The sequence below is a fragment of the Muscardinus avellanarius genome, assembly GCF_963383645.1.
Source record: "Muscardinus avellanarius genome assembly, chromosome: X".
NCBI lineage: Eukaryota > Metazoa > Chordata > Mammalia > Rodentia > Gliridae > Muscardinus > Muscardinus avellanarius.
Genome location: NC_137792.1, coordinates 67,484,756 through 68,638,188, shown reverse-complemented (window position 1 = coordinate 68,638,188; position 1,153,433 = coordinate 67,484,756). Strand labels below are relative to the sequence as shown.

The 1,153,433-nt window shown below is 36.6% G+C and overlaps 3 protein-coding genes and 1 pseudogene across 6 annotated transcripts; 2 read left to right on the top strand and 2 right to left on the bottom strand.

The window, feature by feature from the left end:
* Nucleotides 1–262,039: 262,039 nt before the first annotated feature.
* On the top strand, nt 262,040–263,089 carry LOC308278935 (putative MAGE domain-containing protein MAGEA13P; the record flags this gene model as incomplete). The annotated part of the gene is made up of 1 exon (XM_080718931.1): nt 262,040–263,089. One exon carries the CDS (start codon nt 262,040–262,042, stop codon nt 263,087–263,089), a length of 1,050 nt encoding a protein of 349 aa, XP_080575057.1.
* A 218,534-nt stretch (nt 263,090–481,623) lies between these two features.
* Nucleotides 481,624–1,113,480, bottom strand: FGF13 (fibroblast growth factor 13; the record flags this gene model as incomplete). Of its 3 annotated transcripts, XM_080719269.1 has the most annotated exons (6): nt 481,624–481,760; nt 483,156–483,354; nt 579,138–579,241; nt 584,209–584,319; nt 769,102–769,269; nt 1,113,432–1,113,480. In XM_080719269.1, 6 exons carry the CDS (start codon nt 1,113,478–1,113,480, stop codon nt 481,624–481,626), a joined length of 768 nt encoding a protein of 255 aa, XP_080575395.1. The 3 variants fall into 3 exon arrangements, with proteins under 3 accessions (XP_080575395.1, XP_080575397.1, XP_080575396.1); XM_080719271.1 differs by lacking the exon at nt 769,102–769,269; XM_080719270.1 differs by lacking the exons at nt 769,102–769,269; nt 1,113,432–1,113,480 and adding an exon at nt 586,220–586,406.
* On the top strand, nt 555,060–555,659 carry LOC308278674 (large ribosomal subunit protein uL6-like; the record flags this gene model as incomplete). The annotated part of the gene is made up of 1 exon (XM_080718589.1): nt 555,060–555,659. Exon 1 carries the CDS (start codon nt 555,081–555,083, stop codon nt 555,657–555,659), a length of 579 nt encoding a protein of 192 aa, XP_080574715.1. The 5' UTR covers nt 555,060–555,080.
* LOC308279414 (polyadenylate-binding protein 4-like) lies at nt 727,297–729,267 on the bottom strand (annotated as a pseudogene). The gene is made up of 2 exons: nt 727,830–729,267; nt 727,297–727,767 (listed from the first exon to the last, which is right to left on the bottom strand). The product of its transcript is annotated as a polyadenylate-binding protein 4-like (transcript).
* Nucleotides 1,113,481–1,153,433: the final 39,953 nt, after the last annotated feature.

The window sequence follows — 1,153,433 nt, the reverse complement described above, 5'->3', positions numbered from 1 at the left end:
AAGCATAACAAAACAGCATGCCTCTAAGGGAATAAACCTTTTTTAAGGGAATATATATATATATATATATATATATATATATATATATAGTGACAAAATTCCTTTTTACTTTATGTAGTTATATTTTGGTCCAGGACTATTTGGGGGGGGGGCTGGATAACCTACTTTGGGAACCTATCTATGCCTTTGTTATTTTGATTACAAGGAAATTAGTCATTGAGACATGTTTTTCTATTTTCAGCCTACCTTATCAGATAAGAGAAAAAAATAAGCCATGTGTCACTAAAATAAGCCATCTTGTCACTAAATGATACTAACTTCACAACAGATAAACTCATGCACTTCTGAGGAAAACTGATCTCCTCTAAGAGATTTTTCCTGCCTTTATCTGTGATTTCAAGTCTTTTTACCTGCCAAGTTGAACTACAAAAGAAGAAAGAGTAGAGAGTTGTTTATGAGTTATCAGGGGTAAAACACAAAAAGTAGTTCACTGTGTCTATGAGCAATGTGCTAATGTGTTTCTCAGTACACCTATGCACAATATCACTGCTACATTTCCAAGCCTACAATTAAAAATGCTTTAAAATAAGAATAATTTTTCTATTCCAATTTCGGAATTCTATCTTAGATCTGAAATTTCCTCACATGGATACACAAACTGCATAGTTCCTCATTCCCATCTCTCTTTCTCCTTTATTGTTTGTAAAAATTTTTAAATTGATCTTGAGGAAATAGAATAAATCAATATGTAAGGGAAGAGAGTGTTTCAAGAAATACTGAAGGATCAGTAGCATTCAGAGGTAGAGAAGGATGGAATTGAGAAAAATAGCATTAAATTTGATGTCAGGAAGTTATTAGAGATCTCGGGGATTATTTCTAGAAAGTTCGTGATCTAAAAGGTCACCTGAGTATAAATGACATGTGTAAAAACTGAGTAGAGATACATAGAGGAAAGCATAAAGAAATGGGAGGAGGAGGTTTACAAGAAGAGGACACCCCAACTAGGAATTATTGCATAAGCTTGGAATCCCAGTACTTGGGAAGCTGAGACAGGAGGATCACAAGTTTAAGGCCAGCCTCAGAAACTTAGCAGGACCCTGTCCCCCCCCCAAAAAAAATAATAATAAGATGTAGGGTGTATCTCTCGGAAGTAGAATGCCAGTCCAACCTCCAATATCAAAAAAATAAAAAACAAACAAAAACAGAGACTAACTCCAAAATGAGATGATTAAGATACATTTGTGTGTAGAATAGAAAATGTCTGTAGAGAAAAGTACAAAGTGTATCTAGATGAATAAAATAAAGAATAAGTACAAAAAATAGCATTTTCCCAGTCATTAAATTTTGTGGTTTCTGCATATTTATGTCTTTTGTCCTTTGTGTCTCTACACAAAAGTGTTTCATCTGTTCTTCTAATTTTATTTTATTTATTTATTTTTTGAGGGTCTGGGGATGGAACCCAGGGGCATTCGACCTCTGAGCTACACCCCTTGCCCTATCTTTTATTCTTTTTATTTTGAAACCGGGCCTCACTGAGTTGCAGAGGGCCTCACTAAGTAGCTAAGGCTGTCCATGAACCGCAATCCTCCGGTCTCAGCCTCCCGAATGCTGGGATTACAAGCATGAGACACCACACCTGGCTGTTCTTATAATTTTAATTACCATCCATTAATGAAATTATCTCTGGCTCTAGATCATATCTCACTTATGAGCTTCAGTTCAACTTTTTTTGTGTGTGTTACTGAGGGTGGAACCCAGGGGCTTTATACCTCCAGACTGTACTCCTAGACCTATTTTATATTTTTATTTGGAAACGGGGTCTTACTAAGTTGCTGAGATCCTCACTAAGTAACTGATTCTGGCTTCAAACCTGTGTGATCTTCCTGTCTCAGCCTCCCAAGTGCAGTGAGTACAAGCATGCAGCACCAAAGCTGGGTCCAGTTCATCATTTTTGACAACTGTAGGGAATAAATATCTCTCCAGCCTTTAAAGCTAGTAAGTCTCAAAATATACCTCCCCATACCTGCAAATGTATCCCTTTACTTTGACTCCTCTTTACTTTGATTCCTCTTTTTCCATGAAGAATTCCTTTTCCAGATACCACTGGTAGAAATCTAGACATTGTACTTGTCTGATTCCCTTGCCTGTACTTGCCTAGGGAATTTACTCATTTCCATATCCACTCGTAAATAAGATCCAGCTCAGTTTCATTTCAAAGTGACTTGAAAAAATATCTGATTTAATTTTTTTCTTGAAGTACTCAGGATTAAACCTAGGGTCTTATGCATGCTAGGGAAGTACTCTACAACTGAGCTACATTCCAATCCCACATTGTTTTATCTTTCTTCCCATGGAACCTACCCCATAGCAGCTTTTTATAATAATCTACATGGATCATTGGTGTCTATGCCTCTAGTTATCTTTCTCCAATCTACCCCCATGGAAACATAAGTGTGTTCTTTCCTGGTAACACTTTCATCATACAACTGCCCTGTAAAAACCCAGTCAACCAACCAATCAACTGGACAACTACCACTTTCTGTGGTTCTTAATATGTTTAGTACAAGTGAAAGTTAATTGCTTATCCTACCAGTTAAGGTACTTTCACAATCTTGTCCCTATCTTCCTTTAAAACTTTGTATTTTGTTAATCTCCATAGGAACCCCTTAATTCCAAACAATTTGAAATGACTAAATGATCCAGTTATAATTTTACTCTATAATTTTGCTCATGCCATCTATCTAAACTGAAATGACATTCTTTCATTCATTCTTAATATTTGTTATTATTTGTTTCATCCATTACGGCCTATTTTGACTACTACTTTCCCTAACCAAGCCTTTGCCCAGTAATGATGCTGAGAATACAATACTAATGTCAATAAGCCTTTTATTTTATCATCAACAACTGAATTATGTATTCCCTGAAAATTCACATGTTGAAACCCTAAGCTCAATGAGATTATATTGGGACCTGGTTCCTTTGGGAGGTAACTAGTTCATAAGAGTAGGGGGGGTCTTCCCTCATAAATATTTCTTTCTACCATGTAGTGATAAAAGAAATAATAAGCCATCTAAAACCTATATCAGCTTACAGAAGATCATATAGGCATACTGATCTCATACTTCTAGCCTCCAGAACTGATGAAGACAATGATCTATCTCAACTTATAATAGTCCCATAAGGACAACATTGAAAATTTTCTCAAATATTATTAGTCTCATTGCCCAGGAAATAAGGTCCAATGAGAAATGTCCTGGAATGATGATGCAATAATTTGATGACTCAAGTTATGTCCATAGTCCAGACCTCCAGAATCTCAAGCCAAGATATTGACCTATTGCCTCAGCTAATTTCTATATTGTTTGTGCTATGGTTCTTATACATTGCTGTCTAAAAGGAGAGTATGCAATTTGTTCCCACACTGCTAATTAGTATTGAGTTTCAAAAGGACAGATAATGTTTCTCATACTTCTTTGAGTTCCACACAACACATAATCCATTGCTTTGGACGGAATAGGCACTAAGCAAATCTGTATTGATTGTATAAGAAATGTTATATCACATCCTGATATAAACTATCAAATTTTCCTGTCTCATTAGCATATTTCATCAATTAAAATTAGTGATAGCCCTGAGTCCTTGAGTAGTTACAATGACAAAGGAAAATATTTCAAATAGACAAATAAACTTGAGGCCCTAAGATATATTTCACCAAACCTTTGAACAGGAGTGGTCTAATTCTCCTTGAAAATAATATAACAGTTCCTTCCCTTCTCCTTTTTTACTGATGGATTAATTGACATTCAGAGTGAAATAACATGCCCAATATTTCATAGAAAATATGAATGGCACAATGACAGAACTATTTCTTTAAATATTTGAGCCAAATTTTCATACCTGATGGGAGCACGTTCCATAGCACAGTAATTATGCAGTTAAGCTCATGGTGTTTGGAGTCTGTCTGACCTGGCTCTGCCTCTTGAGCAAGCTAATTAACCCTGGTGAGACTAAATTTCTTCATTTACAGTCATAAACAGGCTTTGGGAGCCTGGAGGCCATCAGAGAAGATAAAATTCAATAAAGACTATGTTTCTGCCTATATCATGTCACCAGTCTGTGCAAACTGCATTGAAGAAAATATTCAATAACTAGCTTAGGGTCAAGGCCTAGAAGACCTCTGAAGACACTAAAAAGAAGCCACAACCCACCATACTCATAGGTGTACATTAGATTTTTCTCATAGATCTCAAATCAAGCAGAATCGTCCTGTGAATACATGGCATACACCACACCATTAATCATCTAAAGATAAAGTAATTGTGTGCTGGGAGGCAACAGTGGGTAGTTACTGAAGTGAAAGTACAGAACCCCCAAACACTGCCACTTCTCCATGAGAGGCCAATTATACAATTGTCAACAATGATAACTGAAAGTTACTGAGTGAATATGAAAAGAATATCTTTTCATTAAGGTAATCAATCAGAGCTGCTTAGTGCTATTACACCAGAGAGACTCTGATATTTTCTTAAAGATTGTCAACAAATATAAAAACTAGAAAAGGCAGAGGAGAGCTCCAACCCCTTGAGTTTCTCTGACTACATGGACAAAGCTGTTGGAAAAATGCTAGACTTCAAGGTAAAGTTCATACAGAGTAGATCTTAGTACTTGGGCACCAGAGAAACTTAAGACAAGTCTTGCAAGGTCAGATCTAATGGTACAAATGGAAGACAAGAATAAATCTATATCATGTGATTCTTAAATAAAAACTGTCAAGCCAAAGTCACAGGCTCAATTTCTAGATCATTATTTAAGGTAACTTATTTAGCACCTACTATGTGTAAAAAATTACCACAAATTAATGGCTTTAAAACAATACTCAGTTGTCTCACAAGTATGTGAGTCAGGAGATAGTCAATTGCTAGCTAGTTACTTTTCTTAGGGTATCACTGGCTACAGTTAGGGTATCACCAGGGCTATGGTCTCATCTGAGGCTTGAAGTCCTCTTTCAATATTATGTGGTTATTGTCAGGATTAATTTTCTTGAAGCTTACTTTGTCAAGGTCAGTAGGGAAATAATTTCTGTATCTGATCTCTATACTCTTTTTGTAAAAAAAAAAAAAATCTCAACTTATTAGGTCAGACCCATCCAGAATAAACTTTTTTATTAATTCAAAGTTTAACTAGGTATATGAATCGTTAAATCTGTGAGGTCACTTCTTCATCTTTGCCATATAATATAATATAATATAATATAATATAATATAATCGAAGTTTGTTTCAAATTTTAAAATAAAATAAAATAAAATAGACCTGGGGGCATGCCACAGAGGTAAAATGTCCTGGGGTTTAATTCCCCAGTACCGCAAAAAAATCAGGATTTTATCATCTAAATTATATATTTGGGAGACATGCCTCAGCCAATAACCATCACCACCAGAAAATCCAAGGCACTACTGGTCACCAAGGGCCCATGCAACTGATGGAGAAATGGAGACTTCCTGTACTAGTGTTCTCCACAAGATATAGACAAATAACCTTTATGGAGGTGCTCTTCCTCTGAGTTACACTCCAAGCTTATCTGAGAGGAATTAATAGTAATCCCAGTCACAACCCAGTCTCACATACACTCTGATAGGCACTCAAAGTGGAGACGTAACCTCCCAGCTATTTTTAGGCCATTCAATAATATTCAAAACCCAATATATGAATCACTTTCAAATAATAGAGACAATTTAAACAACATCTGGGGAAATCTCTGCCATCTATTTGGTGTGTAAATTCTCATTGTAAGAGTAGCCAAAGAAGGTGGCTCTCACATACCCTGCTATCTACACCACATCAACTTGAATTGCCAAAGAGACCCCACCATTGTGACATTTATAGAAAAAGTGGGTGGCTCCTTCAGAATCCAATCCAATGCACATTTTCCAAAAACAATCCATAGCTAAATAAGCCACAATGCGATTATATTATGTAGATCAAATGGAATTAAATATAACACTACAACAAATTGATATCCCAAGATACATGATCAAGAGGCTTAATAAAAAAGACCTTACATAAAAGGAGAAGAGGCACTTATCATAACAGATTTATCAATTTCAAAATATAAACACAATAAGTATAAAAAGTAAAATGCCTAGGAATAAATCTAACCAAGAAGGTGAAAGACCTCTACAATGAAAATTAGAAAACCTTGAAGGAAAGTTTGAAAAATGGTGACTGAGATATAGAACATCTCAGCAGCTGTAACTAATGAAAATCAACTGCCAAAAATGCAGCTCCTTAAACAAGAAAAACAAAGCAGAAAAGATACATATGAACAAACACACACACACAAACACACACACACACACACACACACACACACACACACACACTACAGCACAATAAAATCCAGTAGTTAAAACACAAAATAGCAAAGAGCCTGAGCACAACTGATCTGGTGAATGCCATTGCTGTGGAGCCCCATGTCATCTTGGGCCACCCACCTGAGTGGCATCCTCTGCCTCTACAGCCCCACAAAATCCTCAACAAGGAAGCCAAAAAATCAAGGTGAAGTAAGCAGAGGCAGAATTTTAACATCTTAAGCGACCAGCAGTATGCTTCAGAGACAAAAAGAAAGAAAAAAAGAAAAATCCAATTGTCCATGTGCTCACAAGAATCCTATACCTTCAGCAGTGCACTGTGACTTTAAGAGATCTGGGCCTATAGGACACTAAATTAACTGTATTTCTCAGGGAAGACTGTGTAAAGTAGCCCAAAGGACCCCAATATTCTGAGATTTGGCAGTCCATACCTGAGGTGGTCGGGTTATAACCTACAGAGACACAGGAGAGGCCCATAGTGCCCAGGACAAAGTACCCAAACAGGGTCAGAAAGAGTCACTCAGAGATTATATTGGAACCCTCCACCAGTTTGGGTAGGGAGGCTCAGGTCCAGGGATGGAAAGCACAAAGCCCAGGGTCAGAAAGCACAGAACTCTGCACTTTCATGGAACCCATTTACAGTGACACCCGCCACTCTGAGGCCTAAGCACAAAGCAGCCAAAGGATAGAGAAGGGTGCAGGCACCTCTGCACTGGTCCTGACAGAGAGACTTCAGCACAGGGTCCCAAACCTTGCAGGAAACCCAAAAGTGAGTCCACAAATGGACAATAGGTTACTGAGCAAATGAGAGATATTGCAACATGTTCTATATCCTACTATAGTGAGCAGACATTAAACAGCTGAAAGTATCCACATAGACCCAAGCCAAGTTGGTGCTTTATGTGAATATTTTCAGTGTTGTTTTTCTCATTGTTGTTATTGTTTTTTAATTCTTTTGTTTGGTTTTGTTTTTTATTTGCTATTGTTGTTATTGTTAGTTGGCTGGTTGTTTTGTTATTTGCTGCATATTTGTTTTCTCCCATTCCTTTACAAGCATGCTCCCTCTATGCTATCTACTCTTTTCTCCCAAAACACTATTTATTTCTGTATCTCCTTATCTTATATTTAATATATTTGATATCACTATATCTAAATACACTATCAGAATTCTACTATATATTACCTTTCTCTCATTTCAACCAGATACTGCATTACTATACTTAAACTCTTACTCAACTCAATCATATCTTCTACATTACCCTTTCCTGTACCCATCACTCCAGCTCCTCACTTCTCAACTAACCTTCACAACTGAAAACAACACTACTTCCCCTTGCATAAACTTGATGCCACCTTTAAATCCCTACAGCTAAGATTAGATCAGAGAGGAGATCCACAGGAAAGAACTGTAAGACACTAAAGAAACTAACCACAGCCAATAGAAGGAAATGCCTGCAAGTCAAGGTTTAAAAAAACATTTAGGTCACAACCTATTCTACCCATACCACTGAGCTGACTTTTTATAAACTTAGTGACAGATAAAATACTTGACCTTAACATCTGAAACCCATCAATGCCACCATACCAGTAGGCAGAAATAACCCCAGAACAACTCAGTATTGACTATCTACAGGTCAAACAACAGTGGGTAGACACATAGTAGACAGTCTTCAGGGTTAATATAAAAGTGTGAGTGGTGGTTGGAAATATCTCTCCCAACGTGGATCTGGAACAGCACCTATCAACCTGACTCACAAACAAAGAGAATAAAGGTGCCAAGGTAGCAGAAACACAAACCTGAGAACTCTGTAAGTAGGAGAATGAGGAACAGTGAAGAAATAATAAATCCACATAACTCAAACAGGGAAATCATGAATACTGATCTACAAGAAATGCAAAAAGGAGAATCCTAATCTTCAGAATGATGAATGGTCTAAAAGTAAGTGTACAGAAAATAAAAGAAAATTGAGATTTAAAGAAAGAATGAGAAAAGGACCTGTAATGTAATGAAGGATTCAATGAATGAAATCAAGGCAGGAATAGCAAGAAACAATGAAAAAACTGGATGAAATGGAAAACATAATATCAATGTAAGAAGGCATTTCACTAAAAACCAAAAGCACCATCAATAGCATACAGAAGACATTATAACAACACAACCTAAAGTTCCAACAACCGTGGGACAATATGAAACATCCTAATATATGGAAAAAAGTCATTGAAAAAGAGATAGAGGCACAGACCAAGTATATCCATAATCTCTTGAGAGAAATAATTTCTAGATCAGTCCACCAGGTAGCCAGGCCACTACTGGGGCCAACAAGAGAGGGATCAGTACTTGCAAAGCAGCATGCACAGAGAAATATCACACAAAATAAAAACCAGATGCTTCCCCTAATCAGCAATAACTAGGAGGAAAGGGGCAACAGGAAGAGGTCGAGCTATAGAAAGGGCCCTATAGTGAAGCAATTAAGGTGACCAATCAGAGGGTATGGAATAGGGGAGGATGGGGCCTCTTTAAAACACAGGAGGTACATAAACAAATGCATCAATGTTAACCACCAAACAAGCATGGGATCGAGGGAGGGGGAGGGAATGGGATGGGGGCTGGATGAGGGCTAATTGGATGATTTTTGCTTGTATATCCTCTCAAGTATTTTATTCCAATGTGATATATGACTACAATGCACCAATTAAAAAATTAGAAATAAATTAATTAATTAATTACATGTTATATAGTCCTAAAAAAAAAGAAAGAAAATAACTAACTTCAATAATCTACAACTTGCTCCAGGAATTCGACAGAGATGGAATTCTTCCAAACTCCTTGCATGAGACCATTATAACATTAATACCAAAACCAAGTAAAGGTACCTAAAGAAATGAAAATTACAGAACAATATGTTTGATGAACATAGTTGCAAAAATTCTAAATAGAACACTAGCTCTGTGCATTCAAAACTTTTTATAAATGAAAAAAAAATCAAAGCCAGGAGTGGTGGTGCACGCTTGTAATCCCCGCACTTGGGAGGCTGAGACAGGAGGATCGAGCAGGTTCGAAGCCAGCCTCGGCTGATTTAAGAAACCCTGTTTCTTTTCTTTTTTTTTCTTTTTTTTTTTTTTTTTGCAGGTCTGAAAATGGAACCCAGGGGCATTTAACCACCAAGCTACAACCCCTGCCCTATTTTTTATTCTTTATTCTGCAACAGTGTCTCACTAAGTTGCAGAGGGCCTTACTAAGTAGCTGAGGCTATCCACGAACAGCAGTCCTCTAGTATCAGCCTCTCAAATGCTGGGATTATAATCGAGCACCACCACGCCCATCTAAGAGACCCTGTTTCCAAATAAATTATAAAAGAGGTCTGGGAGTGTAGCCTGGAGGTAGAAGGCCCCTGGGTTCCATAACCAGTACCAACAACAACAACAAAAAATATCAAGATAATTTTCCACCATGACCAAGTTGGTTTCATCCCAGGAAAGTAAGTCTGGTTCCACATATGCAAATCAATACATGTTATTAACCACATAAATAAAACTGAGGACAAAAATTACATAATCATAAAAATAGTTGCTGAAAAATCATCTGAAAAAAATCCAAAAACCATTTATGTTAAAAACATTGGCAAAAAATTGGAATAGGAGAAATATATCACAACATTATTAAGGCAATATACAATAAACCCAGAGCCAACATCATGTTGAATGGAAAAACCTTCAAGAATTCCCTCTAAAATCAGGAAAAGACAAGGATGTCAACTATCACCACTTCTTCTCAATATAGTCCTGGAGACTCTTTCGAGAGCAATAAGACAAGAGAAGAATTTCAAAGGAATTCAAATAGGAAAAAATTAAAATTAACTTTGTAGAGGACATGATCATATATCTAAAAGACCCAAAAAACTGAACCAAAAGATTACTGGAACTGATTAAAAATTAAGCAAAGTAGCGGGATACAAAATAAACTTTAATAAATTAGTAGGTTTTCTATAAGTCAATAATGAAAATATAAAATAAAAATTACAGTCAATAATTTCATTCATAAGAACTTTAAAACCAGTGAAATACACTGGCTGCCACCACCTCCAGCCAGAGCCCTTCCCCCTGCATTCCCACACGGGTGGCCTGAGGCCTGGCCATGAGATAGTGCAGCCTGGCCCAGCTTATGACCCAAAACAGACTCAGGATTACAGTGGAAGAAACCAGTAACTCTGACCTGTGATATTCACTCCAGAACACACACAGAAAAAGCACACTGGAGATGCAGACGTGGCTGCCACCAGCACCATATCGAGCCGCTGGCCCAAAAAGGATTTTTGGACACTGCTGGCAAACAATAGAGCTCTAACATCTTAAACTGCGAATTCACTGGAGCATTTGAGTGGCACAGTTTGTGCACCAGGGGAGGCACCTTCAAAGGTGCTGGGAGACCTTCAGGGACTCGGACCAGATCTGCCATGCCCCCAGAGAATCAGTGTTATATGGAACACCTGCCAGCCCTTCAGAGCCCAAGATTGGGCTGCCAGGTAACACTGTGAGCTCAGATGAGCCACGGGAGCCAGTGCACACAGAGTGAATGCCACCAGACATGGAGATAACCGAGGGTGCCAGTGTGCACCCAGGGTGGCACCTTCAACTCCATTGACACAGCAATGGCGTGATACTTGCATAGGGCCACAAGGGGTCGCTCCAAGAAAATACGAGACATTGTCATATACACCCTATATTAGTAAAATAGTAGGACTGTTTTTTATCTGTTTTTTTCTTTTTTCGCATATATTTGTTTTATTTGGGTTTTTTTTTTGGTCTTTTGATTTTTTTTGGTGTTTGGTTTTTTGGGGGGATTATTATTTTTTAACTTATTTGGGTTTCTTTTTATTTGGATCTTACACTTTATATCACATGGTGGTTAGTTCTTTTTATTTTATTGTATGCTTATCCTGTTTATTCTCTTAACCCATTTTGTTCTTTATTGGCAGTCCATTTCTGTTTTGTCAATGTTGTTTATATTTTATGTATAATAGTCTTTCTACCTTATTTTGTTATTTTATCTGATTGTTTGCTCTTTCCCCCACTCTCTTTACAAAAGTCTACAACTTAGACTATCAATTATCTTCCCTCAAAAATTTCTCTTTGTCCCCTAACTGTATCCCTTTATTTAACACACAGTTTCTCACATCTCCATACTTATTCTAATAAATACAAGAGTCCTACTATCTAACCTCCCATTCTCAACCTGATTCAACCTTATCATATTTAAATTCTTCCACAAACTAATTATGTCCTCTACCTTACCTGATTCCTGCACCCATCATCCTAGCTACTCCACCGTCACCCAACCCTCACCACTCAAAAAAGTACTGCTTACCTGTTGACTCCTCTAAATTCCTACTACTAAGACTGGACTAAACATAATACACACAAACGATGGGAAGACATCGGAAAATCAGGCCTGAGAACTTTGAAATTATGAGAACCAGGAATAGTGGAGGAATGACAGAAGTCACAAATACTGACCTACAAGAAAGGGAGTTATGAATCTTGATCTACAATATGATGAAAGATTTAGAATAAGTCTAGAGGAGATGAAAGATGAGTTAGAAACACTAAGAAAGAATCAGAAAGAAGTCTGGAATGAAATGAGTCAATAAACTAAATGAAAATATCAAGAGAAAAAAATTCTGGAAGATTAGATGAAATGGAAGATAGAATTTCACTGTTAGAAGACAGTTCATTGATGCTGGTCATGGTGGCACATGCTTGTAATCCCCGCAGTTGGGAGGTGGAGAAGGGAGGATAGCACAGGTTCAAAGCCAACCACGCAGGCTTAAGAGACCCTGTTTCCAAATACAAAGTATAAAATAGGCCAGGGAGTGTACCCTGGAGGTAGAAGGGCTTTCAGGAACCCCAGTACCACCAAAAAGAAGACAGTTCATCCAAAACATCAAACACAGTCAACAGTATACAGAAGTCATTACAGCAACAAAACCTAAACATACAACAAATTTAGGATAACATGAAGTGACCTAACTTATGGATAAGGCATTGAAGAAGGGATAGAGATATAGAACAAGGACATCCATAATTTTTTCAGAGAAATAATTTCATAGAATTTTCCAAACATGGAAAGAGACTTAGATCTTCATGTAGAGAAGATATTCAGAACACCATTAAGACAAGATCAAAGAAGGACGTCCCCATGCCACACAATAGTCAAAATGACCAACATAGAGGTCAAAGAAGGAATCTTAAAAGCAGTGAGAACAAATGGACGGGTGACATATAGAGGGAAAACAATAAGAATCACCCAAGACTATACAACCCAGGTCATGAATGCTAGGAGAGACTGGTACGATGTGATTCAGACCCTGGAAGAAAATAACTTCCAAACAAAGTGACTATATTGAGCAAAACTACTATTTAAAATTGATGGAGAAACAAAAGTGTTTCAACATAAACAGAATCTCAAAAAATTCATGAATTCAAAGCCAACACTAGAGAAAATTCTTAAAGAAATAAACCATAAAGAAGAAAAAAGAAGCAGACTTCAGAATCAGAAAAGAGAGGAAATTGATAAGGGGGGCATTTAAGTAAAGAAAAAAAGACTAAACTACCAAACAGAAGACAACACAAAATGACAGAAAACAAAAATAATTTTTCAATAATATCTCTTAACGTCAAAGGAATTAACTAACCAATCTAAAGACATAGACTGGCAATGTGGATTAAAAAACATAATCCACATATATACTGTCTGCAAGAAACTCATCTTACAACCAAAGACATTCACAGACTGAAAGTGAAAGAATGGAAAAAGATATACCATGCTACTGGAGACCAAAAAAGAGCAGGGGTAGCAACCCTGATATCCAAAAAGACAGACTTTAAACTACAACACATCAGAAGAGACAAAACAGAGCATTTCCTTTTATCAAAAGGAACAATGCACCAAAAAGATATAATGATAGTAAATGTTTATGCCCCAAATGTGGGTGCAACCACATTTGTGAAACAACCCCTTCTGGACATCAGATCTCAAATAGACCCAAATACAATAATTCTGGGAGACTTTAATATGCCTCTCATATCACTGGATCTATCTTCAAGGAAAAAGATGAGTAAAGACTCTTTAGAACTAAAGAAAACTATAAACCAAATGGAACTAATAGAAATTTATATAATATTTCAGCCAGGAACTACAAAATACAAATTCTTCTCAGCAGCCCATGGAACTTTCTCCAAAATAGATCATGTCCTGGGATACAAAGAAAGAACCAGCAAGTTAAAAAATGTAATATAATTCCTTGCATCTTTTCAGACCATAATGGAATAAAAGTAGAAATGAACAACAGTAAACTCAAAAGAAACTATTCAAATACATGGAGATTGAATGATACACTATTGAATGATGAATGAGTAAGAGCAGAAATTAGGGAAGAAATAAATATATTTGTTGAAACAAATGAAAACAGAGATACAACCTACCAAAATCTATGGGATACTATGAAGGCAGTATTAAGAGGAAAGTTTATTGCATTGAGTGCCCACATAAGAAGGCCAGAGAATCACCAAGAACCTAATGACACAACTCAAGGATCTAGAAAGACTGCAACAGTCTATTCCCAAAGCCAGCAGAATGCAAGAAATCATTAAAATTAGAGCAGAAATAAATGAAATAGAGAACAAAAAACATTTCAAAGAATCAATAAAACAAAAAGTTGGTTCTTTGAAAAGATTAATAGAATTGATAAACTCCTGGCCAACCTAACCAAAAGAAAAAAGAGAATCAACTCAAATTATTAAAATTAGAAATGGGAAAAGAGACATCACCACAAATAGTGGAGAAATTCAAAGGGTTATCAGGAATTACTTTAAAATTTTATGCTCCAATAGAAGAGAAAACATGGAAGAAAGTGATAGATATTTAAGCACAGTTAACCTGCCTAAACTGAACCAAGAGGGCATAGCAAGCCTAAACCAACCAATTGCAAACAAAGAAATAGATATTACAATAAAAATTATTCCATCAAAGAAAAGCCCAGGTCCAGATGGTTTCCAGCTGAATACTACAAAACCTTTAGTGAAGAACTAATACCAATACTTCATAACTTGTTCCAGGAAATTGAAAGAGATGGAACTCTCCCAAATTCCTTCTATGAGGCCAGTATCACATTAATCCCCAAACCAAATAAAGATAGCCAAGAAAGGAAAACTACAGACCAATATCCTTAATAAACATAGATGCAAAAATTCTAAAAAAATACTAGCCATACAAATTCAAAACCATATCAAGAGAATAATACACCACGACCAAGTTGGTTTCATCCCAGAAAAACAAGGATGGTTCAACATATGCAAATCAATTCATGTTATTTACCACATAAATAGGACCAAGAACAAAAACCAAATCATCATAGCAATAGATGCTGAAAAAGCATTCTACAAAACCCAACACCCATTCATGTTAAAAACCCTACAGAAAATTGGAATAGATGGAACGTACTTCAACATCATTAACTGTAAACCCAAGGCCAACATTATATTTAATGAAGAAAAACTGCAAGAATTTCCTCTAAAATCAGGAACAATCAAGGATGCCCACTATCACCACTCCTTTTCAATATAGTCATTGAGAATCTTGCTGCAGCATTAAGACAAGAGAAGGAAATCAAAGGAATAGGAAAAGAGGAATTAAAATTTGCAGATGACATGATCCTTTATCTGGAAGACCCAAAGAACTCAACCAAAAGACTTCTGGAGCTGATTGAAAAATTCAGCAAAGTTGCAGGATACAAAATTAACCTAAAGAATTCAGTGGCTTTTCTTTACACCAACAATGAATCCACAATGAAAGAAGTAAAGAAAACAATTCCATTCACTATAACCTCAAAACCAATAAAATACCTAGGAATAAACCTAAGCAAAGATGTAAAAGACCTCTACAACAAAAACAATAAAACATTAAAGAAAGAAATTAAAAAAGACCTTGGAAGATGGAAAGATCTCTCGTGCTCATGGATAGGTAGAAGAAATATCATCACAATGGCCATTCTGCCAAAAGTGATCTATAAAGTCAATGCAATTCTTATTAAAATGCCAGCAACATTTTTCATAGACCTAGAAAAATCAATCATGAACTTTATATGGAGAAAGAAAAGACCCAGAATAGCCAAAGCAATTCTCAGCAATAAGAATCACTCAGGAAGCATCACAATTCCAGACTTCAAATTAAACTATAGATCAATAGTAGTAAAAACAGTATGGTACTGGTAGAATAACAGGTACACTGTGCAGCGGAACAGAATAGAAGATACAGAAACAAATCCTCACACCTACAGTCAATTAATCTTTGACAAAGGGGCCAAACTCATACACTGGAGAAAATACAGCCTTTTCAACAAATGGTCCTAGGAGAATTGGCTATCCATTTGTAGAAAGATGGAACTAAATTCTTATCTCTCACCATGCACAGGAATCAACTCAAGATCGATGAAAGACCTAGAAATTAGACCTGAGACTGGGAAGTTATTAGAGGAGACCATAAACTCAACACTACAACATATTAGCACAGGCAGTAACTTTCTCAACAAAATCTCCAAAGGTCAGGAAATTACAGCAAGAATTAACAAGTGGGATGGCATCAAACGAAAAAGTTTCTTCTCATCAAAGGAAGCCATAAATAACCTAAAGAGAAAGCATACAGAATGGGAGAATATTTTTACCAGCCACCACTCTGATAGGGGGCAAATATCCAGAATATACAAAAAGCTCAAAAGACTCTACAGTAGGAAAAGATTCCACCTAACCCCAGTCAGAGAGGCAAGCATAGAGAAACTAAATAACAACAAATGCTGGAGAGGATGTGGGGAAAGAGGAACTCTTTTACACTGTTGGTGGGAATAAAAACTAGTTCAGCCACTTTGGAGATCTGTGTACAGATTCCTTAGAAAACTCGGCATAGGTTCACCATATGATCCAGCTCTACCACTCCTGGGTATTTTTCCAAAGGAGTTGAAATCAGAGAACTACAGCAACATATGTTCATAGAAGCACAATTCTTAATAATAGCCAAAATACAGAACCAACCCAGGACACAATCAACAAATGAATGGATTGCAAAATTATGGGAAATACACACAATAGAATTCTATTCAGCTATAAAGAAAAACAAAATCATGTCATTTGCAAGAAGATGGAAAATCCTGGAGAGCATTATGTTAAGTGAGATCAGCCAAGCACAGAAAGAGAAGTGACATATTTTTCCTCTAATATGCCCAAACTAGGGAGCATAAGGGATACCACAGGGACTCCAGATAAAATGGAAAGGAATTCTCAGCAACATTTGTATCAAAAGATAGGAGAGGAAAAAGGCTAAACTTGATTTAGGTGGGTCTACATCTGTATATGTGACAAAGTGTGAATATAGCATGGTTACTCTGGACAATCTTTGGTGGGAGGCAGGGAAGGGAAAACGGGTATGGGAGGAGAGGGCACCAAGTATAGTTTAAATGTGTACCTTTTTTCAATTAAAAAATATATATAATAAAAAACCCAGTGAAATACTTAGGAATAAATCTAACTAAAGATTTAAAAGATCTGTACAACAAAAATTATAAAACATTAAAGAAATAAATTGAATATGACCTTGGAAGATGGAAAATTCTTTTGTTCATAGATATTTTAGAAGAAATATAATAAAAATTGTTCTTCCAAAACTGATCTATAGAATCAACAAAATCTCTATAAAAATACCAACAACATTCTTCATAGACCTATAAAAATCAGTCATTAATTTTATATGGAGGAAGAAAAGACCCAGAATAGCCAAAGACATTCTCAGCAATATAAACCATGTATGAGGCATCACAATTCCTGACTTCAAATTATAATATGGAAATATAGTAATTAAAAGACCACAGTATTGACACAAAATCAGGCACACATATCCATGGAACATAATAGAAGCTACAGAAACAAACTCACACACTTATAGTCAATTGTTCTTTGACAAAGGGACCAATCTCATACACTGGAAAAAAGACAACCTTTTCAACAAATAGTGTTATGAGAACTGGCCATCCATTTGTAGAAAAATTGAACTAAATTCTTACCTCTCATCCTGCACAGGAATCGACTCAAGATGGATAAAATGACCCCGAAATCAGACTAAAAACTTTGAAGCTATTAGAAGAGCATTTGTTCAACATTTCACCACATAGACACAGGTTGTAACTTCCTCATCAAGACCTCCAAAGCTCAGGAAATTAAAAGAAGAATTAACAAGTGGGATAGCATTAAACCAAAAAGTTTCTATTAATCAAAGGAAATTTCATCAAAAATCTAAAGAGAAAGCCTACAGAAAGCAAGATCTTTTCCAGCTACTCCTTTGACATAAGAACAATATCCAGAATATATAAATAGCTTAAAAGATTTTACACTAGCAAAACAAATAACCCAATTAAGAAATGGGAAACTGAATTGAATAGACAATTCACAAAGAGGAAATGCAAATAGCCAATAGATACATGAAAAAAGTTCAACATCATTAGCAATCAGGGAGATGCAAGTCAAAACTATTAAGACTCCATTTAACCCCAATCAGAATGACAAGCATAAAGAAGTCAAAAAACAAATGTTGGTGAGGATGTGCTGAAATAGGAACTCTTCTACACTGTTGGTGAGAGTGCAAACTAGTTCAGCTGCTATGGAGATCAACATGGAGATTCCTTATGAAACTGAGAATGCATCCACCATATACATCTATACCACTATTGGGTATCTTTCAAAAGGGGTTGAAACCAGAGAACTATGGTAACATATGAATACTTATGTTCATAGCAGCACAATTTGCAATAGTGAAATTGTGACACCAACCTAGGTGTCCATCAACAGATGAATGGATTGAAAGTTATGAGAAATACACAGAATGGCATTCTACTCAGCAATAAAGAACAACAAAATTATGTCCTGTGTAAGAAAATAAAAAGACCTGGAGAACAGTATGTTTTAAGTGAGATTATCCAAACACAGAAAGAGAAAGGGCATGTTTTCTCTAATATGCTTGAGCTAGGGAGCATTTAAAATACCAAAGAGACTCCAGATAATGGATTAAATCCTCAGTGAAGCCAGGAAGAAAAGGTAGGAGGGGAAGATGGCTGAGGTTCATTAACAGAAATGGCACCTGTGACTATGTGTATACATGTGAATATAATATTTTAACCTGGATATTTGGTATTGGAAATGAAGAAAATGGGTAAGCGTGGAGGGCAATAAATACTGTGTGCATGTGTACCATTGTCGACATTATCTACATTATAATGCACCAATAAAATTAAAAAATATAAAAACAATAAAATAACTTGAAAACAAATTTGAAAAAGATTCTAGGAGATGGAAAGACCTCCCATATTCATGGATTGTGGGTATTCATATTATTAGAATATAACTACAACAAGTAATCTACAGACTCGATATCAAAAGCATTACTACCAAAAAAATGTACAGATTCAATAAAAGCCCCATCAAAATACCATGTTTTTATGTTCTTAATAGAACTAGATAAAAAAGCAATACTAAAATTTATATGGAATTACAAAAGACCCTGAATAACAAAAGCAATGCTGAGAAGAAAGCAATGCTGGAGGTATCACCAAACCAAATTTTAAATTGTATTTCAGAGCCATAGTTACAAAAACATCAGAGTATTGGCATAAAAAAGACCAATGGAATAAAATAGAAGATCAAGAAACAAACCCATACATTTACAGCCAATCAGTTCTGAAAAAAGATGCCAAAAATATACATTGGAGAAAAGACTGCTTTTTTAACAAATGGTGCTGGTAAAACTAGATATGTACATTGTTACAGCCATCATTCTTACTTCTGTGGCCCAAAAAGCCTGACCAAACAAGTCAGAGGAAGAAATATTTATTTTTTCATTATATATATATATATATATATATATATATATATATATATATATATATTAGAGAGGGAGCAAGGAGAAGAGAAGCCATATATAATACCTAAAGCCATATACCCAGGGACCACTCCTCAGCCATTAAGCCCTACAACATGTATGCTTTGTCTTCATGAGTTATAGGGGAACATTCCAAATCCAAACCACAACACACATGTAGAAGATTTAAACTAGACACTTAGCTTTCAACCTTTACAATATTCAATTCAAAATAGATAAAAAACCTCTAATGTTGGACCTGAAACTTTGTAACTGCTAGAGAAAAACATAGGGGTAACAGTGCAAGATATTTCACAGGTAATTATTTCCTGAATAAGCCCCCAATAGTCCATAGAACAAAAACAAAAATTGACAAATGAGATCACATCAAATAAAAAGCTTCTGTACAGCAAAAGTAACAAAATGAAGACAACACCTAAAAAAGGGACAAAATATTTGTCAGCTATTTATCTGCCAGAGGATTCATATCCAAAACATTAAAAGAACTAGAAAAAAACTCAACAACAAAAGAAGTAATACAATAAATATGGGAAAAACCTAAACAAAAACTTCTCAAGTACAAATGACCAACACATATATGAAAAATACTCAATATCTGTTATGGTTTTGATCTGGATCATTTACCCTCCTCCCAGTGCTTATGTGTTGAAAGCACAACCCTAAGCATACCCAGATTCAGAGGTGTGATATTAGGCAGTGATTTGATCTGAGTGTCCTGAGTTCATCAGTGGATTAATCTATTTGATGGATCAATGAACTGAGAGGTGAATGGACTACTGGTATAGGGGAACTAGTTGGATATAGTAGGTCATGTGGGGAAGTAGCCTTCAAATGTTTATCTTCTCCACAGTCCTTTTCTTTTTCTCTGTTTCTTGGCTTCCATGAGCTGAGAAGCTTTTTCTCCCACACCTTTTCACCACAATGTTCTGCCTCACATCAATCTCAGAGTGTGGAGCTGGATGATCATGTATTGAAACCTCTGAAACCCCTATCCCAGCTAAATCTTTCCTCCTCTGAGTTGCTGTTGTCAGATATTTTATTCATACCAATAAAAAATGAATACAATATCTTTAGCCTTCAGGGAAATGCAAATAAAAATAAATTAAGATTCTATCTCATCCAAATTAAAATGGCTATTATAAAAAATAATAACAGTATATGCTGGCAAGGATGAACAGAAAAAATCATATAGACTCTTGGGGAAAATATAAATTGGTTTAGCTACTATGGAAAACAGTATGGACGTTCCACAAAGAGTAAAAATAGAAGTACATTTTTACATATAATTGGTATTTTCCAGTTATACCATATCTGAGTATACACCCAAAGAAAATGAAGTCAGAATGCTAAAGAAATACCTGCATATTTACATTAGCCAAGATATGGGATCAGTGTAGATGCTTGTTACTAGATTAATGGATAAAGACAATATGGCATATATACACAATAAAGTATTATTCAGCACAAAGAAAATTGAAATGAAATTATATTGTTTGCAGGAAAATACATGAAACTAGAGGACATATGTTAAGTGAAATATTACAAACACAGAAACACTCGTATTGCATATTTGCTCTATAATAAAAGAAAAAAAGAAAAAAAATAGAAGAGGTACCATTTGGGAATGAGAAGAAAACTGAGGGTAGGGGGAGGAGGGGACAGCAAGAGAGTGTAGGAGAGATGATAGACATGATCAAAACATGATACATATATGCATGATATGTCACAGTATAATCAATACATTTGTATAATATATATTAATAATTATAATACAATGTGAAAATATGAATAAATGAATGAATTTTAAAATAAAAGAATATTGGTCCTACTCAAATTATGCAATGCTAAAATTAATGTTTTAAAAATCAAAAATAAAAAGTTATCTATATTATGTTAGGTATAAATGATGCCACCTCTTCATCTGTTAAGCACTTCTCAAGATAATTCCATGGATACAGTTTTGTACTATCCATTTAATGATAAAACAACTCAGGCACTGAAAAATTAAATCATGTGCCTATGATCCACTAAAATTTTCATAGTTGAATCCAAGTATGTGACAGTTTGTTAACTATATTATTTTCACTACAAACTATGTTCAAAATCCCTCTTAGCAAAGAAGGAATCGTAGATAATCATCCACATCCCTGTTAGCCAATCTTTGGAGACTTAAGATTATCATACCATAGATCTAAATGTCAGGTAATATAGCTCCTATCTTAGAAAGGATTTCTCCTGCCACATTCCAGTGGCAGAAGTGAGAATTATTTTGGAGCAATATATTGAATTAATGTAATGAATGAAACAAATGTTAATAATTCTGATTACATGAAAAAAGGTGGGGAAGATTCATTTGTAATAACTCCAGTTGTTTCATGATTTGATATATGCTAGAGGCAAATAGCTTTTATTCTTTGATTTTAAGTTTCTTCCTTTTTATAATGAAGAAGCTATACTTGAATATTAGATGATCTCTAGGTCATTTTCAAAATTTTGTAATTCTAACAAAAGAAGTAACCAACAATGCAGAGAAATGTCATGTTCTGGCATTTGATAGAGAAAAGGAATCTGGTTATTTTAATTCCATGATATTATTCTGAAAGAGAAAATGCTTAAGCATATAGACTTAACTTTGACCTCAGAATATGTGATGAGCCCTACAAAACTTTTCAAGGATACAACTCAAGAACTTTTAAAAACAAAACTAATATTTAAGTGATTTAAGACCATTATTTAGGCTACTATGTTTCCAAAAATCTACTTCCTGAGGATTGGTGGGAAAAATGAAGGATGTCTCATGAGAGGTAGATACTATAGTGCTCTGGTTGGGGTGGACCAGAAGTCCTGAGTTTATGGGAGTTGAGATGGGCTTAAATGCACTAAAATATAGAGTTAAACAGAAAAAATACCTCTCTGACATTAACATCTTGCAAAGCTCTACCTCCTGTTTTCATTCATTCTTTCAATGTTGTTACATTACTGTTATGTGCTATTTACTATGAGAGATATAAAAATGAGTAAGACATAATTTAGAGCTATCCTACTCATTATTTATAGTATCTATCCCTTGATCTTCCCCAAAGTATTTCCACCAATCATTCATCCTTTAAGGTTTATTTCCATAGGTTCATCAACCATCTTGAATGAGTAGTACTTCTTGCATTTCCTCTTCTCTTCACTCTTCAACACCCCCTTTCCTTGTCTTTTCAGATCTGTGGCCTTCTAGTGTAATACTTGTCACCAATGTCTTATACTCCATATAATGCATATAAGTATGATCTTTTGTAGTCTGTGAGAAAGTTGAGAACAGCGAATGCATTGTTTTTAACACTAAGTAATGAGTGTTGCAAAATCTCCCTGAGCTTGCCCTTCCTGGCATGATTCAGAATAAAAATTCCTATAGTTAGTGCTCTAAGTACTATGCTGAACACTTTGCATTCCTTATCTTACTTAATAATCTTCAAAATAATTGTCCAGACTAAATGAGACTGCTAAGATAATGTGATTTCCCACAAGAACCCAGGTCTTTCTGATTCTCAAATCTCTTAAAATATCATGCTTATCCACTTTCCATATTGTCCATTAATGTCTTATCATATCTTCTGTGGCCCCCGTCAATGTAGTTTTAGTTATAAAGTAGCTTTTCCAAGCTTTGTTTAATTCAGACCAATATGGAAGTAAATTTGTATTTTTAAAACCTATATCTACTACTGAATTGGGTAAGGAAGAGGAGGAGTGAAAGATAAAAGTACACCTGAAGCATGGTGGGATAGTATACCAACATGTAGAAAATGATCTTGCAGTGTCCCCAGAGTCATTGAGATATGAAGAAAAAAATCTTGAAGTAAGAGATAGATTTTTTAAAAAAAGGGACAGAATGATTAGATTTGGCCCAGGCACATGCTTCAGCTTGCCAAGTCCTCACTTAGAGATGGTTTTCTTGGAAAAGCAGAAGGAAAATACTTCCACAATATGCTCAGTTTCCTAGACTTCAAAGAGAAGGCCAGAGGTGACCCATTTGCTAAGCCAGGCCCAACATATGGATGTTACCTGCAATAGGGGCCTGCTAAGACCAGTCTTATCTACTACAGGGACAGGGACACCTCAGTGCCCTCTGCCATATAGATGAATGAGGCCTGTGACATATAGATTAATGTTTGGCTAAAAATGTACAAAAATCAGTGTGTGTGTGTGTGTGTGTGTGTGTGTGTGTGTGTGTGTGTGTGTTGAACCTAGAGACACTCTACCTCTGAGGTAAACTCTCACATATTTTCTTATTTTTATTTTGCAACAGAGCTGCAAACTTTTCAAGCATTGAAAGTACAGGTGTGTACCATTATGCCAAGCTCCAACAATAGATTTTAACAAAAAATTAAGTAGTATCTGGTAAACACCACAGTGATCCTTCTATCAGAGCAATATTTTTAAATACAGGAAAATAAATTATTTATCTCTATATTATAGTCAGTATCAGAAAATCAAGGACTTTACCAAAGTCATTTATAAATAAAATTTTAATGTTGCATATCAGGTACAATTAGATCCTTTCCTAGTTTTCTTAATAGTTCATATTCAATCAGTTTTTGCTTCTCATGGTTTATAATAACTACTCATTAGGGAGATTATTTTTAAAAATTTTTATTGGTGCATTGTAGTGATATATCTTAATGGAGTACAAGATGGTAGAGGCACATATGCACAGATCATTACTCATTTAGCCCTTCCCCAATTCCCACCACATTTGCTCCCTCCTCCCTCCTCATGTTTAGCTTATTGATTGTCTTTGATATGCTTATGAATGTATATCATATACATTAGGGAATTTCCCTCTTCCCCACTCCCATATTCCTCAGTTAGGTCACCTTATTTGCTCATCTATGGTTTCTTTTCCTCTAGAGTTCGTCCTATGACCCATTTTCTCCCTAGCTTCCACATCTTAGGGAGAGCATTCAATTTCTTATTTTTTGTGACTGACTGATCGCACTTAGCATAATGTTCTCCAGTTCCATCCATTTCCCTGTAAATGACAAAATTGTGCTCTTCTGGGTGGCTGAATAAAATTCCATTGTTTACATATCTATATTTTGTAATCTATTCATCTGTTAATGGACATCTTGGCAGGTTTCATAGTTTGGCAATTGTGAATTTTGCAACTATGAACACATATACTTAAGCAGTTTTACGGTAATTCTTAATAAATTATTTCTTGTGCTCAGTTTATATGCCCCAGGATTCTATGTGCTCAAACACTCAGCCCGTTCTGAAATTACCCAAAATTACTCTTCAACTCTAAGTATTTGGAAGACCACAAGCAGCTCAATCTTTGAATGCACTTTATCAGCTACAAACAGAAAATCTACCTATAAAGAATTGCTTATATGTAAAAATGTATATATATAGCAGTGAAAATGTTTGTGTATGTGTGTATGTGTACAATAAAACTGTGGGAGTCAAAGGAGTTGTGGTGAGTTTTTAATTAATTAACATAAGGTTCTTGGAATAGTGCATAGTCCTGAGTGAGTGATTGGTAAAGAGTGGTCATTATGAAAATTAGTCTTGAAGGAAAGGATAGGTATATATGGACCTAGAGCTAAAGGAAGAGAGTATTCATAGAACAGGGCAGATCAGTGTTTGATCTGAGACATTTAGTTCAGTTTGAAACTTAGTCATTAGCTTGAAACAGGATTTTATGATGGAATATCTAAAATGTTCAATTCAAATTACCAAAACATAGTTTATTGTTTGGGAGTAATTGTTTGGGCCAGTGGAGTGAAGGAGGAGGTTCTCAATTGACCTGGCTATTTAGACAGAAAGACCAAAGGGGCAGAATAATACACACTTCACCATCTTTGTACCAGCAGCCAAGATATTTGCAGGGACACTTAGATCCTCTCATGTTTCTCATTCTCAAATCGTCCTGACCCAAGCCATCATCCACTTTTGCCTGGCTTACTGAAATAGCTTCCTAACTTCCACATTTTCTTTCTTTGTCAAAAACTTGTGTTCAAAATACAGGCATGTTGCTCCTGCTAGACATGATTCTCAGCTCATTAAGTCACATTAGAATGTCCTAACAAACTTTTAAAATATCTTCTTCCAAAAGTTTAATCAGAACCTAAGGTGTGACGTTTTAATCTACTGTTCAAATCCTTAATGCTTTCTTCTCTCACTAGGAGTAAAAAATAAGCTTCTTACCATGGTCTATGTAATTAGCTGCTTGCCTGTTTTTCTGATTTAATATACTACCACATTTTTTCTTTCTCATTATGCTTTAGACACACTGTCTTTGCTCTTTTTTTAAACACACCAGGCATGATTCTACTTTGGATATTTTTTTTAATTCTTTCTTTATTTATTTTATTTATTTTTTATTTTTTATTATTTATATATTTATTTATTTTTATTGGTGCACTGTATTCATACATCATAGTGGGATACAAACTTTTGTAGACATACATGCACACATCACCCAGTCAGCCCCCACCTGATCCCCACCCCATTCTCTCCCCATCCCTCCCTCCCATGCTTGGCTTAGTGGTTGACATCTAGTATTATAGCAATTTATCCTAAATTAAAAATGATAATCTCACATAACAGTTTCATTTGTCTGATACCAAGCTTTTGATGACTTAAAGATAACATTTCAATATTTCTTTTTACTTTCTTTCTTACCAGAGAATATTTTTATCTATTTTTTAGGTGAAACTATCACATATTTATATATTTATTTTTCAGAAAAAAAAAATCTATCCTAATATGGAATATGGACTCTAGATACCCAAAATAATCTTGAAAAAGAACAAAGCTAGAAGATATATATTTTCTGATTTCAAACCATATAAAGCTACAATAATTGAAACAGTGTAGTACTATTCTAAAGGCAGATATATAAACCGTTGGAGTTAAATAAAAGCCTAGAGCTAAATTCTTCCCTATATTGTCAAGTTATTTTTGACAAGGTTTCCATGAACATTTGGTGGTGGAAATAATAACCTTTTAACTAAATATTGTTGAAACATAATAATTACATGGAAAAGAATAAAGTTGGACCCTTACCTAATCCCATATACAAATATTAACTCAAAATAGATAAAAGACGTAAATATAAATCTTAAGACTTTAAACTTTTAGGAGAAATTCTGGGTCATAAAATCTCACAACATTGAAATTGGCAGTGATTTCTTGGATATGATTTCAATGGCACAGGCAACAGAAGAGTATACAAACTCCCTAAAAAAATAAAAAAAAAAATATTGTATATCCAAAGACAATGTAAACAGAGTTAACAGTTACTAATAGAATGGAATAAAATATTTCCAAATGCTATATCTGAAGGTATATTAATATTCCAACTAGAAATCCTAAAAATTAACAACAATAAAGGCAAACAATACAATTTAGAGATAGGTAAAAGACTAACATAAGTAATGAATCTCCACAGATAACCAATCTTAGTTGACTATTGGATGGAAACTCTTGTTTCTCTGGTTCTGGTGTGTGTTACCTATTTCTTCTTTGTAGTTAATCTCTTTGAGTATTTTCTCTAGTGCTGGTTTTGAAGACATAAATTCCTTCAGTTTCTGTTTGTCGTGGAAGCTTCTTATTTCTCCATCTAATTTGATAGAAAGTTTTGCTGGGTAGAAAATTTTTGGCTGGAAGTTGTTTTCTTTCAGAGTTTGGAATATGTTACTCCAAGCCCTTCTGGCTCTCATAACTTGGTTTGGAAAGTCTGGAGTGATTCTAATTGGTTTGCCTCTGAATGTCACTTGGCCCTTTGCTTTTGTTGCCTTTAAGATTCTCTGCTTGGCTTCCACATTGGTCATTTTGACAAAGATGTGGTGTGGGGATCCTCTTCTCCGATCCTGTCTAAAGGGAGTTCTATAAGTTTCCTGGACCTGTGTATCAACCTCTTGCTCTATGTTTGGAAAATTTTCTGCTATTACTTCCTTGAAGAGATTGTTGATCCCTTTGGTTTCACTTTCTTTCCCCTCCTCTATTCCAATTATTCTTAGGTTAGCTCTCTTAAAATGGGCCCATATTTCTTCAATGTCAGATTCCTGCTGTTGGATATTTTTTCCTAGATTAGAAACTATGCGTTCATTTTTGGAATGATCATCTTCTAGGAGCGAGATTCTGTTCTCCATGTGGTCTAATCGGTTGTTTGTGCTTTGAATTGAGGCCTTTACTTCATTAATTGCATCCTTTATCTCTTTTTGGCTCTCTCTGAGTTCTTTTCGAAGCACCTCTATTATTTCTACAGTTATTTTCCTGATTTGATCTTCTAGAAATCTCTGAATTTCTGTTTTATCGGGTTCTGATGTTGTGGGGTTGTGGGCATTCATTGCTCCAGTATTATTCCTCTTTACCATGATTTCCGATGTTTGTGCCTTCTCTGGGTTCTTCCCTTGGGTCACTATGACTTCACTTAAGGTGTTCTGGATCTCGAGTCAGTAGTATCTGAGACCCCACTACTCCTTTACTGGGTTGTATCACAGAGTCTCCGACCCAGAGAGTTGATAGAGGCTGCTTTAGACTGTGGGGGGTGCCAGGTTGCACGTTCTCCTATGGTGTGATATCTCTGCCACCGCCCCTCTCCCACTGGGTCAAGTCCCAGGGAGTACAGTACTGGGATTTCTCCTCTGTGGCCCACAATTTGACTCACTGTTCTTGAGTACGCAGGTGTAGCTGTACTGGATTTGGTGAAATCTCTGCTGCTGCTGCCGGTGGCAATATGGCGCCGCTGCTATGCCCTCGGCCGTGAGGCTGGTGTATTTCTTCTTGGTTTTGATTTCCACTCTGAATCCCTTCGGCTTCTGCTGAGCTCAGCCACTGGGAGCTTTAGATTTTACCTGCGGCGAGAAATCCCACCTGTCTGTTCCACAGCGGCTCACCTTGGCTTGCTGTAGCCATCTGGTGAATTTGCCGCTGCCGCCGGCAGTATGTCGCTGCTGCCGCGTACTCGGGCATGAGGCCGGTTTATCTCCTCTGAGGCTCTGAGCTCTGTTCTCAGTTCGCTTTCTCTCTGGAGCCTGGTGATTTTTTTGTTTCTCTGATGATGGTGTTTTCTGGCTATGAAAGGCGCTGATTTTGTGGTAATGGAGATTGGTTGTTAGCGGGGCTCTTAAGCCCCGCTTTTCTCGGTCGCCATCTTCCCGGAAGTCTCTGGATATTTTTTATTTATGTTCCCACTGTGAGAAGAGCTGTCTTCCTAATACCTGCAAAGTCCACTCTCTCATTTCTTCAGGTTTCAGCTTAGAATCTTTTCATCAGATAAAATTTCTATGCTTAGTCTATCTGGAAAGCATCTCCATCATTTTTTGTCCTTCATTTATTTTCATGCACTATAACTACCTGAAATTATATTTTAGATCACTTTTTTTCTTTGTCCCCTGCTGCAACTGCAAGATTTGTAAAGGCAGGAAGGAGTTTTTATTTATCTTGTTGAAAATTACATACAAAACTGTAAGTTTCTGTCATATATAATGGATGATCAAATAAATATTTGTAGTTGGTTGATTGAATGAATTAATAAATGAGTAGATGAATCTGTGTTTTTACTTGTTGGCTCTGAAAATAAGGGGAGAGCCAAAGGGCATTCATAAGCTAGGTTAGTGCATATTTGTCAGAGTACAATATGTGTGGCAAGTCCAAGCTCAAGATAACATTAATTAATTTAAAACTTATTAACGTTCATTACATTAGATATTTTTAGCTCAATATTTCTAAGAAGAACTGCAAGCCATCTTAAAGCCTGTTGATAATATAACCTGGTAAGTATTGCAATACTTTAAAATCTTGGAATGGAATGATTTTTGAGTTCAGCTTTGAAAACTAACAAAAGGCTATGAAAATATGGTATCTGATAGTAATACCACATTTGCATAAGTACTGTATTTTCAAAGCAATTTATTGCTTTACAAAGGCTGAACTATAAATGGTGCATTATGTGTTTCCCATTATTTCTTTTTTGTTTTTAATTTATTTTTTCTTGGTGCAATGTATTCATACATCATAATGGTATAAATAAATACTTTTGTAGACATACATGCACATATCACCCAATTAGCTCCTACCCGATCCCCACCGCATTCCCCCCCATCCCTCCTTCCCATGCTTGGCTTAGTGGTTGACATCTAGTAGTATAGCAATTTATCCAAAATTAACAATGATAATATCACATAACAGTTTCATTTGTCTGATACCAAGCTTTTGATGACTTAAAGATAACATTTCAATATTTCTTTTTGCTTTCTTTCTTACCAGAGAATATTTTTTCTTTTTTTTTCAGGTGAAACTATCATACATTTATTTATTTATTTTTCAGAAAAAATCTATCCTGATATAGAATATGGACTCTAGATACTCAAAACAATCTCGAAGAAGAACAAAGCTAGAAGATGTATATTTTCTGATTTCAAACCTTATAAAGCTACAATAATTGAAACAGTGTAGTACTGTTCTAAAGGCAGATATATAAACCATTGGAGTTAAATAAAAGCCTAGAGCTAAATTCTTCCCTATATTGTCAAGTTATTTTTGACAAGGTTTCCACGAACATTTGGTGGTGGAAATATTAATCTTTTAACTAAATATTGTTAAAAAAATAATAATTACATGGAAAAGAATAAAGTTGGACCCTTACCTAATCCCATATACAAATATTAACTCAAAATAGATAATAGATCTAACTATAAATCTTAAGAATATAAACTTTTAGGAGAAAATCTGGGTCATTAAACCTCACAACATTGAAATTGGCAGTGATTTCTTGGTTATGATTTCAATGGCACAGGCAACAGAGGAGTATACAAACTCCCTAAAAAATAAAAAAAAATATTGTATATCCAAAGACAATGTAAACAGAGTTAACAGTTACTAATAGAATGGGATAAAATATTTCCAAATGCTATATCTGAAGGTATATTAATATTCCAACTAGAAATCCTAAAAATTAGCAACAATAAAAGCAAACAATACAATTTAGAGATAGGTAAAAGACTAACATAAGTAATGAATCTCCACAGATAACCAATCTTAGTTGTCTGTTGGATGGAAAATCTTGTTTCTCTGGTTCTTGTGTGTGTTACCTATTTCTTCTTTGTAGTTAATCTCTTTGAGTATTTTCTCTAGCACTGGTTTTGAAGACATAAATTCCTTCAGTTTCTGTTTGTCGTGGAAGCTTCTTATTTCTCCATCTAATTTGATAGAAAGTTTTTCTGGGTAGGAAATTTTTGGCTTGAAGTTGTTTTCTTTCAGAGTTTGGAATATGTTACTCCAAGCCCTTCTGGCTCTCAAGACTTGGTTTGGAAAGTCTGGTTTGCCTCTGAATGTTACTTGGCCCTTTGTTTTTGTTGCCTTTAAGATTCTCTGTTTGGCTTCCACATTGGTCATTTTGACAATTATGTGGCGTGGGGATCTTCTTCTCTGATCCTCTCTAAAGGAGTTCTATAAGTTTCCTGGACCTGTTTATCAACCTCTTGCTATATGTTTTGAAAATTTTCTGCTATTACTTCCTTGAAAAGATTATTGATCCCTTTGGTTTCACCATCTTTTCTCTCCTCTATTCCAATTATTCTTAGGTTAGCTCTCTTAAAATGGGCCCATATTTCTTCAATATCAGATTCCTGTTGTCAGTTATTTTTTTCTAAATTCGAAACTATGCGCTCATTTTTTGAATGATCATCTTTTAGGAGCAAGATTCTATTCCCCATGAGGTCTAATTGGTTGTTTGTACTTTGAATTGAGGCCTTTACTTCATTAATTGCATCCTTTATCTCTCTTTGGCTCTCTCTGAATTCTTTTTGAAACACCTCTATTATTTCTACAGTTATTTTCCTGATTTGATCTTCTAGAAATCTCTGAATTTCTGTTTTATCAGGTTCTGATGTTGTGGGGTTGTGGGGATTCATTGTTCCATTGTTATTCCTCTTTCCCTTGATTTCTGAAGTTTGTGCCTTCTCTGGGTTCTTCCCTGGGTCACTACGACTTCACGTTAGGTGCTCTGGATCTCGAGTCTGTGGTATCTCAGTGACCACTACTCCTTTACTAGGTTGTATTACAGAGTCTCAGACCCTGGGAGTCAATCGAGGCTGCTTTAGACCATGGGGGTTGCCAGATTGGGCGTTCTCCTATGGTGTGATATCTCTGCCACCACCAGTCCCCCACTGGTCAAGTCCCTGGGAGTACAGTACTGGGATTTCTCCTCTAGGGGCCACAATTTGACTCACTGTTCTTCAGTGCGCAGAGTCGTGGACTCGGTGAATTCGCTGCTGCTGCCGCCTGTGACAATATGGCGCCGCTGTCACACCCTCGGCCGTGAGGCTGGCTTATTTCTTTTCTGTTTTTGAGCTCTGCTTTGATTCGCTGCAGGGTGTGCTGAGCCCAGCCTCTGGGAGCTTTAGATGCTCCCTGCGCCGAGAAATCTGCCGAATTCCTCCCGGCTGATCCACAGCGGCTCACCCTGGCTCGCTGTCCGCCGCTCCTCTCTGGAGCCTGGTGGGCTGTTGAGTGTGTTGGTCTGGTGCTGTCCGGTGAGCTACCCGCTGCTGCCAGCAGTAAGGTGCTGCTGCCGCGTCCTTGGCTGTGAGGCCGGCATATCTTCTCTGTGGCCCTGAGTTCCGTTATGAGTTCCCTTCCTCTCTGGAGCATGGTGCTGCAAGGGAAAATGGCGCCTGCTGCTTCACGCCACGGCTCAGGCTGCAGCTCTCCCATTATTTCTTAAACATGTTTGAAGTTCAGCAAATATCCTGGTGGTCTTCATTGCTCAGATTGGCCCAGTAAGGCCTTGTGAAGATACCTCGGGAACTCAGGAGCTTCTAAAGTTATATGAAGTTCCTAGAAACTGATTTTGCTTCAATTTTTTTTTTTACTTGGAATTGGCCCTCATTGGCTCTTCTTTGTTTTATTTTCATTCTACCTAATCCAGTGCTGCTGGAAAATTCAGTGACACAACAACCTTCCCTTGAACATTATTATTTCTATAACAGTGCTCTTGAAATCTTCCCTAAATAGAAAACTGTACTGTCTTCTTTGCTCCTTTGAATTCTATCTACCTACCATGGCCATATTGAGTACCTTATGATTTCAAAGTCTTCTTCAAATATATGAAGTTAAACTGTTGGCCCTTATGATCTCCAGTGGGAACTTTTGCCCAAGTCATTAATCAAGAATCTCAGTAACTTTGTCCCTGAGCATCATATTGTTTAGGAACACAGGCTAAAATCAAGATAGACTTGGGCTTTAATCTTGGCTCTGAAAGTCCCAAGCTGTATGTATTTAGGGAAGTGGCTTTACCCCTGAAATAATTACATTTTAGAAGCATAACTAAAATGGTCCTAAAATTAAAGCAGCCTAATTCTTGAATGTTATAAATATTTACAAATGGTAATAAAGGTGGGTTTCCAGAATGTTGTGAACAAGTGGCCCCAAATTTCCCAAGTTTGATGAAAGGCATAAACTCACACAAACAAAAAGGTCAACATAGCCTATGATGAAAAAAGAAAACACAAACATGAAGAAAACCACACCAAACAGCATTAAAATAAAATTTCTGAAAACCAGAACAGAAGAGAAATAATAATAATAATAATAATTATTATTATTATTATTATTATTATTATTATTATTATTACTGGTATTGTGGATGGAACTGCTCTATCTCCAGGCTACAGTCCCAGACCTATTTTATATTTTATTTGGAAACAGGGTCTCTTAAGCCAGCTGAGGCTGGCTTCAAACCTGCATGATCCTCCTGTCTCAGCCTCCCAAGTGTGGGAATTACAAGCATGTGCCACCATGCCTGGCTGAAGAAAAATTATTAAAAGCAGAGAATAAAGAAACTTTATAAAAAGAAGAAAGATAAATACTGATATTTCATGAGAAACAATGCTTAATGAAGTAGTATATTTACTAATCTAGGTAGATTTTTCAAACAAATTCATCACTAAAAGACTTGCACTGTAGAAAATTTTTCTAGGTTGAAGGAGAAGTGGGAACTTCTCAAAAGATATACACAAAAGAATGAAGCATACTAGAAATTAAATTTTTTTCATTAGCTTAAAATAATTGATTGCTTAAAGAATTAAAAATAAAATATGAGGTAAATAACATACAGAAATAAAATTATGAAATGATAAACTTTAGGGGATATTATAAGATTATTAAATTATACATTATGTTGCATAATATTATTTAAAATAGATTGATAACTTAAGGTACATGTAGTAAGACCTAGAGAAAAAATTAGAAAGTGAAAGAAAAATAAAACTAATAATCAAACAGGGGAAAATATATTGTAAAGCAAAACAAAAAGTAAACAACAACAGTGAAAACAAAACATTAATATTCAAAAGAAAAGAGAAAGATAGGGGTAAATGAATAGACAGGTCAAGTAGAAAAAATATTGATATGGTATATTTAATGCCAACCATACAGATAATTGCATTTAATTTAAATAATCTAAACAAGCCAATTAAACAGCAAAATTTGTCTAATGAAAAAGGCAGATTCAACCACAAGCTCAAAGAGACATGCTTTTAATCTACTGATTAAAAGTAAAATGATGGGAAAAGAATAACATGCAAATACTAATTAGAAATAATCTTAAAAGCCATATTAATATCAGATAAAGTAAGCTTCAGAACAAGGAATATTGGCAGTGATAAAAAGGGATAATATGTAATGAGAAAATGGCTGATTTATGAAAAAATAAGTTTGTACATCTAATTACATAGAACACAGAACTGAAATTAGAATCTGACATGTGTACTATGTTTAGTTTTCACAGTACTAGAGTTTGAACTCAAGGACTCATGTATCACTGAGGTAGATCTGCATCCCAATGTTCTATCTCCATCTTAGTTTATGATTGCAATATTTTCCTCTCAGTAGTTGCTCAAATAAGTAGAAATAAATTAGTGAGAATATAGGAAAGAATATCTGCCTGGCTTGGTGGCGCACACTTCTTCTGGTCTAGTCCCTAGACTCCAGACTCCTGGGTCCGGTTTCTGGTTCTCGCTTCTTCTGCCGCTGACTTAGGCCCACAAGCCGGCCTTCTTTTAAACGGACACCACGCCGCGGACCTCAGCCGCGCTTGCCCGAACCGGAAGCGGCAGGCCGCTACCTTTGGCACACTTCCGCCTGGTGCTCTAGAAACGGCCTCCTGCCCGGCACACCTCCGCGTGTCTCCCCCCCCCCCCCCGGAAGTGGCCCGCCCTGCCGGAAGCCGCCTAGGAGGCTTAGCGAGCAGTGCTCTAGGTTTTTTACGTCCACCTGGAGCTCGGAGGACCGACTCGGGGCGCATATGTGAGCCGCCGTGCGCCCCTCGCCACGGGTAGGAAGGTTTTCCTTTCCCTTTAGACCTCGCCATCCCTCTCTAGAGAAAGGCCTCTGGCCCCGGTGGGTGGTCAAAGCACATCTTTTAACTATCTGTGGGTCTACTTGGTGGGAGATCGTAGGTGACTTAAGACTTGATTCCTACTCTGACTCTAATGGAGGAGACTGACACGTAACCAAATAACCATTTACAACCCTGAAATGTGTGCCATAGTGAATATACAAAACCGCTAGAATCTCAGATCCGCCTTCCTTTTCTACTAAGTCCTTACACCCCAAAATTCGATTCTACTGCTTGTGATAATATGAACTCCAGAGCATAGGCACATATCTTTCAGGTCATTCTCACAATGGTTTATATTTTTATGAATGCCTTTCCGAGTCTGAATAACAATTATCAATTCACAAAAGAAAGTAGAAACCTTAGAATACATTGTATGGAGAAATTAATCACTAAAGGTTGCAACAAGCTGGGTGTGGTGGCGCACACCTGTAGTCCCTTGGAAGTACACGTGTTCTTGGGAGGCTGAAATAGGATCACAGGTTCGAGGACAGCCTCAGCAACAGGGCGACACTTTAAGCAACCTAGCGAAACAAAAAATCTTTTTTAAGGGCTGAGGTGTGGCTTGGAGGTAGAATGCTCCTGGGTTCTATCTCTAGTAAGGGGGGGCGGGCAGAGGGGAAATATCAAATGTTTAAGGGTTTCCCAACGTTGCTGCTAATCCTTTGCACTAATAAATAACTTCTCCTATTTGATGTAAGCTTAAAGTGTTTAAAACACTGTAGTTACAAGACAGCAATCTCCTTAACAACCTTACCAAAACCCCATTTAAAAAAAATATTGGGGAAATAAGAAGCTTCCACGACAAACAGAAACTGAAGGAATTTATGTCTTCAAAACCAGTGCTAGAGAAAATACTCAAAGAGATTAACTACAAAGAAGAAATAGGTAACATACACCAGAACCAGAGAAACAAGATTTTCTATCCAACAGACAACTAAAATTGGTTATCTCTGGAGATTCATTATTTATGTTAGTCTTTTACCTATCTCTAAAGGGTATTGTTTGCTTTTATTGTTGCTAATTTTTAGGATTTCTCTTTGGAATATTAATATATCTTCAGATATAGTATTTGAAAATATTTTATCCCATTCTATCAGTAACTTTTAAACCTGTTTACATTGTCTTTGTATATGCAATATTGTTATTTTTTAGGGAGTATGTTTACCCTTTTGTTGCCTGTGCCATTGAAATCATATCCAAAAAATCACTGCCAATTTCAGTGTTGTGAGGTGTTATGACCCAGTTTTTCTCCTAAAAGTTTATAGTCTTAAGATTTATATTTAGGTCTTTTATCTATTTTGAGTTAATATTTGTATATGGTGTTAGATAAGGGTCCAATTTTATTCTTTTTCATGTAATTATTATTTTTCAACAATATTTAGTTAAAAGATTAATATTTCCACCACCAAATGTTCGTGGAAATCTTGTCAAAATAACTTGACAATATATGGAAGAATTTATCTCTAGGCTTTTATTTAACTCCAATATATATCTGCCTTTAGAACAGTACTACACTCTTTCAATTATTGTAGCTTTATATGGTTTGAAATCAGAAAATATACATCTTCTAGCTTTGTTCTTCTTCGAGATTGTTTTGAGTATCTAGAGTCCATATTCCATATCAGGATAGATTTTTTCTGAAAAATAAATAAATAAATGTATGATAGTTTTACCTAAAAAAAAAGAAAAATATTCTCTGGTAAGAAAGAAAGCAAAAGAAATATTGAAATGTTATCTTTAAGTCATTAAAAGCTTGGTATCAGACAAATGAAACTGTTATGTGAGATTATCATCGTTAATATTGGATAAATTGCTATAATACTAGATGTCAACCACTAAGCCAAGCATGGGAAGGAGGGATGGGGAGGGAACGGAGTTGGGATCGGGTAGGGGCTAACTGGGCGATGTGTGCATGTATGTCTTTATTATCTCTATACCATTATGATGTATGAATACAGTGCAGCAATAAAAAATAAATACATAAATAAATAAATAAATAAATAAATAGGGCTGGAGGTTTAGCTCTGAGGTACAGTGCCCTGAGTTTCATCCACAGTACCACACATAAAAAAAGAATATCCATTATATTTTTTTTTGTATGTGACAGCTAGACAGAAAGGAAATCTTATAAAATAGAAGAGCATTACATATTTCTGAAAACCAGAACAGTAGAGAAAGGAGGATCACAGGTTCAAAGCCAACTTTAGCAATGTAGTGAGAAAGATCCTGTTTCCGTAACTAAAAATAAAATTTGGCTGGTATTGTACCTCAGAGGTAGAAACCCCTGGGTTCAATACACAGTACCACAAAAACTGTACCAATAAAAAATTAAGAAAGGAAAAGTTGAACATCATCAATATATTGATGTTTCTGATATTTATAAATCATAACATTTATCAACAGCAATATACAAAATTCACATTTTTTTCAAATATACATAAAATAGTAGACCATATTCTGAGTCATTAAACATGCTTCACATTTTAAGCATATTAAAATAATACAGAGTATGTTTTTTTGACCAAGACACAAATTAGAAATCAATATAAATTTATTTAAGAAATACTCAAATATTTATAAACAACTAACATATCTGTAAGTATCCATGTGTTAAGGAAGAAATTACAAGAGAATTTAGAAAATATTTCAAATGAATGAAAATAAAAAATTAAACTAGTTTTTAGCTTCACATGTGGCTGAGAATATGAAATACTTGGTTTTTTCTGCCTGCCATTTTCTGTTAACATAATGCCCTCCAGTTCTCACTTTGCCATAAATAAGACAATTTCATTTTTATGGTTGAAAAAATATTCCATTTTGTGTATATATATATATATATATATATATATATAATTTATGTATTTTTATTTGCTGATGGACACCTTGGCAATTGTGAATAGATCTATAATAATTATGGGAGTATAGGCATTTTTGATAGGCTGTTTTTAATTCCTTTTGATATACAGCTAGAAGTGGAATAGCTGTGTTATAAAAAAAATTGACCTTAAAGAAGAAAATAGAACAGTGATTAATAAAAGTTAGAAAGTGGGAGGAGGGAGAGAATATAGGGAGGTTGAATAATGGTTAGTGTTATGGTTTAGATTTAAAATGTCCTTGTAAATGTTCACATGTTGAATGTATGGTTACTAAAGCAAAAAAGTTCAGAAATGAAGCAAAGACTGAGGTTATGGATCACTGGTAGAGTGGCCTTGAGGACTATATATACAGCTAGTGCCCTTCTCTGTCTTTCTGCTTCTGGCAGCAATGACTAAGAGTGGCTTTTTTGTCCCATTTGCCTTGCCACCATGGTTTCTGCCTTGGAGTCAGCCAACTATGGACTTAACCTTAAAACTGAGCCAACTAAACCTGTTTTTTTCTAAATTGTGTTTGTTAGGAACTTTAAACACAACAATGAAAATGTGAACTAAAATAGATACCGAAATACAATTAGAAGAAACAAATTCTGATGTCCTTAATCACAGAAGGGAAACTATAATTTCCAATAACCTACTATTTGAAATTAAAGGAGAGGGTTTTGAAAGCTGCAAACACAATGAAATGGTGGGATGGAAATGTCAAACCCTGATGTGACCATTACATATTGTATACATCTATTTAATTATCACACTGTACCTCAAAAATATGTATAATTATTATAGGTCAATTAAAAAGAAATATTGGCAACAGATAAGACAAATATAACATCACTATTTGGGGGATGTAGCTGAGGCAGGTCCTAGACAGAAATATAGCACTGAATGCATACATTTAGAAAAAAAAATTCAAAATCAATGAGCTGGCCTTTTGTTCAAATCCAGCACCACTTCCTCCTAAGAAAGGAAATGCAAAAGATAATGAAAAGGCTATGAATTAGAAAAACAGAAAAATAATGAAGAAAATTAATAAAGCCACTTATCAAGAAAAAATACCACAAATTCTATTTATTGGGAACACATTCAAAGACTTCTTAGAGATACCACAGGTATTAAAATAAAAATTTGAATAAATAGATACCAATAATTTCAACAATTTAGGTGAAATGGACGAACTTCTTTTCCTAGATGCAAATTATTCAATCTAACTCAAGAAAAAATAGAAAATTGGAATATCACTATACATATTAAAGGAATTTAATTTGTAATTTAAAACTTTCCACCAAAGAAAAGATATTCCACTTGGCTTTACTGTTGAATTACATCAAAAAATTAAAGAAAAATAATACTAAGCCCCAAATTATTTCAGAAAATAGAGAACAAGATAACACTTCTCAATACACTTTTCTGAGGTCATAATTACTCTGATAATAAAACTGAATAAAGACTTTATAAGAAAAGGAAACTAAAAAACAATATCTACTCTATATAAATGGTACCATCCCTTCTCTTAAAGAACAACAATATGGGGGTAGTGGGTCAAATGTATCACATTGAGTGTCATAATGTAGATTGTAATTAGCATTAAAAATGTCTCCCTGATCAAAATAAAATTTTTTTATGGAGTTCATGTTTTTAGGTCTTCACTGATTTCAAACAAACAGGCACTCAGAAGAAGCAGCTATATCTTCCAGTTATGGTTCTGGAGAATTGGGTGATTATTTCTGCCCATAGCTGAGCTTCTTTCTTTATCTCAAAACTTCTGAAAAATATAAAATTTCTCATTCATCTTTTCTACCCAGGGTTCAACATAAGATTTTTAAGGTAAGTTAGTACTACATACCAGAATTTGGGGTTCTTTTTATGTAAAGGTCCATATAGTAACTATTTTATGCTTTTCTCACCAGACATTGTTGTAAACTTTACTCTGCCATTGCAGAGTGAAACCAGACATAGATGAAGCATAAATGAGTAAGTATAAGTATTTCCCAACAAAACTTCACTTATTAGGACAGACTAGGGTGGGGCACATGTTTGGCCTCCAGGTCATAGTTTGCTAAATACTGATTTAGGGCATGCTACAGAATGCATCCGAGACTAGCCCTGTGTGATGAAGCTAATCAAATTAGGAAGATTAATATCTCTCAATCACTGATATTCCTGGTGTTCATTCAGCACTTTATTGAAAATAGCCTATACATCCCAAAATAAAGTAATTGGCTTAGTTTTGTTGTAGATATGCAGTGGAATGCTGTGAAGCCATTAAAGTTGAAGATTCAGTGTTTGACACAAAAGGATGTTTTGTAGAAATCAATAAAAGAGCAGAATATAAAATCTTCTATATATTTTTGTTCTAAACTTCTCACTAAATTTCTTTTCCAAACTATTCATATCACTTATCAGTTAGAGTCTTACATAAAAATTAAAATCAAAATGCATTCCACTTCATTTACAAATCCTACAGTAGCTTTAAATTGATTTGCTTTATGCACTCTGACTTTCATGTATTCCTTTAATCTCATTGCTTACTGTTCTTCCTTTTTATCCATTATATTCTAACTAGCTCCATCAACTCCAGTTATATTCTTGGATACTTTTCCACCAAAACAGTTTTTTGTTTGCCTTTTTCTCTGCCTGAAATATCCTCATTTTCACTCCTCGGTTTTCAGTTGAAATGACACCTTCTTTGAAAAAAAATTATTGGTGCATTGTAGTCATACCTCTTAAGGAAGTACAACATGGTGGAGGCATACATGCACACCTCACCCAATTAGCCCGTATCCAATTTCTGCCTCATTTCCTTCCCTTCCTCTCTCATGTTTGGCTTAATGATTGACTTTGATATATTTCGAATTGTACATAATGAACATCAGAAAATTTCTCTCTTCCCCCATCCCCTCCCTTCATTTAGGTCACGTTATTTGCTCATCTATAGTATCTTCTTCTTTGTCTAGAGTTCCTCTTATGACCAATTTTCTCCCTAGATTTTGCATATTAGGGAGAGCATCCTTTTTTGTGGTACTGGGGATAGAATTCAGGGATATTGTGACTCTAATCTACAACCCCAGCCCAATTTTTTTTTAATTCTTTATTTTGAAACAAGGACTCAATAAGTTGCACATGGTCTAAATAGCTGAGGCTGTATGCAAACTGTGATCCTCCTGTCTCAGCCTCAGAAATTCTAGGATTACAAGCTTATGCCACCACACCTGGCTCTAAATTCTTATTTATGTGACTGACTAATCTCATTTACCAAAATGTTCTCCATTTCCAATCATTTCCCTGTAAATGACATAATTGTGTTTTTTATGGCTGAGTAAAATTTCATAATTTTGTGATCTACCCATCTGTTGATGGACATCTTGGCTGGTTCCATAGTTTGACAATTGTGAATTCTGCATTTATGAACATAGATACACATGCATTTGTTTTTTTTTAATTTTTTATTGGTGCACTGTATTCATACATCATAGTGGGATACAAACTTTTGTAGACATACATGCACACATCGCCCAGTCAGCCCCCACCTGATCTCCACCCCATTCCCTCCCCATCCCTCCTTCCCATGCTTGGCTTAGTTGGTTGACATCTAGTATTATAGCAATTTATCCAAAATTAAAAATGATAATCTTACATAACAGTTTTATTTGTCTGATACCAAGCTTTTGATAACTTAAAGATAACATTTCAATATTTCTTTTTGCTTTCTTTCTTACCAGAGAATATTTTTTTCTTTTTTTTTAGGTGAAACTATCATAAATTTACATATTCATTTTTTCAGAAAAAAATCTATCCTAATATGGAATATGGACTCTAGATACCCAAAACGATCTCGAAAAAGAACAGTAGATTGCTTGTCATTCTTTTGGTTAGATACCCAGAAGTGGTATTGTTTGATCATGTGGTAAGTTTATTCCTATTATTCTGAGAAATCTCTATACAGATAATATTAATTTGCAGTCTCACCAACAACGTATTAGTGTTCCCACTTCTTCACATCCTTACTAGCATTTGTTGTGGTGTTAGGTTAAATATCAGGGTTGTTTTGATTTGCATCTCTCTGATTGCTAATGATGTAGAGCATTTTTTCATGCATTTATTGGCCATTTAAATTTCTTCTTTCGTGAAGTGTCTATTTAGTTCACTTACCTATTTTTTTATTGGTTTATTTGTTTTCTTAGTGCTGAGATTTTTTAGTTCACTGTATATCCCAGATATTAGTCCTCTATCAGAGGAGTAGGTGGCAAAAAATCTTCTTCCATTCTGTTGGTTCTCTGTTGAAATTTTTGATAGTATCATCTGGTGTACAGAAGCTTTTAAGTTTAATGCAATCCCAAATATTGATCCTCCTTTTTGATTCTTGTGCCTTTGGGGTCTTGTTGAGAAACTTTTTACCTGTGCCTATGTGTTACAGTGTTATACCAATTATATCCACAAAGAGCCTCAAGAACTTGGGTGTAATTTCTAAGCCTTTGATTCATCTTGAATTGACTCTTGTGCAGGATGAGAAAGTAGAGTTTATTTCCATTTATTGCATATGGTTAACCAGTTTTGCCAACATCATTTATTGAACAGGCTATCTTTTTCCAGCATATGCTTTTGGCCCCTTTGTCAAAAATCAATTGCCTTTAAGTATGAAGATTTTTTGAGTGTTCTATTCTACTCAATTCGTCAATATATCTGTTTTTGTGCCAGTACCATGCTGTTTTTATTACTATGGCTTTGTAGTGTGGTTTAAAGTCAAGTATTGTCATACCTCCTGCAAGTTTTTTGTTGCTGAGAACTACTTTGGCTATTCTGGGTTTTCTGTTGTCCCAAATGAATTTAAGGACTGATTTTCTTTATGTCTGTGAGGAATGACCTTGGAAATTTAATGGGTATTGCTTTGAATTTGTAGATCACTTTTGGAATTATGGCTATTTTGATGATATTTATTCTACCTATGCATGAACATGGAAAATATTTCCATCTTTGAAATTCTTCAATTTTTTTGTGGGCCTGGGAATGGAACCCAGGGGCATTTGACATCTGAGCTGCACCCTCTACCCGATTTTTTATTTTTTATTTTGAAACAGGGTCTCACTAAGTTACAGAGGGCCTCACTAAGTAGCTGAAGCTATCTGCAACTGCGATCCTCCAGTTCTGCCTCCCAAATTCTGGGATTACAGGAGTGCACCAGGCTTCTTCAGTTTCTTATTTAATGTTTTATATTATTCTTTATAGAGGTTTTTTACCTCCCTGCTTAAGTTTATTCCTAAGTATTTTATTTTTTGTTGGATATTCTGAGTGGAAGTGGGTTTTTTATTTTTTATTGGTACATTGTAGTCATACATCTTAATGGAGTAAAAGACTTGTGTAACATATATGCACACATCACCCAATTAGCCTTTACCCAGTTCCCACCCCATTCCCTCCCCATCCCTCCTTCTCATGTTTGACTTAGTGATTAACTTTGATATGTTTGTGTAAGTACAGCATGTGCTTTATAGAGTTTCCAATTTTGATGATATTTATTTAGCCTCTCCATGAACATGAGGATCTTACCATCTTCTAAGGTATTCTTCAATTTTTTCAGTGTTTTATAATTTTCATTGTAGAGGTCTTTTACCTCCTTGGTTCAGTTTATTCACAAGTTTTTTTGTGTGTGGAATATACTGAGTCAAAGTGTTTTCTGGATTTCTTTCTCTGTGAATTTATAGTTGTTATACAAAACCTTTTAATTTTTAAAATTGATTTTGTATCCAGACACCATGTTGAATTTGTTGATCAGTTCTATAAGGCTTTTGGTTGAGTTTTTTGGTTCTTCTAAGTATAGTATCATGCCATCTTCAAAAAGTGAATGTTTGAGTTCTTCTTTTCCTATTTGTGTTCCTTTGATTTCCTTTTCTTGACTCACTGCTCTTGCTATAGTCTCAAGTACTATATTGAAAACAAGTGGTGATAATGGACAGCCTTGTCTTGTACCTGTTTTTAGGGGAAATTTTTGCAGTTTTCCCACATTTAATATGATGTTGGCTGTGGGCCTACTGTAGATTGTCTTTATGGTATTGAGGTATGTTCATTTTATTCCAAATTCTCTCCAGTGCTCTTAGCATTAATGGTTGTTGGATTGTGTCAAATATTTTTCCAGCATCAATTGGTATGATCGTGTGTTTTTTGTCTTTGGTTCTGTTTATGTGATGAATTACATGGGATGATTTTTGTATAGTGAACCAGCCTTGCATCTCTGGGATAAACCCTACCTGGTCATGGTGTAGGATTTCCTTGATGTGGTTTTGAATGCGTGTTGCTAGTATTTTGTTTAGCAGTTTTGCATGCAAGTTCATCAATGATATAGACCTGTGTTTTTACTTTCTCGAGTTGTCTTTATTTGGTTTTAGTATTAATGTGATTATGGCTTCATAGAATATATTTGGGAGAGTTCTGTTTCTATTTCATGAAATATATTGAGGAATATCAAGATTAACTTTTCTATAAATGTTTTAAAAATTCACTTGGGAATCCATCTGGTCCTGGGCTTTTCTTTGATGGTAGGCTCTTTATTGATATTTCAATCTCTTTGATTGCTCTTGGTTAATTTACATTTTCTATACCTTCTTGACTCAGTTTAAGAGGGGTATATTTTTCTAGAATGTTTTCAATTTCTTCCAGATTTTCCATTATTTTTGGAGTATAGATTTCAAAGTTTCTGATAATCCTCTGGATTTTTACGCTGTTGGTGGTAATATTTTTTTCTTCTCTTAACTTTGTAACTTGGGTTGATTCTTTGTGTAGTTAAATTGGCTAGTAGTTTATCTTGTTAATTTTTTTCCAAGAAATCAGCTTTTGGTTTTGTTGATTTTCTGCACCTTTTTAAAAATTTCTACTTTGTTGATTTATGCTCTGATTTTAATAATTTTCTATGTTCTACTGGTTTTGGGATTAGACTATTCTTGTTTTTCAAGGGATTTGAGATGCGTCATTAGGTTATTTATTTGGTGATTTTCTATTTTTTTTTAAATCTGAGCATTCAGTGCTATAAATTTTTCTCTTAATACTGTCTTTAAAGTGTCCCAGAGGTTGTAAGATGTTGTATCTCTAGTTTAGTTTGTTTGAAAAAATTACTTGATTTCACCCCTTATTTCTTCTATAACTCATTGTTTTAATTTTTTATTGGTGCATTGCATTAATACATCTTAATGGAATGCAAGATGGTGGAAACCTACATTCACACATTACCCAATTAGCCCTTACCCAGTTCCCACTACATTCTCTCCCCTTCCCTCCTTCTCATGTTGGATTAGTGATTGATATTGATGTTTGTTAAAATACATCATGTGCATTAGAGACTTTCCCTCTTCTCCCCTCCCATCCCCTCAATTTGGTCACCTTATTTGCTCATCTATTGAATCTCCTTCTTTATCTAGAGTTCCTCCTATGACCCATTTCTCCCTAGCTTTTGCATACTAGAGAGAGCACCCAATTTCTTATTTTTTGTGAATGACTAATTTCACTTAGAATAATGTCCTCAACTTCCATCCATTTACCTGTAAATTAAATAATTGTGTTATTTTATGCCTGTGTAAAATTCCAGTGTGTACATATCCCATACATTTGTAATCCACCCATTGGTTTCTCTAGTGCTGATTTGGAAGACATACATTTCTTCACCTTCTCTTTGTCATGGAAGATTTTTATTTCCCAGTCTAATTTGAGAGATAGTTTTGCTGGGTTGAAAATATTTGGCTATAACTTGTTTTATTTTAAAGTTTACAATATGTTACTCCAGGTCATTCTGGCTTTCATGACATGGTCTGGGAAGTCTGGAGTGATTCTAATTAGTTTACCTCTGAATATCACTTGGTCATTTGGTTTTCTTGCTTTTAAAATTCTCTCTTTGACTTCTACATTGGTTAGTTTGACTATTATGTGGTATTGTGAACCTTTTCTCTGATCATGTTTAAAGGGAGTTCTATAAGTTTCTTGTACCTTTGTATTGATCTCTTTTTCTATGTTTGAAATTTTGTCTGATATTACTTCTTTCAAAAGATTGTTGATCTCTTTGTTTTCACCTTCTATTTCCTCTTCTATGCCAATCATTCTTAGATTATCTCTATTAAAATTGGCTCATGCTTTTTGATGTCCAAGTCATGCTGTTGGATTATTTTTTCTAATTTATATAATATGCATTTTTTGGAGTGAGATTCTATTCTCCATGTGGTTTAATTGCTTGTTTATAGTTTGAAATTCTTTGTGGAAGTCCGATATTATTTATACAGTTTACATTCCTGATTTAACCTTCTAGAGAACTCTGCAATTCTGTGTTGTCAGTTGCTGTTATTGACTTGTTTTCAGAGCTCATTGCTTCCTTGTTATTCCTCCTTCTCAGGATTTTAGAAGTTTTTATCTGTTATTTTGATATATTTCTCTCAGTCTTTAGGTGTCACCTGCTACATCTAAGGGCAATATGTGTTGTATTCTACAGTGAATGTTGCGTGAGGGGGGAAGTTAAGTAATAAATGCAAGAATAGGGTAAAGTTATTGATAAAATTAAATAGAATGAGAGTATGTGTTTGGTAATGTAGCATATAGTAAAGATTAAAGATAGTGAGTATATAGTGGTATTCTATTAACAAACGTAGAGATTTACTATAGTGATATGAAGTGTATTTAATACAAGACAAAGAAGAGAAAAAATAAAAGATATGGAGAAAAGAGTAGGTTGGTACAAGGGAAGAACTTTTGGAGAGGGGTTGGGTATAGAGAAAACAAACAAGAATATACATTCACATACACACTAGTCAAAGAACAAAAAACCCAAAACAATAACAACAAATTAATGCAACCCTAAAAATATATGAATATTCAGCAAACTGTGCCTCTGCGGTCTTTCTCTGTGCAGACACTGAGTGCCATTGGCACCTTTCCTGCTAAAAGCCTGGTTCTCTGAGTTTTTCAGTCTATGCAGGTTGCTGGTATCAATGGAGCTGGATCTAGTGTTAAGCATAGGTCATCCGTGTGCTTTCCACTGATTTGGAGCCTCCATAGGTGGAGAATGCCTCTGAGAACAAATTCACTGTAAGAGTTTCTTTTCTCCATAGCTATAGCTGGTCTTGTCTGACTTCTCCCCCATTCACCACAATTGGGTGTTCTGTAGTGATCCCAGAGATCCTATTAGATTGATCTAATATTGTGTAGTTCTCCCTCCACACTTTTCACTGATGCAGAACCTGAGTCTGTTTAAGCCTCTGCTATGTCCAACAGCAGATTCCACACCCAGCTTCACCAGCTTGAATCACAAAGCCTCAGACCCAGGGAGATTGTCACAGTTGTGTGAGTCCATGGGGGTGCCATGCTGATCTGGGCTTTCTCCTGAAGAGACAGCAGCTTCACTTAAGGTGCTGTTGAGTACTGGTTTGGATCTCTGGAGCATATGGTAAGCTCTGCCACCACTGCTGAAAGTTGTAGTTGCTGTTTGCACAGGAGGAATTGATTGCATACAATTCAGTTGATCTTCATCTGTTTACTTCAAGACCTTGGTTGTTTTTCTGTTCAACTCTGGAATCGGGTTCAGTGAGGCAAGATTGTGCTACTGTGGCACCTACACCTGTGAGGCAGGCATGTTTAATTTCTGCTCTCCAACTGCTTTTTTTCCTTCTGCCTTGTACTTATTGTGTTATTTTTAAAGTTATGTGTTTTCTGGCTTTTGTAAAATGCTGTTTTTAAAGCAATGGAGATAGGCTGTCAGCAGGATTGGTATGTGCTGCTTCCTTTAGTTGCCATCTTCCTAGATGTCTAAATGACCCCTTCTTATGGAAACCTTCCTTTCCTATTCTTCCTCAAGTTAGCCTCATTCAATTACTCTTTTATTCACTTTGGGATTTTTCTACAAGCCTTTAATTATTCTGCTATGTAATCTTTATTGTTTGTCTCATCAACTAGTATGCAATCTCCAAGAGATCAACTGCTTGATCTTCACATAGCATATATAAATTGTAGCCACTGAGTATACATTTGTTGATGAATGATTCAAATTAACTGACAGACAGAGAACATAGCACTTAAAAAAACAAAAATCTGAAAAGTACTAGAACATGCAAGTAACTTCTAAACATTCTCATCCTTTCATCCTATCTCTTTTGCTTTCTCTCTCTCTCTCTCTCTCTCTCTCTCTCTCTCTCTCCCCCTTGGTTTGTGGTTAAATAATTATTGTTTCAAGGATCATCAAACTTATAATTAATTTTTTTCTGTACTTTAAATTTTTTAAAATGTAGCCTTCATTAAAATATATTAACTTCTCTCAAAACATATTCAGATTTATTAAGAAAATATACATACAATGATTAATCTCATTCTTTTTCATAGAATATGGAGGTTACTTTGAACAGGATACAATAAAGATACAAGCTTTGCATTAATCTTTTTTTGTGGTACTGGGGTTCCTGGAAACTCTTCTTCCTCTGGGATACACTCCCAGACCTATTTTATATTTTTTAAATTTGGAAATAGGGTCTCTTAAGCCAGCAAGGCTGGCTTTGAATCTGCGTGACCTTCCTGTCTCTGCCTCCCAAGCGTGGGGAATACAAGCATGTACCACCACGCCTGGCATGCATTATATTTTTAAAGTTTTTTTTTTATCCTCTAATGATAAAGATCCTCTTGACTAGAAGCATAACATGTAGTGTTTTGGGTGACTTTTGTAATATATATCATTCCTGCAAATAGAAATGTTTCTTTAATCTGAAGACATTTTTTTTTCCGGGTCTGGGCATGGAACCCAGGGGTATTTGACCTCCAAGCTACACCCCCTGCCCTATTTTTTATTCTTTTATTAATTTTTTAAGTTAATGAGTTTATCAAATACATTTTAATGGAACATATAATCACAACCAAGAATTAAATTCAACATAATTGCATATCAGATTTATAAAAGAATACACAAAGTATCATTATTTAGGGCTGATTGGATATATTCAATCAATGAAATTTTGGCTCAGATGTTCAGACTCTAGACCTCTCTTTACTGTGCAAGGAGTATGTACATATACAATTTTGAAACTTATACTTCATTTAAATTTTATTTTTATTTTGTAGTACTAGGAATTGAACCCAGGGGCATTCTACCTCTGAGCTACTCTCCCAGCCCTATTTTTTTTTCTTTATTTTGAAACAGGGTCTCATTGCATTGCAATGGGCCTTACTAAAGAGATGAGGATGTCTGGGAATGATGATCCCCCTGTCTCAGCCTCCCAAATGCTGGGGTTACAAACATGTACCACCAAACCCAGCTAAAATTTTTACTATTATATGACAAGTCATAAATTACACTTCTAGCAAAATATAATTGTTATTAAGTATTTTAACAGACATTCAACAATGATACATGAATTATAAAATATGGTTTTAATAGTAAAACACTGTTTTCCTTGCTGGGATGGGTCAATCACTATAACAGTTCATGTCTCTTTTCTTTTTTCTACTGCCCACTATAAGTTAACATAGGATATGTCGTCCATGAGAAGTTGAGTAGATGCAGCCTCCCAATCTAGAATTTAAGCCTCCAAAACTGTGACTTTAACAAGCTTTTTTCTTTTTGCATAACTCAGTCTCAGGCATTTTGTTAAAGCAATCGAAAATGAGGTAGAATAGTAACATATTGCTGTATAAGAAGTTATCTCAAAACTTATTAACTTAACACAAGCAGTCATTATTTCACAGATTATGCTGGATATCTCAGATGCAACACCTCTTATGCAATTGCAGTCATGAGTCTTGCTGTCAGACAGGCAGTATTCTCCTCTGAAGACTCAACTGGACAAGATTAGCTTCTATGCTCACTTATGTAGTGATGCACAGAGTTCAATTCCCTGAAAACTGCTGGAGGGAGGGTGCCGGTTTCTCAGTGACTGCGAACCATTCCTTCTGTTCTTTGCCATGTGGAGAGCTTACAATATTATAGCTAATTTTCTCAAAAAATGAATGAGCAGGAAGGCAGGAAAGGAATCATAAAAAAACTTTTATATCCAAATTTCAGAGTGACATTTCCCTCTTTTTTATTTAATCTATCAGTCAAAAGTAAATGATTAGGTCCATCCTACAAGTAAGCAAAGTTTATAAAAATTCATGAATACCATGGATCAGAGATCACTAGGGCCCAACTTAGAAGCTGTCTGCCACAACTGGTGATGGCTAACTGGATTAGTTATATAATTCCTTCCATTTTTGTGTCTTTTTGAATTATTTTAATTGGTGCATTGTAATCATATATCACATTGGAATACAAGACTTCAGAGGATATACAAGCACACATCATCCAATTAGCCCTCATCCAGCCCCCATCCCATTCCCTCCCCCTCCCTCGATCCCATGCTTGTTTGGTGATTAACTTTGATACATTTGTTATGTACCTCTTGCATTTTAAAGAGGCTCCATCCTCCCCTATTCCATACCCTCTGATTGGTCACCTTAGTTCTTCACTATAGGGCCCTTTCTATAGCTCAAACTCTTCCTGTTGCCCCTTTCCTCCTAGTTTTCGCTGATTGGGGGAAACATCTGATTTTTATTTTCTACGATATTTCTCTGTGCATGCCGCGTTGCAAGTACCAATCCCACTCTTGATGGTCCCAATAGTGGCCTGGCTACCCAGTGGACTGATCGAGATCTCGCTGGCTCAAGCAGCGGCCTTGCCTTATGGGAGGCCCCAATTCTGGTCTTGATGGCCCTGACACCAGCCTAACCCCTCAGCTGGCTCCAATCCCAGCCTCGGTGGCCCCAGCACCGGCCTAGCCTCAAGGCAGGCTCCAATACCAGCCTCGGCGGCCTCAGTAGCATCCTTACCTCACGGAAGGCTCTGATGTCGGCCGCTGGCCCTGGCACTGTCCTAACCCCTCGGCAGGCTCCGATCCCGGCCTCAGAGGACCCAGCACTGGCCTTGCCTCACAGCAGGCTCCGATGCCGGCTGCTGGCCCCGGCATCTGCCTAACCACTTAGCAGGCTCCAATCCTGGCCTCGGAGGCCCCGGCACCTGCCTTACTTCGTGGCAGGCTCCACTGCTGGCCACTGGCCCAGGCATCAGCCTAACCCCTCGGCAGTCTCCAATCCCGGCCTCGGAGGTCCGAGAACCAGCCTTGCCTCACGGCAGGCACCGATTCTGGCCACGCTGGCCCCTGCACCGGTCTAAACCCTCAGCAGGCTCCGATCCCGGCCTCGGAGGCCCCAGCACTGGCCCAGCTTCACGGCAGGCTCCAATTCCAGCCTTGCTGGCCCCGGAACCAGCCTACCCCTTGGCAGGCTCCATTCCCAGCCTCGGAGGTCGCAGCACTGGCCTTGCCTCATGGCAGCCTCCGATGCCAGCCTCGCTGGCCCCAGCACCAGTCGAACCCCTCGGCAGGCTCCAATCCCAGCCTCGGAGGCCTCAGTAGTGGCCTTGCCTCACGGAAGGCTCCAATGTCGGCCGCTGGCCCTGGCACCAGCCTAACCCCTCGGCAGGCTCTTATCCCAGCCTCGGAGGCCCCAGCACCGGCCTTGCCTCACAGCAGGTTCCGATGCCGGCCACTGGCCCTGGCATCGGCCTAACCACTTGGCAGGCTCCAATCCCAGCCTCGGAGGCCCCAGCACCAGCCTTGCCTCACGGCAGTCTCCGATCCCAGCCTCACTGGCCCCAACACTGGCCTAACCCCTCAGCAGGCTCTGATTCCGGCCTCGGAGGCCCCAGTAGCAGCCTTGCCTCACGGCAGGCTCCAATGCTGGCCATTGGCCCCGGCACCGGCCTAACCCCTCGGCAGGCTCTTATCCTAGCCTTGGAGGCCCCAGCACCGGCCTTGCATCACAGCAGGCTCCGATGCTGGCCTTGCTGGCCCTGGCACCAGCCTAACCCCTCGGCAGGTTCCAATCCCAGCCTCAGAGACCCCAGCACCAGCCTTGCCTCATGGTGAGCTCCGATTTCGGCCTTGCTGGCCCCGGCATTTATTCTTTTATTTTGAAACTGGGTCTCACTGAGTTGCAGAGGGCCTCACTAAGTAGCTGAGGCTGTCCACAAATCGCGATCCTCCAGGTCTCAGCCTCCCGAATGCTCGGATTACAAGCCTGTGCCACCACGCCTGGCTAAATCTGAAGATATTCTTAAATCTTATGTCTGCACATACAAAATCTTCAATATATCATTTTACCCAATCTGTATATTTCCTTAATCCAGAATACAAGTATTCAGAAATAAACAATTATAAATAGTAACCCAAAATGTGTAGCTTCTCAAAATGCCACTTATACAACCTCCAGAGTGCTTGGGTTATTTAAGCTACTGATTTGCATCAGTATTGTCTTGAGTTCACATAGACATTTGTTGCTCAGATACTTCACCTGTGTAAAATGAGCTAGTAGTCATTAGTTTTGAGCAATCAAAAATTTTCTAAAATACCATAAAGTCACCCATGTGAACTTGTCCACTGCTCATTTAATCTGGGAAGTACTGCCTATTCCAATTCCTTTACCCTATATGTGACAACAGTGATTGCAAGATCTATTCTTACTTATGGCTAAATTCAGTTGTAAAGAACTCTTGTTCATTTCAAATCATGTCTTTGTTTCAGTCAACTAACCAGTGATTGACTAGTAAATGTTGTAAAAACCAGCTCTGCAGAAAAAAATGTATCTATGCCTACATAGTATATTTAAATTTTCCACATATAAAGATTGCGTTCCACATGATTTACAAACAAAAAATTAAATATATAGTGTTCTTCACTGAGAACTATATGTATATATTTTTTCTCATGCAATGATTTTTCTATTTTTTACTGAATTTATTTACTTCTAGACAACCTCGGGTTGCAATTCAATCATGACTTTCCAGATGAAGTTGCACCCCAACTTACTCTTTCTTAAAGAAAAATCTTAAATCTAATATTAGACTATGTTAAACTCTTTCTCCTGCTCATCCAAATTATATCACTAAACTAAAATTCTTTTTACATCTGACTCTACTTATTCCAGTAGTCCTATCCTTTAGACTCTTCATGTAAATTGTAAGAATTGGAACATTATATATTCCATATAATTTAATAATTGATAATTGCTGTCTTTAGAAACTGGCTCAAAAATTTTTAAATTTTAACAATTATTTTACAAGCCCATAAAACCTGGTGGAATGTGTACTACTAAGATAAGTGGCCAAACAACTTTCTGTAATTAGCCAATTTTTTCTGTCATAAGCAGTTGTTAACTATATGTGGGGATATGTATTTCATCTATGTACACTAATCCATGAAGTTTCATTTAATCTAGTGATCACAATTAAATATTGCTAATATTAAAATTTTAATATCAAATATCTTAAAGTTTAAAATATTTTAGTCAACTAGCATTCTAATATAATTCATTCACTATGTAGTTTGAAATTACAGTAAAACTGACCTCACCTCAAGCCAATATCACCTTCTAATTTTCCTTGACTCCTTCCATCTGAATCTCTTTTTCTCCTTTCTAATTTTGAGATATTTCCAGCAATCATTCCCTTATGTTATTTCGGAGTTCAGAGGAAGCTTTCATTTCAGAAATGTTCCAAACATTGCAGGCAAGATAAAATATTGTCCTTTAGGAATGTTCAAAAGTTAAACTGTTCAAAACTTAGATTGTCTCAAGTTTTAAGAATATGAGATAACCTTAATAAAAACCTAAGGACTCTATTAACAAAACTCTAGTGTTTGAAGTTAATTAAAATAATTGGCTAAAAACCCATTATTCAATTAAAAGAAGCAGTGTCGCTGGGCGTGGTGGCGCACACTTGTAATCCCCGCGCTTGGGAGGCAGAGACAGGAGGATCGCGCAGGTTCGAAGCCAGCCGCCCGTGCTGGCTTAGGAGACCCTGTTTCCAAATAAAAAAATGTAAAAAATAGGTCTGGGAGTGTAGCCCGGAGGTAGAAGGGCTTCCAGGAACCCCAGTACCACCAAAAAAAAAAAAAAAAAAAAAAGCAGTCTCCTAAAAAACAATGGTATTTTGTTATTGAAAAATACAAACTACTCATTAAATGAATAAAGCCATTAAACTGGGGGCTTTATCTATCAACAGAAAATCAGTTTATAGATAAGAAATGAAGGTGAGAGTTAAAGGTAAACTACTTTGTAGACAGAAATGGGGAGATTTACCTACTTTCCTCTTTCACATGGCTAATATTTTCTTACTTTTAAAGTGTCTTAAATGTATTAGGTCAAACCATATGAAGTTGTGATTTATAGAACTGGTAAAACAATGACAATATAATAAGTTTAATCTAATACTTTTCCCATTGTACCACTTATCATACTCGATTCTAATGGGCTTTCTTTCTTGTCAGTGTTACCTATTTTTTAGCTCTGTGACTTTCCATGACTAAGTAGTAATCTTTACTAGATATTTTTTGAATGAATGATTTAGCAAATAAACAATATAGTCTCATTTGGATCAAAAAGTTAGACTGTTCAAAACCAGTAGTTTTTACCAAAAATATTAACTGGTAAATGAGTACCCATACATTTTTCAAATTTTCATAACCCATTTCATATAACAAAATTGTAAGCCAATGGTAATTTTCCAAAATTTTAAACATAGAATACTTACTCTAGGAGAATGAACAGTATTGACTCCCCTGTATAAGAGAGAGGTAAAGAATCTGGATAAATCAGTCTTACAAATGATGGCCTATAAACTACAGTTATTACTCAGAAAGGAGTTCTGACACTCAAAATAAATTTTCTAAGTACAGAGACCATGAAAATACTAGATGCTATTATTAAGAGTCACATAATGATATGGAAGTTTCCTGGGTCAGATCAGTGTAGCAATTCTTAAATTATATTTCCCTTTAAATTTTTAAATTAAATTTAAACTAGCCAGGCGTGGTGGTACATGCTTGTAATCCCCATACTTGGGAGATGGAGACAGGAGGATTGTGCAGGTTTGAAGCCAGAGCCTTGCTGGCTTAAGAGACCCTGTTTCCAAATAAAAATATAAAATAGATCTTGGAGTGTAGCTCAGAGGTTGAAGGGTTTCCAGGAACCCCAGGACCACCAAAAAAATTAAACTAATTCTTTACAAACTATCATGTATATATGATTTACCTGTTAAAATGTTAAATGGTAACTGGGCCTGGGGACTCATGCTTGTAATCCCCACACTTGGGAGGTTGAGACAGGAGGATCTCACAGGTTTGAAGCCAGCCTCAGCTACTTAGTGAGGCTCATGGCAACTTAGTGAGACCCTGTATCCAAATAAAATATAAAATAGGTCTTGGAGTATAGCCTAGAGTTAGAAAGCCTCTGGGTTCCACCCCCAGTACTACCAAAAAGAAAAAAAATAAATAAATGGTAAAATTCAGTTTAGATTTTGTATGTTTGCCAAGATTCTCCATATTTAATAAGACCCCCACATGATACCTCTGACATTGGGCCCTGGGATACACCTTCAGGAGCAAGAAAATAAGGAATACACTCAAGGAAGGAGAAGATGGCTCTGTTCTCCTATTTCCCTACTGCCTAACAGTAATTCAGACTCAGATTTAACAGAACTTTGTTCATAACTTATAGATATACAGGCTAAGCATTATACCAAGATGTCTCACTTACATTTATCAGCACATGTATGAAATGCTTATTACTATTATTTTTATATTTACAAGTGGCATTACATTTTGGCATGAGTATTGCTAATCATTCCCCTCACTCATTTGCTTGGCACATCTATATTAAGTTTTTAATATGTAATGTACATTACACCCATTGCTGGTTGAAAATTAAGTTCAGACCCAGGGATTTGTAATGGAGAATATATATATATATATATATATATATATATATATATATATATATATATATATATATATATCATGGTTGTGATTCATAAGTACATATAATGAGCCTCAAATTTTTTTTTTCAAAATTGGGTTAGAAGGACATCATCAAAAGCTCCTGCTACACATAGAACAAACTGCACACTGAGCATGGGGGAATAGTATTTTAGGAATCAGAGAAAATTATACCAGAATTAACTTGTCATGCATGTGAGAATGTGCAAAATATGCTATGTGTACTATACTGGACATGGTTAAAATTAAATTCAGACCAATGAGAAATGAGCTGACTCTGTTGAAGCTTTTTGCCAAAATCTTTATTCTCAGAGTGAGGAACAGAAAAACAGAGAAGCAAATTAGGGGGACCTTCATCAGGCCACTTGGCCTTTGACTTTTCTATATATTTGGGACCTATTCCCTGATGTTGCCAAAGAGATTTAAACTAGATTCCAAATGTCTACAAGATTCCCTTTCTACAGCTTCTACCAGTACCCTAGAATAGTCATCTTCACTCTTCGTGAACTGTACTCTCTAATCAAGTTTAGGCCCAAACTTAAAGCAGATAGGCCACTGTGGCTGTGAGTCATGCGGATTGAGGTACAGTTCAACTTGTTTCCCTAAAGAGCACAACTCCTAAACCTTGATCAACATGGTGCTAATATTTTAGGAATGCAAAATACAAGAGAGAAAGATGCTTTGTGTTTGACTAAAATTTTGAAAGAAAGTCTTGGAGGCCAGGAAAAGGCCTGCTAGAAATAGAGAACTTCCACGGAAAACTTCCACTTGGATAAAACCTAAAGAAGTCACTGGAAAAGGACCACCATAGAAACCCTTCACACATATATCCTTTTAATTGTCTGTTCATCTTTTTTATTTACTTTTATATAGTTATTTTCTTTCATGTTATTGAATTGTAGGAGTTTTTTATATATCCTGGGTATAAATCTTCTATCAAACATATTCATTTCACATATTATCTCTCATTTCGTGGTTTGGCTTTTTATGCTCTTATTTGGTGCATTGCAATTATACATCATACTAGGGTAGAGAGATATAGAAACGTACATCCCCACAACTCTTGGAGCACTTCTCTCTGGGTTCTACTCCCTCTCTCACTCTCCCTGAACGTGTCTTTGAGACTGAAATTTGTGATTTTGTATACATATGTACAAAAATTGTTAAACTTTTTACACTATTTTAATTGTATCTTTTAATGGCCATAAGTGTTTAATTTAATGAAGCCACGTTATGAAAATTTGAAGATGTCCATGCTCTACATCCAATAATAATATGTAGTACTATCCACTAAAATTGGCAGTTCCCTCATCCAACTAACTGTCAGCCCAGAGAAATTATTTCTATGAAAGCATACTGGCCCTTGCTACATAGAATAAGATGGGAATTTGCTAGAAATGCATAATGTCAGGTTTCACCATAGCATAACTGCATCAAAGTCTGCATTTATTCAAATCCCACATGCTTTTGAAGCACAAATAAATTTTGAGGAATACTGATCTATACTGTTAACTTATTATGAGTTTCCTTCTTCATCAATACCAGAAAAGCAAGAAGTTAAATGTGCAATGCTCAAGTAACTCTATAACCTCCAATATTTCAATATCAGGCCAAAATAATTCATATAAGCATGTAGATGAGAGGCTTTTCATGTTCATTTGTTCTTAGTCAACAATATTTCATTCAACTCTGGATACACCACTGCAATCAGGGAGTCAAAGTTGAACAGCTGTATTCGTTTATATATTTTATAAAATCTGTTTCATTGCCTCTCTTGAGAGACAACTGAGTCAAGCAATGCCTTTTTCCTACCATATGGTTAGTGCCTGTGAAAATTCATTTTGTCCCTGCTTCAGAAAATCTCCATTTAAACTAATAATCTGGTTGAGCAATTACTTTCTTTCCATCTGTGTTCATGGATTTTGTCAGAGGTACTTCCTGGCAACGAGTTCTCCCCATTAATTTGCTCAACTGTCTTAAAGAAACATCAGTGTAGATAAACAACTAATTTGCGCCACATCATGGCATGCATAGAAAAAGATTTTAATTGTACCATATGAAACTACACTGACATCTGTACTTTAAGACATTCAAATGTCTAGTGCTATGTGAGGCAAATGTTCCATTAGTGTCTACTGATCAATGCATTAGATCTGCATTTGCATTAATTTTCTATTGTGCTAACAAAAATGAGGGCTGATACAGACTTGAGTAACCCTCCAAGTGTTAAGCAGAATTGTTTTATTTTCCTTCTACCTACATTTCGAGCCATTTTCATTTTATTTATTTTTTATTTTGAAACATGCTTTTTCCAAGTTGTCGAGGCTGGCCTTGAATCTATGACCTTCCTATCTCAGCCTACCAAGTATTGGAATTGCAGACATGCTCCACCATACCTGCAGAGTTGCTGCATTTTCTGTAGGCAATGAAATCATTGACTAATTAGTGTGCTCATTCGGTAAGGAAAACTTGGGCTATGGGTCAGTTTTCCCACTAACTATCTTTGTGAACTTGGGCAAATTCTGTAGTTTCTCTATTTGTCAATTCTCCGCATATATGAACTGTGAAGATCAGATTCAACAATATTAGAATAACATTTTGGAAGCTTTCTTGGCCCATAAATGCTTACTGTGAGCTGTAATTAAATTTTATAGAACATACTAACCTATTCTGATGTTTAGAACCCCCACTTTTCTCCATTTTAGAGGTAAAATTTGGCAATTATGTATACATATATGTGTGTATGTCTAATATTTGTAATTTGAGTTATCAAAGAGAGACTAGAAAAGCCATGGATGATTGATGAAGATTAGAATAGGCAAACAGATGCTTCTTAAGCATTGCATATTTAGTTTTTGTTTTATTTTCAGTATCTGGGCACTGTGCAGATGTGATCAGAACAGGAGAGTTGTTTCAAATTCCTCTTCTCATTAAGCAACTTGAGAAACTAAGAATGGATTCAGGATTTTCCATCTCTGCCTACTGAAAAAAATGTCACATCATTTTCTGAATGAGATATATCAGAAATCCTGGAAGATCTCTGAACTTAAGGCTAGAAGGTGATAAACACATGAAGTATTTTCTCCTTGCTAGGAAAATATTTTAAAATGAGAGTGCTTGTAGAATCAGATAGTGCCCTGCATGAAGAACTGATTTGTAAAAGTCACAGAAATAGTTTTTTTTTCTTCTGATACCAGCTTTCTGAGAAAATTTATTTATAAAGTTTCTTGAGTTCAGTAGATTCTAGGTAGGGACTAAAAGTTCTGTAGCAGACTGTTTCATTTGGGGTGATGGGTAAGGATATAAATGCAGAAACACAGAAAGTCAACTGACTTTTATTGTTGTTTACTGAGATAGTGAAAAACCAGAGACTGACGTTCTTTATAATGTGTTCCCTGAGTTAAGAAGCTGCAAACTCTTCCTCCCTATACTTCTTTCCTTGGCAGCTTCATTGGGTGTACTGCATGATGCACCTGCTTCTTGGGATTTTATGTGAGTGTAAATTAGAGCTCCTACTCAAAAGCAAAAGTGTGGTAGGAAATCAGCCTAATAGCTAAAGGTTACCCTTAAAAATTACATTGCACATTTATTTTTATGTCTACCTTGCAAAAGTGCTTACCAAGGAGGTGTGTGTCAGAAAGTGCTATTGATTAGAGAGTCCTTTGCTGCCTTTGGGTAACTACTGTCATTAGGCTAGCATCTGAAATATGAAGTACTCTCTTCCTGCAGCAGGAAGTTTGTGAAAATGGCTGGAAAAATATTGTGCTAATGACGTCACACCCTTTTCTCCATTATTGAGTGCAAACATCTCTGGTCTGTGTTGTTACTTGGAATTCTGAAATCGTGAAGAAATGAGGGAATATTTAGCAGCCTGAATAATTTCAGCATTCTGCAGCCACCCTGCCGTCCTTAGTATCCCTCTCTATTACTGTTCACATTTGCCTTTTGTTCTGTCAGTTGTGACTAAGGAACTCTAGGAGGAGATGTGTGTGTGTGTGTGTGTGTGTGTGTGTGTGTGTGTCTGTGTGTTTCAGCAATTTTTGCTTCCTTTTCTTAAAGGCAGTTGATGTTAAAAAAAAAAAAAACCTGTAAAGTGAGACAGACTTGGTTTTCACACTGGACTCTGGCATGTTTTTACTATTTTTAATTTGATGTAACAGAATACCACAGATTGGGTAGCTTATAAACAATAAAATTTAACTCTCATAGTTCTGGATATTGAGAAGTACAAGATCAGTGCTGTGACAGACTTGATACTGGATGAGGGCCCACTTCTACGTACATAGATGAAACTTAGTTATAGTGTCCTCACATGAGAGAGATCTCTAGGTTTTTTTAAATAAGGGCACTAATTCCACTTACATGGATTCATTCTTAATCAACTCACAAAGTCTTCCTTTTCCTAAAACTATCACCTTGGGGGTTGTAATTCTATTATATATTTTTGATCAGGAAGACAAAAATATTCAGTCTATATCAACCACTATCTGGTTGTGTATTCTTCATCTAGTGACTTCATGTTTCTGTACTCAATTGTCTGATCTACAAAAATCAAGATTTTAAGAGCTCACTTTAGAGAGTTGACAGAAGAACTAAAAAAGCATGTGTCTAATGTGTGGTATAGTGCCTGGTACTTAACACCCATTTTGTAAATAATAATCAATCTTTACCTGTTACTTCCCCAAGCCTAAAGCAATTCGTATTCCACCACAAGATGCCTTAGATCTGCAGATAACCTGACATGCTCAAAGACAATAGTGTGTATATTCCATTGGTCTTTCTTCCCTCACTCTGCTTGGAGGACCTACTACTAATATCTTGCCTCAGTCATGGCTTTCTAAATCTTTATTAATATTCACTATTCTAATGGTTTCAAGAAATTAAATGTAGTTACTGAGTACTGTTGTCTGGTAGTATCTGAGATTAATCGTTTCCTTAACCCTAAGCCATCTTTAATGGCACCACTGCCTTTTATATATTTCAAACTGGATTGTCTTTTTTTGCTCACCCCCACATATCCTTAATTCTAGTTCAACTGGGAAGGGGAAAGGAAAACAGCATAACTTCACAGCTCCCATCAAATCTCTGAACAAAACTCATAGTAACTTACTATGACCAAGACCCAGGCCCAAGGTATATGGAGTCACTGGGCTTGATTTCACTCACCCACAGCTTTCTGAGTTTGCCCTTGTCTGTGGCACTACAGCTAGGCTAGGATCAATATCAACCTCATGGACTGGATGAGGGAAAGAGCAAAGCTGTGAGCAGCACTGTGTCTGGTGCCTGAGATCATAGGAATATCATGTTTAAACTCTCATCTGGGCCTCTTTGGCCTAAACAACATAAAGAATCCAAGTCTTCTTTCACATATCTGACAAGGACAAAAATAATATTTTACTTTACTTAATTCTTTGGTTACATCTACAACCCCATCAAAATAGCTTTTTGGAAGTCAGTCCAGATGGTTTAGGAAAACTCTAGAGAAACTGAGTCTAGAGGTACCTGGCCTGATCAAACGAATGTGTTCAGCCAGGTGCAGTTGCACACACCTGTAATACAAGTACTTAAAATGCTAAGACAACAGAATCTCAGATTTGAGACCAGCTTCAGAAACTCAGCAAGACCCTGTTACAAAATAAAAAATAAAAAGGCCTGGGAGTTTGGCGTGGAGGTAGCATGCTTCGAGGTTCAATACCCAGTACAAATAAAAGGCAATGGATTCAGTATTATGCAATATGATATACTCTCATAAAGGAAAGTGGTGCATTAGAAGACAAATAGGTCTTTCCTTGGTCTGATGGAATTGAATATCAGATCCTGAAATGCAGTGATAAGTCCCTAAAACCTTAGCTACTTTGCCATTTCTTAGATAACCCACTTCTGGTAATTATTTGATTTTTTTTTGCCTTTCTTACTGTAGTTAGTGTTACAACTTTAGGAAGAACAGAACAAAACTACTTTTATCCTTCTTATCCTCAGTGATATACCTTTATTTCAGCAGAAAACTGAGCAAATAGTGAAATTAGCTCTATGCATCCCAGGAATCTTTCCATGTCTCAGATTCGGCTTCCTGATCAGAAAAAGTATGCAATGATAAATGTTGACTGAATGGATGAAGAAATGAATGTAAAATGGGGATAATAATTACACCAAAAGCAGCTTTCTGGAGAGTAAATGAGAAAATGTACACATTTAGCACTGTGCCTGGCCTGGCAGAAAGGGTTACAATAAATGTTAGTTTCTTTCTTTTTCCTTGCTCTCTCTCCATGACTTCCACAAAGCTCCATCACCTCCCAGACACTCCTGTTCAAAATACTATAGCAACTATGTCATTTCAGGCTGTCTTCCCTCAGCATCTCTAGAAATTGCCTCCCACGCAGCTGATGTGTGCATTCAGATGGCAAGTGACTCAGGGACAGTGTCAACAGGGTAATGGAAATTTCGACAAGAAAAAAGGATAGTCTGAAGACAGAAGTAGCTACAGTGAGCTCAAATGCCCACTGATCAAGCAGAGGAGGTGCATTCAGGTGACTGGAGGTTTTGCTGAAACTGAATTTGTTGCAGTATTTTGAAGTTCTTATGCATTTCTGTACTTGGCTAAATTAGAGAAATCCAATCAGGAAGCAAGTTTGATAATTTGCACACAGTATCAGAGGTAAGAAAATAAGTTTCAGATTTCCTTGAGAACTGGTAAATGTTCAGTGAAAATAATGGATGTGCTTCCGGGCATGGTGGTGCATGCTTGTAATCCCAGAATTTGGAAGGTGGAGACCAGAAGATTGTGATTCCTCTTTTTGTTGTGCCCTTGTAGATTCTCCATGAAAACTATTCCCCTACTTTTCTCTTGCCTTTTCAATTGTTTCTGTGTAATATCTGTTAGTCTGTTTTGTTTCCCTTCTCTCCCTTTCCTTTTTGTGGATTTCCTTTTTCCAGTATTGGTGACTCTTCCCTCTATACTGTATCATCCATCCATTCTCCCATGCTTGATGAAGTCTTCAATTTGACTTGTCACATTATCACTGTCATTTCACCCAACTTCAAAGGTTTATCATTAGAAAACTCTTAATTTGGATAAGTGAAACTTCCTAAGATTTAGAATTGTGTAAAGGAAATAAAATGGGCTTCTCAAATAGGTTGTGAGGTCCATTTACAGGGGGGTACAGAAGCAGAAGATCAATGGCCCATTGATGAAGATGTGAGAGGGTATGGGTATTCCATGGGGTTAAAGCTAGAATATTATATTAACACAAATATATGTATGTTTATAACAAAGATTCACAATAGCCAAGTTATAGAACCAACCAAGATGTCTATCAACAAATTAAAGGATAATGAAATTGTGATATTTGCACACAATGGTATTTACTCAGGAATAAATAAAAACAAAATTATGTCATTTATAAGAAAACCAATGGAACTGGATAATATGCTGTGAGATTAGCCAGACTCAAAGTCAAGGCCCATATGTTTTTCTCTCATATGTGGAAGCTAGGGATAAAATAGGGGAAAAAAAGACACCTCTTGAAAAAGAGAAGAAATATTAGCAGAGTAGTGAAAGTGGATTGGAAGAGGAAGGGGAGGAGGGGAAAAGGGAGGCTTGAAGAAGGAAACATATCTAATTACATTATATTTAATCTTTTGTTTATATATGAAAGAATTACTATCAATCTCACTAGCATATACAGGGAGAGAGGAGGCAGGAGAAGAATGGGGTGTAGAGAAACACACCAAGAGATATTGTGTACATACATGAATATATCACATTGATTATCACTATCATGATCATGTATAATTATAATGTACCAATAAAAATTAAAATAATTTTGATATTTTATAATCCTTGCAAGATCAATCCTTGCATTTTTTAAATTTCGTTTTTATTAGTACATTGTAGTCATACATCCTCATGGGTACAAGATGATAGAGACATACATGTACACATCACTCATTTAGCCCTTCCCCAGTTCCTACCCAATTCTCTCCCCCTCCCTCCTTCTCGTGTTTGGCATACTGATTGACTTTGATATGTTTATGAATGTACATCATATACATTAGGGAATTTCCCTTTTCCCCCTTCCATCCCCCTTATTTATGTTGTCTTATTTGCTCATCTATGTTTTCTCCTTCCTCTTCTAGAGTTCCTCCTATGATTTTTTCCCTAGCTTCTACATATTAGGGAGAACATCCAAATTTTTACTTTTCATGACTAATTTCACTTAGCATAATATTCTCCAGTTTCATTCATTTTTCCACAAGTGAAGTAAGGTGTTTATTTTTTATGACTGAGTAAAATTTCATTATGTACATATTCTAGTTGTTTAATTAATTCATCTGTTAATAGACATCTTGAATACTTTCATAGTTTGACAATTGTGAATTGTGTGGCTATAGACATAGCATTAGTTTGGTAGTTTGTTTTCTATAACTACAACTAGAATGGCAGTCATTCAAAACACAACAACGAATGCTGGCAAGGATTTGACATTGTTTTTGGGATTGCAAATTAGTGCAACCACTTTCGAAAACAGTATAAAGGATTATCAGAAGAATGAGAATGAACCTAACATAAGATAAGAAAACTAAGGCTAGGAGTTTAAGGATATAAAGTACCTGGATAGGTTTCCTGACCTAGGAGTTTTTCTCACTATCAAATATTGGTTCTCCATTTCCACTTTTGGTCTTGATTCCTTTCAATAGCTCCCTTGACTAAATTAATTTATGGCTAGATTACATTTTATACATGATACACATTCACAATCATATCAAAGTCAATCACTAAGCCAAACATGAAAAGGAGGGAGGGGGAGGGAATGGGATGGGGATTGGGGAAGGGCTAAATGAGTGATGTGTGCATTATGTCTCTACCATCTTGTATTCTATTAAGGTGTATGACTACAATGCAACAATAAAAAATAACAATTTGTCTTCCTAAATAGAATTCCACCATAATCACATCATTGTCTTTTCCATGCATCCAGACCTAGGGAAATTATGATTTGTATGAAGAAATGGTTATGTGTCAAACTACTATAAGCACCATTGCTAATGAAAATAATCAAACTCAGAAGAAATTATCTATGGAGTTAGGCAAATAACCCTCACGCTTTCAGATGCTATTTTTTCTTTCCTGATTGATTATGTTCACATAGGTAGTAAACTCTGACTGAAACTCTGGTTGACAATGTTCAGTTCAGTATTATAGAAAATGAAAAAAAAACAAAAGAAAATATTCAGAACCTGACCTTTGGAGAGCTTAGATTCTTGTTTGGAAGTGTGCATGCAAAAAATGACTTGAAAATGATTAAAATTAATGTGGTGGGTACATAATCATATACTTTAAAATGAATCTTTAAGTAAAGACTTAGAACATAGCAAGGGAAAAATTAGTACTATTTCTCAATCACTTTTAACAATTACTGTTCGATCACTATCATCAACATCAAACACTGATGAGTACCTTGTCTGCTGCCTGGGAGAAGAGGAGCTATCCATGTCAAAATGGAGATCCAGGCCATGAAGCAAGTGATCCGGGTCATGAATATTCAGATAAGTGCATGTGCAGAGGAAGTTGTAAAAGCAGAGGGCTAAAAGGGAAGGACCCTGAAATTCCCTGTAGGAGGCTTTTCTCAAGATGATCATTGAAGAAGATCTGGGAGGCAGAGAGAGAAAGTATGTCAGGCTGGGGAATAATGGAGAAAGGAGATATAGTTTACTAGGATGTTGTAGAAGAAAATATTTTTGTGGAAAACCACAGATAACACATTAAATAAAGAGTTTGTAATTTGTCCTACAGCCACTCAGGTATCACTGAGTGAAAGGAAAAGGAAAAAAATAACCTTACAAAAAGGAAAGAAATAAACTTTACAAAAAGTTGTTTTTGACTATTATTCACCTGACTTGCATTCAGGAGTTGTAGGTAGCAGCAATAAAGATTATATAGATGTGCCTACGGAGGAAAACCTGGGCGTTTGACTTTCAGAAAGAACAAATAAATAAAACACTATCACTTATTTTTGGTGTATTTATGGAAAATAATGTACTACACTTATAAGATAAAAGCAATAAAAGGGTATTATTTACTTAAATCAGTATACCAGTCTTTAGTGATTTGAATTATTGAATTATTTGACCTCTTATTCCAGTTTTATGTGTGTGTGTGTGTGGTTGTTTTTTTTTTTTTTTTTTTTTTTTTTTGGTGGTACTGGGGGTGGAACCCAGAGGCTTTCTACCTATGGGCTATACTCCTAGACCTATTTTATATTTTTTTTAATTTGGAAACAGGGCCTCACTAAGTTGCTGAGAGCCTCACTAAGTAGCTGAGGCTGGCTTCAAACCTTTGAGATCCTCCTGTCTCAGCCTCCTAAATGCAGGGATTACAAGCGTGTGCCACCACGCCTGGCGAGTTTTATGTTTTTTAAAAAATACAAGAACAAGGATTATGCTTCTTCTTTTTAATTACATGTGAGTAAATGTGTCTTATATGCCAGTGAATATCTTTTCTTCTCTAAATTTGAATATACCTAAATACTATTTACTGATTGTCAGCTCTACAATATTAAAGTGAATTTAAGAAAAGAAGCTCTTGTTCCCAGTAATCAGTCTTTTTTTATATTTCATGTTCCCTTCCAGATGTAATCATTGAAATTTAACTTACATAACTGTCATTACTGCCACTTTTGCAGCTCTAATTAATAGACATGTATTAAATAAATGTATTTTAATAAAAACTAAACCACATAAGAATAAACCAAATGATGTAAAATAAAATTAAAATAAAAATTCTGTTTTGACAAAAATTTACTCTGACTCCTCTGTCTTCCTCTAAATTACATCTAAAGCTGTGATCATTCCTATATTATAAGTCTGAGTTCATAATTTTAAGATCACTTTACTTATCATAAGTAGATAATTTAGATTGTTGATAATTTTATAGACTGTTGATAATTTTAAGATAACTATACTTATCATAAACAGTGAAATAAAGTTTTAAGATATGTTCCCTAATAGTTGTGATACTATATTTATTCCAATAACAGCAGTAGCTTTTATTGTATGCTTACTGAATACCAAGTACCATTCTAATAAATGTACATACATTAATTATGTCATGAATTACTTAAGACATCTGAATAGAAGCTGGATGTGGTACCACACTCCTCTAATCCCAATACTTGGGAGGCTAAGAGGAAAATCACAGGTTGGAGGAGAGCTTCAGCAACTTAGAGAGACTCTTGGAAACTTAGAGACTATTGACGTTTTTTTAAGGTATAAGAGTTTAGCTCAGAGGTGAAGTGTCCCTGGGTTCAACCCCTAGTACAAAAATAAAATATCTGAATGAGATAAGTGTTATTCTTATTTTACATAGATAAATTTTGGTGCTAGAAAAATTAGTGACTCGCCCAAGACTGTGCAGTTAGTTAAATGGCAGAGTAGAATTTAAAATTTGGATCCATTCTGTGTCTGACCTCTTTACTAATATTCAACCTATTCAAATTCTGGGGAAAGGAGTTATTTTTTTCTCTTAATGATTCACAACCTAGTTCCCATGTACTTTTTTCTTGTATGAGCAGCAGCAGCAACACTACTTAAACCATTATGGGAACAATCATTGTGATATTAAAAAACCCTGTAGATAACACTAAATGTGTCACTCCTGGGAGAAGTAGACACATTGGGACACTTCTGGCCAAACATTTGCAGGATTCTACCTAGTAGAAAATTACTTCTTACACCAGTGATATTGACTCCAGGGTCTCAGGGAATCTCTTACTTTTATAATCCATGTCTTCTTCAATTTCTATATTAGAATACCTTTTGCAGTTATGGGATGGAATGAGTATATAGCTAAGTATAGCTTAAATAACATCAATTTTTTGACAAATATATATATATATATGTGTGTGTGTGTGTGAATATATATATATATATATATATATATATATATATATATATATATATATATAATTTGTATATCTGGAGCCATATTTGATCAAACATTGTCATTCAATTGTGTTTATATAGATAACTTCTGTTTCTTTTTCTCTATTTAAGGAAACAAAAGCTTCCCCAGAAGTTTTCTCTTGGGCATTCTGGGGTAGATATTTCAAATGATGCCTGGTCATTTCCTAAAAGAGTACTGAGAATGACGCTTTTGAACTGGTACAATCAGTGCTCTTCTAAAGCAGTGCATACAAGACATATGTCTTTCTAGGCATACAACCTGTGCAGTAATGTACAACCTGATAATAGAAGGACTTTGCTGAATGTTTTTCTGTTGCTGTTTTGAAATTCTTAATGATTTTTTAACACATTTTCATTTTGCTCTAGGCCTCACATATGATAAGGCAGGAACTGAATAAATCATAGCCAGTGTTTGCTCACACAAACAATCCCTCCCAACCTCTTCTTGATACTCTCACCCATACTGAATTGCAGGAAAGTTGGAAGATAAATGACCAATTAACTTTGATCAGTGGAAGTCTTATCTCCAATGACTAATATTTCACAATATTTCCAAATATACAGTATATTTCACAATTTTTTCAGATATCAGACATATTCCAGATAAAAACAGTAGAGTCAGAAGACATGTGATATATTTAGATCTACTACTTTATACTTACTCCCAAGTTGATATTTGTAATTCAATGTTGTTGGGGCTCTGTTTTCTAGCTATAAAGTGGACATAGTAGTTTCTGTCTCACTTACCTGAAAAGGTGATTGTGAGACTCAAGAGATGTCAAATGCTTTTTCTGTATACTTTTGTATTTTCAGTGTTTTATTAGCTAAGAGAATAAGAGGTTTTGACTGTAAAAACACATAATTGTAAAGTAAGGAAATGCATGAAGAAATATATCAAAGAAGAAACATAAAACCTTGCAGAAAATACATGACATGTCCTGGCGAAGGAAGCTATCAAAGTGAATAAACAACCTTCATGTATTTTCAAGGTCTCCTTGCATTTATATTTTAAATATAAAAATCTCAGAAGCATTGATTTTCAGCTTCAAGTCTACTGTCTTTCAGTATGTTAGCCTAACAGTTACAAAGTAAAGCTGAATATGTTGGGTGAGAATTTGTGCCTTCTTGTCTACTTTCTGAATCTCATGTACGTAACTTTATCCTGTCCTATTTGTTGAGAGACAGCTGTTATTAAAATCTTGTTGTTTTTAGAAATGTATAAAATGGTATTTCTCCTTCCTATCAGAAACCCCTTTCAATCTTCCACTTATTCTTCCCTTTTCAGCCAGTTGTGAGCAGTAACCCAACTGTAACTATTAGAAGATTTTTTGTTTGGTTGGTTTGGGTTTTCTTTTTCATCAAAGGAGCTTCTACTTGTCAGAACTGCCAGTCTATTGTGCTGTTAGCTAGTGGTATGAGGTGAGGAGCCTATCTAGTTTTGAAATTTGTACTCTTAAATAGCCTTCTTCATCACATCTCCCATGGCTGTTCTGACAAGTTTCTGAAAACTGGCTCAACTACTGATTTATAGAGAAGGTTCAATTTTAGGCTCATTTGTCACATTTCTAGTATCAATTGCATAATGCACTTTTCTGCTTTACAAGCTTGGCTTTGTATTTAATTATTTCAAGTCTATAATGTACTTCTTAGTTAAAAACATAATATTTCCAAGTTATTAGGCAACTAGAAGAAAAATATGCTGCTTTAAAAATTAAGGCAGGGGGTGTCTCACTATCCCTATTAGGGCTACTGCATATCCATGTAGCTCCTTTTGCAAGTAGGTAGCCTTAGCTAATTTGTGCATAAATGATTCCAGCATCAAGCAATCCATACAATTTGATCACTAAAATGGTCAAAAGCATTGATCAATCATTTGTGGTACTATTTTCTTATTATATACACATGGATAAACAGTGTAAAATTTAAAGCTAAAAAGCAATTTTACAGTTCCTTATATTTTGTTTTATTTTGTCATATCCCCAGAAGGAATATTCATATTTCTATGGCTCAGCCTCTGGTCTTATCACAGATTTTGCATTTGCCCTTGACTATGTTTATTTAAAGGCAAAATCCTTCTTCGATTAGTGTGCTCTGAGTTATTTCACAAGATTTATCAAATTTGCCTTCCTCTAGAGTCTCCAAAGCTAATTGATGGAAGAACTCTGAAAGTTACATATGTGGACAGCATAAAGCAAAATATGCCCTCTTGCACACTATTATAGACAAAAAATAAACATAATGGAATGATTCCATCCACCTTCAAGCTGGAAAAGGGACTCTGTTTATGACCTGCTGTTCTTAAGACCCTGAATCAAGGCTGATAATTGCAGTAGTGCCAGATGTATGTACAAACTTATGGAGGAGATGCTTTGCCTCAGGAGGGTAGCTACCCAAGATCAATGAAGAGCAAAGTACATGTGAATCATTAGGCACTATCAGTCACTATCCTGGCCCAAGAAAATTACTCATGTACTCTTGTCTTCTATTTCCTCATCTGTAAAGAGAGAGTTTTGGAACACTCTGAAAAAGTGGGATTTGATAGGGAGGTATTAGAGACAGTACATAATAATAGCAAAGAGTGTGGTCCCTGTAGATAGGTAGCCTGGGTTTAAATTCAGGCATTGTCACTTACTAGTTGGATGATCTTAAGGATGAACTTAGGATTCTGTGAACACAGAAATAGGGCAATTCTGATGCCAAAAATATAGCATTGTAAGAGTAAAATTAACCTATACATACGAAGATTTTAATACAGTACCTGCATATTGTGAGTGCTCAATGAAATGTAGTTATTATTATCATCTGTCTGTAAGCTAAGAAAGGTCCAGAATTGCTTACTAGATGTAGTCTGGTCCTGAATTCTAGATATCCTAAAACAAAAGGCCCTTCATTGCCACTCAACCTTCACACTACTGAACACTTCTTCCAGCTGAGACACTAATGAATGAAACGTTTCCTTCTTTACCCCTCATCACACACACCAAACTCTTCCAATAGTTCCCCCTTTCTCCCAATGCTTTATGCAAACCACAAAGTACAACCACAGGGACACAAACAGGCCTACATATAACATTTGGGCACAACATTGAAAGCACCCTCTACCCCTCAAACATAAGCACATAGACTGCCTGTCTGTTTCTCTCTCTCTCTCTCTCTCTCTCTCTCTCTCTCCCTCCCTCCCTCCCTCTCTCTCTCTCTCTTTCTCTTTCTCTCTCTCTCTCTCTCTCTCTCTCTCTCTCTCTCTCTCTCTCTCTCTTCTCTCTCTCTTCTCTCTCTCTCCTCTTCATTTAAAGCAAAAACACATTGCCAAAATGTTGGTTTAGAATGTGCCTCAGGCCCACACTGTGCCCCAGCAGGTCACCTTTTTCACATTTTTGAGTATCTTGTCTCTCATAATGGAAACAATGTGTTCTGGCTGGCCCTGCATGGCCCCTGTCCAGTTGGCTGCCAAGAAAATGAGAATGTCTGGCATTAACTGAGTGAGTGAGACCTTCATTACCTGAAATTCAAAGCTCTTCACTTTCCAACTCTGTGTGAGTGCCAAATTACATAAAGAGTTCCTTCCTGTATCACAATAAAAGCAGTAATTGCTTCCTCATAGGTCAATGTAATGTTACAGCATGAAACAGGAGAGATCTGTACTCTCTTGCCTTTCTGTTGCTTCTGTGGCCTGGGTAAACTGTGAGTCACTCCAATGAATATAGCATTTTCTTTCATAATTTGAGTCTAAGTATTATACAGGAAAGAAGCACATAGCATAGCTGGATGTACAACTTATCTGGACATCCTGAATTCTTCATAACACTGGCTCAGTTCTCAGGAATGGCTGATACTTGATGGGAACTAAACTTAAGAAAATGTGTGCCTCTTCTTCTTTCCAGTTGCTTGCTTTTACAGTGACCGCCATTTCTGGATAATTGAGCCTTTGAGATCACTGTTTAGTCTCTCTTTTTTTGCCCTGTCAGTTAATACATAGTGTCCAAGTGTTATAGCAAAAGCACATGATTCCACTTGACCATAATCTTGCTATGAAACCTCATGTAAGGCATTTCACTTTTCCTCTCTGAGACTGGTTTCTCAATAACCACTTTAATGCTATAGGCCATGATTTTAAACTTCTTCTCTTGTGGAATGCCTGAAATTCTCACTTGAGGTATATCTACAGATTTCTAAACCCAAAAGAGATCATGTCCTGTTCTGAAAATTAACCCTAACAGGAGGAGATATTTATGTTTCTAAAATCAACAGCTTTACATGGATCAGGACATTAAGTACGAGTTAGCAGTTCCCAAGGAACCAGATCTCATTCTTTGCTTGTTTTTTTTTAGCTTTACAACTGAAGACCCTGGAAAGCTGAGGCCAAGACTAAATATTCCAGAAACGGCATGGTAGGGGTAGAGAGACTGCCCTTGCAAATTGAGGACTGTATTCTGTTTCTGCTATGATACTCACCTGCTAGGTGACCAATTTACTTCTCCTCCAAGGACCTTTTTTTTATTTTACTCCACTGGTGTATATATCTACACTGTTTCAACTATTGTAGTTTTATAAGGTTTGAAATCAGAAAATGTACATCTTCTAGCTTTGTTCTTTTTCAAGATTGTTTTGGGTATTTAGAGTTCATATCTCATGTTAGGATAGATTTTTTCTGAAAAATAAATAAATAAATGTATGATAGTTTCACCTTAAAAAAGGAAAAAATATCCTCTGGTAAGAAAGAAAGCAAAAAGAAATATTGAAATGTTATCTCTAAGTGATCAAAAGCTTGATATCAGACAAATGAATCTGTTATGTGAGATTATCATTGTTAATTTTGGATTAATTGCTATAATATTAGATGTCAGCCACTAAGCCAAGCATGGGAAGGAGGGATGGGGAAGGAAAGGGGTGGGGATTGGGTAGGGGCTAACTGGGCAATGTGTGCATGTATGTCTATAAAAGTTTTTTTATCGCATTATAATGTATGAATACAGTGCACAATAAAAATTAAAAATAAAAAATAAAATAAATAAATAAAAAGAAATTTGGATTAGTTGGATTTTAAGGTCTTATAATATTGATATAATTCATTTTAGAGTACCACACTATATCCTCAATCCTGGACTAGTGGTTGCCAGAAGAAACAGGCAAGCAGATATACATAACAATCCTTACTCCCCCCACCAAATGAACATCCATCCTGCTGACAGTAACAGCAGTGTCACCTTTGTATCTGGATGAAAGCACATTTATATCATCACTCTATTTTAATAGAAGCACCATTGACTACATGACAGACAAAAAGATGTGGTTTTCTCATGACTTTGTTATGCATTCCCACTGTCTAGGAAACTGACTATCCAATCTTGTAAACTGACAGATGTGGAGAGGCTATGTAACATATAAACTCTGATAGAAATAAAAGCTCTTATTAAAATAGTAAAACATTTATCTAAAGTACTGATGGAACACTGTGGTCAGTTCTTGTAATTTTTATTGAAATAGGTAATTCATTGTATCATCTGTATAACCTTAGGAATATTATCCAGGGTGTTGTATTTATAGCCTCCTCTCTGAAAGAGAGAAAAACATTATTTATCTACTCTTTTTTGTCCTGGGGCACTTAATTTAGTTTTAATGTTTTAGAATTTTTAATAAGAAAAGCCAGCTTTTCTAACGTGTAATCTGGTTACCTAGCTCCTGGTTAAAGTGATTAAAATTGATTGAAATAAGGAGGGAGTGTTCTTTAAAAAAATGAAAAGAAACCATTATTGGATTTCTATGCTTTAGGTTATATTTAAGTAAAAATTGAATTAAGTGATCTTGATTGAATAAAGGACACTGAACAATTCTAAGTCTATTCCAAGTATAAACACTGTATTCTGGAATGCCTTAACACAAAGTGTCATTCTGACTGTTTTTTATAAGTACCAAAATCTTTTATGTATAGATAATGTATTTACAAAGGCTTTTAAAACATAGCTCTTGCATATATATTTATTTATAACCATCTTTCTGTATCAAAATAGAAAGAGGTTATCTGATTTTAAGCAGTTTAGTTTTCCCCTTTTATTTCAGAGAATTATAACCTTAGAGTTCCTCATTTACATAACCAAGAGGTGGCAGCATTGCATCCATTATATGTTCATTGTACCCTGTATCATTTATGAATATAAAAGTGTTAATAAAATATTTAACAAATACTTCTGTACTTTCTAAATGGATGCATCAGTGATAACCACTAAAACACATTCATAAAAATGTGATGCTTTCTTGGAAAAGATGATCACACTCCCCAAAATTCAAAACTAGGAACCACAATATATCATCACTAATGAGATTATTGTAGCTCTTGGGATCTGCAAACATATATATATATATATATATATATATATATATATATATATATATATGTGTGTGTGTGTGTGTGTGTGTGTGTGTGTGTGTGTGTGTGTAAGATTCCCTAAAGTAAGACTCCTTGTTTCTATGTAAAAAATTTAAAAATAAAAAACAAGGGATTAAAATAAATAAACATCATCTTTATTAGCTGGTTATTATTATTAAAATTAACTCTTCAAGAAAGAAGAAATTCAAATGGCAAAAATAAATGGTAAAAATCATGGTAGTCAGAGAGATGCAAATCAAAACTACTCTGAGATTTCACCTTATCCCAAATAAAATGGCAACCATTCAAAACACAAACAACAACAAATGCTGGTGAGCATGTGGAGAACTTGGAACTCTAAAACATTGTTGGTGGGATTACAAATTAGTGCACCCACTTTGGAAAACAGTATGGAAAATCCTCAGAAGAATGGGAACAAATTTACCATTTGATCCAGCAATACCACTTCTGGGTATCTACCCAAAAGAAAAGAAACCAAACTACCAAACTAATGCATGTGTATCTGTGTTCAAAGCTGCACAATTCACCATAGCCAAACTATGGAACCAGCAAAGATGTCCATCAAAAGATGAATGGATTACAAAACTGTGGGATATGTACACAATGGAATTTTACTCAGCCATTTAAAAAAAAACACAATTGCAGCATTTACAGGAAAATGGATGGATCTTGAGGACATTATGCTAAGTGAGATTAGTCAGTCACAAAAAGTAAGGAATCAAATGATTTCTCTAATATGTGAAAGCTAAGGTGAAAGGAGACATAGGAGGAACTCCAGGTGAAAAAGGAGATCCTATAGAGGAGCAAAGAAGGCAACCTAACTGTGGGGATGAAAGTAGGGGAGAAGGAAACTCAAGTGCATGATGTACTAATTCATATCATAGTGATCCACTAAGCAAAGCATGAAAGGGAAGGATGAGGAAGGAGTGGGGTGGGGACGGGATGGAGGCTAGCTGGGTGATATGTGTACTTATGTCTACACCAGTTTTTTGCTTCATCATGATGTATGAGTACAATGCACCAATAAAAATTTTAAAAATTAACTCTTTGACATAAAGCCATTTTGTTTATTTACCAAGATTTTTTTAGTATCTGCTAAGCTATAATATGTGATTTGTGATCAGGGGTATGGTTTAATTAAATTTTACCTAAGCTACCTAAATATTTTCTGTTTTGGATTTTCTATTTCTAACAAGTCTCGGAGATCAAAAACAATGGCAGAAGGAAAAAACACTTAAAAAGTTGAATCTGTGGAATTACCCACTTCCTATAAAACTACTATTAGTAAAAAAAATAAAACAATACCATAAATGCATCTGAATGATAAGTAATATATATTTGGAATAAAATTTTTTAATTTTGTTTTTGGCTTTTTTATTTATATGTGGAACATATTGAAAATGTTATATATTTAGACTGTGCTCGGTGACCTCTACGCCCCTCGTTCCCCTTCCCCCCACCCAACAATGAGTGTCCAGGTTAACCATGCTATATTCATACTTTTGCACATATTCAGATGTAGCTCCTCCATTAATCAACCTCAACCTTCTTCCTCTACTATCCTTACATTCTAGCTTTAGAAAATTTCCCATCCGCTGGTATCCCCAGTACTCCCTAGTTTGGGCATATTAGAGAAAACATATGTACCTTATCTTTCTGTGCTTGGCTTCTCTCATTTAAGATAATGTTCTCCATATCTTTCCATCTTCTTTAAAATGACATGATTTTGTTATTCTTTATTGCTGAATAGAAATACATTGTGTGTATTTCCCATAATTTTTAATCCATTCATCTGCTGATGGAGACCTAGGTTGGTTTCATATTTCATCTATTGCAAATTGTGCTACTATAAACATGGGTATGCATTTGTTACTGCTGTTCTCTGATTTCAACCCCTTTGGACAAATACCCAGGATTGTTATAGCCAGATCATATGGTGGATCTATTCCCAATTCTTTAGGAATCTCCACACTGATCTTCATAGCAACTGAACTAGTTTGCACTCTTATCAACAGTGTAAAGGAGTTCCTCTTTCCTCACATCCTCATTGGTATTTGTTGTTGTTTGATTGCTTTATGCTTGCCACTCTGGGGTTAGATGAAATCTCAGTGTAGTTTTGATTTGCATCTCCCTCATGGCTAATAATGTTGAACATCTTTTCATGTATCTATTGGCCATTTGTATCTCTTCTTTGTGAAGTATCTATTCAATTCAGCTGCCCATTTTTATTGGGTTATTTGTTTTGCTAGTGTAGAATATTTTGAGCTCTTTGTATATTCTGTATATTAGCCCTCTGAGTGTTGGCTGTTAAAGATCTCCCATTCTGTAGGCTTTCTCTTTAGGTTCTTGGTGGTTTCCTTTCATGAGAAAAAAATTAATTTGATGCCATCCAACTTGTTAATTCTTGCTTTAATTTCCTAAGCTTTGAAGGTCTTGTTGAGAAAGTGCCTGTGCCTATATGTTGGAGTGTTAAGCCTATGCCCTCCTCTAAGAACTTCACAGTCTCTGGTCTAATTTCTAAATCTTTGATTCATCTTGAGTTGATTTCTGTGCATGGACAGAGGTAAGGATTTAGTTCCATCTTTCTAAAAATGTCAACATCATATTGAAGTGCGATTCATCATCATACTGAAGGGGGAAAAGTGCAAAAATTCACTCTAAAATCAGGAACACAACAAGGATTCCCACTGTCACCATTCCTTTTCAATATAGTCCTCGAGACTCTTGCCACAGCAATAAGACAAGAGCAAGAAATCAAATAAATTTAAATAGAGATGAATTAAAACTATTTTTATTTGCCACTTTCATGATCCTTTATCTAGAAGACCCAATGAACTCAACCAAAAGACTTCTGGAGAAAATTAACCAATTCAGCAAAGTTGCAGGATACAAAGTCAAACTAAAGAAATCAGTTTCTTTTCTTTATGCCAATATGAATCCACAATGGAAGAAATAAAGAAAACAATTACTTTCACTATAACCTCAAAACTAACAAAATACCTAGGAATAAACATAACCAAATATGTAAAAGACCTCTATAATAAAAAGCATAAAACATTAAAGAAAGAAATTGAAGAAGACCTCGGAAGATGGAAAGATCTTCCTTGCTCATGGATAGCCAGAATAAATATCAAATAACAGCAAGATCTGGATCATATGGTGGATCTCTTCCCAGTTTTCTAAGGAATCTCCACACTGATCTCCACAGTGGCTGAACTAGTTTGCACTCCCACCATCAGTGTAAAAAATTCTCCTTTCCCCACATCCTCACCAGCATTAGTTGTTATTTGATTTATTTTATGTTTGCCACTCTGATTGAGGTTAGATGGAATCTCAGCATATTTTGATTTGCATCTCCCTCATGGCTAATGATGTTGAACATCTTTTCATGTATCTATTGGCGATTTGTATCTCTTTTTTTGTGAAGTGTCTATTCAGTTCAGTTGCTCATTTGATTGGGTTATTTGTTTTGCTAGTGTAGAGTCTTTTGAGCTCTTTGTATATTCTGGATATTTATTTGTTTTCTTAGTGCTGAGTTTCTTGATTTCTCTGTATATTATTGGTCCTCTATCAGAGAAATAGTTAGCAAAAAACTTCTCCCATTCTGTTGCCTCTCAGTTGAGGTCTTTGACACTTTTCTTTGCTGTACAGAAACTCTTCTCTTTCATGCAATTGCTTGTATTGATTTGCCTTCTAGTTTCTTGTGCCTTTGAGATCTTGTTGAGAATGTTTTTTATCTGTACTTATGTGTCGCAGTGTTGGACCTACGCTTTCTTCAAGGAGCCTCAAGATCTATGGTCTAATTTCCAACTCTTTTATCCATTTTGAATTGACTCTAGTAAAGGTTGAGAAAGTGGAATTCATTTCCATTTTTATGCATAAATTAACCAGTTTTGTCAGCACCATTTGTTGAAAAAGCTATCTTTTTTCCCGTGTATATTTTTGGCCCCTTTGTCAAAAATCAATTGGCTGTAAGTGTATGGATTTCTGAGTCTTCTATTCTGCACCATTAGTCTATGTATCTGATTTTGTGCCAGTAACATTCTGTTTTACTACCATAGCTTTGAAGTATAGTTTAAAGTCAGGTGTTGTGATTCATCAGGCATAGTTTTGTTGCTGAAAATTACTTTGGCTATTCTGGGTTCTTTGTTGTTCAAAGTGAATTTAAGGACTGATTTTTCTATGTCTGTGAGGAATGATCTTGGTAACTTAATGGCTATTGCATTGAATCTGTAGATAACTTTTGGGAGTATGGCCATTTTCATGATATTTATTCTGCCTATCCATGAAAATGGAAGATCTTTTCATCTTCTAAGTTCTTCTTTGATTTCTTTTTTCAATGTTTTATAATCAAAGAGGTCTTTTGCCTCTTTGATTAAGTTTATTCCTAAGTATTTTATTTTTTATGGGAAATCCTGAGTGAAAGTGTTTTCAGGAATTCTTTTTTAGTGGATTTATGGTTGGTGTACAGAAGAGCTTCTGATTTTTTAAGATTGATTTTGTATCTAGACACTTTACTAATTTTGCTGTTCAGTTCTATAAGCCTTTTGGTTTACTTTGTTGGATACTCTTAGTATCATGTCATCTAAAAATAGTGGAAGATTGAGTTCTTCTTTTCCTATTTCTACTCCTTTGATTTCCTTTTCTTACCTTTTTGATCTAACTAGAGTCTCAAGTAATAGAAAAGAATTTCCAGCATGCAAAAAAGACAAAGATCCTGTCTCCAGGCACAGAGGCCATAATTATCAAACTCATCCAATTATATCAGAAATGCTCTCATTTTTGAAAACATCAAAATTTTACAATATGGATCTCAGTCATATACAGATGTATGTACAATATGTACACATACACTTTGTGCCACATTTAATAGCTAAAGACCACTTGAAATAATGTTTTTCATGGGCAAATATAGTGAAAAGATGTATAAACTGTTTTTTGACATATTTATTCCAGAGCTGTTTGCTCTAATTGCCAAAACTCTTGTCTTGATGAGAGTCAATGAGGGGAAAAAGAAAAAAAAAAACTTTATGGTGCTGTATAATTATACCCATGTTTTTTTTAATTTTTTTATTGGTGCATTATATTCATACAACTTATTGGGGTAAAAAAACTTGTGTGTACAAACATGTACGCATCGCTGATTTAACCCCTACCCAAATCCCACCCCATTCCCTCCCTGTCCCTCCCTCCCTTGCTTGGCTTAGTGATTGATTTCGATATGTTTAAGTACATTGTGAGCCATGTTTAAAATTTTATTTTTGTTTTTCATCAAGATGCAAGAATTGCCATATATCACTGTGTTCTGACAGCTCTAATAGATGAAAAATAAAGAAATCAATTAGCTTTGGGGAAAAATATAAACTAAAGTAAAATTCATGAATATTCTACCCATTTATATATGCTTTGATTCTAACAGAATTGATGAGATACAACAGTGAGTGATTTGGAACAATTATGATTTAAGCATCTGAAAAAAATACTTGATGTCAAGTTTATTTAAAATATGACTTCTTTTGGTATGTATGCAGAACAGGCTTTCTTTGACAGAGATTAAATTTAATATTATACTTTGATACAACTTTCCTAGATAGTCTTGGTATGAGAATCAGGGAAACTCCATTACAGCCAGAAAAGTGCTTTACTATGAACTGAGACTTTGCATCTTCCCAAAATTTATATGCTGAATAATAAATAATATTCAATGTGAGAGTATATCAAGATGAGTCCATTCAGATGTAGTTAGGTCATGATGGTGGAGATCTCATGAGTGAGATTTATAGTTACTGAAAAAAGACCCAAGAGAGATGATATCTCTTTTTCTCTTTCTCAGCATCTGAGAATATAATGAATAGTTAACCACATACAAACTGTGAAGTAAGCCCTTGCCAGAAACCCAAATTATTAAATATAAATTTCTGTTGTTTAAGCAAGCACCCAATCTATCATATTCTGTTATAACAATGAAAGTGTGGTAAATCTGGTGGAAAGCAATAAATGCAAGAGGGAACTTTCCTATTTACTGAATATACTCATTTTCTGTTGTCAGTGTATCAGTTTCATTATCCCAGATTAATTTTTAAATACTAGGGAGAAGGTTCAGTTGACTCAATTTGAGTCAGGCTTCTACTTTTACACCAGTGAGTTGTTGGTGAGCACTAACTTAAAGCTACTCAATCAGCTCTGAAGCTACTTCAAGGTAACCCCATTAAGCTTACAAATGCCATGGAAAAGTGATTTCTAGGCATAGGTCATTCACATAGCGTTATTTGAAATAAGTGCAGGAGAAGTAGTTACTTCCTGCCTGGAATTTGGAGCTGTTCATATCTCCAACAATATTAATAGAAAGCCAGGGAAATAACTAATATATCCTCAATAAATCAATGTGTTTCATTTTTCAAGATTCCCTTCTAGACCTACATATACCCATGTCAGTGTTGGCAGAAACTCATTGTTCATTTCTTTTATTTTTTTTCGGCAAACAATTGAGAAATATACACAAGAATCACATGGTAATAAATATTTGCTTACTGGATTGGAAGAAGTGATTTGGACTGGTTGCCGAAGTGAGGGTTCCATATTAATTCCACTAAAGTCTCTATCAGGGGCCTTATAGGTGGGAATAGTTCATTCTGAAGACCAAGAATTTATTCAGCTGGCCACATGGAACATCCTGAATGAGCAAGAATCAAAGGGACAAAAAGGAAAGAGACTTCTGTCTAGTCTTGCCTATATCCATATATTCTTTACATATTTGGAACTGAGAATAAAAATATGAACAAGTGCCCTGAAAGAGAGAACAAGTTAAAAAAAATGTGTATTCATGTACCCAGTGAAAATTTCCCCTATCTTATCAATCATATGAATTATTTTTCTTCTTTAGTAAAGAAAACATTAAGAAATTAAAAGAACGCCTTAAAAAGTGACAGGGGCCCGAGCCCTCCACACAGCAAAGCAGGGTCTAGAGCCAACCAGGCCAGGCTTAGAGCCTGTTGCACAGCAGGCCTTGAACTTGGGGCTGCTCTACAGCAAAGGGCCAGTGGGTTTCTTCAGCTGTGTGGTCAGGAAGCACTAGAAGCTTCTTCTGCCTCATCTTATCTCTCAGCAGATTTCCAGATCTAAGTGACCTCTATTAGAAAAAAATTGTTTGTGAGTGTATCATCTTGTCAAAGTTACTCACCTTCTTGCTTTCAGGTTTTCAATAAGTGGGAATAAGTGTAGAGAAATAGACGCTCTAATACATTGTTGGTGGGATTGCAAGTTGATGCAACCACTTTGGAGAACAATATAGAAGATCCTCAGAAGAAGGAAAATGAGCTTACCATAAGATCCAGCAATACCACTTCTGGGTATCTACCAAAAAGAACAAAAACCAAAATACCAAACTAATGCATGAACAACCATCTTCATAACTGCACAGTTCACCATTGCCAAACTGTGGAACCAGCCAAAATGTCCTTCAACAGATGAGTGGATTTCAAAACTATGGGATATACGCACAATGGAATTTTGCCCAGCCATAAGGGAGGAAAAAAATATGGCATTTACAGTGAAATGTCACGAAAAAAAAAAAAAAGAAATCAAATACGTTTCTTAATGTGCAAAATATTAGGAAGAAATGGGTAACAGGAGGAACTCTAGATGAAGAAGGGACCCTGTAGAGGAGCAATTAAGGTGACATATCTGAGAGGATAAGAGGGAGGATAAGGGAAACTTTTTAAAGCACATGAGGTACTTAAACATATCAAAGTCAATCTGGAAGCCAAGCATGGGTAGGAGGGAAGGGGAGGGAAGGGGTTAGTGATTGGATAGGGGCTGATAGGGTGATGTGTACATATATATCTCCACAATTCTTTTATCTCATTGAAATGTATGACTACAATGCACCAATAAAAATTTACAAAAAATGTATCTCTGATACTATTTCCTCCTGGGGTGAAAGAAAAGTGCTCTAATGGAAACATAAGAACAGAGAAGTAGGATGTACTCCTCTAGAAAATATTGGGGGTTTTTTGTTTTTGTTTTGTTTTTGTTTTTGTTTTACTTTTTTTTATTTTTTTATTTTTTTTATTTTTTATTTATTTATTTATTTTTTTGGTGGTACCGGGGTTCCTGGAAGCCCTTCTTCCTCTGGGCTACACTCCCAGACCTATTTTATATTTTTGAAACAGGGTCTCTTACGCCAGCACGGCTGGCTTCGAACCTGCGCAATCCTCCTGTCTCCGCCTCCCAAGCGCGGGGATTACAAGCGTGCGCCACCACACCCGGCGTTTGTTTTACTTTGTTTTTAATTGGTGCACTGTATTCATACATCATAATGGGATAAAAAAAAACTTTTGTAGACATACATGCACACATTTCCCAACTAGCCCCTATTCAAAAATATTGTTTTTTATAACCTTGATTAAACTATAACTATGTCCTTAATTTATGTTTATTTCAATTTTATGTCATTAATACTTTCTACATAATTTCTATGTTCTTTCAAATCTCAATTATAATGACTACATAATATCTCTGTTCCTTAGATAATTTGCCAATATTAAATATTTAGACATCTTATATTTATATCATAAAAATACTTAAATCTATATTTTTATGACTTTATTTTTTCTTTTCATGTTTTTTTTGGGGAGTTGAATTCTCAGAAGTAGGATTATTATATCAAAGGCTCTGCATATCCAAATCTAAACTGTTTGTTCCTATATACTCTTCCAAAAGTGATAAGGGTATGTGCCAATTATATAAAAGACTTTTTAACATCATGGATGCTTCAAAACATTTTGATTTTGGCTAATTTATTAGAACTAAAAGTCATTCCATTAACGTTCATGTTTTTATTTCTTTGTTTTCTAGAGTGTTTAAATATTCTCCTATATACATGATTACTGCTAGATTTAGCTTTTATAAATTGTTTATTTCCATTACCCACTTATCTATTTAATGTCTTAGCATTTTCTTATTAGCTTTTTTTGTTTTTGTTGTTAGTACTGGGGGTGGAACCCAGAGGCTTTTCTACCTCTGGGCTATTCTCCCAGACCTATTTTATACTTTATTTGGAAACAGACTCTCACTAAGTTGCTGAGAGCCTCACTAAGTAGCTGAGGCTGGCTTCAAACCTGTGTGATCCTCCTGTTTCAGCCTCCCAAGTGCTGGAATTACAAGCATGCACCACCATGTCCGGCCTTTATTATATTTTATATTACATATTCATCAACACTATCATTTTTTTTTTTGGTGGTACTGGGGTTCCTGGAAGCCCTTCTACCTCCGGGATACACTCCCACGGGCTACACTACCAGACCTATTTTTTAACATTTTTATGTGGAAACAGAGTATCTTAAACCAGCGAGGCTGGCTGCGAACCAGCGCGATCCTCCTGTCTCCGCCTCCCAAGCGCGGGGATTACAAGCGTGCGCCACCACGCCCGGCAACAATATCATTTTTACTATTAACTTTTTTCTCATTTTTATTTGCCTTGTTATTGTATCCTTTTTGTATATATGCTGAGGATTAATTTTTATGGCATCCACACCACCCTTTTTATTTTGCAAATTGCTAAATAGCCTCTAATCTAATAATGGTATCAACTTCTTGTTCTAATACATTTTGAGAGCTAGATTTAAAATTAGTTTAAAATTAAACTAGATTTAAAATTAGATTTAAAATTAATTTAAAATTAGTATGACACACACATATTTAAACATCTAAACAAGTTTCATTAGAATCAAAGCAATATTTTACCAAACCATAGTTTGTAAATGACTTAGTTCAGCCCCAGGTTGATTTCTCCTTATTCATGCAGGGAAATAATTTCTTCTTTTTAAGCAAATAAGTATGGATCACAGTGGGAAGTACTGACTTCTAACACTTCCTAAAGAACGCAAACCTCCCTATAGAGCTGGGTGAGGTGGCACACACCTGTAATCCCAGTACTTGGAGAGGCTGAGACATGAGAATTGCATTTTCAAGAACAGCCTCAGTAAGTAGTGAGACTCTCATCAATCTAATGAGAGTTTCAAAATATTATAGGCCTCTGGCATAGAGAAGAGGAAGGTTTCTGAGTTTGATCCCTAGTACCTCAGGAAAAAAAAAATTAGAATAACACTGTGGAGCCCTGCATGATAGTAACAAAAAATTCCTGGAGTTTTAGAGAATTTTTTTGTGGGTCTGGGGATAGAACCCAAGGGCATTCGACCTCCAAGCTACACCTCCTGTCCTATTTTTTATGCTTTGTTTTGAAACATGGTCTCAATGAGTTATAGAGGGCCTCACTAAGCAGCTGAGGTTGTCCATGAACTGCAGTCCTCTGGTCTTAGCCTCTCAAATGCTGGGATTACAAAAGTGCAACACCATGCCCGGCATATGAGGTTATTTTTAATTAAACTAATAGAATGAGGACATTTTGACACCAGATTCTATTTGCATGCTCTCCAGAGTGATAGCAAACTGTTTCATGTCAAATGGACTTACATTTGTATTCACACTGAAGTCAGTGGGATTCTTATTTATTTATTTATTTATTTATTTATTCATTCATTCATTTATTTTTGTAGTACTGGCGATAGAACCCAGGGACATTCTACCTCTAAGCTACATCCTCAACCCTATTTTTATCCTTTATTTTGAAACAGGGTCTCACTGAGTTGCAAAGGATCTCACTAAGTATTAGCTGAGGCTGTCCTTGAACCACAATCCTCCTGTCTCAGCCTTTCAAATGCTGAGATTACAAGCTTACACCACCACACCTGACTGGATTATTTTTATAATGTAAATAACATTATGTTACTGCTCTATTCAAAACATTTCCATGCCATGTCATTTGTTTTTGAGTATAAGTCAAAGTCCTAATAATGACTTTCATTCTACAAGATCAGTTCTTTGGCAAGTGTTCTGATTTATTGCATTCTTTCCAGTATCGATCAACATTCTCACTGCTGTAATACAAAATAATTGGCTCAATTTAGAAGAAAGGAGACTTATTTGTTCACAGTTATTTGGAGATCTTGGGATTCAGTCCATTACAGTCAGTGTCTTCGGAGCTTAGGGCAGGAAGCAAATAAAGGGAGAGAGCAAGGACACTGCTTTCCTGTACTAGAATCCAAAAGCAAGAGAATAAGCAAAAATATTCAAAGATAAAAAGTCCAAACTTCCAGGTATCCACCTTCTTCAGCCAAACCCCACCTGTCTAGATTATCACTCAATAAATCCATTGCAATTTATTTATCCACTGATGAGATTACAACCCTAATCAACTGTGACATGCAATCTTCTGGAGAAATTTTATATTCTCCACTCTAGCCACAGTGGTCTATCTTCTATTTAACAAAATACACCATATACATCTCATACTAGGATATTTATATCTGGTTTATTTTTTCCTGGATGGTCTGTTGCCAAATATCAACATAAATACTTTCAGTCTATACTCCAATGTCAGCTCTTCTAAGAAACCTTCCTTGATTCCACAAAATAAGCCTTGAAAAAAAATCCAATGGCTGCCTTTTTTTCAACCACACACTCATTGATGAAATTTAGTCATATCTCTCTGAAGAAAGAATTTCTTAAAGAAACAAATAACCTTTTACAAAAGATCTCCTAGGCAAAGACTGTATGGTATGATCTACCTCTCTCAATCTTCATCTCAGGAATCCTATGTTTTATTTCACTTTGGAACCTCTGGAATCAGTAAATGTTCTGCTTTCAACTCCTAGACAATATGGTTCCATTTTATTGCATTCCTTGATAGCAAGTTATTACATATGCTCTAGAAAGAATAAAGAGTTTTGGTGGGGATGGAGGATTACGGGGAGTAGGCCAAAGGCACAAGATATCCTGGAATGTGCCAATTACTGTAGGTTCTATTCTTTTAAGGTCTTTTCATGTACAGTATATATTCCAAACCCCTGCAGGGCGTGGTGGCGCACGCTTGTAATCCCCGCGCTTGGGAGGCGGAGACAGGAGGATCGCGCTCGCGGTTCGGAGCCAGCCTCGCTGGCTTAAGAGACTCTGTTTCCACATAAAAATGTTAAAAAATAGGTCTGGGAGTGTAGCCCGTGGGAGTGTATACCAGAGGTAGAAGGGCTTCCAGGAACCCCAGTACCACCAAAAAAAAATTAATAAATAATAAATAAATAAATAAATAAATCAAACCTCGTGATGCCTTGCCAACATCAGTGTAATGAACATACCACTAAAATTGAGGCATTTTTTAATATTTTTTGAAGACATTGAGGATTATTTTAGTAATTTATCTATTATATTCAACAGAGACCATTATAAATAAAGATTTACCATTAAGCTTTCCATTTTAATTTTTACCTATGTACAGTCCCTTTGCTTTACAGAAAGGAAGCTCCCTAATAGTAAGCAATAATAGGCATAAGAAAAAAGGTATTCAGCAAATAAATTAAAATAAGCTAAGAAGTTCAACATCCATCCCTCTATGCTGAGTCTGAACTTGAAGGAAGTTGGTTAGGGTTAGAAATCCAGGAAAATGTATCCAACACATAGGGAATCTAAATTCTGTGAATCATTTGTGGCCCCAAACTACCTTGATATTTTATGCTTCTGCAGATTCCCCAAGGGTCTTACTGTACTTAGATAATAATCTCTGGAGTTGGCTCCTTCTCCTTGGCTACCTTGCCAGAATCTGCTTTTGATTTAAGTCTCAATTCCAGCCCAATCTGATTTGAAAACTTTCACCCAGAAATAGTCAATAACAGATTTTATTTTCATATATCTGTTATATTCTTAAAACTTTTGATTTTGAAGTACTTTTGTATTTCTGGAAATGTTGCAAAGATGGTCTAGATAGTTTTTATTGTTCTGTCATTCAATGTCCTTGAATGTTTACAACTTAGAAAGTCATTGTAAATTCATCAAAACTAAGAAATTAACATTGTTTTAATACAACTAATTACAGACTTTACTTGAATTTCATGAGTTTGTTCACCTATAGTCTTTTTTTTCTAATCCAGGATGTAAACCAGGATCCTATATTGCATTTAGCTATCATGTCTCTAGCAGTGTGAAGCAGTTTTTTTTTTTATCTTTCCCTGGTTTTCATAACCTTGATACATTTTTTAAAGCTTGACACTTTTGAAGATTACTGGTCAGGTATTTTTTAGATATCATACTTCTTCAGGGCAAAGTTAACACCTTTTCTTCCCATAATCTATTCTTTAGTTATGAGTAAACAAATCCAGCACACACTAAGGAAGAGAGAAATAAAGTGCCACTTTCTAGATGGAAGACTATAAAGATGCAATTTTTTGTTAAAACAACAAAATAAATAATAAATATTTGGATGGATAAATTGAGGCTATCCAATGATCTCCTTAAAGTCTCATTGGCAACATTTGTCACTACAGTATACTAATATAAATTTTCTATTTCACTCATTAGTTCTCCATTTTTAATAAGAACTTTATGCTAAGTGGGATTAGTCAGTCACAAAAAGTAAGAAATTCGATGCTCTCCCTAATATGTGGAAGCTAGGAAGAAAATGGGTCATAGGTGGACAGAAATATGGTGTCTAAAATAAGACTATCCTCCAAATTACAACATTGCAAGTTGGGAATATGTTCTGTTAAAAGATCTTAAAAGCAGCTGATAAAACTTCTTGAACACTGGGTCTTCATAAGCTCTTCTTGAATGAAGATTTCTCACAGATACTCCAGATGGCCACGTCCCACCTAAAATCAGGAGAATGATGTCAATTTTATTTTTCTTATTTTATTTATATGTGGACCATATTGAAAATGGTATATAGTTAGACTGTGCTGGGTACCATCTAACCCCCCAAAGGTTACCCTTTTCAACTCCCAACAATGAGTATCCAGGTTAACCATGCTATATTTATACTTTTACACATATTCAGATGTAGCTCCGCCATTAATGAACCTCAGCCTTCTTCCTCTACTATCCTTCCATTCTAGCTTTGCTGAGATTTACCCTTCCATTATCTAGAGTTCCTCTTGTATCCCCAAATACTCCCTAGTTTGGGTGTATTAGAGAAAACATATGTCCCTTCTCTTTTTGTGCTTGGCTGGTCTCACTTAACATAATGTTCTCCAGAACTTTCCATCTTCTTGCAAATGATATGATTTTGTTATTCTTTATAGCTGAATAGAATTCCATTTTGTGCAATTTCCTATAATTTTGCATTCCATTCATCTGTTGATGGAGACCAAGGTTGGTTCCATATTTTGACTATTACAAATTGTGCTGCTATGAACATGGGTATGCATTTGTTACTCTTGTTCTCAGATTTCAAGCCCTTTGGAAAAATACCCAGGATTGGCACAGTAAGATCATATGGTAGATATATTCCCAGTTTTCTAAGAAATCTACAAACTGATCTCCATAGTGGCTGAAGTAGTTTGCACTCTTACCTACAGTGTAAAAGAGTTCCTCTTTCCCCATATCCTCACCAGCATTTGTTGTTATTTGATTTCTTTATGCTTGCCACTTTGATTGAGGTTAGATGGAATCTTAGCATAGTTCTGATTTGCATCTCCCTCATGGTTAATGATGTTGAACATCTTTTCATGTGTCTTTTGGCCATTTGTATCTCTTCTTTTGTGAAGTGTCTATTCAATTCAGTTGCTCATTTATTGATTGGGATATTTGTTTTGCTAGTGTAGAATCTATTGAGCTCTTTGTATATTCTGGATATTAGCCCTCTATCTGAGTTGTGGCTGGAAAAAGATCTCCCATTCTGTAGGCTTTTCTTTAGGTTCTTTGTGGTTTCCTTTGATGTGAAAAAACTTTTTAATTTGATGCCATTTTACTTGTTAATTCTCGCTTTAATTTCCTGTGCTTTGGAGGTCTTGTTGAGGAAGTTACTGCTTATCCCTATAAGCTGGAATGTAGAACCTATGCCCTCCTCTAAGAACTTCCCAGTCTCTGGTCTAATTTCTAAGTCTTTGATTCATCTCGAGTTGATTACTGTGCATGGTGAGATGTAATGATTTAGTTCCATCTTTCTACAAGTGGATAGCCAGTTCACCCAGCACCATTTGTTGAAAAGGCTGTCTTTTCTCCAGCATATGAGTTTGGCCTCTTTGTCAAAGATTAATTGCCTATAGTTGTATGGGTTTGTTTCTGTAACTTCTATTCTGTTCCATTAGTCAATATGCCTTTTTTGTGCCAATACCATGCTGTTTTTACTACTATTGTTCTATAGTATAATTTGAAGTTCAGGATTGTAATGCCTTCTGCATGGTTCTTATTGCTGATAATTTATTTGGCTATTCTGGGTCATTTCTTTCTCCATATAAAATTCATGACTGATTTTTCTAGGTCTATGAAGAATGTTGTTGGTATTTTAATGCCAATTGCATTGAGTCTATAGATCATTTTTGGCAGAATGACCATTTTAATGACATTTATTCTGCCTATACATGAGCTAGGGAGATCTTTCCATCTTCCAATGTCTTCTTTAATTTATTCCTTAATATTTTGTAGTTTTCATTGTAGAGGGATTTTACATCTTTGAATAGGTTTATTCCTAGATATTTTACTGGTTTTTAGGTTGTAGTGAAGAGTATTGTTTTCTTTATTTCTTTCATTGTGGATTTATTGTTGGCATGAAAAAAGCAACTGATTTGTTTAGGTTGATTTGTATTCTGCAACTTCGCTGAATTGGTTAATGAGCTCCAGAAGTCTTTTGCTTGAGTTCTTTCAGTCTTCTAGATAAAGGATCATGTCATCTCGAAATAAGGATAGTTTTAATTCCTCTCTTCCTATTTGAATTCCTTTGATTTCTTTCTCTTGTCTTTTTGCTCTGGCAAGAATCTTGAGGACTATATTGAAAAGGAGTGGCAATAGTATGCATTCTTGTCTTGCTCCTGATTTTAGAGTGAATTCTTGCAGTTTTTCCCCATTCTGTATGACATTGTCTTTGGGTTTATTTATATTACCTTAATGATGTTGAAATATGTTCCTTCTATTTCAATTTTCTGCAATGTTTTTAATATAAATGGGTGTTGGAGTTTGTCAAATGTTTTTTTCAATATCTATTGATATGATCATGCAGTTTTTGTTCTCAATTCTATTTATATTGTAAATAACATGTATTGATTTGCATTTGTTGAATCAGCCTTGCTTTGCTGAGATGAAACCAATTTAGTCATGGTGTACAATTCTCTTGATATGGTTTTGAATGCATATAACTAGTATTTTGTTTAGAATTTTGAATCTATGTTCATCAAGGATATTGGTCTGTAATTTTCTTTTCTTGAGATATCCTTAATTGGTTTGGGGATTAATGTGATACGGATTTCGTAAAAGTAATTTGGGAGGATTCAATGCTCTTTCAATATCCCAGAACAAGTTGTGAGGTACTGGTATCAGTTTTTCACTAAAAGTTTTGTAGAATTCAGTTTGAAACCCATCAGGGACTGAGTCTTTCTTTGATGGCAGAATTTTTATTGCTGTTTCTATTTCTGTGCTTGCTATTTGTTAGTTTAGGCTTGCTATGGCCTCTTGGTTCAGTTTAGGTAGGTTATATATGCTTAGAAATCTATTTATTCTTCTTCTATGTTTTCCAGTCTAGTGGAGTATAATTTTCAAAATATTTTCTGATAATTCTTTGAATTTCCCCATTGTCTGAAGTGATGTCCCCTTTTTTCTTTTCTGATTTTAATAAGTTGAATTGTTTCTCTCTTTCTATTGGTTAGGCTAGCCACAGGTTTGTCAATCCTATTAATCTTTTTTAAAGAACCAGCTTTTTGTTTTGTTGATTCTTTGGATTGATTTCATTCTTTATTTCATTTATTTTCACTCTGATTTAATAATTTTATGCCTTCCTCTGGTCTTGGGATTAGACTGTTTATAGTCTTTCTAGGTCCTTGAGTTGTGTCATTATGTTGTTTACTTGGTGATTCTTTATTCTTCTTATGTGGGCACTCAATGCTATAAACTTTCCTCTTATCACTGCCTTCAAAGTGTACTATAGATTTTGGTAAGTTGTTTCTCTATTTTCATTTATTTCCAGAAATTTTATTTCTCCCTTAATTTCTGATCTTATCCTCTTATCGTTCAATAATGTATCATTCAATCTCCAAGTATTTAAATAGTTTCTCTTTTGGTTTCCTGTTGTTGATTTCTACTTTCATTCCATTATGCTCTGAAAAGATGCAGGGAATTATATAACATCTTTTGAGTTTTCTGGTGCTTGTGTTGTGGCCCAGGATGCAATATATTTTGGAGAAGGTTCCATGGGCTGCTTAGGAAAATGTTTATTCTGTTTTTCCTGGTTGAAATATTCTGTATATTTCTATTAGGTCCATTTGCTTTATAGTTTACTTCTGAAGAATCTTCACTCATCTTTTTCCATGGAAATCAATCCAGCAGTGTAAGAGGTGTGTTGAAGTATCCCAATATTATTGTATTTGAGTCTATTTGAAATCTAATGTCCAGGACGGTTTGTTTTTCAAATGTGGCTGTACCCACATTTGGGACATAAGTATTTACTATCATTATATCTTCTTGGTGGATTGTTCCTTTAATAAGAGGAAGTGCCCTGCTTTGTCTCTTCTGACATGTTTTAGCTTAAAGTTTTTTTTTTCTATATCAGTATTGCTACCCCTGCCTGTTTTTAGTCTCAATTACCATGATATATCTTTTTCAATTTTTTCACTTTCAGTCTGTGAATGTCTTTGTCTGTAAGGTGGGTTTCTTGCAAACAGCATGTATTTTGGCTATGGCTTTTAATCCACATTCCCAGTCTATGTCTTTTGATTGGTTAGTTAAGTCCTTTGATGTTCAGAGTTATTATTGAAATATGATTTTTGTTTCCTGTCATTTTGTGCTTTATCTTCTGTTTGGTATAATATTATTTCTTTACTTAGAGGCCCCACTGATCAGCTTCATCACTTCTCTGTTTTTGTAACTTGCTTCTTTTTTTCATCTTTATGGTGTATTTCTTTTAGTATTTTCTCTATTGTTGGCTTTGAATTAATTAATTTTTTGAGATTCTGCTTATCTTGAAACACTTTGTTTCTACATCAATTTTGAATAATAATTTTTCTGGATATAGCAGATTTGGTTGAAAGTTATTTTCTTCCAGGGTCTGGGTCACATCCTACCAGTCTCACCTGGTATTCATGATTTGGGTTGTATAGTCTGGGGAAATTTTTATTGTTTTGCTCCTAAATGTCACTTGTTTTCTTGTTCTCACTGCTTTTAAGATTCCTTCTTTGTCCTCTAAGTTGGTCATTTTGATTATTACATGGCGTGGGGATGTCCTTCTTTCATCTTGACTGAATGGGTTCTGTATGTCTCCTGAATGTGTAAGTCCAACTCTCTTTCCATATTTGCAAAATTCCTGATATTATTTCTCTGAAGAGATTACGAATGTCCTTGTTCTGTACCTCTATCCCTTCTTTGATGCCTTTTATCCATAAGTTAGGACATTTTATATTGTTCCATACTTGTTGGATGTTTACATTTTGTTGTTGTAATGACTTCTGTATGGTGTTGACTATGCTTTTGGTTTTGAATGAGTTGTCTTCTAACAATGATATTCTATCTTCCAGATTTTCCATTGCTGTCTTCATTTCATTGATTGACACTTTCCTTTCATTCCAAACCTTTTCTGATTCTTTCTTAGTGTCTCCATTTCCTCTTTCATTTTGTGTACACTTGCATTGAGGTCTTTCATCATATTATAGATCAGGATTCAAAATTCTCCTTCTTGCATTTCTTGTAGGTCAGTATTTGTCATTTCTGTTGTTTCTTCGCTATTCCTAATTCTTGTATTTTCAAGGTTCTCAGACTTGTTTTTCTGATATTTTGGCATCTTTTGTGGGTATTATGTCTAATTCAATCTTAGTAGTAGGAATTTGTAGGTGTCAGCAGTTAAGCAGTACTTTTTCTAATGGTCAGGATTGGATAATAGTAGATGAACTGGGGTGATGGGTACAGAAGTTGAATAAGGTAGAGGATATGATTAAGTTGAGTAAGAATTTAATTATAGTAAGGTAGTATCTTGTTGAGAATGAGAGAAGGTTAAAGAGTAGGACTCTTGTAGTTAGTAGTTAAGTATGGAGATATGAAATTCCTTGAGTATTAAAGGAGATACAGTAAGGAAAAATAAAGTTTTGAGAGAAAAGAATAGATAGGCTAGAGTGAGGAAGTTTGTTAAAGGAATGGGGGAAGGAGCAAACAAACATGAATAAAGTAGCAAAATAAGACACAAAAACTAACTATTATACATCAAAGACAAAAACAAGCAAAAGAAAAAAAGAGTAAGAGACAGAAAAAAGGACAAATATAAAATCAAATAAAAAGAACTAGCAACCATGTGAGACAACATAGCAAAGTAAACAAGCAAACAAACAAAAAAACCCCAAATAAATGGAAAAGAAAAAAAAGTTCAACTAATTTACGAATATGTGTGTGGGCATGTATAATAATGTCTGATTGCTGTGGTAGATTCCAGAGTATATTCCAATGTCCTTTATTTGCTCTGTACCCTATTTCAGGCTTTTCACATTTGAAACCCATTCTCTGTGTGTTTGGGTCTCTCTCTCACCTCTGACAGCTTTGTGTTTAGGTGTCAAGTTTTCAGGAGTCACTGTTAATGAGTTTTGTGCAAGTCTTGGGTTCTCTGTATTTTCAGCCTGTAGTTCATTCCTCTACACTCTCCACCTGGGCTCAGGCCTGTGCTTCCCTATCTGCAGGGGCAGAGGTTGCCCAATGTAGTCTCTGAGCAACCTCCTGTGGTCCTGTGCAGGTATGGAGCCTTGAGTTCCTTTCTTGTGTCCCTGGAGCTTCTAACTGGACTAGCCCACTGGGTCCTGCAGTGCACACTGGGAGCATATGGTTACTGACAGGTCCTGCAGCACAAACTGGGCACATGCTGGGTCCAATGATTACTTGGCTTCTCTGGAAGGGGTCTCTGAAGGGCTTGCTGTGCCGCTGGGTCCCGCGGCTTTTCTAGGCACAAAGGGTTATCTGTTCCTGTTCTGGGTCTCTGGAAGCCTTGCTGTGCTGATGTGGGTGCCACCTCTGGTGAGTGAATGAGCTTTTGGCTCAGGTACTGCTCGCTCACTGCTTAAGATGTTGCAGCTCTATGGCTGCTTTCAAACACTTGTATTATTTTTCTGAATTTCTTGGGGCTGCCTCACTGGTGATGACCAGAGCCAGGACTCGTGGTTTGGGCCGGCAGCCTGTGATAAAGTCTCAGGTCCTTGCACTCTGGCTTTTTTTGCAATGTCTAGCAGTTCATAGTTACTGGATTCCTTCCGCTGTGTTTCCTGGATCTGTTTTGGTTCATGAGCTATATTTATTTTGTTTGTTAAAATCCTACCTTCTCAGTAGTTGAACTTTATTTGTTTCAGCTACTGAGATGTGCTGTGTCCAACAGTTGCCATTTTGAATCTCCTGATGTCAACTTTAGAATGAGGCTACTTACCTAATCATAATTTTGATTAAGCATTTTAATGCTTTAAGGTAACATTGCTTATATCTCATTGTCTGTTTTATTTGTTCTCATGTTTGATTTGTGTTATTCAGAGAGAGAGAAAAACAGCAAGTAGCAGAATTTTAGAATATCTCTAATTCTCAACCATTGTTGTCTTCAGTGAGATTAACCAGTTCTATTTTTGTTGAGAAGTTTGCAGCTACTAAAGCAAAATTGTGCAAAACATGGCCTGGATATGTTTTGTCTCTGCCCAAGTATTAGAGATAGGAAAAAAATCTGCACTTATGCTAAACAATAGCTCCTGTAGCCTCACAATGTCCAGAAGTGGAAGATAACGGGACACCTATGGGGCAATGTAAAATTTGGTGAATCATTGTAGAACAGACATGGAGTCAATCAGACTTGAGTTGGAATCTTAAGTAAGACACTTGCTGTACTACCTTCTGCATCTGTGATGTGGTGATAAAGGTGACTACCCAATAGATGGGTTTACTTCAATTAAAGATATAAAAATTATAATGGCAAGCTTGGCCCATAATTGGTATTCAAGAAAAACACCTGTTATGAAGACTGCAAGCTTTCACATTCCCCAGGCTCTTACTCTTATGATTTCAAGTTCTGATCTAATCTGTAGTAAATATCCAGTACCACCATACTCTATCGTAAACACAAAAGCAATGTATGAGTCACCACTATCCCTGGCCCACAATTTTTACTTCTGTTTATTTTATCACTTTTACAATTCTCCTTAAAAGGGCTCAAAAATTTCAAAGTATTATCAGCTTTAGAATACTCTAAAATCAACCTCCTTTTGTATTTCTATCTTCAAACCAGCCTGTGGGTCTCTCCACAATAGTTGCTACATCTTCGTTCTAGTAGTAGGGATGTATTGGCTTGTGTTTGTCTCTAGGTAACTATACTATTTCCTGATCAAATGTTACAAGCTTATTTTCTCAATAAAGGTAAGGAAATTTCCCATATCATCACTAGGAATTCCAAGAAGAGAAAATACCTACATATAAGAATTTGTTACCACTCAAAAACTCTGATTAGAATGTGGTGATTAAACCAGACAAAGTGGCACATTCTGTGTTCCCAGGATTTGAGAGGCTGAGACAAGAATTTCAGATTCAAGGTCAGCCTCAGCAACTTAGTGAGGTCATACAGCAAATTAGTGATACTCTGTTTTAAAATATAAAAAAATAAAAATAGTATTAGGATTTTAACCTAGAGGTAGAATGGGTATAGGTTGAACCTGCAGTACAAAAAAAGAAGGAAAAAAGGAATAAAATAAGAAAGAAAATAGTGATTAGTTCAGATTGCTCCTTGATGTCACAGTAGCATGAATCAAAAACACAAAGCTCTAGCTGGTGTTTATACTTCCAATATATCCAGACCTCTTCCCAGTCAGGCTGATGGAGATGAATTTGTCAGTATAAGCTTTTAGGTCATAAGCTGGCTAGCAGAACACTGAACATCTTGCAAGCTGGCAATAAATAATAAAAACATATCATAAGCACCTATAAAATCATATGACCTAACCTCACACAGTGAAAGATATATATTTTATCATCAGAACCTACCTAATTGGACACTTTTTGAACAGTGATTTTATCTGTGAAGCAGAGAAGAAAGCTGGTAAATGAGCAGGGTATTTGTTTTTAAATATCTAAGGAGAAACCATGAAAGGAAGAGCTGTAAATTATTTAGTGTGGTCAGTGGGGCAAGAAGGATTACAGAACTTAAATTGTGTTTTCTCAGGTATCAAGTGAGCTGCATCATCAAGGAAAATGGCATGATACAAAATATGAAATAGAGGGCACTCTCAAGACTCATCATTAAAATAGTTTTACTACCTTTTGTATGTGGGTAAGTTAATCAGGGATAAAAAGCTACAAGCTTCCTTACAGGATAAGTGTCCAGAATGAGGGGGACAAGGTCAGGCTGTCCAGAATAGGGGGACATGGTCAGGCAGTAGGACTCTGGTTGAGATAAGAATTGAAAATGAAATAGATGGGGTTATTAAGCTGTGGAAATATTTTCAGAAGTAACCAACCCTAAGAGATAACTTGAAGATGTACTGCTAATGAAATGAAGGAAAGTCCTCAAAACTTACTCAGGAAGATGCCAATCAAAGTTTCATGTATTTAGGATATGCTGTAATCTGAGTGTTATTAATTAGATTGGGAGAAATAAGAGCTGGAATTCTACACATATTTATAGAGTGACCTTGAGGAAGTTTTTGACATCTCGGAGACTCATTAAAAAAAATATACGGTATAGTAAATGTTCATAGTACATGATAAAATTGCTACATTATATAAAAATATTAAACAGAAATTTCTTGATAAATGATAAGAAACCTAAAATATTTTATGATAATGATAATGATGAAGATGAGGATGACAAAGATGATGATATTGAGAGTATCAAACCTGCAAAGGAATATGAGCTATACAAATGAAGAATTATAGTTATCATTGTGACTAGGACAGCCTGCTGGTTTTAGAGATATCTTAGTGTATACTGTACCTGCCTACTTCCTTTAACCCTATTAAGCAAAATTACCAACTATTTGTCATCCAAGTTACCATGCATTTCAGAGTCATTCCTTTCATATGAAGACAAGTGTCTCTTCTTCCCTCCTCAAAACCCCATCTTTCTATTTAAAACACTTCCCAGTTCTCCAACATCCAGATCTGTGAAGATCAAATGGGGAGGAATCATGATGTACTCCCCCTAATACATTGCTCTTTTTGGTACCACTTTTATTTTGCTTATTATTCCCCAAAGTACATATGCATGTAAAGTATTTCATGTCAGAAATATGTGACTTTACTAGGCCAATAATTTCAACCTTTGATCTACCATATTGGGGAAGAGACCATATAAGTTTTCTTGATTTCTTTTAGGTTTACTCTAGAACATCACAGAACATTTCTAAATATTTGGATGCTGATGTTACTACAGTCCTAGGAAAATACTAAATTTGTATCCAAGATGATGTTTCATTGTGTTATTCTGAAAAAACATACACATAGCTTCTCATACTTCAACTCTCACCAGCGCTTTTATAAATATGCTCTAGAACTGTTGACTGGTCAAGATTGTACTTTACAAGGGCAATGAATTTTCAAGATATAGAATTCATTTTGATTGCTTTTGAAACACTTGAACACTGCGTAGAAAACTACATTGAAAAAAAATAACCTTGCACCAAGGAGTTCAGGAAAGTGAATTGAAGTTCTAAAGCCAACATTTACCTTCTACGGCTCTTCAGAGAAATAATTTTATTTGCTGAACTTTAGTTTCTTAATCTGTGACATTGGGATAAACACTGCTCCTCTCCCTGTTTTACAGAGGCTTACAAGGATTTCACATGCTACATTTTGATCTTTCATAGTATATATTACATGTTCTTTAAGTATTTACTTTCCTATCTGCATCCTCCATAAGAGTAGTAGTTTACTGGGGGCAGGACCATCTGTATCCCCAAAACCTAGGACAGTTGAAAGAATGGGCCCATGAATGAATAAGGTAATGACTGCAAAAGTGCTCTGCAAATATTAAAATCTTATTCAAATGTATTTTAAAATATAATAATGATACAAGTATTATAAATATATTTCATGCACATTTTACATCTTTAGAACAGACTCAGAGGGGTAAAATACATTGTACAAGGTGGCATAATGAGTTGGTGTTGGAGAAAGGAGGCACTAAATCTTTTTAGTCTGAGTACAACTTATTTTTACTTTGTCTAGTTTTTCTATCAGTATTGCTAATCTTATTGGTTGCAGAGTTATATATCTTACCCTGAACAATGGAGAAGAAATTGTGGTAATGCTTAATTTGGCCTGGGTCTGGGCTTTTAGAAACATTGTAGTGCTTAAGTCCCATTACTTAGCTCTTTTATCAGTTTGATTTAAAAGTAGTGCAATAGATTGTTAGAGTCAGCAAAAAAGACAATTTTTGAGTAGGGTACAGCTCAGCAAGATACTGTTAGAGAAGAACTGAAGTTAAAAATATTTGCTGGGGTGACTACAATTTTCAGGTAATTAGAGAATTGACAGGACGCCAGGCTTCTCCAAAGCACACTGAACTACTTTCTTCTCAGGAAACCAAGTAACCTGCCTTATTTTATTAAGAAAGAGTTATCCCTAGGATTCATTACAGATAGAATGAATGCTAAAAGAGCAATAAGCACCCTTTTGAAACAAATATAGGATGGGTTTCAGGAGCCCTGCAATTGTAATATGTTGTCTCAATCAATTACTTCGAAATTGCAGCAGCTGCAGAGGTGTTGTTACCATAGAAACAAAATCATCACAATAAGCACAGCTTATTCAAGTGGACAACAGGACCTGAGAACCCTACACACTTCCATGGGAAGACAGTTCAGAACATAATTATGCCAACTTATGCCACACACAAATATCACTTTAATATACAAAGCACAATCCTGAAGTCTTTTCTGAGGTTTCCTTCAAGAGTGTATTATAGCAAATATACCTAGTAACCAAAATCAAATGGATTCTTAGAATACCCTGTGGTGGACTCAATTTTATGCTAGAAAAATAAATCCATTTTGCTTAATTCTTGCCCTAATTTTCTCATCTAGGGTACTGCAATAACTCTTCTGTGGTCCTCCTGCCTTATTTTTGGACAACCTATAGTTCTTATTTTACATAGTTCCCAGGAATATTGTTATAAAATTCAAATATTTGTTCATGTAATTACCATATAAAAACATTTTTCAGTGGTTCCAAATAACCTCAACTGTAATTTCCAAAAAGATATTCTGGGTTTCACTGTCAAATAATTTTGAGATTTCTTAATACTTATTCCTTGCACATAGGCATTCACCCTGCATACTGGTGTATTAAGAACTCCGAGAGAGCTGGGCGTGGTGGCGCACGCTTATAATCCCAGTGCTTGGGAGGCAGAGACAGGAGGATCGCACAGGTTTGAAGCCAACTGCATGTACTGGCTTAGGAGACCCTGTTTCCAAATAAAAATGTAAAAATAGGTCTGGGAGTGTAGCCTGGAGGTAAAAGGGCTTCCAGGGACCCCAGTAACACCAAAAAAAAAGAACCCCGAGAGTATTATAGGAAGTATATTTGATCTGTTTAAGCCCAGTGATTCCATATTTATCATTCTAACATCAAGTCCTTTCACATACTACTTCTGTTAACATGTCCAAGAAATTTCTACACCTATTTATCAGTCTCTTCAGTGTCGAATTCATGTATATTTTCTTAATGGCTGAGTAAGATATCTATAGCCAAATTATTCCTTAGACTTATGATGTTTTAGTTACAATATGACTGGAAAATCTTAAGGTTTGCATTTTGTTTTGATTTTTAGCAAATTTTCTTGAGTTATTTATTATTTAACACATTGTGTTTTACAAAGCAGTTCTAGGTCACAGTAAAATTGAGTAGAAAGTACAGACTTCCCATATAACCCTCTCCCCACAAGTTTTACAACTCAAACTCTTCCATTTTCTACATACCTCATTGTAGTGGAACATTTGTCACAAAGGATGGATTTATATTGACACAAATTTATCACCCTAAGTCCATAGTTTATATCAGAGTTCATTCTTGGAAAACCTTAAGTTTCACAATAAAATAGTTATTTGCTAATGCAGAGCATCTACTGGGATTATAGTTTTGTTTTAAATCAGAGCACCAAGGAATTTAATTTTAAGGATTAATTTTAATACTCAAGAGAAGTTCTTGATAATGAACTTTGTCATACCATGAACTCATTAATACATCAACACCTTAGGGATTTAGATGCTCTCATTAGCAACATCTCCTACAGAGTTGAAGGATAATCCTCTCCTAGAGTCAAGGTCATGATGCCAAGGTAAGGTGCACAAAGGGAAGAGATGTGTGCTGATTTTTAAAGGGGGGAGCAGAAGTTTACCAAATAAAGGAATGGAAGAATGGCATTTTCTTTAGTCTGAATTGCATCCCTCCCAAAATTCATATGTTTAATCCCTAACCCTCATGTGACCATGTAACCTTATTTGGAGAAATCCTTTAGGAAATAATTAAGGTTAAATGAAGAAAAAGGATGGAGCTGTGATTCAGTGGTTAAATGAAGAAAAAAGATGGAGCTGTGATTCAATAGAGATGGTAACCTTAGAAGAGAATCTGGGCACACTGGGGCAGACCTGCTGAGGAAGAAAGAGCACAAGGTTGATGCCAGCCTGGGCAACTTAATGAGATCCTATCTCAAAACATAATGCTTCTGGGCATGTTGGCATACCCTTGTAATCCCAGTAATTGGGAGGCTGAGAGAGGATGATAACAGGTTTGAAGCCAGCCTCAGCTACTTAGTGAGGCTCTCAGCAATTTAGTGAGACCCTATTTCCAAATAAAATATAAAATAAATTGGGGATGTAGCTTGGAGGTATAAGGCCCCTGTGTTCCATCCCTAGTCTCTCTCTCTCTCTCTGTATATATATATATATATATATATATATATATATATGTAATTTTTTCTCATTTTTACTGGTGCATTGTAGTCATACATCTTAATGGGGTACAAAATGGTAGAGGCATGCAATTTCACATCACTTATTTAGCACTTCTCCAGTTCCCACCCTATTCTTTCTCCTCTCCCTTCTCATTTTTGGCTTAGTGATTGACTTTAATATGTTTGTGAATGTACATTATGTATATTAGGGCATTTCTCTCTTCCCTCTCTTACCTCCTCAGTTTGCCTTATTTGTTCCTCTATGGTTTCTCCTTCTTCATCTCGAGTTCCTCCTATTATCCATTTTCTTCCTAGTTCCATGTATAAGAGACAGCAAATGTGTTTTTACTTTTTGTGACTAATATCACTTAGCATGTTCTCTAGTTCCATCCATTTCATTGCAAATGACATAATTTTATTCTTTTTTATGGCTGAGTAAAATTCCATTGTGTACATATCCCAAAATATAAAACATGCCAAGATAACCATGAATTGATTTCAAAATACAACTTCAAAAATGGCTGAGAGTGTAACTGAGTGATGGATCACGTGCCTAGCATGTACAAGTTCTGAATGCTGACCTGGGACTTAAAGCCTCCAGAACTGTTAAAATAAATGTTTCTTAATAACCCACCAGGTTTATGGCAGCCTGAGGTGATTAATATGGTATATAAACAGAGAGAATAGCCTACATAAAACTAAAATATTATAAGAGGTTTTAAAAGGATAGTAGGTGATAAAGCCAGATTGAAAAAACCCTTCACGTCACTCTAATGGTTTCCATAAGAGTAGGACAATAACATTATATCCAATGTGTGTGTGTGTGTGTGTGTGCGTGTGTGTGTGTATGTGTTTTTGCAGTAGTGTACTTTATGAAAAATTATAAGAAAATAATAACAAGGCAGATGATAATTTTAGAGCCTGTGAATATTCCAGGAACTGATGAGGAAATTACAAGATTGACAAAGGATTACCTGATTTTATTGAGTGGAATCTTCAATGCCTATATCATATCTCAGTTGAATTTTCACAATAGTTTATTCACTGTTTTCAAATATAGTCCCCTTACAACCTCAGCAACCAATTTTTAATTGCAGCCAGAGTCTTAGATCAATCAATAATTTTGAAATTTAGAGTTCTATATTAGAATTGTCTGGAGGGCTTATTGAAATATATATATTTCTGGGCCCCACTCCTAGAGATGCTGCCTTAACAGTTCTGGGATGTGGCCTGAAAATTTGCACATCTAACAGTTCTCAAATGGAATTTTTACTGCCAGTTTTTGAACCACAATTCAATCTTATTATTAAAACTCCTCAATCTTATGATTAAAACTCCTCAATATTCCCTAATACCTTGGTATAATATTTTTAATCTGGATAACATGGTTCTAGATTATCTGGTGCTTGCTCTTGTATTTTGCCTCACATCTTACCACTTCTCTTCTTAAACTGCTTGATACTCCTTATTCTTGGTTCTTGTTTAATGCCTTTATGATTTCATATATATTTTCCATCTATAGTGTTAGCCAGGCATGGTGGTGCATGCTTGTAATCCCAGCATTTGGGAGGCTGAGACTGGAGGATTTCAGCTCTCAGATAGCCTCAGCTACTTAGTGCGGCCCTTCACAACTCAGTGATACCCTGTTTCAAAAAAATAAAAAAACTATAAAATGGGGCTGAGGGTATAGCTCATAAGGTTGAATACCCCTGGGATCTATCCCCATTACCACAAAACAAAAACAAAAACAAAGTTACAGTGTTATTAGGGAGGTATCAAGAGATGCCCAAGTTGATGAACTCTTGTTACTTTTTTTTTTTTTTTTTTGCAGGTCTGGGGATGGAACCCAGTGGCATTCGACCTCCAAGCTACACCCCTGCCCTATTATTTATTCTTTATTTTGAAACCGGGTCTCACTGAGTTGCAGAGGGCCTCACTAAGTAGCTGAGGCTGTCCTTGAATTGCGATCCTCCAGGTCTCAGCCTCCAGAATGCTGGGATTGCAAGCATGCGCCACCACGCCCAGCATTACATAACTATGGGAAGGTTGCATTTCTCTGCCCACTTGAAATTAGCTGTTGTCCTATGACTTTCTTAGATAATAAAATCTGAACAGATATGTCATTTCCCAAATATATCAAACATAAAATCTATTCCATGCATGGATACATTCTTTTTTTCCCTATGTCAGAGCCAGAAATAGAATTCAGGTGTTCTAATTTCTAGTTCAGGGCTTTTCCATCACTTCACCTGCTGTAGCTTCAAGCTATTGTGTTTGGAAAAAATGATTGGACTTAATGTATCTTCACCAGTGTCATTATACCTCTTTTTATAACAGTACAGTATTATATTATTTTTAAAATAGGCATATATAATAAAACAGCAATAAATTGGCATATCACAGAATATTTTCATTTTTCAATGGCCAAGTCAGAACTTCCATCTACTTATTGCTCTACAATATTTATTGTAAGGGTACTATTCTCTTTTCTTTTATCAATTTTTTCTATATTGAATGATCTGTCTTTGTCCTAAATCCATCTAAAAATAAAAGGAAAACTAGCTTTTGATTCTCTTCTCCAGTGTTCAGAGTTAGATATATTTTTCTATCCAGATATTTTTGGCTCAATTTATATTTTACCTGTTAACACTTAATCCTTAACTGTTAATGTTCCTTAAAACATTTGTAACAACATGAAGATCAACCTAAGTTGTATTTATCCCAAATAAATGAACATATAATTTTGTATCTCCTATGGTGTTACTTCATGATATGCATAGGGTTCATAAGTTCAGTATGCAAAACCTCATATCCTCTAAAAAAACATATCCTCTAAAGAGTTTTAGGCACAATTTAGCCAAGCTACCATACAATAAATGAGCAGTGTCAATGATGATGTTTCTGTAAAAAAAAAAAAAAAGAAAGGTATTCCCTATGGTTATTTCATCCCTTGGAGAGGTTATATTTTATCCAGTGTAAGAAACAGGATATTTATCATCTCTCATTTTTTCTCACTTTATTGAGTATGTATATTTCTATATCAGACTATGGTGTAAATTGTTCTTATCATGTGTTCTCCTTAGCAATTAGTATGTGTGCTAAATTTCTTAAATCCAGAGGTTAAAGTTATCGAAATAACTTCTTATCCTAAAGCCTCTTTTGGATGATGTAGTAGAAAGAGCTCAATCTTCAGTTGAGAAACCTGGCTTATATTCTAGCTTTCTTCCTTTATTAGGAGTGCCCAACTTTCTGCAAGTCATGTAAACTATGAGCTTCCATTTTCTTACCAGAAAAAGATAAGGCAAAATGCGATTTTTCCATCTTCAGGTTCAAATGAGTTGCTCGTGAGAATTATATTAGAAACATACATGGATGCAATATACCATTAATATTAATTTCTACAAGCATCTTTTTCTTAATTTCAAAAACAAACAGTCCAAACCTTAAGGATAATCTTATAGAAAATAAGCAATTTCAGACTTAGCATCATCTGAATCATAAATGATTCATATACATAATTTGCCACAGTTACTCCAGTTGTTGTTATCAGTGTAAAAGCAATTAAAACATTGTGACAAGCTGTTGGTTCACAAATGGAAGGAGGGAAGAAGCTAATTAATAAATATATCACTTTGAGGAGAGACCCAAGGACAAATTAACAGTCATGTCCTATAGATACATTAGATTATCCAAGTCATAATTTCACATGCACTCTTGAATTTTCTGACTACGAGAATCCTTACCAATTATAGACTCCATAATATTAATATTCATCTTCTTTGAAAATATAAAAATTAATAGGGTATGGTGATGCATGCTTATAATCCCAGGATTTGGGAGCCTGAGACAAGAGGATCTCAGGTTCACTGCCAGCCTCAGCTACTCCATGAGGCCTTCCGCAACTTAGAGACCCTATTTCAAAGTTAAAATAAAAAAGGCTGGGATGTAGCTCAGAGGTAGAATGCCCCTGAGTCAATCCCCAGTATCACAATCCCCAGTATTCTCAGGAATATTCTACCTCTGAGCTGCACCACCAGCTCTATTTATATCTTATTTGAAAACAGGTATCGCTAAATTGAGGAAGGTCTTGCTAAGTTGCAGAGCTGGCCTTGAACCTACAATCATTCTGTTTCAGTCCCCTAAGTACTGAGATTACAAGTATCCTCCACAATGCCGAATGAGGAAGTAGGTATTTTATGGAAAGAAAATTTACAATATGGAGGGGTAAAAATACATGTTTCCTTGTGGTAATTACCTTCCAAAAAGAGAAACAAGGAAGTAAAGGACATGATTTGTGAGATACCTTATAATGAACAATGGCAAAAATAACAACAGCCAGGTTGTTGGCACACGCATGTAATCTCAGCGTTTGGGAGGTAGAGACCCAGGATCGCTGAGCGAGGCCCTTTGCCTTAGTAACACCCTGTTTAAGAAATAAAAGACTACAGAAAAGGGCTGGGGGTGTAGCTTGGAGGTAGAATGCCCCTCGTTTCTATCCCCAGTACTTCATAAGCAAACAAACAAACAAACAAATAAATAAATAGATAAATAAATAAATAAGTCATCCAGACTCATAGTAAAATATGAGAGCACAGAAACAGATGATCCTACAACTACCAATAGGAAAAGCAGGAAGAAAGTTTGACTAAAAAGGAGCAAGAATAAAATTTTTATCAGATTGTTTATCAGTAATTTGTATCTTTACTCATCACTTGCTCTACTGTCATCCTTGAGTATCCTGTTATACAATAAGGTAGTTAAATCACACAAAAAAGTAACTTCGTGAAAAAGGTAATGTAAGAGAATATTTAGCTCTTGCTCAAATTTTACTGGAAAATTATACATAAAAATGCAGGATAAAATTATTTCCACTAGAATGTTGAAAGTGTTACATCAGGTTTTTTTTTCTAGCATTCAATTTATTTTTGCTAGTATATTTTTTAAGACCCTAGTCAAATAATTTATCTCTTTAATTAGCTCTCTGTGCTTATGCTTTCCCTCATATATTTTTTCTTCTATTTTTTCTAAGTTGTATGTGTCAAAACCTTTCTTTGAGCATTTTCTAAGAGTTCTTTTTAGTTCTCTAACAGTTCTTATTTTTCTGGTCCTTATTCATGTGCTATTCTCAATACCAAGTTATTTCTTAACCTTAATATATTAAAATTTAGCAACAAAAAAGATTCATATATTTGTAAAAACTTTTTTTCACTCACATATTTTGCTTTAAGAAGAAAAAAACTATTTCACAAAGTGACCCATGGAGGGCAAAATCTTTACAGAGCTAGTAATTGTTATATCAACTGCACTGATAGTTTCATGTGCATCATTAACCTTTTTAGGATAGTATCTGATTATGTTCATTTGCTTCTTTTTTTGCCTCGAAGATAAGTTCCTGGTGGTTGGTGGTGAAACTTAGTAAGCTTTAGCATTTTTCGGTTACATGTCTCTTTAGCAACCCCTTTACACTGTCTCTCCATGTTCTGCAAGTCAAATTAACCCTATCCTTAGATCTTTCTCTTCCATCCATCAGTCATTATTCTTTTATTCTCTCTAGCACATTTTATAGAAATTTGTTTAAATTCCTTTTCCACTTGTGGCCTCCTCTAGCTATTTTTATATTTGAAAATTTAAGGGGGCCTCAGAAAAAAGAAGAGTTTAAATAATTTATATTCTGTCATCCAGAAAAGGAAGTTCTGGTGAGTACTTCGAATTTTGACAATGCTAGTTACTTTTTCAAATGATTTTACGAATAACAATGGCATCAGCAATATAGGAGAGTACTGGTTGCCATTTATTTTTGACAAAAAATGAATATTATTTTTCTTTTTAATAATGGGTGTTATGATAATTAAAATAACTAAGATTTTTTATTAATTTTTTAACAATTTTTATTGAACATAAGTAGTATACATTTACACTATATTTGGTGCCCTCTCCCCCCCCGCCCCCGTTTTCTCCCCCCCCCCATATCATTGGTTGTCCAGGTTAACCATGTCTTATTCATAATTTTACACATGTTCAGGTGTAGACCCTCATTAATCAAGATTGGCCTTTCTCCTCTCCTATCTTTCCATTAAAACTTAGCTAGTATTTCCCCTCTAATATCTGGGGTCCTACTGGTATCCTTTGTGTTTTCTAGTTTGGGCATATTAGAGGAAACATGTGTATCTTCTCCTTCTGTGCTTGGCTGATCTCACTTAACATGATGCTCTCCAGGGCTTTCCATCTTCTTGCAAATGATATAATTTTGTTCTTCTTTATGGCTGCATAGAATTCCATTGTGTGTATTTCCCACAGTTTTGCTATCCATTCATCTGTTGATGGTGATCTGGTTTGGTTCCATATTTTGGCTATTACAAATTGTGCTGCTATGAACATAGGTATGCATATGTTGCTGTATTTCTCTGAATTCAACCCCTTTGGAAAGATACCGAGGAGTGGTATAGCTGGATCATATGGTGGATCTATTCCCAACTTTCTCAGGAATCTCCACACAGATTTCCATAGTGGCTGAACTAGTTTGCACTCTCACCAACAGTGTAAAAGAGTTCCTCTTTCCCCACATCCTCGCCAGCATTTATTGTTGTTTGACAAAAAATGAATATTATTTTTCTTTTTAATAATGGGTGTTATGATAATTAAAATAACTAAGATTTAATTTTAGTTTTATTTTCAGTTCTCTGATTAATAATGACGTTGGTGAGCCTTGTATCTTAGTTAACTGTGATTTTTCTTTTCTGATTTGCTCTTTTTTTTTTTTGGTAGTACTGGGGATTGAACCCAGGGTTATTCTACCTCCAAGCTATACCCCAAACCCTACTTTTTATTCTTTACTTGGAAACAGGGTCTCACTAAGTTGTGGAGGGATTCATGAAGTAGCTGAGTCTGGCTGAGAACATGAAATCCTCCTATCTCAGCTTCTCAAGTACTGACATTACAAGCCTCTGCCACCATGCTTGGCTTGGTTTCTCTTTCAAAAAATAATTTTAATTAAAAACTAATGCTTGTATCTTTTATAGAGTACAATGTTATATTTTATATATTTTTAAAATATGGGATAATTGAATCGGACTAATTAACAAATCCATCATAAGTCAGGTATGGAGAGACAAATACCACATGATCTAATTTATATGTGGAATTCAGAAACCTTAAACTCAAAACAATAGAGTAGAATGATCATCAGAGTGGGGGTGGAGGTGGATGGCAAAACGGTTATTGATTAAAGGCTGAAAATTTTCAGTTAGGCAAGTAGATTGCATTTCATATATGTTTTTATTCATTAACAGGAACTATTTATGTAATATGTTATATATGCCCATGGTTACTGAATAAATAAGTCAACAAAATAATTGTTTTTTTATATTTAAAAATATATTAGTGAATACATATAAACAACAAAGAATATGCATAGGAATACATCTGATAAAGAATAATAATGACATTTAGGATGAAAATTATGAAACTTCATTAAATAACATGAAATAATAAGTAAATAATAAATAACAATAAAGTAAATAATAAATAAATGAAGAAGGGAACTGTTTGGTGTGTGGAGATAAGCCTCAATGTCACAAAATATACATCCTTTCAATCTATATATTCAAAGCTAAGTCAATCAAAATCCCCAGAATGTTTGTTCTAAAATATGTATACAAATGAACAAATGACCAAGAATTACAAAAGCACTCCTGAAAAACAAATTTGGAGCAAGAGGAAAAGGTGATCTCTACCTACTAGAGATACTGATTAGAAACTCAAGTTATACTCTGAGGCATTGTTGCAGAAATAAGAAAGTGGGATAAGCAATGGAACAGAACTTAGAGGCTAACAGTCAAACAATAAATACATAGCCATTTGAAATATAATGGAGATGACTTTGCATATTAATGGATAAACAAAATTAATAAAAATGTGGTATAACTGATTTACCATGTGGAGAAATAAAAATTATTCCAAAACTTACCACACATAAAATCAATTCCAGCTAGATGAAGGTGTTAAGTGTGAAAGAAAAGACATAAAAAAGCTTCAGAAGATAATATAGTAGTAAAAATCTTAATCTGGTGGTACACAAGGATTTTATAATCAAGATATAAAAATCCTAAAGAACAAAGTTATTATTCCATTTATATTAAGTTAAAAACACACAAAACTATATATTGTATTGTGAACAGATAGATACTTATTTGATAATCTATAAGAAAAATAATAAAATTCTTTACTTTGAAAGATGGCCCAAGTTAAAATGCACTGGCCTTGAATCTGTGATCTTTCTGTTTTAGCTTCCCAAGTACCAGGATCACAGGCAAGTGCCACTATGTTTGGCTAGTACATTATTTTCTTTACTGCATTTAAAGTATTTAAAAATATTCTCAGGAATTTATCTGGCACAATTACATTTTAATTTTAAATGTCACAATTACAATTTATTTTTGTAATACCACAGCTTTTCTTTAAATAATGTATCATTGCAGAGGTTTCTAAACTTATTTGCTTACTGCCCCCTTTTTAGAAAAAAATATCAGCACCCTTTTTCCCCCTCTCCTTGAAATCTACCTTAAGTGAATAAACACAAAGACACAGGAAAAAAAAATTCGAAAAGAAAATTTTCCAGGGATATAAAAGTGGAAGCCATGGAGAAGTACAGTGGGAACATTTAAGTTGGTAGTAATATCCTCTGTTTTATTAAGAGTCTTGGTCTTTTTAGTTTTTTAAATTTTGATTAACAGATAATTATGTATTTATGGGGCAGAACATGATGTTTTTATATGTATATATTATGGGATGATCAGTAAACATTATTATTAACCTTTTGTGTAGATTACTTTTAACAATTTTAAAATGTAGAGGGACACTTTTATTACCTTAGCAAATATGTTGTAATTGCCTGCTACCTTCTAGATGTTAGAGATATGGTAGTGGACAAAGACAAATTATCATGGTGTTTGCATTCTAGTGAAGAGAAGAAAAAATAAGCAAGATTAATCACCATATAATTCATACATTAGTGGGTATTAACCGCTAAGAATAAAATAAAAATCACTGTCTGAGTTAGTATGTGTTGTAGAGGATGGATGGAAGTTCTTACGTAATTGTTAGAGAGTAGAAGATGATGTCCGAGAAGTGACAAAGTTGAATCTAAGTGAGATGGGAAGGCACTGGAGGATGTTTAGTGCAAGAGTGGATATGACTTGACTTCTGTCTTTATAAGACCACTGTTAATTTATTCATAAAACTTGAATAAAAAAAAATAAAGGAGCCGGGCGTGGTGGTGCATGCTTGTAATCCCCGCGCTTGAGAGGCAGAGACAGGAGGATCAGATCAAGCAGGTTCGAAGCCAGCCTCACTGGCTTAAGAGACCCTGTTTCCAAATAAAAATATGAAATAGGTCTGAAGAGTGTAGCCCAGAGGTAGAAGGGTTTCCAGGAACACCAGTGCCACCAAAATAAAAGTAAAATAAAATAAAAATAAAGGAAACATCATAATTGATGCCATGCAATGTTATCATAAATATTAGAAATAAAGTAATGCCGGGCATGGTGGTGCATGCTTGTAATCCCTGCACTTGGGAGGCAATAGTCAGCCTCGCTGGCTTAAGAGACCCTGTTTCCAAATAAATAAAAAATATAAAATATGTCTGGGAGTGTAGCCCGGAGGTAGAAGAGCTTCCAGGAACCCCAGTACCACCAAAAAAAAAAAAAAAAGAAAAAAAAAAAGAAAAAAGAAAAAAGAAAAGAAATAAAGTATTAAATGTATCAATAAAGATCCAAACACTAAAAAAAATCATAACAATTATTGTTTTTGAAAGTTTTTTTTAAAGAGAATGATAATAAAAGAAATAAAATACTTAAGAAAGACATATTTCCCAGCATGAGGGTACATGCATGTAACCTCACCTACTGTGAGGTAGGTGTCTCATAAGTTCAAGGCCAGCCTGGGCAACTTAGTAAGACTTTTGTTACGGTGAAATATGTTATGATGCCGGAAATGTTATGGTTGTGGGGAAACTGTTCCCAGGGACCCCTGTTAGGGTCCTGGATACAATTTCCCTCAAACCACAACAAAACCCAAAAACCAGAAAAACAGAAAAACCGTGGGTTCTTGTCCTGAGCTAAGGATAAGTATACATAGCTTGGACACTTGCTGAAGATTTAAAGAAGTTTATTAAAAAGATAGAAATATAGAAGACAGTTACAGCCCTATGCCAGAATGGCATGGGGGGTGGGGTCCGAGCCATTTCACCACCCCAAAGATACAGCACATGGACTGGACTTTTTATACCCATGACCTCCATCTTGTTTACGTAATTCTGACTTAGTAAACATCCCTGTAAGGTTCCTTCCCTTACCCTGTAAGGTACCTCCACCAGCAAGATGTGGCAAGGTGTTTCCTTTCATGAATGCTGACCCCTTCTCCCATCCTAGCTAGCTTATCTAATCATGTAGATCTGTCTTTATACAAAGAAAGGCCTAGTTCCCCTCTCCTATTGACTTGCTAATTACTTTTAGCTAAGTCAATCTAAGTTTCAATACCTGTTTGCTTCCTGAACAAAGCCAAGCCTTTCTCTCTCCAGGTCTGCCATTTTGACACAATTATTTCTGAAATATGTCTATTAATAATCAGAGCTTTCTCAGATCTTCCTAAGCCATTCCCAATACTGGTACAAATTTGTCTCAAAATTTAAAAAATAAATCAAAAGGGCTGGGGATGTATCCCAGTATTTTGGTAACCCTAAATTACATCTGTGGGGAACCATTAAAGTCTTCCCTTATCTTTACTAAAAGAATACTTCTGAATGTCCTTCCGTCCAGAGTCAACAAGGTTTGGGGTCATAGAGGTTTCAAAGTAATTAAGACTCTCTCAGAACTAATGATGTTATTGTTCTGTCTGAGCTAAGATTAGGTCTGTGTTGTTTGTGTTGCACCAGGGTATTGTTTGACCTGCCTGTACTTTGGACTTGTCTTTCTTGTATTCCGGGGTTACCTGAAGCTAGAAACTGTATAAATAACCACAAAAAATATACCTGGTTATTGGCCAGTAGAGATATCGATCTGGGAATGCACTGGCGAACCTTCCATGCTAGAATTAAATATTATTTGAATTAAATTATTAGAATTATGTTCTTTCATCTTCACTCCTCTCTTCAGAACCTGTACTTTTGCCAGCTGGCTCCGGCATACATCCTCAGTACTGAGAAAAAAATAAGAAAGAAGGAGAAGAAGGGAAGAAACTTGGTGTAGTGGCATATATCTGTGTTCCCAATACTTGGGAGGCTGAGAGCATAGTTTCACATGTTAGAAGACAGCTTCAGCAATTTAGTGAGCCCCTCTGTAACTTAGCAAGGTCTTGTTTCCAAATTTAAAAAAAAATAGGGCTGGAAGTGTAGCTCAGAGGTAGATTGCCCCTGGGTTCAAGCCCCAGAAACACAAAAGGAATGAAAGAAAGACTGGAGTCATGGTAAACACCTGTAACTTCAGTATATGGGTGACTGAGACAGAAAGATCACAGATTTGAAGCCAGCTTTAGAAATTTAGTGAGACCCTTTTTCAAAATAAAAATAGAATAAGTGGCTCAAAGGTGTAAGCCTCGTGAGTTTAATTTCTAGTAACACAAAAAGAATGAAGAAGAAAAGGAAATTAATAAATACTAGGTGGGGTTAAAGACAAAATTACCAGGTAACTGTTATAATAGAGTCCACATACATGGTGGCCTAGAATATGTCTAAGTCTATCTTTATGTATGCATCAGGTTTTACAATCCCACTTTCCTATAAATCTTTGCTTTTACCTTGAAATAATTTCAAAAATAAATGATTGCTAAAATTTCAGATAAGATTTACACATAGGTGTGTGTATGTGTGTGTGTGTGTGTGTGTGTGTGTGTGTGAGAGAGAGAGAGAGAGAGAGAGAGAGAGACAGACATACCGGGGATGGAACCCAGGGGCATTGTACCTCCGATCTACATCCCCAGTCCTATATTTTATTTATTTTTTATTTTTTTATTTATGTTTTATTTATTTATTTATGTATTTATTTGTTTATTTATTATTTTTGGTGGTACTAGGGTTCCTGGAAAACCTTCTACCTCCGGGCTACACTCCCAGACCTATTCTTATATTTTTATTTGGAAACAGGGTCTCTTAAGCCAGAGCAAGCGGCTGGCTTCGAACCTGCGTGATGCTCCTGTCTCCGCCACCCAAGCACGGGAATTGCAAGCATGTGCCGCCACGCCCAGCAAAGTCCTATATTTTAAGTCTTTTTAAATTTTGAAGCATGATCTCACTGAGTTGTGAAGGGCCTCGCTAAGAAACTGAGGCTGTTTGCAAACTGTGATCCTCTGGTCTTTGTCTCCTGAATGCTGGGATTACAAGTGTGTGCCACCATGCCTGGTCAAGATCATAGTTTTAAAAGTGATGATATATGACAAACCTCTCAGCTATTCATTACTCAGAGCCTGTGTATCCATTCTATAGGTGAGGAGCTAAAAAAAAGGAATGTACTTGAACTGTATGTGCCAACAAATATGTCCTTCCAGATAAAGTCTCACAAATAACTGCAAAGAAAATACTATAGTTATCTGCTTCATATTTCAGTCATTGTGTTTTATAACTTTCACAGGCCCATTATGGTAGTGAGTCCACAAGCAGATACTGAGATTCTAAGATTTATATGCAAAACTCCTTATTAACTTCCACTTTAGAAGATACATGATGTTTTACAGGTGAAAAGTTTGGAAAAAACTAAAATATTAGAATTGTGAGTTTATATAATGTAATAAACCAAATTAATAATTATATATTTTGATGTAGATAATAACAGTCATCCCATTTATTTCCCCTTTGAAAGTTTGATAAACTAGTTAATTAGACAGATAACACAGTGAATTAGCATTTTCAAAGTTTGTTCTGATTCAGATAAATCATAAGAGGCAAAGAAATGACATATGGGAAATGTCAATTATGTGGAGAGAAATTTAACGAGTTGTTTTCATTGATTTATTTTCTTCTTACCTAAAATCAATACTGGACATAGAAAGCATGAAAAAGGAAAAAGATACTGATATTAATGTAAAAGACATAAAAGGATATAAAAGAACCTTTTGTCTCTGGTCCACTGGTTAAAAAGAAGCTAGTGCCTGTCAATGATGTCACAATATCCTCTACAATAATAATAATATTTTCTCAGACAAATATTTGAATGCATTGAATATTTCTTAGAACACATGAATTGGAATCTGTGCTTGATAATATTTATTATATAGAGGTTTGTATTAAGTTTTTTTTGTGTTGGGGGGTTTAAAAAAGTAAAACCTGTTTCAGTCATCATTCTTACTGCTGCAACTGAAAATACCTGATCACAACAACTAAAAGGAAGGTGATTTATTTTCTCATAGTTCTGAAGACTTCAGAGTTTCAGTTCATGTTAGGCCAGGGAAAGTCTGCAAGGCTAAGGGCACGACACAGTGAGTAGAGAGAGAGAATGCAAGGGGTCTCTTCTCATATTATGGACGTCAGAAGCAAAAAAAGTGAGCAAGGGGTGGCAGGACCATATTTAATCCCCAAAGCCACACCCTTTAGTGTCCCACCTCAGCAACCATATTCCACCTCCAACATACATGGCTGCCTTGCTTTGTGAGGTCTGAGGGGTATTCTAAATCCAAACCATTATACTTCCCTATATCTAACTTGTATAGATTAATTGAGTCAAACATGTTTCATTATAGACTGATTTTATTTTTCAAATAAGAATAATTGATTCAGAAGGTAATCATTCAGAAGTACTTTAGGGCAGACAGCACTTCAGTTTTTAAAAGAAACAGAAAGGCACAGGAAAAATGGGCTAATATTGGAGTTATTAAAGAGCCAGTCTTTTTCCATAAGGGTACTGTACCCACTGGCCCTAAAGTCATGATTCTCTGTATGGGGAAGAAGAAATTCAGCACCAAAAAAAAAAAGTTATTTGTAAATTATTGAATAATGAAATAATGTAAGCCTGCTGATATCTAGAGTGCTTAAATTGACCCAAGAATCTACTAAATAAATGGGTCAAAGCCACCTCATGTCAAGTAAGTTAGAAAATAAATTACTGAGGCTAAGACAGAATGATCATGGTCCACAGACTCAACTACTTAGTGGGGCCTTCTGCAACCTATTGAGACCTTATTTCAAAATAAAAAATAATGCTGGATGTGTAGCTGGAGGTGGAATCTGCCTGGGTTCTATCCCTAGTACTGAAGAAAAGAAAGAAATGAAAAAGGAAAAGAAATTACCATTTATTTTCTATATTTATGTTGGTTTTCTATATTTAAATTGAATACATTATTTATTATTATTATTATTATTATTATTATTATTGTTGTTGTTGTTGTATTGAGGTTGCTGGAAGCCCTTCTACCTCTGGGCTACACTCTCAGACCTATTTTTTTATATTTATATTTGAAAACAGGGTCTCTTAAGCCAGCATGGCTGGCTTCAAAGCTGGGCGATCCTCCTGTCTCCGCCTCCCAAGTGTGGGGATTACAAGCATGCGCCACAATGCCTGGCTTACTTTATTATTTTGAACACAGAACACTGTTCTAAGTATTTTATTTGTTCATTCTATAAATATTTATTAATCAATTCTAATAGAGCAGATGCTTTGACAAATGCAGGTATAACGTGATGAACAAAATATATATGATTCCAGTACTCAACAATTACAGCCTAGTAGGATAGGTAAACAGTAAGAAATTTAATTTATAAGTATATTAATGACTATGTATATACAAATCAAAATAAGTGCTCCAAAAGTAAATAATAGTGTGTAATAAGAAAAAAAATAGCAGTGACAGTTACAGATTTGGTGTTGGGAAAGGGATCTTAGACAAAGTAAATGGTTTTATATAAAACTCAAAATAGTGGTCTACGTTGTAGCTCAGTGGCAGAGCATTTGTTTTTATACACAAAGGCCCAGGTTTGATCTCCAACACTGCAACAATTTTTAAAATCTCAAAATAACTAAGTGAAAAGGGTTATCACTCTAGTTTATAAACAAGAACAGAGATAATTAAATATTTACATACAATGGTTAACTCAGCTAGTAGTGGGTAAAAAAGTGAAATCTAACCAGGTCTGCATGATATTATACACCATGCCTGTGTGTGTGTGTGTGTGTGTGTGTGTGTGTGTGTGTGTGTGTGTGTGTTACGAGGGACTAAACCCAGGGACATTCTACCTCTGAGCTATACCCTCAGCTCTTTTTAAATTATTTTGAAACAGTATCTCAATAAATTGCTGAGGGCCTTGTGTTATAGATATGAAATGTTCCCTAAAAAGTTAATATATTAATATTCAAGTTTGATATAACTGAGTCATGAAGGTTGTAATTCCTGAAGTTGATAAATCCATTGTAATTAATTTACCTGTGTGGTACTTGGTAGGTTGGTAGGGTGTGGCTGGAGGAGGTGGTCCCTGGGGTACAGCCTTGGAGATTATATATATGGTATCTCTTTGCCCAGCTTGCTTTCTTGCTTTTGGCCTCCATGATATGAACATAGTCAATGTTCTCTCCCTTTCTTTGTTTCCTGTCCTGAAATTGGTTTTCCCTGGTCTCACATGAACTGAACCTGATACCATAAAAAAATAAGTTTCCTTTCCTCTGAGTTATATTGTCATTTGTTAGATTATATCTGCAAAACTCTGATGAGTACACCTCACTAAATTGCTAAGGCTGGCCATAAACCTGCAATCCTCTCACACCCTTCTAAGTATTGGGATTACAGGTGTGTGCCACTGCACTCAGTTCTATGCTATCCTTTTAATTGCTGTCCTCTACTAAAAATCTAGTTAAGGAATAAGTGCCTGTGAGGTTTTTGAACTGTTTCTTTAGGTTTATCTGTGTTTTGAACAACAGCACTGTGTATGCCTAGCAGCCAACACTTTTACTTTTTGACATTGAGGAGGGTACATGATAAGTTCCCAATAAGTAAAGAGATAGTAACACCTAACCTGAAGGCAGTGTTCATGGAATCATAGTAGGATATATCCTAACAGCATCTTATTTTTTAATTTTTTAAAATTTCTTATTGGTGTATTATATCCATACATCATATTAGGGTAAAAAATTTGTGTGTACAGACATGTACACATCATTGACTTTACCCCTAATGAATTCCCTCCCCAATCCCTACCCGTCCATCCTTCTCTTGCTTGGCTTAGTGGTTGACTTCGATATGTTTAAGTACATTGTGTGTTTCAGAGATTTTCTTCTTCTCCCCTCCTTTCTCCTCATTTAGTTTGCCTTGTTTGCTCCTCTATAAGATTTCCTTTTTCATCTAGAGTTCCTCCTATGACCCATTTCTCCCTAACTCTCACATATTAGGGAAAGCATCTGCTTTCTTATTTTTTGTGACTGATTAATCTCACTTAGCATAATGTCCTCCAGTTCCATCCATTTCCTTGAAAATGATGTAATTGAGTTTTTTTTTTTAATGGCTGAGTAAAATTCCATTGTGTACATATCCCACAGTTTTGTAATCCATTCATCTGTTGATGGACATCTTGGCTGGTTCCATAGTTTGGCTATGGTGAATTGTGCAGCTATGAACATAGATACACATGCATTAGTTTGGTAGTTTGGTTTCCTATCTTTTGGGTAGATACCCAGAAGTGGTATTGCTCGATCAAATGGTAGATTTGTTCCCATTCTTCTGAGGATTCTCAATACTGTTTTCAAAAGTGGTTGCACTAATTTGCAATCCCACCAACAATGTCTTAGAGTTCCCACTTCTCCACATCCTCGCCAGCATCTGTTGTTGTTTGTGTTTTGAGTGATTGCCATTCTACTTGGAGTTAGGTGAAATCTCAGAATAATTTTGATTTGCATCTCTCTGATTGCCAGTGATGTTGAGCATTATTCATGCATTTATTGACCATTTGAATTTCTTCTTTTGTGAAGTGTCTATATAGTTCATTTGCCAATTTTGTTATTGGATGCTTTGTTTTCATAGTGTTGAGTTTCTTGAGTTCTCTGTATATTCTAGATATTAATCCTCTATCGGAGGTGTAGGTGGCAAAAATCTTCTCCCATTCTGTTGGCTGTCAATTGAGGTTCTTGATAGTTTTCTTTGCTGAACAGAAGCTCTTCAGTTTCATGCAATCCCACATATTGATTTGCCTTTTAATTTGTTGTGCCTTTGGGGTCTTGTTGAGAAAGTGTTTATCTGTGCCTATGTGTTGCAGTGTTGGACCTATGCCCTCTTCAAGGAGCTTCAAGGTCTCTGGTTTGATTTCCAAGTCTTTGATACATCTTGAATTGACTTTTGTACAGGGTGAGAAAGTGGTATTAATTTCCAATTTTCTGCATATGTCCTAACAGCATTTTAGTGCTGTAAAAATTTATTTCATATTTAAACTAAATTTCTTTGCATATATATACACAAATTTAAATTTAGTTATAGCTGTTGAATCATAAAGTACAGTGTAAGACTTGGCACTTTTTAGAACTACTCTCAGTAGTAAGGCATCCAGTTGTATATAGATCAAATATTTCACACAAGGAGAGAAACAAAATTTAAAAAGTGACAGAGAAAAATTAATACAAAAATAAGAAGAAAGATTAATAAACTAAAATAAAGACAATAGAGGAAATTAATAAAGCAAAAATTGCTTCTTTAGAGAAAAAGATAAGCAAACTTTAAGCAAGAGGTAGTATTAGATCCACGAAGCATTTCGTTATATTATTTATTCTTTTATTACTTTCTTAGACTACTTTCATTTCTCTATTTTATAAAAATAAATCAATATTATTATTTAGCATAATTCATAGCTTATTTATTTGCATTGAAATGATATGTATTTTTCTCCCTTTATAGGTTCAGTAGTGGAATTTACTTAGTACTGGTTGCACCTTCAGTCTGGATTCTTATCAAAAGCTGAGAACCCATTCTGGCCATATTAAGTGGTGGGATCAATACAGGAACTGAGGCTTCAAGTCCCTGACACATACCCCCAAGGTCCCATGCATCTTTACTTACAGAACATCTCAGGAATTATACATTTTTAAGAATTTCAAGATTGAGACCTCAGAGACTTGATATGTGTGAGGTCATATTGGGCATAAGGCCTTGTGTGACTACATTGACAAAACACCCACAAATCAAGTCATGGATATAGTGGTTGTTCATCACATAGGATTTTTTGGCAATTAGTTTCTTGTGGATTTAATAGGCAAACACACTGAACTAATTCCGCCAGATGTCACATTCTTGAGACTGCACCAGTAGAATAATTCTTCCAAATAAAGTTCATGGTTTTACTGGTTTTTTTTTGTTGTTGTTGTTTTTGTTTTGTTTGGTACTGGGAATTGAGCCCAGGGTCATTTAATCTCTGAGCTACAACGCTGGCCCTTTTTTTGTGTGTCTGGTACTGGGGGTGGAACCCAGAGGCTTTCTACCTCCAAGCTATACTCCCAGACCTTTTTTATATTTTACTTGGAAACAGAGCCTCACTAAGTCCTGGCCCTTTTTTTAAAAAATATTTAAAACAGTGTCTCTCCAATTTCCTGAGGCTGGCTTCAAACTTGATATCCTCCTGTCAGCCTCCCAAGTACTGGTATTCACCATCATATCCACCTACTTTTTTACTTTAGAAATTAGTCCTGAAGCAATTTAATCAACACACAAATATTTGTACACATCCGCTGTAGGATAAATCACCAAATGTAAAGAGAACATTTTTATTCTCTGTAATAGTTTGGACTTAGAATGTCCCCCTAGGCTTCCTGAAAACAAGATAGCAATATTAGAAACAGGGCTTGGTTGCTAAGGAGGGGTCCTTGGAGATGTGGCCTTAGTGATTATATACCCTTTTGCTTCCCTCTATGTGCTCTTGTGCCCATGTGCTCCTCCTCTTTCCACTTCCTCCTGTTGTCATGCCCTGAGATCCAGACCCTTACCTCAGGTGGAATTAACTTAGAATTTCCAAGAAAACTATGACCAAATAAATGTTTCTCCCTTTAATTTGGATGGATAGGGTGTTTTTTTAGATTATAGTAGTGAGATTGTTAAGACATTCTCCGAGTCCTCATAATCTTATTGAAGAAGAAAAAAACAAAGTGTAATCAATAGAGTTATATCTAACTTATTCTTCATCATAGCTAAATAATTTCCCATAATATGGCATATTTATTCAAGTATTCTCCTATTGATGGCTAATCATATTATCAATTATGTCAGTTAGCTTTAAAAATCAGTTGGCTTCTGCTGTGTAACTACCAAGATCACACTTTAATGATTTAAACAATAATCATTTATTAATTTCAATGAGTCAATGATATGAGTGAGAAGCTTGTCTCATCTAGATCAACAGAACTTATCTTATTGGGCTCAGTTTGGTGTTTGTGGCATACTGGCACATTGACAGAAGGTGATAGCCTCTCTCACATCTCTGAAAGTCAGCAAGCTGTTGGTCAGAGTGACAACTGACAAGTATACATGTCCGTAATCATACAGCATTCAGGCTATGTTCAGTCACATGGTGGCCTTTCTAAGAAAAATCTTAAGCTTCAATGCTTAACTTTTGAAACCTCTATTTGATCATATTTGTCAATATTCTATTTGCCAAATAAATAAAATGGCCAAACCAGATTAAGGGAATATAGGAATAGAATACACACCTTAGTGGAAGAAATTTTCGATCATTTTTACAATATATCACACCAGTTTTTTCTGATACTACATAATTTTCTATAATAAATATATTGATCCAGTTATAGTGATTTTATTTCCATAAGATGTTTTTCTAGCTGGATACAGTGACATGCTGTTGCAGACATTTAGCCAGCTGAAACAGAAGGATTGCTTGAGGCTAGGAGTTTGAGGTGAGCCTGTACAGCATAGTAAAACCCCATCCCATTAAAAAAGGACAAAAAATATCAAAAACCAAAAAAGGTTTTCAAAATGGTATTGTTAGACTAAAGGTTATTTTTTTATTTGTTATTTTTTTATTTTTATAGATATTTCAAAATGTTTTCAAGAAATGCTATAACAATTTATTAGTCTTTTCCCTGTATACTCATCAGAAAATATTATAATTATTATTTTTTTGACAATCAAATGGGCAAAAATTTTATCTCTATATTATTCCAATTTATACTATCATGACTAATAATGTGTAATAAACTTCAACATGCATTTATATCGGTACCTTTTTGAAAGATTGTGTACTAAAGTGATTGGGGATATGTAAGAAGAAATGCTTACGTGATTTGGATATGGTATCTGCTTATCATTCAATTGTTGATATGAGATATGCATCTATAGCTAAGCATTCTTTTAGTAAGATATCAAAGCAAAAGTACACATAAAGAAATGTAATAGAAGTAGAGTTTTTCTTGGTGGGGAGATCAGTAAAGATTCCTGAAAGAAGTGCTATACGAAGCAGCATTACTTCAATTATGGACATATTTAGGACATGTGTTACATATGAATTTTACCTTCACAAAAATATTTTATTAGGTATTGAGCTAGGAATGAGATAATTTAACATATGGTTGGTGAAGGTAACAAAAGTAGATACAATAACAATTTCACAATAACGAAATACACACAGTTGATGGAGGTAACTAAGTGCTTCAGTAGTGTCAAGATTAAATTTTTGGAATTGTTTCCAGAAAACAAACAATTTTGTTACTTGTTATGTTATTTCTACACAAAAACTGAGGTTTTTTTGGTGGAGATGTTGAGGTGGGTGATTAATTGATTTTGAGGGTGTTTTTGTCCTTAAATTTATGGCTGAGTTGTTGGTGTCAAGTTTTGCCCTATTTTTGAGGCAGCAAATAACCAAAAGGACTAGCACTGTTAAATTCATAATTCTAGATATTAATAAAATATTGGAAAAACCAAAGCTGTAAAATCAAAATCATGTTGAAAACATTCATGTCTGAGTATAATCACATATGTTTTCAAAGCTTATAATGAGGCAGTTGACATTTGGTATTTCTTTCTGTATACCTTAACTGGAGTTAAATTTTTTGACCAACCAAAATTATTTGATGATTCATTAATACACCCACACACAAATCACTTAAAGGTTAGTTAAACTACTCATGTTTTAAAACTACAATAAAATTCTATAGTGTATATATCCCATAGTTTTGTAAACAACAAAATTATATCATTTGTGGGGAAATGAATGGAACTTTAAAACATTATGCCAAGTAGATTATTTAGCTATAAAAAGTAAAAAAATCAGATGTTCTTTCTAATATGCAGAACCTAGGGAGAAAAAGGGTCATAGGAGGAACTCTTGACAAGGAAGGAGAAACCATAGATGAGCAAATAAGGCGACTTAACTGAGGGAATGGGAGGGGGAAGAGGTAAATTTCCTAAAGTACATGATGTACTTTTTGTTACAGATTGGGAGAATATGGTTTTGGGGAAACTGTGCCTGAGGACCCCTGTTAGGGTCCCGGACACAATTTCCCTTAAACCACAACAAAACCCCAAAACCAGAAAAACAGGAAAAAAACGCGGCTTCTTGTCCTGAGCTAAGGATAAGTATACATAGCTCGGACACTTGCTAAAGATTTAAAGAAGTTTATTAAAAAGATAGAAATACAGAAGATAGTTACAGCCCCATGCTAGAATGGCATAGGGGGATGGTCCAAGCCAATTCACCACGCCAAGATACAGCACGTGGCCCGGATTTTTTATACCCATGACCTCTATCTTGTTTACATAATTCTGAGTTAGTAAATGTCCCTATAAAGTTCCTCCCCTTACCCTGTAAGGTACCTCCCCCAGCAAGGTGTGGCAAGGTGTCTCCTTTAATGAAGGGAGAAGGTCAACCCTTTGTTCCACCCTCTCTAGACAATCATTTAGATCTGTCTTTAGAAAGAGTAAGCCCTAGCTCAGCTGTCCTATTCACTTGATAATTAACTTTAGCTAGGTTAATTTACATTGGAATTGCCTTTTTCTTTTGGCAGAAACCAAGTCCTTTCTTTACCCAGGTCTGCTGCCATCTTGACACATTTATTTTTGAAATATATCTATTAATAATCAGAGCTTTCTCAAATCTTCCTAGGCCATTCCCAATACCGGTACACTTTTGTTGTATGCAGAGTTTGTGAGAAATGAGAGAATAGAGAGCCCAAGGGAAATGTGCCAATTGAAGTCTTCATTAGCTGGCCAGTGGCAGAGCCCTCAGTCTAAAATCAGACCAGAGGGCTGTGCCAACTGGCCGGGGTGGGGGGCTTATAAGGGGTAGGCAAGCGGGTTACAAAAGCAGAAACTTGCAAGTTCATGTGTGGAGTACTGGGTCGGGCCCCGCCCAAGGTCTGCAGAGGGAGAAGAGGGACACAGGAATTTCAGGTATGAGATAAACCATTAACATAGGCCAGGGGAGTGGTCCTCTTGCAAAATACAAGGTTAAACTTTTAGATCAGCAGCTTACAACTGGAGGGGAGACAAAATGGAGTCAAGGGGGGAGGCAAAATGGAGTCTCCTCTGCTTCTACACTTTCATAAGCATATCAATCAGTAAGGCAAACATGAGAAGGAGGGAGGAGGGAGAGAATGGTGTGGGACATGGGAAGGAAAATAAATAAAACTACACCAAGCCTCATCATGGTAGAATTAATTAAAAATCACCCAGTTTATTCAGAAATAATTTATACAATATAAAGAAAATGAAAATAGCAATAGCTTTTCTCAGATAAAGGAAACTGAATATAATATTTTATGTTACAGTTTGGGGGAGTGTATGCTTGTGGGGAAACTGTTCCCCGGGAACCTCTGCAAGGATTCCGGACACACTTTCCACCAACCTATAACAAAACCCAAAACATCCCAAAACAGAAAAACCGCGGGTTCTTGTCCTAAGCTAAGAATAAATATGCATAGCTTGGACAGTTGCTGAAGATTTAAAGAAGTTTATTAAAAAGATGGAAATACAGAAAAGAGAAATACAGAAAATAATTACAGCCCCATGCCAAAATGGCATGAGGGGGGAAGGTGGCCCAGGCCAACTCACCACTCCCCAGATATTGCACGTGGACCTGAATTTTTATACCCATGACCTCCATCTTGTTTATGTAATTTTGACTGGTGAAAGTCCCTGTAAAGTACGTCCCCTTATCCTGTAAGGTACCTCCCCCAGCAAGGTGTCGCAAAGTGTCTCCTTTCATTAAGGTCAACCCCTCCTACCATTTTAGCTGGCTTATCATGTAGATCTATCTTTAGATAGAGAAAGGCCTAGTTCTCCTAGGATCTGTCTTTAGATAGAGAAAGGCCAAGTTCTCCTCTCCTATTGACTTGTTAATCGCGGTTATCTAGGTTAATTTACATTGGAATAGTTGCCTGCTTTTAGGCAGAAACCAAGTCCCTGCACAGATTTGCCCCTCACACAATTTTTGAAATATATTAATAATCACAGCTTTCTCAAATCTTCCTAGGCCATTCCCAATACTGGTACATTTGAACCTTAAAATGACTCATTAATTAGGTTGATATAATGTTGCATTATGTATGTGTACTTGAAAATATTCATGTTCTACACGATAAATACAATTTATCTGTCAATTTAAATATAAAGATAGAAAGTTTATTTTAAAAATACGCATAGATTAAGAGCTTAGAAGTCAATAGCCTTGGATAATGGCAGACTTTATTTTTGGTGTGTTTGTGTGTTTGTGTGCATGTGTGTGTACGTGTGTGTGTGTGTGTGTGTGTGTGTGTGTGTTTCTGAGGATTGAACCTGGATCACTATATCTCTGGGATAACACCCTTAACTTTATTTTATGCATGTATATATGTATTTATTCATTTATTTTTGGAAACAAGGTTTCATTAAGTTGCTAAAAGCCTCACTAAGTTGCTGATGCTGGCTTATAACCCGAGATTCTCCTGCTCAGCTTTCCAGGAATGACAGTCTTTTGCCCAAATACATTTGTACCTTATCAACTGTACGTAAAGTGATTCTAGGTAAATAAAATTAAAAATTTAAATTATTAGACTGAAAATTACCATTTACATTTATATCATACAAAGCCCGTTTCAAATATGACTATTGGACCCTTTAACTTGTTTGCAGAATTACTAAATTTACACAATTAGAGCCAGGCCTGGTTGTGCACACTTGTAATCCCAGTACTTGGGAAGCTGAGACAGGAGGATTGCAGGTTTGCAGCCAGCCTCAGCTACTTAGTGAGACCTCTGCAACTTAGTGAGACGTTGTTTCAAAAAAAAAAAAAACAAATAAAAAATAGGGCTGGGGTGTAGCTCAGAGGTAGAATGGCCCTGGGTTCCATCCCTAGTACTCAAATAAAATTGCACAATTATTATATTTTGGCTTAACCCTGGAAGGTGTCTAATGCTGGCCAGAAAAGTATAACACAATTCAGACTCAAGAAGATTGGAAGGAGAAAGAAAATAACTCCAGGCCTGTAATTGGCTGGAGTGCTTCTGATCACTGTTATACTTGTAGGGTATCTGCATCCTCTAATGCCTTGCATCTTGCACCCTTTCAGGTTTGAAAGCTACTCTGTGTTCCCTTCCCCCAGCCACTGGACCCTTGCATTGAAAAGCTCTGAAGGAAATGCCTAAGGATATTCATTTAGGCATGTTACAAATCCAGGGAAGACAAGGGAATCCCAAAGGTATTTAAACCTTTGATGCAATGTGCTTCATGCTTGGATTGGAAGTGGGTGGGCAAGATACTTTTATCCATAAAGATCTGGGCTTAAAGCTGGCCACCCACTATGTGTACTATGGTGCTTTTAGTCTGAGGTGGGGGATAGGTGCCACCATATCTCCCCCTGAAATTTCATGGGCATGCACATCTTAATTCAAATCTCTCCAGTTTAGTCCAAGCCTGTGTTGAGGGACAGAGAACAGGCAGAGATGAAGACCAGATAGGACACCAGATTTCAGGAGTTAGAGATGGCCAAGAATTTTTCCTAGGAAGGTGGCAAAATGTGATACTGCATGTGAGTTGAGACCCCAAATTAACACCATTGTCTTATCTGGTTTAACTTTAAATGTGCAATTGTGAAGATAAAATAAGCTTAAAACACTTAAAACAGCAATTACAAAGCATCAAACCTCAAATGCAGGGCTTCTGTGACTGCGTGATCTTTTCCAACTGCATGTATTACATGACTGGAGCTGGTCCTTGTGGCAGGATTTCAGATGATGAATGTAAACGGTAGGTGGGATTAAGAAATGGATCCAGTTGTGAGGCTACTCTCATATCGTGAGTAAGGCAGCTAGAACTTGAGCACAGCTGATGTGAATGGAAATGGAGAGAGCATTGGTGCGTTGTGTATAAAAATAAGTTTGGAGAAACAAAGATGAATATATGCCAGTAAGTATGTGAAGCAAGGGGAAATTAATTAGAAGCCCAATGGCTCGAAAAGGACAAAAGCATTGTTTTCTTGAATCTCAAAATGTGACCTGGGTACTTGTTCAGGGTACCACCTTGGTAGAGTCTACCATAATAATTCTAAATGCAAAAATGAAGTAAAACTAGGGTAGGATACAGAAGCAGGAAAGGAATTCTAGCAAATACCATTCACTCTCTCACTTCCTAGCTTAAATTATAGGCTTCCTTTTCCCTCATTTTTATAGCTTCAGTCTCTATATACATAATGCCAGGAGTATTTAGATGACTTCTTAGTTTAATCCAAACTATGAAAAATAGTCCAGCTACCTACTTATAATTATATGTTATCCTATACTATGTACATACATGTGTCAAGGCAACTACTTCTATCTATATAATAAACACTTTGAGTGACTCATTTTAAAAAAGTAGTTTTGTCTTTCCTTCCTTTCTCCATGTCTCCAAAGTTCCTTTCTTCTATTCTCTTTCTGTGACCCTAAATATAGAAAGAAGAGAAAGCACAACATTATTTACTGAGATTCTTTCCCTTTATCTCTATTGCCTTTATTCCTCTAAAATTACATTTCAGCTTCTCAGATACTTTTCTGTTAAAGTTGTTGATACATCATTACCATATAATTGTAATTGTATGGCTTGATACATTTATAACAGTGTATACACCATGTAAAATAACAGAAATGTGGATATAGGACATCATCATTACCCAGAAAGTTTCTACATGCACTTTGCTTTCAGTCCCCATATTCCTTTTTATGAAATCGCTGATTTTATCACCTATATATTAGAGTTGCTAGTTTTAAATTTGATAAAAATGGAATCATACATAACATACTATTTTGCCTGGCTTATTTCATTTAATATAAGGATATGAGATTTATTCATGTCACTTTTTATCATCAAATAGTAATCTATTGTAAGAATATGTAACTAAATTTTACATTGATGGAAATTTGAGATATTTCCAAGTGTTTGGCTATTATATATAAAGCTACTATGAAAATTAATCTAAACATCTTCTTGTGCACATATATTTCTATTTCATATGGATACATACCTAGCATTGGTGTAATTAAGTCACTATATATATATATATATATATATATATATATATATATATATATATATTTTTTTTTTTTTTTTTTTTTTTTTTGGTGGTACTGGAGTGGAACCCAGGGGCTTTCCACCTCCGGGCTATACTCCCAGACCTATTTTATATTTTATTTAAAAACAGATTCTCACTAAGTAGCTGATGCTGGCTTCAAACCTGTGCGATCCTCCTGTCTCAGCCTCCCAAGCGCAGGGATTACAAGTGTATGCCACCACTCCCCATTGTATATTTCAATTTATATGAAAACATCAAAATATTTTGTAAGATTGCAACATTTTATACTCTATTAATCATGTATGAATGACTCATTTGTTCCACATGTGTGATAACATTGGTAGTACCAGTGTTTCAAATTTGAGCCAATTTACTAGGTCAGAAGTAGAATCCTAGGGAGAATTTCTTATGCTTCTTTTGGATGGCTGATAACTTTGACAAATTTTAATGTGCATTTTGATCATTAATAAAGTCCTCAAATATTTTGTGGATTGCTATTTGGATTATTTATCTTACTTTTCAATTACAAAAGGTTTTATGTGTTCCAGATAAAAATATATTTTCAGATATGTATATTACAACAATTTTCTCTGAATATGTTACTCCCTGTTTATTTTGTTAACTGTATTTTGAGATGCAGACATTTAAAATTTTGATGGATCCCAATTTATTATTTTATCATATTGTTCAAGGAATAACAAAATGCATCAAATATATTAGGCATCCATTTTTTTTTTGCAGAACTGGGCCTTGAACCCAAGGGCATTCTACCTCTGAGGTACACCACCAGCCCTGTTTTTTATTATTTATTTTAAAACAACTTCTCACTAAGTTGAGGAGGGCTTCACCAACTAGCTGAGGCTGGTCATAAACCTGTGATCCTCCTGTCTCAGCCTCCCAAGTATTGGATTACAAATGTGCACCACCATGCCCAGGTTAAATTTCTTTTATACTCAATAAAATAATAAATAGTCAATAAAAATAATAATAAACAATATATCAAACTTTTTATAATTAATAATGTACTTCTTCAAACTTGATCCTTCATATCCCAGTCTCACACTTCTTATGAATACCTGCCACTTCTCATTTTCCTATTTACACTTCTCAAATACACTATTCTCACTAAGCTTAAATTTCATTTACTCACTTCTCATCCTTTATGCTCTTGCTGGCATATTTGTTACTTTCACATATACCTTTAAACTCTTATCGTACAATGCTATTCTTTGTATTTTAATTATTCATATTTTCATTCCATCACAACAATAAATCCTAGTGTTTTATATTTGCCTACTTATTTATTCTTTCAGAAATTTTTTGGTAGATCTTCTTTTTCATATAGTCTCATTTCCATCAAACTTTATGAGAATCCTTCAGCATTTATTTAATTGCAAATCTGCTGATGACAAACTATATCAGTTTTACTTATTTTAAAATGCCTTAATTCTTTAAGAATATTTTTGTTGAATATAGGCAGATGCACAGGTTTTATTGTTTCTTTTAAAGTACTGTCAAAGTGCTATTTCACAGTTTTCTGGTTTACACTGTTTGTAAGAAAAGCCACTGACCATACCATACTTAAAATTATTCCCTGTATGTAATGGTGTTTTATATTTGCTGCCCTTGAATTTTTCTCTTTATTTTTGGTTCAGTAATTTGATTATGATGTGACCTATTTTGACTTATTTCTGGTTGTTTGCGTATTTTGTATTTGTTTTTGTTTTGAACAAAATGGCTTTTAAGTTTATATTTTCTATCATATTTGGGAAAATTTTGATCATTACTTTTCAAATTTCTTCTACCACTATTACTATCCTGATTTCTATTTCCAGGGCTGCAATTGCAAATATGGTGATCTTTCAATATTATCCCACAGGTCTCTGAGGCTATGTTTCCTTTTGTCAAACATTTATCTTAATCTCTCAGATTAGATAATGTCTACTGTTCTCTTTTTAAGATTTCTGACTCTTTATTCTGCCTTCTTCAATTTGGAATCTTATGTTAAACCTATGTAGTGGATTATTTATTTCTGTTACTGTACTTTTCACCTCAAGAAAGTTTATTTTTAAATTATTATTTACTTATTTATTTTATTGGTTCATTGTATTCATACATCTTAATTGGGTAGAAGATGGTAGAGGCATACATGCACACATCACTCATTTATCCCTTCCTCAGTTTCCACTCATTCTTTCCCCCTTCCCTCCTTTAAGTGTTTGGTTTAGTGTTGCTTTGACATGTTTGTAATGTATATCATGCACATTATGGAATCTCTCTCTTCCCCCTCCCATGTTCATTAGATAAGGTCACCTTATTTTCTTATACTCCTTCTTTGTCTAGCATTCCTACTATGACCTTTTATCTCCCTAGCTTCTGAATATTAGGGAGATCATCTGACTTTTACTTTTTTATTTTATTTTTTTTCTTTTAACAATTTTTTTATTGAACATAAATAGTATACATTTAAACTATATTTGGTGCCCTCTCCCCCCAGCCCCCATTTTCCCTTCCCCCCTCCCACCAATGGTTGTCCATTTAATATTCATAATTTTACACATATTCAGATGTAGATCCTTATTCATCAAGTTCAGCCTTCCTCCACTCCTATCTTTCCATTCAAACTTTGCTGATATTTCCCCTCCATTATCTGGAGTCCCACTGGTATCCTCTGTGTTTCCTAGTTTGGGCATATTAGAGGAAAAATATGTACCTTCTCCTTCTGTGCTTTGCTGATCTCACTCAACATAATGTTCTCCAGGGCTTTCCATCTTCTAGCAAATGATATAATTTTGTTCTTCTTTATGGCTGAATAGAATTTTGAGACAGAATAATCCTCTACTAAGATTCCTTATCTCTTCACTCACTAAAATCATGTTTTTGTTTAATTATCTTAACATATTTTCTTTTCTTTCTTTCTTTCTTTATTTTAATTTATTTTTATTGGTGCAATGTATTCATAAATCATAATGGTATAAAGAAAATACTTTTGTAGACATACATGCACACATCGCCCAGTTAGCCCCGACCCGATCCACACCCTGTTCCCTCCCCATCCCTCCTTCCCATGCTTGGCTTAGTGGTTGACATCTACTTTTATAGCAATTTATCTAATATTAATGATGATAATCTCACATAACAGTTTCATTTGATACCAAGCTTTTGATGACTTAAAGATGACATTTCAATATTTCTTTTTGCTTTCTTTCTTAATAGAGAATATTTTTTCTTTTCTTTTTTTTTAGGTAAAACTATCATACATTTATTTATTTATTTTTCAGAAAAAAAATCTATCCTGATATGGAATATGGATTCTAGATACCCAAAACAATCTTGAAGAAGAACAAAACTAGAAGATGTTGAAAGACCCCCGAGTGGTCTTTCCCTTAGGAATGGAGACCCCGGAACCCAGAGATCAGTCCGAGACCACAGGATGCAATAGCATGAGGATTTTATTAAACACAGGTACCTGTGGGCGGCAGAGTCTGCACAGAGACTTGCGCGCCCCTGGTCTTTTTCAGGGGGCTTTTATAGGGGCAGCGGAAGCGGGGTTACAGAAGCAGAAAAGCATTGTTAGCCTAGATACAGAGTTGCTATTGGTCCCGGTAACTAGGGAACAAGACGACCTCGATCATGAGGTTGTTTTGGCCTTTACTTAATAGAAAATTGTATAGGACATACGGTATCGGTCTGTTCTGCCAGGAGACTGCTAGCGAGCAGTTATGCTCCCATTCTTCCTGTTTGGCAGGCTCACTGACTTTTGAAACCCTCCACAGCAGCACTCTATCTTCCGGGTTCAGATTTAGGTTAATCATGGCTTCGCTTTAGCTAAGCTGAGCTAGGGTCTTTCAATGTGTATTTTCTGATTTCAAACCATATAAAGCTACAATAATTGAAACAGTGTAGTACTGTTCTAAAGGCAGATATATAAACCATTGGAGTTAAATAAAACCCTAGAGATAAATTATTCCATATATTGTCAAGTTATTTTTGACAAGGTTTCCATGAATATTTGATGGAGGAAATAATAATATTTTAACTAAATATTGTCAAAAAATAATAATTACATGAAAAAGAACAAAATTGTACCCTTACCTAACACATATACAAATATTAACTCAAAATAGATAAAAGACCTAAATATAAATCTTAATATTATAAACTTTTATAAGAAAATCTGGGTCATAAAACCTCACAACATTGAAATTGGCAGTGATTTCTTGGATATGATTTAAATGGCACAGGAAACAAAAGGGTAAATAAACTCCCTAAAAATTAAAAAAAAATTGTATATCAAAGGACAATATAAACAGAGTTAAAAGTTACTGATAGAATGGGATAAATATTTCTAAATGCTATATCTGAAGATATATTAATATTCCAAATAGAAATCCTAAAAATTAGCAACAATAAAAGCAAACAATACAATTTAGAGATAGGTTAAAGACTAACATAAATAATGAATCTCCACAGATAACCAATCTTAGTTGTCTGTTGGATGGAAAATCTTGTTTCTCTGGTTCTGGTGTGTGTTACCTATTTCTTCTTTGAAGTTAATCTCTTTGAGTATTTTCTCTAGCACTGGTTTTGAAGACATAAATTCCTTCAGTTTCTTTTTGTCATGGAAGCTTCTTATTTCCCCATCTAATCTGATAGAAAGTTTTTCTGGGTAGGAAATTTTTGGCTGGAAGTTGTTTTCTTTCAGAGTTTGGAATATGTTACTCCAAGCCCTTCTGGCTCTCATAACTTGGTTTGGGAAGTCTGGTTTGCCTCTGAATGTCACTTGGCCCTTTGTTTTTGTTGCCTTTAAGATTCTCTGCTTGGCTTCCACATTGGTCATTTTGACAATTATGTGGCATGGGATCCTTTTCTCTGATCCTCTCTAAAGGGAGTTCTATAAGTTTCCTGGACCTGTGTATCGACCTCTTGCTCTACGTTTGGAAAATTTTCTGCTATTACTTCCTTGAAGAGATTGTTGATCTCTTTGGTTTCACCTTCTTATCCTCCTCTATTCCAATTATTCTTAGGTTAGCTCTCTTAAAATGGGCCCATATTTCTTCAATGTCAGATTCCTGCTGTTGGATTTTTTTTTCTAAATTAGAAACTATGCATTCATTTTTTTGAATGATCATCTTCTAGGAGCAAGATTCTATTCTCCATGTGGTCTAATTGGTTGTTTGTACTTTGAATTGAGGCTTTTACTTCATTAATTGCATCCTTTATCTCTCTTTGGCTCTGTCTGAATTCTTTTCGAAACACCTCTATTATTTCTACAGTTATTTTCCTGATTTGATCTTCTAGAAATCTCTGAATTTCTGTTTTATCAGTTTCTGATGTTGTGGGGTTGTGGACATTCATTGCTCCATTTTTATTCCTTTTTCCCATGATTTTGGAAGTTTGTGCCTTCTCTGGGTTCTTCCCTTGGGTCACTATGACTTCATTTAAGGTGCTCTGTATCTCGAGTCAGTAGTATCTCAGACCCCCACTCCTCCTTTACTGGGTTGTATCACAGAGTCTTCGACCCAGAGAGTCGATAGAGGCTGCTTTAGACTATGGTGGGTGCCAGGTTGCACGTTCTCCTATGGTGTGATATGTCTGCCACCGCCACTCCCCCACTGGGTCAAGTCCCAGGGAGTACAGTACTGGGATTTCTCCGCTGTGGCCCGCAATTTGACTCACTGTTCTTGAGTGAGCAGATGGAGCTGTCATGGACTCGGTGAATTTGCTGCTGCTTTCGCTGGTAGTAATATGGCGCCGCTGCCACGCCCTCGGCCGTGATGTTGTCGTATTTCTTTTCTGTTTTTGAGCTCCTCTCTGAGTCCCTGCAGGGTGTGCTGAGCCCAGCTTCTGGTAGCTTAAGATGCTCCCTGCACCAAGAAATCTGCCGAATTCCTCCCAGCTGATCCTCACTGACTCACCTCGGTTCACTGTCCGCCGCTCCTCTCTGAAGCCTGGTGGGCTGTCGAGTGCGTTGGTCTAGAATTGTCCGTTGAAATCGCCACTGCTGCCGGCTGTAAGGCGCTGCTACCATGTCCTCAGGCATGAGGCCGGCGTATCTCCTCTCTGGTTCTGAGCTCCGTTATGAGTTCCCTTCCTCTCTGGAGCCTGGTGCTGCAAGGGAAAACGCGCCCGCCGCTTCGCACCACGGCTCCGGCTGCAGCACTGCGGTCTGGTTTCTGGTGTCTCATTTTTCCAGCCCTCTTTTTCTCTGTCCCTTGAAATTACATTTTTTGTTTCTCTGCTGATGGTGTTTTCTGGCTATGAAAGGAGCTGATTTTGTGGTAATAGAGATTGGTTGTTAGCGGGGCTCATAAGCTCCGCTTTTCTCCATCGCCATCTTCCCAGAAGTCCACATATTTTCTTTTAGTTATGTAAAATTCCACATCATTTCCAAAGTTTCTTCTACTTAGTAAAGCCAACCTCCAGATATGTTCCCCTGAATATTTTGTCAAGGATCGGTTTTCTTTATTATGGCATTTTAGAGTCAACCATAATGTAGTTCTTAATCTTAAGGCATATACATTCATAGGGTGGATGTGGAGGTCTCAGTTCAAGTTGTTAAAGAAGTGCTGACAAATTTATACTCTGGCTAGGTGTCTCAGGCTTCCAAAGGTTTCTAGTGCTGATAGACCTGTAGAAATTTTAGCTTCATAACAGCTGCTTTCTAGTAAGCATCATGCATTCTCACCAAATACCTGCAGAAATCAACCAAGAAATCATGCAGCGCCCTTCCTCAGACTTATGGCTTCCTTCCCTGTGTGCAGTTTCTTTTGCATCAGGGCCATACCCTGCAGGTTGCAGCCATCTCAGCTTCCTTGAACATTTTCTCAGTTCAGTGAGATTTCTACATAATGCTTGGATCACTGCCCTCTGCATTGCAATTACAATATAGTTCACAGAGAGCTTTATTTATCTAAATTCTGAAAACTGTTGTTTTGTATGTTTTGTCCAGTTTTATGGCTACTTATGATAAGGATGCATATATTGTATTGGTTGCTCTGTCAAGATCAGAAAGCTTAATCTTCTTTTAAGTCCTCTTTTACTGAATGTGGTTTGAAATCACCACTTCTGTGATCAGAGACAAGGGGTATAATTCTAGGCCTTTAAGGCATCTTCTTTTAAAATACTATTATTTTTTTAAAAGTTATGTCTATAAGGCTACAGTTAGTGAGTTGATAGAAAGAAGATAATATTAGTTATACTAAATATAGCACCATGAATGGTTTATCATTTTCATTACTATTTAATACTTCATTTACCAGTCATTTTAAGATTGGTTATTTGTTATTCAGTATACCTCCCATTTTTCTCCACATTAATAAGTTTTCTTAGTTTTTTATACAATATATCCATTATGCATTTACTATGACACATAAAAACACAAAATACAGTGTATTGTTGATAACAGAAATCAAATATAGTCTTTAATTTTCTAGCAAGAAAAGCAGATATGTGAACAAATTATTTACACAATATTTAAGTTGTTGAAATATCTGGTGTAATATATAGGAAACTGTTTAATAAAGAAGTCTAGTTACATTTTACTGATCTGTTAAAAATTAGGCATTAACCAGATCATTTCCAGTTTATTTATCCATCAGTCCATATTAAAAAATGTGTCTCATTCAAAAATGATACATTGTGTTTATCACCTAAAAAGTTAGTGCCTTTAATTGTGCTTCACTGAGTAACAAAATGTAACTTTTTCAGATACAGCATTTTAAACACAAATATAAATTAACTGAGTTTAATAGGTGATTTAATTATACATTATAAATATACAATCCCTTTAGTGGAAAGATCGAATATAGTTTATTACTCCTTTGTCTATGTAGAAAAATAATGAAGTAATTTAATCATTTAGTAAATACTATTTTTATAATTCATCAAAAATTGAATATCCTGCTGGGCATGGTGGTGCATGCTTGTAATCCCAGCATTCAGGAGGCGGAGACTGGAGGATCCCAGTTTGTGCTTAGCCTCAGCTACTTTGTGAGGCCCTTCACAACTCAGTTAGACCCTGTTTCAAAAAATAGAGAATAAAAAATACTGCTGGGGGTGTAGCTCGGAGCTAGAATGCCTCTGGGTTCCATCTTTAATACCACAAAAATAAATAAATAAATAAATAAATAAATAAATAAATATTATAAAATGTAGAGCTAGCCATCGTTCAGTGGTAGAATGCCCCTGGGTTCCATCTTCAGCACCGCAAAAAAAATAAAGAAATTAAATATGCTATAGTTGGCTTTTCTAAACTTATGGTAAGATATAAGGGATTGAAAGGAAACTACATAAAATGTCCAGCCCCTCTTCATTGAAAGGCTGAAAGTTGGAATAATTCTATTTGATATGCTAAGTATTGACCTATAAAAGTGTGAAAACTAGCCAGGGAAGAAAGTATAAATCAGATGGAAAGAATGTGAAGTGTGACTGCTTTAGAGTTATAAAACTCCTAGATCTGATCAAAGAGAGGAAGGCCAAAGTGGTCCTTTCATGTGCTAGAAATGGAAATTTCAGAGTATTCTCATGAAGACTAAGCAATGATCTTGCTTAACTGCTAACTGTATTTCCTGGAGGCTTTTTCTGTTCTTTTACTCTGACATCAGTCTTTTAATCAGTTTTACAAAGAGAAAGAAGAGATTGTTAAAACTCCTGCTTCCATTTTTCTCTTTTTTTATGTGTATCTTTCTTTCATACTGTTCAGGATCAACAAAAATTGAAAATCTACATGATAGTACCTTAGCTCATTAATGTAAAGGAAAATAGGCATACTGAATAACAAATAAATAATAGTATTTAAAGTAACTGCTCTTTGATGAAGTATTTAATAGATTTAATAGCAGCATAAAGGACAGAGCTTTCATGGTGCTATATTTAGTTAGGCTCTAGATTCATCCATAAATTTTTCATTTTAGAGGAGATTGAAAAATTGGGCTTTAGATGACTAAAAATTAGGTTCTTACAAATGAAAAGAAAATGTGTGCAGTATGTCCAAATGCTTAGGGAATAAAATTTCAGCTATACTTTATAGAATATCAAACACTTCCAATATCCTGAACTTTAGGTTAGTACTCACATGGGTGGAGGGGGCCCAATGTAGTTATGGAGCAACCCCCTGTGACCCTGTGCAGTTAACTGCACAGTGAGCACTTTTCCTCTGTCTCTGGAGGTTCTAACTGGACTAGAACTCTGGGTCCCATGTCTTCTCTGGGCGTCTTCTGCCAAGTACCGAGTAATGCAAATGTTTACCTGGCTGCCCTGCTCTGATTCTCTGGAGGGTTAGCTGTGCTCCTGTGGGACCCACCTCTGGTGTGAGCAAGGGCTTTTGAATTATTTTCTGTGTCTCTGAGGCATGATGCCAGTCGCTGCTTAAGATGTTGCAGCTCTGTGGCCATTTTCTAGCTCTTGGATTATTTTTCTGAATTTCTTGAATCTGCTGCACTGTTGTTGGCTAGAGCAAATACTAGTGATTTTCGCCAGCAGCCGCGATGGTACCAGCAGCTAGGCTGCATCCACAGCAAGTCTGTCGCCCATTCGGGCTTTTTGTAGTGGATCTCGCAGTTCAGAGTACTAGATTCCTTCCACTATGGTTCCTGGTTCTGTTTTGGTTTGTGAGTTTTATTTATTTTGTCAAAATGCTGCCTTCTAGATAGTTGAACTTTGTTTCAGCTACTGAGATGTGCTGCTACCCACAGTAATCAATTTGAATTGCCCTATAATATGCTTTCAAATTCAGTAACAAAATAAGCAGTTTAATCTTGCTATTAAGGTTCCTTATCTGTAACTTTTTAAAAATGTATGATTAATTTTATTATAAAATTTATCTCACTTAATTGAGAAACTAAATATTGTCATAGATAAAAATACTGATGTTAGAGTCAAAAAGATATAGAATCAGAATCCATATTATATACATATGACTTTTTTTTTTTTTTTTTGGTGGTACTGGGGGTGGAACCCAGAGGCTTTCTACCTCCGGGCTATACTCCCAGACCTTTTTTATATTTTATTTGAAAACAGGGTCTCACTAGGTTGCTGAAAGCCTCACTAAGTAGCTGAGGCTGACTTCGAACCTGTGCGATCCTCCTGTCTCAGCCTCCCAAGCGCAGGGATTACAAGCGTGCGCCACTATGCCCAGCACATATGATCTTTGACAAATGCTTTGATCATTATGTACCTTGGTTTTTTCATCTTAAAACTAGAAAGGGATAATATCCAGATAATATCATTTTAAAGTGTTAAGTATTAAACCCTCCTTTTCCAATGTGTTATTATTAATTTTTTATTGGTGTATTGTAGTCATATATCTTCATGGGGTACAAGATGCTGGAGGCATACATGCACACATCATTCATTTAGCTTTTCCACAATACCTACCCTATCCCCTCCCCCTTCTTCCTCATGTTTGGCTTAGTAATTGTCTTTAATATGTTTGTGAATGTACTTCTTGCATATTAGAGAATTTCTCTATTCCCCCCTACCATTGCTCTCAGTTTGATCTTTTTATTTTATCCTATGGTTACTCCTTCTTCATCTAGAGTTTCTCCAATGACCCCTTTTCTCCCTAGCTTCTGCACAGTAGGAAGGCGATCCAATTATTTTCCTTTTTGTGACTGACTTATCTCACTTAGCATAATATTCTCCATTTCCATTTACTTATCTGCAAATGACATAAGTTTGTTCTTTTTTATTACTGAACAAAATTTAATTGTGTACATATTCCATAGATTTGTAATCCATTCATCTGTTGATGTACATCTAAAATGGTTCCCTAGTTTGCCAATTGCTAATTTTGTACATATATATATATATATATATATATATATATATATGTATATATATATATACACACACACACATTATTTTGATAAATTGGCTTCCATTCTTTTGGGTAAATACCCAGAAGTGGTATTACTGGAACATATGGCATGTTCATTTTCTTCTGAGGATCCTACATAGTGTTTTCCAAAGTGGTTTCACTAATTTGCAATCCCATCAATAATATATTAGTGTTCTGACTTCTCAAAACTCTCACCAGGATTTGATGCTCTTTGTTTTTTTAATGATTGCCATTCTAACTAGGGTTAGGTAAAATCTCAGGGTAGTTTAAACTTGCATCTCTCTGATTGCTAACGATGTTGAATATTTTTTAAACATTTATTGGCCATTTGAATTTCTACTTTGGCTCGTTTGTCAAAAGTCAATTGGAAGCCAGGCATGGTGGTGCATGCTTGTAATCCCAGCATTTGGGAGGCTGAGACTGGAGGACCATGGTTCACAGACAGCCTCAGCTACTTAGTGAGGCTCTCCGCAACTTAGTGAGACCCTGTCTCAAAATAAAGAATAAAATATAGGGCAGACCAGAAAAAAAAAGTTAATTAGAATAAAATATAGGGCAGACCCAAAAAGAAGTCAATTGAATGTAAGTGTACTTTGTTTCTTAGTCTTCTATTCTGCTCTATTAGTCTATGTGTCTATTTTTGTGTCAGTACCATGCTGTTTATATTATTATGGCTTTGTAGTATAGCTTGAAATAAGGTATTGCGAGGCCTTCTGCATGGTTCTTCTTGCTGAAAACTACTCTGCCTATTGTGTTTTTTATTGTTGTTGGTCCAAATAAATATAAGGACTAATTTTTCTATGTCTGTATGGAATGACTTTGGTAACTTAATGGGTATTGCGTTGAATCTGTAGATCATATTTGGAAGAATGGCCATTCTGATTATATTTATTCTGCCTGTACAAGGACATGAAAGTCTTTCCATCTCCTAAGGTCTTATTCAATTTCTTTTTTCTATGTTTTATAATTTTCCCTGTAGAGCTCTTTTACCTCCTTGGTTAGGTTTATTCGTAAGTTTTTTTTTTTTTTCTGGGATATTCTGAGTGTAAGTGTTCTGGATTTCTTTTTCAGTGGATTTATGGTTGACATACAGGAAAACTTCTGATTTTTTAAGATTAATTTTGTATTTAGACACTCTGCTAAATTTGTTGATCAGTTCTGCAAGTTTCTTGGTTGAGTTTGTCATCTGAGAACAGTCTCATGTTATCTGCAAATAGGGATAGTTTTAGTTCATCTTTTCCTAATTGTACTTCTTTGATTTTTTTTCCTTTTCCTTATTACTCTGGCTAGAGTCTAAATTACTATACTGAAAAGAAGTGGACATCCTTGTTTTAAGGGTAATTCTTGAAGTTTTTCCCTATTTACTATGATGTTGGTCATGGGAATATTGTATATTGCCTTTATGATGTTGAGGTATGTTCCTTCTATTTCAATTCTCTAAGTGATTTTATCATAAATGGGTGTTGGATTTTTTCAAATGCTTTTTCAGCATCTACTGAAATGATCATGTAATTTTTTACCTTTGGTTCTGTTTATGTGATGAATTACATAGATTTTGTTTTGTAAATTGAACCAGAGTTGCATTTATAGAATGAATCCTACTTAGCAAGGGTGTATGATTTTCTTGGTGAGGTTTTTGGATGAATGTTGCTAGTAATTTTTAGCATGTTTTCATCAAAGTGCATCAATAATATAGGCCTATAATTTTTTTCTTTGTACATTCTTTATTTGGTTTTAGTATAAATGTGATGTTGGCTTCATAGATTATATTTGGGAGAATTTCATTTATTTCTATTTTATTAAATTGAGGAGTATTGGAATTAGATCTTTTATAAAGGTTTTATAAAATTCACCCGAGGAACCATCTGTTCCTGAGATTTGTTTGATGGTTAGCATTTTATTGCTGCTTTAGTTTCTTTGATTTGTATTGGTAAGTTTAAATTTTATATATTTTCTTGATACATCTTAGGAGGGTTGCATTTATCTACAAAATTTTTAATTTCTTTCAAATTTTCTATTCTGTAGGAGTATAGTTTTTCAAATTATTTTCTGATAATCCTCTTCATTTTCATGCTGTCAGTGGTAATATCTTTCTTTTCATCTCTTATTTTCATAATGAAGATGATTTTCTCTTTTTATGGTTAGGATGGCTATCAGTTTATCCTGCTTATTTTAATAAGAAACTAACTATTATTTTTTATTTTCTTTATTGTTCTTTTATTCTCTAGTTCATTGATTTCTGCTCTGATTTTAATAATTTCCTGTCTTCTACTGGCTTTGGGGTTAGACTGCTCCTGTTTTTCAAGGGTTTTGAAATGTGTAATTAGGGATTTTTGGTGATTTTCTGCTCTTATGTGGCCATTCAGTACTATGAATTTTTCTCTTTCTTTCTTTCTTTCTTTTATTTATTTATTTTTTTGGCGGTACTGAGGATCAAACACAGAGCTTTTGAAACAGCGTCTCCCTGAGTTGTAAAGGGTTTCACTAAGTAGCTGATTCTGGCTTCAAACCTGCACAATCCTCCTGTCTCAGCCTCCCAAATGCTGTGAATACAAGCATGCGCCACCAAACCTGGCTGAATTTTCCTCTTAATACTGCCTTCAAAATGCCCCAAAGATTTTGATATGTTTTATCTCTATTTTTGCTTGTTTCTAGAAATTTCTTAATTTTAGCACTTACTTCTTCTATGACCCATTACTTTTTCAGCAATGTGGTGTTTAGTCTCAACAATTTTATGTTAACCACTCTTGGTCTTCTTATATTTAATTTCTAATTTCATTTCACTCTGTTCTGAAAAGACACAGGGGAGTATGTGACATTTTTAAATTTTCTAGTGCTCACTTTGTGGCCCAGGATATGGTCTATTTTGGAAAAGCTTCCCTGAGCAACTGAAAAAAAATGTGATCTCTCCTGTAGTTGGGTAGAATATTTTGAATGTGTCTAATAGATTCATTTGGTTTATGGTGTTCTTTAGGTCTGAGGCATCTTACTGAATTTTTGTCTAGAAGATTGGTCTACTGTTGTGAGAGGAGTGTTGAAGTCCCCCAGTATTATTTTTATTAGAATCTATGTGTGACTTAATGTCACAAAGACATTTTATGAAAATGGCTGCACCTATGTTTGGGACATAAATGTTGACTATCATTTTTCCTGCTGGATTGTTCTTTTTACATGAAAAATATCCTGCTTTGTCTCTTCTGATAAGTTTGGGCTTGAATTATAATTTGTCTGATATCATAATTGCTACTCCTGCTTGTCTTGTTCCAGTCCTTCACCTTTAGTATGTGACTATACTTTTAAGGTGTGTTTCTTGCAGAAATCATATATATGGATTCTGGTTTTTAATCAATTTTGCCACCTTATGTCTTTTTATTGGGGAATTTAAGCCACTTACATTCAGCGTGGTTATTGAGAGATGATTTTTAGTTTCTAACATTTTGAGTTTTAAGTTCTCTTTGAGTTAGTGTTTGTTATTCTTTGCTTAGTTGTTTGTTTCATGACAAATTTTGTTGGGTTGATTCTGGCATTCTTTGCAGTTAATTTTTTTGAGTATTTTCTCTAGTGTTTGTTCAGAATACATAAATCCTTTCAGCTTCTCTTTGTTATGGAAGATTTATATTTCCCTATCAATTTTGAGAGATAGTTTTGCTGGATAGAAAATCTTTGGCTGCAGGTTGTTTCCTTCAGAGTTTGGAATATGTAGCTGTAGGCCCTACTGCCTTTCATGACTTCTTTTGGGAAGTCTGGATTGATTCTAATTGATTTGCCTCCAAATGTCACTTGGTCTTTTGTTTTATTTTTTTTTGCCTTTAAAATTCTCTTCTTGGCTTCTACATTAGGCAATTTGAGTATTATGTTGCATAGTAAACCTTTTATTTTCAATGTTTCCTGTATCTGTGCATCAGCTTCTTTTTCTATGTTTCAATGATTTTCTGATATTACTTCCTTTAAAAGATTGATGATCCCATTGGTTTCATCTCTATTAATTATTTTATGTCTATTATTCTTAAAGTAGCTTTTTTGTAAATAGGCCCATATTTCTTCAACTTTCAATTCATGCTGTCAAATTGTTTTGTCTAAATTATATCCTATATGTTTATTTTTGAGAGGTCATCTCCTTAGAGCAAGATTCTATTTTCCCTGTCATTTATTCTGTTGTTTATAATTTGTATTGATGCCTTCACCTCAATGATTGCCTTCTTAACTTCCTTCAGAGCTTTGTTTCTAATTCTTGCTCAAGGTATCATATTCTTTGTTTATTTGTTTATTTATTTTAGGCTTTCTCTAATTTATTTTTGAAACTCCTGTATGATTTCTACTACTGAAGTTCTGATATGTACTTCTGGTGATCTCTGTAATTTTGTGCTATCAGGTTCTGTTATTGTGGCATTGTGGAAGTTCATTGATTCCTTGTTATTTCTTCTCATAATTTTAAGTTTTTGAAATTTGTATCTTTGTTGCTTTTTATTGCTTTCTCTCACTCTGTAGTTTTCTGCTGGTATATACAAGGGCAATTTGTGTTGTATTCAATAGCTAAGTTTGTGTGAGAAGGAAAGTGCTGAAGTAGTAAATGCAAGACTAGTTTAAAATAGTGTGATCAAGTAGAATAAGATTTTTAGTGTGTAAGGTAATATACAGAAGATATTAGAGATAGTATATATAGGAAGATTGATGTTGTTGAGCAAAACTATGAATCTTTGGATGATGGGTTGAGCTCATCCTATCAATGCTGCAGGTCTAGCTGGGTTCAAATCAGTAGTGTCTCTCCGGATCATGGGATTCGAGGAGTCTACTACTTACAATTATCCTGAGCTGCAGCCGCTTAAATAGCTTTTAAGATGATGGCTTTTTTTTTTGTTGGGGGTATCTGGAAGCTGCAGTGACCACAAGCCCAATGTGGTGAAGCAAGATGGTGTCACTACATCTCCCATGGCTGTAGCCTTCAGAAGGTGGCAGAAAACTTTTCTCTCCTGTGTTCTGCCTTCTAGCATTTTTCCATCACCATTTAACTTTAGGTTCAGTTTTATGCTGTTTTTATCCTTTCAAAAGATACTGTTTTCATGGCAATAGAGATTGAGGGTCAGGGGGACTGAGATGTGTTGCTTCCCTCAGTTGCCATCTTCCTGGAAGTCCTAAATCCTTCTTAATCATTTTCAGCCTATTATAAAAAGAAACAAGGGGATAAAGCTTCATATAATTATAAACTATATATATATATATATATATATATATATATTACTATTCAGTATAGCTAATTATATTTTACTACATTCATGACACTTTTACAAAATAGTAAAGAATAATGACCATTATCATTGCAGTTCAGAAAAAAATGCATTGGACTTACTACAAATATATTTGAAGAAATTATGAAAAAAATCTTTTTGAGTTCAATATAAATAATATGTCAAATATCTTTCAGTGAATACAAAATTGAGCTGTGTCAATTGGTTTAAAGAATTGTAGCTATGTTATTTTAGATTAGAAGTTTGGTGGCTAGGACTTTCTCTTGCCTTTTCTAGGCTATGCACACTATGTATAAGAAAATGAGAATGTCTAAGCTTATTTAAATAAGCACACAGATGCCTATCAATCAGTGATCCAAGCCTTCCCACAGAAACAGTACATTTAGAGAAACTGACCTCTTTCACTTTAAACTGATTTAAGAAATGGAGGCAGATATTATACAATTAAATGTACAATTTAGTTCAAGGAAAACTGAAAAAAAGGCAAAAACCGAAAAGTTTTTAAATGAGAAGAAAACTCATTATCTTCTTTTAGAATCATGGCTGATCCAAAAATCTTAATTTTAATGCTTTTATTGAGTCATAATTCTCATACCAGAAATTAACCATTATAAACTGGGGAAATTTAGTGTTATTCAACTATCAGCATTATCCAATCTTAGAATTTTTGTCATCCTAAAGAGAAGCCATACAGTCATTAAGTAATCAAATTTTATTTTTCTTTTTCCTTATCCCTACAAATCAGGAATCTGTCTTTAGTCTCTATGAATTGGCCAAATAGAAATTCCATAAAAATATAATCATATAATGTGTAGCCTCTTCTATCTGACTTTGATGGCTTAGTATAATATTTTCAGGGTTCATCCATGTTAAAGTATGTATTGGCATACCAAATAATGAAAGCTATACCAAGTGTTATTTATCCATTTGTGATTTTAGACATATTTTGTGGTTTTGCTACTACAAACATTTGAATACAAATATTTTTGTAGCTATATTCTTTCATTTCCTTTGGATATATATTTTGAAATGGAAATCCTAAGTCATAAAATTATTGTTCAGATGTAAAGAGTTTTTTATACATTGTGAAAATAAGTCTGCTATAGATTGTATGATTTACAAATATTTTATCCCATTCTGTGAGCTAGTTTTTCACTTTTCTAATAATATCTTTAAAACATTTTGATAAAGTCAAAATTATTTTTATGGTCTTTACATTGGTGTCACATCCAAGACTGGTGCCTGAACCAAAGTTATATAATATACATCTTTGTTTTTTATTAATTATTCTGTTTTCTTCTAATATAGTTTTTGTTGTTGCTAAGGCTTGATAAGATGTTTTCAACAAAGACTCATGTGGAAGGTTTGGTCCCCAATGTATTGAAAGTTCAATCCCCAACGCAGTAATTTTCAGAGATAGGGGTTTCAGGAAGTGCTTCATTCACAAGGGCTATGACCTCATCAGTGGACCAATCCATTGAGAGCTGAATGGATTGCTTAGAGGCAATAGAAACTATAGGAGGGAGAAGGTGGTTGGAAGAAGTAGGACACTGTTGAAATGCTGTGAAAAAAAATATTTTTTGTCCCAAGCCCCTTCCGCCCACTTTCTGGCTGTCATGTGCTGAGCAGCTTTCCTATGTCATGCTCTTCTGCCTCAGATCTAGAGCAACGAAGCCAGCTGGTCATGAGCTGAAATATCTGAAACCATGATCCAATATAATCTTTGTATCCTTTAAGTTTATGTCAAACATTTTGGTAATAAAGGAAAAAAGGCAATAAACACAGATGTTGTGTTTATGTAGTTAACCCATTTTGAATTAATTTTTGTATTCAGTTTAAGTTAGGGGTTCAACATCATTCTTCAGCATGTGGTTATCCATTCTTCAGTTGTTCCAGAACTACTTGTTGAATTTTCTCATTGACTGGTCTTGTCATCTTTATGAAACCTTAAGTGATCACAAATGTATGAATTTGTTTCTAGGTCATCAATTCTATTCTGTTGATACATGCTTACCCTTAGGTCAGCACCAGAGATTTTGACTACTATACATTTGTGGTAAGTTTTTTAAATTATTTTTCTTATTCTGGTCTTTATAATTTCCATAGAAATTTTATGGTCAATTTGTTAATCTCTTCAAACAAAAAACAGTTGTGATTGTATTGAATCTGTATATAAGTGTGGAAAGAATGGCCGCATTAATATTAAGGTTTCCCATTCATGAACACAAGATGTCTTACATTTTTCAATTGCCTTTAATTTCTCTCAAGAGATAATTTTGTGAAAGAAATTTTTTATGGGATGTTGTTTAGCAGTTATGCATCTACTTTCACACTGTGACACTCTTGCTAGCGTCATTAATGTCTTACTTTCCATGGATAATATAATTTTGCTGTTAAAATAGTTCTGGTTTTAATAGCTGCTGTGTCATTTAAGGTCTGAACTCATTTAAAATCAATTCATTTTTTTCAGTGCTCCAATGCCCTTTTCTTTAAAATGGAAAAAAATGTTTGCTTCAGTATTACTGTAAAGAATCAATCAGTATTGGAAATTGTCTGCCTGGTTTTAGGTACGTGGTAGCCATTCAATAATTGGTACTAACCTTTGTATTCTTGTTCACATTAAAACAAATCCTTCCTTAAGTTGAGTGCCAATGAATCATAGAAAAATTAATATTAGTACTATACATTAACCTTTTTAAAATAACAACCATTTCAATAATGTTTTAAGAGATTAATAATGTAATGTGCAAATAACACATTACAGGTCACTTTCCCACAACTTTATCATGTGTTTTCTGTGTGAATGACTCTGTGAAGAATTACAGACATGTGTAAAGCATGAAAAAATTGCCTAAAGATATTACAATTGAAGGGAGGAGAGCAAAAAAAAATAGACAGTGTCATAAGAGTAATACCTGTCAGTATTTTCTCAGAAATGTTATCCAAAATACATGTCATGAGCTTTCAGTGGTGGAAAAGGTCAAATATAAATTGGGCTGATCCACAAGACTTCATGTAAATAATAAAAAAAACTTAACCTTGGCATTGAGTAGCCATAGCTAGAAAAGGAGATGATAGTGATATTATTAAAGGTAGGTGTCAATGAAGGATATATGTTTGTGGTAAAATATCATCCTCCTGGTTAAAAGACTGTGTAATTTTCCTGGCTGGACCATATGCAATTGCAATTGGCATAACAGACATCATAGGAAATGGGAGACCTGCTATTCTCACTCCATCACTCCATATTTGATGCTTCTCTCTCTCTCTCTCTCTCTCTCTCTCTCTCTCTCTCTCTCTCTCTCTCTCTCTCTCTCTCTTCTCTCTCTCTCTCGTTCTTTATATATTTTAGGTATTAATCTGGTGAGATAAAGTGCCTGGTGAAGATGTTTTTCTCATTCTGCTGGCTGTCTCTTAATTTTGTTGATTGTGTCCTTTGCTGTGCAGAAGCTTTTCAATTTGATATAATAACATTTGTCAATTTTTGACTTTGTTTTCTGAATGATCAATGACATATTCAGGGAAGTTTTGCCTGTGCCAATGTCTTAAAATGTTTTTCTTAAATTTTCTTTTAGTAGTTTCAAAGCTTCAGGTCTTACATTAAGGTCTGGTCTATTTTCAGTCGCTATTTATATAAGGTGAGAAATAAGGGTCTATTTTAAATCTTCTACATGTGGATATCCATTTTTCCAGCAACATTTGTTGAAGATGCTATCCTTTCTTCAATGTGTGCTCTTTGGCACCTTTACCAAGAATCAGCTGAATATGAATTGATTTATTTATCTGTATTTTATTCTCTTCCATTGTTCTACTTTATGCCAATGCTACACCAGCTTTGTTACTATGATGCTGTAATATGTTTTGAAATCAGGAATTATGAGCCCTAAGGCCTTCATTCTTATGTCTTTTAATCCAAGATCTTGGGTAGAGGTCTTCAGGTGCCTCTGTCATGGCTTCCTTATGGAAGGGTGAGGGGTAAATACTAAGGATACCTTTCACACTCTGACTCAATCAGTAATCATTATTCTTTTACGCCAAACTCACCTACCCCTAGCCAGCTACTCTCATCTCAGGATCCATAAAATTCTAGGAACCTTAAGGTTTGCCTGAGATTATTTTGCATGGATCAGCCTAATCCTTGACTGGGGCAATAGTAAGAGTGGACGAAAGTGGAACAAAGCGAGTTAGTGCTTTTCTGGGTTTAGCTTCTTACACTATTGCAGTGAGTGATTAAAAACTTAAACTTTTAACTTTTGGTTTGTTACTTTAACTCTTACCTTTGGGCTTGCTGCTTTAATCATCCACTTTAGCACCTGGCAGCTCAGCAATCTCTCCAAGCTCATCTGAGATACTGAGAGTAGGTAAAGCAACTTGCTTTGGCTAGATATGCAAAGAAGATTTCTTGGAAAGATATAATACAACATAAAAAAAACTGATAAAAAATGCAAAGAACCAAGCATCAGAAAAGATGAACTGCTGAGAATTCTAGTTAACATTTCAGGGATCACTTTCTTGATGAATAATGTCCAACTCTTATATTTAGTATTTATATACCATCATTCTGAGTGAAAATTTCAGACAAAAGAAGTTTAGCTCAATTAAAACCACATTTTCACCAGGCATGGTGGCGCACGCTTGTAATCCCGGTGCTTGGGAGGTAGAGATAGGAGGATTGTGCAGGTTCAAAGCCAGCCTCTCTGGCTTAAGAAAACCTGTTTCCAAATAAAAAATATAAAATAGGTCTGGGAGTGTACCCGGAGGTAGAAGGGCTTCCGGGAACCCCTGTAACACCAAAAAAAAAAAAAAAAAAAAAAGCACACATTTTCACTTTGGGTACTTTTTTTGACAGTCTACCAAGATCATAGTAATAGGTGTTGAGTAGTTCCCCAAAACAACATTTTCTATCAGAAAGAGTGAATGCATCCTATGTTTTAAAGATAGGTGTATTGTAGGAAGACATAAATTTAATTTGAGACACAGTATAGATTCCATGTTCCCAGGACTAGGGGGGTTCATATAGAGAAGTATTTTGATAGGAGGGGCTGGTCATAAGGTAGGGCTCTTAAACGTCAGACTACAAAGTTTGATTTTTATCCTGTAAGCAAAAAAGCCTTGAAAATAGCTTGTCAGTGAAGAATCATGATGATACGTGGTAAAAATGTAATTTTAGACAGATTGCGCTGGTAACATAAGGATGAATTGGGAACAAAGATGGAGCAAGATAGGAGGTTGCTATAAGAGAACATACTCTAATAAGCTTATGAGATTAACTATTTGAAAAAGATCATGTGGAGAGAAATTGGATTGAATTAGAGAGTATTATGCTAAGTGGAATGAAAAAGTCAAGGGTTCTATGTTTTCTCTCATATGTGGAAGTTAGAAAAAATAGGAAACAAAGGGGACTTTAAATAAAAGAGAAAAAATTAATTAAACTAGTGGAAGGGGACTGGTGAAGTAAAAGGGGAGATATAAAGAGAATTGAGAAAGAAAACAGTTCAAATAATGCTATATACATAAATAAAGGTACCACTACCAATCTCACTAACATATACAAAAAAGGAGGGGAGAGTGGGATGAGATATAAAAGGAAGTACATCAAGTGTTGTGTGTATATATGTTTGTATCAGTTTAAAACTATGATGTACAGTTATATTGCACTAATAAAAGTATAAACATGTAATTCAATTAAAGAGATTACATTAATTTTCTATAGTCACTTCTAGTCATCAGTTCTTCTGATTATATGAGTTTTTCAGTTCTTTTTAAATATTTAAACATTTGACACATACTATTTATGCATAGATGAGTTACAATGTGATGTTTTGATTTGTGCATATATTGAGTAGTGATCAACTCAGTAATTAGCATATATCTTTATTAAGAATAATTGAAATTTATATAATAGTACGTATTTCACAAGTACAATAAGATAACTTTGGACTTATGCATGCATCCATAAAATCATTAGTATTATTGAGGTAAACATATTTATCACCTCCAGATATTTTCTCGTTTTTAAATTTAAATTTTTGATTACTTAATAGATATGAGGTGATTTCTCATTGTGATTTTGACTTGCATTTTAATAATGAATGATATTGGGCACCTTTTGATTTAAATACTGGCCACTTATATGTTTCTTGGAAAAATATTTAAGTCCTCTTTCCAATTTTTTCAGTTATTTGATTTGTTTTTGCCTCTGCTAATGAGTTATAACTTATACTTTCTAGGTGTGCCTTATACATTTTTGACGTTAACCTCTTATCCAATGTATGGTTTGGAAAGATTCTACTTTGTAGGTTGTCTTTTTATTTTCTCTATTATTTCCTGTGTTTTGCAGAATCTACTTAGTTGAATATAGTGTTAGTATCCTATTTTTTCCTTGGTTGCTTACACTTTTGGTATCATTTGCAGCAAATATGGTGTGCTGCTTCTGGCACAGCTTTTGGAAAGTTGGAGAAATACAACTCTGAGACTTCTCTCTCAGCTGTGAATAAGGAGAGTGGAATGGGCATATCTATAGAAAAAAATGTGAAACTCTCTCAGAATATGTAGTCAGGATGTTTAGTGAAAATCTTTCCCTTTCAAAACTAGTTCATAAAGATTGAGCAAGGTGGCTAGTTTTCAAATGTTTAGATGTCAATACTAAGCTACAAGGGACAAACAAAAATTATAAAAATATGATGTAACCAAAAGAATAAATACCTATTGGATTTATTCTAACAGTGAAAATAAGTTTTATGAAAGCTTAATGAATTAAAAGAAAACACAGACAACTAAATAAATATATCTACAAAGAGATGAAAAATATATAAAAGAAACAGATATTCTGGAGCTGAATAATGTCATAACTGGACTACAAAATTTACTAGGTGGATATAACATATCCTAATCAGGCATAAGTATTAGTACATTTGAAGATGGATCATTTAAAATTATCTAGTCAATTGAAAGTGGAATACATTCAGACTGTGATTGGTGCTCTCTCCCACCCCCTTCTTCCCCTTCCCTCTCCCAAAAAAGAGTGTCCAGGTTAACCATGCTACATTCATACTTTTACACATATTTGAATTTGAATGTAGCTCCTTCATTAATCAATCTCAGCCTTCTTCATCTCCTACCTTTTCATTTCAGCATTGCTGAGGTTTCTCTTACATTATATGTAGTTCCCCTGGTATTCCTAATAGTCCCTAGTTGGGGCATATTAAAGAAATAAAAAAATTATTTAGTCAAAAAATAAAAGTGAAGAATGAAGAATACCTAAGGGTTTATGGGACACTATTAAATGAGCTGAAATATGTCCTATGGAAGTTCCAGAAGAAGATATAAAAAGGACAAAGGAAAGCTTATTTAAAGAAATAGTTACCAAATTTTTTCAAATCTGAAGAAGTACATGTTTACCCAGATTCATGCATCTCTAAGAACCCCAAACAAAACAAACAGAAAGAGATCTACATCAAAATAAATTATAATCAATTTTTCAAATAAAAATAAATCTTGAAAAGCAGCAAAAGAAAAGTGACTCATCATATGCAGAGGAGCCTTTATAAAACTATGAGTAAATACAAAGAAAGACTACCTGATTGGTAAAGAAAAACAAAATTATAAGATGGAATGAAAACAATAGACAAAATGGCAACAGTAAGTCATTTTCTATTAGTAATTACTTTAAACATAAATGGATTAACTCATGACCAAAATACATAGAATTGCTAAAGTTAATAAAGATTCAACTATGTGCTATCTGCAAGTCTCATTTTAATGTGCCTTGTTTTAGACACAACTATATCTACACTATGTTTGTGCATGCATGGTTTAGATATATATGCCCATTCTTTGGGTCTAGTGCTGGAGTTGTTATTAATCCATGCATTTTGCTTTGATTCCCAAGACCTCTTTGGTTCAGAAGATGGTTGGTACATCCTCTACCATCTCATAGACATAGATATTTCTTTATTTTTTCATAGCAATTTTAGAGTGTTCTTCATATCCATAATCTACTATGCATTTAATCTCGTGAGATGGGTTAATGAACATAATATATCCATTTTATTAATAAGGTAATAGCACTACTGAGATGAAATGACTTACCCAAGGCCACAGATAAAAGATAAAACTAAGACTAGGACTGACTTGTTTTCAATTCTAGAAATTAGAACTGTTATTCTAGATAGTGAAAGGGACTCATTGCTTTTGGAGATACTGAAATGACATATGAATAATTTATGTGAGAGAGAGCAATAGAATGTGACTATTATAAATTCTTGGGTCCTTGAAAATCATATATTCTAGATTTATTTCACAAAACCATATTAAGAATTAAATAGAAGATAAGATATTTGTGTGTTATAAAAATTTTCTTTAGACTATTTTCAATAACTTGTACTACTCCCAATAGTTTACTTTTATTTCATTTCTTCCTAAGACAACCACATGGCTCAAAACTGAGCATTTTTTAAAAGAAGTTTATTGGTTGAAATTATTTAAGATAAAAAGATAGAAATAAGATCATGTGTTGTAATATGTCTTTTTAGTTCCATTTGCCTATTTCTTGATTGGGTTATTTGGGGATTTTCAGTGTTAAGTCTTCTAAGGTCTTTGTGCATTCTAGATATTAGTCCTATATTAAAAGAATAGTTTTCAAAGATCTCCTCCCATTCTGTAGGCTCTCTTTTTAGACTCTTGATGCTTTCTTCTAACTCTTTACAAAAGAAGAAATACAAATGTTCAATAAATACATGAAAAATGTCCAAAACATTAGCAACTAGGGAGATGCAAATGAAAACTATGCTGAAAGTCCATCTAACTCCAATCAAAATGGAAATAATGAAGAAGTGAAACAATAAGCTTTTCTGTACTGTTGGTGGGACTGCAAATGGGAGCAGCCACTATGGAGATTAGTGTGGAGATTCATTAGAAAACTGGAAATGAATCCACCATATGATTCAGTTATATCACTCCTGGGAATCTTTCCAAATGGACTAAAATCAGATTCGTATAATATTGTATGGATATTCATGTTTACTGCAGCACAATTTGCAATAGCCAAATTATGAAACCAACATAGGTGTCCATCAACAGATGAATGAATTGCAAAATTTTAATATATACACACAATGGAATTCTACTCAGCAACAAAGAAGAACAAAATAATGTCATTTGCAGAAAAATAGAGGTACCTGGAGAGCATTATGTTAGGTGAGATTGGTCAGTGACAGAAAGTGAAAGGTTATATTGTTTTCTCTCTTATGATGAAGCTAGGGAATAATGGAGATACCAGTGACACTTCAGATAATGGAGAAGAAACTCCAGTGGAGACAGGGAGGTTGTCTAAGGGAAGAAGTTGGAGAAGGAAGATCAATAAAGGAATCACTTCCATTGACATTATATACATATGTGAGAATACTGTGTCAATCTCAATGCCTTATATGGAAAAGGGGGAAAAAAGAGGGATCCAGGGGGAAACCCATTAAGTACTGTGTGCATGTATGTCACTATCACTCTCTGACCTGCATTATGATGTAAGACTATAATACACCAATAAAATAATAATATACCTGAAATTTTAAAATGGGACAAGTTACACAGTATTTTCTTGTTGTTTCTATTCTTTGGTTTTAGTATGTAACACTTTCATGAACTGGGCATAAATGTGGATTACAGTAGACAATGTTAATGCCTCCTATTGAATCACTGAACTATAGTTAATTCTTTTTTCTCTATCCATGTAGGAACTATGAGACAGGTGTAGATTTCAGGCCATCATCTATTCATCAGTGTTGAATCAATTTCCCATTCATTTTTCTCTGCAGAGCCTTGAACACCAGAAGTGGCAAGAGGGACTTAGGTCTTACTTATTATATTGCTTCTTATAATACAAAGGAGAAGGAAATGTAACAATGATGCCTCATCTACATTATCTTCTTTAAGGATAAAAAAGCTAGAAACTAAAAACATTGCTATAACTCAATCATGCTGACTGGCACAAAGTTGTCTTTTGATCACTGATGTATTCTGAAAGAAAATCAAAGAAATATAAATAGTTAAAATATGAACATCAATTTGAATTGGGGATATATGTTATGAAAAAAGAAGTCTTTTGCTATTATTTATTAAACCCCTAAGATCAGATAATCACAAATAGCACTTTAGGAAACATACTCTACTGTCCATCATTCCATCTATCAAATTAAAGCAGTCATAGCAATCATAATTTTATACCATTTGTTTTATTTCCAAAATACACAAGTTCTGGCAAAGAAAATGTCCACTATCACAAAGTATCTTTCATGGAATATTGATCATATATATGTGTACCACTGAATTATGTAATGTTTGCCTTTGTGGTGGAGTGAAATTGGTTAATATACATAATTATTTTCAATTTTAATGATTTATTCTCATAAATATTTTTTAACTAATGGTACTTGTCTTATACTAAGTATTCACAGTTAACAAAAAAGAATTAACAAATGGAAAACAGATTCTAACAGAAAAAAAGCTATCAAAAGTCATATACCTTGGTAAATTTAATATAGCTTTGTGGTATTTGAAAATAGTTGTCAAGTTCATTTCTGAAGCAAGGTTTTTCTCAAAATATATATTTATCAGTTCATTTCTTTTTTATTGATGTATTATGATCATACATCATGTTGCTCAGTGATAGAGGCAAACATGCACACAACACTCAGTGAGTCCTTCTCCAGTCCCCATCCCTCTATCTTCTCTTTTCCCCCTCCATGTTCAGTACAATATGATCAACATTGATAAATTTGTGTATGTACATCATGTCCATTGAGGCATTACCTCTTCAAGTCTCCCTTCCCCCTCTCACCTCCCTCTGTTAGGTCCCCTTCTTCAATCAAATAAGGTTTCTCCTTTTTCTGGAGTCTCTCCTGGGTCCCAATTTCTTTCTGGATTTTACATATGAAGAAAAATATCTGATCATTTACTTTGTGTGACTAATCTAATTTAGCACAATATTATTCAGTTCCACCCACTTCCCTGCAAATTACATAATTTTGATCTTCTTTATGGTTGAATAGAATTTATTGTGTATATATTCCATAATTTTGTAATTCATTCATCTATTGATGGATAGTGTTATATTTAGATATAAAATGTCTCCTAAAGAGCTAACTTAGTGTTTGAAGCTGATGCAACTGAGTAAAGTTAAAATCCCAGAAGTGGATAAATACATTGTAATGTATTTACCTGGGTGGTATCTTGTAGGACAGTACGAGTATGGTGTGGCTGGATAGTTTTAGCGATATAAAGAGCACAATCTCAGCCTCCTATTCATGGACCCCAGTCTCACATGAAATGAGCCCAAACCATAAGAAAATAAATATTATTTCCTCTAAGTTATATGATCAGATATTTTAAATTATGGCTGAAAAAATACTGATGTGTACAGACACTTAGGCTGTTCCTATAGTTTGGCAATTATTAATTGTGCTGCTACACATAGATAGGTATATATGACTATGGCAGTCTGGTTTAAATTATTTTGGGTAGATGCCCAGGAGTGGTATAGCTGAATCATATAGTAGGTTCATTTCTATTCTTCTGAGGACCCTCCCCACTGTTTTCCAAAGTAGTTGCACTAAATGCCAATCCCATCAACAATGTATCATAGTTCCTACTTCTCCATATCTTCTCCAGCATTTATTATTGCTTGTGCTTTTAATGATTGCCACTCTAATTGGGGTTAGGTAAAATTCAGTGTAGTTGTGTTTTGCATCTTTCTGATTGCTAATAGTTTTGAACGTTTTTATATATTTATTGACACTTGTATTTCTTCTTTTGAGACATGTCTATTTAGTTTACTTGCCAATTTTTATTGCTTTTTTACTGTGAGTTTCTTGAGTTCTCTTCATATTCTAGATACTAGTCCTCTATTAGAAGACTTCTCTCACTCTGTTGGATTTTTCTTAAGATTATTGATAATTTGCTGCATAGAAGCTTTCAATTTAAAGCAATCCAATGTATTAATCTTTATTTTTGTTTCTCTTGCCTCTGGGGTCTTATTAAGGACGTTTTCATCATTGTCTATATGTAATAATGTTGGCCCTATGCCCTCTTCAAGTAGTTTAAAATTTTCTCATATAATTTCCAGGTATTTGATTCATCTTGAATTTACTCTTGTGCAGGAAGAGACAATGGGGTTTATTTTCCACTTTTCTACATGTAAATAACCAGTATTACCAACACTATCATTGAAAATGCTATCAAATTTTCAATGTATATTTTTAGCCCCCTTGTCAAAAATCAATTGGCTATGACTGTGTATTTTTTTCTGAATTTTCTATTCTTAATCTTCTATTCATTGGTCCATGTGTCTGCTTTTGTGCCAAACCCACTCTGTTTTTATTACTATGGCTCTGTAGTATAGTTTAAAGTCAGGTAATGTGATGTCTACTGCATAGTTCTTATTGCTGAGGACTATTTTGGCTATTCTAGGTCTTTTATTGTTCTATATAAATTAAAATGTGTATTTATAATTATTTTCAGCTTGGAAACTTTTGGAGCACTTTTTCAATTAAGTCAGAGTGTATCTTCACCAGACATGATGGTGCACATCTATATTCCTAGTAGTTGGGAGGCTGAGAAAAGAGTATCACAGGTTTAAGTCCAGTCTCTGAAAATGTAGCAAGGCCCTCAGCAACTCAGTGAGAGCCTGCTTCAAAATAACAAATTAAATAGGGATCGTGGAGGGTCGTATCTCAGAGGTAGAATGGCCTTAGGTTCAATTCTCAGTACCACACACACAGATAGAAAATGTTACCTCTTCCATATGTTATAAATTTGAAATCTTAAAAAGACAACTTTAGTAAAACTAGGATTCAGTCTATCTTCTAACATTAGACGTCCAGAATTTGAATTTAAATTAACTTAGTCCACACAAAATGCCAGTAACTTTGCTTATTAATGTAGAATAGAAACTCTGATAGAAAAAGACCTACTTGGGGGATGAGACAGGATTACAATTTTGAGGCCAGCCAGTACAACTTAGGGAGCTTCTGTCTCAAGTTAAAATAGAAAAAGGGCTGAGATGTAGCTCAGTGTTAGAACACTTGCTTAGCATATTTGACGACTTGAGTTGCATCCCCTCTATTAAAAAAATAAAATACAAAAATAAGAAAAACAAAAAGTCCCTTATACTCAAGGCCCTCAGGATCTAGAGGGACATGCATAAATAAAGGCAAATAATTCTAATACAGTGCATATTCACATCTGCTATAATCAATATATGTATCGCATGTATGAAAACAGAGGGAGATGCAAATATCCTTAGGTGTGGATAAGGAGAGGCTTTCCAGAAGTGGGGATATTTACTTTAGTTCTCGTGATCAGGAGTGCTTCAGACAAAGCAAGATGAGTAAAGGAAATGTGAGAAAAGTAAAACAAATATAAAGTTAAGATGATTGCTACATCCAAATATATGGGACAAAGTTAAAAATTCAAAATATCCCACTGGCTTTTTTATTTCTTTACAGCTTAATCATATGAGCATTTTGAATATTTAGAGACTTTATGATATAAAAAGAACAATCAGAATAATCTAATATGTCTTTCTGAATCTCATTTAAAACCTAATTAGATTTTGTTGGAAGCTGATAGAGTTCTGTCTCGGTGAAAGAAGATAGATCTGTCACTGAAAAAAAATTAAAGTCAGCTTATTTTTCCATAGGCCTTGTATTCATCTTTGAATTCCACTGTGCAATGCTGGAAGAGTAGACATTTGCATTAAAAGAGACATGTTGGTTTGTAAAGTATTTTTTAGATATATTTTTATTTGAACCTTAAATCATTCTTGAGGTATGTACAATTAGGACATGGATTGCTATTTGTTTTACTAATAGATTAATAAGCTTGGAAATAAAGTAATTTGTCCAAAGTCACAAAGCATTTCAATTTGCAGTGTTAGGAACAAAATCTAGATCTTCTGATACTAAATCATTTATGCTCTACTAAGTTACAAATTTTTTAATCAAAATTTGCCACACATTTTCAAATAAATTATACCATGAAATTGTACTTAAGTTGTTCTTTGATAATCTTCCCTTCAATTGAATTGAATTAATTCACTTATTCAAAATAAAGCTACTTATAAAATCATATACTGAGAGACATGTACACATATGGCAATTTTTTTTCTAGAAATATTTACAGTAGAAAATTCTGCATTCTTTTCCACCTTGCTCACTGCCCTGGTAGGATGGCTTTTGTAGACTCATGCTTGTAGACTAGACTTGCCCTCAGCTTCCTGTACACTGGAAAGCATTGTTAGGTGAGAGAAATAGAGCCAAGTGAGACTGGAGTATGTATTCCCTTAACTCCCTTCCTTCTGGCCTGCAGCATGATCACAATCACCCTCTACTAAATACAAACCTCCTGTCATATGTCCCATCCCATATAATTATGCGGCCTAAGTTCCAATAATATTTTTTTATCTCCAAGGCAAGAGGTAGTAATAATATCCTGTTCTTGGTAGCCAAAGAGTACTTCACCATACCTCATTGCTGTTCCTAAATCCTACCCACATTTTTCCATGTAATGAATTCTCCTCAAATCATTCAAGATAAGTGTACCATCTCTTTCTTACATGGATCCTAACTAACAAAGCCCCTAATCTTCAACTTTGATTCCTTATGTCCATTTCTAGATAATCATATAAAAACTCATTTTCATGACAATTCTGTATTGACTAGGACAATATCATTCTAACTGTATCAGTAATCCTCATGTTCCAGTGTTAGTTCTTAGTTGTGAAATCATTCATGTGATTGTTTTTGTTATGTGTGTTTAGTGATTAAGGATATAACTCTAGTAGACACTAAAGAACTATTAAGTTATTTTTACTTCATATGAAATTATATTAATTAACGACAAGGCTTATCACATAATTCACAAATATGTAATACAAACATACATACACATGGTACAATTTGATCAAATGAATCTGGATTTTTCCTATATTTTTACTTTGTAGCAGTCATTGGTGCACCAATATATCTCAAGTTCTACTCTTAAATATTATAAGCACAGATTTTAGAAATTGATTGTGTAATTCCTATACAATGCCTTTTAACACTTTATTTTGCTGTAAGAAAAAAACATAAAAGAATCACACAAAATTCTTATTCAGAGGATATGCTAATATCTCAAGAGCTGTTGTTTTACATTCTAACATCACTATGTATTCTCAACATATATTGACTTTTCCATTATTATAGTTTTTTCTACAATTAAAATTAGAACCCTTTGATAATGAATCACTGTGTTTTAGGTTAGCTCCTGCAGCTTAGGAAAAAAAATAGAACCACTGGAAACAAATATGTAATTTAGAGCAAAACCTACATGCCAATTAAAGAATTCAATGAGCACACCAATTTAAAAAGTAAGACTTTGCCACCCTAATACTTAAGTATATCAGGAAAACTACCTCATAATGGTATAACACAAAAACAGCATAAGTAAATATGTAAATAGCAAACATACTTGCTTGATGAGAGAAAGCTGCATTCAGCTCTCTTTGATGGATTTACCACCAGTTCAATGACAAAACTCTTATTTTATTCAAGTTACTCCCATAATTTACTCTTGTTGTCCACCAAACTGATGCATTTCACCAAATTACTTAGTGTAGTGGTTTTCTACAGCAATGAATAATTTCTGGAAAAAAAACTATAGTGCACTGATGAAATCAATGTAGTTAACTTACTAATGAATATACACACACATTATTTTCAGAAAAAAATAGTATGAAATGTCGAGAAGTTATAAACCACCACCCCAATATGATTTCTTAAAACTTACACAATAATGCAAGCAAATTGCTGGTAACTTTTAAAATTATCCAAGAACTAGGACAACTTCCACAAAGAGAAACAAGAATAAGAATTTATTTACAGGGTGTTTTTAGTATCTGTGTGTTTTAAAATAAATCCTAGTTTTACTCCTGATTTGGAACATCTCATTATCATTATCAAAAGGAATATTTGGTTCTGATGTCTTACATATATACTATCTTTATAATATAGCCAAAGATATTGTAGTCCTTGGCATTTATATTTATCTAATTCATTGTACAGAGGCATTGAATTGCTTATTTAATTTAAATTAATGGGCCATGCTCAAATCAAAGAAAGCTAAACTAATTAAGGCATAAATGTCTAATCTGGCACTTAAAACATTGAAATTTATTGTCAACATTCAAGATTTAAATTTGATTGCATTTATTGAATCCAGCCAGGAAACAATTTTACTCTGTTTGAGCTAGGTTATCTATAATAATGTCCAGCCTAAAATAAAAGGTGTGAGTTAACTTCGGTTCAACATTTCAGTATCATGTGCCATAAAGATGCTAGCTTCTAGGAATGGGGTGATGAGTAGACCTTAATGACTCTCAGTCTTCTGAGAACAATGGAAAGAAAGATGTAATGATTCAACAAATGCATCTTTCTACTCCTGGAAGTACTAAGTCAACTCTGAACAGAAACTAAATTCCAAAGTACAGGTAGTTCAAAATCTTCTACTAGGCATCTACCTTTCAACTTATATGTTGAAAACTAGTAATAGTTCTAGGGACTAGGAATGAATTGATGAAATCTTTGTTTCTGTCATTTGAGACTTACCTACAGGAGATAGAGAAAAGAAAAGAAAATGTTTACAACAGAATAGAAATAAGGAGATATATGAGTACCATGAAAAAAAAAACCCACAACTTGTTATGAAAGAATTAGAGTTGCTGAGATGTTCCCAACTTGTCCATTAAGTAAATATTTAATAAGTGCCCACTATATACCAAGCCATTAAGGTAAAATATGAATAAAATATGGCCCCTTATCTAGAGGAGCTCACAGTTTAGTGGAGTTGTGTATTGAAAAGTGCTACAAATGTTTGCAACAGATGGGTTATTACAAAAAGTAAAAAAAAAATTGAAGTCCTTGATCTTCTAAAAGATATATTACTGACTTATAGATTAAAACAAATAAAAATTTTGAGGAATGAAATAACAAATGTACATTTTAAGGACTCAGAACTGTCATCTAGATGAAAGTTAATAAACTCTTTATATTATCGAGTTACATTATATTTAAAAATAAAAGCTGAAGTTAAAAAATGGCTCACAATGCAAATATGATTTCTATAAATTTAATTATGCTGTTGCCTCAAACACTTTCCTCAGATTACATTCTAATCTAGGACATTAGATAATATTTGATCAAAATCACTGGTGGAAAAGTATAAGATTTGGTCAACCAATCTTTATTTATTTATGCTGTTATTTAAATTTAATAATGATGATTTTCTATACATATAACAATGTTAAAAGAATGATTCACAAAATTGTTGTCTTGGTACATGTCTATAGAGTTTGTTGAATTGGCTATTCTTATAGTTAAATATAAAATGTCCCCTAATGAGTTCATTTATTACTGTTTGTAATTAATATAATTGAGTATTGAGGGTTGTAATACAAGTAGTGGATAAATCCATTTTAACATACTTATCTGGTAGGTGGACTGGGCCAGAATAGGGTGGGGCTGTAGGGATTGGATACTTAAGGGTGTGGCATAAGGATTATATATGGCTTCTCCTCTTCTTGTTCTTTCTTGATTCTGGCCTCCATGATCTGAGGAACAAAGCCCAAATGCTCTTCTTTCCACCATCTGCTGCCATGACCTGAAGTCTGCAGTCCCTGACCCCACATAGACTGAATTGAAAACTATAATAAAGAACAAATCTTTGTTCCTCCAAGTTATATGTTCAATCTTATAGATTATAATTGTAAGTATGCTGACTAGGATAGATAGGTACAGAACTTTTAACTTACATAGAACGGTGTACTTACATTTAAACAGGAGATATTCTTTCATGCTCTCAAAATAAATATTATGAATACATATGATTATCTCTGTAAAATTTCTGGTCTATGGCTAAAAGTTGTTCCATTTCATAATATTTTAGGTCAACCTGCAGTTAACTTTATCTTGCCACAAGTTTTTATCACTTGGAATTATGTGAAATTGACTGGAGAATACTCATGCCACTTGCAGAGGAAAATGCTATTTCACTGGCTTCACCTACTGACTTCATCTAAATGAATACTAACGGTTTCCAGGAGTATGAAAATGGGTAAATTATAACAGCATCACCCAAAGGATCATTCAAAAGTAATTTAAATGTTCAATAGAAAATACAAGATTTCTGCTCTCTACTATAATCATATCATTTTAATATTTTTAACCTACAGACCTAGTGATGTCTTTATTCCCCTGTCAATCAACACAAGGACCTTAGATGTAAATTCAAACACCTCACTCATCTCTCATGTTATTTTTGTCTAGTATTATAGTCCATCTTCTTTCTGATCATACCACCTTCAGATTGGTTAATAAATGATTCTTTATATGTTAGTTAACTTGTTCTGGGATAGTAACTCATCTTGGTTTTGTAGGCTTTACAGCTAAACTCTGATGAGGTAGTGTGAAAGTAATCATAGATAAAAATGAGAGTATCTGTGTTTCAATAAATGTGTAGTCACAAAAATAGGCCATAATGTGCATTTGATCTGTAGGCAATAGTTGGACAACTTCTCATTTGTAGAGTCAGAGCTTTGTTCAGGTTTATTTTCACAACTCCCTACCATTTTGTCAAACTTCTGTATTCAACTCCTTGTATTTAGTTTGCTTCTTCCTAAAATGCAAAGTTTTGGATGCTTTCAGAGAGGATCTTTATTTTTAATATATTTTTATTGGTGAATTGTAGTCAAACATCACAATGAAACACAAGACTTGTGAGGATATCCAAGTACATATCGTCCAAATAGCCTTTATCCAATCCCCATCCTACACCGTCTCCCTCCCTCAATCCCATGCTTGATTTATTGATTAACTTTGATATGTTTATGTACATTATGTGTTTTAAAGAGATTCCATCTTCCTCCATCCCATCCCCTCTGATTGGTCACCTTAATTGCTCCTCCATAGGACCCTTTCTTTCACTATATTTCCTCCTATTACCTATTTCTTCCTAGTTTTTGAATATTGGGGAAATCATCTGATTTTTTTATTTGCTGTGATATTTCTTTGTGTATGTCGCATTGCAAATTTTCATCCCACTCTTGAAGGCCTCAGCACTGGGCTGCCCAACCAGAAGACTCTGATCCCGATTTCGCTAGCTCCAGCACCAGCTTTGCCTCAAGGCAGGGTCTGACCCTGGTCTCAGTGGCCCCGGCACCAGGCTCACCCCTCGGCAGGCTCCAATCCTGGCCTTGGAGGCCCCAGCACCAGCCTTGCATCACGGCAACTCGGATCCCGGCAACACTACCCCAAACACTAGCCTCACCCCTCAGCAGGCTCTGATCCTGATCCTCATGGCACGCCCCAGCATTCTTATGCATATGCGGCAGGAGCAGTCCCCCTTGGTGGGGATTCTCTTCCAAAAGTTCCAGGTGAATTGGATAGGAATTGTCTGCATCTCCTGAATCCTGGCTGCCACCGCCGCTATCTTGGCCCCTCTCAAGTATTTTTTTTTTTAATAAGAGAAGACAGTATGTGTGTTTTGAACAGGTTATGGGATCAAGCACTCAGCAGCAATGAATTTTATCTTCTCTCCAAGAGTGGAGATCCACAACCTCATTGCATAGACCAGGATCTGCTGTTCCAAGTGCAACCAGGACCCCAGCACAGCATAGAGGAGCATGGCAGTCAGGCACACTGAGTTCCCCAGGATGCGCGGCTCAGCTTCCCACCCAGCACTGCTTGGCTTCCTGCCCGGCGCTACTGAGCTCCCTCCACCATGCCTGGATCATTTTTCTTACAAGGTATGTTGCTAAGAGGCCCCAGCATGCACGGCTGAAGCAGTCTTTTCTCTAATCCCTTCTAGGATGTTCTTCCAAAAATCAGTTTTCTTGTATGGGAGGCACCTCCTTGTCATCTTGCTTCTAATTCTGCCATTATCAACTCTCTCTCCTGTATTTTAGATAGGAAATCATGGCTGGAAATGTCTCCTTAAGTAGGCCCAATCAGATATTAAACCAAAATCTGGTGTTCAGGGCTTCTTCGAGGAATGCATGTCCTTTTTGGCGGCTATGGTCTCTGCTGCAATTGTGGCCGCCACCAACTTGGACCCAGAGAGGATCTTTAAAGAATAAACATTATTTGAGAGAAGAGGATAACAACATCTCTTTAGTCTAGAGATCCTAATTCAATTTGATCGATAGGAATTTCAAGCTTTATATAAAATTACAATTTTTGATTTTCTTCAGAAATTTCTACTCTCATACACCATTGTAACTATCCTATGTTTAAATATATTTAATCATAATGTAAATGTAAATAAAAACTAGAAAGAAATGTGAGCAATTAAAACAGTTAATTTGTTGGAATGATAGAATTGCAAGAATTTTTTGCTTTGTTTTTTTGATAAGTAAATTTTAAAATTTCTTCATAAAACCAATTCAGTTTTTTCACTAAAAATAGATATTTCCAGCTTTTTAATGAATTAGTATAATATCAGTATCAAAATAAAATGGCATTGGTTCCTTTTTACAAGATCCAAGTTTATCAAATAATACCTTAGGGAAACATCTTGACAACTCTCTGTGGTTACATTGTCTAGATGACACAAATATGTCAAAAACAGATTCCCAGAAGGATATACTGCTTCATTCCAAAGAGACTTGTATGCCTACCTCTTGTGCTGAAAATTGGTAGCTTCTTGGCAGAAGAATGCTACTGTATAGTCTCTTTCCTTGCTCCCTGAGTATAATTTGTGCTACTGACTTGTTAATTCAGGCTGATCTTAATGCCCTTGGAAATAGCTGTTTGAATAAAAAAATAACCTTGTTTCTAGAATTTAATTAGAAAAATATCAATCTTTGCACTCATAACCTTTTATGAAGACTGCCATAATATAACATTCTTTTATTAATGTAATATCCTGTATCAGAGATAGGTACAGTGGTATATGTTTATCATCCCAGTACTTGGGAAGCTGAGACAGGATGATTGCAGTTTAAAGAATAACCTCAGACACTTATCAACTCCCTCAGCAACTTGATAAAACTGTTTTAAAATTAAAAGGCTAATGGGTATATCTCAGCATTAAAATGTCCTGGGATCAATCCCAAGTACAAAAAATACACTTTATTAGTTATTGTCACTGCATAACAAAATTCCTAAAAACTTAAAGGATTATACAAACAAACAAATGTATCTTATCTGTCAAGATTATGAGTCTCTAGAATGCTTTTCTGGTCTAGGCTGATTTAATTCCTGTCCACGGTACTCACTGAGGTGTCTCTGGTCAGATAGTGGCTTGAATGGTAACTGAACTTTCTTTGATGACCTTACTCAGGTGTTTGGTCTTTCACAGGCTATTGAGCCAGGCCCTTGTTTCCCCCCTGCAGTGAATGTTATTAGATTCAATTCAGAATATCCCCTTTAAGGCCAAAACATTTTCCCCATATTATCGAGGACTATTTTCTACTGACAACTTGTTGTTGAATCCCATAAAATTGCCAAAAGTGTCTGCTTGGTCCAAGATCATACTCCCTCAATGTTAGCAAACCTAATCAATTGAATAACTAGTTGAGGAGGAGATGAAATGCTTAGTTCCTTTGCCTCATCTTGAATCAACTTTTAAAAATCATTTGAGTTTGACAGTTTTTCAAGGAATCATCTGAGACCTGTTTCATCTGTGGTGTACTCCAATTTACCTTATGGCCGATTCTTTTTTTAATTACTTTTATTGGTGCATTATATTCATACATCATATTGGGGTAAAAAAATTGTGTGTACATACATGTACACATCACTGATTTAACCCCTACCCAATTCCCTCCCCACTTCTCCACATCCTCTCCAGCATCTGTTGTTGTTTGTGTTTTAATTTAGGTGAAATCTCAGGGTAGTTTTAATTTACATCTCTCTGATTGCTAGTGATGTTCAGCATTTTTTTCAAACAGCCTTATGACCGATTCTATATCATTTCTTCACAGTTGTTTCCATCAGAACTTCTCTTAAAATTTTCTAATTGGAAACTTTCAATTAAGAATCTATTAGCTGGGGAACATGCATTAAGGAATCCTCTTCTTCTAGAAGGCTTTCTTGGGTTCACTAAGTGGCATTACAGGGTCCTCAGGTACATAAAAGTAAACCATCTTTTGAGACTTTTGTCTCAGAAGTTGAAGTTTCTCTTATGTTATATTAGTTTGCTCAAAATGTCAGTTATTAAAACATTTCAATTATTAAAATAAATATAAATGGATTAAATAACCAATAGTAAATAATAATCTTTGTGTGAGTATTTTTGTGTGTTTGTGTACTGGAGTTTGAACCCAGGAGCATTCTACCTTTCAGCTACACCACTAGACCTGTTTAGTTTTTGTTTTTGAAACAGAGACTTGCTAGGTTGCTGAGGGTCTCTCCAAGTTTCTGAGGCTGGTCTCAAACCTGTGATCCTCCTGACTCAGCATTTCAAGTGCTGGAATTACATATGTGTGCCACCATGTCCAGCTAAAAAATATTCTTAATAGTAGTGATGATGGTGTTTTTATGATACTTACTTTGTGTAGGCACTGCTCTAAGGACTATATATATGATAACATATTTAATAATGCAGGCTTATGAGGTAAAAACTGTTATAATTCTTTGTAACAATGAAGAAAGTAGTTTCACATTTCCTCAAATAAGGTAAATCTACTATGTGAGATCTATTAAATATCACTGGAATTGGTATGTATATAGTATGAATACACCACAGTTCTGTGATGTACAGAGCAATAATTCAATTTGCAGGTTTTATTTTTGGAATTTAAATCATTAAATAATGTTGATGTTGAGCCGGGCATGGTGGTGCATACTTGTAATCCCAGCATTTTGGGAGGCTGAGACAGGAGGTTGATGGTATGCGGACAGCCTCACCTACTTAATGAAACCCTTTACAACACAATGAGACCCTGTTTCAAAATAAAAAATAAACAATAGTGCTGTGGATATAGCTCAGAGGTAGAATGTTCCTGGGTTCCATTCCCCCACCCAACCTGCAAAGAAAGAATGAAAGAAAGAAAGAAAGAAGAAAGAAAGAAAGAAAGAAAGAAAGAAAGCAAGCTGGTATTAGTGAGAAATTAAGGTGAAGCATTGAGATGGAGAGGGAAAGGCTTTACTTATTTTGGTCTTTTTTTGGAGTCTGCCAGTTTTGTGACCTTCAAGTGGATTTGTATTCTTGGAACTCTACCAAATTCTATTCACAAAAAAATTTCCGTGCTTAATTAGACTCTTGTAGTCAAAATGCCTGTTGTGTATCTTAAAAGACACTTTAAACATCAATCCAGCTCATATTTAAATAAAGGTGCATTTAGTTACTGAGCCTATACATTTATCCTGTCTGCCTTTTATTTTAATGATTGTTTCTCTGAAACCTCCTTTAATAATCAGAAACTCTTTTTATGACTACTCAAATATTAAAGGAAGTCTGTACTTGGCATGGATTTGTATATAGCTTAGAACTCATTTCCTCATTTCTCATTCCTCTAACACAAAAGTATTGGAAACATTTTTTTTTTTGGTGGTACTGGAGGTGGAACCCAGAAGCTTTCTACCTCTGGGCTATACTCCCAGATGTATTTTATATTTCATTTGGAAACAGGGTCTCAATAAGTTGCTGAGAGCCTCACTAAGTGAAAACATTTTAATGGAATGTGATAGCAATATTGCAACATTTTTACCCACTGAACAATAGCATGTATGTTTGGTCTGCCAGCATAGGTAACTTTCCTTTATTTTTCACTATTCAACATATATTTGACAAATAAATTTGTTCTCCCAAATAGTAAAAATTGCTGTTTGGCCCTACAAATGTTAGATATGGTTGTCTCATGCTAGAATTTTCAAACGAGCTTCTAGAGAACATAAAGAGCAGTTTAAATACCATGTAATTATAAAATATGCAATTTTTACCATTATACTATTGTGTATTTGCAGATTCTCAACCTGAAGCTTTGAATCTTTCCTGTCACTTGTATTGTAGGTAAAACACTAAAGATATAATTTTACTGTAAGCATATGTACTAATTTGTCCTTAAGAAAAGCAAAAAATATCATCTTTTGAAGAAGAACACTATTCATTTGGATTCTTTAAAATCTGGTCTACAAACCAGTATCAAAAAATTTTGGCTGAAAAGACAGGCTATAGTTTAACTATTTTCTCTAAAATGTTGTCATTCACTTAAAATAATCATAACCATGCTCCTGAGATAGTAAAATCATTAATGAAAGGTTATTAAACATCAATAAGATTTGAAAGTTTCCCCAATGATTAGCAGCAAGCTGAATGCGAATATTAATTTACATTTTATTGTGCCTACCACTTATTAAATGTATTAAATTAACAGAGCACTGTTAGGCTTCCTGACCTCAGTATTATTATTGGTATTAATCATGCAGTAAGATTTTCACCAAGGGAAATCATTTTGATTAATTTCTCAGTGGACTAAAAATTCCATCTCATTTTCAATTCCTGTATTTGCTACTTTATTCATTTCAGTTGGCAATAAAAAGATAATAGTTCTCTGAAATTTTAGACCCACTTATGCCCTGTTTTGTATTATATTAGCTTTTTTTATAATTCCAGAAATAGGACAGAACTGTAATTCTCATTCTCTCTTCTCTCTTCTCTCTTCTCTCTTCCCTCTTCCCTCTTCCCTCTTCTCTCTTCTCTCTTCTCTCTTCTCTCTTCTCTCTTCTCTCTTCTCTCTTCTCTCTTCTCTCTTCTCTCTTCTCTCTTCTCTCTTCTCTCTTCTCTCTTCTCTCTTCTCTCTCTCTCTCTCTCTCTCTCTCTCTCTCTCTCTCTCTCTCTCTCTCTCTCAGTATTACAGAGGATTCAACTCAGAGCCCACCTCTGCACTACACTCCAAATAGGATTTTAGTTTTAATTTTGAAACAGGGTCATACTAAGTTGCTGAGGATCTCACTAACTTGCTGAAGATAGCCTCAAACCTGCTATCCTCCTGTTTCAGCTCCCTAAGTACTGAAATTATGGGTGTGTGCTATCACATCCAGCTAGGACTTTAATTTTTATTATAGAATTCCTAGGCTATTTCATTTTTCTTTCTATAGATGCTGAACATTTTGTCAAACCTCCCTAAGTTAGAGAACACATTATTTGCATCAATGGAGAAATATGCTAAAAGTGTCTTTAGCAGATGATTTGTTATAACTGAGATAAAACGGTAAAGAACTCTCTGATTTTTTCCAACTGGGACTTTACTTGTGTTTACCTTGTGAGATTGATATTTTTAAAAAATGATTAAAGAATTTTTATTAAATTTCCCCAAATAGGAGAAAATCAAGGGTTAAGGCAGTTTGTTGTCTCTTAAATTCCTCCAATTTTAGAAATAGCACCCTGTTCCTAGAAAATGAAAATCAAATCAATTGTACCTATACATGCAGTTATTTTTTCACTGTAAAGATTTCTATGAAACTGTCTTTCATTTATCTCTTTATTCCTTATTAACCTCATTTTGATACAAGCTCAAAATCATCCTTAAACTACCATTGATGGTTCAGCCTTGATCACATTTTGTCTGTCAGTCTTTTCCTTAATATAGATACAAGCTAGCCTTTTCCTTTAAAATGACTAAGATCTTGAAAACTAGAAATGCATATATTATTTTACACCATAAACTGCAATAAATATTTTTTCTTCTCAAAATTCTTTGGAGGATCTTTGTTAATATTGTTTAAAGATATATGGCTATACCTAGCCATGTGGCATGTGAATTGTTTGAACTGATTTTGACTCCACAATCTACTGAAAGAATTTAGTGAGATAATTAAACCAATATATTCACTGATCTGCCTAGATTTTCCAGATGGATGTGCCTTAAGATCAACATTTTAAACCACTTTTTCTGGATTTCCAATCTTCAATGCCAATATAAGTCTGAGTGCAAGTAGTTCGTGTATACACACACACCCACACACACACACCAAAATTTGCCTCAAATTCCAATGCTAAAGCTTATTACTAGTTTATCGCTGCTCGTATGCAATATTTTATGTGTTGGATGGCTGGTGGAATTTTCTCCCAAATATTTGTAGACAAAGAGTCAGCTCTTGATTTAAGCTGTGATCTTCATTATGGACACTCAAGATCCCAATAAGTGTTGTGGGCTTTTAGTATATTCTTGATTAGTTACAGACTAAAAACCACAAGCTGTAAAATGACTGATTAGGAACCAAATTATGTAATTGAATAAATAGCATTTCACGAGTCTTATGAATTATATTTAATAAAAAATATGGATTATCAGAAACTACTTTGAGAAACTACACTCCAACAAAATGGAAAATCTGAAGGAAATTGACAACTTCCTAGATAAATACAACTTTCCTAAACTGAGTCAAGAAGATATAGAACACTTACACCAACCAATAACAATCAAAGAGATTGAAACAGCAATAAAGAGCTTACCATCAAAGAAAAGCCCAGGACAAGATGGTTTCCAAAGTGAATTCTATAAAACCTTTATAGAAGAGCTAACCCCAATAATCCTCAAACAATTTCGTGAAATAGAAAACCTCAAACTAGTTCATGAAATAGAAAAAAACTGTGTCTCTCCCAAATGCAATCTATGAAGCCAATATCACACTAATACCCAAACTGAATAAAGACAGTTCAAGGAAGGAAAACTACAGGCCTATATCTCTGATGAACTTAGATGCAAAACTATTAAACAAAATACGAGCAACACACATTCAAAACCACATCAAGAAAATCATACATGGTAGAGTTCATTCCCGGGATGCAAGGCTGGTTCAACATACAAAAACCAATCCATGTAATGTATCATATAAACGGAATCAAGGACAAAATCACATAATCATTGCAATAAATGCTGAAAAAGCATTTGATAAAATTCAACATCCATTCATGATAAAAGCACTACAGAGAATTGGTATAGAAGGAACATATCTCAACATTATTAAGGCAATCTACAATAAGCCCACTGCCAACATCATATTAAATGGGGAAAAACTTCAAGAATTCCCCCTAAATACAGGAATGAGACAAGGACATCCATTATCACCACTTCTCTTCAATAAAGTACTAGAGACTCTAGCCAGAGCAATAAGGCAAGAAAAGGAAATCAGAGGAGTACAAATAGGAAAAGAAGAACTCAAACTTTCACTATTTGCAGATGACATGATACTATATTTAGAAAACCCAACAAACTCAATCAAAAGGCTTATAGAGCTGATCAACAAATTCAGCAAAGTAGCTGGATACAAAATCAATCTTAAAAAATCAGAAGCTTTCCTGTACACCAACCATAAATCCACTGAAAAAGAAATTCAGAAAACATTTCCACTCAGGATCTCTCACAAAAAAATAAAATACTTAGGAATGAACTTGACCAAGGAGGTAAAAGATCTCTACAAAGAAAATTATAAAACACTGAAAAAAGAAATTGAAGAAGATCTTAGAAGATGGAAGGATCTTCCATGTTCATGGATTGGCAGAATAATTATTAAAATGGCCATCCTTCCAAAAGTGATCTACAGATTTAACGCAATGCCCATTAAACTACCAAGATCATTCCTAACAGACATAGAAAGATCAGTCCTTACATTTATCTGGAATAACAAAAAGCCCAGAATAGCCAAGGTAGTTCTCAGCAACAAACAACATGCAGGAGTAATCACAATACCTGACTTTATACTACAAATCCATTGTAATAAAAACAGCATGGTACTGGCACAAAAACAGATACATTGACTAATGGAGCAGAATAGAAGACCCAGAAAAAAGTCCATATGCTTTCAGCCAATTGATTTTTGACAAAGGGGCCAAAAACATACACTGGAGAAAAGATAGCCTGTTCAACAAATGGTGTTGGCAAAACTGGTTAACAATCTGCAGAAAATTGGAAATTGATCCCACTTTCTCACCCTGTACAAGTCAATTCAAGATGGATCAAAGACTTGGAAATCAAACCAGAGACTTTGAAGATCCTTGAGGAGGGCATAGGTCCAACATTGCAACACATAGGCACAGATAAACACTTTCTCAACAAGATGCCAAAGGCACAACAAATTAAAAGGCAAATCAATACGTGGGATTGCATGAAACTGAAGAGCTTCTGTTCAGCAAAGGAAACTATCAAGAACCTCAATTTAGAGCCAACAAAATGGGAGATTTTTGCCATCTACACCTCCGATAGAGGACCAATATCTAGAATATATAGAGAACTCAAGAAACTCAACACTAAGAAAACAAAGCATCCAATAACAAAATGGGCAAACAAATTAAATAGACACTTCATGAAGGAAGAAATTCAAATGGCCAATAAATGCATGAAAAAATGCCCAACATCACTGGCAATCAGAGAGATGCAAATCAAAACTATACTGAGATTTCACCTAACTCCAAGTAGAATGGCAATCATTCAAAACACAAACAACAACAGATGCTGGCGAGGATGTGAAGAAGTGGGAACTCTAAGACATTGTTGGTGGGATTGCAAATTAGTGCAACCACTTTTGAAAACAGTATGGAGAATCCTCAAAAGAATGGGAACAAACCTACCATTTGTTCCAGCAATACCACTTCTGGGTATCTACCCAAAAGATAGGAAACCAAACTACCAAACTAATGCATGTGTATCTATGTTCATAGCTGCACAATTCACCATAGCCAAACTATGGAACCAGCCAAGATGTCCATCAACAGATGAAATGGGTTACAAAACTGTGGGATATGTACACAATGGAATTTTACTCAGCCATTAAAAAAAAACTCAGTTACATCATTTTCAGGGAAATGGATGGAACTGGAGGACATTATGCTAAGTGAGATTAGTCGGTCACAAAAAATATGAAAGCAGATGCTTTCTCTAATATGTGAGAGTTAGGGAGAAATGGGTCATAGGAGGAACTCTAGATGAAAAAGGAAATCCTATAGAAGAGCAAACAAGGCAACCTAAAAGAGGAGAAAGGAGGGGGAAGAAGAAAATCACTAAAACACACAATGTACTTAAACATATAGAAGTCAACCACTAAGCCAAGCAAGGGAAGGAGGGATGGGGAGGGAATGGGGTGGGAAATGGGTAGGGGTTAAATCAGTGATGTGTACATGTATGTACACACAATTTTTTTACCCCAATATGATGTATGAATACAATACACCAATAAAAAATAAAAAAGAAAAGGGCAATCTGGAGTGTCTTCCCAGTGATGCCCCTTATCCACACATAGCTGTCACTGCCCAGGAACAGGGCCTGAGGAAACTGGGGGGTGCATGGGGGGCTGATGAGGGCTGCTTCCGGTTTTTATCCCCCAAAGGTTTGCACTCTGCCTAGCTCCCAGTTCCATAAGAAACAGATCACAGTGCAACCAACAGTTGAAGTCAACCAACGATGTCACACTCTGCACACAAAAGACTGATAATGCAGAGAGAGCTCTAATTTCCTTTAATAAACCCAAAGTCTTCCACGTGAAAAAAAAATACATTAGTGTTCTAAGAATGATCCAGAAGTATAAAATCCAAAATTGGAGGTACATATGAATACAAACAGACTATAAATTAAAATATGACATAAGATTTTGTCCAATGAAAAGCTTGGATACCCCATATATATCCAGGGCCTTTACTTATTTTACCACGATAAATTAGAATAATTCAATTAAAGAAAAGAAAGCACATGTGAGATGATGATGTTGTATTTTTATTTTTATGTCACTTAGTGTCCCTACCAGTACTCTTCATTTCTCGTTTATCATGTTTCTTTTTTGTATATTTATTTCTGTATGTGGAAAGTAAATACTACAGACAGCATTGAACTCATAGCTTAACACAAGAGAAATAATTCAATTTATGTGTATCACTGTGACCTCAAACAAATACAGAAGAGAAATGGGCTGTTTAGTGTCCAAGTTAAATATACTAAAATTAATATATGCATGATGTAAAATAAAGGAAATGCAAAGGATCACATATATTTGGTGCACCCAATTATAGTTAGGGCAACAATGATCATTTTTTGCAGTTATAATCTAGGTGTGACTTGCATGGAAGAAAAAAGCCAAAACACTTTATTGTCATTTGGCACCACTTATTGATTCACATATATTGAAAAAGAGGTAAGATCAATAGAGTTGACTTCCATAGCCTATTGTTTATGTTTTACATTATTCATACTTGGATATTTTCAAAAGAACCATTTCTAATGAAGGCTTTGAAGAAATGAGAGCTTTGTTAGAATGGAAGATGAAATTACACCCTGCATGAATTTAATTTTCTCATTACTTTATAATGACATAGGCCTGTGTGGAATGGTAAATATAAAGTATACTTAGGTTATGATTCCAGCATGGGAGACAATAATAATTATTATAACACCAGCAATAATAATTACTCTTGTTTAGATTTATTTCCTTTGAGGGTGGGATAGGTTCACATGATCACTGAGGTGAAGAAGTTCTACAATCTACTATCTTCAAGCTGAAAATAGAGGGGAAAAACAGTGGTGTAAGTCTCACTCCAACACTGCAATATGATGTTCTGAGAAAAAGGGGTACTTATGGTTTAAGTTCTAGTTCAAAGGCAGAATAAGTTCATTCTCTTAATTTATTAGTCAGTCAGAGAGATCTGGAATCCAGCTTTTCAGCTTAATAATTTTACTCATGAATGTTATTCTTATCTTGAACTTTTGAAAATTTACACTATATATGAATCAGTTTACTTTTGGATTTGTCATTTGCAAATGACAGCCCATATTTTCTTACAAATACTGAAACTCAAAATATTAAGAAAAAACTGATAATGACTGAATTTGAAAGATTTTAGCTTGCTTTTATATTCTTCACATTACAATTAATTGCATATATTTTAAAAATAAAACTTACACTACAATACAATGAAGCCCAAATTCTATTTCTACTGACTAAAAATATGATTATAAAGGACAAACACACTCAAAATAAGGTATTAATATCAAACAGAATCTCAGCTATGTCAAAAATGATAAATTATGGTAAGCATGTAACTCAAAAATGTAGCTCTTTCTATGATACAAGCTCCACTTACAGTTATATTTATAAAAATTGTCCTCTGTGAAACAGCACTGGAGAAAACAATGCTGTTTTTAGTTATTTTATTTTATTTATTTATTTGATGGTACTGGGGTTCCTGGAAACCCTTCTACATCCGGGCTACACTTCCAGACCTATTTTATAATTTTATTTGCAAACAGGGTCTCTTAAGCCAGAGAGGCTAACTTTGAACCTATGCGATCCTCCTGTCTCCACCTCCCAAGAGTAGGGATTACAAGCATGTGCCACCATGCCCAGCTGTTTTTAGATATTTTGAGAAAGTAATATTACCTGAAGTTAATCAGAATTTCTCCATGGCAAAAGATGCAATACTTTTTCACAAGTTATATTTCATAATTGTCTGGTGTAATAGTCACAAAATTGTGTTTGTATCACCATGTTTACCTATGTCTGTAAACAATTAACCATAAATACAAGCCTTTACCATGCATCATACTTAAAAGATTGTTCATATGCCTTCAACTGAGGTTCATGTCTAATCATTTTATAGCATAAGAGCTGTCAGTTAAAATCTTTCCTTATATTATATTTTTATAAAGTTCTGAATTTATAGTCCCAAACATGAAATTAGGTCAATGTTAAGCAGTGGCTTTTTTATCATAAAGATACTATTAATAATACAATGTGAGGAACCCAAGGCATATTATTTTATCCATAACCATTTTTGCTACACACTTTTTAACTGCCTTTCATCCACTTGAACTAGAAACACTTCAAAACTTGTAAACAATCTATGGGTCAGTAACATTAATTCAATGATAAAACCAAATAAATATAGATATGACATGCATAAAATATTCTATATTTTTCAAATTACATTATGATTTGTGAAATAATTTTTACCTTCCTTAAATTATTTGATCATCAGAAACACATGACTTAGGTAGCTATAATAGTATAACCAATAATTTTAGAATTGATGCAGTACATTCTAATTACCAAACACAGTTTTAAGCACTTTACATATATTAACTCATTTGATAATTACATCAAAATTGCAAGGTAAGAGATTGTGGCAAGATGGTGACTGAGTGAACCAGAACATATCATTTGCTGTAAAATTTGAAACTCAACCACTGAGACAGCACACATTTGACAAGAGGAAAAAACAGAGAACATTTTAATAAAACCTTGAAAAATTGAACTATGGTGGAAGAAAAGCCAGAAGACAGAAGAAGAGATAGCAAAGTGTTCCCAGCATGCCATGCCTGCAAAGCAATGCTCCCATTGACCAGCCTCACTATCTTGGTCTAATCATGTCAATCTGAGACTGCTAGCACTTTGGTCTTTAGAGATTCCCGGCAAGGAAACCAACAATTCAATGTGAAGTAAGCAGCTGCAGATCTTCAGCATTGTAAGAGGTCAGCATATCATTCCAAGTTCAACAGTGATTTGACTGCCCAGACACGCAGCTGGAACCTGCAGCAGCAGCATCTCAGACCACCTTTCTCTCCAGAGATCCAGAGTGGCATAAGTTAACTACCTGCCCCAGTGGTAGACTGATGAGCACAACTACAGAGACTCACGTGGAAAGCAATACATTCACAGGTTCTGAGATTTTATGGTCCACCTTTAAGAAGATTGATTTAGAGCTGCTGCAGGACACAGCTAAGGCATGGGAGAGGCCTATAGCACTCATGATATAATGGCCTTACAAGGCCTCTGGAGATTTCCCCTGTGATTATGAACACCTGACACCTGTCCCTGTATAGGGAGAGAGAGAGAGAGAGAGAGAGAGAGAGAGAGAGAGAGAGAGAGATGCATACATGTGGTCCATTCCCAGTGACAAAAATTTTCTGCATAGACAGAGAGAGGCACAGGAACAGGTCCTGTGGAGTGCTGAGACTCACATGCAGTGGAAGAGGTGCCAGAGTCACTCGGCACCTGCACTGACAGAAAGAAACACAAATCAGGGTCCTAATCACTGTCGGAGACCCAAAAGGGGCTTAAAACTGTCATCACACCTGTAGTTTATTCAGAAAATGTAAATGCTTGGAACATGCTTGAGAACCTAAATGAGTAAATATTAAATGGCTGAAAGTATCTACAGAGACCCAGGAAGATTATAGAAACTAAGTCTGTTCTTTACTTGTATATATTCAGGGCTTTTTTGTTTGGTTGTTTTGTAATTTTGTGTTTGTTTGCTTTCTTCCCCATACCTTTTACAAGGTTCCTCCCTTTTTCTATCTACTCACTTCTCTCCAAACATTTTTTTCTTTTTTTGTTTTTATTAAATCTATTTTATATCACTATATTTACTCTACACTGGCTACTAGAATCCTATATATTCACTACCTCTAATCATTCTATATATTCTATAATCTCCTATATATTCACTACACTCATTCTACTCAATCATATCCTCTACTTCAGCCTATTTCTGTACCAATAAATTCTGTTTCTCAGCCTTTACCCAACTTTTACGATTGAATACAACACAATATTTCCTTCTGTATGACAGCTGACACCTCTAAGTGCCTACTGCTGAGAATGGACCAGAAAGATGATCTAATCAGAAAGGACTGTCTGACACTACGGATAAACTAACCAGAGATGACAGAAAGAATCTCCTGACAGACTGCTCATCAAAGTTGAAAACACATAGGGCACAAAGAGAATTGGCTCACAAAACTGAGCCAATTCAACTTTGTATAACAGAGGTGACAGACAGGACCCTGGACCTTAACAACTAGAACTAATAAACATCACCCACGCAGTGAGAAAAAGAAGCCTTAGAGTAACTGAAAGCCATTATGGACAATCTACAGACACAACAACAGTATGTGTATAGTAGAGTTTTTAAGCTTGATATAAGAATATGACAAATACACAGAAGAGAAAAGAGAATAACCATATAGTAGAAAATATACAATTATATGGCATACCTAGTAGTAAATACCCACATCCACAATAATGTACTAATGGATGAGAGAAGATAGACATAAGAAGCCTACAGACTGAGAAATAGTTATCAAAAACTACAAAAATATGAACTTAAGAATCCAGAAATTATGAGAAGAAAGAATAGCAAGGAAGGAATGAATACCCACAATCCAACAATATTATAACATGTCAACATAGAATTGCAGAGATTTTAAGAACAATTCATAACTTTAACAGTAAAAATGATACAGAATTATTAAAAATAATTCAGAGAGAGTCTGAACAGTCATCAAAAACAAGCCTTTAAGGAAGTGTAGAATTCAATAACTGAAGTGAAGGCATCAATAAATACAATAAACAATAGACTAGTCAACATATAAATTAGAATCTCACTCTTGGAAGATGACCATTCCAAAAATGAATGCATAATATACAAATTAGAAAAAAATTTGACAGAATGAATTGAAGATATCTGGAACAATTTTGAAAGAACTAACATAAAGAATAATAGGCATAGAAGAATAATAGACATAGAAGAAAATAATAAGGACAGTTTTAAAAGAATAATAGGCATAGAAAAATGGAAGCTGGAAAAAAGTAATTGATAATTTTTTTAAAAAATAATAATATCAAAAAATTTTCCAAACATAAAAAGAGTTCAACACCCAAGTACAGAAAACATAGAACCTCCAGTAGACAAGATTAGAGAAAAGGTTTACCATGCCATATGATAATAAAACTGACTAACGTAGAGGTCAAAAGGAGAATCTAAAAGGTAAAGAACATAAAAGATTAAGTGTTATTCAGAGGTAAATCCATTAGAATCATTCCCAAACAAAGTCATGAAAGCCAAGGAGGCCTGGAGCAACATATTCTATGCTGTGAAATGAAAGAACTTGAAGCCAAGAATATCCTACCCAGCAAAAATATATCTCAAATTCAATGGTGAAGTAAAATATTCCATGCCAAATATAAGTTGAAAGAATTTATATATTCCACACTAGCATTTGAGAAAATACTCAAAAAGATTAATTGCGAATAATTAATAAATAAAAATGGCAAACAGAAAAAAATAATTTCCATCAAACAAAAAACTAGGTAAAATACACAAAGACTACCTCAAGCAGAACTTAAAACTCAAAATGTTAAAGTTAAATATCATCTCTCTGTAACCACATTGAATATAAATGATCTCAATATAAATCAAGACAACAGCTTAGTTTCTCTTGGATAATGATAGGCAGTAAGAGCCATTTGTATGACATGAGGTTCTTGGTGGCTTACTGGCTGCCACTGAGTTTAGCAAGCATGTCTGTCCTACACTATTTAAAGGGGTGATTATTCTCCCCTGGAATGTTGGCCATAGTTATGCCATGGTGGTGGTGGTGGGACTCCATAGTCATGAATATGTTTTTATCTCCATCATTACTGACCTTGCAAGATGCAGTTGTGTCAAGTTTCAGACCACCATCAAAAGCTCTCATTGAATTTCAAAGTTGAACACCAAAAGTGTTATCATGAGGAGACCACTTGTGGGTTATTTTTATAACTTAATATAAAAATAGAGTCAGAACTCAGTTGCAAAGCTACAAGAATTATTTGCAAAGTGACAGGAAAGCATCACACAGAGAAAAGTGTATTGGAGTGTCCCAACGAGAGACACTGCCCCTTCCCAGACTACAGGTCTTATATTTGTTTACTTCCTTATCTTTACAAAGACAGACAGTTTGATCTGACATTACTGAACAAAATATCATAAATCAGGTTTTAGCTATATGAGGAGATACATGGTGTATTTAAACACCCCCAATTTAAATCTTGGTGTCTGTGTTCTTCCAGGTATGATGAGAGTTTATAGCCTTCTGAGCCTGAATCATAGTATGATGTGTTATTTTGTCAAATACATCACTGATGATGACCATGCATTGGCTGCTGGAGAACCTGTAGATTTGGGGTGAACAGCTTATTCTAGGTCTCATCTAAGTGTCCCTAGAAACTCTCCGCTAATTCACATTTTTGTTGTGCCCAACTCGAGCCCCCATTCCTACTTCCACAGTGATTGTTTGCAAACACACAGATCCCACATGTGAGGCCATTGCCAAGTAAGTCCCTGCATCTACACAAACTCCCACTGGGACAAATTGTAAACTCACAGTTTATCTTGGGTCTGTAGTTTCTCAGTCTCAACTTGTTCACCTGCAACCATGAGTTTGCTGGGTGGTTTGAGGAGTCTGGAGACTCCAGTATTCAGGTAATCAAACTAGAGAGGAGAATGCTATTGTGTGTGTTTGAGTGTGTGTGTGTGTGTGTGTGTGTGTGTGTGTGTGTGTGTGTGTGTAATTTATGAATCAATAGAATTTAGTGGGTTTTTTTACTGGAGTTCATCTCTGACAGCTCTCAGATTTTAGTAGCTGCCAGTTCTATCTCATGCTAACCAAGATGACTCCAATCTCAACTCATCACTTACTAAATGAGACAAATGGAGCTCTTTTTAGTCATCTGGTCTTTGTACTGCTTCTGATGTAACTATATTTTGATTGTCTTTCTTATGTTGAGTTGTTGCTGTTGTCGTCGTCCTCGTTGTCGTCGTCGCCATAGTTGTTATCGTTGTTGTTGTCATTGTGGTGGTTGTTGTTGTTGTTGTTGTTGTTGTTGTTCTTCTTCTTCTTCTTCTTCTTCTTCTTCTTCTTCTTCTTCTTCTTCTTCTTTTCTTCTTTGCAGTACTAGAAATGGAACCTAGGTATGTTTTATGTCTGAGCTACACATCCAGCCCTGTTTTTTTGAAACAGGGTCTCATTACGTTGCAGAAGGCATCACTAAGTAGTCAAGGGGTGCTGCGAACTGCAATCCTCCTGAGTTAGCCTCCCAAGTACTGGGATTACGAGCATGTGCCACCACACCCAGCTCTGACTGATTTTTTTCTCTTGCCAAGAAGCAGTCTTTTCAGAGGTTGAGTTCCATCTCTTGAGAAGCAACTGAATTTGATTTTTATTAGAAGGTTGCCTGAATTTAAACCAACACAAAGCCAAGCCCTTCTAGATAATAAAGCCACTCTATACCAGAGGAAATTTACAAATTAAACACAAGCAGAACAGTGAAACCAATCAAATTTAAACTTTCCACCTTAACTTTGCAGATCAGATGTTTCTTTGTGAAACATAGCCCCATATATTTTAAAGGGAGTGGAAGTGACACATTTTAATGCATTGTAAAGCATTAAAATATATTTATTTTTGTACATGCAGTGCTGGGAATTTACATCAGAGACCTCCTACCTCTGAACTACAATTCCAAAATAATTTTATTTTTTATTTGGAAAAAGTATGTCGCTAAGTTATCTAGGGCTAGCCTCAAACTTGCAGTCCTCCATCTTAACCTTCTAATTATTGGTATTACTAAAGGCTATCACTAGAACCTGGGATGAAGGCAACGAAGAGAAGCAGCGCTAATGAGTTCTGCTGACACTCAGTTTCCATTGAAACAAAAGCAGTACTCTACAAAGCCAGTAAATACTGTAAGTAGAGGAATAAAACTGATAAATGCAAGGGACAGAGAAAAAGAAGATTAGAAGACCGACTAGAGAGCATAAAAGAAACCCACCCACCTTGTAGTGGTGGGTCACATGGGGGTGCTTTTTGCCTCACAATATTGCAATCAAGAAACAAAAAGGAAAACAAGGATCTGAAGTGAGCAGTGGCAGATTAATGGCTTGTAATTCATCAGTTTTTCCTGCTCAAAGACCTGCTACAACTTCCAGTGGCCAAGCTCACCACACCCTCTAGGGATCCAGAGCAGAGCTCAACAAGAGAAAAGAAACCCGTGAGCCTTGCGGCTGATGGTACCATGGTGGCATCATCATGCCAGCAGCAGCCAAGCTCACCATGCCTGCCAGAGATCCAGACCAACACGCAACAAAATTGTAAGTGAAACTGCAGTCACTGCAGGAGAATTCTCAGTGCTGTGCCCCCACATACTGATGCAGCCTTGATAAACTTCCTGGGTCTGAGATTTTGCAATTCAACCTAAAGAAGGGGTAGTGGTAGTTTACATTACCACACCCTGCAGAGATCCAGGGTGGTACTTAATAACTCCAAAAGTGAAGGCGTTTTTTTTGTTGGGGTTTTTTGGGTTTGGGTTTTTTTTGTGTGTGTGAGTATATATGCCTGGTTGGGTTTTTTACCTCTCCAGCAAAATTATCTCTCAAATTATAAGGGTAAATAAAAATCTCCCACATCAAACAGAAGCTAAAGGAGTTTATGTCTTCGAATACAGTGCTATAGAAAATACTCAAAGGGATTAATTACAAAAAAAAAATAAATAATACACAGCAGAAACAGAGAAACAAGAATTTCCATCCAGCAGACAACTAAGCACAAAAATAAGAGTATTTCAAACAGAAGTAAAATCTCAACATCTTAGAAATTAAAAATCATATCTCAATCACACTGAATGTACATGGCTTCAACACCCAATAAAAAGAAATAAAGTGGCAAAATGGATTAAAAAGACAGAACCCATCAGCCTGCTACTTGTAAGAAACTCACCTTACAAGTAAAGATAGTAACAAACTTAAGATAAAAGGCTGAAACAAGGCAATCCATGCAACTGTACTGGAACACAAGCAGGAGTAGCAACTGTGATATCAGAAAGTTAGATTTAAGTCCAAGCTTATTAGAAAAGGCAAAGAAGGTCATTTTTACTGGTAAAAAGAACAATCCAGCAAGAAGAAATAATGATAATCAACACTTATGCCCCAAACATAGATGCAGCTACTTCATAAAAGAAGCTCTTTGTGACATTAAGTAACACATAAATCCCAATTCAATAATAATGGGAGACTTCAACACCCTTCTCACACTATTAGATTGATCTTATAGACAAAAGGTCAGTAAAAATGCCTCAAGCCTAAAGAACACCATTAATCAAATGGACCTGTTAGACACAGACTATTTCACCCAACTACAGTAGAGTTCACATTTTCTCAGCTGCTCATGGAACCTTCTCCAAAATAGATCGCATCCTAGGCCAAAGTGAGCACCAGCAAATTAAAAAAATGTGACATATTTCCATGTGTCTTTTCAGACCATAATGGAATGAAATTAGATATCAACTATAAGAAGACCCATAGAAACCACATAAACATGTGGAGACTAAACACCACACTTCTAAATGAAGAATGGGTCATAGAAGAAGGGACGAAATAAAGAAATTCATAAAAACAAACAAAAATGGAGATACAACATATCAAAATTCCTGGGACACTTTGAAGGCAGTTTTAAGAGAAAAATGTATAGCACTCAATGCTCAAATTAAAAAAAAAACACATAAAATCACCAAAAAATAACCTAATGACACACCTCAAAGCCCTTGAAAACAAAACAATCTAACTCCAAAGCCAGAAGACAGGCCATTATTAAAGTCAGAGCAGAAATCAACAAAGTAGAGAATAAAAAATACAGAAAATCAACAAATCAATTATTGGTACTTGAAAAAATTAACAAGATAGATAAATCACAAGCCAAACTAACTACAAAAAAGTGAGTCAACCCAAATTAAGATGATGAGAGATGAAGAAGGGGATATTACTACTGACAGTGTAGACATCCATAGGATTATCAGAAACTACTTTGAAAAACTAGGCTCCACAAAATGGAAAATCTGGAAGAAATTGAAAACTTTCTAGATAAATAAAACCTTCCTAAACTGAGTCAAGAAGATATAGAAAATTTAAACCAACCAATAGCAGACAAAGAGTGAAACACCAATAAAGAGCTTACCATCAAAGAAAAGCCCAGGACCAGATGATTTCCCAAGTGAATTTTAGAAAAGCTTTACAGAAGTGCTAATTCTGATACTCATCAATCTATTTTGTGAAACAAAAGAAAATGGGACTCTCCCAAATACTTTCTATGAAGCCAACATCACATTAATACCAAAAAAAGTACAGTTCAAAGAGGGAAAACTACAACCCTATATCTTTGATGAACTTGTATGCAAAACTGCTAAACAAAAAAATATCAGTATGCATTCTAAACCACATCAAGAGGGGTCAGGATGTAGCTCAGTGACAAAGCACCTGCTTTTCAGGTGTGGTGCTCTGGGTTCGATCTCTGGTTCCAAAATCACACACACACACACACACACACACACACATACACACACACACACGCACACACACACACACACACACACTAATAAATAAATAAATAAATAAATAAATAAATAAATAAATAAAATAAAAACAGAACCCCTTTAAAACACCACAACAAGAAAATCATACATCATGCCCAGGTAGGGTTCATCTCAGGGATGCAAGGCTGGTTCAATATATGAAAATCAATCAATGTAATTCATCATATAAACAAAACCAAAGACAAAAATCACATTATGATTTCAATTAACACTGAAAATCATTTGATAAAATCCAACATCCAATTATCCTAAAATCATTGCAGAGAAGTAAAATAGAGGGACATACCTCAACATCATAAAGGCAATCTACAATTGGGCCACAGCCAACATCATATTAAATGGGAGAAAAACTTTTCGAATTCGCTCTAAAATCAGGAACAAGAGAAGAATTTCCATAAATACAACTTTTCTTCAAATGTAGTACTTGAGACTTTAGCAAGAGCAATAAATCAAGAAAAGAAAATCAAAGGAGTACAAATAGGTAAAAAAGAGCTCATACTTTCACTATTTGCAGATGACAATACTATACTTAGAAGACACAAGAAACTCAACCAAAAGGCTTATAGAACTGATCAACAAATTCAGCAGTGTCTGGATACAAAATCAATCTTAAAAAATCAGAAGCTTTTCTGTACATCAACAATAATCAACTGAAAAAGAAACTTAGAAAACATTTTTACTCGGGATTTCCCAAAAAACTATAAAATACTTAGGAATAAACTTAAACAAGGAGGTAAACAGCTCTACAAAGAAAATTAGAAAACATTGCAAAGAATCAAAGAAGTTCTTAGAAGATGGAAAGATCTTTCATGTTAATAAATAGGCAGAATAAACATCATCAAAATGGCCACACTTTCAAAAGTGTTCTACAAATTCAATGCAATACCCATTGAATTACAAAAATCATTTCTCACAGACATAGAAAAATCAGTCCTTTAGTTCATTTGGAACAACAACAACAACAAAAAAAAAAAAACCCAGAATAGCCAAAGTAGTTCTCAGCAACAAAAACATGCAGGAGGAATCACAATATCTAACTTTAAACTATACTACAAAGCCACTGTAATAAAAAACAGCATGTTACTGTCACAAAAACAGATACATAGACCAATTGAGCAGAATAGAAGTCTCAGAAAAAAATGCACACACTTACAGCCAATTAATTTTTACAAAGGTGCCAAAAACAGATACTGGATAAAGGATAGTCTGTTTAACAAATGGTGTTGGCAAAACTGGTTAACCATATACAGAAAAATGGAAATAAATCCCACATTTTCACCCCGCACAAGGGTCAATTCAAGATGGATCAAAGACTTGGAAATTGAACAAAGACCTTGAGGCTCCTTGAAGATGGCATAAGTTCAACACTGCAGCACATAGGCACAGATAAAACTTTCTCAACAAGACACAAAAGGCACAAGAAACTAAAAGGAAAATTTATATGTGGGATTGCATGAAACTGAAGAGCTCTGTACAGCCAATGAAACTGTCAAGAACCTCAATCAAGAGCCAACATAATGGGATAAGATTTATGCCACCTTCTCCTCTGATAGAGGAATCATATCTAGAATATACAGAGAACTCAAGATACTCAGCATTAAAAAGAAACCCAAATAACAAAATAAAAAAATGGGCAAGTGAATTAAATAAACACTTCATGAAAGAAAAAATTCAAATGACCAATAAATACATGAAAAAATGCTCACCATCATTGGCAATCAGAGAGATGCAAGTCAAAATTACCATGAGATTTCACATAACTCCAGCTAGAATGGTAATCTTTCAAAACACAAACAACAACAAATGCTGGCAAGGATGTGGAGAAGTGGAAAATCTAAAACACTGTGGTAGCATTGCAAATTAGTACAACCACTTTGGAAAACAGTATGAAGAGTCCCCAGAAGAATGGGAACACCTTTCCATTTGATCCAGCAATAACACTTCTCGGTATCTACTCAAAAGAAAGGAAACAAAACAGTCAAAATAATGCATGTGTATCTATGTTCATAGCTGCACGATTCACCATTGCCAATTATAGAGCCAGCCAATATGTCCATCAACAGATGAAATGGATTACAAAACTGTGGGATATGTACACAATGGAACTTTACTCAGCCATAATGAAAAACACAATTATGTCATTTACAGGGAAATGGATGGAACTGGAGGACATTATGCCAAGTGAGATTAGTCACAAAAAATAAGAAATCGGATGCTTTCCCTAATATGCAAAAGCTAGGGAGAAATGAGTAATAGGAAGAACTCTAGATGAAGAAGGAGATCCTGTAGAGGAGCAAATAACACAGCCTAACTGAAAGAACGGGAGGTGGGAAGTGGTAAATTCTCTAAAGCACATGATGTACTTAAACAGCCATATCAAAGTCAATCACTAATCCAAGCAAGGGAAGAAGGGACGGGGAGGGAATAAGATGGGGATTGTGTAAGGGCTAATTTGGTGAGTGTGCATATATGTCTACACAAGTCATTTTTCTCATTAATGTATGACTACAATGCACCAATATAAATTTTAAAAAATAAAAAATAAATAAATTTTAAAAAATACAATTATTTTAATACAATTAACTAATAACTATTTTATATAAATTTCTTGATAGAGCACATGCACACACTCTTTGTGATAAATTTAATTATATTTAAGTTCCAGATAAAAAAAAGATTGGTTGTATGTGTGTTCAATATATAGAGTAATTAGGGAAGAATTGATATTTCTGTACTACAGATTTTTCATATTTAGTAACACGGTATGAATCTTTATTCTCATGCAGCTCTACATCTTTAATAAAGCTTTGTGATGTTTTAGTACTTAAAATATTAAAATATTATTATGATAATTAAAAAATTAGTATTTAATTTTATTCTCTTTCTATTTTCATTATCTTTTTTACAGTAAGTTGTATTTAGTGGTGTTATACTACAGCACATCTTCCTGGTCCATCACATACAGGATGAATCTCTTGCCAAAAAAGAAAATAGACGTATTTCAATTTAAAGAATTTAAAGAAAGGGAAACAATGATATAACACATATCTAAAAAAAAGATGACTGCTTTAGAGAATTAGAGAAGATTCTTGATGAAATTTTGGCTCATTGATTCAATAAGGTAGCTTAATTGATTCCTAGAGTTTGATGTAATAGATTGTTAGTTTCTACTTCAGGCAGTGGTTATTATAAGACTTGCAATTCACTGAGATGATAGAGAAAAACTCCCTGAAGCAACATGAAAAGCCATTTGGGCTGAAATGGATGGAAACAATGTCAGTCAGTGTGAAAATGTTAGTGGAAAACAATCATGGTTTCTATCAGAGGTGTCCTCATTAATGAGTTTGAATTTTAATGAAACTGCAGCATTGGGTGGGATTAAGTGTATAAATTTGTTGTAAGGATTTAAAAGAAGCAAAATAATATGAACACTTTAAAGCAGTATTATTTATTATGTAAAAATATTTTTTTTAAAAAAATGCTTTCTGAAACCAAGAGAATAAACCCTATGGTACTTTTTATCACCCATTCTAACTCTTAACTATATACAGTTTAGAACTTCATCATATATCCCTTCTTTGGAGGTATTGATGTTGAAAATATTATTTTTATTTCCTCAGTAACATTATAAGAGCACTGAGTGTATATTAGCAGAGTGACATTACATGACACTGCATGATTAAAGTTCTCATAAGAATGAGATAATTCAGTTGAAATGGAATATTGCTGATTTTTTTTATTCCATTTATTTACCATACACACTTGTTCATATTTGTGTATAGATAGCTCAATAACTGTTTTGTATGCTACCTTAAAGTTACTTTTTAAAAAGAAAACTATAATGAGCATGATGAAAATTGAGGTAGTATTGCTGTAGTGCAAAGGAGATATATCAAATCATGGGATTAGATCAGCGGTAGTAGACATAGAGGAGGAAAAGATTCAAGATCTGTGTAACACAAAGTATGCAAAATGAGATTTGGTAGGATATAGCAACATTAAAACATGCAGTCAATTCCTAGAGTGGACTCAACATCATGCAATTTTGGTTTGAATTTAGGTTTGAATTTTACTTTTTATTTGAGATTCTTAGAAATTATTTAAACATTTGGTTTTGTTAAGTCATTTAAAAACTTGCAGATAATAATATTTACAACATAAGGTTTTCATATGGATTAAGTTAAAATAACAACACCTTGTCAACCATAAAGTACTTTGTAAAAGCTGGAAAACTTACTTTACTAAAAATGCTGTATCTCCAAGTAATTTTCAAAGATGTTTCTAGATTTATGTATAAAATCAACTAATGATATCTCTATCTTTTTTCCTTTATGTGTAAACATATATTAAATACAATTAGGAAAATTTTTTAGCATTATATTATTTGGTTCTATTGTTGCCAAGAAATATGCTAGACTATAATAGGGGGAAAGTTCTAGAATGCAAACCATTCCATAAGACCTAATTCAAATTCTAGGTCCTCAATATGATAGTGGTAAAGTCACATCTTATCCCATGGCCTTCATTTTCTCATGTTTTAAACTGGGGTGTTGGATGAGGTATCTCTCACTTCTACTACTGAGTAGTAAGTAGCTTAAAATTTCTAATACTTTTATTAATCCACTTCAAGAGATGCTGGCTCAGTTTCAGCTCCTAAAAAACTAATAACTTATTTTCCTGAAGCTTTATCAGGAAATACTGAGTAGAATATTTGCCTTGATTAATTACCCAAAGGACAATCTGGAACTTATATACTGTAGGCTATTTTTTTAATCAAAATAATATTATTGGATTTTATAGTTTGACTTCCCTATTTTCCTCTATCTTATAAGAATTTCACTAACAGACACTGCTGGTGGGATTATAAATTAGTACAACTACTAAGGGAATCACTATGGAGGTTCCTAAAAAGATTAGAAATGGATCTACCATATGACTCAACTATACCACTCCTTGGTATTTATATGAAAGAATTACAATTAGCATACTGTACCAATATATGCATACCCATGTTTATAGCAGAATAATTCACAATATCAAAATGGTAGAACCAGCATAGTTATCCATCAATAGGTGATTAGATAAAGAAATTGTGGGTTTTATTCAAGCATAATTAAGAACAAACATATCATTTGCAAGAAAATAGGTGGAAGTGTAGAACATACTAAGAAAAAAAGCCAAACTCAGGAGGCAAGAGCCCTATGGTTTTTTTTTTTTACATGTGGAAGAAAGAATAAAAAAGGAGAGGAATTTAATCAAAATAGCATCAAGACCAGTAAATTAGAGAAAAAGACCAGAGGGATGGGGAAGAAGAGGAAAGAGTGGTATTAGAAAATAAAAGTGACCAAATTATTAATATATATGTACAAGTGTGTCACAATAAATCCTACTCTAGTGTATAACTATAATGTACACATAAAAAGGAAGAAAGCCTTTTTCCCCTTAATTCCTATCTATTATTGAAGACAAGATTTCTCATTCTTTAAAGTGTAACTCATACACTGACATCTCAATGAAATTCTCTTTCTTCTTTAGGGATTGCTGGGCCTCTAAAATGGTTGAAGTCTGTAGTAGACTATTTGTTCTTTGACTGACCAAACTGTTTTTGCAAAGACTGAAGACTGTCATATATAGCAACAAAATATAAACTGTAAGGTAGATTGTAGTCAGTTTGTGCTTTGACAGAGAATTTCTTGACCTCTAGTCACAATCAAACAAACAAATGACATTTCTTTCATTGTTTGCAGATTATTTGTGTGCCAGGACACTGGTCACTCCTTTAGTACTTAGTATTGCTCTGAACCTGAGGTTTAGCTCAAGGTGAAAGCTTTGATTCATTTTAGGTATTTTCTTAGCATTTTTCTTGCTATGAATGTATATATGCTTTCTAAATTATCCTGTATACAGTGCTAATTTTGAATATTCTATGTTCACAAAGAATACTCTGCAGGTTTTCCTCTCTGCCTCATGTTCTTCTTCCCAATTTTAAGTTGCCTTTTTCTTCATTCTCTCTTCATTTGGTTTTTGTAAACTTTTAATTTTCTACTAGAGAACTGACAGGGTTGATTTTGACAGAGTTGATTCTACTTGTTTTATGTTTATTTGAAGCAAGGAGTGGTGGTGGGAGGGATATTTAAAACTGCCTACTCCATAATTTATCCTGATGTTACTAATTTATATTATTTTTATAATTGTATAATTACTTTTTTCTTTTTCTTTGGTTTGGACTCCAGTTACAGTCTGAAATAATTTTGCTTCAAGCCTGAAGAATTTCCTTAAATATTTCCTGTAAAAAATGACTGCTAGAAAGAAATTTTTCCAGCTTTTGATTATTTGAGAATGCCTTTATTTCTTCTTTATTTTCAGAAGTGAGTTTTGCTGAATATTTGGACAGTTTATTTTATCCTTTAAGCATTTTAGATATATTATCATTCTGCTTTCTGACCTCCAATAATTCTTATGAGCAGTCAGCTATTAATCTTATTTGAGCTCTTTTATAAGTGATGCATCACTTTTGTATCACTTTAGTTTTTTCTATTTTCTTTATATTTATACATATATATTATTGGTTCATTTTAGTCATACATCTTAATGTAGTACAAGACGGTAGAAGCATACATATGCTTATCACTCATTTAGTCCTTCCTCAATTCCAATCCCATTCTCTTCCCTCTCTCTTTCTCATGTTTGACTTAGTGATTGACTTTGATATGTTTGTGAATGTACATCATGTACATTAAGGAATATTTATCTTGCCTCCTTCTGTCTTCCTCAGTTAGGTCACCATATTTGCTCATCTATGATTTCTCTTTCTTCATCTACAGTTCCTCTTATGACTCTTTTTATCCCTAGCTTCCACATATTATGAAGAGTATCCAATTTTTTTTACTTTTTGTGATTGAATAATCTCAATCCATTTCCCCACAAATGACATAATTTTGTTCTTCTTTATGACTGAGTAAAACTCCATTGTGTATATATCCCACAGTTTTATAATCCATTCATCTGTTGATGAACATCTTGGCTGGTTCCATACTTTGGCAATTTTGAATTGTGCAAACATGAAAATAGATACACATTTATTAATTTGGTAATTTAATTTCTATTATTTTGGGTAGATACTCAAAAGTGGTACTGCTGGTTCGTATACTACTTTCTCTCTCATTTTTCTAAGGTTTCTTCATACTGTTTTTAAAGTAGTTGTAATAATTTACAATTCCACTAGCAACATATTAGCGTTTCCATTTATCCTCACTCTACCAGCATTTATAGTTATGTTTTGAATGATTACCATTTTAATTGGGGTTAGTTGAAATCTCTGGGTAGTTGTAATTAGCATCTCTTTGATTGCTAATAATGTTGAACATTTTTTTCATGCATTTATTGGCTATTAGAAGCTCTTGCCAGGGATGGTGGCACACGCTTGTAATTCCAGCATTTGGGAAGCTAATACTGGAGGATCGCGGTTTCGCAGACAGCCTTCACTACTTAATGAGTCCCTCTACAACTTAGTGAGACCCTGTTTCAAAATAAATAATAAAAAACAAGGCAGGGGGTCTAGCTCTGAGGTAGAATGCCCCTGGGTTCCATCCCCAGACCCACAAAAATAAAAAAAGAAGTTCTCCTTTTATGCAGTGTGTATTTAGTTCACTTGCCCATTTTTTGATTGGGATATTTGTTTTCTTCACAATGAGTTTCTGGAGTTCTATCAGAGGACTAATTGGCAAAATATTTTTTCCATTCTGTCGGCTCTCTGTTGAGGTCTTTGATAGTTGAGGTTCTTAATAGTTTCCTTTGCTGTACAGTTTAGGCTCCTCAGCTTAATGCAATCCCATGTATTGATTCTCCTTTTAGTTTCTCATGCCCTTGGAGGCTTGTTGAGGATGGTTTTACCCATGCCTATGTGTTGAAATGTTGAACCGTTGCTCGCTTCAAGGAGCTACAAGCTCTCTGGTCTGATTTCCAAGCCTTTGATCCATCTTGAATTGACTCTTGTTCATGGTGGGAAAGTGGAATTTATTCTCATTTTTCTGCATATGGTTAACAAATTTTCCAACACCATTTGTTGAAGAGAATATCATTTTCCAGCAAGTTTTTGACCCCTTTGTCAAAAATAAATTGGGTGTAAGTGTATGGATTTGTTTCTGAGTATTCTGTTCTGCTCCATTGGTTTATATTTCTGTTTTTGTGCCAATATCATGTTGTTTTATTACTATGAATTTGTAGTATAGTTTAAACTCAGGTGTTGTGATGCCTCCTCTATAGTTCTTATTGCTAAGAACTTATTTGGCTATTCTTTCTGCTTGTTGTTCCAAATGAACATAAGGACTAATTTTTCTATGTCTTTGAAGAATAAATTTATTAATTTAATGGTTATGGTGTTGAATCTGTAGATCACTTTAGGAAGAAAGATCATTTTGATGATACTTATTTTGCCTATCCAAGATTTTTGCATGTGCACATTAGTAGTACACATTCAATAATTGGGAAGTATATATTCAAGAATTGCAAAGTACACATTCAAGAATTGGGAAGTTTTAAGTCACTAGAATTTTCAAACACATTTTCTTCTTTCTAGTAATATCATCACCATTATACATATGTTGATGGATATTTCCATAAGGCTGTGTTTTTTTTTTTTCTTTTATGTGTTTAGAAACTTTTTGGATTACTTCACATAAGTCAATTTTTCTCTCTGATGTGGTCTGTAATGTAACTCTTTAAGAGTGCAGCTTGGGTATGCAGTTCACCTGGGGTAACAGTGGTTTAGCAGGTTTCTTGTCTTTTCCTGACCATGACTAGTAAATGAAAAGCTCCATTAATTTAAGGACAATTTCTCTATTGCTTTAATATTTTAAAGTTCATTTTAATGCCACTTTACTTTTTTTTCCAGAGTACTCTAACTCCTGTAAAAATAACTTAAGATATTAAATAAATCATGTAGCATTCAATCTTGGAAGAGTCAAGAACTAAGACAACAATGTTAAGGTAGGAAGCTATGGCCATCTCTGTCATAGTGACAGTAAATTGGTGGTGGAAATAGTTGTAGTGGTGCTCAAGGAAAGAAAATCCTAATAAGGTAATAATTTTAGAAAGTAAAGGAACAGATTCAGGAGTGTTTGTGCACTCCTGTAATCCCAGCAGCATTTTGGAGGCTGAGACTGGAGGGTCGTGTTTCATAGATAGCCTCAGCTACTATTTAGAGAGGCCCTTTACAACTCAGTGAGACTTTGTTTCAAAATAAAGAATAAAAAATAGGGCTAGAGTTGTAGCTCATAGGTAGAATGCCTCTGGGTTCCATCCCCACTACTGCAAAAAAAAGTAAGAAAATAATTGTTAATATGTGAATCTATCTACTATTTCCCTCTTTATGCTTGAAAAAGATAATATGATTGTGGCATCAATTGATCTCTTCTTTGCCTGTACACAGGAAAAACTTCTACATAAGAAGTTACCAAGGAGTACATAGAGGGGACAATTAGAGAAAATTTTATAGGACTTATGCAAAGAACTGTGTTTTGGGAAGTAATTAAATGAAAAAATGTGGTATTTTTAAGAGTTAAAAATAAATTTAATCATGTAGCAGTACATGAAGTCAACACAAAAAAGAATTGTATTTTTATAAATTGACAATTAACAATCTGAAAGGGAAATTACAAAATTTATTTATAATAGGATCATAAAAATAAAACACTTAGGATTTCTCATATTCAAGTAGATAAAAACCTGCAATAAGTAAAACTGCAAAACACTGCTGAAATTTTATTGTTTTTTATTATTTTATTTTATTTTTATTTGGATCATATTGAAAATGGCATACATTCAGATTGTGTTTGATGCCCTCTCCCCCCACACACTTCCTCTTCCCCCTTTCCCAACGAGTGTCCAGGTTAATCATGCTACATTCATACTTTTACATATATTCAAATGTAGCTCCTTCATTAATCAACCTCAGCCTTCTTGGTCACCTTACCAATCATTTCAGCTTTGCTGATATTTACCCACCATTATCTGGAGTCCCTCTGGTATTCCTAATAGTCCTGAGTTTGGTCATATTAGAGAAAACATACATCCCTTTTCTTTCTGTGCTTAACTGATCTCACTTAACATAACATTCTCCAGTTATTTCCATCTTTTTGAGAATGACATGATTTTCTTTTTCTTTATAGCTGAGAAGAATTTCATTGTGTGAACTGATTGCAAAATGGGGCATTTTAAGGAAGCATCCATATGGTTTTTGAATCTCTTGTTTCAGGTGACATTCTCACTGATATAATCCAAAAGACATGACCACACAACTTAGATAAAGGAAGATTTATTGGCTTACAGTTTCTTGGATATTCCAGGGTAATTCTGTGTAAAAAAAAAATTTGAAGCTCATGGCTTGGTATCAGGAAGCAGAGAGAGTGAGAGCAAAAGAGAGAACAAGTGTGTGTGTGTGTGTGTGTGTGTGTGTGAGAGAGAGAGAGAGAGAGAGAGAGAGAGAGAGAGAGAAAGAGAGAGAGAGAGAGAGAGAAAGAGAAAGAGAGAGAGAGAGAGAGAGAGAGAGAGAGAGAGAAAGAAAGAGAGAATAAACTGTTTCTTTCATTACAAAGGTCAGAAGCAAGAGACAGAGCAAACAAGGGGATCAGGGACAATATATAATTTTATATAAAATACCAAAGACCATACTGCCAGGAATACTGTACCTGCCATATGCTATTTTCTCATTCATCACACCCTATCTGCCTAGGTTACTTTCCAGATGATGAGATTACAACCTTGCTGGAGCCAGCCAGCAAAAGTACGGGTTCCGAAGACAGTAGTGAGGATGAAAGACTTCAATTCTAATAATTTAATTCAAAGAATTTTAATTCAAACATGGAAGGATTGCCAGCCCACTCCCACGTTAATATTTCTACTGGCCGATCCCGGGTTTATCTCTCTTGTTCTATTTATACAGTTCCAGGTCAATCAATCCCTCATGCCATCACCACCTGTGTGTATAACCATTAGATCAATCAATCCCTTGTTCCATCACCACCTGAGCTTCTCTCAGACCTTTTACTTTGTACTTTCTATGACCCCAAAACTTATTGACTTTGGGCAAAGGACAGTCAGAAGTATTCTTTTAGGGGAAAACCTTAATGGCTCCCCACAATTCCCCTTTCTTATTATATTCAAAAGAAGAATGTGCCTGTCTTTCCTTCAGGTATCAAGGATTACCCATCTTTGGACAATACAGAGCTATAAGCTATATATCCTATCTTAGGTTTCCTTGTCCCAAGGAAATCTTACCCATAATTGACTACCATATTCTTAAATGGGGGTACTTTTTAAACATAAATTGTGCACTTCTTCTGAATAAAAATGTTCTCACTTTGTCTGAGGACACACTTTGTCCCGAGTCTCTAATAAACAAAGTATTGGGAATATCATGAAAAATAGGTATTTCAGTATGACATTTCCTCCAATTAACACTAGGATTTCTACATGTTAAATCAGTTTAAGAGGTTAAACAAGTTATTGGTGGACTAACATTTTTATCTTCTTTTCCTGTGTAACCAGGGCCCCACAAGATCACACCTTTAATAGCACAATAACTATCAGTCTTTGTACTTGTCTGCAATACCATGGGCGTCAACTGCAGATATCCCATCTTCTTGACATTTTTAGAAAAGCATAAGGGTGTACCAATTATTTGTCCAGAATAATTTAAAAGTTTTTGCAATGGGTGTAAATTTCAAAGGAAGAAGTCCCAGCAATCATGAGTTGTTACTAAAGACTGTGATCTCCTGTTGTTCCCAAACAGCTGGATGAAGTATAGGATGATCTGGAATGTAAGTCCATATTTCATTCATCATTGAAGCTGGGACAATCATCAGCATTAATCCAAAAATCTTCCATTTTTGCTTGATCCATATGTCTCACCAGCCGCTCAGGTATCCACCATGCATTATCTTCATCCTCTGAGAAAATATGAACATGCCCTCTTCCCCATATTAGTACTGGGTTGGGACCTTTCCAAATTCCTGAGCAAGGAGCTTTTCATTTTACTAGAGCAAAATTATTTTTGGAGGATGGATGCCAATATCTATCTGCTGCTGTGCGACCAGTTTTGTCAGCATTCAAGAAATTAATAACACCTCCTTGACCATCAGGAACTTCAGTAACTGGAAAATCTCTGAATCCTCTAGTATCTTCTCTATTTTTTGGAGCCCGATTTATAACCGCTTGAAGTGGTGATATTAAAGATAATAACCCATCTCTATGGTACCAAACAGCAGTTTCCTCAAGCTGATCCTCTTCTTCAGTATCTAAAGTATCCTCATCTTCCTTAGGAAGTGAAGGCAAAGCGCCTTCATGTTCTGTCTTAGGTTCCCTAACACCAAGCATATCTTTTAACATATGTACAAAAAACAAAAGACTAATTTTTTGACCCATTGTATATTACAATTTCCATATTACTCACCACCATCATGAGTCTTCAAGCATGCTCTTTTTGTTTACAGTGGTGTCCTTCACTGGGTCCTCAGTTTTAGAATCTCCCAGTATGGGCCACCACCTGCCGGAGCCAGTGGGCAAAAGTATGGGTTCTGAAGAGAGGAGTGAGGATGAAAGCATTCATTTCTAAGAATTTAATTCAAAGAATTTTAATTCAAACATGGAAGGATCACCAATCCACTCCTGGGCTGATATCTCTACTGGCCGATCCTGGGTTTATTTCTCGTGTCCTATTTATACAGTACCAGGTCAATCAATCCCTTGTGCCATCACCACCTAAGCACATAACGGTCAGGTAAATCAATCCCTCGTGTCATCACCACCTGAGCTTCTCTCAGACCTTTTACTTTGAACTTTCCATGACTCCAGACCTTATTGACTCTGGGCAAAGGACAGTCAGAAGTATTCTTTTAGGGGAAAACCTTAATGACTCCCCACACAACCTTCATTATTTAAGTTTATCAACACTGAACTCTTCAGTGGACATTCTGTATCTGACCATAATATTTTTCCCCTCGCCACTGAAGAGCCTTGTTCAGAATGCAAAATGCACTTAGTTCTTTTCCAATAGTCTCCACAGCCTTAACAGTTCCAGAATCATTCAAAAGTTCAAAGTCTTCTCTGAGATGGAACATGAACTCATGGTTGTAAGTCATTGTAAAAGAAAGCGAATAAATAAATAAATAAATAGCAAGATGTATGCATCCAATATACAATAGCATAGAGTAAACAGTTGTATTACAAAAGAGAAAGACATAGAAATAAAAATAGGGTTTAATGTAACAGGTAAAGCATTAATTCTCTGGCTTCATTTATGGCATCTGAGGCACATGGTACTGAGATCCAAACTCTAAAGAACCTTGACAGCCTTACACCTATGGCCAAGCTGCTTGTAGTAGTTGGCATACTAGCTCTTACATCCTGGATTCATAGCATATAGCTTGCAGCATTTCCTTACAGTTGTTTCCTATTTCTGGCATTTCTGAATTGTGGGTTTTTTTTTATTGCAGTCTTGGCTTTTCTTTTATAGCTTCACAAATTGCTTGATTTCAGACTGCTTTCAGGGATTCCAACCCTGCAAAATATTGCCTGGATTCCCAGGCCTTCCTTTGAAATCTGACAGAATAATTTCTGAACGCTTTGTGACAACAGAGCCAACATTATGTGAGCACCAAAATCAGCCACCAGCAGAATAGTTAGCCAAATCTTCATTCAATGCTACTGGGCCTGTTTCAATGTTGGCTGTTATCACTATTTTTTTTTTTATTTTTAGTTCCACACTAGGGCTTGAACTGCACTAGCTACATTTCTTTCTTTGTACCTATGCAACACATTTGACCTCGCTTCAGCCATCTTACTTTCTTTCACAACACCATATCTCCAGGCTCCGGCTCTACATATAACTTTGTGTCCAAATTAAAAGTCTATAAAGTCTCTCTTGTTTGTATTATATTCTCAAAATTTAGTCAACTACTGACTGAATGCAGACATCAATATCCATAATACAGTTTGAATATTTTCCTGTTTTGAGATTTTCTATTCCAGTTAAATCAGTTTAACAACTTTAAATTCATGATAAATTTTATTGCTAGAATTTAGCATGTGTGACTTCTACTCCATTTTCCCATGGATTACTTTGCCATTCATAATCTTCTGAGCAGAGTTTCTACCATCTGTCTTTCTAACCACATCCTGGTCTTTCCAACTTTCTCTCACAAAGGCATTCCAAAGATGCAAAAATCACATGGTCAGAGGAAGATAGAACAATGACCCCATATCTGCTACAAATTTCTGTCTTAGCCAATATCTTCTTTAATATAATTCAAAAGATCTTACCACACAAGTTAGAGGAAGAAAGATTCATTTGTTCTTAAAGATCCCAGGTTCAGTTCATGTGAGGACAATATCTGAGGATCAGGGTATGACAGTGAGAATCAAAAGATCTGACCACACAACTTAGAAGAAGAAAAATTTATTTGTTTTGGAGATTCCAGGTTCAGTTTTTGTGAGGTCAGTGTTGGAGGCTCGGGAGATTACAGTGAGAAACAAAGAAAAGGGGAGAGAGAGCAAGAGCTCTGCTCCTCAAATCTTGGAGACAAGAATCAAGAAAGGGAGCAAGAAATGGGATCAGGCACTATATATAACCCAGAAAATCACATCCCCAGTGACCCATCTTTGCCAGCCACACCCTACCTGCCTAGGTTACCCCCAGATTTGTCTACTATTTTAATGGCTTTATCTACTGATGCCCTCATGATTTAACTATATCAATGCTGAGATTCTTAGGGGAAATTCTATATCTGACCATAACATTTCTATTCCCAGATATAATAGGTTATTTGTATATTTATTCCTGCAGATTCATCCTCCATTATTATCTGCTCTGGAGCTGGGATGTCTGATTAAATTCAGTTCCTGAGAGACACTAGCTTCAGATCAATAGAATGGAAGAGAGAGGGAGAGAGAAGAGAGAGAGCGAGAGCGAGAGCGAGAGCGAGAGTGAGAGAGAGAGAGAGAGAGAGAGAGAGAGAGAGAGATTCTTTTCCACATAACCAATGTAGCTGTGCTTATGTGAGTAGCAGTCCTTCTTTACCAAGATTTACAATTCCTATGGAGGAGATCTACTTTCAAAGCTATAGCTCCCAGTGAATTCTGATAACAATCTGTTAATTCCCTGTTTCTTCTAATCTAAACCCCATAGCAGCTTCCCTCTGCTGTTAGGTTTAAGGCACTTCACCATCTTTGTTTATTTCCCCTACACATTTTTAAAATGGTCAGTATATTATATCAATCCTTATTTGTAACCCTTGAGCATGCTATTTTTTTCCTGCTGAGATGCTGAAAGATATAGCAGTGTTTAAGATATACAAATAAATACTTGGCTTATTTTGAAATGTCTATTGATAGCACAGATTTTTTTGGCCAGAACACGGCTTTGGGACAAAAAATGAATAACAACCTTGTGGCTTACAATACAGAATAATTTTAGCCTCTTATGTAAAGTTCTATAACCAACTAGAAAATGAGCATGAGAGAATGAATTATGTCTCTGGCATAGTTCGAAGTAACAGTGGATAAATTTAGAAGAGAAATAGATAGATTACATACTTATTGCTCTATCTGTGGGCTTCATGATTTTGGATATGTAATTTCATTTCCTAATCGCTCTGACTTGTCTTAATGAAGTCAGCTAATGCACTCCTTTAATTTTAATGAAACTAATTTTATTTCCTTCTTTCCTTCTAAATTATAATATCTCCTCCATCACAAAAAGAGCAGTAGCTGACACACATGGACTGCCTGAGTGTCTAAAATTAGTACTTATCTGACTTTAGCAATAATACATAGCTAAAAATATAATCCACACTAAAACAGATGCTAGAATATATAGAAACTTTCTGTCAATATGGAAAATTTCAAAGCCAAATGATAACTTAAGCCTTTTGGATAACTCTTGTAGTCTTTTAGCTATTTCTAAAATGATTAAGTCAGGGTCTCAATTACTGAAGGAGAAAACACAGCAAGGTTATAAACTGACATCATTACTATGTTACTATAGATTACAGAGCCAATGATAGTTCTTGTAACATACTTGATAACCTATTGTAGATTGTGAACCATAAATGACTGAAATAATCATGCGGGCCCAGGAGGACTGCAGAGACCAAGTTTGATCAATATTCATATATTTGTGGGTTATATTATTTTGAAATTATTTTGCTATTTGTGTATGTTCTTGTTTGTTTGACCTCTTCCCCACTTTGTTTACATATCTACTCTATTCTCTCCATGCTTTTTTGTTCCTTTGTCTTGTATTAAATCCACTTCATATTACTTTGTTCATTTCACTACATTGGTTACTAGAATTCTACTACATATGCATCATCTCTAATTTCTACTATACATTACTGTACTGAACTCAAACTTTTATTCTATTTAATTCTATATGCTATTTTACCCTCTTCTTGCATTTACTACTTTATCACCTTCTTCACTCAAACATTACCACTGAGTAAAACAGAAATTGCCTTTATATATACCACCTGACATCTATAGAGTGAGAGAAAACTATCAAAAACAACAAAGATAAAAACTTAAGAAACCTAAAATCATGAGACAGAAGAATAAATGGAAGCAATTAATTCTCAAACTCCACAATAACAGAACCCCAAAACAGAAAATTGCAGATATTATCAGAAGGACGAATCATAAATTTAACAATAAATATATTACAGAACTTCTTAAGAGAATTTAGAGAGAGCCTGAATGAAGTAAAGGAACAAATAAACAAAGAATCTGAGACCCTAACCAGAAATCAGAGAAAAAAATTTTGGAAAAAGGTGAAGGATATAATCACTGAAGTGAAGATAAAAACCATAGATTAGACCACAGGGAAAATGGAATTATGATTTTAGAAGATGATCTATCCAAAAAAATGAATGTAGAACATATAATTTAGGAAAAATACAATTTGACAGCATAAATTGGACATCAAAGAAATATGGACCCATCTTAAAAGAGCTACCTGAAGAATAATAAGCATAAAAGGGGAAAGAGAAGGTGAAATCAAAGAGATCAACAATCTTTTCATAATAAGTAATATCCAAAAATTAATCAAACATAGAAAAAAAGGTTGATACACAGGTATAGAAAATGTATAAAAGCCTACTTAGACAGGATCAGAGAAAGATTCATCTTGCCACATAATAGACAAAGTGACTTATGGAGAAGCCAAAAGATTGGAGAATCTTAAAGGCAACAAAAACAAAAGAAAAAGTGACATTCAGAGGCAAACCAGTTACAATCACTCCAGACTCCTCAAACCAAGTCATTAAAGCCAGGAGGGCATGGAGAAATAAATTACAAACTCTGACAGAAAATGACTTGTAGCCCCAAATTTTCTACCCAGAAAAACTATCTGAAAATTTATGGGGAAATAAAAATCTTCCATGTTAACAGAAGTTGAAATAATTTATGTCTTCCAAACAAGCACTTGAGAAAATAATCAAAGAGATGAACTGCAAAGAAAAAAAAAGTAATAAACACCAGAACCAAAGAAACAATAATTTTCATCAAATAACTAACTTAAGAACAAACACTACCTCAAACAAAACTTAAAACTCAAAATTTTAGAAATTAAAAAAAATCATCTCTCAATAATCACATTGAACATAAGTAGCCTCAACTCCATAATTCAGAGACATAAGGTGACAAAATGGATTAAAAAAACAAAATACATCTATATGCTTTCTGCAAGAAACACACTTTACAAGTAATGAAAGTCACAAAGTAAAGGAGAAGAGCTAGAGAAAGATAAGTAATGCCAATGGAACTCAAAGACAAGCAGGAGTAGCAACTATAAAAATCACCAATAAAATAACCTAACAATAATCCAATGACACACCTCAAAGCCATTGAAAAACAGAAACAGTCAAATCCCAAAGCCAGTAGAAGACAGAAAATCATGAAAACCAGAGCAGAAATCAATGAAGTAGAGAATAAAGGAACAATACAGAAAAACAGCAAAACCAAAAGCTGTTTTTTAAATAAACAAGATAGATAAACCACACTACTAGTAAACCCAACCAAAATACAGAATCTATCCAAATTACTAAAATAAAAGATTAAAAAAAGATAAAAAGGTAATATTACCACCAACTGCATTGAAGTCCAGAGGATTATTAGAAACTATTTAAAAAAAAACTATACTCAAACAAAATGAAAAACTTAGAAGAAACTGACAATATTCTAGACACATACAGTCTTCCTAAATTAAACCAAGAAGATATAGAAAATTTAAACCAACAGCAATTAAAGAGATTGATGCAACAATAGTCTACCGTCAAATTCCTGGGACAAGATGCTTTTCCAAGTGAATTTTATCTAACTTTAAAAAAGAGATAATCCAATATCCCAATCTATTCCATGAAATATAAAGAAATGGGACTCTCCCAAATACATTCTATGAGGCCAACATAACATTAATATGAAAAGTAAAGAAAGGCAGTTCAGGAAAGAAAACTATAGGCCTGTACCACTGATGAACTTAGACACAAAACTACTAAACAAAATACTACCAACATGCATTCAAAAATTACATTAAGAAAATCATAAAAAATGACCAAGTAGAGATCATCCCAGGGATTCATGGCTGGTTAAACATACCAAAAACAATCCATGTAAAAATTCACATATACAGAAGCAAAGAAAAAAAACACACATGATTGTTTCAATAGACACCAAAAAAAAAAAAAAAATTGACAAAATCTAACACCCATTTATGCTAAAAGAATGGCAGAGAATCAGAATAAAAGAAATATCACTGAGGCAATATTAAATATTCCCCAAAGCAGCATCATATTAAATGGGGCTAAACTGTGAGATTTCCCCCTAAAAATAGGAAAATGACAAGGATGTCCATTAGCACCACTTTTCAATATAGTACTTTAGACTCTAGCCAGAGAAATAAGGCAGAAAGAAAGAAATCAAAAGAGTACAAATAAGAATAGAAGAACTAAGCCGGGCGTGGTGGTGCACGCTTGTAATCCCCGCGTTTGGGAGGCTGAGACAGGAGGATTGCATGTGTTCGAAGCCAGCCTCAGCTACTTAGTGAGGCTCTCAGCAACTTAGTGAGACCCTGTTTCCAAATAAAATATAAAAAAGGTCTGGGAGTATAGCCCTGAGGTAGAAAGCCTCTGGGTTCCACCCCCAGTACCACACACACACACAAAAAAAAAAAAAAAAATAGAAGAACTAAAACTATCCCTATTTGTAGATGATATATAATACTTAGAATACCCAAGAAAGTTAACTGAAAAGCTTATAGAACTTGTCAACAAATTTAACACTGTGTCTGGATACAAAACCATTATTAAAAAAATTAGAAGATTTGAGCCAGGTGTGGTGGTGCACACTTGTAAGCCCAGTACTTTGGAGGCTGAGACAGGAGGATTGTGAAGATTTGAAGCCAGCCTCAGCTACTTAGTGAGGCTCTCAGCAACTTAGTGAGACCCTGTTTCCACATAAAATATAAAATAGGTCTGGGAGTATAACCTGGAGAAGGAAAGCCCCTGAATTTCACCCTCGGCAACACACACACACACACACACACACACACACACACTCACTCACTCACGCACAAAAAAAAATTAAAAGCTTTTCTCTATGCCAAACATGAATCAACTGAAAAAGAAATCCAGAAAACACTTTCACCCAGGAGATCCTAGAAAACAATCCTTAGGAATAAGTATAATCAAGGAGGTCTTCTACAAAAAAAAAAAAAAATGATAAGGCTTGGAGTGGTGGCGCACGCTAGTAATCACCGTGCTTGGGAGGTGGAGACAGGAGGATTGTGCTTGTTCAAAGCCAGCGGTGCTGGCTTAAGAGACCCTATTTCCAAATAAAAATATAAAAATAGGTCTGGGAGTGTAGCCTGGAGGTAGAAGGGCTTTCAGGAACCACAGTACTACAAAAAAAAAATTTACAAAACATTGAAAAAATAAATACAAGAAGACCTTAGAATATGGAAAGATATTAAATGTTATAGAACAGGTAGAATAGCTGCCCTCAAATTTGCAATTCTTCCAAATGTTATCTACAGATTCAATGCAATATATGTAAAAAGATATTCTCTTTATCAATTGGTGTTGGCAAAATTGCTTAACTATATGCAGAAAAATGGGAATAAACTCCACTTTTTCACCATGCACAAGAATCAATTCAAAATGGATCAAAAACTTGGAAATGAGACCAAAGATCTTGAAGCTCCTTAAAGAGGGCATAGGTGTACCACTTCAAAACAGGTAAAAACTTTTACAAGACCCCCAGGGAATAAGAAAATAAAAGGAAGATCAATATGTGGGATTGCATTGAACTGAAGAGTTTCTCTACAGCAAAGGATACTATCAAGAACCTCAACAGAGAGCCAACAGAATGTAAGAAAAAATTGCTAATTATTCCTCAGATAGGACACTAATATCTAGAATATACAGATAACTCAAGAAACTCTGCTAAAAAAAGCAAATAACATGATCAAAGAGTGGAAAAGTGATCTAAATAGATGCTTCACAAAAGAAGAAATTCAAATGACCAATAAATGTATGAAAAAATTTTCAAAATCATTAGCATTCAGAGAGAGACATATAAAAACTACCCTGAGATTTTACCTAACTCCAATTAGAATGACAATCATGCAAAACACAACTACAAATGCTGACAAGAGTGTGGAGAAGTGAGAACTCAAATATATTGTTGGTTGGATTGCAAATTAGTGCAACTACTTTGGAAAGCAGTATGATGGATCCTCAGGAAAATGGGAATGAACCTACCATATGATTCAACAATACCACTTCTGTGTATCTATCTAAAAGAATGAAACCAAACAACCAAATAATGCTTGTTATCTATGTTTATAGCCACACAATTCACAATTGCTGAATTATGAAGCCAGCCAAAAGGTCCATCAACATGTAAATGGATTACAAGACTATGAATATGTACACAATAAAATTTTACTCAGCCATCAAAAAAACAATATTATGTCATTTAAGGGGAAATGTATGGAACTGGAGAACATTATACTAAGTGAGATTGGTTAGGCATCAAAGGTAAAAAATAGGATGCTCCTTTTAATATGCAGAGTCTAGCGGGAAAATGAATCACATAAGGAATCCTAGACAAAGAAGGAAAAAACATAGATGAGCAAATAAAGTGACCTAACTGAAGGAGATGGGAGGAGGGAATAGGAAAATCCTCTTATGTATATTTTGTACATTCAGAAACTTATCAAAGTGAATCAATAAGTAAATAATAAGGAGAGAGGGAGAGAAAATGAGGTGGGAATTGAGTAAGGGCCAAATGAGTGATGTGTGCATGTATAACTCTACCATCTTGTACTTCATTAAGATGTATGAATTCAATGCACCAATATAAAAAAAGAAAAAGAAAATGTGCAATTTAAAGAATTCCTGGTGTGGATCATTTTATTACTAAATGGCTTATAATTTATACTAGAAAATTGAAAATAGATAATTTCAATTTAACTTATATAAAGTACATTGTATTTATATCATGCTTTTTTTCTGACATTATTAAAAAAAAGCCTAGATAGGAAAACTAATTGACTACTAAGCATTTTTGGCTGTCAGCTTTTTTATGAATTGGATTCTTTGTAATTTCTGGACTTTTGGCTACTACTTTATAAGATTTGATGAGGATAAACTTTTATGGTTGGTCCTAGGCAAAGTAAGTAGAAGGGTTGTTTGGCATTTTGCTGTTTGCATATTTCCTAGATCTCCAAGAAAAACTGTGAGCTAATAAATCTTTCTTTTTTAAGTTATGTAATAAAGTCTTTTAGATAATAATTATGAAAACACTACCTAATAGAAAAATATAAAAGATGCATGGCTATGACAACCCATCCCTCTGCCTCTTTGTAGGAGTATACTTATACTTTGAGATGACTTGTAGGAATAATGAACTTTAATCCTCTTCCTAGATTCTACAATACTTATAGAAATGGGCTTATTATTTTATTTTAGAATAAGAAGGTATGCATTCTAATTCTACTTTTCTCATACTTTCAGCCTCTCCCACACTCATGTCTTAGATTAAATTTGTATTAATATTGTTCTGTTGCTTCTTCTTCTCACCCAATGACCATAAGCTGAACTGTAACAGAAGCAGGAAAGTAGCTATAGACATGGGACCAAATATAATAAATACTTCTAAATTTCTAGCAACCAGTTATGGTCTGAGCACTACCCTGTAAATTTTCAAAATTAGAAATGCCATATTGTATTATTACTGTTGCTTAAGCTGCTCCACCTATTTTAGATACTGATTTGAGGAACCCCACCCAGAGTGTCCCTGCTGATACTTAATATTTACTAGATTACTTTTGGCCATATGGCTTTCAGAGGACCTACAGCTTCTTAAATCTCCTGGTTTGGAAACATCTTGAAACCAACAATAGGAGAAACAAAGGTAATGAGGGGAGAGGCTCTTCCTGGGACCACTAAACCTTCTTTCTGCTAGTTCTTTTAACTTCTATAAACACCTTAACCAACTTTCCCTGAATTATTGACTTTGTCTGTCTTTAAAAATCTGACAGTAGCTAAGCATGGTGGCACATGCTTGTAATCCCCACGCTTGGGAGGTGGAGACAAGGAGTATCACGCAGGTTTGAAGGCAACTGCCTGGCTTAAGAGACCCTGTTTCCAAATAAAAAGTATAAAATAGGTTTGGGAGTGTAGCCCCGAGGTAGAAGGACTTCCAGGAATCCCAGTACCACCAAAAAAATAATAATTAAAAAAATAAATAAAAAGCTGACAATATTGGACTGTCAAATGTAAGATTGGGGAAGTTGGTTTCATGTAAAGCCCCTTGATCTCCCTAGCGACTCTGAAAGAGGCCTTGATAACTCTAAAGTATATCAAATTAAATTAAGGCAAAATTTTATGTTTCCAGTAGGCTCCTTTTCAATACTATAGACCAATTGGGTACTGACCAATTAAAATTAATGCAAACAGTAAATAGATTCATGTTGGTGTAAACAAGCTGATTATCAGCCATATTGAGAGTTTATTATTATTATTATATTTATTATTATATTTATTATTATTATTTTACAATAAAAATTTGTGTTCAAGAAAGATTGGAGACATTATGTAGATGGTATTTAGTTAACCTTTTGTTTTATATTGTTAGGTGAAAACTTGAATTTATATTTCCCCCAAGGCTCTTCCAAGAGCAGTTTTAAAGAAAATGTCATGGCTGAGAGCAAAACTCTTCACAAATATAGAGCTTTTGGCTGCTTCTCTAAGTATTTTTAATCCTTATCATTCTCTTTATCCAGAGATGCTGTAAATTGGCTACTGACTTTATGCAATGTTCTCAGTGCCACATTCTTTTCTATAATGTTTTCTGCTTGTGATTATGGCTATGCTGCTGAAAAACAGTGACATGTTGATACAAGTGTCATTAAGAAAGGTTTTATAAATCATTAAATTTGTTCTTTTGGAGTCAGGCAATAGTGCTTTCAAACTTCAAATTGCATGTAACAGCATTTTATCACATCTCACATTTCCCCATATATTTCAGATAGAGACCCACATAAATCTCTGAGAAAAACAAACATGTGATGCATCTTTTGGTAAAATATACATTTGTTGGTGCATTATAATTATGCATCATAGAAGAAAACATCCACAGATCACTTGATATATTTTACTCTGCTTCCCATTCCTCTTTTCTCCCCATATATGTTAGTGAGATTGGTAGTGTTACTTTCTTATATGGACATAGCATTATTTGAAATGTTTCTTTTCAAAATCTTCATTTTCACTTTCTACTTTCATCCCAATCCCCTTCCACTATTCTACTATTCTGTTCTCATTTATCCAGTTTCTTTTGTTTCTTATTTTCTCTCTAGCTTCCATATATGACAGAAAACATGTTATCCTTTACTCTTTGCAACTGATTGGTCTCACTTAGCACAATATTCTCTAGTTCCATTCATTTTCTACAAATGACATGGTTTTTATTTTTCTTTATGGCTGATTGTTCTTTTTCAATGTATATAATCTTTCTATACTTTTATTGGCCCACTGTAATTATACATTATACTGTTAAATAGGAGGTAGTAATAAGCACAAACTTGGTGTGCTTCTTAACTTTCTCTTTCTCCTTCTTCTGATACTAAATTCCAATTTTTCAGCTTCCCAGTTAGTAATAAAAAATGACAAGAAAATAAACTTTTAGAAAATTTATAGTTTCTCCACACTTTCTTGCCCCCTGCAAAGAATTATTACTTGCTAACTTTGTATTTTAAGTGGTTGAAGCAGATTGAGGAACAATTTGAACGGAGAGACAAAGAAGACAGGCAAATGTAGTAGCAATGCAGAAGAAAGGGGTAAGAAGTTAGGGAACTGGGGCTTCTTTTATGTAGTCTAGTGTGTGACTCTAATTAATGTTGAAATCAGAGATTTCATGCCATATTTGAGATTCATTTTTTTTTCTGTCACTGAACCCAACACTTCATCATTGTGGGACTTTGTCAGAGCTCTACTGTTTTTGTATCATTTATAATCTACTCTGTCATCTGTAAGGCCTCAAATAATCACATAGCTAATGTGGATTTCCAACACCATGTCACTAAAATTAAGCCAAAAATATAAAACAAGCTCTCTTATTAATAAAACTTTATATGCACAGACACACACATTTTTAGAAATCATTAAAAGCACATAATATTCAGGTAACTTTAATCCTAACTATTCTAATGAGAATTAAAATAGAACACATGACAATATATTTCAAGATCTTAGTACAATGAACCATCCAGCTTGAGACTTTTTCTGCTCTGACAAAAATGGAATGCATAAAAATGCTCACAAAAAGGGTAGGTTATGATAGAAAGGACCCAGAAGGGGATCAAGATTCCAATCTCAGCAAATCAGTGACTCAGCATCATTTGATGGCTATTTTCAATTATCCATAGCTGTAAAGGGGACTTTTTTATTGTGTTTTTCACTGAAAGACATTTTTAGAAGGATTGATACAATATTTTTTCCTTCACCCTTCATTCCATCCCTAGTAAATTTAATGATATATCTATGAGTACTTAACTTTTCTGAGCAAGAAATTCTGTTCAATCATTCAATACTCAATGTGCCATACATTGATCAGTTATATCTTCTGTTTAAGCCCAATAGATCCTTGATGAGTTTTCAGATCTTTTAAAATATTTGCCTCTTATAACACACAGAATTCTATATATAAGTAAAACATTAAAGGTAGTGGCAGGGTGAAAATGAGAAAATTCAGATCTCTTGATTACTGTACAAGCAATCTTCATAATGGGCCAATGTTCCCTACCAAAGAGGCTCTAAAGAAGTAAATAAGACATTCAGCTTTCCCTGCAAGTGACCTAGTTGACAGTTGTTGATGTAAAACAAAGTGCTTCATATTTTCCTGGAGATTATCATCTCTTTGATGAGGTCTTTCAGAAAGTGGCTTTAGAATAGCCAGAAAAATTGCTAAAATAAGCAGTAGACAGTGATCTTGGAAATGCATGAGTTCATGACTTTTCCTATTATAACAAATAAACAAAATATTAAAATTCACAACAATATATTTATAGATGTTAATTAGGTACTATTAGTGATGTAATAAAATAAAGAATATTTTTAGAAAATATTTTATGTATGTGCATAAATGCCTATATGTCTATGCCTATGTGCCTATATGCATATATATACAGATTAAATAGATGTATGTATAATTTTTTTCACCATATGATAACAGGAATACTATGTGACTAATAAGATTACTGATGCATTTCAAGTTTTTTGTATTTTTCAAGTTCTCTACAATGACAATGAATTATTCTAGTGACAAGAAAGTCATTTTAATTGCTTTGAAACTTGAGATAAATATGTTCAATATACAGGAATGAGAACCAATGGACCATGCCCCTATCAGTAAGTTGTTCTTCTGTGGAGTGACTATTCTCATTTTTTATGTCATGCACGTAAGGAATATTTATGTACTGTTGTGCATCTTTCAAATTATGTTATTTAATTTCCATAACATAGCACATACATCTTTTTTAATTTTTTATTGAACATAAATTGTATACATTTAAACTATACTTGGTGCCCTCTCCCCCCCCACCCCTGTTTTCCCTTCACCCCTTCCACCAATGATTGTCCAGGGTAACCATGCTATATTCATAATTTTACACATATTCGGATGTATACCCTCATTAATCAAGTTCAGTCTTCCTCCTCCCCTATCTTTCCATTCAAGCTTTGCTGGTATTTCCCCTCCATTACCTGAAGTACCACTGGTATCCTCTACATTCCCTAGTTTGGGCATATTAGAGGGAACATATGTACCTTCTTCTGTGCTTGGCTAATCTCACTTAACATAATGCTCTCCACGACTTTCCATCTTCTTGCAAAAGACTTAGAAATTAGACATGAGATTGTGAAGTTAGTAGAGGAGAGCATAGGTTCAACACTACAACATATTGGCACAGGCAGTAACTTTCTCAACAAAACCTCCAAAGCTCAGGAAATTAAAGCAAGAATTACCAAGTGGGATAGCATCAAACTAAAAAGTTTCTTCTCATCAAAGGAAGCTATCAATAACCTAAAGAGGAAGCCTACAGAATGGGAAAAGATCTTTACTAGCTACCACTATGATAGGGGGCTAATATCCAGAATACATCTTTTGGTATTAAGACATTTTCCTCTAGTCACTTATGTTTAGGTTATATGGTTACAAGAAGTTAGGTCAACTATATTTACCTAATTAATGTACATATACTGGATGTTTTTAGTAACTTCCTGGTTAGCTGTATGTCCTTGAAAGAAACTACTTAATCATTTTATATTTCATTTGTCTACTAAGTTGGCACCATTGTCCAAATACAAATCATTTTGCTTTGGTTCATTGTTGAGGTGGTTTTAATAAGTCTCTGAAGGTCTTTAGGTACATTTTACTGCCAAATATTATTCAGATTAACACCACAAGTTAAGCTTGAAATCAGGGCATTTTTTCTACCAACAGATTTACACTTATAGTAACAGTCTATACCTTGGAAGAATCTCAAATGACAAATTCTTAATAACTTACCTCAAGCCCAGTATATATTCATCTTTATTTAAGAACCACAGTAATAGCCATTTATACTTTGTATTAATACATTAGTGATTCAATGGTTTGAAGCTATAATTCATTGCTATTAAAAGTATTTGTTCAGTATTTTTGTGAAAAATAATTATGGAAAATGATCCTATAATATTTTCTTTCAAAATGGTTCCAAACAGGTTTGAAGAGACAAGTAACAGCCCTCTATAATGTCTAATAAATGTGAAGATGGGTGAAGTACAGGAGGAGATGGGTGAGTACATTTTTATATGAGTAAAAGAAACAAAATGGAGCCATTCTTCCTAGTCTACATATAAAAGAAGAGACATCAGTTATGATTTTGCAGTGTTCCATGTTTGAAATTATATACGGCCTGAATTAGAGTATGGAAAGTACTATTATGGAGACATAAGACTGCCAGAACATTATAATGAAAGAACAAACAGCTTAGTTATTACTTTATCATGGGGAAAGTGGTTTGAAGGTATCAAAGATGATTTAGCATTCTGTCCTGGGTGAACTGAAGGAGAAAGGGCCTCTTCCTCAGCCATGGGGAAATCAGGAGGCAGATATATTTTGAGGGTAGGGTGATGAGAGCAATTCTTGAAAAATAGTGAAACTTGATTTCTGTGTGTCATTTTACAAAATGCTTTCTAGTATTATATGAACAAACTTGAAACATACAATTATATTTATTTGTCCATATAAATAATTTTTCTAATTCACAGATTAATGTTCAGCTCTCTTCCAGGTCTCTATTATGTCTTGTTATATTAAAGATGTATATAAATTAGTCAAAGCATAACATTAATAGCATGAATATCTAACCATTTATACAGGCACACCTTGTTTTATTGAACTTTACAGATATTGCAATCTTTACAAATTGCCACAAATCATAAAGCAAGTCCATCAGTGCCATTAACCCAACAACATGTGCTCCTTCATGTTTATGTGTAAATTTTGATAATTCTCACAATATTTTAAACATTTTCATTATTATTATCATGTCTGTTATGATTATCTGTGACCTGCAATCTTTTATGTCACTACTGTAATTACTTTTGACCACCTGAAACCATACCCATGTAAAATGACACACTCAATAAATATTGTTAGTTTTGCAAAACTGCTATGGTCATTCCCCCATCTCTCTTCTCAGATCCCTCTATTCCTTGAGACACAACAATATTAAAATATGGCAATTGATAACATTACAACTATCCTCCAGCGTTCACATGAAAGGGGGATTCACATGGCTCTCACTTAGAATCAAAAGATGTAAATGATTAAGCTCCATGAAGAAGACATTTCAAAAGATTAATAGGATAAAAGTTATGCCTCTGACACCAAACAGATAACCAAGCTTTGAATACAAAGAAAGTTTTGTAGAAGAAAAGTATAAGTCCTCTGAAAACATAAATCTTAGGAGAGCACAAGTCCTTATTGCTTATCTAGAAAAAGTTTTAGTAGTCTGTATATAAGATCGAGTCAGACACAACATTTGCTTAGATTAGCTTCTGATCAAAAGACAAGCCCTAACTCTCTTCAATTCTACAGAGAATGAGAGAGGCAAAGAAGCTTCAAAAGAAAAGTTTGAAACTTTCAGAGGTTGGTTCATGAGGTATAAGGGAAGAGTCTACGTATGTCTTCACCTTGCTGCAAACTGATACATCAAATGCTGATCTAGAAGATACAGAAGATCTAGCTGAAATACTTGATAATTGAAGATGGATGTTAAGAAAATTTATTTTAATGTAGATTATAGAGCTTTCTATCATAAAAGTATTCCAAGTAGGAATTCCATAACTGGGGAGGAGAAGTCATGAGTCACTTCAAAGTTTAAAAGAAAAGCTGACTTTCATGTTGGGGGCTAAAGCAACTTGTGACTTCGAGTTGAAGCTGATGCTCATTTATCATTCTGAAAGTCCCAGAGCCCTCCATAATTATGCTATACCTACCTCTACCTGTCTTCTGTACATGGAACAACATGTACATGGAACAACATGACTGCACATCTGTTTACAAAATGCTTCACTATTTTAAGTCAACTACTGAGACTTATTGTTAAGAAAATGATTCCTTTTAAAATCTTACTGTTCAGACAAGTCTGGTGGTAAAGGCTTTTAATTCCAGTACCTGGGAGGCTGAGACAGAAGGATCTGGGTTTGCAGCCAGCCTCAGCTACTTAGTGAGGACCTCTGCAACTCAGCAAGACCTTATTTCTAAATAAGGAATAAAAACTCAGAATAGAGGTGTAGTTTGTAGGTAGAATGTCCCTGGGTGCAATTCCTGGCACCACAAAAAAAATAATCTTACTGCTCATTGACAATGTGTCTGGTCACAATAAAATTAATGTTATTTTTAGGCTTGATAATACATGACATCCATTCAGTAGCACAGGGACCAAGGAGTAATTTTAACTTTCAAGCCATATTATGTAGAAATACTATATACAGACACAATAAAATTGTACTCATCCATAACAAAGAACAAAATTTATATCATTTGCAGGAAAATGTATGGAATGTATGGAACAAGAGAATACCATGCTAAGTGAGATCAACTAGTCTCTAAAAGTCAAGGGTCATGTTTCCTTTCATATGTGGAAGCCAGAGACGAAATTTAAAAAGGGACATTATTCAAATAATGAGAGAAACAAGAATAAGAGTGGAAGGCTATAGAGGAAGGGATATAGGGAAGGAAAAAGTTGAAATAATGAAGGTAATAAAGGAAACAGTTAAAATGATGCTATGTCAACATATGAAGGTGTCAATCTCACTAATATATACAGGGGCCAAACGAGTTGGGTAGGATCCATGAGGAAACACATAAGTGTTGTGTACATGGATCCTTATATCACTTTCATTCACACTATGATATATATATATATATATATATATATATATATATACACAATGAAATAATAGAAGTATGGAAAAGAACATAATTACTAGAATAAGAAAAATATAGAGATTAGCATGGCCCAGGCATGTGGAATTTTTTAGCATGGTGGTGTGTTTTGTTTTTATATTTATTTTTGTTTTTTATTGGTGCATTTTAGACATACATCTTAATGGGATAAAAGACTTGTGCAGACAAACATGCACACATCACCCAATTAGCCCTTACCGAATTCTCATCCCATTCCCTCCCCAGTCCTCCCTTCCATGTTTGGCTTAGTGACTGACTTTGGTATGAATGTCTAAGTATATCATGTGCTTTAGAGAGTTTCCCTCTTCCCCCTCCCATTCCCTCAGTTAAGTTGCCTTATTTGCTCCTCTATAGGATCTTCTTCATCTAGAGTTCCTTCTGTTACCCATTTCTCCCTAGCTTTTGCATATTAGGGAAAGGATCCAATTTCTTATTTTCTGTGAAAGACTAATCTTATGTAGCATAATGTCCTCTAGTTCCATCCATTTCTATGGGAATGATGTAATAGTGTTTTTCTTTATGGCTGAGTTAAATTCCATTGTGTATATATGCCACAGTTTTGTAATCCATTCATCTGTTGATAGACACCTTGTCTGGTTCCATACTTTGGCAATCATGAATGGTGCAGATATGAACAAAGATACACTTGCATTAGTTTGGCAGTTTGGTTTTCATTCTTTTGAAAAGATGCCCAGAAGAGCTTTTGCTTGATCATGTGCTAAGTTAATTACCATTATTCTGAGGATACTCCATACTATTTTCCAAAGCAGTTGCACTAATTTGCAGTCCCACCAACAATGTATTAGAGTCCCCACTTCTACACATCCTCATTAGCATTTGTTGTGGAGTTAGGTGAAATATCAGGGTCATTTTGATTTACATCTCTCAGATTGCTAATGATGTTGGGCATTTTTTCATTCATTTATTGGCCATCTGAATTTCTTCTTTTGGAAAGTGTCTATTGAATTCACTTCTTCATTTTTTGATTGGGTTATTTGCTTTCATAGTGCTGAGTCTCTTTAGTTCTCTGTATATTCTAGATATTAGTCCTCTATAGGAGGAGTAGGTTGGCACTTGGTTGAGGTTCTTGATAATTTCCTTTCCTAAAGAGAAGCATTTCATTTTAATGCAATCCAACATATTGATCTACCTTTTAGTTTCTCTTGCCTCTGGGGTTTTGTTGAAAAAGTTTTTACCTGTCTCTATGAATTTCAGTGTTGGAAATATGCCCTCTACTGGGAGCCTCAAGATCTTGGGTATAATTTCCAAGTGTTTAATCCATCTTAAATTGACTCTTATGCAGGATGAGAAAGTGTAGTTTATTTCCACTTAGCTGAATTTGGTTAACCAGTTTTGCCAACAACATTTGTTGTACAGACTATCATTTTTCCAGTGTATGTTTTTGGCCCCTTTGTCAAAAACCAATTGGCTGTAAGTGTTTGCAGTTTTCCTGAGTCTTTTATTCTGCTCCATTGGTCTATGCATCTTTTTTGTGCCAATATCATGCTGTTTTTTTATTACAATGGCTATGGAGTATAATTTAAAGTCAGGTACTGTGATTCCTCCTGTATGTTTTTTTTGTTGCTGAGAACTACTTAGGCTATTATTTTTTTTGTTATTCCAAATGAATTTAAGGACTGATATTTCTATTTCTTTTAGGAATGATCTTGGTAATTCAATGGGTATTGCATTGAATCTGTAGATGACTTTTGGAAATATGGCCATTTTGAAAATATTTATTCTGCCTATTCAAGAACATGGAAATTCTTTCCATTTACTAATATTCTATTTCTTTTTCAATGTTTTATAATTTTCTTTGTAGTGGTCTTTTCAAACCTCTTTGGTTAGGTTTATTTCTAAGTATTTTATAGTTTTTTTTTAAATCCTGAGTAAAAGTGTTTTCTAAATTTCTTTTTCAATTGATTTAGGGTTGGTGTACAGAAAAGCTTCCAATTTTTTAAGATTGGTTTTGTATCCACTTTGCTTAATTTATTGATCAATTCTGTAAGCCTTTTGGTTGAGTTTGTTGAGTCTTCCAAGTATAGTATCATGTCAGCTGCAAATAGTAAAAGTCTGAGTTCTTTTTCTATTTGTACTCCATTGATTGCCTTTTCATGCCTTATTGCTCTGGCTAGAGTCTCAAGTGCTATATTGAAGAGAAGTGGTGATAATGGATGTCCTTGTCTTGTTCCTGTTGTAGGGGTAATTCTCAAAGTTTCTCCCCATTTAATATGATGCTAGTTGTGGGCCAATTGTAGATTGTTTTTATGATGTTGAAGTATGTTAGTATGCTCGTTCTATTCTGATTCTCTGCAATGCTTTTAGCATAAATGGATGTTGTATGTTATCAAATGCTTTATAGTGTCTATTGAAATAATCATGTGATTATTGTCTTTGGTTCTATTTATATGATGAATTACATAGATTGATTTTCCTATGTTGAGCCAGCTTGTATCCCTGGGATGAACCCTACCTGTTCATTGTGTAAGATTTTCTTGATGCGGTTTTGAATGCATGTTGCTAGTATTTAGTTTAGCAGTTTTGCATCCAAGTTTATCAAAGATATAGGTCTGTAGTTTTCCTTCTTTGAACTGTCTTTATTGGTTTTTGATATTGATGTGATGTTGGCTTCATAGAATGTATTTGGGAGAGTCCCAATTTTTCTATTTCACAAATAGATTGAAGAATATCGGGATTAGCTTTCCTATAAAGGTGTTTTAATTTTGTGGTGGTATTGAGGTTCCTGGAAACACTTCTACCTTCAGACTACACTCCCAGACCTATTTTATAGTTTTTTTTTATTTAGAAACAGGGTCTCTTACACCAGAGAGGCTGGTTTCAAACTAGCGTGATCCTCCTGTCTCAGCCTCCCAAGCTCAGAGATTACAAGTGTGTGCCACCACACCCAGCCTTATATAAAGGTCTTTTAAAATTCACTTGGGAGCCTGGCATGGTGGTGCATGCTTGTAATCCCCATTCTTGAGAGGTGGAGAAAGGAGGATCGTGCATCTTTGAAGCCAGCCTTGCTGGCTTAAGAAAACCTGTTTCCAAATAAAAATATAAAATAGGTCTGGGAGGGTAGCCTGGAGGTAGAAGGGTTTCCAGGAACCACAGTATCACCAAAAAAAAAAATTCACTTGGGAAACTATCGGTCCTCATCTTTTCTTTAATGGTAAGCTTTTTATTGCTATTTCAATAGTTTTGATTTTTATTGGTTGGTTTTAATTTTCTGTATCTTCTTGACTCGGTTTAGGAATGTTGTATTTATTTAGAAAATTGTTAATTTTCTCCAGATTTTTCAATATTTTGTAGTATAGATTTTCAAAGTAGTTTCTGATAATCCTCACATTGTCAGTAGTGATATCACCTTTTTATCTCTTACCTTTGTAATGTGGGTTGATTCTATTTTAGTTAAGTAGGTTAGTGGTTTATTTATCTTTTTAATTTATTCAAGGAACCAGCTTTTGATTTTGTTGATTTTCTGTATTTTTTTGTTTTGTTTTGTTTTGTTTTTATTCTCTACTTTGTTTATTTCTGCTCTGATTTTAACAATTTTCTGTCTTCTCCTGGCTTTGGGGTTCGATTGTTCTTGTTTTTCAGGGGCTTTGAAGTGTGTCATTAGGTTATTTTTTGGTGATTTTATTTTTTTTATTTTTTTTGGTGCATTATATTCATACATCATATTGGGGTAAAAAACTTGTGTGTACATACATGTACACATCACTGATTTAACCCCTACCCAATTCCCACCCCATTTCATCCCCATCCCTCTTTCCCTTGCTTGACAGGAGGACATTATGCTAAGTGAGATTAGTCTGTCACAAAAAATAAGAAATCTGATGCTTTCCCTAATATGAGAGAGCTAGGGAGAAATGGGTCATAGGAGAAACTCTAGATGAAAAAGGAAATCCTATAGAGGAGCAAGCAAGACAACCTAAAGGATGAGAAAGGAGGGGGGAAGAAGGAAATTCTCTAAAACACACAATGTTGTTAAACATATCAAAGTCAACCATTTTATTTTTTTATGTGACCATTCAGTGCTATACATTTTCCTCTTACTATTGCCTTCAACATGTCCCAAAGCTTTTGATATGTTGTATCTCCATTTTTGTTTGTTTTTTATGAATTTCTTTATTTCATCCATTTTTTCTTCTATGACCCATTTTTCATTTAGAAGTGTGGTGTTTAGTCTCCACATGTTTATGTGGTTTCTCTGGGTCTTGTTATAGTTGATTTCTAATTTCATTCCATTATGATCTGAAAAGACACAGGTAAGTATGTCACATTTTTTGAATTTGTTAGTGCTCACTTTGTGGACCAGGATGTGATCTATTTTGGAGACTGTTCCATGAGCAGCTGAGAAAATGTGAACTCTACTGTAGTTGGGTGAAATAGTCTATATATGTCTAACAGGTCTATTTGATTAATGGTATTCTTTAGGTCTGAGGCATCTTTACTGACCTTTATTCTAGATGATCATTCTAATGATGTTAAAAGGGTGTTGAAGTCTCCCATTATTATTGTATTGGGATTTAAATGTAACTTAATGTCACAAAGAGTTTGTTTTATGAAAGTATCTACACCTATGCTTGTGGCATAAATGTGATTGCCATTATTTCTTTTTGCTGGATTGTTCCTTTTACCAGTAAAAAAAATGGTCTTCTTTGCCTCTTCTAATAATCTTCGGCTTGAAGTCTAAATTTTCTGATATCATAGTTGCTATTCCTACTTGTCTTCAAGTTCCATTGGCATGGATTACCTTGATCCATTCCTTTACCTTAAGTTTGTTACTATGTTTACTTGTAAGGTGAGTTTCTTGCAAGTGCAGATTAGCTGGGTTCTGTTTTTTAATCCATTTTGCCGCTTTAAGTCATTTTATTTGGGAGTTGGGGCCATATACATTCAGTGTGATTACTGAGAGATGATTTTTAATTTCTAACATGTTGAGATTTTACTTCTGTTTGAAATACTTGCTTTTCTTTGCTTAGTTATCTGCTGGATGGAAATTCTTGTTTCTCTCTTTCTGGTTTGTATTACTTATTTCTTCTTTATAGTTAATCTCTTTGAGTATTTTATCTAGCTCTGGTTTTGAAGAGATAAATTCCTTCAGCTTCTGTTTATCATGAAAGATTTTTTTTGTTGGTACTGGTGGTTGAACCCAGGGGCTTTGTACTTCTGGCCTATACTCCCAGAACTATTTTATATTTTATTTGGAAACAGGGTCTCACTATGATGCTGAGAGCCTCACAAAGTAGCAGAGGCTTCAAACATGTGCTATTGTCCTGTTTCAGCCTCCCAAGCATGGGGATTACAAGTGTGCACCACCATGCCCGGCATCACGGAAGATTTCAATTTCCTCATGTAATTTTAGAGATAGTTTTGCTGGGTAGTAAATTTTTGGCTGCACGTTTTATTTTTTTCTTTCAAAGTTTGTATTATGCTATTCCAGGCCCTTCTGGCTTTCATGACTTGGTTTGGAAAAAGGGATAGAGAGAAGAGGGTCCATATGTACAATGGAAGTAGCTTGGGAGAGGGTTTGGGAAGAGGGTCAAAAAAGAAACAAAACAATTAAACAACCAGGAATATGCACTCACACATAATAAAAGAACAACAACAACAAAAAAAAACAACCCCAACAACAAATTAATGCAACTCTACAAATAAATGACTACTCAACAGATAGATCCTCTGCAGTTTCTCTCTGTGCAGGTACGAATTGCCACTTGAACCTTTCCCTCTGTGAGTCTGGTTTTCTGAGTCTTTTTCAGTCTACAAATAGTTCTTATCACTGTAGCTGGATTTAGAATTAAGCACAGGTTTCCCTCTACTATTTCCACGGATTTGAAGACTTGGTCTCTACTTGCCTCCATTGGTGGTGTATGCCTTTGAGACCAAACTCAGTGTTGGAGTATCTGTTCTTCACAGCTAGGGCTGGGCTAGTCTGATTTCTTCCTGTTCCCCACAATTGGGAGGTCTGTTGTGATCCTGGAGATTCTATTAGTTGGGTTTAGTGTTAAATATAGGTCTCCCCTACACTTTCCACTGAACAGAGCCTGAGTCTGTCTGAGCATCTGCTATGTCCAACATCAGACCCTACTCCCGCCTTCTCCAGGTTGTATCTCAAAGTCTTAGACCCAGGGAGTTTATTGTGGCTATTCTAGTCCCTGGGGGTATAGCACTGGGAGTTCTGAGGGGACCAGTTTCACATAAAATTTTGGTGTGCACTGGTCTGGATTTCTGATGGGCATGGTGAGCTCAGTTGCTGCTGTCAAGATGGTAATACCGTGGTGCCCTTAGTCATGAGGCTGGTGGATTTCTTTTCTTTTGTTGAGCTCCACTATGGATCCCTGGAGGGCGTTGTGTGCTTGGCCACTGGAAGTTTTTGCACATCTTTGCACAGGAAGAACTGATGAATTACAGCTGACTAATCTGCAGCTGTTCACTTCAGGTCCTTGTTTTCCTTTTCATCTCTGAAATCTGGTGCTCTAAGGCAAGATGGTGCCAGCATGGCAAACGCTGCCTGAGGCAGGCAGATTTCTTTTTTGTTCTCTGGTTGGTCTTCTAGTCTTTTTCTCTGTCCCTTGTATTTATCATTTTTATTTCTCTACTGATAGTATTCTCTGGCTTTGTAGAGCACTGTCATTGAGGCAATGGAGATCAGGTCTCAGCAGGACTCGTAAGCGCTGCTTCTCTTGGTTGCCATCTTCCCAGAAGTCAATCAGTATAAGTAATTTAAGAAGCATAATATGTATTATTTAATATGCACAAGCTATGGAATAATAGGAATACAAGAGAGACTCCAGATAATGAAGAAGAAAACCTCAGTGGAGCCAGGAAGGAGGTCAAGAGGAAGGGGAGGATGAATACTGAGGTTAATTACTGGAAATACTACCATCTACCATCTACTATATATATGTGTATATACTACCATCATATATATATATATATATATATATATATATATATATATATATATACCAATATCTCAGTATTCTGTATTGGGAAGGGGTGAAATAGGGAGGTGGTGTGATAGTGGCCCAACAATTTCTTTGTGCATGTATGTCATTGTCAACCTGATTTACATTATCATATAAAAATTAAGTGCACCAATAAAATCATTTAAAAATTAAAAATGAGACTATTATCACAAAACAAGTCAGCAAAGTAAACAGAATAGAAATTCTTGATAGATATTAGGCATATATTATCAAAAAGTCATGTTAATTTTGTAGAAAAAGTAATATGTGATACATAATATAATAAAATTCCATAAATAAAAAATATCTTATATGAGCATAAGAACTATAAAATATTTATAAACAAATGACAAATCGTAAAAATAATTTTAATACCAAAGCTCTATTATAAATTTAAAAATCAGTAATATTTTTTCCAAGTTGGCAACTATATAAATTCAATAAAAAATTATAAACATGAAATAAATACTAGAAAAGAGTCAAAGTGGAAAATAGACAATATTTTCAGTGGAATGATAATAAAAACACAAAAACCCTGAAATGTGTGAAATAAAATTAAAGCAGTCCTGATAAATGAAATTTTATCATCTGATATTTATATTATATAAGTGAATGGATTACATATTAATTATCTAATATTCATCAAAAGCAACTAAGCAGAGAGTCTCACATATAAAAAAAATCAAGGAGAGAGAAAATATAATGGTAAGAGTAGTGAAATTAAGAAACAAACATAAACAAAATGTAGGAAGAGTCAAAAATAAAATATGTGGCCAACATTATGGTACATCATTGTAATCCCAGCATTTGGGAGGTGGAGACCAGGGACCACTGTTCATGGACAGCCTCAGCTACTTAGCAAGACACTTTGAAACTCAATGAAACCTTAAAAAATAAAAACAATTAAAAATAAGACTGGGGTTGTCCCCAGTATCGTAAAATTGAATGAATGAATGAATTAATTAATTAAAAATAAAAAAATAAAAATGGATACTTTGAAAAAGTCAATAAATTTGGTTACCTTTTATAGCCAGATTGGCGAAGAAAAGAAGATAAAATTGCAACTATCAGTAATAACAGGGGAAGTAGTATAGACTACACTAACACTAAAAATATAATAAGAGACTATTACAACACTATGACAATAAATTCTACAATTCATATAATATTGATAAGTTTCTAAAAAGAAACAATTGGAGGACTTCCAGGAAGATGGCGACCAAGAAAAGCGGGGCTTAAGAGCCCCGCTAACAACCAATCTCCATTACCACAAAATCAGCACCTTTCATAGCCAGAAAACACCATCACCAGAGAAACAAAAGAATCACCAGACTCCAGAGAGAAAGCAGACTGAGAACAGAGCTCAGAGCCACAGAGGAGATACACCGGCCTCACGCCCGAGGACGCGGCAGCAGCGCCATACTGCTGGAGACAGCGGCGAATTCACCGGACGGTCACAGCAAGCCGAGGTGAGCCGCTGCAGAACAGCCAGGCAGGATCTTTCGGCGCAGGGAGCATATAAAGCTCCCAGTGGCTGAGCTCAGCACACGCTGCAGGGACTCAGAGTGGAACTCAAAACCAGAGAAGAAAAAATACTCCAGCCTCAAGGCCGAGGGCGTGGCAGCGGCGTCATATTGCCACCGGCGGCGGCAGCAGCAGTGAATTCACCGAGTCCAGTACAGCTACATCTGCGTACTCAAGAACAGTGAGTCAAATTGTGGGCCACAGAGGAGAAATCCCAGTACTGTACTCCCTGGGACTTGACCCAGTGGGGGAGTGGCGGTGGCAGAGATATCACACCATAGGAGAACGTGCAACCTGGCACCCCCCATAGTCTAAATCAGCCTCTATCTACACCCTGGGTCGGAGACTCTGTGATACAACCCAGTAAAGGAGTAGTGGGGTCTGAGATACCACAGACTCGAGAACCAGAGCACCTTAAGCGAAGTCATAGTGACCCAAGGGAAGAACCCAGAGAAGGCACAAACTTCCGAAATCATAGGAAAGATGAATAACACTGGAGCAATGAATGCCCACAACCCCACAACATCAGAACCCGATAAAACAGAAATTCAGAGATTTCTAGAAGATCAAATCAGGAAAATAACTGTAGAAATAATAGAGGTGCTTCGAAAAGAATTCAGAGAGAGCCAAAAAGAGATAAAGGATACAATTAATGAAGTGAAGGCTTCAATTCAAAGCATGAACAACTGATTAGACCACATGGAAAACAGAATCTCGCTCTTAGATGATGATCATTCCAAAAATGAACTCATAGTTTCTAATCTAGAAAAAAAAAAATATCCGACAGCAGGAATCTGATATTGAAGAAATATGGGCCCATTTTAAGAGAGCTAACCTAAGAATAATTGGAATAGAGGAGGGGAAAGAAAGTGAAACCAAAGGGATCAACAATCTCTTAAAGGAAGTAATAGCAGAAAATTTTCAAGACATAGAGCAAGAGGTTGATACACAGGTCCAGGAAACTTATAGAACTCCCTTTAGACAGGATTGGAGAAGAGGATCCCCACGCCACATAATTGTCAAAATGACCAATGTGGAAGCCAAGCAGAGAATCTTAAAGGCAACAAAAACAAAGGGCCAAGTGACATTCAGAGGCAAAACAATTAGAATCACTCCAGACTTCCCAAACCAAGTCATGAGTGCCAGAAGGGCTTGGAGTAACATATTCTAAACTCTGAAAGAAAACAACTTCCAGCCAAAAATTTCCTACCCAGCAAAACTTTCTATCAAATTAGATGGAAAAATAAGAAGCTTCCATGACAAACAGAAACTGAAGGAATGTATGTCTTCAAAACCAGCACTAGAGAAAATACTCAAAGAGATTAATTACAAAGAAGAAATAGGTAACACACACCAGAACCAGAGAAACAAGATTTTCCATCCAACAGACAACTAAGATTGGTTATCTGTGGAGATTCATTATTTATGTTAGTCTTTTACCTATCTCTAAATTGTATTGTTTGCCTTTATTGTTGTTAATTTTTAGGATGTCTAGTTGGAATATTAATATAGCTTCAGATATAGCATTTGGGAATATTTTATCCCATTCTTTTAGTAACTTTTAACTCTATTTACATTGTCTTTGCATATACAATTTTTTTTTATTTTTTAGGGAGTTTGTATACTCTTCTGTTGCCTGTGCCATTTAAATCATATCCAAGAAATCACTGCCAATTTCAATGTTGTGAGGTTTTATGACCCAGATTTTCTTCTAAAAGTTTATAGTCTTAAGATTTATATTTAGGTCTTTTATCTATTTTGAGTTAATACTTGTATATGGGATTAGGTAAGGGTCCAGTTTTATTCTTTTCAATGTAATTATTATTTTTCAACAATATTTAGTTAAAAGATTATTATTTCCACCACCAAATGTTTGTGGAAACCTTGTCAAAAATAACTTGACAATATAGGGAAGAATTTAGCTCTAGGCTTTTATTTAACTCCAATGGTTTATATATCTGCCTTTAGAACAGTACTACACTGTTTCAATTATTGTAGCTTTATATGGTTTGACATCAGAAAATATATATCTTCTAGCTTTGTTCTTTTTAAGATCGTTTTGGGTATCTGGAGTCCATATTCCATATCAGGATAGATTTTTTTTCTGAAAAATAAATATATAAATATATTATAGTTTCACCTAAAAAAATAGAAAAAATATTCTCTGGTAAGAAAGAAAGCAAAAAGAAATATTGAAATGTTATCTTTAAGTCATCAAAAGCTTGGTATCAGACAAATGAAACTGTTATGTGAGATTATCATTTTTAATTTTGGATAAATATCTATAATACTAGATGTCAACCACTAATCCAAGCATGGGAAGGAGGGTTGGGGAGAGAATGGCGTGGGGATCGGGTGGGGGCTGACTGGGCGATGTGTGCATGTATGTCTACAAAAGTTTGTATCCCACTATGATGTATGAATACAGTGCACCAATATATATATATATATATATATATATATATATATATATAAAATAAAATAAAAAGAAACAATTGTCCAAATTTCACTGAAGGAGATACAGGTAACCTGGATCATGTTATGTAAGTCTAAGTGTAATTTAACAAACTTTGAAAAAAAATTCCTGTTCCAAATGTCTTCAGTGGCATATTTTATCTAAAAATATAGAAGAAAAAACAATTATTCCACAGAAAGTCTTCTAGAATATATAACAATAAAGAATTGTTTCCAACTCAGTTTATGAGATTATAATTATGGCGATAAGAAAACCAGATACTTTACAAAGAAAAATCATACTATATCTAACATAAATATCAATCCAACAAAATCCTCAAAAAATTACCAAATAGAATTTAGCAATATGTAAAAAGAGAATGCATTATAACCAAGTGGGATTTATCTTGGCAATATATTACTACTTCAATATCAAAATATCAATCACAGTAACTCTCTATATAAGCTGACAAAAATATATGATCATTTTAACAGATATAGAAGCCTTTAACAAAATGTAACATCCATTTACATTTAAAAATAAACTTCAAAAATTCAAGAGGTCTAAATCAGTTTCTTCACCCTTTAAAATGCTATTGCCATTTAAAAATAAACTTCAAAAATTCAAGAGGTCTAAATCAGTTTCTTCACCCTTTAAAATGCTATTGCCAAAAATTTGTATTGTCTATTGGTGATCTCTTTTCACTATCTTTTCTAGCAACTGAAAAATGTTTAATTTTCAGTTTTTACTAAATAGTGACTTTTACTCACATGAAAAACATTTACAAATGCTGCCCAGGCAAAGTAGCACACACTTGTAATTCTAGTACTTGGGAAACTGAGACAGGAGAATTCTAGGTTCTTGACCAACCTCAGTAAGTTAGTGATAACCTCTGCAACTTAGTGAGACCCTTTTTCAATAAAATAAAAAATAAAATAACATAGCCCTGGGGGTGTATCTCAGAGGTAGAATGTCCCTGGGTTCAACCTCAGTGTCACCAAGAATAAATAAATCACTATATGTTTTTGAGAGATTAGATTAAAGAAAATGTTCTGAATGCCGTACATTAAACATTTAATAGGCAGTTTAGAACTTATCATCTATATATTTTTTTCAGAAAATAAACCTCATATCTCTGTTGAGTTGAACATGAGGTTAAATGGGTTGGTGCTTAGTACTATAAAGTTGAATAGCTTTTTGAATTTTTAACTATTCTTATCCTTTCATGTCACCACAAGTTTGCATTTCTTTTGTCAAGTTTGCTTCTAAACATTTGCTTCTTTTTTATGTTATTTTGAATAAAATTTTTTTAATTTTATTTTCAGATTAGTTACGGACTTTAAAAAATGTCCTGTGATGGTGATTTCCAGCTTTTTAATGTAAAATTATAATTGCATGATAGTATCTGAAATATTATATAAAATATTTTCCAGGGCTACTTGCAATAACACCACATACCTTCTTTTTCAGAAATTTAGTGTATGACTCTTAAGAATACTTTTGTATAAATAAAAGTAACTGGGTAGCTCAACATTTGAAAAACAGGCTAAACCATGCTTTATAAACTTAGAGGGAAGGATTTAGATAAAATTTCAATCAGACATTTTATATGAATTCAATGATTTTTCTCAGTGGGTTTAATACCTGACAATGAGCTTTTATTAGAAAGTATATTTGGATATTAAAGCATTAATAAGTAGATAGGCTGATAGATGGAAGGAAAATCATTTTGAAAGGCTATACCTATGTGATATTCTATAAATCTTTTGTGTATTCATTCATGACAATAAAGTTCTTATTATCTAATAATATTACAGTTTTTTTACATATCATGCACATGATTGATCAGTTAACTACAGCCACAATAATACTATGTGACATCCACAAAATCTCAGTGACATAAAATGTGAGCATTTTAGTAGCTCAAAAGTATTTGTGAACTAATTCACCTCTACTCTGGTTGAAAGTTCTGCTAATCTTAAATTTGCTTGCTCACATATCTGAAGGTTGGCTGATCTATACTGGACTCCGTTGTGATACCATGTACCTCATTTATGTCTCATTCTTTTTTGTGTGTTTCCAGATGGCTGGTGTGAGTCATGTTCTCACAGTAGCAAAGGTTCAAGGGCAAGCCTCTTGAGGTCTAATTTTGAAACTGGTTCACTAATACTTCCATCTATTGTACATTCCAAGGCAAACCAAAATCTTACCCAAATTTAAATTTTGGAGGACTCCACTGCAACATGACTTTAGAAAGGGATGTGGAATTTAAAATAACAAAATCTAGCCGGGCATGTTGGCTCACACTTGTAAACCCCTCGCTTGGGAGGCGGAGACCGAAGGATCATACAGGTTCGGAGCCAGCCTCGCTGGCTTAAGAGACCTTGTTTCCAAATAAAAGTATAAAAAATAGGTCTAGGAGTGTTACCTGAAGGTAGAAGGGTTTCCAGGAACCCAGGTGCCACCAAAAAATAAACAAATAAATAAAAAATCAATAAAATAACAAACTCTACAACAAAATATTAAAATAACTGATTATTGCTGAGCATAATAGAGCACACTTATAATCCCAGCTACTCAGAAGGCTGAGGGAGGAGAATCATCAGTTCAAGGCCACACTGGACAACTAAGTTAGACTTTATCTCAAATGAAAAAGATCTGGAGATGTAGCTCAGCAGTAGAGCATCCCTGGCCTATTGCTACACACAAAAAAAGAAAAAGGTGATTGTTAAAATTCCAAAGTCAGTATGAGTTTAGTTAGATTATTGAAATTCATATTCAAGATTCTCACTGTTAAACTCTTATAATTGAACTTCAAAATGCCAGTTCATTGTTGGAGCCAGGAACTACTAAAACTGTGTCACCTTTCTACATTTCTAATACAGAGCTATATTAATGTGTGGAATTACACAGTATGCCATAACTACAAACATTTGTCTAAATGTTTTGAAATATCACAACTAATGTATTTAAATTGATAGGAAAAAATGGCTTTGTGCTTTTAAAACTATTCTTTAAGCATTTGCTTTGTACATTATTTCCTGATTGTTATTCTGCTCTAATGACTGTATGTTTCAACACTCCCACATTCTCTTGAGTTGAGGAAACTCTGAGGCGGATGTTGAGCATTTGGCACATGATTTGTAGTTGGCCAAATTCCATATCATAACTGGTAGAAATATCTCAGTGTATTAGAAAAAGAAAATAAATATTTGCCATGTAATTAGACTGTACTTATTTAGTAAATTATGTTGGGAGCAGAAGAAAATTGTATTTAGAACAAATAAATCAAGAAGCTAATATTTTATACTAATTTGTAGTTTCACTATGGGCTTCTATTGAACTGTGACTAGGAAATTATTTTACTCAGTGAATTCCAAATATAGAAAAAAATTAAAAAGAACCAATTTATTTTAACTCTAAATTTTTTGCAAATCTTCTATTAATAAAACACTAACAATACATCATAGTCTAATCTCCCAAAAAGTCAAGTGGGAACCAAATAATACAATGTGTACATAATGCTATGAAACCTAAATGAATCATAAGTTCTCATTATACTTAGATATGTGTTTGGAACAAATTATTGTTTTGGTACATATCTTCATTTACTCACAAGTCTTTTGATCCATGGGGAAATTGACCATAGCTCCTTTTGAATCAATTCAATTGCATTATTCACAAGGCCCATGACAAGTGCCTTATACATCTAAACATGGTTCTGAAAGAAACAAATCTAATAAAATAGAAAAATACCTAAAGAAATATAAATGATGAGAACTAATGTTTTTGAGCACTTACTACATTCCAGGCATTGTGTATAATGTGTTAACATCATTATCATTTAATCCTCACAACTTTAAGACATAGGTATTTTTATTGTTCTCAATTTACAGATGAGAGCAGAGAATCTTAGAACGGCAAAGTAACTGGTGCAGAGTTTTACAACTGGTAAAAAAAGGTACCGTTTAAATGTGAACAAGTTGAATTTGGACCAAGATGGTGGTGGTGGCAGCAGCCAGTATTTGGGAAAGGCAGACAGATCCAATCCAATTCACCTTGAATTTTTGAAGAAATCTCCCTGAAAGTATACTGCTCCTGCTAATCATGTTCATGAATTTTCGACAACATACTATGTAAGAAAAATGTTTGGGGCACAATGGAGGGAGCTACACTTGGCCTGGCCAGGCCGCACCACATTACCAGAAGGCCTTCATGGCCTTTATGCTACTCTAAGCAGCACTAGGGACCATGGTGCGCTTGGAGCAGCAGATCCCACTTTTCTGTGGTGAAGCTGTAGACCTCTGCCTTCGGAGGGGAGACAAAATTTATTGCTGTTAGGTATTTAGGCTCCCAGCTTTTGTAAAAGACACTGTTTTCTCCTACTAATAAAAGAAAAAAATGGGGGAACCCCTGTAGATGTCCTGCTCATAGTGATGGGGACAGGAGCCTGTAGCAAAGCAAAGCAGGGATCTGGGCCAGTGAGGCCAGCAGTGGGGCCTGCCATACGGCGAGTACAGACTAGGGCCTATGAGGCCTGACCCAGGCCTTCTGCACGGCAAGGCTAGTACTGGGGCCTGTGAGGCCAGGACTGGGGCCTGCCAAGCAATAAGGCTTGGACTGGGGCCTGATGCACAGCAAAGGGCCAGCGCGTCCCTGCAATCATGTGGTCAGGAAGCACTTGAAGCTGCTGTTGTCTCACCCCATCTCTCAGCAGATTCTCAGATCCAAGTGACCTCTATTAAAAAATTGGGTGTGAGTTGATCATCTTATCAAAGTCACTCACCTTCTGGCTGTCAGGTTTTCAGCAAATGGGAATAAGTGTGGAAAATAAAAAAATTTCCAAGGAAGTGAAAGACTGTAATTGATTGGATGTGGAGAAGTAGAAACTCTAATACATTATTGTTGGGATTGCAAATTAATGCAAGCACTTTAGAAAACCATAAGGAAGATCTGCAGAAGAATGAAAACAAAGTTACCATATGAGCCAGTAATACTACTTCTGGATATCATCTACCCAAAAGAATGAAAACCAAACTACCAAACGAATGCATGGGTATCTATGTTCATAGCTGCACAACTCATCATTCCTAAACTATGGAACCAGCCAAGATGTCCATCAACAAATGAGTGGATTACAAAACTATGGGATATATACACAGTGGAATTTTACACAGCCAAAATAAAGGAGAACAAAGTTTTGACATCTACAGGGAAATGTCACAAAAAATAAGAAATCAGATGCATTCCCTAATATGTAAACGATAGGGAGAAATTGGTAATAGGAGAAATTCTAAATGAAGAAGGGACACTATAAAGGAGCAATTAAAATGATATGAAATAGCCTTTCACTATAATGAATGTTTACTTTATTTAATGGTTATATATTTACAAAGGAAAATTAATTTTGGAGCTAAAATTTGGATGCAATGGAACTAATCCAATAAAACTTGCTTGAGTATGAATACAAGGATATTAATGAAATGTTGGAAATAATTAACTACAAGTTCTATTTAAACTATTATAATCTCATTGCACCTAACTAAAGGCAAGGTTGACTCTCTTTCGAGGCTTTTTGTATATTTTCCTTCAGTTAATTCTAATTTTTACTATAAAATTTTGGACATTTCCTGTTGGGACCAAGACATAAGATTCATTTTCTATTTTGAACTGATTGACAGAAATCTCTGTGTAGAAATACTGGAAATTGAACCCTGGGGGATTATATTTCTGAATTATATAACCTAGCCCTTTGTGTTCTTATTAAGTTACTGCATACTGGCCTCAAACTTGTGATCTTTCTGTCTCAGTGTCTAAAGTACTGAGGTGATAGATGTGCACCACCAGGCAACACAAATCTTTTGATAGATATTTGAACTACTGATTTTGTATTCTCTTCAAAATATAATAATAATAACAACTGAAATGGCACCTCATAAGGACAACAAGTTGGTAGTCAGCCTTTATTCTAATTAAACAGCTTTGATCTAAAGAATTCGAGTATTTTGAAATTTAAACTGTTCTCAGCTCTTTCTCCTTACATGGGCATAATATTATTTCTATGCGAGAACAATTCAATATAGAATTAGTGTGTGTGTGTGTGTGTGTGTGTGTGTGTGTGTGTGTGTGTGTTTGTGTCTGGGGATCAGACCCAGGGACATTCTACTTCCGAGCTACACTCAAGCCCTATTTTTATTCTTTATTTCCAAACAGGGTCTAACTAATTTGTGGAGGGCCTCACTAAGTAGCAGAGGCTGGCCATGAACCCATGTCCTCAATATCCCAAATACTGGGATTACAAGCAAGTGTCACCATGCCCAGCCAATAAACAATTCTTGAATATGGCATATATTTTCCCTCTAAAGCATTATCATTTTATATGATATTTCAAAAAAAGTTTCTTCCTCAAGGAGGAATTTAGGACTCAAGACTTATTTCCTAGTAAAGGGAACAATCTTATGTACAATAAACAGTTGAGATAATATTTGGAATATATTGATTCTAAAAGCCCATGCTCTGCTGCAAGTCATATCATGAGTACATCAGGCCAATGAGTTTACATTGAAGTGTAGGAGTTTGTACCCTGCAGTGTAGGAGCTTTGCACTTGTGATTTTATTTTTCAATGAATTTATGATTGGTATACAGGAAAGCTTCTAATTTTTTTTTGGTGGTACTGGGGGTGGAACCTAGAGACTTTTCTATCTCTGGGTTATACTCTGAGACTTATTTTATTTGGAAACAGAGTCTCAAGTTGCTGAGAGCTTCACTAAGTAGCTGAGACTAGCTTCGAACATGTGTGATCCTTCTGTCTCAGCCTCCCAAGTGCTGGGATTATAAGTGTTCCACACTACGCCTGGCAAAGCTTCTGATTTTTTAAGATTGATTTTGAATCCAGATATTTTGTTAAATTTGTTGATCATTTATATATGCTTTTTGATTGAGTCTGTTGGGACTTCTTAGTATGTCATTTTCAAATAGGGATAGTTTAGTTCTTTTCCTATCTGGACTCCATTGATTTCCTTTTCTTGCCTTATTACTCTGGCTAAAGTCTCAAAACTATATTGTAAATAAGTGACAACAATGAAAATCTTTGTCTTTTCCTTCATTTAGGGAATTTTTTTTGCAGTTTTTCCTCTTTAATATGATGTTGGCTATAAGCCTATTGTATATTGCCTTTATGATGTTGAGGTATGTTCCTTCAATGTCGATTACCTGTAGTGCTCTTAGCATAAATAGATGTTGGATTTTGTCAAATGTTTTTCAGTGTCTGTTGAAATGATCATTTGATTTTTGTCTTTGGTTTTGTTTTTATGATGAAGTAAAATGAATTTTTTTTTTGTATATTGAACAAGTCTTGCACCTTTGGGATGAATCCTACTTGTTCATGGTGTATGATTTTCTTGATGTGGCTTTGAATGCATGTTGATAGTATTTTGTCTAGCAACTTTGTGTCTAAACTAATCAATGATATAGAACTGTAGTTTTCTTTTTGTGAGCTGTCTTTATTTGGTTTTGGTATTGATGTGATGTTGGCTTGAGAGAGTGTTTTTGGGAGAGTCCCATTTCTTACTATTTTATGGAATAAATTGAGGTTTATTGGGTTAGTTCTTTAAACATTAGATAAAATTCACTTGAGAAACCATCTGGTCCTGGACTTTTGTTTGATGGTAGGCTGTTTATTCCTGCTTCAATTTCTTTAATTTTTATTGGTCATTTTAAATTTTCTATATCTTCTTTACTTAATTTAGAAAGGTTGTATTTATCTAGACATTTTTCAATTTCTTCCAGATTTTCCATTTTGTTGGAGTATAGTTTTTCAAAGTAGTGCCTGATAATACTCTGAATTTCTACACTGTCAATGGTAATATCTTCTTTATCATCTCTTATTTTAATAATATGGATTGATTCTCTCTTTTTCTTAGGTTGGATAGTGGTTTATCTATCTTGTTCAATTTTTTGAAAAACCAGCTTGTAGTTTTGTTAATTTTCTGCATTTTTCTTCTTTACTTCATTGATTTCTACTCTGATTTTAATAATTTCCGGTCTTATATTAGGTTTGGGGTTAGAATGTTTCAGTTTTTCAAGGGCTTTGAGGTGTTTCATTAGGTTATTTATTTGGTGATTTTCTGTTCTTCTTATGTGGGCACTCAGTGCTGTAAATTTTACTTTTAACACTGCATTCATGCTGCTTAAGATCTTTTGATATGTTGTATCTGTATTTGTTTCTGGAAAATTCTTAGTTTTACCTCTTACTTTTTTTTATATCTTATAAATAATTATATGCCTTTTGACTTATTTTACCAGAAGACAAAAATTAGGTTTTATGTATCATTAGATTGCTAGGCCCTAGTAATTTTAAGATAGGGAATTAATATATTTTATTGAGTGTATCAAAAAGTCCATTTTTTGATTTTTTGGACTTCATTAAAAGTTATCTTTTACCTTTTACAAATATCTATTTTTTAATTTTTTATTGGTGCATTTTAGTCATACATCTTAATGGGATAAAATATTGTTGAGACATACATGCACACATCACCCAATTAGCCCTTACCCAATACCCACCCCAGTCCTTCCTCATCCCTCCTTCCCATGCTTGGTTTAGTGATTGACTTCGATATGGCTGTTTAGGTACATCATGTGCTTTAGAGAGTTTCCCTCTTCCCCTCTCCCATACTCTCAGTTTGCCTTATTTGCTCCTCTCCAGGATCTCCTTTTCACCTAGAGTTCTTCCTGTTACTCATTTCTCTCTAGCTTTTGTATATTAGGAAAATCATTTGATTTCTTGTCTTTTGTGACTGACTAATCTCGCTTAGCATAATGTCCTCCAGTTCCATCCATTTCCCTGTAAATGATGTAATTGTGTTTTTCTTTATGGATGAGTAAAATTCCATTGTGTAGATATCCCACAGGTTTGTAATTCATTTAATCTGTTGATGGACATATTGGCTGGCTCCATAGTTTGACAATGGTGAATTGTGCAGCTATGAACATAGATATGCATGCATCATTTTGGCAGTTTTGTTTCCTTTCTTTTGGGTAGATACCCAGAAGTGTTATTGCTGGATCAAATGGTAAATTCTTTTCATTCTTCTGAGGACCCTTCATACTGTTTTCCAAAGTTCTAGCAATAATTTTCAATCCCTCCACAATGTTTTATAGTTTCCACTTCTTCACATCTTTGCCAGTATTTGTTGTTGTTTGTGTTTTGAAAGATTACCATTCTAGTTGGAGTTAGGTGAAATCTCCCAGTATTTTTTATTTGCATCTCTCTGACTGCCAATGATGTTGAGCATTTTTTATGCATTTATTGGTCATTTGAATTTCTTTTTTTGTGAAGTGTCTTTTTAATTTACTTACCCATTTTTTGCAGTTTTTAAAAATTTTATACTTTTATTTGTGCTTGAAAATCTCATGTCATAATATAGTTCAGAGTGATAGTGACAAACATGTACACAGCACTTGGTGAGTGAGCTTACCTTCCCCCACCCCGTCCCACTCCCACCCCTTTCCTAAACATTATTCTGAGAGTTTTACTTCCCCATTTTTGATTGGGTTTTGACAAGAATGAGACTTTAATCATCTTTAAGTGGATAGATTCTTGTCTTTACTTTATCCTACTTACCCAACCAATCACAAACCCTTAGAGTATCCATCTCTTAAAAAGAATTCTATGTTTGACTGCCGTCCTCATACCTGTAAGCAGCAACTATAACTAGTTTAACACTGTCATCTACTATGTAGATTATATCAGTAGTCTTCTAAGTGGGTATCTGCTTCTATTATACTCTCTTTTATCTTTGTTCAGCTATTTTCTGATTGGGTAACAAGCTGGTTTGTCAGAAATGTGATAAGTATTATTCCAATCTCATAGCTAAATCCTTACCATGGATGCTGGTAATGTACAAGATAATATATTTTACTTTGCATATATGGCCTGCTAGTTGTTTTTCCCCTGATTGCTTTTGCCTCATCTCTCATTACTCCTTGATAATCAAAACCTAAATGTTAAAAATCAGTATTTTCAAGGATAGTTAATAATCTTGCACTGAATCAAGTCAATATTTTAGTACTTCTTCAGATGTTTCTAAGTGATAGGAGGAAGAAATGGATTTTTAATATTAAAATCTTGTTCTTAATTATATTTAAGGCAAAAAATTATTATGTTAATTTATTCCATATAAATTATTTTTAATTTTGGCAATTTCTTGTGAAGCACAGTAGTATACCACTTAAAATGGAGCCACTAGATAAAATTCTGAATTTAAAATAGCTCTACATTTTGCTGTTGAAATTGGGTGACTTTTCACTGGCTAATTATGAGACCAATTGTGTCAGCTGTAGTTGGAATATTCAACTTTCATGTGTGTGTCGAAAAAAATATTTAATAATGAGGCTCCTCACATCTTTCCCTCTGCCCCAACAAAAGTTTGATATTTATGATGTTTTCTGTGTTTGTAAAGCCAATTCACCCATGTGTTAAAGATAGTTTTTTTGCTTTTGAGGAAAAAGCAAAAATAATAAAAGGCAAAATTATTTATTTTTAATTTAAATTTATTTCATTGAACTGACAATAGTTTGTAAAGAAGTAAAAGGCTCTTAGATGCAATTATTTTGCAGAATGTATTTCTGCTGAAGAGTGAAATAATGAACTTTCTATGAGCCACAAAAATAATTAGAAATCATCAACAATAGGAATATTTTTTATTTTCATTTGAGATATGAAGTATTTCAAAGGTCAAATTTCTATTTTGCCAGTTATATGATGAGTCATAGGTGGAAATGTAAAAAATGCTGCCATTTACTATTTGACACTTCAATATTAATAAGTTAATTGATTGACACCCTATGCCATTTCCTATCTGGCATCCTCTTACATCTTGTTTTGCTCTTAACTACCTTGTCTGATCATACCATATATCTTCAAGTTTTTAATCTCTCATGGTTTGTAAACACATGCTTTTTTGATATATTACTTTATTTTTACCACCCTTTGCTTTGTTTTATTCCACCAGGTTGCTTTGATTTTCTTTTTAAAAATATTTTATTGTATATTACTATGAGGTACATTGGTGATCTTCTATGTGTTCAGAATGAAATAATTAAATTGAGATAATTAATATATTCATCACATTAAATATTTATTTTTTCTTCTATCTGCAACTTTCTATACTTAGGCCAATATTTCTCCAATTCTTCAATCTCCTATCTTCTGGTAACCAACATTTTATACCCACTAATTCTATTATGTTGATTGTTTTAAATTCCTTATATGAGTAAAAACATATGCATTTTTCTTTCAGCACCTGACTTATTTCATTCAGCACGATAGTTTCTATATTCATCCCTTTTATTTTGGAAGAGATAGCACTTCGTTATTTTAAAGTATAATAGTATTTCATTTAAGTATGTTTGTATCTTTGTGCATATATACATATATATGTATGTACATATATACATATACATGTATATACATATGATTTTGAAGTTCAGATAAGTTTTGAAAATAGTTATTTATGGTTTCTCATTTTTTATGTCTTGAGAACAGAACATTTTATGTAAAAGTTGTAGATATGGGGGAATTCATTTACAATCAAATAAGGATTCATAATGTTACAGTGGAATAAGCCATGAGAGAAGTTATTATTGAAAGAATGATTTAATGCAGAACACTGAGATGTAAAAGCAACTATATACTTAAGAAATAATCTGCACTTACTGACCCTACTCAGTTTAAGAGTTAGTATCCCTACAAATATTTTCCAAATTTTCTAGAAGACCTAGATTTATCTTTCCTGTGACATATTTATATCATTATCTATTTTAGTTTGTCATTTTATCACTACTAGTTTGTCACAATATCACTACTACTGATGTACATAATACTTTTCCTTTTATTTCAAATGAACAAAATACAAGGGTGCAACCATTTTAATAGCTTATTTACCTGATATTTATTTTAAGTGGGGTTGATGAAAAGGAAAGAGAGCATATAAAATTATGCTGTATCACTTTGAACTCCACTATGATGTTTAATTACATGGTACCAATAAAACTATAAAATAAGAAAAGAAAAATAAAGGTAAATTGTACAAATAAGAGAATTATTATTTTTAGTTGTATAAGTCAAAAATCACACACACAAATAATTTTTTTTCTTGTAATAGGACCACTGAGAACAGATTCATACCCAGAAAAATCTTAAGCAGGGAAGAGGTATATCAAGCTGCAAGGTAGGGTGGACAGGCAAAGAAGCGTTGTCACATGGCCAGTGATTCAACATTGCGACATGACCATGATGAGAGAATAAATGTACTTGTGGAGGATATGCACAAATGAAGATGAAGAACAAGACAGGATGATAATAAGAAAAATAATGTTGGGCAATGGCAACATTGTCTAAGCATCAATACTAGGCAGTTTTGTACATTGTGTCATTGAATGTTCAAAATATCCCTGCAAGTTGAATGTTATTTTAACTAGGAGGCATAGAGACACTAAATAATGGACTCAAGGTTGCAAATCTGGTATAAAGGAAAAGATGGAATAATAGCAAAGGCCTGCCTTGGTTCAAATGCTTTTATAGCACACCAGTTTTTCCCCAATATGTGTTTAACTTAACACTGAAATAAGCATAACTGACTAGAACATGTTAACCTTCTGTGCCAAAGCTGAGTGTGGTGTTGCAAACTTGTAATCCCAGCATTTGGGAGGCTGGGACAGGAGGATCACAGTTCATGGCCAACCTCAGCTACTTGGTGAGGCTCTTTGCAACTCAGTGAGACCCCATTCCAAAATAAAGAATAAAAATTAGGGCTGGGGGTGTAGCTTTGATGTATAATGTCCCTGGTTTCCATGCACAGTAGATAAAACAAAACAAAACAAGAAAACAACAACAAAAAACTTCTGTGCCACAATTGAGGGCTCTGAAAACAAATAATTTGGGAACATTGAAACTAAAAATGTTGCCCAGATATTAGTCCTCTATCAGAGGAGTAGGTGGCAGAAATCTTCTCCCATTTTGTTGGCTCTCAGTTGAGGTTCTTGATAGTTTTCTTTGCTATAAAGAAGGTCTTCAATTTAATTCAATATTCAATCCCATGTATTGATACTGATCCACCTTTTGGTTTCGTGGGGGGGGATTCTGTGGTACTGGGGTTCCTGGGAACCTTTCTACCTCAGGGCTACACTCCCAGACCTATTTTTACATTTTTTATTTGGAAACAAGTTCTCTTAAACCAGCAAGGCTGGCTTTGAACCAGCGCAATCCTCCTGTCTCCACCTCCCAAGAACAGGGATTACAAGTGTGTGCCACCACACCCGGCTTCTTTGGGGTCTTATTGAGAAAGTTTTTACCTATGCCTATGTCTTGCAGTGTTGGACCTAAGCCCTCTTCAAGGAGCCTCAAGGTCTCTGGTCTAATTTCCAAGTCTTTGATCCATCTTGAATTGACACATGCAGGATAAAAAGTGGGGTTTATTTCCATTTTTCTGCATATGGTTAACACGTTTAGCCAACACCATTTGTTGAACAGGCTAAATCTTTTATAGTGTATGTTTTTGGCCCCTTTTTCAAAAATCAATTGGCTATACTTATAACCAATTGTTTGTAGATTTATTTCTGACTCTTCTATTCTGATTCATTGGTCTATGTATCTATTTTTGTGCCAGTACCATGCTGTTTTTATTACAATGGCTTTGTAGCATAGTTTAAACTCAGGTATTGTAGTTCCCCCTGCATGGTTTTTGTTGCTGAGAACTACTTAGGCTATTCTGGGTTTTTTGTTGTTCCAAATAAATTTAAGGACTGATATTTCTATATCTGTAAGGAATTACCTTGGTAATTCAATAGCTCTGCAGATCACTTTTGGAAGTAGAGCTTCCAAAATTTTGATGATATTTATTTTGGTTAACCATGAACATGGAAGGTCTTTCCATCTTCTAAGGTCTTATTTCAGAGTAGAAGAGCTAACATTTGGCTTCATTGGGCTCTACATATAAAATTTTCCATCTACCTTGGAATAAACTATTAAATATAATTGTAGATGAACAAAATGATGTGTCAATGATCTTATGCCAATTTTAAAAGCATTAAACGTCCTGATTATAAATTTTTTAGGCAAAAATACACCATTTCCTATCATATAAAGCTAGGTAAGATGCTGCTCTTCTTTGGTTGCTGGGTATACTTGAATGACCATTTGGATTTTTAAAACAATTTCACATGAGTTTTATTCATATTAGCACAAAGTTGCAAAAAAAAAAAAACAGATTCCTAAGAGCAGACAAATAAAGGTGGGCGTGATGGCACATGCTTGTAATCCCAGCATTTGGGAGGCTGAGACCTGAGAATTGCGGTTCGCAGACAGCCTCAGCTACTTAATGAGGCCCTCTGCAACTCACTGAGACCGGTTTCAAAGTAAAGAATAAAAAATAGGGCAGGGGGTGTAGCTCAGAGGTCGAATGCACCTGGGTTCCATCCCCAGATCCGCAAAAAAAAAAAAAAAAAAAAGAGCAGACAAATAAATAAATAAATAAATAGATATCTGTTAAATAAACACATAGTATTTAAACAGCAATAAAAATATGTTAAACAACAAGAAAAAAGGATGAATTCTGTTACATAAAACAACATGGATGGCACTTTTAGATGATATATTGACAGAAAGTAGCCAGTCACAGAAATATATTATTCTATAATTCTCTTCATATAAACTTCAAGAACAGGCAAAACTAATCAATGAGGTTAAATGAAGGAAAGTAGAAGGCTTATAGAATTCTATAACACTTTTTGTACTTTGAACATGGCCACAATATAACAATATATTTTTTGCTTTTAGCATAAATTTTGCAGTTTATCTTAGAAATTTATAATGTATAAAATTTTATAGTTTTATAATTGAGTAAAAAAGTCATATCACCTTATTTGGGTTTTTTTCCTGGAATTTGAAAATTAATATTAGTATTTTTTTGTTTAATTGAAGTATGGTCTAATGGAAAACATACATAAATACTTATTATCTTTTGTGTAAAGCATTATTTTTAAAATTTTTATCATTTTTCATTGATTGCCTTACTAGAGAACCCTATTGACTGCATATAATTGTGTAGGCAAATGAAGATAGAGGCATTAATTAGCTAGTGGAGGCCTTTTGTGTTTTTATGTAGGTATGATTTCAGATGGATTGAATTTCCCTAATCAATTCCAATTGAATGAAATATCTTACTAACTGCTATTTTATCACAAGCAAGTATCACTACAGATCCACTAATAATTTATTATTACAATGCACCAATAAATTTAAAAATAAAGTTTTAAATAAAAAATAAAATTTTATTTTAATGTGGACACATTAGAAAAAAAATTAATTTTAATGTGACACAGTACTTAGATGTATAGATTCTAGAAATACACCATATGTATTCTTCCCCTTACTAGCTAAGTGACACAGAAAAGATAAAGTATATTATCTGTGCTTTTGTGGCTTTGTACAAATTAGTAGTGGGACCCTGTTTCAAAAAAAAAAAATAAAAATAGGGCTAGGGGTATAGCTTGCAGGTAGACTGTCCAAGGTTCAATTCCTGCCTCATAGAAATTTAGGTGGAGTCAATGATCTAATATACGTATGTATATTGGTTGCTTTATGATTTATGGTATATATCCCTCAGAATCATACCTGAAATATATTAGTGCTTTATAATTAGTTGCAGATTTATTAACTTCAGAGTTTTTCAAAAACTTTAATATGTTAATGTTTGTGAATGTATAAGATCCTGACTGACAAGAAATGGATTAGTAACCTCTCTATTCAGTACTGTGCTACAATTTCTATCTAGCTATAGAGCTAGCACTGTAAGAAAAGAAAAAAAATGTTGGGTTTAGAAAGAAAGAAATTGGACTTATATCAATCACAGAAAATTTTGTACACATTGAAAGCTGAGAGCTCAGCCATATCACTGCAAATAATATCAATATACAATAATCAATTCCATTTCTATAAGGAAATTCTCAATGAACTCTCACCTGCCTTCCAAAATATTTTAGACCATCCTTTCCCCACATCTACTCACCCTTTGTTCATTGATGGCAACTCCTTTATCCAAGGCATGTGCTACATCATTCTATATGGCACACCAACTTCGGGGACATCTAACAGAAAAGGACTGGGAGGTGGAATATATATATATATATATATATATATATATATATATATATATATATATATATATCTCCCCAAAGAAAGGACCTTCTAACCTTCTAACTCTTTACTAGGGTAGATACAGTCACTAGATGGATAATAGAGGCATTTCCCATCACCTTATAAAAGGCTTCTGATCCTCTCACTAACATCATCATTCCCTGATTTGTCCTCCCTTGGAGCCTCCATTCAGACAACAGTCTTAGGTTTCCAAGCAGGTAGAATAATCCCTGCACATTCACTGGCAGCTCCACTGTCCATATTGCCCTCAGTACTCAGACATGGTAAAGAAGGCAAATCGCATCAAAACACAGCTCACCAAGCTCTCTCTCTCCCAGGGATGGCTCACATTCAAATCGTCCTAGCCCACCTCAGAGCCACCATGCCATCCACTCCTGTTTCTAAATCCTTTTGAGCTCATGTAAAGCAGGCCTTTCTTAGTAAAATATATACCCCTTGCCTTGACTTCTGACCCTGCAGACTCCTTCACCAACTACTACCCCATTCTTTCACTTTACAGCTTCCTTCCCCAGCAACTTGCTGACTACTATCTTCCCTCACTCCTCCCTCAGAGCCAGGAGTCCCTTCTTCATCCAGGAGTTCTCATTTGTCTACATAATTCAATCCCTAAACCTCTAAAGCCAACTTGAACCAGACTTTATTGAGTCATATTATTATGCTCCTGCCACCAAGTTAGAGGAATATTCCTTTTGACATCATTTTTCAAAGCTAAAGTAGGCTCAAATTTCTGACTCCCATGATACCTACTCTTCTCATATTCCAACTAAATATTCATCTTCCATGCTTTCTTCACTTAACTCAGAATTCAGGTTATCCTGGAAGGTTACCCTGATCATCTTCAACATGCCTTCCTGATATGTGACCACTCCAGTTGGCCACTCACCAACATGACCTATTTTTGAGCCATTTTGGTTCTAGGTGTCTAATTCTCTTTCCCTTCCTAGTTGATTCCACCTCAGATCTTGCTCAGATACAATATACCCCCAGAAAGCTCTTAATCTCCTTAAGGAATCCAAATCCCCCTAAGCTCACAATTGCTGGATCTGTGCTTCCCTCTGTGCTTTAAACACTTTCCCATGTCAGGGAAGCCTCATTACTACATGGGGAATCTCCCTAATTGCAACTATAACTTTACAACAAATATTCCCAACAGGTTTTCTTCATATGCCCCTATATATGCAATACTCCAACCTGGCACCATCCACAATACTGCAGATGGCAGCTTTAGCCTAGTCCAAATATTCCCCAATTTCTGGGGCTCCTTTGTCCCCAATATCTTCTTTCCTAACGAACTGCAGTCTTCTTACCAGCCTGTTGTTCCCTCCTGCCAAGCCTTTCCCCTGGGGCATCTAATCCCTCTGTGAAAAGGTTTTTTACTCACCTTTCTTTTCTAATCATACCCATGGTTTATTTTTCTCCTGTAGACCCACTCTTTCCTGTATTCCCAACCTTTACCACAATTACCCCATGTAAGAGCCACCTGGGGGCCACCCATCTTTCTATGTAATTTTTGCTCTTCTCCCAAGTAGACACCAGCTCTGTGGTAGCAGTTGCTGGTTCTGTCTCATCCACACACACCCCTCACATCTCTACCAGATTCTGTCTTTGCACTTTGAAGCCTGACTTATAAAACCTAGAGTATATTTTTGTTTGTGGCTCTTCCTCATATCTTTGTCTTCCCAACCACCTGGACAGGTACTTGTTCCCTTTTTTGGTTCACTCACCTTGTACACATCCCCGGGGACCAAGAGTTCCTTTCCCCAACTACTCCCCATTTAAACATGTCTGCCAATGTTAGGGTGTCCAATTCATCCCCCTTCTTGCAAGCCTAGATTCCCTTTCAGGAACCATTATGGGCATAGTCAGGGTTTCCCTTACCTCCAAATATTATCAGTCTATATCTACTGAATTTACTCTTGCTGTTGGTCAAAAGGTAGAGGTTAGCCACAAACTCCAGGCCAAGATAAACTTGCTGGCTGTACTTGTTCAAAATTTCCATGACCTGAACACCCTAATCAAGGCTGAAAGAGGTATTTGTCTCATGCTTAAGAAGGAATGATGCTTTTGGGTAAAATATTTCAGAGAAGTTCAGGGCAGCATCTAGTATCTCAGAGACCAAGCTATTAGGCTCTGGGGAAACCAACAATTGGGCCTCTGGAACCCCTAGAGCTCTGTCTAGTCCTGGCTTTTACCTATTTTTGCTCCCATCCTCCCCTTTCTTGTTTTGCTATTTTTGCTGCAGTGCCTCAGTGAGTTCATCCAATCTTACATCCATGGTTTCACACAGAAATATACAAGAGAGTTCCTGTTCCTGCAGCAATACCAACCCATATTTAGTACCCCATTCAGTGTGAAGCAAAACACAACAACATCCTTTCTCCCTCAAACCCTACAAATTTTATTAAAACAGAAGGTCAGAATGATAAGTTTTGGCCATGGGCTAGGAAAAACCAAAGTCCTTGATAGAGCTCAAAACTATTCTGAGGGCATGTTCCCTTTAGAGACAGCTCAGACTACATCCTGGAACAGCTGATTCTACTTGGTGTCCCAACAAGCTCCCCCTCCTCCTCCTGTCCCTCACTGTTTCCAAGAACCTGTACTCATCCCTGATCCTGAGTGTCCCAACCAGGCCCCCCTTCTTCTTTGCATCCACTGTTCCCCAGTACCTGCACCCATTCTCTGACCCTGACATTTATGTTGTCGGCCCTCAGCTCCTAGTGCCCCACTTGCTGAATTTCCTGTTTACCTACCCCTATGAAACTCTGCAAAAACTCCACTGTTGCTGCATCTCACTAGGAGTTGTAGCCAATAAATTTTGCATACTTTTCACTTATAAATAAATCAAAGTCTAGGAATCCTGACTTCCACAAGTAGAGAACATGGATATTCAGAGACATGAGTGTTTGGGACTCTCATGAGAAGGTCGGACTCAGGCCAGCAAAAGTCCAAGGCCTTGGATTAAGATGAGAACCTTTACAGAGAACGGAGTTAACCTATCATCATACACCCCCCCCCCCCCAGAAATGAGACCTCATTGCTACTCTTGGGAAGATGGGGTGGAAGGGCAGGCACACAATTAATCACCTCCAGAGTCTATTGAGGGCACCTCAGGTAAATAGGGAGCTTTGCAAAGACAAGCAGTGCAGGCCCTATAATGAGGGGGTCGTGGTGGAATACTCTGAAGAGAATTGAGGGCAATTTTTAACCCAGAACACAGCATATCCCACAGAAACTTAACCGACCATTCCTGTCATTGCTGAATTTCCTGTTTACCTACCCCTGGTAACTTTCATATAAGCCAGGTAGGCTGAGGCTGCACATCACTCCAGTATTGATGGTTTTATTGCAGTAAAATAATTGATCTGAGAGTGTAGCTTCAAACTAGCTAACAAGGAGAGGGGGCCTGTCCAATCAAAGTGAGGCTGGGCATGATGGCGAATATCTGTAATCTCAGTACTTGGAAAGCTGAGACTGGAGGATTGCATGTTCAGAAAGCAGACTCAGTAAATCAACGATACCTTGTTTCAAAATAAAAAAAACAAAATAAAAAAGGCTGGGGGTGGCGGACGTGGTGGCACATGCTTGTAATCCCTGTGCTTAGGAGGCTGAGACAGGAGGGTCGCGCAGGTTCGAAGCCAGCTTCAGCTACTTAGTGAGGTTCTCAGCAACTTAGTGAGACCCTGTTTCCAAATAAAATATAAAATGGTTCTGGGAGTATAGCCCGGAGGTAGAAAGCCTCTGGGTTCTACCTCCAATACCACCCAAAAAAAAAAAAAAAAAGGCTGGGGGTGTTGATCAGAGGTAGAATGCCCCTGCGTTCAGTCTTTAGTACTACAAACTCACAAAGAAATCAAGGTGAGGACACTGAACTAAGACTGAAAGGTTTTCTCACCCCAAGTTTAACAGGATCTGTGCCGAAATTCCTCCTGGTGATCAGTTCTGAGAGACCCAGGGCAGAGTGTGTGGGTGTGGCTTATACCAACTTCCGCCTTGGCTCCCTTCTGGTTTGGAAGGTAGAAAAAGGTGAATCTTCCTTTGGAGGTGTTTCCTTTAGTTGTGCAGTTCGTAGTTGTCACAGGTGTTGGAAGGTTTCAAGGTAAGGACTCAGGAAGAAGAATGAGAGACTCCCACAAATAGAGGGCCCTTTCCTTCTACTCCTGTTTCTTTATCAGCCCAAACAATCGTAGACTGGGTTTTCAGAGGTGGTGTATCTGGGCTCCATCTTGGAGTCGGAGAGGACGCTTTATCTGAGAGGGCTGGCAGTCAGTGGAGGGAAGTGATCTGGACATTGCTAAGCATCTAGGTAAGGACTTTTGTGGAGGGCTGAGGGGATATGTGCTAGGCAGAAGGTACCACATAGCTGCTCATAATGTGGGTTCTGGGAGGCTGGGTCAAGTCAGTCAAGCCGACTCCTCCCCAATGCTCTGTGCTTCCTCGTGGACATCTCAGATGTGGGGACTTGGCATGAGTGCTGCATCCTCAGTTCAGCTTGAGAGAGGCAGTTCAAGTCTTCTCAGGAGTAAATATAGTTGTGGGAGGCTGGGGTACGCCACTTTAGAACCCAGAGCGAACTACATTGATATTCGCCCTCATCCCTGCCTTTAGCGGTTAGCGCTGGGGGGCCCAGAAACTGCTGAATCTCCTTCTTTAGCCTCCTATCCAGATGGTCTGGATGGTTGGGCTTCTTTAGGGGAGGAGACCTTCATTAGGGGAGGAGACCCAAACCTTTCCAGGAATAAACACAAGTACCCTTTAGCCTATCTAAGAGGATTTAACACTTCACACTGGGGAGCCTAGAATTTTTTTTTTCCCCCCTAAGGACAGCTCACGTCAAGGTTTGGAGTATTCTCACTCCATCTTGAAATCAGAGAGGGGTACCTTATCTGAATGCATAGAGACAAGGACCCTTTAGTCCACCTGAAAGGAATTAGCACCTCAGAGAGGGGAGCCTAGAAATGTGTTTTTTTTTTTTTTTTTTTTTTTTTTTTTTCTGAGGTCAGCTAGTGTTAGGGTTCCTGGATGTGGAGTATCCCTACTCCAGGGGTGTTTTTTATGAAGGGGCTGGACCAAGAGAGGTCTCCCTCCTCATTTTCTTTTCTTTTTTTTCCTTTTTTCTCTTCTCTTTCTTTCATGGAGATGGATCTAACTGTGCTGTAACACGAAATAATAGCCCAAGCCTATTTAATATTTATTTTGAGACAGGGCCTAGCTAAATTGCCCATGTTGGCCTCAGTGACGCTTGCAGCTGAGATTATAGGTATGGACCACTGCACCTGGTTTTCCTCCTCTTTTTCTAAGAGGCCTCAGAAGTGGTTGCAAGGGCCCCTCTACCCTTTTCACTTCCTTGTTTGAATTCTCTGGGAGATGGAGGCCTTAGTCTAAGGAATGTATACTCAGAATAGCAGAAGGAAAAACATGTAAGACTTGTCAGGAGTAAAGATAAATGCCTTAATGAGGATTGAGAAGAACTCTTATTCTAGACAAAGGGTCCCAATTGCAACCTGCTGAACCCTTCTCAACAGATCTGACAATATAAATAGATCCTCATTTTTATTGTATTTATTTATTTATTGGTGGTATGTGGGGTAGAACCCAGGGGCTTCTCCAGGCTATACTCCCAGACATATTTTATACTTTATTTGGAAAGGTCTCACTAAGTTTCTGAGAGCCTCACTAAGTAGCTGAGGCTGGCTTTGAACCTGTGTGATTCTCCTGTCTCAGCCTCCCAAGTGCTGGGATTACAAGTGTGTGCCACCATGCCGGTGATCCTCATTTAAATTTGACTTGCATATATACATGGGTGTGTATATATGTAATATATGTTGCTCATATATATTATATAATTGTTACTACTAATGCCCATTTTTTTTAATAATCAGTGGCATGGTTTGAGGTGCTGTTTGAATATATATATAGTTATCTTTGCTTAAAGAAGATAGTTATAATGCATTTAGGAATACAGAAATATACAGCTGGTAAAGATTTTCACTGTTACCAGTTCTTTTTGTTTAGATGACATAAGTTTGGCAAACTGTTAAGTTTTATAGTTTAGAAGATACTTGGGAAACACAAATATATCTAACCTGCAAAGAAGCCAGTAATAATTAACATCAGAGTTACAAAAAAGTTAAAATATATTAACTTACCTTTTACTTTTGCAGTGAAATTTTGAATCCATAGCTGAGTAAGATAGCTATAAATAAAAGTCTCTGTATGTTCATAGCATTGACAAAAATCAAAGAAAATTTTAGACTATGAGTTCAGGATACAGTGTTAACTGTCAGAAATAAACGTATTACCTGATATACAATTATATATACCTTATACAATAATAAGATATGTAGTCAGAGCAATAAACATTTAGATAGAAGTTTCAATAACTTTATTAACCATTTTATTTTTTTTAATTTTTTATTGGTACATTATACTCATACATTATATTGGAGTAAAAAACTTGTGTGTAAATACATGTACACATCTCTGATTTAACCCCTACCCAATTCCCTCCCCATTTCCTCCCCGTCACTCCTTCCATTGCTTGGCTAAGTGGTTGACTTCGATATGTTGAAGTACATTGTGTGTTTTAGAGATTTTCCTTCTTACCCCCTCCTTTCTCTTCCCTTAGGTTGTCTTGTTTGCTTCTCTATAGGATTTCCTTTTTCATCTAGAGTTCCTCCTATGACCCATTTCTCTCTAGCTCTCACATATTAGGGAAAACATCTGATTTCTTATCTTTTGTAACTGACTAATCTCACTTAGCATAATGTCCTCCAATTCCATCCATTTCCCTGAAAATAATGTAATTGAGTTTTTTTAATGGCTGAGTAAAATTCCATTGTGTACATATCCCAAAGTTTTGTAATCCAGTATACTAGCTACTTTCTATGTATGTAAAATATATCTTTATAAACTTTTATGAAGCATTTAGATAATCCTCAGATATATAGCATATTTAATAAGCCTTTATAGTAAAAATATTTAGGGGGTCAAATATAATATAATAATTTAACATAGTATTTATTTAGTCTCAGTTGTAAAATGATCATTTAACAGGCTGTAAAACACAGACATTTAAATTCTGACTGTTAAGTATCAAATTTTTTAAGTAATCAAAATCAAACAATGAAAAGAGATTATAGTGATAAAACACAAGATACTTTTCTTTCTTTTTTTTTTTTTTTTTTTTTGGTGGGAGGACTGGGGGGTTCCTGGAAAACCTTCTACCTCCATGCTACACTCCCAGACCTACTTTTATACTTTTTATTTGGAAACAGGGTCTCTTAAGCCAGCAAGGCTGGCTTCAAACCTGTGCTATCCTCTTGTCTCCACCTCCCAAGTGGGGATTACAAGCGTGCATCACCACGCCCAGCCAAGATACTTTCTTTTAAGCCAGTTTTTCATTAATGTTACAGCAGGAAATTAAATTAATAAAATGCAAAAATTTGGATTTCCAGGCTAGTTTATATAAAATTTTATAAAGAACAAATTGGAGACCCCTGGAGAAACCAGACCCAGTAAGACGCTGGGTTCCCGGCGGGGGTCGCGGGCTGGGCACGCCAGATGGGGCCCGGGTCGCGGGACTCTGGGCCCCAGGCCGAACTGCGCATAGCACGCCAGACCCCTGGAGAAACCAGGCCCAGTAAGACGCTGGGTTCTGGGCGGGGGTCGCGGGCTGGGCACACCAGATGGGGCCCGGGTCGCGGGACTCTGGGCCCCAGGCAGAACTGCGAGTAGCACGCCAGACCCCTGGAGAAACCAGGCCCAGTAAGACGCTGGGTTCTGGGCGGGGGTCGCGGGCGGGGCACGCCAGATGGGGCCCGGGTCGCGGGACTCTGGGCCCCGGCCGAACTGCGCGTAGCACGCCAGACCCCTGGAGAAACCGGACCCAGTAAGACGCTGGGTTCTGGGCGGGGGTCGCGGGCTGGGCACGCCAGATGGGGCCCGGGTCGCGGGACTCTGGGCTCCGGCCGAACTGCGCATAGCACGCCAGACCCCTGGAGAAACCAGGCCCAGTAAGATGCTGGGTTCTGGGCGGGGGTCGAGCACAGGGCACGCCAGCTGGGGCCCAGATCGCGGGACTCTGGGTCCCGGCCGAACTGTGAGTAGCACGTCAGACCCCTGGAGAAACCGGGCCCAGAACAGAAAAAGATAAAGAAAAACATCGGAGAGGTGGTAAGAAAGCCGTCATGGATGCCAGGACACTGGAGATGCAGAAAAAAACTTATCTAAATGCACTGGAACTTATGGAAAAATTCGCCGTGAAAGAGGACTGCTATTTCTCTATATTGTTAAGAATCTCAGACATCACATATAAGGAGAGAGTTTAGCGGAGACCAAGGAGAAATGCGGTGTTGAAAGAGTTCTTCGCTATGGTGGTGGAGACTTGTATTCAGGAGAAGCAGAAACCGGATCTTACCAACTTTATTTTTTTGGAGAAATTACACCAAATGTCGAATGCTACCATCACGCATGCTTCGGAACACTGGACAACATTCAGAGTGGAAAAAGAGCCTGAGAAGGATTTGAAACGGTGGAGGCAGTGGCAATGCCAGTGGCCAATATTCGGGGGAGGCAGAGATCTGATACATTACAACTGGAACCTTTGAAATAATAACCACAGAGACAGTGATCGGAACCTGCTGAGGGGTTAGGGGGGCGCCGGGGCCAGTGGCCGACATCGGAGCTTGCTGTGAGGCAAGGCCACTACTGAGGCCTCCGTGGCCGGGATTGGAACCTGCAGAGGGGTTAGACCGATGCTGGGGCCAGCGAGGCCGGCATTGGAGCCTGCCATGATGCAAGGCTTGTGCTAGGGCCTCCGACGTCGGGTCCGGAACTTGCTGAGGGGTTAGGCCGGTGCTGGGGTCAGCAAGGCCGGCATCGGAGCCTGCCGTGAGGCAAGGCCAGTGTTGGGGCCCCCGAGGACGGGACCGGAGCCTGCTGAGGGGTTAGGCCGGTGCTGGGGCCAGCGAGGCTGGCATCAGAGCCTGCCATGAGGCAAGGCCGGTACTTGGGCCTCCGAGGCCAGGATAAGAGCCTGCCGAGGGGTTAGGCCGGTGCTGGGGCCACCAAGGCCGGCATCGGAGCCTGCCTTGAGGCAAGGCCGGTACTGGGGCCTCCAAGGCCAGGATAAGAGCCTGCCGAGGGGTTAGGCTGGTGCTGGGGCTAGGGAGGCCGGCATCGGAGCCTGCCATGAGGCAAGGCCGGTACTGGGACCTCCGAGGCCGGGATAAGAGCCTGCCAAGGGGTTAGGCCGGTGCTGGGGCCAGCGAGGCCGGCATCGGAGCCTGCCGAGGGGTTAGGCCAGTGCTGGGGCCAGCGAGGCCGGCATCGGAGTCTGCCATGAGGCAAGGCCGGTACTGGGGCCTCCGAGGCCAGGATAAGAGCCTGCTGAGGGGTTAGGCCGAGCTGGGGCCAGCGAGGCCGGCATCGGAGTCTGCCTTGATGCAAAGCCAGTGCTGGGGCCTCCAAATCCGGGATCGGAGCCTGCCAAGGGGTTAGGCCGGTGCTGGGGCCAGCGAGGCCGGCATCGGAGCCTGCCTTGAGGCAAGGCCAAACTGGGGCCTCTGAGGCCGGGATCGGAGCCTGCCGAGGGGTTAGGCCGCTGCTGGGGCCAGTGAGGCCGGCATCGGAGCCTGCCGTGAGGCAAGGCCGGTACTGGGGCCTCCGAGGCAAGGATAAGAGCCTGCCGAGGGGTTAGGCCGGTGCTGGGGCCAGCGAGGCCGGCATCGGAGCCTGCCTTGAGGCAAGGCCGGTACTGGGGCCTCGAGGCCAGGATAAGAGCCTGCTGAGGGGTTAGGCCGCTGCTGGGGCCAGTGAGGCCGGCATCGGAGCCTGCCGTGAGGCAAGGCCGGTACTGGGGCCTCCGAGGCCAGGATAAGAGTCTGCCGAGGGGTTAGGCCGGTGCTGGGGCCAGAGAGGCCGGCATCGGAGCCTGCCTTGAGGCATGACCAGTGCTGGGGCCTCCGAGGCCGGGATCGGAGCCTGCCGAGGGGTTAGGCCGGTGCTGGGGCCAGCGAGGCCGGCATCGGAGCCTGCCTTGAGGCAAGGCCGGTACTGGGGCCTCAGAGGCCGGGATCGGAGCCTGCCGAGGGGTTAGGCCGCTGCTGGGGCCAGTGAGGCCGGCATCGGAGCCTGCCGTGAGGCAAGGCCGGTACTGGGGCCGCCAAGGCCAGGATAAGAGCTTGCCGAAAGGTTAGGCCGGTGCTGGGGCCAGCGAGGCCGGCATCGGAGCCTGCCGTGAGGCAAGGCCGGTACTGGGGCCTCCGAGGCAAGGATAAGAGCCTGCTGAGGGGTTAGGCCGGTGCTGGGGCCAGCGAGGCCGGCATCGGAGCCTGCCTTGAGGCATGACCAGTGCTGGGGCCTCCGAGGCCGGGATCGGAGCCTGCCAAGGGGTTAGGCTGGTGCTGGGGCCAGCGAGGCCGGCATCGGAGCCTGCCGTGAGGCAAGGCTGGTACTGGGGCCTCCGAGGCCAGGATAACAGCCTGCCGAGGGGTTAGGACGGTGCTGGGGCCAGCGAGGCCGGCAGCGGAGCCTGCCGTGAGGCATGACCAGTGCTGGGGCCTCCGAGGCCGGGATCGGAGCATGCCGAGGGGTTAGGCCGGTGCTGGGGCCAGTGAGGCCGGCATCGGAGCCTGCCGTGAGGCAAGGCCGGTACTGGGGCCTCGAGGCCAGGATAAGAGCTTGCCGAGGGGTTAGGCCGCTGCTGGGGCCAGCAAGGCCGGCATCGGAGCCTGCCTTGAGGCATGACCAGTGCTGGGGCCTCCGAGGCCAGGATCGGAGCCTGCCGTGAGGCAAGGCCGGTACTGGGGCCTCCGAGGCCAGGATAAGAGCCTGCTGAGGGGTTAGGCCAGTGCTGGGGCCAGCGAGGCCGGCATCGGAGCCTGCCTTGAGGCATGACCAGTGCTGGGGCCTCCGAGGCCGGGATCGGAGCCTGCCGAGGGGTTAGGCCGGTGCTGGGGCCAGCGAGGCCGGCATCGGAGCCTGCCTTGAGGCAAGGCCGGTACTGGGGCCTCAGAGGCCGGGATCGGAGCCTGCCGAGGGGTTAGGCCGCTGCTGGGGCCAGTGAGGCCGGCATCGGAGCCTGCCTTGAGGCAAGGCCGGTACTGGGGCCTCGAGGCCAGGATAAGACCCTGCCGAGGGGTTAGGCCGGTGCTGGGGCCAGCGAGGCCGACATCGGAGCCTGCCATGAGGCAAGGCCGGTACTGGGGCCTCCAAGGCCAGGATAAGAGCTTGCCGAGGGGTTAGGCCGGTGCTGGGGCCAACGAGGCCGGCAGCGGAGCCTGCCGTGAGGCATGACCAGTGCTGGGGCCTCTGAGGCCGGGATCGGAGCCTGCCGAGGGGTTAGGCCGGTGCTGGGGCCAGCGAGGCCGGCATCGGAGCCTGCCGTGAGGCAAGGCCGGTACTGGGGCCTCCGAGGCCAGGATAAGAGCCTGCTGAGGGGTTAGGCCGCTGCTGGGGCCAGAGAGGCCGGCATCGGAGCCTGCCTTGAGGCATGACCAGTGCTGGGGCCTCCGAGGCCGGGATCGGAGCCTGCTGAGGGGTTAGGCCGGTGCTGGGGCCAGCAAGGCCGGCATCGGAGCCTGCCTTGAGGCAAGGCCGGTACTGGGGCCTCGAGGCCAGGATAAGAGCCTGCCGAGGGGTTAGGCCGGTCCTGGGGCCAGCGAGGCCGGCATCGGAGCCTGCCTTGAGGCAAGGCCGGTACTGGGGCCTCAGAGGCCGGGATCGGAGCCTGCCGAGGGGTTAGGCCGCTGCTGGGGCCAGTGAGGCCGGCATCGGAGCCTGCCGTGAGGCAAGGCCGGTACTGGGGCCTCCGAGGCCAGGATAAGAGCCTGCCGAGGGGTTAGGCCGGTGCTGGGGCCAGCGAGGCCGACATCGGTGCCTGCCTTGAGGCAAGGCCAGTACTGGGGCCTCGAGGCCAGGATAAGAGCCTGCCGAGGGGTTAGGCCGCTGCTGGGGCCAGCGAGGCCGGCATCGTAGCCTGCCGTTTGGCAAGGCCGGTACTGGGGCCACCAAGTCCAGGATAAGAGCTTGCCGAGGGGTTAGGCCGGTGCTGGGGCCAGCGAGGCCAGCATCGGAGCCTGCCGTGAGGCAAGGCCGGTACTGGGGCCTCCGAGGCCTGGATAAGAGCCTCCTGAGGGGTTAGGCCGGTGCTGGGGCCAGCGAGGCCGGCATCGGAGCCTGCCTTGAGGCATGACCAGTGCTGGGGCCTCCGAGGCCGGGATCGGAGCCTGCCAAGGGGTTAGGCCGGTGCTGGGGCCAGCGAGTCCGGCATCGGAGCCTGCCGTGTGGCAAGGCCGGTACTGGGGCCTCCGAGGCCAGGATAAGAGCCTGCCGAGGGGTTAGGCCGGTGCTGGGGCCAGTGAGGCCGGCATCGGAGCCTGCCTTGAGGCAAGGCTGGTACTGGGGCCTCTAGGCCAGGATAAGAGCCTGCCGAGGGGTTAGGCCGGTGCTGGGGCCAGTGAGGTCGGCATCGGAGCCTGCCGTGAGGCAAGGCCGGTACTGGGGCCTCCAAGGCCAGGATAAGAGCCTGCCGAGGGGTTAGGCCGGTGCTGGGGCCAGCGAGGCCGGCAGCGGAGCCTGCCGTGAGGCATGACCAGTGCTGGGGCCTCCGAGGCCGGGATCGGAGCATGCCGAGGGGTTAGGCCGGTGCTGGGGCCAGCGAGGCCGGCTTCGGAGCCTGCCGTGAGGCAAGGCCGGTGGGGCCTCCGAGGCCAGGATATGAGCCTGCCTAGGGGTTAGGCCGGTGCTGGGGCCAGCGAGGCCGGCATCGGAGCCTGCCGTGAGGCAAGGCCGGTACTGGGGCCTCCAAGGCCAGGATAAGAGCCTGCCGAGGGGTTAGGCCGGTGCTGGGGCCAGCGAGGCCGGCAGCGGAGCCTGCCGTGAGGCATGACCAGTGCTGGGGCCTCCGAGGCCGGGATCGGAGCATGCCAAGGGGTTAGGCCGGTGCTGGGGCCAGCGAGGCCGGCATCGGAGCCTGCCGTGAGGCAAGGCCGGTACTGGGGCCTCGAGGCCAGGATATGAGCCTGCCTAGGGGTTAGGCCGCTGCTGGGGCCAGCAAGGCCGGCATCGGAGCCTGCCTTGAGGCATGACCAGTGCTGGGGCCTCCGAGGCCAGGATCGGAGCCTGCCGTGAGGCAAGGCCGGTACTGGGGCCTCCGAGGCCAGGATAAGAGCCTGCTGAGGGGTTAGGCCAGTGCTGGGGCCAGCGAGGCCGGCATCGGAGCCTGCCTTGAGGCATGACCAGTGCTGGGGCCTCCGAGGCCGGGATCGGAGCCTGCCGAGGGGTTAGGCCGGTGCTGGGGCCAGCGAGGCCGGCATCGGAGCCTGCCTTGAGGCAAGGCCGGTACTGGGGCCTCAGAGGCCGGGATCGGAGCCTGCCGAGGGGTTAGGCCGCTGCTGGGGCCAGTGAGGCCGGCATCGGAGCCTGCCTTGAGGCAAGGCCGGTACTGGGGCCTCGAGGCCAGGATAAGACCCTGCCGAGGGGTTAGGCCGGTGCTGGGGCCAACGAGGCCGGCAGCGGAGCCTGCCGTGAGGCATGACCAGTGCTGGGGCCTCTGAGGCCGGGATCGGAGCCTGCCGAGGGGTTAGGCCGGTGCTGGGGCCAGCGAGGCCGGCATCGGAGCCTGCCGTGAGGCAAGGCCGGTACTGGGGCCTCCGAGGCCAGGATAATGCCTGCTGAGGGGTTAGGCCGCTGCTGGGGCCAGAGAGGCCGGCATCGGAGCCTGCCTTGAGGCATGACCAGTGCTGGGGCCTCCGAGGCCGGGATCGGAGCCTGCCGAGGGGTTAGGCCGGTGCTGGGGCCAGCAAGGCCGGCATCGGAGCCTGCCTTGAGGCAAGGCCGGTACTGGGGCCTCGAGGCCAGGATAAGAGCCTGCCGAGGGGTTAGGCCGGTCCTGGGGCCAGCGAGGCCGGCATCGGAGCCTGCCTTGAGGCAAGGCCGGTACTGGGGCCTCAGAGGCCGGGATCGGAGCCTGCCGAGGGGTTAGGCCGCTGCTGGGGCCAGTGAGGCCGGCATCGGAGCCTGCCGTGAGGCAAGGCCGGTACTGGGGCCTCCGAGGCCAGGATAAGAGCCTGCCGAGGGGTTAGGCCGGTGCTGGGGCCAGCGAGGCCGGCAGCGGAGCCTGCCGTGAGGCATGACCAGTGCTGGGGCCTCCGAGGCCGGGATCGGAGCATGCCGAGGGGTTAGGCCGGTGCTGGGGCCAGCGAGGCCGGCTTCGGAGCCTGCCGTGAGGCAAGGCCGGTGGGGCCTCCGAGGCCAGGATATGAGCCTGCCTAGGGGTTAGGCCGGTGCTGGGGCCAGCGAGGCCGGCATCGGAGCCTGCCGTGAGGCAAGGCCGGTACTGGGGCCTCCAAGGCCAGGATAAGAGCCTGCCGAGGGGTTAGGCCGGTGCTGGGGCCAGCGAGGCCGGCAGCGGAGCCTGCCGTGAGGCATGACCAGTGCTGGGGCCTCCGAGGCCGGGATCGGAGCATGCCGAGGGGTTAGGCCGGTGCTGGGGCCAGCGAGGCCGGCATCGGAGCCTGCCGTGAGGCAAGGCCGGTACTGGGGCCTCGAGGCCAGGATATGAGCCTGCCTAGGGGTTAGGCCGGTGCTGGGGCCAGCGAGGCCGGCATCGGAGCCTGCCTTGAGGCATGACCAGTGCTGGGGCCTCCGAGGCCGGGATCGGAGCCTGCCGAGGGATTAGGCCGGTGCTGGGGCCAGCTTGGCCGGCATCGGAGCCTGCCTTGAGGCAAGGCCGGTACTGGGGCCTCTGAGGCCAGGATAAGAGCCTGCCAAGGGGTTAAGCCGGTGCTGGGGCCAGGGAGGCCGTCATCGTTGCCTGCTGTGAGACATTACCAGTGTTGGGGCCTCCAAGGTCGGGACCAAAGCCAGCTTAGGGGTTTGACCGGTTCAGGGGCCAGCGAGACCAGAACTGGGTCCTCCCATGAGGCAAGGCCGCTGCTTGAGCCAGCGAGGTCTGGATCAGTCCACTGAGTAGCCAGGCCACTACTGGGACCATCAAGAGTGGGATTGGTACTTGCAACGCAGCATGCACAGAGAAATATCGCAGAAAATATAAATCAGACGCTTCTCTTAATCAGCAATAACTAGGAGGAAAAGGGCAACAGGAAGAGGTTGAGCTATAGAAAGGGCCCTATAGTGAAGCAACTAATGTGACCAATCAGAGGGTATGTAATACTGGAGGACGGAGCCTCTTTAAAACGCAGGAGGTACATAAACAAATGTATCAAAGTAAATCACCAAAGAAGTGTGGGTCGGAGGGAGGGGGAGGGAATGGGACGGGGGCTGGAGGAGGGCTAATTGGATGATGTGTGCTTGTATATCCTCTCAAGTCTTGTACTCCAATGTGATTGATATATGACTACAATGCACCAATTTAAAAAATAAATTAATTAAAAAAAAAAAAAAAAGAACAAATTGATAACTTAAGAAAACCCAGTTATTTCAAACTTAGAATGAATGCATTCAATATAACTTTTAGAAAATGCCTAAAATTCTTTTTAATTTTAATCTGCTTTATCATATACACAATTTTTTTCATAAGATTTTCCCTTGCCAGGCATGGTGGTGCACATTTGTAATCCCAGCATTTGGGAAGCTGAGACAGGAGGATCTGGGTGCACGGAGAGCCTCAGCTACTACTTAGTGGAGCCCTTTGCAACTCAGTGAGACTGTTTCAAAATACAGAATAAAAAATAGGGCTGTGGTATAGCTTAGAGGTAGAATGCCCTTGGGTTCCATTCCCAGTACCGCAAAAAGTAAAGAAAAGAAAAGATTGAAAAAAATAGGGTTGGGCAGGGGGAGTGGTTGCTCGGAGGTAGAATACCTGTGTGTTTAATTCCCTGTACTGAAAAGAGAAAAATGTTTTTTCCTTTACAAACTATTTGTAGCTTCTTGAAACCCTCTGCAACTTGCTTATCTATTCTTGCCATACAAAATATTTTTACATCTAAAAATATTTCCTTTTTCTTTGAGGCTTTCTTTAAATACTTTAAAACATCTATAACTCTTAATTTTTTTTTATTTGGTTTCTTTTTATCTTCACATTTTTAAACTTATAATTTAAAACCCTCCTAAAGGAACTTTGGCAATTGGGAAAAAGTACTACTTTTCAGTAAGATAATGTTTTACATTATTTATAGTTTTCTCATTAAGATAACTTAGAAATGTTCTCTCATTTCATATGTAGAATTACATTAATTTAAATTTTACCAAGCCTGGCGTGGTAGTGCACGCTTGTAATCCCAGCACTTGCAAGGCTGAGACAGGAAGATCTTATGTTTGCAGAGAGCCTCAGTTACTTAGTGAAGCCTTTTGCAACTCAGTAAGACCCTGTTTCAAAATAAAGAATAAAAATATAGTGCTGGGGGTGTAGCTTGGAGGTAGAATGCCCCTGGGTTCCATCCCCAGTATTGCAAAAGAAAAAAAAATTACCATTGGTAATCTTATGCTTAGTGAAGATACAAAAAGGAAGCAGTCTTAAACTGTTTCTTACACATTTGATAGGCTCAAACACACTGCTTTTTTAATGAATTTAAGAAGACAAGAGTATTTTAATTCATATTTATGCATTTTTAAATTTTTATGTGGATCATATTGAAAATGGCATACATTCAGACTGTGCTTGGTGCCTTCTCCCTCTACTTTGCCTTCCCCCTCGCAACAATAGTTTGTCCTATGAAAATCATAATATCAAACAAGCAAAGTTAGTATTTTAAACTACCTTTCCTGTAAAGGGAAAAAACATTAAAAATGAACATTATACTAGGCATGGTGCTCATTCTTGTAATATCAGTACTTGGAATGTTGAGACTGAATTATCACAAGTTGAAGTCCAGCCTCAACAATATACTGAGGTTCTTAGCAACCAAGTTATACCCTCTTTTAAAACAAAAATAAAAAATCTGGGGCTATAACATAGAGATAGAATGCCCCTGGGTTTGATTCCTAGTACCCCTCCATTGGGCATTATATTTTAAATATCTGTAAAGACAAAGAGATACAGTTTTGTTTAGCTGGCAACTATTAGTAACTTTTAGTAATATCTTTTACTTTTATTTTACCTACTGTTCTGGTCAGCATTCTTATAACTATAACCTAAAAGACTGACCAAGCAATTTAGGGGACAGAAGATTTATTAGCTCATTGTTTTCCTTGAGAATACTGGGGCTCAGACTATGTAAGGCTGGGAACCACAAATCTCAGGGCATGGTTTTGGGAGGTGGACTCTTAGCATATAAGCTAATAATTTATTTAGGCCACATGAACTGAAAGGTATTTGGATCAATTTATGCTATCATCATTGTTTTTTACTCATGAACACGCATAAGCAAAGTCGTGATACCATTTTAGACAATAGACAGACAATACGTGCATGTATACAAACATGTGCAAAAATAGGCAGCACAAAATATCTAACAGCTTTCACTTGCAAGGTATTATATCCCTACAGAGTGGATACAAGAGAGTTACAGATATTTATTAAACATAATGCAATATTTTGAGTTTCAGAGATCAAAACACAACTTATCACAGATTTCTGTTCTATGATGCAATAGTAACAGATAATATAATAAAACCACAAACATGGAAGCCAATACAGCAGGGAATGTCTAGGGCAGGGTCCAACAATCAGGTTGCTCTGTTGGTCTCTGTCTCTCAGGATGTTCTGTTATCACCTAGTAGATCCTCTGAGTCAGTTCAGATTCCTCAGATAAAAAAGAAAAGTTCTTATGGAAAAATTATCCCTGAGATCTCACAAAATTAGGTGCATTAAGAATTTACAACTTTATGATATCGGCAACACAGAACTTTGTAGAGAGTCTTAAGAGGATCCAAGAACATTCCTAGATCAAAAAGAGTTAGGCAGATAACAAAACATATATTAAATGTAATAGTTGCTACTCTTCAAAGGTGGAACCACTTTCCTTTCAGTTAGGATCAGGAAAGTGGACATTTATCATGACTAAGACAAGGGGTCAGACAAGGGGTATGACACTTCTTTTTCTGGCTTTATCTATTTAAAGTAACAATAATGGACTCACTTATTTCCTCAAATATTGAGTACAAATAATAGACAAATAAACATGTAAATAACATATTTTAGTTAAAGTTCTGAGAATGTTCCCTAGCTGATTGTAACTGTGCTGGACAGATTGATTCTGCTAGAGCATTAAACATGAGGTTACACAGAGATACTTTACATTTACAAAGATTGGCCCCTAAAGTATATAGGATCTGAGTATGTGGTGCTTAGTGGAGGTAGCTCCCTAGACATCAGGGTCAGTTTTCTTCAACATGTTTCTCAAAAGGACCCCACATTTGATGAAAATGTAGGGATTATTGGGGTGGTAAAGCTGTAGGAGACCAGTCCCTCATAAGTGCTTTGTTCAGACAAGGTACTTATAGTCCTTCTGACCCAAAAGTGGACTATCTTGGTATTAAATGGAGTGTCCTATCTTCAGTGCTTTATGAACAAGCACTCATTTTCTGAGGAGGGTGAGTGGTTAGGCATTTTCCAGAAAAAAAGAGAAAAATAAAATTGTACTTTAAATCCAATAGCTAGCACTTGATTTTAAAAGTAATGCTTCTCTTTCTTTAGTCTTAAAAGGGGTTTATAAGATAACTCCATCTTACATTCTAGCCACAGTTTGCATAGTAAAACACCAGTAGACAAATAAGATTTCTTTGGGAGGTCCTGTAGTTGCAGAGTAAGAGAGATGAAAAGGGACCCCTGAGCTCCTGCACAGCTTTAGAGTTCAAAGACCATTAACTAAGTCTTAAGGGACAATGTCAGCCTTCACCCTATTACAACTTGAATCTGCTTGGCTTAGGGAGGTTCCCCTGCTACCCAATAATGGGGAGCCATAGCAAATAGGAAAGGGGGACATTATGCTGTTTTAGTCCATGAAAGTGAAGGATGCAGAATTTATATTCACATGCATAAATTTCTTTAAAAATTCAAAGCCAGGTAGAAGAAAAAATATTAAATTATACTTACCAAAGTGGATACCTCTGTTGTTTCTGAATCACCATATGGGCTACCATAAATGTCATGGGAGAAAGTGCATGGGAGAAAAGTCAACTCAGGATCTTTGGGGTCCTTGGCTTATGTTATGGAAAATAATTTTAGCATATACCAGTCAGAGACATAAACATATTTATTTAGGAAAGTACGAAGTACATGTTCAAGAGACAACATGGGCCACATCTGAATTAGAGAGGCATGCTTTGAAAGTGCAGAGCACCTGGGCGTGGTGGCACACGCTTGTAATCCCAGCATTCAGGAGGCTGAGACCAGAGGATCGGGTTCACGGACAGCCTCATCTACTTAGTGAGGCCCTCTGTAACTCAGTGAGACCCGGTTTCAAAATAAAAAATAAAAAATGGGGCAGGGGCTGGACCTCAGAGGTTGAATGCCCCTGGATTCCATCCACAGACCAGCAAAAAAAAAAAAAAAAAAAAGTGCAGAGCACTTCTTTTAAAGGAAACTTTGTAAATGGAAATTTTTAGAGGATAGGGTATTCAACCTAGGGATTGGATTCCTTTTATTATGTAGCATAGAGCAGGTGGTGGGGGTCTGGTTCTTAAAATCTTTGTGCTGGCATTACCTAGTTGATGGATAGCACTTAGTTTGTACCCATATCATTGGGCATTGAACAATATTTTTCTACTCTATTTTTATCAGTCTAAAACATAAAATATATGAAAAATTCACTGGAACTATGGTGGTATAAGACTTTTTTAGACAGACCTTCAGGGTAAAGATGAGGACCATCATGCGGCATTTTGGATTTCAAGCTACAGTCTCCCTTTCCCTCTGTTTCCTTTTTACCTACCTTTTGTTTACCTATTTGGTAATTTTACCTATATTTTTATCTATTTTACTTGTTCTCTGCCTATCTTGTGTTTTTATAGTGCCAGGAGGCTGAGGGTTTTTTTGGAGTTGTATTTGTTGTTATTTTTGCTGATGATAGTGGTTTTGTTTTGTCTAAGAAGGCTAGATTCAGGTTAACAAAGGGAGAAATTGTAGGTTCTGCTGTGCATGAAACTAAGGAAGACTTTGAGGGAGGACTAAATGCACCATGACATAAGGACATACTTGGTTAAGGACCTCCTGTCAACTCTAGGATATTCTGAGCAGATATGGCTATGTCTGGCACCTCCTCAGTTTTGACTCACTAGTCGGAATGAGGTGAAGATCTAGACCTAAGGCAGCATATTCACAATGGTAGAGGTATCCATGTCTGGCCAGCCCTGCTAGGAGTCAATGAGGAATCTGAATGAAAATTGAGAGGACTCTCTTGTGCTTTCACAGAGTTGGGACCCTTGCCCATAGTCCCTGCCCTGAGAGGCTCTGATTACCAGTATCCTGATAGTTTGTGTCTTTTCTCTCACCTGGTAGTCTCTGTATAATCAATTAAGTTTAGCAGAGGACTCTCAGACCTTACAAGAAGTCAAGTTGTGGATGGATGGGGTTCTCTGCACAAGACTAGATATAGCCCAGCCATTCCTTGCCCTGTTTTTTGTAGGGTTGATTCATTTTGTAATGTAGGGAAGTTAGAGTCCAGTCCTGCCCAACTCTCAGCCCTAGAGAGTAAGGGCCATAAAATGAGATACATGTCCTCACATCTTAAGAGCAGGAGAGGCCCAGGCCACATGAATATGTATCAAGGACCTTACTAATCAAGAATAGATAGGACCATATAGCTCCTGACTATATCTACCCTACTTTCAACTCTAGAAGTCTCAAACTTCTTACAGGTTCCTAAAATACAGTCTGACCAGAAGTATAATAAACTTGTGAGAACCTGGAGCATTTTCCAAGGGAATACATGTTAAGAAAGTCATATGTGGAAGCTAGAGAGAAATTGGAATACAAAAGGGACTCTATCCAGAACAAACTCTAGTTTAATGATGGAATGGAGGAGAAGCCCTAGTGGAATTGAAGGGGTCTAAGGGAAGGAGGTGGGTTGGGAGAGGGAAATTCGATGAAGGAAACACTTTAACAGATATGATGTACATACACAAAATTATCAATTCCAATTTTCAATATTGTGCATGGCAAAGGTGAGGGAGCATGTTGGGAGTTGAGAGGAGGCTTACTGAGTGCTATGTGCATATATGTGTATCACTCTGAACTTCATCATAATGTATAATTACAGTGCATCAAAGAAAAAAAGGAGGGATGGAGGGAGGCCTTTGTCAATGCTAAAAAGCCAAGTTGCTCACATTCTTTCTTTTTCTCTCAGACCAGTTGGCTCCATCACCCTTCTCCTGCCCACACTCTTGGCTAGCTATTACTGACACAATTTATGATATGATGCCTCGCCGACAAAAGCATCAACACCATGAACTTGAGCAAGGCTGCCAGGCCCAGGAAGAGGAACAGAGCCTGATGGGTCCACAGGTTTCTTCAGCTGAGCAAGTGGATACCACAGCTGCTTCTTTTTCTACTCTGATTCTGGATACCCAGGAGGGGAAATCTGCTGCTGCTGGAAAACCAAATACTCCCCAGAGTTTTCAGAAAGTCTGCCCCTCCTCCATTACCATCAGAGCCACCCCAGAATGGAAATTAAATGAAAATTCCAGCAGCAAAGATGAGGATCCAAGCACCTCAGAGGACTACCCAAATCCCAGGTATTTGCTCATTAATGTGCTGGAGAGGAAGGTGGTTGAGTTGGTGAAGTTCCTGAATGTGAAGTATATAACAAAGGAGCCTATCACAAAAGCAGAAATGATGCAGAATGTTATCAAAGAATGCAAGGACCTCTACCCTATGATCTTCAGAAATACCTGTGAATGCCTGGAGGTGATTTTTGGCATTGAAGTTAAGGAAGTGGATCCCATTAGCCATTCCTATGTACTCATCAAAATACTAGACCTCACCTATGATGGGAGGCTGAGTAATGTCCAGGGCATGCCCAAGACTGGCCTTTTGGTACTTATCCTGGGTGTGATCTTCATGGAGGGCAACTGTGCCCCTGAGGAGAAGATATGGGAGGTTCTGAATATGATTGGGGTATATGCTGAGAAGAAGGATTTTATCTATGGATATCCCAGAGAGCTCATCACCAAAGAATTAGTGCTGGAGCAGTACTTGGAATATCGGCAGGTACCCAACAGTGATCCCCCATGCTGTGAGTTTCTTTGGGGTCCAAGAGCCCATGCTGAAACCAGCAAGATGAAAGTCCTGGAGTTTTTCTCCAAGGTCAGTGGGAGTTACCCCACTTCCTTCTCAGCCTTATACAGGGAAGCTTTGAAAGATGAGAAAGACAGAGCTCAGAGTGCGGCTGCCACCACAGGTGGTAATCCTGGCATAGCCAATACACCTCCTGGACCCAAGTCTACCAGTTTCTCCTGCCCTGAATAAAGTCTGATGAAGATTCTTCACTCTATCCAAAGAGAGCAATCAAGGTTCTAAGTACTAAAGACATTTTACATTTGTGGTACTTTTCAAATTTGTTCCTCTTGAAAGGTTTATTAGCTTCATTAGTTACATTGGTCATGCATTAATTGATGTTTATTAGGGTTGATAATAAAACTTTTGCTTTTCTGTAAAAAAAATTAAAAAACCTTTTCTTTTGTGATCTTTCTGGAACAATATAGCATGATTTTTTAACAGAAATTCTTAGAAATGGGAAAGATAGATAAATTCAAGAAGAAATGTAAAAGGTCAATCTTAGCATTCCTGTATCTCTTTTAGTGTTTCATTTTGTAAAATTAAAGATGTATACTTCATTTGCTTGGTTTATTCAAGAATATACCAGAAATTAAAACTTAATTAACGAGATCACTGGCTCACCTGCTCATTTAATCTCCAAACATTAATTGAATATCTCCGCATTGGAAGGCATTGTGTTAGCAGTGGAAGTTTTTTTGTTTTGGTTTTGTTTTTGTTTTGTTGGTACTGGGGTTTCTGGAAACTCTTCTGCCTCGGGTTACACTCCCAGACCTATATTTTACACTTTTTTATTTGGAAACAGGGTCTCGTAAGCCAGTGCGGCTGGCTTTGAACCTGCATGATCTTCCTGTCTCCGCCTCCCAAACGCGGGGATTACAAGAGTGCGCCACCATGCCCAGCAGCAGTGGAAGTTCTAAGATAAACAATGAAGATGGTGAGAAAGATGCTCTCTAAACATAAAAAGCAAGGAAAAGGGAGCAAGGAGGTAGAATTGCAGATGCCAGCAGCCAAGTGTAAGTGCCCTGATTTAAGGCAATTTAAATTTTTGGAAAGTTGCAGTTCCTTCTGTGGTAGTATAAATGAAGCTGCATGGTGGCAGGGGCCAGACTGCAGAGAGTCTTAGTGGTGGGAGAAAGGTCTGGATGGAAAACTTCTAGCAGTTCCTTTTGGGTTGTGGATGAACCAGAAATGAATCTCTATCTGGGACAAGTACAGAAAATGTCCTGGTGCAGTTGAATACACTGCAAGAATTTCGTGTTTTATACACACAGCTGCAATGAACTCCTGAGAAATGCATTTTTATGATGTGCCCCCCTAAGCCTCTAAGTTAGCACTTTTCCCTGACTTGGTTCAGTTAGTGCTTACTTTACTTAATGAACATGTACATTGCTGGAGCCAGCTGGCAAGAGTAGGGGTTCTGAAGTGAGGCGTGAGGATGAAGAGTTTTTAACCCTAACACGGGGGAGCTGCCAGCCTACTATCTCTACTGGTCGACCCCTGTTCGTGGGTCAATATTTCCTACAGGTCGACAACTATGCCTGGGTCAGTATTCTCTATCACGCAGACACTCCTGGCCAACGCAGCTTCTGGGTCAATCTCGTCTTTATTGCGTCCATGCCACCTTTGTTTTTCCAGAGGTATTTATACACAGCTACAAGTCAATCAACATTCTCATGCTACCACCACCAGAATAAAGACCAATACAAAACACATCATTACAGATAGGTCTATCAGTACCCTCTTGTCATCACCACCTGATCTTCTCTCAGACCTCTTTGAACTTTCCATAACCCCAAACCTTGTTGACTCTGGGTGAAAGACAATCAGCTGAGTCAGAGACACCAATCTAGGGGAAGGCCTTAATGGCTCCCAACAATTCCCCTTTTTTACTATATTGTCAGAAGACTGTGTCTGTCTTAGGTTGTTTCCTTTTTGTATCAAGGATTACCCGTCTTTGGATAATACAGAGCTAAGCTGTATATCCTGTCTTAGGTTTCCTTGTCCCAAGGAAATCTTACCCATCATTGACTACCAGCCTCTTAAATGGGGGTACCCTTCAAAGGTAAATTGTGCACTTCTGCTGAAAAACTGTCTCCCTTTGTCCTGAGACCACACTTTGTCCCAAGTCTCTAATAAACAAGGTATTGGGAGTATCATGTAACATAGGTATTTCAGCAAAATATTTTCTCCAATTAACACAATGCTTTTTACATGTTAAATCAGTTTTACAGAGTAAACAAGTTATTAGTGGGCTAACATTTTTATCTTTTTTCCCTGGGTAACCAGGGCCCCACAAGACCAAACCTTCAATAGCACAATTACTTATCAGTCTTTGTCCATAATAATACTATCAGTCTTTGTACTATCAATTCTCTGTCCTAAATATTAGTCTCTGTATTTGTCTGCAATACGACAGGTGTCAACTGTAGACATCCCATCTTCCTGACATTTTTACCAGTTCTTTGTCCAGCATAAACAAAAGTTTCTGCAATGGGTGCAAAATCCAAAGCAAGAAGTCCCAGCAATTGTGAGTTGTTACTGAAGACAGCGATTTCCTGCTGCTCCTAAACAGCTGGATGAATTATGGGATGATCTGGAACGTAAGTCCATGTTTCGGTCATCAGCATTAATCCGAGAGTCTTCTGTCTTTCAGTCATCAGCATCAATCTGAGAGTCTTTCATCTCTGCTTGATCCATATGTCGCACAAGCCGCTCAGGTATCCACCATGTATTATCTTCATCCTGTGAAAAAACACAAACATGCCCTCTCCCCCATATTAGTACGGGGTCAGGACCTTTCCAAATTCCTGTGCAAGGATCTTTCCATTTTACTAGAGCAAAATTGTTTTTGGAGAATGGATGCCAATATCTGCGGCTGTGTAACCAGTTTTGTCAGCATTCAAAAAATTAACACCTCCTTTACCCAGTTTTGTCGGCATTTAAGAAATCTAATAACACTTCCTTAACCATCAGGGTCTTCAGTATCAGGGAAAACTCTAAATCCCCTAGTATCTTCTCCATTTTTTGCAGCCCGATTTATCGCTGCTTGAAGCGGTGAATTTAAAGAAAACAACTCATCTCTATGGTACTGAGCAGCAGATTCTTCCTTAGGAACCTTAACACAAAGCATATCTTCTAACCTATGTACAAAAACCAAAAAACTAATCTTCTGACCCATTGTATATTACAATATTTTTTGACCCATTGGATTTTTACAACTCTTACGTTAGGAACTAATCTTCTGACCTATCCTTTATTACTAATTACACATTAGGCACCTTCATTTTCTATCTTAGTTTCTTTCTTCATTTTCTTAGGGTTTTTTTTTTCTTCATTTGCCAGCTTAGATTCTTTTGCTCAAAGCTTTACTTTGGTGACCAATTATATATTACAAAATTCCCACGTTTTACCGCTACCAAAAATCTTTTGAGTGCACTCCTTTTTTATTCAGCGGTGTCCTTCACGGGATCCTCAGTTTCAGAATTTGTCCCTGTATGGGCCACCACCTGCCGGAGCCAGCCGGCAAGAGTAGTGGTTCTGAAGTGAGGCGTGAGGATGAAGAGTTTTTAACCCTAATGTGGGGGAGCCGCCAGCCTACTATCTCTACTGGTCAACCCCTATTTGTGGGTAAATATTTCCTACGGGTCGAAGACTATGCCTGGGTCAGTGTTCTCTATCACATGGACACTCCTGGCCAACGCAGCTTCTGGGTCAATCTCATCTTTATTGCGCCCACGCCGCCTTTGTTTTTCCAGAGGTATTTATACACAGCTACAAGTCAATCAACATTCTCATGCTACCACCACCAGAATACAATAAAGACCAATACAAAACACATCATTACAGATAGGTCAATCAGTACCCTTGTGTCATCACCACCTGATCTTCTCTCAGACCTTTTAGAACTTTTTATTTTAAAATTTATTAAAGTATACTTTTATTTTTTATATTTTTATTAAAATATTTTTATTAAATATATATATATATAAATTTTATTGAACATAAATAGTATACATTTAAACTATATTTAGTGCCCTCCCCCCACCCCCGTTTTCCCTTCCCCCCTCCCACCAATGGTTTTCCAGGTTAACCATGTCTTATTCATAATTTTACACATGTTCAGATGTAGACCCTCATTAATCAAGATTGACCTTCCTCCTCTCCTATCATTCCATTCAAACTTAGCTAGTATTTCCTCTCCAATATCTGGAGCCCCACTGGTATCCTTTGTGTTTCCTAGTTTGGGCATATTAGAGGAAACATATGTATCTTCTCCTTCTGTGCTTGGCTGATCTCACTTAACATAATGTTTAGCCATAAAGAAGAACAAAATTATATCATTTACAAGAAGATGGAAAGACCTTTTTGAACTTTCCATAACCCCAAACCTTGTTGACTCTGAGTGAAGGACAGTCAGCTGAGTCAGAGACACCAATCTAGGGGAAAGCCTTAATGGCTCCCCACAGTACATAATTAGATGATCATGACCATAATTTAGCCAAATAATCAATGTTAAATTTGGGTTAAAGTGAAACTACTGGTTTGGGTGGGAGAAAAGCTAGGAAGGACAAAAGGAATTAGTCCTTAACTAAAATTCTAGGAGTTTTGAATTATATACAGCTGATGAAAATTCCCCCATATCCAAATTAAATATACTTTAATAGGGGAACTTTACTGGATTTTATAAAATAGCACTTCTGTCCAATTCCAGTGAGTCACATCCTCGTGTTGCATGTTCACTGAATCACACACATGCATCCACACACACAGAAGGTGGTAGGTAGAATCTAGGTTCGTAATCATAGAAAAATGCTGCCTTTTGTAAAATCTTCAATATATGCCAGTCACCATGTCAGGTCCTTTAAATATAATTACATTTAATACATTTATATAGTCCTATAAAACAAGGTTTATAAAACCCATTTTACAGATAAGAAATCTGAAACTCATAGTAGTTGGCAGTTTTCTCAAGATCCCATGGCTACTATAGATCAGGGTTGGGACATGATTCCAGTCTGAATTCATCTAGGTAGGCCTATATTATCCCCATTTCTAACAACCTAAGGCAGACTTTGTGTCTCTCTCCTTTCTGTACCAGTATTGGGAAAGGGCTTAAAAATGTATTCGAAAATAGTGTTGGTATAAGAAAGACAGAACCTACAGGGAAAGTGCTGCAGAATTTCAGGCACCAAGGGTGATTAGGAAGACAAAATAGATAGTCCCAGGGCCCTTTTTCATCGTAAAAATAAGATTTCCCAAGGATGTGGGAGGATGCCATAAACCTTCAAGAAATCCCAGACTCTGATAATTGTGGGAGGATGCCATAAGCTTTCAAGATATCATAGACTCTGATGATCAGTTAACTCATTTTGGGGTAAAGGCTTGGGGTCTGTATTGGAGTCAGGGCAGGTCTACAGGAAGGAATCCCCACATCAAAAGACCTGCTCCAGAGAAAGGGCGGATCTAGTCTGATCAGAAGACTTGGTATATAATGTTCCGGGTCCAGAAAAACCTCAGGTGACTCCTTTTCAAGTCAACACCCATACTACCTCCGGTATAGGGCTTTATTAAATCTCTCCTATCTTTCCGTCTTTGCAATAATAAAATTGTTCAAAACTTCAAGAGTTTGGGCTAGTGTGTTCTATACATAACTCAGAACAAGATCCCAACTTTACACACCTCACTGTAATAGTTTTGAGAGCCCAACATGGCCCCTGCAACAGTTTTCTGAGTTTCCTCATTGTTACACATTCCTTATTTTATTAGAAATCCTTTAGACCTACAAAAACAAAACAAAAACCTACCTTTAAACCAAGGTACTGAAAGGAGCAGACCTAAAGGAAGATTAAGCTGGGCTTGGCAGCACATACATGTAATCCCAGTACTTGGGAGACAGGAGGATTGCAAGTTCAAGGACAGCCTCAACAACTTAGGAAGAAACATTTTTTCATTTTTTGTGGGTCTGGGGATGGAACCCAGGGGCATTAGACCCCTGAGCCACACCCCCTGCCCTATTTTTTATTCTAAAATGGGGCTAGGGAGTGTATCTCAGAGGTTGAATGCCTCTGGGTTCAATCCCAGAGGGATTGTATTTAAAAAACAAATAAATAAAGGTCTCTAGTCTTATGTACACCAGTACCTAGGCATTTCTTCAAACTAGTGTGACTGTTTCTTCTAACCAACAGAGAAAATGGATGGAGGAAATCATGGGACCTGGTCCTGTAGAGGCCAGGATTCCATTATCTGTCCTTCTAACTAGAGTGTAGTGATTGTCAACATTTTACATGAGAGACCTTTCATTCAATCTGAAGACTTTCACAGAAATCTAATCCACGAACACTAGTAAACTATAACAGTTTGATTATTTTTAGGGCTGCAAGACCAGATTCTTGCCCATCCCATACCCTTCCTTCTTCCTTGGGGGCAATGGATCCTGACATTTGACCATAGAACTCTAGAATTCTTCTGAGCACAGGTGGAGAAGCACTGCTAGAAGATGTTTCTTCGGACATGGGCTTCAGACATGTGGACCCTATTCTGCCCAGTACACTGAATCTCAATTTTGCTACCAGAACTTCTGGTACTGTCAGTTACTTGTGACCCACCAATCTCTGTATCTTCATCATAATTTACCACTTATTCCTCCAAGCTCTCATAGTGATCAAAGTTATACACCTGTAGGTACACACTGTCCTCTGAGCCACTCATGTAAAGTCTATTCTCACTATTAGAGAGACTGAGAATCCTCTAATCCTCCCTAATGCACCATGTGCCTTCAAACTTTGCACCAGTTCTTCACTCCTGTTGACTTCATTCCTTTCTTCACAGCTTCATTCCATTCTTTACAGCTTCACTTTAAATTATCTTCTAGGAAAGAGCACCTGCCACTTACCTTCACTTGGTACTTTGTCAATACCAAATAACAGAGTGCCTTTGACATATCACCATATTTCTTTCTTTTGAATCTCTTCTCAGGTCATGATCCAGCTTTCTTGCTACTTTAGGTAGCAAAGAAGTGAGATTATTTTATTTTTATTTGTAGCCTCTGCTCCCTCAATATGTTTCACAATCCCCTTGACTGATGTTAGGTTTGTCTAATCTCAGACAACATTTATTAAATATGTGTATCTTAATTCCTTTAAAAACACAAGGTGAAGTTATTCTTGTAAGAGTTCCCAATGTGGGACAGAGAGGAGTAATTCAGGCTTCATAGAACCTATCCTAATAACCATGTACTCTCACTTTAAATTGAAAGTGTTTTTAAAAACTCTGGTATGGGCTTACCTGGCAAAGCAATGGCTCTACCCATTAGAACTTAGAATAGTCAGCCACATAAAAACCAACAATATACACACATTTCTTCTTTCCTGACCTTTGGTGTATTGTCAGCATACATTTTATGTAACATGTTTAAACTTCTGTGTAGTAGATTCAAAAGGGCGACAGAGGGACACAGCACTTCTCAGTAGCTGAAATAAATAAAGTTCAACTACCTAGAAGGCAGTGTCTTAACCAACAAAATAAATATATCTCAGTAACCAAAACAGATCCAGGAACCTCAGGGAAGGAATCCAGAAAACCTGAACTGTGAGATCAACTACCAAAAAAAAAAAAAAAAAAAAAAAAAGTTCAGGCATCGGAACTGCTGCAAACACAGTCGGGCTGCCTGACGGTGCCAGTGTGGGTTGTGGGCTGAAACCAGAGTCCCTGGACCTGACTGACACCATTGTGCCAAAATAACCCAAGAGTTTGAAAATGGACATAGAGATCCAACATCTTAAGCAGCAGTCAGCACCTCAGCCAGAAGCCCGTGTGCTCACCAAAGATGAAACCACAGTGTCACAGTGAGTCCTCCAGAATATCTAGAATATACAGAGAACTCAAGAAATTCAACACTAAGAAAACAAAGCATCCAATAACAAAATAGGCAAGCGAACTAAATAGACACTTCACAAAAGAAGAAATTTAAATGGCCAATAAATGCAAAAAAAAATGCTCAACATCATTGGCAATCAAAGAGATGCAAATCAAAACTACCCTGAGATTTCACCTAACTCCATCTAGAATGGCAGTCTTTCAAAACACAAACAACAACAGATGCTGGCAAGGATGTGGAGAAGTGGGAACTCTAAAACATTGTTGGTGGGACTGCAAATTAGTGCAACCACTTTGGAAAACAGTATGGAGAATCCTCAGAAGAATGGGAACAAATTTATTATTTGATCCAGCAATACCACTTCTGGGTATCTACCCAAAAGATAGGAAACCAAACTACCAAACAAATGCCTGTGTATCTATGTTTATAGCTGCGCAATTCACCATTGCCAAACTATGGAACCAGCCAAGATGTCCATCAACAGATGAATGGATTTGAAAACTGTGGGATATGTACACAATGGAATTTTACTCAGCCATTAAAAAACTCAATTACATCATTTTCAGGGAAATGGATGGAACTGGAGGACATTATGCTAAGTGAGATTAGTCAGTCACAAAACATAAGAAAGCAGATGCTTTCCCTAATATGTGAGAGTTAGGGAGAAATGGGTCATAGGAGGAACTCTTGAAGGGGGAAATCCTATACAGGAGCAAACAAGACAACCTAAAGGAGAAAGAAGGGGGGGGAGAAGGAAAATCTCTAAAACACACAATGTACTTAAACATATCGAAGTCAACCACTAAGCCAAGCAAGGGAATGAGGGACAGGTAGGGAATGGGGTGGGAACTGGGTAAGGGTTAAATCAGTGATGTGTACATGTATGAACACACAAGTTTTTTACCCCAGTATGATGTATGAATATAATGCACCAATAAAAATTTTAAAAAAATAATAATAATAAAAGGAAGCCAGGTATCTGAGAGCGTCCAGAAAAGCTGCGGGGCTTAGTGTGTGCCCCAGGTCCAGCAATAGCCCTGGGCACCTGTCCCGTGCCCCAGGACCCAGCACTATCCTCATGTGCCCTGCCTGTGCTCTGGACCCGTACTCGTTGTCTGTGCCACCCGCACCCCTAGACTCAGTGCTTAACATGTGCACCCAGGTGCTAACCTCACGGGCCCTGCCCACTCCCCAGGTGGTGATATCTGTGTGCACCCCACCCTTGCCCAAAGACCAGGTCCTAGCCTTGGGCCCCCAGCCTGCGCCCCGGGTCCAGCACTAGTCATGTAATCCCATCCCATGCCTGGGACCTAGTGCTACTCTCGTGTGCCCTGCCTGAACCAGAGACCAGTGCTAGAACCTGCGCTATGCCTGTGCCCCCAGACCTTCTGCACTTGCCCCGCACTCCTGATCCGCCCACCGCTGGTTGTCTGCACCCATCCCACAGCCAGAGACTTGGCGCTAGTCTAGAGCACACAGCCCGCAGCCTGGGTCCGGTTCTGGCCCTGTGCACCATGCCCAAGCCCAGGACCAGGCGCTAGGCATCTGCGCCCACCCGCGCCCGAGCCCCGTGATAGCCGTGCACCCAGCCCGAGCCCTGGGACCTGGCAGTGCTCTGGGGATAATTGTGTGCACCCAGGGACCCTTCAGCAACCCTTTGCCCAGAGTTCTTCTTGGGACCCCATGGGCTAGCCCAGTTAGAATTTCCAGAGAAACAGGAAAATACATCAAGACGTAATACCTGCACAGGGCCTCAATGGGGTCGGGGGTTCCAAGGCTACTTTGGACATCCTCCCCCACTGTGGTAAAGAAGCACAGGCCTGAGTCTAGGGTAGAGAGTCCAGAGGTGCTGACTACAGGCTGGAAATACACAGAACCTGTTTTGTTGCTGTTGTTGTTTTCTTTTGTTTTTTTCCCCCTTCTTTCTTTTACTTATATTTGCATTTTTTATATATATTTGATAGTTTGCTTTTTTCTGGTCTCACACAATGTTCTTTTTATTTCATTTTATTCTTGTCCCTTTTTCCTCTTACTTACTCTTTTTTCTTTTTTTTCCTCTTTCAGTTGTTTTTTTTCTTTAACTATATAATAGTTAGCTTTTGTATCTTGTGTTGATACTTTATTTGTGTTTGTTTGCTCCTCCCCCACACCTCTTATAAACTTCCCTGCTCACACTATCTACTCTCTTCCCTCAAAACTTTTTCTTGTACTATATCTCCTTGTTTAATATTCAAAGTATTTCATATCTCCATACATAAATACTGTACTAACTACAAGATTTCTACTATTTAACTCTCTGTCATTCTCAACAAGATATTACCTTATCATACTTAAATTCTTAACCTAAACATATCCTTTACCTAACCCGACTCCTGTACCCATCACCACAGCTCCTCCCCCATCACCCAGCCCTCAACATTGGAAAAAGGACTGCTGACCTGCTAAAAACTCTAAATTCCTAATACTAAGATTGGATTAGACATAATACTCACAAACGGTCGGTAGACATCAGAAAAACAGGACTGAGAACATTGAAAATACAAGAACCAGGAATAATGAAGAGACAACAGAAATCACGAATACTGACCTACAAGAAATACAAGAAGGGGAGTTCAGAATCTTGATCTGCAATATGATGAAAGGCTTTAAACCAAGTCTATAGGAAATGAAAGAGGAAATAGAAACACTAAGAAAAAATCAGAAAGAGATCTGGAATGAAATGAAAGAGTGAATAAATGAAGAGAGCAATAGAAAGAAATTCTAGAAGATTAGATGAAATGGAAAGTAGAATATCACTGTTAGAAAACAGTTCATTCAAAACCAAAAACACAGTCAACAACATACAAAATTCAGTACAGCAACAAAACTAAACAGCCAGCAACTATGGGATAATATGAAGCATTCTAACTTACAGATAAAAGACATTGAATAAGGAATAGAAGTACAGACCAAGGGCATCCATAATCTCTTCAAAGAAATAATTTTAGAGAATTTTCCAAACATGGAAAGATATTGGATCTTCACATTCAGGAGACACAGAACACCATGAAGACAAGATCAAAGAAGAACGTCCCCACGTCACATATTAATCAAAATGAGCAGCATAACATCAAGGAAAGAATCTTAAAAGCAGTGATAACAAAAGAGTGGGTGACATATAAAGGCAAAACAATAAGAATCACTCCAGACTATACATCCCAAGTCATGAATGCCAGGAGGGACTGGTATGATGCGATCCAGACCCTGGAACAAAACAACTTCCAATCAAAATTGCTATATCCAGAAAAACTAGCATTCAAAATTGATGGAGACTGCACAGTTCTCCATAGTCAAACTATGGAAATGGCCAAGATGTCCATCAACAGGTGAATGGATTACAAAACTGGGGGATATATACCCAATGGAATTTTACTCAGCCATTAAAAAAAAAAAAAACTCAATTACATCATTTTCAGGAAAATGGATGAAACTGGAGGACATTAGTCAGTCACAAAAAATAAGAAATCAGACACTTTCCCCAATATGTGAGAGCTAGAGAGAAATGGGTCATAGGAGGAACTCTAGATGAAAAAGGAAATCATATAGAGGAGCAAACAAGACAACCTAAAAGAGGAGAGAGGAAGAGGGGAAAAGGAAAATCTCTAAAACACATAATGTACTTAAACATATTGAAGTCAACCACTAAGCCAAGCAAGAGAAGGAGGGATGGGGAGGGAATGTGGTGGGAATTGGGTAGGGATTAAATCAGTGATGTGTACATGTATGTACACACAAGATTTTTACCCCAATATTATGTATGAATATAATGCACCAATAAAAAATTTTAAAAAAACAAAATTGATGGAGAAAAAAAGTGTTTCAAGATAAGCGGAACTTCAAAAAATTCATGAATTCTAAGCCAACACTTGAGAAAATACTTAAAGACATAAACCATAAAGAAGAAAAGAGAAGCAGACTCCAGAACCAGAGTAGAGATGAAGTTGATCAGCAGGGCATCTAAGTAAGAAGAAATAATACTATATACAACAAAAGATAGAACACAAAATGACAGGAAACAAAGAACATATTTCAATAATAACACTGAACACCAAAGAACTTAACACTACAATCAAAGACACAGACTGGCATTGTGGATTTAAAAATATAATCCAAATATATGCTGTTTGTAAGAAACACACCTTATAGCAAAAGACATTCACAGACTAAAAGTGAAAGGATAGAAAAAGATATACCATGCCAATGGGGAACAAAAATAGGCAGGAGTAGCAACACTGATACCCAACAAAACAGACTTTAAGCTAAAACACATCAGAAGAGACAAAGAAGGGCACTTCCTTTTATTGAAAGGAACAATCCACCCAGAATATATAATGATAGTAAATGTTTATGCCCTGAAAGTGGGTGCAGCCACATTTGTAAAACAAAACCTCTTGGACATCAGATCCCAGCCCTACTTTACTGTTTGTTTTTAAACATGGTCTCATTATGTTGCAGAGAATCTCATTAAGGATGTTCTTGAACCTGTACTCCTCCTGTCTCAGCCTCTAGAGTACTGGGATTACAACAGTGTGCCACCATTCATGGCTTGACTAATGGATTATAAGTTTTCTTATTGTGCACAACTGTTGTTGGTAAACTCATTAGGCTTTGTATTTCTAATACAAAGCCTTTTTTTCCTTTATAAATAGTATTTTTGTGGTAGAGAAAATTAGGTTGACTTTTTCTTTTTAATACTTTAAATAGAGTGTCCCATGCTCCTCTGCCTTATATTTTTTTAATAGGAAATTTGTTACCTTATCTATTTTGCTTTGTAGGTAAAGTTTATTTTTTCTCTAACTTCTTTAAATATTTTTTTATCTCTGGTTTTAGTTTTTACAATTTTGTTGGTGTGGGAGGGGGATTTAAAAGGGTGACTGAGGGATGCAGCACATCTCAGTAGCTAAAATGAATAAATTTTAGCTACTGAGAAGTCAGAATCTTGAAAATTAAATAAATAAAGCTCATGAACCCAAACAGAATCAGGAAACATGGTGAAAGGAATCCAGTACTCTGAACTTCGAGATCCACTGCAAAAAATCCAAGCAGCTGATGGATCTGCTGTGGAGGCGGCCCAGCCGTTGGCACCATCACAGGCCAGGGGTCCAAACCGCAATTCTTGGCTCTGTCTGACACCGGTGCAGCAACCCCAAGAAATCCAGAAATCGAGAAAAATAATCCAAGAGCTGGCACCACACTTCAGAGACATAGGAGAAGATCCAGAAACCTGTGTGCTCACTAGAGGCAGCACCTGCACCGGCTCAGCCCTCTAGAGACGCTGTGCAGGACAGCCAAGTAATCACTTGCATTACTATGGACTTGGCGGAAGACCACCCAGAGAAGCCATGGGACCTGGCAGGCTAGTCCAGTTAGAACCTCCAGAGATACAGGAAAGGTGCTCAAGGCACGGTGCCTGAGCAGGGTCACAGGGGGTTACTCCAAAACTACTGGAAGCCCTATGCCCATGCAGATAGAAAAGCACAGGACAGTATGGGTAGGGAAGCACAGGCCTGAACCCAGGGTGGAGAGTGCAGAGGTCTGAGGGCACGGACCACAGGCTGGAAAAACACAGAACCCTGGACTTACATGGAACACATTAACAGTGACACCCGACACCCTGACACCTAAACATAAAGCTGTCAGAGGAGAAAAAGGGGTACAAACACACAGAGAGTGGGTTCAAAAGCTGATTATAGGATATTAAGCAACTAAGAGACATTGGAATGTACTCCAGATCTACCACAGTGATCAGACATACAAAAATTATACAGGCCCAGCCCTATATTCGTAAATTAGTAGGACTGTTGTTTTTTTTTTTCTTTCTTTTATTTGGATTTTTTTGTTTGTTTTATTTTGTTTCTTGTCTCACACTTTTGTTAGTTCTCTTTATTTTATTTTATTTTTGTCCTTCATTTTGTTCTTTCTTTTTTATTCCTTTTAATCTTTTGGTTGGTCATTTTTTGTCTTTGATATATAATTGTTAGCTTTTGTATCTTATTTTGTTACTTTATTTGTGTTTCTTTGATCTTTTTCCCCATTCCTTTTTTTTATTGGTGCACTGTATTCATACATCATAGTAGGATACATACTTTTGTAGGCATACATGCACACTTTTCCCAGTCAGCCCCCACCCAATCCCCACCCCATTCTCTCCCTATCCCTCCCTCCCATGCTTGGCTTTGTAGTTGACATCTAGTATTATGGTAATTTATCTAAAATTAAAAATGATAATCTCACATAACAGTTTCATTTGTCTGATACCAAGCTTTTGATGACTTAAAGATAACATTTCAATATTTCTTTTTGCTTTCTTTCTTACCAGAGAATATTTTTTATTTTCTTTTTTAAGGTGAAACTATCATATATTTATTTATTTATTTTTCACAAAAAATCTATCCTGATATGGAATATGGAATCTACATACCCAAAATAATCTCAAAGAAGAACAAAGCTAGAAGATGTATATTTTCTAATTTCAAACCATGTAAAGCTACCATAAATGAAACGGTGTAGTACTGTTCTAAAGGCAGATATATAAATCATTGGAGTTAAATAAAAGCCTAGAGATAAATTCTTCCATATATTGTCAAGTTATTTTTGACAAGGTTTCCACGAACATATTGTGGATGAAATGATAATCTTTTAACTAAATATTGTTGAAAAATAATAATTACATGAAAAAGAATAAAATTGGACCTTTACCTAAAACCATATACAAATATTAACTCAAAATATATAAAATACCGAAATATAAATATTAAGATTATAAACTTTTAGAAGAAAATCTGGGTCATAATACCTCACAACATTGAAATTGGCAGTGATTTCTTGGATATGATTTCAATGGCACAGGCAACAGAAGGGTAAACAAACTCCATAAAAATTAAAAACATATTGAATATCCAAATACAATGTAAACAGAGTTAAAAGTTACTGATAGAATGGGATAAAATGTTTCCAAATGCTATATCTGAAGGTATATTAATATTCCAAATAGATATCCTAAAAATAAGCAACAATAAAAGCAAACAATACAATTGAGAGATAGGTAAAAGAATAACATAAATAATGAATCTCCACAGATAACCAATCTTAGTTGTCTGTTGGAAGGAAAATCTTGTTTCTCTGGTGCTGGTGTGTGTTACCTATTTCTTCTTTGTAGTTAATCTCTTTGAGTATTTTCTCTAGCACTGGTTTTGAAGACATAAATTCCTTCAGTTTCTGTTTGTCATGGAAGCTTCTTATTTCCCCATCTAATTTGATAGAAAGTTTTGCTGGGTAGGAAATTCTTGGCTGGAAGTTGTTTTCGTTCAGAGTTTGGAATATGTTACTCCATGCCCTTCTGGCTCTCATAACTTGGTTTGGGAAGTCTGGAGTGATTCTAATTGGTTTGCCTCTGAATGTCACTTGGCCCTTTGTTTTTGTTGCCTTTAAGATTCTCTGCTTGGCTTCCACATTGGTCATTTTGACAATTATGTGGCGTGGGGATCCTCTTCTCCGATCCTGTCTAAAGCGAGTTCTATAAGTTTCCTGGACCTGTGTATCGACCTCTTGCTCTTGAAAATTTTATGCTATTACTTCCTTGAAGAGATTGTTTATCCCTTTGGTTTCACCTTCTTTTCCCTCCTCTATTCCAATTATTCTTAGGTTAGCTCTCTTAAAATGGGCCCATATTTCTTCAATGTCAGATTCCTGCTGTCAGATTTTTTTTCTAAATTAGAAACTATGCGTTCATTTTTAGAATGATCTTCTAAGAGCTAGATTCTATTCTCCATGTGGTCTAATTGGTTGTTTATACTTTGAATTGAGGCCTTTACTTCATTAATTGCATCCTTTATCTCTTTTTTGGCCCTCTCTGAATTCTTTTTGAAACACATCTATTATTTCTAGAATTATTTTCCTGATTTGATCTTCTAGAAATCTCTGAATTTCTGTTTTATCAGGTTCTGATGTTGTGGGGTTGTGGGTATTCATTGCTCCATTGTTATTCCTCTTTCCCATGATTTCAGAAGTTTGTGCCTTCTCTGGGTTCTTCCCTGGGTCACTATGACTTCACTTAAGTTGCTGTGGATCTCGAGTCTGTGGTATCTCAGTCCCCACTACTCCTTTACTGGGTTGTATCACAGAGTCTCAGCCCCAGGGAGTCAATTGAGGCTGCCTTAGACCATGGGGTTGCCAGGTTGGGCGTTCTCCTATGGTGTGATATCTCTGCCACTGCTACTCCCCCACTGGGTCAAGTACCTGGGAGTACAGTACTGGGATTTCTCCTCTAGGGGCTGCAATTTGACTCACTGTTGTTGAGTGCACAGATGGAACTGTAGTGGACTCGTTGAATTTGCTGCTGCTGCCGCTGGTGGCAATATTGCACTGCTGCCACGCCCTCGGCTATGAGGCTGGTGTATTTCTTCTCTGTTTTTGGGCTCTGCTCTGGGTCCCTGCAGGGTGTGCTGAGCCCAGCGCCTCGGAGCTTTAGATGCTCCCTGTCCCGAAAAATCTGCCCAATTCCTCTCGATTGTTCTGCAGCGGCTCGCCTCGCCTCGCTGTCCACCACTCCTCTCTGGAGCCTGGTGGGCTGTTGGTGCGTTGGTCTGGTGCCATCTGGTGAACTCGCCACTGCCACCGGCAGTAAGGCGCTGCTGCCGCATCCTCGGGCGTAAGGCCAGCGTATCTCCTCTGTGGCTCTGAGCTCCATTCTGAGTTCCCCTCCTCTGTGGGGCCTGGTGCTACAAGGGAAGATGGCGCCCGCCACTTCGTGCCATGGCTTCAGCCCCAGCACTGTGGTCTAGTTTCTTTCTGTTGTCTTGTTTTTCCAGCCCTCTTTTTCTCTGACCCTTGTAATTACATTTTTTGTTTCTCTGCTGATGGTGTTTTCTGGCTATGAAATGTGCTGATTTTGTGGTAATAGAGATTGGTTATTAGCGGGGCTCATAAGCCCCACTTTTCTCCATCGCCATCTTTCCAGAGGTCCTAGATCTATCTTGAAGACAAAATAAGAGTAAAGAGTCTTCAGAACTTAAAAAAAAATTTAAACCAAATGGACCTAATAGAAATATACAGAATATTTCAACCAGGAACAGCAGAATACATATTTTTCTCAGCAGCCCATGGAACCTTTTCCAAAATAAATCACATTGTGGGCCACAAAGCAGGCACCAGCAAATTCAAAAGATTTAATATAACTCCCTGCATCTTTTCAGACCACAATGGAATTAAAGTAGAAATCAACAACTGGACCAAAAGAAACTCTTTAAATACCTGGAGATTTAATGAATGATATACTTTTGAACAATGATTGGGTAACATTAGAAATAAGCGGAGAAGTAAAGACATTTATGGTATTAAATGAAAATAGAAACAGAACTTACCAAAATCTATGGGACACTTTGAAGGCAGTGATATGAGGAAAAGTTATGGCATTGAGTGACCATATAAGAACAGAGTCGCCAAATAAACAGCCTAATGACACATCTCAAGGACCCAGAAAGAGTGCAACAGTCTAATCCCAAAGCCAGCAGAAAGCAGAAAATTATTAAAATCAGAGCAGAAATAAATGAAATAGAGAAAAGAAACAGTGCAAAAAAAATCAACAAAACAAAAAAGCTGGTTCTTCATGAAGATTAATAAGATTGACAAACCCCTGGCCAACCTAATCAAAAGAAAGAGAGAATCAGCTCAAATTATTAAAATCAGAAATGAAAACGGAGACATCACCACAGACAGTGGGGAAATTCAAAGGATTATTAGAAACTATTTTCAAATTTATACTTCAGTAAACTGCAATGCATGGAAGAATTTGATAGGCTTCTCAGCACATATAACCTACCTAAACTGAACCAAGAGGACATAGCAAGCCTAAAACAATCAACAGCAAGTAAAGAAATAGAAACAGAAATTAAAATTCTGCAATCAAAGAAAAGTCCAGGGCTTGAGGGGTTTCCAGCTGAATTCTAAAATACCATCAGTGAAGAACTAAATCCAGTACTTCACAACTTTTTTCCGGGAAATTGAAAGAGATGAAATTCTCCCAAAATGTTTCTATGAGGACAGTTTCACATTAATCCCCAAACCAAATAAAGATATTTCAAGAAAGGAAAATTACAGACGAATATCCTTGATGAACATAGATGCAAAAATTCTAAACAAAATACTAGCTCTACACATTTCAAACTGTATTAAGAGACTTGTACACCACAACCAAGTTGATTTCATCCTAGAAAAGCAAGGCTGCTTCAACATGTGCAAATCAGTACACATTATTCACCACATAAATAGAACTGTGAACAAAAACCACATAATTATATCAATAGATGCTGAAAAAGTATTGGACAAAATCTAAATGTTAAAAAAAACACTGCAGAAAATTGGAATAGAAGGAAAGCATTTCAAAATCATTAAGGTTATATACAATAAACCGTTAAAAAATTTGGAATAGATCTACCATATGATCTGGCTATACCACTCCTGGGTATTTTTCCAAAGAGGATGAAATCAAAACTACAGTAACTTATGCATACCTATGTTCATAGCAGTACAATTCATACTAGCCAAAATAATGAACCAACCTAGGTCTCCATCAACAGATGAATAAATTGCAAAACTATGGGAAATACACACAATGGAATTTTACTCAGCTATAAAGAAGAACAAAATTATGTCATTCACAAGAAGATGGAAAAACCTGGAGAACATTCTGTTTAGTGAGACCAGCCAAGCGCAGAAAGAGAAGAGTCATATGTTTTGTCTAATATTCCCAAACTAGGGAGTATTAAGAATACCAGAGGGACTCCAAGTAATGGAGGGGAAACCTCAGAAAAGCAAGAATGGAAGTATAGAAGAGGAAGAAAGCTGAGGTTGATTAATAGAGGAGCTACATCCTAGTATGAATAAAAGTATGAATATAGCATGGTAAAACTGAATACTCATTGTTTGGAGGGAGGAAGGGAAAGCCAGGGTGGGGGAGAGGGCATTAAGTACAGTCTGCATGTATGCCATTTTCAATATGTTCCATATTAAAAAAATTTGTTGGTGCTATATTATAAAATATCATAATGAGATTCAAATTTATATATGCACACAAAATTTATATATGCACACAAAATATCTTACTGTGGTTCCATCCTAACACCACTGGTTTTGAATAATTTGATAATAATGTCCCTTAGTATGGTTTTTATGTTTTATCATTTCCTTAAATAGTTTTGAATCTGATTTGAGCCTCTTTCATCACATTATGATGTGAAACTATAATACATCAGAAAATATATAAAACTGCATATATATTGGTCTACATAAAGTCATCCCATAGATTACAAATGTTCCATTTATTAGCTTGTCTTTTTTGTTCAATTTGTTTCAATTTGGAAAATGTATTTTTCTATACCTCCAAGCTCACTTTTCTTTGACCCTTTAATCCACCTTTAATGCATTGTAATTTTTCACTTATATTTTAAATATTTTTATCTCAAAGTTTATTGGGGATTTTTATTATGTAATCAATGTCTGTTTTTAATGTTCAACTTCCCCACTTATTTCTTGAACACATGAAATAGAATTATAATATATATATATATATATATATATATATATATACACATATTCTTGCCTACTAACTTTATTGTTTTGTCATTGTCAGTTGTCAGTTTAAATCAACGGATTTTCTTCTTCATTGGAATCAATCATAATTTCATGCTTCTTTGCATGCCTGATAATTTTGATTGAATTTAAGACATTTTAAATTTTACCTTGTTGGTTGATGGGTATTTTTTAAATTCTATAAATAATTATTCTGCAGCTATTTTTCTGGGACATATTTATATGGAAACTGCGTGGTTCAGGTTTTGCTATTATTTTTTTTTCTTTTCCACGGTACTGGGGATTGAACCCAATCTACACCTCTCAGCCCTATTTTTTTATTATTTATTTAGAAACAGAGTTTCACGAAGTTGTGGAGGGCCTCAGTAAGTAGCTGAGGCTGGCTGCAAACCCAGATCCTCCTGTTTCAGCCTCCCAAGTATTGGGATTACAAGCTTGCACCGCCATGCTCGGCTTTGCTATTCAATTTTGTTGCATGAGATTACAGCAGCGCTTAGCAAATGGCTAATGTGGCCTCATTACTAAGGAAAACTCCTTCAGAATGCTCTCCATAATGCACCATAACTCATGAGGATTTCCACTGTGTCTGACATGAAGAGAAATTATTCCAAGCCTTGTGTGAGCCCTATAGTTTTTCCCTATGTATCTTTCTGCTCTCTGGCATTCTGCACTGCAAATTCTAGCTACATTAGCCTCCCTGGGTTCCCAGCTCTAAGTCCTCAATTCAAGGTAGAATGCCATTTCCCCTGTGAACACTTTGATCTGCATGATCTCCCCAGGCATTATGCTGAGGCAATTGTAGGACTCACCTTATTTGTTTTCCATTTCTCAGAAATCACTCTTCTTTATTGCCTGATACCCAGTAAATTGAAAACTGCTGTTTCATAGATTTCATCTGGATCTTTTGTTGTAGCAGGAAGGAGTGAAAATTTGAACCCTGTTGCTATGTTGTGGGCAGAAGTACAATTCCTATTATCCAAATGTAAAGCCTAAATTATCTAGGTATGAGAAATGCCTCCCAATTTCAATCGTATTCAAGTTAAAATTAGTATTGAAGGACTGTAGAGCATATTTTTATATTCTTATAGATATATTTGCATACAACTGGGAGAAGAAAGAGCAAGTTATCAAAATGTTTTTGTTATTAATTAAAAAGTTGTCTCCTTATTTATTATTTGTGGTTTAAATTTTTCTGAGATTTATGAAACACATCAATTGTTTTTATAACTATAAGATATAAATATTTAAATATATGATTTAGATTACCAAAAATAAACACATGTTCTCTAGGTTGTTTTTTGCAATATTGATCAGCCTCTTGCTGGATTCTCCTCAGCCTTTGGCATGCCTACTGCTTGTTTAACTAAAAGAAAAAATGAAATCCAATTAGCAGTCTATGGTTAGTCATTCAACTTCCCCCACAGTTTCAAATACAAAAGAAAGTATTCTTTAAATATCATTGTTTCAGAAAAGCCATTTTCTGTATTTTACAGGAGGAGATTATGTTTATACCTACCCATATTTTCCATGACATTATCACATCTAGTATTTATATGAGATATAAATATGAGATAGGCAATACTGGGAGGAGGTATTATAATGATCACATCCAGTATTATGAGTGTGGTTTCAGATTACTTTTCTGAATACACATTACAAATAAATTATGTTATTATAATATTGTGTTTTTAATCATTACTACCATTAATTCCAAGTGTTTCTTGAAAATGCACTTTTATTTAAATACTCCTATATTTTCCTATGAATGACATATCATTTTTTCATAAGATCATTTAGCATATTCTTTATAGATTTTACTCAATGTATAGTTTATCTTTTTTTATTTTTATACTTTCATTGGAGCATTTTAATTATATATCATAGTGAGATTCAAAGTGGTACAAACATACATGCACCAACACTTGGTATGTTTCCCTCCAGATCCTACTCCTATTTCTCCCTCTCTTCATGGTTGTGAGATTGACAGTCATACTTTCATATACAGATCTGGCATTATTTGAATTGTTCCCAACCTCAATTCTTATTTTTCCCCTTCCTACATTCATTTATAAATCCCCTTACACTATTCTACTGGTCTCTTTTCTCATTCATTTGAAGTATTATTGTTTTCTATTTTGTTTCCTCTAGCTTCCCCATATCAATACATAGTTTTGTAAGTTAACACATTGTCTATCTCCTGCAAAACGTACTATGATTCATGATTTTGGCACTGCTTCTCCACTATATGTATTATGTATCTTCTTCTTAGGTGTATGTCACATACTCATTTTCTGTACTCAACAACTCCGCCTTTTGGGGGGGGCACAGTACTGGGGATTGAACCCAAGGGCATTCTACCTCCAAGGTATATCCTCAGCCCTATTTTTAATTATTTATTTTGAAACAGCATCTCACTAACTTGCAAAGGGCCTCAATGAATAGCTGAAGCTGACCACAAACCTACAATTTTACTGTCTCAACCTCACAAGTACTAAGATTACAAACATGGACCACCACACCATTGGTGGAGCCAATTGGTGGAGACAATAACTCCACCATTTTAAATTAGTTTTCATTCACACACTATCCTAAGAAAGACATTAATGATTACTCAAAGGAGTACATGTATTTTTTGTTTAGTACTTTATTTCACTGTTATATTTATTACATTTTCTTTTAAAAAATTATATATTGTCATATTTATTTTTATTATAAAACCATTTTGATTTGTTTTATTTTTATGTGGATCATATTGAAAATGGCATACATTCAGACTGTGTTTGTTGCCCTTTCCCCCCACTTCTCCTTCCCTTCTCCCAACAATGAGTGTCCAGGTTGATCATGCTTCATTCATTCTTTTACACATATTTGAATGTAGCTCCTCCATTAATCAACCTCAATTTTCTTCCTCTCCTAATCACAGTGGCAAGCATAAAGAAATCAAATAACAACAAATGCTGGCAAGGATGTGGGGAAAGAGGGACTCTTTTTACACTGTTGGTGGGCGTTCAGCTGTTATGAGATCATTGTGAAGATTCCTTAGAAAACTGGGAATGGATCCCCACATGATATGGCTATACCACTCTAGGGTATCTTTCCAAAGGGGTTGAAATCAGAGAACTATAGTAATATATGCATACCTATGTTCATAGCAGCACAATTAGTAATAGCCAACATATGGAACTAACATAGGTTTCCATCAACAAATGAATGGATTGAAAAATTATGGGAAATACATACAATGGAATTCTACTCAGCTATAAAGAATAAGAAAATCATGTCATTCTTAAGAAGATGGAAAGACCTAGAGAACATTATGTTAAGTGAGATCAACTAAGAACAGAAAGAGAAGGGACAAATGTTTTCTTTAATATGACCCCACACAAGGAAGTATTAGGAATACTATAGTAACTCTATATTTTTCTTTTAAAAGACAATACATTCTCCTTCTAAATGTAAATAAGTTTTCTTTTTCTCTTTTTTTGATCATGGTCACCTCTCTGAACTCATGAAATCCTCAAGATTTACAAATTATTTTGAAACAAATGTGTTTTAATTGGTTTCCAGATGTAAAATATGTATATATATGAGTTATTTTATAATATTTATAATATTATTATCATTTTAAAATATATATTTATGTTATCCCAAAAGAAAGGTATAAGTAAACCCTTAAGCATTAATATATTTGCCAATACCATTTTTACCAAAGCCATTTAATATTTAACCAAATTTTTTTTTCTTGAAAAAAAGGTTTCTTAGTTTTCCATGTTATTACTTTGTTTCTCTTATATTAGTTTTCTATAGATATAAATAATTTGATGACTTTCCAGACTTTTAAACAATTATGAAGGGGCTGGGAATATATTTCAGTTGTAAAGAACATCAGTCTGTACAAGGCCCTGGGTTCAATCCCCAACACAGCAAGAAGAAAAAAAAAATTACAAGTAAATACTACACTATAAGACATTTACTCATTTACATGGTTATAACATGTGTCCTGTCATTTTTCTCTTTCTGCAAACTACTATATGTATATCCATTTCTGTACATGCAGTTTACTTTTATAGTGTTTGAAGCCATTAGTTTATAATAATCATTTATTTTTTATTTTTTTCACAAGTTCTATACAAATTTTTCTTGACTACTTTAGCTTTACTGATTATTTTGAAGTAATTTTTATTCCATTGAAATTAATTCTAATTTCAATTGCATTAACTTCTACCTTATCTTTATAATTACTCTATTTTTACTTGCCTTGGGTTTGATTTATTCTTTTTACAATTTCTTAAGATGGAAGCTGATATTATTGAATCGAGAGTTTCTTCCTTTCCAATATCATCATTTAATGGCATAAATTCCTTATAAAGCCCTGCTTTAGCTGAATTCTAAAAATTCTGATATGTAATAGATTTTTATTTAGTTCACAGTACTTTATAATTTCCCTTAGGTTTCAAAGTATGGGTTAGTAAAACTGTATCATGTGGACCTTGCTGATATAAAAATATTTTTTGGCCTTAAAATGCCAAAGTTTATTGTTTGCACATACTATGTTGAACAATGGGAGTCATTGATGACTTCTTAGAAATTACAATGACATAATGAGAGCCATGTTTGAGAAAAATAAATCTTGAAGGGTAGAATAGATTGGAGGTGAGAAGTAGATAGGTAGATAGGTAGGCCTTTCTTACTTATTCCTTCCAACTATGCCATAACCTGCACTTAGACTTATTGAATTTCTTTCCAAGATTGAAGGTTCATTTATCTAGTTATTCAGGTCACTTTAAATTTAATTCCCAATTTGAATTTAATAGAGTTATAGTGTCTAATTAGCACATAGCTTATCTACATTCTGAATGACTAGCTTAAACATTATGCTGACCAAGTCAGTTAAATCATTCAAATTGGGCTAAAAGCCTTATGAATGGAAAATATATTTGTATTCAATACATGCTTTTCAAACTAAATGGAATTGCTACTTAACTCCATATAACCTAAAATATAATAGGAATGAGACATAATTATTATGGAATCAGAATCTTATAAATCTCTGCCTAATCATTTTGATTTGTAAACCTAGAGATCTACTTGTTATAAATATATATAAATGCTTCATGAGCTTTTAAATTAAATTATTTCAACAAATCTCTTGTAACTTACAAATGCTGTAGAAGTAACTCAATTGTTATCTAACATGTCTTAAAAGGTAAGCAAATTAAGTTTAGCTGGGCTCATGAAATAACATGATATCCTATTCTGTAAGAATTCTGCAAGTTTGAAGAGTTTTGTTGTCTTTAAGTATTACTGCCATATTATGTAGGTAGGGAGTTAGACTGTTCTATTGATTTGGTACATAGGAGATAGGATTAATTTCTTGCTGTGAATGGGAGAAAGGACAAGCCACACAGCTTTGCAGTTAAAACAATCTGGTAGGGCTTTCCTTCTCCACTACTTGGTTCTTTGCACTGGAGAGACATTTGTTTGATATACAACACTCTCATCGTGAAGTTACAGGGCAGTTTTCAAAGCACTTTTGAAAACATTATCAATGATACTCTTTTTTATATTTTTCAAGGTGGGCTTCTTTCATAATCTGATGAAAGGTGGAAAAATGGCAACTGTTGTTAATAAAACTCTTCTCAAATGTGCATAAATCTCATAATTTTGTTCACAATTTTAAGGAGTTGATAAATTCATCCCTTTTATGGAGTGAATTGTGTTCCCCTAATACTATGTATTGATGTTCTAACTCTTAGTACCTTAGAATGCAATCTGTGCCAGTATAAACAAGACATTTAGGTGAATCCTAATCCAATATAACAGGTGTTCTTAGAGAAAGAGAGAAAACAGTGTGAGACAGACACATGAGAAAAATGCCACTTTAAGATGAGGGTAGAGACCTGGGTGTAATGGCTCTCACTTGTAATCCCAGCATTCAGGAGCCTGAGACCAGAGGATGCTGGTTTGCAGACAGTCTTAGCTACTTGGCGAGGCCCTTCACAACTCAGTGAGACCCTGTTTCAAATACAAACAAATTTAAAAAGACTAAAAAAAATAGGGCTGGGGATATGGATCAGAGGTACAGTGCCCCTGAGTTTCATCCCTAGTACCAAAAAACAAAACCAAAAACAAAAGAAACAAACAAAAATGATGTAGGTGGAGATTGAAGTAATGCTTCTGTAAGTTCTAGAATACCAAAGATCTCTAATGGTGTGGGTTGCATTGGAAATGCAAAGGACATAAGTGGCTTAAGAATTTTACCAGCCTGAATAGAGAGACAGAAATGGGACAACATGAAGAAAAAGGATTTCTAGTACATATACATGGATTCATAAGCCACATTGATTCAAATACCAGGGACAGGACTTCAACCTCCTGATTTTCAGAGTGAAGAACGTTAGCCCAGACCAAAGAGAACAAGGCCATATCTAAGGGCCCAGAGAGCAGAGCAACAAGAATTATCCACTATTCTTCAAACCTAATTAATTTGCTACACTACGTTTTAAATTTGTTTTAGGCCAACAAACTTTTTGTTTTGTAAACCTCCAGTTCTTTATACTTTTTATTTTGAAACAGAGCCTCACTAAGTTGCTGAGGCTGACATTGAACCTGCAATCCACTTGTCTCAGCCTCCCTAATACTAGGATTACAGGTGTTAACCAACAAGCAGGGCTCAGCAGCCTTTTTTCCTTTTAATTTCTTCCTTTTGGAATAAGATGTTTATTTTAGGACTATACCATCATTAATTTAATTTATTTTCTATGTTTTACTGTTCTATAAATGTAGTATAATTTTTTCCCATGATGGATCATATAAAGAGTTTTACCCATAAATTATTTAGATAATGAAATATGGTACTTTAGAAGTTAATCATATTTAAATGATATTTTGGACTTAAAGTCAATGTTGGAATAAGCTAGACCTTTGGAGATGTTGGGATGGAGTTAAAGTACATGACTTTTAGAGGGACAGAGAGCAGACTGTTCTGTGTTGAATTGTATCCTACAAAAAATATTTTTTTTAAAGTTCTACCCCCAAGTACTTGTGAAATTGATCTTATTTGAATATAGGTTCTTTGCAGATATAAGTACATCTTTAGTTTAGGCTCTAATCCAATATGACTGGTGTCATTATAAAAAGAGTGACAATAATGTCATGATGCAGACACAGGTAAAATGCCATGTACAGACTGAGTTAAAGACTGAAGTGATATATTCACAAGCCAAGTAATGCTGAGAGAGAGAGAGAGAGAGAGAGAGAGAGAGAGAGAGAGAGAGAGAGAGAGAACAAATTCTCCTTCAGAAACCACATATGGAACCAATACTGCTGACATCATGTTTTGATTTTGTAAAGCTAGCATCCAAACTGTAAGACATAACTTTATATTGTTTTCTGCCACCTAATTTAAAACACTTTGTTTTCTTACCCCTAGGAAACTCATAAAGTCATTCTTAAGTCCTTTCCACATTTTTAGCAGTCTGTGAAATACATGATCCTTCCATTGGTATGTATTTGTTTAGTCGTCATAGTTAGTGGCATAATGGCTTAAATACAATATAAATCATTTTCTGCTCCAACTTCAATTACTAGTAATAGACAATATTATACATTTTAAGATATTTGCATTATGTAATGAACCACTAAAGAACATACTTTGAAAATGGGGCAGGCTGAGAGCAAAAACTTCTCATTCTACATCCAAGTAACCTTTGATTACTCATTGATTAATATGTTTACCTGTCTTCTCCATGAGCATAGGGTTGAATATCAAATTTGCAGCTGACTCACTATTTTTCTCTGACTCACTATTTAATGGATATTCAAATGAACTCTTTTATACATGCTAGGTAAAAACATTTTCTTAATGAAATAAAATGTAGGTTATGTGCAAATAAGCTTTTATTTACTGACCTATTAGGGTGAGTAATTTCTTAGGTTGTTAATTGGGGTGTATATCGGTCTTCTATTACAATAAATCTTTCACATATGGAAAATACATAAGTTCTAAGATATATGGGCAAATAAATAAAAAATATAATAATGTGGAATAGGACATCATATTGTTTTGAGGTCAAAACAGTTGCTAAACATTTATGAAATAGAGCAGGGTTCATAGTATTAAAAGACAAGGAGCCAAGTGTGATAGCACACTATTGTAATTGCAGTACTTGAGAGGTTGGGACAAGGAAAATCACAAGCTCCAGGCTAGCCTTAACAACTTAGTAAGATCTTGTTTTAAATTTTAAAAAATAGGGGAAATGTAGCTCAGAAGTAGCACATCCCTGTATTCAATCACTAGTAACACCACTAAATATAAGAAATAAATAAAAACAAGAAAAGGAAACGGTTGTTTTTATTAAATTTATTTTCATTTTTTTTATTCTAGGTTTCCTATCAAGGAAGGATATCCTTTCAAGTGTCAGTTTGGGAATCTGTTTTAGGAAAGATTTCTTTAAAGTTTCCTTTTGTGCAATGACAAAAATATTCTTCTAGTTGGGTGTAGAAAGAAAATATAACTATTATTATCAATAAATCATCCACTGCTCAAGGATTTAACCAGTGTCTTTAATGTGCTTGGTGCTATGCTAGAGAAAAAGAATACAGAAACAAATTAGATATGTTCTCTACACTCAAAATAGCTATTCTTGTATAAGATAATAGTCAACCTAGGAAAAAGGTGGGAGAGAGTATGGAAAGGTGAGGAAGATGGGAGAGAGCATGGAAGATTGATGTCCTACAGGAAATAAATAATTAATTGAAACTTAAAATTGGCAAGTAAATTCCAGAGAGATAGGATAGCATGAACTAAGATCAAGGTAAGAAAAAGTGTGCTACATGAAACTGAAAGGTTTGAGTCACCCCCCTGCCCCACAGGGGGCAGGGCCGGAAGCTAGGAGGTGGAGCTCTGTGATTCCGGGAGGGAACCAGGCCTCCCGGGTCCGGAAGAAGAGAGTGCAGAGTTCAGAGAGGAGTCCGAGAGGGAGGGAGGCACTCTCCCGCCCACCACCAGCCCCCGCGGCCACGCAGGGGCTGGAGGCCGATCTCCCACGAATAAAGGCATCCATAATATCTACTATGGATCTCCGCGTGTCTCTATGCGCCAGTGGGACTCACTTAATATATTATCATTCATTTTTCCGACCTTTTAGTCTAAGGGGTGCAGAAGGGCGGGGTTTTTGTTCATCTAGCAACTTCCTGCTGAGATGGGACGCTGTCAGTCAGTCAGTCAGGGCCCCAGGTCGGGAGAAACCAGGATCTGAGCTGCTGGAAGGGAGCAGGTGGCTGTAGTCGCAGCGAGAGTTGGAGGTTACCCTGGAGAGCTCGGTGACTGGTTTGCTTTGAGGAGACTAACAGGCAAGGTGCTATTAAAGAAAAAGAAAATTGTGAGAGTGGAACCCAGGCTGGGCAGAAGCCCTTTTAGATGCAAGGCAGTCACTAGATCTACTAACTTAAATAGCAACATTTTCCTGAGGAGAACGTCTACCACCCCTTTAGCAGTTTTTCATTAGACCAGAGTTATTAATAGCAGCAACTTCCGAAAAAGACCCCACACCACTCTTTTCAGCATTGAGTGAGTATGGATTTGTCTGGTCAAACACCTTTTACTGCATTAGGAGCATCAGTTATCCATTTTAGAAGTTTAATACTTAGGCAATTTGGCATCCGAGGAGGGAGAACACCATAGTATGTAAACAAGTGGACCTGTAAAATATAAACATCAAAGAGAGTTATGTCGAAAGAAACAAAGTTTAGTGGGTCCTAAAACCTGCAAGAGAATTTGTCCTTGCCGTCATCACCCTGGACCGAGATTTGAGAAGGAAACTAAGGCCTGAAAGATCGAGCAGGCCACCAAAGAGGAAACTGGCTTACCCTGTACCTGCAGTTACCCTGGGCCAGCAAGGAAGATGGAGGAAGGAGGACGAGGGATTCCAGGAGCTGTCAGTCCTTGGTCAGACCAAATAGGGCCAGCGGCATGTCCTTGTCCAGAAGGGTAGACCCCCTGTAGTGAGATACCTGAGGTCCACTGCTTTTTAAAGGACATTCGCCTTTCCAATGGCCATATACTCCACACCTGAAACAGACTCCTGGAGGTGGTTGTCTTTACTGTCGTCCTCTCCTGGGTGGCGCTTGCCACCCAGAGGGCTGGCCTTCCTCCTCCGGCCTCAGGGCGGCTATCAGGGCTTGGGACTGTAAGTCCGCCATCTGACGAAGATGGAGAGTACGCTCCACTTCGGCCTGTTCCTTTCTGGAATTAAAGACTTTAAATGCCATGTTCATCAAGTCTTGAACAGGAGTCTGCGGGCCATCCTCAGCTTTCTTTAGCTTTTTTCTTATGTCAGGAGCCGCTTGCCCAATGAAATGGGTGGCCAATATGATCGAGCCTGCCTCAGAGGATGGATCTAGACGGGTATAGCGTGTAAGGGCCTCTCGCAACCGGTTAAGAAAAACTGCTGGGTTTTCATTTGGACCCTGGGTGATTTCCCTAAGCTTATCATAATTAACCGCCTTATGGGAAGCATCTCGCATACCATCAAGAAGACATTGTATCATATAATTTATCATTTCTATTCCCTCCTTTACATTATAATTCCAGTGGGGCTCCTCAGATGGAACTGCAGCTGCACCGATAGGAAGCCCTGGATCTGTTAAATGAGTCTTGTCAGCCCTCTCTCTGGCTGCCTTCAGGATCCGATCACGTTTGTCTGGATTTAGAGAAGAGGTTAGAATGACATGCAAATCTCGCCACGTTAAGTCATATGCCTGCACAATATGTTGGAATTCCTTGATAAAACCCGAAGGATTGGTAGAAAAGGACCCCAGTCTCTTTTCCAGTTGAGTGAGGTCAGGAAGGGAAGAAGGGACATGGACCCGGACCACCCCTTCTGCCCCAGCCACTTCGCGAAGTGGGGCCAGGAGAGAGGAAGATGGGGCTTGTAACCCAGCTGGGTCAGACCCCGGCCCCCACGTTTTATTGCAAGATGGCGGCTGTGGGTCCGCAGAATTGTAAGCCTGTGACCCAGAAGGGACACCAGGTGGCACCTGTGAGTTGCCACGTGGTGTCCAAGATGGCGGCTATGGCTGGCTGGACTCGGCAGCAGTAGGACCGGTAGAGGGGGAAAACAGAAATTTTTTTTTAAATGGCCACCGATTCCTAGGATTGGCCAGGAGAAACAATGGGAGGGTTTAAAGATGGCGGACCTCCAGCGAGGCCATGAGGTAGGAGGGGTTAAAGATGGCAGACCTCCAGCGAGGCCATGAGGTAGGAGGGGTTAAAGATGATGGACCTCCAGCGAGGCGATGAGGTAGGAGGGGTTAAAGATGGCGGATCCCCAGTGATTACACGTGGGCCAAAGATGGCGGGCCAAAGCTTGCGGCCTCCCCCCCACAGTGATCCCAAGTGGGTGCTTACTGGAATGTCCAGGCCCGGGCAGCGGCGGTGGGCGAGCAGAGGGTGAAGGGCGCGATCAGCAGAGAGCCGGCGCAGGGGCCTGCGCCGTGTGGCAGGCAGGGGCGGGCGGGTCTAAGCATGCCAGGCGCAGAGAAGGCATGTGCGGCACAGGCTGGACTTGGCAGGCCGGGAGAGAGTGGCGCCGTTTGGCAGAGTGGCGGAGCTAAGCAGCACAGTCTGGCACGGTGGGGTCGCGGGGCCGCGGGCCTGTCCCGGTGATGGGAGCGGCGCAGTGTTGGGATCGGCGCACGCCGGCAGTGCGGGCCCATCCTGGGTCCGCTGGCGCGGCGGAAGGCGCAGAGAAAGCATAGGCGCGCGGCACAGTCCAGCGTGGCGCGGGGTCCATGGAGGCCGCGCAGGCGGGCACGGCCCCTTTAGGCAGCGGCAGCGGCGCGGTCTTGTCCAGGCGGCAGGGTGCGGCGTGGTCTCGCCCTGGCACGCACGCCGGTGGCGCAGGCCCATCCAGGTGGCGGGCGGGCGGCTCGGGCCCTAATGCGGCTTGGGCCGGGCAGGGCGTGGCTCGGGCCCGCCGCGGTGCAGCCCATCCAGGTGGCTCGGGCTGTGGCGCGGCGAGGGCGGGGGCGGTGAGGTCCAGTCTTCTTTCAGCTCTTTGCAGAAGCCCGCGGGCCGGTCGGGCGGGTGCGCAGAGGCTGCGCATGTAGTCAAATAAGCTGAGATCCAAATCAAGTCCCATAAGTCCAATACGGGTCTTCGGCACCAAATGAATGATAATATATATTAAGCGAGTCCCACTGGCGCATAGAGACACGCGGAGATCCATAGTAGATATTATGGATGCCTTTATTCGTGGGAGATCGGCCTCCAGCCCCTGCGTTGCCACGGGGGCTGGTGGCGGGCGGGAGAGTGCCTCCCTCCCTCTCGGACTCCTCTCTGAACTCTGCACTCTCTTCTTCAGGACCCGGGAGGCCTGGTTCCCTCCCGGAATCGCAGAGTTCCACCTCCTAGCTTCCAGCCCTGCCCCCCTGTGGGGCAGGGGGGGTGACTCGAACCTTTCAGAAACATATTTCTTTAAAATTATTTATTATTTATATAAAATTAAAATTTAACTAAGTATTCTGTACTTGTATTTTCCAACTAGGTTATTCTTTATATGATTAAATCAAAGCATGACTGAAGGGTTTGTGATTTTTTTGTGGGTCTGGTAATGGAACCCAGGGGCATTCGACGTCTGAGACACAACCCCTGCCCTATTCTTTATTCTTCATTTTGAAACAGTCTCAATAACTTGCAGAGGGCCTCAGTAAGTAACTGAGACTGTCCATAAACTGCGATTCTCCTGTCTCAACCTCTCGAATACTGAAATGACAATCATGTGCCACCATGCCTGGCATGATGTTTTGAGGGAAATGTAAACAAGCATCAGATCATAAAAACTAGATTTGCCAAGTCAGGCTCTGGCACTTAGTTCTGAGAAAAGTAGTTGACCGTTGACAAGTTTTTATTCAACTACTAGTACAACCAAACCTAGAATACAGTGAATAGAATACAACTAGGGATGGGGAAATTATTATATCAACTAAAGTTGGGTCAATGCAGAGAAAGCTTGAACTCATACAGTGGTTGGCATAGCTGGAGATAAGTGAATGGAAGAAACTTTTAAAATTGAAACCTAAAAATTTTAGATGATATGTTAATTTGGATAATAAGACAGAGGGAATATGGGAAAACCCTAGAGATTCTACACCAGTGACTAAATAGATGACATGAAAAATCAATCAGCAGCCATGAGGGGAGAAGCCTATATTGATTCTGCAGATTTAGGAGTCACTAGAATAGAGTTAACACTATAAAAGACAGAGAACAAATTAAAGAGAATCCATCCTTGAAGTTGGTAAAAATTAAAATCTTCCTGAAGGAAAATTTCTACTCAATGTAATTCTAATTTTGGCTTTTAATACATCAGAAGAAAAGGATACAGCAAATGTATTATTATGGCTAAACTCTAGAATTCTTTTAAGCCATGTTGTGAAGTTCCTGTTTATCTTGTTAGTGGAATTAGTTTATGCTTATTAAACCTGAATATAATGTGATAAATCATATATAGGGTAAGCTAATTTGTAGGAAAGCTAGCAATTAATATTTCTTAAGGCATGCAGAGGTCATTTCAATCACAAGACATGATCCAACATGAACAACAATGTGATTTCTATGATTCCAATGTTGACATTTCTAAAATTGAATTATAGACTTTCACTAAAATTTAAACTTTTATTTTCTAATATTTACTTTAGTATTAGATATTAGAGGAGCTTTTTAAATTACATGTCAATGAACAGAATGATGTGGGTGAGAAAGTGAGCTTCATATAAAGACCATTTTAGCTTACAGAGATAAGACATTTATATATTAACTAAAACTAGGTCTTTCATGGCCTATCAAGGCTCTAACACATGAACATTACTCATAAAAATACAGGTGAATTGTTGAAAGGTTAATGTGCCAGGCATGAACCTAAACAATTTATGTGTTATCTTATATAATTGTCAAAGAAATCCCATAAATTAGATATATAGGCATTCTCGTTTTCATCAGAAAATGAGATGCAGAGAAGAGAGTTAAAATATATAGAGACAATAATTTTCTAAGTAAAAATTTAAGAATATCATACATCTATATTATATTATGCAAATTCTAGGTATCTTGGTTATATACAGATTATACTCAAATATGTATATATAGAGACATATGAAAATACATAGCCTAATGTACAGTCCAATTACTTTTTATCATTGTCAAAAGAAATTTCCCTTGTTTCATGATTCATATAATAAAATTTTTGTCAAATGGAATATTATAACATGAATTCATTCCTCTCTGAACAGCAATTCAATTAAGTAACCAACATATTGCTTTGTCATATGTCAATTTACCTTCCTAAATTTGAGCCACAGAATCTGAATTGAAAACTAAAAGTTAATCAACTCTGACTTCCCTCTCTATGTAAGAATCTGTCTCTCATATTCCCAATATAATTGTTGTGTCTCTGATCATATAAATATAGTAACTAAGATTACAGAAGCCATTCATTCTATTAGGCAACTGCAGTGAATTTATGCTGAAACATAGTCTGTGTACATAGCAACACTGCTTTTTAAAAACCTTTTTAGGATTTTCCTTTAATTTCTCAGGCTTTCCTGAAATTTTCTTCAGACATTTCTTTCATGATTTAGATGGTGGGTTTGTTATTGCTATTGTTATAGTGGGGATTTAATCCAGGGACTCTCTAATTCAGAGATATATTCATAGCCCTTTTTAATTTTAAAACAAGCTCTTGCTAGGTTGGTGAGGGCAACAATAGGTAGCTGAGGCTTGCTTTGAACCTGAGATACTGATCCTCCTGTTTCAGCCTCCCAAGTACTAGGATTACAGGTATGCGGCACCACACCCAATTAAGTGGCAGTTTTAAAATATGCCCACATATTCTTTGATACTAGTCCTTTTGAGAGGGCATGCTTAATTGTCCCTGCTTTGAGTACAGACTGGATAAAAAGAGTGTGACAAATTGTCATGTTCATTGTTACCATGAATATGTCATAAAAGGAATTGAGGTTTTTTGCCTTGTTCTCCCTCTTAGATCATGTTTTACATGGGAAGTCAGGTGCCATGCTTTAAGGAAACTCAACAAAGCCTATGGAAAAATCTATGTGGTGAGGTAGTGAAGCATCATGCCAAAATTAATCAAGGAACTGAAGCTTTATGCCAAGAGCCATCATGAGTGAGCCATCTTGGAAACAGATTTTTTTTCTTCCCCAGTTGACCCTTCATATGATTGCAGCCCTGGTTGGCATCTTAATTATAGCCTTATAAGAGATGTTGAACCAGAACTAACAAGCTCAACTTCTTTCAAATTACTGACCCATAGAAACCAAGATGAACAAATGTTTGCTTATTTAACCTGCTTAATTTGGAGAAATATGATTTCTAGATAAATTCACCTACTGACCTCTGGACATATTAATTTTGTTGATGTCTATCATAAAAAGTTAACACAAGAATTGATTAAACTTATTTTTATTCTTGTCACTCTACTAAGCTACATTGAACAATTTTTTTGGTGGTACTGGGGTTTCTGTAAGCCCTTCTACCTCTGGGATCCACTCCCAGACCTATTTTTTTATATTTTTATTTGGAAACAAGGTCTCTTAAGCCAGCGTGGCTGGCTTTGAACCTGCATGATCCTCCTGTCTCTGCCTCCTAAGAGCGGGGATTACAAGCGTGCGCCACCATGCCCGGCTACATTGAACTATTTTAAGAGGAAACATAATAGATTGTGGACTTTCAAAGAACTGAATTCTCAGAAATTTTTTATATGAGCTTTTTGCAAGGCTTTTTCTAACCTATTACTACCCAACTAAATTTAAAAAACCTAATCCACAAATTTGACATTTATACAATTTTAAGGTAAAAATAAGTTACCTTACTTGAGATGAAATGCTTCCACAATACCAAAAATTGTATTGCTCTTTGTTACGAAATGATTTTAGATTTGTATGAAATTCCAAGTAATACTGTGGAGACATGTCATATAACCTTTCTGCTGAGTTGTAAAATGTATAGTTAAACATTTTTATAACTATATTACATGGCAACCAGAAAGTAGACATGAATACTATCAATCAGCCTCGCTGATATTTAATATGGTTTAAGTATGCAGGTTATCAAATATGTAGATTTGTATATCTACAATGATATTGAAATACTGTCTAGTTCCAAACCACCATAATTCTTTTCTGTCTAGTTCCAAACCACCATAATTCTTTGCAATGCCCTTTTTGTAACTATCTATGTAAACATTCTCACTGATATAATCCAAACAACTCATCACCCACCTTAAAAGAAGGAAGATTTATTTGCTCACAGTTTTTTTCAAGATTTCAGATGGACAAACTAGGTCTACAGAGCTCAGACAATGGTGGCGGGAAGCAGAAAGAGGGAGAATGCAAGGCTTTGCTCTCATGTCCTGGAAGCTAAAAGCAAGAAGGAACAAGAAAGCAAGGAGACTGAATGACAAAAGCATAGTTCCCAAGACCACATCCCTAAAGAGCTACCTTCTCCAGACATACCCAGAAGCCTAGGTTACCATGCACTTTATGGCAAATCCATCACAGTGGATTTATCTACTAACAAGATTATAGCCTTCATGACTTAACTATATCAAACCTGAACATTAATACATGAGCTTATTTGGAGACATTGCATATCTAAACCACCACACTAACCAAACTATCTCTTATTCCTCCACATATCGTTTTAACTCAGAACCCTTGGTAATCACTGATTCATTCCCTATTGAACAAGGTAGAGTGGCTAACTAAAAGAGGTCATTTTTCAGAGAAACACAAGCAAAAACATTTAATCAAAAACTGTCAGAATAAACTGTATCTCAATACTGAAAATGTTCAGATATTTGCAGAAACCAAATGAACCCAGAAATTGAGAAAACAAAACAAATTTTGAGTAGTAAGATGGGGATTTAGTGTTTTTACTTGTCCTTGCTTTAATTACTTCCCTGGCATGACTGCTCTTATGAAAATGGCAACTTACAATCTGTAGGAGCCTGCCTCTCTCTCATTCTCATAAGCACAGAACAGATCTTATTCTCAAAGAATTATTTTTGTTTGTTTCTACTAGGGGGTCACCTGAAAGAATGATGATAGCTGCTTTTTTTTTGCTTAATACAAAACTCTAAAGATGGAAAATTGACTACACAGAAGACATTCTTTGAAAACATTGTAAAACAAGTGAACAGCTCACCATCATTTTAGGTAAGAAATCCTAGATGAGGTAACAGATATACATTGAAATAGATACATTGAAAGTCTGGGAAGCAAATTATTGAAGAGAGTTTCATGGGAAGATCAGAAATTGAAAATCAACTTCATATGCAAGGGAATTCAAAAAGTCATGTACATGGCCAGGAAACACTCAAAAAAGATCAGAAAATATGCTAAACTTTTGCCTCTGGTTGATCCCTAGACTCAGCACTAACAGGAAATAAAAATTAAGGCAAAGATGTAAATATCCTGTCTAAGTCCCAATACTGAGGCAAAATGCAAAGATGATGTGTATATTTCATTTTAGTTTCAACATTTCATTTCTTTTTATGTTATTTAGGCTCATCTCTTGTTAGTATATAAAAACATAATTTTTAAAACACTGCTATTATGACGTAAAACAGACATACAGACCAATGAAATAGAATAATTAGCCCAGAAATAAATCCATACATGTAGGGTCAACTAATGTTTGATAAGAGAGCATACTGAGTGAAGGAAAGTATTTTCCATAAATAGTTTTGATAAAAATTGATATCTACATAGAAAAGAATGAATGAATGAACAGGTTTCTTGTCTTAAACCATATACAAGAATGAATTAAAACAGATTAAAATTTATGTGTAAGTTCTATAATTATGAAACTCCTGGAAGAAATCATGGATAAAGATCCTTAGCACAGATTATTACGATGTTTTTAATATGACTCCAAAAACACTGGAAACAAAATAAACAAATGAGACTGGATTAAACTATAAAGCAATACAAAAAGGGAAATGATTAACCAAGTGACAGGGCAACCCATGGAATGGAAGATAAATATTTTCAAACCATATGACTAAGGGTTAATATCCAAAATATAAAAGGAACTTACATACTCAATAGCAAGAATAAATAAATAAATAACCCAATTTAAAAAGGACAAAGTACTTGAATAGATATTTCCCCCCAAAAGATATACAAATGGCAAACAGACCTATGAAAATATTAATATTGAATAGCAGTGCTATTCAAATAAAGCACCATATGGAAATAACCTAAGTATCCATTGAGAGATAAATAGAAAATGAAATGTGGTATACATATACATGTATATGTACCTACAATTGAATATTAATTAGCCATTAAGAGAAAGGAATCATTCCATTTCTGATGACATAAATGAACCTGGAAGATATCACAGTAGGTTAAATAAGCCAAAACCAAAAAGACAAATACTGTATGATTCCAATCATATGTGAAATGTAAAAATATTCAACTCACAACCAAAAAGTAGAATGGTGGTGGCCAATGATGGTGCTGCTCAGGGATGGGATAAATGGGAAGATGTTAATCAAAAGATACAAACTTTCAATTATAGTGAGTAGGTAATGGGGATCCAATGTACATCATTTTGACTACAGTCAATAATCCTATCATTTTCATTTAAAATATGATAAATGAGAATATTTTAAGTATCCTAACCACATGCACATATACACACAAAAAAATTAGTAACTTTAGGTGGTAATAAATGTACTAATTAATTTGACTGTGGAAGTATTACAGAGTGTACACATATATAAAACCAGCACCTTATAATTCTAGAATATATAATTCTTATTTATCAATTAAGTTTTGAAATAAAAAATCAAGTATTTACAGGATGAAAATAAAAATATGGTCTATTCCATGTTCTCTAAAATAGACTCATTTTAAATCCAGAAAAAAAAAACAGGAAGGAAATAAAGGCATGAAAATGATAGTCCATGTAATTAGTAACCAAAAGAGGGATGGCTATACTAATATCAGAAACAATAGATTTTAAGTAAAATATCACAAGGGAAAATATGTATTATATATTGATTTAAAGGTCAATTTATAAATAATATTTAGAAATTATAAACATGTACATATCTAAAATTAGAGCTTGAAATATATTTGGCAAAATCAATTAGAAGAAAAAAGTTCTATGATAATTGGAGACTTTAGCATTCAACTATCAATAATGGACATAACAATTAGACTATTAGTAAGAAAATAGTTTACTGGAACAGAACAACAAATCAATGCGATCTAACATACTTGCAGAACATACCGCATAGAAATAGCAGAAAATATATTATTCTCAGGTACAAATGGAACATTACCAGGATGGAAACTATGTTAGTTTCTCAACAAATTGAAAGAGATTTAAAACATCCTAATCATTTTCTCCAAGAATGAAGAAATAAAACTAGAAATTAAAATCATGAATAAACCTAAAAATCATAAAATTAAAAAACTAAACGACATACATTATTTTTAAAATATTTTTATTGGTGCATTCAAAATGATAGAAACAGAAAATTCAAGAAAAATAGTGACCTAGGGAAGGAGACATATCAGTCCCACTGATATTCAGTCACTACCACCATGAAAATAGTGCTTGTATTACCGTTCACACTTCACCACATCATGGCCAGGATTTATAGTTGTTTTTGTTTTAATGATTTTCATTGTATTTGGAGTTAGGGGAAATCTCGGGGTAATTTTGATTTCTATCTCTCTCATTATTAATGATAATGTTGAGCATTTTATACATTTATTGGCTATTTGAATTTCTTATTTTGTGAAGTGTCTATTTAGTTAAGTTGCCCCTTTTTTATTGAGTTATTTGTTTTCATAGTGCTGAGTGTCTTGACTTATCAGTATATTCTAGATATTATTCCTCTATTGAATAAATAGTTGACAAAACACTTCTACCATTCTGTTGGCTCTCTGTTCAAGTTTTTGATAGTTTCCTTTGGTTTACAAAAGCTCTTCAGTTTAATGAAATCCCACCTATTGATCTGCCTTTTAGTTTTCTGTGCTTTGGGGGTCCTCTTGAGAAAGTTTTTACCTGTGCCTATGTGTTGCAATGTGTGGCCTATGCCCTCTTCAAGGAGGTTTGAAGTCTCTGGTCTAATTTCCAAGTCTTTGATCTCTCTTAAACGGACTATGGTACAAGGTTAGAAGGGGGTTTATTTCCATTTTTCTGTATATGGTTATCCAGTTTAGCCAACATATTTGTAGAATTGGAGGGTCTTTTTTCCAGTGTATGTTTTTATCTTCTTTGTCAAAAATAAATTGGCCATAAGTGTGCCTAATTTGAGTGTTTTATTCTGCTCCATTGGTCTATGTGTCTGTGTTTTTGTGCTAATAACATGCTGTTTTTATTACTATGGCTTCGTAGTATACTTTAAAATCAGTATTGTAATTCCTTCTGCATGTTTTTTTGCTGCTTAGAATGACTTTGGCTATTCTGAGGTTTTTGTTGTTCCAAATGAATTTAAGTACTGATTTTTTTCTGTCTGAGAGGAATGACCTTGGTAATTTAATGGGTATTATGTTGAATCTGTAGGTCATTTTTGGAAAAATGGCAATTTTGATGATATTTATTCTGCCTATTCAAGGACATAGAAGATTTTTCCATCTTCTAAGTTCTTCTTAGTTTTATTTTTTAATGTTTTATAATTTTCTTTCTAGAGATATTTTACTTCCTTTTTAAAGTTTATTTCTAAGTATTGGTGGGTTTTCAAATTAGTGCAACCACTTTGGAAAACAGTATTGAGGAAACTCAGAAGAATGAGAACAAATCTTCCATATGATCTAGCATTAACACATCTGGGAATCTACCCCAAATAATAGAAAACAAACTACCACTGCATGCATATCTATTTTCATAGCTGCACAATTCACAATTGCCAAATTATGGAACAAGCCAAGATATACATCAATAGAAGAATGGATTACAAAACTATGTAATATATTCACAACTAAATTCTACTCAAACATAAAGAAGAAAACAATTACACCACTTATAGGGAAATGGATGGAACTGAAGAATATTTTGCTAAGTGTGATTAATCAATCATAAAATCTAAGAAATTGGATGTTCTCCCTAATATGCAAAAGCTAAGGAGAAAATGGGTCATAGGTGGAACTCTAGATGAAGAAGAAACTATATATGAACAAATAATTTGACTTCACTGAGAAGAATAGGAGGGGGATAGAAGAAAATTCTCTAGTTTACATGATGCACATTCACAAACATATCAAAGTCAATCACTAAGCCAAACATGAGAAGGAGGAAAGGGGAAGAAACGAGGTGGAAATTGGGGAAGGGCTAAATGAGTGATGTGTGCATATATGCCTCTACAGTCTGGTACACCATTAAGATGTATGATTACAATGCACCAATAAAAAATTAAGAATGTCTTGACAAAAGAAAGAAACCAGTAAAATTTGAACATATCACAAATAATTGAAAGGCAAGAGAAACAAAGCTAGAAGGCAGCTAAGAGAATAGAAAAGTACCCTGGCTGCCTCAAACTGATGAAGCCACAGAGGCACCATCTTGTCTCATTGAGAGAAGGACTGCCACTTTTGCACCTACTGAGACTCCTAGGAAAAAGGCCAATGACTTAAAATGAAGTAAGCAGCTGCACCTCACCAAAATTGTAAGCAGTCAGTGAACAAGCTGTCCCTGAGGGAGACCACCCGGCTTGGCTGCAAGGACTCGCAGATTCTGAGACCTTTGTGGTTTACCTTGTTGAAGATGAGATGGAGTCTGCTGTCGACTCAGCAAAGGCTTGGATTAGCAGAGAGCTTCGAGGGACAATCAAGGAAAAGACCTATAGTTCCTAGGGCTCAGAGAGCATCTGGAGATCACTACAGACTACCCAGTTTTGGTGACAGAAAAAATGTCAGACCAACCCAGCTCTATCTGTGGAAAACACAGACTCCTGCATATACACTGGGTGTGGTCCCAGGGACACCTGCCACCAGTGAAAGCGGGAAGAATCCTAAGCTGAGTGTCAGTGGAAAGCTTGAAATCTGCTCATAACACTAAATTCAACCCCAATGATATCAGCTTCCTGCAATAGCCTGAGAGAATCTCAGAAATATGTGTCTTTTGAGAGCTCAGAGACCCAGGCTTGCAATAAAAAAGATATCTGTGGCGCTCAGCATTTGCATGGAGAGAGACACCAGGTCAGCATCCCAATCATAAAGGAGGGCATAAACTGACATCAATACTATAGGATACAGAGAAAATAAGAGTGCTTGGAACATGTTCAAGAATCTATTATAGAATGTGAACCTTAAAGAGCTAAATATTTCACATAGACCCAAGAAGACAGCAGGGGCCAAGTCTGCTTAGTACTCACATAATTTTAGGGTTATATTATTTTCTTGTTGTATTGTTTTGGTTTTTGATAATTTTTGTACACATGTGCTTGTTTGCTCTCTTCCCCGCGCCTTTTTCAAGCTTCTTCTCTCATACATATGTACTCTTTTTGCTCCATCCATTTTCATTCTCTTCTATTTTTTATTTTATTTGTCTTGTATTAAATTCACTTCATATCATGATAATAAATACTCTACACTTGTTCCTAGAATCCTACTACATATATACAACCTCTAGTCTCTACTGTATGTTACCTTACCAAACTCAAAATCTCATTCCATTCGATCCTATCTGCTACATTAACATATTCTTGTATTTATTATTTCAGCACATTTCTCTCACTTAACCTGCACCAATGAAAACAACACAACTTGCCCTTGTATATATACCTGCTGATACCTACAGAATGAGAGAAAGCTATCAAAAGCAACAAATATACAAACTTAAACTTGGAATCATGTTGAGGAAAGGCAATGAAGAAATGAGCTCCAAAAACCCCACATGAAAACAACCCAACAACATAAAAGTACAGAGATCACCAGAAGGACAAATCAGAAATTTAACAGTATAAATAATACAGGATTTTCAAAAACATTTGGACAGAGCATGAAAAAAATAAAGGAACAAATAAAGATTATGACACCCTCAATAGAAATCAGATAGAAGCTCTAAAGGAAGTAAATGATGCAATCATTGAACGATAAAAATAAATTAGACCACATAGGAAATAGAATTTTGCTCTTAGAAGATGATCACTCTAACAATGTATGTATAGTATATGATTTTAAAAAACCAATTTGAAAGCATGAAATGGACATCAAAGAGATATAGGCCAATTTTGAAAGAGCTAACTAGAGCTGGGCATGGTGATGCAGGCTTTTAATCCTAGCATTTGGGAGTCTGAGACAGGAGGATCATGGTTTGAGGATAGCCTCAGTTACTACTTAGCAAGGCCATTTGTAACTCAATGAGAACTTGTTTCACAATAAAGAATAAAAAATAAAAATTAGATCTGGGGTAACACACACACACACACACACACACACACACACACACACACACACAAAGAGCTAACCAAAGAATCATGGCATAGAAGACAGAATAAAAGCTTCAAACGAAGACACCAACAATCTTTTCAAATAAATAATCTCAGAAAATTATCCAAACATAGAAAAAGATGCTGATACATGGGTACAGGAAACATAGAACCCCTTTTAGACCATATCAGAGAAAACATTTACCATGCCACATAATAGTCAAACTGACTAATGTAGAATCCAAGGAGAGAAATTTAAAAGAAACAAAATCAACGCCGGGCATGGTGGTGCGCACTTGTAATCCCAGCATTCGGGAGGCTGAGACCTGGAGGATCATGGTTCGCAGACAGCCTCAGATACTTAGTGAGGCCCTCTGCAACTCAGTGAGACCCAGTTTCAAAATAAATAAAAAATAGGGCAGGGGGTGTAGCTCGGAGGTCAAATGCCCCTGGGTTCCATCCCCAGACCCGCAAAAAAAACAAAACAAACAAACAAAAAAAAAATCAAAAGGCCAAGTGACATTCAGATGCAAACCAATTAGAATTACTCCAGACTTCCAAAACCAAGTCATGAAAGCCAGGAGGGCTTAGAGCAACACATTCCAAAATATAAAAGAAAATAACTTTCAGCTAAAAATTCTCTACCCAGAAAAAATATCTTTCAAATTTGATGTGGAAATAAAAAAATTTCCACGACAAACAGAAGCTGAAAGAATTCATGTCTTGCAACCAGCACTAAAAAAGACTCAAAGAGATTAAAGACAATGAAGAAATAAGCAATAAGCATCTGAACCAGAGACACAATAATTTTCTTCAAACAACTAAGCAAAGAAGAAAAACACTACCTCAAATAGAAGTTAAAATTCAAAATGTTAGGAATAAAAAGTCCTCTCAGTAATTATACTGAACATAAATGGCCATAAATCCCCAATAAAAAGACAGAAAATTAGAAAATGGATTAAAAACCAGAATCCATTTATCTGCAACAAACAAATCTTACAAATAAATGTAGTCACAAACTAAAGGTGAAGGGCTGGAACAAAGTATTCCATGCCAACAGAACTCGAAGACAAGCAAGGGTAGCAAATATGATATCAGACCAATTAGAATTTAAGACTAAGCTTATCAGAAGAGACAAAGGAGGACTTTTTTATAGGTAGAAGGAACAATCCAGCAAGTGGAAATAATGATAGTCAACATTTATGTCCCAAACAAAGATGCAGCTACTTTTATAGACCAAACTCTTAGTGACACAAAGCAACACATAGATCTTAATACAATAGTACTGGGAGACTTCAAAATTCCTCTTATAATGCTAGCTAATCCTCTAGAAAAAAGGTCAATAAGAATGCCTCAAACTTAAAAAATTATCATAAAACAAATGGACCAATTAGAAACATACATAATATTCCACCCAACTACAGCAGAGTTGACATTTTTCTCAGATCCGCAAGGAACCTTCTTCAAAACAAACCAAATACAGGGCCACAAAGTAAGCATGAGCAAACTAAAAAACTGGCATACTCCCCTGCCTCTTTTCAGACTACAGTGGAAAGAAACTAGAAATCAACTATAAGAAGAACAAGAATAACCACATTAAAACATGGAGACTAAAAACCATACTGCTGAATGAGGAATGGGTCATTGAATAAGTAAAGGTGAAATTAAGAAATTCCTAGAAACAAATTAAAATAAAGACGCAACATATCAAAACTTCTGGGACACCTTGAAAGCAGTATTAAGTGGAAAATTCACAGTACTGAGTACCCACATAAAAAGAACAAAAAATTATAAAATAAAAAAGCTAATGATACCTCAAAGCTCTTGACAAACAGTAATGGTCTGACGACAAAGCCAGTAGAAGACACTTATTAATTAAAATCAGAACAGAAATCAATGAAGTAGAGAATAAAAGAACAATACAGAAAATAAACAGAAACAAAAAGCTGATCTTTTGGATAAACAAAACAAAACAAAACAAAAACTACTAGCCAGAGAGAGAGAGAGAGAGAGAGAGAGAGAGAGAGAGAGAGAGAGAGAGAATGAATCAATACAAATTAGTAAAAGAAGAAATAAAAATAAAGGTATTGCCACAGAAAGCATGGGAATTCAGAGGATTATCAGAAAATACTTTGAAAAACTATACTACAACAAAATGGAAAATGAAAAAGAAATTGAGAATTTTCAAGACACAATCTTCCTTAAATGAACAAAAATATATAAAACATTTAAAATGATCAATATCAATCAAAGAGATTAAAGCAGCACTAAAAAGATACAACATCAGAGATAAGCTCAGGACCAGATGGTTTCTCAAGTGAATTTTAAAAACCCTTTATAGAATAGTTAATATCAATACTCCCCAATCTATTCTGTGAAATAGAAAGAAATGGGACTTTCTCAAATACAGTCTATGAAGCCAATATCACATTAATAGCAAACCAAAAAAACTATAGGTTTATACTTTTCATAAACTTAGATGCAAACTGCTAAAAATTACTAGCCTCATGCATTCAAAACCACATCAAGAAAATCATACACCATGACCAAGTAGGTTTTATCCCAGGGGCACAAGGCTGATTGAGTATATGAAAATCAGTCGATGTAATTAATCACATAAATAGAACCAAAGACAAAAATCACATGATCTTTTCAGTGGTCGCTGAAAAATCATTCAACAAAATTTAACACCTATGTGTGCTAAAAGCACTGCAGAGAATTGAAGTAGAAGGAGCATATACCTCAACATCATAAAAGCAATGTATAATATGCCCACAACCAGCATCATATTAACTGAGGAAAAACTGCAAAAATCCCCCTACAAAGAGGAATAAGACAAGGATGTTCATTATTACCACTTCCTTTCAATATAATATTTTAGACTCTAGCCACAGCAATAAGGCAAGAGAAGGAAATCAAAGGAGTACAAATAAGAAAAGAACTAAAATTATCCCTATTTACAAAAAAACTCAACCAGAAACTTAGAGAATTTACCAACAAATTCAGCAAAGAGTCTAGATACAAATCCATCTTAAAAAATCAGAAGCTTTCCTGTATGTCAACATAAATCCACTGAAATAGAAATCTAAAATACACTTCCACTCAGGATATCCAACAAATTAATAAAATACTTAGGAATAATCCAATAAAGGAGGTAAAAGACCTTTACAAAGAAAATTATAAAACACTGAAAAAGAAATCAAGGAAGACCTCATGAGATAAAAAAAATTCTTCCATGCTCTTCGAAAGGCAGAATAAATACAATCAAAATGTCCATTTATCCAAAAGTGATTTTCAGATTCAATGCAATAGCTATTAAATTACCAAGGTCATTCTTCAATGACCTAGAAAAAGCAGTCCTTAAATTCATTTTGAATTAAAAAAGACCTAGAATAGCTGAAGTAGTTCTCAGCAACAAGAACCATCACAATACCTGACTTTACAATATACTACAAAGCCATAGTAATAAAAACAGCATGGTACTGGCACAAAAACAGACACATAGACCAGTAGAGCAGAATAGAAGTTTAAGAAACAAATCCACACACTCACAGACAATTGATTTCATTTTTGACAAAGTGGACAAAATATATAAAAAATAAATATTAGTCTTTTCAACAAATGGTGCTGGCAAAACTAATTAAACATATGCATAAAATGAGAATAAACCCCACTTTCTAACACTGCACAAGAGTCACTTCAATATGGATCAAAGACTTGGAAATCAAACCAGAGATCTGGCAGCTCCTTGAAGAGGATATAGGTCCAACACTTCAACACATAGGCACTGGTAAAACTTTCACAACAAGACCCAGAAGGCACAAGAAATTAAAAGGAGTATCAATACATGGGATTACATTAAATGAAAGAGCTTCTGTATAACAAAGGAAACCATCAAGAACCTCAAAAGAGAACCAACAGAATGGGTAAAAATTTACCACATATTTCTCTATCTGAATACCTAGAATACACAGAGAACTCAAGAAAGTCAATGTTATTATTTGTTATAAAACAAATAATCCAATCAAAAATTAGGCAAGTGAGACTTCCGGGAAGATGGTGACCGAGAAAAGCGGGGCTTAAGAGCCCCGCTAACAACCAATCTCTATTACCACAAAATCAGCACCATTCATAGCCAGAAAAAACCATCACCAGAGAAACAACAACAACAAAAAAAAAACACCAGCCCCAGAGAGGAGGGGGTCTCAGAATGAAGCTCAGAGCCACAGAGGAGATACGCCGTCCTCATGGCCGAGGACGCGGCAACAGCGCCTTACTGCCGGCGGGCAGTGGCGAGTTCACTGGACGGCTACGGCTACAGACCAACGCACTCAACAGCCCACCAGGCTCCAGAGAGGAGTGGCGGGCAGCGAGCCGAGTGCACCAATAAAAATTTAAAAAAAATTAGGCAAGTGAATTAACAGACACTTTATAAAACAAGAAATTATAATGGTCAATAAATGTTTGAAAATGTATTCAACATAATGAGCAATCAGAGAGATGCAAATTAAAACTGCCCTAAGATTTCACCTGACTCCAAGTAGAATGGCAATTATTCAAACACAAAACTGTAAATGCTGGTGAGAGTGTGGAGAAGTGGAAGTTTAATACATTATTGGTAGGATTGCAAATTAGTGCAAAACTTTTAAAACAGTATGAAAGATCCTCAGATAAATGGGAATGACGCTATCATATGATCCAGCAATACCACTTCTGGGTAACCTCTCAAAAGAATTGAAACCAAATGATTAATTTAATGCATGCATATTTATGTTCATAGCCAAACAATTACCAAACTGTGGAACCAGCCGAGATGTCCATCAACAAATGAATGGATTACAAAACTATGTAATATGCACACAATGGAATTTTACTCAGCCATAATGAATAAGAGAATTATGTCATTTGCAAGGAAATGCATGGAACTGGAGAACATCATGCTATCAGATGCTTTCTTTACTATGTGGAAGCTAGGGAGAAAAAGGATCATAGCAGGAATTCTAGACAAAGAAGGAGAAATCAAAGATTAGCAAATAAGGCAACCTAACTGAAGGGAACTGGAGGAGAGCAGAGGAAAAATTTCTAATGTCCATGATATATAATCATAAACATACCAAAGTCAATAAGTAAGCCAAATATGAGAAGGAGTGAGGGGGTAGGGAATGGTGTGGGAATTGAGGAACAACTAAATGAGTGATGTGTGCATGTATGCCTCTACCATCTCATGTTCCATTAAGATGTATGACTACAATTCACCAATAAAATATTAAAACGAGCCAGGCGTGGTGGCGCATGCTTGTAATCCCCGCGCTTGGGAGGCTGAGACAGGAGGATTGCGCAGGTTTGAAGCCAGCCACACGCGCTGGCTTAGGAGACCCTGTTTCCAAATAAAAATGTAAAAATAGGTCTGGGAGTGTAACCCAGAGGTAGAAGGGCTTCCAGGAACCCCAGTACCTCAAAAAACAAAAATTAAAATGAAGCAAAAAATGAAAGAAACAGCCAAACGTGGTGGTGCACGCTTGTAATCCCCGCGCTTGGGAGGTGGAGACAGGAGGATTGCGCAGGTTAGAAGCCAGCCACACTGGCTTAAGAGACTCTGTTTCCACATAAAAATGTTAAAAAATAGGTCTGGGAGTGTAGCCTGGAGGTAGAAGGTTTTCCAGGAACCCCAGTACCACCAAAAGCAGAGCAAACAAACAAACAAAAAACAAAAATGAAAGAAACATTTATGCACAGAGCACTTGGCAAATTCCCTCTATATTCCATTCGCCTCCTCTTCTTACTTCCCTGTACATGTTAATCACATCGGTAGTGATTTCTTCATGAATGGAAACAACCTTATGTATGTGTGTTTGCACATACATGTGTGTGTGTGCGCATACGTGTGTGTGTGTGTGTGTGTGTGTGTGTGTGTGTGTGGTACCATGGTACTAGAGATTGAACCCATGGTTATTATACCTCCAAGCTACACCCCAGCCCTTTTTTGTTTGTTTTAAATCAATGTCTTTCTAGGTTGATAAGAATTTCACTACTTGCTGAGGCTGTCCTGAAACCTGAAATACTCCTATTCTACCCTCCCAAGTACTGGGATTACAGGTGTGTGCCACCACATATGGAAATAACTTTACTTAAACTGTTCCCTTCCTCACCCCTCATTTTTCATCTTCCCATCTCTTCCCCCAATTCATTTCCACTATTCTACTGATTTCTCTCCTCATTTGCTTCCTGTTTTTGTTCAATCTGCTACATGTGAGAGAAAACTTCAGACCTTAAGTGACTATAATGAAGGATCAAGGTACATTCAAAGCAGAGAAACTAATGAAATAATAAAGACTAAATGGCAGATAAGAGATAGGGATATAATAAGGAAATTCAACCAAAGCAAGACTTGGTTCTTTGATAAAAATAATTAAAATTCACAAACCGTTTTCTATAGTGACTAAGGAAAAAGACTCAATTTGCTAAGATCAGTAATCAAATTGGAGATATTTTTAATGACCATACAGATATAAAAATGATGCTAAGTGAATACTAAGAACAATCATATGCTAATGATTTAGAAAATTAGGATGAAATGGACAAATGCCTAAGAAGCCACTACCAACAAGGACTGGCAAGAAGAAATAACAAATCTGAAATGACTTATAGCAAATAAAGGGACTGAGTCAGTAATCCCAAAGCACAAGACTAAATTGTTTCACTATTGAATTATATCCTACCTCATCACATATAAAAATTTCATCCAAAATGGATTGATAATACAAATAAAAGAGCTAAATGTATAAAAGCCTGAGAAGAGAAATATAGGACTAACTCTTTGTGACCTTGGGTTTAGCAATGGTTTTTTAGATATCACACCAAAAGCAAAAACAACAACAAAAATATTTATATTGAACTCTATCAGAATATTTAAAAATATTCTTTTCTTCATAAGATATTATAAGGATAGGGAGAAGATAATATGTACGATAGGAAGATATACTTACACACTATATCTAATTAAGGGTCTAGTGTCCAGAATATATAATAGACTCATAATTTTTAAAATGTAGCCAGGCATGGTGTTTTGTGCTTATAATCCCAGCATTTGGGAGGCTGAGACCTGAGGAATGTGGTTCACAGATGGCCTCAGCTGCTTAGCAAGGCCCTGGCAATTCAGTGAGATCCTGTTTCAAAAGTAAAAAAAAAAAATAAATAAATAAACATACTAAAAAAACAGGGCTGTGGTGTAACTTAGAGGTAGAATGCCCTTGGGATCCATCTCCAGGACCACAAAAAAATTAAAAATGGGTAAAAGACTTGAATATCCATTTATTCAAAAAAGATATCTGTAATACAAGCACATGAAATGGTGCTCAATATCATTAGTCACTTGGGAAAATCAAATCAAAACCACAATTATGTGTCATTTCTCATTAACTAGGATATTTGGTGGAGTCACATGGTAATTTGTTTTAAATATACTTTTATTTGAGTTTGATTCACAATATTGTGAATGCTCTAAATGCTACTGAAATTTAAATGTTCTAAATTATTAATCTTAATTTCATATTAATTTTATCTAAACACAAATAAATTGTGTATTAATATAATTACAGGCTATGTATTTTTGTTATTAACTTTTTTACTTATTTTTTCATGATTCCTTTGAAATCAATTAAAACTCTGTGCCTTCTGTCAATGGCAATAAATATCTATGTTAAATTATTTTGCTCAGAATAATTTAAAATTTGTGTATATTTTTACCTGATGTTATGTCACTTGCCTTTCCTACTTATAATCTGGTCTACTTTTCTCTCTCTCTCTTGTTTCTAAGGCTATAGTAAAATTTTTGTTGAATTTAATGAGTGCCTTCATTAGTTACTATTGCTTCTGTAACAAACTGCCAAACATTTTGAGGCATAAATGAAGAGAGATTTATTATCTTGCTGTTCTGGAAATCAGTAAATTTGAAGTGGCTTAATTTAGCTAAAATAAAGATGTCAATAGGTATTCATTTCTCTTGGAGAACCCAAAGGACACTGTAGCTCCTTGCCTTTCCCTAGGTGGTAGAAACTGCCAGCACTTGTTTCTTATTGGTACCTCTATCTTCAAATCCTATCACTCCAACATCTTCTTTCATTATGACAACCCCCTCCTTTACCACTTACTTTACTTTCTCCACTTTGTACGAGATTATTTTGGAGTCTCCTAGATAGTTAAGAACTATCCTCATCTCAAAACCCTTGAATTAATCACATCTATAAAGTCCTTTTGCCATGCAAAATTAACATATGAAAAGATAATGGGGATTAGGCCAAGCTATATGGTGGGCATTATTCATCTTACCACAGTGTTTGCTGTGAAATCAAGATATATTCGTTCAACAAAATCTCCTTGATTTACCAGCTTAGTTAGCCTTTAAAGAATAATCAATCCAATCCATGGTTATAAATGCAGTGCATTGAATGAATGGAAATAACCAAAGTAATCTGTATATGGTAATTATGCTGCACCACCTAACTTTCTCTAGAACTGTGACTTTTATTAGATCAAAATCTTTACTTGTGGCAATTCACAACTTATATTTGGAGCACTTCTTGGGATATTTTACAGATTCAATATGAATTGGTTCCTACATCTCTTCACAAAGATATTATTTTGGTGGTTGGTAGTTTTGATATTCTTTCTGCCAGAGTAGAAGTAAAAATGACTTGTATTTATAAGTAGAACAAACTTATACTTAAAATTCACTTAGACAATATTTCAATCATCTTTTGAAGAAGCAAAAGAAAATAGGGACAATACAATCTCAGAAAATCTAGTTAGATCTTCTAAATATATGTACAATACAAATGACAGTAATATATTTAATGTATCTAGTACATTTTAATTTTTTATTTTTTATTTTTATTTTTTGGTGGCACTGGGGTTCCTGGAAACCCTTCTATTTCTGGGATACACTCCCAGACCAATTTTTATACTTTTTTGTTTGGAAACAGGGTCTCTTAGGCCAGCACTGCTGGCTTTGAACTTGCGCAATCCTCCTGTTTCCACCTCCCAAGCGCGGGAATTACAAGCATGTGCCACCAGGCCCAGAAATCTAGTGCATTTTAATAATTGCTAAATACAAAGTACAGCAGTGTATATAAACACCATGATTTTATATTTAAAGTTTCTAAGTTTCCTGTGAAGCTACCCATTCTCTCACCTCTCCCAGCCTTTGCAACCTGTTTGTATGAGTGTATTCTTATAATAAATATTTAATATATATCTGGTTGAACTGATTTTGTATAGTGAGGTGTTGAGGACCTCCATTTAAGCTTCAGAGTCATTTTGTGTCACTAATACTAAGAAGATATATATTTTTAGAGACTGTTCGTTTTACTTATGTTTCTATAATAACTTTCATGCAACTGGGTATTTGCTTTATCTTACATTTATTTTGAGTCACATTACTTTTTAATCAAATAGTATATATTGATATTTCATTGTTTTTGTGTTTTTCTTTGTTTCCATTTGTCACTCTAAGCTGTAAGCTGAGACTGTTGAGAGCCAGACTTTGAAATGAGTCAGCTGTGTATAGCACAGACACAGAAAGTGGTTTCCGTAGCAACGGGAGATGTGTGGGAAAGCCTTATGCACAGTATAGCTCAGGAAGCAGGATTTACTGGTTGAGGAATAAAGCTTCCCGTTATATCTAGAGGTATTTTTTTTAAGTATCAAGATTGTGTTAGTTTTAGCTAACAAAATTGGTAAAGTTTATTCTTGAGGAAAAGTTTGTATTATGTGAGAATAAATTATATACTGCTATTGAGCATATATTGTTTTCAAAAATAGCCATAAAATCAATAGAGCACTATTTACGAAAGGAGCAAAGGTTTAGTCAGTAATAAATAGAAGAGGTATCTTGTTGATCTTATCACAAACATATTCACTGTAATAGTGAATTCAATCTGGCAAGTGTTGCCTCCATTCTTATCAATAAAATACTCTTTAAATATATATAGAAAATATCTGATTCTTATAAGTCCCTAGAAGGTACTTCATCTTTTAGACAATATTTATTTGATGTGTTGACTTAATTGGTTCAGTTGACTTAATTGGTACTAAGTCAGCAAAGACTTCTGCTCTGGTCTCCTGTTCTTCTGAACCTGAGTAGATGGATTGTTCTGCAGACATTCAGAATAAGTGAATGAATCAGTGTGTTCCACTTCTACTACTGGAGAAGCAACTCCAAAGGAATTATGGGAAACTCATTCTTCTGCAATACAAAGACTATCTGCTACTTGTGATTTTGAAAGCAATGATAGATGTTCATGTGACCTAATGAACAATGCAATTTCCCCATGAAGATAATTGTAAACAAATTCTGTAGTATGAAGGTTTTAAAAATATTATATAAAAACTTAGAGCTAAACACAATAATTTGCTACATAAAGATTATCATCTCAGAGCCTGGTGTGGTGGTGCTCACTTGTAATTCCAGCATACAGGAGGCTGAGACCTGAGGATTGTGGTTCACAGACAGCCTCAGCTACTTAAAGAGGCCCTTAGTAACTCAGTGAGATCCTGCTTCAAAAAATAAAAGGACTAAAAAATAGGACTGGGGTGTAGCTCCATGGTATAATGCCCCTGGTGAAAGCCTAGTCTATTATGAACCACTCCTTTCTTTTTATTTTTGCTAATGTTTTCTTTAATCATCTGTCCTCTACATTTGTGTTGCCATTCTGCTGCCTGCATGTCCACAGTAATGTTATCTACCTTACAGAATATTTTTTAGAATAATATATAGTGATCTCATAAGTTTTAAATAAAAATTAACTAAGCTTTGTAGTTTTGATAATTAAAATATTAGATAATCTTTTTGTTTAAAGGTTATTGGAGGCTTAACCTAGAGACATTTTACCTCTGAACTATCCCTCCAGCCTTATTTAAGTTTTTATTTTGAAACAAGGTCTTGCTAAATTGCTAGATCTGTCCTTAAACCTGCAATCCTCTTTTCTCAGCCTCCAAAATAATTGGATTGTAGGCATGCACTACCACACCCAATTTAGGTGGTCTTTTAAAAGTGACTATTACTAAAAACTATGTAAGGGTGCATACAAACTTATGACAATGCTTTTTAATTTAAAATATTATGTGATTGTAGACTCAGTCCCCATATTCATAGACTCTCAGAGGAAGAAATGTTTTATTATTAAGTTATGCAATCTCCTTATTTTATAGATGGTGGAACTAGTTCTTTTACTTACTTGAAGTTATTTCTCCTTCAATTTACTAAATAAAATAAAATTTAAAGATGCTTTTAATTTTTTAAATTTTTTATTTAATTTTTATTTTTTTTAAGTGGAACATATTGAGAGTGGTGTACATTTACATTGTGCTTCATGCCTTTCCCCCTCCATTTTCCTCCCCTCCAATAGAGAGTGTCCAGGTTAATCATGTTGTATTTATGCTATTACACATATTCATATGTAGCTCCTCCATTAAACAACCTCAGCTTTTTTCCTCTCCTATCCTTCCATTAAAGCTTTGCTGAGATTTCCCCTCCATCATCTGAAATACCTCTGGTATTATAACTACTCCCTAACTTGAACATATTAGAGAAAACATATGTCCCTTCTCTTTCTGTGCTTGACTAATCTCACTTAACATAATGTTCTCTAGTTCCTTCAATCTTCTTGCAAATGCTATTATTTTATTTTTCTTTATAGCTGAATAAAATTCCATTGTGTGTATTTCCCACAATTTTGCAATCCACTCATCTGTTGATGGAGATCTAGGTTGGTTCCATATTTTGGCTATTATAAACTGCTGCTATGAACATGGGTATGCATATGTTAGAGGAACTCTTTTACATTGTTGGTGGGAGTGCAAAGTAGTTCAGCCACTACAGAGATCAGTATGGAGATTCCTAAGAAAACTGGGAATAGATCTACCATTTTATCTGGCTATACCACTCCTGGATATCTTTCTAAAGGGGTTGAAATCAGAGAACTACGTTAACAGATGTTTTTAATTTGAAATATAGTTTTTTATTCCCTGCTAGCATATGGTTTTAAAGTGAACTCACATGTCGTTAACATGACTTTTCTTCAAAGATATTGCAGAGCATAAGGGACGTGCCCTTATTATTGGGATCCATAAGATTTATAAAATAGACACTCCTGCTTGTTGTGGTGGTGCATACCTGTGATGTCAATACCTGGAAAGCTGAGAAAGAAGAATTGTGAGCTCAAGGCCAACTTAGTTAGACTCGAATTCAAATTTTAAAATAAATTAGGACTGAAAGTATTGCTCAGAGGTAGAGAAATGCCCCTGGTTTCAATCAAGAGCAAAAGAGAGAGAGAGAGAGAGAGACAGAGAGCAAGAGAGACAGAGAGAGACAGAGAGAAACTTCCTAACCTGCAGAACAGTGGGCAATATATTTTTATTATTTATACATTGAAAATTCAAGTGTATTTTGTTACAGTGGTCCAAACAGACTGAGACAATCTGTAAAATATTTAATGGAATGTAAAATAAAATGCAATTTTCTTTGCCTAGGTTCTATAACTTTTCCATGACAAGTAAAATAATTTTGTTCTTTGTGATAAAGAGTAAAATGTTAAAAATGCCTAATATCATCCATACTAGTAAATATTTATTAACAGTATGTAACATAATCATATTTCTTTATTAACATAAAAATATTAAAGGCATAGCTAAAGCTTTAACATTAAAACCAAATATGCCCTTTAATGTATAGTGAGGGTTTTATTATTTGTCTTATATTTGGTAGGCTGTACAATACAAAGAATTCCTTAAAAATAAACACCCCTTAAAAGAAATTTGTCAGTTTTATTATACTGCCTATTTTCCATATTGATATTCACTGAAGTAGTTAGAAATTAATTCAGAAGCCATTTGTCTATTCAGTAGTTAATGTGTTTTAACAAGTCCAGAGCACATAATTTGCACTTAGTAAATACTTGTTGCATGAAGTGGTAAATGAATGAAAGAATAATATCCTCCACTTGGTTTTTATCAGTTACTCTAAGGATTCATCTTACTTCAATTCCCCTCAATTTGTGAATATTAACCACTAAACTGTATTATGGTTTAAAATATCATATATGTTTCAAGTTTGATTATTTTATTTCAGTCCCAGTTCTAATAGCTTCACTTGGATATTATACACAACTTCTTCAACTGTGACGACTTCTTTCTCTCAAACCAATTAAGTTGACATCCACAAGCAAGCTCCCTAGCCATAGCTACCATCTCAAAATTCAGTTATATTTCAAATAATTTTGTCCATGTTAGTAACACTTTTAATTTCTTAATCTATTCAAGCTTAAAACTTTGGATCATCTTTGGTAATTTCTACTCATAAAGCTCTTATTCCAATTAGACCCTCTTAATTTATTTTCAAAATGACTGTTATTTCTATCCATATTATTTCAATTATCTCTTTGCCCATTCTATTTATTTTCTTTTTCTTAGATTACTGTAAGAGTCTCCTTGCCCAGTCTTCAGGTTCCAAATTTTCCATTACCTAAAATTACCACCATTTTATTCATACTCTACTATCCCTGACATTATTTATAATCTATGTCTCTCAGGTTAGCATTAAATGGTATCACTTTAAACTGCTTCTTATTGCTACATTGAAATCTCATTTCCTCAATATAATATTAAACTGCTCAAAGGCATGATTAATATCTCAAAATGCTCTCTATTTCTAAGAGCCCTAAGCAAAAAATAGCCACTCAAAAAATTAAGAAAGCATATGAATAAAATTAAAGACAAGGTAATAGGAAACAGAAAAGAAGAAAATAATCTGTGAAGTCTATGGGGTGCATGGTAGTTCCTTTGCAGAAACTTAGCACCCACTGCCAGAGGTTATGGTGATATATAAATCTATAAATATATAAAGGCTATAAATTTGACTTTTTAAGAGATATATGACATACATTTATAAACATATCAAAATCAATCAGTAAGCCAAACATGAAAAAGAGGTATGTGGGAAAGAATGGGTTGGGAATTGGGAAAAGGCTAAATGAGTGATGTGTGCATATATGCCTTTACCATCTCGTATCCCATTAAGACGTATGACTACAATGCACCAAATTAAAAAAAAAATATATATATATATATACATATATATATATATATATATATATATATATATATATATATATATAGGGAGAGAGAGAGAGAGAGAGGTAGATTCAGAACCTCTTTTCATTTCAGAGGAAATGAAAGGGAATTTTTTTCTATAATAAAAACTTTCTTAGAGGAGGGACATATCTCAATTTTGTTCCATCCTGATCCTGTCAGAAATTCTTTAATTTCTCTTTCAGTGATCACTACCAAAACATTTTTAGAGTTCCATATCTCTACTTTCCCACTAACTTCCACAGAAAATTTCAAACACCAAAATACTTATGCATATGCTACAGTTTGAATGTGTGTTACCCCAAGTTTACATAATGCTTCATATATTGCAGTGCCCAATAAAATGTACAAACCTTGTGTTATAGTCTGATGTCGTTGTATCTCCAAAATGTATATGGTGAAATACTAGCCCAAGATGATGATATTAGTATTTAGGGCTTGTGGGGAATGACTACGTCATGAGGGCAGAGCACTAATGAGTGATATTAGTGCTCTTATAAAAAGATACTAGTGATCATGTTTTCATTTCTGTCATGTGAGAACACACAGAGGTTACTAACAATGAGAAAAGGCTCTCCCCAGACACCAAATTTGCTGGCACATTGATTTTAGGCTTACAAGCCATAGAACTTGGAAAAATACATTTATGTTTTCCATAAATTACCCATTATAAGGTATTTTGTTGTAGCAGCCCAAAGTACAAGATAGCTTTTGGCAATGTTTTATAATCAGAAGAAGCCTGGAGATGTTTCATAGCATACACACTCAAAATACCAGAGATATAAAACACAAGATGAATTTTTCACTCACATGAAATAATAAGGTTAATATACTGTATATACACTGAGTAAAATTTGGGGAAGTAGCATGTAACTGAACATATCCATGTTTCTGAGCTGAAATACATCATTATTAACATTAAGCTGAGATAAATAATGAGTTGCAATAGTTTCACATGGATTCTTGGTAAGTTTTTATACCAAACCAATCCAGATCAGATTTGATGTTTAATGAATTTTGATTTTATTATTTTCATAGCTTTGATGATTTAAAATTTATAAGAAAGACATAGTCTTTTTGTTAATTACCATAAGTAATACTCAGTATTTCTCAAATAAAGGGAAATGCAATGATCTGAGGAGATAGAGGATAATTTAACTCAAGATGGTAATATCTGAACCCAGTCTATGCTAAAAATGGCTAATATTTGAGTGGACCTGAATTTGAGAAAGTATATACACACTAGAAAGCACAGCACAAGGGGAAAACCTGTGGGTAAAAAAAAAACAAAATAAGGTATTGTATTTATCAACATTCTCATTGTTATAATCCAAAATGACTGATCACACAATCTAGAAAAATATTTATATGTGCACAATTCTTTTTATTTTTTTTTTGAAAATTCTGAGTTCAGTATATGTGAATCCAGGGTCTGTAGATCTCAGGGCATGGTGGCAGGAAGTGGAGAGACAGTGTGTGCAAGGCTTCATTTTCACATTTTGGAGACCAGAAACAGAGAGAGAGGAAGGGGAAAAGAAAGAATGTATAATCCTCTAGGCCACACACCCAGTAACCTCTACTGGGTAATTAAGTCTCACTTCCAACATAGTTTCTGTGAGAGCTAGGGGAACATTCTAAACCAAACCCTTATACATATAAAGAATAGCTAAGTTCAAATTTTTGAAATCTAAGGGGGAATAATGGAACATGACCTTGAATGTCAGAGTCAGATCAAAAAATTAATTTTATTCTCCAGCCAATGGGGAGCTCCTGAAGGTTTGTGAGTCTAGAATTATAAGATCATCCCTATATTTTGGGAAGATTAATCTTTTGTCTCTGTCAGTTTCAAACAATCCATATAGATAAATTTTATCTGATATCACAGGAGGTGTTTAATTTATATGATTGAAATCCATTTTCCCTTGTTCTTGTCTCAGTAAAGATAAAGTGCTTCTCAACACAAACAGTTCAATATTTCCATACTTTAAGATCATTGTACTCAATTCCTAATAAGAAATATTTAAGAATTGTCAGAAGAGTTATGAAGAACTAGATTATTTTAGTGTAAGATAAACCACACACAAAATGTTACACATAACACTTAAATGCTAATAGTATCCATTTTCCAGGTGTTGCATGTTTCTTTTAATCATTTATAATTAGTATGTCTCATGTTGGTTAAAATGAGTTCTTTACAACTATTCTATAGGTGGTAGGAGGGGTTACAGTTAAAGAGAAGACAAACTCCAAAAATATTTACTGAGCAATCAGGGAAGCCAGATATTATTCTAGGCAATTTCTGTATGTGATATTAATGTCCAGAGTGAATTATTTCTTGATGATACACCAGGAAACAAACTTCTCTCCTTTCCTTTCTAACCCCTAATTCCACCCTCCTTTCTTGCATGCAAAACTAAACTTCCATATTTGGCACTTATTTATCCTCAGGACCAATAACTGGTGGCTTTCTTTATTGCAAAGTATCTTTAGTTTCAATTACCCCCAGCAATCTGAGTGGCTATATATCAAAGACCATTGGCTGTCCCAGCTGTTCAGAAGCCAGAAGAATAAAAGAAATGCAGCCTCAGCATGTTTGATGATAGAGCACATTAGTACTCACTAAATAGAAGCTATAAAAATGTTCATTACTACTACCACCCTCACCGCTAAATTTGGCCATTTCGTATTGTTGACCCTGAAAACTGTTACCTACAAACTCTGTAATGATATCAATTGATCAGCTATGGTTGTCATCAAACTTTGTAATATTTTTTTGCTTTCTAGGCCAGAATATTTCTAGAAATAAAGGGTCTTTAGGAAAACTTGTTTTAAAACCAATTATTTTTTTTTGCAATTTGCCAATGCCATTATAATATCAAATAGTCCAGCTCTCCAAATCCCACAACCATTTACCCTAAACAGCTCCTTCCCCAAAGTGACTCCCCTTTAACTTTGAGAAATATTTTATCTCAGGTTTATGAAAATCAGCTGTTTATGTTAAAACAATTTTTACGACAGACTTCATATTTAGATGGCCACTGTAAATGGAACGATAGCATGACCCAATGCAGCAATTCTCAGCTTGATTCTTTCTTTGAATTGAAAACATAAATAGTGCCCTAGCAGTTATGAGTTGCAACTGAAAAGTTTTCAGGCCACTAGAGAGTAGTTTGCACTCCTGACTTTTATGAAACTTGATCATTATTTCATGTACTTGCTAATAATAACAATAAGATTGCACCCGTCATATAAGTTGTTTTCCACAAATTCAACTTTGTGTGCTACATCTAGTTCTCCAGAAGAAGAGGGGGAAAAGATGAACTGGGAAATGAGGTTGAAGAAAGATTAAAGGAACAGAGGTGATATACTGGAAAATAAATGGACAAATAAGATGATCTTTAACAATAAGAAAATGTTTCACTTCTCTGCAAAAATCATAAAATCAATTTTATCATATATTTTTAATTAGACATGAATTCATAGCAATGACTGTATGCCTCATCATTTACCTCTCTCCCATCCATTATTCCTTTATCACCATTAAATTTTATTGTTGTTACTGGAATCTACCAGGGTTGCCTCAGTCTTAGAGATTTATACATATATTTGTCTCTGCCTGGACCTATCTTCTCTCAGATTCTTTTTTTTTACAGGATAACCATATACTTTATTACAAATTATGATATCAAAAATTACTAAGAATTTAGGGCTAGAAAGAAAAAGCTGAAGGGGAAAAGCTGAAGACCCTACTCCAGAGTGTGTGATAATAGGGTTTTTCTTTATTTTTCTTTATTTTTCTTTTTATCTTAATTGGTGCATTTTATTTATACATCATAATGGGATAAAACAAAAACTTCTATAGACATACATGCACGCATCACCCAGTAAGCACCTACCCAACCCCCATCCCATTTCCTCCCAATCTCTTTTTCCCACGTTTGGCTTAGTAGTGGACATCCTTATGTTTTGTTTTGTTTTGTTTTGTTTGTGGTACTGGGGGCTGAACGCAGATGCTTTCTTCCTCCAGGATATACTCCCAGACCTATTTTTTTAATATATTTTATTTGGAAACAGGGTCTCACTAAGTTGCTGAGAGTCTCACTAAGTAGCTGAGGCTGGCTTTGAACCTGTGCAATCCTCCTGTCTCAGTCTCCCAAGCGCAGGGATTACAAGCGTGTGCCACCATGGTCAGCACATCCTTATGTTTGATTAAGTGTATCCTGTGTTTTAAAGAGTTTCCTTCTTCCCTCCTCCCATTGTCTCAGTTAGGTTGCCTTGTTTGCTCCTTTATAGAATCTCCCTTTTAATCTAGAGTTTTCCCTATGACCCATTTCTTCTTAGCTTTCACATATTAGGGAAAGCATCCAATTTCTTATTTTTTGTGACTGACTAATATCAGTTATCATAATATCCTCCAGTTCTATCCATTTTCATGAAAATGATATAATTGTATTTTTTATGGCTGACTAAAATTCCACATTTTTGTAATTCATTCCTCTGTTGATCGACATCTTGGCTGGTTTCATAGTTTGACAATGGTGAATTGTGCAGTTATGAAGAAAGCTATGCATGCATTGGTTTGGTAAGTTGGTTTCCTTTCTTTTGGGTAGATACCCAGAAGTAGTATTGTGGAATCAAATGGTAAATTTGTTCCCATTCTTCTGAAGATCCTCCATACTATTTTCCAAAGTGGTTGCACTAATATGCAATCTCAGCAACAATGTTTTAGTTTTCCCACTTCTCCACATTATTGCCAGCATATGTTATTGTTTGTATTTTGAATGATTGCCATTCTAGTTGGAGTTATGTGGAATCTCAGGCAAGTTTTGATTTGCATCTCTCTTACTGCCAATGACATTGAGCATTTTATCATGCATTTATTGCCATATGGATTTCTTCTTTTGTGAACTATTTATTTTACTTGCCCGATTTTTTATTGTTTTTTTTTTTTTTTTACTGTTGAGTTTTTTGAGTTCTCTGTATAGTCTAGATATTAGTCCTCTACCAGAGAGGTAGGTGACAAAAATTTCCTATTCTGTTGGTTCTCGACTGAGGTTATTGACTCTTTCCTTTCCTGAAGAGAAGCTCTTCAGTTTCATGCTATCCCATGTACTGACTTGCCTTTTAGTTTCTTATGCCTTTTCGGGTCTTGTTGAGAAAGTTTTTATCTGTGCCTATGTGTTGCAATGTTGGACTTAAGCTCTCTTTATGGAGACTCAAAGTCTCTGCTCTAACCTAAAAATAATAGCCATAGAGGAGGGAAAAATAGGTGAAACCATGGGGCTCAACAAAATTTTCAAAGAAGTAATAACAGAAAATTTCCCAAACAAGAGATTGACACACAGGTACAGGAAACTTATAGAACTCCCTTTAGACAAGATGAGAGAAAAGGTTCTCCAGGACACATAATAGTCAAAATGACCAATGTAGAAGCCAAGGAGAAAATCTTAAAGGAAATAAAAACAAAAGTGACATTCAGAGGAAAACTAATTAGAATCACACCAGACTTCCCAAACCAAGTCACGAAGCCAAAAGGGCCTGGAGTAACATATTCCAAACTCTGAAAAAAAGTATTTAAGACTCTCTCAGAACTAATGATGCTATTGTTCTGTCTGAGCTAATATTAGGTTTGTATTGTTTGTGTTGCACCAGGGTATTGTTTGACCCCATGTTATATGTACTTTGGACTTGTCTTGTATTCCGGGGTAACCTGAAGCTAGAAACTGCATGAATAACCACAAGAGAATCAACCCAGTAGTCAGCCAGTAGAGATATTGGCCCAATTAAACAATTGGCTGGCTCCAGCAGGTGGTGGCCTGTATGGGGAGATTCTGAAACTGAGGATCCAGTGAAGAACACCCACCGCTGAATAGAAAAAGAGTGCGCTCAAAGACTTGTGGTGGTGGTGAGTAATGTGGGAGCTGTAATTTACAACGGGTCAAGGGATTAGTCTTTTGCTTTTTGTACATATGTTAAAAGATATGCTTTGTGCTAGGGAAACTAAGACAGAACACAAAGGCACTTTGCCTTCACTTTATAATGTAGCATTTGCTAAACAAAGTATTAAAAAAAACCCAGACCTAAATATCACCGGTTCAAGCAGCTATAAATCGGGCTGCAAAAAACAAAGAAGATACTATAGGATTCAGAGTTTTCCCAGTTACTGAAGCCCCTGATGGTCAAGGAGGTGTTATTAGAGGACACAGACCCTTTCCTTTTAAACAATTAACAGAATTAAAAATAGCTTGTGTTCAATATGGGCCAACAGCACCTTTTACTCAAGCCATGATAGAATCTCTCTATGGAGGATTTGTGTCCTTCTGATTGGAAGCAGATAGCCCGTGCCTGTTTATCAGGGGGTGATTTTTTTTTATTATGGAAGTCTGAATTTGAAGAACAATGCCAGTCCACAGGAGATTTGAACATAGATCAGGGAATACCTATAAATTTTGATATGTTAGCAGGATAAGGGCAATTTAGGGCGACTGCTCAGCAATTACAATTTAATCTAGCTTTAATCTAGCATCTTAGGTAATAATTCAAACATCTTTTACATCTGCTCAAGTTGTAGATTTGCATGCATTAGTGGCTGTTTTTCAACATCTATCCAATATGCCTTTTAATTTATATACTGATAGTTTATATATAGCTAATGCCCTTCAAACATTGATATGCATAATAAATTGATAGGTAATTTATTCAAATTCAAACTCAGATCTTATCATTCTAGCATCCTTGTTTTATTGGGCTCATAAGAGCACATTCTGCCCTACCTGGTCCTTTGGCAGAAGGTAATCAAATTGCTGACGATGCTACAAAATTAGTCTCCCCCTCTCAATTGGAACAAGCTCAGCAATCACATTCTTTACATCATCAAAATAGTGCTGGTCTGCGTAAACAGTTTTAAATTGCTAGAGAAGAAGCATGACGAATTGATAAACAATGTCCTATATGTCCAGATTATTTGCCTGTTCCTCATTTATGTGTAAATCCATGAGGATTGGTCCCCAATAATCTATGGCAAATGGATGTTATGCACATTTCTGCCTTTGGTAAGCAAAAGTATGTTCATGTGTCTATTGATACTTTTTCACGTTTTAGTATGGCTAGAGCCCAAACTGGGGAGGCTGCTAAACATATGGTTTCCCATTGTTTGAAATGTTTTTCTTTCTCAGGACTTCCTACCTGCATTAAAACTGATAATGGTTCAGAATATAATATTATGGCTTTTAAAATATTTTGCAATACATATAGTATTCAACATATTAGAGGTATACCCTATAATCCTCAAGGACATGGCATTCTGTGAACGTGCCCACAATTCTTTGAAAACAACACTTTTGAAAATAAATAAAAAGGGGGAGTTATATCCCCGCTCACCACAGAACTCTTTAAATCATGCTCGTTTTATTCTTAATTTCTTAAATGCTGACAAAACTGGTCGCACAGCAGCAAATAAATATTGGCTTCCATCCTCCAAAAATAATTTTGCTCTAGTAAAATGGAAAGATTCTTGCACAGGAATTTGGAAAGGTCCCGTATCGTCCCCTAAGACTCCGACCCACAGGGGCTTAGAGAACGACACAGACACCTCCTCAGCTGAAATATGAATTCTTCTTTAATGGATCCTTAATATATTTCTTCTTCATATGTCTCTCAATATGTCTGACAATGCGTACAACAAGCACAATATATATCAGCATCAAAATCCCTCCCTCTATTCCCTACCAACCCCAAGCTTCCACAGCTAGGGCATGCACACTACTGACTTTCTAATAGGCAGGCTGGTGGCAGCACGAGGTGCTGCGTCACTGATCATTCTGCAGGCACGTAGCATGGCACACTGCCCATGCTCAAGGAGACGTCCATCTTGTGAGTCTCATGACTTGGCTGCAAGCCTAGGCGCCATCTTGAATCCACGCTGGCAACAAGCCTGGGTGCCATCTCGGTCCAGCCGAGTGGGCCCCGACAGTCCCGACCCCATACTAATATGGGGATGAGGGCATGTTTGTGTTTTCTCACAGGATGGATATAATGCATGGTGGATACCTGAGCAGCTGGTGCGACATATGGATCAAGCAAAAATGTAAGACTCTCAGATTAATGCTGATGATTGTCCCAGCTTCAATGATGAATGAAACATGGACTTACATTCCAGATCATCCCATACTTCATCCATCTGTTTGGGAACAACAGGAGATTACTGTCTTCAGTAACAACTCACATTTTCTGGGACTTCTTGCTTTGAATTTTACACCCATTGCAGAAACGTTTAATTATTCTAGACAAAGAATTGTTACTCTTATGTTTTTCTAAAAAGTCAAGAAGATGGGATGCCTGCAGTTGTCACCCATGGTATTGCAGACAAGTACAAAGACTAATAGTAACTGTGCAATTAAAGGTGTGGTCTTGTGGGGACCAGGTTACACAGGGAAAGAAGATAAAAATGTTAGCCCATGCCGGGCGTGGTAGTGCATGCTTGTAATCCCCGCGCTTGGGAGGTGGTGACAGGAGGATTGTGCAGGTTCAAAGCCAGCCGCTCTGGCTTAAGAGACCCTGTTTCCAAATAAAAATATAAAAAAATAGGTCTGGGAGTGTAGCCCAGAGGTAGAAGGGCTTCCAGGAGCCCTAGTATCACCAAAAAATATATTAGCCCACCAATAACGTGTTTACCCTCTTAAGCTGATTTAACATGTAGAAATTGTAGTGTTAATTGGAGGAAATGTCTTACTGAAATACCTGTTTTACATAATATTCCCAATACCTTGTTTATTAGAGACTTGGAACAAAGTGTGGTCTTAGCACGAAATGAGAACATTTTTAATCAACAGAAGTGCACAATTTACATTTGAAAAGAACCCCCATTTAAGAGGCTGGTAGTCAATGATGGGTAAGATTTCCTTGAGACAAGGAAATCTAAGACAGGATTTAGAGCTTATAACTCTGTATTGTCCAAAGATGGGTAATCCTTGACACCTGAAGGAAACAACTTAAGACAGGCACAGTCTTCTTTGAATATAAGAAAGGGGGAACTGCAGGGAGCCATTAAGGTCTTCCCCTTATCTTTACTAAAAGAATATTTCTGACTGATCTTCCACCCGGAGTCAACAAGGTTTGGGGTCATGGAGGTTTTAAAGTAATTAAGACTCTTTCAGAACCAATGATACTATTGTTCTGTCTGAGCTAAGATTAGGTTTGTGTTGTTTGTGTTGCAACAGGGTATTGTTTGACCTGCCCCATGTTATATGTACTTTGGACTTGTCTTTCTTGTGTTCTTGGGTAACCTGAATCTAGAAACTGTATAAATAACCACAAGAGAATAAACCCAGTAGTCAGCCACTAGAGATATTGGCCCAGTAGACTGGTGACCCTCCCATGCTTGAAGTCTTTCATCCTCACTCCTCTCTTCAGAACCCATACTTTTGCCAGCTGGTTCTGGCAATATATATTAATAAAGTTCAGGGAGATATAGGCATACATGCTCACTGAAATTTTTTTTTGGTGGTACTGGGGTTCCTGGAAGCCCTTCTACCTCCGGGCTACACTCCCAGACCTATTTTTACTTTTTTTTTTTTTTTTTTTGAAACAGGGTCTCCTAAGCCAGCGTGTGCGGCTGGCTTCGAACCTGCGCGATCCTCCTGTCTCTGCCACCCAAGCGCGGGGATTACAAGCGTGCACCACCACGCCCGGCTCACTGAAATTTTGAGTTATCCTCCAGTTCCCATTTCACTCCCTCTCCCTCTCTTTTTTCATTCTTGACCCAGTGATTGGCATTGATAAGTTTGTTTATGTACATCATGTCCATTGAAGTGTTTTCCTCTTAAAGTGCTCCTGGGTATCTACCCCAAAGAATTAAAACCAGATTACAATATTAATTTATGCATATCTATGTTTTTAGCTGCACAATTCACAGATGCCAAACTATTGAACCAGCCACAATGTCTGTCAACAGATTAATGTATTGCACAATTATGTGGTATAGACACAATGGAATTCTACTCAGCCATAAAGAAGAACGGAATTATGTCATTTGCAGGGAAATGGGTAGATCTGGATAATATTATGCTAAATTAGATTAGTGAGTCACAAAAAGTAAAACCTTAGATGTTTTCTCTCCAATGAGAAAGCGAGGGAGAATTCCTCACTGGGGATCAGATCGGAAGCCACTGTTGAAAATTCCTTGTTTTTATTTTTTTTAATTGGGACAGACAAGGGATTTCAGACAAAGGAGGAGAAAACTCAGTGGAGTAAAGTAGAGGACATGACTGAATGTCACACTTTCAACTGTTGGAGACTAAGGCAATAATCCAGTAAAATGTAGAAAATATAAACATTTTTAGTCAATCATTTTGAGCTATTTAAAACTGATAGAACATTGTACCTTAAAGTGTTAAGTGCTTATTCCTTTCAAGGATAGCTAGACCAGTGTCAAAACTGAAATTTAAAAAAAGTTCAGTACAGAGGACTTCCGGGAAGATGGCGATGGAGGAAAGTGGCACCTACAAGTCCCGCTAACAATCGAACTCTATTACCACAAAACTAGTGCCTTCCAGAGTCATAAAACACCACCAGCAAAGAAATAAAAACTGTAAATACAAGGGACAATGAAAAAGGGCTGGAAAAACAAGACACAAGAAAAAAACCATCCCAAAGTGTGGCGCCCGCCGCAGCACAGAGCAGCAGGAGCCGCGGCACAAAGGAGCCGGAGCAGCCAGAGCGGGTGTGTGGAGCAGCCGGACCCGCAGCGCAGAGTAGCCGGACCCACAGCACAAAGGAGGAGGGGCGACAAGAGCCAGGGCACGGAGCAGCCGGACCCGCGGTGCAGAGCAGCCGGACCGTGGCAAAAAGGAGGCGGAGCGGCCAGAGCTGGGACGCAGAGCAGCCGGACCCACGGCACAAAGGAGCCGGAGCGGCCAGAGCCAGGGCACGGAGCAGCGGGAGCTGCGGCGCAAAGCAGCTGGAGCGGCTGGAGCCTCGGCAAGGAGCGGAACGACAGGAGCTGCTGCGAGGAGCGGCACGGCCTACATCGTCCCTAGCAGCACCGGGCTCCAGAGAGGAGGGAAACTCAGAACAGAGCTCAAATCCAAAGAGGAGGTATGCTGGCCTTGCGGCCTAGGATGCAGCAGCAGTGCCTTATGGCTGGCAGCAGCGGCGAGTTCACCAGATGGCCCTAGACCAACGCACTCAACCAGCCACCAGGCGCCATAGAGGAGGGGTGGACAGTGAGCCGAGCACACCTGGCAGGGACTCAGAGCGGAGCTCAAAACCAGAGAAGAAATACGCCGCATCACGGCCGAGGGCATGGCAGTGGTGCCATATTGCCAGTGGCGGCAGCAGCGAATCCACCGAGTTCTCTACAGCTCCATCAGCGCACTCAACAACCGTGAGTCAAATTGTGGCCCCTAGGAGAGAAATCCCAGTACTGCACTCCCAGGGACTTGCGCAGATAGTCTCCCTGGGTTGGAGATTTTAGCAGAGCAACCCAGTGAGGGAGTGGCGGTGGCAGAAATATCATACCATAATCACAACTCCCCTCTGGAGAACACCCAACTTGGCACCCCCCACGGTCTAAGCAGCCTCAGTTGATTCCCTGGGTCTGAGACTTTGTGATACAACCCAGTAAAGTAGTAGTGGGGACTGAGATACCACAGACTGGCGATCCAGAGCATCTTAAGTGAACTCCTAGTGACCCATGAAAGAACCCAGAGAAGGCACAAACTTCCAAAATCATGGGAAAGAGAAATAACAATGAAGCAGTGAATGACCACAACCCCACATCATAATCTGAAAACACAGAAAATCAGAGATTTCTAGAAGATCAAATCAGGAAAATAACTTTAGAAATAATAGAGGACTTTCGAAAAGAATTCAGAGTCAAAAAGAGATAAAGGATGCAATCAGTGAAGTAAAGGCCTCAATTCAAACTATAAACAACAGATTAGACCGCATGGAGAATAGAATCTCACTTCTTGAAGATGATCATTCCAAAATTGAACGCATAGTTTCTAATTTAGAAAAAAAAAAAACCATCAGCAGGAATCTGACATTGAAGAAATATGGGCCCATTTCAAGAGAGCTAACCTAAGAATAATTGGAATAAAGGAGGGAAAAGAAGGTGAAACCAAAGGGATCAATAATCTTTTCAAGGAAGTAATAGCAGAAAATTTTCCAAACATAGAGCAAGAGGTCGATACACAGGTCCAGGAAACTTATAGAACTCCCTTTAGACAGGATCAGAGAAGAGGTTCCCCACGCCACATAATTGTCAAAATGACTAATGTGGAAGCCAAGGAGAGAATCTTAAAGGCAACAAAAACAAAAGGCCGCGTGACATTCTGAGGCAAACCAATTAGAATCACTCCAGACTTCCCAAACCAAGTCATGAAAGCCAGAAGGGCATGGAGTAACATATTCCAAACTCTGAAAGAAAACAACTTCCAGCCAAAAATTTCCTACCCAGCAAAACTATCCATCAAATTAGATGGGGAAATAAGAAGCTTCCATGACAAACAGCAATTGAAGGAATTTATGTCTTCAAAACCAGCGTTAGAGAAAATACTCAAGGAGATTAACTACAAAGAGGAAATGGGTAATACACGCCAGAACCAAAGAAACAAGAATTCCCATCCAGCAGACAACTAAGCAAAGAATAATGAACAGTATCTCAAACAGAAAAAAGATCTTAACATGTTGGGAATTAAAAATTATCTCTCTATAATCACACTGAATGTAAACGGCCTCAACTCCCCCAAAAAAAGACATAAAGTAGCAAAATGGATTAAAAGCCAGAATCCATCCATCTGCTGCTTACAAGAAATACACCTTACAAGTAAAGATAGGCACAAACTCAAAGTAAAGGGCTGGAGCAAGGTAATTCATGATAATGGTACTCGAAGACAAGCAGGAGTAGCAACTATGATATCAGACAAGTTAGACTTCAAACCCAAACATATTAGAAGAGACAAAGAAGGTCACATTTTACTGGTAAAAGGAATAGTCCAGCAAGAGGAAATAACAATAATCAACATCTATGCCCCAAACATAGGGGCCGCTAATTTCATAAATCAAACCTTTGTGACATGAAGTCACACATAAATCCCAACACAATAATACTGGGGACTTCAACAAACCTCTCACAATACTAGACCGACCTTCCAGACAAAGGGTCACTAAAGATGTCTCAGAACTAAAGAACACCATTAACCAAATGGACCTGTTGGACACATATAGAATATTTCACCCAAAAACAACAGAGTTTACATTTTTCTCAGCTTCTCACGGAACAATCTCCAAAATAGATCACATCCTGGGTCACAAAATGAGCACCAGCAAATTTAAAAAAATGTTACATACTTCCCTGTGTCATTTCAGACCATAATGGAATGAAACTAGAAATCAACTATAAGAAGACACAGAGAAACAACATAAACATGTGGAGACTGAACACCACACTTCTAGAGGTAAGAGGTGAAATCAAGAAATTTCTAGAAACAAATGAAAATAAAGAAACAACATATCAAAACCTCTGGGACACTTTGAAGGCAGTATTAAGAGGAAAATTTATAGCACTGAGTGCTCACATAAGGAAAACAGAAAATCTTCAAATAAATAGCCTTACGACACACCTCAAAGCCCTTGAAAAGCAGGAACAATTGAACCCCAAAGCCAGCAGAAGATGGGAAATTATTAAAATTAGAGCAGAAATTAACAAAATAGAGAATAAAAAAAACAATACAGAAAATCAACAAAACCAAAATGTGGTTTCCTGAAAAAATTAACAAGATTGATAAACCACTAGCCAACCTAACTAAAAAAAAGAGAGAATCAACCCAAATTATGAAGATGAGGGATGAAAAAGGAGACATTACTACTGACAGTGTAGAAATCCAGAGGATTATCAGAAACTACTTTGAAAAACTATACTCCAACAAAATGGAAAATCTGGAGGAAATCGACAACTTCCTAGATAAATACAACCTTCTTAAACTGAGTCAAGAAGATATAGAACACTTAAACCAAACAATAACAATCAAAGAGATTGAAACAGCAATAAAGAGCTTACTATCAAAGAAAAGTCCAGGACCAGATGGTTTCCCAAGTGAATTCTATAAAACCTTTATAGAAGAACTAATCACAATACTACTCAAATTATTTCGGGAAATAGAAAAAAACTGGGACTCTCCCAAATACATTCTATGAAGCCAACATCACACTAATACCCAAACCAAATAAAGACAGTTCAAGGAAGGAAAACTACAGGCCTATATCTCTGATGAACTTGGATGCAAAACTATTAAACAAAATACTAGCAACACGCATTCAAAACCACATCAAAAAAATCATTCACCATGACCAGGTAGGGTTCATCCCAGGGATGCAAGGCTGGTTCAATATACGAAAATCAATCCATGTAATTCATCATATAAACAGAACCAAAGACAAAAATCACATGATCATCTCAATAGACGCTGAAAAAGCATTTGATAAAATTCAACATCCATTTATGATAAAAACACTGCAGAGAATTGGAATAGAAGGAACATACCTCAACATTATTAAGGCAATCTATAATAAGCCCACTGCCAACATCATATTAAATGGGGAAAAACTTCAAGAATTCCCCCTAAAAACTGGAACAAGACAAGGATGTCCACTATCACCACTTCTCTTCAATATAGTACTAGAGACTCTATCCAGAGCAATAAGGCAAGAAAAGGAAATCAAAGGAGTACCAATAGGAAAAGAAGAACTTAAGCTTTCACTATTTGCAGATGACATGATACTATATTTAGAAAACCCAACAAACTCAACCAAAAGGCTTATAGAACTGATCAAGAAATTCAGCAAAGTATCTGGATACAAAATCAATCTTAAAAAATCAGAAGCTTTCCTGTACACCAACCATAAATCCACTGAAAAAGAAATTCAGAAAACACTTCCACTCAGGATCTCCCACAAGAAAATAAAATACCTAGGAATAAACTTGACCAAGGAGGTAAAATATCTCTACAAAGAAAATTATAAAACACTGAAAAAAGAAATCAAAGATCTTAGAAGATGTAAAGATCTTCCATGTTCATGGATTGGCAGAATAAATATCATTAAAATGGCCATCCTCCCAAAAGTGATCTACAGATTTAATGCAATGTCCATTAAACTAACAAGATCATTTCTCACATACATAGAAAAATCAGTCCTTAAATTTATCTGGAATAACAAAAAGCCCAGAATAGCCAAGGTAGTTCTCAGCAACAAAAACCATGCAGGAGGAATCACAATACCTGACTTTAAACTATACTACAAAGCCATTGTAATAAAAACAGCATGGCACTGGCAAAAGAACAGATATATAGCCCAATGGAGAAGAATAGAAGACCCAGAAACAAGTCCACACACTTTCAGCCAATTGATTTTTGACAAAGGGGCCAAAAACATACAATGGAAAAAAGATAGCCTCTTCAACAAATGGTGTTGGCAAAACTGGTTAACAATATGCAGAAAATTGGATATTAATCAAACTTTTTCACCCTGTACAAAAGTCAACTCATGATGGATCAAAGATTTGGAAATTAAACCAGAGACCTTGAAGCTCCTTGAAGAGGGCATAGGTCCAACACTACAACACATAGGCTCAGACAAACATTTCCTTAACAAGACCCCAAAGGCACAACAAATTAAAAGGAGAATCAATCGTGGGATTGCATGAAACTGAAGAGCTTCTGTTCAGCAAAGTAAACTATCAAGAACCTCAATCGAGAGCCAACAGAATGGGAGAAGATTTTTGCCACCTACACCACCGATAGAGGACTAATATCAAGAATATACAGAGAACTCAAGAAACTCAACACTAAGAAAACAAAGCATCCAATAACAAAATGGGCAAATGAACTAAATAGACACTTCACAAAAGAAGAAATTCAAATGGCCAATAAATGCATGAAAAAATGTTCAACATCACTGGCAATCAGAGAGATGCAAATCAAAACTACCCTGAAATTTCACCTAACTCCAACTAGAATGGCAATCATTCAAAACACAAACAACAACAGATGCTGGCGAGGATGTGGAAAAGTGGGAACTCTAAGACATTGTTGGTGGGATTGCAAATTAGTGCATCCACTTTGGAAAACAGTATGGAGAATCCTCAGAAGAATGGGAACAAATCTACCATTTTATCCAGCAATACCACTGTTGGGTATCTACCCAAAAGAAAAGAAACCAAACTACCAAACTAATGCATGTGTATCTATGTTCATAGCTGCACAATTCACCATAGCCAAACTATGGAACCAGCCAAGATGTCCATCAACAGATGAATGGATTACAAAACTGTGGGATATGTACACAATGGAATTTTACTCAGCCATCAAAAAAAACTCAATTACATCATTTTCAGGGAAATGGATGGAACTGGAGGACATTATGCTAAGTGAGATTAGTCAGTCACAAAAAATAAGAAATCAGATGCTTTCCCTAATATGTGAGAGTTAGGGAGAAATGTGTCATAGGAGGAACTCTGGAAAGAGGAAATCCTATAGAGGAGCAAACAAGACAACCTAAAGGAGGATAAAGGAGGGGGGAAGAGGAAAATCTCTAAAACACATAAAGTACTTAAACATATTAAAGTCAATCACTAAGCCAAGCCAGGGAGGGAGGGACGGGGTGGGAGAGAAACAAGATTTTCCATCCAAAAAACAACTAAGATTAGTTATCTGTGGAGATTCATTTTTTATGTTAAGTCTTTTACCTATCTAAATTGTATTGTTTGCTTTTATTGTTGTTAATTTTTAGGATTTCTAGTTGGAATATTATTATACCTTCAGATATAGCATTTGGAAATATTTTATCCCATTCTATCAGTAACTTTTAACTCTGTTTACATTGTCCTTGGATATACAATATATATTTTTTTTTATTTTTTAGGGAGTTTGTTTACCCTTCTGTTGCCTGTGCCATTGAAATCATATCCAAGAAATCACTGCCAATTTCAGTGTTGTGAGGTTTATGACCCAGATTTTCTCCTAAAAGTTTATAGTCTTAAGATTTATATTTAGGTTTTTTATCTTTTGAGTTAATATTTGTATATGGGATTAGGTAAGGGTCCAATTTTATTCTTTTTTATGTAATTTTAATTTTACAACAATATTTAGTTAAATGATTATTATTTCCTCCACCAAATATTTGTGGAAACCTTGTCAAATATAACTTGACAATATATGGAATAATTTAGCTCTAGGCTTTTATTTAGCTCCAATAGTTTATATATCTGCCTTTAGAACAGTACCACACTGTTTCAATTATTGTAGCTTTATATGGTTTGAAATCAGAAAATATACATCTTCTAACTTTGTTCTTTTTCGAGATCATTTTGGGTATCTAGAGTCCATATTCCATATTAGGATAGATTTTTTTCTGAAAAATAAATATATAAACATATGATAGTTTCACCTAAAAAAAAAGAAAAGAAAAAATATTCTCTGGTAAGAAAGAAAGCAAAAAGAAATATTGAAATATTATCTTTAAGTTATCAAAAGCTTGGTATCAGACAAATGAAACTGTTATGTGAGAATATCATTTTTAATTTTGGATAAATTGCTATAATACTAGATGTCAACCACTATGCCAAGCATGGGAAGGAGGGATGGGGAGGAAATGGGGTGGGTATTGGGTGGGGGTTGACTGGCGATGTGTGCATGTATGTCTACAAAAGTTTTCTTTGTATCCCACTATGATGTATGAATACAGTGCACCAATAAAAAATAAAAAAAATTAAAAAAAATTTCAGTACATATAATAAGGCTGAAATTAAAATATGTTCTCTCATCAAAAGGTAATTAAAATATAAATCAATAACATATATAGAAAATTAACAAGAGATCTAAATGAACATGAATAAATCACAGAATCAGAACATATTTAAACTGCAAATATTAATATTAATAAACCTATATGAAATATATAAATTGTGTAATGTAGATAAAACAGCACTTATAATAAAAAGGGGGTACTTTACATATTTATACTAGAAAAACAGGCTTCATTCCAAAAAGCTAAAAATAAGGAGCAAAGAAATTTTTCTTTTTTTGTGGTGGTGGGCATTAAACCCAGGGGAATTTTAAGTCCATGCTACATCCTCATCCCTAATTTATTGTTTGATTTGGAAACAGAGTCTTGCTAAGTTATTGAGCATCTTGCTAAGTTGCTAAGGCTGGCCTTGAACCTGTTATTCTCATGTCTCAACCTCCCAAGTACCATGGTTACAAGCATGCTCTACTACACCTAAACTGTAAAAGCAATTTTTGATCATTTGTATGTAAAATATTTTGGTTTTATATATCAATAAAATAAACTACAATAGAAATATTGTGGCAATTCACTATAGAGGAAATAACATTTAATATTATATAAGTTAAAGGAAATAAGTGGTAAAGAAAAAAGCAGGGGTTTATGATGTAGCTCAGTAGTAGGGCACTTGCCCAGCATAAAGAAGGCCCTGAATACAGTCTCCACCACTATAAGAAAAGGAAGGAGAAGGACGAGAAGGAAGAGAAGGAGGAGGAGGAGGAGGAGGAGGAGGTGGAGGAGGAGGAGAAGGAGGAGGAGGAGGAGGAGGAGGAGGAGCAATAGAAGAAGGAGGAGCAGGAGGAGAATGGGAGGGATTCATTATATTTTCATTGGCAAAATGTTCAAGTATTTGAAGAACTTATTCACAATACATTTTATAATGCAGAGCATAAACCTAATTGTAAAACCTGAGCAATTTATTACATAGAGAAACCAATATTCCTGATAAATAAATGCAGAGAAGCTTTAATATAATTTGAGCATATGAAACTCAGACACACATAAAATATATATGTATCATTTATCCAAGGAACAGAGAATTGGTTTAATTTTTAAATGAGGGGGCTTAGAATGTAGCTAAGTGGTAGAGCACTTGCCTGTGTGTATGAGGGGGGCTTTGGTTACAACCCTAGCACTGTAATAATAATAATAATAATAATAATAATAATAATAATAATAATAATAAAATAATAATAATAATAATTCTTTATGGCTGACTAAAATTCCATTGTGTACATATATCATAGTTTTGTAATCCATTCATCTGTTGATGGACATCTCAGAAGAATGGGAATGAACCTATCATATGATTCAACAATACTTCTGGGTATTTACCCAAAAGAGAACAAATCTTTTTTTTTTTTTTTTTGCAAGCTTAAGCAAATTTTATTATTACAGAGGTATAAAGAGGGGACAAAACAATAAAGCACGGTGTTAGAGAGGGATTCAGTGGATTTCTTGAAAGTAATACTGAAGTTTTTGAACACCTGGATCTGGGGGCACTCAGACTTCCAGTGGTCCCATCTTCATTTTGGGCAAGGCCTTGGAGTTTATGCCTCATGGTCAAGGGCACTGGCTTTTGAAATGTCCTAGCTTTTCATACCTGAAGCCGACCCAGCCTGGGTTTTGATGAGGTTGTTATGCACCTGTACCAGGATTTTTGTGGAATTTGCATTTAGACACATGACCACAAGTATTTCCCCATGGTGTATTTTCTTCTGTTTCTCCCTTTCCAAGTCTCTATTATAGTAGACAGAATTAGCAGCCTGCACTAATTGTTCCAGCATGTGTTTTCTCAGATCTGACATCAACTTTTGGAGTTTCCTCCTTATATCTGACATAGATTGGGTTAAAAACTTGTCTCTGAAGATGGCCTCCCCTTTTACCTAGTCTGGAGTTAGGTTAATGAATTTTATCATAGCCTCTTTTAGTTTTTCAAAAAAGGTCATAGAAGCCTCATTGAGGTTTTGATGTATGGCCATAATTAAGGGGATTAACCTTATCTCACTTTAATCCCTCATATATGCAGTGCAGATAATGATTTCTATCCCATTCATTTTGGGGGGATATTGGGGTCCCACTTGGGATCAGTGAGTGGTAATGACTGCTCCCCTGTGTGTACACACTATCATCTGAGTCTTCATTTGTGGAGTATCATCTGCGTCCTCATTTATGGAGGCAGCAAAATAATCATCACTCACTGTTCTAGCCTTTTCATAGACTTGATTTCTTTCTAACAAAGTCAGGGTCTGATCAGGAAGTAATTTAACATCTCTCTATGTAATATAATACAAAGAGCTAAGTAATTTGAATGCATTTATGTATTGTTTAGGGTCAGTGGTATAGCTCCAAAGATCTCTTTTAATTTTTTTTTTTATCTCTGATAGCAAGAATGGCTGATGGACAAGCTTGGATCCAGTTCTTCTTCGCCCAATTGACATGAGAGGAAAAATTCCTCTTTGTTCCCTCAGCCTTGGCTGCCATTTTTCAGTATGGGGCATCTCCTGGAACTCCTGATTGTCAGGGGTGGCACCATGATGTAGGGGGTTCCTGTTTTGGTGTGATACATTGGGTGTTAGATGGAGTTCTGTGGGAGCTATGGATTCTATAGTGGCATCATCTTGTTTTTCCTAGGCTAATTGATCTTTAGATTCTGTCAGCCAAGGCTGCCAAAATTGTCTCAACTCTGCAATCTTTAAATAAATTTGGGTGGTCCAAGAGGTAAAAGAAAAGCTTAAGATAAATTTTCTCTATTTACTTGCCCTCCTTTTTGCAAAATAGATTTAATTGCTGGATGGTGTTTAATTTAAGCTTCCCTGAGGTGTCCAGCCTCTCTGTCTCCCAGTGACTACTGTGACCATATTTGAGTGCAGAAAAAGTGAGAGCTTTTTTCCTTAGAGTTTTGGTACAGAATTTTTTTCCAATTTTGGAGACACATGAGAATTGAGAACAGGGTTCCACTTTGGATTCCTGGGATCCCATCTAAGAGAAGAGAGAGAGAGAGAGAGAGAGAGAGAGAGAGAGAGAGAGAGAGAGAGAGAGAGAGAGAGAGAGAGAGAGAGAGAATATAATTGGAGGATGCACAGAAGGTCACCCTCCTTCCTTGCACCCTGTGAAACTGAGTGGCCCAGCTGGGGGTGTCCAGCCAGGAGCTTGTTTATTTGTGGATATGGTGAGAGTGGCCTCACTGCCCACCGGAGAGGGTCTCTACGGGCTTCAGGCTTTGCCCCTGCCCTGTCTCCATCCCCTTCCTATAGCATCATATATACTCTAAATATTTTTTTATATTTTTAATTAAGAAACCACTACACTTCCCAAAACACTCTCATCCATGGATGGATCGTGTCCATTACAGCCAAAGTCTCCAGTGTGGGAGGATCCTGTCTCTCATTAATTTGCCTCACTGAGAATGTGTCACAACTTAGGTGTGGATAAAAATCCAAGGCTGACAAGAGGTCTGAAATGGCCATCCACAGGCATTCTTACTTTCCAGTTTCTACCCTGAGGGATTTTTGGTGCATAAAGCGGCAGTGTTTAGTTAGATGACCGTGGTGGGGTGGGCATGAACCAGAGAAAAGATGTCCCTAAAACCTCCAATACAAAGTCTATATATAGTAGAAGCATGGATCTTTCTGAGGATGTAGCGTGTGTATGAAAGGTTGACCATTCCCCCCACATTCTATTTCCCAGAGGTCTTTTTAGCAAAGTGTCCCATCTTTTACTGAGGCAAAATGGGCAGGCACTCACTGAGCCTTACAAGACAATAGTGGGTTTCCCCGGAATCCTAATATAGATCTTGACACAGATCTAGCCTCACTTATGAGAACATAAAGTAACATGAGCTATTACCTCAAAAGGCATGAGGCTCCCATCATTGATTGGTTGCCTATGAGTTCATATAGTAAGTTTGAGGAAGGACTGAAGTCCCTTCTTGTCTCCTACTCTAATTAAAGGGCAATTTTCTCCTCCCCTAAAGAGTCTGCCATAGCTAAGTGGTGGCAGGGGGGTCTCCACAATCATGGAGAGCCCATTGGCACCAGTCACCCAGTCATCCACCAGGGTCAGATAACATTTTGAGGAGGATGACTAACCTTCAAGATGCAGTGGCATTAGGCTACCATCAGCTGGACCCCTGCTTTTGGGCACCAAAGCTATAATGACCTGTGATGTTGATGTGGGGTTTTGTTCTTATCTAGTTTAAAAAACATAGCCAGAAGTATACTGCTGCAAGCTTAAGAAATTTTTTTTTTATTGCAAAGGTTGAAAGAAGGGACAGAACAATAAAGCATTGTATCAGAGAGGGATGCAGTGGAGTACCTTAAAAGTAAGACACTCCAGAAAAAATATTTTAAAAGTCAGAAACTATCATATGTTGAAGGGAATGTCTTTTCAACAAATAGTAGGACAATTAACTATCCATATGAAAAATTATGAAATAAAACCCCTATTTCACATCATAAGCAAAAATTAGAAGTGACTCATTTACATGACTGTAACATAATGCATATTTTTTACTTAGAAAATTAAATACAAAGAAAGAAACAACTGATAAGTCACATGGCAAACGGAAACATATAAGTGAATCAGGGTCTCCTTAGATGTCTTAAGCCTCATTATAATAAACCTCAAAATCGAGTGAATGAAAAAATAAAAGGTCTTTTTTTTTTTGCGGGTCTGGGGATAGGACCCAGGGGCATTTGACGTCCGAGCTACACCCCCTGCCCTGTTTTTTATTCTTTATTTTAAAACAGGGTCGCACTAAGTTATGGAAGGCCTCACTATAAAGAGGAGGCTATCCGTGAACCAGAATCCTCCAGCCCCAGCCTCCCAAATGCTGGGATTACAAGCGTGTGCCACCATGCCTGGCAAAGGTCATTTTATTTGTGGTATTTTGATGAAACCAACCATTTTCGTTCTTAAAAAGAGACACCATAGGACCCCAAATTTTCAGGAAGCCATTGAAAAATGGCTAGGATAAACTTATATTCTAGAGAGACCACAGAAATCCTATGCATGCTGATAGAGGGCCTTAGTTTAATCCTTAATAAACCTTTGTTGTATAAATGCTTAAAAATTTTTGTGCAGGTGAACCTAAGTTTTATGCTAAGTACCTTGTTTTTAATACAAATACTAAAAAGTACGTATGCAACAAATTTTAAAACTCAATGAAGTTACTGTTATCATTTAATTTAACATTATTACTTATATATTTTCAGACACTTAAGGGATAATATTAATTTACCTAAATCATTTATTCAGACTACTTCTCTAAATATTTCAGCCTTATAAAGATTGTTCAACGGTGGAAAGGTTGTAGGTATAAGGCACAGCCTCAGTGGCACATTCATAATGCACCCATATATGTGATTCAGATTTAGTTTTATACATTTCCATATTTGTCTTTGTTCAATAAAGAAAGAAGGCCATCAGTAAGTAAGAGAAAATCAAGATTCTCTATGTTCCCACTAAACTAATGCAAGAGAAAACATGTTTTTTTAAAGGCTCCATTAAAACCAGAGGAACTTAACTCTCAAAGCATATCTTTGTATGACTCACCACACTCCAGCATGGGCAGTGTACAAACCTAATTCTTACAGCACATGCATATTTGGCATAAGACACCCAGAAAATAGGGGCAACACACAAACATGAGGCTCAATGTTGAATGTCCAAGACCTAATAGACAGTACACAGGTGCAAGCATACTGATCAGGAGCACCTTGACAACCGCATACAGTCTGTAGCAACATGAACACTATAATTGTGGGCACCTGAGACTGAAAATGCAAAGCTTCTTCTGCCAAGGAGCCTCAACACTTTGCCATACAAACCACCAATAATTATGTTGAATGCTGACCTGACCAGAAATGCCCATAGCTGTCAGGCAAGTCTACAACTTTAATTCTCATTGAGCACTGGTTTAAAGTCAGGCTTAAAAACTCAGACCTGAAACAACTAACCAGGATCTGTGATCAACTAAGCTTCATGGTACGTAGACTGTCAAACCTATTTTCCAGGTTGTACTAATCATTCTCTTTCTGTTTCCTTAAATAGCATAAGTTATATGAAGGTTTCATGAAATATTAATGAATAAAGCACCTCTCTTGGTCAAAATTACAATAAATATCCTTGAAATTATTGAGACCATGTGTTGGTTGATTTTCATGATCTAAGTCTGCTCAGAACACCTAATTTACAAAAATGGCCCCAGAAATCTGAGTGTTGCCATTAAGTCATTGTTGGATTAACACAAAAAATATGTATTGCAAACCTACCTTTTGTATCCCAAGCATCATTACAGGTACTGCAAAGCAAATTCTGTGAAAGAAAGAATATGCTTTAGCTTTTAGTGGGGTTTTCATTCTCATCAAGTACAATAGACTATAAAATAGCTGGGATGTGGTGTTACATGCCTGTAATCCCAGTATTTGAGAAGCTGGAATAGAAGGATTACAGGTGTGAAACCAGCCTCAGAAACTTAGTAAGGCCCTCAGCAACCTAATGAAATCCTGTTTAAATACAAAACAGCTCTACATAAAATAGGGCTCTGGGGTAGCTCAGAGGTAGAACAGCCATGGGTTCAATCCCCAATACCACTAAGCAAACAAACATAAAAACAGTAAAATAATTTTCAACGGTGTTATATAAGGATATCAATTTATAGTGAAGACAAGATGTCTTTCTCTAGAGTGGCCAGAAAATTCCTTTCTGAGGGGGAAATATATGACCTGAGGCTTTAATGATGAGAAAGAGTAGACAGGCTCCAAGTTGGAAACATCTTGGCAGCAAGGGATGAAAGAGAAAACATGTAGGTTTATGGAAGCAGGAAGCAAACAGAGGGAGAGGAGAGAGGAGTGGGTCAGGCACAGATAAAATCCTTAAGGCCATGTTTCCAATGACTCACTCAAGCCATGCCCAAGCTCTTAATGTTGCTGCATTTAATACTAGGCTTCAACACCTGAACTTTGGAAGGTACAGTCCAGATACAAACCCTAACAGACACGCAATGACAGTACTGATTTTTAAATAATAATCATGTCCTGGCCAGGTATAGTGGCACACATCTATAATCCCACTATTTAGAAAGCTGAGACAGGAGGACTCCAGTTTAAAAGCCAGTCTCAGCAACTTAGTGAGACCCTCAGAAACTTATCAAAACCCTGTTTTAAAATAAAAGATAAAGCAAGGCGTGGCGGCACATGCTTGTAATCCCAACATTCAGGAGGCTGAGACAGGAGGATCACAGTTCATGACCAGCTAGGCTATTTAGTGAGGGCCTTTGCAACTCAGTGAGACCCTGTTTCAAAATTAAGAATAAGCCGGGCATGGTGGCATATGCTTGTAATCCCAGCATTTCTGAGGCTGAGACCAGAGGATCACAGTTTGCAGACAGCCTCAGCTACTTACTGAGGCCCTTTGCAACTTAGTGAGAATCTGTTTCAAAACAAAGAATAAAAAATAGGGAAGGAGGTGTAGCTTGGAAGTCGAATGCCCCTGGGTTCCATCCCCAGACCTGCAAAAAAATAAAAAAAAAATTAAGAATAAAAAAATGGGGCTGGGAGTATAGCTCAAAGTTAGAATGTGCCTGGGTTCCATCCCGAGAACTGAAAAATAAATAAATAAATAAATAAATAAATAAATAAATAAATAAATAAATAAATATAAAATAAATAAAAGATAAAAAGAGAATTGGTGTAGTTCATAATGCACCTGAGTTTAATTCTCAGTACAAAAAAAAAGTTCATGTACTGATTAACAGTTTGGGGGCTCTTGAACTATTCTCTTTTGGTATGTCTGAACTGAGCATCTGCATCTGCATTTGAACAAGTTTCGTGCCCACTCTAATATATATCTGATTCTAGTGATCTATGAACCACTGATTTAGATCCTGCTTCTTCTGTGCATGGGGTGTGTTTTCATATACTTACATCCAGGTTTGGTTGAGAAATCTAGAATTGGGGCACAGAGAAGTAATCCATAGAATTTTATAAGTCTAGAGGCATAGGTGACATTGAAAGAGGCAGGTTAGCATGGCTCTGTGGCACATACTTGTAATCCCAGGACTTGGGAGGCTGAGAAAAAGGAAATGCTGGTTTGAAGACAGCACAAAGAAATTTAGCAATTCCTTGTTTAAAAATAAAAATGGTTGGGGGTATAGTTCAGAAATAGGAAACTCCAAGGTTCAATATGAGTTAGGAGAAAGAAAGGAGGGAGGAAAAAGAAAGAAGGTCATTTGGAATCATGCAGGCATGTTAAGGTAAGAAAGGGGATGTGGATAAGGAGATAAGCTTAGGCAGGATGGTATAGGCCCCATGTCTTATCAGACAACTTTCCAATTAGCAAGACTCAGTGCGATCTATAAGAGTTAATGGCTGTTACTAAATCAGATTGCTGTCTGCTTTGCTTCATATTTCCTACTGTGTGTGGGTGGACCTTGGCTCACAAGTGTTGATTGGCAAAAGAAGGACTTCTGGAGCCTGCAGATGTACTGTCTCTGATAGAAAAAAAAATGGGTGTGATGTAAAGGTTTACATTTCTCATTGATTCATCTCACCAGTAGAAATCTGTAAATGTTGCTGACTGAGTGGAACATATTAGGAAGAGAGAAGTTCCACTTTTTATTTCCAACCCAGATGATCATGATGAGTTTCACCACATTCTAATTAATGATTTCTGCCTGGAGGAGCATCTTGACTTTTCCAATTAACAATAATTTAATATGTTATTACTTATCCTTTGTTCTTTTTCTTTGAGCTCATCTTGTTACTGCATACTGCTTTTTTTTCTTAGCCCAAAACACTAGATTTTCTTGTTTTTATGAGTTTTTTTATATATCTTGTCCTAATTATAAAGTATTACTAGTTGTTTTAAAAATTATAGTTAAATATTTTATATTTTTGGCATGTATTAAGAGTGGATAAAGTATTATCTGCTTGTTATTTAGACAATAATATACATTACAAAATATTATTTAAAATTTTTAAATTAATCATTCCATTTTTAAATGTTCAGCACAAGGTATGTGCAATTTTAACTAAATAAAAAATTGAATATTCTTTGCAAACCACTGGCTTTAGAAATAATCTCCTTTTTTTGATTGTGTAATCAATCCAAGAGCCATTCTGTACCTTTTGCAACAGCATGGAACTCAATCCATCTAAGAAGCACAGTGGTTTCAACACACTTCTGAAATATTTGAGAAATAAACCAGTGACAGAGAGTATCTCAAAATATTACTCAGTTTTTATTAAGTAATAATTGTTTGGTGAGCACTTTAATTCATGACTTCCAAATAGCACTTTAAGTCTATAGTTCCTAATTTACTGTATTTTAATGTTTTATAGTTCCCAAATGTAACTATCAACTTCTTGATGGCAGAAAACTTATATCATGTCTTTGCTCCTATAATACCAAACAAACAAACAAAAAAAAAAAGATAGGATCAAGGGAAATTGAGGAGAGAAAGGAAAGGAGAGGTACTTAGAAGGAAAATTAACCAAATTATATATGTGTATGTATAGATATATAACAACAAATTCCACTATTAGGTATAATCATAATGTACCAATGAAAGTCTTTTTTACAAAACTTTTTATCAAAATGGGATTCCAAAGTAAACTGCCTGGTGTATTTTAGTGCTATATCTCACTCAATGCACTGGCTACAACTGTGCTGTTTAGCATATCTGTGCATAAAATGCAGTTAAGCTGAACTTTCTTTTTTAATTTAATTTTATATTTTATTGGTGCATTGTAGTCATACATCTTAATGAGGTACAAGATGATAGAGGCATACATGCACACATCAATTATTTAGCCCTTCCCCAATTCCCAACCTATTCCCTCCTCCTTTCCTCCTCATGTTTGGCTTAGTGATTGACTTTGATTCATTTGGGAATGTATATCATGTACAAAAAGTAAAAAAAATAAGATGCTCTTCCTAATATATGTAAGGTTGTATAATTTGTAAAAGGATATACATATGGGAATATCTCAATTAATTACCAACTCACCCTTTTCAAGAGATTGGGCAGTTTAACCCACTGCAATAAATCATTGCCTTGTACAAAGAAATGATTAGCAATGTGTCTGTGAGCACTCTCATTCCACTTAAAGTGGCTAAAAAGTAACTCAGTTGATTTTTTGCTTATGGGAAAAAATGTCTTCTCAGTGTTAACCTAACTTAAGCTATAAAAATGTAAAATTGGCTGTGGATTAAGAATGAATCTTGATGTACAAATGGAAAAACTGATTATAAGCCTAATCATATTTTTCCAAGGTAACCTTGCACAAGTCACGGTACTTCTCTAAGACATTGATTCTTTCTTTGTAATGATGCCCACCCTCTTATTTTTAGGGCCACAAGGATTTGAGGATTTACATGCTTTTTGAGTAGTCAAACACAATGCTAATTTAATTGATAGCCATATGTTAACGAAAATACTATCTTGAGTTGTACTTTTGTGGATTGAGAATTTGGAATATTCTGGTGTCTAAGTGAACACAGTTTTACATTCTACTGGCTACAAACTACTTCTTAGATATAGAGATTCCTCAGATTTTTTTTTTTTAGAAATGTAGGCTTGACCATTTTCTCTAAATTGGTTATCTTTTATCTACTGTTCTCTTTATACATTTCTACTCATTCTTTTAGACTGACTTAAGTCTATATTCTTGGTGATTTATGCACACCACACTGACTTCTTCCTTACAAAATTATCCAAAGATTTTGTGCTGCTCTACATTTTCTGGTTAATAACAACACCTCCAGAAATAATCTCTTTAATCTCTACCATTTGTGCTTCCAGAGGCCTCCGAGCAGGACATACCTCCTTGATAGTACAAGTAACAACTGGTCGTGGTGGTATATGCCTGTAATCCCAGTCCTTGGTAGGCTAAAATAGCAGGATCACAGGTTCGAGACCAGCCTCAGCAAATTTGTGATACCCTATTTTAGAAACTAAAAACAGGTCTGGGGTATGGCTCTGAGGTAGAATGTCCCTGTGTTCAATCCTCAGTACCAAAAAGAAATTGTGAATATAGTACATGTCATATTTTATATTTTAAAGAATATTTTAATTTATATTTGACATAAAATTAATAACAATTATGTATGCACCATACAGATTAGGAAATAATGACATAATATATTGAAGCTTACTAAGCATCCTTCTTGAGCTACATTATTCTCTCTTGCCCTCAAAGTTTGCTAATCTTCTGCAATGATTATCATTATTCCATAAAATTTCATATCATTTGACTACACATAGATGTAGAAATATGCAAAATATAACATTATTTGGTATGTTCTAAAACTTTCTATGGAATTATTGAAAGCATTTTCCTGTGATGTGTACTTTTGTAAAAGCCCCCTTTTTATTTGTGAATTGCCTTTGTATTGTGTTCTTGAGTATTGTGATATTCTTATCTTTGAGTATGCTACAGGTTGAGTATTCTATGTCCAAAAATCTGAAACTTGAAATGCTTCAAAATCAGAAGCTTTTTGAGTGCACATATGATGTTCAAAACATTTTGGATTTTGGAACATTTCAGATCTTAGATTTTTATAATAAGGATGCTTAACTGGTAGAAGCTATGCAAGTATTCCAAAATGTAAAAACTTATAAAATCGGCAAGACAACTGGTCCCAGGCATTTTGGATACTCAACCAGTACAATTCAGTCATGGTATAGTGTTTAACAAAACAAATACATTTTTTCAAAATATATTTTTAAATTCCTGTGCATTGACATTTTATGCTTGTCTTTTGATGAACATTAGTATGTTTTTCTCTAAAGCATATACATAAAAATGAAATTGTTGGGTTATAATGTAGGTATCTGTTAAGTTTTAGTAAATATTGCCAAATTGCTCTGCAGAGTGTTGGTAAAATTTCACACTCTTATGACCATTGTATGAGATTCGTTCTTGTTATAACTACTCCCCACAACGTAATATTGCTAGGCTTTCATGACCAGCCTCAGATACTTAGTGAGACCCTTTGCAACTTAGTGAGACATTGTTTCAAAATAAAAGAATAAAATAGGAATAGTGGTATAGCTTGGAGGTAGAATGCCTCTATGTTCAATCCCTAGTACCAAAAAACAAAAGAAAACAAAACAAATATATCTTGTGCTGGTACAAAACTATCATTTCGGTTTTTTCCTTTTCATTATTTTTATTGGTGCATTGTAGTCAGACATCTTAATGGGGTACTAGATGGTAGAGGCATACATGGACCCATCACTCATATATCCCTTCCTCAATTTCCACCTCATTATCATCCTTTACCTCCTCATTTTTAGCTTATTGTTTGACTTTGAAATGTTTATGAATGTACATCATGAAGAATTCCTATGCTATGTAATATGGTAATATAACTGTGTATAGAGAAGCAAAGGATTCCTTTGTCCTTTTATTGTATTCACATGGGTTCACATGGGAATCAAGAAAATGGAGAGAGAGAAAAGATGTTTTGATTCCTTTATTCTCCCCTGTGAAGTAACTGTACCCTGGATTAGAGCCCTTCTTTCATTATTTCTATTGGAATAATCTTTCTTTATTGATTTTTGACATTTTCATGTATTCTGGATACTAATCATTTTGGGAGCTTATAAATATAATAAATATCTTCTTTCAGTGTGTGGCACATTTTATTAACAGTATTTTTGCATCATGAAGTTTAAAAGTTTTATACTGGTTCCATATATCAAATCAATTCTTTTTAAAAAATTTTATTGGTGTATTGTAGTCATACATTTTAGTGGAGTAAAAGATGATAGAGATATACATATATAAATCACTTATTTAGCCTTTTGCTATTCCCACTCCTTTCCCCCATCCATCCCTGATTCTCATGTTTGACAGATTGATTGACTTGAATATATTTATGAATGTACATTATGTAATTTAGGAATTATTTTTCATCTCCCTCCAATCCCTCTAAGTTAGATCACATTTGCTCATCTATGGTTTATCCTTTCTTATCTAGAGTTACTGCTATGACCCTTTCTTTCCCTAGCTTTCACATATTAGAGAGAAAATCTGATTTTTTTTACTTTTGTGACATAACATTTTTCTTCTTTATAGCTGAGTAAAATTCCATTGTGTATATATCCATAATTTTTTTAATCAAGTCATCTGTTGATGGACATTTTGGCTTGTTCCATAACTTGGCAATTGTGAATTTTTCAGCTATGAAGATAGGTAGGCATGCATTAGTTTGGTAGTTTGGTTTCTATTCTTTTGATTAGATACCCAGAAGTAGTATTAATGGATCATATGGTAGGTTAGTTCCCATTCTTCTGAAGATACTCTGTTCTGTTTTTCAAAGTGTTGCACTAATTTGCAATCCCAACAACAATGTATAGAGTTAACACTTCTCCACATATTTGCCAACATTTATTGTTGTTTGTGATTTTAATGATTGCCATTGTAATTGGAGTTGTGTGGAATCTCAGGATAGTTTTGAATTGAATCTTTCTGGTTGCTAATAATGATTTTGTACATTTTCATACATTGATTGGTCATTTGAATTTCTTCTTCTTTTAAGGTGTCTAGTTCACTTATTCATTTCTGATTGGTTAGTTATTATTTTAGTGGTGTTTTTAAGTGTTCTGTATATCCTCGATATTAGTCACCTATCATAGAAATAGTTGGAAAATTTTCCTCCCATTCTATCGGATATCTCTTGAGGTTCGCCATAGTTTACTTTGCTGTACAGAAGCTCTTCAGTTTAATTCAAACTCAAATATTGATCTTCTTTTTAATTTTTTGCACCTTTGGGGGTCTTGTTAATAAAGTTTTACTTGTGCCTATGTGTTAAAGTGTTGGGCCTATACTCACTTGAAAGAGCAGCAAGATGTCTAGTCTGATTTCCAAGTCTTTCATCCATCCTGAATTGATTCTTCTGCAGGGTAAAAAAAGTGAGGTTTATGTATATTTTTCTGCATGTAGTTAATCAATTTTGCCAACACCATTTGTTGAAGAGGATACAATTAGCTGTGTGAAAATTTCATTTTGAATCTTCTCCTCTGCTTTATTAGTCTATGTGTCTGTTTTTGTGCCAGTAGCATGCTATTTTGATTACTATGGTTTTGTAGTATAGTTTAAAATCAGGTATTCTGATGCCTCCTTCATAGTACTTGTTGCTGAGAACAACTTTGGCTATTTTGTTGTTGTTGTTGTTATTTTCCCAAATGACCTTACAGACTGATTTTTCTATGTGTGTGAGGAATGACTTTGGTAATTTATTGGGAATTGTGTTGAATCTGTAGATCACTTTTGAAAAAAAATGACCATTTTGATTATATTTATTCTGCTTATTCAAGAGCATGAAAGACCATGTCATCTCCTAAAGTTTATTCCTAAGTATTGTTTTGTGTGGGATATTCAGAGTGGAAGTGTTTTCTGGATTCCTTTTTCAGTGGATTTATGTTTGGCCTAAAGAAAAGCTTCTAATTTATTAGGATTGATTTTGTATCTAGACACTTTGCTGAATTTGTTGATCAGGTCTATAAACTATTTGATTGAGTTTGTTGGGTCTTCTAAGCATAGTATCATGTCATCTGTGTTCTCCACAGATGAGGCTAGATTGTTCTGACTTCTCCATGGTCACCCTAATTAGGTGGTCTGTGGATCCTCTGCTAGGGCTCTGAGCCCTGGGAACTGCAGGTCTTTTAGACTGATTGTCCCTGGGGCCTGTCTTCTAATCTGTGCCTTTGCTGTGTCTGACAGCAGACTTCACCCCACCATTACCAGGTTGAACTATAAAGTCTCAGACCCTGTAAGTATATTGCTTGCTTTATGATTTCCTGTGACTGCACTGGGTGGTCTACTTCAGGTAGTGGTGCTTCACTTACAGTGTTATTGAGCACCACTCTTGATCTCTGAATTATGCAGTGAGCTCAGCTGCCACTGCTGCAAGTCATAGCCTGGGTCTATACAGAAGTATCCAACTGCTTACAGTTCAACTGAGCTGAAGCTGCTTACTTTATTTCAAGTTGCTGGAATTTTTGCTTGGGTTCTCTTGAGCTGCAGTGCCGACAGTCCTGGCACAGTGAGGTAAAATAATGGCATGACAGTGACTGCGTCCACAGCCATTGGAGGCATTCAGGTTACTTTTCTGCTCTCTCTTCTGCATTTTAGATTTATTTATGTCACCTTTCAGTTCTCAATGATCTGATCAAATTTATACTTGTTATTTTATTTTATCAAGATGCTGTTTTCACAGCGATAGAGATCGAATGTCAGCAGTACTAATCGGTGATGCTGCCCTAGGTCACCATCTTCCTTGAAGTCCCGAGTCATTTTTCTTTATAGTCTATATTTTCTTTGTTGTCTTAAGATACTTCCCTAAAATTATAAAGATTTTTTCTAAATTTCCTTCTAGAAGACTAATGAAAGTTTTGTTGTTGACCTGGATTTTTAAGTGACCTACAATTTATTTTTTTATATAGTCTAAAATAAGCATTGATCTTCAATTGATTTTCAATGCCAGACTCCTTCAGGGGGCATGGAGGAAGAAGAGTTCCTTACTCTTTTTTGGCTTCTAGATGCCATATCTGTTTTTTTCATTCCTTGGCTCTTGGTTATTTTCTCTATGTTCAAAGCCTAGATCAGAACAACTTCAAATCTCTCTCTCTCTCTCTCTCTCTCTCTCTCTCTCTCTCTCTCTCTCTCTCTCTCTCTCTTTGAAGGTTTTCACATTTTCTATTTGCTTTGGTATATTTCTTTCTTCTACCACTTTGTTAAGTTGTGTGCAATTACATTTATGTGTAAAATAACACATATATGTGGAAATATGAGAAAACTTTTCTTTTTCAAGAAGTTTAACTTAATTACATCTACAAAACTTATTTTACCATATAAGGTAGCATTTACAGATTCCAAGAATTAGGGCCTGAATATATTTGAAACTATTATTCAGTCTACCACATGATGTATTAGAACTGAGAGCTGCTAGAAGAACTATAATCTTATTGGCTTTTATTTTTTTTATTTTTTTTTTTAATTTTATTTTATTGGTGCACTGTATTCATACATCATAGTGGGATACAAACTTTTGTAGACATACATGCACACATCGCCCAGTCAGCCCCCACCCGATCCCCACCCCATTCTCTCCCCATCCCTCCCTCCCATGCTTGGCTTAGTGGTTGACATCTAGTATTATAGCAATTTATCCAAAATTAAAAATGATAATCTCACATAACAGTTTCATTTGTCTGATACCAAGCTTTTGATGACTTAAAGATAACATTTCAATATTTCTTTTTGCTTTCTTTCTTACCAGAGAATATTTTTTTCTTTTTTTTAGGTGAAACTATCATATATTTATTTTTCAGAAAAAAATCTATCCTGATATGGAATATGGACTCTAGATACCCAAAACAATCTCGAAGCAAAAACAAAGCTAGAAGATGTATATTTTCTGATTTCAAACCATATAAAGCTACAATAATTGAAACAGTGTAGTACTGTTCTAAAGGCAGATATATAGACCATTGGAGTTAAATACAAGCCTAGAGCTAACTTCTTCCCTATATTGTCAAGTTATTTTTGACAAGGTTTCCACGAAGATTTGGTGGTGGAAATAATAATCTTTTAACTAAATATTGTTGAAAAATAATAATTACATGGAAAAAAATAAAATTGGACCCTTACCTAATCCCACATACAAGTATTAACTCAAACTAGATAAAAGACCTAAATATAAATCTTAAGACTATAAACTTTTAGGAGAAAATCTGGGTCATAAAACCTCACAACATTGAAATTGGCAGTGATTTCTTGGATATGATTTCAATGGCACAGGCAACAGAAGAATATACAAACTCCCTAAAAAATAAAAGAAAATATTGTATATCCAAAGACAATGTAAACAGAGTTAAAAGTTACTAATAGAATTGGATAAAATATTTCCAAATGCTATATCTGAAGGTATATTAATATTCCAACTAGAAATCCTAAAAATTAACAACAATAAAGGCAAACAATACAATTTAGAGATAGGTAAAAGACTAACATAAATAATGAATCTCCACAGATAACCAATCTTAGTTGTCTGTTGGATGGAAACTCTTGTTTCTCTGGTTCTGGTGAGTGTTACCTATTTCTTCTTTGTAGTTAATCTCTTTGAGTATTTTCTCTAGCGCTGGTTTTGAAGACATAAATTCCTTCAGTTTCTGTTTGTCATGGAAGCTTCTTATTTCTCCATCTAATTTGATAGAAAGTTTTGCTGGATAGGAAATTTTTGGCTGGAAGTTGTTTTCTTTCAGAGTTTGGAATATGTTACTCCAAGCCCTTCTGGCTCTCATGACTTGGTTTGGGAAGTCTGGAGTGATTCTAATTGGTTTGCCTCTGAATGTCACTTGGCCCTTTGTTTTTGTTGCCTTTAAGATTCTCTGCTTGGCTTCCACATTGGTCATTTTGACAATTATATGGCGTGGGGATCCTCTTCTCTTATCCTGTCTAAAGGGAGTTCTATAAGTTTCCTGGATCTGTGTATCAACCTCTTGCTCTATATTTGGAAAATTTTCTGCTATTACTTCCTTGAAGAGATTGTTGATCCCTTTGGTTTCACTTTCTTTTCCCTCCTCTATTCCAATTATTCTTAGGTTAGCTCTCTTAAGATGGGCCCATATTTCTTCAATGTCAGATTCCTGCTGTTGGATATCTTTTCCTAGATTAGAAACTATGCATTCATTTTTGGATTGCTCATCTTCTAAGAGCGAGATTCTGTTCTCCATGTGGTCTAATCGGTTGTTTGTGCTTTGAATTGAGGCCTTTACTTCATTAATTGCATCCTTTATCTCTTTTTGGCTCTCTCTGAGTTCTTTTCGAAGCACCTCTATTATTTCTACAGTTATTTTCCTGATTTGATCTTCTAGAAATCTCTGATTTTCTATTTTATCAGGTTCTGATGTTGTGGGGTTGTGCACATTCATTACTTCAGTGTTATTCCTCTTTCCCATGATTTCGGAGGTTTGTGCCTTCTCTGGGTTCTTCCCTTGGGTCACTATAGCTTCACTTAAGGTGCTCTGGATCTCGAGTCTGTATTATCTCAGACCCTACTACTCCTTTACTGGGTTGTATCACAGAGTCTCCGACCCAGGGAGTCGATAGAGGCTGCTTTAAACTATGGGGGGTGCCAGGTTGCACGCTCTCCTATGGTGTGATATCTCTGCCACCACCACTCCCTCACTGGGTCAAGTCCCAGGAGGCACAATACTGGGATTTTTCCTCTGTGGCCCACAATTTGACTCACTGTTCTTGAGTACGTAGATGTAGCTGTACTGGACTCGGTGAATTCACTGCTGCTGCCGCCGCCGGTGGCAATATGGCGCCTCTGCCACGCCCTCGGCCATGAGGCTGGCGTATTTTTTCTTCTCTGGTTTTGATTTCCACTCTGAATCCCTGCAGCGTGTGCTGAGCTCAGCCACTGGGAGCTTTAAATGTTGTCTGCGCCGAAAGATCCCGCCTGGCTGTTCCGCATCGGCTCACCTCGGCTTGCTGTAGCCGTCCGCTGAGTTCGCCGCTGCCGCCGGCAGTATGGTGCTGCTGCCGCGTCCTCAGGCGCGTGTGTCTCCTCTGTGGCCCTGAGCTCTGTTCTCAGTCCGCTTTCTCTCTGGAGCCTGGTGGTTTTTTTGTTTATCTGGTGATGGTGTTTTCTGGCTATGAAAGGCGCTCTTTTTGTGGTAATGGAGATTGGTTGTTAGCGGGACTCTTAAGCCCCGCTTTTCTCGGTCGCCATCTTCCCGGAAGTCTCCTTATTGGCTTTTAAATCCCTACTGGATCACATAGAAAATGTTCCTGAAATGAATACAATTTTGTTTTGTTTCCATACTATTCTTGTGAACTTCATCAAAGTAGATGTTGTATTTTTAGCTTCCAATATACCTTCCAATTAATCTACAACATCGTAACAAATTCAGTAGACTTGGAGGAATATGACAGAGTAAAATAAAATCTTCCATCCAGTCTGGTGGTTGTATTTCTTATTAACAATAAATTTTAAGGTGAACACTTCTTTGTTTCTCTGGAATATCTTTCTTTATTGAGAGAATAAGCCTAGTTGGTGAAATCCTAATCCCTCAACTCCTGATTTATCCAGGGTATTTTTAGCTTTATGTGTTAATATAAACATTTAGCTTTTAGCAGAAAATTTTACTAAAAATAAATTATCTCCTTTATCATCAAATTATATTATATGCGGGTAAAAATATGACACAGAAAAACCTGCTATTCCTCACAATCATTATGGCCCAATAGAAACTTCAGTATCCGCTGGGTATGGTGGTGCATGTTTGTAATCCCAGTACGTGGAATGCTGAGTCAGGAATATTGCAGTTTCATAGCCAGCCTCAATTATTTAGTGAGGCCCTACACAACTTAGTGAGCTCCTGTTTAAATATAAAAAGTAAAAATAGGACTGGAGGTGTAGCTTAGAGGTATTATGCTCCTGGTTCAATCATCAAAACTAAAAACAAACAAACAAAAACACCTTCAATATTATTCTCACATCAGCTCACCAAGGAGATACTGAAACTCAGAAAGGTGCGCTATTTTTCCTTCTCAATTTGCTTCTTGAATCCACTGCCTTGAAAACATTGTACTGAAAAGGATACTAGGACCATATCTATCTTTATCCTGGGGTTTAACATTCTTTCTTGTCCCTATTCAAAGCACAAGTGTGTAAGCCCTATGATACCATATAAATATATTGTTCATGGCATATTTTCTATAGACCGACTAAGATCCAAATAGGCAACACAGTTTCATAAATACAGCACCACAAAAATTATTTAGAAAGAGGAAAAGTTGCACCAATTCATTAATAATTTAGCTGACTTATTGTATTTAGTGTTGTGGTATGCACAACATTCTCTTTAAATATAGGGATGATATCTTCACATATATATGTACATCTAAATTTAATATATTACACAATATCTTCCCCAAAGAGACTTGTCTTAATATATTACATTGTATGCATAATGTTAATCTGTCTCCATTGGTAGAACAGCCAAGCCAATTAGATTGACTGTGAGCCAATATTTGCACTCACTTAGATATGACTTACATTGCCTTTCTCTAAACTTGATCATATAACTCTTAGAGCTCAATGACATATATCCAAGAAATGATAAAAAAAATAACTGAAACTGATGAGTGGGATATTAGGTTTTCTTTCATGTTTTTTCATAATTTTTGTAAAAAATATATATAATGAAGCCATGGCCTCACTTTATTATATGAAAATTAATGCTTAAAATTTCTGATTATTTAATCTCTTTCTAATCCAGTGTGTCATTTTCATATTTATAAAATAAGACTTAGGCCAAATGATCACTGAATTCCTCTAGAGTTGAGTATTTATGATCTATTATTATGCACATAAATATATCACTTTTACATACAGAATTAGTTTTCTTAAATGTTTTTACTATCTATTGCTATTTTAATGCTTACTAGGTGCAAAAAATTCACCCATAAAGATAAAGGAGCAGGAGAAAAGCATTTGTTTAAGTGATAGATAATATTATTCATTTGGCACCAATTGTGATGCCTGGATATTTTTTCAAGTCCACCAAGAGTAACCATGGAAACAGGTTAAATTAAATATTGCCTTGTAGTGAATTATCAAAATCTTAACAAATTTCTATTCAACAATGATACCAAAGCAAGAAAACAGTCACTTATTATGAAGCTCAATTAGTTGAAATAAATGCAGTAAGTTGTGTAATTTGAATGAGCTTTTCAAAAATTTTGTGACAGATAATAAGATTATAATTTTCTTTGTGTGTGTGTGTGTGTGTGTGTGTGTGTGTGTGTGTGTGTGTGTGTTTTGCTGGGGATGAAACCCAGGGGAATTCTACCTCTGAGATACATCCCAAGCCCTATTTTTTATTCTTTACATCCCAAGCCCTATTTTTTATTCTTTATTTTGGAAGAAGTTCTCACTGAGTTGCAAAGGGACTCACTAAGTAGCTGAGGCTGTCCGTGAACACAGATCCTCCTGTCTCAGCCTCCCAAATGCTGAGATTATAAGCATTGTGCAACCACACTTGGCTATAATTTCCTAATGTATCATTAATTTTGTATAGTGTTAACTCAATAGTGCAGGTCCTTGAAAAATGTGATAATCAAGAAGGAATTCATGAGCAGGATGTGATGATGTACACTTGTAATCCCAGCATTTGGGAGGCTAAGACCAGAGGATCATGATAGTTATCTAGTGAAGGCATTTGCAACTCAGTAAGACCCTGTTTCAAAATAATAAAAAATAGGGCTGGGAGTGTAACTCGGAGGGAGAATGCTCCAGGGTTCCATCCTCAGTACTGCAAAAAAAAAAAAAGGATTAATATTGCAAAATTTTATTATAAAGGTGAAATATGGATGATTTTCTTGTGATTTAAACCAAGAAACAATTTTAAAAAGCATATCATTAATATTGTAAGAAACAATGGATAAAAGAATACATAATATGGAAGAAGAAAAATGGCCAGAACATCATGAAAAATAATTTTACAGGATAGAATAATTCAGATATATGACTTCCAGAAATCATTTGAGATATTAATGAAGTGAATTGCATTTGCAATGGATATTTACTTTATTTTAAATTATAGTTACATTATAACTATTTGATTTTTTCACTAGGAGATCTATCTATAGATAGAGAGTTAAATATGTAGATATAGAAATCTGTAAGAGTATATATATATATATATATATATATATATATATATATATATATGCAGCAATTATTAACATATTGAATTGCTTTTCAGATAAATACAGGGTTGAGTACTTCTGATAAGTTATTCATTATGATAGGTTAGAAGTGATGCCCTCACCTATCAATTCCCTAATCTTTATTTAGCTACTCTTATTTTTCAATCTCCTGGAGTATCCTAGCAGAGTTAATTGTTCACCATAACTGGCTGTTGCCATTTTGTACTTATAGCTTTGCCTATTACAATATTACTCTTATTTCTTACATGCAGAAATAGCCAACTTTATATTTCATGACATCTTTCTCATGTCAAGAGTAATATAGCACAGTGACATAAATAATAGCCAATTTGTCATAGCTTGCAGTACCCCTCATAACATGATTCATTGAGGCAGTTTTGATAGTGCAATGCTCTTTGATTCTAGGTAGTCTAAAGTTTCTGGAGGTCTGTGGTTTCCCTCTATATTAAAATTGAACATTTTATCTCATTATTTTAAATTGCAGTGGCTTTGTATTGAAGAATGCTGTATTTTGAGAGACAAGGACTTTATTTGTTTCATGTAGAGCTATGATCTACAGACTGATGCAATCATTTTTATTCTCATGTCCTTGTTTACATAAGAAATAACTTACCCAACACAACTTACATAATAATTGTTTTACCAAAGTATTCCATTGCTTTTCTATCATTTTATTTCTATAAAGATCCAGGCCAACTAATCCAGCTACCACCAAAAGCCTTTGAACTGAAACAGCAAGGGTATTCCCATCCATGGCTTGTGTGATTACTTGTGACTTTAAAAAAATTGCCCAGAACTTTTTGGGAGATCCTTTCTTCAAAACTGAGACATACTCTCTTTGTTCTAGGATGCCAACTCTTCATGTGTGGGGAGCCATTAAGGTCTTCCCCTTATTAAAAGCATACTTCTGACTGTCTTCCACCCAGAGTCAACAAGGTTTGGGGCCTTTGAAGCTTCAAGGTTACTAATGCTAATAATGCTATTGTTCTGTCTGAGCTAAGTTGTTTGACCTGCCCGAACTTTGGACTTTTTCTTATCCAGGGTAAAAAACTATAAATACCACAAGAGTAGAAGCCCCAATGTCGGCCAGTAGAGATATCGACCTGGGAGTTGACTGGCGATCCTTCCATGCTTAGGAATAAATAATATTTGGAATTTAATTCTTAAGAGTTATATTATTTCATCCTCACTCCTCTCTTCAGAACCCGTACTTTTGTCGGCTGGCTCTGGCATTCATGTCCCCATACCTGTAAATTTATGTAACTTTAGAAGAGTCAGTTCTCCATTTTTAACTGTGATAATGGCAAATTTTCACATAGTAGAACAAACTGAACAAACACTGATCTGAAACATCATGTTATGACAGATGACATAGATCTGCTGCTACAATCAACAATACTGGCTGTTAAAAGCTATATGTGATAAGTTATATCCAGGGATGCTTCAAGATGACATTCATAAAACAACTTTTGAAAAGTTATTTTGAACTCTGTTTCAGATAGACTCCAAATTCATGTTCTAGGATAATCAAGTGAGTCTTTTATGGGCTGAGGTTGACATATCAATTGATTGATACATTTTTCTTGAGTCCTTGCTATAAGTCCAAAGTTGGATAAATTGTTTGACTGACTTAGAAGGCAAAACAGAGTTTTAGAACAGAGGTCAAATTATGAAGTGAAATACTAAAAACTAAAACAAAAATGCCTGTATCAGGCCTGAGATATGATACCTTAACTTCCTGAGACTGACTTCAAACCTGCAATTCTCCTACCTCAGCCTCTCAAGTACTGAAATTACAGGAATACACCACCACTCCCAGCTAAATGATACCTTATGAATTCTTTAAAAAGTGTATCTTCAGAGCAATCTGAGAGATAGCCACAGCAAGTGGCAGCAATATCCATGGTGCATAAGGCCTTATAGTTGGACTTGAGAAAGAGGACAGATACCACTCATCCTGTTTTTTCCCACAGCCTTTATCTCCTTTGTTCTCTTTGACATAATGAAAAATTAGTTGACTGTTAAATAGCTATTCCTGTTTATACACTCTTACCTAAGAAAGGGATACAAAGAAGTTGGATATATATGAGTTCAAAATGTTAAATGTATTCTATTTAAGGATTGAAGATTTCTATGCATAACTTACACTGAAAGTGTGTGCCATGTGTAAATGAGAGGCACAGTTTATACATCCTATAGAAGAGCAAACAAGACAACCTAAAGGAGGAGAAAGGAGGGGGGAAGAGGAAAATCTCTAAAGCACACAATGTACTTAAACATATCAAAGTCAACCACTAAGCCAAGCAAGGGAAGGACCGACAGGGAGGGAATGGGGTGGGAATTGGGTAGTGGTTAAATCAGTGATGTGTACAGGTATGTACACACAAGTTTTTTACCCCAATATGATGTATGAATATAATGCACCAATAAATTTTTTTAAATTATAATTCATAATTCTTTATCTTTTGTATCAATATCTAACTTTGTTCCCTGATTTGACAAGAGCTATAGCCTTTCCTAGAATATTATCTTACTAGTCCTTTTTTGGAGTCTAAGACTCTCTGTGATGATTTTACTTCTAACCAATTCCCTATATAACCAGTGATCAATATTAAAGATCAAGGTCATTTTTCGGTTCACCATTATAACCCCAGTAACTGCCCCAAAACTTAATTTCTCTCTTATGTGTTCAACTTAATATATTTTCTAATATTTATTTTAATTGTTTTTGTTTGCACATTGTAATCATATATCATGATGAAGTTTAGAATGACAGAGACACAGCACACAGCACTTACAATGCCTACCCCAACTCCTCCCCTGAATTATATATAATTTTCATACAATAAACTGAATTATATATAATTTTCATACAATAAACTGTATTTGCTTAAAATGTTTTAGATTTGAAATATTATTTCAGTCACTAAACCACCACTAAAATCAAGATACAGAACATTTACATAACCTCAAAAGTCATCTTGAGTACTTTTAAAATCCTTTTTTTTCCTCTGTGCCTGGGCTGTGTAAAATATTAATATCAATAATAATGTCAATATAATTTATTCTACATTTTCTGGAATTTTATGTACATGGAAATATACAGTATGGATCCTCATGTCTAGCTTATTTCACTCATCACAGTGACTTTGAAATTTCTTTATGTTATTTTGGTACTGTTGCATCACCCTTCAACAGTATTTTTTTATGAAAAATGCGTTTCCATTTTATTATATTTTATTGTATATTTTTCATTCATTTTACTGTGATCAAACGATAACTGATAAATGAACTTTATTTATTGGAATGAGCATCACATGATGGTAGTAATTTAAAAGTCTAGAATTAATTTTCTTTCTGTTCCTTTTACCTGTCTTCTCAGCACATATACTATATGGTTATTGTCTTTACCTTGCAATATAGTTGACTAAGACCTTACCAAGGCTAGGAAAAGTGTCAGACTGTCATTTCCTTGTCATTTGCTTTTGTTACTTGTGTAGTCCTAAAGGTCTCTTTTTTTTTGAAGATTTGAAGAAGTTTATTAAGAGATAGAAATACAGAAAATAGAAATACAGCCCCATGCCAAAATGGCATGGGGGGTGGCTTGAAATGAATACACCAAAGGGCTTACACATGGACTCGGCCTTTTATACGCATGACCTCCATCATTTTTGTGTGACTCTGAGGTAGTGAATGTCCCTGTAAGGTACTTCCCCTTAACCCAGAAAGGTACCTCCCAAGCAAGGTGTGGCAAGGTGTCTCCTTTCATGAAGGGCAAGGTCAAACCTTGCTCCATACTCCCTAGATCATCATGTAGATCTGTCTTTAGATAAAAGCCTAGTTCTCCTCAACTAAGATCTGTCTTTAGATAGAGAAAGGCCTAGTTCTCCTCTCCTATTGACTGGTTAATTACTTTGAGCTAGGTTAATTTACATTGGAATAGCTGCCTGTTTTAGGCAGAAATCAAGTCTTTCTTTACCGGAGTCTGCCGCCATTTTGACACAACTATTTTGAAATATACCAATTATTTTCTTTTGAAATATGTTAATAATCAGAGCTTTCCAAAATCTGCCTAGGCCATTCCAATACTGGTACATTCCCCCCTTTGTCTAGTAACTTCCTGACACCTGTCAGGCCAAAGGTAGATACAGAAAATACATTTTGACATTTACAATTTTACAAACATTTAACATGAGCTCAATTTCCATTCATTTTTCACCCCATTTCTATCACATTAATGTACCCTTCAGCAAAGGAATAAGGACATCAAGTCAGTCATAAACTGCTTCAAGCTGTACAGGGGCGAAGTTGGGGGGCCCCAGCTTTAGGGTAACATTCATGCATATAGTTGGATGGGGGAATAGATGGGTCCGTGCCGTGTGCGTGTATGAAGATCCAAAGGGCCTAGATGTCTGTCAGGTTCTGTCTATTGGAAAGCTTTAACCCTATGAGACAAGATTTAACAATATATGTTACCACTAGCACCTTAAAACCTTAATTTTACAAAAGGAGTAATATATTTTTTTATTTTTATATTATATATTTTTTTAATTTTGTATTGGTGCACTGTATTCATACATCATAGTGGGATACATACTTTTGTAGACATACATGCACACATCGCCAGTCAACCCCCACCCGATCCCAACCCCATTCCCTCCCCATCCCTCCTTCCCATGCTTGGCTTAGTGGTTGACATCTAGTATTATAGCAACTTATCCAAAATTAAAAATGATAATCCAAAAGGAGTAATATTAAAGACAATGCATAACTTATTTAACCACACACCTTAAAAACTATCATAAATTACCATGGAAATCCATGACATCATAAAAGCATCCCTCATGTCTTAAAACATTGATTTTGTCAATATAAGATAATCTTATTTAACCACATCTCACAGGAGTCTAATTGGACAAATTTTCTGAAGTTACCAGGTTAGCTAAGACTGATTGAGATTTAAAAAAAAAAATGTATATTTGAGCAATAACTTTAGTACAGCCAGCAAAAGAGAAAAAAACTTTTGTTAGCAAAGGAGCTGAATTCTCTGGTGTGGCTAAGAATGGTAGAATGGGGAAGGTCATTCTGGGTGCCACAGGCTAAATCTTGAGTAAAGAGATGGCTTAGGGCTGGCCTGTTAAGCCCCCCCCCCCCCACCCTGGCTGCATTTGGATCTTGGGCCGGGAAAGAAGGGCAACACCTTAGAACTGGCCTCTAAGATCTCACTGCGTGATCGCCTGAGGCTCTTTTATTTTTATTTTATTTTATTTTATTTTTTCGGGTCTGGGGCTGGAACCCAGGGGCATTTGACCTCCAAGCTACACCCCCTGCCTTATTTTTTATTTTGAAACTGGGTCTCACTGAGTTGCAGAGGGCCTCACTAAGTAGCCGAGGCTGTCCGCGAACCTCAATCCTCCAGGTCTCAGCCTCCCAAATGCTGGGATTACAAGCGTGCGCCACCACGCCCGGCTGCCTAAGGCTCTTTTAGTCAACTCAGGTGGTGGTAATTTACTGAGAACCTATGTCTGGGGACCCCATTTCCCTTCGGAACTGGGGGTGCTCAGCCATTTAATGGTCCCCCTTTGCACCATGAGCCAGGCCTCAGAGGGCCTATTTGGCCTCCTGGTTGAGAGCACTACTCCAGTGATGCCCTTGCTTTCCATCCTTAAGCAGACTTGAGCCTAGGCTTCTGTGCTCAGCCAGTGTTCTTAAATGGCTTTTGTCTGTCTCTCTTTCCCTACTAAGCCTGCAGTCTGAGGATGGCCTCCCGCTCTACCAGGTAAAGATTTAAGAATGCCAACACCTATTGCTTGAGTTGATGATATCACTCTAAACTCAGCCCATAAAAGGAGGAAAACTACCGCATATGGACAGATTTAATTTTAAACACTCCCTCCCCATACTACCTTAGGCAAGGCTACCACAATTGTCCCCAGTGCATACTGTAGCCATACTTGGGTGCAGAAAAAAAAAAAAAAAAAAACAAAACAAAACACGAGAGCTTTTCTAGCTGAAAAGATTGCCATTTTTGAAAAAAAAAATTGGTCTTATTAATTTGCTTCCTTGTATCTCTTAGAGTTTGGGATCCAGCTTTTTCCTTCGCTTTGGAGAACACATGCGAGTGGAAATCCGACACTTCTGGGATCCCCTTGAGAGAGAAAGGGTATGGTTTTAGTGGCCTGTCTGGGCAAGATCTCATCCAACCCCCAGAGATTACCACTTAAAACCCAATGGAATTTGCTTAGCATTTAGGATATTGCTTGAATCTTATTCCCTGCACTCCTAAAGCCAGTGGTCCATCTGGGGGCATCTAGTGTGGACCGCAGGGAGCAATACTGTGGCTCTACTGTCCACCAGAAAACTAGTCCAAGCTTGGAGTTGTAGCCACCTCCCTCCTGCTTTGGATCTGCTTTCACTGTGCTTGTCCTTTCTCTCAATGAGGTTTATTTCACTTCCAAGGGGCCTCAGAGCTCCCAGCGCCAGCAGCTGGGTGTGGCCTCCTCCTTGAGCTGCCTCCTCCCTGAGGGTTTTTGTTATTCAAATGGGCTGTAACTGCCTGCTGAATGCCTGACAAAATGTGGCTATTACCCAGCAGACCTGTCTGGCAAAAACTTTTACCAGGTTTTTTTTTTTCTTTTTGAGATTTTGGAAAAGCTTACCCATTATGGCTTCCACTAGTCTAATGGCCACGCTTCCTAGACCCTGCCGCTAAAAAACTAACTGCTTTATCTCCCTAGAACCTGTTTTCCTGTTTGGGGAGCTTTCTCTGTGCATTTACCCTCCTTTAGCTTATTTTCCTAGAAATGGTTTCCCATTGCCGGGGGGGAAAAACTCACTGCTATTTACAAATGGGTGCTGGCTAGCGTCTCCTGTCCTGTTTGGGAATTTTTCTGGAGATGGGCCATGGGCATTTCTCATTGATTTAACCTTGTATAGGGCTTTTAACATTGTCCCATCCGTGATGTGGGCAGAATGGATGGGCACTCATTGGGCCTAACAAGACAATGGTGGTTTCCGAGAAGCCTCAATAAGGACCAAGCACTGGCCCTGCTCCCCTTACGTAGGCATAGGCCACAAGGATCTTACTCCCGAAGGGTGAGGATCCCATATCACGTACTGACAGCCACTAAGCCTTGTATAGTAAGCCAGGAGGAGGTCCTCAGTCCGCCATTATCCCCTACACTAGTTAAAGGGGTTTCTTCCTGGAGGGCTAATCTCTTGGTCGGGTGTTCCCCACGAAGCCAGAATTGCCTCCCAGATGCCAGATGATCACATTCATTCTGGGGGAACTCCTTCTCACTCCAGGAAGGTACATACCTTTTGGGGTACAGTGGTACTAGGAGCACCGACGAGATGCCCTGGAAGTCACTTTCAGAGTTGCAGTGATGCAAAGGCTGCTCTATAGTTGTTTCAAAGCTCAACAGCTCACCAGCTGCAGCTAAAACTGCTGCTGTTTCCCACTGGCCCACTGGACAAAAAGTCCCGTGAAAATTACTGAGCTATGTGCCCCACATTGCCCCACGAAGTTGGGCACCAAATACTGTTGGGATCCAGCCCGACAGCTGGCGAGGCTTGAGAGATGATGAGTACCGACAACTCGAACACAAACCCACGAGCCGGGAGTCAAGTCAAGCAAGATCTCATTTATTTTTCTCCAAATAATCATATATATAGCACCAAGCCACGAGGGGAATTCCCATGAGAAATAGCCTACCCTATCCAGGATAAAGATCACTAGCACGTAGTTTACAGCCAATCCCAGGCCAGTACATGAGCCATTCATGTGTGCAGAAAGCTCCTTTAAAGGTAGAAAGGGAAAAACTGCTCACTCTCCCCACCCATAATGAATGGGGAAACCACGCCTTCCTAGCTTCCTCCAGGCGCCATCTTTAGCCCATTTTCTACTTAATCACTTTACTTAAAGTTTTGCCTTAGGCTGCAGGAGGCTGCATCTCCTTAGGTGCTGTATGGACACACCCCATCAAAATACGATATGGTTTCGCACCCAAAACAAAGTCAGCCCCACATGGGCACCAAATAATGTTACGGATTTAAAGAGAATGTGGTTGTGGGGAAATTGGTCCCGGGGACCCCTGTTAGGGTCCCGGACACACTTTCCCTCAAACCACAACAAAACCCAAAATGACTAAAAACAGAAAATAACTGTGGGTTCTTGTCCTAAGATAAGAATAAATATGCATAGCTTGGACAGTTGCTGAAGATTTAAAGAAGTTTATTAAAAGATAGAAATACAAAAAATAGAAATACAGCCCCATGCCAAAATGGCATGGGGGTGTGACTCGAAATGAATACATCAAGGTGAGTCTCTTTGAAAGAATATTTTTAAGTTGTCAATTTTGTAAAAGTTCATTCATTTTGAGTAGGATTTTTAAGAATTCACAATTATCCTAACTTGATTCACAGAAACCGTAACTAGTCATAATCAGTGGAAAGTGAAAGTTGTCACTCATTAGGTGTACCAATGCAAACCCTTCTGTTTGATGGTTTCCCAGCCATTCCTCAATACACCTCACCTACCTGATGGCAGAAATGCTTTAGTAAACATAGGGTGAGAGCACCAGCACATATCTACATATTCACTATTAGTAGAGATTTTTTCTTTTTTGCTTTCTTTAACATAAATGTGTAAATTGAACATACCTCACTTCAGAAACCATTCTAGACAGAAGAGAGTTATTGAGTATCATTGAATAGATAAATTACCTGATAAAAAGAGTGTTTTAATTACATTACCCTGGAAATATCATACAAAGTATTTCAGAGAGTAGGGACTACAGGCAGAGGTAGTGTGATATTTGGGTTTATCACCATTAATCTTTTAATTAGTAATTGAAAGTACTATATATTCAAAGTAAAATACTGAAATGTATAATGTGTATAAAGTACTTATCCCCAACTCAACTGTAAGCCCAACTCTTCAGAACTAACTTCTGATAATAGTTTATTGTTCATTCTTATGGATAGTTCCTATGTGTATACAACATATACATTTAGACCTAACCTTGTCTATTTATATTAATGTGGTTAACTCTTTTCATTTTGCTGGATATTGGTTTTTCTTTATTGATGATTTATAATCATACAACCTGATGAGTTTCATCAGTGTGATAGAGGCATACATAAACACAGTATTCATAGAGCCTTCCTTCACTTCCTGCCTTATTCTCTTTCCACTGCCTTTCTATGCTCAACACAGTTATTGGCTTTGATAAGTTTGTATATGTACATCATGTCCATTGACATGATGTTTCTTTCTTTCCCCCTCCCATCTCCCTGGTTAGGTTACCTTCTTCACTCCTCTAAGGTTTCTACTCCTTTGTCTAGAGTTCCTCCTATGTCTTATTTTCTCCCTATCTTCTGCATATGAGAGAGAACATCTGACTTTACACTTTTTGTTACTACTAATCTCATTTAGCACAATCTTCTCTAGTTTTATCCATTTTCCTGAAAATGACAGAATTTTGTTCTTTATGACTGAGTAAAATTCCATTCTGTATATATCCCATAGTTTTATAATACATTTATTTGTTGATGAACATTTGAGCTGATTCCATAGTTTTGTGATTGTAAATTATGCAGCTATAAACATAGATATGCATGCATTACTCTGGTAGTTTGGTTTTCATTCTTCTTGGTAGATACTCAAGGGTGGTAGAATTGGGTCAAATGGTGGCTTTATTATTGCCCAATGTATCTTGGACATCTTTTTACATATGTGTATGTAACTAGAGAACCATGGCAATATTTATTTTTTAATATTACTGTGTACTCCACTGCATGTATAGTCCATAACTTCTAATCAAATTTATTTGTAAAAAAGTCTTTTTATCCTTGTCGAAAACATTGTACTGAACACACACAAGTGTGTGTGTGTGTATATATATATATATATATATATATATATATATATATATATCCCTTGATCATTCGATTTTGGTTAACTCAAGCCAAGATCATATTACCTCTTTTATGAAGCTGCATTTCATTTTTTACTTATTCCTATTTAACAAGTAAACAACAAAAAATAAAAATAACAATTAAACAACCCAGTATACATTATATATTTTTATTTAACTCTACCAGAAGAGCTTTGAGTTATCCTGATTTTTTTCTCAAGTCAAGAGATTTTTCCATTCTCCATGGCAATCCTTAATTTATTAAAATGGACCTAATAAGCTGTGCTGCTTTTACTTTTCCTGGAGAATAGTATCATAGGTACTGATGACATTCTATTTCCAAATGATCATTTATGCATTACATGGTGTATATGAAACAAAACAAAACCATGAGATGTTCTCCAAAGTTACTCTACCTTGATTTTTGTTCAAAGACAATATGTATATTGGTTACTCTTTGCTTTTTAAGTGTAGAGAAAGCCAACTTCTCAGGGTCCATATGAGAAAGAAAAACTTTCAATTATGTTAGACATTAAGACTGTTATTTCAACCTAATACTATTCATATAGAATACTATGGAATTGATCAGGTGTACTTTACTCTAAGAAGCAAGAATGAGGAGAGTTTTGCTCTCCTGAGAGGTAGAAAGAGATAGGTTGTTTACTTTTCAGATATCTATAACAAATAAGAGAAATGTTACCAGCATAGGATTGAAAACCAGTAATCTCTAATGCACATGATGTACTTTAACATATCAATGCCATTCACTAAGCCAAACATGAGAAGGAGGGAAGGGGAGGGAATGGGTGGGAACTGGATAAGGGCTAATTGGGTGATGTGTACATGTATGTCTCTACCATCTTGCATACCATTAAGATATATGAACACAATGCACCAGTATAAAACTTAAAAAAGAAAACAAGCACTGATAATAATTATGCATATTATCATTAATAAAAACTGGCCTTTGTCAAAAAACTCTTCTGCCTTTCTTTTTGAGTCCAAAATATTTTACTTAACAGTTTTATAAAATTAATCAATTTAGGACTTGGAAAAGAAGTATGTCCCCTGATCTTTGGCTAACATTTTTTTTTAACATAAGGTGGCATTTCCTTAAACTTTACTTGAAAAACTGACATTTAAAAATACAAATTGTATTATTTGTATCAATTAAGAATTAAGGTTCATCTTTTAAATTCAGATTGAGAGTCTATCTTGGAGAAATCTCTAAGACTCCTATTATGTCTTAACAATACATATAACATTTCTACCAAATTTTTGTCATATGCAGATTTTATGTGCATATTATGAGTGCCATCACCCAAATCATTAAAAATTATTAAATAGGATAAGCCCACATTTTCAGCTTTATAGTACAGCAGTAAGAAATTCCCTCTACATTTTCAGTGAGCCATACTCAGAAACTTTTTGGCTATACTAAATTGACGGGGGCTGAATCCACCAAGCTCTACTGGGCATTTCACCAATAATTTTAAATCCATCCAAAAGTACATAATGAGAAATATTAATATCAGTGTTCTTGATGTTCTCTTTTTGTTTCTCTCAAAATTTTTAGTTTTAAATTCAGTAAGGTTAATGTTGTTCCCCAGAGTGGTTTTATTTAAATTTCATAAAGAAAGGCATTATAATACAGACATATTTTTAAATGTCCCCAAGTTTCCTTAACTTTGAAATGTAATATTCATCTATACAACAAATAAAATGAAATAGCCTAATGCACACTATTCTTAGTCCAATCTGTCAGAGCAAATTTGCATAATATCACAATGTACTGATTTCAGCTGTTTGTAATATCAGTACCAGATGGAGCAAGGCCAGGAAACAGAATGGAAGTCACTATTGATGCTACAGTACTGATTTTCATTAATGAGAAACTTAAAGAATGGCCTCCAAAATATAGCAGATGTAAGAGGGCTAAAATGGGTGCTGTCTAAGGAGTTTGATTGATCTCAACTAGCCAGGAAATTAGAAAGAGAAGACTCACACTGCAACAATTCATCTTCATCAATAATAGAAATATCTGTTTCTATGAGAAACCATTTCTCTCCTGGTATTTAGGATGCAGTCTTCAAGAAATGTATGTTTCTGTAACAATTTTTATACACTATCTTGGAAAGTCATTCAATTGTAGTAATTATGCATGCTTACATTTGTCACCTTAAATGACTTCTAATCAAATCTCCTACCAAAGAAAAGTTCCAAAGGACTGAAATATTTTCCAATGTACCAAGGAGTTTTCCAATCTAATGTTGAAAATGACCTCATGTCAATTGAACTCAAAGTTATATTTAATTATGTTGTCTAGATAGTTTTTAACTAATGTTTTTAGTACAATAAAAGTGCCATAAGAGCAGGAATGTTAATTATCTCATTGTTATGTCCCCATCAACATACTTAATATTTTTGAGATAGATCAATTAATAGATAACTATTTCAGTACATAGCTACAGACTTTCTATTATAGGAAAATAATCAGATGCTGTTTAGAATAGCCAATCATTTATTTGACAATTAAGTGCCTTCTGTGTCTCAGACATTGAAAAAAGTTCTAAGGGTGTAACTATGCAGAAGATTGCATATGCCCTCTTACAGTTTATAGTTCAGTAATAAGCAGCTAGAAGTAAAAAAGACATTTGCTACTTGTAAGAACTGACTATTTTAAAATCAGACTGGGGAGGCAAGACATGAACAAAATAAGCTAAATAATGAAATTTTACTTATACAGTACAAAAGAACCCTAACATCCCTATGTACCTGTAATTATGATTATATCCAATTTTTATTTTGTTTTATGAAGGGTTAGCTCTCTTTACCTTAAACATTCCTTTGCACCATTTTATTTTCACTTATTTGTTTTGTTCCTGCATACTATCAACTCCTCAACCAAACAGGAAACAAAATAAAGTGCAATACATCTTGTTTACTTTAAAAAGTCTCAACTTGGGGCCCCTGGCCCTGACCCTGGGCGGGTGGGCAGGCTGGCGGTGTATCCCTAGGCGACCCCCTCTCCACCTGAAAGGACCCTGTGGTATGGGCCCCTGGTCCTGACCCTGGGCGGATGGACACTGGCGGGGCACTCATAGGCGACCCCCTCTTCACCGGAAGGACCCTGTTGTCCAGGGCCCTGGCCCCAACCCTGGGCGGGTGGGCAGGCGCTGGCGGGGCACCCTTCAGCGACCCCCCTCCCCACCCGGAAGGACCCTGTGGTCGGGGCCCCTGGCCCCAACCCTGGGCGGGTGGTCAGGCGATGGCAGGGCACACTTCAGCGACCCCCTCCCCACCTGGAAGAGCTCTGTGGTCTGGCCCCTGGCCCCGATCCTGGGCGGGTGGGCAGGCGCTGGCGGGGTACCCTTCGGTGACCCCCTCCCACCCAGAAGGACCCTGTTGTCCTGGCCCCTGGCCCCGACCCTGGGCGGGTGGGCAGGCGCTGTGGGGCACCCCTAGGCCACCCCCTCCCCACCAAGAAGGACCCTGTGGTCCGGGCCTCTGGCCCCAACCCTGGGCGGGTGGGCAGGTGCTGGCGGGGCACCCTTAGGTGATCCCCTCCCCACTCAAAAGGGCCCTATGGTCTGGGCCAGCCGACCCTGGGCGGGTGGGCAGGTGCTAGTGGGGCACCCTTCAGCGACCCCCTCTCCACCCAGAAGGACCCTGTGGTCCAGGGCTCTGGCCCTGACCCTGTGGTCCAGGGCTCTGGCCCTGACCCTGGGTGGGTGGGCAGGCGCTGGCAGGACACCCTTCGGCAACCCCCTTTCCACCCAGAAGAACCCTGTGGTCCGGGCCTCTGGCCCCGACCCTGGGCGAGTGGGAAGGTGCTGGCAGGGCACCCCTAGGTGACCCCCTCCCCACCTGGAAGGACCCTGTAAAAAAGGAAAAGAAAAAGAAAAAAGGAAAATATCGGAGAGGGGTCAAGGAGGTGGCAGATGCCAGGATACTGGAGATGCAGACAAAACTTGTCCAAATGATCTGGAATTATTGGAAAATTCCCCGCTAAGGAGGACTGCTTCTTCTCTACATTGTTAAGAATCTTGGACATCACCTGTAAGGAGAGACTTTAGCAGAGACCAATGAGAAAGGCGGTGCTGAAAGCGGTCTCCATGTTGGAGGTGGAGACTTGTATTCAGAAGAAGCAGAAATTGGAGCCTACCAACCTCATTTTTTTTGGAGAAATTACACCAAAGGTTTAATGCTACAGTCGCGCATGCTTAGGAAGACTGGACAACATTCAGACTGGAAAAAGAGCTTGGGAAAGATTTGAAATGGTGGAGGCAGTGGCAATGGCAGTGGCCAGTACTCAGGGGAGGCAGAGACCTGATGCATTACACCATAGTTGGGCGAAGAGGGTGCTCAGATTAGAGCATGCCAAGGGGTGATGCCAGTGACGGACACAGCAAAGCTGGGATCAGAGCCTGACACGAGGCAACGCCGGTGCTGGGGCCTCCGAGGCCGGGATTGGAGCCTGCCAAGGGGTTAGACCGGTACCAGGGTCAATGGCCGGCATCGGAGCCAGCTGTGAGGCAAGACCGCTACTCGGGCCTCTGAGGCCAGGATCAGAGCCTTCTGAGTGGTTAGACTGGTGACGGGGCCAATGACCAGAATTGCAGCCAGCCGTGGGGCAAGGCCGGTGCTGGGGCCTCCAAGGCCAAGATCAGAGCCTGCCGAGGGGTTAGGCCGGTGCCGGGGCCAACGGCTGCATCAGAGCCTTCCGTGAGTCAAGGCCATTATTGAGACCTCCGAGGCTGGGATGGGAGCCTGCCGAAGGGTTAGGCCAGTGTGGGGGCCACTGGCCGGCATCGGAGCCTTCCATGAGGCAAGGCCGCTATTGAGGCCTCTGAGGCCGGGATTGGAGCCTGCTGAGGGGTTAGGCCAGTACCAGGGCCAATGGCCGGCATCGCAGCCAGCTGTAAGACAAGGCCACTACTCGGGCCTCCAAGGCCAGAATCAGAGCCTGCTGAGGGATTAGGCTGGTGCTGGGGCCAACGACCGGCATTGCAGCCAGCCGTGAGGCAAGGCTGGTGCTGGGGCCTCCAAGGCTGGGAACGGAGCCTGCCGAGGGATTAGGCCGGTGCCAGGGCCAATGGCCAGCATCGGAGCCTTCCGTGAGGCAAGGCTGTTATTGAGGCCTCTGAGGCCAGGATCAAAGCCTGCTGAGGGGTTAGGCCAGTGCTGGGGCCAGCGAGGCTGTGATTGGAGCCTGCCACAAGGCAAGGCCGGTGCTGGGGCCTCCGAGGCCGGGATCAGAGCCTGCTGAGGGGTTAGGCCGGTGCTGGGGCCTCCAAGGCCGGGATCGGAGCCTGCCGAGGGATTAGGCCGGTGCCAGGGCCAATGGCCAGCATCGGAGCCTTCCGTGAGGCAAGGCTGTTATTGAGGCCTCCGAGGCCAGGATCAAAGCCTGCTGAGGGGTTAGGCCAGTGCTGGGGCCAGCGAGGCTGTGATTGGAGCCTGCCACAAGGCAAGGCCGGTGCTGGGGCCTCCGAGGCCGGGATCAGAGCCTGCTGAGGGGTTAGGCCGGTGCTGGGGCCAGTGAAGCAAGGATCGGAGCCTGCTTCAAAGCAGGGCTGGTGCCGGGGTCTCGGAGGCCAGGATCAGAGCCTGCCAAGGGGTTAGGCCAGTTCCGGGGCCAGCAGCTGGCATCAGAGCCTTCCATGAAGCAAGGCCACTACTGAGGCCTCTGAGGCCTGGATCGGAGCCTGCCGAGGGGTTAGGCCAATGCTGGGGCCATCGGCTAACATCGGAGCTTGCCGTGAGGAAGGCTGGTGCTGGGGCCTCTGAGGCCTGGAATGGAACCAGCTGAGGGGTTAGGCCAGTGTCAGGGCCAGCAAGACCAGAACTGGGGCCTCCCATGAGGCAAGGCTGCTGATTGAACCAGCGAGGTTTGGATCAGTCCACCGGGTAGCCAGGCAACAACTGGGGCCGTCAAGAGTGGGATCGGTATTTGCAACGCGGCATGCACAGAGAAATATCACAGAAAATAAAAACCAGATGCTTCCCCTAATCAGCAAGAACTAGGAGGAAAGGGGCAACAGGAAGTGGTTGAGCTATAGAAAGGACCCTATAGCGAAGAATTAAGGTGACCAATCAGAGAGTATGGAATAGGGGAGGATGGAACCTCTTTAAAAAACTGGAGGTACATAAACATATGTATCAAAATTAATCACCAAACAAGCATGGGATGGAAGGAGGGGGAGGGAATGGGATGGGGAGTGGATGAGGGCTAATTGGATGATGTGTGCTTGTATATCCTCTCAAGTCTTGTATTCCAATGTGATGTATGATTACAATGCACCAATACAAATAAATTTAAAAAAATAAAAAAAGTCTCAACCTTTATGTCTACACTATCGAAAACAATTATATTTCAAAATCTGTTGGCTGTATCATCTCAGCACTTTTAATTTAGATGTAGTTATATTTATATAACAGTGTAGCTGTGAATTTGGCAGGAAATTTTTGGAGAGTTATTTTGATTTCACAGAGAGTATGCCCGATGTCTAATAAGCAGATCTCCTGTGCAGTATTGCAACTTTAGTTTACAAAAAAATACTCTGAAGGTTCATACCTTGGAAAAACCTTTTTTTCCTAACAAATAATATGATCAGAAATATTGCTTTTCACTAGATGTAATAAAGCCCATTGGTAACAATGCAGGCAAAACTAAATTGAAATGATATTTATGATTTTGTATGACTTGTTTTTTATTGTTGAACAAATGAATGCTCATAATTATATATTTGGAAAAGGCAGAAAAATATAGGAAGTTAAAAAAAATCACCTATAATTATACTACCTGAATTTAACCACTTTAATATGTCGAAATAAGTCATTCTGATTAGTGTGTAGTGTTTGTGTGTGTATGTGTGTGTGTGTGTGTGTGTGTTTGCATGTGTGTGTATTTAACAAAATGGAATATATACTAGAAGCTATGGATAGAGAGTTAGCATTTTCTTTTTTTATTTCTGTCAAAACTTTATTTGTTTTATTTATTTTTTGTTTCTTTGATTTTTTAAAATTTATTTTTATTGATGCATTGTAATCATATATCACATTGGAATACAAGACTTGAAAGAATATAGAAGCACACATCATCCAATTAGCCCTCATCCACTCCCCATCCCATTCCCTCCCCCTCCCTCAATCCCATGCTTGTTTGGTTATTAATTTTGATACATTTGTTTATGTACCTCCTAAGTTTTAAAGAGGATCTATCCTCCCCTATTCCATACTCTCTGATTGGTCACCTTAATTCTTCGCTAAAGGGCCCTTTCTATAACTCGACCTCTTCCTGTTGCCCCTTTCCTCCTAGTTCTTGCTGATTAGTGGAAGCATCTGGTTTTTATTTTCTGTGATATTTCTCTGTGCATGCCACGTTCCAAGTACCGATCCCACTCTTGATGGCCCCAGTAGTGGCCTGGCTACCTGGTGGACTGATCCAGACCTCGCTGGCTCAAGTAGCGGCCTTGCCTCATGGGAGGCCCTGATTCTGGCCTCACTGGCCCCCACACCAGCCTAACCCCTTGGCTGGGTCCCATCCCAGCCTCGGTGGCCCCAACACTGGCCTAGCCTCAATTCAGTCTCCGTCCCAGCCTCGTTGACCCTGGCACCGGCCTAAACACTCAACAGACTCCTATCCTGTCCTCGGAGGCCCCAGCACTGGCCATGCTTCATGGCAGGTTCTGATCCCAGCCTTGCTGGCCCCGGCACTGGCCTACCCCTCGGCAGGCTCTGATCACAGCCTCTGAGGCCACAGCCCGGCCTTGCCTCATGGCAGGCTCCAGTCCCAACCTTACTGACCCCAGCACTGGCCTGATCCTTTGGCAGTCTCGGATCCCAGACTCAGAGGCCCCAGCACCGGCCTTGCCTCATGGCAGGCTCCGATCCCGGCCTCACTGGCCACGGCACCGGCTTACCCTCTCGGCAGGCTCCGATCCCGGCCTTAGAGGCCTTAATAGTGGCTGTGCCTCATGGCAGGCTCCGATCCCGGCCTCACTGGCCCCGGCACTAGCCTTACCCCTCAGCAGGCTCCAATCCAGGCCTCAGAGCCCTCAGTAGCGTCCTTGCCTCAAGGCAGGCTGCGATGCTAGCCGCTGGCACCAGCACCAGCCTAACCCCTCAGCAGGCTCCAGTCCAGGCCTCAGAAGCCCTAGCACCAGCCGTGCCTCACAGCAGGCTCCGATCCTGGCCTCGCTGGCTCTGGCACCGGCCTTACCCCTCAGTAGACTACAATCCTAGCCTCGTAGGCCCCAGCAGTGCCCTTGCCTCAGGGCAGGCTCTGATCCCGGCCTCGCTGGCCCCGGCACCGGCCTAACCCCTTGGCAGGCTCCGATCCCAGCCTTAGAGGCCCCAGCACCAGCTGTGCCTCACAGCAGGCTCCAATCCCAGCCTCGCTGGCCCAGTTACCAGCCTAACCCCTCAGCAGGCTTCGATCCCGGCCTTGCTGGCCCCAGCACTGGCCTAACCCCTCGGAAGACTCCAATCCTGGCCTCAGAGGCCCCAGCACTGGCCTCACAGCAGGCTCCAGTGCCTGCCCCTTGCCCCAGCACCAGCTTAACCCCTTGGCAGGCTCCAATCCTGACCTTGGAGGCCCAGCACCAGCTGTACCTCACGGCAGGCTCCGATCCCGGCCTCGCTGGCCCCAGTAGCAGACTTGCTTCATGGCAGGCTCCAATGTTGGCCACTGGCCCCGGCATCAGCCTAACCCCTCGGCAGGCTCCGATCCAGGCCTCAGAGGCCACAGCACTGGCCTTGCCTCACGACAGGCCCCGATCCCGGCCTCGCTGGCCCCAGTCGCAGACTTGCTTCACGTCAGGCTCCAATGTTGGCCACTGGCCCCGGCATCAGCCTAACCCCTTGGCAGGCTCCGATCCCAGCCTCGGCAGGCTCCAATCCCAGCTTTGCTGTCTCCATCACCAGCCTCACCCCTTGGCAGGCTCCAATCCAAGCACCCTCTTCGCCCAGCCATTTGTCCCACGTTCTCAAGGGTGCATGGTGGTAGCATTCTGCCTCTGGGGTTATTACTTCAAAAGTTCCAGGTGTAATGCATCATATCTCTGCCTCCCTGAGTACTGGCCACTGCCATTGCCACTGCCTCCACCATTTCAAATCTTTCCCAAGCTCTTTTTCCACTCTGGATGTTGTCCAGTGTTTCTAAGCATGCGCGACGGCAGCATTTGACGTTTGGTGTAATTTCTCCAAAAAATAAGGTTGGTAGGATCAGATTTCTGCCTCTCCTCAGTACAAGTCTCCACTGCCATCGCAGAGACTGCTTCCAACACTGCCTTCCTCCTAGGTCTCTGCTAAACTCTATCCTTACAGGTGATGTCTAAGATTCTTTAGAATGTAGAGAAGAAGCAGTCCTCCTTCACGGGGAATTTTTCCAAACTTCCAGTTCATTTGAATAAGTTTTGTCTGCATCTCTAGTATCCTGGCATCCACCACGGCCTTCTTGACCGCTTGTTGATATTGTTCTTTTTTCTTTTTCTTTTCCCTTTTTTTTTTTTTAATAAGAAAAGACAGTATGTGTGGTATGAGGAGGTTCTGGGATCAGGCACTCAGTAGCACTGTGACCCGGGCCCGGTTTCCCTGGGGGTCCAGCATGCTCCACACGACTCCACCCTTGGACCAGAGTCCTGTGACCTGAGCCCCGGCTCTTCTGGGGGTCTGGCGAGCCCCACCTGACCCCTGCCCCGGGCCCAGGGCCTTGCGACCAGGCCCCGGTTTCTCCAGGGGTCTGGCATGCTCCGTGCGGATCCCACCCTGGGCCCAGAATCCTGCAACCTGGGCCCCCAAAAGTTAGCATTTTCTAATGTTCTCCTCTTATTGATTGAGATTGCTAATATATTGAGTATAATTCTTATACAAATATACTATGAACATTAGGAATGCTTCCTTCTTTCCTTTCTTTTTACTTCTTATTATGGAATATTTCAAATATAAAATAACTAACATAGTTTAATGAAGTTCAATGTACTTCTTTGACCAACTTCAATATTTATCAATGTTCCCTGATACTTGTTTCATTTATTTCTTTGTGCCCCTCCCAAGCTACTTTACTATTACATTTACAAACCATTTTTAGAAAAATGCACATACTTTAAAATACACACATTTTAACTACATGAGTTCGAAAAATAACACTCACATCCAGAAAGTTCCCTGTGTTCCTTCACAATCAATCCTGTCTTCCTTCAAATACCTTGGAGACAACCAGAATGCTGAATCTTCTAGAATCTTATGGATATATACATGTATAGCATGTACTATTTTGTGTGTGGCTTCTTTGCTCAGCATAGTGCCAATGAAATTGTTCCATAATATTGTAGTAGTTCATTCTGCTTATTTTTAAATAGTATTCCATTGTAGAAATCAAATCAAAGTGTGTGTGTGTGTGTGTGTGTGTGTGTGTGTGTGTGTTTCTGTGTGTGTACCTGAGCTATTTCCTGTTTGGGCTATTATAAATAAAAAGTTTTATAAATCATTGTCCAAATTTCTTGTTTCTTGTGTATGTATTGATGTATTTTTATTTTTATTTTTAGTGAGTAAATGCCAAAAGAGTAATGGTTATATTTTTATTTTGTTAAGAGATGTTTGGATTTTTAAAGTGGTTTTACCATGTTCTACTCCAACAAAACCATAAAATTCCTGTGGCTTTACAACCTTATTTAAAGTAGTCATTATTGACTATCTGGGGCTATATCTTTGTCACATTTTGGTCCAGTCATTAAGAAAATCAGCTTGCTATATACAACATTTTTAGGCCAGTATTTGATCAGGACCTGATGAATAAAAATGGCATCTGGATATTTATGGTGACAAAAAAGGTGACCAATATATATCTGGGGCACCAGGATTTAGTGCACTGGTGCCATATGATAAAAACTTAGTTTTACCCTTTCTAAAATATAACCATTTTTAGCTTGTTTCAGCTTCACAAATTTTGTCATGTTTCATTCCCATTTGCTTTCTCTCATTCCTATTTTTTTTCACCAAAGTAAACATAAAAAACAAAAACTGATTCAGGAGGATCTCAGTATGCAGCCAGCCTCAGGTACTTAATGAGGTCCTTTGCAACTCTGTGAGACCCTTTTCAAAATAAAGAATAAAAATAGAGCTCAAAGGTAGAATGCCCCTGTGTCCCATTCCCAGTAATGCAAAAAATAAAAATTAAAAACTTAACAAACTAATAAATAAATAATAAAAATACAGTGATACAGATTTTAAAAGTCCCAATTACTTGAAAGTTAATACTTTATTTTTATTACTTATTTATTTGTTTGTACTCAGAAATATTCTCTATAGAATTTCAAAATTCTGCAATTTATAAAGACTTAATTAATGTCTTTACCTATGATCTATCTTGGTGTTTATCCTATAGTAAGGTACAAATTCAGTATTCTGAAGATATTTGTGTTGCAATCTATACATACCAGTTAGGTCATGGGGGTTCACAGTGTTCTTCAAATACTTTATATGTTTGTTTTTGTCTACTTGTTCTATCAGTTACTGAGAAAATGGGTTTTAAATATTTAATTATATTTGTGGATTTGTCTTTTTTACTGTAATATAGAAATATTTTATTCACTGATTTTTAATATATTTTAGAAATATGCATGGTTAGGATTTCTATATTCTCTATATATTTAAGTTTATTATCATTAAAATATGCCACTCTTTCTCAGGAGTATTGCTTTGTGTCTTGAGGTATACTCTATTATTTGTATAATTGCTTCACATTTCTTATGATTATTTTTATATAATGTATTCTTCCAGCTTTTCTCTTTTGATATATATATATATATATATATATATATATATATATGAATGTTTAAAGTTCAACTTTATTTTTTTATTATTTTTTATTTTATTTATGTGTGAAACATATTGAGAATGGTATACATTCAGAATGTGCTTGGTGCCCTCCCCCCCTATTTCCTTCCCCTCTCCCAAAAATGAGAGTCCAGATTGACCATGCCACATTCATACTTTTATACATATAAAGAGCAAATAGCTGCATTTTATTATTGAATGTTTGATTTTAGTTTTGTTGACAATTTCTGCCATTTGGTTTCTGGTTTAGTACATTTATATTTAATATAGTCATGGACATAATTGCATTCAGAAATATCAATTCACTATTCATTTCCTAATCTGCATATCCATTCTGTTGTGCATCTTTTCCTCTTTCCTGTCTTACATTGATTTAATAAATACTTTGAACATTTTAATTTTTTACTAGCTGATTATTTTATAATTAGAATTAAGTTTGAAATAATATTTAAAATCTTTTAAACACAATTTAAAATATTTTACTCATCTAACTGAAAGAAATTTGTTGACGTGATACTCTATCATGCCCAAATATTGTAGTGTATATCTTCTACTAATAAGAACATTCCCCCAAACAACCACAATAAATAATTAAAATCAGATGCTGTGATCAGTTCTCACAGTTCTCATGGTTTTGGTGTTTTTTTTTTTTTTTTTGGTGGTACTGGGGTTCCTGGAATCCCATCTACTTCTGAGCTATACTCCCAGACCCATTTTTATAATTTATTTGCAAACAGAGTCTCACTAAATTGCTGAGAGCCTCACTAAGTAGCTGAGGCTGGCTTCGAACCTCTGTGATCCTCCTGTCTCTGCCTCCCAAACATGGGGATTACAAGCGTGCACCACCATGCCCGGCTAGTTCTCATGGTTTTGGTCTGCTTCAATTTATACATTTTGTTCAACTTTATGTAATTTTATGAATTCATCTTTTTTAAAGATAGATCAATTATCTTCATGTTGGATTTACCAGATATTTTTTTCTATAATTAAATTCATGTGATGCATGTTATACAGTTATGTCACAAAATTGATGCTGTGTTCTGATCTTTCTACATAGAGCACACAGTATTGACTTGTCGCATTATAGGTGATATTCACTTTGAATATTTGAATTATTGGTGTTCTAAATTTTAATTTGGACTTATGCCTATTCTTCCTATTTAAATCCATCAATGGATGAATGGATTAAAAATTATGGGAAATACACACAATTAAATTCTACTCAAGAATAAAGAAAAATAAAATTACATCATTTGTGATAAAATGAAAAGACCTGGAGAACATTATGTTAAGTGAGATTAGCCAATCACGGAGACTGAAGGGTCATATGTTTTCCTTAATATATGCAGGATAGGAAGTAATTGGGATATAAGAAAGACTCCAGATGATGAGGAAAAATCACAGATATAAAGGTAGGGGTGAGAGCCGGGCGTGGTGGCACATGCTTCTAATCCCAGCATTTGGGAGGCTGAGACCAGAGGATTGGGGTTCAAGGACAGCCTCAGCTACTTAGTGAGGCCCTCTGCAACTCAGTGAGACCGGTTTCAAATTAAAGAATAAAAAAATAGGGCAGGGGGTGTAGCTTGGAGGTCGAATGCTCCTGGGTTCCATCCCCATCCCCAGACACACACAAAAAAAGAATAAAGAAAGGTAGGGCTGAAGGAAGACTTAGGTTCATTAATCGAAATACTACTATAGACTATGTGTATATATATATGTATATATTCCAGAATCAATCTGGGTACACTTTATTGGGAGGATGCAAAATGTGAAGGGGAGCACCAAGAAAGTGTGCCATTGTTAACATGATTTACATTATGATGTGAGATTATAATGCATCAATAAAATCACAAAAATTAAGAAACCCCCAAATAATAAATAAATCCAAAACAACAGAGTTCATTCATGTTTTCTCCCTTTTCATACTGTAACTCCTTTCTCTGGAAAACTAAAATTCATTTTTATTCATGAGGAGACCTGAATAGAAACAAAATCCAATGACCCCAGGCTTAAATTTAACAGGTTCATATGATAGAAATTTTGTAAAGAAACTATTAAAAACAGTTTGAATTATAGGTTACTTATATTTTAAATATAAAAAGAAGCTATATTCGACTAAAAAATAAGAATAAACACCATCATAAGGACAGAATTAAAAAATTGAATATGAATCACACAGATTTTAGGGAGAAAATAGATTTAATAAAATAAAATATTTAAAAATTAATATCCTCAGGTAGATTTGAGAAGTTTGTGCTGCTATAAATATGGGTAATTAAATTATTTGCAAGAAAATGGAAGGACCTGAAGAACATTATGTTTAAGTGACATTAGCCAATAACAGAGAGTGAAGGGTCATATATTTTCTTTAATATATGCAGGATAGGGAATAATTGGGATAGAATATAGATTCCAGATAATGAGAAACCTCAGGAAAGCCTGGGAGGAGATGTAAGGGTAGAAGTGGAGGAAGACTTAGGTTCATTAATAGAATACTACAATCTGACTACTCCATATTGGGAGGAGGAAAATGGAAGGGGAAGCACCAACAGCGTGTGCATGTATGGCACTGTCAACATGATTTACATTATGATGTATACTATAATGTTCCAATAAAAGCACAAAAATATTTTTAAAAAGAATACAGGGGAAAATAGGTGACAGAGTTTCAAAAAAAATAGAGGATGTTGTGGGCAGTAAATTATCAATAGAATCACAAAATGAAATTTCTCACAGGGGCAGAAAAACATAAATTTTTATGCCAAAAGAATGTATAAAAAGCTGGCTAGAATGATATTTTTTTGTGGTACTGGGCATGGAATCCTTCTACCTCTGAGCTACACTCCCAGACCTATTTTATATTTTTTATTCAGAAACAGGGTCTCTTAAGTCAGCTAGGCTGGCTTCGAACCTGTGCCATCCTCCTGTCTCCACCTCCCAAGCATGGGGATTACAAGCATGCAGGACCAAGCCCGGCTAACTAGAATTAATTTTAAAAGTCTCATATCCAGATAAATTCTCATAAAATTTCAGAAAATCAATATGAAGAAAAGATTCTAAAATTTTTGATGGGAAGGGGAGAGAGTTAATCATCAAATAAACAAATATCAGAGTAGTATCAGATTTTCACACATAACACTAGGTGCTAGGAATCAACACAAGAATGCATTCAATATTTTCAAGGAACAGTTTTGACCATAGAAGTTAGAATAGGCTTCATTGTACTAAATAACTGATGGTAGGAAAGTAGGAAAAATTTTTATTTTTCTTTATTGCTAAGTAGAATAACATTGTGTGTATTTCCCATACTTTTGTAATCCATTCATCTTTTGGTGGTCACCTAAGTTGGTTCCATACTTTGGCTATTGTGAATTGTACTGCTATGAACATGGGTAATTATATCATTTTCAAGAAAATAGAAGGACCTGTAGAACATTATGTTAAATAAGAGTATCAAATAACATAATAGTGATTTCTATTATGATTTGTATCTAGATTGCTCCCCTTTCGATAAGGTCATATGTTGAAAGGATGGTACCCAATGCAGCTAAGTTCAAAAATGGAATTTTTAGATAATAATTGGATGATAAGAGCTCTGAATTCATCAGCAGATTCATCCATTTGATGAAATAGTAATTCAAATGAATGCACTGGTAACTGTCGGCAGGTGGGATGAGACTAGAGTAGGTAGGTCACTGGGGGAATACCCTGGAAGAGTTATATTTTCTCAGCCTTTTCCCTCTTTTCTGCTCTTGTCCTCCTCTTTCCTCCCCTCCCATGTCATGAGCTCAGCAGCCTTTCTTTACCATTTCCTTTCAGCATGACAGTTATGCCTTGAAGCCATGTAGTCATGGACTGAACTTCTGAAATGGTGACTCAAACTTTCCTCTAGTTTGTTCTTGTTAAGTATATTGGTCACAGTGATGAAAATCTGGCTAACCTAATTCACCTGCCATGTGGATGAGTCCTGTTGCCTTACTTACTCTCTCCCTTGAAAATGTCCAAGAGATTTCCATAATGCATATTTTTATCAAATTGAATTCCCTAATTTTACATGGATACAATTTTTAATTCAATATCACATAATGTGTTTGTATGCTATTAGGGCTGTATTTGTTTTATCTTCCTAAAACACTCCTTTCTCCTGACAATTCTACCCCATGTTGTGTTACAAAGATTTGCATTCTACATACTTTTTTTCTAATTTTTTTTATTAGTGCATTGTAGTCATTCATCTTAATGGGGTACAAGATGTTAATGGCATACATGCACACATCATGAGAAATTTTTGCATTCTAGCTGGTGGAAACACAAGATATTCTCAGCCCTGTGGTAATGTTGGGGAATTTTTAGCCTGTTGCTTTACAGTGATTCTATTTTCAGTGATTGGTAGTTTGCTTTTATGCGTGCAAGGAATAGTAAAGCAAATATTCAAGGGAGTACATCTGCAAGCCTCTGGAGCATTTTCTTCTCTTGTGCTCAGTGCTACAATTCACCAGCTGCATTGACCTTCATAAATTTTAATCATTGACTCCTCAACTCAGTGACACCACCAGGCTCTATTTATGTGGCCCCTCCTTCCACACTTCAGTTTGGAAAAAAATCTAGGCAATGAATTGGGACAATTAGAGGAAATCACCTTTCTACCTTTTGTGATACTAGTTCTATGCTGCCTATTGTCCAATCTGAAAACTTATGATTCATGTATTTATCTATTTTTCTAGTTGTGAAAATTAGAAGAGTTAATCCAATCTATCTTCTAAATCATTTTCCAGTTTATTGAGGTAATATATATTTGATTGGATACTAAACATTGTGTTTGTATGCTGTTAGGACTGTATTTATCTTGTTAAACAAATGCTGCTACACTACTTGCAACTTTACCCTAAGTGCTGAGTTACAAAGATTTTGCATTCTGGTTGGTTGAAACAGAAGATATTTTCGGCCCTGTGGGAACTGGGCTAAACTATAGATAGATGATAGATAGATAGATAGATAGATAGACAGACAGACAGACAGACAGATAGATGGTAGATAGAGAAACACCATGTTTTGATATATGTATACATCACAAAATCCATATAACATGGATGAATGCAAACTTCTATGACAAACTTCATAATTTGTTTCCTGCTTCCATTTTAAACATTTTCCTTTATTTATTCCAGCACCATGAGTGTAGGTGTTTTATCTTTAACTATGGATAATTCTAATTTCTTTACCTTTTATTTTTAACATTACAGAGCAAATTACCACGCATTTAACGACTTAAGTCAGCAACCATTATTAACTCAGAGTTCTGCCTGTTGATCTTTTATATGGAGTTCTCTGCTTCGTGTTTCCTAAGGCTTAAATCATTGTTTTTGCCAGTCATCATTTTCTTCAAGAGCAGAGAGTATTCTTCCTTGTTCATGTCATTGTGGCAGAATTAAAATTGTGCAGCTGTGGCCTTGTTTCTTGATGATTGTCAGCTGTACGGCACTCCTTATTTCCAAGTGCCTTCTATACTTGACACATGACCCCATCCATCTTCAGAGCCAGCACTGGAGATTTATTTGTTTCAAACACCTCTCAGGTTTCAAATCTCTTCATCAGAATTGAGCTGGTTAAAATTTTAAAGTGTTTACCTGATTAAATTAGGCAAATCTTGGATTATCTATCTTAACAAGTTTGGGAACTTGAATGAGATTTTCAAAATCCATCCATAACATCATCTGTATTAAAATTTGATGAAATAACTGAAGCGGGGATTGGGGAAGGGCTGCATATTCGAGTTTTGTTTTGTTTTTTAAAAAAATCTTGGTATGTTTCTATTGATTTCTGCTGATTCTTGCTCATGATGTATTACTTCTTTATGCATCTAGGTATAGTTGCCTGTTTCCTTAATAATGTATTTAAAAATTTACTAATATTATGTAAGGCCTATAATAAGAGTTTTCTGCTTGAGAAAGGAGTTTTTCTTTGTTTAGACCAGAAGACTAATAACCAGTAATATTCCAGGAATACCTAAATATGAACTTGACGTTTTATCCTGTTTACTTCTGGTTACCTTTAGACTAAGAATATATCTCTTTCCTTTGCAGTATAGAGAAATAATTTATTCAATATCTTCCTTCTGTGAGGACCCTGAGATACAGGTTGTTTCTTTCAGATTGTAAAATGTCCTCAGATACATTGGCCTTGTTTTGTCTTCATCTTGTACAATATACTGGCTATTCCTCTACTTTTTTTTATACTTTTACAATATGAGAGTAATATTGCATTCAACTTGATTAAATATGTTCCACAAAATATTATTCTAATTGCTTAGCTGCCAATTTTCAAAGTGGATGTCATCTTCATTATCTGCTGGGCTTAATTTTATTTTTAAGAGAACTGATGCCATTTTGAGTCCTGTCCCTGTGTATGTGATCACTTCTATTTCTTACACAGTATTTTACAATTCAAACATTATCTCTGGTTTTCTGTCATTTCATGGTGATATATTTGGAATGAGTAATTTTCCCATTTATTATATTGGGTACTTAGTAGGTTCTTTTAATCTAAATATTTAAATCCTTCAGTCTTAGGAAGTTATTTTAAATACTTTATAATTTTCCTATTTGTGACTTCACTGTTCTATTCATTAAACTTTAATTAGTTGGGTATTGGGCTTCCTGTAAAGATATTTTGCCTTCATTTCAGTTATTCCCTTTCTTCTTTTTATTTATATTACAAAGAAATTTTGCTGAAATAAATCTTCTAATACTTTATTAAATCTCCACATTAGCAACTACAGGCTTAATTTTTTATAGTACTTGCTTATTTTCTGGATATTCCTTTAAAATATTATCCTGTCTATGCTTACTGATGGGATATTTTTCATTTTCAGAGAATATAATAACTGTTATTTAATATGTTTCTTCCATTCCTTGTATTATGTCTGTTTCCTAAAGTTCTTAACCATTATTCATTTTGAAACATTTTAAAGATTAGAATCTTAGCATAAATGTGGGGTGATTATTAGCTATTCATTTCTATGTTGTAGGGAGTCACTGAAAACCTAGTTAGCTTTTTTGTTTGAGTGATAGAACTTGACGTATTCATGAAATATACAATATATTGGGAACTTGACCCAGCAAGAGACACCTAAGTGTGTTTGTGTTTATGTGCAAGTGCATGCACGTATGCATGCCTATGTGTGTAGTATTTTACTTATTGCACAAGGGGACAACTGTATCAGTTTTAGGATTCACTGCCTCTTTGAGTTTTCATCTTTTTAATGTGCCTTCATTGGTGTTTTAGGGGGAAGTTGTGTGGGGCTTGGATATAGTTAGTTCTTTTCACACTGAATATAAATGAAAAATTATATTGGTCCAGAGTTCCTTTCTCAACAACATATTTGATGGATCTGGGCATGGTGGCACACTCCTAATGCCAGTACTTGAGAGGCTAAGAGAGGAGAAATTCAGGTTCCCAGCAAGCCTCAGATATTTAGTGAGACACACCGAAACTTAATGAGACCCTGTTTCAAAATAAAAAATTTTGAAAAATAAGCTAGGAGTGTTGGTGCACTATTGTAATCCCATCATTTTGGAGGCTGAGACAGAAGGATTGCTGTTCACAGATGGCCTCAACTACTTAGCGAGGACCTTAGTAACTCAATGAGACCCTGTTTCAAAATAAAAAATAAAAAGTAGGACTGGGGTATAATTCAGAAGTAGTTTGTTCCTGGGTTCCATTCCTAATACTGCAAAATTAATTAATTAATTAATTAATTAATAAGGCTAAGAGTGTAGCTCAGGGGTAGAATGCTCATGGGTTTAATCCTAAATTCTACAATTTTTTGGTGGTACTGGGGTTCCTGGAAGCCTTTCTACCTCCGGGATACACTCCCAGACCTATTTTATACTTTTTTTATTTTTAGAAACAGGGTCTCTTAAGCCAGCAGGGCTGGCTTCGAACCAGCGCAATCCTCCTGTCTCTGCTTCCCAAGCGTGAGATTACAAGCATGTGCCACCAAGCCCAGCTACAAAATTTTTAAAAATATGTATATATTTATGATAAACTATATACAGATTATATTATTATATATAATATTATATATTATAAACTATATACAGATCATATATTACTATATATGATTGTATCTTATACCTTCACACAAACCAGCAACTTTCTTCATTTTGTGGTCACTCTAGTAAATTAAGCATGGCTTATTGAAAAGAGTTTTTTATTGGTACACTGTAGTCATACATCTAAATGGAGTACAATATGGTAGAGGCATAAACACACATCACTCAATTAGCCCTTACCCAATTCTCACCTTACTCCCTAGTCCTTTCTTCTTTCTCATATTTTGCTTAGTGGTTGATATATTTGTGAATGTACATCATGAATATTAGAGAACTTTCTTTCTGTCTCCCACCTTCTTAAAATAGGTTTCCTTATTTATCCCACATCTCTGAGACAAATATTTTTTTTTAATTGGTGCATTATAGTTATACATCTTAATTGGGTAAAAAATGGTAGAGGCATAGATGCACACATTCCTCATTTAGCACTTCCCCAATTCTCACTCCATTGTGTACCCCTTCCTCTTTCTCATGTATGGCTTAGTGATTGACTTTGTGTTTTGGGAATGTATATCATGCACATTAGGAAATTATTCTCTTCCGATCCCATACCCCCCAGGTAGGTTGTCTTATTTGCTCATCTATTGTTTCTACTTTATCATTTAGAATTCCTCCTATGATCCATTTTACTCCTAACTTACACATTAGAGAGAACATCCAAGAGTACACATAACCCATCTTCAAATGCAAAAGAGAACTGTTACAGGCAATAAAAGGGGCCTATGAACCATAAGATTTGTCTCAAAGATCATTCTGAAAGCAGAAGCTGCTTTGGCTTTTGTTTTCTGAATTGTGATTCTGGGACCCTTACAGAAAAAGGAAATTAGGAGCTCAAATAGAAAGTCCTGGAATCAGTTCTGCCCTCTTAGTCTGCAGAACTTCAGAAAATTTGTATTTGTTAATATTCTTTGGATGAAATAACCCTTAATGTTTGGTTAAACTTACATTGGAATTGGGGTTACCAAGAGAAAAAAAAATCAACTGTCATAGATCCAACTTCTAGTACATGTGTTGGTAATACAGCTCTTAAATTTTTCTGTTTAACTGGTATCAAAATGAATGTACAGACATCTTGAGGTATATGTAGCTTTAATACAGCTTTGGAAGTGAGGATCTCTCAGAAGGTCACAGCAATTTTTTTCTAATAATTATCTTTGACATTTCAAAAATTCCTCTGAATTCCATACTTGCTGTAGTATCTTACATGACTATGCCTGCATATGCATCATTAAGATAGATTCACATTTTTATTTTCATTGCTTTGTTGTAGTTATAAATCTTAATGGGATACAAGATAGTAAAGGCATACATGCACACATCACTCATTTAAACCTTTTACAATTTTGACCCCATTCCTTCCCCCTCCTTCCTTCTTATGTTTGGAAGAGTGATTGACTTTGATATGTTTGTGAATGTACACCATGTACATTAGGGAATTTCCCTCTTCCCACTACCTCTCCACCTCAATTAGGCCACCATATCTGCTCATCTATAGTTTCTCTTTCTTCATCTAGAATTTCTCCTATGACCCTTTTTCTTGTTAGCTTCTGCATATTAGGGAGAGCATCAAATTTCTTATTTTTTTGTGACTGACTGATTTCACTTAGCATAATGTTCTCCAGTTCCATCTAATTGTGTTCTTCTATATGGCTGAATAAAATTTCATTGTGTACATATCCCATAGTTTTGTAATACCATTATCTGTTAATAGACATTTTGGCTAATTCCATAGTTTAGCAATTGGGGACTGTGCGGCTACAACATAGATACACTTGCATTAGTTTGGTAGTTTGGGTTCCATGCTTTGGGGTAGATAGCCAGAAGTGGTATTGCTGAATCATAATGTAGGTTCATTCCTATTCTTCAGAGGATCCTACATACTGTTTTTCAAATTGTTTGCATAATATGCAATCCCACCAACAATGTATTACAGTTCCCACTTCTACACAACCTCACCAGAATTTGTAGTTGATTATGGTTTTATGATTGCGATTTTAATTGGAGTTAGGTGAAATCTCAGGGTAGTTTGATTTGCATGTTTCTGATTACTAATGATGCTGAACATTTTTATATGTTTAATTGCATTTGATTTTCTTCTTTTGTAAAGTGTATTTAGTTTATTTTTTGGTTGGGTTATTTTTTATTAACAGTGAGTTTCCTGGGTTCTCTGTATATTATAGATATTATTCCTCTATCAGAAGTATATTTGGCAAAAAATTCTCCCATTCTCTTGGCTCTTTGTTGAGGCTCTTGATAGTTTCTTTTCCTACAGAGAAGCTCTTTAGTTAAATTCAATCCATGTATTGATCACCTTTTTAATTACTTGTGTCTTTGGAGTTTTGTTGAAAAATTTTTATCTGTGCCTATATGTTGAAGTGTTGCTCCTATGTCCCTTTAAAGGAGGTGCAAGGTCTCTGATGTGATTTCCAAGTCTTTGATCCATCTAGAACTGACCCTTGTGCAGGGTTTATTTCGATTTTTCTACATATGGTTAACCAGTTCTGCCAATACCATTTGTTGAATAAATTTTCTTTTATCTAGGATCTGTTTTTGGAGACTTTGTCTAAAGTAAATTAGCTGTAAGTGTGCGGATTTTTTTCTGAGTCTTCTATTCTGCACCATTGGTCTATGTGTCTGTTTTTGTGCCAATACAATGCTGTTTTCATTGCTATGTTTTTGTAGTATAGTTTGAAGTCAGATGTTGTGAAGCCTGTATTGTTATTGTTGCTGAGATCTATCTTGGGTATTCTGGGTTTTTTATTTGTTGTTGTTTTTTGTTCCAAGTGAGTTTAAGGACTGATATTTCTATGTGTGTGAGGAAAGAACTTTGTAATGTAAGAGGTGTTGCATTGAATCTTTAGATCACTTTTGGAAGAATAGCCATTTTGGTGATTTATTCTGCCTAAATAAGAGGTTTTAAGATATTTTCATGTTCTAAGGTCTTGTTGAATTTCTTTTTCAATGTTTTATAGTTTTCTTTTAGAGGTCTTTTACCTCCTTGGCTAGGTTTATTCTGAAGTATTTTAATTTTCATGTGTGTTATCATAAATGGAAGTGTGTTCTGGATTTATTTTTCAGTGGAGTTTTAATTACTTGTGTTTTGGGTTTTTGTTGAAAAATTTTATCTGTTCCTATATGTTGCAGTGTTGGGCCTATGCCTTCTTCAAGGAGCCTCAAGGTCTCTGGTCTAATTCACAACTCTTTGATCCATCTTGAATTGACTCTTGTGCAGGGTGAGAAGGTGGGATTAATTTCCAATTTTCTGAATATGGTTAACCAGTTTTGCTAACACCATTTGTTGAACAGGCTTTTTTTTCCAGTGTATGTTTTTAGCCCCATTGTCAAAAATCAATTGACTGTAAGTGTATGGACTTGTTTCTGGGTCCTCTATTCTGCTTCATTGGTCTACGTATCTTTTTTTTTTTTTTTTTTTTTTTTTTTTTTTTGCCAGTTCTATGCTGTTTTTATTACAATGGCTTTGTAGTATAATTTAAAGTCAGGTATTATAATTCCTTCTACATGTTTTTTGTTGCTGAGAACTACTTTGGCTATTCTTGGATTGTTATTGTTCCAAATAAATTTAAGGACTGATTTTTCTATGTCTGTGAGGAATGCCCTTGGTAAATTAATGGGCATTGCATTGAATCTGTAGATCACTTTTGGAAGAATGGCCATTTTGATTATATTTATTCTACCTATCCATGAACATGGCAGATCTTTCCAACTACTAACATCTTCTTCAATTTCTTTTTTCAAAGTTTTATAGCTTTCTCTGTAGAGATATTTTACCTCTTTGGTTAAGTTTATTCCTCAGTATTTTATTTTTTTGTGGGAGATCCTAAGTGGAAGTGTTTTCTGAATTCCTTTCTCAGTGGATTTATGATACAGAAAAGCTTCTGATTTTTTTAAAATTGATTTTGTATCCAGACATTTTACTGAATTTGTTGATCAGTTATATGAGCCTTTTGGTTGAGTCTGTTGTGTTTTCTAAATATAGTATCATGTCATCTGCAAATAGTGAAAGTTTGAGTTCTTCTTTCCCTATTTATACTCCTTTGATTTCCTTTTCTTGCCTTACTGCTCTGGCCAGAGTTTCAAGAACTATATTGAAGAGAAGTGGTGATAATAGACATCCTTGTCTTGTTCCTGTTTTTAGGGTGAATTTGTGAAGTTTTTACCCATTTAATATGATGCTGGCAGTGGGGTATTATAGCTCACCTTTATATTGAGATATATTCATTCTATTCCAATTCTCTGAAATGCTTTTATCATAAATGGATGTTGGATTTTATCAAATGCTTTTTCAGCATCTATTGAAATGATCATCTGATTTTTGTCTATGTTTATATTTATATGATGAAATACAGGAATTGATTTTCGTATGTTGAACCAGCCTTGCATCCCTGGGATGAACCCTATCTGGTCATGATGTATGATTTTCTTTATGTACTATTTAATGAATGTTGCTAGTATTTTGTTTAGCAGTTTTGCATAAAAATTCCTCAAAGATATATAGACCTGTAGTTATCCTTCCTTGAACTGTCTTTATTTGGTTTGGGTATTAATGAGATTTTGGCTTCATAGAATGTATTTGGGAGAGTTCTGTTTTTTTCTCCTTCATGAAATAGATTGAGGAGTAGTAGTATTAGCTCTTTTATAAAGGTTTTATAGAATTCACTTGGGAAACCATCTGGTCCTGGGCTTTTATTTGATGATAGGCTCTTTATTGGTGTTTCAATATCTTTGATTGTTATTGGTTAGTTTAAATTTTCTATATCTTCTTGACTCAGTTTAGGAAGGGTTTATTTAACTAGAAAGTTGTCAATTCCTCCAGATATTCTATTTTGTGAAGCATAATTTTTCAAAGTAGTTTCTGGTAATCCTATGGATGTCTACACTGTCAGTAGTAATATCCCCTTCTTCATATCTCATCTTCTTAATTTGGGTTGATTCTCTCTCTTTTTTTTTAGTTAAGTTGTCTAGTGGTTTGTCTATCTTGTTAATTCTTTTGAGAAACCAGATATTGTTTTTTTTTATTTTCTGTCTTGTTTTTTATTTTCTACTTCATTAATTTCTGCTCTGATTTTAATAATTCCCTGTCTTCTACTGATTTTGGAGTTTGATTGCTCCTGTTTTTCAAAGGCTTTATGGTTTGTCATTAGGTTATTTATTTGATGATTTTCTGTTTTTCTTATGTGAGCACTCAGTGCTACAAATTTTCCTCTTAATACTGCTTTTGAAGTGTCAGAGAGGTTTTGATACGTTGTATCTTTATTTTTGTATGTTTCTATTAATTTTCTTAATTTCACCTCTTATGTCTTCTATGACCCATTATTCATTCAGAAGTGTGGTGTCCAGCCTCTACATGTTCATGTGGCTTCTCTGGGTCTTTTTATATTTGATTTCTAATTTCACTCCATTATGGTTTAAAAAGACACAGGGAAGTATGTCACGTTTTTTAATTTTCTAGTGCCCACATTGTGGCCTAGGATGTGATCTAATTTGGAGAAAGTTCCATGAGCAGCTGAGAAAAATTTGAACTCTGCTGCAGTTGAGTGAAATATTCTATATGTGTCCAACAGGTTCATTTGATTAATGGTGTTATTTTTGTTGTTGTTGTTGTTGTTGTTAAATAAATTTTTATTGGTGAACTTTAGTCTTACATCTTTCTGGGATAAAAAACTTGTGGAGATATACATGCACATATCACCCAATCAGCCCCTACATAATCCCTAACCCGTTCCTCCCCCTCCCTCCTTCCCATGCTTGGTTTCCTGATTAACTTTGATATGTTGCTTTTTTTTCTTCCATATATGGTCGTTATTATTATTTTTTTATGTGTGTGGTACTGGGGTTCCTGGAAGCCCTTCCATCTCTGGGGCTACACTCCCAGACCTATTTTTTACATTTTTATTTGGAAACAGGGTCTCCTAAGCCAGTACACGCGGCTGGCTTCGAACCTGCGCCATCCTCCTGTCTCTGCCTCCCAAGCATGGGGATTACAAGCGTGCGCCACCACACCCGGCTGATCAAGTTATTTTTGACAAGGTTTTCAAGAACATTTGGTGAAAGAAATAATAATATTTTCACTAAATATTGTTGAAAAATAATAACTACATGAAAACGAATAAAATTGGGCCCTTACCTAACACCATATATAAATATTAACTCAAAATAGATAAAATACTTAAATGTAAATGTTAAGAATATAAACCTTTAGAAGAAAACCAGGGTCATAAAACTTTACAATATTTAAATTGGCAGTGATTTCATGGATATGATTCCAAAGGCACAGGCAACAAAAGAATAAAAAAACTTCAAAAAAATAGAAAAATATAGTACAACCAAAGACAATGTAAACAGAATTAAAAGTTACTGATAGAATGGGTTAAAATATTTCCAAATGCTATATCTGAAGGTATATTAATATTGCAAATATAAGTCCTAAAAATTAGCAACAATAAAAGCAAACAATATAATTTCAAAATAGGTAAAATACTAAAATACATAATCCAAAGATTTTTATATGACCAATAAACACATGAATATCACTCATCATTATCATAATATAGCTAATCATTAAGGAAATAAAAATAAAAACTATAGTGAAATACTACTTCATATTTGTTAAGATGGCTACTTAAAATGAATTACCTTGCTCCAGCCCTTTAACTTGATTTTGTTACTATCTTTACTTGTAAAGTATGTTTCTTGTAAGCTGCAGATGGATGGATGGATGGATTCCGGTTTTTAATCCATTTTTCCACTTTATGTCTTTTTATTGGGGAATTGAGACCATTTACATTCAGTGTGATTATTGAGAGATAGCTTTTAATTTCTAATATGTTAAGATTTTATATCTGTTTCAAATACTGTGTATTATTTTTTGTTTAGTTTTCTGCTGGATAGAAAATCTTGTTTCTCTGGTTCTGGTGTGTATTACCTATTTCTTCTTGGTAGTTAATCTCCTTGAGTATTTTTTCTAGTGCTGGTTTTGAAGACATAAATTCCTTCAGTTTCTGTTTGTCATGAAAGCTTCTTATTTCCCCATCTAATTTGATAGATAGTTTTCTTGGTAGGATATTTTTGGCTGGAAATTGTTTTCTTTCAGAGTTTGGAATATATTACTCCAAGCCCTTCTGGCTTTCATGACTTGATTTGGGAAGTCTGGAGTGATTCTAATTCATTTGCCTCTGAATGTCACTTGGCCTTTTGTTTTTGTTGCCTAGAGAAAGGAGGGGGAAAGAGAAAAATCTCTAAAACACACAATGTACTTAAACATATTGAAATCAACCACTAAGCCAAGCAAGGGAAGGAGGGACAGGGAGAGAATGGGTTGGGAATTGGGTACGGGTTAAATCAGTGATGTGTACATGTATGTACACACAAGTCTTTTATCCAAATATGATATATGAATATAATAAACAAATAAAACATTAAAAAGTAAATAAATAATAAAAGTAAATAAATAATAATAAAAACAAAAAAAAATTCTCTGTTTGGCTTCTACATTGGTCATTTTGACAATTATGTGGCATTGGGAACCTTTTCTCTGATCCTGTCTAAAGAGAGTTCTATAAGTTTCCTGGACCTGTGTATTGACCTCTTGCTCTATGTTTGGACATTTTTCTGCTATTATTTCTTTGAAGAGATTATTGATCCCTTTGGTTTCACCTTCTTTTCCCTCCTCTATTCTGATAATTCTTAAATTAGCTCTCTTAAAATGGGCCCATATTTCTTCAATGTCAGATTCCTGCTGTTTGTTTTTTTTTCTAAGTTAGAAATTATTCATTTGTTTTTGGAGTGATCATCTTCTAGGAGCGAGATTCTATTCTCCATGTGGTCTAATTAATTGTTTATAGTTTGAATTGATGCTTTTACTTCAATGATTGCATCCTTTATTTCTTTTAGACTCTCTCTAAATTCTTTTTGAAAGTCCTGTATTATTTCTACAGTTATATTCCTGATTTGATCTTCTAGAGATCTCTGAATTTCTGTGTTATCAGGTTCTGATATTATGGGGTTGTGGGCATTCATTGCTCTATTGTTGTTCCTCTTTCCTGTGATTTTAAAAGTTTGTGCCTTCTCTGGGTTCTTCCCGAGGTCACCCCGACTTCACTTAGGGTGCTTTGTATCTCGAGTTTGTTGTAATTTCAGCCGCCACTACTCCTTTACTGGATTGTATCATAAAGACTCAGACCCAGGGAGTTAATTGAGGCTGCGCAAGACTGTGGGGATGCCGGGGTGTGCAATTTCCCTCGGGGAGCTGCAACTAGGGTGTGGTATCTTTGCCACCATTACTCCTTCACTGGGTTGGACTGCAAAATCTCAGACCCAGGGAAATTAGCAAAGCTGCACAAGTTCCTGGGGATGCAGTGCTAGGATTTATCCTGTAGGGGCAGAAATTTCACTTACAGTTATTGTGCATGTTGGTCTGGAGCCATCGCGGGCTTGCTGAACTTGCTGTTGCTGATGGCAATACGGTGCTGCTGCTACGCCTCAGCCATGAGGCTGGCGTATTTCTTTTCTGGTTTTGAGCTCCTTTCTGAGTCCCTGGAAGGCATGATGAGCTTGGCCACTGGGAGTTTTAGACGTTCTTTGCACTGAAAGAACTGCTTAATTACACTCAAATGATCCAACAGCTGCTCACTTCAGCTCCTTGTTTACCTTTCTTTTCTGGAGCCTGATGCTGTGAGGCATGATGGCACCAGTGCAGCTCCGCAATGAGGGCTGGTTACTGGTCTCTGGTTGTTCTTCTAGTCTTCTTTTTCTTTGTCCCTTTTGTTTACAATTTTTATTCCTCTGCTGATAGTGTTTTCTGGCTATGAAAAGCACTGATTTTGTGGCACTAGAAATCGTGTATTAACAGGACTCATAAATGCTGCTTTTCTCAGTCACCATCTTCCCGGAAGTCCTTAATGGTGTTCTTTGGTTCTGAGGTATATTTAGTTACCTTTTGTCTAGATTGGTCTAATGGTGTGAGAGGGGTGTTGAAGTTTCCCAGTATTATTGTATTGGGATTTATGTGTGACTTAATGTCACAGACAGTTTGTTTTATGAAAGTAGCTGCACCTATGTTTGGGGCATAAATGCTGATTATTGTTATTTCCTCTTGTTGGATTGTTCCTTTTACAGTAAAAACAAAAAACAAAAAACTGCTTTGTCGCTTTTAATAAGCTTGGGCTTGAAGTCTAACTTGTCTGATATCATAGTTGCTACTTCTGCTTGCCTTTGAGTTCCCTTTGCATTAATTACTTTGCTCCATCCTTTTACCTTACATTTTTACTATCTTTACTTGTAAGGTGCATTTTTTGCAAGTAGCAGATAGATGGGTTCTGTTTTTTAATCCATTTTGCCACTTTGTCTTTTTATTGGGGAGTTGAGGCCATTTATATTCATTGTGATTATTGAGAGATGATTTTTATTTCCTAACATGCTAAGATTTTATTTCAGTTTGAAATAGTGTTTGTTCTTTTTTGCTTAGTTGTCTGTTGGATGGAAATTCTTGTTTCTGTGGTTCTGGCATGTATTACTTATTTCTTCTTTGTGGGTTATCTCTTTGAGTATTTTCTCTAGTGCTGATTTTGAAGACATAAATTCCCTCAGCTTCAGTTTGTCATGAAAGACACAAGGGTGGACTGCAAAGTCCTGGACCCCATGAGTCTGTTGCTTGCCATATGAGTCCCTGCAACTGTGCTGAGCAGTCTCCCACTGAGACATGCAGAATTAATTTACAGTTGACCACTGCTTTACATATTGGGAGAGAAATGTGGGCTGCCAGCTGCTGTTTCATAGATTCTAGCCATGCATACAAGTTGTCAGATATCTGTCAAATCTGCATCAAGTTGCTGAATGCTTACAATGCTAAAGATCTGCAGCCACTTACTTCACATCAAGTTGTTTGTTTCTTTGCTGGGAATTTCTAGAGGCCACAGTGCTATCATCCTGGCACAGAATGTACAGGCCAAAATGTCAGGGCTGCCCTCGCTGGCATTCCCCCAGTGAGGCATGCAGGGCACTTTGCTATGCCTTGTTCTGTCATCTGGATTTTCTTCCACCATGGTTCAATCTTTCATAGATTAGCTTGACTTTTTGCCACTTTTTTCTCTAGTCATAGAGCTGTCTTCCTAATGATTGAATTTCTAATGTCACAGCAAATGAGATGTGCTGTGTTCCACAGGTGCCATCTTGCAGAGTGTCCAGATATACAGCTTTAAGTTTAAAATACAGTGAATAAAAATATGAAGATAATAATTTCTAAGTAATGATGCAGCTGCAGAGAAAGGTTGTAATTCAATTTTGTGCTATCTTTAATGCAGTTTAATTAGTAATAGTCTTTGAATGATTCTTCTCAAATTAAAGAACCTGAAAATTCCTGATTACTAACATCTTTTTTCAGCTTCAGGAAAACTTGAGGAGTACCCAAACATATGTCCTCATTTTAAGGAAGTAACAATGCTACTTCATACATAAAATAAGAAAAAATATTGTTTTCCAATTTTATAAAAATTTAAAGAACTTGGAATTATACACCAGAGTCTTAAAACTACTCTTTCCTGTGCTTTTATGAGGTCATCAAATGTATAATATACACCTGGTATAAGGCACCAGTGCAAGTTTCATATAATAATAAAATCCTGAACTTATTTGTCAAGTACTTATTTCCTTTCTGTGAATAGAAGTCATAACATCTACTCTTCTGATCTTTCTTTAGCTACCTAAAATTAGGTTACTTTCTTCCCCAAAGTTTATTTGATAATTGCATAAAATGGCAGTCATTAGGGATGAGTCACTCTAAATTCAAGCAAATAGTTATTGAGATTAATTTATGTTAATTAAAGATAATGAGATGACCATGAATAATGAACTTGGCTAATGTAAATACATAAGCGAGTTATACAATTGGTGGCACTCTGCAGAAAAAGCAAGTTTGTAATGAAATAGACCTTTTGCACCTCTGAGCTACAGCTATAGACCTTGTCAATCCATCAGATTCCCTAAGGCCTATGCTTCCTAGACATTGACAGTAGCTAGAAGAAACTAAAAATGAATTCGTATTTCTTTCACAAAAATCCTCCTGGCATTTAGTGTCTTTTTTGGCACCTAAGCAGCAAGCAGATAAATTTCAGGTTCATGAAGTCTGACTGTTTGGCTCTGTCTCGAATGGAGATAAACCTAAAGAAAAGACCATTGATTTCTGACACCATCCTGACTTTGTGAAATATTATGTGAATGTATTGTCATTCAAGTTTGGACCCCTCAAGCAGTTTCTTTGTGAGCTTTTGGCAAATACTAATATATTTCCCTGGAAATGTGATGGCTATCTAATGATTCATTGTCCCATATAATTTTTTTTTGGCATGTGGTTAACTCCCTTCAATTCTACAAGTCTGGCCACACCCATTGTCTTCTCCATTTTTCCCACAGGAAGCAATCTCAACCCACATGCAATATTAATTTTAAACCAATATATATAATTTTTGCCTTCTTAAATTCATATGTGTATCCTTTAGATAGTTCAAAGACCAGTTTGAGTTAAGAAAATTTTGTTATCTCTGAATGTTTTAGAAGAATAATGAAACATTATGTATATTAAGTACCTTTATTTTTCCAAAAGTATTTCAAATATAATATTTTATTTGATTCTCAAAACTACACTATGAAATTCATAGCACAGGTATTAGCACCCTCATTTTATAACCAAGGAAACAGTCAATGGATTGACTTTTCCCAGCTTACTCAAGTAGACAATCTTTTATGAGAGAAGGGTACCTCTATGCCTTGAATCCTCTCTAAATAATTTGCTCCTCCACACAACAGAGATGTTTCACTTCTTAAGCTGTCATCATTGTTATTCTTATTAGGATATGCATTAATGTATTTAACAACATTATTCAATGAACTCCATCATGATGTAACTAAATAAACATTTCTAAAATGTTTGAAAATATTTAATAAAAATCCATTATTATAAAATAATTGCTTAGATATTTGGATCTCTGCATAGAAAAGCCAGAGGACTTTAGGAAATATAACCAGTGTTAGAAATTAGCCCAATGCTTTCTGGTCAAAGTTGACCTTTAAAAAATTGACATGATGAGGTTCAGAGTTTACTATGGTTTGTCCCACAAAGGTTCATGTGTTAAAAGCTTGTTTCTAGTGTGGAGATATTAAAAGGTAATGAAGGATTTGGGATGTGGGCCCTAGTAAGAGGTGATTATATCATTAGGAATGCCACCCTTGAAAGGAATTAATGCTGCCGGGCGTGGTGGCACACACTTGTAATTCCTGTGCTTGGGAGGCAGAGACAGGAGGATCACGCAGGTTCAAAGCCAGCCACGCGTGCTGGCTTAGGAGACCCTGTTTCCAAAATGAAAATGTAAAAATAGGTCTGGGAATGTAGCCCGGAGGTAGAAGGGCTTCCAGGAACACCAGTACCACCAAAAAAAAAAAAAAAAAAAAAGGAATTAATGCCAATATCATGAACGTTGGACAGGTTTTTTAACACTAGATTGGTTACTGTAAGCAAGGATTGTTATAAAGCATTTTCTTTCTCCATCTCTGGCTTATGACCTCTTTTTCTTGCACATTCACTTGTCATGTAATACCATTTATCATTAAATGCTTAGCAGAATCCCATGCCGGTCCTATATTTTTGAACTTCAAAACTGTGAGCTAAATAAGCCTCTGTTTTGGCAATACTGGAAATTTAACCCAGGAATGCCCTACCAGGGAGGTACATCCTCAGCTTTATTTATTTATTTATTTACTTATTTATTTATTTATTTATTTATTTATTTATTTATTTTACTGTAAGTTGAACTCAATGGCATTTTACCTCCGATTTACACCTTTTACTTTTTATTATTTTGAAAAAGTGTCTCACTATGTTGCTGAGGGATCTTGCTAAGATGCTGAGGCTGACCTCAAACCTCCAATTATCCTGTCTTGATCTCTAGAGTCACTGAGATTAAAGGAATGTGCCACCATTTTCAGATAAAAGTCTTTTGTTTGTAATGCACTCAGCCTCAGGTATTTTGTTAGAGCAACACAAAATCAACTAAGGCACATGGTTACCATTTCTATTAAGCATTTTCAAGCTTTTATTTCTAGTAGTGAGTACTAAGTCTATGAAAGTTGAATAAGACATTTTAACTTTTTTGCAAACCATCATGTGTCCACTTTGCCTCCAATTTACGTATTGTGAGTTTTGCACTTGATAAATTGGATTTTCTTTCCTGATATTGAATTCCATAGAAACATATGTTATCTTTTACTAATCGTACTGAGCTTGATGTCTTCTTTTATATATTATACATAACTTTTTACTTATCTGATCCCACTTATTATGCTATCTTTCAATACAGAGTGAAATATAGTGGACTTTCTTAAAACATGGATTTAGAAGTCAGAATAAGTGACGTTTGATCTTATCACATACTGCCCTAGTCATATCTAAGCCAAGTGACCTTGTTTTTCTTACCAGGATTGCTGATTCCTCATCTGTAAAGTGATGTTTATTTATTAATCTGTAGGTGGTTGGATAGCAATTGTACATGGCAAGTATATGGCTGAAACAATGAAGGATTGACACTAGCCGTACTTCAACTGATAGTTAAACCAGATTATTTGGCTTAACAAAGACTTGTCACTTAACTTGGTTGTTATGGTTATCAACAGATAAACATAAATAGATATTGATAAATAATATTCATATTTCTCCAGGGCTGTTTAATTATGTTACCACAAAATTTCTACAACACATTTGGCATAAGTTCTTCTTTTTCTATGACTCTATTTTTAGGATATCTAAGTATCAAATAGCAGGAATAACCAAGTAAAATATAATTTGAACAAAGGGAATTTATGACATGACTTGAATATATTGGGCCCACCATATGATCCAGCTATACTACTCCTTGGGATATACCTGAAATGATTAAAGTCAACATACTACAGAAATACCTGTACACATATTTATCTTAGCACAATTGACTATAGCTAAGTTATAAAACCATCCTATATGCCTATTAACAGATGAATGGAGAAAGAAAATATATGCAGTGGAATATTATTCAACTATGTGGAAGAACAAAATTATGTTAATTGCAAGAAAACAGATGAAACTAGAGATCATCATCATAAGCAAAATAAACCAGACTCAGAAAGACAAACACTACATATTTTCTTTCACATATGGCATCTGAATGAAGAATCGGGAACATTAAGAAAGGATGCAGATGGGACAAAGAGTAATGGAGGTTAGTGGAGGTGGATATGGACAAGATATGTTATATGAATGAAAGAATATGCCACAATGAAACCTATTGTCTTGTATAAATAATATGCACTAATAAAAAGAGAACTAGGCTTTCCTGGGGTCTATGATGTCAGGACTTTGATATGGTATTTTAACAATTATTTTGTATTCCCCCTCATGATTGCAAGATAGCTTCCACAGCTCAACACATGACATTCTCAAAGAGCTTGGCAAAGATTGAAAGGAAAGAACTTTCTTCTATTGCAACCTCTGCAACTCATTAGGAAAAAAATAACTTTCCCATAAACCCTGGCCCCTTAACCTATAGAAATAATTCCTCCTACATATTTTAGGAAAAATTGGGCCACATAATAACTCCTAAACTGTCAAAAGAGCAGTTGGATTTCAATGTTTGGTTTCAGTTGGAGAGATACAAAACTTCTAAGTGCTTATCACTATTTACTCCAGTTGGAATAGGAAGGAAAGTTGTGTCACAAGTTAGTGGTATTCTCGTTATAGGATAGGTGATGATTGCAGTGCTTGCCCTGAGGATTCACAGATTATTTTCAGGCAATAAATTTCTATCTGATATAACCTGACAGAAATATCAACTCTCCCATTGACCCAGAACTGGAGAAAAAAATTCCAAGTTACTTATTAAAAAGTGATGTCAGAGCTGGGAAAAACCGAGATAGGGAGATAAAAGATTCTAGGCCAGTCTCATCAACTTATTAAGACTCTCAACAGTTTAGCCAATCCATAGCAGAAGGTAAAAAGACAGCCAGAGCAGGAAGAATGTGATTGAAGGGAAACTCTGCCAGTCTTGTTGCAAAGAAAATAATAATTTTATAAGAGATTATCCAATAGAAACAAACTAAGTGAAAGTTACAGATTGCCACCATAGTAAATTTAGAAGTGGAATTATATATATAAAACTATATAGCCTATAATTTTAAAATTAGAGGATTGTTTCTTAAGTTATCCAGAACTCCTAGCCTTGTGTTAATATAAAATAGTTCTTTCAGGAAAGGATGTCTTTTAATTTTTTATACATGTTGGCTACATATTAGAAACTACTTACATTTATTCATGTGAAAATATACCTTTTCCATCCTTATAAAACTATTATTAACATTTTTATTTTTCTGTAATATAGTCCATGTATCTCTCTCTCTATCTCTCTCTCTCTCTCTCTCTCTCTCTCTCTCTCTCTCTCTTTCTCAATATTTCGTCATTTTTACATTAAGCAAACATATTTCAAGTGAATATAATGTGTCATTTCTCCATAAAGGAATATAGCAAAATTTCTTTACCCATTAGGTATTTAAGATGGTTGTTTCAAGTAATGCTACAATGAATACTTTCATCCATATAACATTACTGTATTTTAAATAATTTTCTAAGCTTAAGTCCCAGAAGTGGAATTAATTGGTAAAAGACTACAAATATTTTATTACATATTTAAATTTTAATTCCAAGAGGTTATAAAATTGGCAATAATTTTTTTTTACATATGAGGGTTCTGCTGCAGAGTTGCCAGATTCAGGACATATAAGTTTAAAATTTTTCTACTTAATAAAATAAAATTACTTTATATTTCTTTTTATAAAATACCCTTTCTTGGTTATTAGTAAGTTTAACTGGGTTCGTACTTATATTTTCCCAATCTACTATTTTACTTTAATTTACTTATTTATTTATAGCAAAAGTGGTAGGATTAGATGGATAATGCTATTTTAAAGTGGTCATGAATTATTATTATCTGATAATAATGTGGATCAACCTGAGAATTATATAATTCTGTACATTCAATCACTTTAATTATATGTACAAAGCAAAATTAATTATAGTCTCTGAATATTTATCTGGGCCAATGGCAACCAGATCTATGGAGAAAAATTTCCATCTACCTAGAAGTGGGAGTAAGGAAGAGAAAATGAGACAATAGAAAGCGAACAAGGGATTAACTTTAATTCTTTTATTTTGAAAATACAGGTAATATTTAAATATAACATCATCAATTTTGTACTTGTGTTATACTGTACTGCATAGAAAAAATACCTGAATAATACAATTTCTAGAAAGTTTGTATTGTATTTTTAAAAGTATTGCTATATTGTAATTGTACATGACAGAGAGATTCATAGTGCATATAGCAATGTTCTGTTTTCTTTCCTATCATGTCTGTTTTAAGTGGGTATTTTCAATCTAAAATCTAGGTATAATGTGTAATTAGTGTTTTATATTTAGAAAAATAATATTGTGCTATACATATTCTTTTTCTTTTTAACTGAACAATGTGTTGTTTATATCTGTTCCAAACTTTTTTTAAATTTTTACAACTAAATAATAGTTCATTCTTTGCATAAATTTATTTTATTTATATATTTCTATAATAGCAATGATTAAAATTGTAGTTTGTTATTGCTAACACTATTGGGATAAGCATATCCCTACATATATTTTGGTACCTGTGCAGGAATTTCTATGGTCTCTATATTTAGGAGTGAAATCTCTAGGTCCTGGGAAATGCACATTTATCTAAAACTTTGAAATAGATTTCCATAATGGCCACATCAGTATATAGTTATGCCGAATATATGAGCAGGTTCTAAAGGTTAACATATCTTAATATTTCTAGCACCCATTATTATCCAGGTTTTAAACTTTGGGTTGTTTGATAAGTATAAAGTAATATATTGTTGATTCACCTTGCAAATGCTTAATTGCTAATAAGATTATCTCTTCCTACACTTATTACTCATTCATGTTGTCCCCTTCTGAACTGTGTTTAAATATTTTATCCATTTTTCTCTTATGTAGATTTTGTTATTATCTTGTTGATTTGCATGAGTTTTTACATCTGAGCTAATTATTATCAATGAGATTAGTACTCCTTTCAAGGGAAATTTGGAAGTTTAGATGTCTCAATGTTTGGAGAGTATTAGGCTTTAGTGAAAAAAACCAACAATGTTACACATACTACATGTTAAAAAGTATAATCTTAACCCTCCTAACTTTCTTGTCAGATATTAATGAAGATATGAATACATTAGCTTCTAAATTCAGATAATTTATGCACAAAGCAGTCATTTGTTTTGCTCAAGAATTATCTCACACATATCCATACTTTTACCTAGGTTCATTTAGAAATGCAAATCACCAGTGGCAACAAGGCTTAAGAACCAGTAACACCAATAAAACATGTCTATTTTATTTTATATGTCCACTCCTAGCTTTCTTAGTTGAAAGCATCTTTCTGCTCCTTATGTTTTATGTATTTATCCTTAATATAAACAAATATTATTATTGTTGTTATATACTAGTTTCCTTTCATTCCTGCTGATAAAACAATTAGAGTTTCATACTGAATTCTATACACATTAGTAGGTCATAGTACCTATAAATAGTATTTAGGATAGTACAGGGTGATTACAAAACAATAAAAGAGGGAACATTTGACATGATTATATTGAGATACAGTATTCCATATATTAATCTCTCTGTGTTTTTGGCAGTGCAAATAATCTTTTTCTAATAAGTCCTTTTATATATGGTATCTGTCTAAACAACACAGCCTTGGACTTGGTCTGGTGAAATGTGCCTTTTCCCTTTACATTTTGTGTTTGTTGCATCTTTCATAAGAATTGCTGAACGCTGCACAATAAATGAATTCCTTACATTTTTTTCTAATATTCCAACGTATAAAGACAAGAAGAAACTTTTTCAATAAGATCTCCAAGACACAAGAAATTAAATCAAAGATTAATAAGTGAATTGCATTAAAGAGCTTCTGTTCATCCAAGAAAACCATCATTAACCTTAACTGAAAACTGAAAGAATGGGATAAACATCTTTGCCAGCTATTCCTCTGGGAGAGAACCAATATTTAGAATATATAAACAACTTGAGCCACTTAACAATGAAAAATTAAAAATACAATCAAGAAATGGGCAATTGAACTAAATAGACACTTCATGAAAAAGAAATACAAATGGCTAATAAATATATGAAAAATGTTCAATATTAATAAATTAGTACTAATTAGATGCAAATTAGTACTAAACTGAGATTCCATCTAACCAAAATTAGAATGACAATCGTTAAGAAGTTCAAACATAAATATTATAGTGATTAATGCATATCCATATTTATAGCAGCACAATTCATAATAGCAGAATTTTAGAACCAACCTAGATGTACATAAACAGATGAATGAATTACAAAATTTTGCAATATACACATAATAGAATTCTACTCAGCTATGAAGAAGAAAAAAATAATGTCATTTGCAGAAAAGTAGATGGACTTTGAGAACATTATGCTAAGTAAGATTGGCTAGTCGAAGAAAGTGAAAGCTCATATATTTTCTCTTATATGTGATAATTGGAACACCAATGGAATCTTTTTATTATTTTTATGTGGATGACATTGGAAATGGCATATATTAACACAGTGCTTGGTGCCCTCCTACCCTCAACAATGAGTGTGCTGGTTGACCATGCTACATTTACTGTTATACACATATTCAAATGTATCTCCTCCAGTTAATCAGCCTCAGCCTTCTTCCTCTCCTACTCTTCCTTTCAATCTCTGCTGAGGTTTTCCCTGCTTTATTTGGAGTCCCTCTGGCTGATCTCACTTAACATAATGTTCTCCAGGTCTTTAGATCTTTGTGCAAATTAAATGACTTTGTTCTTTTTTATTGCTGAGTAGAATTCCAATGTGTGTATTTCCCATAAGTTACCAACCCATTCACCCATTGATGAAGACCTATTATACTTCCTTATTTTGGATATTATTAATTGTGCTGCTATGGACATGGGTATGCATATGTTACTGTAGTATTTTTTTTATTTTTATTTAAACCCATTTGGAAAGATTCCCAGGAGTGGTATAGCAGGTTTATATGGTGGGTCCATTCCCAGTTGTCTAAGCAATATCCACACTGTTCTCCATAGTGACTTAAGTAGTTTGTACTCCCTCCAACAGTGTAAAAGATTTCCTCTTTCCCCACATCCTTGCTAGCAATTGTTGTTATTTGACTTCATTATGCTTGCCACTCTGATTGGAGATAGATGAAATCTCAGCGTAGTTTTGATTTGCATCTCCCTAATGGCTAATGATGTTAAACATCTTTTCATGTATCTATTGGCCATTTGTATCTCTTCTTTTGTGGAGTGTCTATTCAATTAATTTGCCCGTTTATTGAGTGGGTTAATTGTTTTGTTAGTACAGAGTCTTTTGAGCTCTTTGTATATTCTAGATATTAAACCTCTTTCATAGTGGTGGCTGGTAAAGATCTCCCATTCTGTAGGCTTTCTCTTTAGGTTCTTGATGGTTTCCTTTGATGAGAAGAAACTTTTTAGTTTGATGCCATCCCACTTGTTGATTCTTGCTTTAATTTTCTGCACTTTGAAGGTCTTGTTGAGAAAGTTACTGCCTGTACCTATCTGTTGGGGTGTTGAGCCCTCCTCTAATAGCTTCACAATCTCTCATCTAATTTCCAAGTCTTTGATACATCTCGAGTTGATTCCTATGCATGGTGAGAGGTAAGGATTTATTTTCATCTTTCCATAAATAGTAAGTTCTCCCAGCACCATTTGTTGAAAAGGTTGTCTTTTCTCCAGCTTATGAGTTTGACTCCTTTGTCAAAGATCAATTGACTATAGGTGTGTGGGTTTGTTTCTGTATCTTCTATTCTGTTCCATTGTTCCGTATGCCTCTTGTTGAGCCAATACAATGTTGTTTTTACTACAATTGCTCTGTATTATAATTTGAAGTCAGGGATTGTAATGTCTCCCGCATGGTTCTTATTGCTGAGAAATGCTTTGGCAAATCTAAGTATTTTCTTTCTCCATATCAAATTCATAACTGATTTTTCTAGTTCTATAAAGAATGTTGTTGGTATTTTGATAGGAATTGCATTTAATCTGTAGATCACTTTTGGCAGAATGTACATTTTGCTGATATTCTGCCTATTTTTGAGCAAAAAAGATTTTTCCATTTTCCAATGTATTCTTCAATTTCTTTCTTTAGTGTTTTATAGTTTTTATTGTAGAGGTCTTTATCATCTTTGGTTAGGTTTTTTTCCTTGGCATTTATTGATTTCAAGGTTATTGTGAATGGAATTATTTTCTTTAATTATTTCATTGTGGATTCATTGTTAGCATACAGAAAAACTGATTTCTTTAGGTTTATTTTGTATCCAGACCTTTTCTAAATTTGTAAATTAGCTCCAGTATTCTTTTGGTTGAGTTCTTTTTGTCTTCTGGATAAAGAATCATGTCATCTGCAAACAAGAATTTATTTGATATCCTTGTCTTGTCTTATTGTTATGGCAAGAGTCTCAAGGACTATACTGAAAATGAGTAGTGATAGTGGGCATCCTTGTTTTATTCCTGATTTGAGAGGAAATTCCTTCAGTTTTCCCCATTAAATATAATGTTAGCTTTGGGTGTGTTGTATATTGGCTTAATGATGTTGAAATATGTTGCTTCTATTCCAAATTTCTGCAGGGCTTTTAACATATCTTGATATGATCATGTGGTTTTTGTTTTCAGTTCTATTTATGCAGTGAATAATGTGTATTGATTTGTGTATGTTGAACCAGCCTTGCTTTTCTGGAATGAAACCAACTTGGTTGTGGTGTACTCTTCTCTTGATATGGTTTTGAGTGCATATAGCTAGTATTTTGCTTAGAATTTTTGCATCTATGTAAATCAAGAATATTGGTCTAAAATTTTCTTTTCTTGAGGTTTATGATATTAATGTTATACTGACTTCATAGAAGGATTTTGGGAGAATTCCATTTCTTTGGATTTCCTGGAACAAATTGTGAAGTACTGAGTTTAGTTCTTTCCTGAAGGTTTTGAAGAATTCCACTGGGGACCCGTCAGGGTCTGGGCTTTTGTAGATGGCAGAAAATTTTTTTTGCTGTTTTTATTTCTTTGCTTGCTAATGGTTGGTTTAGGCTTGCTCTGTCATCTTGTCTCAATTTAGTTTGGTTATATATATTTATAAATGTATCAATTTCTTCTACATTTTCCAGTCTATTGGAGTGTACATTTTCAAAATAGTTTCTAATTATTCTTTGAATTTTCCTCCTGTGTGCGGTGATGCCTTATTTTTTAATTTCTGACTTTAATGATTCAAGTTGATTCTTTATTTTGTTTAGTTTGTCCAGGGGCTTGTCAATCTTATCAATCTTTTCCAAGAACCAGATTTTTTTCTTTACTCTTTGAATTGTGTTTTTATTCTCTATTTCATTTATTTCTGCACTGATTTTAATTATTATCTGCCTTCTTCTGGCTTTGGGATTAGACTGTTGCAGTCTTTCTAGGTCCTTGAGATGTGTTATTAGGTTGTTTACTTAGAAACTCTCTGTTTTTTTTTTAATGTGGCCACTCAGTACTATAAACTTTCCTCTTAATAACACATTCAGAGTGTTCCATAGATTTTGGTATGCTGTGACTCTATTTTCATTTAATTCCATAAATTTATTTCTTCCCTTATTTCTGATTTTACCCACTCATCATTCAATAGTGTATCATTCAATCTTCATGTATTTAAATAGTTTCTTTTGGTCATCCTGTTGTTGATTACTACTTTCTTTCCATTGTGGTCTGAAAAGATGCAGAAAATTATATTGCATCTTTTGAATTTGCTGGTGCTTGCTTTATGGCTCAGGATGTGATCTATTTTGGAGAAGGTTCCATGGGCTGCTAAGAAGAATGTGTATTCTGCTGTTCCTGGTTGAAATATTTTGTATGTCTATTAGGTCCATTTTTTTTAGATTTTTTTTTCAATTTATTAAGAGTCTTTACTCATCTTTTTCTTTAAAGATCAATCTAGTAGAGAGAGTGGTGGGTTGAAGTCTCTCAATATTATCGTAATTGGATCTATTTCTGATCTAATGTCCTGAAAGTTTTGTTTTACAAATATCAGTGCAACCATATTTGGCGCATAAATTTATATTCACTATTATTATATCTTCTTGGTGAATTTCTCCTTTTAATAAAATGAAGTGCTCTTTTTGATTTCTCTTTTGATGTGTTTTAGCTTAAAGCCATTTTGATTGTTACATGACATGGGAAAGTCCTACTTTGATCTTGTCTTAACAGTGTTCTGTATGTCTCCTGTACATGTATGTACAAGTCTCTTTCCATGTTTGAAAAATTCTCTGAAATTATTTCTCTGAAGAGATTATGAATAACATTGGTCTGTACCTCTATCCCTTATTAAATACCTTTTATCCAAAAGTTAGGACATTTTATGTTGTCCCATAATTGTTGGATATTTAGGTTTTGTAGCTGTAACAACTACTGTATGCTGTTGATTTTGCTTTCAGTTTTGAATAAACTGTCTTCTATTTTCCATTTCATCTAATCTTCCAATGTTTATTTCTATTGCTATCTTCATTTAATTTATTGACATTTTATTTCATTACAGACTTCTTTCTGATTCTTTTTTAAAGTCTCCATTTCCTATTTTATTTTCTGTACACTTGCTGTGAGCCCTTTCATCATATTGAAGATAAGGATTCAGAATTTTTTTCTTGCATTTCTTGTAGGACCATATTCATAATTTCCCTTATTTCTTCATTAGTTTTTGTTCTCATATTTTCAGAATTCTCAGACTTATTTTTTTCTGATGTCTTGGCATCTTATTTTTTGTGTGTGATTCTGTGGGTAATCTGCCTGATCCAATCTTAGCAGTAGGAATTTAGAGGTGTCAGCAAGTTCCTGCACAGGTAAACAGTGCTTTTTTTCAATGGTGATGGTTGGATAAGGGGGATCAGCTTTGCCAGGAGTGGGGTAACGTAGAAGATATGATTGAGTAAGGATTTAAGTATAATAAGGTAGTATCTGGTTGAAAACGAGAGAAGGTTAGATAGTAGGATTCTTGTAGTTAGTAGAGTATTATATGGAGATATGAAATAGCTTGAATATAAAACAAGGAGATACAGTAAGGAAAAACAGTTTTGACAAAATATAATAAATAAGCTAAAGTAAGGAAGTTTGAAAAATGAAATGGTGGAAAGAGCAAATGAACATGCATACAGTAACAAAACAAATTACAAAAACTAACAATTAAAAATCAAAGACAAAAAACAACCAAAGGAAAAAAGTATAAGAAAGAACAAAAATAAAAAAGAACAAAAAGAACTAGCAACAGTGTGAGAGAAAACAAAAACAGAAACAAAAGTTGGGTGTGGTGGCACATGCTTGTAATCCCAGCATTCAGGAGGCAGAGACTGGAGGATCGCAGTTCACAGACATCCTCAGCTACTTAGTGAGGCCCTTTGCAACTCAGTGAGACCCTGTTTAAAAAATAAAGAATAAAAAATAGGGCAGGGGTTGTAGCTCAGAGGTTAAATGCCCCTGGGTTCCATTCCAGATCTGAAAAAAATAAACATAAAAAACAATAGTCTTGCTAATTTACATATATAGAGCTCAGGCCCATATAATATATTTATGTCTGTTCACTGTGGTAGATTCTTGAGTATACTCTCTCTGGCCTGGATCTGCACCCTTTACCCTGGGCTCTATTATCTCAGGCCTTCCTTGTGCTCTGTGCCTTCCCACCCTGGGCCTGTGCCTTTTTTTTTTTTTTTTTTGGTGGTACTGGGGTTCCTGGAAGCCCTTCTACCTCCGGGCTACACTCCCAGACCTACTTTTTTGCATTTTTTATTTGGAAACAGGGTCTCCTAAGCCAGTGTGCAGGGCTGGCTTCGGACCTGCACGATCCTCCTGTCTCTGCCTCCCAAGCGCGGGGATTACAAGCGTGCGCCACCACGCCCGGCTGGGCCTGTGCCTTTTTACCTGAACTGGCAGAGGGCAGCTAGAGAGCAACTCCCTGTGCCCCTGTGCAGGCACTGTGTTTTGAGCACTATGCCTTTCCTTTGTCTCTGGAGGTTCTAAATGGACTACCGCCAGAATGGGCCACCAGGTCTTAGCCCACCCACTCAGGGTCCTGCAGCTGCTCCTGGCAGTCTTCTACCTTCACTGAGTACCAAGTAATGCAAGCTGTTACCTTGCTCTCCTGCAGGCCAGGTCTCTGGAGTGTACAGTACGCTGCTGTGGGTGCTGTCTCTGGTGAGCACACAGGCGTTTGGACCTTTTTCTGTATCCCTGAAGGGTGGAACCGGTCACTTAAGATGTTGGAACTTGAGCTGGGTGTGGTGGTGCATGCTTGTTATCCCAGCATTTGGGAGGCTGAGACAGAAGGACTACAGTTCACTGCCAGCCTCAAATACTTAGTAAGGCCTTTGCAACTCAGTAAGACCCTGTTTTAAAATAAAGAATACAAAATATAGAGCTAAGGGTGTAGCTTGAAAGTAGAATGCACCTGGGTTCCATCCCCAGTACCAAAAAGATGTTGGAGTTTTGTGGCTACTTTCTCCACTTCAAGTTCTTGGTTTATTTGTCAGGATTTCTTGGGGCTGCAGTGCTGAAGCTGTTTCAAAGCCGGCAATCACAATTTGGGCTAGCGGACTGAGATGGCAGCCTCCAGCAGGTCACTTGTGCACTTGGGCTTTTTGCAGTGGATCTTGCATTCAGAAAACTGGATTTATTTCTGCCATTGTTCACTGTTACATCTTCGCTGCTTTGTTTATTTTGTTTATCAAGATGCTGCCTTCTCCGTAGTTGAACTTTATTTGTTCCAGCTACTGAGATGTGCTGCGTCTTGCAGTTGCTATTTTAAATCCAGCCCCAGTGGGACTTTAGAAAATGGAGGAGAAACCCTGGTGCAATGAGTGAAGTTGTCCAGTGAAGGGTGAAGAAGGGGAGGAATAATTAATAAAAGGCTTAATGGAAATTAGGGTTAGAAGTACAGCACTCAGAAATCTCATCAGTGACACAAAGAATAGAACCTAATTAACAGTATTTAAGGATTACACACATAAAACATTAAGAAATTTCAAATTAAATTAAATTTCAAATTAAACATTAAGAAATACAAATTTCAATATGCATGATATTTTACCTTGAAAAAGATCTGAAGTAAATTTATGTAAATTGGAAATTGGAGGATTGTAGCTTTTGAGTTTTAATGATGAGGTAGGAAGAGTGTAGCTTGTGAGTTCTAATGATGTGGTAGGAAGAGACTTATCTACAATCAGGTGTAAAGATATAATGCCATATGTGTGCAAGTGTAGCTAATAACACATGGTCAACTGTGGAAACTGCTGGATGTTTTGATTGTATGTACTCAAAAATGTTTGGATACTCTTGCACAGTTCAATTTAATCAGGTGTGTTTTTCTGTATTTGTGGAAGAAGTCAAAAGTAAAAAAAAAAATAAAAATGCATATCTTTCTCAAAATAGTGCCTTGTATATCTCAAAATAAAAGAGAGAATTTTGAAAGTATTCACCTTAAATGATATACATTTAAAATGAGAAATATGCTAATTACCTTGCATTTAATCCCTATTACTACACACAAACACACATACGGCATATCAAAACCAATGACTATAGTGAAATGTAGTGATGACAGTTCATCATAATTTCCTAGTTTTCAACTTTTAGGATACGTGGTTATGCTTTCTTCATTAAAAATTGCTTCCAGGAAGATGGCGACCAAGAAAAGCAGTGTTTACTAGTGCTGCTAAAACTCAATCTCTGTTGCCACAAAATCAGCACTTTTCATAGCCAGAAAACACCATCAGCAGAGAAATAAAAATATAAACACAAGGGACAGAGAAAAAAAGACTAGAAGAACAACCAGAGACCAGAAATCAAGCCCCCATTGTGGCAGTGGAGCCACGCTGGCGCCATCTTTCCTCACAGCACCAGGCTCCAGAGAGGAAAGGTAAACAAGGAGCTGAAGTGAGCAGCTGCAGATCATTTGGGTATAATTCAGCACTTCTTTCAGCACAAAGAGCGTCTAAAACTCCCAGTGGCCAAGATCATCACGCCTTCCAGGGACTCAGAACTGAGCTCAAAACAAGGAGGGAGTGGCAGCAGCACCATATTGCGACCAGCAACAGCGAGTTCACCTCACTCTGTCACAGCTCCAGATCTGCGTGCACAGTAACCGTGAGTATCATTGCAGCCCCTAAAGGAGAAATCCCTGTACTGCCCTCCCAGGAACTTGCGTAGCTTTGATAGTCTCCCTGGCTCAGATATTTTGCAGTCCAACCCAGTGAACGAGGAGCAGTGGCAGAGATACCACACCCTAGTCGCAGTTCCCCATGGGATAACACCCAGCCCGGCACCCCCACGGCCTCACGCAGCCTCAGTTAACTTCCTCAGTATGAGACTTTGCGAAACCACCCAGCAAAGCTGTAGTGGCAGCTGAGATTACCACAGACTCGAGATACAGAGCACCCCAAGTGAAGTCATTGTGACCCAGGGAAGGCACAAAATCCAAAATCATGGGAAAGAGGAAGCACAATAAAGCAATGAATGCCCACAACCCCATATTATCAGAACCTGATAACACAGAAATTCAGAGATCTCCAGAAGATCAAATCAGGAATATAAATTTAGAAATAATACAGGACTTTCAAAAAGAATTTAGAGAGAGTCTAAAAAAAATAAAGGATGCAATCACTGAAGTAAAGGCATCAATTCAAACTATACACAATAAATTAGACCACATGGAGAATAGAATCTCGCTCCTAAAAGATGATCATTCCAAAAATGAATGCATAATTTCTAAGTTAGAAAAAAAAATCAGACAGCAAGAATCTGACATTGAAGAAATATGGGCCCATTTTAAGAGAGCTAACCTAAGAATTATCAGAATAGAGGAAGGAAAAGAAGATGAAACCAAAGGGATCAATAATTTCTTCAAAGAAATAATAGAAAATTTTCCAAACTGAGCACGAGGTTGATACACAGGTAGAGGAAACTTATAGAACTCCCTTTAGACAGGATCAGAGAAGAGGATCCCCATGCCACACAATTGTCAAAATGATCAATGTGGAAGCCAAGCAGAGAATCTTAAAGGCAACAAAAACAAAAGGCCAAGTGACATTCAGAGCCAAATGAATTAGACTCACTCCAGACTTCCCAAACCAAGGCATAAAAGCCAGAAAGGCATGGAGTAACATATTCCAAACTCTGAAAGAAAACTTCAAGCCAAAACTTTCCTACCCAGCAAAACTATCTATTAAATTAGATGGGGAAATAAGAAGCTTCCATGACAAACAGAAACTTAAGGAATTTATGTCTTCAAAACCAGTGATAGAATACTCAAAGAGATTATCTACAAAGAAGAAATAAGTATTACACACCAAAACCAAAAAAACAAGATTTTCCATCCAGCTGACAACTAGGCAAAGAAGAATATATTCGTGTGTTTATAGGTTAAAATCTTTGTAGCTTAATTATTTATTTCAGGCTTTTACCTATTTCTAAATTGTATTTTTAAATTGTATTGTTTGATTTTATTGTTGCTAATTTTTAGGATTTCTATTTGGAATATTAATATATCTTCAGATATAGCATTTGGAAATATTTTATCCCATTCTATCAGTAACTTTTAACTCTGTTTACATTGTCTTTGCATGTACAATATTTTTTTTATTTTTTAGGAAGTTTGTTTATTCTTTTGTTGCCTGTGCCCTTGAAATAATATCCAAGAAATCACTGCCAATTTCAGTGTTGTGAAGTGTTATGACCCAAGTTTTCTTCTAAAAGTTTATAGTTGTAAGATTTACAGCTAGGTCTTTTATCTATTTTGAGTTAATATTTGTATATGGTGTTAGGTAAGAGTCCAATTTTATTCTTTTTCATGTAATTATTATTTTTCAATTATTGTAGCTCGATAAGGTTTGAAATCAGAAAATGTACATCCTCTAGCTTTGTTCTTTTTCGAGATTGTTTTGGGTATTCAGAATTCATATTTCATCATTACTAATAGTTAATGATGAATATGAAACAATATATTGCTTTCAGTATATTGAAACTCTAAGTTTGACTGATACACACAAATGACTTAATAAACAGAAGAAGATAGTGAATGCCACAGAGATGACACAAAACATTATGAGAATTTACAGGAGGAAGATGTTTCTTTGGCCATAGAGGTCTGAAAGCACTTCTATAAAGTATTCGTTGTACTTCCAGTTTTGGGGACCAAACTAATCTCTAGCGATCATGTATATTTATCTAGACATTAACTTTTATATACCTCACATAATGTATAAGAACAGACATTTCTAGATGCATTGGCTAGAAAAAGTAAAAGTAAATGTGAGGTACAGCTAGAAGATCCATCACTTTGGAATTTGATCTCTGATTTAGTTTGGGAGAGAGAATAATTTTTATGTCTATATATGTACTTCAATTCAACCACTATTACTATAATTATTCTGGAATTTCAAACTTTCTTCCAAATATGTAAAGTCATATCTGAAATGGTTTTTATCAACACTGGCAGAATAAAAGTGCATGTCACAGTAAACTTTGTAGGAATGGTAGTTAGACTTTGGCCTCAAACATGATTTTATTTGGAAACTTTCCATTCACAGTACAGGGTTTCCTGAATTATTGCTCAATTTCTTTAAATCATGCTCTGAAAACTTCACAGCATATCTGAATTAATACATGATTTGTTTATATATTAATGATGTGTGTTTTTGGAATGGCAATTGTAGCTTCTTGGATCATTTTGATTTTATTTGTAGATTTCTATTCCTCTAATTATTTTGTAATCCTTGATAATGCTTAGCTGAGTATTCAGCCAGTTCCTGTTCTCAGTTCTGGTTTATACCAGCTGATGATACCTTAGTTGAAACTACCCTGAGCAGACACAAGTGCTCCATGATTCCCATAGCTAGTAGAATGCCAATTTAGCAGCAGTTGTTAGCCTCAATAGTAAGAGCACTAAATGCCAAAGTTCCTCTATGTCACCATCAAATGCATATTTTTGAAATTATTTTCCTGAGTTTTTGATTCTTATAGAAACATGGAACAAAAAATTTCCATAAATTTCTATAGACATTCTATTTGATTGTACCATTGTCTATATTTATCAAATATTTGTCTAATTTAGAGATAAGAATAATTAAAAGCTTAAATTAGTATTTTTTACTAAAACTGAAAAATATCACATTTATTTTGTACTGGTAACACTTTTGTTCTCAAATTCTATAAACTCTATTCTAGAAGTTACTTGCCATAAAAGTTATATATTGCTATAACTAAAAGAATGTGAAGGTTTCTGACACAAATTGTAAATATTTGAGAAAATTAAAATGCTAAATTACCCTAATTTGATAATTCCACATTGTATGCATGCATCAAATTATATGTACCCCATAAATACGTGCAAATATTATGTGTCAGTTTATTTTTAAATTAAATATTACTGATATAGCTTTACTGCTTCTCCTCATTGTTTAAGTGGCACAACTGCTTTTCCTGAGAAACTAGAAACAAATGAATAAGGATTTTCACATTATTCTGGCACCACATCCACTAATCAAACTACATTGTGTACGAAAACTCAGCCTCATTGTTGCTGTTAACACATACTCTTCCTCTTTTGTACAAGATCCCTGTAGAAGAATTGAAACTATTACCCTCTTCCTCTTTATTATTGTATGATGATGATAATTATCTATTACAAACGAATAAAAATATGGTATATCTCTCATTTAAAAAGAAACCTCACCTAAATTCTACAACCACTCTCCTCTATCCATATTAGTTATCAGTTGCTGGGTAACAAATTCCCTAAAACGTAGCCATTAAAAATAGGGTGCATTTAATGCCTTACAATTTATTTGAGCCAAGATGGTTGATATAGCACAAGTTTTCTCATTAGGCTATAATCAAGCTATTCACTGGGGCTGCAATACCAACTCTACTGAAGCCAGATTCATTTTCATGCTCACTCAGAAAATCAAAGGCAGTCCTTGGACCTTGAGTGCTAATGGATGGTAGGCTTTCGATCCTTATCACAACATTTGAGCTTCACTATACAGTTGCTCACTATCTGATTGCTTGCTCTCCTCAACCCCAGTGCAATTTTCGGAGAGAAACAGAAGCCAAGAAAGCTCTTCTCTTCTTGTAAATTCAATTCTGAAGTGATACATACCTATGTTTTTAATTCCACTTCACTTAAACAACTTTCAACTTGACAAATCGAATTATTTTTTGCCTTTCTGTTAAGGATTTTTTAAATTTGTATTGAACATAAATGGTATACATTTAAATGATACTTGATGCCCTCTCCCCCTTACTGCCCCTGTTTTCCCTTCCCCCTCCCAAAAATGATTGTCCCGGGTAACCATGCCATATTCATAATTTTACACATATTCAGATGTGGACCCTCATTAATCAAGTTCAGCCTTCCTCCTCCTCTATCTTTCCATTCAGGCTTTGCTGGTATTTCCCCTCCATTATCTGGAGTACCACTGTTATCCTCTAGGTTCCCTAGTTTGGGCATACTAGAGGAAACATATGTACCTTCTCCTTCTGTGCTTGGCTGGTCTCACTTAACATAATACTCTCCAGGAATTTCCATCTTCTTGCAAATAGTATGATTTTGTTCTTCTTTATGGCAGAGTAGAATTCCATTGTGTGTATTTCCCAGAGTTTTGCAATCCATTAATCTGTTGATGGAGACCTGGGTTGGTTCCATATTTGGGTTATTACGAATTGTGCTGCTATGAACATAGGTATGCATATGTTGCTATAGTTCCCTGAATTCAACCCTTTTGGAAAAATACCCAGGAGTGGTAGAACTAGATCATATGGTGGATCTATTCCCAGCTTTCTTAGGAATCTCCACACAGATCTCCATAGTAGCTGAACTAGTTTGCACTCCCACCAACAGTGTAAAAGAGTTCCTCTTTCCCCACATCCTTGCCAGCATTTGTTGTTATTTGATTTCTTTATGCTTGCCACTCTGACTGGAGTTAGATGGAATCTCAGTGTTTTGATTTGCATCTCCCTGATGGCCAGTGATGTAGAACATCTTTTCATGTATCTATTTAGCCTTTGTATCTCTTTTTTTGTGAAGTGTCTACTTAGTTCATTTGCCAATTTCTTGATTGGGTTGTTTGTTTTGGTAGTGTAATGTCTTTTGAGCTCTTTGTATGTTCTGGATATTAGCCTCCTATCAGAGTGGTGGCTGGTGAAGATCTTTTCCCATTCTGTAGGCTTCCTCTTTAGGTTATTGATGGTTTCCTTTGATGAGAAGAAACTTTTTAGTTTGATGCTATCCCACTTGTTAATTCTTGATTTAATTTCCTGAGCTTTGGAGGTTTTGTTGAGAAAGTTACTGCATGTGCCAATATGTTGTAGTGTTGAACCTATGCTCTCCTCTACTAACTTCAAAGTCTTAGGTCTAATTTCTAAGTCTTTGATCCATCTTGAGTTGATTCCTGTGCATGGTGAGATATAGGAGTTTAGATTCATCTTTTTACAAATGTTTAGCAAGTTCTCCCAGCACCACTTGTTGAAAAGGCTGTCTTTTCTCCAGAGTATGTGTTTGGACCCTTTGTCAAAGATTAATTGACTAAAGATGTGTGGGTTTCTTTCTGTATCTTCTATTCTAATCCACTGGTCAGTATATCTGTTATTGTGCCAGTACCATTCTGTTTTTACTCCTATTGCTCTATAGTATAGTTTGAAGTCTGGGATTGTAATGCCTGCTGCATGTTTCTTATTGTTGAGAATTGCTTTGGCTATTCTAGGTCTTTTCATTCTCCATATAAATTTCATAACTGATTTTTCTAGGTCTATGAAGAATGTTGCTGATATTTTAATGGGAATTGCATTGAATCTATAGATCACTTTTGGCAGAATGGCCATTTTGATAATATTTATTCTGCCCATCCATGAGCACGGGAGATCTTTCCATCTTCCAAGGTCTTCTTCAATTTCTTTCTTTAATGTTTTATAGTTTTTGTTGTAGAGGTCTTTTACATCTTGGGTTAGGTTTATTCCTAGGTATTTTATTGGTTTTGAGGTTACAGTGAATGGAATTGTTTTCTTTGTTTCTTTCACTGTGGATTCATTGTTGGTGTAAAGAAAAGCCATTGATTTCTTTAGGTTGATTTTGTATCCTGCAACATTGCTGAATTTGTCAATCAGCTCCAGAAGTCTTTTGGTTGCGTTCTTTCAGTCTTCCAGATAAAAGATCGTGTCATCTGCAAAAAAGGATAGTTTTACTTCCTCTCTTCCTATGTGAATTCATTTGATTTCCTTCTCTTGTCTTATTGCTGCAGCAAGAGTCTCAAGGACTATATTGAAAAGTAGTGGTGATAGTGGGCATCCTTGTCTTGTTCCTGACTTTAGAGGAAATTCTTGGAGTTTTTCCCCATTCAATATAATGTTGGCTTTGGGTTTACAGTATTTTGCCTTAATGATGTTGAAGTACATTCCTTCTATCCTAGTTTTCTGTAGGGTTTTTAACATAAATGGGTGTTGGATTTTGTCGAATGCTTTTTCAGCCTCTATTGCTATGATGATGTGGTTTTTGTTCTTGGTTCAATTTATGTGGTGAATAACATGTATTAATTTGCATATGTTGAACTAGCCTTGTTTTTCTGGGATGAAACCGACTTGGTCATGATGTATTATTCTCTTGATATAGTTTTGAATGTGTATAGCTAGTATTTTGTTTAGAATTTTTGCATCTATGTTCATTAAGGATATTAGTCTGTAGTTTTCCTTTCTTGAAGTATCTTTGTTTTGTTTGGGGATTAATGTGATACTGGCCTCATAGAAGGAATTTGGAAGAGTTCCATCTCTTTCGATTTCCCCAAACAAGTTATGAAGTATTGGCATTAGTTTTTCACTGAAGTTTTTGTAAAATTCAGCTGAAAACCCATCTGGGCCTGGGCTTTTCTTTGGTGTAAGAATTTTAATTGGCGTTTCTATTTCTTTGGTTGCTATTGATTGGTTTAGGCTTGTTATATCCTCTTGGCTGAGTGTAGGTAGGTTAACTGTGCTTAGAAATCTATCAATTTCTTCCATGTTTTCAAGTCTATTGGAGTATAAATTTTTAAAGTAGTTTCTGATAATCTTTTGAATTTCTTCACTATCTGTTGTGGTATCCCTTTTTTCATTTCTAATTTTGATAATTTGAGTTGATTCTCTTTTTCTTTTGGTTAGGTTGGCCAGGGGTTTATCAATTCTATTAATCTTTTCTTTTTTTAATTTTTGACTAGTGCATTATATTCAAACATCATATTGGGGTAAAAACTTGTGTGTACAAACATGTACCCATCGCTGATTTAACTCATACCCAATTTCCACCCCATTCCCTCCCTGTCCCTCCTTCCCTTGCTTGGCTTAGTGATTGACTTTGATATGTTTAAGTACATTGTGTGTTTTAGAGATTTTCCTCTTCCCCTCTTCTTTCTCCTCCTTTCTGTTGTCTTGTTTGCTCCTCTATAGGATTTCCCCCTTCAAGAGTTCCTCCTATGACCCATTTCTCCCTAACTCTCACATATTAGGGAAAGCATCTGATTTCTTATTTTTTGTGACTGACTAATCTCATTTAGCATAATGTCCTCCAGTTCCATCCATTTCCCTGAAAATGATGTAACAAAACTGTGGGATATGTACACAATGGAATTTTACTCAGCCATCAAAAACAACTCAATTACATCATTTTCTATTAATCTTTTCAAAGAACCAACTTTTTGTTTTATTGATCCTTTGAAGTGTTTTTTTTTTGTTCTCTATTTCATTTATTTCTGCTCTAATTTTAATGATTTCTTGCCTTCTGTTGGCTTTGGGAATAGACTGTTGCAGACTTTCTAGGTCCTTAAGTTGTGTCATTAGATTCTTTGCTTGGTGGTTCTCTGTCCTTATGTGGGCACTCAATGCAATAAACTTTCCTCTTAATACTGCCTTCATAGTGTCCCATAGATTTTGGTAGGTTGTGTCTCTGTTTGCATTTGTTTCCATAAATTTCTTTATTTTTCCCTAATTTCTGCTCTTACCCATTCATCACTCAATAGTGTATTATTCAATCTCCATGTATTTGAATAATTTCCTTTGAGTTAACTGTTGTTGATTTCTACTGTTATTCCACTATGATCTGAAAAGTTGCAAGGAATTGTATTACATCTTTTGAATTTGCTGGCACTTTCTTTGTATCCCAGTATGTGGCCTATTTTGGAGAAGGTTCCATGGGCTGTGGAGAGAAGAATGTGTATTCTGTAGTTCCTGGCTGAAATAATCTGAAAATATCTATTAGTTCCATTTGGTTTATGGTTTCCTTTAGTTCTAAAGAGTCTTTACTCATATTTTGCCTTCAAGATCGATCCAGTGGTATGAGAGGCATACTAAACTCTCCCAGAATTATTGTATTTGGGTCTATTTGGGATCTAATATCCAGAAGGGTTTATTTTACAAATGTGGTTGCACTCATGTTTGGGGCATAAATATTTACTATCATTATATCTTCTTGGTGTATTGGTCCTTTTAATAAAAGGAAGTGCCCTGATATGTCTCTTTTGATGTGTTTTAGTTTAAAGTCTGTTTTGTTGGATATCAGGGTTGCTACCCCTGCTCTTTTTTGGTCTCCAATAGTATGGTATATCTTTTTCCACCCTTTCACTTTCAGTCTGTGAATGTCTTTGGCTGTAAGGTGAGTTTCTTGCAGACAGCATATATTTGGATTATGTTTCTTAATCCACATTGCCAATCTATGTCTTTTCATTGGTGAGTTAAGTCCTTTGATGTTAAGAGATATTATTGAAATATGATATTAGTTTTCTGCCATTTTGTGTTCTGTCTACTATTGGATGGTTTGGTCTTTCTTTTTACTTAAATGGCCAACTTATTGAGTTCCTCTCTTCTCTGGTTCTGAAGTCTGCTTCTTTTCTTTTTTCTTCTTTATGGTTTATTTATTTAAGAATTTTCTCTAATGTAGGCTTTGAATTCATGAATTTTTTGAGATTCTGTTTATCCTGAAAGACTTTTGTTTCCCCATCGATTTTGAATAGTAGTTTTGCTAGATAGATTAATTTTGGTTGGAATTTATTTTCTTCCAGTGTCTGAATCACATCATACCAGTTTCTCCTAGCATTCGTGACCCGGGTTGTATAGTCTGGGGTTATTATTATTTTTTGCCTCTATATGTCACCCATCCTTTTGTTCTCATTGCTTTTAAGATTCCTTCCTTGGCCTCTATGTTGGTCCTTTTGGTTATTATGTGGTGTGGGGAGGTCCTTCTTTGGTCCTGTCTCAAAGGAGTTCTGTATGCCTCCTGGACATGAAGATCCATGTCTCTTTCCATGTTTGGAAAATTCTCTGAGATTATTTCTTTGAAGAGATTATGGATGCCCTTGGTCTGTACCTCTATCCCTTCTTCAATTCCTATTATCCTTAAGTTAGGACTCTTCATATTATCCCATATTTACTGGATGTTTAGGTTTTGTTGCTGTAAAGATTTCTGTATATCGCTGACCATGTTTTCAGTTTTGGATGTACTGTCTTCTAACAGTGATATTCTGTTTTCCATTTCATCTAATCTTCCAGAATTTCTTTCTATTGCTGTCATCATTTCACTTATTGACTCTTTCATTTCATTCCAGACCTCTTTCTGATTCTTTCTTAGTGTTTCTAACTCATCTTTCATCTCCTCTAGACTTGTTTTAAATCCTTTCATCATATTGTAGATCAAGATTCAGAACTCCCCTTTTTGCATTTCTTGAAGGTCAGTAGTTGTGACCTCTGTCATTTCTCCACTATTTCTGGTTCTCATATTTTCAATGTTCCCATGCCTGTTCTTTTGTTGTCTTCCCATTGAAGTGGTACGGATTGGGTTTTGGTGGAATAGCTAGGATGATGGGTGCAGGAGTCAGGTAAGGTAGAGAATATAATTAGGTTGTGGAGGAATTTAAGTATAATGGGGTTGAGTCAGGTTGAGAATGGGAGAAGGTTAGGTAGTAGGACTCTTGTATTTATCAGAATATTTAAGTATGGAAATGTGAGAAACTTTGTGTGTTAAAGAAAGAGTTACAGTTGGAGGACAAGGGGAAAGATTTGAAGGAAGCTTGTTGATAGTCTGAATTGTAGACTTTTGTAGAGGGAGTGGGGGGGGGCTCACATTCAGATGGATAAAGTAACAAAATAAGATAGAAAGATTATTATACATCAAATATAAACAGCAGCATCGACAACACAATAATGGACCACCAGAAGAGAACAAGAAGGGTTAATAGAGTAAACAGGATAAACATAAGACATAATAAAACAACCTAACAACCATGTGATATGCAGTGAAAGATCCAAACAAACAAGAAACCCAAATACAAGTAAAAAGAAGAAAGGAAAATTTTTTTTAAAAAAGGTATAATCCCCCCCAAAAAAAAGAAAAACAAAACAAAACAAAACAAAAAAAAAACCCCAGAAACAAAAAAGGAGAAAAAAAGAAAAAAAAACCAATAAAACAAAAATTGGCAACAAAAAGGATGGAAATACAAAATAAAATAAAAATAATTTAAAAAGAGATAAGGAAACAGTCTTACTATTTAGTAACATATGGAGTGGCTCTATGCAAGTTTCATGCCTTAAGCGCTCTTGATGTGTCAGTGGGGTTGAAGGTGTTCCCCTGTGCGGACTCTGGCACACTCAGTTGCCGCAGTGTCTAATGACACTCTCTGCATTCCCACTGGCTCCCGAGCTGTTACCTGGCAGCCCAATCAGAAGCTCTGACAGGCTGGTAGTTCTTCCATATCTGGTTCTCCGGGGGAATAGCAGGTCTATGTCAGGGACCCTGCAGGTTCCCCAGTGTCTCTGTGGTTGCCTCTTCTGTTGTGCCAACAGTGCGGCTCAGGGGTTTGGCTAATCTCAAAGTTTGGGATGTCAAATCTCTATGATAACTTTCAGACTCTTAGACAGTTCACAGACTCTTGCAGGTTAAAATTACTGATTTTTTTTTTTTTTTTTTTTTTTTTTTTTTTTGCAGTAGTTGTATTGGTCCGTGCCTTCTCGTGGCTGTGCATCAGATTGTCCGGATGGGACTGCGCAGGTTTGGGCTTAGGCCATGTCTGTGCTGGGGCCTAAGGCTGTAGCTTCTGTGAAGGTGCTCCGCCAGTGCTGGGCGGGGGCTGTGCTGGTGCCTGAGGCTGAAGCATCTGTGAAGGTGCTCTGCTGGTGCTGGGGCCTATGTAGCTTCTGTGAAGGTGTTCTGCCAGTGCTGGGCGGGGGCTGTGCTGGAGCCTGAGGTTGCTGCCTCTGAGAAGGTGCTGGCTGGTGCTGGGCCCTGGCTGGGCCTGGGCTGGGCTGGGGCTGGAGATGGTAGCAGCCCAGGGGGTGCAGGAAGGAGGGGAGCCTGAGCCTTGGGGCCCCGGGGCGGCTTACTGGCGGCTGTCCGTCTGGCACAGAGGTGAATCCTGGGTCTCCGAACAAGCTTTTGGATTTTGTTGCCACATTGGTGTAAGTCAGGTCCTGGGGCTATGGGACTATGGTTTGGGCTGGTAGCCTGCTCGGTGGCAGCCTGCCGGCGGCCCAGCTATAGCTGCAGCTGATCAGAAACTTATGGTATTTTCTCCCCCACAGTTCAAGGTTCATGGTTTTCTTTTGCGAAGGTTACTGGGTCAGTTTTGGTTTCTGAGCTATATTTATTTTATTGGTTGAGACACTGCTTTCTCATTAGTTGAACTTTATTTATTTCAACTACTGAGAACTGCTGTGTTTCTCAGTCGCCATTTTGAATCTCAGGACTTATTAATAACACTTGATATGAGCTAGGTGCGGTAGAGCACACTTGTAATACAAACATTTGTGAGGCTGAGACCAAATGATTGTGGTTTGAGGCCGGCCTCAGCTACTTAGTGAAGCCCTTTGCAACTCAATGAGACCTTGTTTGGAAATAAAGAATAAAAAACAGGGCTGGGGTGTAGTTTGAACGTAGAATGCCTCTGGGTTCCATCCCAAGTACCACATAAAATAAAATCTGATTGGTATATTTCAGTCTCACAACATAATGTAAATCATGTTGACAATAAAATATATTCACACAGTACTTGGTGAACCCCCCCACCTCCCTATTTCTCTACCTACCAAGTACCCAAATTGACAAGGTATATTCACATGTATACCCATACTCAATGACAATATTTTTATTAATGGACCTCAGATTTCCTTCTCTCCTACCCTTTCTCCATGGCTACACTGAGGTACTCCTCTATTATCTGGAATCCCTTGGGAATTTCAAATAACTCTCTAACTCATGCATATTAGAAAAAAAACACATGAGCCTTCACCCCTTCACTTTCTGGGGTTGGCTAATATTATAATGTTCTTGAGGACATTCCATCTCCTTTCAAAGAACATAATTTGTTCTTCTTTATTGCTGAGTAAAATTACATTGTGTGTATTGTATGTGTATGTGTGTGTGTGTGTGTGTGTGTGTGTGTGTGTGTGTGTATGTTTCTGAGGATTGAACCCAGGGGCATTCTACCTCAGAGCTACAACACCAGCTTAATTTTTTATTCTTTATTTAGAAACAATCTCACTAAGTTCCAGAGGGCCTCACTAAGTATCTGTGGCTAGGTTCACACCCAGTTTCTATCTCTGCCTCCGAAGTAATGAGATTACAAGCTTTTCCCCCATGCCTGGTTTCATCACGTGTATTTTCCATAATTTTTAATGCATTCGTCTTTGGATGGACACCTAGGCTGTTCCCATAGTTTGGCTTTTTAAATTGTGCTGCTATTAACATGGGTATGCATATATTACTGTAGTTCTATGGTTTCAAACCCTTTGGAAAAATTCCCCGTAGTGGTATAGCCAGATTATATGATGGATCTATTCCCAGTTTTATAAGGAATCTCCACACTGATCTCCAGCAGCTAAACTAGTTTGTACTCCCACTAACCATATAGAAGAGTTCTTATTTCCACATGTCCTTGCCAACTTTTATTGATATTTGACTTTTTTATGTTTGCATTCTGATTGGAGTTAAGTGAAATTTCAGTGTAGTTTTGATTTGCATTTTCTGATTGCTAATGATGTTGAACATTTTTTTAATGAGAAAACCTATTTTTATTCTGGAGAAAACTACTATTAGTTGTTTTTTCAAGACAGAAACAAACCTTTTGTGTGAGGTAAGGGTGCACAAGATACTTCAGAATATTTGGTTTTATTTACTTTAATTTGACTTAGGGAGAAGCTAGAATTCATGCTTAATAGCAGCTGGTGTCAACAATGATTTCCCCTACTACTAGTGAAGACTGTTGGTCAAGGATGGGAGCACATTGGAATGGGTCAAAGAACCTCTTGGAAAGATGATAATCAAACTCAGAGTCTGTAATGTGAGGTTTAGAGTAGGTAGAATGTCTGAAGAATTGGAGATCCCTGCCTAAGGTAGATCAAAAGGCCTTCATGGATTTCCATAAGTAGTAGGTTGTTTATTCTGTTGCTTCAAGCAGTGCATTATGACTTCTGATTTCTTTTTTTCTGGAAAACCACATTTTACTCACCATGATGTGTCTTGGGACAATAGTTGTGGGCATGTGCGCATCTGCATTTTTCACAATGTTACACATGTGGCCCACTTTATTTTTTTTTATGTATCTATTGGTCATTTGTGAAGTGTCCATTAAATTCAGTTTCCTATTTCTTGAGTTTTTATTTGTTTTTCTAGTGTAAAATCTTTCCTCTCTATAATCTGGATATTAGCCCGCTATCAGAGGGGATAGCCAGTAAAGATCGTCTCATTCTCTTTAGGCTTTCTCTTTAGACTCTTAATGATTTTTTTTTTGATGAGCAGAAACTTTAGTTTAATTCCATCTTTCTTCTTATTATTTTTTGTGGTACTGGGAGTGGAACCCAGGAGCTTTCTACCTCTGGGCTATACTCCTAGACCTATTTTATACATTGTTTGGAAACAGGGTCTCACTAAGTTGCCTAGAGCCTCACTAAGTAGCTGATGCTGGCTTCGAACCTGTACAATCCTCCTGTTTCAGCCTCACAAGCTCAGGGATTACAAGCGTGCACCACCACGCCCTGCTCCATCTTACTTATTAATTCTGTTTTTTGTTTTAATTTCTTGAGCTTTGGAGGTCTTGTTGAGAAAGTTACTTGCGACAGACTGGCTCAATCGGGATGGCCGCTGAGTCCGTTCATGACTGAATTATCTCAGAAAGATGGACAAAGGTTTAGGTGGTAGTTCTGCAGCCACTTATCTGCTGCAATTTTTTTCCCTTTTTATGAAATAAACTCCTTTAAGTTCCTGTTCATGGCGAGGGAAAAAATCTGACATGGATCAATGCCTCTTGTGCAATCGACCACTTTATTCTAGACACAAGATTTTTTATATTTCCCTATTTCCCCGTGATTCCCTAGTAGAAAAGTGCAAACACCCAAAATACAATAGTGAGATATACATGTAAATCACCAACCCTGAACAAGACAAAAGTAAGGCCTGTGACATCACAGGTCTTTGTGATTGAAATCCATTCCATGACCCTGCAGGTGGGGCTTGTGCTTCAAGTCAGCCCCTTTGGCCTTGCCTTGGCCTTGCAGCTGCAGAGGCTTTTAGTGGGCAAATTCTAGAGGAACAAAAGTCACACCCAAAATCACTTGAAGAATTCAGTTTTTAAGAGTTTTCTTTAACCCTTTCAGAACCTTTTATTCCTAGGGTCTCTATCTAGCAACCTCCTTTGAGCTAAATGGAGACGAAGTCGGAGATTCCAGCTTTCATACATGTAGTTGAGGTAGGAAAATCCGTGTACATTTATGATGATTTAGAAGATTTTGATGGATGTCTGCTGGATTTTGTTGGCAATACCATCTGCTGTCTGAATGCTTCACCCTATTAAACACTTAAGATATATTTTAGTAGACAGGGCCCCAAAAACAACATGAAGTTTTTATTATATGTCTTTTGTTCTGTCATAACTATTTTAACAGGGTGGTGTCCCTGTTTCCAGGCAGTGCTATCACCTGGGGCAAAGGTCAAGATTCCTCCTAGCCCTTGGCTCTATTGTAATGATTAGAATGAAGGTCAAAGATAGGGAGGAATTCTGCATTTGTTAATTGCTGTAGCAGGAATGCTTCCACAGTATCTGAATTCTGACTAGATTTACATCTTTGAGCAAAGCCGAGGGCATTTAGAGGCTTAGACAAATTACTAGAAAATTTTCCATGGACTCAGTTTCTCCCACAGTCCTAATTTTACATCACCGGAGCAATTCGTGTGGAAAGTTAAAAGAATCATTACCAAAATAATAATAGTTATTAAAGAATATCTAAGAGTGGGGGAGTACTTTGGCCAGAGACAACACTTCCCCTCAGGGCTTCGCTTACTTTAAGCTTTCGCCAATTTCCTGCGTGGGAAATCCTCTTCATGCAGATGCCGAGGAGAAGGAAGTAATCTTGGCAGTTACTACCTGTGCTTATATTTTGAAGTCTATACCTTACTCTAATAGCTTCACAGCCACTAGTCTAACTTCCAGGTCTTTGATACATCTCTAGTTGATTGGATTCAGGCTGATAGTTAAGGATTTAGTTCCATTTTTCCACAAATGGATAGCCAGTTCTGGTACCATTTGTTGAAAAGGCTGTGTTTTTCTCCAGAGTATGTAGTTGGTCCCTTTGTTGAAGAACAATTGACTATAAATGTGTGGAATTTTTTTTCTGTATTTTCTATTGTGTTCCTTTGATCTGTATGCCTGTTTTTGTGCCAATACTATACTGTTTTAATTGATATAGATCTATAGTATAATTTGAAGTCAGAAATTGTGATGCCTCTTGCATGGTTCTTATTGCTGAGAATTGCTTTGGCTAATCTGAGTCTTTTGTTCCTCCCTATAAAATTTATGACTGACTTTTTAGGACTATAAATAATTACATTGGTGTTTTAATAGGGATGTCATTGATTCTTGTAGATAACTCTTGGCAAAATGGGCCATTTTTATTATATTTATTCTATCTGAGAGTAAGGGACATCTTTCCATCTTCCAAGGTCTTTTCTTATTCAATTTCTTTGTTTCGTGTTTTATAATTTTCATTGTAGAGATCTTTTACCTCTTTGGTTAGGTTTATTTATAGATATTTTATTGGTTTTCAGTTTATTGTCAATAAAATTGTTTTCTGTATTTCTTTCATTGTGGATTCATAGTTGGCAAATAAAAAAGCTACTGATTTCTTTTGGTTGATATTGTATCTTGCTAATTTGCTGAATTGGTTAATCAACTACCGTCATCTTTTGGTTGCATTTTTTGGGACTTTTAGATATATAATCACAACATCTGCAAACAAAGATAATTTATTTTTTATTTTAATTTCTTTAATATCCTTTTTAATCTTATTGCTATGGCAAAAGTCTCAAAAACTATCTTTAGAAAGAGTGGTGATAGTAGGCATCTTTGTCTTATTCCTAATTTTTAAGAAAATTCTTGCAGTTTATCCCCATTCAATATAATGTTGATTTGACACTTTTTGTGTATTGCTTTATTGATGATGAGATACATTTCTTCTATTCTGATTTTCTGCAAAGTTTTTTTTTTTTTTTTTTTTTTTGTCTTTTTTGGAACCAGGGATCGAACCCAGAGCGCCACACCTGCAAAGCAGGTGCTTTGCCACTGAGCTACATCCCGGCCCCCTACAAAGTTGTTTTGTTTTTTTTTTAAGTACTGGGGATGGAACATAGGGGCAGAGTACATCCAAGCTACAGCCTCAGCCATAATTTTTTGTTTTCTTTATTTTTTGAAACAGGATCTCACTGAGTAGTAAAGGGCCTTGTTAAGTAGCTGAGGCTGTCCATGAACCATGATCCTCCTGTCTCTGCATCCCCATTGCTGGGATTACAAGCATGCACCACAACCCCTGGCTTGCAAAGTTTGTAACATGAATGGGTGTTAGATTTTGTCAAGTGCTTTTGCAGCATCTATTGATATAATCATGTGATTTTTGTTCTCAGTTATACTTATATAAATACATGTATTGATTTGCATATGTTGAACCAGTCTTGCTTTCCTGGGATAAAACCTACTTGATCATGGTGTACACTTTTCTTGACAAGATTTTGAGCATGCATAACTAGTATTTTGTTTAGAATCTTTGAATCAATGTTCACCAAAGATATTGTTCAATAATTTTCTTTTCTTGAGGTATCTTTTTTTGGGGGTTTGGTATTTTTGTGATACTGGCCTCATAGAGTTTCAAATTTACAGAAAAACTTGTGGAGTATTTGGTTTAGTTCTTTTCAAAAAGATTTGTGGAATTCAGCTGGAAAACCATCTGGACCTGTACTTTGCTTTGATGGGAGAATTTTTATTGCTGTTTCTATTACTTTGCTGCTTTGGTTTGTTTAGATTTTCTGTCCTCTTATTTCAATTTATGTAGGTCATATGTGTTAGAAATCTGACAATTTCTTTCATGTTTTTTAGTTTATTGGAGTATAAATAATCAAAATAGTTTCTGATGATCCTATGAATTTTCCCACTCTCTGTAGTAATGTCACCTTTTTCATTTATGACTATATTATCTTGGGTTAATTCTCTTTTTCTTTGTATAGGTTGAGTAGGTGTTTGCCAATCTTGTTAACCTTTTAAAAGAGTTTTTTGTTCTGTTAATATTTGTATTGTTTTTCTATTCTCTATTTCATTTATTTCTTCTCTGATTTTAATTACTTCCTGCCTTCTACTGGCTTTGGGGTCATACATTTTTCCTAGGCCCTTGAGATGTTTTATTAAGTTGTTTATTTGTTGACTTTTTTTTTCTTTTATGTGTATTCAGTGCTATAAGTTTTCCTCTTAACATCACATTCAAATTGTCTCTAAATTTTAATATAAAATTACTCTATTTTTGTTTAATTTCAGAATGTTTTCTTTTAACTTTCTGTTTTAATCCATTCCACATTTAAAAGTATATCAATCATTCATGTATTCATTTTTTGTCTTCCTTTTGTTGATTTCCAGTTTTATTTTATTGTGATCTGAAAAGACTCAGGGAATTATATTATATCATTTGAATTTATTGGTGCTTGCTTTTTGACCCAGGATGTGGTTTATTTTGAGAAGGTTCCATGGGCACCTGAGAAGAATGTGTTTCCTGCTGTTACTGGTTGAAATATTGTGTATATGTTTATTAGGTCCATTTGGTTTATAGTTTTCTTTAAGTTTGAATAATTTTTACTCATATTTTGAGTGGAAGATTGACCTAGTGGCATGAGTGGTGTGTTGAAGTCTCCCAATAATATTGTGTCTGGGTCTATTTGAAACCTGATGTCCCAAAGAGTTTGTTTTACAAATGTGGGTGCACTAACATTCAAGACATACGTGCTTACTATTACATATTCTAGCTGGATTGCTCCTTATATTAATAAGAAGTTCCCTGATTTGTCTCTTCTGTTGTGTTTTAGCTTAAATTCGGTTTTATTAGATATCAGAGTTGCTACCTCTGGTCCTTTTTAGTCTCTAGTTGCATAGTATATATTTTTCCATTCATTCACCTTTAGTCTACGGATAGTTTTGATTGTCAGGTGAGTTTCTTGCAAGCAGCATATAGTTGGATTATGTTGTTTTTTTATATCTACATTGCCAGTCTGTATCTTTTAACTAAGGAGTTAAACCCTTTGATGTTCACGCTTTATTTCTGAAATATAATTTTTCCAGTCATTTTGTTTCCCATATTCTATTTGATGTAGTGTTATTTCTCCTTTGCTTCATTGCCCACCTGATGGAATTCACCTCTTCTCTGGTTATGCAATTTGCTTCTTTATTCTTCTTTATAATTTATTTATTTTATTAAATTTTTTATTGGTGCATTGTAGTCATACATCTTTTTAAATACTTTTATTGGTGCATTATATTCATACATCATATTGGGGTAAAAAAACGTGTGTGTACAGACATGTACACGTCACTGATTTAACTCCTACCCAATTCCCACCCCATTCCCTCCCTGTCCCTCCCTCTCTTGCTTGGCTTAGTGGTTGACTTCGATATGTTAAAGTACATTGTGTGTTTTAGAGATTTTCCTCTTCCCCCCTCCTTTCTCCTCCTTTAGGTTGCCTTATTTGCTCCTCTATAGGATTTCCTTTTTCATCTAGAGTTCCTCCTATGACCCATTTCTCCCTAACTCTCACATATTAGGGAAAGCATCTGATTTCTTATATTTTGTGACTGACTAATCTCACTTAGTATAATGTCCTCCAGTTCCATCCATTTCCCTGATGTGGTACAAGATGGTATAGGCATACATGCATGCATTACTTATTTTGCCCTTTCCCAATTCCCACCCCATTCCATACTCCTCTCTCCTCCTGTTTATCTTACTGAATGACTTTGTTTATGAATTTACATCATGTACATTAGGGAATTTCCCTCTTCCCTCTTCCCTTTTCTCTCCCCCTCAGTTAGATCGCCATATTTGCTTAGCTATGGTTTCTCCTTCTTCATTGAGAGTTTCTCCTATGACCTATTCTCCCTAGCTTCTGAATATTTGTGATAACATCTGATTTTTTAACTTTTGGAACTTACTAATATTATTTAACATAATGTTCTCTGGTTCCATCCATTTCCCTAAAACTGATGTAATTTTGTTCTTCTTTATGGCTGAGTAAAATTCTCTTGTGTATATAATCGAAAATTTTGTAATCCATTCATCTTTTGATGCATATCTTTGCTGGATCCATAGTTTGGCAATTGAGAATTGCATGGCTATGAATATAGATATGCATGCATTACTTTGGTACTTTGTTTTTCATTCTTAGGCGGATACCTAACAGTGGAATTGCTAGGTCATATGGTACATTCATTTCCATTTTTCTGAGGATCCTCCATGCTGTTTTTTCAAAGTGGTTGCCCTAATTTGCAATCCCAACAACAATTCATTAGAGTTCCCACTTCACATCCTTCCAGCATTTGTTGTTGTTTGTGTTTTGAATGATCACCATTCTAGTTGGAGTTAGGTGAAATCTCAGGGTAGTTTTGATTTGCATCTCTCTTATTGCTGTTGATATTGAGCATTTTTTCATACATTGATTGGCCATTTGAATTTCTTGTTTTACGAATTGTCTAGTAAGTTCACTTGCTCATTTTTGTTTGAGTTATTTGTTTTCTTAGTGGTGAGTTTCTTGCTTTCTCTGTGTACTATAGATATTAGCCTTCTTTTGGAGAAATAGTTGGCCAAAATTTTCTCCCATTCTTTTGACTCTTTGTTCTTTAAGTATTATCTCAAGTGCTGGCTTGATACTCATGATTTTTTTTAAGTATTGCTTATCTTGGAATGTTATATTTCTTTACCAATTTTGAATGATAATTTTGCTAGATATACTAGTCTTGGTTGTACTTTTTTTCTTTCAAATTCTGGAGTACTTCATACCAGTCTCTCTTGGTATTCATGATTGGGTTGTGAAGTATGGAGTCCTTGAAGTATTTTTTCCTTGAATGTTACCTGTTCTTTTATTTTCACTGCTTTTAAAATTCTTTTCTTGGCTTTCATGTTAGTCAGTTTGTTTATTACATGGTGTGGGGAGATTCTTTGATCATCTATTAACTGTTTTTATGTCCCCTGTACATGGATGTTCAAGGTTTTTTTTCATGTTTAAAAATTCTCTGAAAGGCCAGCCATGGTGGTGCATGCTTGTAATCCCTGCGCTTGAGAGGCAGAGACAAGAGGATCACGCTGCTTCCAAGCCAGCCTCCTTGGCTTAAAATACCCTGTTTTCAAATAAAAATATAAAATAGGTCTGGGAGTGTAGCCTGGAGGTAGAAGGGTTTCCAGGAACCCCAGTACCACCAAAAAAATTTTCTCTGAAATTACTTCTTCTTTAAAGAGACAAAGGATACCCTTGATTTTTGGTTCATGCCTCTATTCCTTCTTCACTGACTTTTATCCTTATATTAGGATGTTTTATAAAATTTTTGGATGTTTAGTTTATGTTGTTGTAATATTTTTTATATAGTATTGACTGTGCTTTCAGTTTTGAATGAACTGTCTTCTGAGAGTGATATTCTATTTTTCATATTATGTATTCTTTCATAATTGTTTTCTATTGCTATCTTCAATTAATTTATTGATTCCATTTCATTCAAGGATTTTTTTTCTGGTTCTTTCTTAAAGTCTAAATTTCCTCTTTCATTTTGTGTACATTTACTGTGAGGCGTTTTATGATATTGAAGTTCAGAATTCAGAATTCTCCTTCTTGAATTACTTACCGATCAGTATTGGTGATTTCCCTTGTTGATGACTTGTGGAAATTTATTGTTTCCACACTGTTACTCATTCTCATATTTTCAGAGTTCTCAGGTTTGTTTCTCTATATGCTTGACTTCTCCTTCCTCTTTGTGTGTGGGTCATTGTTAAGAATTGCTGCTCTGGGTTGTTGCTAGAAGATATAGGTCCAACTGCCACCTACAATTTGATAATAACCCCAAACAATGTGTCTACTATCACCCCACTCTTGTTCCATCTGTATATCATCAATACTGGGTTTCTCTAAAACTAATTCTTCCCACTGATATGATAGCAATAATGGGTTTCGGGTGTTAAGGTCAGGTATTCTGACTTCCAATACCTTTATAGAGAGACAGCTCAAAGGTTTGAGCAGAACAGTTTCTGACTTATGCATTTTTAAACCTTGATATGCAAGCTGTTGGGCATTTCCTTCTAGGCTGTGTTAATTTTTTTTCTTACTCTGCCAGTTTTCCTGCAGTTCACCTTTCTTGTTCAATCTTAGCTGTAGGGATTTACAGCTGTCAACATGTATATATAAGGGCTATATTAGGTCATTTTCTATATAATATAATGGGTTGTATTCAATGGTGAAAACTGAGTGAGAGGGGAGCAGCTGAAGTGATGGGTATGATCAAGTTGAATAAGAGTTTAAATGTAGTAAAGTAATATATTTTAGAGATAAAAAGATAGTGAATAATATATAGGAGGATTCTACTAGTCAGTGTAGAGAATTTAGATATAGGAGTATGAAATAAATTTAATATAAAATTTAAGAAGAAAAATATTTACAGTAACATATGCATACCCATGTTCATAGCAGCATAATTCATAATAGCCAAAATATGGAACTAGCATAGGTCTCCATCAACAGATGAATGGACTGCAAAATTATGAGAAATACACACAATAGAATTCTACTCAGCAATAAAGAAGAAAAAAATCATGTCATTCTCAAGAAAATAAAAAGACCTGGAGAACATTATGTTAAGTGATATCAGCCAAGCTCAGAAAGAAAAGAGACACATGTTATCTCTAATATGCCCAAACTAGGGACTATTAACGATACCAGAGGGACTCCAGATAGTAAAGAGGAAACCTTCGCAAAGCTAAAATGGAAGGATAAGATACAAATAAGGCTGAGGTTGATTAACTGCAGAAGTCACATTCTCATATGTGTATAAGTGTGAATGTATAGCATGGTCTACCTGGACACTCATTGTTGGGAGGAGGGGAAAGGGGAAGTAAGGTGGAGGGCACCAAGCATATTTTCAATATGATCCACATAAAAAATCTCAATATAGTATTTGATACTCCAGCCAGAGCAATAAGAAAAGAGAAGGAAACCAAGGAGTAGAAATGGGAACAGAAGAACTAAAAATATCACTATTTGAAGATGAGATGACACTATACTTAGAAGACACAACAAACTCAGGCAGAGGGCTTATAGAATGGATCAACAAATTCACAAAGTGTTTTAATATAAAATCAGTATTTAAAAAATCATAATCTTTTCTGTATGCCAAACAAAAGTCCAGTGAAAAAGAAATCCAGAAAACACTTTCACTATGGATGTCACCCCCCAAATAATAAAATACTTAGAAATAAACCTAACCAAGAAGATAAATGTCCCATACAAAGAAATGATAAAATATTGAAAAAAGAAATCTGAGGGACTTGCGGGAAAATGGTGACAGAGAAAAGCGGCACTTACAAGTCCCGCTAACAATCGATCTCTATTACCACAAAACCAGGGCCCTTCAGAGCCAGAAAACACCACCAGCAAAGAAATAAAAACAGTAAATACAGGGAAAAAAGAAAAAGAGGGCTGGAAAAACGAGACACCAGAAAGAAACCAGCTCAAAGTGCCGCGGCCACTGTGGCATGGAGCAGCTGGAGCCGCGGAGCGAAGTGGCCAGAGTGGCTGGAGTGGCCAGGAGCCCTGGCGCGAGCAGCCAGGGCAGCCGGAGTGACTGGAGCTGCGGCGTGGAGCAGCCGGAGTCATGGCGCGAAGCAGCCAGAGCAGCCAGAGCGGCTGGAGAGGCCAGAGCCACAGCGCGGGCTACATCTTCCCAAGCAACACCAGGGTCCAGAGAGGAGGGAGACTCAAAACGGAGCTCAAATCCAGAGAGGAGGTACACCAGCCTCGCGGCCTAGGACGCAGCAGCAGTGCCTTACTGCCAGCGGCAGCGGCAAGTTCACTGGACGGCTCTAGACCAACGCACCCAACCAGCCACCAGGCGCCAGAGAGAAGGGGTGGACAGCGAAGTGAGGTGAGCAGCTTCTGAACAGCCGGGCGGCAGTCAGCAATTTTTTCGGCTCAAGGAGCGTCTAAAACTCCCAAGGACCGGAATCAGCACACCCCACAGGGACTCAGCAGAGCTCAAAACCAGAGAAGAACTATGCCAACCTCATGGCCGAGGACGCGACAGCAGCGCCTTACTGCCAGCAGCAGCGGCAAGTTCACCGGACGGCTGAAGACCAACGCACTCAAACAGCCACCAGGCTCCAGAAAGGAGGGGTGGACAACGAGCCGAAGTGAGCAGGTGCTGAACAGCCAGGTGGCAGTCAGCAGTGTTTCCGGTGCTGGGAACATCTAAAGCTCCCAAGGGCCGGGCTCAGCACACCTGGCAGGGACTCAGAGCGGAGCTCAAAACCAGAGAAAAAAAATATTCTCTGGTAAGAAAGAAAGCAAAAAGAAATATTGAAATGTTATCTTTAAGTTATCAAAAGCTTGGTATCAGACAAATGAAACTGTTATGTGAGATTATCATTATTAATTTTGGATAAATTGCTATAATACTAGATGTCAACCACTAAGCCAAGCATGGTAAGGAGGGATGGGGAGGGAATGGGGTGGGGATCGGGTGGGGCTGACTGGGAGATGTGTGCATGTATGTCTACAAAAGTTTTTTGTATCCCACTATGATGTATGAATACAGTGCACCAATAAAAAATTAAAAATGAATAAATAAATAAAATAAAATGAGAATATAAAAAAAGAAATAAAGGAAGGAGACAGACACACAAAAAAAAAAAAAAAGAGAAAAGAAATACGTCAGCCTCACGGCCGAGGGCATAGCAATAGTGCCATATTTCCAGCAGCGGCATCTGCGAATTCACTGAGTCCACTACAGCTCCATCAGTGTACCCAAAAACTGTGAGTCAAATTGCGGCCCCTAGGGGAGAAATCCCAGTACTGCATTTCCAGGGACTTGCACAGATAGTCTCCCTGGGTCAGTGATTTTAGCAGTGCAACCCAGTGGGGGAGTGGCAGTGGCAGAGATATTACACCATAGTCACAATTCCCTGCTGGAGAATGCCCAACTTGGCAACCCCCAAGGTCTAAGCAGCCTTGATTGACTCCCTGGGTTTGAGACTTTGCGATACGACCCAGGAAAGGAGTAGTGGTGACTGAGATACCACAGACTCGAGATCCAAAGCACCTTAAGAGAACTTGTAGTGACCCAGGGAAGAAGCCAGAGAAGGCACAAACTTCCAAATTCATGGGAAAGAGAAGTAACAATGGAACAGTGAATGCCCACAACCCCACAACATCAGAATCTTATACCACAGAAAGCCAGAGATCTCTAGAAGATCAAATCAGGAAAATAATTTTAGAAATAATAGAGGACTTTAGAAAAGAATTCAGAAAGTCAAAAAGAGATAAAGGATACAATCATTGAAATAAAAGCCTCAATTCAAAGGATAAACAACAGATTAGACCACATGGAGAATAGAATCTCACTTCTTGAAGATGATCACTCCAAAAATGAACACATAGTTTCTAATTTAGAAAAAAAGTCCGACAGCAGGAATCTGACATTGAAGAAATATGGGCCCATTTTAAGAGAGCTAACCTAAGAATAATTGGAATAGAGGAGGGAAAAGAAGGTGAAACCAAAGGGATCAATAATCTCTCCAAGGAAGTAATAGCAGAGAATTTTGAAAACATAGAGTAAGAGGTCGATACACAGGTCCAGGAAACTTATAGAACTCCCTTTAGACAGTATCAGAGAAGAGGATCTCCATGCCATAAAATTGTCAAAATGACTAATGTGGAAGCCAAGGAGAGAATCTTAAAGGCAACAAAAACAAAAGGCCCTGTGACATACAGAGGCAAACCAATTAGAATCACTCCAGACTTCCCAAACCAAGTCATGAAAGCCAGAAGGGCATGGAGTAACATATTCCAAACTCTGAAAGAAAACAACTTCCAGCCAAAAATTTCCTACCCAGCAAAACTATCAAATTAGATGGGGAAATAAGAAGCTTCCATGAATAACAGGAACTAAAGGAATTTATGTCTTCAAAACCAGCACTAGATAAAATACTCAAGGAGATTAACTGCAAAGAGGAAATGGGTAATACACGCCAGAACCAAAGAAACAAGAATTCCCATCCAGCAGACAACTAAGCAAAGAATAATAAACAGCATCTCAAACAGAAATAAGATCTTAACATGTTGGGAATTAAAAATTATCTCTCTATAATCACACTGAATGTAAACAGCCTCAACTCCCCAATAAAAAGACATAAAGTGGCAAAATGGATTAAAAGCCAGAATCCATCCATCTGCTGCTTAAAAGAAACACACCTTACAAGTAAAGATAGGAACAAACTCAAGGTAAAGGGCCAGAGCAAAGTAATCCATGCTAATGGTACTCGAAGAGAAGCAGGAGTAGCAACTATGATATCAGACAAGTTAGACTTCAAACCCAAACTTATTAGAAGAGACAAAGAAGGTCACATTTTACTGGTAAAAGGAATAGTCCAGCAAGAGGAAATAACAATAATCAACATCAATGCCCCAATTACAGGGGCATCTACTTTCATAAATCAAACTCTTTGTGACATGAAGTCACACATAAATCCCAACACAATAATACTGGGAGACTTCAACACACCTCTCACAATACTAGACCAATCTTCCAGTCAAAGGGTCACTAAAGATGCCTCAGAACTAAAGATCACCATTAACCAAATGGACCTGTTGGACACATATAGAATATTTCACCCAACTAGAGTGGAGTTTACATTTTTCTCAGCTGCTCACGGAATCTTCTCCAAAATAAATCACATCCTGGGACACAAAATGAGCACTAGCAAATTGAAAAAATGTTACATACTTCCCTGTGTCATTTCAGACCATAATGGAATGAAACTAGAAATCAACTATAAGAAGACCCAGAGAAACAACATAAACATGTGGAGACTGAACACCACACTTCTGAATGAAAAATGGGTCATAGAAGAGGTAAGAGGTGAAATCAAGAAATTTCTAGAAACAAATGAAAATAAGGAAACAACATATCAAAACCTCTGGAACACTTTGAAGGCAGTATTAAGAGGAAAATTTATAGCATTGAGTGCTCACATAAGAAAAACAGAAAATCTTCAAATAAATAGCCTAATGACACACCTCAAAGCTCTTGAAAAGCAGGAACAATTGAACCCCAAATCCAGCAGAAGATGGGAAATTATTAAAATTAGAGCAGAAATTAATGAAATAGAGAATTAAAAAAACTACAGAAAATCAACAAAACCAAAAGCTGGTTTCTTTAAAAAATTAACAAGATTGATAAACCATTAGCCAACCTAACTAAAAAAAAGAGAGAATCAACCAAATTATAAAGATAAGAGATGAAAACAGAGACATTACTAATGACAGCATAGAAATCCAGAGGATTATCAGAAACTACTTTGAAAAACTATACTCCAAGAAAATGGAAAATCTGGAGGAATTTGACAACTTCCTAGATAAATACAACCTTCCTAAACTGAGTCAAGAAGATATAGAACACTTAAACCAACCAATAACAATCAAAGAGATTGAAACAGCAATAAAGAGTTTACCATCAAAGAAAACCCCAGGACCAGATGGTTTCCCAAGTGAATTCTATAAAACCTTTATAGAAGAGCTAACCCCAATACTACTCAAACTATTTCATAAAATAGAAAAAACCGGGACTCTCCCAAATACATTCTATGAAGCCAACATCACACTAATACCCAATCCCAATAAAGACAGTTCAAGGAAGGAAAACTACAGGCCTATATCTCTGATGAACTTGGATGCAAAACTATTAAACAAAATACTAGCAACACGCATTCAAAACCACATCAAGAAAATCATTCACCATGACCAGGTAGGGTTTATTCCAGGGATGCAAGGCTGGTTCAATATACAAAAATCAATCCATGTAATTCATCATATAAACAGAATCAAGGACAAATATCACATGATCATCTCAATAGACGCTGAAAATGCATTTGATAAAATTCAACATCCATTTATGATAAAAACACTGCAGAGAATTGGAATAGAAGGAACATATCTCAACCTTATTAAGGCAATCTACAATAAGCCCACTGCCAACATCATATTAAATGGGGAAAAACTTCAAGAATTCCCCCTAAAAACTGGAATGAGACAAGGATGTCCACTATCACCACTTCTCTTCAATATAGTACTAGAGACTCCAGCCAGAGCAATAAGGCAAGAAAAGGAAATCAAAGGAGTACAAATAGGAAAAGGAGAACTCAAGTTTTCACTATTTGCAGATGGCATAATACTATATTTAGAATACCCAACAAACTCAACCAAAAGGCTTATAGAACTGATCAACAAATTCAGTAAAGTATCTGGATACAAAATCAATCTAAAAAATCAGAAGCTTTCCTGTACACCAACCATAAAATCCACTGAAAAAGAAATTCAGAATACACTTCCACTCAGGATCTCCCACAAGAAAATAAAATACCTAGGAATAAACTTGACCAAGGAGGTAAAAGATCTCTACAAAGAAAATTATAAAACACTGAAAAAAGAAATGGAAGAAGATCTTAGAAGATGGAAAGATCTTTCATGTTCATGGATTGGCAGAATAAATATCATTAAAATGGCCATTCTCCCAAAAGTGATCTATAGATTTAATGCAATGCCCATTAAACTACCAAGATTATTCCTCACAGACATAGACAAATCAGTCCTTAAATTTATCTGGAATAACAAAAAGCTCAGAATAGCCAAGGTAGTTTTCAGCAACAAAAACCTGCAGGAGGAATCACAATACCTGACTTTAAACTATACTACAAAGCCATTGTAATAAAAACAGCATAGTACTGGCAAAAGAACAGATATATAGACCAATGGAGCAGAATAGAAGACCCAGAAACAAGTCCACACACATTCAGCCAATTGATTTTTGACAATGGGGCCAAAAACATACACTGGAAAAAAGATATCCTCTTCAACAAATGGTGTTGGCAAAACTGGTTAACAATATGCAGAAAATTGGATATTAATCAAACTTTTTCACCCAGTACAAAAGTCAACTCACGATGGATCAAAGATTTGGAAATTAAACCAGAGACCTTGAAGCTCCTTGAAGAGGGCATAGGTCCAACACTACAACACATAGGCACAGATAAACATTTCCTCAACAAGACCCCAAAGGCACAACAAATTAAAAGGAGAATCAATACGTGGGATTGCATGAAACTGAAGAGCTTCTGTTCAGCAAAGTAAACTATCAAGAACCACAATCAAAAGCCAACAGAATGGGAGATGATTTTTGCCACCTTACCACCAATAGAGGACTAATATCTAGAATACACAGAGAACTCAAGAAACTCAACACTAAGAAAACAAAGCATTCAATAACAAAATGGGCAAATGAACTAAATAGACACTTCACAAACGAAGAAATTCAAATAGCCAATAAATGTATTAAAAATGCTCAACATCACTGGCAATCAGAGAGATGCAAATCAAAACTACTCTGAGTTTTCACCTAACTCTAACTAGAATGGAAATTATTCAAAACACAAACAACAACAGATGCTGGTGAGGATGTGTAGAAGTGGGAACTCTAAAACATTGTTGGTAGGATTGCAAATTAATGCATCCACTTTGGAAAAAAGTATGGAGAATCCTCAGAAGAATGGGAACAAATCTACCATTTGATCCAGCAATACCTCTTTTGGGTATTTACCCAAAAGAAAGGAAACCAAACTACCAAACTAATGCATGTGTATCTATGTTCATAGCTGCACAATTCACCGTAGCCAAATTATGGAACCAGCCAAGACGTCCATCAACAGATGAATAGATTACAAAACTGTGAATAGGTACACAGTGGAATTTTACTCAGCCATCAGAAAACTCAATTACATCATTTTCAGGGAAATGGATGGAACTGGAGGACATTATACTAAGTAAGATTAGTCAGTCACAAAAAATAAGAAATCAGATGCTTTCCCTAATATGTGAGAGTTAGGGAGAAATGTGTCATAGGAGGAACTCTTGAAAAAGGAAATCCTATAGAGGAGCAAACAAGACAACCTAAAGGAGGAGAAAGGAGGGAGGAAGCGGAAAATCTCTAAAACACACAATGTACTTAAACATATCGAAGTCAATCACTAAGCCAAGCAAGGGAGGGAGGGAGAGTGAGGGAATGGGGTGGGAATTGGATAGGGGTTAAATCAGTGATGAGTACATGTTTGTACACACAAACTTTTTACCCCAATATGATGTTTGAATATAATGCACCAATAAAAAAATTTAAAAGAAAAAAAAAGAAATCCAAGAAGACCTTAAAAGATGGAAAGGTAATAAATGTTCTAGAATAGGCAGAATCAATGTCCTCAAGTTTTCCATCCTTCCAATGTGATCTACAGATTCAATGCAATATATCATAAGTTACCAAAGTCAGTCCTCACAGGCATTAAAAATCAGTTTTTAAATACATTTGGAAAAAAAACAACAACAATTTTAAAAACCACCAGAATAGACAAAGTTTTCTCATCAAGAAGAACCATGCAAGAAGCATCACAATACCTGATTTTAAACTGTAATACAAAGTCATAGTAATAAAAATAGCATAGTACTGACACAGAAATAGACAAACCAATGGAACAGAATAAAAGACTCAGAAACAAATCCTAATTCTTAAAGTCAGTTGATTTTTGACAAAGGGACCAAAAACATATACTAAAAAAAGATAGCCTGTTCAACAAATGAGGTTGGCAAATATGGTTAACCATATGCAGATAATGGAAATAGACCCAACTTTCTCACTCTGCACAAGAGTCACTTCAAGATGAAATAAAGACTTGGAAATCAGACCAGAGACCTTCCATCTTCTTAAAAATGGCATAGTTCCAACATTTCAACACATGGGCACAGGTAAAATCTTTCTCAAACAGACCCCAAAGGCAAATAAACAAATAAATATATAAATTGAGGATCAAGACATGGGATTGCATTAAATTGAAGAGCTTCTATGAAGCAAAGGAAATAATCCAAAATCTCAACAGAAAGCCAAGAAAATGGAGAAAATTTTGGCAAACTATTCCTCCAAATGAGGACTAATATTTAGGGTATACACAGAACTCAAGAAACACACTGATAAACAAATATTGCAATCAAAAATGGGCAAGTAAACTAAGTAGAAAGTTCACAAAGGAATAAATTAAAATGTCCAATCAATGTATAAAAAATGTTCAACATTATTAGCAATCAGAGAGATGCAAATCAAAAGTACATTCAGATTTCACATAACTCTAACTAGAATGGCAATCATTCAAAACACAAGCAATAATAAATGCTGGAATGATGTGGAGAAGTGGGAACTCTAATACATTGTTCTTGGAGTTGCAAATTAGTGCAACCACTTTGAAAAAGAGTGTGGAGGATCCTCAGAAAAATAGGAACATATCTACCATATGATCTAGCAATTCTACTTCTGGGTATCTACCTACAAAAATTGAAGCCAAACTATCAGAGTGATGCATGCATATTCATGTTTCTAGCTACACAATTCACAATTGCCAAAATATCAAATCATTGAAGATGTCCACCAACAAATCAATTAATTACAAATCTATGGAATATGTACACAATGAAATTCTACTCAGCCATAAAGAAAAACAAAATTACATCATTTGTAGGGAAATGAATGGAATTGGAGAACATTATGCTAAGTGAGATTAATCAGTTACATGAAGTATGAAATACAGTGCTATCTATAATATCTGGAAGCTACGGAGAAAAGTGGTCATAGAAGGAAGTCTATATGGGAAAAGAGAAACCATAGATGAGCAAATAAAACTACCTGAGGGAGATAGAAGGGGGAAGAGGAAAATTTCTTAATGTACATTATATACATTCATAACCATATCAAAATCAATCAGTAAGCCAAACAAGAGAAGAAGAGAGGGGGAGTGATTGGAGTGGGAATTGAGGAAGAACTAAAGAAATTATATATGCATGCATGTGTACCTCTACCATCTTGTACCACATTAAGATATATGACTATAATGCACCAATAAAAATAAAAAAGATGTTGTCAAAGCAAAAAGAATTCAACATTCAAGATTTCTGGGCCATATATAAAATATTGAGTTTTTATACATGCTACAAAATTTTTCTCAAGAGATAGTTTATTAATATATATTCATATTAGTAGAGTTGAAAATGTATCTCCTTAAAATTTTCAGCCTGTAATAAAAATTACATATTGTCTTAACATCTATTACTTGTTTATATTTTTAAAATCTTTTTGCAGTTCTGAGGATCAAATCTAGGCCCTGGCTCAGGCTAGAAAAATGCTCTACTGTGGATATACATTCTTAATCCCAGTGTGCATGTTTTTACTTACTGAAACTGAGTATATATATTTGTGTGTGTGGGGGGGGGTCTGTGGATGGAACCCAGGATCATTCAACCTCCGAGCTACAACCCCTGGCCTTGTTGTTATTCTTTATTTTGAAACCGGGTCTCACTGAGTTGCAAAGGGCCTCACTAAGTAGCTGAGGCTGTCTGGGAACCACCATTCTCCAGTCTCAGGCTCCAAAATGCTGGAATTACAAGCGTGCATCACCATGCCTGTCATAGAAATTTTTAAAAATGTATTTTAGTCTTATGATTATCTACCTGTTGTAGTTTCAATTTAAATTCTGTTAGACTTTATGTGATGGAAATAACCAAGTCAGAGGCAGGACTTGGTTGCTAGGGAAATGGCACTGGGTATATTGACAGGGGCAGAGTTTTCTCAGGCTGGTTACTATAGTTTCTTCCTCACTCTCTCCCTGCATTATAGGCTGTTAAACTCTCTCCCTCTTTTCTTATCTTCTCTTTCTATTTATCATGCCTTAAGGACCTATAGCCCCAATGTGTGCTTGACATCCAGCATAAAATGGATTGAAGTGTGTGTGTGCGTGTGTGTGTGTGTGTGTGTGTGTGTGTGTGTGTGAAGAGAGAGACAGAGACAGAGATGAATATCTAATCTGTAAGCAAACAAATAAATCTTTCTTTCCAAGTTTCCAAGTTGTGGTCATCAGGTACTTTGGGTAACAGCAAGAAGAATGCTACATGAAATGCTACTACTTGTTGAATATTTGTTTTCTTTTTATATTTTTCCTTATGGATAAGGAAGAGATCCTACTAAGAAAACAATATTTTATTGAATAAATGTAGTCAAATGTCATATATTTACTTAAACACCAAATATTACTTGTGTTTAGTTATTTCTACCCTATATTTTTGTTATTATGAGCCTTTTTATTTTTATAAATTTTTATTTTAATAATTTTAGAGTGTATTAATATTAATTTTATTTAACTGATATATTTTATTATGCTTAACTATTTATTAGCTACTCTTTTATTTTCGTGTTGATTATACTACATTACAATAATAATTTACCCATTCCTTAATTCAAGACATATTTATCAATACCTAATCAAAGCCAGACATGATTCCTCACACAAGAGATCTATGTCCAACTACAGAAAAAGATAATAATAATCCTGTCCTCAGAACTAAAGGAAGATATTGATCAAACAAGACTTTCTATAACACATAAAATGCTGGTAAATGTTATGAAAAAATGAAGCAGGTAAAGAGAATATAGAGTGACTATAGAAAAAGGTTGCCCTTCTGAATAGGGTGAGTGATTCAGTAAAGATGTTCTGATGAGGTGATATTTGAGAAAAGACTTGAAAAAAGGGAATAAAACATGGAATGATCTATACTTCAGTAAACAAGTCACATATAGAGGAGAGCTCATGAAAAGTGCTACACTGAAGCAGAAACAAATTTTATGTTTTCAAAGAACAGTAATATGGTCAGTGTGCCTTGTGTGGAGTGAGCAAAAAGAAGAACCTGAGATGGAGTCAGAGAAGTAATGGTGATTTTAAATGTGCATATCTTTGTAGAGTCTTAACTTTTATTCTAAGTGAGTAAAAGTAATACTAGATAATTTTAATAAAAATGCTGAGATTCCATGTAAATTTTATGTTAATTCCTCTGCTTACAAGCAGGGTAAATCAATTAATGGGAAAATACACACACAGAAGAATAGCTCTAAGGTTCTAATCTAGGCAAATAATTACAATGTTGGCTATGACTAGATTGGTAGAATTAGAGGTGGTGGGAAATAAATTGATGGACAATATATACTGAAGGTGTTGGTGATTATCTTTTCTCATGATCTGGATATAAATTATGATAGAAAGTAGATTGACTAGAGTAAAATATTACTTTTAAATTTTTTGCCTGTACAGCTGAGTTAATGGCCTAGCCATTTATACAGGTATGGAAGTAGAGAAAATGATTGGGATTGTAACTGAAAAGGAATCAAAGAATTCTACCTGGTGCATGTTAAGCATGGACTTCCAATTAACTATCCAACTGAAGATATCATGGAACTCACATATATACATGAATTCAGGGAATAACTCTGGGGTGAACATATTGGTTTGGATTTCATTCATTTACAGATGAAATTTAAAGACCTTGGGCTAAATGAGATCATCCTGCAATTTTGTGAATGAAAACTTTAAACCTGTGCCTTCAAGTTGTCCTACATGTATATTTCAGGAAAATGAGTAAGATCTACAGCATTCAGGAGGTGGAGACTGAAGGATCATGGTTAACAGACATCCTCAGCTACTTAGGCCCTTCACAACTCAGTGAGACCCTGTTTCAAAAATAAAAAAAGACTAAAAAATAGGGCTTTAGGTTTAGCTGATGTACAGTGCCCCTGGGTTCCACCCCCAGTACTACAAAAAAGAGTAAGATCCAGCTTTGAGACAGAAAGAAGTGGTCCATAAGGTCAAAACACCCAAGAGCAAGTGGTGTCACAGGAATCAATACAAGAGAATACTTCAAATGATAATTGTTTTTTAACTCCAAAATTTACATCTTCTTCATGTATCATTGAATTCTTTAGAATTTGAATGGTGATAATACTAATACTTAATATCTACTAAGTATCTAGCATGTAGTAGGCCTTTTGTTATACACTTTATGTGCATTATGCAATTTTCATCCTCATAAGAATCTTAGAATTAGGAGAGAATTATTATACAGGTTTTACAAATGAAAATCTAAGGACCAGTTACATTAGGGTACTTGTTTATGATTTGATACCTAGTAATCTTTGAACCCAGAATGTCAGAAGTCAAATTTAGTGCTCTTAACCAGTAGGTTATTTTGCTGTTGTGAATCAATAGTGATATCAACAGTGGTCATCTCTGGCTTTGAAATGCTTCTTGAACTTCTGCATTGAGTATTACGCTTGCTGTTGTCACTAAATAAAATAGAGGACCTGAAAAGTAGATAAAAAGACAGATAGAGAGGCAGTATCAATTGTACTGTGGAAACATAAGAAGATGAACTATTTTGAATTTAGAAAGAATTTTTACCAAAAATAAATATTAAAATTGACTTAGAAACAAATCTACTGAATATTCTGTGATAAATATAAATAAGATTATATTTAAATGGACCTAGAAGAGCCAACATAGATTTCTTTTTATTTTTTCATTGTAATCAGACATCTAAATGAGGTACAAATGGTAAAGGCATACATACATGTACACATCACTCAATTTGCTCTTCCCCAATTCCCAACCCATTCCTTTCTTCCTCCTTCTTTCTTATGTTTTGCTTAGTGATTGACTTTGATATGTTTGTGAGTTCACATTATGTGCATTAGGGAGTTTCTCTCTTCCCCCCTTCCATCTTCCTTAGTAAGTTTACCTTCTTTACTAATCTAAGGTTTCACCTTCTTTGTCTAAATTACTTCCTATGGACCATTTTCTTCCTAATTTCTACATATTAGGGAGAGCATTCAGTTTTTGTGGAGAAGGGAAACTCTTATAGATTGTTGGTAGGATTGCAAAATAGTGCAACCAATTTGGAAAACAGCATGAAGGTTCATCATAAAAATGGGAGTAAACCTGACATATGATTCAGCTAATGTAGTTTACAATAAGAAAAAAAGTCAGAAGGCATACCTCATCTATTTCAAAACTTACTATAATAATGCTATAGTAATCAAGATATTGTAATATCAGTATAAGGAAAGGCATATATTTTTGTCAGTGCAACAAAATAGTAAGTCCAAAAATAGACGAATATAGTCAATTGATAATTTTTGGAACTGGGGGTTGATTCCAGGGAAATTCTACATCTGTACTACACCCCATTACTTTTCAATTTTTTGTTTTTAAACTGAGTCTGACTATGTTGCTAAGAGTATCAGTACTTTGGTGAGTCTTTCCCTGAACCTACAATCCTCCTGTCTTATCCTGGCATGTACTGGTGTTATAGGCATTCACCAACATGCTTGGCTGTCAACTGTTTTTAGAAAAATGTGCAAAGGCAATTCAGAGGAGAAAGGTAGACTTTTAAACAAATTGTGTTAAAGAAATTGGATGCATAAACAAGTAATCTGATACTTTTCTTAGATCATATACAAAAGTTAACTTTAATTGAATAATAAACCTAAATATAAGATCTGAAACCATAACATTTTCAGAAAAGACAGGAAAAAAATAACTGTGACCTAAGATTATGCAAAGATTTCTTTAAAACTATGCAAAGTGCATGAAATCACAAATTAAAGTCTGGCAAATTAAACTTCATTAAGATTTAAGGGTTTTATCAGCCCAAATAACTAAAATAAGAGATGAAAAAATGTAATATTACCACAAATAACATGGAAAAACAAAAGATGATAAGAAACTACTTTAAAGAAACTACACTTCAACAAAATAGAAAACCTATAAGAAATAGACAAATTTCTAGACACATTCAACCTTTATAAATTGAAACAAGAAGATATAGAAAATGTAAATGTCAGCAGCAATCAAAGTGATTAAAGCAGTAAAAATGAGCCTACCATCAAACAAAAGCCTGGCACAAGATGGATTCCCAGGCAAATTTTATAAAATGGTTATAGAAGACCTAATCTCAATATTTTTCAAAATATTCTATGAAATAGAAATAGGACTCTCTTAAAAATAGAAAGACCCATGTTCATAGTTTGGCAGAATAAACATCATTAAAATGGCCATCTTTCCAAAAGTGATCTACAGATTCAACACAATGCCCATTCAACAACCAAGATCATTCCTCACAGATTTAAAAAAGTCAGTCCTTAAATTTATTTGGAATAATAAAATGCCCAGAATAGTCGAAGTAGTCCTCAGCAACAAAAACCATGCAGGAGGATTCACAATACCTGACTTTAAACTATACTACAAAACCATTGTAATAAAAAAGAACATTGAACTGGCACAAAAACAGATACATAGACCAATGGAGCAGAATAGAAGACCCAGAAAAAAGCTTACACATTTTCAGCCGATTGATTTTTGACAAAGGGGCCAAAACCATACACCAGAAGAATGATAGCCTGTTCAACAGATGGAGTTGGCAAAACTGGTTATCCATATGCAGAAAATTGGAAATTAATCCCACTTTCTCACCCCGCACAAGAGTCAATTCAAGATGGATCAAAGATTTGGAAATTAAACCAGAGAAATGGAAACAACATGAATAGGGCACAGATCCAACACTGAAACACATAGGCACAGAAAAACACTTTCTCAACAAGATCCTAAAGGCACAAAAAATTAAAAGGTGAATCAATACGTGGAATTGCATGAAACTGAAGAGCTTCTCTTCAGCAAAAAAACTGTCAAGAACCTCAACAAAGAGCCTAAACAATAGGAGAAGATTTTTGCCACCTACACCTCCGATAGAGAACTAATATCTAGAATATAGAGAACTCAAGAAACTCAACACATAAAAAACAAATCCTTCAATAAAAAATGGGCAAATTAACTAAATAGACACTTCACAAAAGAAGAAATTCAAATAGCCAATAAATGAATAAAAAATGCTCAACATCACTGGCAATCAGAGAGATGCAAATTAAAATTATCCTGAGATTTCACCTAACTCCAACTAGAATGGCAATCATTCAGAACACAAACAACAACTAATGCTGGGGAGGATGTGAAGAGTGGTAACTCTAAAACATAGTTGGTGGAATTGCAAATTAGTGCAACCACTTTGAAAACAGTATGGAGAATCCTCAGAAGAATGGGAACAAATCTACCATTTGATCCAGCAATACCACTGTTGGGTATCTACCCAAAAGAAAAGAAACCAAACTACCAAACTAATGCATGTGTATCTATGTTCATAGCTGCACAATTCACCATAGCCAAACTATGGAACCAGCCAAGATGTCCATCAACAGTTCAATGTTCCAAGCGTGGGGATTACAAGCATGTGCCACCACACCCAGCTAGTTTATTTTCTTTTATAAAAATGAACAAATTATTACTGTATCAGTGATGATTATAAGGAGAATTGTCAAAAACCCAGCTCAAACTAACTTAAGCCATAAAAAGTAGGATACAAGCTGGGCGTGGTGGTGCATGCCTGTAATCCCAGCACTTGGAAAGCTGAGACAAGAGGATTACACAGGTTCAAAGCCAGCCTCAGCTACTTAGTGAGGCTATCAGCAACTTAGTGAGATCCTGTTTCCAAATAAAGTATAAAATAGTTCTGGGGAAGTAAACCAGAGGTAGAAAAGCTCCAGGTTTCCACTTCCAGGACCACAAAAAAAGGAGGATACATGCATCATATGTACACAAATTTCTTTCATACCCAATGTATTACAGGAATATGAATTTGTCTACATATTTCTAAAGTCCAAGGAACCTAGTTTTAAACAATGCTGTAATTCATTATACTAAATAATATCTGCCTTCAATTGCTTTCTCTTAGTTCTGCTTTCTTTTTGTTTGTTTGGCTTCAATGAAGACTGATTCTTTCCATTTGGTGAAAAGAACTTCTATAATTACATCAGCTTCACAGCCATTAATTCCAGTGATTATGTGCACCTATTTCCAAAATATTTCAGCAAAATTCCCAGGGAAGACTCTGATTGGCCCATCTCGGGACATGTGCCCATTTCTGAGCAACAATAGCAACAGCAAATGTATATAATATATTATATATAATATATGTATATTATATATACACACACACATATGAATTTGTGTGTGTCTTTGTATGTGTGTGTTTTACTTGGGATTGAAATGAATGATTCCAGGGTTGTTCTACCTCTGATCTATGCCTTCAGCCTTTTTTTAAAGGTATGCACTAATAAAAATTTATGCTAAGTGAGATTAGTCAGTCACAAAAAATAAGAAATCAGATGCTTTCCCTAATATGTGAGAGTTAGGGAGAAACGGGTCATAGGAGGAACTTTAGATGAAAAAGGAAATCCTATAGAGGAGCAAACAAGGCAACCTAAAGGAGGAGAAAGGAGGGGGGAAGAGAAAAATCTCTAAAACACACAATGTACTTTAACATATCGAAGTCAAGCACTAAGCCAAGCAAGGGAGGGAGGGATGGGGAGGGAATGGGGTGGGAATTGGGTAGAGGTTAAATCACTGATGTGTACATGTATGTACACACAAGTTTTTTACCCCCAATATGATGTATGAATATAATGCACCAATAAAAAATAAAAAATTTAAAAGTCTATAAAAGGAACCAGAAAACAGCAAATTTTAAATCATTCACAATTATAATGGAAAGAGGCAAAATTATAATGCAGCTGTCCATGGAATGATTTCATGTGTACAAAGGATCCACAAAAAGTGATGTTAAAATTACCATTCAGGCCACTGAACCATGGGAACTACAGTGTTATCATCCCATCAGACTCACAGCTAGTGGAAATGCCACCAGACAAAGATCAAAGCCAGTCCCCTTGTGTTATGCAACTGTGTTAGGCGAAGCACACCTAGAGGACTCTTAAGTGGTTGGCTAGTCCACCCTACAAAGCCTCAAGTCTCCATCAGGTCTCCTGAGGTGAACTGAGATGTTTTTTATTTTGAAAAAGAGCCTTGCTATCTTGCTGAAGCTGGTCTTGAACCTTGATTCCTTCTGTCTTAGCCTCCCTAAGTCCTATGGTCACAAATATAAGTCTCACTTCCTGTCTTTGAAGTAACAAAAATTAGTATACAAATGTTAGTCTTGGATTATGTATTCAGTCATATAATAGTCCAAAGAAAGACTATCTTCACTAGAAGAAGTACATCAGATGGGTTCCCAAAAGAAACAAATTATTTTGTTATTGGGGAAAAAACAATCCGAAATGTGCCAGGCACACAAACACTACATGAATTAAACACTACTACAAGCACATTTGCACTGCATATCTCTCTTTCCCTTTTTTCCCTGGTGTTATTTTATAGTCTGTTATTTAAGTTAGATATTTTTCTTGTGCATTTAAATTATGCCTAGTGACTTTATGCAACTGAGGCTTTGAATGACCTGGACTCAGAAGGAACTGGAAGAAGTTACTGAAATGTTTCTCACCACATCCTATCAAATTTCTTATATCCCTTTACTTATTCCTCACTTTAAAAATATTGAGCATATTCCATGGCTTTTCTAGTCATTCTCAAAAAATCTTCCAGCTATTTTCATTAATGATGGTCCAATTTAGTATAAAATCAATGTTCTCAAACTTCATTCAACTGAATATTTCTCTACTTCCTTAACTTCAGGGTGCTACAACCTGATTAAATCTCCTAAGAAGAGGGAAAGATTTGTGCTTTCTATTATTTCTTTCTTCACTTCTATCCCAACTTACTAACTGCTATCACGTGGAACTTCAGCAATCAACCTCAAGGGGAAATGAAAAAAGGTTAAAAAAGTAGAAAAAATACATGGGCAGAGACTTTTTTCTTACACATCTTATAAAATTTTCATATGCAGTCTCATATTTCATACTGTCCACTTTTTAAGAATAATCAGTAAAAACAGAAGTTATCTAAATTTGTCATTTTCTCCTGTGAATCATCTTTTAAAGCAAGCACATTTTTTTGCTGGACATGATATTGCACACCTGTAATCCCTATACTAGGGAGGTTGAGACAAGAGGATTAAAGGCTTGAAGACAGCTTCAGACTCTGAGAAACCTAACAAGAACCTGTTTTAGATAAAAATTAAAAAAAAAAGAGTTAGAGGTATAGCACAGAGATAGAATGTCTCTAAGTTTCAGCCCCAGTATCACAAAACAGAACAAAACACAAAAGCCTTTTTCACCAGATGTAGTGATACATGTTTGTAGTCCAGTACTTGGGAAGCTGAGACAAGAGGATCAAAGGTTTGATGACAGCCTCAGTAAATTAGCAGGGCTCTGCAACTTATCAAGACTGTTTCAAAATAAATAATGTGTGTATTTTAGCGACTGTTGTTCTAATTGGAGTTAGGTGAAATGATTGCTAATAATGTTGAACCCTTTTTTATACATTGATTGGCAATTTGAATTTCTTCTTTTGTGAAATGTCTATTTAGTTCACTTGACCATTTTTGATTGAGTTGTTTTCTTATTGGTGAATTTCTTTAGTTTTCAGCAGATTTTAGATATTATTCCTCTATCAGAGGAGTAGTTGACAAAATTTTTCTCACATTTTGTCCACTCTCTGTGGAGGTTCCGATACTTTCAAACCTAGTGAAACCCTGTTTCCAAACAAAACTAAAATTTGTTTGGGAGTGTAGCTCAAGGATATAATGAACCGGGTTCAATCCCCAGTACCATAGCAAATAAAAAATTAAAAATAATACAGAAATGCCAGGGTCCTGCCCTAGCAAGAGTCGAGGTTCATGTGTTGGTGAGAGAAGGCCAAGGTCGAATGAAACAAGAACTGCCACACGAGATCAGATTCAAGCTTCTCCATTTTATTCAGGATTTGTTACAATTTTTATACTTTCTTTTTTGGCAGAAAACCAAGGGCATAGTCATGCATGCAGGATCTCCAAGGACAGGAAAAAATTATTATTTACAGACTTCAGGGCAGGGTTTCAGAAATTTAAATAACCATAGTATGCTTTGTCTCACTTCATAAGGCTGACTCAAACTTAATCTTATACATTGGCCCAAACTAAGGTCAGTTTGAACTTAATGTTTGGCCCAAACTTTATCCTTGAGAAAATATCTTTGCTGCCCGAGTCTCTCACAAGCTGCTGCCCATCAGTTTTAGTTATAAAAAGTACCCTTTTTACCTTGTTTTCCTTTGTTATAAAATCAGAGTATCTAAATACTTGCTCAGGTTTCCTTGGTGCTGAATATGGCTATGCATCACACAGCCAATGGAATACAAGCAAATTTTTCTGGATAAGGATTTCTAGAAACTTGAAGTGTGAGCATACTAAATATTATCTAAGCATGTGAATGAACTGAATTGGCCTTTATACATTTTGTGTATTCTTGCATAAAATTCAGATGTAAAGCTTAGAGATTCAGTAACCACTTTATAATTATAAGGGAAAAGCCACATAATAAGACTAGCAGAGCAAGACTATAGAAAAAGCTTGAATTTCTATTGACATCCTAGATTGTCTACCTCTTATATGTTCATCACTGAAATAAATTTTTAAAACTCATATTTTTAGTCAGTGTAAGATTTTCTCAAGCCCATACCAATGCAGTTGGATTTTTCTTTGTATGCACTCAATATCTACAAGGTGGCTGTTGACATTCTCCTCTCAGATCTTGAACTGGGGATCAGGCTGATAACTATTCAGAATAATCACTAGTGTTGTATATGGTATAAATCATAGTGAAATGGTTGGTGCTTTAAGAAGGCTCAGAAAGAAATTCTCTTTTGGTCTGTGATGTCTTCGCTGTGTTTAGTAAAGCCACTGAGCTGTGGGACAGCTGTCTGTTTTCATATGTCTAAATAGCTTAGCCTCCATTCCAGTTATGTGATGGTTCTGTCTGGCCTTCTTCCTTTAAAAAATATTGTTATCAGAAATGCAGATCATATGTACAGCTGGCTCTCTGCTCTTGAAATCTATGTGCATCATAGAACCATACAGGATGGTTGCTTATAGGGATTATTACTCTTCATTGGCAAAGCGATCTCCGGGAGGCTTGTTTCATATCTGCCTTAGGGAACTTTCTTGCTTGAAGTCCTTGCCCTTCCAAATGAGGAGGCGATGATTGGCTTTCCCTAGGTTCACCTCAAAATATGGTTATGATTTTGAGATATCTTTTCAGAAGATAGTTTACACTATGATTTGCTCCTCTCTTTAGTATTATGACACATTTCTCATATTAAAAAGGAATTCTTTGAAAAATTTACTGTGTGAATATCATTCTTACCTAATTATGAGAAGTGAAATATCTTACCTTTTTAATTGGTTTTATTTGTTCATTTGGTGGAAAAATTGAGGACAAGGTACACACTTTAACTCAAGTCCCATCTGACACAGACTTTGTGAAGCTTACTTTAAGCTTATGAAGAAGCATAAATATTCAGAAGGAAAATTAGGTAGTATGACAAACAAATGTCCTGCTACATAGCACTTGACAAGAGCTCTAATGCACCTCAAACCAATTTGTATGATACAGCGCAACGTGTACTGGTCTGGGATCTAGAGGCTCACTTACAATGTGTGTGATTAGAGCAAGGAATTCCATTTGTCCATTTTCTCATCTGTAATATAATCCAAAATTATACTGAAGAACTGTAAACTGCCTGATGTCAGTAGTATGAACCTCAGGAATAAATTAATAGAAGAGGGGAACAGAAAAGGGCATATTTTAAGGCAGGAAATAGCAGACAGTATGCTAAAATTCCTTCTAGTCCTAATACTCTACTACATATATTTTTACAGTGTGTCTCAAGGCATTTTATGGAAATACCACACTCATAAAAATAAAATCCCAGCCAAGCGTGGTGGTTTATGCTTGTAATCCCAGCATTTGGGAGGCTGAGACAGGAGGATCCAGGTTTGCAGCCAGGCTCAGATACTTAATGAGGTCCTTTGCAACTTAGTGAGGTCCTGTTTCAAAATAAGACATAAAAAATAGATCTGGGGATAGTTTAGAGGTAGAATGCCCCTGGGTTTCATCCCCAGTATTACAAAAATAAATAAATATAATCTCACATTCTCATTAATTAAGCATGGATTGATGATAGACATAGGGCTATAGGTTAGAGATATATACGTGATTGAAAACAATAGATTGATGCACACACATACATGGTATTTGTTTTTAACTTGGTAATTTTTATATTTTTAGGTGTTTCTTCATTCTACACATATTCTTCAGAGCCACATAATATACATTTAGTAATATATGAAAGTAAACTGACTCTTCTCTCCCCATAATGACATACTGATTTAGGTAAAGGATTGTCTTACAAACACCAATGGGCTGTAACATGAACTTCTGTCAGTTTTGAAAAGGTATGATATTGTAATAACAGCAGCAATAATAATAATCACAATGATAGAAATAATTAAGCTCTTATTTGATTGCAATTTTGTGTTTTATAACTTTATTTTTATATAATATAGTTCATATTTCTCATATACCATGTGACAGGACCTGGTCTAACCTCTTTAACTTAATCTTTTTTATTCAATCTTTATAAGAAACCTCTAAGAAAGCTACTATTTTTAGCCATGTTAAATATTTAAAGAAACCTAGGGATGTGCAGTTCTACATCATCAGAATGACACACCATCAAATTAAATGGCAGAAGGGAACCACACCAGCTCAAAAATTGCCACAAAAGGAAATCCATTTCTCCAGCAACAGAGAGCTTAGGAAGTGCTTTTCCTCTTCATTTCCTAGATCTGTGGGTCTCAATAGTATTTTTGACACATGAACTCTGAAACATGTCAGGCATATTTTGTTACAAGTTGAAAGACCAAAGTCTCCTAATTATGCCATTTTAAAAGGTGGTTTAAATGACATAATTTTGTTCTTCTTTACAGCTGAGTACAATTCCATTGTGTAGCTATCCCATAATTTTATAATTCATTCATATGTTGATAAACACTTAGGTTGGTTCCATAATTTGGCTATTGTGCATTGTGCTGCTATAAATATGGGTATGCATTATATTACCATAGTTCCCTGATTTTAGCCCTTTAGGAAAGATACCCAGGAGTGATATAGCAGATTCATATAGTGGAATCATTCCCAGCTTTCTGAGGAATCTCCACACTGATCTTCATAGTAGCTGAACTAGTTTGCAATCACACCAATAGTGTAGAAGAGCTCCTATTTCCCCACATCCTTGCCAACATTCAGTTATTTGATTTCTTTTTAAAAAATATTGATGCATTGCCATACATCTAAATGGAGTACAAGATGGTAGAGGCATGTAGGCATGCATGACTTCTTGATAATTGCCATTCTGATTGGGGTTAGAAGGAATCTCAGTGTAGTTTTTCTTTGCATCTCCCTGATTGCTAATGATGGAAATTTTTGCAAGAAATGGAAGAACCTAGAAAACACTATGCTAAGTGAGATTAGCCAATTACAGAATGTAAAGGGTCACATGTTTTCTCTAATATGCATAAGTTATGGAATAATTGTGATAGATAATGGAGGAGATAATGAAGGAGAAAGCTCAACGGGGCCAGGGAGGTGGTCTCAGTGAAAGGGAGGAGAAAGACTGAGATTCATTAATAACAGGAATACTACCATGAACTATGTGTACATATGTGAATATATCAACATCAGTCTCAGTACTCTGTTTTGGGAAGGGGGAGAAATGGGGAGGCAGGCATGGTGGTGGGCCAACAAGTGCTGTGTACATGTGTGCCATTGTTTTTGCGATTGTTTTTCTTTTTACTTTTTTTGCAGAACTGGGGGTTGAACCCAGGGGCATTCTACCATCTAGCTAAACCCCCATCCCAATTTTTTATTCTTTATTTTGAAACAGGGTCTCACAAAGTTGAAAAGAGCCTCAATAAGCAGCTGAGGCAGTTCATGAACTGCAATCCTTCTGTCTCAGCCTCCCAAATTCTGGGATTACAAGTGTGTGCCACCACACCCCGCTGCATGTCATTGTCAACATGATTTATATTATATGAGACTATATTGTACCAGTAAAAGCACTTTAAAAATAAAATATGGCTTTTGATTTTTAAAAGTGTACGATTCAGTTGTTATAGTATGTCCAAAGCTGTACAACCAACTCCAGAATATTTCAGTACCACAAGAGGATAAAATCCATACCTATTTGCAGTTGCCTCCCACATTTCCCTTACTACCAACTAAGCAACTACTAATCTTTCTGTCCTACAGATTTGCCTAATCTGGACTTTTCACAAAAACAGAATCATACAACATGTAGCCTTTTGTCTCTACCTTTTTTCATTTAGCATCATGTTTCCAAGCTTCATTCATGTGGTTTGAGATTAGTGCAACATGCCAGTATTCCAATCTTCATTATCATATAAATATATAGCGTATTATTTTTAAATTGATCAGTTGGTGTACATTTGGGTTGTTTCTATTTTTCTTTTTTAAACAATTTTTATTGAACATAAATAGTATACATTTAAACTATATTTGGTGCCCTCTCCCCCCGCCCCTGTCTTCCCTTCCTCCCTCTCACCAATGGTTGTCCAAGTTAACCATGTCATATTCATAATTTTACGCATATTCAGATATAGACCCTCATTAAACAAGATAAGCCTTCCTCCCCTCCTATCTTTTCATTCAAACTTTGCTGATATTTCCCCTCCATTATCTGGAGTCCCACTGGTATCCTCTGTGTTTCCTAGTTTGGGCATATTAGAGGAAACATATGTACCTTCTCCTTCTGTGCTTGGCTGATCTCACTTAACAATGTTCTCCAGGGCTTTCCATCTTCTTGAAAATGATATAATTTTGTTCTTCTTTATGGCTGAATAGAATTCCATTGTGTGTATTTCCCAAAGTTTTGCTATCCATTCATCTGTTGATGGAGATCTGGGTTTGTTCCATATTTTGGCTATTACAAATTGTGCTGCTATGAACATAGGTATGCATATGTTGCTGTATTTCTCTGAATTCAACCCCTTTGGAAAGATACCCAGGAGTTGAATAGCTGGATCATATGGTGGATTTATTCCCACCTTTCTTAGGAATCTCCACACAGATATCCATAGTGGCTAAACTAGTTTACATTCCACCAACAGTGTAAAAGACTTCCTTTTCCCACACATCCCTGTCAGCATTTGTTGTTGTTTGATTTCTTTATGCTTGCCACTCTGACTGGTGTTAGATGGAATCTCAGTGTAGTTTTGATTTGCATCTCCCTGATGGCCAGTGATGAAGAACATCTTTTCATGTATCTATTGGCCCTTTGTATCTCTTCTTTTGCGAAGTGTCTATTTAGTTCATTTGCCCATTTCTCGATTGGGTTGTTTGTTTTGCTAGTGTAAATTCTTTTGAGCTCTTTGTATATTCTGGATATTAGCCCCCTATCAGAATGGTGATTGGTAAAGATCTTTTCCCATTCTGTAGGCTTCCTCTTTAGGTTATTGATGGTTTCCTTTGATGAGAAGAAACTTTTTAGTTTGATGCTATCCCACTTGTTTATTATTGCTTTAATTTCCTGAGCTTTGGAGGTTCTGTTGAGAAAGTTACTGCATGTGCCAATATGTTGTAGTGTTGAACCTATGCTCTCCTCTACTAACTTCACAGTCTCAGGTCTAATTTCTAAGTCTTTGATCCATCTTGAGTTGATTCCTGTGTTTGGTGAGATATAGGGGTTTAGATTCATCTTTTTACAAATGGTTAGCCAGTTCTCCCAGCACCACTTGTTGAAAAGGCTGTCATTTCTCCAGTGAATGTGTTTGGCCCCTTTGTCAAAGATTAATTGACTAAAGATGTGTGGGTTTGTTTCTGTATCTTCTATTCTAATCCACTGGTCAGTATATCTGTTATTGTGCCAGTACCATTCTGTTTTTACTCCTATTGCTCTATAGTATAGTTTGAAGTCTGGGATTGTAATGCCTGCTGCATGTTTCTTATTGTTGAGAATTGCTTTGGCTATTCTAGGTCTTTTCTTTCTCCATATGAAGTTCATGATTGATTTTTCTAGGTCTCTGAAGAATGCCGCTGGTATTTTAATGGGAATTGCATTGAATCTATAGATCACTTTTGGCAGAATGGCCATTTTGATGATATTTATTCTGCCCATCCATGAGCACGGGAGATCTTTCCATCTTCCAAGGTCTTCTTCAATTTCTTTCTTTAATGTTTTATAGTTTTTGTTGTAGAGGTCTTTTACATCTTGGGTTAGGTTTATTCCTAGGTATTTTATTGTTTTGAAGTTATAGTGAATGGAATTCTTTTCTTTGTTTCTTTCATTGTGTATAAGTTGTTGGCATAAAGAAAAGCCACTGATTTCTTTAGGTTGATTTTGGATCCTGCGACTTTTCTGAATTTGTCAATCAGCTCCAGAAGTCTTTTGGTTGAGTTCTTTCGGTCTTCCAGATAAAGATCATTTCATCAGCGAATAAGGATAATTTTAATTCCTCTCTTCCTATGTGAATTCATTTGATTTACTTCTGTTGTCTTATTGCTACAGCAAGAGTCTCAAGGACTATACTGAAAAGGAATGGTGATAGTTGTCATCCTTGTCTTGTTCCTAACTTTAGCGGAAATTCTTGCAGTTTTTCCCCATTCAATATAATGCTGGCTTTGGGTTTACAGTATATTGCCTTAATGATGTTGAAGTACTTTCCTTCTATCCCAATTTTTTGCAGTGTTTTTAACATAAATGGGTGTTGGATTTTGTCAAATGCTTTTTCAGCATCTATTGCTATGATGATGTGGTTTTTGTTCTTGGTTCTATTTATGTGGTGAATAACATGTATTGATTTGCGTATGTTGAACCAGCCTTGTTTTTCTGGGATGAAACCGAATTGGTCATGATGGTCATTATTCTCTTGATATAGTTTTGAATGCGTATAGCTAGTATTTTGTTTAGAATTTTTGCATCTATGTTCATTAAGGATATTGGTCTGTAGTTTTCCTTTCTTGAAGTAACTTTATTTGGTTTGGGGATTAATATGATGCTGGCCTCATAGAAGGAATTTGGGAGAGTTACATCTCTTTCAATTTCCCGGAACATGTTATGAAGTATTGGTATTAGTTGTTCACTGAAGGTTTTGTAGAATTCAGCTGGGAACCCATCTGGGCCTGGCCTTTTTTTGGTGGAAGAATTTTTATTGCTGTTTCTATTTCTTTGGTTGTTATTGGTTGGTTTAGGCTTGCTATGTATTCTTGGCTGAGTGTAGTAAGATTAACTGTGCTTAGAAATCTATCAATTTCTTCCATGTTTTCAAGTCTATTGGAGTATAAATTTTTAAAGTAGTTTGTCATAATCTTTTGAATTTCTTCACTATCTGTGGTGATATCTCCTTTTTCATTTCTAATTTTGATAATTTGAGTTGATTCTCTTTTTCTTTTGGTTAGGTTGGCCAGGGGTTTATCAATTCTATTAATCTTTTCAAAGAACCAACTTTTTGTTTTATTGATTCTTTGAATTGTTTTTTTTTTCTCTATTTCATTTATTTCTGCTCTAATTTTAATGATTTCTCACCTTCTGCTGGCTTTGGGAATAGACTGTTGCAGACTTTCTACATCCTTGAGTTGTGTCATTAGGTTCTTTACTTGGTGTTTCTCTGTCCTTCTTATGTGGGCACTCAATGCAATAAACTTTCCTCTTAATACTGCCTTCATGGTGTCCCATAGATTTTGGTAGGTTATATCTCTGTTTTCATTTGTTTCCATAAATTTCTTTATTTCTTCCCTAATTTCTGCTCTTACCCATTCATCTTTCAATAGTGTATCATTCAATCTCCATGTATTTGAATAATTTCTTTTGAGTTTCCTGTTGTTGATTTCTACTTTTATTCCATTGTGGTCTGAAAAGATGCAAGGAATTATATTGGATTTTTTAAATTTGCTGGTATTTTCTTTGTGTCCCAGAATGTGGTCTATTTTGGAGAAGGTTCCATGGGCTGCTGAGAAGAATGTGTATTCTGTAGTTCCTCACTGAAATAATCTGAAAATTTATATTAGTTCCATTTGGTTTATGGTTTCCTTTAGTTCTAAAGCGTCTTTACTCATCTTTGCCTTGAAGATTGATCCAGTGGTGTGAGAGGCGTATTAAAGTCTCCCAGAATTATTGTATTTGGGTCTACTTGGAATCTTATGTCGAGAAGGATTTGTTTTAAAAATGTGGTTGCACTCACGTTTGGGGCATAAATATTTACTATCATTATATCTTATGCTTAGTCCAATCTTAATATTAGGAGTTTAGGGGTATCGGCAAGTCAGCAGAGCTTTTCCTGTGTTGAGGGTGGGTGATGTGGAAGGAGCTGGGGTGATGGGTAAAGGAGTCAGATTGGGTAGAGGATATGTTTAGGTTGAGAAAGACTTTAAGTATGATAAGGTAATATCTTGCTGAGAATGAGAGATAGTTAACTAGTAGGACTCTTGTCGTTAGTCAAGTCAAGTATTAAATAAGGAGGTATATTATGGGGAAAAGTTTTGGTGGGGAAGAGTGTATAGGTTAGTGTGGGGATGTTTGCAAGAGGGGTAATGGAAGGAGCAGACAAACATAAAAAAAAATCCACACAAGATACCAAGACTATTATGTAATCCAAGAAAAAGAAAGGAAAAACCAATCAAAGGAGGAGAATGAAAAAAGGAAAGAGAGAGGAAGAAAGAGAAAAAAAGGACAAGAATAAAATAAAAGGAACTAGCAGCTGTGTGAAATCAGAAAACAAGGCAAACTATCAAATATATATTAAAAAAACAAGTTAAAGTAAAAACAGGATGGGGAAAAATAAAACAGCAATAACCATACCAAAACAAAAGAACTGTAAAAGCAAAACAAAACAAAACATCTACAGTAACAGTAAAAAAAAAAAAAAACAGTCCGACTTATTTACAAATATGGGGTCAGATCCATATAATATTTGCATATCTGATTGCTTTGGTAGTTTTCAGAATATAATTCAATGTCTCTTAGTTTTCTTTGTACTCTATTTTTATCTTCTTAGGTCACTCTGAGTGTTTGGACACCTTTTTTTCCTTTAATTGCTTTGAGTTTATGTGTCAGGATGTCTGGTGTCACTGTTATTAGATTCTGTAGGATTCCCAGGTTCTGCGTAATTCCAACCTGTAGTCAGCACTTCTGCACTCACCAGCCTAGACTCCCGCCTGTGCTTCCCTACAGCAGGACTGGAGGGTGTCCAAAGTAGACTTGGAACCTCCCCCTGCGGCCCTGTGCAGATATTGTGTCTCGTTGGATTTTCCTGTGTCTCTGAAAATTCTAACTGGGCTAGCCGGTGTGGTCCCAAGATGTGCCCTGGGCAAAGGGTTGCTGGTTCCTGGATGCCCACACTTACTGCCAGAGCTCTGCCAGTTCCAAGAGTGCAGGCTGGGTGCATTGCTATTACTGGACCCAGGTGTGGGTGGATGCAGCTGCATAGTGCTTGCTGCTATGCTCCTCCACGGCTGTGTTTTAGACTAGAACTGAGTATCAGGCCGCCGGGTGGGCGGGAACTCCCAGCGGTGGGCCAAGGGCGCGAGATAGGTGCACAGGTGTCCGGGAGGCACAGGCACTGCGAGGTGTCCAGCAATGATCTCTGGCTCCCACGGCCGTAGAAGCTGGGTGCCTGAGAGGTATCATGGGTGCACAGAGCTTTCGCTGCCTGGAAAGCAGGCCACCGGCATGGTGGGTGTCTGGGCTCCAGTGAGGGGCGGGAGCTAGGCTCACAAGGTAGGCTCTAATTTAGGGGTGGGGGTGGCACAGGCACTGACTACTAGTGGGGGTCCAGGGCGCAGACAGGGTGCGCGAGGACAGTGCTGGGTTCTGAGGCATGGGACAGATGCCCCGGGCCAGTGCTGGGCCTGGGGCGCATGCTAGTACCTGCACTTACCCTGGACGCACTCAAGTACCTGGCTTCCTTGATCAAGGCGTCCGTGGGAGTCTTTGTGCCGTTGTGATCCAGTTGCTGGTGAGCACACAGAATTCTGACGTGGGTACTGCTCGCTGCTTAAGATGAGGCTCTATGTCCGTTTTCAGTCTCGGATTATCTTGCCATGGTGGTTTCAGTGTGAGCTCGGGAGTGCAGTTTGGGCAGGCCGGCAGTCCGCCGGTGGGGGTCCCGATTGTGTCTGCAGTAGGTCTGGTGCCCGATCTTTGTTCTTCTTCTTCTTTGAGTTCAGAGTCTCCGCTGAGCTACCTGGATCTGTTTTGGTTCCTGGGATGTATTTATTTTGTTGATTAAGACACTGCTTTCTAAGTAGTTGAACTTTATTTGTTTCAGCTACTGAGAAGTGCTGTGTCCCTCAGTCGCCATTTTGAATCCTCCCTCTATTTTTCAATTATTGTGAATGATGCTATGTAGTTTTCTTTTTGGTACTGGGGATGGAACCTAGGGGCATTCTACCTCTGAGCAATACCTCCAGCCCTAATTTTATTTTATTTTTGAAACAAGATCTCACTGAATTGCAAGGGGCCTCACTAAGTAGCTGAAGCTGTCTGCAAACTGTGATCCTACAATCTCAGCCTCTGGAATGTGGGGATTACAAGCATGCACGACCATGCCTGGCTTGGGTATAAGTTTTTTAAAGAACCTTTGTTTCACTTCTCTTCAGTGTATTCCTAGGAGTGGAATCTTGAAGTTACCATATCATAAGCAATTTTACACTTTGAAGTAATGTGACATACATTTTACAATTTTTGAAGAATTGCCAACTATTTTTCTAAGTGGCTACGCATTTTTGTAGTCCAACCATTGGTGTATGAGGATTTCATATTCTTCACATCCTTGCCAACATGTGTTTATCATCTTTTTATTGTAGCCATTTGGTAAATGTGTTTATTGCCATCTCATTGTAGTTGTAATTTGTATTACTCAAATGACTGACACTATTGAATATTTTCAAAGTGGTTATTGGATATTTTGATGAAATTTTTGGAGGACTGACTGTTCAGATAATTTGACCACACATAAATGGGTTATTATCTTTTTTGAACATATTACAAATTTTATTTTTTATTTTTTTTAATTTTTTTATTGCTTCACTGTATTCACACATCATAATGGGGTAAAGAACGTGTATAGGCATACATGCACACATTACCCAGTTAGTACCTAACCAATCCCCACTCCCCCATTTCCTCCCCATCCCTCCTTGCCATGCTTGGCTTAGTGGTTGATTTTGATATGTTTGTTTAAGTATATCATGTTTAGAGAGCTTCCTTCTTCCACCCTCCCATCTCCTCAGTGAGTTTGCCTTATATGCACCTCTATAGTATCTCCTTTTTCATCTAGAGTTCCTCCTATGGCCCATTTCCCCTTAGCTTTCGCATATTATGGAATGCATCTGATTTCTTATTTTTTGTGATTGACTAGTCTCACTTATAAAACAAATAATTCAATCAAAAAATAGGCAAGTGAACTAAATTGACATTTCATGAAAGAAGAAACTCAAGTGGCCAATAAATGCATGAAAAAATGCTCAACATCCTTGGCAATAAGAGACATGCAAATCAAAACTATCCTAAGCCAGGCACAGTGGCACACTCTTGTAATCCCCACGCTTGGTAGGCAGAGACAGGAGGATCGTGCAGGTTCGAAGCCAGCTGTGCTGGCTTAAGAGACCCTGTTTCCAAAATAAGAACGTATAAAAATATGTCTGGGAGTGTAGCCTGGAGTTAGAAGGGTTTTCAGGAACTCCAGTACCACCAAAAAAAAAAAAAAAAAAAAAAAGAAAAGAAAAGAAAAAGAAAGAAAGAATGAAAAAACTACCCTGAGATTTTACCTAACTCCAACTAGAATGGCAAACATTCAGACACAAACAACAAATGTTTGTGGAACTCTAAAACATTGTTGGAGGAATTGCAAATTAGTGTAACCACTTTGGAAAACAGTATGGAGGATCCTCAGAAGAATGGGAACAACTTTACTATTTGATCCAGCAATACCCCTTCTGGGTGACTACCCAAAAGAAAGGAAACCAAACTACCAAACTAATACATGCATATCTATGTTCAGAGTTGCACAATTCACCATTGCCAAACTATGGAACCAGGCAAGATGTCCATCAATATATGAATGGACTACAAAACTGTGGGATATGTACACAATGGAATTTTACTCAGCCTTAAAAAATACAATTACATCATTTACAGGAAAATGGACAGAACTAAAAGTTACTATTTTTTATTTTATCTGTATGTTTCAGGTATAATCCCTTACCATATATATTATTTGAAAATATTTTCTCCTATAAGTTTCAACTTTCTTTATAAATAATTTGAAGCATGAAAGTGTTGTATTTAGTTTTGGTGAATCCAACTTTTTTCCTTTTTTGTTACTTGTGCTTTTGGTGTACTATTTAAGAAGGTTTTGCATAGCTGGACATGGTGACATACACTTGCAATCCCAGTGCTTTGGGAGGCTGAGACAGGCTTGGGAGGCTGAGACAGGTGGAAGGGAAGTTTGAGGACAGAAGTGCATCACAATTTAGAGAGGAGGGTGGAGGGAAATAAGAGGAATTTTTCCTTTTCTCCTTTCAAACATGGCCAAATATTTTCTCTGGTATAAAATCATCCCTGGGGAGAACCACTGCAGTAAACAATGATAATATTTTGATGTAATGAAAAATAATTAACTTTCTTCACATATAGCTTTTAACACTTTGCAAAGTATTTCATGAAGATAATCTCCTTTATCCTTTATTGTATACCATGGATGCTTAGACCCCTACATATGAGAGACTGAAGGACATGGAACTGGTGGAGGGCTAGTGGAGTATTTTTTCTACCATTCTAGAGTAAATGGCATCAGAATGAATTACTTCTTACTTAATCACAATCTAGTTTGTGAGATGTCTTCTTTTGTTATTAAAATCTTGGATTTCAATTATATATATTAATATTTAATATAAATATATAATTGTTATATATAATTGTTATATATATATAATTGTTATATATAATTGTTATATATAATTGTTATATATAATTAATTGTTATATATATAATTGTTATATATATATATATATATATATATATATATATATATATATATATCTGGTGGGTATATCTTAGAGGTGAAGCACCCCAGGTTAAATCCCTAGAAACAAACAAAAAAAGGTTTTACTTAATATAAAGTTGTAAAGATTAATGCTTTTGTTTTCTTACAAGAGTTTTAAAGTTTTCACACTTCAAATTGTGTGAGCATGTGTGAACTCATATAAATTTAGTTTATTTTTATATATGGCGCAAGCAAGTTGTCCAATTTTATATTTGTGTGTCAAGGGATTCATTTGTCTCAGAACTTTTGTTGGAAAACACTTCTTTCCACATAGAATTGCTTTGTCACCATTGATAAAATTTTATTGACATTAAATATAAAAGTTTACTTTTGTACTCAGTTTATTACATTGAACTGCAGCTTTGATCATCATTGTTCTCGTTTTGGCTATTCTGACCTCTTGAATTTCCCTGTAAATTTCAGTATAAGCTCTTAAATTCTAATTAAAAAAGAAGCTGGGATTTGATAGAAATTGCATTGAATCTATGGCCGATTCTTCCACTGAACTACAGCCCCTGCCCTATTTTTATCTTGTATTTTGAAAATGAATCTTGCTAAATTACCATGTGCTGACCTGCATCCTATGATCCTCCTGTCTCAGCATCCCAAGTACTGGGTGTATATCCCTATGCCACCAGGTTAGGTTTTTCCCCCTCTCTCCTTCCCTTCCTCCTTTTTCTATCTCTCCCTTCTTTCCTTTCTTCCTTTCTTTCTTTCTTTTTTTTTTTTTTGAGGAACTGGGGATTAAACCCAGGGGCATACGACCTCCAAACTATACCTCTATCCTGACTTCTTATTATTTAATTTAAAACAGGTTATCACTAAGTTGCAAAAACCTCATTAAGTATCTGAGGCTGGCTGTGAACCTGTGATCTTCCTGTCTCAGCCCCCCAAATACTGAGATTACAAGTGTGAGCCACCTGGCTCTTCCCCTCCTTTTCTGACTCATCTTCCTATTTGTTCATTTCCTCTGGAAAATTTTGAAAGAAGGAACATAGCCACTATATCAATATGAATTCTTATAATCCAAAAATATGCAGTTTATTTATTTACATATATTTTTCATTTCTTTTCACAATGATTTATATTTTCCAGTGTACAACACTAGCACTTATTTATAAGTATGTTATTTTTATCTTGTCAATGAAATTGTTTTATTAGTTTATCTTGGATTACTCATTGATAGAGTATAGAAATACATTTGATTTTTATATATTGATTTTGTAACATGTAGCATTTCTGAATTCATTTGTACATCTAATAATGTTTTATATACATTTCTTATAAAATAAAATCATGTCATGTGCAAATAGAGGTATTTTAACTCCTACCTTTGTAATAGATTCATTTCATTTATTTTTCTTGTTTGATTGTACTTGCTAGAAACTCTAGAAAAAAAAGTTGAAAAAATGAAGATAGCAGATATTGTCTCTCACCAATAATTCTAATGTGTGTTTTGTATATTTTTATCATACCTTTTGTATATCAAAGAGAGGAAGATTTTTCTTTTTGTTGTATTGGGGATTGATCCTAGGAACATTCTACCTCCAAGAAATACCCCCAACCCTATATTATTCTTATTTTGAAACAGATTCTCACTAAATTAGACCTAAGTTGCTAAGGCTGATGACAAACCTACTATCCTTCCATCTCAGCCCCCCAAGTACTAGGATTACAGGCATATACCTTCATGCCCAGCTGGAAGTTCCTTTTTGTTTTACATTTTTGGTGTTTTATTTGTTCTTTTTCATACTTTTATTTGTGCATTATAGTCTCACATCTTAATGTAGTTCATAGTGATAGTGAATTACATGCACACTGCATTGGTGCATTTGGTATATCAGATGGTTTTTCTGTATCTGTTGATATGATTGTGTTTTCCCTTATTAAATTAATATGGAATATTTTTAAATTTTTATATGTTGGATCAAACTTGGATTTCTAAGACAAATTTTGCTTGTTCATCATGTATATAATCCTTTCTGAACATTTCTGGGTTTTATTTTCTAGGATACTTAAATTATTTTTGCATCTTATCTGTTAAAGAATATTAGTCTGAGGCCTGGTGTGGTGCCATACGTTTGTAATTCCTGCACTTGGGAGGTGGAGACAGGAGAATCACACAGGTTTGAAGCCAGCTGCGCTGGACTAAGAGACCCTGTTTCCAAATAAAAAACAAATATAAAATAGGTCTGGGAGTGTAGCCCAGATGTAGAAGGGTTTCCAGGAACCCCAGTACCACCAAAAAAAAAGAATATCAGTCTGTTTTTGCTTCATGTAAATTTGGGATGTGTTGGTAGGTACATATACATACATAGCTGTTATGTGTTCTAAATGATTCATACATCAACAGAAAATGTCTGTTTTATAGTCTCTCTTTTTGTCTTATTTTTTAAATATTAGGACAGTCACTCTTCTTTTATTATATGGTTACATTTTTGGCACTGGTGATTGAACCTAGGAGAATTCTACCTCTGAGCTACACCCCAAGATCTTTTTATATATTTTGAAATAGGATCTCATTAAAGTTGTTGAGGGTATTACTAAATTACTCTGACTGGTCCTGAACCTGAGGTTCTCCTGTTTCAGCCTCCCAAGTACTGGGTTTGCAGGTGTATGCTTCCATATCTGGATATTCTGGTTATTCAAATTTTTATTGATGCATTATAGTCATACATATTAATGGAGTATAAGATGGTAGAGGTATACATGCACACATCACTCATTTAGCCATTACCCAATTCCCACCCTATTCCCACCCCTCTCCCTCCTTCTCATGTTTGGCCTAGTGATTGACTTTGATATGTTTGTGAATGTATATCATGTACTTTTTGCATGGTATATATTTTTCTATCCCTTTACTCTCAATCTCATTTTTGCTTAACTCTAAAATGTGTTCTTTTAGAGAACATCTCTAAATGTATTGTTTTTCTCCATTCTTTCCATTTCTGACTTTGAATTAAAAATTTTGCAATCATCTGTGCAACCAATCACCATTGTCCATCTCATAACCTTTCATTTTCCCCCAACTCTGCCAATTTATTTGTACAAGTTTTTATTTTTATTAAATCCAACTTATTCTTTTGTTGCCTCTGAATTTGGCAAAATGCTCAACCATTTAAAATTTCTTATTATTTCTTATTATTTTTGCAGTACTGGGAATGGAATCCAGGGGTATTCTACCTCTGAGCTATACCCTGAGCCCTATTTTTGATCCTTTATTTTGAAACATAGTCTAACTAGGTTGCAGAGGGCCTTACTGAGTGCCTGATGCTGTCTCTGAACCGTGATCCTCTGGTCTCAGCCTCCCAAATGCTGGGATTACAAGCATGCGCCACCACCCCCGGCCATTTAAAAATTTTAAATACACACATAATAATTTTATATATTGATGAGTAGGATGTATATAGTGTGTAATGATCAAACCAGAATAATTAGCATTTCTAGCTTTTTAAACATTCATCATTTCTTTGTGTTGGAAACCTTAAAACTCCCCAATTCTATTTTTTATCCAAAATGTAATAATTGTTATGACTTATGGTCCTACTATTCTGCTGTAGAACAATAAAATTTATTCCTTCTAAAACTTATCCTTCCTATTTGTATTTTTATACTCATTATCCAACTTTCTTTTATATCTCCTTCACCTTCCATTAGGTCTAGTAATCACTATTTCAATCATTCCTTCTCTGAAATAAACTTTTTATACTTTCTTATATGAGTATGTGCAGTATTTGTTTTTCAGTGCCTTATTTCACTTAAAATAATATCCCATATTTGAATCCATATTGTCATAAATAAGAGGACTTCATTATTTTCTATTGCTGAATAATATTCCACAGTATGCATATATACCTCACATGTTCTATATCCAATCATCCATTGATGGGTGTCTCATTTGCTTCTATATCTTGGCTATTGTGAATAGTGCTTCACTAAACATGGGTATCCAGGTGTCTATTTGAAATACTGGTTTAATTTCCATTGAAAATATATCTAGAAGTGGAAAACCCAGTTCATTTTTTGTTGTTATACTGGAGAATGAACCCAGAGACATTTTACCTTCAAGCTATACTCCTAGCCAAATGTATATATTTGTTTTGAAACAGTGTCTTGTTAGGTTGTCATGGGTCTAGCTAATTTTCTGAGGCTGTCCTTGTACCTGTAATCTTCCAGTCACATTCTCTCAGATGTTGGGATTACAGTCATGTGCCACCATGCCCTGCTAGCCATAGCCATTTAATTTAAATTTTAATTTTGGGGTTATACTACTCTGGAAGAATTCACATTTGATAAATATATATATATATTGCATCTTTTCTGTTCCTCTTTTTATTACTGTATTTTTGTCTTAAGTTGCTATTTTCTATTCTATTACTTTATTCTGTTATCATTTTGCTATATTTAAAAAAATTTAGTGCTTGCCTTCAGAATCCTGTTTAATATCCTAACTATAACAGGTATATTTCAGGTTAATAAATTTTATTAGTGTATGAAAATTTTGCTTCTACATATCTCTGCTTCTTCTTTTCTTTTGGCTATCGCTGCCATACATATTCTGTATTTTATAAGTCTACCAATAGTTTTATAGTATTTTTCATAGCCTAAGTTTGATGCATGTATGTCTACTGAGCATATAAAAAGAAGAACCTATGAATTTGATTTCTAGCAATTTAGCCATATGACATTTTATTAATGTAGTATAATTATACATAATAATGAGATTCTTGGGGATAATAAATATATATACATAATATTTTTTAGTCTGTTTCCTTACCTTTACCTCCCTTTTCCAACTATTTATTCCTCTCCTTATACTACTCTCCCTTATACTACTCTACTGGTATCTGTCTTACTTCCATGGAGTCCATTTTCGATTATTTTTCTCTCTAGCTTCCACATATGAAAGAAAATTTGTGACCCTTGATTTTCTGAGTTTGGTTTATCTCACTTAGCATGATGGTGTACATTTCCATCCATTTTACTGCAAATTATATATTCTTTATGGTTAAGTAAACTTTATTGTGTATGTACACAACATATTCTTTATTTCTTCATTTTTTGAAAGACACCTAGGTTAGTTCCATAACATGGCAATTGTAATTGTACTGCTATAAAAACTAATATAAATGTGCCACTATAATATTCTGACTTATTCTTTTGGAAAAATACCAAGAAGTAGTATAGCCACATATTATACTTACTGTCTGTGAGTCCATGGAACAATGATTTTCTTTCTAGCCAAATTCCCTGAAAGTAGGTTATAAGTCTTATGTAGTGTCCTGTTCAATAAGACATACACACGTGCGCGCACACACACACACACACACACACACACACACACACATGCACACCATATAATGGTGCTTTGTATCTGAAATGTTACATGTTGTCGATTATAATTGTCATGTATTTAAAAATGTTCTTAAGATCTGTAAAATTCAAATATTTTTCAACCTGTTTTATTCAGTTGTTTTACATTAAAGGGTGAACTATAGCATCCAAACTCTGAGAACTTGTTCATAATGATTTTGAACTTTTTAAAAAAGAATCTTGGATTGTAAGCATCCAATTTGTACAAGGGTATTGTGACAAACGGAAAACTGAATGGTTACTTCCAATTAGGGCTCTATATTATAAAGAAAATTTCCTGGTTACTAAACCCAGAATATATTTTTCTACAAAATTGACTCAGTCTCAACCCACTTATCTTTGTGTGATTTCTTCTCCAGACCTTAGTACCATGTCGCACAGCAGTAACATTTTATAAGGTAATAAATATCCACAATGCCAACAAGCTGAGTGATTGACTCAAAGCTGAGTTTTTACTCAATTATCACTCCATGCATTTCTACTACTCTAATTATAACTCTCCACAGCACTAGAAACAGACTGTTTAATAAGTATGCACAATTTTTTAAAGTACAAAATGTATACAGACGTGCTAACATGTTGTGAGGCAAACCAGATTCCAAAGCCAGTTGTTCCAGTTGCCCTAGTGGATAGGCATGTGGTCATTGTTTCAGAGGATCAGAGAATCTCTGAGTCCAAGTCCTTTTGGAGGCGTGTGTGTGTGTGTGTGTGTGTGTGTGTGTGTGTGTGTGTTTATAAGAGCAGCAGACCAAAACAAGAACTAATTTTAAAAAAGAAATTCAATTGATATTGTTAGTTGAGAATTCATCCACATTGCATGTTTTATAAAATCTTTGTGAATAATGACAGAATTAGCTGTTTCACACCTTTTCAAGAATGTCTTTCTATAAAGACAGGTATGTGCCTGTAGTTCCTGTAGTTCCAGCTACATGGCAGTGTAAGGCTGGGGAATTGCTTGAGCCTAGCAGTTCAAAGAAAGCCTGGACAACAAAGAAAGATACCATTTCATAATACAAATAAATACTTAAAATACCCACATATAAATTGGAAGATCCCAAAAATTATGCCTTCTACTTTACTAGTGCAAAAGAGATGAGAAATACCAGATGATGTTTGTATTCATGATATTAGCAAATGAGCTGATCTATTTTGCAATGATTGTTCTTTATGCCAAAAATTCAAACTTACCTATAAATAGTGGCAGTGTTTAGAGATTAAAAAGGCACACAATGAATGAAAGTCCATTAGAGTATCTCCAGAATGTTGTTTCATCTAAACTGTGATATTTCCCCTCTCTCCTTTCCTCTCAGATAACAGAGCTGCTCAGAATTAGAGACACATTTAGTGCACTATTGCTTGTAATTTTCTCAATCATTAAGGGGAAAGGGCACATCCCAGGTAACAGAAAAAGCTAGCATGGCAGCTAAGTGTTTTCATTCTAGGGTAGCTAAATGCATCAAGCCAAGCCATACCTTTGAGAATATAGCAATGGAAAGTATAATATGTTATCTTTGTAAATATAATTACAAAACTGAGGTAGTAGTGCCCTGCACCAGCTACAGTTCATCAATAGATTTTGTAATTAGAAATAATCACGTATTATGGTACTGCCATATCCTTATTTAGAATTTAGTGCTAGCAATCGGAATCCTGCTGTCATGAATACCTAGAGTGTAGAAGTAAAAAAATAGAGTTTGAAAGAATTTTGATAAGCATAAGAGAAAGAGTACTGGTTATCTGCATGTGACTTTTGGTAGAAATATAGGCATTCCTTAAAGACTGCTAGTTAGGGCATATTTAAATGTATTTATTTATCTAATTTGGTACTGGAGATTGAATGCAGGAACATTTTACCTCGATCTATGTTCCCGGGCCTATTTTACATTTTATTTTGAAACAAAGTCTCACTAGGTTGCTGAGAATCTCAGTACCTTGCTAAGGCTGGTCTTGGACCTTTAATCCTCCTGTCTCAGCCTTCCAAATACTGGGATCACAGGCATGGGCCACCATGGCTGGTTATATATTCCAATTTAACCCATGAATGATAAACCTCAGCCAATGAGGGTTACAGGCCCATTTGCATGAAATATGTTCAAAATGGTTATTAGTTCTGAACCCATCACCTCTGTTTCACGGATTGGTTATAATCAACTGGCATTGGTTAGATATTATCCAATTATTCATTTTCCCCTATATATTCATTTAGATGATAGTTGCTTGAAAACATGTAGATGAGGTCTTTGGAAAATTCTTGACTGTCTTAGGATCAAGATGTGATTGTGAGGGAGGTGACAAGGAGTGTCACACATCACTTCCCCCTCAATCCTTTAAGAATCCCATGGGAATATGTACAGGCCCCGTCCAATCACATGCAAAAGTCCTGGTGGAGTATGGGAACTAAAATGTGATCTGCTTCCAAAGAATTTCAATTATCTTACAGAAGGCGTTTCCCTTTCTATAATTTACCCTAGGATAAATGGAGGGCAACGGTTGGATGTACTTTCACAGATAGTGGTGACAACATGAGCTGGGTTGCTATCCCATAGAATAGTAGCTTTCAAACTTTGGCGGGTATCAGATTCAAGATATTTCCTAGGCCCAGCCTAAAACTACAAAAAGTAAAAACATGAAAAAGTTTAAAACAGGTGTTTACGTACCTACAAAAGGCTTGAGGGCCAACACTTCAGCATTAATTGGGTGCTCTTTGAGAAATATGCTTTTGTATCAAAATAAAAATTTTATCCTAGAATTTCTGAAATTGAAGCAGTGGTCTTTAACATGACGATTTTCTGAATATAATGTATATAATATAATATAATATAAAATATAATATAATATAAAAATTTAAATTTTAAAAATATTTTCCTATTCTCTAGGTCTTCAAAATCTGCTGACATGCTAGGTGTGGTGATACATACCTGTAATCCCAAAACTTGGGAGCCTGAGATATGAGAATCTCAAATTTGAGGCCAGCTTCAGCAACTTCATGAGACTTTGATCAACTTAGTGAGACCCTACTTCAAAGCAAGAAATATAAAAAGGACGGGTGGTGTAACTCAGGAATTAAATGCCCCTGAGTTCAATCTCTCTACTACCTCCTACCCACAGCCCAAACAAATCTGTTGCCTTTGTGTGTGTGTGTGTGTGTGTGTGTGTGTGTGTGTGTGTGTGTTTTGTGGTACTGGGGTTCCTGGAAGCCCTTCTACCTCTGGGCTACACTCCCAGACCTATTTTATACTTTTTTATTTGGAAACAGGATCTCTTAAGCCATCGAGGCTGGCTCCGAACCAGTGTGATCCTCCTTTCTCCGCCTCTCAAGCGCGGGGATTACAAGCCTGTGCCACCACGCCTGGCTGCCTTTGTGTTTTGAGACAGAGTCTTTCTAAGTTGCTGAGGCTGGCCTGGAACCTACAATCACCCTGCCTCAGCTTCTTGTATAGCTAAGATTATAGGTATGTGCCACTACATCTGGCTTTAATGTACACTTTACATCTGAGGAAGAGAATAGTATATTCCCAAAGCATGGTTTTCCAGAATCAGCAGCCTCTGCATAACTGGGAATCATTACAAATGCAACGTCTTGAGCCCACTCTAGGCTCATTCATTCAGAAGTTTTAGAGATGCACAATATGAGTCTTATAAATCTTCTGGTGATTCTGATGTATGCTAATGTATGAGAACCAATCGTATTTTCAGTGCTTTCCAAAACTATTTGACTACAGAATGTTTCTTTTTATTCATGGCAGATGTGGTAGGGCTAAAGTTTTCTCCCATAAGGAATGCTACCAAAATGTGTATGCACCTGTGTGTATGGGTATGTGCTATGAAGGTGTGTGATTGTGGTATCATTACTTACACAGAAGTTTCTTTGAAAATGATATACTGTTTGATTTGTTCAAATTTCAACTTCTACTTATAACCACTTGAGTCAGGTGAAAAAAAATGCCAGAAGTAAAATATTATTCTTGAGTATCCTGATCCTATTTATTAACAGTAGGCCTGCAGTTTTCCTGATTAATAAAAACACAAGAAAAGCGACCAAAGTAGTCAAACATTACAGTGCTTGGAGAGATAGTACACTACTTTACTGATTGAAAATTAATAAGATTTAAGAGGAGTAGAGAGGGTGAGTGAAAATCTACTTGTGTTTAAACCATGTTTCAAAAGGTTATTGGTCCAAGATAGGTAGGTGATCTCTCCTCACATAGGTGTATTTTAGAGCACAGGCAAGATGAGAAGGTTTTAAAATGGAATTACAATGTGACATGGTGAGGCTGGTCTAGGTTAGGAGCTTGTGCTAAATTGACATCTTAGAAACAGGCAGTTTCCTGTTCTTGTAGAAGCAGGCTGTTTGGGCCAGAGTAACAATTTTGTGTATGCCCTGGAAAGCATCAGTTACATTTTATCTGTTTTACCCATCTTCATACACTGACTATTCCCAAAACATTCACTGTCAGGCAATGGCAATTGTAGGGCTCGAGGGAAAAGATTCCAAGACAAAAGAAGTGTTTACAATTCCCTTCAGCTCTCAAAGGTGGTCGAGAACTTTAGATTATTTAGTTCACTGTACTTCTACAGAGAAATGAGTGACAGAGAAAGGCAAATGACACTGTGAATGGCAGAAGATCCTACAGCCTAGGTATCACTTATACAACTTGATTGCTGAATGGGAATGAGAATTCCTAAGTATGATTCTGAAATCTAAATCTCATTGATATTCCATAAAAAGCATTCATGTTAATATGAATGTCTAGACTGCAGAGTGTCTGAGGAGTGATCTTATCAAAATAACTAGTAATTAATTACTATTTCTAGTATAGTAAATGGCACCTAATGGATACTCAATAAATATATGTTGAAGGATCATTTTCTTTGAATGAATATAAAGAGTTTATTCGGTGCGTATTTGGGTATACAACAACAAATATTAAACAATGTATTTTTTTTTTACTTTTTATGCACAGGACAGAAAACTGCCTGTACATGCTATGTCCACTTTTGGAACACAGATTTTAACAATTATTAATGCACAAAATCTTACATATCATGCAACTCTATGCCAAGATTCCAACTTTCTTCCATGCAACAGATATGAAGATCTAAATGGAAACCTAGCTAAGTCTCAAATACTTTTCCAGTAGCAAGTATAATATATGATGTTTATGGATAACCAGTCTTAACATTTCCTTGTACACAATATTTATGTGCCAAGTACAATGACAGGAGGACTCAAACAGATAAGACATTTCTTGTTTTAACAACACAAAAGACATCACAGTTGCACAGTTCCTATCTTTACACAAGAAGCCACAACAGTAGTTTAACATGATACACAAATGGAATTAAGAGAAATCTACACTTGAGGATAATCTTTTTTAAAGTTATCTTTACTGACTGGGGTAGACGATACAACTTAATTTCTACGCATGAAGTATAGCACAAGAACTTGACCAGAATACTACAAAACTACAGAAAAAAAATTGGTAAAATCATAAGAAAACTGTTACCTTGAGCCTGAGATGCCAATTCAGATTCAACCCTGAATTTAGTTGATTTGGATTAAGTGACATGAGTCAATAGAACCATTCAATTTCAAAAACCATAAAGTTGCACTATATGAAAGTAAAGAGTACATCTTAATCAAGCATAGATAGAAAACATTAAGCCAAGAAAACAAGACAGTTCACGGAATTTTCTTTGCCCCTACAAAACGTTTAAGCAGTTAATTTTATTTTTGTTTTGTTTTGTTTGTTTTTGCAGAACAACTGTGGTCTTTTACATTTTCTTGGTTGGAGAGCAAATTTTGATCAGCGTCAGTGCTGTGAAATATTTTTGGTTGCCATCCCCAAAGTATAGGTGAGACATGAGAAAATTTGGCAGTCCTTCTCCCAGATTTAGTTCATTGATATTGCTTGGCGTTCTTATGCACAAGCTTTATCTAACTCATGGGGCTCTTGTATGGATGTTTAGAAGATATAATGGCAGATATATTAGTGAACACTGCCTGTTTCTTTTTTTTTTTTTTTTGGTAAATGTCACTGACAAATTTGAACTTTTGGGTGAAGGACTGCTAGACGAATTCAACAGCACCTGGAGGTAAGGTTCTGTTACAGAGCCCTTGTTTTGCCCTCACTGGCTACGTTGATTCATTGTGGCTCATAGATTTGCCTCCGTTCAGCACACCGGAGACGCTTCTACTCTTGGTTGGTGTCCCACTTCCAGATCGGGAGAACTCCGTGAGATCGTGCAGTGACGGCTCCTTGTACATGGCCACTGAAACACACATAAAGGCAGTGTGAAAGGCCTTCAAATGAGTACGCCCATATATTGTACTCTTGAACAGATTTTAAGTGTTCTCACAAAGAGAATACATATGTAGGGCAATAGCTATGTAATTAGTTCAATTTCGCCATTCTACAGTGTATACATATTGCAAAATATCTCATATGTGAAAAATACAATTTTAATTGTCAATATAGAAAGAGCTAAAATAAAACTAGAAAGAAAGAAAAAAATTTAAAAGTTGGGTACTAACACCACACTAGTCCTCAACTTTTCTTCTGGTTATTAGGCTTCTATTTATTAAGTCAAACACAAATAACACTGCTTTCAAGTACTCAGAGTGGATGAGATCAGATTGAGCAAAATCTAGTCTTTGTGAAGTAGTATTTAAAGAATTTTAATGCCTAACTTCTATTACTCATGGTTATATATGTAATAATAAAGCTATTAGAAATTTAAATATAATATACAGCATACTGTGCAAGCAAAGTATTAAAATATAAAACACCGATTTCTGTCATACTTTAAAATGAAACTCTTTAAGAATCTAAGTATTAGGATGATTCTTAGTGCAATAAATGGTAAAAATAATTATTGTTATTGTTACAATAAGTAACATCACTGGCTTATACTTGTGAAATACTTATGCTAGATATTGTTCTAAATTCTCTCTGTAGTTATTTATTGTATGACATAAACATTCCTACTCATATTGTACAGTAAACCTGAGACACACATCAGTAGATAACCTTTTCAAGATCATCCAGTTAGTACAAGGTGAAGCTGGGACTTGAACCCTGTAAGTATGGGTTGTAATCAAAGTGCTGTGGTGACTTAGATGGTCGTGGAGCATTCTGCCCTTACTTTAAACCGTATTTTAAATTCTGGCTGGGTAACCTCTCTAAAATCTTCCTCTACACTGCCTGCCTTTTCTATCCCTTCGCTATCATGTCTCACTAGTTCTAATATTTCTATAATCTATAACCTATTCCTAACTTTCACCTAAGTTGCTATTAACCTGCTAGAAATGATGGGAAAAGAAAAATATAAGTGTGAATACTTGGGACCACAGAAATAAATTTCTGATAAGTATGTGTATATTTAACAACTATTTCTTCCATGTGCCATTTTGACATAATTTGGGATTCTTAGCTATCTTGTGTTATCAATTTAGATTGTTCCACCTAACTAGGGTTTTACTGTATACAGGTGTACTATGAAAAAACTAAAATCAAGAGACTGGATGCCACTGACAGTGACTTTCATGAAATTTTAATTATTATTTTAATGTAGAAGAAATATGTTCTACTCTAAAAAGCATGATAAAACATTGATTTGTTAGTATTTCTGTAGTACAATATATAATTCCTATAAAATTAAATTTACCTTTCAGTGGCTTGGGCAGGAAATGAGCTGCAGGCTTGTTCTTCTTCACATGGTTGCCTTTCATGATCTCTCCTTCTTTGTTCAGACCCAGATACCACCCTCGGCCTGACTGCTGTTGACGATATATCATCGACGAATATGTCACATAATAATTTTCAAACACTGATTCTTTGAATTTGCACTCAGGTGTGAAATGTTCCTGCAAAATGGCAAATAAACAAAAGCTCAATGTTTGAAGCTATAAATGCCATGTAAAAAACTAAAATTGCCTTTTAGGAGTACAGAATACACTTTGTTAAAGGTTGTGTGACCAGTGCTTTGTTTTAGTAACATAAATTATCATCATTTGGAACTAAAAGACTATATATAACATATCACATAATAAATAAAAAATGTTACTGATCAATTATCAACTTTTTTGTAATAGATAATGAAAAATTAGAACTAGCCACACGAATGTAATATATTAGACAAATACAAGAGCCAAATACTAAGAAGAAAAATATGAGAAAAAGTCTTTGTGCTTAATTTTCATGGATTCTCAAGTTATTATACACTTTGGTTGTCAGTTGTCTAAGGTTGAAATCTTCACTACAATGCTTGCTGCCTGCCTGTATTCCTAAAAGAATGCCATATAAAAGGCTACCATTTTACTTTATTTTTATCTATTTTTTTAATTTTTTCATGCATAATGGGGTACAAGATGGTGGAGGCATACATGCACACAACCCACAATAAAGTAAACCTAATTATTTTTATATAATTGACTTATAAAAGCCCCCCTCACTCATTCTTGCCTTACAGTAACATTTACATGCAAATCAATGTAAAAGCAAGGAATTTACAGTAATTATCTAGAAATGAGAGAGAGTGAGAGACAACGAGAACATTCCAGTAGACTTTGATTCCTGGAATGTGATTTTTCTTCTGCTAGGTACTTGACAATGTTTTCTTTAGATGGTTCCATACAAATGAAAGGCTCCTAATCCAACAGACTGTTTCTGAGGAAAACCAAACCAAAACAAAACCCTTCTTCTTAGTGTATGTATGAATGCAGTAAATAGTCATTAATATGACCATTTCTAAGCCAAAATAAATAAACTGAATCTATCAGTTATCTTTAGAGTAGCAGAGGGTCTACTCGGAGAAGAAACTAATAAGGAAAATGTTAACTGAGCTACACACAATAACTATGTCAATGGCACTATCAGATTTTTTGCTAATTCATTGAGGTGATGTCATGAATACCTTGATAATATCACCAAAATATTTAAAATCTTGTACTGCAAGCCACTAGCCTGTTCTAAACAGTGTTCCTGTGGTCTTCCTCTTTTCAATTTTATATTGGGTATCCTTTAAAGCAAAACATACTAGGTGAACAACGTCAGAAGCACTGTAGGTCACTTAACTAAAGAGGGGCACAGCCTTATTTTTTCTCTGAAAGTTAAGCACTGAAGCAATTTTCTTTCCTCTTTTTTAGAATCTACCAAGTCTATTTCACTCAGTAATCCAATTCTTCCTATTGGCCTCCAGAGTGCATGAGGTTACAGTATCTTTGGGGGTCATTTCAGCTGGGTATGTACTTGATAGATCCTCAGAGGATTCATACAAATCAACCTACTCAAGAAGAAATGTATTTCTAGGGAAACTGTCTCATGGTAGGAATTGAAGAGTTCTATTTATGCACTGGAAAAATTCTTCTTTGTAGGATTTCTCATCACTGGGAAAGCCAAGGTATCCCAAAAAAGAAAGCTGACTAGAAGTCTCATTTTTTCTAAGTGATGAGGACAACTGCATAAAACTTTGCTGAAATTCATTGGGAATTAAATAATCATTTGGAAAAAAGTATTCATCCTCGGAGAGTAAATTTCACTTTCATAAAGTGTAAGTCAGCATTTGAATATGAATTTGGTGAAAAATACATATCTTCAAGAAAAGTAATACCATTTAGCCACATGAATGATATAGGGCTGATTATAGAATGATGAGATAGTATAATTTTGTGTTCTAAAGTAGGTCTGAAAATGGCTGCATTTAGCATCTTGTATGATAGCATTCATTCATTCATATATTCATCCATATTTCAAAAATTATACTATTAGGGCCTTGCAAGTATACATCATATGATTCAATATGATACAAACACACATGCACACAGCTCTCGGACTTGTTTTCTTTCACATTTCATGCTCCTCTCCCCTCCATGCCCCCCGTTCATGTTAGTGAACCTAGTAGTAATATTCTCATATAATGAAAATTTTTATTTAAATTATTTCCTTCTTCAATCCTCCCTCTACCCTAATGAGATCTTATATGCTTGGGCAATTTTAAAATTTTATAGGTGAATAATACATGCCCTGACACAGCTTACTATGTATTTGTAGGAGTCAGGAATGTACTCATTTGACCTGAATACAAGGTGTATTACTGTAAGTACAGAAAGGGAAGCACAAAGTAGGCATTGTATGAGAATAGAGAAAATCAAACTTATTTATGACTGGGAAACTAGGGAGGTCTTTACAGAGATGTAATTTCAGCTGACCCCTGAGGGATGAGTACGAAATTAATGCAGAAAATGGGAAGAATGTTTGAAGCATGAGCCACACTTGCAGTAACCACCACTGCTCTTCCATTTCTTCTCTGAGTAGTTGGAGTACACCAACATGGCAATCACTTAAAGTTTCACAGGTCCTTTACATTAATTTCCATGCTCTCTAGGTCTCCTTTCAGTTCTTAATGTCACCACTTTACTTCATGCCCTCATTACCTCCTAACTGGACTGCTTTATCTCCTAGCTGATTTGTCTTCCTCTGCTGCAGATTTGTCTTTCTAAAGCAAAGTTCCCTTTTTCAGGATATCATGATGACTTCACCTTGCCTATATTAATAAATAACAAACAACTTGATGTGATATTTAAAATCCTCCACTGTTCAGGCATTACCATGCCTTTCAATGTCATCTGCCACCACAGAACCTTCTGTGTTTTCACAGATGTCATTCATTTCGTTTCTTTAGAATATAATCTCTCTATTTCTCTCTGTACTGCCTTCCCATTTCATCTTTCAGTGCCTGGCTTAAATATGATTTGTTCTGGAGTCACATATTCTCCAATCAGAGATCTTTACACTAATACCTATGTTCCTATAAACTCTATCTACATTGCTACCACAACCCTATGCATGAATAACCCTATGCAAGTGGCTTGGAACTCATCTTCTTATTTCCAAATCCATCCCCTTCATCAAAAAAAATGACAGGTCATATTGCCTAGTTCATGAAAGATCACTTGATTATTTCACCATTCAATTATTATTGATATATTTTAATTTCAGAAATTATATTTAAATATTGGAGAGTCTAAGACTCAGGAATATCAACCAGTAAAACACCTTCAGGTAAATTCCTTAATGTCCTAGAGTAAAATTAGATATATGTAGAAGGAGGCTGTCATTACATGAGCAAATTCTGCAAGGGTGATTTAGTATCTGTTAAGAATTGCATGGTACGTATAACCTTAGGAGAAAAACTTGGCAATTGTTACAACTATTGGAAAACGGCAAGGAGAAAATATCAAGGACTCAATGAACTGAATGCTGTCACATCTTAGCAATTTTTTAGTCATCCTCACTAAATTTGGATTTAAAAGCCAAGGAAAGAGAGAGAGAGAGAGAGAGAGAGAGAGAGAGAGAGAGAGAGAGGCTGAAGCAACCAAAGGAGTGTTTTGTTCTCTGTGTGAGACACTGTCATTGTATCCAGTATTTGAATGAGTAGACAGAAGAGGCTAAATCTCATCAAATGTAGAAAAAAAGTGGGCATCCCACTCAACAAAGGAAGCTCCACTAAAGGGAAAAGGGGTACATTTCTTTATGTCTTGGCAGTGATTAATATAAATAATAAAAATTGGAGGTGATACAATCCTAGAAAAACTTAGACTCTGGGCCCCGGCCGAACTGCGAGTAGCACGCCAGACCCCTGGAGAAACCGGACCCAGTAAGACGCTGGGTTCTGGGCGGGGGTCGCGGGCTGGGCACGCCAGATGGGGCCCGGGTCGCGGGACTCTGGGCCCCAGGCCGAACTGCAAGTAGCACGCCAGACCCCTGGAGAAACCAGGCCCAGTAAGACGCTGGGTTCTGGGCGGGGGTCGCGGGCGGGGCACGCCAGCTGGGGCCCAGGTCGCGGGACTCTGGGTCCTGGCCGAACTGCGCATAGCACGCCAGACCCCTGGAGAAACCAGGCCCAGTAAGATGCTGGGTTCTGGGCAGGGGTCGCGCGCGGGGCACGCCAGCTGGGGCCCGGGTCGCGGGACTCTGGGCCCCGGGCCGAACTGCGAGTAGCATGCCAGACCCCTGGAGAAACCGGGCCCAGAACAGAAAAAGATAAAGAAAAATATCGGAGAGGTGGTAAGAAAGCCCTTATGGATGCCAGGACACTGGAGATGCAGACACAACTTATCTAAATGCACTGGAACTTATGGAAAAATTCGCCGTGAAAGAGGACTGCTATTTCTCTATATTGTTAAGAATCTCAGACATCACATATAAGGAGAGAGTTTAGCGGAGACCAAGGAGAAATGCGGTGTTGAAAGAGTTCTCCGTGATGGTGGTGGAGACTTGTATTCAGGAGAAGCAGAAACCGGATCTTACCAACTTTATATTTTTGGAGAAATTACACCAAATGTCGAATGCTACCATCACGCATGCTTAGGAACACTGGACAACATTCAGAGTGGAAAAAGAGCCTGGGAAGGATTTGAAACGGTGGAGGCAGTGGCAATGCCAGTGGCCAATATTCGGGGGAGGCAGAGATCTGATACATTACAACTGGAACCTTTGAAATAATAACCACAGAGACAGTGATTGGAACCTGCGGAGGGGTTAGGCGGGCGTCGGGGCCAGTGGCCGACATCGGAGCTTGCTGTGAGGCAAGGCCACTACTGAGGCCTCCGTGGCTGGGATTGGAACCTGCAGAGGGGTTAGACCGATGCTGGGGCCAGCGAGGCCGGCATTGGAGCCTGCCATGATCCAAGGCTTGTGCTAGGGCCTCCGAGGTCGGGTCCGGAACTTGCTGAGGGGTTAGGCCGGTGCTGGGGTCAGTGAGGCTGGCATCGGAGCCTGCCGTGAGGCAAGGCCAGTGTTGGGGCCCCCGAGGACGGGACCGGAGCCTGCTGAGGGGTTAGGCCGGTGCTGGGGCCAGTGAGGCTGGCATCAGAGCCTGCCATGAGGCAGGGCCGGTACTTGGGCCTCCGAGGCCAGGATAAGAGCCTGCCGAGGGGTTAGGCCGGTGCTGGGGCCAGTGAGGCCGGCATCGGAGCCTGCCTTGAGTCATGACCAGTGCTGGGGCCTCAGAGGCCGGGATTGGAGCCTGTCGAGGGCTTAGGCCGGTGCTGGGGCCAGTGAGGCCGGCATCGGAGCCCGCCTTGAGGCAAGGCCGGTACTGGGGCCTCTGAGGCCAGGATAAGAGCCTGTCGAGGGGTTAGGCCGGTGCTGGGGCCAGTGAGGCCGGTATCGGAGCCTGCTGTGAGGCATGACCAGTGCTGGGGCCTCCGAGGCCGGGATCGGAGCCCGCCGAGGGTTTAGGCTAGTGCTGGGGCCAGTGAGGCCGGCATCGGAGCCTGCCTTGAGGCAAGGCCGGTACTGGGGCCTCGAGGCCAGGATAAGAGCCTGCCGAGGGGTTAGGCTGGTGCTGGGGCCAGCGAAGCCGTCATCGGAGCCTGCCGTGAGGCATGACCAGTGCTGGGGCCTCCGAGGCCGGGATCGGAGCCTGCCGAGGGGTTAGGCCGGTGCTGGGGCCAGTGAGGCCGGCATCGGAGCCTGCCTTGAGGCAAGGCCGGTACTGGGGCCTCTGAGGCCAGGATAAGAGCCTGCCGAGGGGTTAGGCCGGTGCTGGGGCCAGTGAGGCCGGCATCGGAGCCTACCTTGAGGCAAAGCCAGTACTGGGGCCTTGAGGCCAGGATAAGAGCCTGCTGAGGGGTTAGGCCGGTGCTGGGGCCAGTGAGGCCAGCATCGGAGCCTGCCTTGAGGCAAGGCCAGTACTGGGGCCTCCGAGGCCAGGATAAGAGCCTGCCGAGGGGTTAGGCCGGTGCTGGGGCCAGCAAGGCCGGCATCGGAGCCTGCTGTGAGGCAAGGCCGGTACTGGGGTCTCCGAGGCCAGGATAAGAGCCTGCCGAGGGGTTAGGCCGGTGCTGGGGCCAGCGAGGCCGGCATCGGAGCCTGCCTTGAGGCATGACCAGTGCTGGGGCCTCCGAGGCCGAGATCGGAGCCTGCCAAGGGGTTAGGCCGGTGCTGGGGCCAGCGAGGCCGGCATCAGAGCCTGCCATGAGGCAAGGCCGGTACTGGGGCCTCCGAGGCCAGGATAAGAGCCTGTCGAGGGGTTAGGCCGGTGCTGGGGCCAGCGAGGCCGGCATCGGAGCCTGCCTTGATGCATGACCAGTGCTGGGGCCTCCAAATCCGGGATCGGAGCCTGCCAAGGGGTTAGGCCGGTGCTGGGGCCATCGAGGCCAGCATCGGAGCCTGCCTTGAGGCAAGGCCGGCACTGGGGCCTCTGAGGCCGGGATCGGAGCCTGCCGAGGGGTTAGGCCGCTGCTGGGGCCAGTGAGGCCGGCATCAGAGCCTGCCGTGAGGCAAGGCCTGTACTGGGGCCTCCGAGGCCAGGATAAGAGCCTGCCGGGGGTTAGGCTGGTGCTGGGGCCAGCGAGGCCGGCATCGGAGCCTGCCTTGAGGCAAGGCTGGTACTGGGGCCTCGAGGCCAGGATAAGAGCCTGCCGAGGGGTTAGGCCGGTGCTGGGGCCAGTGAGGCCGGCATCGGAGCCTGCCTTGAGACATGACCAGTGCTAGGGCCTCCGAGGCCGGGATCGGAGCCTGCCAAGGGGTTAGGCCGGTGCTGGGGCCAGTGAGGCCGGCATCGGAGCCTGCCTTGAGGCAAGGCCGGTACTGGGGCCTCCGAGGCCAGGATAAGAGCCTGTCGAGGGGTTAGGCCGGTGCTGGGGCCAGCGAGGCCGGCATCGGAGCCTGCCTTGAGGCAAGGCCGGTACTGGGGCCTCCGAGGCCAGGATAAGAGCCTGTCGAGGGGTTAGGCCGGTGCTGGGGCCAGCGAGGCTGGCATCGGAGCCTGCCGTGAGGCATGACTAGTGTTGGGGCCTCCGAGGCCGGGATTGGAGCCTGCCGAGGGGTTAGGCTGGTGCTGGGGCCAGTGAGGCCGGCATCGGAGCCTGCCTTGAGGCAAGGCCGGTACTGGGGCCTCCAAATCCGTGATCGGAGACTGCCAAAGGGTTAGGCCGGTGCTGGGGACAGCGAGGCCGGCATCGGAGCCTGCCTTGAAGCAAGGCTGGTACTGGGGCCTCTGAGGCCAGGATAAGAGCCTGCCGAGGGGTTAGGCCGGTGCTGGGGCCAGCGAGGCCGGCATCGGAGCCTGCCTTGAGGCATGACCAGTGCTGGGGCCTCCGAGGCCGGGATCGGAGCCTGCCGAGGGGTTAGGCTGGTGCTGGGGCCAACGAGGCCGGCATTGGAGCCTGCCATGAGGCTAGGCCGGTGCTGGGGCCTCCGAGGCCGGGATTGGAATCCTGCCAAGGGGTTAGACCTGTGCAGGGGCCAATGGCCAGCATCGGAGCCTGGCGTGAGGCAAGTTCACTCCTGCGGCCTCCAAGGTCGGGACCAAAGCCAGCTTAGGGGTTAGACCGGTTCAGGGGCCAGCGGAACCAGAACTGGGGCCTCCCATGAGGCAAGGCCGCTGCTTGAGCCAGCGAGGTCTGGATCAGTCCACTTAGTAGCCAGGCCACTACTGGGACCATCAAGAGTGGGATTGGTACTTGCAACACAGCATGCACAGAGAAATATCGCAGAAAATATAAATCAGACGCTTCTCTTAATCAGCAATAACTAGGAGGAAAAGGGCAACAGGAAGAGGTTGAGCTATAGAAAGGGCCCTATAGTGAAGCAACTAATGTGACCAATCAGAGGGTATGTAATACTGGAGGACGGAGCCTCTTTAAAATGCAGGAGGTACATAAACAAATGTATCAAAGTAAATCACCAAAGAAGCGTGGGATGGAGGGAGGGGGAGGGAATGGGATGGGGGCTGGATGAGGGCTAATTGGATGATGTGTGCTTGTATATCCTCTCAAGTCTTGTACTCCAATGTGATTGATATATGACTACAATGCACCAATTTAAAAAATAAATTAATTAAAAAAAAAAAGAAAAACTTATTCAGAGTATAGCAGGTAGATATATGCCTAGAAACCAATCTACTGTGATGTGCAGATGCTCACCAGTACCCTGGGAGATAGAAGACACATAGTGATGATAGCAATCATTCTTATGTGCATTTAACGGGTGTTAGATAAATATCTACAATTTGAATAAATGAATGAATGAAAAATGTGTATTTCCTACATAGTCACTAAGAGATTACTTGGCAAGAATACAAAAGAAAGTTGCTTTATATCTTTAATCCATTTAAAAATTTATTTATCTTAAAAGTTGTTTATATCTCTTGCTTATCTAAATTAGATAAATAACATCTTTTTAGCTCATGAAATAATTAATCTTATTAATAATTAATATCATTTCCTTTGCAATGACCTCTAATTTTATTCCCTTCAAGGTTTATTTTTTTTCAAGTGAATAACATGTTTTATCGACAGAATCTATACCAACTAGTTATAATGATCAAATTTTGGGTGAGGAATGAGGAATGTACATTTAAAGACCACGTGGATTCCAAGAGTAAAATCTAACATTCTTTTTAACCAATGTACCCCCACTACTAAGAAGGAAACAATACTTTGGAGGTTGAAACAGCTGACAAGAAGAAACTCTATTATATCAATAGACCATATTGGGGATTCTTACAAATATTAATGGTCAGCCCTCATTATTAGGGGAAATTAAATGTCAGCATAGAAATTAAGAGGCAAATGTAGAAGGCATTAGTACCACCAGTAATGCTGGATATATGCAAATAACCCAAATTCATGATAAGCCAGAAGTAGTACCAGGACAAAGAGTTTGAGACTAACATAATTTGCTATTCTTTGCTACAGCTAGTAAAAGCAATAATGTCCTGTATTGTACTAGGTTTCAAGGGGAAAGTATGGAGAAAGTACAGTATCTTTGGCCTGCTGGAATTGACCCCAGGTTAAAAGAAGCATGGGCTATGATGATGGCTTCCTTGAAGGGAGCCAGGCCATGTGTTTCAGCAGATTATATGGAGTAATATACTCAGGAACCATAACGAAAAAGATGAAAAAGAAAATATATGTGTATTTCATTTATCTTACCTCAGTGCCTTAAACATATCTCCAATACTAAAGTATACAGAGCAATATAAGGTATTTCTTCCTGATTAAAATAAGTAATTTGGAAAACACAGGCCTTGTTTTTCATAACAGGTTCCTCATTTTTATTTTTCTGGTCTTGTATTTTAAGCAATTATACCACTGCTAGGGTGGTTGTGTTTCACTTGTGCCTGCATCTCAGTAGGATGGGAAGCTTTGAGGATTGGTGTATAGACAGAAAATGTTTCAGAATATTTTAAAATGAACTCCACTGATTCCCTTGGATTTAGAGAGAGTAAAAAAGTCTACTAAAGTTGTTCATATGCAAGATAGCAACATGTACTATACATAAGAATCACCTTTCTTATAAGTGTGTGCTATGTTAAGTATATATATCCTGGTATAGATGAATGTTTATCAGTATATTTATTTTATTTTGGTACTTGGGATTTAACTCAAGGAGATTCCTCTTCTGAGCTATATCTCCAGCATTTTTATTTTTATTTTTTGAAATAGGGTATTGAAAACTGAAAAGTGGATCAATATGTGGAATTGCATTAAACTGAAGAGCTTCTGTACAACAAAAGAAACTATCCAGAACCTCGGCAGAGAGCTGACAGAATGGACAAAAAATTTTGCCAACTACTGTGGATATATAGAATATACAGAGAACTAAAAAAACACACTGCTATGAAAATAAATAACCCAATCAAAAAAGGGTAAATTAAATAGACGCTTCACAAAAGATGAAATTAATTCAAATGGCCAATTAGTGTATGAAAAAGTGCTCAACATCATTAGCAATCGGAGAGATTGCAAATCAAAATATTCTAAGATTTCGCCTAACGCCAATTATAATGGCAAACATTCAAAACACAAACAACAAATGCTGGTGATGATGTAGAGAAGTGGGAACTCTTAATACATTGTTGGTAGAATTGAAAGCTAGTACAACTACTTTGAAAAACAATAGGGAGGATCCTCAGAATAATGGGAATGAACCTACCTTATGATCCAGCAATAGCACTTGTGGGTATCTACCCAAAAGAATGGAAACCAAACTATCAAACTAATATATGGACATCTATGTTCATAGCTATCCAATTTACAGTTGCCAAACTGTGTAACTATGTCTATCAACAAATGAATGGATTAAAAAATTATGGGATATGTATACAATGGAATTTTACTCAGCCATAAAGAAGAACAAAATTACATCATTTGAGGCCAGGCGTGGTGGCGGACGCTTGTAATCCCCGTGCTTGGGAGGCAGAGACAGGATCGCGGGGGTTTGGAGCCAGCCTCGCTGGCTTAAGAGCCTCTGTTTCCAAATAAAAATATAAAATAGATCTTGGAGTGTAGCCCAGAGGTAGAAGGGCTTCCAGGAACCCCAGTACCACCCAAAAAAATTACATCATTTGTGGGGAAATGGATAGAACTGGAGAACATTATTTTAAGTGAGATTAGTCAGTCACAAAAAGTAAAATATCAGATGTCTTCCATAATATGCAGAAGCTAGGCAAAAAAAATGGGTCATAAGAGGAACTCTAGACAAGTAAGGAGGAACCATAGATATAGATAAGCAAATAAACTGACCTGAGTGCGATAGGAGAAGGGAAGAGGGAAATTCTCTAATGTGCATTCATAAATATATCCAATTCAATCACTAAACCAAACATGAGAAGAGGAGAAGGGAATAGGGTGCGAACTGAGGAAGGGCTGAATGAGTGATGTGTACATTTTTACCTCTACCATCTCGTACGCTATTAAGGTGTATGACAACAATGCACCAGTAAAATAAAAATACGTAAGCTGGGCATGGTGGCACACATTTGTAACCCCTGTATTTGGGAGGTTGAGATAGATGGATTGTAGGTGTTTAGCAAACCTCAGCTACGTAGTGAGACCTTCCACAACTTAGTAAAACCCTGTTTCAAATTAAAAATAAAAAAATAGGGTTGGGGGATGTAGCTCAGAGGCCCAATGTTTTGGATTCCATCCCCAGTACTTAAAAAAAAAAGTAAAGGCTAAAGTTTAATAAAATTAGGCAGTTTTACTGCTCCATCCAGGACATTCTTAAATAAAACAGGCTTTTTTTGTGGTTCTGAGGTTCCTGGAAACCCTTCTACCTCTGGGCCACACTCCCAGTACCTATTTTTATACTTTTCTTTATTTGGAAACAGGGTCTCTTAAGCCAGCCTGGCTGGCTTCGAACCTATTCAATCCTCCTATCTCTGCCTCCCAAGTGCAGGGATTACAAGCGTGTGCCTACGCCCGGCTAAAACAGGCTTTTTTTTTAAAGAAAGAAATAGGGTCTTTCTATGTTCCTGAGGCTGTCCTCAAACCTGCAATCCTCCTGTCTCATACTCCTAAGCACTGAGATTACCAGTGTGCACCCCTAAAACTGGCTTGAATATATTTTGTTTAATGTACATGTAACATCTTTAAGTCAGAAACCACAGAACTCAGAAACCAAAAAATAGTTTGTAAATGTATGAGTGAGCATTTCAACAACTTTGCTAATAATCCTTGAAGCCATTTCAGCAGGTTTTATAAACATCTTTAATGATTCTACCTTGCTCTAAAAGGCTCCAAATTCTCTCTCTTCCAGGGACATTTTTGGTATCCTTATCATCCAAATAATTTAATTAGCAATTACTGCCAATAGGAAGGGTCACTCTTCAATTTTTTTTTTTTTTTTTTTTTTGGTGATACTGAGGATGGAACCCATGGACATTCAACCTCTAAGCTACAACCTCAACCCTATTTTTTATTCTTTATTTTGAAACAGCATCTCACTGAGTTGCAAAGGTCCTCGCTAGGTAGCTGAGGTTGTCTGTGAACTGCAATCCTCTTCTCTCAGCCTCCCAAATGCTGGCATTACATGAATGTGCCACCATGCCTGGCTCTAGTTTTAAGCCATGTTCTGATGATAATTGATTTTCTAGGTTTAAAGCTAGCAGGTTATTTATGCAGGTCTAAAATATATGTGTCCATTATTCCCCAGGTTAATGAAAATCATATGCAGGCTAAAATCAGGTTTTAAACTCTGTTAGAATAAATAAATAGAACTTTAAAGCATAAGTCCGACCCATGGGGGTGAAAATGAAACTACCTGTATTCTCTAGATAGGCTTTCCCTCCATAAGTCATTTAAATTCCAAGACTAATTATTACATTCAGGGCTTTGATGTTCTCTCCCAAGATATATCTGATGTGAATGAATTGTTTTATTATTGAGTTCAAAGCATGGGAAGGAAAAGGTTGGGGAAGAGGGAATTGGTATTTATGTAGTACATGGTGGCTAAGCAAAATCATCAATTCATGACACAGGGAATATGATTTTCTCACTCAAATGCCCACTAAAGTATGATGTACTTGAGGAGAGCACCTAGAAAAAGACCTGGCAAAAATATGTTCAAAACATACCTGATGAAACAAGTGAATGCAAAATAGAATATAATAAGATGCCTTGCAAGCTCTGTTGTACACATCCAAAAAAGGCCAAATGTGGCACTATATTTTCCAAACGTATAGATAACTTTTTCAAATGAGAAACAGATATGTCAAAACTTGCCTACCAGGGCAGAAATTCTAGAAGATAACAGAAATAAAGTGGCCAAAGATAAATTCTGTATAAAAAATTAGAAAGGAAGAAAGGAAAGGAGGAAGGAATTTAAAAATAATGTAAACTACAATCAAGGGTAAAGATAATTCCTATTAATCAAGATATAATCTCAAAAATTAAACTCTTGATCTTTGGGTCCCCAAACAGTTAAACATTTCAATTAAACTCCATTGGTCTGAATTTTATAAAATGATAAAAAAAATCTATGAGGATTCAATGAAATGATGTATGTGAAAGAAACTCTGAAAATTGTAAAGTTCCATAAACATAGAAATGTGAGATTGCTTCTGATAATACATGCCAAGAAAACTGGGTCAAAATAAATAAATTATCTTTTGTTTTGAAGATTCCTTTTACTATGAAATCAATTTACAAAGAAAGGGTCTGCCTATTTGTGTTTTATTAACATGGAAGAATATAAATTCTGTCCAAAATTATGTGCAGAGTAATTCCATGTAATGTTCTCCAAGCCTGGTTCTCAGAAAACTGTTGTTTTTCTCCTTTCATTTTTCATTTCTGTCTGCAGTAGACTAAAATGGCTGCAGTGATTCAAGCCATAACACTAAATAAATGAGATGTTTAAAATAGGCTTCAAGAAATACCATGTCATGAAATGACATAAAGGTACACATGGTAATTAGAAAACATTTGAAAATAAGTACAGCCTATAATTTACAACATGTACATAGAACTACTTTCCCTCATATGATTACAATGGAAGTTTTGGTAGTATTTTTATATTGAGATATTTCCTATAACTCTCTCACAAAACATGCCAATATAAAATTGCCTTTTCCCCTTAGTTCTTCAGAAAAAAAAGATGATAACAATATTAAGAAGATTGTCAACCAAAGGTCTACTAAAAGTAGAATTAGTGCCCAGGAATAATGTTGTCTTAGTCCCAAGGTTTGTTTAGAGCTGTGTACTGTACTGCTCTAGATTTTCATTTATTTCCATAAAACATTGTCATGCTTTGGATTATTCAGGCTGTTGAATTTTCAAAAGCAATTTGAAAAAACACACTGAAATACACTAAAGAATAGGAGACTAAACAAATATATATATATATATATATATATATATATCCATTGTGGAGGCTAAAAGGTGTTGGAAGCCATTAAGGCCTTCCCCTAGATTGGTGTCTCTTGACTCAGCTGATTGTCTTTCGCCCAGAGTCAACAAGGTTTGAGGTTATGGAAAGTTCAAAGAGGTCAGAGAGAGGATCAGGTGGTGATGACATGAGGGTACTAATAGGCCTATCTGTAATGATTTGTTTTGTATTGGTCTTTATTGTATTTTGGTGATGGTAGCATGAGAATTTTGATTGACCTATAGCTGTGTATAAATACCTCTGGAAAAACAAAGGCGGCGTGGGCACAATAAAGACGAGACTGACCCAGAAGCTGTGTTGGCCAGGAGTGTGCGCGTGATAGAGAATACTGACCCAGGCATAGTCGTCGACCCGTAGGAAATATTGATCCATGAACAGGGGTCGACCAGTAGAGATAGTAGGCTGGAAGCTCCCCCACGTTAGGGTTAAAAACTCTTCATCCTCACGCCTCACTTCAGAACCCCTACTCTTGCCGGCTGCCTCCAGCAAAAAGGGTTATCTTTGCCATGATATAAAAATTATACCATTCATAGGCCCCATTCAATTCCAAGCTGGTAAGCAGAAACAGCGTAAAATGCAAGTAACTTGTTGAGATTTATGACAAACAGGATGGCCCATCTGTCTTCAAGACTATACACTTGGCACAAGACAGCATTGGCTTGATACAAGCTCTAGGATAATATAGATTGTTTAGGCAATTCAATTAGGTGGCAGAGAATGTACTTCATTTTACATGAAATATGTTCTAGAAATAAGAACAAACAAACCAACTCCATATTAACAGAAGGAAAGAAATAATAAATATCATAGCAGAGACAAATGAGATAGACTAAATACAAACTATAAATGAAATGAAGAAATAGTTCTTTGAAAAGATAGAGTCAGGTAGACTAAGAAAGAAAGAAGACTGAAGTCAATAAGAGATGTAGCTGGGTGTGGTGGTCAACGCTTGTAATTCTGTTACTTGGGAGGCTGAGACAGAAGATTGCAGATTCTCGGCCAGCCTCATCTATTTAGTGAGGCCCTCCAGAACTTAGTGAGGCCCTGGTTCAAAATAAACAATAAAAAATTAGGGCTGGGGGTATAGCTTGGAGGTAGAATATCCCTAGGTTCAATCCCCAATACCGTATAAAAGAGGTATAAAAGATGTTACAACTGACAATACAGAAATACAAAGGGTCTTTAGAGATTTTTATTATCAATTACATGCAAACACATTTGATAACCTAGAAAAATGAACAAATTCCTGGACACATGCACCTTACCAAGACTGAATCATAAATGGAAAACATGAACAGACCAATAATAAATACCCAGATTAAATCAGTAATAAAAGTTTATTAAGGAAATATTTAGGACCAGATGGCTTCACTGCTGAGTTGTACCAAACATCTGTGGAGGAACTAATACGATTTTTCTTAAATCATTCTGAAAAGATGGTGAGGAGGGAATTCTTCCAAACACATTCTATAAGACCAGTATTAACCTGATACTGAAAGCAGAAAAGGACAACAACAACAAAAAAACTACTGCACAATATCCTTGGTGGACATAGATGCAAAAATCCTCAACAAAATAATAAAAAATACAATAGCACATTAAAATAAGTATTCACCATCAGCATATGAAATTCATCCCAAGGTTGCAAAGATGGCAGAACATATGCAAATCAATAAATGTGACATACCACATCAACAGAATGAAGAACAAAAACAATATGATCATATAAATAGTGGTTAAAAAAAAGTCAGGTGATGCCAGGTGTGGTGGCGCACGCTTGTAATCCCAGCATTCGAGAGGCTAACACCTGAGAATCTCGCAGTTCATGGAAGGCCTCAGCTACTTAGTGAGGCCCTTCACAATTTAGTGAGACCCTGTTTCAATAAAAAGAATAAAAATAGGGCCGGGGGTGTAGCTCAGATGTAGAATGCCCATGGGTTCCATCCTCAGTACCGTAAAGAAAAAAAAGGTGATAAAATTTAGTTTCTCCTCATGTTGAAAACACTGAACAAATTGGGCATATAATGAATATGCGTAACAAAATAAAAGCCACATGTAAGCCAATAGCTAACATGATACTAAATAGCAAAAATTAAAAACTGAAATTATTGGGAGGCTGAGACAGGAGGATTATGGTTCACTGACAGCCTCAGCTACTTAGTGAGGCCCTTTGCAAATCAATGAGATCCTGTTTCAACCAAATAACATGATACTAAATAGCAAAAATTAAAAACTGAAATTATTGGGAGCCTGAGACAGGATGATTATGGTTCACTGACAGCCTCAGCTACTTAGTGAGGCCCTTTGCAAATCAATGAGATCCTGTTTCAACCAAAAAAAGAAAAAAGAAAAATAAGGCTGGGGTGTAGCTTGGAGGTAGAATTCCCCTGGGTTTCATCCCCAGTAGAACAATAAATAAAAATAAATAAAAAAATAATAAAACTGAAAGCATTCTCTCTAATATTTGGAACAAGGTAAGTATGTCCATATTTACTTCTTTTTATTGGTTCATTGTATTCATACATCATAATGGGATAAAAAATAATTTGTATAGACATTCATGTACGCATCGCCCAGTTAGCCCCTACCCAACTCATCCCATTCCCTCCCCATCCTTCCTTCCCACACTTGGCTTAGTGGTTGACATCGGTATGTTTGTTTAAGTACATCCTGTGATTTGTTCAATAGAGAACTGGAAGTCTTATCCAAAGCAATAAGGCAAGAGTAAAAAATAAAGGTCATTGAAATTGGAAAAGAAGGAATAAAACTGTTACTGGTTGCAGATGATATTATTCTACATGTAAAAACCCCAAAGATTCCATAAAACACTTATATAACTAGTAAAATGAATGTATCAAAGTTTGAGGATAAAAAATCTGCATAAAGAAATCAGTTACTTTCTATTCTTTAATAGTGAATTATCTGAAAAAGAATTTAATGTACATACTTACTTAAATAATGTATAGACTCAGTGTAATCCCTATCAAAATACTATTGACATTCTTAACAACACTAGAAAAAATAATCCTAAAATTTTTATGAAAGAGTAATGAGGGGAAAAAAAGACCAAATAACCAAAGCAATCATGAGCTAAAAGAAAAAAAAAAAAAAAAGACTTCAAAATATACTAACAAACTGGGCGTGGTGGCGCACGCTTGTAATCCCCGCGCTTGGGAGGCTGAGACAGGAGGATCACACAGGTTCAAAGCCAGCCTCAGCTGCTTATTGAGGCTCTCAGCAACTTAGTGAGACCCTGTTTTCAAATAAAATAAAAAAATAGGTCTGGGAGTATAGCCCAGAGGTAGAAAGCCTCTGGGTTCCACCCCCAGTACCACCAAAAAAAAAAAAGTTTGTTACTACTAACAAAGCTGTAGTAAGCAAAACAGCATGATACAGGCATAACAATATACACATAGATACATGGAACCGAATATAGTGCCTAGAAGTAAACGTATACATATATAATCAGTTGATTTTTTACAAAATTTCAGAGAAAATGCAGTGAAAAAAGGAAAGCTTTTTCAATAAAAATAAATTAGTTTATTTTCCCATAGTGCTGGGAAAATTGGGTTTATATATACAGAAGAATGGAAATAAACTTCTATTTCTCAAAAGTTAAATCAACTTAAAATGGGTTGAAGAATTCAATGTAAGACCTAAAAATTTGTAACTAATGGAAGAAAACATAGTGGAAATGCTCAGGAAGTAGGAACAGCCAGAGAGTTTAAATAATATCCCCAAAATATAGAAAACAGACAAATGATATTTGATCAAACTAAAAACCTTTTGCACAGCAAGGGAAACAATTTGAATGAGGAGACAACCTATGGAATGACAGATAATATTTTCAAACTACATACACAGACACACAGACCATATATATATATATATATATATATATATATATATATATATATATAATTTGAACTGGCTATTCCTACTTCCTGAGCATTTCTACTATGTTTCTTCCATTAGTTACAAATTTTTAGGTCTTACCTTGAATTCTTCAACTGATTTTGAGTTGATTTGACTTGTAAGAAATAGAAGTTTATTTTCATTTTTCTGCATATGTGTGTGTGTGTGTGTGTGTGTGTGTGTGTGTGTGTGTGTGTGTGTTAAGGAGTTATCAAGAAAAAAGATTTCCAAAGACTCAGTATATAAAAAAACCTGAATAAAAAATAGGCAATAGACCTGAATAGCCATCTCTCAAAAGAAAACATCAAATAATCAACTAATACATGAAAAAAGGTTCAATGTCACTAATTCTCAAGAAAATGAAATTCAAAACCACTATGAATTAACTCATTCCAGTAACAATTATTATTATTATTATTATTATTATTATTATTATTATTATTATTATTATTTGGTACTGGGGATGGAACCCAGGGTATTCTACCTCTGAGCAACACCCACAGACCTATTTTTTATTCTTTATTTTGAAACAGGGTCTCACTGAGTTTCCAAGGGCCTCACTAAGTAGCTGAGGCTGTCTGCAAACTGTGATCCTCCTGTATCAGCCTCCCAAATGCTGGGATTACAAGCATGAACCACCACACCGGGAACAATCATTACTATAAAAAGTAAAAAAAAAAAAAAAAAAAAAAAAAAGAGTAAAGTCTGATGACACCGGAGTATAATCCTAGTACTCTATAAGAGGCTCTCAGATTGGAGACCACCCTCAGGTACTCTGCAAGAGTCTCAGAAACCCAGTGAGATCATGTATCAAAATAAAAAGTAGTGGTAGGTGTGTGGCTTAGAGGTAGAATGCCCTGGATTCAATCCTAAGTACCACATGCACACACAAAAGGCAAAAGGTAAGTACTGACAAGGAGCTTTGAGGCCAGACTCAGCAATTTAGCAAGAACCTATTTCAAAATTAAAAAGGGGCTGAAGACAAAAATAACCTTTTCAAATTGTTGATAGCAAAGTAAATTAATAGAATCACTGTGGAAAACAGTAAGGAAGTTCCTTACAAAATTAAAAATAGTACTACCATATAATCCAGCAATCCCAGTATTGGGTATATGTCCAAAGGAAATTAAATCAGTATGTCAAAAAGAAATCTACACTTATATGTTTATTGCAGTGTTATTCATAAAAATTAATAAACGGAAACAATGTGAGTGTCCATAAAATGATCAATGGATAAAGAAAATGTGATATATAAACACAATGGAATACTATATAGCCACAAAACACTGAAATCCTAATATTTGCAACAACATGGATAGAAGTAGAGATCATTAAATAAAATAAGCTAGGCACAGAAAGACAAGTACTGTGTGATATCACTCATGTGGAATATTAAATCCTCTGATTTTATGAAAATTAAGAGTGGAATGATATTCATGAGAGTCTGGGGTATTCAGAGAACATGGAATGCTCAATGTCTACTAAATTATAGTGAGACAGGAGAAGAAATTTCAGTGCGCTATTGTACAATTGGGTGATTACAGATGAACTGTACATTGCAAAAACTATAAGAATTCTGAATGTTCTCACCAAAAATAAATGTTGTTTGAGTACATATGTTTAATCTGATTTAAAATTACACAATATACATATGTTTTAAAACATTACATGGTACTCTATTAATATATGTAGTTGCTATGTTTTTATGTATCAGTTAAATAATGAAAACATAGTTCCAGGGAGACTGTGTGAACATCAAATTATACTTTAAAACTAAGGTATCTAAATGTTTCACTCAAATCCGTAGGAAAAATCGTATTTTTTTAGAATTCAGCCAAGCATCATGGCACACACTTGTAATCCCAGCATTCGGGAGGCTGAGACTGGAGGATCCTGGTTCGTGGACAGCCTCACCTACTACTTAGTGAGGCCCTTTGCAACTCAGTGAGACCCTGTTTCAAAATAAAGAATAAAAAAACAGGGCTGAGGGTGTAGCTCAGAGGTAGAATATCCCTGGGTTCCATCCTCAGCACCAAGAAAAAAAAGAAGAAGAAAGAAAGAAAGAAAGAAAGAAGGAAGGAAGGAAGGAAGGAAGGAAGGAAGAAAGGAAGGAAGGGAGCTCAAAAATACCTCTCTAAGAGGAATGAACTCCCAAATATTTTTTGGATATTATATGTACTAAGTCTGTGTGTGTGTGTGTGTGTGTGTGTGTGTGTGTGTGTGTGTGTTCGTGTGTGAAGGGCCAATGCTATAGAAGGGAATAAAGTATCAGAAATATTTTCTAAAGCAAAGCTTCCTATATTTCAGCTGGTTATTAGAATTTATTTGTGCTCACTGAATATTCTGTTACTCTGAAGCTTTCTAATTTGTGGCAGTAGCTTCTCTGGAATATTTTCTGAATATGATCTAAATCTCTATGCAAGAAAATAAACTCTGAACCCCTTTTAGGCAGAAGAAGAACAAGCATTGTAAACTGCATCTTTCTAAATAGGGGATTGAAGCACCTGGTTGAAAATTTCAATGCCTAGGAGTTTGGGAGATGTTTCCCAGAGATACAACCATCAGGCAAAGGAGAAAGTTTCTTTCCTTCTAAATCAACTGAAAAGTTCTGGCAAGACAGGTAGACTATTAACAACAAAATCATATCAAAGTGGGTGCATAGGATGTTCCAGTACTTCAATTAACTTTAAGGTTTATAATTTTGATTTGTGTTAAAAAGGGGTTGTGTAACATTTGATAGTGTCTGTTTCTATATAAGTATTATCGCATACAATAACCAGGAGTCTGTATCTTCAAGGACTTCCAAAAGGGATCCTTGCCTTTTCTCTTATATGGGAAAGCAATGCTAAACAGGAAGACCAACTGCTTAGATAGAATTCACCAATATATGCTTTTCACTGCAAAGCATAGAACTTGGTGGTATTAGAGAAAATGTGAAGGCCTCATCTATAGACCAAAGATCACAGCAGTGTCACCGAGAATTTCTGGACTGTTGTATTACATAATACTTCTGAGGACAGATAGGAAGTGGTAAAGACAGAAATCTTTCTGTAAACACAGTAATCTGTAAACTTCAGTTATCTGACCCATAAAAGGAGCTGAATTAGAGGATTTTAGTAGCCTTTATTTTCCAGATGTCTCAATAAAGAATGTCAATTCATTAATTTAAGACCTAGATGGAAGAATTAATTCTAAACTACTATTTACTGAGAGCCTACTGTATGGTCTTTCTGAGAGCCTACTGTATGGTGGCAGCTCCCTTTGCACATATAATAATCTGAGTTAATCATGACTTCTCAGGACTGAGAAAGAAGTTCCTCCATAATCTCTTAATTCAATTGCAAATGCATCCTTTCACCTAAAGAATAGTAACTGTATAGATAATAACTTCAATATCAACTGTCTTCTAAATGTATGATTCCAACAAAAGTTAAAGGAAATCCAGTCTTACTTCCAATTTTATGTCTTGACATATTGAACACTGAAAAACTCTGCTCAAATATGCCTTCAACTTTCCAGTTTTCTGACTTTGGGCAATGTATGTGTGCTCTATTTCTGCATCTGCAATGTGGGAACAGCGTCAAGTGATTCATAAGGTGGATTGGAAAGGGAATAGAAAGTGATTCAGACATATGTCAATGTTCAGTGACCACTGGATACCTTTCTCTTTGTTAATTTTAAGTTCCTGTGATGTATAAAAAAAATGTAGCATCCTTTCTATCACTCCCCAATTTTAAACCACTATAAAAATTAGTGGTTTTCAATGAAAACAAATGGAACAGAGGATACCTTTCCATTTCCATGAGGGGTTAATGTTACAGACTATACATGTGAGAACTGCTTTCAGTAGTGATTTTTTTTCCTGGGTAATAATACATAACTTTCTATTTGGAACTTAAAATATCCTAAGATTCTAAAACTAGAATTACTGTAATGTATATCAGTGAGCCCACATAATATTAAGGGGATTACTGAGATAATCCAGTATTAATGGGCCAAATGATATTTCCACATCTCATCATAATTACTGTGCCACAAAATGTACATTATCATCTTACTTCCTTTCTTTTAAACCAGTGTTTCACTCGTTCTGTCTTCAAAATTTAGGCTACTATTAAAAATAATGAAAAATCGAATAGTACCTTATATTTAAGTAGTGCCTGCTTTTAAAGTTCCCTACAATTTCTTGAACATTATGTTATGGCATTCAACTGACAGGTAAGGGACAGTTTAATATTGATGATGATAACAAAGATACTGATTATAATGGATTTTGGTAGACTTAAAAAACAAGTCTCTAAAGAGCTTTTTAGCATTGAAGAAAAGCAACATTTCATTAGGAGATGCTAATACACTGGAACCTGGCTTTAATATATTCCACTGGAAACAGAAGCCAGAGCAGGGAAGCAGCTCCTTCTAGAGGAAGCTAGAATCTATATAAGGTAGCTGGTGCTGACCTGTGAGAGTTTTTTTTTTTTTTTTCAAAGCCAACCTGATCTCTTAGATATCCCTAGGTTACAGGCAACTGAAGAGTCCTAGCTGACCCTAGATTTCAGAAGGAAGAAAGAATGTTAATGTGGAACAGAAGCTAAGACAGCTAGCTTGTTGCCCTATCCACTTCTTTCTTTATCACACCAGACATCAGCTACTTATATAAATCTGTCTTCTTAACATTATCCTATATCATACCATGAGTAGTTCCATTCTTCTGCTGCAAAAATATCCACAACTGCCTTTTAGCACATTTGAGATTGTTTTCTTTACCTTAGAAGTTTTATTTTTTTATTTTTTATTGGTGTATTGTAGTCAAACATATTAATGTGAGATGGTAAAGACATACATGCATACATCACCCAATTAGTCCTTACCCCAATTCCCGCCCAATTCCCTCCCTCTCCCTCCTTCCTATACTTGGCTTAGTGATTGACTTTGATATGTTTAAGTACATAATGTGCTTTAGAGAGTTTCCCTTAGAAGTTTTCAAGGGAAAAGTAAAGATCTTTACTGAATTTAGGTTTCTGCAGCTATAGGTGGGTAAGAAACATAAGGAGAAATCTACATTAATATAGTTAGAGGTGTGTATGCGTGTGTATATGTTATGTGAATATGCATGTGTGAGAGACAGAAGCAGAAAAACATATCACAGAGATAATGGCAGAGAATAAAAACAGAGAAAGTAAAAATTGTTTTGATTTTTTTTCCTGTTTTATAATACTATGGACTTTGGGAATGCCTTCCCTCAGTGTTTAATGAAGAAGGTTGAAAAACAAGATATTTTCTCTGTTTCTTCACTATAATCCCAGCTGTACTCAGAATTTCAAATAAAATCTGACAGGCTTGCCCTGGGCAGGTTATGTTCTTTAAGTGAAGTTCAGATTTACAGAGGAAACACATAGAAGAAACTTCTTTCTTTCTAGCAGATATCCCTATACACAATACACATCCACCTCTGGGAAAAAGTAGTTAGAAAGTAACAGAAGTCCTGTAGAATTCAATTAAAACAAGACATTTTGAAATATGAGTGTAAGCATCATAAAATTCATTGAATTTTCATGTGGGATATACAATGCTTAGATTTGTAGCTACCTATTTATTACCAAATTGTTATCACCTGTGATATATCATTTATTATTATTAGCACCTTATATCATGGTTATGTAGAAAGCAATGCAGTGAAGCCTTATGTCTAAAAAAGCAATACTTTATAAGAGGAAGTATAGAGTTTCTGTACCTTAGTTTTAATAAAATTTGGTTTGTTCTATATTTACTAAAAAACTGCACCATTTCACATTAAAAAATTAAAAAAATATTTAATAGCATTATATTTTGAAATAGGCAAATTATAGTTTATCAAACTATGCAATTTAAACTCACAAATGTTTGCTACCTAACTATTACCTTGGTTGAAAATACAACAGTGACATAGTATAATATACATTATGAAAATGTATAAAAATGATTAATACTTTACAAGCTCTTACAACTATTAACTATTTTTTTGTGGTACTGGGAGTGGAACCCAGAGGCTTTCTACCTCCGGGCTATACTCCCAGACCTATTTTATACTTCGTTTGGAAACAGGGTCTCACTAAGTTGCTGAGAGCCTCACTAAGTAGCTGAGGCTGGCTTCGAACCTGTGTGATCCTCCTGTCTCAGCCTCCCAAGCATGGGGATTACAAGCATGCGCTACCACACCCAGCACAACTATTAACTATTAAGAATACTTTTCAGCTTATTTTTTCAAGCATGTAGACTGTTGATACATGAGAATACAAAATGCAATAATTATCCCTGTAGGAGCACTTAGAATTTAAGATTATTATATAGCATATAAATAGTCTCAACTAATAGATACAAAATAAAAGTTCTATCATTCACTCTTTACAATAGTTATTTTTTTGTTACTAGGGATGGTAACCACTAAAAGTCTTTTTCTTTACAATTACATTCACATGATCAATTCTTACTTTGTTCTTTTACCATTAAGCTCTTACAGCTGGCTCTGAACATTTGCATGCTATAAAATCTGAACTAGGCAGCTAGTAGAGATGAAGCCTCCAGTTATATTCATGCTGCGAACAGAACCGTAACACTCCCTTAGTATATTTTATCATTGCACTTTTATACTAAACATGAATCCAAATCAAGTCCTATTTTTACATTTCTCCTGCTCAAAATCTTTTAACGGTTCCCTGCTGCCTACAGGGTAAAATGTAAACTCCCTGGCCTGGCATTCGAGGTCCTCCACAATCCAGCACCTGCTTTCCTACAACTCTAGCCTGAGATTTCTCAACTCAAGCCAGGATGGAGAAACAAGTTCAAGGCAAAATGTAGCAGTTTTTCTTTCTTATGAATGGAAAAATATCCCCTATAAACCAAATACTGTGTCTCACTGTGTTATTCGCTATGTTCAGGGTGAGACTCACTGGGCCTCAAGGAATATGTAACTAAGCACTACTAAATTTCTTTCTTAAGCTCTGCATTATTATTTTTAATCAAAAATGACTTGCATTTCTTGAACATCCAAGTTGTCTTATGTCATGACTCCTCAAACTGTGACTTAGCAGACAATGTGCTTATGCAGGGGCTGCCAGTAGGAATGTAATTCTTTAGGGGCTACTTGCTAAAATTGGCACCTCTCCTTTTCACAGTACAGAGAAAAAAAAAATCAAACATCAGCATGTCAGAAACCTCCAAGCTCATCTTTGGCAGGAATACAAAATTAATAACTGATTATTTCTGAAGACTTTTCACAACATTAAGGAAGAGGCTAATGAAATTGTATCTGAACAGAAGGAAGCTAAATTATTTATCTCATACAAATTCTTGCCAGATGGCTGGTGATGAAAAATCTCTACTGGAATATATGCTGTATATATTCACTTAATGATAACCTGGGGAACTAAAACTTTAAATGTTCACTATATTCGTATTTAGTCTTATGTCTCACAATGATTTCATGCAAATGTTCTTTAATATGTACATGACTGATATATAATAAATCATATTACCAAGTCATTGCAAGCTGTACCGCTATTTATGAATCATACTAACAGTTGGATTGCTTCTCTTGTTTTAAGCTCTAAGATATAATAAATGAAGGAGGTTGCTATTTGATGATGCCTGCTATATCCATCAACATCTGGAGGATGCAGGCAATAGTTCTTCCCCACGTGGAAGAAAAGGATGTGGCTTTTCAGGGAGAACATTACCAGAATTAGACTACCTCATTCAGCTATGCAGAACTGGTTACATTCTACTTGCAACTAATATAAGCATGGTCAGTTGAAGGAAAGGTGACAATTAGAAAAAAATATAGTATACCCGATATAAATCCTTTTCACTGATTGTGTAAGTTATGTCTCTGGTGGAAGGATTGTATGGGTTTAACATACAAGTCTCTCCTCCTCTATTCTATCATAGATACATTTACTTTTTGCTTTGAAGCCTAATGTTAGGGGAAGGATACATGGACTTGTTCTCAAATGCCAATTGTTCCTAAAAAGGGGAAAAGATATGTGTGATGGTTTAAATCAAATTAAATGTTTTTAGATAAGCCCAATTATTGTATAATGTTATCTATATAAATCAGGTAAAGGTTCTGGCCCAAAAAAGGAATTAGTTTGTATAAAGAATCACACTGAATGATTTGCCTAGAGGGTAACAATTTCTCAGAGCATCTTTACATAATGATTGTTTTTTTTTCTTTTTCTTTTCAAAATGTACAGTATCATCTCTGGCTGATGTATGAAGTCTGATTATTCTACATGAAATTTTATGGGAAGTTTATTTATTCAAGCCAATAAAATTTCTCAAGTGCCAAACATGTGTACTGGTTGTCCTAAAATATATTTTGATGATAAACATGTGCTTTCCCAGATAGTGTGCCACTTCCTAAGCTAAAAAAAAATTGGCATCAATGAAGTTATACGTTTTTATAATTTGTAACTACTGAAAGAATACTTGTAGGAGCTGGGTTTTTGCTAAAAATCATAGGAAAGATAAAGAAATGGGACTACCATAAGACAAGTGATCAAAATAAAGGACAGAGCCAGGTGTGGTGGTGCATGTTTGTAATCCCAGCATTCTGGAGGCACAGACAGAGGATTATGGTATGCAGACAGCCTCGGATACTTAGTGAGACCCTTCACAATTCAGTGATACCCTGTTTCAGAAATTAAAAGACTAAAATATAGGGCTGTGGGTGTAGTTTGGAGGTATAATGCTCCTGGGTTCCATTCCAGTACCTCAAAAAAAAAATAAATGACAGGATAAAGATTTTAGGAAACCTTAACAGAGTTTAAAGCCTTATAATGTTGGTTATGCCACCATTAACTATGCCCAGGTGTTAGGGAATCTGCAAGTTTTCTAGAATTAGGAAGAAGTAGTGGATAAATTAAGCAGCTAAGAAGCTGTTAGTATTGGGGTGTTTAACTCTGTTTCAAAATCAAACTACAGGTGCAACTCCAGTGAAAATGTAAAGTGATGTGCATATAAATAGCAATTTTGGGAGGATAGGTATCCACACATTGGCAGTGTAAGAATGGCTGCAGATTATGAATTAGTTTTCTTAGCAACCTTAATTATCTCTTCTTCTAAATAAACTCAAAGGTTTAGCCAGAGGTACTTACTTTATTTTTAATAAGTAAAAATAGGTTCAATTTTCCCCATGCTGGAATCATAGCCTAATAGTAAATTAGGTATTTAGGAAGGTGCTTCATTTCCTTGAGGCCACTGTACCATCATTTAAGGCATAACATGCTTGTGTTGGTTCATAAAGATGCTTTTGACTCACTTCAGTAGGAGTTGCTCTTGTACTATTCATACCTAAGTTAAATGAATGTAGTTTCTTTTTTTTTTTTTTGCAGTATGGATAGGACAGCCTGAACTAATTACACTATATTTTCAATTCTACTGTCATCAAGAGAACAAATGCTGATGATATTTGGTGAAAGTTTGAGGCTTATTCTATGGCTATGGAATGTCAATGTGAGACTATATGGAGTTCAAGGATCCATTGACAGCATTCTCTGAAGCTACCATATTATTTGGCCACTGTCACTATAAATGCCACAACTGTAGTAAAATAATAATTTACAATATGTCAGATCATGATATTTCTCTACTTGACACCCTCACACAGCTTCTCATCTCATAGCCTAAGCCAAGTTCTTGCCTTGACCTATGTTATATGTAATATGTCTATAATACATAATATAAATAAGTAATATATCATGTGTGATATAGCCCTTGCTACTTATGTCAATAAATAGCTTCTCAGTTTATCCTTCAAACACTCTAAGCATATTCCTGTTTCAAGGCCTCTGTATTTGTTGATACCATGCTAGGAATATTTTTCCTCCAGATATCCACCTGAAGATAGTGGCTTTACCTGGCCACCCTGTATGAGAGAGTAACCCTTATCTCTCAGGATTTACCATTCTCCTAACCCTGCTGATATATTCATATACTTACTTGTTTGCCTAATGTCTCTCTACCCTTCTAGAACATAAGCTTCAGAGCACAGGATCATGTTTTGCTCATTTCTATATTCTTTCATTTGGAACAGTGCCTTGTGCTCTGTAACAATGCCAAAATATTTTGCTGAATGAATGAATATATGAATTTGGGTGGCCTGGTATATTGAAAAGACTAACTTTTTCCAGATTATTAATATATTTGCATAATTATTAAATTATTAGTTTTATCGTGAAATATTTAGTCCCCTACTTAAGTACAGTTATCAGTGTTTTAGTTTACACTGTTGTCATTAATTCCATGATAATTATATACCAGCACTTCTACCCAAAGAAATAAAACAAACCTCTCCTGATACTCTTTTGAGTTAAACATAAAAAGGTATTAAAAATGGTAGAGATGATGAAAAAATAGCTAAAGAAAATAACTTTGAAAAGTATTCCAACAGGTAATTAATCATTGAAAGCAGGAACTCCTGATTACTAAGTTTCAGGAGCTTACCTCAGTAATATATGAAGATGAAGTCCTTTCCTCAATATACTAAAAATGTCCACCCATTGTATTAGACAATAGAATATATTAGCACATATTTGTAAAGAAAATGTTATAATTTTGATGATTTAATTAAATAATTAAAAATGAAAATATCAAGAGGTTAACCATCAACTGTTTTTCATGGGTATGGCTTAAAACCTGCTATCACTCATGCTTAAATTGCTGTGTATAACAAACACAGGTATATCAGGATGAATATACAGAGAGTGTGGAAAGATTAATGGCTAATTTATTTGCTATAGACCACACTTTAGCTTCAATTTATCAAAAGAAAGATTAAGGACTGCTTGTTCTATTTTTTTAGAAAGAAGGATATTAAACAAGAAGTAAATACCACAATTTACTAATTAAATAAAGTGGGATAGAAAAGACCTTCAGAACAAACATCAAGATTTTGTTTAAAGAAGGAATTAAGAAGCATAGTAGAGGAGAAAAATGAAATGATGTTTTGACCATGGGAGTAGCTCAATTGTGCATTGTTTGTCTAGCCACACTGTGTGAGGCTCTGCAGTCCATCCACAAGACTGTAAAAAAGGTTCTGAATTGTTAATTACATTTTACAAAAGTAAACATTTAACTTTATCAGTAGCAGACAATGCACAATGTCCTGTTATTCCACTCACAGAATGGCCGTGGCGACATGAGGAAAGTAGTTACAGTAGGTCATAAGCCCAAGACAATGGTCCATGCTAATAAGTGGACTCAGAAGAAAATATATCTTAACCAAATCCCTGGCATGATTCAGCTTGAAGGAGATGTTCAGGGACCTTATCTAAATACAATTAAGAGATTTGGCTATGTTCTTTGCAAGATAGACTCCTTTGGATATAAACCAATCAATCACTGAACCCATATGAATTAGCAACAAGCACATTGGGCCCTATAGTTATTCCTTTAAAAAAAACCTGTTTATTTGTAGAGGGATACTAGAGTTTGAACCCAGGGGAATTATCCCCAAGATACACCCCCAGGCCTTTTTCTTAATTTTTCTTCTGTTTTGAAACAGGGTCTCACTAAGTTCCTGAGACTCCCCACATTCCTGAGGCTGTCCTCAAACCTGCAATATTCCTGTCTCAAGCTTAGTCCAGTATTGAGATTACAGGTGTATACCATATATTTGGCCAGGGAAACTGTTTTAGATATATCCACTTTAACCAATTACTCCTGTCTCGGGTATAGTCCAGTATTGGAATTACAGGTGTACACCATATGTTTGGCCAGGGAAACTGTTTTAGATATATCCACTTTAACCAATTGTCTTGTATTATTGGCTTGACAAACTGGAGAAAGGAAATGAGGACAAGCACATGCCCTTCACGGGGCTGGAGGTGGAGCGCAGTGGTAGAGCACTTGCCTGTCATACACAAAGCCCTGGGTTCCATCCCCAGTACTGCAAAAATAAATCGATGGATAAATGATAGCTAGCTAGCTAGCTTGATGATAGATAATGTGCAACTCTGAATAATCCTAACTGATGTTAAATATTCCTAGACTATTTTTACCATATACTCATTTTGTGTTATGTTAAGGCAAGTTTTTATACTGGTTAAGAGAAAAGGTTTAAAAAACAGTAAGTAGAAGAGCAATAAGTAGAAAACAGATCTGTTCAACTGAGTAACTTCTGGCAAGTAAAGTTATATCTGTGTCTCTAACTCTCACATTTTAATTGTAAAAACAATAGTAATCTATTCATAGGTTTTTCAGGGGATAAAATAAGTTAAGCTGTCTGGCCCATAATATAGAACAGAATTTCTAATGCAGATGTTTATAATTCTAGGAATGAAAGGCAGTATTTTAGGATATTTTCATTCATAAATAACACAATTACTTTTAGCTTGAATAAAATATCAGTACATTTTATCTGAATATATATTCACAAGTGAGATAATGGGATTATATGTTAATCAATTTCTCATTTTTCAGAAACCTTCATATTGTTCTCCATGATTTTACTAATTTACATTCCCAACAGTGTGTTATAATTAGTGATTGCAAGATATTAAGAAGAGTGAAATTAAAAAAATAGAAGATGGATTTGACCAGTGCACGGTATATGCATGTATTTAAATATGCTGAACTACATTAACATGTATAATTAATACATGTTAATTAAAATAAAATAAAAATATCAGCACAGTGAGGCCTGCTAATAAAACCATATCACCTTCATGTATTAGCCAAAGCAGAATTGATAATTAGTGCCTAGAGGAAACATTAAATCTGTTTCAGGGTGGAGGTACTGGAAGGTATTGAAATTCTATGAACTAATTTTTTTGTTTATTTGCTTAATCACTTGCCCTCAGAGAACAGGGTAAGATACCTTTAAGAACTTCAGCAATATTCTATAGTACCTGGTTAAGAAATACCAAGGGGAATTCCCTGGAAGTGCTCCTCCACTCTCCTGCTCTTTCTCTGCTTTAAATGAGAGAGGTTGCTTCCACTATTAAAAATAATAAATTTCAAGAGCATAAATTTTGACAATGGCTTCCAAAAATGTGTTTTAATCTGATCTATCCCTTTATTATCTACATCCGAGTTCCTAGGCTTTTCTGGTTATTGTTTTTTTTAATATTCTCACATAAAATACAGTCAATAGAGTGTGTTCAGCTTCAATCAGTTTTTGTGTTCAGCTTCAATCTGTTTTTGTTTGGGAGTGGTCAAATATTGCTTAGAAAAAGGACCTACAGTTGACATTCAGTTCAATGGTTGTTTCTTTGAGCATAAGCTCAGAGAAGGCAGAAAATATATTTGGCAAGTATTGGCCAATCACTGGATTGTTGCTAAAGTAATGAACACTTGCATGGGTAAACAAATGGATATATACATATAAACTCTAGGGAGCAACATGAAAATGGTAGAAAGAGGACTTCCAGAAAGATGGCGACCAAGGGAAGTAGTACATACCAGTCCTGCTGATAACCTATTTCCATTTCCTTAAAAAAAGCATTCTTACAAAATCCAGAAAACATGATAACTTCATAAAGAACACAATAAGTAAAAGGTGGCAGAAAAAACCTAGAAGACTCCTCAGAAAGTAGAAAAAAACCCCACCCGCCTTGCAGCCACAGGTGACACAGCAGTGCCATCTTGTCTCACAGGAAAACAACCAAAGATTTGAAGTAAGCCACTGCAGATCATCGGAATTGTAAGACATTAATTCCTTCTACTCAAACACTGGCTATACCTTGCAGCAGTGGCGGCTGAGTTCACCTAGCCCTCCAGAGTGACGCTTAAAAACTCCATAAGTGAACCTGCCATCCAAGGGAGAATGTCCAGTGTTGCATCCCCAAGGACTTGCATAATTACAATAAACTCTCTGAGTCTGAAACTTTGTGGTACAACCAAAGAAAGGTGGGGATAGAGTCTGCTGTTGGACATTGCAGAGGCTCAGACACACTCAGGCTCTGCATCAGTGGAGAGTACAGAGGGAGACCTACACTTAACACCAGATCCAACTAGGAGGATCTCTGGGATCACCACATACCACCCAATCTGCTGAGCAGGGAGAAGACAGACCAACCCATTCCTAGCTGTGGAGAGCAGAGACTCCTGCATTGAGTTTAGTCCCAGAGGCATCTGCCACTTATGGTGGCAGGGAGAGACCCAGCCTCCACATTCGTGGAAAGTGTGGAGGGTGAACTATGATTAACAATAGGTCCAACCCCGTTGATACTGGCCATCTCCATAGATTGAGAAAGACTCAGAGAAACAGACTTGCAGCAGGAAAGGTGCTGGTGGCACTCAGTGTCTGCAGAGAGAGAGAGACTGCAGAGGCCCAGTCTGCTGAATATTCATATATTTGCAGGGTTGCATTAATTTTGCTGTTGTTGTTTTGTTCTTTTTGTTCCTTGTTTTTGGTGTGAGTTATATACTTGTTTGTTTGCTTTCTTCCCAATCCCTCTCCCAAGCTTAAGACTTGTACATACCTATTGCATTTTCTCCACCCTCTTTTTCTCTCCTATTTTCTCTTCTTTGTTTTATATTAAATCTACTTTATATCACTATACTAAATACTGTACATTGGTGACTAGAATACAACTACATATTCACTATCTCTAACCTCTACTAAATACTACCTTACCAATCTCCCATTCTATTCAATCCTATTTGTGATTTCATACTATTCTTGCATTTATCACTTCCCTCCTCAATCAACCTTCACTGTAGAATACAACAAAACTTGCCCTTGGGTATACCAGTTGACACCTAGAGACTGAAAGAAATCTATCAAAAGCAACAGATATAAACTTCTGAAATCATGAAAAGGAGAAATAACAATGAAGAAATGAGCTCTGGCATTGCCACAATAACAGAATCTGGCAACACAGGACTGCAGAGATTGCCAGAAGGTCAAATCAGAAATGTAACTGTAGAAATTATACATGACTTCGAAAAGGAATTTAGAGAGTGTCTGAAAGAAATAAAGGATGGAATCATTCAAGTGAAGGCATCAGTTTAAACTATAAACAACTGATTTGACCATATGGAGAATAAAATACCAAAAATATCACTCCAAAAATAAAGGCATAGTATATAATTTAAAAGAAACAATTTGACAGCATGAATTGGACATTGAAGAAATATGGGCCCATTTTAAAAGAGCTAACCTAAGAATAATTGGCATAGAAGAGGAAATAGAAGGTGAAACCAAAGGGATCAACAATCATTTCAAAAAAGTAATATCAGAAAATTATCCAAACATAAAACAAGAGGTCAATACATAACAGGTACAGGAAACTTATAGAACCCCCTGATCAGAAAAATGGTTTACCATGCTACACAATAATCAAATTGACCAATATAGAAGCTAAGGAGAGAATCTTAAAGACATTAAAAACAAAAGACCAAGTGACATTCAGAGGCAAACCAATTTGAATCACTCCAGACTTCCCAAACCAAGTCATATAAGACTTGTACATACGGAATACACACACACACACACACACACACACACACACACACACACACACATATGAATGATATGGAAGATATATATGGAATAACATATTCCAAATCCCAAAAGAAAAGAAGTTGCAGCCCCGAATTTCCTACCAAGCAAAACTCTTTCACAAAGTACTTGGGAAAATAAAAATATTCCACAACAAGTAGAAACTGAAGGAATTTATGTATTACAAATGAGCACTAGACAAAATACTCAGAGATTAACTGCAAAGAAGAAATAAGTAATAAATGCAATGACCACAGAAACAAGAATTTCCATCAAGCAAAAAACTAAATAAATAAAAACAAATACTACATCAAACAGAAATTAAAACTCAATATGTCAGTAATTAAAAATCATCTCTCAATAATTATACTGAACATAAATGGCCTCGACCCCCAGTAAAAAGATATAAAGTGGCAAAATGGATTAAAAACCAGAATCTATCTATCTGCAGCTTGCAAAAAATACACCTTACAAGTGAAGATAGTAACAAACTAAAGGTAAAAAGCTAATAGCAAGGTAATACTTGCCAATGGAACTAAAAGATGAGCAGGATGAGTAGCAACTATGATATCAACAAGTTAGACTTCAAGCCCAAGCTAATCAGAAGAGAGAAAGCAGGTCACTTTTTTTACTGGTAGAAAGAACATTTAAGCAGGAGAAAATTATAATAGTAAGCATTTATGCCCCAAACATAGCTGCAGTTACTTTAATAAAACAAACTCTTTGTGACATTAAGTCACACATAATTCCCAACACAATAATACAGGAAGACTTCAACATTCAACACTCTTCACACCATTAGACTGATCTTTTAGACAAAAGGTCAGTAAAGATAACTCAAATCTAAAGAACACCATCAACCAAATGGACATATTAGACACATATAGAATATTCCACTCAACTACAACAGAGTTCCGATTTTTCTCAGCTGCTCACGAAACCTTCTCCAAAATAGATCACACCCTGGGCCACAATGTGAGCACTAGCACATTCAAAAAATGTTACATACTTCCCTGTATCTTTTCAGACCATAATGGAATGAAACTAGAAATCAACTATAAAGAGACCTAGAGAATCCACATAAATGTGGAAACCGAACATCACATTGCTGAATGAAGAATTGGTTACAGAAGAAAGAAGGGGCAAAATCAAGAAATTTCTAGAAACAAATGAAAATAGAGATACAACATATCAAAAACTCTGGGACACATTGAAGGAAATATTCAAAAGAAAATTCAGCACTGAATGATCACATAAGAAGAACAGAAAATCACCAAATAAATAACCTAATGACATACCATATAGCCCTTGAAAAACAGAAACAATCTAACCACAAAGGCAGTAGAATCCAGGAAATTATTAAAATCAGAGCAGAAATCAATGAAGTAGAGAATAAAAAAATAGAAAAACAACAAAACTAAAAGCTGGTTTCTCAAAAAATTTAACAAGATAGATAAACCACTAGCCAACTTAGCCAAAAAAAGAGAAAATCAACCCAAATTATGAAGAGATGAAAAATGAGATACTACCATTAGAAACTACTTTGAAAAACTATACTCCAACAAATTGAAGAATTTGAAAGAGACAGACAACTTTCTAGGTAAATACAACCTTCCTAAACGGAGTCAAGAAGATATAGAAAATTTAAACCAACCATGCTGGGTGTGATGGTGCAGGCTTGTAACCCCTGCATTTGGGAGGCTGAGACAAGAGGATCACAGTTCTTGGACAGCCTCAGCTACTTAGTGAGTCTCTTCCCAACTCAGTGAGAAATTGTTTCAAAAACAAAAACAGAATAAAAAGAGGGATAGGGGTGTAGCTTGAGGGTACAAAGCCACTGGGTTCCATCCCCAGTACTGCAAAAAAAAAAAGGAAAAAAAATCTAAATCAATCAATAGCAGTCAAAGAGATTGAAACAGCCTACCATCAATGAAAAGCTCAAAAAATGCCAATACTCCTCAATCTATTTCATGAAATAGATAGAAATGAGACTCTCCCAAATACATTCTGTGATGCCAGCATCACATTAATAACAAAACCAAATAAAGACATCTCAAGGAAGGAAAAATACAGGTCTATATCTTTAAAAACATGGATGTAAGACTGCTAAACAAAATATTAAAAACATGTAATCAAAACATCAAGAAAATTATATACCAAGTAGGGTTCATCCCAGGGATGCAAGGCTGGTTCAATATATGAAAATTAGTCCATGCAATTCATCACATAAACAGAACCAAAGACAAAAAATCATATGATCATTTCAACAGATGCTAAAAAGCATTTGATAAAATCCAACATCCATTTATGCTAAAAGCACTGCAGAGAATCCGAATAGAAGGAACATAGCTCAACATCATAAAGGCAATCTATATTAGGCCCACAGACAACATAATTTAAATGGGAAATGCTTTGAGAATTTCCCCTAAAAACAGAAACAAGACAACACTTTCCAATATCATCACTTATTTACAATACAGTACTTGAAACTCTAGCTAGATTAAGAAGACAAGAAAAGGAAACGAAAGCAGTACAAACAGGAAAATAAGAACATAAACTTTCACTATTTGCAGATGACATGCTACAATACTTAGAAGACCCAATAAACTCAACCAAAAGGCTTATAGAGCTGATAAATTTAGCAAAAGTGTCTGGATACAAAATCAATCTTAAAAAAATTAATAGGTTTTCTCTATACCAACCATAAATGGACTGAAAAAGAAATCCAGAAAACACTTCCACTCTGGATTTCTCAAAAAAAATAAAATACTTAGGAATGAACTTAACCAAGGAGGTAAAATACCTCTACAAAGAAAATTATAAAACACTGAAAAAAGAAATCAAAGAAGACCTTAGAAGATGAAAACATATTCTGTGTTCATAAGTAGGCAGACTAAATATCAAAATGGCCTTACTTCCAAAAGTGATCTACAAATTCAACACAATATCCATTTAAATTAACAGCATGGTACTGACACAAAAACAGAAACATAGACCAATGGAGCAGAAGAGAAGATTCAGAAATAAATTCTCACATGTAGAGCCAATTGTTTTTTGACAAAGGGGCCAAAAACATACACTGAAAAAAAGATATCCTGTTCAACAAGTGGTGTTTGCAAAAGTAGTTAACCATATGCAGAAAAGTGGAAATAAACCCCAATTTCTCAGCCTGAATAAAAACCAATTCAAGATGGATCATATACTTAGAAATTAGACCAGAGATCTTGAGGCTCCTTGGTCCAACACTGGAACACACAGGCACATGTAGAAACTTTCTCAACAAGACCCAAAAGGCACACAGATCAGTACATGGGATTGCATTAAACTAAAGATATTAGATTCAGAAAAAAAAAAAAACCCAAAACTACCAGGAACCTCAACCAAGAGCCAACAGAATGGGAGAAGATGTTTGCCACCTACTCTTCTAATAGAGGACTAATATCTAAAATATACAGAGAACTCAAGAAATTCAGCACTATCAAAAACAATAACCCAATCACAAAATGGAAAGGTGAATTAAGTAGACACTTCACTAAAGAAAAAATTCAAACAACTAATAAATACAATAAAAATGCTCAAAATTCTTAGCAATCAGAGAGATGTAAATCAACACTACCCAGAGATTTCACCTAACTCCACCTAGAATGGCAATCATTCTAAACACAAACAACAACAAATGCTGGTGAGGATCGGAGAAGTGGGAACTCTAATACATTGTTGGTGGGACTGCAAATTAGTGCAACCAGTTTGAAAAACAGTATGGAGGATCCTCAGAAGAATGGGAATGAATTTATCATATGATTCAGCAATACCACTTCTGGTTATCTACACTAAAGAATGGAAACCAAACTATCAAGCTAATATATGTGTTATTTATCTTCATAGCTACACAATTCACCAATGCCAAACTATAGAATCAGCCAAGATGTCCACCAACAGACGAATGGATAACAAAACTATGGTATATGTACACAATGGAATTTTACTCAGCCATCAGGAAGAGCACAGTTTTGTCATTTATAGGGAAGTGGATGGAATTGGAGAACATTATGCTAAGTGAGATTAGTCAGTGAAATAATAGAAAATCAGATATTAGGAAATATATGGAAGCTAGGGAGAAATGGGTCATAGGAGGAAGTCTAGATGAAGAAGGAAGTACTATAGATGAGCACATAAGGTGACATAACTGAAAGAATGGGAAGGGTGAAGAGGAAAATTCTCTAATGCACATGATGTACATTAACAAATATATCAATGTAAATCACTAAACCAAACATGAGGAGGGTGGGGGCTGGAATGGGATGGGAATTAAGTACAAGCTAATTGGGTGATATGTGCATATATACCTCCACCATCTTGTACCCCATTAAGATGTATGACTACAATGCCTCAAAAAAAGAGAAAGAAAATGGTAGAAGGAGAAGAGAAAATATGAGCAAGAAATATGTGAAATAAATTTATTCAAATTTGTTTTTACTGGCCAACTAAAAAAAATAAGTGGAGATAACTTGTGTTTAATGAGAATATGAATAGTAAGCCATGAGTGGTGATATATGCTTGTAATCCCAGCATTTGGGAAGCTAAGACAGGAGGATCTCGGTTTGCAGACAGCCTCAGCCACTTAGTGAGGCCCTTTGCAACTCAGTGAGACCCTGTTTCAAAAATAAATAAAAAAAATAGGGCTGAGGGTGTAGCTTAGAGAAAGAATGCCCCTGGGTTCCATTTCCAGTACTGTAAAATAAATAAATAAATAAACAAATAATAAATAACAGGTAGATAAATTGAAAAATGAGAACAGCTTAAGATATACTGTAGAGTGCCATGCTTGATATATGTAGGAGTCAGTTACTTCAGAGGGAAAGTGCATGTGTGTGTGTGTGTGTGTGTGCGTGTGCGCGCGCGAGTGTGTGTTGTATTTGTTGGTGCTGGGATTGAATTCAGAGAAGTCCTAGCTCCTAGCTACACTGCCAACCATATTTTATTATTTATTTTTTGAGGGGGAAACAGTGTCTCACTATGTTGCTAAGGCTGGACGTGAAACTGTAATCCTCCTATCTCAACCTCTCAAATAGTGAAATTACAGGTTTGTGTCATCAAGCCTGGCTTATTTATTATTTTGAAACTTATTTTTTATTTTGAAAACTTCTCAAAGCTTCTCTAAATAGCTCTGGGTGACTTCAAATCTGTGAACCACAAATCTCAGCCTGCCAAGTCCTGGGATTACAGGCATGTACCAACACATCTGCAAGAAAGTATTTATTTATTTATTTATTTATTTTTTATAGTACTGGGGATGGGACCCTTCTACCTCTGGGCTACACTCCCAGACCTATTTTATATTTTATTTGGAAACAGGGTCTCTTAAACCAACTAGGCTGGCTTTCAACCTGCGTGATCCTCCTGTCTCTGCCTCCCAAGCATGGGGATTACAAGCGTGCACCACCACGCCTGGCTTAAGAAAGTATCATTTAAAGGCTGCTATCACAAGCAAATTTAAACCCATTAGTAATGCTACTGAGTAATGAGGTTTAAAATAATATTTACTAACCAATCAAATGATTTTTAATTAATAGCAAAATGTTATCAAGGTGCATCCAACCCAAGGTTAATATGTGAAGCAAAATTACTATTATTAATGTTATGCACTAGTTCATAACACGTGTTGATTATGCTAACACTATGGTTTAGGGGTATAAATAAAGAACATACATTTTTGGGGGGAGACCACTCTCACTTTGTAGAACTCATTGAGTTCTTGTGAAATAAGAGTACTTCATTCATTGACCAAACACTGAATTCCTCTTACATACATGAAAAGATCAGGCACCATACTAAGCACTAGAAAATAGCAGTGGAAAAGTAAGAACTATTCCCTGTCCTCTCAGAATTTATAGTTTGTTTAAAGAAACAGGAGACATAAATTTGCAAATATTGTTTGGCAGGATGAGTCTTGAAGGAGAAATTTTACAGAACACTATGGAAACTTTGAGAAAACAGGACTTCCTTGTTAGGGAAGAAGCTAGTGCTTACTAAGAGCACACCATGTTCAGATGTAACCCCCATTTCATTCTGAGGATCACTAGAGATATTCAGTCATTAAATGAATATTCCATGATAAAAAGGAAAACATTTATTGAGTACTCAGAGTACTTAAGTCATGTGTATATGTCTTCATATGTGTATATACATATATGGTGGAATATCATATGCAAATCTTATAGGTGTTGCCAGGGAAATAGTCGAGTTTTCATGGGAAGATTTCTTTCCTGTTATTCTTTTTATTTATTGTTTATTTTATTTTTATACTTTATTAATTAATTCATTTATTTAGGAACTAGAAATAGAACTCATGACAATTATACATTTGAGCTACACTCCCAGCCCTATTTTTATTTTTTATTTTGAAACAAGTTCTCACTGAGTTTCAAAGAGCCTTACAAAGTATCTGAGACTGGCTTTGAAACTGTGATCCTCCTGTTTCAGTCTCACAAATGCTGGGATTGGAAGCATGGTATTTGTGCATTTTAATCTCACATCACAATATGGTTCATAATAATGTTGGCATCCATTCACATAGCACTTGGTGGGCTTTCCTCTGGCTCCTTCCTCACTCAATGTATATAATGTCAAGAAAAGTGATTTCTTCATTGATTCTTCCTCTCCCTCCCGTTACCCCTAGACCATATTCCCTGGTGCACTGGGCTTTTTTCTCCATATCTGGAATCCTTCTGGTATCCCCATTAGTTCATAGCTTCTGCATATTAAAGAATATATATGACTCTTCACTTTCTGTGACTGACTAATCTCACGTAACATAATCTTCTCCAGGTTCATCTATATTCCTGAAAATGACATAATTTTATGCTTTTGTTCTTGTTATGGCTGAGTAAATTTTCATTTTGTGTATATTTCATCATTTTGTAATCCCTCATCTGCTGATGGACACCTTGGTTGGTTCTATAATTTGGTTATTGTGACTTGTGCTGTTACAAACATAGATGTGCATGTATTACTCTAATATTCTGGCTTTTTCTAGGTTTCAGTGGCTCTTCAGAGCGTAGAGCCATAGAGATCAAGAGTCACTATTTGGCACTCTTTTGATTAGAAAGAACTTCCACCTGATCTTATAGAAAGAAGCAGTGAATGACAATACTTGGAATAGCTATTCTACATTGGTGCTCACCAGAAGCACACAGGTTTGACACTAGCAAATCTTCTGGCAGATGCCAATAAAATGTAGTCACTATGAAAGAGTGGAGCAAATAATATGAAGACACCTCTGAGCCTTAGATAACAGCACAGTGTCCAAGAAAGCAGACAAGGCTGGGAAGACACTAATTTAGGAACTCTATGAAGCATATTAATCAGGGAAATGCTAAATATAGAAATGATCAAAGTGGCAGCTTAAATACATTGCTAAGCCCTAACTTCCTCAACTTGACTGATAGCCTTAAATGAAATTACCTTTTGCATTTATTGACCATTACTGAAGTTTTTCAGAAATTATGACAATTTCTAGCTCAACCCTCTATACTCTGAGTTCAATTCCCAATTACAGATAAAATGACTTTTATATAATATTCTCTACAAATAAAGCCTTGTTCATTTATTGAATTCCTTTTTGTACAAAAATTTTATATATTAGTGGATTGCCTATAGACAGGGTACTGTTATATTAATTTATTGAAAAAATGAAAAATTTAAGTTGAAGTTTTAACTTTGATTCTCTGGGGTCTTATTTTCCATGAATAAACCCAACCTACTAACTTACAGATGGAATTGCTTCTACCATTAAAATAATATTATTCACTCCAAATTCTTTAATGATCTAGTCAGAACCACAAACACAGATGTACCTTTAGCAACCAGAGTTCATACCAACATGAACATTTGAAGATGAACATTTGCCTTTATGCCTGCAGAGCCTATATGAGTATAAGCTACATGAGTATACATAAACTATTTGGAAATATTTTCGAAACTGAACCCAGTGTTATAAATGATAATGCATGTGATGATGAAACTACATTGTCTTTTTATTTATTTATTTATTTATTTATTTATTTATTTATTTATTTTAGCAGTACTGGGGATGGAACCAGGGGCATTCTACCTCTGAGCTACACACACAGCCCTATTTTTTAGTCTTTTTTTATTTGTTGAAAGAGAGTCTCACTGAGTTGGGAAGGGCCTCGCTAAGTAGCTGAAGTTCTCTTCAAACCACAATCCTCTGGACTCTGCCTCCCAAATGCTGGGATTACAAGCGTGCACCACCACCCTTGGCTGCTTATTTTTTAATTTTTATTATCTCTCTTATCCACTCCAAGGCTGAGGCGCTCTCTCTCTCTCTCTCTCTCTCTATATATATATATATATATATATATGTATATGTATATATATAGAGAGAGATACATATACACATAATGAAAGCAAATCTTCTGCTAAAAATTAGACTTTATTGAGGTTTTCTCTGGTTTTCTCTAAGAAAAATTCAGTTTATTTCTCTGCATTCTACCTGCTGGAAAAAAATCTAGCACCCCTCATATGATTTCTCCACTGATGTCACATATCACAATCTAAAATATTTTATTGTTTTCCTTCGACCATTATGTGTCTTTTTCAATTAGAACATAGGGCAACACAGAATTTGAACAAAGGTCTTGCTATACTGATTTGCTTCTCATTTTTAAAATGACTATATATAAGTTGGTAATTCCAATATTTATTATGCCTAATTGTCTTCCTGATGATCCTTTATGAAAGGTAGAGCCTGTTGACTAAGCTTTAACTTGGAATTGAAAAATCTTAATGAAACAAAACAAATAGTAATATTGGGCAGTTAAATTTCACCAGGACTATAATATTTGTGTTCAGGATGAAGGGATGTTTTGTATGAGAAAGAAGAAAAGTAAACTTTCTACACTGAAGTAATTTTCAAATTGAGCAGATAATGTGAGCCTGTCAAAACAGACAATTTTCTTGGCAATTACTAATAGAAATTGCCTTCACTATGATAGCTATCAGCTAGGTTGCATAGTACATTTAAGAAACTAATATTTAAAATCTCATTTCCTTTTTTATGAATACTTAAATGAAAGCAACTAGCTAATCCAATTATTCTAATTGTACTTTTAAAATTAAACATTTTGATATACTTAGGCTAGGTAGATAATTCAAAAGTTACAATTACAACAAATTCAAATTCAATTTATGAACAAAGAAAAAAATTAGTCTTACATAGTAGTACAGGAAATAACTTTTTTATTTGTCTGGAAAATGTTCCAGCATTCAAATATCTGCAGTAACCTATTTTCAAGTTCAGTTTCAGTCCTTTACACTCAGAAGTTCTTGGAATGAACTTTTGCATCTTTAGTGATTTAACAAGTATCCTTACTGAATCTGGCAACTGTTTTGTGCCTTGGGTTTCTCTATATACAATGAGAAGAATTATATTGATCTTTCTCACTTACAAGTTAAGGGATGATGAATATTATTTCAACAAGGCTCCCTAATCCCAGCTTGTCTTATTTCTCAAAATTTTCTTTAATAAATAATCTTTTTTACAGTTGAGTAAACCCTCATCTCCTGTGTACTCCAACATATACCTCAAGTTGAAAGTAATTCACCCACATCACACCTCAATGATATAAGTCAAAATATAGGATCTTAAGCTGATGGGTAAATACGGGCTTCCATTTCTTATCAACCTTATATAATCTTGAAAGATGGTCTTATCTCTCTAATCCTTCTTAATATAAAGGACATGAGTAATGGCTTAAAAATGAATGACAGATATTCACCAACACACTAATACCATCTAAGCCATGAGAAAAAATGTGTTGCATAAAGAGATTTAAAAAAAATTAAATGCAAGCCAGGCATGGTGGAACACACTTGTAATTCCAGCACCTGGAAGACTGAGACAGGAGGATTGCAGGTCTGTGGAGAGTCTCAGCTATTTAGTGAGGCCCTCTGCAACTTAGTAAGGCTTTGTTTCAAAATAAAGACTAAAAAATACTAGGTAGATATCTCAGAGGTAGAAAGCTCCTGGGTTCCATCCCCAGTACTGCAAATAAATAAATAAATAAATAAATAAATAAATAAATAAATGTAAAGAAACTATTATAAACATAAACTTTCTTCTTGCTTTAAAAAATCATGTAATTTGAATGTTTCTAATGTGATGCATGCTTCCACTACTGATGCCTAAATAAAGTTATTACATTAGTTATTAAGCCAGTGCTGGTTAGAAGAAATGAAATTTAATTGGATTTTAAACTTGATTTGTAAAAATATCTAGTTAATTAAAAGTCAATTGCTAGCTGGGCATGGTGGCACACGCTTGTAATCCCAGCATTTGGGAGGCTGAGACAGGAGGATTGCAGTTTGCGGACTGCCTCAGCTAGTGAGGCCTTTTGCAACTCAGTGAGACCCTGTTTCAAAATAAAGAAAGAAAAATAGGGCTTGGGGTGTAGCTTGAATGTAGAATTCCCCTGAGTTCCATCCCCAGTACCGCAAAAAAGTCAATTGCTATATACTTCCCTGACAATCTTATGAACTGCAAACAAGTGACAGTGTTTGCATAGTGTTTGTTTAATATAAAGTCTATATATTATATTTAAACAATTTATTACATGTTTCATAAGTCACATCAATAATTTGGAGTGTCCTTCCTTGAAGTACTTTATGAAACACATTTTATATAAATAATGCTTTATCTATGTAAGATGTACTTCATTTTTAGAATCAAGATATGCGAAATGTATATTTGGGGAATTATGCAGGTAATACATACTCACCTGAGTATTTACCTAAGATAAGTAAAAGTAGTAAAAGTCATTTCTGTTCCAAATGCCACTTTATATGAGCCAAGGGTCCAAAGAAACAGATTTGAGGAGATCTGTTCCTTTTGATATTATACACTGAGTTGTCTTTCCAGAAATCTACTACTAGCACTATTAATTCACTGGATAAGTTTGGGCTAGTTAATGGGTAACACATGACCCAAGTTATACTTAGTTACTTGCCTAGTATGTGTCCATGTAGTTTTTCTTCCTTCTACAACTCCCTATTAGAGCTCTCTTGCTCATACTTACCCTTTTATTGCACACTAAAGAAATATGAGCCTGGAGATTATTAGAAGCAATGCATCCCTCAAGTCTCATCTTCTCAAGTCCCTGATGCTCTCCTACAATTGGGATTTTTTGGATATACTATCATGGTTACTTTGTGCCTCTTAAAGAAATCTAAACTGTGCTTCTATTTGTTTATAGAAAGATCTACATGTAAGGAAGGATTTAATTTTCTAAGCTCTGACACTGAATATACTTAGTCCTTTACAGTTCCAGTGGGGATGAAAGTATTTCATCCTGAACTTCATTGATCTTATTGATGTTGTATTATTCCATTATATTAGATGCTTTCAATACTAGGAGGTCCAAGAGGCACCATGCTACTCTTTGGAGGTTTTCCTTGTTTCTCACATTGTCTTTTTTTTTTTTTTTTTAAGAACTGGGGATTAAACCCAGAGTCATTCTACATTCGAGCTCCACTTCCAGCCCTATTTTTTTATTCTTACTTTGAAACAGGCCCTCACTAAGTAGCTGAGGTTGGCTGAAAACTTGTGATCCTCTTGTCTCAGCCTTCCAAAAGCTGGGATTACAAGGATGCCCCATCATGTCTGGTGTATTCTTCTGTTTTGATCAATAATTTTTCATAGTAATTTACTCTTTCTCAGATTACTTTGTTAAAAAATGGGGTGGGTGAGTTTCTGCATTAGGTGAGAAACAAAGATCTGAAAATGGATAAAGATCAGTATCTTTGTGTTTCTTTTTACAGGTTGTTTGCCATTTCCATGTTTGTCATTCCATAGGAATTTTTTTGTTTTATTTGATAATTGGAGTATAATGAGAAACAGAATCAATCTGTGAAAACATGTTACTATTTCTCTAAATGTGATGCAAATTTCATTAGTGGCTTCCAGTATTCTCTATCACCTCAGTCTTTAAAAAATGAAAGTCTAATCTCAATAAAAATTTGAAACTGCAATTTAAAAAAGCTTTGCTTCTATTTGGAAGAGGTAGAAAAAAACTACAAATAATCAGTGCATCAATATAAGAAATGAAGAAATATACATTTGCATAAATTCATACCCAAAGCTATGCGAGAAATTTTTTAAAGTTCAATATTAGTAAAGTAGAAATTCATGAAGTCCTAAAAATGTTCCCCTAAATTCTCTAGGGCTGATAGACAATGAATCACTTCCTGAGCATTGACATATCAGAACCATTTTTCCCATCCTTTCATTATTTTTTCCACGAAGCCATTCCTTTCCAGGCAGGAATAGAGCAATAAGTAATGAGAAGCATAATAAAAATGAAAATGCTCCAGTTAAGAATAAATGATTAAGTTGTCTCAGTAGCAGTCAATATAATTCCATATTCTTGCATTGTGAGTTAAAAGATGATTTGGGAATATGCTTTAGTTATCATTTTAATACACAATTGTTCAGCATGAGAACATAAGCTTACTAAATAATGCTTTCTAAAAAGTATCTGAACATAAATGCAGTAATCTTAATACATACATATCCATGTCCAGAAAATATCTATTTTAGGGCAAATGAAGCATATGTTGATGGCAGAGGAACAAAATGGCATGCAGATGAAGTGATACATCTGATTTTAGAAAAGCACATTTTGATTCTGTTCATAAGTTGCTTCTAAATACTAAAAGCAGAGCTGAGCATGGTGTCATACACTTGTAATCCCAGCATTTGGGAGTCTGAGACAGGAGGATCAAGGATTGTGATTTGAGGACAACCTCAGCTACTTAGTGAGTCCCTTTGCAAATCAGTGAGACCCTGCTTATTTATTTATTTATTTATTTATTTATTTATTTATTTATTTATTTTTGGTAGTACTGGGGTTTCTCGAAACCCTTCTACCTCTGGGATACACTCCCAGACCTTTTTTTGAAACAGGGTCTCTTAAGCCAGCAAGGCTAGCTTCAAACCAGCACAATCCTCCTGTTTCCACCTCCAAAGCACAGGATTACAAACGTGAGCCACCACACCCGGCCAGTGAGACCCTGTTTAAAAATAAAGAATAATAAATTCTGGGAGGATGGTGACCGACAAAAGCAGCGTTTAGGAGTCCCGCTAACACTCTATCTCTATTTCCACAAAATCAGTGCTTTTCATAGCTAGAAAAAACTATCAGCAGAGAAATAAAAAATATAAACACAGGGACAGAGAAAAAAGAGGACTACAAGAACAACCAGAGACCAGAAAAGAAACCAGCTCGCATTGTGGCAGTGGAGCCACGCCGGTGCCATCTTACCTCACAGCTCCAGGCTCCAGAGAGAAAAGGTAAACAAGGAGATGCAGTGAGCAGCTGCGGATCATTCGGGTGTAATTCAGCAGTTCTTTCAGTGCAAAGAATGTCTAAAACTCCAAGTGGCCAAGCTCATAACGCCTTCCAGGGATTAATAACGGAGATCAAAACTAAAAAATAAATACGCCAGCCTCACAGCCGAGGGCGTGGCAGCGGCACCATATGGCCAGCAGCTGTGGCGATTCACCACACCCACGACAGCTCCAGATCAGCATGCACAATAACCGTAAGTGAAATTGTGGCCCCTAAAGGAGAAATCCCAGCACTGCACCCCCAGGGACTTGCGCAGCTTTGATAATCTCCCAGGGTCTGAGATTTTGCAGTCCAACCCAGTGAAGGAGTAGCTGTGGCAGAGAACGACATCCTAGTCGCAGTTTCCCGTGGGGAAACACCTAGCCAGGCACCCCCATGGTCTCACGCAGCCTTGATTAACTCCCTGGGTCTGGGACTTGAGATACAACCCAGTAAAGGAGTAGTGGCAGCTGAGATTACCACAATCTCGAGATCCATAGCACCTTAAGTGAAGTCGTGGTGATCTGGGGAAGAAGCCAGAAAAGGCACAATCTTCTGAAATCATGGGAAAGAGGAAAAACAATAGAGCAATGAATGCTTACAACCCCATAATATCAGAACGTGATAACACAGAAATTCAGAGACCTCCAGAGGATCAAATCAGGAATATAACTATAGAAATAATACAGAACGTTCAAAACAAATTTAGAGAGAGTCTAAAAGAAATAAAGGATGCAATCATTGAAGTAAAGGCATCAATTCAATCTATAAACAATAGATTAGACCACATGAAGAATAGAATCTCAATCCTAGAAGATGATCACTCCAAAAACGAACGCATAATTTATAACTTAGAAAAAGAATCCGACAGCAGGAATCTGACATTGAAGAAACATGGGCCCATTTTAAGAGAGCTAACCTAAGAATAATCAGAATAGAGGAGGGAAAAGAAGGTTAAACCAAAGGGGTAAATAATTTCTTCAAAGAAATAATAGAATATTTTCCAAACATAGAGCAAGAGGTCGATACACAGGTCCAGGAAACTTATAAAACTCCTGTTAGGCAGGATCAGAGAAAAGGTTCCCCACACCATATAATTGTCAAAATGACCAATGTAGAAGCCAAACAAAGAATCTTAAAGGCAACAAAAACAAAAGGGCAAGTGACATTCAGAGGCTAAACAATTAGAATCACTCCAGACTTCCCAAACCAAGTCATGAAAGCCAGAAGAGCTTGGAATAACATATTCCAAACTGAAAGAAAACAGCTTCCAGCAAAAAATTTCTTACCCACCAATACTATTTATCAAATTTGATGGGGAAATAAGAAGCTTCCACGATAAACAGAAACTGAAGGAAATTATGTCTTCAAAACCAGTGCTAGAGAAAATACTCAAAGAGATTAACTTCAAAGAAGAAATAGGTAATATACACCAGAACCAGAGAAACAAGATTTTCCTTCCAGCAGACAACTAAGCAAAGAAGAATAAACAGTATTTCAAACAGAAATAAAATCTTAACATGTTAGGAATTAAAAGTTATCTCTCGGGTGAATTCTCTCAAATCACCCCCCCCCCCGTGTCATTTCTGAATGCCATGGGGCTTTAACTGTCTTCTGTATAATACACTTCTTTAAAAAAAGTTATCTCTCAATAATAACACTGAATGAAAATGGCCTCAATTCTCCGATAAAAAGACATAAACTGGCAAAATGGATTTAAAACCAGAATTCATCCATCTGCTGCTTACAATAAACACACTTTGCAAGTAATGATAGGAACAAGGTAAAGGGCTGGAGCAAGGTAATTCATGTTAAGTAGCCATCCTAACAAATGTGAAGTAGTATTTCACTATGCTTTTAATTTGTATTTCCTTAATGATTAGTTATGTTATGATAATGATGAGTGATATTCATGTGTTTATTGGTGATATAAAATTGTTGGAAATTCATTATTATTTTAGTATTAACACTATTTCTAAATTGTATTGTTTGCTTCTATTGTTGCTACTTTTTAGGACTTCTATTTGGAATATTAATATACCTTCAGATATAGCATTTGGAAATATTTTATCTCATTTTATCAGTAACTTTTAATTCTGTTTACATTGTCTTTGGATTTACAATATTTTTTATTATTTATGAAATTTGTTTGTTTATTCTTTTCCTGCCTGTGCCTTTGGAACCATATCCAAGAAATCACTGCCAATTTCAGTGCTGTGAAGTTTTATGACCCAGGTTTTCTTCTGAAAGTTTATAGTCTTAAGATTTATATTTAGGTCTTGTATCTATTTTGAGTTAATATTTGTATATGGTGGTAGGTAAGGGTCCAATTTTATTCTTTTTCATGTAATTATTATTTTCCAACAATATTAAGTGAAAAGATCATTATTTCCCTCACCAAATGTTCTTGGAGACCTTGTCAAAAATAACTTGACCATATATGGAAAAATTTATTTCTAGGCTTTTTATTTTACTCCACTGGTTTATATATCTGCCTTTACAGAAGTACTACACTGTTTTGATTATTATTGCTTTATAAGGATATTGGGAGAAGGGTACAAGAAAGAGGAGAATTGATGAAAGAAATAGTTCAAATAATGCAATGTCAATATATGCATATGAAGTTAGCACAACCAATCTCACTGACATGTATAGGTTGGGAAAGGAGAAGAAAGCAGGCTGGGATCCAGAGGCAAACACCAAGTGATATATATAATGTATGCATAGATCAATGAATCTCACTTTGTTGTATAATTATAATGTACCAATAAAATTATCTAAAATAATTCAAAAAATAAAGCAAATATTACTAAATCTGAAGTTCTAACACACAAAACTGACACTAAAGAAAACAGAGCTGAACAATCAGATTATAAACAAAAATCAAATATGTGTCTTTGGAAATATACAAGCTGAATAGATGAATTGATGAATAGATGAATATATGAATTGATGAAAGAAATAGTTCAAATAATGCAATTTCAATATATGCATATGAAGTTATCACTACCAATCTCACTGACATGTATATGTAGGGAAAGGAGAAGAAAGCAGGCTGGGATCAAGTGGCAAAGAGAATATCAAAATGGCATTTGAAATTAACAGAGACCAACCTGTACCATGCATACATACCTTAAAGGGCCTAGAAAAATAATTTTCATATGTAAAGATCTGTTGAAGTTGGAAGGGTGGTATGATGAAATTGATAATATGTTCCAAAATTAGAATATTTTTTCTTTTTTATGGCTGAGTAAAACTTCATTGCATGTATGCACCATGTTTTCCCTATCTATTCATCTGTTGATGGGCATTTGGGTTGGTTACATAATTTAGCTATTGTGAATTGTGCTGCTATAAACATGGACGTACAACTATCAATATAGTATACTCACTTTAATTATTTGGAAACATACCAGAAGCGGTATAGCTAAATCACATGGAGGTTCTATTTCTAGTGTTTTAAGAAACCTCTATAATAATTTCCATTGTGGTTGTACTAATTTGCAGTCTCATCAACAGTATATAAGAGTTCCTATTTCCCCACATCTTCATATCAGGTATTATTTTTTGTATTCTTTATGATGGCCATTGTAACTTGAATTAGATGGAATTTTAATGTAGTTTTCATTCCTATATTTCTGATTGCTGTTGATATTGAATGTTTTCTCACATAAAAAAGAATAAGCTAGGCGTGGTGGCGCACGAGTGTAATCCCAGCACTTGGAAGGCACAGGTTCGAAGCCAGCCTCGAATACTTAGGATCTCAGCAACTTAGTGAGATCCTGTTTCCAAATAACATATAAAATAGGTCTGGGAGTATAGCCTGGAGGGAGAAAAGCTCCTGGGTTACATCTTCAGTACCACACACACACACACACACACACACACACACAAAGAATAAAAATAGGGTTGGGGGTGCAGCTCAGAGGTAGAATGTCCCTGGGTGCCATCTCTAGTACCTTAAAAAATGTAAAAGCAGCAAGGGTCTCTAGTCTTTCATTTTCTAATTGTTTCTAATACATTTTGCAATATAGACACTCTGTGCTAATGGATAATCATTAAGAAGGAGGGAATGGCTTTCGGCTAGCTCTCATTCTCTCCAGCCCTAAAAAAAGCAACAGCTGTGGTTTAGAGACTCTGCTATCTATTGGTTAGCTACCTGCTCTGATGCCTACTAGGTAGCTACAAGCCAGCTGAGAAAATAAAACTTGGGATGCCCTTTTGCTCTAGAAAGCACTTGGCTTTCATATTTCCTTTTCATCATCTGGTCCAAAGATTTATTCAAGGGTTTCTAAACTATTTGTGCTTTGTAAGGAGTTCCAGCATGGATGAGATTATTTTTCCCAAACCACCAAATGCTAGATTCTGTATAAATGGAAAGGAAAAAAATCAGAAGATATCTGAGAGTACAAATTATTTCTAATATATTTCTCTTGGAGTTTTGTATTGTACAATATGATATTCAGGAAATGATTTTATCTTCTTAATCAGTTTTCTTAAATGGATATTAAGATGATTATATATTTTCTAAGCCTTCTCAGTGAGGGATAGAAATTCAGAAATGGCATAATGCTAAGCTAGCCTAGAATTAAATATTTTTAGAAATAAAAATAATTTTCCATCCGCTAATTTATTCTAAACAATTCTGAGTCAAATTGCTCAATAAAATCCAAAAAGTAGTTAATATTATCTTGAAATATAATAGAAAGTTGACTAATGCATTTTTATTGGTACAATATAATTATACACCATAGTGATAGTAAAGAGATACATTCACATATGCACACAACATCTTTCTAAAATTTTTTTATTGGTGCATTTTAGTCATACATCTTAATGGACACATCTTGGTGTGGTTCTCTACTAATCCCATCCCATTAACTGGCTCTTCCTACTCTGTACATACTAGTAAAGTTGTTAGTAATACTTTCATATATGTGCACAATATTATTTAATATGTTTCCTTACTCAATTCTCCTCTCCTTCTACCTTTCCACCCTTTATAATAAAGTCCCTTTTCTTTCCTGTTTTCTAACTTCCACAAATTAGAGAAAACCTATAATCTTTGACTGTCTGAGACTGGCTTATTTCACTTACTGTAATGTTCTCTAGCTCCATCCTTTTTCCTAAAAATGAAATAAATTTGTTCCTCTTTATGAGTAAAGACTGAGAAATTCTATTGTGTGTTTCTTTTTATCATGCCAAGAAAACCCAAATAACCCAAAACAATAGCAATTGATCTGAATAGATACTTCTCAAAAGAATAAATACAAATGGCCAATAAATATATGAAAAATTGTTAACATCATAAGCAATCTGGAAAATTCAAATAAAAACTACATTAAGATTCTATCTAACCCCAATTAGAATGGCTAATGTTTATTTTATTTTTGTATTGGAAACTGAACCCAGGGTCTTATGCTTGCTAGGCAAGCACTCAATTATTAAGCTACATACCTAGACCCAGCATAACTAATGGATTTTAAAGAACACAGTTCACAAAGGAAGTGATGTACCTAATGAATAAATGCACATTAAAAATCCTTACCACAAGGATTCAGGGATCAAGTCTGCTCAGTATTCATATATTGTTGGGTTGTATTATTTTGTTATTTCTTGTTTTTGTTATTATTTGTTTTTGCTTGTTTGTTTGCTTTCTTCCCCGCCCATTTTACAAACTTTTTTCCCTTGTAGATATCTACTCTCTTTCCTCCATTCCTTTTCTTTTTTTTTTCCTTTTCTTTGCCTTGTATTAAATTCACTTCATATCAGTTTACTCTACATTGGTTACTAGAATCCTACTATATATTCCCTATCTCTAATCTCTACTATATATTACCTTTCTAAACTCAAACTGTCATTCTATTTGATTTTATATGTGGCTTTATCCTATTCTTGCATTCTTCTTGCATTCACTTACTTCATCACCTTCCTCCCCACTCAAACTTCACCATGAAATACATCAAAACTTACTCTTATAAGACAGAGAGAGAGAGAGAGAGAGAGAGAGAAAGCAAAAAAGGTAAAACTAAAGAAACCTGAAATCATGAAATGAAGGAAGAGCAAGGAAGCAATGAGCACCCACAATCCCACAATAACAGAACCCGAAAACACAGAACTGCAGAGATCACTAGAAGGACAAATGAGAACATATAAGAACATTAACAGTACAAAGAATACAGGATTTCTGAAAGGAATTTAGAGAGTCTGAAAGAAATAAGGGAACAAATAAAGAATCTGAAATCCTGAATAGGAATCAGAATGAAGTTCTGAACAAAGTGAAGGATGTAATCACTGAGTGGATATATCAATGCAAACTATAAAAATAGATTAGACAACAAGGAAAATAGAATTTCACTCTTAGAAGATGACCATTCCAAAAATGAATGTATAGTATATAATTAAAAAAAAAAGATTTGGCAGCATGAATTGGACATTAAAGAGATATGGGCAAGTTTTTTGGTGTGGTACTGGGGTTCCTAGAAACCCTTCTACATCCAGGCTACAATCTCAGACCCATTTTTATATATTTATTTTATTTGGAAACAGGGTCTTTTAAGCCAGTGAGGCTGGCTTGGAACCTGTGTGATCCTCCTGTCTCCACCTCCCAAGCGTGGGGATTCCAAGGGTTCGCCACCACGCCTGGCTTGAAATGGGCCGATTTTATTTATTTATTTATTTGATATTTTATTTATTTTTTATTTTTAATACAATTTTTTGAACATAAATGGTATACATTTAAACTAAACTCGGTGCCCTCTCCCCCTCCCGTTTTCCCTTCCCCCCTCCCACCAAATATTGTCCAGGGTAACCATGCCATATTCATTCTTTTACAAATATTTGGATGAAGACCCTAAGAGGGACATTTTAAAAGATGTGTTTGTGAGCCCAGGATTCTTTTTTTTTCTTTTTTTTATTGGTGCCAATTTTAAAAGAGCTAATCAAAGAATAATAGGCATAGAAGAGGAAATTGAATGTGAAATCAAATGGATCAACAATCTTTTCAAAGATTGTTTGCTTTCAAAGAAAATTATCCAAACATAGAAAAAGAGGTCAATGCACAGGTAGAATAAACATATAGAACTCCCTTAGACAAGATCAGAGAAAAGCTTCACCATGCCATATAATAGTCAAATTGACTAATAAAGACACCAAAGGAGAGAATCTTAAAGGTAACAAAAGCAAAAGACCGAGTGACATTCAGAGGCAAACCAATTACAATCACTCAAGCCTTCCCAAATCAAGTTGTGAAAGCTAGTAGAGCCTAAAGAAACATATTCCATACTCTGAACAACAACAAAAAAACCCTGAAGCCAAAAATGTCTTACCCAGCAAAAATATCTCTTAAGGTTGATGGGAAAGTAAAATTCTTGTACAACATACAGAAGCTGAAGGAATTTATATCTTCCAAACCAACATTAGACAAAATACTCAGAGATTAACTGCAAATAAGAAATAAGTAATAAATGCAAGAACCAGAGAAACAATACATTCCATAAAACAACTAAGCAAAGAATAACAAAAACTACCTCAAATAGAAGTTAAAATTCAAAATGTTAGGAATTAAATATCTCTCAAAAATCACACTGAATACAAATGGCCTCATCTCTCCAATAAAGACATTAGGTAGAAAAATAGCTCACCCCATAAAAATAATCAAATAAAAAATCACATGATCATTTCAATAGAGGATAAAAAACATGAGACAAAATTCAACACCCATTCATGCTAAAAGCACTGTAGAGAATTAGAATAGAAAGAACATATCCCAACATCATAAAGACAATATAAAACAGGGCCACAGCCAACATCATATGAGACAGGGAATAACTGCAAAAATTCCTCCTAAAAGCAAGAACAAGAAAATAATGTCCATTATTATAATTTAAATATAGTAATTGAGGTTCTAGCCAGAGCAATAAGATAAGAGAAGAAAATCTAAGGGCCACATATAGGAAAATAAGAAATAAAACTATCCTTATTTGTAGATGACATGATACTAATAAGATTCACCAAACTCAACAAAAAAGCTTAGAGAACTGATAAGAAAAATTCAGCAAGTGTTTGGATACAGAATCAGTCTTAAAAAAATCAGAACCTTTCTATATGACAACCATAAATCCACTTAAAACATTATAAATATTGAAAATTGAAATGAAGAAGACTTTAGGAGATAGAAAGATCTTCCATGTTGTTGGATAGGCAGAATAAATAATATCAAAATGACCATTTTTCAAAAGTGATATACATATTCAATGAAATACCCATTAAGATACCAATATCTTTCCTCATAGACATAGAAAACTCAGTTCTTAAATTCTTCTTGAACAACAACAACAAAAAACAAATAGCCAAAGTAGTTCTCAGCCACAAGAATCATATAGGAAGCATCACAATACCTGACTTCAAACTGTACTACAAAGCCATAGTAATAATAAAAAAAAAAAAGCATGTTGCTGGCACAAAGACAGACACATTGGCAAGTGGAGCAGAATAGAAGACTCAGAAACAAATCCGCACACTTACAAACCAATTGATTTTTGATACAGGGCCAAAAGTACACACTGGAGAAAAAGATAGCATCTTCAAAAAATTGTGTTGGCAAAACTTTTAACCATATACAGAAAATGGAAAGAAACCTCACTTTCTCACCCTGCACACGAATCAATTCAAGATTTATCAAAGACTTGGAAATCACACCAGAGATCTTGCAGCTCCTTGAGTAGGGCATGGGTCTAACACTTCAACACAAAGGAACTGGTAATAACTTTCTCAATAAGACCCCAAAGACACATTAAATTTAAAAGATTATTAATAAGAGGGATTGCATTAAACTGAAGGGCTTCCATATGGCAAGTAACTATCAAAAACTTAACAGAGAACTGGCAGAATGGGAGAACATTTTTGACAACTTTTCCTCATATAGTGGGCTAATATCTAGAATATAGAGAGAATTCAAAAAACTCACCATTAAAGAAACAAATAACTCAATCAAAAATGGGCAAGCAAACTAAATAGTCACTTCAGAAATGAAAATTTCAAATGGTGAATCAATATATGAAAAAATGTTCAATTAATCAATCAGAGAGATACAAATCAAAACTATCCTGAGATTTTTACCTAACTCCAACTAGAATGGAAAATATTCAAAACACAAACATCAACAAATGCTGGTGAGGATGTGGAGAATTGGGAACTCTAATACATTGTTGGTGGGTTTGCGAATTAGTGTAAACACTTTGGAAAACTGTATGGAGGATCCTAAAAAGAATGGGAATGAACCTACTATATAATCTAGTAATATCATATCTGGGTACATACCCTAAAAGAATTAAAGCAAACTATATATATATTCATAGCCATGCAATTCACAATTGCCAAACTATGGAACCTGTCCATGAGCAAGTGAAGTGATTACAAAACTATGGGATATGTACAAAATGGAATTTTACTCAGCCATAAAGAAGAACAAAATTACATCATTTGCGGGGAAAGGATGGAACTGGAGAACATTATGCTGTCACAAAAAATAAGAAATCAGATTCTCTCCTTAATATGAAGAAGCTAGGGAGAAAAAGGGTCATTGGAGTAACTCTAGATGAAGAAAGAGAAACTATAGATGGGCAAATAAGGCAACCTAACTGAGGGGGATGGGAAGGGAGAAGAGGGAAATTCCCTAATGAACATAATATACATTCACATACATATCTAAATCAATCACTAAGCGTAATATGAGAAGGAGGGAGAGGGAGGGAATAGAGTGGGAATTGGCAAATGGCTAAATGAATGATGTGTGCATGCACATCTCTAATATCTTGTAACTTATTAAGATGCATGACTACAATTCATCAATAAAAAATTTAAAATAATCCTCAGCACAATCCACTTGGCCCTTTCTAAACTTATAACTTATATATAGGCCTTCACTGAAAATATGAATGTGAATGTGATTTTTTAAATTCATATTTATATTCTTTATTTTATCCTAAATGAGTCATCCTTGACTATTCTCCCTCTCTCTCTACTATGAAAGTATATAATAAGTGAATGGACATATGTTTGTGGACAATCTTAGCAACAGACATTCAAATAAACAAGCATGTATTTCATGTATTAAAAAGCATCTTAGTATTCTAAATGTTTTTACTTCTACTAGATGGTTTCTTAATTTTAGTATATAAGCTAACAAAGTATATTTGTCATATATCCATAGCTGTTTATCCAATTTAAGCAAAAGAGTTTTATTCTTTTGTAAAAACAAGTCATGAAGCCTTCAAACTTATTTGCAATTCAGAACAAGATACCATGTTATTGGAATTGGAATTTCATTGGAATGTGAAAGAATTTAGCAATAAAATAAAGGAAAAATGCAAAGTGTTGATTTTATTACATTATTATTTTTAATCTATCATTCTATAAAATTAAAAATATATTCCTGGAATTTGTTAACTTATTAAAGTCAAAATTAAATTTTAACTAATGAAAAAAAAAAAAACGAAAAGTGACAAGCCAGAATTTGTGGTGCAGGCTTGTAATCCCAGTATTTCAGAGGCTGAGACTGGAAAATTGCAGTTCTTGGACAGCCTCAGATACTTAGTGAGGCCATCCGCAATTTAGTGAGACCTTGTTTCAAAACAAAGAATAAAAATTAGGGTTGAGGGTGTTGCTTGGAGGTAAAATGCACCTGGTTTCCATCCCCAGTAACACACACACACACACACACACACATTTCCCTGTTCTGTCAGCTCTCTGTTGAGGTTCTAAATAGTTTCCTTTGCTGTACAGAAGCTCTTCAATTTAATGCAATTCCACATATTAATCAACTTTAAATTTCATGTGCCTTTGGGGTCATGTTGAGAAAGTTTTTATCTGTGCCAATATGTTGAACTATTGGACCTATGCCTATGCCCTCTTCAAGGAGCTTCAAGGTTTCTTGTCTGATTTCGAAGTTTTTGATCTATTTTGAATTGACTCTTGTGTAGAGTGAGAAAGTGGGGTTTATTTCAATTTTTCTGTATATGGTTAACAAGTTTTACCAACACCATTTTTTCAAGATGTCATCTTTTTTCCAGTGTATATTTTTGGCCCCTTTGTCAAAAATCAATTCGCTGCAAGTGTGCAGATTATCCAAAGTTAGATTAGTCAGTCACAAAAAGTAAAAAATTGGATACTCTTCCTAGTAGGTAGAAGCTAGGGAGAAAAAGGGTCATAGGGGAACTCTAGATAAGAAAGGAAAAACCATAGATGAGTAAATAAGGTGACCTAACTGAGGGGGATATGAGGGATAGAGAAATTCCCTGATGTACATTCACAAACATATCAAAGTTAATCATTAAGCCAAACATGAGAAGAAATGAGAGGGAAGGAAATGGAGTGGGGATTGGGGAATGGCTAAATGAGTGATATGTGCATATATGCCTTTACCATCTTGTACTCCATTAAGATGTATGACTACAAAGCACCAATAAAAATATTAAAAAATAAAAAGCTAAGCAATAATCTTCCCCAAATACCAATCCAATATATAAAGCAATATACAGTTGATATATCAAGTGGGACAGGCCAAGGTCTATACACTGTGTGCTTTGTACTTCACTCAAAATGATCACAGTTGAAACTTCACTTTGTCTAAAGTTGACTATGGTTATGCTAAAGTTAACATAGTAGGGAAAGCCTACAGAAAATCCCAAAGCCTCTTCTGTGATTGACCTCTCTTTTGGTATTCTTTCTTATTTGATCATCTTCTTGTCTAAATTAGGTCTCATATAGAAACTTCCCAAGTCAAATCTTACAAAGAGACAGATGCTGCTCAAAGATCTTAAATGGCTTTGTAAATTAATAAGTAAAAAATATGGCTTTTCCAGTGGCTTGTTTTGGCTCAATGGCACAATCTCCCAGCTGGTGAATTCCCCGGGAAGGAACCACTACAAAAATAATCTGTTTGATTTATGTAGTGAAGTCTGAAAATTGGTATGGCGTGAAATTCTCTATCCAGGTTGAAAGAAACTTGGGACACCATAGTCTCTTGAGACATTTTACAGTCAATGACAGTCAATATGGAAGTCTTCCTTCCTTCCTTCCTTCCTTCCTTCCTTCCTTCCTTCCTTCCTCCCTTCTTTCTTTTTTCTTTCTTTCCTTTCTTCCTTTATTTCTTTTCTTTATTCCTATCTTCCTTTTATTTTGTTTTTGGCAAGGGTCCTCAAAAATCTCATACCTTTTCCAAATTCTTAGTCAGGTTTGAAATATTATATCTGATACCTGTACAAGTGCCCCAAAGACACATAATATATTTTTTATTGAAATCATCTCATTTACATAATATTTGGAGGAAATATTGAGAAAAGCAATAAAGTTCAACTTAGATAATAAAATTATAAGAGATCATTTGTTAATTTATCTTTAAACATAGAGAGAGAGAATAAAATACTAAAAAATTAAGAAAAAAAATTTCAGATGGATGGTTATAGAATGCATGACTGTTAGAAAATATTAGGAGGAGGTAACCCCCCCCCCAACCCGGAAGGCCCCGGAGGTCTGGGCCACATGACACCGGGAGGGTGGGCGAGTGCAGGTGGGGCACCCTTAGGCGACCACCCCACACCTGGAAGGCCCCGGTCTGGGCAACATGGCCCAGAACCTGGGAGGGTGGGCAGGTGGGGCTCCCTTAGGCGACCCCCCCACTAAGAAGTCCCTGGAGGAGGTCCGGGCCTCGTAGCCCCAACCCAGAGGGTGGGCAGGCATGGGTGGGGCACCCTTAGGCGTCCCCCCCACCCTGAAGGCCCCTGAGGGCCGGGCAGCATGGCCCAGACCCCAGGCGGGTGGGCGGGTGTGGGCGGGACACCCTTAGGAGACACCCTTTCCACCCGGAAAGAAAAAAAATTTCATCACTACCGAGTGCCTGATCCCACACCCTCCCCAAACCACATATACTCTCTTTTATTATTTAAAAAAAAGGGGACACAAAAAAAGAAAAATATTCGAGAGGGTTTAAGATGGCCCCGGAGGCAGCTAGAATATTGGAGATGCTGACAAAATGTATCCATCTGAACTGGAACTTTTGGAAAAATTTCCCGCGAAGGAGGACTGCTGCTTCTCTACATCGTTAAGAATCCTGGACATCACCTGTAAGGAGAGAGAAGAGCGGAGACCTAGGAGGAAGGCAGTGACAGCAGCAGTGGCCAAGATGGTGGTGGAGACTTGGATTTGGGAGAGGCAGACATCTGATCCAACCCACCCTGAATCTCTGAAGAAATTACGCCAAAGGTCGAATGCTACTCTCACACATGCTTAGGAACACTGTACATTATGTGGTACGGGAAAAGAGCTTGGAAAAGATTTGAAATGGTGGAGGCAGTCGCATTGGCAGCAGCAAGTACTCAGGGGAGGCAGAGATCTGATGCAATACACCTGCAACGTTTGAAGAAATTACCTCAGAGGCAGAATACTACCACCACGCACCCTTGGGAATGTGGGACAACATGCTGGGTGAAGAGGGTGCTCCGATCAGAGCCTGTCGAGGTATGAGGCCGGTGTCGAGGCCATCGAGGCTGGGATCAGAGCCTGCTGTGAGGCAAGGCCAGTGTTGTGGCCTCCGAGGCCGGAATCAGAGCTTGCCGAGGGGTTAGGCTGGTGACAGGGTCTGGGAGACTGGAATAGGCGCCAGCTGTGAGGCAAGGCTGATGTTGCAGCCTCCGAGGTCGGGATCGGAGACAGCTGATGCATTAGGCCAGTGCCGGAGCCAGTGAGGCCAGTATCAGAGCCTGCCACGAAGCAAGGCTGGTGCTGAGGCCTCTGAGGCCGGGACTGAAGCCTGCCAAGGGGTTAGGCAAGTGCTGGGGCCATCGAGGCCAGGATCGGAGCCTGCCAGGAGGCAAGGCCGGTGCTGGGGCCTCCAAGGCAGGGATCGGAGCCTGCCGAGGAGTTTGGCTGGTGCTGGGGCCAGCAAGGTCGGGATTGGAGCCTGCCGTGAGGCAAGACCGGTTCTGGGACCTACGAGGCCAGGATCAGACTCTGCCAAGGGTTAAGGCCAGTGCTAAGGCCAGCGAGGCCAGGATCGGAAACTGCTGTGAGGCAAGGACGGAGCTGGGACTTGCGAGACCAGGATAGGAGCCTTCCGAGGAGTTAGGCCGGTGCCAGGGTCAGCGAGGCCGGGATTGGAGCCTGTCATGAGGCTAGGCCGGTGCTGGGGCCTCTGAGCCCGGGAGAGGAGCCAGCCGAGGAGTTAGTTCAGTGCAGCAGCCAGCGAGTCCAGGATCGGAGCCTCCCATGAGGCAATGCCGGTACTAGAGACAGTGAGGTCGGGATCAGAGTCCTCTGCATGGCCAGGCCACTACTGGGGCCGTCAAGAGTGGGATTGGAAATTGCAATGCGGCATGCACAGAGAAATACCACAGAAGATAAAATCAAATGCTTTCCCTAATTAGCAAGAACTAGAAGGAAAGGGGTAACAGGAGGAGGTCGAGTAGTAGAAAGGGCCCTATTGAGAAGCAATTAAGGTGACCAATCAGAGGGGAGGGGATGGGGGAGGATGGAATCTCTTTAAAACTCATGAGGTACATAAAAATTATATCAAAGATAATCACCAATTAAGCATGGGATTGTGAGAGGGGCAGGGAATGAGATGGGGATTGGATGATATGTGTTTGTATATCCTCTCAAGTCTTGTATTCCAAAGTGATATATGATTACCAAAAAAATAATAAATAATTGCCACAAAAAACAACATGGGCCATCAGCACTCTAAGCACTATTCTGGGTTATAATGTCAAATATATAAGATCTTTATACTATTTCTTTTTTCATTTTTATTTTTATCTGACTATCTTTGCAGATGGTTTAAAGGAGCAAATAGTACTATAAGATTCATGACAAAAATCATTGATCTTCTAATCTTCTCTTTTTATAACTCCATATAAGTAACTACTTTCAACTCTTTTACTGTATGAGTTTTACATGTATAACTGTACATCTAAAGATGTATTTTATTTCCATTTTTTATCTTTGACTTCCATGTTTTTTGACATTCTTCCATAGGAGATGAGGCTCTAGATCTTCTTTAATCCCCTTTACTGCCCTCACTATACTCACTCACACTTCCTAAGCCCTTACCCTTCAACTGTACTTGTATTATGATTGCCATTTAGGTTACATCCATGTTCCCTCTACGTGATTCATAAATATATAAATGACACTGGCAGCTGAGTAGAGGTTCATGCAAGGAGATGAGATCCAGGCCTAAATAGTAAAATTTCAACAATCTTTTCCCCTTTGGTTTCACAGTTACTCCTGCTTTCAAAGGCACTTGAACCCCAATTGGAATATTCCATAGTATAACGCCAGCTTCCTCACTGCCAGGTGGATATCATCGTTCTTAGATTTTTTAAAAAATCATTCACCATGTATATATCTGGCTGTTACATTTTAATATCACATGTTGTTTTCACTGCCTTTCTTGATTTAAGTCGTTTTATAATATACTTCATTGCATGTGTATTGTTATTTCAACAGTAAATAGAGAATCACATGTGGCCAAACCAAATAATTACTGAAAAGGAGTGATTCAAAACCTATGGTTGACTAATATTTTAATAAATATTTTATCTTACATTTACTGTGCACTTTATGGATAATTAGCCCTGTTGAAAATGTCTGATTATTCCATCAAATTCTGAAGATATATTCTAATAAATTTGCATTTTGTGGAATACAATAAAAAAAGAAAATATTAGGAGCGTTTTGCACATAAGGCCAATAAAAATGGTTTTACCTACTATTAAAAGAAGTAATGAAGGAAGGTTCAAGAAAATAGAAAGAGAGGGAAAAAAGAGGTGAAAAATCTGAATTTCTTCTACCAATAGCCAATAAGGGTGTGCTTAGAAGATTTTAGGCAACATATACCACCTTATTTAATGTTGAGAAGTCAAAAGAAACAAACTACAGGAAAGAAGTTCCCTTCTCACTCTTTTCAAACATCTTAACCATTATCTCTATATTTTATCCTATGTTTCTTTTTAACATTAGTGCATTGTCCTTAGCATTCAAGGGCAAGTTAGGTTCAAAGAACTCCATAGAAATTAGGAAACGCAGCCACGATCTCTGTAGCAAAGTGGTTCTTAGTACCCTAGAATTTGCTCCTTTAGTCTCTACATAGCTCTCCATCCTTAGAAAGTAAATCCTATTTTCTCAGAGTTTCTAGAGATCACTCCTCAGAAAAATCTTATTACTTAAGCCCCAAATTCCTTCACACATAACTAATTTGAAGGGACAAAGCCAGGCCATCTGCCTCTTCTTGGTTCTATGAAGCCTGGGAAGTGTGTCAGTTTTCTTTATCATGGTGATTCTACAGCTATTTGAGGCTTGGTTCAGCTCAAGGCTCTTATGATCTCAAGCTATTCACAATCTGACTATATAATTAAGTTGGTTTCATCCTGGTGCACTGAATGCTTTTGCACTTCCCTGTGATTATTATTGATTGGCTTAAAAGGATAGTGGATTAGCTGATCCCTGTGTTTTTTAAGCAGATCCAAAGAAAAAAAAATCTAGCAGATTCATAAACACAATCTGTGTATCTACAACATAGTCTCCTGGCTGGGTCTTTGGAAAAGTATCACAAGCACCAAGCATATTGCAGTTAATACCCAACTGAGCAAGGAAATGATAATAAATATTTATTTTCTCTTTATTAATAATATACAGTAGATTATTACTCAGAGATTATGTTTTCATACTCTTCATTAGATGAAGGCAGTTTAACCGGGATGTAATGGCACTTAATTCTTGAAAGAAAAATAGTTTCTAAACTCATATGAAGTAGGTGGTTTAGGTATGTGGCTGACTACCTTTTAAATGGACAACAGGATAAAAAAAGGGCCACATACAATGCTACTTCAAAATAAAATGGATTCTAATCTGTGAAGAAGATGAAAAGAAAGGAGCAATAATACCATCAAATAGATTTGAGCGGATATGCTTGAAGAAGGAACATGGTAATCCATTTTCTTTTTTTTGTTTTTGTTTTTGTTTTTGCAGTACTACCTCTGAGGGATACCCCCAGCCTATTTTTTATTCTTTTATTTTGAAACAGGGTCTCACTGAGTTATAAATGGTCTCAATAAGTTGCTGAGGCTGGCCAGGAGGCACTATCCTCCTGTCTCAGTCTCTCAAATCCTGGGATTACAAGTGTGTACCACCAAACACAGGAAATTAAAACAAAAATTAACAAGTGGGATGGCATCAAACTAAAATGTTTCTGCTCATCAAAGGAAACCATCAAGAACCTAAAGAGAAAGCCTACACAATGGGAGAAGATCTTTACCAGCCACCATTCTGATGGAGGGCTAATATCCAGAATATACAAAGAGCTCAGCAGACTCTACACTAGCAAAACAAATAACCCAATAAAGAAATGGACAACTAGCCGGGTGTGGTGGCACATGCTTGTAATCCCTGCACTTGGGAGGCTGAGACAGGAGGATCGTGCAGGTTCGAAGCCAGCCTCTGCTGGATTAAGAGACCCTATTTCTGAACAAAAATATAAAATAGGTCTGGGAGTGTAGCCCAGAGATAGAAGGCCCCTGGGTTCCATCCCCAGTACCACCAAAAAAAAAAAAAGAGAGAAAGAAAGAAAGAAAGAAAGAAAGAAAGAAAGAAAGAAAGAAAAGAAAAGGGGCAACTGAATTGAATAGACACTTCACAAAAGAAGATATACAAATGTCCAATGGATACATGAAAAGATGTTCAACATCATTAGCCTTTAGGTAGATGCAACTCAAAACTAAGCTGAGATTCCCTATAACCCCAAACAGAGTGGCAAGCATAAAGAAATCAAATTATTCTTTATTTTGAGTCAGAGTTTCACTGAGTTGCAGAGGACCTCACTAAGCAGCTGAGGCTGTTCACAAACCGCTATCCTCTTGTCTCAGCCTCTCAAATGCTGGGACTAAATGCATGTGCCACCATTCCTGTCTTGATCATCCATTTCCAATGTTATTAGAGGAAGAGAGAGGCCCCATTCCAAAAGTCTTGTTATTTTAACATTCACTACATCTTGGGCCTATCATCCTAGTGTGTTCACTGTATTTCTCAAAATGACCATCCACATTTCCAAATCAAGATGTTCAAAATCTGATGGCAATCTATGATCCCTAAACTGTTCAGGACAAGTCATAGATTTCCTTCTTCACAAAAAATCCTGCTGTATTACGTCATCAATATCAGTCATATCTAACATGCAAACAATTTTTCTAGTATAATACATGACATATTTGGATATCTGAGAGGTTAAATGCATTTTTGTTGTTAGAATTTAGACATATTCAGTTTTCTGTTAATAAGGAAATTGCTAATAAAGCTACTTCTCCTAAGGATGATTTAAAATGTATGCAATAAGATAATATTTGGATAAGATGTATTAAAAATAAGTGCAAAAATACAGAAGTTGGGACACAGCAAAATTCACTGAAAAGAGTATGGCATTGAAGTTGGAGACTAGGTTCTTTGGAAAACCATATTATCTTCCTGAACATTGGTTTTCTCACCTATAAGGATACTATAATAATCCTTTCCCTGTCTATCTTACAATGTGGTTGGAGTAATCAAATGGGGAAAATAAGCATAATACTACAGATCATATAGTATTACACACATGTAAATTACTGCTATTATATATGAACAGGATACAAAAACTTTTGAGCAAAAAGGTATTTGGATTCCAACACTTTTTTGGAAATTCAAGTGTGTGATCTAGACCTGAAAGTTGTACATATTTAGATATAAATAGCTCCCTGTTACAAAGAAAACAAAAATAAATAGAAAACAACTTGAATAGATTATATGTAGTTATTAAAATGTTAACTTAGAGTCAGGCTCAGTAGCACATGCCTGTAATCCTAGTACTTAGGAGGCTGAACAGGAGGATTGATGGTTTTAGGACAGCCTCAGTAAGTAGTGAGACTCTCATCAACCTAGTGATACCCTGTTTCAAAATTAAAAATAAAATAAGGCTGGGGATGTAGCTCAGTCTTATTTTATTCAGATGTTGAATGCCCTGGGTTCAATCCCTAGTACCACAGAAAATATATCATTTTAGAAGAATATTAATATATGATGAGATTTTCATGATAATGGGAATAAAACAGTTCTCAAATACCATATGTAGGAATTGATTACAAATATATATGTATGTGCATATTTATGTGTGTATATATGTGTGTCTGCATATATATATGACAAGTAATAGATTTCCTTCTTCACAAGCAATTCTTGATTGCTACATTACCTCATGAATATCAATACATATCTAACATGAAAATAAGTTTTCTAATATAATACATAGCATATTTGTATATCTGAGAGGTTAAATGCTTTTTGTTGTTAGAATTTAGACATATTCACATATATATGTATATGTTAACACACATGCAGAAATGAAATATATATACGGGAGGAGGGGGAAAATTAGAGAGAACTAGCATTACCTACACTAAGGTTCTATAATAATATACTAAATTTGGAGCTCTCTAGTTAGGAGGATCATTTGTGAATCTTTTGATATTTATTCACTTTTCTACAAAGACATTTATTACATTGGCAGAAAATAAATGAGTTCATTGAGAGAGAGAGAATTTGAAACATATAATTGTTGATCAACTTGAGACTATAAGAGAGATAAAAAGACAGTTCAGTAACTAACTGAAGAGACTTATTCAAGGTTAAGCTTCTTCTTATTAACAGATTGGTTGAATTTTCCTGCAGCATTGGGTTGGTGGTATAGGTTCCAGTTGAAATGGTTTTGCCATGCAGTGGTAGTCTGTGCCCTCTGTATGGGAAACCCTGCCCTGCGCTCCCTTCAGTATGCATACAGATAGAGTGCAGGCCAGGGTCTCCCAACAGCAGCTCATCCAACATTCTGTTCCAGATTCTCTCTTCATTTGTGATTCTATGTGGGAAATGGATGGCTCCTTGGCCTTGAGTGACCTTTTCCTTTTGAATTATCCTGCTTCAGTGATGAACACTGGCTGATGAGGGCAGACTATTGACTTGTAGATCATTTTGCCCCTGCAAATAACTTTAATTTTGGATTTTATATGAATCTTAGTAACTCAGTATTTAACCAAATATTACAATTTAATATATGGTAATATCTCCACAGTCTTCCATTCATTATAGGCAGCTTCTTATTGGCCTGAAGTCATCATATAATTATATATAGACTACAACAGCAAATGATATGAAACATTTATTAACTTTTGCTTAACATTGTAAAATACTGTGCATATATAATCCCCCTTGAATCCTCTTAAAAACCTCACTAGTTCTATACTATTATTTTCCCCATTTTACAGATGAGGAAACAAAAGGAAAGATTATCTCCTTTGTTACAAATCATAAAGCCTACAAGAATTTGAACTCACTTTCAAACCCATGCAACCCAACAGAGCCTTCTTTCTTAACTACTAAAAGCATTTTGAAAACAAATATTATCCATCATTTGTCAGTGACACTTTCTTAACCCTTGATATCCAAAGGTCATTGTCACAGGGTAGGCAGGAGGGATATTCTGTTCTATTTCAAAGATAAAGACAGTGGTTCTATTGTTACCAATTTTGAGTTAGAAGAACCATTGATGATAGACAAATGTTTTTTAACCAGTTGGATATAAAATTCCAGCTCTCAAGAAGGAAGAAATCTATGAATGGCTACTAAAGCTACAAGATTCAATTTAATAATCTAGAGACTCCAAGCAGAATAGGATACAAATACTGAGGCTGGAAACTGGGGTTAGGTAAGGCATCAAATATTTAAGAAAAACAAAGGAAAAAGAAAAATGAAGAGGAAAATAGTCTCGGTATGGAACACAAAGAAAGCAGTGTTGTGACAGACAAATACAGAGTTTCAAAATGAAGGGTATGTGGCCAACGAGGTCCAGTGCTGCAAAGACAATATAAGGACTAAAGTGAAAAATAGATTTTATTTGTCTGTCACTGCTGATCTTAGCAAGAGGACTTTAAAGATGGTGATGATGGCAGAATATAAATACAAATGTTTAATGATTAAGAAATTGATAGAAACTGAAGAAAGCAAAGGTGAAGTTAGCTTTTGCCTGTCAAGGGAAATAGAGAAGTAAATGGTCGGAGTGGAGAACAGAGTTCCAAGGGAAATGTTTTAGGCTGGGGAGTTAAAAAATGATCTGTATGAAACATGGAAAAACCTAAGAGACCAGGAAATAATGAAAGCACATGGAAAACGTTAATGGCATCTTTAAGTCCACATCCCTTCGGGAAGGAATAGAATGTCTAGAAAGAAGTTTTGGCCCAGAAAATGTAGAGCCTTTCTTTAGGTAAAAAGTGGTTGACCTAAGGCCCTGCATAATATTTATATCCTTAGATAAAAGATGGAAAGTCCTATAGCTATTGTGAGTTTTGGAAAACTAAAAAGAAAATATACTACTATAGAATTAAGGTGCCTCTACATGGTACAGAACAAAGGATTATTACAAGTATCTGCTAATGACCCCTTAACCGAATACTAAATCTATATTTTTTCAACAAGGAATTCTTTTTCTCTTCTTCTTTCCTGGCTTCTTCTAAAGGCTGAGAATAAAATGTGAAAATTTTGCATGAAAATGGCATGCAATTTACATGTAAGTTGATAAGAACATACTAGAAATAGATTACTTTCACAATGTGGATTGGAGATCCGCCTTTCATCCCTGTTCTTACTATCCCTATTCCTAAATTCCTTCTCCTCCTCCTCCTCCTCCTCCTCCTCCTCCTCCTCCTCCTCCTCCTCCTCCTCCTCTTCTCTAACATACTTTAGGATTTCTTCTGTGTGCATAACAAATGGCAGCATGATTTACATTTCAGCACTTTTTCAAAGAGGTTTCCAGGTGCTAGATATAAGCAGAAGAATATATTGTGTGTTTTTTTTCTTTAGCTCTAAATAGTCTGAATCTCAGTGTTGCTCATGGGAACTGTTTCAAAGGCTGAAGTGTCAGAATCAGAAAGGAAAGAAATGTGTGGGCGGGAAGTTCTACATGCAAACTTGTCATACTCTTCTTTCATTTTCAGACCTGAATATGCATGGATGCAGAAATTATAGCTTATGCCAAAGTTTTTTATTGTCAGCATCAAATATAAAAAATGTCAAGAATATCAGATTGGTATATTTAAGTGAAAATGTTCAGCAGACTTGATCTTTAACTTAAATAGCTCTATCTGTTAATGAGCCCTTTCATTCTCTCTGAGTATACTTTTGGCTCCTGGGCAAAGTACAGAGTAAAATCTCACTTATTCACTTTCACTACTTTTAAATTGACAAAGAATAGAGGATAAAAGTTTCAGCAATTCCCTTAACATAGGAGTGAAAAATAAAAACACTGAAGGAGATGCATGGATCGCAATAGTTACTACAGAATTATTTTATAAAAAACAACAACAACAAAATGGGAAACTATTTACCAACAGAGGTTTGCCAAGAAAATTATGGTACATACATACAACAGACTATAGTGCATATTTTGAGAATAACAATATAGATGTACATTTGTTTACATAGATATATTTGCACAAAATATGAGAGGAAACACATTACAGAATAGCACACAAAGTATTCCCACTTATCCTTGGGTGATATATTCCAGAATATTCCATGAATGCTTAGAATTACAGATTGTAAAGAGCCCTACTATATGCTTTTTTTCTACACACACACATACCCATGATGCATCTTAATTTATAAATAGGCACATTCAAAGATAAACAACAATATTAAAATGGAAAAATTATAAATGTATTCTGTAATAAAAGTTATTTAAAACTTAAGAATTGCTGCCAGGCCTGGTGGTGCATGCTTGTAATACCAGTATTTGGGAGGCTGAGAAAGGAGGATCTTGGTTCACAGACAGTCTCAGCTACTTAGTGAGGCCCTCCACAACTTAGTAAGACATTGTTTCAAAATAAAGAATAAAAAATTAGGGATGGAGGTGTAGCCTGAAGGGAAAATGCCCCTGGGTTCCATCCTCAGTACTACAAAAAAAAATTAAGAGTAACTTATTTCTGCAATTTTCCATTTAATATTTTCACACTGTTGTTGTCCAATGGTAACTAGAACCATAGAAAGTGAAACCTCAGGAGGGACTACTACTGTGTGGAATTCTCATATTTATATATGATCAAGTAAATACATTTGTATACACACATAGAGTGCATTGTGAGTAATTGACACTAAAATCTCTGGGTGGTGACTTTGTGATGATGCTTTACTTCTTTTAATTTTTTTGTGTAATAAAAAGCACCTGTGAACAAACATTTTTGGAGTCCTCAAACAACTTAAACTTGTGTGAAAATAACTAAGATACTAATTGTGCATAATTTCATTAAATCAGGTCATATCAGAAGCCTTATTAATGTGAGTTAGCATGGTTTGAATTAATCTAAGAAACAAATGTAATTATATCTCTTTAAAATATTTTATAAGACTGACCCACTTCATAATTCTTATTTTAGTTCTAAGTGGGTTGTGTGTGGTATGTGCATGTGAACTGAATAGCAAATCTCAACACTGTTCTTTAGCTGTGGCATGCACACAAATATACACACACAAACACACCGTCATCATCATAAAGGGTATTAAACAAATATCAGAGTTGATTACATAACTCTTATTTTTTGGCCATCCTGGGGATAGAACCCAGGGTTATCCTACCGCTGTGCTATACCCCAGCCTTACTTTTTATTCTTTATTTTTTGAAACAGGGTCTCACTCAGTGAGACACTGCACAGTGCCCCGCTATGTAGTAGCTGCGACTGCCCACAAATCACAATCCTCCTGTCTCAGCACTCTGAATGCTGTGATTACAAGTGTGTGCCACCACTCCTGGATTTGATTACATAACTCTTTAATAGAGATTAATGTATACCTAAAATACTGATAGTTTTCTGTAATATCACATTCAAATAGGTGAGAAAAGAAATCAGTTGTTGGATTATATGTGCTTAAATAGAATTTAGGCTGAATGATGTTTCTCCTTCACATAGGGTAATCTTATTGATAGGTAAAGACTCTTTTTTTCATATTTACATTTGATTTTGGACAAATCAGCATTTCTATACCAAGGGATGAAGTGTTGTGTCTATGTGTGCCTCTACCATCTTCTACCCCATTAAGATATATGACTACAATGTAACAATAAAAAAATTTAAAAACAGGCAATGTTAATTAGTACATTTTCCTCATATAATACTTGAATATTTATCTATCACACTGACTAAATATTATTCTTGGAAGTCATTTCATACTTAAACTAATTAAATATTTCACTCAACACTTATTAAGTACCTATTATATGCCAAGAACTGTTCCCATTGCTAGAGAATAGAACACTTAACAAACTTAAGACCTTGCCCTCAAGGAGCTGATAGTCTAATAGAGAAAGACAATACACAAATAAATATATTCATAATCATTCATTTAACAAAAATAAAACAAAACACATACCTTGACTGCAAATAATTTATATTCTGGTTTGCAGACACAAGCAATACAGGTATCCCTTAACTTGCTCAAATACCAAAATTGACAGATGTTCAAATTCATTATATACAATGGCATAATATTTGCATATAAACTATATACATCCATATACTTTAAGTCAGCTCTAGGTTATGTGTCATACCTAAAAATAATGTAAATGTTATATAAATCTTTGTTATGCTATATTATTTAGGAATAATGATAAGTAAAGTATCTGTACACTTTCAGAAAAGATGTAGTATTTTTGATTTGTAGTTGATTGAATTAATGAATTTAGAACCCACAGATACAAAGTGCTATGTACAAATAAACATCTTATTCAACAAATGTGTGTTCCACATATTCAATGTGACTAATCTATTTACAAGTGCCATATAGTCATAGACATGTAAAACACAGAAAAAATAGCTAATAAGAAATATTATCTATTATTAAAATACTATCTATAATTAAAAATGATAGTGACAAAGTATTATTTTAAACTGAGTAGTAAAAGAAGCCTCTTTGATAAAGTGCTCTCTCAATAGACACCTGAAGGCAATAAAGAAGTGTGCAGCTCTTTGCCGCAACTACTGCGAGAATGAAGACCATTCTTAGCAACCAGACTGTTGACATTCCAGAAAATGTCGACATAACTCTGAAGGGGCGCACAGTTATTGTGAAGGGCCCTAGAGGAACCCTATGGAGGGACTTCAACCACATCAATGTAGAACTCAGTCTGCTTGGAAAGAAAAAGGAAAGGCTCTGTGTTGACAAATGTTGGGGAAATAGAAAGGAACTGGCTACTGTCCGCACTATCTGTAGTCATGTGCAAAACATGATCAAGGGAATTACACTGGGCTTCCATTACAAGATGAGGTCTGTGTATGCTCACTTCCCCATCAACATCGTTATTCAGGAGAATGGGTCTCTCGTTGAAATCCGGAATTTCTTGGGTGAAAAATACATCCATAGGGTTCGAATGAGGACAGGCATTGCTTGTTCAGTATCTCAAGCCCAGAAAGATGAGTTGATCCTTGAAGGAAATGATATTGAACTTGTTTCAAATTCAGCTGCTTTAATTCAGCAAGCCACAACAGTTAAAAACAAGGATATCAGGAAATTTTTGGATGGTATTTATGTTGCTGAAAAAGGAACAGTTCAGCAGGCTGATGAATGAAATCTAAAAGTTATCCAGCCACAGAAACAAGCTTCTGGATTGTAAGACCAATGTGTAATATTTTAATGATGCAATAAAAGACTTCTTGGTTAAAAAAAAGTGTGCATTGAGAAAGAGAAGCTTGGGCAAAAGGAACAGCTGATAAAAAGACCCCAAGGCTTGTCGTGATATGATGAAGGAAGAGTACAAAGACCAATGTTATTAGAGCCTAGTATGTGAAAGAAGGGAGCTTGTGAGTGTTAGGAGGATGTGCTCTCAAAGACTTATAGGGGGGTGGCATCATGGAGGGCCTGGAATTCCATACAAAGACTTTGATAAATCCCTTGTAGGACTCAGAACACAGAATGCTGTACCAGATCTGACTTATATTTATAAAGGATAACTATGTGAAGCACAGAATAAGGAAGTATCAGAGTGGATGCAAGGAGACTAAATAGGAGGCAGCTGCAATAATCCAAACATGAGAGGGTGGGCCTAGAAGGTAGAAGTGAAGACGATGAAAACTGGTGTGGTTCTAAAGTATAGATGTTTTAAAGGAACAACCAACATTTTGATGAGGCATTGGGTGTATGATTTTAGAGAAAGAGGTAGCAAGGATAACTAAGGAAGTTGGCCTAGAAAACTGAAAAACATTTGTTGAGATGGATAAAATTGTGGACATAGAATATTTAGAAAAATAATATGAATATTTTTGTTTGAGATATACTTATTGAAAGATGCTAATTATTTATCTAAGTGAAGATATTGGGGAAGTAATTAGAAATATGACTCAAGACTTTAAAAGTCTAGGCTGCAGAAATGTGGAAGCCACCTGAATTTGAAGCCATGGGAGTGGCACACCAATAGGGTGAATGTAGACAGAGAAGAGAAAGGTTCAAGAACTGAATACTGGGACCTACCAAAAGTTAAGGTGAGGAAAATGAGAAAGAGGCATAAAGAAAACTAAGCGATTAGAATACACTGGAAGATAAGTGAAGAAACTATTTTTTGGAAGAAGTAGCTGTGAACTGCATTAACTACCATTGTTAGGAGAAACATCAAGGAACTGAGGACTGGACTCTAGATATGGAAATGTGAAGGAAGTTGATGATTTTGAGAAGAGTAATGGAGTGGAATAATATGATGTAAAAGCCTAAATGGAATAGTTTTAAGAGAGAATGGAAGGAGATGAGATTAAGACAAAGCTAATGTAATTTGTGTGTGGGGGGGGAGGGTTTCTGTGAAAAGGAATACTTATAAATGAGAATGACAGCTAGTGAGGAATGTACAATAAAGGGAAATGTTTTCTTATTGAAATGAGAAAGTATTTGTATACTTGTATGGATAATATGGTAGAAAAAGAAATCTGATGATTTGAGAGAATGAGAGAGGAGGAGGGAGGGAGGTATAAAGCATATGAATGAATATATGAAAATGAAAATAACAGTTTTGGTATTGATAAAACAGATGGAGTAAGAGTTATGGGGCTGAATCTAGTACAAAATTGGAAAGTAAAAGGAAATGATTTATACAAATGGAAAGAAGACAGAGTAGAGGGCAGATATATACATGGATGAATAGGTATGTTTGTAGAGTATAAAGAAATTTTGTTCTTACTTTCCAACTTTTTTCTGTGAAATAAAAACAACAATACCAACAACAAAATAGCCTGAAAAAAAGACATTAAAGATTTTAGAAGAAGTCATAAAATAATCAACAAGGTTGGACATAAAAGTAATTTGACTACAGAAATGAATGACATTAATATTATAAGGAGAAAATAACAAGAATGAAGGGAGGAGAGGGAAGAAGAAGAAAAAATTAAGCATTTATTAGGTACCAGACACTGCTCTTAGATTTTTTACATACAGTAATACATTTAAATCTCTCCACTCTGTGGAGAGCCAATCAGAAATTTAAATGGTTTGGTATATGATTAATATTAAAATTAGCCAATTCTTCAAATTTAGCTGATTCTTTCACAGAGAGTTTTTCATATTTCACTATATTATGTACTACCACTTATAGTCATATACTGATATAATATCTCTGCAAAACAGAATAGCAGGAATGATGATGAACTGTGCAATGATATTTTAGGAAATACATAAGCATTTCAAATAAAGTATCCTTTGATATGGATTGCTAATCTTTTAGGTTAAATCATGTCAAATTTTCTTTTCATAGCTTTAATGCACCCTTTGTTTCTTTTTGGAGGAATGGGTACTAGGGATGGAATCAAGGGGCATTCTACGTCTGAGCTACATCCCTCAGCCTTATTTATTCATTTATTTTATTTTATTTTATTTTGTGGTGCTAGGAATCAGTTTTTATTTTGAAACAGGGTGTCCCTAAGTTGCTGGGGAGTCTTGCTAAATTGCTGAGGTTGGCCTCCAATCTGAGATCTTCCTGTCTCTTTCTGCCTCTCAAATACTAGGATTACAGAAATGCACCATCTTGTTACACCTCTCTGTTCCTTTTTGAGAAAGATCAAATATCATTCACACATCTCAGGCCCACTCAAAGTTAGAAAGATAAGGCTATAATTGTGGGCTTATCACAAAGCCCTATTTGTGAACTTTTATGACTGGACAATATGTTTCTAATGCTAGGCAGGTGAAACATGGAAAGACATCTCATAATTATCTTATAAAACATTAGTTTGTATGAGACATGGTTTTTTTTTCCATTCATGTTCTCAGCTCATGTAACTTAGAAGAGCTTTCAGCTTATAATAAAGAAGTACACTCAACCAAATAAAACAGGGTAACAAATCACCCACAAGGGATGTTTCCTTTTACAAAATTGTTTCATAAGTCTAAAAAATCCACTGATTTTCCATAACCTGAGCTTCTAAACTTATGTTAAACTTTAGACTTTGCAATTATGTGAGCCCCAAGAATTACTGATCATTTCTATATTGCAGATTGTTCATATAAGTAATCTCCTTGAAGCTGGGCGTGGTGGCACACGCTTGTAATCCCAGCAATTCAATAAGCTGAGAAAGGATAATTTCAGTTCGCTGACAGCCTCAGCTACTTATTGAGGCCCTTTGCAACTCAGTGAGACCCTGTTTCAAAATAAAAAATAAGGCAAGGGGTGTAGCTCAGAGGTCAAATGCCCCTGAGTTCTATCCCCAAACCCACCACAAAAAGTAATCTGAGTCCCAGGAAAAGACAATACTCTTTTTATTTTTGGATTCTGGAGTCAAAAATTGTAAGGTAATTGCCCAAGGTCACAGAGTTGGCACGTGATAGGAAATGTATGCTTATTATGCCTATGTGGGGTCTCTGTGGTGAGTTGTCTATAGATTTATATAGTTGGTTCTATTTTAAGTTAAAATAAGGCTGCTTGTGATTCCACCATAAATATATATATATATATATATATATATATATATATATAATGAGATAGAAAAATTCATGCATTATCATGTCAAAGGAATATACAGTTCCCCCAAAAGTTGTACCACTGAAATGGGCTACCTCCCTAGGTTAGAAAAAAAAGTGTTAACCATAGCAAAAGTTACAACATGGAACTTTTCAGCAGCACCTTGCAAATTAAATGGACTCAATCCAGTAGATACTGACAGAATGATACAGATCTTCATCTTCAAATATTTTTTTAGAGGAGGAACTTAGAAACATTGATCTTACTGTTGTTTCTCTAAAATGAAACAACTAGTACATAAATTGGAATTTTATGACAAATGCCATGTCTTCTAAGAGTTATCCTTAATTTCACTACCATTTAGAGATCGATGAAAGAAACCTATAAACCATGAAATGACTTTTCTAGATCATTTATGAGAGAACAGCACAGAACTCCTCCAGTTTAATTCTCAGAAATCCCAAACACCTGTACTTTTGATATCCCCCAAATTAAATATAAAGCAATAAATTAGCACAGCTAGGCCAAATCAAGTGCTTTAGCACTTCTTCTCATTTGGCATCACCCAAACTTAGATATTTTATCTGCTAAAAATTCCTTTGAATAAATCTCAAGCATGTTTTCTTGGCAGCAAAAGGAATATAAATTCTCAGCAATTATGACTGGGTAAATTCATAGAAGAGAAAAAAATCCATAAATATACCAGAGGCTTGCTGGAATTCTATAGTAACACTAACAAGACCTGTTAACAGTATGGAACTAGGGTAGATTTGGGGGTGAATTTATTTTAATTTGGCCTCTACTTACCTATCATATATATATATCTATGCCTAGAGATCCCTTCTGATAAATATCAACTTTTCTAATACTATTTTACTGAGTTTGGAGTGAAACTATAGATTGTAAAATTACCATCTGACAGAGTAAAACCTGTAACTACCACAATTAATCCACATTAATTCAAACTGCATGAAAAGAAAAATAACAAATATTTGGAAGACTGTACTACGGGGAAAGTAAGTAAACCAGCATAAATAAAAGAACTAATACCAACAGTAAAGGAAATCATGTATTTTCTTTTGGAATATGGGATAAAGATATTTAGCTTTAAGTCCACTTGATTTGACTCCTGGGACAATTTGTCATTTGAGCAAGAATAGAGACTAAGAATATAAGCCATAATTAGATGATTTAATAAATAAGTACACTGGAAAAGGATATTTCTAAGCTAAAATATGAAGTTTTTGGTCTACAAATATCCAGTTATATATCTTCACATTTTCAAAAGTTGTCTACCTCCCCTTATTTTCAGCAAATTGCTTTATTTTGACACACACTATTCACACGTTCATTTGTTATATGAGTCATAGACGACAAAAATGTGACATTTCCCATAGTTCAGCAAGAGGAAGAGCTGGGCCATTAAGTGGAGGCAATTAGAAGGCATAAACAACCATCTTTTAATGGTCAAAACCAATTATGTCCTCAGTGGAATCCTAATGTTACTTTTATATAAATAAACCAGATAACTAAAGGCAGAGAGAAATATAAGATTGTCATCATAAAAATATTCAATAAAAATCTATGTCAACTGTCTTGACCATGAGTATATAATAGCTTTATTTCTCCAGGTATAGTCCTTCTATTTCCAAGTTGACCCCACTGGCTACCCAGTATTAAGGTGCACTCATTAGAGTTACACTCTACTCAACCTCATTGCTGCAATTTTATTAAAAATTGAATAATGGATGAAAAGCTGAGGTATTTCTACTTACAAAAGAGATCCAAGGGGTCAGAGAAATCAAATAAACACTATCAAGTAGAGAGAAAATGGGTCACAGGAGGAACTCTTGCCGAAGAAGGAGATAATATAGATGAGCAAATAAGGCTACCTAACTGAGGGGTATTGGATGGGGGAAGAGGTAAATTTCCTAATGTACATGATGTATATTCACAAACATATCAAAGTCATTCAGTAAGCCAAACAGGAGAAGGAGAGAGGGAGGAAAGAATGTGTTGAGAATATGGGTAAGGGCTAATTGGATGATATGTGCATATATGCTTTTACCACCTTGTACTTCATTATTATGTATGACTATAATGCACCAATAAATATATATATATATATATAATTTTCACAAATATATATATATATATGAAGTAATTGAGAATATGGCAAAGAAAGGACACCTTCATTTGAAAATGGCTTAGAAGCTACATTTCTGGATATCTAGAGTTCATTAGGCCCATACTATAACTCCCAGTATAACTGTGTTCAACCAGTGCCTCCCATGTATTAAAGAAGACAAGATCAATCAGATGGCATTTTGTTCACTGCTATTTTGTAATGGTTTCAAAGATATGGTACATGCATAGCTCTCATGCAGAAAAGAAAGGCATATATACATTCAGGCACTTGGAAACACACATGATTTGAATATCCAAATAGTTTCTAAAATGGGACTAATGTGTACCATTCTTGTCCAGTTAGCTCTTATTTGTATAAGAAAAAGATAATTTTCTCTCAATCCTTAGGTGTCTTTAATAGTAAATGCTATTTTACCATTTATTAATGACATATTTATTTATAGAATATTAGAATATTTACTGAGTACTCAGTAATGAATAGTAATGTACTTAGTAATAATTATACACAATCAAATATATAAGAAAAAATATAAGAATATACTCTTCTTATATTTAAATAGCTAAAATGTAGTTTACAAGATATAAGATGTACATTCAGAAAACATCTGGGAATAAAAAGAAGTATGTGAAAATATTATACACGTGTTGCTCTGAAAACAGAAGGTGAGGTACTATAGTGCTTGTATAGCCTTTTATGAGGTTTTGACCTCACAAAAAGTAGTTTGATAATATTTTTTTCTAATTTCTGTACTCACAAGGAACTAATGAAGTCCAAACAGGATATAACTGAAGAACATGCAATCCAACTTCTACTGAAGAGACTATTGCTAAATAAAAATGTGAAGGCAGTGAGTGTCCCCTTGAGCAGTTTTAGATAGAACAGAATGACTGCAGACAAAACAAATAGGAGAGCAAAGACCAACAAGAAATCCTATCTCATTTGAAGTAGGAAAGCTACACTTAAAAAGGAAATGAACTGCCCCATATTGTTGCAAAATAAAATTACAATTAGAAGCACGAATCACCACTGGGTTTATATAAAAGCTCATTTAGCAACTACAAATAGATGCAATACAATTATCTATAGGATACTTTTTCCTTGAGTTAGGTGAGATGAACACTAAAGGAACTACTGTTAATATCATACAGCAAAAAAAGGTCTAGATATACTTGCTTCAAGTTCATATTAAAGGCAGTTATTTGGAATTCTGCAAAATACTGAGACTTATCGAACAACTAAATAAAAGTTCATGTATCTCTCAAGAAAGCTATTTAATGTTTTCTTGGCCAGGACTCCCTAAGAGATATAGGTACTTCGCTTATAAATTCTAGAATATAAGGACCCTTTCAAGTATGACTCTATGCCATATTAAAAGTGGCAGTAATAAAAAATAATAATAAATTATTAATTTCATTTGTCATTAGAAAATTTGGAGCTATTTGGCTTTGCTTTTAATATAACAATACCAAACCTCATTCAAATATGATTATTATTTATAATTAACAAGCAACCATACATATTGTGATATATGGTAATGTAGGACAAAGGACTGTGTGTGTGTGTGTGTGTGTGTGTGTGTGTGTGTGTGTTGAGCTGGGGATTGAGTCCAGGGGTGTTTTTCCTTTGAGCTCTACTCCCAGCCCTATTTTATTTTTATTTTGAAACAGGGTCTCAATAAGTTCCTGAGAGTCTTTTTGCTGAGGCTAGCCATAAACCTGAAATCCTCCTGTCTCATCCTTCCAAGTACTGGGACAAAAGGGCTTTGAAAGTATAGATAGCCATACTAAGTATTATGGTTTTTAATGTTATTATAGTAGGTTGTCTCTATAATCCTTTCAAATCTTAGAAGCAGGACAGACTTAGATTGAAAATTGTCTTTATAAAAAAAATCCTTTGCCATGGTACAAACTAATTCTATCTCTAATGAGATCAACCTACATAGAGTGAGAAAATTTATATCAAAAGTCTTCTGTGAACTTCTGACCCACCATGCATTCTGATATAGCAGCTCTGCATGTGGCTTCCTGAAAAAGTAATATCTTTAAAATACTGAGTAAAATACTTTCTCCTGATGAGATGTTAATAGGTTGGATGACCACAATAAGAGTAAATAAATGTTCAATAAAATCTCATAAAAGACAAATTGTCTATGTTTGTACTTGAATTCCACATGAAAATGTATTATTGATATCTTACTGCCAACATTTACAAAGGTTAATCTTAAATTCTAAGAGAAAAATTTGTGTAAAAATGATACTGAATAGCTTTGATTTTCCCCTATTATTCCAACAAATATTTAGGAATGCAGTATGGTCACTGTGTTGGGTAAACCCATATGCTCATTTATAACCTATGCAAAAGTCATTGGTTAATTAAGAAATTAAATGTTGGTAACATTTGGTAAAAGAAAGTGTTATTGTACTTATATATGTGAAATGGGAACACAATAAACAAATTTGTGAAGTTAATTAACTAATGTGCCAGAAATGAGCAACTTGCTGCTGATACTTTCCAGGGATTTTCACAGTGGGCCTTGTTTTCATTTCCCCTGATGCAAAAATATCTATGATGTTTGAGATTCACCACCATGATAAGGACTGATATATGTGTATATATATATATATATATATATATATATATATATATATATATATATATATTTTTTTTTTTTTTAACTACTAGATTTTATTAAATAAATTCATGGGTTAAGATCTTATACTCTTTTGACACATTTCATATAGTAAGATCTTAATATGATTTTGTAAAAGGCATTGATGTCTTGGCAGCATTTTTTTAATTATTAAATTATGGATTTGATAAAATATATGTAATGTCATCTAAGAAAATTATATCATATTAGAGAACAACTCAAATTGTATAAATGATACATATACTTGAGGAATAGTTATACTTATAAAAAAGCTAGAATGTGCATGTTAGAAGTCTATCCAGGGTTTATTTAGTTACTATTCAAAGATATACAGTGACACTTCAGGAAATAATAATTAAAAACAATCAAGCATAGATGGTTAAGGAAAAGCAACAATATAAATCAATTAATTATCCATCTTGTCTTAGAAAGCTTTTATGTCAGCATTTCAGTGCAAAAACCTACTACAGCATCAATCAAATCTCATTATGCTTCCAATTTTTAAATTAAGAAAGTTTGCCATTAACTCTGAAAACAAAGACAAGTGCCTCTTCTTCCAAACTGAAGTCTGACAATATCAAAAGACTATTCTATATATGCTTCTATATTCACCATAAAACATATTGTCAAATATGCTTACATGCTCTACCATTCTGTACCTCATAATGATGCATGATTACAATGTACCGATAAATTTAAAATATATGCTTAAGAAACAATAGGAAATCTGACTGTTAGGTATGAAAGCAAACCATATGAAATTTACTTGTATAGATACTTTTAAGAATGTGAGCACAAGGTGGGGACGACAAGAATAAAATTCTTTGAAAATATTTACCATCTTATAACTGGTCTACTGATTCATTGAATTCTCTCTATTTTATGATATTATATTTTACAACAAAGGTAGGGACAAGAATTCTGAGGTACCTGGGCCAGGAGAGCCCACAATGTCGAACCCTATGGGTTGAGCACACTACTTACAGGATAGTCAGAATTTCAAATATTATTTAAAGCTTTGTGAATTATACTGCATATAATTGTCTTTTTTGATGTCAGAAACTGCCAAGACTGAAAAAAATCCTGACTAACAAAAAAAATAAATAACTGGGTCTGAAACAAATTAAGTCCAGAATTGTTTCAAATACATATGGGATATTTATATTTCTTTAGTATCATTATTCCTCAAACCTTTTATGCATTTTGCATGTAATGGTTATTGGTTTTACCAAGTTATAAGAACAAATTTGCTATCCAGGAAGCTTGTTGCAAAACAATTGCTTTGTGGCTCAGTACCCACATGCAATTGCCAAGAGTCCTCTCTGACAGTATTCACCATGAATGGCTCACGTAAATAAATGAACATCACTAAAATGTGTTACAGGTTTCAAAAAAAAAAGCAACAATTTTCTTGATGTTGTAAGCCCACTAACTTACCAAGACTGGAGAAAAGAGCTTTCAAACCATGTAAAATAAACAGAAATCAGGAGAAGGTCCACAGCAAAGAAAAATATGTGCAAAAGAGCCCACCACAGTTCTTTTGACCCCTATTCTCAAGGTTCATTGTAGATTTGAATAAAATACCTTGCTTAGACCAGAAACGTGATCAGTTACCCAAAATGATTGATGTGTACATGTATGCCACTACCATCTTGTACCCCATTAAGATGTATGACTACATTACACCAATAAAAAAACATAAAAAGAAAGTAATTGTAATCAACAGCCTAATAAATGTGGTTTATATCCACTAACTGTCTTTGGTGTCAATCACCCATCTATTCCCAGGTGAATGTGAAATGAATAACAGAAATCTTGGAACAAGACAAAATGATAGGGTTAAAACTTTGCTCTAGCCTCATCACTCATGAAAGTCAATGGTTGAAAATCTCTGAGCAACACTCCAAAACTATTTTGTGATGAGATCTCACTAAATTGTGGAAGGCCTCCCTAAATTTCTGATGCTAACCATGAAACTGCAATCCTATCTCAGCTTCCCAAGTATTAGGACTACAGGCATGTTGCCACTATGCCTGGCTAGCATTGTTCTCTTTGTCATGCCTACTACTACATAATGAAATGAAAGAAAAATAGAAGGAAAAAATATCCCTGTCATTGTTCAAACATGTGAGGTGGACGCTGATATAACTAAAAAGTTTTGATTGATTGAATTAATCACAACGCATTTGTGCTATGCAAGTGGAAAGTGTGTGTTTATGGGGGGGGTGCCGCTTATGAAAACTTTAAAGCACTTCAAATAATGTAATTTTTGTGTCACTAGGAACTAAACCCAGGGGTGTTCTACCTCAAAGCTACACTCTTAGTCCTATTTTATTTTATAACAGGATGTCTCTCTAAATTGCTGAGAGTCTCACTACATTTCTGAAGCTGGCCTCAAACCTATGATCTCCCTGTCTCAACCTCCATAACACCAGGTTTACATGTGTGCACCACTGCATCCAGCTGAACTTCAATTCATGATAAAACTAAAGGCCATTTTTTCATCATATTCAATTTTATCATTCTATGACATATAAATAGGATCTTAATGGGATCTGTGGAAAAATAACCAATATATATTGTTTAGTAGAAATAATAAATTTCGATAATGATACACCCCTACCCACCCCAAGACCAAGGCCATTCAAATTGTTTCCCTATATGGAATCTTTTTACAGTGAGTTCTAGGCTAAAAATAGCGTTGCCAAGCTGCATAAAGTCAGGGTAGAATAGTTTGTGCTGATCAACTATTAACAGTCAGGCTCTGAACTCAAGGCAAATTTCCTTATGTACACTGTAAATTGCAAAAGTCAGTGTAGATCAATGTGATAACCATTTGAGGTACAAAGGATTTGTGGAATTTCAACAGGTTATCTGCTAATTGATTTGCCAAAAATGCTCCTGGGCTTTTATCCTTCAGGTTCTCTGGGAAGTACATGTATGACTGGATTTTCTGAGACTAGAGGAATGAATGGAGTTTTCAGAAAATCTCTATTTAAAGGTTATGCTACATCATAGAAGCACTCAGCTTTTGGTTTCCCCTAGGCTCTATCTTCTCCAGAGAAAATTTCCCACAAAGAGTTTCTGTTTGTTTGTTTGGTTGGTTGGTTTTTTTTTGTAACCACATTGATTCATTCGTATGGCATGGGCAGAAAACAAGGAATTTTTTATCCAATACTTTAAAGAATTATTTGGCCAGACCAACAATGAAATACACTAAAAAGGACTACTGTTGTTGAAGCCTTTCTGATTGTGCCCAGGGTATAGTAATTAATTTGGTTTACATGAGGTTTGTTGTTGTTGGTGGTGGTGTTATTACAGTGTTTACTACCTACAATAGAGTTTTTACTTGTTTGAATTTCATTTCTGAAAGCTATTACTGTCATTGCTTATTGTCTCATTGCCAATTTTAAAGTATTATAAGATAATACATATATTCTCTCTCTTGAATATTTTTCATTGTACGTATTTTGCTTCTAAGTAATAATACTTTGAAGTTGTACATTTTATTTTTCAAATCATTATAAAAACATTTTTCTTGCATAAAAATGAACATTATCTCTAATTTTGGCTTGCCCTGTGAAATTCTGTCCCAGGATTCTTGTTGTATCTGAGGCCCTTATGAAAGGGGATGTTGTGTATTATTGCTACTGGTTATAGAGGAAATTCACTTAAGAAACCGATTGAGGTTTTCTCTGTAGTTCTACTTCCAGGTTGTCAAAAGTAGTATCAGAGTATATGATGAAGCTGAGCTTGGTGGTGCACACTTGTCATCCCAGTGCTAGGGAGGCTAAGACAGGAGGATCACACAGGTTCAAAGCCAGCCTCAGCTACATAGTGAGGCTTTCAGCTACTTAGTGAGATCCTGTTTCCAAATAAAGTATAACCTGGAGTTCGATAGCCTCTGGGTTCCACCCCCAGTACCACAAAAAAAGAATATCTGATGAGTAACTTAATCAGAATTTTTGCACAAACATGTAATCTATTCATACTGATTTTGTGAATAGATTTTGTGATTTTGGCTACATAACCTGGGAAAAATATATTAAATGTATGTATTAAGGGCTTGACAGTTATGAACCTTGGTCATAGTTATTATAATGATCAGAGAATGTTTTATTTAAAATTTCTCTGTTCAAGGGCCGGGCGTGGTGGTGCATGCTTGTAATCCCTGAGCTTGGGAGGCAGAGACAGGAAGATCACGCAGGTTCGAAGCCAGCACAGCTAAGCTGGCTTACGAGACCCTGTTTCAAAATATAAAAAAATGGGTCTGGGAGTGTAGCCCGGAGGTAGAAGGGCTTCCAGGAACCCCAGTACCACCAAAAAAAATTTATCTGTTCAAAAGTCACAATTCCCTTTAAGGATTTTAAAAGCAGTATTGTAGCTTTTATTTTTTTTATGTCTCAGTAATTCATTTACTTATATAATCTTTAAATGTTAACACTTAAGCAGATCTACAAAATGTTATACTTGGGTCCCTTAACAGATTCAGAATTTCCTTCAGTATGTATGACTTAACTCATGGATACAGCTAGACATTCCAGGTACATCTACTACTGTTGGAGTAGAGGAAAGAAAAAGGGGCCCCTAGAAAAGGATTTAACTGGGACCCTGAAGATCTGTGCTTCCTAGGTTTGCTAAAGACTTGGCTTCCAGGCGTATAGAGGAGGAGTTGTTAATCTAGTTGGCTTTACCTCCTACTTCTTTTCAATAGGCACATATGACCTGTTGTAATTAATACTCAAATGACAGAGATAATGTGTATATATGAGGTTTTTATACTTTATTATACATGTATCTATTTTATCAATAAACATGAATGAAAAACATATTTCTTTTTAGAAACTAATCTAAGACTAAGAAGAGAGTGGAGAGAAAAATGATCAGTTACTTCATAATGAATAAAGAGTTTGGTAGGCAATTTCAAGGGACAAGTTGAAGGACAAAATGTAAAGTGTCCTGTTGAGCTTTTCTTAGTCTATCTCACTGTGGATTAAAATGACACAACAAGCCGGGCATGGTGGCACATGCTTGTAATCCCAGCATTTGAGAGGCTGAGACAGGAGGATCATGGCTCAAGGACAGCCTCGGCTACTTAATGAGGCCCTTTGCAACTCACTGAGACCCTGTTTCAAAATAAAGAATAAAAAATAGGACTGGGGTTATAGCTCGGAGGTAGAATGCCCCTGGGTTCCATTCTCAGTACCACCAAAAAAAAAATAAAATAAACTAGAAAGTAGGGATTACAAACAATAGCTTCATTAAATCATGTAACTCATGGATAATCAAATAAAGCTAAAAAGTCTTATTTATCCTCTTTCATGAAGCTATTAGGCCTTACCAAATGTGCTAGATCAATGTTCTGTGTAGGTTATATATTTAAAATTTAAAATTATTTTAGAATTTCCAAAATAAACTAGTATAATCTAGCAACAGAGCAATGAATATAAGACTCGTTCTTCCATTTGTCTTTCCTGTGTGTGTGTGTTTGTGTATGTATAATCTCTTTATACCTGGCTTTATTTGTTAAATATCTTAGTTGTTCCTGCCAAGCATTTTATTCTTTAGCTCCACGAAACTGGATTTTCCTGCAAATATAAATTTAGTTTCAAATTTAAAGCCATGAGACAGACACTCTGTTAAATATGTGCCCCATGACCTATAATTTAGATGAGTTTTCCAACTTGGCCTCAAAAACAGAATACAGAGCCAATCTTGCTCTATTTAGCTACAACCACTGTTGTCTCTCTGATTTTCTGAGAAAGTACCATTGTCATGCTCATACCTAAGAGAGGAGACCTTCACCCTGAATAATTTAACAGTTTGGGTTATTTTTTTACAGAGATCATAAAGAAAAAGTTCTTGATTTTATAGGGACAGACAACTAAATCTATCTAATCCCATATTCGAGTAATGCCAAGCTATATTTCTGTTACATTTTAATAAAATATCCATTAACTGCAAGGAATACTAAATATGTGAAATAATTTGTGACTCAGGAAATGTATTTTGATCTTGAAAATTATGCTGATTCACTGGTAGTCTAGAGAGAAAAAATTCTAAGTCAATATGGATACTTAAGTATATTTTTACTGCATTAATTCTAATGACTTCATAGCTCAAGATCACTAATTCCATAACTGATCATAATTTAAACATAAAACCTAGTACCTTGAGCTAACAAAACAATTCAGTAACAAATGTGCTATTTTTCTCTGCTTTTCTTCCTGTAAAATAACTTTTAAATATTTTCCATTTATAGAGATATCACTCATAAATATATGTTTAAATAATTACTCTTATAATCTTAAAATCTATTACTTTAAAGTAAAAATGCCAATCAAAAATGTTTTATCCCATAGAAAAGAATGTTTCTTATAAACAAACCAAATTGGGCAACTTAAGTTTGATAGTCAATGCTTTTCCAATTTTATATTAAACAAATTCAATAATTTTAATTAACTGAATGATACAAATAAGTAAAATTGTAATTAAAAGTCAAAATTTTGTCCCTACTTTTTGTGTTTTGACATTTTAATTTTATAATTTTCTTTTATAATTGATATGATATCGCTGCTTATTTTTAATCTATTTCCTTTTATAATTGAGTCAGTCTCACTTCCCTAAAATACCTAATGATTAAACCGATGTTCTCTATTTAATTCTACTAACTTTGTAATCCTCTATGATAATAAACCTACACTTTAAATTATATGCAATACTAATATACAGATTTGACAAAATTCAAATATTTTCTGTGTTACAAATGTTCCCAGTAAATTATATCACTCTGTACTGATCTATGAGTTCATCTAAATGATAATACTCTTTTGTATTAAAATATGGATTGGAGATGTGAAGTCATGTCACTGAAAATTAAATCCTAAATTGTCATACTGAAATCAGAAGAAACAGACAAGCCAGCATAGGGTAAACTCAGAACTGACAAATATACAAACTAAATATCTGGGGTATCTTAACATCAACCCATCTAGAAAATTAAGTTATAATCCTTATCAGAACTGATTTTAATATATCTGGACAACATAAACAATTTTCCATAAAATAATTATATTTAAGTCTAGTGGTAAGACTACCGAACTCAGAAAATCCTTTGCTGCTGTTATCCTATTTTTATGGCTCATTGACTTAGAGATATTGTTAAAATTTGTGCTCTTAGCCAGGCATGGTGGTGCAGGCTTGTAATACCAGCATTCTGGAGGCAGAGACCAGAGGATTGAGTTTCGTAGAGAGCCTCAGCTACTTAGTGAGGCCCTTCACAACTCACTGGGACACTGTTTCAAAAAACAAACAGACTAAAAAATAGGACTGGGGATGTCACTCAGAGGTACAATATCCCTGGGTTCCATCTCCAGTACTGCAAAAAAAAAAAAAAAAAAAAACAGAAAATAAAACAACAACAACAAAAAATTGGGCTCTTACGAGCAAACGATTTACAGGATCTGAAAGTGTATTCCAAAAGAATGTTTACTAGTTGAAAACAAAGACCAAAGAGTTATACAGTGGAAAAATTAGACAGTACCTTGATCAGATAATCAAAACTAACACTACCAGTGAGGAAATGTACATTTTTGCCTCCAGATGTGGTTCCACAAGAAGGATATAACCTATGCAGAATTCTTGCTAGAAACACCCACAATTAAATTATAAAAAGTTATCAAACAAACACCAAATTAGAAGTGTTTATTTTTAAAAAGGGATGGAAGGCAGGCTTTTTTCCCAAAATACCATTCTCATAAAAGACAAAGAAAAGCTGTAAAAGATGCAAGGAGACTAAAGGGACATGACAACATAATGCAATAAGCTAGATCCTCAATTGAAGGAGAAAATGTGATAAAATATATATCTCACCTGACAAAACTGGGATGGGAAAGTAGGTTAGATAAAATATTATCCTCATGATAAACTTACTGCAATTGATAAGCTTACTGAATTGTGGTTTTGTAACAGAATAAACTTATTTTTAGGAAACACACATGAAACCCTAAGTAGTAATCCAGGATTCAACTTACTTTCAATGGCTCAGATAAATATGATAGAGATAGACATATAGATATATAAGACAGATGATAAATAAAAGAGGGAAAATGAATTAGAATAAAGGGTATATAGTATTCTTTTTATTAGTTTTTTTAAAAAAGTATTATCTTTAAAAACACTTAAAGTTGAGTTCATGAGGTCATAATCTTTCTCTTTTGAGTCCAAACAACTCAATCATTAAGTATGTGTTAAAAAACCAATAGCATATACTCTTCAACAGGGAGACAATAATAATCAAAATGGAATATATGCTCCAACATGCTTACTAGGCAAAGATTAAATGAGGAATATACATAACAATTTTAAAGTAATAAAGCCTTGAATAAGGTAGATGAAGATAACATTGACAGTGAATATACTGCTTTAGTTAAGGAGATCAGAAAATCACTTTCTAAGAAATGTCTTCTAATCAAGATATGAACAATGATAAAAACACAGCTATATAAATATCTGCAGAAATAATCCAAATTCCCATCAAGTATTAATAGGTAAATAAAATGCGGTTCAGCCAATAAAATGAAATATTACTCAGCCATAAAAGAAATGAAAGACTCACACATGCTATAACAGGTATGAGTCTTAAAAACTTTTTGCTAAGTAAAATAAGTCAGTCACAAAAGGTCACTTGTTTTATTATTCCATTTATATGAAATATCAGAAAGTAAATCAATAAATAAAAGTAGATTAGTGATTTCCTAGGATGGTATGGATCTGCTAATTGGTATAACAGTACCATTTATGGTGATGAAAATATCCTAGAATTAAATACTGGTGAAGATGTAAATACCCTGCTAATATACTAAAATCTATTGAACTATATAATTTAAGTGTATAAACTTGTGGTTCACTTTGGAAAACAGTATGGAGAATCCTCAGAAGAATGGGAATAAATGCACCATTTGATCCAGCAATACCACTTCTAGGTATCTACCTGTAGGAGCAAATAAGAAAACCTAACTGAGGGGATGGGAGAAGGTAAGGAGGAAATTCTCTAAATCACACAATGTACTTAAACATATCGAAGTCAACCAGTAAGCCAAGCATGGGAAGGAGAAATAGGGAGGGAATGGAGTAGGGATTGGGTAGGGGTTAACTAGGTGATTTGTGCATGTATGTCTACACAAGTTGTTTACTCCATTATGATGTATGAATACAATGCACCAATAAAAATTTAAAAAAGAGTTAAATCTAAATCAATCTGTTTGTAAAAAGGAAATAGTTGGTAGTGGAAATGGTCAATAGCTTGGGGTATGGTAAGGTCCAGGAGTGTGGTGGTGAGATTGGGAAAATGAAGAAATAAAAAGAATTATTAGAGCTAAAAAGTTCAAAGAGCTCACAAATCATTTTGTCCAATTAATCATCTATAAGGATTTTGAGCTGTTCAAGAATGTTAACATCTGAATAACAATCTCAATTTTAGCATTTTGAGAAAAATAATGATGATAAGACATCTATTAACTAGAAATCTCTAAGAAATACTGCAACTCAGTTTCTCATATCCTTGCATACCTATATGGTATATAGACACACCTTAGTAATCAAATGTATCTTTAAAAGCAATGTTTAGAAGAATTCCATTTATTCATATTTCTTCTTTTTATTATTTTATTTGCAAAATGTATGGGGATCCTGTTAGTGATCCCTCTGAAGCAGACTGCATTATGAAATGAGAGTGATAAATATGTCCAATTCCATGTATAAATGATTAAATCAATATACTTAATATTTTTTTCTCCCTAAACATTTTCTAATATTAATTTTTTAAATAGTGACTCATCACTGATTTTACAATGGCTAAAATTTTGAAATGGATGTTAAAAAAATTATAAAAAACTTAGATGTACTTGAATATAATCTCAAAATTTTAACTTGAGTCATATGATAGTCTTCATCTCTAAGGTGAACAAATCTTAATTTTCAAAAGGTGGGAGAGAATCAATGAATTAACCACTTACACTTACATTGCGTAAGAATGTAAGAATATCAATGTCAATCCCAATACCATGTATAGAAAAGGGGGTGTGTCGTGGGGAAGGAGCCAGGGAAAAGTCCACCAAGTGTGATGTGCATGTATGTCAGTATCACTATCAACTATATTATATGAAACTACAATGCACTAATAAAAGTATAAAAAATTTAAAATATTTCAAAAGGGAAAAAAATGCTAAGTGTCATAACTGCTAAGAGACTGGTATTGTTTCATTTGTCACTATTTCTATTAATATTTCTCTGAAAGAGATTAAATTATGAGATTTTGAACATGATAAATCCAATTCTATGTGATGGTAAAAGAAACTTAATAAATTTAAAGAATGTGGAAATTACCTAGTAGAAACGGAAAATATGCCCCAGTAGTTCAGATTCCATGTCTGATTAGGCCTCTGGGATCAGTAATACACACTATTATTACCTTTTTCTAGACCTGCTTTTTAATATTGCATGTAGTTTGTTGTGCCAGTTCCAAGAACACAAAACAGTACTTAAGTCATTCCCATAAACCTTCCTTGGAAATGCATAAATGGAAAAAGCATTAATTATTTCTGCTTGTCTATGTATTTTAGTTTTTCCAACTTCAACTGAAGCAACACTGTATAGTCTAGAAATTGAAAACTAGCTTTGAGAAAAGCTAAAAATTAGATGAGTAAAGATGCTATTGTGAGTTCTGAAACATTCTAAAAAACTAAAGAAAATGTTTCTGGTCTAGCTTTGAGTTTTTAATATTTTGTACCTAGTATCTGTTATCATCCCTCTACTAAGATAGATAATAGGACACTACCTACATTTCCATATTTAAGACTTGATTTCTGTAGCTAATGTTTATTTTTAAGCAGTTTTGAAAAATTGATTACAAGTAGCTTCATGGCATTAAATATTTGTCATATGAAGTTTTGAGGAACTCTAGTTTATATTTAACTCATTATTGGTAGAGGAAAATCAAAGTTAAGAACAATGTATAGTGAATAACAATTTTCTTGTAGTTCCAGGGAGATTTAGTTATATCATGGTTGAAAGTAAATATGTTATGAAATAATAGCTAATTATGATTCTCTGTGTCACAGATGGTTTCTTCCTGCCACTTGAGCCTACATTAAGTCTGTCCCCCATAGCAACAATAAAAAGGGGGAGGGCAGGGTGAAGTACAAGAATCCTGAGATTAATCATGGAAATTAAACTGCCATCTTTATAACGGTATCAATGTAAGGTATTATTTATTTAATAATAAAGGGGAAGAAGAAATGGTAATATAAATAATATGAATTCATATGTATATATGAATTCAAAAGAAATTGGATTATATAAGAAGTAAAATAGAAAAGAAGACAGAAAAACAGAAAAGGAGTTAAAATTAAAAAGCTCTTCCACAGATCAGCATTTTCCATCATCTCAAGAATAGTCCTTCAGAAATATAAAGGCAATTTCCTTGCAAGACCAGAAAGATTGGCATCAGAAATTTGGGATAAGGATGAAGTGCATATAAATTATAAAACCTGTCTTCATGGGTGGGGCTCTCAGTATCATTCCATAATAATTTTTCTTAGCCATAGATCAGTGGTTTTAATGGATCAATGGCTATGGAAATGGCTGGCCATTTCCAAGCTATTATTCCCTAATATTCTTTGACATGTTCTCTTCTCTTGCTACATATTCTCTCAACTATTCCCATAGCATTGAGCACCACCTCCATGTGATCATTTCTAGTTTTATCTCTGGCTCATGTCCCTTTTTCAAGATCTAGGTCCACATTTTTAAATATCTGTTGCAAGTTGCATCCAGATCTCCTTCACCATGTCTGCCTTTTTTTCCTTTATTCCCATTTAGTTAAAGATTTACCATCAATACAAATGCCAAAAGTCAAATTCTCCCCCCTTAAGAACCCTGATTATCTCTGACTAATATTGTGCATATTTCTAAAAAGTGAGTGCAACCATGTGCGTTCAATCAAATATGGTGGCCTACTTCCTTTCATATGCAATTAGCCACAAAATACTTGAAGGTTTTACCTCTAAACATGTCAGCAATCCATTTCCTTTTAGCCATTTCTACTGCACCTGCTTAAGGACAGATCCTAGTCATTCCTCACCAAGATTATTTTCAATAACCTCCTAACAGTATTCTCTTCCTTGCCCACATAAGTAGCCCCTTACTTCCTTCACAGATTTTTGTATTCTCCTTATGCCATTGTCCTGTCCTATTTTTTCTTTACTAATCAGTAGTTAACAGAACTGAACACAGTATTTTCTGTGGTAGAAGTGTCACAGTTTTATGCAAGAAAAAGCAATCCCTTTTTGTGGGGAGTTCCCTTCTCTCTGTGATCAAGCTTGATATTTCATTGAGGTGTTTTATTTTAGCAATGTAAGTTACTGAAGTCATTAGGATGGAACTTTCCTAATGAGAGTTTGAGCACTATAGTTTAAATGACAATGAAATGCAATATCCCCTAAGGTTGGTGAACAACATGGTGAAGGGATTTCAAGCCAAAATCAATAACAAGTACTGGGAAAAAACTGGAATATTTATCCTGGAGAAGATTTAGATTTCCTAGATAGGCTAATTTGGAGATTTTCCTCCTAAATGAACTTCAGGATCATTAATCATCTCTTCTCCTTATTGGAAACATTGTTCCTTCTCTTTAATAGGAAATGTTTACCTAAGTTCCCTTTTCCTTAATAGGAAATACATACAAAATGCTCCACATTTTGCTATCTATTTCCCTTCATATTACAGAAAGGAAACTCACCAATCTTCAGTGATAATTTCCTGGGAAATCTCTTAGAAATTAATTCACATTGCTATTTCCCAGTTTGCTGGAATAACAGTCGATTTGTATGGTAGAAAACAAAATCCAGTAAAAGCTTCCTAAATTTAATACTGAACACTCTCATTTTCCTGAAAATGGGCACCTGACATATTACCTAAAAAGTTGAGTTTCTTTTAAAAATTATACTGTTGTAAGATTTATTTTTAATTAGCCTTTCTTATCTAGTACCATATTAGTGACCACATACCAGTGAAATACGGAATGTTTTACCAGTAATTATTTACTATGCCATTTGGTATTTGCCTTCTCAAGAATATGTCCATTATGTTCCACTTCCTTCCCTTGTCTGTGTACTAGTTTCAGAAAACATTTATTGGAAATTTAACATTTCCTTTAATTTTGTTGGTCTAAATGAGGTTACTTAAAATTCTTCATTATTGTATTATTTTCCCTTAATATACAAATATAAAAATTAAATCCCTCTTCCTATTATTTATAAAAATAGTAATATATTACTAAAATGACAGATTTTAGGACATTTATAATAAATTTAATTCAGTTAGTGAAAAGAATAAAACCTCTGCATTTAGTAAGCAATACAGTGATTAAAATGGACTGATAGTGACCAGGGTTTAAGGAATATGCTGAAATTTATCTTTTTTTAATTTACTGATTCATGGTTATCATACATCTTGACCTTTTTTGTGTGTGTGGTGGTGGTACTGGGGATGGAACCTTTCTTGGGCTACACTCCTAGACCTATTTTTATAATTGATTTGGAAACAGGGTCTCCTAAGCCAGAGAGGCTGGCTTCAAACCTGCGCAATCCTCCTGTCTCTGCCTCCCAAGTGTGGGGATTACAAGCGTGCGCCACCATACCTGGCCATTTTAATCTTTTTATCATGATATTTTACCATACCATGAAATGAACCACATGGTTTACTAATGAATGATCTTTTGGGGTCTTATTTTTCTTCTACTCCTCTTCCTTATCCTGGGCTTGGGTTCCAACATGGTTTCCACCATGTCTGTCATGAGTCTTTTTTAATTTTATATGTCTTAGCCTTTCCTTAAAATAAAGGTATTAAAAATAAACAATAAAAATATTAATATGTTAAATGGTCAATAATCCAGGACTAGATCTGCTGATTAGAATGAAATTCTGATTCAGGTGCTTATATTCAAATGTCAAACTTTATTAAGTTTAATTTGTCCCTATGATTCTGCTTAAAGCAAGAATTTTATATAAGAAGAGCCTGAACTGTGCTTGATAAAATAATGGTATTTAAAGTACAAATATTGGAATAAGGAGAGAAGATCTCAAAGGCTTGAGACACAAAATTATGATGAAGAAATAGAAATGTTAATTAACCTGAATTAATAAGTATATATTATATACATGTATTGAAATAGCATAATAGTCATATATATAGTTATTATGCATTAATCACAAATTTTTTAACTGCTTAAATAGATACAAATATTTACTACCTTGATTTGATCATTACACACTGTACAAAGCTATTATATTATCACACTGTAACACCGTAAATTTGAACAATTAAAATGGTCATTCTAAATAAGTAGAGGTAGACAGCAATCATTTGAAAACTGAATACATAAGAAATGAAACTCTAGATTCACTTCAAGAACTCATCTTTGTGTCACAGAGGTGATCTGAGAGATATCTCATTATATTTTAGGAGTAAACATGGATAATTGTGTATAACTGAATGAAGATGTGGCTTTCTTTCACATAGCTGCAAAGAAAGTCAAGACAGACCACTTTATGTTACATAATAACCCAAATAACACTGTACAAAGAAATGTTCACTGAATCTTCCAGTTTGCCTCAAATGATTATTTAGTAATAGACACTATTTTCACAGAACACTAATTTACTTTTACATCAAGAACAGTCTTCCTCTTTCACAGAAATCTGTACTGATAAAACATATTGTTATGGTTTGGATCTGAAATGCTCTCCATCCCCTGTATCTAATGTGTTGAAGGTCTGGTCTGCAAGGTATAGTAGTGTAATAGAGGTTTGATTTGGGGGAGGTAATTTGATCATGAGGGTTCTAATCTCATGAATGGATTAAACCTCATTGATGGATTCATAATTTAGTGGGTATTTGGGCAGTGGTTGAAACCTAGAAGGTGGGGTTTCATTGGAGGAACTAAGTCCTTGGGGGTGTTCCCTTAAATGCCACTTATTGTCCCCCACCAATTTCTTTCCCTCTCTCACTGCTTTCATACCACCATGAAATGAGCAGCTTGACTCTGCCACAACCTCCCTACCATGACTCATCAAAGGCCCAGAAGCAATAGAGACACTTGACAATGGACAGAAGCGGTGAAACCATGAGCCAAAAGAAAACTTTTTTTTTTTCGTTTTCTCATGTATTTTGTTATAATGAGAGAAAGCTAACTGGCATGCATATATAGCACATTTTCTTTCATATCAGATAAAAATAGTCAAAGGCTTACTGAGGTGTATAGGTATCCCTCACTGTTCATGGCCAGGTAAAGCTTGGTTTGAACTCCTTGTATAGCCACCACTCGAAGACCCACAGGGATGAGGTTAAACAGAGCTGAAATTTAAAAGAAAATAAAAACAATGTCAACATTTTTCATATCATAGTTTTTTAATGCTTCCAGTAGGATTATCTGGTTCCCCCAAAGTAGTACGTATTTGGTATGAATAGACAGATATTTAGATATCTACATGCAAGTTGATGCTCATTTTACATTTCAATATTAACTGAATCATGGTTACAATCAGTTAATGGGAGCTATTACTAAATATTCTCAAATACCTTAGGGCAAAATGGAAGAATTTGGTCCAAATTTTATGTTTTTTTTTATAATTAGAGGTGGGGAATCTTGATATTTCTGGAAAGATCCAGTTTTAGGAATTGTTCTGGGCAATAAATAGCTTCACATCCCCCACAAAGGAAGGTTCTAAACCTCTCCCCTAAACAACTGCTGAAATTTTCATGAAATTTGTTGATATTATCATATTACTATTATTATTATCCTTACATAATATGTTGGTATTTGCCAGTCTAGGAAGAGATTATTGACTTTTAGAAGAGACACTAGTTCAATGCCCTCATCTAAATTATCTGTATCATTTCCAATGCACAAACCTCCAAATATATCCAGGCTTTGTAAAAAAAAAGTCATTTTATAGTACTATGTTTTCAGAGTAGTATTTCTTAAAGAATTGACATTTTATAAGATAAAGCTGAAAGGCTTCTAGCTTTTAGTCTCAAGGTATAAAGGTTATTTGAATAAAATATTGAACTTGAGAGAGGTGCATTTTATTATTTTATCTGCAAAAGAGTTGCAAGCAGACAGTCAACTAGGGCCAAAGAGGCCTTTATTTCTCCATTTGAAGGTCTAACTGCGTGAAACTTACACCCAAGCTCTCCTCACAACCACACACCACTCACTGGAGACAACCAGTGGGTGTCCTCCTACTACCAGCTGTCTACTCCCTCCCACACTAGGAATAAAAATAAAACAGTACATTTTTAAAACGCAGTGCTTTCCACACACATCTTTTGAAAATAGCCCTTGCACCTTTTTCTCAGGAGTCATGGACCAATATGGATGACTTTTGCTTTGTTTTATAACTTTAATGAGGATGATAAATCACTCTGGTATTTCTGTGAACAAACATGTAAAGAAGTAACTCCTTAGGTAAGAAGCATTTCTGGGATTACTAATCTCTGTGCATATATATATTTGGCTACAGTAGGTGGGGTAAAATGGATGAAAAATATTAATGAGAAACTAAGTATTGCTTGGTGAGCATAAAAGTATCTTTCTTTTAAATTCAGGATGTTACCAAAGAGAAGCTAGGACATATTGTACAGTTCAAAACGCAAATGTTTCTACCACATGCCACTGATGGCACTTCATTCAATACTCATCATATTAAAAGCTGTGCCCTTCTGTTATATGAGGTAAAGGAAAGAAATTGCACAGATTGCAAGGCAGAATCTCTCACTATATTTGACAATGTAACACACAAACAAGAAATCTGATTATCATTGAGTATATAATGTATATGTTATATTTCTTTCTATTGATAATGCCTTACTCAGAGCAGGTATTTAAAACACATTTGTGGATTGATAGCAAAGCATATGATGAAAACATGATAATATATTTAGAGAAAGTAATATATCACAATCCCATTATATAAGAGGTTATAGTTAAAATATCCTGAGAATTAAAAGAACAAACCAAAACTTTTGGTTTAAAAGCTTTATTGCTGTATAACCTTTGACAAAAATGTATTACCAGGTTTTGTCTGAAACCTAGTTTGGTCATATCAATAGATGATATAGATCTATAAATGAAATTCAGAATTATTTTTGTAAGCTTATATTTTATAATATTCTAAATATTTTTGTTCTTTAATGTAGGTGGTAAAAGCAAAGAGAGTGACACTGATAGTCATCCAATCTTTTACCTTAGACATTCAAAATAGATCATAAACTGAATTGGCTTCAAATCTGTCTAAAGGAACAATCTTACCAGATAAAAATTAAATAAATTACACTAGATTAATCGTGGTCAGGATCACTATCTTCCTATATGTTTTAGCTTCTCTAAATATGGAGTACTCATCATAGACAAGATACAATTTTGGTCAGAATGAAAATATTCTCAATATGAGAATTAAACAATTGATTTCACTTGTGGACATAAAAGATATTTGTTATATACCTAATATCACGTTTTCAATTTTAGCTACAGATTTAAAGAAGTTATTAATAAATAAAAGTATCCTTATTTCTTACTTATTTTCTGTTGTAACTATATACACTCAAGCATTTTCTACCTTAAAGGGATCATTTTTCCTGAGCTGTGCACCAAGTTGTTACTCGGTATTTTCATAAGATCATACTGAAGTTATGCTTCTTGATAATTTCAGATAAACTCAATTTCTTTAAGAGACTAATTTACAAAAGTATATTTAATGTAGAATAAAAAGATTTGACACACTGAGCTGGTAATGCTTCAGCAGGTTTGAAGAGGAAGGGCAAATGATCCTTTTAACAGAGCCTTCATTGTACTGCAGCAATTAATTGTCTATCACCTTTTCCTTTTCAAGGGAAAATCATAATTCACAATAAGCGATTTGCTCATGACAAAGTTTCATCAGACTGACATTTCCAACTATAATAAATCTACATAATGTAGGCTTAAATGCATATAAAACATATATTTAGAAAAAAGATGACTGAGTACACAAATTATTTGCTTTATAATGATCTCACCATATCAGAATTAACATATAATTAATTAAATTGAATTAAATTAGAAAAATGTGATAAAAATAAAATTTAATAAAATAATAAAAACATCATACCAAAAATATAAAGAAATACTATATAAAGGAGTGATAGTAAAAAAAAAAACTTGTATTCTTGTTCCACTCATTTAATTAACAAAAAATTGCTGCTAAGAAAATTGCTTGGCTTTATGGAATAGAAGTAGAGTTGGATGGCTAGCCTTCCATTTTGAAAGATCATTTCAAGCATTAAAAAATCTTATTTCATGATGGCTTATGCTCCAGGATATCCTCATTGGGGAAGCTCTGGTCACTGACTTGCTATTTATTGAAGATGCCTTTCATTATTATACATCATGTTATGGTAATAACTACCTTTGGTTGACTTACCTGTCTTTGTTTTAATCTACCCAAACACAGATTCTCTTTATCAGGCTATGTTGTTTAAATGTCTTCCAATAAAATTTGCACATATAAATGTCATAACATCAATTTATATGGTAACCAAAGCAGAAGCTGTGCATATGTAAGAACAGAAGAGTAAAACCTACTACATGACTTAAAGATCTATAGCAGAAAATGAAGCCTTGATTTGTATTTTTTGTATGTATTTGTGCGGGTGTGTGGTATGTGTACGGGTGGTATGGTATGTGTGCATCTCCTACAAAGCTTAAATACAATGAGTGTACTCTTGATGAGTTTGGCATATAACTGTTAGTAGGACACAGCACAATGAATCATCTATTTCTCTTTCAACTTTTCCTTTCAGGAAACACATGTGAACATTGGATCCAAAATATTTTTCTTTGATTTGGACCTGGAGAAGACATTAAAAATAAATGGGAAAAAATTTGACTGCAAGGGATTCATTGGTAGCTAATCATAAACTTCCTTTTAATAACACCCAATAGAACCAGTTCTTGAGGTATTTTGATAAAAACAGTTTACAACCCTTAATTTCTTATCTGAACACCAATTTTGTGGAATATTATAATACTGATTCTCATTTGCTAATGCTTATTATTGAACTATACTGAGTCCCTCCAGTTCTGCTTGGTTAATTGTTTTAATTAGGAGAGAATGTATAAAAGGCTAACTAGGATTCATTATAAAACTTTAATATCCAACAATAACATAGGGATAGCAATTTAGTATTGAGTTTCTTTATCTTAGAAACCAACAGAACAGAGCTTTCTTCAAGGGTAATTAACGGTGACTTCCTCTTGAGGTCATTGGTTGGATATCAGCCCAGGAAGTATTCCTTAACATTGAGACATTTGTCTATGGCTTTGCTGTCTACTGTCATGCAAGTATAAAAAGGCTAGATTATTCCCTACTAAAATCTACTTTCCTTGGCTGTTTTCTCATCTGACAAAAGGAATATTTCTAGTAATTATCAAAGTGTGAGGGAAGTTCAGTAGAAATTGGAGAGAACATAGAGTGAACTGTGAGAATAAAAAGTTTCAGGCTTATGGCAAAAGCTTAAAAGATCTGCAGGAATCCATAAATGGCAAAAATACCAATTATTATCATAAAAGGAAAGGCTGAATTATATGCTTCTATTATTTCAAATAAATTAAATATGTGTAACCAAAGGTTATATAACATTGTGGAATTACCTTTCTTTGATAATTAGAAATCAAACTGATATTTTTGTTTTGTTTTGTTTTCCGTTTTAGGTTCATCCTTATGGTCTCCAATTTGATCTTACTAACCCATAGTTAAAAACAAACCATGTAGACAGTAATTCTTTTATCCACCTATAGAGGTATCTAAACAATTAAACACCCTTAGTGTCAGATTTATCAGTATGTGTGTGAATATAGATATGGAAATAAAAAGCTTGAAATGATGAACTCTCGTTGTATAAAAACACTCCTGTCTCTTGGGATGAGACCAGATCTTAAGGGTAGAGATAGCCTGCTATTTCAGAATCAGTGCGTGGGTGAGTAAATTTTCTGTGGGAAAAAGTAATAAAATCCAAAGGACAGCCATAAATCTATCTGGATTACCATGGAGATGACATTTGAATCATTCTTCAGATGGTGTCAACATTATTTGCTCCAGTTCACTATTTTAGGCGTGTTCATGTTCAACTTTTGTAGGTGAACTTATGTAAACAGGATTATATGGCATGAACAAATTTTGTATTCACCTACGGACTTAGTAATGGTTGTCTGCTTAAAAAAATAAAGAGGACACAAAGTCAACAACACACTGGCATATAGTATTTATTCAGCAGTCACTTACTGTAAGTGCTGTCCTCGTCTTTGGTGCCATCAATGGTTCCATCTGCCTGCAGCTGCAAGTGGTAACCTTGTCGACTATATAGTTTGGTAACTATACCCTTAAGCTGAGGCTCTGCAAAGAGAACAATGATTGCAATTAATTGATAGACTGTGCCTATGTAGTCGAAAACACTCAGCATTCAAAATTCTATTATTAACAAATTTTGATGGAAAAGGTCAAACTATACTTTTAAATGATTCCTCTTAAAAGAAACACACTCCAGTTTCCAAATAAATCCTTCTGCTTTTCCCCTGAAGAAATATTTAATATGTACCTTATAACACTGGTAAAGCCCTAAAGTTCTGATAGAATCCACAGTTTCTGATAGCTTGTCTTGTGGTTTACAGAGTGGTACTTTATCTTACTGAACATTCAAATGGGTTGGCAGATGGTATATTCTGCCTTTTAAACAATGTACCACTTTCCATGTGGAAGGAAAAGGAAAACTACAGAGATAAACTGAAGTTGTTTGCCAGTCAGGGGCCAAAAACCCACTAGCAAAGATTTCCTTCAGAATTACCATAATTTAAATAAACTACTCCATTCTAAGAAGGTTGAAAATACATAAATAACCTGGAACCCCACCAAAGAATCTGTATTTAGAATACTGAGACTTCTGTACAAACAAAAGGAAGAAGCGAGATAAAAGAGCTATCACTGTACCCTTTCATATTAATTATTCTCAAGAAAAAATGAATACAAAAAGGGTAGGGGTTTTGTTTATGGGAAGGAAAGAAAATCAGTTCATATGTATTTTCAAATTTAATATCAGAAATATGATTACTCCAAACATGGGTTCCTAATTTAAATGATTTTCAATTATGAATCACCACAGATTAATCAAGAGCTTAATTTACCAGGAACCGTGTTATCCAAAATTTGCTTTTATTGAATACATACACCTGTGCTGAAATAATATTGACATGATTATTCCAGCCACATAATCATGCTTTGAAACCACTTAAGCCTTTTTAAAACAATCCTAATTTACAGCTAATGCATTACAAACTTTATGCAAACATGGAACAACCTATGTCTGCATTTCCATTCAATAGTGTGAAGAAAGGGGGAAATGACCGGTAAGTATGATTTGCTGTAAGATTTATTTAGTAAATGGTAGAAAAAATACTACAAAAGATTCACTTAGTGAAGAATGATGAATAAACTTCATGTTCCCCTAAAGATCTATCTTGTCACAACCTGACACCCAGAGCTATCCGATTTCCCCCCTCACTGGAATATCCTACTACTCTTATCACTGAAATGGTTCAAAGCGACTCACAAATGAGGTATGAGTTTAAGTTCTTCAGTCTTGCATTTTAAAATCAAATAAGCACAATTTAGTAGTCTAACCAAATCACTAAGCTCTTTGCCGCAAGGTTCTAGAAATGCAAACCCCCCCCCCCGCGCGCTCAAACATTTCAAAGCTGCACCACAAGTCAAGTCTGTTCCAAAAAGCTTAAAAGTAATTTTAAAAAATGGAATGCCTAGACAGCGGAAATCTATATCAGTTGGGGGTAGAAAAAGGTGGGGAAGGGACTGACAGATAAAAAAGCAAGAGAGGGATACCTGGGTTGTCCTGGAAGGGGGTGGCAATGGTGTGTGGTGTGTGTCCGGCTCGCTCCTGTAATTTCCACGTCAAAAACACTATAGGCATGTCTCGGTCACACCTTCCCGAAGCCCACCAGGCATGTCCACACCCATGTGACACATGTGAAGCTGAGGGTGTGCCCCCTGGGCAGGGTGTGCCCCAGGCTCTGAGCCCATCCCAGGGCAGTTGCAATGCAGCAAACCCTTTACTGTTAGGAGGGAAGAAGGCAATTGCCTCCCAGGCAGGCACATCGACTAGGTGGCCTTATTTGCACACAAGATAGGCACAGACAACTCACCTACGCTTACATACCACCCTCCTCCCCTGTCCTCTGCACACTCCTAAAGTATAGGGGGAGGAACAGCCCAAGCCCCTTCCAACCTGGTCTTCTTCTGCGCCTCTTCTTGGAGCCGAAGAGTTTGACCCGGGAAAAGACATTTAACTTGTTTTTGTCGCAGCTGGTCTTGCCTTTGCTGGGGCTGCTGACACACTTGCAGGCATTGGATTTCTCGCGCTCGCGGGCTTGTCTCTTCTGACGGATCAGCGAGCTGGCGATAGCCGCCGCCATGGCCACGACGCCCACCACCACCACTTCTTTCGCTGCCCCTCTCTGGGTTGGCCGCCTCCTCCGTGCTCTCTGCTGCTCTCCTGCTGTCGCGCTTTCGCTGCCTGGGTCTTCTTAGCCTGTGCTCGCCCGGGCTTCTTCGCACTCGGGCTTCAGCCGAGGAGGGGGCTCAGCATGCCGTCCGAGCTCCTCTAGCTATGGTCCGGCTCACGCGCGGGCTGCTGGCTGCTTGGGTCCGAGCCGACGCCACAGCCGCGGGCCGGGATCGCAGGCGAGACCAGCAGGCAGACAGAGATTGAGCTGTGCGACTGCGTGCGCTTGGCTCCGGAGCCTCCAGGACACTGCGAGTCCCAGTGGCTCGGGTCGGAGTTTCGCTACACCCCCCCCGCCCTGTGCCGCCAGAGGGGGCCAGAAGAGGGAGGCGGGCGGAGGGAGAGCGCGCGGGCCGGAGAGGCCGGGAGCGCGGGCTGGAGTGGGAGGCGGGAGGCGACGTGGGGGAGCGAGCCCTCGATCTGGCCCCTCCGGGGTCTTCCACTAATCCTTGCAACTTCTTGGCCTGAAAATCGGGAAAAGTTGGCCCGTGCCGGCTTTCCGGCGCGGATCAAACAGGTAATGGCCTCTCATGGTCGCTGTTGCTGCTGCTCTGGGCGCGTCACAGTCGCAGCACTGGAATTCAGTCGCTGCAGGCAACCTCCTGGAGAGCAAAACGGCCTCCCGGCGTCCCCTCCCGCGGCGGCCCCTCCCTCCGGGAGCGGAACCCGCCCCCACCCGCCCTACCCCACCCCCAAAATCCCCCGCAGGCTGCTCGGGCTAACACCTGTAGGGGCTTAAGCTCTGCCCCAACGCCCTGAGCTTTCTTTCCTTTTCCCGAAAGGAGCTTCGGGAGGAAGGAGTGATGGAGGAGGAACCAGAATGAGGTAGTTGGATTGAAAGAGCTGGGGTTCGCTCCGCGATGAGGTGGGGGGAGGAGCAGGATGAGGGTGTACCGTTACTGTTTGACTCTTTGCGGGCCAGACTGTACCTGGAGCCCCTGGCCCCGCACCAGGCTCGGGCTCACCAACACCCCGCTACCTCCACCCACACTTAGGTATTTTGCCTGACAACACTTGAAGCCACTCGGGAGAAGAGGCCAAGGCTCCCACACGGGCTCAGCCCGCAGCTGGCAATGCAGATCTGTGCTCGTACTCCACGCTGCCACCCAGTGGTTTTTGATGACTTTTCAATTCATGCCAATTTCTGCCATCTGAACTCCCCTTTTGTTCGCCCCCCCCCCCACCCCCTGCCATCTGTTTGTTTAAGTTTGGGATCCAAGTAGAAAGATTGGGTTGTATACCATAGGCAGTATGGAAAATGTATAGCCCTTCTCTTTATTTAAACTCTGGCCTATCTACAATCCCCTGATTTTCCCCCTTTAGTATTTTTTTTTTTCTGTTCCTCAAACTCAGACAACCTCCTTCCATTCAATTTCAGGAATCAAGTGTGGCTATTGCTGGCTTAGCTCTATTCACAAGTTCTGTCCTATATTTTAAACAAGACACGAAAGAAGGTGTTTCAAGGCCAAAAATGCAGTAAAAACAGAAGTTCAATCCGGGCACTGTGGGACACACCTGGAATCCTCACATTTTGGAGGCTGAGACAGGAAGAACACAGGTTTGAGACCAGCCTTGGCAACTTAGTGAAACCCAGTTTCAAAATAAAAATAAAAATAGGTCTGGGTTGCGGCTCAGAGATACAGTGCCTCAGGATTCAATCCCCAGTACCACCCCCCACATCCCCCAAATGAACATCTATCCCTACCTTCAAGTGCACACAATTGTTTTACTATTTTACTTGATTTCTGAGGCCAAACAGGAAGTTCCAAATAGCAGGATTCTATCATGGAGCTGACACCACACTCCTACACTGTATTTTTTTTTACTGGACTCTCTCCTTTCCAGATCTCAGATTTGATTTCAACATAAAAGCAAATTTGCAGCCTATCCCCAAGATTCCAGCCCTTTTTTCTTGTCCTACCTTCCAACAATCTCAGACTCAGAATTACAGAAACACTTTCATGCTTCTTAGCCCATCAGAACTGAATTGCCTGAGCCTTCTATAGATTTCCTTGCTTCACAGGGGCTGCTGCTGCTACTCCTTTCTCTACTCCCCAATGTTCAACTGTTTCTGTCTCCACCAGAAGCACCATTATATGTCTGCAATGGAGGTTGGGATAAAAGTTGTAGGAGCTGAGATGGATAGTTGCAGGAGAATGGTTCCAAAGGCTCTGAATTCCCCTGCCTACTTCTTTGTGTTTTCAGCCCTACTACATCCCCAACAAACACACCTGAGTTTTTAATTCATAAAGGAAAGAAATATCTGCCTCCCTGGACCTTGAATGCCTTGACAGTTGGGACTGGGTCTTGTTCACCACTATTACTCCCATCTCCTACAGCAGATATTGTCATATAGTTTATGCTCCATAAATAATTGTTGTGAATAATTAATGAGTGTTTGATTTATATCAACTCTAAGGGCAGGAGATGTTTTCCAGCTGAGAATGTAAGAAATTGATAGTTAAATTTTAGGAACCATGAAGGGAATAATCTCACCAAATGAGAGATCAGAAGCTCTAACAAATATTTGGGGTGTGGCGTGGGAAGGTAAGAGTCCAAATCCTTGGATTATAGGAGCTACAGGTATGATGTATTTGCTCATTCTGCCTGTTGGCTAAGCTCAAACTTGCAAGGGCCCTTGTTTTTCTACTCTTGCTTCTCTCTAGGGATTCTGAAACAGAGCAGGCATGAAAGAGCTAAAGGTGGACAAAATTCTTATTCAGAAAATGTATAGATTTTAGAAAGAATTAAGGGATGGTATTAAGAAAATTCAGAGGGCTTTCTCACATTCTCTTTTCTTCCACTTCTCTTTGGAGAGCACACATCATTTGCCCATTCAAACACCATCCATAAGGTATTTTCAGAATGTTTGTAGAATTAAAGGCATAGCCACTTGAGGTGCAAACCAGAGGAAAAGAGACACAGAAAAGTTTTCAGGAATATGTAATCAGGAGGGAGGCACTTATTACAAAGTTGCAAACACTAGCCTTGTAAATACATCAGCTCAGTTTCTAGCCCTTATCTACCTCCCACAGCTTTTATGATAGAGAATTAAGCTCTATGCTATTAAGCTGGTGGAACCACTGGGCCAAAGCTGACACCCTGAGAATTCTATAGTTTTATGGATGCCTTTATTTCTCTAAATCCTCTCTCCCTGATTATTTTAACTGGTACACAAAAGCATTAAAAAGCATACCTTATTAATAGAATGCCATATAATGTTTCAATATACATATATACTGTCTCATATTTTATTCAGTCTAAACATATCTCCTCAAATACATATCCTTTCCTTATCATGGAAACATTTTAAATTCTTATAGCTTTTTGAAATGTATAGTTTATAATTGTTACCTGTAATCATTCTGCCATGCAAGAGAACACCAGAACTTGTTACTCCTTTCTAAACTACAGCTTAGTACCCAATGAACAACTTCTACTCCAATTAAATTTTGCAATCCTACAGAATGAGGACTATAGTGAGAACCAGATATATTCACCATTAGACCCCAAAATGTACTTCTGCTTTCTTATTATCCTCCTTTATTCTGTCATCTCCATGGACAGGAAAACAAAGGGCATGTAATTCATGAGACTTTTTGCCTATAGACCACCTGCATTATCCTATCTCCATGAATCAGAGAATTCACAGAGTTATGTGACTACAGGGTAAATTCAATTCAGGGCAGAAGGTGAAGTAAGACCATTTTGAACCTGGGTCCATCTAAGTCATATTATCCAATCAGCTCATCCATTAATAAAGCAGATATTTTATGCTTTCCTAACTGGCATGAATATTTCTCAGATGCTTAAAAAGTCAGAGAATAGTGTAGATATCATGCTTAAATCCTCTAAAATAAACTGTGTCAAAGCCCTTTACATCTCAGGAAGATATAATTAAAGGCAGAATTGCAGCCCATTCTAGAAAAGCCTTTGCTTTCTTTTCATTGCCATCTAACACCCAGAGAATGGCATATTAGAAGAATAAGAAAGAATTCCCCTTCAATGACTGTTTCCCAATCCCTTTTTCTCCAGTCTTGCTTTATTCCTAGTAGTTCTGCTATGGGAGTTCTGTATATCCCACACATTCACAGAGTTTCAATATTCTCTTCTTTAACTATATGCTTCCAATTTCTCTAGGCTGGGTGGTGTACTCTTTTTCTCATATACAGTTCTCCTTTGCCACACATAACTGCCCACAAAGGTCCTTCATTGACCTTATTCAGAAGGAATGCATTCTTAGTCCCTTTATTCAATTAAACTACCAAGGAGTTCAATCTTAGCTGACAAGGGGCTTACATTTTATTATCTCTTCCCCTAAGTCTGTAACCTTGAGTATGCCATTCCTCCTTTTAAGCTCTCAATTTTTTTCCATTTTTAAAGTAATATGTAGGCTTTTAGGAGTGAGAGCTCAGTTTACAGTTGGAGAAGTAGTACAAGTACACCTGTTACATCCTGAAAACTTGAAGGGCATGTGTGGCAGTAAACATGGATTTACCCTTTGAAATGCAGCTAGCTATATGAATGCTCATGATATAGAAGACATGTCATCAATTTTAATAAATTTTTTAAAACAAAAAATAAAGTAATGCTCAGTGAGGCATCAAACCTATAATCCCAGTACTTGGAAGGCTGAGACCAGAGCACCACAGATTTTTATATTTTATTTTTTATATTTTTTATATTTTATTTTACATTTATATTTTATTTTGTATTTATGTGGATCATATTGAAAATGGCATACATTCACACAGTGCTTGGTACCTCTTCCCACTGTCCTTTCCTCCCCCAACAATTAGTGTTCACATTAACCATACTATATATTCAAATAAAGCTCCTCCATTAATCAACCTCAGCCTTCTTCCTCTCCTATCCCTCCTTTCTAGCTTTGCTCAGGTTTATCCTCCATTATCTGGAGTCCCTCTGGTATACCTAATACTCCCTAGTTTGGGCATATTAGAAAAAACATATGTCCTTTCTCTTTCTGTGCTTGGATGATCTCACTTAACATAATGTTCTTCAGGTCTTTCAATCTTCTTGCAAAAGGCATGGTTTTGTTATTCTTTATTGCTCAATAGAATTCCATTGTATGTATTTCCCATAATTTTGCAATCCATTCAACTGTTGATGGAGACTTGGGTTGGTTCCATATTTTGGCTATTATGAATTGTGCTGCTATGAACATGGGTATGCATATGTTACTATAGTTCTCTAATTTCAAACCCTTTGGACTAGCTGGATAATATGGTGGATCCATTCCCAATTTTTTAAGGAATCTCCACACTGATCTCCATAGTGGCTTAACTAGTTTGCACTCCCACCAACAGTGTAAAAGAGTTCCTCTTTCCCCACATCCTTGCCAGAAATTGTTGTTGTTTTATTTCTTTATGTTTGCCACTCTGATTGGGGTTAGATGGAATCTCAGTGTAGTTCTGATTTGCATCTCCCTGATGGCTAGTGATGTTGAACATCTTTTCTTGTATCTATTGGCCATTTGTATCTCTTCTTTTGTGAAATGTCTATTCATTTCATTTGCCCATTGTTTGTTTTGCTAGTCTTTTGAGCTCTTCGTATATTCTGGATATTAGCCCTCTATCAGAATGGTGGCTGGTAAAGATCTTCTCCCATTCTATAGGCTTTCTCTTTAGGTTCTTGATGGCTTCCTTTGATGAGAAGAAACTTTTTAGTTTGATGCCATCCCACTTGTTAATTCTTGCTTTAATTTCAAGTGCTTTGGAGGTCTTGTTGAAAAAGTTACCACCTGTGCCAATATGTTGGAGTGTTGAACCTATGTCCTTCTCTAAAAGCTTCACAGTCTCTAGTCTAATTTCCAAGTCTTTGATCCATCTCCAGTTGATTCCAGCACATGGTAAGAGGTAAGTATTTAGTCCCATCTTTCTACAAATGGATAGCCAGTTCTCCCAGCACCATTTGTTGAAAAGGCTGTCTTTTCTTCAGCATATGAGTTTGGCCTGTTTGTCAAAGAGCGATTGACCTATAGGTGTGTGGGTTTGCTTCTGTATATTCTACTCTCTTCCACTGGTCTGCATGTCTGTTGTGCCAGTACCATGCTGCGTTTATTACTATTGCTCTGTAGTATAATTTGAAGTCATGGATTGTGAAGAGCATCACAGTTTTGAGGCTAACCTCAGCAACTTAGACCCACAACAACTTAGACCCATTTTTGTTAGTTTTTGTGGTACTGGGGATGGAATCCAGGGTTATTCTCCCCCCAAGCTACATTCCCAGCCCTATTTTTTATTCTTTATTTTGAAACGGTATCACTCAGTTGCTAAGGTCCTCCCTAAGTAGCTGAGGCTGTCCCTGAACCACAATCCTACTGTCTCAGCCTCCTAAATACTGGGATTACAAGCATGCATTATCACACCCGGCATGACTCTTTTTTAATAATAAAAATAAATATGTAAAAAGTACTGAGGTTATACCTTAAAGGTAGACTACCCCTGGATTTAATTCCCAGTATAAACAAGGCATACTGATTAGACAATATCAATGACTTTTAAATTGTATTCTGCAGCACTCTAAAATTACAGGGATATAAGTTCCCTTGCCAGTGTTTCAACCATAGCACTTGTGCCTTCATATACTACATACTGTGGCTCATTGTATGATTTATTGTAAAAATAAAAATAACCCCACTACTGAAACATTTGAAACCACATATAAGAGATGTTCTTTAAAATCATTTTCACTCTGCTGGGCATGGTGGAGTATGCTTTTTATCCCAGTGCTTCTGAGGCTGAGACAGGAGGATTACACAGGTTCGAAGCCAGCCTCAGCTACTTAGTGAGGCTCTCAGCAACTTAGTGAGATCCTGTTTCCAAATAAAGTACACAAAAGGTCTGGGAGTATATCCCAGAGGTAGAAAGCTCCTGAGTTCCACCTCCAGTACCACCACAAAATCATTTCACTCTGAAAGTCTGTGATTATTTTTCATTTGCCCCTGTTCCTCTAACCTACTTATCTTCTTTGCCTTATACTTCCCATCACTCGATTCCCTTCTCAACACATCAAAAAATAAAATCTAAATTGGATTTCAAAAAAAATACAAAAAATCCCTTCAGTTCCACTCCTTCTTGGTTTGCTTGAGAACAAGGCTTTAACATTCTATTCCAAGAGTTATGTGTCACCGGAGCAAAGAATATTGATCATTCTCTGCCAATCTCTTTTGAAAGGTCTCAGATGAGCCCTAAGAAGCTGAGGGGGTTTGCTCTCAAGAGGCAAGAGAGAAAGGAAACCAAACACATATGACGGTAATTGATAGAAACAAAGAATTCAGACAGCCTAATCAGGAGCAGTCTCACTACCTATTAAACAGGAACGAATTGCCTGTCTTTCTGAAATGTAGAAAATAAGAGATTTCAAACACTCTCCCTTCAGAAAGCTAAACATAACTACAGCTACATTCCAGTTTCTTCTTTATCTTCACCTACACTTCAACAAAACCTCTAAGTGATCAGTTCCCAAGTCAAGGGTTGATGATGAGATAAAAGGGAGGTAAAGGGAGCAGGTTCAAGTGCACCAGGGTCAAACAACACTGGGACCTCCTTACCCACTTAGTATAGCAATTAAGGGGAGTATTTAAGAAATGTTAACAGTAAGTATGACCTTCTGTGGTCTATATAATTATGTCCTAAAGCCCAAAGAAACAGCTGGATAGAAATACAAATGGAGAGATTATAGAAAATCCATCAGAATAGGCTCTTGCCACTTAACTCCAAGTGGGAAGAAAAATGCAATTAAAACAATCCTATCAATGTGACACTGGAATTCCAGGGACAAAAACTAGTGACACTTGTATTCAGTAACATAATCTGTCATGTTCATTAGCTTACAAAAGTCTTTCCGAGTCAGATCATTTGGGGTAGCTCACCTTCAGACACATAGGTCTCAAAATAACAATGTTAAAGAAACTTATCAGTTCTCCTTATTTTCATTCAGAATTAAAATCCATGAGGCTCTAAGCTTTCACTGCACTAGGATGGTGGCTTGGACTTCATTATGTCCTACGTCTGAGATCATTCTCTAAATACTTAAGATATAGGATTTAATGAAACCACTTCTGATTTATATTTGAAATCAATTTGGCAAACACTTATTGTGATCCTTAAGAAGTAAATGCCTATACCAGCATAAAATTTTTATTTTTCAGTCATAATTTATGAACACTAAAAACCATAAAACACCCTGATGGTATTAATCATATTTATGAATTCAGCTCTTCACCATTTAATTAGCCATGGCAACTGGAACAGAAAAAGTTCATTGCCTCTGATTACCTGCTCAGTCATTTAGTCAAGAAAACTTGAAATAGCAGATTGCTTGAGTGGGGTTTTCTCTCTTGATCATAAAGAAAGAACTAACGAAAATGAGCTCAAACTTCACTATGTAGAGATTTACACTTTGTAAGAGGAAAACAGTCTTTTCAGTAAGGGCTGTTAAGTACTATAATTGCTTCTTTTCCTTCTGTAAAAGCATTTATGAGTTTAATAGAAACTTTATTCATATAGGTGAGTACATAAGGTAATTTCCCATAGGAATCTCTATCATATAAACTACTCTAATATTTATATACACATGACCTAAAACTAAGAAATGATAACAGAGAAAAGGGAAGTAACAGTACCACCATTACTGAGAAAGCTTAATCTTAATAATAATAATGTTAATAAATAATAATAATAATCTTAATAACCTTAATGCTCCCTGTGAAGATCATATTGGATGAACTTGGAGCATGTGGATCAAGGCACTCAAACTCATTTTCCAAACTTTCTATCATTGAACCTGAGGAAAATACTTTGTGTATACAATAAAATTAATCCTAATCAAAGATATTGCTCATTGGTGACAAAATATCAAGAACCAATGAAAAGCATCAGGTTCTCTAAACGAGTTTGATCCAAGTTTGCTCAATAATATTTTAAGAGCTTGAAAAACAGTTGCTATTTTATGAACAGAATGGTGACTAACAAACATAAGTTATGTGTTTTAGGATGAACATTTATGGCAGATAAAAATGTGCAATATGCAGAGGCAACATATCTAAAACTCTGGCTTCATTTCTTTCCCAGTGAGTTAGGGATTATAAATCAAATATAAGGGCGAGAATCAGGAGGATTTAAGGAAAAAGAAAAAAAAATCTAATTTTTCTGGATCTAAGCTGTTTTGTGAAATAAGGTTATTGGAGGAAGATGACCTAAACTCAGGTTTTGAGGAAGGGAATGCAGCATTTAAAAATGATATCCTGTGCATTATTATGTGGTATATAGGGCAGGACTCAAATGCAACTTAAGGAACAGTGAATTGATGTTCTATTTGCCAACTAAACTATTGCTACTAATTCCTATCAATGGTTTCATGTTTTAAAGGAGCAGAGAGGTAATTGGAAAATACTTCAGTGCTCCTTGGGATTAAAAGTCTTAACAAATTTCATTTCAGACCCCTGACTATGATTTGGCAGAAGAAACTGCTAAATTCAGAGGAAATATTTTTTCTAGGATCTAAGAGGGATCTGAAGGACAGAGCTCTGCAGATGCCCTGGAATGGTGTGTAAGCTCTCCACTTTGCTTTAGTTTTTTTCTTTTGCCAAAAGAGTAGGTTCAGATAGTGATATTATTTAATAAATACTATGGTTATAATTGGGCAAGCAACTTAAGTGTCATAATACTATTTTCTTTAATACAACAACTTACAAAGTAGGTACTATCATTATTGCCATTTTAGAGGGAAGATAAGTGAGGTTTAAGAGATTAAGGAATATATCTGTGATTCCCTACCAAGTACAAACTTGGCAGTGGTAGTATTTAAACTAAGGATCTTCAGCCAATTTATGTGTACAAGGCCACCCTGTTAAATACTACCTTCATCCTTGGCACTAAGTCTGAAATTTGGGTTGCTGAACATTGGTGCCTAGATATGACCATTTCTTAGCTTGAATAACTGAACATGATAGAACATAGCATGTTCTTGATTAGGTTGTGTTTTTTTCTGTCTTTAATCAGAGTGGTTTATGAAATAAACAAGAGGTGAACCATGCATAGTTAAGTGTTAAAAGTTTGTAACACTTTTAACAATAACTTCTTTGAGCAACATTTCAAAAGAACACATTGCTAATTTTCATACTCAAAACAAATGAATATAAATCATTGCTTATTTTTTCTGTGATTTCTTAGCCTAGCAAAATGTTTGGCACTAGAATGTAATCTGTTTCAGGTAATGTGAAGCTTTTGAAGTCATTAGGCCCAAAGGACACTTCCTGGCCTTTATCTCCATTACTATTCAGCAGAGACAAGAAGTAAAAGTACTCCCACTTATCTCCGTTATTTTCATATAGGGAAAACTGGCTTTCCACACTGTGAGCTTTTTTGTGCCATCTGCTTTCAGCTACAGGAAGCTCAAGTTCAGCCAAAAGAGAAAAATATTACATGCAGTATACTTACTTTTATGGTTGGAAGCCCATGATTATTCTTTTGGAAAAGGATTTCTCCAGTGTCTGCTCTAACTTATTTGATACAATTTTTCTCATCTGACAGACAGCTAAAAGTACAACCAACTGATTAAAATTATTTTGTAACTTCTCCTGCAACCTCGGACAAGATTCCAGCAAATTTTGAGCCTGATCTCATAACAGAAGCTTGAATACTAACCTAAGGATCCCATTTTAAAGAAGAGATTTGGGGCCAGAGAAGGATGACCTGGGCCATTTGTTCACTAGCTCATTCACTTGTTCTTTTGAGATTCACTGACAACTATTCGCCAAGTACAGAGCTAAGATCTAAAATGCACCAAGGCACTAACATCTATAAACTAATAAATATTAACTTTTATCCAGGTACTTATTTTTCTAAGTATTTTAATCTTGTTTACTGACTTAATATGAACAGCAAGTTTATAAACGTATCCCCTCTTTACAGATGAAAAAGTTGGGACTTCCGGGAAGATGACGACCGAAAAAAGCGGGGCTTAAGAGCCCCGCTAACAACAAATCTCCATTACCACAAAATCAGCGCCTTTCATAGCCAGAAAACACCATCACCAGTGAAACAAAAAATCACCAGGCTCCAGAGAGAAAACGGACTGAGAAAAGAGCCACAGAGGAGATAACCGGCCTCACGCCTGAGGACGCTGCAGACACAGCAGCAGCGCCATACTGCCGGCGGCACCGGCGAATTCACGGGACTGCTACAGCAAGCCGAGGTGAGCCACTGCGGAACAGCCAGGTGGGATTTCTCCGCGCAGAGAGCATCTAAAGCTCCCAGTGGCCGAGCTCAGCACACGCTGCAGGGATTCAGAGTGGAAATCAAAACCAAGAAGAAAAACACCCGACTCCAGTACAACTACATCTGCGTACTCAAGAACAGTGAGTCAAATTGCGGGCCACAGAGGAGAAATCCCAGTACTGTACTCCCTGGGACTTGACCCAGTGGGGGAGGGGCGGTGGCAGAGATATCACACCATAGGAGAACGTGCAACCTGGCACCCCCCACAGTCTAAAGCAGCCTCTATCGACTCCCTGGGTCGGAGACTCTGTGATACAACCCAGTAAAGGAGTAGTGGGGTCTGAGATACTACTGACTCGAGATCCAGAACACCTTAAGTGAAGTCATAGTGACCCAAGGGAAGAACCCAGAGAAGGCACAAACATCCGAAATCATGGTAAAGAGGAATAATACTGGAGCAATGAATGCCCACAACCCCACAACATCAGAACCCGATAAAACTGAAAATCAGAGATTTCTAGAAGATCAAATCAGGAAAATAACTGTAGAAATAATAGAGGTGCTTCGAAAAGAACTCAGAGAGAGCCAGAAAGAGATAAAGAATGCAATTAATGAAGTAAAGGCCTCAATTCAAAGCACAAATAACTGATTAGAACACATGGAGAACAGAATCTCGCTCTTAGAAGATGAGCAATCCAAAAATGAACGCATAGTTTCTAATCTAGAAAAAAATATCCGACAGCAGGAATCTGATATTGAAGAAATATGGGCTCATTTTAAGAGAGCTAACCTAAGAATAATTGGAATAGAGGAGGGAAAAGAAAGTGAAACCAAAGGGACCAACAATCTCTTCAAGGAAGTAATAGCAGAAAATTTTCCAGACATAGAGCAAGAGGTTGATACACAGATCCAGGAAACTTATAGAACCCCCTTTAGACAGGATCGGAGAAGAGGATCCCCACGCCACATAATTGTCAAAATGACCAGTGTGGAAGCCAAGCAGAGAATCTTAAAGGCAACAAAAGCAAAGGGCCAAGTGACATTCAGAGCCAAACCAATTAGAATCACTCCAGACTTCCCAAACCAAGTTATGAGAGCCAGAAGGGCTTGGAGTAACACATTCCAAACTCTGAAAGAAAACAACTTCCAGCCAAAAATTTCCTACCCAGCAAAACTTTCTATCAAATTAGATGGAAACATAAGAAGCTTCCATGGCAAACAGAAACTAAAGGAATTTATGTCTTCAAAACCAGCACTAGAGAAAATACTCAGAGATTAACTACAAAGAAGAAATAGGTAACACACTCCAGAACTAGAGAAACAAGATTTTCCATCCAACAGACAACTAAGATTGGTTATCTGTGGAGATTCATTATTTATGCTAGTCTTTTACCTATCTCTAAAGGGTATTGTTTGCCTTTATTGTTGTTAATTTCTAGGATTTCTAGTTGGAATATTAATATACCTTCAGATATAGCATTTGGAAATATTTTATCCCATTCTATTAGTAACTGTTAACTCTGTTTACATTGTCTTTGGATATACAATATTTTTTTTTATTTTTTAGGGAGTTTGTATACTCCTCTGTTGCCTGTGCCATTGAAATCATAACCAAGAAATCACTGCCAATTTCAATGTTGTGAGGTTTAATGACCAGATTTTCTCCTAAAAGTTTATAGTCTTAAGATTTATATTTAGGTCTTTTATCTATTCTGGGTTAATATTTGTATACGGGATTAGGTAAGGGTCCAATTTTATTCTTTTCCATGTAATTATTATTTTTCAACAATATTTAGTTAAAATATTATTATTTCCACCACCAAATGTTCGGGGAAACCTTGTCAAAAATAACTTGACAATATAGGGAAGAATTTAGCTCTAGGCTTTTATTTAACTACAATGGTTTATATATCTGCCTTTAGAATAGTACTACACTGTTTCAATTATTGTAGCTTTATATGGTTTGAAATCAGAAAATATATATCTTCTAGCTTTGTTCTTTTTCAAGATCATTTTGGGTACCTAGAGTCCATATTCCATATTAGGATAGATTTTTTTCTGAAAAATAAATATATAAATATATGATAGTTTCACCTAAAAAATAGAAAAAAATATTCTCTGGTAAGAAAGAAAGCAAAAAGAAATATTGAAATGTTATCTTTAAGTCATCAAAAGCTTGGTATCAGACAAATGAAACTGTTATGTGAGATTATCATTTTTAATTTTGGATAAATTGCCATAATACTAGATGTCAACCACTAAGCCAAGCATGGGAGGGAGGGAAAGGGAGAGAATGGGGTGGGGATTGGGTGGGGGCTGACTGGTCAAAGTGTGCATGTATGTCTACAAAATTATGTATCCCACTATGATGTATGAATACAGTGCACCAATAAAAAAATAAATAAAAAAAAGAAAAAGTTGTGGCAAGGAGAGGGTAATTAGTTTGGTCAGAGAAGTTGTGGAACCAGGATTCAAATTCATGGGTTCTGGCATCAGATTATATGTTAAGACTCTTCTACTGTCTGTCCAGTGACTGTCCCTGGCCTTAAATGGAGGAAAAATAGAAGTAAATAAACAATTAAAACACAAATATGGATAATCCCTATGAGGAGAAACAAATGCTCAAAGTGCTGAGGGGAGCCTGAAAGAAGGTGCAGCTTATTTTATAAGCAGGTGGATAGGAAATGTATTTCAGCTTCAGGAAAATAACATCTCACCATAGATGACTTTTGGCAGAGGAGAAGGAACTAGGAAGTTAGAAAACTTCAATCCTGGATCTAAAGTGACTCCTGGCCCTGAATTCTTACCATTAGGAATTATTTGCTCTCAACTGGATGAATTGTAACACCGTAGATTTTTATGTCTTTACACTTTGAATCATCTGACAATAAGTTGGTTCAATAGTATAAACCGCTGTAGCAGTGTTTTTGTATGTGAAACTCTGATTACTGATATGGTCTGGAAGCATTTTAGGGATTGAGAGAAATCAACTGCGCTATATGGCTATTCTACTGGACATTTGTGAGGTGTTTCTTCTCTGCTCATAAACTTCTTTTCCCACTGATCATATTCAGCAAATATTGCCAGTGGTGGTGTTCAAGTATGCAGCTGTTCTCAATATAAGATTGCCATCAGCAGAGGATTCAGTAATCTCTTTAGAAATACAACCATCAAAATTAAAATTACATTGGTGAATATGCCACAGCTGGGTCAGCCATTCTTCTTTTGAAATAACTAAAGATTTGCCTATGGGCATCATTATGCTTTTTATGATGGTGATGATAAAAGATTAAGTTAATGAGTGAATTAAATATGATAGTGAAATAACTTTTCAAGACAGGTGATCCTGGTATGATAACTACTCTCCAATCCAGGCAATTCTATGGAGATTTCAATATTTCTATTGGAGAGGGACAACTAGAATTTGGTTAAATTTGGTTGTTATTTGGATAACTTTTGTTACTGCTTTGCAATTATACATCATAGTGTAGTTCAATGTGATTCAAATATTTACGCTCACAGATCCTTCTACATCCCGCCCCACTACTCCATCCTTTGGCCCTATGCATGCTAGCAAAAATAGTAGTAATGTGTTTATATATTGCCAAATCATTATTGAACTGTTTCCTTCCTCAGTCCTCCATTTGTTCCTTTCTAACTCCTTCCCCATCCCTTTTCCACTATTATACTTATCTCTCTTTACATTTATCCAAAGTCTCTTGTGTTTACTGTTTTTTCTCTATAATAAATATTCTCAGGCCAGTCGTGGTTGTAACCCCAGCATTTGGGAGGCAGAGACCTGAGGATAGTGGTTCAATCACAGGCCTTCACTACTTAGCGAGGCTCTTCTTAACTCAGTGAGACACTGTTTCAAAAATAAAAATACTGCCTGGCATGGTGGTGCATGCTTGTAATCCCAGTACTTGGGAGGCTGAGACAGGAGGATTGCATAGGTTCAAAACAAGCCTCAGCTACTTACTTAGTGAGGCTCTCAGCAACTTAGTGAGACCCTGTTTCCAAATAAAATATAAAATAGGTCTCGGAGGGTAGCCCAAAGGTAGAAGGCCCCTGGTTTCTATCCCCAGTACCACAATAAATAAATAAATAAATAAATAAATAAATAAATAAATAAATAAACTAAATAATAGGACTAGGGGTGTAGCTCAGAGGTATAATGGCCCTGGGTCTCATCCCTAGCACCACAAAAAAAGAAAACAAAAAGAAATATACTCTCACATATAAGAGTATTGAAAATACATTAAAAATCCTCCTATTCATTGCATTTGCTTTCCTATCCCTAAAATACAGTGTCTACTTTCTTTGATATAGTATTGGTATCATGTACTTTGAATAAAAAATACTTAACAGAATTGTTAAAGAAAACAAAAAATGCCCTCTTTTACTACATGAAAAAGAGAGTCAATGTAGAGCATGTACATGAATGTGTCCATGTGTACTTGTATGTATGTGTGTAATATATGCACTCCAGTCAGGCCTCAGGCAAATCTGAAATGTAAAGACAGCCCCTCAGACAAAACCCCGGTGTCTTTATGAGGTGCTATAAAAAACTGCTCTTCCGGACTAAGTTTTAATTTTATTTTTATCGCTGCAATAATTATGCATTGTAGATATTCCAAGTGATACATTCTTATAAGGAGACAGCATGTCTTGGTGTGGTTACCTCCTCACCCCATCCTCCTACCCCCTCCCTCTTTTCCTATGCATACTAGTAAGGTTGATATGAATATGATACAATTTGATGTGTTTCCTTCTTGAAGCCTCCTTTTTCACTTCCTTGTTTCCATTCTCCAACTCTGTTCCACTGTTCTACTCATTTCATTCCTTATTATCATGAAGTATTCTTTCCCCCTGTTTTCACTGTAGCTTCCACATATGAAAATCATCAAGAATATAAACAATAATAAATGTTGACAAGGATGCAGACAAAATGGAATACTTTCATACTGTTGGTAATATTGTAAGTTAGTATAGTCACTATGGAATTCAGTCTGATGACCCCTCAAAAGACTAGGAATGTAACTACCATATGAGCCAGCTATAACACACCTTGATATATATTCCTTTTTTAATTTAAATTTTATTTTTATTGGAGCATTGTGGTCATACATCTTAATGGAATACCAAATGGTAGAACCATACATCCACAGAATATCACTCATTTAGCACTTCCCCAATTCATCCCCATTCTCCCCCCTTTTCTTTCTTCTCATGTTTGGCTTATAGATTGACTTTGATATGTTTGTAAATGTACATCCTGTACATTAGGGTATTTTACTCTTTTCCCCTCATATCTCCCTCAGTTAGGCCTCCTTATTTGCTTATCTTTTCTCCTCCTTTGTCTAGAGTTCCTCCTATAAAACTTTTTCTCTCTGGCTTCCATATATTAAAAAGAGCATCTGATTTCTTACTTTTTGTAATTGACCAATCTCACTTAGCATAATGTTCTCTAGTTCCATCTATTTCCCTGTAAATGAGATAATTTTCTTCTTCTTTATAGTAAGTAAAATTCCACTGTTTACATATCCCATAGTTTTGTAATCCATTGATCTGTTAATGGACATCTTGACTGGTTTCATAGTTTGGTAACTGTGAATTGTGTGCCTATGAACATAGATCTGTATGCATTAGTTTGGTATTTTAATTTCTTTTGGGTAAATACCCCAAAGAATCACAATACCTGACATAAAACTATACTACAAAGCCATAGTGAGATTATCATTGTTAATTTTGGATAAAGTGCTATAATATTAGATATCAAACACTAAGCCAAGCATGGGAAGGAGGGATGGGGAGGGAATGCGGTGGGGGTTGGGCAGGGGCTAACTGGGCAATGTGTGCATGTATGACTACACAAGTTTTTTTTTTAAATTCCATTATGATGTATGAATACAGTGCACCAATAAAAAATTAAAAAGAAAGCCATAGTAATTAAAAAAACAGCATAGTACTGGTACAAAAAGAGATACAGAGACAAACGGAGCAGGTCAGAAGACTTAGAAACAAATCCACAAACTTACAGCCAATTGATTTTTTACAAAGTGGGCAAAACATATACTAGAGAAAAAAGATTGCTTGTTAAACAAATGGTGTTTGCAAAACTGGTTCACCATATGCAGAAAAATGGAAATAAACCTGATTTTCTCACCCTGCACAAGAGTCCAATCATAATGGAACAAAGATTTAGAAATTAGACCAGAGATCTTACAGCTCCTTGAAGGGGGCATAGGTCAAACACTGCAACACATAGGCACTGGTAAAAAAATTTCTCAACAAGACCCCAAATGCACAAGAAACAAAAAGGCGGATCAATACATGGGATTCCATTAAACTGAAGAGCTTCTGTACAGCAAAGAAAACTATCAAGAACCTCAAAAGAGAGCCAATAGAATGGTAGAAATTTTTTTTGCCAACAAGATTCTTCAGTATCTTTTCAAAAGCAAGTTAGAATAATATAGTGATACATTTATACCTATGTTTATAGCAGCACAACCTCCAAAAGTCAAGTCATAGACCTGACATAAGTGTCTATAAACAGACTGATGGATAAAGAAAATGTATTATATGCATACAATTGAATTTTAATTAGCCATAAAGAACAAAATTATGTCATTTCAGGAAAATAGATAGACAACATTATGCTAAGTAATATCAGCCAGTTGCAGAAAGTCAGGGATTGTATATTTTCTTTTATATGAAGTTCCATGGTTTCTTAATTTTTCTCCTTCCTTAAATAGCCCCTTCCTGTATCTCATCCCTGTGCCATTGTTTTCCAGTAAGACAGCTTGTTAATCAGATATTCTCATTAGCACCAGATTAATGGGTACTAATCTATCTTAATTATACCCCCAAACTGACTCAATCTAGCAGAGATTTTATGGAATTAATATTATACGATAAAAGAACATTTCTAATGGTAACATATGAAATTACTGAATGGACTGCTTGGGTTGTTTCAGGGAAATTAATAGCTTTAAAGTATCCCTCAAGTTGGGTGAGATGGTTCACATAATTATTCCAAGCACTTGAGAGGCTGAAATATGAGGATCACATGTTTGAAGCCAGCCTCAGCAATTGTGAGACCCTCAGCAACCTAGTGAGACACCATTTCAAAGCAAAAAATAAAAAGAGCTTGGGGTATAACTCTGAAGTAGAATGTTCCTGTGTTCAATCAACAGTACCACCACAGAAAAGTATCCTTCAATTCAAAAGTCCCATTCTGGCTTATTCTATTGGCTCTATGAATATCTTCACATGTAAGTGTATGCATAAGATTGCTATACTATTATTGCTACTAATGTGACATAAATTAATGTCAGGCAAGCTTTCTGAGCACCTGCATAATTTTTATTTTCCTTCATTGACAATATTTTTGGAAAAAATCTTGACCTTACTTCCTTTGTTTATTTATTTTTGGTACTGGGGATTAAAGCCAGAGGCATTCTACTTCCTAGCTATATCCCAATTATTTTTAATGTTTATTTTGAAATAAGGTTTAGTTACGTTGCTGAGGTTCTTGCTAAGTTGCTGAGGCTGTCTTAAACCTGTGATTCTTCCTGTCTCAGCCTTTCAATTGCTAGAATTACAAACTTATGCCAACATGCCTGGTTCCTACTTCCTTACTTTATATTCATCATCCACTCTGATGATATTATATATTCTTAGCAATTCCTCTAGGTAGATTTCAATATTCCTATTGGAGAGGGACTAGAATTTGGTTTGTATTTGAATATACTGCAAACATGTTTTAAAATATCTTCCTATTCACTGCATTTTTCTTTAATTATGCTCCTTTAACTGTTCAATTGCTTGTCTTCAGTTCTGGAAATTTAGGGATCAATTGTTTAGCTATTGTATCTCTATTCTTCTTATGAAACTTCTATTTAGTATATGTTAGACATTGTTCATTATGACTACTTATTTTCTCTTTCCTAGGATGTTTTACCTCTACATCTCTTTGAGGAACCTAGACATTTTGCTAGTCTGTTTGATCTTAGTTTTGTTTATTAATATATACACATATATTATGTTATATATAATACACTAATATTTATATATGATATATAAAAGTATATATTCACACATATTATTCATATATTGTACATCTTCTATTTTGTCATTACTTAAATGTTTGCTGTTATATTTTTCACAACATCCTGTGTATAGTTTATGATTCCATTCCTTCCTTTATCCCACTGGACATTTTGCAGATGTTTATGTTAAAGTCTCTTTCATATTTTCTTATTTCTGGAATATGCTACTCTGTTTATCATCACTACTGACATGCTCTGATGTGGTTTGTTTCTGTGCTTGATTTGTATATTTGATCATGGACCAACATTCAGTAGGAAAGTTGTTTTCTGTAGAAAGCCCATAAGGATGCCAGAAAGTACCATTATCTTTACAGTTTTGTGTTTATTTTCTCTTAGCACTCAGTGTATTTCAATGGTTCCATATATGTTATTTTTATTTTCACAGCATGGTATTACAAATCCAGATATGGGTTGCAATTTCTTACACTCTCAGCTCACCTATATTCTGGGCTCCTTGGCCTTGGACTGTGATTTATCATTAAGTGGATACATCTTGATTCTTGTCTTTGTGCAGGAAACTCAAGGCTCTGTATCAGAGCCAAGGCTTCAATTTAAATTGCACCCTCTTCGTGTGTGTGTGTTTGTGTGTGTGTGTATACATATGTACACATACACATACTCAACTCTGCTACTCTTGATGGCCATTTAGCTTTCAATGGCTTCTTTGTTTTTCTCACTTGGATCTTTTCCCATTTTGATTTTGAATTCTCTTGTGTATTGTTAAGGGCTTAAGGTAATATTTTATCTATTTCTATGATTTTTAAAATGAATAGGTAGGCAGAAGCATTAGTTCAACATATTGAATAGATGTACCTATTTATACTTTGATGCATTTGATTCTCTTAACCATGCTTTTATTTTTATTATATTTTTATTTTTAAAGGAAGTAATTGTATATTATTTTATAATTTTTATTGGTTCATTATAGTTATATATCTTAATGGAGTTCAAGACAGTAGAGGAATATGTGCACACATCACCCAATTAGCCTTTATCCAATTATTGCCCCATTTTCTCCTCCCTTCCTCCTTCTCATATTGGGTTTAGATATTTACTTTGATATGTTTCTTAATGTACATAATGTAAATTAGGAAAATTCCTTCCACCTCCCTCACATCCCTCTCAGGTTGCCCTATTTGCTCATCTATAGTATTTCCTCTTTCCTCTACAGTTTCACTATTTACAGATGACATGATACTATACTTAGAAGACCCAACAAATTCAACCAAAAGGCTTATGGAACTGATCAACAAATTTAGCAAAGTGTCTGGATACAAAACCAATCTTAAAACTGGAAGATTTCTATACACCACCCATAAATCCTCTGAGAAAGAAATCCAGAAAACACTTCCACTCAGGATATCCCACAAAAAATAAAATAATTTGGAATAAACTTAACCAAGAAGGTAAAAGACCTCTACAAAAAATAATAAAACATTGAAAAAATAAATCTAAGACCTTAAAAGATGGAAAGATCTTTCAAGTTCATGGATAGGCAAAATAAATATCATCAAAATGGCCATACTTCCAAAAGTGATCTAGAGATTCAATTCAATATCCATTAAGTTATCAAGATCATTCCTTACAGATATAGAAAAATCAGTCCTTAAATTAATTTGGAATAACAAAAATCCAAGAATAGCCAAAGTAGTGCTCAGCAACAAAAACCATACAAGAGGAATCACAATGCCTGACTTTAAAGTATACTACAAAGCTATAGTCATAAAGAGAGCATGGTACTGGCACAAAATATAAACCAATGGAGCAAAATAGAAGACTCAAAAGCAAATCCACATACTTACAGCCAATTAATTTTTCACAAAGGGGCCAAAAACATATACTGGAAAAAATAGCCTGTTCAACAAATGCTGTTGGCAAAACTGGTTAGCCATATGCAGAAAAATGGAAAAAAAACAACCCACTTTCTCACCCTGCATAAGAGTCAATTTAAGATGGATCAAATATATACAAATTAAACCAGAGACCCCGAAGCTCCTTGAAGTAGGCACAAGTCCAACACTGCAACACATATGCACAGGTCAAAACTTTCTCAACAAGACACCAAAGACACAAGAAATTAAAAGGCAGATAAATACCTGGGATTGCATTAAACTGAAAAGCTTCTGTGCAGCAAAGGAAACGATCAAGAACCTCAACTGAGAGCCAGCACAATGGGAGAAGATTTTTGCCACCTACTCTGATAGAGGACTAATATCTAGAATATACAGAGAACTCAATTAAGACAGCACTAAGAAAACAAATAACCCAATCAAAAATGGTAAAGTGAACTAAATAAACACTTTGTGAAAGAAATTCAAATGGCCAATAAATGCATGAAAAAATGTTAAACATCCATACCAATCAGAGAGATGAAAATCAAAACTACCCTGAGATTTCATGTAACTCCAACAAGAATGGCAATTATTCAAAACACAAACAACAAATCCTGGTGAGGAGGTGGAGAAATGGGAACTCTAAAACATTGTTGATGGGACTGCAAATTAGTGCAACCACTTTGGAAAACTGTATGGAGGATCCTCAGAAGAAAGGTAACCAATTTACCATACAATGTAGCAATACCACTTCTTCTGGGTATCTACCCATAAGAATGGAAACCAAGTTACCAAACTAATGCATGTGTATCTATGTTCATAGCTGCACAATTCACAATTTCCAAGATGTAACCAGCCAAGATATCCATCAACAAATGAATGGATTACAAAACTATGGGATATGTATACAATGCAATTTTATTCAGCCATAAAGAAGAACACAATTACATCATTTACACAGAAATGGATGGAACTGAAAAACATTATGCTAAGTGATATTAGTTACAAAAATAAGAAATCGGATGTTCTCCCTAATAAGTGGAAGCTATAGATAATTCTATATTCTTGACACACAGATTTAACACTGATCTGTCAGAAAAAATTCTCCCTTATTTTCTTCATATTTATATTTGACAAATCCTTTCCCAGTGTCTTTTACCCAAACTGACCATTTGAAGTTTTTAGGCTTCTGTACTATACCCTCTAATCTTTTCTCTGGATATTTTCTTCTAGGTACTTGCTCAACAATTTCATTCATCTGTTCTGCACATGTTCTTTGAGCATCTACTCTGTGCTGTAGAGAGGTGTGAATATCTGTAAGTGAACAAGGCAGGACTGATCCTTCTTACATGAAAAGTAGTGTCTAATAAAGATCCAGATAATAATATAAATATATTTTATAATCACTATTATGAAACAGATGGACAGAATGCTATTCAAGAATAATCTAGAAGAAACCAAGATTGGAAAATCATGGAAGTCCTCTAAAAGATGAAAATATTTTGCTGACTTGAAATATAATATAGACTTGACCATATGGGTAGTGGAGGAAAGAACTACCATTTATATCATAACTCCAAAATTCTCCTTGACTTAATTAGCGCAAATGACTTCTCAGAGCTCTCCCTGCAGGACCTAAAACTAAACAAATCCAAAGCTTACTTCATCCTACCACACTGGTGACTAATAGTGTCTCTTGTACCCTACTCTTTTCTGGATGTATCCATTATCTCCACCAAGCAACAAACCTGAGCACTGTCCCCAACTCTTCCCTTTCCTCCTACCCTGTATCCATGGGATAACCATGTACTGCTGGTTCTAACTTCTTAATACAGATTCTAAATTCCTGTTTTTAAGACTTTACTGTTCCCTTTTCACTTTTCATCTGAATTTTTTCCTAGCCTCCTAACTGCTCTTTGACTCTTCTCTTATCTGTGATTAAACCACTCTGCTTGCTGCTTCAATTCTGTCCCAGAAATCTGATCATATTATGCCCTATTAACAATGCTCCAATGATTCTTCATCACATAAAATCTCTCCATTATTGACCCACAGATTTCCTCATCACACTTATTACCTGTAACTCTTCCTCTGACACACTGAATTTCAGACACATCAAGGTGCTTACTTTCCCCAAAATATGTCCTGTTTACCCTTTACCAACTCTGACTGCAGTGCAATTGAAAATTCCATTCCCTCTCATCCAGAAAATCCTTCATAATTGATATCAGACATTATCTCCTCTAGGAAACCTTCCACAACAACTCCCAAGAAAATTTAGTTTCCTTTTCTGTTATAAACCCTCTTTATATATAGTAGCTATTTAATACTTATCCAATGAATTTTTTTCTCCTCTTCTTTGTCATTTCTACTTATCAGTGAGCTTCCTGTAAGACAAGGATTGCAACCTCTTGCCTTTGTCTCCATATCTATATAGATTGGGGACTCAGTAAATGATAGTTTTATGGATCAATTAATTTGATAGTTCTCCCTTTCTCCTTTGTGGAAGCAGGAGGGAGGCACCTGGAACAATGAAATTTTGGACAGGTTAATTTTGGTGGAGTATATCTATGTATAATACATATACAAGAATGTAGTATTTAGGCTGTGTTTTAATTATAACCTGAAGCAATATTCTGGCATTGAACTCTGAGCAGGGGACTACAGTAGATGACTCTTTGTGCAATGGAAAGTGAAATAAAATTAGTAGATATATTGGTTCATATTTTAGTCATATTATGATATTAAGTGATCCTTTATAAATATACACACTTTAAGGTTTGAAGAAGCCCTTTTACAACCATTGTCTTATTTGATCTACATGAGGAATAGTGATATACCTGCTTGGTGTAGGTTCCTTCTAGCTCCATTTTACCAACCAAAAAAAGCCACCAAAAACTTGTGGTTTGTCAAACATTATACTACCCATTCATGTATTAATAAGTGTAGGTCCCACCTTATTCAAAAGGGAAATACAGTGTCTTACAAACAGGTGCACATGAAAATAAAAATTAAACACAAAGCAAAGGATAGAGAATTGGAGTAAAAATCAGTAGAAGATGCCAGCGGGGTTGCAAACCCAAGATTTAAGATTCCTCATGTCACTCCTTTTTGACCCTTTTAAGCTGCTTCTAAAAGTCTGTGAGCTATGAGTGATGACTGGCAGAAGTTTGTTGGAATAAAAAAAAAGCAGCGACAATTTTTACCCCAAAAAGTAAGTAGCTGAGCTAAAGTATAATTTGAATAATCTTCCATCAAATGTAAACACTGAAAATTACATCCAAACCTGAATTACTGCAATTATCCTATTTGGACTAGAAGCAAAACCAACCAACAGATAGAGGCAAGGTGAAATGAGCTGAGACTACAAAGAAAATTGATCAATGAGACAGTAGAGGTCAGAGTTTGTTTTTGGAAGCAACACATAACATTATAAAAGAAGTGACTCTGTTTCTGAGGTAAACAAATTAACTTTGGATCAAACTACATTTTACAGATATCCACCTGTTTCTAGGTTATTTTGAAATTTTAAATAATGATGTAGTTTTACATAGATCCTATGCCTCAACTTGAATCACAGTTACCATTTCCATAAGTGTTACACAAAAATTCAAAATGAATTTTTTCATTCATGTCAGCCCCTCCAGAGCTGACATTTATAATTCTCATATCTATCACAAAATTAGGAAATGGAAAATATAATCTCTCTTGACCTGTAGTTTCTTCACGGAGTATAAAAATTGAAAATGAGTCTATATTTCAGAATCCACATTTTCACTGGGTCAGGAATTATTCTAAATACATATAATAATGTATTCAAGACTCACAACAACACAATGAAGTAGGCAGTATTATTCTCAGATCATAGATGAAGAAGATGAGGCTCAGTGAGGTTCAGTACTTCACTTAATGTCACTTAGCTAATGAATATAGGGACTAGGATACTGATGCTGATAATCCTGCTGTATACAGATAGGCAAATAACCCTAATTTATACTTATGTGTTGAGATGAATAAATTACATATTATAGGGGTTAGTTCTGATCTTTTCCTATTCTTTCTTGCTTTTTTAACTTATATCATTGTCAATTAATATTCCAATAGTAGAGGCTCAAAGAAAGTAAATATACCACTAAACTTATAGACAGTATAAATTTCTTTAAAAAGTAGGGATATGCTTCATTTTTTCTTTATGCTCATTGCAGTGATTTCTATATTCATTACAGATTTGATATCACTTTTTCAAATGTATACAGCAAACCCTGAGGTTGCCATGGAGATTAATGCCATGAGCTGAGACCTAATTTGGACATTCTGTTGATTTGCAGGGTATTTGTTAATCCTTGCCAAACCCTCCTATCCACTACCATGACTAATCTCACTAGTTGGCAATATATAGGATTGATAAATGTTAGGAGCTGATCCTCTGAGGTTATCTAACATTTCAGTTCTGTTCAGTAACAGCTTAATTGAGCCTCTAGGGAAAAAGGTTGACAGAAGAATAGAATTTAATCTTTCAAGAAATTATTTAACAAGAAGGGAAGGAATTCTTGTCAAGAAGAACAAATAACAATGTAATATAGTAAAAATGCTCCAGTTCATCCTGGGTTTTCAGGAGTTCATCATCTTGACCAAAAGGAAACTATAATTTGTTAAGAATTATCTGTGTACCTATTAATATGCAAGGTGCTTCCATATGTGTTATTTCATTTAATTTTCACGTGATACTATAAGATATTTTTTTGTGTGGGTCTGGGGATGGAACCCAGGGGCATTCAACCTCTGAGCTACACCCCCTGCCCTATTTTTTTTTATTCTTTATTTTGAAACAGGGTCTCACTGAGTTGCAGAGGGCCTCACTAAGTAGCTGAGGCTGCCCACGAACCGTGATCCTCTGGTCTCAGCCTCCCAAATGCTGGAATTACAAGCATGTGCCACCAAGCCTGGTTCTATAAGATAATTTTTAACAGTTTAAGGAAATTAAAGCCCTGAATGATTGAGGCTTAGATCCAAATTGAGACTTCCAAAATGCAATACTAAATGAACAAAGCTAGGACCATTAAAGTGTGTCCCACTGTTTTCATACTATTGGAGTGAGGCTGAATACAGATCTCACTTTACATCGAATATCTTGATTCTTTGTATGACAGAAATGGGACCAATCAGACAGAAGTAAATAGACTATAAAGGACCAGATTAGGGCTTGTTTTAATGAAGCAATTTCTAACAATAGAGATTGCCCATAGTACATTGCACAGACTTGTGGGCGGTAATAAATGTGCTGTTGACAGAATTGTCCACAGAGGTGCCAGAGATCACATAGACTTGTGTACATGAGTATTAGACATTGTGGAAGGGATTGTTGAATGTAGTGGGTGACTGAATTATGTAAAAATGGATCACATTGCCAAAGCCCCTACACAAAGAACACCAGAAAAACCTGTTGGTCATACAAATCTGGGTGTTTGGAATAGACTAAGCAAGATAAAACACCCCTTGGTAGTAGCAGTTCAAAAAGGAGGAGATTACAAATAGTACTTATAGGCTTTGGGAGACTGGAATTGTTTAGATGGTAGTTTTAGGGAAGAAGTTTGCAAGTATAGCTTTTAGAAATTCAAGTTCAAATTTGAAAACTAGGTGAGTTGCTGGAATAGTTACTCTTCTTATCTTTGAAATACATAAGGCATGTGGATTTACTGTTTACGTAGCTTGAGCTAAAATAAAAAAAAATATGAAGAACTCTCAGTTCAGAAGACACTAAGGAGACATGAAAACAAAATGCAATGTGCCACCCTTCATTGAATCCTAGAATAAAAAAAGGAATTAGTGAAAAAACTGCTTGATCTGAATAGTCTGTGGTTTAGTTGATAATATACCCGTATTGGTTTCTTAGTTCTAATAAGCATATCATGTGATGTAATATATTAACCTTAGTGCAAAAAGATAAAGATTGCCTGCGACCTCTCTTCCATTTTTATAACTTTTCTATAAGTACAAGATTATTTAAAATTAAGGTTTATTCAAATATTTGAGTTTTACTTGTCCTGCATATCATAGTTTGATTCAATTGATGTATTTTGTAATAGGTTAATATGCTTTTCAAATTGTGGTTTGTTTGATTTATTATCTTGATGTCAAAAACAATTCAGAGGCCAGCTAGTCCAACATGAGTTTCTCCTAAACATTATCTATGGGAACATAATCAGCTGGGATCTTGGGGTTTGGCGATATATTTAAGATAAGATCCATTTTTCATTGATTTTCTTCTAATTTTCTAATATCCTGAATTAAGGGGACCATTTTGAGTACACAAATAGCACTGTATCTGATGTGTAGGGAGAAGTCGAACACCCTTTATCACTGCTAATAGAAAAGCAACAAGCTAAAACAAGTGAAACCCATGATGTGGCTATTTATCAGAGGATAAACTCCCTCGATCCAATAATAAGTGCACAAAAAGTCAGAACAAGTTAAGAATAGCTTATTTCCTGTGGAATTAGAAACAGCACTCTTATTTTTTCTAAGCAGTACTATGAGATTTCTTAGCATTTAGAGTGCCAGCATCACACATTAGGGATTTTGAGTCTTTGTCTTCAGAGGAGTTGACTGCAGATGGTGTTCATGATTTTAGTAGAGAAATGCCATTTAGGGCAAATATTATTGATAATATAATGGCTTCTTTTCTAGCTGAGGACATTTGGCATGTACGGATAGTTACTCTTTTGTTCTCAGAAAGCTTGATGTTCCTTTCCTTAACCTCCTTATAATAATGTTGATATTACCAGTAAGGGACAAAACATGACTTTGCATTAGCAAAAGTAAGACCTAGCTATTATAATAAGACAACATTTGTTATGTGTTTTTATATGATAATTATAAACAGTATTAAGTTGCATTCAAAGAAATTATAATTTCTGCTTTTCAAATTTAACAGGTTTGATGGAATGAATGATGGAAACAAGACTCATGGCTTTGAGTCCCTTTTCCTCTTTTATCTATACCTGTGACTTCAGGAAAGCTCTATCTATACTCTAGGCTTCTGTAACACATATAAAAATAAAATATATAAATTAAAAGACCACTAAGACCTATGTACATGAAACTATTTTGATTTGAATCAGTTCACCACTGATCAGAAAGAGAATGGTTATGGAAGTTTATCACATAACCATAGAACTAAATGTTCATAATATTCAATTGCTTCATCAAACTGAAAAGAATTATGAACCAATGAAGCCTAAGTACAATTTCTCTATTAGTGCAGAAGAGAGTGGAATAATAGGGTAGAGTGGTTAGTAGCACGGACTTTTGTAAGTAGGAAACTTAGGTGGGAATCTTGATTCAGCATCTTGTTAGAAATATGAGCTCAGAATGCTATTTAACCACTCTGTTTTTCAATTTTCATTACTGTAAAATGAAATTAACTATAGTATCTACTTTCCTAGGGTAAGTTTAGGGATTAAATAATTAATATTTATAAAGAGCTTACCATGCACTTGGCATGTAGTACATCCTCAAGAAACTGTAGTTGTTGCTTTTGTTTTTTTCTTATTGATAGATGTTATTAAAGCTTGTTTATCTGCATACATATCTTTCAAAAACAGCCAAAATCTTACATCTACTACACACCAACTGAAATAACTGATACTCAGTTAAGACAGCAAATTATTGCCCATTCCCTCAGCTTGACATGGACTGAATTCTCTGAAATTAATGGCAATAGTACATTATACTACACTGTGTCAAATATAGGTCCATTGAGGCATTAATTAATCTAGTTTACTGATGAAATAAATATTATTATTATCTCTAATTTTTTAAAGACACAAGTGAGGCATACAAAGGTTAAACTGCCTGCCTAAAAAACAACTAGGAGACATCAGAGTCAGGATTTGGGCCCAAAGAGAATGATTTTGAAATACTTGCTTTTTAACAAAGCATGTGTTAAGTGCCTATCAAGTGCCAAGCTCATTACCAACCATGTCTCTAAGACTTTCAGTATTCTCACAAGGTAAATGTTAGGTTTATTTCAATATTTACAGGTATGAAAGTGATAATTAGGAGGACTAATTAATTTCATGATTTGTCCCTGTTTTCAAGGATCTGGAAAAAGGAGAACCCTCACACATTTCTGTTAGAATGTAAATTAGTATAGTTATTATAAAAAATAGTAGGTTCCTCTAAAAATTGAAAATTGAACCACTGTATAATCCAACAATCCCTCTACTGGGTATATATCTAAGGGCATAAAATCAATACATCAGTGAGAAAGCTAAACATCTATGTTTACTGCAGCACTATTCAAAATAGTCAAATGCAGAATCAACTAAGATGTCTGTTAATAGATGAATTGATATACAAAGTAGGATATATACACAACGTAACAAATTCATTCACAAAAAAGTAATGAATTCTGTAATTTATAGCAACACAGACATAACTAGAAGACATTATGTTAAATGAAATGTCAGGCATAGAAAGAAAACTACTGATTTTTTTCACTCATTTGTGGAAGATACTAATGTTGATTTCAGAGAAGTATACACAATAGGGGTCATTATAAGCAAAGAAGGGGAGGAGGAAAAGGGGATAGAGGGAGTTTGGGTAATGGGTACAAAAATACAGTTAGAATAGGGGGAAGTAATTTTAATGTTCTACAGTACAAAAAGCTATAGTTCTAATGTTCTATAGTACAGCAGGGTAACTATATAATATTGAGTTGTACATTTCAAATGGTTAGTTGAGAAGATTTTCAAAGTCCCCAACATACAGTACTTATAATATTTGAAAAACTCAAGATTCTAAGCACCATAAAAAGTACATTTAAAAATTCTAATTACTTTGGTTTAATCATCATACAATGTGTTCATGTATTAAATGATTAATATTGTACCCCATAAATAAATACAAATATTATATGTCAGTTAAAAATAAAAAAGGAAGAGTAAGTTACCCAACAACTATACCCCATAAATAAATACAAACATTATATGTTAGTTAAAAATAAAAAAGAAAGTGTAACATCATGCATTCTGTTCTCGTTTTTACATTCTCTTTTAGCAGGAATGTGATTTTTTTTAAACCTCAGAAGATTCATAGTTAAAGATGAAGGCAAACTTATTCAGTATCAAATTTTAGGAATGGTTATATCACAATAACACCAACATATCTCTGATAAGTGTCTATGGTATCCCCTATTTATGAGGCACAGAAAGCAGTAGATTTTAGTGAAGCCCCATAGTGCCAACCTAATTGCCCTGGTCCTGGGGAAACCTGTAGTTCTCTCCAAGAAGACTATCTATTATGTAAAACAGAGAATTAATGAAGCACATAAAGAAAGATATCATATTAAATTCAAATTTGTTCAACCTCCTGAGAATTAATCTTAAGTGAACAAATTAACATTGTGACTAAAGCCCTTAATCACATCACTTTTTACATGATAAAATAAAATAAAATGCATGGAAGAAATAACTGAAACAAATTCACCCTACTTAATTTTATGGGAGAACAGTGCATATAGAACTCTAAAAGTGCATAGGATATGAATGAGGCCAATTTGTTTGTATGATATGTATGATGAAAATATATTCAGTAAAAATATAGAATTAAGCTAATGATTAATAGTCTCTAGTGTTTTAATTAGATGTTTAAAACTATAGCCCACACAATAATAAAATAAATAACAATTGAAAAGGCATTTATTTAACAATAAAAGGTTATCAAAACATATGTTTTGTGATTTTTATGCTTTTTTCATTGGATAATACTTTTCATATGACTCCTTATTTCAATTTTGTATAAAAAAACTCTCCCAAAACCAACAAGGATATAAAGATAAATATGAAAAAGAAGACAGACAGATGAGGAAATTTTTATTTTAGTAGGGACTTTTACTCAATCAGCATTTTAATATTATATTATCCTTTTCAAAGCCACAGTTAAAAAAAACTGCAGAAAAATGTGTGAATTTCTACTCTAATGAGGATCCTTAGTTACAGTAAAATATGAACACATATCAAATTAAATTAAAGCATTTTATTAACCATAATCCATCATGGAATGTCTTATTTGCTTACATTCAAGTCTGATAATTTTTTAATAAATTTTCTGTTTGGGCTTTATGGGTTATAACTCAGTTTCTCTAAAGATTCAGATTATAGTACATATCTAACTTAGCATTTAAACATTCATAGATGAATACAACATTTTTCCCTTCCTCAATTCCAAAATGTTCCATCCTTGACTCCTCAAACACTTTTCATTTGAAACTTGCCATGAAGAAAATCTGACATTCAAATTGGAGGCTGGGTTTAATCAGGCTATATGTATAACTATTACTTAGCAAACACGTACAGAATTTGGGAATATTATGTGGTTAGTGTATATTCCATTATGGTCATATTGAATTTTCTTACTTCTGCAGTAATGGTACTTAAGCATCAGTCTAAAATACAATGGTAAGTGAAACTCAGAAAATATGAATCAGAATGTTCTCACACTGCAGAATTTACAATAAATAGGAAATAATGGTTACATGATGGTAGAAAGAGAAGAAATACTGGCACAGACCCTCCCGAAAGCTAGATAGAGTGTCAAGAGAATATATACAAGTGTTGATTACCTTTAGTACATTAAATACCGCTCACTGGCCCTCTACTGATGTGAAGGGCAAGAGATTTAAGAACAAAAGCCATTATTGTCAGGGTTCTGGCACACAAAACTTACAAAAGTTTGAAGAGAGAACAGAGGTAAACCATCGAGATGTTCTTATCCAAAGCCCTATTCAAGATAAAGTAATGATCCTGCTCTTAATAAATATGAAATTGTGGTGAACTGAATAGAACCAAAGCAATGAAAAAAGGTCAGATCAAACCCAATTTAATAGTGGATCGATTCCAAGGAAAATACTAATGGCATACTAGAAAGAAAATCATTCCCTTATTGGAATATTCACATAGTCTTCCTTGATTTTTGTTCTTTTACACACAGTGAATTGTGTTTGAGTAGAAATTAAACACCACTACCACCACCACCACCACCACCACCACCAACAACAACAAAATACTTACAAAAGGGAAGAAAAGCTGAAACATTATCAAGAGCTAAAGGATGAACAAAATCAGTACCAGATCAAAGACTCAGTCCTAAATCAAAGAAATATCAAACAGGGACTTTAATTTAAATATTTTTTTAATTTGGTGAAAAATGTAAACAACATGCACGAATGGATGTATAATTTCAGCAGTAAAATGAAAGACATGACTAGAGAAAAATAAAAAAATTAGAAATAAAACACAGATTAGTTAGTTACAAAAAATAAGAAATCAGATACTTTCCCTAATATGCAGAAGCTAGGGAGAAAATGAGTCATAGGAGGAACTCTAGATGAAGAAGGAGATACTATAAATGAACAAATAAGGTGACCTAACTGGGGATGGAGGTGGGAAGAGGAAAATTCTCTAAAGTACATGATGTACTTTAATAAACATATCAATATCAATCAATAAGACAAACATGAGAAGGAGGAGGGGATGGGAATGGGGTGGGAATTGGGTAAGGGCTAATTGGGTGATGTATGCATATATGCCTCCACCATCTTGTACTCCATTAAGATATATGTCTAAAATGCACCAATAAAACAAAAAGAAATGAAACACAGATTTTAGAGAAGAATTATTTTAAGGGATAATCAGTTATGTGGATATAGTAGAGAAAGGAATGTTTTACTTATACAGTCTAAAATAAAATATCCACGCAGGGTGCTTCTAAAGCCCCAGGGGCTGGGCTCAGCACAACCTGCAGGGACTCAGAGCGGAGCTCAAAACCAGAGAAGAAATAAGCCAGCCTCACGGCCAAGGGCATAGCAGCGGCACTACATTGTCACTGGCAGCAGCAACAGCGAATTCACGAAGTCCACTACAGCTCCATCAGTGCACTCAACAACAGTGAGTCAAATTGAGGCCCCTAGAGGAGAAATCCCAGTACTGCAATTCCAGAGACTTGACCTAGTGTGGGAGTGGTGGTGGCAGAGATATCACACCATATGAGAATGCCCATCCTGGCAACCCCCCATGGTCTAAAGCAGCCTCGATTGACTCCCTGGGTCTGAGACTTTCCGATACAACCCAGTAAAGGAGTAGTGGTGACTGAGATACCACAGACTTGAGATACAGAGCACCTTAAGTGAAGTCGTAGTGACCCAGGGAAGAACCCAGAGAAGGCACAAACTTCCAAAATCATGGGAAAGAGGAATAAAAATGGAGCAATGAATGCCCACAACCCCACAACATAAGAACATGATAAAACAGAAATTCAGAGATTTCTAGAAGATCAAATCAGGAAAATAACTGTAGAAATAATAGAGGTGTTTTGAAAAGAATTCAGAGAGAGCCAAAAAGAGATAAAGAATGCAATTAATGAAGTAAAGGCCTCAATTCAAAGTATAAACAACTGATCAGACCACATGGAGAATAGAATCTTGCTCCTAGAAGATGATCACTCCAAAAATGAACGCATAGTTTCTAATTTAGAAAAAAAAATCTGACAGCAGGAATCTGACATTGAAGAAATATGGGCCCATTTTAAGAGAGCTAACCTAAGAATTATTGGAATAGAGGAGGGAAAAGAAGGTGAAACTAAAGGGATCAACAATCTCTTCAAGGAAGTAATAGCAGAAAATTTTCCAAATATCGAGCAAGAGGTTGATACACAGGTCCAGGAAACTTATAGAACTCCCTTTAGACAGGGTCGGAGAAGAGAATCCCCACGCCACATAATTTTCAAAATGACCAATGTGGAAGCCAAGCAGAGAATCTTAAAGGCAACAAAAGCAAAGGGCCAAGTGACATTCAGAGCCAAACCAATTAGAATCACTCCAGACTTCCCAAACCAAGTCATGAGAGCCAGAAGGGCTTGGAGTAACATATTCCAAACTCTGAAAGAAAACAACTTCCAGCCAAAAATTTCCTACCCAGCAAAACTTTCTATCAGATTAGATGGGGAAATAAGAAGCTTCCATGACAAACAGAAACTGAAGGAATTTATGTCTTCAAAACCAGCGCTAGAGAAAATACTCAAAGAGATTAACTACAAAGAAGAAATAGGTAACACACTCCAGAACAAGAGAAACAAGATTTTCCATCCAACAGACAACTAAGATTGGTTATCTTTGGAGATTCATTATTTATGTTAGTCTTTTACCTATTTCTAAATTGTATTGTTTGCTTTTATTGTTGCTAATTTTTAGGATTTCTATTTGGAATATTAATATACATTCAGATATAGCATTTGGAAATATTTTATCCCATTCTATTAGTAACTTTTAACTCTGTTTACATTGTCTTTGGGTATACAATTTTTTTTTATTTTTTAGGGAGTTTGTTTACCCTTCTGTTGCCTGTGCCATTGAAATCATATCCAACTAATCACTGCCAATTTCAATGTTGTGAGGTGTTATAATCCAGATTTTCTTCTAAAAGTTTATAGTCTTAAGATTTATATTTAGGTCTTTTATCTATTTTCAGTTAATATTTATATATGCTGTTAGGTAAGGGTCCAATTTTATTCTTTTTCATGTAATCATTATTTTTCAACAATATTTAGTTAAAAGATTATTATTTCCTCCACCAAATGTTCGTGGAAACCTTGTCAAAAATAACTTGATAATATAGGGAAGAATGTAGCTCTAGGCTTGTATTTAACTCCAATGGTTTATATCTCTGCCTTTATAACAGTACTACACTGTTTCAATTATTGTAGCTTTATAAGGGTTGAAATCAGAAAATATACATCTAGCTTTGTTCTTTGTCGAGATCGTTTTGGGTATCTAGAGTCCATATTCTATATTAGGATAGATTTTTTCTGAAAAATAAATAAATAAATGTATGATAGCTTTCCCTAAAAAAAAAAGAAAAGAAAAAAATATTCTCTGGTAAGAAAGAAAGCAAAAAGAAATATTGAAATGTTATCTTTAAGTCATCAAAAGCTTGGTATCAGACAAATGAAACTGTTATGTGAGATTATCATTGTTAATTTTGGATAAATTGCTGTAATACTAGATGTCAACTACTAAGACAATCATGGAACAGAGGGATGGGGAGGGAACAAGGTGGGGATCGTGTAGGGGCTAACTGGTCAATGTGTGCATGTATGTCTACAAAAGTTTTTTTTTATCCCATTATGTTTGAATACAGTGCACCGATAAAAAAATTAAAAAATAAATAAAATATCCAAAAACCAAATAAATAAATAAATAAATAAATAAATAAAAACAGTGAAAATCTAAAACAGACTGTCTGATATCTCTAGGACAATAGCAATTCATCTACCATATGAATAATTAGAGTCTCTGTGGAAGAAGGAAAGAGAATTGAACAGAAGTAATATGTGAGAGCATAATGATCAGGAAGTTTTCAAAATTTATTAAAGACAGTATCTTCTAAATCTGAGAATCTCAGAGAACACAAAGAAGGATTAATAAAACAAACACAAATAAAAATAGATAGGCATAGCTGGGCATGTTGGTGCACGCTTGTAATCCCAGCATTTGGGAGGCTGAGACTGGAGGTTTGCGTTTCATGGACAGCCTTGGATACTTAGTGAGGCCCTCTGCAACTCAGTGAGACCCTGTTTCAAAGTAAAGAATAAAAAATAGGGCAGGGGGTGTAGCTTGGAGGTCAAATGCCTCTGGGTTCCATCCCCAGACCCGCAAAAAAAAAAAAAAAGGAGAGATAGGCATATCATAGGTATTTCATAAAAATACAAAGATTAAGAGAAAATCTTGGAAACATCCAGAGAAAAAGATATATTATGTACAGTGGAACAATCAGAAAAGAAGTATATAATTTATCATTGAAATAATGAAGAATGAAAGACAGTAGATCATTTCATTGTTAGAGTGCTGGAAGAAAAATAAAATCTGTCAAACCTGAATTACATGTACAACAACAAAAAAATGCTCTTCAATGGTGAAAGTAAGGCAAGTCAATTTTCTGAAAAAAAAAAAGTGGAAAGAATTTTTCTCCATAAGTTCTACACTATATTAAATGCATAAAAAGTTTTTTAAACTGAAAGAAAATTATACCACATTGATATTCAATTCTACCCCAGAAGGAATGAATAAGTTGGCAAAATAATCTTTAAAAAATCATGTGTTCATGTATATACAAATTATATCAAAGCTGCTATAGTAGTAAAATTAATAAAAATGTAACAAAGGGGTTAAAAGATATGTAGAATAAAAGAAACATAGTTTGTGAATTGAATAATTAAATAATGCTGTTTTACCTTGTTTGTGAAGAAATAGAATATGATTTTAAATATCAGAGATAAAGACACATATTTTGCTCTTAAAATAATACAAATAAGGTAATATAAAAATGTTTCATCACCCCCAGAACTGTAGAAAATAGCATCATGGTTATGCTTGTAACCCCAGTACTTGGGAGGCTGAGACGGGAGGATTGCAGTGTCATAGCCAATCTCAACAAGTAGTAAGACTCTCAGCAATCTAAAAATACCCTGTTTCAAATTCAAAAATAAAATAAAAAGTTCAGAGGGTGTATCTTGCACGTAGAATGCCCCTAAATTCAATCCCCAGTACCACGAGAAAATAATGCTAGAGAAGATTAATAGGACACAAAGAAGAAAGAACATAGAACTTAAAATAAAAATGGAATATTGATTTTCAAACATACCAGTAGTAATAATATATATTTATCCATACATATACAGAGACTAAAATATATACACACATATATAGAAAAAAGTAAGGTGCAGAATCTGAGAACTATAACAGTCAATTATATATTGTTTACAAGAAACATTTTAAGCATAGAGAAACAAAGATAAAAGTCAAATGATAGAAATACATACACTACAAATAATGAACCTAACAAAGATGGTATGATTATACTGATATCATATAACGTGTACTCCACAGTGAAGAATATTAGCAGGAGTAGGAACATTTTAAAATTATGAAGTGCTTAATTTATCAAAAATATACAAATTTCTATGTGTGTTTGCACCTAGTAACAAAGTTACTACTTAAGAAACAAAAATTGAAAGCACTACAATGAAACCCACAATTATGGTTGAAAGTAACAATAGTCATGTTGAATAATTTCAATACTCCATAACAGATTATTTTGACACAAATCAGAATATAAAAGAACTGAATATTAACAATAAATTTTTAATATAAATTTATAGAACTTATCAACATAAAATCATTTTAAGTATCCACATAATATTCAACAAGTAAATCATAAACTGTGCCTTAACAAAAGTTTGAATAAATTTCTAAGGATCAAAACGAAATTAGATATGCAGTATGACTGCAAAAATATTCTCCCAAACTGGAAGTCAAACATCAGTCACTGAAATAAGACATGAGTAAAAAAAATTATTTAAGGAATTTAGAAAATACTTTTATTAGAATGCTAAAGTATTACTTATTGATGAAATTAAATTAATATAAAGTAGTTCTTATTGGAAAAATTGTAGCATTAAATTTCTTTACTCAAAAAGAAAAGTTATAAAAGAAATTATCTATGTTTCTATATTTTGAATCTAGCTAAAGAACTAATTAAGTCATGAATAAGTAGGAGAAAGTAATAAACATTAAAATGAAATCAAGGAATTGTGTAAAATCATATAGATATAGTTACCAAAGTCAAAATTTGACTCTTTGGAAAGGTTAATAAAATGTGAAGCCATTAAAAATAAATATTAAAAGAAGGGAAAACTTAGTATAAACTATTACTGTAAAAATGGCTAATATAAATGAGTGATGTGATTGTATGCCTCTACCATCTTTACTCCATTAGGATGTATGGCTGTAAAGAACAAAGAAAAATAAATAAATATAAATCAAAGTGGGTATATCACTTAAAATGACATAAACATTAAAAGAATAATGAGGGGGTTTTGTGAACAACTGAATAATAAGACTAAAATTAGACAACAGTCTTACATAGAGCTAGGCATGGTGTCACATGCTTGTAATCCCAGCATTCAGGAGGCAGAGACCAGAGGACAATGGTTCACAGACAGACTCAGCTACCTTTTGAAATTTTTTATTGGTGCATTGTAGTCATACATCTTAATGGGGTATAAGAGAATAGAGGCATATATGCACACATCACTCATTTTAAAAGCAATATACACTAAATTCTTGAGTGTGGATAATGGGGCTGGTTAGGGAAGCATAATGAACACTAGTAAGAGAAATATTAGGGATGAATTCTTATAGAAGGATTTCTAAGTGAGATGCATATGGTCCTCCTCTATCAGAATCACATGGAATGCTCATTCAATGTAGATTCTTGGATCCCAACAAACTCAGCTTGAAATCTCATATACTACAGTTTGGGAGCAGCTGGGTTGCAGAATTTTCAGCCTAGAATACAGAATTTTACCACATAGGTAATAGTGTAGTTTAAGAAACATCGAAGCTAATGCCTGAAATGTGATTTTGGATATTTTCATGAGTTATGAGTCAGCTTTCATATGTCTATAATTCAGATTATTTTATTTAGATGAGTTGACATGAATTTTTGGAACTTTGAGCATCTGACAGAAACTATAACTTTAACTGAGCTTCTAATCTTCCTATGTTATTTACATATTATCAATAAATAATTATCAATAAGTAATTATGTAAAAATGTTTAAGAAAAATGAGTTATTCTGCTCTAAAACAAGAGATTTGCTACCACTAAGCATAAACAATTCATGAAATACCCATTGGAACATAGAAACATTTGATGAGTATTGATAGCCACCAAAGACTATGAACCTCATATACTGAATTTTTTTGTGTGTGTGGGTCTGGGAATGGAACCCAGGGGCATTCGACCTCTGAGCTACACCCCCTGCTCTATTTTTTATTCTTTATTTTGAATCAGGGTTTTGCTGAGTTGCAGAAGGCCTCACTAAGTAGCTGAGGCTGTCCACGAACCGCGATCCTCTGGTCTCAGCCTCCCAAATGCTGGGATTACAAGCATGTGCCACCACACCCGGCTTACTGAAAATTTTAATACATCAAGATCATTCGATCAGAATAGTAATCATCTATATGGTGAATTAGTATTCACCCCAAATCCACTATTTCTGAAAGAGTATAGCATTACATGGTTCTGTTTTGAAGACTGGCTCCAGTTTTGTTGCAAACCAAGAATCTTGGTCAAATTATTTAATATATTGGAGCCTCAATTATCTCAGTATTTAAAATGAAGAAAGTATTTAAATGAATAAGCTACCTTGCAGGGATCTTATAAGAATTTGAGTTAAACCAGGTGTAGGAGTACACTCTTGTAATCCCAGTATTTGGTAGGTTGAGGCAGGAGGACCACAGGTTCAAGGCCATCCTAAGCAATATAGTGAGACTCTTATCAACCCAGCAAGATCCCATTTCATAACAAAAATAAAAAGAGCTGTTGTATAGCTCAGAGGTGGAATGCTTCTGGGTTCAATCTCCAGTACCCTCACACACATAACTAGTTATAACTGTGGAGTATTTCATCTGGGGATTGACCCATAGTTGATGATTAACATGTGGTAGCTATCATCTCTTGGCCACAATCTAACCATTAAGGTGATTATTTCAGCCTTCTTTTTAAAATCAACAGTGGCAAAGAAAATTTTGAGGGAGAATAAAGAACAAGTGGATCATATATTTAGAGAAATAAAATATTGTGGAGAAGGAAAATAAGAACCTGGATTTTTGTTCATGGATTCACTTTTCCTTGTGTTTGGAATATTAAGATGATAAAGATTATGGATTATGAAACCAAAATGGCTGCTTGATTTGTTGCTAGGCTATATATTCCATTTTTTATTCAGTACTCTATACCTAGAAGCTGACACAATGTCTGGAATGTGGTAAGTTCTTAGTTCAAAGTTGTTGAGTGAGAAAAAGGTGAAAGGATTATGCATGGCTTGTATGCAGTACAGTCTAGCTCAGCAGGAGATTATATTAAAGTTTGGATTAAACTTCCAAGTAGTAATAGTAAACTTGATTATTTTTCTTCCCTGTGTGATTATCATAGTATATTTTTGTATAGAAGTGCTTAATTAAGAAGTCAGAAATTCTCAGCATTGAACTAAATGTTTTTTTCACATAAATAGCATTTTCAATCCCTATCATTACCAGTCCTGTTCTATTGATGAGAGAAATAAAAGGAAGAGTTGACTATGGGTCTTGCCTCCCAGGAAATTATAAATCAGCTGGGGGAAATAAGAACAATGGTAAATACAATATGAGGCAATTTAGGATGAGTTTAGCTAATATTATGAGATATGCGGTGGGAAGTGATGAATAGCTAAATGAGTGATGTATGACTCTATTATCTTGTGTTCTATTAAGATGTATGACTACAATGCACCAATAAGAAAAATCTAGCTTATTTGAGGGGATAGGAAAGGCATTTCAGAGGACATAAACCAAAGTCATGCATATCAAAGTCCTCATTAAATTGTACCTCCTCAATGAGGCCATCCCAAATCCAGCAGAAAACATCTATCCTGATCTTGTTTCTGTGTGTGTGTGTGTGTGTGTGTGTGTGTGTGTTTATATTTATAACAACACTCATTATAGTGTGTCTACGATGAGATAGCTGGGCAACCAGAACATGCCTTCCTGGGAGACAGGGTCTATGGTTCTTTCACCTTGTCACCTTTCTCAGTGTCTAGTACATCATGTAGAGGGCACTACAAAAAGTCCACAATAAGCAACTGGAAAAATATGTCTAGGTTCAAGGGAAGAGACTCAATTGGCTAAAGAATTACTTCTAAGGAAGGAATGACAAGACTAGAAAGGTATGCTGAGCCACACTATCATGGAGCTTTGTTTACAGAAAAAATTAGCCACTCTCTGCCCCCAAATCTGGAAAAGGGTTTTATAAAAGGATAGAACATAAAGAATGTGGCATTTGGATAACTTATTTGGATTCCATTATATTAGTATTAGAAATTGCAGAAAATTATTCTTTCTCAGCCATGTAGGTAAGCCTGAGCAGAACGATGGATATTACAAAGAATACTGTTACATTTGGTATTTACACAGTGATGCTTTCATATCACCAACCAAAGAGTCCTGGTAAACATTCAAATCTGACTTTTTGTAAGATCTGGTATATGTCTAAGGAGCATCCACCCTATAATATATAATATCATATTATATAATTATATAACTCAAGGAAAGACTTATAAGTCATAATGCTTAGTCCTCTAAGAACAAAGTTATAAAGGATGTTGAGAAAAAGCTACTACTTGGACACTGCAGCTGCATATTATACTAGACATAAGGAATTGGCATGGATAACACATTAGAGTCTTGGGTCCAAAAGATATGCCCATGCTGTTTATACACACATAAGTGGCCATACCTACTATTTAAACTCTCCTTGGTAAGGTTTTGAAAACTCCTAATTTAGAAGACAATAGAATCCTGTCAAGTCAGGTAATAGCTACTAAACAGTAAGAAACACTAGTAAAGCTCTTTCAAAACATGCAAATCTATGTAACTATATTTAAATGTAATATTTTTAACACTTTCTCAATGAAGAATTATTACATTAAAATATAAAAGGTGGCCAGGCGTGGTGGCGCATGCTTGTAATACCCCCAGAGACAGGAGGATCACACAAGTTCGAAGCCAGCCGGGCTGGCTTAAGACACCCTATTTCCAAAAATAAAAAATGAAATAGGTCTGGGAGTGTAGCCCAGAGGTAGAAGGGCTTCCATGAACCCCAGTACCACCAACTATGTGTATATATATATATATATATATATATATATATATATATATATATAATGTAGTGAAAATTGACCAAATAGTTTTTTCTAAACATAATGTAAACATCGTATTTTCATGCTGACATAAAAATCCAGATTGTCAAATGCATAATGATCCTTTAATTATGTCTTTTATACAAGTAATTTCAATTTTATCAAAACACCAAAAGGCTCCTTTTCTTACTACATTCCTCATGGACTTCAAATGGAACTTGATTTATATATAATTTCCTGGAAAAATATTCTGTATAAAGAAAGACATACTTGTCCAGCCAACTGAGATATGCCTAAACTCATAGGCCATGCCCAGTGGCATTGCTGAGAATAAAAGAAAAGTTATGGCATATTCATCTTTCTCTCATGAGAGTGGAATCCTAAGAGGAACTTAGGGGATTCTTTCTACCAAGGAGATGTTTGTTTCCTGTGAATATTCTCTTCCTTTATTCTCAAATGTTTAGCCACTTGGATGAATTATCTTTTAATATTATTCCTAACTCCAAAGCCTCCTGTTTCTAAAGCAAATGGAAAAAAGCCAAATATAGACTTTATTACATGATCCAAATTTACAAAATAGAGTTTTTTGGTGTTTTATAAGATCAGAATAGATTATTCAATAATTTCCCCCAAATATGTAATGGCATATTTTCAGTGTTTAATGTAGGCATTTTTGAATATATATGTATGTGTATTATACATACACACACACACACACACACACACACACACATATAATCACTCAAGAAACACTGAATAGCTAGTAAGTACAAGCTGGCAGCCAAGCAGTCAGAATACAATTTATAAGAAGACCCTTTGGATAGAACATTGCCCATGTGACATTAGCCTTAGAACATCTGAAAGATTATATCTGCATGTACTGAAAAAATAGACTAAAGAACTGTTGACTAAAAGAAAAATAAGAGGATGTATTATTTCCTAGGTGCCACATCTAAGAAGATGATTTGAAAATAAATATATTGTTTCCTATAGCCCCCAAGAGAGGGAAATCTGTCTTTATGTGCTCTGAATATGGAAACTCTAAGTCAATGTGACATGTAGTATTGGGCATCTATAGGAATAGTCACTGAATACAAGGTTCATAACCAGTGAGAAATAGAAAAAAAAACAAAAATGGGCATTGGGAGTAGTCAAAGTAAGAATTAAAATACTCAGCCAGGCATGGTGGGATTACACGTCTGTAATCCCACTACTTGTTAGGCTGAGACAGCAGGATCTCAGTTTTGTGGCCAATCTCAGCAATTAGTGGGATCCTGCTTCAAAATAAAATAGCAAATAAAAATAAAAAGGGCTGGGGGTCTAGCTCAGAAATAGAAAGACCCTGAGTTCAATCCTCAGTACCTAAAACAAGTAAATTCAGAGGGGTAAAAGGGTGAACCAAGTTATGTTATGTTAGAAATATGACTACAAAGGTAAACTAAATGAAAAACATTTTCCTTAACTGAAATAAGCAAGATTACACATGCTCCCAGGCTATGAAGGATTTCAGAGAGAACAGCTACTATCTGTTCTCAATTCCCTAAAGGCTAAAGGAGAGGAATCAGACATATTGGAAGGTGGGGACTTACAGTTAATATTCTTGCCTTGAAAGCTGTTGAATTCTCTAGAGACTGAAGATGAGGTAGCCTAGATATAGGAGGGCTGAAGTTATTTTCTTATCTGAAGGTAAAGAGATAAACCACCACACCTTTCTTGAGACTTAGCATTATTTATTTGCATAAGCCTTTTTCCTGGTCTCATTGGCTCTGTTATACCATGAACTCAGAGCCTACCCAGTATCACATCTGGTACTTTTAATATCCCTTTCAAAGAGAAACACTTGCAGAATCTCCAGTCACTACTGATCTGTCCCATAGTTAGCATTCACTTCTGCAAGGAGCTAGGTTTCCCATAAACATACATTTATTAAAATGGACATGTCTATTTATAACATTCCATCAATCAATCCAGAAGTCTTTTGTAAGCATAAAGTTGGCTTATATTTGAATCTAATCCAACAGCTTAGATGGTAGCATAACAATTTCCAATTAATAGATGCACATGTCAACGCGATAATTGTTTAGTGAGAATCACTGCTGCCACAGGTCTTACTCAGCAAAGAATTACTGTAACACATTCCACTCAAACTCTTTACAAGCAGTGTGATGAATATTGATGCTTTATCTACACATACCATGTTCTTAGGTAAGGAACATTGAGCATGTATTTAATTCATTTGAGTATGATTATAAGCTATCCCAATCTGACAGGTGAGAACTCTATTGTGATTATTAGGGGCAAGAATTATGAGAACAACCAGAAAGTTAAAGGCTGAACATGAGCTCACTGATTGTATGATGATTTTCATTACTACTATTGCCTTTGTTGCTCTAACCTTTTAGATGATCCTGTTTCTTTTTTATGGAAAGATCATTTCAAAATAAGCAAATACAAGATGCCCATGTGACATGACAAATCAATCTGAACATTCACTTGGAGTTGCTTTGTGACCACACCAAGAGGCTCAGGGGTCCTGTTAAGTATTGGAATAGAAAGCCCATTGTTCCCATCAATTCTATAAATATACTCATACTAACTAGCAGTTTTAGGAGACAGGGAAGGATTTTGAAGAAACAAAAAATCACAATGCATAGTCACTATGTGGAGAAAATGTAGCAAAATGAAACACTTAGAGAGGTTAGGGTTCTCTGGAATCCTTTCAAATTCAATGATAAAGAAAGTGTAAAACGTTTTAATAAAAGTGTTTTCTTGATGAGTTTACTTTATAGTATGAAAATTGGGAAAAAGTTTTCCAAGAAATGATGCCATTTTTTTATTTAGCTTCATGTTAATATTTCTCATCAAAAGTAGCCAGTGGAGCAATTTCAACCCTCCAAAATATTCCCTGAACTGCTATTTTCAAAGAGGCTTGAAAGTGGCTGCTGGCTCCTGTATCCTTCTCTCCGCTTGTTTTCTTTTGTGAGCCGAAGGCTCTTGGGCGTTGGTTCTATCTGCGGCATTTCCCTTGCTGCCATAGTAAAATATCTCTCCTAGTTTCCCTCAGACATTGCGGAGTGACTATGTTCTGTAATTTCCCAGAAGATAGACTTAATCAGATTCTCAGAATTAATGTGTGATCATATCCAACATTCCATAGCACTGTGTCACCTTCTCTTTCTTTTCTTTCACTGAGCTAAAAGCAAGAAAAAAGCATTTAAGGCTAATTACAATGATTTGCTCTTATTTCATAATAAATTAAAATTAATGTTTTTTTCTGTGTGCACAGAGTTAATGCAAGTCTAGAGGTAGGAAATCTCTTGAATCAGCTAGTGCACCATTTTCTAAATACAAGCATGGCTCTAAATATATATACACATTCACTTTCAACAGCAATTAATAGAGTACCTTTAGAAAAAACACAAACAAAAGATGCATTTTTTAAAGAGTCTGAACTCAATAGTCAAATCTCATGGAGTACAGAGAATCAAGAGCCGCTGTCTTGTCTGGAAAGAAGACCTCAACAGAAATATACCCAGAATAAATTTGTTAATTTTACAAAAACAGCAATGTCCAAGTCAAGCCTTTAAATCCACATCCTTCAAGAACATTGCTGAAATAAATCTTACCTGAATACGACTTCCTTAACAAAGCCATGCTTCTTTATAATCTGGTCCTACCCAGACAATTGCTGTCTACATTTGGAGCAGACAGAGAAAGGAGATCAGAGAAAGTTTAAGGCATATCTAAAGTATTCTCCAAGGTACTGGCCAGAAACATCAAGCCCATACTCGCGGTATAGAGAGATCATTAATGGGCATTAGTGACAGACCATTATGACTCTCACAGATCATTAATGATTCATTATGTAGCAGTATTGTTCTGGCAGTAATCAGACCATTGCTTGGATGCAGATATAAGCTTCTCCCATACGATTTGCTTAAACTTATTATTTCCAAGCATACAATTTTATTTTGCCTTCTAGAATTACAAAAAATGGTCTGTAACAAGATCCCTCAGCACATTAGAGGAGCTTTTGGAGCTGGCTGCCTTATTTGGTAGACGCTTCTCGCACAGTCAGAAACCTTGTAGTCTGGAAGGCTCCCCAAAAGCTGTTGGGATGTAGAAATGTGTCTTTTATTTTGAAATTGAATTATTGATGAATAGAAAATTGTACAAGCAAAATAGACATTTGCAAGAATTACAGCTAGTCAATTCTCTGAAACAATAACTTGAAAACTGCTCAAAAATACCTGAACTTTTAGATCTTTGACTAAGAAATACATTTTCACATCAAAGTCCTTTGTTAAAAATTCAGAGAATATACCAGTAGCCCATGAAAAGGCTTTTGGATAATTATAGAAAAACAAGAAATAAATTATTCTAGCATTACACCATACATATGACTGAGGCACTCAGTGTTAATATAGGAATTAAAATTTTAAGGAAAAGCAAAAGCCCAAACCAAATTGCCATTCTTTTTACTTTTGCCTTATGGAAGATTCACTATTTTGGTTAAAAATGCAAATGGAAATGGAAATTTAAGTTATTCTGGGAGAAAACCAGTCTTTCCTACTGAACAGATTGGATTCTCCTTCTGTGTGGCTCTGGGAAAACTTCCCTTGAGTCAGAGAGAAAGAAAATCTGTCTCAAGTTTTGAATATTGTCACTATCAATGAATATTGAAGAATTACTGACACCCACACGAAGCTATATTTTTGGAACCCCATCACCCATATTCAGTGTTATATGAAAAGAAAGACTATATATATTAAAAAGCATTCCATGAACTTACATATTTTCCTTAAGCTTCACTGCATGATAAAAATTGCCTTGTGTTCTCTCCCTCCACTTTCCCATCTAACACTAAGAGTGTAACAGACAACAGCTGCAAATGCTAGCCCCTCCCAAAGGGATCTAGCCTCCAGCAGAATTGGTTTAGTTGTAAGTATGGGATTTCAGCAGGAGGCACAGGACAAAGAAAATTTGTTTTGCCCTGACATTAAACACCCTCCCCTGTTCCACAGTAGCTATTCACAACCCACCAAATCTGAACATCAGGATCCCTTGAAACCCAAAGGGCAGAAGAGTTGTTCCTCAGCAAGACTGACTTCCTGGGTGCATGGGTGCATGACCTATGCAGCTGTAAGGGACATTGATTTGACATTGATTTGTTTAATATTTTGCTGTCACTATTTTGAAACTCCTTACAATTTGTGAAGGGTCTTATATTTGTATTTTTCACTAAACCCTGCAAAAGATACAGCTAGTTCTATCTCTTAATAAAACCATTTGTTAAATAAACAATCATGCTCCAAAAGGTAGATGATCAGCTTTGGAACCTGGCCTTAGAGGCTCCCCATTCCTTTTTGTTTGGGAAACTCGGAGGCCACCAGACACACAGTTGTATATGATTCTTTCACTATTTGCAAAACAAAATGGGTAATGGAAGAGTTTGGGCTTCGATGAATTCCTTAAGGAGAGATGCCAGCTTTCTTCAAACAAAAATAGAAAACTCTAATATGGAGGCAGCCTTTCTTGGCTAATGTAAGAGCTCTTTTAAAAAGTCATCTCCCACAGGACAAAATAAAGTCATCTGAATATGAGTGGTCTTATCAGGTCCAGCAAAGAGACTCAGACTTTCAGCTGAGCCATGGCTTCTTATAGTCAGCTTACAAGGCTTACTGTGGTCAGTGCAGTGTGGAAGGATTTCCTAGGGATATAAGCACCTCAAACTTCCCATGTATAGACAGCATATAAAAAATGATGGCAGACACAAATCCAAATTGCAAGGCAGATAAAATTTATTTCTGCTATCCTCTCTTCTTTTGCCTAAATAAGTTACCAGGCACATGGGGACATTTGTTGCACTGTAGCCACATGCCACTCAATTATAAAAGTAGTCCTACTTGTTCTAGCATGTTTCTACCTTCTCTTGTATTCCATGTCTCCCTATCTTGGTTTTCAATGTATCTGAGATAGGATAGGAATTATGAAGGAAAATAATATGGTTAAACAAATGCAATTTGTCGTTTTTCATTATGGAAGCAAGTGTTTTGTTCTGCAAGCGGGATATTCTTGGGTAGCATAATATAAAGAAGGTATGTAAGCAACAAGAAGGCACAGGGAATGAGGTTGTTCACCTCAATGCATAGCCTTACATGCGATAGAATTTTATACACTGTTTTTTTATTGATTTCCATTTCTAAATCTTAGAACTATGTTTTCCATTCTTTGAAAGGTACCAAGCAGTACAGATTTTGGCTTAAACACACTTTTATCTAAAAATACCACCCCTAACTCCATGCAGCCAGAATGATCTCTCTGAATGTATAAAGGTTCTTCCAAAATTCCACTTGTTTATGCCTTTAATCCCAACACTCAGGAGACTGAATGAGGAGGATGACAGGTTTGATGCTAGCTTTAGCAACTTAGACCCTATTTCAAAATAAAAAATTAAAAGCCTAGGAATGTAGCTTGGAGGTAGAATGACCTTGTTTTTAATCTTCACTACAAAAAATTCCATTTTCTGTGTACTAATCATTCAGCCTTCCTTAGGAAGACTTTTCTGCCAGTCTCATTATGCCTTTCAAGTTTACTGTGATCTCTATGATCTCTTTATCATCATACCCCAAACAAATTTCTACCATTCTACTATTAATTTCGGTTGAACTCAGCTATTTTATATAAGCCATTTTACTGGAATGTGAGTAGCTAGAGGACAAAAAAATACATGCACAATCTAACAAGACCCTATGAATAATGCACATCAATAGAGAGGAGATTACCCTAAATGGTGGATGCACTATGGGTCTGAGAATTCATGGCTGCCATAGATGTGGCACATACATCTTCATAGGTTATATAGTACAGTTTTTTATTACCAGACATAGGTAATAACGGCATACAATGGCTTGCTTCTAATAGAAACACTGTTATGGTCAGGACTCAATGCTGTGTCATTAATCCTTTTCAAATAGATGTTATCAGAGTCGCTCTCGCTCTCGCTCTCGCTCTCGCTCTCGCTCTCGCTCTCGCTCTCGCTCTCGCTCTCGCTCTCGCTCTCGCTCTCGCTCTCGCTCTCGCTCTCGCTCTCGCTCTCTTTCTGCCTATTGACAATAGTACACCCCCAGAGTCAAAATTCATCATCTGTCTCTACAGGCAGAGTCTAACTAAACAGAGGCTGACAAATCTAGTTAATTCTTTCGTGAGTGGCCTTTAAGCCCAGCCTAAAAAGCTGCAGATCTCCAAGCTTTCTTTGCTTTGTGGTCAAGCAGCCCAAGTAAGCTTCCTGCCTTCCTGGAGGCCTCAATCAATACTCCGCCCTCTTCTTAGAGTCCAGACACATCAAAAGCAATAATGCCTGAGATTTAATCATTTCCCATTAAAATTCAAAGCTTTGTCTCCAGGTCCCCTTGATATTTTAATTGTTTTAAAATATCTTCAGAAGCCAATGTGAACAGATTTGTAGTACACTGTTTACTAGTTTCTTGGCTAATTAATAAGACTACAAATTTGGCATCTTTGCTACACTGACCCATCACCTTAAGAAGTTATATGATAAAGAAATTTATAGAAGTAAAGATAAATACATTTTTTATTAAAAAGTACTAGGTAGAAGCCGAGGGTGGTGGTGCACATTTGTAATCCCAGCATTCATGAGACAGGAGGATCATGGTTCACAGATAGCTTCAGCTACTTAGTGAGGTCCCTTGCAACTCAGTAAGACTCTGTTTCAAAATGAAGAATAAAAAGCAGGGCTGGGGGTATAGATCAGAGGTAGAATCCCCCTGGGTTCCATCCCTAGTACCGCAAAAAAAAAAATAAAAGTACTAAGTAGGACAGGCGTAGTGGCATATGCCTATAATCCCAATACTTGGGAGGCTGAGCCAGGAGGATTGCAGTTTTGAAGCAAGTACATGGTAACAAGAAAATTGTGTTTCAAAAGAAAAAAAGAAAAAATGCTGAGGGTGTAGCTCAGAGGTAGAATGCTTCTGGGTTTAATACACAGTAGACACAAAAATACATAAATAAATACTAAGTACCAATGAGTTGAATACAACACACACACATCACACAACACACACACACACCATGCAACACATACATAAACACTACATACACACAAACACACACACACACACACACACACACACACACACACACACACACAAAGCAGTTTATAATTGCCAAAGACTGGAAGCAAATAAGGTATCCTTCAGTAGGCAAATGGTAAACAAACATTCTACCAGATGGAAAGGCAAAACTATGGAGACTAATAAAAAGATCAGTGGTTGCTGGGGATTGGAAGGAGGTACACAGGTGGTGCACAGATGTTTTTAGGCTGTTAACCAATCTTTGTGGTACTGTAATGGTGAATACATTACATTATACAAACTTCCAAACCAAGAGAATGCACAGTACTAACTCCTAGTTTCAACTTCAGACAGTTGGGTGATGCTGATGTGTCACTGTAGATTCATTATTGTAAGCAATGTACCACCCTGGTGGGGGATGTTGATCCAGGAAGCCCTGTAAGTGGGGGAAGTTTTGCATGGAAACTCTATAAATTTTATGTTCAGTTTTGCTGTGAACTGAAAATTTATTAATAAAACAAAGTTTGTTTAAAAAACAGACATGTTTGAGCCGGGCATGGTGGCGCAGGCTTGTAATCCCCGCACTTGGGAGGCTGAGACAGGATGATCACACAGGTTCAAAGCCAGCCTCAGCTACTTAGTGAGGCTCTCAGTAACTTAGTGAGACCCTGTTTCCAAAAATAGGTCTGGGAGTATAGCCCAGAGGTAGAAAGCCTCTGGGTTCCACCCCCAGTACCACACAAACGCACACACACACACACACACACACACACACACACACAGACAGACATGTTTGAAAAAAGTAAAGTCTATTTAAAAGACAACAGTAAAGGAAACTTCCCATTTGGCAATTCTGAAATTTTTTTTGAAACTTATTTTGAAATTTATTTTGAAACCCTGTTTCAAAATAAAGAATAAAAAATAGAGCTGGGAGTATAGCTAGGAGGTAGAATGTCCCTGGGTTCCATCCCTAGTACCGCAAAACAAAACAAAACAAAACAAAAACATGTATGTTTCAAAAGTGTATGCTTTTCCATTTAATCCTCATGACAACCTTGTAAGGTTTCCTTTCTTTTTCTTTTTTATTCCAGAAGAGAAACTCTAAGAGAGGTGAATTTTCTTGTATTAGTTCCCATACCTGCCAATTGACTGGACCCTGTCAGGGGTTTGAAAAGCTTGTTGGCGGTTAGACTGCATATCTTTGATAGTTTCTCCCAGCTGTGAATTTGCAAGATTCTCTTTCTATACTCCTCTACAATGCACTATGTATTTATTTAATCCATTTGCTTGAATCACATCAGCACCATCCAAGTCACTCATTTTCCACAATATTACAGAGTCTCAGAGAGGAAGAGAAATGGCACACAGGGAATGCTCCACCCCACTCAGAAAACAGAACCCTCCATTGCTGCTAACCCTAATGAACCACATCTCCCTCTTACTTTTTATGTGGGTAGTAGAGGCAGCAGAGGTAACCAGGAAGATTTTTGTCTCCACATGAACATAGGACCCTGTGTCAATAACAGCCCACTGGTTACTTTGTCCACATCTCAAATCCCAGTTAGCACTACTGAGGCACTGAGGTATGAAAGACACAGATAAAGCCTTCTATATACCCAGGAACATCATCTATTTGAGTATTTGAATACAATGGGCACAATCATATAAAACAATAATAAACAAGTGATGAGTAGTAGGATTGGGGTGATAATGATTTCTTCATTGTACTGTCATACCATTAAATCAGATATTTGTATAAATTCCTCAGTGCAGTGTCCTAGCACCTTGTAAACAGCCAACAAAAATCAGTTATCTTCTCTTACCCTTTGTATTCTTGCCAATTCATGCATCTTCTCTGAAATTGTGTCATTATCCTTACTGACATCTTTGGCATCATTTTTGTGAAAACAGATCAATAAGCAAGCAATCCAAAAACATTAACTGAATCCTTATAATATACTCGGACATTTGCCATGTGTAATACTTACAAATGTGGAAAATGCACATGCCCATACACAGCCTACGAGTCAAAGGACAAGTTAAAGAGGAAGACAGACCTGAATATACTTTAAAAATACTACTCAGAATCCAAGGTTATAATACGGGATATATGTTGAAGGCAGAAACTGGATATGAGATGCTGAAGATAAGATTCCATTTGTCTAGGTTGCTGGTTTCACAAATGAGAACATCCCCAAACACTGAATGTATTATATGTGGTCCCCATTATGGTCTTGTAAGAAATCTACACTAATGTATGCAGGTGGTACTGGGGCATGTACGTAGTCTTACTGACAAGAGCTGACTGACCCATCTATGACACCCAGATGAGTCTTCTAAAATAGTCTGTTTAATGTTGGATTTAAAAGTCACATAATACATGCCTTTATTCCATTGTGTTCTGCTTCTGAGATTGTCATCATAACATCTACTGTAGTACATAGCAACAATTTGTCAGTGCACAAATTCCAGACATATTTTAAATCATCCATTTTTTTGTGTGTGTGAGTCTGGGGGTGGAACCCAGGGGCATTCTCCCTCCAAGCTACACCCCAGCACTATTTTTGTTCCTTATTTTGAAACAGGGTCTCACTGAGTTGCAGAGGGCCTCACTAAGTAGCTGAGGCTGTCCGTGAACCACGATCCTCTGGTCTCAGCCTCCCTAAAGCTGGGATTACAAGCGTACGCCACCACGCCCGGCTTCAAATCATACATTTTTAAACTTGATGCCTGGCTCTTGGTGTGTGTGTGTGTGTGTGTGTGTGTGTGTGTGTGTGCCTATGCATGCACATTTGCACATTTTAGTAGTAATAAGCCTTGTTCCAAGCATACATAATTTTCAAGCAGGATAGGAGAGTTACTTATTCCATGTAAATGTACAAAGATGTATGTACATTTACATAAATGTGTGTATTGTAAACATACATACACTCCTTGTATGTAATCCAAGGGAAACAAAAGTTACTGGGTTTCTGCGGTTTCTCTGAGGAAGAACAAATTTAGAATGGCTTCTTTTGTATTTACAGCACCCCCTGGTGGAGGATCATCATAATTTAGTTGCATGATAATCCTTGTCAACAAACTACCAGCTCCACCTTCAAAACAAATTTTCCTCTCAACAGTTATATGAAGAGAGAAATGAAATACTTGAATGTCTTCATATTTATATGTCATGACCATAAGGACAGAAAATCAAATTATATTATTTGTGGAGGGAGTTTTGGGGAGAAAAATGGAAAGGTGAAAGGAGAGATTCGATGAAGGAAGCACTGCAAATAATCCTATGTTCATGTATGAAGCTATCAGTACCAATTTATCATCAAGTATGAGGATAGAGAGGGAGTGAGGTCAAATCAAGTTGTACGCAAGTGCTGTGTACATGGATATTTCTATCATTCTGAACCTCATTATGCTGTATAGTTACAATACACCAGTAATAAAAAAATACAGAGTAAAAAAACAAATTCCATATTTTAGGAAAAGTTTCTTTTCATTATTTGATTCAGAAAACATTTTCTTGGTTTCTATTATGTGCCATGTTTATTCTGGGCGCTTGGGACACAAGAATAAATAGGCCTGGGTCTCTGCTACGCATGAGCTTGTCTAGAGCTAAGAGGCACCTGTAGAAAGTAATCAGTGCCATCTTCAAAAATGCCAGGCTCAGGCTAGAACAAGCCTGTAGGACTTAGAGGGCAAAAGGACACAAACAAACTTCACAGATCATAGTCAGACAGAGCATGGAAATGGGAATAGTTGTTCCCAAAACAGATGGGGTTGTTTGGTGAGAAAAGCAATGTATTCTGGGAAGAAGTACAGGGGGACAATACATGGAGATGGAAAACAATCTGGAACTAGGCAAGACACACCTGAAAATGGAAGTTATAGGAAATGACTATAGGCTAAGTGGTGATGACTCTGAGAATTGAGAACATAACTTAAACGACTTCACTTAAGCTCACCCGACCCTTGTTGTCCACAATAATCAGGTGAAATGGTTTTCTTTCATTATAGTGATTCTTGTAATCAGTAAGAGGGCCTAAAGGCAGTTCCCCCATCTAGCCTCTCCATTGCATAATAGGTCAGGAAGAAACTACACTATGAGCAAACTAATCAGTGCTACAAATAGGCCATGGAAGCCGGGCATGGTGGCGCATGCTTGTAATCCCAGCATTCGGGAGGCTGAGGCCGGAGGATTGCGGTTCACGGACAGCCTTAGCTACTTAGTGAGGCCCTCTGCAACTCAGTGAGACCTGGTTTCAAAATAAAGAATAAAATATAGACCTGGTGGTATAGCTTGGAGGTAGAATGACCCTGGGTTCCATCCCCAGACCTGTAAACACACACACACACACACACACACACACACACACACACACACACAACAAATAGGTCATGAAAATAATGTTATTTGTTGTTGAAATTTACAGAAATGAGCAACATCTCCTAAATAATCAATCAGGAACAAATGTACACCATTTGGCCACAAACTGCTGCCTGTGAGAAGGTGCACACTAGTCTGCCATCATCCATCTCCTCTAAAAGCTGTCCTAATTCGGCCTGCAAGCGAAGTGGCCTTTTTAACGTTATGGACCCTCACCTTCAAATGAGTTCATTACTAAAAATACAGTTTTCTCTGTCACTTTTTTTGCCTCTCAGCTACTTAGTTTCTGTCTTATGGCCAGGATTCTGAGCCTGTGCATGGCATCAGTGAGAGTGGGCACACAGAGGTTCTGACTGGCACATGCTCAAGTAGGCAGGAAAGTATTCTGAAAGACAATTTAAGGAGTTTGGACTTTAAACAAAAGGCAATTGGGTTTTGAACCCAAAAGGATCCAGCGGCTTTCAGAAAGGTGACCTGGGCTGTGATGTGGAGGATGTGATGAAACAAGGTAAGACTGGAGAAAGGGAGCTTGGTTAAGAGGTTCAAGTGAGAGTGAAGGGGATCTAGATTAGTGCATCAATGTAAGGGTGGAGACTGGAGTTGTAGGTTCCCTCTGAAGGTCCCTCCAAAGGCTAGATAGCTATGAATAACCTAATTCTATTGCTTGCAAAACAATTTCCTGAAAGCAACTGGTACTTTTTGTTTCCTATTTTAACTCCAGCTTCCACCTATGAAAAAAAAATATGACACTCAACTTTCTGAGACTAGCTGATCTCACTTAGCATGATATTTTCTAGGGCTATCCATTTTCCTGCAAATGACATAATTTTGTTCTTCTTTATGGTTGAGAAAAATTTCATCCTGTATATATACCGTATTTTATTTATCCAGTCAGACTTTAGATAAATGTTGAGAGAGACCAGTAGAATAGTGAAATGGAACTGGGGGTTGGAGATGGAAAAAAGAAAATGGAGAATTGATTAAGGAAACAGTTCAAGTGACGCTCTATCTATATATGAAGGTATTACTACCAATCATTAACAAATATTGGGAAGGAGGAAGAGGAGGTGAGGTGGGATTACTGGAGAGAAACACACAAACTGCTCTGTACATGTGTCAAGATGTACCATATAACAAAACAGGTGGTTGTTACTGCCAAAATGACTACCTTGCAGGATGTTCAAAAGCTTTGATAAATCAAGAACTATAAAAGCAATGACAATTTTACATTTTATTGTAAAGCTTTCAGTTTTGTTACAAAATATAATAAGTATGGCCTATACCTATTTTTATTTAAAAATGTATCTCAGGGCAATGGCTTTTACATAATTCTTCCAGAGATAGAACTTCTAAAAGTGAATACTGGGGAATATTAATCTTATCAAGATTCTCTGGTTGAAAGGGGCTTGTTGATCAGTGACTTGGGAAAAAGGCCACAATACTACAACTCTCTCTTGATGATTTTTGTTATACATGTGGTTGCTGAAGGTTCAAATAAAAGCTACAAGAAAGATATCTACTGAATGTGATAGACTCTGGGTGAAACATGCTAATTTGCCTCCAGAATCCTTTATTTCTAACAATAACTACTAATGACCCTTAATACTACTATTCAGTGCAAAACACTTCAAGAGCATTCCAGGCTAATTAATGTATCCTGGGCACTGGGCTCATTAGCTACAAATGACAGACAGAATTACTTAGAGAGGCCACCCTTACTGACATGTATCTTAATTCCAAATTGGCACAAAATTATCAATCCATATCTCAGATAGCCACAACAGAATATGGTGAGATTCTTTCTAAGGACAGGGTAAACCATACTGATACTGAGATTTCTGGTTTTCAGACCCTGGATCTCATTGAAGGCATCAAATACCTACTACTCAGAAAATGGAAAAAACTGAAGTCCTTGAAGAAAGCAGTCCACTGACCTAGAGAAAGCTCTGGGCCTGACACTGTGATGCTGGCCATTAGGAGTAACCTGAAGGATGGATAAGGGCTACCCAAATAGTGTTTCTCAAGACTAAGTGTTTCTTGGGGATCCTGCAAGTCCCTGCAGTCTTTCAGCAGCACAAGCCTCTCCTTTGACACATAAAGCAACTGACACTTAAAGAGTTCCTTCAATAGTTACAACCTATATTTCTGTTCTATTCTAATGCTATTTAAATTTAAGATTTAATTTTTTTTTGGGTACTGAGGATTGAACCCAGGAAAATTCTACCTCTGAGCTAAACCCCCAGATCTATGTTTTATTGCTTATTTTGAAACAAGGTCTCACTAAGTTGCGCAGGGCCCCACTAAATTGTGCAGGGCCCCACTAAGTAGCTGAGGCTGGCTGCAAATCTTCGATCCTCCTATCTCAGCCTCCAAAATACTGGGATTAGAAGCGTGTACCACCATACCCAGCTAGCATTTAATTTTTAAACAACTCCATCTACAGGATAAGATAGAAGTCCAAACTTACAAAAATATATAATGCCTTGAAAAGTTTAAAAAATTGAAATGCACTATACAATGCTGTGCTTAAATAAGTTAATAATGCATTGTACACATTAATTATTTTTTTGGTGGTACTGGGGTTCCTGGAAACCCTTCTACCTCCAGGATACACCCCCAGACCTATTTCTTCTATTTTTATTTGGAAACAGGGTCTCTTAAGCCAGCAAGGTTGGCTTCAAACCTTCGTGATCTTCCTGTCTCCGCCTCCCAAGCACTGGGAATACAAGTGTGCACCACCACTCTCGGCTGTACACTTCAAATTTTAAGAGGGTTGGTCTTGTGAAATGCATTCTTACCACAGTAAAAATAATTTAACAATGGGAATGGAATTTTAATGAAAGAGAAGTAAGAGGTAAACTTGGAAAATCCAAATGAAAAACCAATCAGCACATGTTTAATGAGTGCTTGACCTGTACAGTCTGTGCTTGGCTACATCAGGCTAGGGTGGGTAACATAATATTGAATACAATTTAGATCCTTTTCCTGAATATTCCAGTATTCAGTGAATGAGATAAATAAGGAAGCAAACACATAGAATGCATAGGAGGAGTTCTGTATTACAGAGGGAGGACATCTAACTCTGGATAGAGATTTGCTGGTTGAAATTATGGAAGTCATCCTAGAAGGGGTGACAATGAACTAAGATATTAATTAAGAGCTCTATCAACTGGCAGAACCCAGAGTAATCATACAAACCTCTGCTCTAAATGGGTTTTTAGCTCTTGTGTGTGAAACACACACACACACACACACACACACACACACACACACACACACATTACCTCACAAAGAGGCAAATACAGTGACAGAGATGTGTCAGAGGCATTATGAAATCACAGAGGAGGCTACCTGCCAAACCTAGCCACTAAGGGGCAGTCAGGAAACCTTTCTTAGAGCAGGAGTTGGAGCTAATTATTGAAGGTCATTGGTCAAATTAGTTAAAAAGTGGATAAAAGGGGATGGAGGGTTGACAGGATTCCAGGCAGAGAGAACAATACAAAAACATTCAGGCTTGAAGCAGTCTGGCATAGTTCAGAAATGCAGGCATTTCCAATACTGTAGTGTAAATTTTCATGGAGGGGATGAGTAATCAAGCTTGCAAATTACTAATAAGTCAGATTTTATAGGCGTTCCTGGACCACCAAAAGGGATTTGACACACTCATGTATGCCATAAGGAACGATGCTAGGGTTTTAAAGAAGGGAGATACATAATTTGACTGGACTTTTAAAAAGACCTCGGTGGTTGCAGCAAGAAGCCTCGTGTAATGGCTTTGGGTACAAAACTAGAGGCAAAGGACCCTGGAGAAGGATGCCATTTATTGAGAGAGCAATATTCAGAGGCTAAATAATGGCAGTACCACTGTAAATAAATAAAATGTGACAGACTTCAGGGCTACTATGAATGGAGAATCACTGTGGATGAAAAGGTTATAGAGATGGGATGGTAAGGAAGCAGGTGTCATGGAGAACTTAGGCATTTTTGAATGGGCAGCTGGATGACTTGGGGTGTGGACTGTCATGGCAATGGGACACTGTGGAGTATATTTATCCAATTTTGTATTTTTACAGGTGAGAAAACTAAACTTTTCAACTACTCACAAAGCTAGTGATACCTGGAACTGCAAGCCAATGCTTTCTGGTTACTGGATAACTGTTTCATTCTACAAGCACACACACACACACACACACACACACACACACACACACACACAAATTCAGCACCAGATGTATTTGTAGGTCATGACTGTGAACATGACTAGAAGCAGTAGGTCTAAATAAGGAAAAAGGAGCTGGACTGTGGATAAATTGTGTAGTGATGAGCCAAGAGATGGTCTTTGTAATCTTGGTGGGGACATGGATATGAGTAGGCTGCCCTATAGAGAATGTTCCCAGAAATATGAGATGGCTGATGCTAAAATCATGAAAAGCACTAACATAGATTATAAGGGAAGAGGCAATAAAAAACTAGGGAAGTATAGGCAAAAGGTAGAGAAAAATATAGGAAATAGTGATGTTACAATCACCAAGGGAGGTAAGCATGTCACAGAGGAAGAAAGGGCTCTTGAGAGTTCAAGGACTATGATCCTAAGAGGTAAGTTCATTGTAGAGTGGATATATGCACTGGATTTTGTAATCAGAAGATCTGGGGATACATTGGTGAAAGTGGTGGGAACAGTGAGTTGAGGAAATAAAGGGACATAAGGAAGTTACTCCTTTTCGCTCTCCCTTTCTTTGTACTTTATACTGTCCCCTTGCCCACAGTATGACTGTGCACTGTTCTCTAGGCTAGCACATTTTGGGCTTTAGGGGCTCAGAAGAGAAATGTGAGCCCCCAAAGAATTTCAGAATTTCTTCTGGCTTCATTCTTGCCTTAGGCCAGAATGATCAATGTTCAAACCATTGAAAGCTTTTGGCCGGGCATGGTGACACATGCTTGTAGTCCCCGCACTTGGGAGGCTGGGACAGGAGGATCACACAGGTTCAAAGCCAGCCTCAGCTACTTAGTGAGGCTCTCAGAAACTTAGTGAGACCCTGTTTCCAAATAAAATATAAAATATGTCTGGGAGTATAGCCCGGAGGCAGAAAGCCTCTGGGTTCCACCCCCAGTACCACACACACACACAAAAAAAAAAAAAAAATGGGAAGCTTTTTAGCTTTAGTGTCGTGTGTGTGTGTGTGTGTGTGTGTGTGTGTGTGTGTGTGTGTAGTGAATAACTGAGAATTACACCCAGGGATCATTCTATTTCAAAACTACGCCTCCAGCTCTTTTTATTTTTTGTTTTGAAACAGGGTCTTGCTAGGTTATATAAGGTCTCTATAAGTTTATGCAGCTGTCCCTGAAACTGTGATCTTCTTGTCTCATCCTCCCTAGTACTGGAACTACACTGCCATGCCTGGTTCATGGTAAGTTTGATGATTTGGGAGAGTTAATATATAAGTATCTTTCACCTTGTACCTCTTCTCTGTGTCTCTTGTTCTTGCTTATTTGCCATTCCACTAGCATTTTTTCTACAGTTTTAGTAACTTATATTATTGAAAGGCTACAGTTTTAGTAACTTATATTATTGAAAGGCAATCCTTTGGTGAGATGTGATGAAAACTTAAGAACCTTCTTCCTTTTGTTTCTTTCTTTTCCATTACCAGAAAATTGTGTTCATAAGCTGGAATAGAATGCCCAGTAGGAACTGCTCCTATTCCAAAATTCTGTTTATGGAGTACACCATATTAACTCTAATATATGAACTGTGTTCCTGACCAAAATTAATCATGTGATAAATGCAGGGCCTAAATAATTTCATTTCAGAACTAGAGAAATAATCCTCTTTATTATTGTTATTATAATCATCAATATCAACATCAATAAATATATTTACAAACATACATAAATATGTATAAACATATAAGTATATATGTATACATATATATACATATATATGTGTGTGTGTATATATATATATATTTGCAGTACTGGAGATTGAACCCATGGGCATGCTACATGTGAGCTATATCCAGCAATATTTTTATTCTTTATTTTGAAAAAGGGTCTCACTAAGTAGCTAAGGCTGGCTGTGAACCTGCAATCCTCCTGTCTCAGCTTCCCAAGCACTGCGATTACAAGTGTCCACCACCACACCCAGTTCATAGCAAACATTATTAACATGTGTTGTTATTTATTTTTTACAATGCTTCCAATACAGCTATACTCCATTTTACAAATGACAAAACAAAGGCCAAGAATACATAGAGAAGAACCTATGAATGTTCACAAAGTAAGCAGAAGAGCCTGGACTTAGGCTCAGTCTATGATTCAACAAATATTGTTAATTGATCACTCTAAACAGAACATATTCTAGACAAGAGTTCTCCAAAGTGGGATGCATAAGCCCTATCCATAGACAAGACAAATAAATATAAAAATCATGCTGGAACTTCAGTTATATTTATTTTGCTTGTCCTTTTCTTTATTGAGATGGATTCTATGTTGCTTAGGTTGGCTTTGAACACCTGGACTCAAATAATCTTTCCTCCTTAGCTTGCCAAGTACCTGGGGACACAGGTGCATACCTCTATGCCCAGACCTCATCCCTTTTCATTGCATGTTTTACATGTTTTATATATTTATAATATAGCTAAATACAAATTATATAAGCAGATATGAACATATTTATAAGTTATACATAAAATGCGAGTATTTGTGTTCAAAAAGTTTATAGAGGTAGGTCTAGAGACAAGACCTTATTAGCCTTGGTTTGAAGTTTGTAGTTTGGACTACCTCTTCTCTGAGTCCATGATCCTGATCCATTTGATTTTATACTGCATTGAAGTGCACAGATCATTTGCATTGTTTCCACCAAGGCACAGACCATGGATTTAAACTAAAATATATTTTTGTGAACAATTTGTTGTCCAGACATTTTTCCTCTGAGGCTATTTTTTATTGTCAGAGGTATCTATGTTTGAATCAGGACCTTCCATAACTCATTTTATTGATTATTTTTAAAATTCAAACATGAAAATAATATTAAAATGTGAACTATGTACCCAGGTAACTGATGATATTACAGATGTGCTTCATTATTTTCACACACTCCTTAAGCACCATTTTGTGTTTAATCCAGCTATTCATTCATCAGACATTGAGAGCATATTAGGTACCAGTCACTCTTCTAGGCACTAAGGAATTCAAGCAATCATTCAATTTGAATGTCAGCATGTCTTGGACTTCTGTAATTTCCAAGAGCTAAATCCTAGGACGAGTTTTACTTTCCTAGAGAAGTTTCTTTTCCCTCTCTAAGTCCACATACAGCAGAGAGGGAGGCACTGTCAGTTATTTGGCTTTTTTTGTCACATAAGAATATAGCAAATATAAAGAATTTATTGCATTGTTAGAAATGAAGTCATGGTTTCAAAAGGTTTTTCTTTCCACTTTGATGGATTGGAGCTACACTTTGGATTTTTTAAAGTGCAGTTTATTATTTCCACCCTATCAGTACACTAGACTTCAAAGAGAGTCTCGTTCTGCTAAAAATAAACAATGCCAAACTATAAAATTCCTGGATCCTTTGGGATGAGTATATTAAACTTTATAATCTAATCTCAACCTCTTTAAATCCATGGCCAAATATGGGCAATGTTTTGACTAAGGATAAACTCTGTGAAAGTACATTTTTCTTTCATTTCATTAAATATCTATCTCAAGCTAAGCTGAGCGCCACTCTCAATGGTTTATAATATGGAGATATCCTTAAGGTATGACCTGCCTGAATACACCATACAGTTAACAAAAAGGGCTCAGTCTATTAAATTGGCAGTATTCTTGTGGATTTAGAATTTAATAGATATGACTAGGCTTCTAACAGTGCTATTTTGTTGGAATAAAGCTAATTTAATCTGTCTTTTGGACTGGTTGGGTCTCAGAACTTTAAGAATAGCAAACAGCTTATTTCTCACTTCTATTATAAAGAAGAGCAAGAAAAGGATGTTGCTAAGACATAAATGGATTTCTGATCATGAGACCAACAAATGACAAAACACCAGGGTCTCTGATCAAAGCATCATTGGACATCTTCCTCTTAAATCTTCCTTATCAGTAGTAAATATGTATGCATAATATGTTTATAGCATGCAAGTCTAGCTGTGAATTTACACAGAAGATATCTTCTCATCTTGGTATGTACTAAATCTATTTAAATACTGATATTCTTCATGAAACTGGAGAAAGAATTTCCAAAAAGATGAATGAGGTATAATGCAGCATTTCCATGTAACTTGCACTAAAATTGAGGCTCTGTGAGGATACAAACATTTGTTTAGTTCACTGTTGTGTCCTCCTCTGTGCCTTATATATCACCCAATACATTGTAGGCACTCAATACACATTTTTCAATGAATGCATTAATGAATACAAGTATCACAAAGACTATGAACTTGATTAATTTGACTCTTTTAACTCTTTTGTCTTGGGCATACCAAGTTTCTTTCAGTTTCACAAGCAACCTATGCTTCTTCTTCCACTGGGATTGACATCTTTTGTTTCAACTACTTAGAATGTCCATTTCAGAAATTTGCCTCAATATAACTTCATCAACTTAAGTGACCAAAGGCTACTGTACTTAGAAAGGTCTGCTTGCATACTTGGTCTGTGGATGATATATGGAAACGTGGCTTATGAGAGTTCCCAACACTGAGATGAAGCCTTTGTTAAATGAACAAAGTGGTGCACTGTATTTAAATAACTTTGCACAAACAACATGTTATATGCTGAACACACACCTATTTTCCTACTCAGCATCTAGAATTGTGGTGCAAGCCAAGCAGAGGGTAACTTTGTGGCCATCCCTCAATACAATCTGTTGGCATTAGGTATCTAACGAGTTACTCTTGTAGAAAACATTTCACAGATGCTGTCATGCTTATTGCTGGGGGGAATCAGCATGTTCTATGTGATAGCACTGAGGAGAACTTTGGAAATCTTTTATCTTACTTCTTCCAGATATTTCCCCTGGGACCTTTTCCCTTTGCTCATTTTGCTTTATCTACTGGCTGTAGAAAATCATAACCATTAGCACAACTATATTTAGTATCATGTAGGTCCTTTTAGAGAATCACTGAACCTGGATATGGTCTTAAAAAACTCCAACATATGTTCAACTATATATATATATACTGGGAATTGAACCAAGGGGCATTCTAATGCTGATTTATCAGAGCTACACTCCCATATTTGTTTATTTATTTTTTATTTTGAAACAAGATCTTGCTAAGTTGCTGAGAGTCTCGCCAAATGAGGGTGGTCTCGAACCTGTGATCCTCAAGTACTGGTATTACAGGCCTGTGCCACCATGTCCAGCTGTTCATCACATTTAAAGAAATCAACAAAATAGCCTCAGATCCATTCTAGACTACAAGCTATGCATGAGGGCAATGATGATGCTAGTTTCATTCAGTATCCCTAGAAACTAGCTCAGAGATTTGCCTACCATGAATATTTTCAATATTACTGGAATACCGAAATCAGTGAAAGAATAAATAATTAAACCAGGGGGCCAGGCATGGTGGTGCACACTTGTAATCCCCACGCTTGAGAGGCGGAGACAGGAGGATCACGCAGATTCGAAGCCAGCCGCGCTGGCGTAAGAGACCCTGTTTCAAAAATATGAAATAGGTCTGGGAGTGTAGCCCGGAGGTAGAAGGGCATCCAGGAACCACAGTACCACCAAAAATAAATAAATAAATAAATAAATAAATAAATAAATAAATAAACCAGGGGACTCTGTTCTGGGAATTAAATCTTTCAGACTTGATGATCACAAGCCCTTTCTTAAAAGTAGAAGAATGGTTAAACTCAATACTAGATCTGATTTTTACACTGCAAGGTCCAAAAATTTCTTGTGGAATACATGTTTAAAATTATAAGAACTAATGAGAAAATATGGTCTAATGTGTTCCACCTCTTTGTCTTGCATTTATACTAACACCTGGCATATATAAGGCTCTAAAATGGTTATTTAATAAACAAATAAAAATATAGAGCAAGTTCAGACTCTAAAATAAAATTATTATATTAGTTTACTTTCAGAAAAAGGAATAATTCTGGACTGTGAAAATCCATTTAACAGTAACTCATTACAAATTGGCATTTAAAAAAAAAAAACTTGTCCATGCTTCACAGAAGCACTTACGATTATATAATATCTCCAATCTTTTAGCTCTAACCCATTATGGTAATGATAGAGAAACAAATGTCCAGAGAGGGAAAGAATCTAGATACCATCTTAATTGTCTTTAGGGTATTATGGGTTGTATTATGTTGTCCCTGAAATTTGTTTAGAAGGTCCCAAGATCCAGTACCTCAGAATGTTACTATTTGCAGATAGAGCCTTCATAAAGGTGACTGAGTTAGAATAAGTCCATAAAGGTGGGCTTTAATCTAGTTTGACTACTCTCCTTTCAAAATACAGAGACACGAGTGCTATGTGCACACAGAGGAAAGTCCATTTGAGAAAACAATGTTCTGATGGCTATCTGTTAAGCCAAGGATTGGGGGAGGGGGCTCAGGAGAAATAAAAACTAGTACATCTTGATCTTGGATGGCTCCAGAAGTATGAGAAAATAAAATTTAGTGGTTAAAGTTATTCAGTATTTTATTATGGTAGTCCTAGAAAACTAATACGATGGGTTTCTCATCCTGTAGGCGACAACCTCTACTATACATTCCTGTGAGAAAGTAAAAAAAAAAAAAGAGAAGGCAGCTCGCAGTCACAGATTGTAAAAGTTCTGGACAATTTTTCCCTACCTTCTTCCCTCCTTCCCTCCTCCAGCTGCCTAGTCAAAATTCAGACTTGAGAAGCCAAGCCAGCAGGCTGAGTTGGTGTGGGGGAGGAGCCTGCCTGGGCAGCCTTTTGGAAGCAAGCAGGCTGTGTGCTGGCTATTAGCAGGCAGGTTCCTGGAGATGGCAGCATTAGATAATGAATACTATTTCAGGCAATAGACCTGCCTCTTTGCTTTTTCCCTAGAAATTTGTGGCAAAAAGAGGATATGCAATAGGTCCAAATAAGGTAAAGACCCATGCCGGGGCCATATGTTCCTAACCTATCACATATTTATTCTGTTCCAGCCCTTCAACATAGCACTGCCTTTATAAATGCCAGGTCCAGAGGGCAACTGTACCATTGGATCCTTTAGGCTGCAGATTCCCCACTGTACTGAAGACATGCTGTGGAACTCAGTCCTGTCTGTCTCTGATATTAACCCCTCCACAACATGCCACTGCAGATTTTTGGCTCCAGTTTTGTGGCCCTATGTATGTTTCATCTGGAATGTCCTCTTTCTTTTGGTTTCACTTCAGTCAATTCCTACCTTAAGCTGAATTATGCCTCTGTCATTCAGGAAGTTTTCTTTGGGTAGCACAACCTGCAATAAAGTCTGTCTTGCTGAGTCACAATGAGACAATGTGTTGAAAACCTGTATTAGAGCTGCGTACAAGGATATGTGGGGGCCCAGATGGGAAAAGGGATAGATAGGAACAGGACAGTGAGAGGATGGGAAATGACTCTATTTTCACTGCCACATTTACTGGCATAGAAGCTTGCTTTTTACCTATTGCTCAAGGAACTTTAATGATATTACCATTTGACTTAGTTCCCATTACATTTCATTTATGTGGATCACAGCTTCCTCAGAGCTACCTTCCTCAGCAAACTTTACTCCTTTCTCTACCCCCTGGTGCCATCATTTGAGCCTTACCTACAATACTTGTCACTGAGTATTCTCCCAAGCTTCTTGTAATAGCTTCCAAGTTCTGAGGTCAATAGGTGCTGAATGAACATTTCTAGGTGATTTAAATTTAGTTTGGCACCTCAGTGAATTTCTGAGAAAACCCCATGAGTTTTGCTATTGCTTTCTATCTTCATGAATATGTTAGTCAAGGGCTTGAAAGAAAAATTAGCTTCTCTGTCAGCTGTGATTACTGTGTCTAGAAATGTGTATGAGGCTACAGAGAACTGACAGTATAGCAGGATATGACAAAGAGGCACAGGCAAAAAATGGCTGCTGTAGTAGGCCATGAAGTCTTTAGATTAATAAGCAAGACAATGCACCAGGAACCACAGTGAGAGGTAGGCAAAGAGGTGTGGGGGCAGAAGAAAAATAGAAATGAAGTAGAGAGTGAGAACTGATTCTTGAGAACCTGCTATATAACAGGTTCTGTGTTAACTGCCTTACAAAATTCAATTCCTGTGATGAATTGTGACATCAGGATAATTAGTATATCCATTTGTAACCAAAAAGCAGGGTTGTTTGACTTTCCCAAAACTATATACCAAAAAAAAAAAAAAATAGGGGCAAGATTCATATTCAGGTTCAGTAGACTCAAGGGACTAGACTGTTAACCACTGGGCTGGACTGGCAGATGTAGTGCTGACCACTTCTCTCTCTGACTGAAGGGTAACTGGATTTTTTCTTGGTGGGAATATTACTACTCTTCAAAGTCAAATTGGAAGGCGAGGAAAAAATTCAGGGGAAGTCTGAATAATCCTTAAATATCAGCAGTCACATACACTTCTTCCTTTAGTACAACTCCAAGGGCCTGGACCTCTACCTTTTTATATATGAGGGAACAAACTCTGGAAATTCTTCTTCTGAGCTACCCTTCCAGCCCTTCTTAGTTTTTATTTTAAAACGGTTCCACTAAATCACTGAGGCTAGCCTCGAACCTGTGATCTTCCCGTCTCAGTCTCCTAAATACTAGGATTACAAGTGTGTACCACCACTATGCCTTCCTGGTTTGGTCCTCCACATTTAATGTGGAAACCAGAGGAACACACCTTGGGGATGGAAAAGGAGTCTGCCATGTTTTCACATGTCACAGAGCACATCTGCTGACTCTGCACATTCTTTCCATCCAGATTTGACTTCTGGGATATGCCTTTTCCTAGTGAGAGCCATACTTTTCTCTGCATGGTCAGACCAGCTAGAGGAACCAATAAGATAGAGCTGAGCTGCCAAGTTGACTACCAAAATAAAGAAAGCTCCTAGTTCCTAGTTCCCTCTCTGCTGGCTATTAGACCTTCTCTCAGTGACCATTAAGTATTGGTTGAGATGACCCAGTCTTCTTCTTATGCAGAAAGGGCCAGTTAGTCTACTGCCATATCCTGAGCTCCCTTCTCCAAGTCCAGCTCCTATGGCCTACCCTGAGCCATTCTAGTCCCCCAAAATAGAATTTTGATTACAAAAAATATCCCTGAAGTAAGCCAGGCATAGTGGTGCATGCTTGTAATCCCAGCATTTGGGAGGCTGAGACAGGAGGATAGTGGTTTGTGGCCAGCCTCAACTACTTCGTGAGGCCCTTTGCAACTCAGTGAGACCGTGTTTCAAAATAAAGAATAAAAATAGGGCTAGGGGTGAAGTTCAGAGGTAGAATGCCCCTAGTTCTGAAGTAAAATGATTTGTCTTTGTTAAAGGATGCAGCCCAAATCTCTCTCTCGCTCTCGCTCTCGCTCTCGCTCCTGCTCGCTCTCGCTCTCTCGCTCTGTCTCTCTCTCTCTTTTCTATTATACCACATATAACAGTAATTTAATTCATGCCAGTTAAATAATAGACCAAAATCAATTATTGGCTTATTCACTAATGAAGAGTAACAAAAGGGGCTGGTGTGAAAAGTTCATTTACTTTTGCCCCTTTTTAATGATTTTAGGAAGATCTGTGCCCACTTTAATACAAATGTGTTCACCTTCCAGGTATACCTGAAAAGCAAATATGTCTGTTCCTTGTATATAAACTCCTTAAGAACTTCAGGATAGCAAAGGGCAATTGCAGCCCTTTTGTGATGAATAGAAGACAAAAGGGTGAAAGTATTTTCCGCACATAGACCATACTCAGTTTCCACTGCAGGTCGGTCTGAGTCATTGTGAGCTTTTTTTTTTTTTAAGTAAAACAGCAAGTTCATGGTTAATTGTGGATCTCCTAATCAAGAATTTGGGATGATATCTTGCATCTGGTTAAATGACTTTCACTTCAAGATATCACCATTCTTAATCTCCAGCAGAAAATCGAGTCAATGCATCTACCAAGTGCATATTGGTTGCCCCACATCTCCTTAGGGTTTTTTTCAAACTGGTCACCTTACCTGAAAAATGCCATTTATGGCAACAAGCAGAGAGGGAGCTATTTATAATAAGCAAAGCAGGACACTGCTCCCCCAGATACCTCAAGTGTGTATTTTTCATCACATTTCTCTGGACAAGAAAACAAGGGAGAAAATGATGTACTAATATAGGCTGTGGAGAAAATAAATGCAGAGAACATCTGCAAGGAGCTAGCTTGCTTTTCCCAAGGCTCTGGGGTTAAAGAGAAATGAGCTAATCTCCAATCCTGCTTGGTGCAATCCTCTGTGCCTCTCTCTATGGCCTGATCCTGGGCACTATATTTCCCGTGTAGTTCTACTTCTTAAGTGCAGTGTGACACAGTAGAAAGGGTATACAGGCTCTGAAGTCAGAAACACCTACACTGACTCTGCCCTGTAGAAGCTTGGTAACTTTTGGTGATCTTGTCAACTCTCTAGACTTTAGTTCCTCATCTGTAATTCAGGGATATGCATTGTCATCTTGAGGGCCAAAGGAGTAAATTTGCTGACATTTCCCTAAATGGCCATCATTAACTGCTAATTCTTAAGGCCAGGGTCCTGTATTAACAATGATTAGCATAAATATTTCATAAATTAAAATATATTTTGATAATTCTTTACTATATCCCAGGAACTTGCTAGATTTTTGCATGTCTTGGTGAGGCAGAAGAGGTTCGTGAAGTGGGGGTAATTGAGATGGCTGTTACTCTCAAAGGAATTAGCTGGTTCCTGACCTTCTGTCACCCTTGGCAACAATTATGGATTTTGAAGATGTTGATATCAGTCCCTAAATGACATTTATGCTTTCTCTAACAATTCCTTGAATTCATTCTAACTAGAATAGGCAGAAAGGTGCCACTTTGCACTTTGAATCTCTGTGTGAGTGTGCATATATAACCATCGACTAGTGATGAACAGAAAGGCCAGTGCACATGCTTGAGAATCTGTTTCTTTACACTGAACACCTTCTTCTTTTGAGTTCTAGGGCTGATTCTTGGGAGGAGGACCAGGGGTGCACTTTCGAAGGTTAGAGCCTCCTTAAAGAACTTAGATTCAGGAACCTCCCAGCATGGATGGAGGAGAATGGTGGAGATTTGTCTAAAGCAAAGGAAGATATTTAACCTGAATCCATTGATGGTTAGAAGACTGAAGGCTAGAGGCTTGCCTTTGTCCTTAGAACCTTTTTCTTATCTATCCTTCACAAAACTTTGTGAAGCTCAGAAAGATTAAAACTTTGTCTGTGGGCATGTAGCTAGTAAGACACATATCCAGAGTTCCAGTTTACATTGCTCTCATGGTAAAGGTATCCAGCTTTCCTACTGTATCTTGATGTACCACAGGACCTTTGTCTATATCTTCCTGGGTCAATAGCAGAATTGGATTACAACACATATCTAAATGTGTTAACTCAGGCCCTCCAAAGCTTTAACATAGGAAGTGCCTATAAAGCTACAGTAAAAAGGAAAACTAAAACAATCAAGTAAGGAGAGGTCATAATGAAGGGTAAACTTTCTCTCAGCTTCTAGAAATATGAGTCCCTTCATATGTTATCACAGGTCATAGATCCAAATTCTGAACATGTAGATTTATGTTCTCTGGCTCTGATTTCATCAGGATTCCCTGTTAAGTGTGCCTAAAAGTACCCTGAGGAATTAATTTAAGTCAGCTAAAAGGATCCTTGCCAATACTTTTTGTGACCCTAGAGATTTGATATTCTCTATGGCATTCCCTTCCCTCTCTCTCTCTCTCTCTCTCTCTCACTCTCTCTCTCTCTCCCATCTCTCATCTCTCTCTCTCTCTCTTATTTCTCTCTCTTTCTCTCTCCCCATTCAGACCTCCTTAATGATTACTTATGAATTTGACAAAGGTCACACATATGAATATTTTTCTCACTGTCAAACTCCATCATCAACTTTGAATTAAGGAGTTTTGTTCTCCCGAAGCTCTGAAGGGGCAGGCAGGAAATGAGGTGTGCTGCCATTAACAGGGCTACAGCTTGAGGTAAGCCAGACTTTCTAAAAGTTAATCAATAATTACTTATGTGTGCTGTCTGCCCACTGGGCTTGAGATCAGCAGCTAGGGCTTGGGATTTCCACTGTCCAGAATGGTACCAGTCCAGTCATCTGCCACCCCAAGATGGCACCAAGGTGTCCACCTAGAGGATGTTTATCTATCTTTAAGGCCCACCAATATCTCTTTCTGATCTCTTCTTTTCTTTCTTTCTAGATAAGGGCTATTTAATAGAGCTTTCTGGATATTAGAAATATTTTTACCCTTGCTTGTCCAATATAGTCACTTGCTACAGATTGTCATTGAGTAATGAAGGTTGGATACCATAACTAAGGAACTGAATTTTAAATCTTATTTAATTTTCACTAACTTAAATTGAATTAGTTGTATCTAGCTAGTGCCTATCTTTTGGATAGCTCAGCTCCAGACCATTGGGTATGGCAGTCTCATTCCATTTCCTGGCTTCAAATGGCATTTTTGTGTACACGATATCTATGTCCTTTGATACCAAATCCTTGATTGAAAACCAATAGTATGTGAAAGGATCTTATAGCTGGTAGCTGCTATATCCAATAACTTCTCCACTTGTGGACCTAACACAAAAAAGTGATGTGGAATGAAAGATTAAACAAAGAACAATTAGTAAATTTCAACTTCATTTTTGTGAGAACTAGATTTTTGGACTGATAACAAGATTGTTCAAAGAACAAATTAATTGTCTGTCTGTTCAAAGATAAAAATTGACACTCTTCTTCAAACTGATAATATTCCTTAAACAAATGTAGGGTCAAGAAGCTTAGATTCTGTCCTCTAAGGAGGCAGCTGAGTGTCAGGGTTAAGACTTTGTTATCTTCCTAGTATGCATCTTGGCTCTACCACATACAAACTGTGCAACAGTGGGCAAGTTGGCATCACCGCCTTATGTCTTAATTTACTCATATGAAAAATTAGCATGATAATAGTACTTACTGACAGGCTTATTGTGAGGATTATAAGGCATCATATGTACAATTTAACAGAGTGCAATAGCTATAATATAGTAATGATAATCATCATATTTAATATGGACCTGGATCACAATATTTTTCAGTTCACTAATTCTGGTTTGGTAATATCATCTCTTGGGAAGTCCAGGGATTCTGCATTTCAGGATCCAAATGAGGAACCTTCCAAAGAGATCCCCATCTCAAGTAAGCATGGTCCTCTATATTCATTTTTGGAGTATACTTGGCTCCTGGGACTTCAAGCCATTTAGGACTTGCTCACAAGTTAATATATTTTTTCTAACAGCTAACTACAAAACTCTAGAAGGTATTCCAAACTTATAAAGAATAGTTCCCTGAATGGCTGATTATTTTACCACATCTGACTATATAACTAGTGAAAATGGAGCCCACTGCTTATCTCAGAGCAGACTTGTATGCACATATAATAAGTATTATACAGTACATATGCAAATGGTTACAATAAATTTATTATATACATATTATATAAAAATAAATATATAATTTCTCAGGCTTACTATGAGTAAAAACAGGGTCTCCAGTGTCTCTAACTATAACATTTATAAATATTATATGTGTACACATATATACCACTATACATACCTAATATATCATACATGCCATTAAATATACATGTACCCACATGTCCTATATATGGAGAAGCTCCTCCTATTTGAGTAGATCTTTAATATTACAACTCTAGTAGGGAAATCAAGTGTGTCCTTCCTGGTTCAGGGACAGAAACATGACTAACTCTACAAGTATTTGTTGTCCTTTTGTGTCACATCCAACATATGTGCCTCTGTAAAAATGTGCGATGTTTGGCTGTTTTATTTGTCTTGTACAGAAAGCAAGATAATTAGATGCTGATACCCTAAAGTAAACATTTTATTCATGAGTCAGTGCAGTGGTAACTTAATTTAACCTTCTCCACAGTATTTTCCTCTATCCAAAATCTTAAACCAGAGCATGAGGGGTTGCTTTAATGAATATTAAGGAGTTGGCATTCTTCCCTTTGTGTACCACCTTCTCTCCACCTTAAATTCTCCACCTGTAAAACCAGGCCTTCAATTCCTTTTCCACATGGTAAGTTGTAGCTATGTAGTGTATTCAGTGCTAAAAATACACTCTTAGTAATGAGACAGCACTGCTACTATCACACATATGTATTGGATAGCAAGAAGACAAGGATAGAAAAAAAAAAAAGGCTGCACCAGGCGGCATGAGGAGAGTACGTGAATATACTGCCCAGTGGTCACTCTTTAGAAAGGAGTAATGGTATCTTAAGCAGGGCATGGTGGCTCATGTTTGTAATCTCAGTACTTGGGAGGCTGAGACAGGAGGATCACAGTTCTCAGACAACCTCAGCTACTTAAAGGCCCTTTGCAACTCAGTGAGACCCTGTTTCAAGATTAAAAAAATAAAAAAATAGGGCTAGGGTTGTCAATTGGAGGTAGAATGCCCCTGGGTTCCATCCCCAGTGCTGAAAAAAGAAAGTAGTAAAGGTATCTTAATGGAATCCGTATCTACTCTGTGCATGAATTATACTAGGAGGGAAAACTGTTAGTTCTACAGATACAGTGGTTTCAAACCAGCCTCTCTTTCCTTTGCATGAGAAATATTTGCTCCTGGTAATTCTACCTTAAATCATGAGCTGAGAAAGCCTCTTCCATTTCTATGGAGCCTGAGTCTAAGAACACATAAAAACAGTCCAGCAGCTCAGGAATAAACTCTAAGTAGGCAGCATGTCATCTCTGAACCTGGGCCAGTAGACTCTTGGCAGCTTTTCCAGATGCAAGTCTGTGTAATTAACCCTCTGATACTCTGGCTGAATAAAATCAAATTATATTGTTCTGCCTGAAATGAAATTCAGATATGAAGAAAACCTCTAACCCCTACTTATGTAAACATACAATTTTTACAAATAGTTTAACGGTTACTGGGCATGAGCCCATGGACACACAGCTTAACTTTTTCATGCTAGAGTTGACAAAGGTCGATTCTGGCCCTTTGCCATCTGCTTCTACATAACAAAGACAATGACTTTTCATTCTTCAATGGTTCAAAAAATTCCAAAGAAGAATATTTTCTGATACAGGAAAATTATATGGGATTCAACTTTCAGAGTCCACAGGGCAGTTCTGTTGGAGCCTAGTCAAACAGATTTGTTTCTGAATGGCCTGTGGGTTCTAACTACAGTGGAAAGAGTAGTTAGAACAGACTCCAAAGCCTAAAATATTTACTGCCTAGCTCTTCAGAGAAAAGTGTTGCCAATTATTTTCTTAGCATGCCAATATCTTCTTTTGTAAAATGTGGTTCTTACCTCTACTTTTATTTTAAGTGTCTAATTAGACCCATATGTTATATAACTGCACCATTTTGGGATTTGAGAGGCAACACAGAGGCAAGAATGAAGTCAGGGATCATCCAAGATGTATTTAATCACTTCCTCCACAATAATAACAAGGGCTTATCTATCTCAATAAATATGAACTAATGTTCCAGACAAGAAAATGGTCAGAAATTCAGGAACTGAAGAGACCTTACTTTAGATATGAGCTCTAACACTTGCTTAATAGTTATCTTGAAAAAAGTCTTGTGATCTCTCTGAGCCTCTTATTCCACACATAAAATGGGGTAATATATCACCCCATTTCATGTTCACAGTAGTCTAGTACTGAAGTAATTATGTATGTTAAAATGTTTTATGCAAATTGTCATGCATAATGGTGTTATTATTATTACATCTTCTATCTTTTCCCTATTACTTGTTTAGTTACCCCTACTAAAATTCCAGAACTATTAGGAATGGCTTCCTTTCACAGAAACTACACATTACCTTTCTGCAGGCAGGATTCTCTAGTCACAGTTATTTTCTGGTCTATTATAAATTCGACCAGATTATTTGACATGGATAGCTAGACTCACTCATCATACTGATACCATGCCAGGCATTCTATCTCAGTACCAATTTGCCATATAGCAGAAAACACCCAATGCATATTTGAATTTCAAAATTAATCAAGGCACCATTTTAACTAAAGATGGCATGAGATTAAGGGTTGAAGATTTCAGAAAAATAATATCTACCATAAAAATACTATGGAAGTGCTGTAGTATCTTGGTGAAGAGAGCTGGCTCAGCAGTCACAGAGCTTGCCTCGAAATCTTGTTCTATTCTTTATAGTTATGAGGCCTAGTAAAAATATACCCAATTTTTCCATGCCTACTAAAATCCCTGGGAGGTCCCTCCATTGCTTTTAGAGATGGCATCGCCATCCCTCATGTGAACACATTAATTAAGATCTTGTAAGAATTACAGGTGACTCCTCCTGTCTCTAAATCTAAGCCTTATTGGGGCATTCAGTCCTTGACAATCCCATGATCTTTCTCACTAAAGGTATACTGTATGTGCTGCATCTTTTGATGGGATACCCACTTTACTCTTCTCTCCTCTACTTCACCTAGGTAACACTCATTCATCTTTCAGACCTGGCCTTAGCTTGAATGCTGTTTCTCTAAAAAGCCTTCTTTAACACCACTCCATTGTCTATATGACTAGTTCTTGCTTCTGGACTCCCTTTACACCCTGAGCCTCTATGTGTTTGAATGTGACAACAATACTTCCATTTCTAAGTATAAAATGGATATTAAGTATTAAACTCTTGTCTTACTCTACAATCAAAGTACTATATCTTATTTACCATCCTCTCTCTAGCTCCTATATTTGTGCCTAATATATAGTAAGTGACGAGCAAATGTGTGTTGAATAGGGAAGGAGTGAAATTATGATGTGCCCTAGTCACTGAGGGCTCATCAGTAAATTCAGAGAAAAATTAGGGAAATTTCCAAGAAAATCAACTTTACCATGTCACTGATGTAATAGGCTCAGAGTCTAACAACTACACAGTGGTCATTTCACTGCTGAAAAAATGACTTGGGAAACAGAAAGAACCTTTTTTTGAGTAGCAGTTCAAATCTCCTTCTGACATTCTTTCAATGTAAATCCATTTATCTTTGATACTGCCACTTACTATAAGAAGAAAAAATTGCAGCCTGTATTTAGGGAATTTAAAAACCGTGGTATTGCACATGATTTATAATGTCTACAAAGGCATATTTGACATTGCCGATGTTTCTTTACACTGTAGAAATTAAGGAGCCTATTTTCCCCAGCAGGTGTGTGAATACTGTAAATCCAATTAATGCTAATGTAGCATGTGCCTTAGAAGAGAGCAGAGTGAATGAAGGAGGCTGTTCCTAGTATAATCTTCTCAGAACCTCATATTGCTTCAGCAAGCAGCAGCTGTGGTTTCTTTTATATTTTTTCTTCAAATGATGAAAACAATAATCTCACCCTTTTCTCTCCATATATCTTGCCCAAGATATATACTCTGCATAAACCCATTTTAATAGAGTATACTGAATTCTTTACGGGCATTCTGTGATGCTTCCCAAAAATGTGTATCCCATTGGGACCTCATTAAAATTTAAATTTTTCCTCAGGCAGTTTGACATGGGATCTGAGATCCTTCATTTGATGCTGCTGATTCATGGATCATATGGGGAGAAGAAAAGCCCAAAAGGATACACTGGTCTTTCTTTCATTTTATCAGTAGTAATTAATATGACCAGTACTCACTCTGAGGCTCTGAAAATTCCTTCTGAACCATTTACAAAGAGCAGGAATTCAAGACACTGATTGGCTTCTGGGAAGATGGCGACCAAGAAAAGCAGCATATACAAGTCCTGCTAACACTCGATCTCTATTGCCAGAAAATCAGCGCTTTATATAGTCATAAAACACTTTTAGCAGAGAAATTAAAAATGTAAAGGCAAGGGACAGAGAAAAAGATGACTATAAGAGCCAGAAACCAGAAGAAAAACCAGCCCGCATTGCTGCGATGCGAGCCACACCAACGCCATCTTCCCTCACAGCACCAGGCTCCAGAGAAGAAAGGTAAAAAAGGAGCTGAAGTGAGCAGCTGCAGATCATTTGGAGTAATTTAGCAGTTTTTTTTTCAGCACAAAGAAAGTCTAAAACTCCGAGTGGCCAAGTTCATCACATCCTTCAACAACTCAGAACGGAGCTCAAAACCAGAAAAGAAATACGCCAGCCTCACAGCCGAGGACATAGCAGCAGCACCATATTGCCAGCAGCAGCAGAGAGTTCACCACACCCATGACAGCTCCAGATCAGCGCACTCAACAATGATAAGTAAAATTCTGGCTACTAAAGGAGAAATTCCAGCAGCATACCCCCAGGTACTTGCGCAGCTTTGATAATCTCCCTGGGTCTGAGATTTTTGTAGTCCAACCTAGTAAAGGAGTAGCAGTGACAGAGATACCACACTCTAGTCACAGAAACCTGTGGGAAAACACCCAGCCTGGCACCTCCACGGTCTCAAACAGCCTCAATAAACTCCCTGGGTCTGAGACTTTGTGATACATCACAGGAAAGGAGTAGTGGTGACAGATTACAACAAACTCGAGATCCAGAGCACCCTAAGTTAAGTCATAATGACCCAGGGAAGAACCCAGAGAAGGCACAAACTTCTAAAATCATGAGAAAGAGGAGCAAAAATAAAGTAATGAACATCCCAACCCCCAAAAATCAGAACCTGATAAAACAAAAATTCAGAGATGTCCAGAAGATCAAATCAGGAATATAAATATAGAAATAATACAGGACCTTTTAAAAGAATTCAGAGAGAGTTTAAAAGAAATAAAGGATGCCGGGCGTGGTGGCGAACGCTTGTAATCCCCGCGCTTGGGAGGCAGACAGGAGGATCATGCAGGTTCGAAGCCAGCCGCGCGCACTGGCTTAGGAGACCCTGTTTCCAAATAAAAATGTAAAAATAGGTCTGGGAGTGTAGCCCAGAGGTAGAAGGCTTCCAGGAACCCCAGTACCACCAAAAAAAAAGAAAAAAAAAGAAATAAAGGATGCAATCATTGAAGTCAAGGAATCAATTCAAATTACAAACAATTGATTAGAACACATGGAGAATAGAATCTCGCTCCTAGAAGATGAACACTCCAAAAACGAATGCCTAGTTTATAATTTAGAAAAAAAAAAACAGACAGCAGGAATTTGACATTGAAGAAATGTCAGCCCATTTTAAGAGAGCTAACCTAAAAACAATGGGAATAGAGGAGAGAAAAGAAGGAGAAACCAAAGGGATCAGTAATCTCTTCAAGGAAGTAATAGAAGAAAATTTTCACAAGTCCAGGAAACTTATAGAACTCCCTTTAGACAGGATCAGACAAGAGGTTCCCCATGCCACATAACTGTCAAAATGACCAATGTGCAAGCCAAGGAGAGAATCTTAAACTCAACAAAAACAAAAGGCTAAGTGATATTCACAGGCAAACCAATTAGAATCACTCCAGACTTCCCAAACCAAGTCATGAAAGACAGAAGAGCTTGGAGTTTCATATTCCAAACTCTGAAAGAAAACAATTTCCAGCCCAAAATTTTCTATCCAGCAAAACTATCTATCAAATTAGACGGGAAAATAAGAAGCTTCCATGAGAAACAGAAACTGAAGGAATTTATGACTTTAAAACCAGCGCTAGAACACCGGGCACGGTGGAATACACTTGTAATGCCCATGCTTGGGAGGTGGAGACAGGAGGATCACACATGTTTGAAGCCAGCAATGCTGGCTTAAGAGACCCTGTTTCCAAATAAAAACAATATAAAAATAGGGCTGGGAATGTAGCCCGGATTTAGAAGGGCTTTCAGGAACCCCAGTACCACCAATAAATAAATAAATAAATAAATAAATAAATAAATAAGTAAATCCTGTGCTAGAGAAAATACTAAAGGAGATTAATTGCAAAGAAGAAATAGGTTATATTCACCAGAGCCAGGGGAAAAAGATTTTCCATCCAGCAGACAACTAAGCAAAGCAGAATGAACAGTATTTCAAACAGAAATAAAATTTTAACATATTAGGAATGAATAATTATCTCTCAATAATCACACTGAATGTAAATGGCCTCAACTCCCCTATAAAATAACATAATGATGCAAAATGGATTAAATAATAGAATCTATCCATTTTCTGCTTACAACAAACACACTTTATAATAAAGATTTGAAGAAACTCAAGGTAAAGGGCTGAAGCAAGGTAATCCATGCTAACAGAACTTGAAGGCAAGCAGGAGTAGCAACTATGATATCACGCAAGTTAGCCTTCAAACCAAACTTATTAGAAAAGACAAAATGGTCATATTTTAATGGCAACAAGAATAATCCAGCAAGAGGAAAGAGCAATAATCAACATATATGCCCAAACATAGGTGGAGCTACTTTCATAATACAAACTTTTTGTTACATGACGTCAAACATAAATCCCAATACAATAATACTGTGATATTTCAACACAATCATCACAACATTAGACCAATCTCCCAGACAAAAGGTCAGTAAAGATGACTCAGAACTAAAGAACACCATTAATCAAATGGACCTGTTGTACACATATAGAATATTTCACCCAACGAGAGGGGAGTTTACATTTTTCTCACCTGCTCACGAAACCTTCTCCAAAATAGATCACATCCTGGAACACAAAATAAGCACTAGAAAATTCAAAAACTATTTCATACTTCCCTGTGTCATTTTAGACCATAATGGGATGAAACTAGACGTCAACTACAAGAAGACCCAGATAAACAACATAAACATGTGGAGACTGAACACACTTCTGAATGAAGAATGGGTCATAGAAGATGTAAGAGGTGAAATCAAGAAATTTCTAGAAACAAATGAAAATAAAGATACAACATATCAAAACCTCTGGGTTTTGATATGGAAAATTTATAGCACTGAGGAAAATTTAAGAAAATTTGAGAGGACTTCCAGGAAGATGGCGACCAAGAAAATCTGGGCTTAAGAGCCCCACTAACAACCAATCTCCATTACCACAAAATCAGCACCTTTCATAGCCAGAAAACACCATCACCAGAGAAACAAAAAAATCACCAGGCTCCAGAGAGAAAGAAGACTGAGAACAGAGCTCAGAGCCACAGAGTAGATACACCAGCCTCATGCCCGAGGAAGCGGCAGTAGCGCTTTACTGCCAGCGGCAGCAGCGAATTCACTGGAAGGCTACAGCAAGCTGAGGTGAGCCACTGCGGAACAGCCAGGCGGGATTTCTCGGCGTAGGGAGCATCTAAAACTCCCAGTGGCTGAGCTCAGCACACGCTGCAGGGATTCAGAGTGGAACTCAAAATCAAGAAGAAATACGCCAGCCTCACGGCCGAGGGCATAGCAGCGGCGCCATATTGCCACAGGTGGCAGCAGCGAATTCACCGAGTCAAGTACACCTACATCTGCATACTCAAGAACAGTGAGTCAAATTGCGGGCCACAGAGGAGAAATCCCAGTACTGTACTCCCTGGGAATTGACCCAGCTGGGGAGTGGCGGTGGCAGAGATATCACACCATAGGAGAACATGCAACCTGGCACCCCCCACAGTCTAAAGCAGCCTCTATCGACTCTCTGGGACGGAGACTCTGTGCTACAACCCAGTAAAGGAGTAGTGGGGTCTGAGATACTACTGACTCGAGATCCAGAACACCTTAAGTGAAGTCATAGTGACCCAAGGGAAGAACCCAGAAAAGGCACAAACATCCGAAATCATGGGAAAGAGGAATAATACTGGAGCAATAAATGCCCACAACCCCACAACATCAGAACCCGATAAAACAGAAAATCAGTGATTTCTAGAAGATCAAAACAGGAAAATAACTGTAGAAATAATAGAGGTGCTTTGAAAAGAACTCAGAGAGAGCCAAAAAGAGATAAAGGATGCAATTAATGAAGTAAAGGCCCCAATTCAAAGCACAAACAACCGATTAGAACACATGGAGAACAGATTCTCGCTCTTAGAAGATGAGCAATCCAAAAATGAACGCATAGTTTCTAATCTAGAAAAAAAATATCCGACAGCAGGAATCTGATATTGAAGAAATATGGGCCCATTTTAAGAGAGCTAACCTAAGAATAATTGGAATAGAGGAGGGAAAAGAAAGTGAAACCAAAGGGATCAACAATCTCTTCAAGGAAGTAATAGCAGAAAATTTTCCAGACATAGAGCAAGAGGTCAATACACAGATCCAGGAAACTTATAGAACTCCCTTTAGGCAGGATCGGAGAAGAGGATCCCCACGCCACATAATTGTCAAAATGACCAGTGTGGAAGCCAAGCAGAGAATCTTAAAGGCAACAAAAGCAAAGGGCCAAGTGACATTCAGAGGCAAACCAATTAGAATCACTCCAGACTTCCCAAACCAAGTCATGAGAGCCAGAAGGGCTTGGAGTAACATATTCCAAACTCTGAAAGAAAACAACTTCCAGCCAAAAATTTCCTACCCAGCAAAACTTTCTATCAAATTAGATGGAGAAATAAGAAGCTTCCATGTCAAACAGAAACTGAAGGAATTTATTTCTTCAAAAGCAGCACTAGAGAAAATACTCAAAGAGATTAACTACAAAGAAGAAATAGTTAACACACTTCAGAACTAGAGAAACAAGATTTTCCATCCAACAGACAACTAAGATTGGTTATCTGTGGAGATTCATTATTTATGTTAGTCTTTTACCTATCTCTAAAGGGTATTGTTTGCCTTTATTGTTGTTAATTTTTAGGATTTCTAGTTGGAATATTAATATACCTTCTGATATAGCATTTGGAAATATTTTATTCCATTCTATTAGTAACTGTTAACTCTGTTTACATTGTCTTTGGATATACAATATTTTTTTTATTTTTTAGGGTGTTTGTATACTCCTCTGTTGCCTGTGCCATTGAAATCATAACCAAGAAATCACTGCCAATTTCAATGTTGTGAGGTTTTATGACCCAGATTTTCTCCTAAAAGTTTATAGTCTTAAGATTTATATTTAGGTCTATTATCTATTTTGAGTTAATATTTGTATATGGGATTAGGTAAGGGTCCAATCTTATTCTTTTCCATGTAATTATTATTTTTAACAATATTTAGTTAAAAGATTAATATTTCCACCACCAAATGTTCGTGGAAACCTTGTCAAAAATAACTTGACAATATAGGGAAGAATTTAGCTCTAGGCTTGTATTTAACTCCCATGGTTTATATATCTGCCTTTAGAACAGTACTACACTGTTTAAATTATTGTTGCTTTATATGGTTTGAAATCAGAAAATATATATCTTCTAGCTTTGTTCTTTTTCAAGATAGTTTTGGGTACCTAGAGTCCATATTCCATATTAGGATAGATTTTTTTCTGAAAAATAAATATATAAATATATGATAGTTTCACCTAAAAAATAGAAAAAATATATTCTCTGGTAAGAAAGAAAGCAAAAAGAAATATTGAAATGTTATCTTTAAGTCATCAAAAGCTTGGTATCAGACAAATGAAACTGTTATGTGAGATTATCATTTTTAATTTTAGATTAATTGCCATAATACTAGATGTCAACTACTAAGCCAAGCATGGGAGGGAGGGATAGGGAGAGAATGGGGTGGGGATTGGCTGGGGGCTGACTGGGAAAAGTGTGCATGTATGTCTACAAATATGTATCCTACTATGATGTATGAATACAGTGCACCAATAATAAAAAAAAAAGAATAAGCTTTTGGGCCGGGCGTGGTGGCGCAAGCTTGTAATCCCCATGCTTGGGAGGTGGAGACAGGAAGATCACGCAGGTTGGAAGCCAGCCTCTCTGGCTTAAGAGACCCTGTTTCCAAATAAAAATATAAAAATAGGTCTGGGAGTGTAGTCCAGAGGTAGAAGGGTTTCCAGGAACCCCAGTACCACCAAAAAAAAAAAAAAAAAGAAAAGAAAAGAAAAGAAAAAGATAAAGAACAAGCTTTCATACTTAGGCAAAACAATAAAATCATTTTCTCTGTTTCTAAGCTGTCAGCCAAGAGCTGCAGCCAATACTGACCTCGGTTAGCTGTTAGCCCAGCTAAACATGGAATGTTAAACACTAAATTCTTACTGTAGTTTAAGGTTAAGGGAACCTATATCAATTACCAAGTACACAAAAGAGTTATAGCCTAAAGCCTCCATACTTTAAAGACAAGTTTTCAAACATAATAGATAATTTCTAGCACATAGAGATAGAAAAGGGCTGCAAACCCCCCAAGGACACGGGTGGATGGTACAGGCCTCCTCTGAAGTGGGCACCTACCATGTAACCCCTGACCTCGTTAACCAAGTAACACATCTTGTGCATCTTGGTCATAAATCTAACAGGAAAGGCTAACACCATGGGGATAACTGGTGGGCCTGTGTGGAGATAACTGGTGGGCCTGTGCCTGCATTAGGCCAGGAGGAGAGGAATAGCCTATTGGCCAAGCAGGATGGGGAAAAGGAGGTAACGCATCCTTATAAAAACTGTTCTACGTTCAAAGCTTCAGTGACATTTTCAAGTCACTCCACCGCACCTCAGAAGCAGTGCTTCCTGTCTCTTTTTTTCTGCCTTTGTAATAATAAAAATTGCTTAAGCTTAAAAAAAAAAGAAGACTCCAATGGCACAACAAATTAAAAAGCGAATCAGTACATGGGATTGCATGAAACTGAAGAGTTTCTGTTCAGCAAAGGAAACTGTGAAGAACTTCAAACGAGAGCCAACGAAATGGGAGAAGATTTTTGCCTTTACACATCTGGTAGAGAATTAATATCTAGAATATACAGAGAACTCAAGAAACTGAACACTAATGGCCGGGCGTGGTGGCGCACGCTTGTAATCCCCGCGCTTGGGAGGCAGAAACAGGAGGATCGCGCAGGTTCGAAGCCAGCCCCGCGCGCTGGCTTAGGAGACCCTGTTTCCAAATAAAAATGTAAAAATAGGTCTGGGAGTGTAGCCCGGAAGTAGAAGGGCTTCCAGGAACCCCAGTACCACCAAAAAAAAAAAAAAAAAAAAAAAAAAAAGAAACTGAACACTAAAAAAAAAAATCATCCAGTAACAAAACTGGCAAGCAAACTAAATAGACACTACACGAAGGAAGAAATTCAAATGGCCAATAAATGTGTGAAAAAATGCTCAACATCATTGGCAATCAGAGAGATGCAAATTAAAACTACCCTGAGATTTCACCTAACTCCAACTAGAATGGCAATCATTCAAAACACAAACAACAACAAATGCTGGAGAGGATGTGGAGAATTAGGAACTCTAAAACATTGTTGATGGGATTGCAAATTAATGCAACCACTTTCGAAAACAGTATGGAGAATCCTCAGAAGAATGGGAACAAATCTACCATTTGATCCAGCAATACCACTTTTGGGTATCTACCCAAAAGATAGGAAGCCAAACTACCAAACTAATGCATGTGTATCTATGTTCATAGCTGTGCAATTCACCATAGCCAAACTATGGAACCATCCAAGATGTCCATCAACAGATGAATGGATTACAAAACTGTGGGATATGTACACAGTGTAATTTTAATCAGCCATTAAAAAACTCAAATATATTATTTTCAGGAGAATGGATGGGACTGGAGGACATTATTGTAAGTGAGATTAGTCCATAACAAAATATTAGAAATCAGATTCTCTTCCTAATATGTGAAAGCTAAGGAAAAATGGGTCATAGGAGGAACTCTAGATCAAAAAGGAAATACTATAGAGGAGGGGGGAAGAAGAAAATTCTCTAAAACACTCAATGTACTTAATCATATCAAAGTCAACCACTAAGCCAAGTAAGGGAAGTAGGGAGGGGTAGGGAATGGGGTGGGAAATGGGTAGAGGTTAAATTGGTGATGTGTACATGTATGTCCACACATGGTTTTTTTTTTACCTCAATATGATGTATAAATATACTGCACCAATAAAAAAATTAAAAAATAAAATAAAAATAAATTCAAGACACTGATCTGAAATTATGGGGACCTTAGTCAAGATTTAGACAATGAAGCCACTCTTTGGAAAGCTACGGATGTTTTATCCTTGGTATTTAATGACAAACAGAGGCTCTAGGCAAAACAGGCATAACTTTGCATAAGACCCAGAAATTTATTAACTATGTGTCCAGATAATTTATCATTTCTGAGCATCAGTTTTCTCATCTGTAAAAAAATGAGGAATAATTCTGAAAGGTGGGGATCTGGGAGAATTGGAAAGTAGAGATATAACACACTCAGGCAGTAATCATATTAGCACATCTAAGCAGGGTATCTGCTCAGTTTCATAAAACCTACCTACAATTAAAATCCACACTGCTTGGCCAGCTAAGCTTTCTCTTTGGGAATATTTGCTTATATAGCCTTCTGGGAGCGCTGCAAATCTATGGAGTTTTATCACTTTGACATCACTGTTATTTGTCCCCTCCAGGGGAAGCATCCTGGAAAGGTGGCATCATCCTTGTCCTTCCTCACCATAGCTGTGACCTACTCTTTCCAGCATGATACTCAGACCAATCTCCTTTTACCTTCAAACACCTTGAAATTTATTTTTTTGAACCAGAAATATTCTTCCTTTCATGAAATTTAGAGGGACTTACAACTGTGGGCATGCATCAGCTAATGTAGAGCTTTAGAGTAAGATGGTTTAGGTCTCATGACTTCCATTAAGTAGTTGGGCCCATTTTACTTCTTCAAGCTCCTATACTGTTCAAATTCAGGATAGATGTTACCCTTGTGGGTATGTGATCACAGTGGCTCTTCTTGGAATAGACATAATGTTCTGCATCTTCATCTTGGTGCTCACTATCTAAGTGTGTTTTGTTTGTAAATATAGCATGTGCACTTTAGTGTATACTATATTTTGCTACAATGTTAAAAATATGCCATTCCTATTAACCAATCTACAAAGGTTATGCAAGAATATGAATAACTGCTTTTGCATGCAAAAACAAAAGTAGTATAGTAACAAACAAACAAAAATAAGTGTTCAATCTCTGTGACAAAATCCTAGAAGTTGGCATGTTATTAATCCTCACAACCAGCCCACTTCCTCTTCTTCCGGTCCATGTTTGAGAACATGAAAGAACAAGGAAACATAGAACCCTAGATACCTTGATTGAAGAGTAGCAGAGACTGAGATGTCTGTGGACCAGCACAGCATACTCCTGACTGATTTGGTTCCATCCTAGGCGGTACCTAATTAATTGCCTTATGCTGTGAGTACATCCTATATCAGTGACTAGTTATGAATCAAACTTTAGCATGATTAAACTGACTATTCTAATGTAATAACACTGTTAATAAACTTGTTTTATCACATAAATGGAAATGACATGTAATTTACCCATGACTACTTGGCTAGTATGCATAAGTAGAATATAAATGGATTTCATGTGTCATTGAAGTTAATACTGCTTTCTTTCAGATACATTGGTGTGAACATAGAAAGTTGGTACATAAAACACCTATTCAGTTATACACAAAATATATTTGTACTAGACCTAATGGCAGCAGAGTGGGGTGGCCAAACATGTAGTTCAGTGTCAGAACTAGGATCAAGTCTTTGTCAGTTACTAGATATGTGACCTTTCAGAAATTACTTAGTTTCTTTGTGCCTCAGTTTTGTTATTAATGGATTAGGATGCTATAAAGATCAATTAATATGTTTGTAAAGTATACTTAGCCTACATCTTGACTGAAAGTGACCAGAGAATACCTGATTATTGTTATTGTAGTATTATGCCTGTGACTGTCATAAAAACTCAATGAATTAAACTGTGGAAAGTATACCTGCCATTCCCATGAATAGGCATAATAAATATAATCAAATTTCCATCCTATGAAAAGCTATCAACACATTCAACATAATCCATATTAAAATACCATCATTTTCACAGACCTAGAGAGATCAGATATAAAATTCATATGGTAAAACAAAACATCCAGAATAGCCAAAACAATTCTCAGCAATAAGAATCATGCCAGAGGCATCATAATACCTGACTTCTAACTGTACTTGTCTATAACCAGTTGATCTTTGATAAAGGTGCCAAACGCATACACTAAAAAAAGATAGCCCTTTCAAGAAATAAAATGCTGGTGGAAAAACAGGCTATCCATATGTAGAAAAATGGAATTATACATTAACCTCTAACCCTGTATATAGAAGTTAACTCAAGATGGTTCAAAGACCTACAAATTAGACCAGAAACTTTGAAAATAATAGAAGAGGGTATAGGAAAAAATACTCCAACATATAGCTAGAGGTAGAAACTTCCTAATTGAAGTCCTAAAGGCTCAGTAAATTAAAACAAGAATTAATAAATGGAATAGAATTCCATTCATTAAAAAATTAAATAGCTTCTGTGCAGCAGCAAAGGATACCATCAACATCCAACAGAGAGCCTATAGAATGGAAAAATATCTTCACTACCTAGCAATCTGACAAATGTCTAATATCTATAATATATAAAGAGCTTACAAAGCTTAACACTAAAAAAAAACAGTGTAGATAATGAGTGAGAAAACATAGATAGGCAAATAAGGCCATCTAACTGAGGGGGATAGGAAAGGGGAGGAAGAAAATTCCCTACTGTGTATGATGTATATTCACAAACATATCAAAAGGTAATCACTAATTCAAACATGAGAGGGAGGGAGTGGGAAATGTGGCAGGAAGTGTGGAAAGGCTAAATGATATGTGCATGAATGCCTCTACCATTTGCACCTCATTAAGATGTATGCCTACAATGCACCAATAAAAAAGAAAAACATTGAAAAATGGGCAACTGATATAAATAGGTAATTTTCAAAATAATAAATACCACGGCCAACAAATACATGAAAAATGTTTATTTATATTTTTTTGCATATGGTTAACCAGTTCTATCAATACCATTTGTTGAAGAGGCTATCTTTTTTCCAGTTTATGTTTTTACCCCTTTGTCAAAAATTAATTGGCTGTAAGTGTGCAAATTTGTTTTTGAATCAATTCAAGACTGATTGAAAACTTGGAAATAAGGCCTGAGACCTTGCAGTTCCTTGAAGAGGGCATAGCTCCAACACTTCAACACATAGGCACAGGTAAAAAAAAAAAAAAAAAACCTTTATCAACAAGACTCCAAAGGGCATAAATAATTTTTTTTTTTTTTGGTGGTACTGGGGTTCCTGGAAGCCCTTCTACCTCCGGGCTACACTCCCAGACCTATTTTTACATTTTTTTTTTATATTTGGAAACAGGGTCTCCTAAGCCAACGCGCGCGGCTGGCTTCGAACCTGCGCGATCCTCCTGTCTCTGCCTCCCAAGCACGGGGATTACAAGCGTGCGCCACCACGCCCGGCGGCATAAAAAATTTAAAAGAGGATAAATACATGGGATTGCATCAAAGTGAAGAGCATCTGTACAGCAAAGGAAACTATCCAAAACCTCGACAGTGAGCTGACATAATGGGAGGAAATTTTTACCAACTTATCCCTGATATTTTGAATATACAGAGAGCTCATGAAACTTAGCACTAAAAAAACCCAATTAAAAACAGTCAAGTGAACTAAACAGACACTTCATGAAGGAAGCAATTCAAATGGCCAATAAATGCATGAAAAAATGTTCAACATCATTAGAAATCAGTAAGAAGCAAATCAAAATTACCCTGAGATTTTACCTAACTCCAACTAGAATGGCAATCACTAAAACACAAACTACAATAAATGCAGGCGAGGTTGTGGAGAAGTGGGAACTCTAATATATTGTTGGTGTGATGGCAAATTAGTGTAACCACTTTGGAAAACAGTATGAAAGATCCCCAGAAGAATAGGAATGAACTTACCATATGATCCAGCAATACCACTTCTTAGTATCTACCAAAAAGAAAGGAAATCAAACTAACAAACTAATGCATGTGTATCTATAATCATAGCTGTACAATTCATCATTGCCAAACTATGGAACCAGCCAAGATGTTAATCAACACATGAATGATTAAAAAACTATGGGGTATGTACACAATGAAGTTTTACTTAGCTATAAAGAAAATTACAATTACGTTATTTACAGGGAAATGAATGGACCTGGAGAACATTATGCTATATTAGATTAGTCAATAACAAAAAATAATAAATAGAATGCTTTCCCTAATATGTGAAAACTAGGGAGAAAATAGGAGGAACTCTAGATGAAGAAGATTCTATAGATCAGCAAATAAGGTGACCTAACTGAGGTGATAAAGGGGAAGAGGAAAATTCTCAAATGCACATGGTGTATTTTAACATTAAACCTATCAATGTCAATCACTAAGCCAAACATGAGAAGAAGGGATAGGGAGGGAATGGGGTGGGAACTGGGTACAGGCTAATTGGGTGATGTGTGCATGCATGTCTCCACCAACTTGCATCTCATTAAGATGTATAAATACAATGCATCAATAAAAAATTAAAAAAAACATAACAACAAATGCTGGCGAGGATGCAAAGAAATAGGAACACTAACACATTGTTGGGGAGATTGAAAATTAGTTCAACCACTTTGGAAAACAGTGTGGAGGATCCTTATGAGAACCAGAATTAACCTACTATATGATCCAGCAATACCACTTCTGGGTATCTACCCAAAAGAATCAATACTGAACTAATGTATGCATATCTATGTTAATAGCCACACAATAAACAGTTGCCAAGGTATGGAACCAGCCAATATGTCCATCAACAGATGAATGGATTACAAAACTGTGGGGTATGTGCACAATGGAATTTTACTCAGACATACAAAGAACAAAATTATGGATCGGAGCCTGCTGTGAGGCAAGGCCGTTTCTGGGGCCTCTGAGGAAAGGATCTGAGCCAGCTGAGGGTTGAGGCTGGTGCTGGGGGACAGCGAGGCTGGGATCAGAGCCTGCCATGAGGCAAGGCCAGTACTGGGGTCTTCAAGGCTGGGATTAGAGCCTGCCAAAGGATGAGGCCGGTGCTGGGGCCAGGGAGGATGGGATCAGAGCCTGCCATGAGGCAAGGCCAGTACTGGGGTCTTTGAGGCTGGGATCAGAGCCTGCAGAGGGGTGAGGCTGCTGCTGGGGACAACGAGACTGGAATCGGAGCCTGCTGTGAGGCAAGGCCAGTGCTGGATCCTCGGAGGTCGGGATCGGGGCCTGCCAAGGGGTGAGGCCAGTTCCGGGGCCAGCAAGGCCAGGGTCAGAGCCTGCTGGGTGGTGAGGCGAGTGCCAGGGCCAGCAAGGCTGGGATTATAGCCTGCCATGAGGCAAAGCCGGTGCTTGGGCTTCCGAGTTCGGGATCGGAGCCTGCTGAGAGGTGAGGCTGGTGCCAGGGCCAGGGAGGCCGAGATCAGAGCCCACTGTGAGTCAAGGCTGGTGCTGGATCCTTGGAGGCCGTGATTGGAGCATGCTTAGGGGTGAGGCCAGTGCCAGGGCCAGCGAGGCCGGGATCAGAGCCTGCCATGAGGCAAGACTGGTGCTGGGGCCTCCGAGGCAGGATCAGAGCCTGCTGAGGGGTAAGGCTGCTGCCAGGGACAACAAGCTCCGGGATCGGAGCCCACCGTGAGGCAAGGCCAGTGCTGGATCCATGGAGGCCAGGATTGGAGCCTGCTGAGGGGTGAGGCCAGTGCTGGGGCCAGCAAGGCCAGGATCGGAGCCTGCTGTAGGCAAGGCTGGTGCTGGAGACCCTGAGGTCAGGTTCAGGGCCTGCTTTTGGGTGAGGTCAGTTCCAGGACCAGCTTGGTCGGGATCAGGGCCTGCCATGAGGTGAGGCTGGTGCTGGGCCCTCTGAGGCTGGGATCAGAGCCTGCCTTGAGACGAGGCTAGTGCTGGGGTCAGGAAGGCCGGGATTGGTGCCTGCCATGCAGTGAGGCGGTAACTGGAGCCAGCGAGGCCAGAATAGGAGCTTGCCTTAAGGCAAGGCCAAAGTTGGGGTCAGTGAAGTAGGGATCAGAGTCTGCCACACTGCCAGGGCGGTGCTGGGGCCTTCAAGAATAGAATTGAAACTTGCAATGTGGCATACACAGAGAAATATCACAGAAAATAATAGAATCAGATGCTTTTCCTAATAATCAAAAACTAGGAAGAAATGGGTAATAGGAGGAAATCTCATTGAAGAAGGAGCCCTATGGAGGAGCAATTAAGGTGCTCAATCAGAGAGGATGGGATGGGGGGAGATGGAATCTTTTAAAAACACATGCTGTACATAAACAAATATATCAAAGTTAATCACTAAATCAAACATGGGATTGAGGGAGGGGGAGGAAGTGGGATGGGGATTGGATAAAGGCCAATTGGATGATGTGTGCTTGGATATCCTCACAAGTCTTGTGTTCTATTGTGATGTTTGACTACAATGCACCAATAAAAATATATTAGAAAAAAGAACAAAATTACATCATTTGTGGGGAAATGGATGGAACTGGAGAACATTATGCTAAGTGAAATTAGTAAATCACAAAAAGTAAAAACTGAATGCCCTCCTTTATATGCAAAAGCTAGGAAGAAAACGTGTTATAATACGAACTCTAGACTAAGAAGGAGAGAACATAGATGAACAAATAAGGTGAATTGAAGGGGATGTGAAGGAGAAAGTGGAAATTTCTCTAATGTGCATGATGTACATTCATAAATATATCAAAGTTAATCACTAAGCCAAAATTAGATGAAGTGAGGGGGAGGGTATGGGGTGGGAATTGGAGAAGGGCTAAATGAGTGATGTGTTCATTGATGCCTCTACCATATTGTACTCTATTAAAGATGTATGACAACACTGCACCAGTAAAAAAAATTTTTTTTAATTTATTTTTATTTTTATTTTTTGGTGGTACTGGGGTTCCTGGAAGCCCTTCTACCTCCGGGCTACACTCCCAGACCTATTTTTATTTATTTATTTATTTATTGAAACAGGGTCTCCTAAGCCAGCACGCGTGGCTGGCTTCGAACCTGTGCGATCCTCCTGTCTCTGCCTCCCAAGCGCGGGGACTACAAGCGTGCGCCACCACGCCTGGCAAAAAAAAAATTTTTTAAAGTTTATCATCTTTTCTCAAAATGGCGACCGAGGGACACAGCACTTCTCAGTAGCTGAAGCAAATAAAGTTTAAATACTTAGAAAGCAGTGTCTAAATAAACAAAATAAATACATACCAGGAACCAAAACACATCCAGGTACCTCAGCGGAACCCTGAACTTGAAGAAGAAGAATGAAGATCGGACACGGGACCTGCTGCAGATACAATCGGAACGCTGATCGGAATGCTGATCGGCGGGCTGCTTTTGCAGCTGCCCAAGGAGCTGCCTGCCCGATATTACCACGGCAAGATAATTCGGGAGTAAAAACAGACTTAGGACAGCATCTTAAGCAGCGAGCAGCAGCCACCAGAATTCTGTGTGCCCACCAGCGACCAGATCACAACTGCATAGAGACTTCCACGGATTCCTGCACCAAGTCAGGTACCTGAGGGCGCCCTGGTAAGTTGGGGTCCTAGCGTGTGCGCAGCCTCAACCCCCTAGCATGGGCTCAAGCCTCAGATCCGAGCACTCTCCTCGCGCAACTTGCCGGCACCACGGTCCCCTGTTGGTAGTCAGTACCTGTACACTGCCACCCCTAAATTGGAGTCTGCTTGTGTGTCTAACCCCTGTCACCTTGCCAGAGCCTGCCTTCCAGGCTGCGAAAGCCCTGGGTGACCCGGAAATCTCCTTAGGGCACCCCCAGCTTCTACGTCCTGCGGGAGGCAGAGACCATTGCTGGACAACGTGCACTGGACACTTGAGTACCTACCCTGCACCCCTAGCCCACCGCTGGGTGTTCCCACCCTCCTGGTAGCCAGAGGCTTAGTGCTAAGTGAGAACACAGCTCAATACACCTTGGAAGAGCATACCAGCAGCAATAGACAGCTGCATCCACTCTCACTTGGGTCCAGTATTAGCAGCACATCCAGCCTGCACTCTTGGAATAGGCAGAGCTCTGGCAGTAAGTGTGGGCATCCAGGAACCAGCATCCATTTGCCCAGGGTACATCTTGGGACCACACCGGCTAGCCCAGCTGGAATTTCCAGAGACACAAGAAAATCCATCGGGCCACAAAATCTGCTCAGGACCTCAGGGGGAGGTTCCAATTATACTTTGGTCATTCTCCACCCCTGCTATAGGGAAGCACAGGCTGGAGGCTACGGTGGTGAGTGCAGAGGTGCTGACCACAGGTTAGAATTTCGCAGAACCTGTGAATTGTACAGAATCAAATAACAGTGAAATCAGACATCCGGACACATAAACCTAAAGCAGCTAAAGGAGAGAAAGGTGTCCAAACACCCAGAGTGACTTAAGAAGATAAAAATAGAGTACAAAGAAAACTAAGAGACATTGGATGGTATTCTGAAAGCTACCAAAGCAATCAGATACGCACATATTATTTGGACCTGACCCCATATGCGTAAATAAGGAGGACTGTTTGTTTTACTTTTAATGTGGATGTTTTGTTTTATTTTGCTTTTACAGTGCTTTTGTTTTGGTAGGATTATTGCTGTTTTATTTCTTTTTCTTTTAACCCACACTTCTTTTACTTTAACTTGTTATATATATATATATATATATATATATATATATATATATATATATATTCATACATATATTGGATAGTTTGCCTTATTTTTTTATTTCACACAGCTGCTAGTTCCTTTTATTTTATTCTTGTTCTTTTTTCCTCTTTCTTCCTCTTCCCTTCCTTTGTTTTTCACTCTCCTCCTTTGATTGGTTTTCCTTAATTTTTCTTGGATTACATAATAGTCTTGGTATCTTGTGTGGATTCTTTTTTTTTATGTCTGTCTGCTCCTTCCATCATCCCTATTTACAAACCTACCCACACTAACCTACATACTTTTCTCCCCCAAAACTTTTCCCCATAATATACCTCCTGGTTTAATACTCAAAGTATCTCTTATATCCATAATTACTCTACCAATGACAAGAGTCCTAGTAGTTAACTCTCTCTCATTCCTAGCAAGATATTACCTTATCATACTTAAAGTCTTTCTCAACCTAAACATATCCTCTACCTAATCCGACTCCTTTACCAATCACCCCAGCTCCTTACACATCACCCACCCTCAACACTGGAAAGGCTCTGCTGACTAACCAATACCCCCAAACTCCTAATATTAAGATTTGACTAAGCACAGTACTCACGAACGATGGGTAGAAATCAGAAAAACAGGAAGAGAACGCTATAAATATGAGAACCAGGAATTATGAAGAGACAGCAGAAATCACGAATACTGACCTACTAGAAATGCAAGAAGGGGAGTTCAGAATCTTGATGTTCAATATGATGAAAGGATTTAAAATAAGTATAGAGGAGGTTAAAGGTGAATTAGAAACACTAAAAAAGAATCAGAAAGAGGTCTGGAATGAAATGAAAGAGGCAATAAGTGAAATGAAGAAAGCAATAGAAAGAAATTCTGGAAGATTAGATGAAATGGAAAACAGAATATCAATATTAGAAGACAGTACATCCCAAACCGAAAACACAGTCAGCGATATACAGAAATCTTTACAGCAACAAAACCTAAACATCCAGCAATTATGGGATAATATGAAGCGCCCTAATTTATGGATAATAGGCATTGAGGAAGGGATAGAGGTACAGACCAAGGGCATCTGTAATATCTTCAAGGAAATAATCTCAGAGAATTTTCCAAATATGGAAAGAGACTTGAATCTTCAAGTCCAGGAGGCATACAGAACTACACTGAGACAGAACCAAAGAAAAACCACTCCACGCCACATAATAAACAAATTGACCAGCATAGAGGCTAAGGAAGGAATCTTAAAAGCAGTGAGAACAAAAGGACGGGTGACATAAAGAGGCAAAACAATAAGAATCACCCCAGACTATACCACCCAGGTCAGGAATGCTAGGAGAGACTGGTACAACATGATTCAGACCCTGGAAGAAAATAACTTCCAGCCAAGGCTCATCTATCCAGCAAAACTACTATTCAAGATCAATGGGGAAGTCAAAGTCTTTCAGGATAAACAGAATCTCAAAAAATTCATGAATTCAAAGGCAACACTAGAGAAAATTCTTAAAGAAATAAATCATAAGGAAGATAAAAGAAGCAGACTTCAGAATCAGAGAAGAGAGGAAGTTAATAAGTGGGCCATTTAAGTAAAGAAGAAAGATCACACCACCCAAGAGTAGACAGAACACAAAATGGCAGAAAACAAAAATCATATTTCAATAATATCTCTTAATGTCAAAGGACTTAACTCACCAATCAAAAGACATAGACTGGCAATGTGGATTAGGAAACATATTCCAAATATATGCTGTCTGCAAGAAACTCACCTCACAGCCAAAGACATTCACAGGCTGAAGGTGAAAGGATGGAAAAATATATACCATGCCACCAGTGACCAAAAAAGAGCAGGGGTAGCAACCCTGATATCCAACAAAACAGACTTTAAACTAAAACACATCAAAAGAGACAAATCAGGGCACTTCCTTTTATTAAAAGGAACAATACACCAAGAAGATATAATGATAGTAAATATTTATGCCCCAAATGTGGGTGCAACCACATTCGTAAAAAAACCCTTCTGGACATAAGATCCCAAGTAGACCCAAATACAATAATTCTGGGAGACTTTAATACGCCTCTCACACCACTGGATCGATCTTCAAGGCAAAAGATGAGTAAAGACGCTTTAGAACTAAAGGAAACCATAAACCAAATGGAACTAATAGACGTTTTCAGAGTATTTCAACCAGGAACTACAGAATACACTTTCTTCTCAGCAGCCCAAAATAGATACCTTCTCCAAAATAGATCACATCCTGGGACACAAAGAAAATACCAGCAAATTTAAAAAATGTAATATAATTCCATGCATCTTTTCAGACCACAATGGAATAAAAGTTGAAAACAACAGGAAACTCGAAAGAAAGTACTCAAATACATGGAGAATGAATGATACACTATTGAATGACGAATGGGTAAGAGCAGAAATTAGGGAAGAAATAAAGAAATTTATGGAAACAAACGAAAACAGAGACACAACTTACCAAAACCTATGGGACACCATGAAGGCAGTACTAAGAGGAAAGTTTATTGCATTGAGTGCCCACATAAGAAGGACAGAGAATCACCAAGTAAAGAACCTAATGACACAACTAAAGGACCTAGAAAGACTGCAACAGTCTATTCCCAAAGCCAGCAGAAGACAAGAAATCATCAAAATTAGGGCAGAAATAAATGAAATAGAGAACAAAAAAACAATTCAAAGAATCAATAAAAAAAAAAGTTGGTTCTTTGAAAAGATTAATATAATTGATAAACCCCTGGCCAACCTAACCAAAAGAAAAAGAGAATCAACTCAAATTATCAAAATTAGAAATGAAAAAGGAGATATCACCACTGATAGTGAAGAAATTCAAAATATTATCAGAAATTACTTTAAAAATTTATACTCCAATAGATTTGAAAACCGGGATGAAATTGACAGATTTCTAAGCACAGTTAACCTTCCTACACTCAACCAAGAGGACATAGCAAGCCTAAACCAACCAATAACAACCAAAGAAATAGAAATGGCAATAAAAATTCTTCCACCAAAGAAAAGCCCAGGCCCAGATGGGTTCCCAAATGAATTCTACAAAACCTTCAGTGAACAACTAATACCAATACTTCATAACATGTTCTGGGAAATTGAAAGAGATGGAACTCTTTCAAATTCCTTCTATGAGGCCAGTATCACATTAATCCCCAAACCAAATAAAGATACCTCAAGAAAGGAAAACTACAGACCAATATCCTTAATGAACATAGATGCAAAAATTCTAAACAAAATACTAGCTACATGCATTCAAAACTATATCAAGAGAATAATACATCATGACCAAGTCGGTTTCATCCCAGAAAAACAAGGCTGGTTCAACATACGCAAATCAATACATGTTATTCACCACATAAATAGAACCAAGAACAAAAACCACATCATCATAGCAATAGATGCTGAAAAAGCATTCGACAAAATCCAACACCCATTTATGTTAAAAACTTTGCAAAAAATTGGGATAGAAGGAAATTACTTCAACATCATCAAGGCAATATACTGCAAACCCAAAGCCACCATTATATTGAATGGGGAAAAACTGCAAGAATTTCCGCTACAGTCAGGAACAAGACAAGGATGCCCACTATCACCACTCCTTTTCAATATAGTCCTTGAGACTCTTGCTGCAGCAATCAGACAAGAGAAGGAAATCAAAGGAATCCACATAGGAAGAGAGGAAGTAAAACTATCCTTATTCGCAGATGACATGATCCTTTATCTGGAAGACCCAAAGAACTCAACCAAAAGATTTCTGGAGCTGATTGACAAATTCAGCAAAGTTGCAGGTTACAAAATCAACCTGAAGAAATCAGTGGCCTTTCTTTATGCCAACAACGAACCCACAATGAAGGAAACAAAAACAACAATTCCATTCACTATAACCTCAAAACCAATAAAATACCTAGGAATAAACCTAACCCAAGATGTAAAAGACCTCTACAACAAAAACTATAAAACATTAAAGAAAGAAATAGAAGAAGACCTTGGAAGATGGAAAGATCTCCCGTGCTCATGGATAGGCAGAATAAATATCATCAAAATGGCCATTCTGCCAAAACTGATCTATAGGTTCAATGCAATTCCCATTAAAATACCAGTGACATTCTTCAGAGGCCTAGAAAAATCAATCATGAACTTCATATGGAGAAGGAAAAGACCTAGAATAGCCAAAGCAATTCTCAATAACAAGAAACACGCAGGAGGCATTCCAATCCCAGACTTCAAACTATACTATATAGCAATAGTAGTAAAAACAGCATGGTACTGGCACAAAAAAATAGATATACTGACCAGTGGATTAGAATAGAAGATACAGAAACAAACCCACACATCTTTAGTCAATTAATCTTTGACAAAGGGGCCAAACACACACGCTGGAGAAAAGACAGCCTTTTCAACAAGTGGTGCTGGGAGAACAGGCTAACCATTTGTAAAAAGATGAATCTAAACCCCTATATCTCACCTAACATAGGAATCAACTCAAGATGGATCAAAGACTTAGAAATTAGACCTGAGACGGTGAAGTTAGTAGAGGAGAACATAGGTTCAACACTACAACATATTGGCACAGGCAGTAACTTTCTCAACAAAACCTCCAAAGCTCAGGAAATTAAAGCAAGAATAAACAAGTGGGATAACATCAAACTAAAAAGTTTCTTCTCATCAAAGGAAACTATCAATAACCTAAAGAGGAAGCCTACAGAATGGGAAAGGATCTTAACCAGACACCATTGTGATAGGGGGCTAATATCCAGAGTATACAAAGAGCTCAAAAGAATTTACACTAGCAAAACAAACAACCCAATCGAGAAATGGGCAAATGAACTAAATAGACACTTCGCAAAAGAAGAGATACAAAGGGCCAATAGATACATGAAAAGATGTTCTTCATCACTGGCCATCAGGGAGATGCAAATCAAAACTACACTGAGATTCCATCTAACCCCAGTCAGAGTAGCAAGCATAAAGAAATCAAACAACAACAAATGCTGGCAAGGATGTGGGGAAAGAGGAACTCTTTTACACTGTTGGTGGGAGTGCAAACTAGTTCAGCCACTATGGAGATCTGTGTGGAGATTCCTGAGAAAGTTGGGAATAGATCCACAATATGATCCAGCTATACCACTCCTCGGTATCTTTCCAAAGGGGTTGAATTCAGAGAAACACAGCAACATATGCATACCTATGTTCATAGCAGCACAATTTGTAATAGCCAAAATATGGAACCAACCCAGATCACCATCAACAGATGAATGGATAGCAAAACTGTGGGAAATACACACAATGGAATTCTATGCAGCCATAAAGAAGAACAAAATTATATCATTTGCAAGAAGATGGAAAGCCCTGGAGAGCATCATGTTAAGTGAGATCAGCCAAGCACAGAAGGAGAAGATACACATGTTTCCTCTAATATGCCCAAACTAGAAAACACAAAGGATACCAGTAGGACCCCAGATATTAGAGGGGAAATACTAGCTAAGTTTCAATGGAAAGATAGGAGAGGAGAAAAGCCGATCTTGATTAATGAGGGTCTACACCTGAACATGTGTAAAATTATGAATAAGACATGGTTAACCCAGACAACCATTGGTGGGGGGGGGAGAGAAAACGGGGGCGGGGGGGGGAGGGCACCAAATATAGTGTAAATGTATACTACTTATGTTCAATAAAAATTTGTTAAAAAAAGATTAAGTGGCTTTGCTATAAGTAGACAAGTGAATAAAGTATTGTCCTTAAAAAAAAGTTTATCATCTTAGCAATCAAGGAAATTATTGCTAAATAAGGAAAATAACAAGTATACTGAGATTTAATCTCACTACAGTTAATATGGCAATCATTAAGAACACAGATAATAATAAATGTTACCAAGGATCTGGGGAAATAAGAACCCTATTATATTGTTGGTCGGACTGCAAACTAATTCAGCCACTTTAGAAATCAGTGTGGAAGTTTCTCAGAAAATCGGGAATGGAACTACCATATACCCCAGCAATAGCACTACTGGGCATCTTCCCAAAGGAAATGAAATCAGAATATTACAATCATATTTGCATATCTTTGTTCAGAGCAGCACAGTTTACAATAGCCAAATTTTGGAACTAGCCTAGATGTCCATTAACGGAAGAACAACAACAAAAAAAAAAAAAAAAAAAAAAAAAAAACTTTGGTACACAGAATGTAATTTTACTCAGCCATAAAAGAAAAACAAAATCACACCATTTGCAGGAAAATGGATGGAAATAAAGAATATTATACTATGTGATTATAGCCAGTTTCCAAAAATGAGTAGTTGTATGTTTGCTCTTATATGTGGAAGCTATGGATATATTCAGAAAAAAAAAAGGTAATAACAGATATCTGAGCTGAGACTCCAGAGGAATGACTGAGGATGGTTAGGGAAGGGGGAAACAAAGTCACAAAGAATACAATAGTAAAAGTAATGCTGTGAACATAAACAAAGCTGTCAATTCTGATCTCAGAAACTTGTGAGGTAAAGTTGGGGGTGTAGCAGAGTGGGAAGGGCAAAAGAAGTTGTGTGCATATGTTTTCTGACATTCTGTACCCACTATGATGTAAAATTACAATGTTCCAAATTAAGCAAAAGGGAAAAAATGTGGAAGGTGTATGGTGTAAAGTTAGTTGTTGATAAATATACACTGTTACTACATTGAGACTAATGTTTTGAAGAATAACATTGGTGTACAATGGTGGTTTTTTTGATTAGGTATGTTACGAAATTTACAAAAACAGAAAAAGAGGGGATAAGTTACTATTCTGGAGGAGGGCTTGTAACACTCCCTAAGAATTGGGCAGCTCTTCTTTGTATGGGCTTTCTGTGCTGCCTGTCATCAATCAAATCATCAAGTTCCAGAAAGACTATAAAGGAAAAAGGCATTAACTATAATGCTTGAAACCTTATCACAGATTCCCCTCACGTTGTATTCATTCATGTATTTGTCCATTTTATGTGTCATTTAAAGCACAATTTTCCCAAGTGTATTGCAAAAAATAAGAGGTTTTGGAATATTTTATTCAGTGGAAAATGTTATATCATCAAATAGTATGTGAGGTATACTATACAGGTTTCTTGCAATCCATATAAACATTGGCCAATTAAAGGTTCTGAAAATTCTTTTGGTTCATTCAATCACTTGTTCATTCAGTAATCCACTTATTAAAATATGTATTGAGGACTGCTATTTGCCAGTCACTCTTCTAGGCATTAGGGGAAATATAGCAGGAACAAAACTATGCCACAGAGCATTATTTAATCTAGGGTTTCTCTAATCATTATTTCAGTAAAGACCCTTAATAATGTGATGCCTCTCACCTTCCACTTTCAGTCCAACTTAAATGAGTACTTTGAGGTTTCTAAACATGAATTCATTTAACATCTGTGTTAATCTGCTCATGCCACTTTACCCTATACCTAACATGCCTTTTCTCCCCCACCCCACCTGCCTTACTAACCCTAGTCTTCCATTGGAATTCTGCTTAAGCTCCATATTTTGAGAATCCCACCTAGTTCCATAGTGCCATAGCTTCTATTCCTCTGTAATGTACTCCGATTGTGGACATTTAGCAATGATCTATGTAGCTGTCTATTCCATGACAGACATTTTCTAGAAAAAAAATAGATCATTCCCCATCTATTTCTGTATTTCCAGAATGTAATACAGAGCTTGTCTCAGAAGTGAATTAAAAACTTATGAAATTCAATCACTAAGCCAAACATTGGAAGGAGGGAGGGGGGAATAGGGTGAGAATTGAGAAAGGGCTAAATGAGTGTGTGCATATATGTCCCTACCATTTTGTACTCTCTTAAGATGTATGACTACAATGTACCAATAAAAATTTAAAAAAGAGAGTCAATATTTGTGTGATTGAAAGCCAATAATCTAGAGCCTTTATGCAAATTATAAAAAGACACATGCTCTGAGCTGGGTACATGCCTATTATCCCAGTACTTGGGAGGCTGAAACAGGAATATTCCAGGTTTGAGGTCAGCCTCAGATACTTAGTGAAGCCCTCAGCAACTTAATGAGACCGTTTCAGAATAAGAAATAAAAAGAGCTGGGGATATAGATCAGAGATAGAATACCCCTGAATTCAATCCCCATCACTGCTAATAAAAGTTACCTGTTCTGAGAAGGCACAGTGTGGGAGTATGTGAATTGGCAAGCACAAGGCATGTATATCTACGTGTGTGGGGGGATTAGGTGGTATGTACATGTGGCTTTTCCTCTGGGCTCAAGGGTTGAGAAGCAGAATGTGGGTTGGTCTTTGGCCCAACTGATCTCTTTTGCCAGGCATCATTTTGCCAGTAATCCTGGAATGGGTTCTCAAACCAGAATAGGAGATTTCATTTCACTAACTGACCTCTGTAGTCCTTTCTAACTCTGAAACAAATCTAAAATGAGTAAAGAACAAATTATGTGCCAACATACATATAACTAGAATGCTTCCTTTCACTTGCTTTAATTATTATGTAAGTTGGTTGTACTCAGCTGTCGACTCATTCACCAAATCGGGCATCTGCTCCTCATTTGTCTCTAAGGAAGTGGCAATCATTCAGCAGGATTCCTGCTCTAATGAAACAAGTTAAAATTGGTCTTCCCATTGTCTCCCATTTATGTGATCTGAAAATTATAAACAGCAATTAGGGCTTCTAGATAAAATAGGTGATGCTTTGTTAAATTTCAGTTTTAAAATATAAGTCTATGCAGTATTTGATGACATACTAAAATTATATACTAAACATTACTTGTGGTTGCTTATCTGACATACAAATTCAACTGTACATTCTCTATTTTTGCTCGCTAAATCTGAAAACCCTGTATGTGATGACATTGTATATGCCCAGCTAAAATAGAAAATCATTTCTTGGCTTTGCTCCTCCAGACAAAAAGGTACATTTGGGGAAAGTAGATGGTGGGGACACATGAGAATACTCTTCTCCTTCATTGGTTGCAGAATAGAGTACATGAAGAGAAGGGATACAGTCATGATTCTTGAAGAAAAAGCAGCTTTTCTTTCAGAAAGGTAGGCGGAAATGTAGTTTGGAAGGATGTAAAACATTGAGGTTAAGTTGGTAAATTCTGTGGAAGCTGTAACAACAGGTATATTTAAAGGAAATTTCTTAGTTTTTGCTCTATCTTCTTTCAGAATGCATATGCATTTATATTTTCTTTAAAATAAAGTCTTTAGAATATTGCCTTCGGGGAAGTTAAAAAAAATGTCTGTTGGGTTTCTAAATTCATGAAATGTGACAACATATTTGAAGCACCTAAACATAACCAGAGCTCTTAATATTTCTATCATCTCTAACATTTTTGTTTCTACATCTGGGCAATCGAATATAAGAATCCCTGCTTCAGGTGCAAACCAGGAGGAAGTACTTGTTAGCTGAAAAGAGATGTCCATACCTTGAAGGAAAGTTCAAGAATTTGAGAGTATTTGTACTCTCAAATTTTGACACTCAGAACAGCAACAGATATTTTACCCAAACAAAATGTTGGCACTTTTTATTCTCATTCTTTATTTTATTTTTCAATCCTTTAACATCATGCTGTTTTAACCATTTCTATTTGTTTGTTTGGTACTGGGGATTGAATCCAAGGACAGTCTACCTCCAAACTCTTTCAAAACTTTTGAAACTTTTCAAAAACATTTGAAACAAGATTTTCATAATTTCCTGAGGCTTTCACTAAGTTTCTGAGGCTGACATTGAACCTATAATCCTCCTGTTTCAGTCTCCTAAGTATTCAGATGACTGGCATGTGCCACTATGCCTGGATGTTTTAACCACTTCTTTAAATCAACTTTTGGCAAACTTTTCTAAAGTTTTCATTGAGTTGAAAAAAAACAGATTCTGTTTCTTATTTTCTATTTAAATGCACATTCTGATAACCAGATTGTGAATTACAAACTGCAACTCTATCAAAAATTGACTAATTATAGTTTTGGCCTAGCCATATTTTTTAATTGCAGTACTGGAGATGGAACCCAGGAGTATTCTACCTCCAATTTTCACCCCAGCTCTATTTTTTATATTTTATTTTGAAACAGGGTCTCACTGAGTTGGAAAGTGAGTCATTAAGTAGCTGAGGCTGCCCACGAACCACATTTTTAACCTCTATAATTGTTTAATAGGTCATTAGACTTGAAGATATTTAAACTCCATGAAGTACTCAAGCTACAAATAGTTTGTGTGTTAAGCTAGTGCAAATGGTCATATTTTTAAATCCTAATAGGGATCTGGGCAAAGTATTATTATTTGAAGCCTGGCAGAACTAGCTACAAAAGTTATCTATAGTGAAATTATTTATGCTGCTCAAATAATACTAGCAAAAATAATATTTCTGCATCATTAACTGAAGTATTATGTCACTTTTTATTTTCAAGTTGATGACTTGTCTATAATTTTTTTCAATAGCCTCATTGTAAAATGATAGATGTGTTCAGTTGAGACACAGCACTAGCAAATGATAGGTGTCATATAGAATTAGAGGAAGGATCAGTACTCTACGAGAAAAATCAATTCAAATAAAACCCTGAGGGCAAGTGATGTATCTTAGTGGTAGAGTGCTTGAATAGGAAGCACATTGCTCTATATTTTATCTCCAGCACCAGAAGGAAAAATAAAAACAAACAGAATGACTTCCGGGAAGATGGCGACCGAGAAAAGCGGGGCTTAAGAGCCCCGCTAACAACAAATATCCATTACCACAAAATCAGCGCCTTTCAAAGCCAGAAAACAACATCACCAGAGAAACAAAAAAAATCACCAGGCTCCAGAGAGAAAGCGGACTGAGAACAGAGCCACAGAGGAGATCCTCACGCCCGAGGACGCGGCAGACGCGGCAGCAGCGCCATACTGCCGGCGAATTCACGGGACGGCCACAGCAAGCCGAGGGGAGCCGCTGCGGAACAGCCAGGCGGGATTTCTCGGCGCAGAGGACATCTAAAGCTCCCAGTTTCTGAGCTCAGCACACGCTGCAGGGATTCAGAGTGGAAATCAAAACCAAGAAAAAAAAAAAAAAACGCCAGCCCAACAGCCGAGGGCGTAGCAGCGGCGCCATATTGCCACCGGCGGCAGCAGCACCGAATTCACTACAGCTACATCTGCGTACTCAAGAACAGTGAGTCAAATTGCGGGCCACAGCGGAGAAATCCCAGTACTGTACTCACTGGGACTTGACCCAGTGGGAGAGGGGCGGTGGCAGTGATATCACACCATATGAGAACGTGCAACCTGGCACCCCCCACGGTCTAAAGCAGCCTCTATCGACTCTCTGGGTCAGAGACTCTGTGATACAACCCAGTAAAGGAGTAGTGGGGTCTGAGATACCACAGACTCGAGATCCAGAGCACCTTAAGTGAAGTCATAGTGACCCAAGGGAAGAACCCAGAGAAGGCACAAACTTCCGAAATCATGGGAAAGAGGAATAATATTGGAGCAATGAATGCTCACAACACCACAACATCAGAACCCGATAAAACAGAAAATCAGAGATTTCTAGAAGATCAAATCAGGAAAATAACTGTAGAAATAATAGAGGTGCTTCGAAAAAAACTCAGAGAGAGCCAAAAAGAGATAAAGGATGCAATTAATGAAGTAAAGGCCTCAATTCAAAGCACAAACAACCGATTAGAACACATGGAGAACAGAATCTCGCTCTTAGAAGATGATCATTCCAAAAATGAACGCATAGTTTCTAATCTAGGAAAAAATATCCGACAGCAGGAATCTGATATTGAAGAAATATGGGCCCATTTTAAGAGAGTTAACCTAAGAATAATTGGAATAGAGGAGGGAAAAGAAAGTGAAACCAAAGGGATCAACAATCTCTTCAAGGAAGTAATAGCAGAAAATTTTCCAGACATAGAGCAAGAGGTCGATACGCAGGTCCAGGAAACTTATAGAACTCCCTTTAGACAGGATCGGAGAAGAGGATCCCCACGCCACATAATTGTCAAAATGACCAATGTGGAAGCCAAGCAGAGAATCTTAAAGGCAACAAAAGCAAAGAGCCAAGTGACATTCAGAGACAAACCAATTAGAATCACTCCAGACTTCCCAAACCAAGTTATGAGAGCCAGAAGGGCTTGGAGTAACATATTCCCAATTTTGAAAGAAAACAACTTCCAGCCAAAAATTTCCTACCCAGCAAAACTTTCTATCAAATTAGATGGAGAAATAAGAAGCTTCCATGACAAACAGAAACTAAAGGAATTTATGTCTTCAAAACCAGCACTAGAGAAAATACTCAAAGAGATTAACTACAAAGAAGAAATAGGTAACACACATCAGAACTAGAGAAACAAGATTTTCCATCCAACAGACAACTAAGATTGGTTATCTGTGGAGATTCATTATTTATGTTAGTCTGTTACCTATCTCTAAAGGGTACTGTTTGCCTTTATTGTTGTTAATTTTTAGGATTTCTAGTTGGAATATTAATATACCTTCTGATATAGCATTTGGAAATATTTTATCCCATTCTATTAGTAACTGTTAACTCTGTTTACATTGTCTTTGGATATACAATATGTTTTTTATTTTTTAGGGAGTTTGTATACTCTTCTGTTGCCTGTGCCATTGAAATCATAACCAAGAAATCACTGCCAATTTCAATGTTGTGAGGTTTTATGACCCAGATTTTCTCCTAAAAGTTTATAGTCTTAAGATTTATATTTAGGTCTTTTATCTATTTTGAGTTAATATTTGTATATGGGATTAGGTAAGGGTCCAATTTTATTATTTTCCATGTAATTATTATTTTTCAACAATATTTAGTTAAAAGATTATTATTTCTACCACCAAATGTTCGTGGAAACCTTGTCAAAAATAACGACAATATAGGGAAGAATTTAGGTTTAGGCTTTTATTTAACTTTAATGATTTATATATCTGCCTTTAGAATAGTACTACACTGTTTCAATTATTGTAGCTTTATATGGTTTGAAATCAGAAAATATATATCTTCTAGCTTTGTTCTTTTTCAAGATCGATGTGGGTACCTAGAGTCCATATTCCATATTAGGATAGATTTTTTTTCTGAAAAATAAATATATAAATATATGATAGTTTCACCTAAAAAATAGAAAAAAATAGATTCTCTGGTAAGAAAGAAAGCAAAAAGAAATATTGAAATGTTATCTTTAAGTCATCAAAAGCTTGGTATCAGACAAATGAAACTGTTATGTGAGATTATCATTTTTAATTTTGGATAAATTGCTATAATACTAGATGTCAACTACTAAGCCAAGCATAGGAGGGGGGGATAGGGAGAGAACGGGGTGGGGATCGGGTGGTGGCTGACTGGGCAATGTGTGCATGTATGTCTACAAAAGTATGTATCCCACTATGATGTATGAATACAATGCACCAATTAAAAATAAATATGAAAAAAAATAAAATTCACATAATCTCCACAAAAAAAAAAAAACCAGAACCATGAAATAAGTTAATCTGTTCCTATGGTCTGTGTTCCCAAGTGTGTAGGGTGCCTGGGAATCTTTTCGAATACATCACACTGTTCATTCCCCTAGAGTCTCAGGCAGGCTTTTCAGATAAATCCTGATTTCATAGGGCAACTAAAGAACAAAGGTGCAAAGATGGACTTGACCATGTGTGAAGTTGATGAGCATTCCATATTTCAGTTACCAAGTGAAGGAGAATACAAAGATGCCACTGTGACCACCTAGACATATTATAAAATTTAAACACCAATAATAATTGCTTACCAGACTAAAATCTTTGAAACACCAAATGTCTCAAGAATAAGTGATGAATCTTATCCACATTTCCTAAAGCTGTGGTATAATATATTGTTAGGTAGTTCAGGCACTAAAACCAAAATAAATTTTAACTGTTCTTATTCCATAGCAGTTAACTTTTATAGTATATTACTTCTAAGTATTTTTGATTTTATGATTAAAAAATTTACTAGAAGATATGTCATGGAGTATTTGTTTCATAGTTCAAAGATAGATAGTACTCATCCTTACAAAGTACCTACAGATGAGTCTTACGATCCTATGTGCCAGCAAGAGTAAAGACCCTTATCCTTGTTTTGTATAGCTTTTTTGGAGCTATTTCAGCTACTTTTCTCAAAGCAAACCCAGAATGGTTTTATCCTCACAGATGTGTACATGGATAGGTGTAGATAAGTCAATCCTTGACTTGCACTTCCACACACTGAAAGCTTCACTCACTATAGATTCCAGTGATACACGTTTTACTGTCCTGTGTCCTTCCATGTTCCCATGCCATTGCTAAGCTCCCGTCTCAAAAGATCACTTCACAGAGGTGAGTCTAGTATAAAGAAGAAAGTACGCATGATTCTACCCATTCCTCACAGGATCTAGGACAAACAAACTCAATAATGGTAGAAAGAAGGGGGAGGAGAGTGTGCAGATAACAGGCATGGTCATGTATACTTGTATTACCAGTACTTTTGGAGGCTGAGATAGGAAGATCACAGGTTCAAAGGCAGTTTCAGCACCTTGTTGAGACTCTGTTTCAAAGTAAAAAATAAAAAAAAATTGCTGGGAATGTATCTTGGAGGTAGAAATGCCCATGGATTCAAACACCAGTACCAAAAAGAGAAGAATGAATCATGATATTTAAGTTGTCCTACAAATCAAAACTTTCAAATGCTTCCATTTTGTAAGAGAAAAATAATTATGTTGATTGTAATGATAATATTAATTATTAAATAATTAATAATAATATTCTTCATTTTCATACCTAACACAGAACGTACTAGTTTAAGAAACTATTATAAGTGTTGTGTATAGTCTAATTTAATAGCCAAGATGTCCATCAACAGATGAATGGATTACAAAACTATGAAATATGTATACAATGGAATTAAAAACTATGGAAAATGTACACAATGGAATTCTACTCAGCTATAAAGAAAAACACAATTACATAATTTACAGGGAAATGGATAGAACTGTAGAACATTATGCTAAGTGAGATTAGTCAGTCACACTAAATAAGAAATCAAATGCTCTCCCTAATATGTGGAACCTAGGGAGAAAATGGGTCATAGGAGCAATTCTAGTTGAAAAAGGAGATATTATAGATGAGCAACTAAGGCAACCTAACTGAAGGGATGAGAGGGGGGAAGAGGAAAATGCCCCAATGTACATGATGTACATTCACAAACATATCAATTTCAATCAGTAAGCCAAGCATGAGAAGGGGGGGGAGGGAATGAGGTGGGAATTGGGTAAGAGCTATTTGGGTGGTGTGTGTATGTATGCCTCCACCATCTTGTACCCCATTAAGATATGACTACATTGCATCAATAAAAATTTAAAAAACAAAAATAATAAAAAATACTGCTGCAGTGCATATGTGCAGGTCCTGGGTGATCCCAATTTATAGATGAGAAAACTGAGGCATTCTAAAATATAGTCAAAATCACCCAGATGGTAAGTTGCAAAACTGACATTCAAACAAGATAGGTTTGTGCCTTGCTTTTACCCACCATGTCAACTTGTTATACTTTCTTAGAGGTTCCATACCACCTCAACAGAACGTGGCTCAAACAAGGCACTTACAAGATGTGACTAGAACAAAAGATATGGTGTCTAAGTTTCTGCAACCAAATGCAATGCAGACATCTTTGAAGGCAAGGTCCCTGGCTTCTTTGTCTCTATATCTACCAGGGACTATAATATGCCTAGAATTTTCAAATGAAATGATTTGAAATATTAAACCAGTGAATGTGAAAATGACCTTGTTATAGTTCAGAATTATAAAATATTTCATTCAATTCAACATAAAGGAGTATATAAAACACCCTCTACCTCTGAGGCCAGCCATATTCTACATGCTTTTTTTGGTGGTACTGGGGTTCCTGGAAACCCTTCTACCTCGGGGCTATACTTCAAGACCTATTTTATACTTTTTATTTGGAAACAGGGTCTCTTAAGCTAGCGAGGCTGGCTTCGAACCTGTGTGATCCTCCTGTCTCTGCCTCCCAAGCGAGGGGATTACAAGCATGTGCCACCACGCCCGGTGTCATATTCTACATGGTTTTTAAAGGATCTATTAATCTGTAGCACATTGATAATTATAGCTGGGCATGGTGATGCATGCTTGTAATCCCAGGTCTTGGGAGGCTGAGACAGAAGAATCGCACAGGTTTGAAGCCAGCCTCAGCTACTTACTGAGGCTTTCAGCAACTTAGTGAGATCCTGTTACCAAATAAAATATAATATAGGTCTGGGAGTATAGCCCAGAGGTAGAAAAGACCCTAGGTTCCATCCGCAGTACCACACACACACACACACACACACACACACACACACACACACACAAAGATAATTATAAAAAAGAGAAAAATATAATCCAGTAGTCTACTCACTACCACTGACAAGAACAGGGCAAAAAATATTTGGAAGAACTTAAATTCTTCAGGCATATATTTCATTCTTCATTTTCCTCTAAGGTTGGTACATAATAATGTGATGGAGTGTCTATAACATTTTGAAAGGCCTGCAAATCAATAAGGGACAGGAAATCAGAAATTTTATCAAGGTGATATTCAGGTTAACAAAATTCCCACCCCATTCCTATCCCTTCTTTCACTATTTCATTTATTCAGCAATTATATTTTTTCCAGATTGGGTTTCAGTGATTATAAAAACAAAAACAAAAACAAAAACAAAAACAAAAACATGCTCAGTTCCCATTCCTGGTTTTCAGTGGCTCAAAAACAGTAATAACAGATCACTCCACAAGATGGCACTGCTAATTCTTCTTTGTATTTCTTTCTCATCTTGATAATAGGCCTTAGGATTTTTCTCTTGTTGCAGAACATACAGAATCATGATTTCTTCTTTTATTTTTTTTTTTGGCGTTACTGGGGATGGAACTCAGGGGCATTCTACCTCTGAGTGACACCCCCAGCCCTATTTTTTATTATTTTGAAACAGGGTCTAAGTTGCTGAGGCTGTCCAAAAACTTCAATCCTCAGTCTTAGACTCCTAAATCCTGGGATTACAAGTGAGCACTACCACACTGGGCTTCAGAATTATGACTTCGGTTTTGCAATTCGTGCTTCACATGATAATATATTTTAGTCACCTGAACGTATTTGGATTTCTCAGAGACTTTCAAATATTACTTTGGGTGATAGTACAATAGGGCATGAGCGAGCTGACACCTTTTCCTAGTGCTAGTCCTGATTCTCAAGGAACACTTCAGGCTTAAAGGAAAATAAAAGCAGAAAGTCACAAATTTTAATGCAGGTAAGCAATGCTCCAGAAGAATATGCACTTGGGCTGGTACGGCCTTCTCCTAAAGTGAAGTAGATGCTCCAATTGCTTCTTGGAGTCCCTTATACTCAGTTGGTTCACCCCCAGTATTTCTACCAAGATTGGTCCTGTTCCTATCTTCACATAGACCTTCTTTACCAAAAGAATGTGATTGAGCTGATTTGGGCAAATTGGACTTATGATTTCCTTTCAAGGAAAATCATAAGGCTGAAAAGAATAACAAATAAATGGTAATAGCATTTTTGAATATTGTACACCAGATAGTCGGCTAAGCCATCTGTATAGCTTATTTCATTTAATACTCACAAGAACCTTATGAAATATTTTATGTACATAACAGACACTTATAAGCCTGCTATTCTAGGCATTTCTCAATATTTACTCATTAAAGTAACTAGCATAATATTCCTAGGAGGATAAAATGCTATTAATTTCTCCATTGTATGGGAAACTGAGTCACAAAGAAATGTAAGTGATTTTCTGAAGGTCTGATAGGTGGAAAAGTATTAACACTAACAAAAATGTGAAACTCTAGGATCTAGACTCTAAAATTGCCTCTATTTTATATAAAAATAATTGTACCAATTATATTCTCATCTGCGTTCTGAATTCTTTTCTTTTAGGAAGAAAAATAAAGTGGCAGATAGATATTGACAATTGGCCAGTGAGGGATGAGGGGAATAGTATTTCCAGACAGAAGGAAAAGTCAGCCATTCAAGACATCAAGTAAAATAGGTATAGAAAGGTTAAATATAATGGCAAGAATATCACTGTTGGTCTTACAAATGCCATTTCAGTGGTATGATAGGCTAGGAATGCAGCTCAGTGGTAGAGCACTTTGCCTACTGTGCACAAGGTCCTGGGTTAAATTTCAATACTGGAAGAAATAAACCATAGTCAATGGAATGGTAGATTTATTCGTGGAAGTTTGAACAATAAGAAAATTGAGATAGAGTAGTCAGAGGACCATTTCAAGAATTTTAGTTCTGAAGGGGACCTGAAAAAAGAGATTGTAGCTAGATATGAGTATAGAAACTTAAATGAGGGATTTAAAAATATCGAGCAACATTTTTTTTTGGTGGTACTAGGGTTCCTGGAAGCCCTTCTACCTCTGGGCTACACTCCCAGACCTATTTTTATATTTTTATTTGGAAACAGGGTCTCCTAAGCCAGCGCACATGGCTGGCTTCGAACCTGCGCGATCCTCCTGTCTCTTCCTCCCAAGCGCGGGGATTACAAGCGTGCGCCACCACGCCCGGCTAAGCAACATTTAATTATGCTTTAATTTATTTAGTTATTGAGGTATTTATAATTCACATGAAATTACAGGAAATAATACAGAGGGATCACTTGTACAACCTGTCGTATTATCTCCAATTGCAACATCTCCTAATTACACAGTACAATCTCTCATCACAGATAGTGACGCTAACAGAAAACACTAATTCTACCCAGAGTTCTCTTGTACCACCTATACTCTCCTGAGTGTGTGTGTGTGTGTGTGTGTGTGTGTGTTAAATTCTATTCTATTTCATCATTTGTGCATGCCACACCATTATTAAGACACTGCATAATTCTAATATCACAGGGATCCCTAATACCCATTTGTAACAATGCCCACTACCCTCCTGCATGTCTTCACCCCATCTCAATCCCTAATCATTTGCAACCAGCAATTTAGGAGTGAGCGAGTTCCTTGGCATCCTTACCAGAATGTTATGTTGTTATTCTTTATATTAGACATTCTGATAGGTGTTTACTGTAGTATATTCCCGTATTCTTACTCACATTTCCCTGACAACTAATGACACCTTTTTCTTATGCTTGTTTGCCTTTTGTACATATCGTCTTTGGTGAAATGCCCATTCATGTCTTTTGTTCATTTTTAAATTGGATAGTGTTTGAGCCAGGCCTATTGACACACTCATGCAATCTGAGTACTTGAGAGGCTGGGGCAGGAAAATCACCGATCCCAAGAGAGCCTTAGCTCCTTAGTAGTGAGACTGTTTCAAACCAAAAGTAAAAAGTACTGGGGGAATATCTCAAATGTAGAATACCCTTGGGTTCTCTACCCAGTACCATATTTCATTGTTTTTCCACAGGTCTCTGAGGCTCTTTTTACATTTATTTTAAATTGGTGCATTGTATTCATGCATCTTATTGGGTGGTAGAGGCATACATCCACACATCACCCAATTAGCCTTTACCCAATCCCTGCCCCATTTCCACCCTCCTTCTCATGTTTGGCTTAGTTATTGACTTTGATATGTTTATGGATTTACATCATGTACGTTAGGGAATTTTCCTCTTCCCCTCTCCCACCCCCCTCAGTTAGGTTACCTTTTTTACTCATCTATAGTATGTCCTTTTTCATTTGGAGTCCCTCCTATAACTCATTTTCTTCCTAGCTTCCACATATTAGTGACAGCATCAGATTTCTTTTTTTTTTTGTGAATGACTAATCTCACTTAGCATAACATTCTCTAGTTTCATCCATTTCCCTGTAAATGACATAACTTTGTTCTTCTTTATGGCTGAGTAAAACTCTATTGTTTACATATCCCATAGTTTTGTAATCCATTCATCTATTGATGGACATCTTGGCTCGTTCCATTGTTTGGCTATGGTGAATAGTACAGCTATGAGCATAGGTAGTTTGGATTCCATTCTTTTGGGTAGACACCCAGAAATTGTATTTCTGGATCAAATGCTAAGTTCATTTCCATTCTTCTGAGGATTCTCCCTGCTATTTTCCAAAGTGGTTGCACTAATTTGCAATTCCACCAACAATGTTTTAGAGTTCCCGCTTCTCCCCATTCTCGCCAGCATGTTGTTGTTTGTGTTTTGAATGTTCTTTCTCTCCCTTCCTTTTTAGTCTATTTTCTCTTTGTTCATGTTTGTGAATTTTATTGATCCTTTCTCAAGTTCACAAATTCTGTCCCATCATATCCACTTTATTGTTGAGCTTATCAATTGAGAATTTACTTATTACTTACTATTAATTGATTTTGTTTATTTCTAAAGTACTGGGGATTTAACTTAAGAATATTCTACCTCTAAGCAATACCCCTGGCACTTTTTATTTTAAATGTATTTTTATTTATAATGTACTTTTTCATTTCTATGAATTATGTCAACTGACTCTCTCCTCTTTCTTTCTCTTCTCTCTCTTTCCTCACTTTCTTCTCCATCTTTCTCTTCTCTCTCTCTCATTCTCTCTCTCTCTCTCTCTCTCTCTCTCTCTCTCTCTCTCTCTCTCTCTCTCCCTCTCCTACTCTCACTGGGGATTGAACCCAGGAGCAGCATTCTACCTCTGAGCTACAACCCCTATTTTATTTATTTTTTGAAACAAGGTCTCACTAAGCTGTTTATGTTCATGGCCTCACTAAATCTCCAAGGCTTGGCTTTAACCTGTTATTTCCATGTCACAGCCTCCCAAAAGTACTGAGATTACACATATGCACCACCATCTAACTAGTGTTAGATTTTTAACATCTAGTTAGATTTTTAACATCTTTTAACCTAGTTAGATTTTTAACATCTTTTAACACATTGACATTATATATGGTAGTGAGGGTCAATGTGATACAAACATGCATTCACATAGTTCTAAGGGTATTTATTTTCATATTTCACCCTACTCCCTCTCATTCCTCTCCATACATGTTATTGAAAGTGGCAATAGTACCCTCTTATATTGCCATAGTATCATTTAAAATGTTTTCTTTCTCAGTTCACTTTTTCTCCTTCCCCTGCCCCTTCTGCTATTCTATGCAAATCTCTCCAGATTATTTAAAGTCCTCATATTGTCTTCTTATCTCTTTATTTCCCACAAATGAAGAAATTCATAGGACCTTTGACTGTCTGAGACAGGCTGATCTCACTTAGCATAGTGTTCTCTAGTTCTATCCATTGTCCTGCAAGCAACATGCTTTTGTTTCTTCTTTATGGCTGGATAGAGTTCCATTGTGTATATACACTATGGTTTCGTTATATATTTATTAAGTTCTTTCTTATTAGATTTTTTTGGGGAAATTCTACATTTTTATTTTACTTGAATGGAATTTGTAATTGATATTTCAGCATCTTTATCATCACCAGTTTACAATTTTTGTCAGATAATGCTAACATTCAAGTCATCTCAGTGCTAGCATGAGTTAATTATTTCCTTGTTTTATTATTATGACAGTACTGATTCTTGATATAACAGGTGAATTTTTATTTTTATTTATTTATTTATTTATTTATTTATTTTATTTATTTTTGGTGGTACTGGGGTTCCTGGAAGCCCTTCTACCTCTGGGCTACACTCCCAGTAACAGGTGAATTTTTAAATTATGCCTCATACATTTGCCTAATATCTCAGGAAACTGTGGGTCACATTTACATTTCCTTTAGTAGGAGTTCCTTTGTTAAAATTTTGTATGAAGTTCCTGACCTACTTTATGAGTTGTAGCTCCAATGGTAGTTATATTTTTAGAACATTTGTTGTGCTTTTGGTAAGCTTGGTTAATCTAATTAATCAGAGGCTTCTAGTTGTCCCTGTTGGTGCTGCCTAAGGGGAGAGACAGTATTTCTCCAGGCCCATGAGATGTTAGAGGCTTCTTTGGCTAACTACTTGTCAGGGTTGCATTCCTCCCATCATTTCCACTAATTTGTTTCAGCATCCACTGGCATGTTTAAGACATCACAGGTCTCTGTCTCTTTTGTGGGACAAGCATTTTCCATATTTTAGATACTTGTGGTAGGATCCCCTTGATTTGTGTTGCCTGGATACTTGATCTCTCTCAAAATGGGACAGAGTATCAGGTCTGAGGAAACAGAGGAAATTTATGGAGCACACATGTGCATGATTTTATATTGCTTTCAATTTCCACCCATGACCTTGTATTTCTTGGTAATGGAGGAGAGTCCTGGTGGCCGGGAAAGTGGCTGCTCCACCTAGCCACTTTCATTGTAAGCAGGAATCTCTGCCAGCCCCCTTTGCTGGCATTGTCACATTGATCTAATTTTGTCAAAAGGACTATAATTTGATTAAAGAAGAAATAAGTTTACCTGGGCTGCCTTCTGTTGTTCAGCTGAGAATCAGGAAATGTTGAGTCTAGAACACCAGACTCTGTCAGTGGGTGGAGATCCATAAGATACCCTGTCAGTGTACTGTTCCAGTACTGGGGTCTTAATTCAATAAGCCTAATTCTTTCCACCTTTTAGAGTTTTTTGGTTGTCTCTTGCATTATTCCCAAGATCTCTTTCAAACATACTTAGCTCCCTAATTTCTCTCTTCCTACCAAATATGCTTTCCAAATCCAAACTCCAGTTTGTTCTCCTCTTGCTTCATTAATGTCTTTTGTAGTTGAATGTTGCCTGAGAATATACAGCTTAGTTGAGAGGTTACATTTTAAAATGGTGGTCATAGGAACCGTATGAAAATGAGCAGAGACCAGGAGAGTAGTGGAAGTGGGTTGGGAAGAAGGTGGAGAGAGAAAAGGGATGTTCATGGAAGAAACCAGACACAAAAATGTGCATCTGTGGAGGTATCACTAAGAATCTCACTATTCTTGCATTATTATAATTTATGAATTTTTTTTATAAATAGACTCTCAGATTTGAAATGTACTGCCTGAGCATCTGACCACCTTTCCACTCTCCAAAACAAATATTCTATATCTTTTCTCTTTCCTAACACCTACAAACACATCCAGCACCCAAACAGTAACACATAGATGTCAATATTTCACACAACTGAGCCACAAGGAGCACTATAGTGAAATGTTATAGCTTTTCTTCTCCTTGTGCTGTGGTATCCATCTCATTCATCCTAACCAGCCCTCTCATGTCTGTCTCACTCTTACTTGTATCTTACATTTTCCCCTCTTTATAGGATCATCCTGATTGGCAAACAAACATGCCCAATTTACCACCTGTCTTACTCCATCTCATCATTCCAGCTGCCAACTCTTTTTTGCCTTACTTTTCACCATAAAAATCTCCTTTATAGTTGTCAATGGTTACTATTTTCAATTTTCAGTTCTCTTTTTCCTTAAGTCATTCTAATGTAGATATTATCTCCACTACTTTAAAGACACTGTCAAAGTCATCAATTAATTTATCTGATCAAAATCTCTTTTACACTTTCCATTCACTTGAGCTCCCAACAGGATTTAACCTGGTCAACTTTTCCATCTTTTTAATGATCTTGTTCTCTTGGCTTTCAGTATACTTGATGCTTCTAGTCCTATTTCCATTTCACAGGCCTTTAGTTCTCAAGCTGATTTGTAGTCTCTTTTTCATTTCAGCATAAGTGATCTCATTCATGTGTCCCAATGACTACTTTGCATCTCCAATTGAATGTCTAATAAACAGTTCAAAACTAACCTGGCCAGACCCAAACTAACAATTATGCCCAGCAAATCTTCTTCCCTCACCACTTCCCCCTTGATCATATATAAAGTAAAAACAAGGAATGATGAATCATTTTCTCACCACAGCTCCAAATCTATCACAAATATAGACTCTAGGCAGATTCCAATTCTACCTTTAAAAATGTATCCCAATTCTGTCTACTTCTATCCATCACTATTATCACTAACTAAATCTGATCCACCTTACCCATTTGGCTCAAAGGTATTGTTTCTGCTGCTGCTGCTGCGTGTGTGTGTGTGTGTGTGTGTGTGTGTGTGTGTATTTGTGTGTATATATGTTTCTCAGCTAACCAACTTACATCTATTTTTCAGGTAGTACCAGTATATTTTAACAAAATAGATCAAATAATTTGCTTTCTTAAAGACTTCGAAGGATTCCAACATATAATAAAATATATATAGTATATTCCAAGTACATTTGATCCTCAGAATCCCCAAGGAATTGATTGTAGGACTTGCCATGGATACTTAAACCTGCATATGCCCATATAATAAAAGCAAAATTTAATGTCCTACCTATTTTTCCAAAAAGTCCTATGGGAAAAGGCAGAGATAGGGGGTTTGGTCTCTAACACCCAGGAGAAAAATCACTGGGGAGAGGGGAATGAAGCTAAAATATAAACACCCACTCTGCATCTGCATCTGTATTTGAGGAGGAAGAAGTTGCTTTATTTTCAGGGAATCAAAAGGCCATGGCAGCTCTTGCCCAAGAATGGGTTACTCAGCCTACCACCTCCAGGGACCTCCCTCCAGAAACTGCATTCCAGATTTCTCTAATCTATAGTCCATGCTTTAAACAGGTTTATTTCTTCAAGGTGTTAACATGAGTCAGAAAATTTCTGCCTGTAAGACTTTGTTAGACTTCCCACACACACCTCTTTACTTTGCCTCTTCCTGTCTTTTTCTCTACCAACCCCAATACAACCATCATTCATGACTAAGCCCTGACCAGAAAAAGGCAACAAAAGCCTTTCAGGTTCTTGGTCTATATAGACCTGCCATTAACTATCTGTGTGATTTTTCACAAGCCACATGACCTCTCTGTGCTTTAATGCGATTTAAATAGCCCTATTAAGCCTAAAATGCCATTATCAAAGTTTATGTTTCAAGTCATAAAATATCTAGTGCCAAGTTAAAGAAAAGAAATGCAATAGTTAATCTGCCTCCCTTTTGCTTGGAACCCACTTGCAGTTAACCAATGCTTCGTTCTTTTGTGAAACAGAAAAATCTTAAGCTCCCAAACAAAACTGCCAATAGCTGCCCATTTTATAGCTTAAAATGGCAACAATTTTAGAATAATTTCTTTAATATGGTGGGTCTTGCTTGATTTTCAAAGGAGAATATTTTCCTTCATTATCTGCACTGTGAAAATGTTTGAAAATGAATTAAATGAATAATGATTAATTGATATATAAATTAGCCCTTATTCAGCCAGATGAGGCTATGGAAACTTTAGGAAAGAATTGGCTCTGGAGGCTCAGATTTTGGTACACACAGTAGAAGTACTGCTCCCCAAATTAGAAACTGACTGTATTAATAAGGCTGCTAAAATATATTATCATGGGCTGGGTGGCTGAAACAAAAAACATCAAGTTTCCAAAGCTCTGGAGAATGGAAGTTCAATAGTAGGTGACAGTAGGGTCTGTTTGAGATGAGGGTCCATTCTAGGCCGTAGCAGGCAATTTTTCATGTGTCCTCACATGGTTGTAAGATAACTAGCTCTCTGGTTTCTTACAAGAACACTAATCACATTGTGAGGGCTCCACACTCATCATCTAACTACTTCCCATCACGTTGGAATTAGGATGTCAAGGTATGAATTTGGGGCAAAAAAAAAATTCCCTCTATATCACTGGAATGGATCCAAATTACTCACTTGGTACCTAAAGCCTTCTGGTTTTATGGCCTCCATATTTTCTTTTTATTTTATCTATAACCTATCAGTTACTTGGTCCTGGTAGACACACCTCATAAACACCAGATAGGTCCAGATCTAGACTAAAACCAACACATTTTCTCTTCACTTCTACCCATCATATCCTTTTTTTTTTGATGTTTTCTCATCCCCTTTTTTGTCCTCTGCCTTTGGTAAAATCTCTGCATTGAATACTATGATTACTTATCATTCATCTTTCATCTAATATGTGTCTGCATCACCTCCTTTGGAAAGCATGCTGCTTTCCTTCCTCTGTACCATTTTTCAAATGTACTCTAGTATATCACAATATTTTTATAATTTATCTGTTGAAACTGGGTGTTCTTGAACTCTATATTGCTGGAACAAAGGGAAACTAGTATATTCCAAGTACATTTGATCCTCAGAATCCCCAAGGAATTGATTGTAGGACTTGCCATGGATACTTAAACCTGCATATGCCCAAATATCTTTTATGAGATCTGGTATTTGAATAAAACCTATAAATCTTCCAATATAGTTTAAACCTTCTATAGATTACTCACAATATTTGATACAATGTGAGTACTATGTTAAGAGTTATACTGAATTGATCATAGAATAACAAGCAAAAAGTCTGTACACATTTAGGAAAGATTTAATTAAAATCTTAAAAATTATTTGGTTGAATCTGCTAGTATAAGGACAAATTGTACTTACTGTTGTTGAATAAATGAGTGCAAGAATGGATTTTTTTTCTTTTGGTGGTACTGGGGTTCCTGGAAGCCCTTCTACCTCCAGGCTACACTACCAGACCTATTTTATACTTTTATTTGGAAACAGGGTCTCCTAAGCCAGCACGGCTGGCTTCAAACCTGCGTGATCCTTCTGTATCCACCTCCCAAGCATGGGGATTACAAGCGTGCACCACCACGCCCAGCAAGAATGGATTCTTAATACACAATTTGGCTATTGAAGAAATTAAAAACAGGTATTTCCCATATCTAAAGACTATAGTGATAGAATCATCTTCCAATATCAAACTACAAATTGGCTGGCTTATTTAGAAAGTACATTTTCTCTAGTATTGGTTAGATTTCACATTTTAACTTATCATAGAAAATATGGCTTATCTGTTGTAGTTAACTGCAATCAAATAAAGAAGTAACAAGGCTAAATACAGACTTCCACATTTTTGTTCTGGAAGGGTTCCTTGATGGTCTGAATTGTAATATCATGGTGTCTATGGAAGCACTTTAATTTCTGTAGAAAGCAAGATATTTATGAATAGTCAAGCTGGTTTTGTCACTCTAATGATCTTAATTGGAATTTGCTAGTAAAATAAGAAGAAAACTCCATGAGCATTCAGCTAGAAAAGTGAAATGCAATTAAAAGAGGCTCATTTGTTAGTTGTCTACATTTCTTAACTCATCCCCAGGATGTATTTAAAATCTGTGAATGTTGACAGAACAGACATTATCTTTGATCTGTGGTATTTATATTATTTTGGGGGGGGCTTTCCTGATTGTTTACATTTTATTAGTGCATTGTATCTATACATCATAATGGGGAAAAATGTGTAGGCGTAAATACACATCACGCGGCCAATCCCCATCCAGTCCCCACCTCACTCCCTCTCCAACCCTCCCTCCCGTGCTTGGTTTAGTGGTTGACTTCAATATGAATTAGTACATCATGGGCTTTAAAGTGTTTCTCTCTCACCACCTCCCATCCCCACAGTTAGGTTGCCTTATTTGCTTCTCTATAGGATCTCTTCTTTTTGCCTGGAATTCCTCCTATGATCCCATTCACCCTAGCTTTCACCTATTAGGGAAAGCATCTGATTCCTTACTTTTATTGACTGCCTAATATCACTTAGCATAATATGTTCAAGATCCATCTATTCCCCTGACTGATTTTTTTAAGTCTGGGGAATGATCTTGGTAGTTTAATGGGCATTGCATTGAATCTGTAGATCACTTGTGGAAGTATGGGCATTTTGATAATATTTATTCTGCCTATCCATGAACATGGAAGATCTTTCCAACTTCTAAGATCTTCTTTGATTTCTTTTTTCAATATTTTATAATTTTCTTTGTAGAGATCTTTTACCTCCTTGGTTAAGTTTATTCCTAAGTTTTTCGTATTTTTGTGGGTGATCTTGAATGGAAGTGTTTTCTGAATTTCTTTTTCAGTGGATTTATGGTTTTTATACAGAAAAGCTTCTGTTTTTTAAAGATTGATTTTGTATCCAGACACTTTGATGAATTTGTTGATCAGTACTATAAGACTTTTGGTTGAATTTATTGGGTTTTCTAAATATAGTATCATGTCACCTGCAAATAGTGAAAGTTTGAGTTCTTCTTTCCCTATTTGTACTCCTTTGATTTCCTTCTCTTGCCTTATTGGTCTGGCTAGAGTCTCAATTACTATATTGAAGAGAAGTGGTGATAATGGACATCCTTGTCTTGATCCTGTTTTTAGGGGGAATTCTTGAAGATTTTCCCCATTTAATATGATGTTGGTGGTGGGCTTATTATAGATTGCCTTAATGATGTTGAGATATGTTCTTCTATTCCAATTCTTTGAAGTGTTTTTATCATAAATGGATGTTGGATTTTATCAAATGCTTTTTCATCTTTGAAAAGATTATGTGATTTTTGTCTTTGGTTCTGTTTATATATTTCATGGATTGATTTTCGTATCTTGAACCATTCTTGTATCCCTGGGATGAACCCTACCTGGTCGTGATGTATGATTTTCTTTATGTGTTTTTGAATGTGTGTTGCTAATATTTTGTTTAGCAGTTTTGAATCCAAATTCATCAAAGATATAGGCCTGTAGTTCTCCTTCCTTGAACTGTCTTTGTTTGGTTTTGGTATTAATGTGATGTTGGCTTCACAGAATGTATTTGGGAGAGTTCCGTATTTTTCTGTTTCACAAAATAGTTTGAGGAGTATTGGTATTCGCTCTTCTATAAAGGTTTTATAGAATTCACTTGGGAAACCATCTGATCCTGCACTTTTCTTTGATGGTAGGCTTTTTAATGTTGTTTCAATATCTTTGATCATTATTGGTTGGTTTATGTGTTCTATATCTTCTTGACTCAGTTTAGGAAGGTTTTATTTATCTAGAAAGTTGTCAATCTCCCCCAGATTTTCCATTTTATTGGAGTATAGGATTTCAAAGTAGTTTCTGATAATCCTCTGGATTTCTACACTGTCAGTAGTAATGTCTCATTTTTCATCTCTTAACTTCATAATTTGGGTTGATTCTCTCTGTTTTTTAGTTAGGTTAGGCTAGTGGATTTTCAGTCTTGTTAATTCTTTCCAGAAGCCAGCTTTTGATTTTGTTGATTTTCTGTATTTTTTTTTCATTCTCTACTACATTAATTTCTCTTCTAATTTTAATAATTTCCTGTCTTCTACTGGCTTGGGATTAGATAGGTCCTGCTTTTCAAGGGCTTTGAGGTGTGTCACTAGGTTATTTGAAGATTTTCTGTTTTTCTTATGTGAGCACTCAGTGCTATAATTTTTCCTCTTACTCCTGCCTTCAAAGTGTCCCAGAGATTTTGATATGTTGTGTCTTTATTTTCATTTGTTTCTAGAAATTTCTGGGTTTCACCTCTTACATTTTCTATGACCCACTCTTCATTCAGAAGTGTGGTGTTCAGCCTTCACATGTTCATGTGGTTTCTTTGGGTCTTTTTATAGTTGATTTCTAATTTCATTCCATTATGGTCTGAAAAGACACAGGAAATTATGTCACATTTTTAAAATTTTCTAGTGCTCATTTTGTGTCCCAGGATGTGATCTATTTTAGAGAAGGTTCTGTGAGCAGCTGAGAAAAATATGTACTCTGCTGTAGTTGGGTGAAATATGCTTTATGTGTCCAATAGGTCCATTTGATTAATGGTGTTCTTTAGTTCTGAGGCATCTTTATGGACCTTTTGTCTAGATTATCTGTCTAATGGTGTGAGAGGGTTTTGAAGTCTCCCAGTATTATTGTATTGGGATTTATTTGTGGTTTAATGTCACAGAGTGTTTATTTTATGAAAATAGTTGTACCTTTGTTTGGGGCATAAACGTTGATTATTGTTATTTCCTCTTTTTGGATTGTTTCTTTTACCAGTAAAAAATGACCTTCTTTGTGTCTTCTAATTAGCCTGGCCTTCAGCAAGGCTGGGATCGGAGCCTCCCATGAGGCAAGGCCAGTGCTGGGGCCTCCGAGGACGGGTTTGGAGCCTGCTGAGGGGTCAGGCTGGTGCAAGGGCCAGCATGGCCGGGATCGGAGCCTGCCATGAGGCAAGGCTGGTGCTGGGGCCTCCAAGGCCGGGATCAGAGCCTGATGAGGGGTTAGGCTGGTGCTGGGGCCAACAAGGCTGGGATCGGAGTCTGCCGCTAGGCACGGCCGGTGCCAGGGTCTCAGAGGCCAGGATCGGAGCCTGCCTAGGGGTTAGGCCAGTGCTGGGGCCAGCGGCCGGCATTGGAGCCTTCCTTGAAGCAAGGCCGCTACTGAGGCTTCTGAGGCCTGGATCAGAGCCTGCCTAGGGGTTAGGCCGATGCCGGGGCCATCGGTTAGCATCGGAGCCTGCTGTGAGGAAGGCTGGTCCTGGGGTCTCCGAGGCCGGGATTGGAGCCAGCTAAGGGGTTAGGCCAGTGTCGGGGCCAGAGAGACCAGAATCGGGGCCTCCCATGAGGCAAGGCCGCTGCTTGAGCCAGCGAGGTCTGGATCAGTCCACCAGTTAGCCAGGCCACTACTGGGGCCGTGAAGAGTGGGATCGGTACTTGCAACACGGTATGCACAGAGAAATATCACAGAAAATTAAAACCAGATGCTTCCCCTAATCAGCAATAACTAGGAGGAAAGGGGCAACAGGAAGTGGTCGAGCTATAGAAAGGGCCCTACAGTGAAGCAATTAAGGTGACCAATCAGAGGGTATGGAATAGGGGAGGATGGAGCCTCTTTAAAACGCAGGAGGTACATAAACATATGTATCAAAGTTAATCACCAAACAAGCATGGGATTGAGGGAGGGGGAGGGAATGGGATGGGGACAGGATGAGGGCTAATTGGATAATATGTGCTTGTATATCCTCTCAAGTCTTGTATTCCAATGTGATGTATGATTACAATGCACAAATAAAAATAAATTAAAAAATAAATAAAAAATAATAATAATTAGCCTGGCCTTGAACCCTAACTTGTCTGATATCATAGCTGCTACTCCTGCTTGCTTTCGAGTTCCAGTGACATGGATTACCTTGCTGCAGCCCTTCACCTTAATTTTATTTCTATCTTTACTTGTAAGGTGTGTTTCTTGCAAGCAGCAGGTAGATGGTTTCTATTTTTTAATCCATTTTGCCACTTTATGTCTTTTTATTGGGGAAATGAGGCCATTTTCATTCACTGTGGTTACTGAGAGATGATTTTTAATTCCTAACATTTTAAGATTTTATTTCTGTTTGAAATACTGTTTTCTCTTTTTTGCATAGTTGTCTGCTGGATGGAAGTTCTTGCTTCTTTGGTTCTGGCATGTATTACTTATTTCTTATTTGGAGTTAATTTATTTGAGTATTTTTCTAGTGGTTGTTTTGAAGACATAAATTCCTTCTGCTTTTGTTTGTCATAGAAACTTCTTATTTCCCCATCTAATTTGAATGATAGTTGTGCTGTGTAGGAAATTAATGGCTGGAAGTTCCTTTCTTTCATAGTTTGGGAATGTGTTACCCCAGGCCCCTCTGGCTTTCATAACTTGGTTTGGGAAGACTGGAGTGATTCTAATTCATTTGCCTCTGCATGACACTTGGGATTTTATTTTTGTTGCCTTTAAGATTTTCTCTTTGGTTTCTACATTGGTCATTTTGACTATTATGTGGTGTGGGAAACCGTTTCTCGGATCTTGTCTAATGGGAGTTTTATACATTTCCTGAAACTGTGTATCGATCTCATGATATATGTTTGGAAAATTTTCTGCTATTACTTCTTTGAAGAGATTGTTGATTCTTTTGGTTTCACCTTCTTTTCCCTCCTCTATGCCAATATTTCTTAGGTTAGCTCTCTTAAGATAGGTCCATATTTTTTCAATGTCCAATTTTTATTAATGAATTATTTTTTCTATGTTATAAACTATGTGCTCATTTTTTGAATGATCATCTTTTAGGAGCGAGATTCTATTCTCCATGTGGTCTAATTAATTGTTTATAGTTTGAATTGATGCCTTTACTTCAATGATTGCATCCTTTATTTCTTTCAAACTCTCTCTAAATTCTTTTATAAAATCCTGAATTATTTCTAGAGTTACATTCCTGATTTGTTCTTCTGGAAATCTCTGCATTTCTGTGTTATCTGTTTCTGTTATTGTGGAGTGTGGGAGCTCATTGATTTATTGTTGTTTCTCTTTCCTGTGATTTCAGAAGTTTGTACCTGTTGCTTTTGGTAGATTTCTTTCAGTTTCTAGGTGTCAGCTGATATATTCAAGGGGAAGTTGTGATCAATAGTGAAGGCTGAGTAAGGGAGAAAGAGAGGGAGCAAATGGTAGAATAGGGTAAGATCAGAGAGGGTCAAACAGTATGAGTATATGAGTTTGTTAAAGTAGTATATACTTGAGTTTAGAGATAGTACCAATGTAATTGAATTCTAGTGACCAATGTATAGTTTCTGGTATATTGATATGAATTGGGTTCAATACAGGACTAGGGAGTGATAAAAAGAAGAGAAAAGATAGATGAGAGAGAGGAGAGATTAGACTTGTACAGGGGAAGAAGCTTGGGAGATAATTTGGTATGACAGTTTAAAAAGAACAAAAACAAACAAAACAAAACAAAAAACACAAAAACAAAACAAAACAAAAGACCCACCAAACCCTTCAAAAAATAAAAAGCAAAAAATCAATCAGGTATAGACACAAAAAAAGAATGAAAAACCCAAACAATCCCACCAATGAATTGATGCAACACTACAAACAAATTCAGCAGTCTCTCTCTATGTAGATACCGATTGCTATGGTGACCATTCCCTCTGTGAGTCTGGTTCTCTGAGTCTTCTCCGTCTATGCAGATGGATGATATTAGTGGGATTGCAATTAATACTGATTGAAGGTCACTCTCCACACTTTCCACAGACTTGAAGCCTAGGATTTTCCCTGTCTCTGTTGGCAGTGTATGCCTTTGAGACCAAACTCAATGTAGGGATATCAGTTCTACACAGCTAGGGCTGGGCTATTCTGACTTTTCTCTGATCCCCACAATTGGAATGTCTGTGGTGTTCCTGGCAATCCTGCACATTGGGTTTACAGTTAAGCATAAGATTCCCCCTATACTTTCCAATGGTCTAAGCTTGAGTCTGTCTGGGCTTGTGATATGATCAACAGCAGATCCCACTCCCACCTTCTCTAGATTCTTCTCCATTTTACCAGGACTTCACTTATTGTGCTCTGGATCTCTGGTCTTGATATTAAAATGTTCATCATAGTTAAAGATTTTCTCACTAAAATTTATTTCACCCCAATCTCTTCATTCTTCTTCAAATTCCTCAAAAGTATGCAATTACATCAAAGAATAGAGATTACTTAACTGTATCCAATGGAAATCACTTCAGTGGCATTGCAAATGGTCATAAGTTAAGTAGTGCTGCAAATTTCTCACAGTAATATTACCATTCATCTTCTAAGTTCTACTTTGTTTACAGGATGACTGAGTACATCCCTGTGATGCTCTATAGTTGTAGCTAACAACAGTATCTTTTTTTTTTTGCAGGTCTGGGATGAAATCCAGGGGCATTCGACCATGGCATATTTTTTTATTCTTTATTTTGAAACAGCATCTCACTAAGTTGCAGAGGGCCTCACTAAGTACCTGAGTCTGTCCTCAAACCATGATCTTCCGGTCTCAGCCTCCTAAATGCTGAGATTACAAGCATGCACCAACAAACCCAGTACAATAGTAAATTAGTAGGTATTAACACCAACAACATTTTATGTACATGTTATGATAAAATCCTGATACCTCTTCAAGTTGTTAGCCCTATTTTTCAGATAATAAATAGGTTTATAAAGCTTCAGTATCTTCCCTCAAATTATGTGGATGGTGGGTGACACAGCTTAGGACTCAAGACTCTTTGTCTTGAAAGCCTAGGTATTTTTATTTGTATCCCAATAGCCTCTCACAGAAGTGGATTTCTTAATCTTTTTTCTGCTTTTCAGGTGAGTAATCTGAGTCTTACATTGGTTAAACTAACTTGTTCACTCACAGTCACAACATCTAGAAATTTTGGAGTAACATCTAATCCAGTTCTGTCTGATTTCTAAATTCACACTCTTATATTACATTGCTCCAGTGAGCAAATGTACCTAGAACTGACCTGAGGTTGGTCTCTCTGGGGCATAGAGATTCTGGGAATTGAGAAGTGATTGGAAATGGGTGGTATTGATTATGGAGATTGAGGGGTATATTGAAAATGGGTGATATTGATAAATATGGGAGGTTGGGGCAGCTTTAATCATATTTTCATATTCCAAGTGGTTGGGTTTTTCTGTGAACAGCCTGCTTCCCTGTCCTTCAGAGAATTTTGGGGATGTTGAGCCCCCAGTAGTGGGTTGAATAGAATCCCCCAGTATATATCCCCTTCCTGATCCCCAGAATTTATGGATGTAATCATATTTGGAAAGGGGCCCTTATAGCTATAACTAATGACTTTGAAATAAGATCATCATGGATTATTTGAGTGGATCCTAAATACAAAGGCCAGAGTCCTTATTAAAGAAAGGCAGTAGAGCCCGGCTTGGTGGTGCACGCTTGTAATCCCCGCGCTTGTGAGGCGGAGACAGGAGGATCGCGCATGTTCAAAGCCAGCCGGGCTGGCATAAGAGACCCTGTTTCAAGAATATAAAAATAGGTCTGGGAGTGTAGCCCGGAGGTAGAGGGGCTTCCAGGAACCCTAGTACCACCAAAAAAAAAAAAAAAAGAAAGGCAGTAGAGAGACAGTAGAGACTAAAGAAGAGGTGATAAAAAGACAGAGATTGGAGTTATTGCATCCATAATCCAAAAATCACGAAAGAATGTCTTGAACCTCTAAAAGCTAAAAGACACAAGGAATGAATTCTCCCTGAGAGTCTCCAAAAAGAATAAAGTGCACTAAAAACTTGGTTTCGGATTTTTGGCCTCAAAAATGCGTGAGAAAGCCGGGCGTGGTGGCATACACTTGTAAACCCTGTGCTTGGGTGGCAGAGACAGGAGGATCGCGCAGATTCGAAGCCAGCCGTGCTGGCTTAAGAGACCCTGTTTCCAAATTTAAGAATATAAAATAGGTCTAGGAGCGTACCCCGGAGGAAGAAGGGCTTCCAGGAACCCCAGTAACACCAAAAAATGCGTGAGAATAAAATGCATTTGTTTTAACTCACCAAGATTTTTATAGCAGCCGCAGAAAATGAGTACATGTTCTGAGCCTGGTTTGAGGTACTTCCACCTCTACATTATTAGGGCTGAAAAATTTGGTTCCAACCAAGGATTTTAGGATGTTTACCATATAGCAAAAATGTCAGACTTAATGGAATGCAAGGCACACATCTTCTGTGGGTAACAGCCAGGGCCTAGTGAAGTTCTCAAGATTGGAACCACCTCCTGCTTTAAAATGTGCAGCAGCAGGTGGTGTGTGGGTGTCTCTGTGTGTGTGTGTGTGTGTGTGTGTGTGTGTGTGTGTGTGTGTTAGTTATGTTAGTTACTGAGGATTGAATCCAGGGGCATTCTACCTTCAACTCCACCCATGGCCTTTTGTATTTTTTTCTGAAACAGGGTCTTCCTAAATTGCTGAGTCAGACCTTGAACTTGCCATCCTTCTGTCTCAGCCTCCCACATACTAGAATTACGAGTATGTAGCACCATGCCTGGTTATGGCAGAGATTTCTTGATGAGTATAAAAAAGGATTCCAGAAAAAGAGAAATCAATACCACACAAAATTTACTAGCCTAGAACACTGGGGCTTCAGCTGGACTTCACTTAGAACAATTTCCCTTGCCCTTAAACTTCATCTGTAGCTCCACGGTGCAGTGAAAGAAGCATGGGTTTTCCTTAAAAACCTGGGTTTGGATTTTGGCCTCAACCAAGATCACAGTTATTGACATGATATGACAAGAGATTGCCTGAAATGTGAAATAAGATAGAGAGTTAACTGTCCCATCGATATGTGGTCAGAGTTAAATATCACACATTTATATGTAACATAATGGACACAAAAATAGCACACTAAATTGTACTCATTCTAGTCAATAATGATACTTCATTCCCTTCTTTACCTTGAGCTAGTTTAGGGAGTGAGGGGTGTAGCTTTATTTTAATTCCCAGTATTGTGCCTTATGTAGAAGATGGTTCAGAATGCCAGCTCCCCCTTCTCCATTCTGAACCCAGATCTCAAGGTAGGGTAGTGGAGAAATCCCATATATTTATAACTCTAAATGGAGGTGTTGGCTACTCTACCTGCTAATTGTTTCTCAAGTCTTACAGTAAAACTGTTTGGACAATTGTTTTAATGAGTGTCTCAACCACTATTTTTTAAGCTTAAGATAAATGATAGTCACATTAAAAGATAAATGATTCAGAAAGTTTTTTTATCTGTGCCTATGTGTTGCAGATAAAACATTCTGAATCATTTATTTTTAATGTGACTAGAAAAATAAATTATTCATAGAAATTGATTTTGTGTGGGGGGGTACTAAAGATTAAACCCAGGGACATTCTACCTCTAAGTTACACTACAACCCTATTTTATTTTTGATTTGGAAACAGGGTTTTACTGAGTTGCAGAGGGCCTTACTATAAGTTGCTGAGACTGGTCACAAACCTGTGATCCTTCTGTCTCAGCCTCCCAATATCTGGGATTATGAGTATACACCAGCACACTTGGCTGGGATTAAATTTCTAAAAGTAAAATCAGTGGATCCAGGCATAGTGGTATGTGCTTGTAAGACCCAGTTAGTCAGTAGGATGAGGAAAGAGTATAATAGAGATACCCTAGCTCAAAAAAAGAAAAGAAGCAAAATCATATGAGCTGACATCACAGATAATGTGTTAGACATTACCATTTATTCACTAATGTCACACACTTGAGTGGCTGGCAAGATTTGATAATGCAAGAGATGATATTTGGAATTACCATTTTCTATGAAGTCACACTTCATTGCATTGTGACATCAAATGACTCAATTCATTTTCATCAAATATGCTTGTTTCACAAGCCTTACCTGCAGTCTAAGCTGTCAGATACTGTTACAGGTATTACAAGTAAGATCTGTGAGCATGATAGGTGGTCTTTTCTTATTCCTACAGTGCAGTGTTACTGTGCATTGGGATTTTATCAACTGAGAAAACTCCTGTAACTTATTTAATGAGAAAGCTCAGAGCTAAGGAAAATGACCTATTGTCTCAAAGACTTACTTTGGTTTTAAAATATTTTGTAGGGAAAGGAGAGTCAGGATTAAGTGAGCAAAATTCTATGTGCTTTTTAACAATCTCAATTATTCTCACCAAGTCACAGGTTAACTCCTTTTTTCAGAATGTCACTCATTTAGGAGAGAATAAAAAAATTATAAATAATTTCAGCCAGAAATAGTACAATGCATGTGTATGTCCTTAACTGAAGAAGTATTTTGACATTTTCTGCTGCACCAGATATTTCAGAGGTTTTCCATGGAAGAATACAAGAAGTCAAACTCAGACAATTCAAATGAAGTTTTATTCATTTTGAAGGGAAGTTGTTTTTTACGACTACAAACATAGGGTATATGAAAGATTGAGTTATTCTCTCAAGGAACTAAAATGTAGATGGAGTGGAGCCAAATTAATTAACTCCTACATAGGTTTAAGTTATTTATAAACCTGAGAAATAAACAGAGCCTGGATTTCCAAGTGTCTCTGGCTAATACACTTAACTCTTTAATGACCAAATGAGATACCCTGAGCCTTACTCCTACATTTGAGAAATTTTGATATGTCCAAGTCAGTATATCCAGCCACACTCATTCTCCACACTATGTGATTTCACAATAATACTTTCAATAAATACAATGAGGATGATTCAGGATTATCATCAACACTGGTGGGGGTTATAATCCCAGTGTTTGGGAGGCTAAAACAGGAGGATGTCAGATTTGTAGCCAGTCTCAGCAATTTAGCCAGGTCCCCTGCAACTTAGTGAGACATTGTTTCAAAATAAAAATAAAATAGGGGTGTGAGTATAACTCAGAGGTAGAACACTCCTGGGTCTAATCCCCAGCACAACACAAACACACAGGACTTCTGAGTGTTATTGTCCCATTATTATTGGTGTCCATTCTGTGTCATTCATATCTGCATGGCCAGTCACTATTGCACAGGTATTTTCCTGGTTTGGGGTCTGGGAAGTTCAGACAAAACTTTCAGAAATTCTAGCCTATGGCCTACTGGGTGAGGAAGGAAGGAATACTCTCTGAAGAATCCATTTTAGAAACCAAGGTTAAGCATGGTACCTGGACCCCAGACAGCTAAGACAGAGCTCCAGTTACTGGAGGATATCACTAAAAAAATTCTCCTTGTAGTACAATCATCTATTTGCGTGGTCTTTCTGACTGGCTGATATCTATGTTACAGTCCTGTTTAAGCCTTATTTTCTTCTTCTCTATTCCACAATGTTTCAAATAATATAATAATGGCATCGATTTCACAAAACACTTTTCAGCTCCATTTGCTTCTTGTGCAACAGAGTCTGTCTCTTGATTTAGTGCCAGATGTGGTGGCAATACCAAGGCTGGATTGGTATCAAAGCAAATAAAAACATTAAAATCCATATTCATCACTATGTTGATCACTTTGTGCCAACATTTCTTCCTTAGTTACAGGAAGGAGTCAGGCCTCTAAGTGACCCCTCTGAAGAGAGGAATACATACCACCTTTAGATTTAATGGGATTTATAAAACCTAACATACTTTGCCCCTACAGAATTCCATTGTTCCTTTTCATTCACTTAAAATATCCTTGGCTCTCTAACAGAAAAAATATTTTGAAGCTAAACAGCAAGAACACTGCTTCTAAGTTTCTCTCTATTCCTTTTTCCTGAGCTTCTTAGAACCATTCATGTAACCCTTGTGTTACCTTTGAAGCTAAATTCTTCAAATGTGGCCCTGTACTTTCTCATAAAATTACATCATTTTCACAGTTTCTTTTACCATCACTGTCATCTGTCATATGTAACTGGTACCTGGCTTATACACCAATTTCCCAGGCTATATGTATATATATGCATCTGTGTGTGTCTGTGGGTTATATATACATGTGCACATATACACTTGAAATCACACATTACTGAGATCTTCCTAAAAATAAAAGGCAACTCATTAACACAACTGATCACTCTATACGCTTCTATAAACTTCAGCTGCAGAGCTTTGCCAATTTGATTTAGGTTCTTTTTTCAGAGATACACATATCCTATTTTTAAAAGGATGTCTTGCAATTCAAAACTATGTGATACAAGCATGTCAGAAGAAACCGTTCACATTAAACATTGCTTTGAGGTAGACTTTCATTTCTGTAACAGATGAATATTCAATTTGAGAAGCTTTCTTACTAAACTATAGTCAAGTAATTTTAACTTTGGAAACAGATTTTTACAGTCACACAAATTCATTTCAGATTATATGATTTAAAAGACACTACATTTCTATTGAACAAATACTGACATAACATGAGAGTAGGACAAATTATAATATCACTGAATACTACTCAGTGGTATCATGATTCATTTGAGATAATAATGTCTCACAAAAATTATTGATACCAATCAAATTGAAAAAGAAGACATATCTCCTATGTATAAAACTAATATCAAATATTAAATTTACATTAATTTATATATTTTATGTATGTAGGTATATTAAGTAAATGTTTATATTATATAAACAATCTATATATAAAAATAAAATCCCCTATGCATTCAAATTCATATAAGTACTCTCAAAAATATATTGAAATAGCATCTATATATGGTGACTTTGGGTAAGCAAATGTACAAAGTGATAACATATGCCAAGTTATTTTCAGATATAGATATCCGAGGAGACCTACATGTTTCATCCTTTAAACTCTTTCAAAGTACTTTGCTATATATTCTCATAAGTGAGATATTATACTTGAAATTAGGTGAATTAAGATGATGTCAGAAAAGTATAGCTGGGTGTAGTGGTGTATGGCTATAATTCCAGTACATGAGAAGCTGAGACAGAAGGGTTGAAGGTTCAAGGCCAGCCTAAGCAACTTAAAGAGCTCCTCTGCAACTTACCAAGGCCCTATTTCAAAATAATAAAATAGGGCTAAGACATAGCTCTGAGGTTGAATGTCTCTGGGTTTAATCTGCAATACCAAAGGAGAAAAATAAAATTATGATAAACATAAGCACACATATATATTGACACACAAAATATAAAAATGGATTGTGGTTTCATTAAATTGACTGGATGGGCTGTAATTTTTAAAGAAAATGCTAGATTGGATCTGTGGTCCAACAATCTAACAACAAGGATGGGAATAAGGAACTATTTAGGCTCTACAACCTAATCAACCCTGTTCTCAGTAGATGGAATGAAAAACAAAAATTACATCATTTGAAAATGAGTTGGGCCAGGCGTGGTGGCACATGCTTATAATCCCCATGCTTGGGAGGCTGAGACAGAGGATCACACAGGTTCAAAGCCAGCCTCAGCTACTTAGGTTCTTAGCAACTTAGTGAGATCCTGTTTCCAAATAAAATATAAAATAGGTCTGGGAGTATAGCCTGGAAGTAGAAAGCCTCTGGGTTCCACCTCTAGTACCACCAAAAAAAAACCAAACAAAAAAAAAACAGGAAGAAAGAAAGAAAGAAAGAAAGAAAGAAAGAAAGAAAGAAAGAAAGAAAGAAAATTATTTGGGCGGGTTGAATTCTATAAATAATAGAATTTGAGCACTTAAAAATTTTTACTGTGGTAAGAACACAATGTAACATTTGTCCTCTTAAACTTTTACTTGTTAAACACATTGTTGACTGTAGGTACAATGTTGTTTATCAGGTCTCTAGAGCTTATTCATTTTGCTTAAATGAAATTTTATGTCCCTTGATTAATAACTTTCAATTTACACCTCCCATTTTTAATATCAGAGGAAAGAGGTAATGCTGGGTACTCCTAAACCTCTAGAGTAGTTGACTATTCAAAAGTTTATACAAACTCTACGTGTCATTCATTTCTGTGGCCCTAGGATTGGGTCTGATGCTTGGCACACAGCAGGTACTTAATATAAATACAGTAGATTAAGGCACACTGTTCCTTAAATACAACATTATTTTCCAAATATACATTTAGTGACATATTTGTGTGTGTGTATGTGTGTGTCAAATACACACTCATCTTCTGGTCAACTTTTTGTTAATTTTGAAAGCTTTTTCTCCCCTTAAAACTCATATTATTCTTTCTATACAAGTCATTTAATCATAAAAATGAACACAATCTAATGTTTCACTAGCAGCCAAATAATTCTAAGGAAAATCTCCCAAACTAATGAAATATTACTACTATTAGGAACTTGAATCTATTATTCTTAATGTTTAAAACAGCCAATATCAAAGTTTTTGTAACTGACACTACATGTGGAATTTGAAATACAAAACATGCATGAAAAGTGGCATATCATACCACTCAGAATCCTGTCCCCCAAGCAGGCCTGTCTTTCTTAGTACTCCTACACCCAGAAGCCCTAGGACTCCCAAAGGCAAAGTTTGAAAACTACTGCTCTGGAACACAGAAGAGTAGTTTTTCTTTAGTAGGGAAAGAGAGGCAAAGCCAAATTCTATCTCATGGTAGGGCTATGATGACAGAAATTTGGAGCTGGACAATGTGGATTAACTGGAAAGAATGTATCACAAGTTAAAATGAGCAATAGCTACAATGAGATTATGATGGATTGTTTCTTGGAATAGCACAGTCTGTGCTTGTTGGTGGCAGAAATTGTTGACATTCAGAGCACATCACCAACAGCCTGTGAGCACTTCCAAAGTGTAGGACATGCTCCCCGCCTATGTATTATTACACCTGTATATCTTTTTTTTTGTTTCATAGCTTCTCTGTATGAGAATATTAATTGATATAATTCTGTGTAAACCACATTATATCCTGGCCCAGGCTGAGGATATAATCTGAGGAGGTAGTGATTATCTCTGGTAGTAGAAACAGGCCCAACGGGACACAAATATTTGAGATTTTTTGAAAGTCATTCTATTCTCTACACCTTTCAAACATGAGCAAACATTATAGCAAAAGCAGTGTCTCCATCTTATAGAAAAATAGAGCACAGCACCCAGGACACTCTCAGCAAATGTCTAAGTCATCAAGTCAAGATCTGTTAAAACACATTCTCAAAAAGAACTAAGACCACAGTACATTTTATCAGAGCTTTAATTGCCAACACCTTACCTCTCCCTAGACACAAACTTCAAGTCCCAGAACAAATGCTATATCCTGCATGAAGCCATCATCCACTGCAGTTTGCAATGACTTTTCTCTTTTGGAACTTTTATTTGCACTTATCATTTGTATTACTTTTTAGTTACCTTTCTTTTCAGAATTGTTCTATCATGGTTTTCTGCCTTCCAAGGCAGAGTAGACACGCATTTAGGATAGACACTGTATAATAAATAGTAATGAACTGCTTAGTTTTATGTCAAACTTCTGAAAATACCATATAACCCATAGAGCAGGACTGTAAACTGTCAATAGCTCTAGTATTGACCTTCCTATTTTCACATTTATAAAGCAAAATGGCAACTGCATACCAAATATCTTCACTTTAATGTTTAGCAAACATTTTGAGATCAATATGATAATAAAAATCTCTAGATTACCTGTCCCATCTTACCCCTCCCATTTGTTCCTGAAGACTCCCTATACCAGTATATAATACCATTGTATAATCAGTTGTTCAACTTCCAAACCTAAACTTGATCATTCATATATTTCATTTGTTTCCCAGTCCACTCTGATCCAATCCATAATTACATCTCAAAATCACTATGCCTATAAAATATATCCAAAATTCAACCCCTCTTCAGTATTTTTCTGGAGTCTAGAAAAGCCACCATCTTCTTCTGCCTATCATGGTACCAAGAGCCTGCTAATTGAGCTCTTTTCTTTTACTATTGCTCCATTACAGACCTTTCCTTCACTTGAAGCTACTAGAAACTGCAAGTTGAACCAGTAACTGCCCCCTTGTTTCACTTTCCCATTGTATCCTGCTCTGCTTTCTAAAAAATTTATAAGTTTCTCATACCTGCTTATAAAAAGGCAGCTAAAACTCCAAATTATCTCTTCTTTCACTCTAATATCTTCAGATATTTCCACTATTACTCACAGAAGATGCTTTCTTGAATTCTTGGCATGTCTGGTTGCTCCTTTCTATATTATCTCCATTTTGTTAATGTTTCCTTAACCTATGATGTTCATAAATGAAGGGTGTTCCATATATAATGAACTTGATGTAATCACTTTACACTGTATACAAACATAAAACATCATGTTTATCCTCACAAAAATGTACTGGTTTGTCAGTTATAATTTAACAAATCTGAGACTGATTATTTTTAAAAATAGCTATTTAAAATAACATATTTAAAAATAAACATTTTTAAAAGAAGGGGCAATACCGAAACGTCAGTAGATTGGGGAAGGAAACAGTTAAAACAATTCTATGGCAATGTATGAAGATATTTACTATAGATTTCACTACAAAAAGTGAGACACAAAACAAAGTACACCAAGAGCTGTGAGCACATATATTTGTATCATACTGAACCTCAGAATTATGTATAATTGCAATTCACTAATAAAAGTAATTTTAAATTTTGGAAACAGTAAAGATGGAACTTGGTATATATTAAGTGTGATATCACAAATAATAAAGATTGTCTTTTGGTTGTGGTGAGACAAATGATAGATATTTGGAAAAAGATAAATTAAATCCAGTTTGCACATCATACATAAATACAAATCCCAAATGATTTAGAGATTTAAATCTACAATGAAGCTATATAAACAATGGAAAAAAACACAGAAAAATCCCTCTTTAAGATGAAACGCAGAAATAATTCTTCTAAATATATCTCCAAATGCAGATATGATAAAAGAAATAATTGCTAAATCTGATTATATAGAATTAAAATCTAATGCATGCCAAAAATAACATAACCTAATTAAAAGATAACTGACAAGGAGAAATACTTGAAATATATGTGATATATACATAGTTAATAGCCATAATAAATGAAATATTTTGACATATTTATTTTAGTTGACACAAAATTGTATATATTTCTAGGATATCATGTGAGATCTTGATACATGTATATATTGTATAATATTTAAATTATGATAGGCATATTATATTCTTGAAACACTTAACAAATGTTAAATTTTGATGAGCAAAACAAATCTCAGACAGAAATATGGCTAAGACTATAATGTCACAAAATATTTTAAAATGGCTTTTATGTATATGAAAAAATACTCACCCTTACTCATAATAAAGGACATGTGAATTAAAACTACCTTGAGATGTCATTTCTCAGCTGATTGATAAAAATTAAAAAGTATTAATTAGCATACTTTAGGTGAGGCTGGTGAAGAAACAGGCACTCATATATTGCTGATGGGAATACAAACTGGTACCAACCTTCTGAAGGGAATTTGATTTAACAAAATTATATATGTAATATTGGAACTGGGGATTGAACTTGGGGCATTCTATAGCTGTGCTATATCCCTAGGAGTTTTTTAAGTTTTATTTTGAAGCAGAGTCTCACTAAGTTTTTGAGTGTCTAAGTTGCTGAGGCTGGCCTCAAATCTGCAATTTTTCTTTCTCAGCCTCTCAAGTACTAGGATTATTAGCATGTACCAACAAGCCCAGCTTATACATGTATTGTGACCCAGAAATCACACTTATTAAATTTATTTTGAACACAAACACAAGGCTATTTATTGCAGCATGGTGTATAATTTCAAAATAAAGGAAACAATGATGTACTATAGAGTATGCTTTTATGACATTTCTAGAAGTCCAAAATTATATTGAAATTAAAAACTAAAGCAAATGATATTTTTCTTTCTTTAGACCTTCAAAAGTTTATCAAAAGTATGTTCAGGACTCTTTTCTTCTTTGTATCTATCTCATATTACATTATCAAAATAACTAGGGAATCAAGGCTTTGAACATAGAAGTGCAAAGAAGTTTTTTTTCTTTTTTTTTTTGTGATACTGGGGGTGGAACCCAGAGACTTTCTACCTCCAGGCTATACTCCCAAACCGATTTTATATTTTATTTGAAAACAGGGTCTCACCAAGTTGTTGAGAGCCTCACTAAGTAGCTGAGGCTGGCTTCAAACCTGTGCAATCCTCCTGTCTTAGCCTTCCAAGCGCAGGGATTATAAGCATATGCCAACACACCCGGCAGAATATTTTACATATCATTAATCACACTGCACATTATAGGGGTCAATTAGTCACCAAGATTTATCTTGAAAATATTAAGTACCTGTTTTGGCCTCAAGTAATAGTAATATAAAAAGAGTCCCTGAAGAGTTCATATACTTTACATTCAATTAACTTAGGTGAAAAGCAAACAAAAATAGTAAATAAATGTGAGGTAGTGATAATTGCTAAGTGTGGAGAACATTTTAGGATTTATGATAATAGGCTAAAAGTGTTTCTGGTAAGCTGGGCGTGGTGGCACACACTTGTAATCCCAGTGCTTGGGAGGCTGATACCAGAGGACCTCAGGTTTGCGGCCAGTCTCAGCTACTTAGGTGAGACCCTCCGCAACTAAAAATAAAATAAAATAAAGAATAAAAATAGTGCTGGGGTGTAGCTCGGAGGTAAAATACCCCTGATTTCCATCCCAGTACTCCAAAAATTATGAAATGTTTCTGATTAGTTTTCCACATCCCCACCAAAACTGGTTTTTGAGTACCTTTAAGTCCCACTTAGAAGGAAGTAGGTATATAGCCAGTGTAGTAAAAGTATGGCCACAGACAAGGAGCTTTTATCCCTCTACTGGGGAAGGAAAACAGACCCTAAGCCTATTTTTCCTCAAGAGTTTCCTTCAGATTGATGTCCTCAGCCTGGGCCAGATAGGGAATTTGTATTATGAAGACTAGTGCTTCTTAATCTCTTCTAGAATTCAAAGGCCAACGAAGGAACTCTCTTACTCCTGCAAAAGTGAGCAAACTAAATTTTATGCAGTGTTGCCATTTCTCTGATTGCAGCATGTATGCTTGCCTTTTTAGAGAAATGTCAGTGGTGTATCACATACTTTAGAAGAAAAACACAGAGAACGAATGAGCAATTAGGGCAGTTAATAACCTCAATAGCATCTTCCTACTCACAGTATGATTATATGGCTTAATTAAGCTAAAAAATTCAGACCCTTCTTCAAGAAGTAATTATGTGTACTATGTTTGTACTTTTGCTTTATCCAGTTTCAAGTTTAAAACACTGTATTGAAGTTATTGATTGATATGCTTATCTATAACTAAGCTGGACAAACTTCTGCTACAAAGAATTATATAGTAAATATTTTGGTCCTTGTGGACCACATGGTCTCTTATTTTATTTTATTTATAAACAGGGTCTAAGTTGCACATGGCCTCACTAAGTTGCTGAGACTGGCTGTGAACTTGTGGTACTCCTGTCTCAGTCTCCAAATTATTGGGATTACAACCTTGTACCACCACACGTAGATAAGGTTCCACATTTTTTAGATAAAAAAATGAAGGCTGACATATATCTGGAGATTTGCTCAGAGTAGCCATGTCTTCCACCAACACTACTCTTTTTTCTCCTAATAATAAATGGTAAACATTTAAACTGTACTTGGTACCCTCTCCCCCCACCCTCATTTTCCCTTCCCCGCTATATTCATATTTTTACACATATTCAGATGTAGCTCCTCCATTAATCAGTTTCTGCCTTCTTTCTCCTTTCTCTCCTCTCCTTCCATTTCAGCTTTGCTGAGATTTCCCCTCTATTATCTGGAGTCCCTCTGGTATCCCCAATGCTCCCTAGTTTGGGCATATTAGAGAAAACATATGCCCCTCCTCATTCTGTCCTCGGTTGATCTCACTTAACATAATGTTCTCCAGGACTTTCCATCTTTTTGTGAATGGCATGATTATGTTCTTCTTCATAGCTCAATAGAATTCCATTGTGTGTATTTCCCATAGATTTGCAATCCATTCCTCTGTTGATGGAGACCTAGGTTGGTTCCATGTTTTGGCTATTATGAATTGTGCTGCTATGAACATAGGTATACATATGTTACTGTAGTTCTCTGATTTAAACCCCTTTGGAAAAATACCCAGGAGTGGTAGAGCTGGATCATATGGTGTATCTATTCCCAGTTTTCTAAGGAATCTCCGCACTGATCTCCATAGAGGCTGAACTAGTTTGCACTCCCACCAACAGTGTAAAAGAGTTCCTCTTTCCCCACATCCTCGCCAGCATTTGTTTTTATGTGATTTCTTTATACTTGCCACTCTGATTGGGGTTAGATGTAATCTCAGTGTAGTTTTGATTTGCATCTCCCTGATGGCTAATGATTAAGAACCTCTTTTCATGTATCTGTTGGTCATTTGTATGTCTTCTTTTGTGAAGTGTTTATTCAGTTCAGTTGCTCATTTCTTGATTGGGTTGTTTTGCTAGTGTAGTCTTTTGAGCTCTTTGACTATTCTTCTCCCATTCTGTAGGCTTCCTCTTTAGGTTTTTGATGGTTTCCTTTGATGAGAAGAAACTTTAGTTTGATGCCATCCCACTTTTTAATTCTTGCTTTAATTTCCTGAGCTTTGGAGGTCTTGTTGAGAAAGTTACTGCCTGTGTCTATATGTTGGAGTGTTGAGCCTATGCCATCCTTTAATAACTTCACAGTCTCTGGTCTAATTTCTAAGCCTTTGATCCATTTCAAGTTGAATCCTGTGATGGTGAGAGATAAGGATTTACTTCCATCTTTCTACAAATGGATAGCCAGTTGCATCTTATTTGGTTATTAAGGGGTTATTTGGTGCTTGGATTGGCTTTCCCTTGTCAATGAAGTAGCAGCAGCAGCAATAGCACCCACCTTCTGGGCAGCTTCTTTCTTGACATGATGAGCTTGAAGAACAGCCACAGCTTAATTTGCCTTGGAATATAGAGACTCAGGGGACTCTAGCATGTGCAGCAGCTCAAAGTTGTCTATTTCCAGCAGCATGTCTGTGGTCTCCCCAGCCAAGTTTGAATGCATTATTTGGATTAGCGGGAACAAGCATTCTCCCAGCATCTGCTTTTGCTCTTGCAAGGGAGCTCAATCAGAATGATGCAGTAAGGGGCTCCTGTCCCTGCACATGGACTGCAGGCTGAGGTGCCTGCAGTAGCTGCATGGCAGGGTGGTGGCTGCGGACCCTGGAGATGTACTTGTAAGTTGCCACAGCCTGAGGAGTGGCAGCAGCAATTACAGCATGAGGTGCAAGTTTCGGCACAGCTGTGATGACACCTCCGGACTAGGAGCTGTCAGTCAGCCCTTCTGGGCAGCACCTGCCTCACCAAAGTCCGTAGGCAAGAAGTCCAGGCACTCAGACCCAATTGGAGCCAGATGGCGAAGAGTTGGACAAGGCCCAGACTGACGTACAGCACTTTGCATCACTTGGAAACCTTGAGGTCTCCCACCTTGCTGCCAGCGTGGATTAGGCCTCATCTGTGCCAAATGGTTAGGTGTGAAATATGTAGGTCTTCCTTGTGCCTGTGAAACTGCTGCCACAAAGTAGCCACCAGCTTCAGGCTGGAACTGATTTATAATGGCATTCGCGGAAGCTGCCCTCATCCTAGCCACTCGCTGCATATACTGGTTGGTCAGGTGAACCTTCCTCTCTTCTTTCCTCTAGGCCAGAGTCACATACAGAAGCTTGGAGCCCACAATGTGTCTGTTCATCTTAGTGACTGCTTTGTTTGCTTCCTCAGGAGATGAGAAGCAGACAAAACCAAACCCTTTGCTTCTCCCATCCTCCAACATTAGCTTAGAACTGATGATTGATCCAAATGGAGAAAAGTCTTTCCTTAATTTCTCATCATCAGTGCTGTCATCCAAGTTCTTAATGTAAAGATTCACCCCCTAGTATCCATTAATTCTCTCCTATTTTAGCTGCTCAAATTTCCATTTTAATTCAGTCTGCTGTTCCACTTTCTTCTGCGCATGGCCAACAAATATGAATTTCCCACTGATTTCTTTTCCATTCATCTCTCCTACTGCCTTATTGGCATCCTCAGGGATTTCATAACTCATGAAGATAAAGCCTTTGGATTTCCCACTGGGATCTCTCATCACCTTGACACTTAGGTTATTTACAAACTGACTGAATATCTCTTTCAGACTCTCATCATCCACCTCTTCTCTGAAGTTATTGATATAAACATTTATGAATTACTTGGCTTTGGCACCAAGCTCAGCTTCCCTTTCTTTTCAAGACTTGAACCTGACCACAAACACTTTGCTGTCATTGAGGAGCATGCCATTCATCTTCTTGATGGCCCTGTCTGCAGCCTCTTGGGCCTCAAAGTAGACAAAAGCATAACTCTTAGAACTGTTCTCATCACATATCACCTTGCAGGATAGAATGTTCTCAAAAGTGGAAAAAATATCATAAAGTGCCTTGTTATCTATAGATTTGTCTAGGTTCTTGATGAAGATGTTTCCCATACCAGATTTTCTCAAAGAGGGATCCCTCTGAGAGCACAAGATGCAGATTGGCTTTCCCTTAATCACATCAAAGCTCATGGTGTCCAAGGCACGCTCAGCATCAGCTGGTACCTGGAAGTTGATGTAGGCATAACCCAGCAAGTGGCAGGTGATCATATCTTGGCAGACCTGGTAGGACAGCACAAGCCCGACAGGACTGAACTTTTCATACAGCATGGCCTCAGTGACATCCTAGTGCAGGTCACCCACATACGAGCTTATGGGGTAACTGCTGGCTGCAGCATTCATCTCCCCACCCCACCACCGGGTTTTAAAGACTACGTAAAAGTTGTGCTATTTCAATAAAAATATTTTTATTGATTAAATTCTGAAAAGACATTTTATATACATTGCATTAAATGAAATATATTATTAAAGTTATGTTCACCTGTTTCTTTTTAGTTTTGCAATATGTGGCTACTACAAAAGGGAAATTACACTGATGACTTACATTATATTCCTGGTGGATAGCATTGCTTTAGAAGAGGGATTTCTGTAATTCTAGGACTGACCACATGGAACACAGCAGAAATATTGATGATAATAAGAGTCATGATATGAAAAAGAATATAAAGAAAATGTAATTTTAAGCCATTTACAAACCAAACATCAAGTTATCCTTTACTGTCTTAAACACAGTTATGTTTAGGTTTATCTACAACTTTTCTAGATCAGTATTATAGAGAGTAGAATGCAAATTTTTCAAGATACCTCAAGGGTATACAATAGCCTGATGAGAACAATTTACCAAAAGCTTTCTGAAAGATAAAAATTACTTCATATGGGCAAGGTATTGGAAGGAAACATGTGGCACATTCTAGAGAGAGTGACATGAAGTTCACTTATTAAGGTGATCATTTAAAGAAGCATGGGGATGAATAACACTAAGAAAATCCTCATATGATGTGAAGCTCTCAGGGATGAGGGATAGTACAAAGTTCCTATGTTACTTAAGCTTGGTAATCAATGGGCAGGAGTTACTTCTGGAACCCAGTAGAGCTACAGCCTTGGAAGAAGGGCTGTAGATAGAAGAACATGAATCTTTCTCTCCTCCTGTATTCCAATCTCTTTCCAGGAATACCCATAGGCCTGCTCTAACTAAACTAACTTGAAGCAATAGGACAAGGGTCTCTGCATGATTCATTTAGCCCACAACAAAGCAGCACCAACAAAACAAAACAAACAGTAGATTATGTATATATAGTGGCAAATGAGAAATGTTTTCTTTTTAAATTAATTCTCTAGTCCAGGCATATAATTTAAGAGCCTACAGCAGAAATTAAAACGCAGGCATAGATTATGCTCAAATTAAGAAGGACCTAATGAAAATGGAAGCCAGGTAATAGAGATAAAATGTAAACACACTCAAGTCCTACAACTTAGATAAACATAAAATATCTGGAAAATAAGTGCAATTAAGTAAAAATTATTCTACAGAGAAAACCTGCCTTGCTCATCATTTTTTTCTTTTTTCAAAATAGATAACTTTCTCCATGTTCTAGAACTATGGTTACAAAATGAAGAAAAGATTTTAAATCAGCAGTTCTCAAATAGGAGTATTTTTAAACCTTAGGACACATTTGATAATTTTAGAGACATTTTGGTCAGCACACTGGGATAGTGGTGGTATACCACTCATATGTCAAAGATAAGAGAACTGAGATACTAAAGATCACCCTACAAGGCACTAGGGTTAGATGTATGCATCAACACACCTGCTCAAGAAGTTTTTAAAATTCAAATCAGAGCCCTATAACAAAAATATATTTTCTGAGATAGTGTTTTTTCTACTACAGAAAATCAAATTCAGCTTAAAATTATTTTCTTAATATATTCAGATGACTATTTTCTTTCATATGATTACTTTGAAGCCAGAACTTGGTATGCAAGGTTGCACATAGAATGCATAATAATATATATACATAAGAAATATCAGGCAACTGATAAAAATGTGTGATGTTTTTCACACTACTTGGACTTGATTGTATCTGGGAATTCAATTTCTTAAAAAAAAAGAATGACCGCAGCAGGTAATGGTCACGGTATGGAACTTCTTCATGATTCTTCATTATATTAATGGTTGTAAATATGTGCATGCAATTGAGCTTGTTCTTCTTGGTCCCAGAGCAGGGAAAAGGGGTGGAAATAAAAGTAAGATAAATCAGTGAAAATGGAAGTCAACTTTCCCTTTGTTCTCTCCTGTCAGCCACAATGGTCTCAATTGGTAGGTACTAATATTAGAAACATTTTACATAGGTGATGGTTGAGAAAAGTTAAATTCCATGCTTATGGTCAAATAACTGGTCAGAGACTCAGCAGGAAATCTTGACGACTGTGCTCAAGTTACAAGTATAGAACAATTAAAATGACTCAAGGAATAAAGCACTTAATTGAAATGAACATGTGGAAAAACTGACCTGTTAGGTAACTTCTAAATCTGAGATTGCCAACAAATAACTAAGAGAAAATTTAATTTTGGAAGAAAGGATCTGATCATCTAGCAGGAAAATCAAAGCAATACCTTTAAGATATTTGTAGCTAGTGACAAAGACATAATTAAACCATCAGCTGCCACAAAGTTGACAACCTCAAAAGTAAGCAACAAGCCGCATTAAGGGATTCTTGGATTATTTCTTCATCTTCAGTTTGTCTACTAGCATCATACCCTGACTCTGCTACAACAAGACTGAGTCTAAGCCAACTGGGTTCTCTTGCTTGCAACTCTTTACTAAATATTAAAGCCATGCTTTGCATTGGAAAGAATAAATTAATGATAATTACTGCCACATAATTCACTATGTTTCTTCATATATATTGAACAGAAAAGATTGCTGAGTTGTCTTTCAATTTGGTGAGAAATCACTAAATTAATTTAATTCCTCACAGAGAGGTGAATGAATAGTGGCTGATAAGGGATTCTGCTTATTGGAGTTAATTACTTTGAAGAGGATATCTGCCTCTTATACTGAAGATCCTAAAAATTTATTTCTCACAATTTACTGGAAGAGATAGGAAGAAATAAAGATTGTATTAATTTCCCAACTATATAATGTCTAAAAAAGAGACATCTTTGTTTGCTTTAAAATTTGAAAAGTTGCCATTCACCTGTTATCCCAGCTGTTTGGGAGGCTGAGGCAGAGAAATTACAAGTCTGAGGCCAGCCTGGGAAACTTAGTGAGACACATTGTGAAAATAAAACAAAAGAGCTTTGGGTGTGGCTGTATGGTGGAACATTTGTCTAGCATGTGTGAGGCTCTATGTCAAAATACCCAGTATTCTATGTACAAATAGAAAAATTGACATTTTCTAATATCAAAAATTTAGTTAATGTGGCTATACCCATTGACAGTATCACAGGACCATAGGAGTTTTCCATTGCCACAAACATCTTCTACTAAGTATTAGAGATTTCAAGCTGAACTCATTCTAGTTCTTCAGTATACTAAGTGTAGTCGATGGAACAAAAATGGAATAAATATGAATATTATGTGTGAAATTTGCATTACTGTGTCATAAATTCACTTTTAGTCCATGAAGATAAGCTGACACTTTTCAAGGGCAATCTGATATAAATTGAATTCTAAAAAAATAAATAAATTGAATTCTAGGTTTCCCATCAGTTGTATGCAAAGTCCTGTACTTGGTTCCAAGGAGGTTGCCAAATTTATATCAGGAGTTTTTCTTAGCTTCTTAAACAGGGACTTCTAACTCCTTAGCCAATAAATAAATAGTCTGTCTATACTGATACAATATCTGAGGAACTTTAGATCTCTAATTGTGGTTCTTACAATGAAGATAAGGCTATATATGAAACTAATATCTAACAAAAGTTTTTTTGTGTGTGTGTGGTGCAGGGGATGGAAATCAGGTGCATTCTACCTTTGAGCTATACCTTCACACCTATTTTAGATTTTATTTTGAAACAGGGTCTCAGTGAGTTGCAAAGGACCTCACTAAGTGGCTGAGGCTGTCCTCAAACCAAGAGCCTAATATTTCGGCCTCCCAAATGCTGGGATTATAAGTGTGTGCCACCACACCCAGCAACAAAAATCTTTTGACTGAAAACTGACCTATCTTTTTAGTCATGGTCAGTTTAACTTTCATATTTATAAGTATACTTTCTACAATATCATTGTATCTGTCCTTTCTTAAATAGCTGTACTATTTCCTATAGGACTTTAGATTTATAACTTCAATTCTAAAATGCTTTTCCCAATGAATTAGGTACTCTTGAGAATGAGTTTGCTATTTATGGAAACCTCTTAACTGTTTCAGGCTAAATAAATACCATTAGAGAATGCATGTCTACAATGTACTAATGGAATCAAGGTGGCCTAAGGGTTGGTACACCCTTTAAATACCAAATTTATTTACTAAAGTCATTTATAGCATTACAAAAACTATTCAAAACAAAATTAAAGAAAGGTACCTTTCCACAGTAATGTAAAATATAAAAACACATCACTAAAGTACATTTCTTAAAAGACTTAGATGGTGATATTTCACACGCAAAAATATCCCAGTCATGAAAGCATCTTTGGAATCTGCCAACTATGCAGAAAGTAAGATCGGATGAAATCAAACCACATAGTGTAAGGTAGCTATACCCTACTTTATCTAATAAAGTGGTTTGATCTTAGAAAGTTACAAATAAACCAATGCTTTTCTAAAAACACGTTTTTTGCAGTACCAGGGATGGAACCCAGAGGCATTCTACCTCTGAGTGACATCCCCAGCCCTATTTTTTATTCTTTGTTTTGAAACAGGGTCTCACCGAGTTGCAAACGGCCTCACTAAGTAGCTGAGGCTCTCTGAGAACCATGATTGTCCTGTCTCAGCCTCTCAAATGCTGGGATTACTAGCATGCATTACCAAGCCTGGCTAAATACAATTTTTAGTGGCATTAAAAAGCAATTTTTTAGTGGATATACTAGTAAAATGAATAATCATATTTATTTACCTCTTTTCTAAATTAAAGAAAGGAAACTACAGGCCTATATCTCTTAGGAACTTGGATGCCAAACTGCTAAAAAATACAAGAAACACAAATTCAACACTGCGTCAAGAAAATAATACAGGGAATGGGGTGGGAATTGGGTAGGGTTAAATTGGTGATGTGTACATGTATATATACACAAGGGTTTTTTTTTACCCCAATATGATTTATGAATATAATGCACCAATGAAAAATTTAAAAAACATAACATAATACATAAAAAGAAAATCATACACCATGACCAAATAGGCTTCATCTCAGATATGCAAGGCTTGTTCAATATATGAAAATCAATCCATTTAATCCATCATATAAACAGAACCAAAGACCAAAATTATCTGATTATTTCAATAGGCACTGAAAAACATTTAAAAAATCCAACATCCATTTATGCTAAAAGTACTGCAAAGAATTGGAATAAAAGGAACATACTTCAACATCATAAAGGTAATCTACAATAGGACGACAGACAACATCATATTAAATGGGGAAAACTTTGAGAATTTCCCCTACAAACAGGAACAAGACAAGGATTTCCATTAAAACCACTTCTTTTCAATATAGTACTTGAGACTCTAGCCAGAGTGATAAGGTAAGAAAAGGCAACCAAAGGAGTACAAATAGGAAAAGAAGAACTCAAACTTTCACTATTTGCAGATGACATGATACTATGCTTAGAATACCCAACAGACTTAACAAAAAGGCTCATAGAACTGATCAACAAATTCAGCCTGGTGTCTGGATACAAAATCAACCTTAAAAGATAGGAAGATTTTCTGTATGCCAACCATAAGTCCACTGAAAAAGAAATTCAGAAAACACTTCCACTCAGGATATCTCACAAAAAAATAAAATACTTAGGAATAAACTTAACCAAGGAGGCAAGATACGTATACAAAAAATATAAAACAATTTAAAGAAATCAAGAGATCTTAGAAGGTGAAATGATCTTCCATGTTCATGGATAGGAAGAATAAATATAATCAAAATGGTCATACTTCCAAAAGTGATTCAACACAATACCCATTAAATCACCCAGGTCATCCCTCACAGACATAGAAAAATTAGTCCTTTAATTCATGTGGAACAACAAAAAACCCACAATAGCCAAAGTAGTTTTCAGCAATAAAAAAAAAAACATGCAGGAAGAATCACAATACTTGACATTAAAGTATAGTACAAAGCCATAGTAATAACAACAGCATGGTTCTGGGCACAAAAACAGATGCATAGACCAATGGAGCAGAAAACTCAGAAACAAGTCTGTCCATTTACAGCCAATTGATTTTTGACAAAAGGGCACTGGAAAAAAGCCTGTTCAATAAATGATGTTGGCAAAACTGGTTAACAATATGCAGGGAAATGGAAACAAACCCCACTTTCTCACCCCGCACAAGAGTCAATTCAAGATGTGTCAGAGTTGGAAATTGGACCAGAGACCTTGAGGCTCCTTGAAGAGGGCATAGGTCCAACACTGCAACACATAGGCACAGATAAACACTTTCTCAACAAGACACCAAAGGCACAAGAAACTAAAAGGTGGATCAGTACGTAGGATTTCATTAAACTGAAGAGCTCCTGTACAGCAAAGGAAACTATCAAGAACCTCAAATGAGACCCAACAGAATGGGTAAACATTTTTGCCACCTCTCCTCTGATATAGGACTAATATATAGAATATAGAGAGAAATAAAAAAAACTCAACTAAGAAAACAAATAACCCAATCAAATAATGGGCATATGAACTAAATAGACACTTCATGAAGAAGAAATTCAAATGGCCAATAAATGCATAAAAATGCTCAACATCATTAGCAAGCTTATAAATTCAAATACTCACAAATACTCTAATTTTAATACTTAAAAGTAGGATTTACTTATGACTCATGAGACCCTAGCTCATAGGCTATATATCTTAAGCAACGTTTTTCTAAGATGGACCTGCACTGGAACACTGGCTTACTAATGCACAGTTAATGCAGAGATTAGTCATGAAACTTGTGACATCATAAACTGTAGTATATGGCACATAGGTCTCTCTCTTCTATAGGAGGCTGTACTGCCTGTTCCATTAACTACACTTTTGATTTCAACTTATATCAAAGGGAATGTTCACCTGCTGCCAGAGCATGCTGAGATGCTGAAAGAATTTGTAGACAAGGTATAAAATGGCATTGAGAAAAACAATCCCCTGGAAACCTCTGATGAACAGATGGGGGTGATCTAGGCATCTGGTTGCCTGATCACAGTAATTTTAACGTATTACACCATGTCTATTGAAGGATTTACCTGCAAAGGAAAAATAAAAGGAGAGTCTTGAGGGTCTTGCATATAAAAATTAAGACAGCATGAACAGCACAGATTTCATTGGTGGGGAGTACTTTGTAATTGAAAATAAATCTATGTTCATAAAATATATAAGACTATTCAGCATCTTTAATATTCTAGTGTGAAGTGTAAATCTCCAGGGCAGAATTGTGGCAAGCAGCTATTTCTCAAATAACATTTACTCTTGGGACCTTTCCTAGGGGAGCATTTCATTCTCATAACATTTTGGAAAATTCTGCTCTAAAGACCATTTTAACAACAGCAGTTAGAATAACTAGCATTTATTAAGAGCCAGAAACAGAATATGTAAAATTCATGAAATAAACTAGAAACAGAGTTTAAGAGAGCTCCCAATGAGTAGTTTTGGAAAGTGGTCAAAATCTGAAAATGTCCCTGAAGATCCATTTATATATGACAATAAATGAGTAGGCTTAAGGATGCATGATGGGTTTAAAGACTTACTCAGTTGATATATCAGAATTCTATAATAATAATAATAATAATAATAATAATAATAATAATAATGATAAAATTTGCCCTTTAATGATTGCTTGTAATATTCTAGGAGCTGTGCTAAATCAATCCACAACACTGTAAATTTTATGTTATTATTGCCTTTAACCTATCCTCATTATCATCCAGCTAGTAAGTAACAGATGTAGTTTGTTCAGTAACTAGTTCTAAGATCTTGTCCACTTCACTGAAACTTTCCCATGAGGGAAGGGGGGCTGGTGAAAAAATGTGAAGTATTTTTAAGATCTTATGTACAGTGATTTATGCCATAACTAATTGGATTCAGTAGAAGACACTAGGAGAAAATGACATATATGAATGAATTCTCACAGTTTAGAATTAAAGATACAAAAATACAATCAGCAAACAAAATGTTTTATTAACCCATAGTAACCTACAAAAAATTCTAGGAGGAGGCTAATTGTCTTAATAAAGTAATAAAACTATAGTTCACTCTGCATTTTAAAATTTCCATTAAGTAAAAACATCATCCAAGTGACAGACCTTAACATGTGATATATTCTGTGAAAGTCACTTACTAGTAGAAAAAACATACTCTTAACAACAATGTGGAACATAACGTATTTTCCAATTCTGTAAAGTATTATTTGGGGTATTAAGAGGTAACATAGGTTTTTTGTTTACTTAGTAAATTTCCTACTTTCTAAAGCATTAACATGTCATCTTCAACTTAGAAGTTTGTACTGGGCACCATCTATATGACAGAAATAAACATAGGACTTAGATTTTATGAGGAAACAAAACACTTTAAATTTCAGGAAGGTAGTGATAAGAAATAAGCTAGAAGGGCACAGCAAAGTGCTGGAAAAAGGAGACCAAGGGTATCTCAGATTCCAATAGAATCTCAAGATGAGAGTGTTAGGAAGAGATGTGAAAAAGCAAAGCTGAGGCTTGGTTTGAGCAAATAATTTATTTAAGTATACTTTTATTTGTGCATACATTTACTGAAGTTTAGGTGTGAGGCCAGTTTCAGCAACTTAGTGAGACTCTGTTTTAAACTAAAAAAAATTAGGACTGGGAGTCTAGCGTGGAGGTAGAATGTCTCTGTGTTCAACCTATAGTACTCAAGGAAAAAAGTTAATATTTTTCATAAAGTAGGATTTTAATAATATCAATTGTCAAATTTCAAACCTGGCACTACATAAATTGTTAGGAAATGTAGCAATACATTGAATATTAGTCCGTATCATTCTGAAATACATAAAAATAAGAAATAAACTATTTTTTTTATTTTAAAGATAATGATATGGAAAACTAAGGAAAGGACAAGCCTAAAGTCACTTAAGTCACTAAGGGTGTTTTATTGGAATGAAGGAATAAAATCAAATCTAAAAAACAGAAACCAGTCAATCCACAATTGCTTTTTATTTATTTATTTATTTATTTATTTTGAAGATTTAAAGAAGTTTATTAAAAGAAAGAAATACAAAGAATAGGAACAGCTCCATACTAGACTGGCATGGAGGGATGACTCGAGTGAGTACACACACACAATTGCTTTTTAAAGAGTAATAAAACACATGAAATTAGCTGAGAGGTAAATTTAATTCAGTTCATCGATACTTATTTGGAGTATTTTTTGAGAACTTCGATAAGTTATCAATAATTTGCAGACCATATCTACTCTGTTTGCATACATATTATAAAGTGTTTTTTTCTTTTTTATGTGTTTTTTACTCAGGATTGAGCCGAGGGGGCATTCAAACTTTTAGCTATGTACACAGCCCTGTATGTAAGTATGTATGTATGTATGTATGTATGTATGTATGTTTGTATGTATGTATTTCTTGTGGTTTGAAACAGGGCCTAAGTTATCACACCCTGGCCTTGAACGTGTAATCCTGTCTCAGCCTTCCATGTACTGGGATTATAGATATGCATCACCATCTCTGAAGGAAACACTTTCACTCATGTTTTGTACATTTGTGAAATTGCCAATGCCAATCTCAATATTCTGTATGGGGAAGGGGAAAGAGTTGGGAGAAAACCGGGGGAAAGCTTACCAATGCTATGTACTTGTATGTCTCTATCACTCTGAACTACATTATGATCTGAGACTACAATGCACCAAAAAGTATTTTTAAAAGGCCATTTTTATCTTTGTGGGACATCTTGCAAAATCACACATAGAAGTGATTTTGATTGTCACATTTGGGTGCTGCTGATATGTAATGGGTACAGTCGAAGGATGTTACTCATTGTCCTACAATGAACTGAAAGGATAGCCCATGACAACAAAAAAGCATCTGACCCCCAAAATCAATAATGCCCATGTTGACATACACACTTGATTTTAATACAGGGCCTATAAATACTGATTGAAAGAAATATAAATATATAAACTAAGATTTATAGAAAGTAAAACCATCAGCATGTATGTTCACTGGATTTTAGGTCTGACTTGTACACCCCATATTAAATTGGCATATTTTAATCCAACATTATTTTATAAAGTATTAAAATCCAATTATTCCATGCAGAAAAAATTTAGGTACCATTGAGTAAAATATGATAAATATCAAAGTCTTGGAGAACTCAAGGGGTATAGACAGGATCCTGATTTTCCCCATGCCAAATTCCTTCCCGACCTGCCTACAGGAGAAAAGACAAAGTCAAAAGTTTTTGTTACATCTAACCTTCTTCTTTCTACCTGCTCAGACTTATTTCCTTCCTTTTCAAAGCCTTTCCTCAAGGATAGCAGACAAGAGAGAAAAGAATGCCAGGATATCAAATGGCTTCACAATCTATAGGAATACAGAGTCTCTTGGGTTAGCTTACATGTTCCACTGTTGAAACCCAACCTACAATTAAATCCCAACACCCTCTCTTGGCATAAAATCAGTTGAGACAAAGTCAGGACAGAAAGTAGCACTAATTATCCTAAGGGGTAAAAACTGAACATTATTAGGGTTAGGTGCATGAATATAGTATTTACTACCATGACATTTTCTTGTCTTAAGAAAAAGAGCAATAATCAAAAATATCTAACAGCCTCTGGTATTAGTTTAGAAATTGAAACAAATATTTTGCCAAATACTTTGTGAATTAATTTAATTTATTTTTCAGATTGAAGAGACAAAATCTCTTTGTAAACCTGAGGCTTCTAAGGAGGAATTATTTGATCTTGCACAAACTGACACCCTGTAAGAGAAAATTTTCATCCAATTTTGCAAGAAAAGTTTATATTTCTTTGAGATCCAAATTTGCAAATCTCAAATAAAACCTCATAATCTATATGGCATCTATATCATAGTATCAACTCAATAGTTCACCACAGAAATGTGCATTTTTTTTTGTTTTGTTTTTGTTTTTTGGTGGTAGTGGGGGTGAAACCCAGGGGCTTTACTACCTCCGGGCTATATTCTCAGACCTATTTTATACTTTATTTGGAAACAGGGTCTCACTAAGTTGCTGAGGGCCTCACTAAGTAGCTGAGGCTGGCTTTGAACCTGTGCGATCCTCCTGTCTCATCCTCCCAAGCATGGGGATTACAAGCATGTGCCACCATATCTGACTGCATTTGTTATTTTTAAATACAAGTTTTTTGATTCAATAAGAAACCTTCACTTTAAAGAGTTTCACAGTCTAATACAAGTTGCACATGTTTGTAAAGTTGGAATAAAACTTGCTTTATTGGAAGATCATATAATGTAATCCTTGATTTCAGGAAATTAATACAGCTAAAATTATGTCAGTATGAATTTTTTTATTCTCAGTGCTCTAGTATTTCTAAGCTATTGAAAAAATATTGAGCAAGCTTAAATCTATTATAAAAGATTAAAAACAAAACAATAAATTGATCGTGGCAAAGACTTACACTTTAGAAGTTTAGAAGAAAAATCAATGACATTTTTACAAAGATTTTTTAATCAATCTGTGACTTTTATTTGTCTATGACTCTTCTAAATTTTATCTATTGTGTCATTCTGAACCAATCCATTTTGAAGATTTATGCCAGCTATTTCCAGTGAGAGGTGGGAAGCTTTCTATTCTACATTGAAATAAATTGGACTTCAATGCCTAGATATTAAAGAGAAAACATTAAAGGTTTATGTTAAAATAGCATCTCCCTACTCCATTGTGCTCCACTGATCTACTCTTTTTTCCTGAAGTAGAGTCATCCCTTAGCACCTTATTCTCTTGGTTTTTTTTCCTTCTTTGACTTCTGAGGGATCATTTCTCTATCTTTTCTCTCTCCCAATGTGTTTCCTGGGCTCTTGTGGCTTTAAAAATGTATTCTTTATTATATATTGACAAACTATATCTGTACATATTTATGTGGGTAAAAAGTGATGTTATGAATTCTTAATGCAATGTAGAAGACCAAATCAAGCCAACCAACTTATTTTTCACTTCAAATATTTGATATCTTCTATGATAAGAATATTGAAGATCTATTCTCTCAGAAATATGGAAATAATCCCCTTTCTGTACAACAAATTTAAAATTAAAAAAAGTAAAAACTTATTCTTTTCATCTAACTGAGGCATTGGACCCTTTGATTATCACTTCTCATTCTCTATTCTAATCTCTGGCAACCACTAGTCTTCTCTCTGTTTCTATGAGTTCAATTGCCTTCAATTCCATGTATGAGTGAGAACATGTAATATTTATCTCTCTATATTTTGCTTAATTCTCTTCTCCAATTTCATCCATGTCACAGCAAATGTCAGAATTTCTTCTTTATTAAAGATTGAATAGTATCCCATTGTGCATATATAGCATATAATCTGCATTCATTCATCAGATGATGGATATTTAAATTGCTGTTATAAGTTGACTATTGTGAATAGTGTCATAGTCATCATGGGCACATGAACATTTCTTCAGTATACTGATTTCAAGTCTTTTGGGTAAATATCAACAGGTACAATCAACAATATACAAATTAAATTATATTCAAATAAAAAGCTTCTGGACAAAAAAGTCAAAGGAGTGAAGGTACAACCATAGACTGGGAAAAAATAAATGCAAACCAAACATCTGATAAAAGATTAATATTAAAAATCCAAGTTATTTAAACAATTCTATAGAAAAAAACAATCTTATTAAGAAATATGCTCAGGAACTGAATATATACTTCTCAAAGGAAGACATATAAATGGATAAGAGACACATGAAAATGCTCTTAAAATAAGTAATATTTAGGAAAATGAAAGTTAAAACCATAATGAACTATAATATTATAGCTGTTAAGATGACTATTATAATATCAAAAGATTTGTCTTTTAGTTTCTTGTGTCTTTGTGGTCTTGTTGGGGAAAGTTTTATCTGTGCCTGAAACTAAGACCTTCTGTACAGCAAAGTAAACTGGCAAGAACCTCAATGGAGAGCCAACAAAATGGGAGAAGATTTTTGCCAATTACTCCTCCAATACAGGACTAATATCTAGAATATACAGAAAGCTCAAACTCAACATTAAGAAAACAAATAACCCAATCAAGAAACGGAGAAGTGAATTAAATAGACACTTCATGAAAGAAGAAATTCAAATGGCCAATAAATGCATGAAAAAATGCTCAACATCATTAGCAATCAGAGAGATGCAAATAAAAATTACCCTGAGATTTCACCTAACTCTAACTAGAATGGCAAGCATTCAAAACACAAACAACAACAGATGCTGGCAAGGATGTGGATAAGTGGGAACTCTAAAACATTTTTGGTGGGATTGCAAATTAGTGCAACCACTTTGCATTAGAGTATAGAGGATCCTCAGAAGAATGGTAACAAACTTCCCATTTGATCCAGCAATACCACTCCTGGGTATCTACCCAAAAGAAAGGAAACCAAACTACCAAATTAATGCATGTGCATCTATGTTCATAGCTGTAGAATTCATCATTGCCAAACTATGAAAAAAGCTAAGATGTACATCAACAGATGAATGAATTACAAAACTATGGGATATGTACACAATAGAAATTAACTCAGCTGTAAAGAAAAATAAAATTACATCATTTACAGGGAAATGAATGGAACTGGAGGACATTATGTTAAGTGAGATTAGTCAGTCACAAAAAGAAGAAATTGGATGCTTTCCCTAATATGTGAAGGCTAAGGAGAAATGGGTAACAGGAGAATCTGTAGATGAAGAAGGAGATTCTATAGAGGAGCAAATAAGGCCACCTAACTGAGGGGATGGAAGGGGGGAAGAAGGAGACTCTCTAAAGCACATGATATACTTAAACAGACATATCGAAGTACATCACTAAGCCAAGAATGGGAAGGAGTGATGGGAAGTAAGTGGGGTGGGCATTGGGTAATAGCTAATTGGGTGATGTGTGCATGTATATGTACACAAGTATTTTATTCCATTAAGATGTATGACTATAATGCACCAATAAAATTTTTTTTAAATTAAAAAAATAAAAATATAGCAAGTGCTGGCTAACATGTAGTATAAAGAGAACCCTTGTCCACTATTGAAATATAAATTAGTGCAACAATTATGTAAACCTATAGAGTGGTTCATGAGAGAAAAAGATAAGTAATGCTAGGAGTGGTGGCGCATGCCTCTAATCATAATACTTGAAAGTCTGAGACAGGAGAATCACAGATTTCATTCTCAGCAAATAAAATAGGGCTAGGGGTATGTTTCAGAGGTAAAATAAACCAAAGTTTGAACCCCAGTATAATAAAAAAATTATAAGATCCAGCAATACCACTTTGGAGCATTTACTTTAAATATTTAAAATCAGTGGGTCAAAGAGCCATCTGCTCTCATTGTTTTAATAGCACTCCAAACTAAATCTCAAATATCTATAACCAGAGTAGAATGCAGTGTTACCTGAGCTGTTTGAAGGGAAGGTGATACAGTGCCTGTCATGCAAAAAAGTGGCTCTTAAAGGAAATGAATGAAAAAATTAATAAATGAAAGATAAGAAAGGAGTCACTGGACTTGGGTGAAAGACGCATGTAGGAGAGATGAGTTGTCTTACATAATCCCATCCTAGAATAGTCAGTGCCACCCTAACTTGTCAGTGACCAATAATGAATAATGGAGGCCTAGAAAGATAGTAGAATAACCCTGCCAAACTTTAGACTAAGAGAAGTTTAAAAAAGTGTTACTGTTCCGGGCATGGTGGCGCATGCTTGTAATCTTCACGCTTGGGAGGCGGAGACAGGAGGATCTCACAGGTTTAAAGCCAGCCACGCTGGCTTAGGAGACCCTGTTTCCAAATAAAAATATAAAATAGGTCTGGAAGTGTAGCCTGGAGATAGAAGGGTTTCCAGAAACCCCAGTACAACCACAAAAAATGTTACTGTTTTAAGCTATTATGTTCTAGAGCTACTATTAAATGAAACATGATCTAACAAATATGATTGTTCAATGTCTGCATTTCCTGAAAATCTTTAATTCCTCCTTAAGAGGAGAGTTAACATTTGTATTGATGTGTTGTGACTAATACCCAGCATAATACCTCACAGTGCAAGACACTCAGTGCATTTCTATTGATAAATATACCCACTATTGATGATTAGAAACTCTGGATTTCTTGCTGCCTGGAATTATGGCAGTTTGGCCCATTGAACTCAGAATATTCAAATTTGTTAGATGAGTAATTTTATATATATATATATATATATATATATTCATTCAGCTCTTATGGTTGTCAGACACTGTGCTATGCTTGTGCTGTTTATCTAGGAAAGCTCTATTTAGCAGGGATTAAATCAAGACTGTATTTTTAAATAGTGTTCTCATTGGAAAGGAATATAGATCACTAGTATCTGTTCCCAGAGAAAGAGATACACTAGAGGAAAAGGTTTCCAAACTAATCTTATTTGTTTTGAAGATTATTTTTATTCTTCAACAAATATTCTGGATATATTTAACCATTTATCCAATAAGTTAACAGCTAACTATGCATATCAATTAGAGAGTTACTGAATCTGTTCACGAATCTTGTAATGTAGATCCAAAATGCCTCCTTCTCAGAGAAAATCAAGAACAGAGGAAAACTGGCTGTAGAAGGAATATGAAAAAAACAAGGACTGGCTATCAGCTTTTATAATCCCCACTTTTTGAAATACATTCTTTTAGATTTTGTTCATAGCCTGAGGCATCCTGTGAGACAAACATTCTCATTGTATAAATGGGTTGCTTGAACCTACATTATCCCAAAGAACTGTGATTAGTCTTGGTGTTGCTGGGCTGGTTGTATCCTAGAAAGGACTCTAGGAGAGGAACCATGTGAGTTTTACTACATCTCTCCTTAGAATTAGTTTCTGCTCAATAAACAATTTTAAATAATGATGTGTTCTATTTGTGTGCATATGTGTATACTTGTTCACACCTTCTTTGAATGGTGACTAATGACAACAAAAGGACAAATTTCCCTTTTCCTCATGTTTTGTGATTTTGAAATAGGAAGATTCAGCCAGGCATGGTGGTGCACGCTTGTAATCCCAGCATTCGGGAGGCTGAGACTGGAGGATTGCAGTTCGCAGACGCCTCAGCTACTTAGTGAGGAAACTTTGCAACTCAGTGAGACCCAGTTTCAAAATAAAGAATAAAAATAGGGCAGGGGGTGTAGTTCCAAGATCAAATGCCCCTGGGTTTCATCACCAGACCCCCCAAAAAAGATAAGATAAAAAGAAAGAAGAAGATTCAATTGTACCACCATAGGGACAGTGGGAAAGTCACATCTACTTACACAGAGAGAGACAGAAGGAATTAATAAACTCAATAAGAATATGATGGTACCTAAAATCTGGTACCTAAAGGTTGTTCATCTTATCGACCAAGATAGCTCAATAAGGTGAACAGAAAAAATCTAGATCAAGAATTAAACCTCTCAGCACTCACTCGGAGTGCCCACAACTAGATGGCCTAAAATCAAGCCTTTACCACCTGTGCAAACCCCAACCTCAGAATCATAAGAGCCTCCACCCCTTCCTTTTTTGTGATGAGGCTGCCCGTAGAATCAGCTAAGTTTGCTTTGGGATCTGGTGGTTCCATGAGCTAAACTGGGTTTGAAGCATCCTTCTCTTTAAGCAAGCACTGTAGGAAAAGTGACCTGCAGCCAGCAGATGTTCACATAGGAAACAAAGTGAAATAACATATGGCACACCTGAGATATACTTCACTTTTAAACCCTTGCACAGGGATTATTTGAGATTTTGAACCAGGATATGGAAAATACTCAAAGGAAATCCTCCAGTGAGTATAATGAGCAAGCACACTCTGCTGAAATGTTAGAAATAGTTCTGTAGTTTCCTGCTAAATATAGTACCCCTCATGAGTATGAATAGGATGGGGCTGAGCTAGGAGGACCTGAGACATTAAAGTGTGATATCAAAGCTCAGGCTTGGGAACCAAAGGGACTTGCTTTCAATTTCCAATAAAACAGAAATAATACAAAGATGTTCATTATCACTTCTTTTCAGTACAGTACTTGAGACTCTAGCCAGAGTAATAAGGCAAAATAAAGAAATCAAAGGAGTACAAACAGAAAAGAAGAACTAATACAATCCCTATTGGCAGATGGCATGATACTATATACTCAGAGGACAAAACAAACTAAATTAAAAAGCTTATAGAACTGATCAACAAATTCAGCATAGTGTCTGGATACAAAAACAATCCTAAAAAATCAGAAGCTTTCCTGCATACCAATAATAAATCCACTAAAAAAAAAAATCCAGAAAACACTGCCACTCGGGATATTCTACCCAAAAATACACAAAAGACTTAGAAATAAACCTAAACAAGGAGGTAAAAGACTTCTACAAAGAAAATTATAAAACACTGTAAAAAAGAAATCAAAGACAATCTTAAGAAATGGAAAGATATTCCATGTTCCTGGATAGGAAGAATAAGTATCATCAAAATAGACATTCAAAAGGTACAAATTGGATGCTTTCCCTAATATGAGGAAGCTTGGAAGGAAAAGGACCAAAGGGGAAACTCCAAACTATGAAAGAGAAACTATAGATATGCAAATAGGGCAATCTAACTGAGGGGGATAGGAGGGAGAAGAAGGATATACTCTAATACACATGGCATGCATTATTATTTTTTTTTTTTGTGGTACTGGGGTTCCTGGAAGCCCTTCTACCTCCGGGCTCCATTCCCAGACACCTATTTTGTATTTTTATTTGGAAACAGGGTCTCTTAAGCCAGCGCACGCGCCTGGCTTTGAACCTGCACCATCCTCCTGTCTCTGCCTCCCAAGCGCGGGGATTAGAAGCGTGCGCCCCCACGCCCGGCCTGGCATGCATTCTTAAACATATCAAAGTCAATCAATAAGCCAAACATGAGAAGGAGGAAGGGGGTAGGGAATGGGGTGGTAATGGGGGAAGGGCTAAATAAATTATGTGTGCATGTATGTCTCTACCATCTTGTACTCCATTAAGCTGTAAGTCTACAATGCACCAATAAAAAAATTTTATTTTTATTTTTTTTATTGGTGCACTGTATTCATACATCATAGTGGGATACAAAGAAAACTTTTGTAGACATATATGAACACATCGCCAGTCAACCCCCACCCAATCCCCACCCCATTCCCTCCCCATCCCTCCTTCCCATGCTTGGCTTAGTGGTTGACAATTAGTATTATAGCAATTAATCCAAGATTAAAATGATAATCTCACATAACAGTTTCATTTGTCTGATACCAAGCTTTTGATAACATAAAGATAACATTTCAATATTCTCTGGTAAGAAAGAAAGCAATAAAAATTTTTAAATTGCCATTTTTTCAAACATAATCTAAAGAGTCAATGCAATATCCATTAAATTATCTCACAGACATAGAAAAATCAGTCCTTAAATTCATTTGGAAGAACAAAAAAATCAGTATAGCCAAAATATTTCTCAGCAACAAGAAGCAGAGAGGAGGCATCACAATACCTGACTTCAAATTATACTAAAAAGCCATAGTAATAAAAACAGTAAGGTATTGGCACAAAAATAAACACGTAGACCAATGTAGCAGAAGAGAAGACCCAGAAACAAATTCACACACTTACAGCCAATTGATTTTTGACAAAAGGTCAAAAAAAAAAAAAAAAGATAGCCTCTTCAACAGTGGTGTTTGGCAAAACTGGTTTGTCATATGCAGAAAAATGGGAAGATGGCGACCGAGAAAAGAGGGGCTTAAGAGACCCGCTAACAACAAATCTCCATTACCACAAAATCAGCACCTTTCATAGCCAGAAAACACCATCACCAGTGAAAAAAAAAAATCACCAGGCTCCAAAGAGAAAGCGGACTGAAAACAGAGCCACAGAGGAGATACACCGGCCTCACGCCTGAGGACATGGCAGACGCGGCAGCAGCACCATACTGCCGGCAGCACCTGCAAATTCATGGGATGGCTACAGCAAGCTGAGGTGAGCCACTGTGGAACAGCCAGGCAGGATTTCTCCGCGCAGAGAGCATCTAAAGCTCCCAGTGGCCGAGCTCAGCACACGCTGCAGGGATTCAGAGTGGAAATCAAACCCAAGAAGAAAAACACCAGCCCCATAGCCGAGGGTGTAGCAGCGGCGCCATATTGCCACCGGCGGCAGCAGCACCAAATTCAGCGAGGCCTGTACAGCTACATCTGTGTACTCAAGAACAGTGAGTCAAATTGCGGGCCACAGAGGAGAAATCGCAGTACTGTACTCCCTGGGTCTTGACCCAGTGGGGGAGGGGCGGTGGCAGAGATATCACACCATAGGAGAACATGCAACCTGGCAATCCCCACAGTCTAAAGCAGCCTCTATCGACTCTCTGGGTCGGGGATTCTGTGATAAAACCCAGTAAAGGAGTAGTGGGGTCTGAGATACTACTGACTCGAGATCCAGAACACCTTAAGTGAAGTCATAGTGACCCAAGGGAAGAACCCAGAAAAGGCACAAACATCCGAAATCATGGGAAAGAGAAATAATACTGGAGCAATAAATGCCCACAACCCCACAACATCAGAACCCGATAAAACTGAAAATCAGAGATTTCTAGAAGATCAAATCAGGAAAATAACTGTAAAAATAATAGAGGTGCTTTGAAAAGAACTCAGAGAGAGCCAAAAAGAGATAAAGGATGCAATTAATGAAGTAAAGGCCTCAATTCAAAGCACAAACAACCGATTAGAACACATGGAGAACAGAATCTCGCTCTTAGAAGATGAGCAATCCAAAAATGAACGCATAGTTTCTAATCTAGAAAAAAAATATCCGACAGCAGGAATCTGATATTGAAGAAATATGGGCCCATTTTAAGAGAGCTAACCTAAGAATAATTGGAATAGAGGAGGGAAAAGAAAGTGAAACCAAAGGGATCAACAATCTCTTCAAGGAAGTAATAGAAAATTTTCCTGACATAGAGCAAGAGGTCGATACACAGGTCCAGGAAACTTATAGAACTCCCTTTAGAAAGGATCGGAGAAGAGGATCCCCACACCACATAATTGTCAAAATGACCAATGTGGAAGCCAAGCAGAGAATCTTAAAGGCAACAAAAGCAAAGGGCCAAGTGACATTCAGAGGCAAACCAATTAGAATCACTCCAGACTTCCCAAACCAAGTTATGAGAGCCAGAAGGGCTTGGAGTAACATATTCCCAATTTTGAAAGAAAACAACTTCCAGCCAAAAATTTCCTACCCAGCAAAACTTTCTATCAGATTAGATGGAGAAATAAGAAGCTTCCATGACAAACAGAAACTGAAGGAATTTATGTCTTCAAAACCAGCACTAGTGAAAATACTCAAAGAGATTAACTACAAAGAAGAAATAGGTAACATACTTCAGAACTAGAGAAACAAGATTTTCCATCCAACAGACAACTAAGATTGGTTATCTGTGGAGATTCATTATTTATGTTAGTCTTTTACCTATCTCTAAATTGTATTGTTTGTTTTTATTGTTGCTAATTTTTAGGATTTCTAGTTGGAATATTAATATACCTTCAGATATAGCATTTGGAAATATTTTATCCCATTCTATTAGTTACTGTTAACTCTGTTTACATTGTCTTTGGATATACAATATTTTTTTTTATTTTTTAGGGAGTTTGTATACTCCTCTGTTGCCTGTGCCATTGAAATCATAACCAAGAAATCACTGCCAATTTCAATGTTGTGAGGTTTAATGACCCAGATTTTCTTCTAAAAGTTTATATTCTTAAGATTTATATTTAGATCTATTATCTATTTTGAGTTAATATTTGTATATGGGATTAGGTAAGGGTCCAATTTTATTCTTTTCCATGTAATTATTATTTTTTAACAATATTTAGTTAAAAGATTAATATTTCCACCACCAAATGTTTGTGGAAACCTTGTCAAAAATAACTTGACAATACAGGGTAGAATTTAGCTCTAGGCTTTTATTTAACTCCAATGGTTTATATATCTGCCTTTAGAATAGTACTACACTGTTTCAATTATTGTAGCTTTATATGGTTTGAAATCAGAAAATATATATCTTCTAGCTTTGTTCTTTTTCAAGATAGTTTTGGGTACCTAGAGTCCATATTCCATATTAGGATAGATTTTTTTCTGAAAAATAAATATATAAATATATGATAGTTTCACCTAAAAATAGAAAAAAATATTCTCTGGTAAGAAAGAAAGCAAAAAGAAATATTGAAATGTTATCTTTAAGTCATCAAAAGCTTGGTATCAGACAAATGAAACTGTTATGTGAGATTATCATTTTTAATTTTAGATTAATTGCCATAATACTAGATGTCAACTACTAAGCCAAGCATGGGAGGGAGGGATAGGGAGAGAATGGGGTGGGGATTGGGTGGGGGCTGACTGGGCGATGTGTGCATGTATGTCTACAAAAGTATGTATCCTACTATGATGTATGAATACAGTGCACCATAAAAAAAATGCAGAAAAATGGACATAAACCCCCTTTGTACCCTGTACAAAAGTCAATTCAAGATGGGTCAAAGACTTGGAAATTAGACCAGAGACCATGAGGCTCCTTGAAGAGGGCATAGGTCCAACACTTCAAAACATAGGCACAGGTAAAACTTTCTCAACAAGACATCAAAGGCACAAGAAATTAAAAGGATGATCGATACATGGCATTGCATTAAACTGAAGAGCTTCTTTAAAGCAGCAAAAACTATAAAGAACTCAACAGAGAGCCAACAGAATGGGAGAAAATGTTTGCTAATTACTTCTCTGAGAGAGGACTAGTATCTAGAATTTACATAGAACTCAAAAACTCACCACTGAGAAAACAAAACAAAAAAAAACAATAAAAATAGAAAAATGAACTAAATCAACACTTTGCAAAAGAAAAATTCAAGTGGTCAATAAATGTTTGAAAAAAAATGTCCAATATTATTAGCAATCAGAGAGACACAAATCAAACTACCCTGAGATTCCACCTAACTCCAATTAAAATGGCAATCATTCCAATGCTGCTGAGGGTGTAGAAGAGTGGGAACTCTAATACACTGTTGGTGGAATTACAAGTTAATGCAACCACTTTGGAAAACAGTATGGAAAATTTTCAAGAATGGCAATGAACCTACCATATGATCCAGCAATACCACTTCTGGGTATCTACCCAAATGATTGGAAACCAAACTACCAAACTAATGCATGGGTATCTATGTTCATAGCCACACAATTCACCATTGCCAAACTATTGAACCAAGCAAGATGTCCATCAACAGTTGAATGTATTTCAAAACTATGGAATAGGTACACAGTGGAATATCCAGTCATAAAGGAAAACAAAATTATATCTTTTTCAGGGAAATGTATGGAACAGGAGAACATATTGCTAAGTGAGATTAGTCAGTTACAAAGAATAAAAGAAATCAAATGCTTTCCCTAACTTCGGGAAGCTAGGGAGAAAATGGGTCATAGGAGGAACTCTAGATGAAGAAGTAGGGAAATTCTCTAATGTGCTTGATGTTAGTTCATAAACATATAAAAGTCATTCACTAAGCCAAACATGAGATAGAGTGAGGGAAGAAGAAATGGGTTGAAAATTGAGGAAGGCCTAAATGAGTGATGTGTGCATGTACGCCTGTACCATCTTGCACCCTATTAAGATGAATGAAAACAATGTAACAATAAAAAATACCGAATACCTGTGAAGTGTAAACAAGTTATTTCATATCTCTGCACTCCACACCAGGTTCCCCATTATGCCCTTCAAGACTGATAACACATGCTTTATGGGTTGTTTGGGAAGATAAGCAATAATGAACCTGAAGAGCTTGAAACATAAAATACACTAAAATTTGATATAACCATGTAGCCAAAGCACAGTATAGGTACAGAATGCCCTGCCTAAAATACATTACAAAATCATAGGACCTCTTTAAGCTTCTGGATGGAAATAGAACATGGCATACAATCCCACTACTTGTGAAAGTTACAAAGAACAATGGCTTTACAATGACCTAAACCAGTTTGGCAGGTCTTTCTCTTTATGTGCTTAGATCACTTCTCATATGTAATGATGTCTTTGTCACAGAGGGACTTAGGTTTTCAGGTAATACTGTATGAGATAGGCTTTGAGGTGGAAAGTTATTTAGCTGGAGGTGATCAAGAATTGGCCTGTAGCTGAGAAGCTTACACCAGCACATGGAGCGATTCACAACTCTGAATACAGCACATTGTAAAGCATTTTGACCAAGCCAAATTTGATTAAAATTTCTTCCAAAACCGTTTAAAATCACTTCTGACTATCCTATATGAGAATAAATTGCCTTTTTATTGATTTTCTGACAGTAGGTACAAGGTCTTTCTCCCTCTGGTTATATAGATGAGACAGTGTATCATCTAGTTCTTTCTAGGGACACCTCTAGGTATGAGATACAATCCACTATTAATAAGATCATGGACTTTGTAGTGACACAAGTATCATTTGACTATTGGCTCTTCCATTCTCCAGCAAGGTGACTCTGAGTGAGTTATTTCACTTCTTTAAACCTCAGTTTCTTCATCCATATAACCAATAAAAGGCATGTCTAGCCGGGCGTGGTGGCGCACGGTTGTAATCCCCGCGCTTGGGAGGCAGAGACAGGAGGATCGCGCAGGTTCGAAGCCAGCCACGCACGCTGGCTTAGGAGACCCTGTTTCCAAATAAAAATGTAAAAATAGGTCTGGGAGTGTAGCCCAGAGGTAGAAGGGCTTCCAGGAACCCCAGTACCACCAAAAAAAAAAAAAAAGGCATGTCTATCTTCAAGGATTTTAACAATTAAGGTAATGTTAGGTAAAGTCAGTGGTACATACTAAGATCTGGATAATTTTCAATTATTGTTCTCTTCACTTACATTGACCTAGAGACCAAGGAGAGGAAAGAGAATCTGTTGCTATTAGCCCCATCAATATTGCATACCTAATCCTATGGGCCTGAGGAAACCTTTGGAGGTATGTCATTTATTTTTTATTTATTTTTATTTTTATTTTTTTGGTGCACTGTATTCATACAACATAATGGGATAAAAAACTTGTGTAGACATACGTGCACACAGCGCCCAGTTACCCCCTACCCCACACTATTCCCTCCCTCTCCCTCCTTCCCATGCTTGGCTTAGTGGTTGACTTCTAATATTATAGCAATTTATCCAAAACTAACAATGATAATCTCACATAACAGATTCATTTGTCTGATATCAAACTTTTGATCACTTAGAGATAACATTTCAATATTATTTTTGCTTTCTTACCAGAGGATTTTTTTAAGGTGAAACTATCATACATCATTTTTTTCCAGAAAAATTCTATCCTAACATGAAATATGAACTCTAAATACCCAAAACAATCTTGAAAAAGAACAAAGCTAGAAGATGTACATTTTGTGATTTCAAACCTTATAAAGCTACATTAATTGAAGCAGTGTAGTACTGTTTTAAAGGCAGATATATAAACCAGTGGAGTAAAATAAAAATCCTGAAAATAAATGCTTCCATATATGGTCAAGTTATTTTGACAAGGTTTCCAAGAACATTTGGTGAAGGAAATAATGATCCTTTCACTAAGTATTGTTGAAAAATAATAATCACATGAAAAAGAATAAAGTTGGACCCTTACCTAATACCATATACAAATATTAACTCAAAATATATAAAAGACCTAAATGTAAATCTTAAGACTATAAACTTTTAGAAGAAAACCTGGGTCATAACACTTCACAACATTGAAATTGGCAGTGATTTCTTGGATATGATTTCAAAGGGACAGGAAACCAAAGAAAAAACAAACTTCCTAAAAATAAAAAAAAAATGTACATCCAAAGACAATGTAAACAGAGTTAATATTTTTTGATAGAATGGGGTAAAATATTTCTAAATGCTATATCTGAAGGTATATTAATATTCCAAATAGAAATCCTAAAAATTAGCAACAATAAAAGCAAACAATACAATTTAGAAATAGGTAAAAGACTAAAATAAATAAGGGGGTATGTCTTATACTCCTATAATGGTGACACTTTTACAGAACTGAGAAAACTTTAAGCAATAGAATTAGTGTTTTAATAATTCAAAAGACCATTCCTCAATTATACTATTATAGGTGGAGAGAAGTACTCTGTGGCTTAAAGAAAGGACATTTATATCCTTTATCTAGAAACAGTTAAATTGCATTCAAATTGAATTTAAGTATTCACTACTCATTCTATTCTTTCTTTGGGTGACCAAACACATCATAATATCTTTGAGAATGAGAGCCTATTTATTTCTTTTGAGTATTTCATCCTACCTAATACTGAGCACAGAGAATGAATAATTTCCTCTTGAGTCCAGCTACATTTTATATCCCTTTGCTCTCACAAAGTTGAGAATGGAGAGTGGGCAACATTTTATTCCTTTAAACATGAGGTGTCTTTTGGGAAAATAAAATTGCCCTTAGGTTACAGATTCATATGTGGAGCAAGAAGGGGGAAACTTGAGGATATTGGGGAAAAACCATGGAGGGTAAATGGCCAGGGATCTACAAGACTGAAAAGCCCAAGTCAAATAAATTACTTTCCTGACATTTCCTAGGAATGTAACTTGTGCTTTATGTATCTTTCCTCATTTGTTCAATTGTGACAGCAGTCCCTAACAGGGTTTTGTTGATCCTGCCTCTAAGGGGCTTCATGCAGTGCTCTCCCTGTATGGAGAAGTCACCCGGTGGATGGGTGTTCTCTTCCCTTCCCCTAATTGGAGGTCTTTCCTCAAGCCAATGTTGTTTGTTTCTTCCAAAGCTGGACATGCCTGATGGTTGCTTTTGGAACTATTCTGAGAACATACATCTTAAAATAGCTGGGTCTCATAAGTAGACATCTGCTAGCACCTGAGTGGAAGCAGACATGTGACTCTCATGTGTAAGAGTGAGTGTGGATATTGGCTGTGAGGTGAGGCCAGGATAGGTGTTGATACAATGCAGAATGGGACATCTCCTGTTCAATAGTTTCCCATGAACATTATTCAAGATGTTTTTTCTTAAGCATATTAAGAAATATTATAGAGTATAGCAAATGAATACCTGGACTGGTATAATTTATAATGCTAGGAATAATTTATAAACATGAATAGCAATTAAAGTCTCTCAATCATATCAAAGTGAGTTTTCCTATGCATGCTGCTGTAAGAATTTTATGCTGCCAGTAGCTGATTGTGTCTACATGATAAGAGGGTACTAACTTAACGATGACAGCCTCTGGTGTCACTCAGAAACTAATGCTCAGGCCAGAAGCAGCTTGAGTCAGATTTTACTATCTCACTCTACAGCAGTGGTGAACAATAAATAGCAGTACTTTTCTGGCATATCTAAATACTCCTTCCTCTTTCTCCATATTCTTCTTCATGTACATGCACACATGTATCCCTAGAAACTTTTAACCCACATTTGCAAGCTGTCTTAAAGTTTGAGAGCAGAACAAGTGTGACAACAATTGCTTGTGAGAAAGGATGTTGATCACAAGGTGGCAGATTATCACACTTCTATGGAGAAGCCTGATTATTTTTCTGAAATCTCAGACTAACAGAGGCAAGCAAACTTCAGAAATGTGTTTGTATGTGGGTGTGCACGCGATCATGTGCACATGTATGCACACGCACAGGGTGGGAAAATTTATATCTTAAATGACCACAAGTTCTAAAGGTCATATAAGTGCTGCCTGTTCAGTTCTGCCCTCTAATCACAGAGCACCTCCTAAAGTGGCCCATGAAATCAACATGATAAGCTTTCTGAACTGACAGCTAACATCAAACAACAGGCCTTAGGCCAAGGTGGTTATTTTTTAAGGCATTGATTCCAACTCTAATAGCACATGAGAATTACTTTTGGAGATTTTTTTAAGTACCCATGTCCAGAATAAGAGATTTTGTAGGTAATTTTTTTTATCATTTTGGTTTTGTGGTTTGGTCTGATGTTAGACTCAGATATCAATATTTTTCAAAAGTCTTCATCTGATGCCTATGTGAAAACAAGGAGAAAGATCATTAATATAAATCAGTTATTTCTTATATATTGTCAATAGATTGAGGGCTACTCAGTTAACTATGCCACTAAGGATATTTTTTATTTTAGCTAACAATATTCTTCATGGCAAAACAGCACCAGTTTTTTTAAAATACTAGGGATTGAACCCTGGTACATTCTACCTCTGAGCTACACACATCCCTATTTTTCATTCTTTATTTTGAAACATGGTTTCACTAAGTTTCAGAGGGCTTAACTGATGTTGGCCAGGAACCTGTTCTCCTTAGTAATGTCCCAAGTACTGGGATTACAAGTGTGTGTCACCACCACACCCAGAAGCACTACTTTTTGATTGAGGATGCAAAGAAGTATTTTTTTTTTGCCTGAGCTATTTATCTAGGCATGGACTGGTAATAATCTCAGACTCAGTACTGAGCCACTTCAGTAGCACATAGTAGGTAGGAATATACTGCTCAATGAAGCCAGAACAGCCTTTCTCAATGTATATTAGTAGAATGTTAATAGGGACCAGTAGTAAGAAATTTCCAGTAGCTAAAAGATATTCCTTACCTCTAAATTTCCCCTAATATGCAAGCTCCTCAAAACCTTTAACAGAATCATATGCATCATGATTTACTAGAATGGTATGTAATTTGGGAAATATATATTTGATTGAAGATTCTGTGTTTTCACATTGATATCTAATATGACCAGTATTTCATGAAATTAAATTGAGTAACATTAACTGGATGAGAGAGAGAGAGAGAGAGAGAGAGAGAGAGAGAGAGAGAGAGAGAGAGAAAAGAAGAAGAAGAAGAAGAAGAAGAAGAAGAAGAAGAAGAAGAAGAAGAAAGAGAAGAGAAAGAGAATAGAAGAAAAGAGAAGAGAGAGAAGTTCATTCCTGAATTTTCCTCAATTAGGCAAGTGAGTTGTTGAAAAAAAAAAAAAACGATAGGGTAGACATTAGAGCAATTTAAAAACTATTATATTTAAAAACTATGCAATTTGAAAACTATTGACACATGCAACAGGTGTCAAAAATGTATGCAAAATAGAATGAGTCTTAAGAAAAAGAACACACCAAAGAGAAATACTGAGACATCACAGCCCAGGTGCAATCACTGATGGCTCTATGGAGGGCAATACAATATAGATGGATAGTTTTCAGAGTTTTTTCAAATACAGTACTAAGATTTGTAATTTACTTTTTAAGATCAAACTCACCATCGTACATGATCCTTCATCCAGTAAACCTTTCAGAGCACTTTTTTAGAGCAGTATAATAACAAACAAAAATGCCCAAAACAGGTCATCATCACTGGATTCACACAGCAGAAAGAGTTGATCTTAATAATAACTAAGGAGAACTTAGATAATAAATTAACTGGGAGAGACTACTTTGTCTCATGAAAACGTCACCACCATGATAAGAACAATTAAGCTAAAGGAGAAAGGAGGCCTGTTGCTTTAAAAATTGAGTCATAGCCAAACTGCATTCCCTAGTCCTGACTGATACCACCATGGCAAAACAACCCAAGACGGAAAAAGTTCATAGAGCCTCATCTTAAGCAGTGAGCGGCACCCACCCATGTCAGAATCCTGTGCGCTCAACAGAGATGGAACCACAGCAGCACAGGGAGTCCCACTGATGCCTGGATCAAGGAAGCCAGGCATCTGAGTGCCTCCAGGGAAGCTGCAGGTCCTAGCATGTACCCCAAGTCCAGCACTGGCCCTGGGCATCTGTCCCAGGCACCAGAACCCAGCGATTTCCTCATACACCCTGTCTGTGATCCCAGGACCCCCGCTAGCAGCCTGTGCCTGTGCCACCCCCACCCCTAAACTCAGAGCTCACCTTGTGCGCCTAGTCCCTGCTCCCCGACGGACCCCAGGCACTTACCTTGCCGGCAGCCTGCTTCCCAGGTGGCAAAAGCTCTGTGCGCCCATGAGATCTCCTTGGGGCCCCCAGCTTATATGCCCCGCCAGTGGCAGAGCGGAGGCAGAAATCATTGCTGGACACTGTGCAGAGCCTGCACTCGTGGACCCGTGTGCTCCTATCCTGCACCCTTGGCCCACCGCTGGGAGTTCCTGCCCACCTGGCAGCCTGAGACTCAGTTCTAGTCTAGAGCACAGCCCAGTGCACCCTGGTGGAGCATAGCAGCAGGCACTAGGCATCTGCACCCACTCACACAGGGGTCCAGTAATAGCACTGCACCCAACGTGCACTCTCTGAACGGGCAGTGCTCTGGCAGTAAGTGTGTGTGTCCAGGGACCAGCAACCCTTTGCACAGGGAACATCTTGGGACTACACCGGCTAGCCCAGTTAGAATTTCCAGAGATAAAGGAAAATTCATTGAGATGCAATATCTGTACAGAGACTGAGGGGGAGGCTCCAAGTCTACTTTGGACATCTGCCACCCCTGCTGTAGGGAAGCACAGGCCTGAGTCTAGGGTGGTGAGTGCAGAGGCGTGACTACAGGTTGCAATTACACAGAACCTGAAAATTGTACAGAATCTATTAACAGTGACACCAGACATCCTGACACATAAACCCAAAGCAGTTAAAGGAAAGAAGGGTGTCCAAACACCCAGAGAGTGACTTAAGAAGATGAAAATAAAGTACAAAGAAAATTAAGAGACATTGGATTATATTCTGAAAGCTACCAAACAACCAGGCATTCAAATATTATATCAACCTGACCCCATATTTGTAAAAAAGTAGGGCTGTTTTTTTTCTTATACTGTTGATGTTATGTTTTGTTTTGTTTTAATATTGTTTTTGTTATGGTTGTTGCTATTTTATTTTTCTCCCCATCCTTCTTTTACTTTAACTTGTTGTTTTTTTAATATATATTTGATAGTTTGCTTTGTTTTCTGGTTTAACACAGCCGCTAGTTCCTTTGATTTTATTCTTGTCCTTTTTTCCTCTTTCTTCCTCTTTCTTTCCTTTTTTCTTTTTCTTCTTTTGGTTGTTTATTTTTCCTTTTTCTTTGATGACATAATAGTTAGTCTTGGAATCTTATGTGGATATTTTTTTCATGTTTGTTTGCTCCTTCCCTCACCCCTCTTACAAACTTCCCACACTAACCTATCTACTCTTTTCCCCCAAAACTTTTCCCCATAATATACCTCCTTGTTTAATACTCAAAGTACTTTATATCTCCATACTTACTCTACTAATTAAAAGAATCCTACTAATTAACTTTCTCTCATACTCAGCAAGATATTACCTTATCATACTTAAAGTCTTTCTCAAGCTAAACATAACCTCTACCTAATCTGATTCCTTTACCCATCAACCCAGCTCCCTCCAATCACCCAACCTCAACATTGGAAAAGCTCTGCTGGCTTGCCGATACCTCTAAACTCCTAATACTAAGATTGGACTAAACATAATACTCACAAATGATGGGTAGAAATCAGAAAAACAGGACAGAGAACGATATACACAAGAACCAAGAATAATGAAGAGACAACAGAAATCACGAATACTGACCTACAAGAAATGCAAGAAGGGGAGTTAAGAATCTTGATTTACAATATGATGAAAGTATTTAAAACAAGCCTAGAGGAGATGAAAGATGAGTTAGAAACTCTAATAAAGAATCAGAAAGAGGTCTGTAATGAAATGAAAGAGTCAATAAGTGAAATGAAGACAGCAATAGACAGAAATTCTGGAAGATTAGATGAAATAAAAAGCATAATATCACTGTTATAAGACAGTACATCCAAAACTGAAAACACAGTCAGTGATATTCAGAAATCTTTACAGCAACAAAACCTACACATCCAGCAAATATGGGATAACATGAAATGTTCTAACTTATGGATAATAGGCATTGAAGAAGGGATAGAGGTACAGACCAAGGGCATCCATAATCTCTTCAAATAAGTAATCTCAGAGAATTACCAAGCATGGAAAGAGACTTGGATATTCATGCCCAGGAGGCAAGAAGGACCACCCCACGCCACATAACCAAAATGACCAACATAGAGGCCAAGGAAGGAATCCTAATAGCAGGGAGAACAAAAGGACACGTGAAATATAGAGGCAAAACAATAAGAATCACCCCAGACTATTCAACCCAGGTCATGAATGCTAGGAGAGGCTGGTACAACGTGATTCGAACCCTGGAAGAAAATAACTTCCAACCGAAACTGATCTATCCAGCAAAACTACTATTCAAAATCAATGGGGAAACAAGTGTTTCAGGATTAACCGAATCTTAAAAAATTCATGAATTCAAAGCCTACACTAGAGATAATTCTTAAAGAAATAAACCATAAGGAAGAAAAAAGAAAGCAGACTTCAGAGCCAGAGAAGAGAGGAAATTAGTAAGTGGGCCATTTAAATAAAGAAAAAAGCCCAAACCACCCAAGAGTAGACAGAACACAAAATGTCAGAAAACAAAAATCATATTTCAATAATATCTCTTAATGTCAAAGGACTTAACTCACCAATCAAAAGACATAGACTGGCAATGTGGAATAGGAAACATAATCCAAATATACAAGAAACTCACCTTACAGCCAAAGACATTCACAGGCTGAAAGTGAAAGGATGGAAAAAGATATACCATGCCATTGGTGACCAAAAAAGAGCAGGGGTAGCAACCCTGATATCCAACAAAACAGACTTTAAACTAAAACACATGAAAATAGTCAAATTAGGGCACTTCCTTTTATTAAAAGGAACAATATACCAAGAAGATATAATGATAGTAAATATTTATGCCCCAAACATGGGTGCAATCACATTTTTAAAACAAACCCTTCTGGATATCAGATCCCAAATAGACCCAAATACAATAATTCTGGGAGACTTTAATACGCCTCTCACACCTCTGGATCGATCTTCAAGGCAAAAGATGAGTAAAGACTTTTTAGAACTAAAGGAAACAATAAATGAAATGGACCAAATAGACATTTTCAAAATACTAAAACCAGGAACTACAGAATACACATTCTTCTCAGCAGCCCATGGAACCTTCTTCAAAATAGACCACATCCTGGGACACAAAGAAAATGCCAGCAAATTCAAAAGATGTAATATAATTCCATGCATCTTTTCAGACCACAATGGAACAAAACTAGAAATCAACAACAGAAAACTCAAAAGAATTTATTCAAATACATGGAGATTGAATGATACACTATTGGATGATGAATGGGTAAGAGCAGAAATTAGGGAAGAAATAAAGAAATTTATGGAAACAAATGAAAACAGAGACACAACCTACCAAAATCTATGGGACACTATGAAGGCAGTATTAAGAGGAAAGTTTATTGCATTGAGTATCCACATAAGAAGAACAGAGAACCACCAAGTAAAATACCTAATGACACAACTCAAGGACCTAGAAAATCTGCAACATTCTATTCCCAAAGCCAGCAGAAGGCAATAAATCATTAAAATTAGAGCAGAAATAAATGAAATAGAGAGTAAAAAAATAATTCAAAGAATCAATAAAACAAAAAGTTGGTTCTTTGAAAAGATTAATAGAATTGATAGGCCCCTGGCCAACCTAACTAAAGAAAAAGAGAATCAACTCAAATTATCAAAATTAGAAATGAAAAAGGAGATATCACCACTGATAGTGAAGAAATTCAAAAGATTATGAGAAACTACTTTAAAAATTTATACTCCAATAGACTTGAAAACATGGAAGAAAGTGATAGATTTCTAAGTATAGTTAACCTACCTACACTCAGCCAAGAGGATATAGCAAGCCTAAACCAACCAATAGCAACCAAAGAAATAGAAACGGCAATAACAATTCTTCCACCAAAGAAAAGCTCAATCACAGATGGGTTCCCAGATGAATTCTACAAAACCTTCAGTGAACAACTAATACCAATACTTTATAACTTGTTCCGAGAAATTGAAAGAGATGTAACTCTCCCAAATTCCTTCTATGAGGCCAGTATCACATTAATCCCCAAACCAAATAAAGATACCTCAAGAAAGGAAAACTACAGACCAATATCCTTAATGAACATAGATGCAAAAATTCTAAACAAAATACTAGCTATACGCATTCAAAACTATATCAAGAGAATAATACATCATGACCAAGTTGGTTTCATCCCGGAAAAACAAGACTGGTTCAACATATGCAAATCAATACGTGTTATTCACCACATAAATAGAACCAAGAAAAAAAAACATGATAGTTTCAATAGATGCTGAAAAAGAATTTGACAAAATCCAACACCATTTATGTTAAAAACACTGCAGAAAATTGGGATAGAAGAAATGTAATTCAACATCATTAAAGCAATATACTCTAAACCCAAAGCCAACATTATATTGAATGGGGAAAAACTGCAAGAATTTCCACTAAAATCAGGAACAAGACAAGGATGCCCATTATCACCACTCCTTTTCAATATAGTCCTTGAGACTCTTGCCACAGCAATAAGACCAGAGAAGGAAATCAAAGGAATTCACATAGGAAGAGAGGAATTAAAATTATCCTTATTCGCAGATGACATGATCCTTTATCTGGAAAACCCAAAGAACTCAACCAAAAGACTTCTGGAGCTGATTGACAAATTCAGAAAAATCACAGGATACAAAATCAACCTAAAGAAATCAATGGCTTTTCTTTATGCCAACAATGAATCCACAATGAAAGAAACAAGGAAAACAATGCCATTCATGATAACCTCAAAACCAATAAATACCTACGAATATACCTAACCCAAGATGTACAAGACCTCTACAACAAACACTATAAAACACTAAAGAAAGAAATTGAAGAAGACCTTGGAAGATGGAAAGATCTCCTGTGCTCATGGATAGGCAGAATAAATATCATCAAAATGGCCATTCTGCCAAAAGTGATCTATAGATTCAATGCAATTCCCATTAAAATACCAGCTACATTCTTCAGAGACCTATAAAACCAATCATGAACTTTATATGGAGAAAGAAAAGACCCAGAATACCCAAAGCAATTCTCAACAATAAGAAACATGCAGGAGGTATCACAATCCCAGACTTCAAACTATACTATAGAGCAATAGTAGTAAAAACAGCATGGTACTGGCACAATAACAGATATACTGACAAGTGGATTAGAATAGAAAACACAGAAACAAATCCATACATCTTTAGTCAATTAATCTTTGACAAAGGGGCCAAACTCATATGCTGGAGAAAAGACAGCCTTTTCAACAAAAGGTGCTGGGAGAACTGGCTAACCATTTGTAAAAGGATGAATCTAAACCCCTATATCTCACCATGCACAGTAATCAACTCAAGATGGATCAAAGACTTAGAAATTAGACCTGAGACTGTGAAGTTAGTAGAGGAGAGCATAGTTTCAACACTATAACATATTGGCGCAGGCAGTAACTTTCTCAACAAAACCTCCAAAGCTCAGGAAATTAAAGCAAGAATTAACAAGTGGGATAGCATCAAACTAAAAAGTTTCTTCTCATCAAAGGAAATTATAAATAACCTAAAGAGGAAGCGTACAGAATGGGAAAAGATCTTTACCAGCCACCACCCTGATAGGGGGCTAATATCCAGAATATCCAAAGAGCTCAAAAGACTCTACACTAGCAAAACACACAACCCAATCAAGAAATGGGCAAATGAACTAAATAGACACTTCACAAATGAACTAAATAGACACTTGCCCAATCAAGAAATGGGCAAATAAACTAAATAGACACTTCACAATAAATTATTATTTCAGGAGTATAAGAAATTGAGTTATATTTTTCAGCAATGAATTCTGATTAATTTCTACTGTAAAAGCCAGTCTGGAGACTGAATCAAATTGTATATATTAAATAAGAGAATAATGAATGCCCATCCTGTTCCTAAATTGAATTAGTGATTGCTAAGTATAATTCCTGAATTAAATTATGAATTTTCCAGAGCATAGAAGCTATCCCTGAAATATGACTTAATTTTACATTTGTTGCCATAAGGTACAGAAAGAGGAGGGAACAGAGAACAAGTTTTAGTGCCATTGATAGTTTCCTAATGTTATTATGGTACAACAAGATGTTTTCTAAGAAACAACTAACATGCAACCAGGAGAAACACATTGGAACAATTTTTAAGGAGCAAATAACTGTTTATTCATTGCTAATCAAATGGACCTATAGATTTCCAATGTTTCTTTAAATATTTTTATCATTTTTGGGACTCTGCAGTTAAGTTGCCATTTGCTTCAATGAGTATGGAAAGCTCTTTAACATAATTTCATCATCTTTCAGGTAAATCAAAGTCAAGGTAACTTTGCAATAAAGTCATAATTACTTTGGAATAAAAGAGTTAAAAATAGGTATTTTATCTATTCATAATTACCCAAACATATGGTCCCATGTTTTTCTAAAAGATAGAAATATTTCCTCAATTCTCATTCTCAGGGGACAGGCATGCGACCCAGTTAAATCTTTCTTAAAAGACACCTTCAGCCATGTGTGGTGGTGCACTCTTGTAATCTCCATGCTTGGGAGGCTGAGACAGGAGGATTGCGCTGATTTAAAGCCAGCCTCAGCTACTGAGTGAGGCTCTCAGCAACTTATTGAGACCCTGTTTCAAATAAAATATAATATAGATCTGAGAGTATACTCTGGAAGTAGAAAGCCTCTGGGTTCCACCCCCAGTATCACAAAAAAAGTCATCTTCAGGTTAACCAATTCATAATTAAAGACAAAAGGATTTAAAATATCAGTTGATATTCATCAAACTGACCTCTAATTCAAATTATTACTGACCTAGTTTCCAAAAGAAAAATTAGTATTAAAATGATAAAGGCACACAGGAAACAACAAAGTTCAAAAAGATAAAGAATAAAAGAAAAACATTTCTCTCAGTATGACCTTTAATAGCTCTCCATCTTTTCCCTCTCCTCTAATTTAGGTGAGGGAGACTGATATTCTTGTTCACATATGCTTTTTCTGGAGTAACAAAGCAAAGGTATCATCAGTGTTACATCATTGTGAAAGTTACAAATATACCCACTTAACATTTGACACAAAATTTTATTTTCTCTAGGTTGGTGAAAATTGTGATACTTCATCACCCATCTTGATCACAGATTCTCTTTTTCTCAGAGAGGTTGGATACCTCTCTGAATAAAAAGGCTATGAAAGTCCTTTGGAAGATTATTTACATAAACATACATATCACATGTATCATTTCATGTATATGCATATAGATATATTGCATGAAATGTGTATGTGTATCACATGAAAATAGTACTATACGTAAGAGAAAAAATGCCTGCTTAAAAGATGGTAGAAAGCCAGGGTGGTGGAATACTCCTGTAATCCCAGTACTGGGAAGGCTGAGACAGGAGGATTGAAGGTTCAAGACCAGCCTCAACAACTTAAAGAGAACCTCAGTAACCTATCAAAACCGTGTTTCAAAACAAAAACTCAAAAGAGCTCTGGTTGCAGCTCAGAGGTAGAATACCCTGGGTTCAATTCTTTGCCCCCCCCCATAAAAAGGCCATGACAAATATCTAAGTAATATTTTCTTTTATCACATTAACTCCTTCAAATTTACCATTAAAATCAGAATTTTCAGTCCTAAAGGCAAACACTGTGAATTCATGATTTATTTGCCTCTGTAGGCTTTCAGCACTGTCTACTTATAATCTTGTTTCTCTTGGTGTGACTTTTTAACGATCATCAAACATCAGCAAAAGCCAAATGATTGCTATTTAGAAAGCAGGAGATGTGCTGATAATAGACTGGCTTCCAAGAGTTACTCTAAGTCAGTGATTTCATTTAGTACTCATGGCATAGAAAGAAAAAAAAAAGAAACAAAACTATGAAGATTATACTTAATCTTGCCAAAATGCCTCCTGAAACAGTAAGAAAAAAGATTTTGGTAATGATCTTCACTCTTCATGCAGCTTAGTTGTAACAAAGGATGCTGCTGGTACTGAGCCAAATTAGACTCTCAGATATTTGTATGTGCTTGCTCAGCCAAATTCTAGCACTCAAGGAAGTACTCATTTATATAATAAGTGTTTTTTTATGGAAAAAAATCACATCGCTGAAAATCACAAGTATTTGGAACAGATTTAAAAATTTGTTTTGGAGTAGACTGTTTATAAATAGAAACCTACTTCTAGTAAAGTATAATTTGGCCTTAGGTATCCTGATTTTATATATATATATCATGGATTTTTATGCCCCTTGAAATAACCCAAAAATGCCTTAAAATGATATATTAGTGGGAATAATGTTAACTAAATTATCTGTACTAAACCTCAGATGATCATAGACTATGGAAATAATATGATCCTTAAAAACAAATGGCACCCAAAATAAAAACCAAGGCTTCATCTATACTGATACAAAATGGTTTTTTAAACTCTGTAGAGGAAAAGCAAATTATTTCAGCTTTATCATAATGCACACAGACCTTTTTGACCTAAAACTTCTCTATAAATATCATCTCACTAAGAAGAGGTCATAATGTCAGATTAACCTTGCACAGAGCAAACAATGGATGGCTTAAACATTGTCTTCTCCACAGTCAATGACAATTAAGGTCTCCTGCTTTGGAACAGAGACCATGAGAGGGAGTATCTTTTCAAAATGCTCTAGGTAAGAATAATATATATATATATATATATATATATATATATATATAATAAAAACAAATATATGTCATATATATTATAGATATAATATATTTATATTTACTATTAGCTTCTGGACTCTTTGTGAAACAGTACAACATGATTTTAAGTAGTATTAAAGGGTCACCCCCAAAAACCTCTAATGACTCTAACAGTATCTACAAATAGTTCATAGGAATAAAAAGGGAAATATTAGCTCCAATATCCCAAGAAGACCTGGCAGGAGAAGAGGACAAGAAAAAGCTTCAATTTGAAAGAAGGCAGGATGCCCATCACCAAAGAATGTAAGTGAAAATATGACAGCCATATTCAACATGATGGCAACCACTCAACATAAGGATTAAATGACAGATTAAAAACTTTCCAAATCTCGTAGAAGAGATTTAAACTGATACCCATTTTATAAAGAAATCTTCGTATCTGAAAACATTCACAGCAGTATTCACCATAAACTTCCAGATGGTACATGAAAACTAACAAATTATGTCAAAGTATGTACAATAAAAGATGGGGTATTAAATTTAGTTATTCACTGTTTTAATAATCTAAAGTATTATTAAAAAAAATTATGTTTCTAAACAGTTGTGTGACTAAATTTAGCCAGTGGCTTCCTAAATGCCTTTTTTTTTTTAGTCAGACCAAATTCTGTTTTTCAGGCTAATTTGCAAGTACAAAAACAGTATTTCAGTGTGTGCATACATGCATGTGTAATTTGAGAGAGAAGAAAGCAGAAAATAATGGTATGCATTATATATAGTAAAGTATTTGCCACTGGTTAAAATTTTCTGCATCACTAAAGGCAAAATTGAGTTATATTCTCTACTAAACCGCCAAAAGATTAATTTTACTCACTGTAATGGGTCATCACATGCACGTGCAGATGAATAAGTGTTGACATCAGAACTCAGACCCAAACTGGATAGCTTGGACACCAAAAGTATGGCAGAAAATAAATGCAAATGCTCTACTCTATTGCTGAAACAGAATCGAACATAGATACAAATAGGTATCTCAATTTCTGCCAATAAACACTTAAACTCTATTTGGAACAAAGAGAAGGAGAAATTTTGAGATTTCAAATTTTGTTTTCACATATATGAACTGGAGTTCACTTGGACTACTTTCCTTACATACTAATCTTCAAACAGAACCAGGTGGCAGTGTTTGGCAGATGAGAAATATAGCTGTAATGAGGATTCATTACATTCATTAATGTTGCAAAGGGGGCAACTTAAATCAGGAACAAATTCACTTTTAGAAAACATACAAAAACCATTTAGGCCAATGTGTACTTCAACTGCCAGAGGACAGATGAATTTTATCACTTCTAATGTTATTCACTGGAAAACTGCAATTATATTTGTTATGAGGAGAAGAAGGGCTAGTGTACAATAAGAAATTGGCATACACATTATAATACACAAATTCCATTTTGGAAGTTAAAGTGTATACAGATGGCAAAATTACCATATTTTATTTGTAATATGAAAAGTATTGTTTGCTATAAGTAAAAATACTGGAAAAATAAGTAAATACACTTTCTGGCCAGACAAGGTACATTAGATCGGCTTGTGACATGGATTAGGATGAATACCTTATTAATCTGTGTTTAAGTAACATCAGGTAGAGTTTTCCAAACCCATGCTTGAGCTGAAAAGAAGAATAAACTATATACAGTCTCCTGGAGGCATGCATTTCACTATGGCAAGGTGCAGCTTGACGTGCATTACATGGGAAGCTTGGGCCTCCTTCAGTGAACTAAGTGGATTATGAGCATTTTCCAGTGCAATGCAGAAGCGTAATGGAGTGGAGGAGAGTTGGCAAATTTGAAACACTCTTCTCATTTGTTCATTTTAGAAGGGTCATTCCTCAGCCGGCTGCTGCTTCAGGAATGCAAGGTGATGGGAACAGACTTGGGCAGATATTGGCTACAGGAGCAAGCAACTTTGGCAGTCCAAACAGGAGACTGTCAGGACATGAACTGAAAATGTTTCAGCTGAAAAAAAGCAGGAGGATGCTGTGTGCTGTGCTCGAGATGACTGTTTTATACAGTGTCCCATCTGAGACTGCATAACACATTCACAGGGGAGCCGGGGGATTCCTAGTTAGAGCAGGGGCCAAACAAAACACAGCACACCAGAGAGCAATGCACAATCCAAAAATAAAAAAGAAGAGAAAAAGAAAGGAGAAAGAGAAAACAAGCAAAACACACGTCGGTCGGGCACAAACCTTCGGGCTCTGTGTTCTCTTTGTGATGTACTTGCTTCAGCGGGCAGCAGAAGATTTCGTGACACTTAGCACGAAAGGGGGACTCTTTTTTCTTTAATTCCGCGGATTGGATGGAATCTTGTCGTAACATAATGTATTCCTGTGTGCCAGGGGGGGCGTCATCCAGAACTGTGGTCACCACATAACAAAATGAACTCAAGTTAGCGCTTCGTGAAAGCAGCAAACATCTTACATCAAACCTACTCCCAGGAAGATTAATGAAACAACATTCCTACATAAGGTCTCAAAGAAACACATCAATAACTTGGTGCTTTTAATTTTAGGGGAGGAGTCTATACTAAAGCTCTGAAACTAGCTACCCAATTATGTACAGCTTAATTGCTAATACAATGAAATTTTAATAGTGTTAAATTGTATCTAAGGTACAATCAAATATTTTAATATTGATACCATGTTGGGTCTAAATAAACACCATATAGAACTCATGCTTCAATTTGAGGTGCAACTGGTCAAATATAATGTTGACCGATTGTCAATGACTTAGCTTATATTTCTCTTCCTAGTGTGTGCCTGACTTCAAAGAAGTGTGTACAAGATGATTTTGAAAGAGAACTGGGTCCTTGATTCCTATCCTTTAGATGTTCAAAACCCCTTCATGAAGACAAGAGATTCCAGCTGAGAGCCTAATAATCAACAGTGGATCAAAGACCTACCTTATTAAGTTGCAGAAAAGCAGGGCCTGGTTTACTGATTTTGGCCTTAGATACATACTAGGCTCATCTCAGTCCTCATTTTCTTTTGAGGTCCCTTGCCTATTTCCTAAGTAGGATTGTAATCAGTGTTTTCCCCCTGCAAAAAACAGATGTCTGACTTTACAAGGTCTTCTGCTTTATGCCTTAGTCTTAAAATCACCTACCTAAGTGGATGCAAATTTGATCTGCATTGGCAGAATCAAGGAGCTAACCCCAGAATGTAGTTTTGCTCCTTCACACCCTTGCCAATGAGAAAATTCAATTTCACCAAGAGTGAGTCAGTGCCTCCAAAGCTGTGATTAATGATTTTCTGACACATTCTCCCCCAAATGCATATGATAAATATGCATTTTAGATAACTGATGTCAGCAGCAGCTTTCTTATGGGGAGAATAATGTTGTGGCCTTTGTAAAAATAAAATAAATGGTTTATGTTAGATGGGATCTGAATTTCTTCATCTAGCAAAACATTCCTAGATCACTGGCTTTGATCTTCATGGACTTTAAGATTTTGTTTTCATATTGCAGGAAAATGGTATATAAACCAACACTTTTAATTTTGTATTATGAGGTTAAAACAAGTTTTTTATAGACTGACTGTATATGAAATTGTTGTCTACCTTTATAAGTCATTAAATTATGCAAGAACATGATGAATATTTTAGTTAGTTCTATATTTTTCTGTCATTCAGCAGCAGTAATAAAAATATTATATAGACATACAACCTCAACTTTTCCTGGCAAGGAGTTCCCTTCATCTCTTAGGAACATTACTATAACTTCTTAGAATCTTGTTGGTAAATGCACATCTTTGCTGGCACCATCAGCTATTCAAAACATTGTGCAACAATTTCCTGCCATAAGCACATAGTTATGGTAATACACAGTTATCAAATTCCAGCTTCACAGCTGAAGACAAATTCTGATTTTACCATCCAAAATATTTAAAGAAAACTCCTCAAAATAGAATGCTTTAAAAATACAGCCATTCATGATTATATGAAAACTGAGAAATTCCATTTTCATGAACTGCTATCTAAAAAATATATTTTAAGATTAAATGGCAATTGAAGGATAAAAAAGAAAAAAATAACTTTTGGTAAACATACAGAGAACTTGTAATTCAGTAGTATGTGATAATTATCAGTAAATTTCCTTCCATTTTCATTGTTAAATACCAACAGTGATGTCACAAATGAGCATATCTAGAGATTAATGGTGGAACAAAACTAATAGACTTTGGCTGACTATCCAGCCATGAGCTCTTTCCAGCTTGTCATTAATTCCCAGAAAATGCCTTTCATTGCCATCATTAATGCTTAATTAGTTACAAATGGTTATCTGAAACGTACAACAAAATTCTGGTGAAAGCAATATATTGACTGATTCAAGAGCTAACCTGAAAATTCATCATGATGAGGAAAGCATGAAGGTCACAAAAGTTCAGGATAATTGCTTTCCAAAAAATTTCTTCTCTCTCTGCTCTGTTCTTTCATCAAATTGAATTTAGCAAGTGCAAAAGGTGCCAAGAGAAGAGCATTGAAGGAATCATCTTAATAATAACCATAGGAACAGAACATTTCCTTGAAAATAGTGAAAATTTTGAAGTTAATGGCTCAATTTGGGTCTCTCACTGTCTGCTCAATACTTCACATACCAGTCAATTTGGACAACAGGGGGAAAAAAGGGTATTCAATCTACAGGAGCTTGGTTTTTGCTCACATGTGAGCGAGAAACATTTTGAATTTTCTAACCCAAACTGGTATTGGATAAGAAATACCTTACTTGGGTCTTAAAATCTCTGATCTTAAAGTTATTATGGAGGAAAAATGAAATTATTACGTCAAACTGACTTTTGTTTTTTGTGTTTTTTTTTGGTGGTACTGGGGTTCCTGGAAACCCTTCTACCTCCGGGCTACACTCCCAGACCTATTTTATACTTTTTTATTTGGAAACAGAGTCTCTTAAGCCAGCGCAGCTGGCTTTGAACCTGCGCGATCCTCCTGTTTCCGCCTCCCAAACTCAGGGATTACAAGAGTGTGCAACCACGCTCGGCTACATCAAACTGACTTTTCCCCCATGCTTTCTCAAGTAGAAGAGTGGCAGTATATGTAGTGGACAATGAGAAAAAGGATATTTCTCATGGGATCCACACACTAAGGCAGTTGAGTACCTTCATCCCTAAGGAAGGGATGAGGATGCAATACTTGGATGGGAGGTGGGGAGAGGGAAACACTTTAAAGCGCATGATGTACTTATTCATATTGAAGTCAACTACTAAACCAAGCATTAGGAGGAAGGGATGGGGAGGGAGTGAGGTGAAGACTGGGTTGGGGCTGACTGGGTGATGTGTGCATTTATGCCTACACAAGTTTTTTTTTTTTTTTACCCCATTATGATGTATAAATACAATGTGCCAATAAAAAACTAATAGAAATATTAAAAATTAAAAAAAATTCTCTCAAAAAAAAGAAAAAGGAAAGAAAGCTTGCAAAGAGTTCAACTAAACAAAACAGGAAAAGTTGATCTTTTTAATCAATGAATCCAGTGTATTAAGCCAGTTTTCCCCTTCTAGTGCACATGACATCTACCCTTTAACAATCACTTCTCTGTTCATTTGAACCATTTTACCACACTTCATTTAGCGACTCCTGCTGCCTTTTCAAAGAACACATTTATCCAAATCTTGGAGGTGGGAAAAAAAGCTCTAGTTGGATGTATACAAAGCTTCCTCTTGTTTCAAAGGTTCAATTTGACTCTTCAAAACAGATAAGGTGATATAAAAGTGGTCATGGTTGACTTTTAGATCCAGAAGCCCTATCCTTTTCAAAAGGCTTCTGAACCTTAGAAAAACAGTACATTTCAAATATATAGCCAGTGCCCCCAGACTTGATAAAACGGTCCACCTACTTAGGACTCCTATATCCCACAAAAGGAGCACAATATATGCATGCAATTCCACACATCCACAGACACACAAACACTGATGGGTGGCATACTCAGACACACAGGTGACCAAAATAAGTGACCTTAGTGGTGTGATGATAATTATGTGCATAATCTATGAAAGCTAGTTTCCATTATAAAGTTTCCTGCTTACTAACCATTACGTGGGCATGCCTGCATCTAGATTTGGTTCCACAGCAGCAACAGTGGCCTGACAGTAAAATGCCCACACTCTTCTCTAAGCTTTTAAGCAATTCCTAGGATCAAGGACAGTGTCAGGGAGCAGTCAGGGTAACAGAAGAGAATGTAGTAGGATCTATGCCTGCTCATCCTAATATTCACATAAATATTTTCATTTTAATCTAGAGATAAAAAGCATCAATCTGTACAATAACTTAATCTCTGATAAAATTTAACTATTCCAAATGCACTCTATCTTTTAAATTTTTTTGTTTGCTTTTGCAGTACTCAGGATTGAACCTAGGTACCTGAGTGTATGAGGCAAGCACTACCACTTAGCTATCTCCACAACCCTTTTATGCTTTTTACTTTGAGACAGGAACTCACTAGGTTGCCCAGACTGACTTTGTATTTCCAGTCTTCCTGCTTCAGCCTCCTGAGTGGCATGCACCACTGTGCCCAGATTAAATGTGTTTCTAACTGGAATTCATCATTTATCTTTTTGTGTGTAGTAAACCCAGTTCTTGACTTATAGAACTTGTATCAATAGATACAACATTTCCCTCATAAAAAAGCTACCTAAGCTTGGCGTGGTGGCTCAAGCTTATAATTCTAGAATTCGGAGACTGGAGGATCATGATTCAAGGACAGCCTCAGCTACTTAGTAAGGTACTTCCCAACTCAGTGAGACCCTGTTTAACAAAATAAATTAGTAAGTAAGTAAATAAATAAATAATAAATAAATAATTAAATAAATGGATTAAAAACAGCTACCTAAGTATTTGGTAGATTTGACAAATATTACCACACAATTCTCCATGTCATTCCTCACAAAAGTTCTTTAGCAATAATTTGATGCAAACTTTTTTTTCTTAAAAAATAAGAAAAGCAAATATTAGGAAGAGGAAATGACTTGAAAAATTCACACTGTTGTTAGGAAAACCCATCCTACAGTCCAGGATTCTAGTCTATATTGCCAGAAAATATAAAGGAAGATGACTTTGTAAAAACATTGATACAATGACAGTGATAAGGTACTTTAGTATTTCTTAGCTTCAAAGATTACCTCTGTTTACAATGATTATTTTCTTTATTCAAAGACAGAAAAACAACCAGTCACAGTCTAGGAAATGACACAATACTACAAACGGTTCCTCCTCCTTACCAGGCTTCTGGAACTCACAAGGTTTGCTGGCTTGAAGCTTTAAGCAGTTGATAAGCCCTCAATTATGTGATGGTGCTGTTTTTTTTCTTTTAAATTAATTTTTCACAAAGATTACTCAACATAATGATGCATGATTTTAAATAAAAGAAAATCTGAGATCACTAGGGCAACATAAATGGGTACAGCAACAACAGGGACTACCAATAAAATTTATTAGACAAATATTTACTGCAATAAGAAAACACTTTAAAAATTCTTTGAAACTGAAAATGTGAAAAGTATACAGATTACCAAATGTCCTCACATAATCAGGACCAAAGTGAGAAGAAAATAGACTAATTACCACGATTAGAAAAGTCCATAGAAGAACAGGATGTATTGGACCTCCATTTTGCTGCCCAGGTAACAATCTACTTATTTGTATATGATAACTAAGCTTTAATACCATAATGGATGCTATCCAGATGACAGTTTAAATGTATACAATTTACTTAAATAAATTGTTTATGGAACAGAATAGTTTGATGATAATATACATTTGACTTGGTGAAACTAGAAACTTTCAAAGGCTTCTAGACATTTTAGTTACATTCTCCTCTGCAATGTCCCCCATTCTCCATTCAGTCTTTCTTCCATCCCATTGTTCTTCGCTCTTTTCATAGTAGGATGAAATGCAAACTCTCTGCAATGGTGCTTCCCCATCCTCAATTCCGTCACATGCCTCCTTTCTAGATCACACTAAATTCTTAGTCCCTAGAATATTCTGGTAATTTTCCAGTTCCTAGAATATTCTGGTAATTTTCCAGCCTCAAAGCCTTATACTCATTTGCTGTTTCTGCTCCCTCTTGGCTGCACATGCCTTCCCTCCAAATTCCCTTTTATATATTTTACAGTTCTACTGAAATGCACCCCTCACATATGCTTTTTCAGCTACCTTAGTTAGGTTTATACTTGTCGTGGTATGTAAAGAGCTGGGTGTGGTAGTATGCCGAGATCACCCACTTCCTCTCGGCTTCTGCGTGTGTGATCCCCCACGTAGTCAAATCAGCATATAGCCCCAAGAGCGGGTGTCGTCTCTGGCCAAAAAATAAACTCCTCCACTTTTAGATATTCTTTCATAACTATTATTCTTTTGGTAATGATTCTTTTAACTCTCCACACGAATTGCTCCGGTTGTGTAAGATCAGGACTGTGAGAGAAACTGAGTCCGTGGAAAATAAACTTCCTGGTAATTTGTCTAAGCCTCTAAATGTTCTCGGCTTTGTTCAAGTGGTAATAAAATCTAGTTAGAATTCAGATGCAGCGACAGCATTCCATTCAGTAATTACAAACGCGGATTTCCCCTCTATCTTTGACTTTCATTAACACACAGTAAAAGCATTAAGTTAACTGAAACCATTAGCCCTAAAGGGGAGGCAACTGGTAACTGTTTATCCTTGCGATCCTGCCTAGATACGGAGAAGATACACTTTATGAGCAGCTAATACTGCCCAATACAATAGAGCCTGAATCACCACATCTCCCCATGCCTGACTTATGGACTAAGCCCTAAAGACGGAAAGTTCCAAAAAGTTAAAGAACACTCCATGAGAAGCCTATTCTCTAAGGCCTGGGCATGCCGTTTCTTCTGGAATTTGCCCTTCACAAGGACAGCCGGATCTGCTGTGGGTTCCAGAGAAGATTCTGAGCTAATCTCTCGAATACCGGACTAACTTGTTTTTCTTTACCTTGATTATTGATTTATGGTGATTACACTCCTTTCCTTTTTTTTTTTTTTTTACTATTAATCCCACTGGTGAAAGATATAAATTTTCTGGGTTCTTGTAATAAAGTATCATTAGCTCAAGAAGCACTTGTCCATGTCAGATTCTTTCCAGAAGCGCCGTAAATAGGAACTTAAAGAAATTTATTTCCTAGAAGGGAAAGAATCGCTGCAGATAAGTGGCTGCAGTACGGCACCCTATCCTCACCCATCTTTTCTGAGATTTTTCGACCGCAAGTGGGATCACCCCAAACTCAACTGAGTGGCTTGCGGCAGTAGTACATGCCTATAATCCCAGTACTTGCAAAGCTGAGACAGGAGAATTACAGATTCAAGGACAGCCACAGCAAATAGTGGCTCATCAGTCTTGAAAGACCCGGTTTTAAAATATAGTAAGATAAAATAAATTAAAATAAAATAGGGCTGTGGATGTAGCTCAGAGGTACAAAGCCCCTGAGCTCAATACACATTACCACAAAAATTAAAAATAAAATAAAAATATGTACATATTTATGACTTGCCTGACTCTCATCCAAATAATACAAGCTCCTGAGTCGGGGACATATATATCTCCTTTACCATTCTATATATTGGGTACAGGGCAGGTTTTACTCAAAATACACTCAGAGAATTCTATTAACCAAATGAAAGATGCCAACCTTCTTCCTAAAGACTTCCCACGATGCTAAGGCCAATGGCCATATCACTTTTCTCACTTTTAATTTCCATATTAACTTCATAGGAAAATCATCTTTGATGCCATGAGATTACTTTTGGGTTAATATTCTGGGCCTTTGCTAAAAACATCAATAGACAATTAGTTTGATATATATGCCTTTCTTTTACAACTGAAATGTAACCTCCCAGAAGGCAAGAATCATGTCTCAGTAATCTTGGGGAACATCTTTACTTTCCCGTGATCTTCACTACTTTGTGCAGGGTAGTTATGTATGCATGCACACAATGAGCTTCTTCTGGGATAATCACACCTATTGGTGGAAAGAGGACATTGCCTGGCACCTAGCAAGAAGTAGGAGCTTCAGTGGAGGAATCATTGAACCTTCCATAGATGGAACTGTTGACTACTGTGTTCTGATGATTACAATACCAGTATTCCAAAAGGCATGGTAACACATGCCTGTAATTCTAGTACCTGGGATTCTGAGACAGGATATTCACTGGTCTAAGAACAGACTCAGCAGCTTAGCAAGTCTCTTAGCAACTTAGCAAAACCCTGTTTTCAAAATAAAAAAGGATGAAGCTGTAGTTTGAAGGTAGGATACCATTGGGTTAAATCTCCTTCAACAAAATAAATAAAATAAAAAAGAAATTAAAAGAAAAGAAAACCAGTGTTCACACACTCACTCACTATTTTCTGCATGACTTCTGAAATGCCTCTTCATCTCTCTGAACTATTTCCTCATTTCTTTTTTTTATGGTACTGGGGTTTCTAGAAACCCTTCTACCTCTGGGCTACATTTCCAGACACACACACACACACACACACACACACACACACACACACACACACACACGATATATATATATATATATATATATATATATATATATATATTTTTTTTTTTTTTTTTTTTTTTTTTTGAAGCGGGGTCTCTTAAACCAGAGAGGCTGGCTTCGAACCTGCACGATCCTCCTGTTTCTGCCTCTCAAGTGCGGGGATTACAAGCATGCACCACCATGCCCAGCTCCTCATTTCAATAAGAAAAAATCTGTATTAGGCCAGGGTTTCTCAATATCAGTACTTCTGACATTTAGAACCAAATACTTCTTTGCAGGGGAGGGGCTTGTCCTGTGCATGGTGAAGTGAGCAGCACCCCTAATCTTTATCCACTTGATGCCAGTAGCACAGTTGTGATAATCAAAAGTGTTTCAAGACATGGATATTTTATAAAAGCTCCCCAGGTGATTTTTATTTATTTATTTTGTTGAAGGAGATTTAACCCAGTGGTGTCCTACCTTCAAGCTACAGCTTCATCCTTTTTTATTTTGAAAACAGGTTTTTGCTAAGCTGAAATAAGAGAATTGCAGGTTTGAGACCAGCCTTAACAATTTACTGAATACCTCACCAACTTGGCAAGACTTTATTTCAAAAAACAAAACAAAACAAAACTACACTGCAGGTTTGTTTATCTTGGAGGTAGAATGTCCCTGGGTTCAATCCATACACACATGTACAAATATGTCTTTCCTAAATGAAAAAATACAAACCACGTATAATCTTGCTGATCCAGAGAAGCTTTCACATAACCTTCACTTTAGTTTTCCAGAAAATGTAGCAGGAATGAACCAAGGGAAAAAAAAAAAAGGACTGTATTGCTCATGGATGATCAGACTGACTGATACTCAAATGCCATATTTCTTTCAAAATGACATCTTGAATTTGTTTAAAATGCTTGTGACTGGTTTCATTGAAAATTATTATTTGGTATCACTTGTTTTGTCAATAATACAAAATGCTTTTGGCCACAGTGTTCTAGGGATTAAAACACCTCAGCAGCCTTTAAAAATGACATCCATATTGATTCTAGACATTGCTTTTGCATTTTATTTTGTGTCTATTACTATGCATATCTATGGAGGTCACTGGCTTCATTTAAGGTGAAGTTTCTCAAATAAATAATTGTGTTGCACATGTTGTTCCAGCAAGCTTAACCAGTGTGTGTGTGTGGGGGGGTGACTTACACATGCCTATGCTTTTAACAACTATTAATACAGAAGCCTCAGTTAGGTTCACAGACTGTCATAGCTACTCATGGAAACTATCTTACCTGAAATCTCCCACCCTTTGATTTTAAGACCTTTCTTAGGCAACATGACCAGCTAAATTACTAGAGAAAGCCTATTTTATTACTACTCTTTTCCATTTTTAAAGCATTACATCTCAGAAGGTTTAGGTTTCTGTGCCAAAATACTGCTGAGTTTACTCTCAAACATTACAGTTATGCTTTTCTAAAAGGTTTGTGCTTCAACATAATGATTCCAGCATGCCAAAAGACTCCTGCAGTACTCCTTTTCATGGTCTTCTTCATATTTACATTTTGGGTTTTGAAAGCAAAATCCTGATCCAAATCTCATTATTCAAGGAGAAATCTGGTCCTGGTGGTTTCCCTAAGTCTTCTGAGATGTCTTGTGAGTTCAGGAAATTCCACCTCAATGTTTTTGTTGAATTCCAGGAATTCTTTGCTTTCACTTCCAACAGCTAGAAATTTTACTGTAACATTCTTGAAAACTGTATGATTAGGAGAGTGACCAATGGTATCCACTTCATTTCTACTTCTCCACAATTCTCCTCTCACCAGTTATCTGAGTAGCAAAATTGTTTGACTTTGTTAGTCAAGAATTATCCTTATTGATACAGTGTAAATATAGAAAGCACCCTAAAATTTATGTGTTAGGCAATTTACCAATGTTCAGAGGTGAAATAATTGAATCATGAGGGCTATGTATTCATCTATTTGATGAATTGGTGATTTGAATAGACTTACTGGGATGTATTGAAAACTACAGTCATGTGAAGCAGATCACTGGGGCATGGCCTTAGGAATATAATTGTCCCTGGACCTTTCTCCTCCACACCTTTCCACCATGATATTCTTGTCTTGCTTCACCCATAGAACAAGGGAGCCAATCAATCATGAGCTGAGATGAAATGATGATTCAGAGATGAAATGGTTAACCAAACTAAACATTTCCTCCAATAAGTTGTTCTTATCATGGATTTTGGTTTCAGTGATGCAAGGTTGACAAATGTACTTATTTTCAAGCATGCATAGTTCCCTTCCTTCACTTTTTAGTCAGTTTTCTGAGATAATACATGCTTTATCACCTACTGGCACATATTTCACCCTAGTGACATTGATAAGAAAATAACTTGAGTACATTAGGAATGACTCTTTGGCAGGAACCATAAAGCAAATACCAATATATGGGCAAATATATAAAAACTTATCTCTAAGATGATGAAGTATGCATACATCATTGTGGCTTTGTTCTCTCACACTTTCCATTTAATATGGCTGTGCCAATGCCTGGAGTAGCAGTAAGAGGAGGAAGAGGATTGAGAAAGAAGGGTAAGAGAAAGCTCTTACAATCTATCAAGATATGAGTACCAGCTTCTCTTGTATCATTAAAAATATGCACTGGTTAAATCCTTCTTCCTCTAGTTAGTCACAAGCTGCACTCAAGCTCATCAAAAGGCAGTTAGTTCAATTTGGTCTCAACATCATATATATCAATTTTCAAGCTTAAATGGTCTTCAACACCTTCAGAAAATTTAGTCTCCATCTTCATGCTGAGAAATTCACCTTTTTACAGAGTTAAAAGAAGCACATTTTAGCTAATGGAAAGTACCAGAATATAGCTCCCAATTAAAGTAATTGAAATCCAAAAAATAGTTCTAATAAAAAAGAAACATTCCAATTAAATAAGTGCTTTTTTGGCACCTGTGTCTGCTGCAATTTCTAGCTCATCATTCAGTAAGCATAGCTTGGAATTTTTTCCTCAGGAATTTCTACAGGGAATTTAGATGGGAGAATATTTTGTGTCAGTTTAGAACCCACTTGGAATTTGTTTGAGAAGAATTTTAAGCAAATGGTATTTGAGTTTGTTTACTCTTGGCAGCATTTCTGTTTAAGAAAAAGGCATTATGATTATTATAAAAGCCACAAGCCATCAAAGTCCTTAAAATAGCATTTAACAATTTAGTTGTAAATGAATCATAAGCTCTTAGATTTAACTTCCCTCTCATTCCCTGTAAACCTAGCTGGTTAAGTGAGATTTTAGTAAAAGAGTACTCAGTCTCATTTTCGTATTTAAAGCAGGGTCTTCCAAAGTGGACGCTAAGCTGAATTTGAGACTTAAAATACATGCATTCGCATAACAGTGTGTGTGTGTGTGTGTGTGTGTGTGTGTGTGTGTGTGTGTGTATGGGGGATAATGGAGATTGAATCCAGGACATTCTACATTAAAGCAACACTACTTGTCACTTTTTATTTGATTTTTTGAAACAGGGTATTGCTAGGTTTCTGAGAATCTTAACTCACTGCTGAAGCTATCCTCAAACCTGCAATCCTCCTGTCTCAGCCATCCAAGTACTGGGATTACAGGTGTTTGTCACCACACCCAGATCACATTATGTTATCAAAGTCAATCACTAAGTGAAACATGAGAAAGAGGGAAGGGAGAGGAAATGGAATAGGAATTGGGTAAGGAATAAATGAGTGATGCATGCATGTATACCTCTATCATCTTGTACTCCATTAAGATGTATGACTACAATGTACCAAAAAAATTAAAAGATAAAATAAAGATAGTAAAATTGATATCCTGATATATGCTACCCACTTTCATTTACCATCTCCAATATTTACAGCAATAAGTGAGGCAGGTAATATTATTGTTCCCATTCAACACAAAGAAATCTGAATATCAAAGGGGTTAAGGGACACTTTCAAAGTACCTCAGGATAGATCGCTGGGATTCAAACCCAGACCTGCATGCATACATATCCTATACCATAACACTGTACCCTATCTCACACTTGTTTATATATCTGCAATACAGTGAATAATGGCCCTTCAAAAATTCCCAAATCCTAGTTGCTGGAACCTATGACTATGTTACCTGAAGGCCATGAATGGATCTAAGGTTGTCTATCAGTTGACCTTTAAATGATTTCAAATTAGTCTTTATTATTACATGAGTAGGCCCAATGTAATCACATACAGTCTCAGAAAAGGAGAGATAGGAGAAAATGGCACAAAGATGAAAAGGAAAAAGAGGCAGGATAAATGAAAAGTGTGAGAAGACTTTGTCACTGCTAGCTCTGAAGATGGAGTGAGAGAGACATAAGCCAAGGAATATACATGGCCTCCAGAAGCTGATAATGACCCTTAGTTGACAGCCAGCAAGGAAACTCAGAGTTCTTTCCTATGAGGAACAGAATTCTATTAACAACTAAAATGAACAAGCGTATAGATCCTCCCCTAGAGGTTCCAAAAATGGAATATAGCTCTATCAAGGCTTGTCTTTTGACCTGAGGAGATGTGTGTCTGACTTCTGACCTAAAAAAATGGAAGATAACACATTTGTGTGGTTTAAGCCACAACATTTGTGATAATTTGTTATGGCAACAATGGAAAATGAATATAACATTCAGACTTTAACACTAAAAACCTGGATAGATTCAAAAGCCTATAAACTCACTATAATTGGTGGTAAATATCAGTACCTTGATTACCTAGGAGACTCCTCCTAGTCCAGGAAAACCAGGAGGAAGGAATTAGAAGATGATGAGGTAGAAAAAAGGGGAGGATGAGTGAGTGCAGTTTTACACTTCACAGACAGAAGGAACAGGCCACAACCCTAATTTAAAAACCTGCTGCTGCCATGGAAATCAGTAGTTACTGACTGATGTTCGTATAGTCCCACAGGAGCCTCTGTCAAAAGTTTTGTTTCATAGTGGCACTAAGGAGCCACGAAAAGATAATTTATGCAGGGCATATATGGGGACAAAGGTACTACTGAAATAGGCAAATGCAGCCATGACTCTATTCCCCTTGAATTTCACAGGAGCAAAGTTTCCACACCAGGAGGCCGTGAGCGCCCCAAATCTGATTTCCCTGTCTTTTATGATGGTCCATGCCAGTTAGTCATCACTGACATGCCTCCAATTTTTTGCATTAACTAGATGTATATTTAAAATTTTGCTTATTTAGAGAGTGTCTGCTGCTGTCATCTAGAAATTGGAATATGCCATGTTTCAAATGCTTGACATGTGATGGGCCAGTTGAATTCTTTTCCAATGGTCATCCTAAAGGTAACCCTTTGCTTCCTCCATAATGAATAGTACAGAGCGTTCAAAACTATGCACAGTAATTCCAGACCAAATGTTCTTCATAAATTATCTCCCAGGCAATTAGATGTTTGATTTCCAAGTGATTGAACAGATACTTTGAGAATTTCTATAAAATGCAGAAGAATCCCAATCCTTTTAGGAGTGTCTACAGAGCACCTTTTTTCTTTTCTTTCCATATGCCTTTGTAAAACACCTGGTTAACTGGCAACCTCCCCAAGACAAGCATAATGTATGTGAGACATTCTCAGCTTCTTGAGATATCACTTGACTCAAATCCCTATCTTTCAAACACGTTTACAGATGAATGGTTTTCATTACTATTTCATTTCATTGAATGTGTTTATTTATCTGTTCTTTTTAAATATTCATTCTAATTTTTATTATTTACTTTTTCTTCTATATTTGGAGTCATTTTGGTTTGTTCTATGTTTCCATGAATTTTAAAGTTAGTTTTGATATCTTTCTTCTTTTTATGTAGGCATATATACTTATAAGTTTTCCTTAAATGGGTATCGTCACTATATCCTATAAGATATGGCATGTTTTATTTTTATTTTCATTAATATCTAGGTATTTCTTATTTCTTATTTCTTTATTTTTTAACATTTTATTTGTGCACTGTTTTCATACATCTTAATGGGATAAAAGATGGTGGAGACATATATGCACACATCATCCAAATAGCCCTTACCCACCCCCATCAAATTCCCTCCCTGTCACTTCTTCCCATAGTTAGTTTATTGATTGACTTTGATATGTTTGTTTAAATACATCATGTACTTTAGAGATTTTCCCTCTTCCCCCCTGCCATCCCCTTAGTTAGGTCATCTTATTTCCTCCTCTATAGGATCTTCTTCATTTAGGGTTCCTTCTGTTACCCATTTCTCCCTAGCTTTCACATATTAGGGAAAGCATCCAATTTCTTCTTTTTTGTGATTGACTAATCTCACTTAACATAATATCCACCAGTTCCATCTATTTCCCTGTAAATGATGTAATTGTGTTTTTCTTTATGGTTGAGTAAAATGCAATTGTTGTGTAATCCATTCATCTGTTGATGAATGTCTAGGCTGGTTCCACAGTTTGGCAATGATGAATTGTGCAACTATGAACATAAATATGCATGCATTACTTTGGTTTTTTGGTTTCCTTTCTTTTAGCTAGATACCCAAAAGTAGTATTGCTGTATCAAATCATAAATTTGTTCCCATTCTTCTGAGAATCCTCTATACTGTTTTCCAAAGTGGTTACATTAATTTGCAATCCCACCAACAATGTTTTAGTGTTCCCACTTCTCCAAATCCTCACCAGCATTTGTTGTTGTTTGTGTTTTGAATAATTGCCATTCTAGTTGGAGTTAGGTAAAATCTCAGAGTAGTTTTGATTTGCATCTCTCTGACTGCTAATGATGTTGAGCATTTTTTTCATGCATTTATTGGCTATCAGAATTTCTTCTTTAATGAAATGTCTAATTAACTTGCCCATTTTTTGATTGGGTTCTTTGTTTTTAGGTCTTGAGTTTCTTGATTTCTCCATATATTCTAGATATTAGCCCTCTATCAGAGAAGTAGCTGGCAAAAATCTTCTCCCATTCTGTTGGCTCTCATTTTAGCTTCTTGACAGTTTCTTTTGCTGTACAGAAGGTCTTCAGTTTCATGCAATCCCATGTATTGATTCACCTTTTCGTTGCTTGTGTCTTTGGGGTCTTGTTGAGAAAGTGTTTATCTGTGCCTGTGTGTTACAGTGTTGGACTTAGGCCCTCTTCAAGGAGCCTCAAGGTTTCTGGTCTAATTTCCAAGTCTTTGATCCATCTTAAATTGACTTGTGCAGGGTGAGAGAATAGAATTTATTTCCATTTTTCTTCATATTATTAACCAGTTTTGCCAACACCATTTGTTGAATAGGCTATCTTTCTTCCAGTGTATGTTTTTTGCCCCTTTGTCAAAAACTAATTGGCTATAAGTGTGTGAATTTGTTTCTGAGTCTTCTATTCTGCTCCATTGTTCTATGTATCTCCCTCTCTGTTTCAAATATCCTTCCTCATGATATCAGAAAGTTTTAAAACCACTGCCTTAGATCACATGGTTTAGATTAGTAAAAGCTTGCCCCAGAAAATATTATCTGTATCTAAGAGAGTGGTAGCTACCACTTGTATCTGGAGTTCTAAGACGTGCCTAGAAGTAGATATGTCATGGAGAAGAAATCTAAACACATGGTTTAGGAAAACAAGGTTAATGTTATCTTTCTTTTAAGGGAGAAAAACTAGATATTAAATCCAGGGACATTCTTCCTTTCAGCCATACCCCTATCCTTTGTTTTTTTTTGAAACAGGTTTCACTAAGTTGGAGAAGGCCTCACTGAGGAGCTGAGGCTGGCCATGAGCCTGTGCACCTCCTGTCTCAGCTACCCATGTAATGAGATTACAGGTGTTCACCACAAAGCCAGCTCAGTGATGTCATCTTTACCATCAGCTGTGCTGCATAATACTTGCACTAGCTTCAACACATAAGTTTTATATCGTAGTGTTAATACTCATCTTACTTTCACTACTCCAGGCAAAAATCAAACAAAATCAGCATAATCAAACAGTTATACTCTAAAAATCCTTAGATACTGCAGAATTACCCTACTCTAGTTTGGAAGTAAAGCTCACTTTCATCTCTATTAGCCAGAATATTTATCTGACTGCATCTTTAGCCAAATTGTGGTAATCAGGCACAAGGAAGCAGGGATGGGGTGGGGGACATAAGGCAAGTATATGTGATCCTACCTTATAAAATAAAGCTTTTTTTCTCAGGCACATAATACAAACTCATCTCTGAACTAGGAGGCCAAGACCTACATCTAGACTATCAAGTTCCAGCTAATGGAGAAAAGATCAATTATTTCAAATGTGATAGAAGAAATGCCAACAGGGACCTAGAGTATAGAGTCTGGTCACTGAAAGGCTTATTAAACTGTAGACAATGCACTCAGTCACTTCAACCATGGAGAATGGATATCATAAACCATTCCATATTTTGGTTGAACAGTCTCTATGAACTAGGCATTGTTCCAATATGGAAATCCCATAATAATGAGAGCAATTTGTTAGGAGAGGAAGCAGATTAAGAGAATTGCCTAATAATGAGACTCATTATCCACCTAGATAAAGAATGTCTATATCTTTGATGATTATGATGGAAGAAACAGAAGGGATCGCCAATGACAATGCAAATTACCAGGAGAAGTGTGTCCCAGGTTCTGGTCCTGCCCCTATCACACCTTTGCTGTGGGACCTGAGCAAGTTAATCCTTGTCTAGGTCCCAGTTTTCTTAACTGTGAGAGTTTGGCAAGACCAAGGCCTTCTCCTCCCACATTCCATAGGAGTAAGGCCTGAAAAAGCATAATTTTTATTTGAGTCTATCAAAATGTTTTGATGATGTAGGTGGAAAATACTGGATGTTGTTATGATGATACATTGAAGATTCAAATACAAATAGACTAGTAACCAATTTGAAGTGCTCATCATTTCATTTTGAAAATACTTTTCTATAGAGTAGCTCATCTTGATTTCATTTCAGTCTTAACAACTAGGAAATATCGATGACAAGTATTATCCTGCTTGTAACAGGAAAGGAACCTGAGGCTCAGGGAGTCATTTTCTGCAGTTTATCCAGAAAATACATGGCAAAATTAGAAACAGCCTGATCTCTGATCCCAAATCCAGCATCAAACACAGATTTGATAGATTCAATACACTTATTAGATAACCATTCATTCAGCACTTACTACGTACCAAATGCTGTACTAGACACTGTCTGGAGCATACAGAGTTGAGCAAAGCAATGAATGTTTACAGTTACAGCTGTAAGAAAAGCAATGAATCTTTACATTTACATAAGGTTAATGAATAAAGTAATCAGTCTTTACCTTTTGTTCTATACAACTCTCCAGAGAAAGAAGGCATATATGTATGACAGGTATGTTGATATATCATAGACTTTTTATCTGTAAAGCAACACACTAGATGCCATGCAAAAAAGTGTGCAACCTGAACATATTTTGAGCTAGGGAAATTGGAAGCTACTGGTAAACTTAGAAGCAACCTGGGAAGGAAAACACTATTAGATAGGGATTATTCAATTAAGGTCTGCTATCACTGCTGCTTGAAAGCAAATTACACCTGACAACCCTTTTTATTTTACTTTTTGAATTTAAATACAGCAACAATAACGACAAAAAGTGTTGAAAGGGGTCCCTCCAAACTGGCTGAGAAACTGTACTTCTAGAGAGAAACACAAAGATTTAATCAGCACTTCCACTTACTTAGCTGCTGGAGAAGATGGTAGTGCTTTTCCTCATTGAATTAAAAGGCAACAAACCTCTAATTTTCCATGTTTTGGCAAGAAAATTATAAGTAGCTATGACCCTGGGATTGGCATGAATCTAAATATAAGTAAGTGTGAATGCTGTCAGTTATGGGCATGTGTCCCACTAAGCATTTGGGGTGGAAGATAGGAACACTCCTTAGCCAGATGCCTCACAGAAGCTTCCCAAACCTTGGGGTGCTGTTCTTCACAGGGATTTTTACCTGGCCATGCTTACTCTATCCTGCCTTATGGGGCACAGTTTCAGCTTGGCAAGTGGCTTCGCATCTACACAGAGGTGTGGCCAGTATCTTATGCACTCAGCTTTACCAGAGGGCCTGTTATGACTCACTCTGGCCACTTCATACACATAATGGATGAATTGAAGATGACAGTTTTTGATTTATGTCTGGTGCCCATTTATCCTTGCACATTAGGGAATGAAGTGAGAGGCATGAGGGTCTCTCCTACTACTAGAAATATAAGGCCATGTAGCATCTGCAGAAGCCTAGAAATTATCTAATCCATCAAATTTTTGGAAGCTGCCCCATCTCAAGTATGACCAAACACAAAGATAGCTCGTAAAGGTCCTACACAAAAAAGTGCCTTGAAAGTTTACTGGAAGACCCAGAATAGAATCTCAGTCAATATTTTTAATTAAATTGCTCCCATCTGGCCATTTTAATAATAATTTCCATCAGAAAATAACCCAAGCATCTCTGAGTGTGTGGAGTTAATGAGGACTTACTCCAAGGAAGATCTACCTCTAATCTACACCCTCATTCCTTTTGTTGTTGTTGTTGTTGTTGTTTTGAAACAGATTCTATTGGTTGCTGAGACTCTTGCTAAGTCTTAAACTTGTGATCCTCTGTCTCATTCTCCCAAGTATTGTGATTACATGTGTGTACCACCAAACCATCTTTGATTCTCTGAACCACTGAAAGAGTGTACCTTTCCATAACAAAAAAATAAGACTCACCCACCAACTACTCCATACAATGTCACATACTAATTCTCCCATTACCTTCCCCAAATCAATACCTACTCCCTATTATCTAAAACTTTATCTAGTTGAATTAGAAGTAAGGTGATCCCAACATATTCAGGTAGATGGTTTGGTTTTCTTATTACTTCTTATCTGCTGCTGGCAAATCTTGGGAGAGTAAGTAGAGGTTGGGGACACAGATGCAGGCAGCACTAAATTTGTTCTCAGGAGTCTGGATCAGCATCCTATTCAACACATTATGATGTTGGCTAATTAATAACCAACAAGAAGTCAAGACAATAAATAGGAGGTAGAAAATGTGATAGCAGATAATGAAGATGGCCAAGGAAACAGGTGGCTATGCAACAGATGAAATGAGAATGAAGAATCATCCAGCCAAATTCAGAAGTTCAGGGCTCACAGAGCCATTCCATAGAACATGCAGTCAGACACCAAGAGTTTTCATAAGAAGGGTGCTACCTATGCAAGTTACTTGAAAAAAACTTTTATTTTCTTTTTTTGTGGTACTGGAGATGAAACCCTGGGATATCCTACCTCTGAGCTACACTCCCAGTTCTGTTTTTTTTTTATTCTTTATTTTGAAACAGGGTTTTACTGAGTTGCAAAGGTCCTCACTAAATAGTTTGTGCTTTCCATGAACCACAATCCTCCTGTCTCAGCCTCCCAAATGCTGGTATCACAAGTGTGTGCCACCATGCCTGGCTGAAAAAAAAAAACAAACAAATATTTGACTTAAGTAAAGGAGATGGACTGGCAAAAAGGAAGTGGAATGGACATATTATCAAGCATAGTGGTAAAAATAAGTCCTCAGTTTTTCCTAACACTGTTCCCTGAAATAGCATAGCAGTAAGAAAATCTGGGGTAAACGTTAGCCCCATTACCTATTAGCTCTGTGATCCTGAATCAGTCATTTGAATTTCTGAATCTGCATTTTTTCATTTGCAAAGTAGATAAAATTGTGCCTTCCTTACTACTTCACAGGGAAATATTAATTAAAATGGGAAATAGGGCAACTGACACCATCTGGGCTATTCTAGATGAATATGTTAAGGGAAGGGAAAAGAGGGCAAGAAGAATATCATATATAATGCAAGTTTCTCTGCTCTTACCTTAGAGGTAGCATTTGAAAGAAAAATCAAGTATCCTTAGGACCATGGTGAAATCTTATGTTAAAGGCAGGTAGGAGAGACCCAAAGATAGCTGGAAAGACCCTTCAAGAATCTTGAATTTACTCTTTTCAACACTATTTTAGTTGGAGTTTTCTCCCACTACTTGATAAAGTTTGGATTTATAAATATACATCATTTTTTACCCAAATCATTGACCCTCTAACTCTTGTCCCTGACGGCAGAGTGAATTTCCCCACATCTGTGAGAAGTGATAGAAGGCCAAATTATTGTTCAGATTTCTCAGGCCCAGCTTATTTCCCTAAAGTAGAGACCAGAAATAAAAGGCTATGCTTGGGCAAAAGGTATGTAATACATTAGGGTTTCTCAGAAAACAGATACCATATTTACTCAAAGTGATTGCAAAATGGCAGGAAAGAAGCCAATATGTATGCATTTCCAAATAACAAAAATAGATATCTAAAAGGACCCTCCTCTGGATTCACCTGCCATTGAAAAAATAAATTAATAACTCTAACACACTGGGAATCTAGTTAAATACCCTATCCTTCACACGTATAAACAATGGCATCTTTGGTGCTATTTAGCTCAAAAGTTAACTTTTTTGACTCCTTAAGACAATGGAATGGAGTGAAGACTGGCATGAATGATCTGCCTTACCATCTGCTGCACCTAGTTAAAGAAAATATAACCCAAATCAACATCTAAAGAAGATAGAGAATATTATCTTTATAAAATTACATTGTTGAAAGTTAATTAGTTGGATCAAGTTCCCCAAAAGAAGATTCTGGACCAGGGATTTGTTGGGGGAAAATGTGATCAAGAGAGACTCAGAAATGAGTTAAGTAAGGCTGTGCTCTCAGCTTGAGTTTACCTTTAACCTGATCCCATGGGGAGCTCTGGACAATGAAGTGCACCACAAGATTGGTCTCACCTTGAGATATTGTAGGCAAGCCAGTCATTTTCTTTGGTCTGCCCTTGGGACACAGAGGCAAAATCTCCCAGGCAAGAGGGCTTCCACTACAGAAAATAGGGCTACTATGAGCTTTAGCAAAAAACACTCCTAGCATCTAAGAAATAGATACACCAACCTAGTAAAGGATAACTGCGTAAAGCAACAACAATGCTCATGATACAAGTTGTTTATCACTATATGCCTTCCAAACCAAAATTAGCATGGGCAAACAAGCTTCTTGTCCATCACTCTGATCACATCTCTCTTATTCCTTCTTTTGCTCACTCCCTAGGACACACTGAACTATGAAACCAATATAAAGTCTCCACAGTTGCTGATCCTTCTACCTGAAGCACTCTTTCTGCAGATGACTTTATCCCTTCTTTATTTCCTTTCTGCATGTCTTTATTCAGATGCCTCTGGTAACCACCTCAAACACTGACACCCACCTCCTTGTTTTATTTTTCCCTGCAGAACTTATCACCATCTAACATAAGATGTTTCACTTATGTTTGTTGTATCTTCTTCCTCTTTTGAATGTCAGCTCCCAGAGGACATGATATTTTGTCTTTTAAAAAATTCAGAAATATATCTCCAGTGCCTACAACTATGCCTTGTTCATTGAATATTATTGAATAAATGCATGCATATCTCCTTAATTGTATTTCCCTCTATTCTCTGCTTGAGCTTACTAGAATATATTTCCAATATTCACACTTTTTCCAACTCTATTTCATCTATACTATTTCCAGTGCATTAGTTTTGTTTAAAAATAATTTTCAGTAATGGTCTTATTTATTCCCACTTCATATTTTCAAGTCTTCACCAAATTGAGTACAGTAATTGCATCCACATGGGTTATGAGTCATGTTTGTTTTGAAGGAGAATATCCTTAAGGAAACATATTCTTCCAGTCATAAGGGATGAGATGCTACAGGAAAAATCAATTGTCACTAAGTGAGCAAATAAACTTGAAATGTAATAAAGGTGTGTTGTACATACTAAAAGAGAACCAAATTTCCCAATCCTGTATACCCAAATAAGCTCTATCTGAACAGTAATTCATGTTACCCCCACCAATTAAAATATGCATTATATACTTCTTATTTTAGAAAACCTAGACAATAGTGTGTACTATTGTTTCTATTCCTCTCACAATATGTAATACATTATTTATAAACACAATCAATACTTATTGAATGAGGTTTTATATCTGTAATTAAAAACAATCCTATTTTATTATTGTACTTTTGTGTATAGTAACATATATTGAAAAGCCAAATATTTCACTAACTGGTTCATTTCAATGGAGGTACAAAAACTGAATTACAGGGTTTGATATACTTTCTCTGATGAATGTGTTGCTTTCATCTGTGTCCTACAGCAATGTTGCTCAGCAATGGTGGCTCAAATACCTTAGTAACTTTATGACCTTAGGCTCTCTCAGTCTTATATTTCCTCAGCTATAAGATGACAAAAACTCTCAGTGGCATTGTTGTGAGGATCCCATGAGATCTTTGATATAAAGGACTCTGTAAAATGTGATAAATACACAAAGTGCATGTAAATCTGGCCTCTCTACAGCCCTCTAAAATTCAATTTAAACTTATTAGGGGGAGGGAAAACACTAGAAGGACAGAGAAAACTTGTTAAGCTATGATCACAAAGTGCCCTTAATGTCATGGTAAGAAACTGGGATTTAAGCAAGGCATGATGGTGCACTCTTGTAATCTCAGTACTTGGGAGGCAGACAGAAGGAGCACAGTTCCACAACAGTTTCAGCTACCTAGTGAGACATTCTGCAACTCAATGAGACCTTGTTTCAAAATAAAGAATAAAAATAGGGCTGGGAGTGTAGATTGGAGGTATAATGCCCCTGGGTTCTATCCTCAGTACAACAACAACAACAAAAAAATCCCTGGGAATTAATAGTTATGTAGCATCTGAAATTAGTGGATACAGACAGTCTGTTTTTCTAAATCTATTTTTTTTGCTTTTGCACATGTTAAACAACATGGCAAAGAGTCCAGCAGAAATAGAAATCTTTGGCCTTTATATCAGACTTCTCCTTTGTCTTTGTATTAATATTATTTACTTCATTTTAGCCTAGTAACTAGATGCAATGAACATGTTAGATACAAGCATGGATTATTGGGTCAAACTACAGGGTTTTGCATCTTATGGCTCTGAATCATGAACTGAGAAGCTTATTAATATTATATAGCTAGGTGTGATGGTGCATGTCTATAATACCTATGCTTAAGAGGCAGAGACAGAAATTTTAGAGGTATGAGGCCAGTCTTTAAAAATTTGTGAGATTGTAATTCAAAATTAAAAAGATAAAATAAAATCAGTCTGTGAGTATAGCTCAGTGATATAATGTTCTTGGGTTCAATTTCCAGTACCATAAAAAAATATAATATGGCCTTCCTGAGCCCCTATATTCTCATTTAAAAAATGAGTAAATGAATGTGAACAAAAGTATGTAACTCACGTCTAGGGTTACAGCTAAGATAAAATACATGGTGTGTAAAATGTCTGGCCCACAAAAAACTCAAAAACAAACCAGCTATGATTGTCACACAGGCACTCTATGCCAAATTTTTTTTTGTTGTTATTGCAACTGTACAGTTTACAAACTTGGGTTTGTGATGTTCTCAATAAAAATCATTGTACAGCTATTAGAAATAAAGATTGCCTCATTTAACCATGTCACCATGGATATAACTGACCAGGGCTTTCTTGTTAAGACACAAACTGACACCCTGCTTTTACAGCACTGACCTTAGAGTCAGAAGATTTCAAAATTCATCCCTACCACTTATACTAAATACCCCCACATTTCCACTAGAATTTAAGGTCCTAAAATAGAGGGAACATATCTAAAAGTGTCCATACAGCCACAGCACAGAACCTTGAACCTAGTGGTTTTCCATAATGATTTCTGCCATGAATTAAAGACATTAATGAGTATGAGTCTCAATTTTCTTATGCATTCAAGGAGATGATAAGTGGTGTTGCCAAACCTATCTCTCAAGGTTGTTAGGAGAATAAGCAGTGGCTTTTATAGTAATCTCCTCTACCTCCCCGCATTATCCCACTTAATTGTGACTGTCTTTTTATATTTGCCTCTTTGTACCTAGTAGAGTATCTCTCATTATTACCATCCTCCTTCTAATTATTTCTAAAGGAATGCTTATTCATTCATTAATTCTTAACCCCAAAAGTCATTTCTCTGAGACTTCAGAGGTCCTTCTATTATTATACCTGTTTCCATATGTCCTCTAAAGAACTCAAATTATATTTTGGAGTCATTATAGTGACTTCATTCTTCCAATTTGTTATGGTTAGATATAGAATTGTCCCCAACAGAGATCATGTATTAATGTTTACTGTTGATATAATTAATTCATGAGAGTTCTAATCTCATCAGTAGATAAATCCACTATAATGGATTTACTGGATAGTAACCTAGATAAGGAGAAGGTGGGTCCCTGGCATGTGACCATAGAAACTGTACTTCTATCTTTAAATCCCTTTGCTTATTCTTTTACTTGAGGCCTCCATGTTGTGAGAGTAGAGCCTTGCCCTCTGTCTCTTTCAGCTTCCTACTGCCATGTCCAGAGCTCCACAGACACAGCTTGATATGGACTGAAGCTCTGAAATCTCTAAAAACTATGAGTACAAATCTTACTTACTCTAAATGTGTGTGATCAGGCTTATAGGGTCACAGCAATGAGAATGCTGAGACACCATTAGACTCTAAGTGCCATCAGGCTGAGCCTCAGGTCTATCTTTTTTAATTTATTTTTTTTATTTTTTATTGGTGCATTGTATTCATGATCATAATGGGATAAAAAAAAATTTGTGTAGACATACATGCATACATCACCCAGTTAGCCCCTACCCCAGTTCCAACCCATTCCCTCCTCATCCCTCCTTCCCATGCTTGGTTTAGTGGTTGACATCTATATGTTTAAATACATCATGTGCTTAAGAGTTTCCGTCTTCTCCCCACCCATCCCCTCAGGTTGCTTTGTTTGCTCCTCTATAGAATGTCCTTTGTTACCTGGAGATCCTCCTATGACCCTTTTCACCTTAGCTTTCACATATTAGGGAAAGCATTTGATTTCTTACTTTTTGTGACTGACTAATAGCGCTTAGCATAATTTCCTCCAGTTCCATTCATTTCCCTGAAAATGATGTAATTGTGTTTTTTGTGGCTGAGTAAAATCCCATTGTGTGTACATCCCACACTTTTGTAATCCATTCATCTATTAATGGACATCTTGGCTGGTTCCATGGTGTGGCAATTGTGGATTGTGCAGTTATGAACATAGATACATATAGATTAGTTTGGTAGTTTGGTTTTCTTTGTTTTGGATAGATACCCAGAAGAGGTATTGCTGGTTCAAATGATAAATTAGTTGCCATTCTTCTGAGGATCCTCCATACTGTTTTCCAAAGTGGTTGCACTAATTTGCAGTCCCACCAACAATGTATTAACATTTCCCACTTCTCCACATCCTTGCCAGCATTTGTTGTTGCTTGTGTTTTGAATGACTATCATTCTAGTTGGAGGTAGGTGAAATCTCAGGGTACTTATGATTTGCATGTCTTTGATTGCAAATGATATTGAAATTTTTTTCATGCATTTATTGGATATTTGAACTTCTTCCTTCATGAAGTGTCTAGTTCACTTGCCCATTTTTTATTGGATTGTTTTTGTTTTAGTGTTCAGTTTCATAAGCTCTCTATATATTCTTGATATTATTCCTCTATCTGAGAAATAGGTGGCAAAAATCTTCTCCCATTCTGTTGGCTCTCAGTTGAGGATCTTGACAGTTTCCTTTGCTGAACAGAAGCTGTTCAGTTTCATACAGTCCCATGTTTTGATTAAGCTTTTATTTTGTTCTGCTTTTGGGGTCTTGTTGAGAAAGATTTTATCTGTGTCTATGTGTTGCAGTGTTGGACCTATGCCTTCTTCAAGGAGCTCCAAGGACTCTGGTCTAATTTCCAAGAATTTGATCCATCTTGAATTGACTCTTGTGCAGAGTGAGAAAGTGGGATTCATTTCCAATTTTCTGCATATGGTTAACCAGTTTTGCCAACACCATTTGTTGAACAGACTATCTTTCTTCCAGTGTATGGTTTTGGCCCCTTTGTTAAATTTCAATTGGATGTAAGTGTGTGCAATTTGTTTCTGAGTCTTCCATCCTGCTCCATTGATCTATGTATCAGTTTTTGTGCCAGTGCCATGCTGTTTTTATTACAATGGCTTTGTAGTATAGTTCAAAGTCAGGTATTGTGATTCTTCCTTCATAGTTTTCGTTGCTGAGAACTACTTTGGCTATTCTGGGTTTTCTGTAGTTCCAACTAAATTTAAGGACTGATTTTTCTATGTCTGTAAGGAATGATCTAGGTAACTTAATGGGTATTGTCTTGAATCTGTAGATCAATTTTGGGAGTAGGGCCAATTTGATAACATTTATCCTGCTTATCCATGAACATGGAAAATCTTTCCATTTTCTAAGTTCTTCTTTGATTTCTTTTTTCAATATTTTATAATTTTATTTTTAGAGTTCTTTTACCTCCTTGGTTAAGTTTATTTCTAAGTACTTTATTTTTTTGTGGAAAATCCTGAGTGCCTGAGTGGAAGTGTTTTCTGAATTTCTTTTCAGTGGATTTATGGTTGGTGTACAGAAAAGCTTCTGATTTGTTAAGATTGATTTTGTATCCAGATACTTTGCTGAATTTGTGAATCAATTTTATAAGACTTTTGGTTTAGTTTGTTGGTTCTTCTAGGTATAGTATCATGTCATCTGCAAATAGTAAAAGTTTGAGTTCTTCCTTTCATATTTGTACTCCTTTGATTTCCTATTATTGTCTTAATTCTCTGGCTAGAGTCTCAAGTAATATATTGAAGAGAAGTGGTGATAATGGACATCCTTGTCTTGTTCCTATTTTTAGGGAGAATAATCCAAGTTTTCCCCAATTAATATGATGTTGCCTGTGGGTTTATTGTAGATTGCTCTTATGATGTTGAGGTATGTTCCTTCTATTCTAATTCTCTGCACTGTTTTTATTATAAAGGGATGTTGGATTTTATCAAAGGCTTTTTCAGCATGCATTGAAATTATCATGTGATTTTTCTCTTTGGATCTGTTTATATGATAAATTACATGGATTCATTTTCATATGTTGAACCAGCTTTGCATCCCTGGGACGAAGCCTACCTGGTCCTGGTGTATGATTTTCTTTATGTCATTTTGAATGTGTGTTGCTAATTTTTTGTTTATCAGTTTTGCGTCCAAGTTCATCAAAGATATATGCCTGTAGTTTTTATTCCTTAAACTGTCTTTATTTAGTTTTAGTATTAATGTGATATTGGTTTCATAGAATATATTTTGGACAGCCCCAGGTATTTTGAGAAATAGATTGAGGAGTATCAGGATCAGCTCTTCAATAAAGGTTTTATAAAATTCACTTGGGAAGTCATCTGGTCCTGGGATTTTCTTTGATGATAAGGTCTTTATTGCTGTTTCAATCTCTCTTTCATTGCTATTGGTTGGTTTGAGTTTTCTCTGTCTTCTTGACTTAGTTTAGGAAGGTTGAATTTATCTAGAAAGTTTTCAATTTCCTCCAGATTTTCCAATTTGTTGGAGTATAGTTTTTCTAAGTACTTTCTGATAATCCTCTAGATTTCTGCTCTGTCAGTTATGATATGTCCTTTTTCATCTCTTATCTTCAAAATTTGGGTTGTTTCTCTCTTTTTTTGTTAAATTGGCTAGTAGTATATTTTTAATTCCCAATATTTTGAGATTTTACTTCTGTATGAAATATTGTTTATTCTTCTGAGTTGTCTGCTGGATGAATATCCTTGTTTCTCTGGTTCTGGTATTTACTTCTTGTTTCTTCTTTGTAGTTGATTTATTTGAGTTTTTTCTTTGGGGCTGGTTTTGAAAACATAAATTCCTTCAGCTTCTGCTTGTCTTGGAAGAATTTTAATTCCTTATTTATTTTGAGAGATAGTTTTGTTGGGTAGAAAATTTTTGGCTGCAAGTTGTTTTCTTACAGCGTTTGGAATATGTTACTCCAGGCCCTTCTGGCTTTCATGACTTTGTTTGGGAATTCTAGAGTGATTCTAATTGGTTTCCCTCTGAATGTCACTTTGTCTTTTCTTTTTGTTGCCTTTAAGATTCTCCTTGGCTTCTACATCAGTCAACTTGACTATTATGTGTCATGGGGAACCTTTTCTCTGATCTTCTCTAAAGGGGGTTTTACAAGTTTTCTTTACCTAGGTGTCAATCTCTTGCTCTATGTTTGGAGAATTTTCTTTTCTGCTATTACTTCTTTGATTTTCTTTTTTCTTTTCTTTTCTTTTCTTTCTTTCTTTTTTTTTTTTTGGTGGTGGTTCTGTAGTTCCTGGAAACCTTTCTACCTCCAGGCTACACTCCCAGACCTATTTTTATATTTTTATTTGGAAACAGGGTCTCTTAATCAGCAAGACTCTCTTCAAACCTGCGTGATCCTTCTGTCCCTGCCTCCCAAGTGCGGGGATTACAAACATGTGCCACCATGAATGACAATTTTTTTTATATTTTATTGGTCCATTATAAGTACAGCTCATAGTGATATTCAAGGTAGTACAAATGTGCATATACACAGATATTGGTGTATGTCTCTCCATGTTCCTCCCCATACATGTTAGTGAGGTTGGTAGTGACACCTCAGAATATTGACATATCATTATTTGAAGTGTTCAGTTTCTTTTATTTTTTTTCTGATTTCAAACCTTATAAAGCTACAATAATCGAAACAGTGTAGTACTGCTATAAAGGCAGACATATAAACCAGTAGAGCAAAATAAAAAAGCCTAGAAATAAATTCTTCCATATATGGTCAAGTTATTTTTCACAAGGTTTCCCAGAATTTCTTTGAAAAGATTGTTGAGTCCCTTGGTTTCACCTTCTTTTTCTTCCTCTATGCCAATTATTCTCTAAATAGCTCTTTTAAGATGGGTTTATATTTCTTCACTGTCTAATTCCTTCTGTCGAATTTTTTTTAATGCTATAAACTATGTTCATTTTTGGAGTGTTCATCTTTTAGGAGCGAGATTCTAATCTCCATGTGGTCTAAGTGATTGTTTATAGTTTGAATAGGTGTCATTACTTCAGTGATTGCATCCTTTATTTCTTTCAAATTATCTCTAAATTATTTTTGAATTCCTGTATTAATTCTACAGTTACATTTCTGATTTGACCTTCTGGAAAACTCTGCAATTCTGTGTTATCAGGTTCTGTAGTTGTGGAGTTATGAGAGCTCATTTCTTCTTTGTTGTTCCTCCTTTTCATGACTTCTGACGTTTGCCTCTGTTGCTTTTGATGAATTTCTCTCAGTTTCTAGGTGTTAGCTGGTATATCCAAGGGCAGTTTGTACTGTATTCAACAGTGAAGGCTGAGGAAGGAGGGAAGTGCAGGAGTAAATGGAAGAATAGGGTAAAATCTCAGATAGAGTTGAATAGAATAAAAGTATGAGTTGGTACAGTAGTATATACTAGAGATTAGAGATATTAAGGATAAAGTAGTAACCAATGTAGAATTTATGGTGTAATGATATGAAGTAGGTTTGAAACAAGATAAGGGAGAGTTAAAAAGCAGAAGAAATATAGGAAAATGATAGTGAAAAGATAGTTGGTATGTGCAAAGGAAGAAGCTTGGGAGAGTGGGAATAGGTTAAAATAAAAAAACAAAACAAAAAAACAACAAGGTATACACACTCGCATACAAAAAAGGAACAATAAAACCAAAACAACCTCAATCATGAATTAATGCAACTCTACAACTAAATGACTATCCAGCTCTAGGTCTGCAGCAGTCTCTCTCTGTACAGATACTGAGTACCACTGGCACAATTCCTGCTGTGATTTTGGTTCTCTAAGATTTTCTCAGTCTATATAGATGGCCATAACCATTCAGGTTGTGTTAGGTTAAGCACAGGTCACCCTCATGCTTTCTGCCAGTTTAGAGTCTAGGTCTATCTCTGCCACTGTTAGTGATGTATGTCCCTGAGACAAAATTCAATGTAGGAATCTCTGTTCTCTACAGTTAGAGCTGGTCTGGTCTGACTTATTTGCATTCACCACGATTGAGTGGTCTGTAGTGACCCCAGAGCTTCTATTAGTCGGGTCTATCTAGATTTTCCCCCCATATTTTCCACTGATCAAAGCCTGAGTCTATTAGAGCTTCTGTTATGTCCAACAGTAGCACCCTCTCCCACTTTCTCTGGGCTGTATCAGGAAGTCTCAGAACTGGGGTATCTATTGGGGCTGTGTGAGACTCTAAGGACATCCCAGCTGGGTGATTTTCTGTGGGGGCCGTGACCTTGCTTACAGTGTTATTGAATGCAGCTCTGAGTCTCTGGATAATGTGGTACTCTCTGTCATCACTCCTCCTTTACTGAGTTGAAACACAAGATCTCAGAACTGGGAATGTATTGTCGCTGTGCAAGTCCCTAGGAACACAGCGCTGGAGGTTCCCCTTTGGGATGAAGCTTTACTTATGATTCTGATGCTTGCTGGGCTGGGAACTTGGGGTGCTTGGTGGGTTGGGCTGTTGCTAGCTTAATGACATCAGAGCAGCATGCTGTGAGAGTGGCAAATTTCTATTCTGGTGCTGAGCTCTACTCTGGGTCCCTAGATGGCATGGTTAGCTGTCATATGCTGTAGTAGGTCTTTGTGCAGGCTGACTTACAACCTGTGAGTCTGCTGTTTCTCCCTTCAAATCCTTGTTATCCTTTTGTCACTGGCATGCAGTGCTGTGTGGGAAGCATGTGCTGGTGTCAGTGCCCGCTTCTGCAGGCAGGGCTTTTTTTGTTTTGTTTTGTTTTTCTCTCTGGTTGGTCTTCTAGTCTTCTTTTTCTCTCTCACTTGTGTTTATTGTTCTTATTCCTTTACTAATAGTATTATCTGGCTTTGTAGTGCTCAGTTTTGGGGACAATGGGGATCAAGTGTCAGCAGGATTCATATGTGCTGCTACTCTCGGTTGCCATCTTCCTAGAACTCCTCAGGTCTATCTTGCTCACCACTATATTTCTTGTGCTTTTGCCAATTCCTAAGCTACACAGATTCACAAATATTTGCCAGATGCTTGAGTAAATTATCAAGGGAATTAATGAGTAAGAAGCAAAAGAAAAATGAGAAATGATTCTCCTTGATCCTCTTATAGAACCTTCTGGTTGTTGGCTTAAGATTATCTGTTTTTGTGGTATCATTCTATTCTTATGCTATTAGAAATATCACCCTGCAAGTCTATAAAAGCTGTTAGCTAGCTCCCTTAGGAAATCTTCCTTCTAAATCACTACAAGCTTCCAGGTAAGGGAGCATTAATAATGGTACTAGGTCTGAATGAAGAAATTCTATGACCGACCATTCCCCTGGTAGCACTCCCATGAACCATCTTTTTTATATCTTTGTCCAAAGTAAGTCCTTTGTGTGATATAAATATGATACATGTCACTGTCCATGAGCATTATAATTCATTCATATAACTAATATTTTTCAATCGGAATCCATGGCTTCAGCACTATTGTTGTCAATGGCAAGATAGACACAGAGCTTTGGGAATACAAGTAGAAGTAGACAAATAGAAGCAAATGCACATTTCAGCCTACTGAGGGTTGTACTAAGGGAAATAAAGTATTGCAAAGATATAGAACAGAGCTAGATTATCCAGACTGCAGATGTAGGTGGAGACAAAAGAACTTTGATGTAGTACAAATTATATTGGTCAAATACAAACAGGTTTATCACATAAGGCACTTTCAGTATTCCCCCTACAAGATATTCACATAATCAACAGATATTTGTTGCATACTTGCTCTCTGCCAAGCATAGTGTTGTGCACTGGTGATGCAAATAAGGCAAATATGACCCCTGTTCTTAGATGGGAGTTTGAACCAGATGAACTCCTGTGTTTCTGAGAAAGAATGCTTGATTTTTTTTCTCCTACAAAAACAAAATCCCTGTGATTTTAGGCCACCATGACAAGCCTCAAGGGTACTGACAGTTAGTCTATCAAAAATTAGGGCATTTTAGAATTTTATAAACAGAAAACCCATTGAATCTCCCGTGCGACATGGAGAAGACAACACAAGTAACTTTCACAACACAACCTATAGTCTGGTTCTCTTTAGTAGTCCTCTAAAGAAAATAATTAAAAAAAAACTCAAAGAAGCAGGCATATAGAAACTTCTAAGAAAAATCATTCTTATACATATTACAAAAAACAAAGAGTTATTACTGTGCTATCCTTGCTCATAACTTTATATCAAAGCAGGGACTTAAAGTGTATCATGAAATGGGAGCCCTGTATAGTGTTGAACCAGAAATTTAATATCAGGAGGCTCAGAATGTATGAAAATTATAGATGTTATTGTATATTTGAAACCTACTCATTTTAACAGAAGAAGCAGATGTCATCCAATCTATAACTTTTGAATGTTTTTTCTATGTAGATACTTCAGCAGTGTAAGGGTTTGAGATTATTCAATGACTTGGTCATTACACAAATATTTTTGTTATACCTATTAGATTTCCAGTACATTGATGTTAAATACAAAACAATGTGAACTTCTTTTTCCCTAAGACATAAGATCACTGTTGTCAGTTACACCAAACTTCTCCATTTTATATTTAAGTTGCACAGCAGTTGTACATATTAACTGCAATAAGCACAGAGTAAAAGAGGTATCTGATTATGAAGATCATATTTTTAATACCAAGAATGTAGTGACAGCTTCAAAAATGATCAGAACCTAACTCCTCTTATCAAAAGAGCCAAGTGCATGATGTGGCATACTGTTTATAGATTGTTGATTCATTTTGCAAACTTTCTAGTGTACAGGATCAAGTTATTGGTAGCAACTCTTTCAAGTTTTCTTGGGAATTAGTAAAGCTGTACTACATGGGGAACTTCGGGCAGAGAAATCCAGTAACTGTATGAGGACTACATACAATAAAGTAACTCAAAGGAGTAAAAAACAAATGAAACATTCAGAAAAAAATGAAGAAAGTTATTTTTATATTCTAGATATTAGTCCTCTGTCATAGGGATAGATGGTTAAGGTCTTCTCCCATTTTATAGGCTTTCATTTTAGATTCTAAATGATTTCCTTTGATGAGCAGAAATTTTTTATTTTGATGTCATCCCAATTGTTAATTCTTGTTTTAATTTCCTGACCTTTGGGGGGTCTTGTTGAGGAAGTCCCTATCTATGCCTATATGTTGGAGTGTTGAACCTTTGCCCTCCTCTAATAGCTTCACAGTCTCTGGTCTAACTTCCTGGTTTGATCCATCTTGAGTTCATTCCTGTGCAGGTTGAGTACCAAGGATTTAGTTCTATTATTCTACAAATGGATAGTCTCAAGTCTGTGACAAAGGTATTTTCAAATTAATGGTTGATGCTTAAGATTGCTTGTCATGGAAAATTACGAAAATCATATAGAAGATATCAACTACAAACAAATACATCAGTAAGAGGTAATCATTTATCAATATACTGGCAATATTTAACCCAATTTGTTTTTGCTACATATTGTTTTTTCTCCCATACAGAGTCAGAATTTTATCTCCAATCTTTTCTTCTTTTTTTTTTTTCTTTTTTTAAATGTTTTTACTGGTGAACTGTATTCATACATCATTATGGGATTAAAAAAAAAAAAAAAACTTTTGTAGACATACATGCACACATCGCCCAGTTAGCCCCTACCAGATTCCCACCTCGTTCCCTCACCATCCCTCCGTTCCATGCTTGGCTTAGTGGTTGACATCTAGTATTATAGCAATTTATCCAAAATTAACAATAATAATCTCACATAACAGTTTCATTTGTCTGATACCAAGCTTTTGATGACTTAAAGATAACATTTCAATATTTCTTTTTGTTTTCTTTCTTACCAGAGAATATTTTTTCTGTTTCGCTAGGGGAAACTATTATACATTTATTTTTTTATTTTTCAGAAAAAATCTATGCTAATATGAAATATGGACTCTAGATACCCAAAATGATCTCGAAAAAGAACAAAGCTAGACGATGTATATTTTCTGATTTCAAACCTTATAAAGCTACAATAATTGAAACAGTGTAGTACTGTTATAAAGGCAGAGATATAAATCATTGGAGTTAAATAAAAGCCTAGAGGTAAATTCTTCCATATATTATGAAGTTATTTTTGACAAGGTTTCCATGAACATTTGGTAGAGGAAATAATAATCTTTTAACTAAATATTGTTTAAAAATAATAATTACATGAAAAAGAATACAATTGGGCCCTTACCTAACACCATATACAAATATTAACTCAAAATAGATAAAAGACCTAAATATAAATCTTAAGACTATAAACTTTTAGGAGAAAATCTGGGTCATTAAACCTCACAACATTGAAATTGGTAGGGATTTCTTGGGTATGATTTCAATGGCACAGGCAACAGAAGGGTAAAGAAACTCCCTACAAAATAAAAAAATATATTGTATATCCAAAGACAATGTAAACAGAGTTCAAAGTTACTGATAGAATGGGATAAAATATTTCCAAATGCTATATCTGAAGGTATATTAATATTCCAACTAGAAATCCTAAAAATTAGCAACAATAAAAACAAACAATACAATTTAGAAATAGGTAAAAGACTAACATAAATAATGAATCTCCACAGATAACCAATCTTAGTTGTCTGTTGGATGGAAAATCTTTCTCTGGTTCTAGTGTGTGTTACCTATTTCTTCTTTGTAGTTACTGTCTTTGAGTATTTTCTCTAGCTCTGGTTTTGAAGGCATAAATTCCTTCAGTTTCTGTTTGTCATGGAAGCTTCTTATTTCTCCATCTAATTTGATAGAAAGTTTTGCTGGGTAGGAAATTTTTGGCTGGAAGTTGCTTTCTTTCAGAGTTTGGAATATGTTACTCCAAGCCCTTCTGGCTCTCATGACTTGGTTTGAGAAGTCTGGAGTGATTCTAATTGGTTTGCCTCTGAATGTCACTTGGCCCTTTGTTTTTGTTGCCTTTAAGATTCTCTGCTTGGCTTCCACATTGGTCATTTTGACAATTATGTGGCGTGGGGATCCTCTTCTCTGATCCTGTCTAAATGGAGATCTATAAGTTTCCTGGACCTGTGTGTATCGACCTCTTGCTCTATGTTTGGAAAATTTTCTGCTATTACTTCCTTGAAGAGATTGTTTATCCCTTTGGTTTCACCTTCTTTTCCCTCCTCTATTCCAATTATTCTTAGGTTAGCTCTCTTAAAATGGGCCCATATTTCTTCAATGTCAGATTCCTGCTGTCAGATTTTTTTTTTCTAAATTAGAAACTATGCGTTCATTTTTGGAGTGATCATCTTCTAGGAGCGAGATTCTATTCTCCATGTGGTCTAATCGGTTGTTCATACTTTGAATTGAGGCCTTTACTTCATTGTTTGCATCCTTTATCTCTTTTTGGCTCTCTCTGAATTCTTTTCAAAACACCTCTATTATTTCTACAGTTATTTTCCTGATTTGATCTTCTAGAAATCTCTGAATTTCTGTTTTATCAGGTTCTGATGTTGTGGGGTTGTGGGCATTCATTGCTCCATTGTTATTCCTCTTTACCACGATTTCAGAAGTTTGTGCCTTCTCTGGGTTCTTCCCTGTGTCAATACGACTTCACTTAAGATGCTCGGGATCTCACATCTGTGGTATCTCAGTCCCCACTACTCCTTTACTGGGTTGTATCACAAAGTCTCAGACCCAGGGAGTCAATCGAGGCTGCTTTAGACCATGGGGGGTACCCGGTTGGTCATTCTCCTGTGGGAAGCTGTGACTATGGTGTGATATCTCTGCCACCCCACTCCCCCACTGGGTCAAGTCCCTGGGAGTGAAGTACTGGGATTTTTCCTCTAGGGGCTGCAATTTGACTCACTGTTGTTGAGTGCGCTAATGGAGCTATAGTGGACTCAGTGAATTCGCTGCTGCTGCCGCTGGTGGCAATATGGCACCAATGCCACGCCCTCGACTGTGAATCTGGCGTATTTTTTCTCTGTGTTTGAGCTCCGCTCTGAGTCCCTGCAGGGTGTGCTGAGCCTAGCCACTGGGAGCTTTAGACGCTCCGTGCGCCGAAAAATCTGCCAAATTCCACCCGGCTGATCCGCAGCTGCTCACCTCGGCTTGCTGTCCGCCTCTCCTCACTGGAGCCTGGTGGGCTGTTGTGTGTGTTGTTCTGGTGCCGTCTTGTGAGCTCGCTGCTCCCATCAGCAGTATGGTGCTGCTCCCGCATCCTCGGCCATGAGGCCGGTGTATCTCCTCTCTGGCTCTGAGCTTTGTTCTGAGTTCTCCTCCTCTCTGGTGCTGCAAGGGAAGATGGCGCCAGGGCTGCTCCACGCCACGGCTCCGACGACAGCACTGTGGTCTGGTTTCTTTCTGGTGTCTCATTTTTCCAGCCCTCTTTTTCTCTGTCCCTTGTATTTACATTTTTTATTTCTCTGCTGATGGTGTTTTCTGGCTATGAAAGGCGCTGATTTTGTAATAGAGATTGGTTGTTAGCGGGGCTCATAAGCCCCGCTTTTCTCAATCGCCACGTTCCTGGAAGTCCTTATCTCCAATCTTTTTATGTAACTTCATATAATAGGCTTTATCCATTACTAAAATTCATTATCAACTTAAAATTTAAATAGCCACATAAAATTCTACCCGTCAGTCTCTTAATATTGAACATTGATACATGAAAAAATAGCAAAGATCTATATCAGATTTGTAGACAAAAGAATGACAATATTTTTGTTTTTATTCTATGCCTATACGTATACAACTATCTTAGTAAGTTCAGTGTTCTGCTTACTCTTCCTTTGAAAAGAGATTTTAAAACTTTTTTTTTATTATTTTAGTCTTGAAGTTATTTTTAAAATTTTTATTGGTGCACTGTAGTCATACTTCTTAATAAAGTACAAGATGATGGAGGTATACATACATATATCACCCAATTAGCCCTTACCCAGCTCCTGCCTCATTCTTTCCCCCTCCCTCCTCATGTCTGGCTTAGTGGTTGAATTTGATGTTTGTTACTGTACACCATGTACATTAGGAAATTTTACTCTTTGTCCTCTAATCTTCTCAGTTAGGTCACCTTATTTGCTTTGTTAATATTGAGTGCACATAATAATCATTTTGTGTACTTGTGCAATGAAGATTTCTCTAACCCTCTCCCAGAGACCTAATTTACTTAGTGTTGGAAGGGATCCATAAAGTAAATTTTGGTAATCATCCTGTATAATTCTAATATAGGTATTATAGACATTAAACTTTCAGAAGAACCACTTTAAATCATTTGACACAGATCTTTGGTAATTCCCAAAATCCCACAAGAGCTCTGCTACAGCCACCACACCAATTTCCTTCCCAGTATTTCCCTACAGTGGCAGGTTGGCTTTTCGACCCTGATAATCCCTGATTGTGGAGGACATCCCTCTCTAATACAGAACATTTCACAGCTCTGGAATCTGCCAACAAAATTCCAACAGTTCCCTTCAGTCAGTGGAATAATTCACAACACTCCCAGAATTTTGCTAACTGCCCCTGGGAGAATAATACTTATACTTCCACTGTGTAAGAAGTACTGCCAGGGTTCCTTTGGCTCACATTATTAGGGGCATCTGACCAGTGATGAGACTTCTTAGAGATTCTTGTTGTGTGCATTTCTCTGTGGATGTATTGGTGTATATGTTTAACAACATGATTGTTTCTTTTTCAACACTTTTAAAAATCGACTTGTATTGGTGTGTTGTAAACATATTGAGATTTAATGTGGTATAAGCATACATGTACACTAGCCTAGTGCATTTCTTTTCAACAACCCCAAATCTAACTGTTACCCCTTAGAGAAAATGAAGGTACTTGATACATATATGAGATGGTAGAAGCATGGCAGAAAGGAATCTAGGGAATGAAGAGCATACGTCTGTCTCTTTTGGCCTCTATTTATCAAGATACTATTTAATTATAATGGAAAAACAGTAAAGTGTTAAGAAGCTAAACAATAATTGTTCTCAGATAATGAAGTCTTTAATATGAAATTTAGTATGCTATAAGGAAGAGATATGTAAAAAAAATGGCGACTACAGGACACAGCACATCTCAATACCTGGAACAAATAAAGTTCAACTAACAATAAGGCAGTGTCTTGTTGACAAACAAAATAAAGCAGTGGAAGATACTCACAAACCAAAAACACAAACAGGAACCACAGCGGGAAGAAATCCAGTATTCTGAATGTGAGATCCACTGCAAAAAGCCCCAGCACACAATTGACCTGGTGTGGCAGCAGGCGCCATCTCAGGCCACCAGCCTGAATCACAGTTGCCAGCTCCCATGCTGCCAGCTCCAGCACTGCAGCCCCAGAAATCCTGACAAATAATCCAAGAACTTGAACTTGAAGTACAGAAAGTAGCCACCAAAATCCAACATCTTAAGCGACCAGCACCATGCTTCAGGAACGCAGAAAAGATTCAAAAGCCTGTTCACTCACCAGAGGTGGCACCAGCAGCAGTGCACTGTGCCCTCCAGAGACCCGGCCCACAGGACAGCAAGGTAACCCTGTTGCCTTTACCCATTGCATTACTATCCATTACTCATTACTTGGTGGAAGTATGCCCAGAGCAGGCTCGGGACTCCAGCAGGCTAAGACTTAGCAGCCCATTGCAGAGGAAGTCCAGTTAGAACCTCCAAAGACACATGAAAGACTGATAGTGCTAAAGGCACAATACCTGCACAGGGTCACAGGGAGATGCTCTAAGACTACAATGAACACCTTCAACTGGTAGGGTAGGGAGGTACAGGCCCATGCGGGAAGATGCAAAGCCCAAGGACTGAGATCACAGAGCTCAGGGCAGAGAGCTCAGAACCAGAGCCAGAGCCAGGTATTGCGGAGCCCAGAATCCGAGGGCTTGGAGCCCAGGGCTGGAGGGCATAGAGCCAAGGGCAGTAGGGTGTGGAGCCTAGGACAAGAGGGCATGGAACACAAGGCTGGAAAGCTCAGAGCCCAGGTTGGGGAAACACAAAACCCTGAGCTTACACAGAACTCATTAATAGGGACACCTGACTCCCTAACAGCTAAACACAAAGTTGTCAGAGATGAGAGAGGTGCGCAAAAACTCAAAGTGAGTCCAAAAGCTGACAATAGGTTACAGAGCAAATGAGAAACATTGAAATCTATTCCAGAATCTACTACATGAACAGACATACAGATATTATACTAGCCTGGGCCCTATATATGTAAATTAGCAGAACTCCTGTGTTTTATTTTTCTCTCAGACTGTCTCTAGTTCTTTTTACTCATTTTATTTTTTAAATTTTTGTTCTTTCTTCTTTTCTTATTCCTTTTTTTTCTTTGATTGGAGGATGGTGGGAGAGAAAAAAGGGAAGATTGAGAAACAGTTCAAATAACTTTATGTCCATATATGAATATATCATGTACCAATTTCACTGACATGTACGGAGGGTAAAAAATGGGGAGTAGTGTGGAATGTGGAGGAAAATACCCCAAGTACTATGCACATGTATTTGTATCACTTTGAACCTCACTAATACTTATAATGCACCAATAAATTTATATTTAAAAAGAAACAATAGTTAAAAGTGGGCTTGGGATGTAGTGTGGGGGTAAAATGCTCCCGGATTCAATTTCCAGTAAAACACACATGCACACACAGCAATAAATTCTGGTGAGGATAAAAATCTGGGAGTAAAGGAACACTTATAAGGATTGTAACTTAGTACAACCACTATGAATATCAGTATCAAGATACCTAAAACAACTAGGAATGGAACCACCATAAGACCTAGCTATACCACCACTTAGTATCTTTCTAAAAAAATTAAAAGAACACAATAATAATACCTGCATACCAATGTTTATAGCAGAAAAATCTCAATCATTCAACTTCTTCTTTTTTATTTTTAATTTTTGGTTATGAGGACTGACCACAAGGATATTCTAACTCTAAGGTATAACCCCCAAACTTTTCAGTTTTTGTAGTTTGAAACAGGGTCTCACTAAGTTGCTGAGGCTACTGCTAAGTTGCTAAGGCTGGCCTTGAATCTCAATCCTACAGTCTCAAAATTCCAAGTATCAGTGGTGTTACTTTTTAATTAGATATCCAAATTCTTCAGCCTAGCCTTGACAAGGCTTCTTATGTGCAAATACATGGACTTTGAAGTTAGACAGTCATGGGACTGAATCTGGACTCTGCTACTTCCTAGCTTTTTAAATTTAAGCAGAGTGTCTAACTTCACTAAGCCTCACTTGCCACATGTTAAATGAAAAAAGTGCTCCTCTTCCACATCTCAGAGTTTTGCATGTTATTCCCCTACCAGGAATGCTTTGCCTAAGCCTTTCTCTGGCATCACAATCTAAATGTCTCTCATTTATCCTTCTAAAGAACGCTACAGTAGCAGCAATACATTGGACAGAAGAGGAACAAGATAATGCAGATAATTGTGAGTGCCTAAATCCCTGATTCACTCAAAAGTTCCAGGAGGGGCTCTATTTAGCATTACTTGGCTAAGTGAACATGGATCTCAGGTTTGGATTCTTTCATATGCTATAGATAACTAATTACAGTGAAAAATGATGTGAGTGGGCCCTAAGGAAACATGATATTAGACACAGATGTTGGAAAGCTACAAAAGAATCTCACCAGTGAAGCATCTGAGTAGGAGAGCCAGCCACCGCAGATGTTGCAAACTGCCACATTTTTGTCTGCTGGGCCAGCACTATTTCCATTGTGCTAGGGCCAGAAGACTTTTTGAAGGCCCCTCCGAGGCTAGGAACACTTGCTGATTAAGCTGGTTACAGCAGACACAGAATCCACAGTGAACCAAATTCCTACTAATAGCTGTCAGTTCCCACATCATATCTAGGACCTGCATGATCAGCCATAACAATTTGTCATAAAGACATAGTTTAGGACCACAGCATCAGTTCAGATTAATATCTAAAGAATGAACATTCCCTCTGTGGAAAATAACCCTGAACAAAGCCCAGGCCTTTATTTTCCTTGATGAGGCCAAATATTCACAGATCTCTCACAAACAACTGACAGATCAGTGAACACTTGGTTTGGTTCTGTATAGAAGCTAAACCAAATCACACCACATACAAAGCTTAGACATAACAACAGCGATCTCTGAACCCAAATACCACTTTTTTGCGGTACTGGGGTTCCTGGAAGCCCTTCTACCTCTGGGCTACACTCCCAGACCTATTTTATAGTTTTGAAACAGGGTCTCTTACACCAGCGTGGCTGGCTTCGAACCTGCACAATCCTCCTGTCTCTGCCTCCAAAGCGCGGGGATTACAAGCATGCACCACCACGCCTGACAAATACCACTTGTTTAACAAATGTCATGGAACCTCTCTCCTGCCACAAGGGCCATATTTGATCTTTTATTTAAAAATACTTCCTTTGCCATTAACAGTAACAATGCAAATTAAGATTTCCTAGTAGAGTAGAAGACAAGCAGAGCAAAAGGAATTGTGTATAAACATTGACTTATTTTATTGCACACCTGTTAACTACCTACAGTCTGTGAGTTAAGGGTAAGCATGACCTATATTGTCACTTCTGTGTCATCAGTGTCCAGCACAAGGTCAAAGTTAAGAGCACGCAATTGTTAAGTATTCCTTGAATTTGTACTAGGAGCCATGCACCTTACTACACACTAGGTAGGTTCCCAGTAGGTGTGCAGTAAGTTGAATTCATTATTTGTTCATATTTCTTTCTCCTCATTGCAAGAACCTTGAAGGACCCAGCACCAATTTCATGTTCCAGTTTGTTGAGGAAAAAATACAAAGGTTACTTCACCATCAACTGACATAGCTAGGCTGTTTTTGCAATTTCTGTCCTGTTATTTGAAACTATTTGTGCTTTTTCATGGGTCATTCAGAAATATTAAAATATAATAAAATGCTCCGAGTTTGTTGAGAAGGTGGGGGTTTGTAACAGAAAGTGAATAAAAAAGGAAGTTGTTTCTTTTTGATTTTCATAAAATATTATTAGATTTTATTCATGGAAATGAGACCATTTACATCATTTGCCTTCTACTAAATTGGCATAGAGGGAAATAATTGAGAAAAACCATTTTGTATTTAATGTTGCTTCCTTTTTCTCTTATTCTCTTTCTCTTAGTCCACTGTAAGGGCTCAGATGGAGATTATGATGGTCAAACTGTTGCAACATTTCCTTTCATTGAGAAAATATTATCCTGGCATCTACTCTCCTGGCCTTTTCTCCCTGTTCCATCATACAATAGTCAGGTCCACTGAGTTAGAAGCCAGGTTAAATTATCTCTCCTTTTCTCTCTCAGGTTCTTTAGCCTTTATTTGGTTCTTTATAAAAATCTCAGATTGTTCTGTGCCTTACATATAAAAGGATGTAGATGGGGAAAATCTCGTGGGCTTGGAATGAAGATTAACAGAACTGGGAGAAACTGAATGCTTACTGGCTATACGCTGAGGTTCTTTGTGTTAGTAGGAGAAACATAGGTAAATAGCAACCTGTATGTAAGTATAATTTTCTTTTTTGTGTGTGGTACTGGGGTTCCTGGAAGTCCTTCTACCTCCAGGCTACAGTACCAAACCTATTTTTTATTTTTATTTGGAAACAGGGTCTCTTAAGCCAGCATGGCTGGCTTTAAACCTGCGTGATCCTCCTGTCTCAGCCTCCCAAGCATGTGGATTACAAGTGTGCGCCACCATGCCCAGTAAGTATAATTTTCAACGTCATGGTTGTTAAGCCAGTTACAATCCCTTCCCCACAACACACACAACAGAGCACCCTGCCTAGGCTCTAATCTGCACTCATATCCCATTGTGAACACTTCCTGGCTTGGGAGGGTCATCTTCTCAATCTCTTTTTTAACACAAAAAGACAATCACACAGTTATGATTCCCTCCATTTTAGGGGAAAATGTTTGCTGAAGTTGGCACATAAGAACCATTTATTGAGGTTTCATGAGAAATTGAAACTAACTGGCCCAAATAACACATGCCCAGATAAACCTTTCAAATATCAAGCCAGAAAGCAGGTAAGGCTAGGAAGAAAAGGGCTGGGGTGTATCTCAGAGGTAGAATATCCCTAAGTTCAATCTTCAGTGCCAAAGGGAAAAACAACCACAACCTGAAATATGGTTAGGTTGCCTATCTGCTTAAAATGGTTCCACAGTTTCCCATGTCACATAGAAGGAAATCCAAACCCCTTACCATAGTTCACAAGGCCTTACCTGTTATGGCCATGTATTTAATTTGTATTATGTGCTGTTGCATCTCAGCATAGTTTCTGAAATATATTCAATAAGTATAGCTGAAAGCTTTGCTAGAATGACTTTAATTTATTAATGATTCTTCTTCCCTTCCTAGTTTCACTCTCTAGCACCTAGACTGATTAAGATATGGTATGGAAAGTGCAACTATTTCTTAGAAGCTTACCATATCTTCTGCACCTCTCTCTTCCCTGCATTACCAAGGAAGCTGAATAGGAGAATGTGGAGCTCAGGTGGTTTAGGGAACCACTGCTTTTGAAAGGAGCCAGGACAGAGGATTATATCTTTTCTTGATATCCATAGCATTCCCTTTGTGAGGAGCCATCAATATGGCTAGCCCCAGGTAGGATAGACTATGGCAAATCTCTGAGCCTTTAATTATTATTATCATTAATATTAATTGTGGTACTAGGGATTTAACCGAGGGGCATTCTAACTCTAAGCTATACTCCCATCCCCTTTTAGTTTTTGTTTTCAGAGTCTTGCTAAGTTGCTGAGGCTTACCTTAAACCTGCGATCCTCCTTTCTCAGCTCATCAACTGGAATTACAGGCATGCGCCACCACACCAGGCTTCTCTGAGCCTTTTAATACACAGTCTTTCTTTTCTTTCTTCTATGACTTATTTTCATGATAAACTCCCAATGATCCTACAAAACTTATTACAAGCATTATGCCTCTGCAAATATTTCTGTGACTCCATCTTATACTACATCTTACATAGATAACTAATACAAGCCCACACCACTACATCTTACATAAATAATACTTATGCTCTATAAGATCAGGTACTAGGTTAGTAACATAACTGTGTCCCTAGCAGTTGATGCAAGGCCTGGTATATAGAGAATAAGAACAGGTTCATTGGTTCATTCATTCAACATTTTTTGAGTGCTCACTCTCAGGGAAAAACATCAAAGACCAGTGTTCTTTCCACCAAAACATATTCTATAATTTATAATGATAATATTATAAATAAATTCTTTGCTTCAGTTAAATTTTCAGTTAGCTTGAAGGTATTAGAATTCATGGGAAATCAAATTATTAAAACCTCTTGGTATTTTAAATTCACACAGTTATAAAGAATCAGTAAACTAAAAACTTTCTGAGAAAAACCCAGACTTCAGTACAGAGACATGGATGGACATTATAAAACAAGATTAATAGTCAGGGAAAGCAAAATTAAGAGTATGAACCAATGCCCAAAAGGATTTTTTGAAGGAGATAATAGAGAGAACAGGTATTTAAAAACATTTCAAGATATAATAACAATAAGTCCTAAGAATTGAAAAAGATAAATGAATCCTGAAATTTAATGAAAATATTAAGTTCCAGAAAAGATAAATAAATCCATACCTAGACACTGTAGATCCTTGGAGAGAAAAAAAAAAGTATATCAAGTGACAGAAAGAAAACCAGTCTGTCTAGAAAAGAAAGAAAATCACAGTAATAGATTTCTTATTACTAATAGATGGAATCAGGGTTTGTTTTTGATACTGGGGGGTTGAACCTGGAGGAATTCTATCACTGATCTGTGCCCATAGCCCTTTGTATTTTTTTTACAACAAGGTCTCACTGAGTTGTTAATTGTCTCACTAAGTTGTTGAACTTGAACATGCAATTCTCCTATCTCAGCTTTCCAAGTAATGGGATTTCCGGTGTGATTTTGACTTCTGCAGACAAAATGAAACAGAGATTACTGTGGAAAGACTTTACTAAAGGGATATGCTGTAGTTTGAACAGAAGGCAACTAAATTGAAATGAAATGAGTAGGCTATATAAAAATATCAAGCAAAAAGTTGCTTGTCAATCTAAATAACACTAATTGTAAAAAAAATTAAGAGTTAATGGAGAAATATAAAAATAGATGAAACTAAATACTGGTAGACAATAATTTGGTCCACAGTAATTGAGAGATCAAAGTTAACACATTCCAAGTTCCTCAAAATTATTGAAAGGAGAGTATAGAAACTGAATAACTTTAGATTTATGGAGCTAATTATACATGCTAACATTTTAAAGAAAAACAGTGGGATAACAGACTGGGGAGGCTGGTTCTTGGTTGAGTGTTTAACTGCTGCCACTGAAATCTACTTTCCAACCTCCTACGCTGCTAACTTGCAATGTTAATTATGTCAAATATTTCCATTACAAGTGCTAGAGCAGGAAACTCTATAGGCTTTGTTATTTTGAAGTTCATGATAAGGATTTTGAAGTTCATGCTAAGGAGTTAATGTGGCATTCTTTTCATGTTAGACAGAAAAGCTCTTAATGTGACCTATTAGCAGTAAAACAAACTACAGGAATATTTCACCTATTTTAGTAATTAGATCTTATTCTCATCTAATCTGTTCCTTGTTCTCTGAAAGAACCATCCCCCTTTCTCTAGTAATATTAAAGTCAATTGTCCCTGTTCTTTGTCTTCTTTTCAACACACACAATCTCATGGCTTCATTTTAACTAATAATTTCACTCTCTCTCCCATCAAATTTTCACCTATTCTGAAGGTAGAGAAAATGCCTACATTGAAGTTTTGCTTTTCCCCCATTATCCTGTCAGTGTCATTGTGATAACAAGTGGGAAAAATAAAAGAGGATTAGAAAATCATAGTGCATAAAAGTTCTGCATAAGAAATAGCTTGGTCAAAATATTTAAATACAAAAATACCCTTAATCTATCAATGGCATTTTGAAACCTATGAAGAAATTTTTAATATATTTACAAATAGCATCTGTATTTAAACAAAATGCAAATTATATGCAGTACCACATAAAAATTATAAAATGCCTCTAAGAAGCCCATTATCACATTAGACTAAATATTCATAGTAAAAAACATTTAAATAGATATAATAATCAACAGATGAAAAAGTATTATGTATCTTAAATAGAAAAGGGCATCACCTGATGTTTAATATTGGAATCTGGAGAAGTATATTAGACATGGAGTACATTTTTCATTATATTCTATATTAAGAAAAAGGTTTAGTGAGTAATTGCACAGGGCTAAATGAGTGATGTGTGTATGTATGCCACTACCATCTTATGCTCCATTAAGATGCATGACTACAATGCATCAATAAAAAATGTTTTAAAATTACAAAAAAGTTAAATGAAGAGCAATTTCATAGACACCAAGATCTGATATTATTTCTGGGCCTAGTGAAAAGAATAAAGTGATTTCTCTTGGCGCAATAAAGTCCATACTGTTGAAGAGGGCATAACACAGCACCCTGGAGTGTTAGAGATGTCTTTTGAAGGCTCCCCATGTATCTCAACGACATTGCAGGTCAGACTGAGAAGGTGAGTTTTTCAAGTACTTAGAGGACCTTACTTTCATGCCTTTGTTTCTGGAAACAAAAAGGAGTGATTCACATGGACCTCTAATTGCATCATGATCATTGTTGCTTCTAAATAAGTTGACAAACCCCAAAGTAGTTCAAACGATGTTGGCTTGTGATGTAATACTTTAAGTATGATTGCACAGAAGAAGATCAAGGCATATTTCAGAAAAATACTTTGCAATTTCCAAGAAGAAATAACTTAGTGTTTATAAATGTGTGCCTGCAGGGAGTTTTAAAGAAAATATGGTTGGATCTGCATTGATATTTCTGAAACACACAGAAAACTGTTGGTACAAATAGAATACTTGGCCTGTGGTAGAACCTGGCTATTGTTCACTTATTGAAGTACTCTCACGTGTTTTTAATATGCAGCAAGAGTGAGAAGCTTAAAGTAGTTGAAAGAAGAAACATGTACTCTAAGGAAACAAATCATATGAGCTGCTTTTCTTCTTTACTGAGTTATAACTCCAACTAATATTGAAGAGTGAAGCTTGGTAAGAAGTATGAGACTTTTATTTAAAGTTACAGCAATACAAGTATCAGGAACCTATATTTCTCTTTTTCAGATTTATTAGTTATCTAGAAAGTCAATATGAAATATTAAAAAGAACTTTGAAACGCTAATGAATTCATAACAGATGTCAGTACAATTAGAACCCATCCATAAAGATAGAAAAAAGAATGGCTCAGAAAGTCTGGTAATGGTCTGAACACTGAGAAGTGTCTTAGATCCAGACTACTAAGTTGAGAAAAGCAGAATTCTAAATTCTGAGAATTGAGCTGACTAAACACCATGTTGACAGTGCTGGAGATAGCTATTTCTTTGGAAACCATGCAGTGATCATTTGAATCTTTTATGCATACAGAATTTCTTATTCAAATGCCTCTCTTCTCTGAAAGGAATAGTAAAACTCTTTAATTGGCTAATTGTTATACAAACACAGGATAGAGACTTTAATTTACATAAACATAAGATAACGATGTTACTCTGGCAGTGAGTTGTGCCAGGTGCTACTGCATGGATAAGCTATGCTCATGATGAAAGTGAGGCTCAAGTACTCCCTCAGACAGGAGGCAGACAGGTCCTGGTATCCCCCCACAAAGAGAGAATCTGCTTCAGATTACCTTGGAGACTTTAGGATGTACTTACAAACTTATTTTGTTTTTGAGGATCTCAGTGGGCTGCTTTTTTCTATCTAGTTTTGTGCTCTGATTTATTTTCATTTCATTTTCTTTGCAGAGGGAGAGTGTATACGAATTATACTTTCATGAATGAAAGTGACTAAAAAAGTGACCAAGAAGCCCTAACATGCTCTGGTTTTGCAAAGCACTTCAAGCTGGGTGGTTAGGCCATGTCTCTAATATCAATTCAAACACTATCACATGAATCCTCAGTCTGGTAAGACTGAAATCCTTGGCTTGAGTCCAAGGATCAAATCCTGGCTTTGTCATTTTCTTTTAAATTTTGTGGTGCTGGGGATTAAAACCAGGGGCATTCTACTTTCAGCCCTTTTTTATTTTTTGTTTTCAAACAGTCTCTCTAGATTACTGAGAGTCTAATTACTTTCTGAAGCTGTCACCAAACCTAAGATTCTTCTATGTCAGCCTCTCGAGTACTGAGATCAACCACACTCAGCTCTGGCTCTGCCATTTTTTTCTGCTCTGAACCCAAGATCATCAAAGCAAGACACTTAAGCTCTGAATCCAATTATCCTAAGTGGGAAATGGGAATAAGAACAACATATGGCATAAAGACTCTGTAAGGATTAAATGAGGTAATAAGCAACATTCAGTAAATATTACTATTCTTATCATGGTGTGTGTGTGTGTGTGTGTGTGTGTGTGTGTGTGTGTGTGTGAGTGTGAGAGAGAGAGAGAGAGAGAGAGAGAGAGAGAGAGAGACAAAGTCTCATTTGCAGCCCAGCTAAAAGTTTGGCAGATTGTTATTCCACATGCTGAGTATGTTGCTAACTTTTTTTCCTTTCCTAAAAATACATAGCTTCCTCACTAAGGTGATGTGTAACAGAGGCTGCCTGGCTCCCTATACCATATATTTCCTATTTTTCCAGTTGGCTAGGACAGTAGAGTTACTTCCTGCTTCCCCAAGGATATATGGACAGCCAGTGAGGCACAAATAATGTGAATACCCTGTTAGGAAAACACTTAAGGGGACTTCTTAACTCAGCTTAACTAAAGAAATGGAGGGAGGAAGGAATTTTTCTATTCTCTCCCCAGTACACAGAATGGTATACCAGCACCTCCATTAAGAGAGAATCTACTAGAAGGATATTCTCACTGATTTCAGATGCCCTTATCCACATTTCTGTTAGAACACCCGCTCTTTCCACTAACAGACCCAAATCAGACTGATAAGAAGATTGTGAGCTGGAAACAGAACAGGGAATTAGAGCATAGGCTTCAGCTGTAGTTTGAATAATTCAGCCTTGGGAAAGAACAGAAGCCAAATCAAAATGCCTAAGACCTAGACATTGCATTCCTGACATGAACAGTATGGAAGGAAGCATCCTATGTGGCCTTTCCATTTTCTTCTCTGTTTCTGGGTTGGGTTAAGCACAGGAATAGAGCCTCCATTTCAAATAGAGGACATGCCACTGAGCATGCTCATTGTGGGCAGGAATGGATTTGTGCTTGATTCTACACTAAGCCGTCCTGGTGATGTGATTTATTTGTTTTCTTTATTACACCTGTGTTCTAAATAAGCCATATATGTTTGGGAATCATTGGGAGCCTTAATTGGTTTTGAGAATTTGAAACCTAAGTGCTGTTTATCAAATAACAAATGAGGATGCTGATTAGAAAGGCAGCCTGGCCGGGCATGGTGGTACAGGTTTGTAATCCCAGCATTCGGGAGGCTGAGACCAGAGAATCGCTGTTGGCAGACAGCCTCAGCTAATTAGTTAGGCCCTCTGCAACTTAGTGAGACCCTGTTTCAAAATAAAGAGTTAAAAGAAAAAGAAAGGCAGCCTGGTATTCTAGAGAAATTACTGGGCATGAGGATCAGAAGGCTTGGTTTTAATATTTATTCCCAGTAGATGAAATGAAATATAAAAATAGAAGACAGAAAGGAGGGATTTTGGCAAAATGGTAATGGTAAGTATATCTAGAGTGGGATTATAGTTGTTCTTTATCTTTATCTTTTTTTTTTGCTTTTTGATACTTGGAATTTAGGGGTGTTATAACTCTGAGCTACACCCTCAAACCTATTTCTTTTTCATTTTGAAGAGTCTTGCTAGGTTATAGAAGGTTTCAATCAACTGCTGAGGTTGGCTTTGAATCTGCAATTCTCTCTCAGCCTCTGAAGTACTGGGATTACAGGCATGTGCTGACACACCACACTTCTTTATTTGTGTGTGTGTGTGGTACTGGAGGTTGAACCTAGAGGCTTCTACCTCCAGGGTATACTCCCAGACCACTTTTATATTTTATTTGGAAACAGGGCCTCACTAGGTTGCTGAGAGCCTCACTAAGTAGCTGAGGCTGGCTTCGAACCTGTGCGATCCTCCTGTCTCAGCCTCCCAAATTCAGGGATTACAAGCATGCGCCACCACGCCAAGCTTACCCTACTTCTTTATTATTTTTTTCTTTTTTTGTGTGTGCATCTGGGGATGGAACCCCTGCCCTATTTTTTATTTTTGCAGAGGGCCTCACTAAGTAGCTGAGGCTGTCTGCGAACTGTGATCCTCTGGTCTCTACCTCCTGAATGCTGGGATTACAAGTATGTGCCACCATACCTGGCTCTTTATTATGTTTTATATTTTAAATATTATATAATGAGTATGTTGAATCATATCATTGCCATCATATGAGATCAGGGATAGAATCTCACCTTTCTCAGTATTATTTGTGTCCTTTGGAGCCAGGTACAATCCCATCTACAAAAGGAGAAGCAAGGAATGAAATGAAAAGTCTTCAATCCTAATATCATATGCTGAGAATGTATTTATATTATACTAGAGTTTTTTAAAAACTTGCAATTTAAAGAGCTGGAACATTACCACTACATCAAGTCACCATGACCGAAGATGCAGTATAATACAGGAGCTAATCCTTTTGGCAAGGTCTGACTCTTAAACTAAAAGCTCACTCATAAATTTTGTTATTATTCTACATTCACTTTTTAGTTGGCCTAATGTTGTATTTTCAAGTGCCACTGCTGCTGAATTGTATAGTAATAGCAAATTATTTGTAACATCTGCCTTCTGCTGAAGAATTTCTTTATTTTAAATTCTGCTGTGAAGTGTGTTCATCAGAAACACATATAATATAGGATATTGATTATTCAATTTAATACCTACAACTACACTAGGGAATAGGATCAAGTAATATTATTCCCATTTTTATAAATAGGGGAACTGTTCTCAGAGAAGTATATAGTCAGGTATCAGAAATTGAACCCATGTCTCTTCAGTCATGCTAAATGCCACTTAGGAATCTGACTGAATTAAAATGTGAACAGTTAGGCTTGCTGAGGTTTACTGAGTTTCTGTAATTATATGGCATTCTTCTGTGACTTAGGAACATCAAATCCTCCAGCAAGAGGAATTTTGTCATTGTGCCACTTCCCTGGTCCCTCAAGCCTAGAAATAACAACTGGCACTGCAAAAGCCACTACCACAGTTCCCATCCAAAGTGAAAGTCTCGAGAGTGGGTGTGAAAGAAGTTGGCATAGTCTTCAAATGGAGCAGGTGGTAATTATACCATGATCTGTGTTCCTCCCATTGGAGGATTCCCCAAACAAAGACAGATGGCAGCAGATCTACTGAAAACTCCTAATTGTTAGACTGAATGACATGCCAGTGGAGACTTCTCAGCATTCTTTCATAGTTTCAGTTTAGTTTGGTACAAAATTAGACCCTATCCATGCTGTAAGATTCAGGATTTGACATGAACTTCATATTGCATTGGGCACCCTATGGAAGGGCATTGTTTCCATCTTTGTGCTAACCTGAAATTTTTTATCACAAATCCAATGCCAGGGCTTAAGCCTGCCTGGACAATGAGAATGGTAGAAGAGCAGCAGAGTTTTCAGTTGTTATTTTCAACCCTGCAACTTGATAGCCAGGTTGTGCTGTCCAAGATTTTTAAGGTCTTTGAATTCCATTTTGTGCACCAGCAAAATGGACATATTAAATATGTCTCACAGCATGTTTATGAGGACTAAATTACAACAGTTTTGTGGTCTGGATCTGGAATGTCCCCGCCACAAGCTTATGTTTTAAATATTACAGCACTGTTTATAAAAGTGAAATAGTTCAATCATAAGAACTCTATTCTCATCAGTGACTTAGTCCATTGATGGATTAATAATTTGAATGGACTTACTGATTTTACAGGCTGGTGGGGCATGGATAGAGGAAATAGGTTACTGGGGATGTGGTCTTGAGAACTACATCTGCCTGCAAATCAAAACTACAATGTGATTCCATCTAACCCCAATCAGAGTGGCAAGCATAAAGAAGTCAAATAACAGCAAATGTTGGTGAGGATGTGGGGAAATAGGAACTCTTATACACTGTTGGTGGAAGTGCAAACTAGTTCAGCCACTATGGAGATCAGTGTGGATATTCCTTAGAAAACTGGGAATGAATCCATCATACAATCTGGCTATACCACTATTGAGTATCTTTCCAAAGGGGTTAAAAACAGAGAACTACAGTAACCTATGCATACCCATGTTCATAGCAGCACAATTTTCAATAGCCAAACTATGGAACCAATGTAGGTATCCATCAACAGATGAATAAATTACAAAATTATGGGAAATATAAACAATGGAATTCTACTCAACAACAAAGTTACATCATTTGTAAGAAGATGAAAGGACCTGAAAAACATTATTTCAAGTGAGATTAGACAAGCACAGAAAGAGAAAGGACATATTATAATATTCTTGAGCTAGGGAGAATTTGGGATACTAGAGGAACTCCAGATAATGGAAGAACAACCTTAGTGGAGCCAGGGAGGAAGGGAGAAGGCTGAGGTTCATTCATGTAAATGCTACCTGTGACTGTGCGAATACACATGAATATAACATTGTTTACCTGAACACTCAGTACTGGGAGCAAGGCAAATGGGGAGGCCAGAGGCACCAAGCACTGTAAATGCATGCCATTGTAAATACGATCTACATTATGATGTGAGGCTATAGTGCGCCAATTAAAATTTTTTAATTAACTCTGAAAAAAAAATCTGACTAACATATTTATCAATGTGAGAGAAAATGCTATCGATACCCTGACATAGTGGTACATGCTTGTAATCCCAGCATTTGGGATGTGAGACAGGAGAATCATGGTTTGAGGACAGCCTCAGCTACTTAGTGAGGCCCTTTGCAACTCAGTGAGACCTTGTCTCAAAATAAAAAATAAAATATAGGTCTGGAGATGTAGCTTGGAGGTAGAATGCCCCTGGATTCCATCCCCAGTACTTCTCTAAAGGAAAAACATAAGGAAATGGTATCTGTATTTATTAATAGGTACTTGGTAGGCATTTGCAAGAATCAGCATGTACATAAACAGGGAGAATTTCATGATCTAATGACTATGAGAAACACTCAATTAAACCATGTTGGGTTATTGTACATATAGCAGCAACTTTTAAGCCTCTCATGGAGTCTAGAAACTTTTAGAAACCCCATTAACATTTCAAGGCAGACAAAGAGTGTCATGCTGTCCTGAGGGTACTGTTCTGCACTACCAGCTTTCTCAGAGTGTAGAGACAAGATCAAGAAGTTATGAACCGCATGTCTTTCTGCCTTTACCTAAAGGTATCATCTCTCAGGTTCAGAAGATCAATTCAAAATCATTAAATACTCAGGTTGGCCCTAAGCTGCTATCTAAGGCTCTCAATCATGATCAGGTTGTTCATTTTCTTTAAGCAACAGCAACTTGTATGACTGACTGGCAAGATTTGGAATATGTAAAGACCACAGTACATTTAAGATGTTAAGGAAGCTCTGATTACAGGCATTATCAGTACCTGGGTGTGCTTGTGACCATGTTCTCAAGCAAAGTGTAAAACCAGCAAGGTTGGACAGTTAGAGTAGGGATAAAAGCATAGACAGATGTGATCATCAGTTTAAAGAAGTCTCAAATAGGTCTAACTTCCAAAGAAGTCCATGTAAGATTTGAAGGGCTGATACTTCTTTTTTCTAGATTGAAATATTTAAGAGGGCATCCTGATGCTGTCTAAAGCTGAACCAAGAGCTAAGATCGGAAGAAGACATGATACATTATAAAATAGAAAGGCATATACATTTTGGCTCTATAAAAACCCAGATGAGCATCTAGCATCTTTTTTGATGTTGCACCTCTACACATATGACCTAGGCAGTAATTTATTTAACATTTCCAATGTACCAGGTACATGACACACCTTATATTTATAATTAAATAATATCCCTAGGATAACATTAGTGGCAAGAATCAGGATAGAAATCCAGGTCCATCTTATTTCAAAGTCCACACTTTGATTCCTTTATAATGTCAAATAAACAGGTTGTTTACCTTTCCTAAAACTTTTTGCTTCTATGCTTCAGTAACATGTCCCAATGCTGAATCTTTACCAGTAACCCACAAATGGTTATTTGTGCTTGTTGTGCTACTGCCATTTATTTACTTTCACAATTTATAACCTCCAGCATCAAAGGCTTTTTTTCACACAAGAAAGTTGTTGGAATGCCTGTGACTCATCACAGCTTATGTGTTTCTCAAAATCTATCTCAGTTCTCATCTTGAATTATTTGTTCATTCTTCTAACATGATGGGACCTCTGCTGCTCTGGATTGCCATAGCAAATATTTTATGTTGTGTCAAAGGCACCTAAAATTTACTTCTACCCCACATTATGCAACAATTACTATAAAACTATCAAATCAAGAACTGCATATTTTGCATGTGTGTATGTTCAAAAACTCCCAGAATAACACCCTGTCCCAGAAGTGACTCAGAAGGAATTCCTTTATTTAAATGATCACATAAATGTCCAATATGCATGCTGTCAGAACAGTTTCTTCCAACTTCCTGAAAAAAACAAAGAAGAGTGACATTCTAGGTCCCTGAGCAAATAGCTTCCTACCTACTGGAAGCTGAATTTTCATCTATCCCAGGAGAAGAACTATTTTGCAAAAATGTCCAGAATTGATATAAATAATACTTACCAAGACAAATTCTGACTACAAATCTATGATTCCTTTTAAATAATTGTATTTAAGATGACAAGCAGAGATTGATTAATCCAAGGTTGATGAATGGATAGTTTCATCATCTAAATCCATCTTCTCAATTTGCTGAGTATACATGCTTTACTGATGTCATGTTTCCATGGCAATTTAAATTTTGAACTTTTCACAATCATTTTCCTTTTGCATTTTCATGATAAACAAGGCTGGTGAGGATTACATGGGAAACAGGGAAAGACTGAACCGAAGAGATGTTAAAGGTCACTCTTCAGATGAGAGACAGATCTGAGATCTGAACAATGACCTCAGAGACTAGGTCTCTAAAGACATATTAATCAACAAGCCAGCTCTCTATACAAAAAAAGAAAAAAATTTAACTGAGTTAGAACTATAAACTTCTATAAATATACCATTATTTGACTTAGAGTAAGGAGTTGACATGTGTTGAACAAAACTAGGCAACACAAGGAAGAGGTTAAAAAACAGATTCCCAAGACTTACCTAACACCCACTCATCTTGGAAACATTTCCTGAGAATCTGCTTTTTAATAGGCTCCCCCTTCTAGAGATTCTATTGTGCAGGGCTATTGGTTTATATTACAGTATAAATGTTAGATTTTAATTCTTCTCTGTTTTGCATGGTAGGAGGAGACAAGTCCCTAGGAAAGACAGCTCATTCAAACTCCAGCAATAAACTAAAAATATAATTTCATTATATCACAAACCAATTTGCAACCAGACAACAACATTATTAAGAGCATTTTTCCATTACTTTTAGGAACATGACCTATTTATGATTTTCTTATCTTTTACCTGGACATAAATAGTCTCTATGATTAAGAAGCCCATATTGTAGTTGGATTATTTGTGAAACTCTGAGGAATTAAATTACTCATAATGACAATTAAAAAGGCAGAAAGGGAAAAGAGAAAACAAAGTTGATCAAGGAATATATTTAAATTTGCCCTACAAACAATAATATTATTTGGCCACTTTTACCAATATTTATCAGAAAAGTTTAATAGCATGTTTTTGGGTTTTGGTGCAGAGATAAGGCTCTAGAAAGAAATAACCAAATGGAAAAAAAAAACACGTCTCTACCCCAGGATTAAGTCCAGACCAACCCTGAGGGAAGATTCTCACTGCTATGCAGTTAATATTATTTGTACTGTGCATGAGCCAGGTGAGCTAATGCCTCATTAATGAGAGCAAGGCCACCACAGAGATAATTCCTCCTCTTCCAGGCATGAAAAATAAAGAAAATACAAAAAGCCATGAAAATTTCTCATGTGCTTTGACAAACTCTTTTCACTAATTATGAATCAATCATCAGTGCTCTTAGAGATCCTACTCTCAGTGGTTCTGCTGAGAGAGAGCCCCATCCTTACCTCCTCCTGTTCCCTTGAATACCAAGCAACTAATAGTCAAATATTGAGATCCATAAAAAAGTGGTTGAATCAGAGGGTTCCAACCACTTGTGCTCACAGAGCAACCATTGACTTTCACACAAATACCCTTTTAGTCTTTTCATTCCTTTCCTGTTTCTATGTATCTTCCTTCTACCATAATTTTTCAGGTACCCCAATCTAAACACTAGGTCAGCCTCTAGCCTCCGACTGTTCCTGCTCCCATTGCCTAAACATTAAAGTCACTCATGATTTCTTCCTTCTCAGTTTCCCCAGACAGCAGGATTGAGAGATCTATGGCATAGAATATACTTTTCTCTGCCTTTTTGTTTAGAACCAACAAAATATCGATAGCTTCCAAACCCACTAATTGTTTCTAAAGCTTTTGTGAAGCCAAGACCTTGCAACTGTTTCTGAGCTCCTGTTGGAAATTATTGTTTTTTTTTTTTTTTTTGGTCTCAAAAAAAGAAATATAAATGAAAGAAGAGAAATTTATCTCTTTACTTGAAAAAAATTTTGTGCTATTATTAGGAGATACCTGGTGAGGATTCCTTGTGGGGAAAAAAGGAAGTAGTAGAAAAACATCTCTAACAAAAGAATTAACTTAATATTAGAAATTTCACTGGGTAATTTCAGGTCCAGAGTAAATGCTGCCCCGCCTATAATTCCATGGCACTACCTGTTCCTGTGCACAGGGACAGATTGCAACTGCAAAGATCTGCAAATTCTGCCTGTGAGAGTATACTCTCTGGTCCCAAGACTTGGTCAGATTAGGCATAAGGCAAAATGGAGAGTTAGTTATTGCCCGCAGTTGACATTCCTAGATGTAGTCCTCAGTGGATGATTGATAAAAGGTAATGATTAATTATTCTCATTTTTCAACTTTGAGACGTGTTTCAGACAATTCCAAGGACCCCCAGGATGACATCTCCAAGTGCCTACAGTTTGTAACCTGCTTGCTAATGTACTGTGGACTGACTTACATAATTTCTTCCCTGTCTCACTTTCCCACTCCATCAATGGTTCTTCTTGGAATCATCTTCCAAGTAAATCACTTAAACTCAAATCCTGTCTCAAAATCTATTTCAAGAAGAAGCCAACTTAAGACCCTTATCATCTTTATCATGGTCATGGTCATGTTCATTGTCATCATCAATAAATCTACAAGGAGGACCTGGTTATGTTCATCTCAGATTCTTACTCTTGGAATCAGCTTCTTTGAAGAAACTCACATTTTTATTTGCTTGGCCACAGATCTCAGCCATGAACTTGAAATGGTTTTATAAGAAAGCAGAAATTGATGTGATATTTTAACCTCCATAAAGTACAATACTGCATCTCATTTTGTTCAGGAATCAATAAGGATGGGGATGAAGGAGTGTTTTTTATTCATTAAAGTCTCAAGAATATCCTAGGTCTTATTATAATTCACTGTCAGAAAGGAACCTATAGACAAGAAATCCCAAATTTTCAAGGGTTCAGAGTGATGGATCCATGGCTTCTCTTCATCATTATCATCAATTTTCACACAAAGTGTCTTAGAGAGGTAAAGATACTCATTCCTTGCCATATTAACTTTAAAGAATTATAAAACTCTTTGAACCTCTATAATATGATTCTCCTAAGGATTAGATGTGAAATAAAGCATCTTTTAAAATGTCTGACATTGCTGGGCCCTGGGCTGGGTCGCACGGGGCACCCCGAACCCCCAGAAGGACTGGGGCCCAGGGGCCTGGGCCCTGGGAGGGGGTCGCATGGGCCACGCCAGACGCCTGGAGAAACCAGGGCCCAGGCCGCAGTGCTACCGAGTGCCTGATCACACAACATCCTCAAACCACACATACAGTCTTCTCTTATTAAAAAAAAAGGAAAAGAAAAAGAAAAAAGAAAAGAAAAATATAGGAGAGGGGTCAAGATGGCCACGACGGCTGCCAGGATACTGGAAATGCAGACAAAACATATCCAACTGAACTGGAACTTTTGGAAAAATTCCCCGAGAAGGAGGACTGCTTCTTCTCTACATCCGTAAGAATCCTGGACATCACCTATAAGGAGAGAGTTTACCGGAGACCTAGGAGGAAGGCGGTGTTGGAAGCGGTCGCTGTGATGGCAGTGGAGACTTGTATTCAGGAGAGGCAGAAATCTGATCCTACCAACCTTATTTTTTGGAGAAATTACACCAAACATCGAATGCTACCATTGTGCATGCTTAGGAACACTGGACAACATGCAGAGTGGAAAAAGAGCTTGGGAAAGATTTGAAATGGTGGAGGCAGTGGCAATGGCAGTGGCCAGTACTCAGGGGAGGCAGAGATCTGATGCATTACACCTGGAACTTTTGAAGAAATAACCCCAGAGGCAGAATGCTACCACTACACACCCTCGGGAACATGGGACAACCTGCTGGGTGAAGAGGGTGCTCCTATCTGAGCCTGCCAAGGGATGAGGCCGGTAACAGGGACAGCAAAGCTGTTATTGGAGCCTGCCATGAGGCAAGGCTGGTGCTTGGGCCTCCAAGGCTGGGATCGGAGCCTGCTGAGGGGTTAGGACACTTCTGGGGCCAGCGAGGCCAGGATTGGAGCCTGCCAAGGGGTTAGGCCGATGCCAGGGCCAGCGAGGCCGGGATTGGAGCCTGCCGTGAGGCAGGGCCGGTGCTGGGGCCTCCGAGGCCTGGACTGGAGCCTGCTGAGGGGTAAGGCTGGTGCTAGAGCCAGCGAAGCCAGGATCAGAGCCTGCAGTGAGGCAAGGCTGGTGCTGGGGCCTCCGAGGCTTGGATCAGAGCCTGCCAAGGGTTTAGGCTGGTGCTGGGACCAGCGAGGCTGGGATCGGAGCCTGCCATGAGGCAAGGGTGGAGCTGGGCCCTACGAGGCTGGGATAGGAGCCTGCCGAAGGGTTAGGCTGGTGCCGAGACCAGCGAAGCTGGGACTGGAGCCTGCTGTGAGGCAAGGCTGGTGCTGGGGCCTCCGAGGCCAGGATCAGACCCAGCCAAGGGGTTAGTCTGGTGCAGGGGCCAGCGAGGCCAGAATCAGGGACTCCCATGAGACAGGGCTGGTGCTGGAGCCAGTGGGGTTGGGATCAGAGTCCTCTGGGTGGCCAGGACATTACTGGGGCTGTCAAGAGTGGAATCACAACTTGCAATGTGGCATGCATGGAGAAATATCACAGAAAATAAAAACCAGATGCTTCCCCTAATTAGCAATAACTAGGAGGAAAAGAATAACAGGAGGATGTCGAGTTATAGAAAGGGCCCTATAGTGAAGTAATTAAGGTGACCAATCAGAGGGTATGGGATGGGGGAGGATGCAACCTCTTTAAAACTCAGAAGGTACATAAACAAATATATCAAAGATAATCACCAATCAAGCATGGGATCGAGGGAGGGAGAGGGAATGGGATGGGGATTTGATGAGGGCTAATTGGATGATGTGTCCTTGTATATCCTCTCGAGTCTTGTATTCCAATGTGATGTGTGATTACAATGCACCAATAAAAATTAAAAAAACAAAAAACAAAAACAAAAAATAAAATAAAATGCCTGACATTTATTATATATGAAGCAAGTGGTACATGAATTTAAATGGTGACCTCTCTCAGCTTCTCCAAGTTCTTATGGTTCTAGCACCCTCAATTATCATAGTCTTGACCATTTTGTAGCAAATACATTTTATAAATACCTCTTTGCCCTGCACCAGATGAAGCTTCAAAGTATAAACAGCAAGTATCTCTGTAATATTTGGATAATTTCCCTCAACCTGTCCTCCTGGCATTGTGAAAAGGTACCCCCAGAACTTTGGGAGGTCTTTTTATTGTATAGAAACATGTGTTCCATGATCCTCAGTGAGTCAACTATAAAAAGAACAGAAGGACTTGAAAACCTCACTCTCTAGGTCTGGTATGGCAAATTCCTGACATATAGGCCACTCTGACACTATTTTTTTTTTTTTTTTTTGGTGGTACTGGATGTAGAACCAAGGGGTTTTCTATCTCCGGGCTATACTTCCAGACCTATTTGTATATTTTATTTGGAAACAGGGTCTCACTAAGTTGCTGAGAGCCTCACTAGGTAGCTGAGGCTTGCTTCAAAACTGTGCTATCCTCTTGTCTCAGCCTCCAAAGCACTAGGATTACAAGTGTGCAACACCATGTCCAGCTCACTCTGTTACTTTTAAGTCCATACAGTCCTCACAATGCCTCTGAACACAGACTCCTGGCATCTTTCACCAATTGACAAGTGAAATGAACCCATTTTCAATTCCTAATCTGTTGAAACTAGATCACAAAAGGAATAGGCTTCATGGTGTTAGGAATATTGAAGAGGTATTTGGATGATGATGCAAAGAAAGGGTTTGTAATCTGGTAGATTCCCATTAAAGGCAGTGAGTCAGAGAAAGGCTAACTTTCAGTGCATCACATTAATTATAAATCCCTATTTCTGATGTTGAAAGACATTAAAGGAATATAAAAATGGTACAGACAGAACAAACTCTTTTCTGGTAAATGGGATCCTTTCTAAATGCTGCTTCAGTTAGGAGAATGATCATATTCTGTGTTCTGTCTAGCTATCACATCAATATCTAATTGGGTAATGATCACATTTAAGTGAATCCAATGTGAGCAGAAGCAGATCAATATGTCCAATACATTCTTTGTATAGACAGAAACACTGATTTCTACAAAGCTAAAGAAATATGCCCAAGTTCATGTAGCCAATCAATGGACAAGTCTGGAACACAGCTAAGATGTTTTTGCTTCTGGACTATTTTTTTTTATTGAAACAGATGTTCCCTAAATTACCAAAATTAAAGAGTTATATTACCTGAAAAGTAGGCTGCTTAGGACTTAAGTAAATGCACTAAAGTTTAGTTTAAACCTTCAATACCATTATGAAATGAATATTCGTGTTTTCCCCAAATGCATATGTTAAAGCCCTAACCCCTAATGTGATGCTAGGAGGTGTGGTGTTTGGGAAGTAACTAATGTCAGATGAGGTTTTGAAAGTGGGGAACTCCATGATAGGATGAGTGTCCATATAAGTAGAAACACCAGACTTTCCTCTGTTCACCAAGTGAAGGTACAACAAGAAGGTGGCCATCTGCTATCAGGAAGGGAGATCTCCCCAGAACCTGCCAATGCTGACACCACAAATTTGGGCTTTCTGCCTTTAGAACCATGATAAATAAATGGCTGTTGTATAAAAATAACATTTATGATATTTTGTTTTACCAGCTCAACTGCCTAGAGCATTCACATTCTACTTTACTTTTTAAAAAAATTTTATTGGTGCAGTGTATTCATAAATCTTAATGGGATGCAAGATGATGGGGACAAACATGCACACATCAACCAATAAGCCCTTATCCAGTTTCCACTCCATTCCCTCCTCATCGTTTTTCTCATTTTGGGCTTGGTGATTGATATTGACATGTTTGTTAAAGTACATCATGTGCATTAGATAATTTCCCTTTCTCACCTCTCATCCCCTCATTTAGGTTGCCTTATTTTCTCATTTATAGAATCTCCTTCTTCATCTAGAGTTCCTCCTATGACCCATTTTCTCCCTAGATTTTGCATATTAGGGAGAGCATCCAATTTCTTATTTTTTGTTACTGAGTAATCTTTCTTAGCATACTGTCCTTCTGTTCCATTCATTTCCCTGTAAATTACACAATTGTGTTTTTCTTTATGGCTGAGTAAAATTCCATAGAATGGCAATCATTCAAAACACAAACAACAAATGCTGGTGAGGATGTGGATAAGTGGGAACCCTAAAACATTGTTAGTGGGATTGCAAATTAGTGCAACCACTCTGGAAAACAGTATAGATGATCCTCAGAAGAATGGGAACAAACTTACCATCTGATCCAGCAATAACACTTCTGGATATCTACCCCAAAGAAAGGAAACCAAACTACCAAACTAATACATGTATATTTATGTCCATAGCTGCACAATTCACTATTGCCAAACTATGGAACCAGAAAAAATGTCCATAAACAGATGAATAGATTATAAAACTATGGGATATCTACCTTACTTTTTGTACAGGAAGTCTTACCCAAGAAAATCTGTAATAAATTCTAAATGCTAGTTAATTTTTCACAGATGCTTCAAGTTTACTAATGACTATCAAAACATGTTCACCCTATATCATGCTTTTGTAGAGTTCACTCTTTATTTTCCTTTTTCAATTCTAGGGTACCTTTCTATAAGCATACTTTGCTATAGGCAGCATTTGGAACTGTGAATTTTAAATCCCACATATTACCATGACATAAGATTAGTCTTTCAGCTATTTAATTAAAAATATCCTTATTGCTTCATGACAACAGTCAAATACCATGAGCAGCAGGAACTGACCAGAAAAGAAGTCTCCATTTTTTACTTGCCTTCCATTAGAAAATGTTTTTCTGAGTTATAATGAGTCTGAAAGGAATGGACATGATTGCTTTATTTGAAATTAGCGGTTATGGGAAATTTTATTAAGTATGGCCCATCTCCCTTGGTTTGAACATGTATCTATGATGGGAGACAGAAAACATCACCAGATAATTTAACCATTTGGGGTCAAATCTTTACCAAAATATTTGACACACGTTTCTGTTTCCTTATATAGAGGACAAACAAAAAGACACCCTCTCTATTTGTGCCTCCATAATATTATCATGTAGTTTTGGGTTCTTGACACTGAGGCTTGTTGTTTAGAATATCACCTGAAAAACTCACATGTTGAAAGCATGGTCTACAATGCCCATACATACTCTATATTTTATATTATCTAATATTTGTGATATATAAATATAGAGATTGTGGACATGGTGGTTCCAAGTAACTAGATAGGAAAGAGAGGGAAAAAGTAGAGTAATAAAAGAGTATTATGGAAAACTTGTGTTTAGTGAAATATGTGAATTGTGATATTGGTTACATATGACCATACATGATGAAATTACATAGAACTAAGCATACATACACAGAAACACAATGAATTTGTGTATGACTATAGAAATCTGCAGAAGCTAAAAGTATTTTACCAGTAGTTTTGTTATTGTGCTCTGGTGATAGAAGATATTAATACTAGAGGAACTTAGGTAAGGGTGCATAGTATTTCCTTGTATATTTCTTTGTAACATTTAATGAATCTATTATTATTTCAAAATTAAATTTTTTTAATTACAAACAGGAGAGTCCATCTGAGGCAAAGTAGGTAAAATATTTTCTATTTTATCTTGCTGGCAGATATGTGAAAGTAGGTAGTATTAGCTTCTGAACCAATATTATATATTTCTTTATTCTTTAATTTTTTTAGGTACTGGGGATGGAACCAAGAAGCATTCTTCCTCTGGGCTACACTGCCAGTCCTATTTTATAATTTATTTGTAAACAGGTCTCACTAAGTTGCTGAGAGCCTCACTATATAGCTGAAGCTAGCTTTGAACCTCTGCGATCTTCCTGTATCAGCCTCCCAAGCACTGGCATTACAAGCATATGCCACCATGTACAGCACCCAATATTATATATTTAAATTATTTTGTGATCATAATAAATAAAATGGTAATAAAATATAAGCTTCATGTTAAGAATATGTAGTTTAAATCACAGATCTGTTAATTGCCAGTTCTTTGATCAGAACATCATTTTCCTCTTTTATAAAATCCACATAATTCCTGTCTTAGAGAGTTTTCTTTTTGTAAGATTAATTAAAATAATGAACATAACATGCCCATAATATATACCCATAATATATGATATAATATATGATAAATATGATAAATATGACTGATATTAAGTGATGATGATAAAGGTTGTACTTTTTAAGTAACTTGAGCCAAGATCCATTTGACATATCCTCACAAAGAAAGCCAAAGATTATTCAAGTTAATCTATAGAGGCTTTTACTTAAATCAGAAAAAGTATGCTTTGTTGCTTTTTTCACTTTCATAATGTTGAATATTATAGTTTTTTACATTATTTCATAGAATTCATAAAGTGTTACAACAAAGAAAGCAAATGGGTATAACTGCTATACTGTCAACTTTGCCACAGAGTTAGCTCCTGATACTCTGACACTTAAACACAAAGCAGTTAGAGGTGAGAGAGGGGACCAAACACTCAGAGAGTGAGTTCAGAAGATGAAACAGGGTACAGAACAAATAAGAGTCATTGGAAAATACTCCAGAAGCTACCACAGCAATCAGATATTAATTTAAGAAATAAACCAGAAAGAAGAGAAAAGAAGCAAGTTACAGAACCAGAGAAGAGAAGAAGTTGATCAGCAGGGCATCTAAGTAAAGAATAAATAATATTATAACAAAGAGAAGTTAGAACACAAAATAATAGATAAAAATCATATTTCAGTAATAACTCTGAATGTCAAAGGACTTAAGTCACCAATCAAAAGACATAAACTGTCAATGTGGATTAAAAACAACAAAAAACAACAAAAAACCATGATCATATCAATAGATGCTAAAAAGCATTAGACAAAATGCAACAACCATTCATGTTAAAAACACTGCAGAAAATTGGAATAGAAGGAACATATTTCAACATTATTAAGGCAATATACAATAAATCCAAAGCCAACATCATATTATATGGGGAAAAACTGCAAGAATTTCCTCTAAAACCAGGAACAACACGGGGATGCTCACTATCACCACTCCTTTTCAATATAGCCCTTGAGACTCTTGCTACAGCAATAAGAGAAGAAAATCAAATGAATTCAGATAGGCAGAGAAGAATTAAAACTATCCTTATTTGCAGATGGTATGATCCTTTATCTATAACACCCAAATAACTCAACCAAAAGACTTCTAGAGGTGATAAACCAATTCAGCAATGTTTCAGGATACAAAATCAACGTAAAGAAATCAGTTGCTTTTCTTTATGCCAACAATGAATCCACACTTAAAGAAATAAAGAAAACAATTCCATTCACCATAACCTCAAAACCAATAAAATACCTAGGAATAACCAAACCAAAGGTGTAAAAGACCTCTACAAAGAAAACTATAAAGCATTAAAGAAAGTTATTGAAGAAGACCTTGGAAGATGGAAAGATCTCCCATGCTCATGCATAGGCAGAATAAATGTCACCAAAATAGCCATTCTGCCAAAAGTAATCTATATATTCAATGCAATTTCCATTAAAATACCAATGACATTCTTCATAGACCTAGAAAAATCAGTAATGAATTTTATATGGAGAAAGATAAGACCCAGAATAGCCAAAGCAATTCTCAGCAATAAGAACCATGCAGGAGACATCACAATCCCAGACTTCAAATTATACTATAGAGCAATAGTAGTAAAAACAGCATTGTATTGGCACAACAACAGGCATACTGACGAGTAGAACAAAATAGAAGATGAAGAAACAAACCCACATACCTATAATCAATTGATTTTTTACAAAGGTGCCAAACTCATACACTGGAGAAAAGACAGCCTTTTCAACAAATGGTGCTGGGAGAACTGGCTATTTGTAGAAAGATGGAACTAAATCCTTACCTCTTGCCATGCACAGGAATCAACTTGAGATGGATCAAAAACTTAGAAATTAGACCAGAGACTGTTAAATTGTTAGAGGAGGGTGTAGGCTCAACACTCCAACATATAGGCACAGGCAGTACCTTTCTCAACAAGACCTCCAAAGCACAGGAAATTAAAGCAAGAATTATTAAATGGGATGGCATCAAATTAAAAAGTTTCCTCTCATCAATGGAATCCACCAAGAACCTAAAGAGAAAGGGTCAATATCCAGAATATTCAAAGAGATTAAAAGATTCTACACTAGCAAAACAAATAATCCAATCATGAAATGGGCTACTGAACTGAATAGATACTTCACAAATGAAGAAATACAAATGCACAACAGATACATGAAAAGATGTTCAACATCATTAGCCATTAGGGAGATGGAAGTCAAAAGTATGCTGAGATTGCATCTAACCCAAATCAGAGTGCCAAGCATAAAGAAATCAAATAACAACAATTGCTGGTGAGTATGTGGGGAAAGAGGAACTCTTTTACACTGTTGGTGGGAGTCCAAACTAGTTCAGCCACCAAGGAGATCACCGTGGATATTCTTTAGAAAACTGGGAATAGACACACCATATGATCCAGCTCTACCACTCCTGGTATTTTTCCAAAGGAGTTGAAATCAGTGAACTGCAGTAATATATGCATACCTATGTTCATAGCAGCACAATTTGTAATAGCCAAAATATGGAACCAATCTAGGTCTCTATCAACAGATAAATGGATTGCAAAATTATGGAAAATAAACACAATGACATTCTATTCAGCTATAAAAAGAACAAAATCATGCCATTTGTAAAAAAAAATGGAAAGATCTGGAGAACATTATGTTAAGTGAGATCAGCCAGGCACAGAATGAGAAGGGACATATATTTTCTCTAATATGACCAAACTAGGGAGTATTGGGGATACCAGAGGGACTCTAGATAATGAAGGGGAAATCTCAGCAAAGCTAGAGAGGAAGAAGGCTAAGGTTGATTAATGTAGTAGATATATCCAAATATGTGTAAAAAATATGAATATAGCATGGTTAACTGGAACACTCATTGTTGGGAGTGGGAAAGCAAAATGGGGGAGGAGAGAGCATTAAGCACAGTCTAAATGTGTACCATTTTCAATGTTCTACATATAAATAAAATAAAAATAAATTAATTAATTTAAAAAATAAAAAATAAACCTGACCCTCTAAAACTTTCCTAAAATCCAAAAATAATTATTGAAACCTCTCTGATCTTCAATTTTTATTCATAAATTACAAATTAGATCACCTTTTTTAGAGGGTTTATACATTAAATGAAATACTTTATATGACAGGTACCCAGTATACTCTTGAAAATTAGCTAATATCAACTTATAAATGCATAATGATTGCTTATATCAAAAGCAAACTATACTGATTATGAAACTTTGGCTTAAAAGACCCTGAGGGAAATTAAGAGGTCATAGAAATCATTGGGTTAGAACATTCATCTACCTACACTACTTCCATGCAGAAGTTGTGCAGTCTGTATGACTATGTAAAGCCTTCATTGTTTCATTTTATTCCATATTTATTTCATTTTATAGTATTAATTCTGACCCCAAAGTGTTTCTGACTTCTTAGTGATAAGGTTGATGAGATATATGAAATTTTATAATGACTTAGAATGAGTCTTACATGTATCCATTCCCATCCCTATTACTACCAATTCCTTTTTTATTTCTGATATTAAGCTGTTAAAAGCCATTAAAGCAGCCGGTCATAGTGGCACATGCTTGTAATCCCAGTGCTTGGGAGGCTGAGACAGGAGGATTTCACAGGTTTGAAGCCAGCCTCAACTACTTAGTGAGGCTCACAGCAACTTAGTAAGATACTCTTTCCAAATAAAACATAAAATAGGTCTGGAAGTATAGCCCAGAGGTAGAAAAGTCCCTGGCTTCCACCCCCAGTACCACACAAAAAAAGCCATTAAAGCTATGATTTATCCACATGTCTTTTCTTTCCTTCAACCTAAGAAATGTATCTTGTGGTTTATAAGAAACAAGTATGCCTCTACATTGTGTACCCCATTAAGATGTATGACTATAAATGCACCAAAAAGAAGACTCACTATTTATGAAACAGTTTGATTGAAATCTTGCACAGAGGCATGCAGGTAGACTTGATGCTGTTTAAAGGATTATGCTATTCATCTCATAATTCTACTTATTGCATCATAGTTATTCCATAAGGGATATTTAAATGTATGCTACACTAGTTTTGTACTGTATTAGACACTGTGGGGAGATCCAAACATTATGAGGTAGAACCCACACTTAAAAAGAGATCAAAATTCATTGTGGAAATAAAACCCACATGTATCAAACAGAGGAATCAGACAATCATGCCCTTCTCAGGGAATTAAAATGAAGCTGTAAGGTCGCTACCATTCTTCTCCACTTTATGCCCACAATGCAGAATCACTTTATAATTTTGTTTTCACTATATTCCAAATACATCACTTCCCATTTCTGATAATGTCCTGATAGCACATTTTCTCATAGAAAAAAAACTAAATTAGGCATTCCTTACTAATATCCTGAGTGGAACAAATATTCTCAACATATCAGGGCCATAATTGAGATATCAAATGGTTTTCAAGTCATAGAATTTGAATGTCCTCATAAGTTCCCCTCTTCTATAGCATAAATATTAAATCCCATATCAAGAAGGACCCAAATGTTCTACTTATATTCACAGGGAAAGGCACTATGTATTACTCCAGAATGGCCCATAGAGGGCTCTGAAAACCTCAATCTGTGGGACTTTATACTCTCTCCTTATTACCCTAATGGATGAGTTTGGTAATTTCTGTGAATTCAACAATTATCTTTAGAGGGGTGATCTGCAATTCTGCATCTTAATTTTTAATTAACTTTAATTAATTTTTAAAACTGAACTTGGGGCAACCTGCCTTCCATATGTTCACTAAAATTTTTCTTATAGACTTTTAAAAAAAGATTCCCAATTCTATCAAAGGCACCAACATTGACGCAGCTACCCACAATTTACTCCATCGTGACCAATTTGACTCCTGTCTTTCCCTACTGATCCAATATTTACTCTGTCACTGTGTCCTGATAGTTTAGTTCCTAAATTCTCTGTCTACATCTCATATTCACTGCTTATTTTGTAGCTCATACACACATTTTCACCTACCCATAGTAATAAAAGTGTTTCTGGGGAGTATGTCTTGCTTTGCTTCTTGTCCTTTCCCACACATTCACTATACAAGGAATGTGGTCTTCCTTTTAAACTACAAATACATATCTAATATTCCATATTTGTGTGTTGAAATGAGGTGAATTGAATTGCCCTGGTAAATCTTACTGTCAGTTTTCTTATTTGGAACATGTGCATATTACTGATTTGGGGTTAATTTGAGTGGGGCGAAATAAACATGATTTGAAGATATTTTTCAAGCATATGTCCCATAACTTGAAAAGAAAAATTACACTTCTATTACAAATTTTGAGCATTTTTGCAGCATGATGAGCTTCATAATACCAATTTATTCCTGCCATGATTTCATATTTATGGTACCACTCTTTGAAAACCAAGCGATAATCTTCTTTTTAATTTTAGGTACTGAAGATTGAACCAAGGTCCAGTCTACCTCTGAGGTGCCATAATTTTTAAAATTGTCTCAGTACGTTTCAGAGGACCTCATGATATTGCTGAGTTTGCCATCAAACTTTTTATCATCTTGCCTCCGCCTCTCAAATACTGGGATTACAAGTGTGTAACACCACACCCAGCTTGAAACCAAGGAGTATTATGAGAGTAGGGTAGTCATATTGAAAGAGGGCATACAGTAGGCCCATCAATGGCAATGAGGGACAATCAATATATTAAGCCCTTGTAAATGTGAGAGGTTAATTTATTTCCCAAACCTGATTCATTTATTTTCAGCTCTGCTAACTTACTAAAGGATCAAACAGAATATATTTAACTATATTATCAAAACACAAGGATGATTCATTGACTTCTCTAGGTTGGTAGTACAGCAATTGAATTGTGGATACAACCTTGCAGGCACAATCTTGTACACCTACATTGAGCCACACAGTGACAGGCCAGCAACCCTGAGAGGCTACTGCATGAATGCAGGCCTTCTTTCCTGCATTCATTGTAGCCCTTTAACTACTGTCCTACATCAGAGAAAGCTGGATGCCCAGGATCCTTATCATTTCCCAATTCATGCTTCCTTTTAAGAATGGAAATGGCCTTTGCCTGCTGCCACTATTCTCCAGTTCTTTCTCTTTCACATCGCTTTAGCCAGGAGGCCCTTTTATACAGTTCTCAGACCTAAACTGAGCTCTTCCTACACTGGGCCTTTATTCTTGCCATCTTTTCTACCTGGAATGCTTCATTCTAGATAACTATATGCTTGGCTGCTTCTCATCATTCAGGTGTCAACCCAAATGTCACTTTATTTAAAGAAACAACCCTTGCTACCACCTCAGTTGCTCTTTAGCCCATTATCAAGGCATTCTGTCTCTAGTGGCATCATTATCTCTACATTCCTGAATTTATCAAAGCAGGATAAGATAACCACATGGAAGCTTTAATACCATAATATATAACCTTTTGCAGATGAAACGTTATTTTTTATTTTCCTAGAGGGTTATGAAGTCGTAAAGAAAGGATTATTAGTCAGACTCCTTTTTATTACAAATGGCAGAAACCCCAGTTAAGTTAGTTTCAGCATTGATGCGACTTTATTAGCTCCCAATGGGATGTCCGAGGGGGTATGCAGGCTTCATGCATGACAGAATCTGAGCAACTGAACATCAGCAACACTCAGACTCTTCTTTATCTCTCAGTTTTGCTTTTTTTCTGTGTTGACTTTATTTTCAATAAGGGTTTTCCTACATTTGGAAAAGATGGTCACCAGGCTACCTAGGCTCTAAGCTCTTTGCTGGAGACATACCATGTGTTTCAACAATATCAGCAGCACTCTGTCTCTTCTTTATCTCTCAGCTTTGCCTTTTCTCTGTGCTGAATTCATTTTCAGACAGGATTTTTTTTCACATTTGGAAAAGGCACTAAGTTCTGTGTTGGAAATATAATCATGAGTAGAAAAGACATGATTCCGATACTCTCAGGGATGACTTAAGGGAAAATTTGCTGTCTGGTCACTAACCACTGTATGATAAAATGTAGAAGTAAAATGAAAAACAAGGCAAGTGGCAATGGTATACACATGAGAAGAAAGAGACACGGTAATGTCAGATAGTGGCAAGTACTATGTAATGCATCCTTATGACACCTTGGTCACAACTTCCCTTGTATTACAATTCTAATCAATCTTTTCAGAGAAAATATTCTGTGCTCTGGAGTACAGAACTGAATGAACAAGTTCCTGACTTTGAAGAACATACAGTATTATCTCAGATAAATCAACTGACAACTCTAGTAAATCAGAAAAAGATAAGTATCATAGAAGAAATCCTAACTAAGGGATATGGACCATTCTAGTAGATGAACTCTCCAGTGGTCGAGGTGAAGGGGAATGTTAAGTAAAAATCTTGGTAAAATGGTCCATTTATGAAGTTGTGAAGGGCAAAAATAGAGGAGTGGGAGGAAGAGATAAGCTCTCATAGAGTCCAGATGGATGGCAGCATCCTGAGAGCTGCAAGAAAATTAAAGAATATCAGTTCTGTTTGAAAACAGTCAGGCAAGGCATGGTGAGTTTGTTTTGGGATGTGTTAATTTTAAGGACTATGGAGAGCAGTCAACATTTTATCACTTCTGTTCCCGATTGTTGAAGGCTTGTGTGTGCAGAAAAGCATGCTTCACATGCATCATTCTACTTAATCATACATCCAGTGGCTCTTGGCAAGGAAGATATTGTTAATCCATAATTTACTTATGGGACACATGAAACTCAAGGAAGTTATAGAACTGTAAGTTCTTCCAGTGCAGGCCACACAGTTTAATGGCATAGACAACATTTGGACCCTTAATTGTTATCTGTCCTTGTCTACCTTACTACTGTGCCCTATAATAGCATAGTTTCAGGACTGTCTATCATGAAGATCTCACTGAATTACCTTCCATTAAAGTCATTTCCAGTTTAAAAAACAACTGAGAGGGTAATTTCATTCATGTTACCCCTGGGAAACATGAGGCTATAACTATCTTCTGTACTTCTATCTTGTTAATAAACTCCTTTAAATCTTCAAAAACAGAAAAAATAAAAAAACAACTGAGAGGGATAAATAAAAGCCCAATAGGAAAGTTGATTTATTGTAGAACTCTTCTCAACCCTTTATAAGGAGTTCTCTGACAGTGCTAATTTTAACCAAGTCATTGTAAAGCAACCTTGGATTCTTCCACACCAGGCAAAGTACAAACATAAGCATGTGATTCAGCATAAACCAGCTGTGTCTCTCCCTCCACCCTATTACCCACACACCAAATGGGATGAGTAACAACTCCCAGGTTCACTATAGGATTCAAAACTCACTAAGTCCCCAACCCTCCATCCCTGGGGGCTTTTCAACCTCTTTCCAAATAGTCTACACCCATAAATCTTCCAACTATTGTCTCTTATCCTATTGTCAAAGGCAGGGTTGAGCTGGGTTGTGGAACATGTCCTATAATTAAAAGTGGCAGTGAGCATCTGTTGTGTGAAAACTCCAAACAAAGGAAGAAGTAACCATCGAACAGCTCAGATTGTAGTAAGAGCAGTAGGAGTAATGACCACAGAAATCTCATCTCAATTTTAGGATTAGGTCTTTCATCAAAGAGCTCTGAAATGCTGACATGCTTATTGTTACAATTTTAGAGCTGCAAAGGATACTCTAAACCCAAATTCTCCCCAAGAATTTGTCTCATATTTCCTGATGATCTTACTCTCAATCCCAAGAATGGAAACAGATGCTTCTTCAGTGTTTGGTCTAGAGTCCACAGCCCACAGCACAGGGAATTGAGGGGGGGAGGATTTCCCTTGCCTTTTTAAGTTACTAAGATCCTCTTAAATGTCATCTTTCAACTACATTATCAGTTATTTATTACACATTATATAATGATCCACTGTTTTGTACAAGAAATTCTTTTAGCCTTCAGTGATACAGCATGGCACAAACAAAACATCTTACTTTCATAAAGAATCAAAAAATAATATAAAATAAGCAAATAGCATGATAAATATAAGTAAACTATGCAGTATAATAAAAAGTTATAGTATAATTTGATGAAACAGGTTAATGTGAGCAGAAGAAGAGGTAATAGAAATTCCAGAATTGGGGGTGGATGTTAGGTTGCATATTAAGTCAGGTACTCAACACCAACCTTATTAACATTTTAAGGGATGAGCAAGGACTAGAATAATATGAAGGATATGGCCCACTGGGTAGCTGGAAAGCCCATTCTACTCTGAAGAAACATCCAGTGCAAAGGCCCTAAGGAATAAAGCACATTATACCTCTAACAAGTTTCTCTCTCTGGCCCTATTTGCTTATTTTAAATTCTAATGCATTTAACAACATCATTGCTCACTAGCTCTTCAAGACTAAATTCCTTTTCTCTACCTATTCCTTTCATACAGGCCCTAATCAATTTTCTTTTGATTTCCCACAGTCAAAAGCAGACCAAATGACATCTTTATAGATCTTACCACCATTTCCTTTGACAATGGCATATTCAACAACAAAAATAGTATTGATATGTGTAAGAGAGATAAAGAAGAAAATATCATGGTTTCTATTAGAGGGAAGTTCTCCATTTCTCAAGCTGACAGAGATTATAAGCCATGCTATCACTTACTGCCAGAAAGAATTTAGTAGTTAGTGAGTCCCATATATGGTAAAATTATAAATTGATGTACTATTTCTTTTTCTTTTCTCTTTGTTTTTGGTACTGGGGGCTGAACCCAGGTGTATTCTACCTCTAGCTTCACTCTCAGCTCTTTTTATTTTTATTTTGAAACATGGTCTTGTTCAGGTGCTGAACATCCTGCTAAGTTGATGACACTGGCCTCAAACCCGTGATCCTCTTGCCTCACCCTATCATTTACTAGGATTCAAGGAGTACACCAATATGCTCAGCTTTTTACACTGTATCTAGCAAGAATTCTTCAACTTTAGTATTTTTAATCATTTTCTTATTAATGTCAATTACTTAAAGCTGGACTAAAGAAATGGAGATTTGTCCAAATGATTACATATACAAATACTTAATTGAATGTCAGGTGGGAAGCTTGACAATAACATTTTCCCAAATAAGTATATACTTAAATATGCTTTATGGCTATATAACTAACAGTAACATTTAGTGGCTTGAGGAAATCTGTCCTGTGTACTGCCAACAAAAAATGGATACAAAACTCTCTCCTTTTTTTTTCTGGTGGTACAGGGGTTGCTGGAAACCCTTCTACCTCTGGGCTACACTCCCAGACCTATTATACATTTTTATTTGGAAACAGGGTCTCTTAAACCAGTGCGGCTGGCTTTGAACCTGCGCAATCCTCCTGTCTCTGCCTCCCAAGAGATTACAAGAGTGCTCCACCACACCCGGCTCCATGCATTATTTTAATAGTTTAATTTTACATAACACATTCTTTAAAAATTGGAAAGAAATACATTAAAATAGCAACTTGGTCTTCTTTAGATATTTAAGATTACAGGTAATTTGTGTGTATTCCTGTATCTCCCATAGTGAGCAAATGGTTTAATGTATGCACTAAATTTTTATAAATATTTGACATAAAATTTAAGTCAAATAATTTGAATATTCTAAAATAATCAATATATGAAATATTCTATTTATTGGCATTTTCTCCAAAGCAATGCATATTTCATATACATACTGCATTATACTTAAAACATGTATATTTCATATGTATAGTCATCATATTTAAAGAGATATCTATTTTGAGTCTCTTTCCATCTTTAAAAGACATGGTCCTCTTACAGGAAATTGTTATCAGCTTTCTCAGAAAGTAGGAAGCCAAGCCAGAGCCAGGAGTATCCTCACTTCCTAGGAGTCTCCTGTTCCTCAGAGGGAAGCACTCTTCTCAAGGAAAGAAAAAAATCACCAGAGTTCCTCTTAGAGGAATCTGCAAGAGTCTCTCCAAGAGCTATATTCCAGGACACGTTAGAAAATGCTTCCTCCAGTCCAACAACCGCCCCTGAGGGTGACAATTTACGGTTTGTCTGTGAGTAGGCCAGTCAGAATGTTCCAGAATACCAGTGATCCATGAAGACTTCCTCCTTCCATTTCCTAAAATAAAGGCACACTTTATTTATCTTTCCACTGTATATTCTCAACCCTTCTTACTATGGAAAGCCTGGTTTCCAGTGATAACATGATCCCTAATTTTCACCAAACACACTATATTTAGGTCAGATGTTGAACCTCTGCTCTTTCTCTCAGGAATGACTATTCATAATTGAAATGAAAACCAATTGTTTCTTGTAGAATATTTTCTTGAGTATAATTTCAAAGTTATATGACTTTACTTTGCAGGCATGACTGAATTAAATCCAAATAAACAATTGACCCAAGGTAGGCCCCTCTGGCATCAGAACATGGGAATTATGATCCATCTCTGGGGGATCCTCAAATTAGGAAATAGATTTAAAGTTGAAGTTGATGTAGTCACAAGAGTGTGAAAGCAGAAAAAATATACTCAAAGTATGTGTTTGTGCATGTGTGCATGTGTGTATGTTTAGTGTGAATGAAAAGGAGAAATGAAATAATTTTAAAGCAGCCATTGGAAATAACAATGAGTGTTTGAATGACCAAAGATGATGGACAAGGAATTTTTGGGTTCTTGACATTCCAGCTGCTGGATTTTGTTACAGTATCCAGAGGCAATATATAATCACAGATTCCTCCAGCATATTCCTCTCTTTAATTAAGCTGTTCAAATGGATTCTCAAATTATTATACAATTTGTACATCTATAATGATTTACTCAGTAAAAACATAATCAATAAAAACATAATTAAAATAACTGTCTCCATGTTAAAGGATAAGCTCAATGATAGCACAGATGATGCCTGGCTCCTTCACTTCCTAACCTCCACCACTTAGCTAGAAGGCCCTCATCAACTATTTGCTACAGTTGTGCAATATCATGAATCCCTGTTTTACTTAGTTTGGTTTAAACCCCATATTTTCATAGCTCTTTCCCTGGTGTTTTTGAGTCCTATGACGGTCCTGTTTCCCTGTGCTACACTAGAACATCTATAGTACACCCCATTAACCCTAGTCCATTCTTAGAAACTATCCTAGCTTTGTGGGGGAGTGTATTCATGCAAAAATACACATTTCTTTGGTCTTCTCAAAAAAAAAACTATCAACTTTTTAAAGGCAGACTCACCTCTCTCCCACTTTTCAGTATACTTACAGTACAGAGTACTATATTTAGGCAGCATAGGCATTTGATAAATACTTGCCAAGGGCTGGGAATACAGCTCAGTACAGGACCCTGAGTTCAACTTCCAGTATCATGATAATTAAGTAATTAAAAACTAATTAAATAATTGATTAAAAGCTAAGCATGAATTCTAAATTTTCTTTTTCCAATCTCCAAGCCAGTCTCTGTCACAAAACTGATAAATTTCAAAAATATGGATTCAAACAAGGAGGGTACTGGGTGCCTAGCAGCAAGTGGCCTACAGAAGTTAAGGAGCTTCATCAACTCTGGGATGAAACTACTTGTTTACATTGAGGATAACATATTTTTGAAACTTGTACTTTGCTAGGATGTCTGATATTTCTGCTGTGTTTCTGTCATAATAAAATAATGCTTCTATCTGAAAACTGCCTGAATTCAACTAATAACTACTGTGTTCACTCATTTAGAAATTAAAAAGGTGGTAGGGTTTTGTTTCTCAAATGTAAGGTGGATGCATATAGAGTGGGGATAAAAGACTGTCTTCTTTGTGGGTGAGGCAACTTTCCTCCTCAAAAGATGACATCTCCAAATCCATATAAAGGACAAAAATTAATAAATGACATGCTGATACGTAGAACAGACCTGAACGTATTTTAGTCTTTTCTCTTTAAAGTCAAAAATAAAATAAAATAAAGTAAAAATAGTTATTTGCTGAATGTCAATTTTAATAACAAACCCAAGAATCTGTGTGGTAAAACACTAGACTCTTCACTTTCTGCTGCACCATTCCCACCCATTCTTTCAGCAGCTTAGTGGTGATAACAGCTGAGCCACAGCTGCTTCTGTTGTGCAGCTGTTTACCAGAAACCAACACAGGGACCACACATGGCTCTAGCCACAACTTAACCAAACTAATTTATAATTGAAGTTGAAAAGTGAAGTGTTGTGCAGATACTGCAAACTTCCATTTATTGCTCTTGGTTGAGACATTTGATGTATCCCTAGCAACTTGGGTCACTGAGGTAGGCACATTTTATGCACTTAATAATTGGTTCTCTGGAGAAAAAAAATAAATGAAAAGAATGGACAGTAGAAATCAGGGAACCTCCAAAATCAATTCTCAACTGAAATAAATTTCTATTAAATTTAAAATTGAAAAATATTTTCTACCATAATCAGAATTGTATTTATTTTCCCCTCCTTTTTGGGCTATTTACTCTCTAACTTCCCCAAATGACTCACCAATAGTGACTGTGTGCTATAAGAGATACTAGCACAGTTGTGTACTGGATCCAACCCAAATTGCAAAAGCAAGCTTGGGTCTTTATAGAGGGGTGTGACAGTAAACAGTTCTATTTATTATACCTATTGGATTTTCCCTAGACAGCAGTGAGACTGACAGGGACACCTCCAGTTATAGATACCTGTGGGAAACCTTCTAAACAAAACTGTCCAGGGCAATATGAATCCCTCTGCTTTAGCGCAGATGGTTTTGTGAAACTGCAACCCATCAGGGAGCTGAGAGTCTAGGCAGAATTCTTTTGTTAAGAATCAAAATGATGAGCCAAACCTGTAAGCTGAATGAATTTAATAAACATTAAAAATAGAATATGCCACATTGTCTAGTTTGTGGGATTGTGTTTTCTTCCAACCCTGAAAACAATTCTCTGTGGCCAAATAGCTCCAAGAAAAGAATAGAATCTCCAGTTGGTGGTTGGTCCTTGATAACTTTAAGAGTTATAGTATGTCAAGGAAGAAAAAAAACAATACCAAGTGGCAAACATCTGGCCTTCCTTATTTCTTTATTTCTTTTCATATCCTGGATGATTTTTATAAACCATAGTAATAATTTTGATACAAAAATGCAGAAAGGGTTAACCTTTATTTTGCAAAGAAGATTAGAGAAATTCTTTGAGGGAGGAAGGAATGGAAGAACCCTGTTGTACTCATTTATAGGAACTGATAACCTGAAAATTGTTTTACAAATCTGAGCCTGGTGTGATGGTGCATGCTTGTAATCACAGTATTTGGGAAGCTGAGAAAGAAAGATTGCAGGTTTGAAGGCAGCCTTGACAACTTAGTGAGGCCCTCTGCAACTGAGTGAGATTGTGTTTCCAAATAAGAAATAAAATCAGGCTGGGGATTTATCTCAGAGGTAAAATTGTTTGGGGACAGAGTGCTGACAGACCAGTCACAAGAGTCTGAGGTCACTTCCTAAGTCCTTTGATGCCTATTCAGGCTAAGTTTATCGTGTCTGTCTCCTTTTACTTCCCCATTGCTTTGTCTAGAACAGGTCGCCTCTGTAAGTTCTGTATATATTCTGCCTGATAAGCTCCTAGCTGTTTACTCTACCAGAAGGACCTCCACCCTTGCTTGTGCTTGAGAAGACTCTGTGGTGCCATGTGTACCTTTACCTGGGTTACATGCTGTATATGCCTGATATTTATTGCTGATGTGGGTTAAAGGTTTCTTGGCATTTCTGTATGATATAAATATGCTGCAAAACTGCATAATAAACACCTGTTGTGCTTCTAAAAAAAAAAAAAAAAAAAAAACAAATAGCTCCAGGCCTCCAATATATCCTCCATAGATATCTGTGAATAAAGTCATCAGCATATACTGTTGATATAAAATAGCCTGTATATTCCTAGATTTTTACAAGGATATGGAAAAGGCAAAATTTACCGTTTGCAAGAACCCAGAGATACTCTACTCAGCTGTATCCTAAATGCATATGAATATAGTAGGAAGAGCCTAACAAAAGGTGATTTGCTGCTTTCAAATATTGGTTTTTGTGTTCAGTCTAAAACAAGCAAGTTAAGGTTGGGAAAAAGCTTGGTGGTACAGCACAGGCTTAGCATGCTCAAGGCCCTAGTTATATCCCCAGTAGCACCAAAAAGCATATAAATAGGAAACAGTGACCAAAGCTGTTTTGAAAAAAATGGGCTATGACTCTGTAGATATCTTTCCAATATCCATTCTCCAACAGTTCAGTGAACACACAAAAAGAAAAGTCTGCAGTGACACCTCCCCCCATTTTAAAGGTAGCTAACCACATCGAAAGGCAGGGGTGATTTTCTCTTTGAACAAGTATATAGAAGCCAGGCATGGTGGCACATGCCTGTAATCTTGCTATTTGGGAAGTAAAGACAGGATACTCTCTGGTTCGAGGACAGCCTAAGCAACTTAGACCCTCAGAAAGTTAGTGAGATCTTCTTTCAAAAAATAAAAAATAAAGCTGGTCATGGTAATACATGCTTATAATCCCAGTACTTGGGATACAAAGACAGGAGGATTACAGATTCGCAGCCAGCCTCAGCAAATTAATAAGGCCCTCTGCAACTTAGTGAGACTCCACTTTTAAATAAAAATATAGGGCTGGGAGTGTAGCTCATATATAGACTGTCCCTAAATTCAATCCCCGGTACTACAAAACAAATAAATAAAAATTAAAATAAAATTTTAAAAATTTAAAAGACTGGTTGTATAGCTCAGAGTAGAAAACCCCTGGGTTCAATCCCCAGTATCACACTTACACACACACACACACACACACACACACACACACACACACACTTATTGTTTTTAAGATTGTTTCCAATGGAATATTTATCACCAGAAGATAAAAGGTACATGGTATAAAATAAAAGAGGTTTGTTTGTACCTTTTGCAGCTAAATAGTCCTAATGCAATTCTTACATGCCAGATCACATTTCTCTGAGCCATTAAACAAGACACTTTTCCTGGAACTAAACTAAAAAATAGCCCTGGCTATAAATAGAAAGAGAAATAAAGAGGTGAAGCATATGATGAGTTTAAGTTTTACATTTGTTCACTTCTTGTTTTTGTTTTTACACTGTTGAACTGTGTCTGCAAGAATCAACAGCCAACATTTTAGTCTGGGTTCCATTGCTAGTCTCTCTGCTCTAGAGGTCATGGCTTGTAGAGATGTCAACATCTTCTCCAGCTTGGAAACTATTTATGATCAATGGTAGAGCCAGAATATTCATAATCTAGAATCAAATTGAAGCCCCACCTCTCTGCCTACTATGTGTGATGTAGAGAGGCTGATCTTTCCAGATCTCCCTTTCCTCAAACCTAAATTAAGGGGGTCTCCACATCTTTTCTAGAATGAACCATCTTTGGTTCTAGACCTTTTTGACCAGAGGCATACTAATTTTTGTGAAAATCAAAATTTCTTGCAGGTTAACAGTGATAAATTTTAGAAGAACCTCCCAGGTCTTTATTAAAATGGATGGCCTTTATTCCATAGAATAGCTTGGTAACTTGGCCAATGAGACAGAGAAAGAGAAAGAGACAGGGACAAAGAAAATGAGCGAGGACTAGAATGGGTACCACCCCTACCACCACCATGGTGACAGACTAATTGCTCTTTTTGCTCAATAAATATGAAGAGGGACAGTTGAAACTCAAACTTTCACTTTTAGAAGTTTCAAGGGGAATGACTAATCTCACTTAACATAATGTTCTTCAGTTCCATTAATTTCCCTGTAAATGACATAATTTTGTTCTTCTTTATGGCTCAGTAAAATTCCATTGCATGAACACATATTCCATAGTTTGTAACCTTTTCATTTGTTGATGGACATATTGGTTGCTTCCATAGTTTGGCAATTGTGAATTGTGCTGCTATGAACCATAAATACTCATGCATTAGTTTGCTAGTTTGGTTTCCATTCTTTTGGGTAGATACCCGTAAGAAATGGATATTCTCCCTAATATGTGGAAGGTAGGGGAAAATGAGTTTCATAGGAGGAACTCTAGATGAAGGAGGAGAAACCATAGATAAGCGAATAACATCTAACTAGGGGGGACAGGAGTGAGGAAGAGAGAAATTCCCTTAGTACATGATGTATATTCACAAACATTTCAAAGTCAATCACTAAGCCAAATATGAGAAGGTGGGAGAGGGAAGAGAATGGGGTGGAAACTGGGTGAGGGCAAATTGAGTGATGTATACATGAATTTCTACACCATCTTGTACCCCATTAAGATTTATGACTATAATGCACAATAAAAATTTAAAAAATAAGCTCCAAGGTGAAGTTAAGTGAGAAAATGATCCATCCATCTGCTTGAATAACATTGTCTTAATGCCAGATAGTAAATATGTGTGGTCTTTTTTAATGGCTTATTAGCTGGTATATATGCTTCAGGGCCCCTTTCTTCACACCATTCTGAATACTGCTGCTACAAATATGTGTCTTAAATAATTTTGTCATGTCTATGTCCTGCTTCAAAGTTTTCTTGGCTCCCAGTCACATGCAGACTTAAGTTCTTCTTTCCCAACAAGCTGCGAGGTTACCAAGGGCATTTACCACATCATATCCCTCTTTAGATTCACAGAAATAAACACAGTAACTGTGCACATTAAATTGGGGGAAGTGATAAACCCTCTTAAGTGGTAGATTACAAATGATTTTAATTTTCTATGTCTTGACAACCAATGCATCAGAATGTTCTGTAGTCAAAAGATATAGTTTTAGTTTTCTAAATGAAAAAAAAAAGTTTTTTTCTTAGAATTTGTTTCTTTGAATTGCTGAAACCCAAGTACAATCAAGGCACTTTTAACAGTTCTCTGAGCAAGACCTTTTGCCTTGAAGGGGCTTGTAGACTACTCAGATATGTGACAGAGTAATGATTATTCCATGAGGAGGAAGGTGGCAACAAATGTAATTGTGGTTTCAGAACAATTATATGGGGGTTTGGGGAGGAATATGTCCATTGTCAAGAAGCAGGGTGCCAGAGGAGAGTGGTGGCATACATCTGTAATCCAAGTACTTGAGGTGCTGAGACAGAAAATTTATAGGTTCAAGGCCAGTCTCCACAAATTAGCTAGACCCTCAGCAACTTAGTGAGACCATATTTTAAAATACAATGGGCTGAGGGCATAGCTCGAGGTAGAATGCTCCTGAGTTCAATTCTCAGTACACAGAACAAGGAGAAGGAGGAGGACAGAGGATGGGATGAAGGAGGAAGAGAAGGAGGATATGACGACAACAGGGGTGACAAAGAAGGATGATGTATACTTCTATAAAAATACTGATAGAAAATATTATAAAAAATTGATAGAGGGGAAATGGTTAAGATGGCAGCAGCCGCGGTTGTACTGGCGATCACGGTCACTGATAAGGATAAGCTTTCCTCGGGGAAGCCCTGGCCACCAGATTTTGGCTTAATATCGTATTGGGACAACTTAAGGAGAAACTTCCAGCCGTGATTTCCTATTTAGAATACAGGAGAGAGAGTGGATAATGGCAGAATTAGAAGCAAGATGACAGGAGGTGCCAGCCACACACACAAAAAAGCAATTTTTGGAGGATCATCCTAGAAGGGATTAGAGAAAAGACCAATTCAGCCGCACATGCTGGGGACTCTTAACATCACATCTTGTAAGAAAAATGACCTGGGCATGGTGGAGGGAGCTGAGCAATGCCAGGCGGGCAGCCCAGTCTCACATCCCAGGGAACTCAGCGCGCCCGGCCACTGCGCTCGGAACAGCAGATCCTGCTCTACGAGGTGAAGCTGTGGGCCTCTGCTCTTGAAAGGGAGATAAAATTCGTTGCTGCTGAGTGCTAGATCTCACAACCTCATATATGTGTGTGTGTGTGTGTGTGTGTGTGTGTGTGTGTGTGTGTGTGTATTGGAGAGAGGCCAAGATGGCAGTGGCGGCAACCAGGACTCAGGAGATGCAGAAAAACTCTTTCCATTTCACCTGGAACTGGAACTTTTTTTGGGGAAAAAATCCCCGCAAAGGGGGACTGCCCCTGCTGCACAGGCTTAAGAATTCGGGACATCATATTTTGTAAAGAAGGAGCTCAGCGGAGAACCAGGCGGAAGGCGATCATATGGTGGCGCCTATGGCACAGCGGCTCCAGTGGAGCAGCTGAGCAGCGGTGCCGGCAGAGCTGTGGTATGGCGGCCCCAGCACTGGTGATGGCGGAAGAGGTAGAGGCTATTATTTTGGAGAGGCAGACATCTGATTCAACCCAACTTGATCTCCTGAAAAAATTGCGCCAAAGGTAGAATTTGCAGGGGCAGGCAGATCCAGCCCAGTCTACCTTGAACTTTCCAGGAAATCTCCCCAAAAGTAGAATGGCTGCTTCTGCCACACATGCTCGAGAAGACTGGACAACATGCTAAGTGGCAAAAGGGTTTGGGGGGTATCAGATGGAGCCCCACATAGCTGGAATGTGCCTACATACTGCGTGTTCTGGGAGTCATCAGCCCTCATGGTCACTGCACTCTTCGGCACAGAGTGAGAGGCCAGGGTGCACATGGAACAGTAGAGCTGTGGATCTCTGCTTTTGGAGGGAAGACAAAATTTATTGCCAGTAGGTATTTGGGGTCCCAGCTTTTGCAAAAGACATGCTCTGCTCTCTCATATTTAAAAAAATGGAAGAACACCAGGCATGGTGGTGCACGCTTGTAATCCCAGCACTTGAGAGGCAGAGACAGGAGGATCACACTGGTTCAAGGCCAGACACGCTGGCTTAAGAGACCCTGTTTCCAATTAAAACTAGGTATAAAAAAGAAAAAACAAAAAGAGTCAGGTCTCAGGGAGTGTAGCCCAGAGGTAGAGGGGTTTCTAGGAACCCCAGTACCACCAAAAAAAAAAAAAAGAAACTAAGAAAGAAAGAAAGAAAGAAAGAAAGAAAAAAATAGAGAACATCTGTAGATAACTGGCTCATATTGACAGAGATCAGAGCTTGATGCACAGCAAGGCTGGTGCCAGGAAATGGGAACTCTGAAGCCAGGATAGGAGCCTGCTGGGCGGCTAGGCCAGTGCTGAGGCTAGGAAGGCCAAGATTCGAGCTTTCCATGAGGCAAGCTGGGGCCTCCGTCCAAGACCGGGATCGGAGCCCACCGAGGGGTGAGGCTGATGACAGGGCCAGTGAGGCAGGGATTGGAGCCTACCCTGAGGTAAGGCCAGAGCTTGGGCCTCCAAGGCTAGGATCAGAAACTGCCAAGGGGTTAGTACAGTGATCTGGCCACTGAGGCTGGGATCGGAGTCTGGTGTGAGGCAAGGCCGGGCTGGGGCCCATGAGACCAGGATTGGAGCATGCTGAGGGGTGAGGCTGGTGCCGAGGACAGCAAGGCCAGGATTTGAGCCTGCTGTGAGGCAAGGCCAGTGCTGGGGCCTCCGAGGCCGGGGTTGGGGCCTGAAGAGGGGTTGGACCAGTGCCGGGACCAGTGAGGCTTAAATTGTAGCCTGCCATGAGGCAAGACAGGTGCTGGGGCCTCCGAGGCAGGTATCAGTGCCTGAGGTCGATGCCAGGACCAGTGAGGCCAGCATTGAAATCTGCCATGAGGCAAGGCCTGTTCTGTGGCCTCCGAGCCCGGGATTAGAGCCTGCTGAGGAGTGAGGTTGGTGCCGGGACCAGCAAGGCCGAGATCAATGCCTGCCCAGGGGTAAGGCTGGTGCAAGGATCAGCAAGGCTGGGATCAGAGCCTGCAGTGAGGCAAAGCCTGTGCTGGGGCCTCTGAGGCAGGGATTAGAGCCTGCTGGGGTGAGGCTGTTGCCGGGGCCAGTGAGGCCAGGATTGGGGCCTGCCATGAGGTAAGGCTGGTGCTGGAGCCAGCAAGGCTGGGATCAGAGTCTGCTGGGTGGCCAGGCCAGTCCCGGCGCCTTCAGGAGTGGGATCGGAACTTGCAATGTGGCGTACACAGAGAAATATCACAGAAAATAAAATAACAGATGCTTTCCCTAATAAGCAAAAACGAGGAAGAAATAAGTAATAAGAGGAGATCTAACTGAAGAAAGGGCCCTATAGAGGACAAATTAAGGTGACAAATCAGAGGGGATGTGATGGGTAGAATGGAATCTCTTTAAAACTCAGGAGGTATGTAAACAAATGTATCAAAGATAATCACCAATCAAGCATGGGATCAAGGGAGGAGGAGGGAATGGGATAGGGATTGTATAAAGGCTAATTGGATGTGTGCTTGTATTTCCTCACAAGTCTTGTAATCCATTGTCATGTATAACTACAATGCACACACACACACACAGGTATGTATGTATGTATGTATGTATGTATGTATGTATGTATATAGTCGGGCATGGTGGCGCACACTTGTAATCTCCACACTTGGAAGGCTAACACAGGAGGATCGCACAAGTTCAAAGCCAGCCTCAGGTACTTAGTGAAGCTCTCAGCAACTTAGTGAGACCCTGCTTCCAAATAAAGTACAAAAAGATCTTAGAGTATAGCCTGGAGGTAGAAAGCCCTTGGGTTCTACCACCAGTACAACAACAACAACAACAAAAAAAAAACTGATAAAAAATATTATGCTATGTGAGATCAGAAATTCATAATCCATATTTGGAAATTAGAGAAAAATAGGGATTTGGGTAGGAAGGAGCAAAAGGAGAATTGGTGGAAGAAACAGTTCAATTATTTGGCAAGATATAAAGGTATTACTGCTGGTTTTGCTAACATGTGTGGGGAGGGAATAGGGTAGGATATGTAAGAAGTAGACCAAGTTATCTCTGCATATATGCTTGCATCACACTGAACCTAACTATTATGTATAATTGCAATGTACTAATAAGAGTACAGTAAAAGCTGATAGGGATAAAAGAGTAATAATATTCTTTCCCCATATATCCATGCTTTAAAAATTCTTGGTTTGACCATGGGCAAGCAAGCACAAAAAATTGTCATGAAAAGAACTGCTTTCTGATTCTTCTTAATCATTCGGAGGTACAATAACAAGTTAGTATCTTGCCTAACATGTCATAACACCTTGATAAGAACTTGAGTTTTATTTCAAACGTGTTCTACTCATAAGAATGGCTGTCTGCTCCAAGCTTTAAAAATAAACTAGGTGACATCTATTATAGGTTGCAAAGTTGCCTCTGGGATTTGTTTGTTCAGTAGGTTAGGAATAAAAACATATGCTCCCATGGGAATAAACTGTAGTGTCTAAATCTGTTCACCACAAATTCTACTCAACTTAATATCGTCATCATACACATACACCCAGAACTTTGACATTTGATCCAGTCTATCTGGGAGTTAACTAAGGCTAAGGCCATATACTTCAGATGAGGAAGGAACAAAAGTTTTATGTGCCTTCCAATGATCCCATACAGCAGATAGTAGAGTTTGGGGAAATACTATGCATATTTCTGAAGAGAAAAGAACCTTGGCAATATTTCTTCCTACTCTCCTGTCCTGAACCACAGAAGAAGGAACTGGAGAAGGGAGGAGTATACCTCCCAGTTTTGCAAAAATGAATGGCTCTTCTGCTATATAGCATCATAACTTAAGTCTTTACTCTTTGAAGAAAGCTTGTGAATGAGGGCCTGCGTATATAAAAATTTGCCTTCTCTAAGCTTCAAAGTACAAATGAGAACTGGAATCACATGCAAAACTGATAGAAAACTGGGAAGCTGAGTGTTTGAGAATTGTGGACCACAGCTTGGGCAACAATGCTCTTTCACCCAGCTTTACACTACTTTCATGAAGAGTACACCATCCCATATGTCTTACAGGGCTTTTTTCAAGTAAGGGCACTCAGTAGCTCAACAACAGAGATGATACATGGGAGGATAAATTACTTTCTTGAGACTTGAGAAGAATCAAGTGCGAAATTCAAGCAATCTCCCCACTTATTTTCCTTCTTTCAGCTCTGCCAAATATACCATAGAATGCTTTGCATACCCACATTTTTGTACAGAAATGAAGAGGTAAAAAATAAAACATACAGACTTCCAGGAAGATGGCGAAGGAGGAAAGCGGCACTTACAAGTTCCGCTAACAATCCAACTCTACTACCAAAAAACCAGCGCCTTTCAGAGCCAGAAAACACCACCAGCAAAGAAATAAAAATGGTAAATACAAGGGACAGAGAAAAAGGGCTGGAAAAACAAGACACCGGAAAAAAAACAGCCCGAAGTGCCGCGCCCGCACAGCGCGGAGCTGCCAGAGCAGCCGGAGTGACCAGAGACGCAGCGCGGATTGGCTGGAGTGGCGGCGCGGGGTAGCTGGAGCTGTGGAGCGGAGCGGCTGGAGCAGCCGGAGCATAGTGGCCAGAACAGCTGAGTGGAGGAGCCAGAGCAGCCGAGCAGAGCGGCCAGAGCAGCCAGAGCAGAGAGGCCAGAACAGCCTGAGCGACCAGAGCCGCAGCGCGGATTGGGGGGAGCCGCAGAGTGGAGCGGCCTGAGGAGCCGGAGCAGCCAGAGCCGCATCGCAGAACAGCCGGAGGGGCCGGAGTGGCCAGACCCACGGTGCAGAGCAGCCAGAGCCGCAGTGCAGAGCGGCCAGAGCAGCCGGAGTGGCCAGAGCCGTGGTGTGGAGCAGCCAGAGCTGCGGCGCAGAGCGGCCAGAGTGGCGCGGCCTACATCTCCTCTAGCAGCACCAGGCTCCAGAGAGGAGGGAAACTCAAAACAGAGCTCAAATACAGAGAGGAGGTATTCTGGCCTCGCAGCCTAGGATACAGAAGCAGCGTCTTACTGCTGGCGGCAGCGGCGAATTCACCGGACCCCTAGACCAACCCACTCAACCAGCCACCAGGCGCCTGAGAGGAGGGGTGGACAGCGAGCCAAGGTGAGCAGGTGCTGAACAGCCGGGCGGCAGTCAGCAGTTTTCTTGGTGCAGGGAACATCTAAAGCTCCCAAGGGCTGGGCACAGCACAACTGGCAAGGACTCAGAGCGGAGTTCAAAACCAGAGAAGAAATATGCAGCATCACGGCCGAGGGCGTGGCAGTGGTGCCATATTGCCAGTGGCGGCAGCAGCGAATCCACTGAGTTCACTACAGCCCCATCAGCGCACTCAACAACCATGAGTCAAATTGCAGCCCCTAGGGGAGAAATCCCAGTACTGCACTCCCAGGGACTTGCGCAGATAGTCTCCCTGGGTCGGAGATTTTAGCAGTGCAGCCCAGTGGGGGAGTGGCAGTGGCAGAGATATCATACCATAGTCACAACTCCCTGCTGGAGAACGCCCAACTTGGCACCCACCACAGTCTAAGCAGGCTTGACTGACTCGCTGGGTCTGAGATTTTGTGATACAACCCAGTAAAGGAGTAGTGGTGACTGAGATACCACAGACTCGAGATCCAGAGCATCTTAAGTGAACTCGTAGTGACTCAGGGAAGAACCCAGAGAAGGCACAAACTTCCAAAATCATGGGAAAGAGAAATAACAATGGAGCAGTGAATGTCAACAACCCCACAACATCAGAATCTGATAACACAGAAATCCAAAGATCTCTAGAAGATCAAATTAGGAAAATAACTTTAGAAATAATAGAGGATTTTTGAAAAGAATTTAGAGAGAGTAAAAAAGAGATAAAGGATGCAATTAATGAAGTAAAGGCCTCAAATCAAAGTATAAACAACAGATTAGACCACATGGAGAATAGAATCTCGCTTCTTGAAGATGATCATTCTAAAAATGAACGCATAGTTTCTAATTCAGAAAAAAAAACCCGACAGCAGGAATCTGACATTGAAGAAATATGGGCCCATTTCAAGAGAGCTAACCTAAGAATAATTGGAATAGAGGAGGGAAAAGAAGGTGAAACAAAAGGGATCAATAATCTCTTCAAGGAAGTAATAGCAGAAAATTTTCCAGACATAGAGCAAGAGGTCGATACACAGGTCCAGGAAACTTATAGAACTCCCTTTAGACAGGATCAGAGAAGAGGTTCCCCACACCACATAATTGTCAAAATGACTAATGTGGAAGCCAAGGAGAGAATCTTAAAGGCAACAAAAACAAAAGGCCACGTGACATACAGAGGCAAACCAATTAGAATCACTCCAGACTTCCCAAAACAAGATATGAAAGCCAGAAGGGCTTGGAGTAACATATTCCAAACTCTGAAAGAAAACAACTTCCAGCCAAAAATTTCCTACCCAGCAAAACTATCCATCAAATTAGATGGGGAAATAAGAAGCTTCCATGACAAACAGCAACTGAAGGAATTTATGTCTTCAAAACCAGCGCTAGATAAAATACTCAAGGAGATTAACTGCAAAGAGGAAATGGGTAATACACGCCAGAACCAAAGAAACAAGAATTCCCATCCAGCAGACAACTAAGCAAAAAAGAATAAACAGTATCTCAAACAGAAATAAGATCTTAACATGTTGGGAATTAAAAATTATCTCTCTATAATCACACTGAATGTAAACGACCTCAACTCCTCAATAAAAAGAAATAAAGTGGCAAAATGGATTAAAAGCCAGAATCCATCCATCTGCTGCTTACAAGAAACACACCTTACAAGTCAAGATAGGAACAAACTCAAGGTAAAGGGCTGGAGCAAGGTAATCCATGCTAATTGTACTCGAAGACAAGCAGGAGTAGCAACTATGATATCAGACAAGTTAGACTTCAAACCCAAACTTATTAGAAGAGACAAAGAAGGCCACATTTTACTGGTAAAAGGAATAGTCCAGCAAGAGGAAATAACAATAATCAACATCTATGCCCCAAACATAGGGGCAGCTACTTTCATAAATCAAACTCTTTGTGACATGAAGTCACACATAAATCCCAACATAATAATACTGGGAGACTTCAACAACACACCTCTCACAATACTAGACCGATCTTCCAGACAAAGGGTCAGTAAAGATGTCTCAGAACTAAAGAACACCATTAACCAAATGGACCTGTTGGATACATATAGAATATTTCACCAACTACAGTGGAGTTTACATTTTTCTCAGCTGCTCACGGAATCTTCTCCAAAATACATCACATCCTAAGACACAAAATGAGCACTAGCAAATTTTAAAAATGTTACATACTTCCCTGTGTCATTCCAGACCATAATGAAATGAAACTAGAAATCAACTATAAGAAGACCCAGAGAAACAACATAAACATGAGGAGACTGAACACCACACTTCTGAATGAAGAATGGGTCATAGAAGATGTAAGAGGTGAAATCAAGAAATTTCTACAAACAAATGAAAATAAAGAAACAACATATCAAAACCTCTGGGACACTCTGAAGGCAGTATTAAGAGGAAAATTTATAGCACTGAGTGCTCACATAAGAAAAACAGAAAATCTTCAAATAAATAGCCTTATGACACACCTCAAAGCCCTTGAAAAGCAGGAACAATTGAACCCCAAAGCCAGTAGAAGACAGAAAATTATTAAAATTAGGGCAGAAATTAATGAATTAGAGAATAAAAAAAATACAGAAAATCAACAAAACCAAAAGCTGGTTTCTTGAAAAAATTAACAAGATTGATAAACCACTAGCCAACCTAACTAAAAAAAAGAGAGAATCAACCCAAATTATGAAGATAAGGGATGAAAAAGGAGACATTACTACTGACAGCATAGAAATGCAGAGGATTATCAGAAACTACTTTTAAAAACTATACTCCAACAAAATGGAAAATCTGGAGGAAATCGACAACTTCCTAGATAAATACAACCTTCCTAAACTGAGTCAAGAAGATATAGAATACTTAAACCAACCAATAACAATCAAAGAGATTGAAACAGCAATAAAGAGCTTACCATCAAAGAAAAGCCCAGGACCAGATGGTTTCCCAAGTGAATTCTATAAAACCTTTATAGAAGAGCTTATCCCAATACTACTCAAACTATTTCGGGAAATAGAAAAAACCGGGACTCTCCCAAATACATTCTATGAAGCCAACATCACACTAATACCCAAACCGAATAAAGACAGTTCAAGGAAGGAAAACTACAGGCCTATATCTCTGATGAACTTGGATGCAAAACTATTAAACAAAATACTAGCAACACGCATTCAAAACCACATCAAGAAAATCATTCACCATGACCAGGTAGGGTTCATCCCAGGGATGCAAGGCTGGTTCAATATACAAAAATCAATCCATGTAATTCATCATATAAACAGAATCAAAGACAAAAACCACATGATCATCTCAATAGATGCTGAAAAAGCATTTGATAAAATTCAACATCCATTTATGATAAAAACAGTGCAGAGAATTGGAATAGAAGGAACATATCTTAACATCATTAAGGCAATCTACAATAAGCCCACTGCCAACATCATATTAAATGGGGAAAAACTTCAAGAATCCCCCCTAAAAACTGGAACAAGACAAGGATGTCCACTATCACCACTTCTCTTCAATATAGTACTAGAGACTCTAGCCCGAGCTATAAGGCAAGAAAAGGAAATCAAAGGAGTACAAATAGGAAAAGAAGAACTTAAGCTTTCACTATTTGCAGATGACATGATACTATATTTAGAAAACCCGACAAACTCAACCAAAAGGCTTTTAGAACTGATCAACAAATTCAGCAAGGTATCTGGATACAAAATCAATCTTAAAAAATCAGAAGCTTTCCTGTACACCAACCATAAATCCACTGAAAAAGAAATTCAGTAAACACTTCCACTGAGGATCTCCCACACAAAAATAAAATACCTAGGAATAAACTTGACCAAGGAGTTAAAAGATCTCTACAAAGAAAATTATAAAACACTGAAAAAAGAAATTGACGAAGATCTTAGAAGATGTAAAGATCTTCCATGTTCATGGATTGGCAGAATAAATATCATTAAAATGGCCATCCTCCCAAAAGTGATCTACAGATTTAATGCAATGCCCATTAAACTACCAAGATCATTCCTCACATACATAGAAAAATCGGTCCTTAAATTTATCTGGAATAACAAAAAGCCCAGAATAGCCAAGGTAGTTCTCAGCAACAAAAACCACGCAGGAGGAATCACAATACCTGATTTTAAACTATACTACAAAGCCATTGTAATAAAAGCAGCATGGTACTGGCAAAAGAACAGATATATAGACCAATGGAGCAGAATAGAAGGCCCAGAAACAAGTTCACACACTTCCAGCCAATTGATTTTTGACAAAGAGGCCAAAAACATACACTGGCAAAAAGATAGCCTCTTCAACAAATGGTGTTGGCAAAACTGGTTAACCATATGCAGAAAATTGGATGTTAATCCCACTTCTTCACCCTGTACAAAAGTCAACTCACGATGGATCAAAGACTTGGAAATTAAACCAGAGACTTTGAAGCTCCTTGAAGAGGGCATAGGTCCAACACTACAACACATAGGCACAGACAAACATTTCCTCAACAAGACCCCAAAGGCACAACAAATTAAAAGGAGAATCAATACATGGGATTGCATGAAACTGAAGAGCTTCTGTTCAGCAAAGGAAACTATCAAGAATCTCAGTCGAGAGCCAACAGAATGGGAGAAGATTTTTGCCACCTACACCATTGATAGAGGACTAATATCTAGAATATACAGAGAACTCAAGAAACTCAACACTAAGAAAACAAAGTATCCAATAACAAAATGGGCAAATGAACTAAATGGACACTTCACAAAAGAAGAAATTCAAATGGCCAATAAATGCATGAAAAAATGCTCAACATCACTGGCAGCAAATCAAAACTACCCTGAGATTTCACCTAACTCCAACTAGAATGGCCATCATTCAAAACACAAACAACAACAGATGCTGGTGAGGATGTGGAGAAGTGGGAACTCTAAGACATTGTTGGTGGGATTGCAAATTAGTGCAACCACTTTGGAAAACAGTATGGAGAATCCTCAGAATGGGAACAAATCTACCATTTGATCCAGCAATACCACTGTTGGGTATCTATCCAAAAGAAAAGAAACCAAACTACCAAACTAATGCATGTGTATCTATGTTCATAGCTGCACAATTCACCATAGCCAAACTATGGAACCAGCCAAGATGTCCATCAACAGATGAATGGATTACAAAACTGTGGGATATGTACACCATGGAATTTTACTCAGCCATCAAAAAAAACTAAATTACATCATTTTCAGGGAAATGGATGGAACTGGAAGACATTATGCTAAGTGAGATTAGTCAGGCACAAAAAATAAGAAATCAGATGCTTTCCCTAATATGTGAGAGTTAGGGAAAAAAGAGGAGCAAACAAGACAACCTAAAGAAGGAGAAATGAGGGGGGAAGAGGAAAATCTCTAAAGCTCACAATGTACTTAAACACATCGAAGTCAATCACTAACCCAAGCAAGGGAGGGAGGGACGGGGAGGGAATGGGGTGGGATTTGGATAGGGGTTAAATCAGCGATGAGTACATATTTGTACAAACAAGTTTTTTACCCCAATAAGTTGTATGAATATAATGCACCAATAAAAAATTAAAAAAGAATAAATATAAATGTTATAATGCAATCTTCCCTGATATCTCTGAAAAAAAATGAAAAAATAAAACACACAATGTTCTGTGTGTTCGATCTTTTTGTAAAATATTTCACCCTTGAAAATTAACAAACAGAAAAATTGACTTGCTTCAGCATATAGTTCCATGAATTTTAATACCTATAAAGATTCATGGAACTACTGCCAGAATCAACAAACTCCCTCATGCTTCTGCCATTTTTTTCCGATCACATCCCTGCCCCTACTTCCTGACAATGACTTCTTTTCTTGGCCATAGTTGTGTCTTCTCAAGAATGTCATATAAATGTAAAAAACTGAACATATGTGATACATGTTTCATTTGGACATACACAAAGTACACTTTTAAGTCTTGCTGCTTTGAAATACACATGGTCAAATTTATAACCCAGTTGGGCTGGGGATTTAGGAAGTTCTTCTGAAGACAACCTTTCTGCTGCTTCCCCAGGTTCCCTTATGCAACCTTGGAGCCAGTCAAGGACAAGACATACTAGGTGATTCTAAGGTGCCAAAAGTGTATCAGAGCAAAAGATGAATCATTTTAACATTCTTTCTAAGTCTCAATTTTTTTTTGAAAAGAGGATCCCATGGTATATATACGGTGTGCTACCACAAACCAATGAGCCTACTGCATTCTACTGCTTCTTCCTGAAGCTCCATTCCTGGGATGCTTCTCTTCATACAAAAGAGGTCTCCTTCAGTGATCTATACCTTCCAAAATTCTCTCCAGCTTCAGGCCAGACCCAAAAGCAATGTCAATGACAGTTAAGAGCCCAGGATTTGGGGGCCATCTGCCTGCTTTGAATCCTGGCTTTGTTGGTTTTTACCTGAGTGACACTATGAAAATAAGTTAACTTCATTGTGACCAAATTTTCTTATAAAAAGAGAAGGAACAAATAAAATATATCACACTAATTTATTATAAGACTAAAGGAAATAATATCCATGAAGCATTACATGGACATAATAATACATGATAAGTTTAGCTATTTTTATGAAAAATTTTAATACCAAATGGTATTTACTTATAAACATCTTAGTGTCTTGGATCAAACTATGAATAGAGATTCTCTGGAGCAGAAATTTGCTATCACTTATTTGTATATCCCCATTGGCCTGAATGGGTTATGGATAACTCCTGCTCATCTGATCATTTAGTCATTCATTAACTGATTTAACAAGTATTAATTTAACACTATATGCATTTCTTTATGTGGATGCACATCCTCTATGGAAAATTTTTTATAAATACTTATTCAGGTCTCTAGAGGAAGCCTTAGTATTTCACCATTTCCCCATTCCCCTCTAAACTGGAGACTGGAAAGAGGACCACAGTGCTATAGGGTGGGGATTACATTTTTTTAATAAAAGGGATTAGGGTCTGGGTCTATATAAATGTAACGATAAAATTGAATTTTCTTTCTTTATCTCTGCTTAAGAGAACATTTCCCTAGAAAGCCAGGCCACCTCTCTCAACTGCTGTTCTAACATTATTGTTATGACAAGAGTGGTCTCAGAGTCCCCTTCTACTTGAGAAGAAGTATCCTTCTTCCCTTCAACCCATCTCTGCCTCCTTTAGACAGTATAGCAGAACCTCAGAGAGATCAGGTTTAAACAAAATAAACTCTTCAAGTTCGGCTCATTAGTGATAAAGTGAAAGTCCCAGAAAATGCTCCTGTATGGATATGATGGAGCATGTTATACAAACTTGGAAAATATGAGTATTGCCATTATATCTTATAGCACACACAACAACACACACAGCATAAATTTGAGATCTACGCTCATTTTAGGACCGAAATCATCTCTTTGTAACATTTAATACTGCCTTGTGATTGATTGCCTTTTGACCTTCTAAATAAATGACATGCTATATATGGGCAGAATTGGTGCCCTGATCTTCACATTATCCCCAGTGTAGGGCATAACTCCTAGAGGTTCTCAGTTAATACGTGTTGAATGAATATCTCTATATGCTTATATGCAAATTGATGACTATGTGAATGGGTGAGTACTTCCCTGATATCCAATAAAATCACATATCCATGAGAACTGGACTTTTCTATCCCCCAACTCCCAATCTCTGCTATAACTATCACTGTGTTTGACATAGCATAGACTGTTAACATTTGTTGAAAGGTTAACTCTAGGGGAATGATCTAGAAAAAGGGAACCAAAGGCCAAGAAATAAAATAAAAATGAGTGATCTATAGTTAACCTTATTTGGTGTTCTACTTTCCAGAGAATATTTATCACAACACATTGGAGAGGAAATTTTAGAATTGTAGAATGCAATATGGAAATCAACTGCATAAATATTAAAGCAAGGGTGTTAAATGAGTTCACAGAGGCAGAATGCATATGGAGAAAAGAAAGCCCAGAACAATCTCTAAGGAATTCTGCCATTTAGAAAATGGTTAAAACGAAAGAAGACAGTAAAGCACACTGAGAAAGAATGACCAATGAAGAAATAGGAGCATTAGGACATGTTAAACCAAGTGAAGAGAACAGTGAACTCTTGGGTTCTGACAAAAGACACAATGAGAAAAGAGAAAACCATATTACTGGGCTATATAGGTGTTCTCTGGTTACCTTGATAAGAGAAGTCTCAATGGAAAGATGAGTGCAACAAGATGAGAAAGAAAATGAAAGAAATGGAGGCTGCCAGTGTAAACATAGAGAGTAAGACCTTTCTCCAGACTTTGGGGAATTTAGCCAATTATTTGTTACTTCATTTTCTGCCCTTTATGTTAAAATATTGTTTTTCTTCCTGCCTAAATCAGATAAATCTGAAGATGCAAATAGCAGTCATGTAGAAAAGGTCACCAGGGTGGCAAGCTCTTGGTCTGAGTTTCACTGAATTCTGCAACCTCCCAAAATTAAGACTTTCCCCTGTCCTTTTAAAAGAATTAAGATTTTTCCCTGTCCTTTTAAAAGAATTAAGATTATTCCCTCTGCTGCTAAGCCCTAGCATGTCCTTACCCTGCCTTTCCCATCCCATCCATGATTAACTCTGTTATTGTAATCAAAGGAATTAGGAAGAATTTGGAATGCATCAAGTAGGAATTGAAACAAAATATTTTGTTGTTCAATGATGAATTTTTAAATGAAAAATCTAAATATAGATTTATCCCAAAAATATGTTCAGATATGAAGCCAAGCTTGATGTACATCCAAGAAACTGTCTAAATACAAATTAGGCCTTAAACCTAGAGGTTTAGGTAAGTTTCTCATGGAGAATACAATTCTTCTCCAGCCCCAGCTTCACCTTGGCGTGGTGGTGCATCACAAGGCTAGGTCTGGATATGGTATGATAAGAAGGTTGTCCACTGGCCTTTGAAAGGCAAATGCTAAGGTTTCCTTTTGTTGATGTGCTTGACTTTAAATGCAATGTTAATTTTACTTTGCTTCTAAGTGTTTGAGGAATAGTGCTGGTATTTAAAGCCATGTCTAAAACAATAACAACAAAGAAAATCGGATTTATTCTAAGATTTTTATGCTTGATTGAAATATGTGCCAAGGTATAATGAGGCTGGGCCAAGTCTGGCCTTCTGCTGATGCTACAAAGTTGCTACTGAGAATGTATTTATGGAAATCAGGCCATAGGTCATCTGGCCAGGATAGGGCTTAAGTCAAGTGCTGTGTCTACCTTTATCCATGTTCTAAAAGCAAAAATCAACAGATGTTGCTTCATATTTTGCAAATCCTCAGTCTTGTACGGAGAGAAAGTCCTCAGTCCTTCTAGGGTAGCAATTAAGTGAAGGTCCCTGCTCCTGAAGTTCAAGGCCATCCCAATTTGACCCTTCTGCTGATCTATAGGCATTTAATGACATCTCTCCACTCATGTGTCTTTGTTCAAGCCACACTTTCACCTGGGGCCCCTCAAAACCAAAAATACACACTGACAGTGCCAGACATAGCTTAAATATGCAACCTGTAAATTCATGTCAAAATTCTTTCCCAAGTGAAACTCAATGGTCCAAGAAAGGAGGCTTTCTCCTTAGTATCATGCACATAGAAGTGGTATAAAAAACACAGATGGTTCTTGTCCTTTAAAAGACCACCATTTCTTTCAGTCTCTCATTAATCAACAATTAACAATAAGTCTCATATAGCCAGAAAGGTTTTTACATGGATTATCTCATTTGATTCATACAATGAGCTCTAGAAATTGGTGTTATTATTCTTTCATTTCTTAGGCAAGCAAACTTGCTAAGAGAGAGTGAGCCCTTTGCCTCAGGGCACATATGAAATAAAGAACAAAGTGTAAATATTAGAGCCAATGATCTTACTATTGCATATTCTCTCTCTCTCTCTCTCTCTCTCTCTCTCTCTCTCTCTCTCTGTGTGTGTGTGTGTGTGTGTGTGTGTGTGTGTGTGTACGTACACGTGCTGGAGATTGAACCCAGGGTCATTCCACCTCTGAACTACACCCTCGTTCCTTTTAAAATTTTCATTTAAAAAGAAAAGATCTCTCTAAGTTACTGAAGGTCTAAGTGACTGAAGCTGGCCTCAACTCTGTGATTCTCCTGTCTCAGTCTCCCAAGTACTTGTATTATAAGCATATGCCATTATCTGAGTCAATAGGCAGAGCACCATCTTCCACCAGCAGAAAGAATGCTGCTTAAACAACCAGTCCTAGATTATGCTTTACCACATATATACCACATAACAGTTTGGAAAAGAAAGGAACATTTTGGAGGCAGCCTACAAGCCTTGACCCTAGTTGAGATGTGAATCAGCCACAGCTCTGGGTACAAAAGATCTGGTCATTTGAGCAATGAGATAATATTATCTTTGCTTCTTCTCTTCTCCCCCAGCTTCCTTAGAAAAGCTATTATGAAAAATAACACCAGTGTTTTTTTGCTTGCTAGAGAACTAATTCTTCCTATCCAAGGAAAGAATTCCTCTCAGAATTTTACCTCAAATAACAAATCTCTGGACAGTTAATTAAGAATTCATTATTAACTAGACTCAAAAGCATTTTCTATCTCCTCAGTTTGCATGGGGGTGGGGGGAAGTACCCTCGATTTTGAAAAAAAAAAATAACCTGAGGAAGCTCTCATTAAACTGACTCTTTGCATACTGTGCTCTTCAAGAGTCTTGTTTGCTTTGCTATTTGACGTAGAACTTTTCATCTTAGAAGTTGCTCTCTGCCATTTACAAAGCTGAAAATTGTTATTTGAACCTACAAATATGTTTTGCAAGTATTAAACCATCTAAGGTTCTACATTGCTCATGAAATATATATTAGCTCTACCTATAATTCCTTCCTTCTCTCCTATTGACTCTACACCCTCTATAAAATCCACACTGTGTATATTTTGATATTCTGGGGAAAACAGATGGGGACTGTTATTCAGTGATTGGGCAATTTGTTCCTATTTCAGGCAGCAAAGGGATCCCAGGTTGTGCATGGGAATATTACTGGCTCACTCCCATGAGTCATGGTCTGCTAGGAGGGTCTGCAGAGGGCCCTTGCAAGGTCAAGTGTGGCATGCATAGTAGAGCCTCAGCATCCAGTCTTGCTGGAAGCTGTGTACAACACATTCAGTGTGATGTGACTAGCACCCTGCATGTAGGGCGGCATGAGGCATATTAAACCTTCCAATTGAGTCCATTTCTCAACATTTCACTAAGAGTATGGCTTGCTGGAGCTCCCAAAGATGAATTACTATCAAAATCACATAACAAACACATCCATGAAGCTTTATTATCTGAACCACTGGGAAATGGGTAGACCTTTCTGCAAAAATATCATTAATTAAGAGTGACCAATGGATATGCTCCACATGTTATTGACAGGACATCTGAGCAGTAATAGAGCTATCAGGCTAAAAGAAGAAAAAACCTAAAGCTAAATGGATCTTCATTATTACTCTGTCCTACAGGACTGGGGATGAGGTATCATTTTAGTGAGGATTGTCACAATAAAGCGGATAAAGGGAGACAAAGAGACAAAAATTCATGACAGAGAATAATTCCATGCCTGTTTCACTGCTCAGAGACAAAATATTAAAGGTTAATCTGGACAAGATTTGACTGCTCAAGTGGAGCAACTCCTGAGATAGTTTATAAGGAGATGCCTGAAAAGAGGCTGGTTATAAATTCAGGACTGAGAACTGGCATTAGCATTATGTTGCAGGTTACTTAATGACTCCATAATGGATTTATTTTGTTATCTTCTGTGTAACCCAATGAGGAAATTAGTATTTTTCTTATCCTATTGATTCATCAAACAGATATTTATAAAATGCCCTCATGTGCCAGACAAATAAGTTCAATGTGATAAAGAACTGACACAGGGTCACATATATATTAAAGAGTAGAACCAGATATTGAACATTATGTATATGTATATGTGTGTGTGTATATATATACATATATATGTATATGTATGTGTATATATATATATATACATATATATACATATATATATATATATTTACTAAACCTGTGCCTTTCTACCACACTACACTATCATCTCAGCTTCTATGATGCCTTCTGTCACCCAAAAGGTCTGTAACTGACAACTGCTCTCCTTAAAAATCCAAATATAATGTGCTGTTTCATCTTTCCAAAATCCCCATTGAAAAGCTCCTATCATGATACAGTATTAAGCTCTTAGACTGAATGCACATGGAAGTTGAGGATGTGGAGACATGGGATTGGACTCAGGATTTAAAAGCTCCTTAAAAGTAAGGTTCCATATGACTTTGGGCAATCACTTTGCTTTTAAAATCTTAGTCCCTTTATTCTTTCTTACAGAAGGATAAGATAAATGACTCTCCACAAAAATTATAAGAAGGTCATAATACGAATCCATGAACATATTTTGACATAAATATTCATAAGGGAGATAAACTGAAAAGGTGCCTAAGATTAAGCTGACCAGGATAAATCAACCATCTTGTGCCTTTGGTTTGGGAAGGAATTACATCAGTTTATGGTGGTCACATTTGTTATTTCATGTTGATCAATCGTTCTAATGGGAAGTCATCAATGGCTCTGAGCAATATACAATGAAATTGCAATTTGGTTTGGTAGACCTGATATTTCAAAAAGGGAATTCAAGAAGAAATTAATTGAAGATACTTTTGGTGATAAAAACTTAGACCCATTAGATCACCTCTAAGGTTTTTTCCAGCTCAAAATTCCTCTAACGGATTCCTGAGAAACCAATAGATCATGGGCTACATCTTAGAGCCAGGCAAGCTAATTTCAGAATGAAAGATTAAAAATCAGCTTCTGAATTTCGGTTCCTCGAAGATGCCTAAATATTAAATTCTATAGTGGCTGAAAGAGTAATGGCAAATTTCTCACTAGAAATTTTATAATCAAGAAACAGATGATCAAAAGTTTGAAGAATAAACATCTCCTACTACCCCTACATACATCACCATGGAATTAATAAAGCCACTCTAACTTTGAAAACAACCACCTTACCTCCCTTATCTATATGCATATGTATACAGTATCTACTATCTGTCTGATACACAATTTTTTATACTAGTTTGACCTCCCATGAAAGTTGTTGATCACAGCTATAAGGTGACCTACATGCTCCAAGGAGTCTGGATCTTCTTCATGGTAGGTGGGGTGAGGTTAGGTGTTGAGCACGCAAGGGCATTCTCCATTAAGGAGAGGTCAGGGTGCACTGAAAGGAAAAGAAAAATCCTAGTACAAGTCTGAATATTTGACCAGAATCTGTGTAGCCCTGTGTTGGATCTGTAGTATCACCAAGGACTTGAACTTTCATTTTCTATATCTTTAGATCCAAAATGGTGTTCACCAGTGATTCATAATGAGGAGTTTGTGGGACATGCATTAAGCTTCTTCTGACATTGTACAAAGTTCTAAGTTCCAAAAACATATGTTATAATTAAAGTGACTTGTGTAAAGATGGTTCCTCTATCCTCTAGTGCAGCTGTTGACATCTACCATGTGCATTATGAGAATCAATTAGAAATTGCAACAGAAGAAGGAGTTGAATGTTTACACATCCAGACACTAGGCTTTGAGGAAGCCAGTTTTTTCAGCTCTACTGCTTTCTTGGACAAACAGAGGCAACCATCCCAAGAGAAGGGATCTACATACCCAATCATGATGCTTATTAATACCACTTGCCAACGGAACTGGTAACTTTTGTCAGGAAAGCAATCAGGACCTGAAACTTGCATGGGTGAGTATGTTTTCACTTAACAGCTTATTAGGAGATAAAAATAATAGGTACATGGAGAAAAGACTCAGTCAGTTAGAAAGATAAGAGGCCAGAAATAGTTTTGTAGCAAGAATGAGCAAAGAAGGTATTCTCTGTGCCTGCAGGTTGTCCTGAGAGAAGCATGGCTTATACCATAAGCTTTACAATCAACTGTGAAAGACTAAAATCTAATTAAGTGATGTAGTTAACTAGAAAATTCATCTTTCCCAGGTGTATGTTCCATTCCACTATTCTTTTCTTTTTTTAAAATTTTTTATTGAACATAAATAGTATACATTTAAACTATATTTGGTGCCCTCTTCCCCCCCTGCCCCCGTTTTCTCTCCCCCCTCCCACCAGTGGTTGTCCAGGTTAACCATGTCTTATTCATAATTTTACATATGTTCAGGTGTAGACCCTCATTAATCAAGATTGGCCTTCCTCCTCTCCTATCTTTCCATTCAAACTTAGCTAGTATTTCCCCTCCAATATCTGGAGTCCCACTGGTATCTTTTGTGTTTCCTAGTTTGGGCATATTAGAGGAAACATATGTATCTTCTCCTTCTGTGCTTGGCTGATCTCACTTAACATAATGTTCTCTAGGGCTTTCCATCATCTGATATAATTTTGTTCTTCTTTATGGCTGAATAGAATTCCATTGTGTGTATTTCCCACAGTTTTGCTATCCATTCATCTGTTGATGGTGATCTGGGTTGGTTCCATATTTTGGCTATTGCAAATTGTGCTGCTATGAACATAGGTATGCATGTGTTGCTGTATTTCTCTGAATTCCACCCCTTTGGAAAGATACCCAGGAGTGGTATAGCTGGATCATATGGTGGATCTATTCCCACCTTTCTTAGGAATCTCCACACAGATATCCATAGTGGCTGAACTAGTTTACATTCCCACCAACAGTGTAAAAGAGTTCCTCTTTCCCCACATCCTCGCCAGCATTTGTTGTTGTTTGATTTCTTTATGCTTGCCACTCTGACTGGGGTTAGATGGAATCTCAGTGTAGTTTTGATTTGCATCTCCCTGATGGCCAGTGATGAAGAACTTCTTTTCATGTATCTATTGGCCCTTTGTATCTCTTCTTTTTTGAAGTGTCTATTTAGTTCATTTGCCCATTTCTTGATTGGGTTGTTTGTTTTTCTAGTGTAGAGTCTTTTGAGCTCTTTGTATATTCTGGATATTAACCCCCTATCAGAATGGTGGCTGGTAAAGATCCTTTCCCATTCTGTAGGCTTCCTCTTTAGGTTATTGATAGTTTCCTTTGATGAGAAAAAACTTTTTAGTTTGATGTTATCCCACTTGTTTATTCTTGCTTTAATTTCTTGAGCTTTGGAGGTTTTGTTGAGAAAGTTACTGCCTGTGCCAATATGTTGTAGTGTTGAACCTATGCTCTCCTCTACTAACTTCACAGTCTCAGGTCTAATTTCTAAGTCTTTGATCCATCTTGAGTTGATTTCTGTGTTTGGTGAGATATAGGGGTTTAGATTCATCTTTTTACAGATGGTTAGCCAGTTCTCCCAGCACCACTTGTTGAAAAGGCTGTCTTTTCTCCAGCATATGTGTTTGGCCCCTTTGTCAAAGATTAACTGACTAAAGATGTGTGGGTTTGTTTCTGTATCTTCTATTCTAATCCACTGGTCAGTATATCTATTTTTGTGCCAGTACCATGCTGTTTTTACTACTATTGCTCTATAGTATAGTTTGAAGTCTGGGATTGTAATGCCTCCTGCGTGTTTCTTGTTATTGAGAATTGCTTTGGCTATTCTAGGTCTTTTCTTTCTCCATATGAAATTCATGATTGATTTTTCTAGGTCTCTGAAGAATGTCGCTGGTATTTTAATGGGAATTCCATTGAACCTATAGATCAGTTTTGGCAGAATGGCCATTTTGATGATATTTATTCTGCCTATCCATGAGCATGGGAAATCTTTCCATCTTCCAAGGTCTTCTTCAATTTCTTTCTTTAACGTTTTATAGTTTTTGTTGTAGAGGTTTTTTACATCTTGGATTAAGTTTATTCCTAGGTATTTTATTGGTTTTGCGGTTATAGTGTCCATTCCACTTTTCTAAGGTTATCTTTATTAATATATTTCCTAGGGAATGGCCTCCTCCAAGGTAGAACTTATGAATAATTTAGATAAACAAATCTATCCACTGAGTTAAAAGAGTTATAATGGTTAAAAACAATGGTCTGGAGCCTCACTGAATGAGTTGAAGCTCTGACTCTGCGTAACTTTGGGAAAGTCACTTAATAGTTTCAAGCCTCCATTTTCTCATGTGTAAGGTAGGTGTGACAATTACAAACTTGCATATATATTATAAAGATTAGAAGCAGTACACAATCAGCACTCAACATATAGCTTGGTGGCAATTTTTTTGTGAATTAGCAACAAGAAGCAAGCATTGGGATGGAAGACTGAACTGTGGACTGAATTCACTACATCTGCTTCACAGAACTCAGGGAGAAAGAAGCCCTGTATCTTGATTGGCACCCACTGAATATTTGAAAGTAGTAAGCAGCTATTAATTACCCCCAATTCTACTTATAAATTTCTCCAGGAAGACAAAATGTGTAATAGCTGAAGCAAATGAACAAAGATACTAGATTTATGAAGAATAATTTAGCAAGTTGTTTGAAGGAGTGACCAAAAGACTTGGTCATTTATTCTACCTCCACTTAACCTTTTCAAACCTCAATTTATGCATATGGAATGTAGATATATCAATCCCTGACTGATTTACACAATATTATTTTGTGAAAATTCAAATGATATATATAAATTACATGTAAATTCTAAAAATTCAGTACTAGGAAGTATTGTGATTATCACCAACATCAGTTTTAAATGGTCCTCCAATCTCTGAAATACATTTCTTCTATCACTGGAACTGATAATGCATATTTCTTGCTTCTGTAACAGATAAATTCTTAGAAACTGTATTGTTCATTAGGTAGATAATATTATCTCAACATCTTTCTCAATCATAGAAAATTTTGAGAAAACTGGGATGGTGCTGACTTTTTCCGTATAATTTCTGAACAAATTCCACAGTTTGCAAATAAAATTGTATAATGAACAACACACATAAACAGACCTGTTTTGGTACCACAAAGCAATATGTTATGACAAAGTGTATAGAAGCTTGATCACAGGAGCCATAGGACAAATATGAATCATTTAATCACACTGCCAATTTCAATGTTATTTATTTTTATGACCCTAGTTTTCTTCTAAAAGTTTATAGTATTAAGATTTACATTTAGGTCTTTTATCTATTTTGAGTTAATATTTGTATATGGTGTTAGGTAAGGGCCCAATTTTATTCTTTTTCATGTAGTTTTTTTTCTTTTTTTATTATTAATTTATTTTTAAATTGGTGCATTGTAGTCATATATCAATCACATTGGAGTACAAGACTTGAGAGGATATACAAGCACACATCATCCAATTAGCCCTCCTCCAGACCCCATCCCATTCCCTCCCCCTCCCTCCATCCCACGCTTCTTTGGTGATTTACTTTGATACATTTGTTTATGTACCTCCTGCGTTTTAAAGAGGCTCCATCCTCCAGTATTACATACCCTCTGATTGGTCACATTAGTTGCTTCACTATAGGGCCCGTTCTATAGCTCAACCTCTTCCTGTTGCCCTTTTCCTCCTAGTTATTGCTGATTAAGAGAAGCGTCTGATTTATATTTTCTGCGATATTTCTCTGTGCATGCTGCGTTGCAAGTACCGATCCCACTCTTGATGGTCCCAGTAGTGGCCTGGCTACTCAGTGGACTGATCCAGACCTCGCTGGCTCAAGTAGCAGCCTTGCCTCATGGGAGGCCCCAGTTCTGGTCTCGCTGGCTCCTGCACCGGTCTAACCCCTAAGCTGGCTTTGGTCCCGGCCTTGGAGGCTGCAGGAGTGAACTTGCCTCACGCCAGGCTCCGATGCTGGCCATTGGCCCCTGCACCGGCCTAACCCCTTGGCAGGATTCCAATTCCGGCCTCGGAGGACCCAGCACCGGCCTAGCCTCACGGCAGGCTCCAATGCCGGCCTCGTTGGCCCCAGCACCAGCATAACCCCTCGGCAGGTTCCGTTCCCGGGTTAGGAGGCCCCAGCACTGGCCATGTCTCACGGCAGGCTCCGATGCCGGCCTTGCTGGCCCCAGCACCAGTCTAGCCCTTTGGCAAGTTGTTATCCTGGCCTCGGCGGCCCCAGCACCGGCCTTGCCTCACGAAAGGCTCCGATGCCGGCCTCGCTGGCCCCAGCACCGGCCTAACCCCTCGGCAGGCTCTTATCCTGGCCTCGGAGGCCGCAGTACCGGCCTTGCCTCAAGGCAGGCTCCGATGTCGGCCTCACTGGCCCCAGCACCAGCCTAACCCCTCGGCAGGCTCCGATCCCGGCCTTGGAGGCCCCAGCACTGGTCATGCCTCAAGGCAGGCTCCGATGCCGGCCTCGCTGGCCCCAGCACCGGCCTAACCCCTCGGCAAGTTCCGGACCCGACCTCGGAGGCCCTAGCACAAGCCTTGCCTCATGGCAGGCTCCAATGCCGGCCTCGCTGGCCCCAGCATCGGTCTAACCCCTCTGCAGGTTCCAATCCCGGCCACGGAGGCCTCAGTAGTGGCCTTTCCTCACAGCAAGCTCCTATGTCGGCCACTGGCCCCAGCGCCCGCCTAACCCCTCAGCAGGTTCCGATCACTGTCTCTGTCGTTATTATTTCAAAGTTTCCAGGTGTAATGTATCAGATCTCTGCCTCCCCTGAGTATTGGCCACTGGCATTGCCACTGCCTCCACCGTTTCAAATCCTTCCCAGGCTCTTTTTCCACTCTGAATGTTGTCCAGTGTTCCTAAGCATGCGTGATGGTAGCATTCAACATTTGGTGTAATTTCTCCAAAAAAATAAAGTTGGTAAGATCTGGTTTCTGCTTCTCCTGAATACAAGTCTCCACCACCATCGCGGAGAACTCTTTCAACACCGCATTTCTCCTTGGTCTCTGCTAAACTCTCTCCTTACAGGTGATGTCTGAGATTCTTAACAATATAGAGAAATAGCAGTACTCTTTCACGGCAAATTTTTCCATAAATTCCAGTGCATTTAGATAAGTTTTTTCTGCATCTCCAGTGTCCTGGCATCCATAACGGCTTTCTTACCTCCTCTCCGATATTTTTCTTTATCTTTTTCTCTTCTGGGCCCGGTTTCTCCAGGGGTCTGGCGTGCTACACGCAGTTCGGCCTGGGGCCCAGGGTCCCGCGACCCGGGCCCCATCTGGCGTGCCCCGCGTGGGACCCCTGCCCAGAACCCAGCTTCTTACTGGGCCTGGTCTCTCCAGGGGTCTGGCGTGCTACTCGCAGTTCGGCCTGGGGCCCAGAGTCCCGCGACCCGGGCCCCATCTGGAGTGCCCCGCGCGCGACCCCTGCCCAGAACCCAGCTTCTTACTGGGCCTGGTCTCTCCAGGGGTCTGGCGTGCTACGCGCAGTTCGGCCGGGGCCCCTCATGTAGTTATTATTTTTCAACAATATTTAGTGAGAAGATGATTATTTCCTTTACCAAATGTTCTTGGAAACCTTGTCAATATATGGAATAAAAAACATATCAAAGTTATCAGGAAACGAACATGGGAAGGAGGGAGGTTTAGGGAAGAGTTAGGTATTGGGTAGGGGCTTTGTGGATGATGTATGTGTGTATATCTTCACAAGATTTTTATCCCATTATAATGTATGACTACAATGCACCAATAAAAATTTATAAAAAATTATAAAAATTAAAAATGTATGTTCTGTATTTACCTTTGGTCTGACAGGTGTCAGGAAGTTACTAGACAGAGGAGGGAATATACCAGTATTGGGAATATCCTAGAAATATTTGAGATGTACCAGTATTGGGAGTGGCCTAGGAAGATTTGAGAAAGTTCTGATTATTAATAAATATATTTCAAAAATTAGAAGTGAAGTTGATAATAATTAAGTGATATGTACATGATTCAAAATCTATGTTTGTTACATCTCAAAGTCTCTGCTCTTTTCACTGTATAACACAGACTCCAAAACCTTCCAAACATTTTCATTTACCTGCAATTAACCAGCACATTGCATCCATAGGAAAGCATTACATGAGTTCTTTCTTTTAACTTTAGTTTTCAATAACATTGTCCTCTAAGCCAGGAAGTTAAATAATCATATCTGTCATTTTCTATGGGTTTCAGATTAGAGAAACAAGGGAAAAATATTTGGTCCTTAGCCTCTCTCCAACTCTTCAAGACACTTCCTTAATATTATTTTTTTCCATTAGAGTAGATGACTGAATGGAAGCCCAACAAGAAAAAGAATAAGTTAACCTTTCCAAAGTTAAATAGAAGGTAAGTGGCAAAGACATTCACATACATCTGAATCCAAAGTATGTTCTCTTAACCACTACACTGTGCTTCTCTTCTGGTTTGCAATTCTAACATGGCATTCTTAAAAGTTAATTTTCAGTTTCTTGAATAGGATGAAGCTATGTGCAAGTAGAGCTGTGGCATGGCCAATAAACTAACTTTGTTTCTATATTAGCACAGAGAAATTCTACAAAAAGTAAACTCTGGAAGTCTAGAGGCCACTTTGACTGGAAACTTTCTGTGTTAATCAGCTTTAATTGCTGTGATAAATACCTGAGAAAAACACCATAAAGAAGGAAATATTTATTTCAGCTCATGGTTTCAGTCCATTGTTACTTGTTTTTACTGCTTTTAGGCATTAAATAAGGCATAAAGATTATGGCAGAAGGATGTGCAGATGGAAAGCACTCACCTCATGGTGGCCAGAAAGCAGAGCTGGTGGGTTAGAGACAAGATAGACCCTTTTGGGGAATGTCAAAAGTGGCCTACTTTCTTCAACTATACCCTTCCCCCTACAACAGTTTCCTCTACCTTTCAATAATCCATCCCAGACTAAGTCCCTTAATGGATAAATCCATTTATGAGATAAGAGCTCTCATCTTCCCAAATCTCACCAAACTACAGCTACACTGGGACCAAACCTTCAGCCCATGAACATTTGAGAGACATTTAGGTCCAAACCTTAGAATCTCTGAACTCTCTTTGTAATTTCTTGATCTTGTTTCTCTCTATGCTCTCTGGTGTCTTGAAGCATTGTTCTTATTTTAGGCCAATATACAAAATGGGAAACCAGAGCAAATTAGTCTTGTCTTGCCCATATTCACAATCAAAACAAGTAAAACTTGAAGCTGGGACTCAGTGGGGTTTCTTGAAAGTGACAAAGTAGGTTGGAAAGCAGGGTAGAGACCAGTCCAATAATAGCCTGGTTATTCTATCCATTGGCCTGAATCCAAGCAGGCACTGTGCCAGTCCATGGCCAGCTGCCATTTCTGTAAGAATTATGGGCAAGCTGGGTGTGGTGGTGTACACTTGTTACCCCAGTACTTGGGAGGCTGAAACAGGAGGATCCAGGTTCGTGGCTGGACTCAGCTACTTAGTGAGGCCCTCCTCAACTTTGTGAGAATCTGTTTCAGAATAAAGAATAAAAAAGTACCTGAGTTCAATCTTTAATACCAAAAATGAAGAATTATGGGCAGAGAGCATCTTTATGGAAGGTCAACAGGTTGGTGCCTTGTTGAGAACAAAGAGGTTTCTTTTGACTGTGCTATGTATTTGAATAAAGTAAATCCCATAAAATGAAGGAAGGCTACAAACAAAGAAAAATGAAGTGGAAGATATGAGAGAGAATGAAGGAAGGTACTTGGGGGAATCCTAGCACAGGACACAGTTATTTTCCCATTGCCTTCTGCACAAATGATAGTGTTTCACTATAATGTGGGTTTCCAATATGTTGTGCTCAGGTTCCTTGTGAGGCTAATGTAGCATGGGTGGTAGCGGATATGCAATTAAAAGAGAAATGAGAGATGTTTGGGTCCCTGCACTGTGAGTCAAGAACCTGAATTCCATTCTCAATTCTATCACTGCCCAGATACATAACCTTGTATTAGTCAGTTCTGCTCTCATTTCTTCAATATTTTTTTCATATGAAGGTATAACAAGATTGGGCTACATGACTAGCTTTCAAACTGTACTCCTCAGAATCTCCTAAGAAACCACTTTGGGCAAAGGTAGGGGTGAACACAATTTGGCCACTCCCTTCCTTCTAACCCCTTTGACCAGGAAGTTCTGTGGTTGAAATAATTTTGAAAACCAATGAACTGATGGCTTGTAGGGTTGTGTCAGAGCTCAAATTCAGCAGTCCTCATGTACTGTGGCTAAGCATCCATGAGTGGGTGAAATCTTGGAGTTCACTGTAACTGGATGTTACATAATACATTTATATGGAAAGTACCTTTCATGGGGGAAAGGTTTACTAGAGATTCCAGATTTTTTTGATAATCTGGGATCTCTACTAAAAGGGATGTGAAATGTTCAAAATGCTCCATACCACATAAATAAATTACAGTGTAAATTAAGATTAGCTACTTATAAACTAGATCTTTAGTGCATGTCTACTGGTAAAGTGGAAAGAATCGAAGAGAAAAAGAGAAATTAACTCATATATAATCTATCATACCAGAATTTAAAAAGTGACAAGTGATGCTGAGTATCTTCAAGGATGAGACCAGGAACATCCTCTTCCTAATTAGAACACATATTTTTGTGAAGAGACAGTTAATATAACCATAACACAGTTTCAAAATGTATAAATTATTTCATGGTATTCAGAGAGGCACCGCATAGATGAAACGTGCTATTTAGTTGAAGGTGGATGAAAAATGAGTGAGCACAGAAATACATCTACTTCTTACCTCTACTTCCATTGCTAGACAGCATTCCTGAAACTACTTTCTGGTATGTGGAAGCTTAGGAAACAAATTATCTGGAAAAAAGTTTCTGAGTGTTCCTTCACACCTGCCTTAGAGGTTCACTTCCCTTCCCATTGCCTGACCAATCATTAGTCAAGTAATACCTGGATTTGTAACACATAGGTGGTGCCCTCAGTTTGATTCAACACATGCCTCTAACTTTCTCTCTGCCCTCACCTGGCCACAACACCCTATGCCCCACCCAAACACTCTTGGTTCTTGGTCTATATCACCTTAGATTGTTGGATTTATTTCCTTTGCAGTTATGTGGCCTACTTATTACATTGCACACCATGTGAGAACAAGGATAAACCAAGCCAAACAGTTTTATAGTTTGTTTCACCTATAGAAAGTCTTAAATAACTTGTCTTACTTGTTTAATTTCTTTTTTGTTGTTGTTGTTTTGTTTTTTGTTTTTGTTTTTGTTTTTGGTAATACTGGGGTTCCTGGAAGCCCTTCTACCTCTGGGCTACACTCCCAGACCTATTTTTTATATTTTTATTTGGAGAAAGGGTCTTTTAAGCCAGCACAGCTGGCTTGAACCTGCGCAATCCTCCTGTCTCCACCTCCCAAGAGCGGGGATTACAAGCGTGCACCACCATGCTGGGCTTACTTGTTTCATTTCTAAACCTCTGATGTGAGTGTTTAAAAAGTAAGTTAAGTGGAAAACTATTTCTATTTTATCACTATAAAGCTGTTTAATTATGACCAGGAGAAAGAAGTTATGTCTCAGCTTCAACATCTTCAAAATGGGGATTTTAATACTCCAATGGCTTATACATATGTTTAACCAACACTTAAGCACTCATTCTCAGTCAAGCAGTGACCTAGGAGCTTGACTTGAAAAATTCTAAAGCAGCTATAGACTCTATCTCTTGTTTCCAATAGATAAGGATAATTAAACATTAAGAAAATAATGACCATAAAATGTGATGTATTGACTTGTTACTGAGACAAACCACAGCAGTTTCTAACCCAAGAAGGCTTCTCCAAGAGTGAAGAGATGCCTACAACATAAGGGAGTTGAGGGAGGATTTTCCAGTCTGAGGAAAACCAAATGAAAACAAAGCATCTAGGTCCTAAAATAGATTAACTTTAGCTCAGAAATGAGCAAACCACCTTTCATAGAATAAATCTGCCCCCTTACTGGATTTCTATGGCTTACATACTGAGAGTGGTACCTAGGTCTTCAAGGGCTGACATCAGTTTTAATGGAATCAGAGTCAATTTGAAATTTGGAGTTTTCTCAATAGTCAGAGGAGAGATAGTCAGAGGAAAGTCAGAAGTGGCTTAGAGAGAGTATTGTCAATATTATTAATTTTCTTTCCTTTCTACCAAAGGATATTTCAGACATTAAACTGTATGTAGTTCTACTTACCCAAGAAAGCAAGTACTACAACACACTGCTTGGAATGAGTGTAAGCCTCACCGGCAGAGACCAGCCAGCTGTCTCAGCCATTCCTGAGTCCTAACCTAGTGAATACCCAACTGCAGTTCTGAAGGTCTAATTCTTTGTATTGCTGAATAATGAACAAAAGGAGGCATGGGGTTTCTTTTACCTGGATGCCCTTTGGAAGCTACACCTTTCACCTCCAACTCCTTTCTTCATTTAGATTGTAGTTTAGATGTCAATTCCCTTGGAAGCCTTCCTTGCCCCTATTTTAGGCTGAATTAAGGGCCTGTTATCTGTGCTCCTGCTGCTCTATGCACACCACCACACAGTACTGTCATGTTTTTACTTGTACCAGCTCCATCTGACTCACCACTACATCCCTAGGTTAAAGCTTGGCACTTGGCACAAAGGGTGATCAGAATGTATTGGTGAAGTCAATGAAGAAGGAAATAAATTAGCACAAGGGCATATGTATATGGTACTATCTAGTACACTGCCAAGGTATACAACATGCAGGTGCCTCTCTGCATTACCCCCAAGTCCAATTCTCCTCAGCAGGTGGTTGTCTAATATTCTTTTGCCAAACCTCACACAAACAGACCTGTTGTAAAAATTCTCCCTAGAATCAGGGAGGTTTTATAATGATTCAAGAGATTCCAGACTAACTATATAATTTGTGTAACTCATTGAAAATGAAAATGTGGAGATCTCTTGTTCTAAAATTAAAAATTTCAATATGGTGATAGATGATCATTTAACCAAGCACAGGGCCCTTCTAAGGGTAGGGATCTTTGTTAGTTGCTAAGGTCAAACACTAAGAAAGCTAGCCTCAAAAAGTTTCTTTAAAGATGATCATCAATGAAAGAAGAAATTAAAGAAGAGATATTTCTACGTTTTACCACTTTGATGAATAGAAGATTTTGGTTTTTTTTTATTTTTGAATTTGATGTGTTAAGTTTGGCATTCATCTTCTTTGTGATTTCTGCTTTTACTTTCATTCTAAAAAAATAGAACCATATCCCATAATTGATTAGTATTCAATTTTATTCGAGCTTTTTTGCATTTCATTTTACATTTAACAATGTAACATAGCCCTAACTCACATTTTCTATGTTGAGAGCTAAAAGTCTAATTTTATTTCATTCCTAAATAGATAGGAAACTACCCAATACTATTTGTTGAACATTTCACTTCTTTATCATTTAAGCCAGATTTTCTTGGCTTAAAATACCATTGCATTATAAGTTTAACTTAAAGGAAATTTTTAAATCTTCTTAAAAGGAGTATGATTTAGAAAAACAAGTCTTTTGTGATACTAGATTCTCAGTGTAAGATCTTCCATCATTAGAGAAATTTTAAAGAAGATACGTAAAATCAGGTAAGGAGTCTAGGTTGTACAAGGAAAGACAGGGGATGAGAAGAATGGGTCTGAGGAAGTAGCAAGTCCTGGGAATAGGGGATTAAAACATCTATACAGCCAGGTGTGGTGGCACATGCTTGTAATCCCAGCACTTGAGAGGCTGAGACAGGAAGATTGTGCAGGTTCAAAGCCATCCTCAGCTGGCTTTAGAGATCCTGTTTCTAAATAAAATATAAAACAGATCTGGAAGTGTATCCCGGAAGTATAAAGTCCCTGGTTTTCATCCCCAGTACCACCAAAAAAAGTCTATACAGGGCAGGGGTGGTGGCAAACACTTGTAATCCCAGGGAGGCTGAGACATGAGGATCATGGTTCACGGACAGCCTCAGCTACTTGGTGAGGTCCTTTGCAACTCAGTGAGACCCAGTTTCAAACTAAAGAATGAAAATAGGGCTGGGGTATAGCTTGGAGGTAGAAAACTCCTAGATTCCATCCCCAGTACCGCAAAAAATAATCTAGACTTTTTTTTTTTTTTTGCATCCTATGTAGAGTCTCAAACCACAATTTTGAGTATGTCATTGTATCCAACTGAATGATACATTTTGGGACTTATCCCTTGACAAATACCAAGACAAAATATGGTAAATGAAATATAAAGCTAATATGAGCTTTATTTATAACCACAGGAAAATATAAGCCTATCACTTTTGGAGGAGATGAAATGGAAAATAATGCAGATTATTAAAATGAAATAAAAATGCACTTCTTAAAGATCTGACAATTATTGCATAGCAAACAAAAGGATGTGAAGGAGAAGATTAATTCACATATGGGTGCAGCAGATTTCTTTTCTTAGTTTAACATTAAGCTATAGAGACAATGACTTATAAACCAGATCAAAAGAGATATATTCTTTCTTTTCATGTTTGGAAAAATAGCAGTTGTAAAATTTAGTGACATTTTTTGACTATTCAATCCCACTGAGCCATAACATGAAACTGGTTATCGCTTTTATAAGCCAAGGAGAAATAGTGCTGAAGTGATTTTCTTCCTCCTTCCTTTCCTTACACCTCATTCTGTCCCTGTTTCTTTTCTTTCTTTATTTCTTTCACTTTCTTCCATCCATTCTTATTTCCCTTTTTACCTTCTTTTCTATCTCTTCCTTCTCTCTTTTTCCCTTTCTTTTTATTCCTTTCTTTCACTCCTTTTAATTATTTCATAAACTCTAACACCTATTCTTAGTGTTGGATAAGTGCTGGCGCAGGGCTGGATATTGTTAAGTCAGAGCTGAAAAATGTATTTTCCTGTTCAGTATAGATTATCATGAAGACCAGGTCTTATATACAGATAATGAGAAACAGTGAGAAGCGAGGAGCAGAAAGACAGAGTGGAGATAAGGAGACCTGCTAGGTTATTAGCAATAAGTATAATTTAAATTACAGGATTATAAACCAAGGTTATGGCAGTAGGATGGTGATATATTTAAGAGAAAAACTCAACAGAACTTTTTAAAGGGACCTATTTTGGAAACTGGGTGAAAGAAAATAAAACATTTAAACTGACTTGATTTCTCTGCTTGTGTCACACAGATATTTTGAACACAAAGAGCAGAGTAATTTGTGGGTGAGGGGGAACAACTAGAACACATAACAATATACCTTGAATAATACTTGAATAATAAAATGAATTTGTATGGTGTTATATACATAAAATTTGCCATAAGATGGTATTGTGCATTTTCCTCACTAGTATTTTTGATGATATCATTGTCTTTGAACCCCTGATATAATGTTTTAGGTGTGCCTGGTAATTAGCACATCACTGAAACAAATTATTAAGCTGATAGCTTGTACCTGCAACCCATGCACAACCAGTAGCACAAAGTTAAATGTGTAATTCTAACCCAATGAAAACTACCAAAGCTACCCAGTTCAATTACTATATACTTACACCCATTCTGCTCTGTTAGCACTTAAAGCAGATCAATAAATCCTGTTTTTGACTGACTAATCATCTTCCAAAAGGAAAAGAAGTCCACATTCAGTGAGCACTAAGTATGTTCTGGGTACTTTACAACCACCACTCATATCTAATCATCACAGCAGGACTACTGACCAGAAGGTAGGTACGACCTATTCAATTTAAATTTCAAGATGGCAAGGAAACTTTTATAGGACATTGTATTTCTAGTGCCTAGCAAGTGTCTGGCATATAGCTAGCACTTAATAAGTATTTTTTAAAAATAATTTAGTGCAGGGAGGGAAGGAAGATAGGCATCAAGCCACTCTGTACAGTGAGTCATGCAGTCAGTAAGGGACACACCAGGGATTTGTATGCTCTTTGCTCCCATTGACTATGCTATATCTACTCTGCCACATTGTTCTCCACAATGACATTGGAGGGGGTATGAATAGGAACATTGTGTTGGTTTATTTGTGGATTGGTAGGCTACAGAAAAAGCACCATTTCTGATGCTCCTAAAAACAGCCTTCCACAAAAGCCTTTGATCCAGAGCACATCATGATGTTTTTCATTTAGGGGTGTTTCCAGTTATACCAAATGCACCTTCTGGAGAAATTTCTGTTCCTACAAAGCACTGAGTGGACCCATGATAATTGACTATTGACTAACAAAAATACATTTGGGAGTTAATAGATGGTGTCTAAACTGGCCTTTATGTCAGTTTTTATCAAGCCTCAAATTCCCTCAAATTCCCACTCCTTATCCATACTTATCATAGTAATAAAATCATTTCAAATATGATGAGGACTAAAATGCTTTTAAGTCCTAAAACTAAAAAATGATAGATATATATTAAATTTAGATGCTTAAGTAATTCAACTGACCACATAAAAGTACCCCTGAAGTCCTTTAATCTTTCAGGAAACTCATTGGAAATTTAAGAGTGAAATTCAAAGATTTTGGCCTTAGAAGTTTTCATACATTGATGGAGTTCATGAAGAATTCTATTTTTCTAGATTACAAAATTTGTTTCTATTTTTCTTGTTTTCTTTCAAGGTATTTGGGATTGAACCTAGGGACATTCTACCTTTGAACTACATCCACAGGGCCATTTTTATTAAGAGAAAGGGTCTCACTAAATTGCAGAAGTCCTTGCTATAAGTTGTTGAGCTGTCCTTGAACCTGCAATTCTACTGTCTTCCTCACAAATACTGGGATTATAAGTATGTGCTACCATGCCCAGCTTAGAAATTGTTTCTAAGTAAAGAAAAAGAGTATAAGCATGTATTCTCTAGTGGAAGACACAACAGAGTATTACCAAGGGCTTTGTGTAAAATGAAGACAGATTTAATTCCTGAATCTAGTATTTATTAGTTCTGGGGCTCTTGGCAAGTGACTTATTCTCTTAATTCTTCAGTTTCATTTGAGGGGACAATAATACCTACCTCAAAGAGATATGCTTAGAATTAAATATAGTATGATACATAAAGTAGTGAATGCAGTGCAAAGTACATAATAAATGATCAATAAATGCTAGCTGTCTTTAACATTATCTTCAGCATATTAATGGAATCACAAAAATCAAGAGTACCATGTTTTCACTTCAAAACAAACCCTTCCTTCAAAGAGCTTATATTTTAACTATGCAGATAATACCTGGCATACCACCTGAATGGTTATGCTGTAAATGAATGGATAGATGAATGAAAGTTCCCCATAAGAAGTGAAAAAACACCTACAGGAGTAAAGACATACAGGTTATGACTAGTGGAGCTCATTCAGAAAACAAGTCCTGATATTACACAAGTCCCTGATATTACAGTAGGCAGAGGGACCCTACCTTGGGTCCTACTATAGGCTTATTGGATACACACCATTTTGTTGCTTCTAGAATAGAAAGCCCAAAAATAGTTGTCACATGCAGGGACTGCCAATGTCCTTCTAGAGACTGACTTAGCCTCAGCGAGGTCTGAGTGGTTTGGCTTATGGGTAAATGCTGAATACAATTGCTGGAACAAGCTGCATGGGATTGAGCATGAAGGAAAAAAATGACGCCTCAGTCAGTCTAATATTTACTCCTCCATAGCAAACATAGTTCAACAGGTGAGTTAAGGGACGGAAAGAGGTATAGGGTCAGAGGACAGGAGTTAAATGGATGAAAAACAGGAAAAGATGAAACAGCAAACTTGGGAAGACTAAAGGGTGCTGAAAAGAATATAATGTTAATATAATTGAGTTGACTATAATTTTTTATTAGGTGCTAGGTACATGATGACTTGGTAAAAAGAAAATGAGTATGATATATAGTAGAGTTATCAGGGGTTTCATTTTATTTATTTCATGTTACAGTCTACTTAGGATCTGCCGACACTGCAAATAGGGCTCAGCTAAGACTGCCACCATGCAGGAGTGCCATTCCTATAGTTCTCACAGCCTTCCATTCTGTGAGTTCATTTCTCCCTCTTGGCAACCTTTTCAGTGAGTCATTACTTCTATGCTTTGAATTCTTCTACTTTTTAAGGTTTCATGAAGGTTAGGAGTTCCTCTTAATTTTGTTGGAAAGCTAAGGAAGGGGAAGTCTAACAGAATATTAGACTGGCAAAATATGTGTTTTGGAATCTAACAGCTAGGATTTTACTTATGTTTATGACATGGATTTTTAAAAATTTATCACAGTTCAGAAAAGGAGACTGTGAAAATTAGCATATTCCATAAGACCAGCACTGCTATGGTACTAAGCACTACCTAAGTAAGTGCTATAATTATAGACATCATTATTCTCAAAAAATTATTGGTGAATTGTAATTGTACATGATTTAAGATTACTAGTGATACATTCACATATGCACATAGCTTTATTTGGTCTATTTCCTTCCCCATATGTCCCCTTTCTCTCCTTTCCTCCACCCTCCAATTTTCTTCTACTACTTTACTGATCTCCCTCCTGATTTTCATGGGGTCCATTTTCTTTTCTATTTTCACTCTACCTTCCACATATAAGAGCGAACATGTGCTTCTTGAAGTCTTGAGTCTGGATAACCTCACTTAGAATGATATCCTCCATCTCCATCCATTTTCTTGCACATAACATAATTTTGTTCTTTAAGGGCTGAGTAAAACTCCATTGTGTAGATCTGATTTTAACCACCTCTCTTTGAGAACACATAGTGTGACTACATATTTCTGTTTCTTAGCTGGGCATGATGGTTCATGCGTGTAATACAGTACTTGTGAGGCTGAGACAAGGGGATCATAGGTTTGAGGAAAGCCCTAGACAACTGAACGAGACCCTCAGAAACATGGCAAGTCTATTTCAAAATTAAAAAGAAAAAAATTAAACAGGGTAGGGTTTCTATTCCTGGGTTTAATCCACAGTTTGAAGATAAATTAATAAATTAATAATTCCATGTCTATTCTTGTGCCAGAGGCCATCTGGAATGTTTTATCTGGGATAAAACATTTAATTTCTGGGATATTTTGTTGATCGTGCCCAAGATTTGGCTGGCAAATGTTATCCCTCTCTGCCTTTCAGACTTTTTGTGTCAGAGTAGCTTTGGCTACTTTTTCAAAGGAAAAACAATAGTGAAAGGAACACTACTGCTTTGTGTATAGCGCAGAGTTCACAAAAAAACTTGCACAGGCATTACTACTTTAAGCTTCACATTAAGCCTATGATATATGCAGAGAAGGCATTGCTATATCCAATTTTTCAGAAAAAGGCTAAGGTTCAGAAAGTTGGGTTAAATATCTTGTCTAAGGTCCACATCTGAAAAATGGCAGAACTGATGCCTGTGTGGCATATGCCTGTAATCCAAGTACCTGGGAGGTTAAAACAGGAGGATTGTAGATTTAAGATTAGCCCCAAATTCAGGCGTGGTTGTGCATACTTGTAATCCCAGCATTCAGGAGGCTGAGATCGGAGGATTGTGATTCGTGGACAGCCTCAGCTACTTAGTGAGGCCCTCTGTAATTTAGTGAGACTCTGTTTCAAAATAAAGAATAAGCATGGTGTGGTGGCCCAGGCTTGTAATGCCCACACTTAGGAGGAGGAGATACTCGGAGGATCTTGCAGGTTCAAAGCCAGCCTCACTGCCTTTAGAGACCCTGTTTCCAAAAAAAATATTAAATAGGTATGGGAGTATAGCCCATCCCCATTATGACCAAAGGAAAAAAGGAATAAAAAATAGGGCAGGAGGTATATCTCAGAGGTCAAATGCCCCTGGGTTCCATACCCAAACCCGCAGGGAAAAAAAAAAAAAAAAGATTAGCCTCAAAAACTTACTGAGACTCACAGCAACTCAGAGATACTCTGTTTCAAAATAAAAATAAATAAATAAAAAGAGATAGTGTTATAGCTCAGAGAAAGAACATCCCTGGGTTCAATCCCGAGTACCAAAAAAAAAAAAAAAAAAAAAAGAAAAAAAGAAAAAGAAAATGGCAGAACTGGGATTCAGTTCCAGGATTTTTGCTTTTGGGCTGTTATAGTATAGCATATTGTTAAAATACTAGAAATCTTAGAGAGAAAAGGCCTTCAGTGTGAATGAGAGCTCTGGTAAGGCCTATTGGAATAAAGAAGATTTGAACTGCAATTAGAAGGATGGATAGGTCTTTGGTCAGCTGATCCAGAGGAGAGAAAGGACAGTGGAGGAAGAACACTATGAGCAAGGGGAGACGGCTCAAAGGGTAAGGGAAGTGACAGCATAGCTTAGAGCAGGTGCTGCGGCTGCAGGAAAAAAAAAGTGAGTACAATGGTGAAGAAGGAGGGCATGAGTACAGTCATGAAGACCACTGACATTTAGCCTGGCAAAGACTGCACCTGGTCAGCAATAAGCAGCTACAGAATGTTTGAGAACAGTGAAAATCAAGGTCACTATGCTATATTTTAAGGAGCTTGAGTTTACACCAGTGTATAAAATATAGGAAAAGGAGCTTTAGGGAGTTGTCTGGGAACTGTCCCAGAAGATTGCAAACCAATATTCACTGGATACTTCTCATGCATTTCTCATATTCTCAATAGAAAAACAATCTTAAAATTTGGATTTCATTTGTGACTATTAACTGACAACTGTAATGTGTAGTCTGGTCTTCTGAAAGTGTAGTGTCTATCTTATATTTGGGACTCAGCAGAGCTGCTAGCCTCTGGGGACCATACTGAAGCAAGGCCACTGTTCCATGACTTTCAAGTGAATCAGTTCTAATAAAGATATTTACTCTGAGAACATGTGTGAGAACTTTCACGAGTTCATGTTTTAAATAAAATAAAAAGGATTTGTGAGAAGTTCCTGAGGGGGGAAAAAGGCCACCGAAAATGGATTAAGGTGGGTTATTAGCAGATAGATGGAATGACATTTTATACAATGAAAATAGGCAAAATAACACATCTGGGACTTGATTGTTGAAATTATAGTTCTTTCCTCCATAGCCAAATGGAATAAAAGGTCAGAGTCACCAATTTTTCTCTAGAAAGCTGTTGAAGTTATAATTTTAATATGGATGTATTCCACAAATAAAAAGAGTTTTAAAGTACAAAATAGCTTCTTTTACAATAGCAAATGTTCAAGACATTTAAGATATTAACTATGACTCAGTGCACTTTTAAAACATTTAAAATACTAACAATGAATGGTTTTAAACTGTATATGGGAAATACTGAAGGGTTTTCAGAAAGTCTATAACTTTGTTCACATGACAGTCACTATCCTCAAATCCTGCCTGGAGAATTATATGAGTAATTTTTAGTTCATATGATTAGTCCCTACCTCTTCATCTTCCAGATATACTTAGTGTAATTCATTTTCTTGGCTCATATTAAATGTGTTTCAGTCCTCTAAAGAACTAGTTAAGTTTTCAAAATATAATGCACTATAAGATGAGGAAGGCTGTATCCAGCTTTGGTAAATAATGAAAGCTTCTGCTGACAATCCATAAAATCCTAAATGATCTTGCCCATGACCTACTACTTAATAGGTGAATAAAATTGTTACTAAATTGATGGAGGTTCATTCTTCATAGGAAAAGAGTGTCAGAAAAGCTTTCTTTGTGTCAAAGCTGATAAGTTTTTCACAATCACCTTCCATTCCTAAGGAATTGACCTTTGCACAGCAGGCATCTCAACATGCGTCCTTAAAGATATTTCACTGACCTTAATTGGTACAAATTTACTTGCCTATGTACTTGTCTCAAGATATATTTGGCTGGGGAGCCTGGCTGTAAGAAAACAAGTAGGAATAAAGGCAAACAATGAAGAAGAAATGTAAGAAAAGGAGCAAAGTTAGAACAAGAGGTGTAGGGAGCAACAAAAAGAAGGACAAAGGTGAAAGAGGATTCCACTTGGAACAGGCCTTTAATTGCATAACTACTAGCAGTCACATGGTACTCATTGAGTGTAAGACATGTTTCACTGTTCCTGTGATCCAATTAAGTTGACTTACTACTGAAAACCAAAGCTGAAGTTCTGTGTGATTTCAACTAACAATAGGCAGGAATTAAAATTTATCTGTAAATCAGTTAATATTAAATACAATGAAAAAATCATCTGACTGAGATTATTCAAGTTTTAAGTGTTCAGAAACACATATGATAAGTATCTTTCATAAAAGATAATATAAATATTGAATATTTATGTCATCATAGAAAGCTTCACTGGACAGCATTGTCCTAAACCTTTATTTTAGATATAGCTTGGTGAACCTTTCATAATATTCACCAGCCCTTTTTGTCTACAGATCTACTATCTGTACTTTAGAGCTTGCCTGTGGGCAGAATTAATGTTTAGTCCCCATGAGCAAGCCACCCTTGAGTCTTTAGAGTTAGATTACTTGATGATTCAGTAAATAGTGATGATAACAAAAGTTGACATTTATTAAGGATTTATACTTATAGCATGCAGTTCTAAGCACTTGACATAAATTCAACCCTCACAACCCAGTTCATAGAAGGAGAAACTGAGCTAATGAGAGGTTAATAATGTGTTCAAAATTATACTAAAAGGAGGCAGAAGAGTATTTGAATCAGGGCAGTCTGAAGCCATTATATACCAGATTACTAAGTCTTTTCAAGAATTTTGAGATAAGAAATAAAATAGACTTTGGGGAGGATTTTGACTGAGGGAAGCGCTATATCAGTCATGCGAATATTCACTCTCTATTGCTGTGAAAACTGTGTCTTGACATGACAAATTTGCATGCTTTCCCTGGAGAATAACTGAGGCTACAGGGGCCTCAGCTGCACCATCTTGCCTAACCACACGAGAACTGCTGGCACTACCACCTCCAGAAATCCCCAGCAAAAAATCCAGAATTGTAAGCAGTCAGCACCTCCCTCCACACTCCACAGGGATTGTGCTAACCTGATGCCCAGTCTGAACCTTCAGCAGTGGCAGCCTAGTACACTGGATTCTCCAGATATCTATAATGGCTCTCATCAACACCATAAGTGAAATAGCCATCCCTGCAAGAGACTGCCTAGCATGGATGGGAAGGACTCCATCAGCAAGTGATAGACTTACAAGGACTGAGACTTTGTGGGTAAGCCTGGTGAAGGTAGGGGTAAGTTAACTGTTGGACACAGCAGAGGCATAGATTACTCCCCAGGGCCAATTAGGCAAAGAGGCTTACAGCAGAGGCCAGGCCTACACAGGGCACAGCACCCTAGTAGGGAAGTGACCAGGGAGAAGTCAAACAAACCCAGCCTTATCCGTGGAAAATGCAGACCCATACATACACACTGGGTCTGGACCCAGTGTCATATGCAACCTAGGTAGGCAGAGAGAGACCCAGGTTTATATCTGTAGCAATCGTGGAGACCAACAGTTACACTGGATCCAGCCCTAGTGGCACCAGCTGCCTACAGAGACATACAGAAACTGAAGGACAGGCCATGTGGAGAGCTCAGAGACCCAGGCTTGCAACAGGAGAGAAACCAGTTGTACTCAATGCCTACACAGACAGAAAAACCAGGCCAGGGTTCCAATCACTGAAGGAGACGAAAAAGTGGGGCTACAAACTTGGAACTTGCTCACGAACCTAATATAGAAAGTGAACCGTAGAAAGATGAAAGAATCCATGCAGACTCAGGAGGACTACAAAGCCCAAGTCTACTCTGTACTCATATATTTCTTGTTGTTTTTTTTTTGTTGTTTTGTTTTCTTGTGTGTGCTTATTTGTTTGCTCTTTTTCCTACCCCTTTGACAGGCTTCTTTCCTTTTTTATATCTACTCTCTTTTCTCTGTAACCTTTTTCTTTTCTTTCTCTTGTATTAAATCTACTTAATATCACTATACATTAGTATACCATATAACTCTACACCTGTTGCTAGAAGTCTCCTGTATGTTTGCTATTTCTAATCTCTATTATATATTACATTACTACACTCAAACTCTCATTTTAATTGATCCTTTCTGCTACTTTACCCTAATTTTGCATATACAACTTTAGCACCTTCCTCCTCAGTCAAACTTCACCACTGAATATAATACAACTTGACTATACCAGCTTGTATATACCAACTGACACCTACTGTGTGAGAGAAAGTTAACAACAGAAACAAAGATACAAACTTAAGAAACCTGAAGTCATGAGAAGAAAGAATAGCTAGGAAACAATGAGCTTCCACAAACCCACAATAATAGAACCTGAAAACACAGAACTGCAGAGATCACTAGTAGGAAAAATCAAAAGTTTTAACAGTAAACATGATAAAGGATTTCAAAAAAGAATTTAGAGAGCCTAAAAGAAATAAATAAACAAAGAATCTAACACACTGAACAGAAATCAGAAATAACCTCTGAAGGAAGTGAAAGATGCAATTATTAAAGTGAAGGCATCAATAAAATAAGTGAAGGCATCAATAAAATCTAAAGAGTAGACTAGAACACATGGAAATAGAATCTCACTCCTAGACGACTATTACTCCAAAAATGAACATATAATATATAATTTGAGAAAACAATTTAACCGCATGAATTGACACTGAAGAGACATGGGCCAAATTTAAAAGAGATAACCTAAGATGAATAGGCATAGAAGAGGGAACATGAATTGAAATCAAAGGAATCAACAAATTTTTCATTGACATAATATGAAAAAATTACCAAATATAGAAAAATAGATTGATACACAGTGGTAGAAACATAAACTCTCCTTTAGACAACACCTGAGTAAAGGGTGACCACACCACATAATAGACAAGCTTATTAACATAAAGGGTAATGAGAGAATCCTAAAGGTGACAAAAACAAAAGACCAAGTGATAGGAAGAGGCAAATCAGTTAGAATCACTCCAGACTTCCAAAACCAAGTTATAAAAGCCAGGAAGGCCTGGAGAAATATATTTCAAACTCTGAAAGAAAAGAAATCATAGCAAAAATTTTTATACCTAACAAATTATCTCTCAAATTTGACAGGAAAATAAAAAACTTTCCATGACATGTCCACCAAAAAACAAAAAACCAACTAAGAAAAGAACAAACACTACTTCAAACAAAAATTAAAATAAAAAATGTTAAATTTTGCCAGGCATGATGACACATGCTTGTAATCCCCGCGCTTGGGAGGCAGAGACAGGAGGATCATGCAGGTTCGAAGCCAGCCCCACTGGCTTAAGAGACCCTGTTTCCAAATAAAATATAAAATAGTTCTGGGAGTGTAGCCCAGAGGTAGAAGGGTTCTATCCTAAGTACTAACAAAAAAAGTTAAGTTTTAAAAATCATCTTTAATAACTAGCCTGAATAGAAATAGCCTCAACTCTCAAATAAAAACACAAATTTGGTAGAATGGATTAAACTCCAAAATCCATCTATATGCTGCCTGCAGGAAACACAACTTACAATAAAAATACTCATAAACTAAAGGAGAAAGACTGGAGCAAGGTATTCTATACCAACAGAATTCAAAGACAGGCAGGAGTAGCAACTATGATATCAGACAAATTAGACTTGGAGCCCGCGCTTATCAGAAGAGACAAAACAAGACATTTTAAGAGGAAATAATGATAGTCAATATTTATGTTCCAAACATAGGTTCAGCTATATTCATAAACAAACTCTTCATGATAAAAAGTGACACAGATATCCCAATACAATAATATTGGGAGACTTCAACACTCCTCTTACACTGAAAGAATGATCTTCTAGACAAAAGTTCAGTAAAGATGTCTCAAACCTAAAGAACAACATAAAACAAATCGATCTATTAGACACATACAGAATATTCTACAGCAGAATCCACATTTTTCTGAGCTACTCACACATAAACTTCTCAAAAATAGACCATGTCATGAAATACAAAGTGAGGACTAGCAAATTCAAAAATTGTGACATACTTTCTTGCATTTTTTCAGTCCACACACACAAAAGTAACTAGAAATCAACTATAAGAGGAACCAGAGTAATCACATAAACATGTGGAGAATGAACACCACAATGCTGAATGAGAATGGATTATAAAAAATGTAAGGTGGTAAATTGAGAAATTCCTAGAAAAAAATGAAGATAGAGACACAACATATCAAAACCTCTGGGACATTGAAGGCAGTATTAAGAGGAAAATTCGTACAATGGGTACCCATATAAGAAAAACAGAAAATCACCAAATACACTTATGACACATCAAAGCCCTTGTAAAACAGGATCAGTCTAACCCCATAGCCAGTAGTAAATAGGAAATTACTAAATTCAGAGCAAAAATCTATGATGTAAATACGAATAATAAAGAAAATCAATAGAACCAAAAGCTGGCTTTTTGAAAAATTACATAAAACAGAACACTAGCTAGCATAACCAAAAGAGAGAATCAATCAAAATTACTAAAATTAAGGATGAAAAAGGAGATATTACAATTGACAGTGTGGAAATCAGAGGATTATAAGAAACTAGTTTGAAAACTCTATTCCAACAAAATGAAAAATCTAGAAAAATCTTGATAAAATTCCATATATATATATATAAATATATATATATATATATATATATATATATATATATATATAACCTTCATATTGTGTCAAAAAATACAGAAAATTTAAACTGACCAATAGCAATCAAAAGATTGAAGCAGCAAAAAAGAGCCTATCATCAAACCAAAGCCCAATACCAGGTAGTTTCACAAGTTAATATTATAAAATCTTTATTGAGGACATAATCCCAATATACTCCATATATTTCATTAAATAGAAAGAAATGGGACTCTCCCAAATGCATTCTATGAAGCCACTATCACAGTAATACCAAACAAAATAAAAACAGCTCAAGGAAAGAACACTATAAACCTATATCATGGATAAAAATAGACAAAAAACTCCCAAACGAAATATCAACACACATTCAAAATGACATCAATAAAATCATACCCCTGACAAAGGATTCATACCAGAAATCCAAGGCTGGTACAACATATAAAAATAATCCATGTAATTCATCACATAAACAGAGCCAAAGACAAAAATCACATGATCATTTCAATGTACACTGAAAAAACGTTTGATAAAATCCTATACTCTTTTATGCTAAAGGCACTGCAGGAAATTGGAATAGAAGGAACATACCTCAACATCATAAAGGCAGTATATAACAGGCCTACAGCCAACATCATATTAAATGAGGAAAAACTGAGAGTTTCCCCACACAAAAAACAAGATGAAGATTTCCATTATCACTAATTCTTTTCAATATAGTATTTGAGACTCTAGCCAGAGCAATAAGGCAAGAAAAGGAAATCAAAGGAGTACAAATAGGAAAAAAAGAAATGAAATTATCTTTATTTGCAGATGACATGATACTTATAAAACCAACATATTCAAGCAAAAGGACTAATCAACAAATTCAGCAAAGTGTCATGATACAAAAATCAGGGTACTTCTGAGAAGATGGTGGCTGAGAAAAGTAGTGCTTACAAGTCCTGCTGAAACCTGATCTCCATTGTCTCAAAAACAGCACTCTACAAAGCCAGTAGAGGAATAAAATGATAAATACAATGGATGGAGTAAAATAAGATTAGAAGCCCGAGCAAAGAGCAGAAAATAAACCCGACCACCTTGTGATGGAGGGCGCCAATCCAGCGCCATCTTGCCTCACAGCACTGCATTCCAGAGATGAAAGGAAAACAAGGATCTGAACTGAGCAGCTGCAGATCCATGGGTTGTAAAACATCAGTTCTTCCTGCTCAAAGGCCAGCTAAAACTTCCAGTGGCCAAGCACACCACGCCCTCTAGGGATCCAGAGTGGAGCTCAACATCAGAAAAGAAACCCACCAGCCTTGCGGCCTAGAACACCACAGCAGCACCATCTTGCCAGCGGCAGCCTAGATCACAACACCCGCCAATGATCCAGACCAGCATACACTAAAATCATAAGTGAAACTGTGATCCCCACAGGAGAACTCCAAGTGCTGAGCCCCCAGAGACTTGAGCAGCCATGATAAACTCCCTGGGTCTGAGATACTGGGGTTTAACCCAGTGAAGGAATAGTGGTGATAGAGATTACCTTACCCTCCAGAGATCCAGAGTGGCGATCTATAACGCCCTAAATGAAATTGTTGTTCCCATGGAAAAACACCCAGGCTGGTGCCCCCAGAGACTTACACAGTCCCAATAAAAACTCCCTGGGTCTGACACTTTATGATACAACCCAGAGAAGGTAGGAATGGGATCCACTATTGGAAATAGCAAAGGCTCATACAGACTAAGGCTCTGAGCAGTGGAAAGTGGTGGGGGAGATGTACTTTTAACATTAAACACAAATAGTAGAATCTCTGGGACCACAACAGACTTCCCAATTGTGGTGAATGGAAAGAAGTCAGACTACTTCATCCCTAGCTGTGGAGAAAAGAGAATCCTACATTGAGTTTGGTCTCAGAGGCATACACCACCAACAGAGGCAGGCAGACACCAAGACTCCAAATCTGTGGAAAGTAAGGAGGGTGACCTGCGCTTAATACTAAATCCAGCCCTATAGATACCGACCATCTGCATAGACTGAGAAAGACTAAGAGAACCATACTCACAGTGGGAAAGGTGCCAGTGACACTCAATATCTGCAGAGAGAGAGAGAGTGCAGAAGACCTATCTATTGAATAGTCATTTATTTGTAGAGTTGCATTAACTTGTTGTTGTTTGTTTTGGGTGTTTGTTCTCTTTTTGTACGTGAGTGTGTATTCCTGGTTGTTTTGTTTTCTTACCTTCTTTACAAACCCTCTCCCAAGCTTCTTTCCTCGTACATACCTAATCTCTTCTCTTTTCTATCATTTTTCTTATTTTTATCTCTCCCTTGTCTTGTATTAAATCCACATCCTAACACTATATTAGAAACTCTATATTGGTTATTAGAATACTACTATATTTTTACTGTCTCTAATCTCTAGTATATACTACCTTACCAAACTCATACTCTCATTCCATTAGACCCTATCTGAGACTTTACCCTATTCTTCCATTTCCCTCCTTACTCAACCTTCAATGTTGAATACAATAAAACTTACCCTTGGATATACCAGCTGACACCTAGACACTGAGAAAAATTTATCAAAAGCAACAGATACAAACTTCTGAAATCATGAGAAGGAGGAACAACAAGGGAGCAATGAACTCCCACAACCCCGCAATAACAGAACCTGATAACAGAGAATTTCAGAGATCTTCAGAAGATCAAATCAGGAATGTAACTGTAGAAATAATACAGGATATCCTAAAAATTTAGAAAGTCTGAAAGAAATAAAGGATTCAATCATTGAAGTAAAGGCATCAATTCAAACAAAAAACACTCAATTAGACAACATGGAGAATAGAAGGGTATCATTCCAAAAATGAAAACAAACTTTATAACTTAGAAAAAAATTCAACAGCAGTAATTAGACAATGAAGAAATATGGGCCCATCTTAAAAGAGCTAACCTAAGAATAACTGACAGATAAGAGGAAAAACAAGGTGAAACCAAAGGGATCAGCAATCTTTTCAAAGAGGTAAAAACAGAAAATTTCCAAACATAGAGCAAGTGGTTGATTTACAACAACAGGAAACTTATAGAAACCCCTTTAGACAATATCAGAGAAAATGTTCCCCACACCACATAATAGTCAAAATGACCAATGTAGAATCCAAGAAGAGAATTTTAAAGGCAAGAAAAACAAAAGACCAAGTAGCATTCAGAGGGAAATCAATTAAAATCACTCCAGACTTCACAAACCAAGTCATGAAAGACAGAAGGGCCTGGAGTAACATATTCCAAACTCAAAGAAAACAACTTGTAGCCAAAAATCCTACCTAGGAAAATTGTCTCTCAAAGTAAATGAAGAAATAAAAATATTCCTTGAAAAACAGAAGCTGAATGAATTTATGTCTTCAAAACAAACACTAGAGAAAATACTCAAAGAGATTAACTACAAAGAAGAAATAATATGTGCCATAACCAGAGAAACAGGAATTTTAATCCAGCAGACAACTGAGAAAAGAATAACAAAAGTGTTTCAAACAGAAGTAAAATCTCAACATGTTACGAATTAAAAATCATCTCTCAATAATTACACTGAATGTAAAGGACCTCAGCTCCCCAATAAAAATATATAAAGTGGCAAAATGGATTAAAAACCAGAACACATCTATCTGCTGCGCAAAAAAAATATACCTTAAAAGTAAAGATAGTAACAAATTTAAGATAAAGAGCTGGAGCAAGGAATTCCATTCCAATGGAACTCGAAGACAAGCTTATTAGAAGAGACAAATAATTTAATTTTTTACTGGAAAAAGGAACAACCCAGCCTGAGAAAATAACAATAATCAACATTTATGCCCCAAACATAGGTGTAGCTAATTTCATAAAACAAACTCTTCGTGATATTAAGTCACACATAAATCCCAATACCATAATACTGGGACACTTCAACACACCTTTCACACCATTAGAACGATTTTCTAGGAAAATGGTCAGAAAGATTCCTCAGACCTAAAGAATATCATTAATCAAATGAACCCATTAAAAACATATAGAATATTTCACACATCTACAGCAGAGTTCACATTTTTCTCAGCTGCTCACATATCCTTCACAAAATGGATCACATACTGGGCCACAGTGACCACTAGCAAAATAAAAAATGTGACATACTCCCCAGTGTCTTTTCAGACCATAATGGAATGAAATTAGAAATCAATTATAGGAAGCCCCAGAGAAACCACATAAATATGTAGAGACTGAACACCACACTTCTAAATGAAGAATGGGTCATAGAAGAAGTAGGGGATGAAATAAAAAATTTCTAAAAAGAGACAAAAATAGAGATACAACATATCATCACCTTTGGGACACTTTGAACAAAGTATTAAGAGGAAAATTTATACTACTGAGTGCTCAGATAAGAAAAATAGAAAATCCCTGGGGGTTGTGGTACATGCTTGTAATTCCAGCATTCGTGAGGCTGAGACAAGCAGATCATGGTTTGCAGATAGCCTCAGCTACTTATTGAGGCCCTCTGCAACTTAGTGAGACCCTGTTTCAAAATGAAAAATAAAAAGTAGGGCAGGGAGTGTAGCTAGGAGGACGAATGCCCTTGGATTCTATCCCCAGACCCGCAAAAAAAAAAAAAAAAAAAAAAAAAAAGAAAGAAAAAAGAAAAAAAGGAAAACAGAAAATCATCAAATAAAAAACCTAATGATATGCCTCAAAGCCCTTGAAAAACAGAAACAATCTAACCCCAAAGCAAAGAGAAGAAAGGAAATTATTAAAATTAGAGTGGAAATCAATGAAGTAGAGAATAAAAAAAAGTACAAAACATCAACAAAACCAAAAGCTGGTTTCTCAAAAAAAAAAAATTAACTAGATAGATAAACCACTAGCCAACCTAACTAAAATAAACGAATCAACCCAAATTACAAATATAAGAGATGAAAAAAGGGGATATCACTACTTACAGTGTAGAAAACCAGAGGAATATCAGAAATTACTTTGAAAAACTACTTCAACAAAATGAAACTGGCAAAGGTGGCACCATTCCTGCTGTATGACAGGGTCACAGCTGGGAAGAGAATTCTGCAGGGCTGAAGGACTCTGGCAAAACTGAAGCCATTATCCCTCTTGATTTTACTTATAATAAAAACAATATTAATGAAATTTGATCCTTGCTTTGATTGAGGATTGCTGTTTTGTAATAATCTAAAAATTGATGTCAATATGACAGGAAAATGCCCTGAGATTTGTGTATAACTATGGGAGAACTTTCAAGAAGCTACATAGAAAAGAGCTCTTTGCTCTTCTGCTTACAACTCCTGACTCGCTTAAGGTTTTAGGCATGAAAGGAAAAGTTAACTTTACGCAAATTATACCAACTGTGCAAGGCCTTCCATATGTTGCTTATCAGTATCCCCCTCAGGGGGCTAGTGCTAATTAGAATACTTTTCCACCTCCAACTTTCCTCCACTTTCTTCTACAGTAGTGTATGATGATTGGAAAGCACAAAGTTAATATTACTGGCAAATAGCTTGCTGTCAGGACTCTTCAATTCCTACAGAGGGTTGGGCAGGCAGGAACCTCCTTGGTGCCTGCTCTCTAAAGCACAAAAGGGTTATCTTGGCAAATAACTTAATAGGTATTATAGAAAATTAGATGTAGGCATTTTATATTAGAGAAATAGAATTAGCATAAATTTGGTGGTTGGGTCAAATAAGTTAATAGAATACCTAGTAGTCAAAAATAACAGAAAAGACTTCCGGGAAGATGGCAACTGAGAAAAGCGGGGCTTAAGAGCCCCGCTAACAACCAATCTCCATTACCACAAAATCAGTGCCTTTCATAGCCAGAAAACACCATCACCAGAAAAACAAAAAAAGCATCAGGCTCCAGAGAGAAAGCGGACTGAGAACAGAGCTCAGAGCCACAGAGGAGATACACCGGCCTCATGCCCGAGGATGCGGCAGCAGTACCATAGTGCCGGCGGCAGCAGTGAGTTCACCGGACGGCTTCAGCAAGCCGAGGTGAGCCGCTGCGGAACAGCCAGGCGGGATTTCTCAGAGCAGAGAGCATCTAAAGCTCCCAGGAGCTGAGCTCAGCACACGCTGCAGGGATTCAGAGTGGAACTAAAAACCAAGAAGAAATACGCCAGCCTCACGGCCGACGGCGTAGCAGCGGCGCCATTTTGCCAACTGCGGCAGCAGCAACGAATTCACTGAGACCAGTACAGCTACATCTGCGTACTCAAGAACAGTGAGTCAAATTGCGGGCCACAGAGGAGAAATCCCAGTACTGTACTCTCTGGGACCTGACCCAGTGGGGGAGTGGCGGTGGCAGAGATATCACACCATAGGAGAACGTGCACTCTGGCACCCCCCACAGTCTAAAGCAGCCTCTATCGACTCTCTGGGTTGCAGACTCTGTGATACAACCCAGTAAAGGAGTAGTGGGGTCTGAGATACTACTGACTCGAGATCCAGAACACCTTAAGTGAAGTCATAGTGACCAAAGGGAAGAACCCAGAGAAGGCACAAACATCCAAAATCATGGGAAAGAGGAATAATACTGGAGCAATGAATGCTCACAACCCCACAACATCAGAACCCGATAAAACAGAAAATCAGAGATTTCTAGAAGATCTAATAAGGAAAATAACTGTAGAAATAATAGAGGTGCTTCGAAAAGAACTCAGAGAGAGCCAAAAAGAGATAAAGGATGCAATTAATGAAGTAAAGGCCTCAATTCAAAGCACAAACAACGGATTAGACCACATGAAGAACAGAATCTCGCTCTTAGAAGATGATCATTCCAAAAATGAACGCATAGTTTCTAATCTAGAAAAAAATATCCGACAGCAGGAATCTGATATTGAAGAAATATGGGCCCATTTTAAGAGAGCTAACCTAAGAATAATTGGAATAGAGGAGGGAAAAGAAAGTGAAACCAAAGGGATCAACAATCTCTTCAAGGAAGTAATAGCAGAAAATTTTCCAAACATAGAGCAAGAGGTCGATACACAGGTCCAGGAAACTTATAGAACTCCCTTTAGACAGGATCGGAGAAGAGGATCCCCACGCCACATAATTGTCAAAATGACCCATGTGGAAGCCAAGCAGAGAATCTTAAAGGCAACAAAAACAAAGGGCCAAGTGACATTCAGAGGCAAACCAATTAGAATCACTCCAGACTTCCCAAACCAAGTCATGAGAGCCAGAAGGGCTTGGAGTAACATATTCCAAACTCTGAAAGAAAACAACTTCCAGCCAAAAATTTCCTACCCAGCCATACTTTCTATCAAATTAGATGGAGAAAAAAGAAGCTTCCATGACAAACAGAAACTGAAGGAATTTATGTCTTCAAAACCAGTGCTAGAGAAAATACTCAAAGAGATTAACTACAAAGAAGAAATAGGTAACACACACCAGAACCAGAGAAACAAGAGTTTCCATCCAACAGTCAACTAAGATTGGTTATCTGTGGAGATTCATTACTTATGTTATTCTTTTACCTATCTCTAAATGGTATTTTTGCCTTTATTGTTGTTAATTTTTAGGATTTCTAGTTGGAATATTAATATACCTTCAGATATAGCATTTGGAAATATTTTATCCCATTCTATTAGTAACTTTTAACTCTTTTTACATTGTCTTTGGATATACAATATTTTTTTTTTATTTTTTAGGGAGTTTGTATACTCTTCTGTTGCCTCTGCCATTGAAATCATATCCAAGAAATCACTGCCAATTTCAATGTTGTGAGGTTTTATGACCCAGATTTTCTTCTAAAAGTTTATAGTCTTAAGATTTATATTTAGGTCTTTTATCTATTTTGAGTTAATATTTGTATATGGGATTAGGTAAGGGTCCAATTTTATTCTTTTCCATGTAATTATTATTTTTCAACAATATTTAGTTAAAAGATTATTATTTCCACCACCAAATTTTCATGGAAACCTTGTCAGAAATAACTTGACAATATAGCGAAGAATTTAGCTCTAGGCTTTTATTTAACTCCAATGGTTTATATATCTGCCTTTAGAATAGTACTACACTGTTTCAATTATTGTAGCTTTATATGGCTTAAAATCAGAAAATATATATCTTCTAGCTTTGTTCTTTTTCAATATCTTTTTGGGTATCTAGAGTCCATGTTCCATATTAGGATAGATTTTTTTTCTGAAAAATAAATATATAAATATATGATAGTTTCACCTAAAAAATAGAAAAAAATATTCTCTGGTAAGAAAGTAAAAAGAAATATTGAAATGTTATCTTTAAGTCATCAAAAGCTTGGTATCAGACAAATGAAACTGTTATGTGAGATTATCAATTTTAATTTTGGATAAATTGCTATAATACTAGATGTCAACCACTAAGCCAAGCATGGGAGGGGGGGATGGGGAGGGAATGGGGTAGGGATCAGGTGTGGGCTGACTGGGCAACATGTGCATGTATGTCTACAAAAGTTTGTATCCCACTATGATGTATGAATACAGTGCATCAATAAAAAATTTAAAAAAATAACATAAAATTAGCAGCTAATTTTAGAAGTAGAAAGAGTAAGTTTAGCATTTAGTAGTTAAGGATAAGTTTAGTTAAAATTTATTATGTGTGATGGAGAGATCAGCTAGGCAGATCCTTCCCTTTTTGTATTTTCTGAGCAAAATTATAATTCAAGAAAATAAATTGGACATTTAATATTTTTAAATATGAAATATAAAAGTAAAATGTTTTGTGCCCCTTAAAGATCTCTTAAAATCTTTGTGTCCCTTCTAATGGAAAAGTCCCTTGTTTTCTGTACTTTTGGTTTAGTGTTAGGTTTAAAAGTGCTTTGCAGAGCTCCATTGTTAGGTTAATAATTAGAATAAAATTGATCTTTGTGGCTAGGTAACCAAAATGATTTGCATGAAGTAAATCTGGATACTTCTGGGTGTTTAAATTTCAACCATAGTATTGGGATATGGGTTCATGGGGCAAGTTGAATTGTTCCAGTTAAAGTGCAAAATGTACCTAGGTGTACTGAAAACATGTTTTGCTAAAAGCTGTTTATATCCAGGTGTATTGAGGATGTGTTTTGTCAGAAGTTGTTAATATCAAATATTTCTGTGTAAAAGCATATAAAAATAAAGCACTGACTCTGTATGGCAGAGCCATGTCTCCCAAACAGGCTGTCTCTCATTCCCTCAAGTCGACGACTCCTCACTACCTTCAAGAAACCCAGAATTGGATGGAGCTGGTCTTCGGCATAAAAGATCTGGAGAAAACTGACAACTTTCTAGATAAATACAACCTTCATAGACTAAGTAAAGAAGATATAGAAAATGTAAACCATTACCGGGCGTGGTGGTGCATGCTTGTAATCCCAGCATTCAGTCGGCTGAGAACAGAAGATCGTGGTTCACAGACAGCCTCAGCTATTTAGTGAGGCCCTGCACAAATTAGTGAGACCCTGTTTCAAAAAAAATAATAAAAAATAAGGCAGGGGTTCTATCTCGGAGGTGGAATACACCTGGGTTATATCCCCATTCCTGCAAAAAAAAAAAAAAAAAAAGAAAAGAAAATTTAAACCAACTAGTAGCAATAAAAGAAATTGAAACAGCAATAAAGAGTTTATCATCAAAGAAATGCCCAGGACCAGATGGTTTCCCAAGTGAATTTTATAAAATCTTTATAGAAGAGCTAATCCTGATACTTCTAAATTTCTTTTCTTTTGTAAAATAGAAATAAATGAGGCTCTCGCAAATACATTTTATGAAGCCAACATCACATTAATACCAAAATCAAATAAAGAATGTTCAAGGAAGGAAAACCACAGGCCTATATCTCTGATGAACACCAAAGCAAAATTGCTAAACAAAATGCTAGCAACACACATTCAAAACCACATCAAGAAACACATACACCATGACCAGATAGGGGTCATCCCAGGGATGCCAGGCTTTTTCAAAAATGAAAATCAATCCATGTAATTCATCATATAAACAGAACCAAGGATAAAATTCACATGATCATTTCAATAGACACTGAAAAAGCATTTGATAAAATCCAACATGCATTTATGACAAAAGCACTGCATAAAATAGAAGTAGAAGGAACATACCTCAAGATAATAAAAGCAATCTACAATAAACCCACAGCCAACATCATATTAAATGGGAAAAAACCTTGAGAATCCCCCCTAAAAACAGAAACAAGACAAGGATGTCCATTATCACCACTTCTCCTCAATATAGTACTTGAGACTCTAGCCAGAGCAATAAGGCAAGAATATAAAATGAAAGGAATAGAAATAGAAAAAGAAGAACTCAAACTTTCACTCTTTGCAGATGATATGATCCTGTACTTATCCAAGAAGACCCAACAAACTCAACCAAAAGCTGATAGAACTGATCATCAAATTCTGTAAAATGACTGGATACAAAATCAATTTTAAAAAACAGAAGTTTTTCTATACAAAAACCATAAATCCACTGAAAAAGAAATTCAGAAAACACTTCCACTCAGGATTTCCCAAAAAATAATAAAATACTTAGAAATAAACTTAAACAAGGAGGTAAAAGACCTCTACAAAGAAAATTATAAAACACTTGAAAAAGAAATTGAAGAAAGTCTTAGAAGATAGAAGGATCTTCCATGTTCATGGGTAGGCAGAATAAATATCAAAGTGGCCATAATTCCAAAAGTGATCTACAGATTGAATGCAATACCCATGAAATTACCAAGATCATTCCTCACAGACATAGAAAAATCCGTCATTAAATTCATTTGGAACAACAAAATACCCAGAATAGCAATGTAGTTCTCAGCAACAAAAACCATGCAGGAGGAATCACAATACCTGACTTTATACTACAAAGCCATTGTAATAAGAACAGCAATGTACTAGTACAAAAACAGATACATAGACCAATGGAGCAGAATAGAAGACTTAGAAACAAATTCATACACTTGCAACTAATTGATTTTTGACAAAAGGCCCCAAAAGATACACTGGATAAAAGATAGCGTATTCAACCAATGGTGTTGGCAAACTGGTTAACCATATGTTATAAAAGGAAATAAATCCCATGTTCTCAACCTGTGCAAAAGTCAATTCAAGACGGATGGAGGAATTGGAAATTAGATGAGAGAACTTGAGGCTCCTTGAAGAGGGCATAGGTCCAATGTTGTAACACATAGGCATAGGTAAAATCTTTCTCAAGAAGATACCAAAGGCAAAAGAAACTAAAAGGCGAATAAATACATGGGATTGCATGAAAATGAAGAGCTTCTGTACAGCAAAGGGAACTGTCAAAAACCTCAATCAAGAGCCAACAGAATGGGAGAAGATTTTTCCCACCTACTTCTTCCATAGATAAATAATATCTAGAATATACAGAGAACTTAAGAAACTCAACACTAAGAAAATAAATAACCCAATCAAAAATGGGCAAAAGAATTAAATAGACTCTTCACAAAAGAAGAATTTCAAATGGCCGTCAAATGCATGAAAAAATGCTCAACATTACTGCCAATCAGAGAAATGCAAATCTAAACTACCCTGAGATTTCACCTAACTCCAACTAGATTGGCAATCATTCAGAACACAAACAACAACAAATGCTGGCAAGGATGTGGAGAAGTGGGAACTCTATTATATTGTTGGTGGCTTTGCAAATTAGAGCAACTACTTTGGAAAACAGTATGGAGGATCCTCAGAGGAATAGAAATGAACTTATCATTTGATCCAGCAGTACCACTTCTGGATATCTATCCAAAATAAAGGAAACCAAACTACAAACTAATGCATGAGTATCTATATTCATAGCTGCACAATTCACCAGTGCTAAACTATGGAATCAGCCAAGATGTACAACAACAAATGAATGGATTACAAGAATGTGGGGTATGCACACAATGGAATTTTACTCAGCCATAAAAAACACAATTACATCATTTACAGGAAAATGAATGGAACTGGAGGACATTATGGTAAGTGAGACTATTCAGTCACAAAAAATAATAAATCAAATGCTTTCCATAATATGCAAAATTAGGGAGAAAGGGTATAAGGGGGAACTGTAGATGAAGAAGGAGATCCTATAGAGGAGCAAATAAGGCAACCATATTGAGTGGATAGAAAGTGAGAAAGGGGGAAACTCTCTAAAGCACATGATGTATGTAAACAAACATATCAAAGTCAATCACTAAGCCAAGCATGGGGAAGAGGGATGGGGAGCGAATGGGGTGGGAATTGGGTAAGGGCTAATTGGGTGATGTGTAAATATATTTTATCCAATTAAGTCTTTTATCCAATTAAAATGTATGACTACAATGCACCAATAAAAAATAAAAAGATACAAAATCAATCTTAAAAAATCAAAGGCTTTCCTTTATGCCAAGCATAAATTCACTGAAAAGGATACATAAAACACTTCCACTCATGATATCCCACCAAAAAATAAAATATTTAGGAATTAACTTAAACGAGGAGATAAAAACCTTTATAAGAAGAAATATAAAACATTAAAAAATAAATTGAGGAAGACCTTAGGAGATTAAAGATCTTCATGCTCTTGGATAGTCAAAAAATCACTAAAAATGGCCATTCCTCCAAAACTTATCTAAAGATTCAACACAATACTCATTAAATTATGAAGGTCATTCCTCACAGACATAGAAAAATCAATCCTTATATTCATTTGAAATAACAGAAAACACAGAAGAGCCAAAGTAGTTCTCAGCAACAAGAATGATGCAGGAGTTATCAGATTACATTACTTCAAACTTAAGACAAAGCTATAGTACTAAATACATCATAGTATTGGCACAAAAACAGAAACATAGACCAATGAAGAAAATAAGACTCAGAAACAGCTGGGCATGGTGGCACAGGCCTGTAATCCCAGCATTTGGGAGTCTCAGACCAGAGGATCATGGTTCACGGATGGCCTCAGCTACTTAGAGAGGGGCCGTTGAAACTCAGTGAGATGCTGTTTCAAAATAAAGAGTAAAAAATAGGGCAGGGGGTGTAGCTCAGAGGTCAAAAGCCCCTGGGTTCCATCCCCACATCTGCAAAAAGAGAAAAAAGACTCAGAAACAAATCCTCACACTCATGGCGCATTAATTTTTTAACAAAAAAGCCAAAATCACACACTGGGATAAAAGATAGCCTCTTTAACAAATGGTGTTGGCAGTGCTACTTAACCATATACAAAAATATGGAAATAAGTATCACTTTCTGACCTTGCACATGAGTCAATTCAAGATGGATCAAATATTTGGAAATCAGAGACCTTGCAGCTCCTTGAGGAGGACAAAAAGCCAGCATTTCAACACATGGGCACAAGTGAAATCTTTCTCAAAAAGAACCGAAAGGCAGTAGAAATTCAAAGTAGGATCAATGCATCAGATTGCATTAAACTGATGAGCTTTTGTACAACAAATAAAACTATCAAGAACCTTAACAGAGAGCCAAAAAATGAAGAAATTTTTACCAACTACTCCTCCCACAGAGGACTAATATCTAAAATATACAGAGAACTCAAACTCATGGATAAGAAAACAAATAAATCAACAAAAAATGACCAAGTTCCAGGTTTTGTGAGACACACTTGTATTCCCAGTACTTGCAAACCTGAGACAGGAGTAGAATCTAACTTCACAGCCAGCCTAACCTATTTATTGAGGCCCTCTGCGACTTAATTATACCCTGTTTCAAAATAAATAATAATAAAAAAGCTGCAGGTGTAGCTCAGAGGTAGAATGCCCCTGAGTTCAATCCCCAGTACTGAAAAAAATAGACAAGCAAACTAAGTAAACACTTAAAAAATTAATAAATTCAAATACCGCCAGGCGTGGTGGCACACGCTTGTAATCCCGGCACTTGAGAGGTGGAGACAGGAGGATCGCGCAGGATTGAAGCCAGCCATGCTGGCTTAAGAGACCCTGTTTACAAAAAAAAAAAAAAAAAAAATATATATATATATATATATATATATATATATATATATATAATAGGTCTGGGAGTGTAGTCTGGAAGTACAAGGGCTTCTAGGAACCCCAGTACCACCCAAAAAAAAAGAAAAGAAAAAAAAGAAAAAGAAATTCAAATACCAATAAATATATGAAAAATGTTCAACATCACTAGTAATCAGAGAGATACAAATCAAACCTATCCTGAGATTTCACCTAACTCCAACTAGAATGACAATCATTCAGAATACAAACAACAACAAATGCTGGCGAGGGTCTGGAGAAGTGGGAACTCTAAAACATAGTTGGTGGGTTTGCAAAGTAGTGCAACCACTTTGGAAAAAAGTATGAAGGATCCTCAGAAGAATGGGAGCTAACCTACCATATGAACCAGCAATACCACTTCTTGTTAACTACCCTAAAGAATGGAAAACAACCTATCAAACTAATGCATGTGTATGTATGTTCATAGCACACAATTCACCAAACTATGGAACCAGCCAAGATGTCCATCAACAGATGAATGGATTAAAAAACTATGGGATCTGTACACAATGGAATTTTACTCAGCCATAAAGAACAAAATGTCATTTACAGGGAAACTGATGTAGTTGGAGACATTATGCTAAGTGTGATTAGTCAGTCACAAAAAGTAAAAAGTTGGATGTTCTTCCTAATGGGTCATAGGAGGATCTCTAGACAAAGGAGAAACCATAGATGAGCAAATAAGGTGCCCTAAGGGGGATAAGAGTGGGGAAGAGGGAAATTCTCTAATGTATATGATGTACATTCACAATCATATCAAAGTTAATCACTAAGCCAAACATGAGAAGGAGAAAGGGTGAAGGAAATGGGTTGGAAAAAGAAGGGCTAGATGAGTGATGCATGCATGTATGCCTATACCATCTTGCACCTCATCAAGATGTATGACTACAATGCACCAATAAAAACACATAAAAATAAAAATAAAGAAATAAATACTGTATATATTTTGATACCTTACAATTAGATCCAATAAACATATGAAATGAGTTAAATAGGAAACTATTGAAATAATTTTGCTAATCTCTGAGAGTTTTGCCCTTATGTAAAGTGCCTTTTTCATTAACACAAAACATGCTTCTTAAATTAAAGGTTCATAAATAAAAGCCTGTTAAGTAACCACACTACCTGCTTAATATGCAATAAAGTCAGATCAGATAAAAAAGTAACTACCATCCTATATTTATTTGTGCACACATTCTTTCCTGTTAAGAAATGTCAGGATCAAAGAGATTCTATGAGAAAACCTCACTATAAATGCCTAGACACTTAAATTTAGGACATATTAATAAAACATCATGAGGCAGAAAGACTGATAAATTATATTACCTGTATTATAGTCCCTGCCACTAGGAACAAACATGGTCACCTTAGTTGAGTCTTTTCATCTTTCTAGTCTCTGATGGCTCCTTAGAACAAATAGGGAGTGGACAAGATGAAAGAGTTTCAAATTTTGATATCGGAATCTCTAGTGGATGTGTAGTTTGGGATATCTGCCAATTATCTGTAAATTCTCTTTTCCATGGAGATTTTCACATGTCTCTTTTTCTATTTGACAAAGGGAGAAAATACCTCTTGACCATCCACAATTTTAGCATGGAACAACATTTCATGTTCTGCACCTCCTTCTGTGGTATAGAACAAGAAAAGAAGTACTCAAAAGCATAGAAGTTCCCAAGGGAGCATCCCTAGAAAACAAATCAGAATATTTGGATAAGAAGAATTAATGAAGCAGTATATTATTTCATCCAGGTAACAAAATATAAAAAGGCTCTTGGTTTTATGTGTTTACTTTCACATCACAATTAAAAGAGGGATATAATGAAACTAGACATTTTCAAACAAGAAATCAGAGTTGGTAGAATGGGTTTGATTTATACACATTGGTTTCACTATTGAGGTTATATGGTAGACATATTCCATAGACTGAATGAGCTAAATAAACAATGTCAATGTTAGAAAAATACATATAAAATGTGCAATCTATATATTATGCTGGAAATTATGTCATTTGCAAAAATTTAAACTCATGCTTAAAATAGATACACATGCCAAGCATGGTGCCACTCTCTTGCCAGTCCAGTACTTGGAAGACTGAAATAGGAGGATCACAGGTTCAAAGCCACCCTTACAAACTTAGCAAGGCCCTCAGCAACCTAGCAAAATCCTGTTTCAAAAAATAAATAAATAAAAGAAGTTGGGGTATATGTAGCTTAGGGACAGAATGCTCCTGGGTTCAATTCCCAGCACCAAAAAATGTAAACATGTGCCTAAGTATAAAGATATATATTTTGTTTAAATATAGTTTATCCTTTAAAGGGCTATATAAACAAAAAAAGAAAAAGAGGATTTCTGAACAAGCTATACTTAAAAGCCTTTCAATTTCATCAACCTGGGCTTTTCTAATGTTCTGAAGTACTTTTTACTCATTTATTTTAATTCCAGAGCCAAACCTTACTTGACGTTAAGTCTTCAGCATTTTGTATCACAGAATTCTTCAAAATCCCTAGAAACATGTAACCTCTTACCATTCAAATTCTTACATAAGAATAAAAAAGAATCTACCTATTAACCACTTTCCTGCCTCCTGAATGCTGATGAGTAATAATTTCGTGTTTTCTTTCACATATGGACTTGATTAGAGAGAGAATATTTACTTTTAAAGACCAAATTTTGCATTAGTTGTCATTTTCCTGCAATTAGCTACACAAATGTGAGAAAATTGCTAAAGCTGTTCCCATGAAACATCTGGATGATAAATGCTAATAATCTTGATAGAATAGCAATGATAATCAGCATTTTGGATACATCCAGAATAATTTTTGTCACTAATGGCAAATAAATCACAGAAGAAATTCATCTTAAAACAGATCTCATTTGATTCCTAGATAAGAACAAAGAAAGTTTCCTTATCAATGTCCATTTATTTTGAGGCCTTCTTGATCTATGTATCCAGATGAAGAAAAGAGCAAAAAAGTGTCATACAAAGTATAAAAGATAAGTAGGACAAGAAGAAAGTCTCCATTCACATATCCTGGAAATAGACATTGAAAGCCTCATATGAGTCAGGCCTTGGTTAAACACCAGAGACAGAAAAAATGAATAAGATGCAGCTTCTTCCCTCTACAAGCTAACAGTTCAATATAAGATGAGATCAGAAACAAAACTGTCAAGTTATTTTTTATTTCACTCTTATGACAAAGGTGCCTTAAAATGGAATGTTCTGAGAACACAGAAAAGAAAAATCCAGAGAAGTTCTAGGATTATCATTAAAAACTCTGGGGACAAAGTAATACTTAAGCTATGACTGGAATATTGAACAATAGTTACAGCAAAATGACATAGGTATAGAAATAGTGGGTATAATGGCAAAATGATGTGAAAAAATATGGTCCACTCAGAGTACTACTGTTCAAAGGGATATGTGTGGGGGGTGAATATTCACACACATAAATATTAGGGAGGGGGCTTGTTGTGGTGAGAAATTAGGCAGTCAAGGAGCAAGGCTCCATATGGAATGCTAGAATTATTATGAATAAACTCTCCTACACTGGGCGACTACTAAATGCCACCTGTAGGCCAGTATGCTAGGAGTGAATAGGAAGGTATTTTTCTTCAAAAGGCCCACAGAGCAATTATTTACATTATCATTCACCTTCAAAGATTTCTAGGTAATATGTATTCAGTCCATTCAGCTGATACAGTTCAGTAGTCTGCTGGGACTAAGGTCCACAGTGGAAGATGAGGAGCAACCACTTTATTCAATTCATCCCTAATGTCCATCCCCAAGCAGAGGGCACTTACTCTAGGTTCAGGAGCCACACTATGAAGTTCCTCTCATAATTAGTTCCCTTACTTATCCCCTTTTATATATCTCTTTTTCTCACACATACCTAGATTTAATTCCTTTTTCCTGATCCCTGCCTTAGAACTTAGATTGATTCACAATCAGCCAACAATTAAAGCTCAGGTCATCAGACCATCTTCCTGATCAGAATCCAGCAGATTCAGAAAGAATGTGTTTGAAACTGTTGGCATGCAGACATAGGGAAAGGGGTTTAGGCAACAGTATTCTCAGCTGAAGCAGCTCTTTAGGGTTGATTAATTTAATCAGGGTTGGCAGATGGTCAGGAATGCAAGTATCACCAGATATAGAATAAGAATAGTTCTGAGTTCTTGGATATTATTGGGATTCAGGGAGATAAACTAAGAGGTATAGTTTTGCTTGAAGGATGGTAAGAAATGGTAAATTTAATGCCATAAGGGACAGAGAACTGTTACATTTTCTCTAATTTCAAGTCCCACCGTTTTATCCACTTTAACAATTTCCATAACCTTTCCCTTATGAAATTTCATATTTTTGTACAATCCTTGCACAATGTCAGGATACATGTACACTAAGGAATACCAAAGAGGACAGAACTCAAACCCACAATGTATTTTTTGAACAAGGAAAAATTGCTGACAGGGCAAAACAAATGCTGTATTTCAGTATAGGCTACATATTCCTTATTTAAAATGCTTGGGGCCAAAAGTGTTCTGGAGTTTAAATTTTTGGGGGGGTATTTTGGAATATTTGGTTAATACACAATGAGATATGCTATGGATGGGACTAAATTCTAAATATAAAATTCTTCTGTGTTTCATATATACCATATACACATAGATTGAAGGTAATTTTATACAGTATTATTTAGTAATGTGGATTGAACCCAGGAGTGCTCTATCATTGAGTTACATCCCAGTTTTTTTATATTTATTTAGACATATATTATCACTATGTTGCCAAGACTGGTCTCAAATTTATCATGCTCCTGCCTCAGCCTCATGATTAGCTGGGATTACAGGAATGTACCACTCTGTCTCGGTATCCAATATTTTTAATAATTTTGGTCATGATACAAAGCTACATTTTATGAAATTTTTCACCTGTGGTGTCATGTTGGCACTCACTTTTGGATTTGAAGGAATTTCAGATTTAGCCTAGGAATTTCAGATTTAACCACAGGAAGTAGTGAGAAAAGCATTGTCCAAGGAAGCAGGAGGCTGAGGTTCTCATCATAGCTTTGCCAGCATCTCATTGATCCTTTGGGAGCAAATTATATTATTTTTTGGCCATCAGTTTATCTATTTATAAAATGAAGTGCTTTTTTGCATTTCCATGATGATTACTGATTGTGTGAGAATCTTTTAATATACCTGTTGGACAATTGTATGCTTTTTTAAGAAATGCATATTCAAGTATTTAGGCATTTTTAACTGGAACATTCAGTTTTGAGCTATTAATTGTAGGATTTCTTTATTTTTTGGATAGTAATACCTTATCAGTTTAGTGAATATTTTCTTCTATTCCTTAGTTTGCCTTTACATACTGTTGATTGATTACCTTGTGGTATAGAAGCTTTTTAGTTTGTTATAATCCCACTTATTTATTTTGCTTTTGTTAAATGTGATTTTGATGCCATATCTAAGAATTCATTATGCAAAACAATGTCAAGAAGCTTATCTCCTAGGATATTTACAATTTTAGAACTCACATTTAAGTATTTTATTCATTTTGAGTTATTTTTGTATATGGAATAAAATATTGGTCTAATTTAATTATTTTATATGTGGAGATCCAGTGTTCCCAGCACCATGTGTCAAACTCCCTTTTTATTGTATTGTCTTATACTAATATCAAAGATAAGTTGGATATATATACTTGGCTTTATTCCTGTGGGAATCCAAATCAAAACTGTAAGGAAATATCACTTCATTCCTGCTATAATGGCTATTATCAAAAAGATAAAGCACACAAGTGTTGGAAGGATATGAAGTAGTTAGAACCCATACACACTACTAATGATGATATAAAATGGTGCATCTGCTTTGGAAAACAATATGGACCTTCCTCAAAAATGATAAATAGAACTACAGTATGACCTAACAATATCATTTCTGGGTATTTATCCAAATGGATTAAAATTATCCTCTCAAATGGATATCACACTATTATGTTTATTGCAGCCCTACTCATAATAATCAATATATGGAAACAATCCAAATATCCATTCAAAGGTAAAATATAAAAGTATAGTAGGATGTCATCATAATTAAAATATAGAAATCCTGTTGTATGAGTGAACCTTGAAGGCATTATGCTAAGTGAAATAAACCAGAGAATAACATAGCCTACATGATTACACACACACACACACACACACACACACACACACTCTCACACATACACACACACACACACACACACACACACAAACACACACACATATATATTTGCCAAACACATAGAAACAGAGGATATGATGCTTGTTGCCAGGGACTAGGGTTAGAGCTAATTAGGGATTTTCTATTCACATGGCATAATATTTCAGTTATTCAAACAGCAGAGAATTATAACCTATATTTATCAATACAGTATTGTGCACTTAAGAGTTTAAGAGGAGAGAGCTCAAAACTACCCTGAGATTTCACCTAACTCCAACTAGAATGTCAATCATTCAAAACACAAAAACAATCTGATAAGGATGTGGAGAAGTAGGAACTCTAATACATTGTTGATGGGATTGCAAATTAGTGCAACCACGTTGGAAAACAATATAGGGTATCTTCAAAAGAAAGATAATGAACCTTTCATATGATCCAGCAATACCACTTGTTGGTATCTACCCAAAATAATGGAAACCAAACTACCAAAATAATGCATACATATCTATATTCATATCTGCACAATTCCCAATTGCCAAACTATGGAACCAGCCAAGGTGTCCATCAATAGATGAATGGATTACGAAACTATGGGCTATGTACACAATGACATTTTACTCAGCCTTAAAGAACAAAGTTACATCATGTTAACCATTCTTAACACAATAAAAGAATGAGGAACTTTGAATACTGAGTGATAAGGCCAGCATTTAGTTTGTGGTTTGTTTTGTTTGTAAGTAGTGGCCAGGTAAAAATATAATGTGTTGTACTTCTGTGTCAGCTCATTGTTTGAGGGATTGTGTGTGTGTTGTTTTCTTTAAGAGCGAGGAAGCAACAATGTCATCAGTTCTCTTTAAAATAAAAGCATGAGGCCGGGCGTGGTGGCGCACACTTGTAATCCCCGCGCTTGGGAGGCAGAGACAGGAGGATCGTGCAGGTTTGAAGCCAGCCACGCGTGCTGGCTCAGGAGACCCTGTTTCCAAATAAAAAAAAAATATATATAAAAATAGGTCTGGGAGTGTAGCCCGGAGGTAGAAGGGCTTCCAGGAACCCCAGTACCACCAAATAAATAAATAAATAAATAAATAAATAAATAAATAAATGCATGATCAGAGATGTTTTCCAGCCACAGAAATTACCTATAGCAATAACAAAACACAGTCAGTTTGGGGAAATATTAATGGCATCATACCTAATGATAATAATGCATTTTAGTAAAAGTAGTAGCTTTCTCTCACAAAGATCAAATGGTAAAAAGAAAAAAAAAAAAAGCAGAATAGTGTTTTAAAAGTATGGAGATATACATTGAAATAAGTAGCCCAGACATTTAACAGGCCAGGAGACCTGACCCCAACATACCAAGGAATTGGAGATGTGGGAAATAATTTTTTTAGAAAGGCCCAATTGAAGTTTCTCTGAAGTATTAACACCAATACTGTGTCATATGCATAAAAGGTGGCAGCAGTTTTAGTAGTAATGAGAGTAGATGGTCTCTATTTTTTAGGGATCTCAGTATTTGAAATATTCAGATATCCCTGGGTAACGGTTGCTATGCCCTATTCCTTCCTTTCCCCTTAGAGTATTTGCTCATAAACTCTGTTCCTAATCTCCTAATAACCTATTGGCTTACTGAAAATTCCCTTACTGTCCTATTGGAAGTAGCAGCTGCAGCAAAATGAAAGGTGAAAATCCTGAAAGTATTTCCAAATGTGTAGCTCCGCAGAGGGAAGGCATTGTTTAAATTCACTTAAATTTTGAATTTGCAAATTGTATAAATTTTATCTGTGACAAAGATTTGGCTGATGTTCACATAGCTGAATAATCTCAACAGTCACCTAAATGACTTTTTATTGATCTGGAGAGTGGAAAAGTACTGGTCCAGATGATGTCTAAAAAATTAACATTAGCAAAATAGCTGATAGTTAAGAGTAGTAAGATACGTCAAGGGAAATGAATGAGTTCTTGAAATCATATTAGACCTTTTTTGGGGATAGCAGGGAATTAAGTCTCATTTTTCAAACATCCATTATTTAGCTTTGGACTATAAAATACAAATTCAACATTTTGGTGATAAACTAAGTATATATCAAACATGCTCTCCAACTGGGTGTGGTGGTGCATACTTGTAATTCCAGTAATTTGGAGAGTGAGACAGGAGAATCGCAGGTCTGTGGCCAGACTCAGCTACTTAGTGAGGCCCTCTGCAACTTAGTAAGACCCTGTTTCAAAATATAAAATAAAAAATAGGGCTGGCAGTGTAGCTTGGAGGTAGATATCCCTGGGTTCAATCACCAGTGCCTCAAAAAAATGCTATTCATTTATTCATGCATTGTTAATAAGGGGATAAAACACTTCATGATTTTATTCATAACCTAAGATAGGGAAGAATTTTGTCATCATAATAATGAAAGTAGACTATGATATAATTATTCCATATAAAATAAGAAATTGATTTTCAAAGCACAGTCACTGCTATCTTTGGTTTTCCCTTGTTCCCATTAAGTGCAGTCATTTTCCAACTAGCTCACAGCATGTTATTTTGTAATCTCTTTGGTGAGATTTTACTTATATATTCCTAACTCAAACCTTACAGTTCCAAAGGCTTCTTCATGGACCCCTTTCACATCTAACTCTATAACTCTCTTGCTGTCCTCATCATTTGCTCTCTGGTGTCAATTATCCATTTACTAAGGACTCCCAAGTTGTCTTTATTTTTGAAGTAGATTAACTTGGCAGTAAGAAAATGAGATTTCTGACTTACTACAAATGAAAATCACATAAAAATTGCTTCATAAATATTTACTGAATGAATGAATATTTGAATGGACCTATACTGTGTAATGATGCACTATTATCATAGGTGTTTCAGCTGGGGACTCCAAGTCACATGTTGTATAAACTTGTAGGGAAGCTGAGTGCAGTGGCATATGCCTATAATTCCAGTAATTTGGGAGGAAGAAACTAGAGAATTGCAGGTTTATGGCCAGCCTCAACAATTTATCAAGACCCTCTGCAACTTAGTGAAACCGTGTTTCAAAATAAAAAAAAAATTAAGTAGGACGGATGATGTAGCTCTGAGGTACAACTCCTTGAGTTCAGTTAACAACACCACCAAAAATGAATGTAGGAAAGCACACAGATTTAAAACCTATCAACAAGCGGGGCGTGGTGGCCCATGCTTGTAATCCCCGTGCTTAGGAGGCAGAGACAGGAGAATCATGCAGGTTCGAAGCCAGCTGTGCTGGCTTAAGAAACCCTGTTTCCAAATTAAAAAATATAAAAATAGGTCTTTAAGGTAGCCCGGAGGTAGAAGGGTTTCCAGGAACCCTAGTACCACCAAAAAATAAAATTTTAAAAATAAACCTACCAACATTTGTTAGAATTTTTCTAAAAGACTCTGACTTCTCACTAAATTTGTTGTTCAAAACCACTCTACACTTCCATTACTATAAAGAAGGAATATATCCCTGAAGGAGTTTATAAATATTAATACATATGATAGCAATATGTGCACTACTCAGTGATCCCAAACCTCCTCCCGTTCTGGAATTTAAGCACAATGTTCACAATTTTGGTGAGTAGAACATAGCTGTGGATAATCTACATAGCTGTGTCAAATTAATATATAATATCAGAAAATAGGAGCTAGAACTATCATAAATTTGATATTTAAATAGTTTCTGAGGAGTACAAATGTTAATAATGAATTATTAAAACTTTCAGAAGATGAGGACTATGGTATGTGTACCTTAACATGTATACTTAGCTGTCTGCACCATATGTAGGTAAATCAAATCTAAGTTCTCCTGCCATAAAATATAAGGAAGTAAAATTTCCTCCTTTATGCTGATGATATGTGTTCAATATCTCTAACCATGAATAGTAACTACAGGAAACAAAGATGATACATATAGTTAACTACCAGAAATGAATCCTTACTAACTTTATCTAAATGAAAACTGTCCTCCTTGGAAGCAAGTTAGTCAAAAGAAAAATCAAAATACTTCATTTAACAAGTGATTTTGTATCCTAGAAATTTATTTGCTTGAAATTTTATCCTGGTTGAAAAGTTACTATGCTGATAATGACTATACTTCTAAAAAGAGCCTCATTGGACTTTATAGTTGGGTAGAGAGATGTTACTATCTACCTTGACATTTTTCTAATACAAATTATTCTTTAGAACTGACCTGACACATAGTAGATACCCAATAAAAAGTAATTATTGTTTTTTTATATTTAGAAATTCTTGAGCTATATAAATTTCCTCATCTTGTCATAAATATCTAGGGTAGGCAGATCCATCTGAAAATAACCTCCATAATTAGAAGTCTGGCAGAGATAGAGCTACGGGGGAATCATCATAGTTATGGGAAATAGCACAGACATCTAAGCATAATAGAAGATTGATTAAATTTGAGAGTTGAGCCACATAATGAATACCATGCAGACATAAACATAATAATGAAAAAGGATAATAACATGAGAAAATATCCATGCTTTATTGCTAAGTAGAAAAAAGCATGTTATTTATCTCAGTGGGGTTAAATGACCTACCAGTTACAATAACTACTGTGAGGAAGTACCAGGAAAAATCATGATTATTCAAGTACAAAATATATCCATGCCCTGGTCTTATATTAAAACAGCCATATTCTACTGGTAATAGATACCAAATAATTAACAATACTCATAGGCCTCAAATCAATGAAACCATTTCATAGATTATTAAGTAGAAAGGATTTTTTTTGGTGGTACTGAGGTTCCTGGAAACCCTTCTACCTCCGGGCTACACTTCCAGACCTATTTTTATACTTTTTAATTTGGAAACAGGGTCTCTTAAGCCAGCGCATGTGGCTGGCTTCGAACCTGCGTGATCCTCCTGTCTCTGCCTCCCAAGCGCGGGGATTACAAGTGTGTGCCACCATGCCCAGCTTAGGAAAGGGTTTTGTTAAAAAAAATAAGAGCCCTTTTATTATTATTTTTATTATTTGTGGTACTGGAGATGGAACCCAGGAGCATTCTACCTCTGAGTTACACTACCAGCCCTATTTTTCTTCTTTATTTTGAAACAAAGTTTCACTAAGTTGTGGAGGCTGTCACTAAGTAGCTGAGACTGGCTGAACACCTTTGAACTTCCTGTCTCAATATCCCAAGTACTGGAATTACAAGAGTGTGCCACCATGCCCAGCATGTAGAGTTTTGAGTACCATTATATAAAAGCATAGTGCATATAGTTCTGAAAATTATAAGGATCTCTCTGGAAAATATATGTCCAGGCAAAGACTTCCTAACATTTGAAAACTTACATAATTCTCATTTTTCAAGAAATGTGCTATGTAATACCTCTAGAGTGAGCAGTTTTGATCTATACTTGTGACCACATACAGGTCACTTAACCTTTGGGAGCCAAAATTCTGGTGTATAAAGTATAAGACTTGGATTGGATAAGTAAATGTAGGAAAAGAGGCTTTTTGCTTAAGATGGAGAAACATAGGCCTAATATTTAGGCATACTTTGTCTCAAATCCTTACCAAAGGCATCTGATAGCTTAATAAATCAACTCTGCCTAAATTAATGAAGCTATCCTGTCAAGATAGACCTAATCCTATAGGATTCTATAAAATGCACCATTGGGAAAACATGTCCTTTCCATAGGAGTAAAACGCTCCAAGCAAAGGTTCCCATTAGAATATCAAGGTTGGAGTCTATCCCCCATCAACTCCAAATCAAGACATCTGTGTGTGATACATAAACCCCAAGCATTCTTCAAAATGGAGGCTCCAGGCTCAATGTGGGCTAATGGATATAATATCAAACCATGAAGAAGGAAGAATAATGGGGTTGGCCCAGAACTTAGAGGTCAACACATACTTACATGGAATGGCTAAAAGTGTCAATAGACTGCTGCTACCTAAGGATCCTGGAAGAAGTATTACTGATGATCACCAAAATAGAGTACATATTTTCTCTCAATTTTGTTACCTAAAAACAAATTCCTTGCATGGATTAAAAGTGGGAACCCTTGCACTTCTTTGAAAACAGTAGTTATTATTACTCTCATACATACAATATGTGCCTGCTGTGAATTTGGCACATGTGTCTTTTAACAAATTTGGATCTTCTGGTCAGGACTTTTTTCTTCCAGCCTTGAATCACTGTATGATCCCGGGCACACTGCTGGCCCACTCTGGTACTCTTTTCATTCTTTAAATCATTCAGAAATGAGTTAGATTATCTTTAAATGTCTTTTTGGCTTTGACCTTTGTGGAATAATAGCTTTATTTACCTTTTAAAGAGCAATCAGATCCCTGATTCAGATTCAGATGGAAGAGCTAGAGCAGTCCAAAAATTTCAATATCAGTAACAGTGAAATTGGCTGACATCTTGATGCTTCTCAGTCATGACTATATTTCTTTAAAGACAAAAAAATGGAAAAAGGGAGGATTCGGGAATGGATCTCAGGTAACTACAAATACTAGTTGAACAATCTTATGTAATACAACTTATATTACCAGTGACCTTCAGGAACATTGTAAAGCAACCTTCTCCCAGAAGTCATCAGAAAATGAACACATTTCTGTTTCAACCACTGGATAATCTGTCCTAGGTAATTGAATAAGTTCCTTTTTTGTACTAGTTTTCACTTCTATCATCAATGAGAAGTGTGCTGCTATTGGAAAACAACTTTGGTATTTCAGAAATGTTTTTGGGCTAGGCATGGTGGAGCAAGCTTGGAATCCCTGAGCTTGGGAGGCTGAGACAGGAGGATCACACAGGCTTGAAGCCAGACTCAACTGGCTTAAGAGACCCTGTTTCCAAAGAAAATATAAAATAGGTCTGGGAGTGTAGCCCAGAGGTAGAAGGCCCCTGGGTTCCATCCCCAGTACTACACAAAAAAAAAGAAAGAAAGAAAGAAAGAAAGAAAGAAAGAAAGAAAGAAAGAAAGAAAGAAAGAAAGAGAGAAAGAAAGAAATGTCTTTGGTACTAATTTCAATATTTATTGACTTTAAACACTTTGTCATTAATTTTTAAATATATGGGGTTTTGCCCAGGTACTCAGGTAGAGAAGGAACCCTGCAGAGTTCCCAGAATAGAGGTAGCCCAGGGCCTTTGCATTCTAAAGACAAGTTTTACATAATGAATAACTTCTAAGACAAGCTAAAATTCCCCAAGGATGTGGGAGAATGCCACAAGACTTCAAAAGATCCCTGACTTTGATAATCAATTAACACAATTTGGAGCTAAACAAAAGATTTGGGTCTGAATAGGAGACAGGGTGGGCCTACATGAAGAAATCAACACATCAAAAGACTTGCCCCTATGGACCTATGTTGGGTCAAAAAGAAGATTGGTTAGGCAAAGATGCAAGATAAAATTCTTTATAAAATCTGTTATATATCCAAAATCTTCAGTAACTTCTTTCCAAGTTACTAGACTACATCCTTCATGTAGTACTTTAATTTCTGTCCTATCTTTCTGCCTTTGTAATAATAAGATTGCTGAAACTTAGAGCAAAAGAGTTTTTGGCTATTCTTTTCTAAAAATAGCTAAAAACAAGAGCCCGTGGCTACATCTCATATCGGTAGAGTTTTGCTGTACCAACCGTAACAATAATGGCACCCAGAACCTTGTCAAAATAATATGCTATTGTATTTTCTTTCTTTCTTTCTTTCTTTCTTTCTTTCTTTCTTTCTTTCTTTCTCTCTCTCTCTCTCTCTCTCTTTCTTTCTTTCTTTCTTTCCTTATTGATGGTACTGGGGTTCCTGGAAGCCCGTCTACATCCGGGCTACACTCCCAGACCTATTTTATTTTTAGAAACAGGGTCTTTTAAGCCAGCTTGGCTGGCTTCTAACCTGCCTGATCCTCCTGTCTCCGCCTCCCAAGCATGAGGATTTACAAGTCTGTGCCACCACGCCTGGCTATGCTATTGGATTTTAAAATTTTCACCAGTGTCATAGGAGTTAAATGATATCTTGGCATCACGTTATGTTGCATTTCTGTTATGATATTATGATTGAATTTATGTATTCCTTTTTATATTTTATAATTGAATATATACACATAAATTATATATATACACATATATACATATATATGGCAAGTTATCTGTTCGTGTCTTTAATTTTCTATTAAGCTTGTAGTCCCTAAGTCCTAAATTTAAGACTTATTTTTGTATGCTAGGGATATTATTCTTTTGTGACATTATGCAAAAATTTTCTTCCAGTCTGTCTGCTGTCTTTTGACTGTTTATGATTTTAGAACATATTCACCTCCCAAAGGCTCCACTTACAAATATCATGATGTTGAGAATTAGGGTATCTAAACACAAATATGGGAGGAAAAAATTACTAAAGTCACAAGAGTGTTGTTATTGCCTTTTTAAATTTCAAGTATTCTACTTAGTAAATTTTATTTCAAATTAAGAAATTAAATTTTTATTTTTATTAATCTTTTATTATCACATTGTAATTATACACTATAGTGAGATATAAAGTGATAAACCAAGTGATTTATGCATGTATGTTTGTATCTTTTGAATCTCACTATGATGTATAATTTCAGTACACCAATAAGAGTATTTTTAGGGTAGGGGAGTAAGAAGGCTGAGGTTTATTAATGGAAACGCTATATGTGGCTATGTGTATACATGTGAATATAACATTGTTATCCTGGACACTCAGTATTGGAAGGGAGAGCAAAGAGTAAGGTGGGGGGTCACCAAGTACTGTGTGAATATATTTCATTGTCAACATGATCTGTATTATTAAGTGAGACTATACTGCACTAATAAGAAAATAAAATATTGGTGTCTAACACAAAAATTAAAAACTATAATAACAAAGTGTTGCATTCATACATGCAAACTATAATTTAGTCTGTATGTTATTTGGAGGAAAATGGATAGGCTTGAAGAACATCATTCTAAGTGAGATGAGTTAGACTCAGAAAATCAAAGGCCTTATATTTTTTCTTACATGAAAAAGGAAGAGAGAAAATAGGGAAAAAGGGGGATTTCATAAAAATGAGGAGATAGACCATTAAATAGTGGAAGGGGACTGTGGAAAGAAAGATAGCATGGAAAGGGGAGCTTTCAAGAAGAAAACAGACAAAATAATGTCATGAATACATATGAATGAATCATTATGAATTTCACTGATATAAAAACCATTTTATTTTTTTAATTTTATTTAGAACTGGGTGTTGAACCCATGGGTATTCCACTTCTGAGATATACTCCCAACCCTTTTTACTTATTTATTTTACTTTAAAAGAGAATCTCACTAAGTTGTTGAGAGTCTTGCTAAGTTGCTGAGACTGATCCAAACCTGTGATCCTCCTGTCTCAGTGTCCAAACTACTGGGATTACAGTCATACAACACCACACCTAATATATATATTTCAAAGATAATTTTTATTTATTATTTTAGGATATTACCTCATATAGCTTCCCATGTGTACAATATTTATTATAGAGATTATTATTCCCATGTGTACAATATTTATTATAGAGATTATTTATTATAGAGATTATTAATTTTACTGAATATGTGATGGTTTTGTCACTTAGCATTTGCATCAAAAACTTTACAGACTTAGTAGAAAACACAAGAAATTTATGTTTTTAACCTTGTTTAATATATAGGATATTACATATAATAGTATTACTTAGTCCCATATTCTTTGGTATTTTATAGCTTGCTTCACCTAATATCATCCTCTTAATGATACAATGTGCTGACACTTAAGAATCTCCACTTTCAAGAGTATTTCCCTGAATCAATAAATATACTTTTCCAATGTGTTTTTTATGGCACTGGGGATAAAACCCAGGGGTATTTTTCTCTGAGGTGCACCCTCAGCCCTAATTTTTATTCTTTATTTTGAAACAGGGTCTTTATTCTTTATTTTGAAACAGGGTCTCACTAAGTATCTAAACCGTGATCTTCCTCCCAAATGCTGGGATTACAATCGTGTGCCACCACGCCCAGCTCCCAATGTGATTTTTAACAATTTCATTGTATTTTGTATGTTAATTTTCTCAATTAACTTTCTATTATTAGATAGTTAGTATCTAATATTGTACAAAGCAAAATAGTCCTTCAACAAACTTACTTGTGAAAAATTGCCTTATGTACATCATAACTTTTATTTCAAATGAACTGCTAGATCAAAGGCTTCCCCACTTTTCAAGGTTTTGATGCCTACTACCAAGATGTCCTTGAAAAAATATTGTTTCAACCTTCATTAGAAGGCTATAAAAATGTCCATCGCTCTCTATCTTATTCAATACGTGTCATTTTTTAAAAAGCTCTATTTTATATGCAGAAAATATTTCAGTTGTATCATATTTCTTCTTTTATTTAAGCTAAACATTTTAGTCCATTTAAATATTATTTACACCTGTGAAGGGGTCGTAAATATCATGTTTTATATTTTGATAATCAGCAGTATATGAAAAGAGTACAAAAAGTATTATTTCAATCCCTATTTTTGCAAATACGGAAGCTGATGCTCAGAAAGTCAACGCAGTTTTCCCAAGGTCAGTTAAAGTTCAAGCCTTCTGTATCTTTCCCACTTCCCTCCCAGCCTGGAGTTGTGAAGGAAACAGAGTTGAAAGGCAATCCAAGCTTTTCCAAATGCAAGCATAAAAAAACATACCATATATAATTCATTGATGAAGCTGGCTCGGCCCTCTCCTTTACTCTCGCCTTTCCCTCCTGGTTTTATTTTGGCAAAAGAAAGTAAAGTGAGGAAGAAAAGAAGGCAGTTGGGCATAGGAGGTCTCCCAAGCATAACTAGAACATATTTTATTTGCTTCACCATTTGGCTCCACAAAAGAACTTGAGATGACAGTCTGTAAGGTGCCTCAGGGCCAATCACATGGCCTCCCTGCCGATGTCCTATCTAGGTTGTACTGCCCTCCCTGGTCCCAGCGTGCCTCCAGTTTTCCTATTTCATGGAGATCCAAGAATAAATGGGCCACTCAAGGGAGTGTACCATACAAATGTGCTCATTTCCTAAATTTAGTTTCTGTGTTTTTAAAGACAGATGCAAATGCACTAATCCCCTTCAGTCAAAGTCACATTTATTTTGTCTTTCCAAAATATTCATGTTCTTCCCTCATATCAAATTCTCAAGACCTATCTTTGTAGTAAATGTATTCACTATTTTTTCAAATGATTTCAACTCAAATCTATAAATTTTACTCTAGAAAATGTATGTATACACACATATACATATATAATATGTAAGCATGCATAAATATAAGTGTGTAAACATACAGTCAGTGCTTTGTTGTATAAATGAAAGCCCTACATATGGTTTCAGACATAGGAAGAAAGTAACTAGCATTTATGAAGAGACCAGTGTGTTCCAGGTAATATATTATTTCATTTAATATTCAAGGCAACCTTTTTTATTGTTCATTTTTGATGGTACTGGGGTTCCTGGAAACCCTTCTACCTCTGGGATACACTCCCAGACCTATTTTTATATATTTTTTATTTGGAAACAGGCTCTCTTAAGCCAGTAATGCTTGCTTTGAACCTGCGCGATCCTCCTGTCTCTGCCTATTTTTGGAATGAGACAATATGGCACTGAGCTTGTTCTCTCAGGCTTTTCATAAATATTCCCACTTCATGTTCCCTGATCATTTGTATTATCTCCTGTAATACTGCATCAGGTAACTTCATTTGGGGCAGTCTTAATTCAGGATAATTAACAATGGAGATGAATAATAAAACTTAAATAATTGTAACCTGAGATATGAATATGATTTCCTTCATATTTTCCAATGGATACTGAACATCTGGAACACTTCAGCATGAGACAGAGACTAGCTGAGATAGTTCAAGTAGAGATGAAAGGATTATAGTTGTTGCAAAGTTGACATTCAAGTTGTATCTCCATCTCTGTTATCTGGAATGTGTCAAATGTCTGCAGATGGATAGATCCAACTCCTTACATAATCAATTCCCAAGATTTACCATTTCTTATGGCCCTTCTAGATGATGTAGAATGGTTCAATGGAGTATAACAGGCTGTAGAGATGGATGGAAGAAGCCTATTATGAAATGGTGCACAAAGCATGTCCTCAACTGTTAGGTCTTCTGAAGAAAATTCAAAATGACATAAAACAATGTTTATGACATCACAACAGAACAAATTGAGATGTGAATTATAGAACCTAAAGGAGGTAGAACACTCCAGGTTTCAATCTACAAAACCACAAAAGGAATTATTTAGTTTCTTTAACTCATAGTTTGTTTTTTATTATTTTGGGTATTTTTGCCTTTGTCTCAAAGTTCATTATAAATCCCTTATAGAGCTAAGAGTTCCAAAGTGAGTTCATAATGGCATAAAACAATGTTTATGACATAGTGATAGAACAAATTGAGATATTGTATTGTATTTGCTATATGATCTCAAACAGAAAAAAAAATCACAGGGGGAAAAATGGAGGAATGTATGCCGAAAATTTGGCAATAATTATAGGGATTGTAAGTGACTTAAACATCTATGAAAGCTGGATATGGCGATGCATGCCTGTAATCCCAGTACATGGCAGGCTGAGACAAGGGGATTGCAGTTTGAAAACCAGCCTAAGTAATTTAGGCTCTCAGCAACTTAGCGGGACCCTGTTTCCAAATAAAAAGTAAAATAGGGCTAAGAGTGTAGCTCAGAGGTAGAATGTCTATGGATTCAATTCTTAGCACTATACTAACACAAAAAATCTATGAATTTTTCATGTGAGTGAGAATATGTGATATTTGTCTTCTTTAAATGGCTGGAAATGGTAAGGAGAAAGGGAATGGGGAAAACTGGTAAAGAGAAACAAAGTTACAGATAGGCAGAGTAAGTTCTAGAATTCTGCACCATACTAAAATGGTTATAGGTATGAATAATATATCATTCAAGATAGCTAGAAGACAGTGGTTTGACTGTTACTACAAAACATGACAAATTTTTGAGGTGATGGAGCTCATTGATTGTTTATTATATAATGTATACATATATTAAAAGATGTCATTATACTCCATAATGTAAACAATTATTATGTGTCTATTTAAAAGAAATGAAACTATTTTGTTGGTGCATTTTACTCATACATCTTGATTACAGGATGGTAGAGTTATAATATAGGCATAAACAAAACAATGGTAATTTGAATTCCCACAATGACCAAGTAATACTTTGTAGAAGTTAAAAATTATTTTGGGAGATAATATTAGCTCATAATCCCCTAAATTTTTAATACTTCTAAGAGGTAATGCTTCTTTAAAGTTTTACTTTCATTAATTTAATCTAAAATAAAGAAGTTTGTCACATAATGATTAAATGTAACATATATCAGTATAGTAGCACATAGCCTAAATTAAAACAAAATAAAAATAGCATGGATACAGGGAAATAAGAGCAGAGAAGAGTTTTAACATTTATCTATAATAACTGTCAGACCAATCAGAAAAAAAATGAATAGGCATACAAGATTTGAACTATATAGTTATCAAGCTTGATCTAATTAAACCACATAGAATCTTGGAACCAATAATTAGTCAATTCCCATTCCTTTCAAGTCTATATAGAATATTTGTATATCTCATCACATTAGTCATAAAGGATCATCCAAAATTTTTAAATAAATATTTTGATAAGGAATTCAAGCTCTAATATCCCAAGATCCAGTACCAAATACAACAAGGAAAAGAGAGAGCAAAAGAGAAAAAAAACTATAGGCCTGAGTGTTTAGAAAAGGAAAAGTGATCTAAAGTCATAGATTAAAGAAAATATTATGATGGGATTTAAAATTGTTTAAGCAGAATAAGCATAATGAATACTGAAAAGGTGAATACTTCAAACAGCCACTATATCGACTTTGCATTCCATCAATCTGGATTATTGAGAACTGACATAAAGCGCCTGGTTTCTTTTAATGAAATTAGAATTTCTATTTTGTGTTCCTCTAAATGCCATGTAGGACGCTATCATAAAATTTCATATGAAATTATCATTTGGAATGTCTGAAGGTTAAGGGAAAGAGAAGGGATAATGGATGAGGCAAGGTGGGAGATGTGCCAGGTAGGGATGGGACAAAAACACGCTTTAGAAGAGGAAACAGGACTAATGGATTCATTTTAGTAGGAAAAGAGGGACTATTTTCTTCCTCAAGGGAAGAAATAAAAAATAGATATGAAAAGAAGCATTGTATGAACTTAACAAGTGAAATATAAAAGGCAATAACTCCAACCTTTAGTTACATGACAACCAGTGGGTACTCAAGGCATTTCTAGTAATGTAAAGTGTGTGTTTTCTGCATTCTTTTTATGCACACAATGTGCAAGTCATTTCAAGAATAATTTTCTTATATATACTTAAAGTTTTAAAAAATTCATTATATTCCAATATCTTCCATTCTGTCTGATTTCCTCTTCTCTATCAATTCTTCTTCTCTTTCTTTATGCACTCTTTATTCAACCCAGTTTTTTAAATTTTCTTCATTGAAATTGTTCCTTGTATGCAAATTTGTAATCCATGCACTGCCAATAGTGACTTTGTAGAGAAAGTGAAACATATTCAACTATTTCTGGCCACCAGAAGTACCTAAAATATCCCTACCAGGAACAATAACCCAAATATGCTAACTGATCAGGGAAGACCATTTCAAACCCTGCCACATTTGGAAACATCTGTAATCCTCATTGAAGGCATATGTGCATCAAATATACATGAGTTTCCCCAAAAGAAGCATATGCCGCCTTACCTTGTTTGAAACAAGTAATACACTCTCCACTGGGACACAGTGCAAATGGCTACAAGTCCTCTAGGGATGGTGCTTATCAGCTCTGAGCCACACACTATTCCATGCATTTCAAATGAATTTACTTATTCTTTCTTCACATAAACCATATTATGTCACTATTATTATCCAGTATTCTATAGAAAATTAAACTCGTGCTTGAATTTACAATATTAGAGTAGAGGGTGCAAGTAAACTATTCTGTAATCAAGTTAGAGATTAACATTATCTACAATAACTTTCTAAACTCCTCTGGTTTAAATCAGGCTCCATCAAACCTTTCTTGAACAGAACCAAATAGTATAAATAAGTTATATATCATTAACCAGATTGTCTCTGTTGCAAATACTCATCTGTGCCATAGTAATGGGAAAGAAGCTATAGTGAAAATATGAGAAAATGAATGTGGCTATACCCTTAGCAGTATTGATGGACAGTGAAATGTAACTTTTATATCACTTTTACATATCACAGAATGTAATTTGTCTTTTTAGATTCTGCAACCACTTATCATTGTAAAAGTCATTCTTAGCCCGTGAGCCATATGAAACTGGAGGCAGGATGGATTTGGCCTATGTACTATTTGTCCACCCTGACACCTCTGATAACAAATGTACTACATAGTAATCTCAATAATAAATCTAATTTAAAGTTTAAATTGTAACAAAAAAGGAATCTGGAAATGAAGAAAAAAAAGAGAAAGAAGAAGCAGGAAAAGAGGACTCTTTGAGGGGAGAGAAGACTTTCTGAACCAGTCATTATATTTCTAAGAAGTTATCTTAAGTAATCATGAATGCCATTTTAAATCAAGGATACTCATACAAGCAGGATTCCTAACTCAATAAAAATGAAAATAACACAGTTAAGTAGCATGAGGAGACTAGTTAAATAAAGTAAGTCAGTAGAATACTGTATAGAAGATCATGTTGTGGAAGAGTATTAATGATATGATTATATTTATAAGACAATCAAGAAAAATAGAAAATGTGTTCCTATGATCTCACTTTTGCTTAAAAGCACATATGTAGATATAGAATGGTTGAATAATATGCATCAAAATTCTAACAGTAAGCCATCCATGGTGACACACATCAGGAATCCTAGTATTTCTGAGGCTGAGACAGGAGGATCACAGGTTCAAGGCCAGCCTGATCAACTTAACAAGGCCCCGGGCAACTTAGTAAGACATGGTTTCAAAATAAAAATAAAAATAAAAATGGCTGGGCTATGTTCAGAGGTAGAAGGAACCTGGATTCAATCCCCAGTACCATACAAAGAAAACAAACCAAAAATGCTAATATTTTAATATTTGCTTAGCTTCCCTACTTTGTTAGAATAATTGAGGCCATCAGCTAGCATTCCTTCAACTTTCCCCTATCACAGCACAAATGTCTCTAAATCAAGAATGAGAATTGAGGGGTCCTTTATCTAATTCAAGTTCAATCTTTCCTCCATTTTCTAGCCTGCAGCCCTTTCTGTTGCCTGTGTGATAAATATATTCAAGTCCTTTCCTATATTTAAAACCTCACTCTCCTTCTCCTTTCAAACCACAATTGTCATAGAGCATATACATTGCCTTAAATTTTTAAAACACTGACTGGCAAAAAGTCAGTTATGCAATACATATTATTCAAATATAATGTCACCGAGTCATTTGGCCATTAGTCAATTGGTTAATTGTAAAAACACAAAAATTAACCAAGGTGAATAAAGCATTTTTGTCTAATAAATTGTCTGCTACACTCAGATCAAGGCCAGAGGTCATAATCCCCTGGCATATACACCAAAATATGCACATTAGTACCTGGTAGCCCACTGTCATTAGTGAAAAGCCTAGTGGCCTTTTCCATGCTCTGCCTTGCCATTCCTGCCAGCAGCACAATGAGAACCAGCAGTACCAAGGAAGTGGGATAGCTCAAACATGCACTCCTGTGGCTAGCAGGCTTGGCATGGGAAAAACTTGCTGTTACTCTAACTCTATGCAGTCAGCATTCTCCTCTCCCAACTCTAACACAGCACACCTTGGCAAACCCTTTTATAAAGATGCCAAACACCAGCATAAAGAAAACCAGTGGCAGATAGACTGGATCTTGATTTTTTCAAGCAGTCATTTTGGCATTATGCAGCCAGTTTTTGAGTGCTTCTCTTCCCCAAGATTAATGAGGTCACCATGGGAGTTTGTGAATAGACACAGGAGGTGAAACTGCCACATTTCTTTAGCTCCTCTTTTTTGGCTGTCAAGTGAAATTACCCAGTGTGGCTTTAGTAATGCCCAAGGCAATCACAAATTTAGCACACATTACACATATCCATTTCATCTCTTCTACTCTGCCCCTTATTCAAAGTGGCATTTGATTGTTTAGGAAAATATTTGTTCTTATGTAAGCTTCCTTAGACTTTATAAAGTGTACTGTCACTTGCAATCTAACTGATACAGAAAACGTTTATATAATGTGACACTGATCTTTTTTTTTTTTAATTTGGGAGTGTCATTAATGCATAACACTTTTCCAAAATGGAAACTTCTCCCCACATTTTCCTAAAAATACATATGTTTAAAAACTACATATATGCCGGGCGTGGTGGTGCACGCTTGTAATCCCCGCGCTTGGGAGGCAGAGACAGGAGGATCGCGCAGGTTCGAAGCCAGCTGCGCGCGCTGGCTTAGGAGACCCTGTTTCAAAAATATAAAATAGGTCTGGGAGTGTAGCCTGGAGGTAGAAGGGCTTCCAGGAACCCCAGTACCACCAAAAAAAAAAAAACTACATATATTGTTAATAAACTTCATGATGTAGCAAAAAGTAATACAATATAGCACACTATCTCTCATAAGTTTAAAAGATACACTGTAAATCCTTAAATTTCTCAAGCCATTTATCTTCCTAAATATTTTATTTATACTTTGTAGATACTGTGTAAATTTAGCTTATATTGCAATGTATATACTGATTGTAAGAATTAAAATATGCAACAGCAATTAACACTAGTGTTTCATTTATTCAAAACACAGACAAGACGTGTGGTGGCGCAGGCTTGTAATCCCTGTGCTTGGGAGGCAGAGACAGGAGGATCATGCAGTTTCGAAGCCAGCCGTGCTGTCTTAAGAGACCCTGTTTCTTGCCGGGCGTGGTGGCGCACGCTTGTAATCCCCGCGCTTGGGAGGCGGAGACAGGAGGATGGCGCAGGTTCGAATCCAGCCGCGCTGGCGTAAGAGACCCTGTTTCAAAAATATAAAATAGGTCTGGGAGTGTAGCCCGGAGGTAGAATGGCTTCCAGGAACCCCAGTACCACCAAAAAAAAAAAAAAAGAGAGACCCTGTTTCCAAATTTAAAAATATATATATAATAGGTCTGGGAGTGTAGCCTGGAGGTAGAAGGACTCCCAGGAACCCTAGTACCACCACCAAAAAAAAAAAAAACCAGACAAGTTTGTTTGAAATGAAGTTTTATTTGATAGTTACAGGCCATATAGAGAAACATTCTTTAAACATTCTAAATAAAAAGCCGAAGGCCTTTCATACCTTTTCTATAATGTCACTGTAAATGAAGTGACATAAAATACAGCAAGACAAAGAATGAAAGGACAATGCTACACTTGTGGACAATGAATTCTGAGACCAACATGCATCTTTTTTCCAGGCAAGCCACTGCTCAAAATTTTGAAATTACATTACAAAGTCTCACTGTGATTAATATATAGTTAGTTACTTTTGCCAAACCAAAAGTTTCCACCTCTTCCAAAAGAATGGACAATACCAAAATATTTAATACAAATACTATTAACCATATAGAACCTATAGATCCAGTGCTCAGTATCAATATTTATGCATGTATCCCTCCAATTTTATTTGTCTAGGTGAAATTAGGCTAATACACACATCCATATACAAATAAATCATGCATGAATATATGAGATCAAAATGTATATGAGTACCTTTTATCAGCACTATAAGTGTTCTCTCATATTACTCAATATGTTTATAAACATGATTAGAGTATTTATGTATAAAATTGCATCCTTATGGAATTGTCAAATATGTCACTTATCACTATGAACTATATTATGATGTGAGACTATAATGCACCAACACAAGTATAAACCACCCAAATAAATTTACTACGATTTTAGAAAAAATTGGTTTCCAAAAAACATTTATAACATTATTATTCAGATTAACTTGGGTTTGAACAGGAAATATGGAGTTTAAGAAAGGTTAAAACAGTCATCCCACTAGCAAAAAAAAATTGAGTTTTTTCATTATATGGAATATCTTGAAAAATTTTTTTATATATTGAGGCAAAAAATTATCAGGTATCTGTGCTATGGGAAAAAAAAAGACAAAATAATGATGGCTCAACCCTACTTTATATCATTCCATCATTTATTTTAGGTCCTAAGAAGATCCATCCTATGCTTAGGTTAAGGCTGAAGTGAGTGAGTCAAAGAATGTGTATGTGTTCATGCACGTGTGTGTAGGAGGGACAGGGGTGTGATCAAAGGAGCACTTTGATGAAGGATGTTCTGCTGTAGTGTGTTTTATATATTGAACTCACAGGTAGATATTTTTGAGTAAAAGAAGATTCTTCTGCAAAACACATAATTGCACAGATACATGGAAAAATAACCAAGTGAAATACACTTTTGAAAAACACTGGTATAGGATAAAAGTAAGCAGTACTTAGAACCCATGGCTTGGGTTCATGTCCTAGCTCAAATAAAAATAAATAATAAATAAATAAATATTAATATATATTATAATAATTATTTAATAATTAATAATATACAATAAGTGGGTATTTGATTAATAAATATCCATTATTATAAATAAGTAATAAATATTTATTTTGCACACATTATACCCAAATTTATATTTGTATGTGCCTGAACCTATGTATGATTTAGACATCTGCTTCAATTATCTACTGTTGTGTTAAAAAAAAAAAAAACTTCAAACTAGTGACTCTAGCAATTGACTACATTAGGTCACAGTTCTGTGGAATAACTAAGCTAAGAAATTATTTTTTTCATTTCTCCTATAGTTGTAGTTAGATGGCAGCTGGAGGCCTGTACTGGTTTATTTGGGCTAGATGTTCAAGATGGCTTTTTTTTATTCACATGCCATCTATTCATAAACATAACAAGGCATCTTAGCTAAGAGAGTTGGAGCAGCTGGGAGATGGTTAGACCTCTTTCTGCATGTGGCCTCTTTACATTTATGTTTCTGAAATATGGTGGAACTAGGGTAGTCATACTTATTACCTAGCTTCCATTAGAAGTTTCATTCTGAGCCAGTTGTGGTGGTGCATGCTTGTAATCACAGAATTCAGGGGGCTGAGACTGAAGGATCACGGTTCGTGGACAGCCTCAGCTACTCAGTGAGGCTCTCTGCAACTTAGTGAGACCCTGTTTCAAAATAAAGAATAAAAAATAGGGCAGGGGATGTAGCTCGGGTGTCAAATGCCTCTGGGTTCTATCCCCAAACCCGTAAAAATAATAAATAAATAAATAAATAAATAAATAAATAAATAAGTTTCATTCTAAGAGACTCAGATTGAAGTTGCAAGACTTCTTATAATCTAGCCTAGAAAGCCATGTGGTGTCACTTCCACTACATTCTAGAGGTCAAAGACTGCTCAGGTGGAAAGGAGGGCCTAAATACAGAGAGGCATGGTTCACTCAAAGAATGTCAAAAGGGATCCACTTCAACAATCCAGTTCTTGGAACAGTACTTGGATGGCTGATTTAAAACTGGAAGCCAAGTCATATGATAAACACCAAAATTACTCTGACTACTATAATTTGCATTTCCTTAGACTATTTGGCGACTGAGAACAAGTTGTCAAAAGTTCTGGTCAAAGTCTCCCCACATTACTAAGGGACCATTTTATAATAAAAATGTAAAATCTTTTCAAAGAAGCTAAATATATTTTGAGAGATTTAAAAAAGCGGACCTTACATGAAAAAAGCAATCTTTGCTCAAGATTATGTACACAAAATCTGTTTGAATGTAAATCTAAAGCAAAAAGATAATAGTTTCATACTATTCAAAAAACATAAAAAAGGATCAACCAATGGGGAATCTGAGAATTAAAAAGAATCCAAGAGAGCATTTAATTTAATTTCCCAAAGAAGGAAAGTATTCTTTCTGTAATAAACTTTAGGCAACTACATTTTTTGTCAAGAACTCTATTCCTTATACCATACTAAAGGGTTGGCATAATGTCTCATTAATTCCTCACAACAACCCTATCATCTCATTACAAAGTAAGTGATATCATTTCTCCCATTTTACAGATAAGCTGAGGCTTTAAAAATTGAAGTGATTTTTCCCAAGGACAGATACATAGAAATTAATGGCAATAGGAAAAGCCCACTCTGGCTGATAGGATCTAAAGCCCACTGAATCAAGTACAGTGAATTTTTTCCACCTTTCCACTGTAACCCCTCTAGCCAATAAGTATCTGTGCATGTAAAAAATTAAGTACTGATTTTCTCATGAAATATTCAATTCTAATATTGGTAAATTCTAGTGATTATAGAAAAAAAATCATTAATGATTTGTCCAACAAGACGTCTTTCCTTCAGGGATTGTTGCCCTCAGAATACATGGTTGGGTTTTAATCACACCATAAATCCTTGGAAGAATGTATAAATTGTTCAGTGTACAGGTATAATTCATGGAACTGTATCTACAGCTTTGATCACAAAGCTGTCAAAAAAGGCAGCTCGAAAATGACCACAGTTTTACTCATTGGGAATTGACAAGATGTTCATTCATGAAGAAAGTATTGTACATGATCTTTTTTTTTTTTGGTGATGGTACTGGGGTTCCTGGAAGCCCTTCTACCTCCAGGATACACTCCCAGACCTATTTTATATTTTTTATTTGGAAACAGGGTCTCTTAAGCCAGCAAGGCTGGCTCTAAATCAGCGCGATCGTCCTGTCTCCGCCTCCCAAGCGGGGGATTTCAAGCATAGGCGACCATGCCCGTCTGTACATGATATTTATGAGGTCACATTCTCTTAAGCAAATATAAAAACTTCATCTATGCAAAAACAACAAGTACAAATTACTATAATTAACGTAGACCAGATCCTACTGACTTATGGATATGTAACCAGGTTTAATAGATACCTTAGTCTCTAAATGTTTTAGACATAAAACTTTTCTCTAAATGAAACTTTATGTTGATTCAAAATTTGAGATACAATTTAAAATGGAACTTCTCTGGTGGAAGCAATGATAGGTTTAACCTTCTTTGGCAACAAACTACCCATCTTCCAAATTCTTCCTTATGAAGCCCTTGAGACTTTGCCAGAGTATACCTTAGAAATATTTGATGAAGTTTGCAAATCAGCAAGTATAACTAATAAGATGGTCTCTGAAAATTCATTTATTCCTCTACTTTCCTGTAACACTATGTCTCTATATTGTTCCTAAGTACCAAATAAACATAATTTGTTCTTAGCTAGGCTACACAGTTGTTTAGGACTGAGAGTACATGAAGATAAGGCACTTCAAGAAGAAAAGGGGAGAACCTTTAGAATTGTATACAAAGGAGGACTTAGCTGAGACACTGAGATTATAGGCAGAAAGGCAGGCATCAGCGAACTAATTGAGTAGCCTAAGGAATCTTGATATGTTAGAACAAGCAAGCAGGGGCTCATATATGCGCTTTACAACCCACTGTGTCCTGCTTAGCTGGGGTCTGAATGACAGATAAACCATGACAACAGAGATGGATGGATTTCTTTACTCAGTTTGCTATCACCTTCCTGCTGCAAGTTAATAATGGTGCAGTCTTGAAAGGCAGATTGCAAACATTTCAAAAACACCAAGGAGGACTTCAATGGATTTCATGTTCTTTAATTTTGTGGTCCCAAGAAAGATTCAGGCTTGTCAGATATCTTTTCCCAGTATGGTGAAATAATTAGAAAACCAGGAATCATACGATTTGATTGCACTCAAAAAGAGATGTGGTTGATATTTAAGGGCTAATTTGGAGAGATTTGTGGATCTCCTTTTCCTCTGCAGCCCTGTGGGGAAACTTTGTTTATATTTTGATTACATCAAAGCAGAGAAAAACTGGAGTGTTTTTCTGGCAGGTACTAATTTATTTTATTAGAAAGGTAAGTTGCATTAGACATTTTTCTTTACACATCTGATTTGCATAAGGAAGCTATGTAAATAATAATAATAATAATAATAATAATAATAATAATAATAATATTAAATCTAGTCATAGACATGGAAAAACAGAAAGGCCAGAAAGTACAAACTTATTTATCATGTCAATGGTGTATCCTTCCTTGATATTTAGATTTAACAATTCGATATCAATTATTGACTTAAGTGAAATAATTTTCACCAGGTGGTCAGGAGACATATTACTTTCCTAATATAAAAATGAGTAAATCAAGGCACAGAGTGATATACTGATTTGCACAAATTAATATTATTAGAAACTGGAAAGATGAGGATTTTTTATTCCAAATTCAAAACTATTTCTAATAGACATGTACTTTCTCATAGGGAAATATCAAAATGACATTAAGGGAAAAAACAAAGCATGTAAACACACATGGTATTTCATGACACCCCTCTCTGTGTTTCTATCTCCAATTGCATATTTCAGTGCATTCCACTTTGTAACCAAAGGATTGCTGACATGAAAAAGCTCTGGAGGCCCCCTTGAATTAACTGAAATGAGCAATGATATTGAAAGCACTCACTCTACCAACAAATCGGGTTCTTTTCTTGTATAAAACAAGTATTAAAGTAAAAATTAATTTGTGACAAGCCAATTTTTCTCCCTTGCTAAAAATCTAACTATGATCTATAACATAATATCCAGAAACATAATCCATATGTTGCTGATTAATTCTTTCTTCTCTCACTGAAAAATTATGCCCACCCTACTCCCAAAATGACTTATAGCCATGTTATAGTCATTTGTCAAAGACTTTTTAAATATCTAAAGCATACATTTTATAGTCACAGCAGCAATATCCATTATTTGAATATTTACTCTGTGCCAGACACTTGCTAGAAACTGGAAATGTAACAAAACAAAACAGTGTTTTAAAGCCTAGAGCCTAGCAGATGTAACTAAGTAATCACCATTCTGCAGGACAAGGTGCCCAATATGAAAAGTATCTACAATAGAAAAACAAGTCTGAACACTCAGAAGTTCCAGCAGGAAATGACATCTAAGCCGAAGTGTGGAAAGAGTGAGGGATGATACCTAGGTGAATGGGAAAGAGGAAGGAGAGAGTGTGATCTAGACAGAGGAAACAGCATGGATGAAGGCCTAGAGGCAGAGGAATAATATTCTAGAAACACAAAGAAGTACATTTTTATGAGATTTGTATGAGGGAGATTAAAAAAAAGATGTAGTAAATGGCTGGTTAGCCAAAAAGGTAAATAAGGGCCCAATCATGAAAGACCTTGTAATTCACAGTGTCTGGAGTCCTGTGGGAAGCCACTAAAATAAATGATTTGTTGTTCCTTCATGATTCTTAGGTAAAAAATGTGTATTCCAAGTGTTTTGTACATTGGGTTTACAAACACACACACACACACACACACACACACACACACACACACACACACATACAGATATAGATATATAGATATGTTTGTGCACTTGATATGTAACCCAGGGTTGTTCTATCACTAAACCATACCCTCAGTGTTTTTTATTTTTTTCATTTTTAAGACAGAGTCTTAATAAATTACCATATGCTACCCTCAAATCTGTGCTCCTTCTGTTTCAGCCACCCAGGAACTGGGATTATGTGCATGCACCATGGCACTCAGCAGGCTTATAATTTTCAAATATTTGCACTGATTTTTCTACTCCTGTTTATTTTACTCAAAGAGAAGCCCTTGGATATATATTGGTGTTCTGAAAGAAAACAATTTTTGTTGTTAAGGGGTTGGAATTAAGACTTATACTTTAATTGTTTTCTTTTTAAATATGGTGCTAATAATGAGGAGTGAGGAGGGATAAAAAATCGTATGGGAATTGGGGAAAGGCTAAACGAGTGATGTGTGCATGTATGCCTTTCCCATCTTGTACCTCATTAAGATGTATGACTACAATGCCCAAATAAAAAATAGTGTGATAAATGTTCTTTTTATTAACAACTGAAAGAATCATGAATATTTTTCTCATGATAACATCACAAAGGACAAAGCTTTCTGTTATTTTGTATCAGGATTGGCCAATATTGTGTCATTTGCAATATCTAATGAGTAAAAATATTCTGTACCAGTGAACAGACACATTATGAATTCTGTGGTCTGGCTTTCTATCATCTCTCCAGCCATCAATCCATCTTTTGCCTCATTTCAAAGATCTCTAAAGCAGGTCCAAACAAATATATAATGAAAATATGACTTAAAGAAACAGCAGTAATTCCAGATGATATATTTAAGGCATTAGGTAAAGAACTGGGAAAAGTAAATCATAATAGTTAACTAAGATCAAGTTCAGATAAGAACTTCATTCATATATGCACACTAGAAATCCTCTATGGCTGTCAGAATATGCCCCAAACTTGATTCCCAAATTTCCAATGGTCAAAGCACAGAACAACACAATCAGTTATAATGCTATTCTTCAACTTTGGTTGTTCATTAGAATTACTTAAGTTTTGGAGGAGAATTTTTGAAAAATATCTTTATTGTAGAAAAATTAAGTTCCTGACAGTGGGACCGTGCCTTACTGTTTTTAATATGCAGCTATGGTTTTGTTACTTGGTTCATCTGACCATTGAATAACAAAATCTCTGGAGCTTTTAGATTAAAAAATAAAACACTAATCAAGATAAACAGACTTTCCTGGCTTCGAGGCCTAAGAGAACTTTCCTTTCCATATGATTTTATAGGCATAGAATGAGATATTCGCCCCATACCATGCCTACCACAAACACAATGGCAAGTATAGAATAAAGTTTTGGATAATGCTCCACTGAAAGTTCAACACAGCTCTTTGATGTGCTCATCTAGGAAAGACAGGTAGCCAAAAATAAATTCTTCATTTACTAAGCCCCAAAAGATAAGCCCTTTGAAAATCAAGCACATTTCTCAGTTAGCCAGCAAAGAAATAGCTCAATGTGCAATAATTCCAGATGATATATTTAAGGTATTAGAGATATGAAATGTCTTTAGTTTGCCAAGGGACCAGTAAGTAAGCCTTAAAAGTCAGTTTTATGTTAAGCAAATGCTTGAAAATCACAGAGAAAGTCACTAGTGATCTATGGAATAATAGTACACTTGACCTATGAAATTGGGGATGATTTGAGAATTCTATTGGTTTTGACCTTTGCCAATGCAACAGAAACACCTCATCATCACAAATGTATTTAAGCCTCAAGGGTTATGGAGCTCCAATTTTTGTAATTCATTTTAAAAATCAAATAACAGCCCAGATGCTGTCACATGCATGGCATTCTGCTGTTTCTCAGAGCCATCCTCTGCTTGCAAGTTTGAAGGTCAAGCCTCTTGAAGTCTCCAAAAAGTCTGTTCTGCTTGCTTCTACTTTTTTAGTTGTATGATATTTAATTAACCCCCCCAAGGATGTATTTCTTCTCATATACAATGGAAATTTGCAAAATGTCCACCATTATTTTCAACCTTCTTTTTACCTTCAGAATCCTTTAATTTTTTAAATGAAATCTGACCTACAGGTCAAAAAAACATTTTTTTGCGGGTCTGGAGATGGAACCCAGAGGCATTTGACCTCCGAGCTTCACTCTTTGCCCAATTTTGTATTCTTTACTTTAAAACAGGGTCTCACTGAGTTACGGAGGGCCTCACTAAGTAGCTGAGGCTGTCTGTGAACTGCAATCCTTAGGTCTCAGCCTGCCAAATGCTGGGATTACAAACATGCGCCACCACGCCCGGCTTCAAATATTTTTTTTAAATATATAAAAATAGAAGTACTCTAGTTGAAGAGACCCACCACCTCATCACACTAAATAATGTATTTAGGGTGCTCAGCTTCAAAACTACAGCCTGGCAGCAACCACACGTTTAGAATGCTCAAATGAAGGTAGGCTTAAATCAAGCAGCAGAATGTGTTAGGTCCGCTAGGCATGATGGTGCACGCTTTTAATCCCCGCGCTTGGGAGGCAGAGACAGGAGGATCACGCAGGTTCGAAGCCATCCATGCTGGCTTCAGAGACTCTGTTTCCAAATAAAAAAAAAAGTATAAAAATAGGTCTGGGAGTGTAGCCCGGAGGTAGAAGGGTTTCCAGCAACCCCAGTACCACCAAAACAAAAAAATTAAAAAAAGAATTTGTTAGTTCCAATAGACAAAGCTCTTCTACCATGTTTGCAGAGGCTTGTCACTTTAGATATCACCACCTACTTGTTCTATAACTCCCTGAAACACTCCCTGAAACCTGGCTTTCTTCTGCCACAACTCTACAGTGGAAAGTGTGGTGTTGAGGAAAAAGAGTACTGAACATGGAGTCAAGAAAGTTGGATTTCAGGCCAGGCATGGTGGCAAATGTCTGTAATCCCAGTGCTTGGGGGGATAAGACAGGAAGATTGCAGGTTTGATGCCAGCTTTAGCAATTTAGCAAGGCACTGTTTCAAAATAAAAAACAGAAGGCCTAAGGATATGGCTCAGAGGTATGATGCCCCTCAATTCAATCCTGAAGAAGAGAGAAAAGGAGGCAGGAGAGGAGAGGGGGTTCCATATCTAGATGCTCTAACTATGAACAAGACTTGACATCTTTCACTGCATGGACATGGTGACACATACCTATATTCCCTGTACTTGGGAACTGAGACAGTAATATAGCAAATTTGAGGGCAGCACATGGTAACTTAGAGAAACCCAAAAGATAATGTTCATGAATTTGCTTTGTAGGGCAAACAATATGTAGAAGGGTTTTATATATCATTTTCATATTACTGCTGTCAAAAATTGCTACAAACATTGTGTCTGAAAACAACATAATTTCTTCCAGTTTTAGAAGTTTAAAGTCCAAACTAGGCCTCACTGGGCTAAAATCAAGGTGTCAACAGGGCTATTCTCTTTCTAGAAACTGAAAGAGCAAAACTATCCCTTGCCACTCATATTCCTTGGCTCATGTGTCCACATTTCTTTAACCTCCACATCTGTAGTTATATCACCTTATTTTATTCCTCTTTCTCTCCCTTAACATGATGCTGGAATTACTTTGGGCCCACCCAGATGATCCAGAAAAATCTCCCCACCTCAATATACTTATTCACATCTTTTGAATTTCTTTTACCATATAAGGTTCTAGTCACATGTTTCAGGGATGAACACATAAAAATCATTTTTGTTCCTAGAACAGTTATATATTAGATACCATGTAAGAATATTATCAATTTGTCCCTGGAAATCTACACTTCATCCCTATCTGTGTGCTCTGTACTCCAGGAGTCTTATTTCTATACATTATATCAACCAGCCCCCATCCACTCTGTACTCCAGCAGGATTATTTCTATATACTACATTAACCAGCCCACTTCCATTCTGGCTTCCAATTGACTTTGCCTAATAGAAAGTGCTGACAAGGGAGAAAAAGGTGAGGTATGTACTCCCACTATGTATGTGCTGAGATACGGATTGGCAATAGTTTTGTTCCTCTACTAAAGGCCACTGCAATCAGCAGGGCTTCTCCATGCAGGTGCTGCCCTCTCAGGATCTGTTAATGCCCTTTCACCTAGCTGGTAACACCTCACTACTGGTTCTTGGAAATGCCTTCTCCTATCTCCTGCTTTCCTTTAGCCACTAACTCTGAGTCATGGTTTGAGCTTTGAAAATAATCCTTTCATGAAATTATAATCTAATCATCCCCTTTGCATGTGCTACCTGTTTTCTGATAGGACCCCAAACTGATAAAACTGCTGAAAATACTTATGAAAAGCCTACCACGACCACTTTATTTCCTGCTTTTGCCCCTTACCTGTCTAGATAGTTTGAAAATTCTAACAGCTCTTCCTTACTTTTGAAATGAAGGATGATATACTCATAACACAATTAGGACGTCTGTAAGTTCTGTTCACATTAAAGAAGGTGATATTCAGTGGAAGTAAGTTTGGAACAGCAATTTGAAACCAGGTACCTCTTACTCTGTAACTTGCTAGTAATAGCTAACATTTAGTGTGCTAGGTTTGTATAAAATGCTTTATAGACATCCTTTGTTTAAATGTTCAAAAAAAAAAACTCTGCAATTTGGTAGTTATCATTCATAAATGGGAAAACTAAGGCACAAAGGAATGAAATGGCTTCCAAGGGGTCAAACAGCTAGAAAGCAGTGAAGACAAGATGGTAGTTCAACAGATCTAACTCCAAATCTCTCTCTTTTGCATCAATAAGTTCTAGAGCCTTTAACTCTGTGTCTGAGAAATTGAAGCTTAGAATTAGTCAAAGTTTTCCTAAAAAGAGGATGTTTCATATTTTCCAGAAAGATGAAATAGGAAACACTAAGCTTGTTCTTGGGGACAATAGCATGCTTGAACAGAAGAAAGGGAAAAGCAGAGATTTTCAACTTTTATTTTGCTTCTCTGTTCTTCATCAAAGGTATTAAGTAAGCCAGGCATGATGGTTGTACCCCTTTAATTCCATTACTTGGAAGGCTAAGACAGGAGAATTATAGGTTCCAGCCAAGCCTCAACAACTTAGTAAGTCCCTCCTCAATTTAGTGATACCATGTTTCAAAAAAAACCCAAATAAATAAAAGTTCTAGAGATGTAGCTTAGAGGTAGAATATCTCTAGGTTCAATCCCCAATAACAAAAAGGAAAAGTAATGAGTAGATGGTTGAGAAAAGCCGAACTACAGCCATTTGTAAAAAAAAAAAAAAAAAAAAAAAAAAAAAAAAAAGTAACGGGATTAGGCAGGGCAGGCTATGCTAGGCAAGAAAACAGGAAAGGGACACTTGGCTATCCTAAGAATTTCTATTTACTAAGATAGAAATTTCATAAAATCAGGGATGTCATTCTGTTCACCCTGGATCCCTTACACCAGCAACTATCACATAGCAGGCATTTTATTAGTATGCTATGAATGAACTATGTTTCTGAACATATTTAAATCACATCCTAGGCAAAGAGAGTACCCACAGATTAGATTTCTGAGTAACACTATGTAATTTAAGGAAAGTTAAAGAATGTGAGACATATCATAAATTAGGGTTATCAAACAATTTCTAAAAAGGTTGAATATTTACATTTTTAAAAATAAAAAAATGAGGTCAGTTGTATACTCTCAGAGAGTGGTTTAACAGTTTTATTAGGAAGACGTTATCTATGAGGAACCCTAATATTCACTACCATTTTTCATTATGTTAATTAAGCATTTAATGTATACAGGACTATATGAAACATTTCAAGTATTTATCCCTTTTAATCTTCATAACAGCCTTTAAAGGGTAAGTAATATCATTATTCTTCTTCACAGATATGAAAATAAGGATTAACTTGCCCCAGTTTTATTCAAAGCCTGACCACATCATAGTCTCATATCATCACTGTAGTAACTAAATATTTTTAAAAAATGAAAACAATCTCTAGTCATACAAGTCAATGAAGAGACTTACTAAGTAAGTAACTTGGTTTCATTGAAGCATTACTTGTGTAAGAGAAGTGGAACTTTTTTAGAGCACAAGAGAGATGAGCAGCAGCTGGTACTGAAATATTGATTAGGATTGATAATATCAAAAGAAACTTAAACATATGTGTCTGGCACCTTTGTCAAAAATCGATTGCTTATAAGTGTGTTGGATTTTTCTATATCTTCTATTCTGTCCCATTGTTTTATGTGTCTGTTTTTGTGCCAATACCATGTTTTTATTATTATAGCTTTATAGTATAATTTGAAATCTGGAATTGTGATACTTCCTGTATGCTCCTATTGCTGAGGATTGTTTTGGCTATTGATTTTCAACAAAGGGGCCAGACACATATTTTGGAAAAAAGATAGCTTTTTCAACAAATGGTGTTGGAAAACTAATTATGTAATTGTAGAAAAATGAAACAAAATCCTTAACTCTCACCCTGCATAGGAGTCAACTCTAGACCTATAATTTAGACCAGAGATGGTGAAGCTACTAGAGGAAGGGATAGGTTCAACATTCCAACATATAGGCACAGGTAGAAACTTCCTCAACAATACCGCCAAAGCTCAGAAAATTAAAAAAAATTAATAAGTGGAATAACATTAAACTAAAATCTTTCTGCTCATGAAATGAAACCATCAAGAGGCTAAAGAGAAAACTTACAGAATGGGAGATCTTTGTCAGCTATCCCTCTTACAGAGGACTAATATTTAGAATACACAAGAATATAAAAGGCTTTACACTAGAAAAATAAATAACCCAATCAAGATATGGGTCATAGGAGAAACAAAGAAGGAGAAAACATATCTATGCCAAATAAGGAGACCTAAGTGGTGGTGATGAGAGGGGGAAGATGGAAATTCCCTAATGTACATTATGTATATTTACAAACATATCAAAGTCAATCACTATGCCAAACATGAGAAGGAAGAAAGGGAGGAAATGGTTAGGGCTAAATAAGTGATGTGTGCATGGATGCCTCTAGCATCTTGTACTCCATTAAGATGTATGACTACAATGTACCAATAAAATATTTTAAAAAGAAGTGGGCAACTGAATTAAATAGACATTTCAAAAAAGAAGAGATACAAATGGCCAATAAATACTTAAAAATTTTCAATATCATTAGCAATCAGGGATATGCAAATCAAAACTACACTGAGGTTCCATCTAACCCCAATAGGAATGACAATACTCAAGAAGTCAAAAATCAAATGTTGGCAAGAATATGGGGAAATTGGAACTCTTCTACATTGTTAGAGGGATTGCAAATTAGTTCAATACTATGGAGATCAGAGTGGAGATTCCTCAGACAACTGAAAATGGATTCACCATATAATTTGGCTATACCACTCCAGGGTATCTTTCCAAAGGGGCCCAAATCAGAAAAGTACTGTAATATAGGCATAGCCATGTTCATGTCAGCACAATTCACAATAGCAAAATTATGAAACCAACCTAGATTTCCATCAACAGACGAATAGATTACACAATTATAGAAATACAAACAACGGAATTTTATTCAGCAATAAAAAAGAATAAAATTTTGTCATTTGCAAAAAAATGGAAGTACCTTGAAAACATTATGTTAAGTAATATTAGCCAAGTCACACAAAGTTAAGGGTCATATGTTTTCTCTAATATATGGAAACTAGGGAGTAATTAGGATACCAGAGAGACTCCAGATAACGGAGGAGAAACCTCAGTGAAGCCAAGGAAGTAGACTAAGGGAAAGGGAGCAGAAAGAGTGAGGTTCAGTAATAGAATTACTATCATCAACTATGTGTATATATGTGAAAATTCCAATGTCAATATCAGTACTCTATATAAAAAGGGGGAAGATGGGAAGGCGGGGGGGGGCAACAAGTGCTGTGTGCTTGCATGTCACTGTCAACATGATTTATATTATTATACGAGAATATAAGCACCAATAAAAACATATTTTAAAAATGACACTAAAGATGCTAGGATTATAATATGCATACAAAAAGCACTAATGCTCATACAGTCATACACCTAGCTCATCGTTAGACTGTATTTTTTTTTTTTTTGGCGGGTCTGGGGATGGAACCCAGAGGCATTCAACCTCCAAGCTACACCCCCTGCCCAAATTTTTATTCTTTATTTTTAAACAGAGTCTCACTGAGTTGTGGAGGGTCTCACTAAGTAGCTGAGGCTGTCCGAGAACCACGATCCTCCAGTCTCAGCCTCTGAAATGCTTGGATTACAAGTGTGCACCACCATGCCCGGCTATGCATTTTTTAATTGTATAAACATCATACAGTGTATTTTAAAAAAATTAAGAGGCTACTATGTTATGAGGGTATGTCTTTATGTGACCACTGCCATATATACAATCCAGTCCATCACTGATAAAAATCAGTTGCAGTGTATGACTATATGTGGTCAGCTATGATTCAATCAAAATTCCTAAACCAGGCGTGGTGGTGCAGGATTGTAACCTCAGCATTCGGGAGGCTGAGATCATGATTCACAGAGAGCCTCAGCTACTTAGTGAGGCCCTCCGCAACTTAGGGAGACCCTGTTTCAAAGTAAATAATAAAAAATAGTGCAGAGTTTGCATCTCAGGGATTGAATGCCCCTGGGTTCATCCCTAAACCCACACAAAAAATAAAAAATAAATAAATACATAAAATATCTATCTGAATGTTTTTTCTACAAGATGGATTACGCCCAGTGATATCTACAATTATATTCTAGATGCATTTCCTTTTTAACTAATTAATAAATGCATTAATTCATTTAACTGGCTTTAAAGAGCATTTAGTGTATATTCAGCAATGTTCTTGGTCATATCTTAGCTTTGATCATCCATACAGATCCATGTACTTCAATAAAACTCAGTTGCTTAGATCAATCTGAGTGTGTCCTAATGAAATCATAGTTCCTAACTGTATTCAGGTAACCTATATAGTCATTATATATAGACATTACCACAGCAACTTCAATTTTAATTTAATGAAAAAGCTGGCATTTTAATGTAACATCACAGCTCTTAATGATTGTGGGTAGATGAACAGAGTGGAAAATCCACTAGCAAAATTTGTCCACAAAACCCACCAAAGTATATACTTTTCAGAAAGAAAATGGTGCCTATTCAGTCAAAATTACTCTAAAATATTTATGGTGCTTAGTAGCCTGTCATGGTGGGGAAGTTATCTGAATATTCAATCCCATGAGTAAAATTGCTTACCTATCAGAATATTCTATTTTTATAATTGACAATACTTGGCATTAAACCACTAATTAGAAAAATGGGAACCGGGCGTGGTGGCGCATGCATATAATACCCGCGCTTGGGTATTGGAGACAGGAGGATCGCACAGGTTTGAAGCCAGACGCGCTTGTTTAAGAGACCCTGTTTCCAAATAAAAATATAAAAATAGGTCTGGGAGTGTAGCATGGACGTAGAAGGGTTTCCAGGAATCCCAGTACCACCAAAAAGAAATATGTATGGGTTTGACTAAATTACCTGATTTTAAATGAAATTCACACAGGGCAATTAAGGAATCATTTTCATTCTCACTGGTGAATATTTCCATATCAAAGGGCCAAGATATGCCCTATGAAATAATGTTTATATTCTTAGCAAGAGATTAATGTTCTCTGTGACCCACACTAATGGGGTATACAAAAATTTTGCACATGGGATTAGAGTATGTGAAAGAGATTCATGATTAGTTATTGGGACTAGGAATTATCCTGAGAATGGCATTCTTTGCTGGTGTACTATCCTAGGTAGTCCCTGAAAATTGTTAAATGAAGTAGGAAGAAATGCAATTGGTTCATTGCATTATGTGAATTTGTCTATAATTCCTGAGTCTGTTTCTCAGGAATTATAGACAATTCACATATTATATTATGATAGCAAATTCTCTCAACTGTAAATTAAAACTAAAAATAAAAAGTAATTAATGCAATCTACATTGCCTACCTATTAACATCCATTTATATAAAAATATTTGATTTAATGATAAAGTACAGCAAATAAGTTCATTTGGTTATGTAATTTAAATATTATTTTAAAGACAGATGAACCACTATAATTTATTCAATTTTATGCATTGTTCACCCCAGCTGAATTATGTGTAATTTTTTGGACATGAACATTTAAATATTTTATGAACTGACATAATATAAAAGTAAAGTCACTTATCATTGAGATAAATCACTGTAAAAGATAAAATTCCTATTTCACACAATTGGATATTTCAATTTATCATGGATTCTGATTCATGTATTATTATTTCATTAAAAAACTATATTCAACTTTTAAAATCTAAACCAATGGTGGACAGAACATTTTCCTTGTTTCTGTATTTACAATATATATCCCAGTCCCTGGCATATGATAGATCCTCAGTAACTGTGTTCAGAGCATAGGTGTCAATTATTCTCCCCAGCTCTGTGTTATCTGTTGAGGGTAGCATGCTCCACTTCTCTGTCCCATAAATACATGTAAAGAGACTGCAACTTGAGTGACAGCCCTGACGTTTACACTCCTGTGATTTACCCTACCCCAAGAAGGTGGAAGAAGTTATCTAATTTGCTGCCCCAGTGCCTAACTTGAAGCCTTTGGAGAACATACTAGAATACATGCTTTAGCAAATATATTTTAAACATCTAAACCCAAACTCTATTCGAAGCTTTATCTATAACAATGTTGGCACTCACAATCTGTCTAAGTTTTTTTTTCTTCCAAGGATTGAACCAAGTGGCATTCTACCTCGGAGCTACACTCCAAGCCTTTTTATTTATTTATTTTTATTTATTTATTTATTGTGGCACTGGGGATGGAACCCAGGGGAATTCTATCTCTGAGCTGTGCCCCATCCCTATTTTTTATTCTTTATTTTGAAACTGGGTCAAGCTAAGTTTCTAAGTCTATCACATAATTGCTGAGGCTGGATTTGAATTTGCACACCTCTTTTCTCAGCTTTCCATGTACTGGGATCACAGGCATGCTCCACTATGCCTGGCCACTCTGCCTGACTCTGGAATCTTATTTCTCAACCCCCAAAGCCAGTAGAAGACAGGAAATTGTTAAAATGAGAACAGAAATAAACAAAGTAGAGAATTAAAAAAATACAGAAAATCAACAAAACCAAAAGTTGGTTCCTCAAAAAATTAATAAGATAGATAAACTACTAGCCAATTTAACTAAAAAAAAAGAATCAACCCAAATTTTGAAGATAAGAGATGGAAAAGGAGATATAAAAACCGACAGTGCAGAAATCCAGAGGATTATCAGAAAGTACTTTGAAAAACCATCCTCCAACAAAATGGAAAATCTGGATGAAATTGCAACTTTCTAGATAAATACAACCTGCCTAAACTAAGTCAAGAAGACATAGAAAATTTAAACAAATCAATAGGAATCAAAGAGACTGAAACAGCAACAAAGACCTTATCATCAAAGAAAATCCCAGGACCAGATGGCTTCCCAAGTGAATTTTATAAAACCTTTATAGAAGAGCTGATCCTGATACTCCTCAATCTATTTCATGAAATAGAGAGAAACGACACTCTCACAAATACATTCTATGAAGCTAACGTCACATTCATACCAAAACTAAATAAAGACAGTTCAAGGAATGTAAACTACAGGCATATATCTTTGAAGAACTTGGATGCAAAACTATTAAACAAAATACTAGCAACACACATTCAAAACCACATCAAGAAAATCATACCCCATGATCAGGTAGGCTTCATCCCAGGGATGAAAGGCTGGTTCAACATATGAAAACCAATCCATATAATTCATCACATAAACAGAACTGAAAACAAAAATAACTTAAGGTGGAAATAATTGATCATTATTGTTTGACACACACCAACAGCAACAAAATGGAAAGCTTACAAGCATGGCCCCTGTAGCTTCATCCACTGTGTTTAGTTAAAGGCTGACTTGTAAAGAGTTTAAGATAGAACAAGGTCTGCAAGGCTCAACCCTCACATTACAACTTCCCTGGTTCTACAAAAGAAGGTTGGATATGTTATCTGAGAAATATTAAAATGAAGGAAACAATTGGTCTTCCCTAAAGATGCTGGAACAATGTAGACAGAAAGCTATTATTTTTATAGACTGTCTCCTGTAAAGTTCATGTATTCATGTTATAGTTTGATGCTGTTAAGTCATAAGTGTTGTAAACTTGTCAGTTAAGAAATCTATTACAATAGATTTATGGGGTGGTACCCTATGTCGTTGGGGTGTGGCTGGAGAAGGTGGGCCCCTGAGGGTATGGCATTAGGGAGTGTTCTTTTGTCTTTGAGTCTGTGTGTTTGCATCCTTGCTTTTGGACTCCATGGTATAAGAGAAGAAGAGCCTTTGCTTTTTGCTTCCTATCACCATGCCTGAACTCTGCAGAACTTGGCTTTATATAGACTGAAATTGCAAATTTACAAAAATTCTTATCAAATAAATCTTCCTCCTAGTTGAATGGTAAGCTGTTTTGGATTATGACAATGAGAATACTAACTGAGACATAAATCTTTATTCATTTATTTAAATTTTTTTTAGTTGCCTGACTCAGGCTTCTCATCCATCCAATTGGTGAAATTTGAGAGACATGTCCAGGTTTCTCCTGTGAATTATTGGTCAACAGAAAATCGATACACTAAAATCCCTGGCTATGAATTTCTCTTTGAACTATAATATATATCAGGTCTATACCAACAGTTTCCGGGTATGTTTGCTGAATGATCTAAATGTTCTTCTAATTATGCCACTGCCTAACATACTTTTTCAGGTTCAGATAGTATATAATTCAACACTGAATTTTTCTGAAGAATTATGGTATTTAATATTTCTATGATTTGTTCTACCATGATAATTTCATTACCTAGTGAAGTTGAAACTCTAAAATCAAGGTATGGTATCTTTTATAAATCTTCAGTTAATTTTATTTTGTGGTACTGGAGATGGAACCAGGGTAATTCTACCTCAGAGCTATACCCCCAGCCATATTTTTTATTCTCTATTTTGAAACAGGGTCTCACTGAGTTGCAAAGGGCCTCAAAATTTCAATTAATAAAATTTATACTTCTGATGAAAAACATATATATATATATTTTTTTTTTGTGGAATAAAACATATCTGTCTCCATGTCATTTTTTGTGATTTAACATCTACTTTCTAATCAAGTGTTAAATACACTTAGTAATTAATTATTCTAGTCACCGTGCTGTACAAGATAGCTCCAGAACAAAGGGCAACTTTGACACTTTGGGTTATGTAGCCTCTGACAAGTTAGTCAGATCCACTGAGCCTCAATTTCTTTTACTTTAAAATGGATAAATTAGCATTATATAATTATAAGGCAAAGACTTGAATGGGTATTCCATGTTTTGCATAGTGCCTGGCACACAGTAGGTGCCTCGTAAGTGTAAGCTTATTCTCCCTGTAATGGGATTGCTTTCCTCAGTCCTTGAATAAGGGTTAATTGCATTACAAATATTTTTTTTAATGACAGTAAATACTGGTCTTGATGGTTTTTTTTCATTGTAACCTTTCTGACAATATAAAGTGACTAAAGTAAAAAAAAATAAATCAAATGTTATGTGTCTAATCTTTCCATATAAACAAATAAAAACATATATGTTCATATTTAGGGATAATTTTTAACAAAATATGTGCATATTATATATGTGACTGTAAAATTTATTTACTTTATTTAATTATATGTAGTGGACAGACTTTCAGGGTTTTAAATGGATTCATTCTTTTAAATTAATATATATTATTTTTTACTAGATACATATTATTCTGAAGCAAGGACCTACCACAGTTCATTCAACTATTTCTCTGCAGATGGCCATTATGGTTCCTCCCAGTTTTTAAAACTTCTAAATAAATGCTTTGACATTTTTTCCTAAATTATTCATATGAAATATTTTCCTTTCCAATTAATTTTCAGAATTAGAATTACTGGATTAAAGCAAATATGCATTTAGAACCTAATAAATCCTTCTCCATTAACTTCCCAACAGGACATAGTCATTTGTACCCCCACCAGTAGTGTAGACGAGTTACCCACTCTTGACAAATATAAATGTTAATAATCTGTTTTGAGCTGGTTGATAAAATCTCATGTTGATTTTCTTTACTGATAATTTGTAGAATTTAGAACGTTTTCATCTTTGTATTTTCCCTATGCATAGTCACTCATGTTCCTTTCTTTTTGTACAAATATTCTAAATTCTAGGCATAGTGGCACACATCTGTAATCCCAGTGATTGGGAGACTGAGACAGAAAGATCACTTATTCACAACCAGCCTCAACAATTTAACGAGGCCCTCAGCAACATGAAACCCTATTAGAAGATTAAAAATAACATAGGGCTAAGGATATCACTTAGAGGTAGAACATCCCTGAGTTTAAATCCCTAGTGTTAGAAAAAAATCCCAATGCATATTTTAACAAATTAGTACTCACTTTTTAAACTTCCTGTTATAATCCTTTGCTTATGTATGCACTAGGAAATTCATTTTTCTTGTAAATTTGTAGGAGCATTTTTTCTATTAGTAATTTTGAACTTTTTTGTCAAGTATATGAAAATATATATTTTTTGGTACTGGGAATTGAACTTATGGGCAACCCTACCAACTGCAACCGTAGCTCTACGTTTTATTCTTTATTTTAAAACAGAGGCTCACTAAACTGCAGAGGGCCTCACTAAGTAGCATAGGCTTTCCTCAAACCTGTAATTCCCCTGTCTCAGTCTCCCAAGTACTGGGATTATAAACATGTACCACCGTGCACAGTTTATGAAAATATTTTAATTGATTAAATTTAGATAGTTAAATATGTAGCCGGGTGTGGTGGTGTATGCTTGTAATCCCAGCATTTGGGAGGCTGAGACCGAAGGATCACAGTTCGCGGATAGCCTCAACTACTTAGTGAGGCCCTCTGCAACTTAGTGAGACCCTGTTTCAAAATAAAGAATTAAAAAAGGGCAGGAGGTGTAGCTCGGAGGCCAAATGCCTCTGGGTTCCATCCCCAGACCAACAAAAAAAAAAATAAATATGTAAAGGTCTTTTTACAGTATAGATCCATATCTGTTTAAGAAACATTACACTACAGTCATATATACATAATGTTTATATTCTTTTATGCTGTTTTCTAATAGACTGCTGTTTTCTAATAGACTGACAGTTCCTTTTTTACATTTAATGTATCCAGAATTTCCTTTTGTTTATGCTGTGAAGTAGTTCCATTTTTTCTCTTCAAACCCTTTATACTAAAAAATCACTCCCTACTGATTGAATTTAATAAATCCTTTATCATATATATTATATATATTTGCATCTATATTAATTCTCTCCTACTAATTTGCTTACACATATTTGAACCAATATCATACTCATTTGCTCATATTTAATTTCATATCTGACCAGAAAACAACTTTCACTCTTTTGTTACAAAATTTAACAATCCTAGCACATTCACTCTTCCCTATGAACTCCAGAAACATGATTTCATATTTAAAAATTGTAATGATTACAAGTAATAACTTTTACATATAGAGGGAGATGATATGTCTTCAACTTGAAGAAGTCTTTTTTGCTATCAATTAACATTCTATTTTTTCACAGATATTGTATCTTTCTAAATGTTTTTATTCCAAGGTAGTTTTCCAAAGTAGCTTATTATTTGATTGGTGAATGGGATTTTCTGTTTCCAACAGGTTAGTGCAACTATATATAAATAAAGGCAATTAATTTTTAAAATACTTCTCATCAAACCACTTTAAGTTTTTCATTCTAATGATTTTATAGCTGAATTTCTTGTATTTTATAGATATATAGTATACTTAAATAATGAAAATTATTATGGTTGGTGTATATATAACTGATTTTATTTCCTTTAAATGTAACATTAGCCAGTATCCACCAAATAATATTGAATAGAGGGATAATGGGAGACTCTCCCTTTCCCTAATGTTAATGGAAACATCATTTGTATTTTTCCATTTACATGGTATTTATTATTGGCTTACAGTAAATGTACTTCATCATGTTTAAGAAGTAGCTTTCCTCTACCATTTTATACCCCATTAAGATGTATGACTAAAATGCACAAATAAAATACAGAAGTAGCTTTGAATTTTCATTTTACTTGACAGTGAAGATTCATTCCTAGTTTTTAAAACTACATAAAGTTTGTTTTTCTATACCTATTCAAGATATGGCTTTTCTCTTTCAAATCTATAATATTGAATGTTTTATAATATTTATAAACTAACAATGATTGAACCAACTTCACATTCCTAGAATGAACCCGACTTTATATTAAATTTTTATTATTTTCTTCCCCTTCATCTCTTCCTCTTCTCTGCCCAACTGTAAACACCTCAGTTCATTGAGGTGAATGAGGTAATGGTAATCCATTTGTTTGGCAATGTAAAAATTTGGCTCATATGCTCCTTCTGGTCTCTTCTAGGGATAGTGTGCCTCTGTTTGTCATTTCTTGGCCTTTTCAAGATGAGATCTTGCTGTGCATTACAATGCCAGCTAGGCTACAAAGGGAAGTTGGTCTGGCTTTGCTTAGTTGTCTGACTGTGCAGATGTTATTTCTATCTTGCTGAGTGATCGTTTCTAGTTTAGCCATATATGGCACAGATGGCAATGAGTTTTAGAATCCTATATCATTTATTTTGATTTATGGAATCAGTACATTTATATAATGGGCAGCCAAGAGAATATTCAGGAGATGGGCATGGAAGCATACAGCTGTAATCCCAGTGCTTGGGAGGTGGGGAAAGAAGGGTTTTATGTTCAAGGTTAGCCTCAGCAATCTAGTGAGACCATCAGCAACCCAATAACATCATCTTTCATAATATAAAAAAAAAGACTGACGGTATAGATCAGAGGTAGAAAGCCTCTGATTTCAGTTCATGGGGTTTGGTGGAGGGAGAAAGAAAGAGAAAGAGAAAGGTCAAAACCTGAAGAAACCTGAGTACCAGTCAGCCTAGTGATTTTTCATTTTACTCTGGCCTTAAAACTCTTTGTTCCAAGGAAACCCTGAGAAAAATTATCTATGTATAAGCCAGAAGAAAATAGAACTGCTTTGTTTGGAGTTGGGACTAAGCTCTCAGAATCTCTCCTTCATAATTTCTAAAGTCTTTTACTGTATAATATATAGCTTCTAATAAGTTTGTTTCTAAAAAACCAGTAGTTTTCCCATGAAGAAAGTGAAGTTCATAACATTAAAGTGAACTTTTCAGGGTCTATCTATAAAGCTATAACTGATCTAGAACTAGAAGCCAAGATTCCAGATTCCCCAAAGCCATTCTCCACCCCTAGCTGTCTTTCTCTGAAGTTTTTCTTGCACTCTCTTTGTCCTAGAAAGCAGGATCTCTAAGAGATTCATACATATTAAACATAAGACTGGTTTCAGCCATTTTATGAAAACCTTATGAATTACAAGCTCCCTAAAGGTTTTTTTTATACAAATAACCCCAAAACAGCCAAAGCAATACTGAGCAAAAAGAACAAAACTGAAGGCATTATAATGCTTGATTTTGAAACATACTACAAAACTATATTAACCAAAACAATATGGTACTGGCATAAAAACAATACATACACTAATGCACAGAGCAGAGAACACAGAAAGTAATCCATGTACATATATTCAATTGATGTTTTACAATGGTGCTAAGAATATACATTGGAGAAAGAACAGTTTATTCAATAAATGGTACTGGGAAAACCATATATATGCAGAAGAATAAAGCTAAATCCTTACTTCTCACCATATATGAATGTCAACTCAAAATGGAGCTGATACTTAAACATGACCTGAAACTATGAAACAAACAGAAGAAAACAGGAAAAATACTTCAAAACACTGGTGTCAGAAAATGATTTTTAGATAAGACCTCAAAAGGAAAAGGAAACAATAACAAAATAAATAAATGGGATTACATTGAACTAATAAACTTCTGCACATCAAAGGAAATAATAGAAAGAGTGAACAGAAAACCTGCACAATGGCATAAAATATTTGTAGACTATTTTGAAGTTTTTTTTTTTTATCAGAAACAGGGATGTAACCCAAGGGAATTATACCTCTGAGCTATACCCCCAGCCCTAATTTTTATTCTGTATTTTGAAACAGGGTCTCACTGAGTTGCAAAGGGTCTCATTAAGTAACTGAGGCTGTCCGCAAACCACAATCCTCCTGTCTCAGCCTCCCAAATGCTGGGATTACAAGTATGCACCACTACACCTGGCTGTTTTGTTTTCAGTTTTTTTTTAAATTAGTGCATTGTAGTCATACATCTTAATGGAGTACAAGATAGTAGATGCATACATGCACACATCACTCATTTAGCCCTTCCCCAATTCCTACCACATTCCTTCCCCATCCCTCTTTCTCCTGTTTGGCTTAGTGATTGACTCTGATAGGTTTATGAATGTACATCATGTACATTAGGGAATTTCCCTCTTCCCCCTCCTATCACCCTCAATTAGGCCTCCTTATTTGCTCATCTATGGTTTCTACTCCTTTGTCTAGAGTTCTTCATTTCTAACATTTACTTAGATAGGAGGAATTGCTGTTATACTTAATTTTTCTATTCATGTCTTTGCACGACATATAATATATTAGTTATTTTATTAGCTTTTCATCTCTCTGAAAAATACCTAAAAGTCAACTGAAAGGAAGACATATTTATTTTTGACTCACATTTTCAGACATTTTCATTAATGGTCACATGACTATATAGCTTCGGTATGGAGCAAGGCAGAACATCATGGCAAGGAGCATGTGGTGGAGAAAAACAGCTTTGCTCAAGGAAATCAGGAAGCAGAGAGAGAGAGGAGAGAGAGAGAGAGAGAGAGAGAGAGAGAGAGAGAGAGAGAGAGAGAGAGAGAGAGAGACACCTGCAAGCAGGGGCCAGGGTCCCAATATCCCCTTCAAGAATGCACTCCAAGATCTAAGTTCCTTCCACTAGGCTCTAGCTCCTAAAGTTCCCACAATTTCATAACAGTGCCAACAGCTAGGCACTAAGTCTTTAACATATGACACTTTGGGGACATTATTGATGAAACTTAAAAGTTATTTTTGAAACATTTCTAACATTAGAAGCCTTATTTTAGTATATTAGACTCTTGTAATGGTAATAATTATTACTAAATATCTAAAGTTAAAAGTAATAAAAACAGAACATGAAATACTTTATTGTGAAAACTTTTGTTTGATATCATGCACAAACTGAGCCATTACATAAAGTCAGAATTATTAATTAATTAGTCTGTATTTTTAGTGAATTAAAGAATGAGAAGAGTTTCTTATTTGGAGAATCAGAAAGCTCACTGTGCTTATTTGTAGTCTGTTGCCTTCTTTGACAGAGACTTATAATAGGTACCATTGAAGGAAACCCTACCTGTTCTAGGCACCTTAGAAAATTTATTTTTCTAAAATCTATATGATGTTTTATAGCATAGGAACTGAAAGTCAGATAGTCACTGAAGAACTAATTTCCTTCTATTCAGAGTACATTCATAGGAAAACAATGGATGAAACCTTGAAACGTAGATAGTCAAAATGTCAGTGTCTCAATTTTAAGAGCAGGGATAACAATATTGACCCAAGGCAGTCACTACATGAGGAGAATTAGAAAGTTCATGATTATAGCATTTCTTTTAATCCCCTTTGAAAAACTACAAACTCCATGTAATCTTAGAGCATTGTTGCTATTACATACAATTTTGAAAACTGCTGAATATACTTTGAATTTGAAAGATTGTGCTGGAAATTATTTTAATTCAGATTCTCATTTGGAATGAAAGCAATAAACATCTTTTTAAAAAGATTTCTTTCTCTGCTCTAAGTGGTTATGAGTAATAACGTGGGTGTAAATCTTCTTAATTCTTCCTGAGCTATTTGAAATTCTTAATCATGATTAGAGTATAAAACAGAACAAGATATTATATTGTATCATTAAAAAACTATATTTCCTGAAAAGTCACTTTCAATTTTCTTTCTATGGCTTAATTGATAATAGTTCTTAGTGATGGAGCAACTTTCAATGGTAGTAGCAGTGCTTCTTTAACTTTGAATCTAAGTCCTAGAAACAGTTGGTTTTCCTGTCAAAAATCTATGCAAGATAACAGCAGAGAGAAAGCACAGGTGAGTGAAAGAAGCCATCTAAGGAGAAGTCTGAAATTGGATGCAGAAGATGTCTACTAGGCCCAGTGGGTAGGCCATGTTCTTCCCCACTCTGAGCTACAAATTTGTCATCTATGCAATTGTACATTTGAGAAGCTAAACTCTAAGATTCTCCAACTATTTGGATGCAAAGATTCTACAAGATAATGGAATCCACTGGTAAAATATTGTCTAAGCATTGGATGAACAAATAAAGCGATCTAACTGAGGGTGATAGGAGAGAGGAAGAGGGAAATTCCCTAATGTACATGAGGTACATTCACAAACATATCAAAGTCAATTACTAAGTCAAACATCAGAAAGAGGGAGGGGAAGGGAATTGGGTAAGGGCTAAATGAGTTATGTGTGCATGTATGCCTCTACCATCTTGTATCCCATTAAGATGTATGATTACAATGCACCAATAAAATTTTTAAAAAATTAAAAAATATTGTCTAGCAGGAAATATTCATTGGGACCCTATTTTGCTTCAGGCCTGTGATGAAAAACATAAAAGAAATGGGTCTTCAGGTTAAAGTCACCAAATACTGACTGATTAAAGAAGAATTAGTTTTACAGTAGAATTCTATCTAACCTAAATCTTAAAGACTTTGTTCACATTTGAGAAAAGACAAGTCTATTATATTAACTTATTTACTACCTGTTTATTGTCACTATAATGGGAACTTTACAAGTATATGGAATTTTTGTTGTGTATAGATGTATTTCAAGACCCTTCAACAATGCCTTTAAAATAGTAGGGCCTCAATAACTATTACTTAATAAAATTTTATCTTTTTAAATCAAAAAAGATAGGGAAGTACTTGCTCCACTTAAGGCCCTCCATTGGAAATAATTGAAGATTAGTTGACTGAAATAAGTTTACTCTGAAATTATTTTATTTTTATTTTTTATTGGTGCATTGTAATCATATAATTTTATTTTTAATTGGTGCATTGTAGTCATACATCTTAATGAGGTGCAAGATGGTAGATGCATACATGGACACATCATTCATTTAGCCCTTCCCCATTTCCCACCCCATTAACCCCCCATCCTTCTTCTGTTTGGCATAGTGATTGACTTTGATATGTTTATGAATGTACATCATGTGCAATCAGGAGTTCCCCTCTTCCCTCTCCCATCTCACTCAGTTAAGTGGCTTCATTTACTCATCAAATATTCTCCTTCATTGTTTAGAGTCCCTCCTATGACTCATTTTCTCCCTAGCTTCCTCATATTAGGGAGAGCATATGATTGTTTTACTATTTGTGACTGAGTTATTTTCTGAGCATCACAACAAAATACAAAACCTTATAAAGAACAAAAACAAACTCACCATCAAACTAACTAAATTAAAGATATTGACAATGCCAAGCACTGGCAAAGATATGAAACAACTTAAAGTTTTGTAAACTATGGGTATGAGTGTAAAACATTGCAGCCACTTTGGAAAACAGTTTCACATATGACCTGGTACTTCCACTACTAGATATATACTCAAAAGAATTGAAAAAACAGTTCTACATGAACACTTGTACATAAATGCTTATACCACAATTATTCACAATGGCCACAAAGTAGAAACAACACAATCATCCATCAATTAATGAATGGATAAATATCACTAGAACATACAATTAATGACAATGAGAATGAATTATTACTGACACAATATACAACACGAATAAATCTTGAAAACATTATACTAAAATGAAAGAAGATAGTCACAAAAGCTATTGCCTGATTCCACTTATATGTCCAGAGTAGTATGTCCAGAGTAGGCAAATCTAGTCTCTGGTGTTAATACTGTTCAAATTTTCCTTTGTGGTGAGAAATTAACCACAAGTAAAAACCAACTGGGGACTATACAGATGCTGATAATATCATTCTTTATTTGGATCCTGTGTTGTTCGATTTGTAAACATTTAATAAAGTATACATTTAGGATTTTTGCACTTTCCTGTATGAATGTATTCTCCTATAAAACATTCTTAAAATAATCTAAAGAGGCTATTTATAATTCAGCTGTTCCCATCTTCTGAGGGACTATTAACAATAAACAATCAAATACATGCATCATTTGAATGCTATGTTTGAACACAAAACCAGAAAGTAGCTGTGTAGCCTTGATGTGATTTTCTTTCTTTATTCCCTGGAAAGACTTCAGACGTTTTAATATCATAAATAGCAAGTATCCTGTATCTGGAACTCTGGGTATCCATGTAAGCGGATAGACATTTAAATATAAAAGGTTAATTCTCCTATAAACTGTATACCTCCTTCTTGAAATCTCTTTCAGAAAGATTTCTCCCTCCTTTATGTCAATCATTCTTCCCTTCCTTTATTTTTCCTTCCTTCCTTCCTACCTTCCTTCCTCCCTTCTTTCTTTAAATACATCCATAGATTGAACAAATATTGACTTTTAAACCTTCACAATCATAGATATAGCTATAAAGAAGACCAAAATTCCCTTTTTAGACTGTGTACCAGCCAAGTGTGTTGGCGCATGCTTGTAATCCCCGTACTTGGGAGGCAAGACAGGAGGATCGCTCAGGTTCGAAGCCAGCTGCGCTGGCTTAAGAGACCCTGTTTCCAAATAAAAATATAAAAAATAGGTCTGGGAGTGTAGCCCAGAGGTAGAAGGGCTTCCAGCAACCCCAGTACCATCAAAAATAAATAAATAAATAAATAAATAAATAAATAAATAAATAATAGACAGTGGACCCGGTCTAATTTCTTTCTTAGTTGCTGAGTTGGCCACTTGCTCCTTGATATTAAATCATCGATTCTCAAGCATGCCAAACATGGTGGGGAAAATCCATAAGTCAATGGTTTTAGAATTTCTCATTATGGCAAACAGAAATCAACTAATGTGTTTAATAATTACAAGCTCCTGAATGATCAAAATTGTTGCAAATGAATATATAATTCATATGTGCTCTTTCATATATGTAGAGAGGATTTCAAATCAAACACCATGACCCACAAACCCTACCATCTAAAATTTAGTGGCCAGAGCTTGGGTAGCCACATGAGATGAGATCCAGATTTGTTCTCTGTTGGCCTTCCCTTTTTTCTCTTTGAAAGTTACACTGAGTTCAAAGACAGTAATCAGCCAAAAAGTGACACTTCAGAAATGTCTTCATCTTTCATATTTTGAGACTGAAAGAAAGGAGGTGCAAATAAAAAAGAAAAGATTTCTTCCTATAACTTAATCATTTTAGAATAGGCAAAAGCCTAAAAGGGCTGAATTTTGAGAAATAACTTTTTATTCTTTAACAAAAACCAACCAAAAGTTAAGGAATTACAAATAGCCACTGGGCATTTTCCTTTCAAAAAGTTTTCAAAGATACATAAAGAAGAGAAAGAAAAAAACTCTTGTTTGGCTTATGAACTTAGAATTTTAATCTAGCTTCCTGAGTCATTTGATCCCCCAAATCTCCTCAGCAGATAGCCACCGCACAGCATACCCAAGTCATCACCACAATAATAGATGATAACTCACCAGGCTTTTCTTCAAGGGTGCAATTGTCCTGAAGGGTGTCTCTGCTTTACTACTTCAGGTTTCTCAGGCATAAGAAAATAGAACTGAACATTTCCAACAGTACCCTCAAGGAATGATATTTGTTGTATGTGGCATACTATACAAAAGCCCCAAGAGAACTAGGCATGGCCAATTGTTCTGTCCTCTTACATAAATATACTGGACATAGCCTTTTCAAAATCACTTTGTAGCTGGTTTTACTGGTGAACACCTGTATTCTCAGTACTTGTTCTTCCTATTTCAAAATAAAATTAATATAGAACGGAGGGCATAGTTCATAGTTAGAATGCCTCTAGGTTCAAACTCCAGTACCAAAAATATTCCTTTGTATATGCAATACTATTTTCCATATTCATCTATGTTAAGGCACATGTGTGTAGTTCATTCATTTAAATTGCCCTATAGTCCTTTATAGTTTAAATATGCTATTTGGAATGTTAACCCATTCTTATATTGTTAAACAATGATTTTTAATATAGCAGTAACCATTCTGGTTTATGTCTCCTGGTATACACTTGCAAAGGTTTTTTTATGATAACTACTTAGAAGTGAAATGGATCACAAAAAGGTAGATATAACTTTTTGTATACTGTAATGCCTCTGCAAAGCAAGTATGTAAATGTATGCTCCCTCAGAGGTCCTAGTTCCCCTACATATTTCTAGTATATGATTGTTTGGTATTATTTCACTTTGTAATGCTTGCTTATTTGATGGTTGTGCATTGTTTTGAATGTAATTTACATTCTCTCATTATTAGTGAAATTAGGCCTCCTTTACATATATTTAAAGACAAATCTTGTTTTCCCATCTATAAATTGTCTGGTCAAATTCTTCATTCCTTTGCAGGAGGGGTACTGACTGTTCTTAGAAACAGAGGACACTCTACCACTGAGTACCAGCACTAAGCCCTTTTTATTTTTTATTTCAAAAATGGTCCCACTAAATTGCTAACAATCTTGTTACGTTTCTGAGGCTGACTTCAAACCTACAGTCCTCCTTTTTCAGATTTCCAGGTACAGAGATTATAGTCATGCACCACAGCAGAATTGCCTTTTCCATAATGGATTTTCAGGTACTTTATAGTTTATGTATATTTGCTCTTCATAATTTATAGAAAATAAAATATTAAATACTTTCTACCAGGCTGTTGCTTATTATTTTACACTTTTGTTGTTCCAAATGATTTTAAGGACTGATTTTTCTGTTTGTGAAGAATGAGCTTGTTAACTTAATGCATATTGCGTTGAATCTGTACATCACTTTTAGAAGTATGGTCATTTTGATGATATTTATTCTGCCTATCAATGAACATGGAAGATCTTTCCATCTTCTAAGGTCTTCTTCAATTTCCTTTTTCAATGTTTTATAATTTTCTTTATAGAGGTCTATTACCTTATTGGTTAAATTTATTCCTAAGTATTTTATTTTGTATATGTGTGTGATATCCTGAGTGGAAGCATATTTTGGATTTCTTTTTCAGTGAATTTATGGTTGGTGTACAGAAAATCTTCTGATATTTTGAGATGTATTTTATATCCAGACACTTTGCTGAATTTATTGATCAGTTCTATAAGCCTTTTGACTTAGTTTCTTGGGTCTTCTTGGATAAGTATAATATCATGTCATCTGCAAGTAGTGAAAGTTTGAGTTCTTCTTTTCCTATTTGTATTCCTTTGATTTCCTTTTCTTGCCTTATTGCTCTGGCTAGAGTCTCAGGTACTATATTGAAGAGAAGTGGTGATAACAGATATCCTTTTCTTTTCCTGTTTTTAGGGAAATTCTCAGTTTTTCCCCATTTAATATGATGTTTGGTGATACATTTTATTCATTGTGATTTTATTTTTAATGAAGTCAAGTTTATCAATGGTTTATTTTATAGTTTCCATTCTACTAGTTTTAAGGAAATTTTCCCTACCTTGAGACCCTAATGATACTCTTCAAAACCTTAATAAGTATATGTCTTGCTTTTCACATTTAGTTCTCTAATCCATCTTGAATTTATGTATGGGATAGGGCAGGTGACTTTGCATTTTATCATATGAATAACCAGTTGTCTAAAGAATACTGATTGACTGATTCATCTTTTTCATTAACTTATACCATTCTTTCTATCTGCTAACACATTCTCATATACTCGTTAACTTATTTCTGGAACTTCAAGTATGTTCCTTTAGTATATTTGTCTATTCCTATTAAGAAATCATATTATCTATTAATGTGGTTTAACAACTCCTTCATGTTTGTGCTTAGATTGGTGCATTATAGTTTCAGAATGCCAATTATAAAGAAGTCAAATAAAAAATGTTTGCAAGGGTATGGGGAAATAGAAACTCTTCTACACTGTTGGTGGGATTGCAAACAAGTTCAGCCACTATGGAGACAGTGTGGAAATTTTTTAGAAAACTGGAGATGGATCCACCATATGAGCCAGCCATATCACTACTGGGTATCTTTCCAAAGGAGTTAATAATAACTCTTAATTTTCCTTTTTGTTTTGATTTATTTTCATTGGTGCATTGTAGTCATACTTCTTAATATGACATATATGGGCCCATCTTAAGAGAGCTAACCTAAGAATAATTGGAATAGAGGAGGGAAAAGAAAGTGAAACCAAAGGGATCAACAATCTCTTCAAGGAAGTAATAGCAGAAAATTTTCCAAACATAGAGCAAGAGGTTGATACACAGATCTAGGAAACTTATAGAACTCCCTTTAGACAGGATCAGAAAAAAGGATCCCCACGCCACATAATTGTCAAAATGACCCATGTGGAAGCCAAGCAGAGAATCTTAAAGGCAACAAAAACAAAGGACCAAGTGACATTCAGAGGCAAACCAATTAGAATCACTCCAGACTTCCCAAACCAAGTCATGAGAGCCAGAAGTGCTTGGAGTAACATATTCCAAACTCTGAAAGAAAACAACTTCCAGCCAAAAATTTTCTACCCAGCAAAACTTTCTATCAAATTAGATGGGGAAATAAGAAGCTTCCATGACAAACAGAAACTGAAGGAATTTATGTCTTCAAAACCAGCACTAGAGAAAATACTCAAAGAGATTAACTACAAAGAAGAAATACGTAACACACACCAGAACCAGAGAAACAAGATTTTCCATCCAACAGACAACTAAGATTGGTTATCTGTGGAGATTCATTATTTATGTTAGTCTTTTATCTATCTAAATTGTATTGTTTGCTTTGATTGTTGTTAATTTTTAGGATTTCTAGTTGGAATATTAATATACCTTCAGATATAGCATTTGGAAATATTTTATCCCATTCTATTAGTAACTTTTAACTCTGTTTACATTGTCTTTGTATATACAATATTTTTTATTTTTTAGGGAGTTTGTATACTCTTCTGTTGCCTCTGCCATTGAAATCATATCCAAGAAATCACTGCCAATTTCAATGTTGTGAGGTTTTATGACCCAGATTTTCTTCTAAAAGTTTATAGTCTTAAGATTTATATTTAGGTCTTTTATCTATTTTGAGTTAATATTTGTATATGGGATTAAGTAAGGGTCCAATTTTATTCTTTTTCATGTAATTATTATTTTTCAACAATATTTAGTTAAAAGATTATTATTTCCACCACCAAATGTTCGTGGAACCGTTGTCAAAAATAACTTGACAATATAGGGAAGAATTTATCTCTAGGCTTGTATTTAACTCCAGTGGTTTATATATTTGCCTTTAGAACAGTACTACACTGTTTCAATTATTGTAGCTTTATATTGTTTAAAATCAGAAAATATATATCTTCTAGCTTTGTTCTTTTTCAAGATCTTTTTGGGTATCTAGAATCCATATCCCATATTAGGATAGATTTTTTTCTGAAAAATAAATATATAAATATATGATAGTTTCACCTAAAGAAAATAGAAAAAATATTCTCTGGTAAGAAAGGAAGTAAAAAGAAATATTGAAATGTTATCTTTCAGTCATCAAAAGCTTGATATCAGACAAATGAAACTTATGTGAGATTATCATTTTTAATTTTTGATAAATTGCTATAATACTAGATGTCAACCACTAAGCCAAGCATGGGAAGGAGGGATGGGGAGAGAATGGGGTGGGGATCAGGTGGGGGCTGACTGGGTGATGTGTGCATGTATGTCTACAAAAGCTTTTATCCCACTATGATGTATGAATACAGTGAACCAATAAAAAAAATAATATGACATATAGTGGTAGAAGCACACATGTACACATCACTTATTTAACCCTTCCCTACTCTTCCCCCCATGCCCTCCCTCCTCCCTATTTCTCACGTTTGGCTTAGTGATTAACTATATTTGTGAGTATATATCATATACATTAGGAAATTTCCCTCTTCCTCCCTCCCATCCTCTTCAGTTAGGTCATATTATTTGCTCATCTATGGTTTCTTCTTCTTTGTCTAGAGATCCTTCAAATAACTTAATTTTATAACAAAACTGATCTTTCTGTTTCATCAATTTTCTCCAAAGAATTTTCACTAGGAGATCCTCCTCTCATTTTATGTAAATATTTGGATAAATTTGTTAACTTCCATTATAAAAATATGTGAGGTTTTATTAAAATTACATTGAACTACAGAATACTCTTGGAGGAATTGGCTTATTTATGATACTGAGTCTTCCAAACCATTAATCTCCTCATTGTTTATTTTTATAATCTTCAATAAAATTTCTATTTTGTTAAATATTTTTTTAATTTAATTTATTTCATTTTATTTACTCAAGTAAAAATTTGAAATATTTCTTATATATATTTTCTGAAGAATATTTCTAGATTTATTTTGTTTTTCTACTAATGTGATTCTTATTTTCTATTCACTTTAATAATTTATCATGAAAATAAATTCTAATTCTAGTAAAATTCCATAAATTAAAAAAAATCTAAGAAAATATACCTATGCTCTTGAAAGCAGCTGACATCCTGAGCTCACCAAATTTTGGTCAATTTTGTTATTAAAATAAATATGGCAATTTATATTCTTTCAAAGACAGCTTTTTTTTTTTAAGTTGGAAATGGTGGTGCTCCCCTCCATCCTTGTAGTTTCAAATACAAGAGTTGTTTATCTTCTTCTTAGTCTATTGGTGCTTAATTTTTAATTAATAAATATTATTTTATTGATATAATAAAAATAAAAAAAATATTAAGTATATATAATATAATGTGCTGGGGATTAAACCTAGGGACATTCTGCCTCTGAGCCATACCTCCAGCCCTATTTTATTTTTAATTTAAAAACAGGGTCCTGGTAAAATTGCTGACAGCCTCACTCAGTTGCTGAGGCTGGCTTTGAAACTGTGATCCTCCTGTCTCAGCCTCCCAAATTAAAGATATTACAGGATTACAAGCATGCGCCACCACAGCCAGCTTAAATCAAATTTTTAAAGTTGACATTTTTCTGGAGCTTAGTTTTCAATCTATTTACTTTCCATATTTCTTTGTCATTACATTTTTGTAGAAGTTAGTAGAGTAGGCATAGAACTGGACTCCTTAGGTAATCCAATCTGGAAATTATCTTTTAATCAGTTCATTTACTCTACATTTATTATTATTGATAATTATTTCTACCATCTAACTTTGAGTTTTATATTTACCATATTGGCTTCATTTCTCTACCATCACAATATTGATAGAATTTTCATTATTTTTATGCATTCTATTGGGTTGGAAGCTTTACATTTTATTGTCATTCATTTAACTAGTACTCAAAACGTTCCTACATGACTATTAACTTAAATGTATGAAATTAATTGACATTTCTATCTTTATTCTTTACAATGTGAGGACTTAAAATGCTTTAACTCTTACCACTCCTTCTTTTCTTTGTTACTTTTATCCAGAATTTCAGTTCTAACTTATTTTCACTTTCTTAAGGGACTATTTTGTTTTATGTAGGCTTATTTAGATTTACATTTGCCTATCAATATCACTAGTTCCCATGGCTTTTTGTATCTCATACATGCTTTCTATGTTTCAACTTCTAATATAGTTCATCCTGTACTCGTACTTTTATCAAGGGCATGTAATGATTTGGATTTGGAATGTTTCCTTAACCTTCAAGGAAACAAGAAAGCAATCTTGGAAGTGAGGCTGGATTGCTATGGAGTGGTCCCTGGGAATGTGACCTTGAGAGTCATATAAGGTCTTCTCCTTTTCCTATTCTCTCCTGCTTCCTCCTTGTATGATATGAGAGCAGAGCCTTGCTCTCTCCTTCTCTCTGCTTCCTGTAGCTATATCCTGAGCTTCAGACACTGACCTTAATTGGACTGAACCCAGAATGTCCAAAAAACAGTGAGAAAATAAATCTTCCTTTCTTCCACTCAGTTATATGGTCAAGATTTTTTTTGGATTATAGCAGTGAAAATGTTGACTAATACAGTCCCTGTTAGTTATAAAACATCTCCATATTTTCTTAAAGTATTTTTATAGCCCCAATTGTATTCTCTCAAAATAATATGCCAAAGCCCTTTTAGTGTTTTATATTTTTACTGATTTGGAACTTCTTGGTAACCCATTTTCTGTGCCTCATGTTTATCCCTTCATTTTCCCATAAGGTTTCTAACCTGAATTTTCTATCATTTACTCCACAAAACTCCAGTAAACATGACTTAGACTATACAATGTAAGGAACATGATTATTAGAGTCAGACAGACCAGAGAATGAGCTGGACAAACCAGCTACATTTCCTGAGCTTCAGTATCCTCAATTGTGATGTAGACATAATATTAAAAATAGCAATCTTATAAATGTTGTTATGAAGCCGAAAGGAGAAAATTAGGTTAAGACAGCAGACCCACAGAGATATTTTAGTAAATATTATCTTTCTAACCACATCTGTCCCATTCACTTTTTTCCTAAAGTAATTGTCTCTTTCTTGTGTTATAGATCCCTGGGCAATAAATGTAAGCTCTACGTTAGACTAAAATATCTTTGCGTAGTTAAATGCAAGGAAAAAGTGGTTAGACATCCTCAGCTCTACCTTTTTTGAAGATGTCTAAACAAAGCCTTACCCAGAGAACATATACAGAGATATTAAAGGAACTGAACCATTTAAAAGCTATAAATGTGTAGTTGCAATATTTTCCTCCTTTCTACTGGAAATGTTGTTTTAGCACCTAGAACCAAAATCTTTGCTCCAAGAGCAATTTGTTTCCTAACCCAATTGGTGATCATATAAAATTATTAAAGGATTTGTTGTGATGAGCTGGCAAGAAATGTTGCCAACTTTCAGAGGCTAGGGGTAAGATGCTAAAACCCTGAAAGGCATTTTCTTTTTCATTTTGTCTGGAAGTGTTTGTAACTCTCAGAACAAAACGTAGTCCTTGGGCTATTTTCTCAGATAGCTTGCCCTAATTTTTTTCTTTATTGTTAATACTTTTCTAAGGAAGTATATTTATATTTAATTATTGCTGGATGCTGAAGAGACTTCTGTTGGTCTTCTTGTTTAGTACTTTAAGATGAGAAGAATAACATGTGTGGTTCCATGTCTTTTATTCATTCAAAGCCAATTTATCACAAAAAGTACATCTCATCTCATCTCAAGGGAGCACATTTAATAAAATTCTAAAGAAATATAAAGATTCAAAGCTCGCTCTAACTCTAGTGTGGCTCTTGCTTTAATCCAGTCTCCACCTTATACTTTCAGAGTGGTCTACATAAGACATTACTTCTTACACAACTTGCAAATAACTTCTCATGTTGAGGTCCTAATATTCTTTACCATGAATTATTAGACCTGGAAGATTAACTCCTTCTTATCTCTGCAGCATTGACTTTTGACACTTTGTCCTTCTTTGCTGTGCCCTCTTTAATAAATTTTACCTGTAAATGTCCTTTCCTAAATAATTATTGGTTTATATTCAACCTTTGTATTTGTTTTGTTTTGCTGTTTTGCTTTTGGTACTGGCGACTGAACACAGTCATTCTTCCTCCAGTCCATACTACCAGCCCTATTTTATATTTTTGATCTTGAATCAGTGTCTTGCTAAGTTGCAGAGGGTCTCATGAAGTTGCCAGGACTAGCCATGAACCAAAAGTCCTCCTGTTTCAGCCTCACAAGTACTGGAATCACAGGTATTAACAACCACTCCCAGCTTCATATTCCTTCTTCATGTTTCATCTCAGGTTCACTTCACCAGGATGTGAAATTCCATCAGTGAGGCTAACTGATGGTCCCAGGTAATCCAGGTCTCTCATAATATGGACTTTTCTTCATAGTAACCAGCATGCTTGTAACATGGTAAGTTTAATAGCTATCTGGCAAATGCATGAATCATTTCATTAATGGATTTATTCAGAACTGCATAGATTGTCAGCTCTAAAAATTTCAGTAGTTAAATAGTAGATACAAAATTTGAACCCAAAAATTTAACCCCTCTCTATTCTCTCTTGTTTCCCAAACTTTCTTCCTATTCTGCCTTTTACCACTCCTCTGTTCCTCTGTCACCTACTTTTCTTCCTAATGAACACTGCTGACATAATTGGTAGCTCAGAAAGGAGCTATTCCCACCTCCATACAGACACACAATGGCAACTGCTCTTTGTCTAGGGAGAGCCCTTCTCACTGGCAGAAGCATCTACCTAAAAATACCAAAAATGTTACCATCATGGTATTGTTTCTCCCAATAAAGATAAGTGTCCCATGGATCCCTCCTTCAAAATTCCCATAAGCCTGTTATGGGGAAGTTACTGTCAACTTATTCATACCTCAGAGTCAATGTTGTTGAATCCATCCTTCATCTGGCTGAGGCTCAATTAGATGGAAGAAGGAACAAAAATAGAAAGAACTAGAGATTAAAGTACTCATTTTTATTCCACAAGCAACATCTCCCTCTTCTTTCTTGCCTATTTTCCCATCAATCATTAATTTGAAGTGGCTAATTTAATTTTAAAACATTTATATACCTGTGTATTAAATTACCCATAACAAACCAAAGGCAAACTGTGTGTTTGTGTGTGTATTTATCCAAGTACCTTCATTTATAAAGCTTGAATCAATAACAATAATCCAAAATTACTCAGGAAAGGTGCTCTCTGATTATATCAGTGCCCTTTGCTGGCCATTTAGAGCTCGATGTGTACAGACAAGTTTCCCTACATTTCAAGCTTTCCATTAGTAATAACATCATATAAATGGATTCTCTAGTCACCTAACACTGACTCACTCTGTAGACCATTAGTGTATTCTGGGTTAGAAAATCCAAAAGTATAAAATGGAAATTTGTGACCTGAATGCAACCTAATTCTCACATGGTCAGATACAATCAGTGTAATCACTGGAATAAATCCACTAGTATGGAAGTGCAATTTGCACTCATCTGGATATATATTTACTTTCATAGTATCTGGATTTCATGCTACCAGATCCCAAAAAAAAAGAAATTGAAAAAAGAAGGGATAAACCTCAACAAATTCTACATGTACAAAGATTCATTTGCTTTAAAGTAATCGCCTTTAGTCTGTGGTGTCTTAACTATCTTATGTTTTCTCCTCTGTCATCTCATTGGTGAAAAATTCACTTAATTCAGGCTCTAATTGGGAATTGAGGAAGAGGGAAAGCTTCATTATTTTCTCAGTGCCCCAACATATGCTTATCTGATCTTTTGGCAACTTGCATTCAGAAACTCAGTATCTCAAAGGTGGTGAGACCACTTGGCCCAAACTATGCCTCTGAGGGCTTCTCAAAAGTATCAGAAGTATTTAAGCCTACCTCCTACTAAAGCTCACAGAGATAGTAGCCCTAGTACTGGTGTGTTTAGCTGATGACACAGAAAAGAAGAGTGTTCTTTCTAAAATGTTCAAATTTGAAGAGGTACATTTAGTGGCACTGTGGAGACACTTTTTCCTCTATCACTGCACCTGAACTGCATTTGGGATCAATTCATTGTCCTGGAAAAGGACAGGAGAATATGATGCTAAGTGGCAGGTAGGGCATAGCTTTGAATACAGTGATTCAACACTGATATTGCTGCTTTCTAGCAGGGTTCAGTTACCGACTTACCAGCTCCCTTAGTAGTATTCAAAAAATGCTGGTAGGGAGGGCCTTACTAAAATGTACTTCCAATTAAAAGGCCACTGGAACATAAGTAAAGATTATCAATGAAGTGGTTGCTACTGACTAGTTTACCAAAAAAATCTGTTTAAAGAGCTTAGGCTTATTAGAAAAGTAACCCACCTTTAAATGGCCAATAAACTTTTGTTATTGCACATTTGGAGACCCGGTGCCACCCCATTATAGAGAAGAATGCAGTATTAACTGTATTTTAAGGGTTAGGGAACATGTTTTGTGTTTTTTATGACCTCAGTTCTTAGCCCAGTAACAGGCACAGAATAACAATCTAATCCACACATACATGCATACATACTTTCATGAGATGGTTTCAGAGCATAGAATGTGAAACATTCCTGAGCATAGGCTTTGGGTAGATACTCCATAAATTCACATTTTAAAAAAAAGGCAAGTATCAAATGTTCTCTCTCATATATGGAAGCTACAAGAAGTCAGCCTAATGTAGAATCATGGTTTGGAAGGTTCAAAGGTTAGATAAGGAATACCAAAACACGGTTCAGTAGAATGAATATATTCTAGCATTCCACAAAACAGTGAGAAAAATTTAGCTCACAACAATCTATTATATGCTTTATGAATAACTAGAAGGAAAGAACATGAAGGCTCCAAAGATGAAATGTTGTGGCAAGGGAATGCCAATTACTGTGGTGTGGTTGGTGCACAGTATGTGCATGTGTTGAAATATCACATTGGACCCCATTAGAATATTTAATACATGTTAATAAGTATAAATAATAAAGAAAAAGTACTTTTTTGTAGTGCTGGGTTTTCTGGAACCCTTCTACCTCGGGCTACACTCCCAGACACCTATTTTTTATATTTTTACTTGGAAACAGGGTCTCTTAAGCCAGCAAGGCTGGCTTCGAACCTGTGCGATCCTCCTGTCTCCACCTCCCTAGCGTGGGGATTACAAGCATGCACCACCACGCGCTAAGAAAATGTAGTTTTGAAGGGTAATGGTTTTCAGTGAGATGAATCTTCTAATATAGGTATGTAAGTTTTCTAATCAGAAGCCTGGTTACCACTTAAGGGCTAATCATATGAAACATTCAAATTTTAAATATATTTTAGCTATGTACTGGCCACTGTGCACTATCTCATTCACTCTTTACAGCAACCCTATGAAACCACGACGCTCCTTGTTAACAAATAAAGAAATTACAGAGACTTGGGAAAAGCAAAAGGTTTGCTCAAGAGTATCTGATTAGCAAATGATGGAATCCAGATTTAGATCAAAGTCCATCTTAGCTCCTCTTAGAAACTATCTTCCATCTACTGTAGCTACTCAATCAGCATCTGAGGGGTTGGTTAATCCTGTGAGGTTTTTTTGCTTGCTTGATTGATTGATTGTTTAGTCTCTGCAGTGATTCTGATACTTGTGTCTAGTTCATAGTAACTTAAGAAATAATTAAAATGAGAGACCTCCACTGAGCATACAAGCAAACTTGATCAGTCCATTATCATATTTCCTCAAATCTGAGTGCTGCTACTTGAAATAATTCATTGCTGTGAATAGAGCAGAAGCAACTGGACCTCACATGGTTTGGAATCATCTTTTAAATTGTGCAAACTCTTTTTCTTCCATTAACTGACCCTAACAATCAGTCACCCCATAGCAAGGATGGTTAGGAAATTTTCAAAGATGAGACCACTGCACCATAGAAAAGACTATACGAAAAATGACACAATGTATATAGTATCCTAACTTAATACCAAAGAATAGATATTATTCACATTTAACATGTCCAATTATTTTCCCAACTGAATTTATAAAGACTTTGGAAAATAGTCTAAACATCAATGTTATTGTAGAATTAGGAAGCAACTACTGGCCCAGTTCCCATAATGAATGCAGATCAAATATACTGGAATTGGAAAAGTAAATTTAATTTGCAGATTTCTGTCTACATGTTCTTCTATTTTCTTTGATAAGATTAGTGAACAAAGTTCAGAGGACTTTTTCAGTTCAAAAATTGTCTTATAATGTCAAATCAAACTGCTCAGGCAAACAGAATATCAAAATGCTAACAATAAGGAGCTACCATCAGAAGTTGATCCAATTTACACACAAATACATTCATTAAAGTTTAAATGAAACTTTATAGAGAAGCAAAATTGGCTAAAAGGATTTTTTTTGTCTTTTAAAGCAGCTACTACTGTAATAACTGCAGAAATATGCATAAATTGTGCCAACTCTAATCAATCTTGTGTATTTCTTCCATACTGTTACAAAATACACTTCATAGAAGGGCAGAGCAAGCTCACAGCAGGAAAAATGTGGCAGCCGAAGTCAAGTATAGCTAATTTGCTTCTTAGGGCAGAAGCAATCTATAGAATTCACCAATCCATCCTGATCAGCTCTGATATGGAGGGCCAAGTCCCAGCATGTGTTGCTTCTATGTTGCTTCTATGAGTTTTATATTGATGAAATAGGTCTCTTGGATATGAATAGCAGAGATAGTAGCAATATATGAGAAGAACACACATCTTATTTTACATGATGGAATTATTATAAAAAGGGTATTTGCCATGCCATGCCTGATGAAGTGGGAGTCAGGAGCATTATTTCAGACTAAGTTGAAAACTTGCAGAAAAGAATAGGGACATGGGGCAGGCTGATAGCAAGGAAGGGCAAGATGATAGTCTAATATTCATTGAACCAGAGAAACCAGAAGATATACCAGATCATAGAGACAAAGGATGTAAAATCATAGTTCCATGGACTTAATCCTCAGAGTAAACACTACAATCCCAGAATACAAGTCCCTTGAACAACTTAATAGGACAAATATCAATCTCCATCTGGCCTTTTTTAGACTCTCTGAGCACAGAAAGGCTGGAGAACTTACTGCTTAACAACGCATCTTCACCCAGCCAGCAAGGAATATTCTGACTTAGTATAGAGTAGGCACTACTAGTGAGTAGCTAGAGAGATAAATGAATGTGCCAACTTTACCATGAGAAATCTTGGGAACTGAAAGAAAGTGTCAGACCATTTAAGAATGTGGTCTGTTTAAAACCTAGCTCTGTAGCTTGTTAGCTATGTCATACAGGAAAATTTACCCCATTTCATCTAAAAATTAGAGTAATAGTACTGAATTTTTATGACTACCATAATGATTGAGTTAATGTATCTCAAGCACTTAGTGAAATGCCTTCTATGTGCTAAGCACTCAGTAAATGTTAGTTGGTGCTATCATCATCATCATCATCATTATCAACTGATCAGAAGGCTTTTATACTGAAAAACAGACACTGAAACTGCATAAATTAACTTAAAAAGCAGACTCACAGAGGGTTGCAAAATTTCTTATTAAATATTCTATTAGCTCAGTCCTACTCTCTTTCTAATATGTACTTGCTTCTTCTAATGCTTCTAAAGCTTTGCCATCCACTCACTCTCTCTTCATACATTTTAGTACTATTTGTGTTGGAGAGTTGTCTCCCATGGTATAAAATGAGAGGACAATAACAACAAAAAGAAGAATCATTAAGCAGGAAGAAGGAGATGAATCCTGGGAGCGGTTTGCAACATTCTCACTTCCCGTGATACTTTCTTCCTTTTTCATGTATGTGTAAAATCTCAAATCAGGTTAAATATAACTCTGATACCCACAAGCAGCTTCCCATGGCTGAAACAATAGAACCATGCTGTAATTTATCCTTTTAACTGGTGAAATCAAGCCTCAAATGAGGACCTTCAGTGCTATCTGCCAGCTACTATCTTAAAAAGAACTCTTTTGTACCTTTCTCTTCTCTGGTCACACCTTTAACCTCTTCCTTTTTTTAGCTGAGATCAAAGCTTTTGATCTAAGTAAGAAAATGTAATCAATTAAAAGAGAAATCCACATCTTACCACTATCACACCTATCAGCATCTGTACAATACTTTGGCTTTCATCCTTTCTTGACTATTGAAAGACTTTGCTCTTGTAATTACTCCCATTCATGTCTATACCACTGTATCATAGTATATCATATACATATACATATGTATAATTATATATATATATATATATATATATATATATATATATCATAGTATTACTACCATCTTTAAAACAATAAGAGTATTCCATCATTCCTTAATCAAGCATTCCCATTCCTCTAGGTACTACCCTTTAGAGAAAACTGCTTCAAAGATTTGCCAATTCATTCTTACTGCTCCAATTCTTCTCCTCCCATTCTTTTTTGATATACCCTCTCCCCTAAACACATACACATTCTGCAAAGTGGCCTTTGGTTCCCAGTACTCCACCAGAAATTCTCTGATCAAGATCTTCAACAACTTCTTTGTAGTCACATTTAGGAGAATTTTTCTCTTCATCTGATTCAACGCTGAGGCATTTATGACTCAACCTCTTCACCCCTGAAATACTTTTTGTTTCTATGATATCTCACTCTTGATTTTCTTTTTACATCATCAGATACTCTTTACCACCTGAATATTGAATACTTGAATACCTCAGAACCAAGTGATTGGATGTATCATTTCCTCTATATAACTTAGCTATGAAATCATCCAGTCCCATCTCAGTGCTGATGACTTCCAAATTTATATTCTCAAGCTCTGTCTTTCCCAGAATGCTAATCTTATATATTCAATTACATACCTGACACCTGCATCTATCTGTACATCTAAAATATATCTTCCAATTTACATGCCTAAAAACTGAAGTTTTTATTTCCCCCTGCAAATTATCTCATTTAGAAGACTTCATTTCAAAACATTGCCATTCACAGTGTTGATCCTAGAGCCATATTGACTCTTCCTGGTCTCTTTCTCTTATTTATTCTATTAAATTATTTCATCCTCATTTTTAAATTATATCACTAATTTACCATTTTTATCATCTCCACTATTCCTATTTTATTATGAGTCACCACTGTTTTTTATCATAATTTCTAAAATAATCACCATATTTGCTCAAGGACACTATCCTTGCCCCCTATTTTCCACAATTATCTAGATTGATTGTTTTTAATTAAAAATAGATTATATAAGTCTTCTGCTCAACAGTTTCTAAGGGCTTTCCTTTGCCTTTGAAATAAAACATAGATTCTTTCTCATAAGTGTCAAACCCATATGTGAGTTTGATACATGGATACTTCTCTGACCTTACTTCCTATTATACTCCTCTAGGCCTTCACACTTCATTCCAATGGCTCCACCTCTAGCAAACTAAACAATTTAGCCTCATAGACACTGCCCTTAGCCCCTGTCTAGAATACTCTTCATTATTAGATTTTTCTCATGGCTGGATTCCTCACTTCTCTAAGTTCTCTCCTCAAATATTCCCTCCTTTCCTAACCATTCTATTGAAAAAAGCATCCTTAACTATATCCTTATACAAAATTCATGTCCACTCAGCACTGCTGAATGCAATATTGTTTTTTAAAATGTATGATCTCAGGCCGGGTGTGGTGGCACACGCTTGTAATCCCAGCATTTGGGAGGCTGAGACCGGAGGATCGCAGTTCATGGACAGTCTCAGCTACTTAGTGAGGCCCTTTGCAACTCAGTGAGATCCGGTTTCAAAATAAAGGAAAAAAAATAGGATAGGTCGAATGACCCTGGGTTCCATTCCTAGACCCACAAAAATAAATAAATAAATAAATAAATAAATAAATAAAATGTATGATCTCCTCTGGGCTTGGTGGCACACGCTTGTAATCCTAGTACTTGGGAGTGTGAGATAGGAGAATCGCAGTTCATAGACAGCCCCAGATGCTTAGTGAGGCCTTTCTGCAACTTAGTGAGATGCTGTTTCAAAATAAAAGAATAAAAAATAGGGCTGGGGTGTAGCTCAGAGGTAGAATGCCCCAGGGTTTCATTCCCAGTACAGAAAAAAAATGCAAGATCTTTATACATGAAATTAATTAAAGTAGGTTTTAGTAGATAAGAATATACCCTATAGCCAATGACTGGTGTCCTTGTAAAAAGAGAAGAGGATACGTAAATGCACAGATAATCCCGTGTGAATATTGAAATTGAGATTTCAGTGCTCCAGGTATCAGCGAAAGAATGTAAAAATGAAGGTCATAGCCTTTCATAAGCTAGAGGAGACAAGAAAGAATTCCCTGGAGCCCTGAGAGGGAGCATGGCCCTGAATGGCACCTTGACTTAAGATTTCCAGCCTCCACAGTTATAAAAAAAAAAAAACATATTTTATCACTTCTCAGACTTTTGACTAAGATCAAAATTAAAAGAACAAATTCCCATTGTTTTAAGCCGCTTTTTATGGTAATTTGCCATTGTACTTCTAGGAAATTAATACAGTTCATTTGTTCTTCTTCATATCAACATGGCATAGCAATTACCTGACAATATAATATGTGTCTATTTATTTGATTACTGTCTGCCTCACTCATTAGAATATGAAACCTTTGAAGATATTGCTTATCCTAGAGCCTAAGTTAGTCTGGCATTTATTAGACACAAACAATATAGATGAAGTGAAATAAAAAATTATTTAAAAAAGAAAATAAAATTTCTCATTGTGAATGAAATTCCCATTTGCATAATTATATGTTCTTCTCATCCTCTCCCTTTCATCATCTGGGGAGAACACCAATGTACCAGGAGTCTAGAAGATGAGAATTTGATGCTTTTTAGGGTGTTATTTGCTGGGCATCCATGCAATTTCTGGTACCTACATAGAAACCAGCTTTGGCTAAAGAGTGTCAGTGAATGAAGCCTCACCCACAGAGGAGGTCTGACTAGCAAATATGGGAAGTATGCTGGTCAAGCAAAAGTCTATTTAGGACCTGGATCTAATGACAGGAAATCATCTTGACTTCCTTCCTGTCTTGTCACTAAGCCTAAGGCTACAACAAAGAAAAAGTTTCAACTTTCAACATCTACCGAAATATTCCAGAGAAAAAGTCACAGGCTTGGATATATTATCTGCAAGAATTATTGGGAGGGTTTGTGGCCTTTCACTTTTTCATCTAAAGATAAGATGCAGTTTCTAGGCACTACGAGCAGAAGGATTGAAGTGTCCAAATATATTGCCAATGTGATAGTAACTTCTTAGTTAAATAGCATACATGATTCACACCAGAAAAGCTGTTATGAATATGAGAATGAGGGAGAGTGGAAGAAGATGAGAAAGGGACAATTAGGAAAAGGAAGAGGACTAGATTACTGAAGAGGCATAAGAGGGAGGAGGAGGATAAATAATATGTCCTAAGTAAAAACAGAGTATATGGAAAACTGCAAATTTTATTGGTAAACTCTTTGAAACTTTCTCCATCCCCAGTTGGGTACTCGGGTAAGTCCCCACTATTTGATTCAGGGAAGTGGAATTTTAAATGATCTCCAAGGACTTTGCAGCTCTGATCTCTGTAAGTCCAAAATCATTTTTTGTTTTTGTTTTCCATTTATTTTAATTTTATTGGTACATTGTAGCCATACATCTTAATGGGGTACAAAATGGTAGAGGCATACATGCACACATCACTTCTTTAGTCCTTTCCCAATTCCCAACCTATTCCCTCCCCACTCCCTCCTTCTCATGTTTAGCTTACTGCTTGACTTTGACATGTTTATGAATGTACATCATGTACATTAGGGGATTTCCCTCTTCCTCCCTCTCATCCCCCTCATTCAAGTTGCCTTATTTGCTCATATATGGTTTCTCCTTCTTCATCTAGAGTTTCTCCTATAACCCCCTTTCCCCTTACCTTCTGCATGTAAGAGAGAATGTCCTATTTTTTATTTTTTGTGATTAACTAATCTCACTTAGCATAATGTTCTCCAGTTCCATCCATTTCCTCACAAATGACTTAATTTTGTTCTTCTTTATGGCAGAGTAAAATTCCATTGTGTACATAGTCCATAATCTTTGAAGCCACCAGTTTATTCAATGGTCTGGGTCAGTGAAGCCCCCAAGAATCAAGGTTAACCAGGACAGTTTGAGTAGTCAGAATACATCCATGAAAACAGGCATTAACTTCTAGTGCCATCGTTATTTGAGTGTGAATAGAACCTTAGCTGCTTTCCCATACTCCCTGACTTTATGCTTTGCAAAACATTATTCCTGTGGTCCTACTGATGTGTATGTCTCATGTAAAAGCTTCTTTTCCCCAGAAAAAAATGAATAGCACAATATCACTTATTCCTAAGCACAGAATGACACAGTCCAACAATGTTTAGATAATTTGACCTTTAATACATTTTATTGGTTCTTTAAAGATAAATTCATCTGAGCACTTGGCCCCAGAACTTAATTCAGAATGATACTCTGTAAAAGAGACATTTTCCTATCTCTGCTCTGGCCCCTTTCAAACATTTATAGATCACACCTGGCCACATCTGGCACAGCTATTCTAGTTCTACTTTTGGAAATAATCCAATGTAGCAGGCACCACACTTAACAGTGGCCCAGAAATTAGCCACATGTAGGCTTCCCAAGAGGAAATCTGTCTGGATAAGAAAAGAAAGAGATGCGGGCTATGAACATGATATAATTTCCTTATTGTGAAATCTTTCCAAGATAATGCCTATAGAATCTACAATCTAAATAATCTAAATTCCTTGCCCATATGTGGGCTCAGAATTCTTTTTAATTCAAAGGGAACTTGTGATATATCAGAATGTATAATGAATCTCAAACTCAAAAGACCAAAGTAAAATTGGCTCTTCTATATATTGAACTTTTAGGCAATTTACTTAATCTTTATAAGCCTTCTGATTCTCTTCATTCTAAAATAAGGATAACAATAGCCAATAAAAATAAGGATAAATGAAATGTTTTTATCTAAAGCACATAGCAAAGTGTCTGGCACATGGATGTATATAATGGGTATGGGTATGCTGTGTAAAATTAAAAGAGCCACACAAAATGTTTGTAAAATAGCTAACTCAAATGTGAACAATTACATCTTTGCCTTTATTTCATTGTACTGCATCATCATCATCATGATAAAATGGGACATAATCAAATCTGTCCAAAGGAACTAATAATAGACTTGGGCATGAATTTAGGCACAATGCTATAGCATTGTTATGATAGCTGACAGCTGAAAACCATGTAAATGTCCAAAAAGGAGTATAGTTGAGGAAACTATAATGTGGTCATATAATAAAGTATTAGTTAGCAATTAAAATGAAGTTTTGAAATTATATTTATTGATACAAAATATGTCCAAAAGATACTGTTAAAGAAAAAGTAAGGTTTAAAAATAGATGTTCTATTCTATACTTAATAAACCTATCTTGCACTAATTTACTAAATATTTTTACAAGCATGTCCTATATGACCTCGCTTCTGCAAATATATTGCATATATTGTAAAATGCACAAAAATTACTGTTATGGTTTTAATATATAATGTCCCCCAGGAGAGCTCATCTGTTGGCAATGAAATATTCAGAGGTAATGGAGGGCTTTAACCCCATCAATGTATAAATTCATTGATGAATAACCTGAGTAAATTTATTGGATGATAACTGTAGGTAGATGAGGTGTGATTGGAGTAGCTGGGTCACTATGTGTGTGGCCTTGAGGACTTTATCTGTCACTAGCTGTTTTCTTTCTCCCTTTCTCTCCCTGCTATCTCTATTGCTCAGCTGCCATAAACTGAGTAGCTGCCTTCCACCATGCCTTGCACCATGGACTAAACCTATGAAAACCTGAGTCAACTAATTGTTTCCTCCTCTAAGTTGTTCTTTTCAGGTATTTTTATAACAGTGACCAATAAAGCTAACTAAAATAATTTCCAAAGATATGATAATGCATCTTCAAGATAATTCTCTAGTAAAGGTTCCCAGTGGTCATGAAATTGATATCACTAGTCACACCAGTATTGACAAAAGAAGGATTTGAACTTAAGTCCATCTTACTAGAAAGTGACTATTAGTAATATTAAAATAGTAAAGCTTCAATGAGCTATTATCATGTACCAGGCACAGTACCCAATGTTAAACCTATAACAACTGTGTTCAGGCAGATTCTACATGACTATAAAACACTGCTTTGGCTTCCAGGATCAAAATTCAGAGAGGCACATAAAATATAGAAAAACTGTTTCTCAGACGGCTATTAGTTCGTCTTTGTCCTTGTTCAGTGATGAAAGCAAAAGTAGCATGAGCCCATGCTGCAAAGAAAATAAAAACATGCTCTATTTTGAAACAGTCATACAAACCCTTCTTAGAAAGTTAGATCATAGAACCTTGAGTTTCCCAGAGCCTTAAAAACTGAATTTGCAAACTCCCCTTTATGAACCCAAATCCTTAAATCCTAAGACAAATAGCAATATGTTTTCATTATCTCCCATATAATCTCAGGGGATTTGCAAGCTTTTAGCCAGCATGACATGTGGGTCACTCTATCATTTACCAAGGGCTCTGTTGTGGTCCCAAGGCAGAATGTAATGATGAATCTGGCCCAGGCCCTGGCTCTTAAAGAGCTCACTGTCTGCTAGAAGAGACAGGCAAGTCACGACCATGTGAATTTTAGCCAAGTGAGAAGTTGAGACAAAGGCTGTGTGTATTCAGAGAAAAAAAAAACAAAACATTTCCAGTTGGTGGTAGGATTTCAAAGAACCTTAGTAAAATAGATCACATTAATGAATGGCAGGTAAACTTAGGAAAAGTAGAAATAGGTGAACAGCCATATCAGAGGCAGAAAACATCAGGATATATTCAGCAAGTTTATCTGGAAATGGGGCCAGATAAAGGAAGAGACAGGGACATAGGATATTTGGTTTTTCAGAAAGTCCATCGACAAAAAGTTCAGGAAAACCTGTTTCTTAACTATTGGAGTCTAACTACAAGAGTAGGGTGATACAACTTGGCCTTAAAATGATGTACACTGCATCGATTTATGCTAAGTGCTGGAAGGGGAAGAGATCAGAAGATGAGCCATGGGAAGCCTAGGAAGAGTTAGTAGGTTATTTGTTGCAATAGAGAGAAAGAAGTGTGGAAAACCAGCCTAAAATAGTACAAGGGCCTCGGAAGTGGAAAGAAGAGATGGCTCTTAGACAACTTTTTCCTTCTCTCCAATTATATTTGTGCTAAATTAGTGTGTGCCACCCAAGCAGGCTGAAGCAGGGAATACACTTGGATCACACTTCCTTTACTCTTTAAGGTTATTGCTCCCTGAAACAGGGCATAACAAATTAAATAGCTTCTGATTACTAAATCCTTCTAATCTGGGCTGGAGTTTTTCAAAGGCTGGCATAAATTAGCTCTTTTTCATTCTCAAATCTTAAATTTTATAGTCTCATTAACATGTTCTATAGATTGAATTTACTTCAGTAAGGATCATAGGAGTGAAATAAACATGCATAAGCTAAACAGTTCAAACAAAAAAACTTTTAGTGTGACCCCATCAATTATTGCACTTTCAGTGTGATCTCATTAATCATTGCACACCACTGCTTTTGTGGGTCTTGGTTTCTTACTGAAGCTATTTGCTGTGCCAATCATGAAATGACAAGAGCACCTGCCTCCCAGGATTGGAGATAACATAATAACCTACTTATCAATGACTTATGTCCATCCAAAAGTTAGACTTTTCCCACTAAAACTCTACAAAAGTAGCTGAGAGGTATGGAGCAGGAGGTTCCTGATTAATTCTCCACCATGTTCTTAGACATTACAAGAAACCCAAAATCCCCACCAGAGAAACTAATCCATGGTATTGCAAGTTTATGTTTAAATGACTCAGAGAAATTCACACAATTTTCCCTCTGTTCAGTGACGATATATGCTGAAAATTAATGAGTTACTGATCTTAAGATAAGACAATAATTGGTAATAAAGTTGTACCTGTACCAGTAGAAATCGCCTCATATCTTCCTATAACAAAATATGTTCCACAGCCCTCACAAAGACTAAAATCAGAATAATCACAAATATGGAATGTTCAGCAGGGACAAGAATAATAATAAAAGAACTATCAGTCTTCAAAAGATGAGCCTTGGGGGCATGCTGCAAATGACTGTGGAATACTATTTGCCCAAACCTAGTGCAAGCAGTCATCCCTATGATAAGAGATGTAAAATTAATGAAATAGTCAGACTTGTGCAACACACAATTTAGAAGGTATGTATCTAGTGGTCTTGGGATAGCTGCTATCACGATTACACCCTAGCTTTCACAGGTGCATGATTTCATGCCTTCAAATCAGTGTAGTGAGAATTCTAGTTTACTGCCCAGTCTGTGCTCACAACTTTCAGACAACTCTTCCTTGGGATATGCTTTCAGAACTATCCATATGTGTTTCTAAATATTTTTAATGTCTGGAGAGCAAGATAACAGTGGAGAAGAGGCTGCTGAAGTGACTCTAGAAAAAGAGTTAGGCTCCACCTTTCACCAGGGAGCGGGAGACTCTTGAAGATATTAAAGAGGGCTCTGGACTTACCACAATATTTGTTGAGCTATTGTTATATATAGGAAGAAAAGATGTAGCTCAGAATTCATACTGGAGACATTAGAGTTACCTTTACAAACCGCTCTTCTATGGCAGTGTAATTAATTCCCTCAGACTGCTGGAGCATCAGTGGCTCCAGCAGGCTGGCTTTTCATGGAACACTGATGCATGTGTTGGATAGCACTCAGGACACTAACTTAGAGGATGTGTGTAAGAACCTAAAAGTTTCTCTGCTCTTACAATGTTCCCTACAACTATACTTAATTATTTTATGAGCTATCCAATAATGAGCAATTGAACTACTATCCAATAATGAACAATTATACTGCTACTTTTCAGAGAACAACATACACCATGTCCAAGTGCACTTACAGACATTATTTCACTAAGTTTTTCCAACATTAGCTCTACCAACAGATAAAGAGACTGAGACTAGGCAAGATTAAATCTTTTTTAAAAATAATTTGGTTTAAAAGAGGTTCTAGGGTAACAGCTCAACTTACACAGGAATGTGAATGAAGAAAATACCAGCAAACCATTCATATAAGATTTGTCCTTCAGAAGGCTTCTTGTAATATCTGTTGATTTGTTTTAGCTTGATATTTCAGGAGAAGCATCTTTTAAGCTGAAGAAGGACTCAGAAAACCATGATTTATAGCTAAATTACTCTGGATCGTATGGACATGGTAGACTTGGCTATGTACCCTTCTTAATGGTATTACATGAAAACTTATCTTATAAATAGTTTAGTGGAAAAAACTCTGACAAACACATATAGGCAATATAAAACCATTATTAATAATCTACATGAATTAGAAACAATTTTTAGGGTGGACTCTTAGGATCTGGAGCCAGTGGAATGTCTGGCTGTGGTACTTGATATTCACACACTGAAGGGCCACCTCAAAGTGAGAGGACTGGCCTGGTAAGGAGTCCAAAATCAAATAGAAAATGTTCTCTTGGTCTTTGAAGCTCTTAACCTGAAAATAAAGGGCATGTTCCCTAGAAAAGATAATGGATAGAAAGCCTAATTCTCACTGAGTACAAAATAAACTTTCCCAATCTAGGACATTCTATAAAAAGTTCAAAAGTCCAGAGTCTTAAAGGAGACGTGATTTCCACTCTGCTCTGTGACCCTGTGTAAGGCATTCCCCCAATTTGGTCCATGAGCTCCTCATCTTCATAATGAAGCATTTGGACCAGAAGACCTGTAAAACTATTGACCTTGTAGTCCAAAACAGCTTTGTGGATAGGTGGAGTAATAACAAGAATATGTGCTCTCTCAAGAACCATCAGAAATCTCCCTGGAAAACAAAATTACAAAACAAATATCTGCAGTATCACTTTCCACTTGGCTCTCTGAACTATTTCCTGAAGACACCCTTCCCCTAGCTTCCTTGGAGACAGTTGTCTCCCTCCTTTTTAATCAAAATAAGCTACTGTTTCTGAAACCTGAGTATTAGTGTGATCAGGTTTCAGGAAGAGTCTATAGATGGAATTGGAATGACCTGACAAGATAGAGAATTTGTTCCTTAAAGATGTTCTAGATCTTTTAAAAAGCCCTCACTCAGTGAATAGAAAGAACTGCTGTGTGAATTTGAAGCAGCAAAAGAATTTTCAAACATTTTTGTCTCATTCCAGTACCTTCCAAGAACAGTCAGAGGAGAGTTCACTTTTGACTGCTAAAGTAACAGAAAAAAATTGGTCATGAGATAATGGGAAGCCAGGCAAAGGCTACTCAAAAGAAACATGCTTGATAAATAGTTGATGTTTTGAGATGAGGTAATAAATGATGAAATAGCTTGGTAGTAGAAAAACAAAGGACAACAGAATTTGCTTTGAATTTCAACTATGCCATTAACTACTGGAGTATCCTTAAGTAAATTGCTTAACCCCTCTAAATCTATTTCTTTATATGTGAAACTACAGATGATGATAGTACACAGAGTTGTATAACAACTCAGGTGTTTATAAAGAATATATATGACTTACTTCCCCACTTTGAATAAAGTATAGCTAATCTAAATATATAATTTTCTGTATTACTTTTAATCCCTAGAGATGTTCCTTGTTTTGTATTCCATCTGTATAACTTTTCTTAGAAGAATATCTAGCAAATGCACGTACTGTTCAAGGGCAGGGTAAACTGGAGTTGGTTGACAATGCTCAACAACACCTCCTCCGTTTCCCCAAACTACTTAGCATTTTAATAAGGAAGAAACACATTAAGACAAGTGATTGGAGCTCAAATGGTGGACTGTGAGACTTTAGCCATTTGCCAAAGCAGGAGTGTTTAGAGGTAAGAACCTCTTCACATTACTTCAGAATTAATGCTTATTCACTTGTACTTAGTTTAAATCAGTAACACTGAAATGAAAGAGATTCTGAGTAGTCTTCTTCTAGGCATTTAGTATGTTATCATGGTAATATTATTTGGACATTAAATGTACCCCAGAAAAACTGATGTGTTGGTAGTGCACAAATCTTTAAAGGTGAGATAACTGAATAAGGAATCTAACTTCATTAGTGAATAAATCAATTGGTGGATTGATAATTTGAATGGATTTCCTGGGTTTTAACTCTAGGTGGGGCATAGATAGAGGAGGTAAATCACTGGAGATGTGGCCTTGAAGACTGTATTTGTCCCTGGTTCCTTCCCCCTCTCTCTTTTTTCCAATTGCCACTAGTTGAACAGCTACATTCCTCTATGCCATGTCACTGTGATTTTTCTGCCTTAGAATCAGCTGAGTATGGATTGAATCTCTGAAATCCTCAGACAACTAAACCTTTTCTTCTCTATGTTGTTTTTGTCAGATATTTTGGTCACAGTGACAAAACAAGTGACGAAAACACATGGATAGGACAGTGTATTACTTTCTACAGGCTCGCAGCCTACAGGAGTTTGCAGACTTATAAGCAATTTATTAAATATAAAAGAGCATGATATTTGCACTGCAGAATTTTGAGGGGATATGTGCTGAAAACATAAGGAAATTTGTATTGGGGAAGAAAAATGGCAAATTCATAGGCAATAAGAATTTGCGATAAGCCTTAATAAATAATGAATATTTCAATATTTAAAGATATAGAAAAGAATGGTCAAATGGTGGAAAAGGCATAAACAAAGGTATGGAGGTTAACAATCTATCAGAATTACATTAGCCAAGTATGGTTGGAATTCAAATTAATGAGTAGGAAGATAGCTTCAAAAATAAGAAAGTTAGGCAAGGGATAAATCATAAAGGGCCTTGAAAGTCCTTTTATGATTTGTATAAAAGGTAATTACATTATTATTTCCATCTTTTATTTTATTTTATTTTATTTATTTGGTGGTTCTGGGGTTCCTAGAAGCCCTTATACCTCCCAGCTACACTCCTAGACCTATTTAATACTTTTTTATTTGGAACAGTGTCTCTTAAGCCAGCGCGGCTGGCTTCAAACCTGTGTGATCCTCCTGTCTCTGCCTCCAAAGCTTGGGGATTACAAGTGTAAACCACCACACCCAAATGTATTTCCATGTTTTAATAACATTGTTTTGGTGATTATTTGTGCTTTGGAACAGAAAAGAGTAATAATGGAAGCAACGGCACAAATAACAATATGAAGAATTAAAAAGGTTATGACTACAGATGTGGCAGAGAATAAAATGAAAATGTTACAAACAACACTGGAAATCAGAAATTTCAACAAAATATTCAAATTACTAGAAAAATAAATTTTAAAATGAACTAAAAGTGGTCCTATAATCATTTTTAATTTCTCATTAAGCAAACACCAGTTAAATTCTAATAAATATTACAGGAACAGATCACTTTAATTTCATATGACTCATCCACAGGAATAAATAAGGATATTTCCCAACTTACTTATGAGGCTACTCTCATCTGGGCACAACAAATATATAAAAATAACATAAAAAGTAAAAATTACACGATAATATAACTCATCAACCTAAACACAAAAATGCTAAACAAAATATTACCAAATAGAACTCAACTATGTATAAAATAGAAAACAAATTATGGCCAAACTGGGTTTATTCCAGGAATTTAAGTTTGCTTTAGCAATTAGAAGGTCTGTGATTATGAAAATAAAAATGTATTGCTATGTAATTAGATCAAAAAGGCACAGAAGAATAACTTAAAGTACTGACAGATAGTGAGAGGCCAACTTGAATATGAGCAGGCCCTATCCATATCCTCAGAATAATGCAATAGATTAACTGTGGGACATCTTGCTCTTCAATGGGAAAAGCAAACACATGTATGCATAAACACATGACACACAGAAACCACCAAGGAGGCAAAATGAATTTTGGGGCGCTAGAACCTATCACAGTACGGTATAACAGAGACTGACTGTGCATACCAGATAACCCCAGATTGAAATATTGTTGTTCTGTATTCAACAGGCCAGCACAGAAGCAGAAGATTAAAGAGATAAGGCTACCAAATAGGTATATCAGTAAAGACACACTGACACTTAGAGGTAACAGAAATGAAGAAGAGTAAGAGAGAGCATCAGGAGAAAGATAAGAACAAAATTGAATGCCCTGAGCAGCAACCAACAAAACAAGAGATGAGTAATTCCATTGGAAGCCCACTACTGAAAAAGAAGTCAACTTAGGATAAGGCTGATTACTACTTTAAAACTTGATTTTAAAGTAGTAACAAAGGGCATATGGTTAGGATCCAGAATGTCCCCCAAAAGCTCATGTGTTTAAGGTTTGCTCCAAAGTGAAGCATCTTTCAAAGGTGAGAATCTGAAGAAGTAATTAGATCATGAGGGCTGTCATCTCTTCAGTGGATTAATACACTGATGTCTAAATAGGCTATTAGGAAATGGTAGAAACTATAGATAGGTGGGAAATGGGTGAAGGAAAGTCACTGGTGGGGTGCCCTGGCAGACCATATCTGAACAAGTCCATCCAAATGGACTTGTTCCAAATGTATGCATAAAATTCTTCCAAATGTATGCATAAAAATGTTTATGCATACATTTTTGCTGCTGAGTCATACTTGGTTCAGAGGCTCAACACTGATTGTCCACTAAGAAGGTGCTTTTTTATATCAAAGGCCACAATCTCCTCAAAGCTGCTGTGACAAAAAGCCAATAATCTATTACCTCTCCAGAAATGATTAATATTGTGGTTTTGTTAGAAATCAATAACCATACTTTTTAGTCATCCTTGAAGCCAAATGATATTGAATAGTCTGCTGTAAATACCTAGAACCCTGCATGATTTATTTTACTGCTGCTCCAACTAAACATTTGTTTAGAACACATGCTATTATTTGTAGTTTATTATCAGACATGGTATCATATTTTTAAGTGAGAAAAAGGTTTTCAATTTTCAAAAAGAATGTTCAATAAATTGGGTATTTCATTGCCTTTCAAGGAAACTGAAAGACCTTCAAAAATAAAAAACTAGAATGTAAAGGAATATACAATTTTGAGAATAAATATACAATATGTCTGTAAGGAAAAAGAAACAAATTAAAGCTCTGATCTATTATGTAAGTAGAAATAAAAGAAGATTTTAAAATAAGGTTTAATGTCTCTGCAGCCTACAAGATATATTGATTCACACAACTCTGTTAAAACTTTGTTACTGTGAAATAGTTTAAAAGGGTAGGAAGCAACAATACTCTGGTAATACAAATGCATACAGAATGATAAATTCTTTAGAATTTCCCATTAGATTTTATGACTGAATTGATCTGAAGAAAGGAAAAGACTATGAGGGAGAATGAAAGGTAGATCCAAAATCAATGTCCAGCTGCCAACCTAGCCAGGGCCCAATTTAGAGGACCAGATGTCTGACCCAAAATGTCTTCCTTCCTTGCTGTCCCCTGGGGAAACTTCTGGGAGAATGAAGCCAAGAAATGATACATCCCATAGGATTTCTGCTTTCTTAACACACCAGGCTATTCTGAACTTGCTTTCATTCAGTAGATTAGGTGGTATGGTCTGCTTCTACATTTTACAACATAGTCTTGAAACAAGGAAAGAAATTATGTTACCCTGGCCTCAGCCTAGCCATGATCATGCTGAAACTACATCTATGCAAAATTCATCCTTTGATAAATAGGTGCCCACTTTGGTGAAAGTTCTCTCTGATTATATCGGTTGATAGTGGTATTGATGTATTTGCTAAAATAAATTTATTTAAAATAAAATTCATAGCATTCAGTGCCCACATAAGAAAAACAGAAAATCACCAAATAAATAACTTAATGAAACACCTCAAAGAACTTAAAAAAAGGAACAGTCTAACCCCAAAGCCAGCAGAAGGCATGAAATCATTAAAATCAGAGCAGAATCAACAAAGTAGAGAAAAAATAAATACAGAAAATCAACAAAACCAAAAGCTGGTTTCTTGAAAAAATTAACAAGATAGATAAACCACTAGCCAACCTAACTAAAAAAAGAGAATCAACCCAAATTATGAAGATAAGAGATGAAAAAGGTGATATTGCCACAAGTGTAGAAATATAGAGGATTATCAAAAACTACTTTGAAAAACTATACTCCAACAAAATGAAAAGTCTGGAAGAAATTGAGAATTTTTTAGATAAATACAACACTCTTAAATTGAATCAAGAAGATATAGGAAATTCAAATCAATTAATAGCAATCAAAAATATTGAAACAGCAAAAAAGAGCCTACCACCAAAGAAAAGACCAGGACCAAATGGTTTTCCAAGTGAATTTTATAAAACCTTTATAGAAGAGCTAATTCCAATATTCCTCAATCTATTTCATGACAAAGAAAGAAATGGAACTTTCCCAAATACATTCTATGAAGAAAACATCACATTAATACCAAAACCAAATAAATACAGTTCAAGGAAGGAAAATTATAGGCCTATATCACTGAAGAACTTAGATGCAAACCTGCTAAACAAAATAGTAGCAACATGCATTCAAAACCACATCAAGAAATCATACACCATGACCAAGTAAGCTTCATCCCAGGGATGCAAGTCTGGTTCGATATATGAAAATGAATCCACGTAATTCATCACATAAACAGAAGCAAAGAAAAAAAAAGTATGATCATTTCAATAGAAACTGAAAAGACATTTGACAAAATCCAACATCTATTTATTCTAAAAGCACTGTACAGAATTAGAATAGAAGGAACATACCTCAGCATCATAAAGGCAATCTACAAGAGGCCCACAGACAACATCATATTAAATGTGGAAAAAACTGTGAGAATTCCCCTTAAAAACAGGAAAAATACATGGATGTCCATTATCACTTCTTTTCAATATAGTACTTGAAACTCTAGCCAGAGCAATAAGACAATAAGGAAAGAAAATCAGGCCAGGCGTGGTGGTGCATGCTGTAATCCCCGTGCTTGGGAAGCAGAGACAGGAGGATCACACAGGTTTGAAGCTAGCCACGTGTGCTGGCTTAGGAGACCCTGTTTCAAAAATATAAAACAGGTCTGGCAGTGTAGCCCGGAGGTAGAAGGGCTTCCAGGAACCCCAGTACCACCAAAAAAAAAAATCAAAGACACATAAATAGGAAAAAAAGAACTCAATTTTTCACTATTTGCAGATGATATGATCCTAAACTTAGAAGATACAACAAACTCAACCAAAAGGCTTATAGAACTTAACAAATTCAGAATGGTGTAAGAATAAAAAATCAATCTAAAAAATTTGAAACTTTTCTGTAAACCAACCATAAATCCACTGAAAAATAATCTATAAAACACTTTCACTTAGGATATTCCACAAAAAATAAAATCCATAGGAATAAATTTGACCAAGGAGGTAAAATAACTCTATAAAGAAAATTATAAAACATTGAAATACGAAATCAAAGAAAAACTTAGAAGATGGAAAGATTTTCCATGTTCATGGATAGGTAGAATAAATATCATCAAAATATTTCCAAAAGTGATCTACAGATTCAATGCACTACTCATTAAATTACCATGGACATTCCTTACAGACATAGAAAAATCAGTCCTTAAATCTGTTTGTAACAACAAAAAAACAGAATAGCCAAAGTAGTTTTCAGCAAGAAAAACCATGCAGGAGGAATCACAATACCTGACTTTAAACTATACTACAAAGCCATAGAAATAAAAAACAACATGGTACTGGCACAAAAACAGATACAGGGACCAATGGAGCAGAATAGAAGACTCATAAACAAATCACACAGTTACAGCCAATTGATTTTTTACAAATGGGCCAAAAACACACACTGGAAAAACGATAGCCTGTTCAACAAAGGGTATTGGCAAAACTGGTTAACTGTGTGCAGAAAAATAAAAATGAATCTCACTTTCTCAACGTGCACAAAAGTCACTTCAAGATGGGTCAAAAACTTTGAAATTAGACCAGAGACCTTGAGGCTCCTTGAAGAGTTCATAAGTTCAACAATGCAAAACATAGGCATGGGTAAAACTTTCTTAACATGACCCCAAAAGCACAAGAAACTAAAAGGTGAATCAATACATGGTATTGCATGAAACTGAAGAGCTTCTGTACAGCAAAGGAAACTATCAAGAACCTCAATCAAAAGCCAACAGAATGGGAGATTTTTGCCACCTATTTCTCTAATACAAGACTTTTACCTAGATTATACAGAAACTCAGCACTAAGAAAACAAATGACTCAATAAAAAATGAGCAAGGAAACTAAAGACACTTCATGAAAGAAGAAATTGAAATGGCCAATAAATGCATGAAAAAAATGCTTAATATCATTAGCAATCAGAGAGATTCAAATCAAAGCTACCATGAGATTTCACCTAACTCCAACTAGAATGGCAATCATTTAACACACAAACAACAACAAATGCTGATGATGATGTGGAGAAGTGGGAACTCTACTACATTGTTGGTGCGATTGCAAATTAGTGCAACCACTTTGGAAAACAGTATGGAGGATCCTCAGAAGAATGGGGAAAACCTTACCATATCACCCAGCAATATTGCCTGGGTATCTACCCAAATGAAAGGAAATGAAACTGCCAAACCAATGCTTTTGTATCTATGTTCATAGCCTCACAATTCACAATTGACAAACTATGGAACCAGCCAAGATGTTCATCAACAGATGAATGAATTACAAAATTATCGAATATGTACACAATGGAATTTTACTCAGCCATAAAGGTAAACACAATTACATTATTTACAGGGAAATGGATAAAACTGGAGAACATTGTGCTAAATGAGATTAGTCAGTCACAAAAACTAAGAAATCAGATGCTCTCCCAAATATGCGAAAGCTAGGGAGAAAATGGGTTAAAGGAGGAACTCTAGGTTCAGAAAGGGATACTATAGATGAGCAAATAAGGCAACCTAAGGGGATGGGAAGGGAGAAGAGGAAAATTCCCTAATGTTCATGATGTACATTAACAAACATATCAAAGTCATTCACTAAGCCAACCGATAAGGAGGGAGAGGGAGGGAATGGGGAGAGAATTGGGTTATGGCTCTTTGGGTGATCTGTGCATGTATACCCCCACCATCTTGTACTCCATTAAGATGCATGACTACAATGCACCAATAAAAAGTTAAAAAAAGAAAAGAAAAATTTCTCTTCAAAAGACATTGTTAAGAGAATAAGAGCATTTTTTCTCTACCATCCTTTATTTCATCCAGATGTATGAGTACAGTGTACCAATAAATAAAGAATTAAAAAAATAAAAAAAATTCGTGAATTGAACTCTGATATCAGTCAGTTATATAATGGCCTTACCTGTCACTTTGAGGAACATAGCATATTATAAAACTGCATGACTACTTCTATGCTATGCAACTATCTTTTTCTTTCTAACGGTCATCCTAGTGGTGGGAAGGTCAGCATTAAGGCTTTTAGAGAATCCGGACCAATGTGGAGGACAAGCCAGGAAAGCGGCTGCACAGGAATATTGGACTGGTCCTGTTCAACACCTTTCTTTGCTTCTCTTTTCTATGCATGCCCCATTCTCCCTCCTTCAAATATATTGAATCAACCTTCCCTAATCTTTGAAGTTGTCATGACTTTTCTCAGAATTTCTAACATTTATAGTCCTTACCACAATAAAACATCTTCTAGTTGCTATGGTTGTTTATGTACATGCACCTTCTCCTCTCCGCTGTTTTATAACATGATAATTATCATCATCAAACAGCATGCTGAGGCCCCAACATATACTAATGCTATGGTACAGTAGAGAAAAATAAATATGTGCTTAGAGAGAGAGGTTCTCCTTTTAGGGTCTCTGCTTCCACAGTTACTAAGCATGTGACCCTGGAAAAGACACTTAACTTGTCTGAGCCTTATTTCTCCATCTGCAATATAGAAATAATGGTGAACATCAGACAGGCCTGAGCTCTATCATTTACCCACCAACATACCAAATATATGTTACTTGCACTCTTTCAGTTTGTTTTCCCATCTGTGAAATTAGAATAATAGTTCCTACCACAATGTTTCATTACTTAACAAATGAAACAACCTAGCACAGAGTTTGGGATATGAGAATGCCTGATACAAATGATGGGAAGTATTATTATACTCATGATTATGATTTTGGGTCATACTTGATCTATAACCTCAAGGATGTAAGTAGTTCAACAAAGGTAGCCCCCTCCCAAAACACAGCAGTACATGCTAAGTGTCAAATGGGCAGTGCAGATGGTGAGCACCTCAAAGGATGAAACAGAAATGATAACCCAGTGAAGTCTGCAGCAGACATGAAAATGCTCTGTGCACAAGCAGGTTTGTGAGGGGCCTGATGTAGTCAACCTGAAATCAGAAAGGAATTTCAAGCAGGAGAGACAGAATAAAGACAAGACAATGATAAATATATTTGAAGAATAATGCATGGATCCTTGTATATACAAGAGTGAATTTATGTCCAGGACATGGGAGTGGCTCAGGAAATCACAGTTCCCTCACTATTCCTCCCCCAGCAGAAATGTTCATTCCACATCTTGTGGAGCTTTAAATTCCAAGGAATAGTTTGTAAAGCCTGATATTGGTGAGGTCCATGGTGAGGTTTAACAACATTACTATTGAGATTTATATTATTTGATGTGACTTCATTGTCAAAAAAAATTCTCTGGAGCTGGGTTTCTAAAAAGGAGAGTGAAACTTTATAACCTATTAGTAAGTAATACTCTCAGAGAGAAATATGGTCTTTGACACACCCAAGAGTAACCAGGACACTGAGTAGCAGTAGATCATTCTGCCCTAACTTGGGCTTGGATATTTTCTGCCTGTCTAACAAAATGAGAAAAATACTCCAAATTTGTTATAAACACACTGTTTTCATCTCCATGGTGCTATAATAAAGGACCATCGACCAGGTATTAGCAATAGACATTTATTTTTCACAGTTCTAGAGGCTGAAGGGCTGAGATCAGAGTAATTGTGTGGTCAGGTTCTGGTGAGGGCCAAGTTTCAGATCACCATTTTTTCTTTGTCTCTTCACATAGAGAAGAGAGGGAGCTAGCTTTCCTGTCACATTACATGAGAACACCAGTCTCATTAATGAGGAATCCACCCTCATGAACAATTCATCCCCAAAGGCCCCACCTCCCAATACTGTTGCACTGAGGGTTATATTTAAATATGATTTTTTTTTTTTGCGGGTCTGGGGATGGAACCCAGGGGCATTCGACCTCCAAGCTATGCCCCCTGCCCTACTTTTTATTCTTTTTTTTTTGAAACCGGGTCTCACTGAGTTGCGGAGGGCTTCACTAAGTAGCTGAGGCTGTCCGTGAACTGTGACCCTCAGGTCTCAGCCTCCCGAATGCTGGGATTACAAGCATGCGCCATCACACCCACTTTAAATATATGAATTTGAGGAGGAACAAATAGCATTTCCACATTACACACCAATTCACAGTCTTTAATATAGGACTTGGACTGAGTCAGAAATAGCCAACTACTGATTGCAAATCAGACCAGTCAATCACTTGTTTTCATACGTAAATAATTATTAAAATCCAGCTATGGTCATATGTATGTGGTCTACAGCTTTTTGTACTACAAGGGTAGTGTTGAGCACTGACAACAGAAACTATATGGCCTACAAAGTTCCAATCATTAACTGGTCACTGACAGGAAAAACTCAAAATTTAGCTTAAGTTCTACTGAGCTCACTACTTTGTCATTTATACTTTCTTATTTTTATTTTTTATGTTTTTAGAGATGGGGCCTATGTCTCCCAGGCTAACCTTGAACGTACATACTCAAATGAGTTCCCTACCCCAGCCTCCCAAGTAGCTGAGACTAAAGGAGGATGCTTTAAAAATGATTCATTATTTACCCGCAGTTATCATGCCATGTTCTAATATTTGTAGACCGGGATTTTCCATGTGTAGTAGGGTTGGGGTAGTGAGAGGGACAGGTATTGTGTGGGAACCAGAAAGCCTGTGTTTTAGCCTCAACTTTCCTGTAATTTGCTAAGTAACTCAAGAAAAATTGTTTTACATATCTTATTGCAGGGTCTACTCTGAATCTAAGAAATGTCTATGCTCCCATTAATCCTGTGAATTAGACCCCAAACTCCACAGAATATAAAAATTATTATAGTACACCTTAGTCATCACAAGCTCTTACAGGCTAGGATATGTAAACTGTATCACCAGATCCTAGCCTAGCCTACTATCTAATCTCAGACTGGTGACTTAAGGATACTCTTTAAGGCAGTTTTTTCATCTGTTGAATACTGAGAATCCAGGAATATAGCCCATATAGACTAGCTAGCAAAGGTTGGGACACAGTAAACAGTTATTACTAGTACTAAACATTTGCTTTTTATTTACCAAATATTTGAAGAACATACTCTTTCAGAATATACTAGAATGTGTCCTTTCACAATGTACTTTTTTATAAAACATTACAGGATGCATGGATAAGAAAAATATTAACAGAAATATAAATTTATAGAAATTATATATTTAAAAGATGATTATTTGCATTGTGAAAAATATTTTTATTTATTTTTTTACTACAACAAAAAAGATTTTTTTGGTGGTACTGAGGTTCCTGGAAACCCTTCTACCTCTGGGCTAAACTCCCAGACCTATTTTTCATATTTTCTTTATTTGGAAACAGGGTCTCTCAAGCCAACGTGGTTGGTTTCAAACCTGCACGATCCTCCTGTCTCTGCCTCCCAAGCGTGGGGATTACAAGCGTGCGCCACCACACCCAGCATCAAAAAAGATTCAGCCACTATGGAGATCTGTGTGGAGATTCCTAAGAAAGGTGGGAATAGATCCACCATATGATCCAGCTATACCAACTCCTGGGTATCTTTCCAAAGGGGTTGAATTCAGAGAAATACAGCAACATATGCATACCTATGTTCATAGCAGCACAATTTGTAATAGCCAAAATATGGAACCAACCCAGATCACCATCAACAGATGAATGGATTGCAAAACTGTGGGAAATACACACAATAGAATTCTATTCAGCCATAAAGAAGAACAAAATTATATCATTTGCAAGAAGATGGAAAGCCCTGGAGAACATTATGTTAAGTGAGATCAGCTAAGCACAGAAGGAGAAGGTACATATGTTTCCTCTAATATTCCCAAACAAGGAAACACAGAGGATACCAGTGGGACTCCAGATAATGGAGGGGAAATATCGGCAAAATTTGAATGGAAAGATAGGAGAGGAGGAAGGCTGATCTTGATTAATGAGGGTCTACATCTGAATATGTATAAAATTATGAATATGACATGGTTAACCTGGACAACCATTGGTGGGAGGGGGAAAGGGAAAACGGGGGTGGGGGGGAGAGGGCACCAAATATAGTTTAAATGTATACTATTTATGTTCAATAAAAAATTGTTAAAAGAAAAAAATAATTCATCACAAGTATCTTGGAAAGAAATTAACTACCTTCAAATAAATGTGATTTTCTGTATGGTCATATGATTTTCATTCAAGTAGTCAAGATCACTTCTATTATTTAAAAAAAGAAAAATAAACATGGAGTGCTTAGTACACAGTGTGGAGAAGCACTCAGTTTGCTTTCATTGGCAATAGAAACATTTCAGAAGTAATATGAGTAACAGTGTTTGGGAACATTTTAGTAACACTATTCAGTAATCCTATACATGTGTAAACTGGAGATAAATGGAACTTGTGCTTCTAATGCCAGATCTGTGACTGAGGAGTCATGTTAAGATGAATACCTCCTTCCTAATTACATGATGATGTCTTCCAGCTGACGGAAAACATTCCACACTCATAGGTGCCCTTAAACCTCCTGATAATTCCACAGAGGCACTCAAGATTGATTACCTTCATTTGTCAGATGACAGAAAAGAGCTACAGAGATATAACCAGGGGCATTTAGCTAGTCAACTGCAAAGGTAGTTTTCCAATCAAAGTACTACTTCTTTCTATGCTTTCAACATGGCTTCATGAAAATCCAGGGCCATAAACTTGTGAAGGAAGGTTAGGCTTTTCTTGCAGAATCCCAGAAGTTTGTAATTTCCTGCTGACTCAGTCTTACTGATACTGTACTTTGGGGCTGGAGAGAAAACCAGATGGAAAGAAAGCATGGAATAATCAATTTAGGCATCTGAGATGTTTATCTTCAATACTGTTTCTAGTAGCTGATTTAAATAATTTTTTATTATTTCTTTCTTTCTTTTTTAATTTTGTATTGGTTCTTTATAGTCGTACATCTTAATGGAGTACAAGATGGTAGAGACATGCATGCACACATCACTCAATTAGCCCTTACCCAATTTTCATAGTATTCCCTCCCTACACCCTCCTTCTCATGTTTGGCTTAGTGATTGACTTTGATATGTTTGTGAATGTAGATCCTGTACATTAGAAAATTTCCCTCTTCCCCCATCCAATTCCCCTCATTTGTGTTGCCTTATTTGCTCACTTTTACTTTCTCCATCTTTGTCTAGAGTTTCTCCTTTGACCCATTATTTCCCTAGCTTCCACATATTAGGGACAGCATCTGATTTCTTGGTTTTTTGTGACTGGCTAATCTCACTTAGCATAATATTCTCCAGTTCTACCCATTTCCCTATAAATAATGTAATTTTGTTCACCTTTATGGCTGAGTAAAATTCCATTTTGTACAAATCCCATAATTTTGTAACCCATTCATCTGTTGATGGAGATCTGGGATGGTTCCATAGTTTGTCATTTGTGAATCGTGCAACTATGAACAGAGATACGCATGCATTAGTTTGGCAGTTTGGTTTCTATTCTTTTGGGTAGATATCCAGAAGTGGTATTTCTGGATCATATGATAAGTTCATTCCCATTCTTCTGGGGATTCTCCATACTGTTTTCCAGAGAGGTTGTACTAATTTGCAATCCCACTCACAATGTGTTAGAGCACACTCATGTAATACAACAATGTATTTTTTGTGTGGTACTGGGGTACCTGGAAACCCGTCTATCACCAGTGTACACTCCCAGACCTATTTTTATATTTTTATTTGGAAACAGGGTCTCTCAAGCCAGCAAGGCTAGCTTCGAACCTGCACAATCCTCCTGTCTCCTCCTCCCAAGCGCAGGGATTACAAGCATGTGCCACCATGCCCAGCACAACAATGTATTTTTTGACAAAAGATCAAAAACATACACTAAAGAAGAGATAGCCTCTTCAACCATGGTGTTGGCAAAACTGGTTAACCATATGCATAAAAATGGAAATAAACCCCACTTTCTCATCCTGCCCAAGAGTCAATTAAAGATGGATCAAAGACTTGGAAATTAGACCAGAAACCTTGAAGCTCCTTGAAGAGGGCATATGTCCAACACTGCAACACATAGGCATAGGTAAAAACTTTCTCAACAAGACCCCAACGGCACAAGAAACTAAAAGGTGGATCAATATGTGGGCTTGCATTAAACTTAAGAGCTTCTGAAAGGAAAGGAAATTATCAAAAACCTCAACAGAGAACCAATAGTATTGGAGAAAATTTTTGCCAACTATTCCTCCAATAGAAGACTGATTAAAATATGTTTCAAGTAACTTCATTGGGCTTAGGCTCAGAGAATATGTGATCAAAAAGATGACTTCTAACATATAGCTATGATTACAAATTTACTGAGTAAATTACACTGAGTTCAAACAAGGTTTTGACATTCTTTCCATATGGGTTTTTAACTCTGCATTGACAAGTGTGAAGAAACATGAATGTGCTAATTCAATCAATGAAGGAAGGGCTGAGGAAGAGAACAAGAAAAAGCTAGGAAAGGGAAACAAGAGTTCCTGCGCAACAACTGTGTGAGACAATTACTCCTGCTGAACAGATGAGGAAATCATGCCTCAGGATATTTCCAGAAGGCCTCAGAAGCTTGTTAATTGTTCTTTATGCAGAGACTATGCTATTTTTCATTGTTACTCTACTTTTAATATGTATAAGACCTTGGGGATATAAAAGTGATTAAGGCATACCCTTAAGGAGTCGAGTCCACAGAAAACTTTAGAGGACAGGTGTGGCAAAGTAAACTGACAAGTACAATAAAGCATAATAAACAGAGGCACATGCTATGAGCTACCATAAGGCACTTGTCCTCTCAGAATAATGATTATACAGTAAGTTAACATGTAAAACAGTGGTTGGAGGGGAGAAAAGTATTGTAACTTGATCCTCTAAGATGACTTTCCCTGAAACAAAAAATGGTTATTTGTCACACATACACTACACAGGACAAACCTCTTAAAAAGACAAAGAAACCCAATAAACTAGGCTTTGCAGATGGAAAGTAATCAAAAAGCCTTAGGTCACTTATAAAATATGCTGATCCTGAAATATTTATCCTTCACTGCTGAAAAGAGAAGGAGCCGGTTACGAAAGCTGTCCTCTCCGGCCATCTGCCAGGACTAAGTGAATCTCCAGTAACTAAAGAATAAGGGAAACATGGAGAGAAGAAAGAAAGGGAAAGAAAAAGCAAGAAGACATAGTTTGTGCCGCTGATGTTAATATTAATTTTCTAGATGCTCTAGCACATGTAGATTATATGACCTCATTTGTGATCAGTTATTTTGTTCTCCAAAATATATAACTGGCATAATTATACTGGTTACAAGGAAAAAATGGAAATGGTGTCTGCAGTGATGTGAGGAGACAAGTCCGAGATGGCAGTGACAATCATTTTATGAAATACCTAGCAAAAGCTCATTTAATTAGTGAAAACACAGTGGTGAAGTAGTAAAAGTCTAGGAATCTCAATTCTATTTTCGGTTTGCTACTTCCTAGCTGGCTAAATACAGATGTCAGTTTTCTCTCTATAAAGTAAAATAATTGTCCCTATCCTAACATTCAGAAAGACTGTGAAGAACAGATTAGATGATGAAAGTGTGTAGGTCACATAAACTCTAAGTAGTACTATATAAATTTAGTATCGAGATTAGCTCTTCTATAAAAGTTTTATAAAATTCACTTGGGAAACCATCTGGTCCTGGGCTTTTCTTCGATAATATGCTTTTTATTGCTGTTTCAATCTCTTTCCACAATTTTATTTCCCATGATGGGACACAGTTTGACACAAAATAATGCACCATTTTTCAAGTAAATCATGAGTTATAGATCTAAGTAATGCATATTTTGCTGTTGTTTTCACATCAAATAGGGTACATTATTTTTTAAAATAATATTAATGTTTTAAATTTTTTATTGGTGCATTTTAGTCATACATCAGAAAGAAGTACCAGATGGTGGAGGCATACATGCAAACATCACCCAAATAGCCCTTACCCAGTTCCCACCCCATTTCCTCTCCCTGCCTCCTTCTCATGTTTAGCTTAATGATTAACTTTGATATGTTTGTTAGTGTATACTACGAACATTAGAGAATTTTGCTTTTCTCCTTCCCATCCCTTCAATTAGGTCACCTTAATTGCTCATTTATAGTATCCCCTTCTTTATCTAGAGTTCCTCCTATGACCCCCTTTCTCCCTAGCTTTCGCATATTAGGGAGAGTATCCTATTTCTAGTACATTCAACTATATACAAATTGCATTATGGAGATCAAATGTCACAAGCCTGCAGATTCCTAATCATTGGAAGTTGGAAGCCATGCCAGGCTAACAAATTATCTAGTCAGGCATCTGATGAGACCCTAATGCCTCCTAAACTCTGCTCCACCTGACCAGCTGATACAAGAGTGCTGCTCTATTTCATTGACTCAGGAAGGAGAACAAGGAAATACAAATGACAGATTTACCCATAAGAAGATGCGATTCCATCCAACAGACAACTAAGATTGGTTATCTGTGGAGATTCATTATTTATGTTAGTCTTTTACCTATCTCTAAATTGTACTGTTTGCCTTTATTGTTGTTAATTTTTAGGGTGTCTAGTTGGAATATTAATATACCTTCAGACATAGCATTTGGAAATATTTTATCCCATTCTATTAGTAACTTTTAACTCTGTTTACATTGTCTTTGGATATACAATATTTTTTAGGGAGTTTGTATACTCTTCTGTTGCCTGTGCCATTGAAATCATATCCAAGAAATCACTGCCAATTTCAATGTTGTGAGGTTTTATGACCCAGATTTTCTTCTAAAAGTTTATAGTCTTAAGATTTATATTTAGGTCTTTTATCTATTTTGAGTTAATATCTGTATATGGGATTAGGTAAGGGTCCAATTTTATTCTTTTCCATGTAATTATTATTTTTCAACAATATTTAGTTAAAAGATTGTTATTTCCACCACCAAATGTTCGTGGAACCCTTGTCAAATATAACTTGACAATATAGGGAAGAATTTAGCTCTAGGCTTGTATTTAACTCCAATGGTTTATATATCTGCCTGTAGAACAGTACTACACTGTTTCAATTATTGTAGCTTTATATGGTTTGAAATAAGAAAATATATATCTTCTAGCTTTGTTCTTTTTCAAGATCGTTTTAGGTATCTAGAGTCCATATTCCATATTAGGATAGATTTTTTTTCTGAAAAATAAATATATAAATATATGATAGTTTCACCTAAAAATAGAAAGAAAATATTCTCTGGTAAGAAAGAAAGCAAAAAGAAATATTGAAATGTTATCTTTAAGTCATCAAAAGCTTGGTATCAGACAAATGAAACTGTTATGTGAGATTATCATTTTTAATTTTAGATAAATTGCCATAATACTAGATGTCAACTACTAAGCCAAGCATGGGAGGGAGGGATAGGGAGAGAATGGGGTGGGGATTGGGTGGGGGCTGACTGGGAAAAGTGTGCATGTATGTCTACAAAAGTATGTATCCCACTATGATGTATGAATACAGTGCACCAATAAAAAAAAAAGAAGATGAGAATTCAGTCAGACCATGTATAACATTTTCTTTGCCTTTCTTCTGTTTTGAACAAAAGTCACACAGACTAATTACAGAAAAATATTAGGGCATTAATGTAGTAAGGAGTCAAATAAAACATCACAGCTTTACTAACTACACAGATAATGGAGGAGAAACCTAAGTGGATCCAGGGAGGAAGGGTAGGGGAGGAGGAAGACTGAAGTTCAGTAATGGAAATACTACCAATGACTATGTATATATACATGTGAATATAAATGTCAGTCTGGGTACTCTGTATTGGGAGAGAGAGAAATGGTGAGGCAGGGTAGCACCAAGTGCTATATGCATGTTTGTCATTGTCAACATGATTTACATTATGATGTGAGACTATAATGCACGATAAAAGTATTAAAACACATCTCACTCTATGTACATATGGATGGACTTTTGAAACAACAATGATATAATATGATCTTTTGGGGGGGGGTTCTGAGGATGGAACCCAGGGCATTCTACCTCCAAGCTACACCCCGAGCCCCATTTTTTATTTGGAAACTGGGTTTTTCACTGAGTTGCAAAGGGCCTAGGTAGTAGTTGAGGCTGTCTATGAACTGCAATCCTCCCGTCTCAGCCTCCCAAATGCTGGTATTACAAGCATATGCCACCACACCCAGCTTGGGTAATGTGATTTTTAAAAGAACTTTTATAAAATCAAGTAGGTTTTAAAAAGCCAAAAAAAATTAGATAATGAACACAAGGAAAAAATGGAGCAATATGATGTATAAACCTCCATAACACTTTCTGTTATTCTCTTGACAGTTTTCAGATGCTGGTCCACTAGTATTGGTCCCTGCTTTGGGAAATGAGACCATGTCATTAAGGATTGTTTAAAAACTAACCAAGAAACAAAATGGCTACCAGCTGCCAAAACATGTCTCACATGAAATACTTCAACACAAATAAAGAGGATGAGAATTGTAAGACATAGGTGAGTGCACCTGCAGTATGTCTTTGGATGAAGAAGAAATAAAATACATGGGAGGAGAAAAGTGAAAAGAGAAGACAAATTTATATCTAGGTGTGATTCTCATTAAGAAAACTGAGGCTTTCTCAATGATTATGAGCATGCTCTTTGAAGTCAGGCAGACAAGATTTGGCTTTTGAGTTTAGCCACTCTGAGCAATATGGCCCTGGACCAGTAACTTCTCCTTTCTGAGCACTTACTTCCTCACAGAAGAAGCAGAATAAATAATAGATAAAACTTATTCATGAGGTTCTTGGGAGACTCTGGAGAAACAACACATATTAAGTGCTTAGAACAGAGCCTGACACAAAGAGAACTAAAGGAGGAACTCTGCTAGTGACTGCCTGATGCAGTTCCATCTAAGGTTCCCTCAAGGAGATAAGCTGTAAAGAGTTTGTAGGAGTCCAAGCTCTTTCTTTCTCAAATTAGGACAGTAAGGTTCTAAGAAGGGTAGACAACCTCACAGTGACACACACCTATTTTCAGTGAATTCAGTATATATTTATTGAGCATCTAAGCAAAACGCCATGTTGGCAGGAAAAAAAATGATTACATAGGTCAAAATGTTTACAATCTGTGCAAGTCACTTAACCTCTTTGTGCCTTGATTTCTTCATCTGAAAAACAAGGGTAATAATTGTACTGACCTAATAGCAAAAGGTTTAACTACATTAGAATTAATTTGGTGGATATATATATATAAAGCTTAGGATGTTATATGGAATATTTAAATCTCTATACATATCTACTTTTATATAAATATGGCATGTATATGTAGTATGTTGAAATATTTATATATTTTAAATAATTTTGTACAGGCATCATATATATTTGGAGGACTAGAGCAAGGGAAAGTCCATCTTCCTATGTGGCCAGTTATTTGGTTATTCACTTTTGCCAAGCAAAGTGTGGAGACAGGAAGAATTCTGTTGCAATATTCTTGGGTCTAGCCTCTAGCATTCTGGGTACTGAAATGAATGCAGTAGCAGTAGTGGCAGTGGCTTCCTCCCCATAGGCTGTGGAACTAGCTGTATATCCTGAAATCTAGCTTTCATATGGTGGTTTCGCATTCTCCCACCTCTCTGGATATGAAACCAAGCGGTTTGATTTTGGTGGGCCAATTCTGCAGTGGTGCTCTGGGTGTCATTCTTGGAGACCCTTGGGCTTGAGTCCTGGCCAACACACACTCTGGTAATTTTGTAATATCTAATTAATAGAATTAAATTACTTATCTCATGTTATGTTACCTAAAGAAGAATGCTGAGTCCTAAGGATGGATAAGATCTGAAAAAACAGAGGTGGACTGGAGAGAGAAAAAAATATGCCCTAGCTGGTGAGAAGAGTCTGATCAAAGCTACACAGCTGTGATGTGCAGGACACATTCAGATGACCATGAGCAGAAGGGGTCTCTTGTCAAAACATGCAATCACAGCAAGTCTGGCAAAAGTTGGTTGTGGGGAATGACACAATGAAATGTATCCCATGATCAACTTAGAGACATCAGAGAGGACTGGGAATCATTGCATAGCACTGCACTAAGTCAAGGTTGGGAAATTCTTGGTACCATTACAACCCTTGAGAGATATCTTAAAGAAGTAGGGAAAGAGATATGAAGCTATGAAGTCATAGCATCAGACTCCAAAGATGAAAGATTTTTTTAGCAGGAAGGATAAGGATAGAAGCAAGGATGTGTAATACTGAATGGCTTTTGCTTTTAAACAAAATTTGTGATTAAAGTATATCAATATGAGCTCCCTTTTATAGGATTTCAGTATTTCTGCCAAGATAGTTCTGTTGCAGCACCACAGAAAATGTCCCCAATGAAACTGCCGCAGTTTATGAATGCTATCTATTTCTAGAAAAAATACACACTGCTACTTCTCATAAATGGGAAAAGTTTACATAAGAGAAACAAAACAGAACATCTAAAATGAACAGTGCATTTAAAATAAAATGCTTTGCTACTGTCAAAAATGAGCACAACAAATAGTTCCACATGTACTGCAATCTAAGTTCCTTACACACAAAGCATTTTTCAATCCTGTCTTTGCCTGACATATTAAATTTTAATTATTAAATTATTGGTTAAGTATCCACTCCCTCTAGCTTTTTATATACAGAAAACTAAAACATGTGGATAGTGATGTGATAGAAACACTGCAAAGTTTTAGTCAATGACTTTTTGGTGGTAGGAAGAGTCCTAAATTCTAAGACAAATAAAAATTGAGGCCATTTATTTTTACACCAAAGAGCAAACCAATTACTTCCTTAAATTAGGAAGGCAGAAAAAGCACAAACTTTAGAGTCAAAGACACATGAGATTGATCCTATGATCTAATGCCTAGATGTACAACTTTGCCCAAGTTTCTCAGTGTCTTTGAGCCTTGACTTCCTCATCTGTAACATGGGAATTATGATTCTCTTCATAGGGCTATTGTGAGAGCAAGTAAAATAATATAAATAAAATAAAGCATGAATTTGGGCATGGTGGCACATGCCTATAATCCCCATACTTGTGAGGCTGTGGCTGGAGGATTAGAGATACAAGGCCGGCCTCAACATCTTAGTGAAGTTCTCAGAAACTTAGTAAGACTGCTTCCAAAGAAAAAATAAAATTAGTCTAGAGGTGTAGCTTGGAGGTATAATGCCTCTAGGTTCAATTCCCAACACCACACACACACACACACACACACACACACACACACACACACACAGAGAAAATTTTTATAAACCCAAGCCAGGCATGGGGACATATACCTATAATCCCAGTACTTGGGAGGCTAAGACAGGAAGATTGAAGGTTGGCAGCTAGCCTCATCAACTTAGCAAGATTCTCCGAAACTTAGTGAAATCCTGTTTTAAAATAAATAAACAAACAAACAAATAAATAAATAAATAAATAAATAAATAGGGCTAGGGTGTAGCTTAAAGGTAGAAATGCCCCTGGGTTCAATCCCCAATACCATACACACACAGACACTAAATAAATAAATGAATAAATAAACAGAAAAATAAATAATCCATTATTGTGTGCAGCATATATTAAGCATCTAATTATCACTGCCCATCAAGTTATTCTGCCTTTACATAAATTTTGTGATATAATCAATATACCATACAATTCACCCATTTAAAGTATAAAATTTCTTTTTTTGTTGTTGTTTTAAAAAGTCATAGTATCTATGCTGTAGTCTGTTCCATAGATGCTATCATAGCTGTTGATTGTATTATTAATTATTCTGTTATCTTGCTTGAATATTGATTCATAATTTCCAATTTGATAGAAATAATTTTTTCTGCTAACAAAATAGTCACAGTTGTGCAACTGTCACAGTCTAATCTAAATATTCTTGTAGTCCCCCAAAAAAACTTTAAAACTTTTAGCAAGCCATTATAGTGTCTTTTTAATCACTATGAAAAATTATAAAACATTAGGTCCTGGAGCCAGTTACAACTGGATTCAATTCTAGATTCTACTAGTTTCAAATAGTGTGACCCTTGGCAATTTGCTTCATTTACTGGGCCTCAGCTTCCTCGTTCTAAAGAAGTCATAACAGGACCTACATTGTAAGTCCACTGTAAGGATGTTAGATACGATGAGAATGTAGTACTTGCTCATGTCTTGCCCATAGTGATTACCACATAAATGGCAGTCATCATCATTGATGGTACTATTTCTCCTTTCCATCATAATTTTATTTCTTCACTGCCTTTTTTATGCCACTAAAATGCATTTTAAGGATCTGAAAGAATGCCTCATGCATAGTAAGCACAATATGTTTCTCATGCATAAATTATACATGTGTGCGTGCAAGCCTGTATAATATTTTTCCTTTAGACCAGGTCCTATTCTAAAAAAAAATTAAAATGATTTCATGAATAATAGTAAAACATTATGAAAACAGAGAGACAAATGTTCACATCTCATGCAGACCAGAGGAAATTTTATTTAAAATCTGTGTCTATCAACACTTCAACTTATTAAAATCACAGTCTAGTTTTATCCACAAAGACCTAGTAGAATTCAGCCATATTCTAGAGCTGTATATATAGCCACTACTTCTATCTATATTGTACTTTTTCTCTTTCTTCCACTATCTGACCTTGCACCTGCCAGGTTCTCCAACAGCTCTGAGAAGATTCTTACCAAAGATTCACAAAACTAGCAGACTCTGCAGTGATGATTTAGAAATGTACTGCCTGACAACAAAGACCTATGCTCTCTTAGCTACATCAGATTCCTAGCTTGTTAGAATCATTAATTGATTTTTTTTAACTTTAGGAATGCAAAAGAACATCACTCTTCCCTCTTTGTGCATTTTGTAATGGTACCAGGTAATGCAGAGGTGGAAAAGCACTATCAAAATATATATCAACTTAATATTCAAAGCAGATGTTGCTCAAACTAGGTTGAGGGTTGATTATATTTAGCCTATTATTTGAAATATGAGGTTAAATTTTAATGAACTACTCTACTCTTTGATGAAAGTCCATTCACAATTCATTGGACTTTGTGAGAATGCCTTTTATATGGTGAATAAGCGACAGTATGCCAGTCTAGAAAGAGTACTAGAGTGGGAGTCAGACAAAAGAGTCATTAAACTGCTCAACTTCACCATGTGCTTCAGTACTCTGAATCTCCATTTCCTCTTCCAGAAAATTAGGGGAACTGAACTGGGGATGACTAAGAGCTTTTCTGACTCTAATATTCTCAGATTATCTTATGTCTTTAAGGCAAAGCAAAACTTTGTATTCTCTTAACTCCCACTTAATTTAAATAATTAATGTCCTTATAGCCTTGAATTGCAAGTCATCAAGTGACTTAATCATGAGCTACTCTGAGGAGAGACTCAGGTCTTCTTCCAAGGCCGTAGGGTCTAGTTAACTGGAAGCTGCATAACTAAAGGGAATGAAAGAAAATTCATGTGCATGGAAAAAAAATGTCCTTAATGCAGAAAGATTTGCTTTAGAGGGTATGAGTGTTTTTGACTTAAAGTAAATAAACTCCACTAAGCAAAAAAGATAACTTGGTTTTGTTTTGGAAAATATAATTATCTAAAATCTAAATGTGCAAAATAAATTAATCAAGGGGCAACTCTTCACAGTACAAAAGAAGATTGGGTGTTTACTTCAATAGACCTGTATAGATTCAAATATTACCTATGACAAATTCTAGGAATGTTAACTAGCTTGGCCAGTTCTGTTTAACAACTGGACATTAATTGGATACAGAAAAAATTCTAGGCCCTGGGTAAGGGGATAGGACAATAACACTCAATAAAATCAGTCCCTGAACATGAGGATCTCATTGTCTCATGGCTTGAAAAGATACTTAAATGGGAAACTTTCCTGTGGATGTTGTCACATGAGCAACGGTTTGTACCTACTCACCCAAACTCTATTCCTCATCATTTCAATGGAGAAAATTAAGTCAGCCTTACAAGATTGATATTAAAGTTCAATGAAGCTATCAGTGGAAAACTGAACACAATAAAATCCATAAAATTAGATCTTTTTTCATTCTTACATAAAACATGACTTATATAATCTATTTATTTTGTGGTCAACTCCTGTCTACTTTCACTAGAATTCCATGCATTAGCTGGAATCTTTGTTTTGTTCTTAACATATATTCCCAGTACCTAGAACAGTGTTTTACTTATAGTAAGTGCTCATTAGATAGATGGAGAAAAAAGGAAGGAAGAGCTTTCCTATTTTTAGCAGGATATAAAATAGAACCTAAGTTAACAGTGTGTGTATTACACAAACATACCTTCACATTAAGTACCTGCCTTCTTTCTTCCAGCTGTAAGTTCTTATTTTATTAAATCCTGGGGGTGATATTAGAAGTAGTGGTATGCCAACCTTTAAAACTCCATTAGAAGTCACAGCCATCTCAAAAATATTTTGTCCCAAACTGAACTCTTGCCCTTTCCCCAAACCTGTTCCTCCCAGCCTTCCCATCTCAGTAAATATTACCACCCATTCCTTCTATTCAAGTACTTACAGTTAGCTTCAAATCTGCTAGTTGACTACCCAACCACCATTTTCTCTTTTTAAAAAATCTTTATTGGTACATCATAATTGTACATTATAGTGATACAATATTGCATTTACCATTATTTAGTATGTTTCTTTCCCCCTACTTCTACTTTTCCTTTTCTCCTCCCAATACATTCATAGTGACACATTTATATATACATTTATATATGCACACATTATTCAGTCTATCTCCTTCCCCAAAACTCCTCTTTCCTCCCCGCCTCTCATCCCCAAACCCTTCTACTACTCTACTGGTTTCTCTCCTTGATGTAATAAGAATCTCTTTTTTCCTATTTTCTCTCTGTCTTCTGCATGAAAGACAACATGCTGCCCTTAAATTTCTGAGTCTGGCTGCTCTCACTTAGCATCATGTTCTCTAGTTCCATTCATTTTCCTTAAAATTATACAAACAGAAGATACAGAGACAAATCCACACAGTTAGAGTCAGTCAACCTTTGACAGAGATGTCAAAAACATATGTTGAAGAAAAGAGAGTTGGATACCATATGTAGAATAATGAAACTAAATCCATAACACTCACTGTGAGCCAAAGTTAACTCAAAATGGATAAAAAAAAAAAACTAGACCATAGACCATAAATGTGTAATTCGTAGGAGAAAACATACGAACAACTCTCCAACATACCGGCACAGGCAGGAACTTCCTCAATAATACCCTAAAGTTCAGGAAATAAAACTGAGAACCAATAACTTGGATGACATAAAATTAAAAAGAAAAAAAAACAGAGGATAAAGAGATAGCCTACAGAATGGGAGAAAATCTTTGCCAATTTCTTCTTTCTTACTAGGAAAGCCTCTATTTTACTCAGTGTGACCATGACCCAGCCTCCATTGTAACTGACATATAAATGACATTATCTGTAATGTTCCAAGGAAATGTTTCAAGGAATATTTTTGAAGGGACTGAGATAAGCAAGAGGCAGGCTATTTTGCTCCCTCTTTCTTTCTTCCTCCTTGTTCCCCACTGGAAGGCCAGCAGACATCTTTAACTATAAAGTAAGTTTAGGGATGGAAGACTCATTCTAACTCTGGAGAAGCCAGAGTAGAAGAAAGCTAGAAAGTGCCTATGTCCTGACGATATCAGAGAGCCACCTCTACCATTGTCTGATTATCTCTGACTTCTTTCATGTGAGACATTCATACTGAAGCTATTATTTGTAGAATTTTCTATTATTCTGAGAAGAATAACTTTTCTGATGTAACTTCCTGGTTCAAATATTTTTTTCTCTCATAGTATTTCTTAATAGTCTTTATTAAATAGCTTATTTATGTTTTTGTCCTTCTTTTGCTTGTTTTCTCAATTAGAAATATCAACTTCGGATGGCGCTATTCCCGGCCTTCGCGGGCGTTAGTGAGGCCCCGGATGGTGGGGGCTCCAGGAAAGTGTTCCACTTTCCCAAGGTCTTAAACATGACTCTATAGCTGGTGTTTGCTCAAGGCAGGATCCACATTGAATTTTCAGTATGCCCCCGAGGAGCACACTTGCTTACCTCCGCATCTTTCAGAACTTAGCTGAGATGCTCTCCGAGGCGGCTTTCCCCGATTCCATCCTTGTTTGAATCAAGGCACATTGTTGAGGTCTGTCATCATACCTGTATATTTTCTTCAGCACTCCTCAGTAGCTGAAGCAAATAAAGTTCAAATACTTAGAAAGCTGTGTCTTAATCAAAAAAATAAATACATACCAGGAACCAAATCAAATCCTGGTACCTCGGGGGAACTCTGAACTTGAAGAAGAAGAAGAACATAGATCGGACACCGGACCAGCTGCAGATACAATCGGATCTGAACACTGTTCAGCGGCGGGCTGCTTTCGCGGGCCCGCGGAGCTGCCTGCCCGATAGTCCCGATAGTCCCGCAGCAAGATAATCCAGGACTGAAAACAGCGAGCAGCACCCACCGTCAGAATTCTGTGTGTTCACCAGCGACTGGACCACAACAGCATAGAGACTCCCACGAATCCTGAACCAAGGAAGACAGAGACGGCCTTCCAGGCTGCGAAAGCCCTGTGTAAACCGGAAATCTCCTTGGGGCACCCCCAGTTTCTACATCCCGCGGGAGGCAGAGACCATTACTGGGCACCACGCACTGGATCCTTGAGCACCTATCCTGCACTCCTGGCCCACCGCTAGGTGTTCCTACTCTCCTGGTAGCCAGATGCTTAGTTCTAAGCGAGAACTCAGCTCTATACACCTTGGAAGAGCATACCAGCAGCAACAGACAGCTGCATTCACTCACTCCTGGGTCCAGTAAAAGCAGCACACCCAGCCTGCACTCTTGGAATAGGCAGAGCTCTGGCAGCAAGCGTGGGCATCCAGGAACCAGCATCCATTTGCCCAGGGTACATCTTGGGACCACACCGGCTAACCCAGCTGGAATTTCCAGAGACACAGGAAACTCCAGAGGGCCACAATATCTGCACAGGACCTCAGGGGGAGGTTCTAATTATACCTTGGTCATTCTCCACCCATGTTGTAGGGAAGCACAGGTTGGAGCCTAGGGCGGTGAGTGCAGAGGTACTGACCACAGGTTAGAATTTCGCAGAACCTGTGAATTGTACAGAATCAAATAAAAGTGAAACCAGACATCCGGACACATAAACCTAAAGCAGCTAAAGGAGACAAGGTGTCCAAACACCCAGAGTGACCTAAGAAGATAAAAAAATAGAGTACAAAGAAAACTAAGAGACATTGGATGGTATTCTGAAAGTTACTAAAGCAATCACATACGCACATATTATATAGACCTGACCCCATATGCATAAATAAGGAGGACTGTTTATTTTACTTTTAATGTGGATGTTTTGTTTTATTTTGCTTTTACAGTGCTTTTGTTTTGGTATGGTTATTGCTGTTTTATTTATTGTTTTCTTTTAACCCACACTTCTCTTACTTTCACATGTTGTTTATATATATATATATATATATTGGATTGTTTGCCTTATTTTTTTATTTCACACAGCTGCTAGTTCCTTTTATTTTATTCTTGTTCTTTTTTCCTCTTTCTTCCGCTTTCCTTCCTTTATTTTCATTCTCCTCCTTTGATTGGTTTCCCTCCCTTTTTCTTGGATTACATAATAGTCTTGGTACCTTGTGTGGATTTTTTTTTCTATTCTTTTTTTTTATGTCTGTCTGCTCCTTCCATCACCCCTATTTACAAACCTTCCCACACTAACCCTACATACTTTTCTCCCCCAAAACTTTTCCACATAATATACCTCCTGGTCTAATACCCTACGTATTTCTTACATCCATAATTACTCCACGAACGACAAGAGTCCTAGTAGTTAACTCTCTCTCATTCCTAGCAAGATTTCACCTTACCATACTTAAAGTCTTTCTCAACCTAAACATATCCTCTACCTAATCTGACTCCTTTACCAATCACCCCAGCTCCTCCCACATCACCCAACCTCAACACTGGAAAGGCTCTGCTGACTAGCCGATACCCCAACTCCTAATATTAAGATTTGACTAAGCATAATACTCACGAACGATGGGTAGAAACCAGAAAAACAGGACAGAGAACGCTACAAATATGAGAACGAGGAATTATGAAGAGACAGCAGAAATCACGAATACTGACCTACTAGAAATGCAAGAAGGGGAGTTCAGAATCTTGTTGTTCAATATGATGAAAGGATTCAGATCAAGTATAGAGGAGGTTAGAGGTGAATTAGAAACACTAAAAAAGAATCAGAAAGAGGTCTGGAATGAAATGAAAGAGGCAATAAGTGAAATGAAGACAGCAATTGAAAGAAACTCTGGAAGATTAGATGAAATGGAAAACAGAATATCAATATTAGAAGACAGTACATCCCAAACCGAAAACACAGTCAGCGATATACAGAAATCTTTACAGCAACAAAACCTAAACATCCAGCAATTATGGGATAATATGAAGCGCCCTAATTTACGGATAATAGGCATTGAGGAAGGGATAGAGGTACAGACCAAAGGCATCTGTAATATCTTCAAGGAAATAATCTCAGAGAATTTTCCAAATATGGAAAGAGACGTCGATCTTCAAGTCCAGGAGGCATACAGAACTCCACTGAGACAAAACCAAAGAATGACCACTCCACGCCACATAATAACCAAAATGACCAATATAGAGGCTAAGGAAGGAATCTTAAAAGCAGCGAGAACAAAAGGTTGGGTAACATATAGAGGCAAAACAATAAGAATCACCCCAGACTATACAACCCAGGTTAGGAATGCTAGGAGAGACTGGTACGACGTGATTCAGACCCTGGAAGAAAATAACTTCCAGCCCAGATTAATCTATCCAGCAAAACTACTATTCAAGATCAATGGCGAATCCAAAGTCTTTCACGATAAACAGAATCTCAAAAAATTCATGAATTCAAAGCCAACACTAGAGAAAATTCTTAAAGAAATAAATCATAAGGAAGAAAAAAGAAGCAGACTTCAGAATCAGAGAAGAGAGGAAGTTAATAAGTGGGCCACTTAAGTAAAGAAGAAAGATCACACCACCCAAGAGTAGACAGAACAGAAAATGGCAGAAAACAAAAATCATATTTCAATAATATCTCTTAATGTCAAAGGACTTAACTCACCAATCAAAAGACATAGACTGGCAATGTGGATTAGGAAACATAATCCAAATATATGCTGTCTGCAAGAAACTCACCTCACAGCCAAAGACATTCACAGGTTGAAAGTGAAAGGATGGAAAAAGATATACCATGCCAACGGTGACCAATAAAGAGCAGGGGTAGCAACCCTAATATCCAACAAAACAGACTTTAAACTAAAACACATCAAAAGAGACAAATCAGGGCACCTCCTTTTACTAAAAGGAACAATATACCAAGAAGATATAATGATAGTAAATATTTATGCCCCAAATATGGGTGCAACCACATTTGTAAAACAAACCCTTCTGGACATAAGATCCCAAGTAGACCCAAATACAATAATTCTGGGAGACTTTAATACGCCTCTCACACCACTGGACCGATCTTCAAGGCAAAAGTTGAGTAAAGAACGTGTTAGAACTAAAGGAAACCATAAACCAAATGGACCTAATAGACATTTTCAGAGTATTTCAACCAGGAACTACAGAATACACTTTCTTCTCAGCAGCCCATGGAACCTTCTCCAAAATTGATCACATCCTGGGACACAAAGAAAATACCAGCAAATTCAAAAAATGTAATATAATTCCTTGCATCTTTTCAGATCACAACGGAATAAAAGTAGAAATCAACAACAGGAAACTTGAAAGAAAGTATTCAAATTCATGGAGAATGAATGATACTCTATTGAATGACGAATGGGTAAGAGCAGAAATTAGGGAAGAAATAAAGAAATTTATGGAAACAAACGAAAACAGAGACACAACCTACCAAAACCTATGGGACACCATGAAGGCAGTACTAAGAGGAAAGTTTATTGCATTGAGTGCCCACATAAAAAGGACGGAGAACCACCAAGTAAAGAACCTAATGACACAACTCAAGGATCTAGAAATTCTGCAACAGTCTACTCCCAAAGCCAGCAGAAGGCAAGAAATCATCAAAATTAGAGCAGAAATAAATGAAATAGAGAACAAAAAAACAATTCAGAGAATCAATACAACAAAAAGTTGGTTCTTTGAAAAGATTAATAGAATTGATAAACCCCTGGCCAACCTAACCAAAAGAAAAAGAGAATCAACTCAAATTATCAAAATTAGAAATGAAAAAGGAGATATCACCACAGATAGTGAAGAAATTCAAAATATTATCAGAAACTACTTTAAAAATTTATACTCCAATAGACTTGAAAACCTGGAAGAAATTGATAGATTTCTAAGCACAGTTAACCTTCCTACACTTAGCCAAGAGGACATAGCAAGCCTAAAACAACCAATAACAACCAAAGAAATAGAAATGGCAATAAAAATTCTTCCACCAAAGAAAAGCCCAGGCCCAGATGGGTTCCCAGCTGAATTCTACAAAACCTTCAGTGAACAACTAATACCAATACTGCATAACGTGTTCCGGGAAATTGAAAGAGATGGAACTCTCCCAAATTCCTTCTATGAGGCCAGTATCACATTAATCCCCAAACCAAATAAAGATACCTCAAGAAAGGAAAACTACAGACCAATATCCTTAATGAACATAGATGCAAAAATTCTAAACAAAATACTAGCTATACGCATTCAAAACTATATCAAGAGAATAATACATCATGACCAAGTCGGTTTCATCCCAGAAAAACAAGGCTGGTTCAACATACGCAAATCAATACATGTTATTCACCACATAAATAGAATCAAGAACAAAAACCACATCATCATAGCAATAGATGCTGAAAAAGCATTCGACAAAATCCAACACCCATTTATGTTAAAAACACTGCAAAAAATTGGGATAGAAGGAAAGTACTTCAACATCATTAAGGCAATATACTGCAAACCCAAAGCCAACATTATATTGAATGGGAAAAAATTGCAAGAATTTCCGCTACAGTCAGGAACAAGACAAGGATGCCCACTATCACCACTCCTTTTCAACATAGTCCTTGAGACTCTTGCTGCAGCAATCAGACAAGAGAAGGAAATCAAAGGAATTCACATAGGAAGAGAGGAATTAAAATTATCCTTATTCGCAGATGACATGATCCTCTATCTGGAAGACCCAAAGAACTCAACCAAAAGACTTCTGGACCTGATTGACAAATTCAGCAATGTCGCAGGTTATAAAATCAACCTAAAGAAATCAGTGGCTTTTCTTTATGCCAACAACGAATCCACAATGAAAGAAATAAAAACAACAATTCCATTCACTATAACCTCAAAACCAATAAAATACCTAGGAATAAACCTAACCCAAGATGTAAAAGACCTCTACAACAAAAACTATAAAACATTAAAGAAAGAAATTGAGGAAGACCTTGGAAGATGGAAAGATCTCCCGTGCTCATGGATAGGCAGAATAAATATCATCAAAATGGCCATTCTGCCAAAACTGATCTATAGGTTCAATGCAATTCCCATTAAAATACCAGTGACATTCTTCAGAGACCTAGAAAAATCAATCATGAATTTCATATGGAGAAAGAAAAGACCTAGAATAGCCAAAGCAATTCTCAATAACAAGAAACACGCAGGAGGCATTACAATCCCAGACTTCAAACTATACTATAGAGCAATAGTAGTAAAAACAGCATGGTACTGGCACAAAAACAGATATACTGACCAGTGGATTAGAATAGAAGACACAGAAACAAACCCACACATCTTTAGTCAATTAATCTTTGACAAAGGGGCCAAACACATACGCTGGAGAAAAGACAGCCTTTTCAACAAGTGGTGTTGGGAGAACTGGCTAACCATTTGTAAAAAGATGAATCTAAACCCCTATATCTCACCAAACACAGGAATCAACTCAAGATGGATCAAAGACTTAGAAATTAGACCTGAGACTGTGAAGCTAGTAGAGGAGAGCATAGGTTCAACACTACAACATATTGGCACAGGCAGTAACTTCCTCAACAAAACCTCCAAAGCAAAGGAAATTAAAGCAAGAATAAACAAGTGGGATAACATTAAACTAAAAAGTTTCTTCTCATCAAAGGAAACTATCAATAACCTAAAGAGGAAGCCTACAGAATGGGAAAGGATCTTTACCAGCCACCATTCTGATAGGGGGCTAATATCAGAGTATACAAAGAGCTCAAAAGACTCTACACTAGCAAAACAAACAACCCAATCAAGAAATGGGCAAATGAACTAAATAGACACTTCACAAAAGAAGAGATACAAAGGGCTAATAGATACATGAAAAGATGTTCTTCATCACTTGCCATCAGGGAGATGCAAATCAAAACTACACTGAGATTCCATCTAACCCCAGTCAGAGTAGCAAGCATAAAAAAATCAAATAACAACAAATGCTGGCGAGGATGTGGGGAAAGAGGAACTCTTTTACACTGTTGGTGGGAATGCAAACTAGTTCAACCACTATGGAGATCTGTGTGGAGATTCCTAAGAAAGGTGGGAATAGATCCACCATATGACCCAGCTATACCACTCCTGGGTATCTTTCCAAAGGGGTTGAATTCAGAGAACTACAGCAACATATGCATACCTATGTTCATAGCAGCACAATTTGTAATAGCCAAAATATGGAACCAACCCAGATCACCATCAACAGATGAATGGATAGCAAAACTGTGGGAAATACACACAATGGAATTCTATTCAGCCATAAAGAAGAACAAAATTATATCATTTGCAAGAAGATGGAAAGCCCTGGAGAACATTATGTTAAGTGAGATCAGCCAAGCACAGAAGAAGAAGATACATATGTTTCCTCTAATATGCCCAAACTAGGAAACACAAAGAATACCAGTGGGTCTCCAGATATTGAAGGGGAAATACTAGCTAAGTTTAGATGGTAAGATAGGAGAGGAGGAAGGCCGGTCTTGATTAATAAGGGTGTACACTTGAACATGTGTAAAATTATGAATAAGATATGGTTAACCTGGACAACCATTGGTGGGAGGGGGGAAGGGAAAATGGGGGCGGGGGGGGAGAGGGCACCAAATATAGTGTAAATGTATACTATTTATGTTCAATAAAAAAATTGTTAAAAAAAAAAAAGAAATATCAACTTCGTGACTTCAGAAACTATGTCTCCTTGACACATCATCACATAGATTGTGCTTGGCACATAAAAGGAGGTTTTTTTTTTTTGGTGGTACTGGGGTTCCTGGAAGCCCTTCTACCTCCAAACTACACTCCCAGACCTATTTTGTATTTTTTATTTGGAAACAGGGTCTCTTAAGCCACCGCGGCTGGCTTCAAGCCTGCACGATCCTCCTGTCTTCGCCACCCAAGCGAGGGGATTACAAGCGTGTGCCACCACGCCCGGCTGCAATAGATTTTTTTAGATAAATGATTCAAACTTGAACATAATGTGACATAAAATATATATTCTAGGTCACTCCTATTTTTAAAATCATGGAGAGAGCACTTTAATTCAATGAGTTAACACCAGGAACAGTTCTGTTAATGTGGTTCAAAAAAGTATATCGAACACTGTTCCCATATGTTCATTTCATAGTACCTAATAAAATAACCCTCTCCATTTCCACTGAAAATGATCAAAAACAACCATAACTCTGATTGTGGATCAATTTGAAATCTTAACAAGTAATACAAAGTGAGTGATCACTGTTAATTTTCATTAAAAATGTACAAGTTAGCTGGGCGTGGTGGCACACGCTTGTTATCCCCGCGCTTGGGCGGTGGAGACAGGAGGATGGCGCAGGTTTGAAGCCACCCCACACTGGCTTAAGAGACCCTGTTTCCAAAAAAAATATAAAATAGGTCTGGGAGTATAGCCCTGAGGTAGAAGGGATTCCAGGAAGCCCAGTACCAACAAAAAAATGTTCAAGTTCCAAAATAGTTGGATGCTTATATTATACCATTAGAGTTAATAATTTATTTTGCTCTTGTGTTGCATATTTTTCATCAGAACTTTTCCTCCTAGATCAAGAAAATTAATTTTAAAATATTTCTAATTTCTCCCAAAAGACCAACTTTTGGGGGTAATTAATATACAACAGACAATAATAATTTGAATGCAGCTTTGTCACTTCTGTCTAGTTATAGGTAGTTGAACTCTTTCTATAAATATTTTTATGGTCTTTTTAATTTTGAAAAATATTATGAATATTAATATAAACAAGAAAATGTATCTTCTCATTGTAAAGCTGAAATCTGATTTCTGTGTAAGCAATCCAAATTAATTGTAGAAGTCATTCTGGATGTTGGGTCTTGTTGCTTCTACATGATGTAGAAAGAAAAAGAGGGAGCAGGAAAACAACACTTCATTAACCAGGAAGAACGAAAAAAACACCAGGGAATATGTGAACAAAGGAAAGGCAAAATTGAAGATCATACAGCAGGAGGAAGAATGGTAAAAAGTGACCATGTTCCTGTCTCCACCATGGCAACCACCTGATTACCAATGGCAAGATTTCCCTGGGGAACGCTAATGAGAAAGCCAAGCAAATCATTTTCCTTCTCAAGATAAGTAATTCTATCAACTTAGACATTAAAATTAATAGTCATGGTGCTAGATGGGGATTAGCCAATTTATAAAAACTTCTGAAAAATAAAATAGAGCCGGGTGTGGTGGCGCACCCTTGTAAACCCAGCATTTGGGAAGTTGAGACAGGAGTATCGTGGTTCGAGGACAGCCTCAGCTAATATTTATTGAGAGCCTTTGGAATTCATTGAGACCCTGTTTCAAAATAAAGAATAAAAAATTGAGCTGGGGTATAGCTCAGAGTTAGAATGCCCCAGGTTCCATCCCCAGTACCACAAAAAAAAGAAATAAAAATAGTAACTACCATTAAATGAGAACTTAAGACATGCCTGACACTGTGCTATGGTCCTCTTAGGAGTAATCACTAAGGGGGGGAAAGCACCCAGGACCATTTAACTCAGTGATTCTAAACTTGGTGGGTGATTTTGCTGCTCCTCTCAGGATATTTAGTAATATCTGGAGATATGCTGTTGAGAAGGGGTGCTACTAGTGTTTAGTTAGTAGAGGCCAGTAATGCTGCTAAACAACCTAAGATGCATAAGTGTGTTCCACAATGTGGAGAATTAACCAGTTTGGAGTATCAATTATTGAGAAATTCCAAGTGAACTCTACAACTAATGATACAGAGGAAGAAATCAAGGTTCAGAAGGGATATGTCCTGTTCATGTTTGATCATATATATCTATCCTTCATATACCTATCTTTCTATCCATCCATGCCCTATTGGTTCTATTTAAAATTTTCATTTGAAGCCAGGTGTGATGACACATGCTTGTAATCACAGCATTTGGGAGGCTGAGACAGGAGCATGGCAGTTCGAGAACAGCTTCAGCTACTTAGTGTGGCCCTTTGCAACTCAGTGAGACCCTGTTTCAAAATAAAGAATAAAAAATAGGGCTGGGTGTAGCTTGGAGGTCGAATGTCCCTGGGTTTCATCCCCAGTACAACAAAAAATTCATTTGAAAAATGAGTCCTACTTCTTTGAAAAGTATAAAAACCATGACTTCTCCCCAGGTCTTCTCAAATGAATTGAAGTAGGTGCTTCTTCCCTTTTCCAAGACGCTATCCAAAAAGGCAAACAACACTCTCAGTTAAGTCATGTTACTACCCTGAATTTTTAGATGTGAAGCACAGCTGTGATAACAGGGGAGACCACCCAACCTCCCACATTATGCCTCCCACTGATGCCTGAGGCAATAGCTCCCTGCTGTCAGGATGAAATGAGTTCCTTGCCCTTCCTCAGTCACTACCCACTCAGTAATTTGATGAAGCACCATTCTCAAGCTTCCTCACTTATCTTCTTCATATCATCACCTAGCACAAAGCATTAATCTGGGGCTAGACTAAGGGAAAAGGAGATATCTAGGATCAAATAATGTACAATCTAGGTGCTTTTGGGACTCCCAGACTGGTCAGGGTTGAAGAAGGATTGAATGATGTTCTACCAGATACAATGGGATGAGTCTCTGGAGGTTACAAAGTCTTATATCAGGCCCTAACTGGAGGAAAAGTATACTCAGTGTAGACAGAATGAGAGAAGGCTTCCTGGAGGAGATAGCAGGCATTCTGCATGGCTCTATCCTACTATATGCCTTTCTATATACTTTAAAGACATATAGTAAGAGAGAATCCACAAAGGAGAGCCTCAAAATCCACTCTAGTTTTACAGTCTTCATATTGAGGCAAAACAAGAAAATCTTCCTGAAGCCCATTTCACCTATTCAGTGATGTACAGCCTCTGTTGCCAGCACTATAAAAACCAAATTCCTGATCTTGGCATCTAATGCCCTTCACTCCTATATTAAAAAAACATCTCCCTCAAGAGGAACCTGCCAAGTAATACAGATTGATTTGCCCATTACCACTAGCACTACCTGGAAGCTTCTTACCTTCCTGCCTTTGCTTGCATCTAGTCCTCTCCTCAGAGCACCCAAGTCCAATCACACTAGCATCTTAGAATTCCTCAAAAAGGTGCTTGTTGTATCATTGCAAGTACTAGAATAAGTAGCAACTAGCAAATATCATCTCCAGTCATTAAGTAGGAATCACTGTGCAAGGCACTGTTCCAGGAAATTTACATGTACTACTTAATTCTCCTAATGAGACATTCTCACCCCCATTTTTATTTGGAGAAATTGAGGCACAGGATGGTGACATATGTTGCTCAATATCACCCAGAGATTCAAACTTGGTCCTGGTGGGTAGGTCCAGTGCCAAGCTGCTTTCCAACATGATACCCAGTGACCCTGAGGCCTACATGCTCTGTTTTACCTTATGGCAATCCCTGCCTCTAAGAACTCCTTTGTTCCTCCGAAATACAAAGAACACTGTGCCAGCTATGTTGCTTTTGGCTACTAATAATAAGTATCACAGCAATAATTGTGGACATTTATATAGTCCTTCCATGTGACAGATACTTCATTCAAATCCTTGACATAACTAATTTACTCCTGCCAACAATCCTGTTAGAAGGATCATCCCCATTTTTCACAAAAGAGGTGAAGACATACATCAAAGGCCCTGTGACTAGTAAACATTCAAGTAATGTTTATGACTGAGACAGTCTGGCTCCTCCACTATCTTCATAATCACTCTATTTTATTACCTATTATTTCTAACTCTTTTCATTGCACATTAGCCCTAAAAGATAGGTAACAGCACCTCTATTTTTATAAATAAAGAAATTGAGGTTTTGGATATCAAGTAACATGACCAAGGTCTACAGCCCACAGGAAGAGGAAATGGACTTGGAATTCAGTCTGGCTCCAGATATCATGCTCTTAATCACTACCCTATGGCCCCTAAATAAATATGAGGTCTCTTGGGTTACACTTATATTCTTTATTAAAACAGCACCCAGAAATAATAGGTATACATACATAAAAAGCATTTGCAAGCTATACTGTTACCGGCACCCAGGAGGTTTCCTCAGGAGGTATATTTGGGAACTGCACTTTTAGTTTAAGATATGCCCACAGACAGCTGCATATCTTTGTAAAGTCCTACCTCCCTATAGGGCCACAGACTGAAGTTAATCTTGAACTGACAGCCAGATACACTACTGAAACACAGATGACTAATGAGGGCAGAGGAGGCAGTGGAAAATGACAAGCATATTACTCATTTTTAAACCACAAATGTAAAATTATAACCTTATTCACTAATAATTTCAGGTGGCACTCTCCTGACAAGTAAAGATGCTTTTCTGTTTGTAACAGGACCATTTTTTTTTGTTTTTATTTTCCTTAAGAGCTTCCAATGTTATGATTCGGACATCACTGTAATTGATGACATTTCCTTCTATTCCTTATCAATAGAACTTGTCAGAAAAATGAGTTACTACTTCTCATTCTCCACTCAAAAGATCAGGCAGGATATAAGTGTCTTGAGTGCTTTCTTGAGACCAACATCTCCAGGCCATTTGTAACAAAGCAAGTATACAAAGTAAAAGTAAAAGCATGTGTCCAAGTTTGGGGAATTCAGATTCCAGAAGTGATTCCACCACTAGCTGTGAGCAAGGGGTAGATTTCAATGGTATCTAGGATTTGTTTTAATCAGGAATGGTGAAATACACAGATGTGGAAATAACCATCAGGAAGAGTTTATTATAATACTCACAGTCCCTAGAAGCAGAAGGCACCTTGTGCCATGCAGACCACAGAGAGAGTAAGAATAACACATGAGCAAGAACTTTTATTACGGCTTCTGCAGAAATGAACACATGAATGGTTTCAGTAATTTCAGTGGCCCCTGAGGTACAAGAACTGTTTTCCCTGTTTGTCTGATACCAAGCCCTGGGATGACGAGGATAGAGGAATAGTATCCCGAAGTCTAAGAGCCTGAACAGGGACGTGGTTGGGGATGTAGGTATATAAAAGGCACACTCTAGCTGGGTGTGGTGGCATACACTTGTAATCCAAGTACTTGGGACTCTGAGACAAGAGGATCGCACAGGTTCAAAGCCAGCCTCAGCTACTTAATGAGGCAGGCTTTCAGCAATGTAGTGAGAATCTGTTTCCAAGTAAAATATAAAATAGGTCTGGGAGACCAACCCAGAGGTAGAAAGCCCGTAGGTTTCATTCCCAGTACCAATAAATAAATAAATAAATAAATAAATAAATAAATAAATGGCACACTCTAAGATGACGTGTTTGCCATCTCTACTGAGTGCCTAACAATATGAGGGATAGCTACTCCTGGATCCTCAAGACCCCAAGATGTCAAGGAATCAGAAAATAAGCAAATATGGTTGATACAATGCCTCAATCGTACTCTCTATAATAGGACATAACAATCAAGGTATGGGGCTGACTGAAAAATAAATAATCTCCAAATTTAAGCCCTTCCATGATCTCTTAGAGCCACATAAAAGAAATAGTTATTGGTTAAAATCACAGGGAAGCAGATTTCTATGCAAAGAAAATTATACGAGCACATTTTCATCCCAACAACACCACTGGTACCATGTATGTTATGGATCACCAATGCCCTCTTCTTTTATAACCCCAAGAAGTAGTTCAAAATCCCAATCTCATTCAATTTTTGTTGGCATTTGATATTTTTAAATGCCTTCTGAACATGGCTTCTAGCTCAGTACTCTCTTAATTTTCATTCTTCCTCTTTAGCTACTCCCTTGTTTTCTGTAGAGAAACTAGATATTTAACAAGCCTCTCAAAATGATGATGTTCAAAGTTGAATTCTTTTTCTTATTTTTTATTGGTGTGTTGTAGTCATACATCTTAATGGGATACAAGATGATGGAGAACATGCACACATCACCAAAGTAGCCCTTACCTAATTCCCGCTCCATTCTCTCCCCACCCCCTTTTTATATTTGGCTTTAGTGATTGACATTTATGTTTTTTAAAGTACATCATGTGCATTAAAGAATTTCCCTCTTCCTCCCTCCCACCCCTTCAGTTAGCCTGCCTTATTTGCTCAGCACTAAGAAAAAAAAAAGAAAAAAATTATCTAGAGTTCCTCCTATGACCCATTTTCTCCCTAGCTTTGGCATATTAGGGAGAGCATCTGATTTCTTATTTTTTGTGACTGACTAATCTCACTTAGAATAATGCCCTGCAGTTCCATCAATTTCCCTATAAAAGACATAATTGTGTTTTTCTTTATGGCTGAATAAAATTCCACTGTGTACATATCTTATAGTTTTATATTGGCTGGTTCCATAGTTTGGCACTGGTGAATTGTGCAGCTATGAACATGCATTAGTTTGGTAATTTGGTTTCCTTTCTTTTGAGTAGATACCCAGAGCAGTATCACAGGATCATATAATAACATCATTCTCATTCTTCTGAGGATCCTCCATACTGTTTTCAAAGTGCTTGCACTAATTTGCAATCCCACCAACAATGTTTTAGAATTCCTGATTCTCCACATCCTCTCCAGCATTTATTGTTGCTTGTGTTTTGAATGACTACCATTCTACTTGTAGTTAGGTGAAATCTCAGTGTAGTTTTGATTTGCATCTCTCTGATTGCTAAAGATACTAAGCATTTTTTCATGAATTTATTGTCCATTTGAATTTCTCCTTCATGAAGTGTCTATTTAGTTCACTTGCCCATTTTTTTATTGGGTTATTTGTTTTCTTAGTGCTGAGTTTCTTGAATTATCTGTATAGTCTAGATATTATTCCTCTACTGGAAGAGTAGTTGGCAAAATCTTCTCACTTTCATGTAGGCTGTTGGTTGAGGTTCTTAATAGTTTCCTTTGCTGAACAGAAGCTCTTCAGTTTCATGCAATCCCACGAGTTCACCTTTTAGTTTCTGGTGCCTTTGGGGTCTTGTTGACAATGTCTTAAGCTGTGCCTATGTGTTGCAGTGCTGGATCTATGCCTTCTTAAAAGAAGTTCAAAGTCTCTGGTCTAATTTTTAAGTCTTTGATCCATCTTGAATTGACTCTTTTGCAGGGTGAGAAAGTGGGACTAATTTACATTTTTCTGCAAAGGGTTAAGCAGTTTTGCCAGCATCATTTGTTGAACAGGCTATCTTTTTTCCAGTGTATGTTTTTTTGTCACTTTGTCAAAAATCATTTGGCTCTAAGTATGTGGATTTGTTTTTGAGTCTTCCATTCTGCTCCATTGTTCTATGTATCTGTTACTGTGCCCGTACTGTGGTGTTTTTATTACTATAGATTTGGAGTATAGTTTAAAGTCAGGTATTGTGATTGCTCCTGCATGGATTTTATTGCTGAGAATTACTTTTGGCAATTCTGGGTTTTTTGTTGTTAAAAATGTATTTAAGGACTGATTTTTCTATGTCTGTGAGGAGAAATCTTGGTAATTTAATGGGTATTGCATTCTGTAGATCACTTTTGGAAGTATGGCCATTTTGATAATATTTATTCTGCCAATTAATGAAGATAGAAAATCTTTCCATCTAAGGTCTTCTTAAATTTTTTCAATGTTTTATAATTTTCTTTGTAGAGGTATTTTACCTCCTTGGTTAAGTTTATCCCTAAGTATTTTATCTTTTTTGGGAAATCCTGAGTGGAAATGTTTTCTGGATTTTTTTTCAGTGTATTTATGATTGGTATACAGAAAACCTTTCGATTTTTATGACTGATTTTATATCCAGATATTTTGCTAAGTTTGTTGATGACTTCTATAAGCCTTTTGGTTGAGTTTGTTGGGTCTTCTAAGTATAGTATCATATCATCTGCAAATAGTGAAAGTTTGAATTCTTCTTTTTCTATTTGTACTCCATGATTTCCTTCTTGCCTTATCACTCTGGCTAGAATCTCAAATACTATATTGAAAAGAAGTGGTGAAAATGGACATCTTTATCCTTTTCCTGTTTTTAGGGTAAATTCTCAAAGTTTTCCCCATTTACTATGATGTTGGCTGTGGGCTTATTGTAGATGGAGTTCTTCATTACTCCCATCCAAACCTCTACCTGCTCCTGATTCCTCGTCTTACTAAAAGGAACTGCCTTTCACCCAGTCCCTCAGAACAAAGTCCTTGGAATCATTCTTGATTCTTTTCCTTCTCTTATTTCTACATTTTACCCAGCAGCAATTCTTGTCAGCTCTATTCTCAAAATCACAAATGTATATTTAGGGAAGATTTTTCTATTAGTATTTTGAGTGAGAAAACTTGGGTGTGAGGGCTATTCTCTGCACTGGAGGATGTCTAGCAATGTCATAGGCCACTACAGCCTACATATCAGAAGCAATCTCCTCCAAGTTGTGGAAATAAACAATATCTCCAAATATCACTCAATGCTCCTGGGAGTCTTGAGTTACTCTTAGTTGAAAGCCAGTATCCTAAACTAGTCACTCCTTACTACTCCATTCATTTCCTAACCACCATCAGCTTTGCTTATGTCTTTCTAACATTTATTCTCAATAGAATATCCATTAATCCTTTTTAAAAAGTCAAATCCATGTTGCATTCCCACTCAAAACTTTCTAAAGGCTTATTTTTTCAATTTCTTTTAAAAAATTTAGTGTCAATTTTATCACTTCCATAAACTAACCCCTGCCTATCTCTCATGCCTTATCTCCTGTCACTGTCCCCTTCACTCCTTCCATGATGCCTCCTTGCTGGCCCTCAAGCACCATAATCAATCTCTGTGCTCATGCCCTGAGAACAGACTTTGAGCATATTCTACTCTCTGCCAGGTATCCTCTTTCACATTTGTTCACATATATCACTCACTATATTGAGGTCTCAACTCAAATGTTACCTCTTTGGAAAGACCTTTAGTAGCTAAAGCTGTACACTTGGAACTTTAATTTACCCTTCTTTCTTTCCATCACAACCTGATACTATATACTTGTAATGTATTGTCTTGCCTATTAGAATATCAGCTCCATGAAATGGGTCATAGGAGGAACTCTAGATGAAAAGGGAAATCCTATAGAGGAGCAAACAAGACAACCTAAATGAGGGGATGGGAGGGGGAAGAAGGAAACTCTCTAAAATACACAATGTACTTAAACATATCAAAGTCAACCACTAAGCCAAGCAAGGAAAGGAGGGATGGGGAGGGAATGGGGTAGGAATTGGGTAGGGGCTAAATGGGTGATGTATACATGTATGTCCACACAAGTTTTTTACCCCAATATAATATATGAATAAAATGCACCAATAAAATTTTTAAAAAAGAATAAAAAAGAATATCAGCTCCATGCAGGAAGATTATCTTTTTTTTTAAACCACAGTACTCCTATCACTGAGAATGGTACCCAGAACACAGTGTCTGTTGAATATATATAGTGTCAGGCCTAAAATTATGTACTTTGACAGGTAGTAAAATCAGAAGGATCTCAAATATTCTGACCATGACTTCCCCTCCTGACCCTCTGCCCCTGTAGATAAGTTCCTTCAGCCAAGCAATCTTCTCCATCAAGGGGACTAGGGGCAGTACTTATAGGTGAGTAGAGGGTTTCAATTCCCTGCCAGCTTGTAAAATTATTCAAACAAGTTGGTTGCATCCTCCCAAGAAACTAGGGTACCTCGTCCTCTTGATATTACAGAGCTCACCTTCCATCACCACTGCTTGTTCACTTTGTACAGATGTGCAACTCTTGTTTCTCTGCATGGCATGTGTTTCCATACTCCCTGGGATGTGAGTGTGTGTGACTGAGATACTGCTGTCAAGTTTATCTGTTCAGTGTCAATTGTCATATTTAAGGTCACTACTTGCCAGGCGTGGTGGCAAACCCTTATAATACCAGTACTTGGGAGGATGAGACAGGAGGATTGCAGTTAGCAGCCAGCCTCAGCTACTTAGTGAGGCCCTCTGCAACTTAATGTGACCCAGTTTCAAAATAAAGAGCAAAAAATAGTTATGGAGGCGTAGCTCAAAGGTAGAATGTCCCTGGGTTCCACCCCCAGTACTGCAAAAATAAACAAATAAATGAATAGGGTCACTAGTCTCATAACTATAGGGCAATCATTTCTTACTCACCTACTGGATGAACAGGAGTAAGTAAAACAATGTAGGAATGAGCACAGATCTTTCATAGTTAAAATTCATGAGATATGACAATTTAGCTATTATTTCCATTCAAGATTTTTCTTCTACATGATAACCATTACCCAGCCCCATTTGTGCCCTCCTAGGGTGCCCTCTTCCAGGCCTTCAGTCCTCATCCAGAGGTCTATATCACACCTGTCTTGCAACAGAGGGTCTACAAATAGACACAGGGACTTCCCTCCACAAGCAGGCTGACCACTGAAATGAAAATGCCACAGGCTTTAGAGTTAGACAATTCTGAGATACAATCAGATCACTGTAGCTTCACTCTGAGTCATCACAGCCAGATTACTTACTCTCTCATTATCTCAGCTTTCTAATCTGTAAAATAGTGACAATAGCAGTCTCTCCATAGGTTTTTCTGAGGCTCAAGTGAAAGTACATTTGAATAGAGTCCAGTCCATAGCTGTTACTCAGTATGCTCCTGATAGCATCTGACAATCAAGACAGAAGAGACAAATGCTCTACAGCAGTAAACCTGGATTTGAGGTGGAGATCAGGATAAAGACATTCCACAAATGAACATAACCAGCCTAGATTTACAAATGGGAAAATTCTTGCATGTTTCCATGGGAAGAGGGTGTGACTGCTAAGTTGCATTCCAACTGCATGGATGGCAAAAATGTTCTTATGATCCAAAAACGAATTAGAATTAACCAACACTCATAATATATTTCTTGCACCTCTGCTCGTAAAACAATAAGAAACCCTTAAATTTTTAAAGTATGAGGACAAGACAGTTATGACATGAAACATGGGCCATACTAAAATCTACTGTGGAAGTAAGGGGAAAAGTTGCAAAAGTAGGAACTGCTACCCATCTGACTTCAGGGGTATTTTATTCATTTATTTATTTACTTATTTTGGTGGTACTGGGGTTCCTGGAAGCCCTTCTATCCCTGGGCTACACTCCCAGACCTATTTTTACATTTTTATTTGGAAACAGAGTCTCCTAAGCCAGCGCGCATGGCTGGCTTCGAACCTGCGCGATCCTCCTATCTCTGCCTCCCAAGCGCGGGGATTACAAGCGTGCGCCACCACGCCCGGCATTCAGGGGCATTTTAAAGTCTTCCTAGAAACAGTCTCTCTATAGGTTTATATGTAGGACTGATTATTTCATACTTATCTTTTATCTGATCCAGAAAAGAAAAAAAAAAACATTGTCTCTAACACCAAAATTTTTTTGGCAATAAAAAATGTTCACTCTTTTTTCAGCTTGTAGAATTATGGATTTTATAGAGTTCTGCTTGCCATTAATTTTAAAAATAATCAGCAAATAATAAAAACTACCTTTATCCTTTGAAGAAGCACTGATATAATCTAGAAGTGTCCCTATAGTTGTGATGTGGTTCCTTAATCCTCAATGAATGCTAGGTTAAATCAATTAAGCAGACATGGGCTGAGTACCCTCTCAGTGCCAGACCCTGTACTGGAAAGGTGATGTGAATGAAGATGGGTTGCTGACAAGTACACTAGCTGAAGACCCAAGAACTTCAAACCGTGTGGACTGTTAAGAGGAATGGATAGGGATGGAGGGTAGTAATAGGCCTGGAATGTGAGGACCAGACTCACTTCACAAGGCCCAGTCCATGCCCACATCATCCAGATCATCCACATGCCATAAACCACATGTACCCCTGGCCCTGCTACTGGAGACTGGATCTCTTTGTCCTGGGATTCCTCATCTATTCACATGACATGCTTGACATATAGGAATTGGTCGGCCTTGAGCAAGTCAATTAACCCCTAAAAGCCTCTAGCTCCTCATAGTCAAATGGGGATAAAAAAATGCAACTATATCTTATAAAGTACAATACATTTGAGCAGTCAGTCATAGCTGGAACAACCCCAAGTGCACTTCCTTTATTTAGTCTGTAGTGAATTTTGCACTAAAAAGCAGAGTTGATTATTTGGAACAGAGACTATATTGGCTCACAAAGTCTAAAATATTTACTATCTGACCCACTATAGGAAAATCTGAGGACCTCTGCCCTGGAATGCATCCTTTTTCTCTCTCTTTAGTAAATCCTAACTAGTTTTAAGAGTGCATATCAAGAATCCTCCCCTTTAGGTAACCTTCTCATTGTCAAGGGAATTTTGAACCTTCCATATATATATGGAAGATTCAAAAAAAATTAAATATATATATATATATATATATATATATATATATATATACACTCCCATTTTGTAATCAGTAATTCATGACCATAACAAAGCATTAATCACACTGGATTGAAATTATCTGAGACTGAAGCCAGAGACTTCTCTAGTGACAGGATCATTCATTTATAGATGCGCAATACCCAGCACAGAGGGATTGTCTGGAAATGGTCCTAAATAAGTCCTACTTGAATGAACAGGCTTGGCTGTCCTGTATTTTAATATCAAATATCACACATAGCAGTACCAGTTAGCATTCAAAAATCACCTTGGCACTTATTTGAAGTCACAGTCTTAGCCTTTCAGAAAATATGACTCCTAGAGGTAGCTGTTCTCCAATAGACAGGTGTGACTGAAAGGACATTATTTGGGGGCACAAGCCTGACCCTGTTACTTGCTGGCAAGGTGCATCCACCAGGCTTTGAGCCCAAAAAGATATTTCCAAATATATCTCCATTCAAATATCAGCCATGAGCACAATCAAAACAGAAGTCTGCTGGCTGAACCACATAGCAGCTTACACTGTGGCCTCCTTTATTTCAGCTCACCATAACCAGCTGCAGCCAATCCCATGTCTGTGTATATATATATTGCTTTGAGTATTGTCTCCCTCACTATACTATATTCTAGCATATTCAGTGGCTTGGTTTTAGATCTGGTCATTTTCTTCTCAGCTACTATCTTAATAGCAGACTGAGTACAGTGCCACAAATATGCACTGGACTTGGAGTCAGAAGACCTAGGTATAACTATGGGTTCTTACACTCTCTGGGAAAACTTACTTTTGGGTGGTATTGGTGAATGAAACAAGGGCACTCAACCTATGACCTACACCCCAGACATTTTTAAAGTTTTTTTTTTTTTTGTAGTAGCTCTTCATAAGTTGCTGAAGGCTTAACTAAGTAGCTAAAAATGACTAGCTAGCCTCAAAACTGCAATCCTCCTGCCTCAGCCTCCCAAGTACTGAGAGTATAGGTGTGCACTACCATTCCTAGCCCAATTATGAAAACACTGAGCAGCTCAGACTTCAGATTACTCCTTTATAACTTGGAGGTGACATGGCCACCTAATCAAAAGAAGTGAAGAAGTCACAGCAGAAAAAGGACGGGTCAGCCAGTCATGGTGATGCACACTTGTAATATCCCGTGCTTGGGAGGCGGAGACAGGAGGATCGCACAGGTTCTAATTCAGCCTCGCTGGCTTAAGAGATCCTGTTTCCAAATTAAAAAAATATAAAATAGGTCTGGGAGTGTAGCCCGGGGGTAGAAGGGGTTCCATCACCAGTACCACCGAAAGAAAGAAAGAAAGAAAGAAAGAAAGAAAGAAAGAAAGAAAGAAAGAAAGAAAGAAAGAAAGAAAGAAGAGGACGAGTCACTGGGAGGTGCATTTTCAAACTATATTTAACCTTGTGAAGATCTAAAACACAACCTTCTCATCCTGAGAATCAGAACTTGGTCAAATATCTTTATGCATGGCAGTATTCTCAATGTTCTGGGACAATAAAAGAGTTAAAACTCAGCACCCTGGGAATCATAAATGGAAGATGAAATTGTACTGTACTGAGGAAGAACACAACAAATAAAAGGGTTCCAGTGATATCTCCCAAATATTCTCATACCATGAAGCACAGAACACCAATGGCATATGACACCAATTGCATATAACATGCTGAGGGAAATAACTAAGGATTTCAGGCCCAGGACACCCGGGACCAGCACTCCTAGAAGTTATGAGGGCCAAAGTCAACACCATGCCAAAAGCACCTGAACTCATTTTTCAGTACATTATTGGGAAGCTATGCTTAAATGGGAGCTGGAAATTTCAAGACATTGCAGGAGCAAGTGAGCCAGCTGGAGCCACTTCCCCCTAACGTTGGGAGCACACCTCCAGCACACTAGAAATCAAAACTACTTTAAAAAATCCTTAGCCCTTGAATCCTTTTTCACTTTTGCATAGAGTTTGATGTAACTCTAAGACTTCACCCTGCTTTGAAGGAGCTTTTTTACTTTCTTCCCTGAGTCTACCATTTTCTATCCATTTCTGAAGTTCCTTAGCCTGAACTCATAGCTTAGGCCCCATTCATATTCTCAAACCCCAAATCGCATGAAAATCTGCATCAGGACCAAGAGTGTTAATATTGCCATAGTCCTCCACTTTGAACCCCATTAAGGTATACGGCTCCAATGCACTGATGAAATTTTTTAAAAATAAGTATCCCAGTGATTAAAGATAAATTTATTACCCTTAAAATGTTTATGGACTACTTTTTCTGAGGCAGAAGCAGTCCTAGAATTGGATGGACAGAATATTAACTAATTGTGGAATAAACATACTACAGAAAGTGCAACTTGTATTCATCAATTTACAATCCACTATCTCTACCTGCTTACTTTTCTTGAATTTTGATAGCCATTTGTCACATCTTATAAAGTATCCCATTGGGTCTTACTCAGTGTGTACTGACACTGTACATTAACTCAGCGAATACTGTAAAATCTTTTTTTATATTTTGTTTTTTCAGTTGAAGCAAAGTATCTCTCCCTTCATGTATTTAATGTCTTTTATTCCTCCCATAAAGGTGGTATAATTTTATTTAAATAAATCTCATATCCCCAGTTAAATTAATGTCCAAGTATTTAATGTGTTCTCTCTACATCACAAACTATCTTCTTCATTATATTCATCAGTTGTTTGAACTAGAAACATGTGTTAATTTGACTTGGATTTCATTCTTTTCTTAAGATCATTTATACCAACTAGCATATGATTTTGCATAACTTAGACAGTACAGTTCTTCTGGGGTACATTTTCAGTATGTTTCACAATGCCTGGCATACAGTAACTGCTAGCTCTGTTGAAAAATGGTTAGGCTTTCTTTGCAGATGGAATTTATCTAATTGTTTTACTTACTAATGGTAATGTCTCATATTTCTAGAAGAATGTTATAAAATTGCAGAGCCTTAGTCCTACTCTCATCATATCTCAAATTTCCTATTTTTATGGAGACTCTTATTTATGAAATAAAGTATCAGATTTTATATTTAAATACTTAGAAAGCATACTCATTTTCAGGTTGTCAAAACTTCTCACAATAACACTTTTTACATTTGCTGGATGGTTTTACATTACTACTGAAATAGATATACTAACATAAAATATGTTTTTCTATTAATATGATTGATTCCCATATTCATTATATCATCATATCCTGTGCTCCAGTATTAAATTTCACTTAGAGTTAGGCCAGTGCCGGGGCCAACGGCCAGCATCGGAGCCTTCCGTGATGCAAGGCCGTTATTGAGGCCTCCAAGGCCGGGATCAGAGCCTGCCAAGGGGTTAGGCCGGTGCTGGGGCCAGCGAGACTGGGACCGGAGCCTGCCATGAGGCAAGGCCGGTGCTGGGGCCTCCAAGGCTGGGATCGAAGCCTGCTGAGGGGTTAGGCCGGTGCCGGGGCCAACGAGGCTGGGATTGGAGCCTGCCGTGAGGCAAGGCGGGTTCTGGGGTCTCCGAGGCCGGGATCAGAGCCTGCCAAGGGGTTAGGCCGGTGCCAGGGCCAACGAGGCCGGGATCAGAGCCTGCCGTGAGGCAAGGCCGGTGCTGGGCCTCTGAGGCCAGGATCAGAGCCTGCTGAGGGGTTAGGCTGATGCCGGGGCCACTGGCCGGCATAGGAGCCTTCCATGAGGCAAGGCCGCTACTGAGGCCTCTGAGGCCTGGATCGGAGCCTGCCAAAGGGTTAGGCTGATGCCGGGGCCATCGGCTAACAACGGAGCCTGCCGTGAGGCAAGGCCGGTGCTGAGGCCTCCTAGGCCGGGATCAGAGCCAGCTGAGGGGTTAGGCCAGTGTCAGGGCCAGCGAGGCCAGAACCGGGGCCTCCCATGAGGCAAGGCTGCTGCTTGAGCCAGCGAGGTCTGATCATTCCAACGGGTAGCCAGGCCACAACTGGGGCCATCAAGAGTGGGATTGGTATTTGCAACGCGGCATGCACAGAGAAATATCGCAGAAAATTAAAACCAGATGCTTCCCCTAATCAGCAATAACTAGGAGGAAATGGGCAACAGGAAGTGGTCGAGCTATAGAAAGGGCCCTATAGTGAAGCAATTAAAGTGACTAATTAGAGGGTATGGAATAGTGGAGGATGGAGCCTCTTTAAAAAGCAGGAGGTACATAAACATATGTATCAAAGTTAATCACCAAACAAGCATGGGATCGAGGGAGGGGGAGGGAATAGGATGGGGACTGGATGAGGGCTAATTGGATGATGTGTGCTTGTATATCCTCTCAAGTCTTGTATTCCAATGTGACGTATGATTACAATGCACCAATAAAAATTAATTAAAAATTTCACTTAGAGATAAATTTTTATGTAAAATTATTTTATTTATAATTGATTAAAAATAGATATTTATAAGTAGAGTTGTCCTATAATTTTCTTTCCTAGTACTTTTTCCAAATGTAAAATTGATATAAATTTTCTTTTAAAAGCAAAATAGGAATTTTACTTATTTTTTGCAGAACTAGGAAGTGAACACAGGGGCACTAGGGGTATTATACCTCCGGAATACACTGCCAGTCCTATTTTTTCTTTCATTCTTTATTTTTTTTGTTTTTAATTTGGTGCATTATATTCATACATCATACTGGGGTAAAAACTTGTGTGTACTTACATGTACACATCACTGATCTAACCCCTACACAATTCCCACACCATTCCCTCACCATCCCTCTTTCCATCGCTTGGCATAGTGGTTGACTTCGATAGGCTTAAGAACATTGTGTGTTTTAGAGAATTTCCTTCATATCCCCTCATTTAGGTTGTCTTGTTTGCTGCTCTACAGGATTTCCTTTTTCATTTAACGTTCCTCCTATGACCCATTTCTCCTTAGATTTCACATATTAGGGAAAGCATCTGATTTCCTATATTTGTGAGTGACTAATCTCACTTAGCATAATGTCCTTCAGTTCCATCCATTTCCCTGAAAATGATGTAACTAATTTTTTTGATGGCTGAGTAAAATTCCATTGTGTACATATCCCACAGTTTTTTTTAATCCATTCATCTGTTGATGGACATCTTGGCTGGCTCCATAGTTTGGCTATGGTGAATCGTGCAGCTATGAACATAGATGCACATGTATTAGTTTGATAGTTTGGTTTCTTTTCTTTTGGGTAGATACCCAGAAGTGCTATTGCTCGATCAAATGGTAGATTTGTTCCCATTCTTCTGAGGATTTTCCATACTGTTTTCCAAAGTGGTTGCAATAATTTGCAATCCCACCAACAATGTTTTAGGGTTCCCACTTCTTCACATTATTGCCAGCATTTGTTGTATGTGTTTTGAATAATTGCCATCATAGTTGGAGTTAGGTGAAATCTCAGGGTAGTTTTGATTTGCATCTCTCTGATTGCCAAAGATGTTGAGCATTTTTTCATGCATTTATTGGTCATTTGAATTTCTTCGTTCGTGAAATGTCTATTTAGTTCACTTGCCCATTTTGTTATTGGATGCTTTGTTTTCCTAGTGTTGAGTTGTTTGAGTTATCTGTATATTCAAGGTATTAGTACTCTATCAGAGGTGTAGGTGGCAAAAATCTTCTCCCAATCTGTTGCCTCTTGACTGAGGTTCTTGACAGTTTCCTTTACTGATCAGAAGCTCTTCAGTTTCATGCAATTCCACATATTGATTCGCCTTTTAATTTGTTGTGCCTTTGGGGTCTTGTTGAGAAAGTGTTTATTTCTGCCTATGTGTTGCAGTGTTGGACACATGCCCTGTTCAAAGATCTTCATGGTCTCTGGATTGATTTCCAAGTCTTTGATCTATCTTGAATTGACTCGTGTGCAGTGTGAGAAAGTGTGATTAATTTCCAATTTTCTGCACATGGTTAAACAGTTTTGCCAACTCCATTTGCTGAACAGACTATCTTTTTTTCCAGTGTATGGTTTTGTCCACATTGTCAAAAATCAATTGGCTGAAAGTGTGTGGACTTTTTTCTGGGTCTTCTATTCTGCTCCATTGGTCTATGTATCTGTTTTTGTGCCAGTACCATACTGTTTTTTATTACAATGGCTTTGTAGTATAGTTTAAAGTCAGGTATTGTGATTCCTTCTGCATGGTTTTTAAGTTGCTGTAAACTACTTTGGCTATTCTTGCCTATTTGTTATTCCAAATAAATTTAAGGACTGATATTTCTAGGTCTGTGAGGAATGATCTTTGTAGTGTAATGGGTATTGAGTTGAATATATAGATCACTTTTGGGAGGATGGCCATTTTAATGATATTTATTCTTCACAATCCATGAACATGGAAGATTGTTCCATCTTCAAAGAACTTCTTTGATTTATTTATTCAATGTTTTATAATTTTCTTTGTAAATATCTTTTACCTCCTTGGTTAAGTTTATTCCAAAGTATTTTATTTTTTTGTGGGAGATCCTGAGTGGAAGTGTTTTCTGAATTTCTTTTTCAGTGGATTTATGGTTGGTGTACAGGAAAGCTGCTGATTTTTTAAGATTAATTTTGTATCCAGACACTTTGCTGAATTTGTTGATCAGTACTATAAGCCTTTTGCTTTAATTTATTAGGTTTTCTAATTATTTTATCATGTCATCTGCAAGTAGTGAAAATTTGAGTTCTTCTTTTCCTTTTTGTATTCCTTTGGTTTCCTTTTCTTGCCTTATTGCTCTGGCTAGAGTCTCTAGTACTATATTGAATAGAAGTTTTGATAATGGACATCCTTGTCTCGTTCCTGTTTTGGAGGGGAATTCTTGAAGTTTTTCACCATTTAATATGATGTTGGCAGTGGGCTTATGGTAGATAGTCTTAATGATGTTTAGATATGTTCCTTCTATTCCAATTCTCTGCAGTGTTTTCATCATAAATGGATGTTGGATTGAATCAAATGCTTTTCTGCATCTATTGAAATGATCATGTGATTTTTGTCTTTGATTCTGTTTATACGATGAATTACATGGATTGATTTTCATATGTTTAACCAGCCTTGCATCCCTGGGATTAATCCTACCTGGTCATGGTGTATGATTTTCTTCATGTGGTTTTGAATGCGTGTTGCTAGTATTTTGTTTAATAGTTTTGCATCCAAGTTCATCAGAGATATAAGCCTGTAGTTTTCCTTCTGTGAACTGTCTCATTTGATTTTGGTATTAGTGTGATGTTGGCTTCACAGAATGTATTTGGGAGAGTCCCGGTTTTTTCTATTTCAAAAATAGTTTGAGAAGTATTGGGGTTAGCTCTTCTATAAAGGTTTTATAGAATTCACTTGGAAAGCCAACTGGACATGGCCTGTTCTTTGATGGTAAGCTCTTTATTGCTCTATTAATCTCTTTGATTGTTATTGGTTGGTTTAAATGTTCTATATCTTCTTGACTCAGTTTAGGAAGCTTGTATTTATCTAGAAAGTTGTCCATTTCCTCCAGATGTTCCATTTTCTTGGAGTATAGTTTTTCAAAGTAGTTTCTGAAAATCCTCTGAATTTCTACACTGTCAGTAGTAATGTCTCCTTTTTCATCTCTTACCGTCATAATTTGGGTTGATTATCTCCTTTTTTTAGTTAGGTTGGCTAGTGAATTATCTATCTTGTTAATTTTTTCAAGAAACCAGCTTTTGGTTTTGTTAATTTTCTGTATTTTTTATTCTCTATTTCATTAATTTCTGCTCTAATTTTAATAATTTCTTGTCTTCTACTTGCTTTGGGGTTCAATTGTTCCTGCTTTTCAAGGGCTTTGAGGTGTGTCGTAAGGCTATTTATTTGAAGATTTTCTGTTTTTCATATGTGAGCACTCAGTGCTATAAATTTTCCTCTTAATACTGCCTTCAAAGTGTCCCAGAGGTCTTGATATGTTGTATCTTTATTTTCATTTGTTTATAGAAATGTATTGATTTCATCTCTTACTTTATTTATGACCCATTCTTCATTGAGAAGTGTGGTGTTCAGTCTCCATATGTATATGTTGTTTGTCTAGGACTTCTTATAGTTGATTTCTAGTTTCATTCCATTATGGTCTCAAATGACATAGGGAAGTATGTAACATATTTTGAATTTTCTAGTGCTCATTTTGTGTCCAGGATGTGATCTATTTTGGAGAAGGTTCCATGAGCAGTTGAGAAAAATGTAAACTCTGCTGTTGTTGGATGAAATATTCTATATGTGTCCAACAGTTCCATTTGATTACTGGTGTTTTTTACTTCTGAGGCATCTTTACTGACCTTTTGTCTGGAAGATGTTGTGAGAGTTTTATTGATGTCTCCCAGTATTGGGATTTATGTGTGACTTCATGTCACAAAGAGTTTGATTTATGAAAGTAGCTGCACCTATTTTTGGGGTATAGATGTTGATCAATGTTATTTCTTCTTGCTGGATTATTCCTTTTACCAGTAAAATATGACCTTCTTTGTCTCTTCTAATAAGTTTGGGTTTGAAGTCTAACTTGTCTGATATCATAGTTGTTACTCCTGCTTGCCTTCGAGTTCCATTAGCATGGGTTACCTTGCTCCATCCCTTTACCTTGAGTTTTTTCTATCTTTACTTGTAAAGTGTATGTTTGTAAGCAGCAGATAGATGTATTCTGGATTTTAATCCATTTTGCCACTTTATGTCTTTTTATTGCGAAATTGAGGCCATTAACATTCAATGTGATTATTGAGAGATAATTTTTAATTCCTATCATGTTAAGATTTTATTTCTATTTCAGATACTGTTTATTCTTTTTCGCTTAGTTGTCTGCTGGATGGAAAAATCTTCTTTCTTTGGTTCTGGCGTATACTGCCTATTTCTTCTTTGTAGTTAATTTTCTTGAATATTTTCTCTAGCGTTGGTTTAGAAGAAATAAAATCCTTCAGGTTCTGTTTGTCATGGAAGCTTCTTATTTCCCCATTTAATTTGATAGATAGTTTTGCTGTGTAGAAAATGTTTGGCTGGAAATTGTTTTTTTTTAGAGTTTGGAATATGTTGCTCCAAGCCCTTCTGGCTTTCATGACTTGTTTTGGGAAGTCTGGAGTGATTCTAATTGGTTTGCCTCTGAATGTCACTTGGCCTTTTGTTTTTGTTGCCTTAAAGATTCTCTCCTTGGCTTCCACATTAGTCATTTTGACAGTTATGAGGCATAGTGAACCTCTTCTCTGATCCTGTCTAAAGGGAGTTCTGTAAGTTTCCTGGACCTGTGTATTGAACCCTTGCTCTATGCTTGGAAAGATTTCTGCTATTACTTCCTTGAAGAGATTATTGATCCCTTTTGTTTCACCTTTTTTTCCCTCCTGTATTCCAATTATTCTTAGGTTAGCTCTCTTAAAATGGGCCCATATTTCTTCAATGTCAAATTCCTCATGTCAGATTTTTTTTCTAAATTAGAAACTATGCATTCATTTTTGGAGTGATCTTCTAGGAGTGGAACTCTATTCTCCATGTGGTCTAATCAATTGTTTATACTTTGAATTGAGGCCTTTATATCAATGATTGCATCCTTTATTTCTTTCAGTCTCTAAATTATTTGTGAAGGTCCTTTATTATTTCTACAGTTATATTCCATGATTTGAATTTCTGGAGATCTCTGAATTTTAGTGTTATCAGGTTCTGATATTGTGGGGTTGTGAGCGTTAATTGCTCCATTGTTATTCCTCTTTCCCATGATTTCAGAAGTTTGTGCCGTCTCTGAGTTCTTCCCTGGGTCACTACGACTTCACTTAGGGTGCTCTGGATCTCAGTCTCTGGTAATCTCAGTTACCACTACAACTTTTGGGCTGTATCACAAAGTCTCAGACCCAGGGAGATAATTGAGGTTGCACAATTCCATAGGGGTGTCAGGCTGGGTGTATTTCATGGAGATCTGCGACTAGGGTGTGGTATCTCTGCCACCACTATGCCTTCACTGGGTTGGACTGCAAATTCTCAGAGCCAGGGTGATTATCACAGCTGCGCAAGGCCCTGGGGGTGCAGTACTGGGATTTCTCTCTTAGGGTCGCAATTTCACTCACGGTTATTGAGTGGGCTGATCTGGAGCTGTTGCATACCAGTGGATTCACAGCTGCTGCTGGCAATATGGCGCCACTGCCACGCCTTAGGCCTTGAGGCTGGTGTAAATCTTTTCTTTTTTGAGTTCCGTTCTGAGTCCCTGGAGGGCATTCTGAGCTTGGGCACTGGGAGATTTAGACATTCTTTTTGCTGAAAAAGCTGCTGAAATACACCCAGATTATCTCCACCTTCTCACTTCAGCTCCTTGTTTACCTTTCCTCTCTGGAGCCTGGTGTGTTGTTGAGTGAGCCGATCTGGAGCTGTCACTGGCACAATTAACTCGCCACTGCTGCTGGATATATGGCGCTGATGCCGTACCATCATTTGTGAGGCTGCTGTATTTCTTTTCTGGTTTTGAGCTCTGTTCTGAGTCCCTTTCTTCTCTGGAGCCTGGTGCTGTGAGGGAAGATTGCGCTGTTGCGGCTCTGCCGACGCAGTACGAGCTAGTTTCATTTCTGGTCTCTGGTTGTTCTTCTAGCCTTCTTTTTCTCTGTCCCTTGGATATACAATATATTTTTTATTTTGTAGGGAGTTTCTTTACCCTTCTGTTGCCTGTGCCATTGAAATCATATCCAAGAAATCACTACCAATTTCAGTGTTGTGAGGTTTTTTTGACCCAGATTTCTTCTAAAAGTTTATAGTCTTAAGATTTATATTTAGGTCTTTTATCTATTTTGAGTTAATATTTGTATATGGTGTTAGGTAAGGGTGTTCAATTTTTTTCATGTAATTATTATTTTTTAACAATATTTAGTTAAAAGATTATTATTTCCTCCACCAAATGTTCTTGGAAACCTTGTCAAAAATAACTTTACAATATATGGAAGAATTTATCTCTAGGCTTTTATTTAACTCCAATGGTTTATATATCTGTCTTTATAACAGTACTACACTGTTTCAATTATTGTAGCTTTATAAGGTTTGAAATCAGAAAATATACATCTTCTAGCTTTGTTCTTTTTTGAGATCGTTTTGGGTATCTAGAGTCCATTTTTCATATTAGGATAGATTTTTTCTGAAAAATAAATAAATAAATGTATGATAGTTTCACCTAAAAAAACAGAAAAAATATTCTCTGGTAAGAAAGAAAGCAAAAATAAATATTGAAATGTTATCTTTAAGTCATAAAAGCTTGGTATCAGACAAATGAAACTGTTATGTGAGATTATCATTGTTAATTTTGGATAAATTGCTATAATACTAGATGTCAACCACTAAGCCAAGCTTGGGAAGGAGGGATGGGGAGGGAATGGAGTGGGGATCAGGTAGGGGCTAACTGGGTGATGTGTGCATGTATGTCTGCAAAAGTTTTTTTTTTTGTTCTCTATTTCATTTATTTCTGCCCTAATTTTGATGATTTCTTGCCTTCTGCTGGCTTTGGGAATAGACTGTTGCAGTCTTTCTAAGTCCTTTAGTTGTGTCATTAGGTTCTTTACTTGGAGGTTCTCTGTCCTCCTTATGTGGGCACTGAATGCAATAAACTTTCCTCTTAGAACTGCCTTCATGGTGTCCCATAGGTTTTGGTAAGTTGTGTCTCCGTTTTCGTTTGTTTCCATAAATTTCTTTATTTCTTCCCTAATTTCTGCCCTTACCCATTCTTCATTCAATAGTGTATCATTCATTCTCCATGTATTTGAGTACTTTCTTTCCAATTTCCTGTTGTTGATTTCTACTTTTATTCCATTGTGGTCTGAAAAGATGCATGGAATTATATTACATTTTTTGAATTTGCTGGTATTTTCATTGTGTCCCAGGATGTGATCTATTTTGGAGAAGGTTCCATGGGCTGCTGAGAAGAAAGTGTATTCTGTAGTTCCTGGTTGAAATACTCTGAAAACGTCTATTAGGTCCATTTGGTTTATGGTTTCCTTTAGTTCTAAGGTGTCTTTACTCATCTTTTGCCTTGAAGATCGATCCAGTGGTGTGAGAGGCGTATTAAAATCTCCCAGAATTATTGTATTTGGGTCTACTTGGGATCTTATGTCCAGAAGGGTTTGTTTTACAAATGTGGTTGCACCCACATTTGGGGCATAAATATTTACTATCATTATATCTTCTTGGTGTATTGTTCCTTTTAATAAAAGGAAGTGCCCTGATTTGTCTCTTTTGATGTGTTTTAGTTTAAAGTCTGTTTTGTTGGATATCAGGGTTGCTACCCCTGCTCTTTTTTGGTCACTGGTGGCATGGTATATCTTTTTCCATCCTTTCACCTTCAGCCTGTGAATGTCTTTGGCTGTGAGGTGAGTTTCTTGCAGACAGCATATATTTGGATTATGTTTCCTAATCCACATTGCCAGTCTATGTCTTTTGATTGGTGAGTTAAGTCCTTTGACATTAAGAGATATTACTGAAATATGATTTTTGTTTTCTGCCATTTTGTGTTCTGTCTACTCTTGGGTGGTGTGTTCTTTCTTCTTTACTTAAATGGCCCACTTATTAACTTCCTCTCTTCTCTGATTCTGAAGTCTGCTTCTTTTTTCTTCCTTATGATTTATTTCTTTAAGAATTTTCTCTAGTGTTGGCTTTGAATTCATGAATTTTTTGAGATTCTGTTTATCCTGACAGACTTTGACTTCCCCATTGATCTTGAATAGTAGTTTTGCTGGATAGATGAGTCTTGGCTGGAAGTTATTTTCTTCCAGGATCTTAATCACGTCATACCAGTCTCTCCTAGCATTCCTGACCTGGGTTGTATAGTCTTGGGTGATTCTTATTGTTTTGCCTCTATATGTCACCCGTCCTTTTGTTCTCACTGCTTTTAAGATTCCTTCCTTGGCCTCTATGCTGGTCAATTTGGTTATTATGTGGCGTGGAGTGGTTTTTCTTTGGGCAAAAGTTTCTTTTATCCCAATATGATGTATGAATACAGTGCACCGATAAAAAAAAAATTTAAAAAAAACAAGTGAAGATAGTAGCAAACTCAAGGTAAAGGGCTGGAGCAAGGTAATTCATTTTAAGTAGCCATCCTAACAAATGTGAAGTAGTATTTCTTTATTGTTTTTATTTGTATTTCCTTAATGATTAGTTATGATAATGATGAGTGATATTCATATGTTTATTGGTTATATAAAAATCTTTGGAGATTCATTATCTATTTTAGTATTTTACCTATTTCTAAATTGTATTGTTTAGCTGGGCGTGGTGGCGCACGCCTATAATCCCAGAGCTTTGGAGGCTGAGACAGGAGAATCACACAGGTTCGTAGCCAGCCTCAGCCACTTAGTGAGGCTCTCAGCAACTTATTAAGACCCTGTTTCCAAATAAAATATAAAATGGGTCTGGAAGTGAAGCCCGGAGGTAGAAAGCCCCAGGGTTCCACCCCCAGTACCACAATAAATGAATAAATAAATAAATAAATAGTCTGGGTTCTACACTTCCCTCAGAATCCAGGTGTTATGTGATAGAACACATTTTTAATTTGCCTGATTTATTTATCTTCTTATTATGCCTTTATAAAATGCTTTCTTAGTACTTTTGTCTTTTCATATTTACAAATACGTATCTTTGTAATTTACTTAGATGTTTCTAAGTACAGGCATATCAGTAATTTTTATGAACAATCTACATACATTTGCAGAGAAATTTGATCACTATCTTAAGAGTAAATAATGTGATTAATTTAAAATTTATGCTGTCATTTTTAATTAAAATAAGAGCAAGAGGAATCTGAAAAATGTTTTTTGTAGATTCTAATCTTAATTATGGGAATTCTTCCAATGGAAAATGAAATGGTGTTAATTTCCTAATGTTGCCACTTAACATAAGAATGACAGTCTAAACAAAATATTTCAACATGCTAATTTTCATCAAACCTAGTAATTCATGATATTTAAAATAAGGAGCATAGTGATGTCTCACATTAATAAAATAAAAAATACATCAATGTTGTAGAATGCAGTGATGACAGTACTTGGGAGGCTGAGACAGGAGGATCACATGCTCAAGAGCAAACTTAGCAACCTACCAAGACACCTTAGTAGCTTAGTGAGACCCTGTTTCAAAATAAAAATAAAATAGAACTAGAAGATAGCTTAGATAGAGATAGAATTTTGCTAGGTTTAATCCCCAGTAGGACAGACACATACATACACACCAGTGTTGGCATATGTACCTCTTCTAAATAAAAACCCATTGGTCAAAGGGAAAAAGATCTACATACATTTTAGTGGGGAAAAAAGCCCAGCAAACACATCTGGGAAATACTAAATTCCACAAATCTTTTCTTACTTGATATTTCTTGAATTATTGTATATGACTTACATTAGAATCACTAAGTGACGTTTATAGGTTTTCAATATTTAACCATAGAACACTCCATTGTTCAGTATGTTGAAGAACTATTTTCATGGAAGATACTTTGGGCAACACTATTGGTAAACAGCCAAAGCAGCTCTTCAATAGTAGGGCTGCCTGTCCTCAGAGAGCAAGTTACCCAGGCAAGTACAAATCTACCTTCACAGGAGTGGTGGAAAATTCAAGCTGGAGATAGTTCCTATAGAACCATAAAACAAAAAATAAATTCCCACCAGGAAGACTGGGGCATGACAAATGGAGATGACAGGTGGGAGATGGTAAAAGGAATGCGATAGTGGCTATTGCCTAGATTTCATAGAATGTCCCTTAAAGGCCAAAGCAGAGATTGTTCAAGTCATGTTGAATTTATGACAGCAAAGGAAAAAGAGCAACTTTAAATCTTATGAATCATGTGCCTTCTCCTTTGAGTGTCATAACAATAAAACTATTGTGTCCTTTTCCTGTCCTCATGACCGGTCACCTCAGACCTCATGAGAATTGTATCAAATCGACTATGGGCTTTGGCACTTGGCTGCTAGGTTTCCTCTCTGCTGCAAGCCCTACTTTTATCATGAAAGACCTCAATGTACATGTAGATAGCATATCCAATTTCAGGTTTTTGGGGTCCTTGCTCACTTCTCCAAAGTTATAGTGTTTCTCCTCATCCAGAGTGGTCCAAATAAAACATTTAAATTCAAACAACCTGATTTCTTCTCACTTGTATGCTCAGCCTTTTGTTCCCATCCTTATTACTTGAATATAAAATAGGAGTGTTGGGAGCTGTGAGGTCTCCATGAAGTCTATAATTGAACTCTTGCCTCTCATCTTTTGTACCTCAGTATCTGACTTCAATCCCTCAATCACTCTTTTGAAAATGTCCTTACCTTCTTTGCCTCCTTTCCTTTCTATTTCATCCACCTGAAAAACCCCTACACCCAGATTCAGTAGAACATGTATCAAAGAACTAAATGGATTGATGCTACTGAATATTCAAAGTGTCTGATCTCAGTTGGGTCTTCAATTCTGTTGAACAACCATTATGAGTACAAATCCAATTTGTCTTGCTTTCCTCATTAGAATTCTCTTAATTTTTATATTTTTTATTCAAGGTTGACTTTACTATCTATCAAAATAGAGAGCTTCTGCCTCTATCCTCTTTTACCACACTACAGACACATCTAACTATTGTTCTCAGAATACATCATGGTTTCACTTGTCACTTGAACTTGGTGTGTGCTATTTCCTCTTCCTAGAATGCTTTCTCTTGTCTGAGTTGAAGCTTACCTATCCTTCAGCCTAGCTGCCACGTCTCATGAAATGCTTTCCCTGACTTTCTACCTGAAGACTAGATTAAGTACTTTCTCTTTTTTTTGTGATACTGAGGTCCTGAAAGCCAATGGCTTTCTACCTCTGGGCTACACTCATTGAGTTGCTGAGAGTCTCACTAAGTAACTGAGGTTGGCATCAAATCTGCACAATCCTCCTATCTCAGCCTCCCAAGTACTGGGATTATGCCACCATGCCTGGCTACATTAGGTACTTTCCAACTCATGGTATTATCATGCATTGTGATTTTGTCAAAGCCCCACCAGCTCAACCCATAAACTCTCAGGCCCTCTTTGAAAGCAGGGACTTTCCCTTTCACTATTAGGACCTTAATACATTGCACAGCATAGTTTAAGATGTAGTCAGTCCTCAGCCCACATGTGATGAGTAAGCAGAGTCATTAAACACTGTGGGAGGGCACTGCGGATTGGAACCAGGTGTGTTTAACAATGAGCTTTACCCCAGCTCATTTTTCTTTGTTTTATTTTGAAATAGGGGTCTCTCTAAGTTGCTGAGGCTGGCCGCAAACCTGCAGTCCTCCTGTCTCTGCCTCCCAAGTACTGTGAGTACAGCCATGTGTTATTATGCTTGGATTCACTAAATATTTTAAAGAAAGAAGTCAAAGCTAAAATTATTTAGAAGAATATATTTGACTTTAAAGGTATATAACATACATTCCTCCTGTTTTAAGCAGCTAACTTCTGATTACCCATCAATATTCAGCTCAAGTATTATCTCCTCCAAAAAGGTCTCCCAAATACCCCCATCAGAACCAGAGTAAATGTTTCTCCTCAGTGTTATATTCAGCCCCCTAAACTAACCTCACTCACTACTGAAATTTTATGCTTGGTTTTCTAATTAATGTGCTCACTTTCTGAGAGACAAAGAATATGTCTTACATTTACAATTATAACAATGTGTCAGGTGTTTCAAGGCCATCATCGGGTGTGATAACATGCAAGTACGACTCATAGGACTAGATATGTTGTTGTACTCACAGCTGTGATTTATTACAAAACAATAATTCAAAGCCAAATCAGCAAAGGGAGCAACATTCAGAGGAAAACAAGTACAAGATTTCAGAAATCTTTTCCCATTGATGTCACATAGAACATGCTTAATTCCCATAGCATGTTATGATAACACATGTAAAGTGTCATCCACCAGAGAATCTCAGTGTCAAGGATCTTGGGAGGAAGCTGGTTATGTAGCTCCCTTCTGCCAAGCATATACCAAAATTCTAGACTCCACAAATGAAAACAGATGTTCTGCCTAAACTACATTATTCACACCAACAGTTTAGGCACTGTGAGATGCTTTGTAATTTAAAGAATGGTAGGAACATTCATAAAATCCAAATTCCCATAGCCAGGCATGGTGGCGCACGCTTGTAATCCCAGCATTTGGGAGGCTGAGACCTGGAGGATCGCGGTTCACGGACAGCCTTAGCTATTTAGTGAGGCCCTCTGCAACTCAGTGAGACCCAGTTTCAAAATAAAGAATAAAAAATAGGGCAGGTGGTGTAGCTCAGAGATCGAATGCCCCTGGGTTCCATCCCCAGACCCGCAAAAAAAAAAAAAAAATTCCCAGATGCCATCCAAGGTACAATCATGTAATCAGGTCTTTCAAAAGAGTAGTCGAGCCATCTATGTCAACTCCTCAATTGTCAAAGTTCGAAAGGCCCTAGTTGATGAGTGTTCACCTTTGCCAATCTCTCCTTCCAAAAAAATTGATTGTATCAACACAGTAGGCAAAACTCTATTCAACAACTCATCTAATGAGTTATGCTCATATTTAAGGAAAAAATTTCCAATCATCATGAAACAACTTTTATATATATTATTCAAGTTATCTGCCCTATATTCAGTACCCGAAGTGGCCAAGGATTACCCTGGGCTTTAAGACTCCAGGATAATCAAGGACAAACAAAGTCTAGTCACCATTCTTGTGGACAAAGTCATAAAGTAAGGGTTCAAAATTCCTCTCATTTCTTCTTTCCTAAGATTGCTCAGGGACAGTTCTCTATCAATGCTAAGTTTTAAGGACCCATTGAGATAAATATCAAGAGTAACAACAATAGCAGCCGCCCTTTTCTAAGCCCTTGCTGGGAACATATTAAATGCAATATCTCCTTTGTTCCTCATAATAGCCCTGTGAATTAAAAATTTGCATTAAACACACATTACAGCAGAGAAGATTATGCAATAGAGGGGGAAAGTGATTTATTTTTGAAAACCCAAACACCCAAAAAGTGATACATCTGGGATTCAAACCTAGGTTGACTACAAAGCCCAAATTCTTAACCACAATACTTACTATCTCAGATATTCTAATGAGAAATAGAGGCCAGTTGAAGAAGGAAGACAATAGGATTTAGTCAGTCTGTTCTTTATTTCCAACCTAGGAGCCCTTTACATACACACAAAAAATAGTAAGATCACAGAAGACCCACTCTAGAGTCAATGAGCATGTCTGTGACCCATCACCCATCAGCCATCTCCTTCCATAGGGATCCAAGTGTGCAGGGACTTGAGGCAGGTATCAAAATTAGCTTAAATGTATTCATATTGAGAGATACACAGTGCAGGGTAAACAAAAGCACAGACTAGGCATACATTGTGTGCCCCAGACACCCAACACAAAATGCTCTGGCTGGAATTCCTATAACAAGCATCCCTTACATGGGAAAATGACTTGCAGTTTGCAAAGCACTTTTAATGAAGAACCTAATCTGAAAGCAACCTTTTGAGAGAGGTATGACTCACTTCTGATTATAGGAATGTAAGGTTCAAGAATATCAAATGTCTTGACAATATCACACAATTTGTATAGAACAGAGCATGGACTCTGGCCTAGGTCCTCTGATTCCAGACCCTGAGTTTGAACATACCATCTTATATTTGTTATCACCATACTCCTGAGCAAGATAGGAAAAGGTTTATTATGTACCTACAATTCCCCTATAGAGAACTGTATGGAGTAGCCAGGTGGCCACAAAAATAGGCATGAGTTATGTGTCCTCAAATGCATACAGAAATACCTGAGAATGTAACAAAATAGCATATTTTAAGAGAACCTTATAAGGAAACATTAAATTCCATTTAGTTTTGAAAAGTAGACTGAATTTCCAGTGCTTTTCAGGTATTGTTGAGAAAAGTACTACCTGTATATATATATATATATGTGTGTGTGTGTGTGTGTGTGTGTGTGTGTGTGTGTGTGTGTGTTGAGTGTTGAGCCTTTGCCCTCCTCTAATAGCTTCACAGTCTCTGGTCTAATTTCCTAGTTTTTGCTCCATCTCATGTTGATTCCTGTGCATGGTGAGAGGTAAGGATTTAGTTAATCTTTGTACAAATGGATAGCCAGTTCTCCCAGCACCATTTGTTGGAAAGGCTGTCTTTTCTCAAGTGTATAAGTTTAGCTCCATTTGTCAAACATTAATTGATGATAAGTGTGTGGGTTTTTTTTCTGTATCTTCTATTTTTCACTCCATTAGTCTGCATGCCTGTTGTTGTGCCAATACCATGCTGTTTTAACTACTATTGCTCTGTAGTATAATTTGAAGTCAGGTATTGTGATGCTTCCTGCATGGTTCTTATTCCTGAGAATTGCTTTGGCTATTCTGGATCTTTTCATCTCCATATAAAATTCATGACTGATTTTTCTAGGTCTATGAAGAATGTCATTGGAATTTTGATACAAACTGCGTTGAATCTGTAGATCACAAAATTAGGGCCATTCTGATGATATTTATTCTGCCTATCCATAAGCAAGGTTAATCTTTTCACCTACCAAGGTCTTCCTCAATTTATTTAATGTTTTATACAAGTGGGATGGCATCAAACTAAAAAGTTTCTGCTCAGCAAAAGAAACCATCAAGAACCTAAATAGAAAGCCTACAGAATGGGAGATATTTACCAGCCACCACTCTGATAGAGGGCTAAAATCCAGAATATACAAAGAGCTCAAAAGACTCTACACTAGCAAAACAAATAACGCAATCAAGAAATGGGCAACTAAATTGAATAGACACTTCACAAAAGAAGAGATACAAATGGCCAATAGATATATGAAAAAATGTTCAATATCATTAGCCATCAGGGAGACATAAATCAAAACTACACTGACATTCCATCTAACCCAAATCAAAGTGGAAAGCATAAGGTAGTCAAATAACAATGAATCCTGGTGAGGATGTGGGGAATTAGAAACTCTTTTATACTGTTGGTGGGAGTGCGAACTAGTTCAGCCACTATGGAGAACAGTGTGAAGATTCTTTAGAAAACTTGGAATCGATCCACCATATGATCTGGCTATACCACTCCTGGGTATCTTCTCAAAGGCATTTAAATCAGAGAACTACAGTAACATGCATACTAATATAGCTGCACAATTTGCAATAGCCAAAATATGGAACCAACCTATGTCTCTATCAATAGATAAATAGATTGCAAAATTATGGAAAACACACAATGGAATTCTATTCAGTAATAAAAAACAAAATCATGTCATTCGCAAGAAGATGGAAAGACCTGGAGAACATTATGTTAAGTGAAATTAACCAAGAACAGAAAGAGAAGGGCATATATATATATATATATATATATATATATATATATATATATATATATATTCCCTAATATGCCCAAACTAGGGAGTATTAGGGAAACCAGAAGGACCCCAAATAATGGAGGGGAAACCTCAGCAAAGGTAGTAAGGAAGGATAGGGGAGGAAGAAGACTGAGGTAGATTAATGGAGGAACTACATTCGAATATGTGTATAAGTGTAAATGTAGCATGCTCAACCTGGACACTCACTGTTGGGAGGGTGGAAGGGGAAGCAAGGCGTGGAGGGCACCAAGCATTGTGTAAATGTATGCCATTGTCAATATGATCCACATTATGATGTGAAACTATAGTGTACCAATAAAATAAATTTAAAAAGAAAATAGACTGAACAAAGGAGGGCATTCAACTAAAGTCACCAAGAATATTTCAGCTTTTAGAATTACACAATGGTGATTGAGAGGGGAAAACATTTTTTTTCTGCTTATCCTAATAGGATTTGTAGATACTTTGATGAAAAAGATAAATGAAGTAAGACCTTTCTTAATATCCATTCATTTGCTCAACAAATACCTACGTTGAACAACATGTCAGACACTATACTAGTCAGTAGACAAAAAAAGGTAAAACAGGCACAGTGTTAAAAAATACAAAGGAAGGTGAGAAGGGAGGTAATAGTAAGAGAATAATGTGTGCAATGGCACTAAAGTGAGAGTGATTTCTGGGAACAGCTCCTTTTTTTCCTGAAACTATAAGTAACTTTTGCAAAGCAACCCTCCTGATTTTACTTCTACTCCTTTAAACATCCTGTTTCTATTTGTTCTAAATGATTCTACTGTTCCCAACCTGTAAAAGTATTCTCACCTGGCATCATCTCTTATTTCTTCTCACTGTACTCTTCAACAGCTCATCTGTAATCCATTATTTTCCTTCTACCCTTACCTTATACCTGATAAATTCCTAAATCCACATCTTCAGCTGGAGTCACATGTCTGAAACTCAGATTTGAATGTCTAATGACCTGCACTTTCTCTTCTTCCTTCAGTTTCTTAGGTATCTTAGGTATCTCTAAATAAGCCCCAGTTCAAAATGAAGTCATTCAGCCACCTCAACAGCAAGCTGTTCTGTGTCTACCCAGTAAATAATATAATCGAGCTGTTTCTCCAAAAGATACCCAGGTCTCATCCTTGACTCCTTTTTTACCCTTATCCCCCACATCCTACTCATAAGCCAGTCCTGCAAGTCAGCACTGTGTTCAAACTATCCAGAAGGTCTGCCACTCTTCTCCATCTCCAGACTCACATACATATTCACAAAACCATTCGCTTTCCACTATATTCCTAACATATCTAATACAACAGCCTACTAATAAACTCCTTATTCCTATTTTACCTCCCTTCATATCTGTTCTGCACTAGCCATTTTGATCTTACCACAACTTTGCAAACCCCCTGGTCCAAATCAGTATTTCTTTGATTCTACTTTTCCCCTTAAGGTCTACTTCGAGAGAGTAGACTGAGCAGTACATGGTGGGGAAGTACCAATAAACAGTGGTGCAATTAAAACATAATGCATATTAAAGAATTCTTCCAATAGTTTTTCATGTCACTTGGCATAAAAAAATCAATATTTTATACTTTTATTGGTGCATTATAGTCTCATATCATAATGCAATTCATAGTGATAGTGACATACATGCACATAATACTTGGTGAGCTTTTCCCTAGGGTCCCTCCCCATTCTTCCCCTTTCCAATATAAGTTGGAACTAAAGTTTTTTGAATTGGCTGAAAAGACTCTCCACAGTCTGTGTCCACTGTCTCAGGGATTTCACCTACCTTCACTCTCCCAAGCTCACTGTACTCCAGCCACATTAGCTTCATCACCGAGTCTTTGGTATACCAATTTTTTCCCCTCCGCATAGCTTTTGAGCCTGCTCTTCTCTCAGCCTGTAAAGCTCTTCTTCATCATTCCATCACTCACTTTCATCATGTCTTAGCTTAAATGCCAGCTTCTATATGAGGCTTTTCCCCACTGCCCTATATAAATGAGCCTCTATGTGCCCTACCCAACCCTAGACCTATGTGTTCCTCATATCTTCCCCAGCCTTCTGGTAAGCTCTAGAGTAACTTGATGGATTCATTACTCTCTCCTCACCACACCAGAATGTAAATTCCATAGGGGCAGGCCATTTTTATTCTTACTTTAAGCTCTGAATTATTCAACAGAATCCAGGACAATGCCTAGAATGGGGTAAATTCTCAATAATTATTTGTGGAAGGAATTACAAAATTGATCTCTGCAAAATATAAATTTGATCATGTTACATCTGGCTTAGAATCCTTTAATGACTTTCCATTGCCATTAGAAAAAAGGTCAAATCCAGCATTATTTTATGGCACCCCCCAACCCATTTACTCTCTCTGTTCCAGGCCTTCTGGGTCCTTTGCCCCATAACCACACTACAACTGATCTACTGATAGATCTTTGAACATTCTGGCAACTCTCCCTGTAATATTTTCCTCTCTTCTCATCATAGACTAACCCCTTCCATCCTAGAAGAAAAGTAACTCTTGGAGTGATACCTTCTTAGAATCCCTAGATTAAAGCAAGCTACCCAGGACTTGCACTTATCCTTTGCAGCCTTTCCCACCTATCCTCCTAACTTGTTCATATTCAGATCTTCAATGTTCTCTTTTCCTAATAAACCATGAAAATCCATACACCTATCCTATTCAGTACTCTGATTCCTAGTAGGCACATAGTAATTACTCAGTAAATATTTAACTAACTTCTCAAAGCAAATACCTGATAGTACAGCTCAAATCACATTAAGGTCTATAAATAAAAGGCCATGGGTCTGATGCTCCCTGGAACTCATGTGCTGATTAGTTTCAAGACCAGAAAAAAAATTCCTGGAGCTCACACCAACTGAAGACATTTTGAGGTGTAAACACTCAAGGTACATTTTCTATCTGAGTAGCCCTTAGGCAAAGTGAAACTACCCCATGCCTTCCGTGAGATCTAAATTGGCACCGATGACAAGAGTTCTTGAAAGTGCATCTGTCACCTGAATATTACAACAGTTTCCAAAACTGAATTACAATAAATGTGTTTCACATTATTACTTAGCTGTAAGCAATGACTGAGATGTTTATTGTCAATATTTTAGTTGTCAAGTGGGAAAAAAGAACAGATAATCAGCTACAGTTTCTGTAGATAAAAATGACAGCTACCAGAAAGAAAAAGATAAAAATACCACTATATAAAACATAAATGGCATCACAGACAATAAAAATAGAAAAAGTATAAACTTTAACTGAGTAACAAAGTATCTTCTCCAAGAAAACTTTAAGTACATGGCTCTTCAAAATCTGCTAATAAATAGTATAATTCTCTAATTCTTACCAATTTAAGAGAAGAAATCATTTGGGGTTTTTAGGTATTCATATATATATATATATATATATATATATATATATATATATGTTAAGAATAAGGACTTGGGCACAAGCATGACTGAATCCAACTCCTGGTTCAGTCACTTTCAAGTCATGTGACCTTGGGCACCTAGTATTACCACTCTGAGCCTAGGTTTTCTCCGCATCTATAGAAGATAGAAGAACAATGCCTCTAGCTGGGCGTGGTGGTGCACGCTCGTAATCCCAGCATTTGGGAGGCTGAGACTGGAGGATCGTGGTTTGAGGACAGCCTCAGCTACTTAGTGAGGCCCTCTGCAACTCAGTGAGACCCGGTTTCAAAATAAAGAATAAAAAATAGGGCAGGGGCTGTAGCTCGGAGGTAGAATGCCCCTGGGTTCCATCCCCAGACCCACAAAAAAAAAATAGAAAGAAAAACAATGCCTTCTTAAAAGACTGTTATGAAGATTAACTGTACTAATATATGAAAATAACAGAATAATCACTCACTAAATGTGACTTATTTTTATTATGGTAGTGGTTGTCATAATCCATATATAGCATAAGATAAACGCTAAAGAAAGATCGGTAAGTCAGACATGGTGGTGCATGCCTGTAATTTCAGTACTTGTGGAGGCTGAGACAGGAAGATCATAGCTCAGAGACCAGTCTCAAAAAGTCAGCAAGACTCTCAAAAACCTAGAAAGACCATATTTTAAAAAATGGGCTTGGGATGTAGCTTGGAGGTAGAATGCCCCTGGGTTCAAACCCCCATAACACAAAAGTGGAGAATAAAATATTGATATTAGAGGTCCTGATACACTTTTTTTAAGGGTCTCGGGATGGAACCCAGGGACATTTGACCTTAGAGCTACACCCCTCTGCCCTATTTTTAATTTTTAATTTTGAAACAGTGTCTCACTAAGTTTCAGAGTGCCTCATTAAGTAGCTGAGACTGTCCGTGAATCGCGATCCTCCAGTCTCAGCCTCCCAAATGCTGGGATTACAAGTGTGCACCACCATGCCCAGCTCTGATACATTTTTTTGATGAAAAGAAGAATGGGTATTTGGAGAATCATCTAAGACTCTTCACAATACAATATAACCACATGCTGTCAAAGATAAACTCTTAGCAAAGCAAACACTGCCTACTTTTTAATTTCAATAAACAAACACTACAAATAACCCATGTGATTAAAAGGTCCAGGAGAAGCCAGGTGTGGTGGCGCACACTTGTAATCCCCACACTTTGGAGGCTAACACAGGAGGATAGCACAGGTTTGAAGCCAGCCTCAGCTACTTAGTGAGGCTCTCGGCAACTTAGTGAGACACTGTTTCCGAATAAAATATAAAATAGCCCTGGGAGTGTAGCCCGAAGGTAGAAAAACTCCTGGGTTCCACCCTCAGTACCAAAAAAAAAAAAAGGCCCATGAGAAATATCTTTCCTCTGAGAATAATGCAATAACTATTTTGAAAAGAAAGAAAATTTCCAAGCTCAGTTATATTTGGATATTGATTTGATAATCTGAATTACTGATTCAGCAATAATGGTGTCCACATTAATAAGCCTGGTGTTTTGGAGAACCCCCAGTGCTTCTGCAGTCATCTGTGGGGTTCCTATGATCATTTGCAGGTATGTCATATTTTGTTAAAATGGACAGGCTTCCATATAGCAGCCATGACATAAGCCCAACTAAATGCTAAATTTTAAATATGTAACATATGCAAAAATACTCATTATGGCCCTGGTTCCATTATAATTGTCATTAAATTTAGATTAGTGACATTCAATTTGATGGCGTTTCAACACAGTTTAAAATGATATATTTCAGTACATATCATGTGTTGCTTGGCTTCCTCAGGCTCTAGAGGAAACCTCACCATAAGCAAAAGATCAGATAGCACAATTAGGGAAGATGATTCCCATTCACTCCAATTTGGAACTGTGTTCCCAAACTTTATCTTGACTTATAGACAAACTAACCTAAATAAGGAACTGCTCTTTAGATGGTGCAGGCTGTTGTCCTCCAAAGATGACACCAATTGGAGACTTCCCCAGGCAGGGCTGGAGGCTCTAAGCTCACTGGATCTGCATCAAAATATTTCAGGTACTTCCAAACACAATGGCCTTTAATGCTAGCTGACAGCAGAAATCCATCCAGCCTTCTGAACTTCCCTCTAGTTATGGTCTCAAGTTTAGGGGACTGCCTCTCTCCTCTTATTTCTCAGGTAAGTACCTGCCACCTCTAAATTTCTGGTAGTCCTTACCCTGCCTCCACACTTTCCTTCCCAGTGGTTACATCTTCAGACCATTGAGCCACTAGCTTAAATCTGAGCATACCAAAACCAAAGAAGGAAGGAAAAGCCTGGCAGAATGCAGAATTCACTTACTTCCTATTCTCAACAGTGGCCACCGACCTCACCACAGTTCCACTTTGTGAACTAGCTGCCCATTGGTTAGAGAAGCCTGAACCACCCTAGCCTGTGTACAAAGGATTCTGCTTTGTGGTACAGCCCTGTTCTGGCTAACTCTTTCCCTCTACCCCAACAATGTTCTGCCACAGCCTGGCCTGAAATTCTAGACACAAGAATCAACTTCCCTCTAATGTTCTGGCTAGGAATCCCCTTCCTGGGGAGCAGTTCACATCAACATTCTATGAGAAATAAAGTCCTCATACCACACCTTATGTCCCAATGATATCTCATGCTGGATCACTTCTCTCTACTCCCCATTGCCATGGCCCTGGGGCAAGTGTTCATCCAACCTGAACTGGAATCCTGCTGTAGGATTCTCCTTCCTGGTCTCTCTGCCTAATCTTTCCTCACCCTTATGTTGCCAGAGCCTGCTTCTAACACTAACTCAGGTCCTGTCACTCTTCTGCTGAAAAGGTATTCAACAAAGGCCCACAATTTAGGGGAGAGAATTCCACAAATATTGGAAGAACATCAAAGCACTATATAGAACAAGGTGTGCTGTTGCATGCCTGAAATCCCAGTATCTGGAGGCTGAGACAGAAGGATTGTAGGTTGGAGGCCAGTGTATGGTAATTTAACAAGACACTATTTCAAAATAAAACATAAAAAGAACTGGGGATTTATCTCAGTGGTAGAACACTCCTAGATTCAATCACCAGTACCACAAAACAGCCCTATACAATATTAATCATCAAAATTTTTATCTCAGGATCTTGAAAATAACTTAGAGGAAGGAGATAAAAGGGCTATTTCTAGGGAAAGAAACTGAGTGCCTGCGTATTCAAATTATGGTTTATATAGTTCAATATTGATTGTATTATTAATGAAAACTGAACTTTAAAGAATATTAAAGTATCAGTCACTTGAAATCAACAATAATATACCTGCTTAGTGTTCATATAAATATTTAATGACATGGTAACATATTTTATAAAAATAAAACATATTTTTTGAAAAATTTTATGAAAATATCCATATTTTCAGAACAACCAAGCACAGGTAAAAGCAGCACTATTTTGTATGTGTGCAGATCTCTTTAATGTCTAGTATGATGATGTAGGACAGTTGGATTCTTATGTGTAATTATGCTTTCAACTTGTAATACACTGCTCAAGCTGAGATACCTGAAGAAACTTAAGCCTCACATAAATATGTAACTAGAAATGACTGAGATTAGAGAGATCCCCTTTAAGTGACATCGGTGGATTTCTAGAGATGGATGAATATGCTTTGAAATCAGGAAGAGGTGGAAAAGATAGATTACAAAAGCACAAGAAAACTTTTGGGAGTGATGGATATGTTCATTTTCTCGATTGTGGTGACATTTTTGCAATATATACATATGTCAAAAACTTATCAAATCACACATTTAAAATATATGCTTTTAGCCAGGCGTGGTGGCACACACTTGTAATCCCCGCGCTTGGAAGGCAGAGACAGGAGGATTGTGCAGGTTCAAAGCCAGCCTCGCTGGCTTAAGATACCCTGTTTCCAAATGAAAAAATATGAAAAATAGGTCTGGGAGTGTACCCAAAAGGTAGAAGGGTTTCCAGGAACCCCAGAACCACCAAAATAAATAAATAAATAAATAAATAAATAAATAAATAAATAAATAAAATATATGCTGTTTTTTATAAGTCAATTATGTTTCAATAAAGTAGTTAAAAGGAGGGGAAATGTAGATAGATGATAAATATATAATTCTAATCATCATGGTCTCAACACACTTTTCTTTCACTTATGCCTCCACTTAGTGTATTACTAATAGTGGTGCCCCACACCCAGCAGCACTGGCTCCTCTCTGCATCTTTATTCTTGCTCTTTACTTAAATGCCTTGCTCCATCCACACCACCACTCTGTCTTGACTCTTTATCCAACTAAGAAACTCTTTCTAGCTGTCCACATTGAATACCATAGTTCCTAAGGAGCCTTCTTAGATACCAATACCCTCTCCATGGTATCATTGCCTCAACCTCTGAAGGTCAGAAAAGACTCAGGTTGAGAGCATTTTGGTGCAGCTCAATCTGAATGTCCTCACATTGACTAACCTCCTGTTGATCTTCTTTGAGTCAAAATAAAAGACACCAAAAAAAAAAAAGGAACAAAGTAGTCTATGAGTGGATGATGTCAACCCAAAACAAGCAGCCTCTGTCAGGGAAACCATCTCCTCCATTCACACCACAGAGGAAGTCCCAGAGCATCCCCAAGGCAAGAGCCATTCTTAGCTACCTACCATCTTCCAAGTATTGGCATCCAGCTGATTACGTGCTCATAAAATGTCTATGGCACAAGTGAGATAGAACTTCCTCAGTCAAACTCATCTTCTTCTGGAATATCTTCAGATATAAAAGGTACCTAAGAATATCCACCTGCCAGTGGTGGCAAGGTCTTATTGACAGAGCACATTAGTTTCCTGTGGCTGCTATAAAAGATTACAAATTGAAAGGCTCAAAAAAAAAAGAAATTTATTTCCTCAAAGTTCTGGAGGATACAAATCCAAAATCAAGACACTGGCACAAATATGCTTCCTCTAAAGGCTCCTTTAGATTCTGATGGGTCCCAGAAATCTCTGGATTTCTTCAACATATAGCTATACAATTCCAAGTTCTGCCTCCATCTACATGTGGCCCTGCCATTTCTCTTATTTTCAAAGCTCTTTCTCTTTATAAGGATGCCAGCCATTAGATTTAGGACTCACTATAATTCACTGTGACCTCCTCTTAACTTGATCACACCTACAAAGATCCTACTTCAAATAAAGTCACACTCTGACTAGTCATTCTATTATCAGTAATCACTGGTTTAAAAAAATCCATAAAATATTATGCTTAATTATTAAAAGACTTTATTTTAAAACAATGTATATATTGTACATACAATATATAGTAATATGTATTTATTTATTTTGTAAAATGTATATTTTATATATGTATATATGTATATAAAATATATATTTAATATATATCATTATGCATATATATGTATTATATGTACACCTTTAACACCAAAAGGTCAGAAAAGTTCAGCAAAACCCACATTTAGGAACTGAAACTTGAACTACTAAGTATAATGAGTGTGCTCCTAATGTTATTGTGTTATAAGTGCACAACAGGTCCCACATCCCCCAGAGGCCTGATTGCCTGGAAAGTAAGGAGATAATCATAGGCTCACATCAGGCAAGGTCCTGAACCCCTTACTGAGAACACAAGGATTTATCAGGCAATGAAGTGGTAAGCATGGGGTCGTGCTGTGATTCTTTTTGTCCCCATTAACAAATCATAGGTACAATTTTGAGTTGTTCAAGACATCATTAATTCTTAAAAGAAACTTGGACTTATTCTTTTACATGTTAAAATGGCCTTGACTTTTTCTTCTGCCAGTCTTGGCAATTTGATGATGTATTTCCAAAATTCTATTGTTTTCCTTGAGTATTCTTTTTATTTACTCCTTTTTTCTCTTTTCTTCTATTCTTTATTCAGCTTCTATTTTTGCAGATGTTCACAGAGCTTTTATCAAATTGTGATACTTAACACATCAATTTGTACAATTTCAAAGGTTTCCTATTTCCAGAATTATCTACATGACATATACTCTTGGACTACATTAGATGAAAGATACAAAATTAAATTGAAAATCTGGAATTGACATCAAAAGAGAGACCACATGCTATGTTACATCAAAAATACATTGTTAAATGGACACATAGACTCAATCTTGTTGAAAATTGAAATTCTCACATTCATAAGAACTATTCTTGATGTATCTGGCTAGTCTATGTGATGAAAGGAAAGTGTGTTTAAGTTAAAGAAAATGTCCTAGAAATAATAGCTCAACATCTGGGTCAAAACTCCCATTCAAGTAATTACACTTCCCCAACCAAAAGCTAATTAGTACTTCTTAAAAACACTGTTGGATAGTACTACTTGCTAAGATTATTTGTGCAGGTATATGGCAACATTATAAAATACAATTCAAACACCCACATTTTTCTGTGAGTTGGAAATTTATCATCCCTACTTCAAGGGTGAGGTCCCACCAAATAAATCTTGAATGACCCATTAAGACAATGATAAGTTTGTGTGTATAAACTCTTCTGAGAAAATATTAAACTTGTCACTTGCTTATCCAGTTCAAAACCCATAGTTAAATCTCACCCAAACAGAACTCATGTGATAATGGGAAAAAGAACAGAATGACTTTGGAGAGGTCTTCAATTGTGCAACACACACCTACACTGAAAGTTCCAAAACTTTTATTCACAAGAGAGTTCTTCAACTCTTCACTGAGGCTTCCTTTCTCCTTTTTACATTAAGTTGTTACAGGGTTGGCTACTGTTCTCCATTTAAACATCCTGGAGCTATCAAACACCTCAAGAACTGATACTCACTAGGAAGATTATGAGTCTCTGATAAAAGATAAAATTCATTTTGAAGTATTATTGGTTTCTAAAAAGCAAAATAATGACTACTATATCTTTTTAATTTTTTATCTGTGCACTCTAGTCATACATCTTAATGAGGTAAAAATGGTAGAGGCATACACGCATACATCACTCATTATCCCTTCCCCAATTCCCTTCCCCTCACTCCTTCTGATGTTTGGCTTAGTGATTGACTTTTATACGTTTGTGAATGTACCTCATGTACATTAGGAAATTTCCCCCTTCCTCTCTCCCATCCCCCTCAGTTAGGTTGCCTTATTTGCTCATCTATAGTTTCTCCTTCTTCGTCTGGAGTGCCTCCTATTATCCATTTTCTCCCTAGCTTCCACATATTAGGGAGAGCATCCAATTTTTTACTTTCTATGACTTTAGAAAGACCAACTCATATTTTTTAAATTAAAACTGTTTTACACCTGGGCATGGTAGCACACACTTGTAATTCCAGTACTTGGGAGGCTGAGACAGGAGGATAACACAGGTTTGAAGCAAACCTCAGCTACTTAGTGAGGCTCTCAGCAACTTAGTGAGACCCTGTAACAAAATAAAGAATAAAAATAGGTCTGGGAGTGTGGCCTCGAGGTAGAAAGCCCTTGGGTTCCATCCCCTGTACTACACACAAACACAAAAACTGTTTTGCTACCTAAATGGCATGTAGTGAAATTCAACTCTCCATATGCCTTCCTAGATGAGATTATATTAAATAGCAGACTTTGGAAATGGTGGCTTGTGGTTTTCATCAAATGGTGCAGCATCTATTTTCATGCTGGACTCAATCTTCATATAGCTTGTAAATTAGCCCAAGTCCATCTCCAGCGCCTTCCCTATTCTACCAACCAGGATTTACTGAGCCTTTTTTCTGTGCCAGGCATGTGCTAGAAACTGGCAATATGAACATGACAGAAATGGACAATTCCCACACAGATCTGGAAGACAGTTTATGCAATAATAATTACTCATTTTTTGATAAGCACCAGGATGCATTAGACTAGAGAAATTCAAGAACTCCAAGGAATGGCCTCATTTTTCCAGTACCCTCCATTAATGGTCAAAACTTCTAATTTCAGTGTTCCACTCAGGCAACTCTCTCATGGCAGTGATTCTTCCTTGATCCTTTGTTCATAGCCTTTAATATGATGCTGTCCTGGGTCCTATGTGTTAGAGAGTTAAGACTCCTAAGAAAGCATAATAGAACAAACAATGCACTCTCAACACAGTTGATATATAGCCTACAAAGGGATCAAAATTGGATCTTACATATCTTACTATGGTTTGTGGCCCTCTAGAGCTCAAACCTACCCAAAAAATTTTATGACTTATTATTTAACTTATTCTGTTCAGTTTTCTTGGGCATCACACAAATAGCATTGACACGAAGTTCACGGAAAATGTACAATAAGTATGCAAAATTAGTGCTACACAACCATGGTAAATAAATGGCCATAAGTGAAGATTTTTTCTCAATTGATTGTTCATTCTAGAAGTTATAGCAAGAGGTAGGTAGTATGTGTGCTTTGTGAATGTTGTTTATATTTGACCTTCAGTTTCTATTCTACTATAATTTATTGTTTCATTCTACAAATATTATTTTCCCATTATTGTGTCAAAAAGAAAGAATATCAATCAGACATGAATATGGATCTAGTAGTTGATTAAATTAGAAGTTACTTCCTCATATCAAGAAGTAATTAGAAGTTAAGCTCAAAAATATCTTTCTAAAATTAAACTTTTTCAGTTGTTTCTGGAAACAATTTCTCTTCCTGGACAAAGAGAATTTTTAAATAATTTTTTAAAACCTGATCACATTGCTATTATAATTGCATATTTCCAAAAATTTGGTAATTTGTGTGCATAACTTGATACACTGTATTTTTAAATAAATAAATTTCATTTAAAATCATTCAAAAATACACAAAAATTCATGTAATAGCTTCTAATGTAGTTTAACATTAACATCTTGCATGTTATTAAAAATTAGGATTGTATTTATCTTTTTATATATAAAGCTTAGTTACACATTCAAAACATAAATAGATACACAGCACTGATATCTTATTAACATTTCAGGGAAGATGGCAATTGGTAAAATATCTAGAAATTCTAATTTTTTAGGAAAAAATAATTAAAATTAAAATAAGACTTGAGAAACACTCAGGTAAACTGCTCCATCGCCTGAACAGGAAGGAACTAAATGCACCCCTAACCAAGTTTGAGCAACAAGAGGATGACTCTTTGCACTAGAATTTAAGGAATTCCCCAAGGATAGAAACACATGGGATCAGATCAACAAGAAAGGAAGAAGCTATAGCTTAAATCATGGACAGGAAGGTAAAACAGCTGGAAAGAAACATTCAGTTCAGAGTGGACTATCATAAAAAGATACAAGAGGACCTGGGGCAATCACCAGGATGATTGAATTTAATAATAAGTCCAGTGGGTTCTCTGCTGTAAGTGTTCTTAATTGGGCCAAAAAGAACTAAAGCCTTTAACCATAAACTATAACCTGAAACCTATATACTCTTGAAAAGGGAACTCACTACTCCAAGGTCTTAAGCTAGACTCTGGGGCTAATTCTGAAGGAATATCTATGTAAGGGGAAAGGCTGGAAAGATAGCTTTATCCAGAATGGAGATACCTTAAAAGCTTCTTTGTTAAGAATAAAGCTCCATCCATTCTTATTTGTGAATTGGGGTCTTTAGGCTGAATGCTTATCTATGGCCAGATACTGAACTAAAATGACTTTCCACTGTTCTGGGAGGCATAAATTAAATATCTTAAAATTTTATAAAGTACTTCTTATTGCCTACTATGCCCAAACTGAATTTCTTTCCATTCCCCTATGTACTTCTCTTATTCACTCATCTGCAGACCCCCCTACCCAGCCCTTCTTTGCCTGGAACATTAATAAACCTCCATACCTTCACACAGTTCCTTCATTAGGTAATTCCTCCTCATCTCTTGGTATCTCAGTCCTTTGTCCTCCCCCATTTTCACCCCTCACAGAAGTTGAACTGTGTAGCTCTACTGTGTATTTCTCCTCTCTCAGCCTCAGACAAATTAGAAAATGAATCAAGTATAGCATTGGCTAAGTGCTCACTGGATGATGAGCTACATGAAGGAAGGAAGAGTATCTATCCTTTCTTTTTTAATCAATGAATCCCTAGGGCCTAGTTCAGGTTAACAGCTCATTAAAATATTGATTAGATTGAACTGAAATACAAGAAAGAAAGATTTGGATTCTAGCAGGGCTTTTGGCTGTCAATTTCATATCTATAGTCAGCCAAGAACTCCAACTATTGGCAGGTCCAACCCAGTTTCTATTTATCCAGCTATTTATGAGCTTATAAGAACTTGCCTCAATGTTTATTGCCATGTGAGTTATTTTTTATCACAATAGTCAACATCTTTATTGAGGGAGAAGAAGAGAGGAGGAGGAAAGGGGAGGTGGGAAGGAGAGGCGATGAAATGGGAGAGGAAGAATAGTGGTTTTTGTTGTTGCTTTCACCTCAAAGTCAGGAAACCTGAGTTTGATGACTTAGTCTATTCTTTACCAGATGTCTTATTTTAGCCAAGTACTCTCTTCAGCTCATAAAAGAAATGGACTATAACTTATTGCTTCCTTCTTCTTCTTTAACATTCTATGATATTTAGTCCTTATAAATGCAGTTATTCACATATGAATAGGTGGAGGGGGTTTCCGTTTTCAATATAAGAAACAGGGGAGAAAAGTGAGATGGGAAATAGATACTATTGTGGATTTTATTGTATTCTCCTAAAATATATGTTCAAATATTAACCCCCAGGACTTGCAATGTGACTTTACTTAACAAAAAGGTTTAAAAAGTTTCTATAGCTGTATCAGAGTATGAGGAAATCATAGATGATTGGGGTGGGCTCTAATCAAAAGACTGGTATCCTTATAAATAGAGAGTAATGTGGGTATAGAGAAAGGGGAGAGACACATTGGGAAAAATGCTCTGACAAGACAGAGACAGAATTTGGAATGCCAAGGATTGCTGGCAACTACTAGAAGCTATAAGAGACAAGCAAGCATGCTCCCCTGGAATCTTCAGAGGTAACATGGACCTATTATTTTTGTCTTAAACTTCTATCATCCAAAACTGTAGACAATAAATTTATGTTGTTTCAAGGCACCAAATTTGTCTTCATTTGATATATCAGTCCTAGTCCACTAACACAGGTACCATCTTAAGAAAAGATCAAACATCAAAAAGGTCTTATCATTTTATCTAAGGTCTAGCATCACTTGACTACCCCTCATAGGTAGGCAGCTGGATCTTGATAAGGGGGGGGGTGCTTCCAAGGACTACTGCTAACAAGATAGGAATCCGACTACATAGAAAGAAAATACACACATAGGAGTGAGCAAGGAGGCAAAAATAGTACTATTTAGAGTCATTATGAGGCTTTTCTATTCAGAACAGTTTGTGCTGATCACAAATCAGGCCACAACTCATCATTTTTAAAGAGCACCAATAAAGTGATATATTTATGAAGCCCAAGTGATCAATGGGGTGGTATCCAGACAACATAGCAATTGTCTCAAGAAAGGTAAGGATGAATATATAACATTATCATGGAGGCAAACAATTATAAACAAAGGTTCTTTGAGGCATATCAACTGAGAATAATATGCCCAGACAACTACTGCTATTAAATTGGAGAGATCCCCAATATGAAAATATAGCTACTAAATGACAATAGACCATCGACCATCAAACAACAAAAACCAAAGCTTCAATTAGCTTTCATTAAGCAAAGAGACAAAAAGTGTGGTTTTCAGTAGCAAAAATAACATGGCAAGTATATGCAGGAGCTCTAACTCTGCACTCATTTATAGAACATAATAGCAGTTTTACTTTTAGTATTTATTGATTGAGAAAACGTTAAGACAAAAACAGCCATCATGCAATGAGTAGCTCTTTTAATTTGGACATTAGCAATAAGAAAGGTTAACACATACAGCACTTACTTTGTACCAGGAATTGTTCAAAGCATGTTTTTTTGAAATATCTAATGTAAGCTGGACAACAACCTTCTGTGGTAGATACTATCACTATATTTTCCAGATAAGGAAACAAAGGCTATGAGAAGTTAAACAATTTTTCTAACACCATCACACATCATCTAGATTAATAAGCTCTAGATGGAAAGTCTCAAACCAATAAATGAAGTTCCAGAGCCTGTGTTCTTCACTTTTTAAGAAAACAATACACATGTATTTGTCAAATGCAAGAGCCTGTATACTTGTTTATACAAGTATACAGATAATATTAGTCTATAGATAATATTGTGTGCACATATTAAGGGCACCTGTAGACCCTCATAGTGCAGGAATTGCACTTTGGAACCAAGTATAAGAGATATTTTAGTCTAATCCATCTGTATCTCTATGGAAGACTTACGTTTTATATCACTTTATCAATGCTCTTCCTAGAAGGGAATCCTTTCTTTTTGCTGGCCAGCAAGAATCTCCTAGAAGGAAAATCTCTCAAGAACCCACCTCAGGAAAATAAATCTCCTGGTACATAGATGGCAGAAGGTACTGTGATACAACTTCTTTAATTTCTAATGTTGCCCCCCATGACTTATCTTTAACAGTGTACAGATAACTGTAGACTTCCTGGATCACCGTGGTAGGGTAGGATCTTGTGATATTCTGAGTAAGTAAGGCAGAAGTGTTTAAAGGCTCTTATTGACCGGGCATGGTGGCACACACTTGTAATCCCCGTGCTTGGGAGGCAGAGACAGGAAGTTTGCGCAGGTTCAAAGCCAGCCACGCTGGCTTAAGAGACCCTGTTTCCAAATAAAAATATAAGAAAATAGGTCTGGAGTGTAATTCCGAGGTAGAAGGGCTTCCAGGAACCCCAGTACCACCAAAAAAGACAAGGCTCTTACTGTCCAAAAGCTGGGAGCTTGGCCCCAGCAGTCTTCAGAGGCATGTCTGTGCTAGAGACATAGATGCCTGAAGCACAGCAGATGAATAAAAAATATGGCAAATTCTTGCCTGAATTATTTCCTCTCTGATTAGCCTGAACTCTCAATTAATGCCAGGCCAGAGGTTCATAAACACTCTTCCAGAGCTCATCTTTTCCACTCTTTCAAAGTGTTTTTATGATGAATAAGGGATCCTCCCCTGCTAATGACCATCTTACAGTTACAACTCTGAGGCTAAGCTAGGCAAGCCACAATTGGGGGTCATTTGTCAGGGAGCAGTCTCCTCCAGCAAGAGCAACACAATCCCCACAAATGGGGATCAAGGCAGCTGCTCTGCTTGGTGGTAATGGGTAGTTTTCCCCATGACTACAACAGGTTACACATGCACTAAACACTGACTGACCTTTCTGTTGAGCACTAGATTCCAAAAGCCAACTGTTTACCTGCCATCTCCACTCCACCTTACAACAGACATGAAATATACATTGGTAAGGTCTGAGGCTTATGCAATTTTAGAACCCCCATTAGCAATAAAATATAAAATTATGAATATATATGGTATATGGCTTCAGAAGAGGCAAACAGATAAAGACATATGAAGCTAAATCTTCTTCAGAATCATGATATATTTAATATTATGCACAAGTACCTTAAATGTCACATGTGGAAAAATGCAACCATCTTCTACCCTCACATTCTGTGGTGGACATGCTGCAACATGGCTACCATGAGCCCAACATTCTGGCATTCATGCCTCTGTATAATTCCTTCCCTTCAAGTGTGGTTTGCTTTTATCCAATAGAACATTGCAAAAGTGATAGCATGCATATGGATATGTGTACATGACTACTGGCTTTTGAAGAAAAAAATGGTCATCTTTGGAAGTCTCATATAGGAAGGAACTTCAGGTGGCCTCTGGCCAATAACTAGCAAGAAATTTAGGCCCTCTACCTTAAAGCCCACAGGCCTAAGTAAGTGCTTCTCAATCTTGGGTATGCATCAATATAACTAGGGAGCTAATTATAAAACCAAGGCCCACTCCCAAGACATTCTCTTTCAGTACTTCTAACAGAGATAGGGCTGGGTAAATAAATCGATCATTTTTAAGAAAATGGTAATTCTGATGCTATACTTTATCAAACAAAGGACCTTGACTTCTGTTTATCTTCCTGTCTACAATCCTCTTGTGTGTCACAACTTCCCCATTCTCACTATAACTTCCCTAGTTTATCACTTATCTTCTCTTGCCTGCACTAATGGAACATTCTCCTATGTACTAACACTAACTCGCACTGCCACAAATCCCTTATCTCTATCATCAACTTGTCATGATACCTCAAGAATGAGCCTCCTCAAACTGACTTGGGATCATGTTACATTTTCCTCAGAAACCCTCAGTGACAAACCACGCAAACACTTCTGAACAAATTCCTTCAATACAGCCTTCATATATATGAGTATGAACTTGTGAAACAGTCCACAATAAAAGATAAACTAGAAAAATATATCACCCCCATAGAATAAAATTGTATGAAGTCATTATAAATGATGTTTAGGGACAATTCAATCTCATCAGAATATGTTCACAATGAGATAGGTGAAAATCCCTAAGAAGTATGGCTGTTAACATGCATGATCACCACTGACTCAAACACTAAAAAGGAATGCACCAAAACTTGAGTGGATTTTCCCTTGGTTAAAATATACTGCCCTTTTTCTATATATCTTTGTTTTCCAAGTTTCCTACAGTAAGCATGTAATGAAGAAAGCCACAATAAAATTTTCTGTAAATAATGTCTTAGACTCCTTAAAGTCAGGAAAATCCTGCTAAACCAGGAGGCAAGATTATCCAGGGCTCTTGCTAACTTTTCATCCTTATCTCCAAATTCATCTGCTCTCTAGCCACCATGAACTCACTCTTCACAAATACATACCATGTCTTTGCTCTCATGGTTGTTTCCCTCTTGAACGAAGCCCCCTATTTGTCGTCACCAACTTCAGATCTAACACCCAACTCTTAATGTTCTGCCAAAAGCTACCACACTCAGTAATGCTTCTCTGAACCCTTCCCAATGAATGTCTCCTTTATTTTGCTTCCCTAAAATGAACCATTTGCTATCTTGTTTGATCATTCATTCATTCAATTCTGATTTGAATCACACTGCATTTATATGGCTTTCTACCAAAAATCAAGCACTGGAAATGCAAAAGGCATATCTGAATCTACACTAAACTCTTCACTTGACCCTAAGGCTTAGATATCACAGGCACTCAAACAAAGCTAAAATAAAATGTAGAGTCTTTCTATTAAGAAAATTATTGCATCTTCTGGAAAGTGATTAAGTTAGTTAAGTTTAGGCCCAATGGGACATCAACTCCTTAATTAATTCAGCATGTTGCGGAATAAATAGTGCCACTGAACAAACTTCTTGGCTGCAAATGTTACTATGGATCTTTATGAGGAACATACTTTGCATATAAGGTGGGACATGGTATACCACAGTCTATAAACCAATGCCTTTGAGCTTTATAGACCACAATAAGTTACAGTAGGGACAAAATAGTATAGGACAAAATTACAGGGCTTTATGTTGCTACTCTATGTCTAGTTGAAATGAAAAGTCAAAGGCTAAGGGAACACAGCAAAGTTATCTGAGGAAAAAGTGACCTGTACAGAGGCTACTTGAAAAATCCAAGAACAAATAGACTACTAGGAGCAGCATTTAAAGGGCAGGAGCTAGCCTGGTGTGGTGTGGCTCACCTTTGTAATCTGAGTACTCGGTTGGCTTAGACATCAACATCGTAGCAAGATCCTATTTCAAATTACAAAACAAAAGTGGGGCTAGGGATTTATCTTAGAGGTAAAATGTCTCTTGGTTCAGTCCCCAGAACCACAGAAAAAAGGTAAGAGCTTCAATATGGGGACAGAATGTGAAGGATAGTGACATTTGCTAAACATCTACCACATGTACATTATGACAGCATATCTTATATGTCAAATATTACTATCATCATCATTATTAAATCCACATGGTATCCCTGCAATATAGGCATTTTATCCACATTTCACTGATATAACTTTTCTGAACTTCAGTTTGTTTATCCTTTGCTCAAGGTCACACAATTAGTAAGTGGTAGAGTAATTACTCAAACTCGGGTCTCTCTGATATGGCCCCAGGCTCTTTGCACTATAGTAGATCAGAGTAGGACCCTATCATCCACCACTAGCTTGTCTATGGTTCCTCCAAGATACACCAGAGAGCCCTCCCAAAACCTAAACATTCTACATCCTCCTATAAAACTTTTCATAAATTTTCTATTACCATAAAATGTGAGATCCTTCATGCTCTGGCCCAGACTCTATTTCCAGTCTCCCTCTTACCCCCACATATGTTTCCCAAACACATTTTACTTTTTCCTGTCCCTACACCTTTGCAAGTGAAATTCCTTCTGCATTTCTATTTAGCAAACTCCTATTCATCCAACAAGACTCATGTCAAATTTCCCTTCCTCTGAGAAGCATCCCTTGAACAATTCTCTTTTATAAATAAAATCTTCTTCCTTTTGTGTTCCTTCACTACACTGCAAGTCAACTGAAACACCTGCCAAAGTTTACTGTCTCCTTTTCTGGACTGTGAGGACTGGAATGAAGTAACCACCAGGCATGGTGGAAAACATCTCAAATCCCATTATGTGTGGGAAGATGGAATAGGAGGACTGGAGGTTCACAGCTATCCTCGGCAACTTAAATAGGCCCTCTGCAACTTAGTAAAACCCCATTTAAAAAAATATGGCTGGGGGTGTAGTTCAGAGGTAGAAGGTCCATGGGTTCAAACTGAACTCCAGTACCACAAAAAAAAGAAAAAAAGAAAAAAAAAGAACAAACCTCCATATACCCAGTGCTTGCCATAGTAGCTAGTATATAGTAACATTCAATATATGTTTATGGGAAAATGGTAGGTTTAATCTAAACAACATGGAAACATATATTCTAATTATAGAGATAAAGGTAAGCAAAATTCAAGTCTGCAATTACATGAATGTGCACACAAACTCCAAACCAAAACGTCAACATTGCATTAATTATGGCAAAATAGAGGCTCAGTCGATGTCAATCATCTCAACTTACCCTGAGTAACTTTCTATTACCAATATTTGAGATATAAATGTCAGTAACACCTGAATACATGGAAATATCATTCAGAAATATGTTAATAACAGAGTGCCAGATAAATTAAATCCAACAATGCCAATCATCAAATACATAGCCAGGGGTCAAAACCTTAGCTGACTCTGATCCTTCATGAATGATACATAATGCTAATGAAAATATCTGGAATCTAAGCTGGGAATATCCGAGCCTGTAAGTGATATCTTTACTGAGAATCCACAAGTTTAATCCAGGTGATAAATATGGCACCATTCATCAGCCCACAAAGACAGATTCCCCTTAACAAGTGATCTGGGTCAATGTCCTAATGCATATGCCATAAACTGCTTTTTAAAAAGTAGCAGAGAACTCCTATCAAGCACTGAAGTGTAAATGCTGTAGAGCGATAATTGGCAAACTATAACAATGCAACTTTATGAACACATAAATTATAAATATCCTTTCAAAACTCACATAATTTCACTTATAGAGAAGATATCATACTTCACAAATATAAGACTCTGGAGTTCAAAATGTATGCTAGAATACTATTTCATACTTAAATGAATAGATGTGAGAGCACAGTTTAAGATGTATGCTGCTTCATTTTAGAGCTTTTATGAACATAACTTTTTTCATACAATTTTTCATGACATTTTCATACTAAATATGCAAGATGATATGTTTCTAAATTCAAGTGAGTATTATGTAAACAGAATTTTGAAAGTTTTATCAATAAGGCCATTCAATCAAGGTTTTAATATAATAGTTTTTGCTACCTTATACTTAAAAATGGCCTATAGATAGAACAGATAAAATTCCAAATTTTCTATTGCCTCCTAGATCCTTCAGAAAATCAATTTCACATGTAATTGTTACTTAAATATATATTTTATCTTTAAAAAGTTGGCAGTCTTCTCCATAATAATCCAATTTTACTTCTTTACAACAATATCTCTATTAATAAATATTGAGTGGGAAAAGGGAGCTGAGAAAGAATAAATATAGTAAGAGGTCTTCTACCTAAAACTGAAATAATGAAAGACAAATGACACACACACACAGCCCTCCATATGCACAGGTTCCACATCTACAGATTCAACTAACCACACATGGCAAATATTAACATAAAATAAAAAATTGGATGCTCTCCCTAATAGGCAGAAGTTAGGGAGAAAATGAGTCATAGGAGGAAATCTAGATGAAGAAGTAGAATCCATAAATGAGCAAATAAGGTAACTTAATTGAGGGGAGTGGGAGGAGGAAGAGGGAAATTTCCTGATATACATGATGTACATTCACAAACATATCAAAACCAGTCACTAAGCCAAACACAAGAAGTAAAGGGGAAGGTAATGGGGTATAAATTGAGAAAGGTTTAAATGAGTGATGTTTGTATGTATGCATCTACCATCTTATACCCCATTAAGATGTATGACTAGGCCAGGCGTGGTGGTGCATGCTTGTAATCCCCGCACTTGGGAGGCGGAGACAGGAGTATCCCACAGGTTCGAAGCCAGCCTTGCTGGCTTAAGAGACCCTGTTTCCAAATTAAAAAAATATAAAAAATAGGTCTGGGAGTGTAGCCCGGATGTAGAAGTGTTCCATCCCCAGTACCACCAAAAGAAAAAGAAAAGATGTATGACTACAATGCACCAATAAAAAATAAAATAAAATCACATCAGTACTAACCATAAACAGGCTTTTTCTTGTCATTATTTCTTAAACAATACAGTATAATAATGACTAATTCCATCAATTACATTGTATTAGGTGTTATAAATAATAATCTACAGGTGAATTAAAATATATGGGAGGAAATGCATAGGTTATACATAAATATTACTTCCTTTTATATGAGGAACTCTCTTACTTTGATTTTCTAAGTCGTGTCCAGGAAACAATCCTGTGGCTGCTGAGGGACAACTTTATCCTTTCTGGATAGCTCCAAATTTAATAATGATATTATAACATCCATGGAAGTGATTCACACCAAATTAGAATCCTGGTAACATCTAGGCATGAAAGTAGGGACTATGTCCTGAAAAGGACACACAAGGGGCTTAATATGTGTCAGTAAATGTTTTGTTACACCAAGTAGTGGGTCCATGAATTCCCACTGGACTATTACTTGTACTACTTTAATATCTAAAATATTTCCTAGTAATTTTTAAACACCAGTTCTAGGGTTAATTCCTAGAATCCTTCCATGAGATAACTAAAAATAAAGGACTCTCATATTGTTGAACTGAGAGGCGTTCTTTCTTAGCAAAGGGATTTTATCAAGAAATGAAGTTTGAAGTCACTGTTGAAATTGAATAGACAGTCCTGTGATTATAAATAAAGAATATTAATAGCTAAAATATATCAAACACTTACTATGTGACAGGCACTGTGTTAAGCACTTTACAGAATTTATCTTCTTTAATCTTCATACAAACCCAATGAAGGAAGCACTGGTATGATTAGTGTTTGCTAATTAAATCAATGCCCTAATAGGTTACAGAAGTCCTCCAAGGTCACACACCTAGCAAGGATGGGCAGGGCCTTGACTCTCACTCAAACACCCCAACTCTATTCTGCTTTTCACCACCTCTTCAGACTGTCTCCCCAAATACTCACTACTAGAACATGTGGTTCTGTGTGCAAACAGAAAAAGGCAGGCCCCCAGGAAGGGTACATCCCCTGGCTTGGTGTCAAAGTACTATCTGGATTTCAGCTCCACTCACACTAAAGGTCAGGTATCCTTGTGCAGTGGCCCTGTCTCCTGCTCTCTTTATCTTTCTAACCTGCTTCTGACCTTTGCTTTTTTCCCCCATGGTACTATAAGTGGAACCCAGGGGCATTCTACCTCTGAGCTACACCCCCAGCCCTGTTTTTTATTCTTTATTTTGAAACAGGGTCTCACTAAGTTGTGACTCACTAAGTAGTAGCTGAGGCCATCTGTGAACCCGGATCCTCCTGTCTCAGCTTCCCAAATGCTGGGATTAGAAGCATGTGCCACTTCACATTGCTTTTACCCACAGCTTTCTTACTAAAACCCAAGAAAGTCTGTTGTGAATTCAGCCTAATTGAAGCACAAATGATTATTCAGAATCCCTTGGGAAATTCAGTGTTCCTAGATCTCAAAGGATATTCCATATACCTTGCAACTGAGCCCTACCTGATCAGTATGAGCCTCTAACATGGTTCAGCTGATTGTCCCCTGCCTGCTCAGTGCCCAATCATACCAATATGATGAGGCCAGTGTCCCTTTGCTTTGTGGAGGCCAATGGCCTAGGGCTTTCAGTGAATCATGTGGAACCTTTCAGAAGCATGGCTTTCAAAGTGTGTTTGCTGAGTAGTATGGTATCCTAAGAGGTACCTCAAAAGTCATTACCAAATGGAAGAATTTCAGTGGAACAGGCAGACATGGAACTAGACTGATCTCTACCCAAATCTTACACAGCTCAGCCTTTTCTTAGAGTTTGTGTAAGGTTTTTCTTGAATGAAGAGCCAGTTGTCAAAACTATAATATTATTTAAAGGTATAAAAATCATTCATATCCCTAAATCCTATTAGGTGCCACTCCATCATTCCCAGACTCTAAGCCCCAAACACTATTTACATATTTTGGTCTCATGGATACCCCTCCCTCACTAAGCCAAGCTATTCTTATTTGTGCTAATAAAACCTCCTCACCACTGCTGGAGTATTGTTTCTAAGCCATGCATGACACCTCTTCCCTGCGCTAGCTCCTGGAGTCCAAACTGCTTAGTCAAGCCTCCATTCAGCAGACCTGATTCCTTCCCTTTCCCCAGATTTATCTCCTGCAACCCACTTCTCATGTACTTACATTAATTATACCAAAGTAATTCTCTAGTATGACATGTTCTCATAGCTCTCTGGGACTTTTCAGATGCTATTCCTTCAGCCTGGAATACTTTTCTCCAACTAACCCCCTGATAACTCATATTCATCTTTCAAGATTTTAATAAATGTCATCCCTTTTGTGAAACTCCTTGACACTTCTCCAGCTCTCACACCTAGGCAGCTTAGTAGCTCCATCCTCTATGCTGTTAAGCCATTTGCACTCATTCCTCTCATGTCCATAAATTGCTGCAAATATCTGTTGTGAAGATACCTAGATCATTCTCTGGTTATGCCTTAGCACTACCTAAAAACAAAGTCCAAAAGACATTGGCTTAACATTCAAGTCTTACATCACACACCTTATCTCCTATCATTTCACTTCCGAAGCCGTCAACTCTAAGAAAAAATCTACTTTTAACTGTTAGACAATAAGCCATATCCTTTCCCAGTAGTGCGACTGCTCCCTCTGCCTCCCTATTTTATCACACTCATATTATACCTGTCTGTTAAAGGCCAACTCCAAAACATCACAAAGTTTTCCATGAGTCCCAGAGCATAAATCAGCTTCTTTTCTTGAGTTACCATAGGTTATTTGTATCAGTATGTCTGTCTTATTCTGTCTGGCCAACTAGATCATGACCTTCTGACAAGAAGATTATGCCCCATTCATCTTTGTATCCCTTGAGCTGAAAGTGGGTGTCCAATGTAAGTTTGCTAAAAGAATAAAGATGAATTCTCAGGGCTATTTTTAAAAAGAAGAATCCTTATTAGGAACATGTGAAATGCAAATTCTAGATGGTGCTCCTCTTCCTTCCTTAACAAAACTATTATTAGATGTCTAATTTTCCTTAGTTTGTACAACAGAGTACCCAAAGAATATTGAAAAAGCATGTGAAAGAAATAAGAACAGGGGAATGGTGGAAGAGGTCTGTCTCTTGATGACTTCTAAAGGGAGACATTAATCCAGCCTTCTATTATAGCTTTTATTTTTTGTGTGTGGGTCTGGGGGTGGAACCCAGTGGCATTCGACCTCTGAGCTACACCCCCTGCCCTATTTTTTATTCTTTTATTTTTGGTGGTACTGGGGTTCCTGGAAGCCCTTCTACCTCTGGGCTACACTCCCAGACCTATTTTATATTTTTGAAACAGGATCTCTTATGCCAGCGCGGCTGGCTTCGAACCTGCACAATCCTCCTATCTCCGCCTCCCAAGCCCGAGGATTACAAGCGTGCACCACCACGCCCGGCTTTTATTCTTTATATTGAAACCGGGTCTCACTGAGTTACAGAGGGCCTCACTAGGTAGCTGAGGCTGTCTCTGAACCGTGATCCTCCAGTCTCAGCCTTCCGAATGCCGGGATTACAAGCATGCGCCACCACGCCCGGCTCTATTATAGCTTTTAAAATATCTTCTCCCTAAACCAGAAATAGAAGTGTGATCAGACCCTGTGCCCTAATCCAGACTCTGCTTAAATGCCTTTTCTTTTGTTTGACTGCTTGTCCTATCATCTCCAGTAATGACTTTTATTTTATGACAAGCAAAACTCTATTTCATATCTAAATATGATGCTTTCTCTAAAATATATACAGCATTAATAACAAATCAGCATGCATACCCATTATCCAACATTTTCTTGCGTAGGCCTGAGGACTTAACACAGTCATGTGTGCTAATTTTCTTTTCTTTTCTATGTGTGATCTACAAATAAATTAATAAGATAAACTGCTAATGACTTTATACAAGAAAACAATGGATTTTCTTCTCTGTGCTGTGTTTATGATATTGCTTTGACATGCAGTTGATTCATAAACTTTTCTAGAGTGAAGAGTGTACACTAATCTACTATTTTTATAGACATTCAAGTATTTTCAATATGACTGGTTCTCTATTCCTTTCTTAAAAAAAAAAAGCATACCCAGAATATAAATTGCTCCCAGTGGGTCCTCAACAAATACAGTTGTCTGCCAGGCGTGGTGGTGCACACTTGTAATATCTGTGCTTGTGAGGCTGAGACAGGAGGATCACACAGGGTCAAAGCCAGCCTCAGCTACTTAAGTGAACAACTTAGTGAGACCCTGTTTCCAATAAAATATAAAAATAGGTCTGGGAGTATAGCCCGGAATTAGAAAGCCTCTGGGTTCCACCCCCAGTACCACCAAAAAAAAAATACAGTTGTCTAAAAGTAGTTTCATCAAATATCATTTCAGCATAAAAACTCGGATATGAATCTGTATTTCTACTGTTTTGTATTAAATTCCCTGCTGTTTATGCTTTCACAACATTTGAAATGGTTTTAAAATATTTTTAACTCCTTATTATCAGGATACAGATTCAAGTTGAGCAGAGAATTACATGGGAATAATTCAGTAGCTTTTGGGCTAGTGCTGCAGCGGGCTGAAAGGCCAGCCCTAGTAAAGGGACATATTAACTCTTTATGGCAAGTAGGTCATCTGGGGAGATGACTATCAGGCCAACAGGAGCTTTGTTTCCTGATTCAAACACTGGGCTTGTGTCCAGACTCCTACTCATATTGCTTACACTTTCTATTTCTTCATTCCTCTTACCCTCTCTCCATTTCCCACCCATGTCTAATCTGGCTTCTGCTTTCTTGGCTCTTAGCACAAACCAGGTATTTGATCCATCCTTGGTTTCTAAGGTTTGGGTTTTAGGCATAAATATTATTCAGTGAAACTTTGCACAAAGCTCTCAGGACAAAAATCTTCAAAGGAGAAATAATGCCAGACTTTTTCACAATTGGCAGACACTACAGAGCTCTGGAGACAATTTAGATAGCATTCTATAAATCCCATGACAGAATTCTGCAACCTCAAATTCTTTAGATTCATATTCCAACAGTCAGAATCTTCTGGCAGACACAGATTTTTTCAAATCAAGATACAAGTTTTACATAACACCTGATTAGTCTAAGAGACTTGCAAATTTTATTACCCATTTCTTTACCCTGAGCCAAGAACCAAAAGACACATTAATTTCAAGATTTATATTAGACATATGCCAGCCCCCAATGACTTCCACTATCAGGCAATCAACAAATATTCATCAAACAGGTATTTCAGGTCAGGTATTAAGAGAGATTCAAAGGCAATATAAAACCCGGCTGGCCCCAATTCTTAGTGAGACTATATTATAGTTAGAGAAGCAAAATAACCACAAACTTTAAAAGCTAATATGAGGCAAATTACAAGTGCCAATGAACAGCAGTAGTGTAAAAAATACAGAATGGCTATTTTCCACCTCAGAAAAGACTGTTTCAGAAATTTCTCTAGAATGTAACACTTTAACATATCATTCCCTTAAACTACACCCACTTCCCTTAATAAACCTATTCTATCACACACAAAAATGATACAGGATGTATTATTTTGATGAAATCAAAACAACATAAATGCTTGTTGACAAGAAATATGGTGTACAACTAGGAAAACAAAAACCTGGCCTTTGACCCCAGCCATGTCACTATTGCTTGGGCACTGAAACTGCAATTTAATCTTCTTGTTTCTCAACTATCTCTTTCATACATTACATCAAAATGACCTGCCCTACCTACCTCATTGGGTTGCTGTAAAAAAGCATGTAATATGATTCTAAGCTTTGCTATGCCAAAATAGTCGGGCAAGTCTTTTCCCCTTTCCCATCTCCAGTTCCTTCAGCTATAAATGGAATGTTGTGTTCATCTTTGATTTTACTGAGTTTAGAATGATGAGAAAAAATCTAAATATGGATAGGAGAGCATCACTTACCCAAACTGACAGAGGAAACTTTAAAACATTAATATTTCTGATCACTCAGATCGAAGGACATCAGAGAATGCTGCCAAGTAAATAGGTATTGCCATGCTAATACCCCAACAGTTCTAACACAAACATAGGGCCAAAGCCCATATTCCAAACTACCATGTTATAGAATTGTACACTATTGCAAAGTTTGCCACTATCCATGGAAACCTCAAGGAGAGGTGGATCCAGAACATAATTTCCAAATACAGAATACCTCAACAAATGGCTCTATATCTAAGGGCTTTAAACAAAGATCGAATAACCTATTTCTAGAAAAATTATTCTAATGCATGTTTCATGTGGTGTCTGTCTATATAATTTGGGTGTAAGGTTGATAGTAACAATGTTTGTGTGAGTTTTGTAATCCCAGTTTTGTTCTTTCATTCTTCATCACAAACTCATTCCAGTTAATCTCCTCACTTTATTCTCTGATTTTTGGAAACAAGAAGGGATTAAACTGCACATCAGTATCCCAGATCCTTTGTATCTCTTTTCTCATCTGAAAATTATTGACTTGGAGAAAGAAGAAAGAATGAAAGAAAAAAGGACATCAGCCAAACTACCTAGCACTTTTTCTCATTAAAAACATTTATAAATTGCAAGTCAACAAGATTAAGAACTGACACATGGTGATTAGATATACAAGTGACTTTTTAACAGATTTTTGCTTTGTAGAATATTCATCTGTATGGTCAATATTCTGTGATGCACATCATCGTGTTATTTAGGAAAGAAATAGGTCACAATGATCCGGAGTGTTTTGACAGGGAATGTTCTTATTTAGTAAGTTTTCATGTTTCATCAGAGTTCTCTTCAAATATTAAGACTGCCTCGATGATCACGAGTTGGTAGACAAGGATTCTAAAATCATATAAGAGACAAGAAAGAATGTATCACAACATGGAATGTATCGCAAAGCATATGGGTATCCTGCAGTAGATGTGCAGTGAAGGAAACACATAGACATCATCCCTTATTTTAGTAATTTATTCTCCCTATTACATGTCTAAGAATTTCTCATTACTTTTCTTGAGTTGATAGCAACTTTCCCATTCAGAAAAAATCATTCTTTAATTTCTTTATGAGAAAGATGCATTGCTTTCCACAGAAAATCAGTTTTAAATTTTATTTCTGCTCATACATTATTAAATTGAGCAGTCTTATGATTCTAAGTCATAAAAAAGAAAAGAATTGGGTTCAAGTCCTTGCTCGTCTACTCCTTAGCAGTTTAATTGTAGGCAAATTGCTTAACTGTTCTATCCCTTAGTGTATAATCTAAATTCATACTCTCACATTCATAATACTTTAGTTTATAATCTTGTTGATTATGTTAGTGGGGTGATAACAGAAACAACCTTACATGATTGCTATGGAAATTAAATCTGCCTCATGTGAGTCCATATCTGGACTATGGGAGTGTTTTGGAGTGGTCTAATTTATATTTGTATACCCAGCATCCAATGCAGTGTGAGGCCTAAAGCAAACATATAATAGATGTTTGGTAAAGGCATCAATGACTGATGAATAAAGGAATTTACCCCCTGTGTGCCCCCACAGTCTGCCAAATGCATGGTCAATGTCCTATGTATATCCATGTCTCTAGCATCAAGCATAGGACCTAGACTAAAGTAGAGATTTAAATAAATTTTAACTAATGGATGAATGAATGATTTGGTCAAAAGAAATCCATCACAAATACCCATTGTCATGTTTTATTTTCATTCACCTCTCCCTTTCTTACATTTGAGCCTTATTTTCCTCTCACCTATTCCTCTTATTACAGAACCTCCCTTGACTTACCCAACCCTCCCTTACCATGTTTCCTCTAAACACTTTCCATATGCACAAAATAGACAGTTTAGCATTATGTTTTGTATACTCTCAAATTTCTTACTACTATTTACACTATAACCATCTGAAATCGTAGAACTTAGCATGTAAACCTTGGTGGCAAAGACCAAACCTTACCAATCTGTCAATTTTTTATAATAACTTGCACCATGTTGGGCACTAAGCTAAATTGTAATATTCTGGAACTTACATTCCCTAAAAAAAGTTGCTAATACAAACTGCTCTAAATTATGGTGGGCATTGCAAGAATTCTATTATCTAGAATCTGAAAAAAAAACTGAACTTTTTAGAATATGAGGGTTTTTTCTTCTTAGTTATGTATCCTAGCTAGAGATAAAATAGGAAACAAAAGTGACTTCTGATAAATGAAAAGATAGATCAATAAAATAGTGAAGGGAATTGAGGAAGAGAGGTAAAGAGAATAAAAATGAGTCTTGAAGAAAAACTGTTTAAGTAATGCTATGTTCTTGTATGAAGGTATCACTTCCAGTCTCACTAATTTATATTGGGGAAGGAGGGAGGGAGTAGGGTGTGATATAGAGGGAAACAAATCAGGTGCTGTGTACATGTAGGTTTGCATCAAGTTGAACCTATTGTACAATTACAATGCACCTATAAAAGTGTGTTTAAAACCCCATTCTAACATATACTGTATATTGTTTAAATTTTCTTTTCTTTTTTTTTCATGTCTAGGGATGGAGCCCAGGGGCATTCAACCTCTGAACTACACTCCCAGCCCTATTTTTTATTCTTTATTTTGAAACAGGGTCTCATTTAATTGCAGAGAGTCTCACTAAGTAGCTGAGGCTATCCACAAACCAAGATCCTCTGGTGCCAGCCTCCCGAACGCTGGGATTACAAGCATGTGCCACCTTGGCAGGCCTTGTTTAAATTTTTAGGTGGGAATATTGAAGGTGATTTGGCCATCTTATGAGTCTCAGTAATCACAATGGGCCACACCTTCAACTTGAGATATAAATGAAAAAAGGATACAGTGGGGTTGACTAATTTAACTGGTGACCATATTTGGTTACCACTTCCCACCACATGTACACTTCATAGGATGGCACATTAATTTTTTTACTCAATAACTACTGTATTACAATTTTATAACCTGTATCCCTGCCTCCAAATACACCTAAAAACTATAAGCACCGTTTAACTCGATAGTCAACCATCAAATCTCTCCTGTGTGCCAGGTTCCAAGTGGCAGATTAGAATAACCAAGGCTAATAATAATATGTCCTTCTCTATAGCATTTGGAATGATTACTAAACTAGCATCAGAAAAATAAACTGATTCATTTGCTCATTTAATGAGCAAATTATTCAAAATCATCTCCATAGGGCCTCAAACTCTTACTCCCTGCCCTTATATGGTTCCTGGTCTAGTGAGGAGCAGATGTGCAGATAATCCTGACTAGACCAGGAACCACATCCTAAAGTTGTGCATCCTTTAACACAGTTTATCAAGTTTCAGTGAAGCACAGGAGGGCCTACAGTTGGGTCTACCCAGGGGCATCAGTAAAAACCTCATGAAAGGGATGGCACATGTGTATAAGTACCAACCCTGCCTTTAAAGTTCTGGTTGCCACCAAGAACCTAAAGAGAAAGCCTACAGAATGGAAGAAGATCTTTACTAGCCACCACCTGGACAAAGGGCTAATATCTGGAATATACAAAGAGTTCAAAAGACTCTACACCATCAAAGCAAATAACCCAATCAAGAAATGGGCAGCTGAACTGAATAGACACTTCACAAAAGAAGAGATACAAATGGTCAATAGATGCATGAAAAAATGTTCGACATCATTAACCATCAGGAAGATGCAAATCAAAACTATGCTGATATACCATTTAGCCCAATCAGAGTGACAAGCATAAAGAAATCAAATAACAAAAAATGCTGGCAAGGATGTGGGGAAAGAGGAACTCTTTTACAGTTGGTGGGAGTGCAAACTAGTTCCGCCACTATAGAGATCAGTATGGATATTCTTAGAAAACTGGGAATAGATCTACCATATGATCTGGCTCTACCAGTCCTGTATATTGTCCAAAGGGGTTGAAATCATAGAACTATAATAACATGTGCATACCTATGTTCATAGCAGCGCAATTTGTAATAGCCAAAATATGGAACCAACCTAGGTCTCCATCAACAGAAGAATGGATTGCAAAATTATGGGAAATACAATGGAATTCTACTCAGCTGTAAAGAAGAACACAATCATGGCATTCCCAAAATATGAAAAGATCTGGAGATTATGTTAAGTGAGATCAGCCAAGCACAGAAAGAGAAAGAGAAAGACATATTTTTTCTCTAATATGCTCAAACTAGGGAGTATTGAGGATACCAGAGGGACTCCAGGTAATGGAGTGGAAGCCTCAGCAAAGGTGGAATGGAAGTATAGGAGAGGAAGAAGGATGTTGATTAATGGAGGAGCTACATCTGAATATGTGTAAAAGTATGAATGTAGCATGGTTAACCTGGACACTCATTGTTGGGAGGCGGGAAGGGGAATGGCAGGGAGAGGGCACCAAGCACAGTCGAAATGTATACCATTTTCAATATGTTCCACATATAAATAAAATATAATATAAAAAGAAAAAAATAATAAATTTCTGGTTGCTACTTTCATTCCAAGAATGCAGTGATATATTGTCATTCTAGTTGCCTCTCCTCATCCCACCTACCCCAGCTATCTATAATGACCACTTCTTTCAGCTGACCAGTTTCCCCCTGCAGAGAGTCTCTAGATCTTTGGCCAGGCAGGAAATCAGGAGCATATGGGGCTGACTTTCACATAGACATGATGGGAAGGCAAGAAAACTAGAAAAGGCAACCTCAAAAGAAATTTCCTGCCCAGCTATTGTTGGCCACTCATCAAGGTCAACTGTCTACTGTATACCAAAGCACTGGGCTTCAATCACAACAATCCCTGACATAAAGGAGCCCATGATCCAATGAAAGACCCATAAACAGATTATATTATCTAATGTTAAGTACTATAATCCAGGAATTTACAAATGGTATGCTGAGATAATAGTGTGGCTTACTCACTAGGCTCAGAGAGAAGGGTGGATAAGGTGGGGAGGGTTGACATTGGAACTGGAACTAGAATGGACTGGTAGAGATTTTTCAGGTGTAGAAGGTTGGGAAGAACTGTTGTAGAAAATATTGCTTTTCTACTGAACAGAACTCTTTCACCACCCACTTTTCCCTTTCTAACAGAAGCCAAATTTTTTGCAGACTGATACTTTAGACAGATATTCCAGATTGATAATATTCATATTGGGGACTTGTGTAATAATAATAATAATAATAATAATAATAATAATAATAATAATAAATGAATAGCAGCAAGAATTTATACAATACTTATTTTGTCTTTTAGCATTCTAATTATGATACACATTAACTTATTTAATTCAAACAGACTCAATAAGGTAGGTACTCTTGCTATCCCCATTTTACAGATGGGGAAGATAAGGCATAAACTCTGTGTGTTTATACACTAAACCACAGCATACTGCTTCCCTCTTCATTATGAAACACTGAAGGTTTTTACAGAAAAAGAGACTTTAATGAGCAATCTTGAAGATACTTGGACTTAAATATGAAAGGATTAATCTCAAGTACTAGGATCACTAGAAGGCATTCCTTAAGTAGTTTAAATTTCCCATGCTTAAAAGCTTCCAATCTCTGAACTTCAATAGGAAACAGCAGTTATTTATGTAAAATAAACTGAAGTCTCATAAGGTTGCTTATTTTGAGATTGTATATTGTTCTGGTTAATATGGTATTAAACACTTTAACATTTCTATCACTAAATGACAGCAAGGCAGCAGAAATGCAAGCTCTCCTGCTGATTTGGGCCCATTACTATCACAGTACATTATCTTTTGTCAATAGTAAAGTGTCTACATGTTCCTTTGGTATAGGGTGGGAAAGGTATCAAAAATAATCTGGAGTGAGAACTTTAGAAACAAAATATGTAATTTCAAATTTGTTTAATGATAATTTGGGGAAAATTCCTGAAAAAAAATCTGTGTGTTCTTTGGATGGCTGAATAACATTTCACTATTAAAGATCATCTAGGAAAAGTAAGTCTATTCATTAAGTCAAGTATGATTTATTTATGGTACTATACCAAGTGCTTTTACATACCACATCATTTTTATTCTCCAGCAAGCCTACTGTAAACATCCAAAAAACTGAGATCCAGTGAGATTAAGAGGCTCACCCAAGCCAGGCATAGTAGCACAAGCCTGTAATACCAGTACCTGGAAGACTGAAACAGGAGAATCACAGATTCAAGGTCAGCCTAGTATGTAGTGAGACTCTCAGCAACCTAGCAAGACCCTGTTTAAAAAAATAAAATTTAAGACTGGGGGTGTATCTCAGAGGTAGAAGAACCCTGGTTTGAAACTCTAGTACTACAAAAAAACAGAAGCTCACTCAAGAGCACCCAGTCTACAAATACACAGTTACCTCTTCCCCAACCCTATTCAAACAAATCAACAGGTAACTGAAGACAAAGGCCAGGAATACAGATCTGTAGCACCTTACCAATTATAACACTTACTTGTCCTAGTATAAGTCCATTCCCTATCTCTGCCTATTGGTATACAATTAGCCAACAGACATACCAAATGACTAAGCATAGCATGCCCAGATCTTGTTCAGCGGAAGCTGGAGGTATTAATTCTCACTTCAGGCTGGGTATGGTGGCACATGCTTGAAATCCCAGCATTTGGGAAGCTGAGAAAAGATGATTGTGGTTTGTGGCCAGCTTCAGCTACTTAGTTAGGCCCTTTGCAACTTAGTGAGACCCTGTTTCAAAATAAATAATAAAAATAGGGCTGGGTATATGACTCATAGGTAGAATGCCCCTGGGTTCCATCTCCAGTACCGCAAAAAAAAAAAAAAAAAAAATATATATATATATATATATATATATATATATATATATATATATATATATATATATCTTTGGGTATGTGATCTCCCCAACACAGATCAACTCTGGTCTTGCAGAACTACTGAGTCTTTTCCACCTTATCTTTCTGGAAGCAGCAAGGGTTAAACAGAGCACTTCTATGGAAGATAGATTTATGCATCTACTCTTTATAACACTAATCAGAAACAAATACTGAGCAAGAACCACTCTTTTCCATAACTTTGCCTCACACACGACCATGCAAGTGGTTCAACACTGTTGTCACCTGAACCTTGCAAGTGCTCACAAGAGACTGATCTATTCAGCTGATAGTTCCTCCCAGTCAAGAGTTAAATAGTTTAAAGTAGCTCATGATGAACCTCTGCACCAGAGAGAAGTTCATTCTTCCAAAATATCTGACTGCTTCATGCTTTCTTCTGCATATGTGAAAATCTGGCATGCTTGCATTTTCAAATTGGCAAGTAGTTTCAATTCCAAAGCAGGTATATCCATGGGTACATATCAATTTAGTATTTGCAAATGTTATCTGTATGCATGTACAGAAACTTCAGAGGATGCAAATAAACAGCTGTCCATGCCCTTTTATGATTCAAATAACTAGAGACTACATTTGAAATTCTACCTTGCAAAATTTATAAAGAAATATAGAATAAAGGCCTCCATCCCTGTTCAATAAAAAAACAACTCTAATTGCATAACTTCTGTGTGATATTCTTTATTTGGGGGCCCTTTTATCATGGCAACATGAAAAATTTTACAACCCTTCTTCCCCAGGTTTTTGCTTTTCCTCAGGTTTTTACTTACTCAAAAATAATCTTCTCAATAAGTCCATTCCTGACACTCAAAAATAATCTTCTCAATAAGTCCATTCCTGACCACCATACTCAAAATTAGCACCTCCCCAACATACACACATACACACACACACACACACACACACACACACACACACACACACAGAGTCTGGAGTGCTCATTTTCCTTCATAGCAGTTGTCAACATATGACATATATTTTTACTCACATATTCTGCTTATTAAATATTCTCTTACACACATGCATACATTCTAGAATATAAGCCCAGGTGGAAGGATAATTTTTTTTATTCACTGCTTTATTATTATATCTAAAACAGTGCCTGGTACATAGTAGATATTCAATAAGTATTTGTTAAATGAATGCTGAATAAAAAATCTTATTTTCAATGTTGAAATGAAAATTTCCCATATAAGCTGTGTTATTTCAGAATCAACGGCCCTTTTATTTCTTTCTCTGATAACACATTTTTACTTACCATGACCATTTTCTTTAGAGAAAGCATTCAAATGCATATTGCATGACACTTTATTGAAAAGATGCTCATTAATACAGCCTCAAATGTAAACAATTTAGTCCTAGCATATGTGAAGATGAAACCAGCCCTGGGAAGTACCTATATTAATTTTGTTTTGCAGTGGAGCAAAACTCATTAAATCAGACCCAATGACATAGAGTTCATTAATCTTACATGGCTAATCTTTAGTTATTTATAGAAAAAACTGTGTGCTGAGTACATTATTATACTCTCCAACCATTCTCAGAGTAACTACCCTAAAAATAATAGAAAATCCAGGCATGGTGGTGAACACCTATAATTCCAGTACTTGGAAGGATAAGACAGGATTATCACAAGTTCAAGGCCAGGATCTGCAAATTAGGAAGACCCTGTTTCAAAATGAAAAATAAAATACATTTGATGATGTAGTGCAGTGGTATAAATCAATCTACAATATCATGTGCAAAAAAAGAAAATCGGGAGTTTTTATTTCCTCGTTATGAGAAATCAAGAAATCCTTGAAATTTTGCTAGCTAGAAGTTTATGTTTTGTGTACTTGTATACAATTAAAGTATCTTTTTAACCCATCACGTAATACTGCCTTTCCACTCCACTATTTGGATGACATCTATTTCCTGATTCAATGATTCAAAATTCCTGTGCCTTTACAGTTCTGGCCTGAAAAGCTAGCCTTTGTCAATAACAGTAGAAATCCCTATACATTTCCCCTTTACTAGGATCCAGTTTTTTTTTTGTTTTTTTTTTTTTTGTTTTTTTTTTTTTTTTTTACCAGTTGTGGTTTTGACCACAACAGTTCTTCTAAAATAAGAGAAGACCATTTCGGACAAGACAATGAAGAAATTCTCTGAAAAACTCTTCAGGGACTTTTCTGTCTGCCCCATGTAACAAGCACCTGTAAGTTCTTGGGTTCAAGGTTTATTATAAAGACTAAATGCTTAAGGGCTATTATCAATTCAATAATAGCACCCCTAAAACTTAAGAGAAGATCTGGAATTATTATCCACAATTTCAGATGATAATACTGATACAAAGCACTTAAGTAACTTCCTAATGCACTAAAGAAAGGCAAGGTAATGGCAAAGTAGGGGAGAAGTCTGAGTTCTTAAGTCCAAGTTCAATATGGGGGTTGATGATGCACATTACTCTAAGTTGAATTTCTACTTTGGACTGATTTAGTCCTTATTTGATAATATATTTCCAGGAGCAATATCCAGGTAAGCAAGATTAAATATGCTAACCTGCACTTAGCCAGGAAATATACCTGTATAAAAATGTCCCTGCAATAGAACTAGAAAATATTATGTTAACCAAGGTTAGCCAGTCCCAGAGAATGAAGGGCCATATGTTTTACTCATATGTGTGGAGGCTAGAGAGAAATCAGAAAGCAAAAAGGACTTTAAATATATAAAGGGAGATACTGGTGGAATAGTGGAAGGGGATTTGGGGAGAGAGGGATGAAGGGAGGGGGAAGAAAAGGGGGAGATTTGATAAAGAAAACAGTTCAAATAATGCTATGTTCATTTATGGATGTATGAATACCAATTTCATATTATGTACAAGGAAGAAGAGGCATTAAGGTGGGACCCCCAGGGAGACATACCGAGTGCTGTGTGCATTTTTATCACTCTGAACCTCATTATGATGTATAATTACAATGCATTAATTTTAAAAAGAGAATATGCCTGAACAACATCAGTTTATTGATTTGACCAATATTTTTGGAAGTCTAGATTTTAGCTGTAAAGGATACAAAAGTCATTATGAATTACCACTAAAAATCAGTCTGCAATCACAGTAGAGAATTATAAGACATAAAGAAAAGGAAGTGCAGAGAAGCATAGTGATACTGACTCATCTCACACTTGATAAGTGCTAGAGATGGGACTGGCTTCCAGAAACATGGAAATCATCATTCTTGATTCCTCTCTCCTGCTAATTGAGCTATCAATCTGCCACTTATACTACTGGCACTAAGCCAAATTTCCCACAAACTCTGAATAGTACATTCAAATCTTCAGATATTTCAGATATTCCATTTACTGGGTTTCAGCCTGGAGAGAGAGACAGAGACAGAGACAAAAACAGACAGAGAGAGAATGTATATGTGTGTGCCCACATGCATCTTGCAAAGACTAAACCCAGGATTATTCTATCACTGAGATACACCCCACACACACTATTTTACTTTTTCTTTTAAACAGGATCTTGCTAAGTTACCAAGGGCTGGTCCTTAAAGGTGTGATCCTCCTGTCTCAGCCTTTAATGTAATGGGATTGCAGGCATGTGCCATTATGTCCAGCTCACTAAAATTATTTTAAATTCTCCTTTTAAGATATTTTGAAATATATAATGTTATTATTAACTTTGGCCCTATCTAATCATTCCACAAAGTATGTGTGTATGTATGTGCATATACATACATATATACATTACATATATCTTATAGTGTACCTGATAAATTTAAAAATATGTACATCAAATCACAGGGCTTGCTGTCACAAAAAAACCTCCAAATAATTACAATAACATTTAAAATGAAATCTAAATTCCTCATCCTGTTCAAAGGCTTAGATACATTTCTGTGCCTACCTTTCTGGGTGTATCTCATGCCTCTCCAGTTAATTTGGGAGGTCTGTGATGTTCCTGAAGATCCTACTCATTGGGTTTAGTGTCAAGCATAGGACTCCCCTCCACACTTTCCACTGATAAGAGCCTGAGTCTGTCTGAGCTTCTCATATGATCAACAAGAGAACCCACTCCGACATTAAGTGAAGTTATGGTGGCCCAGAGAAGAACCCAGAGACGGTGGGAGTGGGATCTCCAGTAATACCACAGACCACCCAATTGTGATGAACAGGGAGAAATCAGACTAGCCCAGCCCTAGCTGTGGAGAACAGAGACTCCTACATTGAGTTTGGTCTCAGAGGCATATGCTACCAACAGAGGCAGGGAGAGACCTAGACTCCAAATCTGTGGAAAGTGTGGAGGGTGACCTTCACTCAATATTGAATCCAGCCCCATTGATACCGACCATCTGAATAGACTGAGAAGACTCAGAGAACCAGACTCACAGAGGGAAAGGTACCAGTGACACCCGGTATCTACACACATTCACACACACACACACACACACACACACACACAGAGAGAGAGAGAGAGAGAGAGAGAGAGAGAGAGAGAGAGAGAGAGCAGAGAATCTGTCCGCTGAAGAGTCGTTTATTTGTAGAGTCGCATTAATACATTGTTGGGGTTATTTTGGTTCTTTCGTTCTTTGTGTGTGACAGTGTATGCCGGGCTGGTTTTTTTGTTTGGTTTTGTTTGTTCAGATTTTTGTGTTTTGTGGTTTTTTTGTTTTGTTTTGTTTTGTTTTTTTTTTTAACCGTCTCCCCAAACACTCTCCCAAGCTTCTTCCCTTGTACATACCTACTCTCTCCTCTCTTTCCCTTCTATTTTTTCTTCTTTTTATCTCTCCCTTTTCTTGTATTATATCCACTTCATATCACTATACTAGAAATTCTACATCGGTTATTAGAATACTGCTACATTTTTATTATCTCTAATCTCTAGTATATAATACTTTAGCAAAATCATATTCTCATACTATTCGACCCTTTCTGAAACCTTACCCTATTCTTCCATTTACTACTTCACTTTCATCCTTACTCAACCTTCACTGGTAAATATAATACAACTTTCCCTTGGCTATACCAGCTGACACCTAGAGACTGAGAGAAAGCTATCAAAAGCAACAGGTACAAACTTCTGAAATAATGGGAAGGATTTTTGAAAAAAATTTAATGGGAAGGATTTTTGAAAAGAATTAAGAGAGAGTCTGAAAGAAATAAAGGATGTAATCATTGAAGTAAAGGCATCAATTCAAACTATAAACAATTGATTAGACCACATGGAGAATAGAAACTTGCTACTACAAGATGATCACTCCAAAAACGAACACAGAGTTTATAACACAGAAAAAACAATTTGACAGCAGGAAAAGGACATTGAAGAAACATGGGCCCATCTTAAGAGAGCAAACCTAAGAAAAATTGGCATAGAGGAGGGAAAATAAGGTGAAACCCAAGGGATCAACAGTCTCTTCAAAGAGGAAATAGCAAAAAAAATTCCAAACAGAGCAAGAAGTCAATACAGAGGTTTAGGAAATAAATAGAACTCCCTTTAGACAAGATCAGAGAAAAAGTTCCCCATGCTAAATAATAGTAAAAATGACCAATTCCGAAGCCAAGAAGAGAATCTTAAAGACAACAAAAACAAAAGCCCAAGTGGCATTCATAGGCAAACCTATTAGAATCACTCCAGATTTCCCAAACCAAGTCGTGAAAGAGAGAAAAGCCTGGAGTAACATATTCCAGACTCTGAAAGAAAACAACTTGCAGCCAAAAATTTCCTACCCAGCAAAACTATCTTTCAAATTAGATTGGGAAATAAAAAGTTTCCATGAAAAACAGAAGATAAAGAAATTTATGTCTTCATAACCAGAGCTAGAGAAAATACTCAAAGAGATTAACTACAAAGATGAAATAAATAATACATGCCAGAACCAGAGAAACAAGAATTTCCATCCAGCAGATGACTAAGCAAAGAACAAACAGTATTTCAAACAGAAATAAAATATTAATATGTTAGGTATTAAAAATCATCTCTCAATAATCACACTGAATGTAAATGGCTTCAACATCCCAATAAAATGAAACAGAGTGACAAAATGGATTCAAACAGAACCCATCTATATGATCCTTGCACAAAAAAAAACAAAAAAACACCTTACAAGTAAAGATAGTAACAAACTTAAGATAAAGGCCTAGAGCAAGATAATCCTTGCCAACAGAACTCGAAGGCAAGGAGGAGTGGCAACTATGATATTAGACAAGTTAGACTTCAAGCCCAAGCTTATTAGAAGAGATAAAGAAGAGACAAAGAAGGTAATTTTTTTACTGGTAAAAGGAACAATCCAGCAAGAAGAAATAACAATAATCAACATATATTTCCCAAACATAGGTGCAGCTACTTTCATAAAACAAAATCTTTGTGACATTAAGTCACATATAAATCCCAATACAACAATACTTGGAGACTTCAACACCCCTTTAACACCATTAGACCTATCTTCTAGACAATAGGTAAGTAAATAAGGCTCAGACCTAAAGAATACCATTAATCAAATTGACCTGTTGGACACATATAAAATATTTCACCCAAAAAATCAGTCCTTAAATTTATTTTGAATAACAAAAAGCCAAGAATAGCCAAAGTAGTTCTCAGCAACAAAAACCATGCAGGAGAAATCACAATACCTGACTTTAAACTATACTACAAAGCCATTGTAATAAAAACAGCATGGTACTGGCACAAAAACAGATACATAGACCAATTGAGCAGAAAACCCAGAAACAAGTCCACACACTTTCAGCCAATTGAGTTTTGACAAAAGGGCCAAAAGCATACACTGGAAGAAAGATAGTCTGTTCAACAAATGGTGTTGGCAAAACTGGTTGACCATATGCAGAAAGTTGGAAATTAATCCCACTTTCTCACCCTGCACAAGATTCAATTCAAGATGGATAAAAGACTTGGAAATTAAACCAGAGACCTTGAGGCTCCTTGAAGAGGGCATAGGTCCAACACTGCAACACATAGGTACAGATAAAAACTTTTTCAACAAGACCCCAAGGGCACAAAAAACTAAAAGGTGAATCAGTACATGGGATTTTATGAAACTGAAGTGCTTCTGTTCAGCAAAGGAAACTGTCAAGAGCCTCAATCAAGAGCCAACAGAATAGAAGATTTATGCCACCTAGTCCTCTGATAGAGGACTAATATCTAGAATATACAGAGAACTCAAGAAACTCAACACTAAAAAAAATAATCCAATCAAAAAATGGGCAAGTGAACTAAATAGACACTTCATGGAAGAAAAAATTCAAATGGCCAATAAATGCATGAAAAAATGCTCAACATCTTTGGCAGAGAGATGCAAATCAAATCTACCCTGAGATTTCACCTAACTCCAACTAGAATGGCATTCAAAACATAAACAACAACAAATGCTGGTGAGGATGTGGAGAAGTGGGAACTCTAAAACATTGTTTTTGGGATTGCATATTAGTGCAACCATTTTGGAATACAATATGGAGAATCCTCAGAAGAATGGGAATAAATTTACCATTTGATCCAGCAATACCACTTCTGGGTATCTAGCCCAAAGAAAGTTCATCCATTAACAGATGAATGGATTACAAAACTATTAATGGATTACAAAACACAATTACATCATTCACAGGGAAATGGATGGAACTGGAAGAAATTATGATAAGTGAGATTAGTCAGTCACACACACACAAAAAAAGAAATCGGATGCTTTCCCTAATATGTGAAAGCTAAGGAGAAATGGGTCATAGGATGGACACTAGATGAAAAAGGAAATCCTACAGAGGAGCAAATAAAGCAACCTAACTGAGGGAATGGGAGGGGGGAAGAAGGAAACTCTAAAGCAATGGCGTACTTAAACATATCGAAGTCAACCACTAAGCCAAGCATGGGAAGGAAGGATGGGAAGGGAAAGGGAATGGGGAGATATCTGGGTAGGAGCTAACTGGGTGATGTGTGCATGTATGTCTACACACGTTTTTTTATCCCATTATGATGTATTAATACAGTGCACCAAAAAATTAAAAATAATAAATAAATAAATGATTTTGACAATGAAAGAGAAACCCCAGTGGAGCCAAAAAGGTGGTCTCAGGGAAGGGGTTAAGGGAAGATTCAATGAAGGAGTCACTTCAGTAAACATTATGTACATATGTGAGAATACCAATATCAATATCAATTTCCTTCATGGGAAAGGGAGTTGGGAGGAGGATGTCAGGAGAAAGCCCAAGTGCTGTGTGTATGTATATCACTATCATTCTGAACCACATTATGATGTGAGATTATCATGTATCAATAAAAGTATTTAAAAATGAAAACATCATATCACAATTATACTTGGTACTCTGTTGTGAAGCTCTACTCTAAGAAAATATGACTTTTGTACATAAAGACCACAAAAATGTGACTTCTGTAGAAATAATCAATCTAACGATTTTTTTGCCATACTATTTAATAAGAAAAAATTAGAATGTGTCAGTTCTTTTAGTCATACAATGGTATGAGAAGAGATGAACACATTTTTAAAAACTGCTCTTGCTTGTTTAAGAGGAAAAACAATACAGGCAATCTTATTTAGGTCACTGCAGTTACTGTAAAGATCCCAAGAAAAGCTTATTAATAACAGCCACCTACAAAGGACCTGCTTTCAACCATGGATTGTCATGGAGTCAATGGAAGGAGGAATAGGGTAAAATTCTTCTGGATCTTAGAAATTAACATATTAGCAACCTTTTGTATTTTAATTTTGATCATGAAACAGCAAATTGAGCCAATGTTTTCCAATATTGAATTTAAACTAGATGATGTCTGAAAGGCCTCTGGCTCTAAATCATAACTGGTTGCTTCCCTGATAAAAATAACACTCAGAAAATCATCCTAAATACTTGGGCAAATCTTTAAACTGTTATCACTAAAGGATGCCATATGCCTAAGTCTGTCATTATTTCAGTGTGGAAATCCAATGGCCTAGGCTCCTGGAACAACCTTGCTTTATGGACTTAGGTGGGCCATTACCTTTCTGAGGCCACATTCTTCTCTCAAATGGGAAAGTGGGACCAAATAATAATTAAGATCTTTCCAGCCATTTTAATCTATTATTAAGAACCTGGGGAGAATGATGGTAATGGGTACAGACCAATGTGAATGCACTTAATGCCACAAAATTGTACAGTTTAAAATGGTAAATTTTATATCGTATATTTTCTCACTAGAAAAAGTTTTAATGTAGTTAATTTTTTAAAAAAGAACTGTAAAGCAAAAACAGATATTCTGCAATCATTTATAATTAGAATTGCAAGAAACTCAAATACTTCTACGAGAGGCCTCTAGGCTTAGCTTTTATTTTTGTATTGTTAATCATGTCATCCTTGATTCCTAGAGAAATATTCGGATACATTAAAGATGATGCTATTTAAAGAAAAATTTTTCATAAAGCATTAACTTTTAATAATATAACTCCCATTCACCCATTAGTTTCCAATTTTTACATAGAACATTTCCATGAACTGAGCCTCACTGTTATACAATAAGATCAAGACACTGGTACCTGAGACAAAAATCCCACTTTCAGCAGAGTATATACTCTCATTTTTTCCAGTCATATAAACTAAGCAACTCAACTCTGACTCAAAGGCAGGGGAACAAGTGTATTATCTTTTAGTAGGTTTTTCAAATCCTAGGGAAGAGATGCCTCTGTACTAAAAATCAATACAAGATTTGTTAAGGTATTCAGTTTTGTCACTTGACTGGGGATAATGGGCTTAGAAAAGATGAACAATTGCCTTACTTCCTTTTCCTCCTTCTTTGTGCATGCTGCTTTTTAAAGGTATGCTTTTTGTGTCACAAATTCAAAGGTTGCTTTTATGTCCAGTGGGGTGGAGGAAGCTGGTATTTTTTAAATGATGAAATTTGTCAAAGGCCCTTGTAATACAAATCAGGTCATCTTATATGGTCTGAACCTCCAATCCCATAATGGAAAAAAACATAACTCAAAGTAACTAGCAGTAATAGGTCAATGCACTTGATTGGTCATGAACCACTTACAGCAGACACTGCTTTGTGCCTAGAGGATGAAAAGAGATGGATGATGCACCTAGGCCAAGCCCAATCCTTATGCTCCCACATCTACCTCCTACCAGTTACCAGATGTAGGCAGGGATGTGATCACCAAGAAGTAGAATTCATTTGACCACCCCACACATCATAATCTGGCAGAGGATGCACTTAGAAGAAAAGCATCCTGCTCTCACCCTATCATATTAAGATCCCACCATATTAAGATTTACTGAAACCAACTGCAGTGAAACACACCTGTATTCCCAGTACTTTGGAAGTTGAGAGATAAGGATCACAGATTTGAATCCAGCCTCCACAACACTGAGAAACCCTGTTTTAAATTTTAAAAAAAGATAGGGCTGGAGATATAACTCAGAGGTAGAGTACCCCTGTGTTCAATCCCCAGTATCATCAAAAACATCCACTGGAGTTCTACCAAAAGCATCAACATATTTAGACATTAACCTCTACCATCATAACAGCTATGCTGAGATTGCCACCTCTGAATAGTAACTCTAGAGTTTTTCTCCAAACCTGTCCTCTCTAGAAGGGCCCAGGTTAAGAGTGGATAAGCAAGAGTAGAAGACAGGTGGGCTATAATAAAGAAGCTGAGTGTGGTGACACATTCCTATAATCCCAGTACTTAGGAGGCTGAGACAGGAGAATTGTGGGGTCAAGGCCAGCAACTTTGTGAGATACTGTTTCAAAATAAAAAATAAAATAAAAAGGGCTGAGGACATTCCTCAGAGGTAAAGGGTCCATGGTTTTAATCCTAAGTATCACAAAAAGAGGAGAGAAAAGAGAAAGGAGGTTTCCAAACAGTTAATTCAACCTATGAGGAAACTGAGGAAGTAAAGAACACAATTGGCCGCAACACTGGGCCTTGACTTCAGGGATTCACAACTCAAGTAATATTTTTAAGTTATTGACCTCTTCCCCCTTAGAAATCTGTTGAAGTCAAGCATGGTGGTGCACAACTGTAATCCCTATACTTGGGAGGCTAAAACAGGAAGATTACAGATCTGAAGTCATATTCAGTAACCTATTGAGACCCTGTCTCACATAAAAATAAAAAGGGCTGGGACATAGCCCAGAGGTAGAATGTCCCTGAGTTCAATCCCCATTATAAAAAAATAGAATCTTTTTTTTTTTTTGGTGGTACTGGGGTTCCTGGAAGCCCTTCTACCTCTGGGCTACACTCCCAGACCTATTTTTATATTTTTATTTAGAAACAGGGTCTCCTAAGCCAGCGCGCACGGCTGGCTTCGAACCTGCGCCATCCTCCTGTCTCCGCCTCCCAAGCGCGGGGATTACAAGCGTGCGCCACCACGCCCGGCAAAAAAATAGAATCTTTTGAAAACTATGGACCTTCCTTGCTCACCAGAAAATTACGTACTGACTAACACTTTCTAGTGGTCCTATGATTGTCTTGAGGTCAATGATTCGCAAATTTCCTGGTAAGAAGTCTCTTGAATACTTGTTTACAATTGACACTGCTAGGCTCTCTTCTTAAAGTTTTGATTCAAAGTTGGGAGGAGAGAGCATTTTGTTTTTAAGCAAAGATGATAGGTAATTCTTAATTTCAGGTAAGTTTAAAAAGTACTGTTCAGGATCCCGGCATGGAGGTGCAGCTTTGTAATCCCAGAATTTGGGAGATTAAGACAGGAGGAACCAGGTTTGCCACCAGCCTCAGGTACTTAGTGAGGCCCTCTGCAACTTAGTGAGACTCTGTTTCAAAATAAGAGAATAGAAAATAGGGTTGGCGGGTGTAGCTCCAGACAAAAGTACTGCTCAGGGACAGAACATTCCTATACAAGTTTATTACTAGAACCACTTCAGGAGCTTTATAACAAAATATGACCAGGCACAGTGGTATACACTTGTAATCCACTTGGGGGGTAGACACAGAAGTACTACAAGTTTAAGGCCATTGTGTAGAAACTTGGTGAAATCTTCTTTCAAAAATAAAAATGGTTTAGGGTGTAGCTCAGGGGCATAATAGCTCTGAGTTCAATCCCCAGTACCAACACACACACACACACGCGTGTGTGTGTATGTGTGTGTGTGTGTACATCCTCCTAAACCCTCTGCCCAGAGAAATGGAGAAATGGAATCAAATTATCCGATGTGTGGTATCTGTGGTGAGGAATGATCCTAATGTCCAAGCAAGTTCAGGAACCATAATTTTAGTGGTACCTGGACCCCATATTAACAATCATGTCTGATTCAATTCAGGTTGCCTTCTTGTTAGTTTGGCCTGGCCAGGACCCCGGTGGCTATAACAAGCACCAGGTCACTCACAGCTTGACACACCACCAACATGGAGCAGAGTGCTTCTTGCATTGAAAATCTCGTTTTCAGGAGTGAACTTGTAAATACAAGCTCTGTGAAGGCAAGGGATGGTTTTCTATTCTGCACGCTGTGCTAGTCAAAATGTCTAAAGTAGGAGTTGCTATTCAAAAGATTCGAGAAATAGTGCTTGTTTAAATAAATGCACAGATTAATTCATTCATGGGGTTTGGCTGGCAGACCAAACTACAAATCAGTAAATTCTTTTGAATTCCAAAATGCTCTCTAATAAAAACTTATTTATCTTGACAATAAACATAAAATCATTACTGTTTTAGTGATAATATCAATATCATCACTGACTAAACATATTTTTCTTTGATGCTTTCCATATATACCCCATTGAGTCCTTAAAATAGCCATATGAGATAAATATAGGACTGTCTCCAATTTGGAGAAACTGAGTCTTAGAAGGATTATTATTCCAAGCTCATTCAGCAAATAAGTAGATCAACTTAGCTATGAACTGAAGTCTCTAAAATCCACACTTTTAAGTATGTAGAGCTTTTCACTTGGAGGATAGACCATTTCAAAGTAGAAACTGCATCCCAAAGTGAATTAGCAATATTTAATGCAGAAGAATCATTACTGTCATTCTAAAGGCTTTAGGTATAGACTCAAAGGCATTTACAGAAACCTAGGAAAGATGTTGAACATTACAATTTTGTAGCACATTTTTGAGTGCCTATTTCATGAAAATGACTCCTACAAAGTTTACAATATAATAGGGTAGAAAAGACAGAAACAAAAATTTAACCATGAGATATACCCGAAGTATCCTACAGACACTAATAGCCAGATGAGTGATCCAAAAGCCCAATGAAGGGCACAAACAGTTTCTATTAGAGGGTGGAGTGAAGGCTTCCTGGAAGATGAAGGTTAAACTTAGAACTGGAGGAACATAAAATGAAGAATAATGGAGGCACCATATATCAAGGAATGATGGGAGATGAAACATAAAATCCAATTTGAAGACAATAAGCAGTATTTTATCATATTTATTATCATATTACTAATTATAAATGGTTTACTAAAGAGAAAATAGAAAATATGAATAAAACCTAGAAATATTCTCTAAGCCAGTCACCTAAAACTTCCTTTTAGTGTAGTGTAGTGTGTGTGTGTGTGTTTGTGTGTGTGTGTGTGTATGTTGCCAGAGCTAAAACCTAGGGCCTAAGGCCAGCTACCAAAGGCAGAGAAGTGCTCTAACTCTGGGCTACATCCCCTGCTCTTGGTGCATTTTTTATGGGACTCATTCTAAACACGTTTTGTATTTATTTAAATACACAGTTTTCTACAGGTATATAATTCTTAATTTATAGATTTATGCATGCATATAGGTTTCTTGTGTATGCACATACTTTATGTGTACTTTTATAAAATACTAGCAGTATTTATGCTGTCCCTTGAAAACAATCTCATGGAGATGTAGAAAAACCTTTCACAACCTCAGGCACTATATATGTCTCCTTTGCCATACTCAAGTCCATACTCAGGATACACACTAAAAATGATGGTGCAGGCTAATTACATAGAATAACATCCTAACATATTAATGGGAAATATTGTTTATTCTGCATGATTATACACATATATTTAAAGAAAATCATTTATGTCCACGGTTACTTTACAATAGGCATAGGAAAAAGACTAGAAGAAAAATCTTCGAAAGTTCATCTGGGAGTGAAGCTGTTAGAAGTATTTTCTTTGCTATGCTATTATGATGTTTCAAATTGTCCCCGGCAAATGTGCATTAATTTATAATCTCAAAAAGCAATGCAATGAAAATTAAGCAACCTAAAAGCACACAAATAAATTCAGTGTTCTGCTCAAGATGCATCCTTGCCAGGTGTGTTGGCATATGTTGTAATCCCAGTACTTTGGAGGTTGAGACAGGAGGATCACAGGTTCGAGGCCAGCGTTAGCTACTTAGTGAGGCCCTCCACAGTTTAGTGATACCCTGTTTCAAAATAAAGAATAGAAAATAGAGCTGGGGGTGTAGTTTGGAGGTAGAATGGCCCTGGGTTTCATCCGCAGTTCCTCAAAAACCAACAACATCGACAACAAAAATGATGCATCCTTTGTTGTTTTGGAACTGCTAAAACTGAGCATTAACCAGAGGACAGAGAAATCAAGTACTCCTGTTGGCCAAGCCCAAACTTCAAGGCTCTGATTGGAATCATGGCCTTTTGTTGTTTGCCTTTGAGGTGACCAGTAGGTGGGGAGGCAGGTGAGAAGAGAACACTGACTCCTAGCTGCAAGGCTGGGGATATGGGGGTTACTCCAGGAGCCCTGCCTTGCCACTACCAACTTAATGCTCATAGGACAGAACTCAAGGCAGGCTGTACCAGAGCTCTGTGTAGCTTAACCCCAGCAGGCAGCCACTCACACCCAGCCCTGGAGGCTTCAGTTTCCTTTGCAGTGCCTAGGGCTCTGAGGGCAAGTGAACAAAGCCCTCTGCCAGGAAGTAGCTTTGTCATGCCAGGCGCTGCACAGCTCTCTAAGTTTCACCTTCGGTGACACAACTTTTCCGTGTTTCTTTTTTAGGCAGCTGCCACATCACGAGGCTAGTGAGCACACTGAGGTTTGTAATAAACCTGCCTGCCAGATACATGGAGACCAAGGGACACTGGTTGACCAGACCTTTCAATAGGACTGTCCAGTTCCCAGATAGATAGAAAAAAAAATGCTTCCTGGAATGAGAGCATCTTAGGAGCACTCTGCCCTGTTTCCTGGGAGAATGGCTTACATTGTTTCCAGAGCTCCACGGGCAAATCCAAGAGCTCTTGGAAGCCATGATGTTCAATAAACTCCGCAAGGGGACAGGCAAGCATGAATGCAGAGAATCAAAGGCAAAATAAGCAGGTCAATTCTCAATACTTTCAAAGTCATGGTTGAAAGAAGATTCTGAAAATATCTATAGGCATATTCAAGAACTGTATTCAGTCTGCCTTTTTTAGGTTGTTTACTTTTATTTTAACAGCAAGATAAATATTTTAGGAACTGGAGTTGTTTACTAACCCTCAGTTCCAGAGCTGTAGCAATGCTACCTATATTACTTGTGGGGATTTTGAAGAATTGAATTTCATATTTGTTATTAAACTTACCCCTTACCATGCAATATACCCATCACTATTAATTATGGCTGTTAAACATAGGTTCCTGCAGCAGAGAAACACTACATGATTTTGAGAACTATAATTAATATGCTCATTCAAAGTGCACATCTCTCTTAACAAGATATATATTTGGAAATATTATCTAACTGAAGGCAGCATAAATAGTAGAAAATATAAAGCTCACACTTTTTTATTTTTCCATTTAAAATTAGTTATTTAAAAGTAGTAAAAAGCTCCTTCGGTGGTGCTATGATTTAAAGAGGTGAGGGAGATTTTGTTCACTGCAGTTAATATAGCTATCGAGGGAGAAAATCCTTCAATTAGCCCAGTATAGCCAAAGAAACCCCATTCAAGCAATAAAAACTAGTGACATATGCTGACAAAAAAGGAGGGAGGAAGGAAAGGACGAGGAAGAGGGAGGGAGAACCAGAACCCAGTAAGGTTGATAAGGGAAATGAAACATAAGATTCTGATGAGAGACAGACTGTAAGCATATATCACGTAATGAAAAATAAAATAAAATAAAATAAACAAGGGGAGTTTTACACAACAGTGAATTAAGAGGAAGTGTAATCTTAAGAATACAGGTGAAACAAGCTTCAAGATACTGTTCTGGTGGAATAAAAGCACCACAATTTTCAAATTGACGAACACTTAAATCTTGAAAGCCACAATCCAATGGCCAATGCCCTGTAGCAAGGGCTAAAAGTAATAACCAAATGAGGTGAAATGTGCTTTAGAAAGTGAAAAGATAGTGTCTAAGGCCAAAGGGAAAGGAAAGGTCATCCTTATAACTGCCAGCTTCTTTCATTTCTGTATGCATAACCTGGCACAGTGCCTAGTACTGAAGTCACTTAAGAAATATTCAGATTTGTTCAGCTAAACAAAGGCCCCAGCCCCAGAGTAACCATGCACAGAAGAGCACTCTTCCTAATTACATTAATGTTGGTAAATGGAAAGAATTTTATCTTTATCTTACGTTCCTATATGAAAGTATTACTATCAATCTCACTAACATGTACAGGGAGTGAGAAGAATAGGGTGGGATGCAGAGGGAAATACACCAAGTGATATGTGTATGCATAAATGAATCTCACTATGTTGTATAATTAGAATGCACCAAAAAGCATGAAATTACTGTAGAGGCAGGATAATAGTGACTATTGGTTAGGAAGTGAACTTGTGGTCAAATCAAACCTGGCTTAAAACCTTATCCCACCATCTTGCTACCTGAGTGACCTCAGGATAGCCTTCATCTCTGAGACTCAGTTTTTACAAGTCAAATGGGAAGAATAATATATGTATCTATTCTCTATATATTGGTATAAAGTTTTGTGAGGCATTTCATGTCAAAACTCTGGCATATAGTCAGTGCTCAGAAAATATTATTTTAGGATTCTAATCAATATGATTTCCTTAACTTATCTAAGTGTTTGAAAGTCAACTATTGATGACTCATTCATATGGGCTATAACTCTGTCTCTGGTAGTCCTTAGTTACACCATTAATATCCCAACATCTATCCAATTAAGTGACCATTAGTCACTGACAAAACATTTCTCTATCACACTATTTTCTGACAGAACAAAACAAGAAATTAACATAGTAACCAACATTAAACAATTATTTATTGACTACTACAAAACACCAAGCACTATTGCTGGTATCTTCTAACCTACTAGCTGTGTGACCTCATACAAAATACTCAATGTCTCTGTTCTATAATTTTCACATTTCCAACGTTCATATACTGTGTACTAATATCTAATTTGGCTGCCATGAGGATTAAATGAGATATATGTAAAATAAAGCATATATTTAATGTATTATAAATATATTAATAGTAAGTGCTCAAATACCTAGAAGCTAAAATAATAGTAAGAATGTTTATTATTATTATTAAATAATGAATAAAATATACTAAATGCCTAAAGGAAGTCGCTGCCTTGCCTAGGTCATCAAAAATACTCTGGTAGTCTAACCAGGTACAAAATTCAATTAAGTGCCCTAGTATTGAGAAGAGTGGAGGTTCTCCATGAAACCAGAGTAAAAGCAAAGAGAAGAAGTATCAAAACGAAAGAAGCCTGCTCAAAGGGGAGGTGGTTAGGTATCTGAAACTAAAGAGTACATACTGTATGGTCTACTTGTATGAAATTCAACAGCAGGCAAAATTAATACATGATAGTAGAAATAAAAATAGTATGCATTTGAGGAGGACAATTACAAGAAAGGGGCACAAAAGCCAAGTGTGGTGGCACATGCCTCGAATCGCAGTATTTGGGAGGCTGAGACAGTAGGATTGCAGGTTTAAAGTCAGCCTTAGCCATTTAGTGAGGACCTCAGCAACTAAGTAAAGCCCTATTTCAAAATAAAAATAAAATAGGGCCGGGGATGTAGCTCAAAGGTAGAATACCCTGGATTTAATCTCCAGTACCAAAAAGTGGGAGTGGGACACACAAGAATAAGTTTTGGGGTAACAATATCTTATAACCAATACTGATGTGGATTATGTAGGTATAAGCATTTGTCAAAATTCATTATGATACGCCGGGCATGGTGGTGCACACTTGAAATCCCTGCGTTTGGGAGGCTGAGACAGGAGGATTGCACAGGTTCAAAGCCAGCCTTGGCTACTTAGTGAGACCCTGTTTCCAAACAAAATATAAAATAGGTCAGGGAGTATAGCCCGGAGGTAGAAAGCCTCTGGGTTCCACCCCTAGTACCACCAAAAAAAATATTCATTATGATACATACTTCAGAGGTATTTATGTGACTCAGGTCAACTTTGACTACAAAAAAAAAAAGGAAATTGCATCCATCCTAGTTCTTTTTTACTAATTTGACCTCTGTCTAGGTCTTTCCCCAGAAGGCTTTCTCCCCCACACACACCTGCCCCAACCTCCGGCCTCTTAATAGAATCCAGAAAGGATAGACATTCACAGCAAGGAATTCTGCTGGGCCAAAGAGCATTGTGCAGATTAAATCTAATGTTCCTGTAGGCAGGCAAAGCAAATGACCCACCTACAGCCAACTCTATTATCTCCTTAGAATATCATCCAAAACCACTCCAGCAGAAGCCAATAGTGTTGCCAGATTTAAAAGAATAAGCAAGGCTCTTCTTTTGCTCTTCTCTCTGTCTGTCTGTCTGTCTGTCTGTCTCTCTGTTTCTTTCTCTTTTTCTTTGTTTCTTCCTTTCTAGCTGCCCCCTCCAGTAAATCTCTTGGCTGAAAAAAAATGAGCAAGGAAAACTACTATCCTTTGCCCTTTACCTTTAGGGAGGGTCATTAGCCAGCAATGCTAATAGCATTTCCCTTGGAAAATTAATGCTACAAATAATTTCAAAAGGCATATGAGAGAGTAGGGCATGTAAACTATTTTATAGCAAACTTAGCATACAACGATTGAAACATATGCTTAATGTTTATTTAAAACCCAGATCTCTTAATACAACAGTATATATTTTGATTAGGTCCTAAGAATCAAGAATTTTATCTTTTCTAATATAAGCTCCCCATTTTCAGGGTTAATAGCCTGGAAAACACTGCTTTACAGAAAAATAAGTAGTCTTTCAATTCAGGGAGATATTGAGCCTAAGAGCTGGAATGATGGAGATATATATACATATATATATATATATATATATATATATATATATATATATATAATATTATTTAGAATAAAGCAAAATTACCTGGAAATCTACACCCATAAGAAATATTTCATCAAGCTATGACATTCAACAATGTGGTAAAATGCTACATTAAATTGTCAGAAATAATATTCCATTAAATTTTCAAAACAGGCATGTAACAAATAGAAAATCTACATTTCTAAGATGGGTCTGGCTTTGTGACACATGCCTGCAATCCCAATACTTAGTATTTAGATGGCTGAAACTGAAGCATCCAAGGTTTCAGGACCACCTCAGCAAAATAGTGAGACTCTGGAATCTAGAAAGACTTTGTTTCAAAAACTTTTTTTTAAATAAAAAGAGGGTGGTGATGGCGCTTGGAGGTAAAATATCCCTGGATTCAATATCCAGTATTGCACACACACAAAATAAAAAAAAACTAAGATGAACCATACTCGACAAAACAATGTGCCTGAAATCTACTCCTCAGCCTTTGCTGATAAGTCCCAGTGATAATGTATATTATGGATAAGAAAATATAAACCTCTGACTATAGAGAATGAGTTATGCAGATGTTTCTGTTCTATACTAATTGGTAAATCTATATTATGTGCCTAATCTTCACATTTCAAAGGTAGTGACAATAGACATATAGGATCCCCTCTACCCATCATATTTTAATTCATGTGTTTCTCTGCCTTGAACTGTCTAATTTTGGCAATTATTTTCTATTCCTTTCAAATTTTTCAACTCCAAAAATATAAGCCATAATGAAGCAGACACCAGAAAGTCTTTTTATTGGATATATTTGAAGAGCTGCAACACATCCCAGTTGTTCTCTGTTGATTATAATTCCCAAAATGAAGAGTTGATTTGGACATAAACAGCACAGCTGCAAGGAAACCTGAAACACCAACAGTTTCATCTTCCTACTCAGAGACTTGCAAATCAGCTCTCCAGCTTCCTTCCCTAACCCATATTCCAGTTCTTTTCAGCCCTGCTCCTTTCTTCCTTCTATATCCCTGCTATGGAAATGGACCTCATCCCCCTTTTTTATATACTTTTATTGGTGCATTACAGTCTTGTAGTCTCACTTTACTCAATCTCTTTCTTCACACCACAATTTACTTTCTGCTTCTCATTTAGATCCCAACCTAATATCCATTCCCACTCTAACCTCACTCATATCACTAGCCCTAGGATGCAATCTAATCCCTTTTAATGATATGAATTATAATACAAAGTGTTTTAAAGGAACCAGTGCGAAGATACAGTACCCTGTCTGATGCCTCAATTTTCTCTGTCTTTCAGCTTCAGCCTCTGCCAATCAAAAGTTCGTACACGTCCAGAAATAATAATGAAAATATGGGGACATTTTGTACTCATTTCCTGAACCTATTCCCAAGACCAGATTAATGTTTGCCATTGGAGATCTACCATCCTTGAGGCTGTTACAACCACCTTCGACACAGACAAGACTATGTGGCTTAGGACAACTGCCCATAAAATCACTGCATCACGATGACAAGATGAAAAAACAAGTCTCTACATGAGTAACAGATTATGATTGCTATTTTTTAATGAGGTTAACAATTTCATGATTTCTTGTCAGTGACATGCCTCTAAACACCTGCTTTGCCTGCTCTAAAACTGAGAAAGACACTTGATGGAATCTATTATAGTAAAATACCAAGACCAAGATGATCTTTGGGAATGGCATTCAGAACTCAAGCTTGATATGCTTACTTTCTGACCACAGTGCCCTTTCCTTCTTGGGTAAGGTAGAGAGGCTATTGGAAAAGGACAGGAAGTAAACAGAAAATGAACTGTGGTCATAAATACATGTGGGCACCACAATCCACTACAGCAACAGCTGTGCAAGTGGCTGGCTTCTTGGACTATGCATGGAATTGTTCTCTATCATCCAGCAGCCAGCATGAGCTCAGCTCTGACACTATCACTATCTTACCAAGAGAACCCAGAGCTCACATAGCTTTGCAACTTGCCTGGATATGATGGCTCTGTGGCTAAGCACAAAGGAAAAGGCTTATGTAGCTAAAAACCAAATGACGGATTTGAAATCAAGAATTGTCTAGTACTCTTATGACATCCAGAAAAGCTCTTGTTGTAGTTGTTTTCCGATGCCACAAAAACCCAGTTTCAATAATGCAGGAACAGCCTTAACTGAGTACTTTTCCAACAGACAAATGTTGAAAAGATCTTATATGCCAAGGTAGAGAAGAGTGAGTCAAGGTTCAGCTAATAATTGCTTGAACAAATGAATGTTTTGATTTGTACTTCCCAGAAATGCAAATAGATACTCTTATTCAAGAGCTATAAGACCAAACTATATATACATCTGGCCATTTTGAAGTTTATACAAAAGAATAAATTAATACACAAAAGGTGATTGGCTACATAAGAGGCCTTTTTGATAATTTCAAACAAAGTCAAGATCCTTGCCTCACTCCAAAATAATAGTCTATCTTGTCTGACTACATTATTGAAAAGTTTATTAAAAAGATCATTGCATATTACTGATCTTGACCTCAATGAGTTGAAAATGTCATCTAAATATAAGCATTTTATATGCTTTAAAAGTCATATTTCATTCAGCAGTACAAAATAACTTATAGATTACCTTCTACCTGGGCTTTAGAAACTCTAGAAACAGAGTCATGCATGATAATCTTTTATGGAGGGATAATAAATAGGCTATGGGCCTGAGTCTCAACTGAGGGGAAGTTGAGTTTACTAGTAGGATCCAAAACAGATTATGATATTCATTCATACTGTTGTGAAATTATCACTTGATTCAATGTTTTGTCACATTATTACTCAAAATTAAATGTATGTATTGATATATTTGAAGTTTCTATTAAATATTTATCCTATATTCTAATTAGTAGCTTAGATTTTTTAAAAAATCTGAAGTTTGGCATATAGAGAAGAGATTTGTAAATAACCAAACTTTGTGAATGTTATAAATATATATATATAAGTATACTTTAAATAGCCCTAGAGTCTTTCATCTCTACCATAAAAAGTAGTCTTTAAAATTTCATAATAAGTTTTTAAACCTACTCAAATGGAAAAATAATGACTGTTATGTATTCACTACTTAGAAAATGCTCTAAATTCAACAAGTAACAGAAAGGCTTAAATAGCAATTTTGCTTTTAATAGAAAACTCCATCTCCTCAGGAAAGTAAATTCCCTTCTTAAAAGTTGCCCTGGGAAATTAATTTATTTTAACTACAACCACAATTCCAAGTGCCAATTACACAATTCCTACAGAGAGGTATGTGGTTTTGAATGTGGCAAGTCAACATAAGAAAATGTCATGATATGTGCCTAGCAAGAATTTTATTACTGAGTTACAAAAACCTGTCCTAATTTTTGCAATTTTGTTAATCCATTCTAGACAACTGCAAATTGTACTCCTAAAACAGAAAGTCATTTTATGTCAATGAATTTTGTCTCAGAATCCCTCAAAGGTAGTTTGAAATAAACCTTTCTTTCTAGATGGAAACCAGAATACAAGTTCCAGAAACAAATATGAAATCCTCCCAAGTTCAGAAGGGAAAAGACTCACCTAGATCCATTAGGTGATAAGAATGTTACTTGCATTCATCTTTCTGGGTCAGGGAAAATAAAACCCTTTTTTAAAGGGTTCTGGGGCCCTAGCTCTGTGATACAGCACTTGCTTAGCGCATGCAGGAGAATCTGGGATTCATCTACAGCCTCATCAAAAAACAAAAAAAAAAAACTTTAAAAGACCCTAACATAATTTGTCTTTGTTGTATTATGAAGCATGCTTGAGCCTTTCCACATTAAGAAATGCATACTCACAGTTCTAGTTTTCCAAAGTTACTGTTCAATTAATTTGTGTGCCACAGCCCACTTCTAAGAGTGGGTTTGAGGGCATTGAAGCATAGCCTGAAGCCAGGCCAGTAGCAACACTGATCCTTAGGGCAGAAGATCTAACCCTCCACAAACTTCCTGAGCCTTTTGTGTCAACCCATTTGCCTGGCTGGAAGAGAAATGGCTCCATTTAGAAACAAAGATAAAGGCCCTGAGCTGAAGACTTTGACAACTTTCCGCGGGGGAGGGCTGGCACTGCCCTAGAATCTCCCTAGAAAGAATGCTCTGAGACTGGGAGACAAGAAGGAGGAGATGAGAAAAGGAATAGGGAAAGGAGTGGGAGGGAAGGGGGCTCTAGTGTTCCCGGGAGAACTGAGGCCCCTTTGAAAGAAAGCTGGAAGCCCCCCCCCTCCATCCCCCTCCGTAGTCCCCACTGCAAGCCTACTTCTGAAGCTTGGACTCTGCATGGGTCATTGCTGTTTAGTGTGTGCAGGACCTTCAGAGTCAAGCCAGCCTACTTCAGGGACAACTCTGTGGCCATTCCCTACACTTACTTGCACCTAAGGCGCTGCTGTCCCCACTACTCTTTTGCAACCTTTCTCTGTGCCCTTCTCCACACCCTGAACTCCAAGGTTGCTGTCACCAGTTTACATTCCGGAGCTATGCCTGCTCCTCAATGAGGCAATGACTAGAACTGGTAGGGACATGTTCCTTCCTTTGCCTGACTTCTTCCCAGTCTGAGCTAGCTCTGCTGCGCCTCCCTAGCCCGCCAGTGGATGGCCCCAGGCAGAAACTCGCACTCCTGGGGGACCTGCGGCCAGATGCCTTGGGCCAGGTGGTGTAACCCCAGCGAGCTGAGGGAGGGCACTGCTCTCTCCTGCGAAGGCCCACTTCCACTGGACACTAGTGGCGAGGGGACAACAGTCTTTGTTCTCTCAGAGCTTAGCCAAGCCCCGCCGCTGAGGCGCTGCTCCAGCGGTGCCAGGGCACCTGGATCGTTCACTTTGTACTCGGGGTGTCAAAGGGCGCAAGCTCCTGCATTTATCGGGGGGCGGGGGTGATGAGTAGAGAGTTATGACCCGGGAATATGATGTGGAAAGGAACGTGGGGGGAGGGGTGCTGCATCTCGTCCAGGCTCTTTGTTTGCATGGGGGCGGGGAAAGGGGGTTGAAGGTGGGTTCATTCTCGGGTTCTGAGTTCGAAGCAGATTCCTGAGTATGTCACCGTGTTTGTTGCACCCTTGCAGCACGCATATGCACACTCACGCACACACATATCCACTCGCACAGACAGGCGGTCGGCTGGTAGCAAACAGCGCGATTCTGGGCGCTCTGGGCTGCAGCAGCTTCTCTGCCCGCAGCGCCACCACCGCAAGTCCAGAAGGGTAGTGGAGGAGGCTGGAGGCACTCGAGGGACGACGATCCCGCCAGGAAGGAAGGAAAGTGGAGCAAAGCCAGTCTCCCCCGGTGACCCTGGACCCCCTTTTCTCGCCTGGGGTCGCAAAGGTCACGGGCAGCTTAGGTGCCTGGAGGGAAGCTAAAGAGCCACCGGAGGGCGGCGCGCACGCAAGGGGACAAGGGAGAGGAAGCTAAGGAAAGCAGGCGGACTTGGCAGGCGGGCTTACCCTTAGAAGCATCTTTCTCCTCTTTGGGCTTGGTCACCTTTCCACTCATAGATCCCAGCTTGCTTGACAAGGTTCGCCCAGGAGAAGGAAGTCCTCGCAGAGCGGGCTGGACTTGGGAGAGTGCTTAGGGAGCCAAGTCGAGACCACGAGCTTTGCTTGGTGTGGCTCGGGGCAGAATCCTCTTTTCCCCAACGCTGCTGCCGCCGCCGCTGCCTACGAAGGAGTGGGGAGAAAAGGAGAGGGGTGAAGGAGGAGCCGCCGCTGCAAGCCCGAGCGGCCGGCAGCGGGAGGAGTCGCTCACCGCTCTACAGAAGTGGAGACAAAGCGGTGCAGCGCTGCCTCTGCGCCCAGCGCCAGCCGCTCCTTCCTACCCTCGTAGAGACGCGCTCCTAACCCTCCTGGATCCCGAGAAGCGCGGCCGGGACTCCCCAGCCTCTCCGCGGGCCTCCCCGAGCTGTGCGCTGGCTGCTGGCCGGGCCGCGCCGGGAGTTGCCTGGGTGGGCTGCCCCTACGCTAACGGGCTGCTTTCTCCCGCCTCTCCCAATCTGCTGCGGGCTGCCAACTCAATCAAAATAAAACCCTGAGGAAGGTTTTTTTAAAAAAAATCAAAACAAAGACGAAAATATCCGCTTAAAAATAACGAGCCTCCCCGAAAGGGAAATGTTTGAATATGTGATGAGCAATGTGTGAGCCTGTTACACCGCAGAACCGCGCAGCTTCTCGGCAGCGGACAGTCTGAAGGGGAGGGTCGCCGCCTTTCTGTTTAATCCATTTTCGGGTTCCTATTAATTTGCCAAACGGGTGGTCTGAGTTGCTTGCGGGCTCAGGAATGGTAACCGACGACCCTTACCTGTTCTTTCTCTCTCCCTACACCCACACCCCCTTGGAGCTTCCCCGCTCCCAGGTTCACGCTTTCCTTCCAAAGAACTCTCTGGTCCCAGAGAGCCTGGAGTCAACACCGCGGTGGATCCTATATAAGCAGCAAGGTGTGGGCACGCTGGGGGCGGGGGCCGGCGAGGGCGGGGGCGGGGCCCCACAAAGCCGCCTGCCTGCTGTAGTAAAAGCAGAGCTCGGCAGGGGCGCGCCAACGTCAGCTGCTGCCTGGCAAAATCCCCGGGAGCCTAGAGGAGTGCGGGTTACCGAGTCTATCCCGCGTTCCCGGTCCCTCGGGACAGCAGGCTGTGCTAGAGGCCGCCAAGGGAGCTGGCTTATGCTTTCCATCTTGGACATCAGAGCCCCGCGCCCCCTCTCCGTCCATTTTACCTCCTCTTTTGCTAGCGCCAACTCTCCAGGCTGCGCTGCCCAGGGCCAGTGCTGATCTTCATCTACACTTTTGAGACTCCTATGCTGGCAACTGCCTGTATGGAGCTGTGGAATCTAAATCTCAGAATGGGTGACCTGGCCGTCGCCTAGCTGTCCAACCCAAGACAGCTGTACTCTCTCAGAGCAGAGAAGGGTGCGCTGGGATCTGGATGTCACTAGGGCAAAGAGTCAAACTGACCTTGGCGACTGTCACTTCCCACCCCCACACGTTGGCCTCTCCTCTTAGGGCTGGTCACTTGGGTTTGGCAAAGGAGCTGTCCAAGTTAAACAACCTTAGACAAATGGGGTGAAGTGGGACTGAAGATAGGTACTGGAGAGGAATAAGTAGAATTGGCTTGTCGCCTGGGACATATTTTTATCAAATCCAGGAAAGGTCCCTTGGGGATTAAAACTAGAAGGAAAAAAACGCTCATATAATTGTTGTACTGGAGGCAAATGGGAAAAGAGAAGGAGTCAAAACGAGAGGTGGCTATGGTATAGTCAGGAATTGATTCCTAGGGCATCCTAGAAAACCCTTTCCCTGGTGCCCCTTTCTGTAGGTTGTGGCCAGCACAGACCCCACCCTTGTTAAGAGACTTGGGTGGCTGCTAGCAGGACTTGGTTAATCAGACCATAGGCTTCAGTCTGACCATAAAGGCAGGCTAGTGAGCACTGTGCAGACAATCTGTTTCCACTAGTCTTCCACCCAACCCCAGTGGCTCCTTAATTCGGTTTTGTTAATAGGATTAAACTAGGTGAAGAAATCATAGAGATGGATTAGTCCTACTGTATCCCAGGCTGTAACTCAATTAGAAGAGCCTGCTGTGGCTTTCAAAAACAGGAGTGTGGGCTGCCCCTGCTCCCAACCGGGGTCTAAAGGTCAGCAAACCTCTAAACTTAATTTGCAGCTTCCATTCTCAGTCTGGGAGGAACTGAGAGCCTGTTTATCTTGTAGATAATATCTAATAATCTGGAGCTTGATGACACAATGTAATTATCCAACCCAAGGTTAGACCATTAATTAATATCAGTAGTTTGGGAAAGGAAGGAATTTACTGTTTAAATGACAGAACTTTGAAAGGGATGGAGAGGGTGGAGACTTGGAATGGTTTAGAGGAAAAGGTCAGAGGAAAGGGTTGGTGAATAGTTCCTAAGTATTTGATACCCAATAATAGTTACCATCCATTTAGCACCGGATCTGTACTGAGCAGTATGCTGAATGCTCTACAATCATTATCTTATTGTATCTTCACATCAGCAGCCTTAATAAGTATTGGTACAATTGTAATTTCCATTTTACAAATTAGAAAAACTAGACTTAGAGAGATTTAAGTAGTTTTCAACAAGTTCACACAACTGGTAATTTGTAGAGCTAGGGTACCAAACTTTAATGGGCCAAAATAAGAAATCAGATGGGTCTCTCTAAAACTAGTGGTCTTCTCTTACGACAACCATTTCTCAGCAATCCCATAAAGCTCTTAAAAACACAGGGAGACACATTTTATTGGGGCTACCTACTAATCCTAAACTCCTAGGTTTTTAAAAACTACACACATTCTCTCACACACACTACTCTCCTATGTATATACACCATTTGCTTACTCTACTTCCCCTCAGTAAATAAGACCATGAAACTGCTGCCCTTTAATCAATGGCACCTCCAGCAATGTAACTTCCAGCTGAAAGCCAAATACAATTCTGTTATTTAAAGAACAATAATAGTCAACCTGTGGCTAAATCTATGTTAGTTAATATTGAGATGTGTTAAAGAGGTGTCTGCTTGGGAGTAGGAGTGGAGTCTGCCTGGCCATGAGCACAAACAGGTAAATGAAAATATATTTCTCCACTGTAAGCCACCTTGCAAAATAAATGATCTGAGCATAAAGGAAATAGACACCTTAAGCAAGAACACTGTATGTATATGGAGATAAATCAATGAGGTCATAAGAATATTTATGCCACAGACAAGGATTATGTCTATTCATATGCAAGGGCAGGCAATCTTATCTAAATAAACTTATGAAGACTGTCTAGGGAGGTCAGGCAGCCTGTTTTGTGAAAGAAATAGGGATATTGTCTTCAAAGCCTCAAGAGATACTTTTTGAGAAAACTGTTGTCAGCATCAGCTCAGAAAAAGGCATGCTCCAGTGTCCAGCCCCAACTATTTGGTGATACCCAATGGTCAGCTGGAAGGAGGATCTGATATTCATGTGAGGATAGTTAGGGAGTAGTCTTTTTCCACCAACAAGGGACTCAATCTTGAAGCATCTTAGTAAAACTTTGGCTTAACTTGGAGAACTTCCTCATCTCCACCCAGAGCCATCTCTCTCATCCTACTGGGATGAAAGCACCCTCATTTCTCAGCCTAGCAATTTTCACTATCTGATCACTTCTCTCTGCCTTGTCACTATGGTAAAATGTGTCCCATCCATGTCCATAGACATGATACAGCATGAGATACAGACATTACCTTCTGTGGTCAAGTAATCTAATCTCGAAATTAAAGCAAGATTCTAAAACAAAATATTGCATGGCCATGGCTATTTTCTAGAGTAAAGGGCAGAGGCTTGAGTTTGGGGTAATAAAGTGGAAAAGGTCAACTCTCTTGACCTTGTCATTTTCCTGGTGTCTGTTTTATGACAGTCTCCAAATGTCCCAAGAGACTGGCCTCTGAATTCCCAGATCATTATTTCTCCAGCAGCTCTGAACAATGTTTCTGAGCAAGAGGTCATGTAGTTCCCTGTCTGTGCTAGAAGGTAAGGTTAGGGTGAGTGGAGGCATGAAGGGCACATACACTTAGGGCATTTTCCTGGTGGAATTGAACTACCTGCGTGTAAAACACACTGTCATCAGGCACCACCAAATTAGATGTTTTAGTAACAAGACAGCTTCTCACTAGGGAAAAACTTGTTCTTCATTCATGAAAACACTACACAGCAGAAAACTAGTTCAGAAGGAGGCAGGCTGGTAGAAGATAAATTTCTGCCCAGGGTACTTGAGATGAAGAAGGGTCCACTGGACCAAGATCTAGGAGATGGAAGTCACTTTTAAGCTCACATCTTAGCTTAGATTTCAGATTCAAATGCTACAGCTTATAAAAAGCATTCGTTCCCGATTCAAACCCTGCAGTGCTTATCTACATCATGATTTCAGGTTGTTTTCTATAAGAACTTCAGGTGAATTGGCAGATTACTGTAACATAAGAGCTGGGGAAGATAATCTCCAAAGGTATATATAGTGATAGCTTTAAAACATGACCATTGAAAGCCAAGCATGGTGACCCACACTTGTAATTTCAGTACTTGAAAAGCTGGGACAGGAGGAACACAATTTTGAGGACAGCTCAGCTACAAAGCAAGGCTCTCCAAAATTTATCAAGGCCCTGTTTCAAAATAAAGAATAAAACATAGCACTAGGGGTGTAGCTCAGAGTTAGAATGCCCCATTTGTGAATCCACAATGCCAAAAATAAATAAATTAATTTAAAACATGTCCATTTAGAACTGGATTCCATGTCCTCTACCTTTGGTCCTGGCTGGATTTATTAATTCCTTCAGCCTATAGAATATGATAGAAGTAATTTTCTGTTACTTTAAGGCAAGGCTAGAAAAAGCTACATAGTTTTTATTTGGCTCTCTTGGGGACCGATTTCCTTTTTATTTTGAGGAAAGCAACCTTCCATGTATTAAGATCACCAAACCAAAGAGTTCACATCTAGGCTATCTAGCTAATGATTCTAGCTGAGCTTCCAGATGATAGCCATCATTGTTTGTCCAGTCCAATCAAAGAACCAGATGACTACAGCATCATTAGTAACATGACTGCAACTTCATGATAATCTCCTCCATAAAGAACTGACCAGTGAAACCCTGTTTCAATTCCCGACCCCATCCATTCCAAAATTATTAAGCCAGGTATGGTGGTGCATGACTGTAATCCCAGTAGTTGTAAGGTTAAGACAGGAGGATTGCAAATTCAAGGCCTGCCTTAGCAACTTAGTGGGAAATTGTTCGAAAATAAAAAATAAAAAGGGCAGGCTCAGCTACTTAGTGAGGCCCTTTGCAACTCAGTGGGACCCTGTTTCAAAATAAAGAATAAAAAATAGGACTGGGGCTATAGCTCAGAGGTAGAATGTCCCTGGGTTCCATCCTCAGTATCACAAAAAGGGGAGGCTGGGGTGTAGCTTGGGTGTAGAAAGCTCCTGTGTTCAATCACCAGTACTGCAAAAAAATGATTAAATAAAGTAGCTGGTTTTAACAGGAACAGCCTAACCCCAAAGCTAGTAGAAGACAATAAATTATCAAAATCAGAGCATAAATCAATGAAGTAGAGAATAAAAAATCAATACAGAAAATCAACAAAAGCAAAAGCTGGTTTCTCAAAAAAAAAAAAAAACAAGATAGATAAACTACTAGACAACCTAACCTAAAGAAAGAATCAATACAGATTTCTAAAATAAGTGATGAAAAAGAAGATATTAATACTGACAGCATGGAAATCCAGATGATTATCAGAAACTACATTGAAAAACCATACTCCAAATAAATGAAAATGTAGAAGAAATTAACACATTTCTAGATACATACAACCTTCTTAAACTGAGTCAAGAGGAACTAGAAAACATAAACTGATCAATAGCAACCAAAGAGATTGAGGCAGCAATAGAGAGCCTACCATCAAACAAAAGCCCAGGGCCAAGTGATTTCCCAAGTGAATTTTATAATACCTTCATAGAGGAACTAATTCAAATACTCCCTAATCTCTTAAGTGAAAAAGAAAAAGTGGGTCTCTCCAAAATACTTTCTCTGAAGCCAAAATCACATTAATAACAAAACCAAATAAAAATAGCTCAAGGAAAGAAAACTATAGGCTTATATAGCTGATGAACTTAGACACAAAACTACTAAACAAAATACTAGCAATACACCTTCAAAACCACATCAAGAAAATCATACACCATGACTAATAAGGGTTCATTCAAGGGATCAAGCTTGATGTGAAAAACAATTCATTACATAAACAGAATAAAAGACAAAAATCACATGATTGTTTCAATAGATACTGAAAAAGCATTTGAAAAAATCTAACGCACATATGGGCTAAATGCACTGCAGAAAATTGGAATAGAAGAAGCATAGCTCAATATCATAAAAGGAATATACATTAGGCCCACAGACAACATAATATTAAGCAAGGAGAAATTTTGAGAGTTTCCCCTACAAACAGGAACAAGCCAAGGATATCCAGTATCATCACTTCTTTTCAATATAGTACTTGAGAGTCTAACCAGGGCAATAAGGCAAGAAAATAAAATCAAATGAGTACAAATAGAAAAAGAAGACCTAAAACTATTTATTTGCAGAGGACATGATACTATACTTAGAAGACCCAACAAACAACCAGAAGACTTATAGAGCAGCTCAACAAATTAAGTAAAGTGTCTGGATACAAAATCAATCTTAAAAAATTAGAAGCTTTCCTGTGTGCCAATCACAAATCCACTGACAAAGAAATCCAGAAAACACCTCTATTCATGATTTACCACAAAAAAGTAAAAAACTTAGGGATAAACATAACCAAGGGGTTAAAAGAACTCTACAAGTAAAATTATAAAACAGTTAAAAAATAAATCAAAGAAGACTTTAGGAGATGGAAAGACCTCTTGGATAGACAGAATAAATATCATTAAAATGGTAATTCATCCAAAATTGATCTACAGATATAATGAAATAACCATTAAATTACCAAAGTCATTCCTTACAGACATAAAAAATAATCCTTAAATTAATTTCGAAAATATAAATCCTTATATTCATTTGGAAAAAAACAATAGCCGAAGTAGTTCTCAGCAAGAAAAAAACATGCAGTCAATTCTAGATGGTTCAAAGACTTGGACATCAAATCAGAGACTTTGAAGTTCCTTGAAGAGAGCATAGGTCCAACACTTCAACATATAGGCACAGGTAAAAACTTTCTTAACAAGACCCCAAAGGCACAAGAAATTAAAAGGAGGATGAATATATGGGATAGCATTAAATTGAAGAGCTTCTGTAAAATAAATGATACTATCAATAACCTCAAAAGAGAGCTGACAGATGGGAAAAATTTTTGCCAACTATTCCTATAATAGAGGAACAATATTTAGAATATGCAGAAACCTCAAAAAACACACTGTTAAGAAAACAAATAATCCAATCAAAAATTTGGCAAGTGATACATCTTGAATTGACTCTTGGGCATGGTGAGAAAGTGGGAAATATTTCCAGTTTCAGCATATGGTTAACCAGTTTTCCCAACACCATTTGTTGAATAGGCCCATCTTTTTTTCCAGTGTATGTTTTGACCCCTTTGTCAAAAATCAATTGGCTGTAAATGTTTGGATTTATTTCTGAGTCTTCTATTTTGCTCCATTGGTCTATGTATCTGTTTTTGTACCAGTACCAATGCTGTTTTTATTACTATGTCTTGGTAGTATAGTTTACATTTAGGTATTGTGATTCTTTCTGCGTGGTTTTTGTTGCTGAGAAGTACTTTGGCTATTATAGGTTTTTGTTGATCCAAATACATATAAGGACTGATTTTTCTATGTCTGTGAGAAATGTAATGTAATGTCTTGGTAATTTAATGGGTATTGTTCTGAATCTGTAAATTACTTTTGGAAGTATTGGCATTTTGATGATATTTATTCTGCCTATCCATGAACATGGAAGATCTTACCATCTTCTAAGGTCTTCTTCAGTTTCTTTTTCCAAAGTTTTAAAATTTTCTTTGAAGAGGTCTTTATACTTCCTTGGTTACATTTATTTCTTGGTATTTTATTTTTTGTGGTATATCATGAGTGGAAGTGTTTTCTGGTTTTCTTTCTAGTGAATTTATGGTTGGCATGCAGAAAAGCTTATGACTTTTAAGATTGATTTTGCATCCAGACACTTTGCTTAATTCATTGATCAGTTCTATAAGCCTTTTGGTTGAGTTTTTGAGTCTTCTAAGTATAGTATCCTGTCATTTGCAAATAGCAAAAGTTTGAGTTCTTCTTTTCCTACTTGTACTCCTTTGATTCCTTTTCTTGCCTTATTTCTCTTACTAAACTCACAAGTATTAGTGAAAAAAAAGTAGTGATAATGGATTTCCTTGTCTTGTTTCTGTTTTTAGGGGAAATACTTTCATTTTTCCCCATTTAGTATAATGTTGTCTGTGAGCCTTTTGTATATTGCCTTTATGATGTTTAGGTATGGTCCTTCTATTCTGATTTTCTGCAGTGTTTTCAGCATGAATGGATGTTGGATTTTGTCAAATGCTTTTTCAGCATTTTTTTTAGTTTTTTTATTGGTGCAATGTATTCATACATCATAGTGGTATAAAGAAAATATTTTTGTAGACATACATGCACACATCTCCCAGTTAGCCCCTACCCGATCCCCACCCCGTTCCCTCCCCATCCCTCCTTTCCATGCTTGGCTTAGTGGTTGGCATCTAGTTTTATAGCAATTTATCCAATATTAACAATGATAATCTCACAAAACAGATCAAAATGATCATGTGATTTTTGCTTTGGTTCTGTTTATGTGAAAACTTTCTCAACAAGACCCCAAAGTTATAAGAAGCTAAAAGGCAGATCAATATGTGAGATTGCACTAAAGAGCTTCTGTAAATTAAAAGAAACTATCAAGATCCTCAACAGAGATCCAACAGAATGGCAGAAAGTTTTTGCTAACTATTCCTCTGATAGAGGACTAATATCTAGAATATATAGAGAAATCAAGAAACTCAGCACTAAGAAAACAAATAACCCAATTAAAAATGGGCAAGTGAACTAAATAGACATTTCACAGAAGGAATTCAAATGGCCATTAAATGTATAAAAATGCTCAACATCATTAATAATCAGAGAGATGCAAATCAAAACTACCCTGAGATTTCATCTAACTCCAACTAGAAGGGCAATCATTCAAAATACAAACAACAACAAATGAGAAGTGGGAACTCTAATACATTGTTGATGGGATTGCAAATTAGCATAATCACTTTGAAAAACAGTATGAAGAATCTTCAGAAGAATACGAACAAACCTACCATATGATCCAGCAATACCATTTCTGTGTATTTACCCAAAATAATGGAAACCAAACTACAAAACTATGCATGTGTATCCATATTTATAGTTGCAAAATTCACAATTGCCAAACCATGGAACAAGTCAAGACGTCCACTAACAAATGAATGGATTACAAAGGTATGGGATATGTACACAATGGAATTTTACTCAGCCATGAAGAAGAACAAAATTAGATCATTTACAGGAAAATGGGTGGAACTGAAGAATATTATGCTAAGTGAAATTAATCACAAAAAATAAGGAATTGGATGCTCTCCATAATATGCTGAAGCTAGGGAGAAAATGAGTCATAGGAGGAATTCTAGACAAAGGAGGAGAAAGTATAGATGAGCAAATTAGGAGACCCAACTGAGGGGAATAGGAGGGGAGAAGAGGAAAATTTCCTAATGTACATGATGTACATTCATAAACATATCAAAGTTAATCACTAAGTCAAACATGAGAAGGAGAGAGGGGGAAAGAATGGGGATGGAATTGGGTAAGGGATAATCGGGTGATGTGTGCATGCATGCCTCTACCATCTTGTACTCCATTAAGATGGATGACTACAATGCACCAATTAAAATTTTTTTTAAAAGACAAATAAAATATTTCTGAGACATAAAAAAATCCATGAGAAAAGATAAACAAAGCTATGTCATTTGTGGGGAAATGGATGGAACTGGAGAACACTAGTCTAAGTAAGATTAGTCAGTCACAAAAAGTAAAAAAATCCCAATATGAGGAAGCTAGGGAGTAAAAGATTCATAGGAGGAACTCTAGACAAAGGAGAAACCACAGATGAGCAAATAAGGTAACCTAACTGAGGGGATTGGGACGGAAGAAGAGGGAATTCCCTAATGTACCTGATGCACATTAACAAACCTATCAAAGTCAGTCACTAAACCAAACATGAGAAAGAGGGAGGGGAGAAAGAATGAGTAATGAATTGAAGAAAGACCAAATAAGTGATGTGTGCACGTATGCCTCTACCATCTTGTACTCCATTAAGATGTATGACTAAAATAGAGTAAAAAATAAAACAGCTGTTTTTGGCTGCTGCTCTGGTTTAGGTGTGGTCTGAGCATCCTCCAAGTGTCCATTAAGATTAAAGTCTTGGTCCATAGGATTTTGCTGTTGGGAGGTCTTAGAGCCACTGAGAGGAGGTCATCCTAAGTGTAACCCACCTTGGGAAGGCTATTGGGATACAAATATCTTTCTTTGGCTTAATGATTGGTGCTCTAAGCTCTTCTATACATACATACACACTCACTCCTCTGCCATGATGCAACTGGTTGCCCTTCCACATGCTCCTGCCATTGTCATCCATTACTTACTATCCATCCTTCACCATCACCAGATCTTACTTTGTGCTACTTAGCATTTTAGCCTCCAAAAATGAGGTAAATAAATCATATTTGCTTATAAAGTTAGGTATCTCTGGTATTTCCTTGTAGTAAAAAAAAAAAGCTGACTAAAACAGGTGCTAAGTTTCAGGTTAATAGGCTTTGTATGAATGGTGACTAGAATAACTACCATCAAATTCTCTTAGTTCTGTATATATATGCTACTCCTCCCTACAGGGTGGTTGTCTATTTTCCTTCCTCAGTTGCAGGCTGGCTCTGAAACTCCTTTTTTAACCAATAGGATATGGCAGAAGTAGTGCTGTTTGATTTCCAGGCCTATCCTTGAAGAGTCTTGGCAGCTCTACTTCTTCTCTGTGGAAAGCCAGACATCATAGTGGAAGTCATATACCCTTGAGACTAATGTTGTGAGGAAGTCCAGACTGACGACATGAGTGGGTCCTGTGAAGGAGAACTGAAGAACACAGCTGATGACAAGAACTCAGCTCCAGACATAGAATCCCTGCCAGGCCAGCTCCCAACTTCTCACACTGCCAGCCTCCAGGCTTGACGGAGCAGAAAAAACCATCTTTGCTGTGTCCTGTCCAAATTCCTGGCCCACAGAATTGTAATCCAAATTGTTCTTGTTTTAAGACCAGGGTGTTTTGTTACACAAGTGCTACATAACCAAAACAGGTACCCTAAAATGTTCATAGGCAAAGTCTTCTCAGTTCCCTAGGTCTTTCTACTACAGATCATAATGAATTCTGAAAATGAAGGAAAATTGTAAGACAGAGAGATGTCAATGATTTATCCAAAAACAGCTTAACAGGAGGACCTTACAAATCTATAAAAAGCAGAAATGTAATTTTTCTGCCTTCTGTAAACTTGAACATTTGGACCATTATGATGTGATACTGGGATGTCTATCAGGAATGAACATCTTTAAATATTTGTAATGTTTTGTGACAAAGAAGAATAAAAAAAAGCTCGAACTTCTTCAAGGATTCAGTATCAATTTAAATAATGAATATCCCTAGGCAGTCTTGTCTATCCATCCAGAACACACAGCATTCAGAATCTCATGTTTCATAAAGGAATGTGTGGTCAAAGTTGGCTTGCTTCTCACAATGTTCCTGACTTTTTCTACTTAAAACATAGAGGACCTAGCCTTTGCCTCTCCCAGTAAATAACACAAGAATTTAGACTAGGTCAGTTCTAGAAGATTTTCAGGTCTTGCTTTTGCCTTTATTCTACTACTCATCCCAGCAATATTAAGAAGAAAATGGGCATCAAATAGTATTTTTTGAAATCTTCTTGGATATAGTAGTGAATTGTCAGTACAGTTACATTTGCCTACATCTTGATTCTTCTCAACAAGATATTCCCAGAAGACAAGGACTCTGAAATTCTTCTAAGATTAACTCCCCCATGCCCATCATAAATTATAGCAGAGCCTAGCACATAAAAGTCACAATAAACATCCTCCTCATCATAACAGCATTGGTTTAAATTACTGGGCTTCTTTTCTACTAAATATTTATCTATATATGCTATTTTATGTTCAAATATTCTCTGGGTTAGTTACTATTATTACATCCATTTTCAAGATGAAAAAAAAAAAAAACAACTTCAGAAAGGTGAAGCAACTTACCCAAGATCACACAGATAATAAAAGGTATACTCAGTCTGGTGACTCTAATGGATCCTTATGCTTCTAAAGTCCTTTATCCTTACTCAATGTGACATGAAACGGTTTTTAAATATTATAGAATAATAAGTACCTCTAATAGTTACCCAGTGAAAGCCCATCATTAGATCGAAAGCACAGATCTCAGGGCTTACTGGACTTCCACATGTATGGCCAATTCCTGACCTCCCCTATTCCCCATCATGTGGTAGATATAGAGGTGTGCTTTCCAGACTTCTCTTTCAGAAAAAGGCTGCTGTTTAGCTATGGGAAGTTTAGTCAGTGGGCAATCTCCAGCCATCAGCTCCTCCATGATCTGCCTCAACTGTAGAACTGCTTCACCTGAGATGAGTCCCTTCCCGTAGCAGTCCACCTTAAGTAACTGACTTCAAAGCCTTTGTTGGTCCTGCTTCAGAATTCATCTGCTCCCTTTTCTTGGTCCTTCCTTCACATCTTTCCCTTCATAGTTCTTAATTCCTAATGGACATCTTTCATCAGAAACCCCAAACCTCACTGGGAGAGGTGGCGCCATTCCTGCTGTATGACAGGGTTGCAGCTAGGACGAGAATTCCACAAGGCTGGAAGACTTTGGCAAAACTGAATCCATTAGCCCTCTTGATTTTAATTATAATAATGATAATATAAATGAAATTTGAAAATTGCTTTGAATGGGGATTACTGTTTTGTAATAATCTGAAAATTGATGTGAATATGACTGGAAAATGCCTTAAGATTTGTGCTGGGAATAGCCCTAAGAAGAATATGACTATGGGAAAACTTTCAGGAAGCTACATAGAAAAGAGCTCTTTGCTCCTCTGCTTACAACACCTAACTTACTTAAAGTTTTAGCCATAAAAAGAGAATTTAATTTTAGGTAAATTATATCTACTGTGTAAAGCCCTCCATATGTTGCTTATAAGTTAGGGGGTAGACTGTGACATCCCCCTCAGGGGGCTAGCACTAATCAGAATACTTTTCCACCTCCAACCAATCTTCCACTTTCCTATACAGGAGTGTATGATGAATGGAAAACACAGAGTTAATATTACTGGAAAATGGCTTGATGTGAGGACTCTGCCATTCCTACAGAGGGATGGGGAGGCAGGAACCTTCTTGGTGCCTGCTCACTAAAGCACAAAAGAGTTCTCTTGGTAAACAACTTAATAAGTATTATAGAAAATTAGGTGTAGGCATTGTATGTTAGAAAAATAGAATAAGTTTAGTGTGGAATTGGTGGTTATATTAGAATAAGTTAAGAAAATATTTAATGGTTAAAATAGCAGATAACATTAGCAGTTAAGTTTAGAAGTAGAGATAGTTTAATATTTAGCAGTTAAGTTAGAGGATAGGATAAGTTTAGTTTATTATGAGTGATGGGCCGATTGGTCAGGCAGGGATACCCTTTATGGTGTTTCTGACCAAAGATCATAAGAATTCAAGAAAATAAATTCCACACTTTGTATTTTAAAATATGAAATATTGCCGGGCGTGGTGGCGCACGCTTGTAATCCTCGCGCTTGGGAGGCAGAGACAGGAGGATCGCGCAGGTTCGAAGCCAGCCGCATGCGCTGGCTTAGGAGACCCTGTTTCCAAATAAAAATGTAAAAATAGGTCTGGGAATGTAGCCCAGATGTAGAAGGGCTTCCAAGAACCCCAGTACCACAAAAAAATATGATATATAAAAGTAAAATGCCTTGTTCCCCTTAAAGGTCTCTTAAAATCTTTGTGTTTCTCCTAATGGAGAAGCCCCTTGTTTTGTGTATTTTGGTTTAGCCTTAGGTTTGAATGTGCTTTGCAGAGTTCCATTGTTTGTTAGGTTAAGAATAAAATTGATTTTTGTGGCTAGGTAACCAGAATAAATTGTATGATGTTAATATGGAAAATTTCAGATGTATTTTCAGCCACAGTATTCAGATATGAGTTCATTGGGGAAGGTTAAATTGTTCCAGATAAAATGTAAAATGTGACTTCCGGGAAGATGGCGACCGAGAAAAGTGGGGCTTAAGAGCCCCGCTAAAAACAAATCTCCATTACCACAAAATCAGCGCCTTTCAAAGCCAGAAAACAACATCACCAGAGAAACAAAAAAAAAATCACCAGGCTCCAGAGAGAAAGCGGACTGAGAACAGAGCCACAGAGGAGATCCTCATGCCCGAGGATGCGGCTTCACCCCCGAGGACGCGGCAGCAGCGCCATACTGCAGGCGGCACAGGACGGCCACAGCAAGCCGAGGGGAGCCGCTGCGGAACAGCCAAGCGGGATTTCTCGGCGCAGAGGGCATCTAAAGCTCCCAGTGGCTGAGCTCAGCACACGCTGCAGGGATTCAGAGTGGAAATCAAAACCAAGAAAAAAAACACCAGCCCCACAGCCAAGAGCATAGCAGCGGCGCCATATTGCCACCAGTGGCAGCAGCACCGAATTCACCGAATTCAGTACAGCTACATCTGCGTACTCAAGAACAGTGAGTCAAATTGCGGGCCACAGAGGAGAAATCCCAGTACTGTACTCACTGGGACTTGACCCAGTAGGAGAGGCGCGGTGGCAGTGATATCACACCATAGGAGAACGTGCAACCTGGCACCCCCCACAGTCTAAAGCAGCCTCTATCGACTCTCTGGGTCAGAGACTCTGTGATAAAACCAAGTAAAGGAGTAGTGGGATCTGAGATACTACTGACTCGAGATCCAGAGCACCTTAAGTGAAGTCATAGTGACACAAGGGAAGAACCCAGAAAAGGCACAAACTTCCAAAATCATGGGAAAGAGGAATAATACTGGAGCAATGAATGCTCACAACCCCACAACATCAGAACCCGATAAAACAGAAATTCAGAGATTTCTAGAAGATCAAATCAGGAAAATAACTGTAGAAATAATAGAGGTGCTTCGAAAAGAACTCAGAGAGAGCCAAAAAGAGATAAAGGATGCAATTAATGAAGTAAAGGCCTCAATTCAAAGCACAAACAACCGATTAGAACACATGGAGAACAGAATCTCGCTCTTAGAAGATGATCATTCCAAAAATGAACGCATAGTTTCTAATCTAGAAAAAAATATCCGACAGCAGGAATCTGATATTGAAGAAATATGGGCCCATTTTAAGAGAGCTAACCTAAGAATAATTGGAATAGAGGAGGGAAAAGAAAGTGAAACCAAAGGGATCAACAATCTCTTCAAGGAAGTAATAGCAGAAAATTTTCCAGACATAGAGCAAGAGGTCGATACGCAGGTCCAGGAAACGTATAGAACTCCCTTTAGACAGGATCGGAGAAGAGGATCCCCACGCCACATAATTGTCAAAATGACCAATGTGGAAGCCAAGCAGAGAATCTTAAAGGCAACAAAAGCAAAGGGCCAAGTGACACTCAGAGGCAAACCAATTAGAATCACTCCAGACTTCCCAAACCAAGTTATGAGAGCCAGAAGGGCTTGGAGTAACATATTCCCAATTTTGAAAGAAAACAACTTCCAGCCAAAAATTTCCTACCCAGCAAAACTTTCTATCAAATCAGATGGAGAAATAAGAAGCTTCCATGACAAACAGAAACTGAAGGAATTTATGTCTTCAAAACCAGCACTAGAGAAAATACTCAAAGGGATTAACTACAAAGAAGAAATAGGTAACACACACCAGAACCAGAGAAACAAGATTTTCCATCCAACAGACAACTAAGATTGGTTATCTGTGGAGATTCATTATTTATGTTAGTCTTTTACCTATCTCTAAAGGGTATTGTTTGCCTTTATTGTTGGTAATTTTTAGGATTTCTAGTTGGAATATTAATATACCTTCAGATATAGCAATTGGAAATATTTTATCCCATTCTATTAGTAACTGTTAACTCTGTTTACATTATCTTTGGATATACAATATTTTTTTAGGGAGTTTGTATACTCCTCTGTTGCCTGTGCCATTGAAATCATAACCAAGAAATCACTGCCAATTTCAATGTTGTGAGGTTTTATGACCCAGATTTTCTCCTAAAAGTTTATAGTCTTAAGATTTATATTTAGGTCTTTTATCTATTTTGAGTTAATATTTGTATATGGGATTAGGTAAGGGTCCAATTTTATTCTTTTCCATGTAATTATTATGTTTCAACAATATTTAGTTAAAAGATTATTATTCCCACCACCAAATGTTCGTGGAAACCTTGTCAAAAATAACTTGACAATATAGGGAAGAATTTAGGTCTAGGCTTTTATTTAACTCCAATGGTTTATATATCTGCCTTTAGAATAGTACTACACTATTTCAATTATTGTAGCTTTATATGGTTTGAAATCAGAAAATACATATCTTCTAGCTTTGTTCTTTTTCAAGATCGTTGTGGGTACCTAGAGTCCATATTCCATATTAGGATAGATTTTTTTTCTGAAAAATAAATATATAAATATATGATAGTTTCACCTAAAAATAGAAAAAATAGATTCTCTGGTAAGCAAGAAAGCAAAAAGAAATATTGAAATGTTATCTTTAAGTCATCAAAAGCTTGGTATCAGACAAATGAAACTGTTATGTGAGATTACCATTTTTAATTTTTGATAAATTGCTATAATACTAGATGTCAATCACTAAGCCAAGCATGGGAGGGAGGGATAGGGAGAGAATGGGGTGGGGATCGGGTGGGGGCTGACTGGGCAATGTGTGCATGTATGTCTACAAAAGTATGTATCCCACTATGATGTATGAATACAGTGCACCAATTTAAAAAAATAATATCTCTGAGATCCTCCAAAGTAAAAAAAAAAAAAAAAAACAGAAATGTCATAAAAAATGTTGTGAGTTTTTCCTTCCTTCCCTCAGTTAAGATGAAAAGTTGATCCAAAAAATAAGTTGGAAATAAACAAAAATTTCCTAGAAAACATTTCTGCTCATTTTCCAGAATTGGGAAAGAGGAGATCTACTTTTAATTTTACTTCATTTGAGCCAAGTGTGTTTATTCTAAAATGCTTATAATAATAGTAAGTTAGTGAAAGCTTCAAACAAGAGAATCACAGGTTCAAGGTCAGTGTGTAGTAACTTAGCAAAATTCTGTTTTGAAATAAAAAGGTCTTGGATGTATTTCAGCAGTAGAACACTTTGAGCTCAATCCCCAGTACATCATCATCATCATCATTTCAAAAAATAAAGGTTCAACAGAAATTTATTTAAACTGTTATTAAATAATATATAGAATATACATAAAAGGTATAAAATATAAACTGATTATTATAAATTGAAATTTTTCTACTATGGAGCAAAATGTTTTACTTTGGGAAAATAAAGCAGGTCTAATCAGCTAAAAAAAATGTAAAATGTACTCAGGTGTACTGAAAACATGTTTTGCTAAAAGTTGTTTGTATCCAGGTGTATTAAGGATATATTTTGCCAAAAGTTGTTAACACCGAATACTTCTGTGTAAAAGCATATAAAAATAAAGCATCGACTCTGAATGACAGTCATGCCTCTGAAAAAGGCTATCTCTCATTCCCTCAAGTCACCGACTCCTCACCACCTTCGAGAACCCCTGAATTGGCCAGAGCTGGTCTTTGGTACCCCATTCCCTTTAACTGATCCCAACCTCTGAAATATTATTTCTGGTTTTTTCCCACTCCTCTCTTGTTGCCTAGGCTTTTGGTAAAGAAGGATTTGGGACACCTTTCTCCGATCGTTTAATACATTTTCACGGTGTTGCCCATCCCTTTTACTTCTGACTTCTCTGTCTTCTTGGATAGTTCCTTGGAGCAATTTTAGTAGTGTGAGGAGTTAAAATCTGTATTTGTACCTAGCACAGAGCCATGGTATCCAGCCAGTATTGTATGCAGTTGTTAAATTTTAGGGAAAGAGCAGCCATATAAAGATGACCAAGAAATAACAAACAGGGTTTCTTTCTTTCTTTCTTTCTTTCTTTCTTTCTTTCTTTCTTTCTTTCTCTTTCTTTCTTTCTCTCTTTCTTTCTTTTTTTGTGATACTGGGGTTCCTGGAAACCCTTCTATCTCCGGGCTTCACTCCCAGACCTATCTTTATATTTATTTTTTTAATTGTAAATAGGGTCTCTTAAGCCAGCGAGGCTGGCTTCGAACCTGCAAGATGCTCCTGTTTCTGCCTTCCAAGTGCGGGGTTTACAAGTGTGCGTCACCACACCCAGCCATAAACAGGTTCTCTAATGATGAGATACCTATATATGTACTACTGGAAACCCAGTTGGTGTGTTAGTCAGTGTTCTGTTAATATAATAAAATACCCAAGATAATCAAATTTAAGAAGAAAATGTTTATTTTTGCTCATAGATTTGAAGGTTTAAATCTGTGAGTGTATGGACCTTTTGTTGTGTGCCTGTGGTGAGGCAGCACATCATTGTGCTAACAGGTAGCGGAGAAAATTGCTTCTCTTATGGTGCCTGAGAAGTGAAGTAGAGTGAGGAAAGGGCTAGGGTCTCAATATTTTATCCAAAGGTACTTCCATTTACCTAACTTCCCAGCTCTAGGCTCTGCCTCTAAAAGTTTCCACCATCTCCCAGTAGCAGCACAGATTGGCAACCAAGCATTTAACATGAATTTTGGGGAACAAATATCCAAACCAAAGCAGTGTGTTTTTTACCTGGCTCAAAATGGAAACATGATCAGAATGACTTTGCCCATTACACTGTTGTCATACCTAAAGCTGCCATCCATGGATAATTTTGGTCTTTTCTAAGGGGCCTTCCTTCTCATGTACTCTTCTCAGTTTCCCACTTCTGAGATTTTTTTTTTGTGTGTGTGTGTGGTACTGGGGTTCCTGAAAGCCCTTCTACCTCCAGGCTACACTCCCAGACCTATTTTAGGAAACAGGGTCTCTTAAGCCAGCACCATCCTCCTGTCTCCGCCTCCCAAGTCCAGGGATTACAAGCGTGCACCACCACGCCCAGCTGAGATTCTTTATTCTTCCCCATTCTTCTTCTCTCAAAACAACCTCTGGCACTATTTCTCTTTTCATTTTTTTTATTGGTAGTACTGGGGATGGAACCCAGAAGCATTCTACCTCTGAGCTACACCCCCAGCCCTATTTTTTTTCTTTACTTTGAAACAGGGTCTCACTGAGTTTCAAAGGACCTCACTAAGTAGCTGACCACAATCCTCCTATCTCAGCTTCCCAAATGCTGGGATTACAAGCGTGCACCACCACACCTATCTCCCTTTCATGTTCTTATTCCCTCTCCCCAATACTAGGGCCTAAAAGACTATTTCTTAACATATTTTACCCATATTCACCCTACTGTACATCACTCAGCCTATGAAGTAAATATTTTACTGTTTTCTACAACTCAGATATGTAAGTGAAAATTTTGCTTCACTGCTGCTAGGACAGAAAAGAGAAGCTCTTGTGAGAGTCTCAACTTACTATGGAAGAAAATAAGCAGCAACAGTATTGTACTTTGCTGTAGTCACATACTAAAAACATTGTCAAGGCAGCAGGACTAATTACTTCAGAGAAGGCCATTAATATATCCTGTTTATATAAACTGTCATTTAATCCTTGTAACTGTTTTAAATATTAGATGTTGTTTACTTGATTTACAAGTTATGAAAAGAACTAAGAAAAGGAAATTTACCTGCTCAGTTTCCCCAGCTAGTGAATAGAAGTAGCAAGATATGAACCCATGTTTTTCTGTTACAAAAACTTATACTGATGTTTTTAAGAAAACTCATGGGTTAGAGGATTCTGGAAGAATCCACAAATAGTGAGCAATGCTCTGGCTTTAGTGTCAGTAGGGAGGACATTTCTGAAAATTACATTAAATCATGCCAATCAAGGTAGCTATGGCACTGTGATTAAGGGTAGAGGAATTCTCTGCAGAGGCTTCCTTAGCCACATGCACATTTTTACACAGTTCTTCTTTGTTCTCCCTGCTGAGGTAGTGTTGGTACAGAACAGACACCGACCTGGCACTTGGTCAGACTGAAGTTGAAATCATTACAAACATTTGTTTGATCCTCCAGCTTGAACTTTATGGATCTTCATTCTCCTAGCTCATGTGCTTTCTAATAACCTAGTTTTAAAATTTATTAAATTCTTTACCATTGCAATATTTTAGTTGTTTTATTTTCATGGCTGGTCTTGAACTAATAATACAGATACTTATCCTGAATCTTACCATCTGCCTTGTATTATTATAAATCAAGTGCCTGGGAAGAATAAAACTAAAATTTACTTATATAAAGTCTTTTTCTTCTTCTTTAGAAACCAGAGAAGGCTCTGGTTACCAGGCTAAAACTTTTTTCTACCCCAACCCAGGCTTCCTACCTCTCTCCAAATAGCTGTTGAGGCCTATGGTGAATAACTTGATGTGAGTGAGAACGTTACATATTTTGAGAGTCTTAGCAAAAAAAATGTTGTCATTTTTTTCTCGCTTGAATGATCTTCAAAATGCTGTGTATGGGGGCGCATGCTTGCAATCCCAGCATTTGGGAGGCTGAGACCAGAGAATCATGGTTTGTGGACAGTCTCAGCTACTTAGTGAGGCCCTCCACAACTTAGTGAGACCCTGTTTCAAAATAAAGAATAAAAAATAGGGCAGGGGGTGTAGCTCAGAGGGCAAATGCCTCTGCATCCCATCCCAAGACCAGAAAAAAATAGGGCTGGGAGTTTAGCATCTTGCTTTACAAAGGCCTAGCAAAAGAAGATGGGAGACTGGAGAAATTATAATGGACCTACACACCTAGTCTCCTAGATCTTAAAGAAGCCAAGAGGGAATGAACCAAAAAATATGGATGAGGTCAGTGTAGACCTATGGAAAGAATACTTTTTTCAGATACTTATTTTCCCTCCCCTCAAAAGCTACTAACACTTGGGTTGTTCCCCTTTATCCATGAGCTGATATCTGTGGGCTGATAAAAATATTTAAATATGCAAAAACTAACTGTTTAGAACTTTAAAAATATACTCCTAGAGTACTATTGTGTCAAGAGTAAAATTACAAACTATCTAGAAGCAATTGCAAAGGAACAATTTACTCCAAAACATATATAGTAAAGAGAATGTTGTATTCAGAAAAAAATATATTATTAAGTGTCTTCAGCATTAACTAATTAGATGAGAACACAAATGAAATTAAAATTAATATTAAGATATATTGGAAAGAAACACAAATAAACTAAAAAAGAACTTGGAAAGAATATGTCTAAATAAAGAAATGGATTTAATGGAATAGCCAAAAAGTGTTCTTTGAAAGTAAATCAGTGAAACAGATACCCCTCTTGCAAGTCTAACTAAGGAAAAGAAAATAAATGTTTACAAGACTTGAAATATAAAAGGAGGTATAACCATAAAGAAAATAATTAAAAGATGATATATTGAGCTCTGTGGCAGCACAGATAAAAATTTAAAGGAAAAAGATGGTCTTTTAGAAATCCAAATTAACCCAATACAAAGTAGAAAAAGTGGCAATCATCAAGAATATAAACAATAATAAATACTGTCGAGGTTTTGGGAAATAGGAACACTTATACACTGTTGGTGTGAGTGTAAACAGCCACTATGGTGATCGGTATGGAAAACCCTCAACAGACTAGGAATGGAACTACCATATAACCAAACTATACTACTCCTTGTTAGCATTCCAAACAAATTAAAGTCAGAATACTATTGTGATACATGCATACCCATTTATATTGAAACACAATAACAGTAGTCAAATTATGAAACAAACCTCAGTGTCTATCAATAGATGAAGGATATAAGAATGTGCTATATGCAGGAAATGGAGTTTATTCAAGCCATAAAGGAGTACAAAATTATGTCATTGCAGCAAAATGGATGGAACTAAAAGATATAATTCTGAGATCAGCCAGTTGCAAAAAATCAAAGTTTGTATGTTTTTCTCATTTGTGGAAACTAGAGAGAAAACTGAAAATAAAAGAGGCTGCCGATAAATAAGGAGATCAGTACAATAGTGGAAGGGGATTGGGGTGAGAAGTGGGGGAAGAACTAAAGGAGGATTGAAAAGGGGGATAGATCAAATAATATGTTCATATATGAAGGTATTACTACCAATTTCACTAACTTCTACAACACGTACAAATAGTGGTTGGTGGTGCACACTTGTAATCCTTGTACTTGGGAGGTGGAGACAGGAGAATTGCATAGGTTCAAAGCCAGCCTCACTGGCTTAAGAGACCCTGTTTACAAATAAAAAAGTATAAAAAATAGGTCTGGGAGTGTAGCCTGGAGTTGGAAGGGTTTCCAGGAACCTCAGTACCACCCCCCAAAAAGTATCAAAAATGTAGTAGAAAAATTGAATAGGCCAATTATCAATTATGGAAATAAAATAATAAATAATACATAAAATAATTATCAAATATATAAAAATAATAAATAAAAATGATAAATACCACTAAACAAGTCATCCTAGCAGAGAGGTTTGTTGTTGGTTTTAATTCATCTGTAACTAATTTCAAAAATCAAGTATTTCAGTCTGGAAGGAGGGAAATGGGGAACCGGGTAGGGGGGGGGCACCAAATACTATGTAAATATATGCCATTGTAAACATGATGCATATTATGATGTGAGACTATAGTGCACCAATAAAAAAAATAAAATTTTACATACTTTAAGCTGGGTGTGGTGGCACACACTTATAATTCCAGCATTTGGGAGGCTGAGACAAGAGGATCTGGGTTCGTGGACAGCCTCAGAACATCTCTCTGAGACCCTGTTTAAAATAAAGAAAGAAAAACAAAATAAATTTTACATGCTTTGACAATAAAATCAAGTATTCCAATGTCATTTAAACTCTTCCAGGCCATAAAAATAAATAAAGCCCTTAATTATTTTTATGAGGTCAACTTAAATTTAATCTCCAAACCTACAAAGGAGGCTACAAATAAGGAAATCTATATATACTCTCATTTTTGGATACACATGCTGACATTTTGAAGAAAATATTAACAGATACAATTCAGCAATCTCTCAATGCAGTAAAATTATAGCCAATTAGGATGTAATATATCATATTATGGATCCCTATTCTTCAGCTGGGTCCATGAATTGTTTTTAACAATATACATGTCCTTGTTCTTTAATTGTGAGATTAGCCAAGTTACTTGCTGTGAGGAATAATATAAAGTTGAAGTGTGCCAATCCCCTGTCTAGCCCTTAAGAGGCCTTGTGCATCTTCCTCTTCATTCTTGTATCTCTGTAGTCACCTTCAGACTAGCCTAACTAGCCTGTTGCCCTAGCTCCTGGATAGGAAATAACTGCAACAGAGTGGAGCCAGTCACCCCAACCTAAAGCAAAATAGCTCAACAGACCTACAGTGATAATCACAACCACTTAGCTGAACCTGGACAAGATCAGCCAAACTTCAGTTAACCTGAAGGCACATGCACAATAACAAATGTTTGTTGCTCTTTTTCACTGATATTTTGACTGGTTTATTTCATGGAAATTATTCACCCACATATAGGATTAAACTTGGAAATGAAAAGAAGGTTTGGTATTAGAAAATCTATCAATATAATTCATGACTCAATAAAGAGGACAAGCACATGAATGATAATATCAATAAAGGTTTAAAAGTCATTTGATAAAATTTAGCTGGATTCCTACTACAGTTCTAAATTAAACAGGATTAGAAGGAAACCTCTTACAATACTACAAACTGTTTTCCAAAAATGAATGCCAAATGTAATCCCAAATGGCAAAGCACTGACCTGTTTAAATAAAATTCAGAACTACCTCTTATCCCTGTTATTAGTCAACATTTCCTTGGAGGTTCTAGCTAATAAAAATAAATAAACTGATATAAACATCAGAAAAGATATATATTTCCTTGTCAGCTAATGTGATATTTTATATGTCTAGAAGAACAAAACTCTGGTAAAATTTATGAGACTTATTGAGAGTATTTGTTATAGTGAAAGAATATAAAATTACTATGGAAAACAAATAGTGTTTCTCTATTCAAGCAATAAACACTAAGAAGTGAAAATGGAAAAATCACATTCACAATAATGAAAAACATATAGAGTACACAGAACTAGATTTAACAAGAAAAGCAGCAGACCAGTATAAAGAACATTTCAATACTATTATGAAGGATGTAAAACAACCCTCAGCAAAAAATGTGATCAGTGCCTCATAAGACTTGATATCATTAAACTTCAGTTCTCCCAAACTCAATATTATATTTTGAAATTCCAATTTAAATTGCCAATGTGATTTTTCAAGAGAAAAATCAGGGATTAATATAATGTACTTTTAATATTTAATACACAAGAATAAATGTCCCAAAATAGTCACAAAATAAGAAAGAGAAATATCCAGATATCAGAATATACTATAAACCTACTATAATAAAATCAAAACATGGTAGCATCACAGGAATAACAGATAAGTAAATTAAAGAAACAAAATAGATAATTCAGAAATAATCCATATTAGTATTTAATACCCGACAAAGCTAGGTATTTCATTTCAAAAAATCTTGCAAGAATATAGGGAAGTATGCACAAACTTGGAGCCAGATGATCCTCTTAACAAATATTCAAAACCTAGGATTATAAAAGAAACATTACGCCAGGCGTGGTGGTGTGCACTTGTATTCCCAGCATTCTGGTGGCTGAGACCAGAGAATTTTGGTTCGCAAACAGCCTCAGCTATTTAGCAACTCAGTGAGACCTGGTTTAAAAATAAAGAATAAAAAATAGGGCTGGAGGTGCAGACCGGAGGTAAAATACCTCTGGGTTCCATCTCTAGTACCACAAAGAAAGAAAAAAATTACAATATAATTTTCAAAAACTTGATATAAGGTACAATAAATCAAATAGATAAACAAGAAATTGGAAACATAGCTGTGCCCAGGGACGAGATGAGAGACTTAAAACAATAATATGTAAAAAGCTTTTAAAAATTGACAACAAAAAAGCAACCCATTCAAAAAACAAGCCTAAAAATAGGAAGAACCACTTCACAACAAAGCACATTTAGATGGACATTTTTTTTTCTTGAAGGTGCCCAGACTAATGAGAAACCGGAAAAAGTTAAAGTAACAATGAGATGACCTACTTTACCATAGAACTGGCAGAATGTAAAATAGTATACTAAGATCAGCCTGGTGAAATTGCAGGAAAAGGTGTACTCAAATATGTTGTTGGAATTGTGAATTTGTTACATGTTTTTCAGAAAGGAACATGGCAAAACTTAATGAAATCAAAATTCATATGCATATACTCTGCAACCTTGCTATTCTAGGAAATCTGTTTCAGAGTCAGAAAAAAACAGTATGTAAGGGTATATATTCAAAGGTGTTTAATGCTATGTTGTTTTTTAATGGTTGGAGAAATTATTCTTTATTGACAGAGAAGGAAGTCCAGATTCCCATCACCCAATGTCTGCTGCCCTTCCTCTGTAACTCTTTGGCCCTATGCATATTCTTCCCTCGTGGCAGAATTATTTTTATGTAGAAACATTAGGTTCTTCCCAACCTACCTTACTCAAGTGACTCTCTGGCATCAAGTCATCACTTTGCTCTGAGATTACCCAACTATAGAAAGCTTCTAAGATCCTACTTTTCTACACAAATGGAGAGAAAAAGGACTTGCTTGTGTCCACATTTCCCAGAGAAAATAAAACTTGACCTTGTGACAGTTTCTATCCTTCTCCATCTATGGCAAAAATATTTAAATTTTACCATTCCCACAAACATGCTCTACATCCATGCCTATGATATTTACAGAGATGCATGGATCTTGGGTTTTTAGAGGAAAAATAAACCTTTTTATTAGACACTTAGAGAATATTTGTTGAATGCTGGAAATGACAACATACAACAATAATTCAAACAGGACAGAAAGTAAAGTGCTAAATTACAGAGCTACAGAATGAAATACTATAGCAGCTGGAATAGGGAAGGGAGAACATTTTCAGAAATAATTTTGTAAAGAGATTAGCATTTGAGCTAGATATACTGTTTCTGCATCTCTATGGTCAATATAAGATTCCCTGAGGTGCTTAAGTATTACAGACCTACTGAATCAAAATCCTCAAAAGTGAGAGCGAAAAGTTGCTTTTTTAAAAGAACCCCTTCACATTATTTATATGCATACTATAGTGATAGGCCATTAGGTATGAGACTTGAGTATGCAGGAAGGACACAGAAATTGAAGGAAATGACATAGCCTACATGCCCATGCTTGAAAGCATTGGAAAACAGTGACCAATTAAATTAGACTGTGAGTGCTGGAGGTAGTGACAAGGAATAATGAAGTATAAGATTGGAAAAATGTGTTTAGTGAGATCATGGAGGGCCTGCGTAATATCAAGATAAAGGGTTTGAACTTTGTTCTGAAGGCAAAAGAAAACCATTCGCTATTTGAGACAAACAACAAAATAGGAGGATCTTGACTTTAGTGAAAAATGCATTCCTGAAAAGTTGTTTGTACACAGAGATTTTATTATTGGAGACATTTGTTCAAAGTACTAGGCATGTGTGCTATTTAGAGACAAGCTCCAGCAAATCTCCTTGTTCAGCAAATCTCCTTGTTCAGCAAAAGAAAAATAAATCACCTTCTCAAGTGTGTTTTAATAGAATACACACCCTATTTAAAAACAAGACCCCTGTCAACATTGAATAAATATGAAAACACATTTGAGTGCCTAATATTAGTGATATCATATGGTTGCACTAAGGCAAAATGGGAAAAATAATTCAAAACATTCAACTTCCATCTAGCTTTGAGTAAAATGAATGAGCCTGAAAGTCATATTGAGAGGGAAAATGTGCACATAGAATGTGATGCTGATAGGATGTGATTTCTGGCTTCAAAATGGAAAAGCTACCATGTAGCCATCATAGGGTTGCCTATGAAATTGAGGCAGCAATTTAAGTAGAGACTAGATACTAACTCACTGTTCCAGTATGAAAAAGATTCTATGACTTTCAAGATGGTTTTTGTAGCTTTAAGATTTTTAAGTTTATGCTATGTGGACACTTAAATACCTTGAAGATAGGTGAAAGAAAATATAGTGGGGAGGGGATACATTTTCAAGCATCATTCTAATTTATATTTTTCTAAAAATAAACCACAGACACAGATGATTCTGAGTCAGAAGGTTTGTTTCCTCAAGCCATGTGATATTTTAAGATTTTCATTTTAATTTAAAGAAAGCATATCTCTTGCTAAAGCGTATCTTTATTTCCATGAAAACACTTTGCTTTGGCAAGCTGGAATGTTGGCATAGCAGCTTGTTTAGCACAAGGCTCAAAAACCAACTCTGCGCAAGAACTTATTGGTGTTTAACCTTCGGACAGCAAAGCTTCCTTTTTTTATTCTCATAGAAGTATCCTAAGTTTACCCCCAGAACTTTCCAGCTGACTTTCAATTCAAACTCCATCTCCAAAGCCCACTGCTGAAAACAGAATAGAAATCAGAGGTGAGTCCTGTCAATAGTATTTCAGGAAGGAAATGTAATTCAGGCAAGTCTTTTGTGCATCGGTGGGAATCTTTATTTTACAGGGAAGGCCTGACCTATATCCCTTCACTGTTACACAGCAAAAAAAAAAAAAAAAAAAAAAAAAAAAAGCAAATGCAGATAAGTGATGCCCTGAGTCAAATTCAAATCCACAACATAATAAAACAGAAAGGACAAAGCACATATCTAGAATAAAGGAGAGCTTGGTAGAGAGATGGTCAAACATAACATTCAGTGTGCTTTCATGCTAACTCATTCCTTGACATTTAAGTGGAAATGTGTAAGAAACGATATTAATTCCCACATATTACTGTGACTTGATCTATATATTAGGAGCATGAACTTGTATTTTTCTCAGTAGAATATGTCTTGCCCTGACATTTGCCTCCCTTCACCAGACTGAGGAAACTTAGGCCTGGTTTACCACTCAAAGATCGAAATTCCCGTAGCATTTTCCTCAATTACTTTGGATTCACTTACCTTAGAAATAGAGATGCAATAAACTTTGTGGTGAGGAACAGGCAATATTCCACCATGGACCCAGAGCTTAAAGGGTCTTGTTGTTATTAGTACAAACTTTCATGCACTCCCGGGGATAAACAGCTTCTTTTTCATATCGTCACCATGTGTTTTTGAAGTTTACATGTAAGCCAAAACACCCCCAAATCTCTACCCTCTCCTGGCTTCAAGGACTCGAGGCAGGAAATGTTAATAGTCTAGAGTGATTTCAGGGGCAGTGGACCCTGTTCAGTTCATATCAGACTGTTCTAAGGAGTGGTAAGTCACAGGGTCTATATTGCAGCTATTTTTAGTGAAACCAAATTCCTTCCCCAAGTTCTCTTGCTTCCAATTTGTTCTAAGTGTAGGAGACCAGCTGTGGTCAGATCATCTTACTGGACCAAGGCTCTGTAAAGGCAAGGGGACCAAACCAGGGAGGTGGAGCAAAGAGCTTTGCAACAGTTGGTGCCCTCTCTCGCTCTCTCAGTCATCTCCAGAAGAGGAGAATCATTTGGATATTAAAGTGTTACAATCCAGGGCAGTGAGCATTCTGCTCCAATCTGGCAGAAACTTGAACTATTTGAGAGTAAAGAAATTGAGAAATTGGCAGTCCCACTCTACTTTCTTTCCCAGTTTCTATGAACAAAAAGACATGTGTGTGCGTGTGTGAGTGCATGTGCACACACACACACACACACGCGCGCGCGCGCGCGCACACACACACACACACGCACACAAAATTCTGCAATCCAAACCCAAAACTTGGCCACACTTACTAGAGGGGGCTAAAAAATAATTTCATCACCCAGGAGCCAGGCTAGGGGTAAAAGTATGAGGAAGACCGGTGTCTAGTCACCCTGCAGCTGTCACACATTAATTCTAAGGGGTGATTTTAATGGGGAAGAAAACTCAAGGAGGTTTTTTGGCTTTAGACCTTAGGCAGAAGTGTTAATTCAAAAGAAGACAGCTCTCTGGGCTCCTGAGGCTAATTGCCTTCTCCAGATTCGTCTAGGTAAGTGTTTTACCTACTGTGGGCTATGACCTAGTAAGAGGGAATGAAATCTATTTAGTGGGCTGCCATCTGCATTTAAAAAATGAAAAGAAATTAAACGTACTGAGTAGGATGGAATGGAATACAATACAGAATAAAATAGAGGACATTACACACAGAGTGAGTCCCATAAAAATTTCTTACATGTTCACTCCATGGAAACATAAAATATATTTCTTACTGTTGGTCATAATAACATTTCACTTTCTGGGAGAAACACTGATGTGGATGATTCTGTAGAAAAGAGCATGAAGATAATCCCCAGGCCACTTTCAATTTTATAACTGCTACTACTTCTATAAAAAGTAGTTTAGAAAAGTTGATTATGAGCCAGGCACTATTTTCCATATTTCATGTTCATCATCTTATTTAGTCTGTATCAAAACCATAGGTTTATCTCAGTTTTCCAGGAGACACAGCAGAGGTTCAGTGTCAAGTTCAAAAGGATAGTAAGGTAAAGAACTGGGACATGAACCTAGGTCTCTTTGTCTCCAAAGCCTGCATTCTTAACAACTCAAGATTTCTTCCCTCCTTAATTGGTCAATACAGGATTAGATTAATTAGTTATATGGATATGAAAATCTTGGCTGTGCTTGTAGCTTCACATAAAATAAAATGAAAATGTTTAGAGAAATAAGTTCAAATTTCTAGTAACTTACAATGACCTTTTATTAAATAGAGTGTTTAATTTTGAATTGATTACCTGACTCACAATGTCATGCCCCAACAACAGCTTCTGGACTCTAATGAACATCAGAAAGATAAGCTGGGGAACATGATTTCAAGGCACTATATTTTCATGGATTTACCCTTCTAGTTGCTTCCATTCTATTCCACACAGAAATCTTGTCCCAGGGCACATTTGGTTTTTGTCTTTTTATAGTTCGAGCTAAATCAGTTCAACCACTTTTGAGTTGATGAGGAAAAAAAATTATACTTATTCCACTTCCAAAATAAGCTCCTCTTTTGGGTACACAAAAAGCTCAGAAAAGGCTGAAACTTTAAAACTTCCCACTTCACATATGGGGACTTCTAGGTCCTCATTACTTTTAAATTTACTTTCAAAATTCCTAGTGATTTGCTCATTTTGCAAATTCCTAAGCTCCGTTGTCGTTTTTGTAATTTCCACAACACACACCCAACAGTTTGTTATAGACTGGAGGTACTTGGCTCAACAAGTGCCATCATGTGGGAAATGTGTGTGTGTCCGGGGTGGGTGACTCAGGATGGGGAAACTCTGAATATAGCCTCCTGCAGAGCCCCTGAAGGTGTGCGCATTAGGTCAAAATGTCCAAAAGAGAAGGCCCCCTTTTGTTTCCTGGCTGCTTGTGCAGGCCAGAATGTACTCCTCTCTAAAATGGGAAGGCTGAAATTTGACCTGACTGGCTAATTAGCTTCTCTGTAGCAGTTCCTAGCTACACATCAGAGTTTCTTTGCTCTCTATCTGGAGTGAGAATTAATTGACTCAAACACATGCTGAATTTTCAGGCAAAATGTTTTCCATTGCTACGGACATCCTGAACAGGCACTGAGGCCACAGATTCTGTCAAGAGTCCAGTGCAATTCTCCACTCCCCACCATGGGTCCAGCAATTTACTGGCTGGACTTCATTCTTACAGGCAGACATTCACCCCGCCCCCATATCTGCAGCCACATCCTTCGGATGTTTTTCAAAACAGAAACAGTTGTCTCAGTCTTTACATTCTCCTGGCTATTCTATTTTTGCCAGGCTGGAATAAGATATTGTAGTTCTGGTTTGTCCAGAGCTGGGCTGACTTTGTCCAGAGGAAGTCCAGGACCCCAGGGCCCAGGGCTCTTTCTCCCTGGACACTCTCCAGGCCCTGCCTTTCTCTAATGTTTCTATCTTTATGGAAGCAATATGGCAAGGGCAAAATAAAGGGGTTCTACTTCTCAACCTTACCACTCTGCCTGAAGCTTCTAGGAACAAAGGACATTTAATAATAGAATCCCTCCTCTGGTATTTATAGCATCAATTGCTCAAAGCTGTTTTAGATTTTCTTTTAAAATCCCAATCCTTGTTGCAACCTCCCCAGGATCTGGAGCAGAAGCCAGATACGTGAAGCTCCACTTTGCAGACGAAGAGACTGAGGTATCAATGGAGTGAGATTCTTCCAAGGATGAACGATGAGAATGGTAGATGAGAAGTGTAGAGCTCATTAGCACTGTGTCAGGACAATGAGGCTGTGGTCACTCGGCTTTTTATTCATTTGCCCAACAAGAAGTTTGGATTATTTTCTAGCTGCTCCACTATGTAGGGGATCAATCAATTATGGTTTCCCATGTCTTCAATAAATAAATTTTAAGGAAACAAAAGGAGGGAGAACTTATTGAAATCTGAGAGATATAGCAACTAAATGTAAAGTGTGAACCATAAATCAAACACACAGTCTAAGAACACATAGATTAGCAAGAGAGAGAGAGTTTTACCACGAGAAGATATTTAATAAAGAATTCTTGCCAGGTGTGGTGGCGCACGCTTGTAATCCCCACACTTGGTAGGCAGAGACAGGAGGATGGCGAAGGTTCGAAGTCAGACACGCTGGCTTAAGAGACCCTGTTTCCAAATAAAAGATATAAAATAGGTCTGGGAGTGTATCCTGGAGGTAGAAAGGCTTCCATAAATCCCAGTACCACCAAAAGAAAAAAGAGGGATATCTTTCATCCCTCAAAAAAAAAAAGAATTCTTAATTTTTAAATGTGATATTCTGTGTTAAAATTACTTCACCATTTGGAAATACCCAAGTGTTTATAGGTGAAATGCTATGATATTTGAGATTGAAGGAAAAGAGTAAGGAATAGAGATGAAATGAGAATGTCCTTGAACTGATTATTGTCTTAGCTGGGTAATGAATGTTGGGTGGTTTGTTATGCTTTTCTCTTATATTCATGTACACTTGAAAGTTTCCACAATACATAAATCATTTTTTACAAAAGAAAAGAAGTCATGGTATCTGCCCTTAAGAAACTCCTAGCATTCCCTGGATAGTTTTATTGACAGTCATCTGTGCTGAACCCAACCTCTCATGAGCTAGATCAAGGAATATGTGGCCATAGGTTGAGGGAAATATTAGCTAAAGCACTGGAGTACTGACAAAATGGGACAGAAGAGGCCCTGACTAATGTGGGCTCTGATATTTCTCTCATCAGCAGAGATGCATCAGATGATGCTTGAACTGGAAGAGCCCTCAGGCTCTGACATGGAGAAACAGACTGAGAAGCTGGAAGTGGCTCCCCAACTGTAAACCATAAACAAGTGGCAAAATCGAGCAGTCCTTAAGACCCACAATAAAATTGTATTCTATAACCCATTAAGTCCTAGGTTTCCACTTCTGCAAATATTTCAATGAAATTGATAGAGGGGCATTAAAATAGGTTGAAATTTATGTTCTAGAGATTATATGTTCTTTATGTATTGATATATGGAAATACACATTTTCAAACAATCTATTCATTTCCCTATTACTTTTCTCAAAATACCATTGAAATTGCTGTTTTAGAGGCCCATTATTTTGAGAAAAGTAATAGGTAAATGCCTACTTATGCAAGGAACTGTCTGAGGCACTATTACACTGTCATCCCACTTCTAAATCCTCAAAGGCAGAGAAACCATATTTCTTCCATTTTATTGTCCTTAGTCCAATATATCCTATACAATGAGCACTAGCCTAGAATTTTATTTAATTACACTTGCGGTCCTAAAGAGTAATTTGAGGGGTCTGAATTTTGCATATGTGGTAGTTCTCTTTGTGTTTTTTCCCTATAGGAAAAATAATTATGTTGAAGCTACAACCTCCAGTATCTCAGAATGTAACCAAAGGGCCCTGCAGATGTTATTAGTTGAGTTCACTAGAGTGGTAGGCTTACTCCATTATAACCAGTGTCTTTAAAAGATGGGGAAATTTGGACCCAGACCCATACTCTTATATAGGGAAGACAATCTAGAATCTATAAAGAGAAGATGGTCATCTACAAGGCAAGGAGAAAGCCTTAGAACTGATTCATCTCTCACAGCACTCAGGAAGAACCAACCCTGCAATCACCTTCATCTTGGACTTCTGAAATTCAAGAGCTGTGAGACAACATATTTCTGCTGTTTGAGCCACTCAGTTTGTGGAAGCATATCATGGTAGCCCCAGAAAGTACAGAATATCTGAGTAGTCAGGTGAGGCCAGGAAGGAGCAGCTGAAAGAAAATTAAAAGAGAAGAGATTCATTGCCCAAACATGCATGGTGCCTCTTTGACATGGCAGGCACTAAGCAAGGAATAATGGGATCTATAAATATGGCCTTTTGCTCCCAGTGACCTGATATGTTGTAGTCATAATGATGACATATTCATTCACAACTATAACAATGGGAAGAAAGTACTGTAAAAACTAAGAAGGTACTGGTAAAGTGCCAGTGAAGTTCAGAGTAGGAGGAGAATCTCTTCCTGGTAAGAGAAGGAGAACACTAGGAAAGATTACATTCAAGAAGTATCAGTTAAAAGATGTAAAGAATGGATCAAATTGGAATACCATATCAGTTAAGGGTGAGCCAAGTGGATGAAATGGCATAAGCAAAGGCGTGGTAGAGACAAGAGAAGGGCCTATAGTGGGAACAGTGAATAGTTGTTCAAAGCAGTGTCTAAAGTGGGCGAGAGAGAGAATGAGAAGGAAAAGCTCAAAGGGTGCTGAAAAAATCAATTAGAAGACAGTTGTAGGAGTGTACATGAAACAGATGGTGGCACCTTGATGTAGACCAAAGACAGAGCAGAAGGTTTAAACTAGAGAATGTGGCTCAAAATGAACTTAATGACACTTTCTCTCAGTTCGGAGCTAGGAAGTGGAAGATGTTTGAAGTCACCTGGTTTAGTAGAATAATAAGGCTTAAATAAATCACAGTATCCCCATTCTGCGCCAGACCCATGTTAGGTCCTGGCTATGGTATGCAGACCCAGCAGTGAACAGAACCATGGACATCATCCTTATGAAGATTGACATTGGGGATGGAAAATCAGCTATGTGCACACTCATTTAATTCAGCTTTGAGAAATACTAAGAAGGAAATATATATGGTGCTTAGTAAATGATAGAAAGGAAATATATGAAGTGCTTAGGAAGTGAGAGAGACAGAGACAGACACACACAGAGAACACACACATACACAGAGAAAGAAGAGAGAGGGACAGAGGGAGGGAGAGAGAGAGAGAGAGAGAGAGAGAGAGAGAGAGAGAGAGAGAGAGAGAGAGAGGTCTTCCTAGTGTGAGCATTTAGAGAAAGAAGGTTTCCTGATTAAATGAAATATAAATTGAAGCCATAAGGCAAAAAAAAAATGGTGGTGGTGGAGAAAAGGGGTTTGGGAGATAAGCTTTTCAAGTCAAAAGAAGGCTCTGAAGCCTGGCACCATATCACACACCTGTCATTCCAATACTTGGGAGACTGAGACAGAGGAATTGCAGTTTCAAGACTAGCCTCTGCAACTCAGCAAGACTATTAGCAACTTAGTGAGGCCTTGTTTCAAAATAAAAAAAAATAAAATAAAATAAAAAGGCTGAGGGTGTAGCCCAAAGGTAAAATGCTTCTGGATTCATCCCCTAGTACCACAAAAACATAAAAAATTATAATGAAAAGGGCTCTGAATTGTAGAAAAAAGCTTGAGAAAAGCTCAATGTGGTTGGAGTATCTAAAGCTCAGCAATGAAGTCTGAGATGAAGGTAGAAGGACAGAGAGAGCAGAGATTACACTTGGCCATGTGTAGCATAGTACAGAGTGAGGACTTTATTGTGAAAGCAAAGGAAGCCACTAAAGTGTCCTAAGGAGGGCTGACCTGCTCAGATTTGCATTTTTAAATTTTATACTCACGCAAATTGGGAGCAAGATGGCGACGGAGAGACGCAGCCTATCTCACTAGCTGAAGCAAATTAAGTTCAACTACTGAGACGGAAGCATCTTAATAAAGAAAAAATTTAGCATACAACCCAAACAGACTCGGGGACTACAGCAGAAGAAATCTGACAACTGAATTGCAAGATTCACCTCAACACACAAAGAAGGCAGAAAGTGAGCTGAAGATGCGGGCGGCGGTGGATTGCAGGTGCAGGCTCAGGTGCAGGCGGCCACGGGGCCGGCGGTCCAAACAGGACTTTTGGGGTAACATTTTGAGAGAAGCCCTAAAATCTGAAAGCGACCATAGAGTTCCAGCACCTGAAGTTGCGAGCGAACTGTAGCTCCTGAGCGGCACTGTTTGCCCACCAAAGGCAGCCCTGCAGATGCGCCTGGAGACCTTCAGCGACCCAGAAGTGGACCTGCTAACCCTGGGAGCAGAAAATCAGCGGAATATGGAAGAGCTGCCAGAACTTCAGAGCCATAGAAGGGTCTGCCAGGTAACAGCATGAACTCAGAGGAGCCACAGGACCCAGCGAGCACACAGTGAGTGCAATAACTGTGAGAGGCAGTGTGCACAGAGGGTATCTCAACTCCGGTATCTCAGAAGGGTGCTTAAGGCGTGATACCTGCACAGGGCCACAAGGGGACGCTCCAAGCAAATACAAGACAGTGGCATATTCACCTTAAATTTGTAACGTAGTAGGACTGTTATTTTTTATTATTTTTCTATCCTTTTATATTTTATTTTTGTGGTTTGGTATTGTATGTTGTTTTTTGGGGGTCTTTGGGTTTGTTTTGGTTTTTGGTTTTCTGGGAGGTTATGTTTTTGTTTCTTCTTCTTTTACTTATATATGGTGGTTAGTGTTTCATTTTATTTTATTTTATTCTCATCCTATTTATTCTCTTAATCTTTTTTGTTCTCTCTTGGCAGTATTTTTTGTTGTTGTTGTTGAAGTTGCTGTCTATACATGATGTATAAAAGTTAGCCTTTGTTCTGTATTTTGTTTCTTTATCCGTTTGTCTTTGCTCCTTCCCCCACTCCTTCTACAAAGTCTTCAAGTTAGGCTAAATACTACCTTCCCTCAAAACTTTCTCTTTGTCCCCTAAATGTATTTCTTTGTTTAAGACACAAAATTTCTCACATCTCCATATTTATATATTCCAATAAATACAACAACCTTACTATCTAAACTTCTCCCATTCTCAACCAGATACAACCTTATCATATGTAAATTCTTCCACAACCTAATCATATTTTCTACCTTCCCTGAATCCTGCACCTATCACCCTAGCTACTCCATCACCCAACCTTCACCATTTGAAAAAGTACTACTTACTGGTCGACTTTTCTAAATTCCTACTACTAAGACTGGACTAAAAATATTACCCACAAAAAATGGGGAGAGAGCAGGAAAGCAGGCCTGAGAACTTTGAAAATATGAGAACTAGGAATAGTGGATAAATGACAGAAGTTACGAATACTAACCAACAAGAAATGCAAGAAGGGGAGTTCCTAATCTTGATCTACAATATGATGAAAGGAGTTAAAACAAGTTTAGAGGAGATGAAAGATGAGTTATAAATACCAGGAAAGAATCAGAAAGAGATCTGGAATGAAATGAGTCAATTAATGAAATCAAGTCAGCAATAGAAATTCTGGAAGATTAGATGAAATGGAAAGTAGAATATCACTGTTAGAAAACAATTTATTCAAAATTGAAAACACAGTCAATAGTATACAGAAGTCATTATAGCAACAAAACCTAAACATACAGCAAATTTGGGACAACATGAAATGTAATAACTTACGGATAAAAGGTATTGAAGAAGGGATAGAGGTACAGACCAGGGGCATCGTAATCTCTTCACAGAAATAATTTCAGAGACTTTCCCAAACATGGAAAGAGACATAGATGTTCATGTTCAGAAGACATACAGAACACCATTAAGACAAAATCAAAGAAGTACCTCCCCACACAATATATTAGTAAAAATAACTAACATAGAGGCCAAGGAAAAAATTTTAAAAGCAGTGAGAACAAAAGGTTGGGTGACATACAGAGGCAAAACAATAAGAATCACCCCATACTTTACAACCCAGGTCATGAATGCCAGGAGAGACTGGTATGACGTGATCCAGACCTTGGAAGAAAATAACTTCCAACCAAAACTACTATATCCAGCAAAACTACCATTCAAAGTGGACAGAGAAATAAAAGTGTTTCAGGATAAAAAAAATCTCAAAAAATTTATGAATACAAAGCCACCACTAGAGAAAATATTTAAAGAAATAAACCATAAAGAAGAAAAAGAAGCAGTCTTCAGAATGAGAGAAGAGAGGAAAGTGATAAGACGGGCTTCTAGTAAAGAAGAAAGAAAAAGCTACCAAACAGATGACAGAAAAGAAACTGACAGAAAACAAAAATCATATTTCAATAATAACTCTTAACGTCAAAGGACTTAACTCACCAATCAAAAGACATAAACTGGCAATGTGGATCAAAAAACATAATCCAAATATATGCTGTTTGCAAGAAACTCACCTAACAGCCAAAGACACTCACAGACTGAAAGTGAAATGATGGGAAAAGATATACCATGCTACTGGAGAACACAAAAGGGCAGGGGTAGCAATCCTGATATCCAACAAAACAGACTTTAAACTAAGACACATCAGAAGAGACAAATCAGGCTGCTACCTTTTATTAAAAGGAACAATACATCATGACTATATAATGATAGTAAATGTTTATGCCCCAAATGTGAGTGCAAGCACATTTGTAAAACAAACCCTTTGGGACATCAGATCTCAAATAGACTCAAATACAATAATTCTGGGAGACTTTAATATACCTCTCACACCACTGGATCGATATTCAAGGCAAAAGGTGAATAAAGACTTTAGAACTAAAGAAAACCATAAACCAAATGGACCTAATAGACATATATGGAATATTTCATCCAGAAACTACAGAATACACATTCTTCTCAGCAGCCCATGGAACCTTCTCCAAAATAGGTCACATCCTGGGTCACAAAGAAAGCACCAGGAAATTCAAAAGATGTAATATAATTCCCTGCAACTTTTCAGACCATAATGGAATGAAAGTAAAAATCAACAACAGGAAACTCAAAAGACACTATGCAAATACATGGAGATTGAATGACACACTATTGAATGATGAATGAGTAAGAGCAGAGATTAGGAAAGAAATAAAGAAATTTATGGAAATAAATAAAAACAGAGACACAACTTACCAAAATCTATGGGACACTATGAAGGCAGTATTAAGAGGAAAGTTTATAGCACTGAGTGCCCACATAAGAAGGACTCAGAATCACCAAGTTCAGATCCTATTGACACAATTCAAGGACCTAGAAAGACTGCAACAGTCCAATCCCAAAGCCAGCAGAAGATAGGAAATTATTAAAATTCGAGCAGAAATAAATGAAATAAAGAACAAAAAACAATTCAAAAAATAAAAAAAACCAAAAAGGTGGTTTGAAAAGATTAATAGAATTGATAAACCCCTGGCCAACCTAACCAAAAGAAAAAGAGAATCAACTCAAATTACTAAAATCAGATATGAAAAAGGAAACATCACCACAGATAGTGGAGAAATTCAAATGATTATCAGAAACTACTTTAAAAATTTATACTCCAATAGACAAGAAAACATGGAAGAAATCAATAGATTCCTAAACACAGTTAACTTACCTAAACTGAACCAAGAGGACATAGCAAGCCTAAACCAACAAATAGCAAACAATGAAATAGAAATGGCGATAAAAATTCTTCCATCAAAGACAAGCCTAGGCCCAGATGGGTTTCCAGCTGAATTCTACAAAATGTTTAGTAAAGAACTAATACCAATACTGCATAACTTATTCCAGGAAATTGATTTTTTTTTTGGTGGTGGTGGTACTGGGGTTTCTGGAAGCCCTTCTACCTCTGGGCTACACTCCCAGACCTATTTTATATTATTTGGAAACAGGGTGTCTAAAGCTAGTGCGGCTGGCTTCAAACCTGCGCGATACTCCTGTCTCTGCCTCTGATGTGTGGGAATTACAAGCGTGCATCATCACACCCGGCTATTATTCCAGAAAAGTGAAAGATATGGAACTCTCCCAAATTCCTTTTATGAGGCCAGTATCACATTAATCCCAAACCAAATAAGATACCTCAAGGAAGAAAAACTATAGACCATTATCCTTAATGAACATAGTTGCAAAAATTCTAAACAAAATACTAGCCATACACATTCAAAACCATATCAAGAGAATAATACACCACGACCAAGGTGGTTTCATTCCAGAAAAACAAGGCTTGTTCAACATACGCAAATCAATACATGTCATTCACCACATAAATAGAATAAAAATAGAACAAAATAGAACATAAATAGAACAAAACCCACATAATTTTAGCAATAGATGCTGAAAAAGCATTCGACAAATCAAACACCCATTCATGTTAAAAACACTACAGAAAACTGGAATAGAAGGAACATACCTCAACATCATTAAGGCAATATACAACAAACCCAAAGCCAACATTATGCTGAATGGGGAAAAAATGCAAGAATTTTCCCTAAAATTGGGAACAAGACAAGGATGCCCACTATCCCACTCCTCTTCAATATAGTCCTTGAGACTCTTGCCAAAGCAATAAGATAAGAGAAGGAAATCAAAGAAATTCAAATAG